At 41.0% G+C, this 821,210-nt stretch overlaps 6 protein-coding genes, 2 long non-coding RNA genes and 3 pseudogenes across 18 annotated transcripts in view; 7 read left to right on the top strand and 4 right to left on the bottom strand.

The window, feature by feature from the left end:
* Positions 1-15,497, top strand: part of LOC147822959 (uncharacterized) — a 65,334-nt gene extending 49,837 nt beyond the window's left edge. Inside the window, exon 3 of the long non-coding RNA XR_015444795.1 lies at positions 13,336-15,497. This is a non-coding gene — a long non-coding RNA (uncharacterized LOC147822959). The remainder of the gene's footprint in view (positions 1-13,335) is intronic.
* Positions 15,498-120,610: 105,113 nt separating this feature from the next.
* Positions 120,611-144,562, top strand: Spdl1 (spindle apparatus coiled-coil protein 1). 3 transcript variants are annotated; one of them, XM_004836403.4, is made up of 12 exons: positions 120,611-120,792; positions 124,886-125,067; positions 128,621-128,797; positions 130,495-130,689; positions 131,236-131,385; positions 131,485-131,583; positions 131,667-131,777; positions 133,075-133,215; positions 135,977-136,086; positions 136,619-136,806; positions 141,632-141,974; positions 144,174-144,562. In XM_004836403.4, exons 2-12 carry the CDS (start codon positions 124,909-124,911, stop codon positions 144,319-144,321), a joined length of 1,821 nt encoding a protein of 606 aa, XP_004836460.1. In that variant the 5' UTR covers positions 120,611-120,792; positions 124,886-124,908; the 3' UTR covers positions 144,322-144,562. The 3 variants fall into 3 exon arrangements, with proteins under 3 accessions (XP_004836460.1, XP_004836458.1, XP_004836459.1); XM_004836401.3 differs by lacking the exon at positions 144,174-144,562 and having other exon boundaries at positions 141,632-143,475; XM_004836402.3 differs by lacking the exon at positions 144,174-144,562 and having other exon boundaries at positions 120,661-120,792; positions 124,889-125,067; positions 141,632-143,475.
* Positions 144,563-156,297: 11,735 nt separating this feature from the next.
* Dock2 (dedicator of cytokinesis 2) lies at positions 156,298-589,469 on the top strand. 2 transcript variants are annotated; one of them, XM_021239768.2, is made up of 52 exons: positions 156,298-156,430; positions 185,496-185,579; positions 200,636-200,676; positions 201,778-201,833; positions 202,310-202,406; positions 205,704-205,852; positions 210,505-210,640; positions 211,314-211,468; positions 214,957-215,038; positions 220,123-220,258; positions 222,634-222,709; positions 223,643-223,719; positions 224,248-224,373; positions 225,523-225,647; positions 230,763-230,861; positions 233,875-233,947; positions 234,059-234,162; positions 235,360-235,543; positions 235,681-235,778; positions 237,687-237,776; positions 238,920-239,020; positions 239,854-239,988; positions 275,385-275,493; positions 287,599-287,669; positions 289,396-289,502; positions 326,177-326,325; positions 354,715-354,810; positions 491,610-491,708; positions 494,267-494,361; positions 505,309-505,387; positions 518,392-518,492; positions 518,584-518,642; positions 529,921-530,069; positions 536,902-536,987; positions 542,864-543,020; positions 544,901-544,941; positions 548,769-548,859; positions 549,679-549,798; positions 553,296-553,385; positions 554,950-555,054; positions 556,947-557,088; positions 561,968-562,049; positions 563,346-563,430; positions 563,780-563,866; positions 569,204-569,380; positions 570,725-570,808; positions 582,818-582,955; positions 584,675-584,802; positions 585,618-585,789; positions 586,632-586,752; positions 587,977-588,098; positions 588,887-589,469. In XM_021239768.2, the coding sequence occupies exons 1-52, from the start codon at positions 156,388-156,390 to the stop codon at positions 588,947-588,949; spliced, it is 5,472 nt and encodes a 1,823-aa protein (XP_021095427.1). In that variant the 5' UTR covers positions 156,298-156,387; the 3' UTR covers positions 588,950-589,469. The 2 variants fall into 2 exon arrangements, with proteins under 2 accessions (XP_021095427.1, XP_004836457.1); XM_004836400.3 differs by having other exon boundaries at positions 587,956-588,098.
* Positions 296,026-350,073, bottom strand: LOC147822958 (uncharacterized). Its single transcript, XR_015444794.1, has 5 exons — positions 349,968-350,073; positions 317,294-317,384; positions 303,709-303,847; positions 301,025-301,173; positions 296,026-299,548 (listed from the first exon to the last, which is right to left on the bottom strand). It is a non-coding gene; the product is annotated as an uncharacterized LOC147822958 (long non-coding RNA).
* Positions 372,167-703,651, bottom strand: Insyn2b (inhibitory synaptic factor family member 2B). 7 transcript variants are annotated; one of them, XR_015444790.1, is made up of 5 exons: positions 606,793-607,458; positions 606,455-606,686; positions 593,344-593,413; positions 548,773-548,908; positions 545,331-546,127 (listed from the first exon to the last, which is right to left on the bottom strand). XR_015444790.1 is itself a non-coding variant. In XM_087194859.1 (4 exons), the coding sequence occupies exons 2-4, from the start codon at positions 394,246-394,248 to the stop codon at positions 374,997-374,999; spliced, it is 1,605 nt and encodes a 534-aa protein (XP_087050985.1). In that variant the 5' UTR covers positions 394,249-395,161; positions 548,773-548,893; the 3' UTR covers positions 372,167-374,996. The 7 variants fall into 7 exon arrangements, 3 of the variants coding, with proteins under 3 accessions (XP_087050985.1, XP_004836456.1, XP_087050986.1); XR_015444791.1 differs by lacking the exons at positions 545,331-546,127; positions 548,773-548,908; positions 606,793-607,458 and adding exons at positions 563,777-563,944; positions 701,202-701,347; positions 703,465-703,651; XM_087194859.1 differs by lacking the exons at positions 545,331-546,127; positions 593,344-593,413; positions 606,455-606,686; positions 606,793-607,458 and adding exons at positions 372,167-375,180; positions 391,458-391,532; positions 392,903-395,161 and having other exon boundaries at positions 548,773-548,893.
* On the bottom strand, positions 572,973-580,703 carry LOC147822957 (small ribosomal subunit protein eS24 pseudogene; annotated as a pseudogene).
* Positions 607,509-611,766, top strand: Foxi1 (forkhead box I1). Its single transcript, XM_004836397.3, has 2 exons — positions 607,509-608,231; positions 609,712-611,766. The coding sequence occupies exons 1-2, from the start codon at positions 607,655-607,657 to the stop codon at positions 610,272-610,274; spliced, it is 1,140 nt and encodes a 379-aa protein (XP_004836454.1). The 5' UTR covers positions 607,509-607,654; the 3' UTR covers positions 610,275-611,766.
* On the top strand, positions 621,786-622,561 carry LOC147822956 (poly(A) polymerase alpha pseudogene; annotated as a pseudogene).
* On the top strand, positions 622,595-624,231 carry LOC101720003 (poly(A) polymerase alpha pseudogene; annotated as a pseudogene).
* Positions 703,652-736,739: 33,088 nt separating the features above from the next.
* On the top strand, positions 736,740-743,531 carry CUNH5orf58 (chromosome unknown C5orf58 homolog). Of its 2 annotated transcripts, none has more exons than XM_021243085.2 (4): positions 736,740-736,784; positions 737,679-737,747; positions 738,474-738,567; positions 743,297-743,531. In XM_021243085.2, the coding sequence occupies exons 3-4, from the start codon at positions 738,474-738,476 to the stop codon at positions 743,446-743,448; spliced, it is 246 nt and encodes an 81-aa protein (XP_021098744.1). In that variant the 5' UTR covers positions 736,740-736,784; positions 737,679-737,747; the 3' UTR covers positions 743,449-743,531. The 2 variants fall into 2 exon arrangements, with proteins under 2 accessions (XP_021098744.1, XP_004836453.1); XM_004836396.3 differs by having other exon boundaries at positions 736,751-736,816.
* An 862-nt stretch (positions 743,532-744,393) lies between these two features.
* On the bottom strand, positions 744,394-791,966 carry Lcp2 (lymphocyte cytosolic protein 2). The gene is made up of 21 exons (XM_004836394.4): positions 791,607-791,966; positions 787,925-787,987; positions 780,905-780,951; positions 770,236-770,301; positions 769,750-769,781; positions 768,591-768,628; positions 765,183-765,381; positions 763,004-763,101; positions 761,198-761,264; positions 761,021-761,104; positions 758,110-758,135; positions 757,981-758,000; positions 757,767-757,874; positions 756,348-756,378; positions 753,963-753,975; positions 753,012-753,141; positions 751,825-751,874; positions 750,081-750,175; positions 749,299-749,376; positions 747,645-747,800; positions 744,394-745,422 (listed from the first exon to the last, which is right to left on the bottom strand). The coding sequence occupies exons 1-21, from the start codon at positions 791,682-791,684 to the stop codon at positions 745,300-745,302; spliced, it is 1,602 nt and encodes a 533-aa protein (XP_004836451.2). The 5' UTR covers positions 791,685-791,966; the 3' UTR covers positions 744,394-745,299.
* Between the last annotated feature and the right edge of the window lie 29,244 nt (positions 791,967-821,210).

Raw genomic sequence — 821,210 nt, 5'->3', positions numbered from 1 at the left:
AAGTAGGACATATATAATGACATATAATAAATAATATTCATTGATAATAAATAGCTGTGTTACTGGTTTGTGTATTTATAAAACTATACTTTTTAATCACTGTTTTAGAGTATAAACAGTAGTATCACTGTTTCTACTTAGATAAAACAGCTTACTGTATAACAGTATGCCATGCTATGTAAGCAGCAGCTTTATACCTGTCATGTTTACCATATCTCCTGATTGAGTGACAAAACCACAGCAAATGATTAACCTATACCATCTGGACTTGTGCAAGTATTTGCTAAGAGGTTCAAAATGACAAAATTACTTAACAATGGATTTACCTGAATGTATCTCAATTGTTCAGCTACACATTGTACGCTCTCTTTAGCCTTCAAGGTGCAAAATAGAGATATTAAATGTCATAATCAAAAGCATGCAAAATGGCAACTGAAGCATTAGTACTAGATCTCAGGGTGTCAGCTTCCTGTTTGTGACACTTTTTAGCTCACCATGATGCTGAAATGACAAGTTTTCCCCAGAGCCTTCATTTTCTCATTAGTGGCCTTTTGTGGTAGAGAACTAGAAGTTCAACTCCTGATCTAGAGACTTGCCATTGCTAAGAGTTCTGTTCAATCAGCTCTAACTCTTTGTATCATGGCGCTAAAGATGAAAGGTGGGATAAGAGAGGAAGGGGTGGCATGAAAGGGGTGAAGGAAGGAGTAATTACAATGAGTAGGTGAACTCACTACTCAGCTAACAAGCATGAATTAAATGTGGTGTATAGGATAATTAGCCATCATTTAGTGCAGGAAAATTGCTACCAGACGTTCAAAACCCAAGCATGAAGGGCTGATCTGCAAATGGTTATATGAAAAACCAGGGAGACAGCTCTAAAATGAAGCAGCCCCACTGTCTAAAGGCCATGTTTTATTGTACAGAGACAGACTTGCCCTGGAATGAATTAATTACACTCTATAACTGCTGTTCACTAGTTTCTTGGCCTGGCAAAAAACTCCTAGAGAAGGCAGGGTCAAAGGTCTGTTGGGAGTCAGACCAATGAAGGGATAGATAGGAATGTCAGTATATCAATTGCAAAACCCCAAGGTTGCTCCTGAGGGTGTGCCTCCCACTTTCTTCTTTGTAGCCTTGTCAACAAGCACAATCTTGTCCTTTGTCAATGCCCATTTCCTCATTTAACCCCTCTGCCAATCTGACATCACTCTTCAACTTAATATTGCAAGGCAGCTGCTCTTTTGTTTTCTGGAAACCTCCAGAACAACAGGAAAAACCACACAGGCAAAAAATGTATGAGAGAACCCAAGTAAATGTTGTCACCTTGACAGCAAGGACATTGCCAAGGACTACAAGAATCATGTTTGAAGGTCAAGAATGAACTCAAAGAGGGGCAGTTTGCCCTTGACATTCATGAATGGTATACCGCAGAATTAAAACACCTCAATTTGAATGATTAAATTCACAAACTAATGAAGATTGAAAAATATTTGATAATATCTTGAGACTTTGCTGAGGGAACTAAAACATTACCATGGGAACTGATAAGTAAAGGAAAGATTCAGCATTTAGCCTGCTTCCTTGCAGGAGCTCTAACATAAATAACAGTTGATGGGGTAATTCTTCTAATTATAGGAAGGTAATAAATGAAGATGAAATGATACTATTCTTTTGCAAATCCCTAACCAAATAATAGATCTAGACAAAGACCACCAATAGCCACTAATAACCCAAAAAGAGACAGTGGGACATTGCGTCCGTCCCCATCAAAGTATGAATCATTACCTGTGAAAGGTCCTCATCATATCAGATCAAGCATCTAACTACCAGCTTATAGGAGATACAAAGAAAAGAGAAACATGTCAAATGGCACAATTGTAATGGAATCAGAAGAAATCCAAATATCAGAATTTCACAGGACAAACAATTGGATTTTTACAACAAATAAATTATAAGGAGACAAACAGGAGAGAAAGGGAACTGGGATCAAGTGAATTATTGCTCCCCTGCCTTCAGTGCTTCCTGCATCCAGAGCTACAGCCCTTGACACTGGGCTGGGCAATGGGGCTTGCTGGAGTGACAATGCCTCAGCTTTGGGCTAAAGCTCTCTTGCATACCTGCTCTTGTCTTGAGAAGAACTTCTTTTGGAAGCTGTGGACTCCTTAGCCTGGACAGTGAGCATTTCACTAGCAAAAACAATGTGCTGATGACAGAAAACTTCAACCTAGTATTCTCAACAAGATATTTGTTGTGGACTGAGTGTTCCTCCCAACATTTACATGTTGAAATCCTGAGCCCCAATGTAACAGAGTTAACCAAGGTACTTTGGCAGGTACTTAGTTTTTAAGGGCAGAGTCCTCCTGAATGAGATTAGTGGGCATGTCAGAAGAAACAGGCGAGAGCTTGCTGCTTCTTTTTCTGCTCCAATATAATACAGTTGTCTACAAATCAGCAAGGGAACCCATGCCAGACCCTGGATCTATTGGCATCTTAATTTTGGATTTCTGAACCAGCAAAACTATGAGAAATAGATATTTGTTGTTGATGGCCCTAAGCCTATGGTATTGTGTTATAGTAGCCTGAGGTGATTAAGAAAATACACATCTCCAAGAAGGGCACAATCCCCTCCCTGTCCTAGCTCAATGCCACCACAATCAAGACTACAGTTGACTCTTAAACAGTATGCTTTTGAATTGCGTAAATCCACTTATATGTGCATTTTTATTTTGGTTATTTGTGAAAATTTGAAAAAGCACAGATGTAGTATGTAGCTTAGGAGTAATGAGAAATTAAAAAGTAAAATATATCATGAATGCATAAAATATATATCGATAATAGTCTATTTTATCATTTGCTGCCATAAACTATATATAAATATAATAGTTTAAATTTATAAAAAATGATGCACACAAACACAGCCTATACATAGTGCCATTTGAGTGGAGAGAAATATAAACAAATATAGATTCAGTATTAAATCATAAGTACATAAAATTAACTGTAGTACATACTGTATTGCTGTAATAATTCTGTAGTTACCTCCTGTTGTACTGAGGTGAGCTTAAGGCTTCCAAGTATCCACTTAAAACACTTTGTGACACTAATGATCCCAGGGTGAGAAGTTCATCTCTCCAGTAAATTGGGTATTACAATAAAAAGTGTTCTCTCCTATTTTTCACCATATAGGATATAGATAATATACTAAATATATAGTTAATAGACTATTTGAAGTAGTTAATAGACTATGTTGTTGGTAAGGCTTCTTGTTAATAGCAAGCTATTAGTAGTAAAGTTTTTGGGTAGTCAAAAGACATACTCAAACTTTTTACTGTGTGTGTGTGTATACATGTGTCTGTGTGTGTGTCTATGTATTTCCAGATCCCTAGCCCTCATGTTGTTCAAGGGTCAACTACACATTAGAATTTCTTGACTTCTCTGCAGACAGAGTGAGACTGGAGGAAGCCAATTTAAGAATAAGACAGGGCTAAGTATCTCATTCAAATCCATTATAAATTAATTTTAGTTTCCAGTCTTTGGTAGCTTTAGAATCAGACAGTAAAATATATCAATTTGTCCCTAAAACAGAATCCTTTATTCTTATGGTGATTGTTTGTTCTCCCTACACGAAATGCTGAGAAAGCATATGGGCCCATGCCATCAACTTGGTAGGAACTTGAGATCCAAATGTTGGGATGTGGGGGATATAAGGCATGTTCATCAAAAAGGAAGAAGATGTACTCAGCTGAATCTTTTAATGGTTAAAGGCAGAATTTGTTTTGGAAGGTTTGCAGCCTGGAGCAAGACTGGGAACATGAGAAAAGATTCTCTGCTGTAGGTCTTCAATTTCCTGTCAGAGAAAAACAATCAGGAGAAACCATAAAAGCCAGGGTCACACTTGGCCCTCAGCACAATTCATGAACTCAAAGAATCAATCCAAGAAGACCCAGAATGACCTCAATCAGCAGTCAATCCAGAAGTTGCAAGAGGAACTCCAGAACTTCTAAACTGTGGTTGGTTATACTTCTCCAAAATGGCTACAGCAACATTTCTTGTCCTGTGTGCTCTTGCAAAACCCTGTCACTCTCATCAAGAAGTAAAATTTGTTTCTCCTTCCCCCGAAATTGGGCAAAACTTAGAGACTGATGTGGTGATCACAGTGGAGTGAGTGGGTGGACCCTGTATGATTTTATCAAAAGCTACCCCTCTCTAGATGCTGTGCTGGGGTTCCAGTCACTATGCTGTGAGAAGCCCAGTCGAGCCTATTGGAGAATTTTCTTAGTTACTTTTTTGCTGCTGGGACAAAATACATGACACTTACAAGTTCAAGGAGGAAAGATTTATGTTAATTCACAGTTTGCAGCAGTTTCAGTCCTTGACTGGCTGGCTACATGGCTGGGTGGCATGGCAGAGGGGCATGACAAAGGAAAAACAGTCCATGGCCTGGTAGACAGGAAGCATCAGCCTTCCTTCTGAACTCTCTTTTATTCCATCCAGGCTACAGTCTATTGGTTGGCATCAATCACACTCAGGGTGGGTCTTCCCTCTTCTTTGAATCCATCAATCACACTCAGTGGACTAATCTTGTGTCATATGCCCATGATCCAGTATCACACCCATGATCCAGTCACTGCCCAAAGGCCCACCTATGAGCACATGAGGGTTTGGGGAGATACTTAGATACAAGCTGTAATAAGAATCCATTTGTTGAGGCCCATGTGCAGAGAAATAGATGCCTTCAGCCCACAGCGAGCATCAACCACCAAAGCCCCAGACATCCTGGATTAAAGCAAGCTACTCCTTTTGGTGCCTGGTTCTAATTTCCAAACCACTGGATCTACAAGAAACCAGAGAGTTAGCATACAAACTCCTCTCCTGAACAAGACAGTCAAGGACTTAAGAGCACCAGCTCTCTGATAGCCCTCCACCAGTTCTCCATCATAGTCATAATGACCTCAGCAATAGATGACTATAATGATTACAGGAAGCAGCCCACCTTGGAAGAAGACTGCGCCTGAGTTTTTGGGAATGTTATGGTTCTGGTTTTCTGGATAAGATGCTCTCTCTTTGGGAGAATATGTAAGAGACATAAACTAGGATAGTCAGATTACTGTGACAGCAGGAAGCAAGGCCATTTGGCACAGGAAGCACCTTCTAAGAAAAGGCCACATGATACAGAATGAAAACAGGAAGCAGAGAGAACCAGACAATTGCCTGAGAAGGATCCATGGTTATCCAATAAATTGCTTAAACTTCTAAACATGGCAGGATTTGGATACCCAATCTTTGAATATTCAAGAAGAATAAAATAATTCAAAAATAACTTGTTTTTCTGGAGGACTGCCAGTGTCCCATATTTTCACTTATGTTGTCTCAATTTAACTTTTTTATCTACTGTACTCTGTGAGCTATTTGCCATTTTTATCACCACTCTCTCTTTTATTGTAAAAGTGTCACAGTGTCCTTATGAAAAAATAGAACCATCAGAGTAAAAATGAAGATTCCCCTTCATTCTCTTACCTAATTCAGTTATTCTCTGCATCTCAAAATAACCTAGTACAATATCTCAGTATACTGAGTGCTATACTACATTCTTGATAATGTCCTACTACTGGTGTTCTATGTTTTTCTAGAGCTTTTTCTTTATCTTAATATACTTCTATATTTATATATATGTGGATGTTTAAAAAAGATAAATGGAATTACTTAATTTTATCATACATTTTACTACTGCATTGAATAATATATTGTGGATAATTTCTTCCACACCACCACATATGGTGCATCTTATTCTTTGTTTAAAAGTTTTAGGCATTCTAAAGTATGAATACAGCATGAATTATTTAGATTTGCCTTCATTGATGGACCCAACTTCAAGCTATTTCTCACAATACTATAACAAATATCTTTTTACATATATTGTTGGATACATGTGAAAATACTTGCATAGGATGGATTCTTAAGAGTATGATTTCTGGCTAAGGGCATGTGAATTTTAAATTTTGTATTATCCTAATTTTTAAGATGAGGAAACATTTTGAGGGGTTAAGATATTTTTCCAAGGCCACACAATTGGAAAATGACAGAGCCAAGATCCAGACTCAAGCTGATTCCAAGTCCCATGTGTTTGCTAATATGTCATGCTGTCTAGATGAGCCAGGGCTGAATCACAGCCAATGCCTATTAGATCAATCCCTGTATTTTCTTAAAGCTGTGCCCACTCCTCTAGAAATAAGAAGGAAAAACAAAGCCCTAACCACTTCCTGCATGACTTTCAAGCGAAGAGACTCACTCTGTACCAGTCAGGGTATACTAACTGCTACAACAAACAACCACCCTAACATTTCTTGCCTTCGTCACAGTTCAAAACAGAATGGTAGAGAAAGGAGGGAATCTGCTCCACCCAGCCATTCTGGGATCTAACCCTTCCACATAGTTGCCTCTGGTTTTCTGGTACTGAAAAGGGAATGGACGAAGCACTCCTCTCTTAACCATTCTGGTCTTCAGATGTTACATCACTTCTGTTCATTGCGAGAACTCAGTCATATGTCTGAATCAAATTACAAGGAAAGTTTTAGTGTTAAAGTCCAGCTGTGTGCCTAAGAGCTAAAGAAAAGATGTTTTTCATAAACATTTAGCATTATCTCCAATACAGTGAAGAATCCGAAAATATAAAGTAGGAAGTATGTGGAGCACTTGCTACCCACTAAGCAATGCTCTGGGCACCCTACTGTGATATCTCCTCTCATCCTCACACAGCTTGAGTAGGGACAAATTCCCCTTTCACATTTTACAGATGAGAAAAACAAGAAATGGGGATATTCAGTTACTTGCTTAAATTCACACAGCCAGTAAGTGGTAGAGCAGAATTCAGGCAGACTTGGCCCAGGGATCACGCTCCCTGGAATTTTTTCACATGATCTTTTGGGTCTTAAATCAGCTTTTCTCATCTTGAGCAAAAAAGAAAAAACAAGAAGCACTGGTTATGTTACAAAAACTACTGGCATTCAACTTTTTCTTCATGTAAATCGCCCTGACTTTTTTTCCATGAATGTTCTTTATTGGATCTGGCCTTGACACAGGACCTAATTAATCATCTCTTTAGGTCCCCCATTATTTTCTGTGACAGAAACAAATCCCTTTCTAGGAAAAAACTTTCCAGTCTTGTCCTAAGAGGAAGGCTGGTGGAGAAGAGGAGCCTTATTCCTGTCTGAGTCCATTGTTTACTTAACCCAGTGGCTGAATTATAAACAGGCTTTTACTTTGTTTTGTTTTAAGGCTAAAAAAGAGAATTAAATTAGTTCAGTACAATAATTTAGAAGGGGGAGGGCCAGAAACTGACCAGGGCTCTGAATGTGCCTGAATGTATGCATTTCTTTTTTTCACGCCTTTTGTTTTTCCTAGCAAGTAATAATAAGACAAGGGAGAAGTACAGAAGAGGAAAAGGGAATGGTGAAAGAGGAGAGAAGTGTAACAGGAGGAGAAGGAGGCAGCTGCAGGCAAACTGCCTGACTCTTTGAAGATAAGGTTAATGTCTGTTATGTTTTGGGAATAAGCAAGTCTGATACTCATCTGGTAGTTTCAGCTAAAGCAGTACTAAAAAATGTTATGGCTTGTATCTAGATGTCCCTGCAAGGCCTCATGAGGTCATAGGTGGGGCTTTGTGGAGGTGGCTGAACGTATGGTGTGTGATGCTGGGATCAAGGATGTGATGCTCGGTATGATTCATGGTACCATGCTAGGATTAAGGGTGCTCTGTCCTGGGTGTGATTGCTACCCACCTTAAGGGTATCCACCTGGATAGGATATAAGGGACAGAAAGAGGGTTGCTGTTTGCCACTTGTCCCTTGTTTTTTTGCCGCTTTGCTGCCTTCTGCCTGCCCTGCCACCCCTTGGACTATTTCTCCCCTGTGATGCCCCTCTGCCGTGCCACCCTGCCTTGGAACCAATTATTGGCTGAAACCTCTACAGTGTGCCAAAATAAACCTTTCCTCCTTTAACTTTGGGTGTTGGGCATTTTGTCTGAGCAACAAGAAAAGTAACTAAGATAGTTGTAAATGCAAAATACTGAAAACTCAAACTAGTTGTAAACTAATTAATACCCATCACTACCAGCCCCCCCCCAAGCTAGCCTCCACCATACTAGGTGCTTGGTCTACCCCATGACCAAGATTTCTGCACTCCCTGTAACCCAAGGATCATCACTGATGCTGCAGGGCACTTTTCTGGAACTAAGGTGGCACTGGATGGTCCGTTAGCCCTTCGGCTTGTTAAATATTTTGACCATCATCCCTGGGTAGAAATCCCCACTCTGTAGCTGAAAACAAGGCTGCCCTTATTCCAAGCCTTTCTCACTTGTTCACCCATGATTTCCTGGCTGACAGCTGATGATGGTTTGAGAACCATAGTTTGTGCTGAGGCCATCAGGTCAGTCTCGATGTGACAAGTCAACTTGCCTTTGTTCACCCCCAAACTTAACTACATCAGTTGATGCCATCTCTGACTGGGATGATGGTGATGGAGAACATGGAAGAGGGCTTGGAAGGGAGCAGGATCATACTGAAGTTTTCAGAATGGGAAGAAGTCCAGAGATTTGAGCTGTAGCCTGCGGATATCAAGTCCCGTTCTTCAGGGCACCATGTTAGTAACAAGGACATGTTCTCAGGTACTGCCCTTCTCACTTCCCTGTCTCCCCTTCATGGTGGTAATGAACTTCATTCTCAATCTGCACAGAGTCTATGCTGCTTCTATTTCACATCAGCAGCTCACAACTTCCTCTATGCATTTTCTTTCCTCGAGGGCCCATCTGTATTTGTGACCAGGCTTGAAGGCTTCCTGAGCAGGAAAGTGAGGACACCCCGAGGTTCCCACAAAAAGTGATAAACTTGGGTCTTAGGTCAATCAAAATCCCTGGGTTTTTATAGCATGTTACTCATTTTTATTTTATTTCCATCTCATTCTTTCCTGCATCTTTCATAATAACCATATGAGGACATCAGAGGACTCATTGCTACCTACAATTTTACACAGAGTAAATAGGATCCAAATGACTTTCAATGATTGACAAGGTCATGCCCGTGGTGGGTGATGACAGAGCCAGGTGGGGTTCCAGTGCCCCGGCTCCCTGTCCAGTGATTATCACTGCCCCGGGCCACCTATTGCTGCACACAGAGCTCATGTCCTTCCAGACAGGAAAGAGGCTAATGCATAAGCTGCTGACCCTCCATCATGAAGGAGATTGGGGTAAAGGTGATCTACAACATCGAATAAATTCAGGATTTATTTATCATTTGAAAATGTATTCTCGGGTAAGATATCAACTTTCTCCATCACACTTTCTTCTGTTCTGAATAAAAGGTAAGGAAGTAGCCTGAAAAGAAGTGAATATTTACCACTTTAACTACAGTATTTCACTTACCCATTGTGACAATTGTTAAGTAAGGGTAGCATTATCCACTCCACACAAAGGAGGAGACAGGGCCCAAGGTGTTAAACAGTTTACTCAAAGTCTTACACCTAGAAATTCACCTTCCTAAATGCTTTTGACAATGTGCTGCAGCTTTGGCATGAGGAAGAAGGGAGGGAATTCTGGCTCTATCCTTTCGATTTTGTGTGATCCAGGTCAGTTACTATAGTCTCTAAGACATTATTCAGTTACAAACAGGTAATGTACCACCTTTTCAAAAAGGCTATGAGGATTGATGTCAATAACAAGTATTTGCTGAATGTTTACTGTATGCCAGACACTTTTCTAAGCCCTTTCTGCCTATTATCCCATTGACTGCTCCAAACATCTCTACTTGATTAGCCATATTTTCCAGGTGAGAAATTTGAAGCAGTGTGGATCTGAGAGACACATCCAAGTTAGGGGCTGCCAGGATCAACATTTGAAGTCAAAGAATCTGACTCTACAGGCCATTTCCCTGACAACTCTACTTCCCTACAGACTTTAAATGATCAGAACATATTGGGAGCAAATAAACACTATTTGGTCACTATCATGGCTAGTAGCTGAAGTATACAGAAGTAAACCTGGGGTGGGGAAATTCACCAGAACTAACCACAAAACAGGTTAAATTGCCCACTTAAGGGTTAGAAATGAGGGTAAGGCAATGAGGCCTCCAAGACAGCAGTAATTTAAGCATTGACAGCCTTTTAATGGCCTAGTAGAGGCCATAGAGAGAACAGCGATCACAGAGTCCTTTGGGTTTTTTCCAGGTTTGTATGGGATTTAAGAGGAACAGCATAAATCCTACAAACATTCGAAGTCAAAGAGTCTTTCATTAAAGAACAAACTATTTATAATAAATAAATTGAATATTATATGAACACACCCAGACACCACACACTCACACGTTTCCTACTCTTTCCATCTCTTTCACATACTTTGAAAACACTCTCCTCAGCAGCTGGTGAGCCGCTCCTTCTCCTCCCACGCAGCTGAGTGCCAGTTGTCCCACCATCACAATCCAGCCTCTCTTGATGGCTTCAGTTTCCAAGAGACAGCTTGACTCAAAATGCCATCCAGTCCCTCTGCCAGAGAGAGGAGTAGAAATCATGCAGCATGGAGGAGCTGAAAGCATGACAGCCAGAGCTATCACCCCAGGCAAGCTCTGGGAACAGGGGCTCACAGTGGTAGGCCTGTGATCTCTGGAAACTGCCAGCCTCCAAGGGAATGTTTCATGGGGCAAGAAATGTCATCAGTATTATCCCATGATTCAACTTACCTTCCCAGAGTTAAATGTATGAGATAAATTATGCATCTCAAGTTACTTGTCTGAAGCTTGATTTTCTCAAAGATGCATCATAAATACAGTGGTACCTCTCTATCCTTAGGATTCCAAGACCCCCTCCCCACCCCTGGGAATACCAAAATCCACAGGTATACAAATCCTTTATAAAAAATGACATATGTTTGCACACAATCTATGCAGATCCTCCTGTACACTTTAAATCATCTTCAGATTACTTAGAATACCGAATACAATGTAAATGTTATATAAATATTTGATAATACTGTATCATTTCAACAAGAAAATAAGTCTATTCATGTTCAGTACAGATGTAATTTTGTTTCTTATTAATAAGGTTGGATTTGTGAACACAGACACCAGGGATACAAGGACCTGACTGTACTATATTTTGTCCTGAATTTCATTCATATTTAGTCAGAAACTTGAGAGACCCAAAGGGACAGAATCTAATAACCTTGTAGTTCTCTGATTTACCCTTTCTTGGGTTCGATCTCCTTTTACCTGTCAATTCATTGTAATGGACCATTATGGTCTCTTGTGGAAATGTCTGTGCTATGTCTCCGTCATCTGAGAACAAACTTTGACTCCACCCACAGCCACTGGGGTGGATCAATAACCTAGGCTGGGACAGTCACAAGGTATCATCACTTGTTCACAGAAGTTAGTGTAAAGGTGAGCACATGACCCGGCTCAGAAAATCAAAATCCTTTCCCTTGAGTTTTCAATCCAAAGCTAGAATTGAAAAGTGCTCCTTCTTATCACATAGCAACAGGAAGGAAGCATTGCCTATACCCACATCCCCCAGCCACTGAAGAGAGCTGGTCAGAGAGAGCTGAATGGAAAGATAATGAACAGACAGATGACTTCTGTGCTTTCCTGATTCTTCTTCCTGGTTTTATCAGCTAATACCTTTTTTTTTTTTCTTAGAATAGCCTAGGTTGTTGAATTGGATTTCTGTCTTTTGAATAAAATTGCTAGTGTTTGGAAGGTAGTGGTGTAAGGGGAGGAACTATTAAGCCACTTTGCCTCCCAAATCTTGTAAAAGTATACTAACAAGGAGTAGGGTTTTAGAATTTATATCTTGGTAGGGACAATATATCATAAAGTTGCAAAAAAAAATCCAATTCAAAATAGTCAAAAAGTAAACGGCATGCATTGACCCACACAGCTGAAAAGCCCAAAGTGTCTCTCACATACAGATATCAATGCTTAATCCAAGAGCTCAGTTCCTGGAACCAACAGATCATATCCTGTGCATCTCTCCTTTCTGGCTTCATCCTGAGCTCCATTCAGACCACTGAGGAAATTACTGTAAGGCATTCAAGACTCCCAGCCTAGTTGTGTCACCTGCAGACTTTACTCAAAGCAATCTTAAAATTTCAAGTATGATAAAAATGAGAATCATATTTCCATTTTCATAGAGTAATGTTAAAATCACCTATCTACACATGTATATAAAGGTGTGTTTGCATGTACACCGTGTATGTATGTATGGCTGTCTATGCATGAAAGTACATGAATGGACATATATTAGGTTATTAAAATTGTTTATATTTGGGGTGGAAAGTGGAGTCAGGGAAAGGAGAGTGAAAGACTCGGGAGGAAAATAATATCAATAGTTACAGTATGTGTTCATTTTCTATGGCTTTTATGGCTTCTAGATGCTGCCATATTCTCTGACTCATGGATCCCATCCATCTTCCAAGCCAGCAATGGCCAGTTGACTGTTCCTCACATTGCATCACACTGATGATGATTTGTCTGCCTCTTTCTCCCATGTTTAAGGACGCTTGTGGTTAAATTGGGCCTGCCTGGATAACCTAGGATAATCTCCTTGCCCTACGGTCAGCTGATTAGCAACCTGAATTTCCATCTGCTACCTCAATCTCCCTTCACCGTGTGATGGAACATAGTCATTGGTTCTTGAGATTAAAAAGTAGACACCATTGAGAGGCCATTATTCTGCCTTCCACACATTATGATCCCATTGGTACAAATGGGATACATATATACATAAAGTGACAGAGTGATAAAGTGGAAGACAGGTCATCAAAATGATAGTGGTTATCATAAATAGAAGTCAGTTCTCACTTTTTTCCTCAAATTCTTATGGTGTGCTTTATCTTTTTTTGAATATTTGTGTTATAGTTTGTATGTAGATATCCCCTAAAAGCCTCATGCACTCATAGGTGGGGCTTTTGGGAGGTAGCTGGATCAAGAGTTTATGATACTGGATTATGAGTGTGCGATAACTGGATTATTCCACTGGTTGGTTTAGCACAGCTCTGGATATGGATAATGGGAAGGCCCACCCTAGGTATGGGTGGCACCAACTAATAGGCTTGTAGCCTAACTGGAATAAAAGGAAGCCTCACTGCTGGCTGCTTCTTGCCTCCCATACTATGAGCAAACCTTCTCTGCTATGCCCCTCTGCCATACCACCCTGTCTTGGAGCCAGCCAACTATGAACTGGAACCTCTACAAACTGTGAGACCAAATAAACATTTTCTCCTTTAATTTGTGGTTACTGGGTACTTTGTCCCAACAATGAGAAAATAACTAAAACAATTTGTTAATCTATGTACAGGAGAAAACAACAAGGCCAGCTTCATCGGTGAAAAAAATCCATGTAAGTGGGATATGTGATCCAAGATATTTGAAGTATCTTGCGCATCTGAAGAAAGATCTGTGAGATGGGGAAGAGCAGCCTCAGAGAAACTGTACTGACTGGATCTCCCTGGAACAAAGACCTTTCTGTACACAATAGGAAACACTGAGCCAAGGCAAGAGAAAAAGCTCCCATCTGCTAATAATCCAATTAAAGAGACCAAAAGCCAAGTAGAACATGCAGACTGATGGATGTTCAGAAACGTCCTTTGCAGAAGCTCACCATGGAGCTGGGGGAAGTAGAGAATGAAAGTTGCTCTGAAGCTCTCAGAATACACATCCCAAAGGAAATCACTTTCCCCTATGGCCTACTTCAAAGCTTCGACTCATTTTTGCCACCCCTCAGCTGTTCCTTTCCACATCGTTGGTCCCTCTCATACATATCCCTTTCAACTTCTCCATATCCTGGTCCCAGATGGTTGGTGCACCAGCACTTTTCCAACAGCACCCTCCTCCCATTAATTCTTGCTCTCTAGAAGGTAATCTGTGATATTAGCATTCTCAAAATCATGAGACGGCTATCGTGAGCAGTAACTCCACCTAGCAGTGGGATCAGTATCAAAAGATATCTAGGAAAAAATTTTATTCCACATGATGGAAACAGTGTTAAAAGCCTCTGTATGGTTGTGGGGCAAGTTAAGAACTTAATCTTGGACCCCACAGAGTCTTAGACACCATCTTGTGCTATAGTCACATAGCTTATTGATAGCAAAGATAACAATCTCTTTCCAGTTCCTTGCTCATTATTTTATACCATCGCAAGTTATGTCTAATAAACACAGAAAGGAGGCTTTCTCCATATGGCAGCTCTGTGGGAGACCACAAATTATCCCTGAGCACTTTAAGCCTTATCTAAGTTGGAATACTGTCTCTGTTATCTACTGAAGTCATACTGAAAATGACAGGTTGTTTGGGTTCTTAATGGTTGTTAAGCAGAGGAGCATGTAGCATTGTAACGCATTTCACTTTCTACTTGGGGCATGAACTTCTATAGAAATTCAGAAAAGTGATTATAGGATTTTTAATATTTGATATACAATAAATGTAACATTATTAATAAACTTACAATTTAATAAGTTTTGATGTGTCTATACCCATGAAACTGTCTTCACAATTAAAATAATAAGATAACTACTACTCCCAAGTATTTCTCCATATCACATTGTTAGTCTGTTGCCCTCCTCTCATTCTCTTCCCCACATAACTATTGATTTGCTTCCTTTCACTCGCTTTAGAGTACTTAGCATTTTCAGGAATTTCATATAAATAGAAAATTACAAGTTATCTTTTTTTCTGTCTGGTTTCTTTCACTCAATATATTATTCTTAAATCCATTGGTATTATTGCCTGTATCAACAGTTTGTTCTTATTTATTAATAAGTAGTATTCCATTGTGTGAACAAGGTGTGATCAAAATATACGGTAAATGTTTAAACAAAAATATTTATAAAGCAAAAGACACATTATCATTATTCCTTCTCAAAATATTCCCCCTCACTTTGAACACACTTATCCCATCATTCTTCTCAATGTTCTCTTTTGTGTCTTTAAGAGGTGTGATCAAAAATATGGTGCATGCTGCTGCCAAGTGCTCTCCAACATAAAGGCAGGCTCATAGAATCATCATGGTGTGTCCTTACCCACCTTATTCATGGATCTAACACCATGCAACTTCTTGCTGTTCTCCTATGTCAAAATTATCATGAAAGGCAAACACATTTTGAATCAATTCGGGACATCAGGGTAGCCACGACAGTGCAACTAAAGAATTCACTAAAGAAGACTTCCAGAACTGCTTAAGAAAGTGGCAAGAATGATGGCATAAGTGAATTTGAGATAAGGGGGGGAATATTTTAAAGGGGATTCATTGAATTATGTCTTTTACAGTAATAGTTTTTTAGATTAAACAGTCACCATATTTTTCAATCATATTTCAATAGATCACAGAGTGTTCATTCATTCACTTGTTGAACTTTAGGGTTGTTTCCAGTTCAGGGATATTACAAATAAAGTTGCTATGACATTCATCTGCAAGCCTTATCTTAGATAAACATTTCTTTTCTCTTGGATAAAAATTTAGAATAGTTGGGTAGTATTATGTTTATATTTAACCTATAAAGATGTCAAATCCTTTCCTGAAGTATTGGGCCATTTTCCATTTCCAATAGGAGTATGTAAGTGTTCCAGTTCCTCTGTGCTTTTGCCAACATTTCTTAAGGATTCCTCTTCTAAATTTTAGTTATTATAATAGGTATTTAGGTATAGAACATTATGAATTTAATTTACATCTCTTCAATGCCTAATAATATCGAGCACTTTTTATGTGCTTATTTGGATATCTTCTTAGATAACATGCCAGTTTGAATCTTTATCCATTTTAAAAATTGAATTGATTTCTTTTCGTTATTTATGTGAATTCTTTACATAATACATATACAGATACTTTATCAAATATAAGCTTTGCAAACTTTTCTCTAGTTCGTGCCTTCCCTTTTTATTAACAGTGTCTTAAGCAAAAGTGGTTCAACATTTTTGAAGTCAAATTCAAGTTATAGTTTTCTTATGAAGTCTTACTTTGCTGTCAGAGTAATAATGGTATCAAAAAATGAGTAGGAAAGTACTCCCTTGTCTTTATTTTTCTAGAAGAGTTTGTGTAGAAATGATATTATTCATTCCTGAAATGTTAGTTAGAATTCACCAGTAATGCCGTCTAGATCTCAGTGACTTCTTTGTGGGAAGGTTTTAAATTACAAATTCAATTTCCCAAATAGGCTCCTGAGGTTGTCTATTACTTCTTCAGGGAGCCTTGGTGGTTTTTGTCTTTCAAGGAAATACTTCCAATTTATACAGGTTATTCAATTTATGGGCATGAAGTTGCTTATTACATCTTTTATTGTCCTTTGATTATCTATAGCCGCGTTACCTTAGCGGTTCCCACTATTTGATAATTTGTTTATTCTCTTTCTTTTTCCTAAGGAGTTTGGCTACAGTTGACCAATATTATTGATGTCAAAAAACCAGCCTTTGTTTTCATTGATTTATTCCATTGTTTCTTATTGGATTATTTCATTGATTTCTGTTTTAATCTTTATTTTGTTTTTATTCATATTTTGATTATTTGATCTTATTCAAGTTTCCTAAGAGGCTGAACACATTGATTTGAGACCCTCTTTCTTTTCCAACACAGTCATTGTTACTATGTTTGTTTCTAAGAACTCCCTTAGTTCTGCCCCACAAATGCTGATATACTATATTTTCATTTTCATTCAGTTAAAAAAAAAAACTTTCTGCGGCCTGAGATTTAGTTCAGTGGTTCTGCTGCCTGCATTGCAAGTACAAGGTCCCGAGTTCAATCCCCAGTACCAAAACAAAACAAAACAAAACTTTCTAATTTCCCCTTCTATGTCATCTTTGTCCCACATTTTTAAAAGAATAGTGCTAGTTTCTATATATTTGACCACTTTTGAGTTATCTTTTGGTTTTTGATTTAGTAATCAAAATTTAATTAATTTCACTGTTATAGAGAACATATATGTATAATTTATGTCCTTTTAAACTTATTGAGACTTGCTTTATGGCCTAGAAGATGGCCTGTTGTGGTAATTAGTCCCTAAACACTTGAAGAGAATACACATTTTGCTGTTTTAAGGTGGAGTTTTCTATAAATGGTAAGACAGGTTAGTTTTTAGTATTGTTCAAATATATACTTGCCTCTTCTCTATTTATTCTAAAAATTATTGAGATGGAATTATTTCTTTCAGTATAGTTGGAGGTTTTATATTTTTGTATTTACTCAGTTTTGCTTTATGTATTTTGAAATTCTGTTACTAGAGGTATAGACATTTAGGGTTATTATATCCTCTCAATATATTGGCCTCTTTAATCTTTGTTCTCATCTCAAAACACATTGCTATGTCATTGTTTAAACAGTCAATTTTCTTTTGGAGGTATTTACTTATTAAGAAAAACTGTATACAGTTACCCATGAATTCATTATATCTTGTGCTTCTTGAGCATTTGTGCAGAAATATCTAGTTGGTATTATTTTCAGTCTCAATTATTTACTTTAAAATCTTTTGTAGTGAAAGTATTCTGATGATGAATTTTTTCCATTTATGTATGCTTGAACATGTCATTAGTGTTTAACTAGGTTATATAATTCTGACTTTTTCAGTAATTTGGGAGGAGGGCCTTTTCTTTTTCTTTTACCTTTTTTCTTTTTCCTTTCAATTCTTAGGGATATTGCTCCACTGTCTTCATTGCTTACATGATTTCTAATGAAAAAATCTGCTGTAATCCTTATTAATATTTGCCTGTGTATAAAGAAAACATATTTCTTTCTTCCCCTGGTTGCTTTTAGTATTTTAGCTTTGAGCAATTTCATTATGTAATATCTTGATATAGTTTGGGAGAATTTTTTTAAATGAGGTCTTCCTATATTGTTCAATTTGGTCTTGATTTCCTGGACTCAAGTAATTCTCTTCCCTCAGCCTCAATTCCAGGTAAATATTACCATGCTCAGCTTTTCTACATATTTGTGTGCTTGGAGTTCATTAAGTTACATGATCTGTGGATTTATAGTTTTTATCAACATTGGAAAAATTTCTTCCATTAATTTTTAAATAATGTTCCCTACTTCTCTTTAGAGATTTATAGTACATGTATATTAGGGTTCTTACAATTTTTTATACCTTGTTAATAGTCTTTGTATTTTTTAAATTTTTTCCAAAGTATTTCATTTTTCAAAGTTTTTATTATTGTGTGTTCAAGTTTAGCAGTCTTTTCTGTTCTGGATTTTGGTTTGTTTTGAGATAGGGTATATGTAGTTCAGGCTAGACTTCACCTCATTACATAGCCCAGACTGACCTCAAATTTGCAGTAATGCTCCTGCTTCAGGCTCCAAGTGCTGAGATTACAGGCCTGTGCCACCACACCTGATTCAACAGTATTTTCTTGTGTACCATCTAATCATATGCTAATCCCATCCAGGGTATTTTTTATCTCATACACTACAGTTTTCATCTCTAAAATTTGAGCCAGATTTTTAAAATGTCTTGTGATTCCAATACATTTAATATTTCCTACAGATTTCTGGACATACAGAATACAGTTCTAATAATGTTTTAATGTCCTTGTATACCACTGTTATTATGTTTGTTATTTATGAAGCAGTTTCAACTGATTAGCTGGTAATTTGGGCTGCATACAAGACACTGTGAATTTAACATATCAGCTATTGGATCTCTTTATTTCGCAAATATTAATGACCTTTATTCTGTAGCACTGTTAAGTTCATTGAAGAGAGGGATTTCAAGATAGCTAAATAGAGATACCCGGCATTACCTCCTTACCCTCCAAGAAGAATAAAGCAATAGATTGATAACTACATTTTAAAGTAAGTGACTATGGGGAAATTCTGGAACTTACCAAGGGAAAAACTGGAACCAGAAAGACTTTGAGATCTGAGATGACAGCATGGAAATAAAGAGTAAGGCAAATCTATAATTAGTAATAGGGAAGACATAATAAAAATTGGACCAGAAATAAGTGAAATAGACACAAAAGTACAAAAGAAAAATAAAGCAAAAAGTTGGTTTTTATAAAAGATAAAATCAACAAGCCTTTATCTAGACTAAGAAAAATAGGAGACTCAAAAAATTAGCGATGAAAAAGAGGACATTATAACTGATTGATGCTACAAAAATATAAAAGATCACTAGGGACTACTACAAATAACTATATGTTAACAAATTGGCAAACATAGAAGAAATGGATGACTTTCTGCATTCATGTAACCTACTATAAGCTAAACATGAAGACATGAGGAAACCCAAATGAGTAGTGGGACTGAATCAGTAATAAAACATCTCCTAACAAAGAGAAGTCCATGCCCAGATGGCTTCACTGCTTCATTCAAACAAACTTTTAAAGAACTAAGACCAATTCTTCTCAAACTATTTCAAAGAATTGAAAGAAAGGTGTACAAGTTAGAGTTCACTATTGAAACAGATGTAATATAATATATATGATATATAAAGGATTTACAAGATAGGATTATAATGGCCTTCTGCAGAGTCAGGTGTAGAGGAATGCAAAAGGGTCATCTGCATGCTGGAGTGCTGAAGGATCCAGTCAAAAGTCAAACTTTTGTATGTAACAAAAAGGAAGGAATGCTTCCAAAATCATTCTGTAAAGCCAAGATTACCCTGATACCAAAACTGGTAAGAATTCAACAACAAAAAAAAGAAAACTACAAACCAATATCCTTGATGAACACAGACACAAAAATCCTCAGTAACATGCTTGTAAACAGAATTCAACAATTCGTTAAAATGATCATACACCATAACCAAGCCAGCTTTGTTCCAGGGAGGCAAGGATGGTTCAACATATATAAGTCAATAAATATAACACATCACATAAATAGAATCAAAATTTTAAAATCACATGATTATATCAATAGATGCAGAATGTTTATGACAAAATTTAACATCCCTTCATGATAAAAAAAATGGACAAAAATAGGTATAGAAAGACCTTGCTTCAAATTGATAAAAAACATTTATAACAAACCAACAGCCCACCTCATGCTGAATGGAGGAAAATTGAAAGTATTTCCTCTAAAACCAGGAACAAGACAATAGTGTCTACTTTCACTCTACTGTTTAATAAAGTGCTTGAAACTCTAGTGAGAACAATCAGGCAAGAAAAAGAAATAAAACAGATATGAATAGGAAGAGAAGAAGTCAAATACTATTATTGCTGATGGTTCTTTACATAGAAGGCAAAATACTCCACCAAAAGACTTTTAAATCTGATAAAGAAATTGAAGTGGACATGAGAAATGGAAAGAGATCCCTTGTTCTTAGATCAGAACTAATATCATGAAAATAGAAGTAGAATCACAAATGACCTATATAGATTTAATGCAACCCTTATTAAAATACCAGCAACATTCTCCACAGAAGCAGAAAAAAATTCTAAACTTCAGATCGAATCAGAAAAGACCCTGTCTTAGTAGCTTTCCTTGTCTCTGGGACAAAATGCCTAATACTCACAACTTAAAGAAAGAGATGTTTCTTCTGGTTCATGCTTACAGTCCATGGTCAGCTGGCCTTAAGGCAGAAAAAGGATGGCAGAAGGGCATAGCAGAGGAAACCGCTCGTGTCATGGTGACCACAAAACAGAGAGTGAATAGAGGAGCCAGCGAGAGAGATATACCTTTCCAGGTCATGCCCCCAGTGACCTGCCTCTTCTCACTAGGCCCCACCTCCTAATACCACTAACCTTCCAAAGTGCATGAGTCTTTGGGAGGACAGTCTCTATCAAAACCACAAGAGATCCAGAATAGCCAAAACATCCTGAGCAAAAGGAGGAATGCTAGAGGCATTGCAATATTGGATTTCAAGTATACTACAAAGCTATAGTAACAGAAAAACAACATTGTATTGGCATAACAGACAGGTTTTTATGGAATAGAAAGAAAGACATAGAAGCAATCTCCTGCAGTTACAGCCATGTAATTTTTTTTTTTTCATACTGGGGATCAAACTCAGGACCTTTCACTTACAAGGCAGGCATGGTGCCACTGAGCTAAGTTCCTGGCCTCCCATCTAATTTTGACAGGTCAAAAATACACACTGGTTGGGGGGCTGGGAATTTAGCTCAGTGGTTCCAGCGCCTGCCTCACAAGCACGAGGATCTGAGTTCGATCCCCAGTGGCAAAAAAAAAAAAAAAAAAGAAACAGTGGAGAAAAGACAGACACTAACAAATGTTTCTAAGAAAACTGGATATCCACCTGCAGAAGATTGAAACTAGATCCCTACTTGGCACTCTGTACTAAAATCAAATTAAAATAGAACAAAGACCTAGATATATAAAATCAACAGATGATGGATAAAGAAAACATGGAATAAATACATTATGGTTTATATCTAGATGTCCTTTAAAACATCATGTGCTCATAGATGGGGCTTGTAGGAGGTGATTGGATCATGAAGGCATGATACTCATTAAATGTGATTTGGGAGGTGAAACCTGGTTGGAGGAGGTAGGTCACTGGAGGAGTGGCCTGAAAGCACCTCTCTCCTTACCTCCTCCCTTCTTCCCTCCTTCTGCTTCCTTGACTGCCATGCCATGAGCAAGCCTTTGCCACCATGCCCCCGTGTCATGCTGCCCTACCTTAAAGCCAGCCAACTATGGATTGAAATCTCTACAAACTGTGAGCCAAAATAAACCTTCACTCCTTTAAGTTATGGGTGTCGGGTACAGTGTCTCAGCAAGGAAAAAGCAACTAAGGTATACATAGGGAAATATTATTCAGCCATAATGAAGAGTGAAATCATATAACCTGCAGAAAAATGGATGAAACACAGACCATCATACTAAGCAAAATAAGCCAGCCTCATATCACATTTTCTCTTATGTAATAAAACTAAAATATAAATAAATAAACGAATAAAATAAAGGAGAGATGATAGAAAACTAACCGATAGACTCTTAGTGATGGAGAAGGGAATTAGGAGGATGGGAGAAGAAAGGGAGGGGGAGTAAAATGATTGAAAATGAACAAGACATGAACATATATATAACATCATCTCATATATATATATCAACTCTCTAAAAAGAACACTACTACTACTCTGTATTACAAACTTGCATTAATAATAAAAAAGATTTGTTAGGTAAAACAGATCAACACTTACTTTAGGTCTGAATTGCCCTATAAAAATGCCTATATAAAATACCATACCCATTCTGAGTACTCTTCCTGATAGCCAATTAATTAGAGGTTTTTCACTTAGTTGATAGTTCTGACACTAATCCTGGCCCTAAGCCCAGGGAAGGTTCTCTTTATTAATGTCAGATGACCGTCTTTGGTTTGGGTAATTTCCTCACATGCATTCACTGGTTAATACTCAAGAGGTACTCTTCAGATCTCTAAAGCCCTCTTCCTGTGCAGTTAGTTCTCTCCCTCTGGTAGTCTTCTGTCCTATGAATCCTAGTGCCCAGTCTTCCAGACTTTCCACTCCACGTATTCAACACATGGAATCCAAAGGACACTGCCAGTGTCCTGGGCTGAAGCCTAGAAACTTTTTCGACATGGGGCAATTTTAACAATGGTGTTGTCATTTACCTCATTTCCTCCCTGACTCACATAGATCACTGTCCTTTGTTGCTTTATACGCGGTATCTTGGAAAATACTTTCATATGTGTTTGTTTTGTTGTTGTTGCTATTGTTGGTACCAGGAGGACAACACCAGTCACTTTTATTGTACATAGTCATAAGTGAACATGGAGTTTTCTGATTAGGATTTCAACCTATGGTGTTCGTCCTCTTCCCTTCCTCCTTTGCCTCTTCCTCCTCTTTATCTTTGCTGTGTTGGGGATTAAACTCAAGGCTTTGTGCTTGTTAGGCAAGCATTCTACTACTGACTTATACTCTCAACTCACTGGTAATCCTTCTGATTACTCTTTAAAACTGTGCTTTCCATGCTATCATTTTTCACCTCATTCTTTTCTCCCAAGGAGATTTCATTCCGAAGTTTCAAGCAAATCCATGTGTTGAAGCTCAAATTTCCATCATCATCTCATTCTTTCCACCTAATTCCTAGGCTATTTATCCAATGACTTACTACTCATCCTTTTTCTACATGTCCCACAAGCTGCTTAAACTCAACATGTAGAAAATGAATGATGCCCCCTGCATATTCCTACTATACCACTTACTTAAATATTCCTGTAACATCCATCACACTATTTACAACTAGCTTATGTTTCTTTCTTTCTAGAGATTGTTAGCAGAAATCATGTTTTTGTCATTGTTGTTCTTCTTGAACTTAGCATAGCTTCCAAGATTTTTTAAAAAACTCAATAAATATGGGGAATTAAACTGAATCCCCAGATATAGGGGGAACCATGGTGGGGGTAATCTAAACTAAAAGCTGTCACACTGAACAGGACTTGCTTTGTCCCTGAAGGGGTGCATTGAGAAGTCAAGCCAAACTGTGCACCAGCTGGTTTCCTATCTCTGGCCACCATTCAGGAGATACCTGAAGATAATCAAAGACAGAAAAATAAGTGGAAATCATGGAAAGAAGCCAACTTTCTGGGCTTCTAAATGCTAAACATTGCCTCTTAAAACTGTGTCTAAATTAAACACTCCTATTGCTCCCTTCTGCGCTGAATGTGCTTATACCAAATGCATTATACATTGTTTTTTGAAGTGTTTTTGAGTCATTTTATGCAAAAATGTTTCTCTCTTCAATCATAGTATAAATTCCAACTAAATATAACAAAGTCCCTTTCATCAGTAGTTTGGAAAGACTGGAAACAAGGACCATGTCTCTCTCTTATCACACTAGGTACATCCCAGGGACAGGGATCATGAGTCTTCCTTCCAAGAAAGGTGGTGCACAAACATATTGCCTATCTGTGTGAGAAAGCAGAGACGCAGGGCAGGCTGAGGGTCACAGGCTTGCAGCCACATCAGGTCATGAGTCTCACTTTCACCACCCTTTCCCAATCTGTGCAGCAGCTCTGCTCCCACTACAGCTGTCCTGTTCCACATTATTGAGCCTACTTTGGCTTTGCCCAAAGCTGTTTCCCGGGGAAATCTTGGCTCTGCTCCTCTGGAAGCAAACTCCCTGGCAGAGTATGCTTGTCTGTCTTTGAGGAAAGATCTCAGCATGCGCTGCCTCTGTTCAAACTGCTGGGTGGAAATAGAGTCAACAGGGGATTGGAGAGCAGGCCAGGCAGGTGTAGAGGCTTCTTCCAACAAAACAAATACTAGAAAGTTTTTTCAATCATCTTGTCTGGTACCCAGGTCTGGCTCCTCTCACAGGGAGGCTGGGACAGCTCAGCCCTCCAAATTCCAAGACTTGGTGTTCTACAGAGTGTGAAGTAATTAGATGTAGCTGAGAAGACTATTGGTTAGAAAGAACAGTCCAACTGCTCAGCAACTGTACTGTACTCATATCCTGTTCTAGTAGTTTAATAAAAGTCTCCAAATTAGAGACTCAAGAACAAAGGAGGCTTACAGTACAAATTAAAAATTACTTTTGATAAATTAAAATAACTATGGGATATTATTATTTGCCCTAATTGATAATTGTTTAAAACTGATAATATCCACTATCGATAAAAAGGTGTGAAAAAATAGTAATTCTCATATACTCTTGGTAGAAATAAAAATTGGGACACCATTTTTAAAGTGCATTTTAGAAGTATCTGTAAAACCTAACACAAGTATGTCTTTGAATCAAACAATTCCAATCTATCCACTCTTGAGAATTCCATTCACATGTACATAGAGATACACACTAAAAGATGCTCAATTCAGCATTATTTTTAATGTCAAAATATTGCATGCCATCAAAATCTTTATTACTAAGGTTAAGCAAAAATGTTTTCTAGTACCTCCACTTTATGAAAAGGTGTAAGTAGCTGAAAAGAATTAAGAAGCCCTTATTTTGACAATCTGTGAGACAGTTCAATGATAAAAGCCATTATAAGGCAATATGAATAGATGGCTATGCCCATAAAAAAACAAAAGAAACATGCGATTCTATCTCTGTATGAATGCAGCCCTGCAAGGCAACACATCAAGCTGCTTATAGTACCTAACATTTGGACACAGAGAAAGGGAGTAGATGAGGGATGATGAGGAAAGAGAATGATACACAGAGAGTTTGAAATTTTATTCTATGTTTTGAAAAAATAAATGAAAGAAAATGAAGATAGGAAAGCCCCCATACTTACGTGATGTCTTTGAAGAGACTGGTTTTCAAATCTTTTTGAGAAGCAAAGTTTCTCAATTTTGGCTTTATCATAGATTCACTTGAGGAATTAAAAAAAAATAACTCAGATCCTTTAGAAGATAGAGCCTGAGGCAAAGACTAAAACATTGAAGCTTTATTTGGGTGATGCAAGCCCAGGATAATAAAGATAAGAAAATAAAGAAAGTGGGCAAGAAAAGATGCTAGGTGGTATGCAGTATTACCCTCTTGGCCTACACTTCATACAGTGTATTAGAGGCAGAGCAATTGCTCAACAGGATTTCTCCAGATGTAAGACGCAAAGCCATACCTTGGAGAAGTCCACAAAAAAGAGAGGAAGAATATAACCAACCAGCTCCCTCCTGCCTCCCAGTTCTCATTAGACAAAATCTCCTTTTTTCATTTCTCACTATTCAAGGTTCTTCTCATAGTGAGCCGCCTCTCTGCATCACCTAGCCCTCTCAGGAAGAAAGATCTTGAGGTGTGGCATTTTACCAAAACCTACATTGAAAGAGAGAGGTGACTTGGAGCAGCTAGTGGATTATGAGAACCATGCTCCTTCTGATTTTACCTTGAGTTCCAGCCAGCTCATGGGAGGTAGAAGTTGGGGAGGTAAGGACAGGGAGGGTCAACAAGGGTCTAGCAAACACAGAAGCAGTAGAACATAATCAGATAGCCACAAAGGGGCTTTGGAAAGATACAGAAGGTCAAGGGAAGTGAAGAAAGTACACAAAGCGTGTGTCCATTGTAAATTCTCACCCTACCTCACCCCTGACCAATTAAATCAGAATGTGTAGGAACTTATATTATTTTAAAGGTTCTATAGATTATTTGAATGTTGAGCCAGCATTGAGAACCACTGCTTTAAAGAATCCATCAAAACAAACCTCCTGATGGAAATTTCATACCATGGTGCCCCATTTTCCTCCTTTCAACTGAAAAATGGCAAAGCCACCTGGAAGGACACTTCAGGAAGTGATTATGACTTAGAAGCTTAAGTTATTTCAGAATTTCTGGAAGATGCAAGCATTTCATGACCTTGATTTCCTGTTAGACAAAAGGCCACAGAAATTCCTGATGCAAAACAATGAAATTTTCCATTAGGTTACATTTAAACAGCAATTCTACAAAGGGTAGGAAGAAACAGCAGGTTCCTCTGTCAGACTAAATAGGTTTTGTTTGAAAAAGTAATAATCAGTTCACTGTCTTGAATTTAGAGGACACATCTGTTCTCAAAACTAACAATATCACATTTTATTTTCTCCACATAAATTGTGCACTAACCATGTGTATTCAGGTGAAGCCAATACATGAATAAAGTGATTCCTTGAGCTTTTCCTAGAAATATATTTCCTGGTACAAACTGCCAAGTTTTATATTTTGTACTCAGTCTGTTACATACTGATATGGATAAAGAGCAAGAAACTGCTCAGAAAAGAAGTTAAATATTGTAATCAAGCAATTTTTTGTGGCCTAATATTATTTGAATGCCTTTGCCTCCCACCATTCCCATTTCACCACTCATATTTTCCCTTAGTCCGTTCAGCAATTGGTATAGGAGTTATCACAAGTGATGGTGAGTCTGAAGTTTACCAGGAATATAATGTATAAGCAGTACTCAGGGAGTGTGTGTTCTCAGTATATCATTTCTTTTATCTGGTTGCAATTTCTCCCATCTAGAAATGAGGGAGTAGTAAGTCTTGACAATGTTATCACTTCATCCAGTTCTGAGATTTTTATATTTTCATATTCTTGGATAATTTCCATATACCTCTGTCAATGTGCACTCTTGGCTGTGAATTCTGTCCACAAAGGTTCCAAAAGACTCCATAAATCCAGAAAAAATTATCTCAAAATAAAATTATCAAAATGCTTACTTGAGGGCCGGGGATTTAGCTCAGTGGTTTTGCCGCCTGCTGCATAAGTGCAAGGACCCGAGTTCGATCCCTAGTACCAAAAAAAAAAAAAAAAAAATGCTTACTTGAAATAGGCTCACATACTAGGTACTCAATATGCTGCAAAATGATGGAAATGGAAAAGATGTGAAACCTTCTTCTGAGAACTTACAATTATCAGCAGATAAAGGGAAAAATTGATAACAACAAAACCCAGATATTGAGAAAATATATGCCAAGTAAATCTCCTCAGAGTACATAGTCTGTTTTTGGAGTTTTGATGATTACATTTATTGATGATAATCACGAATGAAATATGGGTGAATCCAAAAATGTTAAATAACTAGGTCCCAATTGCTCATAGATAGAGCCCCTCTTTCTGTCTATATTTGTACATATCAGCTCAAGAGTTTCCAATCTGCATGAAACTCAGGTTCACAGAGTGCTAGAAGCCTTGTCATAGAATGTGTGCATACAATGTATATACTTTTTATTTCACATTCTTATAGTAATTTCTGCTTCTCCTATCTAGTAATTTAAAAACTTATTTATAAAATTATTTAATATCTGTCATTCCCTAGTGGATTATGAGAATCATGGGAAGAGCCAGAGGCTTTTATCCACCTCTTATTTCTCTACAAATAGCACAGTGCCTAGAACATAATGCGTGCACATAAATATTTGTTGGGTGGTTGGGTAAATGAAACTAAGAACAAATAATATCTATTTTAAGAAGAAGATTTTTGGTGAATCACTATAAAGTACATGCCAACCATTTTAAGAACATTGGATCAAGAACCATGTAATGGTAGAGAAGGGAAATATAATTTGACCAGAACCCTTGCCTAAAGCTATTTATCACTATTCAACACAGTTTTAACTCTGAGATTTCTGGCATCTAAGGCACAAAAAGGAGACTTCATACTTCTCTCTGCCTAAATAGAAGACTATGACACTAGAACGTGTATCAATATTCCAAGGAATAATTATGTCCAATCTAATAGAAGAGTCTTTATTCTCTTCAGCTGAATTCACAACACAGCTGTTATTTGGGTGTGTGACAGGGAGCCAGGCTCGATACTGGTTTTTCTCAGGTGATTTGTATTTGGCAAGCATTCCTTCAGTCTGTTTAGGGCTCTGTTCAATCCAAATCCTTCAGACCACCTTTTTAGTTGGCAATATTCTCAAGGACACTGAAATAAAATGCCTCAGTATCTTTCTAACACAGTGAAATTGAAGAGATCATTTTAAGACTTTTATGTCAAGTGAGGGGAAAATTCATCATTTCTCAGTATATCCTTTGAAACCAAATGTCTATTTCTAAATATTTCACAAATTACAATAAATTTAAAGATCTTCATACTCGAGCATATTCCACAGGCTCATCTACAACTGGTATCACTCCAATGCCCAAGAGTCCTAGTGTGAAGAACTTCATTCAGGATTATTTAAACTTCTGTAGGTATAAATGGAACCCTGTTTAATGAAATGTTTAACATAGGTAGACGCACAAATGGGGTGGCAGTCTATGTTTTAGCACAGCAACTGATATGGGAAAGCCTAAAATTATTACTATGAGTACAATATTATTTCAGAAGCTTTGGGATATGAAGGTTATTTCCATTTTATAGTTTTTTTTAAAAATAGGGACTAATACAAATCAAGTAAATTTCCCAGGGTTACATACCAGGGAAGTGGCACATTAGGCTCTTAAGCTCAACAATTTTAGACTACAAACTCTATTCACTTTTCATTATAATACTATAGCCTCCAAGAAATATAAAGTCTATTGCTTTTTAAATCCCATAGTGCCTGACTCAATTAACTTGGAAGTCTAAAAATGTAGCCCTTGACATTAGGGAACCTTCTTACAAATGGCTAATTTCTTAAATACAATTGGTAGTACTATAAACCTTGGAAGTTCTAGGGACACATACTATGCCTTTACTCCAAAGAGTCTACAGGAATGTACCAGTAAGGATGATTTTAGTGGCAAGTAGCATAAGTTACAATTAAACATATCCTCAGTAATAAGGAGGATATGTATTATTTCACAAAAGAAGCTGTCCAGTGGTATGTAACTTCAGATTTAGGGTTAATTCAGCATCTCAGCAATATCCTAACAGTAAGTGTCTTCCATCATTCAACACTGCCATCTCCAACATGATAACATTGTCTCTCCCATTCATAACAACAATACTTGTTGAGTGCCTGTGTTGCAAATAGTTCTAAATGTTTTACAAGCATCAATTTAGTTGGTCCTCTCAATATTCCTGTGACATGCTATTGTATTGTGTAGGTCAAGATGCCTCATTGTCATAGATAGTTTTAACAGTGCCAACTATGAAATGCAGGCAAAAGGACCATCTGCAAAAAAGAAAAGCATTGTCTCTCCCCCCAGAAGACACTTAGAAGATTTTCTCGAAGATTCCATGTTCACAAAATAATCACTAGAAAAAAAGAATGGAAATGATCACAATTACTTTAAGCAAATCACATTTTACACAGGCTCATTCAGAGCAGAGTCCCCTCTTTCTCTAGGCACATGGCCATGAAAGGAGACATCCAAACAAAATCTGCACTCTGGCTGATGGTCTACAATGTTACTGCTAACTTCTTCACTCCCCCTCCAATAAATGGAATGCCTTTAGGCAAAGTCAAGGTTGATGTATTTTCACAAAAGCAAGGTGGTAAGGCTGGAGTTTTAAAGGATTTGCTAATTTCATTGGTAGAGACTAGAATAGGTGTTCTTGAGCAATTACAAAAGCATTGGGGTTAGGGTTGAAATAAACTAACAAAAGCATTGGCCCTTGCAGGAGAAAAAGTTAAGGTCTGAGTTTCACAAGAACAGTGAGTGCTACTAAAAGTAATACCGTTTAGAGTTTACAGACAAAGGGGAAGAAGCCCCAGTGTGATTGTAAAGAGGGCTGTAAGGTGGGAAACATTCCTGGTGGGCTCCATCATGCTGTTGTTAGGTAGAATGTACAGCCTGTTCCCAAACTTGCTCCCAGAACTTCTTCCAGGTTCACTAAGATGTGCATGTGTTTTTTGTGCGGTGGCCAAACACATGTGTGTCTTCACATGTGGAGTTGTATGTTTATATGGGTGTATATGTGTGCAAAAATTTGCCATACTGCAAAATGATATGTGCTGAACTGTGCTCCTCTTCCCTAATTCATATATTCATCCTAACTCCCAGTACTTCAAAATGTGTCTCTCTTTGAAGGAATAATTAAGGTAAAATAAGTTCATGTTGATATACTGTAATCCAGGACTAGTGGTGAGCCTGTAAGAACAGACTAGGACATAAGGAAAACATGAAAAGAGGAAAGGGAGAAGGTGGCTGACTACAGACTAAGGAGAGAGGTCTCAGAATTAAACCCACTCTGTCAGCACCTTGATTTTAGACTTCAAGCCTCCAGAGCTGTGGAAGAATAAATTTCTGTTGGTTTAGCTATTCAGTTTTTGGGAATTTGTTCTGGTACTTCTAGAAAATTACAGATTGAACATACTTAGTCTGAAAATCTGAAATGCTCCAAAATGCAAAGGTTTTTGAGTGCAGATATGATGCCACAAGTGAAAAGTTCCATGCCTGATCTCATGTGACAAGTGGAAGTTAAAATGCATAAAATTATTTAAAATAATGTACAAAATTCCCTTCAGGCTATGTGTATAAGGTGTATATAAAACATAAATGAATTTTGTGTTTAAATTTGGGTCCCATCCCCAAGACATGATGCACATGAAAATATTCCAAAATCTGAAAATATCTGAAATCTGAAACACTTCAGATTCAAGGTCACAAGCATTTCAGATAAGGGACACTTGGCCTATAGTATTACACTTTCCAGTTTGTACAAGATAGAACTATATATTAAATGCCTCATATGCCCTTTACAAATGGCTTGCTGTTCCTTACTGCCTCCTTCCTGAATGTGTTGCAGAATGAAAGATAATGTGTTTGAGCAATGGCTTGCTGACCAGTTTAGCTATTTGAACTGAATTAGATCAAGTCTATGGTAAACATATACCTGTGCAAAAATAAATCATTTAAGCAGCAGTGACTTTCTTCTGATGTTATAGTTTTTGCATAGATGAAAGCATTGTTGGTCATCAGTATAAGCATAGGACTTCCTCTTTCCCTCCAACACTAGAAGGTTTCATAGGAGAGGAATGATGAATAAGATGGAAGTAATTTACACTAATCATCCTTTAACATCTTAAAACTTGACAACATCCTTTGCTCTTCTTGCTCAGAATGCTTTCTTAGAATTGGAAACTTTGAAAGTCACTGTTTTCCTTCCCCAAGGACATTCACCCTGAAGACTCATCTCCTCTAGCAGTCCCCAAGAGAGCCAAATCTCAAACCATCTCTCCTGTATTTAGCGGGAAAGCCTCTCGTTCACAACCTAGTGGCCAGATGATTACACTCAGGCAGTGGAGCCCTAAAGAAAATTTATCAGAGCATTTTCTCAACAAAAGTCATTGTTTTAACTCTAAGCAATTCTGATACCACTGTTGAGAGAATATGATTTCTTTACCTTTATGAGAGAAAGAAATGAAACAAAAGCAAATGAAAGAAAGCAAAAGCAGTTAATTAAAGAATCTAATGTCCTCCACTTTCCTTCTGTCAGAGGAGAGAGGCTGATGTTTTGTGCTCTAAATAACCAGACAAGTTTACCAGCCTACAAAGACCAGGCTGTGAAAAATCACACAGTCTTGTCTGAGTGAGGGTGGGCTAGCCTCATTCCCAGAGAGAACAACATTCCTATTTTCCTTTTGAATTAACATTAACTTGCATTAAACACACACACAGAGTGAAATTATATTTAGGCATGTTTGAGTTCTGGCTTCTCAGCAGGGGTAAGTGCCTCAATTTCCTGCAAATCATTGTCAAGTGTCTAGACCGGAGAAGTGGAAGCAAAGATAAGAGACTGTGAATTTCAACAGAGGGGCCATCAAGCTAAACCAAACTCAGCTGTGCTTTTTCTCTTGGCAACAAGTGATAACCCTCTGCTAGCTGCATATCTTCCGTGTTGCTTTGGACTTCTGATAAGAAAGAGGAAAATGGGAAACGATCATGAGCATTGATGATAAATGCCCCGGCTGTACATTTGCCTGGGTCTTTTTAAGTTAACTGAGCCCCAGAGGAATCCCAACTCCTACAGGCCTGTCTAGTATCTGGAAAGGTTTGTGAGCGTTTGAAGCTACAGATTAAGATGAACAACACTTAAAAGGGTTCGTGAATTGTTTAGCACCTTGATTTTAAATACCACTCTAGGTCAATAACACACACATTGTAGAGATTCCCAAAGTCTAAACACCCTCTCTGAAAGAGAGTTTTATAATCTCTTATTCTTTAACAACTGGACAGGATCTCAGAAGTAAGCAGCAGACCATGCCTCTAACACTGGGTTCACAATGGGAACACTGGAGATCAGTAAGCAGCTTTGTTCCCTTGTAAGGATGCAGAGAATACAGTGGACCCTCAAGTTACGACCAGCCTGACATACAAACAAGTTGGGTTAATTAGCTTAATGGAAGATTCGTCTGCCTCTTGTGATCGATAGTGTCTACTCAGGTAAACATCTAGATCTCAGCTGTATGGACTTACAACCAACTTGAGTTACAATCAGCCCTTGAGAACTGATCAAGTTGAGTTCGTAAGTCAAGGGTCCACTGTACCTGAGGCCTCATCTCACACTGTGCAACAAGACCAGGACAAGTCACTTGCTTAACTTACTCTTTACTCAAACATCCAACAGCCTCTTCTTTAAGTCCTTTATTGAATAGAGTGGGGATTAATTGGGTAGATTCTGAAATAAATTTGCCTATATTGAAACTCTGAGTCTATTACTCAGTAGATATACAAATTTGAGCAAGTTAACTCAACTCTTGTGCCTCACATTACCTATTTTAAAATAAGGATAATGATTAGACTTACCTCTTAGGATTGCTGGGAGGATTACAGGACGGCATAAGCTATTGGCTTTCTTATTTTAACCTCTGTGTTTGACAATCTCCTTTACCTGAGGTAATTCTATTCCATGGATGTCCAACATGCCTGATCTGACTTTAAGAGTGTTTATAGGTCAAATATCAAGCTCTTTATATGTAGTCCCCACCTTTTTTTTTTTTGTAATTTCATCAAATGGAATCAAATGCTACTTGTTAACTGGACCAGGAACTAACTGGTCAGTGTCCAAACCATCAGCACTTGCTCTAGAATCTGATAAGTAACTGGCCAATCAAGTGACTTCTGCTATTCCAAGCAAAGGATTTCCTGGAAGATTCAGCCTCATTGGACCACTGGAGTCAAGTCTGGAAGGTTAGTCCTGGGATTTCAGCACTTTCCAGAAAGTTCATCTGACCAAACACTTGGAAATGTGAAGAAACTAAAAACAGTCTAGAGCTAACTCAGTGTGGAGCAAAGCGGAGCAAGAAGATCATATGTGTTTATCTGCTGATCATCACCTGCGGAAAGAGCTGTAGCTTCCTCAGGGTCCTACTCCTCCCTCCCATCAGCCCCAGACCTCTCCTCTCTAGATAGTCTTTCTCTAGTGTTGATAATAATGACTTGAGAAATTTAACAAATACAGAAAAGAACAAGAATAATAAAACAAATTCTTCCCAGAATTCACTACTGTTAACTTTTTATCATATTTGCTTCTCTAGTTTTGTAAAATAAAAAATATTACAGGAAAATTCAAATCTCTTTTCCTACTTTCCATAGGCAGAGGGGATCATGATCATGATTTCAATATTGTAATATATATGTTGTGACTATAGATATGAATTGTATAACATATATCTAAGAAAGATAAAGTACTGACGAATGAGGAGACATGGTTAAACAGATTACATAATGTATTTATCTATCAAAACATCTTATATCCTATTAATCTGTATAATTATATTGTCATGTTTTATGTATCCATTAAAAACAAATTCAATTTTAAATACATATGCTGATATCCATAAAAATATAAAATATTGTGTATAGTTTTTAAGTTTATATAAATGGTGTACTATATCATACAATAACTTGATTTTTCATTAATTCTTTGAAAAATTTTTATATTGCCATCTGTAGATTTAGTTCATTTTTAACTGCCAATGAAAATCTGTTAGAGAACCATACTTATATTTTATTTATTCATTCTTCCATTGATGGGATGTTTAAATGTCTTTCAAGTTTGTCTCTTTTTGTACATTTTTTCCTGACTTTCTTGACAGCTCTACATAGATAAAATGTCTTAGTTTTTTAAATTTCTTGCTGAGATTTACCAGGCCTCCAGAGAAGAATTCCTGCTGTATCTTTGTTCTCTGCCCCTCTACCTCAGCCTTGATGAGCACCAGGTGCTGACTTCAAGTGTTTCCATTGTTTTCTGCATTTATTCTTCCGACAGATTTAATTCCTAGCCAAACCTAAGAAATAGATTACAGAAGTGACAAATATGGGCAAAACGAATACAGTTCATTAGGTCTTAAAACAAAACTGAAACTACTTCTATGAATTTATTTCTAGAAAATAATTTAAAGAAGTAATATATACATATATGGAAATTAATTAAAGAGAAAAAATGAGAATAAACAATATGGCCAAGATTAAAGAGTCCTTAGATAAATTGTGTTGTATCAACTCAAAAGAATATTATTCATTCTTATACATGATGATTCTGAAAACTGTGTATTAGGTGAAATCACATGAAATTGATCTTGCCAGCTCAAAAGAGCTGAAAATCATCAATTTTATGTCATTTACTTAAAAGTAACAGAGGAAAACAAATGGTGGTATAATGTTAGATGAAAAATGCAGAAAGCAAAAATTACATCTACAATATATAAAAGTATGGGGGAACAACAACATTAAAAAGAGCTGTACTGAGGAATTAGAGTGGGAGAGTATTAAAGCTTACTAAACTTACATCTCCAGAACATTTCAGTCTACACTTTATTCTTTAATCTCCTCCTCCCACACAAAACCAGGAAGCTTTTATTATACTCACCTATAAATGACAAAATTGTGGTCCAAAGGACACTAAGTACTCCAGTAGCTCCCCTATTTCTATAGTTTTGCCTCCATTGTTTCTCCTACCTGTAGTTTATTGTGGTCCAAAAATATTAAAAGGAAAATTTAAGAAATAAACAATTCATAATTGTCAGTAACTTTTATTAATTGTATTGTTATAATTATTCTATTTTTATTGTTTTGTTATTCTCTTACTATTCCTAATTCATAAATTAAACTTTATCTTGGATATGTACATATAGGAAAAAACATAGTACATACAATGTTTGGTACCGCGGATGGTACCAAGCATCTACTGAGGTCTTGGAAGACCCCTCAACCCCCGTGTTTAAAGGGGAAACCACTGGAGACTCCTTAGTGTCATAAGTCAAGTACCAAGCTAGAATTTGCATTGGGGCCTCTTTGATCCCTGGCTTTTCCCATATACTCTTCTAGGGTGATGAAAAACCATCTTCTCTTTATAGTTCTTATAATAGTATTTGTGTAATAAACAGAAATTTAAATTAAAATTTCCCAAAGGAGGAGGAAATAAGTAAGAGGTGTAACCAGCCCTCTTTTCCTGTTCTCTTTTGCTCCAGAGTGCCAGGGCACCTATTAGGAGGCTCTGATTTCCCAGGTGTGCCCTGAGGGTTTCTGATGTAGAACAGAAGGCTGCTGGGAAGGGGGTGACAGTCAACAGACAGAGCCTATTGAATTGGGAATGGGAGAAGCCATGTACTGCCTAAGGGCACTGATCAAAGCTCTTGCACAAAGACTTCTCAGCTATCACATGAAGTTATCAAGAGCAAGCTGAGACCCTGAAACTGTGTGCATGCTGTCACGGAGAATCTCTGTGTTCCAGCCTGAATCCATGTGTAGAAAAGGATCATTGTGGTGGGAGGAGGAATTCTGGACTCTTTGGTGTAGTCCCTATGCAGATGTGTGACCTTGGATGAGTCCTTATAGTTCTGTTCTCTCACCTGCAATATGAAAGAGCAACTGCCTCTAAGTGTTTTTGTAATTCTTTTTCCTGCCCAAAGAGGAGAATTTTCTAATTTAGCACCTGGAGAAATTATGCACCAGACTCTGGAGTGTTCAGAAAATTCCTATGCCTCTTAATTTTACTCTTTCAGAAACGAGAAGATTTCCACCAGCATTTTTGCTCTTCCCTCCAGCCACTAATGTGACCACTTGCCCCCTCCCAGAGAATTTCTAGGAAGGCTAAGTCCTGGATCTAGTGAGTGGAGATACTCTACCACCAGAGTGGGTTGCATCTGCATTTACCTTATCTATCTGTCCAGCAAATAGTCCATGCTGCTCTCTACTGGTGGTCTCAGGCAGAAAGTGTGCCAGGACAGCTGAGGATCTGCCTCCAAGGGGTGCTCTGAAGGCTCCACCTCCTCCTCAGCTTTTTGTCCCACCTGGTACTGGCTAATGCCACTGCAGCCCCTGGATTCTATCTTTTATGCAGCCCCTCAGAAGGCACCAAAAGTGTAAACGTGGGGCATGGCAAGCAGGAAATAGTAGAAAGCCCCCTTCTAACTTCAAAGTCAATCTATATACTCAGCATATCAGCCCCGAATTGGGGGTATTTTTAAAGCTGACTCAGGAATTTGATGTACTCCAAGCTCTATTTGCCACTAATTAAGATCCCAAAAGAGAAAATGATGGATAATTTTGATCCCAAACCTCAAATATAGAACCAAAATGTGAAAAAATACAGTCCAGGATAAAGTATATCAAATTGTCACTAGGAATGAGAGATGAACGGATCAGAGAAGAGGAGGCAGAAAAGTGGATGGCAGAATTGAAAATACAGTATATTTCCTCAATTGAGATTTTCTAGCAACAGGGTTAAGATATGAGCACTGAGCTCTGAACTCCAGGATCTACGGGTAAAGTGGAGATGTGGGTGAGTAAGCTAAAGCCCACCTAGAGGTCTGCCCTAGTTTCCTGAGTCCTGTCACAAATGGAAACAATGCAGAAATAAGGTGTGTAACTGTCTGTGGGGCTGCACTGGTGGGGGTGGGGTGGAGGAGCAGGATGGATAGACCCACTATCTACCCATGAAGTCAATGGCTTATTACCACCTCTATGATACCCAAGGAAAACCTAGATCGTCCCCTCTCTTTGGTCTTATTAGCTGCAAAAAACGGATCTTGCTAGCCTCTCAACAAGGTGCTTGGGAGCATTTAATGAGATAATCCATGTAAAATATGAGCATATATCTGTAAACATCAGGGTGGTACACTAATATCATGTATTTTGAGAGGGTAGGGACCATTGCTGCATTTGCGAATTATGCTTAAAATAGCGCCTTAGGAAAATGTTTATGGTTGTTATTAACATTGTAGCACTGGGGAATGGACTTGAAAAAAAAACCATTTGCTCCCTCTTCATCCTCCCCAGACCACCTTCGCCCGCACTAGAAGCCAGATAAATACATTGTAGTAATTGACCTTGTCTCTTTCCCATCTAAAGATTCAGTTTTTCTATGCTACTTCAAGAACTATCACAGGTAGAAGGGAACTAACCCAATCCAATCAAACTAGAGTCTTGGTCAGATTCTTACCACAAGACAGGACCAGCAAGGCAGCATACTACACATTTGTCCTCCTTTGATTGATATGATTTGATTGCATTAATTTTATTTCATTTGAATGCTTTTCAAATTCCTTTCTTATTTTTATTCCCAAACCCTACCGAAATTCAAGGGAGAGAAAATAACCAGGTGACAGGAGATAATTTTCCATTTCAGATTAAGCTGGGAATGTCCAAAGGGAAAGGGGCCTCTGTTACAGTAAAGCCTGAAGGAAGAGACGCATTTCTCAATTTAAATAACTTGGTTTCTGAGCATAGAATTTACCACTTTCTTATTTCCAGACTAAACAGTTGGTCATGAGGGTTTTGGGTCCTGGAACTTTTCCAATTAGCAGAAAAATTGAATTCCATTCACGGAAGACCAGAGCTAGTAGCCTAATCAAGTTCCTAGTTATCATCTAGTAGCTGATGCTTGGTAAACAGCCTTTTTCATTAAGCATCTTGTGGCCCTCGAGATGGCACAATCACACAACATCTTTGGTGACCAGCCCCTAGTGATCATCTGCAGGCTGGCATAGCATCAGGAGCATCTTGGATGATTAACAAATGTGCATTCAAGTTTAAACACTGAGGTTGTCTATCTAGACAGCTAGTCAAACCTCTCCACATCTCCCTGGAGCCCTTCTTTGACTCTCCCTCTCTCCAGCTGCGGAGATGACTGACATTTTGGAGCCTTTAGGGACATACTACCTTCTAAACATGGAGTTTCGAAATGAAAGAAGCAGGAGAGCAGAATGGTGGCTATAGAATTTCTGCCTAGGGAATGTTCACAAGTGAGAGGAGTTATGTTTGACCCTACAGTCTGTGACAGGATGAGAACTACAGCTCAGGTCTTGGGACTCCAAGGCCAGTGCTATTTTGGCCATCTGGCTTGAATATTGAGGAATATTTTGATATTTTTCCAATTGATTTCAAGCATAAAATAATAAATTCTGTTAGTTTGCTAGGGCTATTATACCAAAGTACGATAAACTGGGAATGGGTTGCATCACAGTTCTGGAGACTAGAAGTTCAGAGTCAAGTTATTCATAGGGTTGGTTCTTTCTGAAGGTTGTAGGGACAGGTCTGTTCCAGGCCTCTCTTTGCCTCATAGGTGACTGGGTTCATAGGTTCTCCCCCTTTTCATCTTCACTTTGCATTTCCTCTGTGCATGTCTAACCCTCATCCAAATCTCCCCATTTTATAAAGATTCTAGTTATTTTGGATTAGAGACTACCCTAATGTCCTCTTTTTTACTTGGCTAACTCAATAAAGACTCTATCGCAATAAGATCACATGTGAAAGTAGTTCAGTTAGGACTTCCACATGTGAAGTTTTTTACAGAGGGATGCACATTTCAGCCCATAACAAACTCTAAATTAGGATTTCCCAAGTTTCAGCCCCTTTTGCACCAGCATCACACCTCTCCCATGTTCTCATGCCATCACGACTGCCCCCTTACAAGCAAATCATTTTATTACATTTTTTCCTTTTTTTTTCAGTAGTGGAAATTGAACCTAAGCCTTCACACTGAGCTGCATCCCTATTACATTTTCATTTTTTCATTTTGAGACACTACTCACTAAGTGGGTAAGATCCCCAGACTGGATTTGAACATGAGATTCCCCTGGCTCAGCTTCCCAGAGTGGTGGGGTTATGGATATGTTCCACCACAATGGGCTTGAAGTAGATTTACTTTTAAAGATAACTCTATCTATTGTATGAATAGTAAACTAATGCTTTTCTAATATGTGTTATAATAATTGTAGAAATTAAAAAGCCCTCGTACCATCTAACACTACCTCGTGTACTACCTTTTCATAGGGCATAAATTTCTCTTTGGAAAACACAATCTATGTGATTTATGAAAATGAGGTTTTGAATATATGCCATTTAAGAAAGGGTCTTATGGGAACTCACTGAATAAAGCAAATTCCATTTAGGGAGTAGTAGTTCCTCAACTTGCAGTTCTGCAAAGCAACTCTCTATATCTCCCCAACGTTGTAGACACACCCTCCCTAACATTCACAAGAAGATCTAGAAATAGGAAGTAGGATGGGGAGAGGTTCATTTCTGACATCTCTAATCTCTAGGAAATTGCTCCTCTGCTTCGAGTGACACAAAGGAGAGTTGTGTAACAGTCTTGAAGAGACAAATTAAGGTGGGATCAAATACATTCAACCCAGCGGCTCACTGTCTAACTGGGTTTTGAATGGTAACTAAGGTTTCTGCTGTGAAAGGCTTGGAGTGGGAAACAGTACACTGTCTTCACAGTCTTCCCAATTCATGTCCTGAAAATCAGGCTGCTGGATAAACAGATTGGGAATTGTAAACCTGCCCCTGTCGCTCCTGCTTCTCTGGTGGAAGACATGACCAATTTTTCATGGACTTCTTTGCTACTGAGCCCTTAAGGGTGTTGAAATACTTTTCAACAAAACATCCTAGGAAGCCACAGTCACCTTTTCAGCATTACATACAGAGGAAGCCACCAGGCAAGTCCCTATTGGGCAATTCAGGCTCCTTTCTCTGGTCCCCACAAAGGGCCAACCCTATAAAGGACTGGGGGAAATCTCTTCATCTCCCTTTATCTCTTCCTCTCCTCTCCCTTCTCGCCTCTGTGTTCTTACCATTCAAGGCTCAGCTTAATATATCCTTCCAAAGAGACATTAGCCATTTATGCAAATGCCTAAATGCTCCCTGCTATTCTTGTTTCTTTATTATGACGTGATTATTTACCTGCTAGGGTATTTATTTTTTAATAGTTTTGTTCACTGGAATGTCAATACATTGAAGGTGAGGCCTATTGTGTCATACTCACCATCCTGTCACCAGCCCACGTTAGGCACTCAGTAAATAATTGGTGAAAGGAAAATACAAAGAAAAAAACAAAGGAAACAAATAATACAAAGAAAGGGAGGAGAAAAGAAAAAGAAGAGAGGGAGGGAGGAGAGAAGAGTATAGTATTGGATACCTACAGATTAGTTAACAATTTATTGGGGGACTAGATGTGATATTGTTGCCCCTTTTGTTTTTCAGTGATGGGATGGAACCCAGAACCTCCTGCATGCTAGGCAAGTGCTGGACCAGTGAGATACATCCCCAGTCTGCTGGAGCCTATTTACTCTACCCAAGATCTTGCCCCCCAAATAGAGCTGTCCCCTTCTCAAAAGTATTAAGTAAGGGAGAAGTGGAAGACTTCTTCCCTCTCATCTACCTCTAATTGGTTTTCCCCTGTGAAGAGGAGTCATTTATCTGCTTGGTGAGGGGGAGTCACACTCTGATCATTCAGCTGATTAGCCATCCTGTATGGGCAGTGTAACAATTTAAAGTCAGTGTTTGCCTGGGGCTGAATCTCTATGCTTCTCTTACTGATCACTGACCTCAGCACAGTGTAGGGTTGGCCTTGTCTAGCTGGCTGGCTTCCTGGGCGTCTGCTGAATTGACCCATTTTCTTCATGCTTATTTTAAGCCTCACACTTGGAGATGAGGAGTAAGGTCCTCAGTAGGCCTCCAGTTGGGTCACATTCTTTTACCAGCTTTGCCAGTTATGATATTAACATATATTAGCCCTCTTCAGAAACCCAACAGCTAAAAAGAAAGGAAGCTACTGTCTGATACCAGCTCTATTTTCCAGTCTCACAATTGCACTGGAAGACCATGGAGCCCTTTTGGCAGGCCAACAAATATCCCAAGACCATCTTTTGGCACCATGCTTTCTCCCCAGACTCTTCCTGAGCTTGTGATGAGAGCCCTCCAACACCTCGTAGATCAGAAGTATAACAGAAGACATAGAGAGGAACAGTCTGTAAAGCAGGGTGAAGTCATTCGAGAGGGGGCCCAGCTTGCAGAGGCCCGCTTTCTGGACAAGTGTGGGTAAGATGGACGTCAGACCCTCTCAAGACAGACAGCCCGGACAGAGATCGATGAGAACATTAACACGAATGTGGACTATTCCCAGAGTGGTTGGCTGCAGCACTTTATGGGATGTGGGGTCACTCTTTATGGTTGCCAGGAATTTGGGAAACCTTTTGGTATGGAAGCTGCCAGTGTCTACAAGGATGCACAAAGCTGTTCATATGGCAAAGTTAGCTTTTATCATTCCAGATGTGAGATGCTTTTCTTGAAACATAAGTGAGAGAGATTGAAGATGTTTCACAGAAAGTAGAAAATGATTTGCAAAAACTGAGCAGAAAAGGGAACCAGCTCATCTGTAAGCCTCCCTTTCATCACAGAAAACAATGTCTTTGCTGGTCTCAGCCCTCCCTCTCCTGAGCTCTTACTGCCTCTTTCATTTCACAGGTCTTTCCATCTGCTATTGAGGGTGGTCAGCCTCCTCAATTAGACTGTCAGCTCTCTGAAGTACAAGGTTATGTTTACATCTTACTCATCTTAGTAGCAATGCATCAACTAGCATCTTGTCCTAGAGACATTAGACACTGTTTAAATAGGTTTTTTTAAAAAAAAATTGGTACATTTCAGATGTTAAAAAGAAGTCACATTCATAAGTTCAATACTATAGTGTGCTGTAGGCCAGGGACTGTTCAGGGATTTGAATCTACCACAATACTGAGGATGAGGAGAATATTTTTGCCACTCGAAGTATTATTGGTTATAACAGCTAACAGTTATTGAGTACTAATTTTATGCTAGGCACTATTCTATGCATTTTATACACATTTGCTTGTTTAGGCTTTATAATGACCCTACAATGTAGTTATTAGTATTAAATCCATTTTTCAAATCAGGACACTGAGGCACAGACTGCCACATGGACTGACTCTGAGTAGTTCACCGGGGGAGTTAGAGCAAAAAGTGGAGAAGATGATGATGATGACTATATTCATAATATTAAGAACAAATAATTTGAAAACAGTTTTAAGTGAAAAATGAGAAGACCATGCTTAAAACCGAAGAAGGTGTGCCAACTATGTAAGTGGGGATGTATGTAAGAAAGAGAAAAGATGCAATTTAAGTTCAATAAAGCATCTCAGTCAGGTGAATGAGTGTTTCTTTTCTGCATAAATTTAGTGGATCTGATGCGGTGGTGTTGATGAATGTTTAGCAGCTAAATTTCCAGGTATAGTTCCTGATGAATGTTGCTTGATATTTTCATTTATGTTAATGAGTAAGATGAAAGTGAAATAAATAGTGAAAACTTATGTCAAGCCTTCATTTGTTTGTGAAGGGTGTAACTTCTTTGCTGAATTGGATAATAGCTTTCAAACGCCGGAAGATTGGCTCCTCAAGTTTTTCTGCCACTCACAAGGTAAAGGCTACATGTATAACCCACTTTCAAGTTTAATCTGCATTACATTTTTATGTGTAGACCAAGAGGTAGCAAACTATATCCCATAAGCTCCTATTTTTATAAATCATATTAGCTGATTGGCTTTCTCCTTCTCATTTTTAAAGGATTATAAAATGAAGAGGATGAGGAGGAAGACAACTGAGGAGAGGGGGAGGAGGAATATTGACAAGACTGGGGCAGGTAAAGCCTAAAATACTTAATTTCTGGATATTTATAGAAAAGGTTTGTTGACCTTTGGTCTATAAATTGACCAAACAATAAATCAAGCCTTGATTTTAAAGCATTGCTGATTTCTGTGGCATAAATACTCCTCTGTGGCTAATGTCAAGCTAAAAATACAATGAAGAGTTGGGAAGAGAAGTACAACTCAAAACTGCCTGATAATATTTCCACCTCACAGACATAATAGTTATAAATATTCTCAAAAGCACAAAGATAACAGTAAAATAGAGTGATAATTAGTTAATGATGACTTTTGAGGATTTATTACCTTTATGATATAATTTATTCTATTGCAAGTTTATAGAATTTTTTCATAATGCCTGTGATAATAATTGGCTCACAAAACTCCTGAAATTGTAATAATTATGTCCTGAAAACACAAAGAATTGTCCATTTGAATTATAGGATATTTGTATTATGGAATTCAAATTATGCCTCAATAATAATATTTTATCTAGCTCTATGCATCCATATGGATAAATCTCATAAAGAAAATGTGTGTAAAAAGAGTTCCAGAAAAATAGGTACAGATGATACAAAGGATACTGATTTTAAAAGCAAAGAATAAAAACCTCCATATTGTTCACAGATACACCTGTGTGTAGTGAAGGCAAAAAACATAGCAGAGGATGACTCCCAAACTGTGATATCAGTTACCTCTGTGAGCTTAGGAAGAACAGGAGAGGAGAGAGGTGGGAAAGTGAGCAAGGGGAACTCAACTCAATCTATTTATAACATTTTTGTTCTTTTTTAAAATTAATATTAATATTAATAAATCAATATTAATTAATATTATAAATCTTGACAGCATTATTTGTCTGATTTTAAAACATTTTTAAACATTTAAATGTAATTTTAAAACCTTTAAGATAACACTCTGATCTGGATTATGTGGTGTGTATCTAAAAAAAGAATTTCTCTCCCATCCCACAAGGTCTAAGAAAATGAGGACATCAATGCATTCATGGACGGCAGACCATAATACAGAACTTGTTTTCAACTCAGGGCAGTCAATATTGAGCTCGGAGTACCTGGTTTTACAGGTTGGGTTGTAGATGGTCCTCGTTCTCCAGCCAATTATATCCAGATACAGAAATCACTCCACTCTCCCATGGTGAAGAGTTTTGGAGAGTCCTGTCTTTCCCTACTTGCCTTTTCCCGTGCAGCTACCCTTCCTCTGTTATGTCCAAAAGGTATGAACTGAATGTAGTTTCATCATTTTGTTTCAAGATCCATACCTGCTTGCTGTCACCTTAAAACTCAATTTGGGGCTGGGGTCTTTCAGCCACTGACAAAGAAATACCATCACAGGTGCCTGTGGGGGTAAAATTCTACCCACTTGAATCCTGCTGGTTCCAGAAAAATGTTCTGCTATGGTTTGAATGCACCTCCGGAAAGGTTATGTATTGGAAATTCAATCCCCAAATTCATATATTCATGGTGTTTGGAGGTGGGGCCTTTTGGAGACACTGTAATTAGGATTAGATGGGGTGATACAGGTGGGGCTCCCATGATGGCCTTACTGACTTTATGAGAAGAGGAAGAAAAACTTGAGCTGGCATTCTTGCTCTGTCTTTCCATGAGATGCCCTCCACCATGTTATATGCAGCACGTTATGTATCATCAGATGCTGGCACTATCTCGAACTTAACAGCTTCCAGAACTGTGAGCTAAATAAACTTACTAATTATCTGGTATCAAGTATTTTGCCATAGCAACAGAAAATAAACTAAGATGGCATCTGAACAGATTCATATGAGATTAGGATATCTTTCCTTATTGCTCCCCAGGTCAAAATTCAAGAAAATCCAGCAGTGGTAAGAAATGGGGCTTTATTCTGGCTGTAGTCTAGTGTGTATATCAGGACAAGTTCTGGTGTGTCTGTCAACTCACAGATCCTTTTGGACCACAGCTCACTGCTTTTTCTACTACCCCAGCTTTTTATACTGCCAGGATGATTGTATTTATGGATGTAATGATGCATTCTTGCCTCAGTAACCGGGCAAAGGCCAACCCCAGTGCATCCTGATAGACCAATTCCTTTGGTGTCTGGGAAGAAAAGTTTCAAATGCTTTTCCTTCAAAAGATGCCAGTGCTCCAGATATAAATATATTCATTCTATTTGCTAAACCTTCAGGCTTCAGCAAGAGTTCTTGCAAAACAAATAATAAATATTTAAAAGTAACATTCTAGAGTGAGATCTTTACTTGCATCTTCTCATTGAGTTGCCACAGAACTGTAAGAAATGCATTTGCTCCACTTTCTTTATTTTACAAAAAAGGCAAATGAAATCCAGAGAGGTCTGGGAGAGAAGTCACTCTCCCAAAGCCAGATTCTTAGTAAGTGACGAAGTCTAGGGTGAAATTTAGATGGTGATGGCCCTATTTCTGTCCACTTGAAGCTGTCTCACACGTCCATTCAGGGCTATACTTCTGTTCCTTTTTTCCTTGTTCCTGCAGGGTTCTCAGTTCATTAAAAGTTAAATAAAATCTCTAGGTCATGTCCAGGATTTCAACTCCAAGTGGAGGGAAAGTCTTTTTTATTTTTATAAAAAGTTATGAAACAGTACACACAAAAGGATATATGTACTTTAATGAAGCATAATAGTTGTATTAATCAGGGTCTTCTAAAGAAATAAAACCAATAGTACAGACAGACACACACACACACACACAAACACACACACACAATCTTGTATGCACATGCATACAAGATTTATTATAGGAATTAGATCGTATAGTTATGGGAGACAAAAGTCCCATGGTCAGCAGTTTGCAAGCTGCAAAACCAAGATAGCTGCTAGTGTGATTCAGACTGAGTGTAAAGAAGTGAGATTTAGGGAGGGACACAATGGTATAAACCCCAGACTGAGACCCAAGAGCCAGGAGCACCAATACTTTAGGGTAGAAGAAGATGGTTGTCTCAGCTCAGAGACAGCAAATCCTTCCTTTGCCTTTTTGTTCTCTTTGGGCCCTCAGTGGATTAGGTGATTCTGAACTTCACTGATGAAGGTGATTGTATTAATATGTTAATCTCTTTCAGAAACACCTATATACACCCAGAAATAATATTTTGCCAGCTATCTGGGCAGTCTTTAGGTCAGTCAAGTTGCAATAAACCATCACAGTGGTAAAGCTAGAACATTATCAACACCCATGTACTCCTGCCTAATCCTACACCCTTAACTTCCCAAAGTAATCATTATTGAGTTTTATGTTTACTCACTCTTTAAAAAAATGTTTCATGCATGCAATCCTATGCAATGTATAATTACATTTTTCTTTTTATAAGCTTTACAAAATGATACACCCACTATCATCTTCTGTGGCTTTTTCACTATGTGATTGAGTCTACATGGTGGATATTTTGACAGATTAATAGGCTTGACACTACCAAGCATCAATGGGAATTTAGAGCCATGTGCATTTCTGTTAATAATGTAAATTAATGTAAATACGTTAGAAAACAATGTAATAGTGTTTTACAAGATTGAATAAATATATTTATTACCTCCAAGAAATTCCTCTCTTCTATAGCTTCTATCTTTTTGGGGGGAGGTACTGGGGATCTAATATAGCTTATATCTCAAGTGTCTCCCAAACATAGGTGCATTAAAGGATTTATCCCTAACTTGATGCTGTTTGGAAATGGTGGGACCTGTAACAGATGGGATGTAGTTGAAAGTCAGTTCTGCTCACTGGAGGACTCCCCTGAAAGGAGATACTGGGGCTGTGACCATTTCTTCTCTCTCTCTTTTGCTTGTTGGCCATGAGGTAAGGAGCATTGTCCCAGCACACGATCCCCACCATGATATACTGCCTCACACAGGACCAAAAACAATGGGTCCAGTTAATTATATCCTGAAACCTCCAAAAGTGTGAGCCAAAATATACTTCCTTTCTTTATAAGTTGATTAGCTCAATTAGATTGACAGAAAGCTTACTGACACATGCTTGTACACCCACATACCAGGCCAATTTTATATACCTGCAACAGAAGACACACAGCAAATTTCTATTGTGGCATTGTTCATAATAGCAAATACAGGGGTTGAAGTATTTAGAATCATGTGGATTATTTCTACCTCTGAATGAACCACTCTCAAACTTGATAACATACTGTTTGGTTTAGGTAGAGTTATGGAAAGGTGGTTTTTATATATTTCATCTATACTAAAGCAATTTAGACTAGTACTATGTGGGAATGTGGTATTTACAATTGCATGATATCTTTAGGCAAAACATTTTTAAATGGTAATTTCTAACTCTTGGAAATCAGCCTGATTGATATCATCATGACTTAGCAGCAGGGACTCTGAATTCACGTGTCAGAATTTGGAGGGGGTGGGAGAAGTGACAGCAGATGAAGGGGGAGAGAAAATGAAGAGCTTATAGATTTCAGACCTGTGATCACTTTCTTCCCCCTCATTCTCTCACCATCTATTGAGCATCAAAATCTGCCTTGAGAGAGTCAGAGAACCATGTTTATTGATTCTGAAAAATTATTAGACTAATTTTTTGGTACTTGTAATCTATATGTAAGTATACAAATTTTGATTTCATATTCAACATTGAAGGGTATTTTTACTTGGAAGAAATGACAGAAGTTTGAGGTTTGAGTTTTTCCTCAAAATCATGTTTTTGTAAAAGGAATAATTCTGTTCATCTCAAAATTCCCAATTCTACTGCTTCCATGGGGTGACTGTTCCATGGTCAAAGGGGGAAAACAGAGATAAACACATACACACAAATACATCAAGTATTAGAGGAGAAAAGATCCTCCAGTTTGCCAAACAAAACTCGTACAGTTATAAACATTCCCCAAATCTGTGAGTGCTTGCCCCAAAACTCACAGAAAGATGCCCCTGTGTTATCCTGGATCTCCATAAAAGAACACACTCAGCTCCCAAGTGGGTAAGTGGCCTGACCCTGATCTAGATGAGCTTCAGGCTTCTGACCAGGACCCAGTCCTGAGAAAAATCTTCATTCCTGTCAAGTTGTTTTTCTGTTCCTCAGAAACTGTTTTCACTTACAATGGTCTGAAAAGGAAATGCTTTGGTTTTATTTGTTGCTTTGTCTCCTCTATTCCTCAGAATGCTTTGAGAGTCCCTCTTTATTTGGCTTCTCAGGAGATATTGTTTGCACTTTCCTCAAATGAAAGAGAGACCTGACAAGTTCACCTTATGGCACCAGCAGAGCAAGTATAAGAGGAACACCACTGACCCCCAGAAGGCCAGTTTGAGCCTGTCTTGTTAATAGCTTCCTTCCTGATAACACTTCCCACAGCTCCTAGAGCTCCTGGCTGAGATCCAAGTTCCACAAGCAAACAGGAAGAGTCCTGAAGACTGAGGGGGGCCTTTCACAAACCAGGGACCTCCCCCCTCCTGCCCATTCTGTCCCCTTTCCAAGGATAGCCTCAGACTTACTAGCAGTCTTTTAAGTACTAGTTGCACAATATTGGCATGGACGGCAGGGGGAAGTCCACAAAAATGGCAAGAGAATGTTTCCAGCCACTCTAAGGACCTCAGGCGGTTTCTGCTGAGAATGCAAGGAAGTAAGAAATTGTCACCATCCTAGAGAAAAATGCAACATTTTATTGCTGATCATTTTATGCAACACACACACACACACACACACACACACACACACACACCAGATGACATAAATTGGTTTTCACAATATAAAGTGGCAGAACTTAATGCCTTCACTGTGGCTTGAGAACTTCTGTACTGCAGAAGAGTCTCTGTGGTTTGAAAAGAAAAATGTGCCCTTAAAGGCAAGGCAACAGTATCCTGGGAAAGGCAGGGGAAACAAACCAGTGAGAAACTCCTAAAAAAGTCAAAAGGATGCTTTGAAGTTAACTCTTCTTGATACATCCAAGTAAAGAAGTGGTAAAGAAGTTTATGCAGATAACAGCCTATGCCAGAAAGAATATATGTGTCGGAGGCCAAAAATTAGGAAAGGAGAAGGTTGAGTATTCCTGATCCTTTAGAGGAGAAATTCTTCAAACACCCTGTGAGGCTGTAGGCTGAAGATGCCCAAACAGCCCTGGAAAACAGCTGAAAAGCTTCCATCCCTGAGATCTGCTCTGGGACATAGCACATCACACATCCCTCCATCTCCCAGAATAATTGTCCCAGATCCAAGAGACTCAAGTTCTCCTTGATGTTTTCAATGTGACATGAATTATGCAGAAGAAGATGGGATTCAAACACAGTTTTTTGTATGGAAGAACAAGACTGAGAAGTTGGATGTCAAAGCCATAATGCAGACATAGGAAGATGACGTTCTCAGGCTGAAGATTAATATGTTTGTGGCTGTGTGGGGAAATGTTTGCCCCAGGAATTCTCTGGAAAAATTCACTGATTGAGCCTTGAGCAGGACACTCTGTTGCCTGTTGTAAACACAGAATAGGTGTTTGCATGACTCCTGACAAAATTCCTGTGGAGATATAGGGAGTCTCACATTCTCAAAGGAGGAATGGACCCTGCAGTTCTGGGTAGACCGAAGAAAACCCATTTTGATAAATGGCTGGAAACAGAAATTCCATTCACACTGGAGAAAGGTTTGGCAGGGGAAGGAAGCTAGTAGAGATCATCCTTCATATAAAATGCTACAACTGCCAGGTGCTCAGTCTCAACACCTTATACCTAGAGTGTAAGCGTGTGCACCTATCTTGGTCAATAAGATCTGAATGGGACCTTGGGAAGCTTCTGTGACAATGTCACTGCCTAGTGAAACATGTGCTGGAGGAAGCATTTCTCTTTTCTTCATTATACATCAGGTCTTCCATGTGCCATTGGAACTGTAGCCACCACAGCTGTGATGGCAAACATAACATTGCAGCCAATCACCAGTGCCCATGGTGAAGGAGCATCACTGTGTCCACATGGACAGGAAGTGGGGCAAGCAAGAAGGAGGCTGTTCCCACACTCGGGCCCACCCACTTTTCTGCAGCTTCCCTGTGGTACCCTTGTTGGCAAAGCTTCAGAGGGAGCTACTGCAAGGCAGAAACACAGCCCCCAGATCCCAGCCACAGCAACACAGCACAGAACGCAGAAGAGAGAACTTGAAGCTTTGAGATAATGACCAGCACAAAATGTGTCTTACCTTGGCTTCCTAGAGCTGCTGGAACAAATAAATGATCATGATCAGGGAGGTTCAAAACAACAGGAACTTATTCATATGTAATTCTCAAGTCTAGAAATCTGAAGTCAAGCTGCTTGCAGGGAGTCAAACCTACACTGAGATTCCATCTCACCCCAATCAGAATTGCTATATCAAGAATACAAGGCTGGTCCCAGCACTCGGAAGGAAGCTCCTCGCCTCCATCCCAGGCTCCTAGGGCAGAGAAGCTCAGCAGGTTCCAGCACATGGAAGGAAGCTCCCCACCTCCATCCCAGGCTCCTAGGGCAGTGAAGCTCAACAGGTCCCAGCACCCAGAGGGAAGCTCCCCACCTCCATCCCAGACTTCTAGGACAGTGAAACTCAGCCAGTCCCAGCACCCAGAAGGAAGCTCCCCTGCTGCCATCCCAAGCTCCTAGGGCACAGAAGGTGAGCCACGTGGGCACCAGAAGCACCTCTGCACCCCCCCGTGGAAATGAGAAGACACATAAAGAAGCCTCAAAAACAGACTTCCAGATCACCTACAGCAACCCCAAAGGGAAACGAGATGGAACAATCTGATACTCAACCACCTGGACTCTCTGAACTGGCAACAAAAGAGGATCTGGGAAAAATGAAATCAGAAATAATTACTCAGATAACAGCAAAGATTTTGCTCATGGTGCAAGACATGATTAATAAATCTAAAGAGGACACAGATAAAAAACTAGAGGATCTGAGGAACATGATGGAATCCCAACATAGGAAACAAATGGAATCCATAAAACAGATACACACAGATTTCCAAGAGATTAAAAACTCCATCGAAAGTCTGTGCAGCAGAATGAACCAATGTGAGGACAGAATTTCACATATAGAAGATAAGATTGCAATTAGTGAGAAGGAAAAGAAAAATTGCTTTAAAATTGTAAGGGAACATGAGAAATCAATCCAGCAGCTGCTAGACGATGCAAAGAAGAATAACATAAGACTGATTGGAGTCAATGAAGAAACAGGAGAGAGTCCAGATGACATAAAAAAATCTCTTCACAGAAATAATGGCAGAAAACTTCCCAAGGAGGGGAAAAGAACTTGACATACAGATAAATGAGGCATATAGGACTCCAGCTAGCCTTAATCAAAAAAAATCTACACATAGGCATATAATAGTTAGGATTCCAGAAATCCAACAGAAGAACAAAATTCTACAAGCAGTGAGAGAAAAGAAACAAATCACATACAAAGGAAAACCCATCAGAATCACAGCAGACTTCTCAATGCAAACCCTCAAGGCAAGAAGAGCTTGGAGTGATGTATTTCAAGCCCTAAAGGAAAACAACCTCCAACCCAGATTGATGTACCCTGAAAAACTATCTTTCAAAATTGATGGAGAAATAAGATGCTTTCATGATAAAGAGCACCTCAGGAACTTCATGAATACCAAACCAGCACTCCAAAAAATTTTAGACAATACCCTAGGAAAAGACAATGAGGATCACAACCCCAGGAAACCCAGCAGAATGAATCCATTGAGCATAACAAATTAAACGCAAAAGGGGAGAATCCAACAAAAAGAAAAAGTCATGACAAGGCTTTTAAAACTTTTGACTTCATCTCCCTAATGAGTGTATAATTCAATCTTATTATTGTACTGATTAGTATTTTTCTGATTCTAGAATTGCACACCATTCCTTGTGCTATCCTGGTATTTATCATCTTCTTATGTCTACATTTTAATTGGGTTGTCTATTAATGAGCTCTAAGAATTCTTTATATATTCTGCTCATAGGTTATATGCATTGTAAATATGGTCTGTTTAAGGACTACTTTTCATTTTAATGATGTCATTTAAAGTTCTAAATTTTGATGGAATCTCATTTATCAATTTTTTTTCTTTTATACATCATGGTTTTTGTATCCTAGGTAGTTCTTGCCTACCCTGAATTCATAAATATTTGCCCTTATAATTTCTTCTTAAAGTTTTATACTTTTAGGCTTTCTTTTTTAGGTTCATAGATCCCTTCAAGTTATTTTCATGTATGGACAAAAAGGGTTGAGGTTAATTTTTTTATATACAGATACCAGTGTTCTACTGCTGTTTGCTGAAGACACTATCTTTTCCTCGGCTCTTGAATTGAGTTTATATTCTATAAAATGCTAATGTTAAATAATCTTTCAAAACTCAGTGGACCATATATGTGTGGTTCTATTTCTAGATTCTCTGTTTTATTCCAATGATCTATATGTCTTTCCTTACACCAACACTGCCTTGATTACTGCAGCTTTAGAAGAAGTCTTAAAATTGGGTGCTAAACGTCTTCCACCACTGATTTTGTTTTTGTTTTTGGCTTTTCTGGGTCCTTTGTACTCCTATGTAACTTTAAAATTTCAATATCCAGTTCTTCATTTATAGCAAGTATACATAGGCCTGAATTTTTATATATACCTTGTGTTTTCTAATCCTGCTAAATTCAAATACAAGTTCTAGGGGCTCCTTGAGATTTCTTAGTATTTTCTCTGTAGATGATCATTTCATCTACATATAAAGATTTTGCTTCTGTGGTGCCAATCCTATCCTAGTTATGTCATTTTATTGCCAGACTATTTTGGTTTAGACCTATGTTTCAAAGTCTAATGGACAGATGAAGAGTAGGCATATATGCCCTTGTTCCCCACTTTAGGGAGAAAGCATTGTATCATCTCCATTCATAGAAGGAGTTTTTGTTGGATGTATGAAATACATGTCTTTGATCTGTTGAGAAGGTTCTGTTCTATTCCTAGTCTCCTGATAGCTTTTACCATGAACAGCTGTGGAATTTAGTCCAATACTCTTTCTCCAACTAGTGACAGGATCATATGGCTTTTTCCTTTCCTCTGTTAAAATGATTACTTTTGGGGGTGGATCTTCCAATGCTGAACCAACACTGCCATCCCTATAACAAAACCACTTTCTACATACTGCCAGATCTGACTTCTAAGAGTTTGTTTTGTTAAACAAATTTCTATCTATGTTCATACTTTTTTCTTCTATTATCTTTATCCAGTTTTAGGATTAGCACAATGTTGATTTCCTAAAATGAGGGGAGAAGTGTTCCTTCTTTTTTCGATATAATTTATCAGTTAAAATGTTTATGAGCCTGCTCTTGTCATATAGGTAGGTTTTCAAGCTAGGAATATACTTTCTTTAATAGGTGTTATTCAAATTTTATATTTCCTCCAGAGTTAGTTTCATTAATTTGTCTTCTAAGTTACTTCTTAGAAGTTGTCAAATTTATTTCAAAAAAGATTTTTGTAATATGCTTTCTATATCCTTTTAAATTCTGTAAAATCTGTGGTAATGTCTCCTAGATCTTAATATTGTAATTTTAAAAATGTATAACTGATATTATGTAACAGGAAGAAAAGGTCTAAAAGAGCAGGGGAATTGGGAGGGGTAGGGGAAGGGAAAAAAGGGAAAGGAAAAAATATGAGAAGAGGAAAAAAATGGAAACAAGGTCTTTGCAAATAGGGAAGGTTGGAGGAGGTGAAGGAAGGGCAAGGGAAGGGGAAAAAAAATAAGAACCAAGAGACTCATGCAATGGTACAAGATCCCAATGATGAATGTAACTGTATTTTATACCTAAAATTTACCAATAAAGTTAATGGGGGAAAAAAAAAAAAAAAAGAATACAAGGACCTGAGATTTAGCTCAGTGGTTCCGGTACCTGCCTTGCAAGCGCAAGGTCCTGAGTTCGATCCCCAGTTTAAAAAAAGAATACAAAAAAACAATAAATGCTGGCAAGGATCTAGGAAAGAAAGGAACCTTTCTGTGCTGTTGGTGTCTGTAAACTAGTACAGCTGCAATGAAAATCAGTATGGAGGTTTAGTAGAACTACCATGTGACCCAGATATAGCACTCCCTTGTATATTCTAGAAAAAAACTAAAGTCAGCATACTACAGAGAGAACTGGCACAATTCACTAAACTATGGAAAGAGTCCAGGTGCCTGCCAACTGAAGAATGGATGAAGAAAATGTGGTATATAGTGATATATATACACAATGGAATATTATCCAGCCATAAAAAGTACTGAAATTCTGTAATTTGCAGCAAAAAAAACCCTATATGACACTGTACCAAGTGAAATAAGACAGACAAAAAGATCAATATCACATTTTCTCTCATATGTGGAATCAACAGAAAGGAGAGAGAGAGGGAAAAAAAAGGTAGAAGGAGACTATTAAAAGGGAATAAGGCAAATGAGAGAGAAGAACAAGGTAGTATTAGGGGATGGAAATTATCAAAGTACTATGTCTCAGGTATGTACAAATATGTCAAATGGGACCCACTATTCTGCATAATTAATATGCACCAATAATTTGAAAAGAAAATTAGAAAAATGAAAGATGTTTGCAGAGCCATGTTTCCTTGGAAGGCTCGAGGGAAGAATCCTCCCTTGCCTTTTCTAGATTTGCATGGTTGCAGGAAATCCTTAACATTCCTTGGCTTTTAGTTGCATCACTCCAGTTTCTGCATCTGGCTTCACATGGACATCTTCTTATGAGTCTGTCTTTCATGGCCTTGCCATATGGACACAAGTTATTAGTCACCACTTGAAACCAACAGCACCTCATCTTCGCTAATGAACATCTACAAAGACACTATCGTGTGGTTTGGGTCTGGATGTCCCCCCAAAGCCTCATTTGGTCAGAGGCAGCTGAATCTGGAATGTGTATGGCTGGGATTAAGGGCATGTGATTAGTAAAGCACTACACTTGAGTGAGTGGTTTAGCAGCACCCTGATCCCGGTAGTCTGGATGGGATAAAAGGGGCAGAGAGACACGGCGAAAGTCTCTTGTTACCTTTGCTACCTTGTGCCCACCATGTTGTTTCTTCTCTGTGAGGCCTGTCTGCTATCCCAGACTCAGAGCCAGCGATTATGGACTGAAACCTCTACAGACTGTAAGTCAAATAAACCCCTTCCCCTCTGACTTTGGGTGTCGGTTATTTTTGTCTCAGCAACGAGAGAAAAATAACTAATACAACCTATTTCCAAATAAAGTCAAATTCTAAAGTTCTGAGTGGATGTGAATTTTAGACATATACTTTCCAACTGGATACAAAGGATTTAGCCCTCTGTGGCAGGGTTGGAGGCTGGGAGGACCCAGGGACACAGGGAAACTGCATTCTCTGGATCATCTGTGAGTGGGTAGCCAGTGATATAACAGATCCAGAGAGGAAAGGCACTTCCGTTTCTATGAAAACACAAAGCTACTCCTGACTCTACTCAAAATTCACAATGTTGACTCAAATGCAAGATGATATACTCCTTTTCCAGGAATAAAGTTTAAAATAGATAAAATAAATAAATAAGTACATATTTGCATAAAAATATAGGATACAGGTGGAAGAAATGAGCTCACACTGAGAGGTCACTGTGTGTCAGATTCTTTGCACAGTATCTCTGAAGTCTGTCTAGTTCAAGAGCAATTCCAACTCTCCTACATGCACCAGGAGGAAACAGGCCATAAAGCACTGAGTAATGCAGGACACATGCCAATAATCCCAAGTGCAATTCAAGCAAGGGACACAGAGGACAGTTACTTCAACAGTACAAGAGCTTCAGACAAGAGATAGTATATTTAATATATTTAAACTCTTTTCAAAGAAAACTTTTCCAGACTCTCTAGATCCCAGTCCTGGCTGACTCTTATCTATGTACAAATCTATGAGCCCCTCTGAGCCTCAGTTTCCCAGTGTATATGATGGAAGTAACAACAAATGTCCCTCAGAGGGTAATAAGGAGTGAATAATTTAATATCCATAAAAATACATAAAACAATGCCTTGGACCTCTTTTTGTTAGAAAAAAAGTGTTCAGGATAACAGATAGTGTCATCAGATAATTATGGTGTTACAATACAATCCAAGAGAACTGTAATTTGTTGGTTGTCTTATTTATTTATTTATTTATTTCTTATGTATTACCATATGAGGTGAGGTTTCCTTCCAGAATATCTCCTTCCAGAATATATGCCTGTAGTACATATGTATGTTGGGGTACGGCAGGGCACGGTACAGAAAAGAATATAGACCTGACAGAGCTGGGTTAGTCCAGCAGTTTTTTGTATTTCTCTTCCTTTGACAACTTTGGGAAGCCCACCTATGTATTAGTCCACATGGCTACACTGGATTATCAATCAGAATTATGGAACTCCTTGAAGTTTGATACAAATATGCCAAGAAAAGGGAGATCCCTTTATTCCTTTAGATCCTAAGTCATGAAGATCAGAACAGGGTTTGGCAGCTGCTATCTTTCTTACTATGTGTTGAAAGCCTACCTGAAAACATCTAGTAGGAACCAAAAGCAAGAGATAAAACAAAGAGTGCCTTGATAGTGTTTGATCTTCTGTACTGGACTGTACCTGAAGTCTCTGTTTAGGTATCCCAGTGACACTGTCCATTATTTTTTCTCTTGTGTCTATACCAATTTGAGGTGTGATTCTGTCTTGTATTTCCCCCAAAATACCATCTACTTCATCTGAATCAACTAGCGGTGATAATTTGAATTTCTGAATGGAGCTTTTGGTAAATAAAAATTAAGGAGCTCTTAAGAAATAACCAAAATCCTATCCAAGAATCTCTAATCCACATTTCCCTCTATCTGGATACAAATTCAGAATTTGGCTTTATAGCAGATCTTCTTGAACATTTCCTTTGTCACAGAGTTTGTACTCGTCCCTGAGACAATTAGCGTGAGTTCTGCCTAAGAAAGCCCTGCCTCAGGTCCCTATGCCAACATCAGCCCACTGAGAAGCCCAGGACAGCAGCAATGGGGCAATCAGAGTCCCAATTGCCAAACTTAGGGGACCTCCCCTTAACCCTGAACTACACAGTACACTGAGTTGATTTATGAGAAAAGGTTATTAAAGCATGTAAGAGCTCCTGCTAGAGAGAAAATTATCTGTGTAAACAAAGGGTTATTATGGGAATTAGAGAGGCTGCATGGGGGAAAGGTCATTAAAATTTTAAAAAAAAACTGGATATAAGTCTTTCCTAAATCACTAAACTCACATGAGAGAAGATAATATCTTCATATCTCACAGGCTTCTTTTTGATTATTAGTCATTCTCTTTCAGAAGGAGATATTTTCAAATGCTAAACTATTGAGTACCTTAAATTAGAGAGGATTTCTAAGACATAACTTGTGAAGTCGAATTTTTGAAGGAGAGTTCAATTAGAGATTGCCTAGTAATACAGAAATGGCATTGAGTCCCTGGGGTTTTATTTTCTCTGTTACAAATGAAAGACTAAGTTTTTTCCTTTGCTTCATTTGAAATGATTTTGATATTTTCTACTCTTTCCCCTAATGAGGAAATGCACACACTCCCATTGTATACAGTGGTATTACTTCACAAAAATGGTTTTTGGGCTTTGAGTTCAAAATGTTTTTTTACTTTAGATTAGTTTGTATTAATTCTTTTTGTAGCTAGGGCCAGATTCCTCCCATAAAAATATACTAGGAAATAGTATGGTTCTATTAAAATATTAAGTTGGTTCTATTAAGATATTTTATTCACGTTTAGTTCTCTGAGTCAGATTCTTTTGTTTTCAGCAAGGTGTTCTGACAGCCCAGTTCAGACTGCTGATCTATATTCTTCAAGTGCACAAGCTGATTTCCTCTTTATTCATTCTTTAGACCTTTAATTCTAGAACTCAAAAAATGATGTTACAACTAAATATTCTCAAAAGTTGTGTTTTGAATACATAATTAGGCACAATTAAGTGATAATGTGAAGATATCATGGTGGAATTTTAGCCAGAGGCCTTAATATACCTGAATTCTTGCTTGGCTGCACAGCTACTTCCTTTATAATGTCTCCCAGGGAGATATTAGAGAAAGAATGCAAAAGACAGGGCATTTGACCCCAAAAGCCAAAGCGAAATTCAAGCAAACTGGGCTAGAATCCATAGAAAGCTCCTGCAGCCAAGGGGGGTGGGTTTGAATCGACTAGAAGCAAATAGGAAGGCTGTTTTTAAGATCTAATGGAGGGGCCGGGAATTTAGCTCAGTGGCACTGTGCCTGCCTCACAAGCACAAGGTCCTGAGTTCGATACCCGGTACTGCCAAAAAAAGATCTAATGGAAAAGCAGTGTCCAAAGAGAGACGGCTAAGTCTTCACCCAGTATAGTAGGACCAGGCCAGTATATCACCTTTTAACCCTGTGCAGTGACTCTGCCCAAAGAGGCCAACACTACCCAGAGTTCTTTTTATAGGCAGAGTCAGGGTTGAAATGAAGAAGAGTAGAGCCAATGAACTTTGCTCCATTCTTAGAAAACAAAATGTAAAAATATTTCACACAACCAGTATTGTGCCTGTTAATATATGACTCTCTGGAAAGACCCAACTGAAAAAGAGAACTATAGGCCAATCTCACTAATGAACATAGATGCAAAAATCCTTAATAAGATACTGGCAAACAGAATGCAGAAGATCATCAAGAAGATCATACACCCTGATCAAGTGGGATTCATCCCAGGGATGCAGGGATGGTTCAATATATGAAAATCAATCAATGTAATACACTATATCAATAGAGCCAAGGACAAAACCATATGATTATCTCCATAGATGCAGAAAAAAGCATTTGACAAAATCCAACATGCATTTATGATAAAAACCCTACAAAAAATTGGAATTGATGGTCTCTACCTCAAACTGATAGAAGCCATCTATGAAAAACCAACAGCCAATATCATATGAAATGGTCAAAAACTGAAATCCTTCACACTAAAATCAGGAACAAGACAAGGATGTCCACTATCACCACTCTTGTTCAATATAGTTCTGGAAACATTAGCCATGGCAATTAGACAAGGAAAAGAAATAAAAGGAATAAAGATAGGTAATGAAGAAGTCAAATTGTCATTATTTGCAGATGACATGATACTCTACATAGAAGACCCCAAGAACTCCACCAAAAGTCTTCTAGACTTAATAACCAAATTCAGTCAAGGAGCTGGTTACAAGGTCTACACACAAAAATCAATAGCTTTCCTCTACACCAATGACAGACTCACTGAGAGAGAAATAGGCCAAGTAATTCCTTTCACAATAGCATCCAAAACACTGAAATACCTAGGAATCAACCTAACGAAAGAAATCAAAGACCTCTTCTCTGCAAACTATGGCACTCTGAAAAGAGAGATTGAAGATGATTTCAGAAAATGGACAGACATCCCCTGCTCCTGGGTAGGAAGGATTAATGTAGTGAAAATGGCCATACTTCCAAAACTGCTATATAGATTTAATGCAATTCCAATTGAGATCCCAGCAGCATACTTCATAGACCTTGAGAAAACAATCCAAAAATTCATTTGGAACAAGAAGAGACCCAGAATAGCAAAAGCAATTCTAGGTAACGGAGACATGGCAGGGAGTATCACAATCCCCAACCCGCAACTATACTACAAAGGTACTGTGATAAAAACAGCATGGTACTGGCAAAGAAACAGACTTGAGGACCAGTGGAACAGATTAGAAGATGCAGAAACAACGCCAGACACACTCAGCCATCTCATCTTCAATAAAGGAGCCAAACACCCTCACTGAAGGAAAGATAGCCTCTTTAATAAATGGTGCTGGAAAAATTGGGTTTCAACTTGCCAAAGATTAAAACTAGACCTGTATCTCTCACCATGCACTAAACTAAAATCAAAATGGATTAAAGATCTAAATATTAAACTAGAAACTCTGAACCAGTTGGAACAGAGGTTAGGTAGAACCCTTGAAGACATCGGTGTAGGAAAAGATTTTATGAACAAAACCTCAGTTGCCGGTGAACTAGCACCAACAATCAACAAGTGGGATCTTTTCTTATTAAAAGCCTTCTGCACAGGAAGAGAAACCACCAGCAGTGTGAAGAGACAACCCACAATGTGGGAAAAAATCTTCACCTGTTCTTCCTCAGACAAAGGTCTACTATCTCGAATCTATAAAGAACTTAAAAAGATCAGACCTCCCAAATTTAAAGACCCAATCCAAAAATGGCCATCTGAAATGAACAGACATTTCTCACACAAAGAAGTAGAAATAGCAAATAAATACATGAAAAAATGTTCAACATCACTGGTCAATCGAGAGATGCAAAGGAAAACAACACTGAGATTCCACTTCACTCCAGAAAGAATGGCTGCTACCATGAAATCAACCAATAACAAATGCTGGTGGGGCTGTGGGGAAAGAGGAACCCTGCTCCACTGCTGGTGGGAGTGTACACTGGTGCAACCACTGTGGAAATCAGTATGGAGATACCTCAAAGAACTAGGACTGGAAGTCCCATTTGACCCCTCTATTCCACTGCTGGGGATCTTCCCCAAAGAATTAAAAGAATCCTACCACAGTGATATATGTGTGCCCATGTTCATAGCAGCACAGTTTGTAATAGCTAAAACTTGGAAACAGCCCAAATGCCCATCAACTGGAGACTGGATAAAGAAAATGTGGGTTTTTTAAAAAATAAAATAGAGTACTACTCAGCCATAAAAAATGAGAAATTAGAGACATTTATAGCTAAGTGGATGCACATTGAGGCAATACTCTTAAGTGAAATAAATAGGACACACATGTGTAAATACCGAATAGTTTCTCTAGTGTGAGAAACTGAAAGTGTAAATAAGGTCTAAAATGTATAATAGGTAATGTGAAACAGGAAGAAAAGGGACAAAGGGGAAGGAAGTGGGAGAGACAGGGGAAAAGATAGAAGAGAATGGGATTAATATGAAAAAATGGAAAAATAGAAACAAAATATTTGTAAATAGGGAGGAATGGAGGGGTTGAAGGGAGGGCTGGGCAAGGGTGAAAAATAAGAACCAAGAGAGACTATGTAAAGGTGCAAATTTCCAATGATGAATGTCATTATATTGTATACCTAAAATGTACCAATGATTAGAATGAATAATCGATAATGCACAATAGGAAGAAAAGGTCCAAAGGGGTAGGGGTGGTGGGAGGGGCAGGGGAAAGGAAAGAAGGGAAAGGAAAAATGCTGAGAAATGCAAAAAATGGAAATAAAGTCTTTGTAAATAGGGAAGGGTGGAGGGCATGAAGGGAGGGCTAGGAATAGGAAAAAAAATGAGAACCAAGATGCATTATGTAAAGGTACAATTCCCAATGAGAAATGTAATTGTGTTGTATACCTACAATGTACCAATAAAAGAATTTAATAAAAAATATATATATATGACTCTCTGGCTCATTTAGCAGGATTGGTCTTGATTCCTTTCTAGTGTTTTCTTTGATATAATTCTAAACCTAGTTTATAATCAACTTATGGGTTTGAACCAAAAAGCAGTACTAATGAACAATATGGTCTAGAGCCTCCACAGTCAATTAAAAATCCTCCATATCTATCAAAAATGGATTTATGTTATGAACATCTAATTATTTCTTTTCTGTCTGGAATCTTCTGACCTTTGTTTTGGTATTTGCACCTCAATTTCTCCCACTTTTAACCAATGTGCTTCCAGTGAAGTTGCCTCTACCCCCGACTCAGAAGTGGAGTGGTTGACTCAGACCTGACTGACCAAAGTCCTGAATCCTTAAGGCATCAGTAAAAAATCAAGGGTGAGCACATGGACTAGTCTAGTCCAATTGGAGTAGATTCTAGAATTTTCTGGAATTATTACAATAAAGATGCTCACTCTTTTTTATTGGATTTAATCTAGAACCTTGAAGTGCTTAGAGTTGATGACAGTTATATCTCAACCATGAGAAGGGAACCATCAAGAATAGAGATAACATCAAAGTGACAGAGCTGAGAATGTATAGAAAAAACTGAGTTCTGGTGACATAATTTGGGCTCTGTATCAAGCTGTATTTAATGCTGTCATATACCTAGATTTCTTGATTTAGCAGAGCCAATAAATTCCTTTCCATATTTAAGCCTGTTCGAATTGAATTTTTATATTTTGAAGATAAATAAATGACATAAATGTACATTTTATAAAAGTTTCCCAGAATAAGCTAGTAGTAAAGGATACAGTAAAGAGAATTCTATAAACTCTAGCACTAATAATAAAAATTAGATCTAAAATTTACTGAGTAATAACTGTGGGTCAAGCAGTATTTTAACCTCATTATATATTTTAATTCACTTAATCCTAACAACAAATCCATCAAGTTGACGTTATTTTTTCTTTGTACAGTTGAGAAAAGTGTGATATAAAGAGGTCAAGAAAACTGCTCAAGATTGCTTAGGAGTCAGGTGACATTTGAATACTAACCCAGACAATCTGATTCCAGAGCTTGTGTGCCTGACACATCCTATTTGTTTGGACTCCCCCAAAAGATATTTTTCAAAATTCATCAGCTATAAGGGTGTCTGCCTGAGAGATCATCTCAATACTGTTAAACTCAAAATATGGCTGTAGGGCAAAAATGAGGAGCCTGAAATAAAGATATATTATTTAATCGGCAATATAGCCAGAGTGCATGGAACAATTGCCATGTTAAGAGAATGATAGTTACTATAGCCTTGAGCATTCATCTGTTCAGTCATGGGCCCAAAGGCAGGTATTTTGAATTCTCTGTAGAACTGTCAGAGTGTGTCTGGGGCAGGGTTATCTCAGTCTATTCAGACCACTATAAAAAAATACCTTAGATTGGGTGATTTATAAACAACAGAACTTGCTCACAGTTCCAGAAGCTGGGAACTCTAAGATCAAGATGGACTGGGTGCCTGAGGAGGGCCCACCCCCACCCCAACCCCTTTATTGGGCTTTCTATATGTGTTCATGTGGTGGAAAGGGCAAGACAGCAAGTTCAATTCACTTTTATAAGGGCAGCAATCCAATTTATGAGCATGGTCCCCTCATGATTTAATCATTTCCCAAAGGCCCCACTTCTTACCATTTTCTCATCGAGCAGTAGGTTCCAAATGTGAACACTGAGAAAAGACGGACATCCAAACCACAGCAAGGCAGAAGTCTGGATGTGGGGTGATGGAGCTTAGCGACCCAAACTTGAATGTGCAGCTAGATGCACCTTCAAAGGGGTTCCCATTTCTTTTTTTTTTTAATTTTTTAATTTTTATTTTTTTACAGAAATGGGGTTCCCATTTGTGTATGGTAGTTCAGGACAGCAGTACATTCTAGCAGGGCCAGGACTGATAGTCAAAATAGTTAGATATATTTCTGTGAGTCAAATGCTCAGTCCTGGTTATAAGCTGGATATTGCGCCCCCCCCCCGCACACAATTTTTCATGTTGAAGCCCTGACCCTCAGTACCTCAGAATATTACTATATTTGATTATGGAGTCTTTAAAGAGGTGTCTTAATTTAAAATTAGGCCATTAGGGTGTGCCCTAAGCCAATCTGATTGATTTCCTTAAAAGAAGAGGAGATTAGGAGAATCAGGGCCACCCCATGGATGGGTGTCCAAAAAGAAAAAGTCATATGAAGGCACAATGGGAAGGTAACCATTCACAAGCTAAGGAGAGAGACGTGAGGAGAAATCAACCTGCCAACCTTGACCTTAGACTTCTACCCTCCAGAACCATGAGCAAATAAGTTTCTGGTGTTTAAGTCATCAAGCTTGCAATATTTTGTTAGGACAACCCTGGCAAACTAAGACTGTCCCTACCTGAGAGTTGAGAATAAAAGAGACAGTCCACCTCAGTGATGAGAGCCCTGAACCTACCTGTGAAGGGTTTATTGAAATCTCGGCAAAGGCTGGGACTGTAGCTGAGTGGTGGGAATCAATCCTCAGCTCTGGATTCTATTGGAGGGGGAGGAGGAAGGGCAGGAAGAGGAGCAAAGGAAGATAGATCCAGGCAAGGTTACACGATTCCCAGACAAGTGGGGAACCAGAATGCTAAACAGCAGGCCTAGGTAGAAGGAAAATTTCAGAAGCAGGCCAATGGACAGGGTGACAGGCAATGGCTCAGACACCCAGAGTAAAATCCTAGATCTGCTGCTGCTTAACAGCTGCCTGACTTCAAATATATCTTTAATGTCTCTTTGTGTATGAGGCTCCAGACTTCATGGATATAGCAAAGATTAAATTAAAAGAGATAATATAGGAGATGCATTTAATAGTTCCAAAGCCATGGCAGGGAATCAATAAATGGAAGATTTCTGGTAGCTGAGGCTGAGTGGGTGATGCCCACCAAGGGTTCAGCTTAAGACTTCGTGCCTCACTCATTGTTCAGGCCTGGGTGATGATCCCAGCCTTCCGGCCTTCTGTCTGCCTTGGTGGAACTTAATTTCCTTTGTGGGTTGAAGAGCTTGGAGCAGCAGTTCAAAGCCCATAGTTGAGCAGGCTAAGGAAGCCTGAGCTGAGATATTTTTCTCCATGATAGTAAATCTATCCAACAGGGCCAACTCTGAACACAAAAGAATATTACCAGGCATAAATTCCAGTGTGTGTAGTGACCCTTTGGGATGACCTTCTAGGGATCCTTTGAATGTTGGTGGGAGAAAGCCCAGATGAGGAATTTTCAGGGATGGTATGCAAGAAAAAGGCTGTTGTTTTTATACGTGGGTGTTATTTGCCTAAAAAAATAGCCAAAAACAAACCACATAAAAACAAATGAGGGCCATACATAAAAAATGCCCAGACTACCACTACAATGAAATTTTAAACAGGTTTTTAGTCTATTGTGATTTTAGGAGAGGAGTTTTTTTTTTCTTCTTAAGTGATTTTAGAGCACTTCTTGAGATTTTGTCATGTTAGCGGGCATCTTAACATACTTTCATCAAAAAAGACTTTGTTTATTCTCTCTGCTGAGTAAGGATCCAATTTGTTAAAAAACAAAGCCAAGCTAGAACAGGAGTTACTTTGCTATGGCAAATATCATTACCTCAGCCAATGGTTGTCTTGTTATAAACTGTATTAAATAATAACCATTTCCAGAACCGTCAAGAATGGAAAAACCATGAATGCCATTTCCTGTTCAAGGGTCTGGATCAAGCTGGATGGAGAGTCACAGCGGAGGAGGTTCTCTGCTGTGGAACTTGGTGGAGTGTTTCCTCACCACATTTTAAAGGAGGATGCCTGAGGTAGATAAGGGCAGAGGAACCAGAATTGTTGAAGAATCCAAATCATCTCCAGGAAAACGACTGCAGATGTTGAAATGCAAGGATAAGGAAAGGAATTGGAAGGTAACAGTATTAGCATATGTGAAACTAGAGCCTACATGGGAGAGAAGTGTGGAGTCAGAACTAGGGCTATGAGCAGTGAATTTCAACTTTCTGTTTACAGGATCAGTTAAATAAAGCACACAGTATTGGATATCAACCAAAATTACTCCCAGTACACGTAGTCAGAAAAGTTTATCCTATGCAGGAAAATTCAATTATTCAACTATTATACAAAATCATCAAACGCTATTTTGTTACATGCTCAATTTCCATAAAAGTGAAGGATTTTTAAATTTTTGTCAGTATTTACACTTATGATAATATTACTGAGATCTTTTAAGTCCTAAAAACAATTAGGACAAAAAAATTGCAAGAACTGACAAAGTTCAAACAGTAGCTATAGACCAGAGGTTGCAAATAGGGCATCTTCAGGCTGATACTATGTGTGTTTGTCCTGCACAGCATTTTTGTAAATAAACATATGGCTATGGGGGTAGAATTCCCTTTCCCCTGGCTTTAACCCTTACATTTTCATGTGTGTACATCAGTGGAGAGATTTACACTCTAAGAGCTCTCCAATGTTTCTCCCTGGTGGGTAGAATATTAGTTCTGACATTTGTTGGTCCGTATTTCATAATTGGGTAACATTAATCTATTAACAATCTGAGAGCACCATGATCCCTCTCGTTTTTGCCTCTTTCCCCTCTTACAATGTAGTTCTGCATAACCGTGATTTCTTCTTTGGGTGGTAATTAGAAAATATATTTGCCTGCAGATTCCAGCCTTCTCCAATCAGCTTTACCAGTAATAATGTTGACATCTTGATCTCCATCTGTCTTATTCCTGTGTCATTTCTCAATTGGTAATGAATGCAAAAGGAGAAGAAAGAGGTGTTATTAATTAGCTCCCTCAAACTCCAAAAGGTTGCCAACATATAAACATTAAGAAATTTTATAGAAAGACCTAGATTTCTTACTATTATTGAGAAGGGAAGTCTGGCAAGAGAGGGTTGATATTTGCATAGAGTGTCAATTGGCTGAAGATGAATAATACATGTCACCTTTAAGTGGGTCACGAATGTTCCAATTTCTCATAGTTCCCACCACTCCATATTACTTAAACCCCCTCTTTTCCTGACATTTAAGTTTCAAATTTCTACTATAATAATATAAATAGCCTCCTTCAGAAAACTGATTTTTTTCCTTATAATTAGAATGGCAATTATTAGAATCAGTAACAAAAATGGTGAAAAACATTGTTGTAGAAGAGCCTGTTACTTTAAGTCTGCTGAAAAAGCTAATGTGGTCATATTCTGCCTCCTGGCTTAGCGAGTTACAGATCTCTGCTGTTTCACTCCACTGCATTCCCAACGCAATATGGACCTAGACCAACAATAGTTTTTCTACTATTAGGTAAAACTGCACCTGCCAGCCCAGAAAAAGCTGACTTAAGCCTTATAGGAAAAAAAAAACAATTCCCCTTCTATTGTTTATGTTTTGTGTCCAGACATTATAGGTTGTGTCTCTGGCAAAGACGAGGATTGGAAAAATTATCAAACTAGTTCAAGCAAAACACATGTCAAATGACCCAGGTAATTTCCAGAAAAGCCAAAGTTTTCTCTGAATTAGAGCACTTGGAGAATTGCCCCAACCACCTGTGTTGCTTAGGTCACAGCAACTGAAGCTGTGTTTGCACAACTGAAATAATCATCATTATACCAGCTATGAAACATGTCTTAAAAACAGAATTTAGCTTTATCACTATGGATAAAATTACCCTTAACACAATCAGTTGTTGAGATAAAAAAATTAATTTCATTGTCCCAAAGCAATTTAATCACATTATATGGCTATTACTAGCATTAAACGTTCCTCCAGTTTCGCATTTTAAAATAGAAAATAACTAGTCCATCAACCAGTTCTCTGGCCCAAAATGACAACAGCCAATTATACATTTTAAATGACTACAGGTTTGAAATTTTTAGATACTCTTATGATTTAAAGATGTAACTAAGATTTAATATCATCATTTTTTTCCTCTTTTTTGTTTTGTTTGCAGAATTTAGCACTTGCCTTCTTCACATAGCCTGGTTGGATGACTGATGAATAAAAGCTAAAGTCCTCCACTGGCATTCTTCCTGTAGGCTCTTGCTCCTATATTTCTGTTTGAAAATAAAGACTGTTTTGGCTTACCTTCTGAGAATCTCTCACATTGATCTACTTTGAAAGGTAAAACATCCCCTAACTATCCCTGGAATCATGGTCTCCATGATATCATCCACTTCACAGAAAAAAACCAAAGTAAATATGACTCCAGATTTAAATCTAGGAACTCAAGCAAGTACTACAGACTAAAGTCTTGGCTTCATTTCTTGCTGTGAGTCAGAGGCAGGAGGTTCCCATTAAGGTGTGTATGAACTGTATTAGTCCATACTGAGGTTTGTCTATAATGTAATGTGGTAAGGCAGCCAAGTTCTTCCAGCAACCTCATGGACCAATATTCAAAACATATCAGTATCTTATTAGATCCTGCATTTGTAAAAAGCTTTACATTCTGCTCAGCAAGCTATAGTTACATAGAAATTTTGATTTAGGATAAAGTAAAACCCGTTTTAAGTAAGTTTATTGCTTCCATTGTATTAGTACCTATCAAGTTGTTACATTCATCTGGAACGAGTTGCCATAAAAAGAGAAAATAAATGCAAATAATTATTCATGGAACATGCTTTGATATAATTCAAAGTAATAGGAGGGGCATTTTGTTCTATATCCGAGTCACTCTCCCAAAACCAGGGTGGGGGAGGGATTCCTCAAGCTAAGTCAATAAACAGGACAAAACCTGTTCAAATAAGCTCAAAAAAGCAACAAATATTCTGTTTGGCTGCAAATCCATCTTTTTTCTGTAGCTCTTCTCTTTTTAAGTGAATCTCTGAAGAATTTTAAGCAAATATATTTTGAAAAACTGTTGAATCTCAAAAGATTTAATAGTTGCAGAAAAGAGTTGACTGCTAATCCCCCTCCCACATTGCCTCCTTATTCTTCAAAAACCACATCTTCAAATGAGAACTTGTGAAGATGTTCCTTGTCCTGAGGTCATCTCTCACCCTGGTGTGTCACCACCTTCAAAGACGAATGACCTGGTAAGAGGATGGAAATGTACTGAGATTGAAAAGCTCCTTTGGACTGATGGTCCCAGCACTATTACTGGAAGGATTCTTTTCTTTCTTTTCTAATCCTGGTGTTATGTGCTAAATGGACAACGATTATTTTGTTGACTCCAGAGTGAGGCATGAAGGATCAGGGCTAATAGAAAATGGAACCAAGGCATACAGTCACATTTTTTTCTAGGGGGGGTCGAAAAAGAAGAAAAACAAACACATGGATAAAAAAAACACTGCACAAAATGAAGAATTAACCTTGGTATATTAAGCCTTTAAAGAATGTATTATTGAAAGGCCTGGAAAAAATAAACAGGTGTTCTCCATGTTTGCTGAGAAAAGTAACATAAAACAACATTGATACATCAGGAGAAGATAAACATTATGCACTAGGCAGAACTCACTGGGCAAGCATCTTCTTCCAAACAGGTCTTTTAACACTGAAATACAAATTGAGCATCCCTAATCTAAAAGCCTCTGAAAGGTACCTAAATTGAAATATTTTGAGTGCAAATAAGACACTCAAAAATTTTTGGAGCATGTCATGTTTTATATTTTCAGATTAGTGATGCTTAAATCAGAAAAATCCATGCAAATATTCTGAAATCTGAAAAACTCTGACATCTGAAATACCCCAAACCTTTCAGGCAAAGGTATCCAACCTGCAATAATATTAATAATATCCTGGTCTAAGCAAGCAAATAAAATCTCCAGCAGAACCCATGCATCATATTCTCTATTCTCCTTTGGTTCCAGTTTATTTCATGAAGTCTGACTGCTAATAGTTGACAAATGTGTTTGTCTTTATGAGCTTTGCTCTTACCACGTTGCCATCCATTGTCTCACTGTTTGTACATGCCTTATTCCTCCTAATAGATTGAAAGTTTCTGAAAGCAAGAATTATTATCTTAGTTACCTTTGCAGGATTAAACTATGGAGGCATATGTTATGAAAAGTTCAGTTTCTGAAGTTAACATGAAAGGCAAAATTGTCCAATGGCCAAATCTTCCTTAAAAATCTCTCAGAAAAAGGCAATGTGGAGACCATAATTCACTACAACATAATTCAACATGGCCAAGTTCCCTCCATTGTTGGAACAGGTCAGTGTATCATTAGATCCTTTCTTTGTATTGGGCTTTATTTTCTACTGTTTTGGATTAAGCATCAGTTGGTTTGTGATTACACCCATACTGTTGGAGAAATATGAACATAAACATTAGAATCTCATTCAGTGTATAAGAACCTAGAGGCTTCAGGGAAGAATCTCCACAGAGCAGACACTCAGATCACCAAGGTGCCACTGCACAGCTGGTTCTGGCCTTGAGGACATCACATGATGGTCACATGGACTCTGATGGTGAATGCTAAGAAGTATGACAAGGTGTCAATATAGAACTGACACCAGAATTGTTGAAATAAACTGAAGCTTTGCTTTAGCACTACTGCTGGAGGGAAGCGGACTATAACCAGAACCAGAAATATCCCCTCTGCCCTCCTATCCCTTTTCAATTTCCCACCAGTGACTCCATTCGGTAAAACCTAACCAGATTCCAGACAGCAAAGAAGGTTGGGGAATGCAGTTTGTAGACTTCCATCTCAAGTCTCACAACAGAAAATGAAAGTCTGGGCTTGAGACTGAAAGATACGAGGTAAAATTACTCTAATGCACAAACTGAGTGGAAAAACTGGCAGAATTTCTTGCCTAACTTAGTTTGTTTTCTGCTTCTATAACAAAATACTAGAGACTAGATAATTTATGAAGAGAAAAAACTTCCCAAAGAATTCTAGAGGCTGGGAAGCCCAAGAATGAATATGGCATCATCACATAGCAGGGCCTACCTACTGAGTCATAATGTGGAAGAGGATGTCACATGGCAAGAAGGAACATAAGAGAGCGCTCATCTTGATACAAAGCCATTCTACAATAATAAAACCACTCCCTTAATAATGGCATGACCCCATTCATGAGGATGAAGTCCTCATGGCCTAATCATTTCTTAAAATTCCTCCTCTTAATACTGTTAAAAAATACTCATATTTCAATATAAGATTTGGAAAGGATATTTAGACCATAGTACTGTCCTTTCTTTTACCATAATTGAACACCAGAAGGTTAAATTTATTCATGATGTAAATTCACTTTTTCTTTTAGTTCCATACTCCTATACCTTGCTCTTAGATGTGATGAATGGAGATACTGGATGATAAATGAGTCTCTGGCTTTTTGGTACTGGGGGATTTTCTCTGATTATTAGTTCAGCCTAACCACCTTTGGGAAATGAATCTAGAGAAAATGTAGAAAAATCCAAAGGCAAATTCTACCATAGTTCACTGACACTGCAAATGTTCCTATCCAAACAGTTCAAATGGTTTCCACCCAGCTCTATCCCATAAGTTTCTATTTCCAATTCACTATCAAGAATCTCTTCTGTGACTAACTACAGCTTAAGAGTGACATCCAGTGGCTCATAACTTAATCACTTTTTAAACACACCTGGAAATCTAATCATTCTCAATTATCAATACAAACAAAAAGGAGCATAAATTATTGAAGTAGATCTGGCTATCTAGTTATATGAGATTTCATATTCAAGTTCATTTATCATTTTTCCTTTTCTGAATATATGCCTGCTATAATTTTGCTGATGTCTGCTAAAGGCCTGAGCTGGTATATGAGAAGAAAATGGGCCATGTAGATCAAGGACTGGGAGAATTAACCATTTCTAGACCTGGATCCCAAACCAGAAGTTAAGTATTCGGGGCCTACAGGAGTGTGGAAAATTTAGCCTAGATCCAGATTTGCACTAATATCTAAAGATAAGACAATACTTAGAGTTCAGTGATCCCTTCACTCATGGTCTTAGGGCCTTCCTGGACAGCAGCTGCCAAAAGGAACTTGGGATCACCAGAGTGAAAGTCAGGGAAGCAATTAAACTGTCTCAAATGTAGGCTGGTACTGCAACCAATGACATGCTTCAGAAAGTAGGTGATTCTTATATGTGGCTCAAGATGTCTTATGATAGCATAGACAGTCTCAAAAATACACAAATAAGTCAACTCTATGTGTGTTTTAAATCCTCCCCCAAAATCTTTCAACACATACTCAAAGCAATAATTCCATAACATTTCACACTTAAATGAACTAAGAAATTTTCTCATCTCCCTTTAGATAGACCTTAGCCTAGAAAACACAACCAATTCAGAATTCAAGAGATCTGAATAAGTTCTCCTGGACAGAGGAATTTATCCTGAACAAGTTCCTTCCCCATTTAATAATATTTTCCAGAGGCAACCCAGCAAAAATATATTTATTCATAAATATGCAGAAATAACTTCAAAGAAAATCTCATGGTGGCTTTAGAATTATTCAGGCAGCTCTTTGATCCAGCTTGACTTGGGAACTAGATACTATGAGTGGTGAATATGATTAGCATCACTCATGATGTCAGTATATGGCAAGAGATGTGATGTGGCTTCCTTCCATGGAATCACAACCCACAGGGAAGTGGGATCTGATCCTTTTCGGACTATGGAGTTTGTAAAAAAAAAAAAAGAAAGAAAGAAAAAAAGAAGAAAGAAAGAAAGAAAAGAAAAGGAAAGAAAAGTAAAGAAAAAAGTTTCTACAAAGTTTGCTTGTCTATTACATGAAAGCAATCGGCAAGGTTAGCCTTGTCTATGGAAATTTCCATGCAATTTTAGAACATACAGAACTGCAAGGAAGAGCTGTGAAAACTCATAGATTCTTACAACATGAAAATGTTATTTTCCTCAGTAAGAAGGGGCTGTCACAATGTCAACGAGGAGGAGGAGGATGGTGATGTTATCTTTGACCAAGACATTTGTTTATTTCTATGGAAAATGGGAGCTCTCAGCAACCAAGTGGAATAATTTCAATGTCTAGACTGTTAATGATAATGTTTTAATTATCAGTAAAAGGGTGATACTTGAAATTTAAGCAGAAATTAAATGATACACAACTTTCACCCTTTTCAATTAATCTGACCTAGCAATGGCTGAGAGTATAAAAGAATATAAGGTGAAAACTTTGCTCAAATATAAACTTTTTTATTAGTATTTTATCTAGCAATATTCTGGCCATAAATACTTTTACTGGGAGGTCATATTTTAATAAGAAACAGATCATGTGTCTCAAATATACTTAATAAAAGCAAAAACTTTCATTTATCCCTCTAGTTTATTGTATATTGGCAGCCTACATCTGTGCTTTGTTTACTTAACCTTGGACATTCTCTTACCAAAAAATCATCAGAGATGGAATAAATTTGGAGGGTTTTTTTTCAGTACTGAGGATACTCAGAACTTGAGGAACTGAAGGCCTTTCCACTGAACTACATTTCCAGCCCTTTCATTTTTTAAAATTTTGAGACAGTCTTGATAAGTTGTTAAGCTGCCCAGACTGGGGTCAAACTTGCAGTCCTTCTGCTTCAGCCTCTCAGAGTGCTGAGATTTCAGGCATGTGCCACCCTGGCTCTGGGAAATAATTCCACAATGTGAAATGCCTTCATGGTTTATTCTATGTGATGGCAGACTCCCGGTAATAAGAGAAGGTACTACTTTTTGAAGATCACTCGTTTCCATTTAGCTTCATCTTTACTGATGGCTCACATGTGGCACAACTCACTTTATTCTTGTGCTCACCAGCAAACTCCCCTGTAAGAGAGAAGACCTGTCTTCAGGACCCCCTTGTCTCACACAGCAGGGAGGAATTTTAAGGGAGAGACTCACAAGAATCTGCAAAGAGGTCAAAGTTATCTTTAAGAAATTGACTTTAACTCAGCGATAAGACTTTTGAATTAATTTCTGTCTTTATGGGGGTGAGAAGTACTATGGGCAATGGGCAATGTAGAGTTAAAATGAAGGAAAAAATATACTTGTCTGAGAAAGTTGCATGATGTATGTAAAAGTGAAAAAAGACTTGTAACTGACTTTTTCTTAAATGCTTCATTTAGATTTCTACCATCATTTTACCTAAGGAACAAAGAACAAAATGCAATGTCAAATACTTATTAAAGACCCAACAGAGCATAGACTGTGTTGAGGTATAAGCAGAAATAATATTTTACAATGAGGCAGACTGTAATTCTACCCACAAGCAAAACCTAGAAATTCAAATTCTGTCTTTTTTGAGAAATGTCACCAGTCAGGCTCTTATAAAAATTTCCTCATTTATATACCCAGATGAGGACCTTTCATGTAGTTCCCAAGAAAGGCAGACCTTGAACAAATGACATTTATATTGAGTTTCCAATATTGTTGAAAAAGTGACTTCGTTACAGCAGAAGGGAGAAAGGTAGCAAGATTAGTAAAAGTAAAGTGAGTTTAACTAAAAATTTTAAGAAAAAAGATGTGGGCTGATGAAACCTTTGAATGAACAAAAAAAGGCAGAGAATATGAGTTTATATTGTTGTAACCACAAGAGTAATCATAACCAAGATTACTGTTAGAGTCCAAACAACCAAGAAGATCTGAGGAGGTGCCAGGGAGATAAAACTGGTCCCCACTCAATCCCCTGGGAAATAGTACCTCCTCCTTATTCTAATCAACTGCAAATGAAACAAACAGTGTTTGGAGAAGAGCAACATGTGGACTAGCCAACTCTTCTTTGCAAACAGAGCAGGGAAAAGTTTTGTAGGGTCTGAGAAACAGAGGACGAGGTCATGTTATGAAAGGATAAACGGGAATGAATAGCTCAAATATTTCTCAAGATGGACCTGTGAACCTGTGATATTTTGCTCTGAATATGGTCATGGTCAGGACAAATAATAACTAATGTAACAGATCACCTCTTACCTAAATTATCATACTTTGGAATGCACATAGTGACACACGCAGTGCGTTTTTAGGGCTCTATCCCCTAGAAATATTTGCATGGAGACATAAAGCCTTATAAAGAAGGATTTCCAGGGCAACATTACTCATAATAATAAAAAATAGAGTAATCTAAGTATCCATGAACAGGGGAATATTAAATAAAGTGGCATATTTATACTAGGAACAAAGAATAGCGGTTGGAACAAAGCCTTCAGAACTAGCATGCTGCTTACTAGCTATGTGGTTCTGGCTAAGTTGCTCAGCTTCTCAGTGTCTCGGTTTCTACCAAATGTAAAAAGAAAATGATAAAATTGCCTTCTTTGTACAGCACCTATGAAAATTGAAAGAGATACCATCCTTGAAGAGCCTGAACATTGTCTGATGCACAACAGGCACTCAATTCATGTTAGCACAATTGCTATGTTGAACACACTGTTACATAGCATTTGCCATCGCTCCTTTCACAGAAAACTCACTAAAGCATACTGTGAGACAAAATAAATATTTATGGAACAATATGTCTTCCTTTTTTAATGAACACAATAGACCTCCTTTTACCTAAACTGTCACACTGTAGACACATTCAGAAAAGTGTGCGTCTGTATGTACATAAATGCACAATCGTGAGTGAGGAAGGACCAAGGAAGAGCAACAGTCATCCCTGGAGAAAGTGGAAGTGGATGACAGGAAGCCCTAAAAGCAGACCTTCCCTTTCTTCCTCCCTGTATTTCTGCATTTGGGGAGTGCATGTATACTTTTAAAAATATAAGTAGAAACAAATAGGAACAAGAACGTTGAAAATATATCTGAACACAAGTCAATGTTTACAGTATTTCAATAATCTGAGTCCTCAGGGAAAAGAGGACCAAGAGCTTTCAGTCTGTGGTCAAAGGTCTAAAGCAAGAATAGGACAAGGGTGAGTAAAGTGAGTGACCCAGTGCAAAGAATGAAAGAGGCACTAACTGGGGGCCATGGCTTTCAGGGCCGTGGGGCCTGCCCCTTGTCTAACATTATTTTGAAAATATCCCCAAGTCGAAGAGCCTGCTTCATAGTAGAAATATTTTTGTAAAGCTGGTGTCCACAAAGTATAGCATAAACTTCCTCTCTCTAACTCCTTTTTAAAGACAAAATATAGAAAGAACTTGAGTTCTTGTCTAATATATCCCATGGGCAGTATCCTACAAGGCAAACTGAAGGAAAACCTTACCACATTCCTAGCTATTCATGCTTCCTTCTGGGAATGTCACTCTGACAAAAGAAAGGAGATTGTTTGGGGTTGGGGAGAGTTTTCTTAAATCTTTTCAAATGCTCAAGTACTAAGCTTTAGGTTTGTAAATGGTTTCACAAGGAAGTTCCTTCTTCCTTTAATTAGCATGATTTCAACATAATCATTTATGCAGTATGACACTGCCTCGAAGTGAAATGAAATAACCAAAACTAGGTGGTCTTTGCTTGAAATGCTGCAGTAAGGCCCTACCATTTGTTTTGGGGGGTTTTTTTGTTTGTTTTTTGGTACCAGGGATTGAACTCCGGTCCTTGTGCTTGCAGAGCAGGCCGTGGAACCACTGAGCTAAATCCCCGGCCCCCTACCATTTGTTTTTGGAAGATGTCCATTCTGAATGACCAGTTCCAATGCCTAAGTGTTTATAAATAATTTCGAACATCATTTCTGGGAAAACTTAAGACTGTGGCTAGAAGAGTAGTAGTATGCTCAGTCTAGCCAGCTAAGCTAATACCTATGGCCTTGTATGCTTGTCATCTTCACTGTATAAAGCTTAGTTTTCTTAACTAGGTGGCATCTTGGAGTGATAGCTAACCATTAGATGGCAAAAGTACTTGAATATGATACACAAAACTGGATCATCTCTCCAAATATTATGCATTTTTTCAACTGCAGGCATTTATTACCTCAGGGAAATCATTCCCAATTTAAAACCACATAAAGCAACTTAAAAGTGACACCAAAATGTCACAGTAAATGGGGTGGGGTAGGGTTTTATTTTACAAAATTAAATTTTTTAAAAACTGAAATTACTTCCATTTATTATAACTATAATTATCTTCCAATTAGTAGGACAAAAAATGAATCAACTTTTGATTGTACTTAGACAAAATTTCTCTAACAAGTTTTATGGGAGCTAACATCATGTCCTTTGTTTCAGGACTGAGTATCTGTGCATTTTATAAAATAAAAGTAAGGAATTTAACATTTTCTCTAAGGGCTTTTCCTAATCATATGATAGCCAAATCATTCTCCTTTGAAATGCTATCATTTTTGTCTGGTTTGTTTTCATTTGTTAACTGGACTATTTGCCAGTAGCTATGACTAGGAACCTACCAGTTCTCCAAACATCATTTTCATCAATGTAATTAAATCTTGCTGCCATATATATAGTTTTAAGGCAGCCCCTAAGATCCCTGCCCCCTGGTATGCATAATATAACATGCTCCTCTTGAATGAGTGAGTGAACTGTGACTATGAAGAGGTAGTCACTCCTGTAGTTATTTGTCATATAGGACTCAGCTGTAGCAGACTGAAGTGAGATCCTCAGCTTGGCCTGGAGGAAGAAATCAACCATGTGGAAGCTGCCTATGGAGGGGTCCTGTAGCAAGGACCTGGGGGCCCTGCTGAAAGCAAGCTAGAAAGTGGAAAATTTTTCTTATAATCATAAGGAACTGAATCCTACCAACAACTAGTGAGTTCAAAAGAAGATCCCCAAGTCTCAGAAGAGATTGCAGTCCCAACTAACTATAATTTTACATATATGACACTCGTGAGACCCTGAACACCTCTGCTAAACTATGCCAGGACTCCTTGTCCTGCAGAACCTGAGATAATAAATGAGTGCTGTTTTAAGCTATTATAGTAGGGGCAATGTCATGAAGCAATAGAAAACTAGTACCCTCAATTTTTGTCAAGTATTTCAATCACTTTGGTTAAATAGTTAGTAAATCTCTAAATCAAAAACCCTTAGCAGGCCAACCCACCACTCCCAGCCCAGAGGAAGGGGCTTCCAGGCTGCCTTTCCACTGCTCCCAGCCCAGAGGAAGGGGCTTCTGGGCCACTGTTCCACTGATCTCAGAGCAGAGGAAGTGAGCCATGCAGGTGCCAACAGCATTGCCCCCCCCCACCAAAATGAGAATACACATAAACAAATCTCAAAACCAGACTTCCAGATCACCTACAGCAACCCCAAAGGGAAAAGAGATGGAACACTCTGATACTCAACCACCTGGACTCCCTGAACTGGCAACAAAAGAGGATCTGGAAAAATTGAAATCAGAAATAATTTCTCAGATAAAAGCACAGACTGTGCCCATAGTGCAAGACATGATTAATCTAGAGAGGACACAGATAAAAAATAGAGAAGCTGAGGAACATGATGGAATCCCAATATAGGAAACAAATGGAATCCATAAAGCAGATTCAAACAGATTTCCAGGAGATCAAAAACTCCACTGAAAGTCTACACAGTAGAATGAGCCAATGTGAGGACAAAATTTCAGATACAGAGGATAAGATTGCAATTAGTGACCGGGAAAAGAAAAATTGCTTTAAAATTGTAAGGGACTATGAGAAATCAACCCAGCAGGTGCTAGACAATGCAAAGAAGAATAACATAAGACTGATTGGAGTCAATGAAGAAACAGGAGAGAGTGCAGATGACATAAAAAAAAATGTTCACAAAGTAATGGCAGAAAACTTCCCAAGCAGGGGAAAAGAACTTGACACACAGATCAGTGAGGCATATAGGACTCCAACTAGCCTTGATCAAAAAAGTCTACAAATAGGCATATAATTGTTAAGATTCCAGAAACACAACAGAAGAACAAAGTTCTACAAGCAGTTAGAGAAAAGAAACAAATCACATACAAAGGAAAGCCCATCAGAATCACAGCAGACTTCTCAATGCAAACCCTCAAGGCAAGAAGAGCTTGGAGTGATGTATTCCAAGCCCTAAAGGAAAACAAACTCCAACCCAGATTGATGTACCCTGAAAAACTATCTTTCAAAATTGATGGAGAAATAAGACACTTTCAAAATAAAGAGCACCTTAGGAACTTCATGAATACCAAACCAGCACTCCAAAAAATTTTAGACAAAATCCTAGGAAAAGACAACGAGGATCAAAACCCCAGGAAGCCCAGCAGAATGAATCCACTGGACACGACAAGAAATTAAAAGTAAAGGGGGAGAATCCAACAAAAAGAAAAAGTCATGACAATGATAAGTCAATATGTATCAGTTATAACCATCAATGTTAATGGTCTCAACTCACAAATCAAAAGAAATAGACTGGCACAATGAGTCAAGAAGCAAGACCCAACAATATGCTGCATACAAGAAACACACTTAATTCAAAAAGAAACTCATAGACTGAAAGTTAAAGGGTGGAAAACAATACTCTATGTGATGGGAACACGAAAAAAAGCAGAAGTAGCTATCCTCTTTGCAGATCAAGCAGATTTCAAACCAACACTGATTAAGAGAGACAAAGAAGGACACAACATCCTTGTAAAGGGAACAATCCAAGAGGAAGAGATGACAATCATAAATATCTATGCACCAAACACTAGTGCACCCAACTATAAAAAACAAATACTAACAGAAATGAAAAGTCATATATGCAATAATACAATAGTAGTGGGGGACCTCAACACCCCACTGTCACAAATAGATAGATCAACTAAACAAAAAATAAGTAATGAAATACTAGAACTCAATCAAACTCTTGAACAAATGAACTTAACAGATGTTTACAGAGTGTTCCAACCCGCAAAATCAGAGTACACATTCTTTTCAACTGCACATGGGTCATTCTCCAAAATAGATATACTCAGTCATAGAATGTGTTTAAGTAAGTGCAAAGGAATTGAAGTTATCCCCTCTATATTATCAGACCATAGTGCGATGAAATTGGAGATCCATAGCAAAAGAACTGAAAAATTACATAAACACATGGAAATTGAACAACACACTTCTGAATAACCAATGGGTCACAGAGGAAATTAAAGAAGAAATCAGATAGTTCCATCAATTAAATGACAATGACAATACAACATATTGGAATCTATGGGTTACAATGAAAGCAGTCTTATGAGGGAAATTCGTGGCAGTGAATACACATATTAGGAAAACAGAGTAAGCCCAATTAAACAACCTGATGCTGCACCTCAAGCTTCTAGAAAAAGAAGAGCAGGACAACCTCAAAGCTCATACAAGGGAAGAAATTATAAAGATAAGAGCAGAAATCAATGCAATGGAGACTAAGAGAATGATACAAAAAATTACTGAAGCCAAGAGTTGGCTCTTCTAAAGAATAAACAAAATTGACAAACCCTTAGCCAAACTTATCAGAAAAAGGAAAGAAAAGGCCCAAATCCATGCAATTAGGAATGAAAAGGGTGAAATTACAATAGACCCAGCAGAAATCCAGAGGATCATCAATACCTACTTAGAGAACCTATACACCAATAAGATGGACAACACAGAAGAAATGGACAGATTCCTAGATACATATGAATTAGTAAAGTTGAACGAAAAAGACCAAAAAATTATAAACAACCCAATATCAATCAATGAAATTGAAAATGTAATTAAAAATGTACCAACTAAGAAAAGCCCAGGTCCTGATGGCTTCACTGTTGAATTCTACAAGACATTCAGAGAGGAACTACTGCCACTACTGTTTAAACTCTTCAATGAAATTGAAAGGGAAGCAATACTCCCAAATTCATTCCTGGAAGCAAGCATCACCTTGATCCCCAAAGCAGAGAAAGACCCAACCGAAAAGGAGGACTATAGGCCAATCTCACTAATGAACATAGATGCAAAAATCCTTAATAAGATACTGGCAAACAGAATGCAAAAGATCATCAAGAAGATCATACACCCTGATCAAGTGGGATTCATCCCAGGGATGCAAGGATAGTTCAACATACGCAAATCAATCAATGTAATACACTATATCAATACAGCCAAGGACAAAAACCATATGATTATCTCCATAGATGCTGAAAAAGCATTTGACAAAATCCAACATGCATTTATGATAAAAACACTATAAAAAATTGGAATAGATGGTCTCTGCCTCAACCTGATAGAAGCCATCTATGAAAAACCAACAGCCAATATCATACTAAATGTTCAAAAACTGAAATCCTTCACACTAAAATCAGGAACAAGACAAGGATGTCCACTATCACCACTCTTTTTCAATATAGTTCTGGAAACATTAGCCACGGCAATTAGATAAGAGAATTAAATAAAAGGAATAAAGACAGGAAACAAAGAAATCAAATTGTCATTATTTGCAGATGACATGATACTCTATATAGAAGACCCACAGAACTCCACCAAAAGTCTTCTAGACTTAATAACCAAATTCAGTCAAGTAGTTGGTTACAAGGTCAGCACACAAAAATCAATAGCTTTCCTCTATAGGAACAATAGACTCACTGAGAGAGAAATAGGGCACACAGTTCCTTTCACAATAGCATCCAAAAAACTGAAATACCTAGGAATCAACCTAACGAAAGAAATCAAAGACCTCTTCTCTGAAAACTATAGCGCTCTGAAAACTATAGCACTCTGAAAAGAGAAATTGACGATGATATTAGAAAATGGGAAGACATCCCCTATTCCTGGGTAGGAAGGATCAATATAGTGAAAATGGCCATACTTCCAAAACTGCTATATAGATTTAATGCAATTCCAATTGAGATCCCAGCAGCATACTTCATGGACCTTGAAAAAACAATCCAAAAATTCATTTGGGACAAGAAGAGACCCACAATAGCAAAAGCAATTCTAGGTAACAGAGACATGGCAGGGGGTATCACAATCCCCAACTTGAATCTATACTACAAAGCTACTGTGATAAAAACAGCATGCTACTGGCAAAGAAAGAGACCTGAGGACCAGTGGAACAGATCAGAAGATGCAGAAACAACTCCAGACACACTCAGCCACCTCATCTTTGACAAAGAAGCCAAACACCTTCACTGAAGGAAAGATAGCCTCTTTAATAAATGGTGCTGGAAAAATTGGGTTTCAACTTGGCAAAGATTAAAACTAGACCTATATCTCTCACCATGTACTAAACTAAAATCAAAATGGATTAAGGATCTAAATATCAAAATAGAAACACTGAATCGACCGGAACAGAGGTCAGGTAGAATTCCTGAAGACATTGGTGTGGGAAAAGTTTTTATGAACAAAACCTCAGTTGCCCGTGAACTAGCACAATCAACAAGTGGGATCTCTTCTTATTAAAAAGCTTCTGCACAGCAAGAGAAGTGAAGAGACAACCACAAAAGCAGTATGAAGAGACAAGCCACAATGTGGGAAAAAATCTTCACCTGCTGTTCCTCAGACAAAGGTCTACTATCTTGAATCTATAAAGAAATTAAAAAGATCAGACCTCCCAAATTGAAAGACCCAATCCAAAAATGGGCATCTGAAATGAACAGATATTTCTCACAGAAAGAAGCAGAAATAGCAAATAAACATATGAAAAAGTGTTCAACATCACTGGTCATTCGAGAGATGCAAATGAAAACAATGCTGAGATTCCACCTCACTCCAGATAGAATGGCTGCTATCACGAAATCAACCAATAACAAAAGCTGACAGGGCTGTGGGAATAGAGGAACCCTACTCCACTGCTGGTGGGAGTGTAGACTGGTGCAACCACTGTGGAAATCAGTATGGAGATATCTCAAAGAACTAAGACTGGAAATCCCATTTGACCCAGCTATTCCCCTGCTGGGTATCTTCCCCAAATTAAAAGGATCATACCACGGTGATATATGTATGCCCATGTTCATAGCAGCACAATTTGTAATAGCTAAAACTTGGAAGCAGCCCAATTGCCCATCAGCTGGAGAATGGATAAAGCAAATGTGGGTGTTTTTTTTTTAATAAAATGGAGTACTACTCAGCCATCAAAATGAGAAAGTAGAGACATTTATTGCTAAATGGATGCACATTGAGCTGATACTCTTAAGTGAAATAAATACGACACACATGTGTAAATACTGAATAGTTTCTCTAGTGGGAGAAACTGAAAGTGCAAATAAGGACTAAATGGTATAATAGGTAATGTGAAATAGAAAGAAAAGGGGCAAAGGAGAAGGGGAAGTGGGAGGGGCAGGGGAAAGGAAAGAAGGGAAAGGAATTAATATGAGAAAATGAAAAAATGGAAACAAACTCTTTGTAAATAGGGAGGAATGGAGGGGTTATCAGGAGGGGAGGGGCAGGGGGAAAAATAAGAACCAAGAGAGATTATGTGAAGGTGCAAATTTCCAATGATGAATGTTATTATATTGTATACCTAAAATGTACCAGTAAAATAAAATTTAAAAAAGAAGACAAAACAAAAAACCATTAGCAGAGTCATGGGTAAGTTAGATTAGGGCAGATTCTGCTATCAAGAGAGGAGTTTCTGTGTGAGGTCAAGTGTTATAAATAGTTAGCTCATTGTTGAATATTTTATTGAGTATTTTAATCCCATGATGATTTCGCTTTCCTAACTAGCCCTGTAAGCCAAAAGTGACTTGGAAAACAAGAATTCTTTACTCACAGGTTAGAGTCCCTAAGCTCAAAAGTTACTGGTTTTCACTTTCAGCAGTGTCAAAGTAGTGCACTTAAAACCAAGCATCTTCCTACTCCTATTTCCCCTTCTGTTCATAGGTTTTGATCCTAAAGAAACTTTTACTAACAGACTTCATCTCAAGTCAGCTTCTCAGGAAACTCAACGTACAAACCTAAATTTCTACTGTCATCTGTCTTTTATTCCAAAAGATCTGAAACACATGAGCATGCATAAAGATAAATGTGAAAATGTTAATCACTGGTGTATATTGGTAAATATAGTATTTATATATAGTATATATAGCATTTTGTTGCGCTATTTGTTTGAAATTTTTCAGTTTTCAATTTTTTCAAATTAAGAATAAGCAGGCAAAGGGGGGAAAACATCACTAACATAGAAGCCAAAAACAATGCTGACTTCTCAACATAGATGATAAAAGACAGAACACAGTGTAATTGTATCTGAAAAATGGTGAATGAAAGTAACTGTCTATGCACAAGTGAATGTCCAACAAAAATTTTAGAAGAAACCAAATAAAGATACTGTATAGTGAGCTTTTCAACACTGGGACAAAATACCACATATATACATCTTAACAGAGGAAACAGTTATTTTGTCTCATGGTTTCAGGGTCCATGGTTGGCTGGTTCCAAGGCAGAAATGGCATGGAAGGAGAGAGCTGCTCACCTCAGGGTAGCCAGAAGCAGAGAAAGCAGAAACAACCAGGGAAGAAGGGGCTGGGAATAAGAATATACCTTTCTAGGTCAAGGGCATAGTGACCAACTTCTTCCAACCAGGCCCTACCTCCTAACAGCACATTCAGCTTTCAATTCATTACCAGAGGGACCCACTGATGAGCTTAGCACCCCCATGGTCTAATCACCTTCCAAAAGCCCTACTTCTAAACACATAAGACTTTTAGGGGACAGTTTTTTTTTTTTTTGGAACCAGGGATTGAACTTGGGACCTTGGGCTTGCGAGGCAGGCGGTGGAACCACTGAGCTAAATCCCCGGCTCAAGGGGGACATTTTGATCCAAACCATAACAGGTATTTTCATACAAGCAAATACTGAAAGAATTTGTCAGAAGTGGATTCACAGTAAAAGAAATAAAATAGTAAATTACTTTGGAACGAAGTTGATTCAAGATGGGCAGAGATCTAGGAAGTAATGTAGAGCAATGGCAAATATGTGAAAATATCTGTAGCTACATCTGTACCCTTTAACTTCTTTTATATATATATATATATATATTAATTGGTATATTTTAGGTATACAATATATTTACATTTATCATTGGGTGTTTGTACCTGTACATGATGTATCTTGGTTCTTATTTTTCCCCCATTACCTATGCACCCTTCACCCCCACCACCCTTCCCTATTTACATAGACTTTGTTTCCATTTTTTTTTCTTTCTCATAATTTTTGATTTCCCTTCTTCCCTTTCCCCTTCCCCTCCAACCACCCCTACCCCTTTGGACCTTTTCCTATTTCAAATTATCAATTATTCGTTTTAATCATTTTCATCCTTATTTACTCTTTCAGTTTCTCACACTAGAGATACTATTCAGTATTTACACGTGTGTCCTATTTATTTCACTTAAGAGTATGGCCTCAATATGCATCCATTTAGCTATAAATGACTCTAGTTTCTTGTTCTTTATGGCTGAGTAGTACTCCATTTTATAAAAAACCCCACCTTCTTTATCCAGTTTCCAGTTGATGGGCACTTGGGCTGTTTCCAAACTTTAGCTATTACAAACTGTGCCACTATAAACATGGGTGCACATATATCACTGTGGTACGATTTTTTTAATTCTTTGGGGAAGATTCCCAGTAGGGAAATAGCTGGGTCAAATGGGACCTCTAGTCCTAGTTCTTTGAGGTATCTCCATACTGATTTCCACAGTGGTTGCACCAGTCTGCACTCCCACCAACAATGGAGAAGGGTTCCTTTCTCTCCACATGCCCACCAGCATTTGTTATTGGTTGATTTCTTGATAGCAGCCATTCTTTCTGGGGTGAGGTGGAATCTCAGCGTTTCTTTCATCTGCATCTCTCGAATGACCAGTGATGTTGAACATTTTTTCATACACTTATTTGCTGTTTTTACTTCTTTGTCTGAGAAATGTCTGTTCATTTCGGATGCCCATTTTTGAATTGGGTCTTTGAATTTGGCGGGGTCTGATTTTTTTCAATTCTTTATATATTTTCAATAGTAGACCTTTGTCTGAGGTACAGCTGCTAAAAATTTCTTCCTATATTGTAGGTCGTCTCTTAACTCTGTTGGTAGTTTCTCTTGCAGTGCAGAAGCTTTTTAATAAGATGAGATCCCAGTTGTTGATTCTTTGTGTTAGCTCCTGTGCTACTGAAGATTTGTTCATAAAGTCTTTTCCTATGCCAATGTCATTGAGAGTTCTACCTAACTTATCTTCCAGCAAGTTTACTGTTTCTGTCTTGATATTTAGCTCTTTAATCCACTTCAATCTTAGTTTAGTGCATGGTGATAGGTATGGGTCTAGTTTTAATCTTTGGCAGGTTGAAATCCAGTTTTTCCAACACCATTTATTGAATGAGCTATCTTTTCTCTAATGAGGGTGGTTGGTGCCTTTGTCAAAGGTGAAGTGGCTGAGTATGTCTGGAGATGATTCTGCATCTTCTAATCTATTCCAATGATCTTCAGGTCTGTTTCTGTGTCAGTACCATGCTGTTTTTTTTTTATCACAGTAGCTTTGTAGTATGGTTTCAAGTTGAGGGTTGTGATACCCCCAGCCATGTCTCTGTTGCCTAGAATTGCTTTTGCTATTCTAGGTTTCTTCTGCTTCCAAATGAATTTTTGGATTGTTTTCTCCAGTTCTGTGAAGTGTATTGTTGGAATTTCAATCAGTATTGCATTAAATCTATATAGTAGTTTGGAAGTATGGCCATTTTCACTATATTGATTCTTCCTAACTAGGAACAAGGGATATCTTTCCATTTTCTTATATCCTCTTTGATCTCCTTTTTTAGGGTGCTGTAGTTTCCAATGTAGAGGTCTTTTGCTTCCTTTGTTAGGCTGATTCCTAGACATTTCATTTTTTTGATGCTATTGTAAAAGGAATTATTTCCCGAATTTCTCTCTCAATGAGTCTGCTATTTGCGTATAAGAAGGCTAATGTTTTTTGAGTGTTGACCTTGTATCCAGCTGCTCTACTGAATCTGTCAATTAGGTCTAGAAGACTTTTGACAGAGTTTTTTGGGTCTTCTATGTAAAGTATCATATCATCAGCAAATAATGACAGTTTAACTTCTTCTTTTCCTATCTTTATTCCTTTTATTTCTTTCTCTTTTCTAATTGCTATGGCTAATGTTTCCAGAACAATATTGGACAGGAGTGGTGATAGTGGCCATCCTTGTCTTGTTCCTGATTTTAGCGTGAAAGTTTTCAGTTTTTGACCATTTAGTATGATGTTGGCTGTTGCTTTTTCATAGATAGCCTTAAACAGGTTGAGATAAAGACCTTCTATTCCAATTTTCTGTAGGGTTTTTATCATGAATGGGTGCTGGATTTTGTCGAATGCCTTTTTTGCATCTATTGAGATGATCATATGGTTTTTGTCCTTGACTCTGTTACTATAGTGTATTACATTTATTGATTTACGAATGTTGAATCATCCTTGCATCCCTGGGATAAATCCGACTTGGTCAGGGTGTATGATTTTCTTGATGACCCTCTGTATTCTGTTTGCCAGTATCTTGTTGAGGATTTTTGCATCTATGTTCATTAGGAAGATTGGTCTGCAGTTCTCTTTTGGGGTTGGGTCTTTCCCTGGTTTGGGAATCAAAGTCACACTTGCTTCCAAAAATGAATTTGGAAGCCTTGCTTCCCTTTCAATTTCCTTGATGAGTTTAAAGAGTAATGGCAATAGTTCCTCTTTAAACATCTTGTAGAATTCAGCAGTGAAGCCATCCGGACATGGGCTTTTCTTTGTTGGTAAATTTTTTAATACATTTTCAATTTCACTCATTTTTATTGGGGTGTTTAGAATTTCTATATCTTCTTCATTTAACTTTGGCAATTCATATGTATCTAGGAATCTGTCCATTTCTTCTGTGTTTTCCATTTTATTAGCGTACAGGTTCTCAAAGTAGGTATTGATGATCCTCTAAATTTCTGCTGGATCTGTTGTGGCTTCACCTATTTCATTCTTAATTGCATGGATTTGAGCCTTTTCTTTCCTTTTTTTGATAAGGTTAGCTAAAGGTTTATCCATTGTATTTATTCTTTCATAAAACCAGCTCTTCGATTTATTGATTTTTTGTATCATTCTCTTAGTCTTCATTGCATTGATTTCTGCTCTAATCTTTAGAATTTCCTTTCTTTAATGAGCTTTGAGTTTGTTATGCTCTTCTTTTTCTAGGAACTTGAGGTTCTGCATTAGGTTATTTAACTGAGTTCTCTCTGTTTTCCTAATATGGGCATTCACTGCTAAGAATTTCCCTAGAACTGCTTTCATTGTGTCCCATAGATTCCTATATGTTGAACTGGCATTATCATTTACTTGTAGAAACTGTCTAATTTCTTCTTTAATTTCCTCTGTGACCTATTGGTTGTTCAGGAGGGTGTTATTCAATTTCCATGTGTTTGTCGGTGTTTTGCAGTTTCTTATGTTATTGATCTCCAATTTTATTGCACTATGGTCTGATAATATACAGGGGATAACTTCAATTCTTTTACATTTACTTAGATTTGCCCTATGAGCTAGCATGTGATCTATTTTGAAGAATGACCTGTGTGCAGCTGAAAAGAATGTGTATTCTGATTTTGTGGGGTGGAACACTCCATAAACATCTCTTAAGTCCATTTGTTCAATAGCTTGGTTCAGTTCTAGAATTTCATTGTTAATTTTTTTCCTAGATGATCTGTCTATTTGTGATAGAAGGGTGTTGAGGTCCCCCACTACAATTATATTATTGTTTATTTGGTTTTTCATGTCCTTTAATATTTGTTTTGTATAGTTGGGGGCATTCGTATTTGGTGCATAAATATTTAGGATTGTCATCTCTTCCTCTTGGATTGTTCCCTTCACAAGAATGTAGTGATCATCTTTGTCTCTCTTAATTAGTTTTGGTTTGAAATCTACTTTGTCTGCAAATAGGATTGCTACCGCTGCTTTTTTCTGTGTTCCTGTGGTGTGGAGAACTGTTTTCCATCCTTTTACTTTCGGTCTATGAATTTCTTTTTGAATTAGGTGTGTTTCTTGTATACAGCATATTGTTGGATTTTCCTTCTTAATCCATTCTGCCAGTCTCTTTATTTGATTGGTGAATTGAGGCCATTAACATTGATAGTTATAATTGGGAGATATTGACTCATTCTTGCCATGATGTTTTATTGTTGTTGGCTCATTTATTTGTTATTTTCCCCCTTTCCCTTTAGAGCCTTACCTTGCATGGTGTCTTCTCTCTGTTGGCCCTCATGGAGTTGTGACCTTCATTGTCTTTTTCTAAGATATTGCATAAAATTGTTTGGAGTGCTGGTTTGGTGTTCATGAAATTTCTCAGGTGTTCTTTGTCGTGGAAGTATCTAATTTCCCCTTTGATTTTGAAAGATAATTTTGCCACATACAACAGTCTAGGTTGGAAGTTATTTTCTTTTAGAGCTTGAAATACTTCACTACAGCCTCTCCTTGATTTGAGGGTTTGTGTTGAGAAATCTGTCATGATTCTGATGGGCTTTCCTTTGTAGGTGATTTGTTTCTTTTCTCTAACTGCCTGTAGAATTTTGTTCTTCTGTAGGGTTTCTGGGATCTTGACTATTATATGTCTAGGTGTAGATTTTTTTTGACCATGGCTGGGTGGAGTTCTATATGCCTCACTTATCTGTGTGTCCAATTCTCCACCTCTGTCTGGGAAGTTTTCTACTATTACTTCTGTAAACAGTTTTTTTATGTCTATTGTACTTTCTCCTGTTTTTTCGTGGACTCCTATCAGTCTTATGTTATTCTTCTTTGCATCATCTAGCAGCTGTTGTATTCATTTCTCATGGTCCCTTACTATCTTTAAAAAATCTGTTTTCATGGTCCTTAACTGCAGTCCTGTCTTCTATAGCTGATATTCTGTCTTCAGATTCTCTTAGTCTTCTCTGCATGCTTTCAGTGGAGTTTTTAATCTCCTGAATATCTGTTTGAGTCTGTTTCATAGATTCCATTTCTTTCTTATATTGGGCGATCATGGTTTCCATTTCTTTCTTATGCTGGGCATTCATGGCTTCCAGCATGTTTCTGATCTCATCTATTTTCTTATCTGTTTCTGCTCTAGAGCCTCTAATCATGTCTTTCACTCTACTCATCATCTCTGTATTTATCTGGGAGACTATTTCTGCTTTGAATTTTTCTAGAGCCTCATGCATCTGCTTTGTTACTTCCTGTGCTCTCAGTTCAGGGTGTCCAGGTGGTTGATTATCAGACTTTTCCACCTCATTTCCCCCAGAATTTCCTTTTTGTGGCATGGAAGCCTGCGTTTGTGCCTTGCTTAAATGTCTTCTCATTTTTGCTTTTGGTACTGTCCTTGGTTCAATTCCTGGGTTGATATTTCAAAATTGCTTAATGCAGGTATCTTTGTTGCTTGTGTTTAAAACCCTTGTGGAATGATTGCTTTTCAGAGGTGTCTTCTGTACCCTTTAACTTTATAAAGCAATGATTGTTTATTGTGAATTTAGATATAAAAAGGTAAAATCTCTCACCTGTTCTAGTTTCTTTGTTTTTCTTTTTATATCTTATTTTATTTCGTTTGGTTTTGATTGTTTGTTTGTTTGGGGGGTTTTTTGTTTGTTTGTTTGTTTTTAGACAGAGTCTCACTATGTAGTTCAGGTTAGTTTTGAACTCACTATGTAGCCCAGGCTGGCCTTGAACCTGTAGCAATCCTCCTGCCTCAGCCTCCCTAGTATTGGAATTATGGGCATGTGCCACCATGCCTGGGTTGTATCTTTTTTTGATTAAGTATTTTTATTATTACATTTTTCTTCTCTACCATTTTATTGGTCACATATTCTTATCTTTCAGTGATTTTTCTTAAAAATCATAATATTCATTCTTAACATTTAAATCTAATATAAATGTGTACTTTTTACCACTTCCTGAGATATTCAAGAATATGAGAATATTTTGCCTCCATTTAACTCTCTCCTGTCTTTTTACTTTGGTCATACTGTGGTCAGATGTATATACATTCCATTTCAGATATCCCATTTCCCTATTGGGTTACCTCTTTTGTTTATTGATTTGTAGGGACACTTAAAATGTATTAATATTTTGTATTATTAGTCCTTTATCAGTGATGTATTATGAATATTGCCTCCAATCTATGCTTTCTATTTTTAAAAAACAAGTTTTGTTGAGGCATAATTAACATACAAGAAAGTACATAGACTTTATGTGTGCACTTTGCTGAATTTTGACATATATATGCAAACATGAAACCATCACCACAATCAAAATATTGAACAGATGCATCATCTCCAAAAGGTTTCCCATGTTATTTAGTATACATCTCCCTCATCTTCTCTCCTTTCCAACTCCATCCTCAGGCATCTACTGTATGCTTTCAATCATGATAGATTACTTTACATTTTCTAGTGTTATGTGTGAAAGGAATCATGGAATATGTACTCACTTTTGCCTGACTTTTTCACTCTGCATTATTATTTTGGAATTTACCTATACTGTTGTTTCACTCTTTTTTAATGTTCCACTGAGTAGAATCCATTGTATGATATGCTAAAAGTTGTGTAATTATGTGTTGATGGACATTTGGGTTGCTAACACTGGTACTAACAGAGTTTTTAACTTTAAGCACACCAATGGGTCTCAGGTAGACCTCACTATAGTTTACATGGCTCTACAACTTGCACTATTGAGGACCTATTTGTGTGCTTACTAACCAAAGTTGTCTGTATCCATTTCTCAGTTTTAAATTTGTTGTTTGCATTCTAATTGAGACCAAGAGGTAAAAGGACAAAGTACAAGGGCCTGAGTAAACTGAGGTCAAGGCAAGAGAAGCCTCAAGGAAAACTGGAGCTACAGGAAACAGAGACCTAGTAAAATCCACTGGTGACAAGAAGATTGGCGAGCAGGAGCAAACCTGAATTCTTGCACGTCCTCTGCCCTTCTTCTCTGCTCTCCAGAGCTGTATATATATAAGCTTCTAAATTCAGGTACTTCCTTATCTTTGCCCCCTCAGTTAGTGAGGGGTTTTCTTTGTTCTTTCTAACAAACCACACCTAGGTCCTTCCTCGTTGCTTGCTGTTCTGTTGCATCCTTCTTTGCTGCCTCAGAACAAGAATCCAGAGAGAGAAAAAGCTGGTTATATTATTATCAAAACATAAGCATTCTCTGTATATTTTTGATAAAAGTTCATTGTCATATAAATTTGTAGAGAATATTTTCCCAGTCTATAACTTGTCTATCAAAGCAAAGGATTTTGTAAATCTCAGTGATAACTCATGCTCTGAGTTAGTTGAGTAAATTATAGAATCTGAGTTCAACTGTTTATGCTGTTATTTGAAAAAAGAATAATTACTCTTATGTGATTCCACCAGTGAAATATTTACACATCTCCCTGAAGTCAAATAAAATACTGTCTAGAACAGCACAAAAGGCCCTTAGTTCATTGTCATAAAGTTGCTGGCTTTATAATATAAGCCTGTCAAAAGTAATGAGGTTGTCATGCTCAAATCTGCAACTAATTTAAAGTTCAGGAGTTATCAGCTCTAATTAATAAACTGAGTTCATCTTCTAAAAGTCAGTTTCAGAGATAATCACAAAGACACTCTCAACTTGCTACATACAACTTGAGGCTGCAATGCTTTTTGCAACATTAGGACTGCAGTAGGGTAGGCCAAAAAAATGGACAAAAAGGAAACACGGAAATCAGGATTTCATAATTGCACTTTTAAGAAAAACTGCAGCATGGGGACACAAAAGTTAGTCAAGCCTTTTTTGCTCCCAGGAAACTCACTCAAAATTCCTAAAGGTCTTAAGGCACAGTAATTCTATCAATTGGTCACTGGACCTGTCCTTTTCACCTGTAAATTACCACTTCATCCTCAAGGAGGCAACAATATTACCGGGAAGCATATGTCAATTTCAAACACATGTAAATGCTTTGTATTCTGACATAGCCTGGCAAATGGGTAACCTGATAGTGGGAATACACATCCTCCTCAACAGACAATCCATCTTGAAAAGCTTCCAAGGCCCTATAAATATACCTAGCTCCAGCTTATAATGCTTCTCATTTCTCTGAGTGCCCGCACTCCACTCTTGAGTGCATACTAAAATCTCTGCCTAATAAACCCTTTCCTTTTCCTCTTACTGATGCATCCTGGAAATTCTTTTCCTTCAATGGGAGCCATAACATCCAAACATCCTATATTTAAGGTGAGTTATGTTTCTCATCTCAGCATTAGAAACCTCTCAGACACAGACCTGTGTGAAACCATTTAATTTATTGCCAGAGTCCTGCAATTTTTTATCTGCAATATCACTAATTTTGTACCCAATTTACATAACTGTCCCAAAAGTTTTTTTTCCAAAAGCCAACTCAAACTATTTGCTCTCTGGGCTTGATTACAATGATACACTAGTAGGAAGGGAATCAAAAGAAAGATAAAACAAGGATAAAGAAATGAATGTTTCCTCCAGGGACTGACTTCTATAAGGCTGAACTATATGACACTAGGTAAACTATCAAAAACTCTGCAAAGAAAAAGATCCACTTTAATAGAAAGATACACATCCATTACTATGGCACAACACTGGGCAGAATAATAATTGAAAGTGTAATACTAACTAGTGTGGTTAACTGCCCCACTACCAACCTCCTTTGCTATTCACAGGCTAGGTATCCTAAAGTACAAATGCAAATAGTGGCAGAAGAATTGATTTCTTAGCTTCTGAGTTTTAAAAACCAAGAATAAAATTAGTTTTTCCTTCCCTAATATCACTGCCTCTCCCTCCCTGCACTCTGACAAGATCATTCTCTGAGCTACTATTCCCAGTGAATAAAGGACAGTGAAGATCCATGATGACTAAATGCAGTGAGTGATCCCATATTGGATCCTAGAGTAGAAAAGGAAAAAAAATGTGAAAAGGAAATTGCTGGAATAGTTGAAACTTTTTGGATATGTATGTACAGGGGTACCTCGGATGAACTTAATTTGTTCTATGCTTTTGGAAAAGAAGGCATGTTTGTGTTTGTGTGGGAAAGATGGCTGTGGTTGTGTTTGTCATGTGATGCTCTGTTTGGAAACAAAAACAAAATTTTGCAAAAAATACTTCTGTTTGCAAACCAAATTGCTTGCAAACAAAAGGGTTCGTGAACCAAAGTATCACTGTATATTAGTGTCTTAGTTCATTTTGTGTTGCTATAACAGAAAACGTAATGCTAGGTAATGTAAAAGAGGTGTCTGAGTATGGGGTTAGCACACATACCTATAGTCAGTTTCAACTATTCAGGACACTGAAGCAAGAAGATCTCTTGAACCCAGGAGTTCAAGGCTAGCCTGGGCAATATAAGAAGAACTCATATCAAAAAAAGGATGTGGAGGAAATGGAGTGAAAAAGAAGGAAAAGGAAGGAAAGAGAAGGGAAGGAAAGAAAAAGAAAAGAAAGTAAGAGGCTTATTTGGCTCATGATTCTGGTGGCTGGTAATTTCAAAGAACATGGTGCAAGACTCTAGTGAAGACCCCGACTGCATTATAATATGTCAGAGAAGAGAGGAAAGCAGGTACATGTAGAAAAGACCAAGCACATGGTGGCCTCACTTTAACAGTCCACTCCAAAGGTAACTAAGCCAATCACATCAGACCTAACTCATTCCCAAGAGACTGACATTAATCCCTTCAAAGAGTGGTACCTCTATTACCCAAAACACCTATTATTGGACCTACTCTGTTGGGGAACAGGATATGTGACTTGGGTCCCATAGAATCCAAGGCCAATATGACTTGCTTTAGGAACAGAAAAGTTAGTAAAACACCACAGCCTCTCTGGCTGTGCATGGGAAAACTGATAAGCATGGCACTCCTAGGGCAAGATAATGTCTTCTGAGGATAATGCATAGAAGGCAGGCATCCAGGTAGAGGGAAGGATATGTTCCCCATTAATCTTGTTTCCCATTACTCATTAGTTATGCATTTACTGAATCTACTGGCAGTCACTGTTCCATGCATAATGCACAGCTCCTTCCCCCTATGTTTCTTGCTGGCTACTAAAAGTGGGTCCACTGGAAAGACTGTGGAGAGTGTCCACTAGAGGTATATCTCCCCCTCGACTGCCTTGCATTCTAAATTATTGTCTGTCTTTTTTATCCTTTGTCGTACCCTCATGCAGGCGTTTGGAGGCGTGGCCAAGCCCCTGCTACTAAGTAACATGAGTTTTGATGAGGACAAACATTTAAACCATAGCAATTGGTAATAGCACTGTGGTAATATTAAATTTCCAAATTTGAGAAGGTAGAATACATTGTTCTTGGGAGTTAAATGGTGAAATATTTCGGGGTAGCAGGTCATGATGCAGGTAACTAGCTCTACCTACTCATGAAAACTTAGATGTGTGTATGTGAACAAAAAGAGAGAGATGAGGTCAAAAGTTAACTGTTGTTCTATCTAGATAAAAGTTTGCAAATGTTTATTATATTAGTGTTACAATTTTTTTTTGAAGGTTGCATTTTTCAAAGTTAAACACACTTTTTTTATAGGAGAAAAGAGAACTGGAAAAGAGAACAAAATAGTATGATGCTGGTCAGGAACTCTCAGCAAAAAGGCATTTGTTACAAAAGGGAAAATGATAAAACATCCAGGTTTATTTGCAAAGATGATAGTAGAGGGGAATTGCAGCACAGGCCCCACCTGGATGTGTGGGAGGCAGCAGCCTTGCAAAGAGGAATAAGGCAGTGAGGGCTACATAGGGTCTTTAGGACAATAGGGCTTAAAGTAACCAACCATATCACCAAACAGACAGCAGAGCAGCAGGGCTCTGCTGCATTTCCTGGGCTTCAGGAGGATTTGTGAATTGCTGGCAATGGGCTCATCTCCTTAATGCCACAATGCTACCTGCCACTCCAGCAAAAAAGATGGAGAGAAAGGAATGCTCAACCTCAACCCACTGAAGTTAAATCAAGAAAGACTTAATTTAGTCATGAGGCACTGACTATATTTTTTCCACTCAACAGAAATGGGACTGGATATTTCCCTTAGTGCTTAAGGAAAAAAAAAATAGAGTGCTATATGCTTGTATACCCATGTCTTGTAGCAGGAAAATCTAGAGACCCACAACAACAATATTTTCTCTGAAACAGATATTTCTTGAATGTTAGTAATTTATGCTGTACCTTGGGCATTGGTAATATAACCTGTGTTTTATTCCCAGGGATCTCATATGATCAGTATTAATAGACTGGGGTAGGAAGAGAGGAGAAGGTGACTTCACATTCATGAATAGCAAATGTGAAGACTCAGCTCTTTGTCTTCCAGCAGTCAAATTTCTCTTCTGTGAATTGCTTCCCTAGTAAAATGACAAACCCTTTTAAAAATGATCAATATTTTGTAAAAGTAGTTGTGTGTAAAGAGTTTATACATCAAAATTGAATCTTGATGACGACCTAGTTGTTTCTTCAAGCTCAGGGAAGGCACCTTGTATATATGTCCTCTTAGAATTCTGGAAGAATTTACAGTTAAAATTATCAGCTTAAATTGTATTTTAAATGACATCTCCCTAAAACACAAGCCCAGAAATATTCCTTGTAGTTTGTGTCATTAAGCTGGATTTTTACTTGGCAGCACTCAAGGTGGAGATTCTTGCAACATTGAGATAACAATCTCTTCTCTGTTGATTTTAGTACCTCAGGGATTCAAAGATCAAGTTGCTTACAGACCCCATGGAATTTGCAGAAAAAGCAAACTCTAATCTTGACATCTGTAATTAACGTTTTATCTGACTCTGAAAATTTCATTTACTGGCAGCTTAGCTGCTCTTTGGAGCTGAATAATGATCTTGCTACACCACATCCCACATGACTTTCCATCATGAGGGGAGGGTCGAGTGGGGTGCTTTGGGGCTCTCTCTGGTCTCTTCTCTCTTGGGCACAGTGTCAAGCTCTTGCTCTTGTTATGTGCTGGATGCAGATACCTAACTTTCTTTGCAATCCCTCTTCCTGAAGGTTTCCTGAACTAGGCTAACAATTGCTGGATGTGTGATGCTTCTTATACTGGGGTGCAGTCCAATACAAATGCATGCATAGAGCACAAGATCAACTGAAGATTGTGAAAATACCTATATAACTGAGACATGATTAAAAATATATCTTTTCCTCAGAAAACCAGAGCATTGGTTCCTCAGGCAAAAGCAAGTAAAATAAGCCTGACCTATCTATCTGTACCTACACAAATGTGAATTTTATTGTGCCTAAGGCATGTGCCGGTTCTAGTCACTCTAACATCGTTTCCACATACCTATATTGTAACCCTTTGAAGTGGACAAGTGCTTGGTTAACATTTCAATAAATACCATAACCAAAATGAAAGGAGATTCCACATTTCATCTCATCCTTACAAGTTAGTTAATTTTTGACTTGACTAAGTATCCAAAGTTGCTAGAGGGAGTATAATAGTTATCTTTCACGCATTGAACAATTCATTGAAATCCTACTCTGAAGACTGACATCCTCACTGAGGCTGACTCACCAAACAAGACAAAATGGTGGGCTGGAGATGCAGCTCAGTGGTAGAGCACTTGCCTAGTGTTTTACTCACTCTCTTCACTGCAGAGACACAATAATCAACACCCTCAACCTAAGGAGAGGTTTATTTTGGCTCATGGCTTTTAGAGGATTCAGTCCATAGTCAGCAGGCTCCAAGGCAGAAAGGGCGTGGTGAGCATGGGCATGAGTGGAGGATCATTGCACATCCCATGGCAGCCAGAAGCAGAGTGAGCAGGAAGAAGCAGGGAGGGAGATAAACCCTCCCAGATTATGCCCTCCAGTGACAAACCTGCATTCAGGCCCTACCTCCTACTAGCAAATCTGTAGTAGATTAATCCACCAGTGAATTCAGTGTCCCATGATCCAATCACCTTCCAAAGCCCCACCTATGAACACTCTAGATCTAAACCATAGCACCTAGAATGTGTGATGCCCTGGGTTTCATCTCTGAGACCTCAAAATAAATAGAGACAGAATGGATTTAACTGCCTCTAACACACTACTGAGGAGATAGGAACAAAGTAACAAATTAACAAGGAATAAGCAAGACAAAATAAAATAATGGTCAGATGATGATAATAACCAGAAAGGCACAAAAATGGAGTGGTGTTAGAATGACTGGGAGTGAACCAGATTGAGGGGCCAGGGAACATTCTAATAGAGATGACTTTTGAGCTGCGATTTGAATCACAAGTGTTTATGTTATAGTACTATGCTCTAGCTTCTTTAGTCATTTTATAACTTGGCCATGAGAAAAAGATCTCCTTAACACACACTCAAATGAAGTTATTGGAATACACATCTTGCTTATGGTGTCCTATATTATATCCTCGGCCTCTACCTACTTCCTATTTAAACTGCATTCTAAAATGCTATTATGTCACTGGAATTCATTTTGGAAATACAAGTGGCAACTCTAGACCCATTAGCTGTAAGTGATATAAAAATCTCCAAAAGATGTTCCAGCAGGGACTGAGGTGACCTTTTAGACAAAAATAATGAGTTCATTGCTGTGCTGGCTGCCACAGGCATACACATCTCATCCTCTATCAGTGACCAAAATCATCTAACAAAATGACTCCTTAAGTGCTTATGATGAAGAACAGTTACCCACACACCCAGGCAAGCATTCCTACAGTCATATCTTCTGTGAATTCATCAGCTAGCAGTTCCCAGGCTCAGGGTAAGGATCATGCATATTTCTTGTCATGCAGTTTATCTGTTGAGATGCTGTAGGATGTCCTTCATCTATCATCTTGTACCTCATATACCATAAGTCTTATGACTAATCACTTATAGTCCATATATGAAGTCACCTGGAGGTATCCTCATGCAAAGTTCTGCTGTTTATAAAGGAAAAAGTCCACTATTCATATAATGTTCGGTCAATAATGTGTTCTCTCTCTCTCTTGATTTTTGTATGTAAAAAGAAATTTAACCAGTTGAACCCTTAAGTTCTAATTTTAGTCTCTTAGTGTTCCACAGAAAATGATCCAGACAATTTTTATTTGCAAGGTCTGATAACATTTGCTTCAATGCAAGGAAGAATCACATCTGGGGATTTTGAGTACTCGATCCATTGGGAATATGCTGGGCTGTGACCCATGAAAAAATTAACAGTGGCCTAAACTGACAAGTTTTTATTCTTCCCATATAAGAAGCCTGGAGGTAGACTTCTGTTGGCTTTGGTTCAGCAGCACCAGAATGTCACGGTCAGCATATCTCATGATCTTTCCATTATCTTACAACCTCAAGTTCACAAACTGGCTGTTGTAGCTGCAAAAATGATGTCCTTATCACTGGTCAAATAACTAGAAGATGAGGGGAAAATGGAGCAGAGCCAGCTAAGTTTGATCTTTCTATTATGGAAGCTCCTGCAGCAGCCAACTCCTTTGGTTTCATATGTCACATAGCCAACTCTAAGTCCAAGGGTGGCTGCAGGAATGAGTGTATTGCTTCTCCAGCCTGAAGAGTGGCAATCTCAGAGTCATCAGGGGTTCTTGTGTTAGCTAAGCAACCATTTCTTATTAAAATCATTTCAGTATTATACCTTCATATTCCTTTATATCACTTTCATTACAAGTCCCAGAATACTTGGCTAGCATTTTGCCAAAATATAGACATAGGACCAACATTAAACAATGAAAGAATTAAAATTTGTGAAGGCACAGGCTATAGAAAACATGAGCAAGGAAAACCAACACCAACTGACTTAATAAGAAGTCCTCAAAATTTGTCAAAATAAATTATGACTAACAGTGGGCTGATTTTAAAAATATTTTTATAATTTTAAAAACAATACAAACTTATTGAATTAGAATCCTAGAATGTAGAGAATAATAAGAAAAGGGAGTCACCTATAATAACCCTGAAATAACATATTTGGTATATGCCCTTTGAAATACTTACCCAATCATTCTACCTATTTTGTTCTTTCTTCCTCTGTTTCATTCTTTCTGTAACTATGCTAGGTTCCTCTGAAATCTACTTTCTGCCAAATATATCCTTATCCCCTTTGAATATAGTTGCTGTGTCATATTCCATTATGAAGTATTGGCATTAAGAGAATAAACTCAAGTGAGACTGGTAGGATGTCACCCCAGCCAGCCACTCACCAGGTACATAACTTTGAGCAAGTTATTCAGCCTGTTTGCGGCTCAATTTCTTCTTCTTTCAAATGAGATAATAACATGATCTATGCAGAAGATAAAGTGAATTCAATTCTTATAATGCACTTAGAATAGTGATAGCCAAATAGTACTGCTTTATAAATGTCAGCTATTTTTATTGTATAGAAATATGTCAACTGATTTTATTAACCTTGAATTGGTAGGTATTTACATTTCAAAAATATTTGATTTTATAAATGGACCATGCATTAATACCCCCAAAATTTATCTTTGTCCAATAATTTCCTAAGAGTACACCCCCTCAAATACAAGTCTCTGGACAAAGAATATCTACATTTAAAGTTTGGACACTTATTCCCAAGCTGCTTTTTTGAAATCTTGTAGGGTATGCCCCTTCTTGTCTATAAGAATGCCTGTTTTTCCACACATTTCTAACACTATATATACATTTTGTCAAATTTACCAGTGAAGAAAATTTAATTAACTTTAAATATACATTCCTTTGATCAATAAAAATGATTAAGGCTTTTAAAACGTTTTAACCATTCATATTTTCAAGGAATATTTTGATTATACCCTTTGAAGCTTAATTGATCTTTTTCTTGTTATGCTCATTGGCCTATCTGCCCTTCAAATCAAAGATCCCAATGGCAAAAGTGAGTCTGACCATTTTCCAAACATTTGCTTTTGCATTCTCAATGACTGATATAAAAATTTTCTCAGTTTAAAAGAAATATGTAGTGAAGAGGAATTTTTCTGCATTTGTGAACTGCATCTCCTTAGAAATCTTACTAAGAAAGAAACAGTGATAAGTTGTGGGGGCAAGATTATAATTATTTTTAATGACAATGAGTTACCAAATTATCTATTTTATAATTTTTTATTTCAATTATATTTTGATTTATTATATTTTGATTTTTTTCCAAATTGCAAGAGACAAAGAATGAGAATCTACTGTTTTGCTAAGTACTCTTGGTATACATACTCAGAGGCAATATAAGTCACATAAGGCAGCCTTTTCAAAATGTTTTCCCAGGACCTGATTTTGGAGTTCAATGCTCATACTAAGGATGGGCATTTCTAATGATATAGACCAGATAGCTATATCTTTTAAAGGTCCTTCCCAGGAGATTCTTACAAATATAAATGTTGGAAGAACTTAATAAATGCCAATTTAGTAACATTAATTCATTCAGCTGTTCATTCATTTGTTCAAAAAAATACTTAAAATAATTACTGACTCCTACTATGTGCCAGCCACAGGTCCAGGAACAGCACAATGAGCTAAACATAATCAATGTTCTAATGGAGTTTAGGTTGTATAGAGGAAGCAATATAACAAGTAAATATGTATTATTGTGCAAGGTGGTAAGAGCTATTACAAAGAATAAAGTCAAGAAAGAAGAAAAAGTATTGGGATGGAGGCTAATTCTTATGTATGTTTATTAATAATCACTAACTCATTTGTCTCTTTTGTAAGCAATAAAGTTGAATTACTATTGATCTTAAAGGTATTCCAATATCTCAGTTCAGCTGAGTATAGGGCTGGGTTTCCAGTCATCAACATGTCCTTGTTTCCTTCCATTCTCACCTCATCCTGAAGACTACTGACTCTATGGAGTATTAGCAAGTGGTGGACTCAACAGCTAAAGGGTTAGCCATTTTCATCACAGACAATCGAATGCGTGATAAGTGGCATGGAAAGCAATCAAGCACTGATGGAAAAATGAACTAAGGCAATATTTATAGGCTACCTAAGTCTAATAAATTATCACCTAGGATCTTCAAGAAATGCTCAGGTAAACACATGGGGATGCATCCAGTACACTGGGCAGTGCCAGCAGCATCCTAATGTGCAGCTGCTGAGGTTCTGCTGGGGAGTTGCCAGCTTTTTTGAGCATTCTACCAATCAATGCTGAGCTAAAGAAAGATCTGGGGTGGGAGCTGGAGGAATAAACTGAAAGATTTAAAAGTCCTTGAAATAAACCTGGTCAAACTAAGCACTGCTCAAGAAGCTTTCAGACTCTAAATTTGAAATCCAGCCAGAAACTCATACCAACAGATCCTCTTTCAAAAGCAGCTGGAATAACAATGGAAACACATACCTGGCAAACAGTCATAAGCAGATTCTTAATGGGAAACAATGGTGCCTACATGTAATCCCAGCTACTCAGGAAGCTGAGGCAGGAGCATCATGAGTTAAAGCCCAAACTGCACAATTTAGTGAGACCCTGTCTCAAAATAAAATAAAAAGGGATAGGGATGTGGCCCGGTGGTGGAGCATTTGACTGTCAGGTATAAGGCCCTGGGTTTATGACCAGTCCCACAAAAAAAAGCAAACAAATCAAGAAACAAAAACATATTCTTTGGCAATTAGAGTTGACTATGCAAACCTGGGGATTCAAGTAAGGGTCTGTTGAAATAAGATAAACATTTCTTCACTGGAATCCATGCACTGACTGGTCTATGAACCCCCTGGTGTAAGCATATAAGTTTTCATGCTCACTCTCTTGCCCCTCCACTATGTGTGTGCATGCGCATGTGTGTGTGTAGCAAAGGACAATATATACTGTGCTGTATTTTTTACACATTTCATCGGATTCTCAAAGAAGGCTGTAACACAATAAAGCACAGCAACTATTGTCTTGGATCAAGAATCACTATCCTGTTTAGACCTCAAGGTGGAATACCTAATTATGCCTTAGAAGGCTCCTAGTTAGAATAAATGTCATGGAATACTATTTCCAGATGGCTGCCAGCACACAACACTCTCCCTCAAGGTTGTAAAACATCTCATGCCTTTTGAGCTCAGCCTTTTGAATAGGATGGTGAAAGTTTCATGCTTATTATGTATGAAGACCTACATTAGGGACCTTAAAAAAACAGATCTTGTGCTAGTTATCTATCAAAGCATAATAAATCACCAGACATCGTTGTGGTATTTACTCATGATTCTGTAAGGTTAGCACCTTGATTCAGCTGGGCAATTCTTTTGCTGGTTCTTTTTAAAAACCTGGGATTCGACTCCTATATCATCACTTTGTCACATTCACAAGTCAAGGCATGTCACGAGGCCAAGCTAGAGGGAAGGGAGTTTAGGAATCCACCCCACCTTGTGATGGGAGGAGCCAAAGTCACGGGACAAATGGCTGCACACAGAACAATTCTCGTGGCCACCTTGCAATCTACCACACCTGCATACTGATGAATTTGTTGATAAAATCATAGGTTGCCTGTGATTTGCTGAAAACATACCAGAAAAAATTGCTACAGAAGTATTTGAAACAAAAAACTGTCAAAAGTTATCACTGTTGAAGCTTGAAGCTTGATGTACCTGGGGATTATTTACACTAGCTTCTCTACTTTAGGGCATGTTTGCAATTTTTTAAATAAAAAGGTTAAAATTAAATTGATAAAACATATGCTCTCAATCCATACAATACCATCTTCTCCACTTTTACATATGGGGACACGAGATAGGGAACAGTCACATGAGTACATTTTGCTAAGGTCATTTATAATAATAGTGATTATTTACTAATAATATGACATGCCAGCACCCTTCCAACCCCATTGTACATCACATCCTATTTAATCCTCATAAAACTATGCACTAGGTAATATTATATGCATTCCTCATATTAAAAAACCCAAGAGCTGCCCAAAGTCACAGAATAAGTTGTAAAAGCATGATTTGGATCCAAGAAATGTGGCTTCAAAGTCCACACTCTATAAAGAAGTGAAGCTGAGATAAGAATCAAGCATTGTATGGCTCCAACAGCAGGAATTCCTGCTCCATGGGGCCAGCCTGGGACTCTAAGACCTGGGTGCTTCCTCTGTCACATTCCTTCAGTCCAAGGCCTGTCAAGGTCTCCCCTCCCAAATTTGCACATTGTACTATTAATGCTACACACAGTCAGGGATCTGACTAAATTTCCTGATACATTTCCTGTGGGGGAACATCCTTAATTTCTTCTAATAAATCATATAATATGTCCATAAGTGCAATATACACTGTAAGGCATAGTGAAAGGTTCACTCATCCTCCAATTTAAATATCATTTTAAACCAAAAACTATTTGAAAAAAAAACATTTTTAAAGAGTTTCCAAAGAGCCAAATCTTGTGGTGAAATTCCCATTTGAAATTTTCCTTTCCCACATCTGCAACTGTAAATGTGTTTGATTTTAGAGTGAGAATTATAGGGTCCCAAAGGCACCACTGTAGGGTGAGAAGCAAGAAGAATCACGAATGAGGGGGAATTCTGACTGTCAAAATTTGTTTTCAGGATAGACCTGAGAGCAAGTGACTGGAGCAGCCCAGGAGTTTTCAATTACTCCTCCGGCTAAGTGGAGGTGCTCCGTGCCACTTCTAAGGACTCTTGGGTGTGTGTCAGAGTCTCAGCTACCCAGGAGGAAATTAGAACTCATTGTTCCTCACTCTGAGTAAGTGACAAAGCCTGATTTACCAAAACACTAGGGAAGCCAAAGGACGTCATTTCATTCCTGTCATGAGAAGTGCCACCAGGCCTGGCCTGAAGGACTCCATTACTCAACACAGCAGCAGTGCCAATGTCAACTGTAACCACGGTCTACAGATGTAGATTAGAAGTAAGGATGTGTGTGTGTGTGTGACAATGAAGTGATGATATGTAGAAACATGCCAAAAGTTTAAGGAGAGAACACTCCCTCTAAGAATTAACTGCTGATATATTAGAAAAAACCTGACATAATATTTTATTGGAATTCAGTATTACTTTTCTGGGGCCTTAAAATATCCTTTTATAAGATAGTCTTGTTCCCTTACATGACAAAGAAGAAATAAGCAGTGCCTTCCTCGCCTATGCCAAACATTGGAGCTACTTATCCATAGTATTTTCCCAAGCATCTCAGCTTCTCAGAGAGTTATTAAAGGAGTGAAGATATTAATGGATGGATTGACATTGAGCTGTACAATGTTTCCTGATGCTTCACTTTCTTAAGAAATCAAAATAAAAGAGAATCAAAAAAAGTGGAATCAACTAATTTCAAAACTAGGCATATATTCCACCAAAAAAATGTGTACATCAGGAAAAGAAAATCTCGTATAAATATTTTAATACTAAATCCATTGAGACATCATGAGATCAATCCAAGTTACCTATGGCCTCCACAATTACAAGAGGTACTCAAAGTGGTGGTAATTAAGCTTCCAGACATTTATTAGTACGGTGAACTGCTGAGGTGTGTATACATTTTTTTGGCAGACGGCATATGTAAAGACGTGTGTGTGTGTGTGTGTGTGTGTGTGTGTTTGTGTGTGTGCAGAGAGAGAGAGAGAAGACAGAAGACAGGAAAAGAAGCAAGCCCCTTACAGACAAACTCCTTAATCACCCAGTCTCAAACTCAGCCAATTACAATAGCACATAAAACAGTCAAATATTTAATAAAAACACATTTGGGACTTGACCTCAAATACTTATAGGTGCAGTGCATGTATCAGGTTTCCTAGGAACAGGAGTCATAAAAACACATTATTTATAAAGGAGTATTTTCCCTCTGCATCCAAGTAAACTCTTCTCCTGGTAACCACACCAGCTGTTGCCTTCAGGACAGACACTAGGTTTGAGTGCTGACTTTCCTGCCTTTCAGCTCTGTAGAACTGGACAAAGGTAAAACAAAGCTTGAAGTCTCCTTAACTTTCAGAACTTCAGAGAAAATAAAAGTTCATAACAGAATATTGGACTAAGTCTTTTACCAGACACTGTGAAAGGATCATAATTGAAAGTTGGAACTGCTGGGTTTTTCAGTTTCAAAGTCAGTGATACTCAGCCTGGAATGTGCTCTAGGTCACAGCTCTCTGCATATGCCCCTTGCAGGCACAGCCACCAGACATTTTTCTTTCACTGTGGGAAAATGTCAAATCCCTTTCTCTCTGTATGTGCATATTTGAAGCACAGGAAATGGTCTTTACATCCCATTCATAGAAATGAATGAGGTGTGAGAACACTTAATTTTAAATAAATGTTTCATGTCTCTATCAGACTGGATTTGTACTTGTTCCTTTTATATAGCTGCTTTAAAAGTTTTGACAATTACTGAAGTGATGTAGCTTCATTTTGGAAAACTTGAATACACAGATGATGGAAGGAAATAAATGGGGAAAGTCATCAAAAGTCATGAAAAGACAACTACTGTTAGTATTTCCTACTGATTGGAAACCTCCTTTTTTTGTTTTTTGTTTTTGGTACCAGGGATTGAACTTGGGTCCTTGAGCTTGTGCAACAGGCAGTGAAACCACTGAGCTAAATCCCCAGCCCCTGAAAACTCCTTTTTTGAAATATTAGAAATTTGTCATTATTCAGGACCATCCTCCTATTTTTAAGAGAAGGGCCTGTGAAATTATTTATAATGTTATCACAAATCATTCTGTTGCTTATACAATAAAATTATGACAATGTTATAATTGTCATTATAAATAATGCTTATTGCAAGAAATAATGAACAGGAATAAAAACTGAGAAATAAACATGAAACTGTATCTATTCAATAATTGGAGGCCTTTAAGGATAATGGAAATAACATTGGTCATGGTTAAATTAAAGAGATGGGCTTGGGTCCCAGCTCTGACACTAATACCTAGTGTGATCAAAAGTAAATCATCATATGGCTGCTATCAAGAAATCAACCAGTAACAAATGCTGGCGGGGTTGTAGAGAAAAAGGAACCCTTCTCCACTGTTGGTGGGAGTGCAGACTGGTGCAACTACTGTGGAAATCAGTACGGAGATACCTCATAAAACTAGATTAGGGGTCCCATTTGACCCAGCTATTTCCCTGCTGGGTATTTTCCCAAAAGAATTAAAAGAATCATACCACAGCAATATATGTACATCCATGTTTATAGCTACACAGTTTGTAATAACTAAAACTTGGAAACAGCCCAATTGCCCATCAACTTGTGACTGGATAAAGAAGATGTGGGCTTTTTTAATAAAATGGAGTACTACTCAGCCAAAAAGAACACAAAACTAGAGACATTTATAGCTAAATGGATGCACACTGAGGCCATACTGTTTTTTTGTTGTTGTTTTTGTTTTGGTACTGGGAAATCTAACTCAAGACCTTGTGCTTGCTAGGCAGGCCCAGTGCCACTGAGCTAAATCCCTGGCCCCAAGGCCATATTCTTAAGTGAAATAAATACCGAATAGTTTCTATGATGTGAGAAACTGAAAGTGTAAATGAGGATCAAAATGTATAACAGATATTGTGAAATAGGAAGAAAAAGTCCAAAGGGAAAGGGGGAGGGAAAGAGGAAGGGGAAGTGGGAGGAGTAGGGGAAAGGAAAGAAGGGAAAGAAATAAATATGAGAAAAGGAAAAAAATGGAAAAAAAGTCTTTGTAAACAGGTAGGGGTGAAAGGGTGGAAGGGAGGGCAGGGAAATGGGGAAAAAAATAAGAACCAAGATAAATCATGTAAAGGTACAAATTCCCAATGATGAATATCATCATAGTGTATATCTAAAATATACCAATAAACTTAATGAATTTAAAAAAGAGTAAATCATTATATTGCTACAAAGTTCATTTATAAAATAATCAAGCTAGATTTTATTCCTAAGGTCTCTTCTAGTGTAAAACCTGAGCCCTTCTTTGCTAGATTTTTACTGTACTGTCAACCACTTTTGAATATTCAAATTACTAATTCCATTTTTATTTATAGCTGAGCTTACCCAAATGATCATTTTAATTCCCCATCAATCAAAATATAATCAAAGAAGAAAACCACCTTAAGAGTTATTCTGTTGGTCATGAATTCATTCATGCTCTAAGCAGACTACATTGAAATAAAACAGGAATGACTTTTAGAGCTACAATAGTCAAGTTCTTCCCTCAAACCAAGTATTAGATAATCAATAACCATATTAAAAATTCTGTTTGTATAAAAATATCATAGAATCAGCTTGGAGGACAATGGAGCAATACTGTACTATAATCTAATATTGCCTAGTGGCATAGATGGTAAATTCAAATGCATACAGGAACCATACACACAAGTAATACAATTTTCTCTTTATATCTGACCCACTTCACTGAATGAGCAAACCTAATAATAAAGTGACAGACGTGACGGTGAAGTGGCAAAAGTTACCTAGTACAATACAAAGATCTAGTGAATTGTTGACATCAGAAATGAGGGCATAGGATAACAAAATCTTTTGATTTTTCAAAAGAAGCTGGCAATCCAGATCGTGTGTGTGTGTGTGTGTGTGTGTGTGTGTGTGTGTATTACCAAGTTTCTAATTTTGGCTCAAAGATTTTTTTGTGAGCCAAGCAACTCAGCGTTAGGCTGCTAATTTGCACACCCCAACTTACAAAGCAAAAGACTTCCCTCACTTTCTATAACACATACTGCATAGACATACTACTGACACATTCAAGCAGAAAGTGGAAGACCAGGCCAAATCACGCAAGGGAGGGACCAGTTCTACACTGCACTAAAACAACCCCAATATTTACATCCAAGAGGATAGAACTTGGAAGTATTTTCTCCAAATTTTCAAATTGGTTCATCTATTAATAGAATGCTAATGTAACTGGATTGCTTTAGTCATAGGCGAATAAACATGCAACTCTCGCTTTCCACAATTGGCATCCCCTTTTACATAAGCTTCATAAAAATTTTACTATCAGTCCCTGCAATTTCCTTGAATTTGAGTTAAGAAATTGTCCCATAGCCTCTGACACCCTGTTCCAGCCACGTGAGCAAGGAAGAGCACAGCTGAAAGATCTATTCCATCACTTAGCCAACGCACCCCCTCGTTCCTATAAAAACATCTGTGCAAAGTGGGCCCAGCTGGCTTGCAAATATGTTCCATGATGCAGGCCAGCTTCAGCTCCCTCCTCTCACCCTTTGTCTTGTCTGCTTTCTGCCAGTGTGTATTCTCCTTTTAAACAGCTAATGCTTAGTGAATAAATTCATTGTTACCAGGTTAAAAGTTAATGGACTTCACCTGTCTCTCCTCCTTCTATTAGTAAGCGTGGTGGACCAGCAGTGAGGGATTCTACATTTTACTTTTTTGTCTATCTCCTCCTTGGGAGAAATTATGGGGAAAGGGGGACCTCAAGAGTTTTGTTGTTCATGAAAATGTCAGATTCCAATTTGGAAATATCATTAAAACACTTGCTTTTTGGGAATTGTCATGAAATCTCAGTCCTTTTCCCATTGTAGAGAGTCAGCTGTTGGCCAAGAAATACACTCACCGTGACTTTTCTTTACAGTGCAGGGCCTATATGGGATGGTGGGGAGGAAGGAAATTTCAGGAATGGGCTAGTGTGAACAATCCTTCAAGTCTGAGGTTGAAAGGCATCCAGACTACTTAGGAACCCTCCTGAGATTGAGGTTCTTCTAAAATTGCCAGGGGCTTTGGGAGTTTGGCTCAGTTCAGACTCAGAGGGCTATAAGAACTGTTTCATCTAGGGCCAGGGATTTAGCTCGGTGGTTCCACCGCCTGCCTCGCAAGCTAAGGACCCGAGTTTGATCCCCGGTACCAAAAAAAAAAAAAAGAACTGTTCCACCTGAGAACTACCTCAATTCCAGCCAAGGCACCAGGCATCTAATATTTAGGTGGATTAAGAAGGTAGTATAGGGCTGGGGATTTAGCTCAGTGGTTCTGCCGCCTGCCTCGCAAGTGTAAGGTCCTGAGTTTGATCCCCGGTATCAAAAAAAAAAAGTATAAGGTACAAAAAAATGAAAAAAGAAAAAGCAAGTCTGATACCATAGAAAAGGCCCCAGATGGCAAGACGACACCTCCTTGGAGTCATAGAGCTGAGGTTCCTAGAACTAAAGCCTCCTAGAGTCTCTTTCAGTATCCTGTCTACTCACAGGGACACCTTTTCTCCTGCTGGTCTCACAATGACACCCTTAGCCAAAGAAAAGTGTGGGTCTTCTTAGCTCACTGGCACATTGTGTGTGTGTATGTGCACGTGTGTTTGTGTGTGTTGCAGAATGAACCCAGAGCTTCATGCATGATAGATACAGCTCTAACCATGAGCAAGCCCTGCCTGTTTGTCGACCACCATTGCAACTGGCAGGGGAAAGAGCTAAAAGACCAGTCCCAGGCCCTGATATTAATGGATGGTGCTTTCCTGGTGCAGATTCAACTACTGATTGTCCCAAGGATAAAGGATTTAGTGTTGCCAGACAGAACAAATAAAAATACAAGGTTCCAGATAAATTCAAGTCCCAGATAAGCAATAAAAAAATTTTAATCATTCCAAATATTTCATGGAGACACTTATAACTAAAAACAAAACAAAAACCCTCATTTAGCTGACATCAAATTTAACTGAGTATCCTGTATTTCACTGGGCAACACTACTACCAACAGATTGAGGAAAATAGTTGGACTTTAAAGCCAACTAGTGAACAAAAAAGAAAAATTTAACAAAGCCAATGAATAGGAATTTTAACAATGTATAAAGTTCTTAATTGCTAGAGGAAAAAAAGCTAAGGGACTCACATTATCCTACCTCTTTGTACGATCAGCTGGTCCAGTGATTCTTTGCCATGGCTTCACATTAGAGTAACTCAGAGGACAGCTAAATAATTTGGATGCTTACAACAGACTTAATGGATCCGAATGGGAGCTTTTTAAGCTGCTGCATTTTTCTAATGAGCAGCCAGGCTGAGAAGTAGTAAACTACAGAGGCAAAGAAGATCCACAGTGAGGCGGAGAGTGTATCATTAGCTGAACTCAAGGTTCCCTAACTCCTCTGCACATTGACTTTACCTGGAGTTTTGAAATAATTACTGATGCCTAACCCCCAGACTCAGACATTCTGATTTAATTAGTGCTGGATACAGCAGAGTCATCAGGATTTGTAAACACTCCTCAGGTGTTTCTAAAGTAGAACAAGGTCTGGAAATCACTCTTCTAAGGATGAGAGAAGCACCAATTACTTTTGTTGGCGCAGGAATGAAATCTGATCTTTCAAACATATTGTAAAATAAATTAGTTGTTACTTTTTAAACCTAATTGCCCCATGTTGGCTTGGAGATGTAAACCTTATGAATGGGATATTGTTTTCAAAGATATTACTCTGGCTCTGTTTAACGTGTATTAATCTCTTTGCAGGACTTCTGTAGATAAGAGAATGACAGTCATATAAGACCTTTCCATAACTCTATGTCGATCATACATTGTCATGGGCTACATAACATTGCTTTGGTCAATGATGGATGAGGACACTATGGTAATATTCCCATAAGATTATGAGGAAGAGGAAAAAAAATCTCATCACCATGTGACGTCAAAAATGATCATAAGATCACAGTGTCACACATTACTCATGTTTGCGGAGACACTGGTATAGATAAACCTACTGCTCTGCCAGTTATATAAAAATATTACACATATAATTATGTACAGTGCATAATATTTGATAATAATAAATGACCACATTACTGATTTATATATTTACTATGCTATACTTTCTGTTGTAATTTTAGAGTGTAGTCCTACTTATAAAAATTGGATCAGAATGGGAGCCTTTTAGATACTGTGAAGTAGTATGCAATGTTAGGCTGTCAGTGGCATCATCCATCCTTTTGCATTAAGAGGTCATATACAGTGAATGACCTAGACCATCTAGGTTGGGCTAAGTATACTCTGTGGTGTCCACACAATCACAAACATCACTTAAAGATGTATCTCTCAAAATGTGTCCTGGTTGTTAAGCAACCCACGACTATTTAATAATAACAATAATTGTACACTAATGTAACTCAGAAGGCATACTCTGTTCTTATATAGAGATTGCTGCATGCACAAGTTGATTGACATGAGGGGAAGAGGTAATGCCAACCTTTAGACTTTAGATTCACAAGAAGACAGAATATAATGCACACTGATCCTTGGAACTGTTCGTCCTCCAACATCTCAAAGGTTACTCACCCCTAAGAGATTATTCAGCCCTGATCTAACACAGTCTGTGAGAATGAAAGAATACTACTTTAGTGCCAAAGCCCATAGATCTGAATTTCGAAAGAAGCATGTTTTGTGGGAGGATATGGGCTTCATCCCAGCTGTTTGGGAAATCTGCGAGCCAGAGGAAGATATGACTGTCAGAGAAGACACCTGATGAGTTCCAGAACTTCATTTTGGGAAGTATTTCACAAGACTGGCCAATATATCAAAAGTGGCTAAATGCGCCAGCGGCATGAAGTATATTGTGGGTGGGTTGATGGAATTCATTTGTGGAAAAAGCCTGGGTCCTAACATCCTGTCAGGCAACAGAGAACTGAGCAGAAGCAGTGAAGAGTAGTAAGTACAAAGAAAGGAGCACATCTATGAACAGGACTGCCTAAAGTTTTACCACCATGGTAAAAAGAAATGGAGCTTTGACTGTCTGCATAGGGTATGTCAAGCTTGCAAAAAACACTTTCTCACATCTCATCCTTTGAGAAAGCTTTGGAAACATAAAATTATTTTTTATAAATGAATTAATATTTTTCTAACATTTCTCATGACCATGATTTTGGATCTTCTTCATAGATATGAAGTTAGTCACTTCATAACTAAGGAACTTTAAGGATTATTGAAATTATAAACTATTTTCTAGCTGGGAAAATGAATAGGGCAACATTATTTTGCAGGATATAGATAAAGCTATCTGTGACCTGGTTAAATATGAGAAAAGCATGAGTTTTAAAAGTCTGTGTTCATCCAGTGTAGCTCTTCCTTTAAGAATACTTACTATGCAAAATTCAGTATTTACACAAAGTGATTTACTTTAGCCAAGGATTCCTTGCTTTATAGGCCTTTCTAGTTGAGCTGTTTTTCATACCAAGTTCTCTAGTACATCTTAAATTTTTTTTTTTTTTTTTGGGTACCGGGGATCGAACTCGGGTCCTTGGGCTTGCACAGCAGGCAGCAAAACCACTGAGCTAAATCCCCAGCCCATACCTTAAATGTTGATGGGGGGTAAAGGTCTAGCAGTACAGTGGTAGAGCAATTGTGAGGCTGTGGGTTACACTGCCAAAAAATTAAAATAATACAATAAAATGCTTGAGTTGCAAATATAACACCAATACCTAAATTCTCAATGAAAAAATATTATTTCAAGTGAGGAGCACCTATATTTTCATAGGTGAATAAAGTGATTAAAATCACAGAGTATATGAAATACCCCAGAATACTCATTCAGTGTATGGTCCCAGGGACCATTTATCCCATATAGACTGATTGAAAAATTAAGAATAATAATTTTCTTACAAGTTACTTTGACCTCTCAGATCTGACAGTTTATACATTCATAATTTAAATCAATGAACTGCATTTAGTAATAAGGATTTGAATGTGCTTTTAAAATTAATTCTTCAAATTTAACTTTAAGCCCTAGCATGTTCCAGGTTCTATGGCACTTTCTGGGAGAAAATGCAGAAGGCAAGACAGACATAGGCCTTCATCTTCAAAGAGCTTACAGTTTAGTGAGGAAGGCAGACATAAATTACTGCCATCTATTATAAGTATTAAGAAGGAAAAGCACAGTGTGGAGTGAACTGCATGCAGGGAACAAGCCCTAGGCTAACAACTCCAGAAAGTGGTCAGTGTGAGTGGCATTATTGGTGAGAAAATGCTCTTAATTCTAACAAATAACATTTACCTGACATTATGCTAAAAGTCCCTTAAAAGCTCATTTAAACCTCATCACTCTTGATTAAATTGGCTGCCTTCATTATCCCATTTCTACACAGGGAAACTGAGGCTTAGAAAGCCCAATTAGCTGGTTAAAAGTAACCACAGTTAGGAAGTAACAGGTCCTGCAGTTTAACCCAGATGACGAGCCCAGAGCATGTATGTATGTATGCGTGTATGTGTGTATGTGTGTATGTGTGTTAGCTACTTTTCTCTTGTTATTGAGACAAAATATCTGACACTCAAAGATGAGGGGGAAAGTGTTTATTTAGCTCACAGTTTGTAGAGGTTTCAGTTCATAATCAGCTGGCTCCAAGGCAGGATGGCACATGGCAGAGGGGTGTTGCACAGGAGAAACAGTTCATGGTGCCCACATAGTAGCAAAAGCAACAAGGACCTTAACAGCATCTCTCTGTCCCTTTTATCCCATCCAGACTACTGGGATTAGAGCGATGCCAAACCAATCACTCACATGTAGTGGTTTAGTAATCACACGTCCTTAATCCCAGCATCACACATTCCAGATTCAGCCACCTCTGGAAAAGAAAGCCCCACTTCATCCTCATGAAGCTTTGATGGGACATCTAAACACAAACCATAACAGTATGTATGTATTGTGGTACTGGGGATTTAACCCAGGGCCTTGTTCATGCTGCTAGGCAAATGCTTTAACTTTTAGCTGTATCCCCAAGTCCCTTTATTTCGAGACGGTGTGTCACTAAACTGAGCAGACTGGCCTTGAATGTATGATACTGCTGCCACAACCTGATGAGCATCTGGGATTACGGGCATGTGCCAACGTGGCAAGTTTATATATTACATTCAAAGCCATTAGTCATAGACTCTCTACAGAGAAAAGGATGAGAGAAGTGAAGTAAGTAGAGAAAGAGTAAGAGTATTCCTGATAAGGAATAACTATGATCTCAGATGACAAAGAATGCTGGTTATGAAAAATATACGCATTTGGATAATCCAGAGATGGCGAACCCCTTAGAGCTTTCAATGATACAAAACATCCACTGTAGCACATGTACTGTAGGTTCACCACCGCTGGGCCAATCTAAATGTAACGAGTAATCACCTCTCCCAACAGAATCTAACTTCTGTGTCAAAAAAAAGATGGTCCCTTCATATAAAATATTAGTAAAGACTGTCACCTAGTGGCAACAGGCAAGATGTAGTTTATGAGCTGAATTATTGAACAGATATATTAGCTGCTTACCTGGGGATGATGACTTATCCCTTTCCCTGTCTATTACGTGTATTCTCAAATTGTTTTCCTAGAAATAAAGAAAAAAAGCTAAGCATTAAGACATCAAAGTAGCCACTACCTATTTTTGACTGAATTACACACACACACACACACACACACACACACACACACACACAGTGACAAGCCCTCAAAGAGACCCTAAGACTTAAGACCTTAAGTTGTATTCCATCCTTCTATGACTTGAATTAAATAAACGTAAGCCAACAGAATAGGAATTGATATAATGCATAACTAGTGAATATGTTTTATTCAACAGTGAAGATTTGGGTCACTCTACTGGATAAACAGCCCCAATTAGTTGTAGTACTGTCAAAAAATAAAAGGAATATGCAATGGGTGCTGAAAAATAGGAGGTCATAAGTAATAACTGAAATCTTGTAAATAGTTGCTAAAATTAACATTCTATTGTTTTTGTATACATACATATCTTTAACAAGAGTGAGTACAGTTCTTGGCAAGTAAAAACCATAACTTATATAAGAATATAGTGCTAATTATAACTGGTTTAAATGATAAAATTACCTGAAAAAAATAAATTTAAAGTTTTCATGGGGGGTAATCTAAAACAGGGTCCAGAAAGAGATTACATACTAAGCTATTTAAACCCTTATTTTCCTCCAATATTCACTAGGGTTCTTCATTTAGGATAAACTTTTTCATTCAGCCAAGGCATTTTTTTCTCAAAGAAGTCATCCTATCTCTGAAAGTGAGCAACTTTCAGTGTTAGGCTTATAATCTTAAAGGTAGAATGGGAACTTGACAGATTTAGTCCACGCAAACTCAGACACAAATATTATTGAGTATATTGGTTAGAACTCTTTATGGTGCAAGCCCCAGAAACCACATATCAAAAGTGTTTGAACAGAAACTAAACAGCGTGAGAGTATCGCTAGCATCACAAGAGGCTGAATGCTGGGTCAAGTGTGATGATCAGGACTCTCTTCTCCCTCCCTATTTGTTATCATTGCTTTTGATTCCATTCTCAAGCCGACTTTTCCTTCATAAACCCAAGATGAGAGCTGGAGGCTCTGGCCTACAAAATTTAACTACTGGGAGTACATTAGTCTGTTCAGGCAACCATAATAAAATATCAAACTGGGTGGCTTAACAACATATTGTATTTATTTTCTCACAGTTCTGGAGACTGGAAGTCCAAGATCAGGTATCATCAGGATTATTTTCTGGGGAGGTCTCTCTCCTTTTGTTGCAGACATCTGCCTTCCCTTTCTACTATGTCCTCTCTTAGTCTTCCTTTGTGTGTATGTAGGGAGAGAGAGAGGAAAGGGAAGAAGGAAGGGAAAGAGAAACTGATATTTTGTGTCTCTTCCTCTTATTATAAGGACACCATCTTATCAATTAGGGGTCCACACTTATGATTACATTTAACCTTAAAGGCTGTATTGTTCAGCTGTCCCATTGATAGTACCTGACATTCATAACTTAAAGAGAGATTTAATCTGGCTTACAACCTCAGGGGATTCAGTTCATAATTGGCTGGCTCCAAGGCAGAAACATCATGGCAGACAGGGACAATAGAGCGAAGCTGCTTAGTTTGTGGAAACCAAGAAGCAGAGCAGAGGAATAGAGCCAGAGAGGAAGGGGCAAAGAACCACACTTGATATAGACCCCAAGGTCACACCTCCATGACTAACACTGTCTTACTTTTTCTCATTGCTGAGACAAAATACTCAGCACCCAAAGTTAAAGGGGAAAGCGTTTATTTAGCTCACAGATTGTAGAAGGTTTCAGTCCATCATTGGCTGGCTCTGAGGCAGAATATCACAAGGTAGAAGGGCGTTGTAGAGGAGAAACAATTCACGGTAGCAAAAACAACAAGGGAACTAACACATGTCTTCCTGACCCTTTTATCTTATTCAGACTACTTAGGGTGCGTAGCACTCACACCCTTGGGCCTAGCACTACAGCATGAATCAATCACACACTCTAAATTCAGCTACCTCTGAAGAGGAAGCCCCACCTCATTCTCATGAGGCTTTGGGAGGACATCTAAACACAAGCCATAACACACACAGACACATCCAGAAGTGTGCTTTATAATCCCCTGGGTGGCTCCCAAATCAATCAAGCTGACAATCCACCTTAACTATCACATAGGCCCAGTCTCCAAATACAATCATAGTTAGGGACTTGGGGCTTCATATTTCAATATGGAAGGATACAGTTTGGTCCATAACAGAGGGAATTAACAAAATCCAGTTTTCCAGCAGTCACAGTGAAAAATCTCATTGTTTTGGAATCAATCACATACTCATTTTCAAACCAAGTACTGTAGCCAAGATGTCAGTCTCCTCCAGCTGAAGAGTAGAATCAATTGTGAAGACTCCATGTAGCTGAAAATGGAAAGAAAGACGGATTATTCAAATAATAATATAATGCTTTTGGCAAGAAAAAAGGAAGACATTGATGCTGGGAAAGTAATCAATAAATGTTTACCATACTAGGATGGTACACCTTTGCTCTGGGTGAGGAGTTCATCTATATAGAGAGAAAAATAGTATAGTAATAGGTTTCATTAAAAGTTAAAGGTGGTGCTATACATTGCAGATCCAAGAGAGACTACAGACTAGGTTCATTATCATTATTACTATTAGGCAGTCAAATCTTCCTGTTTGGTATAATTATTCATTCTGATATCTAAACACCACAGCGGAAGTTGTGATGAATCAGTTTCCTTGTCTCTTCTCAGATGGCTGTTTTGTTTCTCTTGTCAAAGGGACCTATTCTCCTACTATTCCATAGATTAGGCCAATTTAAAATTCTGAATCTCTTCTCTCTTCCTAAGTTTCTTCTCTATCTCAGACATTGCACAAGATGTAATGACCTCAACTTCCAGTGTAATTTTCAGAACTTCATCTCCTAGCATGTCATGTAAACCATGGGACTTTATTAATTGATCCAGTTCTTGTTTCCAGACTTTGTGTATCAATGTCCTGAATTTGTTTTTGCTAGAGCCCAACAAAGACTAGCTTACAACTCTACTAAATGTGAAGGAAAAAGAAAATCTAGGCCATCCTCTAAGTAAGAATGTAAATGCCTCTTCTACTAAACTCTAAGCTCCTTGCTTACAGAGAGTCTTCATGACTAGTACCAAAAATAACTATTAAATAAGTCTATGTCAAAATAAATGCAGCATTTAATTTCAATGCAACACTCTTTTCTGCACCATTTCTCTTAACTAAATGGACTAAAACAGTCACAACGAAGGAAAGATGACAAGTTTACTACAGCAATGTATCCCAGTTTCGAAATGCTACAGTATTTGAAATTATAATGGGGGTCATAGTAGATTTTTTGTTATTTCTCAATATCCAGAATCCTTCCCCATGCCTGATGAATCCACTATTGTGTGAGGTGGTATTGCCCCATCTCTCATTATGTAAATTCAAAATGACAGGTGTAAGGTGGGTTTTGTTTTGCTCTTTTCACCTTTTGATATTTAGGGTATGGTATATGGACATCATCTGGTGATGGGGATCTACATCTGGAACTGTGAATGAAAAGGATATGTTAACCTAAGAGGAAGAAATACTCTAGAATTTATTTCATTTGTGACATCTAGTGTTTAGTGATAGTACCAAAAGCACTGTATCCAGACTATTCCTAAAGAATGAGCTTACTGATGTCAAAAAGACAATTACAACAAACTTAAAGATCTTAATTGGAATTGACTTTTGATTCTTAAATCAGCCCTCAGAACCAGAAGAGATTTACAGAGTTCTGCTAGAAAATGATCAGGCAGTAGTTATGGATAGAAAAAAAAAAAACCCAAGGCAGAGACAGCTTGATAGATTGTAGCTCAGCATCTTGCCTGATTTGAATCAGCTGGCCATCTACAATTGCTGCAGCTGCAGAAATTGACTAAGGATCAGCTATTTGTTTGGTATTTAGCATGAGTTATTTCATATTGGGCTGGTTTATTGGGCCCAGTAAAGGAACCCAGCACAAATTAATGACCCTCTCCAAATCTTATTCACCAATCATGATATGGGTATCTTCTATGACTTTGTTAATGCTGTCCTCTCCTCTTAATGTCCACCCCCTTAACACTGCCATCCTTCAAAGCTCTACTTAAAGTGGCTACCTGATCTGTCAAGTTCTAGATGAATATCCAGACAAAACAGACTTCTTCCTTCATAGAACTCCTTTAGTGTAGGCTTATACTGCCCAGAGGGTATTTTTATATATCCTGTAGTTATATACATTTGTTCTTAAAAGTCATCTACTAATGCTGGAACATCTTACAGATAGTACAGTTGATCACACCCTGAAATTCCTTCCACTATGCCTAGCCCATTGCAATCACAATGCTATATATATGTATGAAGAGATGGACCTTGAGACCACAATACTAAGTGAAATAAATCAGACACAGAAATTTACATGAATTCTCTGATGGACCCAAAATATAATAATATAAAGAACAAAATAAAGAAGAAAATGTAGGAAAAAGGGAGGTAGGTCCCGTGGAGATGAAGAAAGGGTCTGTGAAAGGAGAATGAGAGGAAGATAGTTGGGGGAGGTAATAAAAATGACCAAAATGTGATATGTATATGTACCAATTCTCCAAGATGAATACAATTATTATGTATCACAAATACATACTAATAAAAAGGTGGTATTCTACAAAAATAGAATTGGAAGACACGTGAATGATAATGTAGGATTTTCCTTTCTCTAGTGACAAAGGAGAAAAAAACTCAGAAAGATTTTAGATGACCTAATTTCAGCTGGTCATAACTGGGGTAGATTAGATGTCTGAGTCCTGAATTGAGGAATGATAGCTAAATGATAGGAAAAATGGAATTTGCTTTATTTACCTGAAAGCATGGAGGTGATTACAAATGAATGAATATTGAACTCATTTCAACCCCAGATGCATCTGCTTGAAGGCATCACTGTTGCTTATTTTAAAAACCAGATAAATCCTTTACAATCTGGTTTACCATTATAAGAAATAAAAATCAGCAAAGGAAACGAAGAAATCAAGAAGAGTGTGGCATCCCTAGACATAAACTAAAAACTCAGTGAAAGTTATTATCAACACTGCAAATGTCAGAAGAGAGGACTAAATATTGACTAGAGGATTTTGCAAGATAAAAATCACTGATGTAGTTCAGCGGGAAACCACATACTTAGTGTGGGCATGGCTCTTAGTTCAATCCTCAGCAGCAACAACAACAAAATAAATCGGTGGTGACCTTGACAAGAACCGTTTCACTGTATTGGTTGGGACTAAACCTCATTTGAAGTGGGGGAGGGAGGATAAAGGTAAGAAAATGGAGACAGTGAGTGCATTTCCTCCAGTTATTTTGTTATAAATTGAAACAAACAAATGGAGTCGTGGCTGATTGGCGTCAGAGAAGTTATTATTTTTTTCAGTAGAAGTCATTATACTACGTTTATCTGTTCTTAAGGAAGATCCAACAGAGAAGAAAAAACTGATAATGAACAAGAAAGGAGCTAGCGCCAAGTCAGGCATGCAAAGATGGACACAGAACAGGATCCACATCACTAGATCGGGCTCGGTTATGGTCACTAACTGGTCAGCTATTGCTCTCTCTGATTGCTTAAGTTTTTGAATAATGAAAATCATCGGGTTTACAAGTTAAACATACATGCACTCAAGAGTTTGGACTCTAGAGTCAGACTACATTCACTCAAATTCTATACTTATCACTAGGACACGTCACTTTTCTTCTTGGGGTTTTATTTTCCTCTGTAGAAAATGAGGGGTCCTGATGTCCACCTCTGAGAGCTTTTGGGACTTAAACAAGATGATCTGTGTAAAACTAAGCACTGTACTAGTACAAGGCACACACAGAAAATGCCATAATAACTGTCATCTTGTCCCATAACGGTAACTGGGATCCTGACTTACAAGGTTTTTAGGCAATGTCACTGATTTGGGTTCCTGGAACCCTAAGACCTGAGAGAAGGGCCTTCAGAGAACACGCCAGCCAATCTTCTCGCAGGGTGGACAAGGCTGCTACCGTGGCACCGATTCATGGTGATTCTGTACTCTCTGACCTAGTGACACTGTTCCTCCAGAAAGTCCTGTCGTAAACAACAAACAAAATCCCAAACCACACTCAGCAACTAGAAAACGTCCAAGAAAAACAAGCCTCTATAAACTAGCCTACCCAGGCGACCAGATTTGCGCCTGCGCGAAACCTAAGGCTCGCTACTGGCACATGCGCATTCGCTGTAGTAGGCGGAACACTCTGTAGGCGGGTTTCGGGCGGGCGCAGTGTCTTGTGATAAGTGCTAGCTATCGCGGGAACTGCATTCAAAAATCCCTGGCGCTTTCCGGAGACTCGCGGAATGAATGGGAGGGTGTTTCTTTGGTGCGGTAGGATTAGCGAATCTGGGCATCCGGAGCAGCGCTCACCTGAAGCCACAGGCTGCTGCAGCTAGAGGAAAGAGTGAGGAGAGAGGTGAGGGCTAAAGGCCTGGTGGGGTGGTTGTGGACAGCATGGGTGGACGAGGGCGGGAGTGAGCAGGGCCTAAGGAAACCTCAGGCCTGGGTCTCAGTGGATCCTTAGTCGGAACTTACCCTTCCGGAACCCTGCGTTCTTATAAATTGGCTTCCGTGCCGGCTTCGGTCTTGCGATGGACCTCCTGGCTGCCTTCCGGCATTCTGGATAAATACAGTCGATTGATTGGGCCGCCGCGGAATGATGACCCCTGGGTCTGCGGTGGCCCCTGGGGACTGGCAGCCCGAATTAAATACTGCAAATATAAAATTCAAACTGGATTTAAAGACAGTATCTAAAACGTAGTGTCTCATTTTTTGTAATATTACGGATTGACATAATATTTTGAATGCATTAGGGTTAAATACTTTCTTTTTCATGTGTTTATTTCGTTTACTGTGACTCCTAGGAAATTATAAATTACGTACGTGACTGCGTTATATTTCTGTTGAACACAGCTGTCTCACTCCTGTGTCAGATTCTGGCCTAGGTACAGTACTTTGCAGCCATTATCAGCTTTACTATTCACAACCCTATTAGATGTTGTTGCCCTCCTTGCTTTAAAGGTGATGAAACAAACCGTTAAATAACTTGTTAAAATTCATGCAGCCAGTGAGTGGTGGAGGTAGGATAAGAACTCAGGCAGATTGATTCCCAGAGCTTCCTGTCTTTTATAGGCTTTATATATACTGTGCTTTGAGAGGAAGGACAAAAAAGTGGTTAGAGCACTAGGCTGTGGCGCTAGACTATGGTTCCACCTCATTTGGCTTCTTAGTAGCTGATAAGCTTGGGCATGTTATTCAATCTTGCTGTACCTCATTAAGATTGCACATATTAAAGTGGGGGAAATACTTTCTACCTTATAAGATTGGTGAGAGGATTGCGTAACATTATGTATGCAGAGCTCTGTGCTCAGTGTATGGCACATATTAATTACTCTGCTCTTTGTTCAGCCATGGCTACCTCTCTTTGCAGGTTGATAGAGTCACTCTTTCTCATCCTTTAGACCTCTGTTAAAAAGTCACTTCTTCAAGGAAATCCCTCTTGCCCATGTTCTTTCCTACTGTGCCCCACCCTCTAACTCTACTAGATTAGGACATTTTCCCCCGTTTTATAGGCTCAGGTAGCACCATGCATCTCTCCCTTTTGCTCTTTTCACACTTGTAACTTTACAGGTCAGTTATTTGATGTAATGCCTTTCTATTAATAGACTAAGATTCAGGAAGGCAGTGATACTGCCTAGTGTTTGAGTCACTGTGATTTCTTCAGCACCAGCACAGTGTCTTCAAGTAAATCTTCTGAGTGAATAAGAACTAATACTTGTTTTTTTCTTACATATTCCCCAGTGGTATGCCTTCAGGTTAACTCCACTTTTGCTTTGGTAGATGGCAATTGTGGTATTCTTTTAATTTAGGATTATCAAGAGAATTAAATGAGGTAATGTATTTGAAGCACTTGGCTTGGCAAGTGGTGAACACTCATAAGTGAAACAATTGGTTGGCTCTGTAGTGCACAGGCTTTAAGGAAAATTTTAGTCTTGTGTTTTAAAGCAGTAAACACAAGCCCGTGATAAACTGTGGTATCTTTTTTTCCCTCTCCTAAATCCCTGTATCTCCTCCCTCATGTTTGTTCCCAGTAAAAGACTGCCTCCTAATTCAGTAATAAGTTGAAACTTTTAGACAATCACTTAAACATTTTTCCACACTCTACCTAGTTATCAGCATTTTTACTTGTATGCTTTGTTTTTCCTTACTTTGGATGAAATACCCATGCTCCACTCCCTGTACATTAGATTTCATTATCTTTAATCAGGGTTATCACTTTCAATTCTCAAGAGTCTCCTACATTATCAGCTTTTCTTTTGTATTTATCTCACAGGATACAAACATACTATTATTTTTCCATCTTAAAAATTAAAAAAGAAAAACCTGCCTCTACTTTTCTAACAACTACATTTATCTGATCTTTGCAGCTAAACTATATTTGCTATCCCTTTTGTCTCTTGCCATTCTCTCTCAAACAGATTCCAGACATGCTTCATCCCACCTTCCATCAAAACCACTCTTGAAGTGACAAATGGACTCCCTATATTCAAGTCCATTGGGCAGTTCTTAGTTCTGACCTAATTTGACTTAGCAGGAGCATTTGGGATGATTGATCACTCTTACCTTCTTAAACTTTGTTCACTGGCCTCCAAAACAACACATACTCATAATTTTCCTCCTCCTTTACTGGTAACTCCTGAGCATATTTTGCTGTCTTCATTCCCATCTCCAAACAGGGCTCAATTCTTCTTCCTTTTCTCTTTAATTATACCCATCCTCTGGTGATACCAAGGCTAAAGGACTTATGCTGATAACTTTGAAATTTACAGCTGTACCCTAGACCTCTCTCCTCATACTTTAACTGCCTACTTGATCTTTCCTGCCCAGAACATGAATTTCTGATTTTTTTTCCCCCTAAAATATTCTTTACATAAATGCCTCAACTGAGGGCAACTCCATTCTACTGATTGCTCAGGCCAGAAGTTTTGCAGGCATTTTAAACTCCTTTCTCACACGTGACACATTCCTTCTGAAATCATAAAAGTATGTGCAGAATCTGGCCATTTCTTCCTGTCTACTACCCGCCTGATCTGAGGAATTGTCTCATATGGTCTTTCTGCTTCCAGTTGTGTTTCCTCCTAACTGTTCTGCACAGCAGGGAAATCCTTTTAAATTTCATCAGATCCTCTCCTCCAGATTTTGGAATGACTTTCTATTTTACACAAAGTAGAAGCCATGCATTGCTTACAGTGTCTGATCTGCCCACTGCCCCTGCCCCCCTCCCTTTTTGTTTTTTTGAGACAGGGTCTCGCTATGTAGTTCAGACTGGCCTTGGACTCACTGTGTAGCCCAGGCTGGCGTCAAACTTGCAGCAATCCACCTGCCTCAGCCTCCCTAGTGCTAGGATTACAGGTGTGGGCCACCACACCCAGTTACTACTCCCTCCTTTTATCTCTGACCTAAACTTTAGTTTACTTCTTAGGCTTTCTTTCTACCTTAGAGTTTCCCATCTCCCTGGAGCATTCTTCTCCTTAAAAAGTACATAGCTAATTCTCTCACCTCTGCCTCCTGATTGAACTACCCATTTTTTCTTTTGAGTTCCCTTACCCTATTCTGGTTTTTTTTTTTTTAATTTCCATTTTATAATATATTTCATGAACATGTTGCTTACTCTTTGTCTTCCCTTCCTGGAAGTTAAGTTATGTGAAGGAGGAAATTTTTATCAATTGTATTCTTTAAGGAATCTGAAATGCCCAGAATGGAGCCCAGCAGATAAGGCATTCAGGAAATACTTGAATACATAACTTCATTGACTTAAGATGTGGGGAAATACCATAGTAATGGCCTGATGCTGTTTGAAGGCAAACCTGAGTTTCAGCCTGGCTTAAGAGAAAAGGGGTCAAATAAGACAGGAAGCTGAGTGAGTTTGAGTTAAGGTAGAGTGGTCTTATATATAATGCTTAAGTTTTAACTCATGGTCCTTTGAGTGGTTTGAATGTGGTTTCTATTTTACAAGCCCTCTTAATAGCTAGGAAAATACTAGTGAGGGTCTTTTCAGAACAGCAACACTTGTGAAAATTAGTTGTAATATTCCTTCCTTTATTTACCTTGTGAGGCTTAAAGTTGTCTTTTCATACTCTAAGTAGTGGCCTTGATTTATTTCATTGTTCCCTTACTTTCAGTTGTGTGCATAATGGTACAATTATGAGACCAACCCTACCTTAGCATTCATAGACACTTAGCACACAAGGACCAAATAGTTTCCTAATGGTGAATTTCTTAGAAGCAAAGTAAATATACTCTTTTTGATTTGAACTCAAATTAAGGAACAAAATGGTCAGATCAGTTCTTGCCCTTAGAATGGAAATATTTTCAACACTTACGAGTCAGGGGAAAAAACTTAATGCTGTGTTTTTATATGGCTATAGTGTTGAATGTATGTTTCTTTTATTATTGATATAATTGCATGGAATTTTTCTGTAAGCTCATAAATTGTATTTTCTCTGTAGTAGGCTAAAAATAGGAAAAGAACATGGAGGCAGATATAATTGCAGATCTTCGAAGCAAGCTTAAAGAGGTTGAAAAAGAGCGATTAACAGCTGCACAGTATGGTTTACAACTGCTAGAGAGCCAGAACGAGCTGCAGAATCAATTGGATAAATATCGTAATGAAATGATGACTATGACTGAGGTAGGACTGTGGATTCCTCTGTTTACAGACATGCTTAGCTATTGAAGGTTTGCTTTTGTCTAGCAATTATTATTTTATTCTTTTGAAGATCTAATTCCTGTCCACCTTATCGCCATTAAAGTAGAATGAACTAAATGAACTCTCAATATTTCCAACTCAGTGTGTTTGAAAAATGAAGTTATGATTGCACCCTTTACCACATTTACTATCAGATTTGTTTTCTCCACATTCACCTAGGTGACCTCTCTTATTCAGAGCTCTAAATGCCCCAATCCCTTAATCTCCCCCAAATCTAAATTTAGGTGTTCGGCTGTGCTAGTGGATATCTCCAACTTGACATAAACAGAGTGGAATCCTTTCCGCTAATCAAATATTCCTTCCTCACTTCCTTAGTAAATAGAGTAGCAGTCATCCGGTTACTTGAACCAAAAAATCCAGGAATCTCACATTTAACAAATCTACAAATTCTGCAAATCAACAAATTCTAAAGATTTGACCTATGGAACATCTGTCTAGGCTACATCTATTCTAGTCCAGACCACCATCATTTTTCTACTAGACCAATACCGCCATCTTCTAACCAGGTTGCCTGCTTCCATTGTTGTCATTCATACAACTCATTGTAAACTTAGTATCCAAGCCAAATTGTCCTGGAAAACTACATAAAAGATCATGTCACCTCCTTGCTAAAAACCTTAAGGCTTCAGTTATATATACAACAAAATCCGAGCTCTTTATTTGAGTTTGTGGATCCATGTGGAATTTGACCTATGCTTAATTCTTTTTTTAAACAACGCTGGGAATCAAATCCAGGGCCTGTCTAGTCAAGTGCTCTACTACTGGGCTGCATCCCAAGCCTTTTTGTTGTTGATGAGACAGGGTCTTGCTAAGTTACCCAAGCTGGCCTTGACAACCTCCAAACTAGCTGGACTTACAGGCCTGTACCACCATACCTGGCTTTGCCTAGACTTAGCTTCTGCCAAACTACTTTCCTTTATTCTTGATTAGACTAGCCCTGATTTATGAGCATTACACTAGCTGTTTCCTCCTATTGAATTATTTTTTCCCCATTCTTCATGGATTGAGTTCTCAACCCTCAGGTTTCTGTTAAACATCGCCTTAGCAAAGTGGCTCACCCTGACAATGTAATATAAAGTTTTTAATCATTCACTGTTAGTTCTGTGAAGTGCTAATTATTTCCAGGATCATAAGTTCCGTAAAAGTGGAGGTTTTTTTTTTTCTTGTTTACTGCTGCATTCCTAATGCCTAGCACACAAATAGTTTTTAAAAAATGAATAAATCTGTTTAATGTAGTAAATATGCAGTAGTATATTTAAACTTAAATCTCAGAATTGTAATTATAGGAAGTATACATAACGATAGTATTTGTTTTTCCATGTAATGCCACTCTTGACCAAACACTCAATACCAAGTCACAAAAGCAATGATGACAAGTCTCACAGTAGAAAATTAAACATGTTACACTTGTTTTAATAAAAAACTCTTCAGGGCCAGGGATTTAGCTCAGCGGTTCCGGCTCCTGCCGCACAAGTGCAAGGTCCCGAGTTTGATCCCTGGTACCAAAAATAAATAAATAAACAATTCTTCAGAGTTAGGTGTATATCAATTAATGTTCTTTCTGCCTTCTTTTAAAATAGAAAGGCTTTGCGGGAAATGTGTATGCTTTAGATCTTTTCTCTCTAATTTAATTGAACTTTATTTTATCTTATTTTGTAAAACTTGGTGAAGGAGTTTGAACTGATACCTTTTTAATCTCTAAATGTCCCTGTAAGTGAAAACTTTTTAATACTTTTGTCTCAGCACTTTATCATTCTGGTAGTCACTTTGTAAACATTCTCAGATGACTGTGTCTAAAAGTAAAGCCTAATTCACTATTTCTTTTTTTCATCTATTCCACTATTCATTTTTTTCAGAGGTATAAGTTAAGCATTTCACTATCAAACCACTAATGCTCACTAGGAAAATTTAAGTGCTAATAAATGTTTTTTCTTTCATTTTCTCCACTAGCAGAGATTACTTGATACACTGACATGCCATGGAGCAGTTTTTATTTATTTCACAGAGCTTAGAAGCAGTTACCATATCTCTAGTGTGGACATTTTATGTGGTACTAGGGATTGAACCCAGTTTTTATACTGAGCTGCATCCCCAGCCCTTTATTGTTTTACTTTGAGACGTGGTCTCCTTAAGTCACTAAATTGCCCTACATGGTCTTAACTTGACATCCTTCTGCTTCAGCCTCCCAGAGTGCTGGAATTAAGGGGCATGCATCACCACAAGAAAGGTGACTACAGTATAATAAGTATTTTAAGAGATCACATTCATGTAGCTTATTGTAGCATATTATTGTAATTGTTCTATCACTAGTTAATGCTATTAGTCTCTTACTGTGTCTAATATAAAATTAAACTTTGTCAAAGATATGTATATATAGAAAAAAATCATAGAATATATAGGGTGTGATATTTTCTGAGGTTTCAGGCATCCACAGGGGTCTTAGAATGTATCCCCTCTGGATAAGATGGAAATGACATCTGACCCTGTGCTGAAGCTTAGACACCCAATCTGACCTCTTAAACACTTACTCATTCTGTTATATTTTATGCATCAGAACATGTGACATCTAGGCCCCTGTCCCACTGCTACCTTAAAATCACTTCCTTCTATAAACCTACTCTGGTCTTATCCTTAGTACCAGTTACCTCGAGGTATTTTATTGTTGAATTATGTGTTTGTTTGCTCCTCTAGACTGCTCTCCTTGAGGCCAGGCACCATGTTTTATCTATAACCGAGCTTCTATCACCTGGCATATTTGCTAGGTTCTTACTAAATATTTGGAGAGTGGATGGGAGGATGAAAGGTTGAATGTCTCTGTAAAACTATTATCTCTAGGGCAGTGTTTCTGGTCTTTTGCTATGGAAAGTCCCTTTACTTTTTCTTGATCTCTATTAAGTGGACTCCATAGTTGACAAGATTCTGTTTACTAAACTGAAAAATAGCTTATTTACTAAAAACTAGCCTATTAACTAAAAAGTAGCTCATTTTCCTAGTATTCAGTCAAATGCCTAGTTTTTGATCAGCATGAGATAAGATGTGCTGCCATGCCAGTTGATATTCCAGCCAAGAGCAGCAGCCTATAAAGGCAACCTTATGGTACTGGTCAACATGAGGTTTTCAGTTTTTGGAATCCGGAAAACGCTTCCCACTACCCCATTGCTGGCTGCTAGCACAGCAGAGACCATGATTGGAAAGTGGTAAACTTGAGCCTTTTCTGGGACCAAGCCTAGACTCACTTCAACTTGAGTGTTTTGAGATTACTCTGATCTCAGAGTATACCTTAGGGCTTCATTAATATTAATTAGCTACGAAGTTTTTCCAGATTTTACATGTGGTTGTTAAATGGAAAGCAGCAAGTGTACGAAATAGGAATGAAATGGTTGAATGTAAGAACTGATTATATGTAAGAACTGATTATATGTGATGGCTTTAAGTGGTTTTTATGTAATTGAATTGTAAATGAATCTATTTTCAGAATTATGAACAAGAAAAATATACTCTTCAGAGAGAGGTTGAACTCAAGAGTCGAATGTTAGAAAGTTTGAACTGTGAATGTGAAGCTATTAAACAACAACAGAAAGTGCAGCTGGAGCAATTAGAAGAGCAGTTGAATAGAAGCCATGGACAAGAAATGAATGAACTAAAAAATAAGGTTTGGATATCCGTGTTTCAGAGCAAAAATATCCCCTATTTATGTAGCTACCTGTGAATGTTAGGTGATGAAGATTTTCTTCAGCAGCATCTATGCAAAATAACCAAGATTAAGTTCTCTATTATCTTAAGATTGGGCATGGGAGCACTAGGAAATAGGAGTTTACCTAATAATAGCCTTCCAATAATATACAGTTGTTTAATTTGTTAACTGGGTATTTGTGGTGAAGTTGGTTCAAGGACCACCATAGCCTCCTTTAGAGTACACAGTATGTCAGTCCCCTTGCAGAAAGACTAATCCCCTACTCTTTACTGTAGCTGGTGATGTGCTTTGTAATTCTGCAGAACACACTAGTAGCTCCTTTTTAAATCGATGTACATTAGAATTAATATTTTGTACTTTGTTTATTGAAGAAAAACATATGACCCAATTCTCACAATAACTTAGGGAAGTACCATTATTGTCTTTATGTAGGACAGGAGAAAGCCAGTGTTTAGACAGATTGAATAAACTCGACAAAATAAGAGAGCTAGAAGTTGTCAGTCACAATTTGAATTGAGGCTGGCTGACTGCAGAGCCTGCGTTTCTGAGTCTCTGTGCTTAGTCCAGCGATACACAGTATGTACTGGCTCCCTTTCAAGTATGAATACAAAACAGATAACAACCGTTCAAGGACTGCCCATTCCCTCTCAGCACCCCCAACTACCCAGAGCCTTTAGATTGCTTTAAGGATTGTAGATCTTTTACAATGGCTTCTCTTTGTGTGAAGTCCAGACTTTTCTAGACCTCTAACAAAGGTCTTTGCTTGACTTTTTTCCTGTTTTCTCAGAAGTGTGTCTTCTAACTTTAATTTTTTGCGTAGCATCTTCTAACATTTTTCCATGTCTGTATACTACCTATACTGTTACCTAATTTTTCATTAAATTAACTCTTTTTAAATGTTTTCCCATTTTATGTAGTGCTATCAATGAAATTGGGTGTTAGAGTTGATTTTTTAAAAATATGCAGTAAAACAAACGTAACATACTTTTGTGTAGTAGAGTCATCTCGCATGACTGACAGACAGTAAACAGCTTGTATGAAACTAACCTGATCTGAGAGACTGATGACTGCTGATGATGTAGTCTCTCCCCACCCACCCCCACCCTGGATGTTGTTTTTCTCTTAGCAGTAGCTTTCATTACTAGAGAATATTCAGGGACTAAGGCAAGGCCAGCTATAGAAATGGCTTTTGTTGGTAGAGCAACAAAACTAAAAATTTAAATCAATTAAAATTTTTAGTCTCACTGATGTTCTCAACCATCTTGTGTCGAACACTTGGAGTTTTAGTCAATATCTTATTTCTCAAATATAGTACATCAGCAAATTGACCTTCATAATCTTGATCTAGACTGCTGCCACTCTCCAAACACCATCTCTCCCCTACACTACTACCACATCCTTCACACAGCACCTGATTGGTCAGCAGTACTGCCTTCATGTTGCTTCTAAGATCCAGGCTTCCTCTGATCACTGGTATGGATTATTTCTGTGTTTATAACATAGAATGGGTGCCTGTCTGTTAAAAGATGCCTAGCTTTGGCCAAATAGGACAGTCCAGTAGTCATCATACAGTAAGTTTGGGACACTTAGTAGTGTTTTTCAGAAAGAAAATACCTTTTGATTTATACGATTGTGAATTTTTCTTTTTGCCTTAGTTAGAAAAACTGAAAGTGGAGTTAGATGAAGCTAGGCTTAGTGAAAAGCAATTGAAGCGCAAAGTAGATCACCAGAAGGAACTCCTGGCACATAAGTCAGAGGAAATACGGATAATGTCTGAGCGTGTACATGAAAGCATGTCTTCGGAGATGCTGGCTCTTCAGATCGAGCTGACTGAAATGGAAAGTATGAAGGTAATTTTTATGGCATATGTTTTCTTTTGCATATTTTTCCATTTTTGTAATAATGCTTATGAGCTAGTTTGAAGGCTAAAATGTTTTTAACCTAACTTTGATCTAATCAAAAAATGTTTTATGGAGTTTTTAGATGGATTGCTTCATAAAATAGTTTTTGGTTGCATGATTATGCAAGACAGACTTTACTTTTAGATTAATTAAGGATTTAGGGACATTTACTTGGATGCTGGTTTGAGTCATAAAAGCCCAATGCAAAATGTGAGCACAGTGGAAGTTTAAATTCATGCAAATGTAGATTTTTTTATTTCAGGCTATGGGTGATTAAAAACTAAAGCATTAAATTCATAGGAAAGGAAGTCGGTTGTTAGAGCCTTTTATTTTCCCTGCTGGAAAATTCAGTACTTTAAAAAATTTTAACATGCATTTGACAACCTTTAAGTAGTTTCTTTGGTTTTAGTTTGGCCACCACTAAAATAAACTGAGAAACTGCTAAATGAAAGATTATTGAAGAGAATTTTCTCTTTTTCAATTTCTGTTGACTAGACCACCCTCAAAGAAGAAGTTAATGAACTACAGTACAGACAAGAACAACTTGAAAGTCTTAGCAATAACTTAATGCACCAGGTAGACCGGCTTAAAGGAGAGAAAGAAGAGCGGGAGAAAGAAGCAGTTTCTTACTATAATGCCTTAGAGGTATTATGATTACAGTAATATCATGTCTCCAGTTCATAATCAAGTAAGCTTTCTTGCTTATCTAATCTCTGTTAGCGAAATTATTTTCTTTGAATTTAGAAAGCTCGTGTAGAAAATCAAGATCTTCAGGTCCAGCTGAATCAGGCACTCCAGCAAGCCTTGGATCCCAATAGCAAAGGCAACTCTTTGTTTGCAGAGGTACTTACAAGTGTTCTAATGGCTGAATTGATTAAGTTGATGTTTCATCTACTGTGAAAACAATTAAACATGTTCCTTTTCAGGTGGAAGATCGAAGGGCAGCAATGGAACGCCAGCTTATAAGTATGAAGGTCAAGTATCAGTCACTAAAGAAGCAGAATGCATTTAATAGAGAACAGATGCAAAGAATGAAGGTATAGAACTATCACTATTAAAAGTTTACCAAATCTACTTTATACAGTATTAGCATTACATGTACAGATGTATATCAATGAAAGCATCTTTTCCTTCAAGGCATATACTTAGATAATTACTTCTGGAACTGCATTTTTTTTTTAAATCACTATTTTTAAAATCAAAAGATCCCTTTATGTTTTTAAAAAAACAATCTTGGAAAAATAGTATATTTAGTAACTACTGATTGTTTTAACAGTTACTCACTAACCTTCCTAGGGAAGTATAAATCTTTCTTTGTGGGTGGAGAAAAAAAATAATTTAAAAGTTTGTTTCTTAGCTTTAGCCTGATGTCTTCTTGACCACAGCTCTAGGATTCCTGCTTCCACTAAAACCAGCTTTCTCACCATTTCTTATTTCTCTCATGAAGACTTACTTTAGACTGAAATTGAGAATATTCAAGGTCTCCTTTTTTTTTTGAAGCTCCTAAACGTAAGCAGAATTTTACAGATTTTGTTGGTCGTTATTCATGTCAAATACGGAACACTTGTAGCAGTAAGGATTCCAGTGATTTGCCAGTCTTTAGAATCCTGATTTCTGATTTCTTGTGCCTGATACTCCCAAGGTGGGATTTGGAAAACTAGAAAAGCTTCTTTCTTTTTATTCAGGGTGGTATTTTACCAAAGAAATGGGAAAGGTCACTGATTAAACTTGCAAATCAGATGAACTTGGTTGAACCACAGACCTGTCATTTGCTAGCTGTGTGACCTTGGGCATGTATTTTACCTTTTGAGAACATCAGTTATCTCATCTAAGAAGCAGAGGTGATAGGACCTGGTTCAGACTTTTCTAGTGTTAGAGTAGTAAAATACTTAAATGGTGCTTCCCATCCTTGTCACTTGTGAACCTGACATTTGCGACTAGAAGTATCTTTATTTCCCCCACGTAATTTTGAGAAATCCCATCAGATCTTCAATAAGTATCAGTAGAAATGATGAATCATAGACAATCTTTGACCAGGCTTATTTACTGGTTAAATAAGATAATTCCAGACCACAGCTATGCAGTTTAATTTTGTTTTACACGAATACAAATAATCATGTCAAAAACTACATATCATTATTAAGTATTCAAAATAAGTACTCAAGGTTATATCTACAACAAAGCTTGATACTTATGTTTTCAAATAATTAGACTAGAAATAGCTAATTATTTTAGTTTCCAAAGTTGGTTTCAGATAATGTAGTATAAAATATGACTTGTACCAGAAAAATGCTTCTCAATCTCACGCAATTTTATTGGGGTTGGGGGTTCTAGCTGCAGATTTCCACATTGCTACAGATGAAAGGATCTCAGACTGAATCTGAGCAGCAGGAACGGTTGTTTGCCATGTTGGAGCAGAAGAATGGTGAAATAAAACATCTTTTAGGTGAAATTAGAAATCTGGAGAAATTTAAGGTATATATAACACCTTTAAAAATGCAGTCAAATTTTGATTTGACTTTTAAAAAAATTTTTATTAGTACATATTTGCCATACATAATGATCACATTCATGATAGGGAATTTGTACGTATGTGTATATAATGTGTCTTCATTTTTCTCTTTTCCCCATTTCTCTACCCTCCCTTCAACCCTTCTTCCCTTTCCCATTTAAAAAAGCTTTGTTTTCATTTTTTCCTTTCCACGATTTGAATTTCTTAATATTTTGAACTTAAATAACTTTGCTATGTAATTAACCTTCCGATCCAGAACAAATTGGCTTGATATTTAAATTATTTTTTCTTATCTCTTTTTGCTTTTCAATATTTTTGACTACTACTTCTTTTAATAGAGCCAACCAACCTGTCCCATTTTTGTTGGTGTTATTATCAGATTATTGTAAGTACCTGTACCTTAATTACAATTCAGTGAATTTAGGACACATACACCCCTTGTAATTACCATCCAAATCATGATGTAAAATATTTCTAGCATGACAGAAAGGCTCTTATGTCCCTTTTAAGTGAGTGCCTCTGCCTAACTTTATATCAGTCCGCATTACATGAATAAATACTGATTACCTAGAAATGTAATCATTTGATATAGTCTTTGTTTCTGTCTTCCACTTAACATTATGTCAATGAGATTTCTTCCTTTTATATGTTATTGGTAACTGATTATGTTTCTGTATTATCTACTTCTATTTTTTAATGTAGCTTAGTCACATCCAACATCATTTCAACTAAAACCAGCTCTACTAGGATTCACAGTTGTCTTTCATAAACTCTAAATGTATTATATTTTAAAATAATTTAACCCTTCTAGAAAATATGTAAAAGTATTCTTATTTACTTTTCACCTAGAGCCCCCAACTGTCGATTTTACTATATTTGCTTTATTATTTTCTCTGTGTCTTTCTGTATATGTATGTATCTGTATATGCATTTTTCCTAAACATGTGAGAGTAAGTCACAAACCAGATGTCTTTTTAACCCTAATTACCTCAGTTTTATTGAAGACTATTATATAACCAAGTAATCAAAATCAGGAAATTAACATAGATATGAGCTGATTCATACTATTAACTACATTTTGCCAACTACCACTAATAACCTTTATAACAAGATAAACAAATGCATTATATTCTAGGATTTAATCCATGATAACATATTGTGGTCAATTGTCGAGTCTCTTCAGTCCTCCTTAATCTGGATCATTTCTTCAGTCTTTATCTTTCATGACCTTGACATTTTTGAAGAGTATAGCCAGTTACTTTTATAAATTATTCATTTTGAGTTTTTCTGATGAGATTAGCTTGAGACTCTGATTTTGACAGGAGTGCTACTGGACTAATGTACCTCTTTCAGTGCATCATAATTAGGTGGCACATAATTAGGTGTGCCATTTCTGGCGATACTAAATTTGATTGTTTGGTGAAGGTTGTGTCTCCTCAGTTTCTATGACATGAAGTTACAACTTTTCCTTTTGTAATTATTAAGTATATGGGGGGAAGACACTTTGAGACTGTCATCATCAGTTACTAGGTCCTGCCCACAGTGGTTTGAGACGCCTGGTTTACCATATATCAAATTTGCATATGTACTTGGGTCTATTCTACTTTTGGGCGGGGGGGGGACTGGGGATCAAACTCAGGACCTTGTGCTTGCCAGGCAGGCGCTGGCACCACTGAGCTAAACCTCCAGCCCTACATTTTCTGTTGTTTCCTAGTAGTCCTTCTATCTGTGCATGACTGATGCAAACTTGGTAGTATATTTTATTAACTGATGCAGGTTTGGTCATATATTTTATCTATAAGACTATTCCTCCATCATAGCTTTTTTTTTGCACTGTCTTCCTGAATATTCTTGCATTGTTTGTTTTTCTCTATGAACAACCTGTCTAGCTCCAAAAAAAGCTTATTGATATTTTTATTAGGATTGTAGTACATTCATAAATTTTTAAATTTCTATAGAGAACATTGATATCTGCTCAGTAACCTCCCAGTGAAAGATTAAATTCTATAAATGGCAAGTTTTTGTAGATTTTAATAATCCCTTAGGCATTCTAGATTATAGTATAAGATTTTATATTACTTTATTTCTATCTCATATAAAAAGTGTTGAAATTTTGTTTAAATTTGCAGTATGTCACTTGGCAAATGTTTGTGGTCCACAGTGGGCTCAGTGCTCTACTTTGGAAATTATGGTCTTAATGCAGGAGACCTTTTTTTTTTTTAACTCACAGCCTCTGAAATTGTAAGTATTTAGACAGATTTTCTTTTCCCTTAGAGAAATGAATAGAGTTTACACCAGTATCTGGAGAGTACATACCAAAAATGGCTTTAAGAATCTCCTTTCTTCATATTTTTCAATTTTATGACTTTGTCATAAAGTCTAGAATTCAGCCCAGCAAACATTTGGTGCTTTCATTCTTAAAGCCAAGAGGAGAAACCCATAAGATCTAGGTGTGACTGAAAGCACAGCTCTAGAGTTAGACATGGGTTCAGATTATCTTTTCTCTTGTTTACTTGCCTGTGGCACCTGGATCCACTTTCCTTAACTATAAGGAAGGAATGCTGATTGTTTTACTTACTGCAGAAGGCAAATGAATTAGTGGGGACTCCTTACCAGAATGCCTGCCAAATGGTGAGTGTTTAACAGATAGTAGCTGCTATTAATAAATACATAGTAATCTAATTTTTTATGTACCTTAAATAACAAAATTTTTGCTGTCTTTAGAATTTATATGAAAGTATGGAATCTAAGCCTTCCATGCCAGACAGTTCTGGTGTTCTAGAAGACAAAACCTTCTATACAGATTTACTTCAGCTAAAACTTGATAACTTAAAGTAAGTGTCTGGGTGGGTAGATGGAAAGATGAAGACTTTTCACATGCTTAAAATAGATAGCATTAATGGCTACAATTTTTTTCTTTAATTGCCAAATTTCCAAAAAAGAAAGTCAATAAAACTATCTTTGTGTATTATGTTCTTCGTTTTATGCAAAATATATTAGTTACTGTTTTGAAGAAAAAAGGACTTTCAGTGAATAATTGTTATTCCTTTGCTTTTAGCTTTATAGATTAGTAGAGAGAACTTTAATATGGAAAATGTTCTTATAATCCAGATTTTTAAGAATATCAGATAATTTGAAACTGACAGAAATTTATGTATGAATAAATTTAGAAGAATATTTTCTCCTTTTGTCCTTTTCCTTTAAAGAATACGTGGATTTGTTTTCCAATGCTATTGTTAAACATTGTTTCTTTGTTACTAAAAACCCTAGAGAACTATTTTTAAGTGTTTCCGTATACACTTAAAATGCTACATTTATTTATATATTATTTTAATATTCCTTTGTTCTCCTTTATTACTATTGTAGCAAAGAAAATGAAAGCACCAAAGGTGAATTGTCTATACAGCGAATGAAAGCATTATTTGAGAGCCAGCGAGCCCTGGATATTGAGCGAAAACTTTTTGCAAATGAAAGATGCCTACAGCTTTCAGAAAGTGAAAATATGAAACTGAGAGCTAAACTAGATGAATTAAAGCTGAAGTATGAACCTGAAGGTATGTATATTTCATGTATTCCCTTTTAAATCTTGAAGTAGCTAAATTATATCAACTTTTTTTATCAAACATTTTTGCAAATCTCATTACAAACTAATTTACGATCATGTATCTATAGCTAAAGGAAATTTACTGCTGCAAAACGTATAGGAAAATTTGGAGATCTGTTTACTAGTTATGAGTGAATGTAGTCAGTATTCTTTTTGGATAGCTTTGTCACGGGCAGAGACAGGTGGAGATATATAGAGATATATAAAGGATACAGGCGGAGACAGGTGGAGAGTCCCTGCAGTACCAGGCCTGACTCTCCCGACGATGCAGAAGGTTGTGGAAGAATCAGATAAGAGACTGAAAGCGTAGAAGCAAAGTTGTACTTTTATTCAGCAAGCATGCAAGAGTACAGCTGCCTTCTCTCAGAGAGACAGGAAGGGTTGCCTGAAATGGAGCCACCGTTGAAAGGGGGCTCAAGATGTTGGTTTTGTAGTAGTTGGGACCTATCTTGCCTCTGGGCTGAGGGTGCCCCTACTTGATTGGTTAATGATTAACTTAGCTCGTTACTAGGGACAATAGGGAAGGGTCTTTTTGGGGACCTTTTACATCTTAGGGCCAAGGCTTTTTTTCCTTTTGATCTTAGCAAACCAAGCTTTGCAGGGTACAGCGTGAAGAGGAGGTGCAACCACAGACTGTCAGCTTTTCACCAGTGGTTGAGCCTCATAGAATTAGTTGGGAAGAATTCTTTTTTCAGTTTTTTCACTTACTTTGTGAAAATCAGTGTTAGTTCTTTAGGTATTTTGTAAAATTCAGCAGTAGAGCCATCGGGGCCCGGATTTTTCTTTGATGGAAGAAGTTTTATCACTGCTTAAATCTCATTACTCATCACTGTTCAGAGCTTCTTTCTTCTTGATTCAGTCTTGCTAGAATATAGGTACCAGGAATTTATTTTCTTCAGGTTTTTCAATTCATTGGTATATATTTGCTCATGTTAGTTTCTTATTTTTTGTATTTCTGTGATATCAGTTCTCATGTCTCACATTTCATGTCTGATTTTATTTGAATCTTATTTTCTAAATCTGGCTAAAGGTTTGTTGACTGTCTTCAGAAAACAAACTCTTCATATCTCTTTTATATTTTGTTAGTCTCTATTTCAATTATTTGTGCTCTGATCTTTATTATTTCCTCTAATTTTGTGGGGTTTTTTTTCTTATTTTTCTGGTTTCTAAAAATGCAACATTGATATCTTTTTTGATGCAGGCACTGGTTGCTATAAATATTCTCTATTTTAATACTGCTTTTTACTGTATCCTAGAGGTTTTATATGTTGTGTCTCCATTTTCATTTGTGAAAGAAAATTTGAAATTTCTTTTAATTTTTTCATTGATCTATTGGTTGTTCATAAGCATGTTGTTTAATTTCCATGTGTTTGTACCTTTGTACACTTTCCTATGTTCCTCTGGTTATCAGTTTCTAGTTTTATTTCATTGTGGTCAGAAAAGATTCTTGATATGAATTCAGTTTTGGTAATTTTATTTGTTAAGACTTGTTTTGTGGCCTAACCTATCTTTGCTGAAGAATCTTCAGTGTGCAGTTGAGAAGAATGATGTGCAACTATGTGCAGCTGTTGGGTGAGATGTTCTGTAAATTTTTGTTAGCTCCATTTTGTCTAGAGTCCAGATTCAATCTGATGTTTCTTTATTTTCTGTCTAAATGATCTTCCTTTGCTGGAAGTGGAGTGTTGAACTCCCCTGCTATTTCTTTCTGTGCATCTCTTTAGGTTTAATAATGTTTGCGTTAGGGCTGGGGATTTAGCTCAGTGGCACCACACTTGCCTCACAAATCAAAGGTCCTGAGTTCAGTCCCCAGTACCAAAAAAATAATAATCATCATCATTTTTGCATTAGATATTTAGGTGATCTGTTGTTGGGCACATATATCTTTATAATTTCTACAGTATATCCTCTGGTTATGCCAACCCCCTTTATCATTCCATAATGGCTTTGTCTCTTTATAGCTTTTGATTTGAAGCCTATTTTATCAGATACAAGCATAGCTCCTCCTGCTTCCATTTGGACAGAATATCTTTTTTCCATTCATTCACTTTTAGTCTATGAGTCCCCTTACAGATGAAGTCTCCCGTAGCCAGCATAGAATCAGTACTTGGCATTTTTTTTCTTAATCCATTCAGCCACCTTGTGGTTTTTAATGGAGAATTTAATCCATTTGTGTTCAAGGTAACTATTGATACCTTGGAACTGCCATGTACTTAGTTGCTTTCTGGTTGTTTTGTGAATCTTTTGTTCTTTTCTTTCTTACTGTCTTTCTTTGTGGTTATGTAATTTTTCCATATTAGCATGTTTTGATTCCATCCTTTTTAATTTTATTGTATCTATTTAAGGTTTCTGCTTTGTGATTACCAAGAGACTTGCAATGAATATCTCATAGCAAGTTATTTTGAACGTAAGAACTTGATTTTGATGCAAAAAAAAGAAAAAAAAATCTATGTGTCTATTTCTTGCGTATATTTTAAAAGACTATAATAAAAATCGGCGCTTAAAAATCTTGGAGTTTTAGATGTCAGATTTTTTCATCTTTTTAAATTACCTGTATCTTAACAGATTATTTTAGTTATTAAACTTTCTACTAGGCATATAGTGGCTTACATTCTATGATTGCCATGGTGGAGGATTCTGAATTCAAAGAATAGATCTGATGGGTGGAGTGGTTTCAGCTGTCCGTTATTTTCTTTTTCCCTTCAGCACTTAGAATATATCACCTGTGGGTCGCTGCTGATAGGTGTGCTGCCAAACATATGGGAATTCCCTTCTGTGTGTTGTTCCCTTGTTCTTTCTTGGTGTTTTCGGGATCCTTTCTTTGCCCCTGACTGTGAGTTTGATTATGATGTCTTGACATTGTCATATTTGAGTTGAATCTGATTGGTAACCTTTAAACTTCCCATAGTTGGATATTTGTATCTTTGTCAGATTTGGAAAATTATGAAACTTTCTGCTATTATTTCTTTGAATAAATCTCCTACTTTTTTTTCAGTCTCTAACTGGTCTTGGACACCAGTGACATAGATTGGCTCTTTTTTTTTTTTGGTACTGGGGATCGAACTTGGGTCCTTGCGCTTGCGCAGCAGGTGGTGAAACCACTGAGCTAAATCCCTGGCCCTATAGATTGGCTCTTTTGATGGTGTTTCATAGATCTCATAAATTTTCTTCCTTTAAATTCTTTTTAAATTTTTTCTCCTATGACTATTTTCAAGTAGCCTGTCTCTAAGCTCACTGATTCTCCTGCTTGATTATTCTGATGTTAATGTTCTCTGTTGTATTTCTTATTTTATTTATTGTATTTTTAAGCTCTAAGTATTTTTAATTATAGTTTCAGTCTCTTAAATTTCCCTGATAAGATTTCTGAATTAGTTTCCTGTGCTTTTTTGAGGTTCACTGAGTTTTCTTAAAACAGCTATTTAAAATTTTTTGCCAAATCCTTTATATCCATGTCTTTTGGGCCTGCCATTGGCACCATGTTTTTCCATTTGGTAAGACCGTCTTTCCTTGGCTCTCTTCAGTCCTTGTAGACATGCATCTCTGTCCACACGTTGATGAATGTATTTATTACATTCTTTGCTGTATGAGTCTGTGACTGTTCTGTTTTAGTGCACTTGTTTAGAAATTCTGAACAGACTGTTATATTCTGTTTCAGCATAAGAGGGCACCCTGAGTCCAGGTTAGAGACAAGTTTTGTTTTGTGATGGCTCCACTGCTGGCACAGTGTCTGACCTGGATAGCCCCACAGGTGATTCAAGAAGGACGCTCAGCCATGTGGGAGAATGATCCAGACCCTCAAGTCCAAAGGATCTGTGGACCATGCGTTTAGCAACATGGCGCCCCCAAGTAGCCTGTCTGGAGCAAGGTCGCCTTTGGCAGAAGTGGAAATCACACTGCTGAGTTCTGTGTGCTAACTACCCTTAACCCTGTGCCTCCTTGTTCCTAGCAGACTTCAGGTGAACAGCACCACTGCTCCCTGTGGGGTTGTGCAGGAACAAGACTCCTACAGAGACTTAGGATTGTGAAGAAACCAAATGTCTGCCTCAACTCACTTTTCCCAGTATAGAAACAGTTCTGGGGCTTTATATGTGTGATACTATAGCAGCTCAGGGACAGGGGAGCTGCAGTCAGAGAAACCTTTCCCCTTTTAGTCCAGCCTGAGTTTTGCTGATCTTTGCAGTTTAAAAGAGTCTTCACAGACTCACTTACGTGTCCTGGTTTTCTAAGCTCTGGTGAAGCTCTTGTCCTGTTTCTTTGTGTGTAGTAATTTTTCAAATTGATCTTTCTACAGAGGCATGGTCATTGGAGATTCCTACCTCACCCTCTTGTTTCACCCTTTCTCTCAGAAATTATTTTAAAGGAAAAACTTTAAGAAACATCTAACCAGTCTAATTGCTGAGATAGAAAATAGCCCAACCATACCACCTCTGCATCTCCTATACTACAAGGAGTAAATTTTACTGTATATAAATTTAAAACTAAAAGGCCAAATATAAAGATGTCTAAAAGCATACTGGTTCTAGCCCCCTCCCTCTCAAAATAGTGTTGTTAACATATTTTAGGGTAAGCCCTCTCAACCAGTTCTTTGTTAACAACACTATTTTGAGAGGGAGGGGGCTAGATAAAAGAAATAATTATTTCATAAGGAGATGAGTGAATTTTAAGAGAATGGAAAAAAGGAAAATAGTTTATATATAACTTGTTTTTCTTCCTTCTTCCTTAATTGTGGCTTTGTTTTTATTCATTGACTGAATTTTTTGAAAACTTTTTATTCTCAGAGAAAACTGAAGTGCCTGTACTTAAGAAGAGGCGTGAGGTGCTACCTATGGATATAACCATCCCTAAAGATGTGTGTGCCAACAATGCTGATGGGGAAGAAGTTCCTAGATTCCCACCTCAGAAAGAGAAGGCACAGTCCTGCCCTAATAATTTAGAAGATGCCAACTTGCAGTTAGAAAAACCGATTTCTACCAACACTCCCATAGCCTCTTTTTCTCCTCACAAAAATCTTCCCATGGATATACAGCTGAAGAAAGAAAAGAAATGTGTGAAGCTCATAGATGTTCCAGCTGACGCTGAGGCCTTAAGCGAAAGAAGTGGAAATACGCTTCGCTCTCCCAGGTCAGTGTCCTCTTTTCCTCAAGGCAGCCGGCCGACCTCTCCACCTCTTCTCTCTCGCTGCATGAACTATGCTGTTTGTTTCTTCATCTATCTCCTTAGCGTTGCATGCAGTGTAATTCCCCAGTTTCATCTGCCCACCTTCAACTTTTCCAGAACTTTAAGAAAGACTAAAATGATTGCAAGGGGAAAAGACTCCTGAATAAGGGAACCATATTAAAAAGTTAGGCTTTTTTGTTTTATGGAATGGAAATATCATAGTCTAATACCTGTCTGAGTATTTCAATGGTTTGAATAAATGTACTATTATTTTTCTCGTGGTTCAATAGTAGCCATGAAAGAATAATTAGCTTACCTTCTTGGAGGGCTTTCCAGTAGTCTAAGATGTTTTGCTTAGAAAATGTAGGTGAAATTTGTTATGGCTTTTGATGTTGTTTATACTAAGCCTTCAGAAATGGGCTTTGATACCTATTTTGACTTTTTTTAATATCAAAGCTAATTTATTTTCATTTTTTTGAACTTCAGAGCCTCTAGTTTCTGCAAAATGGAGTTAGTGACTAAAAGAGGAAGTGCCAGACATGTGTATCTGAATTATTGTTTGGAGGGCTTTGTCCTTTAAAAAAATAAAAATAATAGAGGTAAGAAAGTAAGAGAAAGCGAATGGAGGGAAGGATAGGGAACTGGCTGAAGCTAGTGTTCTGGATACATAGAAGGATCAAAGAGCAAAGAAGGATGGGAAAATAGACAGGGCAAGCATTTTTTTAAAAAGATGAAGGATGTTTGCATGTAATGCAATCATCAGTGTATTTAAAATAAACCTGTTTAGCCACTTAAAATTACATCTATTGATCTGTCAATAGTTAACTTAGACTGTCTCCTGGAAAAAACCAAAAATGAGATGTTTTAAGTTGCTGCTCGGGCTATATCAGCCTTAGAGAGAGGGGTACAGAATCACATTAACCAGTGTGCATTTGATTGAAATAAGGCACAGACACTTTGCATAAAAGTACTTCCTTATGTTTTGTCAGATTTTTCTTTTAGTCTTCAGTGCTGCTAAATGTAGTACTCAACAATGAGCAAACAATATTAGCTATTATTATTATTAGGAAGCCTATTATTCCTTTCCTTGAATTTTTATATAATGTTATAACCCATAAGTCACATAAGGAAAAGGTTGATATTATTAGGGAAAGTAACTTCAAATGGATGATCTGTGACATGCACGCATGGTTGGTTCCACATCGTCCTGAAATGAACTCAGTTTATACTTGTTTGTATGTGATGCACTTTTGTAAGTGTGTTTGATGTGTGCATATTTCTGAAAGTGGGTTTCCAGAATCAATCACTGTAGCTCTTGCTATCTCTGTTCCTTTTATTTCTTTTTCTGTGCTTTTTAACTTGAAAAACCTGTACGTAGCTAATTGTTTGATTCAAATTAAATCACATATTGGAAAATTTTTGTCTTGCTATTTAAGCAAAAGCAAATAAAATACCACAAAACAGATATTTTTGTGTGTGTGTGAGTCCCTCTGCTAACCTAAGACATTTCCAACCTTTTGTTTTCTGCATGCTTAACTTAGACACACAATCTGAAGTGATTTTGTAACAATAAAGTTGGGTTTTATTGGGAACTTCATTATTGTGTGTTTTATAAATTTAGTTGGTACTCTTGCTATAAAAACAATTGTTACAAGTCTTTTTATATATCTCGGCCACTGTTTATTTTTTCTTTTTTAATTCTGCTAGTTGAAAGTAAATTTGAGGTGTTTTTTTCCTTTGTATAAGACGAATAGACATCTACTCATGCAGCCCAAGATTCCATGTTATTTTATCTTGTGCTTAGCCTATTGTATGTCATGCTAACTTTAAAATATTATTCTAGCATTTTAATTTTTTTGTTATATGTGCTTCTCATCATTAGGTATCACATTGTTTATAATTTTTAAATTTAGGCCTTTCCCGGCCTTTTTATCAACCTTAAAGATATTTGTTAGCCATTTTTAAAAATTGAGCTATTGATACAAAAATTCTTTTACAGAGGCAGTCATTTAGTATTCTTCCTGGTATTGGAATTAGCTCTAATTTTTTTCCTTGTACACTTTTTAAAAAGTATCAGTATGCCACCATCCTATCTGGGTTTGTGTCTTCCTTAGTTTTTCTTAACCTCATTTGAATTCAGAGTGGATGCTTTGATGCCTATAGGTTAGCTGCTGAAGCAAAGCTTCAGACAGAAGCCAAAGAAAGGAGAGAAACTACAAGCAAACTGGAAAAGGAATCTTGTAAGAAATCACATCCTATTCTATATGTGTCCTCCAAATCAACTCCAGAGACCCAGTGCCCTCAGCAGTAAAGACTTCTCTTTGATAAAAGTGAGCTACTACTTGCTTAGTGAAGATTGTCATTATCTGAAGGACACCTCCTCGTGGATTACTGGCACCTACCCATTCCTCCCTGTCCTGGCATTTTCAGGATTCTTTGACCAAGTGCTGAAAACTTCGTTGTGATTCTAAACTGAAGAGATTCTTAAATTGATGAGCCTTCATGGAGCTTCTATGAGTCACAGTGAATAAACTGTTACAATTCATATAAATCTATTGACTGCATTGTATCTGGATTTTTAAAGTCATGTGAACACTTAAGTAACCTCCATTCAAAGCCATATATTTGAAAAGAGAACACTGAAATCATTATATTTTCCTATGTACTTTCTTACTTAGTTTTTCAGTGTTGTAAAAATAGGAAATTTGGCTATATATCTATCTCTATATCTATATGTATATATATATAGATGTATATATCTATATATATGTATATATGTATATAAAGATATATAGATATAGAGACAGATATATAGTAGCAGAATTTTGTTCATGTTTAAAGCACCTACATTCATTTTTGTATTCATATACATGATTTAGTTTATGAGTCAAGCATATGAAACATAATTTAGAAATTTAAAATAAAATTCCAATAGTTTCTTCCGTTTTTGTTTTCTTACTCTTCGTTTAGAAGTAAGATGTTATCAAAAGAGAATAAAAGGAAAGGGAAAAGAGAGTTCAGAGATTCTTAAACCTCCAGTATATAATTTTGTGCATATATTTATATATCATATAATTCATTTCTCTAATTAAATGTATATATACGTACATATTTTTAAATATATTTAATTCCAAACTTTCCAAATAAAGATTTTTTTTTAGTTTAAATGATTATAGATTAATCTATAACTTAATTTCATATCTATTTTCTGTAGATGGGTGAATTAGTCTTCTCCAGATAAGTCCATCCATGTTAGGAAGGGCAATGTTTTTTCAGTCTACTAATTTTAATGTGAATCTCATTCACAAATACCCTCACAGAAATATCCAGAGTAATATTTGACCACATCCTTGGGAACTGTGGCCTGGGCAATTTGACATAAAATTAACCATCATCTGTTCCAGTTAAATAAGTCTGTTGAAACATTAGGTAACAGAAGATTGCCTCTAACATCTCAATACATCAGATAATAGACTTAATTTGTTTTAATTTGCTGCCAAAAGTATACTCATGAAATTAAAAGTGACATTAAATAACATCTCTTATAAAAAGAAGTAGCTTGAAGGCACTAAAGAACAAATAATTTCTACCTGAGGATAATATTAAATAACAATATTCATACTGCATATTGGAGAATGTAGATCAGTTCCAACTTTTGAGTTCTTACTATGAACTCTACTACCTACAGCAATAAGCCCTTTCAGCGCGTAGTTTAGTCAACCCGTGTAGCTGAGTAGTGGCAGTGGTAATATTACTAGTAATAGTTATATCTAACATTTGATTAAGTCTAGTATGCCAGGCACTCTTCTAAGCCCTTTTGTGTATTACTGCATTTAACCCTCTCACGTGTGAACTAGGTATTACATTTGTCTCCATTTTGAAGATGAGGAAAACAATGCCCTAGAGAGGTTACTTGTGCAAGATCAAAAAATATAAAGAGCAAATTAAAAGGTAATAGGAAGTAGGAATATGGTCTCAGATGGGATGGGGATAGAGAAGTGCAGAGAGGGAGGGAAGGGGAGGGAGTAACAAGGAATTAGGATGTGCTGTGGACATGTCCCAGCTCCACACAAGGAATGTAAACGCACACACAAAATACATTTTTAAATAATGAAAAAATAAGTGATGGAGGTTGTGATGGAGTATACAAAGTACTGTAAGGACAGGGGATCAAGGAGCTGCCTGTGTAATCAGGTTTTTGTTATCTCTAAAAGTCATTTTGGAATTTTCCTAAGACATGAGAAAGTAGCATTACAAATACAAGAAATAACTAAAGAATAAAGGTATGAGATTTTCTATTTGAGCAGATGACTCAATGACTTGTTAATGCTTTTGAATAGTGACAATAGTAAATTAAATCTGAATAGAGATCTACAAGCAACATCATGAAGAACTTTCTTTTGGAAATCTTGTGTTTTGAGACAGGGTCTCACTATGTAGTTCAAGCTGACCTTGAACTCACTATGTAGCCCAGGTTGGCCTCGAACTCATAGCAATCCTCCTGCCTCAGCTTCCTGAGTCCTGGATTACAGGTGCGCATCACTCTGCCCAGCAACTTTTAGAAGTCTTTTTGATAAAAGTTTACACACATAAGCACTAAGCAACTGAATTTACAACTAAGTTTACACACTAAGCAACTGAATTGAAGATTGAAGAACAGGATTAACGAACACATCTAGCTTCTGCCTTAACCTTGGAGACAGGCAGTTCTGTTGAGTCTTGAGTCTTCTAGGAATATGTTTTGAAAAATCACTGCAGTTGATGGAAGCAACTGAATAATTTATATAAGCAAAATAGTGCCTGCATTCTATTTATTTATTTATTTTTGGTACTGGGGATCGAATTCAGGACCTTGTGCTTACGAGGCAGGTGGTGGAACTACTGAGCTAAATCCCCGGCCCCTCAATTTATTTTTAATAAAAATAAAATTTGTAATGGAAAATGGATTCAGCAAAATATAAGAATAGAGGCAACCCATGACAGCTAGGAAGCAGAGAGATGAGAGGAGCCAGGGACAAGAGTCCACCCTTCTAGGCCCTGCCCGCAGTGCTCCACCTCTACCCAGGCCTCATCTCCTAACAGCACATTCAGCTACTGAAATCATCCGTGGATGAATCCCCGGGTGAGTACAGTGCCTCTATGATCCATCACCATTCAAACGCATGAGACTGGGGGGACATTTTAGATCTAAACCATAACAATAGTTTTATTCGTAATTGCCAAAATTTAGAAATGACCAAAATATCCTCCAATAAGTGAATAAACAGATGGCTATAACCATACAATGGAAAATATTCATTGATAAAAATAAGTTACCAACCTACAATAAGACATAAAGGAAACTTAAACTGCTAAATGAAAGAAGCGTGTCTGAAATTGCTACATGCTACATGATCCACAAAGAATTTTTAGGGCAGTGAAACTTTTGTTTGTGATACTGTAGTGGTGGATACAGAACATTCTGCACTAGTCAAAACTCATGGGCTTAGTAGTAACATACCAGAATTGGCACCATAATTGTAACAATTGTACTACACTATTAGAACATTTTAATAAGAGGGGAAACTGCCTGCGGGGGAGGGTACGTATATGGGAACTATTTTCTGCTCAAATTTTCTGTAAACCCAAAACTGTTGTAAAAAATTATTAATTTAAAAATAGAAATAGTTTCACCATAACAAATGAGAGTTTGTAGATTGGAAAGCAAGGGGGAAAGAAAAAAGGGGAAATATGGTGCTATCTTAAATATGGTTGTTCTCTCAAACTGCTACAGAATTAAATCTCAAAGTTTATGTTGATAGTACCATGGACCCTTGACTTACAAACTCAATCAGTTCCTGAGGGCTGGTTGTAATTCAAGTTAGTTGTAATTCAATACAGCTGAGATCTGGATGTTTACCTGGGTACACCCTATAGATAACAAGAAGGAAATGAATCTTCCATTAACCTAATTAACCCAAGTTTTTCATATGTCAGGCTGGTCATAACTTGAGAGTCCACTGTATTAATATGGTAGAAACTTAATTTGACCAAGGTGTTTAGAGGTAGGGCATTTGGAGAGTGATTAGATTAAATGAGCTCATTAGCTTGGAGCCCCCACGATTGAATCTTGCTGACTTTATGAGGAGGAGAGAGACCGCACAGACACATTCCCACCATGATGTGATGTGGCCAAGGAGACACTTCTCAGAAGCTGGGCGTTGCTGTTTGGACTTTCAGCCTCCAAAATTGTGAGCTAAAGGAGCCACTCTCCTTTATAAAATAGCCTGCCTTGGGTATTTTGTTATACTTATGAACCATGTGAGGTCATAAGACAACGTAAACCAAAATAACAGAGGTCTCAGAATTTCTCTCCCAAGCACCCTTGCCACTAACAACAGAACTAATTATTAAAGACTGTACTTTGCTGCTCTGACAGAAGGGAGTACTCTTTCACAAGAAACCTTGTAAAAGCTGCCCCAAATTTCCAGAATAGAAATAGGCAAAAACAAATTAAAGTTACAGAAAACAATTATACAAAAGAAAAAGAAACAAGGCTACCTCAGCTGATGAACTTGACTTCTCTTACACACACACACACACACACACACACAGTCATAAGAAATAGTAAACTATAGCACAACTCCAAACTGGGAAAATTGATCTAGAACACGTAAAACTACAGGTGAACATGCCTAATTTTATTTGATGGCTCTCTTTGCCCGTTGTCTTGCTGACTTGCCACAGAACGAAGGCATCAACCATAATAGTCATAGCAATTGCCCCGCCCAGTTCTGTAATGTAGCTATAGCAGTTATTTCTGGAAATCAGGCTGTTGCTTCAGCTCTCTTCAGTCATGTGATCTACTTAATATTCTGTAATACACAGCTTCCTACTTAAATCAGAATAGATTCTGATCTCTGTACCTGAACTACCAGCACAGTAATCCTTTTAGAACAAAAACACTTTAAGTCAATGGGAATCAAATGCATAATAACTTCCTGAATTGGACTTGGAAAGAGTCATTAGAACAAGAGTAATTCTCACAAGGTACTTAATTACTTAATTTATTGCATGTGTTGCTTATTCAGTGGAACATCCAAGGGTTCACCATATTTCTGGCACTTGTGATAAAGGTATGATCATGACCTATATCCGGTCCTACAGACCAATTCTCATTTCAACAGTTCCTTTTGTTCCAGTGGATCCTCTAAGCCATGACTACCGTTTTTCTTTGTCCATCACAAAAGTCCTTGATTTTGTCCTTAACTAACTTAGATTCTACCACCTATTATTAACCCTTCTCTTTGTCCCTTTTCCTCTGAATTCTCTTGGAAAACCTCCAGTCCTCAGTTAAACCCAACTTAATCTGGTGCTTCTTTTCTCCCCGATGATACATAGTTTGAATCTTAAATGTCTCCAGAATGCCCATGTGTTAAAGGATTAGGCCCCAGCTTGGCTCCATTGGGAGGTGGTGGAGCCAATAAGAGCTAAGGCCTATTAGGGGCTCTTCTATTCATCATGGGATAGGCCTTGAAGTGTAGAGTAGGACCCAGCACCTTCTTTCTCTCATTTGTTTCCAGCCATGAGATGAGCAGCTTTGTTCCACCCCGTGCTCCCCACTATGATGTGCTTCCTCATAACAGGTTCAAAAGCAAAGGGGCCAAAAGATCATGAACTGAAACCTCCAAAACTATGAGCCAAAATAAACCTTTTCTCTTTAGCTCATTGTCTCAAGTATTTGTTACAGTGGCAGAAAACTGACCAGCACATGCCTGGATATTTTTTAAAAATCTGTTGGGCACTCAATCAGGAAAAAGAGAGGACCTGAGATATTGATAAATTGTAGACTTTCCCTAGGTGATTCTAACCTACAGCCAAAGTACATTAGGTCTAATTCTTGTCTGTACCAGAATAGCTTAAAGTGGCAGAAGAAAACCATTCAATCATCTTGTGTCTTTCACTTGAATCTTATGACTAAGGAGCGTTTGTCTTTCAACTCCTCAAATGGCTTTCACTTCTCTTTCCTCACCTTCTTCCCCTCCTCAGCCTCAACTTCACATTTTGTTGAACATTCATTGCATGTTTATGAATGTTAAATACTAATATTCTACATTTTTAATATATTAACTAATTTAGTCTTCTTAACTCTGGAGTAGATGGCACAAAAGAGCTCCACGTTTAAGATATGGAAACTTTGAGCCAGAAATGCAACATTACTTGCCCCAAGTCACACAGCTAGTACTTGAAGCAATTTATACTTGAATCCAGAATCCATCTCTCACATACTTCACAATACCACCTCTTATGGTATGCTAAAACACAGAGAAAAAGAATGACCTTTCTCTTAGCACCTTTACTGCCCAATCTATTTCTGCACCCTCATATCTATCTTCTCCTTTTTGCAGTGGGTGACTCTGTTCTGGTTTGTGCATCCCATTCAATCTCATACCTATAATGATCCCCTCACACCTGTATCCTTTCCTTCAGGCTAAAAACATACTCCAATGCAGGGGACCCTCAAGTTACAACTGGCCTGATAATATGAACAACTTGGGTTATAATCAGAATTTTAGTTTTAACTTAGGACCAAAGTCATGAGTTATGACCTGAATGCCAGCCACTTGTGCTTCCAGATGGTCTCAGACTCAGATTTAACCCTTAAAGAGCTCTGGAAAGAGCATTACAATATTCTTTCCTGTGTGTGGTTAATTGAGAAATCCTGAGCCAATGTTTCTCTAAGGACACTGAGATCTGCCTGTATACAGGAGAGAGACCTTGAAGGCTGTGTAGAGGAGAATGAGCCTTCAATTGACCAACTTGAGTTATAACAATAAGTCAAGGGTCCACTGTATCTCCTTTCCTTTAGTTCAGGTCTTCCAAGAAAAACAGATTCCAAGATAGAAGTTAGACATGCAATTTTAAAAAGTGTATTGGGAGAGACAACTATGAGGCAAAGTGGGAAGGAGACTGGAAGAGCTGACAAATCATGATGTCTATTTGGCCCCTTTGAAAAGGAGAAAGAAGAAGGAAGAAGGAAGGGGAAGAGGGCTGCCAATGAGGAGACCTGCAGGCAAAGCTGCCAGTTAGAGGAATCCTGTGTCACACCAGAACATACCAACTTTTGTATCACTGCCACCCTCAGTCACTGGCTGAGCTGCTCATGGGAAATGTAACCTTGGTGTGAATGAAGGGGAAAGGATTTCAGATTGCAGAAGTTGGGATCATTGTTCCTCACAGGGGGAGATTTGCAGGTTATATCTTCATGGTCACCGCACCTTTCTTCTTTATTCTATGGTCTACTCCAGCTACTACCCCATTTGTTATAGTTGATATCAAAAACGTCACCCCAAAGATTCAATGAAGGATTGATTGTCAGCTAATGAGATTCAGGGAACTGATCAGATCATGAGGGTGCTACCCTCACGGATGGATTAATCACCACTGAAGGGCTGTTACCATGGGGGGTTAATTAAAAGAAATAGGTCACTGTACATGTAGCTTAAAAGGGTATATCTTGTCCCTGGCTCTTTCTCTGTCTTTGCTTTTTGACTGCCATGAGGTGAGCAGCATTCCTCTGCCATACCCTTTTGCCATAATGTTTCTGCCTTATCTGAAGTCTGGAAGCACTGGAGCCAAGTGAACACTGATGCAAACTGTGAGCCAAAATAAACTTTTTCCTTTAAATTGATGTTCTCAGGTATTTCATCACAGGGACAAAAAGCCATGCACTACTCCCTTTCCAGTGAAACTCACAAGCAGTTACCTAAGCTCACTTCTTCTATTTCCTTTTGTCTTCTCCTTAATCAACTGCAACCAGGCATTGTCTTTCCCTATGCACAGTCCCAGTAACTTTTTCTGTTCTGCTATTGTGATGTGCCTTTTAGTTGGACATATGGCTTCCCAGAATAAAATCTATATTTCCCAAACTTCCTTGCAGCTAGACGTGGGACTTTGTCTCAGCCAATGAAATGTGAGCACAAGTGATGAGTGCTACCCTGCCCATGCTCTTCACTGTCTCCCTTCCTGCTGACTGGAATGGGAATATGGTGGTGAGTCATTTTGGATCATGTATATAATTATTATAAATCCAAGGAACATTAGAAGAGCAAGAAAGAGACCTGAAGATTTCAAAGACCTGCAATACCAACTGGGACTTTATGTAAAATAGAAGTAGATTTCTATCTCATTTTAGGTAATTTTATTTTGGTTCTCTGGCTTTGATCTGATACTTATCTCTATCTCCATATACATTCATTCCGTAGGTTATTCTATGGATGCCAACCCTGAAATAGCTTTGGCTATTTCATCTCTTAGGAACACATTTTAACATACATTAAAATGTAACATATTGTATGTAACATATGTTTGTAACATACTGTATTTAACATATGTAAAATGTAACATATTGTAACAGTTACAGCTATACTACCGAATTCCAGCCCAATCTCAGATCTGAATATTTGACTCTGAGAAAGATTGATCTCCAGAGCTTCACCTTCTACTGAGCTTTGGAGAAAGAAGTTTCTGTGTTTTCTCTAAACATGGGTCTAAAATGATTTCTTCAGTCTGTACTTGAGGCTTTGCTTCACTCCTGTGGAATGCCCTGATATCACAAAGGTAATAAAATCTCCTAAGTTACCATAAACCTGCTCTGTTCACCTTTTCTAGCTTATTCTGGGAGCTTAAGGGGACCACAACTTTTGGGGATAAGAGTTGCAGATGTAACCTGGAAAAGAGAAAAATGAGGTGCTCACATCAAAGTTTCAAATGAGGAGAATCTTCACAGGGTAGTGGAATGGAGGAGGGAACAGATTCAACAGCTGGTTTTGAAATCATCCTTTATAATGAAAGGGAGATTAAGATGGGTCAAGAATCTGCCCTAAATGTTGTGGAAGGTAATGATGCAATTCCTAGGCAGTCACAGTGCTTGATGGCTGTAAGGGGTCTCATCCCTTTAGAGTCAGTTTACTGATTAGCAAAATACCTCACAGGGCTACTTTGAGGATGAAATGCGACAATGAAGGTAAAGTTTTTAAGTCAGGGACTAGCGAGCAGTAACTGCTCAATGAATGGGGCTTAGAAAGATTAAGTGATTTGCTTGAGACTGCATAGCTAGGGAATTGGTGGAGTCAGGTCCTGGCACATGCTTTGGAGAGCAGAGACTAGCCACATTACCTGTTACAATGATTAGAAACAATCAAGAGGGACAGGGCTGGGATGTGGCTGTGGTGATGGGCTTGGTTTTGGACATAGAGACACTGACATGGCCCAGGGTGAGGATGTCGGTATAGGTTTGGATTTCAAGGGAGATCATGGCCAGAAATGTCCTTTTCTTCGCAATCATCTTTCCAAATGTATGTAAAATTATATTCATCAATATCCCCTCCCCAGTAGCGAGGTATCTGAGCTGGCTTAATAAAACTGTGTGACCAATATTATTGTAAAATTTTAAGGTGGTTTTAGTCTTTATATTTGACTATATATCTCGCTTATCAATTTTTTCATGGTTCTATGAAATAATTAACTGTAATAATAAAAAGCTCTATCTCAAAACCTTAAAAGCCATCTTCAAGTTAGTAGGAACTTGAGAGATTTCTATATTAAAACCTGCCCTATCAATAGGTTAATTAGCTTCCAATCCAAATAACTTTCTAAATTTCATCTCTTTCACATGTAGGAAATTTTTTCAACTCTTTTAAATGTGTGAATAATTTGTTTAATATTATTTGAGGAATAGATTCCTGTTTTAGGCTATGTCACAATCTCAATGGGAAAATAAATCTTTAGAACTCCTAAAGTCTCAGTCTTACTTGCTTCCTGGATTACCACCCACTCCCAGCCTCCCACAAAGCACTTTACCACGCTGTTAGTGTGCAGTTGTTTGTATATTTGAAACCACAGATGAAAAAGCTTGTATACTTGAGATCAGCTGGCCATGGTGTATGAAAATAATACACCTGCATATTGCAGAGGATGCCCCACTATGCTTTCTTGGCCAAATCTGGCTTGCCACATGTTTTTGTATGGCCCATGAGCTAAGAATAGTTTCCATATATTGAAATGACTGAGAGGAAATCAAAAGAAGACTTCCCTACGTGAGAAGATATTCTCAAAGTTGAACATAAAATTTCACTAGAGAGCACCATTAACAGATGAACACTTGTAATGAACTCTAATGATAGGGAACACTCGGTTTAAAGTCAAAGTAAAATGTTATCTCACTCACCCTCTAATTTATTTCCTTCATTACTAGATCTATATTACAAAAGAATATACTCAATGACTAGTATATTTTAAATATTATCAGTAAATGTTATGGAAGATTTCTTTTCTCTTTTACTAGTACTTATACAGTGACCCAGATTTTCCCTCTTGGTCTGCAAAGATTAATAATATATTTATTATCTGGGTCTGTACAGAAAATATTTACCAAGTTCTGATATGTAGTGTCAATTTATAATACTGCTATGATGGTTGGTTCTGTGAGTCCCTTGGTGTTATGGCTTGTATTAGAAGTCCCCACAAAGCCTCATGTGGTCATAGGTGAGGCTTTTCAGAAGTGGCTGAAGAGTGTATGAGTGATTCATAGTGCAGTGCTAGGATTAAGGGCACTAAGATTAAGGGTGGGTGATTACTAAATCAGTCCACTGATTGGTTTGGCACCACTCTAATCCCAGTAGCCTGTATATAATATAAGGAACAGAAAGAAGCTTGTCTCTTCTATTGCTGCTTTGCTACCTTCTGTCTGCCACGAACTATTTGTCCTCTGCAATGCCTGTCTGCCATGCCACCCTGCCTTGGAGCCAGTTGATTATGGACTGAAGCTTTTACAAACTGTGAGCTAAATAAACCTTTCCCCCTCCAACTTTGGGTGTTGGGTATTTTATTTCAGCAATGAGAGAAAAGTAACTAAGACACTTGGAAAGGCTATGGTCCCCAGTCCCTTAATCAAATACCGATCATGGCATTGCTACAAAGGGTTTTGTGATATAACTAATGCCTACTATCAGTTAACCTTAAATAGGGTAGATTATCCTCAATAATCTAGGAAGGTCTGGTCCAGTCAGGGGAGAAGACTTAATAATAGGACTGAAATTCCTTGATAAAGAAGAAACTGCCATCTCAGGCAGTCCTACCTCTTGCCTGGGAGTTTCCAGCTGGGTTTACAGGCCCAAATACTTCACATTTTAGCTTTTGTAGGTCAACGGTCCAAGCTAAGGATATTTATGTAGCTACTCTCACAAGGAGAGAAAGCAATCTTTAGAAATCAGAATTCTATAGATTTCAGACTTGCCTGACCAACTCAAGGACTTGAGTCAATTCCTTACAATAAATACATATATATATATATGCGTATATATACAATATGCATATTGTACTAATTCTGGTCCTTCTGTGGAACTCTGATCAATCCAACTGCTTTGTGTAAAGACATCATCCAATTTGTGCTGCTAGAAAATTGAAAAGTTAATAACTGCAAGTAAAATAAAATTAGTACAATATTTGGTGATAGCTTCCTGTCAGCTGTGATATTGTCTGTTTTAATCACTCTAGAGCAGAAAAGGGTAGAGAGAATTAAGAATAAAGAAAGAAAATTCAGAAAGACTTAGATTCTCTCCCCTCACTGTGACTCCATGAGACCTGTTCCTTTTAGGATAGACTCTGTCCAAAGAGCAGAGATAAGGCTTGTGGGGAAATGTCTGCATTGGGCTAACTCCAGGACTCCTTTCCTGACTGACTGGCTGTCAGGGAGCTGGGGACCTCCTGGCACTGCTGCTAAATTGCGGGCTTGTGTGTTTTCAGGGAGGGGCTTCTTGAGCTTTCATCAGATTTTCCAATGGGTCCCTGGCACCAAAAGATTAAAAACTACAAATGACTCCACTCCAGGTGGATGCCACCTGCTGTGTACTCTGTCTTGTCTAATCCTTGTGATAATCATACAAAGCAGATACTGGGATCCCATTTTACAGACGCAGAACCTCTGAAAAGTGAAGTAATTTGTGCTGGTCTGAATTTGAACCTAGACCTGACACCAAATCACGTGTTAAGGTAGGGTCTCCTCTGTCAGTAGCGTCAGAAATCAGAGGACTCTGCATTGCAGCGGATGAACGGCAGGGCCCTAAGTACCTGCCTGGCCTTTGCTCACTGACCCAGGGGAAAAACTAAGAGGGGATGGCCCCCAATTATGCGCGGGGCCGTCTAGCCGTAGCCTCCTAGTGTATCCCTGCCTAGGAGAGTCGGGAGACAAGAGCACTAGCCCCAGGGAGGGGAGGGCGGGCCCTAAGAGAGAGTTTGAAAAGAGGAAGGAAGTGGGGCCCGGCCCGGCTGAGCGCCTAGCCACCCCTCCCGGCTTCCCCACCGGAGGACGCGAGGCCCCGAGGCCCCCGGCCCAGCCATGGCCCCCTGGCGCAAAACTGACAAGGAGCGGCACGGCGTGGGTAGGTGTGGGCACAGGTCCGCAGCGAAGGAGGGCAGGTGGCCTGAAAGCCGCAGGCAGGAAGATGCCGCGGGACCTGGGCGCGGGCAGGGCGCGTCCACTGTCGTTCCGGGATGCAGGACCTCCCTCAGCTGCTGCAGGCCGACTGGGTGCTGAGGAGGAGGCTGGGGGAGAGGAAGGCGGGCACCCCGTCTGCAGCCCGTACCCATCCTGGCCTGGCTCTCCGCCGGCCGCGGGCCGCCTCTGCTGAATGTGTGAGATGGGGTCAAACTGAGCGCTCGGTACCGGGCTCCTGGTGCCAGGCTCGGCCTCCCAAGGAGTTGATGCTAAGGCCCCATAGTGGAGGGAGCCTGCTCTCTCCCCTGGATAGACCTGGGCGGGCTCAGCATGCCTCCTTCCACCCTTCTCTAAAGCTGTACCCGTCTGCTGGTTCCTTGCCTGTTCCTCCTGGGTCAGATGACCCCTGATTTAGCACAGGGTCTAGAGGGCAGTGCAAGTTTGGGGAGTGGATTGGTGGGCGAGATCCTTCACTCAGCTGAGCGCCCCTGGGAAGAAGGGCCTTCTCAGGCCATCTGGGGATAACCAAGAAGCCTGCCTTATCACCTTCAGCCATCTCAGCTCTTAGAGGCCTCTGCCTCCAGCTCAGGGGCGGAAGTGGAGGCTGGGGGAAGGGAGGTGGCAGGTACTGTAATACTCTAAGTGGTATCTGTGATGCAACCTCATAAATTTAAGTGTGAATGTAAAGCCTCGCTCGGGTGATTGCTACACAGGCAGATACAGACTCCACCCCAGAGATGATTTCAGCTCCATTAGACCACCCAAGTGCCCAGAGCGATTATCCGCAAGGGGTCCCCCAGTTACTGTTCTGGAAACAGGGCCCAGGAAGCTCAACATTCACCCATTCACACACTGGGTGTTAAGAGGAGTGGTCCCCATCCAGAGAACAAACAACGATCATAACCGCAAGGGGTCTCAGGCTGGTACCTCTGTCTAGAAAATGGAAAGTTTGAACTACACTCATTAAAGACCTTCTTAATTTAAAAGCTTCTCATACCCTGGGCCTCCCAACTGGTGGGCATCAGGCTAACTACACAGGGGCACAGGGGGGCTATTGAGTGGGGCAGGCCCCATACCCGCAGGGACCAGTGCGACCTAGGAGTCGGAAGTGGGTGTAAAGAGAATATCCAGGAAGGAAGGAACTGTTGGCAGCATCTTTGGCCTGAAGAGGGAGGTGCATGGAAGGGGATGGTTGGGCTCAGAGGAAACTGAAGCTGTATTTTGGAGGGTTGTGAATGCCAGGCTCAGGAGCTGGGGCCTTTTCTAGAGAGGCAGTAGGAACCCATAGAGGGCTTCTGAGGAGGAGAGGGCATGAGCAGATCTCTAGGCCAATGTGGAGGGAAACTTGAGTGGACAGAAGAGCAAAGGTCCCTGGACAGCAGACAAAAGACAGTGTTGGTGGGCCACGGTAACTAGGGCAATTAATGAGGGAGCCAGAGTGTGGTGGAACAGCATCCTCTCCATCACCCTGAGAGCTACAGTCCACATCTGCCCAGTCCTTTGCTGTGGTGTGGACTCATGGGCTCTGGTTCCAGTCTGCCTATTTTGGGGTTCCAGTTTCCCACACTTTCCAGGTCTGTGACCTAAGGCAAGTTACTTACTCTACAGGCCTCAGTTTCCCTGTCTGTATAATGCGGTTAATATTAGCACCTGCTTCCTATGGGTGTGAAATAAACTAAATGAGCTTATCTGCAAAAAATGCCTAGAATGATGATTATACAGGGGATTTCTTACTTAAATATTGTTGATTACTATTTTTAGACTTTGTCCGCCTTGGTCCTAGTTGAGGGTACGATGTCACAGAAGGAGTAGGGCTACAGAATGACTAGGATTGTCAGCCTCTCCAGCAGAGGCTGGCCCACCTATGTGGACTTGGATAGGATGGTCCCAGCTCCAGAGGCTTTTTGATTTGCAGGTAGAACTGATATTTTTCGTTACCTATTTATAAAACTGTGGGGCCTGTTGAAGCCAGTCTGGACTACATAATGAATACAAGGCCAGCCTGAACTATATAGCAAGACCTTGTCTCAAAAAAAATCTCCAAAAAGACAGAAAATAAGGGCCTTGTGTCTGTGACCCTATAGCGAGCCAGAAAGCACTGGTTAATGCCTGCACTTCAAAGCAATCTCTTCTTCCTGCAGGTAGATGTCAGAACTAGTGATTATAATCTCTAGCCCTCATCCACAGGCTCTGGGTGGTTGGAAGAGAAAGGCAAGGCTTAGGTTGGGGTGATATGGGGGACTGGGACCTTCTAAAAAGAAAACAAACAAAACAGCAGTTAACCTGATAGTGAGGACGTGGCGTTCTGTCTCTGGCACCATCACTGTTTCAGATTGATCTGTGGACTGATATTCTCCCCGTAAGTCCGTGTATTAATACTTTTCTATTGCAAGGTATTCTTAGGTGAAGATCTCTTGAGATGATCCACATGGGAACCTAGAAGAAGACAGAGGGTTAGAGCTTCATGAGGGGCATCTCTGGATGCTGTTCCATTTGGTTTCCTCTTCAGAACTGGTAGCGTTTTGGCCATCCTTCCTGTGGTCTCATTGACAAGGGCTGCTGGTATCTGCTGGTGAGAAGGGGGCCTAGAGGAGGCCATGGCATCACCAGAACCGTGTGCTTTCTTAGTTATCTTGCTGTCTGGTGGGCCGCCAGGGTGATCCTTATGTTGATCCCTGGCCAGGGTTTTCCTTTGCTAATGCAACCTTGATATATTCCAGAGAGTTCCAGAGAAGATCTAAGATGGAAGCAGGGTAGACAGTCAAGGCTCTGTGCTTACAAGGCTGTGTACCTTGTGTAGTTATATATAAGGTTAGAAGCTTGGGCTATGAAGTCAGACTTGAGTTCAAATCTGCACCATAGGCCTCATGAGATTGTTGTGAGGACTGAACAGGGTAATGCATGTAAAGCACTCAGTAGTATCCCTGGCTCAATAAGTGACTATAAGTGAGAATAACTGGCTGAGGACAAGGGACTAACCTAGTACAGCAGTTGCAGAACCGAGAGACAGTGATGTACCCAATGGCAAATTCAGAACAGCCATGCTTTGTAAGAATGTAGCGTTCTAAGGTTTGTATTCTCATGCAGGGTCTTTGTCTGAATTCATAATATCCACATAAGGCAGACTGTTGTTAATCCAACTTTACAGATAAAGAAACCAAGGCTCAGCATCCCATAACCTGGAGTAATGAAGCTGACCCTTAAATTCCACGGCCATCAGACTACCGGCCCTTTGTGCTGTACCAGGAGGGCATCTCAGAAGGGGAACACATGGGTAAAGACAGAAAATGGGGTGTGTATAACATATGGAGCAAACAATAAACAGTTGATTTGACTTTAGACAATGTTGGTAGATAAAAAGAAAATGGGAGAGGTAGATTATGGCCAGATTGGAAGAGTTTTGCATTCCAAGCTGAGTTTAGATTTCCTTCCGGAGTTTTGAGCAGAAAGTGTCACTTGTAAGAAGGTAATGCAGTTAACTGGGAGGAAGGCAGGGATCAAACATAGACTAAAAGGGGAGTAGGTAACAATTTACTTGTCCACTAACTGCCTGACTAGGGGATGTAGAAGAAGGCCACTTCCAATTAACATTACTATCTTAATCCTTTCTGCCTGACACTCTGGGCAGTGAAGAATTTTCTCCTTGGAGGAGAGAGGGGAGACCAGAAAAGAAGGGGGTAAAAGAGAAAATAACTGGTAAAGTATGACTATGAGTGAATGAAAACTTCCAAATTGCAGCTTGACCGAACTACACATTCATTTTTTCTCTCACATAGAAAGCCCAGGCCAGGAAGGTGGTAGGGCAGCTCATTCCATCTCTTGCACAGCCTCCTTGGCATGTGGTGTCTGACTCTGAACCAAGCTACCTGCATATGCATCAGCTATCTGGTCTCTTTCCAGACAACAGGAAGGATGAAAAGAGGAACAGAAAGGGTATGGGTCTTCCCTTTCAGGACACTTAGCTGAAGATATTGTTGGTATTTCCATATCCTATGGCTAAAACTTACATGGCCAAACCTACCTGCAAGGAAAGCTGGGAAATGCATTCTGTTTTAGAGACAGCTATGTACCCAGCTTAAAAGTAGGATCTCTGTTCTAAAGGAGGGGAAGAAGGATATTGAAGATGACACATTCATTTTCTGGGGCTGACATAACAAAACACCACAGACCAGGTAGCTCACGTAACAGAAGTTTATTTTCCCACAGTTCTGAAGACTGAAAGTCCAAGATCAAAGTTCCATCAGGTTGGCTTCTCCTGTGGCCTCTCCTTGGTTTGCAGGTGCTGTTTACTGCCTTGTCACACATGGTTGTCTCCTTGTGCATCTGTATCTTTAATGTCTCTTCACCTTCTTATAGGAATATTATACTGGATTAGGTCCCCACCATAATGGCCTCATTTTAATTTATTCACCTCTTTAAAACACTTATCTGCAAATATGATTATATTCTAGAGTATTAGGGATTAGGGATTGAACATATGCATTTTAGGGAGACAAAGTTAAATCTAGAATAGCTGGTCTGTGGCTTCTGGTATGGCATTTAGGGACTATAAAAGAGGGTTTCAAGGCAGGAGTCTTCAGGTAGAGGTTTAGAGTAGAAGGTTTGTTTGCCCTAAAGCTGGACCTGACAAACAAATTTGTGTGAGGCCTCTGTTATGCTCATAGGGAAGAAAAAATCTCTACTCATCTTAGGTTCTCAGACTGGAGCACCATAAATTAGACTACAAAAGACAGGTTAACAAGAGAAAAACTAACAGAAGTTTGTTCACTTGTACATCATGCCCACACATGGGAGTACCCAGAGATGAGAAACTCCAAAAGTTGGTTTGAAATTGGGTTTATATACTGTCTTAGCAAAGGAACAGTGACATTTTTAGAGAAATAATAAAGGACAAAGAAAAAGGTTTCTAGGCTTCCAAGGGCAGCAAACCATTGTGGAAGATAACGGTTAAATCAGCCAGGTCCATCTTTCTGTCCTATTCATGGCCATAACCTTTCCTTGGAGAGGGAGTTTAGGGCTGACCTCATTTCTTTGAAGGGTCTCCTTTTAGTCAGTTAAAGAAAGATCCAAGGAGGCTTCTTTTTGCACCTGTTGATTGTCATTTACCTCCAGCTCAAAATAGTCATTATGCTAAAAAGGCATGTTTTGGGGTGGCATATTTTGATTCTTTATCACTCAGAAACGTGCTCTTTATATCACTTGTTTCCAGTTATGGTTTTGTGCTTGTGTGTGGTGTTTGGGGAACATTTGCTGGTTTCTTCTGAGAACTGTGAGAAATAATCTGTTTGATGTTTCTTTCCTAGCTTCTGGTGGTTTGCTACAGTCCTTGGCATACAGATGCACCTGCCATTCTTGCTGTGTCTGTCTGTCTCTCAATTTCTCCATTTATTAAGAACATCATGTCATAATTGGATCAGGACCCACCCAATGACTTTATTTTAACTTGGTCATATTTTCAGGTACTGGAGAATATGTCTCTAAGATCTCTCTCTCTCTCTCTCTCTGTCTGTCTTTTGGAAGTGGGCAAAATTCAGATCATAACAGGGTCTGGAAAAGCAGAGATGGGGGATTTTCCACTTCTTGGTTGGCAGATATGGAAGAATTCACTCTATCCCTTGCTGCAGTGATATAGATGATGCAGTTGCAACCAGGCCCCTGGACAAAGCTGGTCTGTCCTGAGATTGAGAGATTTGGAGTGGGAAGTTTATGTTGGAGTCCCCTGCAGCGTATGCTCTTGTTATAGTTTAATCTAAACTACTTTAATTAAAAGATGTGTGTGTGTGTGTGTGTGTGTGTGTGTGTGTGTGTTTATATGAGGATTGGGGCAAATAGAGTATTTTAAGTATCAGATGGATCATCTGAAAGTCCAGGAAACTGGGGGCCTAGGCCTCAGATGGCCTGCACTGGGGCCATCCTGGAAATCTCTGTCTCTCCTCTCATAACTCTTCAGATGTTCTGCACACATTGCCTCCGTTCTTTTTTCTTGCCTCACCAACTCCCTCTGATTCCATCACTCTTTTATGATTTTATTTATTTTTGTTTTATTAGTACACGTTTTCAGTACGTGATGTTTATGTTCATCTTAGGAAGTAGATACATATACTTAACCTATCTTGATTCTTTTTATTCTCCTTCCCACCTACCTCCCCTCCTCTCTCTAGATCCCCTTTTCCCATATTCATTATTATTGTTATTATTTTTTTAGTTTGTGTTTGTGACATATAATGATTACATTCATTGTGGGGAGTTGGTCCATGTGCGTGACACATCTTAAATCTTTTTACATTCTCCTTTCTCTCCTCTTCCCCCACCTTGGTCTCTTGATCCCCCTCCCATTTGCAAAAGATCTATCTCTTTCCTTTAATCCATCTTTTCTTTTGCTCTTTACTTCCTCTTTAAGTTACTCAAATGAGAGATGCCATATGGTATTTAAGCTTGTGTGTCTGATTTATTTCACTTAACATTATGTTTTCATTCTCACAAATGGCTCAAATTTATCCTTCTTTATAGCCAAGTAGTATCCCATTATGTGTAGACGCCACATTTATAATTTTGATATTCTGTAACATCACACTGGTTCCCCCAACATGCCGTCTACCCCAACTCTACATTGCCTCGTGGTCTGTGCATCCATTATATCTTCTGTGTTTATTTTTTAGAGTTCCAAGAGAGAAGTTCCAGAGTGGTGGCTTGACTCACCTTTTCAAGAAAGTCCTCTCAAGTCAGAGGTCATTGCCAGCCTAAGAATGGGCTCCCACTCTGGTCAGGGTGCTGCTCCTCACTAGTTCATTTACTGTGGCTAAGGGGTAGAATCACATGGCTTGCTACTCATGGCTGACTGGAGCTGTGGATAGTTGCATCATAGACAGAAGGAGCAGAACATGCATCCCAAACACACATGGTGAAGCTCCACTTTGAGGGACGGTTATATTGCTCTTACTGCTGAAGGCAAGAGATAAGGGATAGAGAGGGTCATTCGCTCACCCACTCACTCTTTCAATCATTTGTTCATTCTTCATTTATTTCCTATATATATTGTTGAGCATTTCCTATGTGCCGGGCACTAGGTTAGCCACTGAGGTAACTATATTAGGTCAGTATGATACCTACCATTTAGGAATGTATAGTCTGGTAAGGAAGGGAAAAAGGGACTTTGCAGATTTATCGATAACCATAACTACAAATTGTGATATGTGGTGTTGAAATAAAGGAATATTTTTTCATAACTGAGAATATTTTAGAGAAGAGTCTTAAATTGGAAGATGTGAGGAGGGCTCTGAGGAGCTACAGGGAAAAGAATTCTAGAGGAAATGCTTGCAGGGGTAGTACATGTATCTTTGCAACACTGGCTGACTGTATCTTTGAACTGGTCCCCAGAAATTAGTCTGTTGCAACAAAAACATGTGGGTTGGAAATCTAATTCCTTCTACTACCAATTCTTAGGTGTCTGGGCCTCCTACTTTCTGATGCTTCAGCAACTTGGCTTTGTTTTGGAGGGCCTACTGAATTGGCTGATGGAGTCCATGGAGGGAGTTGGCCTAATGCCTAGGTATATGGGAGCCTCAGGCATAGATGGCCGTATTGCCCCAACCACAATGTCTGTGTTTAAATGAGCTCTAATGACAGACTGCATTTCTAATATCTGCTTTCTTCTCAGATCAGCATCTTCCTATTGCTGCTGGATTTTGAGACAGGAAATGTAGCCACCATAATGTTCTGCTAATTTTTGGACCTTTGGGTTTGTTGTTTTTAAAGGCTAGAGACCTTTAATTTAATAGTCAATTACACATGGATGCCAAAACCATGTTGAGCAGCATATGTCATGCAAATGGGGGATAATGATGCTTATCACCATCCAATTCCAGAAGAATACTGGTAGAGAAACCACAAATGTTCCCTTTAATAGGTACTGTACTTTCTCCTTTCTTCCCACCTCTGTAATTGGTGTGAATTGAAGAGCAGTCAGGCTGAACTGCTTAAGCCTTACTCTGTTTTTTGTTCTCCTTGGGGAAAATTGTCTTTTGTCCCCCTGCCTCAACAAAGACAGTGTCGGATTCTACATTGTTTTAGCTTTGCAGTGGCAGAAACAAGGGCAGGAGGGGAATATGACTAACAGTGTGGGTACTTGCTCAGTTTTCTCTCCAAGCCTTGCCCCAGAGCACCCCAGGTTCCCTGGACAACACATGGTCCCTTGGGTCAAAGCCTGAATTAGAACAGTGGAAGGAGACATAAGCAAGTGACTTGCATGGATTCCCTGGATACAGCACAGGGTCTGAATGGAGTGGATATTCAGCAGCTATTCGTGAGGGTAGATTAAGTGGTACAGTGTCAGGCCTAGAGACACACTAACTGGCATTTTCTGCTGCAGTGGAGGGACATCCCTGGTGCCCCTGGACCCTGGACAGTGGGATTTTGTGCTTGCCTTACAGGTAGTGGACGTTAGGGAGTTAGTCTGAGGAGAGAATGGCCTAAGTCAGTGATGGCAAATCTGTTAGAGCTTACAGTGATACAAACGGCCCGCTGTGGCACATGTGCCTTAGGTTCACCACCACTGGTCTAAGTGGAAAGAAGAGCCAATGCAAAATGCTGAGGAGGAAGCTCTCAGATGTGTAGGAGGCCATTGTGGCTGGAAGGGTGAGCAAGGGGCAGACTAATAGGAAGTAGATTCTGTGAGGGGAGGCCATATGCAGTGTGTCTAGTAGGGCTTTCACTCTCAATGGAAAGGGTGGGATATTGCAGAGTTTGGAGAAGAATTGTAGAACAATCTGTCTTGTGTTTCAAAAGGAATTGTTCCAGCAGTTTGATGGTAAAAAACAAAGGGGAAATAAATGTGGTAGCAGTGACACCAGTGAGGCAGCTGCTGCAGTAACCCAGAAAAGAGGTGACAGGGCTTGCATTAGGAAGGTGACAGTAGAGGTGACAAAATGAGCTCAGATTCTGGATGTGCATGTTATAGGTGGAGCAAATGAGACTGTCCTCCTGGGTAGAGGTGAATATGAGAGAAAGAAGTTGAGGGTGACCCCGAGGTTTTTGGTATGAACAACTGGAAAAATAGGAATTGCACACACAGTTTCTCTTTTCTGTAAATTAATCCCTGACTTAAAGTGCCTCTAACATGTTCATAAATAGGTCTACTGCTTCACCTTCTTACAGCATGATACATTTAGAAAGATTTGTGTTAAACACTCAAAACCACCCTAGGAGGTGAGTATTTTTATTTTCCTTTCACAAATGAAGAAAGTGATGTGCAGAAGCCTTCAAGGTCTCATGGAAATGCAATCTGTTTTGGGCTTTAAAAAAAATACATATCTGCCCTTCTATTTTATTGAAGCTGTCTATTTTCACTTTGTGTCTTGGTCGGTCTTCTGTTGTTATGATTGAATATACAAAGAATAGCAGTTTTTTTAGTTGACGGTTCTGCAGGCTGGAAAGTCCAAGAGTATTACTTTTGCTGAAGGCCTCCTTGCTGGGTCACACATGGCAGAGGATACTCTGTGGTGGGAGGGCAAGCTCATCATCTCATGTTTCTCTTTCTCTTCTTTTAAAGCAAGTAATGACATCATGGGGGGTCCCACCCTCATGACCTCATCCAATCCTAAGTACCTCCCATTGGACTCACCTCCAAGTACCTTTAACATATGAATTTAGGGATTAAATTTTTAATATGTGAACTTTGCTTAAGGCGACACATTCGAACTTTAGCAACTTGTCTTTTTCTTATGTACATGTATGTTATCTTCCCCACTAGCTAGTGACTGTCTGAGGGCAAAACTCGATTAGGGGTTAACTCTGAGTCTGTCTTGCTCTGAGGGGACAGCAGCAATTTTGGAGGTCAGACAAACTAATTGCTGTTGTAACTATGGGTCCTCTTGAGAATCCAATGGAAACTATAAACCCATTCTTTCCACAAAAATATGCACATGTGCAGTTTTACATTATGGTTTCATTAAACCCCTTTCATGGAAGCCAATAAAGGTCCCTGGTGAAGCACACTCAGTAATTACTTTGTAAACTAAAATAATACACATAGCCAAGGCATGCTGTCCAAGATATGAATTCTTGGAGTTAGGAGTTGCCAAGACTCAGAAACAATTCTTATAATCCACTCAGATCAATTAAGTTCAATAAGCTTCTGCCATGATTGTCCTGAGTTGGGTACTGGGATCCAGAGTCCTTGGCTTTCAGAAGCATACAGTCCAGCAGTAATCTCTTTCTGCAAGAGGCAGCAAAGAGCACCATTATTAGTATGTGTTCCTGTTTCACAGGCTGGGGTAGCTGCACCCTTGCTTCATGTTACTATGGCTCCTGCCATTATCCCATCACATTTCACCGCAGTATTGTGTTGAATTGTCTGGGACCATCCATAGAATGTAAGTTCTGTAATGGCAAGACCAGGGCTCTTGTTCTCCAGAGCGGAGTGCCCAGCATGGGGCAGGTGTTCCATTAGTAGTTGTTGATTGGGCAAATGGATGGGTTGGTGGGTGGATGGGTGAATGGTTGGGGTAAGGGAGAGGGGAGGATAGCGGTTGGGAATTTTCCTGTTTCTAGAGGGCTCATAAGGTACAGTTGGATTGAGTTGCCTCATCTTGCCTTAATCTCCCCAGCCCACCCCTGTAGGAGGCTAGGTCCTGGGGGAGCACCACAGCATTAGATGGGGTGCTTTTGAATGCTTCTCCAGATGCTGAACACTGCTGTTGGCTACTGTTTCAAGCCCACCTGTTCCCCATCCTGGGACTCCATTAAGCTGCTCACTGTCCCTCATCCTCTTTCTCCTCCCTGCCCCCTGCCCCCTCCTGTCCCTCCTCAGTCCTTTCCTTGCCCTTATTCTGCCCTTCCTCTCTGTCCAGGTTCACTGCCTTCATGCGACCTCACTTTTCTTCTGAGAGCCCACAGCTGCTGTGGCTTGCAGTGTGGCACTTTGTCTTTAAAAAGGCTTCTTGTTTCTTGTGTGCTTGTTTAGTACCTTCAACTAGGTTTCCCAGAAGCTGCAGGAGAGCGGGAGCCCACCCCTCTCCCCCTACTTTTCTAACCTGCAGGATATAGCGGACTGCAGGGGCCTCTTAAATTTGGGGATGGAGGGCTGACTTGGTGATTTCATCATAAAGGACGTCTTCCAGCTCTGTAGTGTATGTGTGAGTGCAGGGCGTGTAAGAATTTGTGTGCCTGTGTGTGTGTGTGTGTGTGTGTCTGTGCCTATGGGAATACTTGACAGGAGAGATGGAAATTCCAGCATGATGTTTTAGAATAGTACTTATCAACCTTGGCCTTATTGGACATTGTCAATCAGATGATTGATTTGGGGTGTTCTGGGCATTGTAAGGTGATATATTAGTCTGTTCTCTGTTACTATAACAAAATATATGAAGCAGGCTATTTATGAAGAAATGAGGTTTATTTAGCTCATAGTTTAGGAAGCTGAAAGTCTAAGATTGATTGGCTTCATCTGTCCAGCATCTGGAAAGGGCTTCACGTTGAATGGAGCATGACGGCAGGAGTGAAGGAGAAAGTCATCCCATGGCAAGGCAGGAGGCCAGAGACTGGGGACAGGTCAGAATGTTTCCTTCCTTCCTTCCTTCCTTCCTTCCTTCCTTCCTTCCTGCCTTCCTGCCTTCCTGCCTTCCTGCCTTCCTGCCTTCCTTTTTTTTCTTTCTTTTTTTCAGTGTTGGGGCATTGAACCCAGGGACTTCACACTGAACTATATCCCTAGCCCTTTTTACTTTTTGAGACAGTGTCTGGCAAAGTGGCTGTTATGGTCTGGATCTGGATGTCCCCCTAAAGCCTCCCATGCTCAGGGGCGTGGCTTTTGGAAGGTCACTGAATCATAGGGATGCTATAGCTAAATGTGATGTTAGGAGGTGGGGCCTGGTCAGAAGTAGGGGTGTGACCCGGTAAGGTGTATCTTGCTTCCTCATTCCTCCCTTCTCTGTCTACTTCTTGGCCACCAAGGCATGAGAAACTTTCTTCCGCTGTCCCCCTCAGCCATGCCAATCCTGCCTTGGAGCCAGCTGACCATGGAGTATAACTGGGAGCCAAAATAAACCTCTCCTCCTTTAAGTTGTGGGTACTGGGTACTGTGCTTCAGTGATGAGGAAAGTGACTAATGCAGTTGCTAAGTTGGTCAGGCTGGGCTCAAACTTGGCATTCTCCTGCCTCAGCTTCCAAGAGAGCTGGGATTATAGGCATGTGCCACCTTGCCTGGCTCAAGTTGTTCTTTTTAGAAGCCAGTCTCTCAGGAATAAACAGGGATCCCATGACAACTACATTAATCTTTTCCAACCATGCAGTCCCTAGGAACCTAGCCACCCTCCAGTAGGGTACACTTCTTAAATGTTCTCACACTTGATACTGTCACACTGTGGACAAAACCTAGAGCACATGAAGCCTTGGGTGACACATTAAGGCCATAGCTACACTGTAGCAGAATGTTAGCAGTGTCTCTGGCCTCTACCTACTAGATGCTAGGAGCACCCCTGACTTTACCCTAAGTTCAGACAAAGCAAAAATATATTTAGAAGGCAATAGAACCTTTAATTGAGAAGCCTGGTTTAGAGAACTGACTGGAATTCTAAATTTCTTGTCATCAGCCTCTCAGTTCGGCTCATGAAGCATAACACCATAATATTGTAGCCTAGAAGGTTGTTATCGTGATCTATTAGGGACCCAGAGCTTCTAGCACAGTGCAGATGCCAACCTCCTCTCCTCCCTGACTATGATTCTTTCACTTCTTTTGCTGCTGACTTGCACCTTCACCTGGGTGTGGGGTGTAGGGTTGCTGCTGGTTCTTGCAGTTGCCATCCCCAAGCAATGTCCCGGTGTTCTTTTGGTGCTGAGGGTGCCAGCACCTTGTCCAGAGACTCGGACACACTGCTTGTGCATAGCAAAGAGCGTGTTGCACTTGAATCCAGAGGAGACCTGCTGGCTGGTTCCAATTCCCACTGGAGACTCCAAAACCCAGCTCAGGGTCTGGAGAAGTGAGCTTCAGAAAATTACATTTCCTTTCTCTATTATTGGTTTTGTTCCTCTTCTATGGCCACTTGTCTAAACTCTATTAGCACTTGATGTTGGCTGAAGTTTTGTTTTTAAACATGTCAGCAAATAACAGGGCTCCAAATGAGGTACAATTCCATCTGGAAGGGTCATAGGGCACTTGATAGCTGTCATAAAAATTGGCAGTCACGCTGGGTCAGCATCTCTTGAAGCAACCTCAAGAAATCCAAGAAAGGACATAGCCAGAAGAAAGGCCATACCTGTCCTTCATATTTATTCACATCCCTTCAATCCAACAAGTATTTATGAAAAGCTCAATAAATATTGATTGCACTTCTGCTGTGGGGCAGGTGCTGTTCTCAGCCCTGGGAATTCAGTAGTCAACAAGATAGACTCAGTCTCTATCCTCCCCGAGGCTGGAGGGAAAGACAAGTTCAGTGTCTTTAGAATAAAGTGTGATGTCAGCAATGGGCTCATCAGGGAAGCAAGGACTTTGCACTCTTCTCTGGATTTCAATCCACTTGGTACTGCTTTCTAGCTGTGTGGCCATGAGCAAGTTCCTGGACCTCCCTGAGTTTCTTGTGAGTTACACAGAGTGCCTTGGAAGTCTAGCTTGAAGATTAAATGAGTTGATACAAGTACAGTGTTTAAAATTTTGTCTTACTCATCACTATAACCCCAGTAACCCCAAACAATATTTACACACAGTAGACCTTCCCATGAATATCTCTTGAAAAAAATCATGGGGCATATGGTTGGTATATAACATGTGCTCAAAATAAATGTTTCCCATTATCTTGGAAAGCAGTATGTATAATGATTAGAAGTCAGACTTCTAGATTATCTAGCTGGTAGATAAGTTATTTACCTTCCATATGCTTCCGTTTTTTCATCTATAAATCAAAGAGAAAGAATGTATTTATCTCCTAACATTGCACAAAGCGCAGAGATCCTAATTGTTTTTGCGAGATATAATGCAATAACAATGGTGTCTACTTTTTACCTTATTTCTCTCGACTTGGATTCTTCATGAGCAGAATACTTTGATACATTTAAGTAGGATGGTAGCCATCCAGTGAATTCAATTCTCAAGGTTTTTGGAAGTCCCATCAGCCTCAAAATAACTGTTCTGGTGGCTTACCACCCTGGAATTTCCAGTATTAGAGTTTAATGGCCCCAGATGGCCCCATACTTAGAAATACCCCTTTGATCCTTTGCCACAAGTCCTGGGGTAGGTTTGTTAATAAACCAACTGCTACCTTGGTTCTGGGGATAGTAGTTTGATACAGGAAAAAGTCAAGTCCTCTGTGAAGAGTATGTTCATATTCATTGCACTCCTATGATATGAAGCCAGAATGGGTATTTGTGGGAACAGCCAATGGCCTGAGGGGCTGTGGGCAATTCCCCTCCATTTGTCTATCTTTTTTGAGCAGGAGCTAGCCAGATTAGGGCAGGCTAGGCTATTAGTGATTTTCACTCATGCCCTGTCCTCTATCTTCCTTATGTTTTTTTCTGCCTTTCCATCCCTCACTCAAAAGTTGAGAGTGCCTAAGCCCATAGGGAGTGGGAAACAAGATGACAGCTCTTACACCGGTCAGAAACAAATGGAGGATCAGAGATAAGCAATCACACTTTAGCAAAAAGTGGCATTCTGGCTCAGTTTCCTGTTAGTCATTTAGAAAACTTAACAGAATTGGGTATTCGTAAGCAGGGCCACTTCCTTTTTCAGTAATGTCTGCTTTTCTCCACATGAAGCCTGGAGATCAGAGGCCCTTGTGCAAAAGCAGAAATACATTTATACACTAAATGACAATGGCAGTTACTTTCATTTTTGTACTTATGACTCCTTAGAATGGATACAGACTTTCACATTAAATACTCAGTTTCCAGATCTGCCTAAGACAACTTCTTCTCCACCTCCTCCTCCTCCCCTTCCTCCTCTCCTGCCCTTCCTCCTCCTCCTCCTACCGCCTTCACTTTCTCTCCTCCTCTTCCAGTACTGGGGATTGAACCCAAGGCCATTACATTGTGCTACATCCCTAGCCCTTTTTAATATATATATTTTGACGCAGAATCTAAGTCACTAAGTTGTCCAGGCTGGGCTGAAACTTGTGGTACTCTTCCCTCAGCCTCTCAGAGTGCTGGGATTACAGTTGTGCACTGCCACACCAGGTTCTGAAACATCTTTGTCAGCCCATATGTTGGAACTTCCTCACCTGACATTGGTGGGCCAAGGATGGAGGAAGTGGTTCTTGAGAAAAGCCCAGAGCAGATGATAAGGAGCAGAACACAATATGCCCCACCCTCCAACTATCTGAGGGACACATCTAATGTGCTGGTGCTCCAGATGCTGTGGATGATTTCTTCTGTGGGAAGCCTTAGTTACCTCCACTGCCCTGTCAGCTCCCTGGCCAAATCTCCATGTAGACCGTGGGGCAGGAGGAGCAGGTAGTGGAGAGTCTGGACAGGGAGGACACTGGCAAACTGGAATGTGTCCAAGCATCAGCAGCCTGTGTGGGGAGAGGGTTTGAAACCAGGCCAAGTGTGAAGGGAATGAAGAAACAGGCCATGTCACGCAGGAGAAGAGAAGCCTCAGTCCCCAGCGGCATCTTTGGATTTGCTGTTAGACAAAAGATTGATTTTATTCAGTGTTGACAGACAGTGCCATTGGCTGCAAGCTGTAGAGAAGTAGATTTAAAGGTGACATAAAGCTGGGCAGGAATTAGTGTTGTTCTAAATGGATTGCTTTAGGAGGTATAATGCTACTAAAAAGAAAAGTGACTACTATTTATTGAGCACTTACTGTGGCCAGACACAGAGTAAAGACTTTTATGTGCATTGATCCCATGCAAACTTTTTATGAACCCTAGGTTGATCAAGAATAAACTCAACATAATCCACAAAGACAATTATATTTATTTGGGGGCTAGTTAGGATTGCAATCCAGGAAAACACAGATTTAAGCAGTATTCAAGTACTCCCTGGTTTTACAAAAAGGTGTATTTATAGCTATAAACCACAAGAGGCAGGGTGGTTATATTGTGTACTTATTAGGAATTATGACTGGTAATAATAAGAGTTAAACTGTTTTACAAGAAAGGGATTGGGTGTTGTCTCAAATTTAAGAGAAGCAGGGAGGTTTCACAAATGGCTGACAAAAGAGAGTGAATTGCACTTTGGCCGGAGGCCAAGGTCAGTGATGTGCCTGGGTGTGCCTAGGTGCATATGGGAGCCAGTTCAATGGCTCAGACACAGAGGAGTCTGAGGCCAGGTTTATCAGCGGCCTCTTGACCTACTTTTAAGTGCCCTGAACCAGTGCCACTTCATTTTGATTTTTGTCTTTAACATCTACAAGCTGGAGGCCATCATCACTTCCATTTGACAGTTGAAGCTGAGACACAGGGAGGTGAAGTTGCCTACTGAAGCAGGCTCTCTGGGTCCCTGCAGTAGCCATATGTGGATTACAAAAGCTCTGGTAGATGCAGCCCTTGGGCAAGGCGCAGGCTTTGGCCTGCAGTCACAGGATGAGTGCCAGCCCCTACTGCTCTCTTGGCCGAGTGGCCTTGTGCAGGGCACAGCCTGGGCAACTCCACACTGTGGCCTGGGCTTGAGGCCAGGGCCAGCAAAGGTCAGAACCTACCTCAAGAGCCACATTTGTCTGGCTCCAGAGACACTGACTTGTGATTCCTGAACTCTTAAATTCTCTCTAGATGGAGACTTTCCATCCCTGAGAATACCTACAAAGGAAGGCTAGGGATAAGGGGCACAACTTGTGCTCAGTCCCATTTAAATATCCTAATAACTCGGTGAAATAGCTTTGGTTAACATCCTCCTTGTAAGAAAGCTAGACTCAGAGGGATGCAGTTACTTGCCCAAGATCACACAGCAATAAATGGCAGAGCCGGGGCTCCTTTGGAACCATTGTACAGGCTTTGATGTGGTTTAGGCTGGCATGAGTTCAGGAGGTGGGGCTGGGAGGAGGAAAGAGCAAGGGAAGGAGATAGTGGGGAAAGGAATGGAGGAAAGCAAAGACTGGAGGTAGCGTTTGTGATGCCACACGATCTGCAGAAAACCCAGTGGCATGTCGCACAGGGTGTGCACAATCAGACACAGTGGCACTGTCCACTTGGACTTGGCCACCTGTGGCTCAGACTTCTGTCCTCGCCCTCAGAATTAAAGGAGATAACCATGGGGAGATGTTTTGGCGGGGTAGAGTAGTGGTAAAGCACGTGGGCCTGTCTCCGGCTCCTGAACTATGTGGCTCTGAGTAAACCTCTGCCTCAGTTTCCTCACCTGAAGTTTCTTACTTGGAAGGAGTATTGTGGGGATTCAATGAGCAGATAGATCCATGTGAAGAATTTAGAGCCATGTCCGTGTATCACAAATGTTTGCTAAACAGTATAGTTCTTACTAGGTTTATCATTGGAAGCTCACTACCAGGCAAGTGAGGCGGGACTACTGTAGGGGAACAACCTGTTCGGTCTTCTCATCTTAGTTCTCCATCCAGCCCAGTAAGGTGCATAAGAGACAGTATAACTATGCCTATTTTAAAAGCAGGCAGCCAGACTGAGGTTCCAGTAAGTTCCTTTTGCAGCTGCTACCTGCTGCAGCAGGTTCCCGAGGTTCGGGAATGGGAGTGGCTGGTGTTGTGTGGAGCGGCCGGCTGGACCGAGGTCCTCAGAATGGGCTGGAGTTGGCTACACAGGGACTGAGGCAGTGGTAGCTGCCCCCTCCCCCATTAGGCCTCGCGATGATCTGCACACCTGCACGTTGCAAGGCGGCGTGGGCGGGGGGTGGGGGGCCTCCCAGAGCAGCTGGCCCTGCCTCCAGAAAGCCTCCCTCACACTCCGGTGCCTTCCCGCGCCCAGACCGCAGGGGAACTCATCTACCCCTCCCGCAGGGCCTCATTTTGTGGGTCGTCTCCGTTTTCCTGGCGACTGCGGTGGAACACAGCTTGCCACAGGCTGTTTGCCTACCGCGCACGCGCGTCCCGTCTCTCAGTAACCCTGTTGCCGCGGTAACCAGTGGTAGTCAAGCCTGGAGTCAGAGGGCCGGGCGGGGCGGGGCGGGGCGGGGCTCAGGCTCTCGAGGCCACGCCCCGCATCTCCTTGCCCCAGGCTGCGCTTCTCCACGCAGCGACGGCTGAGTCTAGCTGTTCCTTTGGGATGGTGTCGGAACACACCTGACATACAGCTAATGGTTTAAATCATTTAAAAATACACAGTTCTGTAGCACCAAGCACATTCAAGTGTAAAGCATCACCATCTGGTTACAGACATTTTCATTACTCCAGAACCCATTAAGCAATCAGTGGCCCTAGCTCCGGCACACATTAGGGAGAATAACATAATGTTTTCTATCTCTGCATTTTTTAGCTGTCCATCTTTTGTATACATGAAATCGTAAAATATGTGATTTTTTTGTGTGTCTGGTTCTTTTGTTTGGTTGGTTTTTGAGACAGGGACTCTCTATGTAGTTCAGGCTGGTCTTGAACACACCATGTGGCCCAGGCTGGTCTCCAACTTGCGGTGATCTTCCTACCTCAGCCTCCATAGTGCTGGGATTACAGGCCTGCGCCACCACACCTGGCTGTCTGGCTTCTTTTACTTAACAGTGTTTTAAAGGCCTGTCCATGCCATAGCATCGATCAGTAGTATATTCCTTCTACTGGCTGAATAATATTCCATCGTGTGCATATTTTGTTTACCCGATTGTCTGCTGATAGACATTTAGGTTGTTTTGATCTTCTAGCTATTGTGAATAATGTTCTATAAGTATTTATGCAAAATTTTTTATTTGAACACTTATTTACAATTCTTTTGGGTGTAACACTAGGGGCTGAAATGTTGGGTTACTTATTAATGCTGTGTTTAGCTTTTTGAGGGACAGGCACACTGTTTCCCACAGCTGTGATACCATTTTACATTCCCATCCTCAGTGTTTGAGGTTTCTGATTTTTCCACATCCCCACCAACATGTTATTATCTTTTTCAATTAAAAATTTTTAATAGTCATATTAGTGGGTGTAAAGTAGTATCTTGTAGTTTGATTTGCACTTCCAGAATGACTGTTGATGAACATCTTTTTATGTGCATTTGGCCATTCATGTGTCTTCTTTGGGGAAATAAGTTTTCCAGTCTTTTGTCTATTTTTAAGCTGTTTTTTGTACTCTTACAGTTGAATTATAAGCCATTTTGTATATTCTTGCTGTTATAGATCTTTATCAGGTATATGATTTGTAATATTTTCTCTTACTTAAAGTTATCTTGCCTTTTTCTTAATAGTGGCCTTTGGTGCGCTAGTTTTTAATTTTGATGAAGTCTAATTTGTCCATTTTTTTGGTAACAGTTTGTTCTATTGGTTTCATATCTAAGAAACCATAGCCAAATTCAAGGTCATGAATTACCACTATATTTTCTTCTAAGAAAATAGTTTTACCTTGTATGTTTATGCATTTGACCCATTTTGAGTTAATTTTTAATTACAGCGTGAGATAAGCACCTGACTTTAATCTCTTGCATATGGGTATCTACTTAAACCAGCATATTTGGTGAAGAGATGATTCTTTACTTATTGAATAGTCTTGGCACCCTGGACACTGTTCTGTACCACCAAACTACATGTCTATACCTGTGCTGGTACCACACTGTTTAAATTACTGTAGCTTTTTTAGTAAACTTTGAAATTTGGAAGTGTGAGATCTTCACATTGAAAGATTTGTCTCCCAGAATATTCTGGTTACTTGGGGTTTTCTTGCCATTTTACAGGACTATTTGTATTTGATTTTTTTCCATTATTTCTTCTTTTTTTTTTTTTTGGTACCAGGGATAGAACTCGGGTCCTTGCGCTTGCACAGCAGGGGGTGAAACCACTGAGCTAAATCCCCAGTCCCCATTATTTCTTCTTTAAAATAAATTTTGTTGTTACATTTTAGGTATACAATATAATGACATTCATCATTGGAAATTTGCATCTTTACATAATCTCTCTTGATTCTTATTTTTTTCCCATTCTCCTGCCTTCCTGTTAACCCCTCCATCCCTCCCTATTTACAAAGACTTTGTTTCCATTTTTTCATTTTTTCATATTAATTCCATTCCCTTCTTTCCTTTCCCCTACCCCTACCACTTCCCCTTCCCCTTTGACCCTTTTCTTCCTATTTCACATTATCTATTATACCTTGTAGTACTTATTTACACTTTCAGTTACTCACACTAGAGAAACTATTTGGTGTTTACACATGTGTGTCCTATTTACTTCACTTAAGAGTATTGCCTCAATATGCATCCATTTAGCAATAAATGTCTCTACTTTCTCATTTTTATGGCTGAGTAGTACTCCATTTTATTAAAAAACCCACATTTGCTTTATCCGTTCTCCAGCTGATGGGCAATTGGGCTGCTTCCAAGTTTTAGCTATTACAAATTGTGCTGCTATGAACATGGGTGCACATATATCACTGTGGTATGATCCTTTTAATTCTTTGGGGAAGATACCCAGCAGGGGAATAGCTGGGCCAGATGGGATTTCCAGCCTTAGTTCTCTGAGGTATCTCCATACTGATTTCCACAGTGGTTGCACCAGTCTACACTCCCACCAGCAGTGGAGTAGGGTTCCTCTATTCCCACAGCCCTGTCAGCATCTGTTATTGGTTGATTTCATGATAGCAGCCATTCTTTCTGGGGTAATGTGGAAATCTCAGTGTTGTTTTCATTTGGATCTCTCAAATAACCAGTGATGTTTAACGTTTTTTCATATGTTTATTTGCTATTTCTACTTCTTTGTCTGAGAAATGTCTGTTCATTTCAGATGCCCATTTTTGGATTGGGTCTTTAATTTCAGAGGTCTGATTTTTTTAAGTTCTTTATATATTCTAGATAGTAGTCTTTTGTCTGAGGAACAGCAGGTGAAGATTTTTTCTCACATTGTGGGTTGTCTCTTCACACTGTTGGTGGTTTCTCTTGCTGTGCAGAAGCTTTTGAATAAGAAGAGATCCCACTTGTTGATTGTTTGTGCAAGTTCACGGGCAACTGAGGTTTTGTTCATAAAATCTTTTCCTACATCAATGTCTTCAAGAGTTCTTCCTAAGGCTGGGGATTTAGCTCAGTGGTTTTGCCACCTGCTTTGCGAGGGCAAGGACCCGAGTTCGATCCCCAGTACCAAAAAAAAAAAGAGTTCTTCCTAAACTCTTTTCCAGCCGGTTTAGTGTTTCTGTTTTAATATTTAGATCTTTAATCCATTTTGATTTTGGTTTAGTTCGCAGTGAGAGATATAGGTCTAGTTTTAATCTTTGTCTGAAAGTTGAAACCCAATTTTTCCAGCACCATTTATTAAAGAGGCTATCTTTCCTCCAGTGATGGTGTTAGGCTCCTTTGTCAAAGATGAGGTGGCTGAGTGTGTCTGGAGTTGTTTCTGCATCTGCTAATGTGTTCCACTGGTACTCAGGTCTGTTTCTTTGCCAGTACCATGCTGTTTTTATCACAGTAGCTTTGTAGTATAGTTTCAAGTTGGGGATTGTGATACCCACTACCCTGTCCTTATTGCCCAGCATTGCTTTTGCTATTCTAGGTCTCTTCTTGTTCTAAATGAATTTTTGGGTGTTTTTCTCCAGGTCTGTGAAGAATGCTGCTGGGATTTCAATTGGTATTGCATTGAATCTATATAGCAGTTTTGAAAGTATGGCCATTTTCACTATGTTGATTCTTCCTAACCAGGAGCATGAATGTCTTTCCATTTTTTGATATCCTCTTCAATCTCTTTTTTCAGAATGCTATAATTTTCAAAGAAGAGGTCTTCGATTTCTTTTGTTAGGTTGATTTCTAGGTATTTCAATTCTTTTGGATGCTATTGTGAAAGGAATTGCTTGCCCCATTTCTCTCTCAGTGAGTCTGTTTTTTGTATACAGAAAAGCCATTGATTTTTGTGTGTTGACCTTGTATCCAGCTACTTTACTGAATTTGGTTATTAAGTCTAGAGGACTTTTGGTGGTGTTCTTGGGGCCTTTGATATAAAGTATCATGTCATCTGCAAATAATGACAATTTGACTTGTTTCTTATGTTTATTCTTTTTATTTCTTTCTCTTATCTAATTTCTGTGGCTCGTGTTTCCAAAACTATATTGAACAGGAGTGGTGATAGTGGACTTCTTTGTCTTGTTCCTGATTTTAGTGTGAAGGATTTCAGTTTTTGACCATTTAGTATGATATTGGCTGTTGGTTTTTCATAGATGGCTTTTATCAGATTGAGGCAGAGTCCATCTATTCCAATTTTTTAGGGTTTTTATCATAAATGCATGTTGGATTTTGTCAAATGCTTTTTTTCTATCTATTGAAATGATCATATGGTTTTTGTCCTTGGTTCTATTAATATAGTGTGTTACATTTATTGATTTGTGTATGTTGAACCATCCCTACATCCCTGGGATGAATCTCACTTGGTCAGGGTGTATGATCTTCTTGATGATCTTCTGCATTCTATTCACCAGTATCTTATTAAGGATTTTTGCATCTATGTTCATTAGTGATATTGGCCTATAGTTCTCCTTTTCGGTTGAGTCTTTCTCTGCTTTGGGGATCAAGGTGATGCTTGCTTCCAGGAATGAATTTGGGAGTATTGCTTCCCTTTCAATTTCATTGAAGAGTTTAAACAGTAGTGGCAGCAGTTCCTCTCTAAATGTCTTGTAGAATTCAGCAGTGAAGCCATCAGGGCCCGGGCTTTTCTTAGTTGATAAATTTTTAATGACATTTTCAATTTCATTGATTGAATTTGGGTTGTTTAGAATTTTTAGGTCATCTTCGTTCAACTTTGGTAATTCATATGTATCTAGGAATCTATCCATTTCTTCTGTGTTGTCCATCTTATTGGTGTATAGGTTCTGGAAGTAGGTATTGATGATCCTCTGGATTTCTGGTGGTCTGTTGTCATTTCACCCTTTTCATTCCTAATTGCATGGATTTGGGCCTTTTCATTCCCTTTTTTTGATAAAGTTGGCTAAGGGTTTGTCAATTTTGTTGATTCTTTCGAAGAACCAACTCTTGGCTTCATTGATTTTTTGTATCACTCTCTTAGTCTCCATTGCATTGATTTCTCCTCTGATCTTTATAATTTTCTCCCTTCTATGGACTTTGGGTTTATTCTGCTCTTCTTTTTCTAGAAGTTTGAAGTTCATCATCAGGTTGTGTAATTGAGTTCACTCTGTTTTCCTAATGTGAGTATTCACTGCTATGAATTTCCTTGTAAGACTGCTTTCATTGTGTCCCATAGATTCCAATATGTTGTATTGTCATTGTCATTTAGTTGTAGGAACTGTCTAATTTCTTCTTTAATTTCCTCTGTCATCTATTGGTTATTCAGAAGTGTGTTTTGCAGTTTCCATGTTTTTATGAAATTCTTGCAGTTTCTTTTGCTATTGATCTCCAATTTCATTGCACTATGATCTGACAACATACAGGGGATAACCTCAATTCCTTTGCACTTACTTAAACATGATTCTATGCGTGACTATGTGATCTATTTTAGAGAACAACCCATGTACAGCTGGAAAGAATGTGTATTCTGGTTTTGTGGGGTGGAACACTCTGTAAACATCTGTTAAGTTCATTTGTTCAAGAATTTGATTGAGTTCTAGTATTTCGTTCTTTATTTTTTGTGTAATTGATCTATTTATGTGTGAGAGTAGGGTATTAAGGTCCCCCACTACTATTGTATTAGTGCTTATATGATTGTTCATGTCTGTTAGTATTTGTTTTATAGAGTTGGGCACACTAGTGTTTGGTGCATATATATTAATGATTTTCATCTCTTCCTCTTGGATTGTTCCCTTTATGAGGATATAGTGTCCTTCTTTGTCTCTCTTAATCAGTGTTGGTTTGAAATCCACTTGATCTGCAAAGAAGATAGTTACTCCTGCTTTTTTTTTGGTTCCTGACACATGGAGTATTGTTTTCCACCCTTTAACTTTCAATCTATGAGTTTCTTTTTGAATTAAGTGTGTTTCTTGTATGCAGCATATTGTTGGATCTTGCTTTTTGACCCATTCTGCCAGTCTATTTGTTTTGATTGGTGAATTGAGACCATTAACATTGATAGTTATTTGATATGTATTGACTTATCCTTGTCATGACTTTTTCTTTTTGTTGGATTCTCCCCCTTTGCATTTAATTTTTTTTGTCATGCCTGTTGGATTTATTCTGCAGGGCTTCCTGGGGTTGTGATCCTCATTGTCTTTTCCTAGGATATTGTCTAAAATTTTTTTGGAGTGCTGGTTTGTTATTCATGAAGTTCCTAAGGTGCTCTTTGTCATGAAAGTATCTTATTTCTCCATCAATTTTGAAAGACAGTTTTGCAGGGTACATCAATCTGGGTTGGAGGTTGTTTTCCTTTAGGGCTTGAAATACTTCACTCCAAGCTCTTCTTGCCTTGATGGTTTGTGTTGAGAAGTCTGCTGTGATTCTGATGGACTTTCCTTTGTATGTGATTTGTTTCTTTTCTCTAACTGCTTATAGAACTTTTTTCTTCTGTTGGGTTTCTGGAATCTTAACAATTATATGCCTATGTGTAGATTTTTTTTGATCACAGCTAGTTTGAGTCCTATCTGCCTCACTTATGTTTATGTCAAGTTCTTTTCCCCTATTTGGGAAGTTTTCTGCCATTACTTCTATGAACAGTTTTTTTATGCCATCTGCATGCTCCTGTTTGTTCCTTGAGTCCAATCACTTTGATATTATTCTTCTTTGCATAGTCTAGCAGCTGCTGGATTGGTTTCTTGTGGTTCCTTACTATTTTTAAGAAAGTTTTCTTTTCCTGGTCACTAATTGCAATCCTATATTCTATGTCTGAAATTCTATCCTTGCTTTGGCTCATTCTGCTGTGTAAACTTTCAATGGAATTTTAATCTCCTGGAAATCTGTTTGTATCTGTTTTATGGATTCCATTTGTTTCCTATGTTGGGATTCCATTATATTCCTCAGCTCCTCTATTTTGTTATCTGTGTCAGCTCTAGATTTTTTTAATCATATCTTGTTCTATGGGCACAATCTCTGCTGTTATGTGAGAAATTATCTCTGATTTCATTTTTTCCAGATCCCCTTTCATTACCAGTTCAGATTGTTCCATCTCATTGCCCTTTGGGGTTCCCTTAGGTGATCTGGAAGTCTGGGTTTGGGACTTATTTATATGTCTTCTCATTTCCACAGATGCAGCCTTCTGTGTCTTTGTTGTGGTGACTTTTTGTTCACCCAGTGGTCTTTAATTCTCAGCCAGCCACTGAGTAGCCTTCACTCTGCTGCTCACCAGTACATCAATTCCTGGGTTCAGGGTGGGCCTTCTAGATCCCTGAGCTTACCTGTTGTCTGGGTGGGTTTGTGGCTGGGGCCCGAGCACACTTGGGATGATATCTAGGTGTGCCTGTCACTGGGGCCCTTATGTAGCTATTTTCTGGGAGAGCCTTTGGTTGGGGGCTGTTCACCCTGGTTTCTTTTGTCTGCACAGGCTTTGGCTAGGGTCTCCTCTCACTTATCAATGGTATTGGGGTGAGCCTCTGGGTATTGCTTGTGTGCCTGTATAGCTCTCCTCTAGGTGGGTCCCTGGCTGTGTGGTATCCCCAGCCTCTGGCTGAAGCCCATGTGTCTGTGCAGCCCCTTTCTAGGCAGGCCTTTGGCTTAGGTGGGTGTGCCTGAGCCTCTGGGGTTGGGGCAGAGCCCCAGCTGGGATCCACCTGCAGCCGCACTGGTCTGGGCCACACAGATCCTCCCCAGGATCTGCATGCACTCACAGATGAAGATTTACTTCTTTCATTGGCTGTTTCCTACATATTTTACAGTTTTGCTGTTCTTATTGTTTCTGAATTCTCCAATACTACCTTCTTTTGTGTTTATTTTTTTCAGTGTAATGTTTTATTCTCTTCTGATTTATTTGTAAATTGTTTTGTTAACAGTTACCAATTAACATCTTAAATTTATAAAAGTCTAGTTTGAGTTTAACTTCAATGGTACGCATAAACTCTGCTTCTGTATTGTTCTGTATCTGCCCTTTTCTGTTACTATTACAAATTACATCTTTATATTGTATGCCCATTATTACAGATGTGTAATTACTATTTTGTGTATTTTTCATTCCAATAGTCTATTAACAATTGACTCCTTCAGTTTTTAGCTATTGATTTTTCCTTTTTTTCAGTGTTAAGGATTGAACCTAGAACTTTGTGTATGCTCAGCAAATACCCTCCCACTGTTGTATATCTCCAGCCTTTTCCTTAATTTTTAAAGGATAATTTTGTGAGAGAATTCTTGGTTTACAGTTTTTTTTCTTTCAATACTTTAAATATGTCTTCCTGTGGTCTTCTGGTCTCTATGATTTCTAAAGAGATATGTTAAGGCATCTTTGTGCTTGATGATTTGGTTCTTTGAGTTTAAACTGCTTAGGTTTCATTTAGCTTCTTGGATGTGTGCATTCATGTCTTCCCTTAATATTGAGTAGTTTCTGGCAACTATTTCTTCAAGATTTCTTTCTTCTCCTTTCTTTCCTGTCTTTATGGCATTCCCATTGTGCGAATATTGGCATGCTTGGGAGTCTACTACAGGTCTCCTCAGCTCTGTTCAGTTTTGTTTTTGTTCTTTTTCCTTTGTGCTTCTTAGTCTGCCCATCAGTTGGCCTTTAAAGCCACTGATTACTTATTATCCCTGCTCAAATTTACTGTTGAATATCTTTAATCAGCTCTTTGTATTTGTTATCATACTTTTCAGCCCCATAGTTTCTATTGGCTTCATTTTTGTAATTATTATTTCTTTAGTGATATTCTCTATTTCCTGAAACATTCCTCTGTTTTCCTCTGTTCTTTGTCCATAGTTTCCTTCAGATCTTTGAGCATATGTAAGATAATCACACAATTGCTCCTAAGTCTGGTATGCATCCTTCCTCAGGTTCAGTTTCTATTACTTCTTTTTTCCTGTGAGTTGTCCACAGTTTTTGTTTTTTAATGTGCCTCAGAATTTTGGGTCGAAAACCTATTATTTCAAATATTATATATAATGTGCTCACTGTGGAAGTCATATTCTACTCTTTCACCGGGACTTGCTGTCATTGTTTGAGACATAAGTTATAGCTGTTTGTTAGTGATTTTTAAATGAATATTTTTGTGAAGAGTGTACTGTTTGTTGTATGTGATCAATGAAGTCTCTAAATGCCTTGAATAAAAAGAAAAACTCTGGCCTTTGCAATGGGGCACTGTGTGTGTTGGGGAGTGCCTTAGTGCTTAGTCAGGCATTTACAACTCTGGCCTAGCCCAACTTCCTGCTTGCATGGAGCTTTCAGGTCAGTCAGAGTGAGAGTTTAGGGCTTCCTCACATCTTTTCTTTACATGTGACCAACTTTATACATAGTCCTCTAAATTCCCTGGTGTATGTGAGTCTTCTTCCAAGTCCTTATTCTCTAAAGTACTTCACTCCTAAGTCCTTCTTCATTCTTTGTGGGAGAAGCTACCTCTTTTGACTTTAAATGTCTTTGACCAATCCCCACTACATAGCTGTTCTCTACCCTGAAAGAGTGCTGCGACCTGTACAGCATAGGGTCCAAAGCTGGGGAGAGTGGTGGGAAATGAAGAAATTTGGAAAATAATAAGAAAGAAAAATACATACCAAGATTAAGCTTTATAGCTGGGACTGGGTGGGACCATAGCCTGATGAACTAATAGCTGCCTGGCGTCCAATGCACTCTTTATTTATAGTGTAGGAAGGCAGGGTAACTAGTGCCACATGGCCCACGTGGCCTAGGCTGAACATCATTATCTCGTGATGGGGCATGCACAGAAAAGGAACAAGGATGCATAATGTAACTGTCTCCTGGGGCTGTGCTATCCAGGATCTACAATCTTAGTCAAACAGACACAGACTCTCTAATCTATGGAGGAGAAAAGGAGTAGGGATTAGGCAAAATGCCATCTTCAGGCTCAGCCCGCAGGAAAAGAGTTGTAAGATTGGGAAATACAGGCAGGTTCTTGGAGGTATCCCACATGCAGGTGAATACAGAACTACAGTTCTTTGGGACAAGGTCTTCTTTGCTACTACCAGCTCCAGGAACCCATATAAGAGTTGTGTCTTATCATCATCAAGACTGCTGCCACCATGGGGAGTGAAGGCTGGGTGTAAGTGACATTGGCGAGACCATGGCATGGCATGATCTTGTGTTCCAAGTCATTAGTGGAGGCTCGGACAGTACAGAAAGAATTCGGGGTATGTTCATAGCCAACTGCTACTCCCTAGGAACTAACAGTAAAATGGGAATGCAACGCACCTTCCTGAATGTTAAGTTACTCATCTGAGTTCTACCAAGCATTAGAATACAGGTGATCAGTGTGGGCTAGAGAAACCAGGAAGAGTATTATGGAGGAAATAGGACTCAGGCCCAAAGGATTTGCTTTGGTGACAGCTAAAGAACAAATGTTTGTTAGAATTGAGTAGGAAACAGATATGGCTCACTTAGGCTATGAGGGTTGTGTGGCAAGGGAGTAGTGAAGAGCCTGGCATTTCAGGTTATTGTCGCTGGGATGGAGGAATTAAGGAGAAGAAAGCATACCATTTTAGAGGCTAAGAATATAAGAGTCAGATGCTAATTTTTTTAGCACTTTCTAGCCTGATGACTCTGGCCAAATTGCTTAACCTCTCATTGTCTTCATTTTCCTCATCTGGGATCACAGTTCTTTCCTTATGGGCTGCTGTGAGGGTGGAAATAGCACACGCCTGTTGTACAGCAAGAGCTCAACCCATAGCAGATGATACAGATAGCTCCCTTGTCACTCAGGCTGCAGTTCAGGATGTGTGTCAAGGAGAAGACAGGTTCAATTAATAAGTGGAGGCCTTTAGGAGCCAGGTTAGGTATGGATTGACTGCTATCATATGCAATAGTTTTCTGCACTAGTTTTGTTTAGCACATGTGAGCTTCATGGTATGGGACAGACCCAAAGCCTGGAGGCCAAGAAGAAACAGACTCCAGGTACCAAGAAATCTTATCTCTCTTCCATTTCACAGCCATATACAACTTCCAAGGCAATGGATCCCCCCAGCTCACCCTGCAGATTGGTGATGTGGTGAGAATACAGGAGACCTGTGGAGGTGAGTCAGTGCCCATCCAACCCAGATGCTGGGACCTTTGACTATGGAACTCCAAGTACATATGAGGCACGTCCAGCCCTCTCTCCAAACATGCACTCATGGAGTCTGTTTAAATACATTCTGCTGATGTTAGTGCCGTCAGCTATCTATGTCCATGGATTCTGTCTCTATTGGTTTTACCAACTGCAGATGGGACATTATAGAAAGAAATTGCATCTATTCTGAATATTTACAGTCATTTCTTGTTGTTCTTCCATAAATAATCCAGTATAAGATCTGTTTATGTAATATTTGCCCTGTAGTAGATATTATAAGGAATTTAGAGATGATATAAAGTATAAGGGGGATGGACATAGGTTATATGCAAACACTATGTCACATTACACCAGGAACTTGAGCATCTGTGGATTTCGGTATCCACAGAAGGTCCTGTAGCCAACTCTTCCCCCTCAGTATCCTTGAGACTGTAATTTGAGCTTATTGAACTTATTATTGCTTTATTACTTTTGGAAGTTTTGTTTCATAATAAAGGTTTAACTGATGTTTGTTTTGCTCTCTATTTGGTGTAGCTATAGGATTGTTTGACCCTGTGCCTTCTTCTGGATGCACTTCTTTATTAGAACTAAAATTATTATAAAGGAAAATAACATTGTTATGATTTGGTAAAGTGCCAGAAAGTATAGCCCTGATTTGAGGAGGACCACTGCATACAATGGGGTGATTTGTATACTGCCCAAATGGAGCTGGACAGGGAGCAGAGGTTCACTCTTGTCACCAAGCAAGGATCCCTGAATTGGGCAAAATGGTATCAGTTTGTTCCCACAAAGGTGCCACCCCATAGTGAAGCCAAGTCACTGTTTGCTGTGTCACCCATGGTGGCAGTGGTGGTAGTAGGGGTGTTTCTCAAAATTTGCATAAAAGCTAAAGGCCTGGACTCATGAGGCAGGAAGTTGAAAATCAATATTTCACCTATGTCACTGATAAACTTGATATTGCAAGCACGACTTGAGTGTAAGAACTAAGTGAGCTTGATAATGTGCCACACATGATCGGGCAGGCTTTCCCACCCCTCGCTGGCGCAGCTTGCCCCATATGGCATGGAGGGCACAGTGTAACTGCTGCTTGTGGATGGGCAGAACAGAAGAGGAGGAGAGCAATGACCTGAGCACCCAGGCCTTGTCCCCTCCCCTAGCACATGTATCAAATGAGGCCCTAGAAGGAGAGTGTGGGTGGTAGGAGGCATGTGTGTACACAGGCAGGCACCCCAGGAAAGCAGCAGCCTGTTTGCTTCTTACTACAAAGCAGACACTGTGCTCAGTTCTTTGTAGCACATTGTCCTACTTCTCATATCAATTCACAAGATAAGCAGCAGCATCTCCAGTGCTGGATGAGCTAAATGCAGCTTCTCAGGGGAGCAAAGACCCTACTCTCTCTGCAGAGTTGTACAAGGGTCTTTGTGCCACATCCACACCCACACATAAACACACAAAGATACACACACAAACACACAAAGGCATACACAAATACAGACATAAGCAGATCTACACAAACCTACAGATATGCAAACACATATAGATACACATACACATACACTCACACACACACAGATACAAAACAAAAAAGCAAATAAGAAACATCTTTTGGGGAGGGAGGATACTTTGATATTTAGCATTTCTAAACAACTTTAAAGGAATCATCACGGGAGAAATAAAGAACTGTGTTCATCTTCATTATATTTTTGTATGCTTTAGCATTACTTTTATTTAGAGTTATATCTAAGGGGGTAACATGCACTTTTCAGTTTCCATGGCCTAGGAGGATCATGGCCTGGCCTATTGAAGCTTTTTTACATACAGAGTGGATGAAGCTGGGGTTAGGGTCAATAGTATGCTTCCCTACATACTTAGGTCTGTGATTCCAAACACCTGCCCCTTGCCCTAGTACAGCACTCCTTTTTTACATCTACTTCTGTCCATGACAGGTAAGATTTTATTTTTGCATTTTTCTGCTCAGTTTAAGTCCCCTTTCCTCCCTTTTTTGGGAGGTTCTGGAACCTGAACCTAGGGCCTTTTTCTTGAGTTACTTTCCCAGCCCTTTTCATTTATGTATTTTTTATTTTAAGACAGAATCTTGCTAACTAGCTAAATTGCATAGGATGGTGTACAACTTGTGATCCTCCTGCCTCAGACTCCCAGAGTTCTGGAACTGCAGGCATGCACCGTGCCTACCTTAAGTTCTTTATAATAGCACTTATCAACTTTAGACAAAAAAAATATAGTCTTGAAAATAACCTCAGGTGCCAGCAATGATTAATTCTAGGTGATTGTATCATGAATGATTGTTATTTTATTCTTTGTATGTTTGATATTTTAAAAATTTTCTCCATGCCCCCCAAAAGTAGAAAGGGAAACCTCATGGGCTTTTGAATCTGGAAGGTATTCTCTGCTTCCGCTGCCCACTCTCTAAGGAATCCTCGCTGGGTAGTTTCAGTTTTCTCATCTGTCTGATGGGCTGTTATCCCTTGCTCTGGACCTCCGTAGGAGCATAAATGAAAGGGAGTAAAGAAGCTGTCCAGCACCATGCTTGACTCACAGAAGGTACTCTGTCTTGGTTAGTATACTCCTTCCTCCATTATGTACAGCCACATGGATACAGGCCGGTATGTATCTTTACAGTGTGGCCCAGGTAACCTGGAACTTGAATCTCTGCCTGAACTGGTACAGCTGGCCTTCTTTCCCTGGGTTCCAAATTTACTCAGCTAGATGCATGAAGGTGTCTTCCAAGGGCAAAGAATGAAAATAAAGTCACAAGGACCCTCCTCAGTGTATCTAAAAATGCCACTAATGCTAATCCCGAGAAACATACAGGAGACTTCCTGTTTGTAGGTGAGGAAACCAAGGCTCAGGGAAGAGAAATGACCTGCCCAAGGTCACACAGTGAGCTGGCAAGTGGTTACTGACACCTGAAACTCAGATGTGTATTTTCTTCTTCTTTTCCTGCCATTTCCCTGAGGGAGAGCCTGAGGGAGTAGCTTTACCACAGAGGCTGCCAGCTGTCAGAGCCTTACCAGTTCCTCTGCCTAGCCTGCTGCCCCAGCCTGCAGGAAGGCTACCCTGGCTGACTCAAGAAGCCTTTATTTGTCTTTGGGATATTTTAGTTTGTTCTTGGCTCAGGTTTTGCACCTTTAATTCAATTTTATTAGTCTTATTTTGATGTATCCTGTAATAACCAGCTATAATACCTTGTCAGAAAGAGTTGGTGTCTTAATTTGCTAAGTGGCTGCTGATTAGTGAATACTTTGAAAATACAATATCCAGAAGTCTGCTAGCTACTTCTGATTCTAGCTACCTGAAAGATTGGTATGCAGATTATTAGGACTTCTCACGTCTGCACTCATTCATGCCTATACAACACTTTCAAACTGGAATTTAGGGGCACAGGTTTCCCTGAGGGTCTTGGGGGGAGATGACTGTGGAAGAGACTCAGAGGAGGCCTGGTGCTGTCAGCCTTGCAGACAGGAGCCATGGTCCTGATCTGAAAAATAGCTCCACCAAAAAAAATTTTTTTAAATGTAAAAAAATATATATAGCCATAATGTTGGTAAAAATTACTCAAAATGGCATAGTTGAAAGAACACAGATATGATCATGAAACTCTTTTGTAAGAAATTACTTGAAAAACAAAATCTAGCCAATTCAGAGATGAATCAAAATATGACCATATGAGATTGAAAAGCTGTCGATAAAAGGCAATGCTGATGAACACTGGGTCCAAATTCATAGATTTATAAAAACTGGCATTAAAACTTATGATATTTGTGGCTACTAAAAAAGAATGTTATTGTTAGGAATCTGAACAACATAAAAAATCTAGTAAAATTGAGTATTGGGAGGAGAATGGGAGGAAGGCCTATGGCATTACTTTCACAGCTGAGGCTGATCAATATTAATTAGAAGCAAAATATTACTTCGAAAAGGTTTAACCACCCTAATATTTTAATGATGTTTGTAACTGTTTTCATTTTGGAGGAACTTTAAGGAAATCTTTCTAGCAATGAAGAAACATTTAATTAAGTATATGATTGGCTTCACTTTCACTTGATTTATTTTTCTTCTGTTAAATATGCGATTAAGTTTGTGATTTTTACCTACTTAGGATGCATCTTATCTATTTATCTGTCTGTCCTTCTCTGTAGATAAATATAAATGAAGAGTTGACTGGAAACTTTTTCTGTGCGGTGGAATTTAAGATTAGTCTTTTAGCATTTATATTTATGTTTTTCTGTGTCATTTAAATTATTTATGATAATATATATCATTAGACAAAAATATAGTCTTGAAAATAGAAGCAAATATCCTCAGGCATTAGCAATGATTTATTCTGGTGGTGGGAATGTGAAGGAGCTTTATTTTATTCTTTGTACTTTTTGATAGATTTTTAAACGTTCCCCACTCCAACGTCCCATCCCTCCTCCTTCCTCAGAAAAGAAGTGAAAAGATCACGGGCTTTGGAATCAGAAAGGCCTTTCCTGCTTCCACTACCTACTAGCTACATGATCTTTGCTGAGATTTCAGTTTTATTATCTGTCAACGAGGTTATTACCTTACACTGGGGCTTGTTATAAGCATAAAATGAAAAAAAAAAAAGTAAAGCTATCCAACACTATGCTTGGCTCATAAAAGGGGCTTTGTGTTTCTATCCCTTTCCCAATTAGGTAGAGCTTCGTTGAGATTAGCAGGTATATCCACATTATATGGTAACCCAGAAGTTGAATGTTGATTGTATAGAATGAGTGAGGCCAGTCCTTCCTTACCTAATACTATGGCTTGAATTTGATTTCTTTCCCCCTTCCCCACCATGTCCCCCAAACTCATGCAACAGTTCAATGTGAGTTTTATGTTAGTGATATCCAGGGGTATCTATACTATAATGTTAGTGATATCCAGAGGGTATCTAGACTATAATGTTTAGCGGTGAGGCCTTTGGAAAGTGATAAGGTAAGGTCATTAGGGTAGAGGCTCTATGATTGCATCCTGCTGTCTTTCTAAGGAGAGGAAGAGAGCCAAAACAAACATGGAAATACACACATGCTCCCAGACCCTCACCAGAACTTGCATTATGCTGTTTCGATTTTGAAGCTCCGGAACCATGAGCTATAACAGACCTATATTCTTTATTAATTAGTCTGCTTCCAGTAGTTCCATGATAGTATTGAAAAGCTGACTAACACACTTTTGCACTAATTTTACACAGCTGGATGAATGGGGAAAACAAAAATCTGACCTGGAAACTTCAACATAAAAGAATGCATTTATTATAAAGATAACATCTGGCAATTATACAACTTATATAGTTCAAAAGGGTATATGCATTGTTGGGCCTTAGACATCTACTTTTTTTGGTTTATATTACTATTTTTAGGCTGTCTTTTCTGTGCAAAGAATCACAGACATTTTGTATCCTACCATTTTGATCCAGGAAGTAGAAAACACATGTACATGTTTGAATATTTATTGAGTAGTAGGAATTCCAAGTGGAGGGACAAAAATGAAGAAACAATACTATTCTTCTCAGTCATGTCCTTCAATCCCATTTGGTTGACATTATTCCTGATATTTAATGACATCCAAAGATGTCACTGTCATATCCAATGTGATGCTCACTGCCTCTACCCTTTCCCCACCTTAAACATGGGCTGGAGAATGGGGATTTGGGGGTGCTTTCTTTCTAATTCTCTACATTCCCTACTCAATTAAGTCCAAAGACCAGCCAGTCCCCTGTACAAATAGCTGTGCAGATGGAGTATGAGATGCTGGATGTTCCTGACCTCTCTGAGTGAAGTTCCTAGAACGCATCCATACCATGCTTGGATGTAGGTTGCTGTGGAGAAGCTGTACTGTGCCTCCCAAGACAATAACTCCAACCTCCAAAGACACCCTGTCTATCCTTTCTTCTGATCATGTAGACCAGTGATGGCAAACCCTTTTAGAGCTCCCAATGATAACAAACAGCCAGCTGCAGCACATGTGCCATAGGTTCACCACCACTGGTGTAGATGGTGGCAGGGGATATTCTTTGTGGCTAACACAGCTTGTTTAGATTCTTCTTATAGAAGTCCTTCACAGAGATGTATGTTCCATGTTTGGCTATTTTGTACCTGACTCTTTCTTTTTGAAACAATAGGAAAAGTTGAATTCTACTTACTGATACTCATATATGTTGGGGTTGTAGGTTCTATCTTAGTGGGGAAGGAAATGGGACTTCTAGATTGTGATTTCCAAGGGCATAGGAGGAGAGAAAGTTGATAGAGGGTCTTCTCCTTTTATAAAGTAATGCATAGCTGTTGTTTTATAGAAGTAGAACTACCTTGTGCACATCATTCTGAGACATGCTCTTCTCATTTAACAGCATGTAGGGCTCTTTCTAAGTTGGCACATATACATGACTGCATTGTTGTGTTGCAAAGAGCTCTGCACCATGAGTTTTGTATTGACCCCTCAGAGTAGGGTATACCCAGAGCCTATGAACAACTTCTGTACTGGTAAATCTGTTGAGGGTGACCTTGACCCATCCAAGTTCTTTGCTTCTGGGGTAAGTGGGGGACACTACAGAATCTTTTAAAGCCCCACTTTGGCAGGAGATGGTCCTTTGTTTGAGTTTATTTTAGAGGCAGACTAGTGTAAAAAAAGAGTCCTTTTTGTTGAGTGATGCTGCTCCTTTATCAGGAGTTTAAATGTCAAGTTTTCTTCCTTTCTGAATGAGGTTAAGGCTAAAATATCAGTGAACTTCCCTTATGTCTCATTTGTTCTTTGTTACGGAAGTTAAAATAACTTCAATGAAAAAAATGATATTCCAATCTATAGATTCTGGAAAGAAAATAGAAAATGTGCTGAATTTTTCTAGATTATAATTGCTATTTTAAGTAATTCTTATTAAAAGAAGGAATGATATCTACCAACTTCTTTGAACACTTCACACACTGGGAAAACTGAATTTTTCACCTCATTTAAGCCTGAAAGGCATAATTTTTATTTCCATTTTACAGATAGGGGACTGAGGCCCAGAGAAATGCAGTAACTTGTCAAATATCATGCAGACAGTATGTTGTAGATCTCTATTCAAATTCAACATTTGATTCCAGAACTCACATTAGTTTTTGGGGTTTTTTTGGTATGGGGGATCGAACTCGGGTCCTTGAGCTTGCATAGCAGGTGGCGAAACCACTGAGCTAAATCCCTGGCCCTGCTCACACTGTTTTTTGTTGTTGTTGTTTTTTTTAAATTAAATTCTTTTATTGGTACATTGTAGGTATACAACACAATTACATTTCTCATTGGGAATTGTACCTTTACATAATGCATCTTGGTTCTTATTTTTTCCCCATTCCTAGCCCTTCCTTCACGCCTTCCACCCTTCCCTATTTACAAAGACTTTATTTCCATTTTTTCCAATTCTCATCATTTTTCCTTTCCCTTCTTTCCTTTCCCCTGCCCCTCCCACCACCCCTACCCCTTTGGACCTTTTCTTCCTATTTTGCATTATCGATTATTCATTCTAATCATTGGTACATTTTAGGTATACAATATAATGACATTCATCATTGGAAATTTGCACCTTTACATAGTCTCTCTTGGTTCTTATTTTTCACCCTTGCCCAGCCTTCCCTTCAACCCTTCCATTCCTCCCTATTTACAAAGATTTTGTTCCTGTTTTTCCATTTTCTCATATTAATCCCATTCCCTTCTATCCTTTCCTTTAGCCCTCCCACTTCCTTCCCCTTTGCCCCTTTTCTTCCTATTTCACATTACCTATTATGCATTTAGTCCTTATTTACACTTTCAGTTTCTCACACCAGAGAAACTATTTGGAATTTATTCATGTGTGTCCTATTTATTTCACTTAAGAGTATCGCCTCAATGTGCATCCACTTAGCTATAAATGTCTCTAATTTCTCATTTTTTATCATCACTGGTCATTTGAGAGATGCAAATGAAAACAATGCTGAGATTCCACCTCACTCCAGAAAGAATGGCTGCTATCATAAAATCAACCAATAACAAATGCTGACAGGGCTGTGGGAATAGAGGAACCCTGCTCCACTGCTGGTGAGAGTGTACACTGGTGCAAGCACTGTGGAAATCAGTATGGAGATACCTCAAAGAACTAGGACTGGAAGTCCCATTTGACCCCGCTATTCCACTGCTGGGGATCTTCCCCAAAGAATTAAAAGAATCATACCACAGTGATATATGTGCACCCATGTTCATAGCAGCACAGTTTGTGATAGCTAAAACTTGGAAACAGCCCAAATGCCCATCAACTGGAGACTGGATAAAGAAAATGTGGTTTTTTAATAAAATGGAGTACTACTCTGCTCACACTGTTTTTCAAATAAATTTTATTGTGTATATTTAAGGTACACAGCATGATGCTCTGGGATACATATAGATAGTAAAATGGTTACAGTAGTGAAGCAGATTAACATATACATCCTCTCATAGTTACCCAATTTTGGGGTTGTTGTTGTATTGTGACACAGGCAGCTAAAAATCTAACCATTTATCAGGATTCTCAAAAACAGTGCAGTTTTAATATGTATAGTCCTCCTGTTGTACATTAGATTTCTAGACTTATTCATTCTGCATATCTGCTGCTTTATTACCTCTAACTTACATCTTCCCATTTCCTTACTACCCCTACCCTGCCTCTCTCCCTTTGGTAGTCACTGTTTTATTCCATGTCTCTGTATATTTGGGTTTTTAAAAATAGTCCACACAGGGGCTGGGGATTTAGCTCAGTGGTTCCGCCGTCTGGCTCCCAAGCGGAAGGACCTGAGTTCGATCTCCGGTACCAAAAAATAAAAAATAAATAAATAAATAAAAATAGTCCACACATAAGTGAAATCATGCAATTTTTTTCAGTGTCTGGTTAATTTCATTTAGTATAATATCATCCGGGTCCATCCACATTTTAGAAAATGGCAATATCTCCTTGAAGGCTGAATAATATTCAATAGTGTATGTATTCCTTAGTTTCTTTTTCCATTTACCCACTGATAGACACCTAAGATGTTTCCATATCTTAGCTATTGTGGATAATGCTACAGTGAGCATGGGGTGCTGATGTCTTTACAGGGGGCTGATTCCAGTTCCTCTGGGTATATACCCAGAAGAAATATTATTGGGTCACATGGTGCTTCTATTTTTAATTTCCTTAGGAATCATCATACTGCTTTCCGTTATAGCTGCACCAATCTAAGTTCCAAATACTCTACTAGGGTTCCCATTTCTCCTTACCCTTACCAACATGTGTTATCTTTGGCTTTTTGACAACAGATATCCTAACAGTTGTGAGGTGGCCTCTCATTGTGGTTTTGATTTGCATTTTCCTGATGACTAATTATGTTGAGCATGTTTTCATACACCTGTTGGCCACTTTTATATCTTCTCTTGAGAAATTCATAACCTTTGCTTATTTTTAATTGGTTTATTTGCTTTTCTACTATTGAGTTGTATGAGTCCTTCATGAATTTTGAATATTAAATCCTTATCAGATATATGGTTTGTAAATCTCCCCCTACAGTTACCCTTTAATTTTGCTTATTTTGCTCATTGTTTTATTTGCTTTGCTGAAGTATTTTACTCAGAGCTTACACTCTTAACCTTTGATAGGTGCTAGCTTCTATTTGCGATCTTAATATCAGACATTTCAACATAGACAAAAATGAAAGTACTATCATGTATTCATCACTCAGATCATTATTAACATTTTTACCATTCTTGCTTCAGACATTTTAAAATAAAAGTTTCAGAGGGGTGGTGGGAGGAGATGGGGAAAGGAAAGAATGGAAAGGAAAAATTATGAGAAAAGAAGAAAAATGGAAATTAAGTCTATGTAAATAGGGAAGGGTGGAGGGATGAAGGGTGCACAGGTAATGGGGAAAAAATAAGAACCAAGATACATCATGTACAGGTACAAGCTCCCAATGATAAATGTAAACGTATTGTATACCTAAAATGTACCAATAAAAGAATTTAAGCAAAAAAAAATAAGTTTCAGAAGTTTTCACCTTTCCCTTATATCATTCTTTACCTTTTGCCCACAAATAGGTTACACTTATCCTGAAATAGGAATGTTTTCTTCCTGTCCAAGGTTTTGTGCCTTTACCAGATGTGTCCTCCTTTGCTTTATAAAGTTTTTCCAACAATCTTGTGAGGCAAGGTGTTATTTTCCTCATTTTACAGATGACGGCATTGAGGCATAAGTAAAATCACCAGAGATCACACTGCTGGGAAATGGCAGAGAAAGGACCGAATCCTCAGGCTTTGGAGTCCTTTTTGTGATGTTCTAGGATATTTTTAATCTTCCCTCTCTGCCAAGTGCTGGATTATTTGAAAATTTAGTTATAGTTCATGTTGGTATCGGGAATGTAGGAAGGGAAGATTGTTTGAAAGATGTCCAAAAGAACTGTAAAAAATTTTCTTTTTTTTGTCCTTCCTCAGGACATATCTTCCCCAAGTCTGTTCAGGCTACTGTAACAGAACAACATAGGCTGGGTGGCTCACATAGTGAAAATTTATTACTTTGAGTCCTCGAGTTGAGAAATCTCAAGATCAAGGGACAAGCTGATCTGGTGAGAGCTTCGTTTGCAGGTGGCTGGTCTTGTCTGGAAGGGGAGGAGGGGAAAGAGCTCCTGTAAGGCACCAGTCCTGTTAAGGAGGGCTTCACTTGCATGCCCCAGTTATCCTCCAAATGCCCCACCTCCTAATACCATCACACTGAGAATTAGGATTTCAACAAGTGAATTTGGGTGACAAAAACACTCAGATCACAGCAATACACTTTGTGACTTTTATGTTAGAAAAGTAAGTAGTTATCTTAAGGAAAGGGTTAGCACAAAGTCTCTTGTTATTCCTGAACTTAAAAGAATGTTAAGTTTTGACAACTCCCAGGATCAGATAAAGGCTGCTACACTTACCATTGATCCTGGGGTCTTTTGTTCTAGGATTTTGCCCTGTGTGCCAATTGCCATCTGCCTGTCAGGTTTTGGAGCACTGACCTGAAGCAGCTTGATGGCCAAGGCCCCCCAAATCCACCAGAAAAATAGAAATAACCTAGGAACCCAGAATCCACACCCAAAGCCCATGCCTACACCTGCAGCCATTAATGTGGCTGAATGGTCAGAATTAGCTTCCTGGTGACCATATTAGAAAATTGACACCAAGGATCAGAATCCAATCGCCCTGCAGAGGAGTGGATGCCAGGAAAAGTCCAAAGGACGGTACCAATGCAGTTGATACATTAGGCATGGATTGAGTCCTGCTGAAGAACGTTGGGACCCTATCCTCATCTGGTAAATCTCAGTGCTTTCATCTAGCAAGTGGAGATGATGATAAGCTGTTCTCCTAAAACGTCACTAGGGGTCAGTTTCTGAAAGCAGCCTCCCAGGGTCATGCATAAACCAGCTGTGTAATTGATACTGGTTGAATGTGAATCTGGCAGCCAGAATGGGGCTGTTTCGTTGGCAGATTCCTGAGCTCAGCAATGAGTACAAGCTTCAAGAATCAGGAAACCTATAAGACATGCACGTGTAACTGAATCTCAAGGGTCAAAGCAGGCAGTTTTGGACCCGGGAAGTCAAGGGACCCTGAATGGGAGCCCCTGTCACAGAGATATAAATGTAAGGATGAGTTTTAGGTATGGATTCTTGGTTCCCAGATTATTTTTCTGCTTTCTGGTGGATTTTGGTGGCCTTGGCCATCAAGTTGGTTTAGGTCAATGCAACCAACATAGTATCATAGTGCTTTACCTACAACAATGTGGCTGAATAGTTTTGAGGGCTGGGTTTAAATTCAAACAGACTTAGACATGAGCCGTGGCTATGCGATCTTGGCACAGTACATCTACTAACTTGAATTTCAACTTCTTCATATATAAAATAAAAATGATAAAACAATATACAATGTTGCTATGAAAATTAAATGATAAAATGCATGTACAACATTACTGTATTTCCCTGAAAATAAGACCAAGTCTTACATTAATTTTTGCTTCAAAGGACACAATAGGGCTTATTTTCAAGGGATATCCTATTTTTTATGTACAATAATCTGTGTTTATTCATTTATTCATGTACAAAATCTCCATTTATTCAAATACAGTCATATTATCTTCTTCTGGAATACCATTGTAACTCTCCAAACCCTGAATTTGGCCTGAATTTCTTGGAACTCCATTTCTGATAGAAACATTGGGCCCCTTCTCTCATGCCCAGCAATAGACCTGTCCCGAAATGACCACTTCTTGTCCATGCAGCCTACTCATAGTGCATTGGCAGCACAGCTGTCAGTGATTTTATCCTGTGAATTCTTCATTCAAGTCACAACCTCTTCCAGGCTAGGTAGGCTTCACAAAGTTTTCATTAAATCAAGTGTTAATTGAAGATTTAGGAGACAGGAGTGGCAATAAAAATGATGATAGCTAGGAATGATGGCCCATACAAAAGCAACAAAAAATTACAGACACCAAAATTCAGAAAATGTTTCTTTATTTCACACGAGTGCATTAAGTATGTCCATTACAATGCACAACATATTGAATTATGAAGAGTCATATTAAACACAACAATATCCATTTGTTATCAAGTGTGTACTTTATTTGTATGTTGTGTCTGTACTCTGGTCATTCAGCAATAAGTCTTGAGGTTCATCTTTTTACATATAGGTGTTTATTGCCAGGGATTTAGCTCAGTGGTTCCATCGCCTGCTGTGCAAGCGCAAGGACCCGAGTTCAATCCCTGGTACCAAAAAAACCACACAAAAACATATAGGTGTTTACATCTCATTGAAAGACACTCTCTTGGGTATTTACAAATATTTAATTATTTTATATCATCATTTATTTTAAGTATTAATGTCAATAATATTATATAAAATTATATTATAAATAAATATATAATATATAAATATAATTATATATTGCATATTATAATTATATAATCTATATAATCTATTATATAAATTATATTATATAAAATTACATTATATAAAATTATTTTATAATTCAATACATCTGTCATATGTTGTAACAGACATAATAAATGCATCTGTCTGGTTGACGATCTTAGCTGGGGCTTATTTTGGGGGTAGGACTTGTAGTATAAGCATTTTGAGAACTCATATTAAGACTTATTTTCTAGTTAGATTTTATTTTCAGGGAAATATGGTAGCATAAAGCTTCGCGTGCTTTAAATGATCAGGGAATGGTAGCTAGTAATAGTATCCCAAAGATATATTTGCATATAGGAAGGGGTAGAACTGCAACAAAAGGAGGTCCTTGTGCAACCAGTGCAATAGAATGTCAACCCCTGGAGCCAGATCATTGAGTTTACATTTCAAGCTGTGCAACTGGTTGTGAGCCTTTTGCTTAATCTCTGCCTGTCTGTTTTCACTCACAAAACTGAAGCAGTGACAATACCTATTTATTGGATTATTGTGAAGATTAATTTATAGTTTAAAACAACAAAATAAAAACCTTTAGCAGAGTTCCTAGCACATAGCAAACTATTAGAACATATATGCACTGTTGTTAATTATTTTCAATAGTGTTTGAAAAATAATTAGAGACACCTGAGCATAGTATGTGGTGTTTCATGAAATAGAAGAGTTTCCTTCACTGGAAATGTTCTGTTGGAAAGTAGCTTAGTGGGAATTTAGTTTGTAGCCTTCAGATGTTAAAATGATAGAAATATTAGATGATCACCAAATTCCTTCCCATAAGTCAAGGAGCACAGAGTGATGGCTGCTTATCTAAATCGTGACACTGTCACCAACTATGTTACCCTGGGAAAGTCACTTAACTTCTCTGTGCCTGAGGTGGGCCATTCCCAGGTAAAATGGGTAACAGTTCCTACCTCATATGAGGATTAAAAGGCTTAATGTATGAAGACTGCCTCAAATGATGGTAGTTTTACTCCCAACTTGAGATTCTTCCTCTCTAACCTCCCTTCTTTTTTTTTTTTTCTGTTTTCCCTCTTGATCCTTTTTTCCTTCTCTCTCTCTCTCTCTTTTTTTTTTTTAATTACTCAAAATAGGAGCCCCTAGTGGGCTCATGTTGCTTCAGAATTTCCTTCAAGTCCTAGCCCTGGAGCTGGCTCGTGGCTGTGAGGGTGACTTTGCCTTTTCAGTCGTCTTTTTGGGGGCTTGCACATATGTCTGTTGAAAACATATTTTAGCAACAATCTGTCAGCCCTGTAATGAGGGTCTGCTAATGAGGCACTTGGCAGATGCTTTTTATTTACAAAGATGACAAATGCCACCACTTGGTTGTGCTCAAAGCATTTCAAAGGCCAGCAACTCACTATAGTCATCAATACTGGCTACACTGAGACTTATTTTGTCAGAGGACTGCATGTTACATTTGGATTTCTGCTAATTGTGACCTTTTGGGTATTCCTGCACAAGGAAGAATTCTTTAAAATTCCTGTTCCTTTACCTGTTCCTGAACTTATTTGCTTTGCATTGACTAACGCTGGCAAAATCTTATTTTATACATTATTTGCTGCTGTTAGAACTGTTGATATTATTTTTAGGATTTCTGCCCAAATCCCTGAGGCTTTCCATCTCCCTGAGGCAGGGGTTGACAACATGCATATGACCCAAGGGCCAGGCAGAGAAGTGAGAGCAGGGGAGCCAGAGGCTGGTGAATCAGAGGCGCCTTCTGTCTGAGGGGTATTGCTACCTCTCACCCCAGTGAACCATGGCTCTGGGCCCGAGGGTGCTGGAAGCATCACTGGGACTGCTGATTTTCCAAAAGAAAGAGGATATTTGCATCTTTCTGTGAAATTCTGTATCTTTGGGTGTTGTTTGAACATGGTGGTAACCCCAATCTAACAGGTTTTGAAGACAGTGAGGTTCCAGACTTTGATTTGTGCTAAATGTCTGAAGCAATTTGTAGTGGTTTTCTTTGCTAGTTAAAAATAAGCTCACAAAACCAAAGGCACCAACAACAGCCTGTGAGAATAATGAGAGATCTGGTTCTTTGTTTTCTCTTTACAGACTGGTATAGGGGCTACCTCATGAAGCATAAAATGTTACAGGTAAGGCCACTTGGTTTTCATCTGGAACAATGCTGGATGTCGTCACCTGGCTCTGCTCCCAGCAAATGGATCCCTCACTGTGTCCTGAGCTGACCTCTCTGATCTGATACACATTCAGCTTCAGTTTCCTTTCTTTTCCCCTCCTTCTGCAAGGCCAGTCTCTGGTGTCATATCCCTGCAACCTCCACTGATATGGCATTCTCTTCTGATTTCACCCTCCCTTGAGTTCCTGTGGAATGATGAAATTTTTACCTGATGTCTATTTTCTACTGCTTTCTTTTAATGTTGTTTGGGAGATTTGTGCATCCCTTCCCCATGTGACATAGAAAGGTCAGGCTCAATGCACTTCTGAGGGATTCTCTTGCTCCTGTCTCCCATAATGCCATCATCTCCTGAAGGTAGGCTCTTGCTTTACCATCCCCCCCCCCAACACACACACTGTCTAGCACAGTGACCAGATCTCCCCATGGTGCGTGCTGGTTGAATTTATGAAGGAATTTCCAAGCAAATGATGAACTTTTCTTGTTATCTAAGCCAAGCATGTGGAGCAAGGAAATAACAGAAACCTCTTCCTTCTTCTCTGACCTGCTGTGTCGGGAGGTACAATCCTTCTCTGTTCGCTCAAAGAAAAATGGGGTAATTCCAGGGGAAGGAGGTCTCAGATGTAACTGGCCCAGATAAAAACAAGGTCTTTCACTTCCCAGATCAGCTGCTTCTTTTCCCTCCACTTGTTCCTGACAGTGAAAGGATACAGCTTTTCCCAGATTGGGCAGGAAGGGGAGACACAGCCTTTCTTGTATCAGGTAGTTGTTTAGACGGCCTTTCAAACAACGCTCCCGCCTTGCCCCTCTGATAGACTGAGCATCCTTGATGGGATTGGTTCATCATTTGGGATTTAGGGCTACTTGTGGGATCCAGAACAACTAGACCTAAACAAATGGATCTAGAATCTTTCCTTGCTTTGTCTGGCTCAGAGATTATTATTTCTTTAAAGTTTAATGGTTTTTAAAGCCAGTCAGTGGCTTCTGGAAAAATCTTAAAGACCTAAGGTCTCTCATTTTTATAGGGATGAGTCTTATTTGATTTTATTGTTTCCAACAGGGCATTTTCCCCACATCCTTCATCCACATCAAGGAAGTGACAGTGGAGAAAAGAAGGTATTTGCCATCCTTCGCCACACTTGATTCTCTACTGGCTCGTGGATGCCTTTGTTTTGTTGATGTTGAAAATCTGACTTGGCAGATGTGAAGAGTACTCAGCTCTCCCATGTCTGGGCGCTGAGTTTATTTGTGTCTTCCTTCCCTCACACAATGGGTGATTGAATCCAAACTGATTTGAGTTCAGATATGATTCTGAAGGGGGATTAGCCAGTTTGGAGGATCCAGCTTCTCACTGGCAGCTGTTTTTCAACCTTATTAAAGTAGTTTAATCCTAAATGATGAGCACAAGAAGCCCACCCCGGTGGAGGACATGAAAAGGAAGTCCCTTGTATTTGCATAGTGTAATTGGTGGCTTCTAGAGCCAGTTGAATCTAATGTGAACAAGCAGCTGAGGTTGATGCAAATTTGCCAGGGGTTTATTTTGTTAGCACCTGGGTCTCAATTTCACGCCTTTTCTCTCCCACTCTAAATAGAAATACTGAGAACATTATTCCAGCAGAAATTCCTCTGGCACAAGAAGTGACAACGACACTTTGGGAATGGGGGAGCATCTGGAAACAGCTCTATGTGGTGAGACTCAAAACTCTGCTCTCTAGAATGTCAGCTCTTGCACCCTTCAGTTTGCTTTAAGTTTGGCATTTAGTCTTTCGCAAGGCAAACCAACATGTCAGAGCATATTCTGTTATGCATGAGGACATTGAAGCCCAGAAAGGTTAACTAACTTTCTCAAAGCCACACAGCTAACTGGTAACAGAGCCAGTTAAAGTTTCTTCTGATGAGGCTTAGGAATCTGCATATTTAATAAGCTCAGGGGATTTGATTTGGGAGTCCATTGACAACACCTCGAGAAACACTGTTCTCATATATTAATTAACTGATGGCTATTGTCCTCAGGTCTGCGAAGAAGCTTTGACCCTGAAAAAGCAAAGAGCACATTTTGCATGTGTTTCCCTGTTCTGAGGCAAATCTAATTTAAAATCCTCCTTTGATGCTCCAAAGCTCCTAATGAAAGCAATTAGCTAAGCAAACCATTAAGCTGAGAGTGAAAATGTCAACCAAGACTTACTGCATGTTTTTTACAGCACTGTGCACATCTGCTGGGATGTGTGCATGATTTGTAGACTTACCTGCTGTGGTCTTCAATGTTAACACCCATGAAGACATTCAAAATATATGGCAATTGGCATACTCGATTCTGAGTCTATGTTTCTCAAAATATGTCAAGAAAGTTTAAGGTGTATATTAGTTTGGTTTTCATTACTATAATAAAATACTCGAGACAGGCTACATTATAACAAAAACTTTACTTTGGTGTATGGCTCTGGAGTACAAAGTAGAGAGCCTGTCTCTGGTGATGTCCTTCTTGTGAGCAGGGTACCAAAATGGCACTGAGGATCACATGGTCAGAGACAGGAAGTATACATTGTGTGTGTCTGGTTTCTCTCCCTCTTCTTATAAAGCTACTGGGATTCAATCGTGGGGGCTCCAACTTGATGGCTTTATCTAATTCTAATCACCTCCCAAAGGGCCCACCTCTGAACACCAGAGTTGATGAAATTTCTTCTCTCCCAGTACCTCCCAAATGACAATAAATTTTAACCTATGAAACCTCAGAGGATGCTCAAACCACAGCAAGGAGCAAACTGTGGCTAAAGTGATTTCTTGTTCATCTCTACTACCCGCTTTAAGACATCTATACATATGCACCATGGAAACCTCATGTTTTCCTCCAGGAAATATTTGAATAGCTAGTCCACAGTGAATTTACTGTAGTAAAGAAATCCTTAAATATCTGTTTATTTCAGTATCACCTCCATGATTTTCACCAACTCTGAATACCACATGTGTAATATTTTACTTGATACCTAAACTAGCTCCCTTTTCATACAAAATATCATGCTGTGTCCTTCTAATAACAAATCTCTGAGTCCCCAATATTAACTAATTGCTCTCTATTCAATTCAGACACTAACTAGAATTAGCCTCAGACTCTGTAAATTAAAAGGCTCAGCCCCACAGTATTGCCTTCACTTTAGCTGCCAGTGGCATTTCTTTTGGTCTTGACTACAAATTCAGGGTTTCTCATTACCTCTCCTCGTGCAAGTATCTCCCACCCTCCTTAGGTTCCATAATTCACAGAACAACTCTTAGATTTAGGAAAATGCTGTATTTATGGCAATAGTTTTACTATGAAAGATATAACTCAGAAATAGCAAAATCAAAGCGATAGAGAGGTCCGGAAGGCCACAGAGCTTCTATGTCCTCTCTAGGTGGGCAACCTTCCAGTATACCAGTGTTGACTGTCTGGCAAGCTCCTAGAACCATATTTCTCAAGTTTTCATTAAAACTACATTATGTGGGCATGATTTTTTGTGTGGTATGAGGGATTGACTCCAGGCCTCACTGAGCTAGATCCCCAGCCCTCTTCTATTTATTTATTTAGAGACAGAGTCTCACTAAGTCACTTGGGTTGCCCAGTCTGGGCTCCAGCATGTGATCCCCCTGCTTTAGCCTCCCAGGGTGCTGGGATTGCAGGCATCACCACCCCACCCAGCTGCATAGGCATGCTTGATTCAATCATTGGCCACTGGGCCCCCTGGCCTATCCTCCTACTCCCATGTTGAGAATGAGAGAGGGGAAGGGGAGTGGGGCTGAAAGTTCCAACCCTTTAATTCATGATTTGGTTGATTCCTATGGCAACCATACCCCATCCTGAAGGTACTTAGGGGACCACCAAAAATGTTGCCTCATTAACATAAAGTCAGGTATGGTTGAAAGGGAAGCCTTAGGAATAACAAGACATTTTTATCACTTTACACATGTATTTCAAGGGTTTTAAGGAATGCTTTTGTTGGCAAATAACTTGGTAAAATTTGTGTTTGGCCAAATTTAATTTTTGTTTGCAAACTACATCAGGTGACAAACACAACTGTGGCCATCTTTCCTGCAAAAACACAAATGTCGCCATCTTTTCCCAAATTGTGGAACAAATTAAGTTCGTGAACCAAGGCACCATTATACTTGCAATGAAAACCAGATATCATTATTAGATGCTTTCTACGGTATCCATCAAAACCTCTGAGGCCCAAACCAACTCTTTTTGTTAAAAAAGCAATTAACGAATATGTGAGAGGTGTTAAAGACATATAACCGTAAGACTAGGTAGGACTTTCTTTCTTCCTTAAACAGAAGGACAGAAGGAGAGTGGAGCTCACCAGATGTGTCATTGTTAATTGGCCTTGTATCTTTGTGCCCCTCAAAGCCATCTTGGTCCTGCAGGTCTGACACAGGCTGTCCTAGAAACAGTCCTTTGTAACTGGATCAATGGCTCTGGCTCCCAGCCTTGAAGAGCCTGAGCTCTGGGGTTTCTATTAAAGCAGTTCATGATCTGCCTCTTTCAGCCTTTTTGGATAAAAGTCACCAAGGCCAAGAAGTGTCTGAGGCCAGGTATGGTTGTACACTTGTGATTCCAACTACTTGTGAGGCTGAGTCAGGAAGATTACAAGTTTGAATCCAGCCTGGGAAACTTAATAAAACCCTGTCTCAAAATAAAATGAAAAAAAAAAAAGGGCTGGGGATTTAGCTCAGTGGTAAAGCATATGCCTAGCATGTACAAAGCCCTGGGTTCCATTGCTAGCACTGAAAGAGAGAGAGAAATTATGATTATTATTTTCGCTTTTTGAAAACCTCAGTGACCCAAGGGGGAATAAATATATCAACAACCAGGACCACCACCCTGTCCCTTCGTAGCTGGATAGGTTTGGGAGAGAGGTTTAAGGCATGGCCCCTGAAAATGCTTTCCTCCTTTGGCACAGTTTGCCAGTTACCTCCCATGCAGGTAATTGTGGACTGTTTCCTGTCTCCTAGGCCAGCAAAAAGGAACGCTTTCTCCAGGTGCAATCCATGATGTATGATCTGATGGAGTGGAGGTCCCAGCTCCTCTCAGGGACTCTGCCCAAGGATGAGCTCAAGGAACTGAAGCAGAAAGTCACGTCCAAAATCGACTATGGCAATAAGTAAGCTCTCTTACGTCCAAAAAGCTGCACACACCGTCCCTGTCCCCCAACTCCCCCAACACTTTTTCCAACTTAAGAAGCTTGGATTCGTTTTTAGATTCGAGTTTGCCACTTTCTATTTGGGAGAACGCTGTTTCCAGGGCCGTACGTGTTGCACTTTTGCTATCACCCCTCTGGGACCTGGGCTATGTGAGCAGAGTCCAGGCTGGCCTATGCAATGGTTATTACTGGGCTGAGAGATTTAGGACACTCATTTAGCCTATTTCCAGGGGGTTGGGAGCACAGTCATGCTGGTTCACTTTCAGTTTAGTTGTCACTTTATCCTTGCATTTATAAAACTCTGCTTTAAATCCCAGTGTGAAACTTAATGCCTCTTCTCCCATCCTAAATTATCTAAGCCACACACCATCAGCTAACTCACATGCATAGTTACAAAAGGGTTTCCAAGATGGAGAAGAGAAGCAGGAATTGATTGAAATTTAAATGCTCTGAAGTTTTAGAGAAAATGAAATAATTTTTTGAGGCAGGGCAATCCACTGATAATAACAGTAGTGACAATAATACCGTAACAAATACTCAATCAGATTTTATTATGCACTAAGATTAGTACTTACTTTCTCTCATTTAATTCTTCTGACAATTCTATGTAATTTTATTTATCTCCACTTTTCCTGATGGGGAAGAAAGCAAGACTCCTGGAGAGGTTAAGTAATTTGTCCAGAGTCCTACAGCTAGTAAATGGCAGACCCAGAATTTAGAGCCAGGCAGTGCGTCCAGCCACTCTGTGAGTTGGATGGTATGGACAGTGTTTGAAACTGTAAGGGCCTCCTCTCTCTTTTGAGTTTTTTAATATCCTCTAAATTCCTATTCTTGCATTTATTTATTCCAGTAACAGACATGTATGTTACACTCATGGTTGGATGGAATTCCTGCTAGGTGTTGGGGCTACAGAAATAAAAATTCTAATCCACCACAGGATAGCAGTCTTGTGAGGAATAAGTCACAAGTGAATGGCTGACATGTACTCTACTAAGCTGGATGATTTAGGAAGCAAGTGTACTCTTACTTTGACTTGGAGATGAAGTTAACGGAGACTTCCTGGAGGAGATGGCCCCTCTGAGTTGTTAGGCTAAAAAAGGAGAGTGTACTGGGTGCTAGGTTTTCTTGTTCTTGTCATGTGCGTTAGGAAGAGGATCCAAAGAAGAAAGCCAACAAGCCTTCATCCCAGAAGCGCCGTCTCTCTGCTGGCCCTCTCTCATCATCTGGCAATCGTGTCCAAATCTGCTCATAAAGCATGTCGTCCCAAAGTGACTGAATAGCTTGCCACGCTTCTGCTGGTGCCATTGGTATGGCGGCATCTTTTGCTGAGCACAGATGTAGCTGGGAGAGTGGGAACTGAGGGTGTTTTGCTGCTTAACCTATGACCTTCAGATGTTATTTCCTCAATGAAGCCTCCTGAGAACAAGCAGGGCTGCCAGACATGGTGTGGCTCACAGGAAGCCTTCCCTGATTTTCCTCAACTACTTCAGCTGAGTTTGGTTCTTTGGCAGCCCCTTCACATCTGGAACAGCAATCGTCTCCTTCCTGGTCTCTCTCTTCTGCTGTCCTGGGAGCTCCTCTTAGACCTTGAGTGTTTCGTTCATGTCTATCACCCTGGGCCTGGAAGAGGATCTGCACACAGCAGGTTCTCAGTCAGTGATAACTGAATGAGTGTTTGAGGTGGTGATGGGAGAAAGAGAACAGGGCCCACCCCAAGCCAAACCTTCCTCTACACCATCTCCCTGGCCCAGCCCTGTGCTTTCCTTTTCAGTCAGTTTCCTTTGCGTTGCCACAAGGACTAAGGCCCCGAGCTACGGGGCTGCTCACCTCTTGCTTCCCTTCCCTGTCTTTGTCAGCTGGAGTGATAGGGAATTGGGTGCTTTACCATTGGCTTGATATCTTTGGGTTTATAGCTCTGATACAAGATGAGCAGTTTCCTGAAGGTCAGGAGGCCCAGAGCTTCCCAGGTGTCAGGAGGAACACAGACCATGGTGGAGCTGAGTCTTGGAAGAGTGGTTAAGATCAGGCTGTTTCTTCCCATGTCCCTTCCTTCTCTTCACTGGGATATTAAAGTTTTGTTGCACACCTGGCAGGGCCCAAGGGTGCAGGCATACATAAAGCATAACTTCAAGTTTTAATGACAATGATAAGCAATAAGATCTAGTAGTAACTTACTGAATGCTTTCTCTATGCCAGGTACTGTTTTAAGCACTTTCCATGTTATTATATCAGCTTAGTATTATAACAACTTTATGAGATAGGTACTATTAACATCCCTATTTTTCAAATAAAGAAACTGAGGCTCACAGAGTGATTAGGTCCTTTGGCCCAAGAGCCAGTGTGATCTGAACCAGGTGGCATAGCTCCAGAGGTCAAGTGTGTGGCCACTGCGTTACACTGCCTCTCAGGGACTAGGTTAGCAAGTGAGGTTGGTGTAGAAGTGAAGAGACACTTTGGGTAGAAGACAGACACATCGAGAAAGTCAGAAACCAGGCCAAGGACAGAAGGTGCAGAATGAGGGTGACAACTGCCCCCTAATCTAACAAGGGGGACAGGAGTTAGTACGTGAAGTGGTGAAGAGAAACTCAGAGAGAGAGAGAGAGGCTGAGAGAAAGTGAAGAGTGGTGAAATAAACATGAACTTGGAGAGGAAGGCAGAAGGCCCTGAGTGCCAAGTGAAGAAGTGTGGATTTGTTCAGGGTGCAACAGGGAGCCATGGCAGGAGTCAGTTCCGTTTGCCTTACAGTACTTTTATCTTTTTAAAATGTTTACAGTGGGGGCTTCTTCCCCTTCTGTCTTCTTGGGTTCATTAGTATCATTTTCTTGGACAGAAAATAGCAATGTAGCTCCCTCCTGAGGAGAACTTCCAAATGCTCTGCTCCCCATTACGAACAGCTGCTGCATACGGGGTTTTGGTGTCCAGTTTCAGGACAGCCTCTCCTGACCTTGCCCCTAGGAATCCCCTCACTGCTGCTGTGACTGTTAAAGCTTCCAAAATTCCACGTGAGACTGGTAATGTGCAAGCTCTTTGGTATCCAAGCAGTGAGGAATCCTCAGGCGACTTCTCCAAATCCCAAGATCGTTGGACCTGACAGAATATTTTATTCATACATTTTAGAAGTGAATCCACTTTGATAAATTTTGAAGAGAAAGAGCTAGAGAGATCTTGGCATTAAATTATGTATCAGCTCTGTCTTTTCTGGGGTCACATGAGCCTCTGCTGAGCATTAGCTGAATGCATTTATTCCCCGTGGCATCACCCCTTACATGGCTGTGCAACAGGATGAGTCATATCTAGTTGGGAGTTAATTTCCTAATGAATATGGACAAATGTGTGATCCTTGGCTCCATTCTGTTTGGGTAAAATGAGAGATGTGCCTTGATGCTCAAATAAGGTATGAAGACTTAGTCTCCTTCATCTGACCTGGCTGCCCTTCCAGAAGTTGTTATTCAGTAGTGGAGCCCAAGCAGAACCACTGTTGGTCTTCTCAGAACCTCCCCTTCCTGTCTGGTACAAGATAGGTTCTCCAGGCAAAATCAAATGCAAACCCAGCTTCAAGTTAAGGTCTTTGCGAACCTGCGCTGCCCCTTCCAGCCTAATTCCAATTGTCCCTCACAAGGTGCCTATTAGTTTTTAGTAGCTATGTGATCTTGAACAAATTAATTAACCTCCCTGCTGTCCTCAGTCTTTTCTTTATCTGTGAAATGGGAATAATTAGTAGTAGAGTAGCTCCCTTCTAGGGGTGTTAGGAGGATTAAATGAATCACCACATGAAAATACTCCTGAGCATATCCAAAGTGTTGTGTGTTTGCTGTTGGTGTCACTGCTGCCAGGCTGAATGACAGAATTGCAGCTGAAACAAATCAATACCAAACAGGAAGAAGCTTGTGACAGCTGAAGAGCAAGCGGTGGGTAACAATCGACATATCTGTGATTGTTTCCCCCAACAATTATCATCAAATTTTTATTGAGTAATGTATGAATATCTGCATGTGTGCATGTGTAGTAAAACATTAAACAAACTGAGACAAGGCACATGCCTCCTTGGACCCCTCCATCTCTCTGAGCCCCAAGTTCCCTACCTCTCCTTACACATGTAGTTTATCTCTTTTTTAATCCGGATTTTTCTCTGTTCATTGATGCTTTTATACAGTATATGCATCCATTAGCATATCTGGCTTGTTTTTGTTTGCTTGTTGTTTGATTTTTTCACATAAAACACTTTCCATACTTGATTTTTATGGGTATATATCATTAAACACATCAAAAACACATAATATTTTTACACCTTGTAACATGATTTTCCATTATGGATCTCAGTTTATTGACCCATTTCTCTTTTGATGGACCTTTTGGGTTTTATTCAACACTGTGATGGTACAAACAAAGCTGCAACACATGTTCTCATTCAAGTGTGGGGTGTTCTTTTGGTTTAGTATCACAGGAAATACACATTTTTGAAAAAAACTCAATGCTTACTGTCACTGTACCTTGTGTAGACTCTTTTATGTGACTCTATGATCCTCAGAGATCAGTTGAACCTGCTGGGAAAACTTCTCACCTGCATCCTAAAGTCCTTCTGATTTATCTTCACTCCAGTATTTGCTTTGCAGGATCCTTGAGCTTGATCTGATTGTCAGAGATGAAGATGGAAACATCTTGGACCCTGATAATACCAGCGTCATCAGCTTGTTCCATGCGCATGAGGAGGCCACAGAGAAAATCACAGAGCGCATCAAGGAGGAAATGGTGAGCTTTGTTAGATAGGTTTTGGCCAAGTGAGGCAGGCATTTAGCACATCATACATTTAAAATAATAGACTAATTAACCAGATTGTGTATTATTCAAGGGGCCATCTGTCCTATGACCTGAGATAATTAGTAACCACATGTACTTCATTGTGTTTTTGTACTTAGATGTTTAATTCATTCAGCATCTATCTCATAAATGCCAGGCAAGTTTCCTGGTCTTTTGGAGCTTTTGAGATTCCAAAGAAGAGAGTGAAGGTGGTAAAAAGTAAATAAATAAATAAGTAAAACACTAATTCCAGATGGTAATTTCTAAAAGCAAATAAACTAGGGTTATATGAATCAATGAGTCAAGAACAGTGCATCTCAAAATAGGAAGAGCAAGACCAATGGAATCAAAGTGACTTCATTAAGATTACAGTAGTTGAGCTGGGAATTTAGGTCAGTGGTTCCAGTAACTGCCTCGCAAGCGCAAGGTCCCGAGTTTTGATCCCCAGTACCAAACCCCCCCCCCCCAAAGATTACAGTAGCTTCTGTTGGTAGAGCTTAATGAAATGCTGAAATCTTTGGGTTTAAACCTGAGTAGCTCTGATATCCTGGACTGTGCTTCTGTCACCTCAAGTGGTGCTGGACTAATTTGCTCTGCCTTCCTCTTTCTTCCTTCTACCTCTCAGTCAAAAGACCAACCAGACTATGGAATGTATTCCCGAATCTCCTCATCCCCCACTCATAGCCTCTATGTCTTTGTGAGAAATTTTGTGTGCAGAATTGGGGAAGATGCTGAGCTCTTCATGTCTCTCTATGACCCCAACAAGCAAATGGTCATAAGGTAGGTACCTAGTGTTCAGGATTGCCTGACTTCTCTGCATGTGGGAGGTTGGAGTTGGTAGTGCACAGAGTATCTCTTCTTTCCACCATCACTTGGGGGAATAATTCTCACCTGGAGGGGAGATTAAGACTAACTAAGAATGTGGAAATAATTCCTTGAGAGAGTGTGGGTGTCAGGTGGAAGTATTATTTGCCGTCAGATTTATCTCACGGTAGGGTTATGGTTACAGTGTTCTATCAGTAGGTTTTGATTATCAGAAAACAAGCAGAGGTTAGCAGAGGTTATACGAATCATATATGTAGTACTAGATAGAATAAAAACACCTAGTTTTAAAATGGGAGCTGAGGAATGAATGGTATAAATTCTACTTCCTCCATAAAATCTGTCACATTCAGGGGGGTTTTGGGCCAATGGTCACTGGTTGATACATTGAAGGGAAGCTAGAGCATGATCTCTCTGTCTTTATGAAACAAACAAAGAGCTTTGTTTTTATGATGATAAGATGAAATAACGTATGGTTCCTGGAGAACAGTTGCCCTTTACTTGATATGTTTGACCTGTAGACATTTATAAAACATGGAGGGGTTGTCCATGTAGGAAGATTGTGCTGAGATTTGCATATGATCTCTCTGGATCTTCATTACTCCATGCCATTTGGGTGAGAAAATGAGGCTCAGGGAGGACAAGCCACTTGCCCAAAGCCTACATATTTATAAATGACAGAACTGAGATTGATACCCAGGTCCATCTGACTTCAAAGACAAGCAGTTTCCCATTTTGGTCTGTTACCAAGGAAAGAGTTATATCAATTATCTCCAATGATTCTTATGAGAGTTTCAGCACTATTATGGTAGAAAGCTATACTTTACAGCCCAGTCTTTAACATTTAAGGTTCATCCCAGTGCACCTGGCTCTGCCTCAGCACATGTGTGCTCCTGCTCCTTTGGAGCCCACCTTGAAATGGCCTGTATGTCATAGGCCCCTTGCTTTTCCCTGACAGTTGGAAACACGACCCTGTGGTAAAGATTCTGAAGACACAGCTAGGAACCTTGTTTGCTGTCAGAAAGAACGAGGACTTCTCATGGCTGCATTGACAAGGGTGCCTGGTCCATCTCTGTGGTAGATGACTTGAGCCACCTTTGTCAAGGGAAGGCATGGAGCTGGAAGATGTGCTGTATCTGGATGAGGGCATGTCTAAGAGATGCCTGTGAGAATGCCTGAGACAGCGTGCAGCCCTGGGGTAGTGGGGAAGAAGAAGGAGGGAAGGGCAAAATGGCAAAGACCAAGAAGAGCAAGGAGGAGGAGAAACAAAGGAAGAAGAGCGCTGACTTAGACAAGGGGCCAGGGCTTTGGAAACACCTCCCAAGTCACTCAACTCAGCACAACTGCTCTTTCTCTAAGCAAGAAATTTCTGTCACTCTTTGTCTAAGCAAGAAATTTTTGTCACTCTTGTCTACTCTAGCCAGGCTTTATCCACCTTGAGCAACAAGCAAGTTAGGCATCCTCAGTATTGGCTCAGCTGTAGACTGGAGAGAACTTGTCTGACATTGATCTTTTCTTATCAGGCCGAATTATGGTCATTCCCCAGAGGACCTTGGAAGAGATTTGGTGTGGGAAATTTAAATTTTTATAGGGAAAAAACCCCCAAAACTAGTAACCCAGGCATGAGGTCAGTGGTAAGCTTATGTCCAATAAAAGTCCAAGGAGGAATTAGAGTAGCCTCCCCTTCCTGTGCGGAGATGGCATTCAGAGGCAGTATCACCTGCCTTGGTGGCTTGAGCCTTCAGATTCTATTGTCCAGGTCTTTCTGGGAAAGGATGGATGGGCTCAGCTCAGCTTTCTAAATTGCTTTTCTTATTTATGATTATATTTCTCCAGGAAGGGAATTGCTGATTTCTGCTGTTTAGATGTAGCAGGCTGGGTCACTAAGGGGCTTGCTACATGTGATGAAAGATGCTGGAAAAATACCTATGCATTCCAATGAGAATAGTCCATAAATAATTAATGGGAATCATTTAAAATTTTAGGGGGAGTGGAGCTGTGCTGGTTAGTTTCCTGTGAGGTCCACATCAATTTTCAAGTTATTGAGAAAAATAAGATGAAAGGTATCGTTAGTTTGATTGTTTTAGCCTTTGGTTAATCGAGGACTGTGTTCAGTTTTGCTATCGGTTCCATTTCCTTCTTGAATTTTGCTCAAACTGCTCTCATTAATCTTCTAAGGGCAAGTGAAAGGAGAGGAGCAAGACATCACAGGGAACAAAGTTCTGTAAGGAAGGCAATTCCCCTTAATTTTTCTGATTTTCTTATCTTGCCTTCTAGAGACGAGTTGGGTTTGGAGTGTTATTTTTTTCCTAACTCAAAATAATGGACATTTATTTGGCAACAACTACATGCTCCTAGATGGCATAGAAAACCTATTGACTGGACTCAGCAAAATTCTATGCTTCTGCTAAGTTGTATAAGTGCTCAGCTTCTTGTTCCTGGCATGGGTAGACTGGCTAGTATTAGCTATATGAGGGGAGTATAGTTGCTGGAAATAGGGGGATGATAAATGATCATACATCCGTCCCAGTGGATCCTTGAGTAATGGGACTCGCTCATGTACTATCCCCTCATAAAATGCTTCAGTGAGTTTCCCTTATTCTAACAATCAGTTGAAAATTCCTGCATGGCTTACTAGGCCTACATTGTCTGGCTTCTCCCTCTAACTTTTCTCTTATCACTTCACCCTTGAAGCTGTTTTTTAGATGTATCAAGCTCCTTCCTGCCCCGTGGTCTTTACACACATCTTTACCTTGCCTGAAACATTTCTCTTTTCTTTCTTGTTTATCAACTTTACTTGCCATTCTTCAGCAAATACTTGACCTGCCTGACTACCCAGACTAGCTCAAGCCCTTCCAATTATACAGTGTCACAATATCCTGAACTTTTCCTTTATAGCACAGTTACAACCGCATTTAAATAGTTAAGTATATCTCAGATAATGGATAGCAACTTATAACGTATGTTCTATTATAGCATGCCATTCCATTCAAGGAAAGATCCCACATTCAAAGGGCAATTTAAAATAATTCTGATCTTCACTCAGTCATGAAAGAGGAGTAGGCTGGAGAGGGTGAATGTCTTCTCAATGTCCAGCAAAACATTCTGTAATCCTTTCCTTCTCATCTCTGACTTCTCAACACTCTCTACAGTGGAGGCAGTTACTCTTCAAAAATACTGGGGAGCTGTGCCAGAAATTACTTAGCAGATGGGGGAGGGAAGATGGTGTAGAAATACACATGATCATAATTCTCTCCTCTGCTCATCTAATGTCTATCTCCCAACACAGCTGTGATCTCTGAGGAGTAAAAGCCATGTCTGGAGCAAACACTAATGTGCCCCCAGCAGCCAGCATGGTGCCAGCACAAAGCTGATGCTCAGTGAGTGTTTTGACTGAATTAATGTGGAGCACTTTGGACTAAAGGTTGCCACTCCTTTTCCCACAGTGAGAACTACCTGGTACGATGGGGGAGCAGGGGCTTCCCAAAGGAGATCGAGATGCTCAACAACCTGAAGGTAGTCTTCACGGTGAGTGTGCATTGTCTTCTGGTTACTGTGCTCCACGCTCACAGGGATCTGATCCTGGAAGTGTGGTGAGTACAGTGGTCAGTATGGAATATGGCCTTCATGTGGAGCTGTATTTTGGGCTTTATGCAGAGATATAGAGCTGGCAGAGGCACTCTGTGCCCTGAGGAAGCTTTTTGGAAGACAGATTTTTTCCTTCTTTCTTTTTCTTCCCCCTCTCTCTCTTTCTCACTCCTGTACACACAGAGAACACATGCAAAACATTACACAAACACACCCAATAATGCCCAGATGAACCAGGCATAGCAGCCACTATTTGACTGTCCATTCACTTCACAATTAAACTGAGTTCTTTTCTTGGGTTCACGCCTTTCTGATAAACTTGCTGAAAAATACCAGGGGGGACAAAGGGTCCTTCCTAAAACACTGACTGCCTTGTTCGATTGAATATTGTAAACGCAATTCAGTCAGAGATGACTAAAGATCTGGTGGGATTCTTGAGATCATTTTTCTAAATACCAGTACTTACCAGGCAAGTCTTATATAGAAATGTTGGAATCAATTATTATTTGAATGATTTATTTCTGAGAGTGAACTTGGCCTTGTAGCTCTGAATAAGGGAGACAGCAGAAACAACAAGGTAAAATAAAGGTTATCATTTCCAACAGTGCCCCTTCTCTTGTCCTTATGGAGACAATAAAAGGATGTTGTCTCCAAGCTCTTTTGGGGAGAATATCATTTATGAGCTTTGGGTTTTTTCCCCCCAAATATATTGCCTGTGTTAGCAAGGGAAATTACAGAGGAGGAACCATGGAGGTATTTGGGCGTTGACCAGACTGATGTGTTGGATCCAGGAGTGACCGACATGCTAGATTAACCTACCTTGCTCTACAATAATTTCCCAGTTACAGCCCGTTAAGTGCAACGTCTTATGTTATGTTGCGATTAGGTTGAGATAGAGGTGATTTATTTTGTTTGTTATTTCCTGAAAAATAGGCCAGAGGCATAGGATAGGACCATGGATCTTAATTGCTTAGACAAAGTTTTCTTGGCATATATAAATTGTGTGTTTATTTATTATTAGTTAGAAGGAGGAACTATTTATTTTCTTGATAAATAGGAGATTCCCATGGGGATTCCTGATTAAACCACAAGACAGATGTTTCACAAGAAGGAGAAGGACAGGGAATCAATCAGTGCTCTGTTTTGCAGAGAACAAATCCATGATACAAACATGGAGGAAAGGGCATCTGTAAATTTGTGTCACACGGTATTAATGAGAATGTGATCTTGCCTTCATGGAATTCTACCCACGGGATGCCTTTGCTTCCCACAAATGGGCTTGAGAACTTCAGTTGGTTGGTTCAAGAAGGTGATGCTTCCCTCCATTGAGATGATCAGAGTCTGTTTTGAGACAAGAGAGGTTATGGTGCTTTCTCTTCTTGCATTGGTTTAAGAGCTACACAACAAATACCTAATATGTGTAAGATCTCTGCGAACTAATGGGATCCAGCAGCAAACAAGCTGATGAGCCCCCTGCTTTCATCGTGTGATGTGGGGGGCTGGGAGGCAGTGGCTAGATAATAAATCAATAAATAAGCAAGAATAATGACAAAAAGCAATCCGAGCAACACAGATAATTAAAACAGGGTGATGTGATGGCTTTTGACTGGAAGTTACATTCAGTTGGGTGCCTTAGTGACGCTTAAATTAGACTTAAGATGAGACTTGGCAGCTGTGTGCCTTGCTGGATTGTTTCTCCTCTGTGGATGTTAGGTCTAGTTAGTCCCTTCTTAGGGGCAGGCTTCCACCTCATTGGGGCAGAGGAGCTGGCACAGAGGTGAGTGTGATTTCTGACACCCCTGCCCCTTGTCTGCTTTGTAAGTGTCTCCCTCCTCGGTCCTGGAGCAAGAAAGCAGCATGTACCATGCATGATTCAGCCCAGGGTGGGGTTGCTGCTGACACGCAGGAAGCATGAGTGAACAGTAACAGGAGTACTGGTGAGGTGTTACATTAGGTGACACTTGTTTTTAGTTTCATTGTCATGCTTCCCTAAGGTGTTGGGGTTTTGTAAGGCTGAAGTAGAAATGGGTGGGAAACATGGTAGACCAGAGCACCATTCTCAATAAGGATTGCTCATTCACACATCCTCCAGAGGAGAATCTGGGTGGGCGTATTTTTGCTCTAGTTTATAAACAGACTGAGATTCTCTAGGGCCAGGGGGTCTCCAACAAAACAGCTCTTAGAGATCTGGTATCTTCTTTTGAGCAGGTAACATTTCAGAACAGTGGGGCTAGACTGGGAGCTTATTTGGGACTCCTACAGGCTTATCTAGTAGAGTAGTCTGCTAAGACTGCCATAACCCAGTATCACAGATTGGTTGACTTAAACAATAGAAATTTATTTTCTCATAGTCCTGGAGACTGAAAGCCTAGGATCAAGGTGTCAGCAAGGTTGGTTTTCCCAAAGCTCTTCTTGGTTTGTAGATGGCTGTTTTTACCCTCTGCCTTCTCCATGGTCGTCTCTCTCCCTGTGTCTATTACCTACTGTACTCTTCTTATAGAGAAGCTGGTCATAGTGGGGCTCATTGTAACTTAATTATCTCTTTAAAGACCTATCTCTAAATGCAGCCACATTCTGAGGTACTGGAGATCAGGACTTTAACTTATGCTTTTTGTGTGTTGAGAGAAGGAGCATAATTCAGGCCACGGTATCTGGGAATCTTTCAGGTACCAGGACCTCTGTGGCTCTGGAATGCCTCTGAAAGACACCTATCTAGATATTTCAAAGATATGAATAATCCTAATGGAAGGAGAGAAGTAGTTAAGGGTACATTTAAGGGGAGCAGGGCTTGAGTGTTTTAGGAGGGAAAGGATTTGGATGTATAGCAGAGTAGGAGGTAAGCATTTGAGATGGTGGTGCAGGAGGGGTTGGTTAGGAAGAAAGATATAGAATTGAAAGTGAGCATTGTGTGTTTGTGGAGCAATAAAGACATCTTTGTGACAAAAATAGAGTACTTATATTCAGAGAATAGGGAGGAATCAGTGGGCGAGGACAGCTGGTTATATTGTGTCTAGGCCCTTTCATGTCAACTAGGAAAGATTAGCACTAATAGGGTAGGAAACAGGGAGCTATTAATGTTGTTGAGGGGAGAAGAAAGAAAGAATAAATGTGGCTTCAAAAGACAAGTTTTTAGGAGATTTCAGGATGGATGGGAGGAAGGAGTCAGGCAGGCCAAAGACGAGGTGGTTCCAACTGTGTGGATGTTACATAATTGGGATCGCAAACCCAGATGCCTACATAGCCAGGCAGGAGTACAAATGAGTGGAGGAGACATTTTTAGCCTGAATGCCACTTCTCTTCTGCCTTCCCTCTGTCCCTGCCCAGCGGTGCAACCTTGGAGGAAGAGGAGCCAGTGTCCATTCCTCAAGCTGATGAGAGGACAGCTCTTGGATGAGCTGGTGCTGTCCAGAGAAGCAGAGCCTGTGGGATTGTGTTTGAGCTCTTGCAGCAGCCTGGAAGCTCAGGCAGGATTGCTAGACCAGAGTCTTGAGGCAAAATTCTTCCTCAGGGAAACCTCAGTGTTTGCTCTTAAGGCCTTCAATTGATTGGATGAGGACCACAAATATGATGGAAAATAATTACCTTTACTTACAATCAACTGGTGGTAGACGTTAATCAGGCCCACAAAGTACCTTCACAACCAACGTCTGGACGAGTGTTTGACCAATCAGCTGTACACCATAACAGCCAAGTTGGCACGTGATATTTAACCATCACAGGCCCAGGCAGGCAGGTGTGGGCCATGTCGAGGCCTTGACTGACTGCAGAGACTCAGCTTACCCTGCTCCCTGCCCCCTACATCAGCCACAGTGAAGGGCTGGGGCTGGCTTCTCTGCCTGGGCCCTGGCTCACATGTGAGCCATTTGCTTGTCTTCAGTGCATTTTCCACATGAAAATGATCTCAGAGGGGAGGAAACTGCTCCCTGACAGTGGCAGACCCAGCTTCTCTGCTCTGGTGCCAGCAGCACACCTCAAAGTTCCTTCCCTTGCTGATCTGTGCTGGCAGGGAACCCAAAGAACAATGGAGCATTGAGCAGGGAGGTTGGATGCTGAGATGCTTAGGGTGGTGTTCCTTCCTGCAGACCTCTGTGATGTTGGCTGAGTGAATGGGCTCAGAGCCCCGTGTCTCCAAGGACAAAGGCTGTAGCCTTTAGCAAGCCCTTTATCTTTTTTCTGTCTCAGTTTCCTCATCTGTGAAATGGAGATGCAAATATGGTTTCTACTTCAGAGAGCTGCTAGGGTTCAAATAAGATGAAGACATGGACACTTAACACACAATGCGCATTAGTGCATTTCAATTTCAGCTTTTGTCTTTCTAAACACACAGCTGAGTGCAGTTCCCTGTCTCCTTGAAGTTAGGTGTGGCCACATACCATGCTTTGGGCACTGAAAGGTGAGCAGAAGTAATGTGCATACAGGAGCAGTGGAAGCACCTGTGTCACCATAGATTTATTAGGGGCCCCATATGAGTGAGGTGCGCTACCTATTGGCATTGGATCTGTGACTGCAACTGAAGTAAGCTTCTGCTGTGTTGCAGGTTTGAGATGTTTGGGCTGTTTGGGACCAACAGAAGCCAGCCAGTACGCACAACTGAAGAGAATGGTAGCTCTTACTGTTCCCACAGCTTCCTTTGCCTTCTTTCTCAGAGGCGCTCAGCAATGATAAGACCTGGAGGGTCATCATCAAATGTAGCAAATGCTACTTTTGAATCCATTACCATGCTTATGGGGAATCCATACAACCAATGCCACGCTGTAGCCTTCTCTCCCTCTATCAGTCCGAGGTGGAAGAATTGGGATTGAGCACTAGAGTCCGGTCACTCGATGTCATTTCCAGGCCTTGCCTTTCATATCTGTTCAGTGGGTGTGACAGCCTTGTCTTCTGCATTTCCCAGGGCAGATCGTGTGATTTGTGCATGAGTACTAAGTGTTAAGCACAACCTCCAGAAATGACCATTACTAGGTTTTCTTTTTCTACTTTACACATGATGGGTATAAACATATATATTTTTTCTTGCCCTGCAGGATCTTGGAAACAAAGATCTCAATAGGGATAAGGTTTACTTGATTTGCCAAATAGTCCGAGTTGGGAAGATGGATCTGAAAGATGCTAACGCAAAGAAGTGCACACAGGGACTGAGGAGGCCCTTCGGGGTGGCAGGTATGATACACTACAAGATTAACTTTTATTGGAGTGAACATTTTATATCAGTGAATTTTAAGGATTATTTCTTTTCCCCCTCCCTCTGTCCTACTCCATTCTTTGGACAATTTATGCCAGACAGCCCTTTAATAACTACATTTCTGGTGACTAAATTGAAATAATTGGTAAGTCCAGATTTATGATGAGGACAGTGAATAATGGAATCCTCGGGTCTGGAGCAGAGCTCTGGGAGCACCATGCAGTCTGAGCAGTTGGCGCCTTTGCTCCCCAGCACTGTGAAAAAGGGAGAACAATACAGGCTGGATCTAATTACCAGGACCAAATCATTTTTTAAAAAAATATCCAGGACAGGAAATGCAGTTACACAGAATGAGTCACCCACCGTACATCTGAGTTCTGGATGGAAAGAGACCTTGGGAGAGTGGGGGTGGCCCTAGGAAGAGCCCCTTGTGAGGCTGCGGAGTGCGACACTGGCTCTGCATTTTTCTCCAAGCTTTAGCTCTCTTGGAGTTTCCAGGACTTCATCGTTCTTGTCCTACTTTCATGCTTTTTGCTCTATTTGGCTATTGCTTGCACTATTATTTACCTAATATATTTTCTTTTAATTAACCCATTTTATTTAAACTAAAGTACATTTTTTAAAAAGACAATTTAAGCACCTGTAACATGGCAATTTGATATGCCAGTTTTATTCTTTTTATTACAACATAAATTTTTAATCACGTATCATTTATAATCCCTGTGTACCATATCTAAACTGTTTCTCACTTTGGGATGCTCTAGTCTTCTGCAACCACAGATCCACTGGCTCTCTAGCTACTCCATGGACACTACTCACATAATGGAGAAGTAGAAGGCTTTATGTTGAATTAGCTGACTTTCTAACTTAGCGATGTCAGGCATTGCCACTCACTAGCCAGCCAGGTGATCTTGGGCAAGAATTTTCTCTACAACCTTAGTTTTATTACATGCAAAATGAGGAAATTGGACCTAGAGGATCCATGAATCGCCTCCTGATCCTCTGTGTGGGATACTTCTGACATCACTGTATTCCCTTTAAGACAGGGAGAGTCCTCCAACCTTACTTCAAAGTGTGCCTTTGTCTTCAGCTTTGTCCTTAGGCCACTCTTTTGGTGTCAGGTGACAGAGATCTGATCTAAACTGGTAGTCATGTGGGTAGTGGGCACATGAGACAATACTTTATTTACTAGTATAACTGAAATATTTAGGGATAGGTTGCTTCAGATATAGCTGGGCCAGGAACTCAAATGAATTGATAGCTCTCTATGTCTTAGTTTCTATGTCGTCATGCTCATTTATTATGAAGATGGATGGCAAAATATCAGCCAGCTATTTCAAATTTGCATCCTATCAGCTAAAGAACCAGTAGAAGGAAAAATGTTTTTTCCCCATTAATTTTTGTAGAAGCCTCAGGAGCTTACATATATGTAGGTCAAATGCTTGACCCTCAAAGGATTTACTCAGGGCAGGGAGATGTTCTCTGATTGTCTAGATCAGGTCATATGACAGGTGGAGAGCTGGAAGGAGGTTCCTCCACCCAAACCCAGGCCACACCAGGGGAACTGAGATGGGCTAATGGATGCGAAGGATTTGCCATCAGAGAATGGATGCTGGTCAGGATCAGATAATAATTCCTCTTTCTCACTATTCCCTGATGGAGTCAGTGGCTAACTGTTACCCAAGCGATTTTGATAGCTCCATAACCAGTGCCCAGGATGTTTGAAGTGTTTTCTATTAGTAGGGTTTTGATTCTATTTAACTGGCATCCCTCAACAGCCACTCCCATTTCTGTAGTCCCCTACCTTAGTGCTAGAGTCTTTTACCTTGTGGATCTTATTGCTGATTTAAAGAGAAATTTCAAAGGTCCAGCGTCCCTCTGGAATTGTAGGAGTCACTGGTTCTACAGCTACATGTCTGTGCATATGAACATGTTTATGAAAAGATGGTGACCATTTCACTGAATTCTTAAATCCTACAGGGAGTCACTCCATTGGGATTTGTAGGCACAGTAGATAATTCAGTGTTTGTGTTAAATCTGAACCTAATTGCTTCACTCTGTAGCTGCTGCTCTGGCACTTTCATTTTGCTCTCTGATAAGGCTCTCAGCTGCTTCTCCAGCCTGCTGGTTCTTCAGCCTGCTTGGCTCAGGTAACTGCCCAACTGCTGCATACTGGGTGCCTCACTGTCTCTGTGTGGTTTCTTGCTGGCTTGCTTGCCTTTTTGGCTTTTCTGACCCACAGGGATCTCTTACCCTGCTTCTTGTTTTAAAATCTCATCCCATGTCATTCCTTTTTGGGAGCAATAAAGAATTATTTAAAGTGTTAATTCATTGTCTTTTTTTTTTTTTCTAGTTATGGACATAACAGACATCATCAAGGGGAAAGCAGAAAGTGATGAAGAAAAGCAGCACTTTATTCCTTTTCACCCGTAAGCCATCTACTGCCTCTTTCTATCCTCTTCCACCCATCCTTTCTCATGCAGGGCTACTTGAGCGCAGGTGAACCGGCTTCCTGTGTCAGTGACAGGGTGGACAGGTGGGGCTTTTCGAGAAGGGCAGACGGAGAATGGTGGGCTCAGTGCCAAGGCACTCAGGACCACCCACCTTTTTGCCTGCTCACTCATCGGATACTACTTAACAAATCCTTACTGCAGCCCTAGCAGAGAATGACACTGTACGGGGTGTAGGAATGAAGAGTGAACAAGTCCACACAGCTGTGTCATCATGCAGCTTATTTAGACAGGCACTTGGCAGATAATCAACAAAGGATTAATTCATTAATTACAAGTGTAATGGGGGGGAGGCTGTAAAGGAGCAATGTCTCAGGAGCCTCTGATGAGGAGTCCTAACCTGGTCCTCATGGGCAGACACATCCATGACTCTGAAGGGAGGGCAGTGAGGGAGGTAAACTTCCCTGCCTTGGTGAAAAAAGAGTCTTCAAGAAAGAGGAACCCTGGTTTAAGAACATTGTCCATACTTAATTACCTGAGGACTACTCAGGTAATGAGGCCCCCATGTCCCTGGATTAAGGAATGTCAATTAGGTTTTAGTAGGTGCAACTGAAATCTTGGAGACTTTGTGGAGCAGACCCTCCGGTTGAGGCTTTGGGAATCCTTCCTTTCTGTGATCCTTTCCAAGGAATGACAGTGACACCTGCTCGCAGGATTGGTGTTCTCAAATTTATTTTTGTGAAAAGAGCACTGTGCTTCTCGACGGCCTGTATGTTCTCAGCTGACACAAGCAGGCTTACTTTTCATCTAAGGCATATGGAGGGGCTGAGGAACTTCCTGGGGTGCCTTGGACCATAATTTGGGGACCCCATGAGGGTACCACATGCACATTTGTGCTCTTTTCTTTTGCAGGGTCACAGCTGAGAATGACTTCCTACACACCTTGCTGGGCAAAGTTATAGCCTCCAAGGGAGACAGTGGAGGGCAAGGTAAGGTGCCAACAGGCAGTAGGCTGAGCCTGCTTCAGGGAACCTCTGATTCTTCAGTAGACACATGAAGATCCTTAACCCTGGAAAACTTAGCCTTCCTTCCAGGCAGACTGTTGGCAAGACTAGTAGTATATGATATATATTTCCTGAAGCAAATGAGAGGTGTGTCTTAGTGCCCACAAGGAGAGAGGAATTGGTGTATTCTGAAAATTTCCTGTGTGTCAGGCACTTCAATGTTTCCTTGGATTTCATCCTTACCCTTGTCCTGAGAGACAGAGGGATATTGCCATCCTCACTTTAGGAAGCCTGGGCTTAGGGAGGTGTGATAATTGTTAGAGGCTGCCACTGCTCTGCATAACTGGTGGAACTTAAACCCAGAGGTGTCTGGCCTAGAGACCCCTGGGCTGGGTTACTGTGTCCATGGCTGTATGTCTCCACTTCAGTAGTCTCCTCCAGAAAGGATGGAGCAAGCAAACTGAGAGAATGATTTGAATAAGTTGGTTCTTCATGGTGAGCATTCCCTTCTAGGTCTCTGGGTGACCATGAAGATGCTGGTGGGTGACATCATTCAAATCCGCAAGGACTACCCACACCTGGTGGACAGGACCACTGTGGTAGCCAGGAAACTAGGCTTCCCTGAGATCATCATGCCAGGTGGGATGCAGCTGCTGTGTCTTGCTCCTGGGCTGTGTGTGGTGGGGAGAGGGACTCAGATTTTTCAATCTATTTTCTTTTGCAAGAGTCTGGTCTTTTGCACTGCCTTTCTCTATTTCTCTCCCTGAAGGTAACACGTGAATATACACACATGCACCGCCCCCCAACAAATGGGAGTCACACTTTATATACATGATATACCCTTATTTAACATGATTTTTATGGTGTTGTGCAACTGCTTTACCACTCAGTGGTTTATCATGGACATCAGTTCTATTTTACTGCATGTATAACAATTCTATTCTTTGTGGGGGAATATTGGCACTGTATTGAATTTTTAAACTATTTTTTTATTACCAAAGGAATCCATGCTTATCATAAAATATTCAAATGGCATGAAAAGGTATAAAGTGAAATGCTAAAAGCTCCCTCAAATCTTTGTTTCCAGGAGTAACCATTACTATTAACATTTTCCAAATGTTCATGCAATTTTAAAAAGTGAGATTATTCAGAAACTCTCTTGAATGTCTTTTTTTGTCTTAAATCTGAGTCTTAGACTTCTGTCCATGATAATTCTTGCTGACTTACTGTGGGTTTTTTTTTTTATAGTTGAATGGTGGTCCACTGAAGCCTGTCCTGTGATTTATTTTTCCTTGCTTTACTCTAGATCTTGATTCCTGTGCATTCCCTCATAGGATTTTCTATTCTGATTCCCCCTTTTCCTGCAAATCCTCTGCACTTCACTTCTAACCCTATGTCCCTAGGATGCAGAGAAATTCTCGCTATTCTGCTCCTGTAACGTGAAGATCTGTGAATGTATGTGAACTATTTGGTTGTTATTCGTGGCTAAGATCAATTCTCTTGGAGCTTTCCTTTGCCTTCCCAGAAGGTGTCACTAGAGGATGGAAATTAAGTGATTTTACTATAGAGAAAACATGGCCAATTTTTGACCATCCTACTTCCCTAGTGCTCCTTCATCCCTTTGTTACTACTTTTCCGGCCTCCTTGGGAGGTAAAATGCCTTTTCTGAGCAGTTCTGATGTTAATTTCATTACAGTGCTTCCTCCAGCACTGCACTTCCTCTAGTTAGTGAGGCCTTTCCCGCTGAGATCCTCTCTAACTCTCGTCTCCTCCCTTCTTCCACTGCAGGGGATGTCAGGAACGACATCTACATTACTCTCTTACAAGGTGACTTTGACAAGTACAACAAGACCACGCAGAGGAATGTTGAAGTGATCCTGTGTGTATGTGCAGAGGATGGCAAGACACTGCCCGTAAGGATCACACAGTGTTCTGGGTGACAGGGCCCTGCTGGGAAGGAGGCACTAATCATAAAGATTTGCTTTTTCTCTCCCCAGATTTGTTCCCTGAATGCCAGGTGGCCTTGGGACAGTGTTGAGTATTGTGAGCTATACCTTTTGAGCATGGTTAGCACAGTGTCCCATAATAAGACCTCATGTTGCTACTTCTTTCTACCTAAGCAGTTTTGCAGCATCTGTTCTTTTCCTTTCATGACCCCTACTTCTTCTTTTCCTTTTTTTTTTGGCCTGGCCTCTGCTTATAGGTTAGCTTTCTGCAGTTAAAATGTTCTTGTTGACACCCGAGCAGGTTTTTTTCAGACAAAATTCATGGTAAGAAGGAAGATCAATACAGAGCCTTGGGCCAGTGTGCGGGCTCAAGATGTCCTCAAAGCAGATATTCTCAACACTTAATCCAACTCCCCAGTGCTCAGCTAGGTATTTGGGTGGAAAGCCTTATTCGCAAATTGGTCTCTAGAGGAGTAGCAGAGTATATTCAAGAATGCGAAGCACATGGCTATATTTATACAGCATATGTCCTGTACAATATTTGTCATGGATGTTTACATTTATTTACTCATATTTCCCTTAAGGTTGTCAGCAGTTATGTCCAGTGTGTGGGAGTGTTTTGCTTCTCAATTCATCCTTTCAAAATACTTAGCTGAAAATAAAATCAGCTCTCAGCAGGTCTAGCTTGGGCAAATATCCCTTTTAGGCCACTGTAAGGGATCAGATCGCAAAGTAGGGTGGTAGTGTTGATCAGAGAGGAAGCATAAAGACTGATAAGTCATCAGTTCTAGCACTGGGGCCTGGAGCTCAGGCCTGACATGTCACTCTGTACCTATGAGCAATTGGCATCCCCAGGGGAATTATGATGTGTCAAGCTGTGTGATAGTGTGAAGCACTTCCGTTACCATCTCCCCATCTTAACATGGGAAACCCCCAATCCTTGTCAAGAAGGACAGCTCACCCAAGGTCATGCAGTTTGTAGATGGCAGAGATGAGCTTTGATTGCAGATTCTAGGCCCTCTTAAGCACTTGCTTCACTAGAATGGCCGTACATTTTTAAAAACTCCCTAGTTTATATCTCATTTTTAAAATGAGATTGATATCTGATTCTATCAAATTCTGGGAAGAGTCTGGATTATTTTTTTAAGTGTAAAGAGATCTTGACCATGGCCTTTTTGTCCATGAAACTGGGCCTGTTAATTAATATCTACTTGAGCAAAATTCTAGCATTTATCTCATCCTCCTTTTATCACATGATGAAACTTTTCTGAAAAATAAAGTAAGTGAGAAACACTTGGCTCAAAGGCACATAAAGGAAGAGCTGTAGGTTTTTATCTAGAAGGAAAAATTGCGTTTCAGCAATGTATAGCCCATTGCTTTGAAGTTATTTTTATCTAATACCTGTTGGAGAACTTTTTAATCTCAGTCTCACTTTTAAAACATTGATATGCCTGCCTTCCATGTTGCTGAAGGAGAAATTAGAAGGAACAGTTAGCTGCCGAGCAGCTCTCTTATCTCCTGTCTGAAGTATTCTCACTTCCACCTTTGCCACCCTTTCAAGTTACACCTAGGCTAAATAGATGCACTTATCAAAGATGAATGCATAAGCCCACATTCTGGAGGCTGAGGCAGAAAGGTAACTGTGGGACATGGTAGTAATTTGCAGTTTCATTTATTAGGGAAGTTATGGGGGTGTTCAGTTGATTGACTACTGAAATGCTAAGTAAGCCCATGAGAGGCTTTTCTTTCCTTATTTGCAGAAATAAATATTACTGCCTAATTAAGTGTCACAGAGTATATTCAAATGCTCCTGTCTTACATTGTGGGCTCCTGGGGAATAGTCCCCTTTAGGAATATCAGTTTCTTCTCCTGCTCCACATATTCCCTGTCTTTGGCAGAGCAGGACTAGAGGGTAGAGTCACGTTGGGGTCTCAAGGATCTTGCTGAGATGGGGCTGTAACACAGAAGCTAATGGGGTGGGCTCTTGGATCAGACAGATAGAGCTCCAATCCTTACCTCTTTTCCAATTAGTTGTGTGATCCTGGACTAGGATTTTCATCCGTAAAAGAGGAAATGTAACCTATGCTCGTGGGGTTGCAGGTTAAGCAAACAGTAGATATGTAGGACTTGCTATGCAGTAAATGCTTGGTAACTGGAAGGAGAACAACATTCACAGAAGGTGGGCCAAGTAGAAGGGAAGCCCTCAGAGGAAACTGAGGGAGTCAAGTTGGCAGTCCAGCATGGAGCACATTGCCAGAGAAATAAGAAAGCCCAGATGCAGCCGGGACAAGACACCCGTGATTTTTTGAGGCCAGGCAGCTTAAGGTGGTGAAGGCAAGGGTTAGGGGCAGTGTGGCATTGTGGTTAAGACCAGGAACTCTGGGGCCAGGGGGCCAGGCTCAAAGCCCAGAACAGTCTGGATTAGTAACATGAACTTGAACAGGTTCCATGAACTCTCTGCACCCAAGAGTCTGCCTGAAAGTGGAACCAGTAATGACACTTTATTCTTGTGAATATCCAATGAGGTCATCGACATAATAGGTGTTCATTAAATGTAGTCATTATTATTAGAAAGGTATAATGAGCTGTAGACCTGATTCTCACCTACAGGTGCTAATTGGCATCTTCCCATGATGTGGCCTCAGTGTGGGACACATCCTTCTCAAGTGCAATCACATCCGTGGTATCATCTTTCCTCCTTCCTCCTTCTGTGGGTCCCACGGAGTAAGCAGTGCCTGTGTCAGGAGCTCGGTTTTTCCTCCTGCTGAGATGTCTCCTCTAAGACCAAGTCAGCACTAAAGCTTGTAGGCTCCGTGATTCTCACTCAGATTTCCAACTGATCTGAAGTTACTGATGCCAACCAAGGCCTCTTGCCATCAGTTGGGGGCCATGAGAATGGGTGATGGGAAAATTATTGAAGTCCTGCTTCAGCCATATATGGATCTATATTGTCTTTAATACTGGGTTCATGCTCTGGTCATGGTGCCGTCTCAACATACTGCAACATTCAGTCTGATCCCCGCAGTGCTGAAGGAGAGGGTGGTATCTTTGGTCTTTCTCAGTATGATGTTGAGACCTTTTGCTTTATTCTGAGGGAATAAAAAATTTTCATCATCAGGATAGTTTCGTGAAATTCAGTTGCCTGCCATAGAGCAATTTTACATTCACCAGAGTTATATATGTGTATTTTCAGATTTTATAAGCTACACGGGATTCACTGAAACTACAGAAACTGTAGGCCCATAAATGTCACTAGATATAAATCTCTGTAAGGCTATAAGGCTTGTAGGTTTTTACAGAAGAAACACGGGATAGGAGTTGGAGGATTTGGGATGTAGTCCCAGCTCTGCTGTCTTTTGGGCAAGTGCTTAGCCTCTCTGGGCCTCAGCATACCCAGATGTGAAATGGGAACAATGGCAGTAGTCATCAGAGGTGGCTGTGAGGTTTGAATTAAGTGAGGTGGCATGTGTAAAGGGCTTAGAAGATGCTAGATACAAAGTATTCTCTAGGTGGTTTGAAAACCTTTGGAAGAATGTTTCAGTTCATTGTCTCAAGAAGTTGTGAAAGGCTTCATATGATAGAAAACCAAGAGGTTAGCATCTTCCTTCATTTCCAGTTCACTGGATATCTTTGTTTTATGAGAGGTAAGTACTTTGAAAGAGCTCTCTATTCTATTTTCAAATGGCTTTTATTTGTCAGCAGATACTATCAGTCAGTACTGAAACTGAGCTCTTTCTTTTCCTATTCCTCAGAAGCAAAGGTGGAGTTTTGTAGGGAGAATGGCAGGTCCTCTTCCCCACAGTGTAGCTGGTTTTCTGGGCGTCACAGAGTACCTACCCATGACCAGTTTTGGTGTTACAACCAGGCCAGGTGGTGGGGATCAAGGGTCCACTGGAGAATCTGGGGAGAGGCACAGACTTGCTGACCATTAAAATGCCCAGGGACGCATAGTGTTGCATCTGGGGTTTCCAACCCAATCATCATGTCCCTAAAAGTCCAGAGATTGAGATTAAAATTAATTATTCTGGTGTGAAAACTACACTTAGGCCTCTTCTGGGTGATCCTAGCTTGGATCTTGTGTGGTGGCTAAAACTGCTGGAATGAAGAGGAGTGGAAAGGGAGAGAAAGAGACTATGAATCAGGTGCTGGTATATACAATTTGAATGTAGTTCCTGATTTCCTCATTCCTTTCTGAAACTCAGAGGGTCATTCTTATGGCAAAGAATAAGTGCATATATGGGGATGCATGCTCTATGCTTGCTCTCTACTCACAATGCTTTCCCCACATTTCTGCTCAAACCCAACTCAGGTAACTCATTATCTTCCAGGCATCTTCCGTGAATCCTCAGCTGTATCTAAGTGTCCTCCTCTGTGCCTCAGTGTCTGTCTGTCCATCATCACATTTCACAACTGTAGTGACTAATGAGCTCACCTGATGTCCTCTCCACAAACTGTGAGGTCATGGCAGCTTCAGTGCCGGACTCATCTCTGTTCCTCAAAGTTTAGCATGGGCCTGGCACCCAAAGATGTTCTGTCACTGTGGGCTGAACTGAATCACTGTCCCCAACCTCTTCTCTCAGACTTGTTCTCCATGGTGGCCCCCAGGAATCTTTCTCAAGCTGGTGCTCCCTTATTGCCCAGCAACCCCCCGCCTACCTTGGTGTGTTAGCATTAGAACTCCATCAGAAGGAGTGCTGCTTGGCTGATCTGAGCCTGTTTGTAAACTTTGTGCACATTTCACATTGAGGAAACAAATAGGATTAGTAAGACTGGCAGCATTCAGTAGCTCCAAGGCTGGTTACCATCTACAATAAGGCAGCCATGTCAGCACCTGCCACGCTCCAGCGGTTTCCAGAGTGGGTTTAATAGAATTTCTGTAGTTAAGCAGCTGTCACCCCTGGGCCAAGCATGCCCACATATAAATTCATAATGTAAAAGGGGCTTAACAGGGCCATGGCAGGAGGTTAGGGAAAGCAGGGTTATCCTAGGTCCTAAGACTGGCCTTGACTTAGGACCAAAATTGCCCAACCACAGAAAATGGCAGCTCTATAATGTTTTCTCTCTCTGTTTTTCTTGGGTCAGAATGCAATTTGTGTGGGCGCTGGGGACAAGCCCATGAATGAGTATCACTCTGTCGTGTACTATCAAGTCAAACAGCCACGCTGGATGGAAACAGTCAAGGTAATGATAATAGCGATAATAGAAGCAAGCATGTATGTAGTTCATACAGTGGACCAGACACTTTTTCAAGGGTTTTATTTAAATAATTCATTTATTGCTTCCCAGGTAGGTTTGCATTATACTTCCCTCATTTTACAAACGAGGAAACTGGTACAGAAGTAAGTAGCTTGCCTGTGATTGCACTGCCAGGAAGTGTCAGAACTGGGGCTGGAACCTGGGCAGTCTGGTTTGGGTTTGTGTTCTTCACTTCTCCCTGAGGGAACGGGAATGGACTGAGGCTATTAGCGTTCTTTCTCTTTCTTATGAGGGCAGTCCAGCAAATTAAACAAGAACCCCAGGAGGTCCAGAGTTCATATTTCAGCTCTATTATTTATTCACTGGGTAGTTGACCTTGGTCAAGTCATTCAGCTACATGGGTTCCCTATCTGGAAACTGGGAGGAACAGGATGACTGTGAAGATGAAAGGGTTTAATACACACAACACCATCCTCAGAAGGGTCCTTGGAAGGGAGTATGCACTCAGTGAATACATTCATGATCATACTTGGCAGTTTTCTTGGTCTAGAAAAACCAGACTGTACACTTGAGAGGCTGAGGCAGGAAGATTGCCACAAGTTCAAGGTCAGTATGAGCTACATAGCAAGACCCTGTCCCAAAACACAAGAAAGAAAGAAAGAAAGAAAGAAAGAAAGAAAGAAAGAAAGAAAGAAAGAAAGAAAGAAAGAAAGAAAGGAAAGAAAGAAGCCAAAGTGAATTTGACACTCGTTTGAGATGCCCCTAAACACTAGACTCTTCCCTCTGCAAGATAGTGTAATTCATAGTGGTATGCAGCTTTGTCTTGCTCTCTATGATGGGAGAACAGGACGGGAAGGATGTAGCCATTCCCTATATATGATGCAGTTTTCTTTAAGGTCCTCTCATATAGTACCTTGTTCCAATATTCTATGGAATACTAAGTATGTTTCATTAAAATAAAGTTCTCTGGTCATATAACTGTGAGAAATTTGAGAAATTTCACAACAAATATAGACCTTAAAAGGCTTCCTGCTTTCAGGTTCTCAGAGCCTTTCAGATGCGAACGTGCTCTGCAGAGCTGCAAAAGGAAGAGAGAGTGCAGAGCATTTCCCAAACCTCATCAACCATGGAGCCTTCTTTTTTCCCTACCATCATACCCAGGGCTTGCATTCTGTTGAGCGGTTTTTAGAAATTTTATTACTCTAATTTAAGCAGTTGGGGTCTTGAGAGACCAACGTGTTGTGAGCAGCATGTAAGAATATAGCATGCTGGATTTTTTCATGGAAAATGCAGCTCAATTTTGGGACTACTTATGACTGTACTTACTGTAAGGGACTATCCTGGATTTGAAACAATATCCTAGCATACTTGAAATATTGGCCCAATGAACAGGCACCTGATTCTCTTGATCACGTTTCATTGGCCCAGAATATAACCAATATGAAATTGCCCAATAGTCTTCCTGTGGGCATTGGCCAGCTCATCAAGCTCTGCTGTTCTACTTAGCATGGAAGAATGACAAAGCTTTCAGTCAAATGTGAGCCTTGTAATGCTTAAAAGATGCCCTTTGTAGATGGTTCCTCACACAGAAGGAGCCTTAGCCACAAATATTTGCATCACCAAACCATCACACTAAGCAGGAAGGAATATTCTCCATTGCAATAAGAATTTGCAATTAATTTATTGAACAGTGAAGCTTGATCACAACTTCAAATATCTCTGCCTCGTAATTGGAACCATTCTTTATTTACCCTGTGCTCTGACTCTAAATTCAAGATAGACACATGACTTCCTTTTTGATGATAGCTGTTGAAACCCTAATGGTTCTTACTTTGTCATGGACATTCCTATTTTCCTTCGTGGGTCCACTTGTACTCAGTCTTGGGTTAGAGAGCTATTGAACCGGTTAGGTTTTCTGTTCTGTGTGCCCTGTTGTACCCGACTTGGCTTTTTCTGCACAGCTGTTATATGTCACCTTATGTGAACTGTGAGCTCTTTGGGCGCACAGATGCTACTGTGCACAAGTGTGGCCAGTGCCATGCACAATTTCAGCTTCTGGTTGGTTACCTTTCAGAATGCAGTAAGTGCATGAATTAGACTGCAGTAGCCCATGAGGCTCTCAGTTCTTTTGCTTGGTCTGAAACCCAGACAGAAGGGTGGACCTCTTCTGGCTCAAATTTTATTTTCTGAAGCAAGAAATTCTGCAATGTATACACCTGTTTGGCTTTTAATAGACATTGATATGGTGCAAACTTAATCCCTTTTTAAAATCAAAGTATGGTTCTTGCAGGTAGCTGTGCTTCTCTGCCTTGGCTTCAGTTGCATATTGCAGAAGAGCTGTAAGGCTTTGGGAGTTGGGGCAGCCCAGTGCCAGGCTGAAAACACCTCAGTTAATGATGCCAGAAGACCCCTCACTAGACAGTGGCACTGGGGGAACCAGTGCATGATTGTCTTAACTTAACGTTTTCAGAAGCAAAACCATCTGCAGGTGTGTCCAAGAAGAAAGGGGATGATCCCTAGGATTTTTTTTACAAATATTATTGGATTAATTCACTGTATTAATTTACATAAATGAGAGTCCTCAAACAAATGCCCTAATGGCCATTGTTAATTTGCTAAACCCTGCTGCAATTGCCAGAACTCCTGGAGTGTGTAGGGAAAATGTGCATTGTGCAGTTTGCAGTGCATCAAATCCTGTGCTAAAGTTATGTGACTTTTATATCAATTTGGGGAGATTCATTTTTCCTCACTAAAATTTACAGACCTCTTTTCATTGGCTGGGAATGCAATTTGCCAAATGGATTGCATTTGGTACTTTATTTTCTCTTCATAGCTAGTTCTTGTGTAATTTATTTACAGTTCATCAGGCTTGAGGGATGGGTAGTAGATAAGCATGCAGCACTCTTAAGTTAAATGTTCAGGCTGCTTTTGTGGGGTGGGTTGCAGGGGCAGGATCTTTAACTTACTGTCTCCTGAGCTGTGCTTTCTGCCTGCTGAGGTGGCTGTTCCTATTGAAGACATGCAGAGGATCCACCTGCGATTCATGTTTCGACACCGGTCATCCCTGGAATGTGAGTATGCAAGCAAATGATATCTCTGCAGCTTCTTTAATGGGGAGAAGAATCGAATAGCTGGGAGGACCATGTATCACTTCTTTCCTGACCTTACAATGCTATTTCCAGCTAAAGATAAAGGAGAAAAGAACTTTGCTATGTCCTATGTGAAATTGATGAAAGAAGATGGAACCACTCTGCATGATGGATGCCATGACCTTGTTGTCCTCAAGGTACAAAGTAGTGAGTGAGAGGAGTACAGAATGGAAAGGAAAATGGCAGGCTGGTGTAGTGGTTAACAGCACAGATCCCAGGATCACACAGAGAGCGAGTACCAACAGTCTCCATCCTGGAAAAAGAAAAGAAAAGAAAACAAAACAAAAAAAGGGCTCATTACTGTGTAGAGACCTCTGTGGGATGTGTAGGAGGTCTACAAGAAACATTTCTTCTGTATAGCCTCTGTTTTTTGTTTTTTTATGATCACACATTGTTCTTAACTTGAAAGCCATTCTTCCCCAACAGATTATGAACTCATAGGGAGAGACCCAGTTCCAGTCAGTTTGCTTTTGACTTAACCCAATAAACTTCAGTTTTCTCACCTGTGAACTGAAGCTGATAATAGAATCTGCTTCATGTGCTTGTCATGAGGCTGAAATGAAGTGAATGCAGGCTTGTAGAGCACCTGGCACCACTCCTGGGGAGAGATAAGGGCCTTTAAGTATGAGCCCTGTTAAGTCCTGCCTCTGCCTGTTCATTCCAGCATGCTGAAGCACTTACCTGTCTGTCATTATGCTACGTATTCTGCATTATCCTATTTAGTCTGCTAGGAAATTCTAGAAAGTAGGGGATATGATTACTCCGTTTAGTCCTGAGAAAAATGAGACACAGAGAGGCCAAGAGATGAGCCAAGATGACATGAACTGGTGAATGGTAGAACAGTGTGTGGATCCCAGGGCTTTGTGACCCAGTGTCTTTTTCATTAACTTCAGTTTTAAGCTGGATTCCCTCTCTCACTGATGGCATCACATATATGGATTAAGATGGACTAGGATGGAGTGAAACTGCCTATCTGGGAATCTCCAATCCCCGCCTCTTAGTTTCCGCCTCTTGGTACTAGGGATAAGACCCAGGGCCTCGTGCATGCTAGGCAAGCTCTACTACTGAGTTACACCCCAGCCCTCCATTTCTCTTTTTTTGCCTTTAATGGAGTTCACAGAGCCTTCAATTAGTTGATCAACTCCTTTTCCATTAATGCAGTTTTGGGGAGTAGTAGCCCTGCCTCCTCACTTGATGTTTACTAATTTCTTGGTGATTTTGCCCACTCCTTCTGACCCTCTTGACCTCACAGTATATATTTGGGCCACAGCAAGCCCTGGCTAGGCTGCACATGAAGTTTGGGCTTGGGGCAGTAACCAAGGTGTTGTTTCCAGGGGGACAGCAAGAAGATGGAGGATGCCAGTGCTTACCTCACTCTGCCTTCTTGTCGACACCATGTGGAAAACAAAGGGTCCCCTTTGAGCCGGAGCTACAGCAGTGTTGGGGGCCTCTCTGTCAGTTCCCGGGATGTGTTCTCCATTTCCACCCTGGTGTGTTCCACCAAACTCACCCAGAATGGTAATGAAACCATCAATAGTTTTGTCTGTGGTATGGATGTGTACATGTGTGTGTGCATGAGTGTGTAAGCCCAGGGAAGTCCTGATGTGGATGCTTTGGCCATAATAGTGATTCTGCTTGTCTGGATTCTATTGTAGTGGGCTTGCTGGGTTTGCTGAAGTGGCGAATGAAGCCTCAACTTCTACAGGAGAATTTAGAGAAGCTGAAGATTGTGGATGGAGAGGAAGTGATGAAGGTCAGTGGGACTTCACTGTACTTGTGACAGAACTTTAAATCAAGAGTAACTCAAGTAGAGGAACAAAATGTGGAAGGAGATAAGATGACTTTCTCTCTGACAATAAGACACACTGTCCTAAGCTGTGAGGCATCTTTATTGGGAAATACGGGGGAGTGATTCGGCTCAAGACATGAATACTCACCCTCAGAAAACTCTGGCTGTGTTTAGTCTCTAGAAATCACTCAACCTGGATGTAGACCCAAGCTCTTCCATTTACCACGGGCTTGGCATATTTCTCAGAATCGCTATTTGTGTTCAAAGTTATAACATTTATAAATATTCAGCACAGTCCCTTACATGCAGTACACAATAAGTGAACAAAAGCAATAAAATATAGAAGGTTCAACAAATAGTGTATTGGCTAGTGTATTTTCTGTCACCGAGACACAATGTCTGACACCCACAATTTAAAGAAGTTTAATTTGGATCAAGGTTTCAGAGAGACTCAGTCTGTGATCGGTTGGCTCTAGGCAGAAATATAATGGTGGAAAGGCATGGCAGAACAAAGATGCTTAATCCATGGCAGGGGAGCAGTGCCAAAGAGAAAGGAGTGACGGACCAATCACAGACCAAGGCTGCCCCTCCTTGACCCACCTAGACACACTCAGAAGTGTGCTCCACCAATCCCATTGATGGATCTCCAAGCCAATCAGGTTGACACTCCACTGTAACTGCCATAAATAGTAAATATTATTTTTGTTGTTGTAAGTAGCCATACATAGTAGTATAGTAGCAGTATGATCTTGACACATTGCTAGAAATAAAAAGTATTCTTAGTTTATGCTGCTTGGAGAACATTATGTATTAAAGATGAGAAAGAGAAAGACATCAGGGCTTATATTTAAAGTGAAGCAAGCAGAAAACAATGCAAATGTCAGACATATTATTGTATCCTCATGCTGGTGGAGAATATAAATTGTCTGAAGCGCAGGTCCAATTAAAGCAACCCTCCTCTTCAGCATTATGAATTGGTACGAGGTTTCCCCACACTCTTGGTGGTCTGGTTTCTACCAGGAACTTGATGTAGCTAGAAACTCTCAGATTAAACATCCTCTATGGTAGCTCTGGGTTTTGAGGGATTATAGGAAATATTGACTCATTGCTTAGAGGGAAAGGAATCAAGTTTTGCTTAATTGTCCATCCCTGGAGAAACAATGGTAGAATTTCCAGATCAATGCTTTCAGTGTACATTATTGACTCACTTACCTTCAGCAATGGCAAAGAAATCCCTGAGGCATCCCTTTGATAAGGTCCATGCCTTTGGGCAGCTTGTGGAAGTCAGATGGGGGAAATTTCACTGCCTCCTTTTTTGATTCTCTTCTTCTTCTTAAAAAAGCTTGTTATTAAAATATAATTATGCATATAATAAAATAGGTATGGAGCACTTTTGAGTACAGCTCAATGAATTTTTATATATACATGCCACATACCTAGCACCCAAATGGAAATACAGAGCATTGTAGACGTTTTCCCTCATACCCTTTTCGATCATTAATCCTCTGAGGGGCAACCATAGCATCATAGGTAGGTTTGGCCTGCTCTTGAGTATCATAAAAATAGAGAAAGAATGAGTATTTTTGTCTGACTTATTTTTACTCAACACAGTGCTTGCGAGGTCATCCCCATTTTTGGATATGAAGTGGTTTGCTTCGTATTGTGCAGTATTCTGTTGTGAGACAAGGCTGCCATATATACCTCCTTGCTGCCATTGCTGGAAAGTTGGCTTGCTCCAAGTTCTGGCTCTTGTGAATGATACTACCCGGGACCCTTGAAACATGACATGTGGCAGATGCACACCCCATTCTCTTGGGTAGATTTCTGGGACACCTGCCCTCTTTCTGAGTGCGACCTTTCTTTTTTGTCCAGTTTCTTCAGGACACTCTGGATGCCCTGTTCAACATCATGATGGAGCATTCTCAAAGTAATGAGTATGACATCCTCGTCTTTGATGCTTTGGTAAGAGAGGGGGGCAGCTGTTCCATGACATTTGTCATGGATGCATAAGAATACTGAGAATGGTGGGTTTCCTGGCTCTTTTCATGAATTCTTTGGAGGCATTGTAACTTTTGGCAACTAGACAGATGTATGAACTACTGTTTTTCTTCATTTCTTTCCAGTTCATTTGAGAGCCTGGGGCATGGTGGGTGAAAGGGGAATTTTCACTATTGATGTTAGTTGACACTGATCGAAAGACCATCAGGCTGGATTCTGTGAATGATCACCTAGGCCACTGGTGGCGAACCTTTTAGAGCTTCAAATGATAACAAACAACTGGCTGCAGCACATGTGCCATACGTTTGCTGCCACTGATACAGACTTTCCATGAATGCTGGGTGTTAGTCTCTGACTCCAGATGTTTCTCTCTCTCCTTTACATTCTTCTCCTCATGTCCTCTGACTCACCTGAGTCATTACACTCCTGCCATCCTGGAAGCTGTCACAGTGTTTTACTATCCAGATCTTTCTACCCTGTCTTCCCACATGACCTCTTTCTCTTTTGCTTATTGCAATTCACATTTTTTTTGGAGTCTGATGTGGCCAGTTTGTTAAAAAGAAGCATAAGAAACATCTATATTAGTGTTATCAGGTGATAAGTAAAATTTTAATGTATTAACCCACTGTGTCACAGACATTTGCATGTTTAAGGAGGTTCCTGGAGATAAGTGTGACTTAAAATCTAGTGCTTTTCAAGAAGGTTCCCTAGAATGCTAGCCTTATAAGAAAGATACTTCATGACTAAAAGATGTTTTGGTTAAATAAGTTAGAGAAGTGCCCAATATTGCATGACCATCTTGGAGATTTACAATATACATAAGTATATTACGGAGCCTAGAAAGTTCTGCAATAAAGAAGGCAGTACAATAATGATAACCCAAAATTTCTCTGACTTATTTGACCATGAAATCCTTTTATCTTATAACACCCTGAAGCCTACTTCATGAAACACTCTTTGGAAAGACAATTATTTTAGTGAAAAAGGCTATGTATTAGAGAGCTAACTCTGGCAAAATAATTTTGATAGGGGTTCAGTTATGCCAGGTAACTATGATTTGCTGCCCTGAGTTTGTGCCCAGAAAATAATTTGTTGCATCTTTCTCAGATCTACATTGTAGGACTCATTGCAGACAGGAAGTTCCAGCATTTCAACACAGTCCTAGAGGCTTACATTCAACAGCATTTCAGTGCTACGTTGGCTTACAAGTAAGTAGCAATGCATCCAAGACTTTCCTGTACAACTCCTCCTTTCCCTGCAAGGATGCATAGGGCACAACAAAGTGGAACATTTTTCTTTTGGCAAAAGTCTGTGACTTCTCCCTTTCCTGACCCAATCTAACCCATGCCCATGTAATTTGGATGTTCTAAAAAGTAGGCAGAACGCAGAGATTGGGATGTATACCTGATGGGGCCAGTAGTACATGGAAGTGTTCATTTATTCATTCATTCAGCTAGTCAGCTATCATTTACTGAGCCATCACTTGTAAACATCAGGACTCAAAGGCTAGAGAGAAGAGAGTGCCCATGCCCAGTAGCTCAATATTGGTTAGGTATAGGGAATTGAGAATGGGAGATGGGAAATAATGGTGGAAAGTCTGATGGTGGCCAGCTTGTGAAGAAGTAGTTTAGAGCCTGTCCTGTCCTGTTGGGAATGTAGAAACTTAGAATGTTTCTAAGCGAGTGTTCCATAATGATTACAAGATCATTTTCTATAGAAATAAAAAGCTGAAGAAGAGGGTGTCACCATCAATCATTATTCTCACTCATTGCCTGATTATGCCTAGTTTTCCAAGTCCAAAGATTTTTTTTAATAGTTACTTTTTCCTTTACTGGCTTTTTATAGACAGGAAATACTCACTCATTCCCTGTAGTAAATACATTTTTAAACAGTTATTTTTATGCTTGCAAACAAATAGTGAGCTTGGGCTATTCTGTCACCTTTGACCTTAGATTGAATGCCTTATAATTTACTGAGCAAACTAATTACCAAGCTGTGGGCTAGAAAGAGGTGTAGTTTGAAAATATTGTCCCTTATTCAGGAAGTTGATGACAGTGTTGAAGACTTATTTGGATACCTCCAGCAGAGGGGAGCAATGTGAGCCGATCCTAAGGACTCTGAAAGCTTTGGAATATGTGTTTAAGTTCATTGTTCGGTCCAGGACATTATTTTCACAGTGAGTACTTGTTATGTAAGAATAATTGATTAGCTCTGCAATTCCTTGGGTATAGAGTCATGTTTTTTTAAAGACACACTTTTAAAAATTATAATCAGCTTTTGATTTAAAAAACTTAAAAATCCAAATCCAACCGAAGAGTTATGAGTATGCAGTAGTTGTACACATTAAAATCATTTGGGAAAAAGAAAAGGAATCTTAGTATGTTGCAGTTCTTTTTCACCAAATGAACATGATTTATGATTTGAGGTTCTTCTGTGTTTCATCTAACATCCTTCACTTGATTGAAGATAATTTTAAGCAAAGTTTCCAGGAGTCTATATTTAATTTTAGAGGGGTTGGGAGTGGGGAGAACATAACTCTAGGACTTTGGGATTTATTTGGCTGTAGTAGGTTGTGCCTGGCAGATAAGCTGGTATTTGCAGTTGACATGTCTGACCTTGGGATCCTAATACCAAACAGGTGGATATGTCATATCACCTTAAGAGACTTTGGTGATTCGTATTACACAAGTATCTATTTAAGGGGTGCTGGAGATGGAGGCATTCAAATATGACCTACGAAAGAACAACTTATTTTCATCTTAGCTTTAAGGCAAAGGTAGGTAGAGAACTGGTTATATGTGTGATCAGATTGGTTGTGTGTGATGGAAAATAAAAAATACAAGAAATGTATTCTTGATATTCTTATCAGTGTAAATAAAAAACACTTGAAATTGTCTTAGGGAGAAATAGGACTTTCTTTTACTTTACATTATTGAAAAATTCTTAGTGTATATTTGTCTTTGGGTATGGCTGAATCCACATGCTCAGCATGAATGGATCATATCTATCTTTCTAGATCTTGACCTTGCTTTCCTTTCTTTGATTGCCTTCTGAAGCTTATTTTCCAGTGTGGAGGCCATTAGAAGCCATAGGATCATATTCCATGAAGCAGCCCCAGGTTCCTTGCTATCCCAACAAAACTATGCCAAGAACTGTCTTAAGTCATGTGCTAAGATCTTAATGAAACAATGTGGCAGGGGGTTAAATAGGTATCTTGTGTAGTCATGCCCACACTGACCATGGGTCAGACCATGGGTATAGATTTGTGTGAAGAGAGGACTTTGCAAAATAAAGCTAAACTCTATAACCCTCATTTGATCATGACAATGGATGGATTGCTTAAGCTTCATGCTCAACAAGGCATCTGAAATGGGTAATCATTTGGGATCTTCCTAAGAAACTCTTTGAAATTGCAGATATGTAGTAGAGAGATGCCACATAACCTATGTCACTTAGGTTATTCTGAAAGTGAAGTGTCTGTTTCAATTTCTCTGGCTTGTCATTTAGTTAAATCTTAGGCAATATTCTTCCAAGATGAGGAATGCTTCTCAATAATTTGTAAAGCATTAGGAGAACAAAACAAAAATTTTCTGAGTTGAGTTTCTTAGAGTTCAAGGATTGAGACATTGTAGTTCTAGATTAATAGGCAAGGGTATGTCATCCTATCTTCCAACTGAGAATATTTGACCTATAAGAAGGATACATCTTTTCTTTTCTATTCATATCTTCTTCCCTAACTCTTCTCTTTGATTTATTTCTCCTCCTCCTTTTCCTTCCTTCTTTCCCTCCTGCCTTCTCCTTTTTCCTCCCTCCATGCCTTCTTCCTTCCTTTCCTTCTTATCTTCTTCCTTTCTTACTTTTCTCCTACTTACTGGAACAATGTACATTTGTTCATTTGCTTTCTTTTTCTCTGCCTCAATGCATGTCATCTTGCAGAAATGTTAACACTTCAATCAGTGCTAAGTGGCTTTGGGCTCTTTAAGGAATGTAGTGATCTGTTATTCCTTGCTGTATCCTCAGCATATGGAGCATCACTCACATTTGATCAGAATGGCTACCTCTAAGATAGCACAGACTTTACCTTAATCCCTTGTTTGTTTTTTTGTTTTGTTTTGTATTTTTGGTACTGGGGATCTAACTCTGGACCTTGCTCTTGGGAGGCAGGGGGTGGAACCACTGAGCTAAATCTCTAGCCCCTTAATCCCTTATTATGAACAAAAATGTACGCTCACCTGCAAAGGTGGTCTGTTACCTCATGGGAGGAGAATGTAAGTTTTCATTGAAAAATCTTTAGTAATGATCTCTGGTGGACCCTCAGGGACACTGGGAAGAATTGGGGTTTTCCCCTATATCAATGAGCATCTTACTTGGGAAACTAGAAGATAGAAGGCTCAATGCTTTGAGATTCCTAAGCCAGCTGGTAGGAAGTAAGAATATAATTATTGCTTTTGGGTGTATTGTGTCTGGTATTGTGTTTCTGTTTCCTGTTATATCTTTGTTCTTTTTCCCCATGTGCATAATTGCAGCTGATCTAGCTCCCATTATTTGTTTCCTTGCCACTTTTCTTTGCACACACTGCACAGGAACATTTGCAAGGGAAAGGATTTTCTTGTATCAATACGTAGGATGCAGTTGGGTATAGGAGGAGAAGAAGAGGTTGAGGAGGAGTAGAGTTTGTATTTTATTAATGTTTGCAAAATGATTCATTTTAATCTATGACCAAAGAAAATGAGTTTCTTGTCCTCACTCCTTAGGTCAGTAGCTCCCGAGTCAATGTCTAGGGCAGGTGTCTCTGGCCACAGCCTGCACCACAACTGAAATGGAAGCTGGAAGATCAGGTCACAACTTTTGCCACAGAAAGGCAGTCGTGAAAATATGGAAATTCCTGAGTGGTGGGGATTGTATACAGAAGACCCTGAGTCCATAAATATGACCTAAATATGGCTGATAAATACTAGGCTTTCACAGAATGACTGATCTCCTGGGAGGTAAATAGTGAGGAATCTGAGGCAAGAGTTGAGGTGATTATCTTCTGGGCATTGAACTTCTTTACAAAACCCTTTCCCAGATCTTTAATCCTGAAGCTCAGATACCAGTGGTGCTGATCCCTGAGGCTTCTCAGCTTGTGGAATTACTGAGTTTGCAGCAGCCTGAGCCTCCCTGTGCTGCGATGGGCACTGAGCAGCTCCACTTCCTACTGCCCGGGCACCAAGCAGCAAGGATAGAGTTTCTGCAGGCGCAACTCTAAAAGAGAGGAGACTAAATGCTGGAGCTGCGGTGGGATTTGCTCCCACTTGTCCTTGCTCCTCACACATCTGATGTGGCCACAGCCCGCAGCGTGGCCTAATGATTATGAGTGCAGGCTGCATGCTGCACAGACCATGGGGGCAGTGATATTTCTTCCCCATAAGCCCCTGGCTTAGAGGGTGACCCAGGCTCTCTGAGCCTCAATTTCTTCCTCTACAGATAGAGATCAGCCGGGTGATAGCATTTTGTTGATGAAATGAGATTACAGGCACAAGGCATTCCATTCAGTAACTGGCACTTTTCCATGAGGGACCAATGTTCACTGTTAACATGTTTTCACTAGAAGAAACAGCAAGAGTGCCTATTTCAAAAGCTCAGGTTTAAATTAGTAAGAGGAAGTTCCCATGTTTTGATTCAGTGTAGTCTAAACATTACTTGCTGTTTATTTTTTAGAGGAGGCAGGTTACCTTGCACCAGTTGTCTGTGCTTTTTCAGGACTTTTCTGGCCTCATGAATTCACCTTGTTCTGCTTCTGGCCCCTTGAGTGGGCCCTGCCCCTGCCTTCTGCTCTCATTTCCCTTGGGAGTGTGATTGGGCCCCTTTGGCCTGAGCAGCTGTTACACAGCTGGCTGGTCCCTGCTTGCTCTGCTGTGTCTGCTCTGCCTCTTGACTCCTGCTCTGCTTACAGTCCTGGTTGCTCAATTCATGCTTCTTCCTCCTCTGTTGCAGCCCCAATCTCCTGGTGGGTATCTCTACTTTCCACAGGCTCCTCCTTCATCCCTACCATCCTTACCACCTCTGTTGCTCAGTGGTTAAAGTCAGAATCTCCAAAGACCAGCTGCTGGAGTTCAAATCCTGGGTATGAACCCTACCATTGCCATTTACTAGTGTTTATGGGAAAATGATTTAATTTGCCTAAAGCTCAGTTTCTTGGTTGTAACACAAGCACAATGCTAGTACCTACCACGCAGGCTTGCTGTACAGATTGAGCTACAGTATGGAAGGCACTCACAGGGCCGATCACTCCTGCTAAGCACATTCCACACATCATGTCCAGCAGTCTTCATACAAATCCAATGCAAGACCTCATCTTCTGACTTCATCTTCTTCTGCACCCTACTCACCCCGCACCAGCCACACAGACATCTTTGCTGGCGTTGAGCTCCTTGTGCAAGGCTTCTGCACCTTTCTTCAGACATCTGCTTGCTCAGCTCCCCATCTTGGTCACATCTTTGTTCAAACATTTCTTTCATGACTTTATTTAAAAATCACAACCCCCAACCCCAGGTCTTCTCATTTCCTTCCTTCTCACTCTGCTTTTTTGTCTTTTCTTCTCACCCTAGAACTAACCATATGTTAGCAAACTGTATAACACTTATGCTTTTTTTATTGCCTACCATGTCAACTTTAGGAGGACACAAATTGTTGATGGCTATGTGAACTGCTCTATTTCAAGAGCCAGCAACAGCATATGGAATGTAGTGGGCACTTGTTCAATATGAAATTGGGCCCCATTTGGGGCCCCCTTTCTCAGATAAGGTGATGGAGGCTTAGATTCAACCTCAAAGATTCCACAGCAAAGAATTAGCAGAGCAAGGTTGTGCACTGTGCCTTACTTGATTAAGCCAATTTGAGAGCCAGAGCTTTTGCTGTTCTGTGCAAGTGTGAAATCTTGTTGGCCAGCAAGAGAGGCTGTTTTGAGAGAGAGCAGTTCCGACTTGCAGGGTCAACTTTGTGGGTGCCCTCAGGAGCTGCTGGGAGGCCCAAGGCTTCTTGGGCTTAGATGCTCGGTCACTTGGTACCACACTTAAGCACAGTAGGAATTTATTAAAGAGAATGAGGACCTGGAAGTGTCCTCACCATGATGGTGCATCTGTGCAGGCAATCATGCTTTAGCTTCATTCCCAAGGAAAGAATAAAGAAAAGCTGCTGTGGGGAAGGCTCGGGGGAGGTCATACTCCTTGGAGAGAGCATGCACTCTACATCCTAATGAGAGCCACAGCATCTGAAAGTGCCATCCTGCTTCCCACCCCTCACCTGGGCACCTAGAAGGACCACCCTGGTGTGCACAGTGCCCTTGGTCTGCAAGGGGGGTCGCCACTCCATTCATCTAAGTACCCTGGTGTGGCTCCCCTCACCCAGGTTTTTCCTGAAGTGTCTTCAGAGTCCGTGACATGAAATCACACACCAGCTCTCAGGTTCTCTCTTTGCCTTTTTGTTTTCCATGTGCTAAACTCTACCCACACCCTTCTTACTGTCCCCATCCCCACCAGGTCAGTTTCCTTTAATGTAAATATTCCATGTACATCTAGCTCATCTCCAGGTCACAAATACGCCAGGCAGCAAGATTGTCTGAAGGAAGCCCAGGCATACCCGGGGTAGCCTGTCATCGGAGGGAATACATAAGCTTCTGCCTTTCTAAGCAAGTATGAATTCAACTTGAAGGAACTTGCCCATATGATTTGTTGTCATTGTTCATGTATGAATAAATATTAAAATGCTGTCATCTGTTTATGCTGACTATGGGCCAGAATGCCTGTCACATTGTTATTCCTGTTGCTCTAGCATGTAATTTGTTTGCATGTTAATGCCATTTGTTCCTGTGTAAGCCCTAGTTTTGGGGTTTGAATATAATTTCAGTTTTTGATGACAGCAATGGCTCTGTAAACTGCACAATTGCAGTTAATAGAATTATTTTATGATAACATTAACGTGGCATCATATCAAGATGGAAAACTGTCATCAGAGGGATATCATCAGTTACTTCTCTTTATTATCTTTTTTATGAGTTGTTGGGCTGCGGAGGGAAAGCTAACAACCTATTTCTCATGAACATATGTGAAAGCACTTTGTCAACTGTTAAGTAAGTTGCTATTACTATAACATGAAATCGTGCTTATACAACAACTTTTAAACAGTTCTCTTTTCCCTCTGCTTAGAGAAATATTGGTTAACACTTATGGAACACCTATTATGTACAAAGCACTTTATTAAGTGGTGGGGACTCTGAAATTAGTAAGCTAGGTTCCTAAAGAATTGGCATTGTAGTGGGCAAGGTAGACATGCATCCTAGCCATCAAATCACCCTTCCTTTGGATAGTAAATAATCAGTGATATAATACAAAATCCAATGCTACAAATACTTGCAAGTGGTTCTTAGGAAGCCAACTGGTTTGAATGACAAACTCCACCTGGGGAGGATCAGTAATTCTTCCTACAGAAATGATGTTTTAAATATTGAAAGGTATTTGAGAAGGCAGCTACTGGTTGAAAAGAGAATCCCACATTGCAAGTTTAACATATGGAATAGAACTACCACTTATCCTTGCTCTTGCTAGATAGCACTTATTAAGCCTCCCTGTGTGCTTGGCCTTGCATCACTTTTCACTCTACCTAATACTTGAAACAATCTTGCAAAGTATAGCTATTATTATGGTCATTATGTAGAAGAGGAGATGGAGGCCCAGAAAGGTACAGAACGAGGCTCTGGGTCACATAGTTGATCACACAATTGGTAGGGAGGGGCTGACACCTTGTATTTTTGTACTCTGCTGTGCCAGTGCACGAATAGCATGTTTATAGAGGACAGTGGTGCTGTGGTTTGGATAATTGTCCCCCTCAGGTCCAGGTATTAGAAGCTAGTTCTCTAGCCTGGCTAGTTCTCCAGCTAGTTCTACCAGGCTGGTAGAAACTCTAAGAAGTGCAGTCTGATGGGAGGTCTTTAGGTCATTAAGGGTGTGCTCTCAAAGGGGATTGTGGAACCCACGTCCTTTCTTCTTCCTTGGTTTTGTTTCTTGGTCATGAGGTGAGCAGTTTTGTCCTACTACCATGATGTGCTGCCTTAACCAAGCCCAAAATCCACAGGGTCAACTGATTATGGGCTAAAACCCATAAAACTGTGAGCCAGAATAACCATTTTCTCTTTGTAAGTTGATTAACTCAAGCATTTGTGACAGTGGTGGAAATTACTAACACACACAGCTAGTAGGTGAAGCTGTAGTGGAAGAGGAGAGCATGATACACCTGGACAGGTGGGTTGAAGCTAGGTTGTGAGACCCTTGAAAGCCAAGGAGCTTGACTCCATCCTCTGTGCAGGGTTGGAAGAGATGCTACTCTCTGTCCTGAGAGGACACAGTGAGTACCCCAGTGGGCATACAGGTTAATCCACTGACATCAGGTAAAAATATCAAAATTTGTTTTATCCCAGATGAAGAAATTTTAAACTTTACAAACACTTGCAATAGCACATGGATATAATTTATAGGTAAACAAGCATTTCTTGAGAAGCTTGACTCAAATTCTTACACTCAAAGGAGCAGTTTGCAAAACCACTGCTTTTGGCAGAGGGAGCCACTGACATTTTAAAGCATGATTAGATTCATGTTTTAGAAAGATTACTGCAGAGTTAGTGCACGGACGAAAGCACAAAAGAAGGAGGAAAGCGGTGAACAATCAGTAGTGAAGGCATCGCAATAATTCAGGCAGGAAGACTTCAACTCAAGCAATCACACTGGGGCCAGAAAAGAAGAAAAGGAAGAAGGCAGAGTCTGTAGAAAACACAAACCTTTTCCTCTGTTCTCACACCTCAACAATTCATGAAGACATCTGTGGCCAAATATGTGAGGGATTTTCCCCACACTCCAGCCAAGCAAGTGATTCTTCAGCAGACACTGACTGGGTGTTCAGTTTAGGTCCCCGGTTCTATCCCACTTTAGATGCCATTTGCAAGCCCTGGGTTGTTTTTCTTGTGCTTCTGACTGGCTGGCTATAAATCTGTTTCCCTACAACTCCCTCCTTGGGTTCATTTAATTTTCTAGGTCAGAGAAGCACTTCTGTTTACTAGTTATATAGGATAGCAATGAACACCCAGTGAAGAGATGGATAGGACAAGGCATGTGGGAAGGGGTGCAGAGCTTCTGTGCCCTCTCCTGACTCACTGCCTCCAAGGATCTCCTCATGTCCCACTGTCCAGAAGCTCTCTGAACCCTGTCATTTGGATTCTAGGGAGGCCTTATTTCATAGGTATGGCTGACCAAACCATTGGCCATTGGTGATTAATTTAACCATGGATGGCTGTGACCTCCCCAGAGGTAGGAGTGGGGCTGAAAGTTCCATTCCTCTACTCCTTCCTGGACCTTTTCAGTGACCAGCCTCTGTCTTGAAGCTACCTAGGGACTGACAATCACCACTCAAGACACTTATCACTTGAAGAGTTCAAGGATTTTAGGAGTCATGTGCCAGGAAACAGGCAGGAAGACCAAATATAGATTTTACAGTATTACATCATGATTTAGAGATGACAGCACTGCCAGAACTGATTGAATGTGATAATGGAACTGAAGGAAGGCTGAGTCAGGTGATCTGACGCTGAACTTTCTGGCCTCTTTGACCCAGTGTTTCAGACTGGCATGAATATAGAGGAGAAAGAGGTTTTTGTCATATGTTTGGGGGCCTTACCTAAAAATTTTAAAAGGGAGGGCTAGGGATGTAGCTCAGCACAAAGGCCCTGAGTTCAGTCCCCAGTATGGAAAAGAAAGGAAGGAAGCGGGGAGGGAGGGAGAAAAGGAGGAGAAGAGATCACAGCAGTAGGCAGAAAGCCAGAGCCGGAAGGGGTGTGGCCTTTGCTAAGGTGAAATCCTAGGCTGGCTTCCCTTGCCTGTCTTTCAGAGGCTGGGCAAACTTTTTCATACTCTGCTCACAGCAAAGTGTAAGACATTGGTCTTGTCTGCTTCCATTGTCCTTTTAAATGGCTTCATTTTGCAGAACAAGACTATCTGTGCTGTAGACTGTTAAGGGAAAAGGCAGGAGGACACCAGCTATTCATTCTTCCAGGTTGAAGCAGCTGATGATTTCCTTTTCTTGTTAACTCCTTGTTAGGAGTCTGGGAGCTGGCTGGCTGGCAGAATCCTTACCTGAGTGCAAAACTGGCTGTTTCTGTCAAAAAGCAAGGCTTGCACTTCCTCAGAAAATGACTTAGATAGGAGAGGCATCTACTAAATAAATATGTAGATTTAGGAAATGTCTTTGCAAATCCCTTGTAGCCAAATATGAACATGCTGGCTAAGAGGGATCTTGTTTGCCAGAGGGGTGAGATTTACCAAGCTAACCCAATTGCCAGGGGTGACGAACTGAATTAGGATGACTAGATGTACTTTGTGATGCACTTGAAATACACTCGAGGCTGGCATCTCTCTGCAGGAGAATGTGTTTCCTTAATAGGAAATAATATATTACTCGGTTGTTGGGCTTGCTGCTTATTGTATTTTTTGAGTGGAAGAAAAATGGAAAAGAACTTAGTCATGAGGCACATCTGGTCCCTGTCCTTTAAATCTCTAAACTTGTTCCTCCTCCTCTTAGATGTATTCTCCCAATGTGGACTCTGCAGAGGCGTGTTGGTTTTATCCGTCTATACATCTGTTCACCCATCTATCCGTTCATTCACCCATCCATTACTCAATAGTCATTTCTGAATCTTACTGTTTGGCCAAGTTTCATCTAGGCAACTATGGTGTACAAGAGAGATGTAATCTCTGCCTCATGCCAGGAGAGACAGAGAGAGAGAGAGAGAGAGAGAGAGAGAGAGAGAGAAAGAAAGAAAGAAAGAAAGAAAGAAAGAAAGAAAGAAAGAAAGAAAGAAAGTAGTTGCAAACTGTGATAAATGCCAGCGAGGGAAATAAGCAAATACAGTTGTCCTCAAAGAGAACTAGCTCCAGGACTTCTCAAAGAGAACTACCCGAATCAATACTAAAATCCAGAGGCTTGAGTCCCTTATATAAAATGGTGTAATTTTGTATAGCATCTATTTACATTGTTCCTTATGCTTTAAGTCACCTCTAGATTATTTATACTACCTTGTACAATGTAAATGCTATGCAAGTAGTTGTTACATTGTACTATTTAGGGGTGTCTTTGTTTCTTTCTCATCACTAGAGCAAAATACTTGACACTTGCAACCTAAAGGCAGAGGTTTATTTTGGCTCATGGTTATAGTCCGTGGTCAGCTGGTTCCAAGGTGGAAATGACATGGCAGAGGGCCTGGGGAGAGAAAAAGTGCTCACATCATGGGGACCGGGAAGCAGAGAGTGAGGGAAGGAGCGAGGGAGGGAGATGCATCCTTCCAGATCATGTGCCCAGCAACCTTCTTCTGACCAGGTCCAGCCTCCTAAGGAACAGCCAGTCATGAACTCATCAGCAGGTATCTGTCCCTCCCCATCAGTGACACAACACCCCATAATCCCATCGCCTTCCATACACGAGACTTGGCGGGGGGGAGGGGGCATCAATCTGGCTCTAAGCCGTAACAGAGGCTAATGACGAGAAAAATGCCTGTACACATTGGTTCAGATCCAATTTTTACTTTTTTTAATATTTTCTGTTGGCGTTGGTGGAATCTGCAGATGTGGAACCAGTGGGATCTACCCTGTGGGCTGCAGGTGAGCCTCCTGGTAAAGAGAGGTGGCTCTGACTGCTTGGGTTTGAATCAGTGTCTGCATGACCTCGGACAGATAAGGTGACCTGTCTGCTTTAATTTCCTTGTTTCAAGTGAGGATTACTTTCCAGTGTTACTGTGAGGATTCTGACAGAGTGCTGTTTAAACTGAAAAGAGAGCCAGCCACAAAAAGGGGTAGGAGGAGGACTTTCAGGGAAGAAAAGTATAAGCAAATAATGGGAATGAGTTTGAAGTTTTCTAGAAAATAAGACTAGTGTGGCTGATGTGGAGTGGGCCAGCTGGAGAAGAGTACAAAGATGAATTTGGAGAGTATGCTGACTTTCTCATACAGGACATGCCAGTTAATGTTGACTGCCAGCTTGGCTGGGTTAAGACTCCTGGAGAGGTGACCAGATGGTGAAGAGATGAATCTTATTAATGGGTCAACCCATTGGGAGGCACTAACCTTATCAGTGGGTTAATCTCACAGCCCATTCAGCTGTGAGGAGGTGGGTCCTAGTTGGAGGAAGTGGGTCCTGGGGACAAGACCTTGGGGACTGTATTGGGTCTCTGGCTCCCTCCTCTCTGTTTTCCTGTTCTCTGCTTCCTGGATGGGAAGGACCGAGTGGCCTCCCTCCACCATGCCCTCTACCATGTTGTTTCTTCCTTGGAGCCAGTAAGCTATGGGCTGAAAGCATGATCCAAAATAATTCTCTCCTTGTTTAAATTGTGTATGTCAGGTATTTTGTCCCAGAGAAGGAAAGCTAATATGCAAGGATTATTCTCAGTGTTTTACAAAGTTCCTAGAAGGTGTTTAGCTGAAAATGCTTACAAGTCAGGTCGCACACTAGAATACTTCTATGGCAAGAAAGGTTTGTGTCATGTGCCAACTTTGTTTTCAGAGCCCTCACAAGCCTCTTAAGTTACCTTGTATAAAATATACATGACATAAACTGTCTTCCTTTGATTAAGTGAATTACTGAGAAATCCCTATACTTCTTGCCAGCTCTCAATTCTGATAAGCATTATTGTCCCACAGTCAGATATATTGTTTCTTAAAGCCATTTATATTTCAGCTATTAAATTTTTGATTGAGGTTTTGGAAAGGTTGTTTTTTAAGTATATGTCATGGTCCTTTCTCAATTATCTGTTAGTGTATGGATATAAAGACCCATATTACTCAAATTAGCAGATGCTGTCAGTCATTTGATGTGATCATTAGAGTGTACTGTGGAAAGGTACATGGTTGTGTAGAGGTATACTCTTCCTAAAAAAAAGTTCTTCTAAAGTACAATTTTCTCTGCTCGATGGTACTATATTTTTCTTTTTCTGATTTTCTATTAGATGGGAATTATTGAAGGGAGGCAAGCCTGCATGTCTTGGGTATCATGAGGGCAATAAAAATGAAGAGGGCATATTTTGTGAATAAGAATAGTCATAGATGACTGTTCTTGCCAACAATTAAGAATATCCTAAATTGTATGAGCCACAGCATTTTATAGCGCTGACCTCTCTTTCCTCCTTGAAGCTCTTTCTCCCTTTGGCTTCTTTCCTTAGTCATCCTACTTTTCTGACCACTCTGCTGCTCTCTCTCTCGAGGTCCTAAATGGCTCATATGGGCCTTCTCCTAGTGTCACTGTATGTCATCCACCCCTGCCACGAGCAAATCCAAACCATTGCAGAGAACACAGAAAGCCAGCCTGACCTTTTCCTCCAAGTTGCAGAGCCACATATCCCATTGTTTACTTGCTCTCTCCCTCTGTAGCATCTCAACAGAAATTCAGAGCATATTAAGAATCAGATTCTTGATGCCTCCCTCTCTCAGACACACAACCCAGCATGTAGCATGAGGCCGAAAAGGGGAACTCGCCCTTGACACTTTGTTTTCTAATACTCCCCATTTGATGCACAGTTAAGTCTCAACCTTTTCCTCTAAAATACTCCTGTAATTCATCCATATCTCTCCCTGGCTACCTCTCATCATTCCACATCATTTAGCTCAGTGGTTCCGCCGCCTCCCTCACAAGCGCAAGGACCCGAGTTCGATCCTTGGTACCAAAAAAAAAAAAAGGTGAAAATGGTACATTTTATGTACTTTTTTTTTTTTTGATACCGGGGATCAAACTCAGGACCTTGCTCTTGCGAGGCACGCGCGGTGCCACTAAGCTAAATCTCTGGCCCTACGTTGTATGTTTTTAAACGCTATTAAAAAAATAAAAGTTCATTACTGCTCCTGTTATCTTTGACCTTTTACATTTGTTTTCCTTCTTCCTGAAGTAAATATTTTAGAATCAAGTTTGGTAGATTCTGTTGGCAAAACCTCTGTTACTCTGATTTTCTACTGAGACTTGGACATTTTCCTAGGTCTAGATGCATAGTTCTGTTTTACTGTTTGTTTGCTGACAACTGTTGTCTTCTGCTAAGGTTTACTGTCACTGTTGCTCTCATCTCTGCTTTTACTCTCTGACACCTCTTAACTTCATCTCTTTGTCTTTGATGCTCTTCAGTTTCACCATGGTGTTAGGGATGAGTTTGTTTTTTCTGCTTGAAGTTAGTTTTCCTAGATAGGAAGTTTTGGCTGCTTGATACCAATTCCAAAATAATTCCCATTCTTAATCGTTTTTTAACATTTCTATTTTCCACGTATCCTGTTATTTCTCTGAAAGGGCAACCAATGTATATTAGATCTCATTATATTTTCTAGGTCTCATAAACTCTATTTCATATCAGAAGTGGGGGACTTTATTCTAGCCAATTTCTTTGAATCTGTTTTTCAGCTCACTAATTTCTCTGTTCTGCCTCTCTCACATGTTGGTTAAGTCATTGAACTTTTTATTTCAATGATTATATTTTATTACTTCTCAGAAATTCATTTCTTTCTTTTTCAATTCTAAGTTGTCATTTTTATATGTTTTTTATTTCTTGGTCATATTTGCAACCCATTGCTTTTGTATTTTGGAACATGTTAAGTCTGTTGATTTTATATTCTTTGTTGTATAATTCCAGTGGGGAATATTTGTGTGTCTGATTCTATTGTATTGTGTCTGTTTGGGTAGCTGTGTTTTTAAAAAATTGTGATTTTTAAAAATTGCCCATCATTGTTGTCATTATTTGTAGTACTGGAAATTGAATCCAGGCCTCAAGTGTGCTAGGCAATTTTTTTTACCACTGAGCTATCTCCCTTTCTTTCCTCCCTCATTTCTTTCTTAATGAATTTCATTTTGGGAGATTCGTGTATGTGTGTAATATGCTTTGATCATTTCCACCTCTGTTATATTTCTTCCCCTTCCTTTCCCCTTCCTTTTCTGTAATAGTCTTCCTTTTATTTTCGTGTTTTCTATGTTGTTGTTTGAGATTTTACATATAAGAGAAAATCTGCAATGTTTGTCTTTCCAAGTCTGGCTTATTTCAATTAACGTGATCAAATGGTAGCTGTTGTTTAGCTTTCTGAGGAAACTCAGTACTGATTTTCATAGTGGTTGTGTTGATTTATGTTTCCACCAACAGTGTATGAGGATTCTTTTCCTCACGTCTTCACTAGCATTTACTACTTTTTGTATTGCCTGAGATAACCATTCTGACTAGGGTGAATGGAACCTCAAAGTAGTTTTGATTTGTATTTCCTTGATGGTTAAAGATGTTGAACATTTTTCATATACTTATTGGCCATTAATACTTCTTCTTTTGAGAAGTATCCATTCAGTTCATTTGCCCATTTATTGTTGGGCTATTTAATTATTGGTGCCAAATTTTTTGAGTTCTTTATATTTTTTTGGATTAATCCTCTTAGAAAAGTAGCTGGCAAAGATTTTCTCCCATTCTGTGGGCTGTTCCTCACTCTGCTAATCTTTTCCTTTGGTGTCCAGTAAGTTTCTTCTAGGAGTTTCAAAGTTTAATGTCTTATATTTGATTCATTTTGATATGATTTTGATTCATTTTGATATCTCAGAGTAAGAGATAGGTATCTAGCTTCAATCTTTTACATGTAGATATCTCATTTTCCCAGCACTGTTTATTAAAGATACTGCCTTTTCTCCAACATATGTTTTTGGTATCTTTACCAAGAATTAGTTGGCTGCAGTTATGTGGATTTGTGTCCTCTATTCTGTTCCATTGATAGATGGGTCTATTTTTATGCCACTCCAATGCTGTCTTGTTTCTGTGGCTCTTTAATATATTTTGAAATAGGGTATTGTTTTTATCTACAGCATTGCTCTAATTGGGCAGGATTGCTTTGGCTATAATGGGTCTTTTGTGCTTCCACATAAATTTTAGTATTTTTTTTCTAGTTTTTGAAGAATATCATTTTATTTTGATGGGGATTGCATTGAATCTGTAGATTGCTTTTGGTAACATGATCATTTTAACAATGTTAGTTCTGCCAACCCATGAACATGGAAGATCTTTCCATCTTCTAGAGTCTTTTTCAATTTCTTTCTTCAGTGTTCTGTAATTTTCATTGTAGAGGTCTTTCACATCCTTGATTAGTTTTTTTCCTAGGGATTTTATTTTATTTTTTGAAGCTATCATGAATAGAATTTCCCTGATTTTGTATCTTATCACTTTGTTGAATTTGTCAAATCTAAAAGTCTTCTGGTGGAGTTTTTAGTGACTTCTAAGGACCATATCATCTGCTGGTAGGGATAACTTGACTACTTCTCTCTTTTCTCTCTTTTATTTCTTTCTCTTGACTAATTGCTCTGGCTAAAATTTTAAGTATTATATTAAGCTGCCCAGCCTGTGTTTCTTAAATCTTATTTTCCTTTATCAGTAGGTGTGTGTGTGTGTGTGTGTGTTTTATTTTCTTCCAAATAAAATCAGTTTCCTCCTATCCTTCACCTGAAGGCAGTACCAACCAGAGACCTCTCTAAGGTAAATTTTCTATTTGTGGATACAAACAAGGAGCATGGATTTGCAAAAACCAAAAATAAAACAAAGCACAGAAGATTAGCGTGTAGTTAGGCATTCTCAAGGGAGATGTGTTTACCTTTGCCACCCAATACCAAGGACTGGGTAGTTTTGTTACTATTACCTTTTGCTGTTTCTTCCTCTCTTATGAAGAAGATGTAACAGGCTACTATGTAGCTCAGTGGCAGGGTGCTTGCCTACCATGCAGGAAGCCTAGGTTAGCTCCTTCACAACAGAAAAAGCAAAGCAAAACAAAACAAAGAAGGTGTAACAAATGAAGAAACCGGTTTTATGCAAGGGTCTCCAATAAGCAGGCCTTAGGGTCTAGCAGTATCTCATTTTTTTATTCCTCAGTAGCCATCAAGACAGAAGTTTCAAGACACTAGGGTTTGACAGATGCCTGGCCAGGGAAGTTGGCCTTATTGTTCTGAAATACTCAGAATCTGACTTTGCTTTGTGTTTGTCCTGTGTGGTTTACTTACTTTCTTGACAGTTTGGTATTTTATTTTTAAATCCATCTCTGGTAGTTGTTTTAAGGTTATTTTCCATACCACAATGTCAGAAATTGAGAGCTTCAAACTTTCTTCTGTCCTGCGGTCGGAGGGATCTTTCCACAGTCAAACCAGATCAGGAAACAGCAGTGTCCTACCATCCATGGGCGATGTGTTCCAGGACCCCCAGAGGATGCTTGAAATTAAAGCTAGTACTGAATCCTATATGTTTTTTGTACACATACATAACACTTAAAACCATTTTATGAATTTGTTACAGTAAGAGATTAACAACATGAATAATAGTAAAATAGAACAATTACAATATACTTTAATAAAAATTATGTGAATGTCCTCTCTCTCTCTCTCTTTCTCTCTCTCTCTCTCTCTCTCTCTGAATCAAGACAGATGTGAATATTTTCTGATTGTCTTTGACCAGGGGTAACTGAATCCACAGAAGGCAAAATTTCAGAAAAGGCAAGACTACTGTACTTTCTTTGAAACCCTCTTAACTTCTTGTCATCACTCTTTTTTTGAAGAAGGGCCATATGGTGGGCTGGGAGAGGCTGCTATCCTGGCCCCTGGTAGCCTTTTGGGCCTCCATTCCCTTGACCTCCCCAGGTTTCTTCCCCCTGGATTCCATGGCCTTCACGCAGTCCCTCTACTTCACTGCTCTCCCTCCACTTCACTGCTCTCCCTCCAGCTGCAAGGCCTATGTGACTGCTCTTCTTGAGGTCTGGCATGCCCTGCCTTCTCAATTCCATCTAATTTTCTCTCACTCACCTTTACTGGATCACCTTAAGGGAACCTGTCCCTGTATATTCCAGCTAGGTCAAATCTCTCTATTATGTTTTCATTGGCCACACAATTTGTCCTTGAAGTATGTGTCCCAGCTGCTGTTTTAGTGTTTGGGCATCAATTTTTATATCTCTAGAGATTCCTTGTAAGCACAGTGATTGGTGCATAGTAGGTGCTCAGCAGATTTTTATTACTTGAATAAATTACATCACAGAAACCCTAAACACACCTGCTTGAGCAAAGTAAAAGCAGCCATTCTCTTAGAATTTAGTCTGTTATTTTTCAGTTTTTCTTTCTCTCGTCCATTTTGGCTTGCTTCCTGAGGTGACTTGATTTCTGTCCTCATTTAGTTTTAGGCCAGGTATGCAGAGCTGAGGCAGCAAGGTCTGATGACTGACATTCAGATTTGGATTTAAAGCTCCCCCGTTTGGGTCAGGGAACTTCTTTATTTTTTTCCTCCTCTGATATGATTTAATATGAAAACTAGCACAACCTCCATTGCAGTAAGAGTTAAAATGTGGCCCCTCCTAAACCTCAGAGGTCAACACAGAGCACGTTAAGGACTCTGCCCTTGCTCTTGCCCCGCAGCCTTTGGCTGCTGTGTGCCTTGCATTATCAGCATTTCTAAGGCTGGCCTCTTGCCATTTTCCCTCCCCTTTTGGAAGGCATCTGTTGGGCAGGCAGAAGGTGTGTCTTGTAGGTAGTTCAAGGGTAACCTCGGGGCCTGGAAATCAAAAGAAAGTACACAGCTTTTTACTGTGTTGGTGTTTCTCAACGTTTTTAGAACTACTATACTCCTAGAGCCTATGGCTTCTATAAGCCTTTTAATTGAATATTTATTCTTCTTTACGTTCAGCAACAACACATTACATACATATTCTGTGCATACTCATCCATAAGACTTGGCTCTTCTTTTTAAACACCTTCAATGATAGCGCAGGAAAGCAATTGGAATATTTGCTTAGTGCTAGAGATGCAGTTTGACATTAGCAATCAAGAGTTCATCCAACATATTTATGAGTAGGTCACTGTACTAGATGTTGTAAATACAAGAGTGAGCTGGACAATCTCAGGCCCAGTCTTCACAGACTTTTTAGTCTAGTTGGGAAGAGTCGTGAAGTAGATAATCATGTGGGTGCATACAAATCCAGGGGAGGTATGCGAGATGCCCTGGAAGCATGTAATATGGTCAAGTCTTCCCACAGGGAAGAGAGGCTATGCTGAGGAAGTGCCATCAAAGCTGTGACCTGAACAATGGCTAGTAGGTGTCAGCAGGTGAGAGGAAGAGGGTGTAATAGGTGAAACCAGAGGCAGAGGAGCTTCCTGAGATGAGAGGAAACTTCACTCCATTCATCTCTGGAAAGGCCAGGGTGGCAGGAATTCAGTGGGCACAGGATAGTGTCTAGTGATCACCTGGATTTTCCCACATAGAGGGGTGGAAAGGTGCCGATCTTGAAGACTTTTTTTTTTTTTTTTTTGGTACCAGGGATCGAACTTGGGTCTTTGTGCTTTTGAGGCAGGCGGTGGAACCACTGAGCTAAATCCCCGGCCCTTAAAGACTTTTAAATATTGGGCCATCATGGGTAGCTATTGTCCTCAAGGAAATGAGGAACTATTACAGGATTTTAACCAGGAAAATGCTGTGTTCACATTTGAGATTTTACAAAGATCTCTCTGACTGTTGTGTAGAAAATGGACTGAGGAAATTGACCATAAGGATTCTGAGATTAGTTCAGAGCCCTTGCAGGGGAAAGGTGATGGAGCCTTGGCCGATGGTGGGGCTGCTGCAGGGTGAGAGGAAAAAATGGCTCTGAGAGGTTGCATAACACGGTCTTGATAACTGAGTGCTACCTACACTTCCAGATCCTCTGCACTTGGGCATGGTGGCACACACCTGTAATCCCAGCTCTCTGGGAAGATGAGGCAGGAGAATTGCAAGTTTGACTTCAGCCTGGGCAACTTGGCAACATACTGAGATCTTGTCTCAGAAAAGAAAAGAAAAGAAGGAAAAGGAGCTGAGGATGTAGCTCTGGGTTCCATCCCTTGTAACCCCACCAAAAAAAAAAATCTGCTACTTCTTACCCCCGTGCTTTGAATTGGATATCCCTTGATCCTTGTGCTGTGCTTGGGAACTCTGGAGGGTGAGCAGTCTTGAACTTGAAAGATCAACCTGCCTCATCCTGACTCTTTGATAGAAGCCAGTTAAGAATCTTGGAGGTTTGGGGCTGAAGGTGTAGCTCAGTGGTAAAGTGCCTGCCCTGCATTTACAAGGGCCTAGGTTCAATCCTCAGCACTGCCTGCCTCTACAACCCCCAGGAGACAAAACAAAAACAAAAAAGAATCCCAGAAGTTTATCTCTATGATAAAGTAGTTTAATTAGAGATGAAGGAACTAAGGCTTAGGGTTGAATGACCTCCGAAAGTCACAACCTTAACTCGTATGGCCCTGGTCTAGCACTAGTGCAGATTCAGATTGATCATGGCTCTTCCTACTGTGTTGCTCTCTTCTGTCAGTGGGTCTGACCCTCAGCCCTTCTGCTGACTCATGATGCAAACTTTAGTGTTTGAACTCAGTGCTTCCTTGGGTGTTTCTAAGTTTCAAAACAGAGTTTTATTGCATGGGTATTTTAAAACTGGGCTATTAGTAAAGATAATGTTAAAAGTTCTATTTAACTGCAAACACCAAAAATGTCAGGGCTCCCAGTGGAACAGAGCAGAAAACCTAGGGTTAATTATCCTTCTCAAGAAGCCTGGACTCAAAGAACAAAGTTCAGATAGTCTTGGCACGACCACAGTTTAAAGTAATAACAGCTTGACATTTCTTAGGGAATTGTCTCTCTAGCTGCAGTCTATGCCAGAAACCAGGAAGCAGGTAAAACATCAGCATCTCTGTCCTATGGCCTCCGGTGGGTGGCATGACCTTGTGTTAAATCCCGGGCCTCCAGCTCTGGTTCCCACAGTGAGTCTGAAGGAATTCTGGAGAGAGGCTTTGAGGAAAAGGATTGCTGGAGGCAAGCCACAATCACTACACAGAAAGAGCAGTCTCTCTGTGAAAATTAACTGTAATGTTCACTTGTTTAAAAATCAGAATAGGATATAAATAGGATATAAAAGTGTATAATGGCACCGTTGTCACAACACGGTCCCTATTCCAGGGAGTAACTGAGTTGTCAATGTGATACACAGATTTTCAGATTTTTCTATTTGGATTGTGTATGTAACCATTTTGCAAGTTTTGGTTGTTATCACTGAAGAGACCATGGAAACTTCCTAGGTTATTTTTTTTTTCTAGGAAAGAAAATTCAGATTTTCTTAATCCTTAGAAGATCATTCTGTTATAGTGATTTTCTTTTTTCTTTTTTCTTTTTTTTTTTGTTCTTTCATTGGTATACTTTAGGTATACAATTCGTTTACATTTATCATTGGGTGTTTGTACCTGTACATGATATATCTTGGTTCTTATTTTTTTTCCCATTACCTGTGTGCCCTTCACCCCCTCCGCCCTTCCCTGTTTACATAGATTTCATTTCCATTTTTTTTTCTTTTCTCATAGTTTTTCCTTTCCCTCTTTTCCTTTCTCTTTCCCCTCCCTTCACTCCTTTGCCTTTGGACCTTTTTTCCTATTTCAAATTATCAATTATTCATTTTAATCATTTTAACCCTTGTTTACACTATCAGTTTCTCACAGTAGAGAAACTATTCGGTATTTACACATGTGTGTCCTATTTATTTCACTTAAGAGTATAGCCTCAATATGCATCCATTTAGCTATAAATGACTCTAGTTTTTCACTCTTTATGGCTGAGTAGTACTCCATTTTATTAAAAAACTACATTTTCTTTATCCAGCTTCCAGTTGATGGGCACTTAGGCTGCTTCCAAGCTTTAGCTATTATAAACTGTGCTGCTATGAACATAAGTGCACATATATCACTGTGGTATGATTCTTTTAATTCTTTTGGCAAGATACCCAGCAGAGGAATAGCTGGGTCAAATAGGACCTCCAGCCCTAGTTCTTTGAGGTATCTCCATACTGACTTCCACAGTGGTTGCACCAGTCTGCACTTCTACCAACAATGGAGAAGGGTTCCTTTCTCCCCACAACCCCACCAGCATTTGTTATTTGTTGATTTCTTGATAGCAGCCATTCTTTCTGGGGTGAGGTGGAATCTTAGTGTTGTTTTCAACTGCCTCTCTCAAATGACGAGTGATGTTGAACATTTTTTCATATATTTGTTTGCTGCTTTTACTTCTTGGTCTGAGAAATGCCTGTTCATTTCAGATGCCCATTTTTGAACTGGGTCTTTGAATTTGGGGGGGTCTGATTTTTTTCAATTCTTTATATATTTTAGATAGCAGTCCTTTGTCTGAGGTACAGTGCTAAAATTTTTTTCCCACGTTGTAGGTTGTCTGTTAGCTCTGCTGGTGGTTTCTTTTGCAGTGCAGAAGGTTTTTAATAGGATGAGATCCCAGTTGTTGATTTTTTTCTGCTAGTTCCCGTGCTGCTGAGGTTTTATTCATGAAGTCTTTTCCTATGCCAATGTCTTTTAAGAGTTCTACCTAACTTATCTTCCAGCAAGTTTAGTGTTTTTGTCTTAATATTTAGATCTTTAATCCACTTCGATCTTAGTTTAGTGCATGGTGATAGGTATGGGTCTAGTTTTAATCTTTGGCAGGTTGAAATCCAGTTTTTCCAACACCATTTATTAAATAGGCTGTCTTTCCTCCAATGATGGTGGTTGGCTCCTTTGTCAAAGATGAGGTGGCTGAGCATGTCTGGAGTTGTTTCTGCATCTTCTAATCTATTCCACTGATCCTCAGGTCTGTTCCTTTGCCAGTACCATACTGATTTTATCACAGCAGCTTTGTAGTATAGTTTCAAGTTGGGGATTGTGATACCCCCAGCCATGTCTCTGTTGCTTAGAATTGCTTTAGCTATTCTAGGTCTCTTATGGTTCCAAATGAATTTTTGGATTGTTTTCTCTAGTTCTGTGAAGTATATTGTTGGAATTTCAATTGGCATTGCATTGAATCTATATAGTAGTTTTGGAAGTATGCCATTTTCACTATATTGGTTCTTCCTACCCAGGAGCAAGGGATGTCTTTCCATTTTCTTGTATCCTCATCGATCTCTTTTTTCAGAGGGCTGCAGTTTTCAGTGTAGAGGTCTTTTGCTTCCTTTGTTAGATTGATTCCTAGATACTTCACTTTTTTTGGATATTTCATTTTTTGTTTCCCTAATTTCTCTGTCAGTGAGTCTGTTATTTGTGTACAAGAAGGCTATTGTTTTTTGAGTGTTGACCTTGTATCCAGCTACTCTACTGAATCTGTCAATTAAGTCTAGAAGTCTTCTGGCAGAGTTTTTTGGGTCTTCTATGTAAAGTATCATATCATCAGCAAATAATGACAGTTTAACTTCTTCTTTTCCTATTTTATTCCTTTTATTTCTTTCTCTTGTCTAATTGCTGTGGCTAATGTTTCTAGAACTATATTGAACAGGAGTAGTGACAGTGGACATCCTTGTCTTGTTCCTGATTTTAGCATGAAAGTTTTCAGTTTTTGACCATTTAGTATGATGTTGGCTGTTGGTTTTTCATAGATAGCCTTAATCAGGTTGAGATAAAGACCTTCTATTCCAATTTTCTGTAGGGTTTTTATCATGAATGGGTGCTGGATTTTGTTGAATGCTTTTTCTGCATCTATTGAGATGATCATATGGTTTTTGTCCTTGACTCTGTTAATATGGTGTACTATATTTATTGATTTACGAATGTTGAACCATCCTTGCATCCCTGGGATAAATCCAACTTGGTCAGGGTGTATGATCTTCTTGATGACCCTCTGTATTCTGTTTGCCAGTACCTTGTTGAGGATTTTTGCATTTATGTTCATTAGGGAGATTGGCCTGTAGTTCTCTTTTTGGGTTAGGTCTTTCCATGGTTTTGGAATCAAAGTAACACTTGCTTCCAGGAATGAATTTGGAAGTATTGCTTCCCTTTCAATTTCCTTGATGAGTTTAAAGAGTAATCGCATTAGTTCTTCTTTAAATGTCTTGTAAAATTCAGCAGTGAAGCCATCCGGATATGGGCTTTTCTTTGTTGGTAAATATTTTATTACATTTTCAATTTCACTCATTGTAATTGGGATGTTTAGAATTTCTATATCTTCATTTAACTTTGGCAATTCATATGTATCTAGGAATCTGCTGATTTCTTCTGTGTTTTCCATTTTATTGGAGTAGAAGTTCTCGAAATAGGTATTGATGATCTTCTGGATTTCTGTTGGATCTGTTGTGACTTCACCTTTTTCATTCTTAATAGCATGTATTTGTGCCTTTTCTTTCCTTTTTTTGATAAGGTTGCCTAAATATTTATCAATTTTATTTATTCTTTCAAAAAGACCAACTCTTTGATTCATTGATTTTTTTGTATTGTTCTCTTAGTCTCCATTGCATTGATTTCTGCCCTGATCTTTATAATTTCCTCTCTTGTATGAGCTTTGGATTCATTATGCTCTTCTTTTTCTAGTAACTTGGGGTTCTGCATTAGGTTATTTATCTGAATTTTCTCTGTTTTCCGAATACGGGCATTCACTGCTATGAATTTCCCATGTAGAACTGCTTTCGTTGTATCCCATAGGTTCCTGTATGTTGCACTGGCATTTTCATTTACTTGTAGAAACTGTTTAATTTCTTCTTTAATTTCTTCTGTGACCCATTGGTTGTTCAAGAGGGTGTTAATCAGTTTCCATGTGTTTGTTGGGGTTTTGCAGTTTCTTATGTTATTGATCTCCAATTTTATTGCAATATGGTCTGATAATATACAGAGGGTAACTTCAATTCTTTTACATTTACTTAGACATGTCCTATGAGCTAGTATGTGGTCTATTCTGGGGAATGATTTTGTGGGGCGGAACACTCTGTACACATCTATTAAGTCCATTTGTTCAATAGCTTGGTTCAGTTCTAGAATTTCCTTGTTAACTTTTTGTCTAGATGATCTGTCTATTTGTGATAGTGGGGTATTGAGGTCCCCCATGACAATTGTGTTAGCGTTTATTTGGTTTTTCATGTCTATTAATATTTGTTTTGTATAGTTGGGGGTATTTGTATTTGGTGCATATATATTTAGGATTGTCATCTCTTCCTCTTGGATTGTTCCCTTCACAAGGATGTAGTGACCATCTTTGTCTCTCTTAATTAGTTTTGGTTTGAAATCTACTTTGTCTGCAAATAAGATTGCTACCCCTGCTTTCTTCTGGGTTCCTGTGGCATGGAGAACTGTTTTCCATCCTTTTACTTTCAGTCTATGAGTTTCTTTTTGAGTTAGGTGTGTTTCTTATATACAGCATATTGTTGAATTTTCCTTTTTAATCCATCCTGCCAGTCTGTTTCTTTTGATTGGTGAATTGGGGCCATTAACATTGATAGTTATAATTGAGAGATATTGATTTATCCTTGTCATGATGTTTTACTTTTGTTGGCTCTTTTATTTCTTATTTTTTCCCCCTTTCCCTTTAGTTTGTTACCTTGCCTAATGGCTTCCCTCTGTTCACCTCATGGAGTTGTGTCCTTCATTGCTTTTTTCTAGGATATTGTTTAGAATTGCTTGTAGTGCTGGTTTGGTGTTCATGAAATTTCTCAGGTGTTCTTTGTCGTGGAAGTATCTAATTTCCCCATCGATTTTGAAAGATAATTTTTCAGGATACAACAGTCTAGGTTGGAAGTTATTTTCTTTTAGGGATTGAAATACTTCACTCCAATCACTCCTTGATTTGAGGGTTTGTGTTGAGAAGTCTCCTATGATTCTGATGGCCTTTCCTTTGTAAGTGATTTGTTTCTTTTCTCTAACTGCTTGTAGAATTTTGTTTTTCTGTTGGGTTTCTGGGATCTTGACTATTATATGTCTAGATGTAGATTTTTCTTGATCATGGTTAGTTGGAGTTCTATATGCCTCACTTATCTGTATGTCCAGTTCTCTACCTCTGTCTGGGAAGTTTTCCACTATTGCTTCTGTGAACAGTTTTTTTTATGTCAATTGTGCTTTCTCCTGTTTTTTCATGGACTCCTATCAGTCTCATGTTATTCTTCTTTGCATCGTCTAGCAGTTGTTGGATGATTTCTCGTGGTCCCTTACTATTTTTAAGAAATCTCTATTTTCATAGTCTCTAACTTCAATCCTATCTTCTATATCTGATAGTCTATCTTCAGATTCCCTTAATCTGCTGTGGATACTTTCAGTGGAGTTTTTGATCTCCTGAGTATCTGTTTGAATCTGTTTCATGGATTCCATTTCTTTCTTATGTTGGGCGATCATGGTTTCCATTTCTTCCTTATGGTGGGTATTCATGGCTTCCAGCGTGTTTCTGAGCTCATCTATTTTTTATCTGTTTCTGTTCTAGATCCTCTAATCATGTCTTTCACTCTGCTCACCATCTCTGTAGATATCTGGGAGATTATTTCTGCTTTGAATTTTTCTAGAGCCTCATTCATCTGTTTTGTTACTTCCTGTGCTATCAGTTCAGGGTATCCAGGTGGTTGGTTATGGGACTTTTCCATCTCATTTCCCCCAGGATTTACCCTTGGTGGGGCAGAAGTCTGAGTTTGTGCCTTGCTTAAATGTCTTCTCATTTTTGTTTTTGGTACTGTCCTTGGTTTAACTCCGGGTTGATAGTTGAAATTGTTTATCATAGGTATCTTTGTTGCTTGTAATTAGAACCCTTATGGAATGATTGCTTCTCAGAGGTGTCTTCCAGATATAGCTGGTCTTTAAGTTCTGAGTCTCTAATGACGCTAAGGCTATCTCATTTTCCTTATACCAGGAAAGTTCATTGACTAGATCAATACCAACACCTTAGCCCAAATGATACAATCAGCAACACCACTACATCAAGTACATCTTCGAAAATGACATTTTGAGGTAGTTATTAATCTATCACCTTTAGCTGTGTGAATTAAATCAAGATCGAGGAGCAACGCAACATATAGTGAATAAACACTTCAATGTAACAACTTTACCCTTTGGGATGGGGAGTTAGAAGGGGTTGGGGAGCGAGGTAGAGATGGGGAGGATAGGGGAAGGTTAGCAGTGTGGCCAGAGGACACAGGTGAGAAGGAAAAAGAGACTAATAGGAAAATAAAGAAGAACTCTGAATGGGGACCAAAACAGGGACAAAAAGGGAAGATGAACAATGTAGGAGAGCAGAGAGTGAGTGTAAGAGAGAGAAGAAAGGAAAGAGAAAAGAAGGAGAGAAAAGAAGAAAAGGAGAGGAAAAACAAATATTTGCAAAGAGTAGGAAAAAAATTAAAGATAAGAGGAGCAAAAGAAAAGAAAATAGAAAAAAAATCAAATTAATAATACTAATTTTGGGAATGAAAAATAACAATAAAGATGAAGGGCCTCTTTCAGGGTATGTCTCTGCTGTCACAATAGATAACATGGGTAGCAGTGTGCAGATCTAAGTCAATGACTCTCAGCAAGCTAGTCGCAGACTCATGAGATTCAGGTAAATTTCTGCCTGCAAGTCCAAGTTGAGCTTCCTGTCCTCCTGTAGGGTTGAACTCTGCAGAGTTGTATTGCAGGTTCCAGCTGCCCTTCCCCTGAAGATAGACCTGGTCCAGATGGGAGGTGAAGATGACTCCAACTTACCCAGTACAGTGGTCTGGTGGCCCGGTGTCCTCTGCGTCTTTGTAGTGTGGAACCGGGTGGCTGTACAGGGGAGCGGGGGCTGGGGTGTTCCAGTGTATTGCTGCCGACCTTGGTACCGCGTCAGCAGACCTGCCTGTCGGCAGTGGGCTGATTCCACTTCCTAGGTTATTAAAAAACTAGAGGACAGAATGGTATGAGATGGAGTCAGAACCTAAGTTCTTAACACCTCAACTTTTAGGCCAACTTGTCCATAAAGAGATAGAAGGACTTGGAGGAATATTTGCTTCCCTTTCAAGCAGTGCAATCTGTAATTTTCTCTAAATGTCCTGGAGCCATGGAAGAGTGCACCTGTGTGTGTGTGTGTGTGTGTGTGTGTGTGTGTGTGTGTTTCTAACCTTAAGAACATTGTTTTGGGAACATTCACTTTCTAATTATATCAGAGAAAGAAGGCTCTGAATGCCATTTTTCATGCTAATGGAGAAATTTACTTAAATGCAGAATTATGCAACTCCGTTATTCTTGCCAAATGACAGAAAGTCTGCAGCTCCTCTCGGTAGAATGAAGGATGGTGTGGGGCACACATCACACTCTATTCATAACTGAGAGTTCTTTCCAAGGCTTCTGCCTGCATCTTATTACCTACTTACTATTAATTTATTATACAGGGTTGCCATAATTTAAAAGTAAAGTGAATGTTTTAGGTGGATTATTTTCTTTCATTTCTTCCGTACTGTTTACTTCTGTTTTTATTATTATTATTATTCAGGCTGTTTATGCTTCCACCTGAGGCAGTTTTTCTTTAGCGATTGCATTAATTTTTATGCATTCTCTCTGGACATTTTTCAAAGCAGGATTCCCCACAGGTTGAGTTTGTCTTCTTTCCTCTCATCCACAAATCCTTCTTCCCTGGGGTCATCTACAGGGCAAAGACTGTCTAGTGAAACATCTTTGCGTTTTCCCCTAGGGGTGGATTCCTTCTTAGGAGGCAAACCTGGGAAAAGGAACAGCTTCCATACAGATACTTTTGTTGTTGAGGAAGAATTGGCACCAGAGGCTGGTCCGAGCCCTACCTGTTGGCTGCTGGTGGTGTCCAGTGAAGTAATGCCTGCATGCAGCTTCTCCCGCCACCGGGATGCTTCACATTTCACATTGGCAACACTGTAATTATCCTAGCCTTCCACACACATTCCCTTTTTGACAGAGCTTTACTCCTTTGCTTCTGCCAGAATAACTCCTTGCATTTCAACTTTGTTATCCATCCAAAGAGAATTTTCTCTACTCATTGTCAAGCGAGAGCGCTAACTCCAGCTTTATTGCACCAAAACTTCATATCTTAATCTGCAATTTCTCATTTATTTCAAGTTCATAACCCTCTGTGGTAGGGAAAGGTTAAGGATTGTGACAGTGATTGTACAGGAGGAGCAGAATCAGGAAGGGAACCCTCTCTTTTGTGGGTCTTTTCCAGCCCTATTGCACTGAGTTCAATATACCTGCTGAGTACGCTGAAGGGTTCATCCTATGAGTAGGATATGTAACTGTGAGGATGGTTTTCAGACAGGTTCAGCCACTCATTTTGCTGCAATTATCCTTGGTCCCAGGTGGAGAGAGAGACAGAAACAGGAGGGGAAGGAGAGAGCAGGACTTCTTGGCTCTGGTCTTAACGTATTGTGATTTTCCCAGAATAATCAGTCTTCTGAAACCAGAAGTGGCTCAGTGATTCTTTTTGTAAAGTCACTAATTTAGACCTACTCCAATAAAACAAATGATTGGCTCAGACCTGGGAATTTCAGCCACACCACCTTGGGTCTAGAGCTTGAACGGAGAAGATTGAGAGCTAGCCATACAGCCTTCCTTCGGTGGTCCCACAATGTCATCGTCTGGGCACATGATGCTTCCCTATTCACGGACTTTCTCCACCCCTGGCTTGGCTTCTATTTGGCTCTGTTCCCTGGAGGCGATATTACCTCGCAGTGAAGGGGTGAAATTTGGAGCCAGAACCACTTATGGGCTAAAATTCTGGCTTTGCCAATTATTAGTCGAGTGACTTTGAACCAATCATGCAACCTAGTTGACCCTCCATTTCCTTATTTATTTAATGATAATAACACTTATATCATGTGATTGCTATATGGATCAAAGGAACAGGTATTTACAAAGCACACAGCTCCTGCTTGGTGCTTAATAAATAGCAACTATTGATGGTAGTTGTTTTCTTAGTATTAAGGGAGTAATACTAATGAACACTGCACAGTCAAAGATGATGTTAGTATCATCTTTAAGATCTTGTATGGGGACCCTTAAACTTAACTGGCTGCAGTGAATCCTGGATTCCTAAGACATTTCTGTGGAGCCACAGTGAGGGTCATGAGATCCATCTATTCTATGATTCATCATTTGTTAGTGCATTTGTTTGGAATTACCATGGAGATGTTATGACAAAGACAGCCTTGATCTCTGTCTGCATGCAGCTTCTGCTTTAATGGAGAAAGTAGAGAAATGATTGATGATTCAGAATGAAGTGTTACAGTAGGAATAGCTCAGCCACTACACCTCTGAGTTAATGGTATATGGAGTGTGCACCCATCATCTAAGCAAATTCACCAAATAGGTGGTCCCTTGCTGTGATGTTCTTGAGTGCACAGCCTCATATCCGGGGGCACAGAAGTATCTTGACTTGCATGCAAACTAACAGATGGTGTGGTGACCTCATTGTTTGAATAGCTTTGCTCAGTTCTATAGAAGATCATAACATCATTTAAAATGGATTTTCAATTCAAAAAGCTTTTAATTAATTTTGTTTTGCTCTCAGGCTCCTGTGAAAGCAGTCAGGTATGTGTTTCATCACAAACAAATTTAGGCAAAGATGTGATAGGATAAGGGAGATGGAGGGGTACTGGGCTGGGGCTGCTGGGGAGGAAAGAGGAGATGGGAAATGCAGGCTGTCAGGGGGTAGCAGCATGAAAGGGGTGGAAACTGAAGGCAAAGGTGCCATCAAGTAGGCGTCAGTGCTGTGGTTGGTGTCAGCCATAGTTCTGGCTCTCTCTGGGCTTAAGTTCCCCTGTTCATGCCTCTGACCTTTTTAATTTCTCATATGCAAATTCCAGGCAATGATCACCCCTAGCAAAAGAGCCAGTGCATGGGAAAAAACTTAGCCCATTGCCTGGTCCTTAGGAAGAGCTCAGTAATAATATTGCACTTTTATTATTCATAGTCCCACATATATGGTGATATGTGATCAGCCTGTGTCCTTCCCTCATTCGTTCCCTTCCTTGTGCTTGTCTTCAGTGCAGTGCCTGGCACATAGCAGGTGCTCAGTAAATGGCAGTCTTTATAAGGTGCTGATCTCTTTCTCCATCATACTCAGGAAACAAGACAGGATGAATTCAGAAGAGAAAATGAAGATGATTTAATAATAGCTAATATTTATTGATTGCTGACTATATGCACTATACACACTGTCCATTACTTTATGTGTGTTATGGCAGAATATCTCTAATCCAAAACTCTGAAATCTGAAATGCTCCAAAATCCCAAAGTTTTTGAACATCAACATGATGCTACAAGTGGAAAATTCTACACAGTGAAACTTTGGTTTATGTAGAAGAATTTCAATATTGTATAAAATTAGCCTCAGCCAGTGTATATAAGGTACATATTAACCAAAAGTGAATTTCCTGTTTAGACTCGAGCTCATTCTTAAGATCTCTCATTATGTACTGTATATGGCAAGAACTCCAAAATCCTGAAAATATCCCAGATCTTCTAGTCCCACTTTTGGATAAGTGGTACTCCACCTATATTTGATTTTTTTTAGAACAAGTTTATGGAACCAGTATCATTTTGCTAATTGCGAAAACTGAGCTTTAGAGAAGTAAGTAACATAGCCAAGGTCACCCACCTAATAAGAGACACAGCAGGGTTTGGAATACAGAAAGTCTTACCTAAATTTTTATTTTGCCTCAAAGAGGCAGAGGAACAGTCAGGGGGATACCTGGAGGCCTAGAGGAGCAGGAAGTAGCTGAGCTATGCAAAATAAAATGGGGCCAGGGGACCAAGAACCCCCTACCTCTGGATGTAAGGTCAGTTCCCCCCTTACTTTCCGTAGTCTAAGGTTGCTTTGATTAGATTCCACTCCTGTGGTCTGCTGGCCTGAGGCTGGCATCTCTGTTTGGGGCCGAGGTTTTATGTACCTGCATGGAAGAAGTGGTATGAGGCACTGTCCCACCATATGGAGTTCCATTTGCATTTAGTGAGTGCTCAGCTGTGCACAGTGTCTCCTTAATGAATCACATGCAAGCTGAGCATCACTGTATTTATCCAAGCCCTGGGAGCCAGAGCACCGGCTGTGGTCAGACTCCTATGCCCCAGAAAAGTGCCTCGAAGGTCACTCCAGCTTTGCTTGTGGTCAGGGCCTTAGGGCCCTTCAATAATTTGTTCCCTGGCACAATCAGCTGCTTTCTGAAGTATCATTCCAGGCATTCTAGGCCAGAAAAGAAGTTTTTCTCCTGAAGCTATAACAGAGAGCAAGCACTAAAAAGAACATGGAAGCTGCATCTGCTGTGCCCTTGACTTCAAGGCCACATTTAAAGCATCACAGATAGAGGAGGTAAAGTTTGCTTTTCAGACTTCTCAGGGGAGGCTACACAATGACTAATTAGCCCACTGTCATCAGGTTATTTCATCCACATTATCTAAAACATTTTTTTTTTGGCCTCTTGTTGCTTGAAATATTTCCTTTTCTTACACTCAGATCAGAGAGTTTGCCAATAAGAGCACTTTTGTGACCAGCAATCAACAATAATAAAAATCACCAGTGTTTATTAAATGTTAGCTAAAATATTAAGTATTTGAAAGACATTGTCTCGTGTTTTTAACTTCAAAATAAACCTTTGGGTGAGCATTATATCTCCATTTTATCAAGAAGGGAAGCAGTTGAGGAAAAGCGATTTGTCTGAGGCCACACGGCCAGTACATGGAGGAGTGTGGCTCCATTGCAAAGCCATTTACACTGCATGGCTTTTCTTCTCTCTCTTCCCAATGGTATCAATGTCTGCTGACTTTCCTTCCCATTACCAACCATTCCTGTCCTCAATGCATGTATATATGTATATATAATGTACTATATACATATACAATGTACTACATATGATGTACTATGTATACACATATGCGTATATAATGTACTATATGTAATCTACTAGATATATTTACACATGTCCTGTCCTTAAGGTATGTATACATGTATATATACATATATATATATATATACACAAATATATATATATACTGAGGTTTTTGTTTTTGTACTGGGGATCGAACTCAGGACTTTGTGCCTAAGAGGCAGGTAGCAGCTCCACTGAGCTAAATCCCTGGCCCATGTATACTGTTTTTATCCTTCATAAATCTTAGGCACCTGCAGAATATATGTCCATACCAGATTTGAGTGTGGCATATAGATACTTGCCTTGTAACATGAAAAACAGAGAGAGCAAGAGAGAGAGAGAGAGAGAGAGAGAGAGAGAGAGAGATTTGATTCCCACTGGAACACAGGCCCCTGGTCTTTGCTTCACGGATTTGTGTCATCTGCCTTTTTCTGCCAGATTCTCAGAGAATAGAAGAATGCTGAGTCCTGGTTCAAGCATGGATTTTACCCATGGTAAAATTCAGTTTCCTATGAAATGTTTACAGTTGAGTGGAGAGCCTTGGTTTGCATATATATATATATATATATATATATATTTTTTTTTTTTTTTCCTAAAGATCTCTTTTACTTCTCACCTCGAAGTAATATTAAAATAGTGGTGCCAAGTCACTTCCCCACTCTGGCCCTCTGGCCTTCTTCTGTCCAATGAGAGCATGGACCAAGTGCTTACTGGACTTCCCAAGAGCTCTTCATTTCAAACCCCACAACAGGGAGCTTGTTCCATTTTGCCAAGTTCTGACTACAGAAGCACTGCAACAAAATCAACCAGGGCTAGTCTAAGTAGAAAGGGGAATTTATTGTAGGGGTACTTGTACAGGTACAAAATCCAAAAAGAGTTAATCAGATACAGAGTGAATGGGAACCACCGTATCCTCAGAAATCTCTTTAGCAAGAGTTTAAGAACATTCCCTCAGTAGCAGTCATTTAGATAGCTCCCAACAAAGCCCCCTTTTTATGTTTCTCTGTTGAAAATGGCAAATTCCAGAGAAAGCAAGAGAAGTGCATTGGCCCACTTAGATATGGAGGGTGGGGGTAGCATGAGTAAGTCATTCAACAGAAAAGTGTTGGTGAGACCATGCTTGTTGGCTGACCAGTGGTCCCCAGAAAGATGATCTGGCCAGAACAACTCCACCGCAACACATGCATATACAAAGGGGACACCCCACTGGAAGATCCTCTATGTGGATAAACAGATGGGCAGCACAGTCCGGGTGGTAATATGGGTGGAAGACAGTGGGCAGATTCTGTACTGCAGACCAGTAATAGCCATTGTGATATAGTTTATTAAACATCTTCAGGCAACCATAGGTAGTAGAAAAGGTAAGATATTATAAGGTCAAAGAGGGATGGACTACCCACTGGCTAGAGGAAGAGAAAAACAAACAATCTTGTCTCATGGGGAAGTCACCACCATGAGGTTGAGTTTATATTCTGTCTTCCTTGTGTCAGATAAAGTATATGATGGGACTCAAAGCTTTCTACTTTGATGTTGTATCAGTCTGTTTTCGATTGCTACAATGAATTATGGCTGGGCAGTTTTATCTGACTCAGAGTTCTGAAGGCATTGGTATTGGCCTGGCTCCAGTGAGGACTTCATGGTGGATGGCACCATGGCTGGAGCACAGGTATAGGGGAGACATCACATGGTGAGACAGGAAACCAGACTAACTAGGTCCCAAGAGAATAAGAGTACTCCCTTTCAAGGGCATGCCCCAGTGACCCAGTGACCTCATCTCCTAAAGGTCTCACTGCTTCTCACATAGCCATCCTGGGGCCCAAGCTTCAAATATGTGACCCCCTGGGGGACAGATCTCATCCAAACTGTAGCAGGTAGAATCTAAACAACTTTCAACCTTTGAGAGCTTCCTATTTCCTAATCTGTGTAGCGGGGATGACAGCAAGGATAATACTTCTACCCGTACAACTAACAACAAGACAGCTGCTAAACTTCACTGAGGACCAAGCACTGTGCTAGTCCGCCATGTGTAAACTGGTCACCTCACAGTTCCTTGACACTGTTTTGTGATGGTTTACACTGTCCAGATGAGAAATCAAGGCCTATAGAAATTAAAAGAGCTGATAGACTGTAGAACAAAGCGAGGGGCTACAGAGATGGATGACTGTGTTTGAATTCTGCCTCTAATGCTTCCTGGGGTAGTATCCTAGGGCAGAGCCCTCATCAGTTTGTAAAATGGATCTAATATGCATCCGGACAGCACTGGGGGCACAGTGTTGCTCTGTTCTTACGGGCAGAGCAGAGGTGAGAACTCAGAGTAAGGAAGTTCAGGAATGAGTTGTGTGAAGGAGGGAGGAGGAAGAAAACAAGATGAAGGCATGGAGAGGAAGTGAATGAAGGAGACTGAGGCACAAGGCCACTGCAGGACTTCTGGCTCCTTTTCACAGCCTTATCTCTGTGACCTTGAACCAGACAATTGGAAGGTTGGCAGGAAATGCTGGGTCCCTGTAACTGCCTCAAACATCCAGGACTGGCTTTCTCTTCAGCTTCTCATACTATGTATGGGGTGGGGTGGGGACTTCAGAGAGGATTGGTGAGGGAGAAGGGGGCAGGGAGAGATTGGGAGAGAGGAGATAAAGGGAGATAAAAACAGAGACCCATAGAGAGAAAGTGATTCTTGCTGAACATGATAAACTGAGAGACAATTAGGGCCCCGAGAGAGGAAATAGAAAGAAGAGGAAAGGAGAGCGAGAGGATGGGTGAGGATTCTGAGGGGCCTGTTCCGTGGCTGAAGGAGCAGAAAAACCTGTTAAGTGTGTCAGCGCTTTATCTAAGGAAAGCACCTTGACCAAAGCCCAGGCCGACAACTAGTTTTTGACATATAGGGCTGTGACAGAAGAGACTCTTTATCTGAGTTAGAGACAGGAGTGCTCTTCTGTGTATTTCACACCGGATGCCACAGATTAGGCTGCGGATATTTCACGGCTGACGATAAAAGCTTGTTTGGAGAAGCCTTGATCTGAGCAGCACTCCTGGGGGGGGGCGCTGAAAAGACTTGGGCCTGATTTTATGTGAAAGATGGTTTCCAGGCAATTGTATGTGTGTATTAGGAAAGGAATTGAAAATCTTTGGAGTGCTACACATTGACATGCGATAATAGCTTAGTTGGAATAGTGAGAAGTTTCACTTTCTAAACCATGTATTCCTGTTAGGTTCACATTATTTTTTTTTTTTACAATAACATAGATCTTTATAATCAGAGGAACATGCATTTGAATGAGGCAATGAGTACATTCCTGAAATGAGAGAGTAGGAAAGCAATGGCCTGACGTAGCTCTAGCATACTGTCCCTGTTTGGATGACAGCAGGCAATGGCTAAGCAGAAGGGGCAGTGTACTTGAAGATACAGTGGTGCCTTGGTTCATGAACTTAATCCTTTCTGTGATTCTGGTTTCAAAATTCCCAGAATTATGGAAAGAATTAAGTTTATGAACCAGGGTGCCACTGTATTTCTCCTAGGTATTTTCAGAATACTGTGAAAATCCGATGACCACAATCTCCCCTCCGATTTTTGCAGAAGGGTGCAATTCTTAATGTCCCCTCAGTTCAGATAACATTTCTTTCCTTTGAGGTTTTTCATGGTTTAAAAAAAAAATAGGAAGGGGTGGATTTAGTATACTCACCAACTGGATGGGGTCTGTTCACTGGGGTGGATGTGAGGTTTTCCCCTCAAGTGAATTATGCATGAAACAACTACCAACCAGCTCCTTTCCCCGCAAAGGCCTTATCCCCCACCCCTTTCCTTTTAAATTTTAAATGAAGGTTGTAAATGGTATATGCTTTCAAAGGGACTGCCTGTTGGCTTGAGAAATGACCCAGCTGTGTCTTCTTTCAGGCTTTATGAAGGCAAAGAACAGATGGAGTTTGAAGAATCCATGAGACGGCTCTTTGAATCCATCAACAACCTGATGAAAAGTCAATATAAAACCACCATCCTTTTGCAGGTTGGTTTACACTGCAAAAGAAGTCTGCATCCTCCCTTGGCACTTCAAGAACTAACAGCATGCTCAGATAAGGTCTAATTTTGGTCAAGTCTGCAGCCTGGTGTTGACTGAAATCCTGGGTTGGCTACATGATTTAAGAATCATTAAGACCACTGGCTCCTCGTGTTACTAGGTTCTGGATGCTGTAAGCTCTTTTCAGGGATTCTTTCCAGGTTCTTGGTGTCCTGAACAAAGAATTGGACAAGATACATGAAAAAAATAGTGAGGTTCTACATTTTCTTAGATAGGACAAGAAGTATGCTCTGTAGAGTGAGAGAGGGCCAATTAAAGGTAGGAGAAGAAATATGCTCTTCAGAGTGATAACAGGCCATTGAGAATGCTCACAGTGACCACAAGGTTGGCAGACTTCTTTTTTGTTCCTCCATTCTTCAGGCTGATGTCAGATCTAGGCCATCCTATCAAATCCCTGCTTGATTTTGTGCCTGAAGAATTGAAGATAGCACTTTCTGATGGGTACCAGGTGAAGGGCTTGGGAACTATTTTCTGTTCATGTGTCCTGGATCTGTGTGATTGACACATCATGCCTACTTGCACAGCCAGTTGGTCACACCCTAATCTCCTGCCTCAGGCAGGGCAGGAGAAAATATATGAACTATTTGTTTCCTGTGGGTGTAGGATTCAGTAATAGTGGTGAAGCTTTTGTTAGCTAGGAGGAAATAAGTCACACCTGATCCAGTTCTAAAGTTGAGAATAGGAAGGTGGCAGTCTCTTAGGGCTCTAAGAGCCTACTTCTTATTCTCAACACCATTAACTCAGGTCCCCTGTTGAGATTAAAGAATCTCCTCAGCAGACAAGATATATATACAGAGATCAGTAGTCTAAGGCAGTGGCTCCTGATGCTCATCTGCAAATGATGTCAACTCTAAGAAATTTTGAAGGTTCACCCATGTTTGAGGAAGAGTTTAGCAGCAGAGTCTGAATGAAGAGGCTTTTGGGGTGATCTGTCACAGAATTGATTCACAGGCATTGGGGTGGGGGGTCTCTGATGTATCATGGACAATGAAAACCCAAACACATTTATCTAAATCAATGAATTAATGCAGATTGTTTCTTCTTTAAATCACATTATCCTTTTAGTTGCTAATTTAAATATTCATTTGCTTGGAATTGCCCAGCCTCCAGTTAGAGTGACTGAGAGACACATGTTTAGCTGAGACGGTTTAGGCAGAGGCAGCAGTCTGTCTAGGGAGTGTTTTCTGCTAACACTATAGGTTCCAAAGTATGCACGTTAGAATCACTTGGGGATCTTTAACAAATTCTGATGCCTGGTTACCACCACTAGACTCTCTAATTTAATTGGTATGGAGTGTGACTGGGGCAAGAGGAATTTAAAAAGCTCCCCAGGTGATTTTAATGTGAAGTACACTTTGGGAACCACTTTGCTAATGGTCTCCTTTGGTTTAACAAATACTGAGAACCTCTCTCTCTCTCTCTCTCTCTCTCTCTCTCTCTCTGTAGGGCAGGCTTTGTCTTCTTCATCACTGTATCCTCAGCACCTAGAATTAGCTTCATACAAAGTTTATGGTTAATGATCATTGGTTGAATGGATGAATGCACAACTCCAGTGACAGGCATTATGATCTCCAGATTAAGATGAGGAAACTGAAGCTGAGCTGGTTTATAAGGCTTTCTCAGGTCTGCATCACTGGGAAGTGGTATGGCTAAGATTCAGTTCTATTCCCGCCTGGCTCTGAAGACCTTGCTTCAACTACTATATCAGTGATGGTGGACCTTTTAGAGCTGCAGCATGTATTCCATAGGTTCGCCACCTCTGCACTAATCCTACTATCCTTGACACTGTTTACTGAGCACCTACTGTGAACTGATGTTGCCCATGGGACCTCAGGCTTATGAGTATTGTCTTCCCTTTTATATTACTGATTTTTAAAAATGTTGTTTCCATATTCCTACAACTCTCATCATTCTATAGCAAAAGGGATAACAGGGACAGGGAGCAGCAGGGAGAAATGTGGCATGAGCTGGAGACTGTCTCCCACTCCCACCCCATCTGTATCACACTGAGAGCAGCTGAGTTCCTGGTGAATGGCCACACAGCATTAGGGGATCCAGGGAGATGAGGACAACCAGTTGCAATGAGAGGCTACACACAGTGGTGGCAAACCTATGGCACCTGTGTCGTAGAAGACTGCTATTGAAAGCTCTAGAAGGTTCACCATCACTGGACAGAGTTGAGTGAGCCTCTAAGGAAGATGCAAGATAAATAAACAGAAATGATAAGCAAACAGAGGAAGCTAGTGTTGAGAAAGAGAGAGAGCAAATGTCCAAGGTGGTAGAAGTGCCATGGAGAGAAAGATGGAGAGAATAGGGCATCCTGGAGCCACTCCCAGCTTCATGAACTATGCGTATACCAGGGGAAGGACAGAGGGAGTAAGAAGGTGGGAAAAGAAAGAAGGTAGAACAAAGAACAAAAGCAAGGAAGGAAGATGAGCATGTGAGTAAAGTATTTCTAATCCGGAGGACCTTAGGTTAAAGAGAATGCCCTTCTTTCTCAGCTATATGACCTTGTGCAGTACCTGTAACTTTCCAATATCTGTTTTCTGATCTACAAAACCTCACAGTTTGGTGGTAAGGATCCAAGAAATACTGTCTGCAAAAGAGCAAATTATAAAATGCTATGCAAATGCAGAGAGCTAACATGATTGTTATGGTTTGGGCATAAGTCTTTTTACCCTGGTTCTTATTGTTTGGGTGGCCATTAGAAATGCCCCATTATGTAAAATGGAAAGACCAGTGTTGAATTTAGAGAATTCTTGGGAAGATTAAAAGAAGCGATATATAAAGCATGAAGTATAGTAGTCTGTTGTGTAATTTAGTTTAAATAACTTTTAGCTGTTTATACCTCTGCCTCCTTTACCTTATCACAAAACTGAAGCGTTGGTGGGTGTTTTACTAGAATTGAAGCTGGAAGAGGAAGTTTGTATTCCTAACCTTGTCACACAGGGCTAGTGTTAGGACATCCAGTTATTCACTTAGATCAAGAAACATAGGCATATGTTTCAAAGAGTAAATCCACAAAAACTGATGTATAAAAAATGTGGATGGCCAAGTGTTAGCAAGTGACACAGCTCAAGGTGACTGGAGATTTGTTTCTGAGACTGCAAGGACCACAGCAGGGAAGAGTGCTGTGATCTGCTAGTTATGTCTGGCATGGGTGTCGGGTGAGAATAGAGAGAAAGAACGCTTTGATTGATATTCCTGTTTCAAACTCGAACACTTCCAGCTAGGTAGAGGCTTACAGTAGAAACCCTTGTTCGTGTTCAGTTTAGTTCTGAATAGAGCAGATCTGGTTCATATCTGGCCTGTGTGAAGTGCTTTTTGTGATTTTCCTTGTTCAGAATTGGCAGCAGCTCACTCAAGGCCATGGAGAGTTTCTTTTTTTTTTTTTTCTTAGTACATGTTTGCAGTACATAATGTTTACATTCCTTGTGTGGAGTTGGTACAGATATATAACACATCTCAATTGCTTTTTCATCCTCTGTCCTTCCCCTGGCTCTCCTCTCTCTCCACCTCTTGATCCCTTTCCCATTAGAGAAAGATCCATCTCCCTGCTTCCTATTATCTATCTTTTATTTTGCTCTTTATTTATAATTTGGGTTTCTCATATAAGAGAAACCATGGATAATTTAAAACCTGTAGTTCAAAGAGGGTAGAAATATCAGTACAAACACCTTCCATTGCTCAAGTACCTGCTATGTGCTAGGAATGGAGCTGGGCTCTTCACATATAGGGTTTTAAATATTGCTGGAGCTCTGCAAAAAACTGCTGTCCTCAGTGTCCATAGGAGGCTCACAACCTTAAATAATTCATCCCAAATCATATCTATCCATTGTGGTGGATCTAGAATTTGAATCCATGCAGGTCTCCTGACTTCAAAGCCGATGTTCTCTCTGGCATGGAAAAAGCTCAGACCAGTGTTTCCCTGTGTTCCCAGCAATGGACCACATGCTTACAAGTCCCTGTGTGTACCGGCTCTATAAGCATTGCTGATAAAACTGATGTCAGATTGAGAGGGTCAGTAACAAATGTGCTAAACTAGATGTAGCTCAAATGTGAGCAAAGAGCAAATGGTGACATCATGCAAGCCAGTTCGCCATATTCCTCTCAAGATCCATGATATTTCATAATTCCCCAATTTGATGGTATAAGTAGAATGAAATGAACAGATATATTGAATGACATGTATTCTCAGTCACCCTGCCACTTATACTTAGAAAGCCACTAGAATGTCCAGGAGGAAAAGGTCTCTTTTATATCCCCAACATCAGGAGCAATGGCTGGCCCGTAAGTGTGCAAATATCTACTGACTGACTGAATGAAAAGATGAATACTAGCTTCCACCTTTTAAAAAATGTTTTTATCATTTATTACATGTCAAGCTGTTGAGGTAAAAGCTTTACATATATTGTTAGCTCATTTGATCTTTATAACAACAGCCTTATAAAGCAAATACTCTTCTTATCTCTGCTTTTCAGATGAAGGGAAAAAAAGACTGAGGGGTTGAGGAAATTAACTATTGCTAAAACAGTAGCAGATTTTGGATTTGAATTGAGGTTGTGTAAGTCTGGGGTACCTTTTCTTAGTTATGATCAAACAATAGTGTAATTTTATTAGAGACTAAAGTCTTCCGGCAAAATGGCAGGTGGGTCAAAGCTTTACAGTAAAGAAGGGCAGATGCTTGGTCCAGCTACTTTAGAATGCCTCTTCCTTCCCTCTTTTTTTTCTGTTAATTGATATAAAATGCTCACATGAACTAAGGGGAAAAGACCTGTTCTTGGAAGTGCCCCACAGGCTGTGGCTGAACCCCAGAGCATGGAGACTCAATATATTTTTTTTGTATTAAATTATTTTATTGGTACATTGTAGGTATACAACACAATTACATTTCTCATTGGGAATTGTACCTTTATATAATGCATCTTGGTTCTTATTTTTTCCCCATTCCTAGCCCTCCCTTCACGCCCTCCACACTTCCCTATTTACAAAGACTTTATTTCCATTTTTTCCATTTCTCATCATTTTTCCTTTCCCTTCTTTCCTTTCCCCTGCCCCTCCCACCACCCCTACCCCTTTGGACCTTTTCGTCCTATTTTACATTATCGATTTTTCATTCTAATCATTGGTACATTTTAGGTATACAATATAATGACATTTATCATTGGAAATTTGCACCTTTACATAGTCTCTCTTGGTTCTTATTTTTCACCCTTGCCCAGCCCTCCCTTCAACTCCTCCATTCCTCCCTATTTACAAAGATTTTGTTCCTATTTTTCCATTTTCTCATACTAATCTCATTCCCTTCTATCCTTTCCCCTAGCCCTCCCACTTCCTTCCTCTTTGCCCCTTTTCTTCCTATTTCACATTATCTATTGTACGTTTAGTCCTTATTTACGCTTTCAGTTTCTCACACCAGAGAAACTATTCAGTGTTTACACATGTGTGTCCTATTTATTTCACTTAAGAGTATTGCCTCAATGTGCATCCACTTAGCTATAAATGTCTCTAATTTCTCATTTTTTATGGCTGAGTAGTACTCCATTTTATATTTAAAAAACCCCACATTTTCTTTATCCAGTCTCCAGTTGATGGGCATTTGGGCTGTTTCCAAGTTTTAGCTATCACAAACTGTGCTGCTATGAACATGGGTGCACATATATCACTTTGGTATGATTCTTTTAATTCTTTGGGGAAGATCCCCAGCAGTGGAATAGCGGGGTCAAATGGGACTTCCAGTCCTAGTTCTTTGAGGTATCTCCATACTGATTTCCACAGTGGTTGCACCAGTCTACACTCCCACCAGCAGTGGAGCAGGGTTTCTCTTTCCCCACAGCCCTGCCAGCATTTGTTATTGGTTGATTTCATGATAGCAGCCATTCTTTCTGGAGTGAAGTGGAATCTCAGCGTGGTTTTCATTTGCATCTCTCCAATGACCAGTGATGTTGAACATTTTTTTCATGTATTTATTTGCTATTTCTACTTCTTTGTGTGAGAAATGTCTGTTCATTTCAGATGCCCATTTTTGGATTGGGTCTTCAAATTTCAGAGGTCTGATCTTTTTAAGTTCTTTATAGATTCGAGATAGTAGACCTTTGTCTGAGGAAGAGCAGGTGAAGATTTTTTCCCACATTGTGAGTTGTCTCTTCACACTGCTGGTGGTTTCTCTTGCTATGCAGAAGCTTTTTAATAAGAAGAGGTCCCATTTGTTGATTGTTTGTGCTAGTTCACAGGCAACTGAGGTTTTGTTCATAAAATCTTTTCCCACACCAATGTCTTCAAGGGTTCTACTTAACCTCTGTTCCAACTGGTTCAGAGTTTCTATTTTACTATTTAGATCTTTAATTCATTTTGATTTTAGTTTAGTGCATGGTGAGAGATATAGGTCTAGTTTTAATCTTTGGCAAGTTGAAGCCCAATTCTTCCAGCGCTATTTATTAAAGAGGCTATCTTTCCTCCAGTGAGGGTGTTTGGCTCCTTTGTCAAAGATGAGATGGCTGAGTGTGTCTGGCGTTGTTTCTGCATCTTCTAATCTGTTCCACTGGTCCTCAAGTCTGTTTCTTTGCCAGTACCATGCTGTTTTTTATCACAGTAGCTTTGTAGTATAGTTGCAGGTTGGGGATTGTGATACCCCCTGCCACCATGTGGAGACTCAATATTAACACCAAGAACAAGAATTTTACCCCAAACTTTTAAGTGATTCTTTAATCTTGGCCCATTCTCAACTATACACTCCATCCTTGGGCACCATTTGAGAATAAGGGAGTCAGTGACAGGCAGGATGAAATTTTGTCCCACTGAGGAAGCTGTACTGATACTAATAGCCCCAACTTTTCATGGGATGTGCACATCAATCATATAAGGTTAGGCAACTGTAACCTTATTTTTCTGATGGAGGACTTGTCCATTTTTCTGAGGAAGAAATGGAGCTCAGAGAATTACCTTACCCAGGGGCATGCAGGTAAAGGTGTAGACTTCCTCTCACCAGCTTGGAATTTTAAACACTAACTTCTACTGCTTCCTGCTGAACACCATTGCAAACATAGTGCTGAGTTACAGGAGGCATGGACAAACACATATTCCATAACCGGTGGATCTCACTTTCCCTTCTCGTTACCTGAAAGATAACCTATGCTATCATTTAGTGAAACTACACTATTGTTCGGTTTTGATTTTTGCTATTGCTTTTAAACTTTTACTGTTTGCCTGGAGGCCAAGGTAATCAATTCTGAGTGAAAGCTGTGTGAATAGCTGTGATTGCCAGTGTCCTTCCTTGATCTGAGCCAGTCAAATTACTGTCTCACTAGGTTTGGATCTGGCTTACTTCTTGAGGGATGTATCTGTCCTTCCAGACAGTCTTGTGTTGGTGATTAGCCTAAGAAATTCACTTGCTGCCATATGATCGCCCACATAAGCTGGCAAGCATTTTTATGATGGCCATTCTTGAAACCTCCTCTATATGTGGTATGGAGAGTCCCTGAAGGGATTTCAGGAACATTACTTTCTTTTGAAAAAGTTATGAGGACTGAGGGGGAGGCTTTTTATCTACTTTATCAAATAAACCAGCCTTCTGTGCCCTATTGAAACCCCCGCTTATCAAGGGGGAATGCCTTTCCTAAAGTGTGATAAGCGACAGCAGAGCATGCTGGTTAACAGCCAGCTGGGCAGTCAAGAGCCCTTCCTCGCTGTGCTGCTTATTAGCTACATGGCTTCTGGCAAATTATGTAGCCTCTCTGTGGTGTCATTTTCTCATTGGTAAAATTGGTTTGACAATATTTATTCATAGCAGTCACAAGAATTAAACAAGATCATGAATGTTCAGTGTTTGACATACATAAAATTTCAATCATAGTTCTTAAACCCTACAATTTATAATTCCTTTATACGTGTATATATGTATCATATGTATGTGTGTACATATGTGTATTCATGGATGTGTTTTAGGTATTATGTACAATATAGGAATAGACGATGTGGGATAAAAGTAATAATGCTACAGTCTTATTTTATGTATATAGTACTAGTAATAATGACAGTAATAGTAACAGAAACAGTAAAGCCGTACCAGTACCCAGGAGGCTAACAGTTCTAGAAAACCCATCTGTTTCTAGTTTCTGGGCCTCCAAAACATGCTACCAACAGAGCCTCCAGGAAGTCAGATGACTGTGCTACTCTCTTCGGGAGCGCTTGGTGATAGCACTTGCTGTCACCTGCTCAGCTGTGTCAGGGAAAGAACATGGATAGAAGGCATGGGGCCAGTGCTGGCTGTGACAACAGCCTTGGCAAATGTTCAAAGTCAGAGATAGGCTGTCCTCACCTGAAAAGGGAACCACAGGCCTGCCACTTCTCTGTGGGGCCAACTGGGCCAGATGAAAGTTTAATACTCTCCTGTTGTGTTGATAACACTCTCTGAGTCTCAGGTGACAGCTCCTTGGTTCCTTTGACTTTATTCCGAGCCCAGAGCAGGAAGCTGGAAGATTGCCTCCTTCTGCAGCCGAACTTCTAACCTGCCAAGCTCCTCCTGGCTAACAGCCGCTGTGAGTAGGTGTGGTGATTGGGATACTGTCGCATCACTCCACAGCCCAAGAAGGATAGATATGCAGCTCTTGGAAGCTAGCAGCCTCTAGCAGACACTGAAATCCTGGCATTCTTCACTGGCGGAGGAGCTCCTTTCTGTCTTCATTTTCTCACTTTGCTCTTAATTATGAGAAGTCGCATTATTCTTTGGGCATTGGAGAGTGAAGGCAGGCACTGGAGAGAGGTGATATGGAGAGATTTGGTGTACTTACCTTGGAGGGCCTAGTGTGTGCCAGGCATGATAGCAGGTCTATGATATGCTTTATTTTACATATTCTCAAGGACACTGAGGACACTGAGGATCAGGTGATGAAAAAATGAGTCTTAGCTCATACCAGTGGTAGGTGGAGAGTGGTATTCACACCTAGGTCTTTGGGGATCCTATGTTCTTTGGCCTATGAACAAATGAAGAAACAATTAGCTAGAAGTAGTCGTACTATCCTTTCTCGAGTCATGCGTGGGCCTCAGTATGTTGTCTCAGTATGCCTCAGTCACTCTTTAGACATAAGAGGCTGGGAGAAATGCAGCCTGCAGACATGTTTGATTTTGCCAATATAGTGTTAGAACAGTTGAACAAGAATGACTCATTCTTTAGAAAGAGTGTGGCTTTCATACAACTCATCACTTTCAAGTGGCTTATGTTCATCCCACATCACTTTTTCTCTTATTTACCCAGTCCTGCAGGTGCCTGATTTTGCTGCATCTGCTTGGTGTTTCCTGATAAAGACAGCCCTTGACCAACTAGGTTGGAATGTCCTGTATACTGTTACTGCCCGGAGCAATGTCACAGTGCATCATGGCATGTTAAAATCCCAGAAACTTCTGCAGTTAAAAAACAAAACAAAAACCCTCATTGGTTTATCTGTGGTTAAAGCAATATTTCCTGAAATTATTTGATTATAATCCCCTTTTCCTGTACAGAATAGTGGACACCATCCTATAGGACAAAAGTTCCCAGTAAAGGGTCAGGGATTTAGCTCAGTGACACTGTGCCTGCCTCGCAAGCGCAAGGTCCTGAGTTTAATCCCTAGTACCAAAAAAAAAAAAAAGTACCCAGTAAAGCATAAATCTTAGAAACACTGACTTGTTTTTGCTTGTCATTTAGATTTGAAAGAATGAAAAACAGATTTCTAGACATAGAACCCATTCATTATAAAGAAAAAGTCTGGCAACTTTGACAATGTGCAAATTAAAATCTTTCTGTGCAATGAAAGACATGATAAACAAAGCTAAAAGATGAGCAACAAACAATATGAAAAGCAAAATAATATTCATGCAAAATGTGTTATTGCAAAGAGTTAAAGGTAATTATGTATAGGGATTTCTACAAACCTATAGGGAAAAAATGGAAAGAGAATATGAACGAGCAATTTAGTAAATAAAGATATTCAATAAACATAGGAAAGACGCCCAGTTGCATTAGCAACTAAAGAGTTGCAAATTACACTTATAAATTGTCAGATTAACAAAAATTAAAAAGATTGTATATACAGTTTTAGCAAGCTGATAGGGAAAGGGAGAGTCAGTAAAAAGAAATTGGTTCCCACTTCTTTTATGAGAGTTTAACAAGATCTATTAAAATGTATATTTAGATACATTTTTACCCACTAATTTTTCTTCGAGCAATCCGTCCTACAGGGATTTACACAAATATATGGTAAAACCACATGCTTTGTAATGAAGAAATGCTGGCAGGCATTGTGCCATTTGTCTGTAATCCCAGCACCATTGGAGGCTGAGGCAGAATCACAAATTCAAGCCCAGCCTAGGTAGGTTGTAGACTTAGTGAGAACCTGAGTAAAAATTTTTAAAAATTTAAAAAATGGGCCAAGAATGTAATTCAATCCCCAGTGGCACTATAATTATGAAATACTAAAGATAGCATGGAGTCTATGAGCAGGGAATGGTTGAAAAAAGTACAGCATACCCATTTGGGCAGAGTGTACCCCAAGAAATGGCATAGCAAGAACCTTGTGGCGCATCATGAAATGTAGGAAGCAAGCTGAAGTACTTTGAATTTATGTTCACACAGGGGTACACACACATGCACACATACACACGCACACATGTTGAGGTACACATATGTTCAAAGTTATCTGGAAAGAAAATCACCACAGTGTTAACAGTGACCACTTCTACAGCAGAAAGAAAGACTAGGGCTGAGACAAAGAAGTGGAATGTCAGAGACTATTTTCACCCTAATATCATACCTTGTGTGATTTTTACGTCAAACATGTAGAACTGACATTTGGAAATCATAAACCGCAGATGAAGGCAGAGAGAGAGAGAGTTGTCATGTGCGTGAGGTGTTTGTGCAGCTGAAGGGTTGTAAGGAATGGCTCCAAGAGCATTCTGTCTGGATTTGAATTCTCCACTGTGTTCTTGCTAAGTTTGTGACCTTGGGATTGTTACTGAATCTTGATGTGAGTGAGGTCCCTTATCTACAAAAATAATATTTCCCTTGCAGGACTATAACTAAGAAGATAATATATTAAGAGTATTCAGCACAGTATTTTCCCCATTGTGAATTCTCAAATCATAGTCCTAATCATTATTAAGCAAGAAGTTTATTTGTATATTACTAGCAGTAACATTTTAAGAAAGTAGTTTTTAGTCTTTTTATTTTGCTCTGATTGCTAAAGATGATATATATTGATAACCAAACTCCTAGAGCACAGCAAAAAATAAAAAGCATTTAAAAATAATACTTCCATTAGATTCTTAGACATTATTTTCTAGCCATGTAACTTCTAACTCCTTTGGCTGAAATTGTGCTTTTCCCTGCTGCTTAGCAAATGGTGTTGCCATGCAGGGGTGGGTGTGGCTGCCACCTGTGAGTGCATCCTTTAATTTGAAGAGAGGAAATAACCCATCACAAGGCTTAGCCCATGTAGTGGGCCAAAACGTGCCCACTCCTGTTCACATGCCCACTATTTTTGGCTGTGGAGAGAAAATTTAATAATTTGATACAAATCATCCTTGTCACCAGCAATCCAAGTGTACTATCTTTCAATAATAATAAGAGTTACCATTTATTGAGTACCCAGAATACACCTGGGGGTCTTCTGGGGGACTCACAGACATGATTTGTAGTCCTTATAATCCTGCAAAATAGGAAAATTGAGACATCAGAGTGGTTAAGTGTTTTGTCCAAAACCACATGACTAAGAAGGTGTGGAAATAGATTTTGACCATCAGTCTCTATCTCTGCCAAGTCTACGATCACTCTACAGGATGGTACTGGCTTCTTGAAGATAGAAGTTGTGATTTCTCTGTTGTATACAAAGAAGTACATGGCTATGTTTCAGTCTTCCCACAGAGTCTTGTGTCATATAGCGGTATTTAGGATGCAGGGTCATTCTCCTCTGAGCTGTGCAGTGTTACAAAGTGTCCTCTGCACCAGCCCAGAGTTGTTAGATGTGAGCATCACTCATGTTTATTTCATGTTCCACCTAGGTGGCAGCTTTGAAATACATCCCATCTGTCCTCCACGATGTGGAAACGGTCTTTGATGCGAAATTACTCAGGTGAGAGCGTATGATGTACTTTCCCCGGCTGCTGTCAAGCCAGGGATTCAAAGGAAAGAAGGGCTCTTGTGGGGAGATCTGGACAGGCACTCAGCACAGTGACTGGGAGGATACACAGGAGGGCCCTCATTCAGGGGCCCCAGGGTGAAATTCGTACCTTTTGTTGTGCCAGATTTTGTTGAAAACCACTATAGAATATGCATCCCTCTCTGAAGGCACAGAATGTGAACCTGTGGATTCAGAAATTGAACTCTGGGGCAAATGTCTCTATTTCGCCCGGGCTTGAAGGTTGTTTTGGGTTCCAGTCTTTGCCTGGTAAACCCTGTAGGTGCAGGTGGAAAACACCCTAAGGACACTTAAAGATGTAGAAACACTTAGAGTTGGGCTCTATTTTTCTTTCTGCTTTTTCATTCATCTCATGTGTGAACACATGATTTTAGTGTGATCAAGGTATTGGGATATTTGAGTCCGATATATAGTACCTTTTTCTTCTTTTTCTTAAATTCAGTTATGTTCCCAGATAACACACTAGAATATATTTTAAAGTTTTTGCATTTAAATACTTTTATGTTTAGAAAAGTGTTGCAAATATGGTCTAAATTTTCCATATACTCTTCACCTAGTTTCCCCTAAGGTTCACATTCTACATGTCTGTGACACATTTATTGAGTCCAGAAATTATCGTCAGTAGTTTTTAAAAATCATACTGCAAACTCAGATATCACAAGTTTTTTTGCAGATATTTTTTCTTGTTCATATACATTTTTTGCTGCCTCTTTCTCATCCTTTAGGGCTCAGACTAAAGGTTATCTTTTCAGAAAAGCTACTTCTAAATATTGGAAATAAATGATATTTCTCCCCCACCCCCTGGGCCATTATTTTCTGACACCACTTCCTATTATATCCTTCAGTCCATTTATTTCATTGTATTGATTTGTTTTTCTGTGTTGTGTGTCAGCCTCCATTAGAATGTAGGTCCCATGCCAACTGGGATCAGATCTGTTCCCATTATATCCCTATTTCTCTATAGATTGCCTATCACATACTAAGTAGACTCTTAATAAGTACTTGAAAGAATGAATGAATATAATGAGTTTATTTTGGAAGGCAGACAGGGACTATAATTGTTTTGTGATATTTTTGTCTTCACTCTATTTGAGAAGGACAGTCTCTGTTTTGATATTTAAACTGGTTCTAACTCATAACTTTTCATAGCTTTTTAAAAGAAAAATTGAGGACTTTTTTGATCTTAAGACTTATCATGAAGCATTATGAATAAGTAAAATGACATGTTAATAAAGTCGGAATCTGACTTTACTTTCTTGTTTCTTTGACTCTCTAGTGGTATATAACCTTAGGAATGTCAGTTAACCTTTCTAGCCTTTAGTTTCCCCATTTGTCAAATTAGGATAAACATTCTATTGACATCATAGGGTTATGTACAATAAATACTCAGGGTTATTGGTAGATCTCTGCAGATTTTTGCATCCCTGTGATGCTATCAATTTAAACCAATGTTATTATTCAAAACCAACAAAGCTTATACATATTTACTGAAAGCTTGCTATGTACTTAATACTCTGCCAGGAAGTGGGGATTCAAAGGAGCAAGACTGACATTGTTTCTGTCCCCCCAAGAGCTAACAGTGCAGGGATGTATGTAAGTGTTGTCAGATAGAAAACATGGATCTAACTTGCTCGGCCAACTCCTTTGTTCCTGCCCTCAGCCAACTCTTGTATGAATTCTATACCTGCATCCCTCCTGTGAAACTGCAGAAGCAGAAGGTACAGTCCATGAATGAGATTGTCCAGAGCAACCTCTTTAAAAAGCAAGGTGAGTATAAAGCACTTATGCTGGGTGTGGTCTCTTTGGGAATATGGCAAGAAAGAGCAATCTATCTAGGCACTAGAACTTCTCTTTTTTAACAACCCCCTTGGTTCACATGAGTTGAAAAGCAGGAAGTAGTTGACAGCTTAGATATCAGAATCTAAATTGAGTTTTTAAAAGCTTAAATTGTAGCCTTTATATTTCTTGAGAAATTTAATGAAGTGGTAAGTTTGGAATCCTTTTTTGCGTCTTTGCAATGTAAGTAGTTTTTTTGCTACCTGGTTTATTATTGCTGTCTTAACCTCAAAGGGAAGCTGGTGAAGTTCCTTTTAATGAATGAACCTTTAAGTGAGAAATTCTCAAAATTTCAAGGATGTGTGAATAAATGGAGAGCTTATTAAAACATAGATTCCCAGGACCTTTCTCAGATTCTGACTGAGTAGGAAGTAGCAAATTTTTTTTTTTAATTTTTAGAGAAACATAAATTATTCTTGAATAGGCAATGAATTTACCTGGTAAAAATACACAAGTATAAAAGGGTATCACATGGGAAGGGTCTTTTTATACCCTGTGCATGGCCACTCCAGTACCTTCTCCAGAGGCAACTAATATTTCCCGAGACACCTCATGGATATGCAATCAAATACGTGTATGCTATGTATTCTCCCTTGGTCTCTTATGATTACCACTCAGATGATAGCATATCATGTAACAGTCCTGTACTTTGCATTTTTTAATGTAATGGTAGATCTTGGAGATTAAGGAATGACAACATTTGAGAACAGCTGTGGTCAGAGATTCTGCTTTTTCCAAACTGGTAACAATGGGATGCTCTGACAATTACTCCACTGTCAAAAGACTGAACATTTCTTATTTTTGATACTGGTGAACTATATGTCCAAAGCTCCTCTACATATGACCAGGCAAGATTTAGAAGCTCATATTGATCCTCTACCTCACAGTAACATTCTATATTTCTGTATCATGCATTTTGCTCCATGTAAATGCATTACGTGTTCCAAAACTCCATTTCTTCACTCTTTTCTATGAAGGTGAAAAAATGACTTTGGAGGTCTATTTTCTGCACCCTAAGATCAACCTTTTCCAATTTTAAATTCCTCTGTCCACTGTTATCAACAATTAATTAAATGAGAAGCAAACTTGCAAGAAGCAAGAAGTCTTAGAATTCAGAGGATCAGCCATCACCCAACTGAAATTTATTCAGTGAGTGAAGCCTGAATATTTATGCAAATTGCCTGGTAATCACAGAAATATTCAGGAACCACTTCACTGTAAAGATGTTTTTTTCTAATGCCTGATTAACACGGTACATCCAAAATTGCTGTCTGAATCCTATCCCGAGAATTAAGGGTAGGAGAGGGACATGGGGAAGAAATACATTTTTCCTGTGATTTTTATATTCATGTATATAGTTTCTTGCTAATTTAGACAGATGTATGACACTTGATCAATCCAATGCATATGTTGATTTGTTTGTGCAAGGTCTTTTGTGCAATGTGATGACAGACTGATCCTGGTAAGTCTAGTTGCATTTCTTTTTTATATTTTTTTCCTTTTTATTAGTATATGTTTGTGATATATAATAAATACATTCATCCTGGGGAATTGGTGCATATACATATAGTTGCATTTCTTCTAGTACTGTGGCTCTATATAGTGAGGCTTTTGTGTTTTTAAAGTTCTGACTTTCACAGACAAATGAATTGCCGTCACTCTCAAGGCTTTGAAATATGCCTGCCCCTTCCTACCCTGGCAGGCCCTCCTAGGATTTTGGGTGTTGTCACTGTTGAGACAAATCAAGTACTGTCCTAGGGACATGACAAGGACACCTCTAGCTACATACGGTACTGCACAGACTGCAGAGAGCTGGGCTGCTTGGCTGTCCCTCATTGTCCCGAGCTTCCCACACTGTCAGGGGCTCAGCTTAGTACTGAGCCAGCTGGAGAGCTAGCACAGTCCCAGACTGGCCATGTGGGGTCAATGCCAGCCTTGAGGAAGTAGGAGTAATTCCTTTACTGGAGCCACCTCTCCGGGATGGCTAGGGGTCCCTGAGGGCTTGCAGAATCACAGGGCAGGCTGGACAGCTGCTGCTTACCAGTCCTGCTGTGTGTCTGAGTTTTAGATTCAGTAAAACCCTGTGATTAATATTAACTGACAGAAAGCCAGCCCTAATCTTGTACAGTGGCAAAGGAAAAGCAAAATTCTTTCCTTTAGATACAGTCAGAGACTAGAATTGGGCAAAGGGCCCTTCAGGGAACCATTTTCAAGAGGATGCAAAGTATAATGAGTCTCTCCATCCTTGGCTCACGTTGAGAGTGGTCAGCTCTGCCTACAGCTTAGAGGTCATGCCTCTCCCACTGTTTGTTTGCTAAGTGAACCCTCTTAGTAAAATAATCCCAGAGGGAAACTTCAGCTCTTCCCCTTTGTTAAGTCTTCAAGTTCTAAATGAATTAAATCTGAAGGCAGGAGCACTTCCTGGTGTCTGCTGCTCTTGGGTAAGTGTCTCTTTTTATACTCTTAAGTAAGGTGAGTTTGATTCCTCTGGCCAAGTTTGAGCCATAATGAAAATCCTTCTGTTATTGTCCCTGTGAAGTGTCCTGTGCTTCAGGAACATGATTTGCTTTCAGCCTGCACTCATTTAACTGCCAGATGTGCAAGTAGCCTGGAGTACTGTCCTGGGCATTAGCTTGTACTCACAACCTTGAACATTTGTATGGACATCAAGCAGTGAGGCCAGAAGGTTTTTAAGCACTTTCTCAGATTTAGGGAGACCACATTATGATCTGTTTTTAGGGATATTCCATGGAGAAGAGGGAAAAGGATTTACTGACCAAGAGAACTGGTTCTTAGGTCACACTAGACCTCAGTTTATTTTCTGGCATAGGCCCTTTTCAGGTGTGTGGCTCTAAGGGATTTTCCTAACCCCACAGGTCCTCAGTAAGGCTGGCAGAAAAATGGGACTAATAATAATTTGTCTGTCTTAGAAGGTTGTGTTTGAGACATTTAAAGATTTAATACAGCATCATCTTCAGCATAATGTCTCGTGCTAAAAGTAACTGTTATTGTTCATGTTGTAGTTATTTTTCCTTCTGCTCCTTGCAGTATCCAAATATCCATCGTTTAGATTTCTCACAGTAAAGAAGTCTCTTTATGTTTGATAGTTGTATATGACCCTAAGCCAAGAGTCCTTGTGTCCCTGGAAGCAACATGTTTGATCTCAGAGTTGGAGAAATATAGGACTTAATGAATAAAAAGGCGATGGTCTACTGAGTTCTTCCCATTCTGGCTTTCAGGGTTTTTCCCATTTTTATTTCATTTTACTAGAGTAATTTTGCAAAGGGTCCATGTTTTGTTTGCCTAGAAGGAGAGGGCTACGCCAGGGTGATATGTTTGTGGTTTGTCACTTCATTGTTTATCTTACTCCAGACCTTCACACAGCTCTATAGCTTGGGATACTTGGCAGCTGTCCTGATGGTTTGCTCCTTGGTGCTCTTCTACAGCACACAAATAATGTTTTATGAGCCTCCATGAACCTCAACTCCTACATGATGTGTGACCCGGAGGAAGTTATTTAATCCTAATACATCTCAATTCTCTCCTCTGTGAAATGGGACCAGTCACAGGATGGTCCCACTGAATCTCTGTACAGGCCCAGGGGCATCATGGGAGTTGTTCTCCTGGGGTGTGGGGAACAACGAGTCCTCCATGGTCACAGCCCCACCTGGAATGGCTGTACCCCACACTGAGAAATCTAGAGACTAATCTGCTGTCTTCTCCAGCACAAGCTCAAACTTGCGCCATGGTGCTGATGGGAGAAAGGCTGACTAGATCTGCTGGGAGGCAGGGCTGAGGGGAGTCTGAGAGAGAAGCAAACCTCTGGCACCTTCAGAGCAGATTTGTCCCTGTGAGAACCTAATTTCTAAGTGATGTTGTCTTTTTAGTTGGATGCTAATCAGAGGCACCATCTGCTTCACTGTAAACTGCTTTAGGATCCCCATTGCTCACTTTTCTCTTCAACCTTGAAGACAGAGAGAGCAGAGAAAGAGAGAGAGGAGAGAGGGTGGGGGGGAGGTGAAGTGACTGACCAAGATTCGGAAACTCCTCCAATAGTTATTTCCAGCTAGTGGAGCTTTTCATTAGAAACTTAGTTGTGAGGCCATATGGAGATCACAGGCACCTGGTTTTCCCTCTTCCAAAATGTAGCTGCCTCAGTCTTTCCTCATTGCTCACAGTATCTGCAGCCACTGCATCCTCATTCACAATTAGCAACTAGCCCAATTAGGGGTCCTGGCAACTCCTGGGGAAAGGGAATTCGAATACTTGGGCCCAGTGTTATAGAAGGTTTATCTTTTCTAGTCATCATATCATTGCAGCATTGGCCTGGAAGAAAGAAAAATCCTATGACTCTAGCAGTTATTACTTTGTTTATGTAATATCTTTGAGCCTCAGGTTCCATGTCTGGTAAATGTGAATAGGAAATGTCATCCTTAGAATAAGGGACTTTTGATTTGGAACATCCTTGTTTCTGATCCTGGTTATAGTTGTGCTCCTGTAAATAAGAAACCTTTCTCAGCTTCAGCTTTTTTAGCTCAAAAAAAAAAAAAAAAGAGCTAACTCCCAACTAGCAGAGAGCCTGAGATATAATAGCTGTTTATTAAAAGGCATCTATAACAACCCTAAACATACGAATGACGTCCATAGCATCTTAAGAGGAGAGATTTGTTTATTAAGCACTATGTACTGGATAAACATATTTTATATTCTTACAACAACCTAATCATGCAGGTATTTCTATCTCCATTTTATAGTTGGAGAAATGGAAGCATAGAGAGTTCTTTTAGTCCCAGTGAGACCAAAGGCAGCACAGTATAATATGGCATTAGTGGTTGGGGCTATGAGACACTGGAATAACAAATCACTCTTGAAATCTCAGTGGATTTAACAAAGTTTATGTCTCTCTTGGCAAAGTCTGGTGAAGGTTATATGCCTTTTGTCCCTCCCAAAGTCATGCCAGCTGGTACTTATGGCCTCCCTGCAGCAGGGACAAGAGAGAGGGGGAAACATAATGTCAGTCTCTCCCTCAGTATGATAATGACATCGGTCCATTCCACCCACAGTCTTAACTGGAAGGAGTCACATGTTTCCAACCTACCTGGCTAGGTTTCTGGGAAGGGAAAGGACTTTGATGAGAGCATTTGCCTGTCCCTGCTAGTAAGTTTTGGAGCTGGATTCTGAATACAAGTCATTTGAATAACAAAACCCATTTTTTTCTATTATACTATGCTTCATTCTTATAATGAATAAAAAGCAGATAGTGTCTATTGTCTTGGAAATGCTTCCTTCTCTCTGTTAAAAGATGTGCTTCCTCTGCAGGGATTTTGTTCTCTTCCATTCTCCTCTGACCACTCCTGTTCCAAATGCTGGGCAGCCAGCTCCCTGACAGGTGTGCACAGGGACCTAGAAGGAAGTGGGGGAGACTCCTGCTGTGGCTTCTCAGAGCATAGCATGCCTCCTGCAAGCAGAACTGTCAGCAGGCTGCTGCAGGCAGGATGGCAGTGTCAGGATTGGCCACCAAGAACGTTCTGGAGGAAAACGATAGAAGAGAATGGAGTCTGCCTCTCAGGATGTGCTACAGCTTAGTGCCAGGCCTCTCATTTCTCCCTGTACTGCCCCCAAGCTTGCATATGCTGTTCTTGGCATATACTGCCTGGAATTCCTTCTACCACCTCTGAATCCCCTTCCCCCACCCCAGGAACTCAGCAGGTAACTCCTCATTGCTTTGAGCCCCAGGCCAAAGTCTAATTTGCAGCAAGTCCCAGCTAGAGGCTCAGGCATTTTTGCTCAGTCTCAGTGGACACTTAGGTTTACCCCTACTGGGGGAAGTTGTGGACAGTAGAGAGTTGAATGTGTTCAAAATAGAACTCTGGATTCACAAAGGGAAAATGAGGGGGGGGGGATAGAGAGAAAGAGAGTGAGGGGGGCGGTTCAAAGCTTAGATGCACCTGGAGAGTTTGCTCAAGTTGTAGAATTCCAGACCTTACACCAAAGTTTCTGTTTCTAAAGATCTGAGAAGGACATTGGGAGGTGTGAGGAGGAGGGATCTCCGGGGGTTCTGGTGCAGCAGATTCCATGACCCATCTCCAGAGAGAAATGCAGCTCCAAGAGCCTGAGAAGGGAAAGGAAGGTGGCAGCCTAGGCACAGACAAGTGGCTTTTATAGGACACATTGCAAGTTCACATCATGACACTTGACCTCCCTTCTAGCTTTTTCTCTTTATGTAACTTTGTGCTGATGGATAATAAACTTCTGAATGATAAATGATACATTTTATTTCTTTATATGCATGATCTGCTTATGGGTTTACTGATACCAGTCAGTGGACCTTGGCAATAAACACACCATTACTCAATGGCAGTGAACCTTAAAAAGAAAACAAAAGACATAAGTCATACTAAGCAGGAGTGCCATGATCCTTGATTCATGACGCATCTCATTGATGGTCTTCCAAAGGGCTGGATTTATTTATATACATATTCAGTTAGTTATTCTGAATGATACATTCAGCATGCATGACCTTGCCACCCAAAACAAAAAAACTAGAAAGTTAACAATCACTTATAAAAAACACTCCACCTTTCCCCACTTTAGAGAAACATGTTGTTGAATCATTTGTTAATCATTCTGCTGCTTTCCTTTTTATTTTTATTAATTAAAAAATTTTAGTACATATTTGCAGTACATAATGACTACACTCATCAGAGGAAGTTAGTTCGTGTATATACTCATCTTAATTCTTTTTACATCCCCTTCCCACTCACTTCCCTCCCTCTATCCCTTAGTCCACTTGCTTTTCTTTTTTATTCAGTTTTATTTTACACGTTTGGGAGATTTACCTTTCAATTAATATAGTACTGATTCATCCACTTCACAGATTGCTAAAACTCATTGTTTTCATGACTGGAAAATTCCGTTGTGTGAATAAATAGGAGCTTATTCATTAGTGCTTTCAGTTTTAAGCATTTAGGTTCTAAGCATTTGGGTAGTTTTCTTTCTTATTGTAAGCATTTCTGATAAGATCGTTCTTGTACATGGCTCTTATCAAAGTTCAGGAGTCTCTTTTAGAGATATAATTACTCATATATTTACCTGGTTACAGGGATCTGAATATTTAACTTCAGGTGATATTGCAAAACTTTTTCCTAAAGGTGATTGCACCAGTTTACATTCCCAACAGCAATCCAGAGACATTCTGTGGGTTATATTCTCTTCAACACTGGTATCACCTGCTTCTTAAATTTTGCCAATAAAATGGGTTTTGAAAATATGTCATCACTCTTTACATGTGCATTTTTTTGATCACCTGTGATTCTGAAAGTATCTTATGTTGCTTTGCCACACTTCTGTGGTATGTCTATCCTTATATTTTACCCATTTTTCTAGTGGGATAGTTGTATTTGTTTTACTGAGTTGTGCCATATTTTATACCTTCTTCCTACTCATTTTTTGCTCATTTTATGAACTGCAAATATATTTTCTCAGGTTATAACTTGTCTTTTTTATTTTAAGGTCCATTTTTATAAACAGAAAATCTTACTTTGAGTATAATTCAATTTATTGATCATGTTAAGGGCCAATTGTTTTATGTGTGTAGTTTAAGAAAACTATCTCAAAAGTCATAAATACACTCATTTATATTTTTAATAAGTTGTATAATTTTATTAATGATGCATAGATTCCATCCATCCACTAAGTAGATGTAGTAAAAATCTGCTTTTGGTTTTTTTTTTTTCCACTTTCATGGTACATTTTTCTCAGCTTTGTCTTTCAGGCAGTTTCTGCAGGGGACCACAATACTGATTATTCCCAAAGCTGGCTGTAATCAGTGCAAGCTGTAAAGAGTTAAGCCCACAATTGGCTTGTTTTGAGAAACAAGTCTGGCCAAAGCCTATGAAGCCTATGTGCTCAAGTCAGAGTAACTTGCACCCAAATTCCATTCCCACAATTAAACCCTTCTACCTAGAAGGACAGTGTTCTAATTACAACCATATATTTTGTCTATTCTTTTCCTAATTCAAGAATGCTTCGTCTTGCCCTGCACAAGCCCTGCTTACATTAATTTCCATAGAAACAGCACACTGGCGCATCCTCACATGTAGCTCTGCCCTTGCACATCATTTGCCTTTATCCCAACTGATTACCAATACGTATTAATGGCATGGACTGGCCAGCACCTTTGTCAGTTGCACTGTCATTGGCGGTCCTACTGTCCCACTTTCTGTCTCTCTTAGTTCTGTTTTTCAGTTTTTTTCCTCAGGCCTGCATTGTACATTGAGCAGGAGACTGGAGCCTACTGCAGAGGTTTCCAGTAATGTTTCAGGGGTCCCTGGTACATTTCTCCTTTCTCTATGCTGGAATCCTTTTGCATTTCTGAGACATCATTCTTCCTGAGGGCCCATGGGGAGAGTCACAGTGGCCTGGACTCAGTCCCTGGTCTTCAGTGTTGAGGCTGGTTTAGGATCACCTCTCTTCCCCAGTGAGGATCTGGTATGCTGTGAGCATCCTGGAAGTTATGTGTTAAGACGCAGTAATTGACCTTCTCTAGGCTTAGACTCTCTGTTATGAAAGTAATACTTTTTCTTATGGCAGGAACTCACTGGACTCCACAGGGCAAGCCTCTACTAGATTCTTCATGTAGCTGATAAGGAGTGCACTCACCTCATATTACATACCCAGCAGATGAACTGAACATCATACAAATAATTATAAAACTCAGTAAAAATACAAGTGAATATATGTTTGACTTTTGAGAAAGTTTTCTTAAGCTAGACACAAAGGATAAGGAAACTTAAATCATAGTAGCAACAATCCCGTCAGCAATAGTGACACCATGCCAGGTTTATTGAATGCTTATTGTTTATCAAGCACTCCGCTGTACATCTATGCACACTGTCACATTTAATGCACACTTGTGTGATGTTGGGCAAGTCACCTGACCTTGTACAACCACTGCAAGTGATGAGATTGAACAAAGTTTTCTAGAACTCTGCCAACAATGAAAATCTATGATCTAAAATATCATCCTCTGATTCACAATGATAATATTTCTGAATCTTTTTCACTACGTAATAGCAAGGAATGAGGCCACTATATGGAAGGTTATTTGAATGAAGGGAAGTTATATGATGCTTCTAGTTCACACACCCAGTCATTAGCACCACCAGGCTCAGAACCCTGAAAATGTTCAAAGGATTCAAGCACTAGAGCCAATTTCATTTCTTCAAGAAAGAACCATTGAGTTTTAAGGACTTAAATTACTTCTTATCAAAGTGTTCAGAGACATCAAAGATCTTCAAACAGAAAAGCCATTTTGCCTGTCTGCTCTGCTGTGCCACAGAGTCACATCTAGCTCCATCCTGTGGCTTCCACACTCTGGAGATCAGAGGAGGATGCTCTTCCGCACATCCGCTCCTCCCTTTTCTATGTGACTGATCTCACACTCATTCTCAGAATGAATCCTTCAGATTCGGAATCAGAGAAGACTGTGATTTAATAAGCTGCAGAACAAATCCAACAGAGATTTATTAAAGTATCTTTTTTTGGCTGAATATATATATCTCGGCATACAATAAAAGAAAAATCCTCTTGAACCTCCAAAACTACCCAGAATAGCAGTTTTTATGACATTATGAAGTACAGTTTAATTGGGGGAGAAAATCCCAGATTGCTCCTTTTATGGCACTCCACTTGTGTGCAGAGATCAGGCCCGTCATGTGTCTTTCCGTGTTCCACAGGATTCTTTTCCGATCTGTGGATCATTCTTTGTATTAGTGGAGCCACACATGATGAGGGGGCTTATATAAATCTTTCTAGGATTACATATTTGCTCCAAAATTGTTTTGTTTATTTTCACTGTTAATTTATAATTGTTCATGGTTTGAATTACGGTGAGGCAGGTTTTAGAATGTTTGGAAAATCTGTTGATTTATTCAAGTTTCATTTTGCTGGAGTTTCTCCCCAACTCCTATATCTTCCTGGAATAGAAGGAAGTTTTATTATGACTAAAATATGGTTGAATTGAAAGTCAGATGCTGATTCATTTTAGTTGAAGTAATATTTATCAGACATCTAAAATATAGTAACATTATATGGGGAATATAAAAATATTAAAGAAATTCATAGTAAATAATTTTACAGTCACCATTTATTTAACCATTATTTTGTGCCAGTCTTTATGTTAAGCTCATTTAGTTACAGTAGTTTACTTAATTATCATGACATTCCTTTAACATGGAGGTGCTCCTGTCCCCATTTTACAGGTGAGAAAACTGAGATTGTTAGAAAGGTCCAAAAACTTGTCAACAGTCACATATCAAGTAATATGGCAGGGCCAGCATTCCACATGGGGTCTATCTGATTCCCTGATGCATCTTCTGAACTTTTGATCTGGAATGGGAGTTTCTGTTCCCAGAAAGCTTATAATTGCAGGAGAAAAGATTTACCACAAAGTCTGCTCAGACTTGTACTCACAGACACCAGGCAGGCAATAGAAATGAGTAAATGGGCAGCATCACAGTTATCAAATAGCTGCTCCTAATCTCATTTTCAGTTGTATTTTTCCAACACAGATTTTCCACTTGCCTATTCAACATGTGGAAACTTTCTTCACTTCAGAGAGAAGTGTGATTTCTCTTTTTTTCCCCTAAAACATAGCACCATTTAGCTAGTCATTCATTTCCTGATCTTTGACAAAGACAAGTATATACAGAGAAATATTTTTCTACCTAAAGAAATGAGTAGAAATGATCAGTGGCCACTTGTCTTAGGAAGGAAAGATGACAGAGAGTGGTACAGACTGGGGAGAAGGCAATGTCAGCTGCTTGTTGCCTTGTCTAGCTGTGGGCTCAGTGTCCCTAAATGAACTAATTTCCTTCCTTCCTTCCTTCCTTCCTTCCTCTCTTACTCCCTCCCTCCCCTCCCTCCCTTCTTTCTTTCTTCCCTCCCTCCTTACCTCCCTCCCTCTCTTCTTTCTTTCTTTCTTTCTTTCTTTCTTTCTTTCTTTCTTTCTTTCTTTCTTTCTTTCTTTCTCTTCCTTCCTTCCTTCCTTCCTTCCTTCCTTCCTTCCTTCCTTCCTTCCTCTGCTCCCTCCCCTCTCTTCTCCCCTTTCCTTTTGTTTTTGATATCCCAAGTGGGTTTTAATAGGAAATCTACTGATTTATTTTTAAATGATATATATATATAGGCTGTTCAAACCCTACATTACAGACCCAGGACAACAGCCTATAATGTGAATTTAGAATTTATATAATATTAATAAATGTATAGAGTTTTAATATATTTATTATGCATTCATTTCATAATATAATTTTATAAATTATTGCAGTCTGATAAGAATGACTATCATCAGCATTCAGTGGGGGCAGTGCTTTTGGAATGGTAGGAACAGGTTTATGTAGGAGGCAGGATGTTCACTGGACAGACAGGGTCAGTGAGTGTAGCTCAGGCCTTACCTGGACAGCAGTTGGTGGGGACCTAGGAATAGCAGAGCTGCCCACACAACCCGAGGAAACTCAGGTTCATTCTCTCCTGACACATTCCCTTGCTGGGGGCCTCAGACCACACCATGAGCTCTACCAGGCAAGCTCCAGGAGATGCTGGGCTGGAGATGGGAAAAGATATTTATTGTTCATACTGCTTAGTATTATCAAAATATTATGACTTTACTGTAGAATATCTAGAAATATACTAGAGTGCCCATAATGTCCATTGTTTATTCTTCTTCTTTCATAGCATATATTTTATATAATTGGGATTTTTTTTTTACCAGGTTTGTAATTTGTTTTGGATAAGAATTATTGGAAACATTTCCCATTCTATTTTTAAGGAATTCATAGGCTTTTGTGATAAATCTGGTCCATAACCAATTTTAGTATTTTCTTATTTATGGACTTTTAGGTTCATTTCATTGTATGATAGAAAAACTTACTGTAATTCTTGGCTTTAATAGACAAAGTACTGTGCTCTTTGCTCATTATTTCTTTATTATTAGACATACTCTCAGCCAGCTTTCTCAGTTTTATCCAGGGTTTTTACTCTCCTTCCTTCCTCCTTTATACACACATGCACCACACATGAGCATGTGCACACATGTGCGAACACACACACATGCACACACATTTTAACACAGATTTTTGCTCCCTCCTTATACAGCAAACTCAACATTAAGCAGACTGTGTTGTCCTTGCATGAGGAGCTGGAGAGACACGATCCAATTTGGGTGGGATGTGTGTCCACAGTTCTGCCATCATCTTGATGGTAGGGATGTGTGTGTGTGTGGCAGCTCTCTGTGATACTGGGCACTTCAGTGCAGCCTCACTGAGAGAGAGCCCTCATTAGCCTGGGCAGCCAGAGTGGGCTTGCTGAGTGTGATGCTAACCAGGCTGGAGAGACTGCCCAAGTGGAACCAGGCACTGGAGCAAAGAAGGAGGCCAATTATCCAAAGGCAAACAAGACTCTAATTGTGACTTCAGCTAAAGAGAGCGAAATTATTTGAGGAGAGACTTCCCATTTCTGATCTAGGCACAACTTAAGACAGTTGTTCAGAACAAGGGCCTGGATCAAGACTGGATTTTGCTACCTTCCCTAGGACCCTTCACTTCTAAAAGCACCTGATTGATTCTTCAGTTGTCAAATGGAAACAAAAAAAATGGCTGCCTCATTGACTTGTGGTTATTAAATGGGGCATTGCCAGTGAAAAACATAGAGAAGTCTCATACTTAGTAACAGCTTGTAAATAGAGTGTCACCCCATCATTCGCATCATCATTAATAACTGTAACTACTACTATTATTGTAATCATCTCATGATATAGTAGAATGTGGAACTAGAGGTCAGGAGACCTGTGTTCTCAGCTCTGCCGTTTTCTGTAGGTTCCACCTTGGGGGAAGGATTCAACCCTTGGTCACATTTTCCTCATCTCTTAAGTGATGATGTGATTTAGGGGATATACCAAGTTCCTTTCACCCCAAGGTTTGTGGATCTGAGCTAATTGCACTCAGAGAGCTTGGGGTCAGAGTTACATGTGCAGCAGCACTCAATACTGCATTGTAGTCAGTCTTCCTTGTTGATTGGAACCTGACTTCTTAGTTAACACTTGCTGGGTGCTTGCCAACATGTCGGAAGTACACTATGCCAAGAACTATGCATTGTTAGCTTCATGAATCCTCCCTCAACCCTATCTCATAGAGACTGTTAGTGGCTCCTTTTGCAGTTAAAGTTTAAACTGAGATAGAAAGTGGAGATTTAACAACAGGTTCCTAACATCCATACTATACTTACTATCTGTGTCCCCAGCATTCTAGGTAGTGACTGGTAATAATATATTTGTGTTCATAAATGTTTGTTGGGCTGCATTCAAGGAATCTGAAGGACTGGGCTGGTTAGGAAGCTCAGAGGTGTGCTCATGTTACTTCATTCCCTCTTTACTCCCAAAATTATAAGCACAGAAGTTTAGAAGGAGACACCTGTAAGACTTTGAGGTAAGATCTTGATACCTCAGTTTTACTTAACTTTATCTCTGTGTAAAACGAGTCTAATATACACTGCCTTACTTGCTTTGTGGAGGAATTTGAGCTGCATGAAGGATTGAGCATATGTGTATACTAAAGTATCAAGTGTCTCAGCTGGAAGGATGTTAGCGTCCAGCTGCAGGGCTTCACCCTGGTATGTACAGCAAGCAGACCCTCTCCTGGCATCTAATAGAGTAGTCTCTCTCTCTCTCTCTCTGCCTCTGCCTTCTTCATCTAATCAGGAAAATTTCAATTCAAATATAAGAAATATGAAATATAAGGCATTGGCTTATTTCACTTAGCTAGTGTGAAAAATGGAACTGACTCCCATCCGAGGCAATGTGTATGGGGACAGGTAGCATGTGGGGACTAGATACTACTCAGTGAACACACGTGCACATTTGCCTGATCCAACCCCCTCCCTCTCAATCCATTTTTAAAAGGCCCTTTGAGATCAAGTATTCCTCCATTATTAGAAAGTAGGAAGAATTAGGTCTCTTACTTCCGGCCCAGCCTTTCTTTGCCCACACAGTGATTATGCTCATTGAGAGTGTGACCCCTCTCTTCCTGCCTCTAAGGGCATACTTCAGTGTATCAGGAAGAAGTGGGGACTTCATTTTCACTACCTGTGCTGAGGCGGTGCCAGTGGTTGGAGAGTGTTTCTACCAGTGCTGGCTGTCAGGTATCACTGTTCCTGCAGTTCACCAGGTGTGCTGCGGCTGGTGGTTTTTGCAGGTGGCTAATGTCCTCGGGCTGCCCCTGAAGCTGGGAAAAGATTGGGTCAGCTCAGGTTCACTGCTGCACCCCCTGCCTGCTGTGCAGGTTTCACCATCTCCCTGCTTATCTGTCTGTGACTGGTTCTCATTTGTGCTACTCCTGCCCATAGCCCCAGGACCCCCATGCAGCCCCTTATATAAACCTGCAGGCTCCACCCAGCCCTTGAGGAGCTTCTCCTTGCCCCCTGCCTGCTTCTTAAGTTTGCACAACTTATATCTGCTTCTGGCATCAGCAGGCTCCCAGCAAGGCTCTCTTCTGCCCTGTCCCTGCAGTTCTGGGAGCAGGTGTGGTGAAAGACTGTAAGGTCCACAGAGAGAGAGAGAGTGGACTGGAGAAATTCCTCTCCTTTCATTTCCCCCCACATAGACAGCTCCCAACCATTTTGTTTCTGAGTTGTGTAAGAAATAAGGCACACCTTGGCAAAGGTGAGCATTTTTTTCCTTCAGACACAGCACAGTCTAATCACATTAGCAGAAGGTGTAGTTCCCATACTAATGTGGCTTTAGCCTTGATGCTTTTGGATCTATGGGACCCTGCCACGATTGTGCTAAGAAGCATTTGGCTTATTCTCACCCAGCTTGAGTCCTATTCCCTAGGATGGATGGGCTCAGCTCTGATGAGATTTCTAAATTTTCAGCCTTGCCTCTCTACCCCCAATAAAAATGTATATCTGTGTGTCAGCATGTGTGTGCAGGTTTACTGTGTACTGGGACATTCTAACATACCTTCCCTGGGAAATCTTTGTGGGTTTTCCAAAGTGGTTGGGAAATTTGTCAATTTCTTTTCCCAGGGTGAGTTAAAAGAATTTGGCATCTAATATAGGACCTTTGAACCACATGTGCAGACAGCTTCTGGGTAGGGAGGGGTCCTTTCATGTTCATATTTTATTTATCATAATCCATACAAATGCAATGAGAACCCACATATTGTAGACCTGGGCCAGGGTTGGCGGGGAGGGGAGGTCTTTCCTTCTCATGCTTCTCTGAGATTTTCATTGTACTTACAAATACTGACTGCTTGACTTCAGTAAAGAGTGTGTGTTTTCTCTGTTTTATAGTAACTGGCATCCAGTAGGTTCTCAGTGAGTGTTTCAAGGACAAAGGGACTATTATGTTAATTTCTCCTATTGGACTAAACACTCTAGTAAGAGTTGGAAAATTTAAGCTCTACTGGAGGAAAGCTATTAACAAGCTTTGTGACCTTGGACAAATCACTTAACCTCTCTGGGTTCCATTCTTCTTGGGTATGGTCAGAGAGTTGGATCTATGAGCTCCTGTCCATCTCTCTGGGTCAGTGGATCTGTGTTGGCAGGACAGCAAAGAAAAAGAAGCAGTCACTTCATGTACTATTCAGAATACTTGAAAAGCAGTTTGTCATCCTGAGGTTTTGAGAGCACTGGTGTCAGCCTGACACGAAAGACACGAGAGACTCATTGTGTCCAGATGTACTGGGGGCCCTGTGTTGTCTACAGAGCCTGTGGTGTGTGGACCTGCAGTGCGCTGGTGAGGGAGAACGCCATCAAGTCTGGGTCTGTGTGTCCTACAAGGGCCTGGGACAACAGCCCACCCCAATATTCCAGCCCTTCGGGAGAGGAAGCAGCAGTGGAGACAACATTACTCCCTTGCAGGTGGCTATTCCTCCCCCTACAATTGTTTGTGTGGGTCTTGAAAAATTGCTTTTCATCAGGCTCAGCCCTGCCTGTGGCCCAGCTTTGCCAGGCCCCGCAGCGGGATGCTTTGTTTGGTTTGGCTTGGTTTATGGAGCTGCAGTGGCAGGTTTTAAGATCAATTATAATCCAGGCAACAGGAGGTTCACCACAGCACTCTGCTCTCCATTCAAGGCCTATGCTGAGAAATCAGACAGGTCCCAGTTACCTCTCAAGAAAATTTGTGGTGTTTCAGGGGCCTACAGTGGCTGGCAAATCTTGATAGGTGGAAGACCTGTCTACACATAGCAGAGTGGCTTACTCCGTGATTCAGCAGGAAAAGGAGAAAACAATTCCCTGAGCTTAAGATGTGTTGTTCTCTCTTCCAAGTTTATCAGGAGACTTTAGCCAAATACTATATATCAAGGGGCAGACCCTGGGGTTGGGGACAAGCAGAACAGAGGGCTCTTGGTTGCTCTGGTTCCTTGGAGAAGGAACTGCTGTACTGCTCAGGGGCCTTCCAGACATCCAGGGTCCTTGTGGCTCCCTCAACCTAAATCTGACCAGCAATCCCTTTCTACCTTCTCTTGTTGACCTAGAGGAGGACACCAGAACCCTCTGTAGTGGTTTTTGTTTTCCCTTGGTTATCCTGGCAAGTGGGGCATCCTCAGAACACAATGCTGTGTGACTGCAAATCTCCAGATCTTTATTTCTAAGCCCGAGGGTCAGAAATGTAGGGCACAGAGAAAAGAAGGCCACTTCCTGCTTTCAGTTCATTCAGCAACCACTTAGGCCCGCGGTTCTCAGCTGTGTTCCGGTTCTGCTCTACGTGTTCTTGCCTGGGGAGATCGTCATCCACTCCCGTGTCCCAGTGCTCTCTAGATGTGCACAACTCTGGAACTGAACCTTTAGTCTAAAGTCTGCTTTTGCCTCAAAACTCATCTTAACTTTGTCTTTGACATCTTGAATCCCCCACAGGATGGCCAGGGTCACTGTTTGCAGAAGAGAGGCAACTTTTAGAACAGGTTTTCCAACTTAGTATGTGTTTATTGATCCTCTGGTATAAACAGAGCATTGAGTAGCCATTTAGAAAACACGAAGATGACAACAGCGTAGTGATGCCCTCGAGGCACTCCTCTGTCTGCATTTTGCAGAACGAGGTTCTCTACTAAAATGCTGAACAAATATTCTACAGTAAGGGTATAAAGAAAGTGCCATGGGACCTCTGAGAAGAGAGCTGGAGGATTTTAAATTCATACTTGTTGTTTACAACTTCCAAAAATTATTAAAAAGGCATACCAAACAGCTTCAGAAATTGTGAGTGACTCTTTAGCCTTTATTCAGTTTGATTTGGGTCACCTCTGATTTTTTTTTATGACCTTAACTTTGGCCCCAAATGTATAAAGTTGGTTTCTTGGGTGATCTTCTTATCAAAAACTTACTGATTTCCAGAGAAGCATTGCAGGGTTTATTTGTTCTGTTATTTGAGTTATATCCATCAGTGACTTTGGAAAGTCATGCTACTTCTTTGGTTTTCAGTTCTTTTGGGCTGTAATTTGAGAAAATAACGGGGCTAAAATGAATTTTAAGTGAAGTAATGCTTAGTACAGTCCCTTGATGGTAATAAATGCTCCATAAATGATAGCTTCAAATTAGTATAACTATTATTTCCATTTTAATTGTTTATTTATAATCACTAAGTTCACTTTTATTATAATCAGTTCAGATTTGGAGCCAGTGTAGAGTATTAAAAATAAGATGTTGTTTAAATTAACTGTTTTTTGAAATATCAGGACAGGAAAACAAAAACATGAGCTAGATCGCAGATACTTAACTAATTGTTGACTATTTTGCTTAGTATTTTTGGTCTCACATTCTACCCCTTTTCCTATGAAGAGGAAGAGAAATCTGGTCACTTGAACTCAGCACCTTCTTTTACTGCTGTTTGAGCCAGGCATTGCTGGGCCGAGGGTGTGTCAGGTCCATTTAAAGCATCAATCTGGCCAGTGGTTTCCGAAGTCTAAGGAAACGATGGCATCTGTCCCGGGTGGTCAACTTTTGTTGTGTGTGCATTGCAGTCAGTTTAATTGATTTTTTTCAACACTACAGCTTTAAAGGTCTTTTGCTCCAAAATAGCTGATGTTTTCCAAAGCTTTACTATTTTTTCCTGGTAAACCTTTCAGATAACAGGGTAAATGCAATTAACTACCTCATACTTTATATGACAATGACAAGAAGATATTTTTTAAAAAATATGTTTAAAGATTTCATAAGAAATAGACAGAACTTAGTGTCTCCTTAGAATGATTATCTAACCCAGCCTCCTCATTTTATGTCCAAGAAAATTGATCCAAAAAAGGAACATGATCTGTCCAAGAGTTGGGATTAGAAGTCAGCAATCCTGATTTTCTTTCTTTTTACTTGTGTTTCTCGAAGTGTGGCCCTCTACTCCATTATGCAAAACTATTTTTCACAGTGTGACAGATAATTTTAAATGTGCATAGGTAGTGTATCACAGAAGTGGCAATCTTTCATTCTCTTTCAGTTTCCTTACTGATTATGTTAAGATTTCTTAGGTATTTTCTTTAGGTATTTTGCCTTTAATCTTTCTCTACTAATCTCCTTCGGTAACAAAGAAATAGCAAACCTCAGGCTTATCCTTCTCTTAGAATTTAATAAAAGTATTTTGTTTGCGTCATACTGATTGTTATTATTTTCTTCTATTTATGGTAAGAGGTACTGGTTTTCCATCTGAAGTAGCAAAGTTTTCTAAAAAATGTAAGAAGGTTAAGATGAATCTATTTCACGAAAAACACTAAGCAAATAACAGTTCAAGTTGTAAATTATGACAAGTATATGGTGACCTCCCATTAGCAAAACAATAATTAATTAAAACTTGAAAGATATTTGATCTTCCCTTTAGCCTTTGAGGATAAACATGGCTAGGTCCAGTTTTCTTCTTACTCATGTCATGTCTTTTTTAAGGTAATATCTAGAAAAACAGTTATTATATCTTAAAGGAAAACATAAAACTACACATCTGCCAGGGATAATCTCAGATATGTCAAAAATCTTGTTACTGGTACCTTTCCTAGAAGCCAAAATTTGATTGTCACTCAATTTAGTTTCAGCATCTAGATATTTTTGCTTATATTTTGAAATATATATTGTATGCTATTGAATTTGTTGAGAACAGAAACTGTTTTTATTTTTTAGGGCCTGATACTCTATTTTAAGATTGTATTTTAGACCTTTTTCTCACCTTTTTTTAATCCCCTTCTAAGAAGTTATCTAACTACTGATTATCTTGCTATTCAATTAGAGGATATGAAGAGAAGAAAAAGATGGCAAGATGCAATTTATCAAACATTTTCCTGCTATTATTACATTTTAAATATTAGCATGTATTGAATAAATGAAATAGAAATATTAAGGCTATGGATCAAAATATGGTATGAAATTTTTCACATTTTTTGTTATCTATAATTTTCTATATCAAATGAATATATGGAAAGAAAGGTGTACTAGATTGCCCTATTAGGGAGATTTTCCCCATTATCTTTAACAGTGCATCTTCCAATATTAACATGCTTCCCTGCTTTCAGAAGCAGATGTTTCCTCTTAGCTATAAATATGTTATCAGGAATCTCACAACTGTGAAGATCTCTTCAGTCACAATGGCTGGCCAAGGACGAACTGGCCTTTCCTGAACATCACACAGTGCATGTTCACGTCCACTCTTTCTGTGGGCCTCCTCCCACCGACTTCTCCTTCAGTAGAAAATTTATTCTTATTTAGGAGAACTGGGGGAAAAAGGGAAGGTGGATTCAACTTCTGGTAACTTACGGGCAGTTAAAGTCAAATGTTTGAAAAATGGGCTCTGAATCAGCAGAGGTTTTACCAAGTGACTGGTGGAACTGCATACCAATAGCTAAGAGTATCGAGATGCCAAGAAATAATGCTCCTTGTATTATTGCTAATAAAAAGACTGCATTGCTAAATTCAGGGCTAGGAAGGTTAATGATGATACATTCTTTTTTAGTATCAAAGATTAACATGATAACTTGCATATTAAAGTTAATTCAGACGCACTGCTAATGGAGGAGGCATACAAAATTAATTTCTATGGCACCTTGTAAATCATGAGCCCTCCATCTCCTTTGGCTGATGCTTTTCTTGGCCAGAGCTACATGCATGCTCTTCATGGGCATACTTCAGCTAGTTGCGGGGTATCTTGGTGCCTGAGGGATTTGGAGAGCTTGAGGTGTGTTCCCCTCAGTCCTTAATCACTTCCAGCCCTCTGCTGGGTATTTTCCTGCTGGGGGCGGGCAGGGGGTGTCATCGCCTGCCAGGTTCTTGCTTGGCAGGGTTCTTGGTGTGAAGAGTTAATGAGACAGTGGAACTAGGCTAAGTTGAGAAGAGGGTTGAAGGTGGGAGAAAGAATGGGAGAGAGGAGAAAAGATCTCTCTGTTTCTCTGGCACTGTAGGTCTCTATTCTCCCAATGTCTTTGGTTGTGTGCTGTCTTACTCCCTATTGAGGACCAGGGCTTGTGGGAACTTATTCAGTCCAAATTTTAAGAGCAGACTCTAGAATCTGGGGCAACTTTCCTGGCGTCCTGAATTCTCACAGTGTACTCTGTTAACAGGGGAAACAATAACGTGTACTGTATAGTGAAATACATACTTTTATCTATTACTATATTACATATATGTACTATATGTTACATATAGTACTATATGTACATAGGAATGTAGCAATATATGTACATATTATAGTAATATAAACTACTGTCCTATATATGTATGCATATATTTATATATAATTAAATGCATAGATTTAATTTTAGTAGAACTTATGTAATTGATATATAGGAACATATATAAATCTTAACTATATACTTTAGTGAATTTCTTACAAATGCATGCATATGTGTAACCACCACCCATAACAAAATGTAGCATACTTTCATTACCTAGAAAATGACATGAATATTTAAAAAATTAAATCATAGCAACTTACATATTTATAGTGCTTGCTGTGGACCAGGAGTGCTGCTGTAAGTGCTAAATATTGTATTGCACAGTCTTGTTTGGGAAGGTGACATATTACTTCCATTTTAAGGATAGAGAACAGGAATGCAGGAGGTTAAGAATACAAAGAGGTTAAGAACACAAGAACACAGGGAGGTTAAGATCACCCAGAGAATAACTGGGATTCCGTGTCTCACCCTCTACACTCGGCTGTTGACTGTACAGCACTGATCACATGACCTTGCATCAGAGGAATGCGAATAGAGCCCACTTAATGGCTGACACTCCTTTCTATTCCCCTTCTTTCCTAGTTCATTTTTCACGTTGCCACGTCTTGAGTTAGCAGGCTGTGTATGAAGCTCCAACAGAGAGTCCTTGAGAAAGAGAGGACTATTCCATCCCTGACTTCAACAGGCTCATCCTCGGTGGTCTAGAAGATCATTAACTGATGCTCCCAGAAGCTTCCTCCAGTGTCTCCTCACTTGAAACTGCTTGGTGAAGTAACAGTGGGGACAAACTTATTAATCAGATCACCTGGCAAGGTGGCAGATCAGGGTACTTACTTAACCCCTTCGGGCTCTATCTAAACCTTATTCTTGTGATGGTCTAAAATATTCAGGTCAAAATCTCAGCACCCTTTAGCTCCTATTGCCCAACTTCCTATATTCATTCATCTCCCTGCATTCCCCATTCATACATCCATTGTTGCTGCTCTTTCTCTCTACTTTTACTTTCTCTTTGCCCTCTTCTTTGTCTTAACTTCCTCTGCCTCCTTTCTTCTGCTCTATCATGACTTCCTATTTTACCTACTCCTCTTTCTTCTCCTCTCTTTTCCTACTTTTTCCTTCTCTTCATTTCACCATGTCATTTATGATCAGCAAAAAGTAAGCCATCCTTTGCTAATCACATTGTAATTGCTCATTGTCAATTTCTTCTGGTGAGAGGCAGCTGTGTTCCTCGTGTCTTTCATATAGTAAAATTAATGCTCATCCCTTCCTAATAGATCACTTTCAGACATGTTTAGCCAACTGTCCTTTTGACATCTTTATTTGGAGATCTTACAGGTACTCAAATTCATCATTTCCAAAACACTGATTATTCTATTCTCCTTTTGCATTCTTGTTTTTCTAGACATTCAGAGATATTGTGCCTCAGTTTTCACTTTCAGCCAATCACTAAGGCCTTTGAAACATTCCTATATATGCCTAGATTCTGGCCACTTCTCTTTGTCTTTATCACTTACATCCAAGTCCAGGAGACCCTGTGCCATATATGATCCTTGATATTTGTAGGCCCTCAGTACTGAATTGTTCACATGAGTTGATGAATATATATGTGTATATATGTTTATGTCTATTTTTTTTTTTTTTGGTGGCACTGGAGACAGAACTCAGGGCCTTGTGCATGCTGCCAAGTGCTCTACCACCAACCTAACATCCCCCTACCCTCTTAATTTTCATTTTGAGACAGGCTGTCCAGGCTGGCCTCCCTAAATTGCCCTGGCTGGTCTTGAACCTATGATCCTCCTGCCTCAGCCTCCCACATACCTTTGATTATAGGTGTACACCACTGCACCTGGATTTTTTCTTTTTCACTTTTCATATGCATACATAAGTTTTTTCCTAGTTCTTTTCAGAACTAGAATTCCACAATTTGATATCTAAAACACCTAATCATGACTTAAAGTAGAGCATTAACATTAAAACTCAATATGAAAAGTTTTTTTTTTTAAAGAATTTAGTGTCAGAAAAAGCCTCATTTCCTGCCAGAAATTGTTCCTCTTCTGCCTTAATGAACAAAAAGCTGTAGCTTCGAGGCTCAATATTTGCATGATTTCCCTTATTGCCACGAGGAAGGTGATTGGAGCACTTAAGTGAACTTTTACATCGACATGTTTTCTTTTTTAAAATTCTTTTTGAGCTAAGGTAGCCTATAAAGAAGTACATATAACTAATAATAAATATATGAACAAATAAAGCCAAAATAAAATATTAATATCAATTTCATAGGAGCAATTTGAGATTCATCCGCAGGGACTGAACATAATTGGAAACACGGCATGTTTCATTGTATGTATTTTTATTCTGTTCCCATCAATTGGATGCTTCTTTTCTTTATTATGGTTGGACTTCCCCAAGGGCAGGGGTCATATTTCGTGCTCCCTTTGTACAAAGAGCTCATTACATGCTGTTGAGGGATATTTATTCTCTTCATTTCCTTCCATCTCACTTTCCCCAGTTCCTGATCTATTGCTTTAGAGTCCAGGCAGAATCACTTTGATCCTTTTATTTAAATATGGGGCCTAAGTGGGGATTCATTTCTTAAATCACTCCCTTGCTTTGGGCCTTCCAAGGGAGAAGGCCCACACTGGCTCTGGTACCCAAGTGGAAAAAGGAAGCAAACAACTGTCCTTCCCCTTCAGGGCTGCCTTTGCTCTCCACCTTCTTATCTGAGCACATTAAGAAAAGAAATCTGGGCCAGAGGGTAAATTCTCCCCGTTTCCATTTTTATTTACAGAAAAGTGGCAATGATTTTTTTTTCCCCCTTCCTCTTTGAAGTTTGCTTCCAGTTACTCAGCTTGGTTGAAGTATATGCTACTTCCTGGTGCTCCTTTTGTAATAAACAACACTAGGTTTTAAGTGTATGGAGCTGCAGCTGAGGAGGTATAGCCTCCCCTCCTTTGTAGCTGATGTGGGAAGGTGAGAGAAGAAAAGCAGTTGATGATTCGAAACAATTATGCAACCATTCCATTTTGCTAATGCTTGAATCCAGGAGCATTTTCTCATTTAATTCTCTGAAATGAAGAGCCCCTCTGTTAGCCTTAAAGTATAAACAAGAGGCTTTTAATGTGTACTTTTCCCAGAAATGGAATGTTAGCTGCTTGTATTGATCCAAAACATTGTTGTTGGTTTTTGGGGTTTCTTTTTGGTCTTTGCAAGTTTTGTGATGGCAGCGATAGAGGGTTGTAAGTGGTGTCATTATTCTAAGTTGCAAAGAGAAATGTAAAAGGGAGTTTGCCTGGGCCCTGCTTAGTCACCCCATACACAAAAGAGGAAAATGAAAATCTGAGCCATATATCCCAATTATTTCCAATTTATACCCATCTCTTGCAGCACAACTCTCTGAATTTGGTTATTTCAGACCAAAATGTCCTTTGAATGATGCAGATAATGGCTTTGAGTCCATTTCATTCCAGCATGTGTGCACCAGGTGTTTTGTGATGTATGTATGTACCTGGAGGAAACTGAACATTCAATATGCTTAGCTTTGGACTCAAAACCTTCAGGGCATAGTGTCAGCTCTCAATGCTACATTACACATGCTACTGCAGCTGGATTTGTATCACATTGTATTTTGGTCTTCTTATGTAAGAGCACTCTAATCCCAATTTTTGGAAGGAGAGGGAATGAAATGACTAATCCAAGGTCATATAGCTTGGTAATAGAAAAAATCCAGCAGTTGGGAATAATTGCCTCACCCCTGAGCCTGAGTGTGCTGGAGTCAGATGGGTGTTCATGGACATCCTGCCTCAGTTGTCATCACACTAGCTAGATGACCCTGGGCAAACTCTGTGGAGCACCTGGTTTGTCATCTGTAAAATGGGGGAAATGCAATCTATACAGTAGATTTTGCCAGAGATTAGATTCCCAGTATGATGCTTAGACCCCAGCAGGAGTTCAACACACGTTGCATGTCTCTTATAATCAATATTCTACTCTCCAATTTGCTCACTCCCAACAATTTATATCCCTTATTAAAATATATCTGTCATAATAACCTTGGCTCCCAAGAAAAACCCTTTTGTGTGTATGACTACAGAATAGTTCACAAGGTGTGGAAGCTGTAAGAGTCCCTGATTAAGTAGAGATGGGATTTATGGATGCAGGGAATTGGATTAGTCTCTAGAGCTGTGGGTGAAGGGATTAGGGACACTGTGTGGTACGATGCAGAAGAGAGGGAGTGAGTCAGGAGTGGTTGGTTAGTCCAGGAGAGGTGTTGGTGGTGCTGACCGGTCTAATAGGTGTACTGAGCACTTACAAATGGATGTGAATTCCACTTGTCACTGAACTGGAACCAAATGGGCTCAAGAGACATCAGACGCAGCTCCTAGCAGTCAGAGAGCTACCTGATGCATTTCTCCCCATGCATGCATCTGAAATGGAGCACACTGCTTTCCTAGGAATCTTGTGAAGGATGGCTAACACTATCAAGTACAGAGGCAACAGGTCCAGCTCCAAGCTTGTCTATTTGCTTCTCCTTCCATCCACCAGGGTTGGGAAGTAGGTAAGACTCAGTCTTCTAACAGGCCAAGCTGCACCCATCTGCTGTAGCATTGCAAATGTAATCCTTCTAAGCATTAGGGACCAAATCACACTTTGGATCACAGTTCATTTGACCATGTTTGCATCTTTCTATTTCTAAAAGCACTTTCTATGGAGCAGGATTGTGGTTAAATGAGTGAGCTGGCAGTGAGGAAGATGGTCAGCAGTTGCAGAAGGGGGGCAACTAAAGGTGAATGTGAACACATGGTCAGAACACACTGATTATAAGAGCTTTTGGATGAGATGACAAAGGGCCCTCTCTGCAGCTGGCCACTTCCCACTTTTGCATAAATGTTGATGGGAGTCTTTCCTTACTTGCTAGTTAAAGGAACGAAATATTCTCTGTGATTAACTCCTAATTTGATAAATCCTAAAAGGAACCTTATGCTCTTTTCCTTGAATACCTGAAACCTCATATAACCACACATGTATATAGTACATTGAATTCACCAGTAAATCATAGCCCAAGTTTACCCACTTCTGTCTCTACTGCTGCAAAATAATCCAATATTTATCATCTATATTCTTCACTGTTATAGTAAAAAGGCAAGATAGCTTAGTACATGTGCATGTAGGCTCTGGTATCACATTTTCTGGGCTTAAATCAACTCTACTTCTTACTTTCTGTGGAATTTTAGGTAGTTACCAAATTTTTCTGAACTTCAGTTCCCTCCTCCATAAAATCAGTATAATGATGCACTTAGTAGTGAAAATTTCTGGTACAGAGGAGTAAGGCTCAATAAATATTAGACTCATTCTTCCCCTTGAAAAAAGTCTCTTTCATGTTCTCTTGCTTTCTTCTCTAGTCCCACTCCCCAGTCCCCACTAAAAACACAAAGACAAAAAGTGTTTGTTTCCACCCAGCAATCAAAATCCTGGGCCCAGGGCCTGATGAGCCCCAATGAACTCTTCCAAATTATTTGTCTCATCTTGCCCTCTGTCTGTTTCCTACAGTCCAGCTACATTTGTCTGCACACGATTCCTCCACCTGCTTAAGCAAATCTGTGTCCCAGGACCTTTGCCTGCTTCTCCTCTGCCTATGGTACTCTTCCCTGAGATCTCTGCATGCGGTTCTCTTTGCTCCCTTCACATCCCAGCTCAAGTGTTTTCATCTCAGGGAGCCCTTCCCTGACTGCCCATAGGACATGGCCTTGCCACTACCCCTTCACTTTTTCACATTCCCTGCTTGACTATCCTGCAGGCAGCTCTCAGAATCTGCAGTAGCAGCCTCAGCACCAGGCTCTTTCCACAATGTCACTTTCAACAGGCAGCACCTGCCTCTTGGGACTGCCCTCAAGCTGCAGGAGGCTGTTTTGCCTGTGCACTGGAAGTGCTCAGAGGACCTGGGGCTGTCCACCCCCTGGGCCTGAATACTTCAGGTCCTTCTTCCTTGTGGCCTGCACAGTCTGCAGCACTCCCTGGAGATGGAGGCCAGAAGTTTCCCTCCGTGAGGGCTGCTGGAGTTTTGAACTCTGTGCTGCTTCTTTCTTTTCATGGCCCCACTGCTACACTCCCCTTTCAGTCCTAATAAATCACCTTCACCTAAATTTCATTGCAGAGTTTCTTACTTCCAGAGAAGACAACTATTATCTTTTTTATTTAATTGTTTGCATCCCACCAGGATGTAATATGCAGGAGAACAGTGCCTGTTGTAGTATTCATCGACTGCGTATGTATGTAGGTCTATGTATGTGAATAAAATAAATTAAGCATATACACATATTTAAGGAGAGATTGCAAAGAAACTAGCAGACTTCAAATTATATTTATAATCAGTGTAATTTTTTTGGACACATCTTAACAGGTTCTCTTAAAAATTCCAGCAATTATGTAGCAGTCTACCCCTCCCACTGTCACTCGGCTTCTGCATGGCATACAGAAGGCTATAGGGCATTTGTTTATAGGTTTAATGCAAAATCACACTTTATGTTAAATATAAAGTATATATAGTAAAAGCAACCACTAATAGTTTGGACTTTAACTGGATGCCTAGAATAAAGTTCTGCAACCACATTTCTTTTGAAGGATTTGCTGTATAATTATATTTTCTCCCTTCTAAGATATCTGAAGAGAATTTTAACAGTTGCTGACTTCTATAATCTCCAAATAGGCTGTGTTTGTTTAGCCAGGGAGACCTATTTTGGCCCTAAGGGCTCACAACAGGAAAATATATGACATGATGGAGGCAGGCTAGAGGGTAGTGAGTGGTCATTCTGGATATTGTAATTAGGTCTGTTTGGGGAAGGTAAGGAAAGTAAATCCTGAGGAGCCACTGAAAAATGTGTTGGGTGAAAATACTAGTAGAGTTGTAAAAGACTTGTAACCTGATCTGGAATATGAAGTTTGTGGATAGTTATTGATTTCCCAGTGGGTGGAATTAGTTTTCTCCATGATTGGCTGGCTGGAGGAGGGAGGTTTTGAGAACAAATTGCTTACCATCAGGGCAGAGTTGTGTCAATGGAGGCCCTCCTTTGGGTCCAGTTGATCTGGCCAAGTAGCCATTAACATCTGTAAATATTCTTCAAACCTTAAAGAAGAACAGCAGCTGATCAGAGCTGAGATGGAATCCTCAGCCTTGCCCAGACGAGCCTGGGTGTTTCAATCAGGGGGTTTCCTGGCATGCCAAAAGGCCCAGGGGACACAGAGTCAGCCTTTATAGCCACAAAGCCTCCATGCACCGCCCCCCCGCCCAAGAAAATTGAGCTGAGCGGAATTCACATTCTAGTCAACAGGAGCCTGGCCAAAGCCAAATGAGTTTCACCTTAAAGTCTGTGAAAAATCGACCAGATTGAAATGTCAATTAAACTGCTGGTGACAAAGTGAGAGGCTGGCTATGAGTGGAATACAATTCCAAGTGCATGCAGCCTGCCATGGTCTAGCCGAGAAGCATGGGTACCAACACTGGATGTGGCTGAACCTCCAACACAAACCCACAGCAAGAGAGTAGCTGGAAAATCACAGTGTACCACCTTCCAGAATGCTCTGCTATCTCTCCATGCTAATAGTGGGACAAACCTATACCTGGAATCAGAGGCTGACAAACATTTCACATTTTCCTAGGGGGTAAATAATTGGCCAATATTTCTCTCTCCCTCCGTCTGTCCCTCTCTTCCTCTCTTTCCTGGGAGGATAGGGGTAAGGGAGTCTCTGGGTGGACATTAGACCCAGAGGCTCCTTTTTTCTAGGATGATTGCATCCAACTTGGTGTAGATCTGGCCCTGAACTGGCACCTCTCAAAAACCTGGATGGCTGATGGCATACCCCAGCTACTGGAGAGAATTTGAATGTTCTGTATGGGGTAATTAGTACTCTGTGTCCTCAGCTTGAGTCTCAGGGTCATTTCTTGGATGATAAGCATGAATCTCACTGGTTGTCCTCTTCCATAAACAATGATCACATGCAGTGATACATAGTATAGTAGAAATATTAATGGTATAATAGAAAACTGGGTGCTGCAGAAACAAAGAGGGTTACCTGAGTCAAAATTGGACCAGGAAAGTTGTCCTAGAAAATTTGCCATTTCAATTAAGACCTCAAAGGCAAGAAAGAGTCAAGTGAAGAGAATTCCAGACAAAGAAAACAACATGTGAAAAAATCCAGAAGCTGGAAAAGGAGAAATGATGATGAATGATGAGAATGATGAGAGATGGAGGAATGGTGAGTGGTAAGAGTAGAGAGACAAGGAAGCTCCTCAAGGGTCTGGCACTGTCACAGAGAATTCATAAAACTGACCCTGAGGTCAATGGGAAGTTATCCAAGAAGTTTCTGTCCACAGGGGCTCCTGTGTGCAGACAGAAAAGAACTCAGGAGACTTGACCCAGAACACAGACGAAGCTGGGTTAAGGTACAATGGGTATACCTTCGCAATGGCTTGGATGTTGGGTCCAGAGAGAAAACTACACCACAGAAGGCAATTCTCTTTGAGAGAAGTAAATGAGAAAGAACAGACTTGTGGTGAGGATGGTAAAGTCTAGACATGGGTCTTAGGAGGTCTTCCATCTGGGGTTGGGATGGTGGCTGTGATCACGGGCGGGTTTTTAGTTTGCAGCGCATCAAAGTAGTTTTCCAAAGGACAAAGAATCTTCATTTCATTCTTTCCATGGGGCTGATATTGTGGAGGAGCAGATGAGGAAAAGGATTATCTTATATGAAGTGTTCCTGAGTCATGAAATTACTGTAAACACATATCACAATTCAAGAGGGCTATGGATTCAAGTAGGTGGCACCAACTGCCATAGAAGAAAACGTTCTTGAAGAAGTGAGAAATGTGAGCCAAGAAACGCTGCATTTTCCTCTCTGCAGTCATGTGGACACAAGAAAACTCCCTTGGATTAAAACACAAAGAGTTTAGTAGCTCTACGGATTCCTTAGTGGCTGGTCTGAATTACAATTTGGACTTGTCACTGGATGGCACATCATCCAGCCTTTGTCAGACATTGGGCACCTGAGGCAGGAACCCTACAGGGGTAGGCACATCTCTGACACCCATTACCTTGGCCTGTGAAGACTGATTTAAGGCTGTACAATTATTTACCTTTTAAATCATTTATGTTTGTTTTCTTGACAATCAAGAGGCAATTTAGAAATGCTGCTTCCTGAAGTTTTGCAGACTAATATAATTTCACAGCTCCAATTACAAATGAGAAAAATTATTTCATCTAAAAACAGAGGAGCCAGACATTTCTGAGAAATCATAGTTAAAGAGAAGACAAAGTACTCTCTGAAAAACAAGCCACATTATTAATGGCTTCCTGGGTACAAATCTTACTGATTCTCAGCACCATGAGCCTCCAGCTTACAGGGATGCTGGTTTGTTAATCTGTAAAGCTGATGCTCTATGGTTGCTGGAGCCTGGCCTGCAGCTTCCACAGCCTCAGTGACTCATGAGGAATGCGACTCAGTCCACTGTCGTTCTATTTAGCAAATGCATCTTTCTTCCTACCCCTTCCTCTGAACCTATATTGTATGGAATCCTAAAATTTTGGCTGTGGCTGTATAACAGTCATTCAGTTTAACCTTTTGTCTGATGCTTTGGCTCTTCATCATCCCTGTCTGTAGGAAGCTGTCTATTCCTTGAAAAGTCCTAGGGGCAGGACTTGCCATGAAAAGAAAATTATCAGACTTTCCACGAAAATCAAGAAAATCAGACCATCCATAAAAATTTAGTAATTTAGCTCAATTTTAAATTGAATTTTAAGTCTACAAACTTCCAGAGGGGATCATGAATATCTAAAATCTATTATCAGCCTTTTCCTTTGGATTCATAACTTTATAATAGTATCTAATTGAGATATCATAACCAGAGTACTAATAGAACAAACTTCTAAGTAAAAACCTCTTACTCCACAGCTCTGTTTCGTCAACCACTTCTAACATGTTGCTACTCTAAGGAGGTAAAAGCACATGTTGCATCTTCCACACAATTCTGCTTCTTATCTCCAACAACTTGGTTTGAGTGCTAGGCAGTTGACCCATAGTTATTTGTTTTCACCCCCAAAGAGTGAACCTCTTTAATAAATTTAATGGAATGATGAAAGAGTGAATGACTTAATTAATTACATAAATGGGGGAGCCCTTTATCTGCCTTAATAAATCTCCTTCCTGTAGGTCCTGGTGTTCTCATTTTAAACATAAGGTGAGTTTTACGTGATTTTTAGTCTTGAGTCAAGACTAAAAGACTATTTTTGTCCTTGAAAAAGTGTGTGTGTGTGTGTGTGTGTGTGTGTGTGTGTGATTGAATCCAGGGCCTGATGACTGCTGAGCATGCATTCAACACTGAGCTATGTTCCCAACCTCTTCTTACATTTTAAATTCAAGACAACTGACCATTCTTGCTTTATTTCTTATGTTCCTTCAAGGCCTTATCAATCATTAGCTGCAGCAAATAAGCAGATACATTATATCAGAAGTAAGAATCTGGGGGTGGAATGGGGAGAAGCCTAGTACTTCTGTTCTCATTGTCCTCAGCAGGATAACCACAAGGGCATCGTGCTGAGTCTCTGCTTGTTGATCTCCTCCTCCTCCAGCTAGCCTTTACACTGCAGTGACATGAATTTCTTAAAGAACATTTTTTGGTGACTTCCCTTTGCCTAGAGAATTGTGGAAAAAATAAGACTTTTGTTGGTTTTAAATCTCCTTTGTTAGAATGTCTTATTTATTTCGTTTACAAAATTAACTGTTTGAAAAGGAAGACTTTATTATCCTTATCTAACTTAGTAAGAGAATTTATAATTCTTATCTTCTATTTGGTTTAATTTGAGAACACCAGTGGAGGTATAATTGGACAGTTAAGTATCCTAAAGAAGGTGAGGTTATTCATCTCCAAAGAACTGTTTACCACTTCAAATGCTCTCACTAGTTTTCCCTTAACAACAGTCCTAACACTGGTAATTTCTTCTAATAAACACAAAGTTTCAAAGTCATAAGTTAATATCCTTTTAAAGCTATGATTTTATTTCCTTACTAGAAGTAAATTTCCAAACATTGTGGGAAATTTTTTTACCTTTTTAAATAAATAGATCTGGACAAAAGCTCAACTTTCTGATGACAAGATAAGGACTTAACTTAAATCCTGTGATAATTGGGATATAAATATTCTCCAGTCTTCCCCCCTTAATCTCTTAACAAAGGATAATGTCCAACACAGTGTCTTGCACTCTCAAAAATGCTTAGCGTAACAGCAAGAGAAACCTCAAAAAGCAGGAAGAGATAACCCACAATGTGGGAAAAAAAAATTTACCAGCAATTCCTCGGACAAAGGCCTACTATCTAGAATATATTAAGAACTTAAAAAAAATCAGACCTCCCAAATTTAAAGACCCAATCCAAAAATGGGCATCTGAAATGAACAGATATTTCTCAGATAAAGAAGTAGAAATAGCAAATAAACATATGAAAAATGTTCAACATCACTGGTCATTCGAGAGATGCAAATGAAAACAGCACTGAGATTCTACCTCACCCTAGAAAGAATGGCTGCTATCAAGAAATCAACCATAATAAATACTGGCAAAGGAACCCTGCTCCACTGCTGGTGGGAGTGTAGACTGGTGCAACCACTGCAGAAATCGGTATGGAGATACCTCAAAGAACTAGGAATGGAAGCCCCATTTGACCCAGCTATTCCCCTGCTGGGTATCTTCTGAAAAGAATTAAAAGAATCATACCACAGTGATATATGTGCACCCAGGTTCATAGCAGCACAGTTTATAATAGCTAAAACTTGGAAACAGCCCAAATGCCCATCAACTGGAGACTGGATAAAGTAAATGTGGGTTTTTAAATAAAATGGAGTACTGCTCAGCCATAGAGAATAATAAACTAGAGACATTTATAACTAAATGGATGCACATTGGGGCCATACTCTTAAGTGAAATAAATAGGACACACATGTGTAAATACCAAATAGTTTCTCTGTTGTGAGAAACTAAAAGTGTAAATAAGGATCAAAATGGAAAAATGGAAACAAAGTCTTTGTAAATAGGGAGGGGTGGAGGGGTTGAAGGGAGGGGGAGGGGAATGGGGAAAAAATAAAAACCAAGATATATTATGTAAAAGTACAAATTCCTAATAATGAATGTCAGCATATTGTTTACCTAAAATATACCAATAAAATTAATGAATAAAAAAAGAAAAGAAAAATGCTTAACATAATGATGGCAAACCTTTTAGAGCACTCAATGTTACAAACAGCCCACTGTGACATGCATGCCATAAGTTCACCACCACTGGCTTACGACAGTGGTGGACAATCTCTTAAATGCAAATTTTTCATACCTAGATTATTATTTAAATTTACCAGAACAGAAGACTGAATAATCAAGCATTGTTAAATATGTGGCCTATGATTTCATCTGTAAGTTGAATCACTATATAAATTTTTTTTTTGCCTACAGCATTTAAGAACTTTCATTTTAAATGTAATGCCCCATTATTTTATAGCAAAGAGAGTGTCCCACTTTCTCTAAAACTATATATTCTACATCACTCACTGTTCTCTAAATCCCCTCCCTTCCTATGGCAGTATTTTTCACGTCAAGGACGATCTCCAAGGCCACTGCTTTTGTTCATTCAGCCACGATTTTCTGATTTAATAATATGATTCAGGTGCTATATTGGACACTTAAATTTTTGTACATCTTTCATGAACTTGTACATTGGTGGACAGAATGGCTATTAATGCAATGATTAAAGTTTAATTATAGGAGTAGGGGACACACACCTATAACCCAAGCTTCTTGGGGGACTGAAGCAGCAGGACCACTAGTTTGAGGCCAGCCTGGGAAACTTAGTAAAATCTTGTCTCAGAGTTAAAAAAATAAATAGAAAGAGTTAGAGTTGTAGCTCAATGCTCCCTGGGCTAAACTCACCAGTACTGACATAAAAAAGAATAAAGGGTCTGAGATAAGGGACACAATTCAATGAGAGCCTATAAAGTCTTCCATGAACTTTCTAACCAGAACTCATTTCTTCCTTTAAAACTCTTCCGGTATTTTGCAACTCTACCAGTTGTAAGGATTTGGTTGTAAGGAAAAGAAACCTACTTTGGTAAAGTTAAGTAAAAATAAATGTACTTAGCATTTGGAGAATCAGAGAAAGCTAGGGTAACCAGTTGTCAGAGAGGAGAGATCCAAGAAGAGCTTTGAGGGAGGAAGCAACAGGTACCCATGGGCAACCTCCTCAGGCACCTCTGGCATGATATCTGAGCTCCGCAAGAGACAAGAATGTCCTTTGGTGGTTAAGAGGACAGGCTCTGCAGCCAAACTGTATCCACCATTTCCTAGCTGTACACACTGGGTAAGTCCCTTTGTTTTCGCATCAGAAATATGAGGAAATAATAGTATCTATCAACTAAAGTCACCAGAAGGGTAAAGTCAAGGAATTCATCCAAGACACTTAAACAACACCTAAGCTGAGTGAGGTGGCACACTTGTAAAACTAGCTCATCTGGAAAATGAAGCAGGAGAATAAGTTTAAGGGCAGATAGAGTAATTTAGTGAGACCCTGTCTCAAAAGTTAAAAATAAATAAATAGGACTAAGGCTTAGTGGTGTAGCATTTCTGAGTTTAATCCCAAGTATCACAAAAGAAGAGGACAAAAACACCCCAAGAGTATCTAGTAATGTAGTACACTGTAAGCACTCAGTGTATATTAGTAATATTAGCAGTTTCTATTATGAAATATTCTCTCAGGATTCAGATTTCAGGTCCTATTTGGAGTCAATTGTCCAGAGCCTTTGTCCTGAGCCTTGTGACAGTTTCTTCAGGGTCAGAGCCATGGAAGGATAGCTACCCAGACCGCAGTCAGGGGGCTCTGCCAAAAGAGAGTGCAGATGTCGGGCTGACAGAACAAGAGATACCCTTCTCCCTCCACTTTTATCTTAGTCTAGTTCCTGCCATTGCTCCTTGCTTTTGCTGCTAACCACCTCTGTTTTATTTTAAGTACCTAATGGGTAGGAACTGTATGTCATCCCTGTATCTTCAGAAATGTGGTGCCTCAAAAAATAAAAAAAATGTTCAGCATCCACTTATTGAATTTAAATGAAATCCTGATTTGTATGATTCCCATCTCAGCTCAAGTGGCAACTCGGTGTGAATGGCTTGAACCATTGTTGGATTTTGGAGGGGGGGTGTTCCTTAAGATTTTTATTTTTAAGAGAAAAAGCTCTACAGGGCTTCAGAGAATTCCAGAAATTTCCCAAGACAGTAATGTTAAGAGAGCTACTATTCTCTGAAAAAGTTTTAATTTATTTAAAATGAAAACAGTGTGCACAAGGATGCAAGTGGGATGTTGTTCACTTTCTGTACTGTTTACAAGCATGAAAAATTTTCTACCAATGAGGGTATAGCTAAATAAGCAAATATACCTATAATTTGAAAATACTTTTTTTATTTGTAGAGTTCTTTTTATTTTTTTAGCAAAACATTTATTGGTATATTTTAGGTATACATAATGATAACATTCATGATAGGGAATTTGTAGCAGTATATGATACATCTTGCTTCATTTTTTTCCTCATCCCTCCTTCCTTCAATCCCTCTTCCCCTCCTTATATACAAAAGCTTTGTTTCCATTTTTTCCTTTGATTTTTTCTTTTTTTCTTGTTTCTTCTTTCTTGTCTCCCTGCCCCCCTCCTTTGTTCCCCCTCTCATTTGAACATTATTCTTCCCATTTCCCAATGTGTATTGTACATTTTAGTCCTTATTTCCACTTTCAATTTCTTACACCAGAGGAACAATGTGATATTTAAATGTGTGTTCAATTTATTTCACTTAAGAGTATGGTCTCAAGGTATATTCACTTAGCTATAAATATCTCAAGCTCATTCTTTATGGCAGAGTAGTATTCCATTGTATAAAATATACCTTCCTTATCCATTCATTGGTGCATTTGGGATGTTTTGAAGATTTAACTATTATAAATTGTGCCACTATAAACATGGGTGTGCACATATCATTATGGTATGATGTTTTTAATTTTTTCAGGAAGATACCAAGAAGGGGAATAGCTGGTCAAATGGAACCTCCAGTTTTAGTTCTTTGAGGAATCTTGAAAATATCATAAAATGTTAAGTAATTAATTTCTTCCATATATGTAATAACATAAAAAGTGCCCAAAGAAATGTTAGTAAGTGAAAAGTATCAAGGTGCTGAGCAATACACATAGCCTAGTCCCCTTCTGGAAAAAGAAAGCAGAACAGAATGACACTATCTTGTATCCTGAAACATATGTATGCAAAATCATATAAAAAGATCTTGAAGGTTTATAGCCACTGTACGATATGACTTAAAGAGAGAGAAAAATAAAAATGAAACCTGAGTTTATACTAGTATAGATTCATAAATGACTGTATAATCTATACTATATATACATACCAGTATAAATATAAATGTACCATTTACACTATAAATATATGTAAATATACCATATGTAAATGTATGTGCATGTATATAGATTCATGTGTATATATATATAAATGTACAATATATATGTGTGTATCAGCAGTATATATACATCTTTGTGTGTATGTGTGTGTGTATATACATATATACATATATATATTTATATTTATATAAACTGCTTGTCCTCTGAAGATAGATCAGGATTATGGAAGATAATCCAAAGGTATCTTAACCTAATCTTTGATGTTGAAATTTTTATGAGGAGAATATATTTGTGTATCATTTAATGAAAAGTTATATGTGGTATAGTTTTTATATTTATATATCATTGTATAATTTTAAATACTTATACATGTATATATGAAAGAAACCCAGCAAGAGGAAGTTCACATGCCTGTGGAACTGCTGTCCTTTTCAGAATGCCGGGACATTCTGCTCCCTGTCATCACCAAAGAGCTGAAGGAGCTGTTGGAACCAAAGGATGAGGTGCAGCACCAGGCCCTGGAGAAGAAATACTGTGTGGAATTACTCAACAGCATCTTGGAGGTCCTTAGCTCCCAGGATGTGGTGAGTCCTCAGCATGATGTTGTTGTGTTGGACTCAGACTAGAGCTGAGCTAAGTTTTAAACTATTGATACTGAAGAATGGCAGTGGAAGTCTACAGATAAAAGTCAGTAGCTTGCCCAGCAAGCTCACTTTTTCAGTGACTTCATTAAGCCCACTGCTGTGAAAGATGGTGTGAGCACAGATAGGAGTCAGACACATGGCATTTTTGTCATCCTGTGTCCTAGTGGGCGGACTTTCTGAGGGTGCAGGGGTGGACACCATTACAGCCTTTCTGAATGGCTTGTCTACTTATTAAAACTCTCCTTTGCAATGGTGGGAAGGAGAGTTTTCTATGCCTAATGCTCAAGGAAACACTCTAATCTTTCTTCTTGGCTGATAGATTTGAGTTTTGTATCTCCACTTATCTCCTGCAGTGGTGAAAATGGTTGAGACTTTTCCTGAATGAGCAGATTGTCCAGGCCCATTCATACTCAAGAAAGAGAGGATGTGGAGTAGAGTCGTGGTAGAGAAATGACTGAGGTGGTGAAGCCAGTATATATCTAGTAGTCATTATTGAGAGATTAGGCAGCAATGGAACTAAAAAGAAACTGTCAGTGGAATAGGTGGAGGACTTCCTAAGGAAAGAATCTGTAGAAAATGATAATTAGCGAGAGTGGTACAGATTGAGAGGCAGCAATTAGACACAGGCCTAGAATTCTTAAGAATTGGAAGTCAGAGGTAAGTGTTCTTGATTTTACCTGGGTTCCTTTGGCAGTTCCACCTAGTCCATGAGTAAGGTCCACAAGGGAGTCTGCCCTCAGATGGAACTGGTTTGAGGAAAGCTATGTACAATCAAACAACCAATAAATTCTTTCCAAGTATTTGAGTAAGTATTGCCCTTGCACCCCTTTCTCTTTTCCCCCTAGAAGGTCCTCAGAGGAGAGTTTTCTGAGTGAACTATATCTATGATTGGCTATAATTAGAAAACTCTGAAGCAATATCTTTGCTGCTTTTATCCCATAGTCAGCCATTGTCATCAATTCTAGTTGGTGTGGTCTCTATCTCCTCTCTCCTCCTTTTTATTCTACCATCTCAATTAAAATTCTTCTTATCACTGCATAAATGCAGTAGCCTGCTTCATTCATTCATTCATTCATTCGTTCAGAAATAAATATGATGCAGCAGGTGTGTGGTGAGCATTAAGGCCATAAAGGCATGATCTGGCTGGGGATGTGGCCCAGCAGTAAAATGCTTGCTATAGGAAGTGCAGGATTTTGGGTTTAATCCTTGACACCACAAACAAAACAAAACAAAATGAAAAAACCATGATGCTTCCTTAAGAAAATATTTTCAGACATGTAAGTATGCAATTGGAATATACAGATTCAGCATCCTTAATCTCAAAACCCCAAATCTGAAACACTTAAAAAATCTGAAACACTTTGAGCAATAACTTGATGCCACAAGTGGAAAAGTTAAGTCCTTGAAACAATGTTTCATGTATAAAATTATTAAATATTGCATACAACAAGCGCAAGTTCCCGAGTTTGATCCCCGGTATAAAAAAAAATTGCATGCAATCATTTTCAGGCATATATACCTTACGAATATAAGGTATATATGAAACATAAATGAATTTTATGTTTAGTTGTAAGTCCCAAACACAAGGTATCTCAGTGGATATATGAAAATGTCCTAAAATTTTTAAAAATCTGAAACTTCTAGTCTTAAGCATTTTGGACAAGGGGTACCCAACCTATAATATAATAACTAAAATCTAAATGCATAGTTTGGGTACCAGAGCTACAGAGTATAAGCATTTTAGTCAAGAAAGCCTTCACAAAAGAGATAACACTTCAGGAAGTACGCAGGGGTGAATAATTAATGATCATAACTCCAACTTCATTTGCTGTATTTTGGGCATTGTGCAAAATGCAATCCATGCATTCTGTCTGATCATCTTAATCTTGGCCCTCATTTCTGCTGGAACAACCTAAAAATGTTGCCTCTTTCTGCTAAAAATCCAATTTGCAATGTTTCTTTCATTTCAGTAGTGCTCAGATCCTTTTTATTGGGAAAGGAAATCATAGATCCTTGGGAATATGTCAGTGTACCTGAATTTGAGGAACCTAGTTATAATAGGCTATTAGTTCCTGATTTGGGTAGAAGCAGCTCACAGTTCATTTGTTAAGAAGGATGCTGAGGATCTGCCCAACCCAAGGGAATGGCCCCCTCCAGGTTTGCCCTGACACAGATTGTCATCATTTTGTACCTTCTATAACCAGACATTGATGACAAGAGGCTGCTGTCTTACACGTCCTTGGCACCCAGGGTTTCAAAGCCCAGCAGTAAGCAGGAGGCCCTGAGCTCTCCTTCAGGGCTTATGTCATCTCGACTCGAGGTGTGAAGGAGGTACTGTGTCACTCTTCACTGCCTCTGAGTGTATCACTTTATAATGGATTCTGACTATGGGGACTAACCCACTTCCCTCTCGGGGCTTTGCTGGGCAAATTATTAAATGCTTTGAGTGCAAGATTCTGCCATCTCTGGTGAGCCTCACATTCTGTCTCTCCAGCTCATGAAGGTGAACACCTCTCCTCTTCTTAAAAGCTTCTTATTTGATGCGTAAGACCCATTCTGTGGCCATGATTACTTTGAGCCAAAAGTATCTAATCTAAATCTGTCGTGTTCTGGTTTATAGAGACTCTCAATGCTGATTGCTCATTCAGTTCACCTGGGGAGTCTGTTAGACGCAGCAGTGCTGAGGCCCTAGGCCTAAGCATACTGATTGAATGTGCTGGGGGCAGGGGACAGGGGACAGGTGAGGACCTAGCAATGAGAAATTTGCTAAGTGGTGTTAAGGAGCAGCCAGAGTGAAGGACCATGAGTCCACTACAGAAAGTCTCAAGCCTGAGTGTGCATGCAAAGACCAGTAGGAGCTCTTCAGACACACTTCTCACCCTCAGGTCTGGGTGTGTGGGGGGGTGTCTGAGTATTTATTTTTCAAACAAATTCGCTGGTGATAGTCATGCTGCTGACCTGGAGACAACACTTTAAGATCCACTATTGTAATGTGACCTATTTTCTTTCCTTTACCATTCACTGGAAATGGAAGAACAGCTGAGCACATTCTCAGTTCTTTACCTTCTTAATTTGAGTGCCTTCTCTAGTCTATAAAATCTAGCACCTTCCAACATGAATTCAGTAAACCACAAGATAACAAAGGCTTCCAGCACATTCATTTTACTCATAAATCCATTTTTGTAGGGTACCAAGGACACAGCTTAGATAAAGATCTGACTTTGAAAAGCCAGAACATTGGGTGTGCTGATTGCTTTCTGCAGGCACCAGCTTCTCAAACTTGGAAATTTGGGAAAAAGAAATTTTTTTCAAAGGCTCCTAGAGCAAATGTCCTGGATTTTTCTTCTGGCTATTTGGACCCTCTGTGCTGAAAACAGAACAAACAGTTCTTTATTACTGACTCCTAGTTGGCACTGAAAAACCACCCCTTGCCCAGTCCCAAGCACAGACTGCGTCCATGCATCTGTAACCATTGCCCAGGGCTAGAAACACAAGTGGAAGTTTAGCAGTTATGGTGCAGGATGCCAAGCTTCCATTTGGGAGGCAGTGTGTGTTTGGAGGAAGGGAAAGGATCCCTGCCTTCAGTTGTCATTGTGTAGGTAATTACAGCCCAGCTCAGGAGGCCTGTGGTTTTCTTTTGTAACCCTGGGTGGCACATGACTCAGGGAGATGTCTGCCTTAGCTGGGGTATTAATTTTTTTCTTTCTTTCTTTTTTTAATGATAGTGTTAAGTTCTCTCACCCATTATGTTAGAGTTACACTTAGCATTAGAAAGGGACCAGCTCAGGTGAAGATGAGAGGCCTGACTACTGCCTCCGTTAACTCTTTCTTCTCTCCTAAGAGCAAACATGGTTGTCCTCTCCAGTTATACAGAAAGGCGGCTTCACAAGGGCTTCATTCTTCACCTCAGGGACTACAGAGTAACTCATAAGTTCAGTTTCACTCCAGATCCAGAGGGAATTGATCCCCCCCCCCTTTAAACAGGATATTCATTTTTGTGTTTCATTCCTCTAAGAGAAAGGAGTGTCATAAGTTTGTACCCTGCTTGGCAATCATAAAGTAGATAAAGATGACTCCGAATTGTGAAGAGGACACGGTGTTAGTTATATCTGAATCATGGAAGTAGGGAATGCCCAGATTTGGATTTTAAAAAACTTCTTCGAGTCTACTGTCTATACCTATTGTGGGGTTGGGGGCACACCATGTTGCTCATGAAAGTTTTTGTTCTGAAGTTACTTTCTGTAGCAGACTTGTAGTCCTTCACCCCTGCTTCCCATTAACACTACCTAACAAGCTTCTTATTGCAAGTTAATCGTGATAAGTTTGAGAGTCCTGCTCTTATTTGCCACCTTAGCCACCAGAAGCAGGGCTTTTGCTCATGCAGTTTCTCTTGCTTGGAATGTTCATTCAAGTTCCCATGCCCTCTATGCAGGGAGGATCCTAAATTCCTTTTAGGTTTAACTCAGAAAACACTTCCTCTCTGAGGTTTTCTGAATTTCATCTCCTCTCCTCACCCCCAGGCAGAATTAATGACTTTTTTGCCAGTTTTTATAACTGTATGTTTACTCTGCTATTCCAGCTCCAAACCTTTGGCGTTACCCTCTTCGGCACATATCCCCTCCAAGGCTTTGAGCATGGATGCCCAGGTAGTAAGCCTCGCCTTTATCTGTATGGAGTTTGCATTTTCAGCCTCACTTCTGGCCAATTCCACCTGCACTCTCCAGCTTCCTACTCCTCTCAGATTTTTGACTGCTAAAGTCTGCCTTGCTCTCTCATTTCTTCACTGCCCTGCATGCTGCTTTCATTGTTTGAACACACTGCTGTTACTCTTTGCTGAGCTAAATCCTACCTAGCAGTTAGTTTAGAAGTCAGATTGTCACTCTCCCTAGGAAGCCTTTTCTAATCCCCTTCCCCAGCCTCTGTTATGGTCCTGGGAGCCGCTCACCTGCTCCATTGTAGCACCTGGGTGGTCATCCTCTTTGAACTCTGTCTGCTGCAGAATTGTGTGTTTGCTGCAGAAACATCATTGGCTATAGGACCAGAGTGCTCTGAGAACAGAGAGCTCTCTGTTGAAGAAAGGGATAAATGAATGGATGTGGCCCACCCACATCAGTGAATGGCAGGGCCTTCTGCTCTGCATACTGGCAGGTTCTTGTCTTCCTCTTTGTGCCCTCCTTAGATGTCAGGTGCAGAGGACGGCACTAACCCCAACACGTAGTTCGTGATACATCTTCCTCTTTGGTCTACACAGCAAGGACTTGTTTAATGTGTGTATTGTATAAAAAACCCAATTGTATCAAATTGATTTTAGTGATCCTAGTAATTCATGAATTGGGCAGCATCTCTTCTAAAAATTAGAAGCAACTCTGTTGAGCATGTGCAACAGTTGGCTCCTGCGAAGTAACTTGAACAGGAACTAAGATTGGGTAGTGCCACATTATTTCAAGTTACTTTCCTTGTAAGGAATAAAGCCAAGGGAACTTATGATGCTGGCTCAGATTGACTGAGCCTTTCTAATTTGTTGCTGTGAAACTTCTGTTTTAGGAAAACCTGGTCTGCTTGGAGATTTCCAGTTATAGGCATTTAGCACAGTTTGATGTGTTGAGGCTGATTTAGGAGCTAAGTCCAAGTAATCACTTTGTATATTTTTACTTAACAATTTACTACCTTTGTCCTCATCTCCCAATCCCATTTCTACTCTCAGTATAATGAATGTGCAGGGATATACATGTGGGGACTGGGTGCAAGTGTTTTGTCACACTCACACACAATCGCACACACACACTCATGTCCCTCCTCAAAGAGGATCAGACATGGGCAGCAAGAGATATTGGCATCTTCAGCTCCACTAGGGTACTGATGTGGCAGTGGGGACTGTGGCATGAGCAGAAATCTTCTAGATTCAAGGGCATCTTGATCTCTGATGTGCCAGATGGGGAAGAAGCTGACCCTGCAATCTAAGTTCAGGTGTTTCTTCTACAGTGTGCCCATTATGGGCACCCTCAGTTGTAGATTCTGCTGTTACCTCTTTGCATTACCATTTGATTCCTAGGTATCAATACCACCCTGTAATAGCAATGGGGTTCCTTTAACCTATCTTCTCCCTAGCATTTCAAATAAAAAACAGGGTGATACAGCTTTATGAAGTTCTTTTGTCTGTGGTACATTCCCAGGGGCAACTAATAGTGCCTCAAACTTAAGGTTGAATCAGCTGATGATCCTGTCCCTTCCACTGTGTCCACTTTGCATTTAGTCCCTTTGGATTCCATGGTGTTTAAGGTACCCTTCCCATGCCAATGGTATGGCTTCCTAGGGATCACAGTTTTTTCTGGCCACCACATGGTGAGATAGGTTTTATTATCCCTATTTTACCAGGGACGAAGCTGAGACTCAGAGAGAGGTGAAGAGTCATTCTAATTGAAGTTGGAGGCAGTAAAAACCAGAGCCTGTGAGGAATTCTCCCATCTCACCCATCACTTTTCCTTCTGCCACTTCACACATGCACCTTGCTATGTCACCAGCATCATTTCCCTGAGAGAGGTGAACTCACGATCTTTGGAGCCAGTATAGTCATGGATTCATTCTACAAACACTTAGAGAGCTCTGGTCATGTGCAACAGTCTATATACAGGGCTAGAGCAGTGAGCAGAGCAGAGGAGAAAGCCTAGTTTCTTCTCATTAGCCATGGAATCTTGAGAAATCATCTAAGCTCTGTATAAAATGGGGATGCTATTTCCCCAGGGGTGTCTGGAGTACAATAAACAAGAATACATGTGGAAACATTCAGCACATACCTGACATGTAATCTCTGCTCTTCATTTCTATCTTTAAAGCAACTTCTTGGATGGTAGATAAAATTTTTTGTGGAATAGATCTTCTATTATTTTCCCTTAAGACATTAGAAACATTTTGCAGCTTAAATCAAGTAGATTTCTCCCTTTCCTTCCCTTCTCACTGTTACAGACTTTTCCTCAAACATTGCCATAATGCTTTTAAGGTCAGCAAAGAGCTAAGTGGCTTCCTGGGGGAATGACAGACAGGTACTGAGCCTGGGAAACTCTCAGTTTGTACGAGGCTTGCCAAGAAGTGACAGATACTGCCCCACCCCTGAACAGCTTCCCCTGCAGGCTATCCGGACCTCAGCATTCCTGGAGGGTCTGCAGGAGTGTCATCTTGCTTCTTAGGGGGCTCTTTTGGAGAACTGCAAGGCTTGTAAAAACCACTGTGCAGTATGGGGTGCTGCAGGTGGCTCAGGCCAGCTCCTGAGTACTATGTGTTAAATACTTAGAAATTTCATGAGGCAGTTGTTAAATAACTGCCAACATTAAAAATTTATTTAAATCTATAAGTGAATAAACTGTATTGAAATAAAATGTAATAGACACTCAGAATTCAAAAATTTCCTAATGGTCTTCCTACAGTTTATTCTTTTCTACATACTTGAGATTATTTATACCTGTTGTGTCTGAATGACAGAAATACTACTGAATTCTTGGCTACTGAACCTTGAAATCAACTATGAAGAAAATATTTATGGAACAGAAATAGGCAGAAATTATTTATCAAGTCTTATATATATTTTTTCTTTCTGGAGAGCCAATTGACAATGGTCCAGTGGCAGACTAATGCTAGAGACTCAAAGGAATTACCCCAAACAAGAAAAACTCAGAAGCTCAGGGGAGCTGCCTGTGTGCTTCTCTTGTCCCCGGTGACTTTAAATCTGCTGTCACCTATTGGCTTTCATGGGACTGTTTGAAGAGACTAAGCTCCAGGGATATATTGATTTTAGTAAGACAAACTAAGCATGCAAACAAGTCTAGAGAGCATATTTCTCATGACAGTTCTTACTGATCAGCAATGGCTTCTTCTCTGATATTGTTTAAGACTGCGAGGTGAGGTCTTCAGCCAGTGCAAGATGGAGCCCTGAGTCCTGCAGCAGGTGGGGGGTGTGGGCTCGTAAGTGGGGGAGGGTTGGTAAGTCAGGGTAGGGATGATAAATCAGGGCCTATGGTTTTACTACACTTCATACAGATGTTGATTCCACAGATGTAGGAAAGGTAGGTTTGGTGGGGAGGTTATTATCTTTCACTTCAGTAGGTTTTATCCTTAAAGTGATTTAAGAATTACCAAGAGTTGATTTTGATTAGACAACACAATATTAGTCATTGTCACCAGAAAGAACATTGATGGACACTATAGTAATGATGAAAGCATGATAAGAAATATGTATAGTCTCAAAGTATCTTTCCAAAGTACCCACTCGTTAATGACTTAGGGAAAGATAGGAAGTTAATGCTGGGAAACTCCACAGACACAGTATTAGAGGTAGCTAAGTTAGATAAAAATTAATATACAGTCAGAGGGGGACTGGACTCTCAAAGAAGTGAGCAGAAAAATTGACATCAGAATTGTGGCTGGAGGTGCATCTGAAGACCAGGCCTCAAGATAAAGATCCAATGGCCAGCTCTACATGCCTCTCTAAGGGATAAGCAGCATCTTGGAATTGTACTATAACTGGTATCAAATGGTCCAGGAAGTCCAGCTAGGCATCAATTGCCCTGGTAGGTGCATCTGGACCAGAGCATCTAGATCCATCCCTTCCCCAAAATACCTTTGTTCTTTCCATGTACCCTTGCTATGTGATCCGCTTCCCTATTGGATCAATAGTAGCCAAGTGGCTATACTTGTAATCTACAGCTTGATTATAGTTTGACCCACGTTGTACCACATTGTGACTTTGCTGTATAAATTACCCCTGACAAAGGGCATCAGGGGCAACCACTCAGGCCCCCTCCTGCCTCTCAAGAGCTATTTCTCAGTAAACCTTTCCCACTTTTAACCTATGTTGTCCCTTGGAATTCATTCTTTGATTTCAGGGGATGTGAACTTGGCACCCCTGACATCTATCAGGTTGGGAGTTATATTTATCCTATATCAGTAGTAAATAGAAAAGCAAGCTGACTCATTTTCTGCTGTTGTACACTTGCAATAACACAGGTCACTTCTGATAACAGATGGGGGGTTCCCCACACAACAAGCAATCAGTCAGTTCAGCAGACACCAGCTGGGTCTAATTCAATTCAATTCTTACATTACCTACCATAGCTGGAGATTGCATTAAATCTCACAGGTTAAGGGTTCATCCCTGACTTGGCCCCAGCTCAGATGCCAGTTGCAAGCCCCAGGTTTTTTTTTTTTAACCTGTGCTTCTAACTGACCAGCTATAAATCAAAGTTCCCACAACTCCCTCCTTAGCCTTGCTTAATTTGTTAGAGCAGCTCACAGGACTCAGGAAACCACTATGTTTAGTGGTTTATTGTAAAGGATATCATAACACATGGAGATGAAGAGATACATAGGACAAAGTATGGGGATAGAGACATGGAGTATCTGTGCTCTGGCTAGACTCTCCAGGAACCTCCACGTGCTCGGGTATCTGGAAACTATCTGAATGAACCTTGCACTTCTGAGGTTTTGTGGATACTTCATTGCATAGGTGTAATTGCTAACAGCTAGGATGGGGAAACTCTGCAAAGCCTGCCTACTCAGGTTCTTCAGCATTCTTAGTTTGAGGGACTAGGACAGAACCCTTTCTGGAATGAGTGTCTCATCTATCAGACAAGGTAAGTCAGAGATTTCTTTAGGGCCAGCTCCAAGGAAAGGAGAAGATCAGAGTTTCTAGGACTTGGCTTGGAGAAGAGAAATTCTTAGTTTTCATGGCCTGCTTAGGGGAGGGAGCTATGAGCCACAAACTGTGGATGAAAACCAAAAATATGTAGCATGAAATAATATTTGGCATTAACCAAGTAAAGAAAAGGTGATCAGTGGAGGGAAACATCAGTATCACCCCCATCTCTCACTTGATACAGTCAGAAGGTACAACATCATGTTGCTGGGGAATCTTTCCCCAAATGCACAAATTTGGTCTACTAAGGAAAGTAAAAAGCCCAAATTTAGGAGTATAAGATAACAGAATGATATTTTTAAAAGTCATGGCCACAAAAGAGGAGGAAAAACTGAGGCACTGTCACAGATTGAAGAGGCCTTAGGGAACATTCAGTGTCAGATCTTGAAGTGGCTCAAGGATTAGAAATGGGCAATAGAAGGGTAACTGACAAAATTAGAATAAAGTCTATAGTGTTGTTAATAGTACTGTACTCATGTGAATTCTCTGGCTTAATCATTGTACTTTGTTTATGCAAAATCTCCATGTTAGAGGACCCTGGATAAAGGGTATGTAGGAATTCTCTGTACTATTTTTGTAACTTTTCTGTAAGTATGACACTAAAAAAAACTTTTCAGAGCTTGCTTTAAGAGTATATAAGTGAGTGAGTTTTAAGAGTTCCTCGAAGTACATGTGTCCCAGTGGAAGAGCATGCTGATAGAGAAATGATTTGTTTCTATTTTATTAGTTAAAACAACAACATCTATAGACTAATGACAAACCTCACTGGGGGATTTCACTTGCAGAATTCCTATTAATTGCCCCATCCATCTAGAGGCCAATGAAACTTCTTACCAAATGAACAGTTAGGTAATTTCTGGACTAAGCCAATTCTTACCACTTACCAAGCACTCAGTGTAAGAGTGACAACAAGGAGGAGCATAAGTTGCTGTCCTGTTCTCAAGGACCTCATAGTATACCACATTTCTCATGGGCTATTTGATAGCCCTGTCCATGCAATATTCTCAGATCAGGGTGTGGAGCTTGAATGTCACCTGATCTTTGCCTGGAAGGCTTATAAAATGGGTGATTTGTCTTTGCTTACCAGATGGTCTTGGGATCATTTATTCTCAAAAGATCCACTTCGAATATTAGAAGACAGCTTTTGTGGAAAGTTGGCTAGCGCTCCTCCCAGTAAAGTTAATAATCTAACATGTTTTATTCCATCAGCACCAACTTGAAACACTTCTTGAAGTAATCTTCAATAGTGCCTTATCTGCCTTGACCAAAGGTCAGAGAAGTTTGCCTGCAGTCAAATCTGCAATGACCCCTCCACACTTGCTCCTTCCTGTTCTCGGTCTCATACCTTCTTGTTTGCCTGGCAGAGGCAGGGCAAGGGCATGCAGGTCGGACCTTTGCCTGTTGGTGGGGGCAGAATATAAGTGGGCACCAACAATTCACTAATCAAGATAAAATATTTTAATGCAACGTTTAAAAATACCAATATTTTGACATTTTGTTCAGGATGCAGGGTTTTTTTGTTAGTTTTTAATTTTTAAAAAATACTATGCTAAATTTGGTCTTGATTATTGATGTTTTTGAGGCACTTACTTCAGTTTTTCACCTCTAGCAAGTGTCTTGCTCATCTTACTCCCACACCCCAGTGCTGGCCCTGTGAAGTCCCTGTCATTAATGCTTTTAGCCTGCAATAACCAAACTGGCTCTGACCTGGCAATGAAGGTAGAACTTTGCAGGAGTAGTACAGGAGATCCCTTCTGTTTCTCCCCAACAGTGGGGAAGGTTCTGTGGAAGACTTCTGTCTGCGGGGAACGCTTGTATAAAAGCATTAGTTGAAAAGAACATCGATTTACACTCTAAACCTTCAGTGGGCCAGCCATTTGCTTTCCAGAAAGCATTTTTTGCATAATGTTTGAATTAAATCTCTCCTTCACAGTTGGAAGGCATGAGTTAAAAGCCTGCTTAGCAGCAGAAAAATATATCTGCGTTTGGTCCAGGTTATAGTTACTGAGGGAACTATAACTTTGATTTGCTCAACTGGTATAAATGTAAATCCTTAAGTGAAATGTATTAAATGAGGAAGGAGGTGCTCTGTTTTTAAGGATGCTGTTGAGCCACAGCTCTGTCTTTAGGGCCCCAGCTGTCACATACGATCTGGGGGTTACAACCAAGCTCCAGCAGACAGTCCCAAGTATTCCAGAATTGACATTTCCTTGGGGAGATATTAGATAACTTTTGCTTTAGAGATAAATATGATGGATTTAACAGCCCAGATTGGAAAACTAAGCAGTTTAATTTCAGGACAGTTTCTCTGAGCAACCTGGCATGCTAGATTTTTCTTTGACTCTCTCTTACCATTTCTTCTATCTCGTAGGCAGGATAGGATAGCTTTTCTCTGCAACCATTTTCCTTACTGTTTTCACCTGGTGTTTTGCATTCCAGTAAGGCCAGTCTCTCACTCTCCTGCCAGTTTGAATATGTTTTCTTCTTTCTCCTTCATTTACCCTGGAAGACACCTTTTCTTCCTTTTGCCTGTCCCAAAGGCCTTCAAGTGGTGGTTCACAACCAGATCTAGCTCACAAAAATATTTTGTTTTGCTTGCAGAATTATTATACAAAGACAACAATCCTATTACTTTCTGTTATTTTCTAGGTATCATATCTACAGGTGTCCAAATCTGGTTTTCAGACTTCTTAACCATAGAGCTATTTCAAATTTTACATTTTTTCCTGTATTTGTACACTGCCTGGGCATAGTGCTGAATTCTGAGCACTCAGTAATTAATCTCTGTGGATTTAGCCTGTTATATTACCTGCGCTATTTCTATAGACATCTGCATTGTGACCTGCATTGTGAAAGCCAAACCTTCCCTCTTCTGACAGACCCATCTCAATTTCCCCTTCCATTAAACACTCATTCCCAGTTCTTTCAGCCCTATCTTAATCACCTTCTCTGCTGCATTCTGACAACTTTGGGTTTCACCATAGAATTTAGCACTTAATTATGAACAGTTTTACATTTGTACTTGTCAGGTTAGACCTCTAGTACGTGCTGCGATAATACTGTCACTTTTTTGTCATTTCGCTTTTCAATTAAGGCAGTGTCTTTCTGTATCATAACTTCACTAAGAATTAGCGAAGCACCTACTATTTGGCAGACAGCATGCTAGGCATAAGACATGCAAAGATGACTAAGACAATCTGCTCTCTTATCCAAAATCAATCCGGAGATCTTACTTCCCAGCACTTTCCAATTCTAATCCTCGGCTTCAGTGGTCTGTTCGTTATTTCCAGGCACACCTTGTCTTATGCTTCCGACTGTGGTTAACACTCATACCACTACTCTGATGATTTTTTTTCTGAGTATTTAAGCATCTGTTGAAGCCTGGATCAGTTTCTCTTATCTCTGACTCATCCAGCTCTTTCCATAGACATGTGCTCCTCCCTCCATCTTGGAAATTTGACATAAGCTTTCATTTATGCAAAAGTACTCCACTATAGGGGTCCTATATCTGGTTTTCAACTTCCCAAGGATAGGGCTTATCCACTTTTACATTTCTCCTATATTTCAACACTTCCTGGGTATAGCACTGAATTCTGAGCAGACACTCAATAATTAATCCCTGTGGTTTGATTGATCCTCCTATCTTCAATTAGTCTACTTTCTAGAGAGATGTGCTGACACTAATTTTATATTTTACGCTCAGGAGAATCTGATGAGAAAGGTAAATCTACTGCAATTGAATTAAAACATCATATAAAAAGCAAGTAACCACCTTGAGTAATATGGTGCTCCCAAAGTTACTGATATATCAGTTTAGAAGTCAGCATGCATTTCCCAAGGAAATAATACCCCAGGATGGTCACATGTACAGGCCAGCCTGTGTGCACATGCTTCACCAACAGTACAGTTGAATCCTGGGGTTGAGTTTAGAAACTCCCATTTTCTCCTCATTGCCTTAAAAGTTTACTAATACTGTATGTACTACTATATGTGACACTCATGCTTGGCTGGCCTTTACAATATTTGTTTTCTCAATAGACAATAAGTCCCAGAAGCACAAAGATAGCATCGGTCTTGTTGACTGCCATGTCCTAACATAGTGCCTGGCATATATTAAGCAGTCAATAAATACGTGTTGGTTTGCATTGAGTTCAATTCTAGTTGAAAGTTTATGGACTCGGGGGACATGTAGATATTATCATAAATCCTAATGTCATCACAGACTAGTTGTGTGATCTTGGGGAAATTCCATGACTTCTTTCTGAGTCTCATCTTACCCCTCCATAATATTTTATTAATCATAGCCATGAAATTACTGAATGTGATACTTAAGATGTTTCTTCTTTCCTTCCCTCTTGCCCCAGTGTAGCCTCTCAAAAATGTATTTGGTTAGTTCATTGATGTTGCCTGTGTCATTGTGGTTGAGGTGTTGCGTTATTGGTGACCTGGAAGATGACATTTGGTGCCAGAGTCTTATAGCAGCTTTTGGGAGCATGTTGGTTGTATTTCTGGGCCTAGTTCTAACAGTTTCTGTAGTCTAAGGCAGGTCACTCAAACATATCTATCAAAGAATGATGAGGGATTTCAGTTATTTCCAATCCTTTTCCTGTATATATTGCTGACTTCAGGTGGAGGGCTGTAAGTACTCAATGTACTGCAGTGGACTCTAAAGGTAGAATTTATTTGAATTCAATTTTCTCTTTTATCTTAGTTATTCATGTGTGTGTTATATTCTAACTCATGATAGATCCATGTTTTTAAAATATTAATATAATGTTACTCATGAGTCACTTCTTAAGGAATGCCTGCTATAAGCCAAACACTGTGCCAAGCACTTCACATACAGAGGCTGATTAGTTTTTACCACAATCCTGTGAGCAAGGCATTATCATCTCCTTGTTACTGATGAGCAAACTGAAGTTTACAGAAGTTAAATGATTTCAGGTCTGAGAGCAAGTTAGTGGTAAGAATTTAATCTCTGTAAATCCAAATCTTTCCCCTACACTTCATCAAAGGGTTAGTAAACACTAAGACATCCCTTGGCCACCATAGAGTTTCTTAAAAATACTTCTGGCATATTAACTGGAAAACGCAGAACACAGAGGTCTGCATGCTGCATAGAGATTCTGCATGCATAAGGATGTGAACACATCATAGAAAAAATGAGAAAAATGCTGTAAATGCTGGTCTTACAGGTATATTACTTCATTTTTCTTTCTGGTAATGCTTGTACAATAAATAATAGATGCTTTTAAAGAAGACTCTGAATACTTTAGAGGTGTAATCTAAATAAAGAGATAGTTGAGTTTGTTTGATATTGTAAGTTTATTCTACACATTTTTGTGAGGGAGCAGAAATTTAAAATGGAGGCAATGCTGATATCATTAATGTCTGCCTCTGGCTTGGCAAGTGTCACTGTGAGTCGGTAATAATGGGAAGATATTCCTCAAAGGAAATCAGGAAGAATCACTAGAAGTCCAAAGAGCAGAGCCTGAAAATCAACCTCTGAAAGTGGACTATTTTTTTTTCCCTATGAATAGAGCCCATCTTTAGGGAATAGAAGGGAATGCTTTCATATCTAGAGCCAAAGAATTATATGATTTGGTAAAGGTTGGAGTACTTATAACCTTCCAAAAGTACCCCCCAAAAGACTGATTATTTATCTGCTTGAAATCTATCTGGAAAAACAAGTCACAATGCCATATCCTCATGGTTATTTCATAAAAGGATAAAAAGAAGGTGGTACAATTAAGAAAATAGGATTGAAGTTTCTAGTATCTTTGATTTTTGAGAATAGATGATCTAGTACATCTATTATTTTATATCAAAACCTGAATTGTTAAGGTAGAAAATCAATTTAGGCAATATTATTCACTTATCCTTTCATCCTTCCATCTATCTGTCCAACTTTCCATCCATCCATTGACATGTGCATTTCACATATTTATGTATGTCCTCAGAGCCTAGTGTCAAGGATGATGCTACACTTTGGAGTTTGAAAAATGAAAGATGTGGTCCCCTATTTACAAGAGGAATGAACAAAGGTTCTTGGTAATCAAAGAGAAGAACAGCTTTGCCTGAGGTTAGGTGGGGATTGGAGTGGTTGAGTCAGGAGAGACTGTCCAAAGGTGATAATTGAATTGAGTTTTTGACTGGTAAGCAGGAAAATGGTAGGCAATTAGGAGAGGAAGGACATCTTGGACATGTGAAGTATGTTTTCATCATTTCTGTCTCTCTACTCACTGTGGGGAGGATGAGCTGACCAAGATGTGGTGGAGCAAAGTTGGGGAAATATAAAAGCTCACAAGACCCAAAGGACTGAGCTCCTTCAAGGAGCTGCCTGCAGCATAAAGTGAGGGTATAATTAGATTTACTTCATGAAGACACGGGGATTGTGGAAAGATTGCAATCAGAGTTTTAGGAAATGAATCCAAAGCCAAAAATGGTTGGTCCGACCCATTGAAAGGCCTGTCCCAGGGAAAGAGGTTGGTAGGAAGAGCATATAAAGGTTAATCTTCTCTTAGATTGTACCCTTCATATAGAAAAACATTCTTATATAAGGCTTTACTTATTTTTGCAAAGAGTTAACCAGATGCATATTTTTCCCATCTCATTCTGGTAACACCTTCCTCAGGACATCTTACCAGATTCCTCTACACTGGATTTTAAATCTCATTCCTGGGTTTCCTCAGGACCCTATGATACCACTGCCATGGCCCTTTCCTCAAGGTATGTTCTTCCATAGTCATATATTTCTGCACACTATGGCCTACACACTAGATTTCTCTGTCTCTGAATCCCCAGAATGCGAGGTAGAATATAGGACAGAGTAAGCCAACCCTGGTTGCATATCAGAATTTATGTGGACAGCTTTCAAAAGATAATAATGCTCAACTCTCAACCCCTGCTCCCCTCCTCCCAAATGATTTAGAATTAGTCTAGAACAGTTCCTGCATGTGACTATATTAATATATTTAGAAAATCCCCAGCTAATTCTAAAAATGCAGCCATGTAGATGGCTGAGGTGGAATGTTTTTGAGATAATGAACTGTAACAAATATTATCCTGGCTGTCTCACTTTTGGCAGAGAAGAGACTTGGGGAGGATCAGTACCTTGCTGTTTAGGTAGATTTCCAAGGGTTGAATTCACCCCAGACCTCAGAACCCTGGAGCAGGGGGGTCCTTTCAGATGTACACATTCATTGAAAGAAACCCTTAATGTACTTCCAGGAGTAAACACACAAGTTTGGTGCAAGATGAACTGATTACACTAACTAACTCAGCTGGACTGTCACTGTTTGAAAATATAAAGTGGCTGAACACTCAGAGGAAAGCCTTTCCCAGAACTGGTCAAGGAAGGATCAGGCCCATGGACTGAAGGGGAGAGTGAATATATTATAGTGACTGGGAAATGGAGTCATCTTCTTTTGATAAGGTGGAAGCCATCTTCTTTTTATCCAGAAAATCTCTAGAAACCATAGATCAGATTGGAAATTTTGAAATAAATCAGGAAAAGTAAACTACTTCTACCTTTTCCAAATTTATTGTAGATGTATTGTTGATCCAACAGAAGCAGAAAGAGAAGTGGGACTACCTAGTCTAGACTTGCCAGAATGGGTCAAGTGGAGATGGTGATAACATTAGAAATGTGACATAACTTTGAAGATATGTAGAAATTATTAATCATAATTAGGAAACAGTGAAAAAATAGTACATGCTACATTGACATTAAAATGGAAACACATTCTGTGACATCAGGAAAGAAAGAGGGAGGAAGAGGAAAAGAGAGAGGCCTCTGGTGGGAGAGGGAGAGAGAGAGAGAGAGAGAGAGAGAGAGAGAGAGAGAGAGAGAGAGAGAGAGAGAGAGAGAGAGAGAGACTGAGAAATTCTCAAAATGAGAAATGCCCTTGTGCTAGGAAACAGCAATTTTCAGCACCATGGAGAAGGGCACACATTATCGCTTGCTTGTTTTTTTATAGAGATGGCTTTCTGGGGCAGGCTTTGATTATATCCAATCTGAACTGAAGAAACAACCTTGATGTTGTAACTGCACATGTGGATCAGAGGGTGCACATTCATTCCTCAGATTTATTGGCCCTTCCTGGCCAATTCTCTTGCACTTGGGATTGACATAATTCCATTCTTTCCTAGCAAAGGAAAAGAAGTTCAAGGGTTGGATTTTAAAGTCTCTTCTAGCTGGTAATTTTTCTCAAGTTTCTCATGTAATCAATCCCTAAGTGGAATAGTTAGTGAGAGAAGCCAAATTCTGACTGAGGCACAGGACCCTGGGAAGTTTGATGCCACCAGACTTGGTTTTATATCTGCCTCACTTGGAAGAGATTTGTAGGAAGAGTCCATTTTAAAACATGAGGACAGTAGAGTTTTGATATGGGGAGAGCCTGCTGAGGAAACTACATCTGTCGTAGCTGAATGAGTTGTCTAATGTTGTCTATGTGCTCTCTCTCTCTGGAGGATCGTAGGAAGATTAGTGGTATATTCACTGTAGGGAGCAGGGTAGAAGATTGCATGTTTTTGGTTTCTTTCTTTCCCTGTCTATAAATGCTTTAGTCTTTCATTCTAGATCAAGCTTTGTTCCCAGTACAAACAAGGAACTCCATGCCCTGAAACTTCCAAATTTTCCATTCTGGTTCTACTCTTGCATCTAAGGATGCTTCCTTATTCTTTAAAACAGTTACCATTCACTTCCTATTACCTTTAGTTTTCTTAATCAATCAAATAATTGATTAAAGTATACATCCACTTGATAAAACCATAGCGATTGTTTAGTCTGTGTCAGCTACTCATAATAGGTGCGGAACCTAAAATACAGAATCCCTGGTTCAAGAAACTCGCTGATGATTCACAATCTAATTGTTTAGCAGTGTGAGGGGGCAGGTAGGAGTGGTTATATTATAACCTCTTACCTTAGAGGAGCTTACAGTGTGATATGTTACTGCTCTCATTCCAGACTGCCTTGTCAGAGAATGAAATCCTAAATATGGAATCTGAAGTATTTATTAGTAAAGAGCTAAAGGTATTATATTTGGGGTGATGGAGAAAACATGCTGGCCCCTTTGACTGAAACCATCCTGGGATTGGAGATGAAATCTGACTATAAAGCAGAGATATACAGCAAAAGGAAATAATGAAAATAGAGGAAACTCTAGATTGCCAGCAAAGGAGGAGGGAGCAGGTTGGATAGTCCTGGAGTGAAGGAGGAGGCTTGTTGGGAAGTCAGAAAATGGAGGGCATGAAAGCCATCCAAGACGTGAATGAGTTTCAAAATTTATAACATAGTAAGAATTAAACAAATGGTCATGTTCTTTATCCATATCTTTTTATGTAATCCCCACAACTGACTCATATTTTGAAGAACATACCCCAAAGTAGAGCCTCAGGTACATCATTAGATCAGAATTGGTTCCGACCAGTCTTCATTCATCAACATTAAAATGTCAGATTAACAGACTTTGGGATGCTTAATTTTTTCTGTTCTAGGGTACAGGTTGGAGATTCCAGTGTATTTCAATAAAAGCCCTGACAAAACAACATAGAGGAGGTGCATAACAGCAAAAATGTTTTTCTCTAAGCACAGTGAAATTTCTGTTGTTGGAGGTGATGATTATGTTTCTTTTTTCCCCCCTTGGTTGATTAAAGTACTTTTTTTTTTCATCTGTCAGGAAACAGAAGTTAAGAGCAGTTGGTAAACAGAATGAAACATTTCATAGTTGTGCTTTAAAAAAATGTTAACTTACGTTACTTTGTTGTTGTTTTCTATCAGTTCCTTGACACTGACTGTGACTGGGTAGGGGCCTCTCGTGGCAGGGGTGGAGGAGCACCATGTCCTCAGCAGTGTACCATCCCTATACCCAGAGCAACACCAGCAGCCCACAGTCCCTGCAATGAGTGCACTCAGTCTTCTATGAACACGATTCCTTAGCATTGCAGACTGAGTTTTATTACTTTCTAAATGGAAAATTGTTCTATCCTCTTTATTGGCATACGCAATTATTATAAAAATTTCCAACAAACCATAGCAAGTAAAATTAGCACTTTAACATCACACTTCTCCCTCTTTCCCCCACTCATGGTACCATTGTGAATAGTTTGTCATATATTTTCCCAGACTTTTTGGATCTAGAAAAATATTTCTCAAAAAATGGTATTATGTTATAAACTCTGCTCTGTCGTATGTTACTGGATACATTAAGGATCTCTTTCCAAGCCAAGACCTATTCATCTCTTCTATTCTACTTGGTGAATTAACATGTATTAATTTACACTAATATGTGTATATAACAGGATTCCTGATTTGGGGACATTTGCTTACTATCTCTGGACATTCTAAATAATATAATATTTCTATAAACAGCTGTGAACACAAATGATTCTCATATCATGTTCTTTGGATGTATCTGTAGAATGTTTACCATGTACAAAGAGTTTCCGCATCACTTTATTTATGTGATCCTAGGTGACAGAGGCAATGGCAGTTACAAACCTGGACTGGATCAGGGAGGCCTGGATTGGAACTTAGATTAGCATTTTTATGACATGTAACCATAGCCAGAGCCTCAGTTTTACCTGTAAATCAGGGATAATGGAAATATTTCTCGCATCTCATGGATGCTTGCAGGATTCCTACATCCTAGTTTTTAAATGAACAGAAAGAATTGCACCACTGAGGGTGGTGGACTGTTTAAGTAATGTATGTGAAATGTTAAAAGAGTATGCCACAGACTAAAAATGCAAAATATATTAGTTATCCATGTTGGAACTAGACATAGTTTTTCAAAACAGTTCTGATATTGTGGGCAACATCATGCCCAATATTTAGTTGAGAATACTGAGGTGCAAAGAGCCAAGATTAATCTAGGCCAATGACAAGGAAAGAGAATAGTTAAAGGCATCGCCATAGTCTCTGTGTAAGGGGAGACTGTTTTTGCAGAGCACTTTTCATAGTACTGAAAACAGCTTCCAGGGAAGCTGTGGAGAGCTAAGGGTGCTGCACACCCCTTCCAGAAAGAGCTCAGAAATAGGCAGAATTGAACTTTGGCTTAGGCTTGGTCTCCTATAAATGGATCTTTCCTGGGCATGTTACTAAACCATTCTAATCCTGACATTTCACACACTTGGGACTTCAGAGGGGTTTTATCAACAGTTAAGTGAGATTACCAGATGTCAAATCTATATGCACAGTCCTTGGCAGATAATAAGACTTTAAATCTTGTGTGCTTCCAACAGTGTCAGAATTAGAACTCACATCTTCTTTTCCTACATATCATGTCCTTTGCCACCAACTCCAACTTTCCCCTTCTAGAAAAGGCTAATGCAAAGTCAGGATGCTCAGGAACATGAGAAGTCCTATCCTGGAAATAGGCTTTTACCCAAGGGTAGGAAAGGCAGAGCTAACATGTTATGGCAACCCTCACCCTGGACTTCACTGACCCCTGACTCTTGCTGCACTGGATCCCTCTCTCCCCGCTGCCTCTCTGACTGGCCTTGCACAGTCAGGTGCTGCCCTGATATGATCCTCAGCTTTCCATTGCTTTGAAAAAATACCTGAGAATTGCAACTTGAAGGAGGGCTTTAAGTTTCAGAGGTTTAAGTCCATGGTAGCCTAGCTCCATTGCTTTTAGGCCTGTAGTAAGGCAAAAGCATCATGGGAGAAGGGTGTGGTAGAGAAAAGCTGCTCATTTCATGGTGGCCAAGAAGCAGGGCAGATGGGAGGAACAAAGAGCTAAGAGGAAGAAGTAGGGGACAAAAATATAGTTACCAAGGTTTTCCTTTGACTCACTCCCTTCAAGTAGGTCCTACCTCCCAAGATTCCATCACCTCCCAATATTCCATCGCCTCCCAATATTCCATCACTTCCCAATATTCCATCACCTCCAAAGATTCCATCACCTCCCAATATTCCATTGCCTCCCAAGATTCCGTCACCTCCTAAGATTCCATCACCTCCCAAGATTCCATCACCTCCCAAGAGTCCATCACCTTCCAGTATTCCATTGCCTCCCAAGATTCCGTCACCTCCCAAGATTCTATTGCCTTCCAAGATTCCATCGCTTGCCAATAATGCCATCAAATTCTGAATCCATTGGTGTATTAACTCATTGATGAAATTAGAGCCCTCATGGTCCAATCACCTTCCAGAAGTCCATCAGCTGGCAACCAAGCCCCCAACACCTGGCTTTGAGGGGATATTTTATTTTATTTTATTTTATTTTATTTTATTTTATTTTATTTTATTGAAACAGTCTCACTATGTAGTTCAAGCTGGCCTGAAACTTGTGATCCTCCTGCCACAGCCTCCTGAGTGCTGGGATTTTAGAAATGTGTCAAAACACCCGGCAATGGGGGATAATTTAGGTCAAAAATATATCACCCAGTAAAGTATTTCATGACAGAAAGTAGTTCAAACTGTAGGAAAGAATGATCACTAAATTCAGGGCTCATGAAAAAAATTACATTATCACTGGGGTCCAAAGGAAGAGAGAGTATGACTCTGCTTTACGTGATGATAGCCATTACTATTTGCTTAAATATTTTCTTTCCAGATCAGTGTTTTTGGTGCCTTCAAGATAAGACAGAAATTGAAAACACCTTTTATATAGGAATATAAAGCAAAGAGAAACAGTAGTGGCCATAGATTGCAGCTATGTTCATGGTCAGAAAATGAACTATTTCTCTTCTGTTTAAAAAAAAATAGGACTTTAGATTTAATGTTGTACCTGTGACTTTGTGGCCTAATGACAAAGCAGGCAGATGAGATGAGACCACCCTTGGCATGAACCCTAGGTCAAGGCTACCTGTGCCCTGGAGCAGGGAGAGCAATCCTTCCCACATTGTTCAGCAAAGCAGGCAATTTCTTCTTTTCCTTTCCTTTTTTCCCTTCTTTGCAGTGCTGGGGATTGAACCTAGGTTCTCACACATGCTAGGCAAACACTACAACTGAGCTACATACGCCTCCAGACCCAGGACTGGGTTTTTACTCTAGCTTTGCTGCCATTTACCCACAGCATGCCAAGGAGGATGAGTTGACCTTATGCAAATATTTTCCTCAAACTACTTTTTCTTTTTGTAAAATTTGGGGTTGCACCAATACTCTTTTCAAAACCTTAGACACTTGCATAACATAATTGCTTTTTTATTATTTATCATTTTCACATGCTTTTAATATTTTAATTGAATCAATTCATAAATATTTAAACATGAAAATTTAGGATAGAATTCCCTGTAAAGATGGTATACATAGGCACATGTTTGGTTCCTCTTGAAAAACTGCTGGGAAAAATGCAAAGGGATTTTGAGAAAGAGAGAGAGAGAGAGAGAGAGAGAGAGAGGCCATATGGAAAGTTAATAAATGACTTAGCAGAACTAAGAAAAGTGATTCATAAACCAGGAATGGAGACAGCTGAGAACTCATTCAGTCTAAAGTAAGATTTTCCACAATTGTTTGAGTAAATGGTAGGCTCTGATGTCTCTGAGGAATCTCAAATAAGGAGGGTCACTTGAAAGTCAGTTGAAGAAGCAGTCTAACTACACACAGCTGAGTCACGGGAGGCTTCTTTTGTAGAGAATATAAAATAGAAGGTGTCTGTCCTCAGAGACAGAGCATAGCATTGCAAGCAAAGAGATCATAACTCAGAACCATGTTCCAATCCTGATCTGCATCACGGAGGCTGAAACCTCCAGCATGTTCCTCACTCAGCACCTTGAGTGCTGACTGCCAGGACTTCATTCTACAGGGAGGGGATCGGAGCATTCTTATCTGTGGACTCCAAACAGCCTGAGAATAAAGACTTGCAATATAGAGATATTTGAATCTTTCCAGGTAAATGTCCCCAACAGATCATCCTACAGTGAAGCTCACAGACAACGAGCATCTACTCACGTGCTCAGGGTCAGCAGAGTGCATTAGCATGGTCCACACTGAAATGAAAACTTATACTCTTGGGTGAAAGAACTAAGGAAGAACTTTGACCTGGAAGAGGGGTGTGTAACAGCAATAGAAGACAGGAAACTAGGAGGAAGCAGGGAGACTTTCCAAAGCAGGCAGAAAGGACCTTGAAAAATAAAAGAAGAGACAGTTAGAAATCATGATAAGATAGTATTACCAACTATGCAGAGAACTAAAAGGAATCTCCGAGTTTTTCAAATTGGGAAATGAAAAGTTGTGTAAGAGATGGGAATTTGTCATACTTTACAACTTGGGTGAGAATGGGATTTGCAAAGTCAAAATATTTTAAATATTATATATTGATAAAACAAAAATCATACTTTAGTTGTATGGGAAGAAGGAGAAATGGGAGGGATGCATGATGAGGGCCTGGGGAGAAAAGAGTGAAATGCTATCTTTTACGGAGGACAGTTAATAGAAAATGTCACTAAGTAAAAAAATTTAAATGAGTCATGCAAGCATAGTACTAGAAATGTGGTCATAAATACAAAATAACTACTATAATAGTGGAAAGGCGTAAAAAATTTCCACTGGTGACAGCAATATCTGGTTATTTTTGTTTTTTATTTTTGTTTGGTGGTTTTAAATAAACCTTGGAGAATTTTTTTTAAAATAATACACATTTGTTAGTTTCATAAAAATAAATAAAACTCTCTATAACTGGTGTACTCAGCATCACTTGTATAAAAGTAGAATTCCCAAATTGTTAAAAATATGCTCTACATCTAAATACTGACATATGTCAAAGCTTTATTTAACTTATAAACTAGAGAACAAGCTGAACAACAAATGAGCTGGTTAAAAGTATTTAAGACTCTTGTGGGAGAAGAGATACTTATGTAAAAATGTCATTAGGTCTAAGACAAGTAAACTTGATACTGTCTTTTGGAAACCAGCAAACCAACACCAAACTTTGTTATTTTTTGTAAGTTAGCCTTTTATATTCTTGTAGAGTCCTCTGATTCTACAGGACTATACCGTTTCTGGTTGCTAATCAGTTATAGACTGTCAAACTAAGCTACATTTTCTGAGAAAGGACCCTCAATTGGGTTCATCAGAAATGTTCTGTTATGTCACACGATCTTCATTTTGCTTTATTTCCAGGTTTTAAATCTTTTTATCCCCCACACATTTACTATAAATATAAATAACTTTTGAAACACAATGAAAACCAATCAGTTGTAAATTCTAACGAGATGCTGTTTGTCTACTGCCTGCTGTGACTGGGGGGTTTCCCTCTTTGTTAAAAATCAGGTTTTCCTGAAGAAGAGAGGTATTAAAGACATGTTTGCACCAAAGGGACATTTTTCTTCTCAGTATCATCAGAAGGGTTGAAAGAAAAGAACAAAGAGGACACAATACCTTTCGGTGTTATGAAATGCAGTGTCTGTGTATTATGACTTAAAATCATTTCATGAGTGTTATGCTCTCTTATTGTTCTGGAAATACTGCAGGAAATCAGTGATTTTAAACTGTATTCTACAGAAAGCTAGGGTTTAGGGTAAACCAAGAAGACAGGAGTTGGTTCCATCCCACCCCTACCCTATCCCTATCCACCCGAGTTTTCCTTCTACTGGGTTATGCCATGGGCTTACTCATGCAGTTTCATTTAAAGTCCATTCCAGATATCATAGCCTATAATTATTAAAAGAAAAAAATCACTACAATTTGCATTGTGTTTAGGTTGGATGGATTAATTTCTTTGCCAGAGCCATAGTGGGAAGAATGATTTTGTCATTTCAGTTACAAGCCACCATTTAGTTCAGGCCTGGAAGACACTTTCTTAGTTTCCCTCCACTTGCCTGGCAGTGGAGCAATTAACAGTGGGTGATTTGTGGCTGCACTTTTACTGCTTAGCACAGGTTTATCATCTTGAAAGTTTTCCATTTGCATTTATGCTGTACATTCTTTGGGTGACATTTCCATATCACCCAGAGTTTATATTATGCATTGCCCTGTACTGCACTCCCTTCTACATGCTGTGAATCTGCAAGCCCAGCCTGAATGTTGATGTAGTCCAAGGGAAATATGAATTGCAGCCACCACTTACACTGGGTTTTCTATGTGCCAAACTCTGGTATCAAAGGCTTTTACCTGCATTATCTAATTTATTCCTCCAGCCAGTAACCTCAAATTTTCTAGTGTTTGCCACAGTTGATAAATGCAGAAATTGAAAATCAGAGAGGAAAAGTAATTTGCCCAAGGTCACCCAGCTCAAGTTAGCAGAGCTGGGATTCAAACTCAAGTCTGTCTGATCTCAAAACACTCTGCTAGATAGCCGCCCACATTGGGAGCCTTTAGAGTGAAGTGGATTGAATTTGACAGTTTCTCACATTTAAATACCAAACTTCCAGAGCAGTCTAATTGCTGTTCTTTGGACTAAGAAGAAATGGCTGTTTAAAAAGAAGCAAAAGGCAGAAGGTCAAGAGGAAAGGGAGGCTTTAATATCTCTTTTGGTAAAGGAAAAGATGTAATTCTTTTAAAATTGAATCAAATGAAACTATTACAGAAATTTGATGAAATTACAGAGGAATGCAGAAAAGATACTAGATAATGAACACATAGGATCAAAGATTTTCCAAAATAGAAAAAAGAAATCAGAAGTCACTGAAGGAGTTATAAGTTGGTCCAACTGAAGACAAAGTCTGTTCACCTTGATGAATGGAAGGAGATTAATAAAATCCCAAGGTAGCAACCAGAGATCTATGATCATGTTCTCGTCTGTCTGGGTGAGTTTTGGAAAGGAACAGACTCTACAGCCAGATTGCTGAATTTGAATCTTTTTTCCCTGATTTTCTAGCTGGGTGACCCTGGTCAAGTCACTTAACTTCTTTGGGCTTTGGTTTCCTCATCTGAATAATGGGAATCATAATATTGTTTATGTTGATGTGAAAACTAGTGCTTAGCAGGATACCAGCTGTTAAGGAAGTACTGTACTTGAAAATGTTTGCTATTGCTGTTATAACTGTAGATGTCATATTAGCATGACTTAAGAAATAGGAAATTTTAAGTTAGCATAAAAGCTTGAAGAAATAAGGAAGAAAAGAGAAAATTTGTCTTTCACCAAGAAATGCAGGGATGTGCAGCCCTTCCCACCTCTGAGCCTCGGAATCAGGAGCTCAGGTCCAAAGAAAGCCAGGTCTGGCTGGATGTGATGGAACCAGAGAGCTCCTTTCTGTAAAATATGTGCTCGGCCAGAAGCTTCCATAGGAGAGGTTCTGCTGATGGCTGCATGAGGCTAGAGCAAGGGAATTAGCCAAAGTGCCAAGAAATGAATCTGAGGAAGAAAAGAAAAGCAAGCTCAGGGTGATTCATCTCTGCATGCCAATAGTCATTGAAAGCATGTTAGGAAGTTAAGTACATCTTTCTTTTTCTTGCCCTCCTCCAACTATGGATCTATTTCCTTTATAGAGTCCACTAAGCAACAAAACTGCAGTTGAGTTGAAGGCACAAAATGCAGCAAAGATTCCTTGCATACCTAGGAATGAGTGTGGGTGTATATTCAGCTTTTCAGCCACCATTTATTTAGAACCTTCTTTAGAGCAGGCTCCTTTAGGACTTGGAGACACAGAGCCCTTCCCAAGCCTAAGCCTCCACCTCCAGGTCTGCACATTAGGTTGTGTCATGGTTCTCAGCCATCTGAATGATGCACCTAAAATCCAGAAATTGCCTATGCCTAGGCTCTTTTTTTTTTTTTACCTACAGAATCTTCCACAGAGAAATCACACATGTGTGTTTCTTCCAGAATTTCCCATGTCACTTTTAGATTCACATCAAACTTGAGAGGACCTCCCACATTTTGTTAAGGAGGAAGTCAAGTTTTGGAAAATTTCAGTGCTAAGTGAGATTCCACAGCTGAGAAGCATTGCATTGAAATTCAGACCCAGAATTCTGAATCTAAGATCTCAGGCCTTTCTACTTGCTCCTGTACATATTCACAGGGATGCATGGGTGAAACTGTACCTGAAGGCTATGCTGTAACATGATCTGGGGATGCAGATAAATGAACGTGAAAACCTAGCTTGCCCATAGCAAAAGCTCGGAACACATCAGTAAGGCCTTTAGAAAATGTAGGGACCTGTACTTAAAGTGAGAATACTGCAGATGTTACAAACTGACTTATCATGGATTTTCACCCCATTGTGGACAGTGCTGCTTCTGCTATCTAAACATCCACGGTAGTCAGTTTCCCTCACATTTCCCAATCCCTGGGGATGCTGCTTCTTATATTAGTGCCTCCAGCCTATGGGTAATAGTGCCTTCCTGCCATTGAGGGTTCAGCTTTTTTGTTGCCTGTATAACCAGTTCTCTGCTTTAAGGTCCATCCTTATTTCAAACAAGATGAAGAAACACAGGTCCGGGGAAGTGACATAACTTAGCCAATGTAGTATAACAAATTTTTGTCAGAGCTAGTAGTCTCAATCCAAACTTCCTATTCCCAAACCCTTTATGACTAACTTATATTGAAGGTGATTATGGAATTTCTGGGACACAATCCAAAGTGATGGGGGCATAGAACTATAGAACTATGACAATCAGAGTGATGATGATAATAATAATGGCCCTGATGGTGTTGATGGCAGTAGTGTTGATGATCACTATTTGTGACCACTCATCTGTGTCTTTAGAAGACTGTGCTAATGTCCTGGTTGTCACACAAATGTCTCTTCCTGTGTTACAGGCCTTCACCTACCACCACATTCAAGAGATCATGGTCCAGCTGCTTCGCACAGTGAACCGAACAGTAATCACAATGGGTCGGGATCATGTTCTGATTGTGAGTAGATCCTTTTCTCTTCAAATGTGTCACATGCTTTAGGGTCTAGGGATGGATTTTCTGGAAAACCAAATCACATTGAACACCAATGCCAATCACTGCTTCGTTTTGGAGAACAAAGATCAGATTTTTCTTGTCTATGTTGGAAGAACATGAGAACTAATTCAAGGTGCTGAATCAGGATGATACTTAGGACTTGTCTCAGAGGTTGAGTATACCAGAAGGGGTGAAATATCACTGGTAAAAATAGAGAAGTGAGAGGAGCTTTTTGTAAGTGAGCAAGATGGGATCTTCCAGGAACCTTTCCTTCTGGCTTAGGGTCGGATTCTATGAGCTTTATTTTCTAAGTGATTTCATTGTGTATTACCTGCACCCACAGATACTATTTAATCCAAAGTCAATGTTAAGTTTGGGATTATTCTTGTATAAAAACATTATATTCTAAAGATTAAGATATTCTGCCCTGTAGTATGATTATTTTCTCTCCCCAGATACAGAACCCGTTGCTAACCTTTTACCCTCTGTCCCTCCTGGTTTAAAACAAGGATCAAACCTTAGGATGCTTACAGGGGCCAGTCCTCAACATAAATGAATGTGTCCAGCCCCTTTGCTCCTCTGCACAAACCTGCCAGTGGATTCACATCCCACTCAGAAAGATCCAAGCCATCATTAGGCCTGAGATACCCCTCCCCCTTGCTCCTTCCTTTACTTTCTCCCACACGCAATACTGTTTCCTTGGTACTCGGGGACATTTTTCTCATTTTAATCAGATTTTGCTCCAGTTTCACCTGATCAGAGAATCTTTCCTGCCCTGACTCCATGTCTACAATGTCTGACACCTCTCTACCCTCTTCCATGGATTTATTTTTATTAGTGTTTATTACCTGAATTATAGATCACTTTATTTGTTTATTGTCTAGCTTTCTTTGTGAGAATAGCAGCTCCAGGAAAGCAACTGTTTTTGCCTGTTTTGTTTATTGCTGTCTTTATAGCCTACAAAAGTGCCTGTCATTTAGTACGTGCATGATAAATGCTATTGAATGAAGGAATGGATGGATGGATGGATGGATGGATGGTTAGATGGATGGATGGATGGATGGATGGGTGAAATATACCTCCTAATGATTTAGAAGGACCAGGGCTACTCAGCTTTGACTGACTTATACCATGTAAATTGGGCCATATAATTAGTAATACTAGTTTTTTAAGAGAAGTTGAAAATCACTATACTTTATATGAGATTTCCTGACACTTAAGTATTGACACCTAATTAAAAATATTGATAAACACTATACAATTCCAAAACAGTTGGGTCCGGCTTCCAGATAATAGGCTGGCATCTCTGCATTATATTGAGATGGCGGGATCGAGGTTTGAGGATGTTAAATGACAGCATACTACAATCCTGCTGCAGGGATATAGAACATAAGAGTCTGAATTGTTCTAATAGTATCTGAGAGAGCATTTGATCTCGAGAAGCAGCCCAAGCATGACAATCTTCTTTTACCAATTCAGTTGTGTCTACTTTTATACATGCCTATTTACATAATGTGTATTATGTACATTTAAAAACCTTGGGTTCGGCTGGGATTGTGGCTCGGTGGTAGAGAGCCTGCCTGGAACACATGAGGCCCTGGGTTCAATCCTAGACATTGCAAAAAAATACAAAGCCGTGATACCCACAGAGAGCAGCAGCAGTAGTACCGGGCACTCCTGCTTTCCTAGGCCAGAGGGCCCTATAAACCGGTCTTTGTCATTTGTCTCACTTACTGTCTTCCCACCACAGAAACTTCACCATTACTTATTCAGCTACAAGCTTCCTTATCCATGGCTGCTGTAACATACCTTAGATAAGCATTTTATGACCTTTCTAATCGTTATTCTTTTTCTTTGGAGCAAAACTAAAGATGATCATCTATCCATTTGGCTCATTCTGTATATAGCAGGTTCTTAACTCTCTGGCTTTCCATTAGAGCAGTGATTCTTTAAACTAGGCCTTGGATAGTAGAAAGTGCTAAGTCATGTCTGTTATTATTTTCCTTTCTATCTGCTACGATAAGTCTCTCTGTCCCTTTGGATTATCCACACAGGCAAGTGATCACAGTTTGGCCCTCATTCACCATCTACTTCTTTGAGCCTTTTATTTGTTCTTGTGCCCTGGTGGCTGACCCTCCAACATGCATTCCTTACTGCTACTCCAATAATGTATGACAGGATATTCCTGTACTCTGGAATATTCAGTGGCTCCCCACTGCCAGCCATAAGTCCTAAATGCATTAGCCTGATCATTCTCAGCTTCTGGCATCTGGTCTGGCCACAACTGGTTGTTTTAGTCTTTTATCTACTGTTCTCTGTCCAAATATCCAGTCCAAAATGGATGTCTGGCTCTTGCCCAAGCATGTCCAGCCATCACCACCATGTGCAGTCTGCGCTTCTTTCTTTCCTGGAATCTTTCTTGTGCTGTTGGCTTCCTACCTGGTCTTCAGATGCATGCCCTTAGGAAACAGCCCTAGTGGGGATCTCCTCTCTAACTCACACATTTCTCTCTGCCTTTGTGTTTTAATTTTTGCTTTTTCTTTAAATAAGAGTTTTGTGGAGGTTTAATTTCCATACTTTAAAATTGAACCATTGACAATGTTCATTGTGGAGAATTTTAATAAATTTATACAGTTGTGCATCTAGAACATCACCATCCTCAATATTCATTTGCAGTTTATTTTCCATCCTTTCTCCACCCCTAAGCCACTACTGATCCACTTTCCACTTCTACAGATTGCCTTTTCTGGAAATTTCACATGCAATTTGGGATCTTTTCTGTTTGCTTTGTTTTTGCAGTGCTGGGGATGGAACCCCGGGCCTTGTGCATGCTAGGCAAGTACACTACCACTGAAACACACCTCCAGTCCCATCTATTTTGTTTTGAGAGGGAGTCTTACTCTCCCTGGCTGGCTTCAAACCTGTGATTTTCCTGCTTCAGCCTCCTGAGTAGCTGATATTGTAGGCATGGGACACCTCATCTGGACAATTTGATGTCTTCTGTATCTAGCTTCTTTCTTAGCATAATATTTTTGAGGTTTATCCATATTTCAAGATGTATCACTACTTCATCCCTTTTTATTGCTGAACTTCCTGTTCAGGTTTTCCACGTCCCATGGGCTGTTTCCGAAATCCTTGCAGATGTTCTGAGTTGAAAGCTGTGCCATTAGTCTCAGTGATTCTAGATTTGCTAGTGTAATTACAACAATGAGGGTGCTGAGTGGGAAGCATTACAGGCATGTAGCAAGTGCACCTCACTAGGAGCCAGCACATGCCTCAAACAGAATGAAAAAAAAAAAATCAGGTGTTTCTTAAGAGATAGCCTTACTGGCATGACGTGGGCTTTCCCAGCCATTCCTAGCATGGGGATATCTCCTCCGAATTAAAGAAAATGATGTCAGAAAATAATTATCCAGGGGTCAAGGAGTCCCTGTCTCAGCATTAAAGGCCCCAATTTAATTTAGAATTGAAATATGACAAGAAAGACAAATACTCATTCTACCAGTCACTTTTAATTTTCCAGATGTGATTTTTATCGGTTGGTTTCCATTGCTGGGGAATATTAAACAATCAATATTTATGGCAAACACCAGACATTTCTAGTACTTCAGAAATTCCAGTAAGACCTTGAAAGGGGCAGGGTGGCTAGTGCAACACTTCTCATTATGTCAGATTGAACAGTGACTTTTTTCTCATTTGCAGAAGTAGGAGTATTGAGATAAAAGGTTTTAGCTATTAAAACCACAGGAACCATATGGTGAGGCCGGATCGTTTCTTGCACTCAGTACCTTGTAATTATCATTTGTTAGAAATGACCATTCCATATTTTTCTGTAGATCCATCTGCTTGAACAATGAATTGATGATGACAAAGGAGCAAAAGGAATTTTTACAAAAATCTAAAACAAAACTCCTTTCCACGTCTGGTGTCCTGTCTTCTTCTCTTTGCCAGAGTCTAATCTGTCAGATAATTAATTGCTTATTTATGTAAGTGACCAAGTAACTTGATTTTGATTGTTAGAAAAGCAGCATGGTTTGGTAGAAAGAACATTTTGGAGAAGGAAGAAGTGTGAACTGGAGAAAGTTTCCACATTCTTTCTGCAGAGAACTGGCTCTGGGACTTTCTGCATTTTAACTTCTCTCCACTTCTGTTTCTTATATACAATGAATAATATCATTTTTGTGATCCTTTTCATACATCTGTGTATCCTGATTTAGCTGATTCCTATTTTCATTCCCTATCTCCCTAGCTTCTGAGGTGAGGAACTAAGATAGATTTTGCTTCACATGCCAATTCTGGTTGATTAGTAATGGCTGCCTGTGGTACTGTATAGAGAAGAATTTAGAGGCTACATCTCATCTCATTGGGAAGAAGTGCTGAATTGATTAGTAATGTCTTTCATAGTACGAGATTGGCGAATAGTAATGTATGCAAGATACTTGTAAATATTGTGTAATGACTGAAATCATTGGGTTTTTTGTGGCCCAGTCAAAATGCTCTTATATAGCAATTATTCTCTTCTATACATTTGTAGTTCCTTTAAGAAGGCCGTGATACGGGAGCAGAAGAGTAATGGCAAAAAGCAGATGACTTCAGAGAGCCTTTTATTAGGGGATAGTTTCTGCATGATACATGGCATATTTATCAAATATAAAATGTAATACATGTGACACAGATTGTAATCTTCAGAAGTGTTAAAATATAACAAAGGAAACCCCTACCAAGTGTGGATCCCACTTTGCACTCACTCTCTCCCATTGTTTCAGACAGTAGATTGAGCAGGTATCAGAGAATGAGAACAAATCATATCTGACATCTCAGCTAGTGGCAATAAGGCAGAATATGATCAGGAATATGAGAGTGCATGTATTTCTCCAGTCCTCTGAGGTCCCTTCCAGGCAAGTATTGTCCCTCCTAAATGCAGCCGTGTGAGAAAGGATTTTCAGCCTTGTTTGTGCTGAACCCAGAGAGGGCCAGTCCATGCCTCCTGCCTCCCCATGTTGGGGATGGCAATCCCACAGTAATGGCTGAGAACCAATCAGAGGCCTTACCCACTGCCAGGCATTCTTGGAAGGAAAACAATCTGGTAGTTTTGTTAAAATTGGTATCTAGCCTTTATTTCGGGTAGTTAAAATAAGCCTCTGGGTGATATATTTTGGGCCTAATTACCCCACTTTTCACAGAGGAGTCTATGGAGTGATTAAATAAAGGTAAATGCAGTTGGCACTAGGCCAGCTCCAGAAATTCAGAGCAGTTTGTTAAAAAGGAAAAAAATGGAAATCTGGAAAGCAGCCATCCTCCACCACTTTGCCTCCCCATAGTGCCAGGAAACATCTGCGTCATCAGAGAGCGGGGGCTTCAGAGCTCTGACCTCACTTTCCATTCCTGGGATGCTGAATGGGAAGTGGCCACCAGACCACGAGCCCCAGAACCCCAGGTGGACAGTAGAGGAGTACAGCAAAACAGTAGCCATTATCCATCCAGCACAGGTATGAGGATGGGCTAGGACATAAGGGTGTGGATCCCGGTCAGGGTGTTCACTTAGCTCTTGACTCAACACTTGTTAAAATGCAATATTTATAAGAAAGCTATTGCTTATTGCACAAATATCCTGTGTGTCAAGCAAAAAGCTAAGTACCTGTGTGTTTTAGCTCTCTTATCAAGTACTGCTAAGTATTCTCTTACCAAGTTTTTCCTAAGAGATTACTGTTGCACAGAGAAGTTATGTAACTTCCCTGTAATCACACAGTCTGCTAGAAGAAATAGGATTTGAATCCAAGAGTACTCTTCCTTGAGTCCTTGATCTTAGATAGTATGTCATATAGTCAAACTGTCAATAATTACAGGTGTCCTTCAGGCATCGGCTATTTTAAAGGTTAACAATGAGCACTTGAGCCCTGCTGCCACTCTGACCAGACCAGTGATGGTGAACCTTTAGATCTTTCAATGATAACAAACAGCTCACGGTGGCATACCTGCCATAGGTTTGCCACCACTGGCCTAGACCATGGGAGCTAGTGAGATAACTTATTGGCAACTTTCAGCAACTGCCAAATGGCACAGAATCTGCAGTAGTTTAAGACGATCAATACCCATAAGGAATTAGAAAATTAGAAAAAGTACGTTTTATTTATGTGCTGAAATATAAGAAATAGCAATTTTAGCATGAAGGAACAAGGCTAGCATGGTGATTTCATCTGAGTCTTTCAAGACTCGCTTCTCTCTACTGATGCCACCAGCCAGGACCAAACTGCCAGCCTCTTTTGCCACTGACACCGTTATGTCTCGTAAGAGGACACATGGGCCCATTTCTGGTCCCTTTCAAATCTAGTTTCCAGTCAAATGGGTCCCTTAGTAAAACTTTCCACATGAGAAAATGTCCATGGCCCCAAGAATGTAGGCTGAGCTGCTCACTGTACTCCAGTCTGGCCCTGTCTCTCCCTGGTGTTCTTTAACTCCATTCTGCACCAGCCCAGTGCAGTGGATCTTTTATCTGTTAGTCCAAGAATACTCCTTTCTCCTCCAAGCCTCCTACCTGCCATCCTCCCTGGCTGGAAAATCTTCCTCTCTGCTTTCTTTGCCAGATCAACCCTTCCATGCCTCCTCTTCCTCCTTTATGTGTTGGCCCAAGAGGCACCTCATGATCTCTCCTAACCTCCATCACACTCAGCCCCTCTGCTGTCTTTAGCCCTGAGCACATCCCAGTGTTGTGGGAACAGAACACCCTTCCTGGCACATGAGCAATGCCTCTGCTGTTCACTTCTGTGTCTCCAGGAAACAGTTCCTGGCTGTAGGACAACCTCAGCCAGTACTTTCTGAATGGGCTGGAGAGTCTTTCTGTTTTTATTTTCATATAAACTGTACATCCTTTCCTTAGCATACCAGTGTTACTGTTGCTCTCTTCTGTCACAAGCAGGCCAGGAACATCAGGGTGGGTGAAGGCTGCAACTGAAAAGCTGATCCTAGTGGAAGAGGAGCAAGAAGGAGGATCCTTCCTCCGCTCAGGATGCTCAGGATGTATGGGGAGATGGTGAGTGTGAGCCCTGGTGGAGACTGAGTGACAGAGATGGTGCCAGGCACTTTAAGAGCATTAATCCATTTAACCTGTGAGGGTAGCAAAAACTATTATCCCCTCTCAAATAGGAAACAGCCATGAGAGGCTTGAACCCTTTGCCCAGCACTCCAAGCCTGTTATGGAGGACATGGAATTCTCCTATGCAGTTCTGCCAGAGCTAAAGCCAACATTTGTAAGCACTTCACTACACATATCTATGAAGTTGTTTTGCTGACATAAAATCAATTTAATGGGGGAAATTCCTGTGTATGTGTATGTATGTGCACATATGTGAGTGTTTGTATGCATGTGCATATCAGGGAGAGTCAACTTAAGTAAGAAAATAGTAAAAATGATGTAAGAGACCTGAAATTTATTAGAGGAGGGTACCTTGGTTGCTGCCTAATATGGTAATGTAGCTGGTACGTGTGTTCTGTGGGTGGGGAAGCTTGAATTTAACAAAAATATATATAATGCTTTAGTGGCTCCTCTTTCAAGGGGCCCATTGCATATGTGGGCAGAAGTCATTTATTCACCTTGACTTCATGGACTGAGTCTGGGTCTTGAATGCCATGAAAATTTGGATAGGTGAAGAGAAAAAGCTGGGGCATTTTCAGTTGGAGTCACATTTCTTCCCTCATCTCAGTTCCTTGGAATGTGTCCCATTTCTTAGGCCACCTTTTTTCAGTGCCTTGATATTCTTTGTGCATATTACAGTTATTCCTATTTCTGTATCATATTGGAATTTTCTCTTGTCTGTGCTTCATGAAAACTAAGATCCACCAAAGAAGGGACTGGTTCCTATGGTATGCAGGGTTCCTGTGCTACCATCCAGGGCTCGGCAATAAGGCCATACTGAACCCAAACTTATAAGTGAGTTAATGGAAAGGACAAACTTAAAAAAAGAACACATATAGGATCAGCTTTAAAAAGATTTGACCTTAAAAATCAGGTAAGAAAAGGTTCGTTTTGTGCCAAGCTTTCCGTTAAGGATCTTTTTATGTAAAATTCCCAAATATCGCACCAGCCCTGCATGATAGAATTCCTTTTGGCAAATTGTAAGAGAGCCTGTTTTGTCCTCTAAACCTTCCTTCTGACCTAGCATCAGTTGCAGAGATAGGGGTTAAAAGGAAACAGGAGCTCCTAGACATGTAGAGTGGCTGGTGCATCCCTGGGTCTGTCCAGCACAACATTTCTTTACTGTATGTCTGGAGTGCTCCTGGATGATAGAACTAGGGCTACTGCTGCTGAGGTGGGAAGCATTTCACATTGGGCTCAGAGACACATGCCTCGTGGTTCTGCAGAGCAGGTGAGCTCAGGCCCTGGGGAAGCTGATATCTGAGCTGGGGTTTTTGTTGGACACACCGGGCTACAGCTGTCAGCACCCAGACACACAGAGAGAGATACACACAAAATTTGGTAACTATTCAGCAAGTGCTGGGAAATGCAGTCACAGAAAGACCAGTGTGTCATCAAATCCTGATGAAATCACCTCGAGTTAGCTCCATGCCTTTCGGGATCTTTTTTAGTGTGTTCTTAAAACCATGGGTATCTTTTGTCCTATGTCCTGGCACTAGAACAGAAACCAGCCTTTTCTGTCTGTGGAGTACTGGAGAAGCAGATGTCTGCGATGGGCGTTGGTTGGACACCTCCATGTCCACCTTTGCTTTCTAAGGGCTGAGGAATTGGGGGACAAGCTATGGATTTGAAAGGATTTGACAGGCAAGTAGCTGTTATCTCCTTTTCTCAAGGAGTGAGGGGCCCTTATTTCATGGCTCAAGTCTTAAATTGCCTGTTATGTAGAATGTGGCTGAGAGTGATTATGACCTGCCAACAACATAGTAGTGAGCACAGAATAAAAAGATAAGTGTAAAGCTTGTAGAACAGGGCTTACCACAACATTGACCCTCAGCAAATAAAGAAATGTTATGAGTCTTCTTCCTCCTCTGACACAGCATTAGGAATAACATTACAAACTGTTTTTTAGTCCTGTCTTGAGATCTTTCCTGGACATCTAAAATAATGTTAAGCTGTTCCCACACTGGTATATCAGTCAGCTTTGCATTACCATAATGAAATACTGAAGACTGGCTACTTATGAACCAAAAAGAGATTTACTTAGCTCACACTTTTGGAAGTTCAAAGGCCATGGCATCTACATTGGCTAAGTTTACACTATCAGTTTACACAGTTTACACTTGTTTACACCATCAGTTTCTCACACTAGAGAAACTATTAGGTATTTACACGTGTGTCCTATTTATTTCACTTAAGAGTATGGCCTCAATATGCATCCATTTAGCTATAAATGTCTCTAGTTTTTTGTTCTTTATGGCTGAGTAGTACTACATTTTATTAAAAAAACCACATTTTCTTTATCCAGTTTCCAGTTGATGGGCACTTGGGCTGCTTCCAAGCTTTAGCTATTACAAACTGTGCTGCTATGAACATGGTTGCACGTATGTCACTGTGGTATGATTCTTTCAATTCTTTTGGGAAGATCCCCAGCAGGGGAATAGCTGGGTCAAATGAGACCTCTAGTCCTAGTTCTTTGAGGTATCTCTATGCTGACTTCCACAGTGGTTAGACCAGTCTGCACTCCCACTAACAATGGAGAAGAGTTCCTTTCTCTCCACACCCCCGCCAGCATTTGTTATTTGTTGATTTCTTGATAGCAGCCATTCTTTCTGGGGTGAGGTGGAATCTCAGTGTTGTTTTCATCTGCGTCTCTCAAATGACGAGTGATGTTGAACATTTTTTCATATATTTGTTTGCTGCTTTTACTTCTTGGTCTGAGAAATGCCTGTTCATTTCAGATGCCCATTTTTGAACTGGGTCTTTGAATTTGGGGGGTCTGATTTTTTTCAATTTATATATTCTAGAGAGTAGTCCTTTGTCTGAGGTACAGCTGCTAAAATTTTTTTCCCATATTGTAGGTTGTCTGTTAGCTCTGTTGGTGGTTTCTTTTGCAGTGCGGAAGCTTTTTAATAAGATGAGATCCCAGTTGTTGATTCTTTCTGCTAGTTCCCATGCTGCTGAGGTTTTGTTCATAAAGTCTTTTCCTATGCCAACGTCTTCAAGAGTTCTACCTAACTTACCTTCCAGCAAGTTTAGTGTTTCTGTCTTAATATTGAGATCTTTAAACCACTTCGATCTTAGTTTAGTGCATGGTGATAGATATAGGTCTAATTTTATTCTTTGACAGGTTGAAATCTGGTTTTTCCAACACCATTTATTAAATAGGCTATCTTTCCTCCAATGATGGTGGTTGGCTCCTTTGTCAAAGATGAGGTGGCTGAGCATGTCTGGAGTTGTTTCTGCATCTTCTAATCTATTCCACTGATCCTCAGGTCTGTTCCTTTGCCAGTACCATGCTGATTTTATCACAGCAGCTTTGTAGTATAGTTTCAAGTTGGGGATTGTGATACCCCCAGCCATGTCTCTGTTGCTTAGAATTGCTTTAGCTATTCTAGGTCTCTTATGGTTCCAAATGAATTTTTGGATTGTTTTCTCTAGTTCTGTGAAGTATATTGTTGGAATTTCAATTGGCATTGCATTGAATCTATATAGTAGTTTTGGAAGTATGGCCATTTTCACTATATTGGTTCTTCCTACCCAGGAGCAAGGGATGTCTTTCCATTTTCTTGTATCCTCTTCGATCTCTTTTTTCAGAGTGCTGTAGTTTTCAGTGTAGAGGTCTTTTTGCTTCCTTTGTTAGACTGATTCCTAGATATTTCATTTTTTGGGATGCTATTGTAAAAGGAATTGTTTCCCTAATTTCTCTCTCAGTGAGTCTGTTATTTGTGTACAAGAAGGCTATTGTTTTTTGAGCGTTGACCTTGTATCCAGCTACTCTACTGAATCTGTCAATTAAGTCTAGAAGTCTTCTGGTGGAGTTTTTTGGGATGAGACCTACTTTTAAGGGCTCATTCCCAGTGACCTAAGTTCCTCTCACCAGGCCCCACCTGCTAGAGCTCACCTCCTCACAGTAGCACCACTGTTCAGAACAAGCCTTAAATTAATTCATAGTGTGCCCCTGGAGGACACCCAAGCCGTAGCAGCTGGGCTGTGAAAAAAGCCCTGGCGAGATGAAACAGGACATTCCTGTGTCTACTACAGAGGCCTTGAATCATGACTGGAAGGGGAAATTCCATCACCAGTTTCCCTTCGGGAATGTTGTTATAGGACTAATGTTGCCCACTGAGAAACCCGATTGGAACAGCTGCTAATGAAACAAGCTCCCCACAAGTCTCAGGTCTGTGTCATCCCACCCAAGATGACCCAAGAGCCTGTTTTCCTAGATTTATTCTACATCATACTGTGATACATTGCACACTCATTGTTAAAGGATATTTGTGATGATTTTTTAATAAGAAAATTATATGACTTCAAGTTAGAAAGGTTACAGAAATGCAACACCAACAACAAAGTCCTCAAAGAAAGTGTAGGTCAGGGAGGGGGAAGAAATGTGACTGCACACCAGAGACCCTCCATATCTCAGAGGCAGGATCCAGGGCTCAGTTCTGAGACTAAAATTGTGTTGCTTAGAGAACATTTCCTTTGCCTCTTTCTGGAGTTTAACTTTCTAAAATAATTTTGCTTTCCTTTTGTGATCAGAAGAAAAAATCTCAAACACTATTCCTTTAAAAATAGGAATTAGGGCCGGGCATTTAGCTCAGTGGTTCCGGTGCCTGCCTCGCAAGCACAAGGTTCCGAGTTCAATCCCCAGTACCAAAAAAAAGGAATCAATGAGATAGACTTTCTGGAGCATTTCCATGTATGTAATTTTACTTTTCTTCTCAACAGCCCATGAAACCAGAAAGGCAGATGGTTCCATTTTAATCATGGAGGTGAAGGTCCTTGTTCAAAATTAGGCAGAAAAGCTGGCAGAAGTCAGGACTTCTGGCCTTGTGCTGCTCTGTCTTTCTTCCTCTGGACTATTTCTCCTCTCAATATTTTCATAGCCATATTTTCTCCCCATTCATTCAACAATCTATAGAAAGCATTTATAGCATCTTAGGCAAGGCAGGAAGATCATGGAGCGACCCAGAGATGGAAATGACAGTTCTTGTCTCTTAAGTCTTTGCTTTCTGGTGGAGATGAGCATGCGAGGTTGACAAAAGAAATCTCAATGGAACATGGAAAGTGGCAGCCTGTACAGAGTGTTATGGGTTTCAGAGCATGGAATGACTAATTCCACAGCAGCGGTGGGAGATGATCAGAAAAAGTTACAGAGAGGAGGTGACATTTAAATTGCAACTTGCTGTCTGCCATAGAAGTTAAGAGCCCAGGCTCCCAAGTTGGGCAGACCTGAAGGAACTACAGTTTTCATACCCCATACCGTGGGCTTTGACAAATTACTTATCTCTCCCCCTAACTCTACATTTATCCTACTGGAAAATGGCTGTATTCATAAACTACCTTGTGGTAATATTTTTGAGGAATAAATGAGATGATGGAAGAAAAGCATTTAGTAATGGCCCATTGTAACTTCAAAAAACTAGAGCTTTTATCACCACTGTTAATAGTATATTGCCACCCTTCTCACCTCAAATGAAACCGATTTCGTGTGGTAGATAGGCCACGGAAAAGGCCGAGGGAACAGCATGTGCAAAGTCACTAATACATAATGGCTCCTGGCTTTTTGGAGAGTGGCAAGGAGTTGAGTATAGGGATAGTGAGCTAGTTGGAAGCTAGGCATAACTGCTAGGTGGAAGTCAAGTTGCCAAGGAGCCTTGTTTGCTGCAAAGGAGTTTTAGTGCCTATGGATGGTGGTGGAAAATAATTAGAGACAGAAAAGCCAGAGAATGACATGGCTGAGTATGTGTCTTAGATTCTCAGGCATCTGTGACAAGACTGGAAAACAGGGAGTGGAAGTAGACCTTGAAGACCAGGACAGGGACCACATGGAAAAGATAAGGTCTCACAATGATGAAATCTTGCAGTGCAGCAAAATCAGGACTTCCTAGACGTTGGGCACTACCAGGTGAGAAAAGCAATCTGATTCTTAGGGAGCTTAACATACAGAGCAGAAAGGGGAAGATGATGACACATAGTCCAAGAGGAGGGTTAGAAGGAGGGTGAATGACCTCCAGGTGGGACACATCAGAAAAGGACACCTGCTGATTGTGGGCAACCCCAGTGGGCCACAGCTTGCTGAGGCCAGGGCCACACCTGCAGTTTTCTCTCAGCGTCTGTGGCTCCTGGTCTGGCATGGAGAAGAGGCTGCATACTGAAGGAAGTGATTATAGACAGGTACTTCTCCATGAAGTATTCTCTGAGCTGGTGAATTTGCAGTAGGAGAGGTGATCCCATCCTGGAAATGCATTCCAAGCCAGGAGCGTGTGTTTGTGAATGTTGATGTCTTGCATTGCTTTGATTTTGCTCTCTTTGATCCTTCGTTTGCAACTACTGAAGGTATATTGTTTCATTTGAAAAAAACTCAAGAAAACAGAAAATAGTGACAACCACAGATAACTTCCGGTCCGTTCGGTCAACCATGAGTGGCTGCTGGTGGGATGGGGTTCAGTCTGTTGCTGCATTCAGTGAAAGAGCCGTATGACCTGCTATGGAGTTCAGCAATTAAAATGACAGCCTGTATGGCTCCTGGGAAAAGAAGCTTGTCTCTTAGCATAACCTGATGTCACAGCATTGTGTGTGCTACCTGGGAAACCAAGCCAAAGTGTCCAGTGGAGGTCACCGTGTCTGACTGATGATCTAAAATAATGTATATTGAGGTTTTGTCAGGAGAAAAATTATAGGTTTCATTTGAGTGAAATTTAATATAATATACTTATGGATTTTAAGAATTTGTGAAAGCCATTCATGATAATAAAGCTTTTATTTGCTCTAGAGCAAATAATCCTTTAGTGTGATTTTTTATTGTCTTTTCACTTTCATCATAGTTGAAGATAAGACAAAATACTTTGCCCCAAATGCTCCTTTCGTTAGCCCTGTCTCTTTTAAATTGCATTTTGTCTGAAATGGACTAGGTCATATGTAATAAATGCTGGCATTTTAATAGAAACATTACAGTGAAAATAGTTAACAATCTGCTTTAATTTCAGAACTCATTTTCTCTCTCCTACAATAAGGCAGTATCTTGGTAAAATGTGCAAAATGCACTGGGATTTAATTATGATGCCAATTTATTCTGAAACAAGGTTAAGCTGGGCTGTCAATATTCAGGATAAGGGTACAGGGAGAAGACAGTAGTGTCTTAATGATTCTGGAGTCTTGCCACGTAGACCACAGTGAAGTTAGAAGCCTTGGGCACATTACCCGCTGAAGACCCCGATCCTAGGAGCCCAGAGACAGGCTGCATATGCTAATGGTGCCATCTCCATGTGAAGACTGATGGACAAGGGAAAGACTAAGGACCATTTTTAAGGTCTCATCCCACTAAGTCCAATTTATTTATTAAGTTACTCTTGCAACAAATATTTGAATCCCATTATGGCAAGAGCTGGAAATACAAAGGCAAGCAAACGTAAGCCAGGTTTCTATCTGAGGAAGATAGGCTTGCTAGGGAGAAATACATTCACTCAAGAGTGACACAAATGTATGTATAAGGACAGCTGTACTGTGATTTTTGAGGCAAGGTCCCTGGTACCTAGTGAATGGCTAAGAGGAGTAATTGGGGCGGTCTGGGGCAGAGTGGTGGTAGTCATGGTGGCATTACCTACTGGAGACTTGGCAGGGAGAAGTGTGGTGAGGAGTGTTCCAGGCATGAGGAAGAGTGTCATGTCCCCAGATTCTCTGGGGGTTGTTAGCATGATGGGACCAAAGGGTCCAAGGGGAATTAATTCAACTGGAGGGTAGCCAGGTAGCAGTCCTGTGCCAGGAACTTACTGGAGACGTGGGGCAGGTCCTGCAGAGGATCTGCATCACACCAACAGACCTGGTCTTCACTTTCTGTGTTTATTGGGAAGACATTGAATGGTTTTAATAGAAAGAGTTACCTGGTTCAGAACTAAATCTTGCAGTTGAATACTTTAGCTATTGTGCAGAGAATGTACAAGAAAGAAAAGAGAGTGAAAGAGAGGAGATCGCTGGGGGAGTTTCGGTAGAGGCCAGTTGAGACAGAAAGGGGGATTGAAACAGGATGCCCATGGTGGTGAGCATCATGACCCAGGAATCGTTGATCTGGGAACCTGGCTTTCCCTGGCAATGAGAAGACCAAGCTTTATATGTCACCAGCAGATGGATCCCTACTCTTCATGGGTAAAGGGTCCTGTAGGGTGGGAGAAATAATATATTTGTGAAAACTCAAGAGAAGGGGTGGTATGGCATGTTTAATAGGAATGTGGACTGTAAGTTGGTTAAAAGAAGACGGGGGAGGGAATTGAGGTAAAAGTACCCCCAAAAGGGATTATGATCATTAGGCTGATCAAACATAGACCCCACATGATGTAATCATTGTTGGGTTTGGATGTGTGCTCCTGCCTGTTTCTTTTCTCTTTCTTTTATTTAAGGTTTTATGAGACAGGGTCTTGCTCTGTAGTTAAGGCTGGCTTTGAACTCACTGTGGAGTCCAGGCTGACCTAGAACTCATGGCAGTCCTCCTGCCTCAGCCTTCAGAGTGCAAGCATTACAGGTATGCACCACCATGCCTGGCTCCAGCCTTTTTGCAGCTCAGTGAGCATAACGGTCATAAAACACCTTAGGTTCCTGGAACTAAAAAAAGAAATATCATTTTTAGTATTTAGCAAGTTGACTCAAGCAGGTTAAATTAGAGCCTTTTCAAGTGGAGATCATATTGAGGACTCTGCTCAGCTAGTGGATGTAAGAATGAGTTTCAAGTCTAGCCTGAGTGGTTTCTAGAATGGCCAAGGGCTCATACATTCCACCCACTTACTACATTGCTCCCAGCACTCACTGCTGATGCAAACCTGGGAGTAGATCATCTACCTTTACTTAATTGTCTCTTACTCCAGGTGGGAGCAAACCAGCTCTTGAAGTCTCTTTTATTTCTGGGATTTTTTTTTTTTTTTTTTTTTTGTACCGGGGATCAAACTTGGGTCCTTGCACTTGTGCAGCAGGCGGCAAAACCACTGAGGTAAATCCCTGGCCCATTTCTGGGATATTTGATTCCATGCCACAAAGATCCTATTTCCTTGAAACACTACCATCTGCAATGGTCTCATGTGCCTGGATATTCTTTAGAGTCCTTGAACACACTTGGTTATTTTTTATGCATTGTCATGGTTTCTGATAGCTCTAATAAGGCCTGGGAGAGTTTCTTCCTTACCCTGAGAAAATCATAATCTTGTTTCTGACACAAACTGTAGCCTCCTTAAAGGATCTTTCTTCCTCTTTTGCAATTTACTTCCACCAGCAAACAAATGCATGAATATGGATTTGTGGGGCACTTGCTGAAGGCCCTGCCTTTTGCTCAGGGTTTTCCCTCAGTTAATTGTCAGGACACCGTTGTGAGGCTGGGGCTACATTTTATAAAAAGAGGAATCAGAGGCTCACAGAAGTTAAGCCACTCGTCTGAGATCACTCAGCAAAAAGAAGGCTATGAAGCCCAAGGCTTCTGATTTTATGTCCAAGGATTTGTGTGGTTTCTGTTTCACCTGAATTGATATTTCCTAAATGGAGGACTCATATTCCAGGTATAAACAAGATGGTTTTAGATGGTTCATGGACAAGGCAGAAAAACACCCAACTGATATGAGGAGAAGATTGTTTTGTTTTTAATTCTCTCCCAAATATCCTGATTAGTCAAGCAGAAAATAGATTTGGTGTTAATGTGACTTTACTATGCATTGAATATTTGCAAATATCACTTTTTTACAAGGAGAGCTGGTCACAGACTTAGCTCCCACAGCCCTCAAAATTCTAAATACTTTTGAATTTAATAAAATGATTTTCATTTCATCTTCTGGCTTTGGAACATCATGTTGGTTTTCCTTGTATGGGTGATACAAAAGTACCTTTTAAGGAAAAATGAGGTGAAAAATACGGAGTAAATTAGAGTCAGGTGTTCGGGCATAATGATGAAAATCATGAATACGTGTGCCCATGAATTAAAGTAGGGGTGGTTGCACTGATTGATCCTGCTGCCTCCCTGATTCCAGGGCACATAGGGCTCCATGTGGCCATTGTGACATGAGGTCTGAGTCTGTTGTTTATCCCTAAGATATGTGGTAAAGCTGTTATAATGAAAGCCATCCTGGCCAAGGTCCTTTGAGACTTCTTTTTTGAGTTTAAATTTTATAACCCAAATCAACCCAAGGTAATAACGGAGTCTTGAAACCTAGGAAAAATATGTAAGTTTATTGCAAAAGATAATATCCCATTTAAAACAGTTTAGAAATTTACAAAACCTTATATTATTAGTACATTGTCTATAAGAAGGTGCTCTACAGATGAGCTGGTATTAAGTTCCAAGGATAGTGAGTACACATTTTTTAACTACAGAGAAAGCAGCTACATAAACTCCCATAATTTAAGTTGATATATCAATATTTTCCCCTTCAATTTTATAAAAGTAATTTTTGCTAAATTAATCTCTCTCCATAAAACCGTATAACCTCCAGTATAGCATTTCTATAGAGTATCGTGGTAGATGTTTCATAATATTTTACAATGAAGCAGCAGTTTTCACATGAGTAGATGAGTAGAGTTTTGGTACATGTATGTGTGGATTTTTAAACATAGAAACAATCCTTTGTGTTCAGCAAGAAGGTATTTATCAAATGCTTTTTTCCTCATATTGATTATAAAGGTTCAGTTTTCAGAAGGGACCTCTTTCCCAGTTACAGGTAGGTGGTCCAAGTAATCCAGTGTTGTGCTTTGGTATGGAATCATTATAGCCTTGGTTGGTTTTATTTCTAGAAATGTCAATAATTTCCAATCCCAATTTTATTTAATTCTGTTAAGAGTTTAGGTGAGGCCCCCAATTCATCATATGTGTGTGATTACATAGGCTTCTTAATTTTGTGTGAGTTACCTGCAATTTGTCTCATCATTCCCCGCTAACTGAGCAGATGCTTCAGCTTGGGTCTGAGTGGGTCTGCTCATTTGATGTTAGAAGGTGCACATAGCTTGTAAGGTGGGTAGGCAATACAGATGTTCCTATCTTCATTCAAGAATGAACAAACAGGCTCTGAAAACTTAAGCAATATGCTGCAGGTTAGTGGACTAGACTGCTCTGGTGCCTGGTCTCTTAATTCTAGGAGCAGGATTATTTTCATTCCAGCATGATACCCGAAAATATAAATTCATTCAAAATTAGTGTAAGCAAAGCAAATTAAGATGGAAACTCTACAAGCTAAAATTACATAAGAGATCCTAAATGATTTCACTTTATTGGATTACCCTCTGTGCTGTTCTTTTCCATTGCTGGGGCCAATTGAGAGCTGGTTGTATAGATACAGAAGAAAGATCCGTGGCTTTTAGCCAGTGGTAGCATATCTTATTGAAATGTGGTTTCTTAAGTATGACAAGTGTATTTATCTTAATTCTAACTTGATGTTATGCATTCCGGTCTCATTTTGTGGGTTTAAACATTACACTAGAAACAGAACAAGAATGTCTTGAATGACATTCCAAGACTTAAATAGTGCAAGCCGAGATTCCTTGCCAAGTTTCCCTCTCACTCTCCCTCAAATAGCTTTGTGTTCTGCAGCGCTGTGACAGGAAAAGTTGAAACTGTTGGGTGGTTTGCTCAATTAGTCTCAATTTGCAGTGGGATATGCACATCCCACATATCCACAGAGTGCGGGGCTCTGCAGAGGCACTGCCTGAGACACTGGGGCTTCAGCCAAGGGGGTTATGAGATTCCTTCTCAATTTAAGGTATGGTTTGCTTTAGGATCCCTTTCTGACAGCATCAGTCCAACCAGGGGCTGGCAGATAATTTAATTTAATGCAAAGGACTCTCAGCCTTTCTATCCTATCCCTCCTCCCTAAGAATATGTAGCAATTACTTAATTATTTACTTTTGGAAGTTTGTTTAGCCATGCATGTTTGACTGGGCTTCTATGTGTGGAGATCTTTTCAAAAGACTGAACCAGTCTCAGAACTCAAACTGGGAAAGAAAGGTCTTTAATATGAAAATGGCATCCCCAGTCCTGCTGCTTCTTCAATGGGGTGCCTGTTGTCTGGTCACTGGGAGGGGACACTGTATAGATTCATATATGTCTGGACCTATCTACAGGGCTGTCAAGGGCTGAATGAACAAAAAGGAGTGTTGTGGTTTTTCTCAGCCTCATTTATGTTGCTGAAAAGATGTCACTGACAGGCTGCAGAATCTCATGATCTTCAATGTTGCACATAAATTAACTGCAAAATCTTTAAAATTCAGACTCCAGCCAGATTTACCCTCCCCGCTTCCAGGCAGCCCCGGGCCCCAGTAAAGGATGCATGGTGTTAGGTGATCCTGGAAGAACTACAACTGGGAAACCCTCTTTGAATTCCAGTCGAACAGGATGGGCATACCAAGTCCAAATATCCTGGGGAGACCTTGCAGTGCTACAGACTGTATGGCCCTTACAGCATGAGATGACAGCTCCTTGATTTGGAATCAAGGGCTCATTATAAACAAAAATGACCCCAACACACCAGAGTGCTCTTGCAAGTTTATGCCTTGCCCACTTCTGTTGTGCTTATGTATTCTGACATTTTTAGGAAACTACCAGGTTATTTAATTGGGGAGGGGTATCTGCTTATAACCCTCCTCTGTCTTTCTGCTCTGCACAACGTGGATTTCTTTCTTTTTTTCCTCTGGGTTGATGGACCCCAGATGAGTAGGAAAGGCTTAGCCTCGCAGAGGTGTTAGAAAGTGAAGTGGGGGTTTTGCTTATGGGGAACTTGGACTTAACAGACCAGGATGAAGCCTGACCACATGTGACAGGGAATTCAGCAGTAGTCATGCCAGTGTCCATGAAGTGCTCAGCAAGCAGTGGCACACACTCAGGGAAGGCTGGCGATCAAGTGTCCAGCAGGGCCACATGAGCCCATGCACTTCTGTTCCACAGGTCAAGGGCTCCCAGCTGGGGCTTTTGCAAAGGAGCAGAGTCGGCCTTGTGGTCAGTGAGTCCCCATCACAGGGAACAGAGTGGGGAGGCCAAGAGGTGGTCCCAGTGAGCTCAGATCCACCAAAAGCACTTTTTCTTCACTTTCTTGGTTTTCCGCCGTAAGTCTTGTTTCTCAGGGGCCGGGGGTTCTTCTGGGGACTTGAGTGGCGATAACTCCTCAGCTGGTTCCACCTCCTCCAGGCTCTGCAGAACTTCATGGAACCTCCCTTCCTGCTGCCGAAAGTCATACTCTACACTAGAAACACAGAGAATAGGAAGGGAGGTAAAGTCACATCAGTACACACTGATTTAGGGTCACCAGGTGCCCAGTTAGCATGGAAGAGCATGATCATAAGACCTGAGTGACCTAGTGGCTGTGTGGCCATAGGAGAGTTATACCATCTCTCTGAACCCCCAGTCTTCATCAATTAAATTGACACCCAGAATCTTCCCTTGCAAGGAATTTATTAAGTGTAAGACACGTAACATGACAGCCTGATGGTAGGTGTTCAATAAACACTGATGCTCCCTCTCTCTTGCATTTATTTAATGCTTCTCATTGTTAGTATTGTTTTTCCACATTTTCATGAAAACTGCCTCATTATAAAATATTTAAATAACATAAGGGAACACAGAATAAAACTGAGCTGAGTTTCCTCATCTGTAAAATGAAAGTTATCATTGCACCTATCGCAAAGGCTTTCTTTGGAATTAATGCGTTTAGACTGAGCCTATATAAATGATGTACCCAGAGCAGTGTCTGACCTGTGGTCAGCCTTCTCTTTGTGCTAATTCTGGCTGCTGTTTTAATCGTCATTACCATTATCACTACCGATGTGCCATGCCTTGCTCTTTGAATGGCTTCTCAAAAATGTGTCTTAGAGAGCTTTACATATATGACTACCTCATGCTATTCCTCAATACAGATAGATTTAAATATTCTACTGATGGACATTTCCTAACACCCTCCTTTTCTGTTATTTTATTTGTGCATTTTGAAGTCATTAATGTCCAGACTCCATTGTACTGTGTTGCCTAACACCAAGGTCTGTGAGGTAGATATGAAGCCCAGCCCAGGACCTTTGTGGAAATGCAGAGGGGGGCTTTAGGCCTGGGTCCCCATCTCAGGGAGCAATGTAACCAAAGTCTAGGGGCTGGATTAGAGCTCTGGCCTGGGAGGGGTAGGGGCTGAGGCTACCCCTGACCTCTGTGTTTCTGGGAACCACGCCTCAGGGACTCAACCTGTCTCCTCTGCTTAGCCTCCCCAGAACCGAAAGAGCAGGATCAGAGGAAACAAATCCTCTTAGACAGCCCTGCAGGCTTTGCGGGGCTCCCTGTGTCCTTAATTGTTCACTTTCCTCCCTAGGAGATTGACTTCTGGAGGAGGTTTCAGTGTCGGTGCTTGTAGGGAGGCTCTTAAGCTTTTAGATGTGTTTGTTACCTGGTATCATCCCAGGGCTCTCAGAAGATCTAAGGATGAGGACCCAGCATGGGAGTGTAGAAAGGAGAGGAAATGCAGAGTCATGAAAACAGTACATCCTCCTTGTTTAGCCAGGAGAAAAATGAAAGGTGGTATGTGGAAGACGAAAAACTTCACATTGCTCTGCGATGTGGCATGGCTGGCTAAGGCCTTTATACCCAGCAAGGGATGAAAACTAGTCATCATTAGAGGGCCACCTGCCCTTGTCTGCTATCTCTATGCCACCTTCCAGAGCTCAGCATCACAGTGAATGCTGCTGAAAAGATAAATCACCATTGCTACATGTGACTAATGAAGCCTCAAATGGTGCCTTGTCACCAAGCATTCTGAGTTAGAAGATGCAGGCTGAAAAGACAGAAGGGCAGACTGGCCTATTGTGTAGCTGAGAAGATGAATTATCAATTCTTAGGGAGCACTGAGGAAGGATGTCTAATTGTTTAATTTCTCTACTTTGGAAAAGCAGCACCCAGATTTTCCTCTCTTCTGCTTTTATCCTTTCGCTTTCTCTTCCTTCCTGATCCTCTCTATAGGAACATAATCCTAGTTAGGTGACCTGTATAATAAATGCAACACAGGCTGTATCTTTTAAAGCCAAGCTTCATAGTTTATCCACTGTGAGATCTTGGGGAAGTCATTTCCCATTTTCGTGCAGAATGAGTGTGGTACCTACTCCCAGGACCTCAGTTAAGTTTTAAAAACATCTGCATACATAGCTTGCAGCATTTGACAAACATTGACTGATCATCTTCAGTGTCCCGGGCCCTGTCCTTGGTTCTGAGAAAGGAACAGTAGAGAGATTGACACTCTCCCTGCCCAGTTGACACTGCTAGTCCAGTGGCTCTGTCTTCAGTCAGTGCTAGCCCATTTCAATAATGACCTTTCAGTCAAAGCCAAATATCTTCCAGGTCAGTAGGTGAAGGCATCCACAGACTGGCACACTGAGTCTCACATTTCCAGATGCACCATGGTACTGCACCCTGATTTGTCTTGAGGGATGGAGTGGGTTTCTGTCTGTACTATCCATGCTTTAGTCTCTCCAGTAGCTGGTTAAGAAGGTGGATTCAGAAGGGTTGTCCCAACCCACAATGTGGGAAAAAATTTTCACCAGCGGTCCCTCAGACAAAGGTCTACTATCTTGAATCTATAAAGAACTTAAAAAAATCAGACCTCCCAAATTTAAAGACCCAATCCCAAAATGGGCATCTGAAATGAACAGACATTTCTCACACAAAGAAGTAGACATATCAAATAAACATATGAAAAAATGTTCAACATCACTGGTCATTCGAGAGATACAAATGAAAACAATGCTGAGATTCCACCTCACTCCAGAAAGAATGGCTACTATCATGAAATCAACCAACAACAAATGCTGGTGGAACTTTGGGGAAAGAGGAACCCTGCTCCACTGCTGATGGGAGTGTAGACTGGTGCAACCACTGTGGAAATCAGTATGGAGATACCTCAAAGAACTAGGGCTGGAAGTCCCATTTGACCCTGCTATTCCACTGCTGGGGATCTTCCCCAAAGAATTAAAAGAGTCATACCACAGTGATATATGTGCACCCATGTTCATAGCAGCACAGTTTGTAATAGCTAAAACTTGGAAACAGCCCAAATACCCATCAACTGGAGACTGGATAAAGAAAATGTGGTTTTTTTAATAAAATGGAGTATGACTCAGCCATAAAAAATGAGAAATTAGAGACATTTATTGCTAAATGGATACATATTGAGGTGATACTCTTAAGTGAAATAAATAGGACATACATGTGTAAATACCAAATAGTTTCTCTAGTGTGAGAAACTGAAAGTGTAAATAAGGACTAAAAGGTATAATAGATAATGTGAAATAGGAAGAAAAGGGGCAAAGGGGAGGGGGAAGTGGGAGGGGTAGGGGAAAGGAAAGAGGGGAATGGAATTAGTGTGAGAAATCGAAAAAATGAAAACAAAGTCTTTGTAAATAGGGAGGGATGGAGGGGTTGAAGGGAGAGCAGGGGGAGAGGGAAAAATAATAACCAAGAGAGTGTGTAAAGGTGCATATCTCCAATGATGAATGTTATTATGTTGTACACCTAAAATGTACCAATAAAAGGATATACAAAAAAAAAAAAAGGAGAAGGGTTGTCCCAGATGAACTCTGTGTTGCTTCAAGGAAGGAATTTAAAGCAGTGAGTTGTGAACTCTGATTCTTACCCCTTGAAGCACCAGGGACATACATGTTTCACAGATAGGAAACATCCATATACACAGTTCTCTTAACCCTCAAAGAATCCCTGCCCTATCTACTGTGACAGCAAAACCATCTCCCTCATAGAGCATCAGGTAGAGCTAAGGAGAATGGGTATCCCTGGCTCAGCGTACAATCCTCCGTGCTAGTAGCTCCCATCTATCCACCCACCCATCCCCTGTGTTAGGTTCTAGTGACATGACAGTGAGCTAGGCAGATCTGAATACTGTCCCTGTGGATCTTACTTTCCAGTGTTCCCGGTAGCAGATGATTAAACTAACAATTGCTTTCAAAATATGCTTATTTTTCTCAGTTACCCCCGCTTTCTAGTTCTTCATCCATATGTTCCTACCAAATTATACAAACACACACCTACAAGACCAGCTTACCTTCCCCCCCTTATATGTGACATTTCTTACTTCATAATGCAAACAAATAAATAGGCAAACACGTAACAACAATAAACCACTTGAGTTCATCAGATTTACAAATGTCCCATTACTTATTAGAAAAAATAATTCTGAGCAGTTCCAGAATGTGTACAAACCTGGCGGGCTGAGGAAGAAAAGAGTCAGGAGACAGAATACGACCTGTGTCATTGTCATAGCAGCCTAAGATAGATGATGGAGTAAGGGCTTTTGAGCTGAACAGTCATGGATTTGGATGGGAGAGCTGCACCTCTTACTGGCTAGTTGACTTCGGGCAAGTTTCTTTGTTCCCTGCCACTCAGCTGAATGTGGAGATTATAATAGCTACTTTGCTGGGCAGCTGTACTGATGGGACATGATAATAGGTATGATCATCTTATGTGGGACACAGTCTCTGCCCACTCCAGACTTCTTCCCTAAGTCCTTTATCTTCACATCTCAGGAACCTCAGCTCTTCAGTAATTGTACACCTTGCCCACAGCAATGTTCCTCACCCTCCCCTTTGTGTACATTCGGGGAATACACGCTTTATGTTTCTATGGAAACACAGGGGGGCTCCATTATAATCAGGGGGATTTAGGGAACTCCCTTCCCCCACATGTGACTGCCCCCACAGGTCTTGACAGTTTAAAGGGGATTGCAAGTGACTTTCTTTTCAAGGCCAGCTAAATAGCAGAGTATAGGGAAGTGTGTATGCTATGGAGAGAAATTGATTAATGTTTTTTAGGCCAAAGCAATTTATTAACATAAAGGAAAATTGTCACTTTTCTTCTTATTCATTCATTTGACAAACTACTGTTTAGTTTGGAGGAGAGGAAAGGGAGTACATTTTGCTTTGGTGGCAGCTGCCTTATAAATGGGGAGGGACCATGCACTCTCTCCCTCGTCTGCTTTACATCTTAAGGCTGGGTGGAAAAGAGGAGATGCAGCCCGTATCATGTTCAGTAGTCCCTTGAAAAAGAGGAATACATTGTCATTTTGGTAAGAATTCAAGTAAATTCTTAGCAGAGGGTTGATTATAGATTCTGGGGATGGATTCTCTGCCTTGGGGTTTGGCCCAAGAATCAAGGTAGAAGATCAATAATCATTCCAGTCTTCTTTCCCCTTCTTTTCCTTTAACCCTTTCCCGTGCCCCTAACCTGTACCATGTTTCATCACCCACATTCCATTGCACTCTATATTCTGAGCAAGATCATAAGAATGAAGATGAGTCTTAAGTCCTTGGTTCCTGCAGAGCCCTGATGCAGAGTACAGGACAAGCAGTAATTAAGTAGTTGTTACAATGAAGGGTGCAGGGCTGAAGCCACTGATACAGTCCAGAGCAGCCAGGGTGTGTGGGGTTGGTCCTCTGAGGATGCACAGGATATAGGACCTCTGTCTAAGGGATGCTGCACTCACTGAGGAGCCTTAGAGCCCTTCACACTCAAGAACATGTCTAAGCCTGGTGCCACAGGGTGGCTAGAAAGTGAGCTCTGTGTAAACCAGAAATGGATGACAATTTTCAGGTTTCTATCTCGAGAGTACCTCACTAATCTAGTTGACAGATCACGGCTCCAGTAATCATGCTAGGTGAAAAGTAGAGGGATCCTTTTCTAGGTAATTGGGAGCAGCCAGAGGCCTATGTTGTCATGGCTTGCTTGGACAATAAAACAGTAAGAAGCAGATAGAAAAAATAGATAAATATATGGATGCATGAGCAAGCAAAATTGTGAGGTTTTTTAAAAAAATTGTGAGGTTTTAGATGGAGAAACTTGGCTGGGAAAGCAGAAGTTAGGTGAACCAATATGTATGTGTGTATATAGAAATTAAAAAAAAGAAATCTCTTACTTTAATATGACACCTTCAAAGTTGCAAAACACTTTACATTTATGTTTCATTTTATCTTCAAGATAGTGCAGAAATTGGGAAAGATGGGATGGTGTTATGCCCATTTAACAGGAAAGCAAGTGGGCAAAGGGAAATCCTAATGTGAATTAGGATCCGTTCTCAACCTAGTGTCGAAACCTGTTCAGACTGCCATAACAAAATACCACTGACTGGGTGGCTTAAACAACAGACACTTATTTCTTACAGTTGTGAAGGCTGGGAAGTCCAAGGCCAAAGTGTCCACAGACTCATGTCTGGTGAGGATGCACTTCTTGGCTCACAGATGTTGTAAGGGGCAAGCAAACTCTCTGGAGTCTTTATAAGGTACCAGTTCTTCCATGAAGGCTCTGCTTCCTAATTGCCGTGATATTGGATATTAGGATTTAACATAGGAATCTTTTGGAGCATAAACATCTAGCACATAACTCATGGATTCCTGAATACTAGTCCTTGCTTCTTTCTGTCTAAGAGGGGTCAAAGAACCTGGCTCTTTCAAAATTATATTATACGGAGAAAAAACAATGAGGACCTGAGCATGTCAGGATAGGATACATAGTGATTTAAATAGGCAATAATTATAATTATGACAAGAAAAATGACTGTTCTTCATGGACGGAAATTTATATTCTGGACACTATACTGCAAGTTTACATTCCTTTTCTTGTATAATTTTCACAATCCCATGAGATTAAATCATATTATCTTCATTCCCCAAATGAGGATATGAGGCAAAGAGAGGTTAGACATTCCGCCAAGGGTACATACCAGTAAGTAATAGAAAGCCAAGATTGGAACCTTGTCTGGCTCCAAAGCTTAGCCATTAAGACATACTGCACTGAAGCAACAGAGTTCCTGTAATGGTAGGATATCCAGATTGCAAAAGGTATATGTGGGGTGCAGGTGGCATGGTGGCACTCCTGAGTGATCCCACCGTCCTTTGTTTACCACACCGAAGCTGGGATGGGCTGCATAGGAGACCTTCATGGGCCAGTTGACCAGTCACCCTGATATCTTCTTTCTAGATTTCAGGACAGACTTGACAGTGAGGCCTGAGAAAATGTTTTCCCCTTAGCAGACAGCTCATTCATGATCATATGTGAACTTAGCAAGTTTGGGTCTCAGGTATGGTGGCTATGTCTCAGTGGGCTGTGGGTGCCCCCTGCTTAGCAGATGGGTCTCGCTCCTTTACAAAGACAGATGTTGACCACCACTGCCATCAACTCTACACTAGAAGCAAGTTGACTGAGAAATTGATGGACACCTTCCAAACTTCTCTCCACATTTTCCCCATCTCTCATAGGAGTATTTTGGTGGTCCAACTTGCCATAGAACCCAGGTGCACCACAGATTGATTGGCTTCCTGCAACTTTCTTTTTTAAAGTATTAGCCGTAAGAATTGATTGATGCAGCAAGGGGTGTTTGGTTCCTGTCAACTTGGGTAAATCTCACCAGTTTGGAAAGCATTTTTGAGAAAGAATTACAGTCTGGGAAGGTAGGAGCTTTAGTTATCTGACCCCCTCCTTCACCACAGTCTGGGAGAGATGTACTTTCTCAAACTTTCTCCCTGTGACTAGTTTGCTCATTATTTATACAGTGCCATTTTGAGCTTCACAACTTGCAGCCATTTAAAATTGGCAAAAATAGTCATCCTCTTAAAGTGTCTGTCTGCTGAGGAGTCCTCAGAGACTCACAGGTTCTCTTCTGGGCACATAAGTGAGCAGGCCCAAGCCACAGATACCTTTGCTATTGATTGCTGTCTTTGAAAGAAATCTGTGTCTCTGTAACAAGAAACACATTAACATCCCCAAAATGGTCTATTATCTAAGGGAAATGTAACATGCATGTTCATGGATGAGGCAAAGTCAAAACAAAAAAGGAGAAAGGACAAGGAAAAGCTCCTGGAAGTAGGACTTAGGTTTGAACCCTGGCTCCCTTGGATCTTGGATAACTCAACCTCACTGAGTCTCAGTTTCTTCATTTCTAAAATGGGAATAATAACCCTACCTATATTTTCGGGTCATTGGGAATATAAAATGAGATGGCACAAGGGCAGTGTTAACAACATATATGCTGGTTGATTCTACAAATGGTAACGTGTATTATGTAAGCTTGACAAAGAAAGATTGGGTCATTGCATGGTCATTTGTGGTCTCTGTGTTAATGGCACACGTTTGTTACTCCTGAGAAATACTCAACTCACTCGATTTCATATTTATGGCATGTTTCAGACTCTTTAGCCATGAATGCATTAAAGTAGGTTTCATTTTTATTGCAGATAAATTGCTGATGTTGTAAATTCTACCTCTTTTCCCTTGCACCATAGGGAGAAGAAGAAAGGGATAAAGCTACCAAGAGAAGCAGGGATAAGGGACAAATAAATGTCTTGGGTATCAACCTATTGGGGCTCTGAGAAATTTCCATCTGTACCCCAAACTTCATGACTGTTTCCCAAGGGACAATTTAAGTAGCGTTTGTGAGTGGTTGTTTGGGGGTTACTGGATGATATTTCCATGATGTTCATGTTCCAGCATTTGAAATAGTGTAGCTCAGTCCACATTGGAATTTGATGAGAGCTGCAAATGCACCTGTGATTACTAGAGAGAACAGATCTGCTGTGTGCGCTGTAATTATTTTTACTGCAGACTTCATTGCTGGCCAGAAAGCAGATGGTGGCTGGAAGACTGTGGCTCTCACAGTTCACCTGGCTCTATGCTGGGAGAGCATCCTAAGCAGACAAAAGGGGAAATACTAAATAATTTAAGTGGAAAGTTTGTTGCTAAAACCATAGGACTGAATGCATATTGCAATTTCTAGAGAAATGCCTTTTTCTCTAGTTAGGTAATTGCTTTAAGTGGCAGGCAAAGCCAAAGCCCTGTGGCCAAACACTTTGTCCATAGAAAGAGACTCAAGGAAAGGCTCTGAGCACCTCCAACCATGTGATCTCAGGTGGCTCATAGAGCCCAAGCCTCTTGTTCCTCCACAAGGTGAAGCCCTTGCTTTTCTCCTGCAGGGTCCAGAGCTGCAAAGCTGTGGCCTGTGTTTCAGGGAGCCTCCTTGTCACATGCTGTCAAAACTGTAAATGGAAGCACCAGGTAGGACAATGGTGGTTGCTAGGTCCCAAGGGAGGCTCTTGTAGCAAATCTCCTTTTACACATTTGCTACGTTCTGCTCAGTCTGGTTGAGAAGGATTTTAACAGTGTCGATGATGATAATAACAAAAGAATTTGTGATCTGTGGAGTCTGAAGAAGTGAGAGGTAGCAGTGGAGGGTTCTGGGATGGCATTTAGCTTTACTCATACGCCTTAATTCAGGAGCTGGGTGACCATACCTTTCTCCGGAAGAAGGAACCTAGCAGTGATCAGTGCATAGTCAGCCCTTGGCATACCCAGCCCTTGTCAGGCATGTACTGTGAATCCTCCAGGACTCAGTGGAAGGCAGTGCCATGCATTTGGGCTACCTGCTGGGGAGCCAAGTTGGGCTTTAATTGCTTTTAATCTTAATTGGTTTTAATCTTAAATGTCAGCCTGGATTGCCAAATACTTCCTGATTTGAAATGAGCCTGAGGAGCTTGGAGATGTGAAAGGAACAAAAGGCGTCAAATGAATCCCCTAAGTAATGAATAATGCAAGCTTGGGTCCTGGCATGGCGTGAGAGAGTATCATTGGGAGCAGAAGCTATCAGATGTGCTCACTCCAACAGCAAGTACCCCCTTTTTCTTCTTTCCCTTCCCTTTGCTTCCATTATTGCCTTACATATATAAGTAGGTCTATAGATAATCACTGAACCCCTAAATCAAAGCCAAGCAAACAAGTAACTCTCTTTCCAAGGATGCATTAAATTTGCTAGTTTCTGGCCTATTTCCTGTTTGTAGGCTGGTCATCGCAAAACCTTCTAGGAAATCAGTTGTCATCTCCTTTCAAGACTCCAGTTTTACCTAGTTTAATGTTCCTTAAGCTTCAGCCTTCCCCAGGATGATTGCTCTAATTACAGACTCTCACTCTCTGCCCAATGCTTTCTGATGCAGTAGCCTTGAGAGTAAAGTCCAGCACTCAGTATTAACAGAGAGCCAGGAAGTTCTGATGCAGATGGTCCATGGTCACACTCTGCGAACACTGTTTAGGGCCCCCACTTCAACTCAGCAGTATCAGAACATCCCACTGAGCCCCAGTAGCCATCAGATGGTCAGGCCTCTGGAGGCAACATGCTGTGGAATTGCATTTGCAGGAAGTCAGAGCTGAGTTCTGATCGTACTTTTGCAATTACTAGTTCCATTATAATCGAGTAAGTCCCTGGCCTTTTTCAGCATCCGTTCCCTAATTTAAACATTGTGCAAGTGACTGACCCTCCTTAGCCTCAGCTCCCTCATCTGTAGCAAGGGCATACTTTAATCTATCCCATATATTTGTGAGGATTAAGTGTGGAAACAGTTCTTGAAATCACCAGTGAATAATAGATGCTCAGTAAGTGGCAGTATTTTCTTTTCTTTTTTTTTCTTCTGTAAATTTCATGCCACCAGACACCTGCCTTCAGCTGTTGTAGTTGTAAAATCATCAAAGTCAAATAAACTGACCTCCAGTGAGATACATAGTTTGTGCATCATAGGGATTTGAGTGTACTGGTTTCCTATTGTTTCTGAAACAAATTATCACAAATGTAGTGAATTAAAACAACACCAAATTTACTCTTACAACTCTGGAGATCAGAAGCCCTCCAGAGCTGCAAATCAAGATGTCAGCAGAGCTATGTTTCTGCTGGAGGCTCTGTGAGAAAATGTACCCCTGCCTTCTCCAGCTTTTTAGGGGCTGCCCACATTTTTTATCTTTTAACCATTTCACTTTGGCTTCTGCCTCTGTCTCACTTCTCTTGCTCTTCCTCTGAGTCCCATGCAACCTCTTTCCCTTATAAAGACCTTTGTGAGGATCTCCACCCCACTCAGACCACCCAGAGTATTTTTCCTGTCTCACATCTTTAATCACATCTGAAAAACCCCCTTTAATTAGATAAGGTTGCATATCCACAGGGTCTGGGAGTTGGGGTGTGGACATTGCTGGCATTATTCTGCCTGCTGCTCTGGGTTTTGATGTTTAACCAAGAAAACCTATAGATCTCATGCTTTAGAGATCACTGGACAGATATCAACAAAAGGAGATATTTCAGCCTGGAGGGAGATTTGTGGCTCTCCACAGTCAAGCTTTGCCCTTCCTGCTGCAGCCAGCAATGAGTCCTAGGCAATAATGTTAGATGGCCAAGAAGAACAAGATCTCAATGTCCTGTGAAAGTGCAGCAAGCTGTCTGAGTCATCAGAGGAAGATTTGATTAGGTTCCATCTCGTTGAGAATATGTAGTGTTCCAAGGATTTAAAAATTGACAATTCATGTACTACACCCAGTCATTATTTGAATTGGTTCAAAGAGATCAGTGAGAACCTACTACATAAAATCTTGCTTTCTTTTCCTATTAAGAACATTTGATTAAGATCCCCCATGTCCCCAACCAACGGAAAAGTGCACACAAATGGTAACAATGACTTTACTTGGGGCCAAACAGCTGTCTCAAGCCCTTCACTGCTTTTAATTCCTGTTCAAGTCAATATATTTATCCCTTTCTTTGATAAGAATCTATTGCACACCAACTACATTTTAGAACCTACTCTATGACTTTGAGATACTAGCCATTCGCTAGAGGAAAGTAACTCATGAACTGCATTGCGATGCATTAAGATTGATAGTATAGCAGGGTAAAATACATGTCACAGATGGGGGTCCTTCATAGGAAGGGATGTAAGATTGTCTGTGGGACTGGATTTCTTGGAAAGATTGGGAAATGTCCAGACAAAGGCACATGGAATGGAGATTCCAAGAAAGTGAGAAAAATCATGCAAATGTACTGAGTCTTGTAGTTGAGTAATGGAACAGAAGAACTGGAGATGTAGCAGGTAAAATTAAATGACTTGAGCATTACATTCAAAGGGCTTTGAAAAATGAGGAAAAAGAAACAATAAGATCCAAATTGTTCAGCACAGGCATGATATGGCCAGATTCTGTTTTTCAGGTGTAATTTAGCAATCTACATTGAAAATTATCCGGGGTAGGACAAAGGGGACCTGTGGACAAAAGATCAACCAGCACTCAGATGATGACTGATGAGGGCATTTCTTGAGCCATAGCAAAGGAGTTGGAGTGAAGGAGCGAGATACAGCAATTAGAATTGCTAGTCAACTTGATATGTGTTGTTAGTGGGGACTGCAAAGTCTTTATGGAGTCACTGCATGGCCATTGGTGTCAAACAAAATAAGGAATATGTGAAAAGAACCAATTTTATAGGTGAAAATGAAGTGTGCATTTTGAGATATGGTAAATTTGGGGTGCCTTGGGATATTGCTATAGTTTGGATGAGTGTCCCCTCAAAGCCGCATGTATTAAAGGATTGGTCCCTAGGGTGGTCATGGTGGAAAGTGCTGTAGACCTTCAATAGATGGAGCCGTATGGGAGGTGCTTAGGTCATTAGGGTGTGCCCTTTAAGGAGATTACAAGACCCTAGTCTCTCCATCTTGATCTGCTTCCTAATTCATGATATAAGTAGATTGCTCTGCCATGTGCTTCTGCTATGATGTACTGCTCTTACCAGAGCCCGAAAGCAATGGGCTGCTGGATCTTAGATTAAAACTTACAGAACCATGAGTGAAATAAACCTTCCCTCTTTGTACGTCAGTTGTACCTGGTATTTTATTATAGCAACATGAAGCTGAGTGATACAGATATCCAGTGGAAGTCTGTGGTTAGCTGAAAATTGTGTGTGTGTGTGTGTGTGTGTGTGTCTGTGTGTGTATCTTCCCACATCTTAGAGAAGAATAGGGGAAAATGGTGCCACAGGAAGACAGCTGAAACAATGGTAAGAGGATGAGAAGAGGAATAGCTTGTCCAAGTAGACTCAGAAAAACAATTGTTCTATTTCTCCTTCTGCTCCAGCACCTTTCAAATTTTATATGGAGAACCTCTTCTCCTATTGAAAATTATGCATTTGCAGCTTGCTCTTCATTTCTATTTTTAAAGCAACTTCTTGGATGTTAGTTAAAATTTTTTCTGGAATAGATCTTCTATTATTTTCCCTTAAGACATTAGAAACATTTTACAGCCTAAATCAAGTAGATTGTTTTCTGGGAGCTATGTCCAGAAAAGAAATGCATGAACCATATAGTCAAAATCCTGCAAAGAGGCTGTGTAATTATTTTTAGAATGATTAGGAAGATGAAATGATAAAATGCAAAGCCTGAGGAGCACAGAACAGGGTGAGGGAAGGAGGGGGTGTTCTTGGAGAGACCTTATGCCCTTGAGAAGAAGTAAAGGAGTCAGTTTCTGAGGGCACTGTTTCGAAAACTTCAATCAGTGGTTCACTACCTCCATGGTTTTTATAAGATTTCCCATACCATCTGCCCAATTATTTACTTAACCTTTTTTTCTCTAAATCAATTCACATTTTAAACCTAAAAAACAACTATACCAAATAGGAATATCACTTTGAAATGGGGACCTGTATCCCTTACCATAAATATTTAAGAGGATTCGTTTCAAAAGTTAAAAGTTTCCATAAAGAAATTAAAAATTATTTCATTCTGGCTAGATCTTTTTGCTTGCCCAGGGCTAGGAACCTGAGACCTGTTTTCTCTTTGCAAAGAAATGTGATTTGCAAGCATTAGAAAGGATTTAAAGACATTCTAGCACTGAACACAAATTTCCCCCTCCAGGTAATCAGAAGGATTGAAATAAATCTGAAAAGAGAACAACTTTCCTACTAGGTAATTCAATGCTATTTAATCTTGGGTACCACAACTGGCATTCACTTAACCCTTTGGGTAAATTGTCTTATGATTAAAGCTAAAGAGAGGTAAGGAAAGTGAATAAAGACTATACAGCTGGGAACCAGCGTAAGAATTGGAGCCCATTCCTACTCCCTTCTCCTGGAGCTCAGTTTTTAAAAATGCAAACAAACAAAAAGTCAAAGGAGTCTTTCTCCCTGATGTATCCCATCCCCAGAAGCCTTGGAGAGCCATGCCCGGGACCTTTAGCATCAGTGTTGGTGCTGTGCTCCTTGGTGATGTAGGGAGCAGAGGGAATGAATTGGACAGAACCAGATGACCTCACATGTCTTGAGAGCGGCAAACAGCAGAGACAAAGCCTTTTGCTGATGGGGCCTGTGGGAAACCCACTTAGGAAATCGTATGTGTTGCTAACTTAGCAGCAACATCTCTAGAGGAGAAGGCCCAGTGGGCAATCGATCATGTGTCCATGTGCTTCATGTACAGTGATGTGCACTGGCCCCATCCATCATCAGGGAGAGACACTGCCGCTTAACGAGGCCTCCAGATGAGCATTTCACATCACTTATTCATTAGCTTCTAAGATCTGACTTTCCAGGGCATAACACAAGTTTGAAGTCACTTGAAATGTTTTTTTAAAAAATGACAACTCTCATCTTCCCACCATTGCTATGATGGGGATGTTGTTGTGATCTCTGCTTTCATCAAATTAATTGCCCATTCCTTTGCAGTGGTTTGGGTACAAGGATGCAGATACTGTCTGAGAGACAACCTGGTTTTGAATGCCAGTGAGGGATGAATGCAAACAATGTATATTCTTCTGGGAAAGGAGGAGTGTGTGAAGGTTTGCTAACCCATCCAGGAGTGCAACTTAATTTAGAATGTTTGCTTGAGATGTTTGTAGCAAGTACCAAAAAAAAAAAAAAAAAGCAAGCATTCTCAGACTTGCTGGAAGGTCACAGTTTAACTAAATATTGTCACTTTTAATTCAGCTTGGAATAATAGAATGTCAGAACTAGATTGGGACCGCCTAATTAAGTGCTCTCATTTTTTAAATGAAAAAACCTCAGTGGCCAGAAATGACTTGTTCAAGACCAAGTCATGAAACAGGGAAAGCTGAGAGATAACCACCTGCCTCTTTGACTTCCATAAGCCAAATAAAAAATCATTTCACAGTAATAGAAAAGACATCATCTGGCTACCTGAAGAGAGACCACCCACGATTTAAATGGAGGTTAGTTCAAATCAGTTCTTCCTGCTTATGATAAATACTTTTTGTCTTCTCTATCTGTATAGGTATTTCATAAGTTTTGCCCTTGTAGTGATTAGAGAATTTGCTTAAGATAGACACATAAAAAGATAAAAGGTGAAAAAAAGATAGCAATAGATGAGATTGCCTACTGATACTTTCCAGTGCTCAAAATTTCCCAGGTTCCTTTTCTGAGATGGGAAAGGCATTTGTGTGCATGTTCAGGGGGGAAGAGTGAGCAGTCACCAGTCTTCTGTCATTTGGCAAAAACGTGTGATCTTGTGGTTCCTCCATGTACGGATTTGACAGTTCTGATGAGAAGACTCCCAGGCCCCTGTCTCAGTATAAGCACCTCCTGACTTCCGTGCACATGGTCCCCTATTAGGAGAAATCTCAGAATTCTGTCAGACAGGATGAGAAATTTCTGAAAGAAGACATAGGCTACACAATTGGGCTGCAATTTTCTCAGGCCCTGAGCTGCCATTCTCATTGAGAAGAGAAAAGTAATGCAGAAAGCAAAACCATACACTTTTGTCAAACAAAATTAGATGTCATCAACTGAAATGACTACTTTTGACCACTTTTCCACCATGCCACCCAAAGTGGGCTTCCAGCTGAGGAGGCATTGATCTTTCTGGTAATAACCATAATGGCCCTTTGGATTTGTGCAGAGGTTTGTGGTTACTAAAGGCATTCACATATATTATCTTACTTGGCCCTTATGGCACTCTGAATAGGGATCACTGTTACCACTCTACAGATCAGGAAACTGAGCCAGGTCAAGTGAACTGACATTAGAGTTAGGGGTTCAAATATAGACCTTGTAACTCTAAGCTTGGTGTTCTTACTACTGTATACCTTTCCCATCTATCAATTATAAAAGTCCACTTTATTGTAGCAAACTTGACCCATGCTGGAAGGAAATGTTGTATTTGAAAACAAACACAAAGTGCTTATCACAGTTTTTGACACACAGTGTTTGTCGTAGAAGAGCTGCTATGGAGGGAGAGGCAGGGCAGTGGAGTAAGTGAGATCACGAGTGTGGAATTAGGAAAATATGGATGCAAGTCCCAAGTCTGGACCCTTCTGCTCTCAAGGCAATAATATACATGACCTGGGCTGATGGTTTAACTTCTCTGAAGACTGTAACACACACCTTGCAATATAGGACACAAATACGGTATGCATGCAGAGCTGACTATGGTGCCTGCATCCTCAGTTCTATAACTGTAAGGTTGGCTACATCCAAAGGATTTGCTCATGGACCCAACATAAGGAAACAAAGCAATTCTTGTCTAGGAACTGGATGTTCACCTTTCATAGTTAAACACCACATGTTTTAAGTTTCAAATTCCCCCTTTTACTCTCTCTTGACTTTCTGCATTTAAGAGAGTTTTCTAGAGTGTTCAGTGGACCCTGCAGCTTGTGTGCTCTGCCAAGCAGGCCTCAGTCTCGGCCAGGTACCTGTATATGATGCATGCTGTGTTCTGGCAGGTACTGCAGTTGTTGAGATCTTGGCCAGTTCGATAAAAGTTGCGCCTGCAAGATAGAGCATTTGCTGAATAAATCTATGGCCAAAAGCCATGTGAGACAAACACATTCTACCAACCTATCCCTTAGTCCCTACAGTAGTGTAGTATTTATGATGACCTGAAGTTGCATGATCATTATAAAGAAAGAAACCTCACATTCTTACAGGGCTTTATCTACATTTAAACATTTCAAATCTGAGGAGTTTTCCTACTCACAGCAATCATGAAAGATGAAGGATTTTCCAGGTGGGGAGAGGATGATTATTAAAACCTCTGACCCCTTGGTTCAGTTCGTTTCTGTCTGTACCATCACAGTGTTCTCTTTTCTAAAGTGATGTAGCAGGGCCTTACTTTTCTCCCTTTCCCTTTTTGATGACTTTAGCCATGGCTTCTTCTTGGTCTTTAGAGAGTGACTTTTAGAGGAACAAGTGGTCCGCACTTACACAAGTCACTGCCTGCCCTTCACCATATGGGTGCTGAGTCAGACAGGAAGGCATTTTGTGATTTTTCCCTCTTTGCAGAATTGTGATCTCATTTCAGTTCCCAGTGAGTTTGTCAGTGATGAATGGGCCCAGGTCATCAAAGTGGTCAGAGGCGAGGGTGGTCAGCAGGAAATTCAGTAACCACGTCAAGTCCTTTGTGGCAGACACACCAGAACTAACATCCGTACTATGCAAATCCAATGACTCCCTAAGAAGATGGCCTAGGGGCCATTCCTGCCTGCTGTTACTTCCTCCCATCATTTATCAACTGGGCCCTCAACTCTATAAAAATTCTTTTTGTTTCTTCAGCTTCATCATTTCCCACCCCCAGTCTGTTGTTACCTGTAAACAAAGGGAAAAAACCCCATAGAAGTCCACCTGTGATAGATAAGCTTGATAGTCAATTTGAGAGATGCTAGGGGGTTAATAGAGCATGCTTCTGTGTGTGTCTGGGTGGGTCATGAGGTGTGACCTTAAGAACCATATCTGGTCCCTGGCCCATTCTTCTATGGCTCCTTCCCTGTATCTCTGCTTCCTGGCTGCCATGAGTTAAGGAGCTTCCATCCACTGTGCTCTTCCACCTTGGTGCCAGCCAAAGATTAAAACCTCTGAAAACTGTGAGTCAAAAATAAACATTTTACCCTTTAAGTTGTGTATGTTACAATTTGGTCACAGCAACAGAAAGCTGATTATTACACCACCCAATCCCACCAAAGCCTAGAATTAAAGGAAATCCAATTAGAGCAAAGGGAAAATGTGAGTTCTGATCTGGAGAAACGATGAACTTCACACATTTTGGCAACATTATGTTCATGGGAACCAGTGGTCTTGATCTCTACCCTGGTCCTGGGAAATTACTGCTCAGTATTTTTTAATATAAGAAAATTCATCTTACCCTTCAGTGAGAGCTCGAGCTTTCTCCAAGTCTTGAATTACATTCAGAAGGACTTTAATTTTCTCTTGGTTTGAGTGCAGAGATTCTTCCACAGATTGCAGCCGGCCTTGGAGGTCACAGAGTTCACCCCTTTCCAAGTGAATCTGATTAATGCCACTAATCTCCCTGTTGCTCTGAATTTTGGTCTCACTCCTTGGAAGAGAGGATAGGAGATGATCACTTCCTGGACAATTCTGAAACTCTGGTGTGTCTGACTGAGTAGGGTTCATTGCTGTCTTCTCCTGACACAAAGGGGCAGATTTTGATGCACTGCTAGTTTTGAGTGACACCAGGTTCTGGTGACTGTCACTTGACGCAGGATAGTCTGAGGCTCTTCCTGAATCGGCTGTCTGGCTATGGGAGCCTGGTGCAGGGGAACTGTGAGTCCTTGGAGGTGAGGGAACACATGTTTCCTTTGACTGAGATGACAGTGGGCCAAGACCTTTGTCATCAGAGTGGTCTTTGGGCAAACGCAATTCGAGTTTGAGTTTCCCTGTGCCTGGCATGTTGTTGGCACTGCTGGTGGCATTTAAGCAGGAGGAGGATCTTTCTGAATCTGACCTCAGTGCCCTTCTCCTATCAACTGGACACAGGTCAACCAAAGGGGGTACTGAGTTGTTTCTTTCAGCTAACCTGTCTGGGTTGAGAGTGGACTCCCTAGATTCCCAGGAAGGACTGTGATAGATATCTTCTGGGACCTGAATGGCAGCTGTTGCTTTCTCTGAGCCCCTCCAAGTCCCAGCTTCCAAGCGTATACTAACAGGCCCATTGCTTTGCAACTTGGGCAACCTAGGGAGAAACGAGTGGGGCACTTTGACCCTTTGAGGGCCATCCTCAAGATGCTGAGCCAGCCTTAAGTAGGCAAGGTCAGAAGACACTATGTTCTGTTCAGAGAAGTTGCCGTTGACCTGGATGGCACTTTGGGATACTATCGGCATTTCCACTAGGGACTTGCTGGATATGAGTTTCTTCCTTCTGAACACTGGGAAATGCTTCCTGAGACTAGGGGAGGTTTGGATTGCAATGTTCCGAAAGCCCCCTTCCTTCTGGCACTGTGGAAAGGACAGAGAGTAGGTGGGAGGGTGATGGTGCCTGGATGCTTGTGTCTTCCCAATCTCAGCTGGGTCTTCAGGAGCTTGGACATCAACCTCAGTTAGGCCAGTTTGATTCTTAGTGGTCCCATCTTCCTTGAATCGCACCTGCTGGGATTTGCTCCTGCGGTGGTGGGGTTGTTTCATAAGCTCCACTGACTCCAGGCTGTTCCGCTTTAGGAGCACAGGTCTCACTTTCATATTTTGCTGGGCCATTGAACCTCAGTGGAAAGGAATAGAACCATACACGTCTCTTGGGCACATCTCGCTTAGGTCTTTGGAGTAGCTTCTATTGATGGCATCTCAGACAAGGAGAACTGCCAGCCAGGATGGAGTGGTCCATTCATTGTAGTATAGGTAGCCCTGCCAGCCATTCCTAGCCCGTAGATTCCACGTGGGAGCTATCTGAAATGTTTCCCCTGCAGTTAAAATATTATTCCACTGCAGTCATAATTGCTACTTAGATAAGCAATGAGTTAGGCTATTAAACATCCAATCTACCAAGAAAGCTGGTGGGCTGTTTATCGGGGCAAATTAGGGGAGGCAGTTCTGAACCCAGAAGAAATTTGCTGTCTTGAAGAAAAAGACAATCAAAAGTACTATTTGTGGGATAGTGCCACACTCCCAAAGTGTGAATTCCAAAAGAATCCCACTGTCTAGAACATACCACTTCCTTTCCCAGAGCAGTAATTTTCAATGTAAAACTATGGGAAAGTCAAACACATCTTCTTTCCATGGCATGTAAATAGGTAGAGAAATAAATGACCTTGGTGTTTGCTTCTGTGATGACACATGATGGTCCTATGGGAACATCCTCGTTTATGTCAATCAAAAATTCTTCATTTAGGGCCATTATTTTCTTTCATGCTATTCCCCTATTCTTCAACGAGAAAAACTTGTCTTCTTAAATAGACTCACAAAACCCAGCATGATATAACCAGGACAGGACTGAGGCATCAGAGGAATTCAGAGGGCAGAGTTCCCTAACATGGTGTTGTGGCTGAAGTTCACGTGTGAGCAGAGTGAGCCACGTCTGCAGCCTCTGGGATGAGGAGTGAAGAACAGCATTCACTTGGTCTGTGGGGTGGCATCTGAGACCAGGCAGTCTTTGCAAGAAGGCAAGGAGAGGCTGAAAGGGAAGAGATCAGAGTCACCAAATTCCAACCTCCAAGCTGAATATTTTTGAGTGGGGGGGCCTAGGAATAAGTCAGCCATGCTGCTCTACTCTCTGTACTCCTAGTGAGACATCCACCTGTAGGTATGGGACCCTGGAGCAAAATACCCATCTGGGTCCTTTCCTCTTTCCCCTCCCAGTCATTATGGAGCCAACTCCTAGTTATCTGTAAGGCCCCCCATTTTAAATGTTACTTCCTTGAGGAGCTTTTCTCTGATTCTGTCCTCATCCACATCACAGAGCTGGAGAACATCAGGATTCTCATTTGCATTCTTTTTTATTTTTTTGCTTAAATTCTTTTATTGGTACATTTTAGATATACAATATGTTTACATTTATCATTGGGTGCTTGTACCTGTACATGATGTATCTTGGTTCTTATTTTTTCCCCATTACCTATGTGCCCTTCACCCCCTCCACCCTTCCCTTCCCTATTTATATAGACTTTGTTTCCATTTTTTTCTTTTCTCATAATTTTTCCTTTCCCTTCTTTCCTTTCCCCTTCCCCTCCCACTTCCCCTACCCCTTTGGACCTTTTCTTCCTATTTCATATTATCAATTATTCATTTTAATCCTTATTTACACTTTCAGTTTCTCACACTAGAGAAACTATTTGGTATTTACACATGTGTGTCCTATTTCATTTTGTGTTCTAATCACATCCTTTATGACACAAATTGCAGCTGTCATTACAAAATCACTTGAATACATATTTACTTAATATATATTGTCCCACTACCCTGGAACTTCAGGAGGATGGGACTGGAGCCAGTTCAGTCACTGCTTAGGTATTCCTAGTCCTCCTCCTCTGGTTACTATAGGTTCTCAATGAGCATTTGTTGAAAGATTGGAGAGCTGAGTCAAAGGCAGATTTGCTGGAAGAGAAGGAGGGCCTGAGCATGGGCAGGGGAAACAGAGGCCCTCGGTGTCCTGCAGGGGCAAGGGGACCTGAGATTTCTTCTGAATGACTGTGACATTTACTTAAGGACAAGATTTCCCTCCAACATCTTCATTTTTATTGCTTTTCAAGAGATAAATGTGCATGAAATTCTCTGAGGAACGTGTACCTTGTAACAATAACAACCAGCATTTATTGAACACTTATTTTTACCATACTTGAGGCTTTACACACATTAATCATAACGACTTGCATTTACTGAGTATCCACTAATGTGACAGGTGCTGTTCTAAGCACTTTCTAAGCCTTAACTCATTCATCATGAAATTCCCCTGAAGAGATGGATTTTGTCATTGTCTCTATTTTACAATTGAAGAAGCTGAGTCCCAGAAAGGTTAAGGAATGTGCCTAAAGATACCCAGCTAGTGATAGAGCCAAAGCTGAATGTAAACAATCTGGCCCCAGAGGCTGTGCTCTTAATCCTTACACCCCAGTGGCTTTACAATATTGCATCACCTCATTCAATCCTTATAACAAATAATCCTTACACCCCAGTGGCTTTACAATATTGCATCACCTCATTCAATCCTTATAACAAATCTACGCATTGTCACTCTCTTCCTTGGGTTGATGAGGAACACAGACACAGGGAGGTTCAGTTAACTCCATGAAGGAGCTGGAATTTGAGCCTAGGAGGTTTTTTTCTCTGTCCCTTTGGGATTCTGCCTAGTACATGGACAAATAATACCAGTGATTTGAGAACAAGGTTTAAAGGTCTTTGCCGATCTAAGAGATGCCTTGCCACAGCAAAGCCCACCAGAGGGTTTGCTCCAAGTCAGAGGGACCTGGGATGGGGTGAGAGTCAAACCTTCCTGGTTGATCAAGAGATTTAAAAGAAAACGAGGGCCTAACACTTCACATGTGTTTTGGATATATTTGAGAGACTCTTTCTGTCTGCATCATGCAGTCTTACCATACGGATCAAAACCTCTGGCTTCTTTAAGCAAGGATCCTTTGCCCCCAGTTCAGGGGCTGGTGATATCATTTACATGCTGCTGTTTGAGGATCTCTGTTTATCAGGTGGGGTGCAGCCATGAAATTGCTAGACAATGCCCATGACAACTTTACTTTTCTCTGCTCCCAGCTACCTTTATAGGATTCAGTTGACTTCCCAGGGCTGAGTCTGTGGCAGGTCCTGAAAGAGACTCAGATCTATCTAAAACGCAAATGAGTTGCCAACTTGTCATCAGCTCTTGCAACTCCACTTTCCCTTCCCTTACTGGCTGAAGGATTTTTCATCTGTAAAAAGTATAATGTTCATAGTGTGGACGCAAACTCATGGGTCTGATGAGACGTCAGTAAGACAGTGTCTGCAAAGCTCTTAGCCCACAGCCCAGTGGGCAGTAAGCTACAGTGTCCATACAATATTGCTGTTGTGACTATCCCACAGCCAGAGGGTATGTGGATGTTTGTATTTCTGGGGAGAGGAAGCAAAGTTTTCAGCAATGTGCTTGGGGCTCTGTAAGCCCAAATGTGCCTGAAGCACGATCTGCAGCTTATCCAAGAGCAGATGGAGCCACTCCTAAGACACAGAATGGGCAGAGTTTGGGGGAGCTACCTCACTTGCCTCTCCTGTCTGGAATACAGGGCTGGCTCCTGAGAGAACCATCACATAACTCTATTCAGAGATGACCCTGTTGGAGCCCCAGTCCTCTCTGCACAATAGTCCCAAACAATACCACTTTTAAAATCTATTCCACATTTCAGTGACTTTGCTTAGGATTTTCAGGTGGAGAAGAATCCAGTAGTCCAATTCTTGGTTTCATAATTAAGTCTTCTCTCTCTCTCTGTCCTCCTCTTCAGGTAGTAATTAAGCCTGTCTGCATACTTAGAGGGACAGGGAGTACATTATTTGTCTTACAGTCAAATAATAAATGTTTTTATTAATAGTAGCACATATGTATTAAAAACTAACTGTTGCCAAGCAGTGTGTTGGCACTTGACATTTAATCCTCAAAATGACTTCCTGTCTCTGATCATCATTCTGCAGTGTGAGTCTCATACGTTTCACCCTTGCACAGCAGAGCGTAGATATTTGTATGTCTGCTTTTTTGAAATTTGTTTGCCTAATTATCCTTGCCCTCTCCTTCTTTTTAACTGTTCATTAGCGCTTCATTTCAGGAATGTTAACTCACAAAAGTTATGGTTGTCTGAAGCTGGTTTTCATAAGCACCAATGTCTAGTGAATATTGATGATGTGCCAGGCATTGTGACAGGTACTTTTCATTTGCTCTCTGCTTTAATCCTGGTGACACTCCTAGAGGCAGGTACTGTCTGTTCCCCAATGTATAAATGAGGAAACTGAGGTGCAGAAGGATAAGTAATTTGTCCCAAACTGCTCACCTGGCAAATGATAGCACTGACATTTAAATCCATGGACTGACCCTGGAACAAGGTTCCTAATGCTGGGTCTTTTTGCCTTTTCCCATCTGGGAAGGAGTAACCAGCCTATATTAGGTTGCAGCAGATTTCAAACTCCCTCCCCATTTCCCTTCTGAAAGCAGTTGTTCCTCTGGTTTTAGCCCTGCCTTTGCTCCACAAAATTTGTATACATATTAGATCTTTTTTTTTGCTTTTCACAAACTGTTGGTTTCAAAAAGATACTCTAGGTTCATTGTAAAAATTCAAATAGTATAGTTTATTTTAAAAAAAAAAAAGGAAGAAAAAAATCACCTGAAATCTCACCACCCAGCAAGAGCCAGTCTACATCAATAATTTGGTGAAGTTCAGTCTAAGCATTTCACTGGGCAATGCATGTATGGGTAGGTTTATAGACAGAAGTGTTTTTGTCACTGAACAACCCTGAGGAAGTTTCTCATGACGGCTTATAGACCTTTGTCATCCTTGAGGTAGACTAACAGGGCTCTGTTGTCTAGTTACATCATGATCTATTTAAATAATATCTTTTTGTGGTTGTTTAGGTTGTTTGCAAACATTTGGAATTATTAATATCATAAATTTTTCTTGTGTGTGAACCTTGGAGCACTTCTCTAATTATCTCTTTGGGATAAATCTTGCTAGAGGAAGAATTAGTGGGTGAAAATAACTATATATTTTACACTTTGTTGATATTATCACTTTACTAGTTTGCCTTCCAGAAAGTTCTACAAATCTGCAACCTCACTATTACTTTACAGGAAGGCCTTTTCAACAGTGCCGCTTCACACTGTGTTTGATTGGTTTATTATGGAGTTTTTTTCATCATTGAGTGCTTTTTCATGCTTACTGGCTTCACACTCCATTTGGTATAGCAGAGAATGAAAAGTTGAAAATGAAAATTTGAATAATCAAGCTAATGTGGAAATTCTTTTGTCCCAGACAGAGCTTAGGAAGTTTGGGGAATACACAATTTTCACTTTAAATATATATGTTGATGTTCTGACTCTTCTGCCTCCTGTGCCTACCATGACCTTTGCACAGACTTGTCCTGAGGAGTCTACCTGGCTAGAAGGGATAACATTCTGGAGGCCCTTAAGTCTCACAGGCTACCAGCTCTCTACTAATTGCTAGGGAATTCCCTGGGCCCTGGCAGTTAGGGCTTAATTAATATCTTGGCCAGAGTTCAGAATCACTCCCTAGAGTGGTCACAGCAGCCAGCTCTATGCCTAGGGCCTGGGAGTTGGTGCTGATCTCTGCACACTCTGTTCTGTCCTCCCTTGATTATCAACTTATTGAACACAAACCAACTATTTACATTCAACTATACCTTTCAACTTAACTCTATTTCTGTAGATCACACTATTTAGACTTTCTCTGGAATGCACTCTCAGTTCTTTTTTCTTGTGTATATTCAGGCAATACATTGAAAGGTTAAGGGGATAGGCTTTAGCTAATGAGCAACCTGGACTAGAATCTTCCGCTTTCTGATTATTGACCTGGAACGTAGGCCTTGGCCTTCATGAAACCACAGAGTTGTTGTGGGAGAACTGAATGAGATAATCAGAAATGGTCACCACTGTCAGTATTAGCTCATCAGAGAGAACCCAAGTAGAGATATAAGATACTTGTCAGTGGATCTTTTCCTTCCAGTTTCTCCTGGGAGAATAAGCTGTAAAACTGTTTATGGGAGGGAATGTACAAGGACAGCATTCCCAGAAATCCATCTCCCTGCTATTTCCTTGCCATTTCCACATTTGCGTATTTTGGCATTGTCCTTGCTTCCCTGAATTGTGATTATCTGCTGGCTCTCAGCCTCCCAGCCAACTAGACTATAACCTTCCTGAGAGCAGGACATGGTGACAGTCTGCTCTGTATCTCCATTTTGATACAGAGCACATCTTAAATGAATTCTTATAGAACAGATGAATATAATTCTGTATTATCTAATCTGCCTTAGCTTCTATAGCATGAAAGAATTTGATTTCCATTTTAAATTTGTTTATTTTGAGACAGTGTCTTGCTATGTTGCCAAGGCGGACCTTGAACTCCTGAGCTCACACAATCTTCCTGCCTCCACCTTCCAGGTAACTGGGATAACAGCTGCGTGCCATGTAGCCTGACTTCATGAAACAGCTTTATGGATGGCATGAAATAAATATTTGCATAACTAATTGATTAAGAATGAATTAATTAATTTGCTTCCAACTTTCCCTTTCAATAATATATTATCACAAGGTCTCTGTGACAAATAAATTATGTCTGTCCTTTAGTGTATTATGTCTCCTCGATTTATGGCTCAGATTTAATTTGGTTAAGCTTTATTGACAGCCTGTTATGGTGTGGGCACTGTAATAATCATGGTGGAGACTCCATAGGAGAATAAGACTAGATCTCTATTGTAACTCCAAGAAAGGATCTTGTAATGCTAACCTCATGTGGAATGGTTCCCTGGAAAGTGGTACAAAATGTTGTATAGGTGGAGGATGATTTGGAGGAAGGTATCTGGTTCATTTCATGGATCTAAATACTGCCTAAGTGTCAGGCTGCTTTTCATGTTAATGATATTTAGACTTTATCCTTTAGGCCAGGAGAGAGCAATTTTTTTCTCTAAAGAGCCAGACAGATAGTAAATATTTTCAGCTCTGTTGGCTACTGTTCTCTGTTGGATCCATTCTATTCTGCATTGTGGCAAGAAAGAAGTCAGACAATATGTAAGCAAATGGCTGTGATTATATTTGAATACAAATTTATTTATAAAACAGGTAGCTGAGTAGATTTGGCCTGAGGGCCATAGATTGTCACCCCCTGCTTTATGCATTGGGAAAGCATTGGTGGTTTTTGAGCAGGAGGCTCTTGACTCAATTGTTTTGCAGAGATGGCTCTATTTGCTGACACATGGCTATCATCCTTCTCCTTCTTCATTTAGAGTCACTTAATATCCCTTACTATTTCTACCACACTTTACAACTTACAAAGCATTTTCAAATCCCATGTAATCCTCAGTAGGAAAGTTGGGAAGCATTGTCCCTATTTTGTGGAAGAGAAATCAAACTCAGAAGATTCAGATGATTTGTCCTAAGTTACAGGGGTAGAACTGCAAGCCAGCTTCTCTGCCCCGGCCTCAGGGGTCTAATGGGGAGCCTGAGTCTTCTGTCCATATTTAGTTGGTCAGACATCTACCTATTTTGTGTTGGTTTTGTTTCCCTAGCTAGAGGATTTGTCCAGAGCACAGGCATATGTCTAATACTCTTTTCATCCTCTAACCTGCTAGGCACTGTGATAAAGATGTGGAAGCACTTTAAAATAACTATTGATCACTTACCCCTGGTAATTCAAAGCATCCATTTCTTTCCATTTGTATTCAGTTAATTGCTTGGTCAAAGCTGTGGGCAAGTGTTCCTGCATACCCATCTAAAATCAAAGAGTTAATGCTGTGGTCCAAGTTTTCATGTGTCTTTCCAATTTGAAAATTGTCCCAGAAACTCTCAGTAAGAAAAGGGGGGGGGGGTCCATCTAAATCTATATCCCCGCCCCCATCCCTGCACCAACTGGTCAAGTAGACAAAGGGAACTGACTTTCTGAAATTACCAAGCGTGGATGTATTTGGGAGTAGAATTAAGATCCAACCTTGTATACTTAGAATTTAGAAAGTTGGATATATACTGATTATGAAATCTTTCTCTCATTTGTCTGTGTACCACTGTGGACCTTTCCACACAATTGTGCCTATTTGTACTTAGGTCTCCCATCATCTTTTATTTGTACCACCATGAAAATGGTTTCCATTCTTGCTCCTTTTACTGACTGTCTTCCATACAGCAGCCAGAGTAGTTATAATCAGAGTCTGGATATGTAGCTCAGTGACTGAACGCTTGCCTAGCATGCGCAACGCCCTAGGTTTGATCCCCAGCACTGAAAAAAATATATGTAATAAAATTTCCTCAGGCCACATTGGGCCTCTGTTGAAACTCTGCAAAGATGTCTCACCGTATTTAAATTCAAATCCAAATTCTTTCCATAGTCTTCAGATACCTTAAGTTATCTAGCTCCTGCTACTTCTTGATCCCATCTTACCTTGTATCACTTATTCCTTGCTTTTATGAGCTTGCTCCCTTAGACCTGAACATACCAGATTTATTCCCATCATTTGGTCTTTGCGTTTACTGTTCATTATTTCTGGACTGTTCTTCCAGATCTTTCCAGGCAGCTTCTCTCACACCCATGAAAGCTCAGCTCCAAGTCTTTCATCTCCCAGGACCATCCCTACCCCTCTCTAGTCTTCCAGGTCCCTCTGAGCAATAGCACTGTATCTTATTAGTTTGTTTCTTTATTTGTTTATTGTTGTGATTGCTCCTGCTCACTGAGGAACCTCTTTAAGTATTTGTTTGGTGAACAGGTGAATGAATTTCTATAGTTAGAGGCTTCATAGATCACATAACCTTAAAAATAGAAAAGAGAACTTTACAACTTTAGAACTTGGGAGCAACTCATTCAGTGATTCTCAAATTCCCTTTAGCAATTGAATCATCATACCAAGTCTAGGCTTAAAGAGAATTCCAATATCTGCAACAGAATAAAATAGAGCTATTCTAGAGAAACAGGGGGGACCCAGTGGTTCCCAGTCACTCCGAACCTCACCCTGGAATCCTAGGTCTCCAAGTAAGCCCAGCCTAAAACTCACTGAGACAACCCTCTTCATGTTACAGAAGGGGAAACTGAGGCCCTAAGTAGCCCCTTTCTATCTATAAATGCCTTAAAAAGATTAGGGTTGTTGGTTTATGGCCCAGGTCCAGACATGGCTCCTGGCACAGGGCAGGTGCTCAGGGAACATTTTGGAACTATTCAGGTAGCATGCTGAGTTGAAGACAGATGTGGAGCTGGATGCCAAGCCTAGTTCCAGCAGAGGAGTGAGAATGGGGAGAACATGGCTTCCATTTGGTTCAGGATGAGGTTCTTCCAATGGAACCAGACCTTGTCCAGAAGGCAGTCTCCTTGCTTCTGAAGGTTCTCCCATGGGTGCATAGGTCATGGATGCTATTTTTTCTGCCAAACCAGCCTACTAATTGCATTTGTCAAAGAAAACAGGGAAGATATAGTTTCCTTCTCCCTGTCCCTATTCTTCATTTGCATTCTCTTTCTTTCCTTTTTAAAAATAAATACTTAATTAAAATGTTTCAGGCATGCAAAAGAGCATAGCGGGCACTACAGTGAACACAGCAGACAGGGTGAACCCACAGCTTAGCTTCTGTCATCAAATGCTAAATCCAGCTAAAGCCTTTCATTCTCCTTTCTGCTTTGATTCCTCTCTTCTGCTGCTTCTCCATCTCTTCATCCTCCCTCTCCTCTCTGATCCTTCTCTTTCCCTCTGCACAGCTCCATATTCCTCTCTCCATCTCTTCTCCCTTTCTTTGCCTCCTTTCTTTTTTTCACACTAGTCCCACTTTTTTCTCTTCTCTTTATCCCTTTCTTTTCTCCCTCTCCATTCCCTCTTCTCACTTTCTCCTCCTGTGCATCCTTAATATGTGTTTCAGTCAGTGATTCACACTTTGGATGTCATTTGTGGAGAGTGGGGACTCAGCATCTCTTGGAACTGCCCATCTTGCAAACCTTGGGGCACCTGCCCTGCATGTCTACCCACAGCTGATGAGGGACATTGACTGCTCATGCTTCTGCTTCTTAAAGGTCACCTCCAGCTCACTCTTCCCAGGGGAAAAGCTTTACTATCATCAGATGCACCTGCCTGCCACTTGGTCTAACTTCTTCTCTTAGGTGAAAGAGCATTGGTTTAATATCTCTAGATTTCTTTGACTTTTGAATTATTTCCCAAGGTTTTTCTGATATTTCTCAATGTATTTCTATTTCACTATACGTTTAGTAACATTTTCTTGCCATTTTGGTTATACTCCTTTGACTTTAAAGCATTTGGTTTATTCTTCTGGGTGTATAAAAGGAAGAGCTGCCTGCTCAGACAAATAAAAGAATCTAGAGCCTTTTGGATCTATCATCAGAGGAATAACTGTGCATCAGATGAGAAGAGGATGGCAGAGATGAGGGATGATGTCTCATTCCTCTTCTTTATCAGCTTAAACCCAAAAAAGATAGCAGGAAGCTGGGCACCCAGTGATTTGCATTACTATACACAGACTCATTCATAGGATATGGAGGTGTCACAGGCCACTCAGGGGGCCTTTTTCAAGGATGAGGTGTCAACTTTCCAGTGTACATATTGGGGGAGGAATCTAGTTGCAGAGGAAGAAGGAAGGAAACTCCTTCTCTGGCCCAGTACTACCTTCTTTGACTCTGTGGGACCTAGGAACTGTTTCTGTCTCTGTCCTAATTAGCCCAAGTTTATACATGTTAATCTAATCCTGTAGGTTGTCTAAAGCTATTATGAATACATTGGAAATATCTTCCCATTCTGACAGAACCTAACTCCTGGCTCAACAGTCAGATATATTTGTCTGATTAAGATGTTAGTTCTTATACTCAAAAATAAGAATGACTCTAGTGATCCTTTGCTCTGTGAGAGCCCTGCTAAGGTTTTCAAAACATTTTCATATTTACTAGCTCGTGCTTGCTGCTCAACAAGCTCTGCCTCTACCAGGCCTGATCACTCCCATTTTGCAGATGAGGAAATTGTAGTAAAGGAGAAAGATTTGACCCAGATAAGTGTGGTCTGGCTGGAACCAAAGGAAGGCAAAGCTGTATTCGATCAGGGAACTTCTCTGGGGGCTGGAGGAGGCTGAATACCTGTCGGGGGTGGGAATGTCAGAATCAGCCCTCAGCACAGGCTTGGCAGAACCCCTACCCTGATGGACACACACTGCACACCCACAAGGACAGGTGTCAGGGCCTGAGCTCTGCAGTGTGCCATCCACCCGGTGCTGCAAAACATTGGCAGGCAGCTGCAGTGAAGGTTTCCCGCTTCTGGATCCCTGCCTACACTGCAGAATTTTCACAAGGGGAAAGGAAGTGGGGAAGTTTATGGTGTGATCTAATAGCAGATGAACAGAGAATTCAATGGCAGCCAGCAGTTTGCAGGAGCGCACAACTCTATTGCCATTAAAGAGCCCACCCTTCATCTGCGAGAGAGGAAATGGTTTGCCTAGCATCATGTGTGGCACACAGTCAGTGCTCAATCAGCCATGGCTGTTACTTTTCTTTTTAACCATGATTACCAGTTTGCATTTAGACATCAGGTCAGAGGTAGCCCTAGATTTGAGAATCCTTGTTGGGAGCTATGACAAATGTTAAGTAACATTAAGAGCAGAGGTAGAAAACTTAAGCTTAAGGAGAAAAGGCTGCACAGTATCTCATCTCATTTTGGCACTGTAATTCTCTGGGAGGCCTGGTGCTTCCCAAGGGACCAGAATGCCTCTGTGGCCTGGATCCATTCATTTCCTCCTGTCTATGCCTCCGTCCTCGTCTTTTCCTGCTGGAATTTCAGACCATTGCCAGGAGCCATGTCCCATTCTGGAACATAGGTATCTATTTGCCTGTACTATTGAGAAGCCCTGTCTCTACCTTCTGTACAAACCACAGGGCGATGAGGAATCTTCCCTTTGCCTCTCACCTGGCTTAAGGATTTGCCAAATAACAAGGTTGCCCTGTCTTGGTCAAATCACAGAAACATAAGAACTCATATATAAGTACCTCTTCTTCTTTTCCTTCCCTTATTTTCCCTCCTTCTTTGTTCCTTTGTGGGTAAGGGAGATAGGAATTGATTTCTGGCAGCAGCTCATTCTGCTCTAGTCCCAACCCCATTCACACCTTCTGAGAAAAGAGACGAAGAAAGGCTCTGGACTAGGGGATACCTTGCCTGTGATCAGGTGCAGGGACTCCTCACCCCGGCCACCTGCGTACACCTGAGTCTTGTCCTCTGTCCCAGGCTGGGAGAGAGGCAGCTAGCCTACATGTGTCCTCTTAGGAGCAGGGGCACACTCCCAGAATCTCCTCATGGCCCCATTTTTCCCAGACTCCAGCAGTGTGGGGGGGTCCCACCTACCTCTGTATCCCCCATTGTAATCCCAGGCCCCATAATCAATAGTGACAGCTCATCTCCTGGAATGAACTACTTATCACTACCTGGTGAAGGCTTTTTCTGCCACTCCAACCCCCCTGACAAATACTCAGGCCCCAGAGAAGTTCCCCGATCTAATATGGCTTTGCCTTCCTTTTGTTCCAGGCAGACCACACTTTTACAGTTATTCCTGTGTTCACACTGAAACTTACCAGGTGACTAGGCCAAGTCACCTTCTATCTGTGAACTCGGTTTCCTCATTTAAAAATGAGGGGATATTTGGCTTATAGAATGTAGTGTCTGGTACATAATAGGTTTAGCAAGGACCCGCCAGCAAATCTCTTGGTTTTCTTCCTTCTTCTTCCTTGTTTTCTGGCTTAGAGATTGTCCCCTGATTACCCCTGCCCTTGGGCCAGAACAGGGACCTTTATATGAGTGATACAATCTTGAGCCAGGCTTTGGCTACCCTCCACGATCCTTGCTGGGTCGATGACAGGGATGCCCTCTCCGTTTTCCAGTCCAGTGTCTGAGCCTGATTGACTGCACAGGGGCACAGGAACGGGGAGGGGATTTAGAGCACTTGGACACATCTTTAGGAAGCCAGAAACCATCGCTGCTGGGAGGTGGGTGGGGAGCAACTCCCCAAATCTCACATCAGCTCCCTGAGGACGAGGTCCAGATGCTTGGACTCCTAAGCCACTATGGAGGCCTTGCTTCCCCTGAAATACCAGGATCCTTTGAATCCCATAGAGAGTGGCCTGATGATTCAAGTAGTATAGCACGGCGAGCAGAAACACATTCTGTATCTGGGATGGAGGGTAAGTTATCTACCCTTTCTGTGTTCAATTTCCTCATCTTAATATGTAGCTAATGACAATCACTTCAGAAGCTGGCTGTAAGGTTTAAATGAGATGACACACTTGTAAAACATTAGGAGGAGTGCCTGTCAGGCCAGAAGCACTGGATAAATGTTGGCTCCTATTATCATTACTATTGGCAGCATCGTAATGATTAATATCACAGTGTGAGAAGCAACAAAGACTTCTGTCCCTTGCTAGTCTCCACTCAAATGCTCATCTGTGAAGCCAAGGTAATTACAATACATCTCCTACCTCTTGTGCTCAGTGGGCATGGGACTCAATTGATAACAAACATGTAGATATATGAGGTAAGGTATAATAAAATAAAGACATTGTAAAACTGAAATGGTTAGTATATGACAGAAGACAGGAAAGAGGTTAAAAAATAAAGTCAGGAGGGAAGAGAAAAACCACATATAAGCCTTGGTATGAGCTTCTTAGTAAACCAAGGTAAAAAGGGAAACTCAGTGGGACATAGCCCTTATCATTCTCAGTTTTAATAAGTCTTTCCTTTCATCACAAGTAACAACTTTTCCCATAGCCTTGAGCTCTGTGAGGCATTATTATAAGGATATTCATTATGAGCTTTTGACAGATCTAAAATTTCAGGCCTATCTTCTAAGAGAAAGAATTCTGAAGAGATTTAGAAAGTACAGCATTACAGTAAAAATGGTTGCTAGAACATGAGCTCTTCTCCTGAGAGAAGAGCACCGAGGGAAGGCATGGTAGCTTTGACTTCACTGTCACATCAAGTGGGAAGTGAGGGCATCCTCCAGTAAGTGAATTGGATATGCAAAGTGAGAGGGAGAAATGCCCCCACATCTGAGGAAGCCAGTAGTGCCCTTGGTAGTGAGCTCGCTCTGTGTGAGCTTTGTCTGGCAGGCTGCCTTTGGGCTGAGATGGAGAGGGTCACTGCATTGCCAGAGAGTGTAGAGATGAATCTTTCCTCCCAGGCCACATCTACAGTGACCAAGTCCATGAAAGAGAGGAGTGAACTCCGCAGGAAGAGACGAGCTCTCTTCGCTTGAATGTGGATTATCCACTGTACCACAGACCACTTGCTACCAACCTGCTCCCTGAGGAGTCAAGAAGCACGCTGCCCACAGCAGCCAAATCACTTCTTGAAATGATTATTTGTAATGGAGAATATTAAGAAACGATGTGACTATGCAGCTATCAGTAGATTTGGAAAATCAGAAGTGACCGTGTCACCTGCTGCCCACCTTCTGGGTATCACTTCTCCTCTATGTGTCCCAGCTGCTGTCAGCACAGTCTGACAGGCTGGTGCCAGCTAAGGCTGCACAAACAAATGAGTGCCTGCCCCTGGGGCTCCCTCTGTCCTGCCTATCCCACTTCCCCTGCATCCAGGTGGTCATCTACTGGGTCTCCTTCATCTCCTTCTTCACTGGGGCTTCTCTTGGGCAGGGCCATGTATCAGTCAGCATCATAGGACTGGTGCTGTGGCAGTGCCAGATCCCAACAGATAGGAATACCATGTAGTTAGGAGCCTGACTGCGGGATCTGAATTCCAGCTCTATCATTTACCAGTTTTAAGACCTGAGACAAGGTATATCAACCCTTTGAGCCTCAGTCTCCTCATCTGTAAAACGGGATACACACACAGAGGATTGCACTATGAGTTAAATGAGATAATGAAAGTTAACCTTTTAGTATAGTATCTGTCTTATCTACTCTATTGGAAGTCAGCAAACTATTTCATGAAGGGTTAGAAAATAAATATTTATGGTTTTGCAGACCATATGGTCTCTGTCCCAGCCATCCAGCTCTGCCCACTGTAGCATGAAAGTAGCCATGGACCATATGTAAATGCATGAATTCCAATAAAACTTTATTTACCCAAACAGGTAGCCACACTTGGGGCCAAGGTTATAGTCTGATGTCTCCTATATGAAGTAAGAAGACAAAGGACAAGGTAGAAAATTTAAGCAACAAATAAACTAAAGGGAAGGAGAAAAAGATGGTAGAATGGTAGCTTCTAACAGTAATGCCCATTGGTTAAGAGCTCAGTCTGTAGAGTAGGCTAGGCTTGGCTTCAACTGTGGTCTGGATGAATGCTCTATGCTCCCTGAGCCATGATCTCCTATTCTAGAAGATGCAAGATGACAAGTGAAAGGGACCTCTTTCAAATGGCTGGTGTGAGTAAAAGACAGGAGACACGATGCCAGGCTTTTTCAGTAAGTGATCCAAGATGTTAGCAACGTGGATGGTGACCACAATGCACCTGTTGGAGTAAACTACACTGAACTGAACCGCCACTTGTGTTTACCTCAAGGTTGCCTGACAGTGTGGCCAGGTAGGCACCGCCAGGGCTTTAGATCTTGGCCTGAGTCCTCTGCTTCACTATGTGGGATTGGGTCAGACTTGATGACTTTGTCTCAGCTCTAATGAGACCGAGGAGGGAGAGCTATCCACCGGCTTAGAGTTTGGCCACCCCATCAGCACCAAAACTGATGACTGAAGTCAAAATAAGGCTTGGTACTTCAATCTTGCCCTCCCCAAGTGGATCTGAGGATTGAAAGGCCAAAAGATCAGTCTTGGATAATATGAATTTTTGTCGTGGCTGTGCAGAGCTGCTTGGAGACAGGTTTGTAGTAGCTCTGGAAAGCCCTTGGCATCAGATTGCTTCTGTTTGATATTAGTGTCCTGGAAACAGACTTCTTCACATACCACATTTTGTTGGAGGAAGATATTGCTGTCAAAGGTGAGGCTCACAGTGCTCCTTTTTGCTCCTTGTTGATGAAGGAAGACTGCTTGACAAATGGCTTTCCCAGTATTCATTTTGTACTCTTTTTTTTTCACTCCAGAAGTTTTTATTTTTGTCTCAATTTCTACAGGAGGAAAATATGACTCTGCAGCTCTAATTAATGCTATCAGGCACCCACCCTAATCATATACTTATTGGTATTGATTTACACTCATTTCATGTCCCTCCACTATGATCATAAGGTTCTCACAAAATTTCCTGGGCTTTTTTCCTTTTAGGGATTCCCAACCCTAAAACCCCAAACTGTCTTTTTCCTTCCTTTCTCCCTCTTTTCTTTCTTCCTTCCCTCACTCCCTCTTTCCATCCTTGCTTCTTCCTTTCTTCTTTTCTTTCAGTGTACTTCTATCAAGCACCTGCTAGGCACCAAGCATTCATTGTGTTAGGCATTAAAAGCAACTTCATAGTCTCAATTCTAAAGAATGAGATAGGCAAGTAAGAAACAGTATGATGAATACAGCTCTAAGTAACTGTAGAAATTCACTGCAGCAGCTCCTAACCTGTTGCATGATTAGGAAATACTTCTTGATAGGGGGGAGTATCTGAGCTAGGTTTGTAGATTAAGTAGGAGTTCAAGTAGTTGAATAATAAGGAAGCAGTAAGTTCAAATATGCACCTTTAGACAGAAAAATGAAGTTTCTTCCCTCCACCTGAACTTGGTTATTGTAGTGAGGTGGGAGAAAGTGCAAAATGCCAAGAAAAGACTGGGTGCCGGGAGGCATAGTGGGAAGGATTGTGTAGACTAAAAGGGTCTTCTGGAGCTCCTTTTAACTCTCAAAGCTGAGGTGAGCAGTGCATTCACAAAGGAAACTTAAATATCAAGCCTCTTGGCTTTTGGCTATAATAACGTTAAGGGTATTGTCTCCTCGGTTCACAGCTGCTAAATAGAAACTTTGATTAACAGTATTGCATGCTTTTGATGAATAAGGAGATACAATAAGCTCGTTATGACTTAATATGTAGAATTCAGTACCCTTTAGCACATGAAGCCAGCAGGGAGGGGAAGAATACCAAGGAGGCTCTTGGTGGTAAAAAAGGAACATATTTCCTCTTATTGTCAAGATTCATGTAAAACCTGATCTAGAACTGAATCTAAATGATAAACAAAAGCAAGCCATTAATTGTTCAGGATTTCCCCGTATGTCTAGCACCATGGTTTCCATGGGGATACGAATGGTCCGTGAGATGGCCAAGGGCCTGTCTATAAGGAGATTAGTTGTTGGAGGTATTGGAGAAGTCAGTATAAAGCAAATGAACACACAAATGAATGTGTAAATGTAAAATGTGCTAAGTGTTGTGACCAAATAAAAGGAGTCCTGGGAGAAAATAATAAGGAGACCTGAATTAGTGGCAAAGTGACTTTGCACTAGGGAGGAAGGAGAGGGGGCATTATTTTGAGAAGGAAGACTATGAAAAGAAGGTATTCTGGGCAAAGGAACACTGTGAACAGTGGCTCTGGGCAGGAAAGGATTTGGCCTTTGTACTATACCTAACCAAAGGCCAGGGTGGCTGGAGCCCAGAGAAAAGGGCAAAGTTGGCCCTAAGAAAGTTGGCACGAGCAGTCATATTGGTCTCAAAAGGCCACATTAACCTTTTGGTTGATTCTGGAAACTTCGAGTATCTGAGACAAGAGTATGTTTTGTTTTAAATTGATTTTTCTAGTTATTGTGAAGAAAAAAATAGACCACACAAGGGCAAAATTGGAAGCAGAATAATCAAAGAAGTGCCTGGTATAGTCATTCAGGTAAGAAAAGGTGGCAGGTGGACATGGTGGAAAGAGAACTGGATGGTGGAGAGAGTCGGATAAATTCAAATAATACTGGGGGTAAACCTGGTAACAGATTATTCATGGTGGTGTGAAAGCTGGGGGAAATGAATTTGATATAAGCTGACTTGGAAGACAACATCTTGAGTCACTTAGGTTAATGGTTTCAAGTAGGATTTGCTGGGGCCATGTATCAGGGTTTTCTGGACCCTCGCAGGCATGTGCTATGAGGTGCTTATATCTTTTGGAGTAGAAGGCAACCCCCTTCTGTGTGTCAGCCAACTTGCAAGAGCATGTAGATGTGGGACAATGGTGACATTTCCTCAGGTTTGCAATGCGAGCAGTGTTCATCCTGCCATCTAAGGCATTGCCCTTTAGGGAAAAAAAAGACCACCCCATGCCCAGCCTGTCAACTCTCTGTGAGAGAGGAACACAGGGCATATAAACACAATGAGACTGCACCTTACCCTGCAGGGATTATACCATCCATCTGAAATATCACAAAAACACTAAGCACACCAAGGAACAAACAACAGAGAGAATGGCCAGTTAGTCTGCCATGTTCTAGCTCCTCCCAAAAAGGGCTGATGAATACCAAGAAGAGCCCTCATGGGAGTGAAGAGGTGCAGTAATGATCCAAAACACTGAGCACTTTCTAGGGATGAGGCCTCTTTTTATAGGTTGTGAATCCTATATCATCTAATCCTTATAAACCCAGTGAGCCCCCTTTTAAGAATCTGACACACAGAGAAGTTGAATGACTTTACCAAGCTCCCACAATTGTAACTAGCACAGTAGAGGTTTGAACCCAGGGACTTGTACCCAGAGTTCATGCTTTTAGCTACTGTGTGATTCTGTAGCAAGAGGCCATAGGCCACTGAAGTCAGGACAAGTGGCCTCCTGAAAGGGGAGGTCTTGACTTATGTTGAAACAAGTGAAAGATTATAAATGCCAATGCTCTATAGGATCCATGTTGCTGAGCTTCCATGGGACCACTCAGAAGCCAAGGTTTCCAGAGTGATACTGAGTGTTTTACCCTGAGGAGCCCCTTCCGATGATCCTGCATTCCTTCCTGAAATCCTTGCTGTGAAAGCAGCACATTCACACATCATTCCAGGGCCCACAGGATGGACTAGGTCACCTGCCATGAGGAAGCAGGGCTGCTACATGCATTTGTGAGTGCAGCCAGCATCCCTGATGCTCTTTGTGGTGACGAGTGTGAGGGGCAGGGAGGGTACAGCTTCAGAGGAAGAGTCATCCAGAGGAGCAGCAGAGGTGGGCAGGAGTTGACTCACTGATTAACACAGAGGGGAAGAAAATGAAGGGTCTTAACTTCAGGCAACAGAAGACATGAAGACCTTTAGGTGCGGAAATAAATAAGAAAGGAACTGCTGGGTGGTCAGCCTTGCTGGAGAGGAGAATGCAGCTACTCAGGTGAGGGGAAGAAAAGCAGAGAGTCTGGACAGAAGTGATCTGGAGCGAGATCCTCTGCACAAGGAGTCTGGAATTCACCCTGGGGTGGCAGGGAGCCAACCACGGGAGGAGAAGATGAGGCCTTCTCTGGGGCAGTCTGGATCACTCATTCTTTTCATGCCTGAAGGTGAGGTACTGACCTCATTTTCACCAAGAAGCCCGATGATCTGTCCCTCATTCAGTGCTTTTGTTTGGCTCTGAGGAAGGTTTTCTCCCTGAGTCTTAATGGAAGTTGTTTCTCTTCCATGCCACATTGAATTTACCAAAGAGTTGAGATGGGTTTTATTTAATTCTTTATTCTTTAGAGCTACTTGCTCCCTCTGTAATCGTCTACCTTTCTATGGAATTTGGACAAGTGCACGCACATCTCAAAGGTCTCATTTCTGGGCTGCTTCCTTTTCATGGCACTTGGGGGCAGGGTGAGGATGCAAGTTTTCATCCTTCCCAACCCCTGTGGGAGTGAAGAGGGCTGGCAGAGATCCTGAGCCACTAGAGACTTCCGGAGCCCCGTGAGCTCCTCCTTTCTCATTGGCTGGGGGGCCTCTTACTCAATTTCACCCTCTAGTGAGCTCCTAGTCAATTAAGAAGGTTCCCTCATTTAAATGGACAGTGACAGTTTGACAGATATCAAGGATGGCTGAAACTCACTAGGCATTAACGGTAATAGTGATGTTGGAATTTCTATCAGTAACACTGTATGGAGCCAATTTGTAGGTTTATTAATCCCAGAATCACCCCTAATAGAACCCATCTCCTTGTAGGAGAGCCTACACAGAGGACCACAGCTCCTTTACACCTGATCCCCAACAGAACTGTTCAGTGTAAGGAAAGAATCAGCCTCTGGAGCTAGACAGACTTGGGTTTGTATCCCGGCTGTACCATATTCCAGCTGTGTGAGCTTGAACAAGCCCTTGAACCTTACTCATTTGCAAAAATTAAGGTACTAAACCCTTCCATGGCATTGGGTCAGAATTAAATGAGGCCTTGCAGAGTGCTCAGTAAATACAAGGTACTGGTATACGTGTTTCTATAGTGGATTTGGTAAGGGGCACAAATGCATACCTTCAGGGTAACATCATTGAGCAAAGATGACTGGGACAAGATTAGTAAAGAGAAAAATGGCCATGAAAGGGACAGTTGCCACTCCACTCTGCCTCCATCATCAAATGAAATCCAGATCTGCTATTATTACAGCAAATGATTTCTTGAAAGAACTTAGAACTTAATGTTAAATGTCCCAACTCTTCAATGTTGGTAACTGAGTTAAATTTTTTTTAACATACTCAGGAGCAAGCTAAGTCCATCTGAAAGCTGCCCCTTTGTAACCTCTGGATTTTCTTTCCTTCTCACAAAGAGTTGATTTAAAACTGGGTCCTAAATATAAATAGCTTGAGGCTGATAGTCATAAAGCACACGGGGAGATGAGAGGCTGTGGCTGGTTGGAGGTATGGAAATACCCCCAGTCCCAGCGGAGTAATATAATTCTCTCATCAGGTCCTGTGTCTAAGCTTGTGTGATGTCCAGAATCAAACTGAAATAGAGAGGAGTGGGCCGAGGCAGGCAAGGATTGGATGGCTGAGCTGTGTTGTCTGCTATAGTAGTGTCCCCAGGAGATGGATCCATGAATTCATCCAGATCCAGTACACAGATCCATGTGTACTGTACTCCCTGTGATAGTGACTTGCTCCTCTGTTCATTTTAGACTCAAACAAAGTGAGAACACTTTTGGGGCAACCATAGCAGCCAGGAAGATTTTACCTTTTGATAAAAGAATGTCTAAACATTTTTTTAGAGTCAAATTGCTGTCCTAAAATCAACTTTCTCACACCTGACCACAGCCCTCCATATTTTTAGGTTCCACATACAAAAAGAGTTGCATATGTACTGAACATGTACATTCTTAACATTGTTTTGTAAACATCTCTGTAGAACATCTATTTACATAGCACTTACTCGTATAAGGCACTGTACTAGAAGTAATTTGGAGGTGACTTAAAGAGGAAGATGTCATAGATTACATGCAAGCACTATAGCATTTTGTATAAAGGACTTGAGCATCGGAGGGTTTTGGTGTTCAAGAGGGCCCAGGCAGCAATCTCCTGTGGATACCAAGGAATGGCTTTATGTCTAAAATAACAGCTTCACTCAGAAAGCTTCCTTTTTTGAGCCCATAAACATATTCTCTTATGCAAGGTGTAATATTTCAGTAGGTGTAGGATATTGGAAGAAGTGAGATTCTAACTACGAATGACTATGAAACCATTTTTCTCACACTAAAAATTACTAAACAGCTCTGAATTTTACCTTTTCATCCATTCATTCATTTATTCAATAAACCCTTAATAATTACCCATGCAGGCATTGTGCAGAAGGGGCCCTTGCATAGTAAAAAAGTTGTGACATCAAGCCCAGCTTTGATGCTTGCTAAGTGGGTCTCAGTTTCCTCCTATGTGAACTGGGTGTAGTAGTACTAATTCAATAGTATTAGCTCAAAAGATTGTACAAGGCTTTGTGTACACATAGCCAGCATGTAATAAGTATAAACGCCAAATAATCAGCCATCTCGATTATAATGTTTGCCTTTGAACTTGGTTTTGTCATCACTTCTTGTGATAGAGAAGAAAAATGAGTTTTATAGTGATGCATTAACTGGTCCAAAGCCATGTACCTAAGCAAGTGTTGAAGTTGGATCAGCTGGTCACCAGTGTTATTGTCTTTCTACCCATCATATGTCCAAGGAGGATCCATTCCTGCCTCTTTGCTTTGCTGTCTGGAATAATTGAAAAACACTCCTAAATTTAAGCTCTGTAAAGACTCCAGTAAGTTCCCCATTCCCCTGCCCTCCTTTCAACCCCCTCGCCTTCCCTATTTATAAAGACTTTGTTTCCAGTTTTCCCTTTTCTCATATTTATTCCTTTCCTTTCTTTTCTTTCTCCTCCCCCTCCCCCTCCTCCTTTCCTTTGGGACCTTGGCTTCCTATTGCACATGACCTATTATACATTTCCATCCTTATTTACACTTTCAGTTTCTCACACCAGAGAAACTATTCGGTATTTACACGTGTGTCCTATTTATCTCACTTAAGAGTATGGCCTCAATGTGCATCCGTTTAGCTATAAATGCCTCTAGTTTTTCATTCTTTATGGCTGAGTAGTGCTCCATTTTATAAAACAAACAAACAAACAAACAAAAAAACCCCATGTCTTCTTAATCCAGTCTTCAGTTAACGGGCACTTGGGCTGTTTCCAAGCTTTAGTTATTACAAACTGTACTGCTATAAACATGGGCGAACATATATCTCCATGGTATGATTCTTTTCATTCTTTTGGGAAGACCAGCAGGGGAATAGCTGGGTCAAATGGGGGAAGGGGAGGTGGGAGCAAAAGATGGAAATACCTTTGGGACCCACATCCCAATGACTACTGAGAGGTTTTGATCACCAGTGAAATGTCTTTTTGCTTATTAATAGGTAACTTAATTTGGTATTCTAAGATAAATCCAGTGCCTGGCTTATATCCACAGCCTTAGCCTGGAGAAGATCCTGCTTTCATCTAGTAAAGGGAATAACAGTGCATTTCCAGAAGGGAACTCTGAGGAAGATTCTCTGGCCAGTTCTACTTCTATGTTTACTCTTTATCTGGATTAAGTACCTGATAATTGGGCTCATGCAGAGAAGCAGCTAGAGTTTGTAGCTTGTTTGCTTGAAACATTTTTGAAAGTCAAAACAGTTAATGATAATGGTAACTACCACTTAGTGAAGACTAGTTGCCAGACATTGTGGTGAATGCTTCACATGTGTTATCTAATTTAATTTAATCCTTACCCCCAAAACCCCTCCAATAGTTTAAAAATGCAATTATCTCTATTTTATATAGGAGGAGATTAAGGCTCAGAGATTCAAAATCCTTGCATAAGGTCACACAGCTGGAAAATGGCAAAGGGGGACATGAACCAGGTCAGACTTTCTTTAGAACATTGGTCTCAACCAGAGGCAATCCTTCCCCTTCCACCAGGAGACAATTTGGAAAGTCTGAAGACATTTTTTGGTTGTCACAACTAGGAAGGTTCTTCTACTGGTATCTAGTGGGTAGAAGCCAGGGATGTTCTAAATACAGTGAACCCTGGAATTACGATTCTCCTGACATATGAGCAACTTGGGTTATGACGGAATTTTGGTTTTAACTTATGACCAAAATCTTGAATTATGACCTGAATGCTGGCCACTTGTGCTTCCAGCTGGTCTCAGATACAGATTTAACCCATAAAGAGTTTGGGAAGGAACATTACAACGTCCTTTCCTGTGTGGGGTTAATTGAGAAATCCTGGGCCAATGTCTCTCTAAGGACACTGAGATCTGAGTGAGGCCTAAAATTATACAACAGAGAAACTCTGAAGGCTGTGTAGAGAAGCCTGACCAACTTGAGTTATAACCAGCCCTGGTGAATGAATTGAGTTCATAAGTCCAGAGTCCACTGTGTCCTACAATAAAATGACAGCCAGCCTACATCGAAGGATTGCTCAGTCCGGAATGTCAGGTAGTCAAGCTGTGGTTGAGAAACCCTGCTGTAGAGTCATAGTGGTTACCATTGCCTGCCCCATTAACAAAATCTCGCATATAGGCCCTTCTTGCTGAAGCATTCTACATTTTATAAAATAGTCCTAGTATCTATCAGAATGTTGTATTTTCATCCTCTTTTGTTCTGTCTTTACCTGGAAGCTGTGATGGAGCAATTTAGATCAAGCCATTCCCAGGAAGAGCTTTCAATGAAAAACAGAACCAGGGAAACTCAATGGGTTTTACAGTCCCTATTTTAGCTAAGGTTCAAGTCCTCTAATGCTGGAAAGGAACTGATTAGAGTCTTATGGGTTGTGGGATAAATGTTAATAACTTCACCTTTAATTTAAGCTGGGTTTTATTTTTATAGCTGGTCCTTTAGTAGCAGCTAGATTTATTAGGGTGTTTTTAATAGCTGAGGCAAATCAATAAAGTACACAAGCATTTGAGATTCTGGTGTTATTTGCAAATATAATTTTGAATCCTCATGTACGTATAGGCACACTTATTATGTGTTTTAAGAATATGCTTTCCTGTGTTCCATGTATTAAAACTGATCTCCAAATCATACAGTTGGTTTTCCAAATGTGATCTCCAAATTATAAGATGGCTAGGGCTAGAATGAATAGAGAAATGAGCATATATTTCTACCTGCTGAGAGGGGGGAATCCTTAAAGCATAGAACCTTGAATAGTGCTTTTGCCTATTCCTGAAGGCAAACAACATATTGCAAGATGAAAGCATAACCAATGTTGCAAAACTAAGGATACAATGAGGTCTGTTAGCAGTTTTCCCTTATTTGATAGCTTTCAATCTATTATTAAATTTCACTGGGAAAACAACATGAGTTACTATCCCCATTGTACAGATGAAAACACAGGTTCAGAAACACGGCATGGCACAGAGCCACTCTTGGTGCTGTTTCTGTTATAACTGTAGCTCCTAGACTAAATGTGAACAAGGCCAAGTCAATCTATCTGCACTGAAAGCTGCTTGAAATGTTAGAAAATCCTGTAGATAATTTGCTCACCTTTTCTATGTCTATATAACCAGATCCCTCATTCTTTGCCAAGTCTCAGACTTGATGTGCTATCCTGTACAGAATCCATCTTCCACATGAGGCTATTTAAATTCAAATTGATTAAGGTTCAAATCAATTAAAAATTAAGTTCCTGAGTCACTCTAGCCACCTTTCAAGTGCAAATAGCCAAATGTTGCTAATGGCTGCCATACTGATCGGGGAAGAACATTTCCCTCTATTCAAAACAACACTGGATCAGAGTGACTGAATTAAGGAAACATGTAAGTGGGATATATAGTATTTCAGAAAAGTGCTGTTCAATTTGTAATGACAGACAACAACAAACGTCTAACTTCTGAACTTTTACAGAAGGAGTTCTAAATGTTTGTTATGGACCCACTCTCAGACAGGTATCAGACACAGGATATTTTCTTCACACTAATTCTTATGACAGCCTTGAAGGGTGAGTACTATTATCCCTGTTTTAAGGATAAAACAACTGAGGTTTAGTTACTTGGCCAACATAGGCATTTTCTAAGAAGCAAAGCAAAGATTCAAACTCACATGTGTTCTCCAGGCCTCCACGTCACCTTTGCTCTAAACCATGAGTCTTCCATAAAAATAAGACTTTTGATTCTACTCAACAGTTGGTATCACTTTGAATCAAGTATACTCTAAGACATCATTTACAAAGATGAGTAATTGTCCAGATCTGGAACTTACGGATCAATCTGAGCAGAGAAGCAATAGTAGCATCTTCTAACACATACTTTCTTACTTTTTGTTGATATCCCTGTGACCCTTCCTTGAGTGACCTCCTCCCAGCCTTTGCTTCCCACACAGTTGGCACTCATACAGTTCGAGCCACAAAGAGCTACTGAACTGCTGCACTAGCATTGTTTTCTAGTGACTCTGCAAGTCAGTCACCAGGCTGCTTTTCTCTTGGCACATGGAACAAGTTTGCCATGTAGTCATAGTGATACCTAGTGTTTATTCTTAATGGCATCACAGATGGGCTTGTTTCCATATGTGTGGCCTGATGTTAGCTAGGACTATGCTCTCCCAACACATGTCCTGGCCCACATGGCTACTGGAGTGCTGCATGACTGGAATCCCTGACCCTGTCCATTTACAAGAAAGAGAAGAGTCTGCAGACAGGCACTGAATTGTTAGACATAGCTATCTGAGAGAAGCAGGATGTTTTTCCAAGCAAACTGTCACATGGAATATGTGAGAAAAACTTCTGAGCCTGGAAATTACAAGTAGGCAAGGTCACTACAAAGTCATTTAAAATTGCATCTCAAGACAGTTCGATGGCAGAGGACCTACCCCTCACTGTTGATTTATTGCTTACTCTTTCAACTTTTTTAAAAAGATCAGTAGATTGATTATGCTGCCTGTGTTTGGAGACGTGCTATCTTTTCTTGGGCCTGATTCATGAAACATCACTGACCTGTTTTCAGCACCACTCCTCCTGGGGGCATGGCCCACACTGCTCCTCTGTGGTTCAAATGTTGAGTGTTTCGCCCTGAGTGACAACAATGGGCCATGTTCACATTCACACCAGGTGACTCAGAAAGGCAAGCAATGAAGCCCCCAAAAATGACCCATTACACCTTTAGCTACAAGATGAAGAAAACAGGCAATTTCTAGGGGCTCCTGGAGGAATTTGGTCAGATTACTGTGAACATTTTAGGTCACAGCTCTCCAGAGAAATAGCTTTGTGATGAAGTGACCGGTCCCTCCCTACAGCTCACCCTGTTGGTCATCTCTCAGGCCAGGCAAACAATGTGCTCCCTGAGAATGATCACCATGTGACACAATTTGTGAGCCTTTCATATGTTTGGACTGTGAGTCAAAGGTGAGAGTTAAGAATGACAAGAAAAATCCTCCAGTTCCTCCAAGATACCCAGAAAACTATTTCTATATCTCTTGATGCTCATTGGCTAACTAGCAGGCAGCTGTAGTTCCTGCTGCTAAATATCAGTGACTTAATTTCCTTTCTGGATTTGTTCTTTCATTAATGTTTTTATTTCACTTTATTTTTACTGACAAAAATGGCCCTTAGTCTGTTAATTTATTTAACAGGTCAGGTGTGTGCTATGCTTAGAAACAGAGGATTTGAAAAAAAGAAAAAAAAAGATTGTTAAGTGAAAAGCTGTCTGCCTTTGTCCGATCCTTATTAAGGCCACACTGCAGATTACACAAACCCCAGAACCTGTACAAACTTCCTGTTTATCAGAGAACTCCATCCTTACTTCCCTTTTTGTGTTGTGGTGCACATATGACATCAGAGCCAGCAGAACCTTCAGAACCAAGAACTCTTCCCACTGCATTTAGTTGTACATAAAATCACCCTTTGTGTCCAGTCTAGGGCACATTTAATGTGGCCAGTGACATTTTTCCAAGCCTGTTTATTACCTGCTGGTGAGAGTTCCTCTGAGATAATTTGAGATAAAACTTTAGGAGTAATTATGCTTTATGAGGACATAATGCCCTTCAGGCTTAATTTCACATGATGTTAAATTGATGCTCATATTCAATTCTTGTCTGTCTGTTTCTACTTTAAAGGGAACAATATTAAAGTTTCTTATAATTAGCACATTTGGTGCCACTCAAATGGTAAAAGTTAATATCAGATCTTCTGTAAGAATGTACAAAACCAACATAAGGCAAATGGTACACTAGTTCACCAGCTTTATCAACAGGTTCCATGGAAGGCTTAGTAACCAGAAAGAAAATAAAGGGAAGGAAGTGTTTTCTAATCGGCTCTCAACAATGCACTGTCTTAACTACTGAAGGGGCTACTGAGAGGCTATGGAATGTCTTTCTGTTTTTATTTCCATGATGTTTTCTGAGATGAAATTGTCTTCTTTAGAATTATGTTATCATTTAAAATCCCTTAGAGCAGAAGACTCAGGCTGAGTATACATTATCAGGCTGGAAAGCAACCAAAGAACCTGGCTTTTTTAGAAAACAACATCTAAGCTGGGTGTGGTGGCACACACCTGTAATCCCAGCATTCTTAAAGGCAAGAGAGTCACAATTCTCCCCTACCCTGGGCAATTTACTGACTTCACCAGACCCTGTCTCAAAAAAGGGTTGGAAAGAGGAGGTGAGCCAGTCCCAGGGCCCAGGAGGAGGCTCCTGGGCTGCCATTCCACCGCTCCCAGGGCAGAAGAGGTGAGCCATGCACCACCCCCACCACCACCCCGCCCCGTGGAAATGAGAAGACACATAAACAAGCCTCAAAAACAGACTTCCAGATCACCTACAGAAACCCCAAAGGGAAACAAGGTGGAACAATCTGATACTCAACCACCTGGACTCCCTGAACTAGCAACAAAAGAGGATCTGGAAAAAATGAAATCATAAACAATTTATCAGATAACAGCAGATTGTGCCCATAGTGCAAGACATGATTAATAAATGTAGAGAGTACACAGATAAAAAAATAGAGGATCTGAGTAACATGATGGAATCCCAACATAGGAAACAAATGGAATCCATAAAACAGATACGAACAGATTTCCAGGAGATTAAAAACTCCATTGAAAGTCTATGCAAGAGAATGAACCAATGTGAGGATAGAATTTCAGATATAGAAGAAAAGATTGCAAGTAATGACCAGGAAAAGAAAAATTGCTTTAAAATTGTAAGGGAACATGAGAAATCAATCCAGCTAGACAATGCAAAGAAGAATAACATAAGACTACTTGGAGTCAATGAAGAAACAGGAGAGAGTGCAGATGACATAAAAAAAAAACTGTTCACAGAAGTGATGGCAGAAAACTTCCCAAGGAGGGGAAAAGAACTTGACATACAGATAAGTGAGGCATATAGGACTCCAGCTAGCCTTGATAAAAAAAAATCTAATAAGGCATATAATAGGATTCCAGAAACCCAACAGAAGAACAAAATTCTACAAGCAGTGAGAGAAAAGAAACAAACCACATACAAAGGAAAGCCCATCAGAATCACAGCAGACTTCTCAATGCAAACCCTCAAGGCAAGAAGAGCTTGGAGTGATGTATTTCAAGCCCTAAAGGAAAACAACCTCCAACCCAGATTGACGTACCCTGCAAAACTATCTTTCAAAATGGATGGAGAAATAAGATACTTTCATGATAAAGACCACCTTAGGAACTTTGTAAATACCAAACCAGCACTCCAAAACATTTTAGACAATATTCTAGGAAAAGACAATGAGGATCACAACCCCAGGAAGCCCAGAAGAATGAATCCATTGGGTGTGACAAATTAAACGCAAAGGGGGACGAATCCAACAAAAATAAGGTCATGACAAGGCTTTTAAAACTTTTAACTTCATCTCTCTAATGAGTGTATAATTCAATCTTGTTATTGTACTGGTTAGTATTTTTCTGATTCTAGTGTTGGACACCTTTCCTGGTGCTGCACTGGCTATCATCTTCTTGTGTCTACTTTTTCATTGGGTTGTCTATTAATGAGATGTAGGTGTTCTTTATATATTCTGGTCATAGGTTATATGAATTGTAAATATGGTCTGTTTAAGGACTACTTTTCATTTGAATGCTGTCATTTAAAGTTCTAAATTTTGATGGAATCTCATTGACCAATTTTTTTCTTTCATACACTATGTTTTTTGTATCCTAGGAAGTTCTTGCCTACCCTAAATTCATAAACATTTTCCTTTATAATTTCTTCTTAAAGTTTTATAGTTTTAGTCTTTCATATTTAGGTTCATAGATCCTTTCAAGTTATTTTTATGTATGGAAATAAAGGGTTGAGGTTAATTTTTTATATACAGATACCAGATGTTCTAGTGCCATTTGCAGAAAACACTATCTTTTCCTCGGCTCTTGAATTGAGTTTATATTCTACAAAATGTTAATGTTAAATAATCTTTCAAAACTCAGTGGACCATATATGTGCGGTTCTATTTCTAGATTCTCTGTTTTATTCCAATGATCTATATGTCTTTCCTTACACCAATACTGCCTTGATTACTGTAGCTTTAGAGGAAGTCTTAAAATTAGGTACTAAACATCTTCCAACACTGTTTTTTTTTTCTTTTTCTTTTTAGTTTTCTAGGTCCTTTGTACTCCTACATAAGTTTTAAATCTCAATATCCAATTCTTCATTTATAGCAAGTATACATAGACCTGAATTTTTATATATACCTTGTGTTTTCTAATCCTCCTAAATTCAAATACAAGTTCTAGGGGCTCCTTGAGATTTCTTAGTATTTTCTCTGTAGATGATCATTTCATCTACATATAAAGATTTTGCTTCCACCTTGCCAATCCTATCCTAATTGTGTCATTTTATTGCCAGACTATTTTGGTTTAGGCCTATGTTTCAAAGTTTAATGGACAGATGAAGAGTAGGCCTATTTGCCCTTGTTTCCCACCTTAGGGAGAGAGCATTGTATCTTCTCCATTCATATAAGGCATTTTTGCTGGAAGTATGGAGTACGTGTCTTTGATCTGTTGAGAAGGTTCTGTTCTACTTCTGGTCTCCTGATAGCTTTTACCATGAACAGCTGTAGAATTTAGTCCAGTACTTTTTTTGCAACTAGTGACAGGATCATATGGCTTTTTCCTTTTCTCTGTTAAAAATGATGACTTTTGGGGGTGGATCTTCCAAAGCTGAACCAACACTGCCATCCCTATAATAAAACCACTCTACATACTGCCAGATTTGACTTCTAATAGTTTGTTTTGTTAAACAAATTTCTATCTGTGTTCATACTCTTTTTTCTATTATCTTTCTCCAGTTTTAGTATTAGCACAATGTTGATTTTCAAAAATGACGGAGAAGTATTCCTTCTTTTTGCTGCTTGAAGTGTTTGATATAATTCATCAGTTAAAATGTATATGACCCTGCTGTTGTCATATAGGTAGGTTTTCAAGCTAGGAATATACTTTCTTTAATAGGTGCTACTCAAATTTTATATTTCCTCCAGAGTTAGTTTCATTAATTTGTCTTCCAAGGTACTTCTTAGAAGTTGTCAAACTTATTTCAAAAAAGATTTTTGTAATATGCTTTCTATATATGTGGTAATGTCTCCTAGATCTTGATATTGTAATTTAAAAAATGTGTAATTGATATTGTGTAATAGGAAAAAATGTCTAAAGGAGCAGGCGAAGTGGGAGGGGTAGGGGAAAGGAAAGAAGGGAAAAGAAAAAATATGAGAAAAGGAAAAAATGGAAACAAAGTCTTTGCAAATAGGGAAGGGTGGAGGGGGTGAAGGGAGGGCAGAAGAAGAGGGAAAAAAAAGAACCAAGATACTCATGTAATGGTACAAGATCCTAATGATGAATGTAACTGTGTTTTATACCTAAAATGTACCAATAAACTTAATGGCGGAAAAAAGGGTTGGAGATATAGCTCAGTGTGAACTCGGTTCTATCCTCCCAAATACCACAAAAGAAAAAGAAAAAAAAGAGAGGGAAGGAGAGAGGAAAGGAGGAAAGAAGAAAACAAGGGAGGAAAGGAAGGAAGGAAGGAAGGAAGGAAGGAAGGAAGGAAGGGAGAAGGCAGGCATCTACAGAAAGACTGTCAATGTGAAAGACCCTGGGTATGAGAAGAGGAAAATGGTTATCTTTTTCTGCTGCTCTAACGCCTTTTATTTTGTCCTTCAGTTATGGGGCAAGACCTTATTTATCTTTGATTAAATACTTTGGCCTTCTTGGATAAAGGCTGGTTTTTATTTATTTGCCCTTTCTTGTTATCTGCTGGCTTTCAGGATTGTTGGTCTACTTACAACGAGTCTTAAATAGTCTTTGCCACATGAAAATTCATCTCTTAGTGTGTGCATGAGTATGTGTGTGTGTCTATCTGTACATGTATATGTTTTCATAGGGTCTTACTGAGACATCAACATTCTTCTCCTCTTTAATAATTACTGCAATAAACACCTCTGTCCACTTAAACTTATTACATCATAACCTGATTCCTTAAGGTATCACGGTTGATGCATGTGTGTTCACTTGTGTGTGTACATTCACTTACACTGCATTGTACTCATGATGTATGAAGTGAAAGAAAACTGGAGTGGTCCAGTTCACTAACCAGTGCCTGTCAGTTTTCAGTCAAGAAAGGAAGACCAAAAGTAGCAGTAGAATCAGCAGCAATATAACAAGAGTATTGAGATTTTTATTCTAAGAGGTACTTTTTTTATTCTTTCCATCAACCAATTTGAATAGATTAGTTAATTAGCATTTATTGTTTGTAACATTCCTTGTCCAGAAGTACCATTTTAGGGCCTGCAATTTTGAAGAAAGACAATTTAATGGGTGATAATCTTGTATAGAATTTTCAAATTGAGTTCTTGGTAGTAAATTGTTCCTCAATTGTAGTGCCTTCTCCACTCTCATTAGATGCCAAGACTTCTCTCTAAATGCATAACTATTAAAATGTTTTCTCAAGTTCACTGTCATTTGAAGCAGGTTTTAACTTTGGGCACAAAGATTTAAAGGACAGCTTTACTTTTACAATTTCATTAGTGGTCTAGGAGAGTTGGAATGTGCTGTTGAAGTTTATAGAGCCCTGCAGTTTCTGATGGAAACTACTCATCCCAAGAGGAAAGATAACCTTTCTTTTTGTATACAAAGTTTTTTGGTTGAAATTCCACTCTACTAAAGTCTTATTTATCACCCTGATGTATGGTTAGAACTATAGGGAGACTCTGCAAAACCTGTTTACAATTTCCTTGCCCTCCTCTTTCCTCAGCTACACCCTGGGAATAGAACAAGCTCATTGCCAAGGAAACTCACTGACAGTAGAGTACTCTTTGGATCTATTTTTCAGCTAGCTTCTTTGACTCTTTAGAAGATGCTACTTGAATATCTGATGCAAAATGGAACCCTAAAAGATGAAATAAAACAAAAGTAAAAATACTGAAATTCCCTATAATATTTGTGGCAGTTTGTAGGTATGCTTTCTGGGACTGTGTAGCTTATGATCAGAACTATTTCATACTTTGCTAATTTATTCATTGAGGAATAGTATAATCTTATCATGGCCTCTGCCTAGACATTTTCTAGCCAATTAGGTTTTTAAAATGATCTCACTGGTGTAACCCTCTCATTTTTATCAATGAGGGATTAGATGCTTAGATATTATAATAACAAACACAAGGTTGATCCCATTTAAGAAGTTATTGTGTACTGAGTAAGAGGCCTTGAGAACATTATCTCTTAATCCTCAATTCTGGCTGCCAAGCTGATAAAGTAGGTGGGATTGTGACTTCTTTTTTACAGATGAGGGAATGGAGTGAGAACACTCAAGTGTCTTGACCCATATCACACCACAGGTTAGTGGCAGATGTGCACTGACACACTGGGTCTACTGAGTGTGCCCTTTGAAGTAAACTGTCTGCATTGAGGAACATTCATGGTCTTGCTCCATGATATGGATATTTTTCACCCTGAAGATAAACCTTCAAAGCAAACCTTGGGTGTACCATACCTTCTTTTCTCTCTTTGACCTGTCTCCTCCTAACCTTCATGATTTCTTGATTTTCAACTTGATGCTTCCCTCATATTCTGTACCTAAAGATCAAGTAACCGTACCCGGCTCTTTGTGATTCTTTCATAACCCATAACAATAGCTTTCTCTGCCTATACCTTCCTTGCAAGGAATCTCATTGATTCCTTTATTCAGAGAAGAAAACAATTTTGAGCACCCACTGTGAGCCAGGAACTGCTCTGAGTTATATTTCTGAACCAGACCAACAAGCTCTTATTTTTTAGCCCTTAAACTCTTGGGATAAGAGGATCACTGGGCAGCACTGAAATGGATTCAGAAGACCGGGGCTAAATTGGAACTTAAAAACTCGTAACTGTTTATACTTAGTTTGGCCCATTTCATGTCTTAAATTGAATTTAATTGTCAACATTTTAAAATCAAGAGACTCCACCAGAAAAAAGAATTTGTTCTTTTGGCACCTCAAAGATGACATGGGTCCACATCCCCATAAAACACCAACCCATTTGATCTGAGCAGTTCTGTACTTGCAGATGGGGAGGATGTGAGGCTTGCAACTACCTATGTCTCAACCAGGCCTTCTTTATGCCCAGCCAGCCACAATCTTCATGATCCACTGATTCCTGCAGAATTATTGGGACCCCTGAAGTAAATGATCAAAAAGCCCCTTTACACTGTGACATGACAGTTTTGTCCAGCTTTCCAAGGCTCCACTGTGGCCCTTCTCCACTGCCAACATCTAGACCAAAGACAGAAGCCCTGCAAAGAGAATTCTCTTGGACACAGAGAGGGTTGGATCCTCATAAAGCAAATACAGAATGCATTCAGCACCTGGACAGCATCCAGCTCTCGGCCTCCCTTGCCACTTACTATCCATTCCAGGCCTTCATGTTGAGGCCCCACTACTAGCCACTTTCAAGAGACTCAGTGCAACTTAAAAACTGACAGACCTAGAAAATTAGAAATTATCTCTGACAGAATCCAAATGAGTCACAAGTAAGTAAGAAGAGAACTGTTGAGAATGTACCAGGAAGAGGAACAAATACTAATTATTATTGTTCATAAATTGGTTTTTCATACTTTGAGGCTCTTCATTGAAATTCCATACCAGAAACAATGATAAAACAGCAGATAATAGCCATAGTCCTCTCATGTGTTGTGTATGTGATTTAATTTAATCCAGGAGTCCCATTTTGTAGATGGGAAAACTGAGATCAAAATGGATGATCACCTGTCCAAGGTCATATAAAAAACATAATCACTCAAATGTTTTAATGATTTTGGCTTATTTCTCAATTTGCCTGAATATATTGAGAAATGCTGAGAGACTGACAGAGATCTCTCACCCACAAGTAGAGTCAGGAGTTGAACAAAATATTTCTCTGCTGGTGTTCATCATCTCAATCTATCATCAACATGTCAAGGAAATAATCACCATACTTATCTGTTATATCCAACCAGAAAGCACCCACAAGCAAATGTTTTACTGAAGAATCTACATGTGGGACTAGATGACATCCCCAAAGTAAGCTGGTAAATAAATACAAAAAAATACAAGTGTGAGTTTGGTGATTCGGAATTTGATCCCCATAGTAAATCTGACTAAAGAATACAATTTGATTTAGAAAACTATTAGACCAAATCATATTTCTTAAAAAATTTTGTACTGAATTCTGCAAGATTTCACCAGTCACACTACACCAATGATATTCATAAAGCTCTCTGATTCTTCATTTCTTACTTTGTCATGTTTATACTCAAGTATGATAAAGCAGATCAGAGGCAGGGAAGTGGGTTACCCAGGCAGTAAATGAGAATTCAAGGTAAATATGAGGTCTTCTTGGCTTCCACATTTACTCCACCAGGCTAAAGTATAAGCTGCTTTAAATTCTTAAAATTGAGGCCTCTATGTGTGTGGGACTCACAAAGAACCCATTATAAACAAGCAGCTTGCCTCCTACATGTGGTACAAAATAATGCTCATGGTGTTTGTCATGCAGAAGACTGGTATTTTGATGTTTACACATGCACAGACCTGAGGAACTAGCATCTTTGGAAGGGACCTTAATGCCACTGTCTCTTTGGCTATACTGCATTCCCAGATCTCCTAGCTGTCTCTGTACTGAAACTCAAGAAACTTATGGGAACAGAAGAACTTACAAGGTGAGAGCAACCTAGTGGAGTGGTTAGGGTTGTGGACACTAGAGTTTGGGTTTGAGTCATGGTTTGGCTACTAGCTAGCTATTGAGTAAACTTCCTGTGCCCCAGTTCTCTCATCTATAAAATGAGATAATGCTCCCCTGTAGGATGTTAGTACAGTAAGACTCAAACTTACGAACATTTGAGTTACAAACTTTCACAGGTGTACTGTATAAGATTCACTTTGTTCGATTTAGGAACAAATCCTACTTATGAATGTTCTTGAAGAATGGAACTCGTTCATCAATTGGGGACTCACTGTAGATCAAACATTATTAATATATTTAATGTGTTTAGAACAGTACCTGGCACATGGTGGTTATTAGCTTTGGGGTTGTTAGATAACTTTTCAAAATGTGGAATATTGCTTTTAATAACAACAGCCAGTATTTTGAGCTATTTTGTGTATTAGGCACCAATCCTATAGTAAGTCAGTTGGTCTTCAGAATGTTTAAGATATATGTGCAGAATCTGCATGTGATATAATTATTACCTCTGTTTTCAGTTGAGCCTAGTAAGGCATAGAAATGTTAGTAGCATGCCAAGTTCACGCCACTACCAAGTAGTAGAGCCCATCTTTGAAAGAAGACAACAGTCTCTGGAACCCTTGCATCTAACCACTATGCTGTAAAGAGATGCAAACAACCTACATGTTTATTCTTCTAAATCCAAGATTAAATTCATTCATGAAAAGATACTGGATCCCTTTTAGGTTAAGGCACATATATCACTCCCTTATTACCCACTCCAAACACTAGTGAAATTCATATATAATCATACCATCAGGTCACAGCATTTCCTAGACAAAGGAATCCAGCATTTTAGTGAAGAAATAGTCATTAAATGCAACTGATCTAGCTAGGGATTCCTAATACTTCATGCCACCTTATTTTTAATTGAGCTAAACCATGATTTTAAGCTATTAGTAAGCTAGTGAATGTTTATACAACTGCTCATCACCCACAACATCTGGAAGTGTTGGAGATTCTCTGGTTGAAGAAATACTAGTGAATAAATTGATTGTGCTTGTTTTGTACCTTGATACCAACAGTCGTCATTGCTTAGTGAGTTTTCCTACAGTCAGTCAGTATTCTCAAGTTTCCTTTGGTGCAACGTTTGAGCTCTAATACTAATATCTGTTATCAATGAAGCAAACTGATAATGTTGATATTACAATCATCACACTATCTCCTTTCTGTTTATGAAGAAAACTTTTTGCTGATCACTTCTCAGCCTTTTGGCTAAGATCAAGTAAAAACTCTGCTGAGGTGGGTCTCTGCTGCTAATCTTTGATTTCAAAATTCCAATTCTGGACAAAATAAAAGCTGAATTGAATTGCTTGTTGAAGAGTACTTAATTGATGGTTGCTGGCTTTTAGGGATTGTAAAACATTACAAAGTCCGAAAGGAAACAGATATGCATAAAAGAGAAGTGACGAGGAAGGTGTGTCTATGGGGAAGGTCCACAGGAAAATTAATTGAAGATGACAAAAGCCATAATGCCGCACTCATAAAGAGCCTTTTTTCAGCCACACCATGTGGAAAATGATGACCTTGAAGTTGAGCGATGAGACTGATAATTAAGGAAGGCTTATTGTGCTAAAAAGCTGATCGCTCCCTTCCACCAGTATCTCATTCTGGAAACTGAAAAGGGGCATTCAGTAAAGAAAAGCACCACATTTCAAAGGAAAGGACTTACAAACTATAAAAACTAGGGTTGAAAGGAATTCTGAGCCAGTGTGTGCTCTCTATGAAAGAATTCTGCTTTTCAGCAAGGAAAGATATTTAGCTGCCATCTGAGGATGAATATAAACGTCTGATATTTCTACCCTTCATTTTTCAAGGGGAAAAGTTCAAGCCTTAGATAGTGGTATTTAAAGGCTTAAAAAATATCCCATAGAGTTTACTTTGGACAACATTTATCAGTATGTATTAATTTTTTTTAAATCCAGAAATAATACATGCTTCCTGTCTAGGGAGACCATGCATTCTGGTTTATCTAGGTTAGTTCCAGTTTCTATCTGTTATACTGGTATAATTATTAGTATCTCACATAAATTATATTAGTCAGCTTTCCTGTTGTTGGGATAATATACCTGACAACCATGAGTTAAAAAAGGAGAGGTTTAGTTTGGCTTACAGTTTTGGGGAGGTCAGTCCACTGATGGCTGGCTCTGAGACAGAATTGGCATGTTAGAATGACATGGTGAGGAAAAGCCGTTCACTTCATGGTGATCAGTAAGCAGAGAGAGAAGGGAGGAACTGGGGATAAGAACACTGCCTTCCAACCTCCCCAGAGACCACACACACACCAGTTCCCACCTCTGCATGAGATTTTGGGGGAACATTTTGATCTAAACCATAACATAAGTGTTCTGGCTTGTGTGCTAAATTATACTTTCTTATCACCTAGGGATAGACAGTATCTGATGTAGAGAAGTGCTCACACATGTACACAGGGGTTATTGCAGCACTGTTGATAAAGCATAACATAAGAAGGTCCCAAGAATGCCCTCCAGCAGAAGGGCCAGATGAACTGAGGGCATTTCTGCTAGGGAGTGGTATCTTTCAGTTAAAAGACTGATAGAACCATATTACTAAGTGGTCTGTTTCTGAGTGTGTAAGATAGAAAAATGAAAGGACAGTCACCAAACTAGTTAACAAGCTTTAAATTGGATAGAAGATGTGGGTTGGGATTTGAGATGTGGTCAAGGATGACTTTAACTGTCCAGCTTTCTTCCAAGGACACAATAATCCCATATGGTTTGTAGAACTCATCACTTAGTTTAGATATAATTTAAAATTTAAGGTAGTGTTCCAAAGGTGATGTGGCTTAACTCATTGTCTTGTATTAAGGTAACTGGGATCCTGAGAAGTCACATAAATTTTGCATGTCAGATGGGACAGAGGCAGGGCCCAGTGAGTACTCTGTTAGCCTAGTCCTTATTCATGGACTGGACAGTGCTTTCCTGCATATATACACAGGTTTATTAAATTGGCTTATCTCAATGGGAATGAATGACTACACATAAACTGAAACATACTCAACAAATTTTACTTTCTCTAAATCCCAAACTCAAGGGTCATAGCTGGTACTGCTAAGCCCATCAGTATACCCTAGACTGGCAGCCACCTAACTTGGTCTTTGGAGTCTGTTGCTTGTTTTGTTCGGGCCTTAGTTCTCCTGCATGTGCTCATCTGATGTGGTCATTAAAATGGTCATTAATGGTTTGAAGAGGTGGTGACTGTATGGTGGATTTTCCTGGCATATTTTTATTACAGTTATCATGAGGTCACTTGCTTTGGTTTGTGACATTGTCCTTCCTTGGGTAAAGCAGTGAGCCCAGGGCCCCCAACCCCCAGCCAGCAATTCTTTGCACCTCAGTGAAACCTGCTAATGTGCAGGCAACCAGAAGCAGCTAAAACATTATTCTTCCCTGGAGTATTTGCATGTTAACAGAGATCAGGACCTGAAGTTAAATTTGATGATGCTGAAAAGGTGGAAGCTTAGACATTAACCAGCAGATTAGTATTAGTGGAATTTCATTGCATTTTTTGGCCTTCAAAATTTTCTGAAATTATACCAACAAATCATGCTTTCTCATAATTATTAACTCACAGCCTGATGATAATTGTCAGCAATGCTATTGAATTTAGAATCCAGTACTTTACCTAAACTATGTCATTGAATCCACAATACAACCTTAGGAGATAGAGGCTATTTTTATCCCCATTGAGTACATTAAAAAAAAAACAACACTGATTGATTTGAGATTGAGCATCTCAGAAAGGGTAACAGAGGTGACAGATCCGGATTTGAACCCAAGTGTCTTGATTTCAGAGCCTCAGCTCTTCACCACCACACCATATTGCCTGCACACCATAGTAATAATTATGCAATTATTATGATTGTGCAAAATATAATGTGATACAATAAAATATAATATTATGTAAGATATAATTATATGCCATTAGCTGTGTGGGTACTCATTTGCATACTTTGGTCTCAGAAATGCCAAGGGGGAGAAAAAGCACTTTCTTGGAGGATTGTTAATATGATTCCAGAAACTGGGTGGGTGTGATGAAGTTTATAAGGTGCTCCCCCACCCTTTTCTTTCTTGGCCCAACAGTTAGATGACTCATTCATACGTGGGAGATAAATGCAACCCCAGATCTCGCCATTCACAGCACTCATAAAGCCACGCATCACCTACTGAGTAACTGCTGGATTTGGCAAGAGGATGGGGCTGTCATTCAGCTGAAGAATTCCTTAGATGTCATAAAGGTGATGGCACAGTGCCAGTGGCAGGTGATGGACAGTGTAACCCTTGAGAGCACATCACCTCTGTTCTCATTCCCATCTCTGCAGAATTAATTTATGGATGGGACTTGGCCCTTCTTTGGCACTTACAGGAAAGCCTGCAAGCTGAATGGCTGAGTTTATCATGATCTGTGAGGAAGGCTCTTCTCATCATTCTGACATCCACCCCAGGACTGGTGTCTGGAGCTCCTCCAAGCCCAGTATCGGAAAGTGATCCTAAAGATCAGAAGCTCTGATTATCCAAATATGTAGTTTAAAAGTTCATTAAATTAACTAGAGATTCTTTTTTGAGGTCTTCCTTCATTCTATAGAGATATTTTCCAATGATCTCTATAAGGATACTATTTATCTCTCCTTGTTATTTTCCAATTCCTTGTTTTAAAACAAATATCTTAAATAAGAGTCCCTGTATCTTACTTTTATTGCCGGTCAATAGAGTGAATGCCCTGCAAACCTCACAGAACATCAATGATGGGGAAAATACCTAAAAAATTGTATTCATCATTGGAATTAAGTCTGTATTGCTCCTGATGGAAGATTTTGGGTTAGAACAGTCAAGATTTGCTCCTGCTGAGAAACACTAGATAATCTTAATTTTTTCATTCATTTTTATCCTTTCTTAAATGGAGTTTGAGAGACTATCCACAAAAATAAATGGGTCTCTCTCCTAGAAAGTTGCCCCATGTCTTGAGAATCCTGAATATTCTTGCATCCAGTAAGGATCTCTGTTTAACTTTGTTTAAGCCAGTGTTTTCCAATCTCCGTTCATCAAAGAGCCCTTACCCATTGAGGTGAGGAAGGACTTCAGCTAAGCCATTTTCAGACAGGGAATTGAATCTGTGGAGTACATTGAAATGATTGCTTTCTCGAGGATTAGGTCCCACTGTTCAGAGCAGGATGTCAACAGTGTTAGTGATAATCTTTTCCCAGAGAACTTAACTGAACTTTTAAGTTTCTCAATTAAATACTACACAACCACAATAGTTTGCTCATTTCTGGAAAGAATACACTAATCTTGTTATGGCCCATTGAGTACAGAAGGACAATATTGAAAAATATGGTGTTGGAAATGAAAATTATTTCTGTCTGTGTCTGTCAAAATGTCATGTACATCCTGGTTCTGAACAAATATCATTTAAGAGCTTCGCCATAACCTAAATGACCTTCTTTCTATTCTGTTCATCTCATTCTCTCTTTAGCTTTAATACCATTCCAGTTTCATGAGATTAATTAATGTAGATTGTAGTACTGTCACTCCTCAGTATTTGTGTAGCTAGGGTGCAGCTTTTGGAGGAAGCATTCAGGAGAGAATTATAATAGGGTGTCCACACTGGCTAAAGTTCCAACAAACAAGTCCTCCTCTTTTACGGGTAAAGTAAGCTTGAGAAGATGAGCCCTAGTTTATGCAGGCAGAACTATGGTAATACTCTCCTTGAACAGCAAGCAATAATGCTAATAAATAAGAATGATGTAAATAAGGTTAATAAATTAAGCAGTTAGCTGGAAGATCTGGAATGGATTTACTTGGTCAATTTAGAGCTTTTGTAGTACCTTTGGTATTGTGTCCAGTCTGAGCCTGATAAATTTTATTATCTCAGTGGGGTAGATCTTGGTCATTACTTTTATAATAATAACAGCAATAAGATAAACAATCCTTAATGACTACAGATTTTGCAGTTTATAGAGTATTACCTATGTTTTCTTCCTAGGCTGACATCATTACTTCATTTTACAGATTTGTAGTATTAAGAGGTCAAGTGATTTGTGTATGGTCACACAGCTAATATGTAGCAGAGCTACAGCCAGACACTACCCCATTATATCTTCCTTAAATTATGCTGCCTCATTCCAGAGAACTCCTAAGGCAAAGCTTCTGGTTGGATGTAAGTTACATCATTTGAGTATCTGATACATCCTTGGGGATTTTCTATGAGAAATCATTTGGAATGGAGCTTGAAACTCTTATGTTGAGGTTGGGCAACTCCCTTCTTTAACAAATACTATACCTAGAGAGCCAGGATTTAGCTCAGTGGTTTCGCTGCCTGCTGCGCAAGTGCAAGGACCCAAGTTCAATCCCTAGTACCAAAGAAAAAAAAAAAAAAAAAAAACCAAATACTATACCTAGAGAGTGTTTCTTATAATCATAGGAAAGTTTCTAAGCACTTTGTAAGTCTCAAGTTCTGAATTTCTCTTATCAGTCCCACAGGTAGATATAATTTTATTCCATTTTACAGATGAGGAATCTAAGACCAGATAAGTAGCAGCACTTTCCTGAGGCCACATAGCAACAACCTTGAAGAAATAGCCTTTGTGCCCAGGCTCTCTATGTTCTTCCCCTTCATGCTGGACTCCTCTTCTCCTTTTGCCTTTTGTCTTTATGCAAGTGTGGGACTGGATAGAAAAATGGGTAGAGGGTGATTCAAATTGTCATGCTTTCTTGTTCTAAATATGAGATATTTGAGTAGTAAACCTATGTGATGGATTTTATCTTTCTCTTCTTTCCTATATTTTCTAAATTCCCTACAGTATTTTTGTGTTGCTTGCATAACAATAAAAGAGTGTACACAAAAAATGCCTTATTCTAATATAAGGTCATGGTACCTTAGATGTTGAAACTAATATCAGCAACACATTTACAATGCACAAATGTGCATGTGCTCACATACACACATGCATGGGGACACACACACACACACACACACACACACTCACAGGGGAGAACTTTGGACTAGAAACTCATCTGCCCCTCTTCATTCCTTTTGTGACCTTGTGCAGACCTCTGCACTTTGAACTGCTGTGTTCTCATCTGATAAGGAGTTTAATAGGACAGAGTGAGATACCAAATATGCAAATACTTTACACTATTAAAAGCACTCTCAAATAAGAGTACCCCTGTTGAGATAAAAAGTATATGTGACAAGTTCTTAAAAGTTTCCATTTTCTATTATTTGTATGGATATTATGCAACTTGTGTTTGGGAAAGTTTGCCAGGAAGGATTTTCTCCTGCTGCCCTTAGCCAGTCAGGATGTGGGCTAGGGTGGAAGTTTTGTGGGATAAGCAATCTGCTGTTCCCTTGGAGAATTCTCTAAATTTGCAAGTAGAAACATTGCAGCTGGCAAAATGGAGCTGGAGTAATAACATTTATCATTCAGGTGGAGCCTTTGTGTTTGCAAAGGGCTTGGTAATTGGTAATTAACTGGGCCTCCTTCCATTCCCCTCATCCTCCAAGCCCCCTAGAATCCAGAGAGGAAGCACCTGCACCTCCCTTCCTGTGGTTCCCTCCTGGTGCCTGGAAAGCCCTGGTAGACCACAGCCATTTGATGACTTGGCACTGAGGTGAACTCTACCAGCCATGCGCCGTAGCTCCACCTCTGAGCTGGAAAGGATAAAGGTCAAGCCTACAAGGCCTGAGGCTTTAGGCTGGGGAGAGCTTGAATATGAGTAGGTGGCCTCCCTCTGCCCCCCTCCTCTACCCCTCCTACTTTTTCTCCACTACAGCCGAATCTCTGTCTCATCTTAGGTCTGTCCAATGACTCATTTTGGCTTGTTCAACCCTTCTGTGGATGAGGTACCTTTCCCTGTGTGCTCTGTGGAGAAGGACAGATCTTTCTCACTCATTTATACTGGAAAGATTTAGCAAACTTTCTCCTACTTTTTGGAGAGCAATTTAAGCTCTCATTAAATACCCCTTTCATATCCTCAGCTCCATTCAGTTACTGAAATTCATTTGAAGTGACTGAGACTTCCTATTAACAGCTCCATCCTGCTAAAAAATGGAGTCTCCTCACTGTCATCACAGCAGCTTTGACAACCTTTTCTTGAAGGAAGGATGAAGACTGAATAATTAATTAACAGAGCCATCTTTTGTGGCCTTGTTTCTCAACTTTTTTATCCATTGGAAGTATTCTAGCATTCTTTTTGGCCTGGCACATGGGTGGATACAACATGCTGTCCAAGGGCAAACTGAAGTTCTTCAGTTTGAAGTGCATCAAGATATGTGCTAGAAGCCCCTAGGACTGAAAATGGGGACTCGGCATCCAAGTACAGTTGCTCTTTTCCTGTCCTCAGTAGGGAGGCTTCAGCCCCAGTCAGCAGCTCTCTATTCTGCTTCAGCCTGCTTACCCGAGGAATGTAGCTGTCTGTGACCTTAGACTTTCCCTCTTCCTGCTTAGATTTCTTTCTTCATGATGCTTTATTTCCACTACCCTCCTCCAGCCCCTATCTACCCATATAAAGTAAGGAAGGGAAATGGCCCCTATGGTGGGAAGTTGAGAACCTGTTCAGGAAGCCCATGATGAGCCTCAGGTTCCTCTTCTAAAGGTGGAGCGGATCATCCCAGCCTCAGGGAGTGGTGATTGAGATGCTGCAGGAAAGATTCTAGGACAGGTGGATGATGGTGAGAACATTGGCCTGGGGAAGTCCCAGCCCTGCACTGCCTGACCATGTGACCTTGGGGACCTCTGTGTTTCAGCTTTTCCATCTCAGAGAGTGTAGACATAGCCTTTGTGGTTTAGGGCGGGACTACAGAATTAAAGGGAGTGTTCATTTCCATGGTGCCAGGCCAATATAGTTCATCCTTCAGAAAGACAGGGTGAGCATCCCCAATGTGAAAATGCAAAATCCAGAATAGTTTGGGTGCTTACATGATGCCACAGTGGAAAATCCCATACCTTGAAACTTTGTTTGAATCACTTCTCAGCCTTTTGGCTAAGATCAAGTGAAACTTTGTTTCATGCACAAAATTATTGAAAATACTGCATAAAATTACCTTCAGGTTATGTATATAAGGTGTATATAAAAACCTGAAGGTATTTCTTATTTAGACTTGGGTCCTAGCCCCAAGATATCTCCTCATGTATATGGAAATATTCTAAAAATCCAAACATTTCTGATCCCAAGTCTTTCAGATGAGGGACACTCCACCTTTATTATGTGTTGTTGCTTTTGCCATTGTTCTGGAATTTAGCAATTTCTGGTTCCCTACGGAGCAAATACTCCCTGCCAGAGACACTTGTAAATGCTTCGAGGTGCTTTGTCGCCTCTGAGCATCACTCTGTGCCCAGCTCATGGCATAGCCCACCTTCCTCATCAGCTCTGGTCTGAAAACCCACTGCTGAGAGCTGAGCTTGGAAAAGAGAATCCCTACATCAGGGCCAAGGGGGTGCTCTGGAAAAACACAGATCTACAAAGCCAGTGAAACTGAAGGGATCCAGGCCTTGGAGTCTCTTTGGCTGGCCGAGCACCCAGGCGCTGACTGAGTGCAGCCAGTCACCTTTCTTTGCCTCTCACTTGCCACATGCAGTCTTGACCCACATCCTGCTCCTTACTTGCTATTAAAAGAGCATTGTCACTTTACCTTTAAAGGCTCTTTTCTGACATTGATGACTGCCTGCAAAATGGATTTCTTATCTTCCACCTCTTAGAACTGCTGTATGAGCCCTGGCATTAATGCTAACAGGCCCTGGACACATGAGCCTTAGAATGAGCCTGATATGCACAGACCTTCTATGAATCCTGGAGGCATTAATTTAAAAAACAAAAAAGGGGACTGAGAAAGCTGAATCTGGTAGCTGTGTAAGCTGAATGATGGGAGCACTGGTCTGGCTCTAAGCTTGGCCAAGACAACATGATTAGGGATTCTCATAACAAATAATGCTTTCTGCATCATGGTATATCATGTATGGCCAACCGTACCATGACTGGAGCTAGTGTGGCACTTCAAAGCTGTTTGAAGATGAAAAGCCATCAGTGTAAAGTCTTATAGCTATGTAGATAGAGGCAAGTATGGGTCAGATGTGTTCACTCAACAACCAGTTACTTATTGAGCTTATACTGTGTTTCTGGTGTCATGGTATAAACACAAAGGTGGACCAGACAATGTCCCTGACTCTAGGTCTTCTAATAAGAAGACCAGTAAAGAGAAAACCAATTGTCAATTATACGACAGGAAGAGGGCAGCTATGTTAAGTAGAATGGCCAAGCATAACCTCTGACATTTGTGTTAAGAATCAAAGGATGATATGCCTGTAGTCTGGGAAGCTGAGGCAGAAGGATTCCAAGTTCAAGCACAGCCTGGGCAAGATAGCAACCTAGTAATATCCTATCTCAAAAAATAAAAAAGGAAGAAATCAAAGAATGAAAGAGAGCTCGTTATATAAAAAGTGGGAAGAGCCAATAAGCATAAGAGTATTGTAGGTGAAAGGACTGGCATTTGTAAGTTCCAGGCCTTGCAAAGACCATTGGCTGGAGGGTTTAAAGAGAATGGAGATGCTTCAGCTGAATTTAGAGAGAGAGAAAGGAGCCAGAGTCTTATATGTCACAGTAAGGGTCTGAATTATAATACAAAGCACTAGTTCTTCAACTTGAACATGAATCAGAATCACCCGGAGGGCTTGTTAGTCATAGATTTTTGGGGTCCTTTCCCTGAATTTTCCAATTCTGTAGGTGGGACCTGAGAATGTGCATCTCTAAGAGTTCTGGTGATGCTGATACTACTAATCCAGACACTAGACTTTGGAAACCACTGTTCTAAGATGGTGAGAAGCCTGTCTGAAAGATATTTCAGAGAGTTGGAAGGACTGGTAACTGACTGGTTGTGGTGTCAAAGAGGGAAAGAAATCAAAGATAATTCCAAAGGTTGAAAGATGATCAGGAAGTTAAACAAGAAAACTTCCTTAGGGTTGGAAGATAAGATGGTTTGACCTCCAGGTATTTTCCTTGGGTTTCATGGGGTGTAGAAATTCACAGATCCATACACCTAACATGATGGGCATAAATGAGAGAAGGCATAAATGAAGAGAGGAATAGAGAGAGGGTATAAATGAAGAGAAGGAAGTGCTTAGGGACAAGAATACAATACTGTCCATCTGGGATTCCTCCAGGCCTTCCCAGCCAAGTCCTTTCCCCGGCAGACTTAGGGCTGGGCGTGCCCTACCCATGGGCAAACTCTTCCTGGAAGCCACCTCAGTCTACCAGAAGGAGAGGTATACAGTTAGTCTTGCTACACTTAGTTCAAAGATATGGACCAGATGGATCAGCATGGTTTCACTGATCCCTTTCTCTACCACTATATAGCAGATTGTGTACTTCATGTAAAATCAGCTCCTCTGACAGTGCTTCCTGAGCAGAGATACCCAATCTCCACTGGAATGGACCAGATCTGCCCTCCCCTGACCCCAGAACTGCAGTGCTCCACTCAACTACTGCACCCATTCAGGTCTTCTGGCCTTAGTTTCCCCAGAGCCTCACTTCCTTCATCTCCAACTCTCTGTGCTGCTCAGGGTGTATCCATGATAGGAAGGCAACCTTGCTAGGCAGGAGGACCAAACCAATGAGTGACATGAAGCATGAGTCATGCAAAAGAAGCCAAGAAGCTATGGAAGGACAGCACAATGGAGGATAAAGGAAAAAGTTTTGAAAGAGTCAGAAAGGTCTAAATACTTCCAAACTGTTGAAAAATATAAAAAATTAGACAGGAAAAAAATCATACAAATTTATCAACAAGTCATGACAACTTCATAGAGAACAGCTATACAAGTGTGGGTGGCTGGAAGAAAACAGCAATCACAACCCAGTAATGCACATCTAATATTATTAGGTTAAATAGTACACAAGTAATTACTCAGTGATGAAAATTATTAATTGTGCACATGAAGCTCACTCAGTGTCCCAGGTACTTCTAGTCCTGCTTGAATAGTGGAATAATTAGCAGATAACTCCACTATTTATTAAGCCAAGGCTTGCTTAAAGATTAGTTAAAAGGCCAAACATGTGGGATGATGAGGACTATCTATGTGTTCCTTTTGTCTTTGTACCCTAAGCAGAGCAGATGGGAGGCTGGAGGTCAAACCAGCCCATCAGTGGACTGAAGTTTACTGGTGTCCTCCTTGAAAAGGAACCAAGGCAGCTCGGGTACTGCGGAGGTCACAGGTGTTCTTGAGTTCAGCCCATGACACATGAATAAACCAGCCCCTAAGAAGGACCAGGATTCTGTTCTCCCTGCCTCACCTTTCTTTGGCCATGTAATAAATATCCCCCATTCTTGCTCCATTGACACCAACCAGACCATCTCACGTGTGCAAGAGTAGACACTGCCAAAGCCCATAGCTTTTTTTTTACAACTGGATTTTCTATAAGCCAGATTCTTTAAAAAAGTTCTTTGTAGAACCCCTAGCCTACTAATTAGGGAGGAAATAAGAGCGGAAGAAGCCATCCTCATCGGAGTTCTCGAGCTCAGACACAGTGGTATCCAATGGAGCCTATGTGATAAGAATCTCCTTTTGTGCCACCAGCAGGGTCTGTGTGCCTATGCAGCACTTGGGATGAGACTAGTATAAAAAGGAACAGAACTTTGTATTGTTTCATTTTAATTAATTTAAATTTAAATAACCACATGTGGATGGTGGCTATGGCTGGGCATCAGGAGAAACCCTGGCTTTTGTTCCCTCCTTGTATACTCAGGACTGGGGTGGCCTGTCTGAGCCTGCAGGGCCTTAGAGCCTCTTATGGTGATGTGTGACATTTCATCTTGGACAGTTTCCCTCCTTCTATCCAACAAGAGCTTCATTCACTACAAATGAGTGAAAATCTTCCTGGAATTACTTACTGAGGTGAAGGATGAACATATTAACAGGCTATAGATAACAAGAAAGTCCTTTAAAAATGAATGTGGTGGCTGTGAAATGCTGCCAAATCAATTTGTGGGAAATAATGGAAGACAAAGATGAACTGTGGCTGACAGAGAGCAATTAAGTTTGGTGATGTTTTGGCTTTGAATTATTAATTTCAAGAAGGGTGGCTTCTCTCTCAAATCTGTACCTCTGCCTTTCAGGGGTCAGGTGGAAAGCCCTTCAGTAGGTGAGCCTGTCTCTCAGGGGTGTTAAGTTACCACCTCTCTTGTTTCTTTTCTTATGATCTCAGCTCTTCAGCAGGGTTTTCATTTTCTTCCCAAGTTTGTGAGAAATCAGCCATCCAAAGAGGTGTTGACAAACATGGTGAAACAGGGGAGTCCCATCCCACTGTGAAAGCATCCTTATGACATCCCATGGGCCAATCCCTTGTATAAGGGGTACCTACACAGCCATGGCCAGCACCCACACATGTGCCAAAGAAAGAAGGCACCTCAGCTGACAGAAGGCACTCATGAAGGTCATTTTCCTCCTGACAAAGATACAGTGACTTTGTTTGGTTGGCTGGTTGATCCTTGATCTCAGGGCTAAGCCTTGTATAGGATGCTTTCAATCATGAAGGGCTCCTCTGTACAGAGCCTATCCTTGGAAACCCTACTTACAAACACAAAGGCAAACCAAAGAGGTTCAGGAAAGTGAAGAGGGCTGTTGCTAGCACAAGCAATCAGAGCACATGGCTTGCCATCAACAGTGGTCAGCGGGAGAGCATGGATGCTACAGTCACTTGAAAGGGCGTGACTGATAGAACCATCTTTCAGCACTGCTGTCCATTGAAGAGCAAAATAGCCTGATATTGCTGTCTTCCAGAAATTGATCAGTTATCACTTCAGTTGATTGAACCCTTTGATTTCTTGAATTCTTCCCACCTATCCATGTGCAGTAACTTTTTGGCACATAAAATTAGATGTGGTTATTTTTTGAGGTAGTGTGGTTTAATTGAGAGTCCTTTGGAGTCCAAGCAGTTGAAGTTTTAATTCCATTTCAGTTGGTCATTGGCTATTTGACTTTAGCAAAGTGACACAATGTCTCTGGCCTGTTTCCTCACCTGTGAAAGTGGGCTAATGTTGCCCTGTAGGATGGCGGTAAGGGTTATAAATGAGGAATGTGAACTCCCAAATGCCACATTACATGTGGTAAGGGGGGGCTAGCGTTGTGCCTCTACAAGATGTATATGCAGCTAGAAAGTCTAGGAAACAATTCCCAGCCATCCCGAGAAAAAAAATGCAAAAACTTCCACTGAGGAACCTGTTTCCCACCTGCCTGTCCTTTGTTTGTTCTTCTTTCTTCATTATAGGTTAGGGAAAATATCATTGATTCATTTACTCATTCACTTGCTCAACAAATATCACTAGAGTCTACCCCATGCCAGGAAGAACTTTAGGTTCTGGAGCACAACGGTGAGCAAAACAGGGTCCTGACCTCACAATACATATCATTTAGTGGGGATTAGCACCAGCACAATTAACAAATGGAGATCTATCCAACAGTGATTCAGTGCTAAAGATAAAGTAGTGTTAGAGGACGTGATGGAGGTGACAGAAGGCTAATTAGTTTTAATGGTTAATGTTGTGGTTTATATCTGGGTGTCCCCTCAAAGCCACATGCACTCATAGGTGGGGCTTCAGGGAAGTGATTGGATCATGGGGGTGTGATACTCATCAGTGGATGAGTCTACTGATGAGATTACAGCTAAATGTGATGTTGGGAGATGAAGCCTGGTGAGAGGAGGTGGGTTACTGGGAGCGTGGCCTGGAAGGATGCATCTCCCTACCTCCTCTCTCAATTGCTTTCTGCTTCATGCCACTGTCATGCCCCTCTGCCATGCCTTCCTGCCTTGGAACCAGCCAACTATGGACTGAAACCACTACAAACTGTGAGCCAGAATAAACCTCTCCTCCTTTAACTTCATGTCAGGTATTGTGCCTCAGTGATGAGAAAGTAATTAAGGCAGTTAGTATCTGATCTTTAGCATCATCTGCACACACACACACACACACACTCACACACACACAGGGTAAAGAGGTCGATTGCTTATTTTATGAAGCCACTGTATGACTATACAGCACTAAGTGGGGAGTACAGAAGGTATGAAGATACTGCAGTAGATGTGGGAACTAGAAGGTGGGAAATGGTTGGATGAGACAAGCTGAGAAGAAAATGAAGAAGAGGAGGAGGAGCATACAGGGTAGGCAGAGAAGTGGGAGGGAAAGATGGCAGCTGCTATAGGTAGAAGTTGTGAAGAAAGAGAAAGAAGCTTTTGGAAATGTTCCTGTGGATGGAACATACTGCTGGGTCTCCTGGGGAAGCTCAGAAAAAATGTGCACAACTTGCTGATGCTCTTGTGGTTAGCTTCGGGGTGGTTTTGGATCTATGACATGTGAAATTAACCACTGGATCAGAGCCAGGCTGGACAAAAGAGCCAATGTATTTATGTACTCTTTGTTTTACATAATCCAACCCTTATAAATGAGTGTAAAGGAAAAAAACCAAGTCCTTTTCTCAGTTCCTCAAATTTCAGCCTCCAAAGTGACTGATATGAAAAGTGAGTTGTATGTCTTTTCTGATATTTTTCTATAAATATATAGACCCATGCATAGTGTTCAAAAATAAATGTTGGTTGCCTTGTACTTTTAAAGGACAGATCTGATGTCATAATTTCTCAGGAACCAAATTCCCAAAATGACTACTGGAATATTCTAGTCCCAATACTGCATCCTCAAATTACAGCAATTCTGGAAGGAGAGGAGGTGAGGAGGTGGGAGAAGGAGAGACTGAGGGTGGGGAGAGAGGGAGAGAGAGAGAGAGAGAGAGAGAGAGAGAGAGAGAGAGATTGATTGATTTCTCTCTGACCCCTACTGTTATGCCCTAGCATCTTCCACATCTACCCACCTATCCCGGCAAAGAAATTAAATCATTGTCCCTAGTACCATGCCCCTGCCATTCAGAGAGACTCCCTTACTCCTACCCCTATCATTTGAAAGAAGATAGGGATAAGGACGTAGAAACAAAATAATTCATTTTGTGGTCTGCCCTGTAAGGAGAGGAGCTGAAAGATGTGTTGCTATGGAAACCAGGTTCTGTTTACTAGTGCTTCCTCTACTTGGAGTGTGGTGGGTTAGCCTATAGTGCAGTGACTCTCTGACCTGGCTGCATATTGGAATCTCCTGGGACTATACAAATAAGGCACCGGAGCCCCGGCCCTAGTCATTAGGGTTATTAATGATTATTATTAGTTTGTCAGGCATCTTGGCATCCTGGGGTAGTTCTAATGTGCAGGCATAGATTGAGAGCCCCTGCTGTGGGAGAAGACTTCTCACTCTAGTAAATTCCTCATTATCCTGAGGATCAAGAGTCAGCATAGAGGTGGGGATTTAGCTCAGAGGTTCTGCCACCTGCTTTGCAAGCGGAAGGTCCCAAGTTCGATTACTGGTACCAAAAAAAAAAAAGTCAGCATAAATGACTGCAAGATTTTATTTTAATATTGATATTGCATACAGCTGGGAAGAGTCTGCTCATTTGTCCATCTTTCAGAAACAATGAATATCTAGTCCAACTCATTTTCTTTCCTTCCCTGCTTCAACATTCTTCCTTGGGGGAAGGAGGCCTGCATGTAGAAGTCAAGAGACCTTGTTGACCCCCATTCTGCAAATGCTGCCATGCTCAGCAAGCACATGTGTGTATCAGCTTCAGGAACCTTTGAGGCCAAACACCCGCTTTTCCAGCTTCCTGGCAGTTGCTCACCTTTGCTTTCCTTCCTTGGATTTCCTTCAGCATGCAGATTTATGAGGTGGGGAGTGGATGAAGGGTGGCCAGAGTCCTGATTTATTCACAGGAAAGAATGAACAAAGTGTGGTCACAGGAGGATCGAGCACTTCCTGAATATACTGCTGTTGTCATCGCTACTGGTGCCAACTTAGGAACCTTGAATATTTTTTGTTTTTTTCTTCATTCAGCTGCACCAGGCTCTATAGCTAATGATAGGTTTAAGCATTTAGGGCAGAGGGTGCCAATCTTCCTTTTGTTCACACTGCACATCAATCACCGGCCATAGTAGTAGCACATCTCATGCCTTTGTGGGTTGTAAGCCTGGGGTTGAGAACTGGGAAGCAAAGAATTCAATAAATCTCAAATGGGAGTTAGAGGTATCCATGAACTAGGGCAAGGCTTATAACACTGGCTTTGCTTTTCATTTAATAAAAAGTGGGATCAAAGTATGAATTCCTGGGACCAAGACAAGTCCTTGAGGCTAGCTTCCCCTGGAAAGACCCCTTCATCTCCTGGGCTCATTTACACAACCCTCCAAGGGAATATGGTTGTGGTATCTGGAATGGATCATGGTCAGTCCCCCACCCTGTGTTGTTTGTACTAAATTCCCTATCCTCATGCTAATTAAACACCAGCACTTGAGGGCAGGGGATCCCAGCACCTAGAACAGCACTGGTCAGGTAGTAAGAGAATGGATGCATGTCTGGGAATGCAGTGCCTACTGGCATCCATCTTTCTCCCAACCTAACCACATGCACTAAATCCACATACACCTACCTCTCAATTCTGTTCTTTTCTTCTGGGATATCTGGCCTTGGGCAAGACATTTCTGCATTTTGGCTTGCTAAGTCTGGTCTCTTTAATGTCTATAATAGAGCTAGTGATAGCCTCCTAATAGTTTGGGTACTAATACTTCATAAATGTGATAATGTGAGCATAAGGCCAGTACTTGGTAAATATTTGTTATCATGCAACCATTATTATTAGTTTCATTATTATCTATGTAATATGGGGATTTAAGCAACATTTGTAAATAGACAAATTATGTTAGGCTGCCAAAACAACTTAAGCCATATTAGACTTGATATTAATTCTTACTTTAAAACAACAGCAGCAAAAACCCCACAAACAAACAAAAAAACAGCAACCTTAGAATGTGGTTTATAAAATGATTGTGCTGGGCAGAATACACTATTAGCTAGGTGTGGACTTTAGATGCCAATATACTGATTGTGGTCATCCCAGACAGGGAGTGTTATTTCAGGAAGGTGGGATCATTAATAGAAAGAACACAGGAGAGGGAGTCCATTTGAGTGGGCAACTATGCACCAGGCAAGCCAACTAGGTAGAGTTTTTGTAGAAGGGCTGGCCTGCAAAAAGCCCTTTAAGTGGAAGGAGCAGCAATGTGTAAGGACTGTGTAAGGACAGTCTTCAGATCACCATGCCCTTGCCATTTCTGAGTGAATTTGTACACTATTTGTAATGTCTCACATAGAGCCAAGATCTGCAAGCCACTGCCAAGATTTTCTGTCTGATACATTATGGGTTCAGAGTTCCCAGTCAGCAGAAGGAAGGTCTCAGCTCCCACGCCAGTGAGGGAAACTGCATTCCAGGTGTGCCCTTCTGTTGCCACTGAGCCAACGAAAAGCTTGGGTCACTCACTATCTTTCCTGTCCTTTGTGCCAAGTCACCAAAATCTGACATGCTGAGTGCACAACTAAATGGAAAAGTTTAGAATGAGAACCAGTTTTGAAAACTACTAGCCCCTTTGGAGAGCAGCCACCAGAATCTCACATCAGGATCTGGAGATGTTATAAAGAAGCAAATGCTAGGATATGCTAGATGAGAAGCAGCGCTTTGTCATGTCCTCCCCATTTTGCAGTGAAATGAAGGTCTTCATAGGGAGGCAGTGATGAACATCGCAGATGTGGGCAAGTCATCTTTCATCACTGTGTTATTCTGCTTAGAGCTCCAACTGCTACATTATGTCTTAAAACTTGTCAAATTGTGCACAGTGCACTGACTTCATAGGAGAAAAAGGGGTTCTCTAAAAATATCAAAAATCAAACATTTCTAGTAGAATGAGACATTATAACTCAAAAGTCCTTCAGATAAATAATAATTAGGAATGACATTTACTCAGCAGAGCAGGCAGAAAACAGCATTGTCTATCAGCTACATCCTTGAATGGTTACAGTTTCACGCCTCTAAACACAACTAATAAAATGCCAGGCCGACAGCCTTTAGGGGGGTAGCGTATGTTTTTTTCTTGGATAGAAGTGGGGCCAACTACTTGAAAGACATATTCTTCTCTTTCCAAAGTATTTTTGCAAATGAGAATAAAATAGTTCCCCAGTTTGTGGGGAAAATGGTGCAAAGCCACCTACCTGCCCTTCAAGAGATGCAGAACAAAATCAACAACATTTGCATTTTCACTGTACACATGGAATTGATCCACAGAAGTACAGAACTTTTTGAGACCTTAGGATAATAATGCTGCTGTGTATGATTTGACAGAGAAGGAAATGTCTACGCCTCCATGGCAGGGCAGGGGCGAGCGTGAGGTAAGGGAGATTCCAGGGCAGGACATGTAAGAAGGGTCACATGAGCTCAGCACCACTCACAGCTCATCTGCATCCTGCCCCTGCACCCAAACTCTGAGGTTACCTGGCCAGTTTAGGAGAAGAAACTGAGGCAGCAGGAGGTGAAGTGATTCATCAGGGGCCTCACACCTAATCACTAGCAAACCCAGTGTCAGGGCCAGGGACAGCCAATTATTAGATGATCAAATTGAATACTGACATTTATTCCATCTTATATGTGTTTCAATGGAGAAGGCAGGAAGTGTCAGAGTATTGTAGTGATTGTTGTACTTCTTTAGGAGTTAGCAGATCCTGGGATGTCTGAAGAAGCCAGTCTGGGTGTTGATCCATTGCAGGATCAAATGTTCCCAGGGTGCACAAGCCCCCTGGGGGGGGTTCACGCTAGCCTATATAAATTAGGTGCATCGACCCTGTGTTGTCCTCATGAAAAATCTCTGATCGGAGAATAATAATTAAGGTGTGGCAATACCCACTTAGCAAATTAGCTCAATTTTCAAAACTCAATTTAAATAGCAATTTTGTCGCCAGCAATAGAATTATAACAACACCCTTCACTTAATGAACCAAACATTTAATAATTCAAACATACTTAGAGAAAAGAATCAAACAAAGTTTTCCATCACAGCCTGAATTTCCCACCATCCTGCCACTGCTTTGCCATCACAGCAACCTGACCACTCTGGAGGACAAGCTTGGTGTCTGGGGAACAGGTTAGGGCTGCCTGGCCTCTGGGCAGAGAGATTGGTTAGGTGACTCACTGGCAGTCTTTAAGCCAGCTGCCTGTTCTTGTAAATAAAGTTTGATCAGAATACAGCCATGTTTGCTTGTTTACATGTATCTATGGCAACTTTCACACCACATTGGAAAAATTGAGTAGCGGTGGCAGGGATATTCTGACTCCCAAAACCTAAACATGTATTATCAGACCCGTTAAGAGGACTCATACCCTAGATTTGGGCTGCAGCCTGGATCTACAATTCCCAGGTATGTGACTTTGGATAGATAATGCCACATCCTTGACCTATGGTTTTCTATAAATCAAACGTCTATCTCCTAAGGATGTGAGAATTGAGTGAGATGCATGCTCATCTGTGCTTGACACATGCTAATTGTTCAATAAGGGGCTGATGATAATAAGAAAATATAAATAAGGGTTAAAATGATTAAAATGAATAATTGATAATTTGAAATAGGAAGAAAAGGTCCAAAGTGGTAGGAATGGTGGGAGGGGAAGGGGAAAGGAAAGAAGGGAAAGGAAAAATTATGAGAAAAGAAAAAAAATGGAAATGAAGTCTATGTAAATAGGGAAGGGTGGAGGGGGTGAAGGGTGCATAGGTAATGGGGAAAAAGATAAGAACCAAGATACATCATGTACAGGTACAAACACCCAATGATAAATGTAAACGTATTGTATACCTAAAATGTACCAATAAAAGAATTTAAGGAAAAAAAAGAATAACGATAATACAAACAGCCATTGAATATTTATTGTGGGCCAGCCCTACTTCTGAGCTTTTTACCTATAGCAACTGATTTAACACCAACGCCAATGTTATGAGGTAAGTATTGTTGTTATTTTAATTTTGCAACTGGAGAATGAGTTTTATCATGCTTTTATCCTTTCTTCCCAACCTTCCTATATTTACCTCCTGTACGTAACACTTTTGTTCAGTAGTAGTTCCTCTGCTGGATCAAAAGGTGCTCAAGGGCAAGATTTCTATATGCCTCATTATGCTAGAACACAAGGGCCAAACATTCTACTCTTGGTCACTAATAACACTGAAATAAAATATTTATCCTCTTATGTAAGTAATGAGGCCCTTTTTATTTTGCCAGGCTGGTCTTGGTTTTTCTCCTGTCCTTTGCACTGCAATGGGAGGTGGGCATCACCTTCTGCCATGGTGAGGCAGATTGTGAGAACTCAGGCTGGTGAAATGTCCAAGCTCCTGGGGACCATTAAGTTTTAAAACAGCCAGATATTTACTTATTCAACCAACACTTGTGTCCCAAAAATGCACTGGCCATGAAGGTGAGGCCTTCAAGACAAAATGACCCCTTCCCCTCTACAGCTTATAGTCTATTCAAGAAACACTGTGGTACCCCAGTTCATGAACTAAATTTGCTCTACGATTCTGGGAAAGATGGCCATGTTTATGTTTGTGCAGCAAAGATAGTCGCAATTGTGTTCGTCACCCAATGTAGAGGTTGCAGACAAAAACAAAATTTTGCCAAGTGCTTTTGTTCACAAAGCAACTTGTTCACAAACAAAAGCGTTCATGAACCAAGGTAGCACGGTGCATGCAGAGCATACGGGAATACAGGACGACTGCATCTTAAGCACATCACATTGCTTTTCTTTTTATGCATAAACATAAATATGTTCTTCCTAGAATTTCCATGTCCAAATATTTGTTTTCATATAGTTAATGTGACACTTAAAGTTCTTTTAAGGAACATCTCTTTACTAAGGTCCTGGAAGACTGTAAGAAAGGACAAAAAGGAGTCAACCTATAGTTACCTCCTTCTGTATGCCGGGCACTGAATAAGGCACTTTGTTTATCTTAAGTTCATTTACTCCTTGCAATAAACCTGTGAGGTTGTGATAGTCATTTCCCAACCTTCAGTTGGAGGCTCTGAGCATATAAGTGACTCGCTCAAGGTTACCTGGCTATTTAATGGAAGAATGGTTTTAGTTTTTATCCTTGGACTTCTATGCCTCCCATTCCCCTGGAAATCTCTTGGGAGTCTCAAGCTCCCCATCCCACCATCAGAGCAGCAATTTATTCCACTGTTTTCTGTGTTAACATTCTACTGATTTTGAAAAGGGGATCCTGTGCTTCAAAAAAGAAAGTAAACAGGAGGTTGGGAATTGGGTGGCACTTTATGGAGACTCCAGTTCAGTGGTCCTCATCTAGGGATGGTTTTGTTTCCCAGGGCACATTTAGCAAAATCTGGTAACAGGTTTTTTTTTTACAACTTGAGGGTTGGTACAGGCATCTTGTGGGTACAGGCCACGGCTGCTGCTGATTCTATAGTACACAAGACAGCCTCCCAACTTCAACCAAGAGTTAGCAAGCCTGAAATGCCAGAAGTGCTATGGTTGAAAACTCTGCTCCATGCTATCTTAGGTACTCAGAAGTGAGCTACAACAGTGACCCTGTCCTTCTGGAGGATGGTTCAGTGGGGATGAACCTGTCCCCAGTTTATTGAGTTTAAACTCAATAGTGTTAGAAACTGGAGAAAGGGACTGAAGGCAAGACATGTGGTACAAAGAGGACACAGCAAGGAGCCTTTGCCGGGGAAGCCAAGGTCCAAAGGCGGCAGAGGGCAGGTAGACAGAGAGTGTCCAGGCACAGGTAAGTGTAGGTGCAAGGCCCATGGAACAAAGGTGAGCAGCTACAGGATTTGAAAACCTGCAAGCTGGAATGGAGGGTGCAGGAGGTAAGATGCAGGATGAAGGAAGGCAGGAGCTGACCAGTAGAACTTGGCCATCTTAAGGATTCTGGATTTTATTCTAAGAGCGCTGACAACCAGTGGAGTCTTCAAGAGATCATGCCATGATCCTATTTGGGTTAGAAAAGATCAGTTGGAATGTTGTCTGAAAAACAAATTGGTTGGGTCAAGAGCCTTTCCAGAAAACAGCCCTGCTCTTCTGGGGCTGCCTATTTCAGTTTGTGTTTAACAGCAGGGTCGCTGAGCAGCAAGAACTCTGTCACCCATAAATGTCAAGATGCATCCTTTCTCCCCTTTAAAAATATGCACCATTCAAAAATAAAACTCAAGCATATCATTTGGGCTTCACATCTGGTCTTCAGTTGCAAAATAACAATTCCAGTGCCTCCGTTAGTATGCGTGGAAGCAGTCAGAAGTGAGAGGGATATCGGCCTGTCTCTGATTTCTTTTTTTCTTTCTTGACCTTTTCCAAGGTGTCAGAAAGCAGATTCTCTCATTAAGATGGTGACACCTGAGAAAGTCAGTAGTATATCTTATTTATGGCTGTGTGTATATAAGCAATGGAGAAGAAACTTAAAAAATCAACCTTCATGGCAAGAAAAATATTATTTTCCTCAGTCTATTCTTTCTCCCCAGTGACTCCTGGGTACTCTGAATCATGAAGTGTATCCATACCTCTCCCATGGTCTAATTAACTTAGAGGGAGACTGAGTAGGAGGGGGAAATATCTACAAACGCCCCGAAATGCGGGTCTGTGGAGCTGGCACAATTTGTTTCTGATTAGCAGCAGTTCATGCACTCGTCCGTGAACCACACAGATGTTCAAGTGGGATGTCTTGAGGTATTGAGAAATTATCATAAATTTGAACTTGTTGGCAAGCATCTATTTCCATATTTTGCAGAAAACTATAATTTTCCCTCCCAAGTTTCCTGTCTAGTGAGGAGGAAGAAGTTTTTGCAAGATGGCGGCCACTGTGGCTGCAGCATTTGCACAGGGACAACCCAGGCAGGGAAGATTTGACCCTGTGACGGCCACAGAGAACAGGGCACTGAGTGCTTGCCCTCTGTGTGAGGGAGCCCACCTGGGCCCAGGAAACAGGTAAACAATCCAGCCAGCTCACTAGGAGGTTAACTGTCAGGATCTTTGTCTGATGCTTCCAAGTCCCCGTGAATGTTCCTCTGCCATCATATCATGTCTTCTGAGCATACATTTTCTTACACAGATGACATACAGGCAGAGTAATAATTCCTTGATAATACATAAAGAAGTAAGGGACTACATGTAGAATATCTAGCAAGTAATATGTACACAATGGACTTGGCTGTTGAATTCCATAGTCATGAAAAAGAGGGAAAAAATATGGGAATGTGTCAGAGAGGGCTGGAGAGGCTGGAAGGTCCTTGCAAACTCCCTGTAGCTTTTTTCTTCTATGAATTTTATGGTGACATTTTGTTTTCCCCATACCCAGACCAGAAATGTCCCTGCTGTCTAGTGTAAGCATTTGAAGTTGAATTTCAGCTTTGAAGAATGCTTCAGGAATGTGAATTGGATGGATAGGTTTTTAAATATTCATTGGTACATTCCCTGATTTCTCTTCTGGAACAGGCAACAGCTGTCTGTCAGGTTGATCCTGCCCTGAGATCCAGGGCCCCTGTGAAAAGGACAATACCAATGTCCTAAACTTGTAGCCCATGAGCCAAATTCAACACATAGATGTGATTTAGTGGTCTGAGTCTTAAAGTATGTGAATTAGCTGCTCAGATTTAAACATTAGGAGTTTTCTTATAAAAGAGACAGATTTATGAATTCTCTTGACAAAACAGCAGGTCCCACATTTCTGCACAGTGTCATCCAGTTTTGATGTCATGTCACATCTTGATCCTCAGTTACCCTGACTTAGCTCTGGCCAACCTGTTGTAGAACCTATCTGTCTGACCCCATCGGGCATGGAGCTCTGCAGACTGTACAGCCAGTCTCAAGGTGTGGTTCTGGGATCCACAGCACTATTGGGGAGATTGTTAAAATTGGACACTTTCAGGCCCCACCCAGTCCTGAGGAATGGAGAGCAGACCCAGCAATCTGTGTTTTAGCTACCTTGCCTAGGTGACCCCAAAGCTCCTTAAGTTTGAAAATCCCTGCCCTGGGGTAAGGAACAAGTACTGGGAAATAAGGTGAACAGGTTCGAGTTCTAATGTCATCTCTACCACTTAAGTCCTATGAAAATTTGGAAAAGTCACTTTACTTTGGGGGTCTTTATTTACTTTCTCTGTAATGTGAGAAATTCAGGCTAATTGGTTTCCAAGGGTATTCTGGCCTTAGCAGGTATGATTCCATAATTTTTCAGGTCTATGGGCTCATAATTAGTATTTATAAAGTGTTCACTGTGTGCCAGGACCCAGTAAGCACTTTCCCTGGATGATGTCCTTTAATACCGACTGTGGCAGTGGTTCCTTCTGATGATTCATTTTACAGAAGAAAAAAGTGAGGTGCAGGGAAGTGAGTAGAGACACTGAAGACCCTTCCTTAGAGGCTCTGGTGACTAAGAGGGCAGGTGAGGCCTTGATTTCCTGGAATTTTGCTTCCTGCAGCCTGCTGAGCTGAGGTGTCTGAGAGGTGATGACAGTGGCGTGACCAGCACCTTCAAATAAAGCTGCCAGGCTCTTCAAGCCTGGCAGAGCCATGTTCTGCCAAGCAAGGATTATCAAAAACAGACCATGGCAGCCATGGCTTTTCCCTGCCTCAGCTGCGGAGTTCAGGCAGGAACTCTGGAGAGATGCTGAAGGGAGGCAGGAGGTGTGGACAGGCAAAGGGAAGGGGAGCAACTAGTCCTGAGTAGTGAGTATGAGCCAGGCTTCAAACTCCCCAATCCTCTCTGGAGCCTCAGCTCCATGCCTTATAAACAGTGTAACCTCAGGACACCATTTTACCGTCCTGAGCCTTGGTTTCCCCATCTGTGAAATGGGAAGAACAATGCCCACTTCACAATACTGGAAAGATGAAATGAGCCAACAGGCTTATACAAATCGCCTGGCCCAGTGAGTGGTGATTATCAACAGCATGGGAGCCTTGACCTTCCCCACAGCTCCTGAAGCACGTGTGCAGTAGGTTGCAAAAATGGAGAAGCTGAGCAATCTCTAGGCATGGGAAGAAGTCTTACTCCTCCATCCACTTAGCAGTGCCTGTTGTCGGGATGCTTCAGTTCCCAGATATCTTGTCTCCTCACCCTGTCTCTGCCTTCCACATGTTCTCATTTTTGTCCTTTTAGAAATCCTCTCTGGAGTCTGGCCTCCCAGAGAATGGCTTCCAAATGACTCTCAAAGATTTAGATCCCAATTACAACTTCAGAGTTTTCTTCTTGGCATGACCAGAGGAAATAAAGCATTCACATCCATGGAGACCCTCAGGAAGGACAATGTGCCTCCCTTTTTATCTTCAATGTGATTAAGAGTGTAGATTTAAAAGAAGACAGACATGCTCTGCTGCTTCCTAGTTGTGTGGCTTTGAGAAAGTCACCTAACCTCTCTGGGACTATCATCCATATGATAGCTGCCAAATGCTCCAGGGGCTTAGTGAGTTACGAAAGATATGCTGTTTTTGCAGAAAGATCAAGGAGGACAGAATTGAACAAATTTTAACTCTTTGGGTCTTCAACTGAAAAGTCAGTGGGAATAAATGTAACTGAAATGGTAGTATGATTAAACTATGACTTAATCCCTAGCATTACAGTAAGCATTTTGTATGCATGTCATTCACTCTTCCAGTTTTTTTTTCAATTAGAAAAGTATTATCATGCCCATTCTAAAGGTAAGAAAATTGAGGCTTGGAAAAGTGAAATAGGTTGCCCAAGTTCACAGCTGATAAATGACTGGGCAGCAACTGTGGTTGTTGCCCCCACTTGACAGAGGCAGCAAGAAGGTGCAGAGCGGGTGCTGCGCATGCTCCTCCCAGCTGAAAAGCATGCATTCCTCCAGCCTGCAGAGTAGTTCCCTCTGCAAGGCCTCTCAGGCCCCAGGCCTCCTCTCTAGCAGCCAGCACCTTTGGTTTTTGCTTATTGTTTTGACGTCTCCATGGCCTCAAACCTTTATGCAGTCTGATTTTTTCCTGGCTTTGAGCCTCAAAACTTGCCCTTATTTACATGAGAGTCTCCTAGCATATGGATGTGGTTCTTTTCCAGAAAACTGAACATCCCTCATACTGCCAGCTCCAGGAAGCCTCTAGAGTCTGGCCAGACAGGTTGGCACCCTGGTGCCATCCCCCTTTTCTGCTGCCCTGAACCCATTTCCATACCATCAGCTGAGTGACTCTCCTTACTGCCAAGGCTGTGTTTACCCAGGAGAACACAGTTCCTTCCAACACGGGGTTTCAGTAGCAGTCAGTGTGAGGAACAAATAATTTAAGTCTTTCTGCCCTTGAGGGAGGATGAAACCTATGCTCCTGGTCATGGGAAAGAAGGAAGGCTAACCCTCCATCCCCATAGCATCATCCAGAAGGCTGATGGGGAAGAGGAATATTCCAGTCCCCTCCAACCAGCCCAGCCAAGAACATGAGGAGCCAAAAAGCCAAAGGAGGGGATACATGAGCTCCTCCAACTGAGTTATTGAGGTCATTCATCACCAGAAACCCCAGCGGGTCTCCCAGGAGCTATCTTCAGACTTTATCGAGTGTATCATGAACAGGTTTTCACAGAGGAAAGGGCAGAAGAGTTTTAGAAATTGGCCTTTACTGCAGCTCCCATATTGGACATCAGCTCATCAAAATTCCAGAGAAGCCACAAGGAACTGGGTACTCCAGTGTAGGCATCATTCATTCACTTCTTCATCCCACAAATCCACCAAGGACTCACTGTGCATCAGACGGTTCTAAGGAATAAGACAGGCTGATTTCTGTTCTCCTAGAGCTACATTCCAGTGGAATGGAGAGAAATAATAAACAAAAATGTAAAGGAAAAATAATTTCATACAGTAATAAGCAATCTGGAAATCGCACAATAGGAGTTTATTATAGAGAGTGGCTTGGATCTAATTGAGATTGGATCAGCAGCAAAGACCTCACCATGGAGACAGCCCACAGGCCAGACCTGAATATCAAAGAGGAGCTAGTTGTGGCAAGTTCTGGAGTCCCAGTTTTCTATGTAGATGCCACAGCATGGGCAAAGGTCCTGAGGTCAGGAAGGAATTGCGCCATGACAAAGAGATGGAACAAAATCTAGGGGGTGTGTGAGTGCATTCAGGCTGGAGTGGGTTTACTGTTCTAAATGCCTTGCTTGGAACATGCATTTATCCTCTCTCAATGCTGGGAATCCCTGCTGCTGATTTGAAAACTAGAGTCCAAAGAGATTACGCAGCCTTCCAAGGTCATACATCTAATGAGTGATGGAGTCATCATATGAACTTGAGCAGTTGGAAAGTGGAGCACATTCTTTTAACTGGCATGTGATATACTCACTGTGCACTCACTTGAATATATTAATGAACTGGGCCAAGACTGGGAAGAAGAGAAGAGTCTTGGAACAGGATAGAACATTTCCCAAAGGAAATAAGGAGGGAGCTGGCATTCATTGGCAAGGCCTCGGCTGAGTGCCAGCCACTGGGCTGCTTGCTTTCTCGTCCATTACCCCCACCACAGCTGTACTTCAAGGTAGACTTCATTAGCCCCATTTCATTTATTTATTTATTTTTTGGTATTGGGGGTTGAACTCAGGTCCTCGTGCTTGTGAGGCAGGTGGTGGAACCACTGAGCTACATCCTCAGCCTTGGCCCCATTTTACAGAGAACAAAAGCACAGGCTGCAAGAGTGAAGTGGTCCGCTCAAGACCACTCAGCTAATCCAGATTGCCCCCGTTGGGTTCAGGTCAGGCTGCCTTCGTGTGTGAGCTTTTCTAACTCTCCACATTGAGCTACTTCTTTCTTATTTCATTACATTTTTATTCTCCTCCTCTAACAATATAGATATCCCCAGCAGTGATGAGAGCCTTGGCAATAAGTGTATTTGCTATAGCAGTAAGGGAATGACTGGCTGTCAGTGTGCTCACACTCTTCTTCAAATTGCCTGTTACCTGGAGAAGAAGAGCAGGGTGGGATCCCTCGCTGCTGTGGTGCCTGCTGGGCAAGCATAAGCACACAGGCATTTCATAAATGAAAAATAAATGCCACCCTATGCAGCACAATGCACTCTGCAATCCTTACCCAGGGGCCTTTGCGATTGCCAGAAGCAGGGGCAGCGGCCATTCTTACCCCGTCCACCCTGGGGCTGACCCCACCACCATAACTACCTTAAGGAAACCCAGAAAGTGCTTCCTGCAAATCACCAAGGGAGGAACCAAGCCACCACTTGGTACACACCTTCTTTACTTCCTGCTTTCAATTCTATGTGCAGAAACTCCATCTGTAGCTTATTTTATTCACTCACATAATAAACAATCTTTTGTCTCTTTTGGCCTAGGCTCTGAGAGTACTGGGGGAACAGTATACATAATGTTCCTGCTCTCACAGAACTTGCACTTTTGTAGAGGGATTCAGACTTCTATTTTTAAAGAGATAAACATCTAAGCATGTAAATAAATTAATTTCAGATGGTGATAAATGTTATATGATTGAGATATATAGTTATATATATTCTACCTATACACACATACTTTATGTAATCTCTCTAGATCTCTCATTTTCCACCCCCTTTCTTTCAGGAGATTACTTTTGTGAGCTCCTCTGGACCAGCCCTTCAGTATAGTTTTTCTGTTCCCTTTCTTTGCTGACCAGCAACTTCCGGTGATCACCTGGTTATCCCTCCATGGTTCCTCTATAGTGAACACACTGCTCAGGAGAAGGCACACACCACAAGCAATTGTTGAATTACCAAATTAAAAGAATGCCCATATACTGTTCTATATGCATCCAGTTTCCTAGGTGTTTGAGAAGCCACTGGATATCCTCCCTTCATTAGAACCACTGTGTTTGTTAATAGGCGGGATTGCTATTAGATGAAGAGCAGAGCATGCAAGTAAAGACATAGTCATCCCTCTGTATCCATGGGACATTGATCCCAGAACCCCCATGCATACCATACTCTGAGGATGTTCCAATCCTTTGCATGACCTGGCACAGTATTTGTACATAATCCTGTACATCCTCCAGCATGTTTTAGGTCAGCTCCAGATTACTTATACTTATTATAATGTAAATTCTATATACATAATTGTTATACTATATTTTTAAAGGAATAATGATGAGGGCAATACTTTGTAAAGGTTCAGAACAGGTGCAGTTTGTCTTTCCAACATTTTTGACGGATCTCCAGTTGGTTGAATCTGGAGGTACCAATCCCACAGGTACAGAGGGCTGACTGTATAACTATACTCTGGTCTCTTTGGTATCTCTGTGAATGTGAGCACAAGTGTCCAGGGCATACCATTCACAAATCAGCCCCTAGACTATTAATTCAACCTCAGAAACACTTATGAGCACCTTCTGGGTACAAAATATAATAGGAGTCATTGCAGATTCAGTCCTTGCCCTCCAGTTTTATACTTCCCTGGAGGGAGAGCATGATAATGCAAACTCCACAGTGAGCAGGACTGTGACTAGACATGCCTGGGAAGCCTGGTGGGGACCCACAAGGACAGAAGATATTCCATGTGCCATATAGCTGCGGGAAGGGAGAATCTTTGGGGTATTTCTTGGAGATAAAAACTTGTAGCTCAGTTTGTTTGAAGAAAAGCAAAATGAGTCAGTGAAATGTGGGAAATGATATCAAAAGGCAGCTGAGCCTGGAACTCCAGACTGAGTTCAGACCCAATTCAGAGGTGGTTGTTCCTGGAGGTGGGGAGCGCAGCAGCTTTTTAATGATGGAGGTACTGTGGCACAGAATGCTGTGATCAGGTTAGAATTTGATTTCTTTGGGCCGTGGCTCACAGAGCAAATAACATGTTCAATGTGATCTTTAAAATAAATTACAGAGATCAAAAGGGAACAGAATAGGAGAGTTTCTGAGTGAACACAGAGGTGGAACATTTCAGAGTTCACTTAATTAAAGAAGCCAGTGCAGAAGGCCACCACCCTGTCATTTGATACTTGTTGACAGATGAGCTGGAGGTCTCATTTTTGAAGTGGGGAATGCAGATAGACTCTTCAACGTATATACGTGCTCGTATCAGATAGCAAGTCTCCTCTCTGGGTTTTCTTTCAGAGTGAATACTGGTTTAGATTGTCCCCTGGCAAGGGGATACAAGGGAAAATAAAAGTCACAATAAGGAGAAGGACAGCTCTGCATCTCAGGGGATCCCAGACGCCTCACACTGAGGGACACTGTGGCCTCTGCTCTAAAGAATGATCAAGCCATCTGGCAAAGCTCTCAGTAGATGGCAGTGGGCCTTCTCATCCCCTTCTGTCCTGGTATCATGAAATGAGACAGGAACCATGATGGTGGTGTTTAAAAGCTTGGATGCTGGAGCCAGACTGTCTGGGTTCAATCCTCAGCTCTGCCATATACTTGCTCTGTGCCCCTGGGGAACTTATTAACCTTTCTGGGCCTCAGTTTCCTCATAACAAAATTAGAAGACCTTCCTCACAGAGCTGTTTGAGGATTAAGTGCACTGATACATGCAAAGGGCTTAGACAGTGTCTGATGTGTACTAAGAGCTCAATAAATATTAATATTATCTCAGCCTAACAGTCAGGCTTTCCAACACAAATCTGTGTAAACAGGATGAAGATCATTGTGTGGCTGAAACCCAGAGGCTTGAAACTTGGGGCAGATGATATGGCCCTGTCTTGTAGCAAAGGGGTGTTTCTTTGTGGATTGTGTCACTTTCTATTTTGGTTTTGGTTCATGCATTTGGATTCCACTGTGGATTTTCCATGTGACAGGAAGCCTCGGGTGTGCTATTTTCACCAATGGAGTATTTTGTCTAGTGTTGTTTTGCTGGGGATTGGTCATTATTCCTTATAATAGCCACATTCTGCCACAGCATTATTTGATCTCCTAAGATTGGCTGGAGGACCAGGACCAGATTCTATCCCCAGGTCTATAAGCCACCTGCATAAGCAGATTCCTCACATGATCTGGACCACTGGGGCCTGCTTCACATGAAGGCCAAATCTGCTGGGCTGGAGTAAAGAGCAAGCCCTTACAGGCCCTGGGGCAAATATGGCCCACAGTATTTTGTTTGACCTGCATGGTGTTGGTCCACTCAGACTTATAGAATTCATTTTGAATTCCATAGGTATATAACATTTAGGAGATTCCACTTTAATGTCCAGTTTTCCACCTGCTCAGGAATCAGACCTTCCGCCACCCCCGGGCTGCGTTCCTGTGCCACTGTGACTGGCAGAAGCTGAGGAGAGCTGCCTGCTTTTGAGTGACACATCTCCTCCCAGCTTCCCCACTGCTCTAGTTTATTACAGTGCTTGCAGTTTGGGGCCAACCGGAGTCATGGAATGAATCCTGTGACCAGAATCATGGAAAGAATTAAGTCCGGGAACTGAAGTAATCCCTGTAGTATTCTTGCAAGGCAGAGGAGAGGGGAGTGTTTCTTATCCTCACTGTTCTACTCGGGGTCTTAGCTGGTGTGGCCCATCTCAGGGATCCCTTCAGCCACCTTTCTTTGGTTCTCTTGTTTGTTCCATGGACATCCTTCCTGAATGTCCTTCCAAACAGAATGTCGGCCCCAGACAGAAGGGCTCTTACTGCTCCAGATAAGCTCTGACATGGCAGAGTCAGAACTTAAACTGAGATCTTTTGAATACAAATCCAGAACTCTTGGCCTTCCCCAGTGAGTCTTGGAAATTAAGAACTAAGGGCTAACTCACCTACAGAGTCTGCTACATGTCACCTGCCCAATTCTAGTGATTTGAGGATGGGTTAGTGGAACACCTGCCTCAGTGTCTCACTGATCATTCTAGCCCTTCCATTTGTTCAACAAATAGTTGTCAATAGAGATTAAGTGGTTTGATGTTGAAAATAGCATTATCACGTATGTTTAGAGTTTATTATTAATAATATTATTTTGTGAGTCTGTTTTATACACGTGCACAGATGTAGGTATACACCACACATTCTGCTCAATATTTTAACCTGTTATTTTGTATAACCCTCTTCCACACACTATGAATAATAATAATAATATTATTATTATATAAGGACTAATGCTATGTATGAAGCAGGTACATTTATTATCATCATTTTATAGATAATGAAACTTAAGGAATAAAAAAGGGTAAGTAAACTGCTGGAGATTATACAACCAAGATGCAGGTGCCAGCACCACGAGCCTGATCTCCCAGCTTTCACTACCTCCTCTCTTAGGCTCTGTAATCCTGACCATCTCTCAGCCAGGAAGTCACTCCTTTTGTCTAGATGACATTCATTGTAGGGCGCCCATTATTAAATACTTCTATCCTGGCAACATGTGAAAGAGAGAGCGTTGTAGTTTAAGTTACCAAACCCCAAGGGGTCTCCTACTATTTCAGAGAGATAGAAGCTTTTCTTTGCCCATGAACTTCGGCTGTGAAAACAGAAGGAGGCTGGTGGGGAGAGAAGTCATCGTGGACTAGAAATCTCTCATCTTTGCAAATAAGAATTCACTGCCACAGAGCTTGTCTGCATGCAGCTCTGGGAGAAGACACTCTTCTTATCCTACCAACTTAATCATATAACAGTGTACTGAGTACCAACTGTGCAAATGCCCTGCCAGAGTTGGACATGCAACGCTGATTACCCCAGGGTCCTGTTTTCAAGTAACTCAGTCTATTGCCTAGTTCTCTTTTCTGGATAACTTTAATTATAGTTCACATTCAAGCAAAGGACAAACAGAGAAACAACACTAAGGTTTTCGCTGTTCATCTTATATAAGTGACTTGCTTTTTTTTCACACTCCCCACACTGGGATCAGGGCCAGCTGAGCCCCAGTGCCTCCTAGGCTGAGAATGTGGTTGCTATTTTATTCCATCACAATAGTAAACAGAACTGGTGTGCTAGCCAGAGAGAAGGTACTAAGGGGCGAGAGTTAGGGAAAGTGAATGAGAAGGACTCTACCTGCTTTTCCTGACCCCATGGACATTGGGGGTCCAGTCATCCTAGCCCTTGGAATTGTGACATCTCAGAAAAGGGGTTGTCCCAATGATAAATGTAAATGTATTGTATACCTAAAATGTACCAATTAATATATAAATTTAAAAAAAGAAAAAAAAGAAAAGGGGTTGTCATTTCTCAAAGCTGTTTTTGATGTCTATCAATCCTTGATGTAGAGTTTCCACAAAGAGGGAGTGAAGCCACCGGAGTAAATGAAGAAGGAGTGGATTGATGGATAAATACCTAGACAGATAAGTACATACAGACAGAAGTCTAGGAGGATGCATGTCAGACTGCTAACGGCAGAGCACGGGGGAGAGAGCAATAGGTTGACTGTGGGAAAAGAAGAACTTCATTTTTTTGTTCAATGCACTTCTTGTTTACTGAGTTATTTAAACAATATGTATATATTCCTAATTGGAAGACAGTTTGGGCTTTGGAATGAGACCAGAGTGTGTACCCTAACTTCCACTACTTCTGAGAGCTATCTGCCTATTAGCAAATTATTTCTAATCTCTAACCCCTCAATTCCTTTGTTTATAAAATGGGGGTTGTTGTGAGAATTCAACGAGAGTTAGTATTATAGAGAATGCTGATGGAACTGCTAATGGCTATCAGCTCATTATTACTGTTATTTGCATGATTAATGGCATACAGATGAGGCTCAGAATCAGCAAAAGGTGACTTCTGTGGTGGAAGAAAATCATGGAGAAGGTAGCGAGTGGCAGGTCCAATCACGGGGTGGATTCCACTTAATGCAGTGTAAATTGCACTCCTAATTTGTGAGTTGCACATCCTTTGCTTCTCAGCCAACCTGCACTTGGCTTCTTCTCTGGAAACATCCAGGGATGCCAGGCATTTTATATGGTAAAGTCACAAAGAGCATGAACCCTGGAGCCACTGGTTTCCCGTGCTAACTCTGTAGCTTACTAACACATATCCTTGTAAAGCTTGCTTAGGTAGGAGTCAGTTTCCTTGCCTATAAAATGGGAATAGTGAAGTGATTCTTCAGTATCCCGGGAGATTTGTTCCAGGATCTCTGGTAAATACCAAAATCTGAGGATGCTCAATTCTCTTATATTAAAATGATGTGATATTTGCATATAACCTATATTGTTCTCCCATATGTTTTAAATGATTTCTAGATTACTTATAAGGTATAATATGATATAAATGCTATGTAAATGGTTGTTATACTATATTGTTCAGAAGGAAATGCCAGCAAAAGTCTGTAGATGGTCAGTACAGAAACAATTTACTATTTTCTAAATATTTTCTATCCATGGTTGGTTGATCTGCAGATATGGAATCCACACGTACAATGGAACAAATGTAATTGTGTGTACTTTAAAGACTATCTCAAGGATTAAACAAGCCAATCCAAACAAAAGGCCTAGAACAGAGCCCAGCATAGAATAATTGTTTAATAAATATTAGTTCTTGGTACTATGTATTCTGGTTTTAGAGAAATTTGAAAACTTTCAAAGACCCTAAACACTTTTACTCTTGGGGTCTTCACCGTATATCTTATTGAGCATATTAAAAGTTACCCATATTCCACATTAACATTTTTTTCTGTAATATATTTAAAAATATTTATATAGTTTGGCTTTTGAGAGCATTTGGCTGTGAGTAACTCATGGCTGCAAGCCCTCAGCAATCACCAGACATATTTAAAAATCCTTTCAAAGTGAGCCGTTCTAAGGAACAAATTGTTTTCAAATGAAATGAAATTTTTATGGATATCAAATTTAACAATTAATGATGTTTATATAACATTCCATGATGTAGCCATTTAATTAAACATTTATTCATATTGTTTTTGCAATTTTCTTTTTATATTTCAAAGCAAATGTAAAAAATTTTGAGATCTCAGGCAACAGATGTAGGCAATCAGGGGACAGAAAGACCCTCTGCCGCAGGACCACCCTCCCCAAGGCCATGGCTCAGAACAGCTGGCAGGAACAGAATATAGATGAGCCCCAAAGCTCACCTGTGAATGGAATGGGATGGAAATGTTCTTTGATATTTTAAGTGGGGAAACTGAGCTTCAAGGAGGGAATGCCTTGTGCAGAAGGTTGTTTGATTCCCCAAATGCAGAGTGCTAGGCCCTCCCAAAGACAAGGGGAGTGAGGTCGTGACTGCTCAAGTCCAATGCCAAGAAGGTGTTGATAAGTCCATGTGGGCTGCTGCTATAAGCATTCCGATGACAGGATCAATAGTGACGAACTGCCAGCCAGGGGAGCACAGTATCTCTAAAATATGGGCAGGTATTTTCACCGTCTCTTAAAACTTAGCAGGGCACTAGGAATCAATCACAGGCATTGCTTCTTGTGACTTGGCAGGCTTCTGAGAGGAGGGCTTGGATGAGCAGAAGAACAGTTCCGGGACCACCCCCCTTCACCAAGAGCAAACTTGGGCAGAGCTAAGCACCTTGGTGCATTCCAGAGCAAGGTGGCCCAGATGCTTGCAGAGACACAGAATGATGGAAAGCTCTAGAGAGGCACAGCTATTCCTGGAGGGTGATGGGAATGCCAGGCTTCTGCTGTCCCATTAGGGTGCCAAGAGGGCCTGAAGGGACCAGAGGGGATGCTTTCCTGGACCTGTGGGGCAGATGGTCATCTGGCCAATGCCAAGGCAGGTTAGAGGGTGAAGGGCCTGGCTTTCCTTTCAGTAGGAAGGTTCCAGGCTCAAACACTTACTGAGCACTGCTGTGTAGCAGGCATATTCAGTAAATATTTAAGGGGGGATGGAGGGAGAGAGTGAATCCGAACAGAAAGTGCCATCAGCTGTGAGCATCCCCTGTCTCCACAGTTTGTGCTTCCACCTTACATCTTTATACCTCTGAATTGGATGGAATGATTTTTTATCTTAGTCGCTAGGACACCACCGAGGCACAATTTGTCTTATCTTGTCCTTTCTTTCCCTGTAGTCATTAAGGTTCTGGGGACTCTGCATAGGGCAGTATCGTGCAGGAGAAGGAGGCAAGCAAATCTGGTTTCAAATTCCAGCTTCGTCACAATTGCTTAACTTTTCTGAAATGTAGTTTCTTCATCTGTAATATGGGCACTAGGAAAGCCTGCCTGCTGGAACATAGTTACTGGTACATAGTCGTAGCTCTATAGATTCAATTCATTTTATGTCTATGGCCATGGTGGTCCTGCCTGAACCTCACTGCTCTCTGCACTGCACAAGCAAGTATGCTTTAAGCAACTAACATGAGTATCCCAAAAAAAGACCAAGACACAGTTCTTGACCTCAAGGAAACAAAGAGCCAAATAAGAGAAAGAGACTGTGATTTCTAAGGAAGGAACCAGGTATGGAGTCAAGATTGTCTTTTCAATTCTGGCACAAATTACTGGATGTCACCAATCAAGTCACATTAGTCCTCTGAATCTCAGCTTCCTTCTGTATCCTGCAAGAGCAGGACTCGATGATCTGTCAGTTCATACTGGGCAAGTAAGTGCTGACCTGTGTGATTCAGTTTACAGATCATGCTTTAAACATATCTAAGAAGAGGATTTTAGACAGCTCGAATACCTGGGAACAGCTAGAAAACCATCAGGGAAATGATACCAAAATTTAGCCATAAGTGACATTATCAACAAAGAGGCTGCTGCAGATCTCGTGGGGATCTAACTCATCCCTTGCCCCTCTCTATGGGGCTGAATCAGAAGTGACTTTCAGCATACAGGTAGGAGTCAGGCTAGACTTAAAGAAGGACATCTACACAAATTTTTTTTAGAGATATGAGCATGTTATTGCACAGAGACAAAGGCATCACCTGCCTTTTGGAAGCCTTACGATACTGTACACGTTTGTATTTTGTATCCCTGAAAAGCTGTGAATTAAGAAAATGCATTGAATCAATCCTATTTAAAATGCACCAGAGTGCTCACTACTTAAAGGTACAGGAATGCCCTTAAGTTCACCTGTTTGTAAATCAGGCTTTGTTTAACCTGGTTTTTGTTTTGAGTTGGGATTTTTTTTTTCTTTTTTTGGTACTAGAGCTCAAACTCGGGACCTTGCACTTGCAAGGCAGGCGACAGAACCACTGAGCTAAATCCCCAGCCCTTTACCTGGTTTTGAAAGCAAATTTTCCTGGCTGAATCTTCCCCAGAAAGAAGAGTTCAAATGGATTCAGTTCATTGTCCAGGTTCCTTTCCAACTTAGTCTAGAAATGCATCAAATGTAAGGAAAATGCATATAATGGTTCTGCCTTGGCCAACATCCCTGGAGAACTTACAAAGCTAGCAGTGTCCTCCCTAAGTATGTCTCGGTCCCCACCACCAAGCAAGATCCTGGTCCTGGAAGGATCAGTCTGGGGATGACTGGGGATTGAGTAGAATTTGGATTCTGATTTAACTTCCATTCACTCCATACCCTGTACATTGTAGCGATGAGACTGTAAGTGCCCTGAGGGTGAGGACTGTTTGTGGTTTGCTTCTCAGTGCCTGACATGGAGCAAGACCTTAATAAATATTGATGAATGAACAAATAAATAAAAGCAGGTGCCATCTTACTAGTTAGATGTGTGACATTCAGGCAGTCCTTCAACTGCTCTGAGCTCCTATTTCTGTAACTATCACATGGAGATAGGAAGGATCTCTACCTTGTAGAATTATCATGAGGATTAAAATCAGACAAAATACAAAAGGATTTAGCACATTGCCTGGAATATCAGTACTCAACCGATGTTAGCTCTTCTTATTACTATTTCAACATCAGGCTTTTATGTTGCCCATGAGGAAATGTCTACTCTCCCTACTGAACAGATGAGAAAACTGAGGCTCAGAGGTGTGTGGTGACTGCCTCCATCCACAGGGGGAACTGCAACTCCTGGGTTTGTCCTCCTCACCCCGCTGAAATTGCAGAAGACCCCCGCTCCTGCTTGTGTGTTTGCAATGCGCAAGAGAGACTCTCGGGAGGCAAGGGGAATCCTTTGGAGCTTGCAGTCTCAGAGTTCCTTGGCTTTGGGGCATGAGGTGCTTCGATCTTCTCAGGTTCCTACCCCTCTTAGCATCGAGCTTGGTTAGCTCCACTTAATTTTGCTGTCTTCTTGGTCGCTCTCTGCTGCTCCCCAGCTGCCTCTCCTTCACCTTTATGAGTTTCTTAAACAAGCCTGCTTTAAAAGACAAATGAGCTAAGCCACAAAAGGGGAGGTTTCCAGGAAGAAGTGGAGCCTGAGGGAGTGAGGCGCCTGGAGAGATCCTTCAAATGCCCGAAACCTAGACCTGCTGTGCTGGGCTTTGTGAAAATGAAAGCAGCACTGGTCCTTTCAAAATTCACCCTGTGGGTATCCTCTCTGTGTGGGACAGAGCGGCCTGATGTGCTCCTGTGAAACGGGATGTACCCATGCTCATAGATAGACAAAGTATGGTCTTCAGTCAACTCACTCACCTGCCTTTGTGATGAAGAAAGAGGAGGACCTGGCCAGGTAGAGAACATAAATAATCTGAAAACTTTGTTTTGCAGGAAAAGGAACCTACACTGTTCATCTCTCGCTCTTAAGAGATCATCTTTGCCGTTCCCATTCTGAGCTCAGGTTTCTGCAATTAATAATAAAACCCCAGAGGGGAACAGAATAAGAGCAGGGCAAGCAGAAAGCTGGAAAAGCCACCGTTGGAATAACAGGCTAGTGGTTTAGAATGTTCTTGAAATCCTGGTGTGCATATTTAAATTACAGCTTTCCCTACACACACAGGGCTGTTGTCTTCATCGTAACACCCCGTTCCCTTTTATGACTAAATTAGAGGGCAAAAGGGATATGTTTTTCTTTTTGGGGGGGGGGCATGCGTTAGCAGCATGTGGTTTTAAATATTGATTTTATAAGAACAATGTCACATCTTAATATTCAGAGTTAAGCACAGAGCTCCCTTAAAGACTGTTAAATAAGTACTAAGGCCAGGACAAAACCTAGAGTGCCAGCAAGGCCTGGTGATCAGGAGGCCATGCAGGCAGGAGGGGCTGTCATTTATCAGCTGCCCAGTCACCCTCATAATTGAATCAGGGGAAAGGGCTCTCACCTTTCCACTGCTTTTCTGTCTTGCCAGAAATGCTTAAGGCAGTTGGGGGAAAGTTCTAGTATGCTTTGCATCTCTTGGGCCATTGTGTTTTATCATCATTAACAGCTCATGGTAGACTTAAGGAAGGATCCAGATCAAAGAGGTTCATTAACAAATTATTGACTTCTAAAGTATCGACACCTATGACTGGACAGAAACAACAACTGAAAATTTAGGTAGTTTTCTAGAATATTCCAAGGGGAAGAAATTATATACAAAAAGCATGAACTTTTCCAAACAATTTTAGGAGCCCCAGAAGATAACCCTCCAAAGACATTGAGACAGAAGTAATTCAATGTGTGTGTCTTGGTGTTATAAGAAAGAAGTTGCTAGCAATTCTAACAGTCCATAGGGGAGTAAATTCTTTATTAGGTACAGCTTTCTCTCTTTCTGGAATTATTCAAGCAGAGGTCATTGATCTTTTATTGAAGATATTATGGGGTATCATCCATAAGGCTAAGTATTGGACAGAAAAACTACAGAAATTTCCTCTAGTTGAGAGGTCTTCTGGCTCTATTTTTTTATGTCAGATATTTTATTAACAGATGCCTTTGTAGTTATGCCTCTCACATCTAAAGAGTCATCATAGATCTAGAAAGTTCTAGAAGGGCCTTTCATGAGCACTGTGGAGACCAGGTTGAGTGCTCAGAAGGTACGAGAGGAAACATAACGACAAGATAGAAAAGAGATGGGATTTAGCCAGGAAAAGAGGAAACAAAGTCATCTGAAAGTTCTGAGTCTGCGATTCCTTAAAAGGAAGAGAAACAGCTATTTGGCTACTACAAAGCTCTGGAGTAAATAGGGTTAAATAAACCAGTGTAAAGGTAGCTCATCAAAAGGTAGATTGTCAGATCCCATGCTATAAAACCCTCAGCGAAGTCTTTATTGAGGGAGGTCATAGGAATAGCCAGGTTGAGCAGCATTTGTTGTTTTTGTGAAGCTGATTAAGATGAGATCTTTCCTGCCTTATTCCTTACATCAAGACTCATGATGAATTCCTGCCAGCGTATAGTTACAAAGAAGGAACTAATGTGGTCCCCATAGAAAGCTGTGCATGCCTTCTATGTCTGAAAATTATAATTGTGTAAAATGGTAGATTTTCTTTGGTTTGGCTTGGTTTTTCCTTTTCACTTTAGCTGCCAGAGAGCTAAGCATCAGAGCTACTGGTGTTTACATATGCTCAGTTGTGAAGTCTGAGTCACTATGTCTGCTTCTTGCAGCAGATGAACTCACTTAAAGCTATTGATAATCTGTCTTGTGCTTTCACCTGTCCTTCATTTCACATCTTTTGGGAAGTAAGCAAGCTCAAGTCTCATACTCAAGATGAAATAAATAAAAAAAGAAAATTATCAATTGGGAAAAATGAGGTTCTTGGATAGGTTTTCAAGATAGATTGCAGAATTTCTATTACTTAGTTTTTGTCATGACCAGTAATGGAGAAGCAATCGCTGGGCTCAGGATTCTAGGTCATTATCTCATTAACCATCTTTACTTACATACCATTGTGCTGCATTCTATAACTACCATGAGAAATACCCAATACTTTAGTGAGTAATAGCATTTAGACCCAGTTTAGACTGATCAGTTTCCTCTTTGCAGTTTTTGCTTATATGTAAGTCCAGCCATATATCCAACAATTATCCTTGGTCATATAATGAAAGGAGGAAAATGGGGAGTCCCCCGAGGGCAGGAAATGGATTGTCTTCATCACTGATTTTTCTATACCTAGAATAAAGGCTGTCAGATTTCTTGTGTCTGTGAAGGTTTTAGAATTAAATTAAGATGAATTGAATATAATTGAAGTGACTTGAACCGCACTGAACAGAATTAAATTGAATTGCCTAGTCTTGCCTCACATCAGGGGAATGCCTCACCTTTGCGAGCTAATCAACTCTAACAGAGCAAGAGTGAGCACAGCATTCTGAGCATAATGTTTAGAATTTACACATGTGCTCAATCAAAACATACTTACTGTGTGCCTCTTATGTTCAGGCACTAGGGTGGATGCTGGGAAGACAGTGGTAGCCTAAGCAGACATTTTCCCTGCCCTTGAGGAGCTCCACTCAGGAAAGGAGATGAAGCACTAAACAAGCCAATGCATAAATAAACATCTAATTGAGAATTGTGACAAGTGCTGCAAAGGAAAACTATAAGGCTTTATGAGAAGAATAAAAGGCAGAACCTTTTAGAATAAACTAATTTGCCCCACTTGGAGGAAACTGGTGTGTCTGAGCAGAGCAGTGGCAGATGCAACCAAGTTAAGGACTAAGCTTTATTGTGGCTACATACAGACATGAGTAATGAGAGTTAGGTGCTTTTAAAGTCAACTCTGGTTGCTTCCTGGAGTAGGGTGAGCAAGACTGAAAGCAGAAAACAGAAGCTACAGCTAGGGTACATGGGAGATATGAGGATGGTCTGGCCTGGGGTTGAGAGAAATAGACAGAGCTAGCCATATTTTAGAGATGGCATTGAAAAGAACTTGGTCATGAGGTGGATGTGACCAGATAGAGGAAGGACTGAAGATGCCCAAAGCCTTTCATGTAGGTGACCGAGGGTAGGGAGGATGGAGATGTCATTTGGTATGTAAGGAAGAGAATAGGATTTGAGGTTAGTGAAGAGGTAAGATCAAGAATTCCAACTCAGCATCTGCAGTTTGAAATGCCTGTAAAATACTGACCTGGAGTTGTCAAGTAGGTGCTTGTGTATATGATGCATTCTGTAGATATTTACTGAAATTTTAATCTGTGTCAGTCTCTGCAGTGGGTGTGATACAAAGATGCAAGTAAGACAAGATCCCTGACCACTAGGAACTTAATGCCTATTATTTCAGATGATATGTTGAAAAATATTACAGTGAAAATCAGGAAAAGACAAAAACTGAGGGGAGGGGGTTAAAAAAAGCAATTTCTGTTGAGGTTACAGACACCAAGGTAGAGGTCAAAGTAAGGAGAGAGGGCATCAAGGCCAAACTGAGGATGAGGCCAAATTTCTATTTCCCGGAACAGAGACCGTGTGAGCTCCCATGCCTGTCTGGACTGTGGCCTGGGAGTATCTCTGGGCCAGGTATAGAGTAGGAAGTGGAGTGGTACTGGATTCTCAGCTTAGCCTGCTAAGCTCAAGGAGGTAAGAATTCAGCTTTCAGTGAAATGAGTGTCTGCAGGGAACCTACTCAGCATTAGGAAGCTGATTACTAGGAGTAACACTGGCCAGGTTTGCCCAGGAGAAAGTGTCAGGTTCCTCTCCTAGAATCAGGGAAAGCAGAAGTGGAGCTTTGGAGCTGTTTTTATGATCCTAGCCTGCTCCCATGTAACATCTTCTGGTGCCCCTGGAATATCTACGTCAGAGAACAAAACACACTCCCCACCACCTTTGCTGTTTTCATAAGTCATTGTTGCTCAAAGAGTTTGGGAGGGCCTGAGGATGTTCCTCACAAAAGTACCTTTAAAGTAGTGTAGGCGTAGTGGGTATAAATTTATTCCCATGCAATGGTGAAATAAAAGATGACAGATCCTATTTTCTTTGCACCAAATTAAATGTAACCTACAGCAGCCCCGACCTGACTCCACTGGCACTGACAAGAAATCAGTCTCAGTCCTTCATTAGGCCCCCTCCACCTCTTCCCAGCCTGAGAAGTTCCTAGGGATGTATGCTCAGCAGAGCATCCATGGAGAGCTCTCTTGTCTTAAGCCCACCTTGGGCATTGCTGATATAGTCATTGTCCATACATGAATGTCCATAAGAGCACAGGTTGGATTGGTGGGACTGGGGTCAGGGTCCAGCCATTGTAGAGGCATCTCTGAGGCATGTCAAAGGCAGAAATTACCAATCTATGTCATTTACAATCTCAGCACACACAGTCCACCCAACCTTGGGATGTTCTTTTTGCCCTTTATTTGCCATAATTTCTGCGTCCTTTTCCCTACCAGCAATGCTTAGCCCTCTCCCTTTCCTTTATGAGGCTGCTCACAGGAAATGCTTCCCCCAGGTCTCTCAAAGGCACTGGTTCTCACAGTTGAACACCTACCAGAGAACCCCAGAAGGCTTATTGACAATAAATTTCAAGGCCTGATCCCAGAGGCCCTCGTTCAGTGAGCTGTGACCTGAGAATATGCATTTCAGACATTCCCACATAATGCTGATGCTGTTCATATGGGGACACACTGGGAGAGCCATTGCTTTGGGGGGAGGAACAAAAGCTCTACCCCTGTGGAAAGGCAGGAAGTGGGGAAAGGAAATTATAGGAAGGATAAACCACAAGTAAATATTTCCACCTCATGTTGAATGATGAAATTATACAGCCCAAAATTGTGATTCAGATGCAGATCTTGGGGAACTCATCCATTGGTAAAGGAAACCCAGGGAAATGATAGTATATCTTTTGCCTGATAACCTCAGACCTGTCCTTACGTTCAATCGCTCTGCAGTCTGTAATGGAAGACTCCTGATATAGGACTCCCAGACTCTCACCCACATTACAATTTTCAGAAAGTTGTTCTGCTCCCACCCCAAGCGCAGACACTTATTTTTGTCTCTGTTGCTTGGGCTTGTCATTGAGAGGCCTGGCATCATCTGCATGATGTATTTGCAAGCAACATGTCTAGGTGAGGGAGAGAGGCCTAAGAAAAGGGCAGCTGGATGCAGCAAACTGTGTCTGACAAGTGGTCCGAAGGGAGCTGGCAGCCCTCTGGCCAGCTTTTCTGCTGTGAATGGCAACCCAGCATCCTTCCTGCCTTGAAAGGGTGGTAGTCAAAAGAAGTCACAATTGCCCCTGGGGCTTAATCTTGCAGTGATAGTCCTACGGAGTGGTCATGGGAGGCCTGCTGTGTCTTCAAATCCCACAAGTGCCATGGATTAGCCAAAAGTGACCTTGGAGGAGCTATCTCACTTCTCCGAGGCAAAGTTTCCTTACTTATTAAAGGTGGATAAATAATAGCAACCTCTTGCCAGTGGTGCTGCAAGGATCAAAAGGAATAATGTAGGCGAGCATGGTGGTGCACACCTGTAACCCCAGCTCTCTGGGAGGCTGGACCAGAATCAGGGCAAGTTTGAGCCTAGCCTGGGGTACTTAGTGAGACTATGTCTCAAAAAAGTGTGGGGGTACTGGGAATGTAGCTTTAATCTCCAGTACACCCCAAAAGGTGTTATAAATATATATTGTTTGGCACATATTTGGCTGATAGCAAGTGTGCAAATAAAGCTGAGTTGTTTTCATTCACTACTCTGCTTTGAATATTGAGATGCATGTCTTAGTTCTCCTTCTGGACCATGAATTTGTTGAGTCAGGTCTGATTCCCTTTTGCATCACTTCATTCAGTCAGCAAACCTGTACTGAAGCCCTACCCTGTGCTAGTCACTAGCTAGAGGTCCTTTCCCCGGTCCTGCACACAGCAAGAAAATATTGATTACAGGTTGATGAATGAAAGGTGAAGACTGAACACAAGGCTTACAAAAGATACATTTTATTGAACACCTATGCATGCTGCAGCACTGCTGTTTAAACTTCAAAGGGTCTAACATCCACTTGCAGAGCTCCCTAGAATCAGAGTCTGATTCTTCAGGCTTGGCTGGTGCATAGATTCTGCATATCTGACAAGCTTTCAGGTGATGTTAATGTAGCTAGGCTTTGGGCCAAACTTTGGGTAGCAAGGTATTAATTCTCATGTATCATCTCACTTATTGCTCACAAGACCTTATGGAATGAAGGAAAGTAAGTTCATAGGATTTAAGCAATTTGCTTAAGATCACATAGCTGACTAGTCTGGAAGTCAGGTTTGCCTGCCTCATTTTTGCCTATTGAGCTCTTTGACCTTCAAGAACAGTGGTTCCCAAAGTATGCTATACATTTGAATCATTGAGGGAGCATTTAACATACGAATGTCTGCAGAGTTGGTTAGCAGGTAATTCTAATGTGCAGCATAGTTTAGGAAACATGGCCAGCCCAAGTTAACCAAGGAGCAAGAAAAGAAAGGAGTCTAATATTAAAATTTCAAAATTTCAGTACCAATCGAAGACTTTCAAAATTTGGAGCTCTAAGGCTTGTAATGATTTTACAGATGAGGGAACTGAGGTCTATAGAGGTTCAAGAGATGCCTAAGATCACTTAACTCATTGATGATGATGTTAGAACTACAGTTCAGGCCTTTGGGCTCCATGTGGGCTTTCTATGAGGCCCTTGCTCCAACCAGCTGATAAGATGATGACCCACATGATTTTGAAACTGGAAGATGGTTCCAGGAACAGTGTTTTTTGGAAAGACATCCTTATGCTCGTCCACCACCTTAGGTCTGTAGACTCGAGGGAGACCTAGCAGTCCTCAGGTGAATATCAGCTTCCCCCAGAAAGACAAGGAAGGTTTCGTTTTTCTATGTCCTGCCAATCTTGAAATGATAGTTTGCAACAAATCACACTTTGATGTTGTAAGGCCTTTAACATTCCAAAATAAAACCTATAATCCCATTATAGTAGACGCATAATCAGCTTGATTCAGTGCAATAAGCATGTATTGTCTTAATCATAGCACAATGTCAATTTTGATGGGGTTGCAGAAGTATACAGCCAGCCTTTTGTTCTGGAAGAGGTGGGTGTTGGCATGACTCAGGGTTGGATAGCTCCAAATCTTAGCTGCTTCTGTGTAGTTTTATCATAGAACTCATTGATGACTTAGCCATATAACTTGCCTGGACTCTTACTTGTAACCATTTATTGAGAGACTTACTCTATGATCAGGACTGTATTATCCATATAAGGAAAGTTATGACATTTAATCTTCATGACATACTCATGAAATCAGCTCTACTCAGAGGCCTATGCAGGGTGCACATTCAGAGTTAGTGACTCCAAATCCCCGCATTCAGAGTAAATAAAGCTGGCTCCATACCATTATTTTGTAGAGGACTGGAGAGGGAAGGCAACCTGCACCACCTGGCAGCAGGTGCCAGGAATGGAGCTGAGAACAAGTTCTTCTTAATGTGGTCCAATGTTGTTTTCCTGCCATGTGCATAGAAAACAAGGCTACAAAGAATGGCCAGGACTCCAAAAGCAGTCCCCTTCCCATTTGGCCTCAAGCTATCACCCAGTAAGGAACTTACTGTTCATGACAGAGAAGGCTTTGGTCTCATTCCCCAAGGAGCCTATTTAATTACGAGACAGCCTGTCAACCCCTTCCCGTCGGACCCAGTTTGCTCAAGGCATGTAAATACCGTACCTTCGCTGTCTGTGCTCCACTAACTCTTCCAGCTGAGATCACATTCAATCATTGAGTAAATAGTTAAGTACGTGTGTGCCAGGCATTATACTAGGTACCCAGGTTGGAGCAATAAGAAGTAGGACCCTCTCTGTTTTCATGGTCCTGGAGTAGAAACAGACATGTAAGAAGAGTTCCCAAAAATCATCATCAGTGCTATGACAGTGCTAAGCACAGGGACATGATAGCTCAGAGGAGGCCCCCGACCCAGCTAGGGGTAGGGAGAATCCCAGAGGCATTCCTTGAGAAAATCACTTCCCATATGAGACCTGAAGTTCAGAAGGGGTGACCAGGTGAATTGTTCAAAAGGTCGTTGGAGGGGTAGAGGCTGAGCAGCTGAGGCTACTGAACAGCACTTCAGATGAAGGCAGAGCATGTGGACAAAATACTAGAGGTGATGAGAGCACGATCTGAAATTGTGGACTGGAGGAGAATTAGGACAAATCCTGTTTATTCTGATGGAGTAGGAAGAAAGGGATAAATGAGACTAAAGAGGGAAGAGGGGCTATTGATGATGGCGAACCTTTTAGAGTCTGAGTGCCCAAACTCCAACCCAAAGCCCACTTATTTATCACAAAGTGCCAGCACTGCAAATAAACCTGAATACTGAAGTTTTAGTTTAGGAAAAACAACTGTTATCCGATGCTCAGCTGCTGGGGTGACTTGGTTTGCATGCCGACAGAGAGGACCTGCAGCGACGCGCATGCCATAGGTTCACCACCACTGGACTCTATCATACGGGGATTTGTACTGTGCTAAGAGCACTAAGCTGTGCTGAGAGGCTTGGCCTTTTATTCTAACAGAAAGTGGGAGTCATTTAAGGTTTTAAGTTGAAGTGAGATTTACTCTCATTTGCCTTACAGAAAATGACACTCTGACTGCAATATGGAGAATAGATTGGAGGGGCCAGAGTGGGGTACACTTGGGAGGCTACCGTGATCCAGATAGTGATGGGGCTGGCATCGATCCATGCAGAGAGCGGGGGGGGGGGGAAGAAATGCAAGACAAAGTTCTAAATGTCCAGGTTTGGGCAACATACTGATTATGGGAAGAGAGTGGAATCCAGCACCGTGGCCGGATCGCTGTCTTGGGTAAGTGGGTCTGGAAAGGAGGTCAAAAAGCAGGCTGATGCTGACATGTTAGCGTGAGCTGCTCACAGGGTACCTCCCCCAGGGGGAATGTCCGGGAGGAGTCTGGATGGATATGCCCGAGGCTTTAAGGAGAGAAAGTTTTCCCTGAAATTCTCATTTATCAGAAAAGACCCCAAAATGGTCAACACTGTGATATTATGAGAAATGACCAAGACAATGACAACTTGACCCTAATCAAAGACTGGTTGTTCCAGATTATAATATGACTCAGGACAATGAGCTGAGCTTCAGGGGGCCCTCTGGACACTGGGACAACTAAGAAGACATTTTTCCTTTAAAATTACATCAAAGGAGACAATTCCCACAGCCTCCTTGAAGAGTTTTCAACTGCTCATTCATTCACTCCCATGAAGAACCTTCACTGAGCACTTGGTATGTGCGAGGCACAGAGGACCCAGGAGTGTCCTCAGGGCTAACGGGGCACACACACAAACCTGTGATTAAGATACTACATATAGGTGGCAGGAGAATAATTGGATGCAGTGTTCAGAAGGCCCCATGTGCTTACACTTTGGACTGTGTCATGCAGATACCTGTAGGATGGTTTGTATTCATTTTGATGAATCATGGGCAAAGCTCATAACTGCAAAGAGATGGAGTTTTTGAGGTGAGTTGTACAGTTTTCCCATTTTTCAGTGTCATCATAGCTCTAACACTCTCCAAGTCAGGAAGGTCACCTCCTGAGTCTGCATGCTTGATTGAGTATTAGTGGAACTGAGTGCAATAAAAGAAGGAAGGATTGAGTGTGGCTGGAGTATGGGGCCTCAGGGTTGCCCTGTCCTGCTTGGGACAGAAGAGAATCAGGTGAAATCAGGAAAGGCTTCCTAGACGAAGAAATGAACTGGACTTCCTGTTGTCAGAGAGAATATCCTCGGTGTGTGCAAATGCCAAAGGAGTGACAAGTGTAGAATAGTCAGATGCTGGAGACAGGGAGAAACAGTGTTCTGCTGGTGACAACCTTCCAGGCCAAAGAGGCAGCATGAAGAAGCAATTGTGAAAGGTGACATATACAGTGCCCAGTGGGGCCAGGCAAAGCACATCAATAATTTGCCTGGGACAAGGTGTTTTCCTGGGACACTGAACTTCCAGTATGAAAACTGGAAAAGTCCCAGGCACACTCAAAAGCTGGTGGCCCTGAAATGAAGCCAGGCCTTGACCCCTGGAAGGTGTGGGCCTTTCCCACCCCTCCAGGAAGCAGCTTCTGGTGTCACAAGAGGGAATGTAGCCTGGGGTTGCCAGCTCTTCCAAGGGTCAATTGCACATTGTGGTCATACAGCTGGGTTCTAATGTCAGCTTTGCCACTTTCAAAGTCTGTGTGACTCAGGGGAAGCTACCTAACCTCTCTGGATGATGGCTTCCCTACCTGTGTTGCCAGGAGGCTGGCTTGCATGGTTGCTTCCAAGGAGTACCCTCCCCATCAAGCCTCTAACTCTGAGCTGTAAATTTTATTAGACTTTTTCCAGGGTTTCTTCAGGCCTGCCAGGGTGAAAGAGTCAGTGAGGGATTTAAGGAACAAATCATTCCAGACAACCGTGACATCTTTTTTTCTTTTCTCGATCGAATTAGCAGATATGGGGCTGTAGTAAGTTGATCTGATATCTAGGCACCACCAGACCAGCTCTCTAGATGGCATTTTTCATTGTGTCACTTGAGTTTTCTTTAACTGAATGTGGATCGGAGCACAAGGATGAGAACTGAGTGTAGGAGGGGCTCTGTGGCCAGGGAAACTTTCACTTCAAGAAAGGGGAGGGTGGACAGGTGGGGGAGGATCTGAATTCATGCCATTGTCACCTTTATTAATGATGATGGGGAGAGGGAGTCTGCAGACAGCTAATGCAGAGGACTGCAGAGGACAGTGATCATAAGGGGTTGCTCCCTCTCCAAAGGACAGGGAAGTGGGACAAATTGGAATTTAGGAGGGGAGAGGTGAACAGAAGGAGGGAAAGGAGAAAAATATGAGTATGATGTCACTTGGAAAACTGCAAACCAATGAATCAATGAAGTATCATTCCCAGAGCAGGGAGGAAGCCGCCAGAAAAGGAGCCGGCATGCCAGGGAGCTGGGGCTGGCAGGAAGCACAGATCAGCTGGCAGAGCAGTGTCCTAGCCATGGGGTCAGCTGCATGTGCCCTCCTGCCACTCCCTTCCTTAAGCCCCCCCCCACCCCGCACACATGACATCGGAAGGAATGGTCTGTCCAAAAGAGCTTTACAGGAGCTCATTAATGTGAACCCTTGGAGTCAGCTTTTCAAACAGTTATCTCTGAGTTCAGCTTCATAGGATTTTTTTTCATCATTAGGATCAGCTTCATAAAAGCCAGACCATGATGATTCTGCCAATTTTTACTGTTAACAGATGAAACAGTACTCCCTCTATAGAAATGAAGAGCAAGGACTTTGAGTAACTTTCTTTATTTCTCGAGACCTTGTCACCAGAGCAGGCCTGATGGCAACACAGTAGGCAGGTGCCTGTGTGACATCCCATTACCTACAGATGGAACTTCAAAGCCCTGAGTCTGGTATTCAAGGCCCTGCCACAGCTGGGCTCTCCACATACCTCTCATCATCTCCCTCTGAAATTCTGCTATACCAAAGCACCTTGCTCATTTCCACCTCTGCCCTCACCCTCATCCTGTTCTAACATCTGAAAGTGGGACAGCAGTTTCTCAGCATATGTACCATCACTCCCCTCTTTTCCTCCTGGCAGACATCACTAATCGATCATCACACTTTTTCCTGCTGAGCTAAGACTTGGCCTTAGAATCATTCCTGACAAGAGTCTATAGATGGTCACTACCAATCAATTAAATTAATCAGAGTATAAAATGAAATGTATTTTCTAGTGTAGGTCCAAGCTGTCCTTTCCCATTCTTCATCTCTCATTTTTACATTTCTTCAAATCCGCATGCTCTTTGAAATTTTCTCTGAATATCCCTGACCACAAAGATTGTCTCTACTTCTTAAAAGCATAGAGCAAACATTACCTATAACATTCATTTTGCCTTATTTTTCAGCATCATAATATATCTTTTTCTTCATAGACAGGAATTTCTCAATTACAGTACTAGTGACATTTTGGACTAAGTTCTTCTTTGTTGTGGGGGATCTCCTATACATTATAAGATGTTTAACTAGCTTCCCTAGCATTTACTCAATACATGCTAGGAATAACCACTTCCTTCACTTATTCCAAGACTGTTAAGTGTCTTTTGTGGCCAAATTGCTCTTAATTGAGACTGACAGATTAGATTAGGATAGATAGTTGGATGGATGGATAGATAGATAGATAGATAGATAGATAGATAGATAGATAGATAGATCCACACACAGATAGAAAGAATCTCCTTGTTAATCTGAGATTGGCAGAGTATGGACAATGATCATGCATGGCATAATTCCTTATACACAATAGGTGCTAAGGAACTATTTGCTAGTTAATTGGTTAATCGAGAATGAAAAATTGTGTAGGAAGGAGAAAATCTTTCCCAAGTCTGTGTTAGGAATTCTGCCATCAGTGCACCCTTGTTTCAGGAAAGCATGGAAGTGTTGAACAATACGGCTTTCAATGGGGCCACCTCTGCACGCAGGCCCAGTAAGCTGTCAGCAGACCCTGGTGCCTGTGTGTTCTGTGACCACCAGGTCCCTTACAGTAGGGACGTCTATACCTATTTGGGGAGGTGAAGGAGGAACTAAGAGAGGCCTGGCTAATAAGTTGGGCTTAAGGTTTAAAATAAAATAAAGGAGACTTTCTTTTCTATTTTCACTCTTCTCTGGGAAGTTGTGGGAAAAAACCCACAGAGCTGGCTTCCCTCCTGAAACCCCTCCAGGCTGCCTGTGTCTGTGAACGTGTCTATCCAGCTTCCCATCTACCTTCCCTCCACCTCTTTACCCACAGAGACTTTACCAAGCAAAAAGGGCAGGGAGAGACTATATAACTCCTTATCCAGAGTGCAGCTCCCCATGTCCACAGGCAGGCTTAAATCGTCCTCCACCAGTGAACCAAAAGTAAACTCTTACTTGTGGCAGCTGCTCTGAAAACTGTTCGTGGGAAATGAGGAAGACAGCTGAGGCCAAATGCTGCATGAAGTCTTTCTGAACACTCGTGAGTGCTAGGCTCTACAGGGGACCCTCTGCACACGTCCTCTGACTTCTCCCTCCCTACAGTCTTACACAGGCACCATTGTTTTCTCCATTTGTAAGAGAGAACTGAAGTTCAAAGGGGTAAAGCAGTATGTCCATACTTCCAGAGCATGTCAAATAAAGCTGGGATTTGATCCCAGGACATAGGATGTGTTTTATGCCTTCTAGCAAAGCTACTTCTGTAGGAAACTAGACATACTTCCTGGCGTGTGACACTGGTGCCCCACACAGAATTATTCCTAGAATCAAGATCCCTAAACAGTGCAGAAAATAGAGGGACTATATTTAGCTGAACCTAAAATTACAAGAGATTCATAGGCCATAGAACATTGTCATTAAAAGGGCTGGCTATGTTCATATGGCTATGTGTCTACCCTTATCAACTGGTCTAACTACCTGTATCATCTGGCTATCTCCATTCAAGTATTCATCCATCCATCCATCCATGCATACAAATATCCATGCATATATCTCTCCATCTATGTATCCTCCATCCATGTATCTATGCATTCATCTATCCATCCATTCATCCCTTCTTCCCCCATCTCTATATATGCATAAAAGATGCTTAGAATAAAGTTTACAAATGTTCAAATTTTGTTTGACAATGAGAGGGATGCTGAAATGAAATACTACATATTTTCACTGTATTATACTTTCAAGTGTTGCTTAATTTTAATTATAATAAGATCATTTGATATTTACAAAACAATAGTAAATTTTTTCTTTCCAAAGAAAACAAAAGGATTTTGGAGCCAAACTGATGTAGGCAACTTATATAACCTCTCCACTCCCTGGTTTCATCTGTAAAGTACAAATGATATTTCCAACATCTAGTGAATGTTGGGAGAATTAAAAGAAATAAAGCACATGCAACACTTGATCCATAATAAATACTCAATAGCTGTTGGCTTTTATGACCATCAGCATACTTTTTAGCAGTGCCTGACACATAAACGTTTAATAATAGTTTTTCTTCCTTCCAGTTCATTTCATCCCTTGCTATGACCCTACAACTATAAAAACTCCTTATAGATGGAGAAAAAAAAGGACTTACCACAGTGTCTGACACACAGTTAGCCCTTAAATGGTAGTTGCTGTTGTTGTTATAGCTTGGCTTATGGTTCCTCCTGCCTGAGACTTAAAATCCTTTGGGGACACCTTTTTCTGCGGAGCATGGACCCTGGAGTCAGGTTAGCCTAGATGTGCATGTTTGCAGAAAATGGTGAGGAGCTGCTGGAGATAGGTATCCACAGCTCCATACCATGGTGATGCTCCTGGGAGCATGAGCTGTGGACTGTACCATATTGTCCAGATCTCAAAGCAGACTTCCCTGCAAAGCCTTTCCTGAGACATTTAGCACGAAGCTTTAAAGTCCATCATAGGTGTATGCAATGAGAATAAATCCTTGTTTCTGAAACTTTTCTTTTTACAATCAGAGTTGTGACTCGCTCCATCCACCATGGATTGAGTTAGAAATAGAAAAAAATGACCTTTCAGTTAAAAATTGGGTGGGTCCTGAATGATAACCCTTTTCCCAGCAAGCTGGCTTCTCAGGTAGGTCCCCTAGACTCAAATGATTGGGAGAAGCCAGGAACAGGCTTCTGTTCATTCAGCACTAGACACCAGGGAGCTGAGCTGAGCCCAGTGAATCTGGACAAATGAAATCAATGTAAAACTAGAATTTTGCATCCACTCCCCTGGAAAGAGAGCCAGATACTTCTATAACAGACTCATTTAGCAAGAAATGCATGCCTCGGTGTGATGACAACAGCAAGAATGGGGAAGGGCCAATGGTGAAAGCATAATTTGCACATTTCATGACCCTATGACCCCAAGAACCAGTCTAGCACAGTGTCTTGGAGACAGGCCTATGTGTAGACACAGGGACTACTTCTTTAAAGGGGGGCTTTCGCAGCACATAGCATCCAGGGTGAGCTTAAAACCCCAAATGATGGCTTCTTTTGCCCTTAGAAGACAATCTAAACTCTATTTCTTGACCCAGGGACCCATGGGATCTGGCCCCTGCCTGGTTGTCTGACCTCATCTTATACCCCACTCTCCTTCATTCCTGCCTTCCAGCCATGGAACCTTCTTGCAGCTCCTCAGACACCTCCAGCATACCTTCACTTTGGGGTCTTTGCACCTGCCCTTCACTTGCCCCAGATGTTCTTCCAGATTTTTGAATGACCAATTGTCATCATCCAGGTTTTCAGTGCAAAGAGGCCACTGCTACCCTATCTTAAACAGGTCCCTTCCCTTTCCATCTCCATCCACTGCTTTGTAATATTTCCTTAGTAGCACAAATCACTGTCTAAAATTATCTTACTTATGTGTTCACTTACTTAAAGTGTACCGCCTCTCTGTGGCCCTGCCCTATCCCAATTGGGATGTGAACTCCTTTAAGAGTAAAGCCTTTGTTAACCTTGACACAGCTGTAGCCCTAGAACCTAAAAAAAGTGCTTGGCACACAACAGTTGCCCAAGAAATATTTGTTGAATTAGGAATGTCTGAAAGAATGATCTCAAATTGGATTAATAGACCCCTCCTGGTGAGAGGACTCAGTGAAACAATGAAGGTCTTATTCTGGCTTGGTGGACTCACTCAGAACAAAAGTGCTTGGATTTCTGGGCTCTCTAAAGGCAAAAGTGGTCAACACCTGACCCCAACTTTTCAGTGTTTGTGGATGGGGATCTTTGTAACATTCTTGTAGAGATGGGGAATACTGTAATCCATTCAATATCTGATCTACTATTTATTGAACCCATTAAATATGAAAGCTCAATTCTAGATCCTGGAAATACAGCAATGAATAAATGGACAAAAATCTCTACCAGGTGCAATTGATGGTATACACATAGTGGATGCAAATAGTATAGGAGTTTTAGAGTCAGAACGGCCCAGATTTTAGTTCCTGTACTACTGCATACTAAGTGTGTCTAGGAAAGTTCTTAGCCTTCACGCCTCCCACTTTCACCTGTACAATGGGCATGAAACCGAACTCATGGAATTGATGACAGGATCCAGGGAGAATGATGAAGGTAGACTTTTGGGCACAAGGAAGGAATGAATGGGACTTGTTTCCCTTCTACTTCCCCCTTGTGATTAAAATCACATTGTGTCCTTTGGAAGATTTAAACTGATCTCACACTGCCAAACCAGGAGCACATGCTTCAGCCAGGATCAAAGGTATTAGTTTCAAAGGAAGAGTTTGTGATGAATCCAGGCTCCTCTTCCAGCCTGGATTCAAAGCAGCTTCATCACACCTCCCCACCTGTTCTTTGTCAGCGAGGAAAGCTCTCTGAGGAGACACAATGTCCACAGTTCTGTCCATGCTTTATGCTCCGGAGCTGATTCATCATTAATGCCCACAGTGTCAGGCAGGGGTACACATAGCGAACCCTCCTGGAGTCTCCTTGTATTGCAGATGGGACATGTCAGAATGCATACAGAGGACACAGCATCCAAGAAACCCCTTTCTGGTTTCTTGTGATGTTGTGCCTTTGATGTGGAGCGGATCACACAAACCTCATGGATCTGTGCCCACTGAGCTGCTTCCCCAAGAAGAAAAGTGACTTGGTTTACTCTGTTAAACAGCAGTATCCCTTGGGTAGCCAAAGAATGTCACAGCACACAAAGATAGGCACCATCTAAAGCCAAATAGCTGGGGGGCTGTTTTCCATGAAAACAGTTGTATTTTGTGCTTTTGAGTCATTTGGGCACTGTCCTTACATTTTTGACCTGCCAGCAAGTGTCCCCAAATAAAAGAAATCTCCTAGCATGCTCTGCTCCAAAAGGCACACACACAATTTACTAAACAGTTGGACTTGAAGCATGCTGTCAGCCAAAGGCTTGTTCAGAGTCAAGGCCACATAGCTGTTCCGAGCTGAGATCCAGAGCACAGTCAGTCATTTCCTTTGTTCAGATCAGGAATTTTAGTTAGCTACTCTGCACAGTTTCTCAGTATCATAGTCAGCAATAATAATAATAGTAGCTGGTATTTACTGAGGGCTTTCTACATCCTAAAATCTTTATACAAATCAATTTCTTTATTCCATATGAAGTAAGGAATATTTTTGTCCTCTTTGACAGATGAGGAAAATGAGGTACAAGACTCTGCTCAAAGACACAAGACATAAAAGGCAGAAATGAGGTTTGAACGTGGACTGCCTCTCTCTTAGGTCCTCGTTCCTAAGCTCCACGTCTTGGCAGAACCAGATGTAAGCTCTTTGGGATACAACCTTCTCCATCCTGCCCTGCCCACTGCTGTACCCCTGGCACCCAGCACAGTACCCAGAACGTGGTGGCTACTACAAGAGAATGTGCACTTCAGCTACCCCTAAAGATTGATCCAAATTGCAACTTTGAGCTGTCTGACAAAGGGGAAACCCATTCTAAGATGAATGGATTTTAGAGTGCCTGCTTTTCCCAGTAGCCTCTTACCTCCAGTCCTGAATCCGCCACACAGACAGCACTAGTTTCATCCACGGATAAAATCTGTTACATAACTACATGGCAGACATGAGTGTGAATAGTGAAGCAACCCAAGAGTGGCATTTGGCCACTCTCAGTTTCCAAAGGATGGCTCACAGAAAGAACTTTTCATCTTCCTGTGAGCTTCCCTCGGCATGCAAACTTTCCTTCATCTCCTCTCCTTGGCGCTTTCTATATTTTATTTTATTTTATTTTATTTTGGTCCTGCACATTATTTGAAGTTACTATAGCAACGTGTCATCAGCTGGAATCGCATAGTAATGTTGGCATTTAGGTAGCAAGCTCCCAAAGTTGGCTGTTTCTCTCCCTCTGGCATATCATCACTCCCACTAACCCCAGGTGGGGGGATGCCTCCACAGCAGTCAGGCCCTCTCCCCTATTTCATTTCTTCTCCGAGGCAGGACAAACTGATAACCTCTGCTTTGGCTCACCCAGCACTGTAGGACTTGTGTGTGTGTGTGTGTGTGTGTGTGTGTGTGTATAGGTGTGTTTGCATTAGAGGTTATTAAATAGATATGTTTAACTTGAGTGTTACATACTAAAACTATTGACATTATCAATATGATGATGATGATGATTTTTTAATGCAAAGAAGAGATTACAATGATTTGAGGAAGGCTGCTTCCAGATTAAAATCATCTAGTATCCCATCTAATTTTGCTCACACAATATTGTGCCTGTCTCTCTCTCTCTCTCTCTCTCTCTCTCTCTCTCTCTCTCCCCCCTCCCCCTCTCCCCCCGCCCTTTCCCTCTTTCCTATCACACAGTAAAGAGACCCTCACTGTTTTCCCTTGGAGTTCTATCCCTCTCCCAAGTGTGTAAGACCTGGCTGCATGCTGATGGGCTGAATTAATTAAAACAATCGATCGTCTTGGACACTGAAGAGGGTTCTATATAGCAAATAAGCCCCGCCACTCATGGCATTAAGTGGCCCCTCATCAGCCAAGTGCCTGTGATGAGACTGTACTTATTTTTACACATTTGACCTAGTTTCAAACTGTGTCTCCTCATGCTGTGATTCATTAGCCACATTTTAAACCACCCCAATAGGAGTGAGGTGATTCTGCCTGGTTTGCGCCAGAGTCTCAGATTCAGTATCTCTCTGGAATTTAATATGCAAGTCCCACTGGTGTTCTGTTTTAAGAAGCAATTTCCTATCCAAGCACCTGGCATGCTGCTTGGGTATGGATGAGTGGCTGCCTCATGGCTTGGTAGTAAATATATGTCGATTACAGGATTTCTGCCAGGGATAGGAAGAGGGGGATTCTCATTAGTCTGAACTACAGGGGATCCCCTATCCCTCAGTCCTCCATGCAGTATTCAGGCTTTTCCAGATTACTGGTGAGGCTAGTTTGGGCTCCTAAGCTATAAAGTTTGAGCAGTGTCAGTGTTAGGGTTCTTTTGGTTGCTAGAACAAATGCACTCTGATCACCACCTCCACCCCAATTCCTTTCTAATAAAGTAAGAGATGGTGGTTGTGAAAGTATGGTCTCAAACTTGTAAAAATGGACAGGGGAAAATTGCTATTTTGAGGATTCTATTGGAAAAGAGATGCACGTCAGAGAAGCATAATGTTATTCCATCATTCTGTCATTGTGTGACAAAGTATTTTTTAATTCAAGTGACAGAAGATTTTCTGAACACGAAGCTGCTACTGGTGTCTCGCTCCATTTCAGATATCAGTTGTTCATGTCTGTGTGATTTCTGAAGGATCTGATACGAAAGTGAGCTAGACACTGTAGTAGAAAAACAGGATGGTCCCAGTTGGAAGTAAAACATTGCCATTTTTCATTAACAGCCAAATGCAGGTAACTTGTCCAAACTTTCAGTCACATTGCACTACAAATTCTACTGAAAGGCACCCAGCTGGGTTTTTCTATGTGGCAGTTAGAACAAAGAAATTAAGCTGGCAAAAGTAATTTTGGTTGATTGCTGAACTCTTAACACATTGACCAACTCCTAATGAAATGATGATGGTTTCTGTCATAAAATGGTCACTCTCTAATGGGGATGAGACTTCCTCTCCTTTCTTTTTTCTTTCTTTCCTTTTTTCCTTTTAAATCTAAGCATAGAAGTTTCCCTAAATGGGATTTAGAGAAAGCAGTCTTTTAAAGGTAATTCCTGGCAACTTAAGCTCCGGGGTTTGCCTTTTCTGTTTTTACCCTCTTCAAATTCAAATCAAGCCATTGGAAATAACAAGCATTCCGTATCTATGCATTTGGGGCAGCCTGCAGTTTTGACAATGGTGGATTTTTCCCCACACAACACTACACACACCCATACAAACTCATGATCCTAGAGCTCATTTAAACCAAAGCTTTAAAAGTAAACTACTGTCCAAGAGACGACAGCATTCTCTTAGAAGATGATCGATCACAAAAAAATAAACCCCACATCTCTTACCTTGAAGCAGTGGAATTACCTGCAGAGGCTGTCCTCCATCCTTGCACGACGAGCCTGGCTTTAAGCGGCAGCAGAATAACTCCAAAAGAGGGGGAAAAAAGTCCTTTATATTGTAATTTTCACTGTTTATATGCAAGAAGTGTAGTGGGTCTGCTCACGTAGGAATAAATAAAAAGCCGAACAAACTGCACAGCAGCTACCATGTGAAAAGAAAAGACCTCTAGTGGCCACAGGCTGAATTCTTTAAGGGAGGGAGAGAGAAGAGCTAGAGGGAATAGAGTGAGTGTAAACACACACTCACACGCTCACACTGCTACACCTCTACACCCACCAAACTCTAGGATTCGTCCTGTCTCTCGTTGTTCATCCTAGCCGGAGGTATAAACAGAAGTTTGTTTTGTGATTTCAATGAGACCTGGTTAGGTAGGCAATCATGGGGATTTTCAGTCTGCTTTGAAAGGGGTGAATAATTTCACACACTCACTACCACCCCTGGAGGCCTGAGCAGAGGCTTTTACTGTGGACCATCAAGAGCGTAAAACCCACAAAGTATCACGGGCCAGTGCTCAGGAGAGTTCCGACTCTGTGCTTTGCCAGATTTGCATCTTTTCTAAACAGCTTTGGTGTGCAAGTGTGGTAGTGACAGATCAGCAGGGCCAGCTTCCTGTGTGTGTGCGCCCTCCTTCATTGTACAGAGTCCCTTGCTTTAAAAGACCACATGGCTGTTCAGAAATTCTCAAAAGTTTGAAAAAAAGAACCCTACACTTTTATTTTCTTCAAGGTCCCACAACTTTCATAGCTATTCCTGAATACCATCCCTAACTTTCTTTTTCTTTTTTTTTTTGGTACCAGGGACTGAATTTAGGACCTTGTGGTTGCGAGGCAGGAGGCAGCATCACTGAGCTAAATCCCCGGCCCCATCCCTAACTTTCCAATTGAAAGAACCTGGAAGCAAAACTGCATCCATATCTTTGGGAGCTACTTTGGTGAATAACCATTATTTAGTTACCAAAAAAGCTTCCTGGTGAAAAATGCTGAAGGGGCTTTCTGGGGTCATCAAGATATTTTTCTACCACTGATGGAAAATTGTAAACCTGTAATCTGGTGTGTATATGCAGATATCTATATATTTATATATACGTATATGTATGTATGTATGTGTGTGTGTGTGTGTGTGTGTGTGTGTATATATATATATATATATATATAGAGAGAGAGAGAGAGAGAGAGAGAGAGAGAGAGAGAGGGATTGAACTCAAGACCTCGTGCTTGCCAGGCAGGCACTGTGCTGCTGAGCTACATCCCCAGCCCTGGTTATATTTTTTAATAAAGGAGAACTTTTTATAAACAAAGGCAGCAGTTTGTTACACTAAACCCATTGTTTTGTTGTTTAAACACAATACTTCCAAGCCTAACTTTAACAGCAGTGACTCCTGGAGATGCCTGCATCATGCCAGTCAGGCCATCTTCTGCAAGTCCATCCTGGGTGGGTCACAGTGGACCCTCTTCTTGCCAAGATTGCAGCCCCAGTGGGATGCTGCAGAAGGCAGTTGAGAGTGGCTTCTCTCCCCTTTAGGATCAGTGATCATTGTTTCCTTCACAAATTCCAGACTAGACCTCTTCCCATGTTGCTTTAGGTGATAGCACAAGCAGAAAACACACCTGAAAAACACACGTTACCATCTGGGAGGGAAAAAGCATTAAAGGCTGGCTGTGTATTTTGGTTCTTACCCCTCCTCTCCCAGGGATCCTTCCAGACCCACTTCCTCTCCAGATCTCCACCATAATTTCCCTCTTGTCTGGATCCTTCTGGCCTTTGGTCTGCTTCACAGATCCAGCATCCTGTACTTTCTCCTTCATAAAAGTTAATCATGTTTTTCCCAACTAGATCATCAACTCACAAAAAGCAGCACCATCTCTTCTCATTGTTTAAATCCTCCTTAGATAGAACATGTGTGGATCCCTGTGGGTGCAGGGTTCTCTCACGGGCTGACTCCAATACCAGGTCCTTCTGCAGAGAACTTTAATGTGCTCCAGTGTACTATAGGGGTATCTGATCCTTTTGGCAATTTCTCTGGGGGAAGATATGGACAGTCCAATGGATTATTGTCTCACATTACAGATAAGACAGTTGGGATTTATATATATAACACTGTGTATCAGAAAATGAAACTGCCTCCGGGATCTTGACATAAGCTGGATTTTCTGACACCCATGCAGTGCTCTTTTCCTAGTGTACAAGCAGCAAAACAGATGATGGATCACATCTTATTTTTATAATTGAAGCTCTGATTGCAATCCCAGGCACGTAATAAGTGTTCAATGAATGCTTTTTCAGTAAATGAGCAATAAGGAGACATTTTCTCATAGGGAAGTTTTACATACTGATCTGCTAAGGAGAGTTTCTCCATCGCTTTCAGACTTATCAGGGATGGTTGGGTGTTTTTCAGTGTGAACCCAAAGAAGTGGAGAAGATTGATTTCATGGTTCTTTTCCCACTCATTCACAGTGTCTTTCTTTATTTCTTGCAGAGTCATTTTGTGGCATGCATGACAGCCATCTTGGACCAGATGGGTGACCAACACTATTCCTTCTATATTGAGACCTTCCAGACCAGCTCAGACCTTGTGGTGAGCCTGCAGGATTCTGGGGGTGATAGGGCAGGGGAGAGAAGTGTGACATATCATACTTTTGGTTCTCATGGGTTTAGGAACAAGAGGGTCTCCCCACACATTTTGATTATGTGTGTGTGTTTCAAGTTATAAATGTGTATGTCTGATTCCCTGTCACCTCTGGAGCATGTCTTTAATCCATGTCAGACCTGACTGTCTACCACATAACCTGTGTGACTACTGTGAGCTAACCTCCCTTAAGCCTCAGTTTCCCATCTGTAAAGTGGGGATAGTATTTTTATATCAATGTTGTAAAGGAGTTGCATGAGAACATGGTAAGGGCTTGATAAGAGAAAGCGATTACATTATGGTAACAAATGCAGAGAGGAAGTTGGCCACTGAGTCCTCCTCTTCTCACCTCTCAGGACTTATTTGCCAGACTGTCTGCCTGCAGTGTGTGCCTCTGGCTCCCACCTCTGCAGCAGATGGCTTTATCAACATATGGACCAGCCCATGCTATCACTATCCTAGGGGTATAGCAGAGCACACTTTGCTCTCAGTGTGGTCACCTTTGTCACTATCGCCTTAATGCTGCCAGACTCAGGAGTCCTGCTATGGGGAGCTCTCTACTCTTGGTTCTCCTTGGAGCCACCAAGGACTCTAGCAGTTGACAGTCTCAGAGAGTGGCCCGTCACAGGGAATCATGAGGAAGCCATTGCCTTTCCCTTTCCCTTTCATCCACTTGCAGCAAGGCACTCTCCTCATTGGATTAGGATTGGGATCTTTTCCCTGGATTTGCAAAAAAACATAAAAATAGGAAGCCAAATAACCTGCGTCTCTTCCCTCACATCTCTGTGTCCTGCAACATGGAAATAGAACTAATTTTTTACTTTTTATGGAAAGAAAATTTTCTTGGTAAGGGATGTGGAAAGGGGATTCTATTTTATTAAACATGCACATTTTCTTATTACCAGCCTCACAACAGTATGACATAGGAGTTGGGACTCATAGTTTTCAAGTCTACAACCTGCTTGCTCAAGTCTCCGTAGTGAATGTATAACAGAGGCTGGATCTGAACCTTGGTGTTTACCCTTGCACCTTGCTGTTCCTTCTCTTTGAGAAGCCACATGGCCCATCCATGAGGTGAAAGCCTTCTTCACCCCTACAGCAAGGGGATGTATAGTTCGGATCTGTCATGAGACCCAAACTTCCCCAAGTGCTATCGAGGATAGATAATAATACCCACCATCATCCTCACCCAGCATGTAATGAGCATTTACAAGACTCCAGGCCCCATGTTAAGCATCTAATAAAAACATGCACTTAATCTGCATAGTAACCCCCTCAAGATAGATGTACCCCCATTCTGCTGATGTGGAATCTGGGACTTAGACCACTGAGATAATTTTCCCTAGAAGCAAAGATTGCTAGAAAGGAACCAATGTCATTTCCAGAATTTTGCACTTTAGCATAAAGCAGTAATTTTCAAACTATGTTTTTCTTAGCCTCACTATCGTATACCATAGATATTCACACATGCACACACACTCACGCACTTCAACCAGGGTTAATCTACTTTTATTTATTTCATATATTGGGTGGCAGGTGAGATTTCCATTGAACAAAGAATTCTGCAGTTAAAATGATTTGAAAAACCACTGCTTAAGGAAAGAATTCTGAGTAGGCCCCATCTGGATTTTAGGCTTTACCTAAAACATCCCGGTGATATGGCTTCATTACCTCCAGCTTAAGAGGGCTGGTGATTCTGGTCTTTGTCCTGAATTTGTTTTCTGGAAAGATGGAGACCAAGTTTGGCCCACTGGAAAATCTGATAGAGTATGTTAAAAATCCACTTTGAACCTCTTCTAAGGAAAGGAGAAGAGTCCTTGTCACTGCACTTCCTTTAAACTGCTCATGTGCATGAGTGTGACAGAAGAATTAGCTCTGTTTACAGCACTGCTAATTAGATGTTCATTTAAATAATAGTTTGCTTGCTCAATGACCTGAGAATGCTTTCATATAGTGTAGATTATTTCCTTCTTAAATACATATTTGGGAAAATGATTATAAAATTGCCACATCAATGAATACATTTGCTTCTTTAGTCTCAAAGACAGAATTAATAGTGCTTTATTTTCAGAATGTCTTCTCATTCCATGTTCATGTTCCACTTATTTGTGAAGCAGTCTCCTGGTAGCTAACTTTTTTTTTTGGTACTGAGGATCAAACTCGGGCCTTTCGCTTGTGAGGCAGGTGACAGAACCACAGAGCTAAATCTCTGGCCCATTAAATAACTTCCAATTCCTTTTTTTTTGTACTGGGTATCAAACTCAGGACCTTGCACTTTTGAGGCAGGTGCTGGAACCACTGAGCTAAATCCCCAGCCCATAACTTTTAAGCTTCCATTTACAGTCTACTGCAATGAGTTTCACTGAACTGCTTAATGAAAACTGTGCCACTTCCCTTTCTGTCCCTCTAAAAAATAATACAAATTTAAAGAGCCAACAAGATCTGGACATGCACTGTCAGTTCCTATGGGGCAGGATAACAAGTGGGGTTTTGTGTTACTCTTCCAGGACTTCTTGATGGAGACCTTCATCATGTTCAAGGACCTCATTGGGAAGAATGTGTACCCTGGAGACTGGATGGCCATGAGTATGGTGCAGAACAGGTAAGGTGCCACATCCTTCCCAAGAGCCACCGTGCCCACCCCTCCCCCTCATTGTAGATCACTGGCAGAGATAATGTTCCCTAATGAGAAGGAATTAAGGCATTAACAGATCCTTTCCTTCTGCATTTAAACCCAAGAAAGAATACCTCACCAATCTTAAAGATACTCAAAGTCTCCTCCCGACCTTCTGCTTCTTCATATCCCAGTTACAGCACCATATTTTATCTGCAAAGCCTTCCCTACACTCTTAGGACAGGAAAAAGTAGGAGAGCAATTCAAAAATTATATTATTTTAAAATTTATTAAAATAATAAAACATATCCTGTGACATATGGTAAAGTGACTTTAGAAAGTATTAAATTAAACAGCTTTGAGCAGGCTTCTGAGCTGTGGAACTTCTCAGAACTTTTAATATGTTAATGTGATTTTTCTAAGAGCAGGATTTAGGATACAGCACTTTGCTGGTTAATTTGTCTTTGGAACCATTTGGTGTGCAATTGGAGTGTCTCTGTATGTGTATATAATGCCTATTAGCATCTTATGGAACATAAGTGTAATCCAAGTATAGCTCAGATCCCACATGGGCCCGTACAACATGAGATAAAAATAATTATAGATATTTTCAGTCTTTACTTGCTGTGTCTTCAATATCATTTTACCAAGATGAAATCCAAGTCATAACACTCAGCAATATTCCCAGATATTCTCTTTCTCTATTTCTCTGGATCCCAATATTTTTCACATTCTGTGATTTCCCCTTGTCTCCTCCAGAACCTTATTCTCAAATCTTATCCATGAATTCATTTAAACAGGGCCCTCTTGACTCTTTGCTTTCCTTTCTTTCCCCCTGCATTAGTTACCTTTCCATTACTGAGACAAAGTACCTGACCTATGCAGCTTAAAGGAGGAAGGATATATTTTGGTTCATGGTTTTAGTCCAGTTAACTGGCTCCAAAGCAGAAATATCATGGTGGAGGGGCCTGCTAGAGGAATGCTGCCCACCTCATGGCAGCCAGAGTGAGAGATATACCCTCCAAAGGCCTGCCCCTAGCTCCAACCTCCTAATAGTACATTCAGCTATGAACCCATCAATGGATTAATCCACTGATGAGTACAGTGACCCCATGATCCAATCACCTTCCAAAATCCCCACCTCTGAACACATGAGACTTTGGGGGGACATTTTAGATATAAACCATAGCACCCCTTTCCTTTAGCTTCTTGTGTTTGTTATATTTTCCATGCATGGAAAGCCCTTCATCTCATACTGGCTTCTTGTTTTATCTCCTTCTACCTTGGTAAAGTAACTTTAGAAAGTATTGAATTAAACAGCTTTGTGCCTTTGTTCTTTATCACAAAAGTCAAGCATTGTCTGGCAAAGATGGAAATGTCCTAAGAGGGTGGAAAAGGAAAAGTCAAACAGGCAAACCTAGAGTTCTCTTTAGTCGAAGGGAAAGAAAAAAGACTATGAACACTGAAATATTGATATTTTCATCATCAGATATGTTTGAGAATTTCTCTTTCATATATGCCTAAGAGCTGTCTCCAGCCCAGCTGGCCTCCATCTGTGACCTTTCAGTCCTCTGAAAAGCTGCTCCTCTACTCCTCGAAAGCCTGAGAGCCTCACCATGTGACTTTGTAGACACTTTTGTCTCAGTGCTCTTGGTCAGCTTTCAGAGTTACTGCAGGGGTTTGTCAAGGCCGAAGGAAATATCTGTGCCTCTCTGATTCCAGTAGCAAAAGGAAGATCAGCTCTGCAGCACAGTGCCACCTTGCCTGATTTTTCTTGTTCACATCATGCAGGCGGAAGGCTGGCTTCTTTAAGGTCCAAAGTGCTGATGAGAATTAGGCCCAGGCCAGAGACAGGTCCCCGTATAGTCCTGATGCCTAGACCAGCTTCCGGGCCATGAGACCTGTGCAGTAGCATAGAGCCCATGTCCTGAAGGGCCCTATGCTAGTTTTAATACTTGAGTATCATCTCCTAGTTTTAAATTTTTGGACAAGTGGACTTGTATTTTCATTTTGCACTGAGCCCCACAATTATGCAGCTAGTCATGTCTATGTCAGTGACCAGTCATCTTGGATTGAGGTTACACCCTCATGTGGGCCCTTTCCCTCTTTGCCAGCTAAAGTTATGGGGTTTTGCCAAATTACCTGAAGCACCCAGGAGCTGTGGCTTCAATTCATTTCATACTGCATCTTGGATTTACCCAGCTTCTCACTATGGCCTGCTTTTCCATGTTTCTATGTCTTTGCATAAACTATGACTCTGCTTGGATGCCCCTCTTCCCCTCTAGACCAGACGCCACATGGCAGCATCCTGCAAATTTTTAGCCAAATAATCCCTACTTTGTGGCCCTTTGTAGGACACCCCTGCTCTGTGTTAGCATGCCTCACCCTATTATAGCACTGCCACTGCTTACAACTATTTCGTCATATGGCTGTTTCTCCCACTAGAGAATGAATTTCCTAAGGGCAAGTCCTTCGTCCAGCTTATCACTGTATTTCTACCTCCTGATACGGAATTTAACATTCATCAAAACATAGAGTAAACTTTCTGTCTCCAAAGGGCACTTATTATTAGACGTTTTAAAGAATTCAAACTTGCCTAAGAAAAAGAACATTTATTTCTTCAGATAACTGAAATAACTCAAAAGTATGGCTTGAAGCATGGATGTATCTAGGAGCTCAGATAGTGGTGCCAGGAATCTGTATCTCTATCTGTTGTTTTGTTTTGTTTTTTTCTCTCGACTTCATTCTCAAGCAGATACTTTCTTTTGAGTGGAGAAAATGGGCTCTATCAGGTGCAAATAAATGTCTTGTTGGGCTTATAAATAAATAGAACAGAAAGTCTTCTAGAAAATCTGTCCAACAATAGTACAACATGAGTCCCCAGCCTAATCTTCAAAAGCCCAGGCTAGGCTACATGCCTGTTCACAAATCTCTGTGGCCAGAAGAATGTCACACTTGGATCTCGTGACCTGCCTGTGGAACTGAGGGTGGTGTGGCCAGTTCTACCCAAACCTCAAAGACTGGGAGCAAAAGGGAAGCAGGGGACAGAGTTCTCCAGAGGTAAACCTAGAAGAGATACTGTACACGCAAATGTACAAATGTCCACCACTGATATGGCTTCAAGGAACTGAAGCATCTGAGGCAAGCTTCCCATTCTGAGCTGCCTACACAGTTGTTCTGGGAGAAACACATGCTGAACTACATGAGAATCATTGTAAGAACATCCAATTGTGAGATCCCAGCTTGCAATGATTTCAGTCCTTTTTGCAACAGGGCTCTAGAGAGGATGATACAATGATCCTGGTTTCTCCATACCTAGAAAATTAGAATATAATTTTCTCAGGGACCTAAGATGGTGGAATTATTGCCTAAATAGAAACATTTCTATCTCTTAAGGATCAGCCAATATTTGTCTTTACTTTTCAATCTTATTTTTAAAGGTAGATTTAGGAACACAGCCTGGCCTTCAGAATTCTGAGTTCTGGCACCTTTCCTTTCTTGGAGAGTCATTTAACCTTCTGGAGTGTCAGTTTCCTGCTCTGAAAATAAATAAAGATAGTGATAACTCTCTTGTATAGATCTCTTTTTCCCTTTCCAATGAGGATAGAATTGACTCATTCTTTAGTACAGCACCAGAATCTGAGAACTCAGAAAGAAGTAACATCACCATCACTGAGTGATCAGCAAATTTAGTCTTAGATTACAGATGCTTACACCAAAAAAGGTGATGATTTTTGTTCCTCAGGGGCACATAACTCTGTAGATTCCCTTCATCTTCTGGCCTCAAGAATCCTTTACATTTATGGAGTCCTGAAAATTACCTCACTGTTTTTGCATTTTTTGTGCTATTATAACAGTTAACATTTATTAGTCACCTAGATCCATCACTTTTGTAAATGCTTTACCCGTATTAACTCATTTAATCCTCACAACAAGTTTATATGATGTTGAACTAACATAATCTGCATTTCTAACACAGGAAACTGAGGCACAGAATAGACAACTGACTTCTCAATGTTATATCACTGATAAGAAACAGAGAAGCAACTGGATCCTGGACCAAGTCCTTAACCTCTGCTGCTCCACTCTGGAAACGCATTGTAGGCTTGTAGTAAATGCATTAGCAAGATATGTAAACTAGGTCATACAGCTAGGTAGTGGGAGATTTCAACATCATTTACAAAAACAGAACACGGATCAGGATTTAGCCTGGACTGATATTCCACAGGACACCAATCTCTAGTCTCCAAAAATATGTAACTATCTATGTGGCCAAGGCAAATGTCGTTTCTCAGTTAGTCTGGACATTCCAACTAGCTCTTTCCTCTTTCTTTTTTCCCCTCTCTTCCTTCTTCCTTCTCTCTTTTCCATTTATCCTTTGCTCTTCTTTTATCCTTCCTTCCTTGTTTCTTTCCTTCCTCCCTCTTTATCTTTCCTCCCTATTATCTGTTATTATAATGTATTTGTTCCTTTTAAATTTTTTATTGTTTATGATTTATGTATGTGTGTATATATGTATCAGCTTTCTATTATTGGATTTTCTATTTGTTGGAGGAGAGAGTGGAGTTTTCTAGACCTGAATGTCCCCCAGCTGTGGGCTGTTTGTGTATGCAAACGCACACATAAAAATATGTCTACTGCAAGAAATGCTTCCTGCTAGAACATTTTTATTTTTGCAAGATGCAGCATTCAGTAAGATCTGATTTATGTGATGTGGTTAATTTTTAAATGATCAAGTTCTTTATAATGTTGTAAATTAACAAAATTATGCTTGGGAACCTCTTTTTTTTTTCCTTGTTCCATCTGCACCTTGATCTGGAATGCTAACATTTCAAGGGGGCTTAGGGATTTATACCCATCCCTAAAGCTTCTCTTAATTGCAGTTAACAAGCACATATTTATTGAATGCCCTGGGCATCCAGGGGTGTAGGGAGTAGATATGTCCTTCAAACTATAGTTCCAGAAGGCACAGAGCTTCCAATCTACTTGAGACAGTACATAGGCCTGTGGAAATATGGCCAAATGTATAATGACCATCATACATTCAGAGCCCAGAGCCAACACAGAGAAGCTCAAACTTCTGATCGCCTGAGTTCAAATCCTGTCTCCACCACTGCATAGCTGTATGACCTTAGGCAAGTTACTTAACCACCCTGGACCCAGTTTTCTACTGTACTGACTAGGTATTTTTGTGAGAACAAAATGAAATAATATGCATAAAGTCATTAGAACAATCTTGACACGTAGCGAGCGCTTCATAAATGTTAGCTATTGTTTTTATTTTTATATTCCCGTGGTCTGGTTATATCCAAAATACAGAGAGGTAAATCTTGGCCGGATATTGTCTACCTTTGTTGTTGATGTCATTTAATGTCTAATACTGTCTCAAGCATGTAATAGGCACATAGTAGGTCACAACAGTTGAGCCTAGGAAGTTCAGCAAGGCAGTGTTCAGTCATATTGTAGTTCAGTGGGTGTGGGACAAGGCCTTGAAACCCACTCCCCCTTCCTCATACCTACCTTAAATTGTGGTGACTGTTCCTTTTTGGGGTTCTCACTTCCTCTGATCCACATCACCCAGAGACAGGGGAGAGGGAAAGAGAGGCACAGCTACTCCTGATAGCTAGATGTCTCAGGATTCCAGATTTGTGGGGAAAGTCTGCTGCATCCTCACTGTGGCCCTAAGTTATACAGGAATGTCGAGGCAGCTGGGCTGAGCCGTGCCTGACACTGAGCTGACTGTGCCAGTTGACCCTCTGGGTACATGCACATTATGTGCATTGGGAAGGGACCACCTTAAAGAAATGGATGTCTCACTTCTTAAGAGTGGAGGTACAAGAGCTCCTGTCCCATAGCCAACTCTTCTTCCAGTCTTCAAGTCTAGACCAATGGAACCAAGTACACCCCATGAACCACTCTTCATGCACCACCCCCAAAGAGCATGCCCACCTCCTGTTCCATCTTTTATTCACATAATCCAGCCCACCGGCATGGGTTGATGCTGTGCTATTGTGTCACACCAGCATTGTTACCTACCTCAGCTCTTCCAGTTCCCAAGCTATGAGGTGGTAAGTTAAGAATACAGAGATGGACACTAGAATTTTATTCAGGACTTTTATGAATGGTGGCACTGGGCCCCGCTTCATATCCTCTGTTTCAGTTAGCCTTCACAAATAGCTCATTTCACAGATGGTGCAACTGAGATTCACAGAGGTCAAGGTCATGGCTCAGAAGAGTCCCAGGGAGAGTTGACCTGGGCAGGGATCCAGTCCATGGAGTGGTGTATGTAGTTCATTCAGGCTCACTCAGAGGGGAACTATAGGGGCTCTTAGCTGCTTCTTATAACCAAGATTTGTTCTGCCACGTGAGGCAAGTTAAAAAGCTAGGGACCACAGTGAAGCCTCACGCAGAGGAGTTTTCCCAGTAGCAACACTGGGTTTGCCTCCTCTTTTTGTCAGCTTCTTTCTGCTCACAATAGCTGATGCCTATGTTTCCTTGCTCTGTTCCATATGGCGTCTGGCTCCTCATGATTCTGTTCACGGCTTCTACTTGGGGCTCTGGTCCATTGTATTCTCCCTAGAAGGATTCAACCTACTCCTGTATAGGCTTGGGTGCCCTCAGTGAGTAGAACCACCTATGAGATACCCCTACATACACACAGGCTGCCAGCCAGCCCAGGGAGGACTTTGTGTGCCAAATGTTGGCCCTGGACCCAGCCAGCTGTGGGCAGGGTGGCAGCATAACATAGGCCGAGTAAGGGGACACCTGGACCTGGTGACATGAAGAGCATTCCTGTACTTCAAAGGAGCCAGTGTGCTTTTTTTTATTAACTGCTAAGGTTTAGAGAAATGCCAAGCTGGGATGAGCCTGAAGGACCCTGCTGCTTATTAGCCCTGTGAATGTGGAGCAATTATTTGATCTTTCTAAAGGTCATTCTTTTCTTCTGTTAAATGGGTGTAACAATAGTAACCACCTCAGAGTATGGAATTAATTTGGAATAATATCTCCAGAGCACTTAGCACAAGATGAACACATGATAACTTGATACTGCCAACATCAATATTATTAATGAAGTGAGCTCATAGGTGGGATTGAACAGAATCACAAAGATTTCCTGTGGACAGACTAACAGAGTGGTTAAATATCCACATTCTGAAGGCAGTGTGCCTTCTTTTAAATCCTGATTCTACATGTATTAACTGGGTTATTGAAAAGTTACCTAAACTCATGTCTCTAAGATGGCAAAACATCTAGCTCAGAGAGTTATTGTGAGATTAGAAAAGACAGACAGACAGAAACTAAAAAAGGAAGATAGCAAAAGGGAGGAAAGCAGGCAGGTAAGGAGGGAAAGCATTTACTTAGTAGAGAACCTGGCATAAATGGACAATATGATTGTGATTATCACTACTCTTATACAGCCTGCTAAGCATTAGGTTGAGATTTGATAATACACTTTGTTTTTAACAAGTCAACTTCATTGTTCACAGCAATGAGAGAGCTAAGTGGGTTTTCATTCTAACCTATTTCACCATATTAATGCTTAGATTTTAAAACCAGTTGCCTAAAGGAGAAGAGAAGGAAAAGGAGACAAAGAAGGAAAAAAAAAGAAAATGAAAGATGAGAAGAAAAAGACCTACTTTAACAAACCCTAACAGAGCACCAAAATTAAAGAGTTTCAATGTGTGGCTATGGAGGAATCCAGAAGGAGAGAAAAAACCTTGACTTTCTCCCCTACCTCTTCCTGCTACTGACACCTGTTAGCATAGGGCTGATCAATTTCTGGTCACTGCCCTGGCCTCTGACAGCCAGAGACAGGTTAAGGCTGGCAAGCAAAATAATGATTGTTACTGGAACTCCTGATAGCTCTGTTGCTACTGAGAATGTGTAAAGCCCCTCATTTTGGTATCACATTTCAGATTCTGAGATGTTTATCCATAACATGACAGTCACTCAATGGATTTCCATCTGGGGAATCAGATAACTAGTCTTTAAGGAGGAAATACGGATGTTGTTTCAAAGGCATATTAACAAATTAAAACATACCAAAATCAAAGAAACCTCACTTTTTGACAGCCTGATTGGGGGGGGGGGGATTTTGTGGGATTTTTCTTTCTTAGTGTGGTCTTGCCTACCTCAAACATATTTCTAAACTGCTTCTTGTCCTTTGCCTGTTCATTTTGCTGTAGTTCTTTGTCTTTGAAAAAAGAACAGAGCAATGTGAGGAAGAGGTTTGGAGCAACCATAACTACTCTGTTACTATTGTCACTGTGTCAGGAACTGTACTTAGCTTTACCATGATTGCTCTTTCACAGAGGAGAAAACTTGAGACTTTAGAGGTGATATTAACATGTCCCAAACCCACAAAGCTGGAAAGTAGCAAAACCAGAGTTGTATGTAAGTGTGTGTTTGGGGTGGCAAATTCGGTGGTCCTAAGACCAGTATACACTGTCTTTTCATACCACAAACATGTGTTTAATGAACACCTGGCCCAGTATTCTTGACCACCAATACCCACGTAACAAATGCTACAGCTTCCTGTCCACATGCTTGGCCCACCCAAAGTATGCCAGCAGCTTTGGTGGGCATTTCCTGTACATCCTGAGAGCTTCTTTCTTCTTTCTCTCCCTGGGATTTCTCTGGATGAAGAGTGTGCAGACCTTTTTCAAGGCAAGCCAGCAGTGCCAAGGACTTAATTCCCTAGGAACAACTTTCAACCATTGAGGTGCTAGTGTTAGTGGTAGAAGAATGTCTGCTTTTTTTTGCCCCAAGGAAGGGACATTGCTGATGTACAAATGTGTTGTATAAAGTTTCTTAAAGGCTTCCAAGCAGCATCGAGTCCTGATTATTGCTCACTGCAATAACCCACTCAGCAGCACTTCCTTTATTGTCTTCCCATGGTGACCCAAGTTGGCCAGACAGGTGTTTTTCCTGGACCAGCCATTCCATGTGCTGATAGTTACTGTGTGGCTACTGTTCATCAAAAATGATAGTAATCTGGGTGAGATGTGTCCCTCCACTCTAGAATTGTATAAACACAGACACAAAAGAGACTTGACCACCATTGGTGATAGCTGGGAAGCTCCTACCAAAATCTAAGAGAGGAATGATAGTGGCTGGGTGGAAGCCAGTGATGATGGGTGCTGTGACACAGCTGGATTCTGGATGTATTCTAAAAGCTCTGCTGAGAGGATGTGCTGACAGGCCACACATAGGGTAGGAAACAAAGAAAAAGTCAAGGATATTACCTAAGTTAGATGTTTTCCTCTTCTCTGAACACTTGGTAATAGGGAATTGTCCCTAACTTAGTGGGAGAAACTACAGAAAGACGTGTCTGGGGATGGAGAGGAGAGGGATTAGGGATTTAGTTTTTGGCATGTAGATTTTAGAAGCCTATTAGCAATCCAAGCATGGATATGGGGCAGAGAACTGGCATCAAACTGATGCTCAGGGAGAGGCTACGGAAGGGATATACATTTGATAGTCAAAGCCATGTGAGTGAGTACACACACACAAGGGAATCTGATCCCTCCAAAGTCCAGCATAATGGAGGATACAGACTTTAGTGAGTCATGCAAATAAGTCCTCCCACACTATGATGAATGCTGGCACTGAGCATGGCAATGCGAGTCCTTTGGGGCACATGACGATGCAGCAGGCCCTGCCCTGAAGAAGCTCACAGTCTAAAAGAGGAGATTCAGCCGCAGAGACAGCTAGAATACAAATTATAACAAGAAGGGAGCAGAAACTGCAAGGTGGTGGCTGTCACTTATGGCTAGGAAAAATAGTAGAAGGCCTCGTAAAGGAGGAGGCTTTTGATGTACACCATGACGGGCAGGCAGAATTTTGTCTTTAAGAAATCAGAAGCAGTGGCTCCTTTTACAGAAGGGAAGAACATGGCCAAGTACTCAGCAGCCAGAAGCACAGGGTAAGAGTGAGAATAAGCATGAGAAGAAAGGTTGAGGCCCAGTGATACAAGGTAGCGACCATCAAGAGTTAGAGTTCAGATTGTCCTGTGGATGTGGGGAGCTATAGAAGTCAGCATTAGCCACAGTGAGAACTGTCCTAGGACAAAATGTTCTACAGTATGACAAAGCAAAAGGTGGGTGTCTGTAAGAACAGCCAGGTGGGCTTGGCAGGGAGTGAGGAGGGGACAAGATGGCCAGGGAGACATTTAAGAACAAATGTAATGGGACAAGAGGTACCAGAATGTTAAATGTGGATAACTTTTGACCAATAATATGACTTGCAGAAGAGTGGATAAGAATTGGGTAGAGAAGGTACAAGAGGTGCACCAAAGAATCATCATTGGAACATTCTTTATAATAGAAAAAGCAGAGAAACCACCAAAAATCCATCAATGATAAAGTGATTAAATAAACTGTGATACAGCCCTACAGTGGAGTGTTCTTCGGTGATTAAAAAGGATGATGTATATCTGCATTAATTGGCATGAAAAGAGCCCAGAATTTATTGTTGAGTGAAAAAGACAGGCTGTGAGACAACATTTATCATGTAATGCCATTTATCAAAATGATATCCTTAGGATCCTTAGAATATCATTCATGTATATGCGTGTAGGGAGAACTTTGAAATTATGTTCATCAAAATGTTGATGACAGCTTTCTCTAGATGATAGAATCTGGTAGAATATTTATGGGGTTTTAGGGTGGTGGTTTCTCTTTATATCTTTTCTGGATGGAATGAACCTTCTGTCATAAGCTTCTGATATCTTAAACATAAGATCATGCAAATTTTCAAAAGCCAGACAGCCAGCTCTTGAGTTTTTGCAAGGTAAACATTGCCTCAGGTCTTGAGTGTGAATAGGTATTGTTCTGTATTGATCAGAATCTGCAAATCAACAGTTGGTCTTTGAACTTCTCCCTGAGAGAAAGTGAGGGGAGAGGTTGAGTGGTCTAGTAACCTTCTCTCTTTCAGGGTCTTCCTGAGAGCTATCAACAAGTTCGCGGAAACCATGAACCAGAAGTTTCTGGAACATACGAACTTTGAGTTCCAGGTGAGTGTGAAGCACCAGAGCTGCCCTTGGAGCAGCTGGGAGCTGTTCTGGCATCTTGAGGCTGACTGCTCCATCACATACATCTCAAAGCACGTGGCAGCATGCCACAGAGGGGGTAGATGGGGAGGAAAGTTCTCAGGCCCTGAAACCAAGGCCTTAATTAACTAGTCACCAACTGAGCCTCATATGCAAATGTGAGTGCATAATGGATCTTGTGCTAATGAAGAGACCTGTGTTCATTTATTTTCAGTGGAGCAGGTGCCACCTTTCAAAATATGCATCACATTTTCTTTTCTCTTCATTGGAGCCTAGAAGCAGCCAATCACAGACACAAAATATGATTTACAAAGCTCACAGTACATCTTTTGTGCCTTCCCAATTCTTCCAAAGTCATTTTTAGTGTCAGCCAAGTTGGAGCCTCTGAGACATTCGGGGGCCTAAAAGTATCTCCCTGGGACAAACAGTGACACACTCACTCCAGATCCAGGCCCCTGAAGAACCAACTTTTCAAAGCCTGGGCGGTGGCGGGGGTGGGGGGGATTTCACATGGCTGCCTGTGGCTAGAGGTATGAGAGAAGGCCCTGGAAAGGCTCTCTGGGAAGTCCCTGACCTTCTGGATCTCTTACAGTGGGGACTAAGGTACTACAAGTCACTAAGCCTGGTGAACTGGGGCCATGGCATTTTCTGCTTATTCCTCTGAGGTGTTCTGGCCTTGTCTGGGCTTTAGCCTCTTCAGGCAAGCCATGGACTCCATCCATGCCTCGGGTGCTACATCTGCAAAATGCTGGGTTTTTTCTCAGAAGGGTTTTCCAGCATTGGGTGTGCTGATGGGCTTGCTGGGAAAATTCATAAGAAGGCCCCACCAGTTTCCTGTCCAATACTTCATTGTCAAAGAGGCCTCTCTTGTCTGACTCCTCTCAGAGGATCCTCCACTGATGCCACTATCATTACTCATCTATCACCACTGGGCCTGCTGGAGTCTCTCCATTACACTAATTGTCATTTGAAATAATCTTTTGTACATATTTGTCTACATGGATTTTTCTTTCTGTCATGAGCTTCATGAGAACAAAGGCCTCATACTCAAAGCTACCTCTACTCTGGGCCTGGTACACTGCAGGCCTGCACTGGGGAGGTAACATCTGGGCTGAGACCTCCAGTATCCACTCTGCTGAGAACTTTATAAGACTTTGTAGGGCTGAAACATTATCTTTGAAGAAATCCTCTCCCACTATTTTGCATTCAAATCACCTATTGATAACTGTGACAAAAATAGTAGCTGTCATTTTCTGATGGGTTCTACATGCCACATCTCATGAGGAGCACTCTGAGGGCATCATTTTTCTTAATCCTTACAACTACAATGCAAGTTAGCTACCATGACTAATAATCTATCCCCTTTTAGGATGCAGGAATAAAGCTCAGAGGCAGCCAGAGCCACATGCCAGGTACAGTGTCACTGCCGCCTTGGGTTGACTGCCTGGGCTGGGTCTGGATGAGAGTATCTCCTGGCATTATGCATTTTTGACAGGGGAACAAAACATGTCATTTGGGCTGTTTTAAATCAGGAGAAATGTTTGATTCCCTTCCAAAAGTGGCTTGGTGCCTACAGGTTCCAGTTATGGATATATTTAGAGAAGTGGATAAATCCATTGTGTTTTTGGAGGGACAGTTTGGAACAACACACCTATGACCAGTAGAGCCAGTGTTTGGGCCATAAAAAAGCCAACTTGTTTGTTCATCTCTTTACATGGCCATTGGCAATTATAGACTCAGACTAGCTTTCCTGACTGGCTCTCCTCCATGGTCTCAGGGGGTACCTTCCAAGGGAAAGACAGCCCCCGTACTTCATGACATTCTTTTAGGTTTTATGCCATTTTTCTGAAGGATAATCTGTATCTGAGAGATGCCCAGAGAATGGCAGATCCATACAGAGAAAGTCTGAGGTTATGAGCTTTAGGCAAATAATTTTTCTTCTCTGCCTCAGTTTCTTCATCATTAAATTAAGATACTACTAGGACCTATCTCATTGGATGGTTGTGATGATTAAGTAAAAAAAATCATGTAAAGCACATAGAACAGCTGGGAACATAGTAGCCTTTTAATAGATGTGAGCTCATTATAATAATTATCATTTTGATGATGATGACAATCATGATGCTGGCCCCATCTGGGCTGGGGACTCATGTCAGTCCTTGATAAACAGAATGATGCAGAGGATTTTTCTGATGACCACAATGTTACCTCTGGCTGTCACACACATAAGCTTCTGCAAAACAGGAAAGTGGCCCACAATATAAAATAAAGTCTCTTTTTCTAATCAGGCTTCCATAAATACTTGGTGAAAAGTACCCAAGAGTAGAGTCATTTTTCAGCCTTATCTCTGCTCTCTTACCTCTTCCTCCCCCACATGAGAATGGATTTGTTCTCTGTACCCTGCCCAGAACACGACTTGTCTCCTTCATACAGTTCCATTAATTATGCATTTAACATCAGCAGGAACAGAATCTATCACCCAGTGCTACTGGCCCTGGCAGCAGCTGTCCAGAGGAGAGCAGACGCAGTGAGATTATCCCCAGTGTCTTTTCTGGAACTGTAGTTTGCAATTCTTGCAGAAAGCAAGACGCTCTGAGTGCCACTCTGAGGGTGACAAGAACTGGGAATGACAAAAGTGTTTTCTGTTTGGAGCTAAGATCATTTGCATTTCTGGGCCCCATTCTGGATACTGGGGCTTAGTGTTCACACACATTTGCATGGTCAGAGGAGACCAAGAAAGGATTTATAATTCAACTGGGCAAGGACTTTTGCTGAGGTCCCAGGCTATTGCAACATGTTTTGAAGAGTGTGGAAATAAAGTGAAACAGCCCAGCTAGGGCTGAATGTATCCTCCAAAGTTCATGTGTTGGAAACTTGGTACCAATGTAACCATATGGGAAGTGAAGTTTTTAGGAAGTGGTTGCGGCACAGGGCTCTGCAGCTAGAGGGTTCTCACCAGCTGTGAGCTCCTTGTTCATGGGCTTCCCAGGCTCCAGAACATAAAACATAACCTCTATTCTGTGTAACTACCTAACTCTAGTATCCTGTTATAGCCACACAAAGTGGACTAAGATAGCTGCCCTACTCTCAAGGATCTTGGAGCCTTGAGAGAAGACTATAGAAATCTATCTTCTGTTACCCAGGATTTTGAAGAAAGCAGTTAACCTTTCTTAGGCACCTGCTTAGGACATTTTGAACCTTATCATAATCGTAATGGCTTGCGATATTTCCATTTCACCAGTGAATAAACTGAGCTTCCCAGAAATTGTTGACCTCTCTAACTGCTATGTCAGGCCTCTGGGACAGAGCCCCAACCCTGTCTGTACTGCCCAACCTTCATCTACTCTTCTGGTGTTTAGAATAGGTGCCTTTGGATTCTAGAAGTTGCCTCTGTTTAGATCCAGGAAAACTTTCTGCCCTATCACTAGCACTGGAATAGAAAGTGCTGAAATGATTGGCTGCAGGATCAGTCTTTCTGAAAGACTCTGATTGGCTGAGAATGACACTGAAGCTCTAGGAAAATTGTTCCTATTGTAGGCAGCTCTCCTATTGGTTCTGAGATCAGTTTTTCCACTCATCTCTGGGTGTGGTCATCCTGAATAAGCCTAGAAGTATTTTGGCATAATCTTTTGGGCACTAGCCCAACTTGGGATCATTTTTTAACTTGTACTGGAGATCCCATAAAAAGAAAATCTTCCAGAATATTTTCTCTGAGGAATGAGGACAAGGTTTGTAATGTAAACTAGTAATGGCAAAAATATTTATCAAGACCCTGTCTCAAAATTTTTAAAAGTTCTGGAATGTGGGGAGGGGGGGCGGGGAGCTAAGGATGTAGCTCAGTGCAAAGGCCCTAGGTTCAATCCCTAGTCCCACAAAAAAAAAATGTCAGAAAGATACATTCCCAGAAGGGACAATCATCAAAGCCTTCAAAAAGTCTGTTGTGCTGCAGTAGACTCATGATAGAGACTCAGGTTGGAATGGTTCCACTAGGCAGAAAGATGGACTTGTGCCTGGGACCATTGCCCCAGCCCTGCATGCTTCAGCTTTGAGGGCCCAGACAACCTTTGATCTGATGTTCCTCACCCAAATCCATACCTGGAACCTCCCACCCCCAGGCTCAACAGCATCCCCTAAATGGCCATGGCAGCCGGGCCCTGTACCACAGAGGGGGCAAGCTGACTGCATTTCAGTAACATTGTGTCCCATGGTTTTTTTTAATTGGACTTTGTGGTAAATAATAATTCAACCCTATTGAAAAGGAATCTTGAAGGATTTAAATCCTTGTTCTCTGCTGTGAAGACTATAAAATGTCATATGAACCATTGGAAACTTAGCCAACAACCAAGGCTAAGGGGAACCAAGAAGGAAAAAGAAGAGCAATTTTAGCAGAAGAGCAGGGTGTTTAAGAAGGGAGGTCCTATTAAAGACTTAAATGTAAGATCTGGAACTATGAAACTACTGAAATAAAACATAGGCAAATACTTTATGGCATTGGATTAGGCAAGGATTTTGGAGAAGACCCTAGAAACACAGGTGGCAAGAGTAAAAGTAGAAAAATGGGATTACACTAAACTAAAAACCTTCTGCACAGTGAAGAAAAAAATAGAATACAGAAAAACCGACAGAATGGGAGAAAATATTTGCAAACCACACAGCTGATAAGGGGTTAAAATCCACACTATATAAGGAACTAACTCAGTAGCCAAAACAAAACAAACCTAAGTAGACATTTCTCAAAAGAAGACAGCCAACTGATACATGAAAAACTGCTCTACACCACCAATCATCAGTGAAATTCAAATCAAAACCACAATGAGATCACCTCACTCCAGTTAGAAAGGCTGTCATCCAAAAGACAAAAGATGGGCACTGGCAAGGATGTGTAGAAAAGGGCACCCTTGCTCACTGTTGGTAGGAATGCAAATTGGTACAGTCATAATGGAAAATATTGTGGAGGATTCTCAAAAAATTAAAGCTAAAACTACCATATAACCCTTCAATCCCACTACTGGACATATCCTCAGAGGAAATGAAACTGATATATCAAAGAGACATCTACATGCCCATGTTCATTACAGCACTATTCACAATAGCCAAGATATAGATCAATCTAAGTGTCCATATCAGATGAATGAGTAAAGACAATGGAATACTATTCAGCCATAAAAAGGTGAACTCCTGTATTTTATGATAACATGGATAGTCCTGGAAGATGTTATATTAAGTCAAATAAGGCAAGTGCAGAAAGACAAATACCTTATGAACTCATTTATATACAGAAACTAAAGTCAATTTCATGAAAGTAAAAAGTAGGATGATAGTTACCAGAGGCTGTGGAAGCTGAGAGGAAGAGATGACAGAAAGAAGCTGGTCAGTGGGTACAAAATTATAGTGATTTAGGACGAATATTTTCTGACATTCTGTTGCACAGTACAGAGACTCTAGTCAACAATAATATAAATTCAAAGTAGCGAGAGGCAAGGACTTTGTTTCACCACAAAGAGATGATAAATATTTATGGTGATTGATATGTTAATTGTCTTGTTTTGATCATCACACAAGGTATACATGGATCAAAACTTCATACCTTGGCCACCATCCCAAACTCCTAGGGCAGAGAAGCTGAAACAGTCCCAGTACCCGGAAGGAAGCTCCCCTGCCACCATCCCAAGCTCCTAGGGCAGAGAAGTTGAGCCATGGAGGTGCCAGAAGCACCCCTCCCACCCCGTGGAAATGAGAAGACACATAGACAACCCTCAAAAACAGCAACCCCAAAGGGAAACAAGATGGAACAATCTGATACTCAACTACCTGGACTCTCTGAACTGGCAACAAAAGAAGATCTGGGAAAAATGAAATTGGAAATAATTACTCAGTTAACAGCAAAGATTGTGCTCATGGTGCAAGACATGATTAATCTAGAGAGTACACAGATAAAAAAAATAGAGGATCTGAGGAACATGATGGAATCCCAACATAGGAAACAAATGGAATCCATAAAACAGATGCAAACAGATTTCCAAGAGATTAAAAACTCCATCGAAAGTCTGCACAGCAGAATGAACCAATATGAGGATAGAATTTCAGATCTAGAAGAAAAGATTGCAGTTAGTGACCAGGAAAAGAAAAATTGCTTTAATATTGTAAAGGAACACGAGAAATCAATCCAGCAGCTGCTAGACGATGCAAAGAAGAATAACATAAGACTGATTGGAGTCAGTGAAGAAAGAGGAGAGAGTGCAGATGACATAAAAAAACTGTTCACAGAAGTGATGGCAGAAAACTTCCCAAGGAGGGGAAAAGAACTTGACATACAGATAAGTGAGGCATATAGGACTCCAGCTAGCCTTAATCAAAAAAAATCTACACATAGGCATATAATAGTTAGGATTCCAGACATCCAACAGAAGAACAAAATTCTACAAGCAGTGAGAGAAAAGAAACAAATCACATACAAAGGAAAGCCCATCAGAATCACAGCAGACTTCTCAATGCAAACCCTCAAGGCAAGAAGAGCTTGGAGTGATGTATTTCAAGCCCTAAAGGAAAACAGCCTCCAACCCAGATTGATGTACCCTGCAAAACTATCTTTCAAAATGGATGGAGAAATAAGATACTTTCATGATAAAGAGCACCTCAGGAACTTCATGAATACCAAACCAGCACTCCAAAAATTTTAGACAATACCCTAGGAAAAGGCAATGAGGATCACAACCCCAGGAAACCCAGCAGAATGAATCCATTGGGTGTGACAAATTAAACGCAAAGGGGGAGAATCCAACAAAAAGAAAAAGTCATGACAAGGCTTTTAAAACTTTTAACTTCACCTCCATAATGAGTGTATAATTCAGTCTTGTTATTGTACTGATTAGTATTTTTGTGATTCTAGAGTTGAACACCTTTCCTTGTGCTATACTGGCTATTTATCATCTTCTTATGTCTACTTTTTAATTGAGTTGTCTATTAATGAGATCTAAGAATTCTTTATATATTCTAGTCATAGGTTATATGACCCTTCAAGTTATTTTCATGTATGGAAATAAAGGGTTGAGGTTAATTTTTTATATACAGATACCAGGTGTTCTAGTGCTGTCTACTGAAAACACTATCTCTTCCTCAGCTCTTGAATTGAGTTTATATTCTATAAAATGCTAATGTTAAATAATCTTTCAAAACTCAGTGGGCCATATATGTGCGGTTCTATTTCTAGATTCTCTGTTTTATTCCAATGATCTATATGTCTTTCCTTACACCAATACTGCCTTGATTACTGTAGCTTTAGAGGAAGTCTTAAAATTAGGTACTAAACGTCTTCCAACACTGTTTTTTTTTCTTTTTCTTTTCAGTTTTCTAGATCCTTTGTACTCCTATATAAGTTTTAAATCTCAATATCCAATTCTTCATTTATAGCAAGTATACATAGACCTGAATTTTTATATATACCTTGTGTTTTCTAATCCTCCTAAATTCAAATACAAGTTCTAGGGGCTCCTTGAGATTTCTTAGTATTTTCTCTGTAGATGATCATTTCATCTACATATAAAGATTTTGCTTCCACCTTGCCAATCCTATCCTAATTGTGTCATTTTATTGCCAGACTATTTTGGTTTAGGCCTATGTTTCAAAGTTTAATGGACAGATGAAGAGCAGGCATATCTGCTCTTGTTCCCCACCTTAGGGAGAAAGTATTGTATCTTCTCCATTCATATAAGGCATTCTCACTGGAAGTATGGAGTACATGTCTTTAATCTGTTGAGAAGATTCTGTTCTACTTCTAGTCTCCTGATAGCTTTTACCATGAACAGCTGTAGAATTTAGTCCAATACTTTTTGTCCAACTAGTGACCGGATCATATGGCTTTTTCCTTTCCACTGTTAAAATGATGACTTTTGGGGCTGGATCTTCCAATGCTGAACCAACACTGCCATCCCTATAACAAAACCACTTTCTACATACTGCCAGATCTGACTTCTAATAGTTTGTTTTGTTAAACAAATTTTTATCTATGTTCATACTTTTTTCTTCTATTATCTTTATCCAGTTTTAGGATTAGCACAATGTTGAGTTCCTAAAATGAGAGGAGAAGTGTTCCTTCTTTTTTCTGCTTTAATTGTTTGATATAATTTATCAGTTAAAATGTATATGAGCCTGCTATTGTCATATAGGTAGGTTTTCAAGCTAGGAATATACTTTCATTAATAGGTGCTATTCAAATTTTATATTTCCTCCAGAGTTAGTTTCATTAATTTGTCTTCCAAGGTATTTCTTAGAAGTTGTCAAATTTATTTCAAAAAAGATTTTTGTAATATGCTTTCTGTATCCTTTTAAATTCTGTAAAATCTGTGGTAATGTCTCCTAGATCTTGATATTGTAATTTAAAAAATGTATAGTTGATATTGTGTAATAGGAAGAAAAGGTCTAAAGGAGCAGGGGAAGTGGAAGTGGTAGGGGAAAGAAAAAAAGGGAAAAGAAAAACTATGAGAAAAGGAAAAAAATGGAAACAAAATCTTTGCAAATAGGGAAGGGTGGAGGGAGTGAAAGGAGGGCAAGGGAATGGGGGAAAAAATAAGAACCAAGATACTCATGGAATGGTACAAGATCCCAATGATGAATGTAACTGTATTTTATACCTAAAATGTACCAACAAACTTAATGGGGGAAAAAACCCCAAAACTTCATACCTTAAGGAGCTGGGGATTTAGCTCAGTGGTACCACTGCCTGCCTGGCAGTGCAAGGTCCTGAGTACACACACACAGACACACACAAAAAAAAAATTTTTAAAAAACCTTCAAACTTTACCATATAAATTTGTGTAATTATTGTCAATTACATATAAAACAATTTTTAAAGAAAGTCCAAGAGTGAGACAAACTTGGGTTTAAGTGCTACTTTTACCATTTTGAGCAAGTTATTTGACCTCTCTGAGCCTCAGTTTTCGGATGTCTAAAATGAGAAGAATAATACAAATATCCTAATTTCTTCAGCAGACTCAAGTGGTTCATTAATGAACTTATTCAACAAACATTTCTGGAATATATACGAGGTCAGACATGAAGCCAGGCATGGTATATAAAATAGTGAATAAGAGAAAGCTGTTCTTGCCTGCATGATGCTTACATCCAGTAGAGGAGACAGAGAAAAAAATTAGTTTAAAATACATCATAAATGCTATGAACAAAGTACAATATAATGAGGGTGAACAGTGGGCAGATCTACATTTGACAGGGTGATTGGGGAAAGCTTTTGGTGTTTGAACTGATATTGCAAGATTGAGTAGGAATTTATTGTCAAGATTTCCTCATTTAGCCCCTTTCACTCTTTAGGCAGCGTTATCTTCATTTTTCAGATAAAGAAACTGAGACTCAGAGAGGTCCAGTAATATGCTCATGGTGATTGAGCTGGTGATTGGATTGGAACTGTGGAAGGTATTCACGTAGTATAAAAACAACCAACCAAGAAAACAAACAACAGCAAAACCTGCCTAGACCCTGTGACTTTGCAGTCTCAAGGCTAGGAATGCATAATACAAATACACTTTCTCATGCATAAAGATGTTTCAACAGGACGTTGATTACAGTGCTATTGCTGGAGGAAAAAAGTTGGAGCCATTCTAAATGTCTATAAATAGGGAATTGTTTAAAATTAAAGTACATCCTTATAACAATATTATTCAGCAATAAAAGAAGATGAAGCAGATCTGTACTTGCAATCGGGAAATGTTTATAAAATATATTTGTAAGAAAAGCAAAATGCAGCAAGCAATTTAAAAATGATGTCCACGTATATGTTTGTTTATGCATAAAAAATTCTGAAAGGATACCCAAGAAATTGTCAATGTGTTATTCTGGACAATTAGGCTAGGGTTCAAAGTAGGATGGAAAATAACTTTTTATTATCTAATCTTTTCTGTCATTTAAATTTTTAACTATGTTAATATTATTTTTATAACTTCTTGAGAATTAATTAAAAATAACTCAATTCTCCTGATATGCACTTGAAATATGACCTTCTGTGGCCATTTAACTTGTCTGGTCCTTAGTGTTTACATCTGTGAAATAAGGGGGTGGCCTGTGGTAAATGTAGGGTCCTTGACTTGCTACATTCTGAACCTGAGACTATAGCCCACTGAATACTCTGGGTGGCAGTGATGGCCTCATCAACGGTGGAGCTACCTTGTCCCTACTCTTGGACATCTGCAACCTGGGATGAACTTCTTTGAATTAAAGAAGTCTCCATGGCAGAGTGATTTTTCTAGCTGCAGTTTCCTGTACCACTGCTATACAGTGTTGGAAAGAGCCTAAAAGTGAGTCAACTTTCTTCAGTAAAGTTGGCCCCACCTGCTCTTTGCAGGGCTTTGGCATCTTCCAACAAAGCCCTGAGCACTCGAGCACATAGACTTTGCTATTGACTTCACTACCAACGGAGGGAAAGGAAAAAATATGAGAAAAGAGAAAAGTGGGAACAAAGCCTTTGCAAATAGGGAGGGGTGAAGGGGTTGAAGGGAGGGCAGAGGAATGGGAAAAAATAAAAACCAAGATACATCAAGTAAAAGTACAAGTTCCCAATGATGAATGTAAATATATTGTATACCTACAATGTACCAATAAAAGAATTTAAGAAAGGGCCGGGGATTTAGCTCAGTGGTTTCACCACCTGCTGTGCAAGCGCAGGAACCCGAGTTCAATCCCCGGTACAAAAAAAGAAAAAAAAGAACTTAAGAAAAAAAATAATAAAACAACAATGAAGCTAACAAGTGCCTTATGTCAGGCTGCCATCACCTCATGTCATCTTTACTAAAGCCCTCTGCAGTGGGCACCAAAGTTGCCTCAATTTTGAAGAAAGGTTTACAGAGGCACAACAACATCTTGACTGGGATCTATATCTCTCTGGCCTGTGTCCTATATTAATATAGTCATCACTGCGACTCATCATTTTTTTAATCATTTTTTATTTTTTATTTTTATTTTTTCAATATATATATTTATTGGTACATTTTAGGTATACAATACATTTACATTTATCATTGGGTGTTTGTACCAGAACATGATGCATCTTAGTTTTTATTTTTTCTCCCATTACCTATATGCCCTTCACCCCCTCCACCCTTCCCTATCTACACAGAGTTTGATTCCATTTTTTTTTCTCATAATTTTTTTTCTTTCCCTTCTTCCCTTTCCCCTTTCCCTTCCACCATCCCCAAACCCTTGGACCTTTTCTTATTTCAAATTATCAATTATTGATTTTAATCATTTTCATCCTTATTTACACTTTCAATTTCTCACACTAGAGAAACTATTCGGTATTTACACATCTGTGTCCTATTTATTTCACTTAAGAGTATGGCCTCAATATGCATCCATTTAGCTATAAATGTCTCTAGTTTCTCATTCTTCATGGCTGAGTAGTACTCCATTTTATAAAAAAACCCACATTTTCTTTATCCAGTCTCCAGTTGATGGGCATTTGGGCTGTTTCCAAGCTTTAGCTATTACAAATTGTGCCGCTATAAACATAGGTGCACATATATTGCTGTGGTGTGATTCTTTTAATTCTTTGGGGAAGATTCCCAGGAGGGGAATAGCTGGGTCGAGTGGGACCTGTAGTCCTAGTTCTTTGAGGTATCTCCATAGTGCTTTCCGCAGTGGTTGCACCAATCTGCGTTCCCACCAACAATGGAGAAGCGTTCCTTTCTCTCCACACCCCTGCCCGCTTTTGTTATTCATTGATTTCTTGATAGCAGCCATTCTTTGTGGGGTGAGGTGGAATCTCAGTGTTGTTTTCATCTGCATCTCTTGAATGACCAGTGATGTTGAACATTTTTTCATACATTTATTTGCTGTTTTTACTTCTGTGTCTGAGAAATGTCTGTTCATTTCAGATGCCCATTTTTGAATTGGGTCTTTGAATTTGGGTGGTCTGATTTTTTTCAATTCTTTATATATTCTCGATAGTAGACCTTTGTCTGAGCTACAGCTGCTAAATATTTCTTCCCACATTGTAGGTTGTCTCTTAGCTCTGTTGGTAGTTTCTCTTGCAGTGCAGAAGGTTTTTAATACAATGAGATCCCAGTTATTCTTTGTGCTAGCTCCCATGCTACTGAAGATTTGTTCATAAAGTCTTTTCCTTTGCCAATGTGCAACTCATCTTTTTGAGCACTCACCATGTGCTGAATCCTTCACCTGCTTTATTTCACCCCTAGCTGGGGGAGTGGGCTCCGGTATTAGTAGCTCACATTCTGTACCAACAAATCATCTACATGTGAAAATTATGACAACCTTATGTATAAACTGAGCCTGCAGGAGTTCTAACCAAACAAGTGTCCGAATCACCCTGTGTACTTCTTAACATACATTTCTGGGCCTCGCTCACGGAGGCTGTGATTTAGCAGGTCTGGGCAGAGGCCAGGGAATTTGCATTTCTAACAAGTTCCCAGGTGCTGCTGCTGCTGCCACCAGCTGGGAACGCTCTGAAACCACTGAACAAAGGGGATGGAAACAGCAATATGTTTTTAAGAGAGAAAGGATTGCAGGCTGGTGCTCCAACTGTCAAGTGACTTAGGGAGGACCTCCAGAGATGCTGCAAGTCCCTGCAGGTCTCCTATCCTTCATTGACCTCTCATTTCATGGCAGGAACCAGCTCACCAGGCTCCCGTTAATGCAAGTTATCTTTCTCAAAACAAAGCACAACAGCAACAATGAAGAATCCAGCCCTAAAACCCTCCTCTTCTTCCTCCTCGTCTAAAACCCATAGTCAGAGATCCGCACCTATAGAAATCCACCCATTGTCCTCGCTTTGGCCAGCATGTTCATTTCAGAGCCAGTGCCAGTCAGAAAATTGCAGTGCTCACAATTAAACTGGTTCTGCCTCTGACTTCTGCCATCTTCATAAATTATTCACATTACCCAGCAGTTAATGTGCCTTCCCACTTCAAGCCCTCTCCATGACTCTTCTCTCCTTTCATTTACAGCTGTGGAACAACTATTTTCATCTGGCAGTGGCTTTTATCACACAGGATTCTCTGCAGCTGGAGCAGTTCTCACATGCCAAGTACAACAAAATCCTGAATAAGTAAGTTGCATTCTCAGATCTCCTGAAGAGGGAGGGGTTTCGTGAGATGCTCTGAGGTGGGGCCTGAAGCAGACGGTTTTGTTTCTTTTAGGTATGGGGACATGAGACGGCTAATTGGCTTCTCCATTCGTGACATGTGGTACCAGCTTGGTGAGTAGGCATGGATGTCTAGAGAGAGGCATCTGCATGTGCCCAGCTCTTTCCTGAAGACCATCTGTCAGAGGGCCAGAGGGGTTTCAGCAACAAGAGCTTGTAATCACACCGCATCACTGTGTGCACCCTTGGTCTTTAATAAGCACCTAAGAGGGGGCCCATCCCCCTTCCTACCCCCTTAGCCAGTGTGAATCTGCTTCTGCTTGATGCTCCTGAGGGTTTTCAGTGTAAAATTGGCATTTATAAGAGAGAAGAAGAGGCAGGACTGCTGTAGGAACTCAGGTCCTCACACATCATAGGAATGCTGGCTGCATATTGTTGGGCCATTCTGCATCCTGTTCTTATGTGATGTGGCCCATGAAACACCCTCTGACCTCGTGGGGGAGAATGGTTCTCGGGAAGATGAAAGGGTCTTTTGAGCTGAAAGGTGATCCCAGAAGCTGCTACTCCCTCTTGAGCTACAAGAATCATCTGTGATTACCTGAACCATATCTGCCTATAAAGGAGTGGGTGGAACCAGGGAGACATTTATTGGGAGCTGGAATGAGGTCTGTGCCAAGATATCTTATTTAAACTTCACATTGCCTCCCACAAGATGGAAAACTTCCCCCCTCCTTTTATTGATCAGGAAACTCAGAGAGGGAATAACTTGTTTGAGATCAAATTGCCAAAAGTCTCAGAGCATGGTTTTCATTTCACAAGGGCAGGGATCATCAACCTTGGCCATAGGCTGAAGCCTGATCTATATCTATATGCTGGATGTGGAGATGGGTGGATGAATAGATGGATGGATGGATGGATGATAGATGGGTGAATTATTGAACAAAAAAGAATGAGGGTTTCCACTGTAGTTTGGGGATTTCCTTCTTGACTCTCTGATATCCAGTTGCTCTGGCTTAGCTATTGACCCTCTTTAGGAGAGGCATTTATAGGACCTCACACATCCCTTGGTTTTAACCTTCATTACCACTCTAAACTTTGTTTCCTGCTTCCTTCAATCTCTTAGTCTCTGCTGGTCCCCACCAGACTTTCTGAACAGCAGTTTCTGGCCCTTTTCAGCAGTGTCTATCCACTGGAAAGAAGGGAGGAGCATAGAAAATAGGTTATCAGTCTATGATCTGTGGTTGTTGGCAGCATTAGACTCCAGCTAAGGGCACATGCTGGGGGTTTATGAGTTGGCTCACAAAGTCCAAGGTAGAGCTAAGGACCCAGGCCCCAAACAGACTGGCACATCTTCATCTGGGCCGTTTTGTCATTCATAAGCTATGAGGCCTTAAGCAAGGGAAATAGTACCTTCTTATGGATTGTTTATGAGGGTCATAAAAGTAAACACTGGAGGCAGGGGAGGCATGAAGGCCACCACACCCACATCAGAGTTCTTATCCTTATTCTCACCCTACCCCCATCAGGATAGAACCTAATTCTGCTGTTCGGGCATCGTCATTAAGCCTGGGCTTGTATGACTAAGGGCCACAGAGTAGAGCTCACACAAGGGATGTAAACAAGTGAAGGGATAATGGCAGGTTAAACCCACAGGAATTCCATAAAGGAGGTACTGTCAGTATTTTGGGGGGAATACTTCTTTGTTAGGGGGACCGTCTTGTACATTGTAAGGTATTGAGGGATCTCCCTGGCTTCTACCCTCTAAGATTCTTGTAAAACACTCCCTAGCTGTGATGATGAAAAAAGTCACCAGACATTGATAACTGTCCACTGTGGAGAGAGCTACCATCTCTGCCCTATTTTTCTAGAAAAGCATCTTTCTCAGTCTATCTTTTGTTTCTCCCCACTTTGGGTAAGTAGAGAAATATAAGAAATAATTTTTGTTTCATTTACCCTTGTTTTCCAAGGAGAAAAACTAAGGCAATGTTTAAGTGTGAATTTACATATGGGAAAAAGCACGGGGCTAGAACAAAGGGAAACAGAGATACGCCAATGCAAAGGGACGAGCATGGCCCTCTCCAGCTGATTGCTGTCCTGCTGAAATGCAAGCCTATCATTGTCACATCTTCCAGTTTTTCAAAAGATCCCCGGAAACTGGGTCTTTGAGTGCATTTTCCAATTTGTGAATATTAATGATAAGTAATTGAAAGTTTTCAAAACATTGCATGTGCCCAACCAAAGCTTGGGGCCCAGATTCAGTTTGCTTACACGCTTTGCTTTGCAATAGCAGAGAGCAGCCAAAGCTGTGCTGGGCCTCCTTTCCAACTCCCCAGCCCAGCCCTTGCCAGAATTGCAAAACAGGGAGCTGTGCTTGGTTTGTCTCAAGTCGTTCTACACGGCCTGCTCTTTTCGGAATGTCCTTTATCGCATTGTTTTGCACACAGAAGATTTTATTTAGATATAGATTGTGTTTTGGCAGGCATTCCTGCACTCCCAATTATGCTGATGAATGAGAAGATGTTACCAAATATTACACCTGCTTAGAATCACAGAACATCAGACCTGGAAGGGCCTGTTAGAGATCACATTGTCCAGGATTTTGTAAACATTCATTTTTAGCTGAGATCCAATAAAAAAAAACACTCTTGATAAGTAAATTGGATGAAAGTAGAGCTGTTCTAATTGAAGTGAGCTGGGAGCCCAGAACCCATTATATAGGCTCCTCCAAACTCCCGTGTAGACCCCTGATGGTTTTCTTGGGGGTGGGGTCTTGAAGCATTGAAGAGAATACAGTTGGAAGCTAATAGGCTGGTCTAGTCATCCACTTTAACAATGAGAAAACTGAGGCTTGAGGAGGAGATAGGGTTTGCCCAAGGTCAGTAAGTGGATTAGAGGCAAAAACTAGATAAGCATGCTAAAATAAGATAAGAGGGCCTGTTCTAAACACATCACAGACTCCTTGCAGTTTGCAAATACTTGTAGAATGAATGAATGCAATTCAAAGACATATCTGTCAGGGTTTGGAGGTTGCAAAAAAGAAGCACTGTAACTGCCCTAGTCAGGGAGATGTTTATTCAAAGAACAAGGAATTGCTGAGGAGCCAGGCTGTAGGAGAACAGGGCTAGAGCCCCTCTAGAAGCCAGGAAAGATTGTGTGGCCTCTGGCGTTATCTCCAGGATGTTCTGTTCCTGTAGCACTGTGCTGAAGACCTGGTCTCAAGAGGACACCGTCATTGGCCTTCCTTGGATGGCCTCTTGATGTTCCCACCAAGCCTGCATCCACTGAGGGAGACAGAGTTTTACATAATGATATTTAGAAGGATATTACTAGAAGAAGAAATCATGGACAGAGGTCAAATAAAAAATATCCACTGCACAAAATAAGAAGTAAAGGTTGCTTTGCAAAAAGCCTCCACTCCTTCTCAGCCAGACTTTTGAGGATAAGGAAAGTATATCAGTCTGAAGTGGGCTTCCTGGCTCCAACAGGCTTCCCTTCATTAGTGACACAGCTGCCTTCTCCTTGCCTGTCTCTTTCAGAAATGAGAAAACAGAAACCAGAGGCAGAGAATGGACAGTTCCTTCACTGTAGCATACCCTGGGCTCTATGAGAGATGAGAGACTGGTGCTAGAATGCTAATGAGATGAACTTGCTCATCCACACCAGGACTAAGCACTGTAAACATTAGGTCCCAGTATATGACCTCATTGGGAAATGATAGGTTTAAAGTGCAATTTCTGGAATATCCAAGATAGAGTAAAACTTGGGATCTGTCTATGGCAGCCTTTCCTGGCTGCTTATGCAAATTGCTGTTCTCCTCTTCTTGGCTAACTGAACCCTGATTATTTCTCGTGGGATTGCAATTTGATCACTTAACAACGTCTTGTAGTAGGTGTTGGTCATGTGACTCAGATCTATCTTATGAGAATCACCAGAAACTCACTTGTTGCAGACTCAGCAAAGTATTTTTTCCAAATATGAGAAAGAAGGAGGTAGGATGTGGAAGAGAGGGAGGGAGGAAGGGGGGCGGGGAGAGAGAGAGAGAACAGATTCAATGAGCATAGCACATCTCTCGCCCATGGCCTTTCCCCTTCTTTCATTCTGGAAAATAACAAGATGTCTAGAGAGGCAGTAGCCATCTCAAACCCTGAGGACAAAAATCACATGCCAAGGATAGAGGAGCAGTTTTGAACTGACCAACTTCAAACTTCACATTAAGAAAGACAATTAAAGCTTTGGATTAGCCATGGTAGTCAGATTTCTATTACAGCCCTAACTGATACATCATCTAATTTAGCTTCCCTGATTTTATAGGGTAAATTGCCGACTGATGTCCAGAGAACCCAAGGACACTCCCAAGGTCAACAACGAATCAGTGTTTGAGTTGAAGCTACAAGAATCTGTCTCTTGACCCCAATTCCAATGTTCTTATAATTTTTCCCAGAGAACATGCAAATTATTTCCAAAGGGTATGAAATAGGCAACCATCTGTGTTTTTCAAAGGTGACTGATAATGAGTAAATAATAATGCATGTTAGTTTTTAAAATTTTGTTTTAATGCCAGAGGCAATCAGGCATCGTCATCATGATCATCAGTATCATCATCATCATCATCTTCTCATCAGGGAAGCCTAGAGCAACCCTGTGATTATAAGATAGCTAATTATAAGCCTCTCATTCAAGCTTGAAGATTATTTAACATTCTTCTGGGGAGAGTCTAGACATATATGCGTGTATACCTGTGTGTGTGCCTGTGTGCATGCACGCATGTGCGCGTGTGTGTGTATTGTTCTGGGAAAGAAGGTATGGGTGTGATCAGGGAGGCCTTGGTAGGGAAAAGGACATGTTGAGGCCCCAGGCACTAATGGGTTAAAGTCATTTTTGTTTTTGGAATTTGGGACAATGCCAAATGTAATGTGATTTTCTCTATAGTGTAGCATCATAACATTTGATTTCTCCTTGGCATGAAGCAATACACATTTTACTAAAATGACTTTGCACTTAACCCTCCCACATTTGCTTGGCTTAATGCTGGGCTGCTGTATTAACAGTCATCATGGGAAAGAAAGACACATTCTAGTTCTGTCATCTCGGCCTCGTAAGTGGGGAGACTGTTCCTGGCAGGCCTGTGGGAGCAGTTGGACTGTTCCTTTTTAAGCATCTACAGAGTGCCCAGCTTACTGCCTAGCTCCAGGGAATGGCAGGAGCGTTTTGGAAGAATAAGGCATAGGTCATGCCCTGCAGGGAAGAGCCTATTGTCTAACTGGGCAGACTAGTAATATTGCTGTTTAAAGTGAAATGTGTAGTGCAGACTTAGAAGTTCAGGACCCATAAGTATCTACCACTGAAGGAAATGACTCCTGAGTTAGGCACCAAAAGGTGGACCACATCAGGATTGAAGAGAAGCTGGGGAAAGGGGAAGTATTGCAGGAAAGCCACTAGCCTAAGCAAGTGCAGTACGTTTCTTAGGGTTAGGGGAGAAGCTGCCGAGAAAATGGGAAATGGGATTAGAGACAGATCCATTCACTGAGTATTGTGGTAGGCAGAATAACAACTCCCCAAAGATGCCTGTATCCAAATCCCCAGAACAAGTGCAATATGTTACCATATATGTCAGAGAAGACTTTTCAGGTGTGATTAAGAATCCTGAAGATGATGAAGGTATCTTGGATTATCCAAGTGGGTGCAGTGCAATGGCAGTGTCCTTGAAAGTAAAAAAGAAGTCAAGAGGGCTGGGGATTTACCTCAGTGGTTAAGGCGCCTGCCTTGCAAGTGCAAGGTCCCAAGTTCGATCCCCAGTACCAAAAAAAAAATAGAAGTCAAGACAATCAGAGAGAGTTGAAGAAGGTACATTGTTGACTGAGGACAGAGGTAGGAAGATAGCAGCGAGAGAATGCAGAGAGCCCCTAGGAGCTTAAAAGTAGAAGGAAGCTGATCATCATTCAACCCCCTGGAAGGAACTCAGCCTTGCCTACATTTTTTGCCCCAGTGAAATCCACTTCAGACTTCTGATCTCCAGGAATGTAAGATAATTAGTCTCATTTTAAGTTGCTAAATTTGTGATGATTTATGATAGCGCTGACAGAAAACCAAAATAAGTGCCTTCTAAATGCCAGGGGCTAGGGTTAAAACTGAAAGCAAATGAGTGACATAACCCCCCTGACCTCATGGACTTGTGATCATTGCACTGAAAAGTTAAATACTCATTGCAGAACTACTTATTTATTGTTCCAAAGATGAGATAACTACAGAACAAACGCTTCATGTGTCTGGAGAATCTGTGATGAATTAGTGCATGAGCCACAAAACCCTCCCACAAGGAAGAGCTGAATACCCTAAGCTCTGAGCAGCGCTGTCCTCTGGGCCACCTGTCTAATTTTAAAAGAATATTTAAAAGGAACAGTGAAACTAATTTTAACAATACAGATGCTCCTTTAAATTCATTGCAAATCGAACATGTAAGTCAAAATGCAACTGAGTGCACCATGGAGTCTTGGTTGTTTCCTCTGAAAACTGCAAGGCTGAGTGAGAGCTGCAGTTTGCTGCTGCACCCAGTATCCCTTGAGAGAATCACACCATATATCACTAGCCTGGGAAAAGATCCAAAGTATAGTTTCTATTGAATGAAGATCACTTTTGCACCACTGAAAAGTTGAAAATCCTAAGTCAAACTGTCAGTAGTCAAGGATTGTCTGTATTTTATTTAGCCCCATATCCCAAAGCATTATCATTTCAACATGCGGATTCACATAATCAGCATAAAACATTCTTGAGAGTTTCTTTTCATTTATTCTTGGGAATCTGGCGGATCTTTTCTTACATCTACAATCATTTTCCTTGGACTGGCCACACTTCTGGTGCTCAAAAGATGCGTGTGGTAGTAGCTTCCAGGCTGAGTAGCAGGGCTGTAGAGGATGCATAAGGATTTACTTGCAGGGGCAAGTGCAGGGTGGGGTACAGCATGAGAATGGGGCTGGGAGAAGAAGGAAGAACTTGGAAGGAGGGGCAAGTGTGAAGGCCCACGGGAAGGGGCAGGGTGCATTGAGAAGCAGGAAGTAGGCCATGGAGGAAAGGCAGGCAAAGGGCATCAGACAAAATGGCCTGCAGAGCTTGATCCCAAGAGCAACAGAAGCCATGAAAAGGTTTTAAACAATGGGCCAACAAGGTCAATTTGAGGCTTTTCAGACATTTTTGAGGACAGACTAGAAAACATTTCAATGAGACAGAGACAAGTGGAGGGCCATGAACATCCTGACCCTTTCCCCAGGTTGACTCTTTGCTGTTAGAGTGAACCGGTAAACTGAGCAGCATGCACCATTCCCTGAAAACATCAGAGATTCCATGGGGTTGGACGCTATCTTTTCATACTGTTTTCTCCAGAATCTGGTATAGGGCTGACCCCAGAATATTCATCACCACATCATCATAATTGTTAGCATCAGTACTCACTAGATTTCCTGACAATGCCAGACACTGGACAAAACTCTTAGTTTAATATTCATTCTTTTAAACTACCCAACAATTCTACTGGACAGATATAATTATTATCTCCCTGTCACAGATGAGATTATGGTGGCTCAAGGACATTGAATGCCAACCACATGGCCACATAGCCATGGAATGGCATTAGTGAGACCTCACCCACAGTGTCAGATTCAGAGATTTTGTAGTGTCACATGCCAGGAAGCAAGCTGAGCCAGGCATATCCTGAAGACGAGGAGAGAATTGATTACCTGACTCAGCACACTGCCAGGAGGATGCTCTTCCAAGCCTAAGGCAGAAGAGCAGATATCTATGTTCTTTCTTCTCTTTTTGAACTGAATAAGTTATTATTTTAAATAATGATCCCTGTTTTATTTTAGAGTCTTTGGGAGGCTTGCTGGACTCTGAAATATAGGAGGTCATAACTTGCTCTTATCTTTGTTCATTTCAAGGTCTATGCCAGGTTTTGACTTTTTTTAGACAAGGTCTTTCTCTATTGTCCAGGCTGGGCTTGAACTCCCAGCAGTCCTTCTGCTTCACCCTCTGAGTGCTGGGATTACGGGTGTGGGTCACCATGCCTGGCTTCATGCCAGGCTTTTGAGAGCCATGGAGAGTCAGACAGAGGACCTCTTCTGTCTAACATCAACCTCACGGGGCTAGTGACCTGCCCAACTTCATTGTTAATCAGGTTCACAAAGCTCTCTATACTTCCTTTCTTTCTTGATCACCTTCTTAGTGCCTTCCAACCCTTGGCATTCAACCTCACGTCCCCCAAGAGGAGTGATGGATAAGGCCATTGTACAGATTAGACACAGAGGACAGAGAACACATGGGATTCCTTTCCTCTTACACACCTCAGCTCTTCTCCTTTCTCTCACTACCACCAGATCCTTTTCTGAAGCCTGTGTAGTTCAGCATTTGGATTTATCCTGCTGGCGCCCTGGCACTTTAAAAACCTTTTCTAATTGTTATCCATTCCCGGTGAGATTTGCCTTCCATTATGTAAAAAAGACCCTCAAACCAATTCCCTTCTTTGCCTTTTTTAGAATATAGCAGCAGGTGTGATTCTTGAATGAGAATTTTTTCCAAATGAGTCTGTAATAAACTAGCTACAAATATGTTCTCTCTCTCTGTCTTTCTCTCTTTCCCTCTCCCTCTCTGTATCTATGTACATAAAGATATGCACACACACACACACACACACACACACACACACACACTTGGTTTATTTGAACACAAAATCCAATGTGCTAAAATTCTATTTTTTTGATATAAAGGAATAATATTTAGGGAACAATTTAAAAGCCAGTAAGATCAGACTGTATTTAAAAATCAGCGTCTCTTTCTCCTGTTTCCCTAGCCTGCCAAATATCTCTTTAAAGAATACAGAAAATGCAGGTCAAAAGTATCTAAGAAATCTCCAGTCCATGGCATGTCTGCCCTTTATTTTAAAGCATCTTAAATATATCCTTATCATGCCTGGTACCCTCCAGTATTCTAAAGGCCTTTGTTGCATAAGCAATTTCACTATTCCATCGTGGCTTATCTGACAGTTTCCCATTTACTTTCTACCTATTATTGTACTCAACTTTGAATTTTAAAACCCCACTGTGGTTTGAAAAAGACTTAAAGGATCTTGAAGGATGAGATCAGAAACTTAGATTAGCAATTACTAAAAACTTGCCACAAAGTAAGGTTTTTTTCCCTATTTGGGCCAAAGCAAAGACTTAACGTTCAAGTGTAATCCAAATGCATTGTATAATGAAGCTGACCCTCGGGGAAAGTATTTTTATATTTCACTCAACTCTGCCTGACTTCATCATTTCATTCTCACAACTGAAGATTCTCCTGGGGTGATACATTTTTACCTGGATTCTGCAGAAAGACTCCAACATTAAGCCTCATTTAGCCGAATGAAAATTCATTTCCTTGCTGCCTTTTCTGTTGGCTCCTGTTTTCTTCTTTAATCAAAAGCAACCACGCCTGGCTACACACCCTACTGAATGAGTTCCCTGGAGCCTTCTACCCTGGGTCAGGACCACAGATGTTTATCTTGACAATGGAGAAAAGCAGGTAGGCTTCCTGGGCTGTGAAACTCAGGAGGAGAAGAAGCAGCTGCAGGTGGAATATAGAGTGTCGATTTTGATGCTAGAATATGCCTGTCCTTGCTCCCCAGAAGATCTCTGCAGTTCCTAAGTCTTCCTGTTTATTCCTCATCTCTGCCACTTCTCGTGTGTGCATTCTCAAGCATCTGCTCAGTTCTACTCACCAAGGCTGCTCTTCATGGTTCATTTTGGCCAAACATCAATAGTAATAGCTAATGCTATATGTGTCACATACCAAGCACTGATGTTGTTGCTCAAAAAATAACAATTTACTTATTCTTGAAAGCAACTCCAGGGCATGAATATAATTGTCATCCCAAGTTACACATGAGGACATTGAGGCTTCAAGAGGTGGGACAAATTCTCCCAACATCACACATATAGCTGATGATTGAGTCAGTTTACAAATTCAGGTGGTCTGGATCCAGAATTAGTCCCCTTATCCAGTGGGCAACACTGCCCCTGCCACTGGGTATTGATTCAGTTTGATTCTGGTACATATAGACATATTCTCACATGATCTTCTTAACACATGGGTATTGCTTTTGCATTTTTATGAGGTGCATATCCAAGTCACATAACTTATCGAAAATAAGACCTAGCTGGAAAATAATCGGCCTTGAGAACTAGAGATCAAAACTGCCAGGCCCAATCAGCCTATCCTTGTCTTAACTCCCTTATAGAGTAGCCACTGAGCAAGAGAATAGTCATGGCAGGTAGGGCATGGATAAGATGACTGAGGACAGCATTTTTTATCTCATTTTCAAGACTAATTATTTTCCTGCTAGTCTTATGGGGCGGGTAGTAGTGTGTATAGGAGGCAAATGTACTTCCTCATTGGGAAAATATTGATTTTAGCTTCTATGATCTCTACTACAAATACAAAGATGAGAGTGGGCATGGTTTCTACCTTCATGCAGTTCTCATGAAGCTTCTCAATGGGAAAATAGCCAAATGGTTCAACAAATACAGACATCATTTCCAAGTTGGGTGAAAAGGCAGAACAGGAGGAGCCAGAACAGCTATCTAATCTAGCTAGAGGCAAAGTGGGATTGCAGGGGCCTTTTTCCCCTAAAGAAGGAGTATATCCACTAAGAGAGGCACAGAGATGGGAGCCATACAAAGGAAGCCAGGCAGTAACAGTGTGGAAGGGCACACTGGGGAGCAGGCAGGGGAAAGTATTCTCAACTGAGGAGATTTCGGCGCATAGGCCTTTTAGTGGGGGTACAAAGTGGCTTTGTGACACTGGAGCAGGCCAGTGTGGCTAGCATGCCAACAGCACGGGGAGAGGCCTTTAGGGTACATCTTAAAATGAGGCACAGGGAATAAGAAATTGTGGTTCTTCTGCCTATAAATCTACATTTTCTCCCACTGTTCCACTGACCAGTGAGGTCCTTAGTAGCAAGTGTTGTTTTCCTCGCTTCCTGAAACTCTTGGTAAAAGCATATTTTCCAAACTCCAGAAATAGCTTATGATGCAGCCAGAAATAATTCCAATGTTACACAGTCACTAAGAATTTCACTAATAGGGGCTACACTTGTATAGGAGATAATGCAGGTGAAAACCCTTGTAAACAGTGAAGAGCTTTGCACACGCCTGTGTTATTATCTTTCATAATGGGCCTTGTTTTGGGTGATGCATGTGCCTCTCAAAACAGTTAATATATGTAAAGTGTTCAAAATGAGCCTGATTTGTGGTAAACAACTGTACAAGTATTAACTATTGTTTTTACTTTTGTGCCTCCCTTTCATCCCTTCCCAAAGCTTCATGAAACTGTTTTATATGCTTATGTCACTCTTCTCTTTCAGGCCACAACAAAATCTGCTTCATCCCAGGCATGGTGGGACCTATATTAGAGATGACACTTATCCCTGAGGCTGAGCTTCGGAAAGCCACCATACCAATCTTCTTTGATATGATGCTGTGTGAATATCAAAGGAATGGGGATTTCAAAAAGGTAAAAAATGAGGCTAGAAACTCACGCCAGCATCCCTAATCCCCAGCCCATTTCCCCATAATGATATCCTCATTCCATCTGCCTGAGCTTCATTCAGAGGCTCTGAGGCAGGACAGGGACATTTATTCATGTGCCCAAAATGAGCTGGCAGATGGAATTTGGTCAGTATACTATTGCCCCTTTCTGCCGGAGGCCAAGATGAAAATGCATTCTTGCTGTGTATCTGCTTGGTCCCTCTCTCAAGAGGATAAGCATCCCACTTCCACACCTAATGGCTCCCTAAGGGGTGTTCCCAGGCCATACCTCTCTTCCCTTGTCTGAGGATTCATCTTTTTTGATAGATCTACAAATGTAGATCTTCAAAGATCTACATTATCTAGCAGAAGCCGGCCCTGGGAGCCAGACATCACATTGGGCCATACATCAAAGTGGGCAGCAAATGCAATTGGAGGCACATCCCTCAGGAGGGACCAGTGCAGTGTGTGCGTGCATGTGTGCGTGCGTGTGTGTGTGTGTGTGTGTGTGTGAGTGATGGTGATGGAACGGGAGGCTTCCTCTGGCACACAAGTAAGAGCTTCTGTGAAATGTGAGGCTTCTTGGCCAAGGGTTTTCATTGGAAATCTGGCCTCTTGAAGAACAAGGACCATTATCGAGGCCCTATAAGCCAAAAGCTCTAGCAGGGGAAGAATGTGCCCACTCCCAGAATGGGTACTTGGCACGATGCACTCATTTCCCTCATTTAGGAAGGTGCCCTCTAAGTCTCAGCAAGCCTGCCTAAGCACTTTCCTCAAGTTCTGCCCTCCACCCCTCTACCCTGACTTCTCACCTAGTTTCCCCACTAACTGGGCTCCTCCCTGTCCTTTTCTCTCTCTGCCTCTTCCTCCATATCATGTCCTACTTCCAAATAATTTTTTTGTAAAACATATCCTTAAAGGGCAACCGATTCCAAACTACCCTTCCTCACAGTTCTCGGGGTCATTGCCTTTGCTCATTGATTCTCTAATCTCTACCCATTAAAGTCTAAACCCTCTAGTCAGAGTTCAAAGTCCACCCAGCTCTGGCTTTCCTTTGAAGTTTCTGGCCATTCCCTCTACTCTTCTCCCACTTCACCTGTTCTTCAGCCATTTCTGCCACTCACCTGCACGGCCTTGCCCCCATGAGGGACCTTCTTCCTGTTATTTCTGTGTGTTCACAATCCTGCCTTCTGTGTGTTATTCTTCCTGTTATTTCTGTGTGTTCACAAGCAAACCTTCTACTGACCCTGCAGAGCCCATTCCAAGTGCCATGTCCTTTAAAAAAGCTTTGCTCCCTATTCCTGTCATTTTATCTATCCAAAGAATGACTATTATACCACTTTGCTTTATAGTCATCCCTGTGCATTTATCAGTGTCTTCCTCAACCTCACTTAATAAGAATGATGACGGTGATGACAATGACTGACATTAGCATTACATTCCCATCTTAAAGGTGAAGAAAAAAATGATCCTCAGAGAGAGGAAATCACTAGTCCACAGTTACGTATCTAGAAAGTGGCAGAGCAGAGGCTGCAACACACAGGTCATTACCATTCCCAAACCCACACTGCAATCACCGCACCATCCAGCTGTCAGTAGAGTCACAGTCAGTGTCAGCTGCAGTAATGAAAGCCATCCAGTAGTGCCGTGTTTTCTCAAATGTGTTTCAGCAAACACTAATCTAACAAAATGCTCCCAAGAAAAGATCTCAGGTTAAATACCTTGAACACCACTGTACATTGTAACCTGGCTTGGAGATTCCCAGTGTATTCTAAAGCAGTCAAGAACTTGGCTATTCCACAGCAAGCAGACCTGTTTAATTTCTCAAATTTATTTTGCAAGAAATATTACTGGAGCCACCATTCTTCCAATCACACTTCGAAAAAACTTTTCTCTAAGAGGAATAAGAAACTAGTTTGTAAGGTGGTACCTCTGTGAGGGAATGTTTTTCCCTTTAGATATTAGCGGGAGCTCTCTAGTCCCAAAAAGGTCAGTGACCGGCTGCGTCCTTTGCAAAGAGCCTTTAAAGAAATCAGGCTGAGGAGTTCAGATGGAGAAAGAGATGATAGTGGGACAGTTGGGTTGGGGGGACGGGAGGTGAAGACCTGGGTTGAGGGTGTGGGGGCAGCTTAGGATCTACTGCCTATTAAGGGTGGAGCAGAGTCTGTAAAGCTTGAGAGTACCTGAAGGTATACAAAATCAGAAAAAAGACTACTTACCCTCAGATTGGTGTCTAGATTGGCAGAAGAATACCTGGAAACAAGTGTGCAAAGGAAACACTCACTAATGATACACAACATCTAAACAGAAAAAGTACCTGGTCATTGTTCAGATTAACACCTGACAGATGGCTGGCAGTCTCATCTCTTCAGAGGCTTGACACTGCTGTGACTTTCCTTCCATGAAGGATTCCCTTCAAATCATTTAGCCACCTATTTTCCATATGTGGAATCGTCTTTGGGCTTTTCACTTCTACAGGAGTTCATTGTAAGCATGTTCCCCAATTGCTTCAATTTGCTGCTCCCTTATCAAAAGGGATGGGGACAGTCAGGGTGACTAGTGGGGCAGCTGGTGATATGAAAACCAGCTGGAGTGCTTGGTGGGAGTTCAGCTGTGAGATGAGCAGGCCCTGGCATGTGGCTTAAGGCTCAGAGTAAGCAGCCACGAGGGGTGTGGCCAGGAAAGGGGGCAGGCAAAGAGGCCCAGCATAAACCCCAAGCAGCCCTGATAGCCAGAACTGGAGTGAACCCCAGATCAGAGATCTGGAAGCCAGCAGGTTGCATGTGAAAACTGGTCTTTGTGCATGATACCCAAACCATTGGGTAAGAGAAGACCCATGAGCCTGGAATATGACGTTGTTCTCTTTCTAAAACAGCTTGATCCTTGTTCTCCCTCATAAATCGAGGCCTGTATCATCATTGCTCCCTTTTCCACATCAGTCAGCAACAAACCCGGAAAGAAGAGCTCTTGTTCCCTAAATTCCTCACTTCAGTGGGGCTGGGCTCCTATTAAAAAGCATTCTAGTAAATGAAGGGATATAAATAGTCAAGATCCTCTCAAGAGAGGCTGTAGAAATGCATAGGGAAGACCTGATGCAAATGTGAGAACCTGAGTCACAGCTGGATGAGAAAAGAGAAGGCCTGCTCAGGAAGTCAGGGCCCCTGGGGTTCACCCCTTATTCTTGATTAGGCTTCTTATGATTCACATTGGCCTCTGTAGAACCTGACTTCTGTGAAAGCAATCTATGGATATTCCCTAACAAATATCCACCTGGCAAGGATGAGGCAAGGAGCGATGAAGTAATGTAGTAGTGAAGCCATGAATGAAAATGAAATTAACCTGGAAGAGTGAAACAACATCCTAAACTCTTCATAATGACAGTGTTGGGGATAAGGCCTGTCATTGTGACAGAGCAGAGTACCTCTAGGAAATGCTTATGTTGGGCCTTGGGTCTCCCTTAATTCAAGTTCAACCATCTTTGAACCCCAAGACAAAGGTCCTTTGCTTCAGCTTCCTCACATGTAAATTGAGGATCCTACCCACCCCCCTTGGCTGTTGTAAGGATTAAATGGGATTATGATGCTGCTGATGACAACAGAGGAACAAGATGATCGTTGTTAACAGTTGTGAGTATCTATCATGTGCCAAGTGACATGCTTGGCCTTTTACACATGATTTCCCATTAACTATGAAAGTAGGTGTGATTTTAAATTTGCATTTAATAAGTGGGCACACTGAGCAGCTGAAGATTTGCCCATGGTCACATGGCTGGGAAAAACGGCAAAGCAAGACTCAGCCAAGTCCCTTTAGTGTCAAAGCCTGTGGTCATAGCCACTCCTGAGCACAGCACCTGTCCTGGGATATCCTTAATTCTCTAGCCACCCTGGAGGGCTCAGGCACTGTATGGCATCATATGACTCTGCTCTTTCTCTGGCACCCTGCAATTTCCCTCCCGGCAGGCTCTTTTGTGACCCCGAGACAAGTGCTTATTTACCCCATCCACTTCTTTGCTCCAAAGAAAATTTCATCTCATCAGGAGGAATGGTGCCAGCATCTCCCAGTGAACCACTCAGTCAAGAAAAAATGCTGGTTTTCTCCCCCTAAAGCTGCTTTCTAGCAGCATTCTGCAGTAATAACAATAACATTAGCAGTGATAATACGTAGAGCTAGCTCAGTGCACACTTGAGCTCACGAATTTCTCTCATGCTTTACATATAAAATCCCCTTCTGCTCTTCCTAACTCCTCCAAGCTGTAGGTACTACTGTGACACCCATTGCATTGACAAGGGTGGACAAACTATCGCCTGAAGGACCAGATCATCCTGCCACCTGTTTTGTAAATAGTTATATTGAAACAGCCATGCCAGTTTGTGTGTTGTTGTGCCTACTTTTGTGCAGCAGAGTCAAGTAGCTGTGACAGAGACCATCTTGTCTTCAAAGCTTTAAATAGGCACTAACTGGTAGAAAATAACCTGTGGTATCAGTCATGACCCTAAGGGTTATAAAGACCACTTCTCTCTCCCAATGTGGTGGAGGGACAGGAAGAAGGCCAGCAAGCCAGCCAGCCGAATAGCAGAGGCTGTTCTTACAGAGCCTCTGCTCTGTTACTTTCTTCTCTAGACTCAGCATGCAGACATCCCTAAGTATGATGGCCCCCAAATTCTGACCTTGAGCTGTAATCAACACACATACAATGTGTGACAAGTTGCATCCTATAAGGGGCATAATTCATTTGAAGACTAGCCGCCCAGATCCTGATGAGATAGCTGCCCTCCTACAGGTCTGTTCTTATTTCCTTTCTTTCTTTCTTGAAGTCTCTGCTCCAGCTGAACTGTACTCCTCATTTTTCTTCACCTTGCCACTTCCACACCTTTGCTCACACTATTTCTCTCACCTAGCATGCCCTTCCTCTTCATAAATATCACAGTCCTACTCATCTTTCCAGTCCTGGTTATCTCCTGCATAAGTCTTCCCCAACTGTGGGGACTCTCCGGTAATTCCTTCCCATTTGTGCTGTGTCAGCACAGCCCTTCCTGTTCCATCTGTTACTCTTAGTCCATAAAAGTGAGGGACCAGTGGCGTCATGGATGACATGTGAACCTGAGGGAAAAGTGAGTCTGGTGCCTGCTTCTTGTCACCTGAAGATTCCAACTCAACTGGGCACCATCATTTATGCCCTGGAAAGAGCATGCCAAGAGGTCTCCACCCCACCATTCATCTGAGACCCTGGATAGGTCACTTAAATTCTCAGAGCCTCTACTTCTTCATCTATAATAATAGCTGACACTTACTGGAAGATGTGCCAGGCAAGGCCTGGCTGCTTGTCATGGATTTTTACATTCAAAGGTGACCCTAGACCTCCAAGCCTTGTAGGATATTATGAAGACTGAATGTGAAGAGATCGAGATAGGAGCCAGGAGTCCCCAAGCCTCCTTTGATCTCAGTGACCTTTGCCAAGGACCCCTTTCCCCTCCCCAGGTGCCAGCTTCTTTTTTAATTATGAGTGGGAGAGGGGGGCTGCATAATTTGGGTGGACTCTTCAGGGTGTGGGATTAAAACAGTACAAGCCACTTTGAATTTCATTCATGTAGAAAAGACTTAGTACTGTCTTTCAAGAAAATACGTTGAATAAACGGTGGTTCCCACAGGGCAAAATGGTTCTTGACATTGACACTGAGGTCACGAAACATTCTCTGACTTCAATGCAGCAAGATTTGGTGGAACTGTACAAGGTTCATTGCTTTCTGGTCACTTACTAATCTGATCTCTGACCATTATCATTGTCATTAATCTTGACTCTGAAGACTGGCATTTGCTTCATGTCTTGTTGTCATTGCAGGTAACAAAATTCCAGTTTAAACTCCAATTTATATCAGCTGGTGTGTGTGTGTGTGTGTAGATATATACATCAGTTCATATAAATAAGAAAACTTCAGATATTCCTGAATCCAGGGGCCCAAAAACTGTATTAGGTCTCAGTTTCTCTCCATCACTTTCTCTCTGCTCTCCTCTGTATTGATGTTATTCCCAAGGACCCTCCTTCATTATGGCCATCTTTAGCAGCCCCAGGCTTACAGGCTTCCATCTTGCAGTTCAGCAGAAAGACATTTTTTTCTAAGAGCTCCGAGCAAAGCCTCAGATTAGACTCTCACTGGATTGACCTGGGCCTTTTTTAATCCCTGGCTCTGGGAAATGAATATGCTCATTAGGATCCAGGCCTCTGTCTGGTGTCCACACTTGGTAGTAGGGAAGCATATTCATCCCACCTGAGCCTCACAGACTGACATTAGGGTTAGTGTGATTGCCAGACTATGGAGAAAGGAATATTAGGCAGGCAGAAATAATGGCTGTCTGGGACTACTTGCCATTGCCTGCAGATGCAGTGTTCCATCACATACCTCTGTGCTTCTGCAGTGCTGAGAATTTCTTTTTTCCTTTTTCGTCTTCCTGCAAAATTTCTACTTGACCTTTCAAAACAAGCTCAAATGCCAATCCATAAGATCTCTCTCTCTCTCTCTCTCTCTCTCTCTCTCTCTCTCTCTCTCTCTCTGTCACTGTGTGTATCTTTTTCTCTTTTTGTCTCTGTCTCTCTCTCCCACATCTCTCTGCTCCAGCACTCATCACCTGCTATCCCCACCACCCTCTGGTCACTCCTGAGATGCAGAAGAGTTCCTTGTGCCCTTTGCTTTCCCAGATCTTAGCACTAACCCTATGTGATGAGCAGATACTCTTTCAAACTTTGGATAGAATAATGCATTGACTCATATTGACACTCAGCCTTCTAATGCTGTTGTTGTTGATTTTCATCTTCTCTTCAGTTTGAAAATGAAATTATCCTGAAGCTGGACCATGAGGTGGAAGGAGGCCGAGGGGACGAGCAATACATGCAGCTCCTGGAATCAATGTAAGTTCTATGCCCGGTGCCCAGCCCCGCCACCCGTTGAGCACCTGCCCTACACCACAGACCATGGTAGGGGCTCATGGGTACTGGAGAATCTCCAATGTTTTTTGGAAGAAACCTCACTTTTCTCTCTGAAATGGCTATTTCTTTGATATCAGTGGAGTGGGCCAGACAGAAAGAAACTTTCCTGTATTTGAAAGAAAGAAGCTGCCAATGCCCAAATGTCTAATTTATGTCTTAACCATGGGATAATTTTTATTGCTACTTTTCCTTTTAGATTTTGGCCAGATACTGATTATAACCAGTACTGATAGGCCAATTGCAATGGATGGCACTGTGCTAAGTGCTCTCTGGGTAATGCCTGTGGTCAAACTTACTTTTTTGGATCCTCATTTTACAGAGGAGGTTCCTGAGGCTCAAAGAGGTCAGCACATTGTCCACAGAAGGTAGGAAAAGCTAGTGGATAGGACAAGCCAGGACCTGAACCAAACTTTGTAGGATTCCAGTGCCCAGGCCTGGAGGGGTAGAGGACAGCAGACAGTCCCCAAGGCCATTTGGAGTGAGGACAGGTTTTCTTTTAACAGCTTTATTGAGATAAAGTTCACATACCACATAGTCTACCCTGAAGTGTACAATTATTGACTTTAAATATGTATATATTCACAGAGCTGTGCAGCAATCCTGACAACCAATCTGAGAACATTTTCATTACTCCCCAAATACAACTGTACCCTTGGCCATGCACCTCCTCCACACACACTCCCCCATCTCCCCTGGCCCCATGCAACCATCTCTCTGCTTTCTATCTCTGTGCAGTTGCATACTCTGAGTATTTCATATAAATGGAAACATGCAATATATGGTTTCTGTGACCAACTTCTTTCAGGTAACATGATGTTTTCAAGGTTTATTCATGTAGCATGGATCAGTACTTTATGTTTAATTTGTAAACTAGCACACATCTGCAGTACATGACAAATGCATTCATGGTGAGGAATTGAGATCTATATATAATCTTATATATAATTATATAATCATGTTATATATCCATATATAGTTATAGATATTATATATAATCTTCTTTTTACTTCCTCCTCTCTCCCCTCTTCCTCTACCCCTAGACCCTCTTCATTTTTATTGCCAAATAATCACTGTCTGTTCATTAATTTTGTTTGTTCTGTACTTAGTTGTTGAATATTTAGGGTGTTTTTGCTGAGTTTTTTTAGCTGTGAGCATGCACGCACATATTTTTGTGTGGATATATCCTTACATTTCTCTTGGTTATATACCTAAGGATGCAATTACTGGGTCATATGGCAATGTAAATATAGACATATTCAACCTTTTGATAAACCACCAGACTATTTTCTAAAGTGGCAACAACATATACATCCCCACTGGCAATATAGGCAGGTCTGATTTCCCCACACCCTTATTAACACTTGTTAATATCTGTCTCATTGATTATAGACATCCTAGGGAGCATGAAGTGATAGCCCATTGTGGTTTTGATTTGCATTTCCATGATGGCTAATAATGTTGAGCATCTTTCCATGTGCTTATTGGCCTTTTGTATGTCTTTGGAGAACAACATTGGATTTCAATCCTAGGATCCCTGCTTTCCAGCTGCATGACTTTGGGCAAATCACACAACCTCTCTGGGCCTCAGTATCCCCATTTCACAGTGATAATAATAAGCTCCTGTGGTTATTTTGAAGGCTGGGTAATTATAAAGCATCTGGCACACAGCAGGTACATGCTTAATAAATGTACTTCAGTCCTTCGGCCTGACTCCCAGTTTCTGTCTTTGGCAAACTGGTAATTGCCTCCCTGCCCAGAAAAGGACTTCTCCCAAGGGTTAGGAATGCAGCCAGGCGCCCCAAATGTCCCCTAGCTGTATATTCTCTGATTTGCAAGATGTTCTGATATAACTCTGGTTTAGGATTTTTTTTCCAATCCTTTCTAAATGTTTAATAACAAAAGGAAAAGAAAAGCCTTGCTCTGAACCCCACAGTGAGCTCCCCATCCTGCCCAGCTCGTTAGAGCCCAGCGGGCAGAATGGAGTCCAGGCAACTTGATGTCCGCTGGCTCTGCCCTGACCCTTGTCTTTGTGCAAAGCTCTTCTAGACACCTGAAATGCAAACTGTATGCACTGGAAGGAGAAACCACTGTCTGCCTCTCCAGTGAATATTGAAACTGATCATACATGGGCAGAAACAATATTTTGCCAGGGTCACTGTTTATCTTAAAGTTCCAAAAAGGAAAATCTAAATATTGACCAAAAGTGGAGCCATGTATGGCACTGGCAATTTCCACTTTTATAAGTGGATGGGGCTCTGTGGTCGTCTTCAGACTATCAGCAGGGTTTTCAAATCCTTCCTCAGTGATTATTTATAAAAAGAATCCTTAGAGGTCGAGGAAATTAAAGACAGCTCATTATTTTCCTCTAAGATAGAGGTGTGAATGGTCCTTACACAAAACTAATCAAGCCCAACCCAGGGAGTCAGCCAGAGCCTCTTCAGAACATCCAGCGGGCCCCAGTTCCTGCTCCTTTCTTTGACCTCTCTGAGCCTCAGTTTCCTTATCTGCAAACTAGGGTTAAAACTATTATCTAGCTCATACAGTTTTTGTTGGGATCACATGACAAATTTTGTAAAATGCCAAGGATGGTGTCATTTTTTTCTTTTAGTTTTACTTTATTGGCATAGTCTCTGATACCTAACAGGTAGGGTACAGATGTGATGCCCATTATTGTTATTCACCAGGTAGCATTGTACTTGTTGCAAGCCAAGATCCTACCCTTCTCTTTCCTCATCTCAGTTCCTCCAGCCCTTCCTCCAAGTTCCTCAGACCTGGTTACCCTCAGAGCTCTCCTCAGAGCCCACCCTCATTAATCCAAATCTGGTTTAAATTACAAGTCCCATAATGGATGGAATAATAAGACACACCCCTGCCTCCTTGTATTCCATGTTTGGGACTATTTCTAGAAATAGTCAGGGTACTGGAAGGCTGAAGAAGATCAAAGATGTGTATTCTGGACCTGGACCCTACCCAAACCAGTTCAGTAGGAGGAGGAGCTGTCCCATAAGAGTTACTCTGCACAGGGTTTTTAAAGGAATGAATGAAAGTCCAGGTCTATCCACACTGACAGAAGATGGAGCCAGCTCTTCCCTCTAAAGGCCTACATGCTGAATGCACAGCACTTCTAGGGAGGGGTCAGCTCCCCTCCAACACCCCAAGGCCACAGCAGAGGCAGTGGCAAGAGTGTTTTCTGTCCTCCTTCCTCTGAATAGCTCTTTCTCATTGTCACTTTCATCCTCTATGGAACTCAAAAGGAAGAAACATCTGTGTAACCTTGAGAGAACCCAGTCCCATAGGCCATGTTGTGCCTCCTATATCATTTAGGGATGATAGTATTTCCTACTTGAAGACATTTTGTAAGTATTAAACAGGATAATGAACGAAACGGATTAGCACAGAGTGTGAAGCCAGGAAAAACTTAGTAAATCGTAGTACCACTATATATTATGGCTAATTTTTATCTTTTTGCATATTTCCCCCTGCTAGACTTGGATCTGCATGGAAGTCAGGGTCTTCACAGTTTCTGAATTCCTACTTTCTACAACAGTACATATGGGAAGGAGGGATGATTGATAGATGGGTAGTGGATGAGTGATTTCTAATTAATTGCTCCATTATTCTCATCAGTTCTAGACTGTATGAGCAGATTTCTTGGCTTATGCCTAAGGACAGAGAAGCAAAAAGGTCAAGACCTTATTCTTCTAAACATTTGCTTCTCAAGTGTGGTCCATGGGTCCACCAGTATTAGCATCTCTGAGAGCTTCGTAGCAAGGGAAAAACTCAGGCCTAAGCCTAGGCCTGGTGAATCAGAAACTATTATGGCAATGCTCAGGTGATTTCCTTATACAGTGATGTTTGCAAGACTCTGGAAGAAGCTAGGGGTTCTTAATCCTAGCTGGACATTGGAGTATCCTGGAGAGCCTAAAAAATTAGACAGTGCTGCTTATGTCCCAACAAATCTTCCAAGGTCATTGCCCTAAGATCGACATGGGGCTTTGCCAAAGCTTCCCATTCAAACATGGAGCCAGGCTGTGAACCCCTGATCTGGCTGAGGTCAGGCCTTGAGGTGCCTTTTGCCTGGGAGGTTGTGAGAAATCCCACAGCAAACACTGCAACGTTCACAGCATGTCATTGAGGTGGGAAGCAGCCCTGGAAGTGGCTGTCCCAGAGGGAGGCAGCACAGCTGTGGCTGAGCCAGATAGGCCTAAATCACAGGGCCATTTGCATGTCTCATTGACAACAGGGGAACAGGTGCTTCTCTCAGGGCAAAGATCGATTTGTCTGGTCCCAGCACAGTCTGCAAAGTTGCCCCATTGCAGCCTGGCATGGGATTTGGGGATAAAATGTCTTCCAAAGTCCTTGCTTTCCTCACTTTTATCCTCCCAAGGGCTCATAGGACTTACACTACCACAGACAAGTGGTTGGAACAAATCATGTAGCCTGAGTGGTGCTTGTCACCCAAGAGAAATGTGCTGCAGTGTCTCTGGGAGAAGACTCCCCAGGCTGAACGGCAGTTGGTTCAATTCCCAAAGTCACTGCTTAAACGTAAGACTAGGCTGCATTGGGAAGGCCTTTTAACCTTTCTGAGCCTTGATTTCCTTGTGTGTAAAATGGATGGGATACTTTTACCTGTCAGAATTTAAGCCATTTATTTAAGCCATTATTGGCCTGCAGGCCACCTGAGGGTAGACATGGTTCTTTTCACATGGATATCTTTCTCCCTGACCATACTGTGCCTCACATAATGCCTAACAACTAATACAACTAATGCCTAAGATGTCACATTTTTAAAATTTTCATTTTAAATTTTTAGAATGTTAATTATAATGAATGTTGTAATTTTTTTCAAATAATATACTCATATTTCAGTAGAAAAATGTAGACTTTCTTCTCTACTTTTCCAGCTATGCCCCTGGTCAGAAGCAACCATGATTAAGCATTTGGTGTGTATCCTTTCTGATCATCTGTCAAAGGCCACCACATATTTAGTGGTTGAGATAGAGATGCAGGAGCCAGGCTGCTGACATTAACCAATTCTGTGACCTTGAACAAGTTAGTTGGCCTCTCAATGCCTTAGTTTCCCCATTTACAAGAGTCGTCATACCTCATTAGACTATGATGGGAGATTAAATGAGCTAATGTTTATAAGATGTTAAAAATAATACCTAAGACATCAGTTACATTTTTACAAGTGACTTAAGCATCTCGTTTAACTTTGTATTTTATAGAACTTCTCATATCAAAATATATTTATCTTTCCAATACTTTTTAATGGCTTCAGATAATTTCATTTTGTGAAAATATCTTAATTTATTTAACCATTTTGTAAATTGATGGACACTTAAGATGGTTCCAACTATTTCACTATTAGATCCAATTTACAAGTACTGTAAGTATATCCTGGCATACTTTTTGGAATATTTCTGTAAAAGAGATTCCCGGAAGTAGAGTTGTTAGGTCAAAGACTATGTGCATTTAAAATGTTGATAGATATTGTGAAAATTGCTATCCAAAAACAGTTGTCCTAATGTACTCACGATGTGAATGTATGAAAGTAACCATTTTCCCCACACCAATGTGCCCACATTAGAAGTTTTTTATTTAATTTTTATTTTTTCCTATTTTGATGGTAAAAAAAAATAAACACTTCACTATGTGGGTAAGTATGGGTAGGGATGAACACAGTTAGCCACCTCATGAATCGGGGGGCTTGGATTCGCTGGATTGTTTGGCTTGTGCTCACCCCTACCCTCCGTATCTCCGGGGCCTTGAACTCACAGCCTTGTCTCTGTCCACAGCCTGATGGAGTGTGCTACAGAGCACACAATAATTGCCAAGTCTGTGGAGAGCTTCGTGAACCTGGTCAAAGGACTCCTGGAGAAGCTGCTGGATTACCGGGGCGTGATGACAGACGAGAGCAAAGATAACCGCATGAGTTGCACTGTGAACCTGCTGGTGTGTGGTGGGCGGGTCTCCCCACAGTCCCAAGGGGGCCAGAGTCCAGGGATCAGCCTAGCTACCAGTCCTATGACTTGATAGGGAAGTGTTACTAATGACTTTGGAAGTCAGACAAATGTGGGCTCAAATCCCTGCTCTGCCATCTGTTCATTCCATGACTTGATGCCTTCCTATGACTCAGTTTCCTCATAGGTGAAGTGGGAATTATGAGTGTGCTCTTTAGCACTTAATACCTCCCCAGGAAAGAAGATGGCAGTGCAGTTGGTTAAGAGGAGGGGCTTTGGTGGTGCACAGCTCAGGGGTTCTCATCCAACCTTTGATAATCTATGGAATAGACCAGCCATGCAGATGCTCTGACATGTTAGTTTGCCTCTCTGTTCCATGGAGAAAATACTAGTCTGTAGTTCATTAGTTGTGCAGTCCTTGCCCAAAGTTAAATGGTCAACATGTGCTAGTTTCCTGAATGAAGTAACACTACTAACTAGAGCTTACAGAAAACTGCAGGGACCAGAGTAACCAGAGCAGCTAATGCCAAATGCAAGCACTCAACGCCTGAATTATGTGAGCTCCCACCAGCCAGCTCCCAAATGCCTCCCTCATGTATTCTGAGACTTGGTCAGGAGATGGGAACTATGGTGCTTCCTGTCCTCCTTAAAATGGCTTAAATGAGGAAAACCAGCCAAAGCTCATGTGGCATCCACTACCTCACCCCCTGCCATTCTCAGTGCTCCAGTAATACACATCCTGTCCCCAAGTTCTGCTCTGCACCTTCCTTCCTTACACGGACTCTTTTAACAGCTAAGGTAGTGCCATTGATTTTCCCAAATGCTAAGGGGAGTTTAAAACTCCTGACTACAGCAGAAAGGAATTCAGTGCTAATAACTCCACTAGCCCCAATTTACATAAAGAGCAGGAAGAGGGGGTTTTCCAGGAATTGAGCCATTTCTCTAAGGGGAGCCAGAAGCTGGGTGAAGAAATTGACCTTTAGCAGTCAGAATAGGATCAGAGAGAAGGCTTGAGACAGGCAGTTCCATAAGCAGTCAGACCCTAGTACTTTTTTGGTGTGGGACTCAAACTTAGTGTCACGGAAGGGGTCTCAGTCAGAGATGGTGGTGGAGGGGCTGGTGTCAGGAGAGCTAAGGTCCTGTGAAATCTGACCCCACTGTGTGCTCTGGAATATGTCACCTGCCCCACTCTGAGGTGCACCTGAGTGTCTTGGATTGAACTAGAGTTTGCCCCTGGTGTAGATATTAAATTGGATCAGAACCTCCTGGCTCTGAGTTGATAAAGACTTGTTTTAAAATGCCACAGAATTAGGATCTCTGGTGGATGGAGCCCAGGGCACCTCTAAATGGGCCCTGAACTGGAGTAGGAACCCAGATCCCTAGGTATGCCCAAGTTTAAATACCTTGGCTGTGGAATCCCATCATAACTCCTGAGAGTCCTGTGCTGCCAGGAGTTGCCATCTATTATTATGCCAGTGATGCTGTCACTCACTTTCCAGCCCAGGTCCCTGAGACTCAATGGCCTGAGCTTATAAAGGTTCAGCTGGCTGCTTTTCAAAGTGGACTTTGTCAAAGGAGACTGCCCAGTCTCGGCAACCCACCTCTCAGCCCAGCAGATAGCTCAACTGCATCCCCTAATATGTGATGACTGAGACAGATCCTCTATCCCTTTATAGTCAAGAAAGTGACTTGCAAAGCAGATTCTCCCAAGGAAGCCACTGGATGCATTCAGCAAAGTAAATTTCTTGCTCCCATCTCAGGGCCCAGAGAGTAAGCAGCCAGATATCTTTTTCTTATCTCCATCACATCACTCTCCACCCCTACAGCTCTGCAAAGAAAAACACTCATCACTGGTTTTCCTCCCCTAACTAGAATTTCTACAAAGATAACAACCGGGAAGAGATGTACATAAGGTAAGATTTTATTTTCTGAAACTCAGACCCACCGTGATACTCCCGCTGCTCAATATCCATTGATGGCTCCCTGCTGCCTTCAGCATAGAATTTAAACTTTTCCTCTTGGCACTGAGATCTTCTGTGTTCTTATTCCTATAATTTCCCAGACTCTTTCCATTCTCTGATAATCAGCCCCATAAATCCACTTGGAGTTTTCCAGCCTCTGTGTTGGCCTCCTGTACCCGCTGTCCTTAAACATAAATATTTTGTGTTTATGGCTGGCTTGAGATGCGAGTTGCATTTGCATTTTTTGTGCTAATGTGGGAAGCCCTAGTTACTCCAGGAACATGGTAAAGACCACTGCATAGCCTGGTTTGGAAAGGAAAAAATATCAAGTTGCATAATGCCTGCTTCTTTCTGGGCATTATTTATTGGAACATATAATTGTTATTTTTTTTTTGCTCATTACAAAAATAATACATTTTACCAAAACAAAAAAAACTCATAAAATACAGACAAGCAAAACAAAACAATGAATTACCATAATCCATTCTTATTTCTAGACCTTTATGTCTCTATATACATCACATTCTATCCATGCATTACCTTTGGCAAAAATGGAATTGTATTACTCATAATTCATTCTTCACTCTCTTTTACATGACAAAAATTCTGTGTCAACTGATAATGTTTCAACATAATTTTTAGTAAAACTAAAAAATTTCCTTTCTGAAGTATGCTACCTCATATGGCCAGTCCTCTATTGTTGAACATTTAGGTTCTTTCTGACTTTGTTCTACAATAAACAGCACAACAACAGAATCCTTGGACATATACCTTTGCACACATACTACTGAAGGAATCAGCCAGAAGTTTATGGAACCCAGTATTTATAAGAGTTGGCTTATTCCATCAAAGGGCAGAAACTGCCTAACTCTGATAGTAGTACAGACATTCTTAGACATTTAATTTAACATTATTCCAGAAGTAGAAACAATTATTTGGAAAAAAATTCCATAGGTTGTCCTGAGCTTCGGTTATTTCTATCATCATTAGACATGACATGTTGTGCTACCACAGATCTTTGGAGTCTGAAGAACCTGAGGTCTTTACCTTGTGATGCTCGATAGATTGTTTCCCTGGGTAGATTATTCCAGTAGTTGACTGAAGTTTCCTTTTCTGTGTAATATTTCCACTCTACCTTCTGTTTTGAGGATTAAATGAGATACTAAAGATAAAGTGCCTGGCATATGGTTCCTCCCCTCCAACCTCTTGCCTCTCTTTCCCATTTTAGAAGTGCAGATGGTGAATCCCAGCCTTCCACAAGCTTGGAGATTTGGGGCCTATAGTAATCTAGGAAAGCCATATTTTCCCAAGCCAGATACTGCAAGCATAAGTGTAGTCTGAAAACCTGTTCTATTTGGCAGACACCGTATTTAAAAAACATTTTTATATTTAGTTGCCAAATTTTTTAATTCAGAGATTTTACATAAAAACCAACGTCTCCTTATCCTAAAAAACTCGGAGTGTGGCAACACCAGGCCCTCATCCCATTCTGACAAGCATCATCTGAACTGGGTGGCGGTGGCCCTTCTAGACATGACTAGAGCCCCATGGTTATGAGATTGTCCCTATTCCCAGTGGTACTTCACCCTGCCCACCTTACTCAAGCACCTCCAGGCATCTGACTCAATATTCCAGGGAAAACTCCTTGGGGTGTCTTCTTTTGGGCTCTGTAGGAGGTGATCAAACCTCAAATTAACAAAGGAGAGAGGACACGGTGGCCAATGCAGGAGCTGAGATTTACAGACAAGCTCCCCCTTGGGCTACCTCCCGCAGGTTTCTGGGCTCAGCCTCCTGGGGGTCTAGGGGATGAAGGATGGGCAGAAAGAGATAAGGCAGAGCAAAATCATGTATGCACACACAGGTGTTTCCAAATTACACACTCTGCCTCTAGGCCCTGTGCAATTTCACTGATAACTCTGACCAGCAGAACATTGTCTTGACCTGGGAAGGACAATGAAAAGAACATTCCATTCCTGTCGAGGGAGAAACTTGCTTCCACCTGTTTCTGGCTCTGGACATTCTGATGTATGTCTGGGTTTTTTCATTGTAAAGGTGTGGTTGGAAGGATAAATTGATATGATATATGACAATAAAACACTCAGGTATTGAATGAATGAATGAATGAATGAATGAGTGAGTGAATGAATCTGCCTGATGCTTCTCCACTCATCCCCTCCCTCTCAGAGCTCAGTTCAAGTATCAGGCTGAAACTCTTTCTGAAAGCCCCTTCTCCCTCTACCTGGATAAATCTAGTTCTTAATCCATAGACCTCTCCTTCAAAATATTTATCACAGCTGCATTTCTGTAATTATTCATTTGATGATTTGATTCCCATCTGTCTCTTTTAGACTATAAATCCCAAATCACAGGGCCTAATTCACCCTACTACTGTCTGGTACAACCCGAATCTCAGCACCCAGGATGAACAAAAGGGTCACTAGGGTGTCCTGGTTCACTAGTTATCAAATAGCCACTAGGTGGCTTTTCTTCCCCTCCAAATCCTTGACAGTCCCTATCCTGAGGTCAGATTGTCAACCTTCGGCCCATGAGTCACATTTTTTGTGGCCAGGGACACTGGACATGAGCTCTGTGCAGAAAGCCTTTCCTGTAACTGGAACCTAAGCCTGAGCATCAAAGCCTGAGCCTGTTCTGCCCAGAGGGAGAAAGTGGGTCAAGGCAAAATCCTGGCAACATGGGGCAGCACTCTCCTCCCATGGGAAGACTCAAGCCTGTTCCCCTTACCAGCTTGCCAAGAGTTGGGTTTAAATAAATGACCCTAATAACATGTGAGTCACCATAGCATTGATTCTTTGGCTCTGGAGTGTGTTTGTAACAAAGGCAGGAATGAGTGTTTGGTAGGAGAACATAGTTCACTATGATAATAGATAACAGCTGCCGTTGCTTGTTGCCAGCCACAGGCTAATCCCTTTCAGTGTACACCAATGTTTATAAGCAGCAATCCTAGCTGCTACTTATGGAGCCCTTTATATGGAACACACAGTCTGCTTGGCCCTTTAGATGCCAAGCAAATCTATAGGTAGATTCTATGATTGTTGCCATTTTACAGATGAGCCAACTAAGGCACAGAGCAGTGAATTCACTGCTCATTATTACCAATTATGGATCAATTATCTAAGAATTTCCTGAAGTTCTTTTTAATTCTGTTCCTCTTCTCAGTACCCAGTCAGCTAAATTGTCATCCCAGGGCTCAGAAGTGGAATGTCACTTTGCAGAGGGACAGGAGATGTGAATGTGATTGTCGTTGAATAGTGGATTTTTCCTACTGACAGCTCAAGGCCTTCATGTGAATAACCACGCTTCAGCCCCTCACCTGCTTCCTTTTGCCCTTTCTTTATACCTGGAGAACACTGAAGAGAAGGTTGGAGCTGCCCTTTATAGCTATGGTGACTTACTCTTGCTCCTGGAATCACACACTGATTAAGAGTGCAGATCACAACTCAGTTTTTCTGTTATTAGCAGGTGATTTCTGACAACTTCTCTATCTTGTCTTCTTTTATTTCTCTTCCTTGTCATATTGCATCGGCCAGACTCTTCAGTACCAAGTTAAATGCTGCCCAGGTTGCTCCCTATCTTCTGTAGGCCCTGTTTTATACCTCTGAAAAATGGGAATCCTCAGCGGACCTATCTCACAGGATTGTCATGCAAATTAAATGATCTAGGATAGTGAGGGCAAGCCTTTTCGAGCTTGAAATGATGCAAAGAGCCTGCTGCCTCCTTATCACCACACCTGGTAGCTCAGTATATTTTTCCCAAAACAGGTACCTGTACAAGCTCCGTGATCTTCACCTGGATTGTGACAACTACACAGAGGCTGCCTACACGCTGCTTCTTCACACCTGGCTTCTCAAGGTACGGTCCCTTTGGATGGAGGAGAGGCCCAGGGGGTCCTCACTGTAAGCTGAAGAGTCAACAAAAGAGAAAGAGAAAACATCAGCCAAATGAATTTTCTTTTGCGCAGTCAACTCAAAACCCTGACCTGGATGGATGCTTTTCTGCCCTACTTCATTTAATCACATAAGGTTTTGGGTGACCTTTACATTTGGCAGAAATAAGCCCTGAGATATGATTTGCAGTGTTACATGGAATCTAAACTATTATCAACAATAAAATCATTAGCATGCCCAGTGAGCTGGCTTCCTTCTCTTGAAAACTTTGCTGTAACTGGACAAAGCCTGAATGATCTCCTTGGGTTTTGAAGAGCTGGGACTATGTCTTATCAGGGATTAGAAAAAAGCCCTACAGATTATACACAGTGAGCCAATAGAGAGCCACCTACGTACAACATAGCAAAGGTCAGGACACATTTCACAAATGGAAATTGTAGGCTAGCATCTGACCGCAAACACCCAGTGTCCCAGGGATACAATGCCAGCAGTGGGTGTTTGCAGAGCTTCCTCTCTCTCCTCGTCGGTGCTTTTCTAATATCCCTCATTCACTCATTTGTTCTAGGACACTGGAGGTCCCGGAGGGAAACCTCCAGACATCCCGGGCACTCATGCCCCATGAGGGAGCCTCCCTGTGTTACAACAAGCTCCCAAACTGAGCTGAGCTTGGCACGGAGGAGAAAAAGAAAGGGCCTGGGGAAGGTGGTTTCTGCCTTTAGTCCTGGGAAGACACCTGCTATTGGCAGCTCTTGGCCTAGTGTGACTCAGTGTCCTCTCTTCACAGTGGTCAGATGAGCAGTGTGCGTCGCAGGTCATGCAGACTGGCCATCAGCACCCCCAGACCCACCGGCAGCTGAAAGAGTCGCTCTATGAGACCATCATAGGCTACTTTGACAAAGGAAAGGTAATCTGACCCTGCCCCTCCTCTCTCTGTGAGGACCTCAGTCCCTGGGAAGGACAGTTCTCTCCCACACTCTATACCCAGTCCATCCTCACATCTGGCCGGCTGTTCCCCCCAAATCCTGTATCTGATCACTTTTTTCCATTTCCATCTAAGCCACCAACATCACTGACCTGGATACCACAATGGATCCTAAGCAGTTTCCCTGCCTCCTCTACTGCCTCTAACAGATTATCCTCCATATAGAAAATAAGGTGATCGCAAAACATATATTGGAGCATGGTATTTGTCTATTTATAATCATCTCAATGAGTCCACCATTCTATTTAAATTACACATCCTTCCCAAGATTCATGAGGCCTCATATGAGCTGTGTCTTGGTCGCCTCTCTATTTCATCCCTACCATGTTTCCTCTTCCTCACACGCTCTATGCCAAGGTCTTTTTAACCTCAGGACCTTTGCACTTGCTTTTTCTAGCTTGGAGCATTCCTCCTCCATAGCTTTCCTGTGGAGCAGAGAGCTGGCTCTTCTCGCTGATTAGGATTTTTTTCAGATGTCCTGCCCTCAAGGAGGCCTTCCCAGACCACCTCCACCCTGCCTGGACTTACCCTTCTTGCTTCTTCAAAGCTCTTGTCACTATCACACATCCACTCAATCATTTTTGTTTCACCTGCTTATTGTCTGGCTCCCCACTGTAGAATGCCATGACAGGAAAGAGTTGGTCTTGTCCACTGATGGATGCCCAGAGGCTAAAACAGAACCTGACCCACGAGCAACCAATGAATATATGCTGGATAAATGAATGGGTTGAATGTGTGGAAGACATTATGGTGACATCCTTGATCTTTAAGCAGCAAGTGACCTTGGTTGGGTTTGACCAGGAGATTGGACAGAGCAGCTCCAGCACCCAGAAGACTGCAGAAAGGCCATTGTCCATCCGAAAGGGGATGTGGCATGGCAGCTAAGTGCTCAGGCTCTGGCACTGGACATCTGGAGTCCATCCCTTGCTTCTCTACCGCCCACTATTTGCTTGGTCTGTTGAGATTCCAGTTCCCCATCCACCATAGTGAGATACTACTAGTACCCACTTTCTAGTTGTAGGGTGAACATGAGATAAGAAAGCACACATACTGCACCTAGCAGAGGAATTGGTACATAGTAGTATCTTGTTAAATTTTAATTATTATTATTACCTGATGCTTTCACTTCCTTTATCAAGCCTTTTTCAAGGCTCCAGCTTACCTACAATCTTGTCTTTCCTCTGAATTGCAAGAACTCTTACAGTTCATCAGGACACCACTTAATACCCAATTGTGGTCTGCCCAGTCACTGCTGTTCATTGCATCTGTCTTAGCCTGATCTCCTCCACCTTCCCTGGAAAGATAAAATGAGGTAATGTCTGCACAAGGGCTTATAAATTCCCAAGGGCTGAGCAGTTGGAAAAGACTACTTTTATAATTTACAATTCTAAGCCTCTTGAGGGCAGAGGCTCTGCTGTCCCTTGAACCTCCTACCCTGCTGGGAATCAAATCAGAGCTTCCTGTCTGTTCATTGGCTGGTTGAGTCAGTCACAGCGTGAGAACCCCAGAAGGATCTGTTGAGCTTTGTGTTCAATTCCTCCCACTGTGTGCTGAGCAAAGAGGACAATGGCATGAGCCCCACACTCCAAGAGCTACTATTTGGTCACCAGTCATTACCATCTGTGCATGCAGCCCTTCAGTATTATGTAGTCATGGGGGAGAAGGCAAGGGAACAGCATGGTACCAATGTACTTTGGGAGCAGAGAGGAGGTAAAAGATGGGTGTAGGTCACCCTGAAAGCCACTTCTGTGGAAACTCCTAGAAAGAAGCCCAAACTTGTTACCACTCCTTTCATCTTGCTTTCTCCACATTTCTTCAGGGAATCATTGCTGCACATACACAATGGCTTTCTTCTCCACAAGTGCATCTTGCCGTCACCCCATGGATGGATGCCTGTTCCTCCTTTAAAACCCAACACTTACATCCTCGATGCCCATTCTTCACCCATCGCTGCCATGACAACAAACATCGTGTCTTGTCTGTCTCTGTTTCTGATCTATCACTGCCCACATCACTGCCTATGAACATGCTCAGAACCCAGCAGCTGCTCGGTAAAAAGGCTCAAGAGAGATTCCAGGGGGCCCAGCAGAAACTCCTGGGCATCTGACTTCCTGCCCTGCCCCTTCCCTGGTCTTTTAGTGATTTCTTAACACACAGAGAGAGCATTTTGTCTCCTTGTTTGTCTTATGGTGGGAAGCTGGCAATAGTTGAGCCAAACAATCCCCTTGCCCCGCCAGGGACCTTGCCACGGCCTTCTCGTCCAGGGGGAACCTTGTAGACTTGGTTCATCCTCGCACATAAAGCATTTTTATGCTGCTCACTAGCTGTCCTCAGGTTTACAGCCGCTGCTCCTCCACTCGGCACTTGGATTTATTTATTTTTATGCTTGGATGCAGGGAGAGCACTTCTGTTTCAAAGCTCACACTGCATTTTGGCAAGGGGATTCCTCTTCCTCTCTCTCTCCTCCCTCTGCTCTCCATCTAAGTACCTTCTCCATTTCAAAGCCAGAATGATATGTATTGGGGACCCCTTGATGTTGCTAGAACTCCAGCCCATATTCTCTCTCCTGCCTGTCTGAGGAGGCTCCTGACCCCCCTGCGTCTAAGATGGTGGGATCATCTTGGCTTCTGGCCTAAAACAGAGCACAGAATAAAAATTGCTCATGTCCTGGGTTGATTTTTTTTTTTTCAGAATTGTTTTGAAAGATGGCACAGACCTACTACAAAACAATTTCAATCATTTTTTTTAAATATTCTAGCATCACCACCTCTGTGCTGTCCCCACTTATTTCCACAACCAGATCACCCCATTAAGAAATAATAGAAATGGCTGGTGGGAAAGATCCCAGTGCTCAACATCAAGGGAACTGAGATCTGGTCCCAGTTTTGTCCCTAGAAACTCTCTGAATTCAGGCTGTTTGTTCCTTTCTCTGTGAACCTTTTCTCTTTGGAAGGTGGGACCAACATTCCCCTGATCACCTTGAACATGGGGAACCAGGAAGAGGCAAAGGTTTAATTTACCAGACCCTTAAGGAACAGAATTACACCCACCAGGCTTGCATCCTGGCCTGCTTCTGGTTGGGCATGGGACCTGGAGCAGGTAGCTTTGCCCCTCTGAACCTGTTTCTCACCCGGGATACAAGGATGCTGTTAGTTACTGCCCAGAACGGTTAGGAAGCATTGGAGAGCATGTGAATAAAGTGTTTAGCCTACTCCATTATTTATCAAGAAGCTAAGATGAGAGCCCAGGGAAAGGTCATCCTCCCAGGAAGCCCCTGGCTCTATCTGCATGGGTCTGGGTCAGAATGAGGCTTTTGAAACTCGGTCCCAGGGGGCACAGCCAGCTTGAATCGCTTCCTCAGCAAAGGCTCTGGAAAGCTGGGGGGTCCCCTAACCTCTGTTTCTGTGACCTTTCTGTAGATGTGGGAAGAGGCCATTAGCCTGTGCAAGGAACTGGCCGAACAATATGAGATGGAGATCTTCGACTATGAGCTGCTCAGCCAGAACCTGGTAAGGGTCCTCAGGGGAGGCTGCTGCCCTACCAGCTGGGAGCTCAGGGCCTTGCTCTGCACAGAGGCTGGGGAGAGGGAGGCAGGAGACCAGGCAAGGTCAGGAAACCAGACAAAGAATGTGGTAGGCCCTATGTGAGGACACGCTGAGCATCTCCCTTCAAGTCGGTTGGATGGAGCATTTAGTATCTGCGTGGCGCTGGTGCTGCTGCTTGCTGCTGCATGCACAGTAAACTCTTTATTATATTTGCAGTAAAAGCTTCACAAATCAGTAAAGCAATTAAATACAAACACAAATTTGTGCTTTTTGATGACCAGGTAAATGACATTCAAATGCTCCCCATCTGGCTTCTCCCATTAGCATCTTGATGCTCGGGACTTGATGAGGAAAGTGAGGGTGAGGGGGCACTTGTGCTGCAGGGAGACCCCAGGCCTTGGCAGGGAGTTGGCCTCTTTGGGAGAAATGCAGAACTTTTTGGCTGCTCCCCCTCCTCGCTACAACCCCCACATATTTCTTGGCTGCCTGAGTTGCAGGACCCTGGGACACCTTCTCAACCCATTGAGAGAGGCAAGTCCAGACGTTTCCAGGAAACAATAAAATGAGAGTGAGAATGTTAAGAGAGGAGGAGGGAAATATAGTGATTTTGTTAATAGCAGCTGAGTTGTTAGCTGTTTTCACTGTGTGTAAGATGTGATGCAAAAACACACCTGTGTTTGCACCTTGAGACACTTAATATCTGCCCCACATATACATCTTCAGAGATGTTTGTGGACTTGGAGGCAGTCATGCCTTCGAACATGTGCATTCATGTACAAACACATACGGTACACCCATGCACACCCAGTACACATCCATGCACACAATGTGTGTGCACAACCCCACACAACACTCCTGTCACAAGGCACTGATCTAGATCCACATAGATCTTCCACAACATATCAGGTTGAACATGTGAGATGTGCCTTTCCCTGTGTGTGGCACACATGTGCATGTACACATACATGCGCATGTGTGCCAGATCATGATTTCTTTAGGCTAATAGCAATGTAAGAAGCCACAAAGTATAAAGTAAGATACAAACTGTTCGCATAGATGTTAAAATATGAAAAGCACACACCTGTTAGAATTGATGAAATGTATTAGTTTTGCGCACATAGGAAGACTATCTACATCCAGACACACTTATCCATTTGAATATCCTCACAAATACACACCTGAGCATGCATGGAGTTGGGGACACAGTGGCTATGGCAGGGCCTGGGCTCAGTTCCACATCTACTGGCTTCACTGAGGTACCATTTCTTTCACTATAAATTGGAGACTCTCATGAGTTTATTATAAAAATGATGCAAGAATGAGGTGGTACAGGAAGAATGACTAGCAGTACCTAACGTACTGTGAACATAGCTGTTATTGTGATTACAGACATAGCCACTGAAATGCTATTTTACACACTTGCCACATTGGTTTTGGTGTAATGATAATGCCTTACCTGTGGACTCTTTGAATTGAATATGCCTTGGATACACATCTGATGATCATAAGCTGTGGTTTTTACTTTCAGAACCAGCAGGCAAAATTCTATGAAACTATCATGAAAATTCTCAGGCCCAAACCAGACTATTTTGCTGTTGGATACTACGGTCAGGGATTCCCCTCCTTTCTACGGGTGAGTTTGGGGTGATCCAGATATCAGACAAGGGTCCCGGGGCCTTGGCATTTCAGCTGTCCCTTTGTGCTTTGAAGATCTGCTTGTGTTCTGAGGGCACAGCCCAGAAGCTGAGCTCTGCACTGCCTGGGCGCTGCCAGCAGCCCCAACAGATGCCTCCCTGCTGTTTCTCCACACAACTGGAGCTGTCTTGAGAGGCAGTGAGCTCCTCATCACTGATACAAAGAAGTCTGAGAGAGTGGAGGACATCTGCTCTCAAGGAGTTACTACAAAGCAGAGTTCTCAGACCTTCACTCACAGGACCCCTTTACTCTTTTAAGTAATTGTAGTTTCTAAAAAAAATTTGTTTGTAGATTATCTCTATGTGCATATATCATATGACAAATGAAATCTAAGAAAAATTTAAAATATCTGGCATAATAATAAACCTCACATGTTAGTATAACATATTTTAGGAAAAATTTATATACCAGTTTTTTTGAAAATAGGGTTGTTTTACATTTCTGCAGGTCTCTAATATCTGGCTTAAGAAAGACAGTCAGATAACCTATCTGCATTTTCAATCTGTTGCCATCATACAATGCAGCCTCTGGATCGCTCCATCATATACTCATAAGAGAATGGGAATAAAAAGGCAACTAACAGTTTTATTATGAAAATTGTTTTGGTCTTGTGAGTCCCTGAAAAGGTCTTGGGGACCCTCAGGGAGCATCATTGCTTCTCTAGTGGTTTCTCCACCCACTTGTAGGGGATTAAATAAAGTCACCTATAGGCTTCTTTCCAGTCTGTGAGTCTATGACTCAATTCTAGGGTCAGGGGGATGCAAAAGAAATAGCAAATCTGATCCCCAACCTCACTTGACTTACTTTATAATTGAGGAGATAAATCACTTATCTCCACAAGTGAACATGGAATCATAGTGGGCTGATGCAGTGAACACCATGGGCACCAAGAAGGGTGGACAGTGAGGTCCTCTTGGATGAAGCAGAGGTGACTTTTCAAACCTCACTGCGTTTGTGAAGAATGCATATTCCTGTGCTCAATTCCTGTGAGCTCATTTTAGCAGGTCTGGAGTGAGTCCTGAGAATCTGAACTTTTAAAGTCTCCTAGGCTCCTCTGATGACCAGCCAGCATTGGAAGGGCTGACACATAGAGATAAGTGATAGATTTGGGCTTGGATGGAAGAGCTTAGGGCCCTTTGGAGGTAGCCCTGATGGTTCAGAGGTGATCTAGAGCAGGGTTTCTCAGCCTCAGCCCTGTTGATATTTTGGGCCTGATAATGCTCTGTTGTAGAGGCCGTCCTGTGCATTGGAGGAATGTATATCAGCATCCCTGGCCTCTACCCTAGTGCCTAGTAGCGCTCCTTACCCTCTGCTCTGACAACCAAAGAATATTCCTGGACATTGCCCAGGTCTCTTGAGTGGGGGAGCAAAATGACTCCTGGTTGAGAACTGCTGGTGTAAAAGAGGCAAATGTGGTCAGGGAAGAGTAAAGAGTGCGCTCTAGGGGCTCAGGACCAGGAGGCCTATAATGAAGGACCCAGATGTTGGTCCCTGCCAGCCCACATGGTCTGTTAAAGACAGGAGGAAAATGTTATGCCCATGTCAGTCAAGCAGGTGTGACATGCATAAACGTGGAGAGAGGAATTATGCTGGAAGCTGTATGTGGGATCGTTTAAAAAAGAAAGTTCTCTGCATCCACAATCTTCCCTACCTGTAGAACCAGTCTGTATAAAGTGGTGTGCCCAGAAGGTCAGTGAGTTGAGCTCCTCCTTTTCCTTCCTTTGATAAGGAAACTGAGAGGAGCCTCAGTTCACAAGCCTCCTGGCTTTGCTTGGGCCCCATTCTCCACACTGGGGCCTGGCATCTTTGACAGGTGTCGTCTCTCTATAGAACAAAGTGTTCATCTACCGTGGGAAGGAGTACGAGCGGAGGGAAGACTTCCAGATGCAGCTCATGAGCCAGTTCCCCAATGCAGAGAAGATGAACACAACCTCTGCCCCTGGTGACAACGTGAAGAACGCCCCAGGCCAGTGTATCCTTGGGGAATGCCCCAGCCATGGGGCCAGGCTTGAGCAGCCCTGCAGGGACTTAAGCCTGTTGAGACCTTAGGCCTGAGAGCTCAGCACTGCTGCCATAATGACTGCACTGTGCCAGCTTGAGTGCCCAGTGTGGGATCCAGAACACCCAACTCAGTCCAGTTCACCCTCCACATCCATGGGTTTTGCCCCCAGGGACTCAACCACTGCAAATTGAAAATATTTGGGGGAAGAATGGGTCTGTACTGAACATGTACATACCTTTCTTCTTATCATTATACTCTAAACAATATACCATAACAACTATTTATGTAGCCTTTACACTGTATTGGGTACTATAAGTCATCTGAAAATGGCTTAATGTATAACAGGGTGTGCAAATAGTGTGCCATTTTATGTAAGGAACTTGAGTATCCTTGAATTTTAGTATTTACCAAGGGTCCCGGAACCAGACCCCAGTAAATATCTTGGGATGACTGTATGTTCTAAGTATCATTGATTAATTCACTTCTTTATTCACTCATTTTGGTAATGAAGACTCTCAAGCCTTGACTCTCTTGTGCAAGGTAATAATTACAATGTGGTCCTACTTTCAGGAAGCATAAAAGGTAGCAAGTTAAGGAGACACTGAGCAACTAATTGAACTATTAAATATTTATTTATAAAAATACGAACTATGCCAAGAAGCTGTGCAGAGTATTTTGGTTGGGAGAGCAGAGAAGGTTTCCTTGACCGAGATGAGGGGTGAGATGAGTAACCAGACAAAGCTTAGTGAGAGCTGGAAGATGCCCACTGCCCCGGACAGGAAGGAGGCTGGTGTGCAAAGGCCTTTAGAGAAGACCACAGCAGGTTTCAAGGACTGAATTGGCCCCATGCTGCTATTATATTAAAACCAAATGTCTTGAGCAAGCCTGCAAAGCTGTCCATCAGCTATCTCCTACCTGTCCAACATCATCATCTGCAATCTTCCTCCCTGTTTTCATGTCCCTCTGACCACACCAGCATCTTTTCTGTCCCTTAAACAGGCCCAGTTGTCCCCTATTCTGGGTCTTTGCCTTCTCTGTTCCCCTCTGCTTGAAATGCCACCCCACCCCCACCCCCGCCCCGCTTCTTACGCAGCTGATTTCTACTCACCTGTCCGATCCCCACTCGATGTCACCTCTTGGAAGAGGCTTTCATTGGTCACTTTCTCTAACATGGCCTTTTCTGGACTCTTTGTGACCCTGTTTTATCAAACCCTGTTTGTTTTCTTTATGGAACTGACCTCAATCTGTCATAATCTTGGGTGCTTCTTAAAGGTACATGAATGTGAAAGATAATGTCGACCCATGAGGAAAGACATTTGTTCTCTCTTATTTCCTGCAGATATCCCCCTTCTCCCAGGGTTGCTGGCATAGAGCAGAAACCCAGGAAATATTTTTTGATTAATAGAAAAAGAAAACAAGCGAGAAAGCAAAGAGAAACAGACTGATAGAGAAGGAAGGAGGGAGGCAGGGAGGCACCATGGAGCAGGGCAGAGGTGCCGGGAGCTGCTGCTGGGGATCTTGGGAGGTGTGAGAGGAGTGAGCAGCACTGACACAGCAGACATGGCATTCATAGAGCCAGGAGGAGTGGACACTGAGCAGGAGGCAGAATGAAGGGTGGCTGGGAACATATAATGCCAGAATAAGGCCGACTGCTGAGCCAGGGAGCACATTAATTCTGCCTGGCTCTCTGCAATGTACTCTTTACCACAGATTAAGTTACTGCCACTAAAATGGGGTTGACAGGTTGCATTGCTGGTCTGCTAATTCTGCTGAACCTTAATCCAAATATTTTTCCCTCGGGTGATAAATATTCATCTGTAACCTTTTCATTATGCTTGCCTGCCCTTCATCCCTGCTCCACCATGATTATTTGCAGGAGGAAATGCAACTGGTAGTAGAGTTGGCTGGTTACAAATGCACGTTTGGTTACAGGCGAGACACAGGATTAGTACTAAGGCCCTGCTAAGGGGACATCCTGGTACCAAACAGCTGTGTGGCCTTTTATTTGGAAGAGAGCATGTATTTCTGGTTCATATCATATTTAGGGCCCTGAGGCCTGGCTCAGTGCAAAGAACCAGGTGGCAAAGAAAAGGATGAGGGCTGACATTTGCTAAATATTCTCTTCATGAGACTGAGTGCTTTATAACAACTATTTCTTTAAACCCCATAAAACGCCATAAGCTGGATGTGAGTTTTTCCTACTCACCAAGAAGGAATATGTGAGGCAGAGAGACAAAGCTATTTGCCTAAGGTTATAAAGCTAATTAGTGGTGGATTTTTGTATTTAAATCCCAGGATCTGTCTGTCTCAAAAGCTGTGTTCTATTTTACCACCTTAAAAAAAAAAAAAAATTAACTGTTTTCCATGTCTGAAGCATTTTATAGGCATTGCTTTCATATTTTCTTCATAATAATCCCAGCAGGGTTAGTTGAGGAGTATTGCTTTCTGCATTTTTCTAATAAAAATAAACAAACTGAGGCCTAAAAAATTTAAGCCACTTGAACAAGCTCACAGCTAGAAAGCAATGAAGCTAGCCTTTGAACTCAGGCCTACTTTTTGCCAAAATCTTGCATTCTTAATACTCTGTTCTCTTCCCTTTACTTGTTAAAAAGTTGGCAAGTAGGGAAGGTGACAGGTCTCATGTGTTCTCATTTAGGTATCCAGACAGGAGAAAAGGGAAAGTGCAGGTCCACCTGCAAGAGGCTACTGGGACCATAATTCCATGCATAGGTTTACAGCATGACAGTCTGGCCATGCGTGTTCCTGGAACAACTCAAGGGAACTGACATCACAGGTTTCCCAGAGATAGGTCTGGATTTTCCTTTTGGATGAAGGCCAATGGATAAGATCAGTAGATATACCTAGAATCTTCTCTAAAAGAGGGTTTTATCAACCTTTCTGTCACAGTTACTCACCTCTACTGCTGTACTGGGAGAGCAACCATTGATAAGACATAAATGGATGAGCGTGGCAGTTTTCCGGGAAAACTTTATGGCCACTGAAATTTTGAATTTTATATTATCATTTTTACATTTCACAAAGCATTATTTTCCCCCAGCTATTTGAAAATATGAAAACTTCTTAGCTTTTAGGTCATACAAAATCAGGTGATGAGCTGGATTTGACCCACCATACTTTGCCAGCTCCTGTAGGCTTAATCCAGAGTGATTTCCCTCCCAGAGCAGGCTGTTGACCATAATGGTTAAGAAAGAAAATTGTTTTCTTGAGGATTCTAGAAATTCTTCCATTAAGATTGATTAGGGCTGGGGATTTAGCTCAGTGGTTCCGCCGCCTGCCTCGCAAGCGCAAGGATCCAAGTTTGATCCCCGGTACCAAAAAAAAAAAAAGATTGATTCATCTGGGTGAACTATTGCCTTTCTCTGAGGGATGCTCATTCCATGTGGAAATACTCTTCATAGGTGAAACTATTAAATTCCCAATATATTTGCATAGAATAAGTTTATCAAAGAGAGGCAATTTAATTGCATTTGCAATTTTGTGTTGGCCATTTCTTAGGTGTCTGTCTCTGCCATCAGGATGAGACATCATCTCGGGGGGGGGGGGTGAGGGTAGAGGGAGATGGGGTGCGAAGACTTGATCCTAATAGAAGTGTAGACAGACGCTATGGGAACCCAAGGAAGGAAAATGACTCCGGTCTGGAGTGGGGGTGGTTAGTTTTCATGGACTGTGGTATTTGACATCTGTCTGCTGGGCTCCCAAGGGAGGAACGGTGGTGAGAGAACGTGTTCCAAGCAGAGGGCATATCTGTTGGCTAGCCAGAGATAATGGTGGGAAAATGGGTCACAGGCATTTGGACAGAGCTTCAAAAGCCAACAAGAGCAGGTCCTTAGTTGGGAGACATGTCAAAGCCAGGGGAAGACATTTGAAGTTATAGTGGTCTATGGAGGAAAGAGATATGGGTAGAGAAGAAATAGAAGGTAAGGAAAGGAAAGTAGGGGTCAGGGATGGGACCAGTGACTACTGACTTTGTTCATTTGAGTTATCAGATTCTGGCTTAAAATGAATGAAGACAGATTTAGAATAAAGCACAATAAAGATCTGGCCCCAGTGATACCCCTCAGATGTCCTGCTGTATGTTAAATTGATCATGAAACTCCTGCTAAGCCTGGACAGAGATCCTTTCAATCCTGCATAGGTGGTTGCTTTCAAACTCTCTGAGTTGGAGTACAAAGTGACATCTTTTTGCATGTCCTGAAGCAGTCTTTCTCAAATTTCACCATGTGTATGAATCCCAAGGATCTCTTCAAATACAGGCTCTGACTGAATATCTGAGGTAGGACCTGAGAGTCAATATTTCTAACAAGGCACTGATTGGGCCAGCCAGAGGACCATCTTTGAGTAAGCCTATAGTAAAGAATTCTGAGTGTAGGGTTTAAATACAAACTCTAATTCTGTTCTTACAAACTCTATGATCTTCAACAAGTTGCCTGACTTTTCTGACCTCAACAGGGACAATTTAGGTTAATAATGTCTTCCAGGGGAGTTGGAGAAAGTAAACAAGGAGATGGGGAGGTATGCATTCATTATATGGCATTATTTTTAATGATAATATAGCAATGGTAGTGATGGCAAAATACTACTAACTCTTCAAGCAGGAACAAAGCCCTGAGATGGAGTTGCATGGTGACAGGCACCTGATAAAAACCACAGAGACTGCTAACTGGTCAATTAGGACCTGGTTGGGAGCCAGCAACTTGAAGTTGATTATTCAAGAAAAATGTGGCCCCAGAAGGGCGGGGCTTGGAGCTTTCAGCTGGAACCCGCAACATTTGGAATTGTCCCTGAGGCCAACAAACATATGGCAAGTCCTTAACTTCAGGGATTTCAGACATCCAGTGTTTCACTGTCCAACCTGTCTTGGATGAACACCCCAGGTTCAAGAACAAACCAGTGCCTGATCAGATCATAAAGTAAGACCTGCAGCTCACTGGGAAGAGGAATGGGGGAGGGAACTCCAAAGCCCGTCACACTCAGCTGGTGGCAGGACAGGCCCAGGGCTCTACTGTACCTTAGCCCCTTTTCTTTTTGAGAGAATTGTTTCAATCATCTCAGTTCTGCCCCTGACAAAGCTAAAGCCAGAGATGTATGAGAGGATCAGGGTTATGGTTGGCTTTATGGCATAGTGAATCCTCATTAGGCCATGATGAGATTCACTGAAATGGATATGGAAAGCTACTCCTCAGGCTGATCCTAGAGTGGCCCCAAGTGACCAGCAGCCAGAACGCGTGGGCTTAGCAGGTAACAGCCAGAGTGGAGAAACAAGCACAGGGTGGCCTCCGGCACGTTGAGCCCATCCTTCAGAAGGGATCTCTTTTCAGCATTGGGAAGGTTGTACATTGACAATGGGTATGTTCAGATTATATTAAAGTGACAGTAGATAAAGCAACATAAAGGCAGTGTCAATCTGTTCAGTACCAGGTTGGAAGATCATTGATGAGGCCATGAGGTGGGAGGTTGGTAGAGCCCAATGCTGCACATTTGCCAGCTATCTGGCTGACCTCCTGAACCCCAGGCCCAGGTACCAAAGAGAGCACCTGTGTGTCTTAGAATAAGTCCTTCCCTCTGGGTGGCCAGCAACAGGAACTACTTAGGGAGAGACAGGGCCCTGTCCCCTAGGGTGTAGAGTTAGATGGCCCTTCCAGATACCTCACACCAGTGCCATCGCTGAGTGGGGTCACCCAGCTTGGATCACAGCCTTCCCTTACTCTCTAGCTCAGGTACCCATGGGCAGGTGACAACAGCTGTACAGCTGGTACAGTGTCCTGTTAACAATGTTGTCAGACCTTGCCAGAGACTCAGAAGAATGATTTAAGGGGACAGCTGGCACTCCTAAAGAAATCCTTAGAGGACACCCCTGTGATGTTAGACTTGGGTATACCTAGATTCACTACTATGGTCCCAGGAAGTGATGATGCAGACCACCACATGTGCAGTAATACCAGCATTCGAATAGCCTGGATACTCTGGGGGTGCTATGTTCTCCTGAGGCCGTAACAGCAGCATGCCTTCTAAGTCACCTTGCTGGAACAGCCTGTGCAAGAGCCACTTTGGTGGCACCGAGAGCACAGAACCTGATTTCTAGTGCTGCCACAAGAACTCTTCTAGACTTGGTGTGTACTGTGATGAGCGTCCCACAATTCAGGCCAAATCAAAGGTCAGCTGCTGAGCATGGCTAGCAGGAGCCTCAACTTCTTCCTGTTTTTCAGCTTTTACAAATCCAACTATGTGCAGAGGTTCCACTACTCCCGACCTGTGCGCAAGGGGACCATAGACCCTGAGAATGAGTTTGCTGTGAGTATCTCCCCTACCCTGGACCTCCTTCAGCAACCAGATCATGCCTCTGCCAGCCCAGAATGGGCGGGAATTTGACCAAAAATCCAAGAAGATAAGACTAACATTCATGGCTGTGATGACACCCACTCCCCACTCTCTTCTGTTGGGGTTTCTCATTTCCTAAGTCCAGAGAGAGCTTAAGCTTCATGCTGGGATAGAATTCTTAAGTATGCAGCAAGTGGGTTTCTGGATCTTGCAGCGTTTCTTCTGTTCCTGGGCAGATGGGAGGCCTCTGGCAAGCTTCCCTGAGGCTCAGGCTGCGTAAGTGTGTTGCTTTCTCGCCCTTGCACCCCCACCTCCGGGACAGTCGATGTGGATCGAGAGGACCTCCTTTGTGACTGCATACAAGCTGCCGGGCATCCTGCGGTGGTTCGAGGTAGTTCACATGTCACAGGTGAGTCTCGGGCATTGGTGGCAGACCCTTTCCTCCTCTGCCAGGTGGGGCACAACCAGCTTCAGGAGGTTCTGTTGACTTTGAAAAGGGCATGTGTCATTGTTTGATGCTCCTATCCTGGAGTCTCAGGTTTCTAGTGCAAGAAGAGACCTCAGACAACATCCAGAGTACCTGCTTTCAGATTTTTGTAAGCCAGTAGATAACCCCCCCCCCGCTCAGGAGGTTAAATATTTCACAGACTCCAGTAATAATAAATAGGCACGTCTGTGGTGTCGAGGGAGGGGATGTAGCAGAGGGCCTACAACTCCATCCACCCAGTCACCCCTCTGTTTTCATCCTATCCCAGCAGCTTGTTGGGGTGGCTCTGAGGTATGAGCCCATTTTATACTTGGACAAACTGAGGCTCAGAGAAGGGAAAGCAGACAGTGCCAAAGTTCTGACTAGAATCCAAATGTTTGAACTTCCTTGTGCAGATCACCTGTTTTTGCTTCTCAGTATACCTTAAGTTCTCCATGTCCTCAGGCACCCTGGAACCTTGTAGTTCCCAAGATAGAGGGGAAGGGACAATGTGGTTAAAAGGACACACTCAATCAAATGGGGACATATGCAGGATTTCTTATATATTGATTCATTAAAAAACTAGTTCCCGAGTACCTAACACATGTCATGCTGTTCCGAGACCTGGAGATTCCACTGTGGGACTCACCTTCTAGTAAGGAGACAGACTCAAAAGTCAAAGTAAATATATACAATGTTGTATGATGAAAACTACAGTGGAGAAAGATAAAACAGAAAGCAATGGAGGAAGGGTAGTGATTTAAATAGCATGGTGGGAAAAAGCTTCCCACCAAAATGGCTTTTCAGCACAACCCTATCGGAAGTAGGGAAGTGGTCCACTCATAAACTGAAGAGAAGGCATTCCCATAGAAAAAAGAGCAAGTGGAAAGGCCCTGAGGCCAGAACATGCTTGTGTGTAGATCAGGACAAATAAGGGATAAGTCATAGTCATCTAATACCAGATCATGGAGGACCGTATAGACCATCACTGGCACTTGGGCTTTTCCATAAGCAAGTCAAAGCCATGAGCAGAGGAGGGAGGGTATGACTGATGTGTTCAAACAGCTGTGTTATCAGCATTGACACTGTCTCACTCCAGCCTTTAATGCCCCCTCCTTTCCAGTAAGCCAGCAGCTTGGTTTCTCATCAACCTCCTTTTTGTGGACATGGCCTAGACCTTGGAAAAATAGAATAAGGATGATGACAGCCACAAACATTCATGTGCTAAGCTGCTCACTTGCATGATTGCATGTGAATCCTCCTATAACCCTATCAGGGAGATATTATTCTCTCCATTTTATAGATGGGGGGCATAATGAGTTCATGGGTTATTCAAGGTTAGTAAAAGAGGTAGAGTTGGACATTACCCTCCCTTATCAGCCACCTGGAATGGAATCATTCTTTCCTTCTTCAGAGTGTCCCCAGCCCCCCAGCAAGAGCACCCTGGAAAGGAAGAAAGTGTGCATACCCTTGGTTAATAGGACATACTGACACATGATAATTTTTAACAACCATACCAGGCACTGTGTCAAAAGCTTTATAGTCTTACCCCATTTCATTTTCACAAAACCCTATGAAGTACATACAGTCAGCCTTCTGCTTGCACAGGTTCCACACACATAGCTTCAACCAAGTACAAATTGAGGGAAAAAAATGTATCTGTATGAACATGTACAAATGTTTTTCTTGTCATTATTCCCTAAATAATATGAAACTATTTACATAGCATTTACATTAGGTGTTGCAAGTCATTTCAAATGATTTAAAGTATATGGCAGGGTGTATACAAATACAATGCCATTTTATAAAAGAGATTTGAGCAATCTTGGATCTGTGGTGTCCCCTTGGGTTTTGAGGGACAACTGTACTGTCCTTAGTTCTGTTATAGGGATGAAGAATAAAATTTCTACTCCTCAGTAGCTGCTGTCCATTCGTCCAGGCTCAGCCTTGTCAACTGGTGGGCCTCTCCTTCAGGAGTTCCTGCTGGACTGTAGGCAAAAAGGGAGCCCACACCTGTAGTCCTTATTCCCTGTACTTCCGTTTCTCCTCCAGGCACTAATCACCTCCTCATAGACTACATAATTTTTCTGTGAGCTTATTTTTAATATTAATATTAACTATAATGTGTTATGCTATAAACTCCACTAGAATATAAATTCCAGGAATGCAGAGATTTTTGCCTATTTTGTTCTCCACCATACTCTGAGTACCAAGCATAGTCTTGGGCCCATAATAGATGCTCAAGAAAGTTTAAGTACATCAATCAACAATTTGCAGATGCCCATCATGTCTGAACTAGTTTCCTTCATTTATGAACTCAGAATTCTGAAATTAGGCAGGAAATACTCAACATTTTTGATTTGCTCCTTTCATTTCAATCTCTTCTGATAGACAGAGTTGAGGAAATATCTAAAAAGTTGACCAACGTGAATTTATCTTTAATAGCCTCCCTCAGATAAGTTATCAAGAATTTCAAGATGTCTCACATATATAAGTTTAATGCCCTGCCAAGTGACTTCATTTTTTACCCTTTTTTATTATATGAACTTGTATTTTGTTCTCAGTTTTTCCTCCCATAAGTTCCCATTCCTCCACTACTGTTTGTATAAAGAAACGTTTTCTGGTGGGCTTCCAGTATAAGTTCTGCTTATTTAATACTTGTCCTTGTTCTTGCCCTGAGAAATTTAATCTGTACAAGGAGTTGTAATCTGGGGGTCACTTAAATTCCACTTGGAATTTCAGAGTTGAAAGGGAGCCAGAGGCCATTAAGTTCCAACACTTTGCAATCTTTCTTTCATAGCTGATGCTAAGTCAAGGAGATGGACAGTGCTTGTCCAACATCATACAGATCAATAAATGACCCAGTGGAGCAAATTAGTTCAAATTGGAACACATAGCAGGCCCATCAGAGGCGATGGACACACGGAGCCATCTCCATTCCCATGGTCCTAACTTTTATTCTATTACAACCTCCTGACATCCAGGCCTTTCACCAAATACATGACCCCCAAAACTGCTTGAAGAGTTATATATTTGGTCAACACAAATGCCCTTGGGTAGGGAGCCAACATTATTTTCACTCTCATTCTTTGTTCTTGTTCCTGAGGGCTCTAATGAGAATATAGATTTGGGAACCTCAAAATGGTTTCCAAAATCAAGAGGAAAGCCAAACAATGGATCTTTCCCTTGCTAATGACTTGTCTTAAAGCTTGCATCCCTCGGTCATGCCAGGCTACTGTTGAATCCCGGTGTGGTCCTGGGCTTAATTCAAGCAGTGCTGGTTGGTCTTTCTTAGACCCCATCTAGACCTTGGCCTTGTAAAACCCTGCAGAGTTCTGCACACTTGACTAAAACTAGACTATGGATTTCAGCCATGGACTGCTGAGTGGCATTCCCCTCCATTTCATACTGTGTTTATGTGTGCATGTGTGCCCGTTATATGTGCACATGAGTGTTCATGGATGGGTGCAATAATTTGAATATAGTGTTTCTTAATGATTCAAATGTAAAAGCTTGATCCCCAAGGTAGTGGTTTGGGAGGTTCTAAGTTCACTGATGGCCATCCCTTCAAGAGGGATGTGGGACCCTGGTCTCTCGGTCACTCTCTGCTTCCTGGCTTGTGATTAAGTCATCTGCTTTGACACATACTCCTCACCATGGCTGTATGGCAATCCTACCAGAGGCCCAGAGCAGTGAGACTGCCCAGTCTTAGCCTTGACCCTACAGAACATGAGCTACATGAATCGCTCCTCTTGTAAGTTAATTGCCACAGGTATTTAGTTGTAGTAACATGAAGCTTACTAATTCAGTAGGTGTATGCATGCATTTGTGACAGAGAGTGAGAATGACAGAGAGGGTGAATCTACTCCCTAAGACTTCTTACTACAGGAGCTGACATCTCCAAAAACTAGAGGTTGGAACGTTTTCTAGAAAAAGGGCCAGATGGAAGTAGGGGCCAAGTGTAGATTCAGGAAAGGGTGTGAGAGTTATGGTTTCACAGGGATTTAAGGACATGACTTATTTAAAAAGATGACCAAGAACATGGCCATGACGGCCCATCTTCTCCCCTCATATATGTAGTAAATATAAGCACTTACAGGTGATATTTTTGAAGAATTCTGTATCAAGTATTGTATTATCTCAATCTTTACTACATTGCCAGGGAGGCAAGCAATATATTACAATCACTGTAGATGTTGTAAAACTTAGGGTACCTTCTTCTATGACATTTTCTCAGATTCCTTATCCTTCTAACCCCTACACTTCCTGCCAGTGAGTCCCTTGCTCTTATTTTATCTAACAACAACTATTAATAACTAGCTACCAATAACTCCTTGAAGTAGGTTTTTCTTATTTCTCTTTTACCATGAATCAACTGATGCTCAGATAGGTTAAGAAACTTGTCCAAGTTCACACAGGTAGAAAATCCCAAAGCTGAATTTTGCACTGTTTTAATTTAATCAGTTCGGTGCTCAGCAAACTATGGCTTGTGGTCAAATTCCATCTGCCACCTATTTTTATAAATAGTTTTATTGGAACACCAATCTTATTTATTTACACATTCCCAGTGGCTGCTTTTCCCTCTACAAAAACAGAGTTGAGTAGTTGTAACAGAGACCATCTAGACTGTGAATCTTGAAATATTTACTATCTGCTCTTCTACAGAAAACATTTGCCGACCTCTAGTTTAGTGTTTTACTCCAGATCCTAAGCTCTTGAGAATCAGACTATTTTCCAGTTGTCATTTGATGGCACTTTGTTTATACTGCTTTCTGAGTAGTGTGGAAGAAGAATTTCACTTTATCTTCTCAGTTAAAGTGGATCTACCTGAAATAGCGACTCTACCTATAGTACAGTCTCAGGGCTCCTCGTGCCAGGCTGATGTTCACCTTGCAAGCAGATCTCTGGCTGAAAACCCTCATGAATTAGCTACGCAACCACAATGTGATGGCTTGAGTTGGAGTGTGTTTCACCCAGGAAATCAGAATAGAGAAGCTGCTCTAGGATAGGCAGCCTCTGAGACCCCAGCAAATGCCTGGCGCTTCCCACCTCAGCCTCCCAGGGAGATCCTTCTCACTAAGCCAGAGACAGTCTCTCCCCAGACAGCAGACCACCCCTCACCCCCTACTGCCTCATTACAACCAGAGCCTGCTGCACCCCCCTTGGGGAGCATGGCCTCATTTGAATTCCCACCCCAAGTGAAAGCGATACCAATAATTATATCTGCATTTAAAGGGACCTGCTAAGGCCCTTACTTCTTGCTGATCTTGTTTTCAACAGACCACAATTAGCCCCCTGGAAAATGCCATCGAAACCATGTCCACAGCCAATGAGAAGATATTGATGATGATAAACCAGTACCAGAATGACGAGAGCCTCCCCATCAACCCACTGTCCATGCTCCTGAATGGGATTGTAGACCCTGCCGTCATGGGCGGCTTCGCCAAGTATGAGAAGGTGAGGATCTCCACTCTCCAGGCCCAGGGAAGGAAGCCTGGGAAACAGTGGCCGCTGTGTGCTCCTTGTCCTACTGTGGATATCCTTGCTTCTTCCCAAAGAGACATACAGTTGAGTTGGACTTCATTTAGTTCCCAAACTTTTTATAGCCTCATATCTTAGCTGAGCTCCCAACTCCTTCCCCCCATTTCCCACCACACAGGGGCAGGAGGGAGCACAGCTCCTAAGGGCCTCATATCCCACTGGGCAGATGCAGGTGCTCAGTTAAGGAAGGGCTCTCTGGTGGCTGTAGGCTGGACCCTGAAAATACAAGAGCCACAAATCTAAGTACATGATACATGTGTAAATGGATCTTTTCCACAGAGGGTTTGAAGTAATACAAATCCAAAGAAATTAATCCCAAAATCTGTCAAAAGTATAGAAAGCCTCAGAGATCAACTCTAAGATGAGAGGTATCATCTAGATCTCCAGGTTATAAGGTCTATGCCAAAGCCCTCACACATTTCATTTTTGACCCTCTTGGTATCAATGGCAAAAAGTGATGGCATCAGTTATAGAAGGTCCATACATGGCTTTCACCTAGCAGACCCTGGAAAATAGATTCCTCATTCTAATAAGTTTCATAACAAGTTCTCTACTGTCTTTCCTATGCATCCAATGACAGAAAAAATTCAGAATACCCACAGTAGTAGTGTAACTAGGTAATTCCTGTCACCCAACCAGTACTTCCGGCTACCCTCAGACACCCCGAGTAGTCACCCTTTGTTCAGCCTGGAGGAATGTTGTGATATGTGTGTATGTAGATATGCACACAATAAGGACAGGGCCCCAGGAAATTCTGGGGAGCTGGCAAGCAGGGTCACTCGCAGCGAGGCAGGCAGGCCACAAGGCAAGCGTGAACATGCACCAGGTGAAATTTCTTTCCTAAGTTCTTTTCCTTGGAGCAGTGTTCTCTAATTTGAGATGCATTGGAATCTCCTGCAGCCTTCTTAACAGGAGACCCTGTGCCCATTCCCAGAATCTGATTTTATTGCTGTGGGTTGACTCCAGAGAATTTGCATTTCTTATAAGTTTCCTAGGGACGCTGTGGGGCCAAGAGTCCCATTTTGAGAATGACTTCCCTGGAGTCTGCAGCCCATTCCCAGTGAGTGCTGCTGGAAGCCCCCAGGGAAGGAAGACAGTGGTAGGTCCTGCAGGTCCCTGATCATCCAGCCATCCAAATACCTGTAACCTCATTCCTGCCCCTCTCACATGGAATCTTCTCTTAGTACCTGAAACACTGGGATCCACACTGAGTGAATGGGAAACTCCAAACCTCTGTCTGCCCACTTCTCACCCCCACAGGCCTTCTTCACTGAAGATTACAGCAGGGACCACCCTGAGGACCAGGACAAGCTGAGCCATCTCAAGGACCTGATTGCCTGGCAGGTAAAGTAGAACTGGACTGGGAAACATCCTGCCTTTTCTCCGTTCCCCTAGTTCACTTGCCCCTGAGCCAGCCTCTGGCTGGCCTGATCTCCTCCTGCCCCATGCTTATTGGCCTCTCTTCTGACTCTGTATAACACCTGAGCAGGCTTAGCCAGAGCAGAGATTTGGGGCATCTCACCCTTGGGTGTTGTACAGGTGCTGGGCAGCAGTGCTGTGCCAGAGGTTGCTAAGATTGCTTTCTTTGATGTTGAATTCAAATGGTGGCTTTTCACAGCGGTACTCAAAGGGGTGGGGGGCTGCACATCCTCCACCACCTTCACCACTACACTTCCAGCCAGCATGCACCAATCAGATAATAGAAGACTTGGGTGCCCCCCTCCTACCTCTCCTCCTTCTAAGGCTGACCCAGTTTGTTGTAGATGAGGCTGTGATAGATATCAGGTTTTGCAAGTGATTGAGGGCCTTGTTTGGCTGGTTCTCTGGTCAAAGGGCCTACATCTGGACAGGCTGCTGCTTGGCTCTCTGGATCCAGCCTGAAGATTTGCCTCTTGCCTCCAGCTTTACTCCTTCTCTCCTTGCATCCCTCTCCCTTCGGACTCTTCCTTCTCTCCTTTTTCTCTCTTTCTATGCATCTGTCTTTCCCTTTCTCTCGTAGAAGCTCTTTGCTTCTATCCCTTCCCTGTCTGTCTTTGGCCTCTCTCTGCCACCATCCTCTTATCGTTTTACTCCTCTCTGCCTTCCCTTCTTCTCTCTCCTTCTCCCTTTTTTTTCTCTCACCTTCTCTCTGCAAAAGAAACAATCTCTTAAATCTGTCCCATGGGGGCTTTCAAAGGACCAGGCTCCCCTTCCTGGGGCAGCCGCCTCCTGAGATATCTGCAGGGTCTTTGCTCTTTGCAGACCATGCAGCATACTCTAAAGGGGGACTTGGAGGGGTGAGCTTGGCAGGGAAGACCGCAGCCAGCCCAAGGGCAGGGAGCAGCAGTTGGCAGCTGCCTGTCCCCTCCTCCTCCTCTCCCTCCCTCCCTCCCTCCTTGCCAGTCACTGTGTAAAGAAAAGCAAGCTTTCCTGTTAGGGAGTTTTTGTTACTCTGGGGAAATCAGGGAATGAGAAGCATTGGGTGCAGCCTTTTTTCTTAAAATAAGAATTCCTAATTCAGGTCCTTCTCTGCCTCTGCCAATTTATGCAAAGTGGGGCTTTAAAAATGAGCCACTGAGCACTGCACAGAAGCACTTTGCCTGAATGCATTTTTTGTGTCTGGAATTCTCTCTCCCTTTTTTACTTTGTGCCACCTGTGAAGCCAAATATTCTTACGGTGTCTCCATCCTTCTTGGGGTCATTATGTCCTTTGATATTCAGATAATGGCATTGCTCCTCCCCACTCCCAACTTGGAAAGCAGGAAGGCCTGGAGGTAAGTGGTTCTCTTCTTTGGATATTTCTGGGGCCTTCTGGGGAAGGCTGAGGAGTCACGTGCTTCTGTGGATCTAAAGACTGCCTGGACCTTTCTGTGGGGCCCCACTTCTCATCTGTTACAGCCTCTACATGCTGTAGTTACTGCACCCAATGCTAGGCTCTAGTTTCTAAGAAAATTCTATACAAGGCTTGGAGCTAATTAGTGGGACTCCAAATAAAGGAGACTGAAGGCAGGCATTGGATGTTACTGCTCCTAAGAGCCCTTGTCTGGGCACCTTCAGACCGCACCCCTGTGGCTACTTTCTCCATAGTACTACACATCACCCTAAGTTCCCCACTTCACCTCCAAAGGAGACTGCCCTCACCTATCCCCCTCCTGTTCAGAGCCCAAGTGCCCGGACCATGGGCACCCACACTCAGAAGATGCAGCCCTGATTATGGTGCAAGTGCCCTTTTTTTCGTTATTATAGCAAATAACCTCTTTTGCATCCATTCTGTTCATTCTTACAACCCTTATTATTGAGCCCCAGCTGTGTCCCAGACACAGTACCTGGCAACAGAGATATAGTGAGGGATGAAACTGGGCCTGCTCCCTACTAGTGTTTACTTCTAAAATGGATATTAGTTTTTTGCAAAGCTAGATGCACTTCGGATTTTCTCTAAGTGTGAGATCCTTACATTTCAAAGGGGACCAAACTAACAAATGCTAATGTTTTCCAAGTACATTTTGTGTTCCAGATTTCACAGACTTCATGACTGACAGCTACTTAGTTATTTTTGTAAAAGCTTTCTATTTTTTGGCATGGAAAGATGTTTATAGTATAGTCATCTTGTAAACTTTTTTATATTTTACAAACAAAAAGATACACATAAAATTATACAGCTCATTGATTACAAAGCATATGTCCATTGACCATCACTTAGATGAAGATATAGAATTCTGCTCACACCCCTAATCCTACCTTATAAGCATTACCATCCCTTCTAGGACTGATTTTCCTTTTACAGTAATCATTTCCTCTTTAAAAAAAAAAAATGTTTTGCCACCAAAGCACTCATTCCTAAAACTCCATAGTTTACTTTTTTTTTTTTTGCTTAAATTCTTTTATTGGTACATTTTAGGTATACAATACGTTTACATTTATCATTGGGAGCTTGCACCCGTACATGATGTATCTTGGTTCTTACTTTTTCCCCATTCCCTGTCCTCCCTTCACCCCCTCCACCCCTCCCTATTTACATAGACTTTGTTTCCATTTTTTTCTTTTCTCATAATCATAGTTTACCTTTATTTTTGACCTACAAATATAAATGGAATCACAGTCTAGTTATTTGTATCAATGTCATATTTGTGAAGTTCATTTTTGTTGTTCATAGCTACCATTTATTCATTTTTGTTGCTGTGTTATAATATAAACAAGTGAATTGTAAAACTGTGCCAAATGTATTGTTTTTCTACTAATAGAGAATGATGATTTCAGTCTGGGGCTCTTATAAAAAAATGCCATTCTAATATCTTTGTTAATGTCTTTTTAGTGCACATTTCTTTTGTGCATATACATGGGCCTGGAATTTCTTGGTCATGACATAGAAGAATATTTAGCTTTAGTAGATACTGCCAAATAGATACCAGGATAGTTTAGCCTATCCTTCAATTTCATATCGTTTTATGCAGTATATACTATTATGTACGTGGCTTCTTTTGTTCAACATAATACCTTTGAGAGTCATCTAGCTTACTGCATATAACAGAGGTTGGATTTTTTCTGTTTCTAAGTATTATCCTTTGTATGAACATACAGTATACAAATACTATACCAATTAAGCTTTTCTGTTGATGGACATTTGAGTTGTTTTCAGGTTTTGTATATTATGAGTAAAATTGCTATGAACATTCTTGTTCACGTCTTTTGGTGGCCATAAGAGCTTGATTCCCTCAGTATAGATGTAGCAGATAAATTGCTGGGTCGAGAATGCCTTGCTGGATACAAAAAAATTGTATAGTTACTCTTACATGAGAAACACACATAAAGACACACTCAGAGCAAAATAGAAGAGAGATCAATAGGAAGTAGGGAGAAGTTCAAATACTTCCCAAATTATATATTCCATTGTTTCAAAAATATTTTAATAGATACACTAGTTTGTTTCCTTTATACTACTAGTTTATCTTAGTTTGTTGAAAAGAAAGTTTTGTGTTATTGTTTGTTTCTTTGTAAGAATCTTTTTGGTCTATGTCTTGTACTCTGAGTACCTAAAGATAGTGATACACAGTGTATTTACTATTGTTATTCTCTTACTTTGTTCTGTGTTTTTGTTTTATTTTTTCATAAAACAAAAACACAGTTTTCCAAAGTGGCTAAGCCAATTTACACTCCTGCCAACAACTTCTAAGAGTATGAATTGTTTTACAATTAATTTCAGTCCTTAAGGTAAATGTGTATATCTCATTTTAAATTTTTGTCTACATTTTCTGCATAAGCAATGGTGCTGCTTATTGGCTAGTTGGGTAATTCTTTTGAGAAATGCTTTTTCAAATCTTTTATATATTTTAAATTGTCTTTTTAGGAATATAGATGTATATTACATCTATATATGTATTCTTGGCATAAATCCTTTCTCAAATATACCAATTATAGATATCCTTTCAGTCTGCAGTTTATCCAAATACCTTCTTAGTGATGTATTTGATGAACAGAAGTATGTGATTTTGATAAGGTGTAGTTTATCACTTTTTAAATGATTAGCATTTTTATGGGCCACTTTAAGAAATCTACATCTTGATCATGAAGCATATTCTACAGGAATTTTTTTTTGAGGTTGCATTGTTGTATACATTTAGGTATATATCATACAATTACTCTGCCACTACTTTGTGAAAAACCTCTTTTCTCTAATCTTGATCATATCTGTGTTGGTCTGTTTCTGAGCTATTTTGTTCCATTGATCTATTTGTCCGTGTATGTACCACACTGTCTTAATTACTGTAGTTTTATAGTAAGTCATATCTAGTAGTGAAAATACTACGAACTGTTATTTTTGTTGTTTTTTTTTAACTCAAACTTGTTTTCAGGTTTGTCTTGGCACTTACAAGCCCTTTGTATTTCCATGTAAATTTTAAAAACATCTTGTCAATTTTTAAAACTTCCCCAAAACACATTAAGAATACCTTAAATATGTTAATTTAAGAGAGGATTACTATCGTACCAATATTGAGTCTTCTAATATACAATCATGGGCTCTCTTTAATTTCACTCAGCAAAGTTTTGTAGTTTCATTGTAGAGTTCTTTCACATATTTTATGAGTATTATTCCTGGGTATTTGATGTTTCTAATTCTATCATCAATAGTATTGGTTTTAACTTTTACCTTCTGTTTGTCAATATAAACACTTTTGGGATAGTCTATGCCAGTGGTATCAAACCTATAGCACATGTGCCCCAGTAGGTTATCATCATTGAAAGCTCTAAAAGGTTCGCCATCACTGAACAATCACGTGCTAATGCAAAACTTCTTTTCCAATCTTATACTATTTACTTATCTTTCTTGCTTTATTGTACTGAATAGAAGACATAAATGTACATCCCCAGTCTCAATATTTCACACAGTATATATTTTTAAAATGTTCCATTCTATGCCTTATTGTGAATGCATATTTAATTGTATCAAATCCCTTTTCTGAATGTATTGAGGTACACCTTTATTTTGTTAATATGGTGAATTAGTTGATTTTGGGATATTAATTAAGCCAACCTTTCATATATCAAGTAAGCCCCACTTAAGCATAATGTATTATCATTTTTATATGTCATCAAAATCTATTTACAAATGTGTCATTAGGATTTTTGCAATTATCCTCAGATATTAGCCTGTAATTTACCTTCCTTATAATATCCTTGTTCATTTTTTATAACAAAATTAGCCTTAAAGTGAGTTAGACAACTTTTTCCTATTTCTCAATTTTTTGGAGCATTTTGTATACGATTGGCACTTATTTATACCCTGTTTTCTAGAATTTATCAGTGCTACTATATGGGCCAGGAATGTTTTAAAATATGTATTCAATTTGAGTTTTCCAATTTTCTTTTTCTTATGTGTCCTTGTTGGCAAATTGGGGTTTTTTAGGCAATTTGTTCATTTTATCTAAATGTTAAATTTATTGACTATTTTTATATAATCTTGTGATTACTTTTTAAAATTTCAGGGGCAGTTGAGACATGTAGTTCACTATGTAGTTCAAGCTGGCCTCGAACTCACTGTATAGTCCAGGCTGGTCTCGAACTCACAGCCTCCCAAACGCTGCGATTATAGGCATGCACCACCATACCCACCTTACCGTGTTAAGATTATATTTGTACTTTCTAAAATAATACTCTTTTTTTAATCTTGATACTAGTTTTTTACCCTACATTTTTGTGATTAGCCTTTTTAGGTGTTTATCTGTGTTGTCTTTTCAAAGAACTAATCTTTGACTTTGTTGATCCTCTCTGTTGTAAGTTTTATTTTTCATTCATGTCTATTTTTTTGTTGTTGTTGAAGTTTTTACAGTTTATTAATCCTCTCGTGAAAAACCCGCAGTCACTGCAGACAGGCACCGCAACATCTTTACTCCTTCGGCTGTTCTCCAATCTCCAGCTCACTTTTTGCCAGCACCATCATTGGCCTTTGCGGTGCCCCTGACTTTCTTCATTCTGTTCTTGTGTTCCTTCCGCTGCTTTCTTGATGTCTTTTTCTTCTCATACAGGCCGTGTCTTGCAAGTCTATGTTTGGGCTCATTTTTCCTCGCATAATCCAAAGAATCATAAATCATGCCGAAGCCAGTTGTCTTGCCACCCCCGAAATGAGTTCTGAATCCAAATACAAAATTAACATCTGGTGTAGACTTGTACATTTTGGCGAGTTTTTCCCGAATTTCTGTCTTGGGTACTGTTGCTTTCCCGGGATGAAGGACATCAATGAGCATTTGTTTCCTTTGAAGTAGTAGGTTGGTCATGAACTTCCGGGTCCGGATAGTTACCATGTCATTCACGATGGCAACAGATCCTCAGGCAGCCAGGGAGGGAAAAAAACAAAACAAAACATTCAAGTCTATTGCCTATTTCCTTTCTTTTGCTCTGAGTGCAATTTCCTTTGCTTTAAAACTCTTTGGATTTAATTTTATTAATTTCTATGATAAAAATTATTTGAGACGTAGTTAGACATCTTTTACATTATAGTAATTCAATATATGTTTATAATGTATAATAGCCAAATTAGGGCAATAAGCATTTCCATCTCTTTGACCATTAATTATTTTTATATGTTGGGTATTTCATACCCTTTTCATTTTGAAATATATCATAGTTACCCTACTGTGCTAAAGAAGAACTGGAAGGTATTCCTCACCTCTGTATTATGGTGCTACTTATCAAAGTTCTCTGCATCTTTACCTGCATTTGTTTCTTTTGTGTTTTGGATGATGGTCATTCTGATTGAGGAGTGATGCTATCTCACTGCAGTTTTAGTCTGCATTTCCTTGATGAGACTGAGCACTTTCTCATGTACTTCTTGGTCATTCTTATGTGAAGTATCTATTTTGAAAAATGTCTATTTAATTCTTTAGCCTATTTTTCAGTTGGATTGTTTGGGTTTTAGTGTTCAGCCTTATCAGTTCCTTATATATTCTGGATATCAATTCCTTCCAAAATGAATAGTTTTCAAATATTTTCTCCCATTCTGTATGTTGTCTCTTAATTCTGTTATTTCCTTTGCTGTGTGGTAGCTCTTAGTTCGATATAATCCCATTTGTCTATTGGGTTTTTTTGTTTGTTTGTTTCCTCTGCTTTAGGAGTCCTATCTAAAAATTCATTGCCTACACTAATCCCTTGAAGTGCTTACCCTATGTTTTCTTGCAGAAATTTCATAGTTCCAAGTTTAACATTTAGGTTTTGATTCATTTTGAGTTGACTTTTTATATTGAGAGAGGAAGGGACCTAGTTTCATTCTCCCAACATGCACATCCAAGTTTGCCAGTGCCATTTATTAAAGAGATGTTTTCCTCCACTACTTGTTCTTGATGCTCTGTTAAAATCAGTTGGCTGTGTGAACATTGATTAATTTCTGGGTTCTCTGCTCTCTTCCATAGATCTATATATCTGCTTTATGCCAGCACCATGCTGTTTTAGTTATGATAACTTTATAGCATATTTTGAAGTCAGATATTATAATGTCTCCAGCAATGTTGTTGTGTGTCACCTCTTCCCCAAACCCACCCAGGATTACTTGGCTATTTTTGGTCCTTTGTGGCTCAGGGCCAATTTTAAGATTTGTTTTTCTATGAAGAAAGTCAATGGTATTTTGATGAGAATTGCATTGAATCAATATATCTTTGGGTATGAAGTCGTTTTAACAATGTTGATTCTTTAAATCCATGAATGAGATATCTTTGTATTTTGTATATTTCCTCTATAACTTTTTCATCAGTGTTTTATCATTTTCTCATTGCAAATATCTTTTGCTTCCATGGGGAAATTTACTTCTGCAAATTTTTGTAGCTATTGTGAATGGGACTGCTTTCTTAATTTTTTTCAGCAACTTAATCACTGGTGTATAAAAATGCTACTTTTGGGTAGGGGATTTAGCTCAGTGGTTCTGCTGCCTGCCTCACAAGCACAAGGTCCCAAGTTCGATTCCCAGTATCAAAAAAAAAGCTACTTTTCTGTATGTTGATTTTGTATCTTCTAACATTACTGAATTTGTTTATAAGTCTTAAAAGCTTTATGATGGAGTATTTTTCTGTGTAAAAAATCATGTCATCTGCAAACACGGATTAACTTTGTTTCTAATTCCAATGCACTTTAGTTCTTTCTCATGCCAAAGTGCTCTAGGACTTCCAGTACTGTATTAAGAATGATGAAAATGGACATCCTTGTCTTGTTCCCAGTATTACAGGAAATGCTTTCAGCTTTCCTCATTAATATGATATTGGCTCCAGGCTTTTTATTAATAGCCTTTAGTATCTTGAGATATGTGCCTTCTATACCTAATTTTGGAGAGATTTTTATCATGATGGGATGTTAAATCTTAATGTGTTTTCTGTATCTATTGAAACAATCTTGTAGTTTTGGTACTTCATTCTATTGATGTATTGTATTATGTTTATTGACTTTTGTATGTTGAACTATTCTTGTATTTCTGAGATGAATCCCCCTTGATTGTGCTGTATGCTGCTGAATTTGGTTTGCTAGTATTTTGAGAATTTTCACATCTCTTTTCATCAGGGATACAGGTCTATTCTTCTTATGTTGTATTTATCTGGTTTTGTTAGCAGAGTAATGTTGGCCTCATAATTGGCAAAATTCCTTCTATTTCAATTATCTGAAAAAGTTTAAGAAGAATTGGAACGAGTTCTTTGAATATTTTATTGAATTTAGCAGTAAAACCAGAATACTTTTTAAATGAGAGAATTACTGCTTCGATCTCATTACTTATCATTGGTCTGTTTAAATTTTCTATTCTATTTCTTCTTGATTCAATTTTGGTCAATTGTGTGTGTTCATAAATTTATCCATTTTTTCTAGGTTTTCCAGTTTAGCATAGAACTGTTCATAGTAATTTCTTATGAGCCTTTGTATTTCTGTGGTATTATTTGTAATGTCTCCCTTTTCATCTCTAATATCATTAAGTCATCTCTTTTTTTCTTGGCTGGTCTAGCTAAAGGTTTGTCAATTGTTTATCCTTTCAAAAAAACAATCTTTGGTTTCACACATCTTTTGAACTATTTTGTAATTTTGATTTTATTTAGTCATGCTCTGATCTTTTATTTTTTTCCTTCCATTAATTTTGGGTTTGGTTTGTTCTTGCTTTTCTAGGTGTTTGAGGTACACTGTTAGGTTGTATATTTGAGATTTTTTTTTTTTGTAGACATTTACTGCTATAAACTTCCCTGTCATTATTACTTCTTCTTTATCCCACAGATTTCGGTACATTGCATTGTCATTTTCACTTGTTTCCAGAAGTATTTTTATTTCCTTCTTAATCTCTCCAGTTACCTACCTGTTGGTCATTTGGGAGGATGTTATTTAATGTTCACATATTTATGTACTTCTCATTCTTATTGACTTGTACTTTTATCCTGATGTGGATATCAGAAAACATCTGATATTATTTCTATTTTTTAAAAATTGATTGGGATTTGATTTTCAGCCTATCATATCATCTATCCTGGAGAATGCTCCATGTGCTGATGAGAAGAATGAGTATTCTATTGCCATTGAATGAAATGCTCTGTGTCTGTTAGGTCCATTTGCTCTATATTTATGATTCAACTCAGATTTATATTTTTTGTTGGTTTTCTGTCTGAATGAATGTCCATTAAAGGAAAAGGAGTGTTGAATCCACAGCTATCATCATATTAGTCTATCTCTCACTTTATATCTAATAATTTTTGCTTATATATTTAGGTGGTTCTATGTTGGGTGTATATAGATTTGCAATTGTTATGTCTTCTTGCTAAACTTAATGACTCCCCTCCCCTTTGCCACTCTTTTACAGGGTTTGATTTAAAGTCTGCTTTATCAGACAGGAGTATTGCTACTCCATAATTTACATAATATATCCTTTTCCAGTTCTTCACTACTACTCTATATGTGTATCTTTACTAGTAAAGTGAGTTCTTCATAGGTAGCATATATCAGGGTCTTGTTTTAATTTTTTTTCTTTTTTTAGGTAAATGGATGTACCTTGGGACCATATTTTTTTTCCTTTTTTGTTTTAATTTTTTACTCATTCAGCCTAAGCCTTTTGATTAATGCATTTAACCCATTTATATTCAAAATTGTTATAGACGGGTATGAACTTCCTCCTGTCATTTTGTTAATTGTATTCTGCTTACTTCGTATGTTTTTTGTCCTTTTCTACCTCTCTTGTTACTTTTGTGACTTGGTAGTTTTCTGTCCTGGTACAGTTTGATACTCATCTCTTTTGTAGATTTGTTCTTCTAATGAGTTTTGTATATTCATGTATTTTCATAATAGTAGTTATCCTTTTTTATACTATAGGATTTCCTTAAGTATTTCTTGTAGGACTTGTTGGATGGTGAATTCCCTCCATTTCTGCTTATCTGGGAAAGACTTACTTCTCCTTCAGTTCTGAAGGACAATTTTGTTGGGCATAGTTTTCTTGGTTAGCAGATGTTTTTGGGTTTGGGTTTTCCCAGTATTTTGCACATATTCTCCAATTCTCTTTTGGTCCTTAAGATTTCTGCTGATAACTGCTGCAGGTCTAATGGGCATTCTCTTATAGGTATGTGATTTGATGTTTTTTCTCTTGATGTTTGAGGATTTTGCTCTTTTTATTGTATTTTGACATTTTGACTATAATATGCCTTGGTGAATGTCTCTGGGTTGAATCTAGGTGAGATCTTCTGAGTTTCTTTTATCTGGATGTCTATCTCTATTTTTTTTTCTTTGACACAATTACTCAAAAGACCTTTCGAGTTTTAAAATTCTTCTTTCTGCTTGTTCTAGTCTGATATGAAAGATCTCTACAGCATTTATTCATTTCATTAAGGTTTTGGAAGGGGGTTAAGACAAGGTCTTGCTAAGTAGCCCAGGTTGGCGTTGAACTCACAGCAATCCTCCTGCCTCAGCCTCCCGAGAGCTGGAATTACAGCCATGTGCCACCATGCCCAGCTGGTTCTTTCTTATAATTTCTATCTCTTTGGTGAACTGCTCAGTCATATCCTGAATTGTTTTTTCTCATTTCTTTTACTGCTTATATGTATTCTCTTCCATCCCTTAAATTCTTTTTCTAGCATCTCATAGATTTCCTTCAAATAGAGATCTCTATCTGGAAAATTATTATTCTCCTTTAGAGGTGTCACATTTCTCCCGATGTTTTTGTCCTTACTTTGATGTCTGTCAAGGTAGTGTAACATTTGGGGGTTTTTTCTCAAATTTTTGAAAATAGCATTTATAGGAAAAGATTTTTTTCATTTAGATGAGACATTGTCTCTGTGTGATATCTTCATCTTTGAGTCAGCAGTGTCTGAGTGCCTCAACAGTGTAGACTGTAGCGATTAAAGAAGGAAGTGTATGACTTTGCAGGGCATGGAGCCCTACAAAAATGTCCTCAGGCTCCACAGAGTTAAGCCCTGAAGGCACTGGGGCTTGCAGCAACAATTGCGGTGTGGGGAATTCTGGCCCTATGTCCTTCAGGGCAAGTAGAGTAATGTCAAGGATTTGGGTGGCAGTAGCCAGGGTTCCTGAGCCACAGAATGTGAAGGAGACCTTCCTCTTCCTCACGACTCTTACAAAGAATGTAGGAGACTCCTGGGCCTGGGGCACCAGTAGCTGCAGTTCTGAACCCACTGGATGGGATAGGACTTCCCCAAGTCCCATTGTATGAGCACAGATGATGCTGGCACTGGGTATCATGGACTCGGGTTTTAGAACACAGAGAGGAGTTTCCTGAGGTCCTATGGGACTAATACAGTTGGTGCTGGAGCTTGTAGCACTATAGTTGGAATTGGCTGAAGCCCTCAGTGAATTCTGAGCAGGCAGTCTCGACCTCAGGGGCCAGCCAGTTTCGGGCTCATCCTTTACCACTCTTTTCTCCAGATCCCCTTCCTAGGAGCTGGGATTAAGATCCACGAGAAAAGGGTATCTGGCAACCTGCGGCCCTTCCACGACCGGATGGAGGAATGTTTCAAGAACCTGAAAGTAAAAGTAGAGAAGGAATATGGTGTCCGAGAGATGGTAGGGGTTGTCCCTGTGGCTGGGAGGGGGACAGGGAAGAACAATGGGAATCAAGCCAAAAGGGGAGCAGCAAAGGAACCTGCCCTCCAGAAGAACCTTCTGTAAACTTGGTCCCTACACAAGTCACCTCCAAATTAGTAGTAATTACAAATTGGGGCTAAGCACCAGCCACTCATGGAACTGAATAATGATAAGTGCTACATTAATTAAGAATCTTCTGTGTGCCAGTCCTGATCTAAATAAGCACCTCACATCTACCAGGTCATTTATTCCTCATAATACACCTGGCACATAGGAATGGTTTTTAATCCTTCATCTCTCATGAGGTTCAGAGGTGTAGATAACTTGCCAAAGTCTGTAATGCAAGTGAGTGAAGGGCAAAATTGGCACCTGGCTCTGTTGACTCTAAAGCCACTGCTTTTGGCCACTAAGCTGCCTGGCCTAACAAAGCCTTTGGCCTGGTAAAAATGACATCTTCATCATCCTTCTCATAAAGTTAGTATCATCAAGTGTACAGTCCTGTAGAGACCGTTTGCTTCAATCCTCTTATTTTACAGACCCAGAAAAGGGAAAGGAGCTATTGGAGGAGGCTAGAAGGGTCCTCGGGCCTCATGTCTCTAGCTTGAGGTTTTTTCTGAGACAGGTCTCCTTTTTCAACATTTCCTATGTGAAATTCCTGCAATGCAATTCTGATGCTAAATACATGGATTTAGGTCAAATTTCTCTTTCTAAGCAGTCCTCCCCAAGACTCTTCCACTTCAGATACCAGCTCTGAGTTCCAAGGTTCCCAAGCTATCCACACTTCTGCCTAATTAACTACAAATCTGGGGATTCTCAAAACCCCATCACATATAATAATTCACTAGAAAAACTCACCAAACTCAGGAAAGTGCTATACAAATAATCCCCAACTTACGATGGTTTAACCTAACAGTTTTTCAACTCCTATGATGCTGTGAAACCACAGGGTAAACAGCCCGTGTTCTACAGTCTCCTGTGTTGCTAAACTAGAATGTCCTGTAGGTTAGGTGCATTAAATGCATTTCTGACTTAAAATGTTTTCAACTTCTGATGGGTTTATCGAGGTGCATCCCCATCAAAAGTTGAGCATCTGTACTGATGACTTCAGGTTAGGATTCAAATCAGGATGAGCCCGATTGAGAGATGCATAGGGGAAGGTCCAAGAGAGTCCCAAACCTACAGCTTCAGTGTCCTCAGGATAAATCCCCCTGGCACACTGATGTATGATTATAGAAGAAGTTCATCTGAACTTAATTGTCTAGAGTTTTTGTATGGGTTTCATCCTGTAGTTATGATTGCTGAATTCCTTGCCACCTGTGTGAGATCCAAGCCCAGCCCTTGTGCCCTCACTACCGCTGAGCTAATATTACATGCATGGCTCAAAGCCTTAGCCCTGTAATGACTTGGCTGGTCTTTTTGGCATTGCTAACCCCTATCCCAAGCCATCTTATTAACATAAAAGTCACATCCATGGGGCCACCAACCATGACAAAGACACTCCTATCATATTGGAAATTTTAAGAATTTAAAGATCAGCTTCTAGGAACAAGGGAGAAAGGCCAGACAGGAAGCTCTGTGCTGATGACCTGCTCATCCCTACAATTCCATCCTGCCGGGGCCGGGGGGGGGGGGCGGGGCGGGGGGGAGCAGGAGGAAGGCTGAGGCCACATGTTAACCATTCTCTTCTCCCACCTGCAGCCCGACTTTGAAGACAGGAGAGTGGGCCGGCCCAGGTCCATGCTGCGCTCCTACAGGCAGATGTCCATCATCTCTCTGGCTTCCATGAATTCTGACTGCAGCACGCCCAGCAAGGCTACCTCGGACAAGTCAGTCCTTGCCCCCAGCAGCCTCCCTTCTCCCTGCCTCCTTCAGCTTAGAAGTTTTCCCATCTGGTGCTTCATTAAACCCTCACACTGCTCCCTGAAGTTTCCAGGGCTAGTGTCAATTTTACAGGGCCACTGGTGACTTAAAAGGTAAGGCGGCTTTTCCTGACCCAGGGACTCACCACAGCCTCATCCTTCCAGTCCACTGACCTGGCAGGCAGCCCGAGCCCCTCCTTAGGCCCATTCTCACCTTTGATGATGGGGTCCTGCCCCTACCCAGGATGAAATGATCCCATCTTAGAGCACCTCCTCCTGCCCACCCACACCTCTACTGGCTTGCTTTTCCATTCCACAATCCCAAAGCCTTTGGCTCTTCCCTGCCCACCTCAGCTATTTTGATGATAGACTCTATGTGCCCAGACCTCCTCTGATGGCCATTCCTGGAGGTTCTACATATATATACTCTTTACTGAAAAAGGAAATGGTGACTTGGGGAAGTTGAAGAGTTTACCCAAAGTCATTCGATTAAAAAGTGTCAGTGTCTGGATTTGAATCCAGATCCATTTTTAAAGCAGTTTGTCTCCTTACAGTCTTGCTTTTTTAATAAGTTAGTATCTTCAATCATATTACATTTTACCCTGTATTTGAATATTTGAAAATGAAGCATGTGGTTCCCTAAATTCTCTTCTAGGTCAGCTGATTTGTCCCTGACCCTGAAGGGACAGCTCAGTTACCAGAGAGGTCCCCTTTGGTCCCTGCAAGGCAGTTCCATGGAAGGTCTAATCGAAGGCGCCACTGCTGTCCCTCTTGCCCTTCAGCTTTGACCTGGAACTGGCACCACCCAAGACTCCGAAAGCTGAGCAGGAGGAGCCCATTTCCCCAGGAAGCACCCTGCCTGAGGTCAAGCTGCGGCGGTCTAAGAAGAGGACAAAGAGGAGCAGCGTGGTATTTGCAGATGAGAAAGCCACAGCAGATTCAGACTTGAAGCGGGTGAGTGGCCGAGGCAGGTGCCTAGCCAACTCTGCTGACAAAGCTCTTGTGCAGGCAGGACACCCAGGGAGGTGAGGCATGGTCTCATGCCCATGGGACAGTGGGTGGCATGGAAGTGGAGCCTGGAAGCAGGAAGGGGACACATGCAGATGAGGTGGCTGAATGAAATGGGGATGGCAGTTGAACCCAGGGCATTCATTTGAGAGCTCATGTGGGTCCCCTGGAAGGCTGGAGAGAGCATCCCAACTGACTAGGTGTTCCTATGTCTCTCAGCCCTCTGTCCCAGAGCCATTCCAACCACTGCCGTCTCAGACTCTGTTGAAATCTTTCTGATTGCTGGAGGCCCAGGTGGGGATGCAGGGATGAAAATTTCACTGCTCTGACTTTGAGTGTTTTGGTTTTACAAATTAATAACCAATAGTAAGAGTTGGTGTCAGACAGCCCTGAGTTCAGTCTTAGCTCCCCCCAGGAAAAAAGCTTTGTTTCCTGTATTCTGAGGACCTGGGAGGGAGAAAGGGAGGAGGGAGAAAGGGATTAGCTGTTCTAGAAAGGCTCCTCCACAAACTTTCCAGTGGTCTCAGAGTTTACTTTTGCCCAAAGGAAAAATGATGGAAATGGCTTGTGTTTCACAATTTTAGGAGGCACCTTTTGTGTGATTGTCTCACTGCCCTCCCCTACAACATCCTCTAAGGTTGTATAATATGCAGCAACCAGACATGGCAGACTTGCATGGAAAGGGTATAAACTGGAATGAAGGAGTCCAATTCATAGAAACAATGCCAAGCCCTCCTCTCTGACCTCATGCTAAGCCTCTGTGGTGTGTGTGTGGTGTATTCATCCAGCTCTCTAGGAAACACGAGTTCATGAGTGACACCAACCTTTCGGAGCACACGGCCATCCCTCCCAGGATGTCTATCCTCTCTCAGATGAGTTTTGCCAGCCAGTCCATGCCCACCATTCCAGGTACGCACTCTGTCACTGCCAGCATTGGCAAGTAGGGGCCACCAGTTTGGTGGGGTGAGGAGAGATGGGGATAGTCTATACACAGTGCACTGGGCCAGGCATCCTGGGAGGGGGAGAGGCTCTCTTCCGCATCCACTCCCACTCTGCTAAAGCCATCCCAGAAAGCTCTGCCCAGGGCTGGCCCTCAGCATCCAGTAGAGATCTCTGTGTTTTCTATTAGCCAGGCCTCTACAAAGTCCAGAAGCCTGCCCTGGGTATGTCCCTAAGACCCACAGCTTCTTTTCGGACCTGGAATTCTATTTCTGGATGTATAGACTTTGCCACTAATCTTATAGCTGCAGAGGGTTTGCCCAGATGTTGCCTGTTTCCCTCCCACACTCACTCACTGATCAGAGAGGATGGTGGCAGCCTCCGGCTGACTTTCTCATTCATAGTGTGGAGCTGACAGAGACAGTGTGCACTATGGTCAAGACACCCGCTATGGTCTAAATGCCAACTGGTGCCAGGCCCTGCACTGTTACTCCCTCACTTTATACCACAGCACACACTTATAAAGCAGAAAATGTCACTCTCCCCATTTTATGCACATGGAAAAGGAGGGTATGAGAATGACTATCTCCAGCAGATCCAACTGGAATTCTGTGCTGTTGCTCCCATCCCAGTACCAAAACCAGTGATCAGAGTGGTGGCTGATGTTATGGGTCTCTGGGACTCCAAGCTGAGGCTGTGACCATCAGCCAATCCAAGATGACACCTGGGTTGGAAGCCCCCAACCCCTGCCTTTGATGAAAAGGAGAAATGCAGGTTGTTTGTTGGTATAGGAAGGTGAAGGGAAAATGATCTTACACTGCCTCCCCATCTTGGGCCAAAATGTCCTGTGTTTCCTGAGGAAGCTGAAGCTGGAGTAGCAAGGAAGACCTCCTGCTCTCCCTCTCTCCCACCCCCATGTTTCCAGCCCAGAAGCCTTTGGACAAAAAGGCCTGTCCTGCTGTGGACCAGGAGGCAGGACCACTAATTACAGGGCTTCACAAGCCTCACCAGAGGCCACAGCTTGAGCAGCCCCCTGGAGGAGCAGGAAATGGCCCTGCCTGGCACCAAACATGTGATCTGTGGCTGTCTGCCTCCCCCAAGACACCCTTCCTGTCCAGTGGAGGTCACCTCTCCCCCACCACTCTCTCAGCTGGGTCTCCACTCTCCTTCCAGCCCTCACACTCTCTGTGGCAGGTGGGTCCGGACTGGATGAAGCCAACACATCTCCCCGCCCCAGCCAGACCTTTCTCCACCCCTCAGATAGTGACAAGAAGACGCTAACAAGGAAGAAAGTCAATCAATTCTTCAAAACAATGGTGAGCATGACAGGAAGGGAGAATGTTGGGAGGAAGATGGGAAGAGAGCAATGCGGAAACAAAAACTAGGGGTGTGCGAGACTGTGTGCTGTGTGCATTTGAATGTAGCTGCTCTGGGGTCCTCAGGCCTGGCCCCATCTGAGAGCCCTGCAGGATCCCTGCAGCCTCAGACAAGTAGGTGGCTTATCCCTAACCTAAATTGCCCTTTCGGGCACCTGCTCAAGTCCTCATGGGCACCTTTCTTTGGAAACAAAGTTGTTTTGGGGGAAAAGCATTTTCCTATTCTACTTATTTTATAAAATGCACCTAATTAAAAGTTGGTTTTGAAGTACTGACTCCTGAAGTCCCATCTCCTGTTGTTGCTCAGTTTTTGCTCAAGATCAAGATGTTACCATGGCCCTTCTGATCGTCAAGGTTATGTTAGATCAGAACTGTGCTGCTATAAAAATCACAAGTTTGCTTCAAGCATACAATGAGTCAGGAACCATGCTAAGTATTTCCCAATCATTACCCTGTTTGATCTTAAACTATCTGTCCTCTTGAGGATTTTATAAGGTTCACAGGATTAGTAAATGATGTGCCCAAGCTCACAGAACTAGTGAGGGGTCAGGAAACAGCAAGGCGCTGCTCTAACCACTGCTCAGTACCACCTTTCTAACCAAACCCAAGGTCATAGTAACTCACTCCTTGGGCTTTGGGCCCGGTCAGCACAGAGAACCTGGGAGGCTCTACTCTGCCACTCACGGAGAATCCCATCTTGGTGTCGTGTTTTTCTCTTTTTGGCACAGCTGGCTAGCAGGTCCCCTGAAGAAGGCAAGCAGATCCCAGATTTCCTGTCCACTGACCTGTAAGATGCTGCAGAGAGCAGAACTACATGAGTACTGCCAGGGAAGAACATTTCCAGAAGAAAGGCATGGCTACAACATCAGAGCCTCAAAGAATAGAGAAACTGCCCCCATAAGTTGTCCTCACCTAGAAGAGACAGAGGGATGACTGAGTCCTAGAATTTGGTGACATAAAGCCTGGCGTCACCTGTTGTGGCCTCAGGGTGGTACATGACCCAGTGGATAAAGAAGCCCCACCCTGGCTTCTTGGACTGAAGAGGCGTCAGCAAGTTCCTTGTATGCTCTCCCCACCATCCCAGGCAATCTTTTCAAAATCCAGTTTCTTAGGTATAAGGAGCTGTGTTTTTATTTCATTGTCTAAGTCCTAGCACTTAACAGAACAGAAAAGCTTTTAATTATTCTTATTTTTAGTTAACAGTTTTATACTTTACATTTTTTTAATACCACCCACCTTCTTTTTTAGCTATCATCTCTGAAGTGTTGCTCTCTCTTACTGACAATAAAAATGGCCTCACGGCTCAAACAAGCCTTGTTGCCTACTTCTGTCTCCTGAATTTCTTAGCCTAGGAATAGGAAGCCCCTTGGGTAGAAAGCAGGCCATGGGGCTGTGGTGATGTATTGAGGCCTAGTGACGGCCTATCCCAGTGCCATATTTCCCCACTTGGTTCATGCTACCCCTAAGAATCTTCTCCATGACCCTAGTTTCTTAGGAGCCAAAACCTGGGGTCCCAAGATGGTGAGAAAGTCCAACTAGAATCTTCCTCTGCTTCTGGAAAGACATGGAAAAAACACTAAGCCTGGTCACTCTAACAGACCCCAATCAAGTGCTAAAGTATTAGGAAAAAAGAGGTCTTGGGTCCATTATAGTTGTGGTCTAGACTGTGGACCTTGCCACCAGGTCAAAAGGGGTGACTGTTGTTTCTGGAGAAGTCCCCAAGCTTCTCATATGAGGCACAAGTGATCTAAGGAGTCCCATCAGGTGGCAGCAAGAGATGATGGGAGCAAACCCCACCTCTACACCCTGCAAGGAGCAAAGAGCTGTGCAGGGGAGGAGTCTGGACAGGAGGCTTAGGACTCCACTTGGGAAGGAAATTGACACAAGGTTGCCATCGTGGTGGCACATACCTGTAATCCCAGCAGGAGACAGGGAGGATTACTGAGTTACAGGCCAGCCTAGACAAAACACAGAGACCCTGTCTCAAAAAACCCAAGGGGGGAAAAAAAGAAATTGACACTGGGTAGATGTGAAATGCATGTCAATGTGAGGTACAGAACAGAACAATATAGAGGTCTTGGGGTGGATGTTCTCAGAACCTGCATTCCTGTGGTCCACTTGGGGTGGACAGATGATGAAAGCAGCTCAGATATACTGAGCCTTGACAGTGTTATAGACACGATAAGAATTCACTTCCTAAATTTTGAGAGCAGCTCTAAGAGGTTGGTACAATTGTTACCCAGATGAAGAAACTGAAGCACAAAGGCAAGAAATGACCTAATTCATACATTTAGTAAGTCCAAAGGCTTGGTTCAAGCCCATGCAGCTTCGTGGGAAGCCTGATCCTTTTCCAGTTCCTGTACTGTCTCTGGGTCTCAGTGCATAGGGTATCTTGAGTCCTGGTAGCCTTTGCACATCCCAGTGTGGCCCTGGTGTCCTCTCTATCCTTTCTCCAAGGCCCAGACCTGTTCCTGGTCCAGTTTCCTGTTTTCTCAATTCAAAAAGCCCCATTATGTTGGTGGTTGGGGCCTTTTCTGGATTAAATGCTCTTGGCTTCCTAAGGTGAGTAGACAGCACCTGGATATTGGAATCCAGCTGAACTCATGGTCTAAATGTCCCACAAAAGCTCACGTGCAGGGGCACTTGGAGGAACTCGAGGGCTGGGGAGCCAAGGAAACTTCATGACTTCACGTGTAGACACCAGAGCACCATGTGTCCTTCGTCCTGTCCTGTCTGTCCATTCTTTCCTTCCTTTTTCCTCTCTAAGTTTGAGCTCTTCACATCTACTTTTTCTCTCAGCACAAACTAATAAAATCCCAGGTTTAACCTTAAAATGTAAGCCTTTCCAACCACCAGTGGGAAAAAGCATATCAGTTAGGAAAAGAAAATGGCTTCCCCCTTTCCCCACAACCTAGAAAAACAATTATGATCCTGTGCCTTAGGCCTGCAGATGTTACTTCTCACTAAGGAGGCTTGCAAAATAACCTGACTCGGGGACTGTGGATATGTAGGGGGAAAACAAAATTTTAACCTCTGAAACTTGTAATTCCAATCCACTTTTGCCCTCAACAACATGCAGCCCTGGTAATAACATTCCTGGATGCTGTTTTCTGAGAATGATCAGTATCTATGAGGTTTTTTTGACTAGGTCTGAAGGGGACAATTGCAACTTGCCTCTTTTTCCATAGGAAAATGGAGCCCAAAATGAAACGTGCAGATTATTAACAGTTTGAGAGTCCAAATGCAGCTCAGTTGGGACTACCTCCAGGTGGAGAGCCTCCCTGGCCCTTTGCCACAATTCCAGACACTGAGGCTATGCAGCAATGAGGTTTGTGTAGCACCAGTAGTAATAACAATAACCAACAATAACAACAACAATATAGGTGCCATTTTCCAGGCACTGACTCTAGACACCCTTTCCTCAAACCCACACACCAATCCTATGAGGTAGATACAAGGACACCAATCACACTGGTCAGAAAACTCAAAGTCTTGGTCAATTTTCTGCTGCTGGACTGTTGCCTGAGATTAGGGAATTTATTTTAAAAAATATTTCTTACAAACTAGAGAAAACAATCCAAAAATTCATTTGGAAGCAGAAGAAACCTAGAATAGCAAAAGCAATTCTGGGCAACAGAGACATGGCTGGGGGTATCACAATCCCTAACTGGAAACTATACTACAAGGCTACTGTGATAAAAACAGCATAGTACTGGCTAAGAAACAGACCCAAAGATTAGTGAAATAGATTAGAAGATGCAGAAACAACTCCAGACATCCTCAGCCACCTCATCTTTGACAAAGGAGTCAATCGCCCTCTTTGGAGAAAAGATAGCCTGTTCAATAAATGGTGTTGGAAAAACTGGATTTCAACCTGCCAAAGATTAAAACTAGACCCATACCTATCACTGTGCACTAAACTAAGATCGAAGTGGATTAAGGAGCTAAATATCAAGACAGAAACAGTAAACTTGCTGGAAGATAAGTTAGGTAGAACTCTCAATGACACTGGCATAGGAAAAGACTTTATGAACAAAACTTCAGTAGCATGGGAGCTAACACGAAGAATCAACAACTGGGATCTCATCTTATTAAAAAGCTTCTGCACTGCAAGAGAAACTACCAACAGAGCTAAGAGACAACCTACAATATGGGAAGAAATTTTTAGCAGCTGTACTTCAAAGATTTACTATCGAGAATATATAAAGAATTGAAAAAAATCAGACCCCCCCAAATTCAAAGACCCAATTCAAAAATGGGCATGCAAAATGAATAGACATTTCTCAAAGAAGTAGAAACAGCAAGTAAATATATGAAAAAATGTTCAACATCACTTGTCATTCAAGAGATGCTGATGAAAACAACACTGAGATTCCACCTCACCCCACAAAGAATGGCTGCTATCAAGAAATCAACCAATAACAAATGCTGGTGGGGGTGTGGGGAGAAAGGAACCCTTCTCCATTGTTGGTGGGAGTGCAGACTGGTGTGACCACTGTGGAAATCCGTATGGAGACACCTCAAAGAACTGGGGCTGGAGGTCCCATTTGACCCTGCTATTCCCCTACTGGGAATCTTCCCCAAAGAATTAAAAGAATCATACCACAGCGATATATGTGTACCTATGTTTATAGCGGCACAATTTGTAATAGCTAAGGTTTGGAAACAGCCCAAGTGCCCATCAACTGGAAAGTGGATAAAGAAGATGTGTTTTTTTTATAAAATGGAGTACTACTCAGCCATAAAGAATGAGAAACTAGAGTCATTTATAGCTAAATGGATGCATATTGAGGCCATACTCTTAAGTGAAATAAATAGGACACACGTGTGTAAATACCGAATAGTATCTCTAGTGTGAGAAACTGAAAGTGTAAATAAGGATGAAAATGATTAAAATGAATAATTGATAATTTGAAATAAGAAAAGGTCCAAGGGTTTGGGGATGGTGGAAGGGGAAAGGGAAAGGGAAGAAGGGAAAGGAAAAATTATGAGAAAAAAAAAATGGAATCAAACTCTGTGTAAATAGGGAAGGGTGGAGGGGGTGAAGCATGCACAGGTAATGCGAGAAAAAATAAGAACTAAAGGGCCAGGGATTTAGCTCAGTGGTTCCGGCGCCTGCCTCTCAAGCGCAAGGTCCCAAGTTTGATCCCTGGTACCCCCCCCCCAAAAAAAATATATTTCTTACAGTTACAGAAGCTGGGAAGTCCAAGAGCACAGCTCAGCCATCTGCTCAACACCAAGTGAAGACCTTCTTGCTGCATCACAATTCAGGAGAGGGCATCACACAGGGAGACAGAACAAGCATACCGTTAACTTGGGTCTCTCTTCTCTAAAGTTGCTAAGGTCATTATGGGTGCTCCATCCTCATGACAATCTAATCCTAATTACCTCCCACAGACCCCACCTTCAAATGCCTCACTGCCCAGTGGCTTGAACCACCGATGGTATATGCACAACTGTACCACTTGTACAACCAGAGCTACAAGCCACCCAATGGGATGGTCATGCATGTATCACCAGTGGTAAAAGCCAGTGGGAATGTGTTAATATGTAAATTTGGGAATTAAATTTCTAACACATGAACTTTGGGGAGACACATTTAAAACCTCAGCATCCAGGGTTGGGAAGCCTGTAATGTGCTCTTGTCACCCAGCTAGTAAGGGGCACAGCTACTTGTTTATCCACACATTCACTTCCTGCCTTTGACTTCAGCTCAGTAGCAGACTGTGCTGTTGTATTCCATGCTCATAAGTCTTCTCCATCGTGCTCATGATGGCAAATGAAGATAGGAAGGGGTGTTTGACACAGCTTTCCTTATGCCACTGGATGCCCCTCATTATAAACTAGTTCTGTCCCAAGCCAGCTAACAACATCAAGCACAGTCTGTCCGTTTAGAACTCCCACAGGGAGGGAATGCTGGATAGTAGGTATGGAATAAGGGGGGAGAGAGGGGAGGGAGCTAACCTCATGTGTCTCTTTCTTTACTTTTCTGGCACCCTTAGAGATCACTTCATCCACCCCTCTCTGTTGTGACCTGTGCAGGACCACACAGCTGTGACCACAAGACCTGGCCTGAAACTGACTCTAAGCCTTCCAGGTCATTCCTATATATATAGTAATATATACATACATACACACGGGCATGCTTTGGTTCATGAATGCTTTTGTTTGTAAGCAATTTGGTTCGTAAACAGAATCATTTGGCAAAATTTTCTGTTTGCAAACTCTGCATCAGGTGACAAATGTGACCATAGCCATCTTTCCCACACAAACACAAACGTGGCCAACTTTTCCAAAATTGTAGAACAAATTAAGTGCATGAACTGAAATATATATTTACTTCTCCTCTCCCAAGATGGAGTAGCCATGCCTAATCATCACCTTTTCATGCTGACTACCAGTGATGATGCCCACACCACAGGAAGCAAGAAGATTTATGAAGGAAACTATAGTAGTGGCTGGAACTGGACCAAGACTATGATGCGTTTGTGTCATCTCCTTCCTCAACCATCCACTAAGTTTCCCTGGGTTGACCTAGCAGGTCATCTGGTCTGGGTTGTTCGGCTGGTGGGGTGACAGACTTCTCATCCTCAAAGGGTCTAAGCTTGTAGTTGCCCTGCCTTTATTGGTTTCTGGTTGTTTTAATTACGTATTAGTGGGCATGAAAGTACTAAGAAATGGCCCAGTGAGCCACTGAGTCTGCACATGCTTCTCCCTACCTCCACTGTATTGCGACAACCTCGGTCCTTATATAATCTGGGTCAGTCACCTATACAGCCTGAGAAGCCAAAGTGGCCAGGGGTAGTCACAGTTTTGCCTCAATGGGGGCTTTGCTTTGTCCAGTGGCAGAGATGTCTCCTCTGTCCCTACATTTCAACCATGTTATAGGCCAATTTTTTTTTCCCAATACTGAGGATTGAACCCAAAACTTTTATTCTCAAGTACAACCCCACCCTTTTCCTCTTTTATTTTGAGACAGTGATTCACTAAGTCACTAAGTTACCCAGACTGGGCTTGAACTTGTGATCCTCCTGCCTCAGCCTCCCAGATTACAGGCATGTGCCACAATGGCCAGCTCTGTAGGCTGATTTGTGCCCCCTCAAAATTCACATGTTGAAGTCATAACACCTACTACCTCAAGAGATGACCTTTTGAAAGTAGGGTCTTTAAAGAGGTAACAAAGTCAAAGTGAGGCCATTAGGGTGGGTGATAATCTTAATGGTGTTGCTTAAAAAGAAAAAGAATTGAAAAAGACCCAGGGAGAAGTCACATGAAGATGAAAGCAGACCAGGGTGCCACCTCTACAAGCCACGAACACCAAAGATTGCCAGCAAACCACTAGAGGCTGGGAGAAGGGCATGGAACAGATTCTTCCTCACAGCCCTTAGAAGAAACCAACCCTGCTGAAACCATGATCTCAGATTTCCAGCCTCCAGAACTGTGAGACAATGAATTTGTTAAGACATCCAGGTCATGGTACTCATTACAGCAGCCCTAGAAAACTAGTACAGACTGGGACTTTGAATCTGAAAAACCCAAGATTTTAGAGATAGAAGGTATGAATGAGTCTTGGGGCAAGAGAGTGAGAAGGTCTTCTACTTCCACCACTTGAGAACTGTTGGAGGCATAGTATCATCTATTTCCCATTGCTCCATGTATTTACTGCAGTCTGAAGAGAGTTCCTTTACTCTGGAAAGTACTGTTCCTCACTGGTGCCTCGGCTGAGCCTTCCAAAGCTTGTGGCATTGTTCCACCTGGTAAGCTGCTTCTGAATGACTAATAAATCCCATGGCCCTGATCACACTACCTTAATTACTTTGTTAATGAGTCCCTTGGTCCAAGGACTCCAGGGTACCTGGCTCAACCTGATCATCGTGTCAATGAACAAGAGGTTATGAATATTGACTAGTGTGACTTTCCCTGGAATATTAGTATAAACAAGGTCCTTATGAATTATATTAGAGCAGAGAAAAGGAAGATTGACCTAATAGTAAGATACACAGTACAAATATCTTGTTGTTCTGCTATAGCAAACCAGCTTGCTATTCATCTTTTGTAGGGATGATGAGGAAAAAGCATTCACCAAATGAGTACCTATCAAGTAGCAGAGGCTGTGTTAATTGAATCCAGGGAAGATACAAAATCATGCATAGCATCAAGTAATATTGATGGTCATCTACTACAATCTGCCATGATTCACCTCATATTGAGAGAGGATGAACAGGTGAATTGAATGGAGATAGCGGGGGGACCGCCACTACTACTTTCTTCAAGTCTTTGACAGCTGTGTTTGTCCCTGACATCTTCCTTTTGATCTAGACAAAAAGGGTAGTTTCTGTGGCTTCCTTCAGTTAAAGTTTCCATCAGACTTTCCTGCTACAGGGGATCTTGCAGCAGGTGTCACCAGGCAGATGCATGTGTGTCTATTCTACATCCAGAAATCAGGCCAAACTCCTATCTCTTGTTCTCCATGGACTACACTAGCCTGAGGACCATAATGGAGTTCAGGGCCCTGGAGGTTAGAGTCAATTCAGATCTTTGTCTACCACTCTTTGAAAAATCTATATTCCATTTTTTCTGGTACACAGTTACTTGACAAATGGTTAGAATTCTCTTTGGGAAAATATCAGAGAAGTATTTGCTAAAGATGCTTGTGGGTACATTTCAGGGTTTTCTCTGAAGGAACCAGCCTCCCTTTCATGAGCTTTGACTTAGATCTAGAAGCTGAATGAAGGCTCAAAATTTCCCATGATTTTCTGATCTTATAAATTAAGTGATAATCTTAGTAGATGATCATCTATTTAACCCCTAGGAACACCATTAATTGATGTTATTAATCTATTTGGGTCAATCCACCTTGACTATCTCTCTTGCTTTGTTACTCATTATGACAATTACATCCACCCAGGATCTGATGGTTTGTTGGAGCTACCTGCCTCACCCAAACTGGGAATTCATCATCTCTTTGGTGATATGAAGCCTAGTTCCACAGCACCATATGCTAACATTAACACTGACCTATTGAAGACTATCACTACCATACTTTGTGCCTGTATTAGTTTCCTGTGGCTGCTACACAAATTATAAACAAATGAAACATCTCAGCTATTGAAAACAAGACATTTATTCTCACAGTCTTAAAGACCAAAAGTCTTGGTTCAAGGTATCAGCAGAGCTGTGCTCCCTCCTAATGCTCTAGAACAGAAATACTCTTGCCTTTTCTAGCTTCTGGGGGTGGCCAGCAAACCATGTTGTCTCTTGGCTCTCATAGCTACCATTTCTGCCTCTGTTTTGAAATGTTCATCTTTCCTATGTGTGTGGCTGGGTCTCTGCATTTCCAAATTTCTTTCTAAGTACCAATCATTGGATTTAGGGGCCACTCTATTTCAGTGTGACCTCATTTTAACTTGAGTACATCTACATAGACCCTCTTTCCAAATATCATATTTACAGGAACTTGAGGCTAAGACTCAACATATATTTTTGGAGGACACAATTCAACTACAATACTTTTTTTTTGTCCTAAATAAAGAGAATGTCTTCTGGGCTTTTCTAGGGCACATAACCAGGTATCAATTCCCAACTCATGCATAATAAAGGTATTCTAACATTCCCACTCCCCTGAGTCCTCTGATTCCTTCTTAAATAATGGTATTGAATAAACCAAAAAGTATGGCATCTCTGCTACATTCAGTGTAGATCACCACCAGACCCAGCTTTCAGGAGCAAATACCATTAAGACCAGCTCCAGGTCTTTGTTGTAATGCTGGATCATGAATTCATGAATAAGTGCCCTTATGCCAATGGACACTTTCTTCTATCCATGTGCACTTTTTTTTTTTTTTTGATACCAGGGATTGAACTCGGGACCTTGCACTTGTGAGGCAGGCGGTGGAACTACTAAGCTAAATCCCCAGACCCTCCATGTGTACTTTCTACAACTGCCTAAGCCTTAGCACCCTCCCTGAATTTCCAACCCTTCTCAGTACTCAGACACAGAGCAGGACACTCAGTTCCCTTCTCAGACCATCCTGAGTCCTGACTCTGGCAGTAGAGGAGGCAGCAAAGACCAGTGGAAGAGCTGGTTCTCCAGAGGAATAAGCACCAGTGCACAAGGCCTATGCTTCAAGTGGGATCTTCAAGAAAGAGCAGGCTGGTTCCCTGTGACAAGAAGGCCAGGAGGTTGGATGGGTTCAACGTGCTCAGGCTCATATGCCCAAAGTTCCTGTGCCAGATTATGGGTTTTATTCTTTGTCCATCAGTGCTCCCACTTTACTCTAGGAGCCTTCTTGAGGATTTGGGAGTCTTGCAACTCTGACACCCCTTTAGCCAGATTCTGACCTAATCTCAGCAGTGTGCTCTGAAACTGCATGAGAAAGAGTCTTCCTTAAACTTCACAGTACCTGTCGTAGGTAGAATAATGGCCTGTCAAATCCACATTCTAATCCTGGGAACCTATGAATACATTAGGGTACATGGCAAAAAGAAAGTAGGGTTGCAAATAGAATTAAGGTTGCTGATGAATGCTCCTTTAAGAGAGATAATCCTGGATCTTCCAAGTGGGCCCAATGCAATCACAAAGGCTTTTAAAAGTGGAAAGAGGAGGTGGTGGGATACAATCAAGAAGATCCATATGGGTTAGAGTTACTGTCCATTGCTAGCTTTCAGAGCAGAGGAAGGGGCTGAGGTCAAGGTATGTGGGCAGCTTCCAGAAGCTGGAAAAGACTAGAAGCAGATTCTCCCCTACAGCCTCCAGAAAATAACATAGCTCTGCTAACACCTTGATTTTAGCCAAGTGAAACCCATGTCAGACTTCTGACCTATGAAATAAGACAATACATTTGGGTTATTTTAACCTGTTAAGTGGGTAACTGTCTGTTACAGCAAGGGAAACTAACACAGAAGCCCTTTGACTTGGGAGCATGGCTTCTGTTGCCCTACCTATCATTTTCTATTTGAAAGATCTCCAGGGGGATCAAAACAGCCACCCTACACCATAGTTTTTGTAATTTTCCATATTTGTAACCAGTTAAGCACCTTAGATGACTTGATGCCCCACTCATGTTCCACCTGCCCCTCATTTTGCAAGTGAAACACATACAATTACATCACTATATGCTAGGAGCTATTCTCATTCTATTTACTACTAGCAGTGGGGACCCTATTGCCACCAGAAGCACTGGCAATGCAACTCCTAAATCCAATTCTGTGAGTCTGTTTTCTAACTTCTGTTTCAAATTAGGATACACTGAGTCCTCTGAAATCTCGCTACTCCAAGAATGGTCCGCAGACCAGAATTACCGGCATTACTTGAGGGCTAGTTAGAAATGCAGACTCTCAGGGTCTACCCTAGATGCACAAAATCTAATTCTGCATTTGAGCAAGAGTCCTGGATGATTAAAATCTAATGGGGTTTTTGGGGAATGCATGCAGGAAGAAGGAAGTAAGACAGAGAAAGATGGAAAGAATTCAAGATAATGCATTACAGTGCTGGCCACTGTTTCATGACAAGCTGTGAAGAGACACCTGGTTGCTCAGCAGATGTGTCTGCTCATCCATTCCTGACATCCCTGGACAGGCTAAATGGAGAACGTTCCATCTCCTATTTTGCATTGGAATTAACAATTCCCTGCACTTCCAAACTGTATCCTTTGGTTTCTTTAGCAGCACTTTGGAGGTTAAATCTTAAAACTCATCCTGTAGCATCTCCTCAACTTGGGATCAGCAGAGACTCAGGGTGCACAGCTGATCAGCATGGCTGTGAAACATCTCCAAGTTGGGGGAGTGGTCCGGCCTTCCCATTGAGACAGCTCACTGGCTCCAGGAGGAGGGTCACGCAGGCCTAAGTGGAATCAGTTCAACCCATTCCCACTAGAATACACTGGATTCTCCCAGCCAAGCAAGACTCCCTGATCCAGACCCCATCACTTCTTCACTCTCCACTCGCACCTTGTATTCAGAGCATTTGCTGAGGCCTGGAAGACTAAATCGACCATCCCCCACCACCAATTTTTATTGGTTTGTTGTTTGTTTTCACAGAGAGAGAATTCTCACCTAACGAACTAGTGTCAGAAGGACACAGCCACCAAATTGTAAATGGTCTAGACAGCACTCTTTCTATTTTTCACCTGGGAAGTCTCCAGAAATCTCTGAGGACATTAATGAGCACACATTATTCCAGAAGAATCCCTGGCTCCTGGAGAGAGATAATCACAGAACTGTGACCTTGGGGGAAGGATTTCACCTTGCTAAGCCCAATTCCTCATCTCTGACAAGGAGCAATGCTAGATGGCCCTTAAGTCAGTGAGAGAAACTAAGAACACAAGGCAATGGTGGGGATATCTAGTTCTCCCCAAGTCAGGGCTGGAGATTTAGCTCAGTGGTGCCACTGCCTGCCTGAGTTTGATCCCTAGTACCAAAATATATATATATATATACATAAAGCAAAACTAGTTCTCCCCAAGTCACCCCAGGAGTTGATCACACTGAGTTCTTAACAGAAGCTTTGAAAAGCAACAAAGAGACCTGTTTAGTGATTGAGCAGGAAGTGGCACCATTTCCTGCCCTCCCTGGTCTTCCACCCTCATCCTAAGGAGGTGTGGCCATCCCTGGGTATCCATGGAGATCAGTTCCAGGACTCCCATGGATACCAAAAGCCATAGGCACTCAAGTCCCCTGTATAAAATGGCATAGTGTTTGCACACAACCTAACACATCCTCCATATACTTTAACCTCTAGATGACTCAAAGTACCCAATACAATGTAAATGCTATATAAATAGTTGTTATTATTTGGGGAATCATGACAAGAACAAAATCTGTATATATTCAGTACAGATGCAATTTTTTTCTAAATAGTTTTCCTCTGTGGATGTTGAACTGTAGATGAGGAACTGCATGTACCCATGACTGTATGTGCTCAGATTCTGTGGGAAATTCTTACTCAGTGCATGTGACAGCTGCATCATCAATGACACATAGACATGCACAGATCTCCGCCCCAGACCTGTCTGCAGCAGGTCCCAGCTGAGGTGCTTTCCAGAGAACATCAAAGAAATGTGTTGTGTCTCAGCACTGAGCACTCAGGAAGAACGTATTCTACTAAGAGGTCCCAGACTCACTGTGAAACCCAACTGCCCACTTCCACCCACAAGTGCACACTCCCAGGCTCAACCACTGCAACAGCCACAGACATGGAGGGAGAATCTGCTATTACTGGTGCTGAATTAGATGTTAGATACAGCAGTGGCCCGGGCAGTCACTGCCCTCACACTTGAAGTCGAAGAGAGGACTCAAAGATCATCAGTTGATTCATTCCTAAGACCTTCCCATTAAAGGCAACACCACCATTGGCCCAACTATTTTGTCTGCTTAAGAAGACAATGTTAATTAATGGAAAGAATTCAAACTTCCTGCTAACAGAACTTATTGGCCACTAGAATACTGCCAAGCTACAGGAGCAGAATAACTCTTTGTTTCCCTTTCCCAGAGGAAAATTAATCCCAGAATATTCCATTGAGAGTTCCCTATCCTGGCTCTCATACTGGTCCTAAGATTTAGGCTACAGAATGAAAAACCTCCTGCTCAGTACCTGACAAAGAGATACAGACATGTTTCATTTAACAACCAGAACACATGAGAACTGCATTGTCAGCCACTCCATCATCATTTGAGCATTGTAGGTTATAGTTGCAGAAACCTCTATGGCCAGGCCACTCACTCAGCACAGCCTCCTGGTGCAAACAAGGGACACAGTGACCATGAGCTGGAGGAAGCTGCAGCTGGTGTCACTCTGCAGGGGTTTAAGAAGTTGAATGCTTTGGGAGATGAGATGGGGGTAGGAGGTGGGGTTAACGAGGGTTAGTAACAGAAGACAGAACAGCTCCAAAGCCAAATTTTCTCCCCACATGCGCACCAGGATTCCTGCTGCAGGCTTCAGAAAGAAGAGAGCGGATTTGGGAGTGTACAGCAGGTTTGGTGATGAAGGAGATTGTTCACTCAGTGGGACTGGGGCAGGGATTTAGCACGGGCTTCTCCTGTCCAGTGAAATCAGGACAGCACAGAAAAAGCAAGAATGGAAACCTGCCAAACAGACAGAGCAGGTACCACTCTCGGACTTCAATAGCAATTTATAAAACATTAAGGCAGCCTCTTTACTTAGAAGTTCTTAATACATATCTCATAAAAACAAGTGTTAATAACCCAAACTCTAACAATAAAAAGCAAAATTGGCAGTACTGTTTTTCTTAAATTCAACTCTTCAATGAGAAAAAAATTCTGAGAGTTATGTATGTTTATGACTGCTTATAAAATTGGGTGAGTCCAGGCTGCACCCAGCACAGTAAGGTCTAATGTTAATTATTCTTGTTTAATTTATGGGAAGGTATAATGCTAGTTACTGACGATCCATTTGTAGAAGTTATATGGAATTTATCTTTAAAGTTCACTATATTTTTTAAAAATAGAGAAAGAATTAAAAATTATAAGTAAATCAAACCACAGACACTACCAAGCCATGGCAAAACCCATGCGAACTATGAGCCTCAAAACTGTGTGACCATCTAGCATTTGTTGAATGAAGAGATGGATGACAGCCATGCATTATCTTGGAGGCATTTCCTCATTCAGTCCTTGTGACCGTCATTTTACAGACAACCAGACTCAGATTAACTAACATCAAGGCACTCAGAAAACACAGCTGCAGGAATCATGTTGGTATCCATTCCATTCAATGCTGCTTGGCTGCCTTCTAAGACACACCCTCATTTCCAAGCCAGTTCTCACCATTCCTACCACAGCAAAAGTAAGAGTTTTTTTTCCTCTAAGAACATACTTCCTCCTTGAAGTACTCTGCACCCTGGGAATGTCACCCTTACATCTCTCATTCTGTTCTCCTCCCCTTAATCCCTGAGTCTTCCCTGAAATTTCACCCAAACTCTGTTCTCTATGTCCCGCTTTTAAAGAGAAGACCACCAGAGGGCAGCATTGACCTGTGTTAGTTCAGGCTCTCACTCAATAGACCCCCAAAAATCTTTGGGTACCAGGATCACCTTCAGCCTGACTAATGCCTCAGCCTGACTTCCACAAAGCCTGTTCTTGGGACAGAGATGCCATCCCCATGTCAAGCCCCAAAGTACCCCCAAGATAATCCTTATGAATGTTTCTGTTCAAGCAGGACAGGAAGCCCAGATAAGAGCTAATTGCCAGGCACAGAGAACTGTGGGCAATAGGTAGAAATACCATTTCTTTTCCTCATTTTATAAATAAGGAAACTGTGACATAGATTTCAAACTAGTCCCTAATCCTGATTCTCCATCCCAAGCTATTTCTACTCTGCCAGGCTCCTGGGAACTTAGAAGCTACATGTGTTTTGTGTGTAAAGAGGAGAAAGTACATGTAAAGCTAAGCCCCTACAAAGGTGATTTTGGATGAAGCCAGTGAGGTCATGAGCTTGGGACTGCTGTAGTCCCACCTGGTGGACTTTCAGCATCTCTCATCACTGTGGCTCCTGCTTCCCTAATAAAACCTGGTATTTCCTGAGCATTCCTAGCACTTAGTCCTCACAGCTACACTCCGAAGTAACTGCATTTTCTCATTCAAATAAAGAAACTAGGGCCCAGAATCATTTCGTTGCAACCTAAAGTATCAGAGTGCCTAAGGGGTAGAAGCAGATGTGAGGAACAGAAAGTTTGATGCCTAAGCCTGACCTCTTTGCTCCATGCTCTGTGATCCAGAGCAGCCACAGTGGACCTGCCTCCAGGTCAGCTCCCACTTGCTTTCTCCATCTCTATGGTTACTCACCCTCCCTCTGCCTGCGTCCTCGATGTTAAGCAAGGACACTGAATCCTTACTTCACAATGTGGTCCAGAGAACCTAGTGCATACACACATACACACACACACACACACACACACACACATACACACACACACACACTGCTAGATGAATTCAGATCAAGCCTCTAAAAGAGCACAATTCTCCACTTCCTGAAAGTAAGGGCCACAGACGGTGGGCCCGGTCAGCCAGTCTGGGGGACATGTGAGACTTGGCCTCTCTGTAGGACTGAGCTAGCTTAGGTGTTCAGACTTGGCGATGTCAGCAGCTAATTTCTGGGCCCACATTCCAGAAAGAGCAGCAGGCCCTTCCTCCTTCCTGGGGTACATTGCTCCCAAATGGCAAGATTTTCCCAAGGGGAGCCCAATGGAGGAGAAGGTGATGCTGGGCCTCCCTTCTAGAGCGAACTCTCTTGTCTAGAGCCCAGGCATTCATCATCATCCTCATTATGTGCCTTTCCCAGGCCTTAGGCTATAAACTTTATATGCAATACATCACTTTTCCCTTCAAATTCCTCGACAGATGGTATTTGTGTCCCCATTTTATAGATAAGAAAACAAAAGCCTTGTAAGATTAAGAAACTTGGCTGAGATCATACAGCTACCAAATAGCAAAGCAGAGATTTGAACTCAGCTCTGCCCAATTCTATAGCCCATGCTTTTAAGGTTCTGCTCCCTTGTCCCTGATATCCCAATATGAGGTTCAGAATATATGGTCTTTCTCATTCAGGAAGGCTTCTCTCTGGACTGGAGTAGGTAAACTGTATCCTAAGTATTCCTCTGAGGCTCAGGATCTGGCTTTTCTACTTTTTCTTTTTATCATTTTGTTGTGTTTTTTTCTCTGAAATTACACGTGCATCTTCTCAAAATTGACATTTCATTCCTGGGAAACTTCAAACACTCTAAAATACTTTCATATGACTTCTTTTCCCAGAGATCCTGGAACTAGCCAAGAGGCCTTTGGGGCTGACTCTGAGGCCTGACCTGGGCAGTGAAAGTAGGCGGCTCCTGGTGTCCATTGCAAGACTTCCAAACAGTGCTCAGGAAAGCCTGGAATGAGGGGTCCCTAGGGGCTGTTCAGACACCCTGAGATGAAAGACAGAGAGGGCACAAGATGCTATAATCCCCACCTGATGGACTCTGGAGGTTCAGAATGGATAAGGCCTCCTAAGTCAGACCCAGCTTTATCTTATCTCCAGGACAGAAGAAACCAGGGCTGCATGCAACTCAGGAGACTCAGGTGAGCTTCCTTCAAAACCAGCTCTGAGGAAGAAGACCCCCGTGATAGCCAAAGAGGGCCAGAATAAAGTCTGGAAACTGGGTCTCGACCCAGTTCAGCCATGAACTTGCTGACTCTGGACCTTCTCCGACTGTCACCTGCCCACTGGACTCTGCCCACAGACTCTGGCCATCCAGTTGGCATCTACACTAAATAATCCCCCTTTTATCGTAATCCTCAGCCACCACCTGTTGAAACTGACCAATTAACTCACAAGGTAGCAAACTCAGGCATGCTTCATTGTACGTATCTACATTGACTGTAATATATAATTAGTATTTGTTGTGTGCCTCTCTGCACCATATGAAATGATTTACCTCCATTGCCTATTGAATGCTCACTGGCAATCACGTGAGCTAAGTGCTGCCCTCGTTTCCATTTTCACGTGGGAAACATGAATGAGGCTGAGCAGAGGGGAACCACTCAAGGCCCACACAGCTATTGAGTACTGGGCTAGGAGCTACAGCTGGGTGCCCTCCTTTTAGAACCCATGTTTGCTGCAGCTCCCTTATATTACCTCTTGCCTTAGACATTTAATGCCAAAAGCAAATCATCTATGTGCCTCCCTTTCTCTATTTATTTAAATCAGAAACTACAGCAAAAGTCATGTCCAGTTCCTCACCTGAAAACAATAACTGACAGTTTGTATTTATATTTCTAGATTTCTATACAAATGAAGGTACTGTACTTTTACTCAAAAATGATGCTTTGCAGCATGTCTCTCCAAACATTATTAGAACATAAACATCCTTCCCTATCCTTGATTATTCTTCTGAAATCTCATTGTCATGGCTACACAATGGTACATCATTTGGATGATACATAATTTAATCAAATCCCTATTGTTGAAAATTTAGGTTACTTGCAGTTAGTCAGTTATAAACAATGCTGTGGTTGGCTGCCCCTCAGCTAATTCTTTCCTCTGTTTAATTCTCTAAGATGAGCTTTGAGAACTGCTCAGTTAATCGTCCAGCTTGGGGTTGGTACTGGTGGGTCACAATAGGGGTGTTCTTTGAAAATTTAGGGACCCACCCTCAGCAAGTCATGTGTCCTGGTGAAGATACGCTAAACAAAAGCTTGCCCTTCCCTTTAAACATTACCTGAAAAGATACACACCCCTTCCTTTACTGTTCATGGCAAGAAAGGTGGCTCCTCCGGGTCTGGGAAAAGCCTCACTGAGTTACCTGCAACATCCTCCGGGCACGCTCAGAGGGATTCACACGTAGCGCCTGTCCTGACACCACTGTGGAGCGCAGAGAGTGGAGACCTCCTTGGGAAGCACCCGTTCCACGCAGCCCCTTCTTCAGCCTCGGTGAAGTACGGAGTCGGGAGGAAGCAGGAGGAAGTCGAATGAGAAGGAAGTACAGGCAGGAGAACAGGAGGGAACTGGAGAGGCCGCTCTTGCTTTCCTCCAATCTGCTTGATCAGAGAGAAATTTCAGGTGTTACTGAACCCGGTCAGGGAATAGCTGCCTACCCTCTAAAAGGGAGACTGACTGCCACCCACTCCCCAAACTGAGGACCTGATAGAGGGTGGAGGGCTGCGACACAAGCCGCCACCACGCATGAGTGTACAAGGGAGCCCAGAGAGGAGAGGAGCTGCCGTGGCCTTGGCTCTGGGCTCGGGAGCTGGAGCGGGAGGGGCAGGGAGGCGCACGGCTAGTGAGTCAGGGCTCTCCTGGCCTGACTCCTTCCATGCCAGGGGCCTTGGTGCAGATTGAAGGATTTGCAATCTGTGTAGGAGCTGGGGAGCCTGCTTGCCCTGCAGCTGGAAAGAAACTTGACTCATGAACGTTCTCTCTTCTTTCTCCCTGAAGTTTTGATCCTATTCTCTCCCTTTTGATGTTATTTTTAAGAGCCCTACTGTTCCTCTGGCTGAATCTCCAGGGCAGGTCAGTCAGTAGCAGCTCCTTCTCTTCCCACCTGCAGAGAGAGAGAGAGAGAGAGAGAGAGAGAGAGCGCCCAGAGAAGGGAATGAAGATGTGAAAGAAAAGAAAGAAAGAATCAAATACAGAAAGGATAAGGGGGAAAGAGAAGAAGGCAAGCAAAACATGACAAGGGGAAGAAAAATGAGGCAAAAGAGGCCAAATAAAAAGAATGGGGAATGTGTGAAGAGTTTGAAAGAAACTGAGGAGCGCTCTTGTCGTTTTTCCTATCAGCTCCCAGAAACCCGCTGGCAGGTCATTAGTGGGGACCTGAGGCTGAGGGTGGGGACAGGAGGGAGGGCGGGCCTCCACAGAACTGCAGGCAGGTGGCCTCCCCTGGGTGGGGCTGCCCAGCAGAGCCTCAGGGTATAAGTTGGAGGCTGGGGCCTGCTGAGCACCTGTCAGGGGCAGCTCTAGAGCTCAGGTGCCAGGCAGGTGGCTCTGCTTCCCCCGCCCCAGCATGAGCTCCTACAACCTCCCAGCACCCTCCCCACCTCGCTGCAGTCCCCAGTTCCCCAGCATTGGCCAGGAGCCCCCTGAGATGAGCCTTTACTACGAGAACTTCTTCCACCCACAGGGTGTGCCCAGCCCTCAGCGGCCCCCCTCCTTCGAGGGAGGTGGAGAGTACTCGGCCACCCCCAACCCCTATCTCTGGCTCAATGGGCCAGCCATGAGCCCACCGCCCTACCTGCCGGGCACCAACACCAGCCCCTTCCTGCCGCAGGCCTATGGCATGCAGAGGCAGCTGCTGCCCAGCATGTCGGGGCTGGGGGGCAGTGACCTGGGCTGGCTGCCCATTCCCTCCCAGGAGGAGCTGATGAAGCTGGTGCGCCCCCCCTACTCTTACTCAGCTCTTATTGCCATGGCCATCCATGGGGCACCTGACAAGCGCCTCACCCTCAGCCAGATCTACCAGTACGTGGCTGACAACTTCCCCTTCTACAACAAGAGCAAGGCCGGCTGGCAGAACTCCATCCGCCACAATCTGTCCCTCAACGACTGCTTCAAGAAAGTTCCTCGAGATGAGGATGATCCAGGTAAGGGGGCTGCCGGGAAAGGGTGGGGGCATCCTTCTGCAAGCTTCTGGACTCCCAAGCAAGGCTCATTTCATTCCTGTCTCAAATCCCATTCTAGGAAGTTCTGATTATGCTTGTTCTTTCTCCAGTCCTGGGGGACTGGAAGCTGCTCGAAGACAGCTGAAAGGAGGTGGAGGAGAACATGGGCCTGGGGAAGATTTGAGTTTCGATTGGTTCCAGTGACCATGGTCAGGTTGGACCTCTGAGTCTCAGTTTCGTCATCTGACAAATAGGGATATTACCTTCTAAATAGTCTAACTTGCAGGCTCATGGTGGAGGTGAGATGCTATATGCAAAACCTTTAGTACTAACAAACACTTAACGGGTTACAGTCAGTACTATGATTCATGTGCATTCCCAGGACCCAGTGCACGGGAAAATGTCAGTCAGTGAAAATGGTCCAAACCAAGCCCAAGTGCATCCGACCGGGAGAGAGAGTCTGACCTTTGGTGAATACCCACCCTACCTTCAGAACATCTTTAATCTCCATGACAGGAGTTATCTTCATGAATCCATTTCACAGATAGGGAAAATAGTATCCAGAGGTAGAACAGCCTACTTAGGTGACACAGAGAGAAGTGCTAGCAATGGCACTTGAACCTGAAAGCCGGTCCAACCCAGAGAATGTGAACTTTTCCTTTGCAATGACAAATGTCTAAAGTATGGAGACCTGCAGAGAGCAATGTAGTAAACATTCATGAATCCTTTTCGCAGAATTAAAGTCCATTGTTGTTTTGCCAGAGTATGGCCAAAAGGAACCCCACTTTTGCCCCATTTGAAATTAGCAATGGCCAGGTCAGTCTGTCCCCTGGAAGAGAGCAAGTATCCATTCAAGAACAGCCCTCACCTCCAGCTGAGAGAGGAGAGCAGAAAAAGTTCAGCCTTCCCTCCCATGGTGCCTTGTAGTTACACAGCTCTTACACCTCTAGTGTCTGTCCTTCCCCACAGGGGCCTGAGAAGGAACAGACAGATCCAACAGGCTCATTTGTCAGACTAGGAAACTGAGATCTCACAGTCCTTTAGTAGTCAGGAGCAAAGCCATGGCTCAAGCCCATCTTTGGACTCCAAGCCCGGGGCTACTGTCAGGCAGTCCTGAAGTTTCCCTGAGTTTTCTCTAACCTCAGCAGTGGAAGCCTTCCCCCACTGCCCACCCCACTCCCACATCCAAGCCCTCCAGGGCTTCAGCCTTCTGAAAGGGACCTACCCTGTAAGTATTGCATGCCTCTGCCTATCCTTCCTCAGGACACACCCCCTCCTTGGGGAATGCTGAAATGAAAATGCATACAGTGCCTTGGTTGGGTGCTTTGTAGAATTCCTCCATTTCTTAGTCCCAGACTTTTATTCTTCCCTCTACATATTTACCATCTTTGTGGAGGAAGAGAAGAAGAGAGGCATTTTATCCATCTCTCTGTGTACTTACCTGCTCGCACTTTTGTTGCAGGCAAAGGGAATTACTGGACTCTGGATCCCAACTGTGAGAAGATGTTTGACAATGGAAATTTCCGCAGGAAGAGGAAGAGAAAATCAGATGTTTCCTCCAGCACAGGCTCCTTGGCCTCAGAGAAAACTGAGAGCAGTCTCCTGCCAGGCAGCCCCAAGACATCTCCAGAGTCTCAAGACATCCTGGACAGTGGCTCACCGGGTACCTCCAGCTCCCCAGTGAAGCAGTCCTCCCCACCCCCCTCAGGCACCCCATGCCTTAACAGCTTCCTCTCCACTATGACGACCTATGTGAGCGGGCCGAGTGCAGTGGGCCGGCCTGTGGGCACACCAGGACTGAGCCCTGAGCCCTCTGACAAGATTGGCCAGGGCACTCTGAGTTTTAACTCCTATGCCCCACTCACCAACCTCGCAGGCCATGGGAGCGGGAGTGAATGGGCCAACTCGGTACCCACCAATGCGCTTGGCTATGGAAGCTCTGTCCTCAACCAGTTCAGCCCTCACTTCTACAACAGCATCAACACCAACAGCGTCCTCTACCCCAGGGAGGGCACAGAGGTCTAGGACTCAAACAGCTCTTGGGCCACTGGGACAGGACCCAGAGAGAAGCAACCCTCAGGCCAGCCCCCACACCACCCTGTGATCCAGGACCTGAGAACTGCCCAAGCACAACACAGGAGACTCAGCAGAATGCATTCTCTTTCCAGAACATTGTTCAAACCTTCTGTGCATCACAACTGAGTCCACACAGACTTACCAGCTTTGCAATGGTAATACTGGTGCCTGGATAGCAGTCATAACAGTGGCGATTTTTTGAGCACTTATTCTGTGCTGGGTGCTGTTGTAGGCTCTTTAAAGGCATGGTCACATTTACTATTTAAAGTTATCCCATGAGATTCACATGCACCTCCTCATTAGCAGAAGGGAAATAGAGCTCAAGGAAGTTAAATAACTTTTCCAGAGTCATACAATCTAGGAAATGCCAGAGCTACAAGTAAAATCTGGGTCTGGGTAGCCCCAAAAATTGAACCAAAGGAAGTAGGGATAGAGGATTGGCTCAGCAGCTAAGGAATGTCGGGGTGAGAAGCCAATTATGGCAGATTTGTCAAAACTTTAGCCCTCTGGTTGTTCCTCAAAATCCAACACCAGCCGAGGTCTGTCTTATTCTGGTCTCTCCTTATTCTGTTTGTCCCAACTTTCCTGCAGACACTCATTTGGCTACAACTCAAGGGGAGAAGTGACTTGCCAGCAGACTTAATTTAGAAAGTACAGCCCAGGTGCCCTGCAGGACAGTTTATCCAGCAAGTACGATGGAGTGCGTCCCCTTTCCAGCTCCCCACAGATCTTGAGCAAATCCAGGGTCAGTGAGAGGAATGGTGCACCCTACATGCCCCACCCCATGCTGGCCTTCTGCAAAATCTCATAAAGCCCAGCCAGCTTCCTCTGTGTGTGTGTGTGTGTGTGTGTGTGTGTGTGTGTGTGTGTGTGTGTGTCATGGACCAGTGAGCTGGCAGTGGCTGAGGCTTCCAAGAGAAACAAGGCAGAATGAGCACTTCCTTCTCCATAACTCTGGAGAGGCAGATGTTTGAGAAACAACAGACTCAAGGGAAAATCCTCTGCTTCCCTCACAGGGTTTGTGAGGGTAGCTCCTGGGATATTTCTTTCTTGTTTTGGTAGGTACTTTATATGCTTGTGATGTTTTATCACAGCACACCCTAGGAAGTGTTGTTTGATTTCTTATTTTTCTTTTTAATAAAAATAACCCACAGACTTTGTGCAGAAGCGTGTGGCCCTTCCTTGTGACTTGTCCGGTCTCTGGCTGCCTGGTTGATTCAACATGAGGTCAAGGATAGCCTGGAGCTAAAGGCATTTGGGACAGGAGACAGAGGAATCATGGGTATCAAGACATTGTTCCCTCCTCTTCCCTGGCAGGAAGCCACATAAAGACCTTCAACATAAAGACAAGAGTCCATGGGATGGGGTAGTTATAATGAAGGAACCCATCTGACTAATTACTCAACATGAGTCAAGCATATGCCAGTCTTTACAGTTCATGCAAACTTTATTACTATACTATGGTCATTCAGTCTTCCCCGGCCCTATAAAATGATAAGACCACTCTTGTCACACACATGAGAAAACTGAGGTTGAGTGGTTGAGTGACTTGCCTTAAGCATACATCCAGTCCATGCTTGCGTCTCTCGGACTCCTGCACTTCTCAAGTGACTAGTGCTAGTAGCAGGAGCTCTAGGGGCAGACAGTGACCCAGACCTGTGCGGTCCATGATGGTGTGTACCTGGGATTCCCTGGGGTCCCAGGCACAATGAATGCTGAAGGAGGGCTTCTAGTTGGGAATCCCCTCCTCCTTGGGTGTGTATAGAGAGGATCTCTATTCCACAGGGTGACAGAGGGGAGGTAGTAACTACAAACAAAATAGAAATGATGATGACAATAGCATCCATCATGGGTTTACTAGGTACTGGATACTGCATTAGGACTAAATCTACTTTATTGCATTTCACTGTCAAAATATTCCAATGTAATAAATGCCCTTACTTCCATTTTGCAGGTGAGAACACTGAGGCCCGGAGATTGTGTAGTTGATCAAGGACACAAGCTAGGAGTTATACAGATCCACTGATGCCATGAGTGAAACCCTTCTTCAGAGCCCCTAGCAATGGAGAACCCAGGACTTAACATAGGAGTCAAAATCATGAAAACCAAGAAAAAGTGGGGACTACCAGATTCTTTTCTGGGGAATCCCTTTTCACAGCAAGACTCCTCCTGGCAGATGTGGTGATGGTTGAAGGAAGAACAAGGAAAGGACAGTGCCAGACCAGGAAAAGTCTCAGGAAACTCAGAATACACTGAGCTCTGGCTGTACAGGGAGGAAGCCTGAGGTTCAGAGGGAAATAAACTCCACAAATGGGGCAATAAGGTCACAGGCAGAGTTAAAGCACACATCCATGGAGCCCAGACCAGGATTTTTGTCACACTAGATCACACTAGATCACACCAAATTTGCCCCAACAGACCCTGAAACCCCTCCCTCTCCACTGCTAATCTCACTGCCTGCTCTTCACCCCCACTCCTCCCTCCAGGCTGGGTAAGGAAAGGACCTTGAAGGGGCCCAAGGAGCTCAAATCTGCCTGGAAGGGAGCTGGTGATTTAGAACCACAGTCCACAACCTCAAATCTCCATTCTTCTTGGCCCAGAATTTAATGGGCACAAGTAATAAAAGGGAAGGCTGCTGGACTCTGACAACATAAAGACCCTGCCAGCTCTAGACAGCAACTGTGCATGCAGGGAGTTCCTGGTAGCAGCACCAGGAGCTCATGGGTAGAGCAGTGCTGGAAGCACCCAGGTGAGCACAGCAGAAGGTAGGGACCAGGTCAAGAAGGGACTGGTTTCTGTGGGCTGCTGCTACCTGGAGAGGGGGAAGGAAAGAAAAATAGAGGGATGGAGGAAGGGATGGAGGAAGGGAGGGAGGAAAGAAGAACTGGTTATCTAGCAAGTGTCTAATTCTGTGCATAGCCCTATGGATCCACTGGAATTTACTAGCCTCCCTACATTTTGCCTCTACATTGAAGCCATGGTTCCCAGCACCAATAATCAATCTGAGGAAGGCTTCCTGCATGTTGGAGAGACAGGAAAGCTGCATGAGGGTGGTGGGTGAGACTGGGACTAAAGAATAATAGAAATGAACTAATGCAAACCACTGGATTACACACCATCACACAGCTTAACTCCAGTCCCCCACAAATCCTGCATTACAATGTCTAAATTTCCAAGTATTATGCAGGTGGGGGGGGTATGCTTCAAACCAGACTATATAATACATTATAAAGCTTATATTATAATAATTTCATTTATTTTAGCAGATAAATTCACAAGCCAAAATGTCAAGAAATACTATAAACAAACTATTAACAGTTGTTCTCTGGTGGGTGTTGGAAAATGAGACATTTTTTATTTTGGTCATTGTCATTAACTTCATGTATAGTGAGTATATCATCAACCCCACCCACTACTGCTAGAATCCACCTCCTCCACTGTGGGAGCCCAAGAGACCCGCCATGTTGGTGCATGACTCCATCTCCCACCATGGCTTTTCGGTCCTATACTGGGTAACATCTGACCCAAGCTGAGCTCTTTCTGCCATGATGGAGGAATGAGTTTCCATTGCACAGGCTTGGCCCTTTGGAGGCCACCATCAGAGCCACATTAAGAGAAAAAGGAATCAATATGAGACCAGTAGCTTATCTAAAATGTGAGTAAAAAAAGAGAGTAAATATTCTATTTGCTGAAAAGCCAATGCCAAGCAGTAGGGAATCTGATGTTTTAGGATAGTTGCAGCTGTCCTTGGCACTGCTGGTGGTTGCAATATAGTGATCCCACCAAGAGATTAGAAAGGAAGGAGAGATTAAGGAGAAAGAGATGGGGATCTACAGAAGAATTCCAGCCTCTTAAGAAGTGCCTACTCTTTACCAGGAACTGGACATGAAAGCATGCAGCTGTCTCATGTAATTACAACACCCCTGGATAGTGGATGCTTTTATTTGGTCTATTTGCCCATGAAGAAACTACAGCACACAGGTTTAGGAAACCCATAAGGATCTTGGACAATGCCCTCTATGATCTAGATCTCCAGCTCTCTTGATACCCTGGTAATGGGAACTGGGAGGTTCCATATTGAATAAGCCAGAAAGAATCTTCTCACTAAAGAGGATATGGGAAATGTTGCACCAAAATCAAGAGGGCCCAAGTTGGCCAGCACATCATTGGAGGCTGGAGCTTTGTTCATGTGGAATGTTAGCTCAACTGTCTGCCCTACATAGACTTCATTCCCTGGCTCTCACCTCCCTGGAGGAGAGAGCCCGAGCTACTCTCTCTACAAACATGCCTGATTTTCTCCTGAAGGCTGCCCTGAAAATACAGTGAGATTGGCTTTTGTCTCTGGCTGTCTCAGTTCTGTGCTTCCTTTCAGGTTCAAAAGGGCAAAAATATTGCAATGTGGCAGGCACTATGTGTGTCCATTTCCCTGTGGATTCCCAAAGAACTCCTTGGACATAAAATTCTCCTCACAGAAGCCATCAAAAGACCCAAAGGAAACAAAAAGTGCAGACTCTGTCAGAAAGGCAGTACAACAGTTTAAGGAACTCTCCTTCCCTTTTTCAGGTCAAGCAGATGTTGCATCTGTAGCATTTAATGTCTACTGAGTATTTGTCATGAACTAAGTACTTCTTGTAGGTTAGTTTCTTATCCCAACCACCACTGAGGCTAGTGCTTTCATTATTTTCATTTGCTATGGAGGTTAACCATTTCTCAGAGAAGTTAACTAATTGGTCCAAGGTCACAGAGCTTGTAAGCATCAGAGAGAAACCTCAAACACAAGTATGCTTGGCTCCAGAGCCCATGCTTTTAGTCTAGCTGCTAAGAAAGGCCTTCAGAAAGATGTGCTCTGGCTCAGGCCACTATCATCTCCACATCTTTCCCCGATCACCAAGAGCTCCAGACAGTCCTCCCCTCCTCCAGCCTCTCCTGCCCACTGCAGAGTATGTGCTTCCTAAGGGGCAAAGTTGGTGGTGCTCTGTGCTCCTCAGTGGCCCAGTCTCTTTGAGGTCCTCAGTAATTTTCACAGCTCATAAAGTCCTTGCCATGTCCTTATCTCTCTGATTAGGACTTTGGGCCTAATATCAGACCAAATGTGTTCAGATTCTCTTTTCCTGTCCTGTGGAATCAAAATAAGGAGATGGCTATATCAAGAGATATTTTTCATACATGTATATTCTTATATTTTTCCATAGATATTGTATTCCTAATACAATTTTAAACTATTTAAAGCAGGATAGTGACGAAATAAATACCTAGAAGCTTAACACCAAAGTGTAGAAGGGGGCTATGGAAATGAGGGCTTGGAAGAAGCCTTCCTTAGATAAGAGAATCATACTGGGAACTCAGTATTATGATTAGCCTTGGTGGGGTGGTCAGTGACTGATAAAAGGGTATGAGGGGGCTGCTGGGGTCCACGTAATTGTCTGTCAGTTGACCTGAGTGCTGATCATACAGATATGTTCAATTTAGGAAAGTTATTGAGCATAGCAATTATACTTGTGAGTTCTGCATTTTATGTATATACATTGAATTCAGTTGAATGCAGGTACATGTTTAACAGGTGTCTCTCTGGAGAGAAAAAGTGGACCTCACTTATTGGTGTCTGTCCATTTTCCTAGTGTAAATACTCCCTTCGTGACTGACTCTGAGCCACCCACAGTGTGAGGGCAGGGTTGTGAAGAGATGTGCTGCCACGCAGCATTCCGCATGACTTCCTCGACACAGACAAAACAGATGTAACACCCACAACATTCTAATAGCAAAATGGAGTAAACTAACTGGGGAGTGATGCAGTGTATTTATCATCTTTATTTATAAAAATTTATTTCACTGTAAGTTTTTAATTTTTAATAATGGCTAGTTTGACATAAAACTCCTAAAAACAATCAGCAGTTGTGAGCCAGTTTGAGCAAGCTCTAAGACACCATTGGTATAATCACCAGTAACTCTGGCCTCCAACCTCACTATCCTCTACAGTACTATTCTTCTCCTGCTGCTGTTTCTATTCTCTCCTCCCTTTCTCCCCAAGTCCCTCTTCTTCCACCCCCACCTTCATTTCTCCTCTGAGAAGCTAGAATCAGGCACTGTGTAAGAGTGTTTTCATCCAGGTCAAAGGCAAATTGCATTCACCACAGTGGTCCCATAAGATTGTCGCTTGCCTAGTGACTTCATGCCCAGCACACTCTGTGATGTTCACACAAGGATAGAATTGCCCAAGGACACATTTCTCACCACCTATCTTCATCATTAAGGAGTGTATGACTGTCCTTGCTCTGGGAAATCATTTCTGACTCACAGCCATATCTGTTCTCACAGCACTAGATCCTTACCCAAATGTTGCCATTTCTTCTCTTAGATGTCTGGATTTCCATCAACCAGTGATGGCGAACCTATGGCTCATGTGCCACAGTGGACACACAGAGCCCTCTCTATTGGCATGTGAGTCAAGTCACCGCGACACCCAAGCATCAAATAATAGTTATTTTTTCTAAACTAAAACTTCCGTTTCCAGTTTAATTACAGTGTTAGCACTTTGCAATAAATAAGGGGGTTTGGGGCTGCAGATTGGGCACTAGGTCTAAAAGGTTCACCATCACTGCCGTAACTGGCAACTATGAGGATGGTAACCCAGTCTCGATGCCTTCCTTGGCACTCAGCACATTACTTGATGGAGGGAATGTCCTTGGTCAGTGTTGAGTGAATGAACAACTGAAGGAAAAATGAATAAATGAGTAAATAAAATCTGATTAGCCATTACTCTTTTGCATTTATTCTTCCCCAGGAGAAATTCCTTAGACTCCTCCCACACTCAGCCCTCAAACCCGAACTTGGTTCAGCACTCCTAGTTCACTGGGGAAACAACCTCTCAAGACTAACTTTGATCAAATTTACCCTCTAAATCATTCCTAACTCTTTCCTGGGATGATCAAGTGCCTTTTTGTCCACTAATGCCTGGGTTTAACTGAGTCTGTGCATGTTAGAAAAGAGAGGCTAAAGGTAAAAAACAACAAAACCTGATGTTTACTGCCCTGATCACAGGCCCCAGCTTGTGTAGCTAACTTTATGTTGAAACAGGAAGGAGAAGAGAGATGATTCTGTGTTTATAGCAAAGACAGAAGGCTCATGATCAGCCCTGGGAAGGAAAACGGGATAAAACAATAAGGAATATGCACATCAGTTTTGCATCCTGACAGAGCTAGGTTCCAATTCTGTTTGGAGGTTTTGCCTGCTGGTGACCTTGGACCAGCAGTGTCCCTTTTCCAAGCCTCCAACCATCACCTGTTAAACAGAGATGAGCAATGGGGCCAAGATCAAGAGTCTGTGAGCATCAGGTATAATGATCTGTGGGGAAGGACTGGCAAGCATCTTGTCCAGAGGAAATAGTCTTAAATTATCAATTTGATAAAAATCAGCAAACTTTGATCCCTCCCTGGGTTAATTTTATAGTTTATTTGTGCAAAACAAAAGGTTATCTTGAGGAACTAGAGCCCACTGTGTGACACTTGGGAAATCTGGACATTGCAGGAGGAATAAGGTCTTTCCCCCTCATTCCACTGAACATGCCTCTCCTAACCCCCTCCCCCAACTCCTGGAAAACTCCATGATTTTGGCAACAAACATATGGTGCCTTCCCAAGAACCAAAGGATCATCCTTGGCTCCCTTCCCCCATGTTCACGGCCCCAAATTCTCAGCTGAGCAGTAGGTGGTCCTCAGAGTGGATAACAAGGGGAACTATATACATGGAGAGTTTAGAAGTACCACAAAAATCATACTATAACACACACACACACACACACACACACACACACACACACAAATCCCATGCTTGTCCCCAGATGCCAAAAGCCATTAATTTCAGCAGGGAATAAAGATTTATACTCCTCCCTGAGAACAGAATTAAGTTGTTCGGTCCCCTCTAAGAGCAAAGAAAAACAGTCTATGAGGAATTTGGTCCTGAGACCATCACTTCAAGGGTGAGGACATTGAGCCTACACAGTAAGCAGGACTGGGCAAGCATCTCATTGCCTGTTAATACTGGACACGCACAAAGGCACACATATGCTAACTTCTCTGTGTCTGAGGCCTCCACACTCCCACACACCACACATATCAGACCCGGTCTAAAGGGCAGGAATTGACAATGGGCCAGAGCAGGAGGTGAATGAAGGTGATACAGGAAATGAGAGAGAGATAGGGGTGGGATAGGGGAAGTAGAGGTGCTGACAGGTGACAAAGGAGAGCCCATGAAGAGCTGGTGAGAAATCAGGCTGGCCCAGTTCTCAAGCTAGATCCGTCATAGAATACCAACATCCAGGCAAGGCCACTCTCTGATCACTGAGGACAAGAGAAAATCAAGACTACTCTATAATCTCACATGAACACAGACACAATCCAAAACGCTGTCCACTCTGCAATGTGAATATGTATCCCCTATCCTGATTAAGGAGGCGCTCCAGCTTTAGCCTCAGTCTGGTCTGCCCTCCTACTGTAGATAGCTAAGCTAGTTAGAAAATATTATAAGTCAGTTAGGCAAGACTTGGGCCCCAGCCCAGGAGATAATTGTGACCTGAGGCTCATTCGCTAAAGGCCAGGCTTCCAGAAAAAGAAGAACTCCACTCACATACTTCCCCTAGGGATGAACAGCAGTGATTGATATTCTAAATAGGTTTCAATCCTCTTAGGTGGAGACCAGAACCTCCCTAGCCCATTCCTTCCAGGAAATCCTTGTTGTTCAGTCCTTGTACTCTCGCTATGTGACTTGCTTCCCCATTCGATCTCTATTAAATCATTATCACCTAAGTGACTATATTTGTTGTAATCTTACTGGTTGATCATAGTTTTTTGTCCCACCTTGTGATTTCCCATCGGATCAATATTACCTAATGGACTGTATTTGTAATCTTATTAGTTGACAGTAGTTTTGACCCACCTTGTACCTGCCTCACCTCAAGGCTTTGCTTAATAAAACAACTTTGAGAAGCAGGGTGAGTGTCTTTCTTAGACAGAAGCTATCTTTTTCTCAATAAATCCTTCCTACTCTTAACCTCCATTGTTTCTAGAATTCAATCTTTGATTTTTAGAGAACACAAACTCGGCATTTCGGATATCTAGAAAGTTGAGAGTTATAATATTTCCCTTATATTTTTTGGAATATTTTGAGGTCCTATATTATAAGCCCTATCACTTTCAGATAAGATTTATGGAGGTGACTGATCCCACCTCCTGACAGCAACCAATCCAAAGCCAAACCTCTCTTCCTTAAACTTTCCCCCAAATCCCTAACACAAGTCCAAATCCTTTAAGGCCTCTCTGCTCCCCTTCTCCTGAGATACTGGTGGTTCCCATGTTATGTTCCCATGTCTCTCTAATTGCATTTCCATGGCTGTCTCAATGTCTGGATTTGATTCAAATTGTGCTTCATGGTCATTTTGACTTTGGAGAAGAGCCAGATGTTTCATGGTGCCAGATCAGGTGAGTAAGGTATTTGATCAGTATAAATTTTTATGAGCCTACAATCCCACTGGATGGTACTTAGCAGCAGTATTCACCATATTTTTTATCACACCTCATAAAGACACAAAAGAAGACTTCCAGAACTGCTTGAGAAACTGGCAAGAGTGGCGAGATAAGTATATCCAAGGTGGGAGAGGGGAAGTGTTTTAAGGGGAGTTAAGGGCAATGTTTATTTTACTGTAATTTTTAAAAAATCTAAATATTCACTGTGTATTTGATCAAATACCTTAGCACAGATCCTTGTGGTATGTGCTCTGATGGACTGGCACAAAAGAGGCAACTGTCACAGGTGAAGAGGGTCAAGGAAGGGTCCCTTGAGTCGATCACAATGTAACAAGGTATTCAAGGACCAGTGGGATTTCTCCTTAGGAAAATAAAAGGGAATTAGTACTGTAAGCAGAAGTAGAGTATGTGCAAAGGCCAAGAGACTGAAGAGAAATTCAGGTGCTTCAGGATAGCAGTTTGGTGGGTAAGGAGGCAGAACAGCGAGCAGAGTCTGGGTAATAGGGCCTTGAATTCTGGCTCAGAGTTCCTTCCTCTCCACGTTGGTGTGAGGGAGCCTTGCAAAGGTTGAATAGGGGCGTAACAAGACTGAGTCACACCTATGACGCTGAAGTATGATCACACACTTCACAACTCCTGCCTTTAGGTAACAGCTAAGTTCAGATGAAGACCATTTCTTCAAAAGATAACTGAAGCAGGAACTATCAAAGAAAGAGTGACAAAATTGACTTATAAAAAGGAGATGCTTCAACAGAGTCATGGCTGGAGGTATCACAATCCCCAAGTTGAAGCTTTACTACAAAGCTACTGTGATAAAAACAGCATGGTACTGGCAAAGAAACAGTCACAAGGATCAATGGAATAGATTAGAAGATGGAGAAACAACTCCAGACATACTTAGCTACCTCATCTTTGACAAAGGAGCCAAACATCCTCACTGGAGGAAAGATAGACTCTTTAATAAATGGTGTTGGAAAAACTGGATTTTAACTGGCCAAAAATTAAAACTGGACCCCTGTCTTTCACCATGCACTAAACTAAAATTGAAGTGGATTAAAATCTAAATATTAAAACAGAAACATTAAACTTGCTGGAAGATAAGTTAGGTAAAACTCTCAAAGACATTGGCATAGGAAAAAACTTTATGAACAAATTCTCAGTAGCACGGGAACTAGCACAAAGAATCAACCACTGGGATCTCATCTTATTAAAAAGCTTCTGCACTGCAAGAGAAACCACCAATAGAGCTAGGAGACAACCCACAATGTGGGAAAAATTTTTACCAGCGGTTCCTCAGACAAAGGTCTGAGAATATATATCTAGAATATATAAAGAATAGAATATATAAATAGAATAGACTATATAAAGAACTCAAAAAAATCAGACCCCCAAATATAAAGACCCAATTCAAAAATGGTCATCTGAAATGAACGTACATTTCTCAAACAAAGAAGTAAAAGCAGCAAATACATATATGAAAAAATGTTCAACATCACTGGTCATTCAAGAGATGCAGATGAAAACAACACTGAGATTCCACCTCACTTCAGAAAGAATGGCTGCTATTAAGAAATCAACCAATAACAAATGTTGGCGGGGGTGTGGGAAGAAAAGAACCCTTCACTGCTGGTGGGAGTGTAGACTGGTGTAACCACTGTGGAAATCAGTATGGAGATACCTCAAAGAACTAGGACTAGAGGTCCCTTTCGACCCAGCTATTCCTCTGCTGGGTATCTTCCCAAAAGAACTAAAATAATCTACTACAGTGACACATGCTCACCCATGTTCTTAGCAGCACAGTTTGTAATAGCTAAAACTTGGAAACAGCCCAAGTGCCCATCAACTGGAGACTGGATAAAGAAGATGTGGTCTTTTTATAAAATGGAGTACTGGTTGGACCCACGGCTGAGGCAGGCTCCCCCTCCCTCCTGCCTCAGTGGATCATGCCCAGGGCGGCAGCGGCAGCGCTTGCGGGGTGTTGGGGGTGGGGTGTTGGGGGTGGGGTGTTGGGGGCGGGGGGGGGGGAGGTGACCAGGGGGCGGTGCTGGCGCAGGAGACGAAGTCGTTTTACGACACAGGGATCACAACAGAAACAGCCGCCACAGAAGCACTGTGCCATCGCCTCTCCTATCAGCTTAGCACCCCCAAGGAGACCAACTGGGTGCTGACGCAGAAACTCAACGAGACTCTGAAGCCCTTCGGGGTTTTTGAAGAGGAAGAAGAACTGCAGCGCAGGATTTTAATTTTGGGAAAGTTAAATAACCTGGTGAAAGAGTGGATACGAGAAATCAGTGAAAGCAAGAATCTTCCTCAGTCTGTAATTGAAAATGTTGGAGGAAAAATGTTTACATTTGGATCTTACAGATTAGGAGTACACACAAAAGGTGCTGATGTTGATGCATTATGTGTTGCACCGAGACACGTGGCTTGAAGTGACTTTTTTACCTCATTCTATGATAAATTGAAATTACAGGAAGAAGTAAAAGATTTAAGAGCTGTTAAAGAGGCATTTGCACCAGTCATCAAACTCTGTTTTGATGGGATAGAGATTGATATTTTATTTGCAAGACTAGCACTGCAGACTATTCCCGAAGATTTGGACCTAGGAGTTGACCCTCTGCTTAAAAATTTAGATATAAGATGCATAAGAAATCTTAATGGTTGCAGGGTAACCGATGAAATTTTACATCTAGTACCAAACATTGACAACTTCAGGTAAACTCCGAGAGCTATCAAACTGTGGGCCAAATGCCACAACACCTATTCCAATATATTAGGTTTCCTCGGTGGTGTTTCCTGGGCTATGCTAGTAGCAAGGACTTGCCAGTTTTATCCAAATGCAATAGCATCAACTCTTGTACATAAATTTTTCTTGGTATTTTCTAAATGGGAAGGCCAAATCCAGTGCTATTGAAACAGCCTGAAGAATGCAATCTTAACTTGCCTGTATGGGACCCAAGGGTAAACCCCAGTGATAGGTACCATCTTATGCCTATAATTACACCAGCATACCCACAACAGAACTCCACATATAATGTGTCCATTTCAACACGGATGGTCATGGTTGAGGAGTTTAAACAAGGTCTTGCTATCACAGATGAAATTTTGCTGAGTAAGGCAGAGTGGTCCAAACTTTTTGAAGCTCCGAACTTCTTTCAAAAGTACAAGCATTATATTGTACTTCTAGCAAGTGCACCAATGGAAAAACAGCACCTAGAATGGGTGGGTTTGGTGGAATCAAAAATCCAAATCCTGGTTGGAAGCTTGGAGAAGAATGAATTTATTACATTGGCTCATGTGAATCCCCAGTCATTTGCAGCACCCAAAGAAAATCCTGACAAGGAAGAATTTCATACAATGTGGGTGATTGGGTTAGTGTTTAAAAAAACAGAAAATTCTGAAAATCTCAGTATTGATCTCACCTATGATATTCAGTCTTTCACAGATACAGTTTGTAGGCAAGCAATAAACAGCAAGATGTTTGAGGTGGATATGAAAATTGCTGCAATGCATGTAAAAAGAAAGCAACTCCATCAACTATTACCTAATCATGTGCTTCAGAAAAAGAAAAAGCACTCAACGGAGTAAAATTAACAGCTCTGAACGACAGCAGCCTTGACTTGTCTATGGACAGTGACAACAGCATGTCTGTGCCTTCACCCACCAGTGCTACGAAGACCAGTCTATTGAACAGCTCTGGCAGCTCTCAGGGCAGAAACAGTCCTGCTCCAGCTGTGACGGCAGCATCTGTGACCAACATCCACTCTCCTGAAGTCTCCGTGACACAAACAAATTCCAGTGACAGCTCAGGGGGTACATCGAGTGAAAGCATTCCTCAACTGCCACACAGCCAGCCATTTTGCCACCACCAAAGCCTACAGTCTCCAGAGTTGTTTCCACAACACGTCTGGTAAACCCACCACCTAGACCTTCAGGAAATGCAGCAACAAAAATACCTAATACTATAGCAGGAGTCAAGAGGACACCTTCCCCTCGTAAAGAAGAGAGTCCCAAGAAACCCAGAACAGAAGAGGATGAAACAAGTGAAGATGCTAACTGTGTTGCTTTGAGTGGACATGATAAAACAGAAGCAAAGGAACAACTTGATACAGAGACAAGTACACCTCAATCAGAAACTATTCAGACAGCGGCTTCTCTGTTGGCCTCTCAGAAAACATCCAGTACAGACCTTTCTGATATCCCTGCTCTCCCTGCAAATCCTATTCCGGTTATCAAGAATTCAATAAAATTGAGATTGAATCGGTAAAAACAACCTCAGGGGTCCATAAACAATATCTGCCAACTCAACCTGTTGTCATCAAATGCTGAAAAAGGAGAATGGAGGGTACAAGACTAGACAAGACTGAAAATTTCTTAGGTTTTTTTTTGATGACCTCCTTCACTGGGCTAATCAGCACTTGATCGGAAGTCCAGGTTAGTATGTGAAGCCAGGAGTACTGTTACTATTGTGTTAGCAACAGTTGCATTAACTATATAAAAAAAAATTACTGCCTTTAAAAAAAAGAACCTCAAGCTATATTTGTATCCATAATTGACATCTGGATTTGATTTATGTTTGATGCATTGATTGGAAAATTTGCAATACAAACTGGCATAAGAATTCCTTATTCTGATGATGCACTTTTATGTATTTTTTATTAGAAAGTAGAACTAATTTTAGATTTTTCAGCTTGATGGATTTGCATTTTTTCCCAAAGAATTTCCTTTACCCTTAGTCTTCAAATTGGATACCATTGTGCAGTGGTGTACTGTCTTATTTACGAGAGTACATCTAGTTCAGTCCATGTGAGGTAGTGGTAGCCTGGAAAAATGAAATGTCAACTCTCAGGTGTACGTTTGACACTGAAAGAATAATTAGGAAATACTTGGTTTTGATGGGGTTATGATTAAGAAATGATATATTGGTTTTATTTATAGAATCGTTTCGTAGTGCATACAAATCAGCGATCAGCCAGCAAATATTTTTTTTTGAGCTTCCTGAAGCTCCATATTCTTTTGCCTTCTATCTGTTATCTTTAAAACAAATGAAAAACCTTTTTGAGCCCCCTCCCCTTTTTAGATTTTGTGTATATGCACAAGGTGGTAGGACTTACTTCACAAAAACTAAAATGTCAGTATTTTCTTAAGCCATGATGTGAAACCAATGACCGGGTGGCTACATGGCACAGAACACTAAATTTTGGTCCCATGGCTGAAATTTTATGGTGACTAAAAGTAATGACTTTGTGAAACTGATATCTAACTTGGATGGCCATTTGATCTCTAAATAAGAGGAATTTTGTACACTCCACAGATCTCCTTTTCCTGTCTGTAAATTGATTTTCAATTTTAAACATGTGGGCAAAAAGGCATTTTCTCCAAGATTTTTAAACTAATTTTCATTTTTAACTGGTTTACCAAAATTTGTCAGCAAATTTTACATACAGAAACATTTTAAAAATCACTTCTAGCAAGCACTTAACATCTAGTCAGCTCTTTACTCCTTTTTTGTTTTGTTTTATTCTAGCAAAGGATTAGAACCACCTTTCTGTAAAGAAAATAATTTCTCATAATAAAGCAACATAATGTCCATCTTCACAATGTATAAGGGATGCCAGATGTTGATAAAGTTACTGTTTCTTAATCTGGACAAAGCAAACCTAACAAGATTTCTCCACTGAGCATGTTTTTAAATCATCCATTGTGCTCCATTCTATCACATGTACATTTTTCACGTTGAACTGCAGTTACTTACTACTCTTCCCCATCCTTCTAAATTAATTTTCTGAAGTTGGAGTATAGTCTTTTCCCCTTAGGCTATGCATTAATTGAGGCTTTCTTTTCCCCATGACTTTATAATGTCTAGTATACAATATTTCTACTTCTCACATCTTTGCTCCGCACAGTTGCCTTGCCATTCTTCCCTACCACCTAGGAAGGAAAGATGGTCAACTAGCAGGTGAAGTGTACAAGGTGTCTGTGTGTGCTGTGTAGCTTCAGAGTTAGATTGAAACTGGCAGGCACAGATTTAGTCTTGTCATTTTGTTTACACATTGGGGAAAAACTTCAGTTTATTAAACGTTTCATGTAACTGCATCCAAGTTTTGCCAAGCTGCAAACTTGGACTTTCTCTGTGTAGTGACTTTTTAATTCTAGTTTCATAATCTGGAAATCAGACAGTTGCTTTCACATGATGTATGTAGTGTCTCATGAGTGGAGTTTGCTTTGTTTTATAGTATCTGTGCTCCTTGTATTTTTCAAGAGCTATTTTGTAAACAGATGATGTATTTCTCCATTGAAAACACAATAAAATTTTTTTTAATGGAGTACTACTCAGCCATAAAGAATGAGAAACTAGAGACATTTATGGCTAAGTGGATGCATACTGAGGCCATACTCTTAAGTGAAATAAATAGGACATACATGTATAAATACTGAATAGTTTCTCTGGTGTAAAAAACTAAAAGTGTAAATAAGGATCAAAATGTATAATTGATATTGTGAAATAGGAAGAAAAGGTCTAAAGGAATAGAAGAAGTGGGAGGGGTAGGAGAAAGGAAAGAAGGGAAAAAATATGAGAAAATGAAAAAATAGAAACAAAGTCTTTGTAAATAGGGAAGGGTGGAGGGGGTGAAAGGAGGGCAGGGGAATGGGGAAAAAATAAGAACCAAGATACATCATGTAAAGGTACAAGTTCCCAATGATGAATGTAACTGTATTGTATACCTAAAATGTACCAATAAACTAAACGGAAAAAAAAAAAGGAGATGCTTCCCTGTGGCAAAGAAGACTTGCAAATAGGTAATAAACACGGGAAAAGACACCCAGGCTGGCTCACAAATGATCAAACAAGTGCAAAAGAACATAATTATGCTGTCTCCTTTCACTTACACATTAACAACATCTAAAGCTGTCCAGGACAGAGGAAAGAGGTACCCTGGTCTGTAAAATTTTCAGATGAAGAACAAGGTGAAACAACCCTTAAGGTCAATTTTGATAGTGAACAGGAAAATATCTATTTGTATCTCTTTTGACTTAGGAATTTCTTTTTGTCTAGATTTATTTTTGATGCTGAATATGTAAAAATCTATGCACAAGATTGGGCCTCAATACATGTTTATATTAGAGCATAGTTTACATTATTCAAGTGGTAGAATAACTCGAATGTTCAACAATTAAGACTTGAATGAATAAACAAGACCTATAATTATGATGGAAGTCTATGAAGCTGTTAAAAGGAATGAAAGAGATTTGGCAGAATTGAATAGCTGTTAATGATACACTAAAAAGGGTAGTCACACGTCACTATTTATAGTGACTTACTTTCTGGACTCCCCCAGTACAGAGAGAATACTGTACTGGGTGTCACATCACTCTAATCCCACCACTATTTCATATGGCCCAGCCCCTTACAGACTTTGGTTTACTCATCTGGGAGATATGAGAGTAGGTCACAATGAACCCTTCTCTCCCTTTGGCTTTGACCGTGTTATACTTGTGATCATATTCTTGTTGCTTGGGTTCTGGGGTGCTGTGGGCTCCTTCTAGAGATAATTTCCAGGTTCTTGTCCTGATCAAAGAATTGGACAAGACAAGTGCAAAAGGTAGTAAGTTTTACTTATATTAAAGGTAGGAAAAGAAGTACACACTGCAGAGTGAGAGCAAACCACTTGGAAAGAGAGCATAGGAGCCACAAGATTAATGGCCAATATCTTTCATAGTTCTCATTCTGAAGTCAGATCTAGGCTGTCGTGACAAAAACCTGCTTGATTTTGTGCCAGAAGAATTAAAATCAGCATGTTTGGATTGGTCCCAGGGGAGCAAGGTTTGGGCATTGTTTTTCTGGCCATGTGTCTTGGATCTCTGTGATTGACAAGTCATGCCTACTTGCCTAGCCAGCTGGCCAGTGCTAATCTCCTGCCTTATTTCTGGCCTGCAACATAAATCCCCATAATTCTTTATAGGATATTGTCTTCATATAGCTACGTCTAGCTGAAAGAACATGTAGGCCTTACCTACTGGGGATTATGGTCTCTCCAACTACCTTGAGAGGTTGTGGTTCACCACCTGGGTTAAAAAAAAAAAACCTGTCAGAGGACAATGAGAAAGGACTCAGTACCTAGATGTGAAAAACTGTTGATCTGCCCGTTTAATGGAAGAACACTTGATGAATTTGTCAGAAGAGCCAAGGGTTGTAGTCTGGATCACCATTAGAAGCCATGAATAGATAAACTTTACTATTAGGTTAAGGATGCACAGACCAAATATGAGAAGGAGCAGGTCAGTCTATTTCCTGATCTGTCGTAAAAGGTGGACCATGACAGATCTAGCAATTAGAGATTTCCTCATTTCCTGGAGAGATGAAAGCATAGTGAAGAGGGACATTAGATAAATTACCAAGAGCTTGAGAGCTGTAGCCCTGGCAAGATTACCCACATTATAGATCTAATTAAAAATAGGAGTATAAATATAGGTACTCATTTAAACTGTGGTGGATCAGGAGTTACTATTGACTCTACTTGTCTGTACTTGGAGCAGTACTGGAGTCTTGCTTTTTTAAAAGAAGCCTTTGGTCTTCCAGGGGTTCACAGGAACAGCTTTCATATTTTGAGTGGTTTTTGGGGGGGGGGGGGTTGCCTCAAGCAGTTCAGGTGGGGCTGGCTTTATTACATGACATCTAGGGTCACCTAGGATTCCTCACAGAAGATGGAGATGTTCATGGAAAAGGGCATTGCATGCTGAGGCCACAAAAGATGTGGCTTCCTGGCCCCACCCCCAGGAACTGGTAGCGCTACTCACCATGCTCTAATTGCCTAAGCAAACCACATAATCAGCCTTGTTGACTGGGTTGCTTGAAGTGCAAAGACCTGCCCCACTCTTTTGAAAGGTTTACTGACCCTAGATTCCCCTCAGATATCAAAAGAATTGAGTTTCCAAGAATCATGGGATCTAGTTTCTGATAACCACTATAAAGAGCCTCTGACTTCCTTGATATTCAAAAGAAAAAACTAAGGAAACAGAAGCCAGGAGGGAAGAGAATTTCCCTGGGTCACACAGCAAATTGGGAGCAAGGCTAACATCAGAATTCAAGTCTTCTGATTCTTTAGCTACAATTCCCTATTTCTAGGAAAAAGAGTTTTGCAACTGTATACACATAGTAGAAATGTGATGTTCTCAGGCCCAGCCATTAGAAAGAAATCAGAAAGTTGGAGGAAATTAACATGTGTAAAACACAATTTTTAGTGTCTAAATGAAAATATTTCATTTAGATCTTTCCACTTGCCTCCCTATACCCCCACCCAATTTCCCACAAAGTATGAAATGAAAGCTAAGGGAGTAACCCACCCTTTTAGATCTGCAAGATGCACTGGAATAGCATGAGCCTCAGAACCAGATAGATTCAGTTCTACCATGCACTAAGGTGTGGCCCCACCTTACTAATAAAAACTTTACTAAGGAACTTCACCTTTAACTTGAGAAATAATATTTGCTTTCCAGGATCAATCAAATCAAATGATCGTGGAAGATACTTGGAAATGAGTAGATATTTTAAAAAACTGTAGCTTATGTGACAGTTACCCTTGATATGTCAAGTTCATTGGATTAAAGAATGTTTAGAAGATTAGTAAAGAATGCTCCTGGGTATGTCTGGGTGGGTCATGAAGCTGTGACCTTAGATGGTATATAGCATTCCTTGCCCTTTCCTCTGTTGTGCTTTTCTCCTGTCCTACTTCTCAGCTACCATGAACTGAGTACTTTTGTTCTACCAGGCTCTTCCACCATGATATTCCTACCTTAGAATCAGCTGATCATGAACTGAATCCCCTGAAATCATGAGCCAAATTAAACCTCTCTTCTAAGTTATGGATTTTAGGTATTGTGTCCCAGCAATAGAAAAGCTGACTAATATAACCTGCAAAAAAATATTCAGAGTAGTTGTGTTCAATATAGCCCCTAAATTTAAAATGACCTAACTGTTCACCAGTAGGTAAATAAGTATAAACAAATTATGCTAGGTCAGTTTAATACAATATTACTCAACAGTAAAAATTAATTTAATACTGATACATACAATAATATGTAATAATATGCAACAATAATAGATGGCTTTAAAAAACTATATGTACTTCTGTTTCTGGCCAAATAGTTCTTATGAGATCTTCCCTCTGAACACATAACAAACTACATAATCTACACAGAAAAACAAAAACAAAGTATCATCCTAATTTGAAGGCAGTAAAGAATAAACACCAGGAAAATTCTAAAATGAAATCACTAATGAAAAAAAAGGACCTACAAAGAGTGAAGTACAGTACCTGTCTTAATGGCCCAAGGGTTAAGACAAGCCAAAGTTTACATCATATAAAGAAACTAAAATATTGAGGGAGAAATCTTAGTGGTATTTTGCCTTAAGAAACACAAGAAAGAAATGAAGGATAATTCCATGTACTAAAAATGAGGGACAAATCCTAAAAAAGGAGATGCAGAGATAGATGGGCCTGTATTCTGCCTACAATCTTGATTTAAATCTCTGGTTATTTCTGTTCCATCCATGCCCAGGACAGATTCCAGTTGAGAATAAAGAAACCTGGATTGTAGCTGCAGCTCAAGATACGGATTTTACAGTTTGACTACCAAGTTAATTGCCTACTAAAGCAAACAAAAACACTTAAAATTTCAATACTTGAATTCAGAATGCCATATTAAAATGCAAACTTTTCACAGCATAACATTCGCAATGTTCCAATGTCCAGAATACAGAATCCAATATTACAACATGAAAAACTGAAAAAGCAACCCATTTTCAAAAGAAAACTATCAAAGAATATTAACCTAATTTGACACAGATATTAAAATTATTAAACAAGGGTTCAAAAACACCTATTACAATTATGGTAGGCTTTTGGGAAACATTGGGAAGGGCTGAGCATATTTCACATGTAGGATGAATGTGAATCTTTACAGGCCAGTGGAAAAGACTGAGGCAGGCTGAATAAAAGTCTCCAAAGATATTCAAGTCCTACTTCCCAGGATTTGTGAGTATTATCTTACATGACAAAGGAATTTTGCAAGCATGATTAAGGATTTTGAGATGGGGAAATTATCTTGGATTACTCAACTGGATCCTAAATATAATCCTAAGTGCCCTAAAATGGAAGCAAAGGGAGATTTGACAACAGGAAAGGGAGTATGAAATGTGGAGATATAAACAAGGTGTTAGAATGATGTGAGGAAATGGTTACAAACCTAACAATTCAGACAGCTAAAGAAAGTTTAAAAGTCAAGGAAATGAAAGTACCCTGAAAGTTACCCTGCCTACACTTTAGATTTAGTGCAGCGAAACTGATTTCAGACTTCTTAGCTTCAAAATTGGAAAAGAATACATTTGTGTTATTTTAGCTATCACATTTGTAGTAATTTGTGATAGCAGCTATAAGAAACTAATGCAATGAATCTTTTCAAGTTAGTAAAGAGAAATATGCTTGTAATAAATAATAAGAATATCACACATACAAAAAAAGAAACTATAGAAAGACTTTTAAAATAATGAAATGACCAATTCATCAAATAGACATATATTCATAAATAGAAGAACTTTCGATGCATGAAGTAAAATTTGACAATTCCAAGCTGCAGCTCTTAATCAGCCAGGAGAACTGGAGGCAAAGCAATGACATTATGCAATATTGTGTTTCTATGTTAGGATGTTCCATATTTAAGGTGTATTAACTACATTTTTTACCTAAGATATGTTCAACTTATGATGAACTTATCAGGATGTGACCCTAATTTAAGTTGAGGAGCATCTGAATCTGAAACCTGTGAGATTTCAGGTGAACACCAAGACTTAAAGGTATCTCTGAAAAGTAGGAAATACTGGCCCTACTGAGCCAAGATTCCTACTGCCAAACTGTGGCAGCAGCTGACCAGCAACTACCCCCTTCAATGGAGCATTCTCTCTCCATTGGACATTTGGCCAGCTTCACTCATTTAAATGACCCACCTAGCTTCAGTGCCCTTTGAGTTTGTGACCTACTGGCTAGAGTTTTAGTAGTTGTTGTAGCTACTTCTTCTCATTGCTAAGACAAAATACCAGACATCGAAAGTTAAAGGAGAAAAGGTATATTTAGCTCACAGTTTGTAGAGGCTTCAGTTCAGAGTTGGCTGGCTCCAAGGCAGGATGACATGGCAGAGGGACAACACAGAGGAGAAATAGTTCATGGCAGGCAGAAGGCAACAAAAGCATCCAAGCAGCAAGCAACAAATGATAAGCAACCAGAGACCTTTTTCTGTCCCTTATATCTTATCCAGTCTACTCACCCTTTTGGCAGCTAGCATGCACACCCAGGTTGGGGCACCTTTAATCCTACCCAGAACTATGCCAAACTAATTAGTGGACTAATTTATACTCACATACCCTTGATCCCAGCATTACACACCTCAGATCCAGCCACCTCCGAAAAGCCCCACCTATGACTGAATGAGGCTTTGGGTGGACATCTAGATACAAGCCATAACAGCAGTGGTAACTACTTTTTATCCAATTTACTCCCTATAGCTTCTAAGTGTATCTCTCAGCATGTGACTTATGCTCCTATCAGGCATAGATACATATCACGTTATGCTTTATATTTGAGCACTTACTACATGTAAGTTGCATTGTGAAGCACTTTGCCTACGTTAGATATTAACTCCTTACCACCACACTACAAAGTGGGTCCTATCTTATAGATGAGAAAACTGATACACAGAGAGGTTAAAAACATATCCCCAGGCAGCAGGTATGGAGCCATACTCCAAACCCAGACCTGTGTGGTTAGGGCTTGTGGTTGCCCAAGGATGCTTGTTATGGCTTGTATCTAGATATTCCCTCATCGGTGGGGCTATTTGGGGGTGGCTGGATCTAGGGTGTGTGATGCTGGGATTAAGGATGTTTTGCTGGGATTAAGGGTGAATGATTACTAAATCAATCTGCTGGTTAGAATTAGCATAATTCTAAGTGGATAATGGGAAGGCTCCCCCTACATGTGGGTGGTACCACCCAAAAGGTGCTTAGCCTGGAAGGGATGAAAGGGAGAGCCAGGTTTGCTCTTGCTGCTTCTGCTTGCTACTTCTCTGCATTTATGCTTTCTGACTGCCACACTATGAACTCTTTCTCCTCTGTAATGGCCCTCTGCCATGCCACCTTGCCTTGGAGCTAACCAACTATAGATTGAAATCTTTACAAACTGTAAGCCTTTCCTCCTTTAACTTTGGGTGTTGGATATTTTGTCTCAGCAATGAGAAAAGTAACTAAGACAATGCCCTGCCCCCATAATTGTATGATGAACCAGTCACATAATCATCTCCAGACTTGTGTGGGCTCCAAGGGGCAACACTCCCACCGGCACAGAATACAAGGCAGATAGCACTCTCTACATTAGCAGAAAAAAATTTTGTTTTGTTTTGTTTTTGAGACAGGGTTTCACTATGTATCCCAGGCTGGCCTTGAACTCATTGTGTATCCCAGGCTGGCCTCAAAGTCATATCAATCCTCTTGCCTCAGCCTCCTGAGTGCTGGGATTACAGGCATGCACCACCACACCTGGTTTAGCAAAGGAAAATTTAAGAGGAATGCTACAGTAGCAGGGTAAGAGGGTGCTTCTACCAGTAGCTCTGTGACTTGATTCATTTAACAAGATTTTCCTTAGCATCTACTCTAGGGCCATGTGCTGGTCTGCACAGCACTAAACACAGCTCCTGCCTGAAGTTTACCTTCTAACAGGAGAAACAGCCAATAAAACATAAACAGGTTTTATGATTATATGAAAGTTAATACCATGGCAGGAAGTGATTGTTGGTATGATACTAACCACAGCAGGATAAAGGTTCAGATAGTGACTGGGGACACTATTTAAGATACAGAGGTATCTTCAAGAAAACTCTGAAGCGGTGGCATTTGAGCAAACAGACATGTGAAGGAAACAGCCCTGAAAAGACCTGAAAGAAAGGCATTCATAGAGGCCATCAGAATGGTAAAGTGCAAAGGCCCTGGAGAGGAAATGAGCTTGACCTGTTTGAGTAATGACAAGAAGGCTAGTATAGTCAAGAGGGTAAAGGAGCAGAAGATACCAGGACCTTCATAAGGAGTTTGATTTTTATCACATCTCATGGGATACTGGTTGGGGCTGAGAACTGGCACAGAAGGAAGGGAGGAAGTCAATAAACTCAGAGCTCTTTGAAGGGCAACCAAAGGGCACAGCACCCAGCCTCAGAAGCAGCCAGCAGCTCTTCCGCAGTGTGTGTCAATTCAAGTGTACCCACCAATGTTTCTCATTGTAGCAGTTATTTCCCAAAATACAGATGGTGATAGTCTGATTTCCAGTAGGATGATAATAATACCTGGTCTGGTTTCAGTAAATTCTTGTGGAAAATCACAGCTCCATTTCGGTCACCAAAGCCTCTGACTCATTCCACCTGAATCTTGAGCTGTAGTATATACAGAACAAAGAGAGAAACAATGCCTCTGAGTGACAGAGGGAACAAATTCCTGCTCTGCCTCTCTACCAATTATTTGGGTGAATCACTTCTCTGGGCTTCATTATTCACCTTTGAATAATGAGGCTACCCATGCCTTTGTAATTTCATGTAATTTATCAAAATCAAGTTTTTTGAAGACACTTTGCTCAGGACCAGCTAATGGACTTGCTTATTTGTTTTCTGTCTTTCCAACTAGTCTGCAGATTCCCTTATAATGAGGTTTTCTCTGTCTGGTTTACTTCACCCATGCCAGGGCATTTTACAGGGCCAGTAGGCACTCAATAATTATTCACTCAATTAATGACTAGTACAATTGGTCCTCTCTACCTGCTGATTTTTCATTCTCATATTCAACTAACCACAAATTTAAAATATTTGGGAAAAAATTATACATTTACTGAACATATACAAAGTTTATCCTTGTCGTTCTTCCCTAAACAATACAGTTTAACAACTATTTACACAGCATGTACATTGTATTGGGCAGTACAAGTGCTCTATAGATGATTTAATGTATAAGAGAGGATTGTGTAGCTTACATGAAAACCTGATCCCTTTTTACATCAGGGACACAAGTATCCTCAGAGTTTGGTATCTGCAGTATGTATGTGTGTATGTATGTATGTATATATATCTATACTTATTAACTATCTGTAGATAGAATATTAGATATGGCTTCAGGACCTAAAGGAGGTTTCTCTGTCAGATTCAAATCACCACTGCATAATTGATTTTATTAAGTTACTAGGGGACAGCTATTTCCATGTAAATTTCTCTCTGAATGAGAAGCTTTGCCTGCTGACTGTGACTCAACCGACTGTGGATTTTCTACTCAATATATTGATTTAGACATGATTATTACAGTGGCCAGTGTCTACCCCAACATCTACTTTGGGGAAAGAATTAAGTTGATATCTTTAAGTAATGAACATTTGTAACCAGTGTTTACTGAGACTCTTCAATGGGACTATAGAAATCAGCATAGAGTGAGTCATGTATAGTCCCTATCCTTAAGGAACTTAGGCTCTAGTAGGAAAGACAGGCATAAATTAATCCATTATACAAATAATTCACAAATATTTCACTGTAATTGAAAGCAAAACTAAGCAGGTTAAGCCTAGGTGCTGTAAGTATATCCATGGAGCACCTGACTTAGTTCAGCTGTCCAGGAAGCTTCTGAGTGGAGGTAAGGTTCATGCTAAGCCTAAGAGATAAGAAGAGAGAAGAGATCTAAACTAGGGAGAGGTACCACGCTAAGTCCTCAGTGTACAACAGAGGTCCCATGCCTTGCCACTCACTCAGAGGCCCCACCATCACTGACTCTCTGCTCACACTGACTCAAATGGCCCCATAGATTTGCCCTGTTTAACACTGTAAGGGAAGGTCAGAGAGAAAACACAGGACTGCTTATACCATACAGTTTCCTACTAGGGAAGGTGCCTCCTGAACATGGTCTAAGCTCCTCTCTTGTCTACTATTATTCAGTATTCCTTATCTCCTAATGAAAGCACATACCTTTCATTTCAAAGTTAATAAGTTAAAAACAATAATACTCATGTTTATTTAGAGCCTTGTGTTTGTCTGCTCAGCATCCATTCCCCACATCTTTCTGGTAATAACACCCTGGTTTGTCCCTTGGGAAACAGCTCTAAGGGTGGGCAAATGTTTCAGGGAAGTCAATGAGGTTCAGTGTTGGCCTCCCCTTGAGCCTGACCCATAGTTGGTACTCAGTAAATATTTGTTAAATTTAATAAAATTTATGATTTAATGATTGTATTAGGCAGGAATATTTTGGTTACATGTGACAGAAATTCCCCTTCAAGAGAACTTAATTGGCCCACTGTGTTAATCAGCTTTCTCTTTCAGGAACAAAATATTTGACATATGCAACTTGAAAAGATTTATTTTGGCTCATGGTTTCAGAGGTTTCAGTCATAGTTGGCTGGGTCCAAGGCAGAAACATCATGATGGGAGAATGTGGCAGAGAAAAGCTCCTCATCGCATGGCATCTGAAGCAGAGAGCAAGGGAAGAACCAGAGAGGAGGAGGCCGTGGACCAGATATAGACCCCAATGTCATGTTCTCACAAACCACCTGGATACACTCAGAAGTGTACTTTATTAATTTCCTAGATGTATCTCAAGTCAACCAAGTTGGTAGTCAAGATTAATGGTCACACCCATTCAACAAAAAATGTCTAGGATGAGGATGGCTACTCTCCCACTACTACCAGCAGGTGAAATAGACAGCAACACAAAAGAGTATGGCCAGATCCTGGACCTCAAGGAACACAGGAGACAGTGATGCAGTTGATCCAGGGTAACAGGCATCTTACAGCAACAGAAACTCACTCTGGGTAATGATAAGTGGGACAGGACAGAAGGGAAGGCTCTCGGGTGGCTCATGGACTCAAAGACAAGGATGGAGAATCAGGTTCAGGAAAAAGATGAAGGCCCAGGATGACCAAGCGCAGGACATAGCAGTCCAAGTCAGACTGCTGGGACACATGGTTAGAACCACAGCACTGTACAACCATAGGAGTAGTTGTTTACCTGTACCTACACATTGGCCTCAAGACTTAAAGCTCAAGAGGCAACACACAGTTGGCCAAGCTGAGGTCCTACACTCCTACTCTGCCTGGGTAGGGAGTCATTGGGCCCTGCCTCCTTCCAAGATGCATGCAGAATTAATTCAAATAAAATGGGGCTTAGATGCTAATTTGGAAAAAAAGGAAAAGGAAAATACCAACATCCTTTTCAAGTAGAAGAATAAGAACCAAGTGAGAGCTCACACTCAAAAATTTTCAGGGCCAGCTAATCATGTGTCCCTACTAAAACACTCCAATTCAAGGGTAGAAATTACCGATTTGGACAAATAAGTCACGCTAGATTTAGCTGTGAACCACCCCTATGGAAAGAAACTTAGACTTTATTTTGGGGGTAATGAAAAGCCACTGATTTAAGTAGGAGATAAGAGGTATGTGACCAGACCTTCAGTGGTAAAGATCCTCAGAGCTACTGTACAGATAATAAATTGCAGAGGAAGGGACTGGAATCCCTGGAAACAGAGAGATGATGGTGCCATCGAGTCAGACAATGGGTATAGGGCTTAGAATGAGGGGATGAATTTGAGACCCCCTTAAGTGGAAAAGGCAGCAGGATTTGGGGACTGAAGCTAAGAAAAAACAAGAGCCAAGAACTTACCAAATGTCTAATTCAAGAGATCAAAATCCCTCCAGTACCTCCTCCCATGTACTTCATTTTTGTTAGCATGGAAAGGATATTGTAAAGGGCAAATTTCACAATCCAAGAGGAAATCCAAAGGCAGACAGAGGGAATAATAGAAAGGACTGTGAGGTTGGCAGAGTGATTCATTATTATTCTTTAAGGTAGGAAGAAAAAAATAATAATTGATCCTGGATGAAGAAATTGGGCCTGGCTGAGCCTGGGGCTGTGGGAGGTGAGAACTGCTCCAGAATTCCTTGGGGGTATGGGGTGGAAGGGTAAGCAGGAAGGAGGCCAATGGTGGATGAAAAGGCATAAAAAGACATTTTATCCCAGTCTGGGGATGGGAAAATCTAAGAATGGGCTTTGCTGATAGGGAGTAAGTCACTGGCAGCAGCTGGTACTATCTCTGCTGCTGCACCTCAGTGCCAACTTGTCCAGTTTAAACCTTAGAAGCTGGGCATAGCTGCACACACCTATAATCCCCAACTTCTAGGAGACTTCAGTGGGAGGATCACAAGTTTGAGTCCAGCCTGGGCAACTTAGTGATTTAGTAAGGCCCTGTCTCAAAAAATTTTTTTAAAAGCCTGGAATGTAACTCAGTGGAAAGGCTCTGGGTTCAATCCCAATTACTGCAAAAACAAAACAAGACAAAACTTTAGAACTAGCTGGGAGGTAATAGCATCTAACCCATTTTTACAGATGAGGAAATGCAGACTGAGGGAAGGGGTAACTAAAGGAGATCAGACAAATAGGCCCTGCAGAATTTAGGTTAGTCTAGACTCAAAACCTTGTGCCAATCTAGTGCCACTAGGCCATCCTGCTCCTGGGGAATAAAGGACATATGCCAAATAGAGTTTCCCACTGATTTATCCACCAGCAGGATGCTTAGTAAATATTCAAATAAGGGTACAAATTCTCCATTGGTTTGGTATCAGTTGGTTCATCAAGCAGCCAGGATTAATTTTCTCCTATGGGGAATCATCAGAGGAAAATCAATGAGCCGTTGACAAGCCAGAAGTTTTCCAGACAGTATTAAGGAGGATACTGGCTAGGCAAGGAGAGGAGAAGAGAGAGGTGGAGAAGGCCTAAAAGGAGGTATAGCAAATAAGTCTTCCTGTTAATGTTTCATAACCCCTTAAAAGCAATGAGAACAGTTAGCCCAAAGTTTTCACTATGGTCTATGAAGGATTTCTAGCTTCTCTACGGATGTAAGACAACCTCCTAGTCTAGTATATGAATTTGGAAGATCAAAGGAATGAAATTTGTGGTTTAGTTCCATGGTCTAAGGCAAAGGTCAGCAAACAATTTTTATGAAATTTCAGATAGGAAACTCCAGGCTTTGGGGACCAAGAGGTAAAATCCAGGAGATTATGATGGTATGAGAGGGAGAAAAATGTGAAAACATTTTATAGATGAAAATCAAAATATAATAATAAATGAGTCCAATTTTTTGAAATACAGGTCTACTGATGAGAAGATGGAATTCTTTTGGAGGGACAACATTTCATTTAATTGGGTTTCAAATGTTCCCTCTCATAAAATCAATAGCAAATATTCATCTATTAAAGCTGATCTGTAATGAATTTTACATGTGTCATGTCTGCAAATATGTTAACACCAGTTGGAGACATGGTGGCTACAGTCACCTCTGTAACTATTAGTGCACCAAGCAGCAGTGTCCAGTGGTTAGCACTGTTCATCCCAGCAGCTGCAGCAGAAAAGAAGAGGTAATTCATAAATGAAGGAGTGTCTTGTTCCAATAAAATTTTACTCTTGGACACTGAAATTTAACTTTCATGTTTTTTACATGCCCCAACGAGTCTTCTTTTTATTTTTTCAATTAAAAATGTAAAAATCATCTTTAACTCTGGATCATACAAAAACAAGTGCCAGGCCAGACAAGTGCAATTGCTCATAATCGGAACAGACAAAGGACATTCCCAAAACATGACCTAGAAGGAAGACCGAAGATTGAGATATGATGGGACAAGAAGTAGGGAATACCTAAGTTTCACCTTGGCAAGATACCAGCCTTCCTTCTGGAATGCCGGTTCTTTAGATTGTCCTTGGCTTGGTGGGTTAGGCAGATTTAAGTTATTTTGATTCAAGGCTCTTTTTATTCTGGAAGCCCCATTATGGATCCTATTGCTGCCACTCTGGGCCCTAGAATGTTCACACAAACACATGAATATCCGAAGGACAGAGCAGAGCTGCCTGAAAAGGACAAGCTCCCACATGACAAAGTCCAGGGTGGGAGGTGGGCCAGGAGGTGTAGAGAGCAGCATGTAGTGCTGAGGTTGAAAATGGCCCTTATCTCTAGTGGCTCAGGTGGAGTGTGCCACCTGTTTATAAGTAAACTAACGGCCTAATCTCAGCTGGAGGCAAAGTAATAGGGTAAGGCAGGGTTAGAGAACATCCAGGCTATGCTGCCCAAGGCTTAACCCTTTCTAAGCTACAATGGAGAATACGTTGGCACCATTGCAATTGCAAGATCAGTCCTGGCCAGACCTCAGTTTCCATCTGGTTCCTATAGGAAAGCAGCTGTGGGGAGGCAAGTTGCTGCTCCAAACCAGATAGCTCAATCTAGACATGCTCCAGCCAAGGTAAAGTTGGTTTTGCAGTTTTTAGTAACTTAAAAATAGCTGAGCAAAGCCCAGAATCATTTATTCATTCAGCAAAGAACCACTGAGTGCTATTGGGGCTAAAGGATTGAACCAGGGCAATGGTAGCTGGCTCTGTTCAAACTGAAAGGCTCTTAAATATCCCTAGGCCCACTCTCCATGCCAAGCCAATGAGCATATTATTATCCTCATGTTACAAAAGAAATAGCTGACAGGTACTGGGTTACCTAGGAAATGAGGGCAGAAGATAGATAGAGGACTGTGCAGATTTCCCTCGTCTTAACACAAAGCTCTTTTCTAAAAACTCCATTATTCACTTATTTGGACACACTAATGTTTGTCCTGTGCCAGACTCTGTAGTGTGCTTGGGATATAAGGACCAAGAAGTGTGTTCTCTTTCTACCAAAGCTCTGTGGTCTAAGAGGATTCACAGGGGTGTTACTTTCCAAACCTAGACACCTAAAGGAAGCCCTCAATGCAGAGGCTGAGTCATGATGGCTTAGAGATGCACCTTTTATTTGCTACATCATCTTCAGCAAATCACTCTGCTCCCTGGCCTCACCTTTCCCACCTATTACACAGGCATAACGATAGTCCATATTTCAGTCAGCTACTATCAGGGACAAATGAAGAGGCATGGAAGGTGGTTGACATATTGCCTGACTTACAGCCAGTACTCAACAAATGGTGATTACTAAAGGTTCAGAAAAGACACGCCATGAGGAAAGGTGAAAGGGTCCAGAATTTAATGTGACAACTGATTTTTGCTTCTTCGTCTCAACATTTTGTTTTTAAGCGTTTTTCTTCCATTATTAAGTGTATGCACAGGACATATTTTTAAGTATAATCTATTTGAATTCTCAAAGAAACATCTTGAAGGAGTTATTGTAACTTTCTTCATATTTTGTAGATAAGAAAACTGAAGATCAGTGATAAGAAGTTCTCCAAAGTTGTAGAGCAAGAAACGAAGTGTCTGGGTTTGAGCCAGGGTCTCAGATAAGTTTCTCCACACTGGGTTCTTTCTTGTTACATGGAGGAGGGAATTGGCTGTTGTGGACAGGGAAGGGAAACAAAATGATACAGGAAGAGCTCAGAGGGGATGGGGAAGCCCTGGCAGTAAAGAGTACGAAATTTTTGAATGGGCAACTCCAACCAAAGCAGACTCCTTATCCAGAATGATCTTCCCAGGAATATTTTTCTGGAAGGTTCATTGTGACCCTGCCTAGAGGTGAGAGGAGGAGGAATAAAAAGAGGACCAGCCACCATTTTCAATCTCTCCAAGTTCCACAGATATTCATTCAGCCAAGCATGATGAATCTATTGATGTGGACATTGCTACCCTACACCCTCCATCCCCTCCCTAACCCAGAGAAAATAAACCTTGATTGGTTTACGTGCCATATAATGCTGAATCACTTTGAGACAGAATGATCTGGGATCTGTTTAAACAGTGTAAATCCCAAGTTGGAAGAGCTGGTTGATCTAAATCAAAATCAGCCCATACTTAGCATGTACCTAGGCACTTTGGTCTCCCCATCCATGCAGGCAGACAATCCTTCTACTGAGACCTGAGAAGACCACTATATTCTTTTCCTAGGTCTGCCTTAAGAAATTACCACAAGCTGGGTAGCTTAAAACTTTCTCTGAAGGCTCTGGTGGTGGTGATGGCATATGTGGGTGCGGGTCTTTCCTTGCCCCTTCTAGATTCTAGTACCTGCAGGTGTCCTTTATGTCATACCTATACAACTCCAGTCTCTGCCTCTGCCTTCACATGGCTTCCCCTATCTGTTTCCTAAAGTCAAAGGACATTTGTCATAGTTTTAGGCCCACCCAGACAATCTAGCTCATCTCAAGATCCTGAATTAAATTTTATCTGTCAGATTCTTAGATACATATGAATTACCGAAGTTGAACAAAGAAGATCTAAAAATTCTGAACAACCCAATATCAACCAATGAAATTGAAAATGTAATTAAAAACTTATCAACTAAGAAAAGCCTGGGCCCTGATGGCTTCACTGCTGAATTCTACAAGACATTTAGAGAGGAACTGCTGCCACTACTGTTGAAACTCTTCAATGAAACTGAAAGGGAAGCAATACTCCCAAATTCATTCCTGGAAGCAAGCATCACCTTGATCCCCAAAGCAGAGAAAGACCCAACTGAAAAGGAGAACTATAGGCCAATCTCACTAATGAACATAGATGCAAAAATCCTTAATAAGATACTGGCAAACAGAATGCAGAAGATCATCAAGAAGATCATACACCCTGATCAAGTGGGATTCATCCCAGGGATGCAAGGATGGTTCAATATACGCAAATCAATCCATGTAATACACTATATCAACAGAGCCAAGGACAAAGACCATATGATTATCTCCATAGATGCAGAAAAAGCATTTAACAAAGTCCAACATGCTTTTATGATAAAAACCCTACAAAAAATTGGAATAGATGGTCTCTACCTCAAACTGATAAAAGCCATCTATGAAAAACCAACAGCCAATATCATACTCAATGGTCAAAAACTGAAATCCTTCACACTAAAATCAGGAACAAGACAAGGATGTCCACTATCACCACTTTTGTTCAATATAGTTCTGGAAACATTAGCCATGGCAATTAGACAAGAGAAAGAAATAAAAGGAATAAAGATAGGAAATGAAGAAGTCAAATTGTCATTATTTGCAGATGTCATGATACTCTATATAGAAGACCCACAGAACTCCACCAAAAGTCTTCTAGACTTAATAACCAAATTCAGTCAAGTAGCTGGTTACAAGGTCAACACACAAAAATCGATAGCTTTCCTCTACACCAATGGCAGACTCACTGAGAGAGAAATAGGGCAAATAATTCCTTTCACAATAGCATCGAAAAAACTGAAATACCTAGGAATCAACCTAACGAAAGAAATCAAAAACCTCTTCTCTGAAAACTACGGCACTCTGAAAAGAGAGATTGAAGATGATATCAGAAAATGGACAGACATCCCCTGCTCCTGGGTAGGAAGGATCAACATAGTGAAAATGGCCATACTTCCAAAACTGCTATATAGATTTCATGCAATTCCAATTGAGATCCCAGCAGCATACTTCATGGACCTTGAGAAAACAATCCAAAAATTCATTTGGAACAAGAAGAGACCCAGAATAGCAAAAGTAATTCTAGGTAACAGAGACATGGCCAGGGGTATCACAATCCCCAACCTGCAACTATATTACAAAGCTACTGTGATAAAAACAGCATGGTACTGGCAAAGAAACAGACCTGAGGACCAGTGGAACAGATTAGAAGATGCAGAAACAACGCCAGACACACTCAGCCATCTCATCTTCGATAAAGGAGCCAAACACCCTTACTGGAGGAAAGACAGCCTCTTTAATAAATGGTGCTGGAAAAATTGGGCTTCAACTTGCCAAAGATTAAAACTAGACCTATATCTCTCACCACGCACTAAACTAAAATAAAAATGGATTAAAGATCTAAATATCAAAATAGAAACTCTGAACCAGTTGGAACAGAGGTTAAGTAGAACCCTTGAAGACACTGGTGTAGGAAAAGATTTTATGAACAAAACCTCAGTTGCCAGTGAACTAGCACAAACAATCAACAAGTGGGATCTCTTCTTATTAAAAGGCTTCTGCACAGCAAGAGAAACCACCAGCAGTGTGAAGAGACAACCCACAATGTGGGAAAAAATCTTCACCTGCTCTTCCTCAGATGAAGGTCTACTATCTCGAGTCTATAAAGAACTTAAAAAGATCAGACCTCCGAAATTTAAAGACCCAATCCAAAAATAGGCATCTGAAATAAACAGACATTTCTCAGACAAAAAAAGTAGAAATAGCAAATAAATACATGAAAAAATGTTCAATATCACTGGTCATTCGAGAGAGGAAAATGAAAACAACGCTGAGATTCCACTTCACTCCAGAAAGAATGGCTGCTATCATGAAATCAATCAATAACAAATGCTGGCTGGGCTGTGGGAACAGAGGAACCCTGCTCCACTGCTGGTGGGAATGTAGACTGGTGCAAGCACTGTGGAAATCAGTATGGAGATACCTCAAAGAACTAGGACTGGAAGTCCCATTTGACCCTGCTATTCCACTGCTGGGGATCTTCTCCAAAGAATTAAAAGAATCATACCACAGTGATATATGTGCGCCCATGTTCATAGCAGCACAGTTTGTGATAGCTAAAACTTGGAAACAGCCCAAATGCCCATCAACTGGAGACTGGATAAAGAAAATGTGGTTTTTAAAAAAATAAAATGGAGTACTACTCAGCCATAAAAAATGAGAAATTAGAGACATTTATGGCTAAGTGGATGCACATTGAGGCAATACTCTTAAGTGAAATAAATAGGACACACATGTATAAATACCGAATAGTTTCTCTGGTGTGAGAAACTGAAAATGTAAATAAGGACTAAAATGTATAATAGGTAATGTGAAATAGGAAGAAAAGGGGCAAAGGGGAAGGAAGTGAGAGGGCTAGGGGAAAGGATAGAAGGGAATGGGATTAATATGAGAAAATGGAAAAATAGGAACAAAGTCTTTGTAAATAGGGAGGAATGGAGGGGTTGAAGGGAGGGCTGGGGAAGGGTGAAAAATAAGAACCAAGAGAGACTATGTAAAGGTGCAAATTTCCAATGATGAATGTCATTATATTGTATACCTAAAATGTACCAATGATTAGAATGAATAATTGATAATGCAAAATAGGAAGAAAAGGTCCAAAGGGGTAGGGGTAGTGGGAGGGGCAGGGGAAAGGAAAGAAGGGAAAGGAAAAATGATGAGAAATGGAAAAAAAATGAAAATAAAGTCTTTGTAAATAGGGACGGGTGGAGGGGGTGAAGGAAGGGCTAGGAATGGGGAAAAAATAAGAACCAAGATGCATTATATAAAGGTACAATTCCCAATGCGAAATGTAATTGTGTTGCATACCTAAAATGTACAAATAAAAGAATTTAACAAAAAAAATTTATCTGTCAATGTTATTTTCCAAATTTTCTAATTCATAATCTCCAAATAAACTCACATCCATAGGCTTGAAAGGTGAGTACATGAATATACCTTTTGGAGAAGTCAACATCCAGTCCACAACAGCCACAGAATCTTTCTCAATTTACTTGTACTGGGAGGTGTTGGCCCATGAAATGAAAGGCCTTATAAACTCTGGCCTAAACCAAACCCAGGGATTTGATCTATTTTGTTTATAGAGTGCCAGTTAGGTAAAAGTCTCAATGTGCAAGGAGCCATTGGGTTACAACTAAAAGAGATAATATATCTGAAAGGGCCTACACAAAAATGCACATGGTGGGCATTCAGTCAGTATTCATTGGCTTTCCTAGGCACGGGCACTTTGTAAGACATGGCTCCTCTCTAATGAAGAAACCAATACAAATACTGGTAAAAGCATTTCCTCTGGAGATCTTAAAGGGATACGATTCAAGGGAAGTTTGATTTGTAGAGGCAACATCTCTCCTAGTCTAAGTCAATTCTCTGCCTCTCTCAAGGAATTGTTAAATTAAATTGTTAAACCAATGAGCCCTCTTGGGAGATCGTCTACTGAAGGGGACAGGGTGAACACACATTCACCTAAAATAAAGATGCAATGACCAACTGTGATGACAAGAGAAGACCCCTACCAAGGAGCACTAAGGTATTACTATAGATTGGGAATGGGAAAGCCTCTGAGGAACCTGAAAGTTGACTGGGTTTAGCTACACAATGAGGTGAAAGAAGGCAAGGTCTGGATTCAGTACAGCAGAGCCTGTGTCTGTGGGTCCACCTGCTTCACCCTCAGAGGCCAGCCCACTGGCACATAAAAAAAAGGATTAGTAATAGATATTAAAGTTACATTTCCCCAAAATGTGATTATCTACCCTCATTTCACAGATAGGAATAGCAAGGCAGAACACCTAACCTTGCATTCAACAAGCATGGATTTCTATGGAAAAGGAGAGATCAGCTCCTCTAGCCTGCTGTATTTGTTCACTGTGTCCTTCCTGCCTCTCTTTGTCCCCTCTCCCAGGCCCCTCCCGACTTGGCTCAGGTTCCCTGAAGGAGGTAAATGCCAAGCCAGAAGGAGAGGGAGGGAAGGCCCAGGGAAAGGAGGCCCCATTTGGCACAAGAAGGCATAAGGTGAATTCTTTATGGAAAGAACCAGACAGGGAAGTGCCTGTGTGCTGAAAAATCATGGAAGAAAAATATCCAGTTCCCAGCAGGACAATCAGAGAATCACCACACTGGGACATCTCTTCCCTGCCATACACTGCAGTTCAGAAAGGTGAACCCTTTCTCTATGTCACCCTCTCACTGCCAGCTCTCTCTCTGCTCTCCAGAGGCAGAGCCCATCATGATGCTTACCCATCACTCAGGCTTAGCTCAGCTAGCTTCCCCATTTGTGTTAGTGCCCCAATCCTGCTTCTTTTATCCCCTGATCCTTTTCTCCTCTTACTGTCATGAGATACATTGTTTTGTCATTTTTGGATGGTGAATTCATTAACAGCAGATTCTAGCCTGTCTTCTGCTGTGTGATCCAGCATCAGATCCTGGTGTACACAGGTGTCCTGAGAATTTAATAAACAAGCAAGTGAAGAAAAAAGGAATGAATCAATTGAAACTTGTTTGTGGAAAGATTGCATGTAAACATTAGAACTTTTCAGTGAGTTTGCAATCCATTCAGGACACAGAGCGCCAGCCACACTGATGAGTGCTGGCCAGAGAGGGTGGGGGCATAGAAGGAGAAGACCAGCCTGGACCAAGTTTGGCTTTGGACAGAAACCATCCCCCAGCTCAGGGATAAGACCAACCTTTGATTCTCCAGAAGCCTCTGGGTGCACATCATAGTATAGATGATGCTTCCCTATGCCAAGACAGCACTAGCGCTAGCACTAGCACTAGCCGTGTGTACCTGAGTTTCTGGCCTTCTGGCTCCATATCATATAGAGATGTAGATTTGCCAGTCTACATAATCATGTGACCCAATTCCTTAAAATTCTCTCTGTCACTCTCCCCCCCCCCTTCCTCTCTCCCTCCATCCATCCTTTCTCCCTCCTGCCCTCCTTTCTCTCTGGTTCTATTCCCTGGAGAAACCTGAATGGTACAGATTTTGGTGTTTACCTTTACATAGACCAAGAGAACATTCTAAAACATTATCTGGATTTGCCCCTTTCTTGCTTAAATCTATCTTTAATTTCCTATACCCCAAGGATAAAATTCCAAACCCTCCAAGGTGATTTCCAAGGGTGGATGGCCCTAATTGATTCTTTAGCCTCAAGTGCCCCAGTTCCCTGGAACCTTCTTCTCCCCATCCACTTCCTGTCACCCTTTTCTTTAGCCATTGGGAGACAGGATGGGACAAGGACCCAAGAAGGACCCTCAGAAGCAGCCCTCTTTTTGACATTTCTATAGTCTCTTCCTACTAACCTGAAGGCCTTCTAGAACTTTCCAGGACATAACTGCAAGGAGGGCAAGGGCCTGTATCCCCTGGATTCAGATAGAGGTCTGTAGTTTCAGAGTAACAAGAGCTCCAGGAAATGCCAGAAGGAGCCCCATGTTTGCCAGTCCACCCATGGCCAGTGTTCGTGCCAGGTCTGGCAGAGCTCTTTGGCTTGGCTTCTTTGGCTCCTCTAGGTGGAAGGCCCCCAAGCAATTATTGTGGTTCTTTCTGGGTATCTGTGCCAACCCGGAATCCCAGCTACAGTCCCTGTGCTTGATGGGCACCCATTGGTAGCAAATGTGAAGGACAATAAAAGCACCCTGAGAGTGATGTTACCCCGAGAATAGTCCCAAGCACTGTTCCTCACTGGCCTAGGCTGGAACTCCAGCAAACACATGCTACGAGCATGTTGGCCAGGGACCCCTGACATTGGAAATCCCAACCTACCACCATGGCCCCGGAGTTGCAGATTCCTCAGAGAACATTGGGTGGGGTTTCCCAAAGCTTACCCACTGTGGCGGTTTGGGCAGTATCCTGCTAGAAAGCACAAGATAGGCAGCCTGAGACATGCCTCCCAAGGAAAGCCTCTCCCTTGGAGTCTCCTAGCCAGAAGAATGCTGCCTACTAGCACTCACAGAGGAGTGGCAGTGCAATGTAGTGATTAGGGCACTCAGACATGGGAAAGAGACTAGGCTCTAATTCCAGGGTCTATGACCATGTGACTCTGAATATGCCCAATCTCTTTTCCCTTTTGTGGGCTTCAGTGTGTTGATCTATAGAATAGAGACAATAGCAGTACCTGCAACTGATCCTCCTTGTGAGTTTCGTCTCAGCTGTCCTTGCAAGCCAGGTGCTGTTGGTTAGGTGACATGACATTAAGTTAGTCCTGGCTGGGCTTGATAATACTGCCTGAGTGGAGTTTTAAATGGATAAGTGTTCTGCTATTTATTGCCAATCTTAAAAAGCAAGAATTATGCTTCCCAAGAATATTAATATTTCCTGAAAAACATTGAGCATTTATCATATTCTAAGCAATATCCTTGGTACTTTATAGAATCTGTTAATTCTCATAACCAACCTATCAATGCTGTTATTACATTTTAAAGATTTGGGGGGGAAAACAAAGAGAGAGAAAGTGACTTTTCTCAATGATAGAAGAGGCTCTTGCTGTCCCTCAATAAATGATCCTCCCTTGTTCCTCAGGCCCAAACTCTCTGATACTTATCATGATACATGACCAACCCAAATAATGACCTTTCTCAGACTCCTTTATATCATGTGGTCCATGGGATGAAGCCCAGCCATTGAGATTCAGGTCAAGGTGGTATGTATAGCATGTATGTTTTGTCTTTAAACCATAGAATCAAGGGCTTTCCCTTGGTTCTTCCTACTGACTAGAATGTGAGCATAAGTGCTAGAGCTTCCGTAGTTATCTTAGTCTATGAAGTGAGATCCATAAATGGCAGAATCTGGAGCTCTTGCAGCAAAGACTACTATACCTGCCATAGGCTGCTGACTTTCAGATCGTTACTTCTATTTTATTTAGTCACTATTATTTGGGGTGTCTATTAATTTGCAAATTAACTTAATCCCAATTGATATTCCAAAATCAGATGGCAAATAAGGGGCAAGATTAGAATTTGCAGCCAGCCTTTCACACCCCATATTGGGGGTTTACAGCTCCTCCAATATCTTCCTGTCCTACAAAGGGTTCACAGTGGGTCAGGAAATATACATTTGTTTATAGTCTTCTCCACAATCTTGGGAGTTAGGTATGTACTATTAAGAAGAAAGAAATTGAGTTTCAGAGATGTGGCCTAATATCACAGAGCAAGTAAGTAGCAGAACTTGGAGTTGACCAGAAGCCTATCCTAAACCCCATGACCAGCAAGTCTTTTGCTGTACAAGTGTGTGTGTGTGTGTGTGTGTGTGTGTGTGTGTGTGTGTTATTCAGAGGAGGATGGTATATCCGAGATGGAAGGGGAGAGAGGGTGGTAAGAGGTAAATAATAGATATGAATCCACACATCCAGTCTGTTATTCCTGAGCACCTACACGGTGATGATAAACCTTCTAGAGCTTTCAATGATACAAACAGCCCGCTCCAGCATGCGCCACAGGATCCCCACCACTGACCTACAACATCCAGGCAGTCTGGCTTTCAAAATGAAATACAACACCTTTTCTGAAAAAGGGCACCAGGGACAGGCACTAATATGCTGTCAACTCTATACAGCACTGAGATGCCCACAGGAGACCCATCCATGGCAGATTTCAGAGACACCTAGTGGCTCTGGGGACTGATCTTGTGCCATGGCTGTGATGCCTCCAATTCTCTTTACATGCTGTGCACTCTAGGGGATCTTTCCAAAGCATTATTTTATGGAAAAACTTCAATCATTTTTGGTGCCCACAAAGATGGGACTCTGGGCATCTCTGCTCACTCAGTGCTCCATTTCCCATCCATCTGCCCCATCTCCTCATTTCTTCTAGGTTCCAGCTAGGTGGAGCCATGCAGGTGCCCTTGAACAATAGCCCTCCCTTCCCACCACTGTGCCACTTGCCTGGAATGCACTTCCTGTGCCTGGCTCACCTGGCAGTGAAAGTTACCACCTCAAGAAGCCTCCCCTGATCTCACCCACACCATTGCCCCTATGATACATATCTGCACAAAGATGCAAATCCGAAACTCCCATCACATTCAGTTCACTTAGCAACGTCCACCATGCTGTCTCATGACCCACACCTCCTCAGTTTTACTGGTCTTCTCAAACACCAGCTCCTGGCCAGCTCAGGACCGTATACTTTCTGTTCTTTACCTGAATGTTTTCCTCCCTCAGAAGAGCAAACTTTCATTCCTCAGATTCTAGCTGTCTTACAAGAGACTTTCAGAATTCCATTTAAAATGGAGGCCTCTTGTTTCTTTATTACACATCACTTAGTTTAATACCAACACAATTAAAATCACTTTGTGGACATCTATTTTTATTCACTTGTTGATTGTGTTTCTGCCAACCAGACCCTCTGCCCCATTGAGAAAGAAGGACCATTCAATGATGTTCACAACTTTGAAAACCAGTGCTTAATAGTAACTGAAAGATTGGTGGTTATGAAGGTGTAGACATATGAAGGAACTCAGTTCATATGTGTGCATTTTGCTGTATGTAAATTAGACTTTAATAAAAAATAAATATAAAATATTTGGCTGGGGATTTAGATCAGTGGTTCTGCCACCTGCCTCACAAGCGTAAGGTCCCGAGTTCGATCCCCGGTACCAAAATACATATATATATTAAAGAATAGGTGGAGCATGAATTTGCTGTGAACCCTATTATTCATATTTTCATTGCTAGCATTTAACACACAACCTGGCCCAATATTTCCTTCATTTTAAAGTTCTCATATTTCTATGACATAAAAGGGTAGAATTCAGAACACATTAATGTGTTCTTCCTTTATATTTCCTCTCTGAAAGTCATCATTAAACCAATGGTACACCTTAAAATAGATGATATAACCTTAGAACTTTGAATATAGAAAACACTGTTTATGGAAGCCACTCACTAATGTGGGACTGACTCAACTTGAAATGTAATGGGATAAACTTGTAAGGGACCTGGAAAAGGCAATTTAGAGGTACTCACACTCCCTCCATCACCTCTTGACAAGTAACAGGCTTTTGAAAGGGCTACAGAGTGGACTAGTAAAGGCCTTGGGATTGGGTCACCTGTGGCTGGATCTTGGCTCTACTGCTTGCCAGTTATGTGACCTTAAGCATAAGACTTAACTGCTGCAAACTTCAGCTTCCTCATGAAAGAAGGAGCATGATCCTAAGTCCCAGGGCTTTGGTGACGATTAAATGAGATAATGCCTTGGAAGTCTTAGCCTGGTGCCTGGCATGCAGCAACCCCTTCTTAAGAAGTGATTATTAGTAGTAATATTTTGCTCCAACCCAGCCTCTTCCCCTGGGCCCTTGGTGCTCACAATCAGTTCACTGTGAGTGCCACATAATGGTGTATGTGTGCAGGGAGAAACCAGGGCACAGGGGAGGAGGAGGAAGTAGCTGCCCTGGGGCCTTGCTTGCTGGAACGCATTTCCTTCCCAGCCCAGTCAAACTATTTCCTTCCCCTACTGACCTTCAGTCCTCTGGAGCTCAGCTGTGGTTCCCAGGGGTACTAGGAACAAAAGGGCATAGTTAACATTTCAGTTCATGCTGGGTCCTTCTCTCTCCCCAAAGTCCCTGGATTTCAGAAGCCAGCAGAGATTTCAGCCTCAAAACAGTGTGCAGCCTAGCTCTCCCAAGGGCCCTGTTGGTGTCCCTGCCTGTTCATCCAGAGCCACCCAGGGTCCTGCACCAGCCAACCCCATTCCACCCTTGAGCCTGCATGTGCTGTCCTCACCACATAACTTTTTGTGTATATTTTACCAATGGCCCTTGCTCTGAAATGGGGTTTTCTCATTTTCCCTATTGTACAGCTGGGCCAGCTGAGTCCCAGAGAAGGTGACCACCTGTTCCAGGCGATGTAGGGTTTTTTCTTCTTCCAAGGGCTTTGAGTGAGCACCACATCCTGCACCAAAATAGTCATTAAGCGCATCTCATCAAATGTCAGGATGCTGAGGTCAGTTTCATTCTCTCCAGTGCAAAGATGAAGAAGCTAGTGTGTTCAGCCCATCATCAGAGAACACCTGGTATAAGGGAACAGAGATGCATCTCTAGCCCCTCCAGATCTAAGTCTGTGCCCTAGACCACCTCACTACACTGATTCCTTGGGAAATATCATTGACTAGCATCCTGAATCCATGCTTTTTTGGAGTAAAACATAAAAGAATTAAGCTCTCAGAAGGAGCCTGAAGACATTCTTATCTAGCCCAAACAAGTAGCCTTGCCTCCTCTTGAACCTCCCTCATGGCCCTGGTTTTTCCCATGGTGCAGTAAGAAGTCAGCACCAGAGGTCCCAGCTTAGTCACTTTGTAGCAAAAGCACAGTTGTTAGAGCATCAACTCCAGAGAGAGCTTCCAGGATTCACATCTTGGCCTCTCTACTTGCAAGAATTGAGCCCTTAGGCAAGTGATGTAGCTTCTCTGTGCCTCAACTTCACCTTTAAAATGGGAATGATAATATCATTGTTTGATATTAAATAAAAAATAATCAAATGATGTTAGGTTGAAGACCAATATGCTTTGTTTCTTTCTGATATGAAGCCAAATATTCATAAGCGTCCTCACTTTTTTTCAGGAGGTGCTGCAGCTGGGCATCTGGAAATGGGGATGTGCAAACAGGCTCAGAGCCAAGTGGGGACAGTTTCAGCAAATGCTCCTGCCCAGCAAGGCAGAGGCTGCTGAGGTTTGGAGACCACCCCTGACTGCTAGGCTGGTGAATGGGCCCCTCTGGTCCAGGAGCCTATTTTCATTATGGAGACCACATTCCTGGAATTCCTTGGTGACTAGGCACTTATTATACAGGAATCAAAGTGCCACAAGAAAATACTCATTTGAGAGCAAGACCTGGAGTTTTCATTTTCATAATTGGCTCTTGGGTCTTCACCTCCTGGGGGTGTAGGTAGAAGGATGCTGCTGGACAAAGTGGCTCTATGGGAGCCCTGAGGTCCCAGGGGAAGGGTGTGGCTGGCACTTTGCCAGGTCTACTGGCCCCTGCCAGAGACCTCTCTCAAGGTCATACCGTCCACCCACTGCCACTTACCTGACTCATCAGCACTGAGGCCAGAGGGACAGATGTCTCCCCAAGTACTGAAAAAACATCTGTAGCAGGCACCCAAGAACTTCCACGATTTCTTTCAGATCCTCCCATCTAGCCATCTCTCTAAGTTTGCAACTGGGGATGGACTGACCCCAAGGGGACATTTGGCAAAGTCTGGTGGCAGTTCCAGTGTCACAACTGAAGCTTGGGGAAGGAACAGCACCACTGAAATCTAGTGGTACAGACCAAGGCTACTGCTGTTATAGACTGAATTCTTGTAGCCCCTCAAAATTCTGAAGTTGAAATGCCAACCCCCAATGTTATAATTTTAGGAAGTGGAGACTGTGGGAGATCAACAGGTTATATGGATGGAACCCTCAGAAATGGGATCAAGACTCTTCTAACAGGGGCTCTAGAGAGCTGCTCCTTCTCTGTCCACCAGGTGAGCACGCAATGAAAAGCGTGGCCTCCACCCTGGAGGTGGAGTCTGTCTGTGACACAAGCATGCTAGAGCCCTGATCCCAGACTCCCAGTCCCAGACTGTGAGAAATCAAATTCTATTATTACAAGCTACTCCCATTATATTTTGTTTTAGGAGCCAAACTAAGACAAGTGCTAAGTACCTTACAAAGCCCAGAACAGCCCCTCACAATAAAGAATGATCTGAGCCCAAGGGTCCACACTGCGGAGGAGGAGAAGCTGGGCTGGGCTCAATCCCGTGCCCTACAGCTGTTGCCCACTGTCTCCCAATTATAGTCATAGACGTGATCAAGCAGGAGGGCCATCACTCGGAGGTATCCTTTAGGTAGGCAAGCAGTATACCAGCTGGAATGGAGAATAAAGGTCACCACATGCATCTCATACCTGAACGGGAGGCAAGGTGGACATAGCAGGAAGTCTGGATACAGCACACCTGCATACACATGTGGCTTCTATTCTCTGGCTTAGGAGGTCTGGACAAGTCACTTCACCAGCCTGCACCAGGTTTGTGAAATAAGAATCACTCTCACCTCATGGGGTAGGTGTGAGAATTAAGTGATGACATCTGTGAAGTATCTAATATATGCCTGGCACCTGGAAGGTTCTCAGCAGGCATCAGCCTCCTCCTCCTCCCCTGCTTCCCACCCACCACAGCCTGTGTTTCCATACCCTCCTTCCTGATGGCCTCCTCCCACATGTTCTGCCCCCACCAGGCAGAGCTTCACTGTCCCATTAAGCCAGCCTCTTCTCTATAGCCTGGGCCTCCCTACCATCTGTTTTGTCAAATTTTCCAACACTCAGGCCTCTCTCTGACCATTCTCCTAAGCCAGCACAGATGCCCACGTGGGCACACACTGGCTTCCATTGGTTATACCTGGCTTTTGCAGGTGTGGGGAGTGCAGTGTGTGAATGTGTGTGGTGCATTAGTGCATGTCCATATAGATTTGCATGTGTCCTGGGCATGCTTGCCTGTGACTGTGCATTTCTGTGTCTTCTGTGGATGCAGCTGGACTGGGACTACCACCTTTCTTGTTATCTCTGAGCCACTGCAGGATACCTAACAACATGCTGCACTCCTTTGCAGTAGAGGGTCCCATGGGGAAAGCTAGAGAAGTAAATGAGTCCAGGTTCCAGGAAAGGCTCTTCATTCCCTCTCCCCTGAAAAGGACACCAGGAACCCAGGTTACCATACACCCTCCTGTCTCTCCCTGACCCTACAACCTCCTTTCTGAGCACCGGTTCAGGTCAAACAGACACCAGGATGGAGAGATGAACTGCCTGTGGCCCTGCTGAGGGTCAGCTCCTTGCTGAGAGGGACATTATTGGGGCTGCGGCTCAGCTAGGATCCACCAGGATGGCCACATCTGCTTTGAAAAGGTTGAAATACTCTTTCCCAGTTGGTAAGCAGACACTTCCCTGGGTCCCCAAAGGCCTCCTTCCCCCAAAATAGCAAGACAAGAGTTAACTCCCAGGCCTGGCTTCAGGCTGTGCCTGCCCTTAAACTAAGTGCTCCAGTGAAGGTGTTCAGAGCCCTGAAAACACTGAGGAGGGAGCCACTAATTCTGCCTGCAGGATTGCCAAGAAGTTTTCAGAAAAAAATATCCCTGTGATCTTAAAGGACGAGTAAGAGTCTGCGGGGAGATGAGGAGAAGGAGAGTTTTGCAAGGCACAGGGAACAAGAAATGCAAAGTCAGGGAGAAATGTGATGAATCTTTGACCAAAGCTACAGGTTCTAAAGAGTTTGGAATGTGGAAATAATTGCAAAATCATCAGGGAACTAAATTGGAAAGGGCCATCAATGCTTAGCAAACCCTCAGAGCTACAGAAGACTCTGTCAGCCTATGCTATACCCCAGGTCCAGGAGAGGTCCACTGTAAACTGAAAACATGGACCCCATTGTTAAAAATTGTCAAGAACGTCAAGACTGTAACACCAGAGTATTAAACCCAGGACAGGACTCTTGTAAGTGCAGGGCCCATAGGACTGCGTAGGGTGTGTGCTCACGAAGCAGGTAGCACCCAGGACCACTGGTCAGAACAGATGTTCTGTCTGGGACTCAGGAGATGACATCCTGAGCTGTCAAGAAACAGGAAACACCTCTGCAAAATTCCCCAGCCTTCCTGGAGATCAGTTCCTTGCCTGCGTGAGGTATCAGGTTCCCACTTTCCACTTCAGATGTGCTATTTTCAGAGCATTCAGTCATCAGCTGGATTTGTGCAGCACTTTTCCCTTTGTGCACTAATGGCTCAACTGGCTGACCTGGCTGCTGTATAAACACACCAGGCAGGTGCCCAGCAGACCTGAAATTCTGTTTCTGAGAACACACTGGGAGCCCACCCAGGCCCCATCTCACTCACTGTCCAGCCATGAGTTAAGGGGGGATCCAGGGACCTCATGCCAAGACCAGTGCCTTTGGGGAAGACAGCAGGTCACATTGCTAATTCCACTTTCCCAGATAAGAGGTAAGCTGCCAGATGGGAGTAAGAATGAACAGAGGACTAACTGCGCTTCTAATGCAAATAGAGGCCTCAATCAAAAGCGCCTCTTCTTGGGGTTAACAGAAAATTTGGATAAAAGTTTAGAAGCATTTCACCGCAACCTCTGTCCCCAGCAACTTGCCCTCAGTATTTGCATATGTTTTGAATGAAAATTGTCAGAACCATGCAAACTAGACAGCTAAGTGTGTCTTATCAGATGGCTGTGGGGGGAATCTTAGAGGGGAGTGGAGAGAAGCAGAGGTCAGGGATGAGGCCCCTGTGTGGGTCTGGGCCTCAGTGATACCGTCTTCCCCGCCCAGGCTGATAAGCAGCCTTCTCCATTTCTCCTGCCCTCCCTGAGGAAAGAAGCCACCTGCCAGGCAGACTCCCTGGGATCTGAAGAAAGATAAAGGATTCTTTATCCCTTCTGGTCCCACTGAGGTCAGGTGTAAGAAGCAGGGTGATGGAGTATCACAACCTCTAAAGAGGGTTCCCTTCAGTTGATCCATTGTTCTATTATTCATTTAGTACTCGTTGAGTACTCATTAAGGACATCATTTCTTCCCTTGATATGGTACTTATCCCACTGTGCTTATAAATAACACCTAGCATTAGAGAAAAAAATCTGAGAGGAAATATATACGGTATATATCTGCTTATCACATTATATATATCACCTAAGTTCTTTGCAGAAAAAAACAACATACAAATAAAGTTTGTTGCAAAGTTTAAAAAAAAGAGAGTCTAAAGGCCCTGTAATTCTAGAGGACAACTACAGTTAACTGTCACAGTTAATTACCACAATTAATTGTCACAGCTGATTCCTGGGGTTATGTGTTCCCCAGACTCATCCCATACATCATTCATGTGCATTCATCCACATATAATTGTTTTTAGATATTGAGCATACTGCTTTCTAACTAATTTCCCTTTCATGCTGCCTTCATTGACCTCAGTATTTCTCACTGAAGAATGCTCCTAGAATTTGGGTATGCAGGACCATCTTCATATACCTAGCTCTTTCCCACAAATTGCCAATGTTATACTCAGATTCTTTGGCAACCAGCAACTCTCTAGCTCCCTAACATTTCTGCACTTGTCTGAGGCAAAGGAGATAGACAGTACCATGCTCAGACTTTTACCAAGCTTCTCCTCCCTGCTGGGCACTGTATTAGCCCCAGGGAATGCTTAGATAAGTTGTATCTACAACTGAGACCCAAATAAATCAGGTGTCACAGTTTGCTGACATTTTGTAAGGAAATTAGCCACTCTTTGACCCTTCAATATCCAGACTGCAATCTGCATTTGGCTTTCAAAAGACTTTCACACAACCTAGAAATGCCCACTTAAAAGCTCACTTATTTTTCCTGCCTACCTGTAAATTCCAAGTTTATTATAAAAGGCTTACAATGCTTTTGTAGTGGGGAAATATAAAACCTTATTTCTTACTAAATTTGTCAAGTATTACATGCCCAGTCCTTGGGTAAGCTTTGTATGAGAAGTAATAGATAGAGAAGAAATCTCTTCCAATCTACTTGTAAAGAGAGTCCATTTTCATTTCAAACTGTTAAATCTATTCAAAGATTAGAATAAAAGGACAAGAAAGCCTATGCATGTTTTAGAGGGTGGGGCAGATGGGACAGGGCAGGCTTTCTAGGGTAGCTGATGGCATGATTCAGGGAAACTGCCTCCCACCCAGGACTAGGAAGTGTGCACATCTCCTGCAATGAAAATGACAATGATAATATAAATAGCGTTATTAGGCTCACCATTGGCTCAGCCCCCCAGGTGTCAGGGGCTTACACACATCCGGACAACAATGATGATGGAAATAACATTGAGAGAATGAAGTTAAGTGAGATATATATTATATGGCCTGATATACAAGTGTTCAACAATTGAGAGCTATTACATTTATCTCACTTCTTTCTCATAATGACCCTTCGGACTGGTATTTTATTTTGCATTTTATCTGTGACAGACACAAAGCTCGGTGAGATTCAAATATTGCCATAGCAGCTACGAAGTAGAAGAGCTGAGATTTGAACCTAGCTCCCCTGAGAGCCAAGATGAGGTAGGTTATAGCTTTCCAACTCATTTGGCCCAGCTTTTCTTCCCAATGTCCAAGTTCTTTGACAGATTTGGTCTGTGGACTTTTTATTCCTCAACATTTTCAAGAAATTTTACTACTTCTGATTATTTCTCCCACTTTGCTTTGGTTGAAAGGGAAAGTCCTCAGTATATACTGTGTAGTTTTAATTCTACTCTGAAAAGAGTCAGGCCTGTTAATGCTCACTTGACTTTGCCCAAGCTTTCCCTATACCTGGAAAGATCAAGCCCTATTTGTGACCTAAATACTGCAACACATCACAAGCATATCCGTCTGCTTCATTTGTTTCCATAAGGGTGTTTGAATAGTAGTTTGAGAGAAAAAGAAGCAAGCATGTGCTTAGGATTGAAAATTCTTTCCTTATTGTAATGGTCATAATTTTCCAGAGTTTTCATCTATCTCTCTGATGTCACTCAAAACTCTTCCCTTCTTTTCAGAAAATGGCACACTAAGGCATGATGGGCATCCCCAGACTGCATTTGACCCCTGTAGTCTTTTAAGTATAGTGAATAAATTTCCATCATTCAAAAATGCAGAGATTTCATATAACAGTAGAGATTTCTCACTCATGTTTGGAAAAGATCTAGAAGATCCAGAAAGATCTGCACTTTGAGCCACTAATTATCAGCTGCTTCTTGTAGACAGACACACAATCCCCACCAGGCCCTTCTGTAGTGCCATCAAACTATGCTTTCAAACTCACTATCTGACTTGGGGCAAGTCTCCTACATTCTCTGAGCCTTCGACTCCTCATAGAAGGCCTCACAGATACCTGAGTCATACAGACATTTACAGGGCTAGACTTCTATATGAGCCACTCACTATATGCACTGGACAACTCATCCAACTGAACAACTCTCTCTTGCTCAGAATGCAGTGGCCTGCAATGAAAAACACTCCAAGGGTCTTTCTGTGATACTGAGTTCCCTAAAATCGGAACTTCATCCATCTCTTCCAGGTTTCCTGGATTCAAACTTCATGCTTACTCCTTCCTCCTACCCAAGAGATTTCCTCTGCTTAGATGAAAAATTACCAGCGCCCCCTCCCTTCCAGATACACAAGGGGTAATAAAGAATATGGTGAATTAACAAAATTTATTACAGTGAAAATACATATTACTAAGAACAATAGGATAAGTGTGTTTCAAGTGAAGGGGAATATTTAGAGGGGATTAATGGCAATGTGTCTTTTGCTGTTGTAATTTTTTTATCTAAACTTCATTATATATTTAGATCACACTTCACCAATAAAATATTCACGGTTATTTCTGTCAAGTAGAATACTGCAATGTATCGTCATCTACCTTATTCACTGGACCTGGCACCTTTTAACTTCTGGCTTTGCCCTACAGTCAAAACGACCATGAAAGGTAAATATTTTGAATCTATACAGGACATGGTGGCAGTCATTACAGCACAACTGAAGACACTCACAAAAGAGGACTTCCAAACCACTTCAGAAAGTGGTGAGAACCATGGGTTAAGTATTGTCTGAAGAGAGGGGGAGTATTTTGTGGGGGGTTAATAGCAATGTGGCTTTTACTGTAATAAATTTTAAATATTCACCATAATGTGAGATCATACTTCATAGCACCAGGCTCGGAGTATTTAGTTCATCACTTGCCTCCAGGAAGACCATCACCACCTCCCTAGAGCAGACACTTGGCCCTGCTCCTATTTTTTTAAAAAAGGAAGAAGGAAAGGAAAGAAGGAAGGGAAGGATGGAAGGAGGGAGGAAGAAAGAAAAGGAGAGAAGAAATCATTTTGCTTACAGATACATATTTTCAAAATTAGCATAATTTAAATCTCAACAATAACAACACAAAGGCTTACCTACAATTCCATGACAACAACAAATAAAGTCTCTTTAATCTTTGTACAAAAGAATTTCACTATAAAAATAATTAATATTTGCTGAAAGTCTATACCATGGATTTTGTGCCTTTAGTGTCATATCTAAAAAAAAATTATCATACCCAAATTGTCTAGATTTTCTGTATGTTTAAAAGTTTTATGATCATACACATTTGGTACAGTATATGACCAACTTTGAGTTTATGAAGGCTAGATTTTTGTTTTCTTTACAACGTGGTTATCCAATTTTTTCTAGCACAATTTGTTGAGAAGATTATTTTTTTCTTCATTTTATGGTCTATACTTCTTTATCAAAGACCAATTGACTATATTTGTGTGGATCTATTTCTGGACTCTCCATTCTGTACCATTGATCTATCTGTCTATCCTTTCTTCAATACCACAATGTCATAATAGCTTTATAGTGAGTGTTAAAGTTGGATACATTGACCTCCAGATGAGCGAACCACAGCCTCCAGGCAGGAGGAGGCTTCCTGGTAGGCTCCCAGCCCAGAGGAGACCTTTGGCACGCCATGGCTTCCAGGCAGGAGGAGGCTTCCGAGTAGGCTTGCCACGGCTCCCAGCCCAGAGGAGACCTCCAGGTCAGGGTGCCACGGCTCCCAGGCAGGAGGAGGCTTCCAGGTAGGCATGTAGCAGCTCCCAGAACAGAGGAGGTAAGACGCATGGGTGCCAGGAACACCCCCCTACACACATCAAAATGAGAAGACAGGTAAACAAGCCACAGAACCAGGCTTCCAGATCACCTACAGCAACCCCAAAGGGAAACAAGATGGAACATTCTGATACTCAACCACCTGGACTTCCTAAACTAGCAACAAAAGAGGATCTGGAAAAAATGAAATCAGAAATAATTTCTCACATAACAGCAAAGATTGTGCCCATAGGGCAAGACATAATTAATAAATCTAGAGAGGATACAGATAAAAAAATAGAGGAGCTAAGGAACATGATGGAATGCCAACATAGGAAACAAATTGAATCCATAAAACAGATGCAAACAGATTTCCAGGAGATTAAAAACTCCATTGAAGGTCTATGCAGCAGAATGAGCCAATTTGAAGACAGAATTTCAGATATAGAAGACAAGATTGTGTAATTAGTGACCAGGAAAAGAAAAAATTCTTTAAAATTTTAAGGGACCACAAGAAATCAATCCAGCAGCTGTTAGATGATGCAAAGAAGAATAACATAAGACTGACTGGAGTCAATGAAGAAACAGGAGAGAGGGCAGATGACATTAAAAAAACTGTTTACAGAAGTGATGGCAGAAAACTTCCCAAGCAGGGGCAAAGAATTTGACATACAGATAAGCGAGGCATATAGGACTTCAACTAGCCTTGATAAAAAAAAATCTACACATAGGCATATAATTGTTAAGATGCCAGAAACCCAACAGAAAAAGAAAATTCTACAAGTACTTAGAGAAAAGAAACAAATCACATACAAAGGAAAGCCCATCAGAATCACAGCAGACTTCTCAACACAAAACCTCAAAGCAAGAAGAACTTGGAGCAATGTGTTTCAAGCCCTAAAGGAAAATAATCTCCAACCCAGATTGATGTACTCTGCAAAACTATCTTTCAAAATTGATGGTGAAATAAGATACTTTCACAACAAAGAGCACCTTAGGAACTTCATGAATACCAAACCAGCACTCCAAAAAATTTTAGACAAATCCAAGGAAAAGACAATGAGGATCACAACCCCAGGAAGCCCAGGAGAATGAATCCACCAGGCACAACAAAAAATTAAAAGCAAAGGGGGAGGATCAAACAAAAAGAAAAAGTCATGACAACGATAACTCAATACGTATCAGTTATAACATCAATGGTTAATGGTCTCAACTCACCATTAAAAAGAAATAGATGGCAGAATGGGTCAAGAAGCAAGATCCAACAATATGCTGCATACAAGAAACACACTTAATTCAAAAAGAAACTCATAGACTGAAAGTTAAAGGGTGGGAAACAATACTCCATGCAACAGGAACCAAAAAAAAAGCAGGAATAGCTATCCTCTTTGCAGACTGAGTGGATTTCAAACCCACACTGATTAAGAGAGACAAAGAAGGACACCACATCCTTGGAAAGGGAAGAATCCAAGAGGAAGAGATGACAATCATAAATATCTATGCACCAAACACTAGTGCACCCAACTATATAAAACAAATACTAATGGACATGAAAAACCATATAAGTACTAATACAATAGTAGTGGGGGACCTCAATACCCCATTATCACAAACAGATAGATCAACTAGACAAAAAACAAGCAATGAAATACTAGAACTCAATGAAACTCTTGAACATATGAACGTAACAGATGTTTACAGAGTGTTCCACCCCACAAAATCAGAATACACATTCTTTTCTGCTGCACAAGGGTCATTCTCCAAAATAGACCACATACTCGCTCATAAAACATATTTAGGTAAGTGCAAAGGAATTGAAGTTATCCTCTGTATATTATCGGACCATAGTATGATGAAATTGGAGATCAACAGCAAAAGAAACTGCAAAAACTTCATAAACACATGGAAATTGAACAACACACTTCTGAATAACCAGTGAGTCACAGAAGAAATTAAAGAAGAAATCAGACAGTTCCTTCAAATAAATGACAATGACAATACAACATATCAGAATCTATGAGACACAATGAAAGCTGTCTTATGAGGGAAATTCATAGCAGTGAGTAATCATATTAGGAAAACAGAACAAGCCCAATTAAACAACCTGATGCTGAACCTCAAGCTTCTAGAAAGAGAAGAGCAAGATTAACCCACAGCTCATACAAGGGAGGAAATTATAAAGATCAGAGCAGAAATCAATGCAATGGAGACTAAGAGAATGATACAAAAAAAATCAATGAAACCAAGAGTTGGTTCTTCAAAAGAATCAACAAAATTGACAAACTCTTAGCCAACCTTATCAGAAAAAGGAAAGAAAAGACCCAAATCCATGCAATTAGGAATGAAAAGGGTAAAATTACAACAGACATAGCAGGAATCCAGAGGATCACCAATACCTACTTCCAGAACCTATACACCAATAAGATGGAAAACACAGAAAAAATGGACAGATTCCTAGATACATATGAATTACCAAAGTTGAATGAAGAAGACCCAAAAACTCTAAACAACCCAATATTAATCAATGAAATTGAACAGGTCATTAAAAACTTACCAACTAAGAAAAGCCCGGGTCCTGATGGTTTCACCGCTGAATTCTATAAGACATTTAGAGGGGAACTACTGCCACTACTGTTTAAACTCTTCAATGAAATTGAAAGGGAAGCAATACTCCCAAATTCATTCCTGGAAGCAAACATCACCTTGATCCCCAAAGCAGAGAAAGACCCAACCGAAAAAGAGAACTATAGGCCAATCTCACTAATGAACATAGATGCAAAAATCCTTAATAAGATACTGGCAAACACAATGCAGAAGATCAAGAAGATCATACACCCTGACCAAGTGGGATTCATCCCAGGGATGCAGGGATGGTTCAACATATGCAAATCAATCAATGTAATATACTACATCAATAGAGCCAGGGACAAAAACCATATGATCATCTCAATAGATGCAGAAAAAGCATTTGACAAAATCCAACACACATTTATGATAAAAACCCTACAAAAAATCAGAATAGACAGTCTCTACCTCAATCTGATAAAAGCCATCTATGAAAAACCAACAGCCAATATCATACTAAATGGTCAAAAACTGAAATCCTTCACACTAAAATCAGGAACAAGACAAGGATGTCCACTATCACCACTCCTGTTCAATATAGTTTTGGAAACATTAGCCACAGTGATTAGACAAGAGAAAGAAATTAAGGGAACAAAGATAGGAAATGAAGAAGTCAAACTGTCATTATTTGCAGATGACATGATACTCTATATAGAAGACCCCAAGAACTCCACCAAAAGTCTTCTAGACTTAATAACCAAATTCAGTCAAGGAGCTGGTTACAAGGTCAACACACAAAAATCAAAAGCTTTCCTCTACACCAATGACAGACTTACTGAGAGAGAAATAGGGCAAATAATTCCTTTCACAATAGCATCAAAAAAACTGAAATACCTAGGAATCAACCTAACAAAAGAAATCAAAGACCTCTTCTCTGAAAACTATAGCACTTTGAAAAAAGATATTGAAGGGGATATCAGAAAATGGAAAGAGATTCCTTGCTCCTGGGTAGAAAGGATCAACATAGTGAAAATGGCTATACTTCCAAAATGGCTATGTAGATTCAATGCAATCCCAATTGAAATCCCAGCAGCATACTTCATAGACCTTGAGAAAGCAATCCAAAAATTCATTTGGAACAAGAAGAGACCCAGAATAGCAAAAGCAATTCTAGGTAACAGAGACATGGCAGGGGGCATTACAACCCCCAACTTGAAACTATACTACAAAGCTACTGTGATAAAAACAGCATGGTACCGGCAAAGAAGCAGACCCAAAGACCAGTGGAACAGATTAGAAGATGCAGAAACAACTCCAGACACACTCAGCCACCTCTTATTTGACAAAGGAGCCAAACACCCTCGCTGGAGGAAAGATAGTCTCTTTAATAAATGGTGCTGGAGAAATTGGGTTTCAACTTGCCAAAGACTAAAATTAGACCTATATCTCTCACCATGCACTAAACTAAAATTGAAATTGATTAAAGTTCTAAATATAAAAACAAATGCCTAACCGGCTGGAACAGAGGCTAGGTCGAATTCTTAAAGACATTGGTGTAGGAAAAGACTTTATGAACAAAACCTCAGTTGCCCATGAACTAGCACAAACAGTCAACAAGTGGGATCTCTTTTTACTAAAAAGCTTCTGCACAGCAAAAGAAATCACCAGCAGTGTGAAGAGACACCCACAATGTGGGCAAAAATTTTCACCAGTAGTCCCTCAGACAAAGGTCTACTATCTCAAATCTACAAAGAACTTAAAAAAATTAGACCTCCCAGATTAAAAGACCCAATCCGAAAATGGGCATCTGAAATGAAAAGACATTTCTCACACAAAGTAGACATTGCAAATAAACATATGAAAAAATGTTCAACATCACTGGTCATTTGAGAGGTGCAAATTAAAACAATGCTGAGATTCCACCTCACTCCAGAAAGAATGGCTGCTATCATGAAATCAACCAATAATAAATGCTGGTGGGGCTGTGGGGAAAGAGGAACCCTGCTCCACTGCTGGTGGGAGTATAGACTGGTGCAACCACTGTGGAAATCAGCTTGGGGATACCTCAAAGAACTAGGACTGGAAGTCCCATTTGAGCCAGCTATTCCCCTGCTGGGTATCTTCTCCAGAGAATTAAAAGAATCATACCACAGTGATATACATGCACCCATGTTCATAGCAGCACAGTTTGTAATAACTAAAACTTGGAAACAGCCCAAATGCCCATCAACTGGAGACTGGATCAAGAAAATGTGGCTTTTTTATAAAATGGAGTACTACTCAGCCATCCAAACTGAGAAATTAGAGACATTTATTGCTAAATGGATGCACATTGAGGTGATACTCTTAAGTGAAATAAACAGGACACACATGTGTAAATACCAAATAGTTTCTCTAGTGTGAGAAACTGAAAGTGTAAATAAGAACTAAAAGGTATAATAAATAATGTGAAATAGGAAGAAAAGGGGCAAAGGGGAGGGGGAAGTGGGAGGGTTAGGGGAAAGGAAAGAAGGGAATGGAATTAATATGAGAAAATGAAAAAATGGAAACAAAGTCTTTGTAAATAGGGAGGGATGGAGGGGTTGAAGGGAGGGCAGGGGAAGGGAGAAAAGAATAAGAACCAAGAGATTATGTAAAGGTGCAAATTTCCCATGATGAATGTCATTATATTGTACACCTAAAATGTACCAATAAAAGGATATACAAAAAAAATTTAAAAATATAGTTGGATACATCCTTTGACTTTGTTCTTCTTCAATATCATGTTGGCTATCCTAGGTCTTTTGCCTCTCCATACAAACTTTAGAATCAATTTGTTAGTATCTATAAAATAATTTGCTGGGATTTTGATTGAGATTATATCAAAACTATACATCAACTTGGAAAGACCTGGCATCTTAATATGGAGTCCTTCTGTCTATGAACATGGGATATCTCTTCATTTAGACAATAATTTTTTATCCCAAAGAAACATGAATTGAAATCAAGACAGATACAAACAGAATTGATCTAGTTCATGTGGTAGTTTTACCAAGGTTTAGACATGGTCCTCTCATCTTAGACTAGGCCTAATTTTTAGCCCTTGTATTTGGCCTGTCAATTGCAGCAAAATTCCTGCTAAGCTGGTTTAGCATGTACCTCCACATGCTTGCTATCTGATCTCCTTCAATAGTTCATCAGTTTTTTGAGACCAAGCTCACTTGGTCTAAGTCTTTGGCCTGCCTTCATGAAGAATCTTCTTAGGTAGGTGCTATGGTTTGGCTACAGTTTGAGTGTGTCCCCCAAGAGTTTATGATTTGGGAGAGTGGTAATGTTGAGAGATGATGAGGAACCTTTAAGAAGTGTGGACTAGCAAGAAATGATTCGGTCATTGAGGCCACTGTTGCTCAGAAAAAATTGATGTAATTCTCATGGGACCTGGGTTAGCTCTCACAAGAGGGTTGTTATAAAAGAGCAAGGCCTCTCTCTGGCTTCCTGTTTCCCTCTTGTATGTGCTCTTGTCATGATGTCCCTTACCATGCTGTGATGCAGCCATGAGACAATTATCAAAGGCTGAACAAATGGGTTATCAGCTTGAACTTTCTACCTCTAAAACTATGAATTACGTAAATCTTTTTTTCTTTATAAATACAGAGTTCGGGTTATAATAATAGAAAATTGGCTATCACAATTAGTTTAGCAGGAAGCCAACACACACATGCTTGGCGTCTTCTTTTAGTAATTTTTCATCTATTGATTGACATTCTCACTATGCTCCGTGGCTATGAATCCTCAGCTGTCTCTGTGCTGTTTACTGTTTACAGTTGAACCCTGTCTCTCTCTCTCTCCTGTTATAATACTCTTTATGCCTATCACAATATGCTTGAATACAGTCTCCCATACTATTTCCATGTGTCAGAATGAGTTTCTCATTAACACAGCTCACCAGGAATCTGACACTCCTTTGAGGCATCCTAGAGAACCGGAAGAACTGCATGGAAATCTTTATGTGTGCTTCCGGCTCTGAAAATCCAATGGTTTTGGCAGGGGATTGAAGATGACTTCATAAAATTTACAATTTCTGGGGCCAGGGATGTAGCTCAGTGGTTCTGCCGCCTGCCTCGCAAGCACAATCCTCAGTACAAAAAAAAAAAAAAAAATTTACAATTTCTGCATAAACTCAAAAGCATACTGCTCTCTGTTCTCTCATGAATTCTCACCATGAAGCTGGTAGCATTGTTTTTAACCGGTCATGGTTTTACAATTGTAATTGTGATCATCATCATTCAGACTTTTTAAAGTGAGGACACTAAGACTCAAAAGAATGTGACCTATTCAAGGTCGTACGAACAGAAAGAGGAAAAAATGATGCTTCGAGATACCACACTGTATCTAGAAGCAATCTTAAACTTTCTTTTTGCTAAGTAATTTAAAATATTGTTTTCTATTAAGATAAACATATTTTATGGCCTAGAATTACAAGATGCTTAAGATTATGGAAATTAAAACACAAGAGATTTCAAAAAAAAATCTATTTGTTGGATGCAGATTACTTCTAGTTTCCTCGGGAAATACCCATATATTTTCTTTGTTCCCTATAATCTTTAAAGGGAAAAACTTGAAAAGCAGTATATTAAAATATTTACTTACAGATGAAAAATTAACTCCGAACACTATTATTACTTTTATTGCATTACTATATCCATTTTACTGATACTTTTCTTTTAAAAAATTCAAAAGCACGGATCACTTTTTGTTTATTTGTACTGGATTTGAGTCCTCTTGCTCATTCAGTAATTACTTAGTGACATCTCATATGAAAGCACTGTTAAATTTAGAAGATAAAACGATAGCAGTAACAATAAAAACTGACTTTTGTAAGTTATTCACTTAATCTTATCTCATTTAATCTTCATGGCAACCCTATAAAGCAGTAGCAGTTTTTAGCCTCATTTTACTGATAAGGACAGTAAGGGCTCAGTGAGGTTAAAGAATTTCACTAAGTCAGGACTCAAGCTTCAAAACAAGGCCATCTGATGGCAGACTTATGGCTTTTATCCTCTGTAACTTTATGGCCCCTTCCTTATCCTTCTTAAGAGAGGATCAAGTCTGGTCTTCCAAGGCAAATAGGGCTTTTGTAATTACATTAACCTATAACCCCAAAATTCTGAAGGGTCTAAGATTTTACCATGTTTTCATGCTAATAATTTTGTCTGTAATAGTGTCATCAACGCTGGCAGAAGATACAAGATTCCTGGATCAGGGACAAAACTATTTGTCACAGAACAGCAAATAGCATAAGCTTCATATTTGTGTCACTTTCCCTTGTCTATTTTGATAGGACTAAGTGAAAAGGGACCAGTGACACTTGTCCATGCAGAATGGTACCTCAAGCTCAAAGAGAGGGACTGTAAGCTTAAAGAGACCAAATACAGTATGGTCAGTACTGATGAGGGCAGTGACTTCACCTCAGAGAGAGACGTTACCTTATGGTTCTAAATAATAAACAAACCTGCTCTTTGCTCTGGAGGAAGACACTATCTCTGTATCTCCATCTTCCAAGGCCAATATCTGTATAAACATCACTGAAAAGATAGACTACAGTAAAAGTAATCAGTTTGCAAAATATGTAGAAACGCAAAAGTCCCACTGAGAGCTGTCTCCTAGGAGTCAAAATTCTCAAGACTTACCAATGTTATCTGGCTGAATATGTCACCAAGATCCAGGACAAGCTTGGTTTTGAGCACACCTCAAGGTAGGGAATGTGGTAGCCTCTTATTCCAGCAGACACCAGGGCCATGTTCGGCACTGAACAATCAGCCTTTAAAAGCCACCAAAAGCCATCCAGTGTTAGGCCCAAAGAATTGAACATTAGGGCCTTGTACTGATGATGAGGGTGGGGGCTGAAGAGTAGGTGGTAGGGGCAGGATTATAAAACAACAAAAAAATGGCAAGATGAAATGCACAAATCAGTGTGATGTCACATGTGAGTTCCTTCATTTGCTTATTTGCTAAATGAGAATAATAGCAATCTCCTAAGGCTGGGTGAAGATTCCATAACATCAAGCATGTAAAATTTTCAGCGCAGCTCCGTTAACTACCAACAGCTCAGCACATGCAAACTATAATAAATGCAGGATGTTAAATAATATTTGTGCTTCAATTTAGGTAAATTTAATTTGAAAAAATATAAGCTTCCTAAGGAAAGTTGTGATGTTTCACATTATAGCAAGACAGCCACACTTTTTTTTTTTGCTGTTATTGCTGTTAACATTTTTGTTTTAACTAGCTAATTTATTTGGTGAATTTCCAAAGAGACCTGATTTGCAAAACTGTATTTGACACCAAATATTTTACAGCTCATCCAAATACATGGACTAGGCCAATTTGTGCTGCCTTAGAATGATCTATCCTTATCTCATGCTAAATGGTGCAGTATAACAGTACAATTCAAACACTAACGTGTAGAGGAATCACCCTCAGGGGCTCCTTAGGGCAGATTGTGATTTAGTAGCTAGGATGATGCCTGAGAGTCTGAATGTGTTAAGTGATGCCACTGGGCCAGGAGTCACACTTTGAGTAGCAGGAGATGAAAGCACAGGACAGCATCTTTGGTAGCTATCAGGCTTCTGTAGAACCTGAAACAGCCAAAGGAGGATAGGGCCTTTCACAGCTGTAAGGCTGTCTCTAGTTCCTGGGCTTGGATGGACACTTTCTTCTGTAGTCCTCACTCGGGGCCAGATGACCCTTACCAAATAATCTGCACCATCTCACAGCACGAAGAGCTGGCTCTAGATCTTCCCCTTGCTCTTCAAAGTCTGCAGGTGTGATAAAGTCAGGGAGGACCCCAGGTGACTGGCATCCTATGGTCTTTTCCACTGCTGGGCCTACTGCAGGTCCTGCTGGGATGAACAACCCATGCTCTGAGATGTGAGCACACTGCTTTCTCAGCTTGGGATATCTGAGCCCTAGGCTCAGGCCCGAACCTCCTGTGTGGTACTGAGCAATCCGCTTTCCTTCTCTGATCCTTGGCCTCTCATCTGTAATATACACAGTTTTGATTTAGGTCAGTGGTTTCTAATCCTGATCATCTGGGCAGTTAGGTAACAAACAGACCTCAGGCTCCATCCTGACCTTTGAATCAGGGAGAAGGGCCCAGCGCAGGGAGTTCAAGGCTTTGGGTCTGCAGGGATTTATGGGGCAGGGAAAATCCAAGACCTGAAAGGGGCCCCAGTCACAAGGATTATAGCACCTCCCTCCGCGTTACATGCCACCCTTCCTCCCTCACCTAAAGTCAGAGGGGCAAGAAAGAGAAGCCTTCTATCACTGTTTCCTCTTCTCTGGGGCTCTGGAGGCTGGTCCACTTGCCTTCTGTTTACTGTAAATACCAGGAGCTGCTGCTCAGACTTCCACTAATCCTATCCCACCTCCCAGGGATTCTGCCACCCTCAGCCTTCCTGGCTTCCTCAGTTCCTCTTCTCTGACTGACCCTGGAGGCTACAATCCAGCCCCAGAACCACAGAAAGAGAAGCCACAGAGACTTAGGACTGTGCTTTTGTGTCTGAACTGGCTTAAGTGCCAGTGCCTTCCCTAGACAACCTTCATTTCTTCCTCCTTCCCCCTTGACCTCTTCCACCCTTTTGTATTAGTCAGAGCTTAATTACAAGTGACAGATACTCATGCAAACTAGGATTGGTGAAAAAACACCAGAAGGACTAAACAAAAAACTAGTGGCTCATAAAATGAGGAAGCACCTCTAGGTCCAGCTGGATTTGGGCACTCAAATGATACACTGTCAAGGCTTGTTTTCTTAATGTTGTAGTCTATTTCCTTCCACCAGATTGCTTCTGATAATTGACAGCTCCAACTTCATACTCTCTCAGTCAAGCTAGCCTGTAGAAAAAGAAATTCCAGCTGAGCTACTAGGAAGTATAAGATCCAAAGCACTTTTCTTTTTCTCTCCTCTTCTTCAATCCCTTTTCATATCTTTAATTCTGAGATAAAATTAGTAAGGTTGCTATCTTCTGTACTCAAAGATCTTACAATCTCATGGAGAAGATACTGGAGCTATACCAATGACTATTGCATTCTATTATCCTGTTGATGGCAAGTGTGCTCAGATTCTGCACACTTTTATTGGATTTCTGGTACATGCTGGTTCTGCCCTGCTCACTTCTCTTTCTGTAACCTGAGCTGGCCCATGTGTGTGCAGTGCCCACAGAAGGAAACGCTGCTAGGGTGCAGTTCCTGATGGGGGATTCAGTTTGGGCCGCTCAGGCCCGCCCAGTAGTGTCCTGAGCAGGAAGCAGGGGAACTGGAAGCCCCAGAGAACTCCAGTGACTCTGCTTTTTCATCAAGGGATCCCAGAGCTGCAGATAAAGAGGCAGTGTCAAGGGAAGGCATAAATTTTGAGCAAATTTGAGCATAAGCAACAATGGTTGGGACTTAGGTTGAACTGCATCTGTACAATATAAAAATGCTAAAATCAAGAGCTTCTTTCAGAGAGGCCCGTAGTCCCCCAACCTTGTATGCAACAGGTTGTATGAGTATGGTGGGTAGAGTTGTAGGGGAGACAGTTGCTGGCTTCCATCAAATTCTCAAAAAAAGATAGTGATACCTTCCGAATAGGCCCAGAATCTAAAAGCAATACCCCAGTGCTGTCACCTCCCTTGGTCCCAGTCCTGTCTTTTCACCATGTCTTCGGATCTCAATCTACATGCCTCATCTGAATCCAAACCTCCCTCTATACCCCTCACCCTGGCCTGGTTCCAAATTTGGTTCTTCCCACTAGCCATGTCATCATTCCAAGCCTCCGTTTCCTCATCCATAAAATGACCTGTTAAGTAAATCAGCGCACATTTGAGAAGTACATGCAGTGATGAGTTCCTTCATGAATCTTATGTCATCCTCATAATGAGCCTGAGGGCTGGGTCCTGTTAGACAGTTTCACAGCTAAGGACTGATGGAAAGCTAACCATCTTAAGACACAGAGAAGGAAAAGCCAATGAAGTACCCAAGGTGCAAAATTTAAGGAGGCTTCACTCTCAGAGGCTGACCCTGCACTTTCACAGCCCTGAGAGTGGGAGCCTCCTTAAATGTTTCACCCTTGGTCCCACTGTGCCTCACACTCCTGCCACCACCCCCCCATGAAGCCAGTGAGCTCTAGCTGTACTTCACATTGCAGTCCATGCTCTTAACTCCTAGGGGTGCTATAAAGATTCACGATTGCACATTTAGGAAAGAGCCAGTTTACCAATTGGCAAAGAACAGCGCTAAGTAAAGTAGAGCTACAATCCCAGTTTTTTTTAAAGTTAATTTTATTGGTACATTTTAGGTGTACAATATAATGATATTCATCATGGGAAATGTGCACCTTTACATAATCTCTCTTGGTTCTTATTTTTTCCCCCTTCCCCTGCCCTCCCTTCAACCCTCCATCCCTCCCTATTTACAAAGACTTTGTTTCCATTTTTTCATTTTCTCATATTAATTCCATTCCCTTCTTTCCTTTCCCCTAACCCTCCCACTTCTCCTTCCCCTTTGCCCCTTTTCTTCCTATTTCACATTATCTATTATACCTTTTAGTCCTTATTTACACTTTCAGTTTCTCACACTAGAGATACTATTCAGTATTTACATGTGTCCTATTTATTTCACTTAAGAGTATCACCTCAATGTGCATCCATTTAGCAATAAATGTCTCTAATTTCTCAGTTTGGATGGCTGAGTAGTACTCCATTTTATTAAAAAAACAACCCACATTTTCTTGATCCAGTCTCCAGTTGATGGGCAACTGGGCTGTTTCCAAGTTTTAGCTATTACAAACTGTGCTGCTATGAACATGGGTGCACCTGTATCACTGTGGCATGATTCTTTTAATTCTTTGGGGAAGATACCCAACAGGGGAATAGCTGGTTCAAATGGGATTTACAGTCCTAGTTGTTTGAGGTATCTCCAAACTGATTTCCACAGTGGTTGCACCAGTCTGCACTCCCACCAACAATGGAGACGGGTTCCTTTCTCCCCACAGACCTGCCAGCATTTCTTATTGGTTGATTGCTTGATAGCAGCCATTCTTTCTGGGGTGAGGAGGAATCTCAGTGTTGTTTTCATCTGCATCTCTCAAATGACTGGTGATATTGAACATAAAATCCCAGTTTTACCCTCTGTCTCATTGAACTCCTATCTTGCAAATAGAATTGCAGAGTCCTGTAGCCCAGAGGGGCTCCAGGAGGATTTTGTAGGGCATCCTTGCTGCCCTCTCCTAACTTTAGAGCATTGAGTAGTTAGAGGTCAACAGGAATCTTTCTCTGATTGACCCAGGTCTTTGACTGACAGCATTTCCATTAAAACCAGTTCACCTGGTTCCAAATAATACAAACAGTCCCTTCAGGAGCTACCAATTAGGCAGGATTTCAATTTTTTTTTGGTCCAAATTTTTATTACCTTATATTTAAACATTTATTACCTTGCTAGTTTCTGGCAGGAGTGCCCAGACAGAGAGATATGAGAAATAGAACTGCTGAGTGTCCTTAAATTCTTGGCTGAAGGATGCTTCCACCTTCCCTACAATGCTTTGCAGGGTGGGAACCCCCAGGGCACCCTGCCCAGGAGACTAGACCGACAACAGCTCTCTACTGGGCTCGACTTGATAACCCAGGAAGGTTAGGGACTGGGACAGACATAGCAAGCCCTACTGTGTTCTCTAGAGGCCAAGGTTCCAGAGTCCAGGGCTCCAGCAGAGGAATGAGAATTGCAGTGTACTGAAGGTGTATGGGCCAGGCCCTTTAGAACATTGTTCTACTTAAGCCTCACGCACAACCGTTTTGTGCATGAGAAAACTAAGACTCTGAAGTTACCTTATTCCAAGTTCACACCACTGAAGGTGGCAGAACCAGGATTTGAGCTAAGTCCACTTAGTACAATTTACAGGCCTTGCAACCTTCTTTTGCATCTCTGGGCTTCAGTTTCCATTTCCATACAAGATGGATGCCACTAGTACTTACACCATAAAGGTGGTATGAAGCTTAAATAAGAAACCCCATAAGTACTTGGCATGACACCAGGCACACACCAAATATTTGCTGAAAGAACAAGTAACCAAATGAATGGAGCCAGTGCAGTTCCAGCCCTATTTATAGCTGGAACTTCCTCTGTAACTTGCAGAACTCACACGGAGACCCGAGCATGCCAACTTTCCCAGCTGATAATCTTCCTGTCATCTTTCTGAAAACATGTTTCTCCGTGTAAAGGGTTTCTGTGTGAAAATATTCTTTGGTCAATGGCTAAGGCATCTAAGAGAGCTCCTAGGAGCCTCCCAGCTGAATGGGGAGGCCTGCTTGACACTGCTCTCAAAATGTCCCCCTCTGTTACATGTGCCTATTCCTCAGCTCCTGTGAAAAGATGGCCCAACCATACGGTAATCCTAAAACTAGCTTCTGCTCAGCATGCCCTCAAGCACAGGGGCTGTCTCTGCTTGTCTTCAGTTTGCTGTACAGTGGCTGGCCTCTGAGGGATGCTCAATAAATATTTGTGAGATAAGGGAAACCAAAAAAGGAGTTGAACATAAATATGCCAAATCACTAGTTGTTTAGTGTGTAAGCAATTATTGAGGCTTCAGTAAGCACCTTGATACCCAGCAATAACCCATAAGTAGCCCTGGTATCTATATCCAGGAAAGTGTCATCTGCTGCCCTGGGTTTTGCTAAAATATGACTTCCCTGGAGCTATTTGACTGGTTCTCATTGAATGACACTTGGGAAGGAAACTAGGAAGGCAACTGCACCTTTTATGGGTCTGTTGTTTCGGGTTTCCTCTTCCTTGTGCTGTGAGGCACACACATCCTCACTGCTTCTCTCAGAGAACAGAGTGAATCTGTCTTTTTCCAAATGAAGATCATATCACACAAGGAGATTCTATCTGGATTAGTAGGAAGTGCCCTTGGGGGACTGTCCAGGGCCAACATGATGTCTTAGGGCTATCCATCTTTGTCTCCTATAAATCCAGGCTCCACAGAAGCAAACTTCTGACTGCCAATTCCCAAGATTCCACCATCTTTGAATCAGGCAGAGTCTTCTCCCCAGTGCTGAGCAAGCCCAGGGCTGACTGCTGATCACTTCCAAAGGGTGACATCCAAAGAGGTGTCCATGGTAAACAGACAGAGGTGGTAGGCAAGCCTCTGGATACTAGGTATGAGTGGGTGGTATCCTTGAAGTCTAGAGTTAGAAAGACCAGTATTCAAAACTTGGCTCTGGGCCTGGGGATTTAGCTCAGTGGTTCCGGTGCCTGCCGCACAAGCGCAAGGTCCCGAGTTCAATCCCCGGTACCAAAAACAAACAAAAAAACAAACAAATCAAAACTTGGCTCCACCACAAACCAACCATAGGACTTGAGACAAGTTACTTAGTGTCTCAAAACCTCAGTCTCCAAAATGTACAATGAAAATAACAGTCATACCTCATTGTAATAAAATTTAAGGTTAAATGAGCCAAATCCTTTCATGACCTGGAATTTGGGAATACAGATGCTGGTGGATATGTCTCTGTCCTGTATCTGCATTCTCTTGTAATCTGACTTGCTCTCTAGAAGGTCAGGAACCCAGGTGACCAGGTGCCCGACCAGCCCAGTGCCCGACCCATGGAAGAAGGTTATCAGTGGCTAATTGAATGCATATCAGATGAGGCAGAATGTACATTAAAACATTCAGTTGTCATATTATAGTATTGGTTCATATTCCTATCTCCCTAACTAGACTGAGGTCCTAGAGAGTCCAGATGAAACTTACTCTTTTATGTATTCCTAGTCCCTTGCACACACTCAACTTCTCTGACTCCCAGTTTTTCCACCTACAACATAGGAATGGAAACCCTAGTTGGCAGGGTTTTGTGAAGATGATGTGAGCCAATGCATGTAATACATATTACAGGGAGCCTTCATGCTCTAAGGGCCCTATAATGACAACTGAAAGCCCCGTCACACTCACAGGGTGTGGCCACCCGAACTGATTAGTGGATAAACTTAGAGAATGGTCACCTTTAATCAAATGCTGATCTCCTATGCACCAGGACTTGCACTACCTGCTTTAACTGAAGGTACAAAGTGGCTAAGTAACTTGCCCAAGATCAGACAGCTACTAACCGGGAGGCCTGAGACTTGAACCAGACATCCAGCACCACAGCTGCCATGATGAAACTTCACTATTCAGCTTCCTTAAAGTGGTCCTATGGTTTAGATATAAAAAGTCCCCCCAAAGTCCCAGGTATTCAGAGGTGGAGCTTTCAGGTGATTGGATCATGAGAGCTCTAACTTCATCAATGGATTAAACCACTGATAAATTCATAATTTGATGGTATTATTGGAAGGTAATGGAAAATTAGGAGGCGGGGAGGAGGTGAAGAGAGTGGGTTATGGGGGGTGAGATTTTGGGATCTGTAGTTTGTCCCTGGCCCTTCCCTCCCCTTCCCTTCCCTTTTCTCTTCTCTGTCTCTCCTCTTCCCTTCCTCCTCCTCCTCTTCCTCTTCTTCTTCTCCTTCTACCTTTCCTCTTCCCCTCCTCCCTCTTCTCTCTCCATTCCTCCCTCCCTCTCTTCCCTCTCTTCTTCTTGGCTGCCATGAGGTAAGCAACTTTCCCTTCCTCTGCTACACCTTTCTTTCATGATGTTTGCCCTGCCACAGGTCTAAAAACAATGGAGCCAGCTGATCATGGACTGAAACCATAAGCCAAAATAATCCTTTCCTCCTTTAAGTTGTTTCTGTCAGTGACAGAAAGCTGACTAACACAGGTGGGATTTATCATCCTCAGCACTATTGACATTTGGGGCCAGACTGTTCTTCGTTTTATTCTGGGAGGTTGTCCTGTGCATGGTAGGATCTTTACCATTATCCCTGCCTCTACCCACTGGATGCTTCTAATACCCTCTGCCAGGTTATGATAATCAAATGTGTCTCTTAGACATTGACAAAGGCCCCTGGGATTGAGAGCTCACAGTTGAAAACAGCTCTAAATCCCTCTCCCAGTCCCTGAGCAGCTCTTTTCCCACCAGCACCCTGGGGTCATCACCTCCTGGGACAAAAGAACCTCCATAAATAAGAAGTTTGAGTGCGGTGTCAGCTCCTCTGGCTTGTGTACTACCTGGTGAGCCAAGCTGCTCTCACAGAATCCCTTTTCCCCTCAGCCAGGGTCTGAGCATCTGCCCAGTTACCCAGCTCAGAAATGAAGGCATCACTTGTGCCCCCTTTTCTTCCTCACCAACCCCATCTCACCTCTCACCCAGTCCTACTGGCACCTCCTCCTGAGCGCTACTCAGATCCATTCCTTCCATTTATTCCTTGCCCTCCTCACCATGCTCTCTTCAGCTCCCCCAATCCCGGCCACCATATCTAACCTCTGGATCAGCCTCCCAGCCAGTCCTTGTCTCCAATCCTACCTTCACAAGTACAGCACGATCTTTCCAAAATATTAATCTAGTTAATCCCTGCTTTGGGTGTTTCCTGAGAGGGTTTTCTGCTCCGGAAAGAGTTGAAGTGACGGCAGGGCTAAGTCGCTCGAAGTTCTGAGTAAGATATGAATGGGCCTCCATCTACATCCTTAGCTCCCTGCCCCGCAATGATGGGCCGACCTTTCAGTGTCCTTCACTACTCAGCAAGCTCTGCATAAAGAGAGACAGTTCCTGAATTCCTCAGTTCCTGGATTCTCAGTGTCTGGCACAGGACGTGCACTTAGCTGGTTGGATGGATGGATGGATGGATGAATGGATGGATGGACAGGCAGGTGCAGTTTTTAAGCTCAGAAAATCAGCCTGAGTCCACTGCAGGCTCCTGAAATGTTTGTAGGGTGAACATCTTCTGCCCTCAAGTGGTTTCTCCATTATAAGAGCAAGATGAGTATTCTTCCTGTAGGGACATTTTAGATCCAGAGAAGGGGATGTGCAAACTGGCACAGGACATAGACAAGATGGAGCAGATTACTATTTAAGTGCCTGAGAGGTCACTTCTGAGTCAGGACTATGGGAAGTGCCTATAGGAAGGAGAGTCACTGCCCAAAAAGCCTGGCCCCGGAGATTAAGAATGTTTGATGGCCTTTATTTGTGGAAGAATGAACAACAGTCGTAAGTGTGTTTATTTGACAGGTGGAATCTCACCTGTCCAGGGGTTTTCTTTCCAGGGTGAGGAACAGGTTTGTTCTAGCAGAGAGGCTACTGGGACCAGCATGGCCATGGCTATGTTAAAGCACACAAAGTACCCAGCTCCCTTTCTCTTCTGCAGCACCCTGACCCTCCCCTACCTGGGCCTGACTCCCAGGAAGGGGGCCAGCCAGCCAGAACTTGGGGCTGGAGACAGTGACAGCTGCACCTGCCCAGAGCCAACAAGATTTGTTCCCCTGGCTTTTCCACATCAGTGATTCCAAGATCAGATCTGATTGCCCATGCTCCTTCTGAGGCTTGCCAGGGGCAGAGCAGGGGCTCAGGGTAATTTTATATCTGAGTTACCTACAGAGAGGCACTCCAGGAGGTGGCAGATAGATATTATTCCCCTTTATTCCCCTTCCCATCCACATACACAAACCAAGAAAGTGAGTAGTAGGAGCAAAGGAGCCAGCCAGAGACAGGCTAAATAAAGGGTCATTTGAGGTTAAGCAAGGTAAGAAAGAGGAGCAATCAATGCCTGTTTGGTCTTGGGCCAGCGAGCTACTAGCCAAATGAAAATTAAGGCTCCAGCTCACAGGATCTGGAGTCAGAGCCCAGATTCTTTAAGTCAGGACAATTTAACAATGGTTTCTAAGAAGGCAGACTCTAGAGTCATGGAGAACAGAGTTCCAACCCAGTTTCCCCTCTCCCATCTGTGGGACCTTGGGAAAATCCCTTTACTTCTCTAAGTCTCAGCTTCCCAAACTGTAAAATGGAGATTATTGTGAAGATCAGGTGCTGGAAGATTATGGATGCCTGGTGCAATTTATCTTTGTAGTAAGAGATCCTGACAAGGTGTGGGGAACAGGATGAAGTGGCCAATATAAGATGAGGGAAAAGTGGGGTGATTGGAGAAGAAAATACATCAGGAATTTCCCTGGGCTTCATTTTTCCATGTTCCACATGACAGACAGCTATCTGTTAGTAGGGCAATAGGCTCTTCTTTGACAGTTATGACAAGTGCCACTCTCCTGCCACCCAAAAGACTTCTTCCTTGTAGACAGACCCCATTTCCCTTCACAGAGCCTGAAAACAGTGGACATAGTCTTTCATAGCCTTCCTTGCACATGGGTATATGAGCTATTCATGGAAATAAACATCCTTCTTTTGGTAGACATTGATTTTGATGTTTATAATGCTGTGAGCTGCAGCTGCTATGTTGCAGGTGTATGGGATGAGCCTTATACATCAAAGTACAAAGGATCAGAAAGATGGGAGGAACATTCTGGAATTTTCCTGGTTTTGAAGTTCCTGTAATGAGGGAGAATAAATGAACTCATTACTTATGTCACTTCTAGTCAGGTCTTTTATTATTTGAAGCAAAAACACTGCCCTAGTGTCAGCTTTTTGTGTTCAAGGAAGACATTTTAACCCATTGTGGCTCTGGGGTGCTATTGTATACCACATGTTACCAGAACCTTCTGCTGCCTTTCTCCAGCTGGGGTGGGAAATATAGACCCTATGTCACTGAAAGCTGCTGGATTAGAGACCAAACCACATCCCAGCACCCCAGACCTCCAGAAACAAACTGGAAAGTCACTTCCCTACCTGTCCTGGCCTGGTGTCACCCTACATGTTCACTATTTCTATTGACAAAGTAGACTCCAGGGACAACAGATCAGCCAGCCCTAGAGAAGGTATAAAGATGTGGAGCTATAAGTACATGTCTCTACTCATGTATTTAATAAACACTTATCTAAAACCTTAATATCCCCCCAAACTTTACAAAAATAAAATTTGGTATTTGCTTTTGTAATCCTTTCAAACTCAAGTATTTCAATGTAGTTCATGAACACCAAAATGTTGGAAACCACCATATTGTGCAAGTTGCTAACCCTTCTATGCTTCAGTTTCATTCTCTGGGAAAAGGTAATATAGTTCCTCAAGTGGCCTGGCTGGTTCTAAGGATCAATTAGTAGGCATGGTTTCCAGACCCCTTTGAAAGCAGAAATGTGCTTGCTATGGATGGAGGTCTAGATGTGGGGATGGCTTCATGCTCTGGTATCTCGTGGACCTGATTTACAATACTGGAAGGAAAATGAGGTGTAAACCTGTACAAATGATTTGACTTCTGTCTTGGTTACTTTTCTTGTTGCTGAGACAAAATACCTGACACCCAAAGTTAAAGGAGGAAAGGTTTATTTAGCTCTGTTTGTGGAGGTTTCAGTCCATAACTGTCTGGCTCCAAGGCAGGGTAGCATGGTAGACAGGCATCACAGAGGAGAAACAGTTCATGGTGGGAAAAAGGTAGTAAAGCAAGAAGGGACAAGACAAGCCTCCTCCTGTCCCTTATATAGTATCCAGGCCACCAGGATTAGGGCGGTGCCAAACCAATCCGTGGACTGATTTAGTAATCACCCACCCTTAATCCTAGCATTGTACCATGAATCACTCACACACTCTAGATTCAGCCACCTCTGAAAAACCCCCACTTATGACTGCATGAGGCTTTGGGGGGACATCTAGACACAAGCCATAACAACTTCTATGGGCCTCAGTGTCCACACCAATTAAATGGGAACACAGGGTTCCCATTATCAGGTACTATCAGGACACCTTGCACTGACAGTGGAAGGTCTTGGCACACGAAAATGTTCAATAAATATTCTCCATTTTATTGCTGTTTATGTTCTGGCTCCTGTTAGATCTGTGGGGTTCATGAAACATTTTCTATGAAAGCCTTAGAAAACTCTCCTGGCAAAATTCATTTTAATATAAGAATTAAGCACATAGACACTTTCATGCAGAGGAGGAGGGCCCTCTCCATAAACAAATAAACTATGGCACAGTCAGGCTGTCAGAGCAGAGGTCCCTGCAAACAGCATCCTGATCCCAGCCTCACCCTCTCAACCCCATGCCACCAACCAGGAAACTGAAACTCAGAAAGGAAAGAGTTTGCCCAAGCTCACATAGCAGAAGCCCAGATCTGACTTCCAGGGTAATACCGTCCCAAAGCAGAAGCACGCAGAGTTAGTGATCAACACAAGAAAGCCAGGAGTTCTAGCTGAAAAACACTGATGAGGGTAGCAAAAGGAAGAATGGAGAAAACTCAAACTCTGCTCTGCTTCTTACCTTTCTAGTGTCAATTGTCCCTCCATAACCTGATATTCTTTCCCTGTTCACCTCCAACAGATATTCTTAGAAAATGGATCATGAGCATTTGAATTTTATTACAAAGGATATGCTCAAATATTAAAAGTTCAGGCTTCAGGGACTTGGGTAAGATAGTTACAAATTAAGCACTTGATTAAGTCTATATTTCTCGAGATCTAGTCTGTGCCTGGCCCTAGCACTATGACAAACACTGAATACAAAGACAATTTATCCAGGACTGGTTTCAGAGTCGAATGAGGGAGTTCTGAGTGCTAAAGTATGCTGGGGTGTGAAAAATACATTGAGCTGAACATTTGTAATTTCCATACTATTCTGGAAGTATGTTATTCTCCAACGACAAGCTGTCAAAATCTTAGTTCAAAACCTTGTGTACCTCTCTGCTAACTATGCAATAAATGTTAATATTGCTAGTGTCCAGTAGGAGCAGTAGCTATGCTCCCAGCACAGGCTTCACCAAAATCTGAGTCTATGAGTTTGCTGGTCTCTAGAGTTTGGGAGGGGCTGAGACTGCTTGAGGAAACTCAGCCATCAAGGCCAAGGGGCTCAAGGTCATAGAGATCAATAGAAGTCGAGTCAGACAGAGCCTAGCTGTACCTCCCCCCTACCACCACCATCATTACCAGTCTCCTCCCCCTTCCCTGGCTGCCTCCCAGGCTGGCTCGTGTCTGCACCCAGCAGGGGAGTGGGGGCCCATTAATTCCTAGGCAAATGGGCTCTGGGCACACGTGCAAGCAACAGGTCCCAGGACAGCTCAAACAGGCCTGGACTGCCTGGTGCCCTGCAGCAGCTACCCCCTGGCCTCTAAATGATGGTGTGGAGCACTTGGTTGTTTTGAGGGTAAACAGGAGGGCTGGAGTGACTGGGGAGGCAGGTATGCACCTCTACCGAGCCAAAACAGGGGGAGATGTGGAGCTCTCCTGAACCCTGGGAGGCTGCTCAGGAACAGCTGGGGGCCAGCCTGGGCTGGAGGCTGCTGTCAGAGTCAATATCAGTTGTCCTTAGAAGGAGGGGCTTTGCTTTGTCTACCTCCAGTGGACTCTACATGCTCCATCTTGGCAGCTTCTGGCCAAGGTGAGACAAGAGTAGGTCAGCATTCACCTCTCCACATGGGAAGGGGACAAGAGAACCTGCGAAGAGAATAGTGGGAGCCACATTCTGCCTCCATCTATGTCTCCCCAGTGCCTGGTAAAGTTCTTGGGTCCCTGGCTAAGAGGCAGTGTGACAAAACACATTACATACAGACCCAGACTGTGTGGGTCCAGTTTCCTAGCCTCTCAATGCCTCAATTCCCTCATTTCTAAAATGCAGCTGTTGTCAGCACTGACCACCCAGTAATTTAAGTGGCTAAAAGGCCATGTCAATGAGTCCTGTTCTCAGCAAGCAATCACCACTTGAGATAATCACTTAAAGTACTTAGTAGTAAAATAAACCAGACACAGGTTAAATATCTTATATGAGAAACCCAAAATATGAATAAAGAGCAAAATAAAAGATAAGTGATATGAAACAGAGAGGTAGACTTTGTAAAGAAAGGAAGAAGACCTAGGGATGGGGAAAGACAGGAGGGCAGGGAGGAGAAGTAAAAATGATTAAGATGTATTTGTACATGTGCTGCCGAAGTGAGCACTGATTAAGATGTATTTGTATGAATTCCCTAAGATGAATATAATTGTTGTGGATCACAAACATGTACTAATTAAAATTAGTATGCAAACAAAATTACAAAACCCGATTTAAGAAATTAAAAATGAAGTACTTAGCAAAATAAAGTGTCAGTAAAGACAGACCTGACCTAAGAGTCACTAAATGCCAGCTGTTGCTACTTCTAATAGTATCAAAGTTACCATTTTAAAGCAGTTGACTGGTACCTGAGAACTTTGGAACTTTCCCATTTTGCCTGGAGTCAATGGTCTGCATTTGCATCTGGCTCCGCTTTTGGGGATACAACATTAGATAACTCTATCAGCCTCAGTATCCTTGTTCATAAAATGGGCCAAATGGATGAATATCCTGCAGGAGTATGTATTCATAGAACTTGGTGTTTGTGTGAAGAGAATATGATTGCCAGGCACACAGAGGTATCTGACTTAAAACTTTTCTTTCCTCCTCCCCTCAAAGTCTCTCTCTCTCTCTCTCTCTCTCTCTCTCTGAGATTGACAAAGCCCAGATTAGTGACCAGTGACAAAGTTAGCTTTATCAGCTTCAGCCACCAAGGGTATTTGCATATTGGTAGAGAATCTGGAACATGAAAACATCTTTTGTTTCAAGAGATGTTTGCAAATGGTAGGATTACCATGTTTCTTTCATTTTCTCATTTACTCATTTCATTCACTGAAGACTATGTTGTGGGGTAGACTTCTAACAACTTTATTTCATTACAAAACAATGGATACATATATTTAGAAAAAAGCAGACAATTCAGAGATGAACAGAAATAAATCAAGTAAATTCTTAAATCTCCTTTCTTCCCTTCATGTCTCTTTTCAGTTTCCATCTCCATGTAAGCAATGTTGACAACTGGTGTGGATCATTCCATATCTCTCTTTAGGGTCACAGAACCATGCATGTTTCTGGTGGTTTATTTTTTTTAAAATCATAGTATACACATTTTTAATACATATTTCTTTTTTCAATAAATGAATCATGACCATCTCTCCAGATCAATTTTTAAATTCCATTATTGTTCAGAGCTGTTAACTCAACACTGTGGAGTACCATAGTTTGAGTTCATTCAGCCTGTCTTCCACAGCCATACATTTGTTTTGTGTTTCTTTTTTTCCATTTTCCACTTGACAATCACAACAAATGCAGCAATTATCATCTTTTTACATGGATCCTTATGAGCCTTCATTTCTCCTGGTTAGTCCTAGAAGTGCAATTTCTACTCAAAGTGAAAGTACTACTTGTACCCTTATTTAAACTGAAGATCTGCTGACTATAACACAACATTCTAGAGAGCCTGGAGATCTGGCAGGAAGGTGGGGTACCATGTTTTTCTAAGGACCAAGCACACGGCTTCACAGATTATCTTGATGAATTCTCCCATTTAGCCTGAAATTTGAGGGGCACGGATAGAAAGTATTCATTAAACAGATATGGAAATGGAGGCCCTTGGAGAAGAAGGCACCTGCTTAACTTGGGGGATTCTGAGACATCAGCCTGACTCTATAGAACTGAAGAGCCAGAACCATCACCACCTCAGATTTGCTGCTGTGGACTGAGCCATACACAGATGTCTGGGATGGGGAGACCAGAAAGTTTCCAAAAATGTTTGGCATCTGGTGTCAAGGCAGTTGGATAGCCTCAGGGGCTACCTCTTGTTAGGAATGGTCAGTATTATTAGCTGCCTTTCTTTTGCTTAGAGATCTACCAACATTCTGGCTAAATGCCAACCTTAACCAAAAGAAAGAAGAGATTTACCCATCTAGAATGCTGAAGGACACTGGTAAGGTCTCTGTCCTTTCTTATTGCCAGCAGGCTGGGAAGAAGCCAATGCTTTGCAGATGACCTCCAGGGCCCACCAGAATAGACTGGCTGAAATCTTCCAGGGCAAGAGCACCAGCCAGAGCACAGTGGGAATGTTAGCATTTCTCAATCCATGGACACCTCACGGAGGGAGGAGAATTCTTTTTCAAGTTCTGGGTTATTGGGCCTGGGAAGAGGCTTCTAGTCCTTCAAATAACTAATTTGCATAGTGAATAAACTGAAGCAGACAGATTAGAGATGGAACAAATGAGAAGACACAAGAGATGATGCACAAAAAGAGAGAGAGAGAGAGAGAGAGAGAGAGACTAAATTACTGGAGCCAGAGGCAAACATTCTCAAGGTCAGCACAGGTATCACTCAAATGGAGTATTTGAGTCCTGTTTGACTATGGGGATAGAGAGATGGTAGGGTCAGAGATTATCCAGAACTGATCCATTTCCCAAAGCAGGATTGCATGTAGTAGAAGTGCTGCCAAACAACTGACCTCTATATTGCCCATTTGGCTTTGAAGAGCCCCTTTCTTCCACAAGATGTCAGAGTCCTTAAAAATGGCCAGAGCAGACAGAAGCTGGAGATCCACTGTTCCCACAAGGAGAGTGAGGTTAAAATCTCCAAGGGGAAAGGGAAGAATTGGAAGGCCTGGCATCCAGCAGTCTGAAGGATTCTGAAGACAAGTTTTCTTGCAAGCCTCAGAGGCCCTGCCTGTTAATCTCCAAGCCCCTTTCCCGCCAAAATGCTCACGGCTGGAGAGCCATGGGTCTTCGGTCTCATCAGGGTGTCTGAGCCACCTCTGGCAGAGGCCAAGGTGGAGGAGATAATAGATGGCTTACTTCAGATATTTAAAAAAAAAAAGCCTTAAATGTTTTAGTGTTTGACAGATCCCAGGCCCCAAACTAAGGAGTCCAAGTCAGATTTGACTCTTGAAGGCAAGGGATTTCTTGGCCCTTTCTTTGCCCATGTGCTGGACACCAGCCCAGCAGCCTTCTTTAGACCCGGGCCTGATTACATGGAGAGTGAAAGCTGGCAAGTGTTAAAACTACAGAGCCCTGAGCTCTGATCCTCTCAGGTGCTGACAGCAGTGTGCCTTTAGCAGGTCACTTCACCTCTCTGAGTCTCAGTCCAGTGCTCTGCCATTAAGAACGGGTAAAGGAATAATGTGAAGGGAAAAACAAAGAACGGCATCTATGGAGCACTTAGCTCAGGCCCCAGCAAGGAGTGATCAATAAATTACCCCATTCTTCCCTTATGGACCTTCTGTCAGGTCTTTCTGTCACCAGAAAAGAAGCTGTCAGATGCAAGTTTGCATAAAAATCCTCTGGACCACTACTGGTCAAAGTGACCTCTACTGGTCTGACTCAGAGACCTGGGGAGGGCCCAGGAATCTGGCCCCCAGTGGCTCAAGAGCCAGAAGATGAGCAGGAGTCAGAGGGATCCATGTGCACTAAGAAATGCACTGGGTTCTAAGTTGTTTCTGTTGACTCAGGAAGTGCTCTCTTGCTCTCCCACTCTCCAGGCTGCACTACCTCCTCCAATCTGTGGAGGGCTGGGAATTAATGCCCTGTATGGCTTGGACCAGATCAGCCCCTATTTACTAAGCAGAATGGAATAGTGGGAAAAAGAGGTTGCAGGGGAGGCCAAGCATCCTAATTCAGTGCCCCTCTTGTCCCTTCACTGTTGAAGCCCCATAGCCTAGGCCTCAACTATTGTCATAACAATGGGAGCCCCAGTAGGACAGCCTTAGGTCCCCTTTAGCTGACAGCACAGCTCAGTTCCCAAAGACATCTGAGGGTTTCCCAGGCTCATGCTGCCCCCTAAAGGTCATCTGTTGAAACTTTTGCTCCTGAGCCTGTCAATGCTCGGCAGAAGCTGGGAAAAATGAAGCCATGGGCACCCAGAGCCCAGCTACAACCTCCTGTCTGGATAGCAACAGAGTACAGAGGAAAAGATCTACACATTGCAACGATTCAGCCACTGCCCTTAACTTCTCTTTCATAAAACTGGAATCATGATGCCAGCCACACACAGCCTTTGAGGGAACTAAAGGTATATGGCCAAGAGAAGAACATAATTATAATTATTCTAGTTGAGCGTGGAGAGCTTATTATAAGCAAGCCACTGTGCTTTACACATATCAACTCATTACATCTTCTCCGAAGACAAACTTCTGAAGGAGGAACTATTAGCATCCCTTTACAAAGGAGAAAAATGAGATTCATAGAGAGGCAGTGATTTGCCCAAAGTCACACACTCTTCAAGAACACAGCCAGGTGGTGAGTTGCTCCCAGCGCACAAGAGGAGGCTTCCAGGCCACCACACCACCCCCGCTAGCACACAGGAGGCAAGCTGCACAGGTGCCCGCAGCACCCCCACTCCTTTCAAAATGAAAAGACACATAAACAAGTTTCAAATCAGACTTCCAGATCACCTACAGCAACCCCAAAGGGAAAGGAGATGAAACATTCTGATACTCAAACACCTGGACTCCCTGAACTGGTAACAAAAGAAGACCTGGAAAAAATGAAATTAGAAATAATTTCTCACATAACAGCAGAGATTGTGCTCATAGTGCAAGACATGATTAATAAATCTAGAGAGGAGCTCAGGAACATGATGGAATCCCAACATAGGAAACAAATGGAATCCATAAAACAGATGCAAACAGATTTCCAGATCAAAAACTCCATTGAAAGTCTATGCAGCAGAATGAGCCAATGTGAGGACAGAATTTCAGATATAGAAGATAAGATTGCAATTAGTGACCAGGAAAAGAAAAATTGCTTCAAAATTGTAAGGGATCATGAGAAATCAATCCAGCAGCTGCTAGACAATGCAAAGAAGAATAGCATAAGACTGATTGGAGTCAATGAAGAAACAAGAGAAAGTGCAGATGACATAAAAAAAACTGTTCACAGAAGTGATGGCAGAAAACTTCCCAAGGAGGGGAAAAGAACTTGACATAAAGATAAGTGAGGAATATAAGACTCCAACTAGCCTTGATCAAAAAAAAAAATCTACACAGAGGCATATAATTGTTAAAATTCCAGAAACCCAACAGAAGAACAAAATTCTACAAGCAGTGAGAGAAAAGAAACAAATCACATACAAAGGAAAGCCCATCAGAATCACAGCAGACTTCTCAATGCAAACCCTCAAGGCAAGAAGAGCTTGGAGTGATGTATTTCAAGCCCTAAAAGAAAATAGCCTCCAAACTAGATTGATGTACCCTCCAAAATTATCTTTCAAAATTGATGGAGAAATAAGATACTTTCATGACAAAGAGCACCTTACAAACTTCATGAATACCAAACCAGCACTACAAAAAATTTTAGACCATATCCTAGGAAAAGACAATGAGGATCACAACCCCAGGAAGCCCAGCAGAATGAATCTGTCGGGCATGACAAGAAATTAAATCCAAAGGGGGAGAATCCAACAAACACAAAAAGTCATGACAATGATAAGTCAATATGTATGAGTTATAACCATCAATGTTAATGGTCTCAGTTCACCAATCAAAAGAAAGAGACTGGCAGAATGGGTCAAGAAGCAAGATCCAACAATATGCTGCATAGAAGAAACACTTAATTCAAAGAAACTCATAGTCTGAAAGTTAAAGGATGGAAAACAATACTCCATGTGACAGGAACCAGAAAAAAAGCAGGAGTAGCTATCCTCTTTGCAGATCAAGTAGATCTCAAACCAAAATCTGAAACACTCTGGTCCCAAGAATTTCAGATAAGGGATACTCAACTGGAATGTACAAATCTATTGTGAACATGTGTTTTCATTCCTCTCAAGTAAAAACTTAAGAACAGGACTGTTGTTTATTAACAGTAATACAAGAAATTTCCATATTGTTTTCCAAAATGGTTTTATCATTTTACATTCACATTAGCAGTATGAGAAAGTTCTAATTGGTTCAGACCTGAGCTGACATTTGTTCTTTTAAAACTTTTAACTTCATCTCCCTAATGAGTGTATAATTCAATCTTTTGATAGTACTGATTAGTATTTTTCTGATTCTAGTGTTGCACACCTTTCCTTGTTCTGTATTGGCTATTTACCATCTTCTTTTGTCTAATTTTTAATTGGATTGTCTATTAATAAGCTGTAAGAGTTCTTTATATATTCTGGTCATAGGTTATATGCATTATAAATATGGTCAGTTTAAGGACTACTTTTCACTTTCTTAATGATGTCATTTAAAGTTCTAAATTTTGATGGAATCTCATTTATCAAAGTTTCTTTTATACATCATGTTTTTTATATCCTAGGAAATTCTTGCCTACCCTAAATTCATATACATTTTCCCTTGTAATTTCTTCTTCAAGTTTTATAGTTTTAGTCTTTCATATTTAGGTTCATAGATCCTTTCAAGTTATTTTTATATATATAAATAAAGTTTAGTTTAATTTTTTATATACGGATACCAGGTGTTCTAGTGCCATTTGCTGAAAACACTATCTTTTCCTCGGCTCTTGAATGGAGTTTATGTTCTATAAAATGTTAATGTTAAATAATCTTTCAAAATTCAGTGGACCATATATGTGTGGTTCTATTTTTAGATTCTCTGTTTTATTCCAATGATGTATATGTCTTTCCTTACATCAATACTAGTAGTCAACTGCCTTGACTACTATAGCTTTAGAGTAAGTCTTAAAATTAGGTACTAAATGTCTTCCAATAGTTTTTCTTTTTCTTTTTAGTTTTCTAGGTCCTTTGTACTCCTACATAACTTTTAAATTTCAATATCCAGTTCTTCCTTTATAGTAAGTATACATAGACCTGAATTTTTATATATACCTTGTGTTTTCTAATCCTGCTAAAATCAAATACAATCCTGCTAAATTCAAATACAAGTTCTAGGGGCTCCTTGAGATTTCTTAGTATTTTCTCTGTAGATGATCATTTCATCCACATATAAAGATTTTACTTCTACCTTGCCAATTGTATGCTAATTGTGTCTTTTTAGTGCCAGAGTATTTTGGTTTGGGCCTATGTTTCAAAGTTTAATGGACAGATGAAGAGTAGGCATATCTCCCCTTGTTCCCCACCTTAGGGAGAAAGCATTGTATCTTCTCCATTCATATAAGGCATTCTCACTGGAAGTATGGAGTACATGTCTTTGATCTGTTGAGAAGGTTCTGTTCTACTTCTAGACTCCTGATAGCTTTTACCATGAACAGCTGTAGAATTTAGTCCAATACTTTTTCTCCAACTAGTGACGGGATCATATGGCTTTTTCCTTTCCTCTGTTAAAATGATGACTTTTGGGGCTGGATCTTCCAATGCTGAACCAACACTGCTATCCCTATAATAAAACCACTTTCTACATACTGCCAGATCTGACTTCCAAGTTTGTTTTATTAAACAAATTCCTATCTATGTTCATACTTTTTTTTTTTTTTTTGGTACTGGGGATTGAACTCAGGTCCTTGCGCTTGTGCAGCAGGTGGCAAAACCACTGAGCTAAAACCCCGGCCCCTATGTTCATACTTTTTTCTATTAACTTTATCCAGCTTTAGTATTAGCACAATGTTGATTTCCTAAAATGATGGGAGAAGTGTTTCTTCTTTTTTTGCTTTAAATATTAGATATAATTTATTAGTTAAAATGTATATGAGCCTGTTGTTGTCATATAGGTAGGTTTTCAAGCTAGGAATATACTTTCTTTAATAGGTGTTATTCAAATTTTATATTTCCTCCAGAGTAAGTTCCATTAATTTGTCTTCCAAGGTACTTCTTAGAAGTCATCAAATTTATTTCAAAAAAGATTTTTGTAATATGCTTTCTATACCCTTTTAAATTCTGTAACATCTGTGGTAATGTCTCCTAGATATTGATACTATAATTTTAACAATGTATAATTGATATTGTGTAATAGGAAGAAAAGGTCTAAAGGAGCAGGGGAAGTGGGAGGGGTAGGGGAAAGGAAAGAAGGGAAAAGAAAAAAATATGACAAAAGGAAAAAAATGGAAACAAAGTCTTTGCAAATAGGGAAGGGTGGAGGGGGTGAAGGGAGAGCAGGGGAAGGGGAAAAAAAGAATAAGAACCAAGACAGTCATGTAATGGTACAAGATCCCAATGATGAATATAACTGTATTGTATACCTAAAATGTACCAATAAACTTAATGGGGGAATAAAAAGAGCACCACCAGGTTGCCAGCCCAGGCATGTGTGACACCAGACCCTTGTCCTTCACCCACCACTGATTTCTGCTTCTTGGTAAGTCCAATTTACTCTCTGTCATCACCTCTGTATTCCCTTTCCCCTGTTTCTCTCCAAGCTTCTTCATCTTTTCTTGGTTTTCTGTTGTCTTCATTTGACTTGGTTTTCTGTTGTCTTTATTTGGCTTGCATGTCACCTTCCCCAAGTCCCTCCCAGCATCATGGTCTTGGCAGAGGAAACTCATGTCTGTGCACAGAGGGAGAACACTTCTACTCAGATTGTGAAGCACAGGACAGTGACACACAGGGAGACACTCTGGACCTGGATCCTGGTGCAAAAGATGCCTAGAGCCACATCCCAGCCTCCAGTTTGCACAGATGTTGATGACGCAGAGACTATTGTAGGTTTATGGTCAAGGGGCTCCTGGAGCATCACTGTGCCAGTAGCAAGGATGGTGGCTCACAGTTATTAAGCACTGACTGACTTCCAGGCACTGGGCAATGTCTGCTCTCACTGAATTAACCACTGAGATAACGGTGAAATTGTTTGTACAGGTCCATTTGATAGGAAAGAAGCCTGTGTGATTGGTGAATAAAGATAACTGCAGAGCTAATTAGGGTCTTATAATGCAAGGGGGGGTTGGGGAAGAACCGTAAGTACAATCCTTGTTTCCACTAGGAACCAAAAAATGGGCAAATTCCAAAATGGGAATTAGAAGTTGCTTCTTCTTTTTTTTTTTTTTTTTTTAGAAGTTGCTTCTTACTGAGTGAAGGTTCCATACAGTCTTAACTGAGGGTTTACGAGGAATGAGAATCTCACAAAATTCTTCTACTGAAATTTGTCCTTGGTCCTACAGGAGATAACAGGAAAAGAACACGGCATTGTGCTCATTTAAAATGGTAGTTATTGAACGTCTCCACTGACTCTTCCCAATACTCTTTACTTTGAACTTGGGACACAGGGGACAGGAGACTTGGAAATAGCCTTTTAAAAAAATTCTTCACTTCCCTGTTTCTGGCAGCAGTCCCCACTCTGCCCTATGATATGCTGTAGTGTGAAAATCTCTAAGCTGGGAATTGAAATTTTGGGTAACAGTTCCAGTTTCCTGGACTGCCACTGTGTCCCAGGCAGATGAGAAGGTCTGGCGACCTCCATTTGTTCATTGTTAAAGTCAAGGAGTTGAACTTGATGGGAAATTTCTAGCATCTTGACATTCTTGGATTTACCTCTTGTAAAGATGAAGCTGTTGCCTTCTCTTCCTGGCCATACAGAATTCAAGTGTACATGAATTATCTTTGTACCACCCGGGGCTAATCCAGGGCCTGTCACAGTGGGAAGGACCAATGATTCTAGCCCTGACTTGGCCATTTACCAACTGAGGGCACATGTCAAGCCACATGGGATGAACTTACTACCTCTATCACAAAGCTATTGGGGATGACTATATATATATATCACTTACCGCACAGTAGGTACTTAGAAATCCTCTGTTGCCTGAATGACAGGGCTCATCTGGAGGTGGACTTAACTAAATTACTGGCTTAAAAAATGGAACACTTGGGCTGGGGATTTAGCTCAGTGGTGCCACTGCCTGCCTCACAAGTGCCAGGTCCTGAGTTCGATCCCTAGTACCAAAAAAAAGGAATACTTCCTGCTCTAAAGTAACTTGGACACATTTATCCCTATCAAAGATCAGTTCCCAGCAAAGGACATGCTTCATAGCACCAGTAAGCGCACCTGGAAATCAGGAGCTCTGTTATTTTCCCTAATGTTTTTGGAAATAGCTACAGAGTTAAATCTATTGATGCAAAAACACTGGCTTGTTCTGGAAACTAGAGCTGGCTTCCTTTACTCAGGAAGAGAATTTTCAGAGAAACTGTTTGTTTCTCCCCAATTTTTCCCATGCTGGAGAATCAGATAGGCTCTGTTTCTAGTGTTCCAGGGCCCTAGAATAGGAGGGTCCAAGATGAAAGGCACCTTGGAGGACACTAGTTCAACCCTCATCTGATAGGAAAGAAACTGAAGGTCTACATGTCTCAGGTAACACAGCCAGTTAATCCAGGATGAAGTGCAATTAAATGATGGAATTAACTTTCACTGTACAGTATTGCATTTTCTACTTCACACAGCACTTTCATACACCTGAGTTCACTTTATGACCCTTGAGATACATATCAGTATCTCCATTCAATAGACAAGGAAGTCCAAGTTCAAAATGTTAAAGGGATTTGCCTATCATCATGGGCCTCACCACCAAGGTTGACCCAGGACCTCTCTCTGGCTCTGGGAAGCATCAGAGTGGTACTAAAGGAAGGCAAGTATGCTTAGGTATCCTGGACCCAGATGCTTAACTAGTGAAGTATGCAAAGGAAGCCTGTGATGGCAGGATGACTACTAAGTGTGAGTAGAATGATCACTTACATGCCCTGAATCAGGGAAGACGGACTATATCCCTTTCAAAGGCCACTTATATGTCTAGATCTATACCAAGTACTGGAAGTATTAGGAAATGTGGCTCCTGCCTTAAGAAGCTGAAGGCTGTATGAAGAGAGAGTGGTAACTCCAATGAACCAATGAGAATGGCATCAGTCAGCTATTAAAAAGAACAGACTATGATGACACACTGCATAGATGACTCAAAAACATTATGCTGGGTGGGAGAAGCCAAACATAAGGGATTCTGGCCATATGATTCTATTTATATCAAACTATAGAAAAGACATCCAATCTATAAGGACAAAAGGCATATGAGTGGCTGCCTGAAGCACAGCATAATTTTAGAGGGATGGAAGTGTTCCATATGCAGTTTTAGTAATAAACATGTATATAAGCTTTTGCATAAATATGCCAATATTCACTGAAAGGTACATCTAAAATGTGTGTGCACATTATAAATAAATTATACTCTGGCAATTATTATAAAAACAGTGCTTGCTTTTATGGGACTTTTGATCTGGTAGAAAATGTAGATGTTAATATAGTTATTGTGTAAATAAATGAAAAATAATTATAACTGGGAAAAGGCCTGTGAGTGATATTAGATGGAGTAGAAGAGTGTGTAATAAAGACTTGGTCAATTCAGATGGACTGAGAAACCTTTCCCACAGAATTATTCATCTGAGCTTACAGAATAAGTAGGCATGAACCAGAGAAGATGGCTTGGGCTGAAGGAGCAGCATGTGCTACAGACCTGTGGTGGAAGAGAATCTAATGAAAGAAAAGGCAGTGGGCTAGAGCAGAAAAAGGTAAGGAGTGGTAGGAGATGAGTTTTAGGAGACAAATAAAGGTTTCCCATAGAGAGACAATTAGTTTTAGATAAGAGTTCACATTTTTCCCATGAGAGATGGGAAATCTATTGAAGGGGTTAAAGGAGTCTTAGGAGATGAGATAAAGAGCTTAGTTGGTGGGTTAACACTGTGGAATTAGTAGTCATCTCTCCTTTACTCTGACTTGAAGGTTCTTGAAATTAGAGGCAACTCCTACTAAATTGTGTAGCCCCCAAAGAAATTTCAGCAGTACTGAACATAAAATATTGGATGCCTAAGAACCAATCTAAATGAGTGAATGAAGAAACGGATGCATGAGTAGACTTTTCTCAAGATTCAATTATGTGCTGTTCCAAAGTCATCTGATAAATGATAAATCTGGACTAATTCTTCTCTCTAAACTGAAGCTCTGACAGAGAGGATAAGAGGCTTGACCTCCATATTGCCCAAGGTGGCTCAACTCCTGAGCATAGAAGAAACTCACTGCCAGGGAACAAATCAAATGCCACCTCTTCCCCTTGCCACTACTTTCAGGATAGGTCCTTCAGCTTGTCAGCCAACTTCTGGGGGTTGTCCCACTTGCATGGTAGCCTTATTGTACCAAGTCTTCTCTATAAATACCTATGATCCAACCAGTGCCATCTACCAAGCACACCAAAGGCCCATGGCATTCTCATGCTCCCTGCAGCCTCTTTCTGCAGGTGCCTGAAACCAATTCCTCTCTCAGGGCCACAGGAACATGCTTGTACTGTCCTTGAGGACTGAGCTCAAGTCCTGGCTCCCCTGGAAAGTCTTTTCTGCCTACCTGTCCCATTAGCCACTTCACTTCATACCAGTCTTGAGCACTGTACTTGTCCCTGATATGCTTATGTATTCTTCTTCCTTATTCAAGCACACAGCTCTCCTGTGCTCTTATCTGCACTGGCTTTTTTTATTAATTCTTAAAAATTTTATTAGATGTTTGCAGTACATAATAATTATATTCACCATGTGGAGCTGGTACATGGACATAAGACATTTTAATTCTTTTTACCACCCCCCTTCCGATCTCCAGGTTCCCTTCCCATTGTGAAAGCTCCATCTCCCTATTTCCTATTATCTTTTATTTTGTTCTTTATTTATATCTTGGGTTTCTCATATAAGAGAAATGATCCAATATTTAAGCTTGTGTGTCTGATTTCTCTTAATAAAGTATTTGTACTCCTAATGCCTAGTGTGAAGAGGAGGTGGGACAGGATGGGTTACAGGTGAGTTTAGGTAGAGCCCTTAAAAAACAGATGACTGGAGAGACAGGGGGAAAACCACTGATATTAACACTCTTTTCAAGGAGGTAACTTTTCTGAATGACATGGATATCCCTAAAAAGAATTTCCGCTGTGCTTTTGGTTTTCCTTGTCCCTTTTTCTAGATCTCCATTGCTTTTGACTCCGTTTTTTTAGACTTCCAATTCTAACCTGTGTCTCACACCTCTTGGCATTGGTTGTCCAGGTGTTTAGGTTCTTTTTAAACACACTGGCCCTTCTTTATACGTCCTTTTTTGGTAACAGGGACTGAACTTGGGTCCTTGCGCTTGCGCAGCAGACAGCAAAACCACTGAGCTAAATCCCCAGCCCTATACTTCCTTTTGCTTTCCATCCATGACAGTCTGCCCTCCAACCAGAGCAAACTAACACAAGTGGTTAGGAGGGAAATCCTGACACATTCACAGTTAAGGACAAGCCAAGCAATGCTGTGTTACCAACACAGGCTTCAGGGTGAATCTTCTGCAGCAAGATTCTTGGCAACAGTGCAGGTGACACTACGGCATCCTGCATCTTTCCTCCTCTCATGTTCTTTGAACCAAATTCATTTCGTCTCTGATCTTTGAATAGAAATTTGGCTTTTTTTCCTGGCAAGATCATAAGAAAATAGTGAGGTTTACAACAAATTTCAGTTTGGTGTGGAGTGAATGCAGTGCCTGATTTGGGTAGAATCAATGGCTTGGGAGTTGGATAAAGGTGAGTCCAAATGCCAGCGACATCTTGGAAAACACAGCTTATGGATAGCTGGCCCCAAAACCTGAGACACAGTAATGATAATGTGATTCATGGTGAAGGTAGCCTTGCCCAGCCCTTCACGCACAGGCTTCACTTAGCCCTCACAAGGACATTATGAGGCAGTTTACAGTTACAGAAAAGCAAGCTGAGGGTCAGATCCAGCATGATTAAGAAATGCAGGTGAGTTTCTTCCCAGGTGATGCAGCTCCGCTCAGTATATTGTCACCTTTTTTTTTTGTACCGGGGCTCGAACTCAGGACCTTGTGGTTGTGAGGCAGACACTGTGCCACTGAGCTAAATCCCCAGCCCTATTACTATACTCTTAACAGATACACTTCTAGGATTAAGACCTTGCAATTTGAGCTGTATAATGAGAGCTCTTATGTCCCCTGATGGATTGTGATCTGATTAAAGTGCTTGCATCTCCTTCAGCTTTCTCACCCCTACTTCTCTGGGCCCAAATGACGTGCATAGTTTATAGGCTCAGAAAATATCAACCAATTGACATGAAAGGGCTTTTGGGGAGCCCAAAGCTTTGTCTTCTCAGAAACTGGCCACTCTCCCATTCCACCAATTTTTTAAAAAAAATTATCTTAAATAGGAATGCCTATTATAAAAGTAAATATAGAAAATTCAAAAACTATAAAGATGGGAGGCAAAAAATTCTGAGGCTACCATCCAAAGGTATCATTTTGCTTGATTTTCTTCCACTCTCTCTATGCCCATATTTATGCTCTTGTTCTTGATCTAAAAGACTACTCTTTATAAATGTTTTTTATAATAAAATCACATGTTTGTACATTGGAAATATGAAAAATAAGAAATAATACTCGTTACATATAACAACCAAGAATTAATTGCTAACATTTTGGCATATTTTGACTTAAATTCTGCACATTCCATTCTGAGGAACTGTAACTGCAGAAAGGATCTGCTCAGTTGTTTCAATCTAATATCGGGTGTAGAAAAGATAGATTTGTGATTTGTTGTACTGGCTGCATGAACCCAAAATCATTTAACCAGCTCCAAGCTGTTGAGCCTGCAGTTTGTTTCCAATTCATCACATTTCTAAATACCAGTGGAAAAAACTGGCTGTCGCCACTGCCAAGATTCTCTGGTCATTGGATCAGGAGTCAAGGTCACTGGAGCAGCCCTGGGGATGATCTCAAGACTCTGAAATCTGAGTTTCTTCTACCTTCCATGCTGTGCCACCCATGCACCTGAGAGTATCCAATGGATGTGATTCATTGTGGGAGGTTTCTGGCAAAGAAATGACTTTGTAGACTCTGCTAAGGACTCCTCCACTGATTTCTCCTGTGGACAGATACACTGGGAAAGAAGGCAAAGAAGCAGAAAAGGAGATTTAAAAACTGACTTCTGCACATGCAAAACATTCCAGCATTTCAGAGAAAGCAAAAAAAAAGAACAGTCAATAAAAAGTAATGCTCTCTCTCTCTCTCTTACACACAACTGATTCCTTATTCCCTTTCCAAAAGCAGTTTCTTATGTATTCTAATAGAATGATATAATTTCCCCTTTGTCTATCTACCTACACAGCCCCCTCTCTATCCACCTCCCTATTCACTTGTCCAGCGTTTTCCTATATATAGCTAGCTATTTATCCATCCATCTATCCATCCATGCACCTTCCATCCTTCCTTCCATCCATAAAAAATAAAACCAGCGATCTTTAAATGAATAGCTATCAAAGATATAGCAGTTCAGAGAGTGACTTCAGAGGTAGGATCTTGAGTCCCCAGCCCAGCTACCAACCTACTTTGTAGCTTTTGCCAAGATGCCTTGCTGTTCTATGCCTCATTTTCTTCCTATGTAAAACAAGGCCCATTATACCTGTGAATGTACCCGGAAGAATGGAGACAGGGAGACCCTCACTCCCAGGCTAGTCTGCTGTGGAGAAAAGTATGAGCATGCTTCCCAGCACAATGAGAGCAGCAGGAAAAACAGCCAGGGGAATTAAGGTGGGTGAGGTGAATCCAGTCACCATGAGCACTATTGGGTCATGAAAGGAACAGAATGATCTTGCATAAACATTACCTCACGTGTTTTGTGGAACATAAAGTGTTTGGTAAACTGTTGGAAGACCTGCCCCACCAGGGAGAGCGTTCCATGTGACCATTACCAGGGTGGCAGCTCCCTGCTGGGACTGGCTGTAGGGACCTCCAGCTGGGCTTGCCCAAAATACAGGAACCCACAAGTGGAGCTGGCTCTATTTAATGTAAATAAAGGCAAATGCTATCAGGGTTGAAGGACAAAGAAATCACACTGGGAGAAGAACCATGGCCTCCTCAGGTCAAGAGACAGTGTCTGTGAGCACCTAGTAACCCAATCATTCACCATTTGGGGTTCAGCCCCATCATATGACATTACCTCACTCTGCAGGTACCCTCTGGCATTGAGGTTTGCATCTAAACATGACCTGCATGGAGCAACCCCATGGTGTGTATTTGCATAAAATACCACAGTCAGGGTGTCCCAAATTTGTGAAGTAGGAGTATGTGCTATGAACCCTAAGAAGTGGCCACCATTCACTTGCAAAGCACAGCCACAAGTTCCCCTGCTCTCCACAATTTACCTTCCTCTCAAAAGCAGCAGGACTCAGGGGCACCTTTCCTTATCCAGCAAATCCTTCCTCCAGCCCTAGACCCTCCTGTGGGACAGGGAGAGCAGCAGCACAAGAACCTTCCACCCCACCCAGCTGGTGCTCCCCTTCCTAGGGAGCAGCAACGATCCACATGTACAGCTTAGCTCAAAACATGAATGTCATTATCAACTCTCAGGGCCGCCTAGGCCGAGAAAATGGACCAGGCTTTCTGTCCCAATTAAGGTTTCTGCTACATTGACAAATGAGGAAATCCTAATATAGACTTTTAGAAATTGTAGTAGGACTTCAAATCTTTTCATTTACTGATTAACACAACACAGAACCACCCAAACGCACTGACTCTGTGTATCGCCCAAAGTTGATATTTAAAGTCTGAGATGGAGGGCCGGGGATTTAGCTCAGTGGTTCCGCCACCTGGCCAACAAGTGTAAAGAGCCACATTCGATCCCTGGGAAAGAAAGGAAGAAAGGACAGGACAGGACAGGACAGGGCAGGACAGGACAGGGCAGGACAGGACAGGGCAGGCCAGGATAGGACAGGACAGGACAGGACAGGACAGGACAGGACAGGACAGGACAGGACAGGACAGGACAGGACAGGGCAGGGCAGGGCAGGGCAGGACAGGACAGGACAGGACAGGACAGGGCAGGACAGGAAAGAAAGGAAGGAAGGAAGAAAGAAAAGAAAGAAAGAAAGAAAAGAAAGAAAGAAAAGAAAGAAAGGAAGAAAGAAAAAATCTGAGTTGGAAGGCTTCATGAATAACAGGCTCAGGCCAAATTTCTCTCCATCCCTACCCTGTCATCCAAATGTGAGCGCTTACCTCAGTAAGGGATGATGTCCTTCCTCATCCATAGGAGCATGCAAGTAGAGTTAATGCCATTGAGGAGCACAGACCTGAGGCTGTTTGGGGAATATAAATGGCAGGACCTTTTGGGCACCAAAGGCACAATTAGTTGTCAGTCTAGGTGTAGAGAGGACCAGCCTTTGTGCTGACCCTGCTGTGGGTGGAAGCCATCTGGGAGGCACCTGGCCTAGACAGTATCTCTGGCAGAGTACAATGTTGATAAGAGTGAACTGAAAACCCAATCTGGGATCACAGGCTATATTTCCCTTTGCCCAAAAAGCGATTGCTTCTCTGACCCTCAATTTCTTCATCTGCAAAATGGGAGTAACAACCCCTGACCTATGGTGCTTGGGTGAAAACTCAATGAGAGCCCAATTCAGGGCCAGCATAGAGTTGGCATCCATATTCTGCATAAGAATCATGAGGCAGCCCTGAACAATTAAGGACTCAAAGAGGAAGCAGCTGATGTTTGGCTGCAGGTGCCTATACATCCCTTCACCCTTCTGAAAATGATCCCCAAGTGGTTTGTGCAAAGAAACTGAAAGTGTAAGTTAAACAATAGATATAGGAAGGAGCTCTCTGTTTTTCTCTTCCCCCTCTAATTCCACAGCTCTGGAATTAAAACCCAACAGCCTCTTCCACTCTCAACTCAAATGCCAGGTCTTACTCTGCCAGGATTAGATACACAGGCGTGAGGCCGACAGGATGGGGTCATTGGCATGCTCCCAGGTCCTGGGTTATTTAAAAATTCTGTTAATTTGAGAAGTCTCTGTCACTGCCTCCATCAGTATCAGGCCCATCCATGTTTGGCTTTTGCATTCTGTGCTTCCTAATTCCATTCCTGGGGCTTAATTATGATTATACAGCTTTATTACATAGAGTTGATTTTAAGTAATGGTCCTAATTAAGAGTGAATTTTAATTAAGCTTAATTCAGAGCCTGCCTCCGATTGCCAAAGATTTGTAGCCTGAGATGAGGAAAGGCTGCCTGTGCACAAAACTCACACGTGACTTTGATCTTCACGCTGCTGAGCTGTCTAAGCCAGATGGGCTTACTTGATTTTCTGGCCTCAGGAGCACATTTCTTCAGCAGGTTGCAGGGGGTAAAGTATATTCCACCTCCCTCTCCTCTCAGAGGCAAACCTAGAGCCCTGGCAATAAGAAAACAGAAGTCAATTGGCCTGGAGGTAGGGAGTCTGCAGTTTAGGAGTATCAACCACACCCTCTCTCAGGAATTGAAGCTTCCTGACTCAGGAATTGAGCTGCTGTCCTGCCCTGCTCACAAGATCCGCTTTACAAATGCACAAACAGAAACTCAAGGTGGCTGAGGCACATAGCTAGGAAGAGCGGAAGATTAAAAATCAGCTCTGACACCCATGGTTATGCCGCATTAAAACACAGCCTTCCAATAAATGGCAATCATCTATGAGTACAAGAGAAACCAATGTCCTTCAATTTCCTGCCTAAACTGATGCTTCTCAAACTCTGGCTGTTTATATGCTGTGCTGGTGAGTTTTGCCACATATGCATCCATGCACACCATCAAGTGGGGGGAAAAACTAAACTGATTTGTTTTCAAAAGAAATTTTCATCCTACTTTGAAAACTGCTATAAATTAGGGTCACTGTACAAAATTTTTTTTTAAAGAAATAAAACCATTACAACCAAATCAGAAAATGTTACTTTCTAAAGTCGAAGATTAAAGTCTAATCTGTCTTTATTTCAAAAACAGATATGAGAAAAAGGTTAAAGACACAAAAGCATAAAGCACACTTTGTCATTAATATGCTCAAAAAGATTAGAGGTGGAATGATAATCACTATGGGATTCACTGTTATTTAAAGTCCCACCCAAATGCCACTTTCGTGTGTCTGACACTTACAGAGCTAGGCCAAGCCAGTGTGGTCTGTGTTTTCAGGCCTTGCCTTTGAGTACTCCTGCTGCTCTGGTGTAGTACAATGACACAATTCTGGACAGAAATCCAGCTCCTGCCCCCCACCAGCCCAAGGACGAGGTGTGGACATTCCACTGGTGTTTCAAGTGAAAACACAGTGAAATCAATATGTTCTGTAAAGTTGGCTGGTGGAATCTCTTCATCAGCAGAGGACGGCGGCTCTGACCACCCCTGTCCTGAATGTCATTGCCACACTCCTCTGCTTCATACTGACCTTCCCACCATAGAAAATCATCCACTGAGAAGCCAAGCTCTAAAAACATTGACTTTTCTGGGGGGAAGTAGAAAGTGAAAAATAGAATTCAATTGCCTTGAAAATAAAACGGGTAATTTCATGCACTAATGCTATATTTAATGTTGAATTTGCAAGCGCAAGGTCCCAAGTTTGATCCCCAGTACCAAAAAAAAAAAAAAAAGTTGAATTTGACAACAAGCATTTAAGCCAGGCATGGTGGTGCATCTATGTAATCCCAGCACTTGGGGGGCTGAGGCAAGAGGATAGGCCAGCCTGAACTATATAGCGAGATCTTCTCTCAAAAAGTGCCCCTAAAAAAGAAAAGAAAGGAAGGATTTGAATAACACTTTGGCTAAGTTAAAAGTAAAGAAAAAAAAAAAAAAACGATATCATGTATTAATCACTTTCCACGTACCCCTGTGAATGACTATTCCTTAGACTTGAAAAGGATAAATGGGCTTAAAACACAGTAAACAAGCATTTTATCACTTTAATAATCCAAGCCACAGAACTTTTCCTTTAAACAATGAGTATTTAGAAGGCAAATTTGCTTAGCCTAACCTAGTGGCACAGAAGCCACTACATCTGAGCTTTCTCCCCAACAGCTGGAATAGGGACTTCCTGCTCTTTCCCTACAGATTCAAGGAAGAAATTACTGTCAAACCCTTCAGTTGAGCCAAAGACTCTCAGAAGTACCTGCTCAGTACACTGTCACTCATACACCTAGGAAATGTCACTGGAAGAGCAAAGACAAAACTGATTAAAATAGAAAATGTTACAAAAACAAATTTATGCCAAAAAGTATAACAGACCTAATCATCCCATTATAATCATTTTTTATACTTTTATATAAAGCATTCTTTATATTTTTATTCTTGCTAGGTCAAGGCAAGCTGTCCAGGTGGTTTTGTGACCACCACTGATGGCTTTCCAAGGCAAACCTTGTATATTTTCTTCTGCCATCAACAACTACAGCCATATTTGCTTAGAGATTGGATCCCTATTCCACAAGTTATCAGTTGTGGAACTTCAGGCCTCAGTTTCCACATCTGTAAAATAAGGGTAACAGTAGCACCTACCTTGAAGGACTGTTGTGAGGATTAAATGAGATGGTGCTTAGCACAGTGAGTGGCACATAGAAGTCTTCAGTTGACAGTCAATGGTTAACATCAATTTTGGATCAAGCTTGCACCGTGATGTATCTCAGCAGTTCCTGACTTGTGTGTTGGAAAGGATGCTCCCATACTGAAAAGTATTCAGCAGACTCACAGAAAGTGGTAGGAGACTCAACTCTGCTGCAAGTCTTAGATGCTTTTGTGCCCACATTTTAGTTTTCTGTCCTTCACATGGTCCCAAAAACAGCTTTGGCCAGAGCTACAGCAGGTGCTGATCAGTCTCCTGAGAACCTGGCTGATCAAGATGGGCTGCATGTGGCACAATGGAAGAAGCATGTGGTCATACCAGCTCCTTCTTGGAAGTCCATTTGGACTGTGGATCCAAAGAGAATCCCTCCAGGTTTCATATGCATGTGCCCAAACCTGCATGCACATACGCATTTCTTCCTTTCTGTGTATTCCCCCTTCATATCTGGGAAAAACCCAATTCCTACAGGTAGCATCTTGTACACATAGCTGTCCAGCCCTATGTGAAATTTAATGTGCCTCATACTGGGGATTTATACCAAGCAATAAAATCCACAGAAAGAGAAATGCAAATAGATTGTAGAATATAATATTATCATTGTCAACATAAAAGACTCTTATTTACTGCCCCTCAAAAGAAAATACACTATAGTGTCATTTGTTTCAGGGAACGCAAAAAAGGTTTCAACAACTAACAGGGTATGTTTCTGAGCAAAATATGCTTGGTATATGATGTTGGAAAACACACTGTCAGTGGCCACTTGTGTGTCTGTGTTCTTGCAAACAAACCCAAGGAATCAAATAATAGAAGGTCATTTCTAGCCTGCCTTTCTGAGCCACAGGTCACCTCCCTGACTCTGTCCACAAATGAACCAAACAATATAGATTTATTCAGAAGGAGAGGACTTCTGAGGCAAACCATACGGGATGAGCCTGTCTTAGGACAAGGTGTCTGTGCAGCTGTAGGCTTGGCTTCCAGAGGAAATATGGTAGATGTTGAGTACATGGATGGCTCATGCTGCTGTGGGTAACAAGAGGCTGGAAAAATGTAGCCGAGCAAAAGTGGATGAAGGTGACTCCCATTGTGTCTTAGGATCTAGCTTTACACCACTATGCCTCCTCCCCAAATGCTAAAGGTCATTCATCAATTTTATTCTTACCCAGGACACTGACAACCTAGGAGGTCACAACTTTTGTGGCTTTGGTTGACTGATAAATCTGTTCTTTTGTTTAGGCCATTGGGGGTCATAGTAGACCCAGTCACAGAAGTCATTTTTTTTGTGTAGGTGGGCAGGATCTAAATTTATAGGACTTTAAACAGCAATAATTACCTAAGTGTAAAAATATATATATTTCTTGGAGTGATTTGTTCTAGAACCCCTGTGGATACCAAAACCCATGGATGCTCAAATCCCTTAAATAAAATGGCATAATAATTTGCATATAACCTACACACATCTTTAGATGATTGCAATGTTGATGCTCCAGAAATAGATGTTGTATTGTATTCTTTTTTCTTTTTTTCCTTTTTTGCTCTTTTTTCTTTTTTTCTGTTGTATTGTATTCTTTACGGAATATGACAAGAAAAACATCAATATGTGTTCAGTACAGATGCAAAGTTTTTTCAAATATTTTTCATTTGTTCCAGACTGAATCCTCAGATATGAAAGCAAAAGATATGGAGGGCTGACTGTATTATTATAATCAATTTGCAGATGAGAAAACAGAGGGTTGAGGGAAGAGATGTGCATTATCAACAGTCAGGCAGCCTGACTGTCAGAGCAAGAGTTGAGATTTACACTCAGGTCTCACTCTATCCAGAGCCTCCAACCAGACCCCCAACAAGCTGGAAGTGGCAACTTGTGAGACCTGTCCTGGGTGCTCTGTTTGGGCATAGTATTCGGTCCTCACAGGCGAGGTAGGTACTACTGCTCCCACTTTACAGATGAGGGAAATGATGTTCAAGAGAGGAAAAGTATTTGTCCAAGTCATACAGATCTCCTGTAGCTTTGTAGGAATCAGAACGCCAATCCTTGGCTCCAGACGCTGGATAGTATAAAATGAGAGCCCGACGATGTCATGGCAATGTCTTTTCTATACCACCACATCCCAGGTCATTCCTTCACTTGGGTGAGGTTCATGACTTTGAGTAAACAAATTAATAACCTCATTTTACATCCACAAATTTCTTTTTTCTCCTTGTAGCCCTTTTGGACAAGGAATGTCCCTATATTGAAGAAGATGGCTCAGAAAGGAGCTCTTGACAATCTCCAGGGTTACTGCATCCACGGGGAACTGGAGGAGTCATGACAACAGGTTGTAGTCAAGGAAAGAAAAGAGGAAATGTCAGCCCAGAGAGAAGGCTGGTTTTCCTGCTCCCTGGGATCAAATGCCATAATCTTGTTAACTTAGTCCTAACTCAGCCACTAAAAAGATCCTGTTGAGTTCTCAAAATGCCCTCGATGCCGTGATAGGGTCCAAAGCATTAAAGTCTCCATCCATTTGCCTTTACTGGATCTCACCATCACAGAGGAAACGGAGTAGGAGAGGATTCACTTGCAGAGGCAACAAATACTGGTAACCAATGAAAATGATGACCACCTACCATAGGTTAGGCATACAGTGGAGAGGATTAAAAGTGATGTCCCCGATATCTGTGGCTTGCAGAGAGTGGGGAAAACAGACAAGAAACAGGTGAACTAATAAGCCAGGCCAGCCAGCAGTAGATCATGCTAAGAAGACCAAAAAACAGAGAAATTACAGAGGAGAGGGTGGCAAAAGTTAGGTTCAGAGCCCAGGAAGACATTCCTGAGGAGGTGACACTGAACTGAGACTTGGCTCTGAGATGATCTGGGCACACGTTGCAGGAAAAAGGTCCCAACGGAGAGCTGTTCTGGGCAGTCACACATATCAGTTTCCATGATGCCATGAAGGTCACATGGATCCCTAGACTCTAATTTTGATCAACAATGAATCACAGCCACCTCAGGAGTATAAGGACTCCACACCCAAAACCACCACCACACCTGCCACACCCACAAAGGCAGTTTGTTTGACCAACAGAGAAAAGATTATTCCAAAATATACTTGGTGCACAACATCCACAGGGAGGATGAGGTTTCCCGGTTTCTGCTGTAAACAGCTATCTTCTTTGCTATCTAGTATTTCTCACAAGATCGCACCTGCTGCAAGAGTTTTGGCCCTGTCATTGTATCTAGTAAGTCTGTATTTCCCTTTGGAGAATTCTGCAGGTGAGAGGTACTGCTGGGGAAATGGAAGCTTCATTGCTAAAAGGCCAGTCAGCATTTGTAAGAGGAAAGAGAACCAGAGCTGACTGCATACTTTCATAAAAATTTAAATGCTTTACCTGTGTAGTTTCCTTCAATCCCAGGAGAAAGGACTGAAAAGTCCCACTCTTGCTACCCAGGACACTGGCTCTCTGAGAGGAAAAGCAGCTTCCTCAGCATCACCCAAGTTGACAGAGGCAAAACTAATTACATCACTGTAATTATTAACTCACTAGTAATTACATTAATCAAATGTGGTGATCACTTACTAGGTTCCAGGCATTGTGTTAGAATCCTTAGGGCTGTGCATGATTTTGCTGAACTATCAACATATTTTATAACTATTCTCATCTGTTGCTATTTCTACCTTATTTTATTACTGTTCCCACTTAGCAGATGAGAAGACTGAGTTTCAGAGAGGTAAAATATCTTGCTTTGGTCCCAGTGGTAAAGCCGGGATTCAAACTGAGGTGAGTCTGGTGCCTCCTTTTTTCAGAAAGTGACTGACATCAAGAGAAAGAAAGGTGGAGATGCTCCATATTAAAGGAGAGTGAGGAGACAGGATGACTATATGCAAAGCCTGTTTCTAAACTTGAAACTACTGAAAGGAGAATACTGCCAAGGATGTCTTGCAGTCAAGTGATAAAATTAGAATGTGGCCAGATTAGATAAAATAGTCATGTCAATTTTGAATTTATGCAGTAGGTAAGTCTACTGCCATTGTGTTAAAAGAATGTCTTCATCCTTAGGAAATTTACAGTGAAGTGTTTAGGGGTTAAAAAACCATGTTAGATGCAAATTCTTTGTATGGATCATGAAAAAAGCATGTGTGTGCACATGTGTGTGCACATGTGTGTGCACAAAGATCATGCTAGTTGCAGTGGTGCACACCTGTAATCCCAGCACTTTGGGAGGCTGACACAGGAGGATCACAAGTTCAAGTCCCAGCTGGGCAACTTAGTGAGCCTGTCTCAAAATCAAAAAGGTTGAGATGTAGATCAGTTTGAAGGCTCTAGTTTCAACATCTGGTTCTACAAAAAGGGAACAAGCAAATAAGATAAAATGTTAATAGTAGGCTAATATAATTGGTTTGCTTATTTTTCTGTAAGCTTGAAATTATTTCCAAAAAATATTTTAAAGATAGGAAGAAATAGAGGAATGATAGGTGTCATATAATAAGCTTATGGACATTTCCTGAGTCCTAATTCTTGGGAGGAATTAATTCTTTCCCTCTCTCTGAAATTCTCTCATTTCTAATTCACGCCTTCAGCTTCACATGTTTTAAAATGTATATAGTACCCCTGACAGTGATTCATCATTCAGCTCTTAAACAGAATGAGCTTGCAATGTTAACTATGGTCTCAGTGAATTTGCCTAATGTGGAAACAACAATTGTGGTCTGAAGAGTGTCAAGCATAAGGCACCCTTGAAAGAGCTACAAGGTGGGCAAACAGCATAGCACAGAAATGGTGGGCACTGAAAAATGTCAAGAAGAGTTGCCAAGCAAAGGAAGACAGAAAGAGAAAAAGACAAAACACACTTTTATTAACAACTTTCACCTGGCAACTCACAAAAGGTGTGATCAAACATCCCTGTAATGAGCACGAACCCACATCTTTTTCTCTGGAAAGTAAATACACAGTCAAAAAAATGAATAGCAAATGTTGTTCTAATGATTACTAAACCAGAATCACTCTGTACTTGTCTTTTGGGTTTAATTCTGACACTTATAGAAAAACAAATAAAACAGAGGAATAATGTTATACTGTACCTCTATAGTAGGAAAAAATGGAAATAAGGATATCTAATATTAATGTTCTTACATGTAAAGAAACAGACCAAAAGCTTTCACTTTTACTAATTACCAAAGAAGTGGGACAAAATGAATAATAATTTTGTGTAAATGAATTAACAAAAGTCAAAGACAATGGTAATTCATAGCACTGTGGAGATTCAAGCTTTCAGAGCTTATGGCAAATAAACAAAAAGCTTCTCAAAAGTTTGTTTTAGGAACTATATGTTGTTTTAAGAACTATAAAGATGATCATAGTCCTTGCCCAATAAGGATGCTTTCCAGAATTTGCTACATTAACCCAAAAGAATAAAACAGTTAAACACACAAAAATGTGCACATTACTGTTATTTAATTATTCTTTAAAAATCTGGAAAATAAAATATCCAAAAATAAGAAAAAACTCAAAATATGACAAAAACAGTTGATGAAATATTAAAATAACAATTATGAATAAGCTTGCTGCTGACTGAATTGTATCCAAAATTTGCACATTAAAGCTTTTAACCACCTCCATGTGACCATATTTGGTGTAAAGAAGTAAGCAAGGTTAAAGATAGACCCCAGGGGAAAAAATAAAAGGCCCCAGATCTGTTAAGATTATCACCCTTCTAATCAAAGACTGAGGCATTTTCTTTCTCCATCAAATGAGGACACAATGTGATGGCATACCAGGTACAAACCTCACCAGAAACTGACTGGCCAAAATGTTTAATGTTTTCTTCCCAAAATGCATGTCTATTGTTTAAATCACTCAATCTGTAGTACTTTTTGTGGCAGCCTATGCAGGCTAATGCTCTTATGTTGAAAACAATGCTCTGACACTTAAAAGTCAAGATGTTAAGTGGGAAAAACTATCTTAAGAGTAAATTCTATTTGTGTTATGCTTAAACAAGAGTAGGAAATGGAAATTCAAAATTCTGATTCATAATCCAGTGATGTTTCCACAATACTTTTGTTAGAGACATCAGTTGACTCAATAGTGATAGAAGTTGTAATACTCACACTATGGTTTATTGAGTGCTGTGTGTTAGGTATGATGAAAATCACGTTATATACACTGTCAAACCCAATAGTGCCAAACACCTAAGGGATAGATAGGCACTATTGCTATCATCATTTTAGAGGCATTGAAATCTGGGCACAGAGAAGGTCATAATTAGCCCCAAGACCTTCAAGAAATAGTTAAGAGGGCCGGGGATTTAGCTCAGTGGTTTTGCTGCCTGCTGTGCAAGTGCAAGGACCCGAGTTCGATCCCCGGTACCAAAAAAAAAAGAAATAGTTAAGAAAGTCCAGGTTTGAACTGGGACTTTCCTAAGTCCAAGTCCCAAACTCTTAAATTCTACAAACATACAGTATTTCAAATGAATAAACCATTTGTTTTCATGGCAGGAGAGTAAATTACGTGCCCTTTGATATATCAGCTAGAATTTTTCCCAAGATGCACACATAGTTTCCTAATTTCTATTCAGTATCCTGAGAACTGCTCTTCTGTACTAGAACAGTATCAGAGATGCAGCAGCCTCAGCTCTCCTGCTCAGTGCTATGATGCAAGGTTAAAAGAAAAACTCAAAGACAGAATTGAAGAGACAAAGAAATGGGGAACCAGGATGACCAATGCTAGTGCAAGCAAGGCTGAATAAGCAAAGGCCCTGAACACTCAGAGCTGTCAATATTTATTGGTGACATCATAGACTGAAGTAAAGGGGCTGCATGAGAGGACGTGTAGTTGCTATGGACATATGACTGATGCAGGTAGGGCTTGTAAAGGAAAAGACAAAGCATTTTTGAATTAGAAACAGAACAGACAAAATATAAGTTGTGGTTAATAATTAACCTTCTCTATTTTTTGGCACCGGGGATCAAACTCAGGACCTTGTGCTTGTGAGGCAGGCAGCGGCACCACTGAGCTAAATCCCTGGCCCTAACCTTCTCTTTTTAGTAAAGAAAGTTTTAATTCTGGGAACAGAATTTGGGTAAGAGTTATTCTGACCTCTGCACATGGGCTTCAGCCAGACTCACTACTATAAAAAAGCCAATTGTGGGGTTAACTCTTTACAGCCTACACTGCTTACAGCCTGCATTGGGCATAATCAATGGGGTAGTCCTGTAGTCCCCCACAGAATAGTAATAGCTATTTTCTAGAGAAGTATCTTCAGAACTTGACCATTAATGGTTCCCTGCTTTGAGAGATCACCTGGGTTCTGAACAACACGAAATTTCCACATCATTTGCAATACCAGGTGCTGTCACCACCATCATTAGGCATTCCAATTTTCTCAAGATCAAGCAGTCTATCCCACTGTCAGGCCACAGCCCAGCATGCCCTTTGTCTTACTGCCAACTTTTCCTGCTAAAATGGTTTGTTCTTTTCATTCCTACCTAGATGCATTTCCTCCAGGAAGCTGTCCCTGAATCGTAAACTAGAGAATGTGCTCTCTCTATGGGCTCACCAGACACCAAGGTCTTGGCTTTGGATCCTTCCCAATCGCCCTGCAAAGGCCCATCTTTCTCCTAGGATAAGGTATCTTTAGTCCCATGAAGCAAGGCCTATGTCTTGCACCCCACCCCACTCCACCTATGGTTCATAGTTTATTATAGAATGATGTCTCAGGAAATACTTGGTTCATGAATGAATAAAGGAAGGAGCACCAAAGGTAATTTTAAACTTGAATTTCCATGTCCATTGATGCGGGCTTTTGAGTTAAGCTCATGATTCTGTAATGTGAGGGTCAGTTTAGAAAAGTAACTCACATCCCAGACAGACCTAGTTTCATGTCCCACACCTATGACTTGCTGTGACTTTAAGCAAGGTCCTTAGCCCCTCTATTGGTTTCCTTATCTGTGCCATGGAGCATTGCCTCCATCACATAGTGTTACTGTGAGGATCAAACAGCACTGGATCCATGGAGCTCTCAACACTGTCCCTGACCCTGGTAAGCACTGCATAAATATTAGCCATTATGATTTAGATTTGTAGTCTTATTATCATGATTATGATGGTTCCAGCCACATTTAAAAGTAAACGAATCAAGCAGATACATTCAGCAGGCTGCTGCCATGGAAACCTGGCTAATATCTAAAATGGAATTGACTCTTTAACCAGATGTTGGATATACCAAGGCATCTGGAGTCCACTAGCAGAATCTACCTCTATAAAGAAAATTTCAGTTTCCTCTTGTCAAAATCAAACCAACTAGGGAAAAATAAAGCACATAACTTCAAATATCTGGTCTCCTGGAATGAAACAGGTGTTTTCTGCTAAATCTGATCTGAAGTCTTGAGTCAAGCAAGGTAATTCTTGGCTCTTGAAAGTACCCTTTTCAGGTATGTTTACCACTAGAATATAGGGTCCCAGTTATATTCAGTCTTGTTGGCACAAATGCTGTAGCTTCAGGGGCCCATGAACAGAGAGGCACTGTAACATACTGGCCAGGCCTTCAGACTGCAGCCCCACAGCTTGCCAGCTGTACCACTGTGGGGAAATTACTTTAGTGCTCTGGGTCTCAGTTTCTTCATCTATGAAATGGGGCTAAAGAGAGTATCTGTCTCACAGGGTTTCATGAGAGGAATAAATGAGTTAATGTTGGTGAAATTCTTAGAATAGTGCCTCATACCAAGTGTTTGTTAAATAAAGTAAATAGCTAAACTTCGAGGTCAACTTAAACAAGAGGGAAAATTATAGGTTGTAACCTCAGGGACTTGGGGACTATGAATGTGTATATATATTTCTGCATTTTTATTTCAAAGGAATTCGTAGGAGGCAGGAAGGAGGCAGAAAGAAAATTCTTTTTGTTCTGCCTGTGTAGCTGGCAATTCCTATGGGGAAGAAATCAATGAGAATTTGATAAACTGTTTGCAACCCTCTCTGGCAAATCCCTAAAATTGATTCCACTAAGATCCTTGACTTTCAAGTCTTCCATAAAAAAGACAAAAATAAACCCAGGCTCTTCTCTATAATAGGAGGTGAAATTTCATTATTTCTCACAATGAGAATACCTTTTAAAAGTTACATTTAAGCCAAAGTTACTTTATTAATAATAAACAGCAGTAAAAGGTTTATATGATACTTTAAGATCTTACAAGATATTTTCATATCTTAACTGCCTTCCATATATGCCCATTCCTCACAAAATGCAGAATAAAGAGCATGTGATCTAGAATTAAATGACTTACATCATTCTGTATGAGCTTTCATTCATAAACAATTGATTTTATGTCTCCAGACCTTCGATTTCCTTGTCAGTGAAACAGGGATATTATTCTCTACCTTGTAGCATATTGCAAGTATTAAGTGAGTGAGTTAAGTCTGTAAATCTCTTAGCATATAGACTGGACATATTTTTGGTATAATTGCCTTACATGACTGATTCTGAAGACTGAATTATACTGGAGAATGAAAATCAAGTTAGGCAAAAGCACCTCAAAAATTTCATGATCCCAAGAATGAAGCCTTCCCTATATTTTGTATTCTGAGCACCTCTCTTGCCTGGCCCTAGACTATACTCAATAAGGCAGCTCTCCAGACTCCAGAACAGATGACAGAAAGACTCTCATTATCCATGCTCCATATTATACATCTGTTTATTCTGCTGCAGATTCTATTTTTAGTCTACTGACACCTTCTTCTTCATCCTAGATCTGTCTCTGCTCTAGATCATCTGTGAAGCTAGCATTGGCCCATACTATCCTTGTGTATTTGATTCTTAAGATTGGGAACAATATTTTACATTTAATAAAAAAAATTATCTTGTTTCTTTCAACTGCTTCTGCAATTGAATATCGTCTTTTCTTAGGCGCTTATTCATTATTCTGCATATTAGCTATTTTTCCAAGCCTTGTTTTAATTCATTCATTCACTGAACACTTTCCCTGAACATGTATTCTGACCCAAGCCCTGTGCTGAGAGCACAGAAATTAATGAGTTCTGTCCTGAGGATCTATGATGTAGTGCAGTGGAAAAGACAGGCAGGTAAACAGCTGGCCATAATGCAACAAGCTGAGAGTGTTGACAGAGAAGAATGTGGTACTGAGAGCCACTGGGGCACCAAAACCAGACCAGTAGGCAATGGAAGTCTTCAGGGGGAGGTGACATGGGTATTGAGGTCAAAGAGGGATGACTAGGTATTGTGGATCATTGGATCTGATAAATGAGCCTTTTGTGTCTCCAAGTTGTTAATAATCATGGGGACAGGACCAAGCCTAAGCCTCATAGCAACCAGGAAAATATCCTCAGCAAAGAAAGAAAATCACTCTCATGGCTATGGCACATCTTTAAAAGACTGCTACTAGCTTACAGGGACCCTTTGTGCATGACAAAAACGAAAGAGAAAATAGACCTCTAGGTACAGGAATTAATAAGTGACAGCTCTCAAGCAGCCTTGGTATTCCTCCTCCTTCACCCTCCCCCTGGATGGTCTGGTGAGAGAAGAATAACCCAAGCACAGTGAGAAGGCCCCTTGAGTTATTAGGGTCCTATTTTTCTGCTTCTCTCCCTGTTTATCCATAAACATAGCTTCTCTTTAGGATGGTAACACAAGAGAGGGTGAATGAGTACCTGAGTACCAATGCCAGCCAAAGACAGAAAAACATTGATATTCAGGGATCCAAACTTGGGAGTGTGAGTCAACAGATTTCTGTTCACAATCTATTCAGTTCCTGCCCCAAGAAACCTATTACGCAAACTTCCAACTGAAATCAGTTCTCAAGGGCTCTAATCACAGCTGCTGTGAGCTGAGCTGCCTCTTTATTAAGGAAACAGCACCCCCTGCTGCCACTCCTGACTACACCCAAAGTTCCTTAGAACAGGCAAGATGTTAACACCAATTGCTCTCTATGCCTCTAGAGAGAAATCCAGAGGGACCATGTACATTTCCTTTATTTGTTTGTTTGCTTTATTTCAAACAAACTTAATGCTAAGGTTTTAAGAATACCGCTTTATATTTTATTGATAACAATAATAATTTCTTATTATCAAACACTTAGGAGCCAAATATTCTGCACAATGCTTATATGCATTATTTTATTCAAATATCTCAATAATAAAGATTATTATAAACATTCTATAGAGTAGGAAGCTGAAAATATCATTGATATAATGATTTTTTAATAATGTAATAATTATTCGCTGAACTTACTTGTACCAAGGGCCTATTGTGTCTCAGGCTCTAAACAGAGCCTTTCCCTTTATAAAGTCACAACAGAGTAAGAGAGCAAAATGAGAGGAGAAAATGACTTACATTGGTTGAACATCTAGTCGGTGTACTCTGCCCAGTGTTTCTAACTGTATTATTTCCTCCAACACTCTGTTAAGGTCAGTAATTTTACATCCATTTTACCAGTGAAAAAAATATTCAAAGAGTTCAAATGACTTGCCTAAGATCATTCAGCAGGTTGGTGGAAGGGCTAGGATTTAAACTCAGTTCTCCCTGGTGACAAAGAACAAGATGTACTGGGTAGATGCCATTTAAAAAAAATGTTTATTGGGCCAGGGATTTAGCTCAGTGGTGCTGTGCCTGTCTCACCAGTGTTCGATCTCCGGTACCAGAAAAAAAAATGTTTATTAAGGCCACAGAGGGAGGTAAGAAGATGAAATGAGCAACTCTGCCTAGAAGCAGTCAAAATTATCCAATAAATTAGCTAGTCATCTCTGAGTTCTAGTTATAATTATTTCCCCAGTCATCTAAGGATTCCCAAACATGTTTCTTGGGTACCTTCTATATGCTGGGCGTTTTACTGGAAACCAGGGAGATGGTGATGAACTTGCCTTCAGGAAGTTAACACCTGGGGGGATTAGGATTCAACCATTCAACAATGCAACACCCAGCAAACCTTCAGTTTAGGGTCAAGTGTCAGGAAGAAAGAGAGATATAACAGAGCATTGCAGAAGTACCCCAAGTTAGACGAGGTGAGTTTAGAAGGTCTGTCTGAGGAGGTCTCATTGTGCTGCTCTAGAAGGCTGGGGAGAACAAACAGCCAAATGGAGGAGAGAATGGAAGAGCTCCCCATTCCCAGTCAGCTGGGAGTAGAGATGGTGTGCAAAGGAGAGATGACGGGGAAGATGAGGCAAGCAAGGAGAGTGAGGGGTTTGAAATTTTAACTTGGAGCAGTGCTTCTCAAATTAGCTGTGGGGAAGCTTGAGTTCTGCCTTGTCTCTCTTTCTTCACACATCAATACTTCTGTAAAATACAGTTAGCTCTCCATATCCATGCATTCCACATCCACAGATTCAACCATCATGGATTGAAAGTATGAGGGAAAAAATAATTGTGTTTAAACTAAAGTGTTAGACTGTTTTGCCTTGTCATTATTCCCTAATCAATATAGTCTAACAACTATTTGCATAGCATTTACTCTGTCATAGGTATTAAGAGTCATCCAGAGATAATTTAAAGTATACAGGGAAATATATACACATTATATTCAAACACTGTACCATTTTATATAAAGGATGAGAGCCTCCACAGATTTTGGTATTCACAGGGTCCTGGAACCAATTTTCTGTGGTTACCAAGGGACAACTGTACAACAAAAAGTGAATTTGTAGAAAAATAAAATGAAAAAGGCAAGACAAAAAGTAACACAAATTTATGATTACTATATTCAACAGAAAAAATTACTTAATCAAATGGTTGTTATTATTATATTTCTCTTACTGTGGAGATAGTTTGCAAACAGGAACCGGTCAAGGGCCACACTTTGAAAAGTACTGCTTCCGGAGCCCCAGTGAGTCATTGTGTCTGTCTTTTGAAGGATAAGAGACATTCGGCCAGGGAACAAGGAGAAAAGACCAGGTGAGGTGAGCATGAAGGGCAAAAGCAGATTCATGTAAAGCATGCTGGTATGTCTGGAACAAGAGAGTGCTGTTTGACTGGTCTAGAAAGTTGAGGAGTGATATTTGCAAGCAGGCTCAGGTAATACAGGGATTTTCTTGCTATGATGAAATGCTAAGCAACAGGAACATAAATGAGTAAGTCCTAAGTCTCAAAAGCATCTGCCAGGATCACTGCTTGTGTTTGTTGTAAAAGCAGCCAGGTGCTCTTCCACCTGCTAAGTTGCATTGTTTTGCCCATCTGATTATCAGCCTCAGCACACTTACTCCAAAAAAGAAAAGACAGAAACAAAGAAAAGGCAAAACACTAGCCTTTGACTGGATCAACACAGCTGATGCTTGAACAGCACAAGTCTGAACTGTATGGGCCCACTTACATGCAGATCTTTTTTTAATGTGTGACAATTTGAAAAAACTCATGTAGCCAAGAAAAGAACTAATTGTTTAGCCTAGAAATACCAAATAATTTCAGAAAAAGTTAAATATTTCATGAGTGTATAAAATCTATGTAGATAATAGTCTATTTTATAATTACTACCATAAAATATATACAAACCTATTATAAAAGTTAAAATTTATCAAAACATTTGCACACAAACACAGACCATACATATGTAGCATTATTCACAGTCAAGAAAAATATAAGCAAATGTAGAGATGCAGTGTACAAAAGCATAATGACATAGAATCAACCGTAGTATATTCTGTACCACTGTAATAACTGTATAGCACCCTCCTGTTGCTACGGTGGTGAGGTCAAGTGTGCTGAGTGTATCAGTTACTTTTCTCCTTGCTGAGACAAAATGCCCAATATCCACAAGTTAAAAGCAGGAAAGGTTTATTCAGCTCATAGTTTGTAGAGGTTTCAGTCTAGTATCAGCTGGCTCCAAGGCAGGGTGACATGGCAGACAAGCATTGCAGAGGAGAAATAGTTCATGGTGGGCAGAAGGTAGCAAAGTAAGCAAGGGATGACCACAGCTCTTTCTATCTGTCCCTTATATCTTATCCAGGCTACTTAGGGGGGGTAGCACTCACAGCCTTAATCCTAGTTCCCTCGATCCTAGCATTGCACCATGAATCAATTCACACTCTAGATCCAGCCACCTCTTTAAAAGCCCCACCTATGACCACATGAGGCTTTGTGGAGGGACCTCTAAATACAAGCCATAACACTGAGTATCTTCTAAATACTGTGTGATGCCAGTCACCTCTGAATAAGCAGTTTATATCCCCAGTGAATTGCATATTCCAGTAAAAAGTGATTTCTCGTAGTTCTCAAGTATTTTTTATCATATATTATACATATACAAAATATATGTTAATAGACTTTCTGTTATTGATAAAGCTTCTGGTGAACAGCAGGCTATTAGCAATTAAGTTTTTGGGGAGTCAAAAGTTATGCTAGGAATTTAGATTGTGCTCCAACCTCTGCATTGTTCAAGGGTCAACTGTACTTGAGTTGAAATACCCACCTGTAATTTCATTAACAAGCTCAGAAATGCAATAGCTGAAGAACTTTAACCAGTAGATGTGACCTACGATAGGTAGTAATCATTTGACCCAATCCCTTGTATTTTAGAAATATGTATTCATTTTATTATCCCAAGTTTATTAGAAACCCCTCAAGGGCAAAAATAAAACCCTAAGTCTAACAGTGGTAGCTTCTATTTCCAACCCCTAGACCCAAAATTTGTCACACTATATTCACAAATGAGGAAACTGAGGCTCAGTGCAATGATAGAGAATACACAAATTCACACTGGAAAGCAAATGGCAGGTGCAGGATTCCAGCACAGACTTGCCTGAACCCTGAGCCTGCACTTCTCTCCACTAGCTCATGTGCGCCCTGCTCCAGACATACTGTGATGCTAGAAATCAAAAACAACAGGCCTGGGGGCTGGAGGAGGGGGACTTAAAAGAACATGAGGGAAGGACCAGGTGAAACTGCAGGAGAAGTATTTAACATCACTAATACTGAATACTCAAATACAGAAATTCAAACTAAATTAGGAGGAGGAGAGGAGCGAGCTAAGAGGATGTGATATTGGACTGTTTAAAAAAGTATCTTGCAGGCCTGACACATGGAAAAACTGGCCTATTTTTGCCATTACTAGTAACCACTCAGTGATCAGGTGCTCAATGATGTATCTGGATTATCTCATTAAGTTCTCATCTTCATAATGATGCTAGGAAGTACTGTGTACTCCCATTTTGCCTATGAAAAAACTGAGGTTCAGAAAAGCTGAGTTCCCTCAGTCTCAGAGATAATAAGAGGAAAAGTCAGAATTTGAACCTAAGTTTGTTAGACTCCAGAACCTAAACTCTCAAACTCATCGTTCTTTGTCTCCCAACAAATGAGAGATTTAATGCTTTCATCAGTGACACAGAGGTATGAATACCCTTGGAAGACAGCCAGGGAGTGCTGGTCTCTAATGTGTCTAAAATGTCTGAGTTCTCTTTCAGACACCAAATCAATGGAGGACCCCAGTGCTCCTTCTGCATGGCCTCTGATAAATTATCTGGATGGACTAGGGTTGGGTTTGTCAGGTGAGTGGATGCTATACACACCTAAAAAAGTGCTCAGCCTGGCAGGGAGCCTCCATATGTGGCTAAGTGGATTTCCCTCTCTAGCAGCAGGCCACAGCCTCCCATCACTATCCAGCCCACATATGAGATCCACACAAATTGTTGGTTGAAATGAATGTGACCTGGCAAGGTAACCGTGGCTCTGTCAGTCACAGTGGAAATTATTCAGAACAAGCCCAACACAGGAAATAGCAACCTGCACCAGATATAGATCTGAAATACAACCACTACTTTCATCATGAAAAGAGTCTTGGAAGGGACTATTCCACCGAGGCAGCCACCAACATTTCATTGCATTTCAACTAATCATTCTACAGGCCTTGCTGCAAATGATTACATCTGGACTATGAAAATGGCAGAAAGACAGTAAGAAAGGAAATGCATAATAAATGAAACAATTACTGAGTGTGGTAAGTATGAGGGAGGAAATAAATGGGGCAATGAGTCAGAGAAAACTGTGGGAGTGAATCGGTTGGTCTCAGCAGGAAACAGTGGGCACACTCGAATCAGGGAATTTATTAAAGAGACAGTTTGCCATAGTTTCGGCAAAATTGGACAAAGTATATGTCAGGCCTGGCCTAAACCAACAGGACAAAGCAAATAGGCTGCTTTTAGCAAACAATAGCAGTTTCTCAGTGAATAGGACAAATGGATTCAAAATGAAGTATACAACCCCCTGGCACAGAGAAGTACAGTGATTGTCTCCACACCTGAGCAGACTGTTCTTGGGCATCCAAGTCATAAACGTTCCTTATGATTATAGTCCCTTCCCCAAAATTTATGTAAGTATAGTCTTCCTTCCCTGCTAGCTGCTAGAATCTCCTGATTTTAGTCCCTGTTCACTGGAATAAACTTTTCTTTTTCACAACAAGTTTATTTTTGACAAGTGGATTCATGTGTGCCATTTATAACAGTATAAACTTATATGGGCTAAAAACAGTGAAACACCATTTCCACTTCTAGGCCGGAAGGGGCAAGGAAAAAAAGCAGTTTCCAGAACCTGGAACAAGAAATAATGGAGGAGCTTGTTTCTCAGGAGCAGTGACCTTTGGAGGAAACACTGCCAAGCAGGCTGACCAGCAGGAAGGAGCAGGAGTAATAAATAAGACCAAATATCAGGCATGATGTTTATTTCTGGGCCCAACTTTGGGACACTTCACTTCTAGGAGGAATTTCTTTGAATGCAGGCTCAACAAGGCCAGGTTAGGAAGATGAGAAGGCCACCCAAGAGAAAGGCTCAAGACTCCATAGTTATCTCACACTAACACATACACACTCCAAGTACAGTAGCATTCGCAGTCATCCTGGGACTTGGCCCAAATGTAAAGGCACTATTTGCAAACCAGGCCAACTTAGAGCAAATGAGCTCCCTCTTCCTTGTCAGGCTGGGAAGTAGCATTCTGTATACCCTGAGAAATGATGTTGGGTAAGCCACTTAGCATGTTCAGGCCTCAACTTTCTAATTTTTCAAAAAAAGAGAGCATTAAGTTTAATGATTTGTAGGTACCAGGTAATGGAAGTAAAAGGAAGTGGCACAGACTTTGGAGTCAGGCAGCTTTGAGTTCAAGCTTTCTGTACATCCAGCTGGCTCACCTTGGGCGTGTAACTTCCCTGGGTTTCAAGCTTCTCAATTTTCCAATGGGATAATAATATCTATCCAGCCCAATCATAGCATTTAAACAAAGTGTCTAAAATCCTTAACATTTTTTGCACAGAACAGGAACTCACAAATGTCTATTCCTGTCCTTCAAGGCAATATAACACAAGGAGCAAGAGAGCAGGCTCTGAGATCTATAACATAGGTTTAAAAACAACCAGCTCTACTACTCTCTAATCAGAAACCTTGGGTCACTTAATCTTTCTCTTCTATAAAATAGGGCAAAAAATGCTGCTATCCCCCACAGTGTTTTTGCCAGAATCAAATGAAATAAAACATATTGGGCATTTAGAACTTGTGGGATATGGCAATATTGATTATGCCCAAAGCAGGCTGTAGAGAGTTAACCCCACAACTGGCTTGTTTACAAAAGTGAGTCCAGCCAAAGCCTACATGTCAAAGTCAGAGTAACTCGCATCTGAATTCCATTCCCACAACTAAAACCTTCTTAGTAGAAGGACAATGTTCTGATTGCAACCATATATTTTGTCTATTCTATCCTAAATCGAGAATGCTTTGTTTTGTTCTTTATGAGCCTTGCTTACATTAATTTCCATAGAAACCAAGGACTACACATCCTCACATGTAGTACTATCCTTCCATGTAGCTCACCTTTACCCCAATTGATTACCAATAAAAATGAGTGGCTTGGGAAGACCAGGGCCTTTGTCAAGTTGCACCAGCACTGGTCATCCTGGCATCTACTTTCTGTCTCTCTTAGTTTTGTCTTTTAGGGTTTTTTTCCCCCTCAGGCCTATGTTGTACACTGGGCAGGAGACTGGAGCCTACTGCAGAGGTTTTCAGTAATGTTTCAGGGGTCGCCAATAAGAACATCTTCCTTCAGCTATAATATTTTGCAGCTAAATATATTACAAAGAGCTTTTTAGAATGTTCTGTGAGATTTTTCTCAGTAGTTTAGTTCAACAAAGTTACCTTATATAATGTGAAATAGGAAGAAAAGGGGCAAAGGGGAAGGAAGTGAGAGGGCTAGGGGAAAGGATAGAAGGGAATGGGATTAATATGAGAAAATGGGAAAACAGGAACAAAATCTTTGTAAATAGGGAGGAATGGAGGGGTTGAAGGGAGGGCTGGGCAAGGGTGAAAAATAAGAACCAAGAGAGGCTATGTAAAGGTGCAAATTTCCAATGATGAATGTCATTACATTGTATACCTAAAATGTACCAATGATTAGAATGAATAATCGATAATGTAAAATAGGAAGAAAAGGTCCAAAGGGGTAGGGGTTGTGGGAGGGTCAGGGGAAAGGAAAGAAGGGAAAGGAAAAATGATGAGAAATGGAAAAAATGGAAATAAAGTCTTTGTAAATAGGGAAGGGTGGAGGGCGTGAAGGGAGGGCTAGGAATGGGGAAAAAATAAGAACCAAGATGCATTATGTAAAGGTACAATTCCCAGTGAGAAATGTAATTGTGTTGTATACCTAAAATGTACCAATAAAAGAATTTAATGTAAAAAAAAACAAAGTTACCTTATAAAGAGCTTTCCAGAATGTTCTGTGAAATTTTTTCAGTATTTTTAGTTCAAAACAGTTACCTGGAGTTGGTTAGATATAGTGTTGCCAGAATTTTCACTGTAACAAGATTGTACCAATAAGCCCCTAACCTAACCTTGCCTTGCCCTACGTGACAAGCAATCAAGATGCACACTATCTTGTGCATGGCAGAGAGAGAACACCAGACAAAAATAATTGATTACCTCAGATTTCCAAGGGACCAAAGAAGCTCTGACCCCAGCCCTCCACATATTAATTTATTGCCCTAACTGCTTTTTCAGCTCCCTGGGGTGACCTGGTATGAAACATAAGAAATTTAGGTGACTGAGAAGGGAGCTACTAATTTAAATGAATAGCTTTGACAAAATGAGCCCCCCTGAAGGGCTCTGAGGGAGATAATGGTGGCTTCTTTTCCAAAGTAGAGTCAGGATAGTTGTTTATTGCCTCTAGGCCCACCCAAACATTGCTATAGCAACAAATGACTTAGCAACACTTTTGAACAGACTGCTTCTTTGAAAGAGTTTACATAATAGGGAAGATGTGAGTTCTCTCTGGAAGGGATAACCTAAGGATTTTTTTTCTACCCTTTTCTTAAACATAAGGACACTGAAGGAATAATCCTCTTTCAAAAGCTGTACAATAAGGGAGAAAAGAATGAAAGGCTTTACACTAAAATGTTAGCATTTATGTTTCCTAAGTAGAGTGATTACAGGTGATTTGTTTTTCTTTTTTGGGCACCATAGTGAGTCTTCCATGACGTTCTCTATTCTTTTTTTTTTTTTTTTTCATTTACACTAGTATTCCATTTCTTTTCTGAAAAACACTATTTTTATTCATCATTCTATCATACTTTTCTAACACACAATGTATCTGTGAATTGGAACTAAATGTTTAGATGTATTAATTTACTTTAAGTAGTACATAGAATATGACAATTATATTTATAAATTATATATGTGGTACAATGTCATGTATACTCTACATATATACATTATGTAATGTTTAAATCAGCTTAAACCTATCTCTTCAAACATCATTTCTTGAGTTGTTTTATAACTAGAAAATTCTACATTGAAAACAATAAATCGGCTATAAGAAAGAAGCCTGGAAACATGGAACATGCATATGTGGCCCAAATGAGGATTAGGCACCAGTGGAGGAATGGCCCAAGGGGTTTTGTGACCTTCTGGCTTTTGCTATTATTAACTCAAAATGGCTCAAAGGTTAATGAGTGACACATAGCCAAAGGACATCTTTTTGAGGGGAAAATTTAAAGCCTACCAGCCTTGGACTGGAGAAAAGGAGTCCTACCACTGCCCACTCCCCTACTAATCTCTTGACTCAGCAGTGCATGGAACAATTCTCCTAAGGAAATCAAAACAATGTTTCTTTGTGAAAAGTAAAAATGTCAGTTGTTACCTGATATGAGGGTTTACCAAGGGATATTATGACTTTGGAGGAAAATGAGATTTGAGAAAAAGCCCACATGATGTGTGGATATTTATTTTTATATTGTGAATATATTACCTTTCTGTTGTGACCAAATACTTGAGATAACTCAAAAGGAGAACATGTATTTTTAGGCTTACAGTTTCACAGGTTTCAGTCCATGGGTACTTGGCCGTATCACTTTGGGCCTGTGGTGGCACAGTACATTGTGGGGTGGGGAGTGGCACAGGAGGCTGCTCATCTCATGCTGAGGAATCAGAGACAAGAAACAAAGAGAGAAGTGTCAGAGTCTCAATATCCCACTCAAGGCACAGACCCAATAACCTAATTTCTTTATACTAGGCCCCACTTTCTAAATGTTTCATCACTTCCCACGCCTTTGATACACAGGCTTCTGTGGAACATTTAATATCCAAACTAAATAGTAAATTTGGTGATTCATGAAGGTCTTAGGATGTTTTCCTACAAAAGTATTTTTTTCCATTGGTCAATATAATTGTTTTATGGATTGAAGGAATCTGACCGTCACCATCTTGGTTTGAGCAGAAATCACTTTAAATCCTTTCCTCCTGCTATGCTTTTTCACCTGCTGCAGATGTATAGTCATGGTGTGATAAGGTCCCAGTAAGCACTGCCACACCCTATAATTCTCAATGATTGTTCAGCTCTGCTCTTGACAAACAACATGCTACTCCTTATACATTCTCAAGTTCTGTCCCTGGCAGATAGCCACAACTCTTTTGTACTGAACTCTCCCACCTAAAGTCCCATTGTGACATTTTCCTTCCACAGACCCCCTTTTTATGCTCATGGCCCTATAAAGAAAGGCCTTATAGCCTGTACAAGAGTTGGTCAGTTTGGTCTCCTGTGCCGGAGGGGTTCCTCTCAAATTTGTCCTGTGAGGTCACACCTCAGTTTCTTTGCCTTTTTCCTAACATGGGTGGGAAATGAAAGAGAAGGGGAATTTCAAGGGGAAAATAATCTAAGACAGAAAAACTTTCACATGTGTTTGTTAACACGTGTTTAGGCATCTGTTTAAAAGAATTCATAGTAGTGCAATAAATATTTAAACAACTATAATACTTCACAAACAATATAATGCAATAGTTAAAAAACACAGACTTAGGATCAGATTTGCATCTGAATCCAGTTCTGCAAGTAATCAATTTTGTGACCTTTAGCCATTTGTTCAAGCTTTCAAAAGGGGACAGTATAGCTAGGATTTGAACCTTTGCATACATGATTTAAGGCCTAAGATCCTTAAAGGTTTAGATAAGAAGTGTGTCTTTCCAAGGAGTCTTCAGCTTCCTCTGATCTACTTGGACAATCTTGTCTTGCTCCAGTTGCAGTTCTGACTGGGTAGTATTCTGCCCTCAGCCCCCTGTGCCTAAGAATCCAGGCTTTGGGACACTTTGTTTAGGCTTTCCCATCCATCTCCATTTCTAATTTTGTCAGAACCATGAATTAAATAGAAAACATCTTATTTATTTTGTGTCCAGAGGCTTGCAGACACACACTATAAATCATAAAGAATAATTAATAAAAATAAAAATAAAAATAGAGCTACTGTTGAAAGCTGCCTTAGGGGACATCTTTCAGGTTGTCAGATACCAAGGCCTGTGTGGCTGAAGGGTTCATAGAGTGAAAAACAAGGGTGAGAGATTAAGAAAGACAAAGAGATTTAATAAAGTATAGGTGGGGCTGGGTGGGGCTCTTGACTCCTGATGGGAGGAAAAGACCACCAAACAAATGGCCACACATTTATTTATAGTAGTAGAGGTAAAAGGAACTACAGGGGGAGGTAAAAGGAACTGGCTGATTGGAAGAGTGTGGAGGAGATAATGCTTGATGTTTCTCTGGCAAATGGGAATGGGCAGGAAGGAAGACAGTCCTCTTCTCCGCCAGACCTTGCTCCACCACGCCCTCTGGTTGCCTGTTCTCCTTCGGGGCCCTGCCTCCTCCGCGGGAGGAGGCGAGTTAGGCCTGGCCACAGTGATCTACAGTGCATCGTTCCCAGCAGTCAGGGAGCCCCAGAAAGCCGACTTCCTCTTTTGTCATACCAGAATAAACCACAAGAAAAAGAATCAGGAAGTAACAGGAATTTTAAGGCTAAGTAGAGAGAGATTCCCAGTCCCATCCACTTTCTGAGCCAGCCATGCAACTTCTTATCCTTTTCTACAAAAACAGTAAATCCATATATAAATGTGCCAAGTCCTTTCCACAGATGATCAAATGCAATCCTTACAACAACCCTACTGAGTGTACACTTAAATTATCCTCATTTCATACATGAGACACTGAAGACTTAGGCTAAGTATCTCTAGAACGTACAGCTTATACACTGTAGCACATACTAGGCTGCTAAGCACTTTTAGTTCCTTCTTGAAAGTCCTTTCTGAGCATTCCATCCCAAAATCCAAAACTGTGTGCCTGATGCAAGAATTAGACCAGCAAAAATGTCACGTTAAATATACTATGCACTTCAAACCAGCTCCCCTCTTCAGGAGATAGGCAAAAGTTTCTTAGTCACTGAACACAAACTCTCTGATTCACTCTGAGCCACGACTGAACTAAGTACAGCAGTCTCCTCTTCCCTGTGATTTCCCTTCCTATGGTTTTGGTTACCTGTGGTCAACCAATGTCACAAAATACTAAGTGGAAAATTCCAGAAATAAATAATTCACAAGTTTCTAAAAATTTTTATTACTATATATTGTAATTGTTCTATCTTGTTACCGTTGTTAATCTCTCTTAGTGTGCCCAACTTAACCATAGTATTTGTAGGGTGTGATACCAGCCAAGGTTTCAGGCATCCCCTGGGTGTCTTAGAACATATTCCCTGAGGATGAAACAGTGGCAATCCTAGCATAACAGGCAAAGAAAACCCCACTGCAATCTCAGTCTAGTTGAAGAGACAGACAAGAAAACAAACTCAGCAAATGTGTTGGGGTGGTCTCGAGAACTGAGGGGATACACTGAGAGGATGTAGGGGAGATGAGTTCCTAAGCAGAGGCCTTTGCAAGCTCAGACACAATATGGAGAAAGCAGGCAGCTCAGCTATCACCCTGCTGAAGAATCTTGAACCTCTCTGAGCCTCAACTTCCTCAAGTATAAAATGAGTATAAAATATTTCAAAGGGCTCTAATAATGAAAAAAGGTAGTGTAGGTCATGCTTAACACCCCATCCTTCTACTACCATGTCTATGCTAATTCTCCCTCCTATATATTGCTTTAATCTTGTTTCCATCTCTTTTGCCAACATTTGAAAAAAGGCATTCTAGTTTTCTGCAAGGATTATTGCAATACACTCCAAACTAGACCTCTTGTCTTTGTTCCTTCTTTTCCTGAAGCCAAAGTTATCCTTTAAACCACAAATACGATCGTATCAACCATCGCCATCCCATCCCTACCTGTGTAGGACTCCTTAGTGGTTTCTATCAGGTGTCGATAGAGACACTATAACCCCTGATACAGCCTCCTCAGCCTGTCATGGCCTGGCCCCCAGCCCTCTCTAGTCTCATCTAGCCCTCAGCTCACTCCCTCCCTGCATTCCAGGCTTGTTGATATTCTTTCAGACTCATCCATCCAGCAGGCAGCTTCCTGGTGCAGTGCCCGTGAATAGCTGTTCCCTCTGCCTGGAACGCTCTCATCTTCTCATTTCAGCCTGAATGTTTCTTTCTCAGGACATTGTTTCCTGAAAGCTGCCCTCCTATTCATGTTGCATCCCTTCAGGACATGCCTCCTTCTATGACAGTGTTTGTCACATAATATACATAAGCATGTGCTTCATAATGATGTTTTGGTCAGCAATGGAATGCTTATACAGTGGTACTGATATAAGACCTCCAAATGATATAAGGGAAATAATACAACTTCCAACCTGCTAGATGTCAGATATGCTGAGTTCACCTTCCCCCAAATTGAAAAATGAATTCTAAGGAACAAGGAGGTTAAGAGTAGGAAATATTTATTGAGAGGGAGAGATTTAAGCTCCTGAGAGGGAGAAGGGGTCCAAGTGGGTTGCCTAGGGACCCCACTTCACAGGGGAAGTTTTATAAAGCAAAATCATGAAGTGAGTATAACGTGGGACAAAATTCTGATCAACCAATAAGATCAACCAAGTATAGCCGCTTAGATAATACTGAGATAGAGCCAGAGGTCTTGGTCATCCACTACGGTACTGATGTCTAGCTAGACTTTATTAGGCCAGGTGTTACCACTTTTCCCTGGGGAAGTATGTAGGCCTGGTTATTTCTTTTATCTTGAGGCTTGGCCTCCAACAGATGTGCCTTTGGCCACAGCTGTAATGTGTTTTCACCTTTTATATTGACTCCCTTGAGGGCCCAGCCTTATCTGATTGCTTATAATATTTCTGCCTAACTTAGCTGTCTATAATAGTACCTCGGAACTTGCTAACCGGCTTAGGAGTCATCATGAGTACCAAAGAAATGAGTACCAAACAAGTTGTTTTAGCAAGTCACAAGGCAACTGACACCAAGTTCAAGCTTTCACATCGAGTATCAAACAAACAAGTACCATGACAAAAATTTCACGTCATAACGTGTCAAGTACCAAAACTGATGAGTTTCAGCAGTTGAGTACTAAGGTATGACTGTACAGTATAATGGTCCCATCAGATATATCACCTAGTGATGTTGTAGCCATCCTAGTTCATGTAAGCACACTCTGATGTTCACACAATGATGAAATCACTGAACACCACATTTCTCAGAATTTATCCCATTTGTGTGATCTGTGAATTCTGGTCTGTTTCCTCCTCCACACCACAGGCTCCATGATAAACAGTGACTTACCTCAATATGCCTAATACTTAGCACAGTGTCTGACACAGAAGAGATTCAAGACAGATTTGTTGTGTGATACTAACTGCATGGTACTCAGTAAGTTTACAAAACACAGGAATCCCCTTTTCCTTGCCCAGGGCCTCTGATGGTTCAAAGTTTTAAAAGCTTGCTTTTGTTTCGTGTTGCTTTAATGAAACAGATGGTCTGTCAAGAGTCTCCAACAATGCAGACTACTGCTTCTCCCTCAGTAAGAGATGGTCAGCAGAGGGCCCCACAGGAACAATTATTGAGGTCAGGTCAGTGAAAACAGCAGCTGCTAGGAGACAGCAGATCTTGACCCTAAATTTGTCAATCCTTGAAAAGCTCAGAGTGAACACCACCATTAGGATGCAAAATACAGCAGCACTCTAGCCTCCCATATCCAAAACCCATCTGATCTGGCCTCAAAAACAGCTCAGAGGGCAGGAGAGCAGAGCCCTGTGTAGGTTATTTTAATGCAAACCCACTTCTTGCTCCTGGACTTTTCAGTTTCACGCTAAAGAATTTGTAATCAAGAGTTCATACTGTTTGGTAGAATCATGCGTGAGCGTTAAGGGAGATTTGCTTTCTTTGGGGGCTACTTTTTGCTTGCCAGTCAATAGTTTTATTTCCATTTTAATTTTTAGAGCATCTGCCCCCCAGCAACAGCCTGTGGTTTGGAATTCATGACTGTTGTGTGTTTACGCACTATGCTTGCTTGTAATTGACAAATTTAAATTCTAGTCATATTTCATTTATTACCCAGACCCAGGGAAAAATTCTCGGCGGAAACCTAATTACAGCGACAGTGCCACAAGGTAATTGCTGGGAAAGAACTCCTGCAGCGGCAGGGCTAAATATTTCATATGCCCATAAAATGATTACGCTGACAAGATTCTGAAAAATAATAAAATCTGTTTAATAAAAAAGAAGCAAAATATCAGTGTTTTTACACACAAAGTATTAAAACATCCTTCATTTTGGACAGATCCTAAGTCATTTGATTTTTATTCAAATGATGATCCACAGCCAAGATAGCTCTTTTATCAGAGGCCATGGTTCTACCCGAGGCTGTCAGGCCTGGTGTGGTCTTTCAGAAAAGTTACAAGTCTGTTTTTTATTGTTCTTCTCGATCTTTAGTCTGTGTTCTAGGATCAGAAAGCAAACAGAATAAAGGGGTTGCCGTTAGTTCAGATTATTGCGTTTAGATTGCTACCGCTCATCAACTTTCCTCTCAGCTACCAAGGGCTCAGAAGTCATGAAATTGTAGCTTCTGCTGCCAGAGCTTTGCTGAGTCCTGCAGGGTCCTGGGGATCTTGGATTCTTTGACTGTCCTGGATTCCACATAGCAGGGGCCAATTTAATCTTTCAGCTATTGAACGAAGACATACAAGTTTTACTATGTGCCAGGAGCTTTACTAGGCACAGGATAGTGATGATGAACAAGACAATCAGTTCTCTCCCTTAATAGAGGTATATTACAGTAAAAGAAGAAAGATAAAAACAGAAAAACAGAAACATGAAACACATAAATTATATCAAGTATCACATGGAAACAGTGAAGGGGCTGGGATGGACAATGGAGTGATCCTTGAGGATAGCCTCCCTGTGCCCCAAAACATTTAAAAGGAGCCTATCTGAGTGGCTCAGAGAAAACAACTGCAAAACAACTGTTGTCATGTGTGGTGGATTAACTAATGGGCAACTTGTAACGCCCAGCTGAACTGAATCAGCATAGTCTGGGCATGGAAGATCCACCTGAGGATTGTTGCCAATAGCCAAAAAAGAGAACTGGAGGGGAAGATCAGGCTGTTGATTTCTTATATGCTTGCTATGGATGGTTTTCTTGATGTAAATTTGGCTATTCTCCATGGAGGAGGAGCTCAGGGCCTCGCTGTCCCTGGGAATGGCTGCTGTCCTCATCAGGGGAGCTCTGATCTTCACCGTGAGCATCACTTCCTGGCTCCAATACAGATCCTTCAGCGTGGTGTCACAAATCCTTCATCCCACCAGCGTAGGTTTTCTGGCTTCCACCATTGGCCTTTGGGCCTTCCAGGTGCAGATCTTTGATTTGGACAAACATGAGACTTTGCCATGGGCTCTAGGCCACTGGGTGGACTCGCGGGTGAAGTTGGCTTGGACTCTAGGCCTTTAGCTCGATTTGTGTGGGACATTGCTGTGGGATCCAGGCTGGATATTTTGGCCCTCTAGTGTGCATCTAATCTCTTGCATTCCTCTGTATTTGAATTTTTGGGTAAATATCATAAAATAATCCTATAAATTATGTGTCCTGTATTAAATGTATTCCCTTACCAAAACCCTGACTACAACATCATGTATTAGAGCTGAAAGGAAAGTGGTGGAAAGGGAGGCTGGAGCTCTATAGACCAGGATCAGACGTGTAGTTTGTTCCAAGTACTAGAGGAAACCACTGGAGCGTTTTAAGGTAGGCACATGATCCAATTTACACTTATCCCTGAGGTAGTGTGTAGAGTGAACTGTAGAGGACAAGAATAACAGTGAGAAGCCAGTAAGCAACTCTTGGAAGCAGCTTGGACAGGGGTGGGTGATATCCTACAGGAAGGGTATGGCAGCAGAGGTAGAAAAAGGAGTTTTGAGTACAAAACTATACATATAAAATATAAGTATTTAAAAAATCACATAACATCTCAGATCTTCGCTCTAGACTTTCCATTATGATGGCAAATAAAACTAGAGGACCCCCTCATAGAGACCTGCAAAAAAAATCAAACCACCAGGAAACAGAAGAAATAAAACATAAATCATAATGAACTTGAAGCTGGCATACCCATTCCTTTTTTCCATCTCAAAGAATGAAGGAAATAGTGTGGATCTGTTTCTTGCTGGGCCAGGGGAGACTTTACACACCAACATTTTCCATTCTTATTAAGGAGATCTTATTTAGGACTAAAGTTGTATAAATATTTAAGGGAAAAAGAAACTACTGAATCCTGGCATCAAGTGTTAAAATAAGTTTCAACTGTGGTCATCCACTTGATGCTTTCCCCTAACGTGGCATACAGTCCACATAGGTTAAAATGGAAGGGGGGTTAAAGATGCAGATTTGGGGAGCCCCACCTGAAATTTACTAAGCTAGAGTCTTTGTGGTGGGTCCCCAAATCTGCATTTGCACAAGCTCCCTGAATAATCTGCAGCGTAAAGTTTCAGAAGATCTCCTTAAAGTGATTGATGTATCATATTGAGAAATTACCTGAACAGTTTAAAATAAAGAGCAGGACATATAGGACATAAAGGCTAAATAATAAACACAAAGAAACAAAATCATCCTTAAACTTACAATCATGTTAATAAGCATTGTTAGCATCTTGGTGACTATTCTTCCAAACTTCCTTTTACACACACATATATATGTTCCCTTTCTTATAACAAAAGATACACACACACACACACACACACACACACATATAAAAAGATAAACACATATTCTGGTGAAACTGATTTCATGAACCTAATATGTCTTTTCATAAAGATGCTCATTCTTCATTGCATGACCAGCAGATGAGGCTGTGTGGAGGGGGTGGGCAATGCTCAAGGGGAGACAACATCCAATCACGATCTATGCCTTTAATAAACACAGGAAGTATTGTTGGAGGATGGATGGTTGACATAATACAATTAGAAACATATTTTATTTGGGGACAGAGACAGGTATTCTCTGATTGGTGGATCTCTGGAAATAAACACAACTTGTGTCATGAGTATACCCTGCTAGATGAAGGCATCTTCTAAAAAGCCAGGCACAAAGAATTTTCAGACAAAAAGACATGGCAAGCAACTATCAAAACACATTGCCTTGCTGAATATTGTCAGCTATCTGATTCTTCAAACACCTAGCTTCCTCCTTGCATCACAGGGATGTTGAAGGATGCTTAAATTCTGACACAGTAAGTGTTATCCATGTTAGTATTTTGAACATCGCATTAGAAAACTTCAGCATTCTCTTGGCTTCCCTCCCTACTGAATCTACAAGGTTTCACACTGTTTGCTTTTCCTGTTTCATGGTTGAAATATCTGGGATAGACACTTGCCAGATTTAGCAAATAAAATAACAGAATTTTGAGTTGAATTTTAATCTCAGGTAAATAATAATATATTTTGAATTTAAGTATGTGCATCCATTCAGGACAAATTTATCCTAAAAAAACTGTCTGTTATTTCTCTAAATTTGAATTTAAATGAGTGTTCCACATTTTATCTGATGACACTGTTTGGGTAATGTCCTATTTCAAGAGAAATGTTGTTACACAACTGTAATTTCTTAATTAGAAGTGAAAACACTTAAGCTAACCTAGAAACAATGTGGATTTTCATTACTAACATATTTCTGTGTTTCAGAAGTGTTTCTCCTGAAGAAAATGAAAATGACTGTCTGATGTAACACCAGCTACTTGACGAAGACTATAGGTAAAGAATGCAACCTTCATTTTAGATCACAGTGGCTATAGTCTTCTGCTTGCTTCTTTCTTCCTTTTCATAACTGACCATGGGGAAAGCACTGGCTATTTGGATGTATAGGAATTTCCTTGATCTTTCCAACACTGGTTATGATTCTCAGGTAATAATCCAAATATGTGCTCAGATTGCTACCTATCAAATTTGTGCACACAGTGGTTGTATAAAGCCATATTCTGAAGGGAGTTGATGCTCTAACAGGCAGCAGTCCTTAGACACAGAGGCCAGCACTTTTAATTGATAATGAGCAGGCAGAGGACGGAAGCTCCTCTGCTTCCCTCTGCCCCAGGCAGAGAAATGGGAGCTCTGAGATCTAGGGGAAGAATTGGAATAATTTACTCAATTTGTTTTCCTGGAAACCAAGACTTTATGTCAAGAATTTGTAATAAAACTAACTGAGGCACTCACACTCGGCTCCATAAAATGCTTAATCACATTGTTCTGTAACAGCTTTTCTCTTTATGGGAGAATTTACCAGCTTTTTAATCTCCTTTATTTGATTAACATCAGAATCAACAACTGCAGCCCGTGTTGGGTTCTGGTAACTATTGTATAGTATTTGCAAACTTATTAAGGAAGATAGACTTTTTTTTAAGGCTTCAACTATAACAGTATCAAGCTTTAAGTACCAGATGATACTTTACAAGTTTTTCTATTAAGAAAAAAAATTAAAAGTCAGAATATATAGGTAAACACTACAGTAAGTATTCATCATTGCTCCATGACAAATTTATTGTGGTAAATACAATATTAGAGATTTTTTTCTGAGTTTTTTTTTTAATGTTTTTTTTCCTCTTACAACAATTGATTTTTTTAATGAATAATAAATGACCTAATGATGTTCTGTTCCACATGACAGTAGTTTGAATCTATTTATAAGAAGTAATCAGCACTCTTGGATGGGAGGAAGCCCTTTAGATTCTATCAAAAGTCCAGTAAGGAGGCTCCTAGTCACAGGCAGTTAAGCAATGACATTTTCTGAAAACACCTGATGGATTCTGAATTTAATTTAGTGCTTGGGACACTAAATCCCAACCGGCCCCGGCCCCATTGTCACTTGATTCTCTCCATCTTAATGCCATCTCCACTCACCTACTTTTAAAAAATTTATTTCTCCTAAACATCTTATTTTTTCCTGCTTTGATGTACAGGGAGTTTCGAAACATAAATGTGGAACCATAAGGGTGTGCATCAAAATAAAGGAAGGGGGGAATAAGGGCACATCTGATACATTTTTTGTTAAGATAGTCTTATTCTGAAATTATATTCTTCCTTTTATTTTCTGCCTATTGTTCTGATGTCAAATTATCCTTGCTCTTATAAAATAGTGACAGCAATTATTTTTGTTTTGCTTTGTACTGTTTATGTCCTTAATTCAGAAAATAAATATTCCTCACCCCATTGGTCATCTCACATTTATATACTAGTGTGTACATTATTACATGCATGTTTAAGTTCAATGATCTATGAAATCCAAAACATTTAGAAGATATGATGCACTCATTTACTATCTCAAGAGAGAGTATATTAGTTTGCTAGGTTGCCAGAACAAAACACTACAGACTAAGCGGCTTATACAGCAGAAATATTTTTTCTTAGTTCTAGAGGCTGGAAGTCCAAGATCAAGATGTCAGCAGGTTTGGCTTCTTCAAAGGTTTCTCCTTGGATTGCAGGTGGCCACTTTTTTGTTGTGTCCTGTACATACATCCTTGATATCTCTCTGCACACCCCTGGTGTCTAACTGCATGTCTAATGTTCTCTTTCTATAGGGATACAATTTAGACTGGGTTAGGGTCGACTCTAACACACCTATTTTAATATAACCACTTCTGTAAAGGTCTTGTCTCCAAATATATTGTGAAGTATCAGGGTTTAGGATTTCAACATATGAATTTGACAAGAACACAATTCAGCCCATGGCTTTCTCCAGTCTAGGAGACAAGATGGTACAAAGGAAACAACATAAGGGTCCAAAATCACACCGACAGGATGTACATCTGGGTTCTGACCATTCCTTGCCTTGTAACTCTGAGCAGAAACTAAACTCTCTGAGACTGAGCTTCTTTTTCCATATAACTTGAATGAAAGCTACATTACCATTACCAGAAGGTTAAAGCTCCTAACATAATAAATGATACACAATGAATGCTCAAAGAATGCTTGTTGTCAGCTCTTCTCTGACTCTGTCTACCTTTACTCATCACACACAGAATCAAATAAAAAATGCTCAACATACATAAATTGGCACTAGCAAGTGTTTGAATTTAAAATATTAAGTGAGGGAAGCATTGGAATAGAGATTAGTATGAAACTGCTGTGTTGGGTTGGGTTAACTCAGGAAGCCTGTCTCTAAGAATTTTTAAAGACATGTGTAGCACACTGAGAATTAAGGAGTTTTAGAAGGGGAAGGATTATTGGAAAGCATCTAATCCTACAGTCTATAAACCAGAGAACATGTTCTACTAGTGCCCAAGGAATATTTTATGTGGTATATAGACATTAAATAACATGTACTCAGTAAGAGTTATTCCTCTTCCAACTCTTTCAATCCTTCTGATTATGTCCAAAAGAAAGTCTGAATTTGGGCTCAGCTGCCTTTAACATGCCTCCAATACTCAGGAAGAACCCATTTTAACAAAGATCAGGCTGCATAGCCGTTGCATCAGGAGGCAAGCTCATGTAATGATTTAGAATATTGTCTAATTTTCATTGTCTTTTTTCCTATAGTCCATTTACACTGATTTTTAGGAAAATTTAAATTTTAAAAGAAAGTAAACTTAAAACATAAAGGTAATAATATAGGTAGTTAAGGATAAAGCAAGCAATCATTCCAGTGGCCCATCCATGAGTGAAATTTAGGAAAAAGTAATTTAGCCCATCCCTCTTGTAAGGAAATTGGTGAGGAAACTGAGGTTCTGGAAAAGGAAGGTACTCTTCCGAGATCCCATAGCTAACTTTCACTAGGATCTAATACACATCAGACAATTTCCACACTGCTAACCTGAAAAAAATTGCATATAAAATAACCAACAGGGTGTGATGTGAGCTGTTGGAAAGCATTCGTTCAAGAGGCTGGCATGTATTAGGGGAGGCTTAGGGAAGGTAAAGACTTCCACATCTGCTACTGATGCTGGGGACCAAAACTTCTCACCAAATCTAGGGCAATAGCCAGGACACCAAGAAGTCCCGGCACCAGCCCCAAAGGTTGTAGTGGCAAAGATTCCTCATGGTCTCAAGCAAAGATGGCTTGAATCCCAGTTTCTCCACTTGGCAAGAAACTTATAGTGTCTCTCTCAGCTCATCTGTGCTAATGACTCATCTGTAAACATGTATAGAAATGATAATAGCTACCCTTTATGGGGCACTTATCTGCCAAAAACCATTGATAAATTATCTCACTTAACCCTCAAAATAACACCCGAAGACGGTTATTACCATTTCATATGACAGGCAAGGACATTTATACTCTGAATGGTTATGTCACTTACCTGCATCTCTGCAGCTAAACAAGTGATGACGTAGGCGTCAAAACGGAGCCATTTCAGTCTACACCCTGGGTTTAACCCTGGAAATGTCAGCGCCCGCTCTGCCCAATCCACGGCGATTCACTTGGAACCTGGCATCCAGAACCCTCTGTGTGCTTGTGGTAGCGGGGAATTCTTCCCGGCCCCTGCAATCCCAGGATGCGGTAGGCAGAGGAGCTGGCCAATCGGGAGACATCAGGTGGAGGAGCTGGCCAATCATAAAGCCTGGTCTTTCTTCCGCCTCCTGCGTGCCCCACCTAGCGGCCAGAACTTCAGTGACCCTTAAAGCGTTAGCTCCTGTCAGGTCAGGCTCCTGGGCAGGCCCGGGTCTTCTCTGTATGTATTTTCATCCTGTTTGGCAGGGGGAGGACTCCTGAAATTTCCAAGCTGTCTGAGGCTCCATCTTTAGGCTGTATGCCTGCCTTTAGTGGCCTAGCCTTTGGGTCTCCCACCGGCAATCCCGGGGTCTTGAGGGCCCAGCAGCTCCTCCCAGGCGTCAGTTGGGTGAAAGGAGTGGTTGGGTGTGTGGGCCGGGCAGAGACCGGCCTTTTCTTCAGGCCAGGGTCACTCTGAGCCTGTTTAATGGTGTCGCAATCCAGCTTGGGACTGTGAGGACTGCAGACCCTTCCAGGCTACCTTAGGCTCACCCTGGGATGAAAACTGCCACGGTAGTAATGGCTTCTGAGGGGTGAGGAGAGTTTGAGCTGTGTCCTCTGGCCATGGATCAGTGCTTTAGTGGCCTGGGGGTCTGCCTGTGGTTCCCACTTCTCTCAGTTAAGTGCCAGTTAACTGGCCTCTAATTTCTGAGTAACTATGTGGAAACTCCCTGGAAAAGGCTAGACCCAACCCTGGCTATCACCAGTCGGAGCTCGCTAAATCCCTTCCCTCAAACTTACCCTGTGTGGAGAATCAACTTTTATGGGCATTTCTCCAACCATTTAGTCTTACTCTTTTTTATTTTTACTTTGTACCTTTATTCCTCACTTTGAAGGTCTTTACTTCCATAATTCCACCCCCTTCATTACAGCACTTTTAAAAAATACTGTTTACTTTTCCCTCAAACCTGAATCTTTTGGTTTGGCATTCCCAAATAAGATTGTTGACTTTTTTTTTTTTTAAGCATAAAGGTCTTAGAGGTGGATGCAAAGCGTATTTTACTCACTGATGTCTGGAAAATAAAATTACTTTTTTTTTACAGTGGCTCTGAAGTAAAATAGGATAAATTCCTTTTATTTGGGAAAAGGCAGGGGCAAACGTTGATTTAAAGGTTAGTTTGTTTCCATTATTTTAGACAAACATCCTGACCCATAACTGCCCAGCTTTCACACTGCTGGAGCTGTCATGTGCTAATAATTGTAGTTTATTTTTTCAAATCATTTTAAGAGGTTTGAATGGATTAAGCCTGGTTTCTAGTGAACTACAACCTTTCTAAACACAACTGGTTAAAAACATGTAAGTTACTATGTATATATCACATAGTAGCATGTTATTTATATGTTTTAGTTAATAAAACTAAAAATGTCACCAAAACTGAAGTGGCCATTTTGCCTGCCAAGGAATAGTCAACAAATAATAATTAAATCCTATTTCAGGTTTTATTATGTAAAGACATCATAAGGGGGCCCTGTCTTTCAAGAATAATTTAGAGACACTAACGTACATAAACAAAACTACTGTGGAGAAGATCTTACATAATTTCCAAATTGTAGTTTGCAAGTACAGAGATTTTCTGAAAAGGTGGCGTCTTCATTTCCATTGTAAGGGCCCCATCTTGTGGATATGGTTTGATTAAAGAAACCTCATCCTAAGAATTCCAGTTCAAGTCGTTTTCAGGTAGAAAAATATAACAGATATATTCCTATGTTAGAATTCTAACAACTTAGTTTCACAATTATTTCAGTTCTGAAATAACATTTTTTTAGAAATACTGAAAATTATTTTTAAAATGTACATAAGTATTTCTGAGTTATACATTATTCTCTTTTAAAATCAGATGTTTAAGAATAATGTTACTGACCATAAGCAAAAGGTGGAAGCCATAATTAAAAACATTAACACAATTTCGTTGGAGTTGAAGAAAATGAGAGGTAAGTATGGCATCATTAAAATGTTTATGTGGTATTGTTACAAAATAAATGGTAGAGCTAATTTATGCTTCTGTTAGGGTGTATTTTTCCAACTAATTATGGTGTCTCTGTTGAGAAATGTTTGCAATGTGAACTCTATAGATGAAGTAGGTTTGAACATTGATCTGAGAGTTAGCAGACCTGAATCCCTATCCCTGACACTAACAATCTAATTATTTTGTCTAACCTTTCTAAATTTACTTCTCTTCCTTCCTTTAATCACACAATTACACTCTACAAAATTCAGTGTCTCTATCTATGAGTCCTTATTAAGTAAGCCCTTAAGATTCATTCCAAATTAAGAATTATAAGTTTGAGTCTGTGAGTTAAGAGTTCTTCATTTTAAATGGATTCTTACGGCAATAATAGATCTCCTATGTTGGGGAATTCCCTATTTCACCCCTCAACCCATTCTATTTTAAATAGCTCCTCTTCATAGATTAACTGAAATCAGTTCACCTATTCTTTCCCTCTAAGTCCCATTTAACCATGAAAACTACATTGAATATATAGCTATTCTTCTTAGAAGAACTCTTGCATATTTGTAAATAGGCTGTGTCAGTTATGAGACCTTCAGCTGCAGGTAACAAAATACCAACTTATCATAATTTAAGACAATAAAGAATAGCAAGTTCTAAGGAAGGGCAGCCCTAAAGTTAGAGGTTGAAAAAGTTCATCAAAGACAGATTCTTTCCATCTTTCTGCTGTTTTCACTTTATCACTACTCATGGTCATTACTTTAAGAGGTGGCCACATACAGATGCTATCTCTGCCTGTAACTCTCTCTAAACCTTTCTCCAGCTGCCTCTGGGACATCTCCCCTTTCCTTTAATTGGCCACAGCCAAGCAAAATGGACTGACAAGACAATTTGGACCAGTCAGAATTTACTACTGGAGGTGGGGAGGGTAGCACCTCAATTGGAATCAGGTTGTGCCACCAGAAGAGGGCCGTGGTTGTTAGGCACCCAACAGTGAGTGCCTGTTCTGTTTTTTCCACATATTTTCTCCAGAGTAGCATTTCCCAGACATTGATCTGAAAGCCCTGCTGTCTCAAAAAAATTTTTGTTTTGAGACAATGTCTTGCTATGTAGCTCAGGCTGGCCTTGAACTGACAGCGATCCTCTTGCCTCAGCCTCCCAAGTGCTGGGGTAACAGGCATGTGCCACCATGCCTGGCTACAACAGATCTTAATAGATGATACAGGATAAAACACAGTCCATGTTTTTATGGTGAAATAAGCTTGGGTCATTCTATATGCTATGTATTTCTCTCACAGATTCACAATGCATATTAACAAAGGCTCTGAGGAATTTGGTGTAAAGAGATTTGATTAGCTTTGCTTAATTCATCTTCTCTCAAAACGAATCTCAACACTACAGGGAAGATTATCTTTCTAAAATGTAAATCTGTTGAAAACCTTCACTTGGCTTGCTGTTATCTTTGGGATAGAGTCCAAATCTCCTAGAATGGACTAGGCAACCTCCTGAGATCAGACCTTTGCTGACTTTTCCAGTCTCATTATTTTCTCCCTGCATATTCCATGCTCTAGCCTTACTGAGCTATTTATATATCCATGCATGCTCTCTGTTGTGTATGTGCCTTAACACATACATCTTCCGAAATCCCATTGCTACCCTCCACCTCTACCATACTAGGTTGATTGCTGCTTATTTGAGGTCACTTACATCAAAAAAGTTTTTTCGAATTGGCATGTTTTCCCTCTGCCCTACCATATCACACCATGTTGCAATCACGTTTACTTACTTTTTTCTATCCCCGCTTAATTGTAAAATCCTTAAAGGGTATTCATAGTATTTAACACAGTGCCTCAATATAATAGCTTCTTGGGAAATGTTTATTAAATGAAAAAATGGTTCTGGATGCTTGAACTCATTTAAAACCATTAAAGAAGCTTTATATTCCTCCCAGAATTGATCATCTATTTGTTTTACTTTGGGGAATATTCTTTCGTGAAGTAAAATAGAAATACTGAATATGATAGACATGTTCCTGAAAAGTTATGTGGGTAGGTCAGGCAATTAGGATATGAGGGACCTACATAGCTAGGCTAGGAGAATTAATTTCTGGTAGACATACAGGATTAAATGAACATTTATCCCCACTTCCTCCCAAAATAATGTCAGAGGCTTAACACAAAACTTTCCATAATCCAAGCATTCTTCTAAGAGCTCTACATAAATGAATTCACCCTATGAGGTTGGGACTACTATTATTGGCATTTACATACATGAAAATAGAAAGAGGTTAATTTTCTCAAGGTCAACTAATCAGTGGTAGAGCTAATTTTTAAATTTAACTGATTTCAAAGGGACAAAAATCTATAGGGTAGAGAGGTGAAGAACAACAAAACAGAAACAGATAAACAAGTTTGAACCCTGAAGTCCAAAAATGTGACTAAAATAGCTGAATACTGCCAAGAAGTAAGTTTCCATGACTCAGTACATGGTGACACTCGAATCTTCTGGAAATAAGGGTGAAATCTGACCAATAACAAGAAGACTACTTGAATGTTTTTAAGATACTATAAATCCCTGAGATCTTTTGCGCCCTTTGCATAACTAGGTAACTATCCTGCCTCTATAACAGAGGATTCTTGGTTTAAAAAAGGGATCTCTGGCTTATAGCTGCTAGCCACAGTTGAGGGAGAGTACTGTACTAAAAACAAAGATAATGAGACAAAGTTGACACACTAAATTACCAAACCCTCAGCTTTCCTCCTTCATGTAGCCACTAAAACTCTCTTGGCCAGATTTATGCTCTTCAAGCAGACCTTTCTTTCAGGAATCTAACTCACTTAAAAGACTTAAAGACAATGAAAGAGATTCCTTCAACAAAATAACCCAATAAGATCATTCCACAATATAGAATACCATGAGCATAGAACATGCAGTGGTCTTTAGTGCTATGGTCTTAAATATAAGCAAACAATAAGCAAACAACTCTGGCAAACAGATATTTGAGGAAGACATCTAATATGAAAAACAGACAATGCTAATAAATTCAATGAGGGAGAAACAAATGCTAAGGGAGATGAAAATGTCAAAAAAACTACCATTAATACTCCAGAGAAGTAAGAAAAGTTTCTGCATCTATGAAAAAGGAATGGATGCTGTAAAAATTTAGATAACAAAAGAAAATTCACCGTGAAAGTAGAAATGAAAAACTCTACAGAAAGGTTGAAAGGTAAATAAAATCCCCCTAAAGTGTAGAGCAAAATAACAAAGATAAAAAGTGTTAGTGGAGCAAAAATGACAAAATCAGTGAATGAAGTCCAATACCTAATAAATAAAGTATTAGAGAAAATAGAGACAATGGATGAGAAGGAATTCATTGAAGAAATAATCTTAGCAAATTTCCCAGAGCTGAAAGACATGAGTTTCTACGGTGAAAGAGCTCAACACAATGGCTCCAAATAGGAACATACCAAGGCACAGTATTCTGAGATTTCAAAACACTATGAGAACAAAAAGAACAGTTAAGCTTCTGAAAAACAAATAGGAATTGAGAATTAGTATCACATGAAGTTTTTAATAGCAGCACTGGAAGCTAGAAGATAATGCAGCAATGCCTTTAGAAAGCTGAAGAAATATAATTCCCAACCTCAATTTCTAAGGTCAGTCACCCCATTAATTGAACATTAGTATATATAGAGAAAGTTTTAGGCATATCCATCTACCACCTTCCCCTCCCCAGGTTACTGAGGCTATATTCTCCCAAACAAGGAAGCAGACAAAAAGAAAAATACATTGGAATTCTGGAAAAGAGAGAGAGTGAAAGAAGTTCTTAGGATGTTGTGAGGGGAGTTCTCTAGACAGGAGCTACATAGCGGTCCTAGAGAGCAGTCATCCCACAGGAGAGCAAATCAGAAAGTTTCAGAAGAGGGGAGATCTACAAGAATAGCTAAAGTATTGAATATACAAAGAGATTTACTCAACTGGGGGATATTTGGGATATGCTCCTGATAAACAGTGAAAAAAGAAAATAATTTTTAATTGTGGTTGGGGGTAGTTTGCAAGAAGAGACATATCATACTTCTAAGACTCAGGTGAAAGAATATTTATATGATTAAAATTTCAGCATTAAATAGTGAGCTAGCAAAAACTGTCCTCTCACTATATTGAGAGATAAAGAAGTAAGTAAAAGAGCTGTGTTTTAATCTCTTTTTAGTCCCAAAAATTGAAAAAACAATCATGCTGTGTAAAGATACGGAGATAAATACTAGACTGTACTCCCAGAAATAAACACAGTGCAGACACACATGAAACAACAAAAGCAATGTAAACAAAATGAAATGATTTGAAAGTTGAAAATGATTGTCTCTGGGAGATAGGAATTTTTATTTTTGTAACATGCCTCCTAGACCTGAATCTTTACACTACGTACTTTAACTTAGATAAAAACAAGTATAAGACTGTAGAAATAAAATTTGCATAAATGAAGTTGCAATGTAAGAAGATAGCTGACTAGCTGGGTTAAAGAGCTTTTCTTGTTAATTTTTACATCATGCATGTTTTATAGTACATAAATCTGATTTTAGGTCAAAATGGGAACACCTAAGTTGTGATTTGATTTGTAATCATTTGCAAAAAATTAGGAATTACTTAAAACAGTAATAGTTGTTTATGACACATGTGCTACAATATATCTGCTATTGTTTTATTTTACTCAGAGCTCTCCCAGTTACTGCTTTGTGACCTTACTCTACAGTTTAATTGCCCTGTGAAGAGAGAGGACTTAAAGGAAACAGAAGGAAACAACGCCCCATTTGAAAAGTCTGAAATACTAGATGTATCCCTTGCTTCTAACAGTTTTTCTGTTTGATTTATTTTTTAGTTATTATGAGCTTCTGGTAGTTTTTTTATTGTTGAATTAGCAGATATCTGGGAAAATTTAATTTACTAATATACTTAATACAATTAAAAACAGTAAAAATAATATAGAATTGTAAATAAATATTTCATTTTCTTGAAGGCTCTTTTATTGTCTTAATGTTTGAAGAGTGGTTGATTTGTTTCATTAGAGGGAAGAGTATGACATGGAAATTTGGTCATGGGGCATTACTTATCCTTTACTTTATGATTGAATTTGCCTTAAGTTAGCAGAGTTACTAAATTACTAGTAGAGCATATGAGTTTATATTAATCAGAACTCTTCTAGTAGCCAGTGCTGAACCTACCAGCTGATGTATTTATTGGATCATGTGACTTGGAAGTCTGCAATTGGAATAGATTTTATGGACTCCACAAATTCACCTCCTGTTTCCATTAGCTGTGTTTCTGTGTGTTGATCTCATTCTCTCTTGTTATAGACTGGTTTCTTCCACATGGTGGGCAGAAGAAGGTACCATATTGTAAATCAAATATGCGCTTACTACACTTAACCCACCAAACATCATAGGTTAGCCTTGCCTACTTTAAACATACTCTTCTGACTTTAATTAACATTAATCTATAGTAGGGCTAAGTCATCTAACATAAACTCTATAATAAAGTGTTGAATGTCTCATGTACTTTATTGAATGTCTATATTCAAAAAATGCAGCAACATCTAACACTGCAGAATATTGGTTGTTTTCCCCTTCTGATCACATGGCTGACTGAGAGCTGCAATATGCCTGCTCCCTAGCATCATAAGAGTGTCATACCACATATTGCTTGCTCAAGAAAAGATAAAAATTCAAAATACAGTCTCTACTTAATGCATATTGCTTTTATACCATCATAAAATTGAAACACTAAGTCAAGTCATAATCTGGGAACTGTACAAACAATATCAAATAGAAAAGTGTGAGCAAATTTGTCTGTGTATAAACACTGCTCCTTTATCTTTCCAGGAAGTTTTTAGTAAAATCTGCATTACTGGACAATGCTTTGGAGTTGGTTAGGGATGGAGGGTATACAGTGTAGGTATGGGGATGTGATGAAGTGCCAGTTTAAATGCAGGTGTATTTGATACCAAAGCCTCATCTCTAAATTTAAAATATTGTCTTTTGGTATTTGTAGTTTAAATTTGCTTTAACACAAAAATATAATAGTGTGAATTCAACAACAAAGTTGTTTTAAGGATCCAAAAGTGAGACACTTTTAATCTCAGGAAGTTGTTCAAACATGCATTTATTTTGTCATAAAAAAAGTACACAAAAATCCCCCCAGCAAAAATCACCAAATAAGAAAGAATGAAATTATATTTTTGAAGTCTCTGAAATTACTCCTGCTGAGAAAAAGAATTATAGTAATTTTAAAATTATATAAAAATTAATAATTGCCTCTGACAAAGTTTGACTCTAAAATAATCAGTTTTAGATGATACCAAAAACTATTATCATCTAAGTGTTTTCAAACTTGTCCCAATTTATTTCTTTAGCTGTATAAACTATTACACTTTGAAATGGGTATTCAAAAATACATGTCTGCTTTTTAAAATGAAGTACTTCAGTGCATTACTAGACTTCAAATGTGAACATTATTATGCTTGCATTTTACAAACATTAAAGAAGAATAAATAAATTATAGAATATTTGACAGTCTTCATTTCAAACATTGTTTATAAAGGGAAGGACAAAACCCTTGTGTTGATGTTGACAGGTTCATCTCAGTCCATTCACCAAAGTTGGTTGATCTTCCCATGTTGCCAACAGAGGCAAGAGGAAGTTGCATTTGCATGGCTGACTTGCTATGGATACCCTGCAGCATGTGTTAATGTGCACTGGTATCTGGAGCCTCGATTTTTCCCATCAATGAGCAGAAGTGGCATCTTCCTAAAGTAGTCAATAATATCTGACACAGACAAAAAGTCCTGGAAAAGTCAAAGTAGAGAGATAAGTCAACACTGAAATTGATAGCATGAATTTCACTCTCAGATTTAAAAATCTGCATAATGTATCCTATTTCTTCAAGTTATGAGAATTGTGGAGAAAAACAGGTAAAATTTCAGTGATTTTTGCTATCAAAATTTGAAACAATTCCTTGTCAACATTCAACAAATCATGAATAAGTAAGACAAAACATTTTAAACTTGATATGGGGGATCATTTACACTAAATATTCTAATTATAATACCTTCACTTTGAGGTTGCTCTCTGTTTCTGTTTTGGGTTTTGGTCTTCATGTCTCTTCCACCCCAATCATTAAGAGTATTAGGAAGTATAAGGAATTAAGAGGTCAGACATCATTCATGGTGTCTGGAGGTGGTACAGTAGCTATAGCATGTTATAATACTTCCTTCAATATCTCTCTACTATGTTCCCACTGCTACCCCAGGGCTCAGCAGCCATGCCTTTGCATCCATAGCCTGGATCACCCCATCCTTGGTGGCCTGACTAGAAAGAAGCCCATTGATTCTTCTAGATTTGATTAAAAAATAAGGCAAATCTTTAAAGGCTTTAAAATTTTATTACAGTGAAAAACACATCGCCATTAACCCCCCTCAAAATATTCCCTCTTGCTTTGAACACACCCCATCATCCCTCCCACTTTCTGAAACATTTCTGGAAGTCCTCTTTCATGAGTGTCTTTAGTTGTGCTGTCATAGCTGCCTCAATGTTCTGAATCGGCTCAAAACATTTACCTTTCATGCTCATTTTGATATTGAGGAAGAAGTTGCTCAATGCCAGATCCAGTGAATAAGGTGGATGAGGACAAATAATGTTTTCATAAGCCCACCTTGGATGGCAGTCAACCGTGTCACACACTAGATTTTTGATCACATATTATAAAAATACTCACAAAAGAGGATTTCCAGGGCTGCTTTAGAGAGTGGCAAGAATGATGGGATAAATGCTCAGAGGTGAGCGGGAATATTTTGAGGGGGGATAATGACGATGTGTCTTTTACTATAATGAATCTTTTAATTTAAATATTCACTATTTTCAATCATACCTCGGATGGACCAGATGTCACATAGGTACTGCAACCAGGATTATGTACTTTCTCCAAGTCTTATTGTCTAAGTACTGTACCTTCCTTAGGCTGCTACAAGTTGCACTTGGGTATTTCCACACTAGACCAAGAGAAACCTTGGAGGACAGACACCTCTGCCTCTAGAGAGCGTAAGTAGCTCTATCCATAGTGAACAATTAATTCAAACATTTTACCAAAATCATAATCTTTTGTATTCATTCATGAGGTCATTACTTAGAAGTATTTGGCTGGAAATGTGAGTTACAGATGAACTGTTTCTCACCCTGAAATGTTTAATTCAGCTGGTCTTCTTGCAACTTTGAATTTATTTTATGATTTTATTTTATTTTATTGAGACAGGATCTCATCATGTAGTTCAGGCTGGCTTTGAACTCACTATGTAGTCCAGGCTGGCCTCAGATTTGTGTCAAACCTCCTGCCTCAGCCTCCCAAGTGCTGGGATTCCAGGTGTGCCCTACCACACCCAGCAGCAACTTTGAATTTAAAGAGCGTGTTTTGTGACATTAAATGTAGTTGTTAGTTTCCTTTGCAAAAAGGAATCCTGAGGGTTTCTTTTACATCAGTTTTGATTACCAACCTCAAAGAGGCACGAGAATCTAAACCTTGGTCCCCAAATTGGAAAATTTCTTTGGCGACTTGCCTATCTTCATAGTGCAAACCTCCATGTTCGGTTAGAGATACAAATAATGGTCAAAATAAGGTTTGGTCAAAACAAGGTTTGGTCAAACCTTCTATCCCAGATAGTCTTAATTTAAAATATAGCCTTGTAAGCATACTGCAGTCTTATATTAAAATTTTCCACAGAAGTCAATAACAGAAGAGATTTGCTTTTGATAATCTAACTGGATTTTTAAAAATTAAATACTGCCTTATTTTATACCTTTGATATTGGCTTATTTGAAATTAAAAAAAAAGGAGAGACTCATGATGCAAGTAGTCATTTATTTCCCTGCAATAAATGGTTTCACTAATATAATTTAACTCTAAAAGTTGCTATACAGCATGGAATCCCAAAGATATTAAATGTGGCTCTATGTAGGTACACAAAGAGGCATAAAAAAGAAAATCGGTGGAAATTTTGAAATTTGAAGCTCTTACCTCTTTCCCTCTGAGTCCAGTTCCCAACAAGTAAACTTGACTTTGCTCCTGATAACGGATCTGGATGTTGTATACTTTATCTTTGTACAATACCATGAGGACATATGGATTGGCTGTTGTTTTCTTAGAGCTGTCTCTAACCAGAAAAGTGCCATCCTAAAAAGGCAAACTCTTGTTATTATAGGAGCATTAAAAGTCAATAGTTTGTTGCCTGTAAGAGCAGCAGACAAGGCCCTAGGGGTCTGCAGAACTTGTCAGTTGAGTTAACTAACATTCCTTCTCCAAACAGTTACAGACCCCAGGTGTTGTGGATCTCTTGATTATCAAGAAAGACAGTAGAAACAATATCAGAGAAATTTCCAAGTCAACCTCTTAGAAGCCTCTTGACAAAAAATGTTTTCCATAATAAAACAAATAATAATAGGTGGTTGAGTGGAAGGGCCAGGAGAAATAGAACTTTATTAACTCGAGATATATCCTCTTACTCCGAGTGAGTTAATCCCTAACTCTTCCCTTCCATATCCACAATCAGAAAACACCTACCTGCCTATGAAATACACTCCTTTTAAAACCTTGTGCTCTTTAGATTTAGCATTTATCCACCACACACCTGAACAAAATCGAATGCAACCTGTCTGTATTCTTGACACCTTTTTTTCCTGATATTTACTGAACTAGTATGATTTCTCCTATATTTTAAATAGTCAATCAATAAATTATTGACAACATAATAATGCAGTACTCCAAAGATCTAATATAAAAATAGAGCTAATTAGGACAACTCAAACTACTCACTCCTTTGAGTTCTGAATCTGGATATCTCTAAAACACCCATCAATCTGCAAGAATGGCCTTCTTTTGTTCTTTTTATTCCAAGTTAGTTGGGTGAGTCAGAATATCTGTTAAACAAACATACTTCTGGACCAGTGATTCACAGGCTTGGCTTGCAATCAGAATCATCTGGGAAGTTTGGACCACTCCTTAGCCCAATCTGATTAAGTCTGAATCTCTTCAGATGAGACACAGGAATCAGGATTTAAAAATAAAAAAAAAAAACTCCCCAGATGATTCAAAGTGTAGCTAAGGTTGAAAACAACTGCTGCACACTTTAGATATGAAAGATGAAGGATCTTTGCTTTCCAGGCTCTGATGAATAGCCTTAAATTTAAGGGTCAGCACTTAGGGAATCTATTTCAAACTTTATAATATTGAAGGACTAGCTAAAAATTTCTATGAGAAAAGGCAAAAAAGCCCCCGTCCATATGGGTCCTTAGGCAGAGATGTGAAAGGCAACTGTGATAAGAAGATGGGACTGGTAAGATGTTCAAAATTTGAGAATCTCCTTTTGACACTACACGATTCCTGTGACAAGACCCATGCTTTCACTAGTGAAATCACCTAAGATTCTGCCAACCAAATGATTGCCTTAATTTAGATTTTTCTGCCAACCAAATGATTCCTAGTCCTAGGAATCATTGCGAGGGATCCTGGTAGGTGGGAGGCAGACGCTAATGGGTCTCCAAGGATCAGCACTTCACAGTAGAAACAGCACCTAGCAGATTCCCTAGCCCATAATTGGGATTCTATAAGCCAATTCCCTTTGTCTCCTTCCATTAATATTTATAACTACTTAAAAATAAATTATAAACCATACCTGGTTTATCCTTCTAAGAGCAGCTTCTGCCTCTGGTCTGGTAATATAAGAAATATACCACTCTTCATCTAGTGAATTCTGTAAATGTAAATGTTTAAAAACTGAATAAATTTTGCAGTCGCATAGGTAAATAAAAAGCAAAGCCTCCAAGTAATAATTTCCATAAATCACCCCCTTAGTTCCATAAGTTTTTAAATATTTGTTTTCTTAACTTGAATAAAGAATTATTTAGATGGGACTATACAGAAGGTATTTTGTGTGAACTGCTTTTTATCATGACACTGGTTGCAGAGGTAGCTGTAAATAAGTGTTCCATATATGTTCCTTATAAAATGGAACCTCTAATCAGAAAATACACAGGGATAATAATTTCTTCAGTTTAGTATACAATAATAACACATACTTAATAAAAAAGCTGCACTCATGGAGCAGGTGAGTATTTCAAGTTTATAAGCTAGGAAACAGAAGGAAAATAGTATTATTTTTCTTATTGTTTAATGCAAAATGGATACTTGCCATTGGAAGAGTCTGAAAGGGGGAGAAATGTATATCTTTCTTCTGGATCCTCCCTCTAAAATTGTTTTGAGGTGCTGGAGATTGAACTCAGGGCCTCATAAATGATAGGCAAAAGCTCTACCACTGAGCTACACCCTCACCCTCTCCCTTAAAAATGAATAAATAAGTTAATAGAAAACAAGAGTATAGAAGAGCATTCCAGAGCAGTTTCTTATGATCCATTTGCTAGAGAAAAGAGAAAAAAAAAGAAAAATATGCTTTGTTACCTCCTCTTCCCCGTGGGATGGTGGCTGAGGTTTGTTTGGAACTGGCAAAGGAAAGTTTCTGCTTTCGGCTCTGAGAGGTGGTCTGTTGCTAGGGCCTTTAAAAATAGAACATTTTGAAAATTAATTTACTGTAAGCTATTGTTTACTTCTCTCATAATACATCCCAATCCCCAAATTCCCTTGTTCTTGTTCTAGTAAATAACATTTCAAGAAAACTAAGTTTAAAAATAATTTCCACCTGTTCAAAACCAGCAGGGCTGCTCAGGAATTGCTGTATTCTGTAACTATGTCAGTGAAATTCTGGGGGCAGAATCTCAAATTTTAGTGATTTCCAATATAAAGTGACTGGCTCCATTTACAAAAAGTCACAATTATTTTCATGTGACTATCAGGAAGAATATTCAAGAGACAGATCTTTCATGCATTCCTGTAATATCAGTATACACAGAATGGATTCCCAACTGCTGGTGCAGTGGCAATATAGTAATAAAGATAATTATGTTCTCATTTTTTTGTTTGTTTGTTTTTGGTTTTTTTTGTTTGTTTTTGTTTTTTTTTTGGTACCAGGGATCGAACTCAGGTCCTTGCGCTTGCAAGGCAAGCGACGGAACCACTGAGCTAAATCCCCGGCCCTGTTCTCATTTTTATAATAAGAAATGTAAGCTACCCAAGACAAGAAGAAATTCCTTTGAGAATATTGTTAGCTTTTAGAATCAACATTTGCTACCTGTTGTTTTTTGCTGAATTTCTCATGATGTAGGGCTATTCAACTAACAAAGACATTACAGACTATCTGATCAATCAGGATGTCTTCCCGGTCAAACCATAAATTACCTAGCACTTGTGGCTCACTCTACCTAAATCTCTCATTTTCTTGTTTATATTCCCTGAAAGTTAGTGAGAATGTGTTTCCTCATCTCAGGAAAGATTTGACTGAGCTTTACTATAGTTGCCCAGCTATTTTCTGTGTCAGAATAGTCGTTAAAAACTTGAAAATTCTATTATCTGGATGTTCCCTTAAATTATATATCCATCATTCATTTGTTAATTCAACAAATGTTTGTTTAGCACTACCCCATCCATGTCTTTAGTAAAGTACTTTATGTAAACTACCCTTAATCCTCACAATAAAATATCAAGGTGAGAGTTATATTTATTTTGCCTATGAGGAAGCAGGGTACACAAATCATGTGTGACAATGACAGGGCCAAGATTTAAACCTGTGGCTCCCAAACATTATTGGGCATAGAGAGGATCTCTGGGGAACTCTGACTTACCTAGGGTCCAGGAATCTGCATGTTAATAAGCACTTAAAGTGGTTCTGCGCTAGGATTGTTACTACATCTATATTGCTACACCATGAGGAGAGGGGAATCGCCTGGGAAAGGTTGAGGTCTCCTGAACTATGTCACTGGGATTATTAAAGGTGCCCTTCTCTCTAAATAAGCAAGCAAGCTTGGCCCTGAGCTGCCAGTACCTTCCTTTTCCAGGTTCTCAATGCCTAAATAGACCTTGCCCAGCTCTATCTATGCAGTCCAACACTTCTGTATTTTTATAATGCTTGTTGAAGGAATGAAATCTAGCAGTATAGTAGAATCCATAGAACCAAGGCTATATTTCATGGCTGTCCTAGTTTTGAGGAATAACTTTCTGCTTCTACACCAACCAGCCAGCACCACAAAGCCACGATTCACAACACAAGACATGTTGCCTGGAACAAGTCACAAAAGCCCAGGGTACCAACCTTGAGAGAAGTAAGGCGGCAGGGAGGCACTCTGTGGAAAACTATTGTTACTGTGGAGACAAAAAGAGAATGGATTATAAGTTGAGCTTAGGTGATGAGACCAGACTGGGGAGTTGGTTTAAGAAGCCAGACTAAAGATGCTTCTTACTTCTTGCTGAAGATAAGATAAGGCACGTGGGAAAGAAAGTCAGCACCGGATGTTGCTGCATCAGGAAGGGACAGTGTTTACAGGAACTGGGATGGGGAAGGAGGGTCTGTGAGGACCCTGAAATGCTACCTGTTCCCTCCATCCTGAACAGTAACACCATACCCATTAGCCCACATTGTCAGTAAACGCCTGCTCAGCACTGCAGCTCATATGGGTGATAATTTTCAAGAATGAAGGATGGGCTTGGGCCCAATGCCAGATGAAGCCATATGAGAAAATGACACATGGCAAAAAGAGAAAACCAGCTGAAATAATGAGAAGAAGCTGGGAAAAAGTAAGGGCAAGGGACACCAAGGAAAAAATGAAAAATTTTGAGAATCTCCCTAGATATGAGACAGAGTGGACATGTCTTGCTGGTGGTTAAATTTTCTACAGTATGAGGACTTGGACTTCTTCTTCTGACTATTAAAGGTATGTTGGGGGACACCATGAGGCAACCCATTGGCTTGTTTGGGGACAAATGATTTAGGTCTTTCTCCTATTCATGCCTCTGCCTCTGGGCAGCCTTCTTATGAGCCCTGAGAGACTCTGCTGCTATTGAGAAAATGGGCTTGCTGGGGACAAAGCCTGTGCAATGAATTCTTACCATCTGCTAAGTACAAGACACACTTCTTAGCCTCCCTATCAAAGATGGAGGAGGAACTCCAAGTACTTTAATTGGCTGGGTTTCTTAATATTTGATGTTTGTTTATTTGTTTGATTAAATTCATAATGTGAAAACATTCCCCCATCTTCTGCCAAAGTGTCCATTCCATCTGGGATGGAAGATTGCGATCTAAGCACAGATACAGGGAGGATAGCAGTGGCTAGCATGTTGTTCCTAATGCTCAGCTTAGTTTTGTTTCTTTAGGCCCCAAATGTTCAGACACTATTACCTGTTGGCTCATTTCTTTCTTCCTAAACCCATGTGGCATCACCTCAGTGTCAGGTGGATCTAGACATTACATTAAGTTAGAATTTAATTACCATAGCTACAAACCTTTCTGAGAAAGCTCCAGGCATGTGAGATGGTGGGAAGGAGTGCTTGGAGTTTGGCTTAGTACATCTTGAAGGAAAAGTATTGGAGCTCATAGAAATGAGTGCTGGCTGGGGCAAAGGTCTTTGATGTACTGTGAGAGAGAAGAAAAAACATAAGGAGACTGTCAGGATACCCTAGAAACATTCTAGAACTGCTCTGCAGTTAAAAAACAGTTGATGTAAAATAAAGAAGATATAAAAATCCAAAAGATCATCAATGCTTCCTTTTTTTTTTTTTTTTTTTTTTTGGTACCAGGGATTGAACTCGGGTCCTTGCGCTTGCAGAGCAGGTGGTGAAAACAATGAGCTAAATCCTCGGCAAAAATCCAAAAGATCAGATCTACTTAGAGAGTTGTAGGTTGGCCCAAAGTTTTTCTAAATGATTTACCACCTTAGAATGCATTTATAATGCATTATATTATATCTATAGCACATGTTTTATTTTCTCATTTTTGAAATGCTGTCTTGGCATAAAATTGTCAACTGGAAACCTTATACATTTCTAAAATGATTCACAAGTTTGGTTTCATTTTATGAAAGCTAAAATTTTGTGCAATCTCATTCACCCACACTTACTGATTCTTTACCAACATGTGCTAGAGGGCATAAATATTAGAGAAATTTATCTATCAAATCATTCATGTAAATTTAATTTTTTACTGTACAATTAGGCAATTTGCATTGTTACACATGAACTTAAAATTTCTCTTTGGTAACCCAACAAAAATAATTCCATTTTACTATAGCTGTGAAGTATATCAATTGACATATATCTACTTAATATTAATTTAAGAATCATAATTGATTTTGGGGGATTCCCATACTAAATCATTATCTGATTTTTATCTGAATGCCTGAGCAGAAAAAATAAGAAAATAAGATACAAGTTGTAGGAAAGCATTTCTGAACATACCATCATCTTCATCCTAGTAAGGGGGAAAAAAAGAAAGATATTAACTTACAATTGAAGCACAATCCCTAAATGAATAACTCTATTTCTCAATCATGTAAATGTGTGGTTCTTTCTTTAGCAATTATGGCTTTCCATAATAAATATATTTTAGAGGAGAGTAGAAGAGTTTTCTAAGTGGTCTATAATTTTTTAACATGAACAATCATCTAAGGACACTCCAATCTGAAATTTCCTCATACATTTATATTGAATAGGTTCTGAAGTTGCTAAAGGAGCTCAAAGATATAATATTTACAATATCTATGATGTACCTAGAAGATTAATACTCAATATTTCATTCAACTTCCCTTGCAACCCTTTGAGAATATGACATCTTTATCTTACAAATAGAAACATAATGCTCAGGAAGAATTCCTTACTTACCAAAGGTTGCAGAAAATAGATTCAATCCCAAATCTATCTGCCCCAAAGCTCAGCCTTCTTTTTGTGTCTCCTTAGCAATGTCCACACTCCTTAAAAGCTATCTGACCTTACTTATTTATAGTGTGGCTTACAAGGTGCATCTACAATCCTCACCATTTTTATATTCAGGGCCACCATCTGAAGTAGAAAAAGGAAGGTCAATTTTCTCTTCTGAGATAAGAAATGATGTTCAGAGAGACAGAGAGATTTTGCCATTGACTAGTAGACCAAATGGGCCAACTTGAACATGTCTGTTAGACCAGACCAGTGGTGATGAAATAACACTTTCCTCAAATTGTTATTGTGAGGATTAAATTAGTAATTGCATGTGCCTGATATATATTAAGTGCTCTTTAATTTACGTTTACTAACACAGGTCCTACAACACATTGACACAAAGCAAGGGGGACCACAGAATCACTCATCTCGAAGGGCCAACTCAGAGCTCCTGCAAAAAGCTACATAAATAAACACACTTGGGCTCACAATCTTCTCACAATGACATCGCTTTCAACACTTACAACGATGACCCCTCTGCTTTAAGAATATACAACTTCTCAGGGCAGGGATTTAGCTCAGTGGCTCCGCACCTGCCTCGCAAGTGCAAAGTCCTGAGTTTGATCCCCAGTGCCACTGAAAAAAAAAAAAACTTCTGGAAATCAATCCTTCCAGAGACTAGATACCCAGATACCTCAGGTACGTGATATTACCCTCACCTTGCTACCTCCACCATGACTCTGTCTCTCTGCAGCCAAGCTGCTATCCTTCAATGCACCCAGGCCTCCTTTTAGGGTGATCCTATCCCATGTTCTCCTCATCATTCAATAACCATCACAAATCTTACCTCCTCTAAGCAGTCACTGTTGGCTCCTTGACTCACATGAAACACTCTCTTCCCCTTCCACAGATCATTCTATGACTGTATGCTGTCTGATGTGTGAAGGGAGTGCTTGGGTCCATAATAATACAGCACTTCATTTGAACAAACACAGCATCTAGCACAGAGCTATGAAAACAGGAGCCAGTGCTAGCTGAGCATTTGATCAACTAAGCAGGAGTCTAATGGCCTTCAGAACACTTTAAGTGTGGAGAAACTCAGATCTGAACTCAAATCTGTTTGGGTTTTTTTTGGTACTGGGGATCGAACTCGAGTCCTTGCACTTTCGAGGCAGGTGGCAGAATCACTGAGCTAAATCCCCAGCCCAATGCTATCCCTATCTTTTTTTTTTTTTTTTGTACTGGGGATCAAACTTGGGTCCTTGCGCTTGTGCAGCAGGCAGTGAAACCGCTAAGCTAAATCCCCGGCCCTTGAACTCAAATCTGGTTGTTTACTAGCTGAGCAAATTTCAACAAGTATCTTATCCTTTCTGAGCAATCTCTTTGCATTTATAGAGAAAGGGTCCTGCATTCCTTAAAGCATAAATAAAGCTGGGAATAACCAACTTCTCTGGTTTGTCTGGGACTGAAGAAGCTTCAGGGGTGTGGGACTTTCAGTGCTAATAAGCACCGGGAAAGCCTCAGCAAAGAGTTGGTCACCCTACAGGAGCATTAGATAATGCTATTTCCCTTCTTTTTCAGGTCATGGAGATACTTAAAAAAAAAAAAAAAACCAAAACAAAACAGAGGCCTTGGAAACTGTGTAATGCAGACTCTTAGGCATCCCTCTCTTTATGATCTCTTCTACTTTCTGCCCCTTCACCTTGCTGATAGGGTAACAGAGCTCCAAATAACCCAGCCTCCCCGGGAGCTGAGCAATGCAGCATGATGAGCTCCAGGAAATACCAAGACTGCAAAGACAGATGCACTTATATTCAAGAGTCTATTATGTGTACTCCAAGGGGGATATACTGTAGTCCAAACCTCCAAGAGCCTACCCTGGTCCTCCCCAGCCCAGCCACTTATGGAATGACATTTTGTACTTACATTATCTCTTCTGTCTACTCCCCATCCAGGCCTGAAATGAATTAGGGCAAAGAGAAAGAAGTAAGCGTCAAGAGTTTCAAAGAGCCAGCCTTGAAATATAATTTCCTAAATCTCCTAAGAAAAAATCAAACCTTCTGAGCCATGGCTAAAGGGGAAGTTGCAAATACCAGCAGAAAGCCAGGGGAGAGGGAGTGGAAGGGAGATTTGGTTACTGAATGTTCTGTCATCACTACAAGCTGAGCTAGGCAAATCCTTATTCTGTGTAACTACTGCAGCATATATACATATATAGTGTGTGTAGTCAGCAGTCTAACTCTTTTGCAGCTATTAGATTTCACTGAGTAGGTGTTTCTGCAAGCAAATGAAAACATTTTAGGTAATATTGTTCTTTGCTAATGTTTCAAAGCAGCCATCACAGGGTCTACCTTTGGAGTAATGAGAACGCGGTTGGAAAATGTCACTGCTTTGGGACTTTTCCAAAGAGGGCTCGGTGCAGTTGGCTCAGATGAACAAGCCAGTCAAGCAGACTTGGAGACAGCTGCCTGAGTGCTGCAGCAGACATCTGTACCACCTGGGCCACATCATGGTTTTAGGGAGAGAGGAAAGAGGAGGACCATTTATTGAACAGCTCTAAGGTGTCAGGTGTTTCACATCACCTCACTCTGTGTTTACTGAAAATTTTGACATTTTGGTCATTATGATTAGTTGCATTAATTTTGATTTTTTTAAATGATGCATTAAAATATTATTAAACTCCATTACTGAGGGTTTTGGTTTTTGGCATGCCCTAGTCCTGGTCCTGATTTAATCCTAACGACAGTCAAGCGAGGCAATCGTTATATATCCCAATTGCTTAGAAAAGGTAAACAGAAGCATGATTGTATCCTTCCTAAACCACAGGGTTGGCTGGGACACCAGTTACGTTTGTGCCATTTGGTAAATAGGATCCAAATTTCTTTGTAGCAAAGTTAAAAATATTAGAGCAGATCTCAGGATTCTGCAGCTATGAAGTGATTGAATAGTATGGTGACCTAAAAATCTCTCCCAGTTTTTTACCTCTCTCTGCTATCTGTATTGAGAGATGAAGTGATAAGTTCAGAACCTATGCACTGTGAAGACTGCTCTTACTGGGTAGGAAAAACCTAGCACTGGACTAGTTGAAGACAAGATCTCCACATATAGTCCTCATCCCATACACCCAATTAAGCATTTCTTTGCTCATTTCTCAGCAAGATTTCCTTTTTCTTCAAAGAGACCCTTGTACTTGACATCCAATCTGAGATACTTAAGCCACAGCAGCCAAAGGGGTCCCTCCTGCCTGGGAGCATGTCTGTTTCCCTGTAGAGTTGACATAGGACAAAGTCCCCCATTTCATCCACTCTGTTTGAAGGACAAACTCAAACAATACAAGATAGTTACTTTGGTACAGGTGGCTTCTTCCCTGGCAGGGGGCTACTTCTTTCATGTCTGTCGGTGGTTGGTGGTAAAGGAAGCTTTTGTATCTTGGGTAAATGGTCCCCGGGAGTCCTGCCGAGTTCAGAGAAAGGATATGTAAGAAGCAAATTTAACTGCCTTGGCAGAGTTCTCCAGCAAATGCCCTGTGGCCTTCCCTAGATGCAACACAGCACCTTACCTTCCCACTGGAGCTGAGGGCTGCAAGGTAGAAGAAAAAACATGTGAGTGGCTAAACATTTCCTGAAGAATAGGTCAAGATGTAAAAACACCAAAACAAAACCAAAACTAAACCAGAAGAACAGCTTACCTTGTCAGAAAATGTTGGTTTCTTTCCTGTAAACAACAGACACAGGCCCTTAAATTTAGGACATGATGATCACAAGGCATAAAATCAGAGTTTGATGCAACCATGAGCAGAAGGGGACTGACTGAGTTTAAACACCGAAGAGTCGGAGATGTTTGGATTGGCTAGGGTCCCTTACAAAGCACCTAATTTTACAGGCTCAAAACTATTAAGTGGCTTCTCTGAGGTCACGTCGGTTTGTGTACAAAGTATTGTGGGTTCTATGCTTCTTTTCAACATCTGATTTAATATAAACAATGATCAAAAGATTGATGTTTTCTTGGGATTTTGTGTCTCTTTTATTGGCTAATGCGTTCTTTGCATGGCCCAAGTTTTATGCGCAGACCTGAAATAAACTCACATTCAATAGAGGTGGTATATGTTCAGCCCTGTGGTACAGTTGGCTTTATGTAAAGTACTCCAGTTAGTTTCTGAAACATCTTTTAACTTGGGGTAGTAGCTTTCAAAAGACTCTCCAGGTATGCTGCAAACAACCCATTTTTGTTATTGGTGATGGTAGGTTTTATTTGTTTGCTTCTTTTATTTTTCTTTGAGGACAGCCTGTCGGAATTCTCCATGTCCAAGTTACCAGCGCAATTTAATTTTTATTCCATCTGAAGTCCTATTGAAGAAGTATGCCCTTGACCTTCACGTTATGAAAGTATTACTAATTAGACCCCACTAGTTCTAGAAGCAAATCCCATATTATTTTGAACAATGCTCAAGTTCAATTGAGTTTTGTTATTATTATTATTTGTTTTAGATAGAGTCTCACTATGTAGTTTAGGCTGGCCTTAATCTCACTATTGTAGCCCACTCTGGCCTCAAACTCACAGCAATCCTCCTGCCTTAGCCTTTCTAGTGCTGGGATCACAGACATGCACCACCACACCTGGCTCAATTAAACATTCGAGTCTCCATTTCCTCACCTGTAAAGGGCAAAGATAGATGAAATCTGCATGGGTTTGCTACAAAGGGACAGATGACAACCTATATGGAAGGTCATGGGCATGATAGGTGGGTATTAAAAGATATTAGCTATCTCCTCTTTCTTTCTCTCTCTCCCAAGCCGTGCAGTTAACACCCTAAGGTGAATGGTCATACCGTCTCCCTGGAGATGCATTTTTTTGACATGATTTATTCTTAGGGACTGAGTGTAAATCAGGCCTGACATGGTAGGTTCTAGGAGCACTGTTCCACTGTGAAGAGCTCACTGCCTAATTGAAGCGAGTTTTGATGGTATGAAAGATGTCTATTATTTACAAAGCTTAGCTTATGGTGGAGTGCTTATTTTAAAGGGGTACCTTGTAACTTACATTTATATCCTTGAGCACGTATAGATTTTTTAAGAATCTGATTTATGTGTATTCTCTGGGCATGTTAGGAGTCTCATGTTAAAAGTCTAAGCATCAAAAGAGGATTTCTTCCAAAACATCATGAACAAGGTAGCAATTCAAGACTCAAGAAGTATTTTCAGGCCGAGGATTTAGCTCAGTGGTATTGCCACTTGTCTTGCAAGCGCAAGGTCCCAAGTTTGATCTCCAGTACAAAAAAAAAAAAAAAAAGAAGACGTATTTTCAGGAAAAGGTGTTTATAATAGGATTTTTTAAATAGACAAAAAAGAAATTAAAAAAATAACTTGTTATGTCAGGAGATGATTGTGAAGGCTTTGGCACCAGTATTCCACATGCCCGATGCCCTGACTCTTGACAGTGAGCAGAGCTACAGTCTGAAGTCAAGTCCATCTTCATTCCCACAGAACTTGTACAGCTCTCTGCAGTGGACTATGCTAACCCCACACAGACACCAACCCGGCTTTGCATGGCTCAGCGGAGCTGTGATGCAATTCAGGTGAACAGCAGCAAGCAGCAGGTTCAAATCCAAAAACTGAATCATTTTGCTACAATGGAGGAGAGGAAGCCCACAAAAGGCTAAATGCCCTGTTCAGAGTACAGCTGAGGAACTGCTGGGAGGGAGCCAGGATTCTGGATTCCCTATTCATTCAATTTCAGGACTCCTCCCTCAGATCCACCCAGTGCACAGCAAGTTAAAACCCGAGTTAGCACCTCCTTTGAAGTCAGAAAGATATGGGTTCAAATTTTGCAACTATTTATGCAAATTTGGGCAAATCATTCAGCCTCTCTGATCATCAGTTACATCATCTGAGAGGTGGGGATAACAATACACCCCATGGTTGGGTTGGCATAAGGATTGGAAAAAATGTTGATAAACTATTTGAGGTAAGTGAAGCACTCACCCCACAGTAGGTGTGCCATAAATGGTAACTGTTTTAGAACTGAATTGAAAACGGCTCCATGTGAAGGTAGCCGGAGTCAGAATATTCTGTGTAAATTGTGGAGGGAAAAGACTTGAACAGCACCTTAGAGTTTCATGAACCATTTCCTCCTTACAGAACATCCACCACAAATAGGAAATTGTGCTCTGAAAAAGAAAACACCCCTGTGGGTCAATGAGCTATTAATTAGCAGCCGAGGAGAAACAACAATGCTCCTAGACCTCTTATCTCTTAGCTCATCTCCTTCCTTTGCACCATGATGCCTCCTGCTGTGTCTTGGCTGAAGGGCAGTGAGTTGCGTGGACACAAATCGTGCCCATGGAGGACCAGCCCTGGCCCCAAAGCAGGTTCTCTACAATCGGGTTGATCTGGGTTCACCCCCATCACTTGGTTGCTGAGTGATTTTGAGAAGTTACTTCTTCGTGACTCAGTTTCCCTCTGTAAAATGAGGCTGATTCTCATAGCCAGTACTTCCTCCTATTGTGGCACTAGTTAAATGAGATTGTATATAATAAAAGCACATAGTGAACACTCTGAAAATGTGAGCCATTGTTATTATGCATCAAATATCACTCATACCTATTGTGAAGGGCTCTCTGTCCAGCGGGGCTAAAGAACGATCTAGGGGAGGTTTTGTTCTTCTATCTATAGACGGAGCCGGCACTGGAAGGGAAAGGCTGCAGTCAGAAGAAAGCCAGTGGCAGGGCCAGGGGTAGGGGTGGGATGTTGGCCAGGAGAGAGCAGCCTCATGCTTACACTTTGCTGGTTTGTGGTTTCGACTTCTGTTGGACTCTTCTTGGTTGGGCTGGGGTGGGGGCAGTGGCTGCACAGAAAAAGATCCAAGCATTAGGAAGGATTTCCAATGCATCACTGAGACCTGGTGGCTTTATCTTCCCCAATATGTGTTAATCTATTCACTTTCCTCCATCTTCATGTTCCACCAGCAAACGGCCATATGCATTTCTCAGCAGAGCTATGTGGCAGCCTCCCATCTGAGCCTGCTTTTTCTCCCTCTCTCAGACAGTGGATTTTCCTCAGGACAGTGGAGTAGCCACTTAGCCAGTCCCTGCTAAGCCCTCCAGTGGTTCTGATTATATTAGAAACAAACCAGAAACTCACTGTGACCTGCAGATTCCTCCCCGAGTTGACACCTGTCCACCTTTCCATCCCAATTCTGACTCACTGGACCCCCACCCTACAGGTATTCTTGAGGTTTCTGGAAAACCTCAAGTTCATGTCCTGTTGGATATCTCTGTTCTTGTGTTTCTTCTGCCCAACTTGAATGTTCTTCTCCCAGCTCTCCCCGAATGTCTCATTCTGTCACAGCTCCATGTCACCTCTCTACCAACCATCATATTCCCTGGGCTTCTGTCTCCCTAACCCACATAACTACTCAAATCATTTCTACAGTTGTTTACTTGTTTATTGTCAGTCTCCCTCGGCCCAATTAACACTTCATGCAAGCAGGGACTTTATTGATTTGTCTTGCCCACACTCATCCCCAGCACCTAGAATGCTACCTGGCCAACAGCAGCTGCCCAGGCATTGTCTGCTGACTGAATGAGTTCTGCATCCCAAGAGTGGAGGTGAAGGCCTTCAGATTCCGAAACAAAAAATGTTTATAAATAAATTTGGCTCCAGGAATACCCTTTCTATATTGCTACACAGCAGGAGGGAGCTATTATTGTCAGATGGAAGGTCCTCCACTGTGGTGCAGTCTGGATTTTGAGCTTTGGGGAAAATATACTGTCTCGCTCCTTCTGTTCCTGAAACAGTGGCATTTGTGACAGTTATTAAAATGTGTAGGTCACTGCCAGGTATAGCTGTGCACGCCTGTAATCCCAGTACTCCAGAGGCTGAGGCAGGAGGATTGCCATGAGTTCAAGGCCAGCCTGGACTACATAGTGAGTCGTCTCAAAAATATAACAAAACAAAACATTCAGGTCACTGATGAAGAGGATACATCTCTAGCTATCAACTCCTTAGTCTGAGCTTCTCAAAGTCACTCTGAGAATGCATTAGATTCACAGGAGCTGTATCACATGCTCGAGGGAAAGGAAAAAGAGTCTGCTGCTGCCTCCTGTTCCCCCTGAGCTGTTTGTATCTCAAATCTTGTTATCTGAAGGTGTTTGTCACTGGAATTCCAGGCTCTAGACAGCAGGTGGCGCAAGTCTTTTTGCAAAACAGAGGGGAAGTCTCAGGACTCTTGGAGCACCCTAAATGCCATGGCTTTAATTTACTTCTCTAAAAGCTTATTTTAGTTTTTGCCTATTGCAAATAATGGTAAATTGTAGCACAAGGAATACTGGAAGGGGGCCTTTAATTATACAAGTAGCTTATATTGTTATGGCACAAAGAAAATACCAATAGGTATTATGATGTGCATAAAAACCACTAGTATTTCAACCCCCTGACAAGAAACACTGAGTCCTCGGGTATGCATTTTCCCAGTCTAGATATAATCTTTTCTTACAAAGTAAGAATTATAATTTTATTTTCTGTCAGGTAGAAGAAATAACCAGAGTGGATACAAAGTCCCATGAAGAAGGGGAGGAGACCTACTGAGTAATTGCGGCCGGTAGGCAGTGGAGGAAGGGCAGCCATTGGTCTCTGGGGAGGCACAGGAGGCTGCTGGGGTTTTTTTCCGGCGGGAGGCCTGTCTGCAGAAACATAAGAATATTGCAGTGAGGGGAGAAATGGGAAACCAGGGTGAGCACCAGCCAAGCTCAGGGGTCTCCGGGAAAAGATGCTGTCTTCGACTTTGTGCAGCTCGGGGCACCAGAGACACCTGAGTTGTCCCTCACCCTCCAGACCACCACCCACCCCAGCCAGAAGACCCAGCCTGGGTCCCACAAGAGGTGAGAAACCCTTGACCCCCTGCCTGCCTCTCTTTCTGTCCCAGTTTGTTTTACTCTGCATACATGTAAGCAACTCTCATCTTATGTCATCTCTTATCAGAGATGTTGCCAATCAAAAAAGATCTCTTAGGAATTAGCTTATCCAATACAGAAAGGGAGTGTTTTTAGAAAAAAACTGTAAAAAAGTAAATGTACACATACTTCTACATGCTTTACATAAGACACACATGCATATGTAAGCACATGTATGCCTGCACAGACACACACACACACATATATATACACCAACACACATATGCACACACACGTGCACACTCACACAGCATGGCCAGCTGCCTGTGGGGGTTAAGCTGGCTATTACCACTCATGGAGATCCTGTTCTGTGTCCCCATCCTTCCCTTCACAAATGCTCTGGACTGTCTTCTCCCTCCCACTTCCTGTTTTATTCATCTCTTCCCTTACAGGAAGGAGCTGGCCACTGACTCTGTTACCAAGTCAAACAGTCTTAAATGGTGCGTGGATTTGCCTGGGACAGAAACTCACACTACATGTTTTCTGATTGTCACATAACTATCCCTTAGGGCAGTTTGACAGGCTGGTAGTTTCTTATCCTTTCAGTGGGGAAAGGATAGGACTGGGAGCCATGAGAGGCAAGGGAACCAGGGCCTTCTTGCATTTGTGTCCTACTCTAGGCCCTGGAGAGGCCTGCTCTTCCAGAGAGAATGGGCTCAGAGTGAGGGCATGCCTAGTCTCATCCCTCACCCGCACTGGCCATCTTTCAGTTTCTCTATGTGCCAAGTTGCTTCAGACTTTAGGGCCTTTGCCATTCTACTGCTCTGAATGCTCTTCCCTTGTTACATGATCTTCATTTAGCCAACTGTTAAATATTTAATATTCCTTAAAATCAACTTAATAACCATATGCTAAAGGAAACAAGCATCTCCTATAGCAGTATTCCTAATAATATGTCATGGTTTAATTAAATAATGTGTGACTCATTTATTCGATGCTACCTCATCCACTGGACTACCAATCTCTTAGACTGAGGACTGTGTAGTTCACCCAGTGTCTTTATAACTGGCACTTACAATGTGCCAAGAACTTAGTTTTCCATTTCTTCTCTGGATCTCAATTTCTCTAAATATGAAGCAGACTTGGTCTGATGTTATAGTATGCAGGTGTGTGTGTGTGTGTGTAAGTCTGTGTGTGTCTGTGTGTGTGTGTGTGTGTGTTTTCTGTCACCACCACTGGTAGAATTTAAACCCTACCAGACAAAGGCTATATTTTCTTTCCTGATGATTCCAGTACTTGGAATGGTGTCTGGATCATAGTAGGAAATTTGTCATTTTTGTTGAATGGATGGATGGATGGATGGATGGATGGATGAAAATATGACAGAGAAATTTAGTTGGCTGAAATGATGAAAATCTTGAAGGCTATCTAAATGTTTTAAAGTTGTGTTCAGTACTTTAATGTTCACTCTGATGGTCTGTAGGTGGCAGTGCCACATAACTATGATTTGGTCCAAGGATGAGGAGAAATGGAAAAACACTCCAGAATACCTGAGTGACCCACCAAATAAGTTATGACTGTCAAGTATGCTTCCATGGTTGTTCAGTACTGATATTGGTCACTGCAGGCTATGGATTAATAATCCTCACAGCAAAGTTATGTGGTGTATACTATTGTTATCCTATTTCACAGACAAAGAATTGAAGCCCAGAGAGGTGGAGTCACTTGTCCAAAGCCACATAACTGTCAAGAAGCTGAGCTGGTATCAGTGTCAAGTGGTTTCTGGGCATGCCAGGCATCAGCCTCCCACAGTACAGTGCCAAGCTAGGCATGGGGCTGCCTGGGCTGGGAGGTCAGGAAGCAGCCCTTACCAATGTACATGGAGTTGGTGCTGGGGAAAGGCTTGGCAGGCAGGATGGAGTTCTGCAGAGCCTCCTCATCATTGGAGGGTGGAGGCTCATAATCAGCATCATCTTCCACAGGTGCCTCTTCCTCCTCATTGGGAGACTCGTAGTCTCCGTCATCCTCCCCATCCGGATCATCGTTGGGGCTTTCATAGTCATCTTCTTCCTGCCAACATAGTGTGGGAATGGCACAGCTTGTGGGAGCATCATGGCACTCTGTGTCAAGTGTATGTGCAATTTCTGTGTGCCTCACATTGGCACAGCCCAAGCATGGGGATTCCCACAGCACAGGTGAGGAGCTAACTTTGGGGAGTGCAACATCACAAGGCCAGCAAGTGACATACTTGCGACCTTGGTCCAGGTCCCTGACTATTAAGTGGGTGGGTTTTCCTCTGCTCCCTTATGTACAATGGAGAAAAGAGGAAAGGAAGACGTTACTGGAATGGGGATAGAGAAAGGGTCTCTCTCTTGCATAAACTCCTTTTTAAGTCCAGGCATCATCAAGAGAACGAATAAATGGAGATCAGTATGGCGATTCCTCAAAACTAAAAATAGACATTCCACTTAACCCAGCTATTCCCCTTCTAGGTATCTTCCCCAAAGAGTTAATAACATTGTATTCAATGAAGCCTGCATACCCATGTTTATAGCAGCACAATTCATAATAGCTAAATCTTAAAAACAGCCTATATGTTCATCCCAGATGAATGGATAAAGAAAATGTGGTATTTATACATAATGGAGTACTACTCTGACACAAAGAAAGATAAGCTTGAGTGATTTGTAGAAAATGAATGTACCTTGAAGCCATAATGTTAAGTGAAATAAACCAGACTTACAAGCTTAAATACCATATGATTTGTCTTATATAAGAAACCAAAAATGTAAGTAAGGAGCAAAATAAAAGGCAGATAATAGGAAGCAGGGAGATAGATTTTTGCAAAAAGGAAGGAGACCAAGAAATGGACAGGGGAACAGGGAAAGGGATGAAAAAAGAATTAAGATGTGCTGTGTACCTGTATCAACTCCTCACAAGGAATGGAATCATTATGTGCTGCAAACATGTACAGTACTAATAAAAAAATAAAAACTGAAAAAAATTCGGATCATTTGTGATGACACTAGTTAATTGCTATTTTTTGAGACAGGATCTTGCTATGTAGTTCAGACTGGCCTTGCACTCACTATGTTGTCCAGGCTGGCCTCAAACTTGTGGCTATCCTCCTACCTCAGCCTCCCAAGTGCTGGGATTACAGGCATGTGCCACCACACCTGGCTGTTAGTTGCTATTTCGGTTCTTAGTGTGCCTGTGCTCAAAAATTTACTTCTCATTATAACCGATGAAAGCACTGAAGGCTCAGCTACCGGGGGAACACAGATAACCAAAGCCTGGTCATGGGAAAGCAGATTAAGATGTGTCGAGGGAAGATGGTCCATGGCTGCGCTGTTCTTTCTGCTAAGAGTTGAGTGTATAAAAATGACAGCTTATTATTCACGATTCCCGGCACTGAGTTTGAAGACGTACGCTTGGAAAAGGCTTTCTAAAGTTTAGAGTTTTTGCTGTATTTTATTTTTTATATCTTTGTAGGTCTCAGGGAACAGAAGGCCAAGGTGACTGCCTTCGAAGCAGTCCGCAAAAGTGGACATCACTGGAATAATGTCCCCACAGAAGGGGCACCAAGTGACAAGTGGCTTGTCGCTGTCATGCCACAGTCAAGTGGGTGAATAAATGTACAAGGAGCTCTAACATCAAAGGCAGCATGAAAAGAAGCAATAGGAAGTTGCAGCTTTTTGACAAAAGGCGTGCACTATATCTTAGAAATCCTGGCAGCTTTGATAGACAGCTAAGGAAGAGTTTCTTTAAATTGTTCAACTGAAAGATTTCTGTGTTCACTTTTATCTTGAGGAGTATTTGAAAAACACAGCAACTAGAAAGGAAAGACGAAGATTAAATACCTCCCTAAAGTCTGAAGAAGGCAGTGTCTTGCACTGTCTGTGTTTCTTAAGCAGGTGGACCAAATATTAGAGGAACAGGATTTTGGAGCAATGGCTTCAGCTGCATACAGGTGGCCCCTCTCGCATCCCCGCTTCGTACGATGACAATCTTCTCTCCCTCAGCCTAACTAGCCTATACCCATCACACCAGTACCATTAGCCTTTCTCAATGACAGCCTTTCTCTCTGCTGAACTATGATTTCCCCCCTACCATTTGGCTCTTAGATATGCATGTATGTTTTTGTTGCCAATCACATTCTGCCATATGAATTATCCATACTGTGAAATGCTCACTTGGTTGGGTTCTTCCTCTCTGCCCATGTCCCTGTAGTCCCCTGTACAGAGCCTGATACATAATGAACTACCACATTTTATGACCACCATTAATCAGAAACCCTTGGGTTTTGAAGAGGATGAGCACTGAAGACTAGCCTCAGGCTGAGCACAGGAGGGTTCATGGCCAGCAGTGGCAAAGGGACAGCTTCTGTGCCAAAGCATTTTTTGGAAACTCTAGCCTTCTTTTCTCTTTCATACAAAATAAAATTATTATATTCATTTGTTCTCCCATAGAAAGCACAAACTTTGCTTATTTTTAAACTTTAAATGTTTCCATTTAGCAGAATTCTAATATAACAAAGGACATTTAGTGACTGGTTTCTAAGTGCACAAGAGGTAGAAAGACCCTGAGGGCCAGGTGGCCTGTGTCTCAGGTCTGTCTCTAATTAGCTATAGGGTTCTATATAAGGCTCGCACCCAGTGGGCTCAGTTGCTTTATCTGTAAAATGGACAGACTGGGCTATCATCCATCACAGAGTTCTTAGCCTGGGTCTAGTTTCATGGGTGGTGACTACATGCAGTTTTGTGGGAGGAGATGCACAAAGTCTGTCAGACTCTGAAAGGGGTCACCGCGACTCTCAAATATAAGAGCTAATGGAGTGGAGGTCTTTTCCACTAAAATTCTTTTCCCTTTGAGCTACCAATAGAGATTTCAGTCCAAGAGAAAGTTTACTTTAGCATAGATTTGTAGGAAATAAATTTTGGAAATGGAGTGGGCCTGGAAGAAGGACCTGTGTTTGGGGTGATAATGGTGAACAATGGCATGATCAGCAAACTACAACCTGCAGGCCAAGTCCAGCCCACCCTGTTTTTGTAAATGAAGCTTTGTTTGCACACAGCCAAAAGCACTTTTCTGCACAATGTCTATGGCTGCATTTGTGCTATAATGGCAAAGTTGAATAGTGGAGGCAGAAATCTTACAGCTTCCAAAACTGAAAATATTCCCTGTCTAGCCCTCTGCAGAACACATTTTCTTAGCCCTGGATGGGGCACACTAGCGTCTTGTTAGAAGGTGGGAAGGGAGAACAGCAACACCATACTCACAAAGGACGACCAGCCCCCATTGTCCTCTTCATGGTTTTCTGTGGAAGCAAATGACACCATCAGCAGCACTCAGAGAAGCTGTCACTTGGAGAAAAGTCAAAGAAATTTCTCCATCTGATACCCCATCTCAGACCTTACTCCTGCCTTCTACATACCTGAAGTTAGCAATTGCTCTGCTATAGTTCGGGTACGATTTCCCTCACCAGAACTTGTGTTGAAATTTGATTCCTAATGAAATGATATTGAGAGGGAGTGGTGGAACCTTTACAAAATAATTAGGCTGTGGGGGCTTCACTACCAAGAACAGATTAACATCTTTCTCCAGACACTAGTTTAGCTCTCTCAAGACTGAACTGGATTTTACAGGACTGCTTTGGATCTCATGGGACGGGATTAGTTATTTCAAGAGTGCACTGTTTCCATCACTTCCACACATGCTTTTTTGCTCCTCTTGCATGTGCTTTCACTGCGTGATCCCATCTGCCATGAAGCCCTCACCAGAAGCTGAGCAGTTGCCAGTACCATGGTCTGGCCTTGAGGATTGTGAGCTAAATAACCTCCATCATTTATAAAGTAACCAGCCTCAGGTATTTTGTTATGGTAACAGAAAACCGACTAAGATAGCAACTAAACTATTAGCCATAGCATTCTATTTGAGGAACCTATTCTACTAAAGGGCAATTGTGGTATTCAATCTTTCCTATGTGTAAAACCCATCTAGAAGTGTTCCAAAATATGCAGTTACCTGGGGCCCTGTCCCTAGGACTTCTGATTCAGCAGGACTAGATGGGGCCCAGGATTCTGTGTATCAACACTATGTCCAAGTTAACAGTGAAAAACTGCTTTGAATCCTCAGAAGCAGTGGACTGCCTCAGCTCAGATACTCAGCCAAAGGCTAAGTCTTTCTAGGCTCAGGGCTCCCAGAGTTCCTCACTATGTCTCTGTAAGGAGTCCAGATAAGCAAGGACCTTAAGCCAGGTGCTCTGCAGAGTGCCATCTCTCTTCCCTTCATTTGGATCAAATCTTTTTCTGAATAAAAATTAGCTGACTAAGGGTCAGTCACCTGCAAACCTCAAGGAGCCTGAGGAACCAGAAGGCAGAAGACTCTATGTATCTATCACCCCCTAAAGCAATCACCTTTCAACCCTGACACCTTTACCTGTCTCTTCGGTAAACCGCTGGACTTGGGGTCTGCAAAGGCAAAGAATATTGTATTAATGGTGTGTTGATTTGCAGGGATCTCTCTCTCTTGCCCCCAGTCCACCCTGTGAGAGGAGTCCCTAATGGACGGCATGTCTTCTTGCCCAGAACTTGTGCCCTTGTTGTTTGGCAACCAGGGGTAGACTGCCCCCCCATTCTGGAAACCACCAAAGCCACATTTGTGGCACAGCTTGTAGCTTATGACTGCCTGACGTGGTTGGGGAAGTTCCCTTAATATTCCAGAACCTGGGGCAGGAGTCAGAGCAAAGAGGAGCCCCCTCCCCCTCCTCAGGCACCATCTTCAAGACCCCTGGGACTGAGGAGACTACCAAAGTTCAAACAGTTAGGCAAAGCCAGTTCCATAGCTTCCTTCTCAGGATCAACTTGGGTTCAAAAGTTCTTGAGTTTCCTTTGCCAACACTAAGCCCTGAGCTTCCCTACTCACTTGCGTGTGAAAATGCTCCTCCTCTCTTCATTCTTGTTGATTTCTTGACTTAACTTACTGAGAATCCTACAAGATAAAGAGACAAACAAAAAGACAAAATTTTGTTTCACCAGCCCTAGACTCTCTGCAGAGCCCTGAGTTTCCCTGGTCTACGTGACGGCAGAGCACGTGGGCCAACACTGGTCAGCCTCATTCCTTCATCTTCAAGGGGTCTCCTCACTTCCTGCTAGAACTTGCCACCTCTTTCCCCAGCACCAGACCTTGCACTGCCCTTGCTCCTGCTCCTATCCAAGCACCTCCCCTCTCTTCTCTGCTATCTGTGTCTGATCCTTCAAAGTCTATCTCGGCTTCCCTGGGCCGGGGATTTAGCTCAGTGATTTCGCTGCCTGCTGTGCAAGCGCAAGGACTGGAGTTCGATCCCTGGTACCAAAAAAACAACAACAACAAAAAAAAAAAACAAAGGAAAGGCTTCCCTCCTTAAAGACTTGTCGGCCCATGCCAGGATCCCCCTGCTTTTAAATGCTAAGCTTTAGGATCTGCAACACATGGTTGTTTGGTGGGTTGGGTTCTTATTCCTGGGGCTGAGTCCTTTGACTTGCTTGAACATCACGGTGATGATGTTTCTCCCAGGAATCTTCAAAACATCTCATAGACCTAAAAGACATAGCTGCCCATTGCATTTTTCTTAGCAGAACTTATAACAGATTTTTCTTTGTCCTGTTACCACTGTCTATTCTCCCTTCCTTGTCTCTACCTAGTGACATGGATGGAGTCTCATAGAAACTTAGACAAGTATTCTCAATAAAAGTACAGCCTTCAGAGGGAAAGACTCCCTGTTATCAATTCCCTTAGGCCAGTCTTGGCCAAGATCCTTGAAGATACCCTGTCCTCAAGTACTTTCATGTCTGCACTAGCAAATCACCAGGCTCCAGAACAGAGAGGGCCTTTCCCATCAAAATCACAGGCCAAGCATGCCCTACATTCTAGATTCACCATCCATTATAGATTCAACAATCTGCAGGATGTGAGACTCCAGCCTCCCTTAACACCCATGCGTGAGACCCAGAGGTGTCTCTCATTAGTAAATACGCTCAGTGTTCCCTAAGATTTCGTGCAACTGAAAGTAACCTCAGTGATGATGTGGCCCAGTATTTTTTTCTTTTTACAGAAGAGGTTACAATGGTCCAGACAAAGGAAGGGACATAGTAGGTTAATGACAAGGGCCACCTATCTCCCCAACATACACGTTAGTCCATAAGCCAACCTCTCTAATTTCAAAAGCCAATATCCTTCCAACATACTGAATCCTGTTAATTCTGTTCATGATGCAAGCTCCCTGGGAGGGGACACTATTGCACCTCTGTCCATCTGTGAGAGTGACCTGTGGCCCATATTTCTTCTGATTAAAGACCAGCTCAGCATGGCTCAATTAGCAAATGCAGTCCTTGCCTCCTTCATCACTTCCCGAGCTCCAGCTCCCCCACTTCCTCCCAGGTAACTGTTGCTCAGAACCCTCCTACCTCATGGGAATGACAGGATAGACAAATGTGATAAATACACAGAGGACTTCAGAGGACAGAGAAGGAGAGAGGACAATGTGTAATCCTCTATAATAATGCCCTTGTTGGAATTTCAGACTTTAGTGACCACCTAGAGGAAGAGGTTCTTTAAAAAGAGGGAGGTGCTTCCTGGTTGATGCCTGATCACACCATCAGAAAGCCTGCATGACTATTTTTGGTTCACTTAAAGGAGAGTTGAGAGAAGCTGATGGGCATGATGAAGGTCTCCTATGGGGTGGTCAGGGGAGCCCCAGGAGTGTGCAGCATCCCGCACAGTTTTGGCAGCGTTGGCTGCAGCAGCCACTTCCATTTGATCATCTGTTTACTCAGCAACGGGCTCCCTTCATGTCAAGAACTCTTCTGAGCTCTCAATGTGCATCAGTATACACAGATCTCTACTTAGGGCTTGCAAAGAGAGGCAGACAAAAAACAAGGAATAGTTAAGGAGATAAAAATCCAAAGTCGGTATATACCATGTATACACACATGCGGTGTGGGGGCACTGGAAAGGGGAAATTGGAGTGAGGGAGAGAATACGGTTGCAATTTAAAACAATCTGACCTCAACAAACAGGTGATATTTCAGCAAAGCCTTGAGGAAGGCGGGGTGGCCTCCTCTCACGCCCCCACCCCACAGAGCTCAGCTGAGCTCTGACAGACTCACAGTGCTGCTGTGGATCTTGAAAGGTCTCCTGCTTTCTGTGGTGGCACTTCTTACCAGTATCTCTAACAGCCAGGCTGGGGGTGCTGGGGTTCTAACTGGGCAAGGAAGGAAATGCCAAACCGCAGGCCCCACAGAGGAGCAGCAGAGAGCTGAGAGCAGGATGGGGCCAAGCTATCCAGCTTGCAGCAAAACTTGGGCTCCCAGAGTCCTCCTGCTTTGATGGGCTGCCGAGAATGCCTTCCATACCAGCAGGAACACTGCTGGGGCAGGTGGCAGTGCTGGCAGCAGTGCAGGGAGGTGCTTGCTACCTCTGGGTGCAAACTTGCAAAAGTTACATTCCATCTTCGGAGGGCCCGGTGACAGTGAGTGGCTGAAGATGACTCATCCCCTTCCTGCCCAGAAACTCCAAGCCTCACTTCACACCAGAGAAAGAAGCAGAAAGGGGCTAGGCAGCCATAGACAGTGGTTCCCTCTGTTCCCCCCTTACTTGAGAGTTGTCTTGGCCTTAGAAATTGGGCTCAAACTCTGACAGGAAGTCAGGCCTGTGTAGGAAAGTAGCATTCTATGATGACCTGGGACTAGCCCATTTGCATCCCTAACTTGTTACCTATGGAGCCAGTCTTCATCATCATAGTGTAATGTCTTTCCTGATGACATACATTATATGGAAGGTGCAGGCACTGCAACTCTGATTATCGTGTCCTTCCACAAGGTCGATACCCTCTAAGTAACATCAGTTAGGCATCTGGCCTTCCTAAGCCCCAGATTCTTTATTGGTATAATAAGAGGGTTGAATCCAATTAGGGAGTTCCTCAATGGCCTGTTCATCAGGATTACCTAGCATCACCTCTTACAAACACTGATTACCAGGCCCACCATAGGTTTAACTGACAGAATTGGCAGAGAGAAGTCTGGTGATCAGGAACATCAACCAGCTCCAAGCAACTCTTAAGGATCAGAAAATCCTGTGAAATAACTTCTATCATTGTCAGCATTGATGAAATTGGTTTTATAAAAAAGAAGACGAGAGGGAGAAGGAACTTTTTAATTGCAGAGAATAAAGTTGAGGAGGGAAAGGTCTCAGTCTATCTTTGATGTGTTACCTTAAGTCTTCCTTTCAGTGGTTGCTTCAGCTCTACCAACTATGAACAAAGGTCTGCTAGCAGGTCTTGAAATCAAATTTTCACATTGCTCAAGAACCAAAAAAGAAAGAAAGAAAAAAAAAAGCAGGCAAGCAGAAGGCAAACAGGAAGGAAAGATGGTAGAAAGGAGAAAAGAATAGAAACGATCAGAACACACAGTAAGAGTAGGCATCGTCTCATCAAAATTTTATTTTTTGTTGCCAGTATAATCACATGTGTACCTGTGTACTGGCTTATGACAGAAAGTGTATGGTATGTCTTGTTGTAGCTTGTCCTGGAAGAGCTTTAGCTCAACTTTCCTCCTTTCCCTCCCATCTTGGCAGGCTTATCTCCTTGACTGGGATCTCAGACTGCCTGCAGGTCCCTCCCAGGACAGCAAGTCCCTGGGCCCTGCATCTACCCCAACACGGTCCTATCAAGCAATGCTGTCCAGTACTTCAGCCTCAGCCCCTCCTCCCACTACATGGGCTTTCGCTTAGTCTTTCTTTCTGCTCTGCATTCCATCCTTCCTTGAAGGAACAAAATATTCTCCCTTAAAAGACTTAAGAGAGCAGCCTCTTTGAGCCGAGAGCCAAACATTCCAAATTCTTCCTTGTCAAGTAAGAGACAGGGAGGAGCCAAGATGTCTGCCTTAAGACTCAGGAAGGGCCTTTGACCATCATCTTAGGCCTCGGAGGAGCACCATGCCCAGGTGGGAAGCAATAACCCCGGGCAGCACTGCATCCCCACTTCTCGCCCATGTCTTTCATGCCTACAGTTTTACATGCAGTGTTTTACCTGTGCCTGACAACCACGTGAGGGTCAAAAAATATAATGAATCCCATTTTGCCAATAAGGAAGGTGAGGCACTGACAGGTGCTTGTGAAAGGCCACATTTCCAGTGTCAATGTGGAGCCGAGCCACCAAGTCAAGTTCTCTGAATCTGGGTGGGAGGAAACCAAGCAGAAGTTGGGGGAAGCACCCTGGATGGAGGAGAATTGTGGAAGGTAAGGAGGGGTGGCTCTCTGGGCAGGGATTAGCCAAGAACAGGAAGAAGGAAGGGGCATGTTGGAGATAGGTCTCATAATTGTTTCAATTTTGTTGAGGCCTGGTTTTATTCTTTCATGAATGTAAGAATGTTCTTTTCACTTCTGAGTCTCTCCCTCTGCACCTTCCCCTCTTCCTCTACTCTGTCTTCTCTGTCTCAGATATAAAAGGAAGCACTAGGTAGATGAGACCTGAGGCCATCTCTGCTATTAGTAGACTCATAGCTTTATCAGGAAGAGTGGTAAAAGTTCCATCTTATTTCTCTTGTGAGATCTCAGATTTTCCCAGCCTGATTTCACTTTTGGTGATGGGTACAGTGAGAATTAACAAGAGTGTTATCTAATACGTATCTGCTGCTTAGATTACCCACCCAACCACTTCCTTCTCCTTATTTCTTAAGGTACAATGTGGATTTTAGTATAAAATTATAACATTTTCTCCTTTAATAAACTCCAAATAGGCATTAACAGACTTTCAACATGTATTTCATCAGACTATTCTCAGATAAATCATGAAGTTTAACCCAGGCCCTATAAATGGATGCTGCATTGTTTTCTTTAAGAGTACACCATTGCTACAACATTGAGGATGTCTCAAAATCAGCCGTGTCTTGACAGAGCACCTATATTTTCAGAGAGAGAGAGAGAGAGAGAGAGAGAGACTGCCTCATCAGAATCTGCCTTCTTCCAAAAACCCATTTAATACTGAATTTTTAAGCACTGGGGAAGGAAATAGAGATATTCAAGAGAGTATAATCTTATCGCTTCTCGGCCTTTTGGCTAAGATCAAGTGAAAAGAATATAATCTTGTTTTAGTTTACTCTACAGAGACACAATTTCTTTTCATAGTCCTTTAGGGGACAATCAAGACAAATCAACCTATGTACAAGGAAATAGAATGAATAAGTATTGAATATCTTTATATGTCCAAGGTAGTACCAAGAAATTTTGTTCATTTAATATTCATCACTCTCTGAGAGTTCTTTTCCCTTCTATAGATGAGGAAACTGAGGAATCAGACTGTTGAAGTAACTTCCCCAAGGTCCTGCTGCTAGCAGGAGGCAAAGTCAGATTTAAAATTTGTATCACTTGCACTCCAAAGCCCCATGCACATTCTACTCTTTAATACCCGCCCCCCCCAGCAAGATAGACTAATTAATAAAAATTTGAAATTGCACAAATCAAGATTTTACATACAAGAATAGCTAACATTTATTCAGGGCATATTATTTATTTCCCGTAATTTTCCCATTGACCCTTTGAGGTAGGTTCTATTATTACCCCCCATTTTATAGATGAGGAAGCTGAGCTAACTTGTCCACAATCTGTAGTTCATGAATGGAAAAATTAGGTTTCAAGTAGTCTGATGTCAGAGTCTGCATTTCTCACTATGCTCTCCTGTCTGTCTGTTTATACCTAAAGTGGTATTTTAAAGCTAATGAGCCCCTATTGTCCATGTAAATGATTCTCTATCTTTTATTGTCTGGGAAACTGAGGTCACTTAGCACATTAGGAGAGGTGGAGTTAGTATTTGTGTATGTTTCTTCTAAAGGGAGAATAACTCTCCGAGTTACCTAATCAGGACTCCCTGTCATCCCCCATGTTACCCTCCATGTTACATGGCCTGCCCTCGTGGTTTATCTGGAGTATACATTTAAACATAGTGCCATAGACCAAGTTTTTGTTTCATTTTTCAAGTAGCTAAAGAGATATCCCACCCCTGCCCCACCTGCAACACCAGTACCAACTCTCCCTTTATGTTATCTCACAGCTACTTCTCATCTCCACCCGCTTCTCCTTGCACTCAGACATAGTCAAGGATATTAGCTCAAATGAGCCTTCAGATGAAAAAGGACCTTCCAAGTTGAAAGTGCATTCTTTATCTCCATTCTTCTATTGCTCTGATTAAATTCTCCATCTTGATAGCCACAGCCCTAGGGGAGTTCCTATGTCTTTAATGGGACCATGACTCCCACCAGCTACCTTGATCCCATAACTCCAGCTGAGCCCTCGTCCAAGTCATCTTTTATACTTCCTGGGGCAGATTCAAGATACACATCTACCTTGATACTCTCCCTCGCTGCACACACTTCACTAACACTCTTAGACTCCTTCCACGGTTCACAGAACCTTTACAAACTGTGACCCACACATAACTACAAGACATTCTAGGCCAGTGATGGCAAACCTTTTAGAGCTTTCGATGATACAAACAGCTGGCTGCAGCATGCATGCCATAGGTTCGCCACCATTGTTCTAGATTCTTTGTTTTCCACTTCCCTGTGCATCCCTCAGCCTTTCTGACCCATAGTTCACTCCACCAAATATACTGGTGTCTTGTGGCTTTGTAATATGCTCCCGACTCCTAGAATGTTGTGCCATCCATCCTGCATCTGATCACTCCTGGCATATTTCAAGATTTAGCTAAGCTCCTTCTTCCCACATGTTCTCCCTGAACACCACAGGGAAACACTTATGCCTCCCCACTCCCATTGAACTTGTACCTGCAGATGTGTATGGAGTATAACTGCTTTAGTTGTCTCAATAACTTTTTTTTTTTTTGGTACCAGGGATTGAACTCAGGTCCTTGCGCTTCCAGGGCAGGCAGCAGAACCACTGAGCTAAACCACCAGCAATTGCTTTGGCTGTGTGTCCAATTCTCCCATTAGACTGTAAGTGTCTTGAGGATGGGCATTCTGTCCTTTATCTTTGTAGCTGGGTACTTAACCAAGGCCTGCCACATAGTAAGTATCCAGTACCAGTTCAAATGATGTTCTAAATTTGTATAGGGTCAAGGAAATGTAAATTCAAATCTCCTCAAAAGCCAAGTACATATATAGAGACCCAAATAGTTGCCATTTCTGGCATTCTTCATTCTTTTGGGTGGACCCAGATCAACATCTGGTATTGTTTCCCTTTGGCCTTAAGAACTTTCAAAAAATGTTTATTGTAGGGCAAGTCAACACTGGTGATAAATTTATTCACATTTTATATGTCTGAAAAAAATCTTTATCTTATCTTCAGTTTTGAAAGGTATTTTGGGGTATTAAACTCTAGGTTGACAATATTTTTCTTTTAGTACTTTAAAATATTGCTTCACTGTCTTCTCATTTGCATTATTTCTGACTAGCTGTTAGCATCCTTATATTTGTTCTTCTGCATGCAATGTTTGTTTTTCCTCTCTGACTTATTTTAAGATTTTTTTTCCATATCATTTATTTGTAATCAATTATTTTGAACAATATGATTAAAATATGCCTTAGGGGTAGTTTCCTTTCTGTTTCTTAGGTTTAGGGTTTGCTGAGCTTCTTGAATCTATGAATTTGTTTTTATTCACCTTGGAAAATTTTTAGTCATTTCATCAAATAGGTTATTTTTGTCTCTTCTTTCCTTCTTTATATACATACTCTTTTACTCCACTTTGGAAACTCTCTTTCTCTCTCTCTTTCTTTCTTTCCTTCCTTTCTTTCTTTTTCTTTCAGTAGCACTGGGAATTGACCTTTGCACTAAGGTACAACCCCAGCTGTTTTTTATTTTGAGATAGGGTCTTGCTAAATCACTAAATTGCCAAGGCTGGGCTCAAACTGGTGATCCTCTTGCCTTAGCTTTCCACAGTGCTCGGATTATATCCAAGCAGCACTGTGCTGGGCTGGGTACTTTAATCATACTTATATCAGGCTATTTTAAGTGGCCCCACAGTTTCCTGATGCTCTTTTCATTATAATTTTTCCCTCTGCTTCATTGTGATTAGTTTCTATTGCTATGTTTATGTTTACTAACATTTTCTTCTGCAATGTCAAATCTATTATCAATCCCAAGCAGTGTATTTATCATCTCAAATATTATACTTAGATATTTTTCACCTCTAGAAGCTCTGGTTTGGTCTTTTTATAGCTGCTGTGCCTCAACTTTTTGAACACATGCAACACAATTATATTGACCCTGTCTGCTAATGCTAATATCTGTGTCATTCATGGGTCAAATTTTGATATAGTGGTTTTCCCCCTTATTATGAGTCATATTTTCCTGCTGTTCTGTATATGTGTTCTTCTCTAATTAGATTCTAACACTGTACATTTTGCTTTGTTAGATAATGAATATTCTTGCATTACTATACATATTTTTTCAGTTTATACTTTTGTTTGAGGATGTAGTTAAGTTACTTGGAAAGTTTGATTCCTTTGAATCTTGTTTTCAGGATTTTCTAGGTAGGACTGGAACATTTTTTTTTTAAATTGGGCCTGTTTGGTTTGATTTAAAGTGTCCCCCCAAAAGTCTCATGTGTTCAGAGATGGGGCTTGGCTCCTGGGGGCACTAAATTTATCAGTGGATTAATCCAACATGGCCAGTAGATGTCTGATACCATGGATGGATGGTACTGAGCTTTATATGTGTCATGTTTTTTCACACACACACACACACACACACACATATATGATGAGGTTTAATTTATAAATTAGGCACAATAGATTAACAAAAATAGCTAATAACAAAACAGAACAATTATCAAAATATACTATAATAAAAATTACGTGAATGATCAGTGTCTATCTGTCTGTCTCTCTCTCTCCCTCAAAATATCTTATTGTTACTATATTTTCAGATGCAGTTGACCATGGGTAACTGAAATCACAGAAAGCAAAACATGAATAAGGAAGGACTATAGTCATCGTGTGTGTGTGTGTGTGTGTGCGCGCGCACGTGCGACTAGTGCTTTTATGGGATTGGATTTTAAATGTAATTTAAGTTTAAAAAGTCCAAATGTGGTTAGAGAAAATTCTTAGAAAGACCAACCCAACTTCACCAACACTGGTCCCTGGAGATAGGCAGCTCCAAAGCAAATCCTTATTCCTCTCTTTTCCTTCACCCTTCTGGAAAAGGGAAACCTAATAGCCACTCTAAATATGTTTCTTAATTGAGCTACTCTGGTTTTCCTACCCACTCATGAGACCCTCCAGCCTCTTATTCCTTTGGCCTACTTTTTTTTTTTTTATCATTATGAGTTCCGAGTCCCTTAGAACAAGAGATGAAACCTCAGAAAATGTCTAAAATGGATGTTTCAAACTAATAACACCCAGAGGGCTGGAGATGTCGCTCAGTAGTAGAGTTCTTGCCTTGCATTCATGAGGCTCTGGGTTCAGTCCCCAGCACTCAAAAACAAACTGGTACCACCCCAAGTAAATTTAGCTCACAGGTATATTCACTTGGGTTTCACAATATTTAAAGACAGTTGAACTAACACTTAACAGATATACCACATAAAACCCATATTTCTAGTTACTCGTGATAAATTCAAAGATTGGAGATCATTGAGTTCACACTGGTTGGAGTTAGTACCTGCTGTCCTCTGACTAGAACACATGATATCTGACTGCCACAACCTGCCCACTCCCTGTTGTTTCGCCAACACCGAGGCTTTGTTTTGGTTACTTTTGAAAAAATCATCATAATCATATTACTTTTCTTTTTTTTTCTTTTTGCAGTACTGAGGATCGAACTCAGGACCTTGGGCTTATGAGGCAGGCACGGTGCTACTGAGCTAAATTCTGGCTCATATTACTTTTCTTATAGCTTACCCATGTTTATTCAAAGGTGGTAAAATGAAAGATAAATCAACAGGGCTTTCTGTTTTCAACCTGTCCATTTTACGTATTTACATCACTTGCCTGGCTCCTGTAAGGATTTGAGCAGGTAAGACCTTTACTAGACTAATGAAAAACACGTCACTAAATGTATACTTTAACTTCCCATTTCTGCATCCACAGTAGACACCAGTGATCAATCATTGCTCCCTCTCCTCAAGATTATACTCAACACAACCCTAGCAGCTATCTCTATAAAGTCAGTATTGGCAGACAACATGATATACTTCAGCAGGTTCAACTCTCATTATACTGAACTGGAAATGGAGGTCTAGAAATCTCAAGCCATCATTGAGTCAATGATGGCCCAATGATGAACACTCAGGTCTCTTGACTCTGGTACTGTTTTCAGAGGTGCAAGCTACCCCATTGGGAAGACAGGAAGTGAAAATGTGATACAGTTGAGCTTCTCTTTGGCCAGAGCAGCAAACCCACCAGCTGGGTTGGATCTGTTACTTCCTTTTTGTAATTCATCATTTAACTTCTCTTTACTATACACTGCCCCTTATCTCACCCTTCCTTACTTGATTTCCTACTTCAAACCAGTAGCAATGTACAACCGAGTTGGCTTTCCCCTGCACTGCTTCCCACTCTAATCTCTGTTCCCCCAACTACCCACAGAGGCAGGGGGTACTTACGGCACCCGGAGCTTTGGGAACTTTTGGATGTCATTTTCCGTCAGGTTCTGAAATGAAGACACACATGACAGGCAGGTTATGACCCACTGGAAGAGCGCTGAGCCATGTAAGAAGAGTAATATGTGAAACAATGAAGAGTACTAGCAACTGCGGCAGGTTGCAGAAGAGTAGCTAGGGTCTACTTTTCCAAAAAGAGTCTTGAAATCTGAGTTTTACATAAAATCTCCGGAGTTCTAAAGGTTAACAAATAACTCACTTCAATGAATAAACAGGATGAGGACCAAATCTGTGAAACCCAAGAGAATTTGTTTTGTGGGCTGAATTTGACCATGTTATGACCTCTTCTCTTCACTTTTAACTAGCAGCTCAGGGCTCCCATCAATCTTTAAGGAGGTGGATCAGCTAGAGCGTGGTATCTTCAGAGGGAATGCAGCTGGGACACCTTGGCAATGTGTTCATTAGATTCATCTGATGCAGCTCTTTGGCACAGTGTCTGACCAGACTCCTCATCAAACCACTTGAGGCAGTGTGGGGAGAGTAAAGGAAGTGAGGCAAGAGTCCTGGGAGAATCAGGCTCACTCTGTTCAAACTTCCAGAGGGATGATAGCAGAGCATTGGGTGGCTGGTCACCAGCTCCTATTGTGCTGAGAAGGACACAGGCTGATGGAAGTTCAGAAAGAGGTGGAGAGGAAGGTAGACTTGAGCATGGCTGGAGACAGAGGAGCAAGGTAAGGAAAGAACAACGTATGCAGAAAAGGGACAAGAACTGCGAGGGAAAATGGGAAATGACAAAAGAGGCCTTCTGGAGAGCTCTGCTGTGTAATTAAGTCCTCCTCCACCTCTTTCAAAAACCTTCAGCAAACTCTGAGTTACTTGTAGGATGATTTTGGAGTTAGATTTGTGGTTGTATGGGGGTATGGTTACATGCTCAGAGAGTTAAAAAGAGAGGAAAGCTACATGCCAGGGACATGCTGGAAAAGCAAGTTGGCAGACACTGCTGCTCACCTATTCCATACCCACTCTTTCCTCCTTCCTTACCATCAGGACCTGGATTTTGTTCAGAACAATAAATGTACTTGTTCAAAAATATTTAACTGCCTAGATTCCCTTGCAGATGGTGCATTCCTATGATTAATTTGCAGCCAGTGAGAAATAATTTGTAGGCTACTGAGTGGAACTTTCAGAAAAGTTGCTGCTTTTAGTACTTTCTTGAAAAAAAGAAAGATACATTCACTATGCACCTTTCCTTCTTTGCCCTTCCCTCCTTCCTCCTGTTGCAGATGTGACACTAGAAGTAAAGTAGCCAACTCAGAACCATTAGGACAGGAGCCTCAGCTTTTTCACAGGCTGGCCAGAATCTGTGTTCTTTTCTTTTCGCATTAAGCTTATTGGTACATTTTAGGTATAAAATACAGTTACATTCATCATTGGGATCTTGTACCATTACATGAGTATCTTGGTTTTTATTTTTTCCCCTTCCTGTGCCCTCCCTTCAGCCCCTCCACCCTTCCCTATTTACATAGACTTTGTTTCCATTTTTTCCTTTTCTCATATTTTTTCTTTTCCCTTTTTTCCTTTTCCCTACCTCTCCCACTTCCTCTGCTCCTTTAGACCTTTTCTTCCTATTACACAATATCAATTATACATTTTTAAAATTACAGGATCAAGATCTAGGAGACATTACCACAGATTTTACAGAATTTAAAAGGATACAGAAAGCATATTTCAAAAATCTGTTTTGAAATAAATTTGATAACTTCTAAGAGGTACCTTGGAAGACAAATTAATGAAGCTAACTCTGGAGGAAATATAAAATTTGAATAGCACCTATTAAAGAAAGTTTATTCCTAGCTTGAAAACCTACCTATATGACAACACAGGCTCATATACATTTTAACTGATAAATTATATCAAACACTTAAAAGAGAAAAAAGAAGAAACACTTCTCCCCTCATTTTAGGAAATCAAAATTGTGCTAATACTAAAACTAGATAAAGATAATAGAAGAAAAAAGTATGAACATAGATAGAAATTTATTTAATAAAACAAACTATTAGAAGTCAGATCTGGCAGTATGTAGAAAGTGGTTTTATTATAGGGATGGCAGTGTTGGTTCAGCATTGGAAGATCCACCCCCAAAAGTCATCATTTAACAGAGAAAAAGAAAAAGCCATATGATCCCATCAGTAGTTGCAGAAAAAGTATTGGACTAAATTCTACAGCTGTTCATGGTAAAAGCTATGAGGAGACTAGAAGTAGAACAGAACCTTCTCAACAGATCAAAGAAACGTACTCCATACTTTCAGATAAAAACGACTTATATGAATGGAGAAGATACAATGCTTTCTCCTTAAGGTGGGGAACAAGGGCATATATGCCTACTCTTCATCTGTCCATTAAACTTTGAAACCTAGGCCCCACCAAAATAGTCTGGCAATAAAATGACACAATTAGGATAGGATTGGCAAGGTAGAAGTAAAATCTTTATATGTAGATGAAATGATCATCTACAGAGAAAATACTAAGAAATCTCTAGGAGTCCCTGGAACTTGTATTTGAATTTAGCAGGATTATAAAACACAAGGTATATATGAAAATTCAGGTCTGTGTATGCTTGCTATAAATGAAGAATTGGATATTGAAATTTAAAAGTTATGTAGGAGTACAAAGGACCTAGAAAACTAAAAAGAAAAAGAAAAAAAAACAGTGTTGGAAGACATTTAGTACCTAATTTTAAGACTTCCTCTAAAGCTACAGTAATCAAGGCAGTATTGGTGTAAGGAAAGACATATAGATCATTTGAATAAAACAGAGAACCTAGAAATAGAACCACACATATGTGGTCCACTGAGTTTTGAAAGATTATTTAAAATTAACATTTTATAGAACATAAACTCCATTCAAGAGCAGAGGAAAAGATACTGTTTTCAGCAAATGGCACTAGAACACCTGGTATCCGTATATAAAAAATTAAACTAAACCCTTTATTTCCATACATAAAAATAACTTGAAAGGATCTATGAACCTAAATATGAAAGACTAAAACTATAAAACTTGAAGAAGAAATTATAAGGGAAAATGTTTATGAATTTAGGGTAGGCAAGAATTTCCTAGGATATAAAAAACATGATGAATAAAAGAAAAAAATATGATAAATGAGATTCCATCAAAATTTAGAACATTAAATGACATCATTAAGAAAATGAAAAGTAGTCCTTAAACTGACCATATTTATAATGCATATAACCTGTGACCAGAATATATAAAGAACTCTTAGAGCTCATTAATAGAAAACCCAATTAAAAAGTAGACAAAAGAAGACGGTAAATAGCCAGTACAGAACAAGGAAAGGTGTGCAACACTAGAATCAGAAAAATACTAATCAGAACAATAACAAGATTGAATTATGTACTCATTAGGGAGACGAAATTAAAAGTTTTAAAAGAACAAATGTCAGCTCAGGTCTGAACCAGTTAGAACTTTCTAATACTGCTAATGTGAATGTAAAATGATAAAACCATTTTGGAAAACAATATGGAAATTTCTTGTATTACTGTTAATAACCAACAGTCCTGTTCTTAAGTTTTTACTTGAGAGGAATGAAAACACATGTTCACAATAGATTTGTACATTCCAGTTGAGTATCCCTTATCTGAAATTCTTGGGACCAAAGTGCTTCAGATTTTGGTTTGAAATCTATTTGATCTGCAAAGAGGATAGCTACTCCTGCTTTTTTTTGAGGGGGGGGGGTTCCTGTCACATCGAGTATTGTTTTCCACCCTTTAACTTTCAGACTATGAGTTTCTTTGAATTAAGTGTGTTTCTTCTATGCAGCATATTGTTGGATCTTGCTTCTTGACCCATTCTGCCAGTCTCTTTCTTTTGATTGGTGAACTGAGACCATTAACATTGATGGTTATAACTCATACATATTGACTTATCATTGTTATGACTTTTTCTTTTTGTTGGATTCTCCCCCTTTGTGTTTAATTTCTTGTCGTGCCCCATGGATTCATTCTGCTGGGCTTCCTGGGGTTGTGATCCTCATTGTCTTTTCCTAGGATATTGCCTAAAAATGTTTTGTAGTGCTGGTTTGGTATTCATGAAGTTTGTAAGGTGCTCTTTGTCTTGAAAGTATATTATTTCTCCATCCATTTTGAAAGATAATTTTGCAGGATACATCAATCTAGGTTGGAGGCTGTTTTCCTTTAGGGCTTGAAATACATCACTCCAAGCTCTTCCTGCCTTGAGGGTTTGCATTGAGAAGTCTGCTGTGATTCTGATGGGCTTTCCTTTGTATGTGATTTGTTTTTTTTTCTCTAACTGCTTGTAGCACTTTGTTCTTCTGTTGGGTTTCTGGAATCTTAACAATTATATGCCTATGTGTAGATTTTTTTTTATCAAGGCTAGTTGGAGTCCTAAAAGCTTCACTTATCTGTATGTCAAGTTCTTTTCCCCTGCTTGGGAAGTTTTCTGCTATCATTTCTGTGAACAGTTTTTTTTATGCCACCTGCACTCTCTCCTGTTTCTTCATTGACTCCAATCAGTCTTATGTTATTCTTCTTTGCATCATCTCACAGCTGCTGGATTGATTTCTTGTGGTGCCTTACAATTTTAAAGCAATTTTTCTTTTCCTCTTCACTAATTGCAATCTTATCTTCTATATCTGAAACTCTATCCTCACATTGGCTCATTCTGCTGTTTAGACTTTCAATGGAGTTTTTAATCTCCTGGAAATCTGTTTGCATCTGTTGTATGGATTCAATTTGTTTCCTATGTTGGGATTCCATCGTGTTCCTGAGCTCCTCTCTATATTTATTAATCATGTCTTGCACGATGACCATAATCTCTGCTGTTATATGAGAAATTATTTCTGATTTCATTTTTTCCAGATCCTCTTTTGTTGCCAGTTCAGGGAGTCCTGGTGTTTGTGTATCAGAGTGTTCCATCTCGTTTCCCTTTGGGGTTGCTGTAGGTGATCTGCAAGTCTGGTTTTGAGACTTGTTTATGTGTCTTCTCATTTCGATGGGGGTGTGGGTTGGTGTGGGGGGGGTGCTGCTGGCACCAGCACAGCTCATGTAGTGTGTGCTGGCGGGGGTGGTACAGTGGCCCAGAGGCCTCCTCTTGTTCATTTGTCCTCTGGTTCATTTCCTGTGTGCTTGGGAGAGTCCAGAGCCTGTGTTCTTGCTGAGTTCCTTGAGCAGCTCATCAGCCCCAAGGACCATCTGTACATACTACTTTAGAAAGATCAGCCCCTGTTTGCAGACACTGTGTTCAGGTTTCCAGAGCATGCAGCCATGTGCCTTCCTAACCACCACAGACCTCAAAGCACATTTTTCTCCCTTTATACACCTTCTGGATGCTTAGCACCCTCATTACCCACCAGAAAAATGCTTTCCTCAGTACAAAACAAAATGGCAGCAAGACCGATTCAGAGGTGCTACTAGCTCCTACTTGACAAAGGAAGGAAAGAAGGAAGGAAGGAAGGAAGGAAGGAAGGAAGGAAGGAAGGAAGGAAAAATAACTAGGACTTCTACTATTTCCTTTAATGACAGATGGGCCCTGGATATTACAGAACTGGAAAGGGTAATAGATGAGTAATTAGAGATTAGACCAATTTTACCCAGATCTCCTGGGGTGGAGGGTGGGTTTCAGTCAAAGTTGCCTTTAAATACCCCAGTGGCTGGGCCAGGCGTTTGATTGTGCTCACTGCTTTCCTGGCTCCTCTCTTCCCTCTTTCTACTTCCTCCCATTCATGCATTGAGTAGAATGTGTGGCATTCTCAGAAGGACTGTTAGATTCTAGAGATTAGAGCAGAGGACACATAATTGCTTGGCTACCATCTCTCAGCTGAGGGAGTAGTCCGGTCCTATCAGGCATGACACACAGGGGGTGCTAGGTGAATCACAGAGCTGAAAGCAGCCACACCCACTGTGACCCACTACAACATTCTGTCTATAGGCAAGGGAGCAAAGGGAGGATCAGAGGGCACAGGCTTTTTCAAGGTGACCCAGAGATGTCTTCCTCCCTTTCCACTCAGCTGCAGTGCCTCTTTTCTTGGTGCCAAAAGCACAGGAATGAACAATTCAGTTTCAGTAGTAACTGCAAGAATAGCAACAACAAACCTCCAGGAACTTTATTTACTCAAAACTCACTGCGATTAAGTAACAAGGTTAAGAACTCATACAGTATTAGACTAAATTAAATATATGTGTTAGTTCCATTATCAGGTCTGCAACTTAGAATGTATCTCATCACATCTCGGAATTTGTTTTCTCTTCTGTAAATGAGGTGTTTGGAAGCCTTTCTGAAGACATCTTTTTGCTATAAATCAGGCTTCTGGAAGGTAGGAGTCAGGTCTTACCATTTCTCTATCCCTAGCACACAGCAGATTCAGTATGAAAAGGAGCTCAGTAAAGTGCGTGTCAAGCAAATGACCAGTGAATGAATGAATGACTTAAGTAGAATAGTGAATAAATGTATCTAACATGGTACCCAGAAAACAAAACTCAGACCAAAAGGACCACAAGCAGGAGATTTCAGAGTTCAGAGAAGCTGAGAAAAAGGCAGATGACTATGGGCGGTAGTGAGCTCACAACTGCTAGAGAAATTCAAGCACATGTAAAAAAAAAAAAAAAATGTGTGCTGGAAGGGAAGTGGGAACATGTGATCTCTTGATCCCTTCCAATTAGCCTGAAGTCTCATTGTTAAGATCGCTTACTGTGTCTTCCAAACAACTCAGCTTGCTTTCCTTACTCTGAATCCAATTTGGAAATATCTACTCCCCTGAGATCCTTGAAGTCTTCTTAGACTTTTTTTTAAAAGAGTGAACAAAGTGCCCAGAAATGATGGGCTTGGTACAGTCCAGAGTACAGCCGAGGGCTGCTCTCCTCCTGAAGGCAGGCATTGACCATGGGCATCCTGGGGACTGGGCAGACCAGTTGGCCCTGTAAGCATGGGGCGGTAATAATGGGGACAGAATGTCCTTGACTTCAGTGTATCAGATGAGCCAAAGCTTACCAGAAATCGAGCTCCATCAATGTGGTACTTCCTCACGGCCTTCTCACAGTCCCTGTAGTTCAGCTGCATAGAGAGGGGAGATGCTGTCAGCTAAGTTGGGCCTTATAGCCTCCTGCCATTGGTTCCTTTCCCCTGCCTGCCCCAGAAGCTCAGCAATTTTCGGTACTTGAGGCTAGCCAGCCTACCCACCTTTCTCCCCTGTCTGACAGAGAGGTCTCGCCCCACCTTAGCTCAGTTCTCATTATCTGCCTCTAGGACTGCCTAAAATGGAGAAGGCTCTGGAGGCCAACCCCTCCAGAAAGACACTGCCTTCAAGGCCAGTGAGGGGCTGGCTGTATACTCCCTAGAAAAATAGAGAGGAGCTGGCAGAAGAAAACATGTTATCTGTCCATCCCCCACCAAAGCAGCCTTGGTAAATACTGTGATGTGTTTCCTTTGGTCCTTTTTTCCTAGCATATTTCTAAACATAATGAAAGTTATATTCCATATTGTTTCCCTGATTTTTTTCTCTCAAATTACCTAAAATGGTAATATAAGAACTGCCTGGTGTTGTGATAAACTTACTTTAATGGTCACAAAATTATTTAATCACTCCCTTATTACTGAACATTTAGTTTGTTTACCAAATTCCTGTTCCAATAATGATAATAAAAACTGCTAATTTTACAGAATGCTTTCTACATGGAAGGCACTGTTCCAAGTTTTTAAACCAATTTTAAGTACTTTACTCCTCACACTTTGCCAATGAGGAATGAGAGGCTCAGAAAGTCAAGTAGCTTGTGTAAGTCTCCATGGATTAGTGACAATTGATCTTCAGGACATGGCTTTAAACGTCTCTGTCAGGAAAATTCCCTTTGTAAAAACTATTACTTACATATACTAAGTAAACTGAGAAAATATAAGTACAGCTTAATACAGGTACCATCCAAATTAAAATATAGAGCATCATGAATTTTCTTTTGCATATTTTTTTCTCTCTATTTAAGAAAATCAGCCAGGCATGGTGGCATACACCTATAATCCCCACACTGGGAAGGCTGAAGCAGGAGGATCACCACAAGTTTGAGGCCAGCCTGGGCTACATAGTGGTTCAAGGCTAACATGAACCATGCAGTGAGACCTTGTCTCAGAAAACAAAAACCAAAAACAATAAAGAAAGAAAGAAAGGTATTCAAGTAAGATTATCAAAATAGAGTTAGTTATAGGTTCAACAGGGCTGAGCATTTTTAGGGTCTTGGTTACTTTCCATAATCAATCGGCTATCATATGAAGTGCTTATTCCACCCTCCTCAGGAGAATATGTATTTGCATTTGCATTATCTCTGAGTTTGATGGCTGGAGTATTTAAGGTTAAATATTTACCTTAAGGATTCCAGCTTTTCCTCACAGATATAGGCCTCACAGTCTGTCGTAGATTTCTTTGGGATAATTTAAAATAAAGTTCTTGCCTTATGGCCAACAAATGTAAAAAGTCAATACAGTTGTCTTCACCTCTTGATGTGGAAGGGTGAAGTGAATACCATACTCATAAGACTGATTTAGATGTCAGTTCTGGAAGCACGCAGCATCTATGGGGCCCTGGGACCTCTTTGATCTATGTGCACAAAGAGTATGTGGTTCTTGGAATAGTCAACTGCTTTTAATTCAGCGTTTTCACTGTCATCATTATCAGATGAACTGTCAGTTTTGCAGAGTGCTGGCTTTGACTCTAGACTGACAGACAGCCCTGTAGACTGGAACCTAGATGTTTGATTCCGATGCAGTAAGATCGGGGCCTAAGGCCTAGAATTTGTGTTTTTAACAAGCAGTGTAGGTGATCCTTGTGAGCATAGAGGTTTGGTGTGCACTGATCTAGAGCAATTAGCTGGCTTTGTAGATGGGACTGAGGTCCAGAGAGGGGACCTCAGCCTAAGGTCAAACAGTGAGTTGGGAACCCAGATGGGATTAGAACACATGGCTGCAAGCTTGTGACTCTGAATCCTCCCTGGTCTCTGATCCATCTCTCTGTTCTGATGAGAACTCGACCTATAGAATCTGTTGTTCAACTGAATTGTGTAATTCTGATTACACTTGAAGATGAGACCTGTCTGTGCCTCTCTACCTCTTCCAGAATTTCCTTCCATAATTTTTTTTTTTTTTTGGTACTGGGGATCAAACTCAGGACTTTGTGCTTGCAAGGCAGGTGCTGGAACCACTGAGCTAAATCCCTGGCCCTCCTTCCATAATTATTGATTCCTTTTTCCTTTTGATTGCATCTTGCCAAATTTCACTTATTTGCCCTAATTTATTTGGTCTATATTTAAGAAAAGTACTTAGAACATTCTTCAAGCCAATTGTCCAACAACCTTTGCATCCACAATGTTAAAAGTTATGTTTATGACTTTGTGCAGAAAAAAAAATAACAGAAATGAAATGCACAAAAGAAGCAAATAACAAGATCTGTGGACTGTCCTCCTACTTTGCCATACCTGGTTCAACGTGCTCACATTTCCTTCTGTAAATTGGAGAACAGTTGCAACTGTAAATACCATGGCACTAAATAGATCCTAGGTTTGAGTACGTGTCCTAGGTAACCTATTCTACCCCCTCAATTCTCAGTTTCTCCTGAAAAAACAAAAAGTTGAATTAGATAACTGCTAAGGTCTTAGCTTCACAATATCCTGTCCATGGCAGCCTGGAATATCAACTGCATTTTATGCCACCTTTCAGGCATGAGAGCATTAAAAGCTCAAATTTCTCTTGAAAGGTGTTTTACCCTATGTCAGGGATAGAGTGCCTAATCAAGTCATATGGCTTGAGATCTGTCCCAACAGATGTGTGGTCTTCATCAGTACATAACAGGCACAAGGACCATTGAGTACCTCCTCCAAACTTGAAAGATAGAACAGTAAAACTCTGCTCTTTTCTCTGCCACATGCTTGGCTTCTGATTCTGCCTGGCCAAGCCTCTTCCCCTGTAAGGACCTCAGTTTTCTAAGCTATATATTGGTGCTCATACCAGTTTTCTTTCCTGCGTCTCAAGACAAGATTGCCATAAACCTCTACAGGGATTCTGATTGCTGTAAGAACTTGAGACCTCTTTCATGATCATGAGCAATGAATGTCCAAATGCTGTATGAAAAACCATTCATCACAGCCTTTTTATCTATCCCTCTTACTGTGCTTTGTCTCCTACCCTCAGGGCTCTGTGTCTCCCCTTTCTAGCAAGAAACCTTTATTATATTAGCTATTATACTCTATATCTCAGAACATGAACTTTGAAACCAGACAGGTATGGTTCAGATCCTGCCTCTATTGCATGTAGTGTCTGGGACTTTGTACGATTTAACCTCCATAAGCTGATTTTGCGGCTGGGCCAACAGGACAACACTAATCTCTTAAGACAGCGGGAATGTTCAATGGGACAATGCCTGTAGAAAAATTAAATTTAGACCTTGGCACATAGTAGAGACACACTCATTTGAAAGCTTTTTTTTCTATCCATCTCTGTAGAACACGTTGGCAGGAAAATTTAGCGGTCTACTTGACATTCACTCAACCAGTTAAGTTGCCGCAGAGTGAGTGCAGTACTCTCCTATTGCTCTTTTACGTCTCCCATATTCCATCTGGATTCTATCTTCAAGCCTCTACCCAGTCCACTGAAAGTACCACCAGCCCAACCGCTAAAAAAGAGCAAGGCTCACCTTTTTGAAATAGTCAGCAAGACTGTCAGGGTCCCAGGCCAGGACCTCTGAGCGAAAGGGCACATTCTTCAGGGCCATGGCCACTGTTCTGGAGGAAGCTCACAAGCTAAGCACAGGAACCACACCCATGAACAGAGAAGAACCCCAGATCCAGATTTTGGAGGTGTACTTGGTTCTTCCAATTCCCAGCTAGCCTCAGGAACAGCCTTGTTGGATCAGACGTCTTTTCTACTGCAGCCAAATCCCAAAAAGCAACTGCTTCCTCTGCGAACAAATATGGTCTCTTCTCAGAAAACGACTCAGCTAGTTTCCTTTACCACTTCCTCTGCTGGGTTCTAAATAAGTAAACAAGGAAGCCCAGCGCTGGGGGCTTGAAATGCTGAGAGACAGGGTTGGTAATTCCCATTGGTCCCAGTCACCCCAGCCTACTGGGAGGGGCAATGAAGAGGACTCAAGTTGCAAAGTCAGTCCAGTTATATTTCTATGAAAACTTCTAGCACCCATAGTTCTCCACCATATTACTGCTTGGCTGAGTCTTTGCAGATAAAAATCTATTTTGACAGTTGACCTAAAATATAGGCAATTTCTCACATGAGTGAACTGTGGTGGGAAGGAGCATGGTCCTTTAATGCTTTCAAACCTCTTTTCCCTCCCACTCCTCAGTTTCTATCAAAAGTTGAAATGCCTTCAGCTGCCTCTTTACTGTAATGCTAAGTGAGTCCTTGGTGGATGAGTGAGCCAAGCACCCAGAGTTAAACAAGTTGCCACAGTGGAGTGAACTAAGCTCAATTTCTTTCTTTCTTTTTTTTTTTTTTTTTTTGGTACCGGGGATTGAACTCGGGTCCTTCTGCTTTCGAGGCAGGCGGTGAAACCACTGAGCTAGATCCCTGGCCCTACTAAGCTCAATTTCTGATGGGAATGCTTCCACACTGTTACAATCTTAGGCAAGCACTGGAAATCTAAGTAACTCAGTTTCCATATTTGTGAAGAGGAATTATACTTGTAAAACTTGGATGCATTTAATTGGATATACTTAAAGGGAAAAATTGTAATTTAACAATGCTACCGATGGTACTATATATGCTACTATGTTTCCACCCTATGTTGCATTTGCTACTGCTTCCCTCCACATATTCTGTATGCTATCGATTCTAGGGCACATTTCCTGGAGATAAGAGATGGAAATCTCTTTTTTTCATCAGTCTCAGATTCTGTGCACGTCTCATAAATTGAGCAATCCAACTGGTAATTGCTGAGTCCTATATCTAAAGGCAAATGTATTTGTGCAATACGGCAGCCTCTAAACACAAGTTAGCTACTTTGTCTAGTGCTCCATGTGTACACACACAGACACACACACACACACACACACACACACACACACACACACACACACACAGAGCTATCTGCTCCAATGTTTGAGGAAAGAATTGAGCCCTGTTCCCCTTACTGAACAATGCTATATTGGTACCTAAGGTAGTGCTTTCCTAAATGTTTTTCAAGGATAGCTTTGACCATGCTTGGTTTCCATCTTATATACAATCTAAGGAGCCTTGCTATTGCTACAGTGTCTGTTTCACTACCAATTGTGAGTTTAAGTGAGGTGGACATTTAAGCTCAGCACCTGGAAAATAGTGCATAATGGTGAGCTTCGGTAACCTGTTGCAAAGATTGCTGTGGGCATCAATCAAGATAGCATAGGCCAAGTGTTCCTTACAGGGTGTGGTACCTAAGGACACTCAGTAATTGATCATGCTCTATAAGGCACAGCCCTGCTGTTACAAAGCTTCCCCACTGACAAGAGACATCACTTCATCTTTCAAATCACCAGCATAGCAGCCATTTGAAGGCAGAGAGAGAGAGAGAGAGAAATCATTTTCAAGTAGAGTAATCAAAGAAGACATCTTTAAATTAAGTGGGATTTAAGCAGAGCCTTGGAGGATGGAGGACATAGGAGGGAATTCTGGACCTCAATCAATCAGTCTCTCTAAAACACACAGCACCTGAGGAAAGGAACATTCCAGATCATACTTAAAAGTCGAAGCAACATTTTTAAAATGATGATCACCCCACTCAGGAGAAGAACAAAAGCAGAAATTAAAAAGTGAAGGTATTATTAAATATTAGACTCCTCTGGGAGAATTATCCAATACCTGTGGCAAACATGAACAATCCATGGAGCTCAGTGAGAAGAGAGCCACAGCAGCTCAGAAACCCAGGAAAGAATAAAGATGATGGAAACAAGCCGAGGAGATGGAATACCCCAAACCTTCCTATGTGCTAGAGCACATGCTGAGAACTTTGTGCTGACCATCTCACTACTGTCAGTTCTGTTATTACTCCTACTTTACAGAAGAGAAAACTGAGGGTCAGAGAGATGAAGCTGCTTGCTTACCTCCTACTTCCTAACCAATAGATTGTACAGCCAGGTCTTGTCCAACAATACCTGAGTCCAGAGCGCCTGTCTTTGCCATCTGCTCCCACAAGGCACAGAGATGTTAAATAACACTGTCCAAAGTGGAGTCAGGATCCAAAGCCAGGTGGTCTACAGAGCCTGTGCAATTTCCCCTCTAATAATGTGAGGCAGTTTACTTACAGTCTGCCTCCTATGATGAGCGAGTGAGATTGTCAGTCTAAACAAACTCAGAAATGTTTCCAGAACTTTGCACAAGCCAGATGTCTGGTGCCCCCTTCCTGTAGAACCAGAGGCCCCTTCCTCTGAAAGGCCAGCCAGGCAGGCGAGAGAAGGTGGTGCAAGGGGAAGCTGGTTGCTTTGGGTCTGGTGCCTTTTCTCTTCCCCAGGCCTGGGTGATTTCCCAATTCTCACAAGTTTCACATTTCCTGTCCATGGCTGGAGTGTTCCAGAAGCTCTGAAAGAAGGGCCAGTTACAAGAGAGGCTTGGGAAACCAAGAGGAACAGCATGATCCTGTGCCAGTGACCTCAATTGATAGCCTCAGTTTCCTCCCTTGTAAAATGAGGCAGGCACAAGAGCAGCCTCTGGGGACAGCACAACACTTTGGGATGTTGTGATGACACCAAGTCTGTTGGGTTTGTAGCACTTCTCTGCTGGCCTTGATGAGCATGAAGCAGAGAAGAGAGTGTGAATCAGATGAAGTGCAGCAATTTACAGGTGAGCATCTTGAAATAAGGATCCTCTTTCCCAACCTATCTTTTTCTCTCTCCACTCACCAGGTAGAGAAATGGTAAAGGAGCAAGTTAAAAGATTTGCAGATGTCTTCTTTATAGACATCCCTTAGGATCTATAGGAGACTGGTTCTAGAACCCTCTGTGTATACTGAAATCTGTGGATGTTAAAGTCCCTTAAATAAAATAGTATAGTATTTTTGTGTAACCTACATACATCCTCCTGAATACTTTAAATCATCTCCGGATTGCTTGCAATACCTAATACAATTTAAATGCTATGTGAGTACTTGTTACACCATATTATTTGGGGAATAATGATAAGAAAACAAGTGTTACCCATGTCTAATACAGATTCAACTTGTTTTCAGATATTTCCTATCTGTGGATCCATGGATATAGAACCCCCATATGTCTCAAAGTGAGGGTAGGGTAACAGTTTCTGAGCATCCAAAAACAACATCATGCTAGTACAGGGACAGGGGCTTGTGAATAGATATCTCCTGTAAGTGTCCAGTGGAGGTTGTGGACAAGAAAGCAACACTTGCAGGGAGTAATGTGTCAGTTTGTTAGAACCTAGGAACAAAAATTTGTGTGAAAATAGCAAATTATAACGCAAAATGGAGGATCACCCCAATCTTCTCTACACCACCATATGCAGGCTTGTAACTCCCTTCTTTTCCTTTGAGCCCACAGCAGAAGCAGGCAAGGAGATAACTCCCTTTCTTCCTAGCTAATTTCAGAGGTTAGAAAAAAGACACTTCATTAGAAGAGACTTGAGAGTTGCAGTTCCTGTGTGTGAGAGAGTGGGGAAGGGGCCCAGGAATGGACACTCCCAGGGAGAATGAAATGTAGGGAGTTTGTGGATGGCAATGTGTTGACCTTCTTAGGAAAGGAGCCTAAAGAGTTGATGATTCAAATGTACCTGGGATTGTTCTACAAGCCAAAGGGCTCCATTGACACAAAAGGGTCCAGGGCAGTGAGGATGAGCTAGTGAGGGATCACCGTGGGTGGGACAGAGGCTGGGAAAACAAAATTAACCTGTGGACACAGTAAACTGTTCTGCTTTGTAGCATGGCATGTTTCCACAGGCCTGTCATGAGACCTGATAAAACCACAAAAGCAGTGGTTTTGCATAAAATGAGAAACTGTTACCAAGAAAACACCAAATAACTCCTCTAGCCTCAGTACTCAGTCATCTTAAAAATCACTAATTTTGGAGGTTACACGGTTGGCGATATATTATTAGTTTCCCACTAGTTTTACTGTAGGCAGCACCTCTGATGTGTGGGTTATAATAACAGTTCCCTAGCATACTTCTCAGGGACATGAAGGCCACGTTTGTTAAAAACATTGTCATTTCATGTGGACCTGCCAATGTCTGATGGGTGACTAAAATGAGATATAAAGTTTGACATCTCTGTCTTCATACTGTGTCTGTCCTTTTTGCTGTGTTAGCCCTTGGATCATGTTCTTCTACTCAGCTCTGCACATAGATGTGTTGATCATTTAAAAATGTTTTGTCCAAGACTATAATACAGAGTTAACTTGATCCATTTTCCAGTGGAGGTGGTATGTGTTTTCTTTCTTTTCTTCTCTCTCTTTCTTTCTTTTTTTTTTTCGGCTGTTACTACTCTTGTTCTTCAGGAGCTGCAAAACTTCACTCATCTGAAGTTCTATGACCATGCCGTAGGCCCCAGACCCATAAAGATTAGGAGGGTTTACACAAGATGATGGCACCAGATACACAAAAATTCAGGAGCCTGTAGGACAAGTTGACTGTGACCATCCATTATCAAAGTCCATCACAAGAAGAAATATCTTTGGAACTCTGCCCCAGTCAGTGGGAATTACAGGACCTTTGCTCACTCTAACAAATCCTGCTGCTCTCTTTGCTCTGGAAGCAGCCTGGCCACTCTTGACCAATTGCTGACATCCTTCAGCTGAAGCCTCAATTTGGCCAACACACACACACACACACACACACACACACACTAAAGCTTTGCCTGTGGAGGTGTGTGTATGCTTTCAATAGTTTGTCCAGTCTTCTTTCTACCATCTCTAGGTCAAAAGATCCTGTAATCTGGTATCAAGGAGAGCCAGAAAGGGTTCTGCTTCATACACCTGAAGACATGCACTAAGGCACAGAACTCTAAGAGCCTCCTCTGAATGTGTTGGGCAGCCTAGATGCTAGGCCTCCTAGGCAAACACACAAGATAAGGTGGCCCAGCACTCAACAGTGCTCCTGGATGCTGTTGGATGAAAGGCAGGGGCAGAGTGGGAGACAGGGGTGAGGAGACCCATGTAACCCCTCATCCTGGCCCTTCTCCAGACCACACTCCACTCTGTCTGGTCACCAATACTGTCCTCACCTCCCCCATCCTGGGATAATATGATCTAGCCACTCTATACAAGGCCACGAGGAGCAATATTTTCCACTTCTTTGGAGCTGACAATTTCATTCTTTAAATTAAAAAAAAAATATTTCCTCTCTGTTTCTCTTGCTTTGCTCTTTTAGCTGAGGTGCCTCAGAAGTTCAAAGGTAAGTGGGAGGAAGTGCTTATTTGGACTTCCTGTCAAACCTCCCCACTTTGTCTGCCCTATTTTTCACTTTGACAGCCTGAACCTAGATAGATCTGGTGCAGAGAGAAATTCTCCAAGAGCTAGTAAGGGTGGGGAGGGTATGGGAAGGGGAAGGAGAGAGAAAAGCAGGTTCTCTGCTTAATAGAAGAAAAATTCTTCTCTGGTGTGAGAAACTGAAAGTGTAAATAAGGACTAAAAGGTATAACAGATAAGGTGAAATAGGAAGAAAAGGGGCAAAGGGGAAGGGGAAGTGGGAGGGGTGGGGGAAGGAAAAAAAGGAATGGAATTATAATGAGAAAATGAAAAAATGGAAACAAAGTCTTAGTAAATAGGGAGGGATGGAGGGGTTGAAGGGAGGGCAGGGGAAGGGGGAAATATAAGAACCAAGAGAGATTATGTAAAGGTGCAAATTTCCAATGATGAATGTCATTATATTGTATACCTAAAATGTACCAATAAAATTAATTTAAAAAAAGAAGAAAAATTATTGCCTTCCTCCTTGGCAAGAGGGAGAAGGGTAAAGTAGAGAGTTCAAGAAAAAAGTAGCAATTTAACCCCCACTGAACGAAGGTAACTGTGATCTATTCCAGGTGCTTCTTGGCAAGACAAAGCTGTGGACCCAGGATGCCCATACATGCCACTAAGACAAAGGCAAGATTTGTGATAATCATGGTCACTTTGGCAGCACATATACTAAAAAGATTTGTAATAAAAATGGCAAGGGTTATGGGTTTGGGGTAGGTTTGGGGAGAAGTGGATACATCCAGAAAACATGTACCTTCTCAACCTTTTCATGAGGCTTCAAGGGTTTGGGGCAGGAAATGGCGTGTCCTTACATATATCACATAACCCTAATAAAGACTCTTTGTGAAAGGAAGATAGAGTCACACCTACTCATTTTACGGACTGAAAAGCTGGGGAAGACTAAATGCTTATGGAAAGAGTTGCAGATAATCAGAACTAGAATGTGGTATTTGCAACCAAATTTGTGTGATACTGAGACTTTCTCTAATGAAAGATGCAGTCTCCAAAGATAAAAGTCTTCCCCAGTGAATAATCAATATTCACTCGAAACAAGACTTGACAACTATATTTGTTATGCTATGGAAAACAGGCTATTTTGTCTCTGAGTTCTCTAAAATGATGACCCTTGGACTGCATACATTTTCCCCTAGTGAAGAATAAACACTTTTAGCAATTCTAACACTGTGTTGGTGGTGTGGGCTCATGGAGTTCTTTGATTCTGCACTGCAATAAGGGTGGCACCATTAGGGTTATAGGGCTCGGCTGGGTCAGGCTGAGGATGGGAGGTGGGCATGGCAGAAAAGAAGGGGAAACTGAGGGAGGAAAAGGAGCACCAGCCTTCATTCATTCCTGCCTTGGACCCCAAGAGGCTTGCATCACTTCTATTGTGGATTTCCCGACCTGCCCAACTTCAAGTTCTAAGCCTGGTGACATGTGAAAGCATTTGTATCCTTCCAAAAAGTTACCTGTGGCTCAGGTTAGATAGAGTTGGGTTCTGTTGCTTGCAATCCCAAATGACCCTCCCAGGACATATAGATCATTAATCTTCAAATCGTCTGCACAGCCTCAAAGGGTATAAAAGGGGTAGCTTGGAGCAACAAAGCAAGCCATGGATGGGGAGGTTGGAAGGTCCCAGGCCTAGATTCTCATCAAGCAGTGTCATCAATGTGACCTTACATCCCTTTTAAAGTCTCCTCATCTATAGAAGGGCATAATAATACTTAACATCTCTCATGGTGCTTTTGTTGACATATTAAGTCTCTGTTTTACATGCCTGAACTGTGTCTGAGGTATCATAGAGATGTTTCACTTTATTTTCTTTCCCCAGGCAATTTCTAGAGCTTCCTTTCAATGCTAACATTCTATGGTCCTTTCAGTAGCTGATTATTATTATTTTTGTCTGCCTTTCTTCGGAGACAAACAAAAGAAACATAATCTGGTAGTAGGGATTTACTCTGAGAAGCTTTCAGGAAGTATCACCAGAGGGAGATCAGACATGTTATCAGCAAAGCCAAGATGTTTTTGAAAGAAGAAAGGGTGCTGCTTATATTATGCTGGCCCAGTGGGCATATTTTGGGGCCATTTCTGGCAAATGAATTGAGCTCTCCTCAAATGGGCTCATCTTGTCCACCTAGCCTATTCATAGTGCACTGGCAACACAGCTCTCAGTGATTTTATCCCGTAAATTCTTCACCCAAGTCACGACCTCTTGCAGGCTAGGCTTCATAAAGTCTCCATTAAATCAAGTTTTAATTGAAGATTTATGAGACAGAAGTGGCAACAAAAATGATGACAGTTAAGAATGATGGTTCACACAAAAGCAACAAAAAATTGCAGGCATCAAAATTCAGAAAATGTTTCTGTATTCTCATCTCAGACTTCTCACATCATTATATTAATGTCTTGATCTGTTTTCTTCTGCACAGTCTCAGTCAAGAAGAATTCCCTGTTTCTTACTTGTTCTGGCAAATGATAACTATTTGCATTTAGTGAGAAATCAGGATCCTATTCGCCACAGACAGAAACTCCAAATGTAAATCAAGCAAGCCTGTTTGAGCGTGTGGCCACTGATTTCAGTGTTTATGTAGGTCAGCAACTGTTAAATCCCAGTAGCTCTGGGAGTGAGGCTCTCCCAGACCATGAACTTGGTCTGCCTTTACTAGAACTGGACAGTTACTTTCTCTTTCAACCAAGGAAATTCTACTAAATATAGCATGTGACTGGCCAATGAAAGTGCCAGAGTCCCCCAGCACTGAAAAAAAAACAAAACAGATTCTCATATACAAGCTTCCTTCTTTCTCCCCTGTTCCTCACCATTGTTTCTTTTGTCTACTATAGAGTCTCAGACCCTGTTGGCAGAATCTTCTGCTCCCTAACTGCCAGCTTTGTCAGTTAGGAATTCTCACCTAGGCAACTTCCAAGCCAGAATTCCCCCAATGGGAGCACTTTGTTCCTGTTTTGATGGCTTCCTTGTGAATCTGGGATCTTAAAGGGACTCTCAAGTTCATTCTGAAAATTTGGCAGCATGATCTTCTTGGTCCAGCTTTTCCTCTCATGTCTATTTCCTCAAGAATTTAAAACCAGGGCTGGGGATTTAGCTCAGTGGTGCTGCCGCCTGCCTCGCAAGTACAAGGTCCTGAGTTCAATCCCCAGTACCAAAAAAAAAAAAGTTCAAAACCAAATTCAATCACCTCTTCCTAAGACAGAACCCACAGAAGTCAAGTCTCAGATTCTGGACTCAGAGTATGTTTGTTACACTCCAGTTATGTGATCTTGGGCAACTTATTTAACTTATTTAGCTCTCTGTGTCACAATGTCCACCAGATATGGGGAAATCTAAATAATAGCAGAGTTGTTGTGAAGAATTGGTGAAGTAAAATTGGAAGCAAGGAGCACAGTTCCTCAAATGCTGCAGATAGTAATCCATTCTGGTATTGTTCACTATTGTCAGAATATCTGATTTATTAATTTCTTCCCAGGGACCAGCTAGAGAAGCAGTCAACTCTCCACTGCTGTGCATTCCTGGGTCACATATACTACTAAGCTGTGCTCTTCTGGGCCACTCACAGCCAAAGATCAATTGTATATACTGCTCTGTAACATTGTGAGTGCAGATAGACAGCAGTAGTGCTATAGTTGGGGCTTTCCTAATAATTAAGAAGAAGTGCCGCAGGCTGGAAGGCTGTTAAGGCAGGGGGAAAATGCAGTGAGGAAAGCCAGCCTGGTAGGAAGAACAGCCTCCCAACATAACAATGAAAGCCTACCGTGGGCATTGGTGTCAAGGGAGAGGTCAAGGTAGGGTGGGGCTGGGGCAAATGAAACAGCTTAGTTTATACCCAATGTCATCTGGTAATGAAGGCCACAAGTGTAAAAACGTGAGCCCTGTGTTGCCATATCTTTAAGAAAAGCTAGAAAGCCACATTTTACTTAAAAACCAACTAAAAAGGAAAATGTGGATCATTGTAGTAGGTAGAATAATGACCCTCAAAGATCTCCATGCCTTAATTCTGGAATCTGCCCATGTCAAGTTACATGGTGAAGAAGAATTAAGACTGCAGGTGAAATCAAGATTGTTAATCAGCTGGCCTTAAGGAGGTTATCTTGGGATATCTCATGGGCCCAATGTAATCAAAGGGTCCTTAAAAGTAGAAAAGAGAGACCGAGAGTATAGCCCAATGGCAGAGAGCTTGCTTAGCATGCACAAGGGTCTGGGTTCAATTTCCACCACAGAAGAAAAAAAAGTGGAAGGGGAGAGGCAGAAGAAGAGAGAACCAAAGAGAGCTGTGACTACGGAAGAAAGATACAGAAAGATACAATGCTGCTGGGTTTAAAGATGGTAAAACAAGGCCACAAGCCAAAGAATATTAGTGGCTTCTAAAAGCTGGAAAAGGCAGGGGAAAGTCTCTCCTAGAACGTTCAGAAAGTGATGCATCTCTTGATTTTTAACCTGGGGAAACTAGTATCAGATTTTAACCTCCGGAACTGTAGGATGATACCTTTGTGTTAAATCACAAAGACTGTAATAATTTGTTACAGCAGCAACAGCAAACTAATGCATCAATTCCCTTAAAAAATAAATGTAAGCCAAATGAATCACCTCTGCTGGCTGCAGGAGCTGCAAGCCACTTCTGACTGAAACTTGATAATTCACACAGACTGATTTTTAAGTAGTAAAGACTTGAAAATTACCAACTCCATGACCTAATCAAGGGAAGTGACGAACCCAGGATAACACAGCTGTGATTTATACTAGGGATACTGAGTCTTAGAACAGAACTCAGATCCCAAACCCAGCATCCACACAAGGTGACCTAAGGTTGCTAAGTTCTTGTTGATGTGGAATCAACACATCCAAAATCCAAATGAACTTGTCACTTTACATGAACACAACTGGACATGGAAGGAAGGAGAAAGAAATAGCAACTGATGCGGCAACGGCCGTTTTGCCTACTGTTCTATTCAAGAAGCAAAGGAATGCTGCAGGGGAAGCTCCAGAGGACAGTCTGTAATGCTGTCTTCAGAATTTAACCCTAAGAAAGATTCTGAGACACAGGGAATTACGCAGGCCTCTTGTCATTGATGTCAACTCTGTTGCCTGCTTCCCAGACTCATTTTCCTGTTTCTCAAGCCAGCTGTATTTCTTTCTCTTTCTTCTTTTTTTCTTTTTCCTATTTTCCTTCGCACATGTAATTACTGAGGCCTCCTTCAGCTTCTGCAGAAGGCTCTGCACTGAGTGAGAACAGGAACATGCGTGTCTTCACTGCAAATCTCTCTCTCAGTGGTCCTGGTTTGCTTTACAAGAGTGGCCACGGAGGAGAGTTGAACCTCTGGGAAATGAAATCAGACACATGTCATTATGAAATGAACAGGGCCCACAGAGGCACTTAGCTCCAGAGATGCTCCACGGGCATCTTCTAACTATGGGTGTTCTGTTTGGACTACAGTATGCATCCATGGTCCTCACCCTGAGAAAAATATTATGAAACCTTTCAAGGGGAGAATGTTCTCTTCCATTTGCCACAATCTTTGGTCCTCCCACAATCTTATACTACCCTCCTTCATTCATCTATATTCCTTGACAAGCTCCCAAAAGAATTTTAGTTTGTAACAATTTAACCTTATCTAAGTTCCTCATTTAATTCAGGTCACTTACTCATTTACTCAGGAAATATTTATTGACCACCTGCTATGTGTCAAAAAATATAATGGGAATTTAAGAGTGAACAAAGTGATTGGTCTAACAGCCTAACAATGATAACAATTACAGTGATGATAATAATTAAAAGTATTGAGTATTTATTTTGTTTCAGGCTATTTAAGATCCAAGTCACAAATAATACATATATGATTTAGACTTATATATGTGTAATTAGATGTACAATGTTTAATCATTTATATATGGATATAATATATAATAATATATAATGTACATCATATGTAATCAGTCTTCCTTATCCCTAAGTTCCATATCCACAGATTCAACAAATTGTGGGTAGAGAATATTCTAAAGTGGATTGCATCTGTAGTGAACACATACAGAATTTGGTTTTTATTTTTTGGTCATTATTCTCTAAACAATACAGTATAACAACTATTTACCTAGCATTTGGTATCGTAAGGCATCTAGCACTGATTTAAAATATGCAAGAGGATATGTGTACATTATATGCAAATATACCATTTTATATAAAGGACTTGAACACCTGCAGATTTTAGAATTCGTAGGGCTCCTAGAACTGATCCTCCAGGGATACTGAAGGTTGACTGGATCTCACAACATCCCTATGAGGTATTTCACAAAATGTAGGATGGGGACACTAAGGCACAGGGCAGTTCTAGCCTCAGGTGGCAGACATACACTAACAGGATCAACCAAAAGTCTCCAGGGCTCTACGGTACAACACAGTGGCCACTACCCTGGCTGCTGCCATCTAAAGTGACTTAAATTAAATAAAAGTTAGAACTCAGTTCCTTGGGCACACACACCTCACGTGCTCCTCAGCAGCACATGCTGAGTGGCTACTGTGGTGATCTGCATAGAAGCAGAACATCTCCACTGCAGTGGGAAGTTCTGTGGGCAGCACTAAGTCTCAGTAGCAGCCATTAGCAAAGGAGAAATACCAGCCCAACTCTGCTATCTGACATGCCCATTTGAGTCATGTGGGCTTCAGTCAGACTCCTCAGATAATACACAGCCAAATTATAGTGGGGTAAGAAGCTTGTGCTACTACAGCCTGATAATATTGGGCAAAGGTGTCTGCTATAGTTTAGAAATTCCCAGTACATAGCAAGCATCTGATCCATTATAGCTACTATTATAAATGTAGAAAATGATGAGCATACTAATAAATACCATGAAAAAAATAAAGCAGGGCGAGGAGACAGAAGCTGAAATGATGCGGCTTAGACGGGAAAATCAAGGATGTCTTCTTGAGGACATGACATCTAAATAAAGGCAGGAAGCCATATTTGTGGATGGCAAAGGCAGAATATCTAGGAAGAGTCCATGCGCAAAAGCTTAGGGCTGGGGCTTGCTTGGTGTGTCCGAGGAATAGCCGGCAGGCTGGTGTGGCTGGAAAGGAGTAGTGGAAGACAGAGCAGAAGGAAATGGGCTTAGGAGGGGTGAAGAAACAAAGTGAGAAATTAGCTATTTGTATGGACTGTGGTGGAGCATTTGGTGGGTTTAGAGCAGGGAAGTGAAGAGTGACATTTTTAAGAGTCTCTCTGACCAGCCATGTGTGGACAGAAAACCACAGGGCCTGACTTGGAGGCTAGGAGACCTGTTAGGCTGCAGCAGCCAGCAGGCCAGCTAGAGACACTGAAAAGTGTGGACGTGAGCAGGTTTTGCCTCATAAACAGCCCTGCACACTGGATGTCCCTCTGCATGGAGCACTCTGCCAAATGTCCTCCTGGCTCACTCCCTTACCTCTTTGAAGGCCTCCTTCCTACCCCAGGAAAGGCTTCCTTCCCCACTTCACTGCTTCATTTTTTACCTTATCCCAAACTACTATGCAATGTATGCTCCTGATTTTGTTTATTGTGTGTACAAGGGCCCCGGATGATGTTGGACATCTTTGATCCTTGTTAAAACCCCAGCATCTACATTAGCACCTGCCACAAACTGGGTGCTCAAGAAACATCTTTGAATCAGTGAATGAATGACAGAGAAAATAAAGAATATGTGCTGAGAAAACTGAAGGCCAGAGAGGGGAATTCACTAGTCTAAAGCCACCCAGAAGTTAATAGAGAAGCCCATACTTAAGCCCAGGTCTCCCAGCCCTGGCCTTCTACTCTCTCATGCTCCTCACCACTTGTGAAAGTTTCTTTTTTATCCTCGGAGCTGTCTATGAGCAGTTTTCTTATGAACATTGTGCTGAGTTGTCACTTCCCCCTGATCCTCTTCCCTATCTTCTCTAAAATGTGCTCTTCTGTTTGGCTGAACTTTTCCCTTTTCCCACAAGCTTGGACCGACAGTAACATCTAAAAAGTTATTGCATTACATGGAAGAAAAGGAAGCCATGATTCCAACCTTGTTTCTCTACCCAGGCAGCCTAAGTAGAAAGATGCAAAGGCACCAACTCTGGCTGGAAGGTGATGTGGATATTGGGACGGGGGAACTAAGCCACGCTCAGCACCTTTGACCACAGAGGTGCTACTGAGCAACGAGGGTGGGCCATGCAGTTTTCTCTGGTATCTGCCCAGGGATTGTTCCTGGAAATCTCAACAAATCTGCCCTCAAGAGAAATAGACCAAGAAACTCAGGTGTCTTAGCCCATTTCCTGTTCCTGTAACAAGATATCCGAGAATGGGTATGCCTAAAGAACAGAAGTTATTTGGCTCACAGTTTTGAAGACTGGGAAGTCAAAAAGCATGATACTGGCATTTGGTAGAGTTTCTTGCTGAATCATAACATGGCAGAGGGCATGGCATGAAGAAACAAAGTAAGCTGGAGAGAGAGAGAGAGAGAGGCTTTTATTTTTTAAAAAAAGCTATCCTTGAAATAAATCATTTACCTATTAAGCCATTAATTCATGAATGGATTAATCCATTAATGAGGACAGAGCCCTTGTAACTCAATCACTTCCCAAAAGTCTCATCTCTCAATTACCATTAGCACATGACTTTGGGGATTATGTTTCTAACATGTAAAATTTTGGAGACACATTGAAACAATAGCATCAGTCTTTCCTACCCTCAGTATGGTGGCATAGATGTCCTTAAATCTGATCTCTTCACCTCTCACCCCCTGTCTGATCAGTGAAGGGGTGTGTCTCTTCAGCTTCCCTGTGGCCATTTTGAATTCTCACTCCATCTCACATCTGGTGTAACAGCCAAATTTTCCTCCTCATTCTTTGTAACAATAACGCAACATTTTACTATTAACATAGCTACATATTACATTTTACTATTAGGTATTCTGCAAATTCACACTGTGGCATTTCTCATTCTATAAATCAGAATATAAATGGCTCAGAGTTACCTCAGGGCTGAGAAGTGAAATTGGGCTCAAACCTAGGGACTCTCTATTTCTGAGCTTGTCATCATTCATTCCTCTTCAATTATTCATTCATTTATTTATTCAGTAATTTTTAAATCATACTTATGTATAGGCATAGATCCCAGTGCAAAGTTACAGTAATGAATACGCAGACACGGTCTTGTGTTCAAAGAACTAACATTCCATTTGAGCAGTGGGAGACTAGGCAATGGGCAGTGCTGTAACCACGATGAAATAAGCTGCTGTGGAAGTGAGCACACTGGCAGGGGGCTTTTGATTGGCTGGTTGGGGTGGGTTATTTCATGTTGAGGGATGCCAAATATGGCTGGAAGGAAACACTCCACTGGGATATGAGGTTCCAGGTCGTGAAGAGGTCCTGGATTGAGGCAGGATGTGAGAAGGGTGGAAAGGAGGGTGGCTTACCTTGGAAAAAAAAATCACTGGGTGGTGCAGGTCTCTCAAATCACTAACTAGGGGCATCTCTGCTTCTCATCTCCAGCCCTCCTTATTATTACATACCATCTTCCCCGTTGTTTAATGTCAAGCAAACCTTTGATTCTTATTCCTTTTTACCCCTCTGTGCCTAATAGAGTTCCGTATCAAGTTTTTACTCTCCTGACACTGAAGACTGAGGAGGCTGAAAGAACAGTTAGCAAAGACCACAGCAGCAACTACAACTATCTGGAGCTTCACTTGGAAGCTTTCCTGAGCTGGACTGGTCCCACATCCTCTGCTATCCATTGATGCTAGCTGCCACTCTCCCTTAGCCCTACTTCCTTCTGCCCATGGCTCCCACCTAGTTTTTCTCTCTCTACCCAGCCCCCTTCAGACTGGAGGAGATTCCTGGGCTCATGAATCTCCCCTGGCTCTTCCCAGCTCCTATCTGGTCACCTGACCAGGATTCTGAGACTCCATGACCAGAGCTGGAGCTCCTAGACCCTGGTTACCTGGAGAGTGACTGCAGAATCATTCTGATTAATGACCTATGGGTGGTAGATTGAGAAAAAACATCTTCTAGCATTATTCTGTCCCTTTTATATATACAAATAATTCTTCCCTAGTTCTCTTTTCTGTCAATGCTGAGCATCGCTGTCTTTGGAACATATCTCTGAGCCCCCAAATATGGGTAACAGGTCCCTCCTGTGTGCTTCCATCGAACACCTGTACTTATCTTTCATATATCTCCAGCCACAAGTGGCTACTGGCCCCTGCCTCTGTGGTAGAACATGATTGCCCTTCAGAGTAGGTCAGCATGGTATCTCTGATTAGTCCTCATCAATGAATGAGCCTCATAGTTGGGCCACTTGAGACCCCAACAGGCTCAACCATGAGGTCACTGCAGCCCTCCTGCTAGGGACCCTGGGAAAGCAGAACATATGTTCACTTCTCTTTTTGACTGTCCAGCACGTGAGAAACCTTCTGGATTTGGTGGCTTTTCAATTTCCTCTCCAAGGGCTGGGGATTTAGCTCAGTGGTTCCGTTGCCTGCCTTGAAAGCACAAGGACCCAAGTTCGATCCCCAGTACAAAAAAAAAAAAAAAAGACAGCAATTTCCTCTCCTACAAGGCTGAACTGGGGGATCTGTAGGGTCGGCAAGGGTTGGAGGATCAGGAATGTGAGTGTGTTGAAAACACCTTCTGATCGCTCAGTGGTAGGCAGGGAAACCAAACTTCCTGTGACACTATCAATCATAACTGAGCATGGCAGGGGGATTTCTGCATTTCCAGGAAGACTCTCAGACACCTCTGTTTAGCATGTAGCAAATTCCTGTCACTGCCAGAGCTCTAAACCAGTTCAGAAACCAGGTCTAGGGCAAAGCTGTCCTGAATGTGCCTGATCTTGTCAGAAGGCAGAGATTCAGAAGACATCCAGAGGGGGTGGGCAGGAGAAAGGTGACTTCATACATACACACCACCCAAATCCCCTCAAGTTGTCTGTGACCTTCATATTTCCACTTTTTTCTATTCTTTTCCTTCTAAGTATGGAGGATTAAATCACTCAAGGTCTTCATACTCAGACCTTTTTTTCTCTTTTCTTTTCTTTCTTTTTTTGTTTTTTGGGGTTTTTTTTGTTTTTTTGGGAGACAGAGTCTTGCTACTACATCACTAAGTTGCCCAAGCTGGACCAAAACTTACAATCCTCCTGTCTCAGCCCCACAGAGTGCTAGAATGATAGACGTGTATCCTCACACCTGACTCCTCTTATTTCATTTTGTTTGGATAATGTTGTAATTTTTTTCTACCTACAAAAGTAAAACAGAATCATTACAAAAACATAAATAGAATACAAGTGAGAAAAAAGGAAGTATAACAAACACTCAAAATGTTGGCAATTCTTTTATTTAAAAAAAATAATCAAAACTTTTTTACTGCCAGAATGAGACAATATTCTTCATTCATCCAGTTCTTTATAACCTCTGCTAAAAGACAATTAGAAAAATTTATTTCAAGCAAAGAAATTCATGAATCTGTAGCACTCAGAGCCAGAAGAGGTTCAGAGATTCTAACAGCTTGAACTTTTATAATCCAAATGCAGAAATCATCTGATTGGCTACAGCTGGACATGTATGTGAGTTGACTGCCTGTGACTGGCTGAAGCTCAACTGCGTATCATTGTCTGAAACCTGGCTCTGCACTATATACTCCTAAGTTAGGTATTTTGTTTACATTCTAAGTTAGAGAGTACAGTTTGTTACACAGGAACTCAAAGCACAGTGGCAGCCTTAGGCTAATGGCCTCCTGCTTATTTAATTTCATATCCCTTTGGGGTATTTTTATTGTTGTTTTCATATATGCAGCATATTATGAACAGCTTTCCTTGTGATTGAATGTCATCCCAAAGGAGCGTTTCAAATGGCTGCTGAATGTCCCATAGTATGCAGGTACTAAAATTTATTTCAATAATTCCCTGAGGCTAGATATTTAAGTTGGTTCCAACTTCCATTAGTATACTGAAGAAACAAGCATTCTTTTAGCTAAATTTCTGCACACAATCATGATTATTTCTTTAGGGTGAGTTGCTGGAGGTCAACTTGCTAGATCAAGGATATGAACTGCTACAGTTTTCCTGCATCTCATTTGACTGCCACCTGCAAAGAAAGTTTTCGTTTGGGTCCTACTAGTTAGGCATGAGGGTGTGTGTGTGACTTGTTGACATTTCTTTCATCACAGCCGCCCTTGGTGTCCACTTAACCTGTTTTCATTGGGAAGGTGGATGGCAGACCATGCAGTCAGCTTTAGTGCCTACCTAGGAAAAGTCCCAGCAAGACATCAATAAATTCAGTTTATGCTAGGGATGGAAGTGTAAATATCAGGAAAGAAGTTATTCCAGGAATGTCCCAATGAACCTATTAAACATAGCATAAATATTAAAGGCCATAGGACCCCACAGTTTGGATACTGACTTTGACTTGAGCAAGATCTCTCTGAGCCTTGATTTTCTAAACTGTAGCATGGAATCCTAATGGGTTTGTTGGAAGGAAGTTAAATGAATTTGGTATGAAAATCCATAGTACATGACAGGGGTTGTGTGGCCCTCAGCATACAGTAGCTAGAATTGTTATTAAATGGGCACAATAATGTAAGCTAATATAACGAACTATCTAGTTGGGGCCCTTAAAAGACTATTAAAACTGCTAAGCATGATTTCTAACTAGTGCAACAACTATTCTCATGGGAAGTTGTGCTCATATGAGTTAATTTCCTTACATATTTACTGTATTATGTGTTTTGTAATTCAGTGTTTCTTAACATTCCCTGGGAAATTTTATTTGGCTTAACAACCCTTGTTCCATAAAACTTATCCTGGAAAATCTTCTCCATACTAAGAGGAGAGAAACTCAGGCTTAGCCACCTGGCTGGTAAGCTGGAGAGCATGCAAGTCCTTGGGTCTCACATAGACCTCCTTTGTTCAGATCTCTCGCTGGACCCAGGTTTTGTTCCTTTAGCAAACTCCCCAGGCAATTCTTACAGCTACCTGGGCCTGAGTCTGCAAACTAGCATTGAAAATAATAGGAAATAAACATAAGCTGGATATTTGGGGACTTCTAGAAAGAAGGATGACATTTTTGTCTGCCTTAGTAGTAGTCTAGCATATGGGAACTCTTTGTAGTCTTGCCTTAGCTTTCTTCCTCACCTTGGCTCTTGATCCCACATAGCTACTAGCTTCATGGATGCATGAGCTACTCTAGAAGCGCAGCACACACTCTCTTTTGCTTCTGGATGTCTGCATAGCTTTATGGTTTAATTTCTGTTGTTTGGCTGCCACTCTTGAGCCCTTCTCTATGCCAAGCACTTTGCTAAGCATTGTCTTATTCCCCATTATTATTGTTAAATATTTCAATTATAATAAAAGATGGTAAATATCAATGTGTACCTCACACGGATTTAACAAAGATAATATTTTGCTACATTTACTACTTCAGATCCCTTTTGTTTTAAGAAATAAGTCAGAATCTTACCCTCTCAATCCCATTTTTCTCCCTTCTTTCTCGGCAACAATTGCTTGTCAATCATTGGTAGGCACCCTTCCTCCCATATGTTTATACATTTTCTACCAAATGTAAATATAGAACATATTATTTGCTTAAGCCCCAGTCCCATTTTGGTGAAAACACATAGCATGAAATCTACTCCTTTCACAAGATTTGGAATGCACAGTACTGTGTATTTAACTATAGATAACTTTGTTGTGGACTAGTTCTCCAGATTTTTTTCATCTTGCAAAGCTAAACCTCTGAACCCAGTGTGGCAGTGTTATGGCTGGTGTTTAGATGTCTCCTTAAGTCTCATGCTTTTCCAGATGGACTGAATCTGGTATGTGTGACGCTGAGATTAAGGGTGTGTGATTACTAAACCACTACATGTGAGTGATTGGTTTGGCACTGCCCTAATTCTGGTAGTCTGGATTGGATAAAATGGGCAGAAAGATGCTGTTAAGGTCTCTCTTGTTGCTTTTGCTACCTTCTGGCCACCATGCACTGTTTCTCCTCTGGAAGGCCTACCTGCCACACCACCCTGCCTTGGAGCCAGCTGATTATGGACTGCAACCTCTACAAACTGTAAACCAAATAAATCCTTTCCCCTTTAACTTTGGGTGTCATATTTTGTCTCAGCAAGAAAAGTAATTAAGACAGGCAGCAACCCATTTCTCTACTCAAGTCCATGGCAAGTAACACTCTGCTTTCTGCTCCAAAGAGGTTAACTATTTAGATACCCCATTTATGTGGAATGGTGCTGTATTTGCCCTTCTGTATGTGGCTTATTTCACTAAGCATAATGTCCTCAAGGTTTAGTTTTTTAAAAGGTGAATAATGTGCACTCCCAGTTTCATGGCAGCATCATTCTCAATACCAAAGAGTTGGAAAAAACCTAGATGTCCCTTGATGAGTGAACAGATACAGAAGATGCAGTATATACATACAATGGGATATTATTAAGCCCTTTCTGTTGTAATGCATTATGTAATTTAATCTGTGAAGATGTTGTTAGTCCCATCTTACAAATGAAGAGACAAAGATAAAATTAAATAATTTGCCCCAAAATGGCAGATTCCTGCTTAGCTTAAGCAAAGTCTTCCAAACTTTCAACTTTTACCTTCAACATCCTCTTCCTCAAAATACAGAGAAAGATCAGAGTTCTTCCACCACTCTTTTGGTCCACATGCTAACCAACACCATCCCAGCAAAAAATAAATATAGGACAGGTTACCTGTCTGTCTCACTCTGGAGGACAGGGCCTGGGTCCTTGTCCAGTGAGGAGTACCAGGACACAGCACAGTGTCTGGACCCTAATAAGTAAATAATAAGAAGTTTCTAATAAATGATGGAAGAAAATAGCAGAAGAAAACAGAGCAGAAGAGATCAGTGAGCAGACAGAGGTGACCCTGGTCTGAGGTGCTCCAATACCAAACGGCAAGCTACACCTGAAAACACATTTTTGTCCATGCCCTTTGTTTACTATCAACCAGAACTTTTGATTTTCTATTTCATGAGCTTGCCAGAACTTCCCTCTAAATAATCAGAAAAAAACTCAATTTACTTCTGCTTATTGGACACTGAGCAAAGGAAACATTTCTCTCTCTTGCCCAGCCCTGGTGTTGCACTACTTGCAGATAAAATGTGAGTGGCCAAGAGCAAGTGGAAGTGTGAGTATCATCCAGGAAATAAAGTGGTAAACAGGCCTCAGTGGGGAAACCAAGCTGGAGAGGCATCATCTTTTTGGACACTAGGACTCCAAATCCAGCCCAGCCCATCCTGTGCCAAGTATTCCTCAATATCCAAGTTCTCCAGGAGAGATTTTTTCCTCAAAACTCTAACTCAGAATTCAGCTTCCTTATCTGTAAACTGGGACCAATAAATCTCTAGAGATCAGACCAGGTGCTTGGTTATAGCAACAAAAGCAGGTTCTACATTGAACAAAAAATAGAATGTGCTGCACAGCTTTGGGTGCTGGGGCTCACACATTGCATAGGAATCTGAACAGGCTGGAACATAGAAAGTGGGCAGCACCCATGGGACCTCAGAGAGCCAGGCTGCAGATACCACAAAGCAGGTCCCACCTTGGGACCAGGTGGTGCAAAGACAGGCGCTCCTGGTAGTCCAGCTGTGTGCACACCTTTTTTTGTACCATTTGTTTAAGGCTCATTGTACTGGGGCAGAGTGGCTGGTGGGCCAGGTTGTTAGAGGAAAGAATGGGGGAGACAAATTATTTTGAAAATGACAGGTAATGCAAACATGTCACTAGAACTGCACCCAAGGGAGTATTCCCTAAGGGAAATGCAAAGTGCCGAGAGGAAAGAGAGCGGTGACACTGGGCAACCAAAAGTAACAACCAACACTTATGCTGAGGTTTCCAAGTTGTTTGCAAATTTGAAATAATTTGAACAGGTAAAGTAAGCTTTATCTTGAATGCTTGGGACAAAAAGTAATTGTAAATTAGATATTTAAAATATTTTGGAATATTTAAACATTCATAATGAGATATCTTGGGGATCAGACTTGAGTTTAAATACAAAATTTAATTATGTTTCATATGTACCTTATACGTATACACACCTTATAGACAGCATTTTTAGTATACCTGTGTTTTGACTGTGACCCATTGCATAAGGTCAGGTATGGAATTTTCTAATTGTGGTGGTATGTTGGGGCTCAAAATTTTTATATTTTAGAATATTATGGATTTGGGGTTTTCAGGTTAGAGACGCTCAATCTGTATCAAGTACCTGATAGAGTGCCTGGCACCCAGATAATTAATTCCACGTACTAGAAAGATATATGGGGTCCTTTAAGGAGAGGGAAAAATAGGAGCTGTAACTTAAAATAATATAAAATGAAATAGCAGATATCTTCCTGGGTGAACTCGAAAGAGGCAATGTAGAACTTCACTTTAAAGTCCCCTCTTTTCCAGACCAAGCTCCCTGTTATAATACGTGGCTTCTGCAGACAATGCCTGCTCAGAGGCTGCTGTTGGAAGCAGCACTTTTATTGCTAAGGACATTTAAATGGAAAACAGCATACCCACCAGATTCAATGTGTCCTTGGGGAAGGAAGTATAATTCTGGACCATACTGCCCTAATACTATGAAGCAAAAGCCAGACTTCCTGGGGCCTCCCAAGGGGCTGGTCTTAGGTGGAAAGAGAAATGAAGTCACAGCAGGTTTCAGACTAAAAGCTAACCTTGTTAAAAGATCCAAAACCATGGTTGCCTTCTGGGTTGAATAGAGATGATGTTTGGATAGGACCTCTAGGAGATGGAGTGTAACTCCTCACTCTTTCTACACGTGGGGTGTACATAGTAACTTCCTTCCAGACAGTACATGTAGAAAGGGAGAAAAAAGAGTAACTTCACTGTGAATAAATCCAACACATATTCAACCAGGTGAAGAATGTCAACATCAATACCAAGGAAGTATATATTCTTGATACCATGAAATGAGAAGGGACCTTTACCTCTGTGGTCTTTCTCCCCTAAATCCACAAGCCCACTCTAATCATGAGAAAATCATCACACAAATCCCAATTGGGAGAAATTCTACAAAATATATTTTAAGCACTTCTTAACTGCCAAGGTTGTCAAAAAACAAGGAAAGTGGCGGGGATTTAGCTCAGTGGTTCCATCGCCTGCCTCGAAAGCAGAAGGACCAAAGTTCAATCCCCAGTACCAAAAGAAAAAGGAAAGTGAGAAACTGTTGCAGCCAAGAAGAGCCAAAGAAAACATGATAATTAAATGTAATGTGGAATCCTTAGTGGCATCCTAGAACAGAAAAAGTATTAGGCAAAAACTGAAGAAATCTGAGTAAACGATGGATTTTAGCTAATAACAATCCAACAATATTAGTTAATTAATTGTTATAAATGTATCACACTAACATCAGATGCTAATAATAAGGGAAACTCGATGTGGAATACATAGGTACCCTGTACTCTACAATTTTTCTATAAATCTAAAACCATTCTAAAATGAAAAGTTTATTTCAACAAAAAAGTTTCACAAGACAGTAACGGTAGAACAAAAGTCGTAAGCATATTAGTCTTCGCATTAAAATTCCTTCAATTCTTTTGTTTTGAAATTACTTATGACTTTTTAAAAATATAAACATATTGATTACATTACATAGCAGGAAAATCCTGAAATGCTTGAAGCAGTTGGCAAGGACTGCATGTGATAATGAACGGTGAGGCACATTAAACACGTGCAAATTGTCTCTAAGGTTGTCCTTACATGGTATGCTGTGTTCTTGGCTTTGTATTAGCTAATGTGAGGATATTCATAACTTTACCATTAACTTTGGTTCCTCCAACCCTGGTTTTCCCCTTGAGATTTTAAATTTCTTAATAACAATTTCTTAAAAGCCACAGGGTTCGGGAGCAGGCGTATACTTATTTATTTCCAGAGATGATCTATTGTCCTGTTTTTCAGAAAAAGACGGAGGCTCTCAGGCATAGCTCCCCCACTTCCTGTCCTCCTACCTACAAACTTATTTATAACCTTCCCCCCTCACCCCTTCCTTCCACACTCAGAGACTTGTTCGGGGTCGACCCCTCCCCCATCTCTCGATCCTCCCCTGATCCTCCCCTCTCTAATGTTTCCCCGGACACTCACATTTTCCATCGGTTATTGCAATTCTTTCCCAAACCTTCCAGCCTTCTTCACAAACATTTTTTCACATCCCCGAAAGCCTGTGAATCTCATCTTGAAAAGATGAACCATGCATCCAAAAGCAAGACAAGCCAGCCCCCAAAGCCCTCCCTTTTCCTCTGTTCTCTAATTCTGTCTCGTGTCTCCTACCCAAGACCAGAATCTCTACAGGACAGTCCATGCTTTCAGCATCAGGGGACCCTAATGATCAAGTATTTGGGGTTCTCTGCTCCCCCAACTCCTTCAGGTGATCCTTGTCCGGCTCTCTTGCTGATTCCTCTTCTGCTGCTCATCCTCATAAATGCTAAACATCAGAGCTTTGTCCTTGGCCTTTATATCATGCCCTTACACACTTCCTGTGTGATCCTACCTCCCCCAAGGCCACCCTTTGTCCAATCACTCCAGATCTTCACTTCCACACAGACTACCGAGAGCTAACGTGTAACATATTTGGGGGATCTACTGTGTGCTAAGCACTGTTCTAAGCACTTTGCATACATTGTCTTCTCTGACTTTTACAACCTGGTGAGGGGTCATACTGTTATTAACATACTATTTTACTAAGAAGACAGGCAGACAGACAGACGGACAGACCAGGTTGTCCAAGTTGAAACTCAGGCTCTAAATACCACGCTGTTCTCTTTGAAGAACATCCTCCCCTGCAGAATCTTCATTCACCTCTAACTCACTGTGCTCTAAATGGAATTCACAATGATTTCCCTCAAACTGTTCCCTTTGTGTTTCCAGGGCTGAATGTGCCCTAATGTTTCTATAATTAGGCAGGAAGGAAAAAGAAATAAGAAGAAAATAGGAGAAGCAAAATTAGGTTCAGGGCCTTGTTAGTGACCCATGAAGGGGAGGGACCCTGGCACATAAGCTTCATTACCTTCTTAGTGAATCTTCCTCTACATATGCTATACTTCAGTGACTAGCATCTAGTTACTTCAAATGGAGACCACAGCCTTCTCTTCCAGCTCACTTCCTTTCCCTTCCTCATCTGTGTGGAATCAGAAATGGCATCCTATCAATCCTGTTCAAATCTCTGGAATCTATATTCCACCCCAATATGGCTCAGGTCCTTGACATAGCTCACTGGGACAGTCTCCATCATTAAGCCCTCATTCCTGCTTCAGTTGGATTTTCTCTAACACATCTCCTATACACAGCCAGGTGACTGTCAGAATCAGGTACCTCATCAGCCCTTCCCTGACACCCCCCCTGTTCTCTGGCTAGGATCTAAATTCTAAAGCCTAGCCTTCCCCAACTCTGCTCAGTCATGTCAACCTCCCGTCTCACTGTGCTCTCCTTCTGCTCCTTTTTTCAACAAATAATTATTGAACACTTTTTCTTGAGTACTCTTATCGAATGTCAATAAGGTGGTAACTGGCTGGGGATTTAGCTCAGTGGTTCCAGCGCCTGCCTCCCAAGCACAAGGTCCTGAGTTGATCCCCAGTAACAAACAAACAAACAAAAAGAATAAGGTGGTAACTGGGTTCCAAACATAGAAGATGCAGCAGGAAATAAGACCAAGTCTTTCACACCCCATGTCCCACTACACAAAATAGCTCATAGCTTCTGGACTATGTAAGGCTGTGTCAGTCTCTTTGCCTTTTCCTTGGATGCAGAGAAGGCTTTAAATTCATTGATCACTTGACTAATCACCATTTATACATGGTTCAAAGTGTCACATCCCCTGCGAGGATTTTCTGATCATACTTCCCTGGCAAAAATGAATCCCTTTCTCTTTTGTATCCCACTGTGCCTCTATCTTCTCTCAGAGCATCTACTATACTTGAGGGATCTACCTGACTGTTAGAAGTTCTTCTGCATGTCACTTCAGATGAACTCGGATTAAAGAGACAACACTTTATTCATCTCTATATCCTCATTAGGACCTAATACATAATAAATACTAACTGTCCACCCATCCTCATACACACACACTCACCATCTACCCATCCAATATCCATCTGTCTATCCACCCATTTACTTAACAATAAATTTTGAATGTCTTCAGAGTTTCAGCCATCTCTGCAGGCTTTCTAAATACAGAGAAGAACAAGAAAAGTGAGGTCCCTGCTCTCACTAACCATCAGTTCTAGTGATGGATGTGGACAATGGAAATAAGCAAGATAGTGAATGAGAAGTACTACAAAATAAATTAAATTAAGTTATGTCCCAGCAGGCACTACTTTGAAAGAAATGGTCAGGTCATCTTACATTTGCATTTGTGATGAGATCTAAATGGTAAGGAAATAACCAGCCAAGCAAAGAGGGACAGAAAGTCCTGATGGGGGAAGGTACCATGGGTTTGAGGAACAGAAAAAGCAGAGAAAGCAGCACAAGGGTAGGGTAAGGATGAGAGGAGAAAGCAAAAACATGGAAAATTCAAGAAGTCTGGCAGACCAGATTTTTACTCCTTTCTCTAGCATGTAGCCCTGTATCTATGACCCTGAACAAGTCACTTCACCTCTCTCAGCCTCAGTTTCCCTCCATGAAATAGGAACACAAGCACCTATAGCTTTAGGAAAGGAAGATTAAATAAGGCAGTTCAGTAAAATTACTAGCATGTAGTAGGTTTCAACAAACATTCTTTTCTTTTCTTGCTTTAAATAAATGGTACAGTTACCTCAAAGTTAGTTTGTACCATTAGAAAGTGTCATTGCTCTAACAATGTGAGAAAATGGCAAAAGTCACGTGATGAGTCTCAGTTCCCCATTTTGTTTGTATCACAATTGATATTTCCCTTTTGTGACAATAACAATAAGCAAAACAAAAACTGAAACAATTCTCCCTCTTGTACCTCAGAATCCAGAGTGGTGAAGCAGAGCTGCATTTCTCAGCAAGGGGCAGAGTCTCACAGAGGGAACCACCAGGGTCTCTCTAAGGCTTGGAAACCAAGCAGAGGTCAGGCTAAGCCACAGAGGGCCTTGTCCTGTGTGCCTGCCTTCCTTTTCCTGTGTGCATGCAGCAAACTTGGCATCACATAGCTCACTTATTTTGTGTTCTCATGTAGTTTTCTCTTTCCTTTCTCTTTCTTCTCCTTTGAAAGCAGTTGAAAGTCATGCCAGATGACTGACTACCTAGTAAGTGGGACGAATGGTTTGGAAACTGGTTTTCTGAAGCACCAGAAAGCTCTGGTTCTAGGAAGGCTCACCCTTCCGAGGCTTACAAACCCAAAAGCTGCTGTGTTTTACTGTGAGTCTGCCTGAGGAACACACACACACACACACACACACACACACACACACACACACACACACACACACACACACACACACACACACACACACACCTCCCGGGCCCCAGTTTTACTCCACCCCCAGTCCTCAACCCCAGGAAACAGATTTCTCAAAAGGCCGGGTTAGATATGAGTCATAGGCAATTCTGCTTTGTTTTGGCACATAATACCTTCTACTGTTGGAGCCAAAAACAGTTACTGAGAAAATACAGTCCTGACCTCAAGAGAAATCCCCACATCTATATGGTGGGTTGGGAAGCGCATGGTCCCTTTTCTCAGCTCTCTGGAGAGTATAGAAAGGGGGTGTGTGTGTGTGTGTGTGTGTGTGTGTGTGTGTGTGTGTACTCATGTTCATAGGTAGAGAATAGGAAGGGAAACTGAGGCCATTAATATTTCATACCACAACTTGTCTTTGGACTTTTTGAACTGTTCTCCAGGAGCTGCAGCCCTTGAAGAGAGAAGGCAAGGGAACCCCGTGGTACATTTCAACCCACCTACCACACCTCCCCTCCCAACACCCTCTCCCTAGATAGGGCCATGAGGGAAGATGGTGACGACTATTGCTCAAACAATGTTCTTACCCCTCAAATCACCTCAGTCTAAGCAGAGAACTGAAGTAGGGACCCCCTCCCATAGAGCATCATGGTGGTAGAGGTGAAAGGAACTGCTGGGGAGGGGCTCCCTGAATCCATGAGGGTAGGTCCCACAGCTCCCTGGAGATGGGGTAGATGAGACCTCAAAGAATCTGATTAGGAAACTTTCATTCCCATTCATTTTTCAGGTGGAAAGGACATATCTCTTTCCTTGCGGTGCACCTGCAATCTGCCAGTCATCCTTGTTCTTCAAACTCTTGGAAAGGAATGAAAGGGAGAGAACCATGGGAAAGCCCAGGGCTTGGAAAGCAACCACAGCTCTGATGGTCCGAACTACCTGGGGGTTGGCTCTGCCAGTAGCTTCCATCCTCAGTCACCGAGAAGCTGCCACAAGGCCATTCTGTTGACCAGAGCTGGCTGTTCAACACCTCATGAGTCCCAGCACCTATCTGAGGAAGCAGAGCACTTCAGTCTGCCCTGACTCTCAGGATTCAGGTGAGCATGCAGCAGCCCCAGACAAAGGGTGACACAGAGCCCTTCCCAGAGAAACCACAGGAAGAAAAGAAAATCAGACAGTCATTAAGTCAGCAGAAGACACCTTTTCTGGACCAGAGATTAGATAGACACCTAAGCCTGGCTTTTAGGAGAAAGGGAACATGACAAACAGATATTCTTAGCAGAGTGGTTATTAGAAGGGAAAATTTCCCAACATGTGTCCTGCATAGATATAAGTGAGAGTCATCAAAGACCACAGTCCTGGACACTGCCTTCCTTAAACTCAGCACCAAGAGTCAATAGAGGACAGAGATTCTCTAGTGAGGTTAATTATTTGAGAATGGCAGAGCATTGCAATGAAAATATGCATGGTATAGAAATATGAGCATATTTAAGAAGGTTGAGGCCAAGGGACATTTGTAAAGACAAAAATGAGAAGGATTACACAAGATATTTTTAAACAATAATCTTTGGCATAAAGATTAATGACAAGGGTGATGCCAGCCCATGGTTGAATCTGGACAGTTTCTGGGCAGATGTCCTTGCAGTAGAATTTTTTCTGTAGGATTGCGGTGACCTTTATGCAAGGTTGTGATTTCACCAGAGATTTTCATGATAGTCACTGTTGCCAGGAAATCTGCCTTGAAACTCCATCCTATAACTGCCTGGAATCATTTACTTATTTATTTGTTGTCAGTTTTGGCAAAAATGAGTTGATTTTGATCCTGACAATGTTCCTGGTGGAAAATAGAAGGTAGAAAGTCCCCGAAAGATTCCTGCACAGTAAGGCTTGGGGCTAACAATGTTTACCCACACAGGTCACCTGCAAACCCAAGAAACATGAAGTGCTTCCCCATGGGCCTGTTATCAACTGAGACATTATTTCTTTCCCTCCTCCTCCTCACTCCAGGTCCATACTAGAGGAAATGTTCTTTTGCAAAATGTGCCTTTTCCCTGGGGGTAGCAAAGCTAAAAGCCCAGTTAGCCCGTGGGCCCTCAGCTGGCCTGGGTGTTGCAGAGACCCCAGTGAGTCTCCACTGAGCACCTGCACTGTGGATTGTGCCTGCAGGGCCATGGGAACGTGCCCCTAGGGCTGCAGCATCTCTTATCTGGCTCTTGCCATTCCTCACAGGGTGAAGCTGAGAGGGCCATGCGAAGCCTCTCCTAACATGAATCCACACCTTTGCCCCATTTCGAGCCTATCTGCTCATTTCCCGGTAACTATAACTGTAGAGTCTTTCCTCCTTTGTCAGCATGGGTTGGGGTGTTCATAGGTGCACCCCAAAACTGAAAACAAGAATTAAGTGACGGTGCTCACTCCCTGGAAATGCATTGCAGAAGCTCCACGTGCATGTGCCAGATGAGCCTGGACAGTGGCACAGCTGT

Source organism: Heterocephalus glaber, unplaced genomic scaffold (assembly GCF_053883595.1).
Source record: "Heterocephalus glaber isolate CG9 unplaced genomic scaffold, H.glaber_assembly_v1.0 deba00001606, whole genome shotgun sequence".
In the NCBI taxonomy this organism is placed as follows: domain Eukaryota; kingdom Metazoa; phylum Chordata; class Mammalia; order Rodentia; family Bathyergidae; genus Heterocephalus; species Heterocephalus glaber.
Note: the sequence above shows the minus strand (reverse complement) of the source record. Positions and strands in the feature narration are given on the sequence as shown.

What these genes read in the sequence shown, in the direction of transcription:
- Spdl1 (XM_004836401.3), top strand. Translation starts at nt 124,909, where the DNA reads ATGGAGGCAGATATAATTGCAGATCTTCGAAGCAAGCTTAAAGAGGTT. An exon ending in CTGAAATGGAAAGTATGAAG is followed by an intron (nt 130,690 to 131,235) that starts GTAATTTTTATG and finishes TCTGTTGACTAG; the next exon opens with ACCACCCTCAAAGAAGAAGT. An exon ending in GCTGAAGTATGAACCTGAAG is followed by an intron (nt 136,807 to 141,631) that starts GTATGTATATTT and finishes TTTTATTCTCAG; the next exon opens with AGAAAACTGAAGTGCCTGTA.
- Lcp2 (XM_004836394.4), bottom strand. Translation starts at nt 791,684, where the DNA reads ATGGCCCTGAAGAATGTGCCCTTTCGCTCAGAGGTCCTGGCCTGGGAC. An exon ending in CACCAACTCCATGTACATTG is followed by an intron (nt 763,102 to 765,182) that starts GTAAGGGCTGCT and finishes ATGTTTCTGCAG; the next exon opens with ACAGGCCTCCCGCCGGAAAA. An exon ending in CTCTTAGAAGGATAAACCAG is followed by an intron (nt 747,801 to 749,298) that starts GTATGGTTTATA and finishes TTGCCTTTTTAG; the next exon opens with GATGGCACTTTTCTGGTTAG.
- Insyn2b (XM_087194859.1), bottom strand. Translation starts at nt 394,248, where the DNA reads ATGGCCCAGCAAAATATGAAAGTGAGACCTGTGCTCCTAAAGCGGAAC. An exon ending in GCTCGAGCTCTCACTGAAGG is followed by an intron (nt 391,533 to 392,902) that starts GTAAGATGAATT and finishes TCTATCTTGCAG; the next exon opens with GCGCAACTTTTATCGAACTG. An exon ending in ACAGCATGCATCATATACAG is followed by an intron (nt 375,181 to 391,457) that starts GTACCTGGCCGA and finishes CTGTGTTTCTAG; the next exon opens with TGTAGAGTATGACTTTCGGC.
- Foxi1 (XM_004836397.3), top strand. Translation starts at nt 607,655, where the DNA reads ATGAGCTCCTACAACCTCCCAGCACCCTCCCCACCTCGCTGCAGTCCC. An exon ending in TCGAGATGAGGATGATCCAG is followed by an intron (nt 608,232 to 609,711) that starts GTAAGGGGGCTG and finishes CTTTTGTTGCAG; the next exon opens with GCAAAGGGAATTACTGGACT.
- Dock2 (XM_004836400.3), top strand. Translation starts at nt 156,388, where the DNA reads ATGGCCCCCTGGCGCAAAACTGACAAGGAGCGGCACGGCGTGG. An exon ending in GTGACAGTGGAGAAAAGAAG is followed by an intron (nt 201,834 to 202,309) that starts GTATTTGCCATC and finishes CACTCTAAATAG; the next exon opens with AAATACTGAGAACATTATTC. An exon ending in TTTGATGCGAAATTACTCAG is followed by an intron (nt 287,670 to 289,395) that starts GTGAGAGCGTAT and finishes TCCTGCCCTCAG; the next exon opens with CCAACTCTTGTATGAATTCT.
- CUNH5orf58 (XM_021243085.2), top strand. Translation starts at nt 738,474, where the DNA reads ATGTTTAAGAATAATGTTACTGACCATAAGCAAAAGGTGGAAGCCATA. An exon ending in GGAGTTGAAGAAAATGAGAG is followed by an intron (nt 738,568 to 743,296) that starts GTAAGTATGGCA and finishes TATTTTACTCAG; the next exon opens with AGCTCTCCCAGTTACTGCTT.